At 44.3% G+C, this 1049937-nt stretch overlaps 5 protein-coding genes and 1 long non-coding RNA gene across 12 annotated transcripts; 2 read left to right on the top strand and 4 right to left on the bottom strand.

Moving 5' to 3' along the window:
* Window positions 1–3754: 3754 nt before the first annotated feature.
* On the bottom strand, window positions 3755–40377 carry HSD17B10 (hydroxysteroid 17-beta dehydrogenase 10). Of its 4 annotated transcripts, none has more exons than XM_033921999.1 (7): window positions 40224–40285; window positions 35040–35128; window positions 32825–32989; window positions 22194–22358; window positions 21989–22117; window positions 7225–7333; window positions 3755–7006 (listed from the first exon to the last, which is right to left on the bottom strand). In XM_033921999.1, the coding sequence occupies exons 3-7, from the start codon at window positions 32984–32986 to the stop codon at window positions 6816–6818; spliced, it is 756 nt and encodes a 251-aa protein (XP_033777890.1). In that variant the 5' UTR covers window positions 32987–32989; window positions 35040–35128; window positions 40224–40285; the 3' UTR covers window positions 3755–6815. The 4 variants fall into 4 exon arrangements, with proteins under 4 accessions (XP_033777890.1, XP_033777871.1, XP_033777879.1 ...); XM_033921980.1 differs by lacking the exon at window positions 40224–40285 and adding an exon at window positions 39976–40033; XM_033921988.1 differs by lacking the exon at window positions 35040–35128 and having other exon boundaries at window positions 40224–40377.
* Window positions 40378–70010: 29633 nt separating this feature from the next.
* Window positions 70011–140351, bottom strand: LOC117349057 (protein Wnt-7b-like). The gene is made up of 4 exons (XM_033921967.1): window positions 139880–140351; window positions 87669–87895; window positions 86605–86897; window positions 70011–71667 (listed from the first exon to the last, which is right to left on the bottom strand). Exons 1-4 carry the CDS (start codon window positions 139951–139953, stop codon window positions 71188–71190), a joined length of 1074 nt encoding a protein of 357 aa, XP_033777858.1. The 5' UTR covers window positions 139954–140351; the 3' UTR covers window positions 70011–71187.
* Window positions 140352–176829: 36478 nt separating this feature from the next.
* On the bottom strand, window positions 176830–297494 carry LOC117349045 (serine protease 55-like). Of its 3 annotated transcripts, none has more exons than XM_033921944.1 (7): window positions 297380–297494; window positions 280647–280777; window positions 259725–259968; window positions 259042–259207; window positions 236314–236573; window positions 189866–190011; window positions 176830–177585 (listed from the first exon to the last, which is right to left on the bottom strand). In XM_033921944.1, the coding sequence occupies exons 2-7, from the start codon at window positions 280680–280682 to the stop codon at window positions 177271–177273; spliced, it is 1167 nt and encodes a 388-aa protein (XP_033777835.1). In that variant the 5' UTR covers window positions 280683–280777; window positions 297380–297494; the 3' UTR covers window positions 176830–177270. The 3 variants fall into 3 exon arrangements, with proteins under 3 accessions (XP_033777835.1, XP_033777825.1, XP_033777843.1); XM_033921934.1 differs by lacking the exon at window positions 297380–297494 and adding an exon at window positions 285964–286098; XM_033921952.1 differs by lacking the exons at window positions 280647–280777; window positions 297380–297494 and adding an exon at window positions 262521–262591.
* Window positions 297495–363414: 65920 nt separating this feature from the next.
* On the bottom strand, window positions 363415–768410 carry LOC117349026 (protein clarinet-like). 2 transcript variants are annotated; one of them, XM_033921891.1, is made up of 11 exons: window positions 768223–768410; window positions 688667–692503; window positions 687819–688007; window positions 550465–550639; window positions 549867–550129; window positions 549020–549150; window positions 511107–511341; window positions 501849–502014; window positions 464215–464471; window positions 430591–430736; window positions 363415–364719 (listed from the first exon to the last, which is right to left on the bottom strand). In XM_033921891.1, the coding sequence occupies exons 1-11, from the start codon at window positions 768242–768244 to the stop codon at window positions 363739–363741; spliced, it is 6402 nt and encodes a 2133-aa protein (XP_033777782.1). In that variant the 5' UTR covers window positions 768245–768410; the 3' UTR covers window positions 363415–363738. The 2 variants fall into 2 exon arrangements, with proteins under 2 accessions (XP_033777782.1, XP_033777791.1); XM_033921900.1 differs by lacking the exon at window positions 430591–430736 and having other exon boundaries at window positions 364501–364719.
* On the top strand, window positions 602842–623030 carry LOC117349040. Its single transcript, XR_004537090.1, has 2 exons — window positions 602842–602935; window positions 622986–623030. It is a non-coding gene; the product is annotated as an uncharacterized LOC117349040 (long non-coding RNA).
* A 5-nt stretch (window positions 768411–768415) lies between the features above and the next one.
* Window positions 768416–1048823, top strand: PHF8 (PHD finger protein 8). The gene is made up of 22 exons (XM_033921914.1): window positions 768416–768568; window positions 829084–829289; window positions 835232–835317; window positions 835652–835769; window positions 865243–865403; window positions 868722–868863; window positions 869110–869296; window positions 869381–869543; window positions 922839–922926; window positions 923221–923327; window positions 923514–923605; window positions 924374–924463; window positions 941579–941839; window positions 942072–942166; window positions 950801–950994; window positions 951123–951208; window positions 1003700–1003830; window positions 1014845–1015167; window positions 1015285–1015380; window positions 1038403–1038512; window positions 1038883–1039150; window positions 1045852–1048823. The coding sequence occupies exons 2-22, from the start codon at window positions 829192–829194 to the stop codon at window positions 1045938–1045940; spliced, it is 2985 nt and encodes a 994-aa protein (XP_033777805.1). The 5' UTR covers window positions 768416–768568; window positions 829084–829191; the 3' UTR covers window positions 1045941–1048823.
* The last annotated feature ends 1114 nt before the right edge of the window (window positions 1048824–1049937 follow it).

The following is a 1049937-nucleotide window of genomic DNA, read 5'->3' as shown; positions in this document are numbered from 1 at the left end:
CGAGGAATCTGTCAGGACCTTCTGATGAGGGGGTGTCTGAAACAGTAAACCTCATGGAGAGATTGGAAGAGAGCATCCACCAGTGGAGAGACTGTCTCAACGAAGGAGTGACTGTAATGTGCCGAGATCCAGTATGGGCCGCAGGTCGCCCGTCTTCTTTGGAACTAGGGAGTAACTAGGGAGTAAAAAACCCTGCTCTGCTGTTCCAAGGGAACTTTCTCAATGGCACAGAGACAAAGCAGAGCTTGAGCTTCCTGAAGAAGAAAGGCGGTCTGGGATGGATTGGATGGATACTCTCTTGGAGGAAGCTCTAGAGGAATCTGAGTGAAATTAAGAGATTATCCTTCCCTGATTACTGACAGCACCCAGAGGTCTGATGTAATGGTCTCCCATCGATGGTAAAAATGATGGAGACCTCGGATGGGAAGAGGAGGACAGAGGCAGAACGATGGAGGTTTTGCTCTGTTTTAGACAGTCAAAAAGGCCTTTGGTGCAGCAGAAGGCTGAGGTTTTTGTTGCGGTTTCTTGGGAGGTGCTCGAGTGTAAGGAGCTGCCCTCGGAGGATAAGCCTCTGATAGGATGGAAGAGGTCGAGAAGGCTTGGTAGGAGCTGGCTTAGACTTTGGTCTGACTATGGAAGCAAAAATTTCTCATGCTCGGATAACTTCTTGGTTGCGGCCTCAACGGTGTTCCAAACCTCAATCTAACATAACCAGAGATTTTGGCTACACTCGCACAGAAAACACATAGCAATTTCTTCCATCCTCTTAGGAATTCTGCAAAGCTGGAATTCAGATTCACATTATTCCCCTAATCCCTATTCCTGTGTAGCTCTGTACTTCTGCTGCTGAATTCCCCCCCCACTCCAGCAAAGACCCACCCAGCTCTGTTACATCTGCCTCGCTCTCATACAGATACACAGCAACCTGCTCTCTTACTGCATCTTCCCCCTTTGCTGCTGAATGCCCCTAGTCCTGGCACACAGACACCCAGCAATCTGTTTTAGCCATTCTCTCCCAGCACATGTATACATGTATCTTTTGTTTTTGCTAGAAAAGCACAGCATAAAGCTTTTTTTTTCATTGAAGGTTTTTTGCCAATGAGGTGAACCACCTTTAGCAAACCTATTCGGTGGAGGTGGGAGGGCCTTTGTCTGAGGCTTTTTCCTTCAGCTTGAATCAGTTAATAGCCTATGCTGTTCTTATATCATACCATTGGACATTTCAACATCAGTTGAAAGTGTTTATCATATATATTGTTGTTTTTTCATAATATCCGAGTTATCTTTTGCTACATCCCATAGCACAACAGCTCAGTACAGAACACCAAAAACAGAAAAAAGAATGTGCATTGAGCTGTGCAATGGCACCAAATGCAAGATTTGAATTGCACAGAAAACTACATAGTTCCACCGTTGAACCTTTGCATTCAGTGGCAGGTAGCAGAGGAGAATGCAGCCGAATGTAATTCTTTGCACATGCTTGTGGAGACCAGTGCCAGGCTGACTGTGTTATGTCAAGAACACTAGCAGGCGAAGAGGAGGGGGGGGGGGCGGTTATAGGTGCATGTCAATGCAAAGGAGAGGGATTCTGGGATTCTGTGCAAATTCTGCAATGCTCAGTAGTGTAGCATTTCCCTAGGAATAATATTTTAATGTAGGGATGTGGTAGCAGAATGATATACTGTGTTTTATTTTACATTTCACTGAACTTGAAAAAGAGATTAGGTTCTTACCTTAATAGATAGGAATGGTATGCTGAACCTTAGGGTACTCTGTCCATTCTGGCCGGGCATCTGGGGGTCTGCAATGCGATGGTGCGGGCGCACGGAAGGCAGACATTGTGTGAACAGGGCAGGATGACTGACTCCCGAAATAGGCAGCTGCACACTGGCCACTTCAACGCTTCCTCCTTGGCTGCTCAACAAAACGCGACAAAATAATGAACAAGCAAACAGACCCACATGGAGGGAGGATAGACCTGTGAGGATGGTGGACCAGGTGTGAGTGTGTGGAGGGTCCATCAGGGTAAAGAGCTGGGGACGGGCAGGCTGCCCAAAGATTCAGTGCAGTGGCCAGGGAGGGGGTTGGGTTTGAATTGGTGCAGGCTCTGGTGTTGAGGTGTTTTTGGCAGAGCAGGGAAGAGGGACAGGGGGAGCAGGGCAGAGGTGCTGCTGGACAGGAAAGTGGAGTGGGGAGGGAAATGCTGCTGGTGAGAAAAGGGGGCTCGGGCTGAAAGGGAACAGATGGGAGAAGGGGGCTGGGGGGGGGGGGGTAAAAATGGGTTTGGAGCTGGGGCTGAAAATAGGGGACATGTGAGGGAAGGAGGCTTTATAGCACCCGTTAATGTAACAGGCTAAAACACTAGTTTGGTATAAGATGCATGAAGTTTTAAATTTTATTCAATATGGGAGGAGGAGGAGGCAAAATGCAACCAGCACTGTAAGAACCTTGAAGGAATGCTATTAAAGCCTAAACAGCCTGTACTCCAGCCCCTGACCAAGTCAAAGGCGTGAGCAAATATCAGGGGAATGGACCCTGGGCTCCACTAATCTTCAGTAGGCTGGCTGAAACAGGTCCCCCGAAGGATACATCTGCCAACTGCAGATTTAAAATCTGCTTTCCAAGCAGGCAAAGTAGACCTTTATCAAAAGGGATCTCTGATTTCATGAAAAAGACTGAGACTAGAGCAAACAACCACAAAACTACTGCAAAATAAAAAGAAATACATCGAACAGATCAGAAGACAGCTTTCATGTTCGCCTGCAGAAAGAAAAATTGAAGAGGGCAGCAGACTCAGGGAGGAGGAGGTTTCAAAAGTTGGACTGACATCTTTCTGCAGTATGCTTGCGAGAATGGACAGAATACCCTAAGGTTCAGCATACTATTCTTATTGCACTGGAAATGCCAACAGCCTAAGCACTTTGATCAAAATATTCAATTTTGGATTTAGCAGATTATAAAGCTTTCTCCCACATGTGTGCAGTGTCCACTAAATAATTCTTTGCAAATGCTATGTCTCACATCATATAGCCTTTCGGCAGCAGTAACTTCCTTCATGCCAGGCTCATAGCTGGTGGAGAAATCCTTAAATTAATAAAACAGTCAACATTTGCCTTAGTCCAAGAATGCTGTGGTTCTTCTAAAGGAGGAGTTCTCAGTCCAGTCTTTGAGACACACCTAGCCACTCAAGTTTCCAGGATACCTACAATGAATATGCATGGGATAAATTTTCATGCAGTATCACCACCGTACACAAATCTCTCATGCATATTCATTGTGGGTATCCTGAAAACTTGAGTGGCTAGGTGTGTCCCAAAGACTAGTTTGAGAATCCCTGTTCTAAAATAACCCTTGGCCAAAAGATGACCTTTGGTAGCAGTTTTCTTAACATGTGGCTGTATACTCAGAGAGATGACCCGATTGAGGCAGTCTTGGTGCTGCCAAATTGTTGCAACTATACAAAGATGGTCCCGATAGTGCTCCAAGGGAAATTCAACACACTGCAAGAAGGCTATAAGGTAAATCTGCATTTTTGAATAATTTTAGTCTAAAATTATTTCACCAACTCCATGTTTGACATGTTTAGACCTTTACTTCAAATTCACTTACAAGACTCAATTTTTCATCCAAGGTATTCAAAATCAACAATTTTGACACGGGTGAGCTCTTTAACTTATGGGCCTAAAATGCAGCCAATTTGTGTGTGTTCTGACAAAGGTATGAACACTTATTCAAAAAATAAGAAACCAAAGAATGTTGATCACATATTTCTTTAATTGCTCTTTTGCGCTGAAGTGTAGATCAATATGCACAAAAGAAAGAATTTATTTCATGAAATTTACAGTATTTTTAGACAAATAATTGTTAAAAAATGCACAAATCTGTGAAGAACTTTACAAGACACTATGTTGCCCTTGCCTCTACCACCCTTTAAGGGAAAGGGAATTCCCTCAGATTACTCCTAATTATGCTCCTTTTCACCTTCATCCTATGACTTTTCCATTGAAAGAAGCCTATCTGCATTTAAATGTGTCTACCATAGCTCTTTTTTCCTCAAGGGTTTGCCTCTGTCTCCATATGCTTTATGACCATCTTTACAGCTGCTCTTTGGCCAGAATCCATCCAGTTTTAAAGGACACTAGGAAGGTTTTCAGAGTGGAAGGTTATGTGAATGAAGTCCCTTGTCGAGACACTAACCTTAGCAGCTGGCAAAAGAGCATTTTAAATAGGGCCAAGAAGATTTTTGCCTTTGCTACACGACATAGCATGTCTGGGGCACAGCAGCATTGATGGGGCGCTGATAGAGTAACATAGTAAATGACAGCAGATAAAGACCTGAATGGTCCATCCAGTCTGCCCAACCATACATGCTCCATAAATTAATTTAATTGGTCCTTTTTCTTAGATATTTCTAGGCCAAAAACCCAGAGCCCTGCCCGGTAGTGTGCATGCAGCACTCCCAGGGGGAGATTTCCCCTGTCCCACAGCCATGGCTTCTACTATTGTTGCTGAAGCTAATTCTGCCTTCCCTGTCCTCAGTGGCTGAAAAGAAGAGAGGTAGCTAGACACTAAGTAGAGCAAGAGTGAATGCCAGCAGCATGAGCTGTAATCAGTTTGCAAAATCAGATGTAAACAAAAGAAAAAGCAGCTGAGCTGGGGCCTGAATTTCAACAACATGTAGTAGGCAAGGAGACAGAAATAACCACAATGGGAGACACATGTCAGCAACAGAGTGAGCACCATAGGAAAGGAATATGGGGAGACAATACCATTAATATAGCCAGTAGCCCCATCTGCCATATAGAGATTCAGCAGCCTCTTACAACCCTCCATTGCGAAGACTAGCCCACAGCTCTTTCGAGCCTGAGCTTTGTTTGGAAATGCTGCTTTATTTAAGGTTTCTCATGTACTATTATTTAAGGAGGCTTCTCTTTAAGATGGAGGAGACAGGATTCTGCACAGTAGCTGTTACTTCCCATTAGTTGCGACTCTGCAGAAGGGTGACTCTTTAAATCTCTGAGCTCCTCTCCTTCTGCAGTAGAGAACTGCTCCCTCTTCAGTTAGTACCAAAGCAATCGAACTCTACTGAAACAGAAGGAGAAGCACGGGGAGCTTCCTTGGCAACAAACCATATTCTGTTCTACTCTGTAACTTATGATAAAAGAACAATGATTAATAAACATTTAACAATTTATCAGTGAACAACAAATTACACACGAGAAGCTAAGAACCAAACTACTAAGTGCATCTAATAAGAGCCAACACCCCCCCCCCCAAAAAAAAAAAAAGGAGAAAGGGTATAGGAGCCCTCGTTTTCCTGTAGTATTGTCTCTGCTAAATCTTAGATACAGGAGAAAAGGTCCAGAGACGGACATTTGCAACATCGAGGCAGGAATCAGGTGAATCAAAGGCTTCGACAGGCAGAGTGTACAGAATCCTATGTTTTCTATTTGAAAGATTAGCACTAATCTTTCATTCAGTAGCAAAGACATAGGATTCTGTACAGTAGCTGACCAACCAAAGCAGTGAAGACGTCTAGGGAAGGACAGATGAGCCTGCCCGTAGTACTGAGGACCCAAAAACGGCATCCTCTCAAGCCACTACATCCACAAGCAGCTTCCAGAGATCTCAAATGAAGTCAACTGGTTTGATCTTCTACTTCTGACATGCATTTCAAAAAGTTCCTAAAAACGCTCCTCGTCCCAAACAGGATATTACACTCTAAATTGATTCCCTATTCCATATTGTTGCTTTAAGACCATAATCATTCTTACTTAATATCTATTCCTACCCCCTTTATACAACTCTGCTAAATCTCCCTCTATATGTTCTGTGTTTCATATAATTTTTAATATTCTCTCATTTGTTGTAGTTTGCTGCCTCCCTTCAGCTTTTCTTCTTGTAAACCACCTTGAACCGAAAGGCTTTCGCGGTATATAAAGAAAAATTTATGTTATAAACTGGAGGAAGGGATCTCTACAGGAAAGGGCCTGTAACTCCGAGATCTGCCATGCCAAAACAATGGTGACCAAAAACACAGTCTTAACCGAGAGATCCAAGAGGGATGAGGCAGAGGTTCATATGGAGTCCAAGATATGCCCTACAGAACCATACCAAGGTCTCAAGATGGGAACAGTCTGCGCAACAGGGGTCACAATCCGAGTGCCCCCCTCATAAACTGAGTGACATCTGGATGAGATGCCAATGGCTGCATGCTTCTCTGGGCCCTAAAATATGAAAGGCTGGCTACTTGCCCCTTGAGAGACAAAACCGCTAAGCCCTTTTCAAGGCCGGCCTGTAAGAATGCTACAATTACTAGGGTAGGAGCCTTCTCAGGTTCCACCTGTTTCTTGGTGTACCATAAGTCTTCCAGGTCTTTGCATAAGCCGCAAACATTGCAGGCTTTCGTCTGAAAAAGGAAAAACTGAAGAGGAAGCTGTTCTCCACTGCAAAAGGGGAGGAGTTCAGAGTTTTAAAGCGACACCCTTCTGCAGATTTGCAATTAATGGGGAGTTAACAACTACTGTACAGAATACTATGTCTTCGCTACTGAATTTAAAGAGTGTGCAATACAGGCAATACTGCTGCATGACAACACTCAGCTATGTATCATCACAATGTCTACATCATCTCCCAATCAATCAGCAGAATTAGGTGGGAGGGAGGGTATGTTCCTGTAAAGTAGGGAAATGTGAGGAGCACAATCTCTTGGCTGCCTGTGGAAAGAGCAGAGAAGATCCTTGAACAGCACCAGGAACTTGTCCAGTTGATGCTCGTTTGTAGTCCATGGCTTTACCAGGGACCATATGTTGGTCTCAGGGTTGCATACGTATCGCACCGTCCAGTCGTATCACTTCTCCATTAATCATGGGGTTCTCTATGACAGCCTGTATCATGTGTGCATACTCTTTTGGGTCTCCCAACCTGCTAGGATAGGGCACTTGCCTGGCCAAGAAGTTCCTCACCTTTTCAGGCAGACTTGTCAACAGAGGGGTCGCAAACAGGCCTGGTAGAAGAAAAGAAGAGATTACACTAAGCAGTACTAGTGACCTCTTTGGGTCCTATTCTGTGTCACACAAATAGAAGAGTCTGTACAAAATTTCACATCTTTGCAATGCACTTCTGCAAGTCTTGCAAGTCTCCAGTCTCTAAACTCATGAAGACATACTCCTGGTCTTCCACAGACCACCATTAGTACTATAAGAGGAGCCATAGGACACATACCTGGAGCAATGGTAACCACTCGTATTCCTATGGAAGCCAGATCCCGAGCTACAGGCAGGGTCATGCCAACAATTGCTCCTTTGGAGGCAGAATACGCTGCTTGTCCCACCTGCAGAAAGAGAAAAGTGTTTATAGCCCTAACCTTCTTAAGCACAGTTCAACTCATAAATCTCAGATTAGATTAGTTTAATGAAGAGCATTACTAAAGACCAGGACATCAGGTCTTTTCATGACTAACAAGATCAAGAGAATTGGAAGATGCTCTGGAGAGCAATCATTCAGTCTGCCTTTACAAGACCATAACTACATGTTAAAAGGAAGAGAATTCTCTATAGTGCCAATCCCAACATGAATGCTTGCTCATTCCAATGTGTGGATGAGTGATTAAACTGATGGCAGGCAAATAAATCAAGGGCAATAATTTAAATAATGTATTCCATGTGTTCCTTCCCACCTACAATCTCCTACAATTCCCTGGCTTCTATTGACCCCAAACCTACCCTACCTGTCTCTAATCCCATTCCAGCCAACAGAACCTGGACTGTCTTTGAGCTTGTCTCCGAATCACAAGTTTTCAAACTCTGCCTCAAACTAAAAACTTGCAAGTGTACCTTGGACCCTTTCCCCTCCTACCTATTTGAGAATATCTCTACACAGGCCATCGCTTCCCTCACCAATCTTATAAACTCTGCCCTATCATCGGGCCTTTTCTCCTCCGAAATGGGACACATTGCTCTGACTCCCCTAATGAAAAAGACCGACCTTGACCCCTCCATACCATCCAATTACCGTCCAATAGCAAATATCCCTCTCCTAACTAAGATGTTAGAATCTATCATATCCACTCAACTCTCATCCTATCTAGAAAGATTTTCTATTCTCCTACCCCATCAATTCGGCTTCAGACCCAACTTCAGCACCGAATCCCTATTGGCCTCACTAATCTCTAAAGTGCAACAACTCCATTCTCGCAACAAATTCGCTGTGCTTCTACAATTCGACCTCTCTGCAGCTTTCGACGTTATCCAACATGATATCCTAATCTTCCAACTCTCCGAAATAGGCATAAGCTCCTAGACTGGTTCTCAAAATTCCTACGTTCCCGTTCCTACACCGTTAACATAAACGGTACCTCATCCTCCCCCTGGAAGCCGATATGTGGAGTCCCGCAGGGCTCACCCCTCTCTCCTATCCTTTTCAACATCTACATGTCCTCTCTGAAACTCCTCCAGCTCTCCCCCCTTGAAACTCTCTACACCTATGCCAACGACATCCTCATCCTCCTCGAGACCAACTCGAACCTCACTAACCTCGCTGAAAACATATCCGCATGTATCCTGGGCCCAATCTGTACAAATGAAACTAAACGAGTCCAAAACAAAATTGCTTTGGCTTGGCCCAATATTAGATCATTTACCCACCTCCATCCCACTATCTTCCGGCCCCACTCTTCATCTTGAATTTTCAAGCAAAGTCCTGGGCATCATCATGGACTCTTATCTCTTCTTCAATGACCACCTCAACTCCTTGAAAAAAAATGCTTCTTTGACCTTCATATGCTGAGGAAAGTGAGATCCTACTTTCATCATTCTCACTTCGCCGTCCTTGTTCAATCCACCATCCTCTCTAGACTGGACTATTGCAACTCCATCTTTATAAGCCTAACTAAGAAAAACCTCTATACACTTCAGCTAATTCAGAATGCCGCGGCTAAGCTCATTTTCGCAAGAGGCAAGTTCGACCACGTCTCTCCACTTCTGTCCAAGCTTCACTGGCTTCCAGTACATTCCAGAATCCTCTTTAAATGTGCCTGCTTAGCGTTCAAGATCCTACACGGCATCCTTCCTCCCGTTATTCCACTCCTTTGGAATGCCTCAAACCCTAACTGCTCCAGATCCTCCCAAAAACTGAAACTATCATTCCCTTCTACAAAAGGCATATCCCGCACAGGAAAACTAGGAACATCTCTCCCCTTTAGAATCACAGAACTCTGGAACAACTTCACCTCCCCGCTCAGAAATTCAAACTCCCTCCAACTCTTCCGCAAACACCTGAAAACTTGGCTCTTTTCAAAAATCTAACACCTCCCGCTCTCTGGTACCTTGACCCCTCTCTACCCTCTTAGTTCCTTTCCTATTACCCTTCTTCTTCTGGAGTTCCTTTCTATCCTAATTCTGTAAACCGTGCCGAGCTCTACGCTTGCGGAGATCGCGCGGTATACAAACCTAAAGTTTAGTTTAATTTCAGCAACACCTCATACTTCAAGGAGAATGATAAATCAAGAGCGTCTACAACTGATGATGAAAAAAATACATATCCAAAACATGAATCGACATACATTTAACCTACTTTGTAATGTAGGTTATGCACAGATGGGGAAGGGACCTTTGGGTCATAAGTGTCTGTGAATCTGAAGAAACAGTGAGACAATGCAGTTGCTCTAGCCAGAAAGATGCTGGGCTGTATAAGGAGAGGCATAAGCCAACAGAAGAAAGGAGATGTTTATGCCTTGTACAGGTTGTTGGTGAGGCTCCAGGGAGTATCGTCTTCAATTTTGGAGACCGTATATAACGAAGCATATAAGACGACTTGAACTGGCCCAGAGAAAGGCAACAAAAATGGTAAGGGGTTTGAGCCAAAAGGCATACAAGAAGAGATTGGAAGATCTGAATATGTATATTCTAGAGGACAGGAGGAACAGGGGAGATATGATACAGACAATTAAATATTTAAAAGGTATTAATACAGAACCAAATCTTTTCCAGAGAAGTGAAAATAATAAAACTAGAAGGCATAAATTGAGATTGTGGGGTGGTAGGCTTAAGAGCAACGTTAGGAAATTCTTTTTCACAGAAAGGGTGGTGGATGCCTGGAATGCCTTTCCGAGAGAAGTAGTGGAGAGCAAAACGATGACAGAATTCAAATAAGCATGGGATAAACACAGAGAATCTCTAATCAGAAAGTGAAAGGTATAAATTGAACTAGGGCTGAACTGAGCAGATTTACTGGGTCTGTGTCCTATCTATGGCTATCTGGTTTGGTATGAGATGGAGTGGACTTTGGGAATTCCAGTAATTTGGGATGGTTTAGATAGGCTGGAATGAGCTTCAACAACAACTCCAATAATTGGAACCTAAGGACTGTCCCAGGTGGACTTTGACAGTCTATGGTCCAGAAATATAAGACAATTTAATTGTGAATTCATAATGTGTAACTATTGGGCAGACCAAATGGACCATTCTTTATCTGCCATACTGCTGGATGTTGATTGGGATATCCCTATTGCGGGGTCTTCTAGATGTAAGGAAATTCTGGATTCTCTACAAGGAGAATTGTTCCAGCAGTTGGTAATGGAACCCACACGGGATGGGATCATACAGGATTTAGTAGTGCTTACAAACGGGGAAAGTGCTTCTGATGTTACAGTGGGTGATCATCTGGCATCCAGTGATCACTACATGTTATATTGTAATATTAAGACGGGTATAGAGAGGGCCCATTCAAAAGCAAAGGTTCTTGACTTTTAAAAAAAACTAACTTTCTTCGGATGGGGGTTTACATCAAAAAATTATTGTCTGGATGGGACTGTCTGGAAGGAGCGCAAATGCGGTGGGCAAAACTGAAAGGAGCAATTATAAGGGCAACAAACCTTTTTGTGAGGCAAGTAAGTAAAAGTAAGAGGAAAAGAAGGCCGCTTTGGTTCTCAAAAGTAGTAGCTGAGAAGGTAAGGAATAAGAGGTTAGCTTTCAAAAACTACAAAAGATCACACAAAGAGGAAGACAGGCAAAAATATCTGGAAAAGTTAAGAGGCTGGTCATGTAGTCAGGAAAGCAAAGATGCAAATGGAAGAAGAAAATAGTTGACACGATAAATGGGGGAGACAAGACTTTTTTAGATATATTAGTAACAGGAAGAAGTGCAAAAGTGGCATTGTGAGACTCAAAGGTGAAGGGGAGGAATATGTAGAAGCTAATAAAGAAAAAGACAAATTGCTTAACAAATATTTCTTTTCTGTGTTCACAGCTGAAGTGCCGGGAGCGGGACCACAGAAGACAAACGTGAATAGGGATGGAGGAGTACTAGACCCTGATCGATTTTCAGAGGGTTGTGTTTGTGAGGAGCTAGCTAAAATAAGGGTAGACAAAGCGATGGGGCCAGATGGTGTACATCCGAGGGTGCTGAGGGAATTTAGGGAAGTTCTGGTAACTCCACTGACTGAACTTTTCAATGAGTCTCTAGAGTCGGGAGTGGTACCGGAGGCTGGAGAAGGGCAAATGTGGTCCCTCTTCACAAAAGTGGAAGTAAGGAAGAAGCAGGGAATTACAGGCCGGTAAGTCTGACTTCTGTGGTAAACAAATTAATGGAAACACATTTAAAAGAGAATGGTCAAGTTTCTGAAATCCTATGGATTACAGGACCGGAGGCAACATGGATTCACTAGAGGTAGGTCTTGTCAGACAAATCTGATCAATTTCTTTGACTGGATGACCAGAGAATTGGATAGAGGATGTGCACTAGATGTGGTGTATTTAGATTTTAAGCCTTTGACAGTGTTCCACAAAGACTTCTAATAAATAAACTGAATGCCCTTGGGATGGGTCCCAAAGTGACAGGCTGGGTCAAGAACTTGTTGAGTGGAAGGCGACAGAGGGTAGTGATCAATGGAGATCGCTGTGAGGAAAGGGATGTTACCAGTGGTATGCCTCAAGGTTCTGTTCTTGGGCCTGTTCTTTTTAACATTTTTATAAATGATATTGCTGAAGGGTTGTCGGGTAAGATTTGCCTCTTTACGGCGATACCAAAATGTGCAACAGAGTAGACACGTCAGATGGTGTGATAACATGAAGAAAGAAATGGCGAAGCTTGAAGAATGGTCTGAAATTTGGCAGCTAAAATTTAATGCTAAGAAATGCAAGCTCATGCATTTGGGCTGCAAAAACCCGAGGGAACAGTACAGTTTAGGGAATGAAAAATTTATATGCATGACAGAAGAGTGGGACTTGGGTGTGATTGTATGTGATGATCTTAAGGTGGCCAAACAGGCTGAAAAGGTTATGGTGGATGCTAAGTTGCATGTGGAGATGTATAGCCAGTAGGAAAAAGGAGGTATTGATTCCCCTGTATAAGACTTTGGCGAGACCTCATTTAAATATTGTGTACAATTTTGGAGGCTGCACCTTCAAAAAGATATAAAAAGGAAGGAGCTACCGGAGGGTACTTGGAGAGAGGAGACTTTTGCCTGAACTAAAACAGCCTCAGCAACTTTCTTTGTTTGCTTTAACTTTCTCCTGCCTGCGGGGTGCTGAATCGGACAGGCATAGGAAGAGACGGCCGGTGACATCATCAGGGTCCGTCTCCTCTGTATGAAAAAGCGCTGCCTCTGCTAGGCACAGCCGCAGGGAGTGGCTAAAGGGGCGTGCCCTAAGGGGCACGTCTTGCCCCTTGGAGCCATGAGGAGTCGGGAGGTGTTGAGGGTATATACCATCAATTGGGTAAGATATTTTTGTACTTATATTAATGGGTAAAAGAAAAGCTAAAACCAAAAGCTCCACCCCTTCTGCAGCTGGCCCTATGGCCATTTAATACCTGTTACCCTCTCGCAAGCAAGCCAGGAGTATGCTTCCATTTCTGGTGCATCCTTAAGTCCCCTCGATAGGACTCCACCCCTTCTACCATTATCTGATAGGGAGCTCATGTCAGCCGGTACTAATACTTCTGAGGAACCCTGAAAATCAATTACTATGTTCAAATTACAACATATATCATTACCTAAAGTATTAACACTATTGGATTCTAATGATGATAAATCGGGGACCTCAGAGGATCCAAAGGATATTACCTTGAAAGACTTGTGGTTGCTAAATAAGAGTGTGGAAGGGTTATTAAGATCAGTTGTTAAACAATCTTCTGACTTTTCTGTTGAAGTTGTAAAGAAGTTTGAGAGTGTGGGTTCCAACTTATACCTAGTAGATAAAAGATTAATGTTGGTTGAAGCACAGACATCCACGCTGCATCAAGTTTCGACTTCTGCGGTTAAGGATGCCTGTGCAATTCATTCAAAAATGGAAATTATGGAGAATTTGTCATGCTCTAAAAATCTCCGATTTGTTAATTTTCCTGTGACTCACCTGATATCTCCAGAGATTTTATTATGAAAATATCTGAAAGAGATATTAGGTTTAACAAATGCAGAAACTTTTCTTATACAAAACTGTTATTATATCCCACAGAAAAAAAAGAGTAACAACAGATCAAGGAGCAGATTTTCTGGTTTCTACAGATTTTGATTTGATTTAACTCATTTCCTAGAAGACTCCCAAGATATTATTAAAATCAGGGCTACTCTTTTGATGACTTGTTTAAGTGAGTTAGATAAAAATTTATTGATGAGGTTAAACTTTTAAAATAAAACAACTAAATTCTGTGGGGATAATGTTTTGATATTTTCCGATGTTGCTAGAGCAACTCAAATGCGAAGGAAAGAATTTCTTCAGTTAAAACCTAGGGTTATAGCTCTAGCAGCAACTTTCTTTTAAAAATTTCCTTTTAAGTGTATAATTAAATTAAAATACAAGAGAAGGAATTTATTTTTTGGGACCCTACTCAGCTTCAGTAATTTTTAAGTTTTCGTGAACAAGGGAAAGATAGTGTGAAATAGCTTGGGAACTGATCTTTGAAAGAAACCAAAGGAAAAGAGAAAAAGCACTAGAATGATTTAACTTGGGGAGGGGTTCTTATCTTCAAGTTTAATATTTCATTTTCTTTAATTGTATTTGAAATTAAGGTGGCCCCCCCAAATTAATGTGGGCTAGAAAGATTTGTATTAGATACTGGTTATATTTTTTCCTGATGTATATCTTTATCCTTTACTGTTCTTTAAAAATTGTAGAATAAAAATTTAATAAATTAATAAATAAAAAGATATAAAAAGGATGGAGTCTGTCCAGGGGGAAGGCTACTAAAATGGTATGTGGTTTTCATCATAAGGCATATGGGGACAGACTTAAAGATCTCAATCTGTATACTTTGGAGGAAAGGTGTGAGAGGGGAGATATGAAAGACGTTTAAATATCTATGTAATGTAAATGCGCATGAGTCAAGTTTCTTTCATTTGAAAGGAAACTCTGCAATGAGAGGGCATAGGATGAGAGGGCATAGGCTCCAAAGTAATCTATGGAAATACTTTTTCACAGAAAGGGTGGTAGATGCATGGAACAGTCTCCCGGAAGAGGTAGTAGAGACAGAGCCTGTGTCTGAATTCTTCTCTCTCTCTGAATTCAAAAGGGCCTGGGATAGGCATGTGGGATTTCTCGGAGAGAAAGAGATGATGGTTACTGCGTTTGGGCCATTTGGCCTTTATCTGCCATCATGTTTCTAAATAATAAAAAGGACACAAATTTATTGTGGTACATTTCAAAGGTTTAGACTGAATTTACATGCCATGGCTGTTTGGCTAGAGGACCACAGATTAAATCTAAAACCCAGGGGATGAGCGGATGTCAGTGTTGTGAGCTCCCGAGCCTCCTCTCTATTTTTGTTTAATTCCCCCCGTTAAACTGCATTTAAGTTACATCGGAGCTACTGGGCAGAACATCACCTGTCTGCCTGGAGCAAGAGTAAAGGATGTGACCAACAGGATCTCCAGGATCATAGATGGCGCACGGGGAGTGGACACCGCTGTGCTTATCCACGTAGGAACAAATGATGTGAGCGGGCGGAAGTATGACAGGGAAGAGCTGAAGGGCCAGCTCCGCTCACTCGGAAGACAACTGAAGATCAGGGAGGTGAAGGTGGCCTTCTCTGAAATCCTCCCTGTACCAAGAGCAGATGGAAAGAGACAAGGGGAATTGCAAGTGATCAACGCCTGGATGAGACGATGGTGCGAAGACGAAGGCTTCGACTTCGTGCGCAACTGGACGGCGTTCTGGGGAAAAAGTAAATACTACAGAAGGGATGGACTACACCTCAACAAGGAAGGAGCAAGAGTTTTGGCAGGCAACATGAAGAAAGCAATAGAGAAGGCTTTAAACTGAAGGACAGGGGAAAGCCGACAGTCGACCACCGGTCGATGGCACGGACAACAGGATGCCCCGACGTAGGAACAAAGGACTACTACTCATACACAAGAGAGGTCGACCTCACAGCCAACAAAGGAGAACAAGCAGGAAGGGACAACTCAGACACAGGAGGGGATGACCACACAGCAAACATGGGAGATAACACAGGAGCAGTAAAGGATACCGTAAATGAAACTGTAAGGACAGCCAAGAGCAGAAGGTCCAAAAAGGTAACACGAAGGGAACTTAGATGTATGTATACAAATGCTAGAAGTCTAGGAAACAAAATGGGAGAACTAGAGACGATAGCAAGACATGAGAACATGGATATCATTGGCATAACAGAAACATGGTGGAATGAAGAAAACAAATGGGACACAGTACTACAGGGATACAAACTATATAGAAGGGATCGAGAAGGGCAGAAAGGTGGAGGTATTGCCCTATATGTTAAGGAAGGAATAGATTCTGTTGGAATGATTACAACAGACAGGAAAGAGAAGCTGGAGTCCCTCTGGATCAAAATTCCTGGTCACAATGGCGCAGATACAAAAATTGGCCTTTACTATCGTCCCCCAGGACAGGCGGAGGTCACTGACTCAGAAATGATGGAGGAAATCAAACAAGTATGCAAGACAGGCAATGTAGTTATATTGGGAGACTTCAATTTCCCAGGAATAGACTGGAAACTAGGAGCCTCCAACTGCGGCAAGGAGGCCAAGTTCCTGGAGGTGCTAGGGGATTGCTTCCTGGAGCAAATGGTAAAAGAGCCGACAAGAGGCGACGCCACCTTGGACTTGGTCCTAAATGGTCTCACCGGACCGATAACAGAAGTAGAAGTCATGGTTCCACTGGGAACGAGTGATCACAATGTAATCAACTTTAAACTTGACATCGGGAAAGGGAAACATTCCAAAACCTTAACCACCACCTTAAACTTTAAAAAGGGTAAATACGATTGCATGAGAGCCATGGTAACAAAACGACTCGAGAAGATGGTGGACAAACTTGAAACAGTAGACCAGGCATGGTGCCTATTGAAAAATACTATTGCAGAAGCACAAGATCTCTACATTCCGAGGATTTCCAAAGATCGGAGAACTAAAGGCAAAGGAGAACCAGCATGGCTTACCATACAGGTGAAGGAAGCCATAAAAGAAAAGAAGGACTCTTTCAAAAAATGGAAATGCACGAAGACAACCGAAGCCTGGAACAAACATAAAGATGAACAGAAGAAATGTCACAAGGCGGTGAGGGATGCAAAACAGGACTATGAGGAAAAAATAGCCCGGGAGGCCAAAACTTCAAGCCCTTCTTTAGATACGTGAAAGGGAAAAAACCTGCAAAAGAGGCAGTGGGACCCTTGGACGACATGGGAAGAAAAGGGTACATCAAGGAAGATAAACAAATCGCAGACAAACTAAATTCCTTCTTTGCGTCTGTCTTTACGAAGGAGGACACCTCAACAATACCTGAAGTGGAGAAACTGTTTACAGGAGAAATAGAGGACAGCCTCACCACAGTTGAAGTGAACTTAGATCAGATATACTACCAGATCGACAAACTTAAAAGTGACAAATCCCCTGGACCGGATGAAATTCACCCGAGAGTCTTGAAGGAATTGAAGGTCGAAATCGGAGAGTTACTGCAAAAACTTGCAAACCTGTCAATCAGAACTGGTCAGATACCAGACGACTGGAGGAAAGTGAACGTCACGCCAATTTTCAAAAAAGGATCGAGAGGAGAACCGGGCAACTATAGACCTGTGAGTCTTACATCTGTCCCCGGCAAGATGATTGAATCACTGATCAAGGATAGCATAGTTCAGCACTTGGACACACATGACTTGATGAAACCCAGTCAACATGGATTCAGGAAAGGGAAATCGTGTTTGACGAATTTACTCCAATTCTTTGAGACCGTGAACGAGCAAATTGATAGTGGAAAGCCGGTGGACATAATATACTTGGACTTCCAGAAAGCATTTGACAAAGTTCCACACAAAAGACTTCTTAGGAAACTACAAAGCCATGGCATAGAGGGAGATATACAAAGATGGATAGGCAAATGGCTGGAAAACAGGAAGCAGAGAGTGGGCATAAATGGGAAGTTCTCCGACTGGGAGAAAGTGACTAGTGGTGTACCCCAAGGCTCGGTACTTGGGCCGATCCTTTTTAATATTTATATCAATGACCTGGAAAACGGAACATCCAGTGAGATCATCAAGTTTGCAGACGACACAAAACTCTGCCGGGCAATCAGATCGCAGGAGGACAGTGAGGAACTCCAGAGCGACTTGTGTCGGTTAGAAAAATGGGCGGAGAAATGGCAGATGAAGTTCAACGTGGAGAAATGCAAGGTAATGCATTTAGGCAGTAAAAATAAGGAATACGAGTACAGAATGTCAGGTGCAACTCTGGGAAAAAGTGAACAAGAAAGGGATCTGGGTGTACTGATAGATAGGACCCTGAAGCCGTCGGCACAATGCGCGGCAGCGGCAAATAAGGCAAATAGAATGTTGGGCATGATAAAGAAAGGAATCTCGAGTAGATCGGAGAAAGTTATAATGCCGCTTTATAGGGCAATGGTCAGACCCCACTTGGAATACTGCGTCCAACATTGGTCTCCCTACTTAAAGAAGGATATAAAACTGCTGGAGAGGGTGCAGAGACGAGCAACTAAACTAGTGAAGGGTATGGAGAAACTGGAATATGAGGATCGACTTAAAACACTGGGATTGTTCTCCCTTGAGAAAAGGAGACTGCGTGGGGATATGATCGAAACCTTCAAAATACTGAAAGGAATCGACAAATTAGAGCAGAAAAAACTATTTACATTGTCCAATTTGACACGGACAAGAGGACATGAAATGAAGCTAAGGGGGGGCAAGTTCAGGACTAATATCAGGAAGTTCTGCTTCACACAGAGAGTGGTTGACATCTGGAATACTCTCCCAGGGGAGATTATTGCGGAATCGACAGTCCTAGGCTTCAAAAGCAAACTAGATGCATATCTCCTTGAGAGAGGCATATAAAGATATGGTTGGCTATAAAATAAGCCAGGTGTATACCTAGCAGGGCCTCCGCGTGTGCGGATCGCCGGACTTGATGGACCGAAGGTCTGATCCGGAGATGGCGCTTCTTATGTTCTTATCAAGACCCAACGCATCATTTGGACCAGGAGTTTTTGCTTCCATGTCATCAATACTGCCCTGATGTGGAGGAGATCAGGGCCGCAATGGTAATTCTAAGATGGTGGAAGGTGAATTAACCCCACAGCCTTCTGAGGTGGCCCAAGAGGTGCAGCTGATCCTGCAGGTCTCCCTTACCACCAAATTACAACCCATAGTGGATAAATTAGATGCAGTGGACAATCGCCTTGAATCAATGCATGGTAATTTTACCTCTTATCAGCAGCGCCTTTCGGATTTGGAAGATCACGTGCAGCAGGCAGAAGACAATCACTGTCGCCTTCGGGCACAAATTGAAGCTCTAGAAACCAAAATTTATGACTTGGAAAATCGGTCCCAAAGGGAAAACCTTCGCTTGGTGGGCCTACCAGAATCTATAAAGGACGGTGAGCGCTGTCCTTTTTTAGAGAAATGGCTTATGCAGGCCTTGAAGCTGCAGTTGTCCCTTGGTCCTTTACAAATTGAACAGGAACACAGGATTGGCCGGGAGTAGGAGCCAGGCTCGAAGGCCCGAACAGTCATATTGAAAATATGAAGTACATGCCAGAGCCTGATTCTTCATCGGATACAGGCTCTATGGCCTGAATGTCCAACAGCTGGCTCGGACACTGGCTGCCTTTTCCAGCCGGCCGGCTGGCTGTGGAATCCACAAACAGATCCAATTGGGGGTGATAGAACTCGATCTTGTGACCCTCTCAAATCAGATCCAGGACTAAACAGTGAGGAAATTTTCTCCTGAAGTAAAGGCTGCTTTGTTTACCTCATTGGAATAACTATGAGACGGCATTGTATCTTCCAAAACAGACAATATTCGTTTATTGTTAGTATAAAAACTTACAGTATTACAGCAGCAGAGACATATCAGAAAAATGTATTATCAGTTTAGAATATGCAATGGAGAGAAGAACTTGCACCCATATGCTTAGCAAGGGGCTAGCAGATCCCCGTAGCATAAGTAAGTGAATCTCTCTCTGGCTTTACCTAAAATGCACGTGTTTTTTATACAGAGCAATTCTTCCTTTGTTCCAAAAAAGTCCATCCCCGAATTCTGGTTATGTAATCCCCTATTGGTACATAAAATAATGTATACCTAACTCCTCCTCTCAGTCCACGCCTCTCTCACTCCCTCCCACGAGAGGGGCCCGGGCAGTCCAGAAACAGAGGGCACTTCATGAACTTCTTCCTTATCACCTTGCTGAGGCTGATTTGTTTGTTCTACAACACTGTATGTCTTCAGGATGGTGTCCTTGTAGACAGTCTTATGCAGAAAACTGAAACAAAGATGCAAGGGTGACATTCCAGCATCCTGGCCATGCCTGGATCCATGGCTTGCTTCAGAGACAGGCACCAGGCCCCCAAATCCCTACTCCCCCTTCATCCTTCAGGGATTGTTACTTGTTATGGGTGTTTTATAGCTTCTCAGGGTGCCTTGCATATGTCATACGGCACTGATAACAGCTCAGTACAAATGAACAATGGCCACCGAACCTTGGAGAAGTATCCTCCTTAGGAAGACAAGAACTAGGCCAGTAGTAGTAGCATTTCAAAAGGATACATGCATTCATAGATTAGCAAAGTACAAGCTGTTCCATCTGGTTAGCTTGTAAAGAAAGGCTGCTTTAGACTGTGAGAAAATATGTGTTAAAATGGCTGTAGTGTCCAACATACACAAGGTAGTCCTCCACCAGGTAGTTCAGTATGTCCAGGTTATCCAACTCACTCCCATGCTCTCCAGAACGTCAACAGTCTTCTGCCAATGAGCAGGAGCGTGGCTGCCACTTTCGTATCATTGTGTCTTCTTGGAGGCTGGTTTGACGCAAGACACCAAAGGTTGCTGACATCTAGAGTTGCCAAGTCCTTGTTTGGATCCCTAGTAGGATCCTGCAAAATACTGGCAATAACATCTAGAGGACCAAAAATTGCTGCACTGAAGTGTTTTGAGATGTAAATTGGAGGGTGTAGAATCTTGGCTTGTGGTGTAATACATTATGTTATTATCTTTTAGAGTCTACCCTGGACCTGAAGAAGAATTTGAAATGCGTCGGGATACACAGGGGAGACGTGTTAACTAAAAGATATTCACTACAAAGCTAAGGGCTCCTTTTACGAAGGTGCGCTAGCGGTTTTAGCGCATTCTACAATGCTGCCCGCACTAGACGCTAACGCCTCCATACAGCTGGCGTTAGTATTTTCCGTGTAGCGTGGGGTTAGCGCACGGCATTATAGCGCGCGCAAAAAACGCTAGCGCACCTTCATAAAAGGAGCCTTAAATTTAACATTATTTAGCTATAAAATGAAAAATGAGCTTTAAAATACAGTGGTACCTCGGTTTACGAGTGCACCGGTCGCCGCAACCTGAGGTCCCCCCAACCCACTCGAACCCTCTTCTTACTTTGCTGTAGCCTCCGCAGTGGCACCGGCACCAGCATGTCCTGTGCGTGGTGCTGGTGCCTGAAGATCTGCTTCCTGTGCTGGGCCTTGAGCATGTGCGCATGCTCAAGGCCTGAGAGTTCACGTCGAACGTGAACTCTCACGTCGAACGTGAACTCTCACGTCGAACGTGAACTCTCACGTCGAACATGAACTCTCAAGGCCCAGCACAGGAAGCAGATTTTCAGGCACCGGCACTACATACAGGACATGCTGGTGCCGCTGCGGAGGCTACAGCAAAGTAAGAAGAGGGTTCGGGTGGGTTGGGGGGACCTCAGGTCACGGCGGGGGGGGGGTGCCCGATGGCGGCGAGGGGAGGGTGCCGGTTCACGGGGGGGGCCTTCGGGGGGAGCAATGCCGGTTCTCGTGGGGGGGGGGGGGGCGGGAACCTATCAAAGCGAGTTTCCATTATTTCCTATGGGGAAACTCGCTTTGATAAACGAGCATTTTGGATTACGAGCATGCTCCTGGAACGGATTATGCTCGTAATCCAAGGTACCACTGTAATTCATAAGAAGAAAAAATAGGTGCACGGAATTAGTGAGGATTGTAGCCGTGCGGTGTTGTTACACCATCGGAAATCTGAAGACCCTATGCACATTAAGTATTACATGTTAAAGCTCATGCTCGATTGGGAAGTTGATTGGGATCAGATATTTTAAGAAGTGCAATTTATAAGGTTTACCCTTTTAAGACAGAGTTTACAAGGTGACCATAAGAATATCACTTTAACAAGGTCTGTTACCAGGCTAAATGCTGTCCTGAGCAGTTCCACTAGGTGACATTCATTTCAAATTATTTCAGTCAGCTGTGAAGAAGCCATATACTAGCGGCTGTATAATTTTTGCACATGCAATGTCTGTTCAATACAGTTATATTGCCTGCCCCTGAAGAAACAAGAGTCACTGATGAAATCTGGATCCTTGTTGGGGATTGGAAGAAGTTATACTTGTGTATGAGATGAGAACTCTGTTGAAATTTGTGTACCTTTTCGGTTTTTCCCATGGAATAATTTTAAAGATAAGTGCACATATCTCTCTCTGACTGTTGTGACCTCTCTCTGTTTTGTCACCTGGTTTTCACTCACCTGCCCTTCGAAGGCAGCAACGCTAGCAGTATTGATGATAACACCTCTGCACCCATCCTCATCTGGTTCATTCTTACCCATTTCACCAGCTGTCAGGCGGATCACATTAAATGTTCCAATAGTGTTTACCTGTGAGAAAAGTCAGAGCAAACTAAGTCTAAACTCAAGGTGACAAATATTTTGCTCCCTAAGTGATGTTGCTTACCTCCAGCACCTTCCTGAAATCTTCTAGATTGTGGTAAAGGTCTTTTTTAATGTGGTAAGTTTTTTCAGCTACTGCAATCCCTGCACAATTCACAGCCACGTCCAAACGCCCAAATGTGTCCCTTGCCAAGGCCAGAGCGTTCTTCACATCAACCTCGGATGTCACCTGAACAGAAAAAGAACAGAATATCTAGGGGTTAGAGAATAGGGACTGAAAACAAAAAGGGCATGGATCACTGAGGTGCCAACAGCAGTAATTAATGGAAGATTAGATTTATACCTTTGATAATCTTCTGTTAGTCCCTGGAGGATTCCATACACTAGGTGTTCAATCCCAACCTGCAGTCTGGGTGTTGCAGAAATCCACAAATTTTCTAAGCACATGCTCTACCCCCTTAGCCCAAGAGCTAGGAAACATCTCCAGTTAAATCCCAAAGCCAAGCAACATACCTGAACAAATCCATGACAAGGGGATATGGGGGAGAATCCCCATCAAAAGATATAATTCATGAACTGGTTTGCTCTGCAAAGTATTAACAAGTGATAAACAGGCACAAAGACAACTCAGAAAAACATTGGGGAAAAAAGTAGAACTAACTGCAGTGTGCAGAGAGCACCCCAAGAAAGGCCTTCGGTAATGTGTATACTCACAGAAACTCCCCAAAGGATCTGCCAACTGGCTGGAATATCTTCAAGCCTGTAATGAGAGTAACTGACGCAGAAAGGAGCAGGCTACTCCAAACAACTGAGTGAATACAGAGAGGGCACATTGTATGAAATCCTCCAGGGACTAACAGAGAGTTCTTGAAGGTATAAACCCAATCTTCCATTCTGTTACATCCCTTCCGGATTCCATACACTAGGTGACATACCAAACCAGGGAGGGACAGAAGAGCTTGCCCTCAAACCCGAGGTCCCGTAAAAGGTATCAGAACGTGCCACCACAACCACTCAGTAAAACCGGGTAAAAGTATTGCAAGAATACCAAGAAGCTGCCCTACAAATTTCATCAGGATGAATCACGTGAGATTCCACTCACAACGCAGCCATACTTCTCGTTGAATGTGCTCAGTGGATGCTTGCCACAGGCGATGTAAGTCTTGGAAATAGCCATTCTAATCCATCGAGTGATCGAGGACATGGACGCTGGCCTACCACAGTGAAGCGTAGCAGTTGGAACAAAAAAGTGATCAGACAACCTGAACTCAATAGTCCTTTCCAAATAAAGACGCAAGATCCTCAGAATATCCAATTTGCATAAGATCTGATCTTTGCACTCCGAACCTGTTGGATGAAATGCAGGCAAACTAACCTCCTGGTTGACAGGGAAAGGCAAGACCACCTGCGACAAAGAAGGAAGGTACAGTACGGAGAAAAATACGTCCGTAATATGGAGAAAGGTTTCCCTGCTCAAAAGAGAATAAAGTTCCAAAATATACAGTGCTGAGAAAATGGTGACCAGAATTACTGTCTTGATTGTTAGGACAAGAATATAAGAATAGCCTTACTGAGTCAGACCAATGGTCTAGCAAGCCCAGTAGCCCGTTCTCACGGTGGCCAATCCAGGTCACTAGTACCTAGCCAAATCCCAAACAGTAGCAACATTCCATGCTACCGATCCAGGGCAAGCAGAGGCTTCCCCCATGTCTTAATAACAAACTATGGACTTTTCCTCCAGAATTGTCCACACTTTTAGTGGTTCAAAAGGGGTCTCTCAAAGGCCCTGCAAAAAGATGTTAAGGTTCCACAAAGGGAAAGGAAGACACAAGGGAAGATGCAGATGAAGCACCCTCCTCATATACCTGGTCACATCTGGATGAGCAGTAAGTGAACTAGCGCCTCTGGTGTGCTCAAAAACACGAAAGGCCTGTAACCTGAACTTTCAGGGAGGCCACCGCCAGACCTTTGTCTAAATCCTTCTGAAGGAAAATCAGGAGTACCGAATGGGAGCCAATCCGGAGCCACTAGAAACACAAGGCCAGGATGTGTCGCTATCTGGCGAATGACCCAACCTACCAGAGGCCACGGAAGGAACACCATACAAGAACTCGTGAGCCAGCCAGGGCCAAACCAAGGCATCCAGCCCTAGCTTCCTCACTATTCCTCACTTTGACTGGGTAACAAGAAAGTTGGACTTGGGAGAGTCTTTGGACGTCGTGTACCTGGACTTCAGGAAAGCTTTTGACAGTGTCCCACACCGCAGGCTGCTAAGCAAGATGGAATCGATGGGGTTAGGAGAGACACTAACTGCATGGGTCAATGATTGGCTGAGTGGCAGACTTCAGAGGGTGGTGGTTAATGGTACCCTCTCTAAAACATCGGAGGTGACCAGTGGAGTGCCGCAGGGCTCGGTCCTGGGTCCACTCCTTTTCAACATATTCATAGGGGATCTGACTCAAGGGCTTCAAGGTAAAATAACACTATTCGCCGATGACGCCAAACTATGTAATATAGTAAGTGAATGCAGTTTACAGAATTATATGGCGCAGGACCTGCTTACATTGGAAAGTTGGTCCTCAACCTGGCAGCTAGGCTTCAATACTAAGAAATGTAAGGTCATGCACCTCGGAAGCGGAAATCCATGCAGGACGTACTTCTTGAATGGAGAAACTTTAACTAGGACTTCAGCAGAACGAGATTTAGGAGTAATCATCAGTGCAGACATGAAAACTGCCAATCAAGTGGAGAAGGCTTCATCTAAGGCAAGGCAGATATTGGGTTGTATCAATAGAAGTTTCGTCAGCCGAAAGCCTGAAGTCATAATGCCGTTGTACAGGGCCATGGTGAGACCTCATCTGGAGTACTGTGTGCAATTCTGGAGGCCACATTACAGTAATTGAATCGGTTCAACGGACGGCCACCAGGATGATCTCGGGGCTCAAGGGTCTCTCGTACGAAGAGAGACTGAACAAATTGCAGCTCTACACTCTTGAGGAACGTAGGAAGAGGGGAGGCATGATCGAAACATTTAAGTACCTCACGGGACGTGTCAAAGTGGAAGATGATATTTTCTTTCTCAAGGGACCCTCGGCCACAAGAGGGCACCCACTCAAACTCATGGGCGGAAAATTTCATGTCGACACCAGAAAGTATTTCTTCACAGAGAGAGTGGTTGATCATTGGAACAAGCTTCCAGTGCAGGTGATCGAGGCAGACAGCGTGCCAGACTTTAAGAATAAATGGGATACCCATGTGGGATCCCTACGAGGGTCAAGATAAGAAAATTGGGTCATTAGAGCATAGACAGGGGGTGGGTAAGCAGAGTGGGCAGACTTGATGGGCTGTAGCCCTTTTCTGCCGTCTTCTTCTATGTTTCTATGTTTCTATTCGTCAACCAAAAAAGAATCCCATTTTCAAGATCTCTTCCGAAGCCAACAAGACCCTCTGGGGCTAACCCCAGCTCTTGTAAGATCAGACAGAATGCCTCCTGAGAGAAGGACCATGCTCCCGAGTCCAAGAACTTTCAGCTGAGGAAGACTGCCGGAACATTGTCGACTCCAGCCCCATGGGCTGCTGAGTAAGACAGAAGATGTGCTTCCACCCAGTGGAACACCAACTATCTTTCTGGCACAAGAGAGAGCACTAGAGCTCCCTCATGATGTACATACATCACCGCCATTGCTGGTCCTTTCTGAAGGGCCTGGAGAACAAGTAATGCCACCCAAATTTCACGAAGCTCCAGACAATTGGTTAACCAACATTGCAGACTAGGAGTTCACTGCCCCTGAATGGAGTGGGCCCCGCAGTGAGCCTGCAACCAACAGGCTGGCATCTGTCTTAAGAGTCATCCACTTGGAAATCCAAAGCCAGCCAGCCCTGGCCGATAGCATCCCCCTGAAGCCACCAGCTCAAGTTGCTGCTAGCTGGCTCCGTCCAGGGGAGCGGCATCTGAAGGGGAAAACTCTGCGGAGATCACCAAGATAGGAGGGACTCCCATCAAGGGCACATGGGTGACCTGAGACCCCAGAACCTGCAGATAAAATCAAGCTGAGAGGACAGTCCAGGAGAATTCTGATCTGTTGACAAAGGTTCTGTCTGCTTGCCCTGAGAAGAAACACACAGCCCTGTCTGGAGATGAAGAGAAGCCCTCCAAAACTCCAGGAACTGGGAGTACACCAAGCGTGTCTTCCTGAACTTGCCAAAGCCTGCAGCAGAGACACTACCATCTTCACCACACCTTCGAACACCCAACGAGAGACGAAGTCCAGATCACCAGCTGTCCCAGGAAGGGTGGACTTGGACCCCCTTCTACCGGAAACCCGTCACAACTACCATCACTAACAAAAGTGCAGGAGCCATCATGAGGCCAAGGAACAGAGCTCTGTTGCTGAACATGGAAACGCAGAAACCTTTGATGCTCCGGGCAGACTGAAATATGGAGGCAAGCCTATGTGAGATCCAAGGACACTAGAAACTCCCCTGGAGAGACAGCAGCTATCACCATGTACTCCATTGTCCATTCAGAAAAAAAGGGAATTAGCAAGAAGCGGGTGACCGACTGTAGATCCAGAATAAGGTCTCCAATCCTCCGAGCCTTTCTGGCTCCTCCCAGAAGCAACCAGGAAAGAGACAAACTACACATCATTCCAGAAAAATCTGAAGACTCACCTCTTTGACAACTAACTGATTCAGCTTCCTTACTTCCCCCTCCCCCCGCCACCTAGACCCACTCTTATATTTCCTCACCCCTCCCTTCTTCTTCTTCCTCTCCCGCTTCCCTCTGATCTGAGCTTGTATAGGTTTGTGCTACTCACAAATGGAAGATTAGATTAGATATTGTTGCTATCACAATAGAATCCCATGGATGGGATGCAAACACACCGGGATATAATCTTTTTAGAAAGAACAGAGATGGTCAAAAAGGTGGAGGAGTAGCTCTCTATGTAAAGATCGATATCCAAGTGACTGAAATGCAAGGGACCTGGAGAGAGGAAGAAGCGATATGGGTCGTACTGAAAAGAGAAGATGGAACTTCTATCTACGTGGGTGTAGTCTACAGACCTCCGACTAAATTGCTGCAAATTGATTGTGGATATCCAAAAGTTTGGAAAGAAAGAAGAGGTGCTACTGTTGGGAGATTTCAACCTGCTGGATGCGGAATGGAATGTTCTGTCTGCGGAATCAGAAAGAAATAGGGAGATTATGGATGCCTTTCAAAAGTGATATTGGATCTGGTCCTCACAAATGGGGAGAGTATATCTAATGTTCGAGTGGGTGCTCACCTGGGAAGTAGCAATCAAACGGTTTGGTTTGATATAACAGCTAAAGTGGAGAGTGGCCGCACAATACTTAAAGTCCTAGATTTCAAATGTACGGACTTTAATAAAATGGAAGAGTACCTGAAGAAAGAGCTGTTAGGATGGGAGGACATAAGAGAAATGGAAAGACAGTGGTCTAAGCTGAAAGGAGCGATAAAAATAGCTACGAACCTTTATGTGAAGAAAATAAATAAAAACAAGAGAAAAAGGAAACTGATATGGTTCTCCAAACTAGTGACGGAGAAAATAAAGGCAAAAGAGTTGGCGTTCCTGAAATATTTTAAAAAAAAAAAAAAACCAAGAAGAGGAGTACAGAAAGGACTACAGGGTGAAACTGATAAAAGCCAAGAGAGAGATACATCTTGCGAAAGCACAAGCGGAAGAGCAAATGGCTAAAAATATAAAAAAGAGACAAAATTTTTTTCAGATATATTAGTGAAAGGAGGAAGATGAAAAATGGAATTGCTAAACTAAAAGATGCTATGAACCGATATGTGGAGAGTGATGAGGAAAAAGCAAATATGCTAAACAAATACTTCTGCTCTGTGTTCACGGAAAAAATTCCTGGAGAAGGACCGAGTTTGTCTGGCAAAGTTACACAAGAAAATGGAGTAGATTCTGCGCTGTTCACAGACAGACAGGATCCATCCCAGGATACTGAGGGAGCTCAGAGAAATTCTGGTGGGTCCTATTAAAGACTTGTTCAACAAATCTCTGGTGACGGGAGTGGTTCCTGGGGATTGGAGAAGAGCAGATGTGGTTCCTATTCACAAAAGTGGTTGCAGAGATGAAGCGGGAAACTACAGGCTGGTAAGCCTCACTTTGGTTATTGGAAAAATAATGGAAGCATTGCTGAAAGAAAGGAAAGGATAGTGAAATTCCTAGAATCAAATGGGTTACATGATTCGACACAACATGGTTTTACTAAAGGCAAATCGTGCAAAACAAATCTAATTGAATTTTTTGATTGGGTGACCGAAGAATTGGATCAATGGCATATGCTAGAAGTAATTTACTTAGATTTCATCAAAGCCTTTGACATGGTTCCTTATAGAAAGCTCTTGAACAAACTTGACGGGCTGAAGTTAGGACCGAAAGTGGTGAACTGGATTAGAAACTGGTTGATGGACAGACGCCAGAGGGTGATGTTTAATGGAATTCGCTTGGAGGAGAGAAAAGTGAGTAGTGGAATCCCTCAAGGATTGGTGCTGGGGCCAATCCTGTTCAATATGTTTATGAGCAACATTGCCGGAGGGTTAGAAGGAAAAGTGTGCCTTTTTGCGGATGATATTTATAAGAGTAGACACCGAGGAAGGAGTAGAAAACATGAAAAAGGATCTGCAAAAGTTATAGGAATGATCTAATATCTGGCAACTAAAATTCAATGCAAAGAAATGCAGAGTAATGCTTTTAGGGGATTAGAAATCAGAAGGAGCCTTATGTGCTGGGAGGTGACAGGCTGATATGCACGGATAGGGAGAGGGACCTTGAGGTGATAGTGTCTGAAGATCTAAAGGCGAGTAACAAGGCAGTGGCTATTGCCAGAAGGATGTTAGGCTGTATAGAGAGGCATGATCAGTAGAAGAAAGAAGGTGTTGATGCCCCTGTACAGGTTGATGGTGAGACCCCATTTGGAGTATTGTGTTCAATTTTGGAGACCGTATCTGGCGAAGGACGTAAAAAGACTTGAAGTGGTCCAGAGGAAGGCAACGAAAATGGTAGGAGGTTTGTGCCAGAAGAAATATGAGAAAAGACTGGAAGCCCTGAATATGTATACCCTAGAGGAAAGGAGGGACAGGGGAGTTATAATTCAGACGTTCAAATACTTGAAAGGTATTAATGTAGAACAAAATCTATTCCAGAGAAAGGAAAATGGTAAAGCCAGAGGGCATAATTTGAGGTTGAGGGGTGGTAGATTCAAGAGTAATAGTAGAAAATTCTTCTTTAATGAGGGGTGGTAGGCTCAAGAGTAATGTTAGGAAATTCTTCTTTACGGAGAGGGTGGTTGATGCATGGAATATGCTCCTGAGGGAGGTGGTGGGAGAGAAAAACAGTGAACGAGTTCAAACAAGCGTGGGATGAACACAGAGGATCTCTAATCAGAAATAATGGGTATATATTGAAGGAACTAAGGCCAGTACTGGGCAGGCTTGCACGGCCTGTGTCCCGTATATGGACATTCAGTTGAGGATGGGCTGGGGAGGGCTTCGATGGCTGGGATAGTTAAGATGGGCTGGAGTGAACTTCGAAGGAGACTCCAGGAGATGGAACCTAAGCACACTACCGGGCAGGGTGCTGGGTTTCTGGCCCAGATATATCTAAGAAAATGGACCATTTAAACTAAATAATTAATTTATGGTGCAAGTATAGTTGGCCAAACTGGATGGACCATTCGGGTCTTTATCTGCCTTCATTTACTATGTTACTGTTTGTATTCTGAATGCAATGTTTCTTTTGCAAAATATGGATGAATAAACACAAAAAAAACCCAAAATATAAAATAACGATATGGGGTCTGGGAAGGTTGGGGATCTGAACCCTACTCACAGAAACTAAGGAAAACTACTTTTAAATTGTTCCACAAGTCACCCCCTGAAGTTCCCATAGGAAATAATGGAGGTACTTACAGTTCTGTAGTGTCTTTGCCTATCAGTGTTTTTAACAGCAGCTGAGTAGAAAAAAAGGACTTTCTGCCTCAGAAACAGCATCAAATGCACAGAATGGAAGATTTTCAGACTTCCAGCCAGCCAGATACTGACTATAACCTCCACCCCCATGGATCCTCTGCCACGCGGTTGGAGGTGTGAAAGGCAGTCTGTGCCTTGAAACCTGGGTGGGTTTCCATCCAGATGCACACAGCCAGTGCTAGAAACCTGTGAAAGGGCCACCGGTCAGCAGACTCCCAAGGGAAGGGACCCTGAATACTTCAAGAAGGTGGCACACAGCAGGCTGGCTCCACAGATCCACCAGAGGTTCTCTGTGAAGCTGCAGTCTGACACCGCTTGCGTCCTTTTCTCTGACAGGGGACCACCGGGGAGGGGTCTCAAGGCATTGAACCCACTGAGAAACGAACTTTAATTGTAAAATAAGAAGCAGAGCTACTGCAAAAGACTTCTGCATGGGCTGCTTCCAGAAATTGTATCTGGATATGTTTCCTTAGGCTAAGGGGGTGGAGCACGTGCTCAGAAAAGTTGTAGATTTCTGCAACATCCGGACTGTGGATTGGGATTGAACATCTAGCATATGGAATCTGAAAGGGATGTAACAGAACTGTCTTTTCAGTATGGTAATATTAAAACAGATTGCTGCACAAAATGTGATGAAGAAGGTTCTCAGTGAAAAAGTTAAAGGAAACAAAGTAACAGAATTAAAGACAATTTAGGAGGAAACAGTTTGTGCTTCTGTCTCATATAACACCCTTCGTCCCACTTGTAGATAATAAAGTTTGAATGAGGTTTAAAAAATGCACAATTTCTGGAACGGGTCATGCTGAGCCTTAAAAGCAAGACAATTCATAACACTGTAAAAATTAATGCTCTTCCCATTTAATAATTGCAATATGTTTTTCCTGCTACCTATAAATTAAACGCTACTTTTTTCAATTACTACAACAGAACCCAAAAAGCTTGACAGTGTTGTGGCAAAACACAGGGCTTTTTGTGTGCACCGAGCCTTTTGTTTCCCAAGCAGCACTTGTTTTGCTTTCCAATTTTTGCAGTGATAGAAACAGGTAGCCTGTAGGTATTCAGTGCCCTGCAACACTAACTAAGAGTAAGGCTGGGGCACCATGTTTTTCAGTATCCACCTCCATCAGTTGGACCCTCCCTATCTCCTTGTTGTCCAATGCTACTGCTGTCATGTTGCTGAAAAAACAGGTGCGCCTCTTTTGCTGCATGCATGACATGTTTGAGTCACACACTATGTAAACCCTCAAGTTGGGCTCATAACCTTAACCTTGCAAGACGAGACTATGAGAATTCAATGTAAGTTCAGCAGTGATAGCATCTATACTTATAGCTATGCAATTTAATTTAGGACAGCTTTTTTATGGTCTCATACATAGAGCTGGTTATTCAGCCCTGGCACTCTCTCTATAATGGTTAAAAAATTTCTTTTTTTTTTTTTTTATTTCTTTATTCTTTTTCAAACTTACATCAAGTGCACAAAAAGAACAACACGAAATACTATCATATAACACTTGAACATCATACATTATAATCTTAATATGTAAATTAATTAAAAACCCTCCCCTGGTTAAAAAATTTCTAGTGCACTATCCAGAGAGTGTCACTGAAAATCTGCAATAATAGCAAGCATATTGGGCCAGACCAATGGTCCATTTAGCCCACTATCCTGTTTCCACAGTGGCCAATTCAAATCCTAAGTACTAAGCAGAGCCCAAATAGAAGCAACATTTCATGCTACCGATCCCATGCCAAACAGTGGCTTCCCCCATATCTGTCTCAATAACAGATTACAAACTTTTCCTCCAGGAACTTGTTCAAACCTTATTTAAACCCATATATGCTAATTGCTGTTACCACATCCTCCAATGAGCATTGAGTAAAAAAAAATATTTCCTTCTATTTGTTTTAAAAGTATTTACAAGTAATTTTACTGAATGGGCCCTGGTCTTTGTACTTTTTGAAAGAGTGAAAAATCGATTTACTTGTACCCGTTGTACACCACTCAGGATTTTGTAGACATCAATAATATCCCCCCTCATCTGTTTCTTTTCCAAGTTGAGAAGCTCTAACCTCTCTAGTCTTTCTTTATATGAGAGGAGATTGAGCCCCTTTATCATCTTAGGTCTCTCTTCTTTGAACCTTTTCTAATTCTGCAATATGGCAACCAAATTTGAACAAAATACTGAAGGTGAAGTCACACCATGAAGTGATACAGAGACATTATATTTTTGGTCTTATTTACCATCCCTTTCATAATAGTTCCTAGAATAGCATAGCTTCTTTTTTAAATGCCGACTGCTACCACTGAAAACTGAATGGATTGTTTAAACCATAAATTTTAATGTAGTTGTTTCTTATTTAACAGATCCTTTCATTTGTAAGGAAGCTCTGGAATTATGGTAACAGGATGAAGTTGAATGAGGATAGACTTGAGAGGAATCTATGTTTCTATATAAAGCTTTTCCAGCTCTAACCTAATCTAATTCTATATTTATAGGCCGTTTTCTCCTTCAAAGGGTCCAGAGAGGTTTACAATAAAATACTGAACTAAAATTACATAAATACCAGTCTTTCTTCAGTCCCATGATTGGGAATGGAGTGTCCTTTATTTCTACATTTGAAAAAAAAAAAATAAAAAAAGTTGCTCAGACATGGAAAACGAAAGGGTACTAGATTCTTCTGCTTACATTAGTTGGAGCGAAAACACATCTCTCCCCCAGGGTTTTGGCTATATTGTCACCCTCAGAATTGGGAAGGTCTAGGATAACAGCACTGGCTCCCTTCTGGATCAGGCGCTCCACGGTGGCCCTGCCTAGGCCAGAGGCACCTCCAGTGACAATGCCAACCATACCCTGAACAAGAAAAGAGGGAAACAGATACCATGATTAAACTATAATCTCACTGGAACAGAACAAATTCAGGAATCAGAGACGGCACTACCTGCTCCCCTCTATGACGATGATGATTTACTCAGTCCTCAGCCCCTCCCCCAAATCCTTTCCAAGCACATTCAGGATAACCTTAATAAATGTGAATTAAATATATTTGTATACACCATACCATATATACTCAAATATAGGTTGCTATTTTTGGGCCAAAAAGAAATGGCCCAAAAATGGGGGTCTCATCCTGTATGCAGGTCATCACCCAACCCCCTCCCGGACTTGATGTAGGCCAGGACAGGAGGGATCCCTCTCGTCTCCCGTCCAGCTAACAAGTTTTTTTAAACCCCTGCATACCTTTTATGCCAGTTTTAATCCCTGGTGGCCCAGCGGTGTATGGGGCAGGAGCGATCTTTCCGCGTTCCACGGGAACTGGCGGCAGCCATTCAGAGAGCAGAACAGGGCCTAGCAGGGAGCACGAACAGCTCGGTCCTGTTGGGTGCACCGTGAGATCGGAGGCAGCGGCCCAGCACAGGGCAGGAACACAGAAAGATCGCTCCTGCCCTATACACTGCTGGACCACCAGGGATTAAAACCAGCATAAAAGATACGTGCGGCCGGGGTTTTAAAAAAATTGTTAGTTGGCTGGGACGGGAGGGATCCCTCCTGTCCCAGTCTACCACTAGAGGGGGTACAGGGTAGGAAGGTGGGACAGGGTGCAAAGCCTGGTAAGGTGTGTGGGGTTGGGTACAGAGCCTAGCAGGAGTGAGGAGGGACTGGGTACAGAGCCTGGCAGAGAGGGGGGCTGGTTGCATAGCCTGGCAGGGCAGGGAAGGAAGGGGGCTGGAAGCAGAGCCTGGTAGGGCAGGGAGGGAAGGAAAAGAGCTGGGTGCAGAACCTGAAAGGGAGGGGACACTGGGTGCAGTTCCTGGCAGGGCATGGAACTTGAATATTAAGCCCTCATCTTATATTCGAGTCAACTATTTTTCCTCCTTTTGGGGGGGGAATGGGGGTCTCGACATATTTGGATCAACTTATATTCGAGTATATACAATACATCAAATTTAAAGTCCAAGATAAACATACATACATTAGAGTAGTCCAAAAATATCAAGTTCAAAGGACATGACCTTCACAGGTCTATTTTTGTTCTATGTTTGGTCATCGTTAATTGTACCAAATTATAAGCCTTCTGGTGAACATTTAGAGGTTGCTCAACAATTTTTAATTTAATATATAAAATGCAACTACAGAATTTATATTAATTTTCCATCTAAACCTGCATTGTGAGCAAATGCACATGGAAAGAAGTTAAAATACATACTCTGTTATGAGAGTTAATTGAAAAGTTTCCGGCCTGACCAAGAAAGAGCAAGATTAGCATCACAATTCTATAGCTGTCCAGCAGATGGTGTTGAAAAACAATTAGGACTAGATTTTCAAGTCAGTGATGTCTAGTTTTATTTTGTCAGCCTTCGGAAGTTAACAACTGTTCCACTTTAAAATAAAAATGGACAAAACTGAGTATTGCGCAGTGATAAAATTCATTCATTTAAAGGGAAAAATCGCCTATCAAAATTAAATATGATACATCTCCTTCATTTTTAATTGTGAAAGCGTGAGCTGCTGAATTTAAATGTGGTCAGACAAGCATTGCTGATTAAGAACGCTTTGGACATCCAAAAACAGCAACAGCTGACAAAATGGTTGATGAAATTCACCAAACTGTGATGGAAGATCACCGACTGACCTGAAATGAGAGAGCAGAGGCTGCTGGCATTTCATCAGAACATGTACACACCATCCTACACGAATATTTAAGCGTGAGGGAAGTTGTGTGCATGATGGATGCCGGATTTGCTGTTGACCAAAAATGAGTTTGATTGAACATTTTGAAAAGGTGTTTTGAGCATTTTAAGTACAAGAATGACTTTTGCGGTGCTTTGCGACTGTGAGACTTGGGTTCATCACTATCGTGCAAGACAAAATAACAATCTAAAAATGGATTACAAGAGCATACTTTGAAGAAAGCAAAAAATGGCTCCTCCGTTGGCTGGGAAGGTGATGGCAACCATCTTTTGTGATTTACATGGGAATCCTTTTTATTATCTGGAAAAGGAAAAAACCATTAATGAACGATTGGGTTTTATCTATTAATTCAATTGTTTACACCATTTTCCCAGGGGAGCTCAGAATGGTTTACATGAATTTATTCAGGTACTCAAGCATTTTTCCCTGTCTGTCCTGGCAAGCTCACAATCTATCTAATGTGCCTGGGGCAATGGGGAGGGGGATCAAGTGACTTGCTCAGGATCACAAGGAGCAGCATTAGTTTGAACCCATAACCTCAGGATGCTGAGGCTGTAGCTTTAACCACTCCTGCCAGGGGCTGCAGGAAGAGCCTGAAGGTGAGCTTCTGCCTACTGAAAACGCATCTGAGCTTACAGTCACAAGGGGACCGACATACTCCACCGCCATGGCATTGTTGGAGAACACCCTTAAAAGCCTTTCCCTATAAGGTGTCTTCTAGAGCTCTCAGGGCTAGATGAATGGCTCTGAGCTCCAAACGACTGATGGACCACTTCTTGAGAGGCTAGCATTTGTCATGAGAGTTATCTAGTCTGAGATTCAGAGAGGCATGCCCTTGGAAAAAGGTGTATCTGGAAGCCACCAGTGGAGGCTGATCCTCGCAGCCCCGGTCCAAGGGAGCTGCATTTGAAGAGGATGTTTTTGCAGAGACCACCAGGACAAAAGAGTCCTGTAGAGATCGCATATGGGCTCTGGCCCAGGTGACAATCTCCAGTGTGGCTGCCTTGGAGCCCATCACCTGAAGGTATTGCCAAGCTGTTGGAGATTGCATTTCCAAGAGAGACAGGATCTGGCTCTGCAGCTTCTGGTTTGAGTTGACTCAGGAAGAAACACTTGACTGCAAGTTGTGTCAAAGAGAATGCCTGGGTACTCCAGGCTCTGGGTCGGTGCCAGATGGTTCTTCCTGAAGTTGACAATCCAGCCCAAATGCTGGAGCAGATCCACTACTTAATGCACTGCCAGCTCACACTCCCATCTGAATGGAGCTCTCATTAGCCAGTCATCCAGATAGGGATGGACCTGAATCTCCATGCACTGGATGCGAGCTGCCACCATCACCATAACCTTGGTGAACGTGCCGGGGAGCTGGGGGCTGTCGTCAGTCCAAATGGAAGAGCTGCAAACTGGAAATGCTGCTGATGTACGTGGAACTGCAGATATCTTCTGTGGTTTGGAAAGATGAGAGTATGCAGATATACTTACGTGAGGTCCAGGGAGGCTAGAAATTCTCCCAGAGCTACAGCCACAATGACCGAATGGGCTGTCTGCATGTGGAAACGGGGACACTCGGAAACACACTGCCTAGAGATCCAAAATGGGCCTTCAGTCCTGTGTCTTTCTTTGGCATGAAGTATCTGGAATATCTGCCTGAGATCGAGTTGGAGTCAGGGACAGGATCTATGACCCAAATGTCTAAAAGTTTCTGGGGAGTGGCTCAGACCCTGATCTCCTCCAGCTGTCCAGCAGGACAATTGAGGAACAAATCAATGGGAGGGTGATAAAACTCGATCTTGTGAACCTCTCGAATGATATGTAGCACACACTGGTATGAGGAAATCATCTTCCACTCTCTCAGAAATGTTGAAAACCATCCCCCAATATATGGGAGCAGGGCTGGCAGCCTGGCATCATTGGGTCTTTTTGAAGGGTGGGTTGAGGCAAGACCCAGAAGTCTGCTGGTGTCTGGGGTTTGCTAAAACCCTGCTGGTAACCTTAGACAGACCTCTGTGCCAAGGAACCCTGGTAGTACTGTCGAAAGCAGCGGGAAGGACAAAAAGTATACTCCTGTCAGGCGGTTGGCGAGGCCTGTTCTACAGGAATTTAAGGCAGCGATCCACCACACTGGAATAACATCATCAAGGCCCTTACCAAAAAGCATCTGTCCCTTAAAGAGCAGTCTGCTGAAGGTAGCCTTGGATGCAGTGTAGCCCGCCCACTGACAGATCCGTAGCATCCTGCAAGCTGAGACTGCATAAGCAGACACCTTGCTCATGACATTGATAAGGTCGTAGAGAGCATCTGCCACATAATTTACATCTTCCAATACAAGTTGAGGGCAGGTGCCCTCTTCCGCTGATGGAGTCCGGCGCAGCCTTGTGTTGCAGGCCCTTGTAACAAAAGAAGTGACCGCAGCAGCCCTGATCTCAGAGCCAGGGTCTCATATTTTTTTAACAACCATGTCCACACTGCAGTCCTGTGCATCCTTCAGCATGATACCACCTTCGCTCAGGGAGAGCAATACACGTGGTGACAAGCAGCTGGTCAAAGTGCTACTGTAACTCAGGTGCCATGGGATAAAGCTTAGCCATGACCTTAGCAACCCACAAGGGGTCTCCCACTGTTCTGTGACCAGGGCAGTAATATCCAGATGAGCCGGAAAGAAGGAGGTCTGGTTGCTAATGCCACTCAAGAACGTGCATCTGGAAGTGGAGGGCTGCGTTTCCAGCTTCAATTCTCACACCACATCAGAAATAAAGTGGTGGACAGAGACCAGCCTAAAAAGGTGTCATGAGTCAGGAAGGCCTCACAGCTGCCGGGCTCGAACAGGGTTATCCAGGAAAAAATCAAAATCCTGGGACAAAAGTGGCATGAAATTCAACACACCATCCAACCACTTGACATGTAATGACCCATACGCAAGTACAGTATGCCTCTGTCAGATCCAGAGATTCTAGATATTCCCCTGGAGCTACCAAGTCAATGACTGAATGCATGGTCTTCATCCGGAACCTGTGTACTCAGTCACAAGTACATATTGACGGACTTCAGATCTAGAATAGGTCTCCAGTCGTCTGAGTCTTTATTAGGCACGATAAAGTAAATGGAGTATCTGTCTGATCCCAATTCATCCTCTGGAACTGTAGACACTGTGCCATCGCTCTTACTCTGGCCACTTTTTTTGCTCTTCCGGCCAATGAACATGAAGAAATCCTGAGGATTAAGGAACTTGAGCTTGTAGCCCTCTCAAATAAATGTCCAGCACCCACTTGTTTGTACAAATGTGTTTCCAGGCTTCCCAAAACTCCACGAACTTCCCGCCAATCAGGGTCAGATCGGAGAAGGACCTGGCATTATTGAGAATTTTTAGAGAAGCCTAAGCATCAACTAGTTGCTCCAAACCTCAGATTCAACCCTTGAAATGACCTCAGAGTTGAGGAACTTGCTGACGACTGTCAAGATCAACTGTAATTTCAAAAGGAGCTATGATTTGATCCCCTCCGGGCACAAGGTTGACTATCTGGCATGCCTTAGCATTTGACTCTTAACGGGAAGTTTGCTCAACATGGCTTTAGAAGCCAAATCTCCTACCCATTATTCGGTCCAAAGCATCCTCTGGGCAGAGCTAGAGTACGCAGACACTTTACTCGTGACTCTAAAAAGCATCATACATTGCATCTGGAAAGTAGTCTACCCCCAAAAGCAGACTGCTGGGTCTTGCCTCAACCACCCACCCCCCCCCAAAAAAAAAAAAAAGAAGAAAATTCTCACACCTGCTCTCAGTGGTCATCACAAAGTGCACGAGAACAGACTTATAAGATTCTAATATGTACTGTATACTTTGGAAGAAAGAGAAGAGGGAAGATATGCTACAGAAGTGTTTTAGTATTTTTATTACAAATGCTAGTCTCAATTGAAAGGAGATTCTAAAACCAAGGAACATATAATAAATAGACACAAGAATATCTAAAGAGTTAGTTCATATAAACTGCTCCCCAGTGAAGGTGGTAGAAACCAAGACTGTATCTGAATTCAAGAAAGCATGAGACAAGCAACTGAAGATCTGGCTCTTAATATCAAAAAAACTAACGTTATGCTCTTTCCATGGAAGGATAGTTTTCCTCTTGTTACTCCTATTTCAATTCAAAACGTTCCCCTACAATCAGTCAAAAATACAAAAATTTTAGGGGTAATCTTCGATAATAAACTTAATTATCATGATCACATCAGTAACATTGTGAAAACTACCTTTTATAGGTTACGCAAAATTCGCTCCATCTCTAAGTTTCTTTGTCCCAAAGCACTTAATATACTGATTCACTCTTTGGTGATGTCTAAAATCGATTACTGCAATTCTTTATTTAAAGGAATTGCGTTACACGAAATAAAATGATTACAAATTATACAAAATGCATCAATTAAATTAATAACCAAGTCTAAAAAATTTGATCATGTAACACCACTTCTCAAAAATGCTCATTGGCTACCAGTCATTCACAGAATTACTTATAAATTATATATAATTACTTTTAAAACCCTATATAATAAGACCCCTGCATTTTTATTTAGGTTTCTAATGCCATATACTGCAAAGAGAATTTTACGATCTAGTGAACAAAATTTATTATCTATTCCCTCACTAAAAATTATTAATACGAGACAACAATTTATCTTTTCTTGTACTGCACCGCAGACTTGGAACGCCCTCCCTATTTTTTTTTACGGGAGGAGAAGGAGTTTGGGAAATTTAAAAATGAGTTAAAAACCTTCCTTTTCAAAGATGCCTTCGCAACTTAATTTTACTACTTTATTGTCTTATTTAACTTTGCTATACTTTTGTTAATTATTACCCCTTTGTATTTTCCCTTAATGTCTTCTCTTTACTTTAAGAATTGTATTTCTTCCCTCCTTACCCATTGTTTAGTAATGTTAATTTAATGTAAATTAGCCCTATTTAAGTATTTGTACGTATTGTATTGTCACCTAAACAAATGTGAATTTTAAAGTGTACATCGCTTAGAAATCCTGATTAAGCGATTAATTAAGTCACCTAATAAACTTGAAACTTGATCTCTAAAGGAGAGAGGAAGGGATTGTAGAGATTTAATTGGCATGCACTGGCAAACCAGATGTTCTTTATCAACCATTACCTTCTATATTTCTATAATGAAAAATAACTACGAGTTCCACCATGCCTTGAAGTATAGAAAACCCCTGTGCTTTTTATGCAAGCTCCAAAATCAACTGAAACGGTGGAGGTATCATAAATCAGCACCCATTCACTTAAATGTCAATACAATGGTCAGCTATACTCATATCGGCCAAATCTAAAACCGCAGTCCCATGCTCACAGCTTCCTTCCCCTCCACGGAAACGCGCCAGTCTCACGCTCGCTCACCTTCAAACACCTCGCAGCAGCCATCTTCCTCGTGCAGCCTCCTCTAGCCCTCCCTACTCTGGCGCAGCTAATCGTCATCGTCGATTCCACAACGCGCCTTCCTGCGCCCAAGCCAATCAAAACACTCCGTCTCGAAACTCCCACTACGATAGCCAATTACTATTGTCCATTGTATTAGCTGATCAGAATAAACGTACAGTATTGAAAAGAAGTGGGACGCGTGCGCAGTTCTATTAGGGGCTTCCTAGTACCCGCCCTCCTCGCGTGCATTCTACTACCTGTAGTGCTGGATTCTATGCGTACGTATCGTACGTAGGGTTACAGCAGCCTTTCAGCATGAGACGTTCATATATGTTTAGTTGCTTTTTCAGACGCAAGGTTTACAGTAGGTATTTCCCTGCTCATGAGATTTTTTTTTATAATCCCTATTTCTGTATCTAGACGAGGTTGAAATGGCTTGCCCAAGCTCAGAAAAAAAAAGTAGGAACTGAGCTCTGGCTTTGTTGGTCCTTAACCTGCTGCTCTGCTTAATGAGGCCCGGATGCACAAAACTCACCTTGTGTTTAATGATCATAACTAAGCGACAAAAGTATTTCAGTTATCAGTATACAAAGTGGCAAATCACCGTCTTTTCCGTGATTTGGAGCTGCCTCTGATTAAAACCAGCAACTATAAACTAATATCCAGTCAATTAATACCTTTATATTGTTCACCCAGCAAGTTTCAGCACCTCCATGCCTGCATCAGGGACAAATTTGATACTTCTCTTGGATGTAGGATCCTACCTTAGACAAGCTCAGTCTGTCTAGACCAGGGGTGTCAAAGTCCCTCCTCGAGGGCCGCAATCCAGTTGGGTTTTCAGGATTTCCCCCAATGAATATGCATGAGATCTATTTGCATGCACTGCTTTCATTGTATGCTAATAGATCTCATGCATATTCATTGGGGAAATCCTGAAAACCCGACTGGATTGCGGCCCTTGAGGAGGGACTTTAACACACATATCAAACACAAGGGCCGAATCCGGCCCACCTGGCCATTTTATGTGGCCCCCAGTGACTGTGCCACATCTAAATGCCTAACCAGTCCCAGAGGTGCTCCAAGCTCCTCACTGTACTGCCTCAGTACCCATTTGCAGGCAGAAGGACCCAGTCCCAGAAAGCTAGGTAGGCACTGGTGTGGAGTATCCTGCTCCACACAAGTGCCTGACTTCTCCACATGCAGAAGGACCCAGTCCCAAACAGTGAGCTAAGTTGCTTCTTCACATCCTTGCTTCTGCACACCCCTTCCCTGTTGAGACCCAGCACTAAGCATGACCATGCCAGAGTCCCGATCTTGCACCTGCTGCCGGTAGCAATGACAAGGATATGGAGTCTCAGTGGGATCCTAAGTAGCAATGTCTCCAGATTGATATGGTGTTTCAGGGTGAGGAAGGATCTATACTACTAAAACTAAATATCTTAATTAAAAAATGGCCCGCGACTTAGCCTGTGTTTTAGATTTCGACCTCCTATGTGATTGAGTTTGACACCCCTGGTCTAGACTCTAGTGTACGGTTCATCCAGCAGGACAATCTTGTTGGCCAGACTAGATGGACTATACAGTTCATCTGTCATTTACTATATTGTCTCATCTCAACAATTTTATATCTTGAAAGATAGTGGATGATTTTGACTAGAAAATTTTGGCAGAGCAGTAGGAGGGCCCCCATGGAACTAACCCCCTCGATGCCCCCTTCTCCCACTCCTGAACTTAAAAAAAAATCGACAGGAGGGATGCCCACTCCCTCCTGTCACAGGGGCCCCTCTCAAATCAACCCTCTCAGTGCTGCGATTCCACCATGCCCCAGCCCCCAAACTTTAAAAATAAATCAGCAGGAGGGATGCCCTCTCACTCCAGCCACTGGGGCCCCCCACAGACACTGACCTGGGACTCCCCCAACACCCCACCCACAACCTCATACCCTTTAGTTGAAAATCCAGCAGGAGGGATGCCCACTCCCTTCTGCCGGCAGGCCCGTCTCTTCAAAATGGCAGGCCTTCCCCTTCCCAGTGCACTCTGGGATGCACTGGGAAGGGGGCCTAAGGCCCTGATTGGCCTATGTGCCTACAGGCAACTCCTATGTACCTTTTTTTGTTTTGTGTTTAAATAAAGCTTGACAATCTGTGGCTGGTACCTTGTCTGGCTTTCGGGAGTGGCCCCTAGATGGTGGGGTTGCCAATTTTGCTGAATTAGCAGTGGCTCAGTCACCACTGACCAACGCAAGATAATTAAAGTACAACAACTTTGATGACTATTAAAATACGTCTGAGCAAAGATTTATTTATTTACTTATTTATTTTAAAAATGTTTATTTCGCTTAAAACCTAAGCAGATTACATGTAAAAGAGACATCCCAAAGGTTCACAAATGTAACAGACTGTTAGCTGCAATTATGTTACTCAGATAGAACATGCAATTCATCATAAACTTAAAGCATGGTAAGCACAAGCTTAGCTGCATTGTAAAATGTCACATTTCTAGCTCATTTGCGTGTTACACAATAGGGTGCCAAAGATGGCTCTGTATAACATAGTGTATCCACGCATGCAAATGAGGCAAGTCTTTGGGATCTTCTAGAACAGTATTTCTCAACCTTTTCAAGTACCCCTTAAGCCTAACAAATACCAACAGAGTACCCTCGGCCAAACTCCGCCCCAGACCCGCCCAAACTTTGCCCCTGACTCCATTTATAACTTTTGCTATCCTTTCACTATGTATGTAAAATTGTAACCCGTTCTGGGCTCTTCTAGGAGGATGGGCTAGAAAATCGACTAAATAAATAATAATACTAACTGTAATGCAATTTCTTCCATCCATTTTTCATATATACACAATATAAATTTATTAATACATAATGGTAACCACAAAATAAAAAAAACACAAAGCATACTGTATGCAGAGAAAATGTTAATTATTTATATTTGGGGGTTTTCAAAGATATCAAGGCAGATGACTTTAAAATATGCAATGTCACCTCAGTAACAACTATAGAAAACTAGACAAATATAGTGCAAAATATAGACAGCAGATATAAATTCTCAAAACTGACACATTTTGATCACTAAATTGAAACTAAAATAATTTTTCATACTTTTGTTGTCTGGTGATTTCATGAGTCTCTGGTTGCACTTCCTTCTGACTGTGCATCCAACATTTCTTTCACAATCCAGCCCCATCCTCTTTGGGTCCAGGTCTCTCTCTCTCTTTCCCTCTGCTTACACCCTCCACAGATCCAGTGTCAGTTCCTCTTTGTACCTACCACCACCTTTGTTCCAGATCTCCCTCTCTCTCCCTCCTCTGTTATGATCATACATCTCTCTGTTCTTCCTCAGGGTCTCTTCCCCCTCTGTCTGCACCTCCCATAGTCCAGCATCTGCCTCCTGCCTTTCCCCTTTGATCCAGGCCTCTCTCTCTCTCTGTCTTTCTTCTGCTTACAACCCACCCACCCCCAAGTCCAGCATTTGTTGTCCTTTATTCCAGGTCTTTCTCTGCCTCTCTCTCTCTCCTTCCTTTGTCCCCCTCGCTGCCTTCCAGCTTTTGTCCCACCCCTTTCCTCCCTCCCTCCCCCAAAGCCACGCTGAAGCCTGCCTTCCCCCAAGCAGATTCCTGCCTGCCGATGAAGCTGCGCCAAAGCCTGCCTGCTGCTGATTCCTCCTCCCCCCAATTCTCCCCTGCCGCTTGCCGCCCATCCACTCTATTTAATTACATACACACACACCAAGATGCTGCCGCAACTCCAGGAAGGGCCAGGCGCATGCAGTGATTGCATGCCGCCAGCCCACAAGCCTTCCCCCGACATCAATTCTGACATTGGAGAGAAGGCCCAGGCCTGCCAATCATGGTACCGCAGGTTGAGAAACCCTGTTCTAGAAGTAGGGAGATCCTGGATTCTCTACAAGGAGAACTGTACCAGCAGTTGGTAATGGAACCCACATGGGATGGGGTCATACTGGACTTAGTGCTTACAAATGCAGAAAGTGTTTCTGATGTTACAGTGGGTGATTATCTGGTATCCAGTGATCACTGCATGGTACGGTTTAATATTAAGACAGGTATAGAAAGGGCTCATTCAAAAGTAAAGGTTCTAGACTTTAAAAAAAATGAACTTTGTTCAGATGGGGGATTATGTCAAGGAATTGTTGTCTGGATGGGAACATCTGAAAGGAGTAAAAATCCAATGGGCAAAACTGAAAGAAGTTATTGTAAGGGTGACAAACCTTTTTGTGGGGCAAGTAAGTAAAGGTAATAGGAAAGAAGGCCGCTTTGGTTCTCATTTTTTAGATATATCAGTGATAGGAAGAAGTGGCAATATAGATTAATATTCAAAATCATTTATGCAGTTAACTTTGAAAGGGAGAGAGATACCAGACCACAGTGGAGGGGTTGGGAATCTTATTTTGCTCAGTATATAGGAAATACATTTTTATTTTTCCTTTATATTGGTTGCAGAGACTAATTTCTTTCATTATCACAATGGAGAAAAAAAACCGGAATTCAGAAACTTCTTGATTCAAACAGCGACCATATTACATATACAACAAATAAGGGCAAGAGTGAAGTATGGAATTTTTTTAAAGTGATAATGGTTGATGCCAAAAAAGTGCCTTTTGCACTTTGCTCGAGATCACGTGATGGGATCAATAGCTTATGGGCTCACAAGGACTATTGTGTAAACCGGATGCCAGCAACAAAGATTACAGCACTACTAGGTTTTTCTCTCTTCAGTAATATCAATATACTACCTAACATCAAATCTGAGTTAGCTGATGTTTTAGTCGCTATGGGGCTCTTAAGCGAAACTTAAATACAATCAAACCTCGGTTTGCGAGTAACCCTGTTTGCGAGTGATTTGCAAACTGTTGACTCGATTTGCGAGCACACCCCCCCCCCCCCGATAACCGGCATCGTTTTCCCCCCCGCTCGCAAAGGCTGCCTTGCTCCAACCGGCACCCCTCCCCCCCACCGCGCGAACCGGCCCCCCCCCCCGCCAGTACAACTTAAATTTACCCACCTCCCTGTCTAGCACCAGCACCGGCACGCAGGCACAGCTCGTGTGCCTAGAAGATCTTCCGGCTTCTGGCTTCGGTTCATAGACAAAGCGCAAGAGGGAGAATAGACGTCCTTGAGCATGCGCAGATGCATGATCAAGGCAGACAGAAGCCGGAGGTGTCAGGTCAAAAGCGCGCCGGGACAAAGGCGCGCTTTGTCTATGAACCAAAGCCGGAAGATCTTCTAGGCACACGAGCTGTGCCTGCGTGCCGGTGCCGGTGCTGGTGCTAAACGGGGAGGTGGGTAAATCTAAATTGTACTGGCGGGGGGGGGGCCGGTTTGCGCGGTGGGGGGGTGCCGGTTGGAACGAGGGGGCCTTTGCGAGCGGGGGGGAGGGATGACGGTTATCGGGGGTGGGGGGGGTGGGAACGTATCAAAGCAAGCTTCCATTATTTCCTATGGGGAAACTCGCTTTGATAAACGAGCATTTTGGATTACGAGCATGCTCCTGGAATGGATTATGCTCGTAATCCAAGGTACCACTGTATATCTAAAAACCCGTCCAAGTCGACACTTGGATGATCAGACGAGATGATCTGATTCATCTGACGAGACCTGGTAAACATGCACAGAACGTTTAGATCACATTGCTCACATTGATAACTTCCTGTCACAGTTCCACCAGCATTGAGTTCCAGAAGATTGAAGCATACTAATAAAAAGATTTTTGTCACATGGATGATGTCTAACCCCAGTTAAACTGGATACGAACAACAGTCTCTGTCCTGTGAGGCTTTCTCAAAGTGTAAACTGTGGATGGTGCCTGAAATCCAATGCAGTCTCATGAGAACAGCACAGGACTTTGGGCACTGCATTGGTAATGCTCCAAGACAGCCATACAGTGGAGAAAGAAGATTGCAACATCTCATCTTCCCCGCCTGAACAGCTGCTGTAGCCCTCCCTCCTGCTGGATTCTAAGAAACTCTGTGCCCCAGAAAATACTTGTTGCCACAGGCCCTGCCTGCATTTCGGGGAACTGCATGATTATGCTTTATCTCATTAACTAAGCACAAAATTCTGCAGATGCATAATTGCAAAACTTCCTTGGAGGGTAGCAGATGTGGTTTCTCTTCAGAAAGGTGAAAAGAGGAGACTGAGAACTACATGCTACAAGGGGGTGCTGAAAAGTTCTCAGCCCAACCAAGACTAGAATGACATGGATATGGTTCAATCAGTGATCTGAAACAATATCAAAACATAGAATTTCGTTTTTGCAAATTGGCACGTAACAAAATAAGATAACACTTTTCAGCTACAGTGGCAAAATAATGCTGAGAATTTAGGAAGCTAGTTGGTTGGGCTGAGAACTTTTCAGTTCAAATTTTTAGTTTGACCCGGATGTCAAGTAAATTAATGGGATCATTGCTAAAAGATAGGATACTACAGTTTCTGGAATCCAGTAATTCCGACCAATCGTCCTGAGCGACTGCCTCTACTTCAGGAAGCAGGTGTAAGCCTGGTTGTTCTACCAAGTGAGGTGAGGCTGGACTCATTTAGAGCACTGGTCTTTGACCTGGGGGGCCTGCTGGGCACGATGGACCACTGGTCTGACCCAGCAGCGGCAATTTTTATGTTCTTTTGTTAATAGCTGTGGTGACAAACTATCCACTCACTCCATGCCTGGACTAGCTTTCCACTCAACTTGTAATTAAGACCAGTTCCACATACCTTATTCAACTGTACATATAATTTGTCTTCAATTTAGCCCCCCCCCCCCCCATCAATTAATCACAACAATTTTTTTCTACTCATCTTTTCTGTCTATATGTCTCAATTGCATTCGCTGCCTCAGGTGCCTATTCAGATATGTCATTGTTTCACATTGACAATATAAGCATCATAACTGTGGTTTGAGTGCTCTAAAGCAGTGCTTTTCAACACACGGTATGCGTGCCCCTAGGAGTACGTGAGCTGCTTGTGGGGATAAGCAGCACGGGTCTCCACCCCCTTCCTCTAGCAGCATGCCTCCCTCCACCGAAGAGCCTTCACATCCAAGCGCTTGGGAAGGTCTTGTCGGCTCCACCCACTTTGACATGTTTGCGTCAGAGGGGCAGTACCAACAGGGCCTCACGGCGATGGACTCGAAGGCTCTGCGTCAGTTAAGCTAGCACCAATGATGGGCCTTGTTTAGACTCCAGACTCCCTGACAGGCAGTGGTAGGGTGGCAGAAGATGGAGGGCTCTTCATTGCTGGAGTTAGCTTGGTGTTGCCTGGACTTTGGAGCTACTCCAGCTGTGTTACATGAATGTTCCTCCATGCTGCCTTTATAGTGCATCATTTGAAACTTGCTGACATCTATCATTTTTAAGAACATAAACATTGCCTGCCATATTGAGACAGACTGAAGGTCCATCAAGTCAAGTATCCTTTTTCCCAACAGCGGCCAATCCAGGTCACAAGTACCTGGCAAGATTCCAAAAAAATAAAACAGACTGTATGCTGCATATCCTACAAATAAGCAGTGGAGTTTCCCAAGTCTATCTTAATAATGGCTTTGGACAGAGAAGCCAAATTATCCAGTTCCAATCTGGAGACTTTTGAATAAGTACCTGGATTTCTGACTCATCTTGGTGATTTATGAAACTTGCTGCACTGATTTCAGTGGGCAGGATCAGGCACTACAAATCCCACACTGCTCTGGGGTATAAGTTCAAAACCAAGACTGGCCCAAAATCTCTAGCCTGGAACTGGATAACTTGGCATCTGTGAAATTATCCTAGCCTTTATTAAACCCTGCTAAGCTAACTGTTTTTACCACATTCTCTGGCAACAAATTCCAGAGTTTAATTACATACTGAATGAAGAAATATTTTCTCCAATTTGTTTCAAATTTAGCACAGTTAGAACAGGTACTAAATAGTATATTTCTAACACCATATCATGTTCCTATTACGAGGATTCAGTTTTCCTGAATCCAGGTTTCTTATTGCATGTTAATTGTACAGCGCTGCATACGCCTCTCAGTGCTATAGAAATGATAAAGAGTAATAGTAGCTATTGATTGTATAAGCTTGGCCATTTTACTGTTAGGCTGTTAAAATTATAATTTTATGTCAAGATGTACCTGTTGTACACCACCTTGGATGAATCTCTTCATAAAGGTGGTTAATAAATCCTACTATATGTATATGTAAATATAAATATATATATATATGTATGTATAAATAAAAAGTATGTATAATCTTTTGATTTTATTTTTCTTTAGAGAGTGAATTCATGTACTAAAGCCACCAGATGGTGCTACATCCAAACCTCAAAAGTAAGAGAAATGGGAAATAAAAGCAATACAATTTCTCTAGTTTGTACTTGCATATGTCTTAAAGACCACCAAGCCTGATCTAGACGTGGAGCCTGGTACCTAAGGGTCAATAAATAACTTTTTGTATGTTTCCCTCCCTCCTCAAGTTGTGCAACTATGTTAATTATTTCTTTTTTTTTCATTTCTTTCCTTCCAGCATTCTTTCTCTCCTCTGTGCTGCGTTTATTTATTTTCTCTGGCTCCAAGGAAGATTGCATGTTGTACGGGCAAGAGCACACATCATTAGAATACAATCTCACATTTGCTGATAGTGAGCCAGTCCAGTGAATCTGAAGTGCTGTACACCAGTATGTGACGGGAACTGTGTCAGAGTTCTGGACTGGGACTCTGCTGTCAAGGGCTGAAGATGCTGTGGAGGGAGTATTCAGAGCCCCACAAGGGAGGGACTGGATTTCAGGTACATGTTAAGTTGTGGAGAAGTCCATGGTTTGAGAACTCTTGACTAAGAATGTGAAACAGAGGGAAAAAAAAGGTTAATTGTGAATGAATTCTCATCGTGCCATAGCTGAATAAAGTTTGTTTTAGTTGAGCTGGGCACTCGGACAGTATGGATTCCTGATGCATGATTTTTACCACATGCATTTTTATAACACTTAACCTCTCTCCTAGCTATAGGTTTTCTACCTGGGTGAAGACAGTATGTGAACGGCATAAAGAGGACTTAGGCAGTGCAAGAAGATCTTGTGAATCAGTCTTTGAGAAAGTTCCTTGGACCTGCAGATCACAGTTTGTTCTGAGAGCATACTGTAGATGCCGAGCACCTCCAGTATGGAACAAACTTCTTTATTTATGACCAGGGAGGGATAATTTGTATTTGTAGCTCTGGTCCTGCTAAGCTCTGGTCGGCTCTCCAGGTTTGGGACAATCCGCCACCAGGGCTCACAAAAAAGATATAACAGTTCACTCACAGTGGGGAAGATCACAAACTTCCAAGCACAGGCTGGGGCTGGATAAATCCAGTAGGTCAGAAGGTCACAATCCTGGAGTCTCAATCACAACACTTAGTCCAACCTCTATTCCTCTTGATGAAAAGAAACAAGTTGAGACAAAGGTGCAACTATAACTGGAACTTTTGAAACACAATTGTAGAATAAAGTCAAACTATTTAAAATTCTTCTTGTTGAAAATATTGAAGCTGTTTCATATACAATTCAAAAAATAATGTGGAGAAATGATGTTCTTGAGATGAACTTTATTAATGTTAAAATAATATTAAAACTTGGCAAACCACATAAAAACCTCTAGGACGCAATCCGCTGAAAAGCTTTGGACCCTGGACTCAACACGGTCCGTGCTTTGGCCCCTGACTTCTTCAGGGGTCCCTATGAAGTCCTATGGTAAAGAAATGTGGATAAAAATGCCAGTCGTAAATAAACTGATCCGTAAAAGCTGTGTGCAGGACATGGGCTCAAAAAGCCGAGGAACATCATTTCTCCACATTGTTTTTTGTTTCTTCTTGGATTTGTATGTGGAGATCATTGGGTCAGTTCTCTTGTTTTTGTTTTCATATACAATATAGTGTCTTATATATCGCAGTTCTCTGCAAGGAATCTATGTGGTTTACAATAAGAATTAGATCAAGTTTTGGAAACTACATTTTTAGAGTTGGAGGTGGTTGTTGGGAGAAAGGGGTGAAGATAAGAGAGTGGTTAGAGGGAGAAGAGGCATTGTATTTTTTGCTCCATAAGATGCACCTGACCATAAGACGCACCCTAGATTTAAAGGAGGAAAACAAGAAAAAAACATTCTGAACCAAATTGTGAACTAATATATACCAGGTTCTGCACTCAGCCCCCCTCACTCCCTGCCAGGCTCTGCACCCTGTCCCCCTCCCTGCCAGGCTCTGTACTCTGTTCCCCCCCCCTCCCCTCTCTGTCAAACACCAGCTCTGGCAGGATACATATTTCAAATCTGACATATTGTAATCACAAAACAGAAAATAAAATCATTTTTTCTACCTTTTGTTGTCTGGTCATTATTCAAATCATTGTGATCCCAGGCTCTGGTTGTCTTCTGATAAGTCGCTTGCCAGGGTCTCCTTCTTTCCTCTTCCCTTCTGTTTCCCTTCCCTCCCCCAGAGATCTGACATCTTTCCTTTTGGCCCGAGATTTGCCCCTCTTTTCCTTCCCTCCCTCCATCCTGGACCCCTCAATACAATTGCACTGGTTTCTTAGCAGACTGTGGGTAGTTTGCCATTGTCTTTCTTGGCCATCTTTATCCACCCACCCCCAGTTAAGGTCAGATAATCATTTACCAACTGAAAGTGGATGGATGGCTGAGTTGGCCAAAGACCAGCTATCTGACAGAAATCTCAGTGTAGTATTTAACCTATGCTAGGTGCAGTAGGCTAGTGATCTACCGATTGCACCATGAGGCTCAGACAATGTATTTAAGCACAACTGAAGTTGAGAGTGGCATTTATTATAAGAATGAGTGCAACTTTGATGCACATTCTGAAGAGTTAAAGCACTGGTCTCAAACTTGTGGCCCGGGGGCCCCATGCGGTCTGCCAGGTACTATTTTGAGGCCCTGGGTATGTTTATCATAATCACAAAAGTAAAATAAAGCAGTTTCTTGATCATATGTCTCTTTAGCTATAAATTACAATATTATTAAGACTTAGCTAAAAGGAAAGATTTGTAAACTATAAAGAGTTTTACCTCATGCAAAATTGTCATTTCTTTAATAAGACATTAACTATTTTTTTTCTGAGGTCCTCCAAGTACCTACAAATCCAAAATGTGGTCCTGCAAAGGGTTTGAGTTAAAGGGTGCTGCTGATTTTCAAGAAAATATTTTGGGAACCCTTTTCTCTTTCTGCATTGGATATTTCCCCTGATCTAGCCTCCTGTCAGCTCTCTGGTGTGACCATGCTGAAAAGAAATTTCAGGAGCCTGTCAATGTGATCTCTGTGTGACGAGTCAGGGTTTGCCAGGGAGGAAAACAAGGTTCGAGCTCAAGCCTTCTTCAAGAAACTGTCTTTAAGCTCAAGCTGGGCCGGTATGAGACTGTCGCGGCGCTGGGGGAGAGAGTGCCCTGCAAAGGCTCTAGAGTAGGCCTCTGCAGCACCTTCCCTCTGCTGTGGTCCCGCCCTTCCTCTGATGTATAGGACCGCTGCTGAGGGAACGTGTGGTGGCGGCAGGGCTCCGGTTTCTATGCGGCTCCTTTTCACATGCTGCGTTGCACCTGATGGAGGGAGGGAAGGAACAGCAGGTCTCGGCTATGGCAGGAATTGTTTGGCGGGCCAAGTTTTATTGGCCTGTGGGTCTGGCATGTCTGATTTAAAAGTATGGATAGGGAGGGGTTGGGGGGAGGGTTGTTATATTTGCTCCATAAGACGCACCCTTATTTCAGGAATAAACTAAAGACATACCATATTCACGTGTATCACAACGCTTTAAACTACCCTTCATATCACCTCAAAAAGTACGGCGGAAGATGTTTGAGGCTACCTTTGAATGCTAAGGTCCCCACATTTGGAACAAACTGCCAATACAACTAAGACAACCCACCACATACCTCTTCTTTAGGAAGAAACTAAAGATATACCATATTTTTTGTTCCATAAGACGTACTTTTTTCCACCCAAAATTCATCCACTCACCTGATTATACTCAGGTGATTCCACTTTTGAGTGGAAAAAAGTGCATCTTATAGAGCGAAAAATATGGTATGTCTTTAGTTTCTTCCTAAAGCAGATAAAGACCCGAATGCTCCATCCATCCAGTCTGCCCAACCTGATTCAATCTAATTTTTTTTTTAATTTTTTTTATCTTCTTAGCTATATCTGGGCAAGAATCCAAAGCTCTACCCGGTACTGTGCTTGGGTTCCAACTGCTGAAGTCTACGTCATAGCTCAGTCCAGCCCATCTACACCCTCTCAGCCATTGAAGCCCTCCTCAGCCCATCCTCAACCAAAGGCCATATACAGACACATACTGTGTAAGTCTGCCCAGTACTGGCCTTAGTTCGTCAATATTTACTATTATTTTCCGATTCTAGATCCTCTATGTTGTAGGTTAAGTTTGAATCTATTGTAATTCCCAGTACTTTGGAGAAATTTTCTCTCTCTAGACTCTCACCTGTGGTTCGTTCTAGTTCTGTGCTCAGTAGTGAATTATAATATCCAAACCATAATATTTTTGTTTTATATTTGTTTAGTTTGAGGAAGTTACTCATTGTTCATGTACTTAGGTTGTCAATAGTAGTTTTCAGATAATTTAGGGTGCAATTAAGGACTCTTTGGCTATACAGAGAATGAAGATATCATCTGCATAGGAGAAGATGTGATCCTGGGTTGAGAGCAATGTTCTTTCTAAGCTGTGCACTTGTGTGCGCGCGCACAACTTGCCGAACCCGCACACACAAATTAAAATAGCGCGCACAAAATAATAAATTTTTGCCTAAAATGATTTTCACTGCTAAAATGAAATGTTGCAGAAGACAAGCTGTTCCGATTTTCCATTTATCACATTTATTGAAACGCTATAATATAAATTTTAAGTCATTCATGTGATTCCGTTATCTTTGGCAGTTGAACTTGACACGTCACGTGCTCCATAGGGCCATAGCCTATGGCCCATAGGATATGAAACACTTCTGATTCTTTGACTTCCGCCATATTGTTTATTTTGTGGAATCGTAGTGTGCAGCGTTGTACTGCGGTTGTATAACTGTATTCGTTTATTAAATTGCAACCAGATATAACTCTTAAAATGTCTAAACCGCGAATGGTGAAAAGTGTAAAACGCAAGAGTGCTGTAACAGCTTTTAGGACTGAATGGCTTGGAGAAATTGTTGAAACGGAGACACCGGAATCTCGAAATACAATGCGTGTTCAACTGTGTGAAATATTTACCTTTGACGAAGAAGATGGAGTTGTGTGTTGTTATTGTCAAGATGCCAAAGCAACTGGAAAATTCTCTACTGGAAAAATATGGGATGATGTTTGGAAACTGGATTTTTTGAAATGCCATCTATCAAGTAAATCTCATATCGACAGTATTAGGAAACTCAGAAGTAAAAATCCGAATTTAAGAGAGGGACTGGTTAACATGTTGCTTGAAAGCCCAACCAAAAAAGAAAACAGGCAAATTAGTAATGAACGAAAGCGTTCCAGTCCTGATGAAATTAAGGTTTTTGTCGACAGTGTTGTGCTGGCCATTAAGATGACTATCTCAATGCTCTCTGTTCAAGATATCAATGAGCACATGGCGAAGTATGTTAGTATACCTGATAGCTGGAGAAGCAAAAACTATGCGTTTGAATTTCTTGGAATTATCAATGGCATCATGCAAGATGATCGTATGGCAGACATTAAATTAGCAACGTATCATACGTTAAGAACATAAGAACATAAAAACATAAGAAGTTGCCTCCGCTGGGGCAGACCAGAGGTCCATCCTGCCCAGCGGTCCGCTCCCGCGGCGGCCCATCAGGCCACTGCCTGAACAGTGGTCTCTGACTAATTTTGTAATTTACCTCTAATCCTGTCCCTATAACCTTACCTCTACTCCTATCTGTACCCCTCAATCCCTTTGTCCTCCAGGTACCTGGCCAGACCTTCTTTGAAGCCCTGTAGCGTACTTCTGCCTATCACATCCTCCGGCAGCGCGTTCCATGTATCCACCACCCTCTGGGTGAAAAAGAACTTCCGGGCGTTTGTTCTAAACCTTTCCCCTTTCAATTTCTCCGAGTGCCCCCTTGTACCTGTGGTTCCCCTTAGTTGATGAAAGCACAGACATTTCTGTCAACAAGTACTTAATACTCCATTTTAAGTATCGGCCAGTCAATTCAAATGAGTATAGGACATCATTTGGTAGGATGCTACAGTTGGAAGCATGTGATGCTACATCAATAGTAACAGCAATTAGGGAATTCTATAGGAAACATGAACTTGACCTGAATAAAATGGTTATGTTCACCTCTGATGGTGCCTCTGTTATGTTGGGCAAAATAGATGGTGTTACAGCACAGCTTAGAAAAGACATTCCACATTTAGTGCAGCAACATTGTGTTGCACATCGGGAAGATTTGGGATTTTCTGATTCATGGAAAGAAGTAAAATTGATGAAAGAAGTAGAAACTGATGAGAACTGTGTGCACGGTATTCTGTCGGTCTTCTACTAAACGATGCAAATTTCAAGAAATAGCAGATGCATCTGAATGTGAATCAATTGCTTTCAGACCTCTGAATGAAATGCGCTGGTTATCTAGACACTGCACTTAAAGCAATTATTCGAAATTATGATCCCCTGTTAAAATATTTTGAAGAATACAAAGATAATGATCCTATTGCAAAGTACTGCTATAAGAAGCTGAACAGTGGACAATTTCATATTACACTTGAAGTTTTGAATGATGTCTTATCAGAATTGGCTTCCTTAACCATGGCATTTCAAAAACCTGGTTTGACACCATTGGAAGCTTATCATCTTGCACAGGGTAAATTGAACAAACTTCAAATGCAATACTTAGGCGACAAGGTTAAGTGGAGTGATAAAGTCAACAGTCTTCTTGACAACAGGATGAGGTCTGGAGAAAAAGTTTCAGTGGATACTAATTCCATATTAACCTTCATCAACATCCTATATTTGCATCTGGGTGAAAGATTTCCTGAAAATGAAGTTGAGGAATGGTCTGCTTTTAACTGTACAGCAATATCACAATGCGACTTTGACTTCGGAAATGGACATATCAGATCTCTTTGTTTAAAGTATAAACAATTTCTTCCAGAGGAAAGTGTTATTATTCAGCAATACAATGACTTTAAATACCTTGTTGCAGAAAAAATCAAAAGCAATCTGATGAACAGCTTTCCAGATATGACGAAATTTGCATTTCAGAATGATCAATTTGCAGATTTAGAAAAATTGATGGACATTGGTGCCACATTCTTAGCATCTAGTTCAGATTGTGAGCGTGGTTTTAGTCTAATGAACAATTTGAAGACTAAACAAAGGAATTGTTTACATTTAGAGCATTTGGAAATGCTGATGCGTGTTAAGAGTCACCTTCAAGATGGAGGCTCAACAGATCTTGACAGAATTTATTCGGACTGGATAAATATGAAAGATCGCAGGGAAAAACTTTGAAAACTAAATTGCTGTTATTTTCTAAATTTTAAGTATAAAGTACAATGATACCTTATTTATAGGTAGCGCTCAATGAAACATTTCAATGAAACATAATTTATGTTTATTGAAATGAGACTTTATGTTACATAAAGTGTAACTAACATAAAGTGTAACTAAAATTACATTGTGTTTTCGTTAATTCAGACTAAACTCAAAGACCTGCCCATAAATGCCCATAACTGAACTCCGGGCCCTCTGGCAATCATTTTTATAGCACACACAAATTTAGTTTTTCTTTAAAATGCGGTACAGATGATATTTTTTGCACACACAGCCTATGAAAAATTAGAGGGAACATTGGTTGAGAGTAAATTATTTCACAGTGCTCTTAGATAGATAGATAGCTCTTAGATAAATAGCGCAAGTGATATTGGTGAGCCTTGCGGGAAACCACAATTAGCTTTCTATGGTTGGGGTCTCTTATCTTCCTTCCAAACTTCATATGTTCTATTTCTTAAGAACTGTGAAAACCATTGTAGTACCACGCCTTATACTCCAAGTTCGCTTAATTTGAGGAGTAAGAGAGAGTAGACTACTGCATCAAAAGTTGCAGAGATGTCAGATTGTAACGGCATTGATAGTTTGCCTCTGCTGAGTTGATATTTTGGACGTTAGTTCAAGTAACAGGGATTCAGTGCTGTGGTTTGGTCTGAAGCCATGTTTTGATTTGTGGAATCCAAGCTAGTTGAGTACTTACACATAATTCTTATAATTTTGCAGGCCAAGGAATAACCACTATCAGCTTGAAGTTTTCTACTTTGGTCAGGTCAAGGTTTGTGGCTTTGGGTATGGGTGTCAATGCTATGGTAGATATTGTTTTGAGATAGAGTCCATTTTCTAAGCATCTGTTTATTAGCTCTGTCAGCCATAGTAGAAATCTAGGGGGGGCATGAGTTAGCAGGTTAGCTGGACATATATCCAAGTAGCAATGCTTTCTGGATATTCTCTTCAACCAGATTGAGATCTTGTGTGTGCTAACTTTGTTGAATTTTGACCAGCATCTTGCAGCTGGGATTCCTTTATTCTCATTGTTTTTGGTTGGGTAATGATCTATGTCATCTACTGGGTCTTGGGTGAAAGATGTCCTCATGATTCAGATTTTTCTTGGAAGTAATGTGCTAGATTGTCTACGTCTGGTTGCTGTGATGCTAGACCTTCAGTTATATCTTTTGTGGAGATTAGTGAGTTGCAGATTCTATAGAGACATTTGGAGGAATTGTTAGATTCGCTGATCAGCTTATCATAGTATGATTTTTTTTTTTTTTGCTTCGGTTACTGTTAATTGGTATTGTTTTATTTTTTTCCTCCAGTCGATATAGGTTTCTAGTCTTTGCTCTTTTCTCTATGTTCTTTCTGCTCCTCTTACTTCTTTCCTCTTGGCCTTTAGCTTTTCTGTGAGCCATGGGTTATTTTGCCCTTTCAGTTTTCTTGTTTGTATTGGTGCAGACTTATCTAGAGCCTTATTTGCTAGGTTTTGCCGGCTGTAATGCCTTCTTCTATGTCTTCATTCATTGGCTGTAATTTTTTTTAGTAACTTCCATCCAGAATTCCTCTATGGGTATTTTACCAAGTTTTGTAATTTGTTTCTTTTGTATTGTTGTTTTGGGTATTTCAAGTCATTTCTATTATGTCTCCCAATTTCACAACACAACTCCTTCAGCCCTCGTGGTGATCCACTCCTGAGTCTCACGCTCACGCCTCAGTCCATGGCTACTGTATCTTCTCTGCCAAGCTGGGATCTTCCACACAGCAACTATGTCAATTGGTAGGATTAAATTGGTAGGAGGACAATTCATAGGATATGACAATTGGTAGGTTAACAATTAATAGGAAGATCCTACCAACTGTCACCCTACCAATTGTTGTCCTACCTCTTACATCTACCAATTGTTGGAAATAGGAAGCAGATCCTTGTCCCATTGACCCCCCCCCCAAGAAGCAGTAGCTTGGCAGCATGGAGGGGAGCCATGCCCCCCAACCCCCCAGAAGAAAGAGTAGCTTGGCAGCAACCTCTCTGGAAGAACTCCCCAACCCCTTGGAAGAAACAGCAGCTTGGCAGCAACCTCTTTGGATGAACTCCCCCAGAAGAAGAAGAAAAAGCTTACCTCCCCTCTTCCCCCCCCCTCCCCTGATGCAGTGCATATGCCTGCTCCTTCTCTTCCTCCTGCGCAGTTGCTCACATATCCGCAGGCAGCAGCTGACCCAGAAGCATTCCCTCTGACATCAGAGGGAACCTCCCTCTGACATCAGAGGGAACCTCCCTCTGATGTCAGAGGGAATGCTTCTGGGTCAGCCACTGCCATGGATTTCTTTTCGGACCTAATAGCCGGCAAGGAGGAGGAAGAGAAGGAGTAGACCTACGTGGAGATGTACAGGCCTATGTGGAGAGGTACAAAAACCTGTGAGAGGGGGACACAAAGAGGTACATATTGCGGGAGAGGCTCCCCCATGGGAGGGCCTCCCGTTCTGATGCAGTAAGCCTACACAGAGAGGTACAAAAAAAACCATGGGAGGGGAGCATGAAGAGGTAGAAAGGTACAAAAAAACCTGTGGGAGAGGGACATGAAGAGGTACATGTAATAGGTATGGCGACAATTGATAGGAAGACAATGGTAGGATTTTCCTATCAATTGTCATCCTACCAATTGTTTCCTACAAATTATCTTCCTACCAATTGCCTGGATCCCCACAGACTCTGCTTATTAGAATCTGATCACTTGCAGTTTTCCTTTTACAGATGAGTCTCCATACACTGTTTCTGCCCTCTCCTGGGGACCCCTTGGATGAGTAAAGTCCTTGCTTTTTCACTTTTGGTAAACCTCCTTAAGCTCCCTCTTTCTCCTCACTGTGTCTGCTCTCTGCAAACTCTCTCTCAGACTTTCTCCCCAAAAGCAGTCAGCTCTTCAGGAGTCTCTCTCAGTAATAGGGCTCTGACAGAAGAATCAGGATAGCCAAAAAGTCTACTCCTTACCTTCCTTTGATATTGTCCCCCCCCCCAACTAGGCAAAGGGGCTCCAACTCCTCCCACTAACCGTACCATCCACACACACACAGCATTCAGTGACTCCCTGGAAAATCCAATGTCTCCTGCTCTTTTTAGCAGTCATTTTTCCAGAGGAGTCACGTATTGTTTTGGCGCACCAATTATTTTGAAATATTGGCACCTATGGCAGGGGGGAGGTATGTGGAGCATGCTGCTGCTATCCAACTCTTTACTGTAGAGAGGAGGCCAGCATAGCAGGCAGGAATGCAGTAACTGAAAGTTATTCAATGTCAGAATGTAATCAGGTGATTGGGCAGGAGATAAGCTGAAAACAAAAGCCTGGAAAATCTACCAAAGCACAAGGCATGTGCTATCAGAAATGCAGAGCTCTGTTTGTTAGTGTTTCCTGCTACACAAATACCCCTCACAGACTTACCCTTTCCTCTACAGTTTGAGTGTGTATCTCCTATTTATGGATTGTAATTTTGAATAATGTATTATTTAAGATTTGCACTTTTTAGTGATTTATATTAATGCACACGATGTATACCTATGATGGTGCTAAGGAGGCGTGAGAAGTAGCCCCTTTACACTTAATTAAGCCTGAGCACTCGGGTTTCCAAGGCCTATAGCTTTGATTATTGCCCTGAGGTTACGTCAAAAAATTTAATTATTTTACATTTAAAAAGGGTTTTCCTTATTTTATTATACACTTGTACAACCCACCATTTCAGAAGAGGAAGAGAGGGAGTAGTATTGGTATTTACCACAAGTAAAAGCATGCCCTGTTCAATAAATACTTGTCTGACTCCCAGCACAGTAAGAAAAGAAATTATTTCAGGAATTCACAACACTGTCAGTAGCATTGGAGAAATTCCCAGGCTAACACAACTAATAAAGGGTGAACAGGATGTCTCTGGTTAGGCAGGGATACAGAATGTCTTACCTTCAGGGCTGGGTGGTTAGATGGTGGGCATAGGATTACAGAACTTTTAATTTCTAGAACTGGATAGGTCGGGTGATTGGCACAGGATTAAAAAGCCTGATGTTTTCAAGCTTCCTCAAATTGGTAATAAACTAATGTCTTCTGTTTGAAAGTTTCTCAGCAGTGGCCAAGATGCATGCCACACATCCTGCCTTTCACTGCCTCACTGCTCTTTTACTCTTCCTTCAGCTACAGAACTTTTAGACAAGCCATGCTGAGTCAGACTAAGGGGATGCCACTATGGAGGGACTACCTAAAATGCTGCCTCAAATGGTGTGGAATGATTCAGAGTTTGAGTCAGCGTTTTGGGTAGTCCCTCCACAGTGGCAGCCCCTCCTGATGAAGCAATATATGAGGGGGTAGCCTGAATTACAGATGGTTGGGATTCTAACACCACACACGAGCAGGGAGGAGCCGATGATACACTAACCATCAGTTATGTCAGGTAAGTTGGTGTTATTATCAGAACTGAAAGTATTTTAGTTTTTATTGGCGGTTTATGGGACCATGTGAGTGCTATGATGTCCCAACAGCACTCTCTGCTTGATTCATTAATTTGAAACACTAGAGGTGTGGGTTTGCGCACTACATATATCATTTTAAGTAGAATGTAATATATTTAGTTTAGTTTAGTTTTTGATATTTTCAAAAGTAGAATCCCTATGGTTAAGTGGTTTAATTTAAGAGACCATTTTGCAGGCCTCAAATAGTTAGCTGTATAGGTGGAGGGGCATAATAAAAAAAAGTCTATGTGCCCTTTTGGCCTAAAGCCCTAAACATTGAAAGTAGAAGCAGGAAAAATGTCTATTATCAAAAAAATGTCCAACTTTTTTACAGGTACGGTGGGGGTGGGGGTGTTGCGAGGTCAGCAGGGGGTCTCGCAGGTCGGCGGGTGGAGGGAGGTGTTCGGTGGGCCGATCGGGGGTTCAGGTGGGGCGGTCGTGGGGGGCTGCATCGGGGCAGGAGGGCCTGGGATTCCTCCTGCCCGGATCTTAGTAGGTATGGGGGGTAGGGGTGTCGCCTAGGCAGGAGGGGTTGGGCTCCCTCCTGCCCAATCTTGTAGGGGGGGGTCGCCGGGAAGGAGGGGTTGAGCTCCCTCCTGCCTGATCTTGTAGGTGGGGGTGTTGCCAGGCAGGAAGACTTGGGCTCCCTCCTGCCCGGATCGAGTCGCGGGGAGGGTTGATCGCTGCAGGAGAGATGCCCTGCTGCGATGCTTACCCCGAAGTGCCGCGGTACGGAGGGAGATGGGCGATCACCATCACCGCAGGAAAGATGAGCCATCTCTCATGCAGTGATAGTTGCAGTAGGCAGGTTGCTGGGGCGGCTGAGCTGCAGCGATCAGCTCAGCAGCCCCTTTTTCGGCACTTATACCTGTTTTGACTTGGTCTAAGTCAAAACGTATAAGTGCCGACTAGGCAACCTGCCTAAAGTTTTGGTACGCCTATGTCTATGTCGGCCCACCTCCCGCCCTTTCCCCTCCTCTAAAAATGTCTCTTTTCGCTCTATGCGTTTAGAGGCAGGGGAAAGGCCTAAGCTGGTTAAACCAGCTTTGGTTATGGGTACTTGGACGATCAGGCTTTTTGATCATCCAAGTACCCATTTAGGCCACTTTTTAGACATTTTTTTAAAAATTATTATTATGAGTCCCATAGTGGCTATTTATTGCAGGCTATCTGTATAGTGGTCTGTAATAATCTTCAGTGTCACTAGCTGGATAGTGCCTCTGAAAAATCATGGATATATTCATCCATATACCTCTTTTAACCCCTCCCCACCACACAAACACTTTTACAAAGCCGCATTAGACTTTTTTATTTCTGGCCGCGGCGGTATTAACTCCATTGCTCTTAGAATTCTTGTGAGTGTCGGAGCTAATACTGCTGCGACCGGCAATAAAAAAGCCTAACATGGCTTCATAAAAGGGGGAGTTCATTTTATAATGTTAGTATTTAAATAGAAGTATAATTTGCATGCTAAAATTATAAAATTACACAGGTGACTGTTACATTCATGTGCTTAAGTAGTAGTTGGGTGCCAAGTGTTATTCTACAAACTTAGCACACGAGTGCAAGAGGGGCAGATATGGACGAGGCATAGGCAGTCCCATACTTCGGTGCATAACTTATACAATACTACTAGTTGCTTGCTAAAATGCAAAAAAGCCCAAGAACAAATATCTCTGCATAGTCTATCCAATGATACAAAACAGCAGAGAGGACAGTCCACCAGTCGCCAAATAAGGAACAACTGAGGAACCAATTGTGAAGTAATTAGAAGTCTTAAATAAAATTGATGACTCATGATTGGTTCCTTAATTGTTCCTTTTTTTGCCACTGGTGGACTGTCCTTTCTGTGTGCTAAAATGCAACATTTACATGATCACATGGCATATGAGATACCACCTAAATGTTGGTGTGCAAATGAAGAGGTGAGTTCCACAACCTGTTAACTCATTTTTGGGGGAAAAAAATGTACATCATACTGGAAACAGAGTGTCTGTATAGATAGCCATGAAGCAGTGGTCTCAAACAAATTCAAACCCTTTGCAGGGCCACATTATGGATTTGTAGGTACTTGGAGGGCCTCAGAAAAAATAGTTAATGTCTTATTAAAGAAATGACAATTTTGCATGAGGTAAAATGCTTTATAGTTTATAAATCTTTCCTTTTGGCTAAGTTTTAATAATAATATTGTAATTTATAGCTAAAGAGACATATGATCAAGAAACTGTTTTATTTTACTTTTGTGATTATGATAAACACTAGTCTTATAGCCCGTTACATTAACGGGTGCTAGAATATATGTGTGTCGGTTTGTCTTTATTTCTTTCTCTCTCTCTCCTTAGCTGCTTTCTGTATTTCTGACTTTCTTTCTTTCTTTTTCCTTGGCTGTCCACCACCACCCCTTGCCTGCTCCCCCTATCCATTCTCCCTTCCTTTTACCTCCCCTGTGTCCAGCACCACCCCTTCACTGCTCCCCGTATCCAGCAGCAGCCCTTCTTCCTTTGTTTTACCTCCCCCTTGTCCATCATCACCTCTTTCCTGCTCCCCCTGTCCAGCAGTAGGCCTCCCTTCCTTTTTTACCCCCCTGTCCATCAGCACCTCTTCCCCTGTCCAGCAGCACCTTTCCTGCTCCCCCTGTCCAGCAGCAGGCCTCCCTTCCTTTTTCTTCCCTCCCCCTCCATCAGCACCTCTTCCCCTGTCCATCAGCATGTCTTTCCTGCTCCCCCTGTTCAGCAGTAGGCCTCCCTTCCTTTTTCTTCTCCCCTGTCCATCAGCACCTCTTCCCCTGTCCATCAACACCTCTGTCCTACTCCCCCTGTCCAGCAGTAGGCCTCTGTTCCTTTTTCTTCCCCCCCCCGTCCATCAGCACCTCTTCCCCTGTCCATCCCTGCTCCCCCTGTCCAGCATTACACCTCCCTTCCTTTTTCTGCCCACCCTGTCCATCAGCACCTCTTCCCCTGTCCATCAGCACCCCTTACCTCCTCTTGCCGACAGCTGCCTCATGCCTTCGCGGCCTGCAGACGCTGACAGCCTCTGCAGCCTGCAGGCGCCGCCAGCTGCTGTGTGCATCTGAAGCTGCCTTGCCTCGAAGCCCTCCCAGCAGCCGCCACCAGCGCCACTCCTATGAAGCCCTCCTCCTGGCAGCCGCCACTCCACACCGCCGCGTGCACCTGAAGCCAACAGCTGCCTCTCTAACGTTTCTGGAGTCCTGGTGTAGCGCCTGTGCACTCTTGCCGGTCACAGCCTGAGGGATCAGGGAAGCACGTGGTAAGAGTGCGCATGCGTGCTTAGCATTTTATTATATAGATACCGAGGGCCTCAAAATAGTACCTGGCCGGCTGCATGTGGTCCCCGGGCCGCAAGTTTGAGACCACTGACATGGAATGTGTGAAATTTACACTAAAAGGGATTTACTCGTATTTTGTAAGGTAAATGATATTCAGTTCATAATCTCCAACCACTATTCTCACACATTCTTATTATGGTTAATACTAGTCTCGGATCAGGATTTCTCCCTGCTTGCTGGAAACAAGCCATAGTTTGTCCTCTTTTGAAGAACAGCTCACTTGATCCTTCAACACCTGAAAATTATGGACCGGTTTTCAATTTTCTGTTTATTTCTTAAGTTGGTTGAAAACAACAGAATTGCACTTGTGCCAATCAGGTTTTTGAGAAGCCCATATTATTGAATCCACTTTGATTTCCATAATCAGTGAGATCTATGAACATCTAGGTAGGGGGTCAGGTGGCTTTCATTGTTTCCTTAGATTTGTTTGTACCATTCAGTCTCATTGATCATTGTCTTCTGCTTCATTATTTCAGAGATATTGGGCTTAGGAGCATGGTTCTTCCATGGTTTTGTACTTTAGTACTAGGCAGGCCTTTTTACATTTGGTACTCCTCTGATTCTTCTAATATCCATAAGTTTCTTTGTGGGGTTCCACAAGGCTCCCTGTTGTCTCCTATTCTCTTCAGTCTATTCTGATGCCCTCTAGCATTGCTTATTCAATAAATAAGTATTTCAGCTCACCTGATGATGACATTCAGTTGCTGACTACTGCTGAGCTCTTACTAATTAAAGGTCAGATTACATTTAAATTTTTTTAAATCTCTGAATGGAGAAGGGCCAGGCTATCTTGGAGAGAATTTATTTCCTTAAAGTGCTTTATGTTTACTTAAATCTTCACAGCAGTTGATGTTACAATTACAAGCAGGCAATTACAGTATGCTCATTAAGATGCATTTCTTTATATGGTACTCAGTTCCGTTACCTTCCAGCATCAGAGGAAATTTTCAAAGTTTTTGAAAAAGGCCAAAAGCTTGGGCAATGCACTGCTGTTAAGAGAAATTATTATTTTTTAATTCCTGGATGTTGGACCAGGTGAGAAGTTTCTAATGTATTATATTTTTGGTCTTGATTGTCCTATGCTTAGAGCTTATACTCGAAAGGCGTATAATCAAATGAAATAAATGAAGGATGATTTTGATTAATTTTGTATCCCCAGAAGTAGTCATCTGTAAATTTGATTACCTCATGTGCTGCTTCTTTTCCAGATCAGTCATGAAAATGTTAAATCTTGAAGCTCTCAGTTCATATCCTTTGAGCAACTCCACTATTAACCTTTATTCATTTTGAAAACTGACTGTTTAGTCCTACTGTCACTCTCCTGTCCTTTAACCAGTTATCAGCAGGGTCAGTTTAATGCTAGGGTTACCATATGGCTCTAGAAAAAAGAGGAAGGATTGAGACATCCGGGTTTTACTTCCATTGAAAGCAAAGGAAGTGAGGACATTGAAAGCAATAGAAGTAAAACCCGGATGTCTCAATCCGTCCTTTTTCTGGAGCCATATGGTAACCCTAATTTAAGCAAAGCAAGACTAGATGGTCACCTGGGGTAGTATCTTCTAGGGGTAGCAAAGAGCAGCAGCAATCAAAGAAAAATAATAGGTCCTGATAAACACACTAACTCAAAGAATCAACAGTAAGTAATTTATCTGAAAGAAGGTGGGCAATTTTCAAATAGTCCATTGTCCAGGTAAATGACTTTTGAAAATTGCCCTTATGTGTTTTCATATAAAAGTTTAATACCAGTATTTAAAATTGGATGTATAAGTATGTGTTTTTCCAGCATGGCTGTGGGATGATCATGATGAGTTTAATTTTTAAAACCTTAGCAGGGGCAGGGGAGATTAAGGGCCAAATTTGATAAACAGTATCCCAATTGTAGGCGGTGGTAGGTGTCCTACCGCTGTCTAACCAGCCAATTGGGACGCATGTTTTCTAAAAAAAAAAAAAACACAAAACAACAAACAACCAGAGGCAGGCCACTGACACTGTAGGCATCTGTCGCAGATGCAGGGAGGTGCTTTGGGACGCTGAAGCTCACCCAAGGCTGGGCACAGGTGTGGTTTCACCCAAAAGTGGCCTTAGGCAAGCTTAAGCAGCCCTAGGCGTCTCTCTAGGCCAGGGGTAGGGAACTCCGGTTCTCGAGGTCCGTAATCCAGTCAGGTTTTCAGGATTTTCCCAATGAATATGCATTGAAAGCAGTGCATGCAAATAGATCTCATGCATATTTATTGGGGAAATCCTGAAAACCCGACTGGATTATGGCCCTCGAGGACCGGAGTTCCCTAGCCCTGTTCTAGGCCCATATAGGCACCTGAAATGTAGGCCATTGAAATGCTGGCCTACATTTCAAATAGATGCAACCGCTAAACTGATCACATCAAGGAAATCTCCCTGCCGCAATCAGCTGAGCGACGCAGCAGAGAACCCTCGAACCCCACTGAAAGCTGGCTGGCAGGAGGGATGCCCACTCCCTCCTGCCAGAACCCCCAAAACAATCCCCAGCAGAGGGATGCCCACTCCCTCCAACCGGCACCCTCCGAACACATGACCCCCCCCCATCCCCTGAAATCCCTCCCCACAACCAAAGCCCACCCGGATTCCCCTGTTCCTAAGACACTCCCATGGACATGGCCTTAGGGATCTGGCCAATTGGTGCATTCCAGGGGAAGGCCCACCATTCTGAAGAGGCTGTCCTGCCAGCCGTAGGGAGTAGGCATCCCTCCGGCCAGCCTTGCTTATAAAGGTACATGGGAGGAGTCCAAGTGGGGTACGTGGGGAGTGCCGGTCAGGAGGGAGTGGTCATGCATCCTGCTGGAGATGTTGGGGGGTGCCAGCAGGAGAGAGTTTGCTTCCCTCCTGCTGGGGATGTTGAGGGGTGCCGGTAGAAAAGAGTGGGCATCCCTCTTGCTGGGGATTGTTTTGAGGTTTGCAGCAGGAGGAATTGGGCCTCCCTCCTGCCACAGACAGTGTCGGGAGGGAGGGTCGGGGGTAGCAGCAGAAGGGAGTGGACATCCTTTCTGCTGACCGACTTGCGGTGGAGTTTGGGGGGTTCCCTGCCGCTGCTGCTCAGCTGATCGTGGCAGGGAGATTCCCTTGCCACAATCAGTTTAGCAAGCAACGTGATTCTCTAAATGGCGCCTGTGACATGGATGCCGGTTAGAGAGTAGGGGTGGTTAGGTGGGGTTGTGCAGACAGATGCGATTCTCAAAAGCCGCTTAGGCGGCTGCTGAGACAGGGCGTCCTATACAGAATCAGGCCCTAAGGGCGTACAAATAAATTTAGGTTAAAGGAGGAGGAGGACATAAGGATAAAGGTTCACCTAGCACACCAATACCCTTGCACTGGCCTTACCAATCAGTCTTTGACTGTTTAATTTTCTGAGGAATGTCTGATGGAGAACTTGTCAAATGTCATCTGAAAATCCAAATGCAATATATCAGCTGGCTTACTATGAATTACTTTCGGGGTCTTTTACTAAAGATTAGTGCATGTTATCTGCAGCAGGGCTCATAGGAAAAAATGGATACTGTGGCAAATAATACGGGCTGCTTTTTAGTAATAGATCCTCTTATTTGTTTACACCTTCAAAATAAAAGGTAACAAATTAGTAAGGCAAGATTTTGCTTTATTAAACCCACACTGACTTATTCCTATTAAGCCATGTATGACTATCTGCCTGTTTTACAAAGCCACGCTAACAGCTGCCGCACGGCAAAAGCCCCAAAGCCCTTTAAATCTCTATGGGCTTCGGGGCCGTTACCGTGTGGCTTTATAAAACAGGCTCCATGTGGGCAATAATGTTGTTTTCATTATAGTGGCTCCCATTTTGCTTGGTTCCAGTTTCAGGTTCACACCCTTTAAACTGTAAAAGTAAATATCATATGGGCCATCCTCCAGTGCTCAGATATTGTGGTTGTTTTAAATGATAGGTTACAGATTACAGTTTAAGCTTAGCAATTTCATATTTGGGTTTAATACCATCTGGTTCTGGTAATAGCAGTACTAGAAAAGGTTCATAGAAGAATGACCAAGATTATAAAGGGGATGGAACTCCTCTCGTATGAGGAAAGACTAAAAAGATTAGGGCTCTTCAGCTTGGAAAAGAGAAGGCTGAGGGAGATATGATTGAAGTCTACAAAATCCTGAGTGTAGTAGAACGGGTACAAGTGGATCGATTTTTCACTCTGTCAAAAATTACAAAGACTGGGGGACATTTGATGAAGTGTCAGGGAAATATTTTTAAAACCAATAGAAAGAAATATTTTTTCACTCAAGAGAATAGTTAAGCTCTGGAATGCATTGCCAGAGGTTGTGGTAAGAGCGGATAGTGTAGCTGGTTTTAAGAAGGGTTTGGACAATTTCCTGGAGGAAAAGTCCATAGTCTGCTATTGAGACAGACATGGGGGAAGCCACTTCTTGCCCTGGATTGGTAGCATGGAATGTTGCTACTCCTTGGGTTTTGGCCAGGTACTAGGGACCTGGTTTGGCCACTGTGAGAACAGGCTACTGGTCTTGATGGACCACTGGTCTGACCCAGTAAGGCTATTCTTATGCTCCTTTTACTCTTTAACTTTGTCAATTTGCTCTGTTACATCTTCTAGATTTAGAGTGATTTTCTTTAGTTGTTTTAAATAAACACTGTCAAAGAATAATTTCAGTGCGCATATGACCCCAACATTCTCCTCACTAAAGGCTATTATTATCTTTTCCTCCCTGAATACTTGTTTTACCTTTGATTCTATGTGCATTCATTTGTAGGATTATGTGTGCACAATCAAGATTGCACATACTAAAATTTTAAAGGTGCTTAATTGATCTGAATGCATGCTAATGAATCCCTAGTTCTTGATTGTTTTAGTGCTTTGATAGCGCTGTAATGAAAGGAGGAGCTTAAGAGGAAACTGTCAATCTGGTATAGTCTGTGATGTTTCTATCAATCATAGTTTGGAGGGAGAGCACAAAACCCTGCTGTTTGGACTGATGTGCCTGAACTAACATAACAGGAATTTACCAAAGTGAGCCAAATTTCCCCATAATCAGTTTGCCTGTGTTTGCTCCCACAACCTAACCATAACAGTCTCTTCTCATCTCTCTAGCCCTCCAGTGAATCAAGTGATCATTCCCCAGATCCCCAGAACCCACGCCCTAGCAGCTACTATAAAAAATTCATCTCTATTTTCCACTCTCCACTCCCCTTTCATCTGGGGTAAAATGCTTAAAAGAGATGCTACATCCAGGAGCTCTTCAATGTCTCAACTCAGCAAGCATGGTGAAAAGGTAGTGTCTGTGCTCCCAAAGGTTAGCACCAACCCACCTAAGTACTGTATATGAAAACCTGCAGGCAGATTTTAAACTCAATATTTTCTGAAAATAACACTAACGCAAAAAACCCTCAACTACTATTCCAAGCCAAAAGTCCCTCACCATGAAAACAGAAACTGCATTTTTGTTGGCTTTAGAAACTCAATAAAGTCAGAAAAAAACCAGAAAACAGAAACTGAGATGATCCCTTCAAACTTCCATCTTGCATGGAGTGTAAATTTCAATGGTCCCTCAAAAAAACCCAAGATTGTTGCAGTTGTCCAAGTCTTACCGTGGCTGGGTAGGTAGAACCAATATTTCAGCCATTGTGCTGTGACTTTCTTCAGGATATTCTGTGAGGTCTGCAATTTGTCTTTTATATATAATGGGTCCTCTAACCTGATTGGCTGGGATTTGAGGTGATTAAGGCAGGAAAGTCTGTTGATCATGTATTTGAATTTTGTCAGGACAACTGCAACAATCATGACACCAGCTGCAGAAGCCTAAGAACTTCAAAAGACAAGTCAAAAATACACATCTGTATAGGGAAGATGCAGTGCTTGCATTTTAGATATAGCTCTTGTCAGAGTTGCAATTTGCATGGATACAGAGACTACTGGAAGCCAGTATATGGATATTTTGCTCTTTCTGCCATGACACTTTTTCCCTCTGTGTCAGAATCATTACGGGGCCCTTTTTTTTTTTTTTCAACAAAGCAGTGGTGAGCACTATGCTTAAAATGGTGTACCTTGGGGTGCTCACTCAGAGACATCCTTTGGTAATTTTCAAATGTGTTTGTGTAACCCATGCACTAAAATATTTGAACTTTTTTGTGGGGGAGGGGGGATGTGTGGGAGGTGGAGAATAGGCATGTTCTATGCGAATCGGTTAACACATCAGATTTGCTGCAAGCTAACCAATTAGTGCAAGTTTATGTGGCATTAGGGTCTCATGTGCTAATGGGGAAAATTAGCATGTGGCCATTAATGGGAAAACAGGAAATATTGGACATTTTACCCCTGCAGTAAAAATGGCCTTAATAGATGAGAAAGACCTGTGCAGGGTTACACTAATACCACTTTTCACTGCAGTCTGGTACAAAGGCCCCTAAATGACTTCGTACCCTCTTTCTTTTGGAAAAGTAAACATAGCCATCACTGCTCCTTTCTGAAAGTGATTAAAACACCTAAGAATACTATTATGACCCTATGTTAAAGAGGACAGAGACCTGCAGTGCTGCCTACCATAGTAGATAGCTCTGCTCATTTAAATCCTTGGTATGAGTATTTGTATTGTATTTTCACATTTTCCAGGGTGACCTGCCTTACAGAAATGATTTCTGTTATAAAAAAGTTCCCCTCAATCAAAACCTCACTGAAAGAGAAATAATTTGGCCTCAATATTATCAAACAAACCTGCTCATACTGTCCCACAGCCATTTTCAGTTTATACTGCGATTTCATTAAAAATAAGAGTTTAAACAAAAAATAGAAAACATTTACCAAATATAATAATAATGTCACAAAACATCAATATGTGCCAATAAATTACTTGTTTTGCTTTAGAATCATTTCAGGCAAGATTTAAGGTTTAGGCCAGCACTGGGTTGACACTGAGACTCTTCCACCAGCCCAAGGCTGCAGATGCTCTGCATGCAGAAAGGACTACCAATGGCTCCGGTCATGTTGAAAGAACACTTAAATATTACGGCTTGGCCTATGAGAGGAAGCACCTTTTAAAATGCAGGAAAGTATTCATTCCTCTTTGTGCAAAAATGCAGTTTATGTCCTTCTAAGGAAGATATGTTTTATTTATCTGTGTGTTCATGGGTATATAATGGAAGAGCAATGCAGGAAGATTCAATCCATAATTGGTAAGCAGGACAACAGGGTAATCCTTTTTAGCTCCTGTATCACCATAGGCACAGGATGATAGAAGCTCTGAATCAATATACCTCTCAGGGAGACCCTGTGTTTTTTGTATCTCCAAGGTGCAGAGTGCTAGGAGTTCATCTTCAAGTTGTGCTATTCAGAACAACCATTAGGAGGCAGTCAGGGCCATTGGCTTTAAATGTTCATGAACTTTAAAACAAAAACTTAAGATCTGCCTGTGGTATCTTCCAGTGAACTGACAAGTGCTCTCCTGTTTCTCAGATTTGGCAATTTCCATTTAGTACTGGGCTGTAAAGGAAAGCTTTACCCCCACCTTAACATTAAAGAGGGAAGGAAGAGCTACAAGTTTTCTGGGGGTGCTTCGCCAGTGCTGCTCAGTTATAGGATATCCTAGCAGCAGTGATTCTCAGTTGCATGTGTGGGCAAGTGTGCTTTCACTACAGGTGCTGCAGGTCACATGGCAGCACCAGTGGAACTTGCAGTGGCACTGCCATGAGCGAGTATACCGAAAGGTGCTGTAGCCCCTGCCACAGCACAGCATCTCACAGCTGTCTTCATGAGATGAGGTTCGGTTACAGAGTCGGCCTTGGGTTCCTGCGCTGCCTGTGGTGCTGTTTGCCTCGCAGAAGTTGGGCGAGGCCTCAAGGAACACCAGATCTGTTTCAGCAGGCTTCTGATAGCCTTGAGGCAGCTTGAGCCTGAGGAAGGTAGGTTGTAGCTGGCGGCGCCCACGCACAGCTTCCACCATTACTGCTGTATTGTATTTTTCCTTAAGGGCAAAGCCCAACTCCCGAAAGATAGGTAGTGTTACCCAGCAGGTTTTCATGGTGCAGGAACCTGATACCCCGTGGCACTTGCATTCCAAACGCAGGAACGTCTCTAACATCTAGATGCCATCCAGCACCCGATCAGGGGTCACCGCCAACCCAAAGAAAACAAAGAAACAAAAAGCACAATGAGAAGAGCCCAGAGACTGCAGCACTAATTATATTTACAATGTAGAGGCTGGAGCATTGATTGAATGGGACAAAGGAAGACACCGGCCCATTGATTGCAAAGGAAATAGGCACACCAGAGATACAAAGAATAGCCAGTTGGTTCATACAGTATGCTCTGCCCTAGCTTAGCTTCCTGTCCTGGCTAAATTATACAGATAGTTAAACCTTAGCATTCCCAAATGCACATGCAGGCAAGTCCTTATAATTTTTTGAAATATATTTTATTGAGCAAATAAAGTAGATTTCCTCACAACTGGTAAATCTCCTAGATGTTGCAGTTGGAGAAGAAGATGTAGGCTTGAAGAATGAAGGGAGGACAGAGATGAGATAAAAGTTAGGCACAAAGGTGCTCCAAGTTTCAGGATTGAAATGCTGAGTGATTCTTGTATGTGGCTGGGTAGCTTAAGGTGAGAACACTGGTGCTTTGCTGGGGATGCAACCATGTGCTTAAGATGGAGCCATATGTGTGACTGGGGTTGAGACAAAAGAATCTCAGGGAGTACCCACAAAGCAGGGGAGGGAGGAGAAGAGACCAATAGGAACAGAGCAAGGTCATAGCTTTACAAACCCATTGGAGTGAAGGTTGTAAAAGTGACCAGGATGTACTGCAGTGAGACAAAGACCCAAGTTTAGATGAAAACCCTAAAGGAGAGGGGTCTTAGGAGAAAGACCACTAGTAGCACAGCTTGTACAATAAGCAGGAGCGGCAGCAGTATATAAGAGCTACATTGCACATAATGCCTTGCTTACACACACTGCATCACAAAGTCGCATGGAGAGAGGGAATATATTAAACGTATCTTAAACTAGTGCAGGGCTGCCGGGGGCAGAACACTCCCTGCCTGTATTGGTAGATACCACTATTACTGTTATAAAAACTTAACATGTTGGCAGCATGCAAAGTTTATTCAAAGTCCATGTATAACTGGAGTTTGAAGGCTGGATGGCGTCTGGCTTTTCTTGACATCTTGTAGGGGCTGAAATGAGAAACAAACAACAACACTAGAAGACATAAAGAGAAAGAGAGTATTTGAGTCTTTTGATCTTCAAGGGTGAATGGTCATCCTTGGCAGTTACACATCTTTGTGTGGTATGCAGAGCATGAAGTCAGTGGTGAGTCAGAGGGTCCTCGCTGTTCCTTGCCAGCACTCATGAGGCTGGGTTCACAGACCAAGAAGAATCTTCTGAAGACATCTCCAAGACCATTGACAGCCTTGTCCCCAATTAAAGTTGCAGCATGCCATCTCATATCTGGCTCTCTTTCGATGTCTTGGCCATAAAGATGGCATCTTTCTTGCATAAGAACATAAGCAATGCCTCTGCTGGGTCAGACCAGAGGTCCATCGTGCCCAGCAGTCCGCTCGCGCAGCGGCCCAACAGGTCCAGGACCTGTGTAGTAGTCCTCTATCTATACCCCTCTATCCCCTTTTCCTCCAGAAAATTGTCCAATCCCTTCTTGAATCCTAATACCGTATTCTGTCCTATCACGCCCTCTGGAAGCGCATTCCAGGTGTCCACCATCCGTTGGGTGAAGAAAAACTTCCTAGCATTGGTTTTGAATCAGTCCCCTTTCAACTTTTCCGAATGCCCTCTTGTTCTTGTAGTTTTCGAAAGTTTGAAGAATCTGTCCCTCTCTACTTTCTCTATGCCCTTCATGATCTTGTAAGTCTGTATCATATCCCCTCTAATTCTCCTCTTCTCCAGGGAAAAAAGCCCCAGTTTCTCCAATCTCTCAGTGTATGAAAGGTTTTCCATACCTTTTATCAAACGCATCGCTCTCCTCTGAACCCTCTCGAGTATCACCATATCCTTCTTCAGGTACGGCGACCAATATTGGACGCAATACTCCAGATGCAGACGCACCATTGCCCGATACAACGGCAGGATAACTTCTTTCGTTCTGGTTGTAATACCCTTCTTGATTATACCTAGCATTCTATACCAGGGGTGCCCAATACGTCGATCGCGATCGACCGGTCGATCGGGAAGGCAACGCCAGTCGATCGCGGAGCCCATCCCGGGTTCCGTGATAGACTCGTGTTGCAGTTCCAATCGGCCGGCCTATCAGCCTTCCTCTCCCCAAGGTTCCCCACCGGAACCTCCCCAAGGTTCCCTACACACACTCATTCTCACTGCGCCTTTCCTGCCCGACTACCAGAACCCGTCTTCCGACTGGGGGATGATGTCACTTCCTTCGGAAGAAGGCGGGAGGGAGGTCTAGGGAAGTCATGACCCTGGAGAGCTGAGCACCGGCTGCCCCTGGCGGAGTCGACAAGCCAGACTGGAGAAAGGCGGTCGGGAGCAGGAGGTGCTCTGCCCAAAAATGCCGGAGCTGCTGCTGCTGCTCTGACGTCTTGAGCCTGAAAATGGGAAGTTGAGTGTCGTGCTAAAAAGAGACTGGAACGGCTCTCATGGAAGACTGGCTTTTTTTCTTTTCCTTGGCCCTGAGGGTCCGGAGATTTGGGCCTGCAGAAGCCTCACGCTGACCAGCATTCCTCTCCCCGACATCAATTCTGACATCGGAGAGGAATTTCTGGGCCAGCCAATCGCTGCCTGGCTGGCCCGGAACTTCCTCTCCGACATCAGAATTGAAGGGGAGCAGAATGCTGGTCAGTGCAAGGCTTCTGCATGCAGAGCTTGGGGGGCAGTGGCTTGGAGGCCTGTTCCCCGGTGGCGACGGCAAATCTAGTGGCTTGGGGGAGGGCAGGGAGAAAGAAACAAAGGGGGCAGGCAGGAGACAGAAAGAAAAAGGGAACAGGGAGACAGAAAGAAAGTGGGCATGGAGAGAGAGAGAGAAAGAAAGAACAGGAGGCAGGGAGAAAGAAAGAAAAAGTTGGGGGAGAGAATGAGGTCTGGAAGAGAGAAAGCAAATAGGAGGATGAAAGAAGGGAAGAAATATTGGCTGCAGGAGTGGGCTGAAATCAGAAGAAGTGCAGCCAGAGTGAAGTGAGAAGAAGTCAGAAGAAGAAAGTGCAACCAGAGACTCATGAAATCACCAAACAAAAGTAGGAAAAATGATTTTATTTTCAATTTAGTGATCAAAATGTGTCTGTTTTGAGAATCTATATCTGCTGTCTATATTTTGTACTATGGCTCCCTTTTACTAAACCGCAATAGCGGTTTTTAGCGCAGGGAGCCTATGAGCGTCGAGAGCAACGTGGGGCATTCAGCGCAACTCCCTGCGCTAAAAACTGCTATGTGGTTTAGTAAAAAGAGAGGGGCTATATTTGTCTATTTTTGTATGGTTGTTATTGAGATGACATTGCATAGAGTCATCTGCCTTGACCTCTTTGAAAAAAACCCGGAATATGAATGATAATTAACATTTTCTCTGCCTTTCAGTGTGCTTTGTGGGTTTTTAAAAATTTTTTTATTGTTGGTAGATCATTTTGACTTGGTCATTTTAAAAGTAGCTCGCAAGCCCAAAAAGTGTGGGTACCCCTGTTCTATACGCTCTCTTAGCTGCCGCTGGGCACTGTGCCAACGACTTCATTGTCTTATCCACTATTACCCCCAAGTCCCTTTTTTGGGTACTCTCACTCAATAACATCCCTCCCATCGTATAGCTGTACCTCGGGTTTTTGCTTCCTACATGCAATACTTTACATTTCTCTACATTGAACTTCATCTGCCATCTCGTTGCCCACTCCCCTAGCTCGTTCAGGTCCCTTTTGTCACCTCCTAGTCTCTGGCCGAGCGGATTTTGGTAGCTAGGCAGTGACGTATTCTGACACCCTGGCGTGAGCCCCTTTAAAGTAGGGCTACCTTGCAGGCTGGATACCCCTATGGTTTTCTTGGGCTAGATGTGGTGTGTTCTTGGCACAGAAAACTCCAGCAGTCAGAATGGCTTCAATAATAAATCATAGCTTTTATTGGGCCACTGGCCTTGGCAACCTCAGGCAAGACCGGTTTCACCAGTAACATAAATTTTGTACACAGGAAAAAGTTCATTCAAAATCAAAAATATAATTCCCACTACTCTGGACTTCCTAAATGCCTCATAGTGCAAGCATTTTCCTTCACCAGAGTGCATTCATTAAAGGGGCTAACTGCCCTCAAAGTTCCAGGTTCTCTTATTCTAAGCAGTCTTGTAGAACCTGTTTATTTGGCAACAATTTTCCTGCATTTGTACTGCAGGAGATAATGCAGGTCAAACAGAACAATCCTTTTAGTTGGAGCTTTATCCAGCTCAAAAAGCACACGGAGTTAAATTACCTCCCACAGTTTGTTAATGTAATTAGCCAACCGCTGTGCCTGAACGGAGGTCTGGTATCAGGAATCATAGACACCTTAGGCAAATTCCCTGCACAGAGTTTGCTTAAGTAAGCTAGGCTAAACATCTCCTATCTGTCAGCTCTTGTGCTTTACACAACTCCAGCATACAGGAACACAACTTAGCAGTTTACAACACTTTAACATCCTGTTAGGCATTCCCCAGGTTCCAGCATGACAGCAGAGAAACAGTAGGCAGAAAAACGTTTTCCCAGCCCTCACCTTATCCTCAGGAAATCTCCATTGGCTCACTCTGGGTTTCCCCTGAGGTATAGCTTTCTCCTATCAACATAGGTTCAGGCATACATGGATCCACAGGAGAGTGTCTAACCTGTACCTCTGGCATGTCCCAGTCGGTCAGAGACAGGGGCACTGGGTGTTTCCAGGCTAGTTCAGCCTCAGGCTGGGATTCTGGCTCCTGCTCTGCTCTTCTCCTGAGGAATCTGCTGGTTCCTTTCTGCCATGTTCCTCCTCTCTCCCTAGTTCATTAGAGAGTCTCAGTTTAAGCTGAGGGAAGAAACCACTCCCCTTTTCCTGCAGGGGAGAAAGTTTTCTTCCCTTGGCTTGAACTGTTCTCCAGGCACCCTGCTGTGCTGCCTTCTGCTTCACAGACTCTGTAAAACAATAAGGCCAATCTTTATTGTCTGATCTCAGTACATTATCAGGGAAGTCCCAGTTGTCTGGATCTTCTTCCCTTTCTCCTTCTGAGTCCACAGGATAGTCAGCTGACTTACTCCCCCGGGCTCTGACTTGGTTCGCCCTCCTGCATCTGGGCTTGAAATTCCTCCCAAATCTCTCTGTGACAAGCCTCGGGGTTGCAGGATTGTCACACTTTGTAATTCTTCGCAGTCCTCTTTAGTCCGAGCACCACTAAATAGTTTAGTGTCGCCTGCAAATTTTATTATTTCGCACTTCGTCCCTGTTTCTATATCATTTATAAATATACTAGTCTTTAAGCCCGTTAGATTAACGGGTGCTAGAACATATGTGTGTGTGTCTGTATTTTTTTCTCTCTCTCTCCTTAGCCGCTTTCTTTCTTTCTGCCTTTCTTTTTCCTTGGCTGTCCATCACCACCCCTTGCCTGCTCCCCCTGTCCATTTTCCCTTCCTTTTACCTCCACTGTGTCCACCACCACCCCTTCACTGCTCTCCTTATGCAGCAGCAGCCCTTCTCCCTTTGTTTTACCTCCCCCCCTGTCCAGCAGCACCTCTTTCCTTCTCCCCCTGTCCAACATTAGTCCTCCGTTCTTTTTTCTTCACCTCCCCTGTCCATCAGCATCTCTTTCCTTCTCCCCCTGTCCAGCAGTAGGCATCCCTTCCTTTTTTATCCTCCCTCCTCCTTCTTATCCCTATGATACTCTTACCTTGCTCTGCCCCTGATCAGAGGTTCCCGACAGCTGCCCAGTTGCACCCATTGGAAAAGTTCCCACTGCCGCATCCCGCACCCCTCCTGACGCGGCTCCCGCTGTCCTTTCTGTCTGTCTCTGTCCCTGGCCCCCTTTGCCTGTCTGTCTTTCTGTGTATCTCCCTGACCCTGTGTCTTTCTTCTTTCCTTTCTGTCTCCCTTCCTCCCTCTGTCTGTCTGTCCAAAGCAGCATTCCATCCCCCTCCCCCCACACCAGTTCCCTGTGCACCTGCCCCTGTGTCTTTCTTATTTTCTTTGTGTTTCCCTTCCTCTCTCTGTCTGTCCAAAGCAGCATTCCATCCCCCTCCATTTCCCTCCCCCCACACCAGTTCCCTGAGCACCTGCCCCTGTGTATTTCTTATTTTCTTTGTGTTTCCCTTCCTCTCTCTGTCTGTCTGTCCGTCCAAAGCAGCATTCCCTTCCCCTCCATTTCCCTCCCCCCCCCACCAGTTCCCTGTGCAGCAGCATTAGCGTTTCCTCTACCCGCCCCTGTCCCTTCCCCTTCCCCTTCCCCTTCCCACGGGCCGGACTACAAAGGTGGTGATTCAAGCAGCGTGTACATCAGTCTCCACACGCTGCTTCGGGCCCTTCTGCCCTGATTTACTCTGACACGTCCCTGATGACATCATCAGAGATGCGGCAGAGCAAATCAGGGCAGTAGAAGGGCCCGAAGCAGCGTGTGGAGACTGATGTACACGCTGCTTGAATCGCCATTTGGACCCGCGGGAAGAGAAGGGGGTGGGCGGCAAAGGAGAAACGGAGATCGGCGGCGGCGACAGGAGAAACGGAGAACGTCGTCTGGCTGCGGTCCGGCTTGTGGAGGCGATCGGGTGGTGACGTATTCGCGCGCATGCGCACTCCTTCGGCCACAGACCTACAGCGCACGGAACACGAAAATAGGACTGCGCATGCGCGAGTTAGCCTTTTATTATATAGGATTGAATAGCAGCGGTCCGAGCACCGATCCCCTGCGAAACACCACTCGTGACCCTCCTCCAGTCCGAGTAGTGGCCCTTCATTCCTACCCTCTGCTTCCTATCTGGCAACCAATTTCTGATCCATCTGAGTACATCTCCTTCCACCCCATAGTTCTTCAGTTTCCGAAGTAGGTGTTCATGGGGTACCTTGTCAAAGGCTTTTTGGAAATCTAAATATACGATATCTATGGGGTCCCCTTTGTCCATCCGTTTTTTAATTCTTTCGAAGAAGTGTAGAAAGTTCGTTAGGCACGATCTCCCCTTGCAGAAGCCATGTTGGCTTGTGATTAGAAGTTTATTTCTTTCAAAATGCTCATCGATGCTGTCTTTTATCAGCGCTTCCGCCATTTTCCCCGGAACCGAGGTCAGACTAACCGGTCTGTAATTCCCCAGGTCACCTCTTGATCCCTTTTTAAAGATGGGCGTAACATTGGCTATCTTCCAATCTTCTGGGATCACTCCTGTTTTCAGGGATAGATTGCAAACTTGCTGTTGTAGTTCCGCTATTTCCTCCTTTAGTCTCTGGAGTGGACAGTCCACAATGTCCATCTTCATGTAGAGGTACCACTTCTGTGACTGGTAGACTGAAGGTCTCCACTACCACAGTGCTGGACCTGATATTGCCTCCCATAGGAGCCTGGTGTCTAGGTTCCTAGGTGATGCCAAGTCAGTTTCAGGTATCTGAAGATCTGGGCTCCTGAGGCCCTTTCCTGGGTCTACTGAGGAGACCATGTGTGAGGTGATGAGTCAAGGGATTGCTCTCTTCAACTGTGGGTTTCTTTGGTAGTAATGCTGCTGGTGAATGGCTCAAACAAAGCAGTGCGCTCATTTTCCAGAGTACTGGTAGTGACTGTGCTGGCACTTGGCTTTCTGATTCTGTTTGGATAGACATTGCCCACTATCATCCAACCCAGATCAAGTTGTTGTACGTAAGGGATGTCATGCGGGCCTTTGCGTGACTTATGGATGTACAACAGTTCTAGTGCATTTCTGCCCAGCAAGAGTAGGATCTCAGCATTGGTATCTAGCGGTGTGAGTAGGCTGGTTATAGGCTTCAGTTGAGGGTGATACTGATCAGCGTCTGGTGTGTGAATTTTATTCCTATTGTCTGGTATCTGTTCACATTCAACCAGGTAGATGTGACTTGCTGCTACTATCCACTGCCTCTATCATGAAGCCATTTTCTACTCTTCCAGTCACTGGCGTGACTCCTGAACAAGTCTTGAAGCAGTATAAGGATTAGTTTCCATGGATTCCAAACAGATTAAAGAACTCTGGCCTCGCAAAAGACTTGTTGCTTTGTTCATCTATGACAACATATTGTACATTTTGGCAGACTTCTCAGGCTGCCCATCGGGGTACACCCAGGCAAGGCATATCTTAGTGCAGGATCTCTCTTGCTCTTCTCCACACACCATTGTGCTCTTAGGGGTAACTTGGAACATTGAAGCTGTCTCCTCAGTCTCCCCGCTGTGCTTCAGCTCAGGGGTAGGAGGGGTTTTGGATTTGTTCTATCTGGGTGTTGGACCCTGCCACACTCTGTGCACTTGGTTGGCGCTTTACAGTCTCTAGAACAGTGGCTTGTGGAGGCACAGCATTTCTAACAGACTCTGTACCTCCTGAATAACTCCTTGCACTCCCCCAGAGGTTTCTTTCTGAAACTTCAACATTTGTTGAGAGGATGAGGTTTTTTTTAATGTATGGGGCACTGTTGAATAGGGTCCTCAGTTCTTTCTATAATGGGAGAAGAGTTGTATGGTGAAGACACTGAGAGAGCCGTCTCTGTCTTACCGTGTTTCCCCGAAAATAAGACCCACCCCGAAAATAAGCCCTAGCAGGATTTTCGGGGTAAGTCTTACTATAAGCCCTCCTCCAAAAATAAGCCCTAGTCTTGGGATTTTCAGGGTAGGTCTTAATATAAGCCCTACACCCAAAATAAGCACTGCTCAGCCTTTGCTGCCTCTAACTCATAAAGGAACTCTTCCAGCTCTTGCAGCTTAAGGTTATCTCTGGGAACTTATCCAGCTTGGTGAAAAGTGAATCCTGTACAGCAGGCCTGCACAACTCAAAAATGATCTGGGGCTGCAATGAAGTCAGAAAATGTAGCTCAGAGTGCAGGTAGTGGCCACAGCTCGAGGCACCCAGAAGTGCACGGACGTTGCCGTGATGACATCATGCGCGTGCGTGACATCATCATGTCGACATCCACAGACCTCCCAAGCTCCACCCTAAACCCACTCAAGCTCTGCCCCAGATCCTGCACCCTTTAGTAATTGTAATGCAATTTTTAACTTTCATTTTTCATATACACACCATACACACAGCAGATATAAATTCTTAAAACTGACACATTTCAATCACTATATTAAAAATAAAATCATTTTCCCTACCTTTGTTGTCTGGTGACTTTATTTTTCTGTGCTTTTAACTATGTTTCCAGGGCCTTCTTATCCATTGATTATTTTTCTCTCCTTCTTCACTTTCTGCTCTGCATCCATCTTTGGCATTAACATTCAATTTTTCTGCTTCTCAAAATCTACTTTTCCATGTCTTCTCTTCCTATCTCTCTCTCCTTCCCTCCCCATTTCCATAGTCTGACATCTCTTTCCTTCCACCCCCCACCCTCACTCACTGCAGTAGTCCGACATCTCTCTCCTTCCCTTCCTCTTCTCAGTGGTCTGACATCTCTCTCCTTCTTCCCCCCCCCTCCCAGTCTGGCATCTCTCTCCTCTCCTTTCCATAATCTGGCATCTCTCTCTACTACCACTGCTATTATTATTTCTATAGCACTACCAGTCTCCCCTCCTTCCCTTCCATTCCCTGCTCTGGTATATCTCCCTTCCTTTATTCATCCCTCCCCCTCCCCTCCCCAGTGTAACATTTTTCTCTCCTTCCTTTCCGCCCTCTGCAGTCCATCTCCCTTCCCTTCCTGGCCCCTCTACCAGTCCAACATTTCTCCCTCCTTTAAACTAGTCCAAAATTTATTTCTCTCTTCCTCCTGCATGCTCCTCCCTCCCCTAACCAACATCTCTCTCTTTCCCTTCATGAGTCCAACTTTTTCACTTTTTGCTCTCTCCCCCTTCTTCCGAGTAAGACATTTCTCCTTCCCTCCTTTCTGTCCTCTCCATCCATCTAACCATCTCCATGAGTCCAACACTTTCTGCCTCCTGTACGCTTTCTCGCTCTGTCCTTGTCTCTTCCCTTGAGTGGCATCCCTCCTTCCCACCCCCCAACCCAACATGCTCTCTCCCCATGCACCATCTCACCCTCCCCTCCAGTGTGCAGCACCTTTCCTTTCCCTCCCGTTCTGCCAGGCCAGCAGCACCTCTTCTCCCTTCCCTTTCCCTCCCCCCTATCCAGCAATACCTCTTCTCTCTCTAGCCTAGCGGCAGCTCACTGTATGCTTTTAACTTCGCCACACAGATGCCGCTAGCATTAGTTTAAATGCGGTTTCATCAGGCAACTTCAGGGCCTTTGCTAGGCTGGCCCGCCTCGCCTCATCGAAGTGAGCCGGCCTAGCAATGTCCCAAGGCTGCCTGATAAAACTGCATCTAAACTAATGCTAGCAGCAGCTGTGTGGCAAAGTTAAAAGTACACTGAGCTGCCGCTGCTGGTCTGGGGGTGGGGAGACAAGACGAGGAAGGCAGGAGTCCTGGCATATGCGACAGTAGCAGGAAGTTTGCGACACTGTTGTAAATCTTCAGGCAGCCACTGCACAGCACAGGTCTGCCCCGGAAGTAGAATGAAGTGCTCTGGGGCAGGCTTGCTCATTGATGCGGCAGCTGCCTGAAGATTTACCAGGAAGCGGGTGGGTGGGTGGTTAGTAGGAGTTCACGCTGGTGCGGGCTGCAGTGAGAGCCGTATCAGGCCGCATGCTGTGCAGGGCTGCTCTACATCATCTGGGCTGCCATAGTACTGTTCAAGTTTTTCCCACATTTCCTGTAATTCTTTTGCAGGATCGTTCAGGTGTGTAAGCTATAGCTGCTCCACACATTTAGCTGACACCTTGCCCAGCCAGTGTAGTTGCTCCATATTTGAAAGAGTTTTTACAGCGCTAAGAGAGACTGAACCCCATTTTGTTCTTAAAAGAGATTGAGAGATTTCTAATTGGTCACCTGAAGAAGGATTGAAACGTGTCAAGCCGGGACCAAAAAAACAGATAAGTGTATTGCTTATCTTTTGCTCACATTGAAGAATAATACATTTAAGAATACGTTACTAACTGTGGAAGAAAATGCTATGATTGGGTGGTGAGGTTTTTTGGAGGTCACTCCTTCTTTTTTACCTCCAAATCTCTGAGCATAAATTACATTGTCTGCTATTTAGGGAAGAGATTGAACTGTTGTACTTATTTAGATTTGATTTTCCTCATTCAATTGAAGAAGCTTTTTTCATTTCCCCCTTTTTTTTTTTTTTTGTTTTGACTTTGCCTCCGTTTAAGGCTGGTTCAGAGGGTGGCTGCTCAGGTGGCTCCTGCTTAATCAGGGGATGCTGAGCCAATATCCTCTATGAGAGCAGCTGCTGAACTCTTACTTGTGCTTCATCTCCATGTAGTGCTGGCAAAGAGGCAAAGTGTCTTCCTCGGTATTCATACTTGGAGCATGAGACAAGGGTAGTGCCTCTGTATATGTCTGAGCGTATGGAGGCTTGTTGCCTCCAGGGTATATGGTACCATGGGTATACCTCTCACAGGCACTGGTGGAGATGGACGTGTGTTCTTTGAACTCAAGGACTCTTCTCATGTGGGCTGCGCCTGAGCACTGGTAAGTGCTGTGCTCTGTAGCTGAAGTGAAGCATCTTCCTTGGTGTGTGTGCCTGGAGTGTTAGCCGTCCAAGTGTGTGGAGCACTGTAGTAGCTGGTTGCCTCCAAGGCACGTTGTACTTCAGGTTTGCTTACTTCATGCACTGTTGAAGGATGTGCATCCTTTAGACTCAAGGACCCCTTTGGTCTATGCTGTGCTTGTGCGCTAGTAGGCACAGGGATGCAACCCAGCACGTAGTTTCTGATCCACTGACTGGAATCTTCAGAGGCAAGGTGGCTTAGCTGGCTCTCTTCACCATCCTGCCTCGCTGCTTCCTCAAGCACTTCGGCTTCTGCCTGAGCAGTAGTTGCTTCCTTTTTCTGCTGGAGTACTTCCAAGGCAATTTCTATCTCTTCTTTTTTGCATTCTTCTGCTGCCCTGTGTTCAGTACAGTGGCCTTGGCTTCTACAGCTGCCCTGCATGCAGTGGCCTCAGCTTCTTTTCTCTTTCTCCTGAACCTTTCCCTTTTTAGATCTGCTTCTTGTTGGCTGAAGTGAGCCTTAACCATTACATATATTGCTTTAGCTCTGGCTCAGACAGCCACTGAGCTGGTTTCTGACTGGCCTGATCAGTTGCTTCTGTGTGATTTAGAAGATCTGGATGACTTGGCTGTGTGCCTCAAGGAGCAAGCGTATTGAGATGTGCTGTCTTCAAAATCTATACGGTCATTCTCAGCACTCTTTATTGCTTTCATTACTGTGACTTTGCCCTTCTGATCTATGACTTCTTGGCATTCCTTCCTCGTGTTGGTTTTACTTAAGAAATAGATGTACTCTTCTGCCCTCTGCTGGTAGTGCTGGTGACTGACTTGCAGTTATGATATATGGGCTTCACTGTCTGAGCCTGGCTGTGATATACTGTTCATGTCCTTTTCCATCTTCTGCCACAACCTAGCCAGGTTGGCCAGATGCTTTTCTTGCTCTGTTTAGTCAATTTCTAAAACCTTTGGGTTTAGCTTGCAAGTCCGTTTGGTCTTAGCCTCAGGTTGAAGCTGGGAGAGTCTGTGAGCACTGTGTCTGCACTCTGCATTATCTTGTTGCTCAGCTTGTGTGTTTTCTACAGCAAGTGCATTGGTTAGTTCAAGCTGTGTAGGGTTGAATTCTGCCATTGTATGCTTATTTGTCTTCCTTTGTTTTGTAGGGAATTAGCTCTTGTGTTAGAGAGAACTTACTGGGGTCACAGGCAGGAAGACTGGAGCAATTGTTCCTTTCTCTTCACTGACTTAAAGCAGACTTAGCAGAGGTCTGATTGCATAGCCTGCCTGGAGAGTTCTGGCTCAAATTTCACTAGATCCTGAGGTCAGAGGAGGTTGGCTCCAAGTCAGAGACCTTACCAGTGAGTCCTTCTCCTGACAACTGAGTAGTTCCCCACTCTCCAAGGCAGAGAGGTTTCCCAGTAGTTTGTCACTAATCAACAGATCAATAGAACAAAGGGAGGGCGGTTGACTAATCACTCACTGGAATTGCGGTTGAGGAAATGCCTTTTGTCCTCAGTATCTAGGAATGCAGTCTTTAAAATTATAAATTTTTACAGAAACATGCTTTCTTGTTAAAGACACCAAACTCTTCTCATTTAAATCAGAAAACACTGTCTTTCCTGGCTCTTTTGAGACTTCACTGATCCATAGTTATCTTGCACACAGCTTGCTAAGTTACATAAATCCATTGATTTGATTCTGGCCTGACTCATAGAAAACATAGAAACATAGAAGATGACGGCAGAAAAGGGCTATAGCCCATCAAGTCTGCCCACTCTGCTTACCCACCCCCTGTCTATGCCCTAATGACTCAATTTCCTTATCTTAACCCTCGTAGGGATCCCACATGGGTATCCCATTTATTCTTAAAGTCTGGCACGCTGTCTGCCTCGATCACCTGCACTGGAAGCTTGTTCCAATGATCAACCACTCTCTCTGTGAAGAAATACTTTCTGGTGTCGCCATGAAATTTTCTGCCCCTGAGTTTGAGCGGGTGCCCTCTTGTGGCCGAGGGTCCCTTGAGAAAGAAAATATCATCTTCCACTTCAACACGTCCCGTGAGGTACTTAAATGTTTCGATCATGTCTCCCCTCTTCCTACGTTCCTCAAGAGTGTAGAGCTGCAATTTGTTCAGTCTCTCTTCGTACGAGAGACCCTTGAGCCCCGAGATCATCCTGGTGGCCGTCCGTTGAACCGATTCAACCGACTCAGACAGACTATGGAGGGCATTTTAAGCACACTATTTCTCAGATACTCCTTTTAAGCTTTTGCTGCTTTATTATCTTTTCACTGTTGAGACACACTGCTGCTGAATGCACGAAGCCGTTCTTTTAAATTTCAATGTTTTCACTGTTTTGCCCTAGTTTAGCTACCTGTCCTGGCAAAATTATGCAGATAGTTAAACCTTACCATTCCTAACACACACACAGGCAAGTCCTTATAATTTTTTTAAATATATTTTATTGAGCAAATAAAGTAGATTTAGTTACAGTTGGTGAATATTTTAGATATTGCAGCTGGAGAAGAAGATGTAGGTTTGAAGAATGAAGGAGATGAAGTAAAAGTTAGGCAGAAAGGTGTTCCAAGTTTCAGGATTGAAATGCTGAGTGATTCTTGCATGTGGCTGGGGATGCATCCAGGGAGTACCCAGAAAGCAGGGGAGGGAGGAGAAGAAACCAATAGAAACAAAGCTTGGCACCAGGTAACAGAGCAAGGTCATGCCTTTGTAAACCCATCAAAGTGAAGGTTGTAAAAGTGACCACGATGTACTGCAGTGAGACAAAGACCCAAGCTTAGATGAGAGAAAAGGGGTGGAGGTCTTAGGCGACAGACCACTAGTAACACAGCTTGTACAGTAAGCAGGGATGGCTGCAGTATGTAAGAACTACATTGCACATAATGCCTTGCTTACACACACTGACTGCATCACAAAGCCCATGGAGAGAGGGAATACATTAAACACATCTTAAACTAATGCAGGGCTGCGCATGTATGACATGAACACTGCCAAGGGAAAAAAAAGCTTTCCAAGAAATTCATAGAAAAATTTGTACTGGACTTCCATAGTCCAGATAGGCTGATTCTAGGGAAAACCCTCTGACTTCATCCCAGCTTTTTCAACAGAGATATTGAAGTTGGAAACAAAGCTTATTTTCTGTTGAAAACCAGACATTACTATATTCAGCAATGGGCAAAGAGGAGGATATTCCAGAGCAAGGGAAGAGGGGAAAGGTTGTATATGTCTGAAAACTGATGCCTCATGTTATCATCCAACTATCTCTAAAAAAAGAAAAAAACAATGTGTACATAAAAAATACTGTGAAGCAGAAAGATTTTTTTTTAGCCCTCTCTAGTTACACCTTTGTGGCATTAGAGCTCACCCCTAAAACCTACCTTCCTCCCCAGCTCATTATTGTGCAGGTTCATAAGCGCCAATGCACTACGCTTCACCTCTCGAGCATCCAGAAACTCACGGGAGAGGCGGATTCCATGCTCTGCATTTACAGAGCAGCCTCCCCATCTCCAACCCTGCTCCTCCTCCTCCTCCTCCTCCTCCTCATGGTAATGGCCACGTTTGCTGTAGTCACAGCCGCAGTCTGTCAGATTTCCATAACTACAGGCGTTGGTAACAGCGTAAGCGATCCCTGCTGACAGGATAGCATAAGAAAAGGCTGTCTCTCTGCTGCCTAGAACAAATGGAAATATTAAAAAAAAAGAAATGGTGTGAATTGTTGTTAACTGGGATAAGGTTTCATCCCAAGTATAAACTGGGTCAATGACTCAGTCAACACCAAAAAAGTGTAGCTGAAGAGAGATCAATGTATTCTTGTTAGGATGTTTCTAATCTTATTTTACCACTATCTTTATTTTTAATTCTCTACTATTTACTAATTGTTCTTCTCAGGTACTTTAGTTAGATTGTGAGCCTTCGGGACAGGAAGGGAATTTCTAAGTACCTATCTTACTTATTTTATTTTATTGTATTCCTTAATGTATATTCTCTGTAAACCGCTTCGAAACCTCATGGTTATTAGCGGTATATAAGAATTAAATTAAATTAAATTAAAATTAAATTAAATATCAGACAGAAATATGATTTGCTGGCTTCTCATTGAAATAGGCTATGACTAGTGCTGCTTCCTCTCACTTCTTGTAAGCATCAGCAGTAGACATTTTTCATTCTTCCAAATCAATAGCCATACTACCAAAACAAACTGAGAATTTCTTAATTTTTTATACTCATAACTCATGCTCCATAATAGCCTTGGAGATCTCAAATCAGCCTTGCCTATCAATATTACGGTACATACTTTTACAGGTACACATAGACATAAATACCCATTCATCTCACAAACATACATATAGTATATACTTTCCCATACCTCACAAGCACACACAGCATAGTCAAAGGAGCCCCCTCACTTTCTTATCCCACTCAGTTGAGGTGCTCTACTTACCTACTTTCAGCTCCTGACCAAAGAGGGTTCTTTCCCCCAGTGCGGTGCAGTTCCAGCGGCTATGCTGGAACTGGAAGTGGCATTCCTCTGTGCCCATGTGTGCCCCCATACCAATTGCTACCATGGCATCTGGCCGGGTCTGGCAGAAGGCCCGTTGCCGTGGTGCCAACCCAGGCATTCGACTGCAGATGATACTAGCACCCAATGCTAGCACTGAGGGGACACCCCTGTGAAACAGAAAAGAGTAGTGAAATAAAAGGTTGTACTTCAGAGATACATTTCATAGACAACCAAGATAGGTTCTCTGCATTTGCACAGAAATCTGATAACATCAAAAGAACCCATGCCCTCCATCCATTTGCCTTCAGACTGCAGATCTACTTCTCATCTCATACATGAGGCTTTTTTTCCCACTAACTTCTCCAGACAAGTGCTTTGTTTTTCCCTCCCACTTGCAATATCATCTTTTGAAAAAATATTTTGGGAGGAGGAGAGGAGAACCTGAGTGCTTAAAGTGCTGCCTGTTGCCCGTAAGAACTGTGCTCTGGGATTGTACACCAGTCCTCAACATCATTACCAGCTGACTCAAAAGCAAGTGCTGGTAACAAGAGAGCTGGAGGCGAGGATAACTTGAGTACTTAAAAATGCTGCCTGTTTCCCGTAAGAACTGCGCTCCTGGATTGAACGCCAGTCCTCAACGTCATTACCAGCTGACTCAAAAGCAAGCACTGGTAGCAAGAGAGTTGGAGGCGAGGAGAACTTGAGTGCTTAAAGTGCTGCCCGTTACCTGTAAGAACTGCGCTCCAGGATTGGACACCAGTTCTCAACGTCATTACCAGCTGACTCAAAAACAAGCACCAGTAACGGTGCGCTGCTGTTGGTGCATGCCCGAAGGGGCATGACCTAAGGGACACACCCCTTGGAGACCCGAGGAGGAATTGTCTGATCCACAATGGGAAAGAGTAAAGCGTAAACCTCTTTCCAAAAGATAACAGGCCCGATGGATAAACATCTAATTTCAATGGCTGAGAACACTCAATTATCTAATGTCTCCTCTCAAGATTCAGGCTCCTCTTTTACTATAGGAGGAAGACCAACTCCCCTCCATTCATTAGTTTCTTCTCCCATTACCGAAGTGGTTAAGAGGAATGGAGAAGCTAAATGTACTTTGGTGGAGGAACTTAGGGAATCAGTCCCTGAATTAGCTGTCCCTGAGAGATTACTTATACCCTGTGCCTGTTGTCTTATTAGATTCTCAATCTGGGGCTTCAGCTAAAACTATGGATTCTGATATGTCTTTAAAAGAAATTTGGTCTATTATTTCTAGAACTGAAACCATGCTAAAGGACAATGTATCCCAATTATGTTCTTTACCAAGGTAGCAGTTGAGATGTTTACTGAGTTAGACCTTAAAGAAATTAGATGAACATATTTGTGGTTTAGAAATACAGATTAGGAATTTGAAAGCCACCAATCAATTAGCTATAAAAGATAGTTCATTAGTTCATAGGAACCTTGAAATAATGGAAAATCATATTAGGGCGAAAAATTTACATTTTTTTAACTCTCCGATGACTCACTTATTATCCTCTGAATTGTTATTGAGACAATATTTTTGTGATATCCTTAAACTTCCAAACGCTGGAGAAATAATGATTTGGCAGGACACTGTTGTGTACCCTGTTGTTTAGAGTCTTTTGGAATTTTTTTCAATCATTTCATACATTTATAGTCTTTTTAAAGATTTTCTTACAATCTATATTCCCAGCACAGGAGTGACACCTAGTGGACTATTAGACATACCCCTGAGGCAGGTCTCCTGGGGGCCAAAACACGGACCATGTCGGCCATCAACTGAATCCTTTCAGTATAAGGACATCAAGTTTATAGGACTTTTTATACATGTGTTTGTATTCATGTGTTTCTTTATTTTAAGTTTATAGAAATAAAAGATTTGTTTGTCTCAAGGTTGACGTGCTCTATCCCACTCCCTACTAGTTTTTTTCTTTGTTGGATTGTACGTGAGGTTTCTGTTCCCTTTACTTTGTTTTGTATTGGAACACATAGACAAACATGATTTAATGATACAGAGTCAGCATGGGTTCAGCTGAGGGGATTTTGCCTCACCAATTTGCTTGACTTCTTTGAAGGTGTGAATAAATATGTGGATAAAAGTGAGCCGGTTGATGTAGTCATGTATCTAGATTTTCAGAAAGCTTTTGACAAAGTTCCTCATGAGAGGCTCCTGAAAAAATTAAAGAGTCATGGGATAGGTGGCAAAGTTTACTTGTGGATTCAGAATAGTTATCGGATAGAAAACAGAGGGTAGGCTTAAATGGTCATTTCTCTCAATGGAGGAGAGTAAACAGTGGAGTGCCACAGGGATCTGTACTGGGACTGGTGCTATTTAACTTATTTATAAATGATCTGGAAATTGGAACGAGAGAGATGATTAAATTTGCAGATGACACTGAACTGTTCAAAGTTGTTAAAATGCATGTGGATTGTGAAAAATTGCAGGCAGACCTTGGAAAATTGGAAGACTGGGCATCCAAGTGGCAGATGAAATTTAATGTCCTTCCTGCCCTCCCTACCCTTTTCTAACCCCTTCCTCTGTAATGTCGCCTAGAGCATGTATAGGTATGTGCGATTCACAAATGGAAGAAATAAAATAAATGTGGACAAATGCAAAGTGATTCGCATTGGGAAGAATAACCCAAATCACAGTTACCGGATGCTAGGGTCCACCTTGAGGATTAGCACAAGAAAAGGATCTGAGTATCATTGTAGACAATACAATGAAACCTTCCGCCCAATGTGTGATGGCGGCGGCCAGAAAGGCAAACAAGATGCTAGGAATTATTTAAAAAGGGATGGTTAACAAGACAAAGAATGTTATAATGTCTCTATATTCCTCCTTGGGGTGGCCTCACCTGGAGTATTGCGTTCAATTTCGGTCTCCTTATCTCAAGAAAGATAGTGGCACTAGAAAAGGTTCAAAGAAGAGTGACCAAGATGATAAAGGGGGTGGAATGCCTCTCGTATGAGGAAAGACTAAAAAGGTTAGTGCTCTTCAGGTTGGAAAAGAGACAGCTGAGGGGAGATATGATTGAAGTCTACAAAATCCTGAGTGGAGTAGAACGGGTACAAGCAGATTGATTTTTCACTCCATCAAAAATTATAAAGACTAGGGGACACTCGAAGTTACAAGGAAATATTTTTAAAACCAATCAGAGGAAATATTTTTTCACTCAGAGAATAGTTAAGCTCTGGAACACATTGCCAGAGGTTGTGGTTAGAGCAGATAGAGCTGGTTTTAAGAAGAGTTTGGAGGAAACATCCACAGTCTATTATTGAGAAAGACATGAGGCAAGCTACTGCTTGCCCTGGATCAGTAGCATGGAATGTTGCTAATCTTTGGATTTTCGCCAGGTACTAGTGACCTGGATTGGCCACCATGAGAACGGGTTACTGGGCTTGATGGACTGTTGGTCTGACACATCTTATGTTATGTTCTTATGACCTGAGGAAAGAGGTTTGGGTCTCTGAAAGTTAATTGAGAAATGTATTAGTCCACTTTTTGTTTTATTCTTATTTGTTAATTTGTAAAGTGATGATTGCTATTTATCTGAGTTGGGTTTTTTTTTCCAAATTTATATCTGCTATCTTTATATTGTGCACTATATTAGAGGACATGCTTCACTGTTTCTGTGGTGTTGCATTGTATGCAAAGTTTGGCTTCTTTGTGGTTCAGTTTAACTTTAATCTACATATTTCTATTTTTAGTTTGTGATTACCATATGTACTCGAATATAAACTGAGATTTTTTGGCCAAAAAAATGGCCCAAAAATGGGGTTCTCACCTTATATTCTAGGTCATCCTCCACCCCCACCCCCTCCTGGACTTGTTGCAGGCCTCTGCCAGGCCTGTCGTATGGCCTGGTGGGGTTAACCGAGACAGGAGGGATCCCTTCCTTCTCCTGTCCCGGCTGACTCTGCTGATTCCTCCACTAAATGGGGAAATTTTGTTCAGACAAAATTTACCCACATAGAACAGGGAGGTTTGGGGAGAGATTCCTAGCATGTGACTCCTTATCCAGTTGGGGCTGATTTTCAGCATTGGCAAGTTAAAGTTAGATGGACAAACTGGCATACACAACACTGCCCAGAAATGACAGAAGGAAGTATGGCCCATCATAATATGTATTTGATTTCTGCATAGCCCCTTCAGGATCCCCAATATTTCAGAGGCAAAAGGCAGTAAGTTCATTGCAAAGACGCTTAGATTACGCTTAGACCGTACTCCTTTGCCCTCCAACCCAGCCAGCTGATTAACCATTCCCCTTAACTGTATCCATAACATCTTGTTTGTCTGTCTTGCCTGTTTAGATTGTAAGCTCTTTCGAGCAGGGAATGTTTTCTTACTCTTTGTGACTCTGTACAGCGCTGCGTGCGTCTGGTAACGCTATAGAAATAATTAATAGTAGTAACAATAGTAGCAGTAAAGACACCAAACAAAACATGCATTTTTCCAAAGACCAGGCTTCCTTCTGCCATTGCAGGGCAGAATAGCTCTCTTTAAAGTTATGTGAATAATTTTATCTAGATACAGTATATTCAGTATCAGGATGAATCTTGAATATCCAGGCAAATTTACTGCTGCTTCTTGCCCCCTTAATGCCTTGTTATATATCTTCTATATACTGTATACCCATTCTTAAGAGCAGTCCAGATGTATAAGATCATCCAGGGGATTCCCTGTCCACTGAAGAAGAAAGATATTTGTAGGTGCTATTAAGGTGATGACATATGCAAATTACATCAATTGCTTTGTTCCAAACACCAAGTCTAAGAGAGTCTTTGGGTGACAACACATATGTCCTTAAAGAAACCTGATTCCTAGTTATAGGATGTCATTTTATAAAGTAATTATTGAACATATGGGGCTACATGCATGCTAACTTCCTTTAGAAGACCTGAAGGGTGTAAAAATATATGCTGGTGGACATGCACAGTGGTGGAGTTCACAAGTACATGTGTAGATTATGAAATGCCATAATTGACATGCTTAGGTGCGTAAAGTACATGACTTTGCTTACACCATCTCTGGAACAAGTGAAAGTAATATGTCTACATTCTAGGCAGGTGCCAACTTGTCTTTATAAAATAGTGCTTAGGTAGGCACATCTGTAGTCACTGGAAATCTCAGTGTTAGGGGTCTCCTTATGGAACTGGACCATAGAAACTGGGGAGCAAAGATTGTAAGAGAGGACCAATAGAAGTCCAGATGGAAAAATGTGAACTATTCACTTTGTGTTGAAGTTCACATTATTAAGATTTTTCTTTTACCCCTGTTGAATATTTAAAAAATTTTATTCCCATTACCCTGAAATTTAGTGGTTAGGCTGAATGGCCTAGTCTATAAAATTATCTGGGGGTACAAAATCCAAAGGTGTGGAGGAATGTTTGCCAAGAAAAGGGACAGAAGGGATAAGTATGGTAAGGCCTGTACTTTTTTGTGTCATCTGTTTATTTCATTTGAGTTGTGTTGGTGGCAGCACACAACTAGTGCTCTAGAAATAATTAATAGTAGAAGTAGTTCCAGCCTGGACAGATAATACAATAGTGGCCATGAACACAGAAGGCTGTTGAATGTTCGCATTCAGGCATATTATGGAAGATGATATCATTCTTTTTAGAAGAGATTTTGTAAAACTTTACTCTGGAGATCATTTTTATAATTAAATTTTGTCTTGCCTCAGTGTCATTCAAAGCATTAGGCAGAAATCCTCCAGAAGCTGGGAGACTGCAGGATCCTACCATCTGTGTCAGAATTCCTGTAGCCATCAGTATTAGGGTGCCACTGTCTTAGTGTCCATACAAACATAAGGTTGAGGATTAATTAGAGTAACCACTCTATCTATCTTGGGCTTTTTTTACGACTTACCTTTTCAGTAGTAGTATGGAGATCAGCCACAAACTGAATATGTATAACTTTATGTTCTGGCATGTGGGAAGAATATATGGGATTGAGTTCACATCAGTAGACTTGCACTCTATGACTGATTGCCACAGTCATAATACATAAGATATATAGCTGGCTAGGTGTGTCTTAGTTATAAAGAAAATTCACACCCTGATTAATGAGATAATATTTGCTAATAAGTACAATCTGGGAACCCAGGGATGCAGAGATAGAGAGAGAGCATTATGTCTCACAAGTTTGGAGATCATTCTGAAACAACTAGTTGTTAAGATTATTAGTTATGTGAAAAAATGGTTCCAGTTACCGTAGTCCTATCAAGAAATTGTAAACATTGGGCCCAATATTTAAATGGCTTATTTCATTTTAATTTCTTATATACTGCCTGCATTCAGGTACATTAGGTAGTATTTTTCTGTCCCTAGAAGACTCACAATCTGAGTTTATACCTAGCGTAATGGAGAGTTAAATGACTTGCCCAAGATCACAAGTGGGATTTGAACTGGCCTTTCTTGGTTCCAAGCTTGCTGTTCTAACCATTAGGCTACTCCTCCAGATGGCAGCATCTTCTGCCCAGATAAGTCCCACCTACTGGGGCTATGAGTGGTTTTTCAGGATGGAATTTTCACCACATACCACCCCAGCACTATGCAGGGAGTACTGGGGTGGTCTGGGGGTGAAGCAGAGAGTTATCTGGAGACAGGATATTCATCTCCAGGATCACGATAACTTAGGATAGCAAAAAGGCACAACCAAGACAGAGAAAACTTCTGAGTGAGGCAATCATCAAATAGGAAGAGCAGTGTGACTGGTGCCTTGTGTTCTCTGAGTCCCTCTCACCTCATGATGACAGGAGACAAAGATGGCCTTATGAGCTTCTGTTACTCTGCTTCCTATGGCTGATTAGTTATTGTGAACTGAATGAGCCAATCAGTTGCAGGAGGCAGGATGCTTCTGTTCTACATGCTTCGTCCCACTTCTGTGTACAGATCAATAGTAGGTAATAAAAGGGGTGGGAAGAAACAAAAAGGCAGAGGAAATTCATAGTGTTGAGTTGAGAGGAGTATGAAACAGGAACACAGGGGTTGCAACAGTGGCGTACCTAGGGTATGTGGCACCCGGGGCCCATCATTTTTTGACACCCCCCCCATGTAAAAAAATATTTTTTGTAATGACCATGAAACGGAATAAATGGTCAGAATAGAAACAGGCAGTGAAAATTTTCTTATATTCCAAACATAACATAACATAAATTATGTCTGAATTGTCATGACATCAGAAGTACATATGGAGTAGTTGCAGGTGATGCTTGGGACAGTTCTGATTGTGTTAGTTCGGTTTTATGTGTTTTTTGAATAGAAGGGTTTTTATTTCTTTTTGAAGGTTTTGCAGTCTGTGGTCGATGTCAATTGGTTGTAGAGTTGGGGGTCGAGTGTTGCAGCTCGAATGGCTAGGAGGTTGTCGAACGGTTTTTTTCTTTTGACGTTTTTGGTTGGAGGGTGTGTGAATGGTGCGTGAGTTCTCCTATGTCTGGTTGAGGTGGATTGAATTATTTAGCTGAAGAAATTAATTACCCCCCATTCCACACACATTAATTCTCTTCCATTTTTGTTCCCATTATAAAAAACACTGATAAGTTCCCAGAAAAAAAATACATTAAAATAAGAAGTGAAAACAAAGGCCCCTACAGATGAGAACATAACATAAGAATAGCCTAACTGGGTCAGACCAATGGTCCATCATGCCCAGTAGCCCATTCTCATGGTAGCCAATCCAGGATACTAATACCTGGTCAAAACCCAAAGAGTAGCAACATTCCATGCTACCGATCCAGGGCAAGCAGACACTTCCTCCATGTCTTAATAACAGATTATGGACTTTTCCTCCAGGAATTTGTCCAAATCTTTCTTAAAACCAGCTACACTATCTGCTTTTACCATAACTTCTGGCCACTTCATTTTTAAGTTTAGATCTTTCCTTTCAAACAGAGACCTTGCTAGATGTCAAATACAGCACAAGGTAACTTCACATGGACTTAGCTGTGCAGGAAATGTGAATCTCCTCATACACCCACCATATAGTGCAAAAATGTGCAAAGGTCTGTTTTTTTCTTTCGATCACTACATAGCCTAATGCCACACAAGCAGCGCTGTTACAAACATATTCTGTAGGTCAATGCTAAGGATAACAAAGTTTCCTTCCTTGGACCAGAAGGAGATACTGATAAACCACTGGAAGAGATCCCAACACAACACCCAAAGACCCACTCAGTGTGTGAACCAGTTGAGTGGAGTGGACTAACTGGGGGGTGGAAATGGGCCCGGAGTTTGCTCAGCAGAATTTCCCAGACCACCTCTTCCTCTCAACACATTGACACGCTGCCACCATCACCACTAGGAACACCTCACTGGGTAGGCCAGCTATGCTATAAACTTTATAAAACACATTATTATATTTTCTTATAAAGCACATATTTTAACTGAACTCTCTGACATCCTCAGCCTTTCCATTCACAAAAATAGAAGGAAGAAAAGTTCCCATTTCTTGCTGTTTCATGTCCCCGGCCTATACAATATTTTTTTTCTGCAGACCCTTCAAAAGTCTGACCAAATCCTCGTTTCACTTGCATTATAAAGTACTGAGGATGCCATCTCTCCCCAATCCCAGGTCCTAAAGTCTAAGACAGTAGCGCAAACTAATGCTGCCAGATTCAGGAAAAAAAATTTCGATTCGATTCAGCCTATTGAATTGGTTTTTCAATTCGATTTTCCTGCCCAGTTGGGTGATTTTTTCAAAACTCCTGGTGGGTTTTATAGCTTTTTCACCCCCTTTGGCTTCTCCTAACCACACTGGCGCTGTGGTGTAAATAAAATAAAGAAACAAAAAGGACTTTTCCTCTCTCTGTTAAATCCTAGCTCACGTTTGCAGTCCAACACCAGCTCTGGCAGGATACACATTTCAAATCTGACATATTATAATCACAAAACAGAAAATAAAATTAATTTTTCTACCTTTTGTTGTCTGGTTATATTTCAAATCTTGTTGGTCCAAGGCTCTGGTTTTCTTCTGATAACTTGCTTGCCAGGGTCTCCTTCTTTCTTCTTTCTGCGTGCTAACCATCCATCTGCCAACTCTGTCCTCCCTTTCCATTTCCCTTCCCTCCCCAGGAAGTCTGGTATCTTTCCTTTTTTTCATCTCCCTCCACAGATCCACCTTTTCTTAACTACTCTTTCATCCGGCATCTCTCCCTCCTTCCCCACCAACCCAGAGTCCACCATCTCTCCCTTTCTTTTCCCAATTACCCTCCTATCCAGTATCTCTATCCCTCCTCCACACCATCCCTTGTGTCCAATTTCTCTCCCTTTCAGTTCCTTCCCTCCCTAAATCCCATGGTCCATCATTTCTCTCCCTCTCCTCTATTTTCAGACCCATTATTTCTTCATCCCCCCCCCAAAGTTTGGCATACGCACGTCTCTTTGAACACCCCCTTCCCTCCGTGTACTTCTAAACCAGGGTCCCCCCCAAAGGCCTGTCCCCCTTTAAAGGTCTGCCTGTCCCCCCTTGAAGGCCTGCACCCCCCTTGAAGGCCTGTCCCACCCTCTTGTAGGCCTATCCCCCCCTTGAAGGCCTGTCCCTCCCCCTTGTAGGCCTGTCCCCCCACCTTGAAGACCTGCCTGCCTGTCCCCCCCTGAAGGCCTGTCCCCCCCTTGAAGGCCTGTCCCACCCCCTTGTAGGCCTGTCCCACCCCCTTGTAGGCCTGTCCCCCCCTTGAAGGCCTGTCTCCCCCTTGAAGGCCTGCACCCCCCCTGAAGGCCTGTCCCACCCCCTTGTAGGCCTGCCCACCCCCTTGTAGGCCTGTCCCACCCCCTTGTAGGCCTGCCCACCCCCTTGTTGACCTGTCCCCCCTTGTAGACCTGTCCCCCCTTGAAGGCCTGCCTTCCCCCCCTTTGAAGGCCTGTCCCTCCCCCTGGAAGGTCTGCACACCCCCCCCCCCCCCACGAAGGCCTGTCCCCCCCTTGAAGGCCTGCCTGCCTGTCACCCCCCCCTCCCCCTTGAATGCCTGCCTGCCTGCCCACCCGCCCCACCCCGAAGGACCGCTCGCCCCCCTGGCCTCCCCGCACCACCTATGAAGCAGCACTACCTATGCTCCCGGCCTTGCCGTTCAGTCCCCACCACCCCCGAAGGACCGCTCGCCCCACTGACCTTCCTGCACCACCTATGAAGCAGCCGCAGCAGGATCGCGACGTCAGCTATCCCTGCGCTGCTTAGGCGCTGCTTCCTGCACCACGTTCCCGCCCCTCCTCTGACGTCAGAGGAGGGGCGGGACCGCGGCGCAGGAAGTAGCGCCCAAGCAGCTCAGGGATAGCTGACCTCGCGATCCTGCTGCTTGCTGTTTCACAGGTGGTGCAGAAAGGTCAGTGGGGCGAGCGGTCCTTCGGGGGTGTGGGGGGACTGAACGGCAAGGCCGGGAGCACCCCTTCAGGGCTGGCACCCGGGGCGGACTGCCCCTCCTGCCCCCCCCTTGGTATGCCACTGGGTTGCAAAGAAAGGGGTGAAGTACTGGCTAAAAGTGGTAGGTGCGGAAAGAGATGAAATATGAGAGAACTGGGTGAAGTGTACAGGGTCCACAAGAGGAGAAAGGAACAGCCAAAACTAGGGTGGTAAAGAAAAGGGGTAATAGCACTGGGGAGAGGAGTGAAATTACTGAGACAGAAATAATAATAATAACTTTATTCTTCTATACCGCCACAATCAAACGATTTGTCGGCAGTTTACATTGAAGAGAGCTGGACAATCAGCGAAGTACAAACTACAAATAGCAAAAGTACAGTATATTTTTTAAGGATAATCACAGTAGAATTATTGCAATTACTATAGAATTATTGCAATTAGTGTAACTTCTATTTAGGAAATGAATCTATCAAATAGTACAGTCTTAATTTCTTTCCGAAAGCGCCGTAGGTCAACCTGGCTCCACTAATGTAATTACCTAACCAGGACTGCTGTTTACTTGCAGTGGATGAGGTGGGGCTGTTGAGAGGGATGTATGTGTTGAGAAGTCCTAAATGAAAGCTTCCCTAAAGGCCAATTTTTCATCATTGTACTGCTTAGGCACGCATAAACACACATACACATAATCTGCCAATCCACTTCTGTCTTTTCCTGCTGCACTACCCCTTGGTATTTCAGCACTGATAGCCCAGTTTCACAAAGTGAGGACATTACCTCTTTTTCTCCTTTCCAAGAACTTTGGGAAGAGAGAGAGGTTCCTTTTAATCATTCTTTGCCCAGGTGCAGCTGGGGTGTGCCAGTCTATGTGAGTGTTTTGCAATTGTGTGAGAAGTACAGACGTAGACAAATGTTGCTTTACTGTTTCCAGGTTTCACCCCCTGCAGTGATAGCTAAAATAAAAACTTCATGTGTTGCACATGGCAAATCATGAGAAACGTCTCTTCTCTGTGCCAGTATGGCCCAGACTTGCTGAATTATACATTTCAGGTCAGAAGGTGCAAAGGATGCTTTTAATCTGACTGAAAGCATAAGATAAGCCATAATGAGTCAGACTAAAGTTTCACTAAGCCTGGCATCCTGCCTTCTATAGTGGTCAATTCTGTCCTGTCGGGATCCAAATTAAATCCATTCCTTGTTGCTCACACCCATAGAGAAGTGGTGGCTTTCTCAAGTTGTAGATCAATACCAAAACCCCCAGGAAAAAGGGGGATTAAAAGTTTATTACGTGAATAACAACACTTAAGAACATAAGAACATAAGCAGTGCCTCTGCCGGGTCAGACCACAGGTCCATCCTGCCCAGCAGTCCGCTCCCGCGGTGGCCCAAAAACAGGTCAAGACTTGTCTGAATCATCAGAAGGGGCTCCCTTGCCACCTTGGTTTCTCATTTAAGTCCTGCCTTCCTATCGAAGTCCTAGCCCTCCGGTCTTGCACATGCACGACCAGGTTGGTTTATACTCATTACCTGGTTAACTTCCTATACTTGTGTTACATCCCAGCTCCTCCCTCAGTATCCCACGATCCCTTTATCCCTCAGGAATCCATCCAATCCCTGTTTAAATCCTTGTACCGTACTCTGCCTGATCACTTCCTCCGGTAGCGCATTCCAAGTGTCCACGACCCTTTGGGTGAAAAAAAACTTCCTTGCATTTGTTTTGAACCTGTCTCCCTTCAGTTTCTCAGAATGCCCCCTCGTATTTGCTGTCCCCTTCAGTCTGAAGAATCTGTCCCTATCCACCCTCTCTATGCCCCTCATGATCTTGAAGGTCTCTATCATATCTCCCCTGAGCCTCCTTTTCTCCAGAGAGAAGAGCCCCAGCCTATCCAGCCTCTCGGCGTTTGAGCAGTGTTCCAGCCCTCTTACCATTTTCGTTGCTCTCCTTTGAACTCTCTCAAGTACCACCATGTCCTTCTTGAGGTGCGGCGACCAATACTGAACGCAGTATTCCAGATGTGGACGCACCATCGCTCGATACAGTGGCATAATGACTTCCCGTGTTCTGGTTGCTATGCCCTTCTTTATGATGCCCAGCATCCTGTTGGCTTTTTTCGAGGCTGCTGCGCACTGTGCAGATGGCTTCAGTGATGCATCCACCAGCACACCCAAGTCTCTCTCGAGTCTGCTGTCTCCCAACAATACCCCCCCTAATTTGTAGCTGAACAACGGGTTCTTTTTCCCTATATGCATGACCTTGCATTTGTCCACGTTGAAGCGCATCTGCCATTTGTTTGCCCAGTCTTCCAGCTTGTCCAGGTCCCTTTGTAGGTCCTCACACTCCTCCCTGGTCCTAACTCTGCCGCACAGTTTGGTATCGTCTGCGAATTTTATAACCTCACACTTTGCCTCCTTTTCCAGGTCATTAATGAATATGTTAAAGAGTAAAGGCCCCAGCACCGATCCCTGTGGCACACCGCTCGTGACTCCCCGCCAGTCAGAATATTGACCCTTTACTCCAACCCTCTGCAGTCTACCCGACAGCCAGTGCTTGATCCATCTGTGCACATCCCCTCCCACCCCATGGTTCCACAGCTTCTTAAGTAGCCTTTCATGTGGCACCTTGTCGAAAGCCTTTTGAAAGTCGAGGTAAATGATGTCTATGGGCTCCCCATTGTCCACCCGACTGCTTATTCCCTCAAAGAAGTACAGAAGGTTCGTTAGGCACGACCTTCCCTTACAGAATCCGTGCTGGCTTGTTCTCAGTAGGCCATTCCTCTCGATGTGCTCGCAAATGCCGTCCTTGATCATAGCTTCCACCATCTTCCCTATAATTGAAGTCAGGCTCACCGGCCTGTAGTTCCCAGGGTCACCCCTCGATCCCTTCTTGAAGATGGGTGTGACATTTGCCAATTTCCAGTCCTCTGGCACCTCACCAGTTTTCAAGGATAGGTTGCAAACATGTTGGAAGTGAATTAGAAATCACAACCGAACGTGGCCATGTTTCACCCTTATAAGGGCTCCATCGGGTATACCAGATAGAGGTTAAGGGAGCTTTCACCAAAATCAGCTCATTCATACACAACGGGTATCAAGGATGATTTGGGTCTTTGCTCCTTCTCGGCTGCAGCAGAGATATAGCAGCTGTCATTGGTCTGAATGCTAGATCTCCACTGTGCATGAATGAGGTGGTTTTGGTGAAACTTCCCTTAACTTCAGCCTAGTTCCAGTACCCACATAACCTAACCAGGTAAAGATAAAACTGCATTTTATACGGGCACTTGTATTGAATATTGCTGGTACCTGAATAACTTCCAGGTTCACACCAACTCTTCCTCCAAAACCTCTCCAGATTATGCTGGGGAAGTCAGAACTGATAGTGGCATTACCTAGTTAAGGGCTGCTGAATATCAGTGGTCAGCCAGCCAGCATAGTTTAAGAAGGCAGGACCCTCTCCTGCCCACTTAAACTATAATGAATATTAACATCTCTATGTGTTGTGGATTTCCATGTGTAAATAGCAATTTTCTGAAATTGTTTTTTTACAAGTATATGCCAGCATTTTCACACGGAAATTCCGAATAGAGTTTCCAAAATACCATCAACTGCCTCTCTTTTATTCATACCTTGCAAAATATGTAGCAGATTAGCAAGGCAAGACTTCTGTAGTGAAATCTATGGTGATTCTGTCCAATTAACCAATGTCTATATATGTGTTCAGCAGTGTTGTTCTTTATACTAGTTTCTGCTGTTTTACCTGGCACAAACATCAGGCTCACTGCTTTGTAGTTTCCCAAATGTTTTGATGCAGGAGGTAATGGTGCTGGGGCCACTTGATAAGTGATTATAAACATGATCAGATTTAAATTAATTAAACAAGTTTATATTCTACTCTAACCAGAAGATCTAAGTGGATGAACGCCCTCCCTCAGCCGTTCAATTAGCAAATTATTTCAAAAGTAAGATAGTTGTCATTAGAGTACAGACCACAAGGACCACTGACCTCCAAAATGAAATACACATCCCATTATCACCTAATGGTTTCATTCTGACAGACAGAACATGGAACAACTTGATCAGAGATGAAGAAGGCCTATCAGAAGTATGCACGCTTCTTATGCGACCTTGATTGTTGCCCATTATATCTATAAAAAACAATGTCATTGCAATTTTGGGCACAATTCCTAGACTGGACACAATCTGTGTTGTCAGTCGGTCAGCTCTCTACAGACTTTAGTGAAATAACCATCACTCCTATAGTGAAAGACCAAAGAGCTTCCATTGCCATATCCTCCAACTACAGGCCAATCGCCTACATACCCCTATATTTAAAAATCATGGAAGAGTTTGTAGCATCACATCTATCAAAATACTTGGATGATCATTCCTTACTACACCTTTCCCAATCTGGATTTAGAACAAACCACAGTACCGAGACACTTCTGGGAACATTATTAGACACAGCATTGCTGTACAGAGTCACAAAGAAGACAGTTCCTGCTCAAAGGAGCTTATAATCTAAATTCTAAACAGACAAGACATACAAAATAGGATGTCATGGATACAGTTCAGGGGAGCAGTTAAATCTGCTGGCTGGGTTGGAGGAGAGTGGAGAGTAGGGTTATTGATTGAAGGTTATATCCAAAAGGTGGGTTTTCAGTTTGGTTTTAAACAAGGTAAGGGAAGAGGCTTGGCAGACAAACTCGGGTAATTTATTACAGAAATAGGGGGCAGCTAGATGAAAGAATGAAGTCTGGTTTTGACAGTGGAGGAGAAGGGTACAGCTAAGAGCAGCTTATCTGAGGAATGACGTTCTCTAGGAGGTGTATAAGGAGAGAAGAGAGATATTGAGGGGCAGCAGAATGAACACACACTTTGTAGGTCAGCAATAGGAGCTTGAACTGTATGTGAAGGTGAATAGGGAGCCAATGAAGTGATTTAAGGAGAGGGGTGACATGAGTATAGCAAGGTTGGTAGAAAATGAGTAGTGCAGCAGAGTTTTGCACCAATTGCAGTGGGGGGGGGGGGGGAGAGGTGGCACTGTGGGAGATCAGTTAGAAATAGATTACAGTAATCTAAATGTGAGGTTACAAGAGTGCGGACAAGTGTCCGGGAGTGTACTCAGAGAGGAAGGGGCAAATTTTTGTGATGTTGTAGAGATAGAAGCTAAAAAGTAATAACAGTAAATTATAAACACAAAAAGCGGAGAAAAACAGACCTCATACACAGACCGCCGGGACTAAATAAACTATAAGTCTCTCATACATTCATAGACTTTTTCTTTCAAAAAGATGTGCTTCCAGGCAGGATGATAATCTCATTTCACTGCAAAAAAAATTCAGCATTTTTGAAGATTAATAGCCTGTTTGGGAGTCCTGTGAACTTGTGATGATATTCATACCCCATTAAACACTGACTGGTGATGGATGTTTGGGTATTTGAAGTTCACGGTCCCCTTTACTAGTGATATCAGAAATTTATGTTCTTACCTGATCATTTTCTTTCCTTTAGTCACAGCAGATGAATCTAGAGACAAGTGGGTTATGATCATCCACCAACAAGAAAAGATAGAGAACACCAAGCTAAGCTCTGTCATATATAGCAATGTTTTGCAACACGTGGTACGTGTTTCATTGGGGGTATGTGGGCCTCCTGTTGGAGGTGTGCGACCTGGCCACCGCCAGGGATTCCTCTCTGCCTCCCACCAGGTATCTCTGCTTGTCCCCTGCTGAAGCCATTGGGGATGCCTTCCTGTCTGCCCACCCGCTGTACCACCATCCACCCTCGAAGCCAACACGCTCCATCCCCCACCCCACCCTAGCAACTCCGTGCTGCATGTGGCATGCGTCATGGCCCATCCCTGCGTGGAGTTGCTGCTATGGGGGGATGGAGCGTGTTGGCTCCGGCTTGGAGTCAGGGTCAGTTTCGAGGGTGATGGGTGGTGCAGCGGGTGGGCAGACAGGAAGTCATCCCTGGCAACTTCAGCTTTAGCGGGAGGGGGGGCAAGCAGAGATCCCCAGTGGCGCCTGCGGCTTCTGTAGATGGGTCAACTTCAGGAGGGCGAGAGGAGGGGCATGAACTCAACACATGGGGGCACTAACTTGGGACATAGGAGGAGGGAATAGAACAGGAGAATTGATGGGCATGAGAGTGTGAGTGAGAGATGGTGCACATGGGGAAAGGAAGAAAGGAAAATTGGGTATAGAGAGAGAGGAGTGAGGTAGAGATGCATGGGGAATCGAAGGATGAGAGGGAGAAACATTAGATATGGTGGTGGAGAGGGCAGATTGAAGGGGATGCAAGGGGGAGGACATAGTGATGGAGGGAGAAATGTGGCATTGTGCTGGAGAGGGGTGATAGAAGGAGAAATGGGCATGGGGCTGGTGGGCAGTAGTGAAAAATGCTGCACATGATCTGGGGGATGAGAGAGGGAGAAATGTTGGATGTGGCAGTAGAGGGCAAGGGAGAGATGCCTGGATCTCTCAAGACAGATGGACAGTGAGAGAGAGAGAGAGGGAGACATATTGCCAATAGGGGTGAAGGAGAGAGGAAGAAACGTTGGACTCATGGAGGGACAGAGATATGTTGGTTGGGGAAGGGAATAGGATCCGGAGGAGAAGCGTGCAGGAGACATAAAGAAAGAAATATTGGAAATGCAACCATGAAATCAACAGACAATAAAGGTAGGAAAAATAATTTTATTTTCAATTTAGTGATCAAAATGTGTCAGTTTTGTGAATTTATATCTGCTGTCTATATTTTGCTCTATATTTGTCTATTTTTCTATGGTTGTTACAAAGTGTATATTTTAAAGTCCTCTTTGAAAAAGGCCCAAATACAAATGATAATTAACATTTTCTGTGCATATAGTGTGCTTTGTGTTTTTTTAATTTTGTGGTTACCATTATGCTTGAGTACCTGAATAAATTCATGTAAACCGTTCTGAGCTCTCCTGGGAGAATGGTATAGAAAATTGAATAAATAAAATAAATAAATATATTGTGTGTATATGAAAAATGGATGGAAGAAATTGTGTTACAATTAGTACTATTATAGGGGTGGGGTCAGGGGCGGAGCAAGAAGTTGGAGAGGTGACAAAAAGAAGGCATGTGTGGGCTAACCTGTAGGTGAGTGACAGAATTCCAAGGAACTAGAACCTTTGATTAAAAAACAGAAAAAGAATTAGAAATAAAAATTAAAAAACAAGCGAAAGATGAGAAAGATAACCAAATATGTCATTAATATGGATATTAATGTAAAAACTAAAAACCAAAATGGGAAACAGACCCAAAAGATACAAACTTTCCAGATGATTGAAAATGAACAACCGTGAAAAATGCACTTGTATATCCCATGTACTCAGAAATTCTGACTAACAAATATGCTCAACCATAATGAAATGAGCACTATATTAATGGATAATGCAGTCAACTACAAGAAATCCCATTTCCAACCAACACAAATCTTGGAGTTTTTAGGAGCATTGCTGGATACAACTCAGTCTTGCGCCCACCTCCCTCAGCAGAGGCTCGACACTCTGATTCGCCTTTGCAACCAGGTGTCTACTAAGTCTTCGGCTTTGGTCCTTCAGTTGTTTCTTTTTCCTCGACGAGTTTTTTTTTCTTTCAAACATTGAGTTTAATCTAACTGAAGAAATTTTCCCCATGTCCAAGCCTGCGATGGGGTTTAAAAAGTGCTGCAGGTGTCAGCGGCCGATTTCAATCACCGATCCTCATAATTGGTGTATCCAATGTTTAGGTCAGATTACCAAATAGAATCTTGTATTTGGTGTTCCACACTGAAAAAGCACTCCATTAAGGCCTGTCAGATTCAGCAGGAGAATCAGTTTGGCTCGAGTATGGACACTAAGTTACCGAAGCCATTAACAATACCTCCCAGTGGCGTACCTAGGGGGGGGCGGGTGGGGCGGGCCGCCCCGGGTACCAGCCCTGAGGGGGTGTTCCCGGCCTTGCCGCTCAGTCCCCCCCCACGCCCGAAGGACCGCTCGCCCCACTGACCTTCCAGCACACCTATGAAGCAGCCCGCAGCAGGATCGCGACGTCAGCAATCCCTCAGCTGCTTGGGCGCTGTTTCCTGCGCCGCGGTCCCGTCCCTCCTCTGATGTCAGAGGAGGGGGCGGGACCGCGGCGCAGGAAGCAGCTCCTAAGCAGCGCAAAGATAACTGACGTCGCGATCCTGCTGCGGCTGCTTCATAGGTAGTGCGGGGAGGCCAGGGGGGCGAATGGTCCTTCGGGGTGGGTCGGGGCATCAGGCCTTCAGGGTGGGGCGGGCGGGCGGGCAGGCAGACTTTCAAGGGGGAGGGGGGTGACAGGCAAGCAGGCAGGCCTTCAAGGGGGGGTGCAGGTCTTCGGGGGGGGGGGTTGCAGACCTTCAAGGGGGTGCAGGCCTTCAAGGGGGGGACAGGCAGGCAGGCCTTCAAGGGGGGGACAGGCCTACAAGGGGGGGGGGGACAGGCCTACAAGGGGGTGCAGGCCTACAAGGGGGGGGGACAGGCCTTCAAGGGGGGACAGGCCTTCAGGGGGGGTGCATGCCTTCAGGGGGGGTGCCGACCTTCAAGGGGGTGCAGGCCTTCAAGGGGGGGACAGGCAGGCAGGCCTTCAAGTGGGGGGACAGGCCTTCGGGGGGGGTGCAGGCCTTCGGGGGGGGTGCAGACCTTCAAGGGGGTGCAGGCCTTCAAGGGAGGGGACAGGCCTTCAAGGGGGGGACAGGCAGGCAGGCCTTCAAGGGGGGGACAGGCCTACAAGGGGGTGGGACAGGCCTTCAAGGGGGTGCAGGCCTTTGGGGGGGTGCCAACCTTCAAGGGGGGGTGCAGGCCTTCAAGGGGGGGGGCAGGCCTTCAAGGGGGGACAAGCAGGCAGGCCTTCAAGGGGGGGACAGGCCTTCAAGGGGGGGACAGGCCTACAAGGGGGTGGGACAGGCAGACCTTTAAGGGGGGACAGGCCTACAAGGGGGTGGGACAGGCAGACCTTTAAGGGGGGATAGGCCTTCAAGGGGGGACAAGCAGGCAGGCCTTCAAGGGGGGGTCAGGCCTTCAAGGGGGGGGGACAGGCCTTCGGGGGTGCAGGCCTTCGGGGTGGGTGCAGGCATTCGGGGTGGGGGCAGGCCTTCGGGGTGGGTGCAGGCCTTCAGGGGGGGACAGACCTTCGGGTGGGGGGTACAATCCTTCGGGGAGGGTGCAGGCCTTCAGGGGTGGGGTTTAGGCCTTCAGAGGGGGACAGACCTTCGGGTGGGAGGTAAAGTCCTTCGGGGGGGTGCAGGTCTTCAGGGGTGGGGTGTAGCCCTTCGGAGGGGGGACAGACCTTCGGGGGAGGGGGGTCCTGGTGTAAAAGTACACAGAGGGAGAGAGGGAAGGGGGGGTTCAAAGATACGTGCATATGCCAGACTTTGGGGGTTAGAAATAATGGGTCTAAAAACAGAGGAGTGGGAGAGAGATGGTGCATAATGGGATTTAGGGAGGGAAGGAACAGAAAGGGAGAGAACTTGGAAACAAGGGATGGTGTGGAGGGGGGATAGAGATACTGGATAGGAGGATAGTTGGGAACAGAAAGGGAGAGATGGTGGATCCTGGGGTGGTGGGGAGTTGAGAAAAGGTGAATCTGTGGATGGAGACAAAAAAAAGGAAAGATGCCAGATCTCCGGGAGAGGGAAGGGAAACGGAAGGGGAGAACAGAGATGGCAGACGGATGGTTAGCACGGAGAAAGGAGACCCTGGCAAGCAAGACAACAAGAGCCTGGGACCAACAAGATTTGAATATTGATCAGAGAACAAAAGGTAGAAAAAATAATTTTATTTTCTGTTTTGTGATTACAATATGTTAGATTTGAAAAGTGTACATGAGACAGCTTGAAATGGGAACTTTTCTATTTTTGTGAATGGCAAGGCTGAGTTCAGTTAAAATATATGCTTTATAAGAAAATATAATAATGTGTTTTATAAAGTTTATAAGCATTGCTGGCATACTCGGTGAGGTGTTCCTAGTGTTGGTGGTGGTGGTAGCATGTCAGTGTGTTGAGAGGAAGAGGTAGTCTGGGAAATTCTGCTGAGCAAACTCTGGGCCCATTTCCACCCCCAGTTAGTCCACTCCACTCAACTGGTTCACACACTGAGTGGGTCTTTGGGTGTTATTTCTGGGTAGTTGTTTTAGAATCTCTTCCAGTGGTTTGTCAGTATCTCCTTCTGGTCCAAGGAAGGAAACTTTGTCAACCTTAGCATTGACCTTCAGAATATGTTTGTAACAGCGCTGCTTGTGTGGCATTAGGCTATGTAGTGATCGAAAGAAAAAAACAGACCTTTGCACATTTTTGCACTATATGGTGGGTGTATGAGGAGATTCATTTCCTGCACAGTTAAGTCCATGTGAAGTTACCTTGTGCTGTATTTGACATCTAGCAAGGTCTCTGTTTGGAAGGAAAGATCTAAGCTTAAAAATGAAGTGGCCAGAAGTTATGTTAAAAGTAGATAGCGTAGCTGGTTTTAAGAAAGGTTTGGACAAATTCCTGGAGGAAAAGTCCATTGTCTGTTATTAAGACATGGGGGAAGCGTCTGCTTGCCCTGGATTGGTGCACTCAGCAGCAACAAATACTAGTTTTGGCTGGCTCTTTCCCCGCATTTCTCCTCTCTTCCCCACGATTTAATATCCAGTTCAGGCAGTAAGTAAATGCATCGGCAGGGGGGGTCTGGTAAGTCTTGGGGGCTGGGGATGGAAGGTGAGAATCAGTTCTGTAGGCTATCAGAAATTTGCTTAATTATCTACTCACACAGAAAAGCAGTAAAGTCAATAGGTTCTCTGAGTGGTAACAACCTGTTTGATCTTGCACTCTTGTGATTGACCAATTGTTTATCACTGTTTAATTTATCACATTGATTAATTTGAGCACACCTGAGGTGTCCTATGATGGTGTGCACTGCAGGCAGAGGAGCCTTATTGTGTAAAGCACTGGAGAATTCTCTCCTCTCGCTTACCTCTCACGCTGAGGACACCCTGCTTCAGTATAATCATTTATATGATTTATCTTATAAACATTATTACGTGGTCTTTTCCTCAAGTGCTGAGACATCAGGTTGTTCCCACTTGGAGAACCTATTGACTTTTACTGCTTTTCTGTGTGGCTTTAACATTTTTGCTATTCAGTATACCTAAACTATTATTCAGTAGAAAAAATTTGGTTTGTTCAATCAAATCCTGTGTGGACATTGGACTTCTATGAGTGAATGTTCTGCTTGATTGAACAAACTAAATTTTTTCTACTGAATAATAGTCTAGGTACAATGAAAGTAAATAGCAAAAATGTTTGAGTAGATAATTAAGGAAATCTTTTTCATATTGCTTGCTTATGGACTGGGAAAAAAGACTGTTCAAGCAAATGTCTCCAGAACTGCTTTAATGGAAAAATGTGATTTTTTTTTTTTAAGTACTTTGTGAAATTTATTGTTGTTGTGAAATTTATTGTTATACTTTGTTTAAACTTAAAAAGCGGTGTCATTAACAGTGAATCTAATCGAAAAATCGATTCAACAGGGTGAATCGAATCGAATGAAATATTTTTCTCTGAATCGGGCAGCACTATTGGCTACCATGAGAATGGGCTACTGGGCATGATGGACCATTGGTGTGACCCAGTTAGGCTATTCTTATGTTATGTTCTCATCTGTAGGGGCCTTTGTTTTCACTTCTTATTTTAATGTATTTTTTTTCCTGGGAACTTATCAGTGTTTTTTTATAATGGGAACAAAAATGGAAGAGAATTAATGTGTGTGGAATGGGGGGGGTAACTAATTTCTTCAGCTAAATAATTCAATCCACTTCAAACAGACATAGGAGAACTCACGCACCATTCACACACCCTCCAACCAAAAACGTCAAAAGAAAAAAACTGTTCGACAACCTCCTAGCCATTCGAGCTGCAACACTTGACCCCCAACTCTACAACCTATTGACCTCGACCACAAACTACAAAACCTTAAAAAAAGAAATAAAAACCCTTCTATTCAAAAAACACATAAAACCAAACTAACATAATCAGAACTGTCCCAAGCATCACCTGCAACTACTCCATATGTACTTCTGATGTCATGACAATTCAGACATAATTTATGTTATGTTATGTTTGGAATAATGGTTACATATATGAGGTTCAATAAAAGAAAATTTTCACTGCCTGTTTCTATTCTGACCATTTATTCCATTTCATGGTTATTGCAAAAAAAAAAAAAAAAAAATTTTTACATGGGGGGGGGGGGTTGTCAAAAAATGATGGGCCCCGGGTGCCACATACCCTAGGTACGCCACTGATACCTCCTACATTGATATCGGCATTGGGGAGTCTCTCTTCATCAAAGAAGTCTAATTCTAAGGGCCTGTTTTACAAAGCCATGCTAGCGGCTGCTGCACGGTAACGGCCCCGAAGCCCATAGAGATTTAAACGGCTTCGGGGCTGTTGCCACGTGGCTTTGTAAAACAGGCTGTAAGGATTCTACTTCCCAAGTGCTGAAGGTCTCTACAGCATCGAGTCTCTCAATGCATACCACTCATCAACACTATCGCTCTACATCACAGGATGTCTCCCCCCTTTAGGTGTGCAGCCTTGTCAAGGCCACCCTCCCCAAGGCATCATGCTGCACCCAAAGTACCAGCTAGTGAGCCTTCAGTACTGGAGCATGCTACTCTGCAGTGTTCTCTGGCCTCGACAGCATCTAGATCCTTGATGCAGGCCATAAGACGACATCATCATTCTACTGATCTTCCAGTTGCCTGTCCTATATGGTGTGCATCTCCTGTGAAGTCACCTGTACTGAGACAATCCGTGACACCAACGGTACTGGTATAGTCCTTCTGGCTAAAGCTTGATGACTTCTTTCACAGAGAGATTGATACTGGTTTTAAATCGCATTGTATGCGTTTTTTGCAATGAACTCCCTCTGTACCGGGCCCTTCGGAACATGACACCTCGAGGCCCCACGGTACCACTACAATTGATCTATCGCAGCACCGAAATACTGCTGAAGGATCTCTTCTTTTTTCTTCCGGTGCCAATATCTCTCCAGGCATGATACATCTACCATTTCTACGTCGTCTCAATGTTCGCCTTCAAGGCATCGACTAGCTATTGCACATTGTTTGACCTCTTCTTCCCTGGATCATTCCAAATCAAAACAATCATTTGTTTTGAAGCGGAAGAAGGATCTTCAATGGGACACTTCGGACTCTTCATCAGACTGGTACCAGAAGTGTCGCAGCCCAACCAACTAACTTCCTAAATTCTGAGTGTTATTTTGCCATTATAGCTGAAAAGAGTGTTATCTTATTTTGTTCAGTGCCAATTAGCAGAAACAAAATTCTATGTTTTGACATTGTTTCAAATCATTGATTGAACCATATCCAAGTCATTCTCTTCTTGACTGGGCTGAGAACTTTTCAGCACTTCCTCGTTATGTGGCAACCAATTTCTACAATTTTCCCATCTCTTCTTGGATGGCTGTCATGCAGTCTTCAGCTCTGCCAACCTGCGTTTCAAGCTCTTGCAATCTCCCATTAAATTAGCAATGGACTGTTCAAGACTACTAAGTTGTTCCTGGATTGGGGTTAATTTAGTATCTAAGGCATCCACCACAATACTCTTTATCTGTGTGAGTAACAAAGCATTCACCTCTCCATACTCTAGTTTGCTAACTGCCATCTTTGCATCCCCAGCCGCTGCATGCCGCATTTTATTTTCTCCTTTTTTTCCAGTTCTAGCAGACTTCTCTTTCAGTATTCTGTTCAAAAATTTGTCCATACAACATAGAGAGCACAAATAGCCTGGGAATCAACTGGGCTCTGATTATAGTTGCTAAGGATATTTAGATATGGTTAAGCTGGAAGCTGAGCAAAAATACTGCTTCTCAGCTCACATAAGCACATAAGCAATGCCTCTGCCGGGTCAGACCTGAGGTCCATCGTGCCCAGCAGTCCGCTCACGCGGCGGCCCAACAGGTCCAGAACCTGCGTAATAATCCTCTATCTATACCCCTCTATCCCCTTTTCCAACAGGAAATTGTCCAATCCTTTCTTAAACCCCAGTACCGTACTCTGCCCTATTACATCCTCTGGAAGCGCATTCCAGGTGTCCACCACCCGCTGAGTAAAGAAAAACTTCCTAGCATTTGTTTTGAATCTATCCCCTTCTAATTTTTCCGAATGCCCTCTTGTTCTTTTATGTTTTGAAAGTTTGAAGAATCTGTCTCTCTCTACTTTCTCTATGCCCTTCATGATCTTGTAGGTCTCTATCATGTCTCCTCTGAGTCTCCGCTTTTCCAGGGAGAAGAGCCCCAATCTCCCCAATCTTTCAGTGTATGAAAGGTTTTCCATGCCCTTAATCATTCGTGTCGCTCTCCTCTGGACCCTCTCAAGTATTGCCATATCCTTCTTAAGATGCGGTGACCAATACTGAACACAGTACTCCAGGTGCGGGCGCACCATTGCCCGATACAACGGCAGGATGACTTCTTTCGTTCTGGTCGTAATACCATTTTTAATAATACCCAACATTCTGTTCGCCTTCTTCGCGGCTGCTGCGCATTGCGCCGTTGACTTCATTGTTGTATCCACCAGTACACCCAAATCTCTTTCAAGGTTACTTTCCTCTAATACTAATCCCCCCATTTGGTAGCTGAACATCGGGTTCTTTCTCCCTATATGCATGACTTTGCATTTCCCTACATTGAATTTCATCTGCCATTTATTTGCCCACTCCTCCAGTTTGCTTAGGTCTCTTTGTAGGGCCTCACACTCTTCCGTAGTTCTGACCCTTCTACAGAGTTTAGTGTCATCCGCAAATTTTATAACTTCACATTTCGTCCCCGTTTCCAGGTCATTAATAAATGATAAAATGAGGTAAAATTATTGGTTTTGGGTGTGAGAAAATGATTTAGCTAGGTCTGGAGTTCAGCAAATTTCATTTGGGGGGGGGTCATTTAGGGGGGTTCATGATTGCAGGTAAAGTGATAAAGTGCAGGTAGGACTGGACTTCAGCAAAACACATTCAACATGCTGAATAACTTTTAAGAAAATAAAACCGAAGAACCGTCTTTGTCATGTGTGAAAATGTGCCCCCACCAGCATCAAGGGGAGAGTGTGGCGCAGTGGTTAAAGCTACAACCTCAGCACCCTGGGGTTGTGGGTTCAAACCCACGCTACTTCTTGTGACTTTGGACAAGACACATAATCCTCCCGTTGCCCCAGGTATATTAGATAGATTGTGAGCCTGGGGAAAAAATGCTAGTACCTGAATAAATTCATGGAAACCATTCTGAGCTCTCCTGGGAGAACAGTATAGAAAAATGAGTAAATAAATAAATTCATGTGGCCATGCCCAGGGCATCTCAGTGGAGCTAGCAAAAATAGCAGGAAGGCAGTTGCACAGGGACTTCCAATCACTGCCACCCCAGGGAACTGCACATCCGTGCAAATAAGAACAGCTACCCAATATCCCATCTCCACAGTGGCTGAACTGGGGAGTCCCCAAAAGCCTATGGCGAGCCCAGATGAGAGCTGTCACTGGGGAGTCCCCCAAAAGCCTATGGTGAGCCCAGCTGAGAGTTGTCACTGGGGAGTTCCCAAAAGCCTATGGTGAGCCCAGCTGAGAGTTGTCACTGGGAAGTTCCCAAAAGCCTATGGTGAGCCCAGCTGAGAGTTGTCACTGGGGAGTTCCCAAAAGCCTATGGTGAGCCCAGCTGAGAGTTGTCACTGGGGAGTTCCCAAAAGCCTATGGTGAGCCCAGCTGAGAGTTGTCACTGGGGAGTTCCCAAAAGCCTATGGTGAGCCCAGCTGAGAGTTGTCACTGGGGAGTCCCCAAAAGCCTATGGTGAGCCCAGCTGAGAGTTGTCACTGGGGAGTTCCCAAAAGCCTATGGCGAGCCCAGCTGAGAGTTGTCACTGGGGAGTCTCCAAAAGCCTTCAGTGAGCCCAATTGAGAGTTCCCACACGCAACACTAAAAGATAGAGAAATCTAATGCTTGCTGGACCCGGTAACGAGTATCAAAAGACCCCCCACAGCATGGGTGGTGGGTCAGACTGCAAACCCTTCCCCCCCCCCATGCTCTGGCTCTTCTCCAGAGAAGCAAGGTTCTGGTTCTAACCAAAAGGTTCACAATCTATGAGGAAACAAAAGGTAGGATCAAACGTCCTATTTATGGCCCTGGATCTTTTTACAATATTCCATTATTATAGAAAAACACCCAAATTATAAGCCCATCCTAGTCCTGCCCAAAATGCACCCCCAATATACCTTCCTAAGATTTAGATGTATTGTGGAGAAGCACATCTTAAAAATGAGTTTTGAAAATAGTAATTTGGATGTTTATGTGGGGAAAAAAAATCCACCTTCCACTTTATACCATTTTTTGGAAGTAGTATAATGGGTACACCTCATGTCAAAATGATTGACAGCTGTCAAAGATAAGTATCGACCAATCAGCGTTCACTTCTGAGTTAAGCCCTGCCCACTCTCCACTTTTGAACATTCTTCTGTTCTATGAGCCCCTTAGTAACTCTGTAGATATAATCTCTGTAGAGATTTTACTCCTATGTGGAATCAGAATGCCAATTGCAAAAACCTCAGGAGTTCTCAGTTAGGTACTGCTATACCAATGGATCCCAAAATATTTAAGAAGATGTTTCTCAAATTTAGACAAGTCTAATATGTAAGATTTTATTTTTTCAAAGAGCATTTTACCACAATTTGATTACTTTAATGTCTTAAATGAGGGGGTGTTGAAATGTTCTCAGGCCAACCAAGAAGAGAATAACGTGGATATAGTTCAATCAATGATCTCAAACAATGTCAAAACATAGAACTGAGACAGTAACTTTGGGAGCAACGTTTCTTCTAGTTTATCCATGTAAATGTATGGTTAAATATTTGGGTTTGAAATAGGTTCGTTTTTTTTTTTGCCCCTGAACAGTTACGAGCCTTCCTTGATTTGAAGAAATTGGTAGCAGGAAAAGTTTAGTTAGTATGGAATAGTAATTGGGAAATAGGGAATTCAGCTGTAACGCCTATTCTTGATATGTAATTATTTATTTAGTTAGTTTCTCTTCGCTCTATCATGACCTTCCCTCCTTTAATTATTGTAATCTAAGGAAGATTTTTAGTGAATATTTACTGTTTAATTTTCTATCCCCCTCTTTTTGAACACATAATGCAGGTTTTAGCTCCGGCTGTGGCGGTAACTGCTCCGATGCGCACAGGAATTCTATGAGCATCGGAGCAGTTACTGCCACTGCCGGCGCTAAAACCTGCGTTATGTGTTCATAAAAGAAAGGGGTATATTTCTTCTATGATGTGTCTGTCTGTTTGTCTTGAGCAAGAATTCTATTGTGAAATATGTTAAATTGCAATAAAATATAAATTTAAAAAAAAACAACCCAATGTCATAAGAACATAAGAATTGCCATCTCTGGATCAGACCCTGGGTCCATCAAGTCCGGTGATCCGCACACGTGGAGGCCCCGCCAGGTGTACCCTGGCATGGTTTTAGTCCCCATATCACTGTATGCTTCTCAAGGGAGATGTGCATCTCATTTACCCTTAAATCCTAGAACGGTGGATTCTGCAATTACTTCCTCTGGGAGAGCATTCCAGGTGTCCGCCACTCGCTGCGTGAAACAGAACTTCCTGATATTCGTCCTGGACCTGTCCCTCCTCAGCTTCAGTCTATGTCCTCTTGTCCGTGTCACATTGGACATTGTAAATAACTGCTTTCCCCGCTCCATTTTGTCGAATCCTTTCAGTATTTTGAAAGTCTCAATCAGATCCCCTCGTAGTCTCCTCTTCTCAAGGGAGAACAACCCCAGTCTCCTAAGTCGTTCCTTGTTTATTCTGCTAACTGGCACTTAATAAAATAAGAAAACACTCTTTTCAGCTAGAGTGGCAAAATAACACTCAGAATCTAGGAAGATGTTTGGTTGGGCTGAGAACTTTTGAGCACCCCCTCATGCTATATTTAGAAAGTACTGAAAATATTACTGTAGAACTAATTTGTAGAGTTAGAAACTATGGGCTCCTTTTACTAAGCTGCGCTAGCGGTTTTAACGCGTGCGCTAGAGGCTAACGCCTCCATTGAGCTGGCATTAGTTTTTTCGCGTAGCGCGGGGGTTAGTGCGCGCTTATCTGCAGCGCATGCTAAAAACATTACCGCAGCTTGGTAAAAGGAGTCCTATGAGAAGGGTGCTCTTCTTCTTTTTTTTTTTTTTTATAACTTGCATTGGTTATGTAAGAGGCTTGGGTTTCTCTTAAAGTAGCATGCATTATTTTAAAACTTTGCAAGGCACTATGCCAGACTATTTTCTTAACCATTTATTAGCGTCAGAATCTGGACTGCCTTCTAGAACATCGAGCCATAATCAGCTTAATTTTCCTTCACTGAAACGTTGACCCATTCTTAGGGTACGTCAGGGAATGGCGGCAGAGAGCAGGAGAGTCCGGGAGCAGGCAAGAGAGATTTGGGCTGGGCTGAGCCCTGACAGCAGTGACAGGAGGCTGCTTCTCCTGTCACTACTGTCAGGGTGTGCGCATGAGCGGAGATCGCTCTGGCCGTGGGTAGGGGGGCGTGCTAACGATCGTCCCCATTTGCATGCAGGCCTTTACTGAAACGGCATGCCGGCATGCAAACGGAAACAGATCGCACACGGTTTGGAGGTTTAGTGAATTTAGGCCAACCTTCCTATATAGATAATTGATTTGATTTATTTGCTTGATATATTACTTAAGACAAAAGTATCAAAGCAGTTTACTATGAAACAAAGACTTACTGTACGTTTATGGTTTTTTTTTAAACTTTTCTTTTCATTCACCCCCTTTTATCAAGTTGTGGTAGAGCGTTTAGCACTGGCTGGTGAGGTAAATACTCCAATGTTCATTCAATTCCTATGACTCAAAGCATTTACCTTGCCAGCCAGTGCTATAACACTCTACCAAGGCTTGATAAAAGGGGGCCATTGAGTTTAGAAAACATTTTATTTTGCAAAATATTTTTCTAATCTGTAACTATGGATTATTAATTAGAGACTTGCTTTCTCTTTGTATACAATATCCTGGTAAATATTCCCATACCATACCATATAGTTTCTTTTTTTTTATTATTTATTGAATTTTTTAATATTACACAAGTATGTCAATTATCACTTGATACAGATCAGAGATGAAGAAATTTAACATTAACAAAAGGAAAACAATTTTGAGGATCTCTCCAGTGGATAGGACTAGATCTGTGTTGAAGAGAGTTATAGTCCCCAAACCAAAGTACGTTGGTCTTCTGTTTATTAAGCTTGAGGAAGTTCTTTTGTGTCCATGTGCTCAGGTCATCTATGGTCCACATTAGCGCCCTCTTTTACAAAGCTGCGCTAATGGCCCCGAAGCCCATAGAGATTTAAAGGGCTTTGGGGCCGTTGCTGCGCGGCTTTGTTAAAGAGGCCCTAGTTGTTGCAGCATGGCTTCAAAAGAGTCTCTGGCTACACAAAGTAGAAAGATGTCATCTGCATAAGCAAATGTGTGGATATAAAGGAGGAGAATCTTTTTGCCAAGGCTTTTTAAGTAGATATTGAACAAGGAAGAAGACAGCAGAGATCCTTGTGGCACTCTGTAAGAAGCAGTCCATTTTTGGGACCTCTTATTTCCCTTACTTCATAGGTCATATTTCCTAGAAATTCGGCAAACCATTTTAGTACAAGTCCATATATACCCAATTCATTCAATTTTAGAAGAAGTAGTGTATCTTAAAACTGTAAGTCCCATAAAAACTTTATTGGGAGTGTGTGATTAGTAATACTGAGAGTAGAATAGAACATGCAATGATCATGTTTAAATCAGGGTGGATAATCAATTATTTTAAAAAATTGATTTTTTTAAAATAAAATGTTTGGGTGGTTTTTTTAAAGGAAAAATCTATCTAAAAATAGTTTTCTATTTAAGATACATTATAGTCCAAAAGTTATTCATTAGGACTGATATCAATTACTTAAGGTTTCATAAAAATATGAAAACTTTTTTTATATGACTTGTTGTAATATTCATGTTATGACAATATTTTAATTATTGATTGCTTTTGTATTTTCCTGTAGATTTTATGGCCTCTTTGAATGTAAATTACCTTGAACCTTTTTGATAAAGTGCGATTAATAAGTTATGTATTAGATTACATTAGTTTTTAAAAGGGGCTGCTGAACCAATAAGAGAATGATGGAGAATTTTGTCTTGATACTTTTCATTTCATTTCATATCATTGAAATGAAAAGTGTCAAGAAAAGTGTGGAATAACTTGTAAGCTTCATGGCTCCACATCATTTTCTTCTTGGTTGGGCTGAGAACTTTTCAGTGGCCCTTCGTAATTATGCAGCATGAGGCTTTATATTCATGCAATGTTTAAATATTTTGTTAAAGGAATTCCATTAATCCATTCCTAATGTCACGGGCAATTTTTCTATCTAGAAGATGATATCACAGATGCTTAGTTTTGCATTTCTCAAACTGTGAATTTGTGTCTGCAGAGATAACATGCTTCCTTTGCAAATCGATGTACACAGAATCAATACCTTACCTCTTAAATGCTATATTGATATATCTACACAAGGAGCTAATTGTGAGGAGAGAGGGGCAAGCAGTAAAAATGAAAGTGAAACATATGGAGCAGAATCAGTAGCATAGTAAGGGGGATGGAGGGGGCAGATCATCTGGATGAGGGCCTGGTTAGTGCTGCCTGATTCAGGAAAAAAATTTCAATTCGATTCAGCCTCCTGAATCGATTTTTCGATTCGATTCGATTTTCCTGCCCAATTGGGTGTTTTTTTAAAACATCCTGGTGGGTTTATTTTATAGCCTCTTCACCCCCTTTGCCTTCTCCTAACCACACTGGCGCTGTGGTGTAAACAAAATAAACAAACAAAAAAGACTTTTCCTCTCTCTGTTAAATCCTAGCTCACGTTTGTGGTCTAACAAAAGCTCTGGCAGGATACACGTTTCAAATCTGACATATTGTAATCACAAAACAGAAAATAAAATTATTTTGTTGTCTGGTCTTTGTTCAAATCTTGTTGGTCCCAGGCTCTGGTTGTCTTCTGATAGGTTGCTTGCCAGGGTCTTCCTTTCTTCTTTCTCCATGCTAACCATCCATCTGCCATCTCTGTCCTCCCCTTCCGTTTCCCTTCCCTCCCCTGACATCAGAGAAGGGGCGGGACTGCGGCAGAGAGAAGACAACTCGGACGACGTATGGCAGCTTGCAAAGATCGCTAGAGCCAGCGATCTTCTGCAGGGTAGGCTGCTGAAATTAGGTAAAGTGATGCAGGGAAGCCGGACACTAGTGGGGAAGCCACTTCCCAACTGACCCTCCCCCTCGCCCTCTAAAGCAGGAGCGGCAGGCCAGCAAGAGGCAGCGCTGCCACTCCTGCTTTAGGGGGAGGGTCAATCAATCAATTGGGAGGCCGATTTTTTTGTTGTGTAAATCAATTCGAATCGTGAATTGGGCAGCTCGATTCTCAGTTTCCCCAGCCCGATTCTCAGTTTCCCCAGCCTCCCTACCAGATTCTTAGCTTTCCCAGCCCGATTCTCAGCTTCCCCAGCCCCTTGCCCAATTCTCAGCTTCCCCAGTCCCCCTGCCCGATTCTCAGCTTCCCCAGCCCAATTCTAATTTTTCCCAGCCCCCCTGCTCGATTCTCAGCTTCCCCAGCCCCCTGCACGATTCTCAGCTTCCCCTATACGATTCTCAGTTTCCCCAGCCTAATTCTCAACTTCCCCAGCCTGATTCTCAGCTTCCCCAGCCCCCCTGCCCGATTCTCAGCTTCCCCAGCCCGATTCTAATTTTCCCCAGCCCCCTGCCCGATTCTCAGCTTCCCCAGCCCGATTCTAATTTTCCCCAGCCCCCCTGCCCGATTCTCAGCTTCCCCAGCCCGATTCTAATTTTCCCCAGCCCCCCTGCTCTATTCTCAGCTTCCCCAGCCCCCCTGTCCGATTCTTAGCTTCCCTAGCCTCCCTACACGATTCTCAGCTTCCCCAGCCCCCTGCCTGATTCTCAAACTTATACTGGGAATCGCGTGGAGGAGAGGAGAAATGTTTTCGCGGAGCGAAGGAGAGAACCAGCACGACGTCCGCTCGGCACTCCCAAGTCCTTCTGATGTAACTTCCGGTTTCACAAAACCGGAAGTTACTTTAGATGGGGAGAACTCTGGCGGGTGGCAGCGGCAGCATGAACGCCGTGAATGGGTCTTGAATTGGTGAGTTCGATTTTTTGCCAAACCAAATCGATTCAAATTGATTTACCTGAAGTGAATAGGTGAATCGATTTGAATCGTGAATTGGGCAGCACTAGCGCTGGTACATCTCCTCCTCTCTGCCTCCCCTGGGTCCTTCCACATCACACGCATGCCTTGCCTCCCTGTGCCTCTAACTTTTCACCAGTATGATCACAGGCCTGGAAGTGACATCAGAGGGAGAGCTGAGGCTGGCATGGGCAGCAGGTTGGACATGCTTTTCTCACTTTCAAAGTAAAAGAGGGAAGGGGTGCGTGCGCATGGCTGGGGCGGGAAAGAGACGGGGGGCAGAGAAGAGGGCAGAGGAGGGCAGAATACTACAGAAGTCTTTGTGTTTATAGTCTGAGGTTTATCATATTATTCTCTCCTTGGAGGAGGAAATCTATAATGATGGCAGGCTGTAAAAGAGACCCAGTATGGGAATATTATAATTAAATTCTTCTACCTATGGCTAAGGTAGGCATGCATGCAAAATGCAAACAATGCAACAAAGAAATATGAGGGGGGTGCTGAAAAGTTCTTAGCCTAACCAAGAAGAGAATGGCATAGATATGGTTCAATCAATGATCTAAAACAATTTCAAAACACAGAATTTTGCTTCTGCAAATTGACACTTAATTAAATAAGACACTCTTTTTAGGAACAATGGCAAAATAATGCTCAAAATTTAGGAAGTTGGTCGGTTGGGCTGAGAACTTTTCAGCACCCCTTCGTAAAAAGCCTGGTGGCCTGAATGAAACAACATCATGAGAAATGCTTTGATGAAGATGATAAAAGGAACATGTTTGAACAGGCAGGATCTTCAGGTTGATAAATGTTTTGATTTCATCATATTTCTTAGACTGCCTGAGGAATTGTCGTATTTTTTTTTAATTGTTATTATTACTGCATTTACCATCATTTTAATACAGTTTTAATACAGTTATTATGAAGAAATAAAGAGTTGAAGCAAGCAAATATTCCTTTTTTGAGCAGTGCTAAATGGCAGCAAATGCAATGAGTAATACTAAATAAGCATAAATAGTATCAATAATAAAATAACAGTATTGACTTTTTTGTTTAGGGCAGTGGTCTTTGCTAATTTTTAAGCGAGGACTATTTTGGTTCCAAAAGAGGTGAAGAAGAGCCGACAAATACCTTTCTACTTTGAGCCATGACACCAATAATGCTTCTCGACATTCATTCCTACCAGAACACCTGGCCTTCGTCACACATACAGAACACAGATAAACCCTATGGGGCTCATAATCGAAAGAAAAAACGTCCAAAAACCGGCCTAAGTCAGCACTTGGATGAACATTTCTCAAAAACGTCCAAGCGCTGATAATAAAAACGGGTTTTGGACGTATTTAAAAACAACCTAGGCTTTAATAGTGCTGCTCAACGTCCAAAGCTAAACGGGACGTTTTGAGAGGCGTGTCGAGGGCGGGAGTTGGGCGGGATGTAGAACGGCTTAGTCTTAGTCACGTAGCATGTATAACCGAAAGTTTAACAACAGAGCCTAGACGGAACTTGGACGTTGCGACTTAGACCATGTAAAACATGGTCTAAATCACAAAAACCCACCTAAACTCACCAGATAAGCAATGCAAACACATAACACAGACCTCCACACACTACCCCCGTGATCACCAACCTCCCCCACCCATAAAAATTTTATTCACAACTTTAAATTTCAGCCTCCAGACCATCATCACCTGGCCGCCTTGCATAGGAAAGCCTAGTCGTCCAGCCCAGAGGCAGCTGAAGTCGTTTTGGGGGTGGGTTAGGGACCCAAAGAGAGAAGAACCCATGCCTATAAGCCCCTGTAATCACTGCATTGATACTGAAACATGTGCACTGCCCTATACACCCCAAACCCTTTTTTACTGGCATATAAGTGGCTCCTGCAGCCATACGGGCTATTGGGGTGGTAGATAAGTGGGTCTAGGGTTTCTGGAGGTGGCTTGGGGGGCTCACCGTCACCTATAAGGGAGCTGTAGTGAGGAGAAGCTATGGCACCCTTTTTGTGAAGTTCATAGCGGTGCCCTGTAAGATACCCCACTATTTAGGTGGCATGTCTGGGTGTGCAGCCCATCACTTTGCAGACCCCTCCCACGTCCAACAGGGCTTGTTCTAGGCGTTTTGGACTTGGACGGAATGTTGGACGGAAATGTGGTATAAAGATAGACGATTTAGTGTCTTGGACGATCAGATCGGCACAACGTATAATTAGACGATTTTCGAAAGTAAAAAAAAGTTGGACATATCTTTCGAAAATGTGTCTTAGGATCTTTTTAACTTTGGACGACTTGCAATATGGACGTAAACGGACTTAGACATCCCTTTTGATTATGCCCCTCTATGTAAATACAGGACCACAGTCTAAAAGTCCTAATATACACAAACAAAACCCTAAGATGCCAGACTCTGCATGTCGTACAACACCAAAGAAATAGAAACAAATGCATTTCTTCCTGAACCGTGCACAATATAGACAGTCGATGTAAATTCTCAGAACTGACATATTTCAATCACTAAATTGAAAATAAAATAATTTTCCTACCTTTGTTGTCTTTATTTTTCTAATCATCTTTTCCCAGTTTCTGGTTGCACTTCCTTATGTCTGTGCTCTTAAATCTATTCTAGGGCCTTCTTATGTATTTATTGTATTTCTCTCCATCTTTGGCATTATCTTTTAATATTCATCTTTCTTCAATTTTGCTGCTTCCTTCTAAAATCCATCTACTTTTCCATGTATTCCCTGCCCATTTATGCACGTGCAGCATCTCCTCCCTCTCTCTGACCTTCCCCTCCCCTCCCCTCCATCCATATGCACCATCTCCTCCCTCTTCTCTCCTATTTCTGTCTTTCTTAAGCAGCATTTCTTCCATCTCTCTTTCCTTCCCCATCCTATTTCAGCTATCAATGCCTTAAATGGCTAATCGTGGTCTTTCCTGTGGTTTGTAGCAGCCTCCGATAATCATATGTAAATAGATTACAACGAGCTCATCAATATTAAAATGAGCACTCCAATCAATGCCCAGATGATGCACAAAATGAAGCCCTGGTTTTTAACGCTCCAAAATCTCTGACAAGTCTGGAGGTACCGGTAATGTTAAAAAGATATGGAACAGCAGCTTTTCTTTTATATTGACATGCACACATGCACAATATTTTTAAATAGTTGTACTTAGGATCCCCCGACGGCTATCTCCCCCACCCCAAACTAAAAAAATAAATAAAATTTGACAGGAGGGATTCTGACTCCCTCCTGTCTCAGCCACCCGGACCCCCCCATAAGAGGGGCCTTAGGTACCTGGGCCAATCAGGGCCTTAGGCCACTTCCTGGTGCATCCTGAGAAGCACTGGGAGGAGTCGAAGACTTTGATTGGTCCTATGGGAGGGGTCTTAAGACTCTTAGGTACCTGGGCCAATCAGAGTCTTAGGACTCTCCCAATGCATACCAGGATGCATCAGGAAGGGGAAGGCCCGCCATTTTGAAGAGGAGGGCCTGCTGCCAGGAGTGTTGTGGGCATCCCTCCTGCTGGTTGTCTAAATAAGGTATTGGGGAGGGATTGGAGTGTGTGGAGAGGTCCTGGTGACCGAGGCAGGAGGGAATGGACATCCCTCCTGCCAATCCTCACGGAGATGTGTGGGGAACCCATGTAACTGAGGTAAGAGGGTATGGGCATTCATCCTGCCATTTTTTTTTAAATTTAGGAGTGGGGGGCCGTCAGGGGGATTCCAGCACAACTTTTTTTTTTAATGTAATGGGGTTGAGGATTTCCAGTTAGGTGGTGCCAGTGAAGCAGAATTTTTCTGTGGTCAGCTACAAGAGCTGGAAGCAACAACCTGCACCATCACCTGGTGCTTCTTATCAGGTTTGGACCCATTCCTTCTCTTCCACAATTGTCTTCCACCCCACACACACACACACACCCATCCAAGAGATTTTCATTATTCAAAATCTTGGGATACTACTAGACCCATTACTTATTTTGATCCTGAAAATTCAAACAACTTTTAAAAACTGCATTATCTGGGCATCGATCAGAGTGCTCATCACATTTGGCAACTACAAAATCTATCACCATATACTGTAAATTCATACCAAATTAATGTTACAACTAGGGTTACCCTATCGCTTCAGAAAATGAGACAGCCGGGTTTTATTTCCAGTGAAAGCAATGGAGGAAAGTAGGACACATCAAGACATCTGGGTTTTACTGTAACACCCTATAAGTTTGTTAAAAATAGAAATTCAGAATGCTACAACACTACTGTTAGAAAGCTGAAAGCGATGCAACCACATCTCACCTTTCCTGCAAAAACTACACTGGCTACCAGTACCTTACAAGGACAAATTTAAAACTCTATCTTTGATCTTCAGGGTCCTCAGACAAAATGGATCAGAGTACTCAAGCACTTTACACACTCTTGAGGCTCCTGAAATCCTCTCAAGGAGCAGCATCACTATCCGTAGTTGTCAACATAAATTACATGATATGATATACTTGCCAGCGAGCTTTCTTGGAGGAGTGTGTGGCACAGTGGTTGGAGCTACAGCCTCAGCACCCTGGGGTTGTGGGTTCAAACCCTGCGCTGCTCCTTGTGACCCTGGGCAAGTCACACAGTCCTCCATAGCCCCAGGTACGTTAGATAGATTGTGAGCCCATCAGGACAGATAGGGAAAATGCTTGAGTACCTGATTGTAAACCGCTTAGATAACCTTGATAGGCGGTATATAAACACCTAATAAATTTAAAAAAAAATAAATTCTCAGAAGTAGCCCCCACATTCTGCAATTCACTCCTAGAGGGCCTACATCTAACTCAAGACTACCTCTACTTCAGGAAACAGGTGAAAGCCTGGCTCTTCTCCCACTCACTCCACACCCACCTGGACTAGGTGGTTGCTCACCTTGTAACTTATTCAACTCTCCATATAATTTATCTTCAGTTTAGTCATTCTTCTATTTATCCCAGTGACTTTGTATTACCCATCTTGTTCTATCTATATCTCAACTGCATTTGCCCCCTCAGCTACCAATTAAGATGCTTCTTTGTATTGTCCAAACTGCGTTAGCATCCTATCTGTTATTTGAATGTTCTAATGCATGTCTATTAAGGTGTTTCATTTGCATTGTGTTGGCATTGTGAGTATCATATCTATGTTATATGAATATTCTCCCATGCTTCCTATTTAGGGCTCCTTTTACTAAGGTGCGCTAGCGGGTTTAGCGCACGCTACAATGCTGCACGCGCTAACGCCTCCATAGAGCTTGCGTTAGTATTTTTCATTTAGCGCGTGGTTTGTACGCGTTCATCTTGAGCGTGCGCTAAAAATGCTAGCGTACCTTAGTAAAAGGAGCCCTTGGTGTTTCATTTGTATTCTGCTGTCATTTATCGTATTACTGCTTGTTGCAAATCTCCGGGTCATATTTCTGTTTATATGATTGTGGTATTTCTGATACTATATCATGTTATTCCAGTGGTCTCAAACTTGTGGCCCGCCAGGTACTATTTTGAGGCCCTCGGTATGTTTATCATAATCACAAAGTTTCTTAATCATATGTCTCTTTAGCTATAAAATTACAATATTATTATTAAGACTTAACCAAAAGGAAAGATTTATAAACTATAAAGAGTTTTACCTCCTGCAAAATTGCTATTTCTTTAATAAGACATTAACTGTTTTTTTTCTGAGGCCCTTCAAGTACCTACAAATCCAAAATGTAGCCCTGCAAAGGGTTTGAGTTTGAGACCACTGTGTTATTCCTATTACCTGTACCAGGATTCACTTTCCCATTTCAAAGTTCCCCTCATTGATTATATTCACACTTATATTTTGTCATTTTACTATTGTTATGCTGTTAACAAAATTGTAAGTTTTTTGTCAATCTATACCTGCTGTAACGCTCCTTAGCTAAATCTCTTCATAAAGGTGTTTAATAAAGTCCAATTAAAAAAATCCTAATCAATCTGTCAAGCCTGCTTTCATGATTATCCCAATATCACCCATCCCAGGGCAATCCTGTAGATATGTAGATTGACAGACACTTTTTAAAACTTTTTTATGTACATATGGTATGTAGTAAGGACAATTTCCCAAAACCTGTTTACCTGGGTTTCCAGATAAATGTCCATTTGAAAACTACCCATCCTCCCTGCAGGTAAAAGTATGTGTAGATAGCTGTTGTTTTTTAAAATTTGTATCTATAATAAAATGCTAAGCGCGCTTGTGCATTCTTACCCCGTGTTCCCTGAGTCCTGATCTGTCGGGATGTGGCTGGCAGAGTGCGCATGTGCGCTAAGGCGGTGCGGAACGGAGGATGCCAGGAGGAGGGCTTCGAGGTGAGGCGGCTGTCGGCGCCTGCAGGCCGTGGCAGCTTGAGGTGCTGCGGCGGCTGTCGGCGCATGCAGGCCGCAGCGGCTTGAGGCGCCTGAAGGATGTGGCGGCTTGAGGCGCCTGCAGGACGCGGTGGCTGTTGGCGGAGGGCAGACGCTAAAGGAGGTAAGGGTGCTTCTCCGTGGTCCTCTTTGGCGACTTGGCAATGGAGGCAATCAAGATAGGCTGCCGGCGTCAGGCTCTTCCCTCTGCAAGACCCACCTATGCGGAAACAGGGATGTGGAATCCAAAAGTTGACCACCCGGCCCAGCTTCTGAAACAGCTATGCCTGGATATTCAAAGCTGGTGCGTGGACATGGCCTAGCATCTAAAATATGAGAATAAAGCCAGCAACAGTCAGTAAAACACTGACTGCTGCTGGCTGAATATCAGGCCCAATATATCTGCTAGTGAAGAAGGATTATATTGCTGATATTAAGTGAGAAGGGCTGCTGCTGGATAAGGGGAGCAGGCAAGGGGTGGTGGTGGACAACCAAGGAAAAAGAAAGAAAGAAAGGAGAGAGAGAGAGAAAGAAATAAAGACAGACACACAGACATATATTCTAGCATCCGTTAATGTAACAGGCTATAATACTAGTTTATAATAATACAATTAAAAAAGAGCATTTTTAGTTGAGTTGCTTTTTCTGCTGCCCCCACTGAACCTGCCATTAAGCAGGCCCTATTAAAACTGGAGACTGTCAAACATCATTACTGACAGCTCAAGAATTAGCTGACTATTTCTGCCAAAAAATATCAACAATAAGACAAACATTCTCAACCAATACATTAATCTCTCCGAGTTTCGAAAACCTATCTGCAATTAACTCTATTCCAACAGCCAAATGCATAAATTTCAAAATTCCAACTTTAAATGATATCGAAAGACACCTCAAATCAATCAACTTAAAAGGTTCTCCTACTGAAATTATTCCGCCATTCTACATTAAAAAATATTTCGATTTTTTTGGTCCTTTTATTCTATCTCTCATTCAAAAGTGTTTATCTTCTGCTACCGTTCCTTCTGCTTGGAAAACTTCTACTGTAATACCAATTTTAAAAAACTTTAAGTCCAGCCAAGATGACTCATCTAATTACCGCCCCATCTCAAATCTCCCATTCCTAATGAAACTGACGGAAAAACTAGTTTTCGAACAACTATCTGACTTCATTGAATCCTCTAATGCTTTACATCCAAACCAAACAGGTTTTCGTAAATATCACAGTACCGAATATTCCATGATAGGTCTTGTCACTAACATTCACTACTTCCTTGACCATCACAAATCTGTAGCTCTCTTTTCCTTAGATCTATCCGCAGCCTTCGATACCATAGATCATGAAATTCTTCTCAATCATCTACAATCACTAGGGGTAGAGGGCCAAGTCTTACAATGGCTAACCTCCTTCTTATCGGATCGTCTCTCTAGAGTTAAATTCAATGAATCCTATTCCGAATTCTTCCCCTCATCTTTTGGAGTTCCACAAGGATCAATACTTTCTCCTCTTCTATTCAACATTTTCCTATCCCCACTTATCACCATGTCACAATCACTAGGATTTACAACCTTTTCATATGCAGACGACATTCAACTAATGCACCCTCTCAATCCAGAAAATACTGCAGAAATAAAAATCATTAATGACAAACTAGAAAAAATTAAAAACTGGCTAAAAAATAACAAACTGGTTCTAAACACTCAAAAAACCAAATCCATGCTTTTCACTTGGAAAAGAGATATATCCCAAAAAATACCATTCACACTTGACAATATTCCTATAGAACCGGTACCTAAGCTAAAAATCCTAGGTGTAACACTTGATGTAGATCTATCTTATCATGATCATATCAGTGTAATAGTCAAATCATGCTTTTACAGACTACGGCTTTTACGTTCAATCTCTACATTCTTAGATACTAAATCCCTCAATATTTTAATTCACTCACTTATTATTTCCAAACTGGACTACTGCAATTCTCTTCTAATTAATATCACTCAAAAAGAAAATAGACGTCTCCAAATTATCCAAAATACAGCAATCAAACTAATCCATAACGCAAAAAAATTCGACCATGTCACCCCCTTATTAATTAAATCACACTGGCTTCCTATAACCCATAGAATTACGTTTAAAATTTTATTCCTGGTTTACAAAACTTTAACCTTCAATGAACCTCAATATATTGCAAAAATGATTGTCCCACACAAAACTTTACGTTCTCTTAGATCTTCTTCTTCACAATTGCTCTCAGTCCCCTCATTAAAAGTCATAGGCACTAGGCGAAATGATATATTTTCTGTAAAAGCCCCTTCATTGTGGAACTCCCTTCCAAATTTCATTAAAAACGAAACTGACCTCGTTGTTTTTAAGAAAATTTTAAAAACTTACCTATTTCAAGACGCGTTTGACATATGAAATACCACCTTTTAGGTCCAATATTCTTTCTAACCCTTTTTTACCCGATGTGTTTCCCCTTCGATGTCATTGCTAACAAAGAACAAGATTGTAACCTTTCCCTTTCCCTCCCACCCCCTCCTGTTCGTCTAATTTGTCTGTCTTATGAGTAACTACTGTAAACTATTTGTATTACCACATTCTGATGGTTTTTTAATACTGTACATCGCTTAGATATTATTATAAGCGATTCATCAAATAAAGGTCAAACTTGAAACTTGAAACTTGCGCATGTGCGCTAAGGCGGTGCGGAACGGAGGATGCCAGGAGGAGGGCTTCGAGGTGAGGCGGCTGTCGGCGCCTGCAGGCCGTGGCGGCTTGAGGTGCTGCGGCGGCTGTCGGCGCATGCAGGCCGCAGCGGCTTGAGGCGCCTGAAGGACGTGGCGGCTTGAGGCGCCTGCAGGACGCGGTGGCTGTTGGCGGAGGGCAGACGCTAAAGGAGGTAAGGGTGCTTCTCCGTGGTCCTCTTTGGCGACTTGGCAATGGAGGCAATCAAGATAGGCTGCCGGCGTCAGGCTCTTCCCTCTGCAAGACCCACCTATGCGGAAACAGGGATGTGGAATCCAAAAGTTGACCACCCGGCCCAGCTTCTGAAACAGCTATGCCTGGATATTCAAAGCTGGTGCGTGGACATGGCCTAGCATCTAAAATATGAGAATAAAGCCAGCAACAGTCAGTAAAACACTGACTGCTGCTGGCTGAATATCAGGCCCAATATATCTGCTAGTGAAGAAGGATTATATTGCTGATATTAAGTGAGAAGGGCTGCTGCTGGATAAGGGGAGCAGGCAAGGGGTGGTGGTGGACAACCAAGGAAAAAGAAAGAAAGAAAGGAGAGAGAGAGAGAAAGAAATAAAGACAGACACACAGACATATATTCTAGCATCCGTTAATGTAACAGGCTATAATACTAGTTTATAATAATACAATTAAAAAAGAGCATTTTTAGTTGAGTTGCTTTTTCTGCTGCCCCCACTGAACCTGCCATTAAGCAGGCCCTATTAAAACTGGAGACTCAACTCATTACTCGCATTACTGGGGCGTGGAAGAAAGGAAGAGAGGAAAGCAAACTTGGAAACTCCCCTCCTAATTTCTTTGGTGTAACGGGAGATCAGTCTTCTACTTCCCCCCTCCATCCTTACCTGGTTGACTTAGGGTGGGGGCAGGAGTGAGTAATATCAGAATAGGAGGATGACTGATACATTCTTTTGCAACAATTTGAACTACCCCTACCGTCAACAACGCACAGGAATGAAAAATATGTTGGGGCAGAAAAAGCCCCACAATTGAGACAGGAAGCTTTGTGATTGTAGTGTTGCTATAGAAACGTGTGTGTTTAAAGGTGCAGCTACTTGCATTGAAGGTGAAATGCCAGGTGTTCTTGATACTGTATGCTGAGCCAAGTCACCTGTGGTAAAGGTCAGGCCCTACTGCAGAGATAACAAGGCGGGGGATGGGTGGGTGGGGGGGGGTGGCTGTCTGCTTCAACTATCCTAGGAAGGTTACATGCCTGGTTTCCAGTGAGAAGATGGAGATCAGGTCATCAGCCCCCTTGGATCTATACTTAATACCGTAATTTGTTGTTGAGGATTTTAAGTGGAAGAAGATCCCTCTCACAATGTCAGAGCCAGAGGAAGGACGAGCCAGAGATGAGGAAGAAAGAGACAGACAGTCAGTAAGAGGAAGAACAAGCAGAGGTAGTGAGAAGAGGGAGGCATGAAACACTGGCTTAATGTTCCAGTTCTTCCTGCCTCTCCTTCACACAATGAACAGTAGCAAAAAAAAAAAAAATTTCTTGCAGAAGGCCAGGAATGAGCACCTTCCTAGCACCCACAAAGAATTGCTACTACCGTACTGCTTATCATTTCTATAGATAGTATGCCAGATTGAGCACCCTCCTCACACCTGCACCCATCACACTTGTACAGGCCCTATACTGATCACCTCACAACTGCACTGATGCTCAGGCTTCACAAACACAAAGATCCTGGGCACCCCTTTACAGCTGTATAGACCCCAGGCTGATCATCAAGAGAGAAATTGAGAAGTTTTGTAAACTAGGAAGAAGGGGAAAGCCGACAGTCAACCAAGAGTCGATGGTTCGGGAACCAGTATAACCAGAGGATACCATGCAGGAAGATAGCGGGGAAGACTCACCGGATCATAGGCAAGACAGAAATCCTGATGGATTGAAAGGGACACAAGAAGGAAGGAAATGCAAGAAAGTAACAGGTTGCAAACTCAAGTATATGTACACGAACGCAAGGAGCCTAAGGAATAAGATGGAGGAATTGGAAGCTATGGCACAAAAAGATAACCTTGACATCGGCATCACGGAAACATGGCGGAACGAGGAAAACGTCTGGGACACTGTGCTATTGGGATACAAACTATACCACAGAGACAGAGTACGTCAAAAAGGTGGGGATATTGCCCTATACGTCAAAGAGAGGATTGAGTCAAAATTCCAGGAACAAATGGAACGGACACGAAGATCGGCATCTACTACTGACCCCCAGGGCAGTCCGAAGAAATTGATGGAGAAATAACAGACGAGATTAAATGCAACTGCAAGGGAGGCAACGCAGTTATCATGGGTGACTTCAATTATCCGGAGATAGACTGGAACCTAGGCACATCTGGCTGCGGTAGGGAGACCAAGTTCCTGGATGCTGTAGGCCAGGGGTGTAAAAGTCCCTCCTCGAGGGCCGCAATCCAGTGGGATTTTCGGGATTTCCCCAATGAATATGCATGAGATCTATTTGCATGCACTGCTTTCATTGTATGCTAATAGATCTCATGCATATTCATTGGGGAAATCCTGAAAACCCAACTGGATTGCGGCCCTCGAGGAGGGACTTTGACACCTCTGCTGTAGGCAATTGCTTCCTGGAACAACTTGTCAAGGAACATACGAGAGGAAATGCAATTCTGGACTTAATGCTAAATGGATTATGAGGTGTAGAAGTAGAAGGGACACTGGGAAGCAGTAATCACAATATGATCCGCTTCAACCTGGACACATTGTCCCAGAACGACGGCCACGGCACTGAACTTCCAAAAAGGGAATTACGAAAGGATGAGACTTATGGTGGAGAAGAAGGTTAAGAAGAGGATAAGCACTGTAAAAACACTAGAGCAAGCATGGTCCCTTTTTAAGGACCCAGTCACTGAGGCGCAAAATCTATATATACCGTGTATCAACAAAGGATCCAAGAGGAAAAAGAACAAGGAACTGGTGTGGCTCACTATAGTGGTGAAGGAAGCGTTCAGAGACAAGAAAACTTTGTTTAATGAATGGAAAAGGTCAAAAACGGTCAAAAACTGGAAAAAGCACAAACAACATCAAAGCAGGTGCCTTAAGGTAGTAAGAGGGGCCAAAAGAGACTATGAGAAAAAAATAGCCAAGGAGGCAAAAACTTCAAGCCGTTCTTTCGATATATTAAGGGGAAACGACCCACGAGGGAAGCGGTGGGGCCGTTGGATGACCATGGAATAAAGGGAGTGCTAAAGGAGGACAAAGCCATCACCGACAAGCTGAACACATCTTTTGCATCTGTATTTACCGAAAAGGATATACACAACATACCGGAAGCCGACGGGCTACATGCAGGAAACGAAGACGGGAAACTGACAGGGTTGATGGTAGAGAGTTGCATAGGGACAAAAATCCCACCTATCCCCTCCCGTCCCCGCCAGGATCCTTTCCGTCCCCACCCGTCCCCATCAGGATCCTCTCCGTCCTCACCCATCCCCGCAAGGAATTACCTCCATCCCCGCCCATCCCCATAAAAAGCAGCAATTACTTCTGACAGGATCATCAATTCCACAGTTTCTTTTGTGTTTGCGCTGCTGTTTTCCTTGTGGAATCTTTTTGGTGGAACCCTTTCTTTGTTTTCTGTTCAGGTAATTAACTTATAAACCCCCTCTTTTACTAAGGCTGACTTGTCCATTATATTATATGGACGAACCCTGCTTCCAAAGCCTTCCATCCCCGTGGGAGTCCCGTTGGCTAGAGGGGGGACCCCGTGGGCTAGAGGGGGGTCCCTGTGGGAGTCCCGTGGGTTAGGGGGGATTCCCGCGATCCCCATTCCCGTGCAGACCTCTAGTTGACGGTCAGTCTAGAAGAGGTATACAGGCAGATTGATAGGCTTAAAAATGATAAATCCCCAGGATCAGATGGCATCCATCCGAGGGTAATCAAGGAACTAAAAGGGGCTATAACTGAACCGCTTCAACTAATAGCCAATCTGTCGATCAAATCAGGAAGGATTCCGGAAGATTGGAAAGTGTCGAATGTTACGCCGATCTTCAAGAAAGGTTCAAGGGGAGATCCAGGAAACTACAGACCGGTGAGTCTGACCTCAGTACTAGGAAAGATGGTAGAGACGCTGATAAAGGACTGCATCATTGATCACCTTGACGGACACAATCTGATGAGGACCAGCCAGCACGGCTTCAGTAAAGGAAGATCTTGCTTGACAAATTTGCTGCACTTCTTCGAGGGAGTAAACAGGCAGATAGACAAGGATGACCCGGTCGACATTGTATATCTGAATTTTCAGAAGGTGTTTGACAAGGTTCCGCATGAACGACTACTTTGAAAAATTGCGAGCCATGGACTTGAGGGTGAAATACAAGGATTAAAAACTGGCTGGTGGATGGGAAACAGAGAGTGGGGTAAATGGACAATACTCAGACTGGAAAAGCGTCATGAGAGGAGTGCCGCAGAGTTCGGTGCTTGGACCCGTGCTCTTCAACATATTTATAAATGACCTGGAAATTGGTACGACGAGTGAGGTGATTAAATTTGCAGACGATACGAAGTTATTCAGAGTAGTGAAGACGCAGGAGGATTGCGACGGGACATAAACACACTCGAGAAATGGGCCATGACATGGCAAATGAGGTTTAACGTGGATAAGTTTAAGGTGATGCATGTCAGTAACAAAAATCTTATACACGAATACAGGATGTCCGGTGTCGTACTCGGAGAGACCCCCCCCCAGGAAAGAGACTTAGGAGTACTGGTCGACAAGTCAATAAAGCCGTCCGCGCAATGCACAGAGGTGGCGAAAAAGGCGAACAGAATGCTAGGAATGATTAAGAAGGGGATCACAAACAGATTGTAGAAGGTTATCATGCCATTGTACCGGGCCATGGTACACCCTCACCTGGAATACTGCGTCCAGCACTGGTCGCCGTACATGAAGAAGGACACAGTACACCTCGAAAGGCTCCAGAGAAGAGCGACTAAAATGGTTTAGGAGCTGGAGGAGTTGCCGTACAGTGAGAGATTAGGGAAACTGGGCCTCTTCTCCCTTGAAAAGAGGAGACTGAGAGGGGACATGATCAAAACATTCAAGATAATGAAGGGAATAGACTTAGCAGAGAAAGAGAGATTGTTCACCCTCTCCAAGGTAGAGAGAACAAGAGGGCACTCTCTAAAGTTAAAAGGGGATAGATTCCTTATAAACGTAATGAAGTTCTTCTTCACCCAGAGAATGGTAGAAAACTGGAACGCTCTTCCGGAGGCTGTTATAGGGGAAAACACCCTCCAGGGATTCAAGTCAAAGTTAGACAAGTTCCTCCTGAACCAGAATGTACGCAGGTAAGGCTAGTCTCAGTTAGGGCACTGGTCTTTGATCTAAGGGCCGCCGCATGAAAAGACTGCTGGGCACGATCGAAGCAGCGGCAATTCTTATATTCTTATCATTGCATTCCTGTACCAAACTCACACTTCACATTGCTTTCACCAACCTCGGACTAAACAACCAAGAGTCCAGGTTGAAAATCTACAATTCTACATCACAAATGTACAAAGCCCAGGCTCAAAACCTATTTTATAGCCACAAAAAATCCAGATCATAAATTTTCTCACACCCATATAGATCCCAGGGTGAGCACCACTTTATACTCTCAGATCTCCAGGGTCAGATGCGCTTAAAATGGTCATTAAGACAGTGTGGGTCACTCTGGGCTAATATTTTGACCGATTCCAAAACAGTATTCGATGTTCAAACAGCTTCCCATACAAATTAGTTTTGCAGAGGTCTGCTGTAATCCTATCCCACCAGTCATTGGAAAAGCGACTTTGACACATGCAGAGAGCTGGCAGGGGAAGCCTGAACAGCTGAAAGGCAGAGGAAATGCCAAAACAGCCTCCTGCCATTCAGCTGTTCGGGCCAGAAAGACTTAAAAAAAAAAAATGGCACAGATGTTGTACATGTGTTGCACATGCACAATACCTGTCCCCATAAAAAAAGTTGTGCTGCCCCCACCCCCCCTGACAATGGCTGCCCCACCAATGATGGTCCCGAAAAAAATGTCAGGAGGGATGCCCACTCCCTTCTGCCTCAACCACCTGGACCCCCCACCTTCAAATTACAGAGTGGCAGGAGGGGTGCCTACTTATTGCTGCCACTAGGTAGTCCCACGTAGAACCGACCCTCACCCACCGCCAGGACCCCCATCCCCTTCCCCACCCCGTACTAAAAAAAATGTTGGCAGGAGGTATGCCCACTCCTTCTTGCCTTAGCAACATTACACATTTTAGTGCATCTGGCCCCCCCACCCCACCCCTCCTACCCCCCAATATGAAGGCCCCCCCTTCTCCCCGACATGAAGGCCCCCTCTCCTACCACCCCACCAAGGTTCCCATAAAAGGCCCTGGTGAGCTGATGGAGTCAGGACAGACCCTCCCAGCTCAAGGATACCCCTCAACACCCCCCCCCCCACCTTACCTTGTCGTTCATAGAAATTCAGCAAGAGGGATGCACACTCTCTCCTGTCGGCAGGACCCGCCTCTGCAAAATGGTGGGCCTTCCCCTTCCCGGTGCATCCTGGCCCTGATTGGCCTGGATACTTAAGGCCTCATTTTTGTTTGGGGACATCATCGGAGGGGGGGGAGGGAGGGACAGACCGTCATGGCACCACTTTGGTACAACTTTTTTTAATGGGAACAGATATTGTGTGTCATTTGTATGGCAGAGTCGGAGAATGAATGAACGCACAGAAAAGCACGTGGGGGGCCATTTTGTACATCAGGTCAAACTGGTTTAGCGATGATCGTTAGATGGAGAGTTTTGTGCATCTGGCCCTTTGTGTTTCACACTCTCTTCACAACCACAATCTGAGCTCCCTTTACATAGCAACATAGAAATACGATAGCAGATAAAGGCCAATTGGCCCATCCAGTCTCCTCTTCTCTCTAAGAGATCCCACATGCCTGTCCCATGCTTTCTTGAATTCACAATCATCCGTGTATAGGTCTGGTTAAACACCTGATTCATGGAGTATATGTGCTGCATCTGGGCAGTGCATCACTTGACATTATTGATTCTGGGCAGGGTACTCTCTTGCACCCTCATAGAGCCCAGGTTCAGCACTCCATTATACAGTATCTGCACAAAGCTTGGGATGAACCCTCTTCCCCACATTACAGAAAGCCTGAATTGAAAAGTCTTTCATAGCTGTGCAGAACCCAGCTGAGCACTCCCACAAAACGCTTGGGATGAGAATCCCCCTCTCATCCATACTGAATCTGGGATTAACATTACTTCACAAAACCCAGCTGAGCTGACTACTCCCTCACAGTTTTACAGAATCAAGGGTTGATCCCAACTTCACATCTGTACTGAGCCTGTGCTGAGCATCTTCTCACATCCTCTTCCTCACACGAGCACAATTCCTGGGCTGACAGTTCACTTTATACGTTCATATAGCCCAGGGTAAACGCTTTCATACATTAATTCATGCTTTTCTAATTTCTAAAATTGATTACTGTAATGTAGTATATGCTAGATTATCGAAGTTTAATATTAGATGACTTCAAACATTACACAACACAGCTATAAAATTGTTAGGTAATAAAAGCAAATTTGACCATGTTACACCGTTATTCCTTTCTTATCATTGGTTACCAATATCATATAGGATTCAATTTAAAATTTTAATGTTTACACATAAATTATTTCATTTGCAACAGCCAAATTATTTAAATTCTTTATTCCGTATTCTCCACTATGAACACTGAGATCACTACAGGTTAGTATTAGCACCAGTTAGAAGGACTATATAGGAATTTACCCGTTCAAAGGCTTTTTTTTTTTTTACATAGCACCAAGTTTGTGGAACTAGTTTTCAAATCAGATTTGTTTGGAATTAAATTTAAAGGCTTTTAAAACACTTTTAGAAATGTATTTATTTAATTTAGCATTTGGGCAGGATATTCCTCAGAACGATCATATTTATTGATCTTTTTCCGGGTATTATTTAGATAGGTCTGTTTTATATTTAATAGAGTTCTTTTCTATTTGCTTAATGTATTTTTTTTTTTTTAATTGTATACCGCTGTGAACAGTTGTATGCTACGGCAGAATATCAAATTTTAATAAATATAAACATACCTCCCCAGTCAGAGGGAGCATGAGAGGAGCACGTGCTTCACAGAGATTTAAAGATGCGTATGGATCTTAGGACAAAGAAAAATCGATTATCTTTTATCCATTACCGAGTTTTCTATTTTTTTATTTTTTTTTTTTATATTTTTTATTTTTTTAAAAACAGCCATTATAACCTACCTTTTTGTTTTTCCCTTTTATGTTTTTTCTTCTTTTCTATCAAAAATTGTAACTATTCCCCCTCTTAACCACACATGTCTTGTATGTTTTACCCACAAATTATTTTAAACTTATGTTTACACTCAGTTTGTTAAGTGTGTTAAATTTTAACTAACAACAAATTTGTTTTTATGTCACCATTAATATTGTACTTGTTTCATTTATTAATACATGTTATTATTATTGTACATCGCCTAGCAATTTAAATAGGCGATTCATCAAGAATAAATAAACTTGAAACTTGACTGAACATCCCCAGTTGACACCCACACAGAGGTAGAACTGAGAGCCCTTTTCACACCTGTTCAGACTATGGGCTGTGCACCCACTCCATATCCACAAACAGCACGGCCTGCATATCCCCGCACATCTGCACAAAGATCCGGCTATGCGCTCTCTCATACCATCAGACAGCCTGGACTGGGAATCTTCCTCACGTTCATACAGAGCCCAGTTTGAGCACCCACTTAACACTATTCAGAGCACAAGCTGTACACCCAACACCAGCACAGAACTTGGATTAAGCACCCGTTCACACCCATCCTGTCATACCTTTCACTGAACTCATCAAATACAAAAGCAACAGGAAAGATGAATATATGATACACAGAAATTATAATAATAGTATATGTGTATAGATGGTATAAATAGGTAAGATATACATAAGTTCATGTAATCCTTTTTCTTCTTCTCTACCTACTATTTTAAGTTCTTGTAAACTGTGTCGAGCTCCATACTCATGGAGATGATGCGGTATATAAACTTAAGGTTTAGATTAGATTAGATTAGATTTAACTCATATAATGTAACACCATTACTGAAGCTCGTGTACTGTAACACCTTTACCGAAGCTCATTCAAACCGCTCTGAATTGACTCCCCAGCCATTAGTAGCGGTATAGAAGCTTCCAGTAATAAACTCAAACTAAACATTCCTTCGTACCTGGTCAAGCACCGCTTCATACTTACAGAGACACCAGGCTGAGCATCTCACACCTGCACAAAGCCTGGGCTGAGTACTCCTCACAACTACACAGTGCCCTGGTTGAGTATCCCCTCACATCTGAGCTCCAGCTGAACACCCACCTCATATATGCCCTTTACAGTAAGAGATAATGCCACGAGAGTGGCATGAACTGGGAAGGATACGGGCAAGAACTGATGCAGCACAGCAGCAAAAACCCCACAGAGACATGCTCTAGGAGGCAGTTACAGTCTCTGCTCTGTATGTATGCATGTGAGTACACAAGGCAGTTTGCCTGTGGACTCATCTGTTCATGTATATTTACCTCTGTTTACTCCTGTATGTATGCATACATTCCAGTATGTTTCTGTATATGTGCGCATGTTCTTATGCATTTATGCACCTCTTTTTATAACTATGCGTGTGCTTGCTCTGTTACATCTGGTTGCTAGTCATGAACTCTGCCGCATCTCCCTTATAGATAATAAATCTCTCTAGGAATCACCTGGACAAGGAAGACGCACTGTGCTTTTCCCTGAATGCAACCTCAGAAAGCAGAGGGGGGCCCATACTGCTTCTTATCTTGTTAATGTGTTCACACAGTGAGCAAGCTGTCAGTGATTCATCCAAGTCTGCCCTTCTCCTAATGATAGCCAAGAGTATAAACCTAGCACTAGGAAACCTAACTACAAACAGTCCTAAGTAAAGTTTAACCAGGATAACAAAGGAGACTCAGTGGATCTAGGACAGGAAAAGCTAATACAACAATAGCCTTATACAGAAAAGCCTTATACAGCTTCAGTTGAGAGGCTGAGAATTAGGGTGAGCAGCGACAGAGAACACAGAGCATCAGGCACCTCCATTGTGCATATCCCTTCACCCATTTTTATTTCTTTTTTAGTCATATTGCTTTGGAACACTCCCTCTTCCACACCAGGATGGAAGATATCCCTTGGATCATGTCCCGGCGCATCCCACCTGCATATGCTTCCTCCCACCCTCTTGTAGATAGAGACCATCCGTCTGTCCTACACTGCCTTCTTAACTACATGTCCAGTTGCTGTTCACTTACCCGTCGCCAAGGAGCAGAAGCCCAATGCAGAAGCAGGCATGGCTGAGGTCCAGAGAGCTCAGCGTGAGCCTCATGCTGCTGGCTCCTCTCCCCTCCTCCTCCAAGTGTTATCCAGAGCTCTTCCTAAGGTGTCCTCCAGCAGTGGAGAAGAAAACTTTATTCATTTTCCTGGCTGTGCCCGGGGGAGAGAACCAGAGGCACTCAGAAGGCGGAATACCACACAGCATCAGCTTGCTTCTACCTGTGGGGGTGTGGAGGAATGCGAAGGTGGCTCCCAGCCCTAGTGATCCCCTCTACTCCCCTTTATCCTCTTCTGAAGGGTTCGGTCCAAGCACAACTACATCCTCAGCGCTGAAGGTTTATGGCACATGAGGTGGGAAACAGGACCAGGTGACCATTCGGTATTCCCTCAACTGAGGTGGAAGGGAGAAATCTCAGCAGGCAGAACTAATTATGAAGTCTTGGAGCTTGTCTGTCTGCACAAGCAGTTATGGAAAAAAAAGATTTTTTGACAAGTTAAAAAAAAAAAAATAACACCGCCTTCTTGCCTACAGCAGGCTTTCCGTATTGGGGGAGATAAGGGGGAATGAGCTTGGCAAGAAGCAGATGGTTTGCAAGGATCTGCAGTGTCCTCGAGCTTGGAGTGGGTGAGCAGCGTGTGAACCATGCACCAGCACACACATAATATTCCCTCCTGGTGATCCTGAGGAGAGGCTGAGGGGTAGGAAATTCTTCAGACATGGGCTGTACCCTCCCTCGGGGAGGCTGGGAACTCTTAGAGGAGCTGGCAAGTCAATCAACAGGGGGTGGAAAGGCTTGTGCTCAGTTTTTTAATTCTTTTTTTTTTTCTCACAAACTGCTACCTCAGTCTGAAATTTTCCCTTGAGCAATCAAACAGAACAAAACTTGCCACTGTCCTGGCAAAAGCCTTATATTTTTCTCCCTCCGGTCCAGGGACTTGGGAGGGTGGGTGCTGCAAGTTCTGGCACAGAAATACAGCACAATATTTGGTCCAAAATAACTTTTTGAGGCTCAGCTGTTTTTTTTCCATAAAAGCAGAATTCTCCAGTGACAATTTCTTTATTTATTATTTTGGGAAAGATAATCACCTTCCTTCTGAGATGTGGAATATTTTAGCTTCTGCAAAAGAGCTGCTATGCGTGGAGTTGTCAGTTTCATATGCTAGGAAAGAGCATGTTTTTCTTCTGCTGTTGGGTTTTCAGAGGGCAAAAGGGTTGACATCACAGAGATCCCCAAGTAGGGAACTACAGGCACGTAAGTCTGACTTCTGTGGTAAGTAAATTAATAGAAACTCTTTATTAATGGAGAATAGTGAAGTTTCTGGAATCCAGTGGATTGCTAAACCCAAGGCAACATGGATTCACTAGAGACAGGTCTTGTCAGACAAATCTGATCAATTTCTTTGACTGGGTGACCAAAGAATTGGATAGAGTGTGCTAGATGTGGTGTATTTGAATTTTAGCAAAGCCTTTCAGAGTGTTCCACACAGGCGTCTAATAAAATATACTGAGTGCCCTTGGAATGGGCCCCAAAGTGACAGACTGGGTCAGGAACTGGTTAAGTAGAAGGTGACAGAGGATAGTGGTCAATGGAGTTCATTCTGAGGAAAGGGATGTTACCAGTAGTATGCCTCGAGTTCTGGTGCTTGAGCCTGTTCTTTGTAACATTTTAGTAAGCGATATTACTGAAGGGCTATCTAGTAAGATTTGCCTTTTTGCAGATGATAGCAAAATGAAAGATTAGGTTCTTAACTGGATAATCTTTTTTCTGTTAATCATATGCAGGAATCTGTACCTAGGTGTTATCCATTTATAATTGTGAACTGTGCAGAAAGATGTCAATCACATCTTTCAGCTCCTCCCCTCATCCAGTGGAGTATAGTGCCCTCTTCAATTTGTACCAAAGTAATTGGACTCCACTGAAACAAAAGAAAAAGAAGGAGGGGCACGGGGAACTTTCCCGGAGATACCATACATTTCTGTTCTGTTCTGGAACTTTTGAAAAATAAAGAACAATAATTAACATGAACTTACAACTTAGCAATATGAAGGAATCAACCTGCTGTGTGTAATTAGCATAAACATTTAAAGAGCCCTGAGTCTCAACCCACTTATTACTTTTCTTATGAATTTCTTCTTACTTGGTTATCTAACTGACAGGAGAAGAATTCCAGTGTCGGCCATCAGCAATGTGCAAGGCAGAAAGCAGGTGAAGTGCAACGCTGACAGGATGGGCAGTACAGACTCCTGCGTATGATTAACAGAAAGAGGATTATCCAAGTAAGAACCTAATCTTTCATTCTGTTACATCAACGCAGGAGTGTGTACCTTACATGATATACCAAAGCAGTGCCAGATATCTAGAGAGGGACAGATGAGACTGCAAGAAAGAGTTTGCATTTCTGAGATCCTGCGTCACAGGGAAGGCTTCTGGGTCAGTGGGCAAAGATCAAGAGACCATGTGCAAGAGCCACGGCCTGCAACTTTGCCAATAGAAGTGTGGCTGGAAGGAGGGAGCCGGCCAAAGGAGGTAAACACCCATGGGAGGCACAAATTTGGGGCACGGAATGGAGGGGGATGACGAGGAGCATGTTGGGATATGTAAGGGAAGAAAGGATCACGTTTGGATAGGAAGAGAGGAAGAAGGGGTTCAGAGACAGTACCCCGGTTCATAAGTACAAGTTCAATATAAGTTGAACGTTCTTAAACCGGTCACTGCCTGTATCCTGATATTTACTGGGTAAATGTAACATCAGGGCATATTAGGGAGATAAAATTCCTTGATGAAATCAAAGAGTGCATTATGGAGCAGCAGGAACTGTTAAGAGGAAAAGAATTCTAGACCTAGTTCTTAGTGGAGCGCATGAATTAGTACAGGAGGTAATGGTGCTGGGGCTACTTGATAACAGTTATCATAACATAATCAGATTTTATATAATCCCTGGAATAAGTTCACACAGGAAATCTAATATAACAGCATTTAACTTTAAAAAAGGAGTCTATGATAACATGAAGAGAATGGTAAAAAAGAAATTTAGAGGAGCAGCTGCAAAGGTCAAAAATATACATCAGGCGTGAATGTTATTCAAACATACCATCCTGGAAGCTCAGACTAGATATATTCCATGTATTAAAAAAGGAGGAAGGAAGGCCAAACATCAGCCGGAGGGCTAACGAGTGAGGTGAAGGAAGCTATTAGAGTCAAAAGAAAATCTTTCAGAAAATAGAAGAAGGATCCAACTGAAAATAATTTTAAACAGCACAAGAAATAGCAAGTCAAATGCAAGGCGCTAATAAGGAAGGCAAAGAGAGACCTTGAAAAGATTGCGCTGGAAGCAAAACATACAGTAAAAACTTTTTTTTAGGTATGTTAAAAGCAAGAAGCTGGTTAGAGAATTGGTTGGACTGCTAAATGACCAAGGGATAAAAAGAGCTCTCAGAGAAGACAAGGCCATAGTGGAAAAATTAAATTAATTCTTTGACCAAGGAAGATGTGGGGGAATTACTGGTGCCAGAAATGGTATTTAATTTTGATGAATCAGAGAAACTCAAACAAATCTCTGTAACACTGGAAGATGTAATGGGTCAATTTGACAAACTGAACAGTAGCAAATTACCTGGACCAGATGGTATATATCTCAGTGTGCTGATAGAATTGAAAAATTAACTTGTAGAGCTATTATTAGTAATTTGTAATTTTTCTTTAAAATCCAGCATAATACTGGAAGACTGGAGGGTGGCCAATGTTATGCTGATTTTTAAAAAGGGTTCCAGAGGTGATTCAGGAAATTATAGTCTGACGTCTGTGCCTGGCAAAATGATAGAGACTATTATAAAGAACACAAAGACAGAACATATATATAAGCATGGATTAATAAGAGAAAGCTAACATGGATTTAGTCATGGGAAATCTTGCCTCACCAATCCACTGCATTTCTTTGAAGAAGTGAATGACTAGGTGGATAAAGGTGTGCTGGTTGATATTGTGTATTTGAATTTTCAAAAGGCATTTGACAAAGTACTCTATGAAAGACTTCTGAGGAAATTAGAGAGTCATGGGATAGGCGGTAATATCCTATTATGAATTAAGAACTGGTTGAAAGACAGAAAACAGAGAGTAGGTTTAAATGGTCAATATTCTCAATGGAGAAGAATAAATAGTGGAGTTCTCCAGGGGTCTTTGCTGGGGCCGCTGCTTTTTAACATAGTTATCAATGATATAGAGATGGGAATAACTAGTGAGATAATTAACCCCTTCTTATACAAAAGCGTGGAAGAAGTTTTTAGCACTGGCTGGCACGCTGAATGTTCTGTGCTGCTCTGATGTTCATAGGAACTCAATGCCCATTGGAGCAGCACAGAGCATGCCAGCCAGTGCTAAAAACCTCTTCTGTGCTTTTGTAAAGGGGGAGGGGGTAAATTTGCTGATGACACAAAGCTGTTCAAAGTTGTTATATCGTAAGAGAATTATGAAAAATTGAAAGAGGATCTTGTGAGACTGGGACACTGGACATCAAAATGGCAGATGACGTTTAATGTCAGCAAGTGCGAAGTGATGCATGTGGGAAAGAGGAACCCGAACTATAGCTACGCAATTCAGGGTTCCACATTAGAAGTCACTGCCTAGGAAAAGAATCTAGGTGTCATCATTGGGGATACATTGAAACCCTCAGCTCAATGTGCGGTGGCTGCTAAGAAAGCAATTAGAAAGTTAGGAATTATCAGAAAAGGAATGGAAAACAAAGGTGAAAATATTATAATGTTGATGTAAAATATTGATGTATGGTATGGCCACACCTTGAATACTTTGTGCAATTCTGTTCACTGTCTCTCAAAAAAAAGATATAGCAAAATTAGAAAAAGTACAGAGATGATAAAAATGACAAAATGATAAAAGGGATAGGCTAAAGTGGCTAGAGCTCTTCAGCTTGGAGAAGAGATTGCTCAGGTGTGATTTATATATTTAATTAATTAATTTATTTATTTAAATAATTTATAGTCTATATAGCCTACAATTCTATGCGGATTACAAATTATTCAGGTACTCAAGCATTTTTTCCTATCTGTCCCAGTGGGCTCCCATTCTATCTAATGTACCTGAGGCAATGGGGATTAAGTGACTTGCCCAGGGTCACAAGGAGCAGGGAAGGATTCAAACCCACAACCACAGAGTGTGATATAAGAGAGGTCTATAAAATACTGAGTGGAGTAGAAAGGGTAGATGTGAATCACTTGTTTATTCTTTCTAAAATTATTAGGACTAAGTGGCATGCAGTGAAGCTATTAAGTAAAACAAAACAGATAAAATATTTCTTCACACAATGAGTAATTAAATTCTGAAATTCATTGCCAAAGAATGTGGTGAAATCAGTTAGCTTAACAGGGTTTAAAAAAGGTTTGGCTAATTTCCTATAAGAGAAGTCCATAGGCCATTATTAAGATGGCTTGGGAAAATCTACTTCTTATTCCTAGGATAAGCAGCATAAAATCTGTTTTACTACTTGGGATCTAGCTACGTACTTAGAACTTACATCTTGGATTGGCTACTGTTGGAAACAAGATACTTGTTGGGCTTGATGGACCTTTGGTCTGTCCCAGTATGGCAATTCTTATGTTCTCATGGCTGTTGGGGTTCCAGTTTAAACTCACTGAGCACATCCAAAATAACATGTAGAACTGTAGTGGACTTAAACAGTTGCCACACCGAGGGGTCGTCTCCTTGGTCGAAAGCAATAATCACCTCCTTACTCCCGGTCCTGGCTAGGGTCCCTGAAACATTCAAGTGAGTAGTTGAGCCTTGGGACAGTAAAGGCATGAAGACTGACCTCCAGTCCTCCCAATTCTGCTCCAATTGGTCACTGGTGCTTGGGGCTGGCTTGCTCCCTAGTGGAGAGACCCGTGAGGGAGGGAACTCTCCCTGGTCTGATGCTACTGCGCTTAGAGGCAGCGCAGCACTTCCAGGGCCCATCAAATAAGCTTTCCACAAGAAATTTACAAACTCTGGGGTAAATCCCTGAACAGGTAGTCCTAAGAACCCCTGCAGGACCTCTGACTGGGGTTTCTTGGCCTCTGCAGCCTCCAAGTGCTTATATTTTGCACCTTTGCAGCTTCCAAGCAGAATGTTTTCCTGCTGTGCAGACCCTCTGGGGTTCCCCAGTCCTGGAGAACTCAAAGGAGGCTGAGCCCAAAGCTCTTTCACCTTCCTCACATGTCCAGCGTCACACAGAACATGTCCGCTCCTCTGCTGTTAAAAGAGCACATAACTGGCATGATACAGGGGCAGACCAGCCTGAAGAGTCCATCTCAGGTGCTCCTTAGCCAAAATGAGGGGTTTTAAGGCAGATGGAGGCTTTAGAAAAAAAAATATTGTTTAAAATCCAAGATGGCCGCCAACAGAAAAATCATGCCATAAATGGCCCATGGGGGCTTCACTGAACTTTAAAAAATTCAGGGAAAGGGATTTTTGACCTCTTCCCCCCCCCCTATTTTTCCCATAGGAAATAATGGACTATACCCACTGTGGCATATGCTGTGCCTGTCTGTGTCAGCTTTGCAACAGCCTGCCTGAAGGAAAGGATTTTTCTGCCTCAAATTCCTGCTGGACCTTGTCCTCAACGGAAGATCTTTGGGTTGTTAGTCGGAACGGATACCAGCTGAGTACTCAGGAAACCGTGCAACACAATGGGGGGAGATTAGCATGCAGCCGGCTCCCTGAAACCCAAGAGTTGTTATACAGGGGCCACATAGCCTGCAAAACCTCTGATAAATCAGCAGCTTTCAGGGGAACAGACCCTGATCCTCAATGGATCACAAAACAGGCTGGCTCCACAGATACACCTAGGGGTTGCCCTGTGAGCAGCAGCCTGCACTTTTGAGTCAATGTCCTCTCTCAGGCAGAGTAGACCCTAAGAATGGGAACCACTTGGCACCAAAACCCCATGAAAGAAGCAGAAAATGCCCGAAAATAAAAATTGAGTAGAGAAAAGCACATCTCTGTTCATTTTCAGAAGGAAAAACTGAAGAGGACACTATACTCCACAGGATAAGGGCAGGAGCTGAAAGATGTGATTGACATCCTTCTGCACATTTTGTGACTATAGATGGATAACACCTAAGGTACAGACTCCTGCACTGATGTAACAGAATTTGCAACATGAGGAAGGATTTAGTGAAGTTTGAGGAATGGTCTGAAATTTGGCAACTAAAATTTAATGCTAAGAAATGCAAGGTCATGCATTTGGGCTGCAAAAACCCAAGGAAATAGTACAGTTTAGGGGGGTGAAGAACTTTTGTGCACAAAAGAGGAGTGGAACTTGGGTATGTGATGATCTTAGGGTGGTCAAACAAGTTGAAAAGGCGACGACCAAAGCTAGAAGGAAGCTTGGATGCATAGAGAGAGGAAAGGCCAGTAAGAAAGGGGAGGTATTGATGCCCCTATATAAGACTCTGGTGAGACCTCATTTAGAGTACAATTCTGGAGACTGCACCTTTAAAAAGATATAAACAAGATGGAGTCGGTCCAGAGGAAAGCTACTAAAATGGTTGATGGTCTACATTATAAAATGCATGGAGACAGACTCAAAGAGGAAAGGCGGGATAGGGGAGATATGATAGAGATGTTTAAATCAACTTCAATCAAAAAAAATGTTATTAGCCGAGTGGTGGAAATGCTCACTGAAAAAACATTTCATTAAAGTGGAGAAAAAGCCTCAACTTGATTAATATGCAGATGGCAACTCAATGAGGTTTTCAGCCGTTCTTATTCTGTATCATGGGCAAACAACTCCACTATTTTTCAAAATGCAGTCTTTCAAAATGGGGACATATCCCACCACTGTGCACAGGGAACAGGAAAAAGAACCTAAGGGAAGGTTTCACTTATCTTCACAGCTGTTAGTAACGCCAGGATCGCGATCCAACACAGTGATCTTCCTGCTTGCTCGGCATTTAGAATGAAGGTAGAAAACCGGTGTCCAGGTCCAACAAGGCTCTTGTTTCACCACCAAGTGGTTTCTTCAGGGAGTTCCCTCCTATTCCGTCCACAATTCGGCTCCACTACTCAATCTGATTAATAGCTCCGTTGCTGATGATGTCATTTCCGCTGGAAACTATTCACAGTCTCGCATTTGTTATCAAAAGCATAAACCAGAAGACCGAAAAAACCAAAACCAAAAACTTAATAGAATGCATACCATTCTATTTTTTGATTAAGGCCATTCGGCCAGATAGTATTAAAAAAATAAATGGATCTTTGTTCACTTTGGTATTGTCCAATCTTCACAACCCCCATCCTTGCTGTCATTGGGATATGGTCTAATATGAAACATCGAAATTCTTCAAAGGAATGCCCTTCTTCAACACAATGCTGGGTGAGAACATCCACCTGTCTTTTATGCGTGATATTAGATCGATGTTCAAATAATCTAGTTTTTAGGCTCCTTGCAGTATATCCTATATAACAAAGATTACATGGGCATACAATTGCATATACTACCCCTATTGTTTCACATGTAGGGGTAATATATGCAATTGTATGCCCATGTGATCTTTGTTATATAGGACATACTGCAAGGAGCCTACCAGTCTCTCTATCCCTCCCACTCTCAAACTACCCCTTCCACTCTCACTCTCACACTTTCAAACTATCTAAAAAAAAAAAAAATGATAAATTTTTTTTTCCTTAGAAATGGCAGGAAGAACAAGGAATGTGAAGACTACAATCAAGATCGGCAGCCCAGTCACCGAAGGGATCCAGGGGATGGCCTTGGTCCACGTGCAGACAGAGGGAGAACCAGGACAGAGGGCAGAGGTCTCTGTACAGACCGAGGCCCTCCCCATCCCCAAGCAGACAACTACAGCCTCCACACAGACGGACGAGATAGACCAGCTAGACGGAGACATCTTGCGAGAGCTGACGAGCCTAAGAGAGGAGGTGAAGCGCTTGAGGAGCATCAGGGAGGACGAGGCCTTCATCGACGAGGTCATCCAGGAGCTGTCCCAGATCACCGAGCAGGAGCCAGGCAAGATCATCCTCGAGACGCCCAAACCGACCAAACCTACAACTTTGGCACCAACCACTGGGGTGCAGGAGGAGGATGGGGATGCTGACTCCTGGCAGCTGGTAACCTCCTCCACAAGAAAACACGGAAGACCTTCTTCTTTTTCTTCTCCTGTCTCCTTCTCTTGAACACAGGGCAGTCCTACATCGACCCCACTAATAACCTTGAGGAACAGATTCCAGATACTACAGGAAGGACCCGTGAGCGAGGCACAGGAGGTCAACCGTCAGACAGTCCCAGTTCCAGAGACAACTGATCAGCTCCCCTCAAAGAAGCGCAGAGTAGTAGTCATTGGGGACTCCCTGCTGAGGGGCACCGAGGGACCAATCTGCAGACCGGATATGCAGTCGAGAGAGGTTTGCTGCCTGCCAGGGGCCAAGATCCGCGATGTAACCGCCTGCCTGGATCAACTCATCAAGCCCGAGGACTACTTCCCCATGCTCCTTATTCACATTGGAATGAACGACACTGCCAGGAACACCCCAGAGAACATACCTAAGGACTTTGGAGCCCTGGGCGAGAAGCTGAGGCAGATGGGAGCGCAGGTGGTCTTCTCCTCGATCTTCCCTGTAAGAGACGGGGGAAGAGCCAGGGAGGAGCGTATCCAGAGGACGAACGAGTGGCTACATGAATGGTGCAGGGACATGAACTTTGGTTTTGGACCATGGAGAGGCACTAAAGGGACTGCAGGGACCAGATGGACTCCACCTGACCAGGAGAGGCAAGAACGTCTTCGGACATCGACAAGCCCACCTACTTCGAAGGGCTTTAAACTAGGTAAGTTGGGGGAGGGTACCCACTCAAGTACCAGCGCAGTAAATAATTTTCCAGGAGAGGTGAATCGACACTCCATTTCTGAGACCAAGGTAAGTTCACACAGTAAAAACAATCATATAAAAGCCACTCAAACTCAGGCGGGAAATTCTACACAGGGTCTTAGCAAACATAAAGTATGGAGGGCTATGTATGTTAATGCACGCAGCTTAGGCAATAAAATTCTAGAATTAGAGAAAGAGATAACGAACGCCGACCTCGATGTAATAGCGATATCTGAGACTTGGTTCACAGACTTACATGGGTGGGACATTGCTATACCAGGATACAATTTACTTCGTCAGGACAGAGAGGGCAGAATAGGGGGTGGGGTAGCACTATACACTAGAGATAACATCAAAGTCACCAGAATCACAGATGTCAACTACACCGGGGAATCACTCTGGGTGAACTTGGCCGGAGGAAATAAAAAATGCTTGTATCTGGGTGTGGTATACAGGCCCCCAAAACAACAGGAAGACAGGGATATGGAACTAATCAAAGACATTGAGAACATTACTTTACGCGGGGACACGGTACTGCTAGGGGACTTCAATATGCCCGATGCTGATTAGAAGACACTTTCCGCTACTACCAGCGGCAGCAGAAGGCTTTTAACCTCCATAAAAGGGGCGCGACTCAAACAAATGGTGCTGGAGCCCACTAGAGATCAGGCGACTCTGGACCTGATACTCACCAACGGAGAAAGCGTTTCAGAAGTTTCGGTAGGCGATACGCTAGCCTCCAGCGACCACAGCATGGTATGGTTCAACATCAAGATAGGCTTCACTAGATCAAACACAGCAACAAAGGTCCTCGACTTTCGGGGCACTGACTTTAAACGCATGGGAGACTTCGTCCATCAGGCGCTACAAAACCAAGCTGAAACCAATAATGTAGAGGCTATGTGGTCAATCCTGAAATGCACCTTGCATGAGGCAACAAACCGCTATACAAAACGACGGAGGAAGAACAAGCCCCAGTGGTTCTCTGCAGAGATCTCGGATCTTGTTAAGGAAAAGAAAAAAACTTTTATTTCCTACAAGCATACAGGAAACAGGGTGACAAAAGAAGACTATCTGACCAGGTCTAAAGCAGTCAAAGCGGCAGTCAGAGAGGCCAAGATTCAAACAGAAGAACATCTAGCGAAAAACATTAAAAAAGGGGATAAATCCTTCTTCAGATACATTAGCGACAGGAAACGAAACACAGATGGGATAGTACGCCTCAGGAAAACAGATGGGAATTATGTAGAAACGGATTCTGATAAAGCCAAACTACTAAAGGAATACTTTTGCTCAGTCTTTACCTGTGAGGCGCCGGGGACCGGTCCACAACTGCAGGCAAGGCAAACCTCGGAAGACCCGTTTCAAAATTTCAAGTTTACACCCAGTAGCGTCCATGGCGAACTATCAAAATTCAAGGTGAACAAAGCCATGGGACCGGACAATCTACACCCCAGGATTCTTAGGGAGTTGTGTGATGTCCTGGCGGAACCGCTATCCGTGCTGTTCAGTCTTTCCCTGAGTACCGGAAAAGTCCCCATGGACTGGAAAACAGCTAACATCATTCCATTGCACAAAAAAGGTTGCAGAATGGAGGTTGCGAATTACAGACCGGTGAGTCTCACCTCAATAGTGAGCAAACTCATGGAAAGACTTATTAAACATGAATTAGATACAATCCTGACCGAGGAGAATCTACAGGATCCCCACCAGCATGGATTCACAAAGGGAAGGTCCTGTCAATCCAATCTGATTAGCTTCTTTGACTGGGTTACAAGGAAACTGGATATGGGGAAGTCTCTGGACGTCGTGTACTTGGACTTCAGCAAAGCTTTTGATAGCATCCTGCACCACAGATTGTTGAGCAAGATGACTTCGATGGGATTGGGAGTGACATTGATGACATGGGTCAATGACTGGTTAAGCGGTAGACTCCAGAGGGTAGTGGTTAACGGTACCCCCTCCAATACATCAGAGGTGACCAGTGGAGTGCCACAGGGCTCGATCTTGGGACCGATCCTTTTCAACATATACATAAGAGACCTGACTCAAGGGCTTCAAGGTAAAATAACACTATTCGCCGACGACACCAAACTATGCAACATAGTAGATAACAGCACCTTGCCCGACAGTATGGAACAGGACCTGCTCTTATTGGAACATTGGTCCTCGACTTGGCAGCTAGGCTTCAATGCTAAAAAATGTAAGGTCATGCACCTTGGCAGCAGAAACCCGTGCAGAACTTACACTCTAAGGCCCAGATTCTCTAAAAGTGCGTCCCGATTTTAAGCAGCTGTAGGCGTCCTACAGCTGTCTAATCAGCCAATCGGGATGCACGTTTTTTTAAAAAAAATGCTCCCCAGGCAGGCCTGAAGGCGCCTCCGGGAGCCTAGGGAGACCCGCAAGATGCCTAAGCTCGTCTAAGGGCCTTAGGCGGACCTTAGGCTGAACCTAGGCGGCCCTACGCGTCTCCCTAGTAGATGAGAAGCTTAAAAATGTAGGCCAGCAAAATGCTGGTCTACATTGTAAGTAAACGCGGCCGCTATACTTATCGCGGCAAGGGATCTCTCTGCCGCTATAAGTATAGCGGGCCGTGGCCCCTGACCGATCACTGGCAGGAGGGTGCCCAAACCCTCCTGCCCGAAGACGCACCCCCCCCCGACACTACCGACCGCCCCCCCCCCGACACTACCGATCCCCCCCCCCGACAATATCGGTCGCTGGCAGGAGGGTGCCCAATCCCTCCTGCCCGAAGACGCACCCCCCCCCCGGCGCTAACAACCCCCACTCCACCAAACCTGTTTTTACAGATGGGTCTTGCACGTCGAGCAAGCAGGCACGCCTCGTCGAAATGAGGCGGGCCTGCCCCTTCCCGGCCCATCCCGCCGAAGCCTAAGGCCTGATTGGCCCAGGCTCTAGAAGCCTGGACCAATCAGGCCTTAGGAATAGCGGGTCCGCCCATCCCTACTAAGTCTAAGGTCTGATTGGCCAATCAGATCTTAGACTTAGTAGGGATGGGCGGACCCGCTAGTCCTAAGGCCTGATTGGTCCAGGCTTCTAGAGCCTGGGCCAATCAGGCCTTAGGCTTCGGCGGGATGGGCCGGGAAGGGGCGGGCCCGCCTCATTTCGACGAGGCATGCCTGCTTGCTCGACGTGCAAGACCCATCTGTAAGAACAGGTTTGGTGGAGTGGGGGTTGTTAGCGCTGGGGGGGGTGCGTCTTCGGGCAGGAGGGATTGGGCACCCTCCTGCCAGCGACCGATATTGTCGGGGGGGGGATCGGTAATGTCGGGGGGGGGGCGATCGGTAGTGTCGGGGGCAGGCGGTCGGTAGTGTCGGGGAGGGGGTGCGTCTTCGGGCAGGAGGGTTTGGGCACTCTCCTGCCAGTGATCGCTCAGGGGGCCACGGCCCGCTATACATATAGCGGCAGAGAGATCCCTTGCCGCGATAAGTGTAGTGGGCCGTGTCTAATCTAACCCGATTCTCTAACCCGCGTCTGTAACATGGACGCCGGTTACAGAATCGGGGTTTAGTTTAGGCCGATTCTGAATAGGACGCCTCTCCTGGGCGTCCTATACAGAATCAGGGCCTAGGTGTCTTGCGGGCCTCGCCTTCAATATAGGCGGCCTGCCTGGGGAGCATTTTTTTTTAAAAAAACGTGCATCCCGATTGGCTGATTAGACAGCTGTAGGACGCCTACAGCTGCCTAAAATCGGGACGCACTTTTAGAGAATCTGGGCCTAAATGGTGAGACCTTAGCTAGGACTAGGGCAGAACGTGATTTGGGAGTAATCATTAGTGAAGACATGAAAACTGCCAAGCAGGTGGAGAAAGCTGCATCCAAGGCTAGACAAATGGTGGGATGCATCCGTAGAGGTTTCGTCAGCCGGAGGCCCGAAGTCATAATGCCCCTGTACAGATCCATGGTGAGACCTCATCTTGAATATTGTGTTCAATTCTGGAGACCACATTATCAAAAAGATGTGCGGAGGATCGAGTCGGTTCAGCGAATGACCACCAGGATGGTCTCGGGACTCAAGAACCTCCCATATGAGGAAAGACTGAATAAACTGCAGCTATACTCGCTCGAGGAACGTAGAGAGAGGGGGGACATGATTGAGACTTTTAAATATATCACGGGCTTCATTGAGGTGGAAGACGATATCTTCTTTCTTAAAGGACCTTCGACCACAAGAGGTCATCCGCTGAAAATCAAAGGCGGGCAATTTTATGTCGACGCCAGGAAGTATTTCTTCACCGAAAGGGTGGTCGATCATTGGAATGAACTTCCATTGCAGGTGATTAACGCCAGCAGCGTGCTCGATTTTAAAAAGAAATGGGATATGTATGTGGGATCTCAAGCGGGGTGAAGTCTGGGGGTGGGTCATTAGCGTGGGCAGACTTGATGGGCTACAGCCCTTTTCTGCCATCATATTCTATGTTTCTATGTAAAAACTTGATTATTTGAACATCGATCTAATATCACGCATAATAGACAGGTGGATGTTCTCACCCAGCATTGTGCTGAAGAAGGGCATTCCTTTGAAGAATTTTGATGTTTCGTATTAGACCATATCCCAATGACAGCAAGGAGGTGGGATGTGAAGACTGGACTATACCAAAGTGAACAAAGATCCATTTATTTTTTGAATACTATCTGGCCGAATGGCCTTAATCAAAAAATAGAATGGTATGCATTCTATTAAGTTTTTGGTTTTGGTTTTTTCGGTCTTCTGGTTTATGCTTTTGATAACAAATGCGAGACCTTGTGAATAGTTTTCAGTGGAAATGACGTCATCAGCAACGGAGCTATTAATCAGATTGAATAGTGGAGCCGAATTGTGGACGGAATAGGAGGGAACTCCCTGAAGAAACCACTTGGTGGTGAAACAAGAGCCTTGTTGGACCTGGACACTGGTTTCCTACCTTCATTCTAAATGCCAAGCAAGCAGGAAGATCACTGTGTTGGATCGCGATCCTTGCGTTACTAACAGCTGTGAAGATAAGTGAAACCTTCCTTTAGGTTCTTTTTCTTGTTCCCTGTGCACAGTGGTGGGATATGTCCCCATTTTGAAAAATAGTGGAATTGTTTGCCCATTATACAGAATAAGAACGGCTGAAAACCTCATTGGGTTGCCATCTGCATATTAATCAAGTTGAGGCTTTTTCTCCACTTTAATGAAATGGTTTTTCAATGAGCATTTCCACCACTCGGCTAATAACATTTTTTTTGATTGAAAGTTGATTCGTTTCTTGTTATTTTTATTATTTTTCTAGAGAGATGTTTAAATACCTACTTAGCATAAATGCGCATGAGGAAAATCTCATGCGCATTTATGCTAAGTAGGTATTTAAATTGAAGTAGGTATTTAGAATGAATAATCTAAGGAAATAAGTTTTTACATAATGGGTGGTAGATGCGTGTAATAGTCTCTTGGTAGAGGTGGTGGAGACAGACTGTCTGAATTCAAGAACACTTGGGACAGGCAAGTAGGATCTCTTAGGGAGAGGAGGAGATAGTGGATGCTGCAGATAGATAGACAGATTGGATAGGCCATTTGGCCTTTCTATGTCCTCATTCTTTCTCACCTGCTGAGTTATTTTCAGCACTCAGTTTTGCATCCAGCTAGAAGGGGACTTTTAGAGTATCAAATGACCTTCAAGAGTACCAGTCATACTGTAGTATGTCCTGGGTACAGATGCCCTGGGCTCTTTGATCTGCTACTTCAACCATGAGGGGTCAGACAGGCTTATTGAGAAGGGTCCTTGATGTATTTTCCAACAAAGACTGTCTTGCATTTCTGTGATGGGACACTCCCAAATGGATGTACCTAATGGGGATCACCCTTTGAGAGCAACCACAAGATATGCTGTTGGTAGTTATTAGGTAAAGGTTATGTGATTAGATTCTGTACAGGTTTGTTGTTGCTTTAATTTAGTAATTATTTGATTAAATGGATCATGGCCTTTTCCACCCTGAGAAGAGGGTGGTTTTAGGGGGAGGAAGTTGCAGTTTTAGACTATTGAAGTATGTATTGTACTTTTGATGATGTGTTTATATTTACAGATGAATTCTGATGTTTTACTGTATTATATGTTTTGAATTATTGTGAATATGAGTTGTACTATCATAATAGATAACATACAGATAAAGGCCAAAACAGCCCACCCAGCAAGGTGATTATAGATATAACAGCCATTGTGTTCAAGTTAAAGTGATATGCATTGACATTTATAGCTCATTCAGTAGATGAGCTAAACCCTGGCCCTTGCCAAGTTAGATTTCCAGAATTTCCACAATGAATATGCATGAGATTTATTTCCATACAATGGAGGCAGTGCATGCAAATAATCTCCTGCATATTCATTGGAGAAATCCTGAAAATATAACTAGATTGAGGGTCTTGAGGGCCAAGGTTGGACACTCCTGTGCTAAACATTAGTGCAATACATACCCTTAATCAAAATTAATATGCTTACTGTTTGTGCTGAACGATGTCTCATCTTGGTCGCCTTCTAAGAGTCATCTATTTGTTATGTCTCCTTTTGACTTCTGTATTGACGTGAAGAAACGTAATTTCTGTATCACTACTACCTTTCCAAAATCTGTCCTTCAGAGTTATACACAGTCTGACATTATGTGGTTTAGGACTGCAGATTCCATCAAAAATAGTTTGAGCAATTCAGGCTTTGTGATATTTTGAAGCTGAAGCAGCAAGTTATTGTGGACCCACAAACAAGAGGCAAAAGCAGAGAGCAGCAGACACTTGACCTCCAGGGCAAATGCACTACGGTAAATGTCTGGGACTAATTCTGCCCACAGCTGTCAGTGTTTTCAAAAACGCTGACCACTGTAGGCTGAGTATTACCCTCCAATGTGCCCAATTCTGAAAATGGAAATGTTATTGCCTCTGCCTATTTTCACTGTGGGTAAACAATATATGCAGTGGTTATTGCCAGGCATTTTTTTAACCACAGAAAGGAAGGGGGTGGGAGGGGGAGGAAGAGAGTTTCAGGCGCTATTTAAAACAGGATTTGTATTGAGTTTTTTTGACATAGTTCTGCATAGGCAACTGATAAATAAACCGAATGCCCTTGGAATTGGCCCAAAGTGACTGACTGGGTTAGAAACTAGTTAAGTGAAAGGAGATAGAGGTAAGGTTACCATATGGCTCAAGAAAAAAAAAGAGGACAGATTGAGACATCTGGGTTTTACTTCCATTGCTTTCACTGGAAGTAACACTCAGATGTCTCTATCAGTCCTCTGTCCTTTCATTGATTTCAATGGAAGTAAAACCTGGATGTCTCAATCCGTCCTCTTTTTTCTGGAGCCATATGATAACCCTAGACAGAGGGTAGTGATAAATGAAATTCACTCTGAGGAAAAGGATGTTATCAGTGGTGTGCTGCAGAGATTGGCCATTGGGCCAGATCTTTTTCACATTTGTGAGTGATATGGTGGAAGGGCTGTTTTTTGTCTCTTTGTAGATGATATCAAACTCTGCAACAGGGTAGATTTTCCAGAGAATATGGACAGCATGAGGAGGAGTCTAGCAAAGCTTGAAAAATGGCCCAGAAATTGGCAGCTAAGATTCAGTTCTAAAAAATGCAGGGTGCGGTATAGTATAGTGGATGAAATACTTCTGTGTACAAAAGAACAGCAGGACTTGGAGGTGATCAAGCAGCCAAAGCCAGAAGGATGAAAGAGGAATGGGCTCTGGTGAGGCTATTTTGGAGACCGCACCATCAAACAGATTTTAAAAATCAGGATGGAGTTGGTCCAGAGGGCAGCTATAAACTTGGTCAGTGTTGTCAAAGCATAAAGGGACAGACTTATAGATCTCAATATGTATACTCTGGAAGAAAGGCAAGAAGAGTCTATATGATAGAGACATTTAAATATCTGCATTGCATTAAACGTACAGGAGGTGAGTCTTTTCCAGTTGAAAGAAAATTCTGAAATGAGAGGGCATAGGTTGAAGTTAAAAGGATAGGCTTAGGAGTACATTAGATAGATTGTGAGCCCACCAGGACAGACAGGGAAAAATGCTTGAGTGCCTGAATAAACTCATGTAAGCCATTCTGAGCTCTCCTGGGAGAACGGTATAGAAAATTGAATAAATAAAAAAATAAATAATCTAAGGAAATACTTTTTTACAGAAAGGATGAAGGCAATGACTGTATCTGAAATCAAGAAAATATGGGTCCAGCACTTGGGATCTCTTAGAAGAGGAGATGGTAGATGGTGTGAATGGGAAGGCTGGATGGGCCATTTGGCCTTTATCTGTCAACATGTTTCTATGGCAGTTTTACCTCGTAGCTGAAACTACGTGTGATGTGGTGGTGGGCATATGGTAGAAGGCATGCCCCTTGTTGCTACCCCAAATATTTCTGTCTAGAGAAAAACCCTAGCACCAGCCCTGTTATTTAGTTTACTTTTTTTTTTTCTTTCTTGTCTCATGTTTAGGAATAATTTCCTTCGTTCTTGGGTAGATTTAGTCACATCTGGATAGACCCAAATTCTTTGGCCAAGGAACAAAGCTTGAGAGAAACGAAAAAAAACATACGCATCACAGAATTTAGGTCTTGTTCAAAAACAAACAAGACAAGAAGGGTAGGGCGAGATTGAATTTCTAAAGATTTTTCCAATAAATCAGATAGGTTAGTAATATCAATAGGCTGCAATTTCTCAGCTTCAGGTTGATTCAAATTTCTTTTTTCAGGAATATAGTAGATATGGTTAATGGGCAGCATTGTTTCAAGTGGAAATGTTAATACTTCAGACAGGTATTTTTTAAACACCCGTTATTACTCCTGTGGCCTTAGGAAAATGTCATTATTAATTACACCCATCCATTTTCTTTGTATCAACAGGTCCATTATTGAGGTGCTTCCAGTTTTTGACAAAAGGTTTATGCAGAAATATTTTGTTCAATATAAAAATATGACATTACATTTATACAACTTAATTTGTATATTTATTGTCAACTTCGAGCTCTAGGCACGTGCCTCTTGGGCCTATCCATTAATCCGGCCCTGGTAACAAACGATTGCAGAACCTACCCCATAAGCACCTCATCCAGCATCAAACTAAAAATAAGTGCTCAACACTCATTTCATTTTACAAAATAAATATTCAAATTTCTCTGTTGTCTGATGTATAAGAACATAAGAACATAAGAAATGCCATCTCCGGATCAGACCTTCGGTCCATCAAGTCCGGCGATCCGCACACGCGGAGGCCCTGCCAGGTGTACACCTGTCGTAATTTATAGTCCACCATATCCTTACATGCCTCTCTTAAGGAGATATGCATCTAGTTTGCTCTTGAAGCCTAGGACGGTCGATTCCGCAATAATCTCATCTGGGAGGGCATTCCAGGTGTCAACCACTCTCTGAGTGAAGCAGAACTTCCTGACATTAGTCCTGAACCTATATATATATTATTCCAAGTATCAGGGGGTGAATGGTTGGGAGTGAGAATGTTGCTGTAAAGAGCTGGAACTGTCTGAAGGGAAGAAAGGCATGGCACTGCCGATCTTTCCAGGGGGTGGGGCCCGGCGCTGCCGATCTTTCCCAGGGGGAGGGCCCGGCGCTGCCAAAAGGAAACAAAAATCAGAGTCATGTTTGTTTCTTCAGCCCCCTGGGAAAGATCGGCAGCGCCGGGGCCCCACCCCCTGGAAAGATCGGCAGTGCCATGCCCCTCCCGGAAAGATCAGCAGCGGCGGCAAGTTCCGGCAACCATTCCTGCAAGCGGTGCTCAGCCAATAGCTTCCCCTCTGACACAGCTTCCAGTTTCCGCCTGGGCGGTTCGCGTCAAAGGGCAGCTTTGGCCGAGCAGCAGCAGCATCACTTGGAACAGAACAGTTGCCGCTGAATCAGCAATCCCAGCAATTCTGCTTGCATTCTCCCAGCTGCACGCGCACAGATCGCCGGCTCAGACCATCCAGCTGGAGGCAGCTTGTGCGTAGCAGTAGCAACTGTTGCTGCTGCCCCCTGACTTAGCAGTAGCGCGGGTGCAGCTCCCAGTCACCTCACTTGTTTTACACTTAGCCTCTTCCATCCTGGAGAGCCCTTAAACTGATGGCACCACCAGCAGGGTTGTAATGGCAAGAGAGGAATTGAGAGACCATATCACCTGGGTGGGAGAGGAAGAGACTAGATTGCCTGTGGGGTGGGGTTCTTATGCCCACCCACTTGGATTTCTGGCTACCCAAAATTGGGTGTTGGGGAGAGGGTGAAAGATAGATGGGGAAGATGCTAGGTGGGGTAAAAAGAGAGAGAGAGAGAAATGGAGAGAAGGGGGAAATTCTGCATATGGATAGGAGGACAGGGAGAGGGGAAATGCACATGGATGGAAGGGAGAAAGTCTGCATATAGAGGGGGAGGAAGAGAGGGAGCAAGGAAGAGGGGAGATGTATTGCACATGAAGGAAAGGAGATACCAGACCATGGAGGGACAGGCAGAGATAGAAGAGGTGAGGAGAGGAGAGAGATGCTAGGGCATGGGGGGAGGGAAGGAAAGGAGATAGAGATGCCAGACCAGAAAAAATGGAGAGGGGGATGAAGCAGAGATGAATCATGTACAAAGGAGAGAAGGGGCACAGGATAGACAGTTTATTGAAGGGAAATAGAAAGAGGGAAGATGCCATATGGAAGAAGGAGAGGAAGGACACTGGATGGAGAGGGCAGACAGTGGATGGAAGGAAAAAATTGATGAGAAGATGAGGAAAGCAGAAACCAGACAACAAAGGTAGAAAAATTTCTATTTGTTTTATTTATTTATTTATTTTTGCTTTAGGATAAAGTATTATTGTAGCTGTGTTGATAATCATTTATTAATAGAGAGCTTAGAAATGTAAATGGGATAAAATTGAGTTTGGATGGTAGAATGTCGACTATACATGCTAGGATCGGAGCATCAATGATATCTGTGGCTGGCATAGAACTATGGAATGCCTTGCCTGGTATCCTGCAGTTTTGTGTGGGGAGGATTAATTTTAAGAAAATGCTGAAAACTCAATTATTTGCCAATGCCTTCTTATGCTAAGGTATGTTTCAGTTAATAATCGCCTTCTAGAATTTTTTTTTTTTTTACACCAATGTATGATTTAAAGTTTGATTGTACTGTATTTCTGAATTGATTGAATTTGTGCTCTATCCCTGTTTATAACAGGGATGATTAATGATGTTGTTTAGACATGTCTATGTTATATGTGATATGTGATAATCGCAGGGAAACAATATTTTATGCATGTGATATGGAAACCGCATAGTTGCATGCGATATATACATTTTTAAATAAATAAATAAATAGAAAATGGAAATAAGGTGAACCTGTTTATTGGACTAATTTCAATATATTTTTAACTAATTCAGAGACCATAACTCCTTTCCTCAGGTCGGGACAGGGATACTGTAACAGCAGTATAGTTTACTGACCTGAAGAAAGAGGTTTTAACCTCTGAAAGCTAAGTAAGAAATGTATTAGTCCAATAAAATGATGGGCACTAAATTTTCTTCCCGCCATGCCCCATGCCTCCTACCCAAATGCAAAATATAAATTGGTGGGCTTCCCAAAGCCCTGCCAGCTGAAGATCTCTTCCTCTAGGAAGGACGGGGAGTTTTGTTCAGAGATGTTTGAAGGTTGCATAGAAGAAAAACTTTACACTGGCACTCGTATGGTCATCTTTGTTGTTTGTTTTGAATTTTAAAATAAAATAAGGTGGAAATAAAGAAGTAAATAAGAAAATGGGTAAATAAATGGGGGCGTGGCAGGGGGACCCAGTGAACTTTTGTGCCTAGGGGCCCTCGACAAATTAATCCTGTCCTGTTTGTTACCCTAGTGAGCTCACAATTCTTTTTAACCCTTCCTAGCTCCTTCAATTTCTCTCTCTCCAGCTCCACCACTAATGCCTATCCTGATCACCCAGCCCTTCTCCCCTTTACAACTCCTTTTTTTTGTTTCTTCTAGCCTTTCACAACCGCATGCTGCCTCCCAGTTTTATAGATGCCTTCCAATTCCTCTCCTTGCCAGTAACTCAATCCTTTTCATCCCTTCTTAGCCTCCTCTATTCCTCTCCCACAGCTGCACTCCAAGGACTCTGCCCTCATTACCTAGTCTCTCTTTTCCATTCAGCAACTTTCTGCCTCTTCCAGCTCTTCCCAGCAGAATTCTCTCTCCCTGTCAGAAACTTCTTTCAGTCCCTTTCACTCTTTGCTAGATCTCTCTGTTCTATCACCACAGCTCCACTTCCAGTGCATGTCACTATTATCCAGCCCTTCTCCCCCTTATATCAGTGTTTCTCAACACTGCGTGGGTCTCCTGTCCCCCTTATTCCTTAATGGCTACCACCACTGCCACATGCCCTCCTTCCTGCCTGCCCCCCCTCCACCGAAGCCAACCCAGAAAGCTTCCCTCTGATGTCAGAGCTGACATCGAAGGGAAGCCTTCTGGGGCAGCGGGGGATCCCAGTTACCTCCCAGGTGGGCTGTTCCTTCCTGCCTTCAGCGGCACGTGTTGCAGGATCCATTTTCATTGCTCTTCTCTGTACCTTTTCCAATTCCACTATGGAGCTCATTTTCAAAAATGAAAGACCTCCAAAAAGTGGCATAAAGAGGCAAATGGACATCTTTCTCACCAAACTGTTCCAATTTGCTATTTTTGAAACCCGTTTTCTAGACAGATTTCTATTCTGTTCATTTGCAGTTCATCCAGCACTGGTCACCGTACATGAAGGACACGGTACTACTCGAAAGGGTCCAGAGAAGAGCGACTAAGATGGTTAAGGAGTTGGAGGAACTGCTGTACAGCGAAAGATTAGAGAAACTGGGCCTCTTCTCCCTCGAACAGAGGAGATTGAGAGGGAATATTATGAATTTTTAGAAATCAATTTGGGATCAAATTAATAATTTATTAGAGAACCCAGTGGCATTATCCTATGATACTGTGATATTTGGTATGGATATGAGAGCAAAAAGTCAGGTTTCTGCGAATAATAATAAATTATTACTAATAATGACAGGGGTTGCCATTCAACAAATCACATATAATTGGAAAGACTGGAGGAGATTAAATTATAACTTTTGGTGGAATTCTTTATGCCATATCTATAAAATGGAAAGATTTACTGCGTTACAAAAGGGATATTTTAAGAAATTTCAGGATGTATGGAAACCATTAACAAAATATTGTCAGGATTAAGTAAAATTATTTCCCTTATGTTTATTAGTTTATGAGGTAGGGAGGGGAGTATTTTATTATTACATATATCATACAATAATGGAGTATATGGTTGGGGGGGATAGGCGAGGGATAGGGATAAGAATATATGTAATATATCAATGATTGTTTATAAGTGATGTATTTATTGTTACTGTGAATGAAAATATTAACACTTAATGTAATTTGTAAAAATGAATAAAGAATTATAAAAAAAAAAAAAAAAAAAGAGAGGGGACATGATCGAAACATTCAAGGTACTGAAGGGGATAGACTTAGTAGATAAGGAGAGGTTGTACACCCTCTCCAAGGTAGGGAGAACGAGAGGGCACTCTCTAAAGTTGAAAGGGGATAGATTCCGTACAAACGTAAGGAAGTTCTTCTTCACCCAGAGAGTGGTAGAAAGCTGGAACGCTCTTCCTAAGGCTGTTATAGGGGAAAACACCCTCCAGGAATTCAAGACAAAGCTAGACAAGTTCCTGCTGAACAAGAATGTGCGCTGGTAGGGCTAGTCTCGGTTAGGGTGCTGGTCTTTGACCAGAGGGCTGCCGCGTGAGCGGACTGCTGGCCAAGATGGACCACAGGTCTGACCCAGCAGTGGCAATTCTTATGTTCTTATGTCTAAATCTCAGTGGAGCGTGTTAGAGACATGATGTGGGTGGGACTAGGGTGGACTTGCGACTTGGACGTTTTTCAGCATAATTGAATATTTAGTAATATGTCCAGAGCCCAGTTTAAATGGCTGGGGCAAGGCTTGTTTTAATAAACAATAAGTGCCAAAAAGATGTCCTAACTGATCAGACCACTGAGAGAGGTAAACATGACCCCCCCACACACACACACACTCCCCTAATGGTCAATGACCCCCCTCCCACCCCCCACAGATGTGAATTAAACAGTACATACCTATCTTTATGACAGCTTCAGATGTTTTGGCCAATTCAGTAGAGCAGCAAGCAAGTCTCTGGAATAGCCTAGTGGTTGGTGTAATGAACCACACAGATGGGGCTCAGGCCCATATCCCACTCCATGAGGAGCTGCTGAAAAGGTCTCAGTCCAACCAAGAAGGGAATGATGTAGAGCCATATAATTTACAAGTTATTCCACATATACACCCCTATGTCCAACTCACTTTGCAAATCATATCTGAAGTTTCTATAACCTTTCCAAAAAATACTCTGATGACTGGTCAATGAAATACTGCTCCGCTGCTGCAATCACCTCCGAATCACTTGAAAATTGTCACCCTTTAAAACTCTTTGTGAGGTTTGGAAACAGAAAATAATCAGATGGAACAAGATCTGGTGAATAGGGAAGATTGTCTATGCACTGAAACCCCAACTGTGTCAAAATTTTCATCATTTTATCAGCCTTGTGAACAGGTGCCTTGTCTTGCAAAAAGAGAACTTCTTTTCGCAGCTTCCCTCTCCTTTTAACTTTCAGTGCCTCCTTTAATTGGCATAGCAAGTTACAGTAGTTTTCTGCATTAACTGTTTGGCCCTTTGGAAGATAGTCGGTCATTACAACACCTTCCTGATCCCAAAACACTGTGGCCATGACCTTTCCTGCTGATGTTTGGGTCTTGAATTTCCTTGGCCTTGGAGAACCTGAGTGCTGCCATTTCATGGACTGTTGTTTTATCTCAAGATCATAGTGGTGTAACCTTGTTTCATCAACAGTAACTAGTCATTTAAAAAGTTGGCACTAGCTCACTGAAAATGCTGCAAAATCAACTTGGAAGTGCCCACTCAACAATGTTTCTTGTCAGCATTCAAACATTTGGGCACCCAATTGGCTTACAGCTTCTGCATATCCAGTTTCTTGTGAATTATACACCCAGTACATTCCCTGGATATCTGTAGTGTCTCAGCAATTGTTTTAGTTGATATTCGCCTATCTGCCAAAATCAGGTCATGAACATGGTCTACAATTTCAGGAGTTGACACTGTTTGAGGCCTCCCAGCCCTTGCTGCATTTTCAGTCTCAAAATCTCTGTGCTGAAAGTTTGTACACTGTGGAGTATGATGGGCATTTGTCACTTAATGATTTTATCATACATTCATGGATTTCCTTTGGAGTGTACTTTTGCAAGAATAGGAACTTCGTGATGGCTCAAGTTCCACACTTGATAATTCCACATTGACATGATTCAATCAATGATCTGAAATAATGTTAAAGCATAGCATAACTTTTCTGCAATTTGGCACTTTGCAAAATAAAATAACACTCTTTTCAGCTTCAGTGGCAAAATAAACCTCAGAATTTAAGAAGTTGGTTGAGCTGAGACCTTTTCAGCACCAAACCAAAACCTATTAGACCATCACATAGGTGCTACCTGCAGGCATTAGGACTAATGTTGTGATGTACAGTTAGGTCCAGTAGGTTTTGGGTGGGTTTTGAAGGGCTCATCATACACTTTAAGGGGGTAATAGTAAGTAAGATTTGTACCTGGGCCTTTTTATATAAAGTTCACTATTGTGCCCCTTAAGGTGTCCCACTGCTCTCCTAAGATATCTATGAGGTCAGTCTACTAAAAATGTTGGCCCCTCCTACATCCCAATAGCTTGTTCTGTGCATTTTTCTTTTGGACATTTTTTTTTAATGGTTTAAAAAGAAAGACATCTGAAAAATGGCCATTTAAAAAAAAAAACAAAAAAAACCCCCCAAGATAGATGTTTTGTAGTTTTCAAAATGGGCATGTTTGGTACTGAATTTTTGTGCATGTACCGCAAAATGTCCAAACTCGGAATTGGATGTCATATCGAAAATGGTCCTCCATATCTTTTTTGAGATGCAGTGGCCAGACTTGCACACAAAATTCAAGGTACAACTGTACCATGGAGCGATACAAAAGCATTATAACATTCTATTTGATTTCTTAGCCGCTGCCACACACTGAGCAGAAGGTTTCTAAGTATCCATGACACCTAGATCCTTTTCTTGGGTGGTGACTCCTAACATGGAACCCTAGCTATAGTTTGGGTTCCTCTTTCCCACATGCATCACTTTGCACTTGCTTATATTAAACATCATCTGACATTTTGATGCCCAGTCTCCCAGTCTCACAAGGTCCTCTTGCATTTTTTCACAATCCTCTTTCGATTTAACACTTTTGAACACCTATGTGTCATCAACAAATTTATGTACTGTTTTATCAAGCTGTGTTAGGGTTTTTTTTTGCTGGTCATGGCAGTAAAAGGTTCAACGCTCATAGGAATTCTATGAGGATTGGAGCATTAAGTACTGTGGTAGGCGATAAAAAAAATGGAATGGAAGTAATGGAGGTAAAATCCAGATGTCTCAATTTATCCTCATTTTTCTGGAACCATATGGTAACCTTATGTTGGTGGCCAAAGATAACTGGGTTTTGGGATATTCTCTAGACTCATTTGGGATGCTTCTTGGGAGACCCCCTACCTAAAAGGAAAAAAAGAATTGCTCTGTTAGATTTGGATGATGATCTGGAACTGGAATCAATGGACCAGTGTTTATTTTATATGTACGACACACTTGATGGCTATAAGATGTATCACCAATTTGCTTGACTTCTTTGAAGGTGTGAATAAACATGTAGATAAAGGTGAGCCTGTTGATGTAGTGTATCTAGATTTCCAGAAAGCTTTTGACAAAGCTTTTGACAAAGTTCCTCATGAGAGGCTCCTGAGAAAATTAAAGAGTCATGGGATAGGAGGCATTGTTCACTTGTGGATTAAGAATTGTTTATCAGACAGAAAACAAAGGGTATGGTTACATGGCCATTTTTCTCAATGGAGGAGGGTAAATATTGATGTGCCACAAGGATCTGTTTTGGAACCAGTGCTATTTAACTTATTTATAAATGGTCTGGAAATTGGAACAATGAGTGAAGTGGTTAAATTTGCAGATGACACTAAACTGTTCAAAGCTGTTAAAACATATGTGGACTGTGAAAAACTGCAGGAAGACCTTAGGAAATTGGAAAACTGGGCATCCAAATGGCAGATGAAATTTAATGTGGACAAATGCAAAGTGATGCACATTGGGAACAACAATCCAAATCGTAGTTACCGGATGCTAGGGTCCACCTTGGGGGTCAGCATCAAGAAAAAGGTCTGGGTGTCATTGTGGACAATACACTGAAACCTTCCGCAATGGCGGTGGCCAAAAAAGCAAACAAAATGCTAGGAATTATTAGAAAAGGGATAGTAAATGAGACTAAGAATGTTATAATGCCTCTGTATCGCTCAGTGGTGCGACCTCACCTTGGGTACTGCATTCAGTTCTAGTTTCCTTATCTGAAAAAAGATATAGCAGCACTAGAAAAGATTCAAAGAAGAACGACCAAGATGATAAAGGAGATGGAACTCCTTTCGTATGAGGCAAGACTAAAGAGGTTAGGGATCTTCAGCTTGAGATGGCTGAGGGGAGAAATAATTGAAGTCTACAAAATCCTGAGTGGTGTAGAATGGGTACAAGTTGATTGATTTTTTATTGCATTAGAATTTACAAAGACTAGGGGATACTTGATGAATTTACAGAGTAATACTTTTAAAACCAGTAGGAGGAAATTTTTTTTTCACTCAGAGAATAGTTAAGCTCTGGAATGTGTTGCCAGAGGATGTGGTAAGAATGGTTAATGTAGCTGGTTTTAAAAAAAGGTTTGGACAAGTTCCCGTAGGAGAAAAGTCCATAGTCTGCTGTTGAGACAGACATGGGGGAAGCCACTTCTTGCCTTGGATCGGTAGCATGGGTTTTTGTCAGGTACTTTTGACTTGGATTGGCTTCCGTGAAGATGGGATACTGGGCTAGATGGACCGTTGGTCTGACCCAGTAAGGCTATTCTTATTCTTATTATCCACCCAGCTTGGTGATATGGAGAAATCAAATGTATCCCTCCTCCTTTGCATGGAACACATGTCGGTTTAGGGGAAAGTGAGAAAGCAAATTAATCTTTTTATCTCTTTATTGACTGCCTTTCTTATGATATGGTTGCATAGTTCTTTGCTGAACTCTTTGAACGTATAGACTTTAGTGTGGAGAGTGGATGCTCAATAATTTATCACGATCACCTACAATTTTTGTTGTGTTGCCAGATTTTGCTATGTGCACTTTGGGGCTGATTCTTGTTGAGCCGCCAAAAGTTAGACGGTGGTAGGCGTTCTATTGCCGCCTAACTTGGTAATTGTTTTAATTGGTGGAAAACAACAAGTTCAAGTTTATTCGTTCTTAATGAATCGCTTATTTAGATTGCTAAGCGATGTACAACATAATATAAATGTGCAGATAAAATATTGGTGCTGACGTACAAAATGACTTTTATATTGTGGGTTAAAACTTACAAGAATTGTGTGAGAAAATGGGAAGAAAGTTACAATCTTTAAATAGGAGAGAAAGAAAAACATAAAAGGAATGAACAAAAAGGGGGGTAATTTTGGCTACTTAAATAAAAATTGTTAATTAGAAAGCTAGGAATCATATGCATCTTTAAAAAGATATGTTTTTAAGGTTTTTTTTAAATGAGGGTAAGTCTTTTAATTCTCTAATGTATTGAGGTAGGAGGTTCCATGATTGGGGGGCCATTACAGAAAACATGTCGTGCCGTCTAATTCCTATAACTTTCATCGAGGGAACGGAAAGAAGATTGTGGGAAGTCGAGCGGAGAGATCGTGAAGTGCTGTATGGGATTAACCACCTATTAATAAATTGTAGTTCATAACTCAAAGCTTTAAAAACTAAAAACAGTAATTTAAAAGTAATGCAGTGGCTTACCGGAAGCCAATGGGATTTAATCAACAGAGGGGTAACATGATCATATTTTTTCGCATTGTGGATCAGTTTCACGGCAGTATTTTGGATTAATTGCAGCCTTCTTTTTTCTTTTTGAGTGATATTAAGAAGGAGGGAGTTACAGTAGTCTATTTTGGATATTACCAAGGAATGTATTAAAATATTAATAGATTTAGACTCTAGGAATTTGGCAAGTGAACGAATTAAACGTAATTTAAAAAAACATGATTTAACAATATTGCTAACATGATCATGATAGGTAAGTTTATCATCAATGAAGACGCCTAAAATTTTTTTAGGGGTGACCAATTCCAATTCGGTGTTGTTAATGGAAAACGGAGTGCTTAATGCTATATTCCTTTTCCAAGAAAAAAGCATCGATTTCATTTTTTTGAGGTTTAATGCCAATTTATTTGTGTTGAGCCAGTTTTTTATGATTACAAGTTTATTGTTGATAGATGTAATGTCTTCTTTGTTTTCAGGATCTAATGGATGGAGGAGTTGAATGTCGTCAGCATATGCAAATGTTGTGAAACCTAGTGATTGTGCTATATTTAAAAGTGGGGAAAGGAATATATTGAAAAGAAGGGGAGATAGTATTGAATCCTGCAGGATACCATATTTTGAAGAGTAAACTTTGGACTTGCTGTCATTGAAGCTGACGATAGATGAGCGATTCGATAAAAATGAAACGAACCATATTAAAACTTGGTCTTTGATCCCAATTGATTCCAGACGATCGATTAATAGTTCATGATCAATTGTGTTGAAGGCAGCAGTTAGATCCAGCGAGATTAAAATTACGGATTTGTGATGACCACATCATTTAAAACAATCAAAAAATGATTTAAAAATAAATAGCCGCCGCTATGCAGCCTCCCTGACTAGCGCCTATCTCCCTCGCAGTTAGTGGCGCATAGTGACGCTGAAGCCTGGAAAGCAGCGTGGTTAGGGGTGGTGCCAGACCGTGGCATCATTATCATCACTAGCCATGATTCTGATGTGACCCTAAGTGCAGAAAATTTAGGTCTGTGAAACCCTGGCCTATATTTCTAGTGCTTACCAAGAAATCTCTCTCATGCATATTCATCGTGGATATCCTGAAAATCTGACTGACCAGGTGGTCACTAGGTACTGGGTTGATAAGCACAGCTCTATAGTATGCAGATCTAGGGTCTCAATCTTATCTTATGCCTTTTAAGGAAGGATCCGAAGCATTTTGGTTGCTTTTTCCTGGATTGCCTTTCAATATTTTTTAAAATTATATTTGTTGAAACCCATTTTGTGTATGGATTTTCCCAAAGAAAGGCATGACTCAAATTGAGATTAGATGAGAAAAGCTGTGCAAGGCATGCTGGATCAGTCTCTCTACTGCTCCAGTTTTGGGCACATCCCTTTGATGTGAGAGATAACCAGGCCTGAGTCAGCAGCAATAAAGAGGTTTGGAATTACAGAGCTGCCAGAGAGCAAGGAAGAGTTATTCCAACTGGCATGTTGATTCCTGTTAATAAAAGATAAAATACACCAGGCAATAAACACAGGGGACAACTTTGTTCATAGATATCAAGTTTTATTTAAAATTTGATAAATCGCTTAATTAAAATTAACATAATTAAAAAAAATTACACCCACCCTTCCCACCGCATATTATTTGTATCATTGATGATTATTAAGTGATATATTTATTGTTAATTTGTTTGAACATATTGTCACACTTATTGTAAGTCTGAAAATAAATAAAGAATTAAAAAAAAAAAAAAAATTACAACATTCAAGGGGAACCAAATGACAGACTTACAAAGGACGTACAAGACATACTGGGCCCAAAGGGAAAGGAGGGTAGGAAATACAATAATGGATAGGAAAGACGAACAGTAAAGGGAAAGACATCAAGATGGGTGAGTAGAAATAGATAAAGGATAAAAGATTAAAAAAAATAGCAGGAAACACAAAAGGGGAAGCAGCTTTGCGGAGAAGCGAAAACTCAAATAAGCAGCTGAGATCCTGACTTAAAAGCTTAAAGGTCAAAGGCATCCCTAAAAAGAAAGCATTTTAGGTTACTTTTAAATCTATCCAGAAAGCGTGTTCTCTTAAATGACTAGGAAGAGAGTTCCAGGTTTGTGAAGCCATGACAGAAAAGATGTATTGCCGACGGGTATTGATAATTTTAAGGGAGAGAACTTTCAATAAATGTTGATCATTGGATCTGAGTGATCTTGTGGTGGCGTACGGGATAAGGAGTCTGTCAATGAATACTGGGGCCTTTGAAAGAAGTGTTTTGAAAGTTAATAAATATATTTTATAAGTTATTCGGTGAGCAACCGGAAGCCAGTAGGCTTTCCTTAAGAGAGGCGAGACGTGATCGAATTTCTTGACTTTCATTATAAGTTTAATGGTTGCATTTTGAATGATCTGCAAATGTCGTATTAATGTGGGATGTCAGAAGGGAGACGAGCTCTCCCCATAATCTGTAGTATGGTAAAGCAGGAGTTCTGTTTGGGCATAGTCTTTCTCCCAGACAATACTGACCTGCTGTGTGACCCTCCAATACTTTGCCTTCTCCACTCTCTCCAAAATGATGGTAAAGCCTGCTGCCTCTATCAATGGAAAAAGGCTTAGGCTTGTAAAAAGCTGCGAGGGGAGCAATCCTAAAGGTAGTTATACTTTTTAAACTCCCATGGCCCCTTCCCCTCTGTTCTCCAGTACCCTCAATCTTGGGCTAGTTCTCCATGTTCTTTCTGTTTCACAATCTCAAAAGAATTGCTTCCAACCTTAATCAACTTCTTGCCACACAACCGATGAGTTATGACTTTCCCATTATGAAAGTTTTCTCACTTGCCTCTGCTTCAGTGTCTGAGAATGTGCTGAGTCTGTGTGCTTATGTGTGTGATGGGGATGAGGTGTGGATATGTGTTGTGCATGGAGCAGACAAGATATGTCAGGATAAGAATCTCAGGCTAGCAAAAGCCAGAGGGATACTTCACAGCATAACTAAAAGAAAACAGGAGGCAATAACGCCTCTGTAAAAGTTATTGAGGCCTCACCTGGAATACTGTTTTGGAGGCTGTAAGGATATAAAGAGGTTAGAAGTGGTCTAGAGGAGAGTTAGTAAACAATATGGGGTCTATGCCAGAAGATACCTAAAATGAGACAAATACAAATTATATACCATGGAGGAGAAGAGGGACAAGGGAAATAAGATACAGATATTTAAATATTTAAAAACAAACATTTTCCATCAGGGGACATGACATGAAAATGCAAGGAAGTGAACTCAGGAGCAATCTAGTAATGGAAAGGATGGTGGATGTCTGGAATGCCCTCTCAGAAGAGGTGGTGGACACACACACAAAAAAGGGATGGAACTCAAAGGTGTAGGATGTATACAGAAGATCCCTAAATAGCATGAACAGTGAAATTACATCTAAAAAGACTTGGGGGGAGGGGGCAACCTGCACAAAGCAGCACTTGAAATACTTACTATCGTAGGCAGGTGAGTGGCCGGCTGTCATCTGTCGTGAATCCTGCCACCGCGCTGCTCAACATTTTTTTAAAAAACCTCTCACTGGCTTGGGGATTCCCTTGGCTGACTCAGCACAGCCTGAAGAGCTGCTGAAAGTTCAGTGTTTGACTCCCGCCTGACTTTTTTTTTTTTTTTTAAATGGCAGAAAGCGACTTGAACCCATGCTCTGGGGCTCTAACGGTACCATTGCGCATGCCGGCTTCCCTTCTCTTCTCTTCGAAACCAGAAGTTATGTCCCAAGTGGGGGTAGGGAAGAGAAGGGAAGCAGGCACAGACAGTGGCACCATTAGAGCCCCGGAGCATGCGGGAGGAAGGTCAGTGATGGAGGGAAGCTTACAACTCGTTGCTCTTGCTTGCTTCGGGCCTTTCTCACTGCCGGGTCCTGCATACTTTCTGTTTCCGCGAAGGTAGGACCCGGCAATGAGGAAGGCCTGAAGCAAGCAAGAGCAGCGAGTTGTAAGTTTCTCTCCATCACTGACCTATGGGAGATAGGTCAGCGATGGAGGGAAACTTACAACTTGCCTTAGTCTGTCTGTAGTGAATCTGCCCACGGGTGTGAGACAGGGGTGGGGGTGGGGGTGGGAAGAGAAATGCTGTTGCTGCACCCAATTGGGGGTGAGGGGGAATAGAAATGCTGCTGCACCCAATTTGGGGGAGGAGGAAGAGAAATACTGCTGCTGCACCCAGTTGGGGGGGGAGGAGGAAGAGAAATGCTGCGGCACCCAATGGGGGAGGGGGAAGAGAAATGCTACTGCACCCAATGGCGGGAGGGGGAAGAGAAATGCTGCTGCACCCAATTGGGGGGAGGGGGAAGAGAAATGCTGCTGCACCCAATTGGGGGGAGGGGAAGAGAAATGCTGCTGCACCCAATTGGGGGGAGGGAGAAGAGAAATGCTGTACCCAATTTGGGGGAGGGGGAAGAGAAATGCTGCTGCTGCACCCAGTTGGGGGGAAGAGAGGGAAGGAGGGAGAATGAAGACCAGGGAAGAGAGAGTAGAGGAAAGAGATGCCAAGACCTTGGGAAGGAGGAAAAAGAAAGGAGATACCAGACCATGGAGGGGGGAGAGAGATGTCAGGGCATATGGGGGGGAAGGAGACAGATGCCAGAACAAGTGAAAGGAAGGAAGGAGGGAGAGAAAGAAAGGAAAAGATATGCCAGATAATGGAGTGGGAGGGGGAGATAGAAGGAGAGGAGAGAGATGCTAGGGCATGGGAAAGGGAAGGGAAACTAAGGAGACATAAAATAGCCAGACCAGAGGGAAAGGAAGGAGAGGAGGTGCCAGAGCAAGGAGGGAGTGGGAGAGATAGGAGAAAGATGACAGGGCAGGGGGGAGGGAAGGAAAGGAGATGCCAAAAAATGGAGAAAGGGTGAAGCTGAAATGAATCATGTACAAAGGAGAGAAAGGGCACAGGATATACAGTTTATTGAAGAGACATAGAGAGAGGGAAGATGCCATATGGAAGAGAGAGAGAGGGCGGACACTGGATGGAAAGGGCAGAGAGGGTGGATAGTGGATGCAAGCGGCAGAGAAAGGGTATACAGTAGATGGAAGGGGTAGAGAGAGGGGGCAGAGGCTTGGTCAAAGGGGCAAAGAGAGAGGACAGACGTTGCAAGAAAGGGAGAGAGGACAAACGCTGAATAGAAAGAAGAGAGCAAAGAGAAGATGATTAAAGCAGAAACAACAAAAGGTAGAAAAAAATGTTTTGTTGTTGCTTTACATAGAATCATGTAGTATTGTAACTGTATTGATTAAAGTTTATCAATAGGAAATTGAAATAAGGCAATTTTTGTTGGACTAAACCCTTACCTCAGGTCAGGACAGGATACCATAACAGCAGTATATTGTACTGTCTTGAAGAAAGATTTGGCCTCTGAAAGCTAATTGAAAAATGGATTAGTCCAATAAAATGGTATTTTCTTATTTCTCATTACTGTATTTGTTTTATTTCTATTTGTTAATTTGTAAAGTGGTGATTGTTATGTAGCAATTTTTTTCAAATTTACATCTACTGTCTTTATATTTTGCACAGTATTAGGGGACATGTCACTGTTTTGTAGTGGTTTTTTTTAAATTCTTTATTCATTTTTAAACATATAATAAGTGTATTCCTATGTTAAAACAAATTAATCATAAATATATCACTTAATCATCAAGAGTACAAATAATATGCTATTATCGCCTTCCCCTCCCACCCTTCCCATTATATAATCAAATACATTGTACCATATATAATAAGATAATAAAATTATCCCCCCCTCTCCCCTCATAATTGAACCTGTAAATTTAAGGGAATCAGTACAATATTTTGTTAATGGCTCCCATATATTTAGAAATTTCCTAAAACACCCTCTCTGTATTGCAATAAATCTTTCCATTTTATATATATGACATAGAGAATTCCATCAAAAATTATAATTTAGTCTATTCCAGTTCTTCCATTTATAAATAATTTGTTGAATGGCAAAGAGAGCTCAGCCCTAAGGAAGTCCCTGATTGGCTCAGGCGCCCCAGGCCCTTCCCAAGGTGGGAGCCTGAGCCAATCACGGCCTTAGGCTCCTCCCTGTGCATCACATAATGCAACGGGGCGGGGCCTAAGGCCTCAGTCGTCGCTGGAGTCATTAGAGTAGGAGAGGTTGAGCATCCCTCCTGCTCTGTTAAAAGTACGGGGAGGGGGGTGGAAAGGGGGCTTGGAATGAGTAGGGTTGTCCGGGGGGTGGCAGGATGGAGTTGGCATCCCTCCTGAAGTTTGTTTATGGGTGGGCCCGACCCGGCCCGGCGGCCTGACTAGATTTTGAAACAGGGAGGAAGGTGGGCTGGGCCCAGCCAGACCAGACCAGACCAGGGGGGTAACATGGCAGGAGGGAGTTGGCAACCCTCTTGCCTTTTGTGGGGCATTGGCGCATGGGGGAGATACCATGACTTTTTTTTTTTTTAAACATTCTTTTTCTAACTTTTTGTTGGGCAGGGAGCCTGTGGTTTTAACCTCCTTTAATCAGCAGGTTAAAACCACGGGCTCCCAGTGCGGGAAGGGCAGGAGAGATTCGGGGTGAGAGCGGGAGTCAGGGCAGGTAAATTCAGGGCATAGCTTTGGGGCAGCAGAACGCAGGCTATGGTGCCCGATCTCTCTTCCCTGCTCCCGGACTCTCCTGCTCTCTGCCGCCGTTCCCAGTAGTGCAGGCCCGTTTTAAAACCATGGGCTTGCACTGCAGGGAATGGTGGCAGAGAGCAGGAGAGTATGGGAACAGGGAAGAGAGATTTGGGCTGGGCTGAGCCCTGACAGCAGTGACAGGAGGCTGCTTCTCCTGTCACTACTGTCAGGGTGTGCGCATGAGCGGGGATCGCTCTGGCCATGGGTAGGGGGGGGGGTTGTGTTAACGATCGGCCCCATTTTCATGCAGGCCTTTACTGAATTGGTCAGCCGGCATGCAAACAGAAACGGATCGCACACGGTTTGGAGGTTTAGTGAATCCTGGCCTTAGTGATCAAAACATTATTAGAGGTGCTGTATAGCTGTTTCTTGTATGACTGGATGAGCTATATTTATCTTTTTTTTTTTTTAGTTTAAATTCATACAGAAATAAATGGCTAGATTGAACCTAATGACTTCATTAATGCATTTCCCTTTTTTAAACTTCTATACCATTTGAAAGAGGGCAAACGGAAAAACTATATGATGGCCTCCTGGCCATTCAAGCAGCTAAACTAGACAACCAAATCGCCAATCTACTGACGGCATCCCTCGACTACAAGACTTTTAGAAAAGAAATAAAGACCATACTCTTCAAGAAAACTCTGAAAAAAGAAATAATACCGCAAGTCTCAAACTCCACTTCTCACTAAAGCCAACTACCCCAAACAAATAACCTTACCCATTTCTTACTCTTTTTGAAAATGACCAATTTTTTTTTTTTGGTAAGTTCTTGGATAATTCTTTTGTAATCCGCCTTGAACTGCAAGGTAATGGCGGAATAGAAATCCATAATGTAATGTAATGTAATGTAATTATTCCCTTCTAGAATTGAATACTTCTTAAATTTAGTAAAAATATTCTGGCACAAGTGTCAGACCTTAAAAAAGGAAGTCATATTGAACATTGGAAAATAATAATAATAAACTAATAAAAATAGTACACATTTAATTTTCCCCACCACCAAATTTCCCCATCCCGCCCCACCCCACCCGGCTACTTTTTCATGCCACCCGGCTGGAAAAAAATTTTGGGGAAGAACACTGCTAAATATCATGTGCTGGGTCACTCAGCAAAGTTTAACTGGGTTGCAGCCTCTCATGCCCAGTTAAACCCTTTTTAATATCAAGCATATTCATATTTTCTTTCTTGCCATTGTGACATGTTTTCACTACTAACCCACCCACTCCTTTATTCTTAAAGAAAAAGAAAATAAGGGGAATAAATCAATGATTAAGTTGGTTCTCTAAAACAAAAAGCAGTAACAAAAGATTTCTTTCTGATTGACTTTATAATGAATGTTTTCTGCATGCTTTAAGTTAAAATATAAAGGATGAACTACTAGTATGGCTTATTTATTTAATATTTATATTCTGCCTAAAAAGCTAGGCAGATTACAAGTTACATACATAGATTCAATCAATATAAAAACAAAACCAAACAAAAATGCATATTATACTTTAGATTGATTTATTTTTAATTGTGTTAATGTAGTTCACTATTTATGCATTTATTTGAGTTTGTTTTACAAAAACACTATTGTATCCTGATGCAAGCATTTGCTGAAACGTGGCTGTGTTGGGTTTCGTACTGTTAGCATTGATCATTTTGTTGACAGCCAGCTTTTTTCTCCTGTACCGTTATGGGACATCTGACATCACTACCAAGAGTGCAAGCCTGTACAGAAATGAGCAGTCAGTCTTGCTAAGATCCAGTTGCATCACCAGCACATGTAGCCAGCCAAGCCCATTATTGTACTGCTGTATGATCCAGAAGCACATATCAAGAAATCATTTTTAATATCCACAATTTTTCTGTATACTAGCAGCGAGGCATATGAAGAGTAGAGAGAGCTGTAGACTAAGACCGGAGGGGGCCTGGGAACGCTGCAACGCTGGAACGCTGGAACGCCGCGGGGGCTGGTCAGCAACAGGCAACTTCAATGGTCTCCCAGCTATTTCACTCACATTGTTCATCCAGTTGATGTAAGCAGCAAGCCTGGTGGTGAAGGCAGGCATTGGAGATTCATCCAGTACTTTGCTGAGGATACCAATCAGTGTCCAGTTCAAGTGCTTTTTGTCTGTGCAGAGAACGGCACTGCCTTGCTGGATCTGTGGGAGGTGAACAGGAAAATAGAAACAGTCATTGAGGCCATCACAAAAAATGTGTATGCCCCACAAAGATCCCCTGCTAGAGCAGTGTTATAGAAATGATAAGTAGTAGTAGAATGAACACAATATTTTTGTGCAGATGTAGATGGGCAGACGTGGCATGCTGCAGTGTAGCAAATACAGAACTCCTTTCTCTCAACACTGGAGCTATTTCTTGTTATTTAGGGCTCCTTTTACTAAGGCGCGCTAGTGTTTTTAGCACGTGCTGAAGATTAGCGTGTGCAAACCACACGCTAAACGAAAAATACTAACGCAAGCACTATGGAGGTGTTAGCGTCTAGTGCACGCGGCATTATAGCGTGCGCTAAAACCGCTAGCACACCTTAGTAAAAGGAGCCCTTAATGTTTAGAAAAGTGATAGTAGAAAAAATATTTCACCCCAGATAGATCTTTACTACTTGTCAAACTCTAGAGGGTGGAGGAATGTTTCCTAACACACTCAAATATGTTAATCATTATTGTGTAGTAACCTGAGGAATTTCCCCTTCCTGTTCCGTCTGATTTGGACATTTGCTGCAAAACATCCAAAATCGGGGATGGATAAATGCACATTTTCGAATGTGGCACCACTAGATGTGCAACTTTTTTTTTTGAAAATTGTCAATTTGGACATCTAGGTTGCCAGGACAACCAACTTTATACCCCATTTTCAATCACAGAAACATCCAACTTAGAAACATCCAAACGCAGACCATTTAGATGTGGGAGGAGCCATCATTCTGATGGACTGACCATATAGACATGTCAACAGAGCAATGGGGCACCTTAGAGGGCACTGTTGTGAACTTCACATAAAAGGTGCTACGTGTACATCTCATCATAAACCCCTTATAATTTATGGTGAGTCCTCCACAGCTCCCCCTAAAACCTACTATACCCACCTGTCTACTCCAATAGCCCTTAGTTTCATAGGTCATAGTTTATTAAAAATTTGATGGGTTTTAGTAGGTTTTGGTGGCCTCACACTTTCCACCATAAATGTAGTGGTTAGAGTGGCTTATGGGCCTGGCTCCTCCTCTGGCTCAGTAGTCCACTCACCAGGCTACTTAAAACAGCTGTGAGATGCCCTAGTAGGCTTTCCCATTCTAGATGCTGCTGTTCTAGAGACAGATATATACTGTTTCTGAGTTTTAGGGGGGTGGGAGTGGGTTAGTGACCACTGGGGGAGTGTAGGGGGCTCATGCTTATTTACCTCCAGTGGTAATCTGGTCACTTTGAAAACCTTTTGGGCACTTGGACATTTCCACAACAGGTCTAGCCTGAAACATCTAAGTTCTGTCCAGGACATCCTTTGATTGGTTCGATTATAGCCTGCCCAGAACCCGCCCATAGTCCTCTAACATGCCCCTCTACCACTTAGATGTTCTGGAGGGAGAATGTCCTGCAAAACATCTAATTTTTTTGTTTTGATTATCGGCACTTGGATGTTTTAGTGAGAAAAACATCCAAGTGCCGATTTATTCCATTTTATGGACATTTTGGAGTTTTGAACATTGTCTCCTTGATTTTTAAATACTGGCATGTTACAGAAATGTTTTGAAGAATACCCACTTAGTTCACTATTTATGAATTTATTTGAGTTTGTTTTACAAAAACACTATTGTACCCTGATGCAAGCATATTGGGAAAAATTTGTCCTACAAGCGAATTGATTATTGGGATATGAATACACCTCTGCAAGGTTATAAGCAGTATGGACATTGATCTTGGTGTGATATCACTACTGAAGGGTTGGATTATACCACCCAGCAACATATCAAAGAATGACAATGAGATTGAACACTGATTGGAATTACAATTTGTGATCTATCTGATACAGTGTTCGTGTGATAAAATCTAAATATGAAGAACGTTGTGTCCCATTAAGAAAAGACTAGTATGGCACAAATCTCATATCTTTGGGGACTGTCTGACTCATCCATAGTTGCGGGTAGTAGAGGGACGTACACTCTGTCTTTCACATACCCCCAAAGAAAAAAGTCATAAACAGTAATGTCCGGTGATCTTGGGGACCACTAGAGGAGCACCTGGTCATTTTGTCACGTTGAATTGTTTGAAGGTTGTAACTTTTACACCAATTGCAGTTTTTAAGGGTGAAAGTGCAAGTCATTGTGTAAGATCTTGCTAACCGTGCTTTTTGGAACTTGTATTTGCTGTCATGTTATTTATAAACATAATCCAATAAGTTTTGATTTTGTAACCATTTAAAATCAAGGAGTGTTTTTGTGGGCACCCTGTATATATGTGTATATATATATATATATATAAAAAAAACAAGTTATACCAAACTGATGAATGACCTATGTTCCTGGTGAGAAATAAAGTCACCAGCTGAGGTTGTAGAACAATATAGAACTATGTTGTTACTCCAAACTATGTTGATACGCCAAGAAATCCTAGTCAAGGTTTTAACTATGGGGCTCATAATTTAAAAAAAAAAAAGTCTAAAATCCCGCCTAAATTAGCACTTGGATGATCAAAAAGACAGGTTGTCCAAGTACCGATAATCGAACAAGATTATAGACATATCTAAAACCAGCTTAGGCCTTTTCATTGCCTCTGTGCGCCCAGAGTGAAAAGGGACATTTTTGGAGGTGTGGGTAGGGTGGGAGGTGGGAGGGATGTGGGTCGACCTACACTTAGTTGTCCGGCAGCCATAATCGAAAAGTTTGACAGGTTGCCTGGATGTAACTTATACGTTTTGACTTAAAGTCAAAACAGGTATAAGTTCTAGATCGGGCTGCCGCGATCAGCTCAGTGGCCCAGGCAACCTGTCCCCCCACCCCCGTAATGATTGTGGCAGGAGGGATGCCCAGTCCCTCCTGACCAAACCTGCAGCAACCGCACACCCCCCCCCCCTCCCGAATGATTGTGGCAGGAGAGATGTCTAATCTCTTCTGCCGATACCAGCAAACTCCCCCCCCCCCCCGGCAATCTTCACCAGCAGGAGAGATGCCTAAGGAGGTAGCCTACGGGATCTGGACAATTGGAATCTTAGGCCACTCCCAGTGCATACCACAGTTTATAAATCTTTCCTTTTGATTAAGTCTTAATAATAATATTGTAATTTATAGCTAAAGAGACATATGATCAAGAAACTGTTTTATTTTACTTTTGTGACCAAGGGCCTCAAAATAGTACCTGGCGGGCCGAATGTGGTCCCCGGGCCATGAGTTTGAGACCAATGGTCTAACAAGACCTACCTTTAGTGAATCCATGTTGCCTTCGGTCCTGTAATCCACCTGATTCCTGAAACTTCACCATTCTCTGATTTAAAAGTGTTTCCATTAATTTGCTTACCACAGAAGTCATACTTGCTGGCCTGTAATTCCCTACTTTTTCCTTACTTCCACTTTTGTATAGAGGGACCACATCCGCTCTTCTAGAGAAGCATTGAAAAGGTCAGTCAGCAGAGCCATCAGAACTTCAACACACTCAGATGTACATCATCTGGCCTCATCGCTTTGTGTTTGTCTACCTTTAATTTACCTAGCTCCTCACAAACACAATCCTTTGAAAATCGATCAGGGTCTACCACTACTCCATCCCTATTCATATTTGTCTTCTTCAGTCCTGCTCCCGGTGCTTCAGCCATGAACACAGAACAGAAATATTTGTTAAACAGTTCAGCCTTTTCTTTATCAGCTTGTACATATTTCTCCCCTTCACTTTTGAGTCTCACAATGCCACTTTTGCTCTTCTTCCTATCACTAACATATCTAAGAAATGTTTTGTCTCCCCATTTTACTGTATCAGCTATTTTTTTTTCTTCCATTTGTATCTTTGCTTTTCTGACTACTTGACCAGCCTCTCTTAACTTTTCAAGATAATTTTGCCTGTCTTCCTCTTTCTGCAATCTTTTATAGTTTATGAAAGCTAACCTCTTATTCCTTGCCTTCTCAGCTACTACTTTTGAGAACCAAAGTGGCCTTCTTTTCCTCTTACTTATACTTACTTGCCTCACAAAAAGGTCTGTTGCTCTTACAATAACTCCTTTCAGTTTTGCCCACTGCTTTTCTATTCCTTCCAGATGTTCCCAACAGACAACAATTCCTTGACATAATCCTCCAACTGAACAAAGTTCATTTTTTAAAGTCTAGAACCTTTACTTTTGAATGAGCCTTCTCTATACCTGTCTCAATATTAAACCGTACCATGCAGTGATCACTGGATGCCAGATGATCACCCACTGTAACATCAGGAACACTTTATCCATTTGTAAGCACTTAATCCAGTATGACCCCCATCCCACGTGGGTTCCATTACCAACTGCTGGAACTCCCTGTAGAGAATCGAGGATCTCCCTACCTCTAGAAGATCCTACAATAGGGATACCCCAATCAACATCCAGCATGTTAAAATCACCTATTAGTAAAACTTCCCCTTTTGTAGATATATTCTGAATGTCTACTATTAAATCTCTGTCCACTTCTGTCTGTGAAGGAGGTCTGTATATCATACCAATGTAAATATATTTACCATTCCCTCTTTCTAAATTGATCCACAGTGCTTCTTCCTTGCCCTGCAGATCCTGCAATTGTGTGGCTTTAATATGATCTTTAACATATAACGCTACACCCCCTCCTTTTCTTCCTATATAGCCCAGTATAACCACATCCCAGTCATGGTTCTCCATGAACTACATCTCCATGATCGCCACTATATCCAACTCATCTTCTTCCATCACAATTTCTAGATCCAGAATCTTGTTTCCAGTACTTCGAGCATTAGTATATACTGCTTTCCAGATGCATTTCATAGCACTTGACAATACCCCTTTTCAACTGCAACTCAGCCCACAAAAAGATCCGCTTCTATGAAGTGACACCCTCTCCTGGTATATTTTCCCCTCCCCTCATACCTTCATTTACTTTTATTTTTTACAATGTAATTATAAACCCTCCTCCCCCTCTCTCCCTCAAGCTCATGTACATCATCGTCCTCGTCTACTTCATGTTTTACCTTTTCTCCTTTACCCCATTTTATTTTCATGTTTTTAGCTTTGTAAATTGGCCAGATACACGATGATGGTTGGTATATTAAAATGTAAATAAACTTGAACTTGAAACTTGCCCCCCTTTCCCATGTAGAGGTATTCAGTGATTTACTTACCTGAGGGCTTATACTCACCTAGGGGCTTTGATCACTCTGACCCATCATTTCTAGTTTAAAGCCCTCTTCAGTAGATTAGCCAGCCTGCTGCTGAAGACACTTCTTCCCTTCTTTGATAGATGGATACCATCCCTGCTCAGCAGCCCTTGGAAAATCATTTCATGGTCCAGTAAGCCTAAACACTGTCGATGACACCAACCATGTAACCATGCATTAATCTCCAGGATGTGTGCTTCTCTGACCTGGCCCTCACCCTCAACAGTGAGGATGGACAAGAATACCACTTGTGCACCTTCTCTTCCAGAGTCATGAAGTCACTTTTGATACGTTCGCAGGGGTACCTGGAAGTATCATTAGTGCCAACATGGATGAGCAGCATCGGGTAGTAGTCATCAAGCTTGATAAGTCTTGGCAATCTTTCCGTAACATCATGGATTTTGGCACCAGGCAGACAGCATACCTCCCAGGACATATTTGGTCTGCTGATGGATGCTTCTGTACCCAGCAGAAGGGAATCACGAACTACCACTAACTTATGCTTCCAAGTGGCCATGGATCCAGCAATTTGGAGAATTTCAAGTTTTGGTCCTTCCTCTCCCTGGGATGCTCTCATCTCCTCCACTTCCAGGGCTGCATACTGGTTCTTCAGTTCAAGGATGAGTGGAGTCACAGTACCAATCTTGCAGGGTTCCATAATCTGAGCCCAGCTGTCTTCCCTCAGCACAGCCTCTTCTTCCCCACTGCTGGAAATCTTTGATACCTCATGAACCATTTCATCGATGCACCTCTCATTCTCAAGGATGCTTCTCAGTTTTGCCACCTCTTCTCTCAGTTCCTTTACTTCCTTCATGAGGGATTCAAGCTGAAGACAGCATGCACATAGAACCACTTCTTCTGCCTGGGTAACATTTTCTGTCTGCACAGAGACAGAAGCTGTAACTTAAGCAGCAGCTTTGGTGACACAATGTTTCCCAGCCATACTGTGATTGCAGAAATAGTTACACCTGGAAGAAAAAAAGAAAGAGCAGAAAAAGCTTACCATAGCAATGCTCTGTTACTGGTTGACTGAAAAAAAGCTCTGCCTTGGGTTGGGTGGAAGGGAATTAACCTCAAGGGTCACCCGTGGAGTGTGATCTCTAAGGAAGTCCTCAGAGTTCAGACTCAAACTAAGAGCCTGAAATCAACCAAACGTCCTTCTTCAAGGAACACTTTTTGGTTAAGGTGAGAGGATTCACACCATGACATATAATGCACTTGGCCTCATACCAAGTTTACAGTGACAACGATCATTCCTATTGCTGGGTCAACTCATGTGGAGTCCCATAAGTTTTCCCCCTCTCCCCTACACTATTTAACATCTACTTAGCCCCATTGGGGGAACCTACTGCAAAGCTTAAAAGTCAAATTTTACATTTATGCAGACGACATCACTTTAGTTTTTCCCCTAACAAACCTATCCCCTGAAACAAAGAGCCGCCTGGTATTCATATTAAAGCAAATCGATCAATGGATGGCCCAATTCAAACTGAAACTCAATTCAGAAAAAAACAAATTCTTCCTAGCTAGCCCGAATGACAAAATCAAAGACTCTTCAATTTCCTTGAATGGTCAAGTCTATCCTATTGTCAACTCCTTAAAAATTCTGGGAGTTATCCTGGACTGTCACCTTATTCTTGAAGCGCACACAGAGCTATTGATTAAAAAAGGCTTCTCGACTCTATGGAAACTAAGAACCATCAGAAAGTACTTCGATGCAACCTCATTCCGTTTAGTGGAACAAGCCTTCATACTAAACTTACTCGACTACTGCAACATCATTTATCTGGGATCTTTTAAGAAAACTATTCAAAGACTCCGAATCATCCAAAACTCAGCCGTCCGACTGATTTTTGGCATTAAAAAATGGGACCACGTAACCCCCTTTTACCAGAAACTTCATTGGCTGCCCCTGGAGGCAAGAGTCTTCAAATTTGCCTGTCTTTGTTTTAAAGCTATACTTGGCTCGGCCCCCACATACCTGGTTGCACATTTCAACTTGGACTGCCCCAGCAGACCTACACGCAGAGTCCATATGTTCACCCATCCATCAATAAAGGCCTGCCGATACAAAAGATACCTAGACAGAACACTTGCTTTCCAAGCAGGCCAAATGAACAATTGGCTGAGCATCTTAATAACGCACGCTTCCTCCTATCTAAGTTTTAGAAAACTAGTAAAAACAAACTTGTTCAACTGATTTGTATCCTAATTGCTTCCTTTGCCCTATCGCTTTACTCCATCTGATTTTTACCACGTTCTCTCATTTCCTCTCTGCTCTTGGCCTACTGGAATTGATGTCTGTCCAGTGCCCCACTCTCACTGATTGCAGCAGGCACCTGCTCTCTTTTTCCTGTATCTGCTTCATGTACTTTAATACCTTCTTGTACCTATCTTCGCTGATTGTCTAGCTCCTCTTATTGTGAACCACCTCAAACTACTTTGGCTTTGGCGATATATAAGAATACAATTATTATTAACAGTTTTCCAGTCCTCTTTCCCACTTACTATTCCCCAAAGTCTCAAAAAGGACCTAAACAGATCCAAAGAAGCCTATTATTCAACAGCTCTCTCCTCAAGCAAATATATGCAAATTATATATGCAGTTCAAAGGTTGCTGTGAAAACTATCTTTAATGCTGAGCCTCTACAACCTCTCTCTTAGGTTTGGAGAAGCCATGGAGCTGGCTTAAACTTTTGGGCTTTGTGGTGAATATATTTGTATTGTGTGAGTTGCTTCTTAAAGCTGCCATTGCAAACAGCAAGCCTGAGTAGAGACATTGGCATAAAGCTATGCATAAGGAAAGTGATTGCCTGTATCACCTTTGTGACCAAGAGTTTTGTTTTGGGATATTTTTAGTTTTCTTTCTGGACTTTGGGATTAATTAGGTTGACTGTGCCAGAAGAAACTGTTTTGCTGCCATTAAGATAAAAATTCTATAAAGCTGTGAGTATCACAAAAAGAATTGCTGCAATTTGGACTATGATTTTTTTTTTGGGGGGGTGGAGGTGTTTTTTGACTGGTTTTGCTCTGAAGGAAAATTTCCACCTGAGCCATTCTTTTGAATTGAAATATATAAATTACTTACCTGTTTTGGCTATGGACAATTGCTAGATACTTTTCAAGTCTGCTAAAGAAAACTCTTTTAGTTTTCCTTTATTTTGAGAGAAAACCTGTTGCTTGCTGCAAACTGGCCCACCTACAAACTTCCAAACTACAGTGGCCATCTTGGAACCCTGCAGTCACTGAGGACTCTCCAGTGAAGAGTACATCCTTTACCATCTGCCATCTGTTATTACTGTTGCACATTGTTGATTGTGGTTTCCTCAAACTGTCTTGTTTCCATTACTTTTGAGTGCAAAGATTTCTGCAATAAACCCTTTTTCATTTTGTAAAACAAACCTCTTTTATGGTTTATATTTTTGTGCCTGTAAAGTGTCTGGGTTGTTTGTTGAGTGGAGTGTGCATTGGTTCAGACCAGCACTCCCTGTAGGACTTCAGCCATATTGCCGAAGCATGTTGAGGTTTTTTGTATTGCCACCTGGTGGAGGGATGCTGTAAGTACAGAGCAAAACCTGGCCGGTGACATTAGTGATTAAGTTACAGAAGGAGTCAGAGTCAAACTTGATAGCCTGGACATTATTGAGAAAAACTGCTTAGGCTGATTGGAAGCTTTAGCAATGAGTCTAATGTAGTAAGTGCAGCGAAATGATTTCAGATGGGCATGATATCATGAGTGAGCAGATTGAAAAGCTTGCAAGTCAAGCAGGTCTTTCGTTCTACTCCATTTGTGTCCACAAGTGAGAAGACGTGTTTTAACCCTTTATTTGGCATCGTTGCTCAGAAGCAACATGTGTTTCTATGGCTTTTATGGGAGATCTGCATCTCCAAATGCCTGTGACATGGCACTGTTGCTCGCGTTCAATATCAAGTTACAAAAAGCAGCCGTTTTTGCCATCTGCCAATTATAGGGTTAAACTGATGACAGTCTTTTGAGTACCAGGGCTGCCTACAAGAACTAAGGACATTTTGTTTAGGTGGTATAACTTTGATGATGGCAGCAGCACGTAATAATAAATCCCAGGTTGAAGCCTAAACTGCAAGCAGAAGAGATGGAAAATCAGAAGGTAAACAAGTAAATAATGGCGATAGAGTTGTAGGATTGCAAGAACACATGTCTGAATAGGAGATGAAGGTAGTCAATGCCAGCTTAATCATAATCTTAGGTTATGTAATGGTAAATTGAAGAAAATGATCTGTTCAGGGTTGCAGGACAGAATAGGGGACAGAAACGGACAGAAATCTGAAAGCTGTGTAAAGATAAGGTCAATAGTATGGCCTAATGTATGATTTGCGATCAAGTCATATACTGGTTTGTCTGTAACAAGGCAATTGCAGCTCCCTCAAACCGTTTCCCTCGACCCTGAAGAAAGGTTTCTTTTTTGAAACATGCATGTTAGGAGAGGTGAAGACAGCACAGGCTCACTATAAGCTAAGTGATGGTCTGTTATTGAAAAAATGATAGGTTATATATATATATATATATATATATATATATATATACTAGTATTTTAGCCCGTTACATTAACGGGTGCTAGAATATATGTCTGTCTGTCTGTCTTTATTTCCGTGTCTCTCTCTCTGTCCTGCTGTCTTTCTTTCTGTCTGTCTCTGTCCCTGGCCCCCTTTGTCTGTCTGTCTTTCTGTGTCTCTCTTCTTTTATTTCTGTCTCCCTTCCTCCCGCTGGCGGTAGAATATATGTCTGTGTTTCTTTCTGTTTCTCTCCATACTCTAATTCATCTTGTCATCTCCCTCTTGATCTCACCACTTTCAGAAGGCTCACCACTTTCAGAATACCCCTCCCTCTCTCCACTGGTCAGTCTATATCTCCCTGTCCCTTTCTCTTCATCCCCTAGCATCTTCTTATCCCAGCACTCTGCCCTCCCATGGATTCTTTTTTCCTCCATTTTCTGTTGTTCTTCTTCCTTCCCCCCTTGATGCTGAACAATAAGATGGAGGGAAAAAAAGAGATGCTGCATCTCTCTCCCCTTTCCAACCCCAGACCTAACATTTCTCCCTCCCTTCCATCCCTAGGTCCAACTTCCCTCCCCCAGGTCCACCATCTCTCCCCAATAGTCCTCCCTTCAAGTATCTCTTTCCCCAGATCCAGCTTCTCTCCCTTCAGACCATTACCTACCATCTCTCTCTCTCCTCTGTTCCTGGCCCCATAAGCTGTCCCCCATGCCCAGTCTGGCACTTCTTTTAATACTCTCCCCCTTTGCACTTTATAAAAAAGTTAATCCAGGGAATTTCCTAGGCCCAACATGTTCTCCCTCTTCTCTCCATTCCATTCCGATATTGCCTTCACCTTCTGTGTCGCTGAAAAATCCGCTGGCCTCAGCTGTGATTCAGGAACGTTGTCCGTGGCTCCCCTTCCTGCTTTCAATCTGCCGCGGTTCTCCCCCCATCCACCACCCTCGGCTGCGATTCAGAAACATTCCGCAACGGAATGTTTCTGAATCGCAGCCGAGAGTGGTGGATTTTTCAGCAACACAGAAGGCGAGGGCGACATCAGACCGGTCCCTTTCTCCCTATCTCCTTCCCTACTTCCCTGTGCAGCAGCCGCAGCATTCCCTCTCCCTCCATTAACCACGAGAGGAGCCTGCACACGGACCTAACAGACCGAGCCTCCAGCAGTCTAACTTCCCGGCGGCTCCTCTGACGATCGCCGCCTTCTCCAACGCAGGAGCGGCTCGTGAGAGGAGCCGCTGCAGCGTCTGTGAAGTTGAAAAAAACTTCGGCCCGTTTCCGTGCTCGGCCGCGGCGGCCTACAGGTGCCACGGTCTGCAGCCGCCGACATCCGTTTTGACTTTTTTTTTTTTTTAAGTTGAAAGATGTGTTGGTGGCTCCTCTCATGATCCCCACCTGCGTCGGAAGTCCGGGATCGTGAAAGTAGCCACCGCCGCGTCTTTCAAAGAACCGTAAGCCGCGCATGCGCACTTCCTATGTGTCGCTACAGCTCACAGAAAAGCGGCGCACACTTAGGAACTGCGCATGTGCGGCTTACCATTTTATTATATTAGATATATACAAAAAAATACATTACTAAAAAAATGGCACTTAGATAAATAGGAGAGTGATTCATTAAATTAATAAAGGCTGGACCGATAAAGCATTAAGCAACTGGTGGTATATACCCGATTGCTGTCTGAAGGTCCATACATATAATAGATGCACCTCCAAGGGTAGATGCATTTAACACTAGCTTGGTTTTTAATTGTATTAGACAAACCAGTATATGACTTGTCAGACTGAACAACAGTGGCTTGTTGATCACATTGAATGATTGGGATCAAGACATGTTGTTTTAAACCTAAATCAGAGGCAATAGAGCAAAACCTCAGATCAAAGGAACACCTTGGTTCTTCATAATGTATATTGATAAAACCAGTAATAATAATAATAATAATAATAATTTTATTTCTTATATACCGCTGTACCGTGAAGTTCTAAGCGGTTTACAGTAGAAACAGAAGAAATGCAAATCTGACATGAAATTCAAATGGAGTCAGTTGGCAAAAATTATTATACACATTTTGCCAACACTGCTAAGTACCCAACTTTTGGCTGCATTTATGTGGCTGTTCAGCCACTGACCAACTAGTGGCATAGCCAGACAACCAATTTTGGGTGGGCCTGAGCCCAAAGTTGGCAGGAATCTCTCTTTCCTTCCCTTCCCACCCCCCAGCTTGTGCAGCCTCTCTCTTTCCCTTCCTTCCCACCCCCTCTCCCCAGCCCGTGCAGCATTTCTGTTTCTCTTCAGGATGCCGGCAGTGGATCCTACATGCTGCTAGCAGCTGACCCAGAAGCCTTCTCTCTGACACAAAACACAAATGCGTTGGAGGGAAGGCTTCTGGGTCAGCTGCCGGCACTGTGAAGGAACCGCTGCTGGTGGCCTGTGGCTCCTGGATGGGTGGATCTGAGCCCAAACTGGGTAGGTCAGGCCCACCTCATGGCTACACCCCTGTAACCAACACATGATACACACTGCTTGCTGCCCCATTGAACTCACCTTCAGCAGTTTATGGTCATTGTTAGCCTCCTCAATGCAGAAGACTATGTTTTTTAACAGGGCTTCATCTTCAGGACAGATCACAGAGTTTTTCACTGACAGTTGCGTGAAGGCCAAGTTTACATCTGAAGATGAGGGTTTCGTGTCTAGCAAAACAAACATGAACATGAAGAGTAAACACTATTCCATCATCAAGATCATCTGCATGTCCTTTATTGCATCCTCTCCAGCCTCATCTACTCAAGTTCACTAATTACATTCCCTACATCTCTTATACCTCCATGGATGGCATAAAGGTAAAAAGAATGGATCTGATACCGTAGCTTGACTTATCTAGGTAGAGGGGGATTTCCTACCTGGATACATCCTACTCACCAGGTGATCACAAGATTTTCAGCAGCACTTACCCAGAGAGGGTGCAATTCTATAACACAGGTGCTTACATTTACACATCCAATATAGCTGGAAAAAGAGAACTACTAATAGGTGATTTTAATATGCCAGATGTTGATTGGGGTATCCCTATTGCAGGGTCTCCTAGAAGTAGGGAGTTCCTGGATTCTCTACAAGGAGAGCTGTTCTGGCAGTTGATAACTGAACCCACATGGAAAGGGGCCATACTTATGAATGAAGAGATGTTTCTGATGATACAGTGGGTGATCATCTGGCATCCAGTGATCACTGGATGATGTGGTTTAATATTAAGACAGATGTAGAGAAGGTTCATTCAGAAGTGAAGGTTCTAGATTTAAAAAAACAACAACTTTGTTCAGATAGGGGATTACGTCAAGGAGTTGTCTAGATGGAAACATCTGGAAGAAGCAGGAAAGCAGTGGGGAAAAATGAAATGAGATATTCTAAGGAAAATTCCAAAGTTGTTAATGGAAATTGTCTAATATACAAGCAATAGACAAAAGGATAAATCAATGACGGATATGACAATATCTGTTAGTAATGCTTGCGATTCTATTTCTATCACTAAGCAAACTGGGGAAAGACCTCAAGCGCTCAAGTGTTTGAAAAAGCTAAAGCAAAAACACTTTAATGGGGTCTTGAACATCATCATTGGTCATAAAACCCCAGTATATTTTTTTCTTTTTTTTTGTTCATGTGAATTACACCTAAATTTGTGTACAAAAAATAGAAATATTTATATGATCGGTTACTGGCAGTTTCAAGGTAATACAGCTCTCCCTCCAGATTCGCAGTTTCCCTACTTGCAAATTCAATTATTCGCAAATTTTTTTTTTTTCTTTTTACAGGCTCCCCGGATCTTACCTGGTGGTCTAGCGGTGATGCGGGGCAGGAGCGATCTTCCTATGCTCCTGCCCCATGCAAAGCCGTCATCAAAATGGCTGCCGTGAGTTCCCGTTGTAGTCTCGTGACATTAAGAACATAAGCATTGCCTCTGCTGGGTCAGACCAGAGGTTCATCATGCCCAGCAGTCCGCTCATGCAGCGGCCCATCAGGTCCAGGACCTGTATAGTATTCTTCTATCTATACCCTTCCATCCCTTTTTCCTTCAGGAATTTATCTAATCCTTTCTTGAACTCCGATATCGTTCTCTGTCCTATCACACCCTCTGGAAGCTCATTACAGGTGTCCACCACCCTTTGGGTGAAGAGAAACTTCCTAGCGTTGGTTCTGAATCTGTCCCCTTTTAATTTGTCCGAGTGCCCTCTCGTTCTTGTAGTTTTCAAAAGTTTGAAGAATCTGTCCCTCTCCACTTTCTCTATGCCCTTCATGATCTTGTAAATCTCTATCATGTCCCCTCTAAGTCTTCGCTTTTCCAGTGAAAAAAGCCCCAGTTTCTCTAGTCTTTCAGCATATGAAAGGTTTTCCATACCTTTTAACAATCGCGTTGATCTTTTCTTAGGGTGTGCTAGGCAGGTAAAATTTCTAGACTTAATAAATGACTGCTTCTTGGAGCAACTGGTCCAGGAACTAACAAAAGGGGAAGCTATTTTAGATTTTGTCCTTAGTGAAATGCAGGGCATAACACAAGAGGTAACAGTGTTGGGTATACTGGGAATCTATGATCATAACATGATCAAATTTGAGCTGATATCTGGAGTGAAGTCACTAAAGAAATCTACTGTAGCAGCATTTAATTTTCAAAAGGGCAACTGTGAAAAAATGAGGAAAATGTTTAAAACAAGCTAAAAAGATCGGTGACAAAGGTTAGGATTTTAAATCAGGAAACCCAGATCAAATGTATTCCACATATTAAAAAAGATGGAAAGAAGAGCAAATGACAGCTGGCATGGTTAAAAAATAAAGTGAAAGAGGCTATTAGAGTCAAAAGAACATTATTTAAAGAATGGAAAAAGGATCCAAATGAAGAAAATAAGAAACGAGGCTAAAGGTAATGGTAAACCTTTAGTCTTGCTTTGGTCATCAGTGGATTCTCATTCATGCACCATGTTTTCTTCACCATTTATAATTGCATTTCATATCCCAGCATTTCATGAAAAGATCTTTAATTGGAGACTCTTGATAAAGGCATCATTGCTGAAACACTGTTAGTGTCTAGTCTACTTTGTGCTTCTGTCAATGAAGTGTATCCTGAATAATCCACTGCCGAGTGATCAACATCTTTTCCTCATGACTCTCTTATTTGGGGTGAGTGATTGGAATATCAGGATCTGCATTTCCTCTGGCTTAATGGATTTATCCAGCCCCGGCCTACACCCACTCTCTGGATAAACTGTGAATGACTATGACAGTGACTGAGAATGAGTATAATTTAATTTTTTATGGGCCCTGGTGTGGAGCGGTGAACCCCGACCCCAAAGAGCTTGCCGGAGCCTGCCACACAGGATGCTAGTGCAACATAAAAATGGTGCCCAACGTGGGGCATAAGAAGTGGAGTATCCTGGAGTGAGCAGAGACAAGAGACTGAAACAGAGAAAATATGAGATGGTGACTTGTCTCCATGGAGAAAATTGTATGGAGAGACCATGGAGAGAGTCCCCACCCAGAACCAGTGGGCCAGAATTTGGGTGGGAAGATGTGGAGAGAAAATTGCGCCTTTTCCCACTGGCAGGAAATCCCAGGGAAGGAGGAGGAGTTCCCCCCCCCCCCAGATTCCAGTGTTTGTGGGAAGCATGTCATGATGTCAGAGAGACACAAGGGGAGAGTGGAAGAAGCAAAGGCCAGAACCACACCCTGTGTGAAATTCTATATATGGAGAAAGCGAGCAGAGAGATTTGTGCCCAATCTACATAGTAACATAGTAAATGACGGCAGATAAAGACCTGAACGATCCATCCATTCTGCCCATTAGTTATTCTCATAAGAAATACATGATTAAATTAGCTTGTCTCTTTGATATTTCTGGGCCATAGACCAAAGTCCACCTGGTAATGTCCTAGGTTCTGACTGCTGAAGTTGCTGTCCAAGCCCACTCCAGCCTATCCAACCATCCCATTGTTTGCAGTATATCTACTGTAAAGTCTGATCAGTAACATCCTCATGTACAGCTTAGTATCCTTCTGGCTACAGCCACTGCCTTATCACACTGTTTAGATGCCTTTAGATCCTCAGACACAATCACCCCAAGGTCCCTCTCTCTTTCTGTACTTATCAGCCTCTCATCTCCCTTGGATTTCTACCCCCCAAGTGCATCACTCGGCACTTCTTTGCAATGAATTTTAGTTGACAGACGTTAGATCATTCTAATTTTTGCAGATCCTTTTTCATGTTTTCCACTCCCTCCAGGGTGTCCACTTTGTTAAAAATCTTGGTATCATCCACAAAAAGGCTAATCTTACCTTCTAACCCTTCACAATGTCGCTCACAAACATATTGAATAGAATCAGTCCCAGTACTGATCCCTGAGGCACTCCACTACTCACCTATCCCTCCAACTGAATTTCATTAACCACCATCCTCTTGCGTCTGTCCATCAACTAGTTTCTGATCCAGTTCACCACTTTGGGCCCTAACTTCAGCCTATGGAATTTATTCAAGAGCCTTCTGTGTCAAAGGTTTTGCTGAAATCTAAGTAAATTACATCTAGTGCATGTCCTTGATCCAATTCTCTGGTCACCTAATCAAAGAATTCAATCAGATTCATTTGGCACGATTTACCTTTGGTAAACCCATGTTGCCTCAGATCTTGTAATCCATTAGTTTCTAAGAATTTCTCTATCCCTTCCTTCAGCAACATTTCTATTACCAGCCTGTAGTTTCCCATTTCATCTTTGCGACCACTTTTGTGAAGAGGGACCATATCCACTCTTCTCCAGTCCTGTGGAACCTCTCCTATCTCTAAAGATTTATTGAACAAATCTTTAAGAGGATCCACCAGAACCTCTTGGAGCTCCTTCAATATCCTGGGATGGATCCCGTCCGATCTGCGACAACTGAACCAACGACAATGTCCCTTGCACTGAATGCAGCTAGTGATATATCTGTCGAGGATGGAGACTTCATGGGCCAAATTGTATGTGATCAGGGTTGAACCCAAGGACCTGAGCTGCCTATGCAGTTGCATTGCTTGAGATTTAAGAAGAGAGTCTTCCAGCAGAAAAATCCCCATGGGTTTACTAGCCTCTCTCTGCGAGGGGAGGAAAATGAGTCTTCCAGTGGAAAAAACTGATGGGTTTACCAGCCCTTCTTTGAAAGGAGAGGACGTTTTGGGACATGAAATTAGAGGGGAGACCTGCCCATGGAGTAGTGAACCCAAACCAGCTCTTACAATCTCTTCTGGGGGACTGGTTTGGGGTTTTGGGACCTTGGAGCTGGACTCCCTGGGACACAGAATTGATAATGAGTTAAAATAAAAGTTAGGTATTTCACTTAGAATATATAGAAGACATGTGTCATGTAATAGCATGGTGAAATTGTAGAAAGTTAAAAAATATATATGGTTGAATTAATGTGTGCTGGAAAGTTATATTAATGGGAAAATCTAGTGTTCTGAGAGTAATGAAAACCAAAATCAAAGTGATGTATTTCTCTAAACAAAAGAGAGAACAATTTTGATATGAGTAGAAAATGGGAATGGATATTCAACAATAGGCAGACTGTGGAAAATGGTGGCAACAATAGGTGGCTAATGCGGAAAAGGTGATGACATCCATAGTACAAAGTTAATTATGTTGAGTTAGAATCCACGAGTGTGGGCTGTGAGGTTACCTTGGCCGTACAAAAGGGGTAGGATGCCATGTCTTGCACAAGAAGGGAAGTAGATTAGGTTTCTGCTAAGATGAGGAAGGGTCAGTAAAATATGTGTTGTGATGAAATGGGAGTAAAATCCAAGTTTCCTTACTGGGAGAGGTGAAAGAAGAGAGGTGACAATACAATTTGATTAATGTCCGAGTATGTTGTTAATAAAGTTAATGAAGATATATAATGTTAAACAGCAATGTTGATGTGATATGTGTTATATCCTAGTGCAGAGGTGCCCAATAGGTCGATCGCGATCAACCGGTAGATTGCCAAGGCAAAGTGAGTCGATCACGGAGCCCATCCCGGGCTCCGTGATCGACTCACTTTGCCTTGGCGATCTACCGGGCCGATCAGCCTTCCTCTCCCCGATGTCAATTCTGCCGTCGGAGAGGAAGTTCAGGCCAGCCAATCGCTGCCTAGCTGGGCCAGAACTTCCTCTCTGACGGCAGAATTGATGTCAGGGAGAGGAATGCTGATCAGCTCGATGCAGGGAAGGGCGGCGGCGGCTTTGGGGCCTGTTACCTGATGGCGGCGACTTGGGGCATGTTCCCCGATGGTGGCAGCAGTGGCTTGGTGGAGGGCAGGGAGAAAGAAGGAAAGAAGGGAAACAAAAAAAAAAAAGGGGGCATGAAGAGAGAAAAAAAGAAAGGGAGGCAGGGAGAAAGAAAGGGCAGGGAGAGAGAAAGAAAAAGTTGGGGGAGGGAATGAGGTCTGGAGGAGAGGAAGCATACAGGCTGAAAGAAGGGAAGAAAGATTGGATGCACAGTCAGAAGAAGAAAGTGCAAACAGAGACTCATGAAATCACCAGACAACAAAGGTAGGAAAAATGATTTTATTTTCAATTTAGTGATCAAAATGTGTCTGAATTTATATGTGCTGTCTATATTTTGCACTATGGCCCCCCTTTTACTAAACCATAATAGTGTTTTTTAGCGCAGTGAGCCTATGAGCGTTGAGAGCAGCGCTGGGTATTCAGCGCAGCTCCCTGCGCTAAAAACTGCTATTGTGGTTTAGTAAAAAGGGAGGGGGGTATATTTGTCTATTTCTGTATGGTTGTTACTGAGTTGTTACTGCCTTGACCTCTTTGAAAAAACCCTGGAATAGGAATGATAATTAACATTTTCTCAGCGTAGTGTGCTTTATGTTTTTTTAAATTTTATTGTTGGTAGATCATTTTGACTTGGTCATTTTAAAAGTAGCTCGCAAGCCCAAAAAGTGTGGGCACCCCTGCCCTAGTGCAGTGTATCGCAAACTGTGTGCCACGGTGAGATTCTGGGTCTGCTGCGAGACACTAGCAAGGAGGAGAGGCACCATCACTGGCTGACTGCCTACAGGACATGCCTCTCGCGGCAAGATGTATGCTCCTGTAGGCAGTCAGCCAGTGCCTCTCCTCCTTGCCAGCACCTCTCCTCCTCTCGCACCCGCTCTCCCACACACTGGCATAGTAATAGCAAGCTCGGGTCCCTGTCTGGATGGCCTCCGCGCATGCATGGACATCGACATGATGACATCACACATGCATGCAATCACATTGACGTCCACACCCTCCAGACACGGCCTTGAGTTTAGTGTGCTGCAGCTTCAAAAAGTTTGCAAGCCACTGCCCTAGTGTATAGAGAAGAAAAGGATATATGATTGCGCCCTCTGAGGGCAGAGGTCCTTTAGAGGAGGGTGAGTGTGACCCCCCTACCCCCTTGAATAATGCCTCTGCTATAAAAGCAGTGGTGGTAGATTTTTCAGGTGGTCACTGAATCTTGACTATGGCTAGAAAAGACATGGATACACCTTTTTCTCAGGAGGGAGAGGAAGGTTATAAAAAAGACAGTGCAAGAGGAAGTTCTTGGCTTCTTGGTTGTTCCTTTCTCATGCCAGAGCCCTTAGACAGAGGGAGCACTCAAGTAAGTTTGGGAGGTATTGCAAACCAAACCTGGACTGGAATTACTGGATGTGGATTAATTTGAAAACTGATCTTGTAGTTTTATGGACTGACACCTGTGAATATGTATGTAAATAATTGATTGCTATCATCTTCAAGTGAGTGATTAGAACACAAGGATTTATTTATTAAAAAAATTTTTATACCGTTTTATATCAAAACGGTTTATAAAATGACTACAAACATAAAATGTTAAAACAAGTCTGGACAAGTAGAAATAGACAGCATTAATTATAACAACAATCAGTACTCAGAAAAATGCATCAACAAATAATTGTGTTTTTAACAGTTTTCTAAATGAGCCCCTATCACTGCATTTCTGAATTTGGCTAACAAGGGCATTCCATAGTTTTACCCCTGCATTTCCTCCGTCCTACCGGATTTATCTGGCCCTGGCCTATGCCCAAGCTCTGGAGGAACTGTGAGTGACTATAACAGTGACTGAGAATGAGTATAATTTAACTTTTTATGGGGCCTGGTAAAGGGAAGGTGAAATCCCCCTACCCCCAAGAGCTGGCCAGAGCCCTCTGTGAGATGTGGGTAGGTGGGATGTCAGGGCTAAAAGAATATAAAGAAAAACTTGCCAAAGTAACTCATAGTAACAATTTTGTAAAGTACATCAGAAGCAGAAAACCTGTGAGGGAATCTATGGGCTTGTTGGATCATCAAGGAGCATAAGGGGCACTCAGGGAGGATAAGGCCATAGTGGAGAGATTGAATGGATTCTTTTCTTCAGTTTTTATGGAAGAAGAAATAAGAGATCTACCTGAACCAGAAATTATTTTCAAGGGTAATGATGTTCTGAGCCAAATTGACAAGTTAAATCACCTAGACTAGATGGCATACATCCCAAAGTATTGAAAGAACTCAAACATGAAATTGCTGACATGTTTTAAGTGATCTTTTAACCTGTTGCTAAAATCATCCATAGTACTTGAAGATTGGAGGGTGGCCAATGCTACGATGATTTTAAAAAAGGATTCCAGGGGTGATCTGGGAAATTGCAGACCAGTAGTCCTGATTTCAGTGTCAGGCAAAATAGTGGAAACTATAATAAAAAATAAAATTACAGAATACCCTAAGTTCGGGGAGAGTCCCCATAGCCTGGAAAACAGCTAACGTCGTTCCACTGCACAAAAAGGGTTGCAGGGCAGAGGCTGCAAACTACAGACCGGTGAGTCGCACATCAATAGTATGCAAACTCATGGAAACACTAATCAAATGTAAATTAGACGCAATCTTGGATGAGGAGAATCTACGGGATCCCAGTCGACACGGATTCACCAAGGGTAGGTCCTGCCAATCCAACCTCATCAGCTTCTTTGACTGGGTAACAAAACAGTTAGACTTGGGAGAATCCGTGGACGTCGTATACCTAGACTTCAGCAAAGCTTTCGATAGTGTCCCGCATCGCAGGCTGTTGAGCAAGATGAAATCAATGGGGCTGGGAGAAACACTAACTACATGGGTCAATGACTAGCTGAGTGGCAGACTTCAGAGGGTGGTAGTTAACGGTACCCTCTCTAAAACATCGGAGGTGACCAGTGGAGTACCGCAGGGCTCAGTCTTGGGCCCGCTCTTTTTCAACATATTCATAGGTGACCTAACTCAGGGGCTTCAAGGTAAGGTAACGTTATTCGCTGACGACGCCAAACTATGCAATATAGTGAGAGATGGCAATTCACCCGATAATATGACACAGGACCTACATTTGTTGGAGCTTTGGTCCTCGACCTGGCAGCTGGGCTTCAACGCTAAGAAATGCAAGATCATGCACCTCGGCAGCAGAAATCCGTGCAGAACTTACACCTTGAATGGTGAGACCTTAGCTAGAACTTCAACAGAACGAGACTTGGGAGTGATCATCAGCGCAGTCATGAAAACTGCTGATCATGTGGAGAAGGCTTCATCTAAGGCAAGACAGTTGTTAGGTTGCATCCGCAGGAGTTTCGTCAGCCGGAAGCCTGAAGTCATAATGACATTATACAGAACCATGGTGAGGCCTCATTTGGAATACTGTGTGCAATTCTGGAGGCCACACTACCGAAAAGATGTGCTGAGAGTAGAGTCGGTGCAACGGATAAGCCACCAGGATGGTCTCGGGGCTCAAGGATCTATCGTACGAGGAAAGGCTGAAAAATTTGTGGCTGTACTCACTCGAGGAACATAGGGAGAGAGGAGACATGATCGAGACGTTTAAGTATATTACCAGCCGTATCGAGATGGAAAAAGAGATTCTCTTTCTCAAAGGACCCTTAGCCACAAGAGGGCATCCGCTCAAACTCAGGGGCGTGAAATTTCATGGCGACACCAGGAAATATTTCTTCACCGAGAGAGTGGTTGATCCTTGGAACGAGCTCCCGGTGCAGGTGATCGAGGCAAACAGCGTGCAAGAATTTAAGAGCAAATGGGATGCCCATGTGGGATCCCTTAGAGGGTTAAGCCAAGGGAACCTGTCACCAGGAGTGGGATCCCTAGGAGAGTAGACTTGGGGGTGGGTCAGTAGAGTGGGCAGACCTGATGGGCTATGGCCCTTATCTGCCGTCATCTTCTATACACAAACATGGTTTAATAGGACAGAGTCATCATGGGTTCAGCCAAGGGAGATCTTGCCTCACCAATTTGCTTGACTTCTTTGAAAGTGTGAAAAACACATGGATTAAGTTAAGCCAGTTGATGTAGTGTTTCTAGATTTTTCCTTATGAGAGACTTCTGAGAAAATTAAAGAGTTATGGGATAGGAGGCAATGTTCTGTTGTGGATTAGGAATTTATTATTGGACAGAAGTTTATTCCAAGTTTCCAAGTTTATTATAAAAATTTGATTAATCGCCTATCACATTTTCTAGGCGATGTACAATTTCATAAATAATTAAATAAGGGTGACAAATCTAACAAACAATATTCAAAATGAATTAAAACTAATAAATACAAACTTTGCTATACATAGTTTAACTTATACATATAATTTCAAGGCGAGGGAAAAATCATTAAAGGGTTACAATCAATATTAATGTAAAAACATTTAAGGAAAGAACAATAGGAAGGGCAACAGATAAAATTTATATTAATATACAAAGTGAAAAGTAAGCAAGTCTTTGAAATTTATTCATTAAAAGCATCGTTAAAAAGGAAACTCTTGAGTTTGGATTTAAATTTATCTAAGTTCTTTTCCTCTCTAAGAAATAGTGGGAGGTCATTCCAAGATTGGGGAGATGTTATTGAAAAAATGGTGTGACGCCTTGTATTGATAACTTTCAGAGAGGGCACTGCCAATAAGTGTTGATCCTGTGATCTTAACAGTCTTGAAGTACGATAAGGAATTAAAACTCTAAAAATAAATGCAGGGGTTTTAAATAGTAATGATTTGAATGTAAGCAGACATATTTTAAATAAGATTCGGTGTGCAATTGGAAGCCAATGTGCTTTTTTAAGAAGAGGAGAGACATGATCAAATTTTTTGGCTTTATAAATTATTTTAACAGAGGCGTTCTGAATAATTTGCAGACGTCTGATTTCTTTCTGCGATATACCTTTAAATAATGCACTACAATAATCAATTTTGGAAATTACTAATGAATGAATTAAAATATTCAGAGATTTTGCACATAAAAATTTTGCCACTGAGCGAATTTGTTGAAATCTGTAGAAGGTAGACTTGACCACATAACTTATGTGATCATGATACGTTAATTTATTATCGAATATTACTCCAAGAATCCTAATATTGTGTGCCATCTGCAGAGGAATGCCGTTAATAGAAATGGGAGAAAGTAATCTATTACAGTCCTTCCATGGAAAAAGCATAGTGTTAGTTTTATTGATATTCAGGGCTAATCTATTGGTATCTAGCCAGTGATGAATTTGATCCCGTTTTCCATTAATTGCTGTTATTTCTTGTAAATTATTGGGATCAATTGGATGTATCAACTGTATGTCATCTGCGTATGCAAATATTGAAAATCCGATAGACTGACAAAGAGTCATAAGGGGGGCAAGAAAAATGTTGAACAGTAATGGTGAAAGTATTGATCCTTGAGGTATGCCATAGGGAAATGAAAAATTATCTGAAGATGAATTATTGAAGAAGACATTTGACGAACGATTTTCAAAGTAAGACTTAAACCAGAGTAAAACCTGGTAAAACAGAGGGTATGCCATTTTTCTAAATAGTAGAGTGCCACAGGGATCTGTACTGTATATCATATGTTGAAATAATTTTTATTGCTTGAACCAACAACAAGGAACAATTGTTGAAAGATATAACATATAAAAAAAGAATCTTTACACAGGATGACACACTTTCAGAACAAGCTTTGTCTTTCCTTCCCTCCTTTACCATCTCAACATCCCCTGCCTCTCCCTGAACTCTACAAATAAAAATGTTGTACAAAAGAGAGATACAAGAAATGACTATAATAATTTAGAGGCTTCTTGCCTGTGGAGTGAAAGTCTGCCAGAAAGGCTCCCAAGTTAATTGAAAGTTATGTCCAATTGTGGAGTTGAAATCTGAGATTTTGTAGTGTTCCATAGCCAATATGACAATCATGTTGGATCTCCACAGTTGTTCTGTCAGGGCTAGAGGCAAGGTCCAAAGAAGAAGAATACTCTTCAGAACCATTAATGAGGTCCAGCAAAGAAATGATTTAAGACCCTTTCGGAATGGATAATTTGTCGGATGAACTCTAAAAATCTACAACACAAAGGGATAGAGCTTAATTTTCCAAATTTTTGTTACAAAGTTGTAAATACATTTCCAAAAGCTTGCTATATGACTGTAAGTCTAAAACATATGGTCCAAAGTTGAATTGGAGTGACCACATTTAGGACAGGCTGCTGATGGAAATATGTGCAATAAAAAGGTTTTCCTTGGGCAACATACAAGCACAAAATATTTTTATACTGTTGCTTCCACAGAGTCATATTGAATCTCAGAAATTTGAGATTTTTTATAGCTTGTATGATCAGATCTTCTGGAAGAGTAAAATTTAGATCCATTGGCCAACACTGCAGAATCCTCTCCTAATCTATGTCTGGAACGTGTTCATTAAGGTGCATATGATGGAATCTAAGTGGCACTCGTAATTGTTTCCCCATCGTAAAAAGATTCCTGATGTTCCATGTCCAGTTGGGAGTCATTTAAAGAGAAAATATAATGTTTGAGCTGTAGGTATGCAAAAATGTCCTTAGAAGGTCATTTGAATTCCTGTTGTAGGTCCTGAAACTATTGTATCTTTCCATATTCTGAGAAAACATGAAATATGTATACAATTCCTTTTTTCTCCCATTCCACAAATAGCACAGTTACTTACCTGTAACAGATGTTATTCAAGGACAGAAGGCAGATATTCTAACGTGTGGGTGATATCATCCACAGAACCCAGAATGGACAGTCCAAAGTGAACTGTTACTTTAAGAGACCAAAAGACTGCCCGTACCACCCATGTGAAGGTGTTTCCCACCCGCTTGTGGCTCATACGGCCATCAGTTCAGTAATAAAGTTAAGAAGCCAAGAAGGGGAGGTGGGTGGTTTGTGAGAATATCCGCCTGCTGTCCTTGGTTAACACGTTACAGGTAAGTAATTGTGCTTTATCCCAGGACAAGCAAGCAGCATATTCTCACATGTGGGGGACTCTCTAGCTTACGAAAAAGGGTTGGAGGGTAAAAGTGGCTTCTAAACCCAGAATAAATAAAACTGTATGGCCGAACTATAGCATCTACGGTAGAAAGATTTTCTAAACAGTAGTGAGTTGTGAATGTATGAACTGAGGACCACGTGGCTGCTTTACAGATGTCCTCAATAGGAGTGGAGCATAAATGGGCTACTGAAATCGCCATTATTTGTACATTGTGTGCGGTAACACAACCCTCTAGCATCAGACAAGTCTGAGTATAGTAGAAAGAGATACAGTCCGCAAGCCATGTGGAGATAGTTCTCTTAGAAACAGGGCTTCCTAGCTTATTTGGTTCAAAAGACAGGAACAGTTGAGAAGATCTATGGGGCTTAGTTCTATTCAGATAGCAAGCCAGAGCATATTTGTAGCTCAAGGTATGAACTCCTTCAGCAGGGTGAGAATGTGACTCTGGAAAAAATACTGGAAGATTATGGACTGATTTAGATGAAATTGAGAAGCAACTTTTGGGAGAAATTTTGGATGAATTTGGAAAACCACTTTATTATGACAGAAAGTAGTATAAGGTGGGTCTGCTACTAGTGCTTGGAGTTCACTAATTCAATGTGTAGACTTGAGAGCATTGAGGAATACTACTTTCCAAGTAAGATGCTTGAGGGATGAAGTTGGCAGTGGCTCAAATGGAGGCTTCATGAGAGAGGAAAGCACCACATTAAGATCCCAAGGCACTGGAGGAGGTATCAGAGTGGCTTTGGTTAAGGCCTTTCATGAATCTGGATACCAGAGGATTCACTGCTAACTGTTGTTTGTCCAGGAGTGCATGATAAGCACTAATTGCACTGAGATGAACTCTTGAATTAGTCTTTAGACCGGAATTGGAGAGGTGTAGGAGACGGATGGACAGAAGAGAACAGGTAACTGGGTCTAGAGAATTGTCATAACACCAAAGTGAGAAACAAGTCCACTTGAAACGATAACAGCGCTGCGTGGAAGGTTTCCTGGAAGCTTCAATAATAGCTGACACTGGTGTAGAGATCAAAAAGATATCTAGTTGTTCGGAGAGAGATACCATGCTCTGAGAGCTAGTGACCGTAGGTTGGGATGTAAAATAGATCCCTTGTTCTGTGTCAGCAAAGTTGGAAAGATTTGCAAAGTAATTGGCTGTCACTTGCTCAGTTGTAAGTGGAGGGCAAACCAAGGTTGAGGTAGCCACCAAGATGCTATGAGAATAATAGTGGCTGGCTTCTGACAAAGTTTGAGTACTGTTGTGTTGAGTAGAGGAATCAGAGGGAATGCTTAGAAGAACTTGTCTTGCCAGTCGAGTAGAGAAGGATCCAATTCCAGGCATTGGGAGAGTGGAGTCTGGAGCAGAAAAGAGGTAGTTAGTGATTGTAGGAGGAGCAAATAGGTCTATTTCTGAGGTTCCCCAAGTCGGAAAAGTCTGTCTTAAAGTAGTGAGGTTGAGAGACCACTTATGCGGTTGGAGAATCTTATTCAATTTGTCAGTCAAGACATTCTGTTTTCCTGCTAGGTATACCGCTTTCAGGAAAATGTCACAAGCAATCGCCCATCCACAGCTGGATCTGAAGAGCTTCTTGACAGAGATGGTGAGATCCCATATCACCCTGTTTTTCCACGTAGTACAAGGCTACTTGGTTGTCTGTACGCACTAAAACTACGTGATTGAAGATGTAGTCAAGTTTAAAGTTTATTAAAATTTGATAAAACGCTAATCATAAATACTCATGCGTTTGACAATAAAAATTAAAATGGGGAACAATCAATGGACTTAAGACACAACTTTACTTACATGAAAACAACAGGAAAGTGAGGAGAAATGCAATTTTAAAAGGAGAAAGTACAATTAAGGTTAAAAACAAAAGGGAAACAGGAGAAATCATATTGATGTTAAATATGAGTAAAAACAGAATGTGGCAAGAAAGGAGCCAGAGATCAATTAGCAATCATAAGCATCTTTCAATAAGAAACTTTTAAGGTTGCCCTTAAATTTATCTAGATTTTGCTCCGCCCTTAAATATTATGGTAACAAATTCCATATTGTAGGGGCTAAAGTTGCAAATGAAGAGGCCCTACGGGTACTAATGATTTTTAGGGATGGGACATGAAGAAGGTGCTGTGATGCGGATCTTAAAGTTCTCAAAGGTTCATGAGGAATAAGATACTTATGAATAAAAGCAGGTTCTTTGGTGTTCATAGTTTTAAAGGAGATTAAGGCAATTTTATAAGTTATTTGGTGGTGAATTGGTAACCAATGTGCATTTTTTAACAGAGGATAATAATAATAACAGTTTATATACCGCAGGACCGTGAAGTTCTATGCGGTTTATAATGATTAAAAATGCTACAAATTGAGTAGAACTAACAAAGTTAAAAACTAGTGACCAACAGCTCTAGAGATCAGTTATTGTGGGATAGATTGTACAAATCAGCTACCTAAGTACTTCAGGAACAGATATGTTTTTAGGTATCTCCTAAATTCCCCATAAGTATTAGCAAGCATAAGTAATTGTTCCAGATCTTTACCCTATAATGCTGCCTGATGTGAGAAAAGATGTTGATGATGTCTTTTAAATTTACATCCTCTAACCGGTGGAGAAGCAAAATTCAAGTGTGAGCTTCTCTTATGTCTATTGGTTGAGAAAGAGAAAAGGTCAGTTATATATTTAGTGGCCAAACCTTAAAGCAAAAACATCCAAACTTAAACTTCACACTTTTCTCCATCAGCAACCAATGCAGGAGTCGGTAGGAAGGAGTTACATGGTCAAACTTCTTCACCCTAAAAATCAGCCTGACCACCACATTTTGTACCAATTGTAATTGCTGCATATTCTTCTGGGAAATTACCAGATAGGCAATATTACAGTAATCAAGTTGGCTCAGTATAAGGGATTGTACCAAAATTCTAAATGATGAAGCATCAAAATATGCTCTAATGGACCGAAGCTTCCAGAGAGTAAAAAAAAACCTTTCTAACCAAAGAGTTCACCAGGTCTTTCATGGTTAGGCCCTGGTCTAGTATTACACCCAAAACCTTCATAGTAGATTGAATAGGGTGACGTGATCAAATTTTTTCTTTTTTGTTATAATTTTTATTGCAGTGTTTTGTATTAATTGTAAGCGTCAGATGTCTTTTTGGCAGATTCCTTTAAGTAAGGAATTGCAGTGATCGAGTTTGGAAATTATGAGGGAATGAATTGAAATATTAAGAGACTGAGGATCAAGGATGTTAGCTAAGGATTTAATCATTTTGAGTTTCCAAAAACAATTCTTGACAACAGTACTAATCTGAAAACAATAGGACAGTTTATTGTCAATTATTACTCCAAGGATTTTGATAGAGCTAACGAAGTTTACCGGTGTGCTATTGATAGTTATTGGGGATGTTAAGTGAAGATTCTTTTCAAGGAAAAAGAAGACAATTAGTTTTAGAGATATTTAGTGAGAGCATGTTATCACAAAGCCATTGGATGATCTTATTGAGTTTTAAGTGGACAAGATTGATGTCATCAGGATTGGATGCGTCAATGGGATGGATAATCTTTATATCGTCAGCATAAGCGCATGCGGTAAGGCAGATTGATTGACATAAAGTGAGCAATGGGGCCAGTTAGATTTTGAAAAGTAGAGGGGAGAGTCCTGAAATGTGAGCAGGACATTGTGTATTGCTTATACCTCTAGGAGTTTGATATGAAGATATGTCTCCCTAGGATTCCAGGAACCCTAGGTATGGAGGCCTTTGAAGTGAGCTCCCCACCTGAGTTTGGAAGCATCTGTTTTCAAAATATTTTAATGAGGTGGTACTTGAAATAGGAGACCACTGAATAGATTAATTCTTTGAGTTGGGAGGTTACTGTCAGATGCTGGAATAGAAGACTGGTTGCTTGAGACCACTGGGACGATAATGCCCATTGAGGCTGTCTGAGATGGAGACAGACAAATGGGACTACATAAACTGTGGAGGCCATGTGACCGAGAAGTTGTAACATTTAACTTGCAGTCAGATGGCGATGAGAAGATGCATCCTGGCAGAAGCATAGAAGCATTGTGAGTCTCCACTGGGAAAGGAAGTCATGAGTTTGATTGGTATCCAGAAGAGCTCCAATAAATTCTAAATATTAAGCGGGCTCCAGATGGGATTTTTGATAATTGATTGTAAATCCAAGGAGTTTGAGGAGTTGAATTGTTGCATTCAAAGCATGTTGAGCCTGTTGAGGTGTAAAAGCTTTGATTAACCAGTCATCTAAGTAAGAGAACACCTGGTAACTGTAAGAGCGAAGGATTGCTACTACCACCACCAAGCACTTGGTGAATACTCTGGGTGCCAATGCCAATCCAAAAAAGAGGACCTTGTATTGGAAGTGCTGTGTTCCCATAAGAAAGTGAAGAAATTTCCGGGCATGTGTGAAGAAAATTGAAAAATGGCTTCTCCACTCCACAGAAAATAAACTGAAGGTCCTGTGAGCCACCAGTGGGCGGGAAGGCATCCGCACCTGCATGGTATGGGCAGTCTTTTGGTTTCTTAAAGTGACAGTTCACTTTGGACTGTCCATGCCAGGTTCCGTGGATGACATCACCCACATGTGAGAATATGCTGCCTGCTTGTCCTGGGATAAGCAGAATTGTCACATCCAGGGAGAAAAGCTCCATTATTGCATATGGGAATAACAGGTATACATCATGGGTTGAAGTCATGAAATTTACAGACCCATTTCCAAAGTTTCCTCATAGGGTAGAAGATTGGATACATCTCAGTAGTAGAAGTGGCCTTAGCCAGAATTGAGTGTAAAAATGCACCAAAATATTCATGTTCCAATAAGGCAAGGTCAAGATGTATGACAGAAAAGTCCTGGGTGCTGGGTCATTAATATGCCTCATGCTACAATTGTTCAATAAATATCTAAGATTCAACAGACCAAGATCTCCCTTTGTCACAGGCAGGGAAATTACACCAAATGAGATGAACTCTCTTCCCCTTCCAAAGATATTGTTGTAGAATCTTAGAAACATTTGAAAAAGTACAACCTGCAGAGAACAATTAACATGTTAAATAGATGTATAGGTCCCATAGATTGAAAGAGCAAGTATACATTAATGGCATATAATTTATTCAGGTCTATAGGAATATGATATTTAAAACCTTCTATGGACCACTGAAGGGGAAATGTGTCCTTCCAGTTGCTGCACGTGTCTGGTAAAGTGGGTAATGCCATGGATTTATTCAAGTTTAGCTTAAAGCTCACCAACACACCAAAATTCTTCTACTGCTATCAGGATTAGTAAGGGTTAATAAAAGATCATTAGCGAATGCTAAAGTTTTAAGTTCAAGTTGTCCTGTGTGGAGACCTTCTACTAGGTCTCCCTTCTAAGGGTACACAATAATGGTTTCAAAGATAATACTTTATAAATAGAAGAGGGAAAAGGGGACATCCCTGATGGGTCCCTTTTTCAGGTCTAGGAAGATCTAAATTGAAAAAGCGTTTAATCAAAAACTAAATAAACAATAAACAATAAATCTTAAGGGGGCATGTTAGAGGTGTGTTTTGGGTGTGCTTAGGACTTGGAAATTCTACAAGGATAATCAAACTTAACAAAACGTCCAGGGCATCATTTAGATCAGGGGTCTCAAAGTCCCTCCTTGAGGGCTGCAAGCCAGTCGGGTTTTCAGGATTTCCCCAATGAATATGCATGAGATCTATGTGCATGCACTGCTTTCAATGCATATTCATTGGGGAAATCCTGAAAATCCGACTGGATTGCGGCCCTCAAGGAGGGACTTTGAGATCCCTGTTTTAGATGGTTGGAGCTAGACTTGTTTAAAAACAAATAAGGGTCAAAAAGGTGCCCAAAGTGACCACCGGAGAGATTAAGACATAATCCTCCTTACTCCCCCAGTGGTCACTGACCCCCCTCCCATCACCCAGAGATGTGCGTCCGTTTAATTGTGGCCAATACAGTACGGCTATTTCAGCATGGCCAGTTCAGCGCAGCTGTTTCACCATGGTTCTTTCAGCATGATGTGCAAGGCAGAGGAAAAAGAATTGCCTGCGCCTGAGTGGATAGTAGACTTTCTCAAAGTTGTTCATTCATTAAGGGTCGAGTGAATCCTTTTGTTTTTCCTTTCATAAGCTTAAAATTACCATGCCCTCTTTATTTTATCTGATCTGGCCTCCAGATCTTACTTAACCTGGCTGAGAGGAAGGACAGTTACCTGCTAATATCCTGCATAAACGGTATCCAGCTCCCTCTGCTCATCACTCCTCGGACTGAAAAGTGCAGTCTGTATTCAGATTTCAGGAACTCATAGTCATAAGAAATAAATCAGCAGCAGTGCCTGCATGCATGCCTAGCACAAACTCGTGACCTACAAAAGTAATATGGAGGAGTACGTTACAGCTTCTAGGCGAGAGCTACTAAGTCGCTTGTGCAAGAATTATAACTTTGTTGGGGGAGACATTGCCTTTGCAATGAATTGTAATTCCTTTGGGGGAGGCATTGCCCCTCCCCCTCCCCCCCCTTACAGCGCTTTGTGAGGTTTGCGATGAAATGGCCTGCTTGACACTCATGCAAGAATTGCAACTCCTTTGGGGGGCATTGCCCACCTACCCCCTCCCCCCCCCGGAGCACTTTGTGAGGTTTGCAATGAATTGTAACACTGCTGGGGGGGGCATTGCCTTCACAATAAATTGTAAATCCTTTGGGAAGCATTACCCACCACTGGTGCATTTGGTAAGGTTTGTGATGAAACGGCTGTGATTATTTATTTTAGTATTTATAGACCACTTATGACCTAAGTGGTTTACATTCAGGTACTCAAGTATTTCTCCCTATTTGTCCCGGTGGGCTCACAATCTGACTAATGTACCTGAGACAGTGGAGTGTTAAGTGACTTGCCCAGGGTCTAAAGGAGCACGTTGGGCTTGAAATGGCTGCACTGAACTGGCCACACTGAAACGGCCGCACTGAATCGTCCCATTCTGCCTTTTTTTTTACATCATGGGTAGCTAATTTATAATTGTCTACAATTTTTTTCCAGAGTCTTATTTTATCCTTGGTTTTGCACCATTTTCTTTCTGCTTTTCTCAGGTTTTTTGTTGTTGTTTTTTTTTTGTTCTGAGGCTTGATGAGGGTTAGATGTGGAGGTGCATTTTCAATAGGATGTTTAAGTCTGAGTTTGGATGTTTTGGGAAAGTCGACCAGAAATCAAGTAGAGAAAATACTAATTTTCAAAAATGCAAGATGTCTATCTTTTTGTTTTGAAAATTACCTATCTAGATGTTTTGGTCCTTAGTACATCTATCTTTTTTAGCTATTTTCGAATAGAAAAACATCCAAATTAAAATGCACATAAACAAACTATTAGGACGTCCAAGCAGCCAGCATTCTTAGCAAACTAGCCACAGACAGCTGAGCACAGCAAGCAGAGCAGAGGGGCATTCTTAAGAGGTACTGCAGTGAATGTCACATAAAAAGTCCCAAGTTCCCATGTCACTATAACCTGCTTATATTGTATGGTGAGCCCTCCAAAACCCACCCAAAAAATTTGCTGTACCCACCTGTACACCACAGTAATAGCCCTTATGCCTGCAGGTGTCATCTTTATGTAGGTACAGTAGGTTTTGGAGGGCTTACCATGCAATATAAGCAAGTTATAGTGACGTGTGCCTGGGGCTTTGTATGTGACGTTTACTGCAGGACCCCTTAGAGTGCCCCTCTGCTCTGCTTGCTGTGCTCAGCTGTCTGTGAAGCAGTAATACAGGCTGAAATGTACTGGGGGTGGGGGTTTCCCATCTCTGGGTGATGGGAGGGGGGTCAGTGACCACTGGGGGAGTAAGGAGGATCATGTCTTAATTCCTCCAGTGGTCATCTGGATTCTTTGGGCACCTTTTGACCCTTTTTCATTTTTAAAACAGGTCAAGCTCCAAACATCTAAATGATGCCCTGGACATTTTGTTAAAAGTTTGATTATCCTTGTAGAATGTCCAAGTCCTAAGCCTGCCCAAAACACACCTTTAACATGTCCCCTTAAGATTTAGATGCTCTGGAAACAAAACAACCAGAAAGACATCTGGAAAGTCAGTTTCAAAAATGCCCACTTGGAGGTTTTGAATAGTAAGACAGCCAAGTGCCAGTTTATGCTGTCTATATTTTTTGAAAATGAGCCCCTTAATAACTTTGGCATATACTAAGCTCTTACTCCTGTGTACCAGATTGTAGCCGCTACTTCAAAAGAGTTACCAGTAAGCTCGATCACATCTATTAGCTCAGAGAGGCCAGCTGAAAATGTCTTGAGGCTGACTGAGTCAGGGTTAAATATTTTTTTATTTGGGAATTTATCCTTCTTAATTACTGATACTAATTTGTCACTGATGGTAAGGTTAAATGAAATTAAGTGGTGGTCGGTCCAAGGAACTGGTGTGTTGACATAATTTACCAGTTTAAGGTTGGCTAGAGGTTCTCCCAAAATAAAAATCAGGTCTAATACATGGCCAGAGGAGTGTGTAGGGGAAGTACCCACCTGGTGAAAGCCAAGGTCAGATAGTGTTGTCCTAAAATCTGCTGGGGCCCCAGTAATGTTGGGATAATCTGTAAAATTAAAATCTCCTAGGACAAAAGTCTGATTATAGATTATTTTTAAGTTGCTTATAATGGCATGTAGGTCTTCCAAAACACTCATGGGAGAGTGAGGGGCTCTGTAACAGGATGAAGATGAATTGTTTATTGTGACATATAGAAAAGATAGTCTGACTTGCAGTGTTATACAGTCACTAGATCATGGCGTGAGATCAGATCTAATAATGGCAGCCGCTCCTCCACCCTTCTTGTCCACTCGAGAGCATGTAAGCACTTGGTAACCTGAGGGACAGAGCATTCCCCCAAAAAAGACCATCTTTGTCTTTCAGCCATGTCTCAACAATCAGAAACATATCCCAGTTCTTATCGGTAAGGATATCGGTTACTATGAGGTCTTTGTTATTAACAGACTTGGCATTTACCATGGCAACATTCAGGTTAGTTGTCAAGGGTGCAGTGGGAAAGATCTAGATTAGCTTTAGATTGTGGGACCTATCTTTAGTGATCCTTCTGTGATGCAGTTCCCTAGGTCACCATACCTGCCCTGACCTTTGATAACTGGGATAGGAAAGCACACAGTGACAATAGTATCTATTATAGCAATAAAAAGATTTAACATTGGGATCAACATTGGGTGAGAATGTGGGAAAGGCTTTAGCAGCTTACTTCATAGTTTGTGGGCTCTGGAAGGTCTACATGACAGGCCCACATGAGAGGTCACACACGAGAAGTCCACATGAAGGGCCACAGAATGGAAGATTAGATTTTTACTTTCAATAATCTTTCTGTTAGTCCCTTCTGTTCAATCCCTTCCCGCAATCCGGGAGTTGCAGAAATCCAAACACTTTTCTGAGCATGTGCTCCTCCTACCTTAGAGAGAGAGTTAGAGCCACCTGCAGTTCAGTCCCAAAGCCAATCAACCAAACCGGAACAAATCCAGGACAAAATAAGGGGGCACGGGGGAACTTCCCCGGCAACATAAACAATTTCTGTTATGGTCTGCTCTGTAAAATATAAAAACAAGTAATAAATAGGCAAAAGGCAACATAGAAAAATACTGAGGAACAATGTAGAACTAACCTGCTTTGTGCAACGAGCACCAACATGAAAACAGCCATCAGTAATATGCATGCTCACAGAACCCCTACAGGATCCGTTTGACTGGCTGGAAGATCCTTAAGCCTGTAAGGAGAATAACCGAGGCTGAAAGAAAGCAGGTGATTCCAAACAACTGAGCTTATACAGAGAGGGCAGGCTGTATGGAATCCTATAGGGATAATTATCGAAGGTGAAAACCTAATCTTCCATTCTGTTACATCCCTTCTGGATTCAGTACGCTAGTTGATGTACCAAAACAATGGCAGCATCTAGGGAGGGACAGAAGAGCCTGCCCTCAACACTGAGGTCTCAAAAGCGGCATCAGAGGAGCCACCACATCCACTCGGTAAAACCAGGTAAAGGTATGAAGAGAGGACCAAGTAGCCACCCTGCAAATTTCATCTGGATGAATCACTTGAGACTCCGCCCACAAGGAAGCAACACTTCTAGTAGAGAGGGCTTTAAGAGAAACCAGCGGTTGCTTGCTGCAGATGATGTAAGTCGCAGAAATGGCTATACGAGTGGGCTGGAGAGCGAGTAATGCCAGCTGAATAGCCCGAAGCCCCAGACGATCAATCGACCAACGCTTCTGATGTGGAGTCCACTGCCCCTGAATGAAGCAGTCCCCACAGTGAGCACCCTAGCCCAACAGCCTGGCGTCCATCATGAGAGGGATCCACTCTGTGATCCAAAGAGGTTTGCCCTGGCAGAGAGCCTCTCCTTGAAGCCACCAGTGCAGACTGCTGTGATCTGGTTCCATCCAGGGAAGTTGCATCTGAAGGTGATGACGCTGCAGAGACCACTAAGAGAGGAGGGACTCCTGTAGAGGGTGCATGTGCTCCTGGCCCAGGGTCTGACTCCAGGGAGGCTGCCACTGAAGATCTCTGATTTGTTTCTGAAGTTTCAGTCTGCGTGGCTCGGGAAGAAACACACATCCCTGCAGGGTGTTTAAGAGAAAGCACAGATACTTCAAGGTCTATGACAGCGTCAAACTGGCTCTTCTTGAAGTTGACAATTCAACCCAAGCATTGTGGCAGAGATACACCGTCTCCACTGCTTGCTCACACTCCTGTCAAGATGGAGCTCGGATCAACCAGTCGTCCCAGTAAGGATAAACCTGGACACCTTGCTTTTAAATATTATTAGAAGTAGGAGATCAACTGCTTTTACACCTAAGCAGCACCAAGACCAACCGCCACTATCGAGAGCTTTTGTCCCAATCCAGCCAGACGTGTATGCTCCTCACCATACAATTTGTTGGAGAGATCAATCTGCCTGCTTTTAAATATCAGCAGCATTGGGAAAACAGCTGCTTTTACACCTAAGCTGCAGCGGGTCCATCCGCAACCACCAAGAACCCACAGACCCGAACCTGCCAGGAATGTGAGATCCGCCCCCCCTACAATTCGATAAGAAGATCAACTGTTTTTACACCTAAGCAGCAATAGGACCAGCCGCCACTACCGGGAACCCTTTGCCACGATCCAGCCAGACATATAAGATCTTCCCCCAGCATTCCATTGGATAGATCAATCTACCTGCTTTTAAATATCAGCAGCAGTGGGAGAACAACTGCTTTTACACCTAAGCAGCATTGGGACCAACCGCAACTACCAAGAGCCCATAGACCAGATCATGACAGGAGTGTGAGCTCCACACCTCCTGCAGTCCGCTAGGAAGATCAACTGCTTTAACACCTAAGTAGCAGCAAGACCAGCTGCCTATAATAGGAGCCCTTGCCCCGATCCAACCAGGCATGTGAGCTCCTCCCCCTATATCCCGTTTAAGAGATCAATCTACCTGCTTTAAATATCAGCAGCAGTAGAAAAACAACTGCTTTTACATATAAGCAGCAACCACCAAGAGCCCACAGACCCGATCCTGCCAGGAGTGTGAACTCCTCCCCCTGCAGTCCATTGGAGAGATCAATCTGCCTGCTTTTAAATATCAGCAGCAGTGGAGATCAACTGCTTTTACACCTAAGCAGCAACGAGACCAGCCACAACCACCGAGAGCACACAGACCCGATCCTACCAAGAGTGTGAACTCTTCCCCCCATGCAATCCGCTAAGAAGATCGACTGTCGGCTCCAGGCGGCTTTCCCGCAGAGGAGAGAATCCTGCATTCACCGTGGGCCTCATCTGGGGCAGCCTCCTTGGAGCGGCTGGGGCACGGGCAGTGTGTCTGGGAGGGAATGCATGGATGGGAGAACATCGCAGGGGAGGAGACATAGGCATCCTGGGACTGTCTGCCAAGTCTCTTCCCTGAAGAAGCCCTTTCTGGAAACGTCAATCGCTCCTCCTAAACTTACTTGCTCCACTTCATCACTGACGCTGAAACCGTGGATTGAAGACAAAGTTTTATTTTATTTTTCTTTCCAGCTTATGATTTATCTTTAATCTTATCTATTGTTTTGCCTTTTGTCTTTGTTTTGTTCTATTTCTATCATTTAAATTTCTCCAGAATTCTACTGTTCAACGGCTCCCCCTTCTGCTTCTATTCCTTTCTCTCCTCTCTTCTACCTTCCAAAGTATTTAGATCAATGCTGTCTTGTTAAAATGTTTATTTTATTTTTATTTTTCCTCTAACTCTACTTTTCACTTCTCTATTACCCTCCAGGTACTTTAGTTAGATTGTGAGCCTTCGGGACAGTAAGGGAATTTTTCAAGTACCTTTCTTATTTCTAATCTTAATGTATATTTTCTGTAAACCGCTTAGAACCTAACGGATGTAGCGGTATATAAGAAATAAATTACATTACATTACATTACCCTGCCTGTGGAGAAAGGGAGATACAACTACCATCACCTTGGTGAAAAGTGTGGGGTGCTGTCACGAGCCCAAAGGGCAGAGCTGTGAACTGTAAATGCTGTTGCAAAACATGGAAATGGAGAAGCCTACGATGCTCCAGGTAGATTGGAATATGGATGTAAGCCTCAGTAAGTTCTGAGGACACTAGAAACTCCCCAGGAGAGACAGCAGCTACGACTGTGCACACAGTTTCCATGCAGAAATGAGGAATCCAGCAGAAATGATTGACTAACTTGAGATCCAGAATGGGTCTCCAATCCTCTGAGCCTTGAAGCATAAGGAGTATCTGCCTGAGACCAATGCGACATCTGGAATGGGCCCTACCACTCGGATGTCCAAGAGATACTGCAGGGTAGCGTGAGCTTGGGACTCCTTCTATGGCTGACCTGTTGGAGAGCCAAGAAACAGATCCAGAGGGATGTAAAAGAAGTCTATCTTGTGCCCCTCCCGTATGATGTCCAATACCCACTGATCCGAGGATATTCAAGCCCATTCCTGGTAAAACTGAGAGTTGGCCCCTGATATGAGGAAGCCCCACCTGACTTCTAGCATCATTGGGGCTTTTTGGGGGGCATGGGCAGCAATGGCATGGAAACTGAATAACTGAGAACATCTGGAATTGGAATTGTTGTAATGGGGTCAGTATCCCTGGGAATATATCTGGGTGGAAGAGCCCGAGGATCCCTGACGAAATCTACAGGAGGGATGAAAAGTACTATGGTCCACTCCTGAAGTCTAGTGAGATTTGTTCATAGGGAGAAAGTTAGGGCGGCAATCAGCAATGCTGGCCATGAAGTCATCCAGACCATTCCCAAAAAGAAGCTAACCTTTGAAAGGAAGTCTGCTTAAAGATCATAAAGGGCGTCAGCCACATAATCCACACCTTCCATCAGTAGCTGGGGACAGGCATCCTCTTCCGCAGAGGGCACTCGGTGCAATCTCGTATAACATACACGCACTGCAAAGGAGGCTGCCGCTGCAGCCTTGATACCTGAAGAAGCCACCTCAAAAAAGTTTTTCAAGATACTGCGATCCTGGGAATCTTTAAGTATTACACCCCTATCGACACAGAGGGCTGTGCGCCTGGTAACCTACGTGACACCGGAATCTACCTTGGACAGGATCCAATGAATAAAGCCTAGCCATAGATTTAGAGAGCCAGGAAGAGCTTTCTGAAGTATCCCACTGTTCTGTCACTAGACCGATGAGCTGTGGGTGGGATGGGAAAAGGAGGACAGCACATTAGAACGGACTAAGATGTATAAGGTCGAGAGTCCAATTTAAGCTCTATCAGGGCATCAGCACTGAAATGGTGAACAGAGACAGACTTAAAAAGTGTGTGGCTGGTGGGGTCCTGACCCTAATCCGGACTTTCCAAGATATCATGCTGACTAGTCCTGGCAAGGGTTTCAGCAGGATCCCAAAATAGAAACAGTGTTAGGAGAAAGGATAGGCATAATATCCGTATGACAACCAATGCAGTCCAGATCAGACATAGCTGGATGAGAGGGCTCCTGAAAAGGGGACCTCCGGCACCGAACCAACCGGCTTGAAGGAAGGCAATGCACTCGCCGGCTGCGTCAAATGAGCTGGATCAGAAGTATACACGCCTCAGAGGAGCTGAATAAAATTCACAGAAAATTCACTTTTCAAAAATAAAAATAGCAATCTGGGGTTTGGGGTGGGAGACCTGAACCCTACCCTCAGAAACTCTCAAAAATGAGTTTTACGTAGATTTAACCTTCTGATATAATTCTCCATTTTCTCCACTTTATTACTCAATCCCACTAACCCCTGACCATAAGCCAGTGCGTTAGATTTACTTTACTTCAGATCTTTTTGAGCTTCCTCCATTTTCCTTTCCAATTCAAAATTTTTAGCTTCCTGGGTGATAATTCTGGTCTTAACAACTTGCAATGAATTATCCATCAAAGTTTTAATACCAACCACAATCTTCTCCAAGCGTGCAACAGCATCCCAGATGGAATCCAAAGTGACATGTGAAGGATTTATCATAGGAATAATGCTGTGCTCACCAGTATTCTGTTGTTGACCAAATTCCAAAGACCTGGAACTTCCTCGGGGCCATGAACCTCCCACAGCTCCTTCAGACTCCAAGGGGAGCTTAAACTCAGCTCCTATACTGGTCTCCTGCATACCAGCATCTCCTTTCACGCTCTGGAGCCTCCCTCCTGGAGACGAGTTTTCTGCAGCGCTTCTCTCGCCCTGTGAGCTCATCAATGGCTCGGCGTTCATCTGCATGCCTGGATTCGTGGGTGGAAGTCTTTCTCCTGGGCTTAGTGTAGTATCCAGCACAGATATGGCCGCCTCCTTGCCAGCACCTGTTCCGGGGAACATCGCCGTGGGGATCAAAAAACATTCGATGGAGGAAAGGGGATTCGGAGAGGACTCAGAAGGGTAATTCCTAACTTTCCCCTTCCTCTTACCTATCGTAACCACAATTTCAATAGCGATATCGCTTAAAGAAAAAAGTTCTCAAACTCAGAGCCCCACAGCATCTGATCAATTAGAACTGCTTAAGAGATATCTGATGGAACTTCTGGGAGCCCCAAAAGAAGCTGTGCCTTCATTTTCTTGAGTTTACTTTGTGCTGGGGGAAAAACGACAAGCTCAAGTCCAGGGAGAATTATCCATGGACAGTTTGAATGTCACTCAGTTGTTGGAAACATCTACTGAAGAAGAGAGTATAAAATCTACACTCCTGGTGATATTCGTTTGAGTCTGATAAAGACTGGATGATGAGATTGTTTTTTCGAAATAAAAATAAATTAGTTTTTGGAAGGAAACGTTTGGGGTTTTCCTGATAACTGTGTGGAGACACAGGAAAAAAAGGAAGCAGTTTTTGATGTTGAGCCCTCAGGTGTTATTCCTAGGAGCCCATTTCTTTTTATGTTTTCCTTGTAAATGCTTAATTGTATTTGAATCAAATAGGTATCTTTTCTTTGATCCCAAACAATTGAGGGCATTTCTTGAAAATAAGTGTAAGATACAGGTCCAGGCTGAGGGTCCGAGGGAAGAAACTGGAGAATAGTTTAATGAGGAAGACTCTCAGGCTCACGCATCTTTGAGTTACATGTTTTGGGCCTGCCCCGCAATCCAACAGTTTTGGAGATATCTTGGCCTATATACCACTTCGCTTTGGGGAAGGCGATGGCTTCCGCAACCGAGGGCGTTATTTGGATTTTATAATATAGCCTCGCCCAAACCCAGGGGAATGTCAGCATTTATCTCCAGAGCTCTTTTGATGGGAAAAAAAGCCTTCCTCACCACCTGGCTCTCCCGTGATCCCCTGTCATATGCACAATGGAGATCCCCAATGATAGTGCACGCAACACTGGAGAGACGCATGGTGGGAGACTTGACTCTTGGCCCGGGTCGCAAATTTTGTCAGGTGTGGGAGCACTTCTGGCAGGACCTCACACCGCGTGCTCGCAGTAGACTTTTGAATCTTTAAGATTTTATTCCCACTCTCAGCTGTTGGACCGGCCATGGATTCTTGGGGGGGGATGGGAGGGGAACTGATTATATTGTTGAAAATGTTATTTCCTGAATGGTACTACTGTTTGTATTTGCTTCTTACTGCTGGAATAATAAAAATCAGTTAAACATAATGAGGAAGACTCTATAAGTTAAATTCAGTTGCGATGCCATCAATTTGTTTGTAAATTTTTCTTTGCTTATTCTTAAAATAAGAAGGCCTCCTTTTCCTAATTTTCTCCCCCTATTGATTAGTGGGCTTATAGGGGATCCAGTTATAAAAAAATGTTTTTTCCTAAAGTACATGATTGTATAATTGGAAGTAATATAAATGTTTGAAATAGCTGTATCCTGTTTCCTGAGGCATGTAATATATAAATGAGTTTAATAAAAATTGAATTAAAAAAAAAAAAAAAAAGTTTTACAGAGTTGCACAGACCACCCTTGAAGTTCCCACAGGAAATAATGGAGGTGTACTCACAGTCTCTGAAGTACCTGTCTTCTAGCTTTGTATTAGAGAATGACACGGTGATTGTTACCCACCAAAATGGGGAGAGAAAAAATAGTGGTCACTGTGGGGACAGGGACAAGGCCGTTCACCATCCCATGGAGCAGTGAATGGTCTTGTCTCCGCAATGAAGCAATCACGGATCGCAGTCCAGCATCCCCACCCAATTGTTGCATCCCGCGTCCTGCCATCTTCCTCCCTCCACCTCACCTTAGGTGCCGACTTTAATTCTTCTTCTCCCAGCCGCAAGCTTTCAATAAGCCGCGTGTGGCTACTTGAGTTGTTGAATCTTCTTCTCTGATGCAATTTCCTGTTTCCAGTTGCATCAGAGGAGAAGATTCAACAATTCAAGCAGCCATGTGTGTGCGGCTTATTGAAAGCATGCGACTGGGAGAAGAATTAAAGTCGGCACCTAATGTGAGGTGGAGGGAGGGAGATGGCGGAATGCTGCGATCAGGTGGGAGGGGGCTGCTGGACCACGCAATCCGTGATCGCGCATGTTCCCGGTTCACACTAGGAAGGAGGGAGTGAAAGAGAAAGAGATGCTGGGCCAAGGGGCAACCCTGCCCGACATTATGAGGCAGGACCTACTTTTACTGAAACAATGGTCTAATACTTGGCAACTGAGTTTTAACGCCAAAAAGTGTAAGGTTATGCACCTTGGTAGCGGTAACCCCAGCAGTACATACACCCTGAATGGTGTAACCTTGACAAGAACTGTCACAGAACGAGACCTGGGTTTAATCATTAGCGAAGATATGAAGGCTGCCACTCAAGTGGAGAAAGCCTCGGCCAAGGCTAGACAAATGCTGGGTTGCATCCAAAGAAGTTTTGTCAGCCGTAAGCCTGAAGTCATACTGCCATTGGTGAGACCTCATCTGGAGTATTGTGTTCAGTTTTGGAGGCCACATTATCAAAAGGATGTGAAGAGAATGGAATCAGTTCAGCGAATGGCCACTAAGATGGTCTCAGGACTCAAGGATCTCCCATATGAAGAACGTCTAAGCAGGCTACAGTTATATTCTCTCAAAGAACGCAGAGAGAGGGGAGACATGATAGAGATGTTCAAATATCTTACAGGCCGTACCGAGGTGGAGGAAGATATCCTTTTTCTTACGGGTCCCATGGCATCAAGAGGGCATCCGCTCAAACTCAAGGGTGGGAGATTTCATGGTGACATCAGGAAATACTTCTTCACCGAAAGGGTGGTTGATCATTGGAATGTCCTTCCACGTCAGGTAGTTGAAGCCAGCAACGTGCTCGACTTCAAGAAACGATGGGATAAACATGTGGGTTCACTTTCGGGAATTGCTTAGGGGGGTGTTATTTTAAGGGGAGGGTTCTTTTGAGTGGGCAGACGTGTTGGGCCGACGGCCCTTTTCTGCCGTCATACTCTAAGAGAGAGAAAAAGAAACCCACAGCAGGAAAGAAAGGGGAGGACAGGCAGGTGAGCCAGATGCTGGAAGCAGTGAGGTGGGGGGGGGGGAGAAAAAGGGAAAGAAGCTAGATGGGGTTGCAGAGAAGAGATACATTGGTGTGGAAGAGGAAGAGAGGGGAAATCTGGACACAGGAAGGTAACAGAAACAGACAGGAAATTATGTGCATGGGGACATAGGGACAGAGACATAAAGAGAATATACATGGGGATGGTTTATGGACACAGGGAAATTATGTGCATGGGGACATAGGGACAGAGACATAAAGGGGAGATACAGGGGGGGATTATGCGCATGGGGGCATAGGGACAGAGACATAAAGAGAATATACATGGGGATGGTATATGGACACAGGGAGGCAATGGTAGCCAGATACATAGGGGAGATATTAGAAATGGGTAAAATAGGAACACAGAAACGAGATAGTTTGTGGGGATGGGATGGGGAATGAGCTCGCAGTCTCCTGCGGCTTGCACAAATTACATTGTAACACGCCACGGAGGTAAGAGGGAGGGAGGGAGGGAGATGGTCAGGCTGCGCAAGGGGTGCTGAAGGGCAGTAGAAAGGAACAGATGCTGAAGGAGTGGCGAGAGGGAAGGGTGGTGGTGGAAAGGAATGGAACATACACTGAAGGGGGGTGGAGAGGAACAGACGCTGAATGGAAATGTGAAAGACAATGGGGAGAAGATGCTAAAAAGAAATGGGGAACAGAGTGGGGAGAAGGCGCTGGAAAGGAAGAAGACAGAGATGCCAGAATATGGGGAGAGCGGAGGGAAGAAGATGGGTGGCAGGCCAATTGGTGGGGGGTGAAGGGAGAAGCACAGTAACAGAGCAAATGGAAGACGCAGAGAGAAGACAGACAGTGGATGGAAGGAATTGAATGAGAAGATGAGGAAAGCAAAAACCAGACAACAAAGGTAGAAAAAAATTTTCTATTTATTTTATTTTTTTTTTGCTTTAGGATAAAGTAGTATATTAGTTGTGTTGATAAAAATTTATAAACAAAGCACTGCCAGCTGAACATCTCTTTCTCTAGTTCAGCAGCCAGAACTTTGATTTATAAGGAAGGAATAAGCTAAATATTGCAGTACTGAGGCTTGTATGGATGCTACGTGGACAGTGGTTGCGGGGATGGGGCGGGGACAGGGATGGTGGTCACAGGGATGGGGCGGTGACGGGGACAAATTTTTTCCCTGTGTCATTCTCTACTTTGTGTACTGCAGCTGAATGGAGAAAAAGGATTTTCTGCTTCAGAACTGCTCCAAAATTACCTGACTTGAAGATCTTTGGACTGCCAGTTGGATGGACTCCGACTGTAACTTCTGTCCATACGACTGGGAGCATGAAACACAGCCTGTGCCCTGAAACACAGAGGGACTTTACACAGGATGCATACAGCCTGCACTTAAACCCCTGACCAGCTCTCAGGAGAATAGACCCCAAGTCTGAGAAGGGTGGCACACAGCAGGCTGGCTCCAAAGGTCCACCAAAGTTTCTTTGTGAAGCAGTAGTCCTGCTCTGCGGGACTGCATCCTTTCCTCCGGGAGAGGACATCACAAGGGGTCTCATGGCACTGAAGCCACAAAAAACAAGCAAACTTTAAGTTACTAAAATAAGAAAAAGATGCAGAGCAGATCAGAAGTCTTATGCACGGATTGCTTGCAGAAATTGAAACTGCAGGGGGTCTAACTCTCTCTATAAGGTAGGAGGAGTACATGTTCAGAAAAGTGTTTGGATTTTTGCAACTCCCAGATTGTGGGAAGGGATTGAACACCTAGAGTAGGGAATCGGGAAGGGACATAACAGAAAAGGCTCTTTGGTGTGGCCCTTCGGCCCTTTAAACATGATGCAGTACTGCCCCGATATTGGTGGATAGGACCAGGAGATACCATCAGCAACTCCAGTAGGTTAAGGAGGGACTGCTGAACTTCCTTCTTACCCTTCAGGAACATGATGGGCCCAAAATGGGCTGAAGATGTACTTAAAGAATTCATTTGTGAACCCATCAGAACCTGGGGCCAAATGACATTTTAGATTCTTTATGGAATTCTTTTGCTTGGAGAGGCCTATTAAGATCTGCAACCATTTTGGGAGGCCCGACTGATGTAAATATTCTGTAAATTGATCTGCAGAAAACTCAGGGTCTGATATGTATGTGTCAGAAAAAAAAAGTCCAAAAATACCTGGTGCCAGTTTTAATCGATGAAGTGGTGAGGATGTTTGAGGAGTATGGTGAGTCTGGAATATCTGGATGTGAAGCAATGATATGAACACCCCTGAAGCAACGATTTGATGCAAAATGGAGGGTTCCCCGTTGGGTGTAAGGACTGCCTGGCCTGGATTTGGAGGCCATTAGCAGCTAAGTTATTTTTCTTACTTTTGCTGTGGATGTTATGAGCTGGACTATACTGCCTTTTGTTACATTCACCCACTGACTTTCATCTGTATTAGGCGTGCTGTTTGATACCACCTGGCAGGCTACTTTAGTTGCCTTGTTTTCTTGGACTATTTTTCAGCATTTACACATAAATAGCTTTTGTAGGAGTGGAATTTTTTTGGCCAGATGAAGCTGAACTGAGTCCTTTTCTCCACTTCTTTTCTTTTTTCCCTTTCTCTTTGGGGAGTGAATGTTGTTGGTTGTAAGTAAGGCCTTGTACTGTTGCTGGGTGTGTGTATCGTTTGTCCGTGTGGGGCTTGTTTTTGAGTGAATAGGGGATATATTCGGGCCCTAATCCTTGAGTATTTATTTCTGGGGGATAAATTCCCCAATTAAGCGCTCCAAAATTTTACAACATTTACAGCACCATAAGGTGGATGTGGCATTTCTCCAGGAAACCCATTTGATTGACCTTGAGCATAGAAAGTTGAAACAGTGGTGGGTGGGGGAGTGTGTAGCAGCTTCTACAAAGGGGAAACACAGGGGGGGTCGCGATTCTGTTCCGTAAGGGTCTCCTTGATACTTTACAAATTTTGGCCAGGGATGGGGATGGCCGATATGTGCTCTGTCAGGGGGTGATCCAGCAACGGGAAGTGGTATTTTGCTGTGTCTAAGCACCTAATGACAGTGATCCGGCATTTTATGCTAACTTGACTCACTTGTTATTGCCCTTTGCTCAGTTTTCCTTGTTTGTTGGGGGGGACTTTAATGCAGATCGTGATTACAGTTTGGATTGCACGGGCCCGAAAGGAGCTCCTCATCAGGTTGGGGAGAAGGAGCTCCATAAATTTGGTGATAACCTGGACTTGATTAATACCTGGAGGGTGCTACATGGTGTCAAGAGGGATTACACCCATATGCCCCGGGTGCAAGGTACTCAGTCCCGCATAGACTATATTTGGGTGACAGAACCGGTGTTTCGGGACTTGGAGTGAGCGGAAATAGGTCCCTATACAATTTCAGATCATGCCTGGGTGCAAGTGTGGTGGCAGGAGGGAGGGAGGCCTCCAGGGGTGTGACGCTGGGTGTTTCCGCTCACCTTGTATGGGGATCCGAAATATAGGGAGAGGTTGCTGGGTACATGGAAAGACTATAAACGGCATAATGCTCACGCAGAAGGGGACCCCATCTTGTTCTGGGTAGCCGCAAAGGCAGTGCTGAGGGGGGATACTCTTAGTTACAGCAGTCATGTTAAAAAAGCTTGCAATAAGGAAATTTTGCGTCTCGAAAGGGACATAGCTAAGGCCCGGAGGAGGTATGGCTTGTCTGGTGACCCGGTGCACAGGCAGGAGCTGATGGAATATCAAGTGGCCCTCAACTCCCTACTAAATCAGCGGGCACAAAAATCCCTCGCATACTATAAGTACAAGCTTTATAGATATGGGAATAAGGAGGGTAAACTGTTGGCACGCCTGGTTTCAACCCGGACTGGCCCACGTAGGTTTCGGGCCCTGAGGAACGAGCAGGGGGGGAGAGTCACTACAGATCCAGAGATAGGAGCAATATTTTTTCAATATTTTAAGAACTTCTATGCCCCCCCATTGGAGAAGGGTGTATCGGCTGGCCCCTATTTGGATGGGATCATGTTGCCCCGTATCTTTGAGAAAGACAAGGAGTGTCTGAATGTGCCTATTTCACCGGAGGAAGTGTATTGGGCAATAGAGAACAGTCCTCTGCTGAAGGCGCCGGGCACGGATGGCATGCGCATTGAATTTTATAAAATTGTAGGTAAGGAGATCATTTAGCCGCTCGCTTGGATGTTTAATATCATAGTTGGAGCGGAGGCTTTACCAGAGGGTATGAACATGGCCTGCATTTTGGTGTTGCCTAAATCGAATAAAGACCCCGAAAAAGCAGGCTTATATCGTCCTATTTCGCTATTGAATACAGAGGTCAAACTGTTAGCAAAAATTATGGCTAATCGGATGGCGGCTGTGCTGCCTTCCCTTATCCACGAAGCTCAGGTGGGATTTGTGAAAGGGAGAAAATAGCTAAAAATGTAAGAAAATTGCTTGTCTTTGGAACAGCGGGTGGCGTGCAATCTCCCATCAGTGCTGGTTAGCTTTGGGATAGGGTGAGGTGGGATTTGCTATATGATGCTTTAACGGCCTATAGTTTTGATGGTTTTATTGTATCAGAGGTGCGAACAATGTATGCCCTACCGCAGGCTAAATTGGTGTTGAAAGATTTTGAAACAGACTGGTTCCTGATTTCCAGAGGGATGCGACAAAGTTGTCCCTTATCGCCGTTATTATTTGTGCTTACCTTGGACCCCCTTATTCAGGATATATATGCCATGCCATCTATATGGGGGATTGGTATTGGAGCCACTACCTTTAAGTTATTGGCCTTTGTGGATGATATCTTAGTACACCTTATGGAGCCTATACCCTCTTTAACGACCATCTTGGAATTGATTAAAGAATATAGTGATTATGCAGATTTCCGCTTAAATTTGGACAAATCAGAGGTGTTAGCGTCCTCTGTGGCGGTTCAGGCCCTATGGGGGAATGGGTTTCCGCTGATTTGGGCACAGGGGCAGTTTGTGTACTTGGTGACTTTGATGACTATCGAGGTTCCCCAATTATATCGCCTTAACGTGGACCAACTTCAGCGCCAGTCGGTGCTCTTGCTGGATACTTGGCCCCTTTCTCTGATGGGGCGCATTTGCATGGTTAAGATGTTTATCTTTCCCAAATGGCTGTATGTGCTGCAGACACTACCGTTGTGTTTGACGAAAAAAGATTTGCGCATCTTTTACGAAGGGGTTACTCGTTTCTGTTGGGCGGTCAAAAAAACGAAATTACAGTTGTCTCAGCTACTGGGGAATTGGCAAAGGGGGACGTTAGGTTTACCGGATGTTCAGGTCTATAATTATGCGTGTTTGCTTCGCCATTTGGGGGACTGGGTGAATTTGTTTAGCGGCTACACCCCTCTTCAGATAGAATGAGAGTTTTTTTGCTCCCTATGATGTGTTTGCATTACTCCATAGTCCCCGGAAGGCACTGCCATCTTCTATCAGACCCAGTGTATTATTTTGTACCTTGCAAGCGGCCTGGCATTGGTTTGTGCAGGCCCTGGAAGGGGATCCGACGGTCACTGATCTATTGCCTTTGCGGGGTAATCCAGCCTTTCCTCCGGGTGGGGAGTCCCATGAGTACTTATTCTGGGAAGAGAGAGGAGTTTCTTGACTAGAACATCTTTTGGGGGCCGATGGGAGCTGTTGACCCATGCAGATTTGCTGGCTAAGGTGGGAGAGATCTGGGGAGTGCAGTTCACGTGTCACCAAGTGGAGCATTTTGTGGGATCCCTCGACAGAGCACAATTGCACATGCATTTGGGGGCCAGGCTGTGGGAGTTGTTTGCTCAGGAGGAGGGGTTGTCCCTTTCTGTGTCTAACATTCATGCTAGTTTGCAAGAATTACAACTAGCTAAGGACTACCATCTCATCCGGGGTAAATGGGAGGGGGAGTTGCAGATTAATTTGGGACAATGGGATGTAGCATGTACCTTGAGGGCTACCCCTGGGGTGACCTCGTGTGCTTGGTTGCGAGAAACATATTATAGAGTGACCTTACGCGCTTATTATACTCACTAGTGTTTAAGCCCGTTACATTAACGGGTGCTAGTAAAGCCTCCTTCCCTCACATGTCCCCTATTTTCAGCCCCAGCTCCAAACCCATTTTAACCCCCCCCAGTCCCCTTCTCCCATCTGTTCACTTTCAGTCCGAGCCCCCTTTTCTCACCAGCAGCATTTCCCTCCCCACTTCCCTGTCCAGCAGCACCTCTTCCCTGCTCCACCTGTCCCTCTTCCCTGCTCCCCCTGTCCCTCTTCATTGCTCCCCCGGCCCAGTAGCACCTCTTCCCTGCTCCCCATGTCCCTCTTCCTTGCTCCCCCGGCCCAGTAGCACCTCTTCCTTGCTCCCCCGGTTCAACAGCACCTCTTCCCTGCTCCCCCTGTCCCTCTTCCTTGCTCTCTCGGCCCAATCCCCTGCGAAGTCCAGGGAAAACTTAACCCAGCAAATGCATGCGTGCAAGCCCACACAATGAGCTCAGGGGCGATGCAAAATGCCAAGCCCCGTTGCTGTTTATGGAAGTTCTGCAGAGTGCATAAAACACAAAAGAGGTATTTGGGGTAGATTCCTCCCTTCCCCCCAGCACTTATTCACCGCGGACCCGTACAATGCAATCAACCGAAGAGAGCTGTGAGTAGGCGTGAGGGCGGCAGGGGGGTTTGGAGGTCGGGACGCGTGCGGCAAGCCACCGCTCACGTCTGAAGATTTAAAAAAGGCGGTAGACATTGGGGCGCGTGCGGCAAGCTGCCGCTCGTGTCTGAAGATTTTAAAAAAGCGGTAGGCATTGGGGCGCATGCGGCAAGCCGCCGCTCGCGCCTGAAGATTTTAAAAGCTCCCCTGGATCGGTCTGCCCAGCTCCTTACCTTAGTTGAAAGACGCTGCGGCAGCGCCTCTTCGCAGGAGCAGGGTAGACCGAAGAACAGCATGGCCGACAGCCGCCGCATCTGACATCCGCCTCGGGGGAGGAGAGAGTGTTTCGCATGCGCATTCCTATCCGAGGTGCCCTACAGCGCACGGAAAACGGAACACGCGATGGGAATGCGCATGCGCGGCTTAGCCTTTTATTATATTAGATACACAATTGTATTACAGTGAAGTTCTGCCTACACCGCTGTGTCATAAATGTGGGACAGGGGATCACACATTGGGGCATGCCTTTTGGTCCTGCCCCATTATTCAGCGCTTCTGGAAGCGCGTCATTTCTTATATGTCAGGGTTAATTGGTAGAGTCTTGCGCAGTACTCCGGCCCACTTTGTATTGGATTTGCCAGAGGCTTTTGGCCATTTGCCTAGGGGACATTGGGCTCTCTGTAGGAAGATGAGCTTACTGGCCAGGAAATGTATTCTTCAGTTCTGGACAGTCCCTGACCCTCTGACGTTTTGGCATTGGCGGAACCAGTTGCATCAGTTGGCCACCTGGGAGGCGCAAGATGCTGGAAGGGCTAGGAAGCGAAAGATGCTGTTCTTGAATATCTGGGAGCCATATCTGCAGTCCTTGCATCCAAAGGGACGCAGTGAGGTTCTAAGATGGGTGTCCTAATCTGGGCGCTCAGTTTGTAGGGCTGAAAGAGCAATGGTGAGCAATGGTGGGGCGGGGGTTGGAGAGTACCACTGGGGGGGGACTTGGGGAGAAGAGGTGGGAGGGTATTGAAAGGTTCTGGCACTTAGTCATGGGTATGTTCTGTGGGGGGATGTGGCATCTTTGGAGCTCATCAGAGTCCAGGGCCTCGGAGTGCCTTTCTGTCACCTCTGGCCTCGCTTGCCCTGAGTAGATTAGAGGGGGGGGAGTTTTGTTGTTGTTACTCTTCTTCTGTACATGCTTGTTATAGTGTTGTATATGATGCATCATTGTTTGTACTGTGCACCATTTGTGTGCCATTGCATTACTTTTGCTGTTGTTTGCATCAATAAAAAATTGTTTGAACGGCCCTCCAGAGATTTCACTAAAATCTTAACCCCGCACTGAAGATTTTTGTGTTTTAAATTGCCACCCCTCCATGTCTCCCAGATGGTGAAGCAAAATGGACCTGGCCCACCCATGTTCTTTGGAGTATATGGTGTTCTGAATCTGTGAGTCTAGTCTCCTGGAGACATGCTGTATATGGCTTATAATGGTTTAAAGCAGCCAGGAATTTGATTCTTTTAATTGGTAAAGTAATTCCACCCACGTTCCGGGAGATTAGTCTAGTGCAATGGTTCCCAACCCTGTCGTGGAGGACCACCAGCCAGTCAGGTTTTCAGGATAGCCCTAATGAATATGCATGGAGCAGATTGGCATGCCTGGCACCTCCATTATATGCAGATCTCTCTCATGCATATTCATTAGGGTTATCCCAAAAACCCGACTGTCTGGTGGACCTCCAGGACAGGATTGAGAACCACGGGTCTAGTGAATTGAGTTGACTTAGGGGGACCTGTTAACTATATTACTGCTTGACAGAATAGCTCTAATAACAGGCTTGGGAGCCCAGCTTCCCCCAAAACTCATTCCTTCAAAGCCAGTTGGCAGTAGAAATGTAGTAATCTGAGAAATTAAGTACTGGTAAGTCATGTGATGCATCTTTGAGCCAATTCACAAACTTTTATAGCTCTGCCGAAAAAACCCAACACACATACTCTCCTACTAAATCTCCCTTTCCCCATCCCTACTTCCCAACACCCTCTCCCTTCCTTACCCACACATCCTACACGGCGAGAGTAAGGATAACTTCCTACAATGTCGGGCCCTCTCTGCCTTCTGATCAATCAGTTTAACAAAGCATTATTCTTAAAGACACTAGCAATTGCTGTTCAACATAGTAATTCCAAATTTATATATATTTGGAATTACTATGTTGAACAGCAATTGCTAGTGTCTTTAAGAATTATTCTCTGTTAAACTGATTGATTGGAAGGCAGAAAGCTGAAGCTTAGTGCTTTCTGTTGTGTTTGATCCATATAGCCTAAAGCCTATATAACAGTGGTTCCCAACCCTGTCCTGGAGGAACACCAGGCCAATTGGGTTTTCAGGCTAGCCCTAATGAATATGCATGAAGCAAATTTGCATGCCTATCACTTCCATCATATGCAAATCTCTCTCATGCATATTCATTAGGGCTAGCCTGAAAACCCAATTGGCCTGGTGTTCCTCCAGGACAGGGTTGGGAATCACTGCTATATAGGACCTCTGTATTCTAGCATTCAGGTCTATAAACAGCCTTCAGCTTGTGAGGTAGAAGTGATCATGGTATTAATGAAATCCTGAGCTGCCTCTAGGGAGTCCATTGTTTTCCATCTACCTCCATGGAAAACTTTCTGTATTTAAGGGTACAGAAGCATGAAGTGAATTTGCTTCTCAATTAATTTTTTACATAATAGGGTAAAGCTCCTTGCTTTTTCTGAAGTGCCAGGGAGTAATCCCACACTGCTCCTTGTGACCCTCCATTACCCCAAGTATGTTAGATAGATTGTGAGCCCACTGGGACAGATAGGGAAAATGGTTAAGTACCTGATAGTAAACCACTTAGATAACCTTGATAGGCAGTATATAAATACCTAAAATAAAAATAAATAAAATAATCCTGGAAGATGCTGACTGGGGATCCATCATATTTCAGTGAGTCTCTTTTAACCTTGAATGCCCTAATTAACTCAACTTTGTGGGCATAATTATGCACCTTTGCTAGGACCACTTGCGACCTTACATCAGTTCTGTCTTCGACCAAGTCAATGTGCTCTCTCAAAATAAATGGGCCCCCTTCCCTAAGGCAAAGGGAGCTCCTCTTGTAGCCAACAGTTCCGTATTGCCATTAATTTGGTTTCTGGGAGTATTTCGGGCAGGCAGACAGACTAGAGATTATCCCTTCAAGAGTGGTTGTTTAAGTCTTCTATCTTGTTGGACTGCCCTTCCACATGCTCCTGCAAGGCCTTCAGCTCCACCTCACGTGCAGAGGCACTGTCCTCTATGCTCGACACATGCTGTTCCAGCATACACATTTTCACTGAAATATTGGCTACCAACGTCTCCAAGTGAGTGATTTGCCCCAAGAGTTCTGCCAGGCGAGGGTCAAGAGCTTTTTTGACTGCCATGTTAATTTCACTATATGCTCCTGTGACAATTGAAGTGTGAGTTTGGCAGTGCCGTCTGCCATTTTGTCTTCCAGCAGCTTCCCCTTGACTCGTCTATTCTGAAAGTTAGATTTGTTAAGAAATTCTGAGTGTTAGATTTGTTAGAAATTTTGTCCATGCAAGAGAAATCAAAGTCCTTGTGCATGCCAAGTGTGAAACAGGAGCCTTTCCAATGGCGATGCTGCTGGATAAGCAGAGAGAAACCGGAGCAGAGCTACCACACATCTAACTCACTCTGTTCATTGGCAGAAGTCCCCATTTAGCATATTTATAAATTATCTGGAAATTGGAATGACAAAGGAAGTTATTAAATTTGCAGATGGCACAAAACTACTCAAAGCTGTCAAAACACCTGAAGACTGAAAATTGCAGGACCTTGGGAAATTGAAGATTGGGCATCCAAATGGCAGATGAAATTTAATGTGGACAAATGCAAAGTGATGCATTGTGGGAAGAATAATCCAAATCATAATTACCTCATTCTAGGGTTTACTTTAGGAGTCAGCACCCAAGAAGAAGATCTGAATATTATTGTTGACACTATGCTGAAATCTTCTGCCCAGTGTGCAGAAGCGGCAAAAATCCAATCAGGATTCTAGGAATTATTAGGAAAGAGATGGTAAATAAGATCAAGAATAATGCCTTTGTACTGCTCCATGGGGCAACCTCAGCTTGAGTATTGTGCAGAATTCTGGTCACTGTATCTCAAAAAAGATATAGTGGAATTAGAAAAGATTCAAAGAAAAGTGACCAAAATGATAAAAGAGATGGAACTCCTCTCGAACGAGGAAAGACTAAAGAGGCCGGGTCTCTTCAGCTTGAAAAAGAGACAGCTGGGGAGGGGGATATGATCAAGGTCTAAAAAATCCTGAGTGGTGTAGAATGGGTAAGAGTGAATCAATTTTTCACGCTTTCAATCAGTACAAAAACCAGGGGCCACTCAATGAAATTACATGGCAATACTTTTAAAATAAATGGGAGGAAATATTTTTTCATTCAAAGCTCTGGAACTCATTGCCGGAGGATTTGGTAACAATAATTAGTGTATCTGGGATTAAGAAAGGCTTGGACAAGTTCCACTGAGGAGGGTGTAACATAGTGGTTAGAGCTACAGCCTCAGCACTCTGAGGTTGTGGGTTCAAACCCTGTGCTGCTCCCTGTGACCCTGGGCAAGTCACTTAATCTTTCACTGCCCCAGGTATATTAGATAGATTTTGAGCCCAACAGGACAGATAGGAAAAATTCTTGAAGTACCTGTATGTAAACCACTTTGAGTGTGGTTGTAAAACTACAAAAAGGTGGTATACAAGTCCCAATCCCCTATCCCTCCTATTGAGATAGACATGGGGGAAGCCATTGCTTGCCCTAGAGTGGTAGCATGGAATATTACTATTATTTGGGTTTCTGCTAGGTACCAGTTACCTGAATGGGCCACAGGAAACTGGGCTAGATGGACCATTATTCTGACCCATTACGGCTATTCTTATGTCTACACTTTAAACTGCAAGGAGTGCAACAATAAAACTTTCCTGTGATTTTACTATAACGTACTATTCCACTTCACACAGGCTTTATGTGTTTTTCTAAAAACTTACAACTAATATATAAGAAAACTCGCTATTGTAAATCAATATTATATATAAATAAAAATATACTGGTATGTATATGTTCAGATACCAGTATGTTCATATACCAGTATGTATATGTGCTCAGATCCACATGCCAAATTGCTTAATTAAACTCAAAAGCAGAGGCAGCTAGCTGGGACCATCATTGCCACAGTACAGTCCCAGATGTGCCAAAGTCTATGCCATAACCAGATATAAGGTTGCACTTATCTGGAGACATGGCTGTTCACTCAAAGCTGCTCTCCATTCTGCTGGAAAGATGCCCAAATCACCTGTAAACACCATAAAATTAAACGTGCACCCTTGAAGGTGCCAAAATCCGATCCCTCTACTCGAGTTTCGCTCCATGCGTCATCAGGAGGGAATATACTCTCGGGTTTGAGGCTCCTGCCTTGGGAGATGCCTCTGCTTTTGAGTTTAATTAAGCACTTTGGCATGCGGATCTGAGCACAACACTCAAACATATACATATATTTTTATTTATATACTAGTGTTTAAGCCCGTTACATTAACGGGTGCTAGAATATATGGCTGTCTGTCTTTCTTTCTTTATGTCTCTCTCCCTGCTCCTGTTTCTTTCTTCCTTTCTTTATGTCTTTCTCCCTCCTGCAATTTTTTTCTCTCTCTCCCTGGCACCCTTTGCCTGTCTGTCTTTATTTCTGTGTCTCTCTGGTTCCCTGTCTGTCTTTATTTCTGTCTGTCTCTCTCCCTAGCCTCCTTTGTCTGTCTGTATTTCTTTCTGTGTCTCCCCCCCCCCCCACTTTCCTTTGCAGAAGCAGCAGTGCTATTTCCCTTCCCCTCCAGATCCCTGTGAAATAGTAGCAGCATTTCCCCCCACCCACCCCCCATTCCCTTCTCTCCCCCCCCCACTTTCCTTTGCAGAAGCAGCAGTGCTATTTCCCTTCCCCTCCAGATCCCTGTGAAGTAGTAGCAGCATTTCCCCCCACCCACCCACCCATTCCCTTCTCTCCCCCCCCCCCACTTTCCTTTGCAGAAGCAGCAGCGGTATTTCTCTTTCCCTCCAGGTCCTTGCTGAAGCAGTAGCAGCATTTTCCCCCACCCCCCATTCCCTCCTCTCCCCCCCCACTTTATTTTGCAGAAGCAGCTGTGATATTTCCCTTCCCCTCCAGATCTCTGAGAAGTAGTAGCAGCATTTTCCCCCACCCACCCCCCATTCCCTTCTCTCCCCTACCACCACTTTCCTTTGCAGAAGCAGCAGCGGTTTTCCCTTCCCCTCCAAGTCCCTGCTGAGTAGTAGAAACATTTTCCCCCACCCCCCATTCCCTTCTTACCTTGAGCTGCCCTGCTCCGTTCGGCCCCTCCCCCTTCCCTTCCCGTGTGCTGGCCTGCTGCGGCTGAAGGTTTTTTTCGGCGACTCCTCCTGTTAAAACTCCCCCCCCCCCTCCCGCAACCGCTCCTGTTCAAAGCGGCCTGCTGAGGTTCGCGGCCGCTGTAACGAACCTCGCAGGCCGCTCTCCAACTCGGTAGCATGTTCCCTCTGACGCGATTGCGTCAGAGGGAACGTGCTACCATGTGGAGAGCGGCCTGCGAGGTTCGTTACAGCGGCCGCGAACCTCAGCAGGCCGCTTTGAACAGGAGCGGTAGCGGCTGTTGCAGGAGGATTGGGGGGGGGGAATTCGTGAGCGGCGGCAGGATCATGAGGCGGGATTGAGTTTTTCGGCTTCCCCTATCTGGGGAAACCGCCGTGCCGAACTGAGCTGCGCGTGGGGCCGTAGTAAGCGCGGGGCATGCTGCAGTCTTGGCGGCCACGGACATACGGATCACGGAAGCACGCCGATAAGACTGCGCTTGCGCCGCCTACGGTTTTATTATATAGATAATACTGATTTACAACAGCGACTTTTCTTATATATTAGTTGTAAGTTTTTAGAAAAAGCACCTAAAGCCTGTGTGAAGTGGAATAGTATTCTTATGTCTAGACAGAAGTATTACACAAGCTCTAAATAAGTGTTCATGTCTAAGGCACATATGTGTGTAGGTAACCAATTAGGCTGCTGTTCTATAAAGGAATATAAGTGCTTATGTTCGTTTATAGAATAGGGATCTACCAGATGCTCTCTTATAGAATTGCCCTTCATGTGCCATTGAAAATCTGGTCTGACCACCTTGGCACTATATGGGTAATGCTGGCATGGTCTGTGAGCACGGCAAAGGAAAAAGTCATCTGGGTAATGCTGATATTCCACTCCAGTACCTGAATAGATACCTCGGCAAGTTAGGTCAGCCCAATAGCTGTCCTAACTTTCCTGGTTAGCTATCTGTATACTAGCACTCAATATTGGTTGCACCTTGATAGCTTCCAATGGCTGCTGAATATTCACATTTTCAACACCAGTATCCAGATATAGAAAAAACCATGGCAGTAGGCATTTTAAAAAACATTGACTGATGAGGGTTTAATATTAACCAAACAGACAGAACGGCAAGGGAGGTGTCTTTTCAACCAATGATCGAGTCTTTATTGAAAGCAAATGGGACCATTTGCTTTCAATAAAGACTCGATCATTGGTTGAAAAGACACCTCCCTTGCCGTTCTGTTTGTTTGCATATATCCCAACATGAGATGTTCTTCTGTTTGCCTGTCTTGCTCTTTAATATTAACCCCAATATTATTTGCCAAGTTAGTTATAGAATTAAAAGTGAGAAATAAATTAAAACTGAGAAATAAAGTGGCTCAAAGTCACACACAAAGGCCTCAGTACAGTAGGCAGTGCATTAGAACGATGAACTAAGCTTCAGTGGACAGTGTGCTAATGTACACATTAAAAAACCCAGATTACGGTGGCATTATAGAGTATGAGTTGACAGAAAAAACAGTGCACACTGCTATGGTACTATGCAGTGGTTTACTACATTGGGACTAAATTGTCTCCCGTTCTGCAGGGCTAATGCACTGACAGGAAGGGAAACCTTTTAAACAAAATGGCTGGCTCTCCATCCCCCATCCCACATAATGAAAATCCCCTGGTGGCCCAGTTTTCCTGGACCTCCCCTTGACCTACGCCACAAAAATTCTCTTGGGGCCCAAAGGGCTGCCAACACTATCTCTAGAACCTTCTGACCTTCCACTGAATTGCCACCAACTGCTGGGGCTATCTGGTCCAGGGCACCCCTTGCCCACCACCCAGTATATTGAGGCTGTTGACCAGAGAACCTCTATAGTGGTGGACAGACTACTCCAGACCAATCATACTTACCTGGTCCAGGGAGGAATTCAATGACAGTGTCTGATCTCTAATGGTACATCAGGGCACACTGTAGGAGTCAGTCAGTGTTGGGCTCAACAGACACTTCCATTTTCCAAGATGGTATCAATAAGAGAAGGTAAGACTAGGTAAGTATGAGTGGTCCAGCAGAATAGAGGAGAGTCTTATTGGCATTGGATGCTCTCTAGTCCAGGGCCTCTCTGTGCCAGGTGTTTATGCCAGAGGTAGCCTGAACAGTTTGCTCTGGGTTGGGGTGTCACAGGAGTCTGGGGGAGTCAGGAGTTTGGGGGATGTTTGGACACTCTCTAGTTCATTTTTTTCTCCTGCACTACATCTTTATTCCAGCCCTGAGCTGGATTAAAAATTTAACACTATGAGAAGAACAAAAAAACTATGGTATATTTTAGCACTTTTTTTTTTTTACATTGGGAATCAAATTTGGCATTTTGCATACATTTTGCACACCTATTGTACTACCCTTTAGTGCAGTGGTTTTATTACCACAGATTTTCCCACGATAAAAATTTTTTTTAATTGCATTGAGAATAAGATTAGCATGTCTTGGGTGAGCCACTGTATTAAAAGGATAGTTTGACATACTATACCAGGGCCTGAGAGGGGACAGGCCAGGATTAGAATACACAAGTTCCTGAATTCCAATTCAGCACTCTAATCTTAGTGATAATATATCTACCTCAACGCCAAGCCATTATTTAACTTAGATTCCATTGCTGCTCCCTGCCTATTTTGTTTCCTTTGTCCTCCCCTCCTCAATATGAATTTCCAAACCTGATTCTAACCAGCGCAGCCCTGCTAGTCCACATCTGTCCACGTTTTTGATGTCCATATTCAGGCTTTGTGTCACGGAGAAGGGTCTGACATACTTCCAAAACAAGATGGGACCCTCGAGCAGGATCAGAGCGATATCATTTCCCACACTGACATTCTCATCATGACCAGCATGTGGAAAGATGCGGTCAGCTTTGATAACATCACCAAAGTGATCTGGTCCATTCAGGCCCACATAAATGGCAGTGTCATCTGGCTCCCTATGAGAAGGAAAAGAAGCAATGGAAAAAATTAGCACATGTCTTATACATATATAAATATATATAGGGCCCGACAGTGGCATAGTAAGGGTAAGCGGCGTCTGGGGCAGTGGCGCCCCTCCCCTGCCCTCTTCCCCAAACCCCCTGCCACACGTGCGCACCCTTCTCTTTCCCTTTTTAACTTATCTGGTGTGAGCAGCATGTCCATGTCAGTGTCAGCTCGCCCCTTGACGTCACTTCCTAGGCATCGGTCCCGGAAGTGACGTCAGAGAGAGCACTGATGCCGACATGGGCAGCAACCTTGTGCTGGGGAAGTAAAAAAGGTATGCAGAAGGTAAAGGGCGAATGTACACGGCAAGGAGTGGAGGAAGGATGCCCTACCCGGAGTGGATCATCTCCCCCCCCCCCCCCGCACCCTGTTTACTATACCACTAGGGCCCGATATTCAGCCCATGTCGGACATTGAATGCTCAGGGTAGACTCTGACCCAGATTTTCAATGTTGGGCCTAATTCAGGCACAGAAGTTGAATATCTGGGTCTTGGCTGGCTGATGAAAGTTAACAGGTATAAAGTTAAGATAGGTTTTTTGCTGGCCTAACTCTATCCAGGCAATTACCCAAGGGAATCTTTTACTAAAGATAAGCATAAGTTATCTACAGCAGGGCCATAGGGAAAAAATGGGTCCTCTGGCAGATAATGAAAGATTAGGTTTATACCTTCGATAATCTTTGTTAGTCCCTGTAGGATTCCATATGCTAGGTGTTCAATCCCAACTCGCAATCTGAGAGTTGCAGAAATCCAACATTTTTCTGCGTACATGCTCCACCCCCTTAGTCTGAGAGCTAGCAAACATATGCAGTTAATCCCAAAGTCAAGCCACATACCTGAACAAATCCATGACAAGGGGGTACGGGGAAAGATCTCCAGCAGCATAAACAATTCTTAAACTGAACTGCTCTGCAAAACATGAACAAATAATAAAGGCAACTCAGAAAAAAATCCCCTTTGAGGAATAATGTAAAACTAACCTGCACCCTAAGAAAGGCCTTCGATAATGTGCATACTCACAGAAAACTCCCCACAGGATCTGTCAACTGGCTGGAAAACATTAAAGCCTGTAAGGAGAATCATCAAGGCAGAAAGAAGCAGGCTATTCCAAACTGAGTATACACAGTAAGGGCAGGTCGTATGAAATCCTACAGGGACTAACGGAAAGAAGATTATCGAAGGTATAAACCTAATCTTCCAGTCTGTTACATCCCTTCCAGATTCCATACGCTAGGTGACATTCCAAAGCAATGGCTACATCTAGGGAGGGACAGTAAAGCCTGCTCTCAACACCAAGTTCATAAAAGCTGGCATCAGAAAAAGCCACCACATCCACTCAGTAAAACCAAGTACAGTAACAGTACAAAGAGAGGACCAAGTAGCCCGCCCTGCAAAGTTCATCAGGATGAATCGCACGAGACTCCGCCCACAACGCAGTCACACTTCCAGTTGAGTAGGAGTTAAATGAAATCGGTAGCTGTTTGCCACAGGTGATGTAAGTTGCAGAGATGGCCATTCAAATCCATTGAGTGATTGAAGCCTGGGCTGCTGGCCAACCACGGCAAGACGCAGTAGTCAGGATAAATAGGTGATTAGACCAAGTTTCCAAGTTTATTTAAATTTCTTAAACCACCTATACAAGGTTTCTAGCCCCTCAAATTTGTAATTCGCTCCCGATCAATATAAGAGAAGAAAAATTACTTAGTAAGTTTAAAAGTCTTCTAAAAAGCTGGCTTTTTAAGGACGCTTTTAACTGAATCATTTAAATTCTACTATATTAGGCTACTTTACAGTTGACTAGTGGTGCTGGTAAGCGAAAATTAAGTGGGTAACCTTCCCCAACCTCTTGTTTTATTACCTATCCCTTTTTATTTGTTTACAAATTTTTTTTTTCACTCCCTTTTCACATGTATTGTTTTGTTTTGTTAAAATAGTTCCAATTGTCTTGTTTTGTTTGTTTTTTTTAACCTAATTTTTAACTAAATGTAAATCGCATTGGATTTGGATTTTGCAATCAAATCAAATATTTTAATAAACTTGAAACTTGAAAATGGGTCTTTGCATAAAAATAATGTACACATGACCTAAGTTTGTCAGATAAACATACAGATACAGTAGGCGAAGAGCAAGAACTACATTATAAAAAAGGAAAGAAAGAAATAAAGTAAAAACATGACAGCCGGAAATCATTAGTCCTCTCCAAACAATGGAGTAAGATTCTCCTGACAGCCAACTTGCGCAAGAACCAATCCTTTTGCTCCGAGCCTGTGGAAGGAAAGGCAGACAACGAACTTCCTGGTTGACATGGAAGGCAGAAACCACCTTCAGTAGAAAGGAAGGAAGGTACAGTACGGAGAAAACTCCCACATCCTCTTAGGCTCCATGTGATTCTTAGCACACCACTTGAAAGCCTTCCAGGCTTTGGCATAAGACACCATAGTAGAGAGTTTCATTGAGTGCAAAAAATTAGAGAGAACTACATCCTAAAATCCACACTTCATCAAAGCTGAGCGCTCAAGAGCCATGCCATGAGACCAAAGCGCCTTGGGTTCTCCATGGGCACTGGTCCATGACTGAGAAGATATCGAGGAATAGGGAGCCAGAATTTCTTGCCCTACGGAAGATGGACGAGATCCACTTACCATGGGCAACAAGGCCAGTCTGAAGCTACTACAATCAACAGGCTGGGATGTGTTGCTATCTGGCGGAGGACCCAACCAACCAGAAATCACAGAGGGAAAATCATACAAACACTCGTGAGCCAGCCAGGTCCAAACCAAGGTATCCGGTCCTAGCTTCCTCATCATTTGTCGACTGAAAAAGCGCCTGGCCTTCGAGTTCTCTGCCAAAGCCATGAAGTCCATCTGGGGCTGACTCCAGCACTGTACGATCAGATGGAACGCCTCTTGCTAGAGGGACCATGCTCTTGGGTCCAGGATCTGTCGGCTGAAGAAGTCTGTCTGAACATTTTCGACTCCGGCCACATGGGCCACCAAGGAAGATAGAAGATGAGCTTCTGCTCAGCGGGACTACATGCAAGCCTCCTGGCCCAAGAAAGAACTTCTCATGCCCTCTTGATGATGTATGTATGCTACCGCTGTGGTGTCATCGGAGAAACTCACACCACTGTTCCTTTCAGAAGGGGCTGGAGAGCACCAGCCGAATTGCCTGAAGTCCCAGATAATTGATCAACCAAAGTTTCGGACAAGGAGTCCATTGCCCCTGAATAGAGCGGTCCCTGCAGTGAGCCCCTAACCCAATAGGCTGGTATCCGTCATAAGAGTTATCCACTCTGAAATCCAAAGAAGCCAGCCCTGGCAGAAAGCCTCCCCCTGAAGCCACCAACTCAAGCTGCTGCTAGCTGGCACTGTCCAGGGGAGCGGCACCTGAGGGGGAAAATGCTACAGAGACCACCCAGAGAAGAAGGACTCCTTTAAAGGGCACATGTGTGCTCTGGCCCAGGGGACTGCCTCCAAGAAGGCTGCCAGATACACCAGAACTTGCAGATAATGCCAGGCTGAAGGAGCCTTATGGTTCAGAAGAATTATGATAGAAACATAGAAAGATGACGGCAGATAAGGGCTACAGCCCATCAAGTCTGCCCATACCATTGACCCCCTTTTAAGTCTACTGGCCCCTTAACTCTACTGACCTGCTCTATTAAGTCTATATCCTAGCGACCCTATTCATTGGTATGACTCTCGCAGTGATCCCACATAGGTATCCCATTTATTCTTGAAGTCTGGGATACTGCAGGCCTCGATCACCTGTACTGGAAGCTTGTTCCAATGCTCTTATCACTCGTTCCGTGAAGAAGTACTTCCTGACGTCTCCACGAAACTTCCCTCCCCTGAGTTTGAGCGGATGTCCTCTTGTGTTAGAGGGTCCTTTGAGAAGAAAGATATCATCTTCCACCTCGACCCGTCCCGTGATGTACTTAAATGTCTCAATCATGTCTCCCCTCTCCCTACGCTCCTCGAGAGTATAGAGCTGCAATTTGTTCAGTCTCTCTTCGTACGAGAGACCTTTTAGCCCCGAGACCATCCTGGTGGCCATCCGCTGAACCGACTCAATTCTGAGCACATCTTTACGGTAATGTGGCCTCCAAAATATGATCTGTTGAAGTTTCTGTCTGCATGTCTCGGGAAGAAATACATGACCCTGTCTGGAGATGAAGAGAAGGCCCAGATACTCCAGGGACTAGGAGGACGTCAAGCAGCTCTTCATGAACTTGCCAACGCCTGCAGCAGAGACACTACCATCTCCACTGCACTTTTGCATTCCTGAAGAGACAAAGCCCATATCAACCAGTTGTCCAAGGAAGAATGGACTTGGATCCCTGCTGGCAGAAAGCCACCACAACTACCATTGCCTTGGCAAAAGTGCAGGCTCCATCTTGAGGCCAAAGGACAGAGCTGTAAACTGGAAATGCTGTTGCAGAACATGGAAATGCAGAAACTGGTGATGCTCCAGGTAGATCAAAATATGGAGGTAAGATCAGTGAGATCCATGGACACCAGAAACTCTCCTGAAGAGATAGCAACTATCACCTTGCACTCTGTTTCCACGTGGAAAAGAGGAATATGGTTGACTGACTTTAGATACAGAAAGGATCTCCAATCCTCCGAGCCTTTCTGTGGTATGATGAAGTATAAGGAGTATCTGCCTAAGCCTGATTCATGTTCTGGAACAGGTTCCAGCACTCCGATGTCTAAGAGGCATTGCAGAGTATCATGAACCCTGGACTCCATTCTGGTCAATTTGCCAGAAATCAGAAACAAATCCAGAGGTGGGCAAAGGAGGTCCAACTTGTGCCTCTCCCGAATGATGGCCAAACCCATTGATCCGAAGTCGAGTCCACTCCAGATAAAACTGAGAAGTCAGCCTCCAAAATGAGGAAGCCACGCCCGACCTCTGGCGTAATCGGGGCTTTTTCGGAGCAGCCACTGCACGGGAACCTGAGGTCTGAGGACGTCTGGAATTAGAACTGTTGTAACAGGGGATCAAGCTTAAATATAGCATTAGAAGGTCAAAAAGAGTTTTCTGGGGTATCACATTTCAGAGTGGCCAAGGTGACCAGTCCCAGCAAGGCTATCAGCCGGATCCAATATAGAAGCAGTGTCAGGAGACAGAAGAGTCATGATATCTGCATGGCAACTGTCGCACTCCCGGTACCGGATTCTGGGATGGCTACCGGGCCGTGCGCAAAATACAGACTCTGGTGTGCCTTCAAAGGTTGAAAGCCCTGCTGAGATAGTAATAATAAGGAGAAAATAGTAGTCAGAATAGCACAGTTCTCCCAATACAATAAGGCTCTCTTTCTTCCAATGGTACAAGCAAGAAAGCTTTATTCAGCAAAGCTCTTTCCGTGGAAGGACTGTAGCACACCGCTTATTCCAATTTCCATTAAAGGCACTCCATTGCAGATACACCAAAATATTAAGATCTTAGGAATAATATTTGACAATAAATTATCATACCACGATCACATAAGCAATGTGGTTAAATCTACTTTCTTCAGACTGCGCCAAATTCGTTCCGTCGCCAAGTTCTTATGTGCAAAATCCCTGAATATTCTAATACATTCTCTAGTTATCTCCAAACTTGATTATTGTAATGCCTTATTTAAGGGTTTGACACAAAAAGAAATCAGACGTCTTCAAATTATACAGAACGCCTCTATTAAAATAATTCACAAAGCAAATAAATTTGACCACGTCACACCCTTACTTAAGGAATCACACTGGCTCCCCGTTGCACACCGCATTTTATATAAAATATGTTTGCTTACTTTTAAATCATTAATATTTCAAACCCCCCCTTTCATTTTTAGAGTTTAATTCCTTACACTACTTCTAGAATACTGAGATCTCAGGATCAACATTTATTGGCCATTCCCCCATTGAGAGTCATTAATACGAGACGTCTTACTATTTTTTCAGTGACTGCCCCCCAGTCTTGGAATGATCTCCCACTTTATATAAGAGAAGAAAAGAACTTAGACAAATTCAAGACTAAGCTTAAAAGTTTCCTTTTTAATGATGCTTTTAGTGAATAAATGATTCTACAATCCCTCTTTATCTTATATTTCCTTCTTTTTATGTTCGTCTTCCCTCCTAATGTTGTTACCTTTATATATTGAACTTGATACAGATTGTAACCTTTAAAGAATTTTCCTATTGTTTCTATATTGTTTTTTGTTTTTTTTTCATAGTTGTTTGTTTTTGAAATATTGTTTGTCTATGTAATAATTTACCTATGTTTTTAAATATTCATACTATTTTGTATATCGCCTAGAATATAGATTAGGCGATTAATCAAACTGTATAATAAACTTGGAAACTTGGCAAAGTAGCCAATGTTCAAAAAAAACCCAGCAGAAAACAAAAGCAAACAGCACATTTGTCCTGGCAATAAGCCCTGCAGTGCTTCTGACTGCTAAGTCAGCCCACAGCTGTTCACACCCTTTCCTCAGGGTAAGTATTGATAGTCCCTCACCAGCTTCTTCTGAGCAAAAAGGAAAACAATAATTGGTGAGTTTTTCAGTCTTGTCAAAAGTCAATTTGTCCTAGCAAAGCACACTTTGCCTGCCTGGATTTAGTCAGGCTGCCCCTCTCAACTCTAGTAAGTTGGTGGGGTTGGGGAATTGTTGAATCCACTATAAAAAAAAAACAGCCAAACTGGCCCCGCAATCCCAACCCTGTGGATCTTACGTGGATTCACCCCACAATTCCCACTATAACACTCCTTGGCTGAGCTTTCAAAAACAGCAAAAAAAAAAACCACAGTCCAAAGTTCATACAAACAGGGTAGATTTTCCCTGCAATGAGCCTCTAAATTCTCCCACAGCCAGCACTAGTTCCTTCATTCAACAACACACTGCAGTTCAAAGAAAAAAGAAAACTTAACTTTCCTCCATTCGTTCTTCCAACGGTTCAGAGCAAAAGTCCATGGCTTCATCTGGCTGCAGGCAATTTGGCTGGTTCAACAATGAGGAATCTTCCAAATCCTGTATTTCAATTTCATTCCCTTGCCTGAACTCTGGAGCACCCAGCCATGTGTCTGCTTCCTCTGTGAGTTCAGCACTAACTCCCCTGGGCTTGCTCTGCTCTACCTGCCTTGCTCTGAGAGAGCCACGCCCATACCTGTGTGGGGGTTGGGCAGGCTTCAGCAGTCCTTGAGCTCTCTCCTGCTCTTCAATCAGCCTCAACAGGTGTGTACCTAAAGGGCTTAAATCTTGTTTCTTAGGTTGAGTCTTCCTGGAAGCTATGCTAGGTTTAAAGGAGTGATTGTCCTCAAACTGCTCCCACTCCTCCCCAGGCTCCTGCTCCTGTGAAATCTCTCTAGAAACAAAGTCCTGCTCCATGCCAGTTGGAGAGCTGCTGCACTGATCAGCTCTGTTAAGCTTCAGGGCTAAGTTTCTCTGTTTTCTGGCAGGAACAAGGCTAGCTGTAGTGCTGGGCTTGTGACACAATACTGTAATTGAGGTCTGCCACAGCCAGACGTAAGGGCTCCTGAACAGGAATCTCAGCCACTGATGCAACAGACTGAGAAAGTGCCAACATTCCTGATGGCTGCGTCAAACGAGCAGGGTCTGAAGAACACGCCTTTCAGAGAAGCCAAATAAAATCTGGTGAAAAGGCTCACCCCGCAACTATGACAGGGCTCTGTTGAGGTACATGCGCCATGCCAAAAGAGTTCTCAGACTCAGAACACAGGTGTTTTGCACCAGACACCAAGATGGCCTCTGGGCAAGATTTTCTGCCGAAGGAACAGTCCGAGGCCAGCTCCCCAGCCCAAGAATACTTGGAGGAGGCAATGTCCAAAGCTCCTGCGCCTTCCCCAGTGCGCTACAGCACATGGTTGCTGTCCAGCGCCAATCTGGCGCAATGTCTACATTCAACAGATTAGGAGCTGGGAAGTCCATCTCAAATGAATTTGAATCAAATCGAGGGGTTTTGAAGCAGAAATAATAAGAAAAAAAATTGTTTAAAATCCAAGATGGTCATCGTCAGCGAATTCATGACAAAAATGGCAAAAATTAACAAAATCCAAAAATAAAAAAATTTTGATTTGGGGATCTGGGGAGGTGGGTACCCGAACCCTACCCTCAGAAACTGTGAAAAATGAATTTAACAACTATCCAGAAGCCACTCCCGAAGTTCCCATAGGAAATAATGGTGGGTACTCACAGTTCTGCAGTGCTATGCCTGTCAGAAATTTTAAACAGCAGCTGAATGGAGGAAAATGATTTTTGTGCCTCAGAAACCTCTCCAAATGACTAGAATGGAAGATCTTCTGAATGCTAGCCAGCCAGACACCGACTACGACCTCCACCCCTACGGATCCTCGCCATGCGGCTGGGGGCAGGAAAGGCAGCCTGCGCCTTGAAACCTGGGTGGGTTTCACTCCAGACACATACAGCCTGTGCTTGAAATCCATGACAAGGTCAGCGGGCAAGCAAACTCCCAGGGGAAGGGACCCTGAGCTTAGGAATGGTGGCATACAGCAGGATGGCTCCACAGATCCACCAAAGTTTCTCTATGAAGCAACAGTCTGGCACCACGGGACTGCGTCCTTTCCTCTGACAGGGGACCACCAGGAAGGGGTCTTAAGGCACTGAAGCCACCGAGAAAATGAACTTTACACGAAAAAATAAGAAATAGAAGCAGAGTAACTGCAAAACACTTCTGCATGGATTGCTTGCAGAAATTGTAAGGGGGTGGAGTACGTGCTCAGAAAAGTGTTGCATTTCTGCAACTCCCGGATTGCGGGTTGGGATTGAACACCTGGGAGGGACAGAACAGAACTTGTACTGTACAAATCTTTAGTAAAAGACTCCCTAAAACAGAGATCCAAAGAGTGAGATTTTCCCTAACAAGGAGTGAGATTGAAGGCCAAAGAGTAAGATTTTTCAGATAGTACATTCAAGGTATAAATCTAGCATAACATAACAAAACATAACAAAAAAATGTATTTATATACCGTAGTACCTTAAGAGTTCTATGCAGTTTATAAAGAAAATTAAAACAATAACAATGGAAACGAATAACCTAAATTTCAGAATTTTTTAAAATAAATACATTTTCAATAGTTTCCTAAAGTACTAGTAAGAAACAGAGCTAACTTTGAAACCTACAAACACTTTATCCCAAGATCCCAAGAAGCTGCCTGAAATGATAAAAGTTTTTGAAAATAACTCTTATATAAACGAACCTTTAGTGATAGAAAAACAAAAAAATTACAGTTATGTCTTGGGCATTCTGAATTAATAAATGAGAAATGTTCCACAAGATAATCAGGTGCTAGACAATATAAAACCTTGTAATATATGCATCCAAACTTGAATATGACTCTAGCCTCAATTGTTAACCAATGTAATTGTTCGATAAGGTGTAACATGACTTTTTAAAATTGAAAATCAATTGGACTGCTGTGTTTTATATAATATGAAGTCTGTAAAGATTCTTCTTATAACCCGCTAAATAAACAATTTACAGGAGTCCAAAATATTTAAAATTAAAGGCTGCATCAACAGTCTAAAAGAAGAAATATCAAAATATGGTCTAATAATTCGTAATTTCCACAGCATATATTCTTTACTAACTCATCTATATTTGAATTCATTGACAGATTTTGATCTAGAATAAATTAAATGTAGTATTGTTTTGCAAATGAATCAAAGCAACATTAAATAATATTGGCCTTTCTTTGGAGTCCATGAAAACATACAGACATAGTAGGGAGCAATTTGGATAAATTTTTTGAGCTAAAAATTATCTTCCACCTGGTAGTTAAAAGTATGTACATCGGTTTTGGATCACATGTATTTGCAGTAAAGGGGAAGCAGTGCTCAGATTTCTTCTTACTGATTTGACCACTTGGGGCTAGATTCACTAAGGACATTGATCATGTCCTGACCACTTTGAGACCCAATTTTCCTCCGATCTGATTCACTAACCTCTGTCCCGATCATCCTCCGATCTGATCCGATCCGCGCATGCAAATGAGGGGGAACAGCATGCAAATATAGGCAGGCAGCAATTCACTAAAAAAAAATGAGGCACATCAACTGGGCTGGCCGATCCCAAAACAAGCGACTGCTGGGGACCAGTCGCTCACGTCCCTGACGACTCTCCTGAGCATTCTCTCCCTGAAAATAAGCAACTAACTGAGGCACATCTCCTGCTCTTGCCGCCCCGACTCCTGTCTCACTCGCTTCACATCATTGGAATGCTTTCTGTGATTCACTCCTGCTCTTACTGCCCCGACTCTTGCTGGCTCCTACCCTCAGCTCTCTCACACGCTTCTCAGGGCATGTCTTCCTCCTCAGCCTCCCAAGCTGAAACTTTTTTGCAAGTCCGTTTTACTCTCCCGTGTCCCAGGCTATTCTGTCTTTCCCCACAGTGCAGCCCCGCTTTAAACCCATGGGCTCGCACTGCGGGGGAAGGGCAGGCTAGCCTGGGACACACGGGCTTGCAAAAAAAATTTCAGCTCGGGAGGAGGACATGCCGTAAGAAGCGTGTAAGAGAGCTGAGGCTAGGAGCCAGCTGGTATGTTGAATTGCACCTGCCGTCTCCCCGGGTCCTTCACTGGCTTCACCAAGGTCATCTGTACTTCGCTGAGGTTTGAGAGTTTGTCTTTAAAAAAGTGATGCTGTGTCTTTAAAAAAAAAACCTGAGAATTTTATTTCTATGACAGTCTGCGTTTTAAAATTGATAGTTTGTTTAAAAAGAGAAGAGCACTGCTTGTATAAGATAAGAGACAGTGGCAAAAAACGAAAAGTATGGAGAGAAAGCGCATGCGTAAGAACATAAGAACATAAGAAATGCCACTGCTGGGTCAGACCAGTGGTCCATCATGCCCAGCAGTCCGCTCATGCAGCGGCCCTTTGGTCAATGACCAGCGCCCTAACTGAGACTAGCCCTAGCAGCGTACGTCCTTGTTCAGTAGGAACTTGTCTAACTTTGTCTTGAATCCCTGGAGGGTGTTTTCCCCTATGACAAACTCCGGGAGAGTGTACCAGTTTTCCACCACTCTCTAGGTGAAGAAGAACTTCCTTATGTTCGTAAGGAATCTATCCCCTTTCAACTTTAGAGAGTGCCCTCTCGTTCTCCCTACCTTGGAGAGGGTGAACAACCTGTCCTTACATACTAAGTCTATCCCGTTCAGTACCTTGAATGTTTCGATCATGGCCCCTCTCAATCTCCTCTGTTCGAGGGAGAAGAGGCCCAGTTTCTCTAATCTTTCGCTGTACGGCAGCTTCTCCAACCCCTTAACCATCTTAGTCGCTCTTCTCTGGACCCTTTTGACTAGTACGGTGTCCTTCTTCATGTACGGCGACCAGTGCTGTACGCAGTACTCCAGGTGAGGGTGCACCATGGCCCGGTACAGCGGCATGATAACCTTCGATCTGTTCGTGATCCCCTTCTTTATCATTCCTAACATTCTGTTCGCCCTTTTCGCCTCCGCCGCACATTGCGTAAACAGCTTCATCGACTTGTCAATCAGAACTCCCAAGTCCCTTTCCTGGGAGTTCTCTCCAAGTACCGCCCCAGACATCCTGTACTCGTGCTTGAGATTTTTGTTACCAACATGCATCACTTTTCACTTATCCATGTTGAACCTCATCTGCCATGTCGATGCCCATTCCTCAAGCCTGATTATGTCATGTTGCAAATCTTCGCAATCCCCCTGCATTTTCACTACTCTGAATACCTTTGTGTCAAATTTAATCACCTCGCTCGTCGTACCTATGTCTAGATCATTTATAAAGATGTTGAAGAGCACATGTCCAAGCACCGAGCCCTGCGGCACCCCACTGGTGACGCTCTTCCAGTCCGAGTATTGCCCATTTACCCCCACTCTCTGTTTCCTATGCTCCAGCCAGTTTTTAATCCACATGAGTATACTCCCTCGATTTCATGGCTCGCAATTTTCCGAAGTAGTCGTTCATGCGGAACCTTGTCGAATGCCTTCTGAAAGTTCGGATATACAATGTTGAACTGTATGTTTATTTTATACTTTATTGTAACTCGCTTAGTAAATTATTGATAAGCGATTTATCAAATCTAAATAAACTTGAAACTTGACCGGGTCGCCTTTGTGTATCTACCTGTTTACTCCCTTGAAGAAGTGCAGCACGTTTGTCAAACAAGATCTGCCTTTGCTGAAACCATGCTGGCTGGTCCTCATCAGACCGTGTCTGTCAAGGTGATCAATGATGTGGTCCTTTATCAGCGCCTCTACCATCTTTCCCGGTACTGAGGCCAGACTCATCGGTCTGTAGTTTCCTGGGTCTCCCCTCGAAACTTTTTTGAAGATCAGTGTAACATTCGCCACCGTCCAGTCTTCCGGAATCTTTCTTGTTTTGATTCACAGATTGGCTATTAGTTGAAGTAGTTCAGCTATAGTCCCTTTCAGTTCCTTGATGACCCTCGGATGGATGCCATCTGGTCCTGGGGATTTATCGCTCTTAAGCCTATCAATCTGCCTGTATACCTCTTCTAGACTGACCGTAACCCCTGTCAGTTTCCCGTTTTCACTTCCAGCATATTGCCTGATGGGTTCTAGTATGCTGTGTATATCCTCTTTGGTAAACACAGACAATGTGTTCAGTCTATCGGCGATTGCTTTGTCCTCCTTTAGCGCTCCCTTTATTCCTTGGTCATCCAACGGTCCCACCGCTTCCTTCGCGTGTCATTTCTCTTTAATATATCTAAAGAACGGCTTGAAGTTTTTTGCATCCTTGGCTATTTTTTCCTCATAGTCTCTTTTTGCCCCTTTTACCGCCTTATGGCACCTGCGTTGATGTTGTTTGTGCTTATTCCAGTTTTCATCCATTTTTGATCTTTTCCATTCCTTAAATGAAGTTTTTTTGTCTTTGATCGCTTCCTTAACCTCTACAGTGAGCCATGCCGGTTCTTTATTCTTTTTCCTCTTTGATCCCTTGTTGATACGTGGTATATATAGATTTTGCACCTCAGTGACCATATCCTTAAAAAGAGACCAAGCTTGCTCCAGCGTCTTTACAGAGTTTATCCTCTTCTTAATTTTCTTCCCCACCATGCGTCTCATCCCTTCATAATTTCCTTTTCAGAAGTTTAGAGCCGTGGCTGTCATTCTGGATTGACGTTTCGCCCCTATTTCCAGGTTGAGGTGGATCATATTGTGATCGCTGTTTCCTTGCTCTGTATTATTTGTATTTATATAATGACAATTGCACAGAATATTGTTTCTTTTTATACTTTAATAAAATACTTTTAATATAAAATCATAACTATTTGAGGCTTGTGCGGATGGGATCAGATGGTTTGCAGGACCGAGCTCACGGGGACGGGGCGGAGATGGGTTTTTAAGTTTCAGTCTTAGTAGTTTGCCTGTCCACGAAATAATTCTTTTATTTCCACTGATCCATAGGGGTAAAAAGGGTGAAGAAAACTGCCATGGTCTGCACATGTGTCGGGATCGCTCTTCAGTGATCTGGTCGGTCAGTTGGAGGCTTGAATCCAATCACCCTCATTTGCATGAGGGCGCTTTGTGAATCAGTCCCCCGGTCACGGATCAGATCAGATCCCTTACAGATCAGATTGGATCCGTGGCCTTAGTGAATCTAGCGCTTGGTTTGTTTCTCCAACATTTGCCTCTCATGAAAGCAGTGATCAAGATCAGTACACTGGTACTGAAGCTCTGATGAGTGAGAAATAGAGCTCAAAGAGTGTGAGAATGAGAAAGCTTTCAAATGAATGTGACACACTCCTAATGAGTGAAACAGCAATGATTTTTAGGCCTGGATGCACTAAACATAATCTCTAATACCAACTAGATCGCTGTTGACCTATTCTCTGGCCGATTGTGGAAGAGCGATCAATGTACCAAAAAGATTGCATGCAAATGATTTGTGTGGAGGTTCGTCCTAATCTCCATCTTTCTCGTCCGATTGATTGCTGTGAGAGCGACTTTCACACATGCACAAAGCTGGCAAAGGGAAGCCCAAGCAGCTGAGAGGCAGGGAAAGCCTTGAAAGCAGCCTCCTGCAGGAAACCTGCCAATGAAGCCCCCCCCGAAACATCTCCTACCCTCCCCCTTCCTCCAAACAAAAAGGCAGGAGGGATGCCCACTTTCTTCTGTCACCGGATGCATCACGACCCCCCCCTCCCCATACCTTTGGTAAATGTGAGCTGGAGGGAAGCATGGTCCCTCCAGCTCTGAGACCTGCCCATTGAAAATGACGGGCCTTCCCCTCCCCAGTGCACCATGTGATGCATGGGGAGGAGCCTAAGGCCCTGATTGGCTCAGACACCTAAGGCCCCTCCTAAAGATCTGACATCTGAGCCAATCAGGACCTTAGGCCCCCCTCCCTGTGTATCACATGAGACCTGTTGTTTTTTTTCCGATCGCTAAAACCTCTGTTTTTTGGGGGGGTTTTTTGCATAGCCAAGTGATGTTAGTGCATCAAATATTTGGCTACTTTGTATGGGGTTTTAGCTAATTTGCATGGCCAGATCGGGAAATGGGCGATTGAGGGGGAAAATACATGGTAAGCCGTTTTGTGAATCAGGTCAGTAAAAGCGATCATCACTATAGCTGTGAAAACAGGTTTAGCAACAATTGCTGACTTTAGTGCATCTAGCAGTTAGACTCATAGAGCTGGATGTACTAAAAACGATCGTTAAGACTGTGCAGGTCGCTGAGGGCTGATTTTTGGGCCAATTTCAAAACAGCGATCGATGTTCAAATGGTTTCTCATGTAAATTAGTTTGACGGAAGACAGCCATAATCCCATCTGATCACTCGTTTGAAAAGTGACTCCTTCCACTCAGCTGATTGGGGCTTTTAATCTTTTTTTTTTTTTAATGGCACAGATGTGTGTGTGTTACACACACTCAATACTGGCCCCATTAAAAAAAAACCAACAAAATATCAGCTCCCCTCACACTCCCGACCCTCACCCCTTGAAGATTGCGGCCCCCCCCACTCCCTCCTGCCTCAACACATTTGAGTATATCTGGGCCCCACCACTATACTTTCATATTCCCCCACTGCTCTCTGACATGAAGGCCCCCCTTCCAACTCTCCCACCACCCCACAAAAGTCCCCAAAGGAAAGCCCTGGTGGTCAGGTCAGATCCTCTCAGCTCAAGGACACCTCCCCCACACTCCCCCCCACCAACATGAAGGCCCCCCTTCTGACCCTCTCCCCCCAATGTCCTCAAAAGAAGACCCTGCTTGTCTGGAGGGGTCAGGTCAGACCTCTACCCTCAGTACCTTGTTGCAGGCATCATCGTCATTGAAATCCAACAGGAGGGTTGCGCATTCCCTCCTGCCGGCAGGCCCTGCCTCTGCAAAATGGCAGGCCTTCCTCTTCCCAGTGCATCTTGGGATGCACTGGGAGGGGCTTTATATATCCCCTGTGGGAGGGGCCTTAGGTATCCAGGCCAATCAGAGTCTTCAGTACAACCTTTTTTATGGGGACAGAAATTATGCTTTGGTAATACACAGACACAATATCTGTGGCCATCAAAAAAAGAAAAAATAAGGTAGACCTGTCGGTAATTTCAAGGCCTTAGCAGCCATCTCTAGATGCCTTTGCGATGTAAGGGCATTGATCGGAGGGCTCGTTTTAATATTAATGACCTCATTTTAACACTAATGAGGTCATTTGCTTGGCAGAGTCGGAGAATGAACGAATGCAAGTTAAAGCCATTTTGTACATCATGTCTGCAAATTAGGTCCATTGCTAAACCAGTCAAACTGGTTTCCCGACGATCGTTAGACGGGCGGAGAGTTTTGTGCATCTGGCCCTTACAGAGATGCCAATTGGGTATCTCTTAACTTTGCCCCCAGACTGCCCTGACACTGTGGGTAATTCTATAAATGGCGCTTAAACAGGTGCTGATAGGAGCCTAAGTTAATTCAGATATGCCATTTGAAACGGCAATTAACATTAAATTTAAATCACCTACTGGCACCTAAACATAAGGCACCGGAAACACGCCTCCAAAAGCACCTACCAGCACCTAACACCACTATAGATATGACTAACACCAGAAGTGGTGTTAGGTGCTATAAAGTGCCTACATAGGCGCGATTCATGGAAAGACAGGCACCGGAAATGTAGGCATTGAAAACCCTGGCCTACCTTTTCAGCGCCTGTCTTTCCTAGAGGCACAATTCTCTAAACGGCGCCATCGTGTGATTGACATGTGATCAAGCAGCCGCCGATATTGGTGCCGTGCAGAGAATCCAGGCCCAACTGGATAGTGCTGTGGCAGTCTCCTCAGATCACCCAGTCAGCCTCTCCTATCCAATTATCTCCCGTTGAATATTGGTTCCATATTGTTATTGCTATTATTATTTGAGCTGCTATACCACTGCCCTGATGCTAGGGTCCACCTAAGAAGTCAGCACCCAAGAAAAAGATCTAGGTGTCATTGTAGACACTTCGCTGAAATCTTCTGTTCAGTGTGTGGCTTACCAGCCAGCCCCTTCCCCTCCCCCCCCCCCAGATCAGACATACCTGCAGGCCTCCTAGAGCAGCAGAAGCAGCTGGCCAACAGAGGCAGCTCTGTGAAAGGGCTGCTTGCAGCCAGCCTCACCAAGGTCTTCCCTCTGTCACATCACTTTCTGTAGATAGATGACATGGCAGAGGGAAGGCCCTGGCAGGGCCAGCTGCAAGCAACCCGTTCATAGTGCTGCCTCTGACAGCCAGTTGCCACAGCTGCTACTGCTCTTGGAGGCTTGCAGATATATCTGATCTCAAGGGGAGAGTCGTTTGGTGAGAAGCCAGACCCACACAGGGGAGGAGGAGGGGACTGGGGGGGGGGAGAGGGAACATGGATTCTAACTCTATGGTGTGGGGGAGGAGAGGAGGAGTCATGGATACTGGACTGCAAATGGCGGGGAGAGGAGGGGACATGGATGCTAGACCTGCAGGTGAAGGAGGAGAAGGGAGAGCACATGGATGTTGGACCCGTAAATAGAGGGGAAAGGGGGTAAGAAGGAAACCCAGGCCAGTAAGGGGGGAGAGCGGGGTTGAGAAGGAGGAGATGCTTGACCATAGAGCGAGGAAGAGAATGACCAAGACCAGAAAAGGGATGGGAAGGGAGGAAGAGATTCATAGCCAGTGGAGAGAGGGAGAGAAAGATGCCAGACTATGGGAGCTCAGCAGGGGATTCAGGGTGCAAGTGAGAACGGGGTGTTATTTAGATGGAGACAGAACTGCAGCTGGAGTGAGAGGGAACTGAGGCTGGCACCTGAGAAAGGAAAAGGCGGAAGGAATTTCAGGCCTCAGGATAGAATTCTATGCAAAATACTACCAATAAACTTTGCAGAATTTTCAAAACTTTTTGTGCCGAATTCCGCTAGTAGGTGATGCAGAAAATTTGACTTGACCAGATACTGCATGTTTTGACCATCCTTCTGAAATGTTACATACCTAACAATTTCTAAAAATCCAGTTTATCTGGATATCTTTAAATTATTGAAGTACCAGTACATCATATTTAAATCACTCAAGTGCCATCTTGCTTTTGACTATGTATTAACTTCTTAAAGTATTAAGGATTCTTTTTACAACTGGGAGTGCTGTTTCATGCATCCATTACCCTTTTGGAAAATTGTCATACTCATATGCCTATCCCTTTCTCCTTCATGCTATGACCTCTTGTTCCTAAGTTTCCCCCCCCCCCCCCCTTTTTACAAAACTGTAGCGCATAGTTTTTAGTGCAGGCCATGGTGGAAACAGCTCCAATGCTCATAGGAATTCTTTGAGCGTTGGAGCTGTTATCGCCATGGCCGGCGCTAAAAGCCATGCTATGGTTTTGTAAAAGGGAGGTTTATCTAAACAGATATTGTTTAAACTGCTGTTATTGTAGTAAATGTTTTGTGGTTTTGCGCTAATAAATATATTTAAAGTTTAAAAATTATGTTAAAACTTATAGCAAGAATTTCCAGTTTTTGTATACTTTCTCACCAGGATCACCCAAATTTCTAATCTCGGTTTGTATTAGAGTCAAAATTTCTTCCTCCTTTTTTTGGGGGAAAGAAGGTCACCTTGGTTTAAATTCATATTGGTTTATATACAGTAATTCTTCACCAGATTCTCAACCAGCTCCATGTAGTTTTCGGCCTTGTGATTGCCCAGGAAGCCCCAAACCATTGTGACAAAGCTGTTCCAAACAGCTTTCTCCTTCCTAGTTAGCTTCTTGGGAAATTTCTTGCACTCCAGGATCTTCTTTATATGTGGTCCAACGAAGACACCAAATTTGACCTTTGCCTGAGTCAGATTAGGAAAGATACTTGAAGGCTACCGACCCCTTATCTAGAGCTCTGACAAATTGTTTCATTAGGCTTTGGAGATCCATCAGGAATGCTGCCGATTTGAAGTCTCCAGTAACTTCCTAGCTGTACTCATCATACTTCAAGGCACCTTGATTCTGTTGTAATCCTCTTTGAGGTGCACTTAGTGAGCCAATGGAAGAGACAGGTACTTGTTCGCGTTATGGAGCAACACGGCTTTGATGCTCCTGGATAAGCTGTCAATGAAGAAATGTTAATCTTTCGAGTTACAGGCAATTCCAGTTGCCTCAGATTGGTCACATTTAGGCAGAAGCAGAGCTCGTCTTGATGGGTGAAGAAGGTGGATACAGCTTGATGCTTCCTCTGATCTGTGACTTGCACACTTTCATTCAAGTTCCACTGCTTGAGCCTAGACATCAAAAGCTCGACATTGGACTCGGAGAGACCATGATCTCTGATCAAGTCACTGCGATCTAATATTGTAAACTGGATCTAACACATCTCCCTTACTCTCTGACTTGCTGCTCTCTTCTAAAGTCATCTCTCTCTCTCTTTCTGGGGGAGTGGGTATTAGGAGCTCAGGGCAATGGATGAAAGAATGCCAGATATGTGATTGCAAATACATGCTTGCCAGTTTGGCATTTGAAAGAGTTCACCATGCAGAAGTAGCAGTTGTTTGTGTGGTTATTGGGTTCCCACCAAATTCTTGGGATAGCAAGCTTCATAGCTCTCTTTTCCTTTTTGTACCATCCTGTAGAAGAATAAAATTAAATTGTGGTAATGAAAACAATGAATTTATTTCACCTATGACTAATGTGTATGAGATTCTTGCAATCTATTTCATATATGACATATTTTCAAATAACATTGAAAATTTTAAAATGTAAATATTTTTTTAAAATAAGCATCCTAAGAAATTTTATAGCAGAAAATTCCACCATCCTAGTGAGAAACAAAATTGTCTTACCTTACAGAGGTTTTTTTGGCAGTGCTCACATGTGAAATGAGGCGCCCAAGGTTTGTCTTGATCCCCGACAGGCATGCTGAAATATGCCTTGTAGGCATCACACATCTTAGCAGATGCTTTTGTGTTTACTTTTTCCCTCTTGTCTTGATAAATTGGCCGCATATATAGCAAAATGCATCTGCCAGATGTTTGCAGCCTCTGGATGCCATCTAAAATATTGCAGATACGTTACCACTTAGGCAGTTGGAACTGAACTGAGCTGGTGGGCTTAGGATCTCTATATTTATACTGTACTACTATTTATATTGATGGAAAGTTCTAGATAGGTCTTGAAGTTACTCTATGGCCAAATTAGCACAAAAAAGGTAAATTTCAAAATATCAATGTCCTGAAAAGCACTTTTGTGGCAAAGGCAATTTAGAAAGAACACTTATTACCCAGGAAAATAAATAAAATTTTGTTACTATAATGTAATCTAGAAGATGGCATAATGAGTGAGGTAATTAAATTATTCAAAGTTGTTAAAACCATGATGAGTCACAGGAGGATTTGGTGAGACTGGGGGATTGGTTGACAAAATTGTAGATGAAATGTTATATGGATAAGTGCCAAATGCCCATACAAAGAAAGAGGGAAGAGAAAAACTCAGCACTACAAAATGAGCAGAAATAACAGCAGAATTGACCAAAGATAAAGTAAAGAAACTGAGTGCATTGGTTGAAATGAAAGTTTATTGTCTTAGGGTTGATTCAAGTATGTTCTTCTAGCTTTTGTCTTCATTAAGTCCAGTTAGTTTATTTGTTCTTAATTTTTATTATATTTATTACGTTCTGATTATTGATTTATTTTGAATGGTTTTAAACCTTAATTTGTGTGTTGTACTATTGAAGAGTACCATGATTCATTGTGACAATCTTGGTTTTTAACCATTTTATGTGTATTGTATTATTAAAGTGTGTTATTGTCCATTGCACCCAGTTCCTTTAGTTTGTTTATCTTTGGTCAATTCAGCTGTTATTTTTGCTCTAAGGGCTCCTTTTACTAAGGTGCGCTAGTGTTTTTAGCGCACACAGGAAATTACCGTGCACTACGCAGAAAAACTAACGCCAACTCAATACTAGCGTTAAGGTCTAGCGCTATTCCGTGCGTTAAAGCCCTAACGCAGCTTAGTAAAAGGAGCCCTAAGCGTCAAATGACATTCAGTATATAGGGGAAAAGAATAATCCAAACTGTAAGAACATAAGGAAAAGGATCTTGAAGTTGTTGTGAACACTGAACAATGTCGCAATCCTAAGCTTAATGTGTAGGGATGGTGGAAAAAGCAAATAGAATGTTAGGAATTATTTGGAAGGTTATACAGAATAAAATAGAGGATATAATGCCTCTGTATTGATCCATGTGTGCAGTACATCATGCCTTCTCAAAAAATATACAGTAGAACCACAGGAAACCATTACTATGTCATTCTTTAAGGAGAGAGGGAAAAATCAGCCAATGGCCCTCAAGTTTTGCATTGAAGAATGCTGGTGTAGAAGGATTGAGGTTGAGATAGACACTAAAGAATGACACAGGTTTCCTGTGGTTATCCGCGGGGATTGGGACGGTGACAAATTCTGTCACACGTCATTCTCTACATATACACAATGCAGGGAAGGACAAAGAGTGGGCTAAGAACCAGAGAAACCAAGGCTCAAGTATTTCTGACACTCCTTGTGACCTTGAGCAAGGTACTTAACCCTCTGGGGCCAGGGAAATATCTACTGTGTGAATATAATTCACTTTCCAGCAACTGTTGAAAAGATGTGAACTAAATTCATATAAAAAAAGATGACAAAGGGGATGGTACAGACACTGGAATACTAAAGAGGGGTGGGCTGCCCTGAGTGCTGGCACTTCTCCTTTTCCCATTCTCCATGCACCCTTTCCCATGCCCCCCATCCCCCAATACCTCTTCAACTCTTTGCTGGCTGCAAGCTGCATCTCAAACCCACTGCTTACAGTGGCCTCATCCCTCTGTCTAATGGTACTTCCTGTTCACGGGGACCAGGAAGTGACATCAGAGGGAATGATGAGGCCATAATGAGCAGTGAGTAAGAGATGCTGCCTGTAACCAGCGAAGATTTGAAGAGGTATGAGGGTGCACATCACAGCTATGCCAGGGGGAATGTGGGAGAGCACACGACACAGCTATGCTGGGTACTCATTATGCCACTGGCTACAGAATCCCATGAAGAAAAACTTGGAAATAAAAAGTCTGTGAGGAGATATTACTGAGGTCTATAAAATCATGAGTGAGGTGGAATGGGAAGACAGAGAAAATCCATTTATCCTTTCACATAGTGCTGAGTTGAGGGGACATTATTTGAATCTAACAGGTGACAAAATTTGAAAAAGTATTTTTCTCACTCATCCATAGTTAAACCATGAAATTTGTTGTCAGAGGTTGTAGTCATTATACAGTAGCTAGGAGAATTGGAGTTTAAAAAAAATAATGTGTACTCTTTGGAATCCTGCTAGATGCTTGTGATCTGGACTGACCACTGTCAGAAACAAGATGCTGGGCTTCATGGATCTTTGCTTTGATCCTTTATGGCATGTCCTTTTGAATAGAAGCAACATTTTTCTGGAAACAGATTTCATTCTACTGGGAACAAGTGGAAAGGGAAAAAGAGGAAGAAAGGAGAAAATTAATGAAATGAAAGTTGCCGTATGCAAGGAAATAGTTCTATGGCCACAGTGGGAAATGTACTTGAGTGGGAGAGGATGACGTTGGGAAAAGATTTATAGCTACGTTAAAATGATTAATGTCCTCCGAGTCCAGTTTCTACAGCTCCACTAGTGCTGAGGAAGCAAAGCTCCAGAAACTTTGCTTCTAGGTGACCTGATTTTGCTTCCCAAAGCCCTGTAACTTCCAGAGATTGTGACACACCCAAGATAGTCACAAAGTCAATAAACTGACCTGACTAACAGGACATGGCCAATAGAGGAAGCACAAGGAAGGACCAGCAGCACATTGCCATAATGGAGGAGCCATGTGAAAGGGCCAACAGCATGAGGTGGAGCTGGCACCTGCATATCTTTCTCCTGTTATTAGATCAGGTTTCTTCTGCTTTGACAGAACACGCACCAAAAAACCTCCATAACATGACTTACATGTTCTCTGCACATCCAGCTGTAGTTACGATCCAGTATTTGTTCAGGATGGCACCATTACAGATTTTGTTATTGCAGCTCATGATGAGGGTTTGCCATGGTGCAAAGATATGGAAGTGTGTTGTATCCTTTTTGTTCTGCGTTGTGGTTTCTGGTAAATAGTTGCCTGCAAACAATTCCCATCCCCAGGTTAAAATGGAGAAGATTTATGACATTCTGCACCCTTACCTTCCCTGGGAGCATATCATTTAGGTAAGACTGTGTCCGATGCTTCCCCTGTGGCTGTTGACACTTGCTCTTGATGCCTGACCTAAGCCTGTGGCTACTACCAAGGCACCCCCAAAGCTTGGACCTTCTAACATGGTTCTGCCACTTACTCTCCTCCCCCCCCCAGCTCTGTACCTTCCCTACTTTGCGTGGATGCTGTCACTTCCCATAGGTTACTATTTCTGCAAATTCTTCATTTCCAATTGGTCAATTTTGTTACAAAATGGGAGACTACAGATTTGGTGCTGTACATTTACTCCTCAACCCACTTCAAACTAGAAGGGCATTGAAAACAGAAAATAATCTCTACCAGCTTTAGAATTACCCGTGGCCAACACTTCATAGGAAGCTCAAGACACTTGCATTGAATATGATGCAAATCCTATGACTGTAACTCTCTAACCCAGGCTACTCACTTTTCTCCAGCACCCAGTTCTTTTGGGGAGGTTCAGAAACTCCAGAGGTTGTAAGTTTGCTTTTGGGGAGTCTGTAGGGTTTGCCAGCTGCCTGAGTGCTCTTCTCCATCCAGGGCAGGTAGTGGGAGACCTTGGTGAATATGTAGGGCGTCTTGCAGGTCTGGTCAAAGTCACTGAGTAATCCAACTTGTATCCAAGATGAACTTAGAAAGTCTCTACACACTAGTGGGGACCCAATGTCTCCCTGCATAAGGAAGGTGACAAGAAAATGTGGAGAGAGTCATGGTAAACTTCATGAAATGCAATCAAGTATATGCAAATGTAGGATTCTTGTTATAAAATCTGTATACAAGTACAAATTTGTACATGAAACCCTGATTCCTAATCTTAGATCTAAAAATCCTAATTCCCTCTGGTTTGATAACCTATGACAGTGGTTCTTAAACCTGTCCTGGGGGCCCCCAGCCAGTCAGGTTTTCAAGATATCCCTAATGAATATGCATGAGGTAGATTTGCATATAAGAGAGGTGACTGGCATGCAGATCTGCCTCATACATATTCATTAACCTAAAGCCTATGGGGGTAATAATAAAAAAAAAAAACCACGTCTAAAAAGTGTCCTAAGTGGCTACGTGGACGATCAAAATGCCTGATCGTCCAAGTACCCATAACCAAAGCTGGTTTTTAGACGTATCTAAAAACAGCTTAGGCCTTTCCCCTGCCACTAAACGCACAGAGAGAAAAGAGGTGTGTTTAGAGGAGGGGAAAGGGCGGGCAGTGGGCGGGAGGTGGGCTGACCTACACCTAGGCGTACAACAGGTATAACCAAAACATTAACAGGTTGCCTAGTCGGCACCAAGACTTTTTTGACTTAGACGAAATAAAACCAGGTCTAAGTGCCGAAAAAGGGGCCACAGAGCTGATGGCCGCTGGCGCCATCAGTTCAGCGGCTCGACAACCTAACCATCGCGGCAGGAGAGATGCCTCATCTCCCCTACCGCGATGCCATCACTCTTCTACCCGAACTGCCGCGACCCACGGCAGTTCTAGTAGAGGAGTGATGGCATCGCAGTAGGGGAGATGAGGCATCTCTCCTGCCGCGATGCATCACTCCCCCCCACAAACACACACACACACACAACATCGGGGTAAGAGGGAGCTCAAGCCCTCTTGCCCCCCCCCCGACGCCCCGACTCCATCGGGGCAAGAGGGAGCCCAAGCCCTATTGCCCCACCGATCGTGCCACCTCCGACTCGTTCGGGCCAGGAGGGAGCCCAAGCCCTCCTGGTCCAGCCGATCCTCTACCCCCAACACCCACTACATTACGGGCAGGAGGGACCCCAGGCCCTCCTGCCCTCGATGAACCCCCCTCCCCCCAACGTCCGCCCCCCCAGAACCCCCGTTCGGCCCCCCTCCCAGCTGACCTGCGACCCCACCATGTGCCTAAGGCCCCGCCCACAGGAAGGACCTAAGGTTCTCGGGCCTATTCTGATTGGCCCAGGCGCCTTAGGCCCCACCAGTAGGCGGGGCTTTGGTTAGGCTGTGCCAATCCGGTCCCATTCGTCGGAGGACTGCCTGCCAGATGGACGGGTTTGGCACCCGTCTGTCCGGCCAACTTACCTAAAGGTACGGGGAAGGGGGGTGGGGGTGGGGGGGGTCTTGGGGTCAGCCGGGAGGGGGACCGAATGGGGGTTCTGGGGGGGGCGGACGTTGGGGGGAGGGGGGTTCGTCGAGGGCAGGAGGGCCTGGGATCCCTCCTGCCTGTAATGTAGTGGGGGGTGGGGGTAGAGGATCGGCTGGACCAGGAGGGCTTGGGCTCCCTCCTGGCTCAAACGAGTCAGGGGGGCACGATCGGCGGGGCAAGAGGGCTTTGGCTCCCTCTTGCCCCGATGGAGTCGGGGCGTCGGGGGGGCAAGAGGGCTTGGGCTCCCTCTTGCCCCGATGTTGTCGGGAGGGGGGATCGTGGTTTAACATGGCAGGAGGGCTTGGGCACCCTCAGCTTTTAGGCGAATGATTGGCTCCTCCTTCGCCTAAAAGCCCTTCTGTTGGACGTTTGTGGCCTAGGCATGTTTTTGTTTCATTATGGCTAAAAAGTGTAGATGTGCTGTGGGTGTACTTTTAGACGTAGTGGAGATTGGGCGTTTAGGCAGAGGAAGGCCATAATCAAAACATGGACGTTTGTTTTGGTTATGGACACTTTCCCTGCTTCTGGGTTGAACGTTTAGGGACTTAGGCCAAAAGGGGACAGACGCTTTTTTTGATTTTGCCCCTCCACGCTTGTTTTTTTTTTTATTTAATTAAATAGCTGCCAATTAGATTACTCAAACTTTAAAAACAGCTATTAAATACAAACAAATATTGTCTTAATCAATTTAGCAATTTAATACATCATCTCATATTTAAAAATTCATTATAAATAATACTGTCACAAATTATTGCTATATATTCAAATATTTCAGTTAGTGAACCTATATCCCATCAACCCACATACACCTTTTACCATTCACACACATGCATACTACAGTCACTATGATCACTTTTATCCAAAAATGGATCTTAGTTCATTAGTCAATAATCATCAAATCAGAGAGGCATCAAACCGGAGGTTGCATAACAGTCTAACAAATGTAAATCACAATTCCTTGGTTGCATCCGGCGATCCCCTCTGTCCTCGCGATGGTTCTTTTCTTCAATTAGCAAAGCATTCATCCCAACAAAATAATTCACATCCATTCCCTATCATTCATACCTAAAACAACACAACCCTCCATAATCGTTAAAAAACCTTTCACCTACTAGTAAATCTAGCGTGGCTCAAGCAGGGACCCAGGGTTCGGCACAAACCGGGATCAACTGACAAAAAGGAAACACACCATCTACCAGGAAATTCAAACTACATGACCTCACTTCCTCTCTATCAGCCTTATATTCCCAGTCAGACTACTGCAGATTTTCAATTATAGCATGTTCCATTCCACTTCTTTGTTGAGTCCAAAAGGCTCAACCATGTTCCATTCATAAATTAATCTTTGGGATCAAGTTAATAAATTATTGGAGAATCCAGTGGCACTATCATATGATACCATTTTATTTGGTACATTTATGAGAGCGAAGAGTCAACTATCTGTGAGAAGTAACAAACTTCTCTTTATAATGACAGGGGTTGCCATGCAGCTTATTTTAAAAAATTGGGATAGACTAAATTATTCATTTTGGTGGGAATCTCTCTGCTATATTTTTTTAAATGGAGCGGTTTATGGTCATTTAGCAGGGAAATTACAAGAAATTTATGGATGTTTGGGAACCGTTAACTAAATACTGTAAGGATTGATTTCTTTAGTTCTCCTTTTAACATACACATCCAGGGTGGGAGGGTGGGGGGGTACATTTTGGAATTGGTTTCAGGGGTATGTATTGATTGTTCTTGAAGGTATTTATTAATTGATTAATAGGTGGAAGGGTGGGGGGAATTAATTTTCCTTTTTATATATTTTTGTAAGTTAATGTGCTTTAATTTTAATATATGTAAATATATTAATTATTGTGCACTTCTGTAGTTTAAAAATTATATAAAGAATTTAAAAAAAAAATTGATTTAACTTTTTCAGAATTTAAACTTAAACTTATCTTTATGTCAATCCAGACTTCATTTAATTTCCCCCGGAAACTGTTCTTTCCTTGTCATGAATTCCATGATTCACGAATTCATGTCGAGAAAAGAACAGTCTCCAGGAGAAATGAAATGAAGTCTGGATCGACATAAAGATAAGTTTAAGTTTAAATTTTGAAAAAGTTAAATGAATTTTGTTTTTGTCCCGGCCACCGCTGGACCATCAAGTCTCATAGCAGGCCCAGTGGAAGCCTGCAAGTCATCAGGAGGGAGGAGGGATATGGCACAGAACCTGTCAGGGAGGGAGTGGGGCTGGGTGCAGAGACTGGCAGCGGAAGGAGTGAGTGAGGGGGCTGGATACAGAGCCTAGCAGACCAGTGAGGGAGGGGGAACATGGCGTAGAGTCTGGCAGGGCAAGGCAAGGCACTGCACTTGAATATTAACCCCCCCTGGTTTATATTTGAGTCAACCTTTTTTCCTCTTTTTTTTTTTTGGGGGGGGGAAAGGTTAGGTCAGTTTATATGCAAGTGTATATGGTAGGCTCAACATCACTCTCATAAAATTGCTCTCATTATTGTATAAGTGATTTTGCCATGCTTTACATTGCATTTTATTTTTGTTCTAGAATACAAGTGGTTAATTGAATAATTACATTTAAAAAATATGTTTTTGTAAATGTACTAGGTACAGGATGTGCATACAAATAAGATGTTTTTGGAAAGCCTGGCTACGTCATCGGCTAGGCCATTGTATGCTAATGCTATAGAATAATGTCCGGGAGAGTATAAATGTTTAGTATTTCATAACTTTTAATTGAGAGCACATTTGCAGGAGCATTTTAAATGGTCCTTTTTTCCTCCTCTTGGATACAAATGAATGCTGTTATATTATTTTTACTTTACATCTCTTAAATAAAAGCTCAAATATTCTGCTCATTATAGCACACAGCACTTTGTATCCAATGTATTCTAACAACTACCATGATGAAAAGTTTTCACTTCTACATGAGAGGAATTTTCATCCTGACCCTGTATCCAGGTAATTAGCAACCCCTGGATATTTGTGACCCTGACGTGATGAGGGGAGTTTGTCTCTCTCTGGAAGTTGAATTTACTAGCCATATTATGTGCAGTAATTCACTCTAGAGATTAGGAGAGTTGGGAGCTGAATAGGCAAGGCTTTGTACATCGCAGTTGCTCCCAGTTTTTGTGAAAGGGATCTTGTGGTGAGAGGTCTTAGTGGATTTGCTTGACTGCCTCAAATCCTGAAGTGCTGAAGACTTCTGATGTGGTGAGTAGAAGGTTATTTTCTTTTATATTTTTACTGGTAATTGTATTATGTTATAGTATGTCTAGCCCACTTGATCAAGTTATTGTTAAGTTTCCTTTGCTAGAACAGGGTATTCGAGATTATAATAAGAGATGGCATAAGTGTTCCACCAAAGACCCATTTCTGGGCTGGTCCAAAATTGGTTCTCTTGATGACAGTATACTTTTGAATTTATTAAATGCTATAGAACAGTGTAAAAGTTGCAAGCAGGCAAAGCTAAGATCGCATTTAGAGCATATTTTCATATGCCAGCATTTAGAATCCTGGTACAATCCCTCATACTGAGTCAACTTGATTACTGTAACATCACCTATTTAACAATTTCCCAGAAGAATATGCGACGATTACAATTAATGCAAAATGCAGCGGTCAAACTGATTTTCGGGCTGAAGAAGTTTGATCATGTGACACCTTACTACCGACAGCTGCATTGGCTACCGATGGAGGCACACATAAAGTTTAAGTTCGCCTGTTTCTGCTTTAAAGTACTATACGGTCTAGCCCCTAAATACATAACTGACCTTTTATCCTTCTCAGCCAACAGACATAAGAGAAGCTCACATTTGAACTTCGTTTCCCCTCCAGTCAGAGGATGTAAACTTAAGACACCATCAGCACCTTTTCTCACATCAGGCAGCATTATGGGGTAAAGATCTAGAACAATTACTTATGCCTACTACTTATGGGAAATTCAGGAAACGCCTAAAAACATATTTGTTTCTGAAATATCTAGGCAGCTGACCTGTACAACTCTTTCCCCTCAATAACTGATCCCTTGAGCTGTTAATCGCTAGCTTCCACCCTGTTAAGTTCAATCTATTTGTACCATCTTTTAATCTTTGTAAACCGCATAGAACTTCACGGTCCTGTGGTATATAAACTGTTATTATTATTATTATTAGAAATCCACCTGAGAAGCTCAGAAAGGTAAAGAAAAAAATAAATTTAGAGCCACCACCCTATGGGGGGGCAAAGTACAAATCCTGAAAAACAGGATGGAAAACTGTATTCTAGCTAAGAGCCATACAAACTACTACCAGTTACAGATCATGGATCACGTTTGTTTTGGTTATGGACACTTTCCCTGCTTCTGGGTTGAACATTTAGGGACTTAGGCCAAAAGAGGACTTAGACGCTTTTTTTGATTTTGCCCCTCCACGCTTGTTTTTTTTTAATTTAATTAAATAGCTGCCAATTAGATTACTCAAACTTTAAAAACAGCTATTAAATACAAACAAATATTGTCTTAATCAATTTAGCAATTTAATACATCATCTCATATTTAAAAATTCATTATAAATAATACTATCACAAATTATTGCTATATATTCAAATATTTCAGTTAGTGAACCTATATCCCATCAACCCACATACACCTTTTACCATTCACACACATGCATACTACAGTCACTATGATCACTTTTATCCAAAAATGGATCTTAGTTCATTAGTCAATAATCATCAAATCAGAGAGGCATCAAACCGGAGGTTGCATAACAGTCTAACAAATGTAAATCACAATTCCTTGGTTGCATCCGGCGATCCCCTCTGTCCTCGCGATGGTTCTTTTCTTCAATTAGCAAAGCATTCATCCCAACACAAGACTGTGTTTCGCCGCATGGCTTCTTCAGGAGTTGTACTTGCAAGGTTCACCATCTTTAAAACCTCACCTACAATGCAAAATAATTCACATCCATTCCCTATCAGTCATACCTAAAACAACACAACCCTCCATAATCGTTAAAAAACCTTTCACCTACCAGTAAATCTAGCGTGGCTCAAGCAGGGACCCAGGGTTCGGCACAAACCGGGATCAACTGACAAACAGGAAACACACCATCTACCAGGAAATTCAAACTACATGACCTCACTTCCTCTCTATCAGCCTTATATTCCCAGTCAGACTACTGCAGATTTTCAATTATAGCATGTTCCATTCCACTTCTTTGTTGAGTCCAAAAGGCTCAACCATGTTCCATTCATAAATTAATCTTTGGGATCAAGTTAATAAATTATTGGAGAATCCAGTAGTACTTTCATATGATACCATTTTATTTGGTACATTTATGAGAGCGAAGAGTCAACTATCTGTGAGAAGTAACAAACTTCTCTTTATAATGACAGGGGTTGTCATGCAGCTTATTTTAAAAAATTGGAAAAATTGGGATAGACTAAATTATTCATTTTGGTGGGAATCTCTCTGTTAACCTGTAATAGTGGCTACAGGTTATAAAGTTCCACCTGAGGATAACCATATACAGCCTCCATCACAGAACAGCCCATACCTATCTCTTACCTCATTTCGTGCTATACAGCCCTACTAGGATAACCAGAAATTGTAATTTATTTGCCTACCAAAAATCACTGGTTGTAAATACAGGTTCTTTCTGGATAGAACATTCATGTTTCGAGCAAGTAAACAGCAATCTTGGTTAGGCAATTACATCAATGGAGCCAGGTTGACCTATGGCGCATTTCCTAAACAGAAGTCATACTAAATTGAATAATTCTATATTGACTATCCTTTAGAAATATATTGTACTTTTACTATTTGTATTTTGTAAATCGCTGATTGTCCAGTTCTCTTCAGTGTAAACCGCCTAAAAGTCATATGATTGTGGCAGTATAGAAGAATAAAGTTATGTTATGGATTGATTGAGACAAGTTTTATAAGATTATGGTCCGTCCTACCTTTCTTCAGGGAATCCTAGTTCTTATTTGAAAACTGACTCCGTTGTTGAAGCAACAGGTCATTTGCAACTTTAAAAAGTTGCATATTTTAAGGAGAAATAGTGGCAACCTGTGTCTGCATTGCTCGATGACTCTGCTATAGAAGGAAAAAGAGACAGTGATGCTGAAATTGAAGATAGTTGGCCAATATCTAATGTTTCAGATTCACTAGCCATGCAAGAACAGGCTTAAGCATGTCAGATTAAAACAGCTAATGATTTCGTAGCAGCTAAAGAAGGATCTCACACTTATACAAAGGAACAGAGTCGATTGTTGGCAAAATTTAGCAGTAAACTTAAAGGCCAGGTAAATCCGTGGCCCCTGACAGCCTCTTTAGATACAGCACATTTGAATATTGCTAGATTGTTAATAAAACAGAAATATGCTAATCCACAATGGAACTGTGAGTACATGAATTATGGTCTGGATGTGTGGGAGAGATATGAGGGGCATGATATTCTAGTCCAATAGTAAAAGCTTTTCCATTAATGCGTAATACTTGGGGACATGCAAAGTATGTCCCCTGGAGTTTTATGGAAAGGGATACAGTGCTCGGACAGCTTCCACCCCTGTCCTGAGGAGCAGGAGGTTGATTTACTTTAAAAAAAAAATTATAGCAGGAATGATCCTTTGTTTAGGTGATATTAAAGCACTTTTGGCTAGAAGTATTGGAATGCAAGCTGGTAATCAAGTATTTAGCAGTGCAGGTATTGGTAGGGTAACTGCTACCTCCCCTGATTATGATGAGGTGTCCTTTAATAGATAAAGAGCCCGCATATGGGCTTCTTTGAAAACGTACCCAACTCAAAAAGATATGAACAGACTTATGGCAATCAGATTTAAAGTTGGCGAAGATATTTTCACTTTTCTTACTAAGTTTCAGGAGATGTGGGAACAGCCTGGGTGCAGTTTGATGAGCCAAGACTAAAGACTAAAAAGGCTAGGGCTCTTCAGCTTGGAAACGGCCGAGGGGCTGAGATGGAGACGGCTGAGAGGAGATATGATTGAAGTCTATAAAATCTGGAGTGGAGTAGAATGGGTACAAGTGGATCAATTTTTCACTCTGTCAAGAATTACTTTTAAAACTAATAGGAGAAAATATTTTTTCACTCAGAGACTAGTTAAACTCTGGACTGCTTTGCCAGAGGTTGTGGTAAGAGTGGATAGCATAGCTGGTTATAAGAAAGGTTTAGACAATTTTCTGGAGGGAAAGTCCATGGTCTGTTATTGAGAAAGGCATGGGGAAAGCCACTGCTTGCCCTGGATCAGTAGCGTGGAATGTTGCTACTCCTTGGGTTTTGGCCAGGAACTAGGGACCTGGATTGACCACCATGAGAATGGGCTACTGAGCTTGATGGACCATTGGTCTGACCCAGGCATTCTTATGTTTGTAAATTTCAGTGCTCTAAAACAGACGTTACCTAAGTTAGATGAAGTAGTGGGACTTGAAGAACGTACCTGGTCTGATATTCAAGCTCATTTGTTACATTATATGCGTCAATAGGAGGAAGATAAGAACAAAAGAGAAAGAGAGACAAAACATTTGCAGAATAAATTAATGGGACTACAAGTTAAAAATTTACTAGATGACAAAGACAAATTGCCAAATGAGAAAGAGAAAACTTCAGAGACAAACACTGTCTCTGGGAAAAAAGACATTTAATTTGGGAGGAGGAGCCAGTAAGCTAAAAACCACGAATAATCAAAACCGCAATAGCTGAAACCATGAATACGGAGGGAGAAGTGTAGATGTCTTCCTATTTCATCTGCTCTAACGTTCGACACGCTCATTTTTTGATCTTTGGTCTTTCCAGACATATTGACAATAGAACTGAAAAAATTGTTTGATATATTAATTGCTCTATCGCTACACATGATTCTGTCTAACTGGAAGTCGACTAATAATTCTCATCAGATATAAAATTGAGAAGATTTGGATGCCCCTAGCTAATGTTTTTTCTGGTATGGATGATTGCAACTGTACTTTATATATATATATATATGGTTTTCTCTTTGTCATAAGGTATTGTACTGATTTGTATATACTCCTTCTGTATAACTAAATGATTTATTCTTGCTGCAAAGTAGTTGTAGTTTTGCAAGACTGTATTTCAGGGTTGCCCTGTTACAAAGTTTTCGTGCATATTTGAGGCATGATTTTATTTGGTTCATGCCTTTTTTTATTTCTTTGGTCATAAATGCATATATTATTATCTCCATATATATCAGGCCTGTATTTTCCTTTTAGGTTTGTTTTATTGTATTAAAATTTCAAATTTTTAATAAACAGATTTAAAAATGAAACAAAAAAAACATAAACATGCTTCCACCAAAAAAGCATAATTGTGTCATTAAAAGGACAATGAAATATGAACAAATGTGTTATGTGTTAAAAGTTAAAAATTAAAACAAAAAAATCACCATAGTCTGAATACAAAAATAAGAAAATATATATATAAATATATATATTCTTATTTTTGTATTCAGATATTACATATTTGAGACATACATACAGTATTACATATTTCAGATATATCTGAAATATGTATAAAATAATTTACAATGAACAAACTGGCCTAGGTCATACACAAAACAAACACCAATATAAGCAGGTAACCGATCAAACTTGTAGATCTAAAAATATAAAGCTAAATACAGTATATAAATACATATATAATATAACAAAGACTTAATATGAAAAGACAATAGATAAAAATATATCAATATAACACAACAGTGGCTATATAATATGACATAATAAGATATTTATCTAAAAGAACTAATAATCTTGCCTCCAAAAGGCTAAAAAATAAAAAAAAAACAAAATAACCATCGAGAGCAAGACTACTAAACAACATGCAACATGAATATTACACAACTACTGCCAGTGGTAAATATGCATTTAAAAGTAAGTGCTATGGTCTTGTTTCTAAAAACTTGCACAAGAAAAAAAACTTAAACGTTAAACGTTAACCAGATAAAGTTACCGAAAAGGACCTGCACTGTGAAAACAAAGGAATGTGACAGAGTATGTAGGCTATTACATCATTTTTGCATCAAAAGCACTAAATCAGAAATATAGCTGACAAAATCAGAGAACTGTAACAATATGTACGAGGAGCCACTGGAAAGTTCTCGACACAACCAACAAAGCTGGGGCAGTCTACATCGATGGCTATATACTTAGTCCAGCGATTTTCCATTTTTTTTGTTACGTATTTTTCCAACAGAATGAAAAAAGCAGAAAATCATTGGACTAAGGTTATAGCCCACGATGGAGATTGCTCCCAACTCTGTTGGATGGGCTGAGAACTTTTCAGCGGCTTCTCATATGCAAACAAACTATTAATATTCAGTTAATCACACAGTGGTATAAATTGATATCTGGATATATGAATAAAAAACCAAAGACAGGTCTTAGAGACATTTGGAGCATTGAGATTAAGCATCAAATTATGTTCAAATCTGTTTTTATTAAGAAGAATACCAAACAACAAATACAGCAACATCAAAGAAAGAGCTGCCAACAATACAAAAGGCAGCGTGTTTGGTAAGGTAAAACCTGAAGAGCAACTCCCCAACCCCCAACCCCCACCCAAGCAGCAAGAACCTCCTATACAAAAATCCTCCCCCCACCATCCCCGAGAACAAAATAAAGCAAAAAAAAAAAAAAAAAATTTCAAGTGCCCGTGCTCTGGTAGCCCCTGGCAGGTATCAAAACAAAATAAAAAAGAAAGGGCCTGCGGTGACCGACCCCAGGAGGAAGCTTGAAGAACCCCAAAAAAGCCTAAGCAAGAGGATTCAAAAGGAGACTGCGACCTCTAGGAGATAAGGAGTCCAAATAGACGCCCCACACAAGAAAAAAACGACGGCGGCGACGAGGACGGCCAACGGCCTCTCGGGCCTCCCACGTAGCCAAATCATGCACTGGAGCTCTCCAGGTCCAAAAAGAGGGAGGCTCAGAAACAATCCAGGATTTCAAAATTCATTTACGAGCAAGGAGACACACCTTACGACACCAAAGGGGACCTCCTTTAGGAAGGCCGCAAAAAGCCCCAGGCAGATCAAGAACCAGCTGCTCAACAGAACCCACTATGGAGCTCATAAATAAGCCTCGGAAGTAATTAACGATAGACTTCCAAAAAGCTTGTATAGTCCAACAATCCCAAAAGGAATGAGCTAAAGTATTAGGATCTCGACCACATTTCAGGCATAGGGGGGAGTCAAGACCTCCCATTTTATGCAATTGAACTTGAGTGAGATAGGCCCGAAAGATCACTCTAACATAACACTCACGATACGCTGCCCCCGTGATCAAACGAGGGACCTCCCGCAGGGCACGCAAAATATCCCAAGCATTAAGATCCAGGTGAAGATCACGACCCCAGCTCTCTCGAAGACGCAATACCTCTTTAGGGTCCATAAGCTCCGACAGGGCCCTATAAAGCGCCGACACGGAAGTAAAAGAAACCGCCACTCCTTCAAAAAAAGTCCAAAGATGCACCCCCAACGGAAAAGCAAGCCGATCTCGCGGGAGAGAAATAATATAATGCTTCACTTGACAATAGGCAAAAGTATCACCCCAGCACCCTCCCAAACAATCCCCAAACGCAGCTAGAGGCTTTAAACAGCCCTCCTCCGTCAACAGATGTTCCACAAGTCGAAACCTCGAGTAGCCCAGCCAAGAAAAGCAGGGTTATCCCGGCCCGGAGGAAAGGCCAAGTTCCCTCGGAGGGGAAGTTGATTGGACACACGCGGGTCCCCTCCCAGTCTGCTGACCAAGCTCCCCCACACAGCACGCATAGATGTCAAAGTAACACACCCACGGAACACAGCAGGAAGGTCCTTAGTAGGCAAATGTAAGAGGCTATACAAGGAGTGAGGAGCATAGAAAGCCTGTTCGAAATCCAAGGGAATATGCTGATATTCATCCAGGATCCAGTCTTTCAAATATCTGAGTAAACAAGCTTCATTGTAAAGGCCAAAATCAGGAAGTCTGAGGCCCCCCTGTGTCCAGCCACCCATCAAATAATGAAAGCGAACTTTTGGTTTATGGGAATTCCAACAAAAACGGGATAGTAAACGATGTAAACTCGTAAGATCCTTTTTCAACAAACAAAGTGGCAAAGTTTGGAACACATACAACCAGCGCGGCAAAATCACCATGTGAATCAAAGATATACGGCCCAGTAGGGTCAGAGGGAGGCCACCCCAGGCCTCAAGCTGGACCCTAGTATCAGCCAAAAGCTTAGGAATATTAAGTGAATAAAGCTGAGTCGTGGAGACCAAAAGATAGACCCCCAAATACTGAAAGGAGCCCGAGGCCCATCGTAAAGGAAAGGAAGCGCCCCACCGATCCCACAGGGGAGGAAGGCAAGGCCTCAGACTTAAGCAGATTCAACCGGAAGCCAGCATAGTCTCCATACTTTCCAATTGTCTCCAAAAGAGCCTGCAAAGAAAGAGAAGGGTCAGTCAGAAAAGCCAAAAGATCGTCCGCATAAGCAGCTACTTTAAAACTCCGGTCCCCCAACTGAACCCCCTTAATAACCGGGTTCAAATAGATATCACGGAGGAGGGGGTCAAGCGCCAACACAAACAACAAAGGGGACAAAGGACACCCCTGACGGGTACCCATATGAATCTCAAATAAAGAAGAGCAACAGCCATTGAAACACAGAATAGCCTGGGGAGTAGCATAAAGGGCACGGATCGCCGAGATAAAACGGCCACGAAAGCCATATTTATCCAAAGTAGCAAACAAAAAATCCCAGCGAACGCGGTCAAACGCCTTCTCAGCATCAAAACTAATAAAAAGAGAAGGCGCCGCGACTCTTGAGGCGTAATCCAAAGACGTCAAAATTCTGCGCAAATTCTTTGCCATCAAGCAACCCTGAACAAAACCCACCTGGGAGTCTTGAAGAAGAAGCGGCAACACCTGGGCCAAACGATTAGCCAGGATCTTTGCCAAAAGTTTGACATCAAAATTGAGTAGCGATATAGGTCTATAAGATTCCGGAATAGTAGGATCTCGCCCGGGCTTCGGGAGAACTATGATCTGAGCTATATTAAGGTGTTCAGGCATCGCCTCAGCATTGATCATCACGTTAAACATATTAGCCAGCGGCGACACAATTTCAGACTTCAAAAGTTTATAGAATTCGGCTCTATAACCATCGACTCCTGGGGCTTTCAAAGTAGGACTTTGTGCGATAGCAAGTTCCACCTCTCCCACCTCAATAGGTACGTTCAACCGGGCATTCTGCTCCTCAGAAAGACAAGGGAGATCTAGTCCATCCAAATAGAGGTCCCCAGAAAGTCCCAAATCTGGAGGTGGAGCATAGAGAGCTGCGTAAAAACGGTGAAAGACATCACATATGTCAGTATCACTGGTGACCCGCCCGGACTCTGCAGTAACAAGATGCTAAATTTTCTGACGGCTCTCCCGTTGCGAGACCAAGCGAGCCAAAAGTTCCCCCCCCCCCCTTATTACCATGAATGTATAAGCGGTATTTATAGTAAGCCAAGGACTTTGTCGCCCGTTGATGTAATATCGCATTGACCGCCGTCTGCAAAGAGAGCAAACTCTGTTTGTTACTGGAAATAGGATGAAGAGCATAGGCGCGCCGTGCTCTCATCAGCTGTCCCGACAAACGAAACAACTCCCTATCACGAGAGTTCCGCACCCGGCTGACATAACTAATAATAACACCCCGAAGGACCGCCTTTGCCGCTTCCCAGTATAAAACCAGGTTCTCCCCATGCTGACTATTATGGTATTGATAATCCTTCCATGCCTCCAGAAGAAACGGCAAAAATTTAGGATTAACCTGGAGCCACAAAGGATAAGCCCAACACCCTGACAGGCGAGGCCCCATGCCCGAGTCCCAATCCATCCAAACCCATGCGTGTTCTGAAATCACATAAGGCCCAATCTCCACCCGACGTACCCTAGAAAAGAGAGAACGAGAAAGCAGCAGATAATCAATACGAGATTGAGAGGCATGAGCGCGAGAGAGATGGGTATAATCTCGCTCCCCAGGATGCAGGAGTCTCCAAACATCCAAGAGATCCAAAAGCTGACACAACTGAGGAAGACCCTTAGCCTCAGTAACCCCGCCGCCCCTAGGAGAGTCTGTCCAGGGAAGCGTCCCAGGCGACGTTGAAGTCACCCCCCAAAATCATCGGAAGAGGAGTATGTGACAAAAGAAAAGTCTTCAAACGGGCATAAAAAGATTTATCATAGGTATTGGAAGCATAGACCTACCCCACCAACACCAGAGCACCCCCAATCACCGCCGTGCAGAAAGCATATTGTCCATCTACATCAATAGCCACAGGGGTAATCTGGGTGGCCATCGCTTTCCGAAAAAGAATAGCTACTCCCCGTTTCTTCCCAACTGCAGCCTCTGTGACACCCAACCTCTTCTCAATTCAGCATGTTCTAAGTCAGTAAGGTGTGTCTCCTGCAACATAGCAATATCCACTTTAAGTCTCTGCAGATTTTGTAAAATTTTTGCCCGCTTGACAGGGGAGTTAATGCCTCCAACATTCCAAGTAACAATTTTCACCATTTAACTCACGAAAAAATAAAACAAATATAATGGAAAGGTGAACATAAGAAGTAGGCTGCCAAGATGCCGCCCCAGCCTACAGCATCCAGCAGAAAAGACAGCAGGTCTCCAAGACACCAGCTGGTTCCCAACTAAAAAAACAATATTCAAAGAATAATAATAGTTCCAAGGATCAGTCACCGCAGGCTTTGGGGGAGACAGGCAGGCTGGCTTAGGGGGAGGTAGGCAGGCAGGCTGGCTCTGGGGAAGGTAGGCAAGCAGGCTGGTTGGCTCTTGGGGAGGTAGGCAAGCTGGCTTTGGGGGAAGTAGGCAGGCAGGTTGGCTCTGGGGGAAGTAGGCAGGCAGACTGGCTGACTTTGGGGGAGGTAGGCAGGCTGGCTTTGGGGGAGGTAGGCAGGCTGGCTCTGGGAGAGGTAGGTAGGCAGGCAGGCTGGCTCTGGGGGAGGTAGGTAGGCAGGCAGGCTGGCTCTGGGGGAGGTAGGCAGGCAGGCAGGCTGGCTCTGGGGGAGGTAGGCAGGCAGGCAGGCTGGCTCTGGGGGAGGTAGGTAGGCTGACTTTGGGGGTGGTAGGCAGCCTGGCTTTGGGGGAGTTAGGCAGGCTGGCACTGGGGGAAGTAGCTAGGCAGGTAGGCAGGCTGGCTCTGGGGGAGGTAGGCCGGTAGGCTGGCTCTGGGGGAGATAGGTAGGCCGTCAGGCTGGCTCTGGGGGAGGTAGGCAGGCAGGTTGGCTCAGGGGGAGGTAGACAGGCAGACTGGCTGACTTTGGGGGAGGTAGGCAGGCTGGCTCTGGGGGAGGTAGGTAGGCAGGCAGGCTGGCTCTGGGGGAGGTAGGCAGGCTGACTTTGAGGGTGGTAGGCAGCCTGGCTTTGGGGGAGGTAGGCAGGCTGGCACTGGGGGAAGTAGCTAGGCAGGCAGGCAGGCTGGCTCTGGAGGAGGTAGGCCAGTAGGCTGGCTCTGGGGGAGGTAGGTAGGCCGGCTTTGGGGGAGGTAGGTAGGCCGTCAGGCTGGCACTGGGGGAAGTAGCTAGGCAGGCAGGCAGGCAGGCTGGCTCTGGGGGAGGTAGGCCGGTAGGCTGGCTCTGGGGGAGGTAGGTAGGCAGGTTTTGGGGGAGGCGGGGAGGCAGGCAGGCAGGCTGGCTATCGGGGAGGTATGTAGGCAGGCAGGCTGGCTCTGGGGGAGGTAGGCAGGCAGGTTGGCTCTGGGGGAGGCAGGCAGGCTGGCTTAGGGGGAGGCAGACTGGCTGACTTTGGGGGAGGTAGGCAGGCTGGCTCTGGGGGAGGTAGGTAGGCAGGCAGGCTGGCTCTGGGGGAGGTAGGCAGGCTGACTTCGGGGGAGGTAGCCAACCTGGCTTTGGGGGAGGTAGGCAGGCTGGCACTGGGGGAAGTAGCTAGGCAGGCTGGCTCTGGGGGAGCTAGGCCGGCAGGCTGGCTGGCTCTGGGGAAGGTAGGCAGGCAGGCTTTGGGGGAGGCGGGGAGGCAGGCAGGCAGGCTGGCTATCGGGGAGGTATGTAGGCAGGCAGGCTGGCTCTGGGGGAGGCAGGCAGGCTGGCTTAGGGGGAGGTAGACAGGCAGACTGGCTGACTTTGGGGGAGGTAGGCAGGCTGGCTCTGGGGGAGGTAGGTAGGCAGGCAGGCTGGCTCTGGGGGAGGTAGGCAGGCTGACTTCGGGGGAGGTAGCCAACCTGGCTTTGGGGGAGGTAGGCAGGCTGGCACTGGGGGAAGTAGCTAGGCAGGCTGGCTCTGGGGGAGCTAGGCCGGCAGGCTGGCTGGCTCTGGGGAAGGTAGGCAGGCAGGCTGGCTCTGGGGGAGGTAGGTAGGTAAGCAGGTTGGCTCTGGGGGAGGTAGGCTGGCAGGTTGGCTCTGGGGGAGGTAGGTAGGCAGGCAGGCTTTGGGGGAGGTAGGTAGGCAGGCTTTGGGGGAGGTAGGTAGGCAGGCTTTGGGGGAGGTTGGTAGGCAGGCTTTGGGGGAGGCAGGCAGGCTTGCTTTGAGGGAGGTAGGCAGGCAGGCAGGCTGGTTCTGTGGGAGGTAGGCAGGCAGGCAGGCTGGCTCTGGGGGAGGTAGGTAGGCTGACTTTGGGGGTGGTAGGCAGCCTGGCTTTGGGGGAGGTAGGCAGGCTGGCACTGGGGGAAGTAGCTAGGCAGGCAGGCAGGCTGGCTCTGGGGGAGCTAGGCCGGTAGGCTGGCTCTGGGGGAGGTAGGTAGGCCGTCAGGCTGGCTCTGGGGGAGGTAGGTAGGCAGGCTTTGGGGGAGGCGGGGAGGCAGGTAGGCAGGCTGGCTATCGGGGAGGTATGTAGGCAGGCAGGCTGGCTCTGGGGGAGGTAGGCAGGCAGGTTGGCTCTGGGGGAGGCAGGCAGGCTGGCTTAGGGGGAGGTAGACAGGCAGACTGGCTGACTTTGGGGGAGGTAGGCAGGCTGGCTCTGGGGGAGGTAGGTAGGCAGGCAGGCTGGCTCTGGGGGAGGTAGGCAGCCTGGCTTTGGGGGAAGTAGCTAGGCAGGCAGGCAGGCTGGCTCTGGGGGAGGTAGGCCAGTAGGCTGGCTCTGGGGGAGGTAGGTAGGCCGTCAGGCTGGCTCTGGGAGAGGTAGGTAGGCAGGCTTTGGGGGAGGCGGGGAGGCAGGCAGGCAGGCTGGCTATCGGGGAGGTATGTAGGCAGGCAGGCTGGCTCTGGGGGAGGTAGGCAGGCAGGTTGGCTCTGGGGGAGGCAGGCAGGCTGGCTTAGGGGGAGGTAGACAGGCAGACTGGCTGACTTTGGGGGAGGTAGGCAGGCTGGCTCTGGGGGAGGTAGGTAGGCAGGCAGGCTGGCTCTGGGGGAGGTAGGCAGGCAGGCTGGCTGGCTCTGGGGAAGGTAGGCAGGCTGACTTTGGGGGTGGTAGGCAGCCTGGCTTTGGGGGAAGTAGGCAGGCTGGCACTGGGGGAAGTAGCTAGGCAGGCAGGCAGGCTGGCTCTGGGGGAGGTAGGCCAGTAGGCTGGCTCTGGGGGAGGTAGGTAGGCCGTTAGGCTGGCTCTGAGGGAGGTAGGTAGGCAGGCTTTGGGGGAGGTAGGTAGGCCGTCAGGCTGGCACTGGGGGAAGTAGCTAGGCAGGCAGGCAGGCTGGCTCTGGGGGAGGTAGGCCGGTAGGCTGGCTCTGGGGGAGGTAGGTAGGCAGGCTTTGGGGGAGGTAGGTAGGCAGGCTTTGGGGGAGGCAGGCAGGCTTGCTTTGAGGGAGGTAGGCAGGCAGGCAGGCTGGTTCTGTGGGAGGTAGGCAGGAAGGCAGGCTGGCTCTGGGGGAGGTAGGTAGGCTGACTTTGGGGGTGGTAGGCAGCTTGGCTTTGGGGGAGGTAGGCAGGCTGGCACTGGGGGAAGTAGCTAGGCAGGCAGGCAGGCTGGCTCTGGGGGAGGTAGGCAGGCAGGCTGGCTCTGGGGGAGGTAGGCAGGCAGGCTGGCTCTGGGGGAGGTAGGCAGGCTGGCTTAGGGGGAGGTAGACAGGCAGACTGGCTGACTTTGGGGGAGGTAGGCAGGCTGGCTCTGGAGGAGGTAGGCAGGCTGACTTCGGGGGAGGTAGCCAACCTGGCTTTGGGGGAGGTAGGCAGGCTGGCACTGGGGGAAGTAGCTAGGCAAGCTGGATCTGGGGGAGCTAGGCAGGCAGGCTGGCTGGCTCTGGGGAAGGTAGGCAGGCAGGCTGGCTCTGGGGAAGGTAGGCAGGCAGGCTGGCTCTGGGGAAGGTAGGTAGGCAGGTTTGCTCTGGGGGAGGTAGGCTGGCAGGTTGGCTCTGGGGGAGGTAGGCTGGCAGGTTGGCTCTAGGGGAGGTAGGCAGGCAGGCTTGATGGCTCTGGGGGAGATAGGTAGGCTGGCTTTGGGGGACGCAGGCAGGCTGGCTTTGGGGGAGGTAGGCAGGCAGGCTAGCTGGCTCTGGTGGAGGTAGGCAGGCAGACTGGCTGACTTTGGGGGAGGTAGGCAGGCTCTGGGAGAGGAAGGCAGGCTGGGTCTGGGGGAGGCAGGCAGGCTGGCTTTGGGGGAGGCAGGCAGGCTGGCTTTTTGGGAGGGGTTGGACAAAGGCTGGAAGGCAGTGAGGGCGACATAGGAAGGAGGGATGAAGGAAGGAGAGAAAGAGGCAGAGAAGGGGGAGGGGGTTGTAAGTAGAAGAAAGACTAGAGAGATAAAGGCCTGGACCAAAGGGGAAAGACAGGAGGCAGAAGCAGGAGGTGCAGGCAGAGGGGGAGAACTCCTGAAGAAGAGCAAAGAGAGGCAAGATCATAACAGAGGAGGGAAAGAGAGGGAGACCTGAAACAAAGGTACAAAGGAGAACTGACACTGGATCTGGGGGCACTAAAGACATAGGAAGGAGGCACTGGGGGCACTAAGGACATAGGAAGGAGGCACTGGGGGCACTATGGACATAGGAAGGAAGGAAGGAGGGAGGGAATAGAAAGGGACAATTGTTGGGCCTGAGTGCAGAAAGAAATGAAAGAAAGGATGCACAGTCAAAAGGAAACGCAACAAGAGAATCATGAAATCACCAGACAGCAAAGGTAAGAAAAATGATTTTATTTTCAATTTAATGATCAAAATGTGTCAGTTTTGAGAATTTATATCTGCTGTCTATATTTTGCACTATATTTGTCTATTTTTCTATAGTTATTGAGGTGACATCTTTGAAAACCCCCAACTATAAATGATAATTAACATTTTCTCTGCGTATAGGGTGCTTTGTGTTTTTTTAAATTTTATGGTTACCATTATGAAATAATAAGATAATGTGTGTACATGAAAAATGAATGGAATAAATTAGGGGCGGGGCTAGGGTGGGATTGGGGCGGGACTGAATATTAATAGATGTCCCGTTTTGATGAAAAAAATAAATGGTCACGTTACCATAGCTCCATCTATTCTCAATCCTGAGAGCCATTCTCCTTGGGGAGAGCATTTGATACCCACAGGATTCCCGTCATGTATATGGTACCACTGCGCCAAGCTTCCCCATCTCTCCCAACACCTCCCCAAAATGCTCTTCACCCCTAGGTGTGTCCTGTCTATCTCTCCCAACCTAAAACTCACCTTCTTCATCCAATCAACAGTCTGTAGCAGAAAGAGTGCAATGTGTTTTCCTCAGGCCATTTCCTTCTTTGCAGGATTAGCACTGATCATGGCCACAGGGGAGAGAGCTAGCTGTAGTTTAGCAGCAGCAATGATTGTGATGGAAACACAAGTAGGTTCAGGATGCTAATGCAGGGAGGGTGGAAGCAGACCTGCAACGTCTCCCACTTAGGCTGATGATAACAGTAATCATTAAGGTGAGCAGAAGCACAATTAGGGAACCGTCATCAACTATCTGGCTCTCCACATCCTGCAGGCACACTTAAGAAATGTATTAGAGCTTCTGGTTTATGTTAAAGTTTTGGTGGCACACCTACCAGTATGCCCTGATACAGTAGTTGAGAATGGCTACTGTAGTCTGAAAGTGCCTGGGCATTCTTTTCCAGGATTCACAAACAGTATCTTATCACCTGTATAGATGGCGCACATTATATTGCAGGGAATGTCCAAGTGCAGTTCATTCTAGCTAGAGAATAATCCCACCTACCACCCTCCAAACCAGGACCCAGGAGGGATTTCATGAGCTTCACAGATTGACCAAACATTGTTTACTAAAGTGCTTCCATTCACTAGGCTGGTGAAAGAGCAACCCTCTCCATCCCGTGCTCTGTACTCACCGTGCAGATCTTCACATTAGTCTGGTTCAGTCTCATGCAAAAGATGAACTCGGAGAGGATGGGCCAGACCTCAGTGCAGGGTGTGTACTGGAGTGAGGTGACCTTGTGCTTTAGCAGGATGTTGGGGCCACCTGTGGAGACAGAGAGAAAAAAGCTGCGCCATCAAGCAGAAGTGCTAAAAACCGCACACTAGTCTATGTCCATCCTTCTTTTACAGAAGCTACTTCTGTAATGTGGCTTCTGCAAAATACCGAAGCAATAGAGAAAAGGTGTGAAAAAAAAGATGCTTTGTGAGATTTGAAAGGCCATGCTGGCCTTGTGGCATGCTGGGTGTGCTGCAGGGCAGAACTGAGGTGCACTGAGCAGTTGGTGGGAATTTATAAGTCAGTTCTGTATGGCAAGGGAACAGGAGCCAGGAGCCAATTTATTAGATAAATCTAAGAGCAAAAGTATACAAAGGACCTAACACAGCACCTATTTGCATGGTGAAGCCTCATTAGAAAAATTCAAAGGTATTTTAAAAAGTTTCTTGTATAAGGACGCATTTGAGACACAGACAAGTTAACCAGCTTATGGTTAACATCTTATATTCTATATGCTGTACTAATACCCAGTTTTATTTAAGTCCTCATTTATAGGACTTTAAAATTTTAAAAAAATTTGTTTCTCTTCTTTTTTTTTCTCTCCCTCTTTATACTCACTTTTTGCCCCCTCCTGATGTGTTACCCATAAATGTTTCTCGATTTTCTTTAACGATTGTAGTTCATCCCTCTCTCCTTTTGTATCGGTACTAAATTTGTATATTATTATCTTGTAGTAGAATAACTTATGGCTTTCCCCCAATTTTTTAAACTGGTAATACGCATTGAAATATTTGACAATGCATATATAACAAATTTTAATAAAACTTGAAACTTGAAACTTTTGGCAGAAAAAACCACCTGCCTCAGGGGTCTAAAAACAGTCCATAAAACAAATGCATATATTTAAATATAAAGCAGAACCAAATATATAATGGAACCCATATAATAAGTAACAAAATAAATAACTACTTAACACTATGGTTTGAGCAGCTACTTCAGCAGCCTGAGGTGAGAATTTCCACTGCAGCTCCTTGTAACTCTGGTAAGTCACTTAACACTTCGTTGCCCAAGGCACAAAATAAGTACCTGTCTAAAATATATAAACCACTTTGGGCTAGATTCACTAACCTTGACTTCCGTGGCCGATTCCAGCAGGCCCGACCAATTCACAACAGCCTAATATTATAATGAGGGCGATTGGAGGAACAACCCCCTCTGCTCGCACGGATCGCTAGTGTGCGATCCTGACCCATGCATAGACCATCTGCTTTCCCTGCAGCTGCAAATGCATTTTGTGTCCGTTTTGGGGGGTTTATTCCTCGGGCTCCGACTCTCCTGCTCTCAAGCCGGCCCTTGAAATCCTGCCTCCCTTCTCAAACACAGCACCGAAAGAGCTGACTTATTTTACTTTTGTAGCCCAGCGAGCCCATGGTTTTAACCTGCTGTAAACCCATGAGTTAAAACCACGGGCTCGCAGTGCGGCAGGCAGGAGAGATTTGGACGGTGATTCAGGGGACAGCAGGACGGCAGGCAGAGATTTAGGGCAGCAGAGAGTAGGGCAGCAATGGAGCAAGGGAGTCGGAAAGGACGTTTGTGACTAGTCCCCAGCAGTCACTTCTTGGATTGATCGGCCAGCCCAGTCAGATCACAAAATTTGTTTAATGAATTGGGTCCCTGCCTGCTTTGCATGCCATTCCCCTCATTTGCTTGTGCAGATCGGAAACGAATCGCAGGAGAGGTTAGTGAATTGGGCTTTAGGGAAATTGGGTCACAAAGGGGTTGCAAACTGATTGGTACACGATCGGTTTGCTTAGTGAATCTAGCCCTTTGATTGTAACCACTCAGATAAAACAGTATATCAAGTCCCATCCCCTAAATATAAATAAATAAATATATAAATATATAATATAAATATATATATATATATATACACATGTGTGTGTGTGTGTGTGTGTGTGTGTGTGTGTGTAGTATATAAGAAATGTATTAAAACATATTAAAAATCTAATGACATTGTGAGTTAAATATTGAGGATGAATCAGAGGAGAATAATGAATAAGACCTGCATGAAAATGTAGGCGGAAAATGACACAAGCATAAGACCTGCATATATTGTAGGCGAAGACCCCTGCGAAATCCCAAATAGTTAGATTTCTAAGAGAGACATTATGCATATGAATTCAAATTTCTAAGCAGTCATTTTCCTCTCTGTCAGCAAAAGAGAGAGATTTACTTTTGCTCCAGAAACCAGCAGTCAGATTTCCTGACTGTATTGTTTTGGGACATGATATGATGTTCTCCTAAGAAGTACTAGCGAAGGACAGTGTAACTCAGGAAGGTGGGGGTCTGTTCTCTGGAGTTATTAGCCTTAGTATTGGAAATGCACTTGTCAGGGAAATATAGAAAGGTCAGTTTTGGTACCAGGTGACGACACGTTTCAGTATGGCTCCATGATGAGTGTTTACACCATATAGCCAATAGAAAAGCAATTGTGTAATCTGTATCAGGGGCTACTGAGCAAAAGTGTATAAATATTATGTTGGCTGGCATAAGGAAGGAGGAAGGAGAGAAGAAGAGATTAATTCTAAGTACCGAAGCTAGCTACATTGTATGTATATTATCCTTATCTGCCCTGAGTGCTGCTTTTTAGTGTCTTTTGCTAACTTTCATTTATTGCTAATAAATATATTTCATACCAGTAACCAAGGAGTACGAGGTCTATTTCTGTGATGCGATGAGCAGCCTATCGCTGTCATTTGGTAACCCCAGCACTGGCAGGGTCCAACAGGTGAATTTATGCCACCCAGCCCCTCTAATGTGAAATGACTAGGACAGTTTACGCAGATCATTTCTGTGTCAGCACATACAGAGCCTATTAAGCATGTTCAAATTGGAGATCAGAAAGATATTCCCTTCATCGTTGACACAGGTGCCACTATGACTTCCATTAACTTTGTCCCGCCTCACTATTCAGTCTCCACACACACTATTACCACTGTAGGGATAGAAGGGGGAGCCCAGTTAAACCACATCATCCCAGATGTCCTTTTGATAATTGATGGACAAGTGGTCCTTATGGACATTTTATGTCACCACTTGCCCCGTAAACCTTTTGGGTCGAGATGTACTTTCCAAAATCAAGGCAGTAATTTCTTTTGCTAGCCTTAGTAGAGCCATGTCTAAACTTGATCCTAAACAGCAATATAGGTATGTCACGAGTGTGACCGGAGTTAAGTTGATTTTGAAGGATCCAGAATCAGGCCCGACGATTTCTTAGTATCCCCTGTAACCAGAAGCCTTAGAGGGTATCAAGGCATTGATAAATGATCTTTTAGAGCACGACATAATTGAACCCATTGGATCACCCTGGAATACACCCCTTTTCTCCATTTTGAAAGCTGATGGCGAAACATGGCATCTTGTTCACGACCTGAGAGGCCTGAATAGTCTCTTAGTGCAGGAGTTCCCGGTTGTACCTAACCCAGTCACTCTTCTCACATCATGTGACTTACACTCTTGGTTTTTTGTTGTTGATTTGAATAATGCTTTCTATTCCATTGTTCTCCGTCCAGACACTCGGCCACTTACAGAATTTACAGTAAGGACCGAGCGCTTCATGTGGAAACGGCTCCCTCAAGGCCTCTACGAGAGCCCAGGAATCTTTTCATGTGTTATTTCCCATGATTTACAGAGCTTTAGGGATACCATGCTATCCAGCTCGCAAGCATCACTATTTGTATATGTAGATGACATTTTGCTTTCAGTACACACAGAATCTTTGTGTCAGAAACTTACTGATAATCTTATCCACTTCCTTATCGGCAAAGGCTATGCTATAAATGTGTGCAAGGTCCAATATTGTAAACAGGAAGTTACTTTCTTAGGCCTCACTATTAGAGACAATGGTAAGTTTTTGTGTTCAACTTTGCTCAAAGAGGTAGAACAAATCACTGATCCACGGACAGTACACGAGCTTTATTGGGCCTTTTCAATTACTGCAGGGATTATATACCCTGCCTCAGCACCAATGTTCCCTCTAATTTTTCATAGGGTGTGCACAAAAAATTTAATCTGTGCGCATTTTAAAGAAAAACTAAATTTGTGTGCGCTATAAAAATGATTGCCAGAGGGCCCGGAGTTCAGTTATGGGCAGGTCTTTGAGTTTAGTCTGAATTAACGAAAACACAATGTAATTTTAGTTACAATTTATATTAGTTACACTTTATGTAACATAAAGTCTCATTTCAATAAACATAAATTATGTTTCATTGAAATGTTTCATTGAGCGCTACCTATAAATAAGGTATCATTGTACTTTATACTTAAAATTTAGAAAATAGCAATTTAGTTTTCAAAGTTTTTCCCTGCGATCTTTCATATTTATCCAGTCCGAATAAATTCTGTCAAGATCTGTTGAGCCTCCATCTTGAAGGTGACTCTTAACACGCAACAGCATTTCCAAATGCTCTAAATTGTAGCGTGGCCGGTCCTCAAGGCTCGCAGTAACCGGCCCACGCTTACAATATTCTCCCCAGCGTGCTTCCTCAAGATGGAGGAAGTCCCTGTTGTGCATAAACTTATCCTATGTGTATAAACAGGTTGGCCTCACACAGGTAAGTAATGAAACAAAAAACCAATTTTATTGTTCAACTGACAAGTCCAAAAAAAATGCATCAAAAGAAAATGTATTCCAAAAGGTCTTTGGCAAAAACATACAACATAATATGATAGTAACCAGCCTGGTCTGGATATCTGTCTCAAAGTTCTTTATCAATGTCCCAGGTGTAACAGAGTCTCTTGATAGTCCTTGACTCTCCCAGAGTCTTATTCAATAAATTGGCAAACTAGGTATAGTACACTGCACTGGGCAGCGATGCCCATTAAATGCAGTAGCAAAAGCCTGACAGATTTGTCAAAGGGCTCCTTGTTATCAATAGAAAAGTATCCTGCAAACTATTCAACATGGTACTGTGTAAATCCTGTACCAAGCTTCCAGGATATTCACACCTTCTGAAAGGAACTTGCTGAAGTTCTTTTCCAACAGCAGCCCTCTTGGTAAGCAAGGCAAAAAAAACTTCTCATACACGAAAACCCTTGGCTAGCATACATTTCATTAGGTAGCAGACTTCAGGAAAATCCTTATGCTCAATAGAAATGGAAGCATTCAAAAAAAAAAACCTAACACAAAAAGCAATTCCAAACTAATTGGTTTCCATTTCCTCACATAGTCCCACCTCTGGTAAAGTGTTACAATCCATAGCTTCACCTTCAGGATTTCCCAGGGTTGTATCATCTGGTTCTGTGTCCAACATTTCAATGTCCCTTGTCTCAGGGGGACTTGGAGGCTCCTTCCACCTGAGAGCTTCTCCTCTGTCCCCTTTCCTCTTGGTCAGCCAGCTCTCTAAATGCTGCCAAGCTGCTGTACCACGCCCAGCCCTACTCCGGGGCTGAACTTCCTTCAGCTGTGGTTGCCTTTTCCCCTGCTTAGCCAGCATTCCACAAAATGGAGGATTTAAAGGGGCCCTACCAGATTTCACCAGGCTGTGTTCTGCATTAGGTCTGAACACAGCCTGTGCTTCCTGTTCTTGTTCTTGCCTAACAGGGACAACATGGTTAGCCCTGACTATTTTCAGGGGAGGTTTTTTATCGTTCTTCCCTGGCACAAGGCCGGCCTTGGGCTCGGGTTTGTGACAAAATGTAAATGATTCCTTTGTTTAGTCTTCAAATTGTTCATTAGACTAAAACCACGCTCACAATCTGAACTAGATGCTAAGAATGTGGCACTAATGCTAAAGCTGCAAATTGATTTTCTGAAATGCAAATTTTGTCATATCTGGAAAGCTGTTTATCAGATTGCTTTTGATTGTTTCTGCAACAAGGAATTTAAAGTCATTGTATTGCTGAATAATAATACTTTCCTCCGGAAGAAATTGTTTATACTTTAAACAAAGAGATCTGATATGTCCATTTCCGAAGTCAAAGTCGCATTGTGATATTGCTGTATAGTCAAAAGCAGACCATTCCTCAACTTCATTTTCAGGAAATCTTTCACCCAGATGCAAACATAAGATGTTGATGAAGGTTAATATGGAATTAGTATCCACTGAAACTTTTTCTCCAGACCTCATCCTATTGTCAAGAAGACTGTTGACTTTATCACTCCACTTAACCTTGTCGCCTAAGTATTGCATTCGAAGTTTGTTCAATTTACCCTGTGCAAGATGATAAGCTTCCAATGGTGTCAAACCACGTTTTTGAAATGCCATGCTTAAGGAAGCCAGTTCTGATAAGACATCATTCAAAACTTCAAGTGTAATATGAAATTGTTCACTGTTCAGCTTCTTATAGCAGTAATTTGCAGTAGGATCATTATCTTTGTCTTCTTCAAAATATTTTAACAGGGGATCATAATTTTGAATAATTGCTTTAAGTGCAAAGTGTCTAGATAACCAGCGCACTTCATTCAGAGGTCTGAAAGCAATTGATTCACATTCAGATGTATCTGCTATTTCTTGAAATTTGCATCGTTTAGTAGAAGACCGACAGAACACCGTGTACACAGTTCTCATTACAGTTTCTACTTCTTTCATCAATTTTACTTCTTTCCGATGTGCAACACAATGTTGCTGCACTAAATGTGGAATGTCTTTTCTCAACTGTGTTACACCATCTATTTTGCCCAACATAACAGAGGCACCATCAGAGGTGAACATAACCATTTTATTCAGGTCAAGTTCATGTTTCCTATAGAATTCCCTAATTGGTATTACTATTGATGTAGCATCACATGCTTCCAACTGTAGCATCCCACCAAATGATGTCCTATACTCATTTGAATTGACTGGTCGATACTTAAAGTAGAGTATTAAGTACTTGTTGACAGAAATGTTTATACTTTCATCAACAGTTAATGTATGATACGTTGCTAATTTAATGTCTGCCATACGATCATCTTGCACGATGCCATTGATAATTCTAAGAAATTCAAACGCATAGTTTTTGCTTCTCCAGCTATAAGGTATACTAACATACTTCACCATGTGCTCATTGATATCTTGAACAGAGAGCATTGAGATATTCATCTTAATGACTAGCACAACACTGTCGACAAGAACCTTAATTTCATCAGGACTGGAACGCTTCCATTCATTACTAATTTGCCTGTTTTCTTTTTTGGTTGGGTTTTCAAGCAACATGTTAACCAGTTCCCCCCTCTTAAATTCGGATTTTTACTTTTGAGTTTCCTAATACTGTCGGTTTGAGATTTACTTGATAGATGCGTTTCAGAAAGTCCAGTTTCCAAACATCATCCCATATTTTTCCAGTAGAGAATTTTCCAGTTGTTTTGGCATCTTGACAATAACAACACACAACTCCATCGTCTTCGTCATAGGTAAATATTTCACACAATCGAACACGCATTGTATTTCGAGATTTCGGTGTCTCCGTTTCAACAAAAAAAGCTGTTGCAGCTCTCTTGCATTTTACACTTTTCATCATTCGCAGTTTAGACATTTTAAGAGTTATATCTGGTTGCAATTTAATAAACAAATACAGTTATACAACTGCAGTACCACGCTGCATACTACGATTCCATGAAATAAACAATATGGCGGAACTTCAGGAAGTCAAAGAATCGGAAGTGCTTCATATCCTATGGGCCATAGGCTATGGCCCTATGGGGCATGTGACGTGTCAAGTTCAACTGCCAAAGATAACAGAATCACGTGAATGACTTAAAATTTATATTATAGCGCTTCAATAAATGTGATAAATGGGAAATCGGAATAGCTGGTCTTCTGCAACATTTCATTTTAGCAGTGAAAATCATTTTAGGCAAAAATTTATTTTTTTGTGCGTGCCATTTTAATTTGTGTGTGCGGGTTTGGCAAGTTGTGTGCGCGCACAAGCGCACAGCTTAGAGGGAACAGTGCTCAGCACTAGAGTTTTTCCTTTGAGACTTTATTTGAAAGGCAACCCTGAGGGGAAGCACAAGATTCATCTTTCTGATACTGATTCCAAAATTATCACCACATTAAAAGCAGTCTTAGAGAAAGCCCCACAATTTATGCTGCCTCTACAATCTCTACCTGTAGATTTGTATGTCATTAACCACCCAGAGGGGTGGGCCGCGATAACCTGTCAGCAAGACTACACCGTTTGCTACCTATCCGGCTGTTTCACACCTGTAGAGCAGTGCTTTAACAGTTGTGAACAGGGAGTTGTAGCTGCTCTAATGGCAGTACTGAAAATTTATCAATTCTTGCCTTATTACTACATTATCTTGCATTCTACACACACTTTACGAAAGATTTTATACAGCCAGTTGTGGGCCTTTACCACAAGGAGATTGTCCACTTATATTGCTGTCCTTATGACAGGCAATATTGACATAAAACCAGTTCTACACGCAGATGTCATTTCTGCAAAGGTTAAGCCATTTCTTTCTTTCTTTGGCCCAGAGACGGTGGTTTTGCATGGTTGTCCACAGGAAACACCTACCAAACAGGATTTAAAACCTTACAAAGATGGTTTTCACGTCTTTGTGGATGGCTCCCAGACAAAAACAGGAACTGCATTTGCGTGGTTTGTTTAAAACACTAAAGAGCAAATTTGGGAGAGTGAATGGAGCACTATGCCAGCTTCCCTCACTGTGCAAGCAGCAGACCTAGCAGCTCTGTTACAGACACTTGAGACATATCCAGATGAGAAACTCACCATTTACTCTGATTCTGTATATGCCATCAAATTTATAGAAGAAAACCGTGATAAATGGCAGATTAAGGGATTCGTTGACAGTGCAGGGAGACCACTTCAGCATGTTGCATTACTGGAGCGTCTAATGACAGCCCTGCAGCAGAGACCAATGCCAGTAGCCATTGTTAAAATAAAAGCACATGATACTGACATTTCTTTTAACCAAGCACATCAGCAAGAGGGCACTACATATCAGCATATTGTATAACAGCACTAGAGCACGCCCTGATAATCTAGACGTTTCTTTTATCGAAGATGTCACACCAAAAGAATTGCGGCAATGGAAAGACTTAGGCTGTAAACTATTGAAAGGAATATGGAAAACAACAGATATGAGAACTTCCATATCCACCTCATCCCTATGGTTATATGCACAGGATTCCCACTCTAAGACACATGCCCCCTTTTCTCATCTCAGCACTAGACTTAAAATGATTTGATGGCACTCTAAGTTAGATGCCATTTTGAAAGTAGTGCGAAAGTGTCCGAAATGTATTCAAACAAACCCAAGAGGGACTCCTACCCCAATGGGAGTTATCCCCATTCCGGAAGGGCCATGTAGAAAGTGGTATATTGATTATACAGAAATGGTCTTCGAGAATTAGAGGAAAAGATATTTGTTGGTATGTGTATGCCCTTTTTCACAGTGGATAGAGGCATATCCTTGTACTTCAGAAACTGGTAAAGAGGCTGCTCAAAAAAATTTGCACTGAAATTGTAAGCAGATATGGCGTTCCTGAAGCCATAGTCTCTGACAATGGAAGCCACTTCAGAAATGAGTTTTTGCAGGAGTTATGCTAATCATTGGGCACTGAACAGAAATTTGTTACCATTTACCATCCCCAAGCAAATGGGTATGTTGAGAAATACCTTGATTTGCTTAAGATATCTTTGAGGAAACCTATGCCCTTGGAATCCAAAAATTGGCTCATATATTTGCCAGCAGCCCTGTATGCTGTTCGCAATCGAACGCTGCAGTCAGGGCCGGATTTTCTTATAGGCTAATTAGGCTTCAGCCTAGGGCCTCAAGATCAAGAGGGGCCTACATTCAAATTGTTAGCAAAATTAAAATTACACTATTCTAAAAACAGTGAACACTAAAACACTGAACCGAAAATAAGGAGAAATTCTACGCTTCGGGATCGGAACCAGCTCCAGCCGCAATGGGGCGCCAACTCGGCTTCTCCCTTTCTTTTTCTCGCCCTGGGAGGAGGATCGGGGAGGGAAAGACGTCAGTCCGGGAACAGCTGGGCAAAGCCCAGCCCTGCGGGGGGAGAGGCAAAACGTGGATCCGTCAGGAAAGGGCGGCCCAGACTGGCATCGGGGGGGGGGGGTTCAGTGGAAGGGGGATGGGAGGCAGGCAGGCTGGCATCGGAGGGGATGGGGGGGTTTAATGGAAGGCAGGCGGGCAGGATGGCATGAGGGGGGTGTTCAATGGAAGGGGGATGGGAGGCAGGCGGGCATCGGAGGGGGGGGTGAGGTGAGGAAGGATGCACTGGGGGCACTATGGACATAGGAAGGGGCAATGTTGTGTGTTATGTTTGATTAGTTATTGTTACAAGTACTATATATAGTGCTGAGAATAAATGTCCAAATAAGTGTTCTCGACTTTTTTTTATTTATTATCCATGTCACATTTTTTATAAAGGTTAGTACCAATAACAACATGTTTCATTTAACATATTGATATATATCACAGTAATGATGTATTTTATTATCTCTCATGTAATTTACAAACTTAAAAATGGGAGGTGAAAGGGCCTCATAAGTGGAATAGCCTAGGGCCTCTTTTCATCTAAATCCGGCCCTGGCTGCAGTTTAAAAATCTCATTACCAGTCCATTCCAGCTATGTACTGGAAGACTCCCTTATTTCCTCCGTTTCAACAACCAGGCCAAAGAGCTTTGCCTCAAGTTATATCAGAATGTGTTTTCTCCTTACAGCCAGCGCTGCAGCTGTTTGAGGAAAAGAGGAAATCATCTGCCAAGGCCCCAACGCCATGGCTGTACAAATATTGCACAGGACAGCAAGTGTATAAGCACACCTTCCGGAGGAATAACTGGAAACAATTGGCTTTCCAGGGACCATATACCATCGAAGAGTCTTACCCTTTTGCAGTGAAATTGAATGGACATTCAGTTGTTTTGCATCATAGAGACATCAAGCCAGCTCCTACAGAATTTCTTTACAAATGATTTATGAGCTGATGGACTGAATTTTAGTATTTTCATTGCATTCTGTTTTTCATGTTTGACATTTTTTCAATAGTAGGTTAGCTTTAGTTAAGAGTGTTAGTATTCCTTTTTTTTTTTTTTTTTTAGTTTAGACATCCATAATTAGGTTATGCGTTTCTGATAAGGTATATTTTCAGTCACACCACATTAACACGTTGCGTTAGTTACGAGGTTGTATTATTCCCTTTCTTGTTTGTTTAGGCATTATTAGGTCAGTGTTAAGGTTTATGGGATTTTATTACTTGCTTTGTTTGCCTTTCTCCTGCAACCTTACACAATCTTTAGATACTTCAGTTATATGGATTCCCCAAATTGTTCAGGGTGTGTTGTATGTTCTATGTCTTCCCTGCCCTTGCACCCTGTATTCTCTCCTTTGGCCCCCGCGCAGCGCCCTGATTGCCCTGTCATTTATCATGCCACCCTCTGTCACTCACCCTATGTTTTACACAGATCTAGTGTGCACGCACAGACTAGAATACCGCGGACTAGGCTTGGCAATTCCCTGGTCCCCTATTTAGGCCCCATTCTTCCTGCCATTAGGAAGCGTGGAACATACAAGATTACCTTGCACTGTGCTTTTTGTTATGGTGCTCAAGCGGCTCTGGAAACTAGTCCAGAGGAGATAGCCTGTAGAGAAGTTGAACTTGAGTTCTGTGAGATACAGGCTTCATTTGCACAACTTTTTCTGTGATTCCAGTTATTTTACTTGCTATTGCTATGACAGGGAGATTTTTTTCTGTTTGACTTGATTTGAACAAATGATGGGAATGTGATTGAATGATGGGACGTTCTAGTATGAGTTAGAGTTAGAATGACCACAGTCATTAGACTTTTTATTATATTTAAATATATACTGGTATATATATACACGAGGGGATATTAAAAAGTTCTCAGCCCAAAAAACCAACTTCCTAAATTCTGAGCATTATTTTACCACTGTAGCTGAAATGCCAATTTGCAGAAACGAAATCCTACATTTTTGACATTGTTTTAGATCATTGATTGAACCATGTCCACATCAATCTCTTCTTGGTTTTAGATAGATGAGACATTCTAGACTATAGGGTCATTTCCCCTTACCCGCATGGGCTGCAGAAGAGAACCACAAGTTTTTCACTCCGCCTCCAGTGTACATCACAGGGAGATCAGTCAATAAGAACATAAGAACTGCCATCTCCGGATCAGACCTTCGGCCCATCAAGTCCGGCGATCCGCACACGCGGAGGCCCAGCCAGGTGTATATCTGGCATAATTTTCACCCATATCCCTCTATGCCATCTAAGGAGATGTGCATCTAGTTTGCTTTTAAATCCTAGAACGGTGGATTCCGCAATAACCTCCTCTGGGAGAGCATTCCAAGTGTCCACCACTCGTTGCGTGAAGCAGAATATGAATGCTCGATACGCCTGAGGCCATTCTCCGGGAACCATAGTCTGACGGCTGAAGAAGTCTGCTTGAACGATGACCACTTTGTTCACCTGTGCCACCAGTAGCACCCGGAAATGATGCTCTGCCGAAAGGAAAATAAGGCGGGCCAAGGGAATATGCATGGTTCCTCCCAGCTGAGAGAAAGAGGCCACTGCTGTCGCACTGTCGGAAAGACCCAGACATCCTGTTCCTTTAGAGATCTCTACAATTTATTCAGGACCAGACCCAGAGCTCCAGCAGCTCTCAAAGGGACGACGATCACAGTGAGCCCCCCAGGCTCAAAGGCTGGTATCCATGGTAACAACAATCCAGGCGACAATGTGTAATGGAACATCCTGGCAGAGCGACTGAGGGTGAAGCCACAAGGTCATGCTTGTTCTGGCCTTCAAAGTTCATGGCAATTTCATCTCTAAGGCAGCTCGGAGAAGGCCCAGCATGGCCACCGTATAACCCAGAACCTGCAGGTAATTCCACGCTGAAGGTGCCAATTTGTTCATCAGATCCAAAAACTACACATACAGCTCCTGACTGCGAGGCTCGGGCAGGGCACTCCAGCGACTGCATGGGCATCAGATGGAACTTCTTGAAGCTGACAATCCAGCCCAGGTCTTTCCGTCCCCGGAGCAGCTTTTCCATCATGGAGTGCTCCCCTTCCAACAAGGGCACTCTGTCCAACTAGTTGCCCAGATACGGGTGGATTTGCAACCCCATCGCAGACAAGCTGCCACTACTTCCTTCACATTGGTGAACTTCCAGGGTGCTGTTGCCAACCAAATGGCAGAGCCGAAAACTGATAATGCCGATCCAGCACTTGAGAACCCAGGAACTTGTGTAGAACTGGGAAAAAAATATGCGAATGTGCAAACACGCCCCCGGAAGGGAGGCCAGAAAACTCCCCTGGAGTCACTGCTGCAATAACCGACCACACAGTCTCCATCCAGAACCATGAGAGCCGCAGGTCCATGTTGCAGATCCAGAACAGGTCTCCAAACTTCTGACGCTGTCTCTGGTACGATAAAAAAGAGTATCTGTTGGAGTCTGAAAGATCACTTGGCACCGTCTCCATTGCTCGAATATCCAGCAAATGCTGAACAGTAGCCCAGACTTTGTGCTTTGTCCAGCCTCTCGGCAGGAGAAGACACAAACCCATCTGACACAGACTGGGCAAAGTCCAGCTTGCAGCCTGATTGAAGAACTGCCAAGACCCACTGGTCTGCCACAATGCACATCCTGGTAGGCAGAAACTCCAAGAGCTGACCCCCTATCTGCAGAGGGACCCTCGGCTCCCTGGTGGCAACGAGTCGTGCGAGCAGGTCGGGCAAAACAGGCAGAGGAAGGCTGAGAACGCCTGCAGCCTGCACACCGACATCAGGAATCCAGAGAATATCTCCGCAACGAGGAGGGGGAAAAATGCCAGAAGTCCCAAAAGTCCATCCAGAGCCACGAAAAGGAGGACGCATAGACCCCTGGGCTCACACTCTACTATCCGGGAAGGAATACAGATTTCTGGCCCAAAAACTGAATTCTGTAGGGCATCCAGACCCCTGCCAAACAACTACTACCCCTGAAAAGGCAGCCGGATGAAAGTTGTCCTGGAGGTGGAAACACCAGCCCTCTGCCGAGCCCCAAAGCGTTCGGCGGGCCGAAATAGAATACTCACATTCAAAATGTATTTATTTTTTTAAATTTTCTAGACACCGTCCACCAAGAAGTCCAGCCCAACCCTCAGAAGCTGAGGAGGTGGCTCTACCTTCTCAGTCTCTAGCGTATGCAGTTGCGCAAGGCAGGTGCGCTCCATCAGTGACATCCTACAGCTGCCAGAACACCTACATTGGCTATTGCAGTGTTTCTCAACTTCTTCAAGCCAAGTATCCCCTAAGCCTAACAAATACCAACTGAATACCCCCGCCCAAGCTCTGCCCCTGACCCCACCTCCATAATAATAGTACTAATTGTAACCCAATTTCTTCCATCCATTTTCCATATACACACAATATAATCTTATTAATACACAATGGTAACCACAAAATTTAAAAAAACACAAAGCACACTGTATGCAGAGAAAATGTTAATTATCATTTATATTCGGGGCTTTTCAAAAGAGGTCAAGGCAGATGACTTTAATAATAATTTTATTTTTGTATACTGCCATACCACATAAAATAAAAATTATACAATCAGTGAGTAAAATATAATTAACTAAAAATCAGTAAGTAAAATACAATTGATTAAAAATGCGTTAAAATCAACTAAAATAAACACACTATAAGAACAATATACTATTTACCAATCAGGATTCTAAAACATCAGTTTACAAATTTATCAAACAAATCAGTTTTTAGCAGCTTCCTAAAGCACATATCTGAATGAACCTGAGAAATGATGGTACATAAGCATAAGTTCATTTTACTTGCCTGAAAACGGAGTAATTTATCAAAAAATCTCTTGTATCGGCAAGATTTAATAGTCGGATGAACAAATAGATATTGCCCTTGAGTAATCCTATTAGGTTTATATCGCTCAAAACATGAGGACAACTAAGTAGGCACCATACCAAACAAGACTTTAAAGCAGATACAACCGAATTTAAACAACACTCTAGCCTCAAAAGGCAGCCAATGCAACTGTTGATAAGACCAAAAATCAGACAGACTGCTGTGTTCTGGATGAGTCTTAATCTTTTTTGAAGCTTTTTATGAGATCCCAAATATATTATATTGCAATAATCCAGAACAGATAAAATGGAGGATCAGTAACAACTATAGAAAAATAGACAAATATAGAGCAAAATATAGACAGCAGGTATAAATTCACAAAATTGACACATTTTGATCACTAAACTGAAAATAAAATTATTTTCCCTACCTTTGTTGTCTGGTGATTTCATGAGTCTCTGGTTACATTTTCAAAATTTCTTTCTTTCTGCTTCCTGAACACTTCCTCTCCTCCGGAACCCAACCAACATTTATCTGTCTCTCTCTGTCCCTCCATGAGTTCAACGTTTCTCCCTCTCTCCTCCACCCCTAGGGGCAATATGTCTTCCTCTCTCTCTCTCTCTTTCTCTCACTGTCCATCTGTCTTGAGCAATCCAGGCATCTCTCCCACCTCCTCTACTGCCACATCCAACATTTCTCCCTCTCTCATCCCCCGGCTCATGTGCAGCATTTTTCACCACTGCCCACCAGCCCCATGGCCATTTCTCCTTCTATTACCCCTCTCCAGCATAATGCCATATTTCTCCCTCCATCACTATGTCCAACATTCCTCCCTCTCATCCTTCTATTCCCCATACATGTCTATCTCACTCATCTCTCTATGCCCAATTTTCCTTCTTCCTTTCCCCATGTGCACCATTTCTCACTCATACACTCATGCCCATCAATTCTCCCTTTCTATTCTCTCCCTTCTCTGTCCAATGTTCATGCCCCTTCCCTTCCTTCTGTGTTGAGTTTGTGCCCCCTCCCTGCCTTCCAGCTTTGTCCCAAAATTAAGTTGCACGCCGGGGATCCCTGCCTGCCTGCCCCGTCCATCCACACTCCCCCACCCTTCCCCCAAAGCCAACCCATCCATAGAAGCCACAGGCTGAACCAGAGGTCACCGCCTCTTCCCCCAACCATGCCGCATGGTAGGTGGTGCAAAAACGCTCTAAAAGCAGCAAAACCACACAAAGTTTGTATGAATCCACACTAGGAGACCCTAAGGACCCCATCCCAGCAGTTTGTTTGGCAGAAAATCAAATTTTGAAGAAGCAGGGAGAAGATAGCCGCTGGACCCAAATTCCACCCAAAATGCGCTAAAAATGGCACTTCCCGAACTTAAAAAATTACAATTTTAGGATTTTTTAGGTGGGGGAACATCAAGGATCACTAAAATTCCCAGAAAACCCCCTCGAATTTAAAGTTAGAAAATCGTTGTTGGAGCCTGTCAGCTCCTCTCATTCACAATACTACTGTAAATGTGAAAGAACCACGAAAGGGGACGAAACTACATTAAAATAAAAACAATAAATGTGAGAGAGCAGAACCGAAACAACTTGCAGCCACATGCAGAAGAGAAAGACTGATGGGAGGAGCCAGGATAGCCTATGATGTACACTGGAGGCGGAGTGAAAAATCTGTGGTTCTCTTCTGCAGCCCATGCGGGTAAAGGGAAATAACCCTATGGTCTAGAACACAGGTGTCAAACTCAAGGCCCGTGGGCCAAATCCAGCCCGCCTGGCTGTTTTATGCAACCTGCGGTTCGATTCCCCCTGTGTTATCTTCTGGCCAGCTCCCTCCTCTTCACTGCTGCAGTGTGCACAAAGCCGCGAGCGGCAGCTGCAGGGGCAGTTCCTCGCGCATCTCCCGCATCATCCAGAAGCATTCCCTCTGATGTGACGTCAGAAAGAAGGCTTCCGGTTCAAGCTCAGGGCACACGAGGAGCCGCTGATCAAGGCTTTGTGCACACTGTGGCAGTGAGGAGGAGGGAACCGGCCTGAAGATAACACCAGGGCATCGCACCGCGGCCCGCATAAAACAGCCAGGCGGGAGTCAGCCAGAAAGTAAGACACCCGCCGGAGAGAGGCACCTAGCTGAGGCACAGCGTGGAGGGAGGGAAGCAACAAAGGTGGGGGGGATGATTTTACTTTTAAATTTAGTGATTGAATTGTGAAAATTTTGAGAATTTACATCTGCTGTCTGTATTTTGCACTATTCAGGAAGAAATGCATTTGTTTCTTTTTCTCTGGGATTGTACAGCATGCAGAGTCTCGAATCTTAGGAATTGTTTGTATATGTTAGTACTTTTAGTTTTTGGTCCTGTATTTGCATAGGGGTTATCTGTGTTCTGGTAGGAATGAATGTTGAGAAGCATACAGTGTGCTTTATGTAGTTTAATTTTGTGGTTAACCATTATGTGTTGTTAACAAGATTGTAATGTGTGTATATATGAAAAATGAATGGAAAAAATGGTGTTACAATTAGTACTATTATGGGGGTGGGGTCTGGCCTCCGACTTAGTCTGTGTTTTGGATTTTGGCCCCTTAATGTGATTGAGTTTGACACCCCTGGTCTAGAATGTCTCACCTATTGCACTGGGAATATAGTGTCAGGCAGTGTTATTTATTTATTTATGTTTGATAGTTTGATTTGATTTGATTATCTTTTCATTGTATATTAGTTCCATTTTATATTTGTTTCTGCTTTATTTATAAACACAAGTATTTATTTTACAGACTGTTTTGACCACAAAGGCGAGTCCAGCACAAAAAAAGGATTGAAAGACTCTTTGTTTGCCTGCATAATTTCATGTAGATGTTACATATGAATCCGTTTTTTATATAGTTTTAATAAATTGACTGTCCCTGAAATTGGTTGACTTGTCCCTTCCCCACTCTGTTTTTTTGGTTTTTCCCACCTCAGGTCCTTTGTATACTTTTGCTCTTAGATTTATACACTAAGGGCTCCTTTTATGAAGGTGCGTTGTGGTTTAACGCGCGTAATAGCGCGCGCAAACCACCGGCCGTGCTAGCCACTACCGCCTCCTCTTGAGCAGGCGGTAATTTTTCGGCCAGCGCGGGGGTTAGCGCGTGATGAAAAGTTGCACGCGTTAAACCTGCTAACGTGCCTTTTACTAAGCGGCTCTAGTGGTTTTAGCGCGCGCTACATTGCCACGCGCACTACACGCTAACACCTCCATAGAGCTGGCGTTAGTATTTTCCGTGTAGCGCGGGGGTTAATGCGCACTAAAAACGCTAGCGTACCTTAGTAAAAGGAGCCCTAAACTTGCTATCTGGCCGCTCTCCTGGCTCCTGTTGTTCAGCCCTATTTTTCCTTTGCTAAGGGATGTTGCAGAACAGGATTGAGGTGATGTTGAGATGTGCAGAGCGAATATTTTTATTTGAACTGGCTTTATCTTGTTCACTTTTATTTCTTTGCAGCTTGTGCTAACACAAAACAGCATACACCATTTCATATTGGCACATGCTATTTAATATGTGCTAAATTAATTGGCCCCTTCCCGTGTCCAATTACTACCCAACTAATGAGGACAGTGGTCTACCAATCACTAAACCCCACGAGTTGTATAAACCCGCTGGAAAAAAACCAAAGCACACTTCTAAAGATTTAAAGACTGAGAACATTTTTATGTTTATGATTGAAGCATGGAAAGCATAAAAGCGCCATAAGACACTGAATGATATCTACCCCTGTTTCTGAGGATTTCCCTTCCCTATGTCATGTTTAATATTGGTTCCATGTATTTAATTAAGGAGATTTTTTTGTGAATGGAGGCTGATTAAATCTTTAGAAGTGTATTTTTTACAGTGGGTTTATAGAACTCATGGAGGGGCATAATCGAAAGGAACGTCTAAGTCTGCTTTTGTCTAAGTCGCAAATCATCCAAAGTAAAAAACAGCCTAGGACACATTTTCGAAAAATACATCCAAAATTTTTTTTTCTTTCGAAAATCGTCTATTTCTACGTCCTGCCGATCTGATCGTCCAAGCCGCTAAATCGTCCATCTTTATACCACATTTTCATCCAACTTTTCGTCCAAGTCAAAAACGCCTAGAACTAGCCCTGTTGGACGTGGGAGGGGTCTGCAAAGTGATGGACTGAATACCCAGACATGGCACCTAAATAGTGGGGTACCTTACAGGGCACTGCTGTGAACTTCACAAAAAGGGTGCCATGTCTTCTCCTCACTACAGCTCCCTTATAGGTCATGGTGAGCCCCCAAAACCACCTCCAGAATCCCCTAGACCCACTTATCTGCCACCCTAATAGCCCTTATGGCTGCAGGAGCCACTTATATGTCAGTAAAAAAAGGGTTTTGGGGGTGTATAGGGGAGTGCAAATGTTTAAGTATCAATGAAGTAATTACAGGGGCTTATGGGCATGAGTCCTCCTTTCCATGAGTCCCTAACCCATCCCCAAGAGGGCTTAAGCCACCTCTGTGCAGGACGACTAGGCTTTCCTATGCCAGGCTGCCAGGTGATGATGGTCTGGAGGCTGAATTTTAAAGGTGTGATCACGATTTTTATGGGGTTGGGGGGGGTCAGTGATCACTGGGGTAGTATGTGGGGGGTCTGTTTTATGTGTTTGAAGTGCTTATCTGGTGACTTTAGATGGGTTTTTGTGACTTAGACCATATTTAAAATGATCTAATCACAACGTCCAAGTTCCGTCGATCCCGGGCTGTATAACTTTCGGTTATACATGCTGTACAACTAAGTCTAAGCCGACCCACATCCCGCCCAATTCCCCCCTCAACACTCCTCCTGAAACGCCCCATATAGCTTTGGTTGTTCAGTGGCACTATGAAGGCCTAGGTCGTTTAGAAATATGTCCAAAACCCATTTTTATTATCAGTACTTGGACGTATTTGGACAATGTTCATCCAAGTGCCGACTTAGGCTGGTTTTTGGATGTTTTTCTCTTTCGATTATGAGCCCCATAGTATTTAGTGTCCTACTAAAATTTTTAAAAAACTGTATTTCCCTACTGAGGAATACTGACAGAGAGGTATGGGGATCTTAGTGCTGTAAGCAGGTCCAGATTTTCTTAATAGATACTGTAGAGTAGACTGTGGCTTCTAGTGCCAAATTTTCATAGGCACCCGCCATATTCATTATGCTGCCATCCAGGCCTTTTGGCACTCTCCTTTTTGAAGGTCCTACATCTAAACCTCAAGGTGAGGCCAGTAAACTTTGGCTCACATCTCTGCAAAGCTCTACCTCTCAAAAGAATTTGTGTGTGAAGAAGCCCCATGGGAGAGGAGTGAACAAGACCATTAGAACACTCTCAGGTTTTGCAAAGAGGTTGAGTTGAAAGAGTTTTGAAGAAGACAGTGGCACAGTGACTCAGGTGAGGGGAGCTGCCCCTAAAAGACTCTGAGGGGAGAGGAGGGGGTAATACTTAAATAATTTCTGTTTTTTTTTTTGGGGGGGGGGATCCCTGTTTGAAAACTGGCTTTGGATGCTTGGTTGGATCAAGGACTAGTTATAGTATTATATGTATAAGTGGGTGGATTGGCAAACATAAGACATAACTTGCAGTGATGTCCATCCAGAAAGCCAGCAGTCGTTCAGCGTCATCTGCTCATCCTGTTTCATGTTCGTGACAATGCAGATAGGTGAAATGAGGGGACCGATGAATAGGGGCTCACGCAGCAGAATGAGACCGAGGTTGTGCGATTCTTGGTCTTCAGTATATTCTTGATGGGACACCACCAGCTGTACATGAAAGGAAGGAGCATCCAGTTGGATATTCAATATGCCAGCCTGGACTTGGACTGAGGATGGGTCATTTTTTCTACAGAAAAGTCATAAGAAGAATAAGTAAAGGCTAGTTACCTTGTGAACTTGACCCTTTGCATTCTTCTGCTGACCTACACAGCAGTACAACGCCTGGCTCCTACTTCTATCCTCAAATATAACCCCAAAATGTACTTCATAAGGTCCTATTCACCTTAAAACCATCTCCCCCATGTAGAGTGGCATAGTATTTCCCCTCCCCTCATCTCTGAGACTGAACAGGCAAAGCCTTCATTACTCCTGGGGATAAACTAGAGCAATTCTTCTTATACTCTGGGTTGTAGTGCCTTTCCCATTCTGGATCTTCTCTGGGGTTTCAAGGGAGTGCAGTAAAGGGTGGCCTTAAGCTGCCCACTCTGGGCTAATGCACTGCTAACAGGAGGACTGAGCTGTGCACGAACTAGTTCTGTACTGCTCTCTCTGTGTTCACTTAGAAGTATGCATGGCTCCAAAGGACATGAGACTTGCACAGAGCCAACTAGGAGCTGGCGAGTGAATTTGAGAAGAGAAAGGAGGGTGGGAAAGAGGAAGAGCGTGATCTGACTGAGAGGGAGCAGTAGCTGGGAGGCAGTATTGAGTAAGCAAGGCGATAGGGAAGGTGTTATTCATTCTGAATATATTTGGCCTATTGAGTTTTTATTGATGAACAAGGCTAATCTGTTGGGGCAGATCTTGGATGGCATTATGTGTTTGTTTCTATATTGTTGTATGATTGAATCTACTTTTCTATCATAGATTTTAGAATGCCTTTTCTTTTTATGTTGACTTTAGATTGTAAACTGCTTTGATTTGTAATGTGGGAATTAAAGGCATTATAAAAAGTCCCAATAAATAAAGCGTAATGCTATTTGTATTTTATTTGTTAATCACTTGGATATGCTATATATCATAAATACTCGAATATAAACCCATCCGAATATATACCAAGATACCATTTATGCTCCCATTCCTCCCCTTACCTTTCCTGTGGTGTCAGGCATTCCCTAACACCCTTTCTCCCGGTACTGACCCCTCCTCCTCCTCCTTCACTGCCATTGCCTCCATCTCCCCCACCGATAAAGTTATTCAGCCATCAGCAATCCCCCATGAACTGGCAACAGACTTCCCTGTCGCCACCAACTCCCCCCACAAACCAGTAGTGTTCCCTTCCTTCCTTCACTCCCTCTCTCTCCTCCCAAACAGAATGACTAAAACCTTTCCTGGACCCAGCAAAAAGACCCTCAGGCCTACCGTAGTTCCCCAGTGGTCTAGCAGCACATTGGGGCAGGATCAATTCCTACTCGCACCTGCCCATGGTCTCTCTGTGGTGAAAATGGCAGCAGCCTTGCAAGGCTGCTGCTGGAAGTCTTGGCAGCCATTTTCACCCTGGAGAAAACATGGACAGGAGTAATTGGGAATTGCTTCTGCCCCAACGAGCCGTTAGTCCACCAGGGAAACATGGTAGGCCTGAGGGTCCTTTTGCTGGGTTTGGGAGCAGAGTTTGTCATCTTGTTTGGAGAAAGGGAAGGAAGGGGATGCTGATGGTTTGAGGGTGGGGCAGGACAGTGGCACATAAAGTCTGCCAGTTTGACAGGGGGTAGTTGGCAGTGGCGAAGAAGGAAAAGAACTGGAATACTTGAATATAAACTTGGGCCAATTTTTTGGCCCAAAAATCTCAGTTTATATTTGAGTATATATGGTAAATTATTTGCAATATATTAAATTAATGAATCATAAACCATTCAGAGTGTTATTCTTTGACTGAGTCCTGAGAAAAACAAGCAAACATTTTCTTCCATTAGATTTCAAGAAGAAAAAATTGAAAAGATTAATTACAAGTAGTAATGCTGAGGTAGAACCAGCCATAGATCTGGAAGGAGTAATTTACAAGAATAATGAATAGAATAAGAAAGGAAAAAAAGAGTTTAGAGTACACGGAACTGGCACTTACATGATGTTAGTGCAGGACGCAGTGGTGAGAATCCACCATCGATTGAGGATGGAGCCTGAGCAGAAGTGATAAATAGACAACTTCAAGGAGACCACCCAGGGGAACTCTCCTTGTTCAGCCTCCTCACTCTTAGCTATGGTAGGCACGAAGGCTTTGCGCTGGCCACATGCTGGAAGGAGGAGACAAAGGAGGACAGGAAGTTGAATTCTGGGACAAAACCGAGCTGCACAGAAAATCACAGGCAGCCCCTTCGCACTTAAAAAAGTGTAGAAAGAGATTCTTGTTCCATTCCCAGCTCAGCCTTTAGCTGAACCCAAGGGTCAGGAACCTGATTCTCTGTGCTTGTGCTGATCTCAGAGGGGAACAAGGACAATGGCAATGGCAGCATGAATGTCAGACATCCAATGAAAGATACAATATTATTATCTTTTTCATCTTTGTTAAAGAAATCAGAAAAATAACAATTTCACTCTTTTCCTCCTTGTCTACTCCTCTCACCTGGGTAAATATCCCTCTGTATGGAGATTTTGGAGAGATGAAATCCTTGAATGTTAATGTCCCACTTCAAGCTGGCTCCACAGTGAGAAAGGATAACAGCTCCACGGTACACCAGACGAAGTGTATCCTCGAAAGAAGAGATGACATTTTCGGGGGGCATTATTGTAAGAGGGGATGGAGATGGTTGCATATCACCTGGAGGATGTAAAACAAAGGGCTCTAGAGGTACGGGACCTTCGAGATGAGCAATGGATTGGTTTTTAGGTATGCTAAACCCACCAGACTGCACTGGAAATGGTAGCTGTCCAGAAGGTACATCTTGGAGGTGAGCAATGGATTGGTTTTTAGGTAGGCTAATCCTACCAGACTGCACTGGAAATGGTAGCTGTCCAGAAGGTACATCTTGGAGGTGAGCAATGGATTGGTTTTTAGGTAGGCTAATCTTACCAGACTGCACTGGAAATGGTAGCTGTCTAGAAGATACATCTTGGAGGTGAGCAATGGATTGGTTTTTAGGTAGGCTAAACCCACCAGACTGCACTGGAAATGGTAGCCGTCCAGGAGGTACAAGGCCAGAAGAAGTGAGAGGCAGAGAATGAAGATGAGTTTTTGAGGGCCGAGCCAAGGGTTGTAGATGGATAGGAGGGGGCTGCACTAAATGTGGAAGAGAGGTAGGTGTTAAAGCCTGGAAAGGAGCTAATAGGAACTGAGCTGAGGGATAGAGAGGGGATTCTGATGGCTTTATTGAGATTTTGAGAGGGATTATATGAGAACCAGGTAGAGGTTGGAAAGAGTTAGGTGGAGAATGGTAAGGGGTTACTAAGATTTTGAGAGGGATTATTTGAGAACCAGGTAGAGGTTGGAAAGAGTTAGGTGGAGAATGGTAAGGGGTTACTGAGATTTTGAGAGGGATTATATGAGAACCAGGTAGAGGTTGGAAAGAGTTAGGTGGAGAATGGCGAGGGGTTAGTGGGATTGAGACAGGGATTATTTGAGAACCAGGTAGAGGTTGGAAAGAGTTAGGTGGAGAATGGCGAGGGGTTATTGAGATTGTGAAAGGGATTATTTGAGAACCAGGTAGAGGTTGGAAAGAGTTAGGTGGAGAATGGTGAGGGATTACTGGGAGTTCAGCAAAATCTTGGAAGGAATCTGCCAGGGACTCTGCTGAAGGCTGAACATTGTGAAGCGAGTGATCAACTAGAAATTTAAAGTTGGGTAAGGCAATTTGAAGGCCACTGAATGGCTGAAAAGAAGCATGAGGCTGGCTAGAAGACTGAAGAGAAGCAAAAGGTTGGAAAGTTGTCTGGTGAGGAATGAGTATTTTGCCAAGACTGGATTGATAGTTTGGGGAGAATGTCCAGTCCTGTCTTAGTGGCTCCTGTGATGCAAGAGGCTGATGCATGTTGGAAGGTTGTAGTGAGGTCAGAGGTCCTCCTTGGTTGAATGGATGCACAGAAGCAAGATGCTCACCTTGACTCGAGGACTGCAGTGAGGATAGAAGTTTACCTTGCCTGAATGGATGCAGTGAGGTGAACTGCTGACCTTGGCTGAAAAGTTTCAATAATGGTGATAGGCCTCCTTGGATGAATAGAGGCTGACCTCGCTGAAGGAGCTGCAAGAGGGATTTTAGACCTTGTTGGTTAAGTGGAGGATGACCTTGGCTGGTGGGTTGTAATGAGGATAACAGTCCACCTTGGCTAGATAATGGCTGTAAAGCAAAAGGCTGATCCTGGATGAATGTCTGCAATGAGGATACTGGTTCACTGTGACTGGACAGTTGTAATGAGGCAAAAGGCTGGCCTTGGCTGGATGGCTGACTTAAGGCAAGAGCCTGATCTCTATTGGATTGTTTTAATGAGACAGAAGGCTGATCTCTGATGGATGATCGCAGTAAGATAGGAGGCTTAACTCCAATGGATGGTCCCAGTGAGGTGATAGGCTGATCTATACTGGATTGATGCAGTGAGGCAAGAGGCTGAATTCCACTAGATAGTTGGATTGAGAAAGGATGACCTCCACTGGATAGTTTAAGTGAGGCGAGAGGCTGATCTCCACTTACTGGTTGCAGTGAGCTGAGAGGATGAGCTCCGCTGGATGGTTGCCATAAGGCAAGAGGCTCTCCTCCGCTAGATGGTTGCTTCGAGGCATGAGACTGAGCTCTGATAAATGGTTGCTGTAAGGCAAGAGGCTGACCTCCGCTGGATGGTTGCTGTAAGGCAAGAGGCTGAGCTCCACTGGATGGTTGCTGTAAGGCAAGAGGCTGAGCTCCGCTAAATGGTTGCTGTAAAGCCAGAGGCTGACCTCCACTGGATGACTGCCATGAGGCAAGAGGCTGACCTCCACTAGATGATTGCAATGAGGCAAGAGGCTGAGCTCCACTGGATGGTTGCTGTAAGGCAAGAGGCTGAGCTCCGCTAAATGGTTGCCGTAAAGCAAGAGGCTGACCTTCACTGGATGACTGCCATGAGGCAAGAGGCTGACCTCCACTAGATGATTGCATTGAGGCAAGAGGCTGAGCTCCGCTGGTTGGTTGCTGTAAGGCAAGAGGCTGAGCTCCGCTGGATGGTTGCTGTAAGGCAAGAGGCTGAGCTCCGCTAAATGGTTGCCGTAAAGCCAGAGGCTGACCTCCACTGGATGACTGCCATGAGGCAAGAGGCTGACCTCCACTAGATGATTGCAATGAGGCAGGAGGCTGAGCTCCGCTGGATGGTTGCTGTAAGGCAAGAGGCTGAGCTCCGTTAAATGGCTGCCGTAAAGCAAGAGGCTGACTGCCACTGGATGATTGCCATGAGGCAAGAGGCTGACCTCCACTAGATGATTGCAATGAGGCAAGAGGCTGAGCTCCGCTGGATGGTTGCTGTAAGGCAAGAGGCTGAGCTCCGCTGGATGAAAGAGGGTGACCTCCACTGGATGATTGCCTTGAGGCAAGAGACTGAGCTCCGCTGGATGGTTGCTGTAAGGCAAGAGGCTGACCTCCGCTGGATGGCTGCTGTGAGGCAAGAGGCTGACCTCCGCTGGATGGCTGCTGTGAGGCAAGAGGCTGACCTCTGTTGGATGGTTGCTGTAAGGCAAGAGGCTGATCTCCACTGGATAGTTGCCATGAAGTGAGTGGCTGACCTCCATTAGATGGTTGTCGTGAGGCGAAAGATTGACCTCCAGTGGACGGTTGCCAGAAGGCAAGATGCTGACCTCCACTGGATGGTTGTAGTGAGGCAAGAGGCTGGCCTTCGCTGGATGGTTGCAGTGAGGCGAGAGGCTGGCCTCCGTTGGATGGCTGCAGTGAGGTGAGAGGCTGGCCTCCACTGGATGGCTGCAGTGAGGGGAGAGGCTGACCTCTGCTGGATGGCTGCAGTGAGGCGAGAGGCTGGTCTCCGCTGGATTGCTGCAGTGAGGCGAGAGGCTGCCCTCCGCTGGATGGTTGTAATGAAGCAAGAGGCTGGCCTCCGCTGGATGGCTGCAGTGAGGTGAGAGGCTGGCCTCCACTGGATGGCTGCAGTGAGGGGAGAGGCTGACCTCTGCTGGATGGCTGCAGTGAGGCGAGAGGCTGGTCTCCGCTGGATTGCTGCAGTGAGGCGAGAGGCTGCCCTCCGCTGGATGGTTGTAATGAAGCAAGAGGCTGGCCTCCGCTGGATGGCTGCAGTGAGGTGAGAGGCTGGCCTCCACTGGTTGGCTGCAGTGAGGGGAGAGGCTGACCTCTGCTGGATGGCTGCAGTGAGGCGAGAGGCTGGTCTCCGCTGGATTGCTGCAGTGAGGCAAGAGGCTGCCCTCCGCTGGATGGTTGTAATGAAGCAAGAGGCTGGCCTCCGCTGGATGGTAGCAATGAGATGAAAGGCTGGCCTCCGCTGGATTGTTGCAGTAAGGTGAGAGGCTGACCTCCACTAGATGTTTGTAATGAGGCAAGAGGCTGCCCTTTGCTGGATGGTTTCAGTGAAGCAAGAGGTTGCCCTCTATTATATGGTTTCACTGAGGTGAGAGGTTGACCTGTCCTGGATGGTTTCATTGAGGTGAGTTGATGACCTCCTCTGGATGGTTTCACTGAGGTGAGAAGCTGACCTCTACTGAATGGTTGCAGAAAGGACAACTCTAGTGGCTCTGATTGTGTGCCTGCTATAGCCAATGGCAGTATATGTAGAGGTTGACCTGGGCCCTTTGGTGGTAGCAAGAGGAGTGCTTGTCCTTTATTGGTTGGTGGCCATACAAACAAAGACTGGTTTGAATTACTTGGCATTGCTGAGTCCTGAGGATGACCATGTTTAGCTGGATGATGTAAAGAAAAATGATGTCTTCTAACAGGTGATCTGTCAAAAGTGTTCTGTAACTTTCCATGACCTTGTTGCTGTGCTGAAGAAAAATGTGATCTGGATGAGTAACGAGAAGTTTCTTTCTGATGCTGAGCATTATTGCTGTGTTTTGGCACTGCTATTAGGGCTCCGGGTAATGCTGAACGCTTTTCTCGAACAGCAGGATGGGAAGAGAGAAAGCTTAGACTCCAGCTAATAAATTTTAGAACCGGTGGAAAAGCATCCATCTCCATGTCCTCATTACAACATTTCTCCTGGTTTGGTATGCTGCTGTCTGCAAAGATCAGGCAAACTACAAGTTAAAGATAAAGGACCTCACTTTGCACACATTCATCTCATAGCCCTTGATATTACTTGTGTAACCTGGGAGAGGTTCCTGAACATAGCCTGCACAGAGAAGCTAGCTGATTCCTGTGAAAACCGTCAGTATTGGCATAGTGTGTTATGTAGCCTTCATCTATGAAGGCTTTGTTCTAGTTATACTGTCTTAAGCTTTACCAGATGTCTGGATTTCCCCAGACATGTCCTCTTTTTGAGGACTCTGTCAGAAGTCTGGGCGGCTTTTCAATTTAACCACTTGTGTCTGGGGAAACCGGACATCTAGTAACCCTACAGAAGCTCAACCTATCTGGAGTTCTCCTCCTCCCCCTCCCCTATCAGGAGTCCTGTTGCCTCTCCCCTCCCCTCCCCATGTACCTATCCAGAGTCCTGTTGTCTCTCCAGCCCTCTCCCCCCCCCATGCACAAATCTGGAGTCCTCCTCCTCGCCCCACCTCTACATCGCAGGATCCTGTGCTTGCTCACCCGGCGCTTTTGTAACTCTTCGGCCGTTATCAGCATCAATGAACTAAACACTGCCTTCGGCGACCTGGAAGCTTTCTCTCTGCAAAGAAAAAGCTTCTGGGTTGCCAAAGGCAGCTTGTTTACTGTGTTTCCCCCAAAATAAGATACTGTTTTATATTAATTTTGGGCCCAAAAAATGCACTGTCTTATTTTCGGGGTAGGTCTTATTTTTTCATGTACAATTATCATCTTTCCCTTCCTCTCCTCCACCCCAATTCTTCCTCTTTCCTTTCTCTCCCCCACATGTGCAGCATCTTCCCTCCTCTCGTACCCATCCCCTTGTGCCTTTACTCTGCAGCATCTTTCTATCCTTCCCTCCCTCCCATCTCTTGTGCAGCAGAGTCCTTGCACAGCTTCAATCCCTCCCTTCCTCCCATCCCCCATGTGCAGCATCTTTCTATCCCCCCTCTCACACAGCCGAACCCCCGCTGACCCTTCCATCTCTCCCGCCCAGCCGAACCGCGAGACCGATATACCGATATACCTTGCAAATGGTGGGGGAAATGCTGTTGCTGGCGACTAGGGCTTATTTTTGGGGTAGGGCTTATATTAAGACTACCCCGAAAATCATTCTAGGGCTTATTGTTGGGATAGGTCTTATTTGCGGGGAAACACGGTAGTTCACTGATGCTGACAATGGCTTAGGGTTATAGCAGTGACGGGTGAGCAAGCAAAGGATCAAGGGGTGGGGGGTAGGTAAGAAAGATGCTGGACTGCAGTGATAGGGAGGAAAGGGAAGGAAAGATCACCTAGACCTCCAGGGGAAGAAAGGGAAGGAGTAGATAGAGATACCAGACCACAGGAGGAGGGGAAGGGAAGGTGATAGATGTCAGGCCACTGGATGGGTAAATGGGTGGGGGGAAGAAGACAGAGCTATCAGACCAGGGAAAGAAAAGAATATGGAGGGGAAGAAGGTAAAGACAGAGAGATGCAAGACCACAAAGGGGGAGAGGGAAAAGGAAGGAGGGGAGAGAGATGCCAGACTATGGGAAGGAGAGGATAAAAATCCCAGACCATAAGAGGGGGAAAAGAGGAAGACAGATGTCAGACCATAGGAGAGGGAAAGAGAGGGAGGAGATGGTACACAGGAATGGAGTGGAAGGAGAGTAAGGGGTGCACAGGGATGTGAGGGGTGGGGAAGGAGAAGGGGAGAGCGAGGGAGGAGATGGTGTATAGGGATGGGAGGAGTGGGGAAGGGAGGAAAATGGAAGAAATGCTGTTTATAGATTAATGGGAATATAGGAGAAGAAAGAGGGAGAAGATGGTACATATGGATAGATGGGAAGGGGAGACATGGAACAGTAGATAGATTTGAGGAGGAAGCAGAAGACTGGAAGAAAGTTGAATGTTAAAAGTTAATGTCAAAGAAGGATATAGTTCTCTCTTCTGCATGAAACTCAATCTGGTTTTAGGCTTCTGTTTAGCACTGAGACAGTAATTGCGGCTATCCTGGACAATTTGCGTTACTTGTTTAGTAAGGGCCCCAACACCGTAATCATGCAATTTGACATGAGCTCTGCCTTTGACTTGGTGGACTATGGAAAACTGTTACAATGCCTAGACGCAATTGGAATCAGAGGAGAGGTACTAAACTGGTTTTGAGGTTTCCTAACATCACGCACCTACCAAGTCCACTTTAATCACGATCTCTCTGACACATGGAGCAATCCATCTGGCGTGCCACAGGGGTCACCATTATCTCCTTTGCTCTTCAATGTTTACATGTCCTCATTGGGTGCGCAATTGTCCCAGTTGGGGATAAAACTATTTAGCTATGCTGATGACTTCACGATAATTATCCCATTCACTAACTCTGTCTCAGAAGTCACCCCCAAAGCAACAGAAGTACTAAATCGAATTGAGCAATGGATGACTGAATTCAGACTAAAACTAAACTCAGAGAAAACAAAATTTTTCATAGCATCGCAACACCCACTTGACACTAAAGCATCAATGTGCATCAATAACCTCAGTTATCCCATGAAGGTATTTGGAGTAACACTGGACCAGAGCCTGACTATGAAAGACCAGGTAGACTCCTTGATTAGAAAAATCTTTCTCACCCTCTGGAAGCTTCGGTCTATCAGAGCTTACTTCAATGCCTCATCATTTATAATTCTGGTACAATCCCTTATACTGAGTCAATTCAATTGTTGTAACATCGCCTACTTGGCACTCCCCCAGAAGAATATGCGGCGATTGCAACTGATACAAAATGCAGCGGTTAGACTACTTAGTGGACTGAAGAAGTTTGATCACGTAACACCTTCCTATCGACTTCTGCACTGGCTGCCGATGGAGGCACATGTGAAATTCAAGTTTGGTTGTTTTTGCTTCAAGGTACTTTATGGCTTAGCCCCTAAATATATAACAGACCTTTTCTCTTTCACAACTAACAGACATAGGCGAAGCTCACACCCGAACTTTGTTTCTCCACCGGTTAGAGGTTGTAAATTTAAAAGTCATCACCAACATCTTCTCTCACATCAAGCAGCATTATGGGGTAAAAATCTAGAACAATTTACTCGTGCCTACTACTTATAGGGAATTCAGGAAATGCCTAAAACCACATCTGTTCCTGAAATACTTAGGAAACCAACCCATATAATCTTAGTCCTCAACAAATGATCTCTAGACCTGTTAATCACTAAATCTGAACTTTGTTTATTTCACTCAATCTGGAACATCTTTAATCATTGTAAACTGCATAGAACTTCATGGTCCTGCGGTATATAAATTGTTATCATTATTATTATATAGGGCCAAAAATGAGGGAGAGAAAAACAGCGATTGGATAAGAAGGCCATGGAAACACAGTTAAGAGCACAGACAGAAGGAAGTGCAGCCAAAGACTGGGACAAGATGAGCAGAAAAATAAAATCACCAGACAACAAAGGTAGGAAAGGTGATTTTATTTTCAATTTAGTGATTGAAATGTGTCAGTTTTCAGAATTTACATCTGTTGTCTATATTTCGCATTATTCGGGAAGAAATGTATTTCTATTTCTCTAGTATTGTACTGCATGCAGAGCCTGGCATCTTACGGTTTCATTTGTGAATATTAGGACTTTTAGTTTGTGGTCCTGTATTTGCATAGGGTTTATCTGTGTTCTGCATGTGTAACCAAGGCCAGGTGTTCTGGTAGGAATGAATGTCATGAAACATTATTGGTGTCATGGCCCCAAGTAGGAAGATATTTGTCGGCAGTTTATCCTGTTTTGGAAGGCCCTGAGCTGGAGGCCGCATCTGAAGGGACTCTGCACATGTGCGGATGTCAACGTGATGACATCATATGCATGCACATATGAGCATGATGTCATCGCATCGATGTCCACACATGCACAGAGGCCCTGTAGACACGGCCCAGAGCTCGGGGAAGGAAACGCAAGGTTTTTTGGGGGGCGGGGCTGGGGGAGGAACAGGCTGGGCCGGGAGTGGAATGGAGTGGAGCCAAGGCAGAACAGGGCAGGGCCAAGTGTCCTCTTTTTTAAAAGAGGAAATCTGGTAACCCTATCTGCAGTTAGAAGGGAGCCTAGTCATCACAATAAGTCTAGAACGGGCATAAGGAGACAAGTGTGTACTTATGTGTGTATCTGTTTCTACAAACCAATTGAAAATTAGGGTGGAAATGTTCAAACCCTGGAAATAATTATACCCTCCCCCCATAGAAAATAACTCTTGAACTCAGGTCTCCCTGTTGTAATGCCATCACAGTTTCTTTAATTCAGCTTGTCTCCTCTCCTACAATTACACATACAGTATTTGTAATGCACAAGACCCATGGTTGTTTTTTTTTTAGTGGAAAAGAAGTTCTAAAGATATCATGATATAGGGCCCAAAGGAGGAGAAACAGGAATAATATTTCCTTGCATTCCAAGGGAAGGTGAAGGCAAAAACAGTAACAGAATTCAAGAAAGCACGATCCTTAGCTGCAGGGAGGCAAAGGGTAAGACCAGAGGGGGATGTGCAGTATTGCAATGAGAAGGGAAAATGGGAAGATTAGAGTGGGATTCTTGGTTTTTATGTATCATCATAATGTATCTTACTTTCTGTACCTTGTTTTAAATATTTTTAACTATAAGGGTTTGTTGGTTTTTTTTTTGCATAATATGCCAAACAGCTTCTTCCCACCCACTCCCCCCAAAATCCTAGTACCCCGAACCTTCTAAGGACTCTCATACCTTTGCCCTCAACATTGACATATCTGCTTCCAAGGTGTTTATAGAAGAAAAATACAAAACCCATCCACTTACAACATAAACACTGAAACGTCATGTTGATTGCAATAAGAAAATGGTATTTCATTCTTCTGTTAGGTGGATGCCAGCTGAAGTCTCAGGTAAACAGTAATAAGATCTACCTGAAACCAGGAGAGAGAAAGCTAGGAGTCAGAAGTATCCCAGCCCGTGACATCACAGCATGGATTGTGCCATCACACAGTGAAAGATGACATCATGCATTCTGCAAGTGTCATAGACAACAGGCCCTGTACGTATATTGGAAGACATGAAATTTCTGTCCATGTCCAGTGCCAGAAGCCTGTCAAGCCAAGATAATTGAGGGGTATGAAAGGGGAGCGTTGAGTCGATGGCGTCGATAGATCAAAGTTCTGTTCCACTCCAAGCACTAAGCCTTCCTCTCTGCTCTGCTCCTTTCACATTATATGGATCTTACCTGTAATTTTCTTGATCTTCCATCATTTTTACCATAAGATTTTTGGGAAAAGGAATGCTAATACATTAATGCTTCAACTACTGGACAACAGAACAATGCCACGTGCATTGACTTTTCAGATATGGGAAACAAAAGAATTTGACTCTATTATTCGGGTTTCCAACTTTTCCTCAGCTGTAATTGGGCACTGTCAGCCTTGAAGATATAGGAGGCGAGAGAGGGATGCAAGGATGTTGAAGAAAGCACTGCACTTTGGCCCCAGGCATTTCTCTCCTACACATTTTTAAAGAGATTTTATTCCAATCATCCTCACACAGTTTTGCTCTGTATCATAATTAAAGTCTCTCTGCTGCATATACAGATATAATTATAATAATAGCTTTATTTATATTCCATCATACCTGTTCCGTTTAAGACGGTGTACAACTAGAGGAGCTGTAGGACAGCAAGGTGGCATTATATCAGTTAGATTTGGGAAGGAGTGGAAGACAGTTGAGTGACGGGGCGGTAATGGGAAGGAGGTAGGAACATGTAAGACGAGGTAGATGATGAGCAGAAATGAAGGATCAGATATACTTGTCGAATAAGTGGGATTTTAGTATTTTTCTGAAAGTGGTATGTTACTGTGTTCAGGATTAGGTCACTTAAGGTGCTGTTCCATATCCCTGCTTGAAAGGAGAGTGTCCTGTTGATGAATCTTTTAAATTTGCATCCTTTGGGAGAAGGAAATGTGAACAGTAGTGTTCTGCGAGAGAGATGGAGTTTGTCCTGTAGGGTGAGCTGATATAGGAGGTAGGTGGGAGTGAAGCTGAGGATACACACATAGACATACATACCTCTTCACTTATGCATACTGTATTTCCAAATACACACATACACGTCCACCAGGGCTGGGGGATGGCAGGTGGAACAATGGAGAGAAGTAAACGTTACAATGTGCACAACACCCTTCATCCCATATGACAGGTCATAGAGCTAAAAATAAAATATAGACCACTGCCATTGCCTGGGCTAGAATAGATAGACATCAAACAGAATTTAGCCCATGGCGATCAGTGGTTTTAAGCTGTTGACAGCCGTGGGCAGAATTAAGCCTGGTTATTCAATGTTAGGCCATGGCAGGGCACTGGCATTGAATACCCAGGACTGCTGCCAACTTGGATGTTAGATGGCCACTGGCACTGAATACGGCTGGTGGCCATAAAACTGGCGGCTCCTCTCTGACTCTGCCCACAGACTAGGCTTAACAGATTTTTTTTTTCTTTTAAAAAAGAGGACATGTGGCCTCGTCCTGTTCTGCCCCGGCCCCTTTCCATTCAGCTCATAGCCCTGCCCCATTCCTCCCCCAACCTATTTCTATTTTATCTAGTCTATTTTATCAAAGTAATCTGGCCAGAAATTAATATCTTTGGGTTATCATTAGCAATATCCCATTACCAAAGAGAGAGCATGCCATCAGTCGTGGTAAGCTTGGATGCTGAGTGTTTGATCAGAGTCATCTGGTCATTTTTGTTTCTGACAATTTCTTATATAGGCCTTACAGGTTGGCATTTGGAGGCAGTTGGGGTGGGTAAGGATGCTCTCTTTCCCCATTGTCATTCCTTTTCATTTTAGAACCCCTTCTGCATACTCTACAAAAATCACCAGAAGTAGCATAATTAAACCATTGTTTTTTGCTGACAAACTACTGTTGGTTTATAAAAAATTTGGAACTCTGCCCAATATGATAGCTTCTTTGCATACCTGTGATGTCTGGTTTCCAAATGAATTTACACAAATACATGGCCATGGTCATACAGGGGAAAATTTTCCTTTGCAAGGGGCTAACAATTATATGAAATACTTGGGAGTGAAATACAGTGCCTGCATTTTTGTCTTCTCTTTATGCGCTGAATGTTCAGATCCTGCTTATGGACACAAAGAATACAGTACTCTGCAGACTTGGTAGGCCTACCCTCTTTCTTTGAAAGGGAGAATTATGGTAGTCTCTACAACATTATTATTCCTCACTGGGTGTACACCTTTCCTTACATTTAGCAGGTAAAGAGGAAAAATTGTTGCACAGATTATTGGGAGTGTACCTATGGCAAGGGAAGAAAGCAAGGTTCCCCCTTGCAACAGTTATGACCCCCCAGGGACTAGGGTAGATTGAGAATCTTGACTTTGAGATTTTTGGCTATTGTCTGTGGCGCCACATCAATGTTTGTTATGGGGTACTTCAGATTTTTCTGTTCCCCCTATAAAAACTAAATTGTCTCCATTCAAGCATTTTAGTTAACTTCTATGTGCACCATCTGGGAAAGTCACGCAGTCACTTCTAGGATATATCCTTGTGGGTCCTCTGCACCTGGTATGGAAGTGGGTGTGTACCTTTCATATCTATTAACCTTAATTTAGCATTCTCACCAGGCTCAGAGAACAAAGGTATTCATTACCTATATCTTTCTTTGTTTCATGAGTCGACTAGTGCAATGTCAATGTGCTGTCGTCCCCCCCCCCCCCCCCTCCAATACTTCCTTAAAGAAATTTCAGTCATTTCAGAATACGGTCATCCAACCTCAATGTTATGACCATGTTACATAGTTATTGAAAACACCACTGGCTACCTGTAGAGCAGTGGTCTCAAACTCAAACCCTTTGCAGGGCCACATTTTGGATTTGTAGGTACTTGGAGGGCCTCAGAAAAAAATAGTTGATGTCTTGTTAAAGAAATGGCAATTTTGCATGAGGCAAAACTCTTTATAGTTTATAAATCTTTCCTTTTGGCTAAGTCTTAATAATAATAATATTGTAATTTATAGCTAAAGAGACATGATCAAGAAACTGTTTCATTTTACTTTTGTGATTATGATAAACATACCGAGGGCCTCAAAATAGTACCTGGCAGGGGCCGCAAGTTTCAGACCACTGAGTTAAGAGGAACGGTTAATCTGCTGGCTGGGTTGGAGGGCAGAGGGGAGAACAGGACAATCAAGCCATTGTGACATCACTGATGAGGTTGGTGAAATGAGGCATTATGACATCACAATCTTGGTTCTGCTTCCCAAAGACAAACAGGATGTCATGGATACAATTAACCATATACAGTTATAAGGATCTGGATGTAAATATGTTTGGGTATAAATCTACCCCACACTGTATCTTCAAGGACGCCTCAGCCCCACCACTCCACCGCTGTGTGATTTCTCAAAAAAGCTGCGGGAAGATTTACATGGTGCCTCATCATTGGCTGTCCAACTTGTTGTATATCAAGTGTTTTTCTCAAATAGCATTTTCCCTGTTTCTCTTATTTTTAAATACAGTGGTACCTTGGATTACGAGCATAAGCCGTTCCAGGAGCATGCTCGTAATCCAAAATGCTCGTTTATCAAAGCGAGTTTCCCCATAGGAAATAATGGAAACTCGCTTTGATGCATTCCCCCTCCCGAGAACCGGCATTGCTCCCCTCGAAGGCCCCCCCCTGCGATCCGGCACCCCCCCCCCCGCCACGATCCGACCCCCCCGCCACGATTGGGCACCCCCCCGCCACGATCCGACATCCCCCCCGACACAATTGGGCACCCCCCCCGCCGCTTCTTACCCTCATCTGGGCACTCTTGAAAATCGGCTTCCTCCTCTGCTGGGCCTTGAGCATGCTCAGATGCTCAAGGCACAGCAGAGGAGAAGGCCGATTTTCAAGAATGCCCAGATGAGGGTAAGAAGCGGCGGGGAGGGTGCCCAATTGTGTCGTGTGGGGGTCGGATCGTGGCGGGGGGGTGCCCAATCGTGGCGGGGGGGTCGGATCGTGGCGGGGGGGGTGCCCAATCGTGTCGGGGGGTCGGATCGTGGCGGGAGGGGGGTGCCGGTTCGAGGCAGGGGGGGTGCCAGATCGCAGGGGGGGGTGCCGGATTGCGGGGGGGGGGGGGTGCTCGTAAATCGAGCCATGCTCGGTTTCTGAGGCACCGATTTTGCAAATGTTTTGCTTGTCTTGCAAAACACTCGCAAACCGGTGCACTCGTAAACCGAGGTACCACTGTACTTTTGTTTTATAGTTATTTTAAATATGATAAATATAATAAATAGTATAAATATAAAGTGCAATTGTACTTAGCTTAATCACAGCCAAACCTGGGAGTCTGACCCGACATGTTTCGCACAAAGAAGTGCTGTATCAAGGGTCTCCCTATGGTAACAAAGAAAAGGAAGCTGTAACACAAACATTCTTATACAACTGCCTCCTCCGCTTAAGCTATCAACTAAATTTCACCCATTCATAAATCCCACACTCACCGAGGTTGCTGCCGTCATCCGACTCCAAGTAAGGTATGAGAGAAAGATGGCGGCGGCATCATACCCCGGAGTTTAAATACAACTTTCAAATCATGTGACTGCAGTCTTATGACAAACAGTCCCTCCCCCTATGGCTTATTGGCTCAATCCACTGCCAATCAATGTGGCCCATTCGATCTCATTATTCAGCCCCCGAGGCTCAACAGTATCTAACATGAAAATATATCTTTGCTCGCTCTCATTCAACTTTCTCTGATCTTTCCCACCATCCCTCCCAGTTACTCTATTAATGACACGCCATCTCATATCATCAACTGTATGGTTGTGTACCTGCCAGTGTGCCACTAGGGGGGCTTTATTGACTTTATTGGCAATGCGTGATTTGTGTTTAGTTAGTCTGACCTTTATCTTCCTGTTCGTCCGTCCAATGTACACTAGATCGCAAGGGCACACTATCTATCTGAGGAGTCCCCCATTGTGAGAAGATGTGGCACACCGTAGACTATTAAACAAGATGAAATCGATGGGGTTAGGTGAGAAACTAACTGCATGGGTCAATGATTGGCTGAGTGGAAGACTTCAGAGGGTGGTGGACAACGGCACCCTCTCTGAGACATCGGAGATGACTAGCGGAGTGCCGCAGGGCTCAGTCCTGGGACCATCCCTTTTCAACATATTCATAAGGGACTTGACCCAAGGGCTTCAGGGTAAAGTAGCACTGTTCGCGGACGACGCCAAACTGTGTAATATAGTAAGTGAAAGCAATCTCAAGGATAGTATGATGCAGGATCTGATCACGTTGGAAAACTGGTACTCGACATGGCAGCTGGGCTTCAACGCTAAGAAGTGTAAGGTCATGCATCTCGGCAGCAGAAATCCATGCAGAACATACACCTTGAATGGAGAAACACTAGCTAGGACTTCAGAAGAACGGGACTTGGGAGTAATCATCAGTGCAGACATGAAGGCTGCCAAACAAGTAGAGAAGGCCTCATCCAAGGCAAGGCAAATGATGGGATGTATCAATAGAAGCTTCGTCAGCCGCAAACCTGAAGTCATAATGCCACTTTACAGAACCATGGTGAGACCTCATCTGGAATACTGTGTGCAATTCTGGAGGCCACATTACCGTAAAGATGTGCTTTGAACTGAGTCGATCCAGCGGATGGCCACTAGGATGGTCTCCGGACTCAAGGGTCTCTCATACGAAGAAAGACTGGGCAAATTGCAGCTCTATACTCTAGAGGAGCGCAGAGAAAGGGGTGACATGATTGAGACATTTAAGTACGTCACAGGTCGTGTCGAGGTGGAAAACGACATATTCTTTCCCAAGGGTCCCTCGGTCACAAGGGGGCACCAGCTCAAACTCAGAGGAGGGAAATTTAGTGGTGACACCAGGAAGTATTTCTTCACAGAAAGGGTGGTAGATCACTGGAACAAACTTCCGGTGCAGGTGATTAAGGCCACCAGCGTGCTCGACTTTAAGAATAAATGGGACATCCACGTGGGATCCCTACGAGGGTCGAGTTAAGGAACTAGGTCATTAGCACTCAGACTTAACGAGGCCCTTTTCTGCTGTCATCTTTCTATGTTTCTAATACTTTGGAGTTGAGAGTCAACTCGTATGATCAAAGAAATCTGAACATATTTGGCTTTGATAAATATGTTTCAAGCAATTGCTCAGTTCCAAATGTGCTTGGCCTCTTGACACAGAGGGAGACAGCCTGTTTCTCCCTGTTTGTTGATGTAGTACATCGCTACTTGATTGTCTTTAAAGATTTTAAGAAAATTTAGAATTGCCCACAGCTCTAACAGGTTGACGTGAAATGTTTTTTCTTGAGCAGACCACCAACCTTCTGCCGGAGACCATCCAGGTGAGCCCTCCAAGCATACATGAATGCGTCCATGGTGAGCACTCTGATGTGGGGGAGGGAGATGTGAAACACCAGCCCTCTGGAAAGATTTCACAGATCCATCCACCATTGAAGGGATTGACGAAGATTTGAGGTTACTGTGATCCTCTGGGATAAGGCATCGAGAGCTTGAGACCATTGAGACGCTAGGGTCCACTGAGCTGATCTGAGATGAAGTCATGCGAAGGGGATAACATAAACTGTGGATGCCATGTGACCTATGAGTCGCATCATCTGTCTTTCTGAGATGGTTTGTAGAGTGGAGACCCGATAGCAAAAAAGGACTAAACTGTCTTGTCTTTGTTGAGGTAGAAATGCTGCGACTTTGGGAAGTTGACTTCGAACCCTAGAAGCTGAAGAAAAGTTATCATCAACTGTGTTGCCGAGTGTACTGCTTGAGGAGATGTATATTTTATCAGCCAATCGTCCAGATATAGAAACACTTGAAACCTGTGAGTATATAAGTTTGCTACCACGACCACTAGGCACTTAGGGGTAAATTCTCTATAATACGTCTAAACTTAGGCGTGCTTTAGACGTCCGTAGCACGGAAATGTCAATCAGCGATACTTAGACGTCCGTTAGACGTCTTTATAGACGCTGAGCGCAGAGTAGACGTGGCTTTCTGAAATGTCATCTAGACGTCTCTACATGGCCGTGCTTAGACGCCAGATAGACATCGGTACGATGTTTTTTAATATAAATATATATAAAGTACTCTTTACAGGTAGGGAATGGCAGTTAATTCTGCTAGGAGACAGAAAACACTGCTATGTTGTATCTGTTTCCTTTATGATTTCAGAATTGTAGAGTTTACCATTAATACAAACTAAAAAAAAATGTTATGTTTAAAAGGAGAACTAGAAAATGAGTGGGTGTTGAACTTACATTATCAATCAGTATGGATCAGTATGGAAGGTGGGAAACAGTAGATATATGCTACAGAGAAAGTTGTACAGTAATGTTATACTCACCTCCTATTAGAAGTGGAAAGGATAGGACTATGAACACCATATAGGCTTCTGATAAACCTAGTTTAAGTTCCACAAAGACTGTCAGGAAAGGCATCCTAAGTCATCCAATGAGCTTTCTCTGGATTTCCCAGACATTACCTGAGAGAGGATAGTTTAGAAGTGATATCTTGCTCTACATAACACTCTCCTGGTCTTAAAACATTGCTACAATCAGCTCATTCTTCAGACCAAAGGTAAATCCCATAACTTGCACTGGCCCAACTTAGAAACAGAATAAAAACACAGATCAGACCTGACTGAATGTGGCTTCTAGTTCATAGGAAGAGGAAGTAGCCAGCAGCACAATGCTGACCTCATTGTAACATCATCAAAGTGCACCTGGAAGGTAGATGTGCCACAAGTAAAAGACAAGCCGGGAGTTGAACTCACAACCTCCGGATGATCGGTACAGTGCTTTTCCTCACTGAGCTACAGCACCAACCCTAATCCTAATGATGAAAGCAGCAAAGTCCACTATATCTTAAATAATAAAATGCTAGCCCACGCATGCGCAGTAGCGAACCGTGTTCCCTGATCCCTTTTCTGTAGTGGTGTGGTCGCACGACTGCGCATGCGCGCTTAGTACGTCACTGCCGGAAGACGAACCGTCACAGAGCAAGTGAAAGCTGAGTCCTGTGGCACATCCGGATTGTGAGCAGTCCTGCCTTCGGTCCTGTCCCTGTTAAACCGGCTGGCAATAACAAAGTCAGATGCCATGGGTTCTTCCCTTTTGCCAAATTACTAAAGGCTCTGCCGGTCTCGATCCTGAGGGGCGGGATCGAGACCGGCAGAGCCTATAGCGATTTAGCAAGAGGGAAAGCCCCCGTGATGTCTGGCTTCGTTATTGCCAGCCGGTTTAGTGGGACCGAGACAGGACCGAAGGCAGGGCTGCTCACAATCCAGATGCACCGCTGGCTCATCACTCCCCCCTCCTTCCAGCGGCCGCCAAACAATGCCTTCCTCCCTGCCATGATCCTCAAGGCCTGAACTGGCACAGACTGGTTTGAGAATGAGGGAGAGAACAACGCAGCCAGACGGACCGCGGGAAGGGAAGGGGGGGGAGGAGGGTTTCGAGTGAGCCGGCTGGCCGCATAAATTATTTTCATTTCAAATCTGCCGCTGCCGCGGCTCCTCTCTCATCTTCCAACATAATATAAGTGCAGCTCATGAGAGGAGCCGCGGCGGCGGCTTTGAAAATGGCTCCCTTAGTTCTTCGCTGCATTTTTTTTTTAAGTTTAAAACTGCCGCCGTGGCTCCTCTCACGATCCCGGCCTGTGTCAGAGAAGGCTTCCAACGCAGGCCGGATCGTGAGAGGAGCCGCGTCGGCATCTTTAAACTTAAAAAAAAAATCCAGCTAAGAACTAAGGGAGCTGTTTTATCTCCATGCTGCTACGAAGGAACAGGTGAGGGGGAGGGAAATGCTGATGCACAGGGAGCAGGCAGGCAAGCAGGGGGAGAGGGAAAGGGGCTGCTTTGGGGGTAGGGATGTGCTGGGGGCACACAGCAGTCATGGGCAGGGGATCACAGAACAGGCAGGCATGGCTCAACAAGGGTAGAGGGAAAGGGGGCTGCTTTGGGGTGAAGGGTTTGCTGGGCCTGACAGCAATCATAGGGGGGAAACAGAAGGGGGCCACGGAGCAGGCAGGCATGGCACAAAAGGGGGCAGGGGCATTGGGAAACGGGGCTGCATTGGGGGGAAGGGTGTTCTGGGGGCACACACCAATCATGCCGGGGAAGAGAAGGGGGCCACAGAGAGATAGGCAGGCATGGCACAATGGAGAAATACAGGCAGGCAGGGCGCAAGACAGAGACACAGACAGAAAGAATGACAGACAGACAGACAGACAGCATCCAAGCACAGAGAGAGAAAGGAAAAAAAAAAACAGTCGTCTACTCTAGCACCCGTTGCACAGGGGGAGAACGAAAGAGATGCTGATGGACAGGGGGGTTGAAGAAAAGGAACGGAGGACTAATGTTGGACAGGGGGAGAAGGAAAGAGGTGCTGCTGGACAGGGGGAGGTAAAACAAAGGGAGAAGGGCTGCTGCTGCATAAGGAGAGCAGTGAAGGGGTGGTGGTGGACACAGGGGAGGTAAAAGGAAGGGAAAATGGACAGGGGGAGCAGGCAAGGGGTGGTGATGGACAGCCAAGGAAAAAGAAAGGCAGAAAGAAAAAAAAGCGGCTAAGGAGAGAGAGAGAAAGAAATAAAGACAGACACACACACACATATTTTCTAGCACCCGTTAATGTAACGGGCTTAAAGACTAGTATATATATATATATATATATATATATATATATATATATATATATATATATATATATACACACACACACTCCTTTGAGAGCTAATAGGTAGCAGTGAAAAAGAAAGATGGTGAAAGTGGGAGTTGAACCGGTGACCTTGAGAGTTTGGACCTGGCACATTAACCTGGTGAGCCAGAAATGCTTTCTTTGAGTTGAGTGTGACATGATAGCTAATGAGATGATACATAGGCAGGTCAGTCAAGTATGATATGAAAGGGCAGTGAGATACATCTCAATAGAAGCTGGTGTAGCTCTATGGGTTAAAAATCCTGTGCTAGTCATACAGAGGTTGTGAGTTCTACACCCAGCACATCATTTTAATTTTGGCATACTACCTTGAAGGTGCGGCTTGATGATCTCACAATGAGGTCTGGTAGGAGACAAAACACTGCTGTTTTATATATATTGTCTTCATGATTTCAGAATTGTATACCTTCACATTATAAAAACTAACAAAATATGCTATGTTTAAAAGGAGATATATAAGTTGAGTTGAACTCAAATTATCAGCATGGAAGTTTAGTTTTCATGTTACACAGAAAGTTGTACAGTAATGTTATAATCAACTCCTATAAGACATGGAAAGCATCATCAAGGTGCACCTGGAAGGTAGATATGCCACAAGTATAAGACAAGCCGGGGGTTGAACTCACAACCTCTGGATGATTGGTACAGCGCTTTTCCTCACTGAGCTACAGCACCTTTTACTCCAATGTCTCTGGCTCCCCTGTCATATCATACCTTAGTGATGTGCCAAGATTTAATCTGCTTAGCTATCATATCACAATTAGCTGACACAAAAGAGTGGTAGCTCAATGGTTTAAAGCACTGCTTTCACTGACCCCAACTCTATATTCTCAAGTATGGTTGAATACATGTGACAAGGAGTCCAAAAGTGCTGTTTTGATCACACACAAGTTCAACTTCTCTAATGTTTTGTATCTGGTATTGCTAATGTGCTGTTTCAGATGAAAATGAGATGTGATTGGTCTGTATCTTGTAATTTTATTCAAATGAGTATTGTGTCAGCTGAAGGAGTTGAGGGAGTCAAAACCGGACCATGCTCACACACTATTTACTGTGCTACTGAATGAATCTATTCCGTTTAGGCGTTGTATGCGGAAAAGAGGCATTCTTTGCGCTTAACGTTCGGCGTCCTTCATGCTGCAATAATGGCGTTACAGCGGATCTAGAAGCACGCCTAGGTTTTGTTTTTTCGGCTAAAATTCAGACCTGTTAATGACCCTGGGGAATGGAGAAATAGTTAATGGATAATCACCAAAAGAAGAAATCAGTTTTGCCTCCTAACAAAGACACCTAAATAGCTACACAAACATAAAAATCTGATTGGCCAAACACCTGACTTTTAATCAATTCCTTCCCTTCTCAAAGATATTACTAGAAACCAGTTGTCATTTGCTTAGTCTGTAGAAGCTCCGTTACCAACTTCTAAATTATGTTCCCTCTCTAGCTCTATGCCTTAAAGCACTGCATTTGTCTTCAGTATGTCAGGGGTTCAGGTCTTGAGTGTGGTTAGCACATATTTGATATTCATTTTTCTACCAGAAAACCCAGCACTTCTCAAACCCCCCCTCCCCCACTCCAACACACACTCCCGCAGCATAACACCACAAGCAGCCAAGCTGAAGTGAACTCTTCTATCTGTTGCCCTGTGCGAATTTTGCATAGCAGGAAATCCATTCCTACCACAATGGCTTGTAGCTGAGAGCAAATGAATGTATCTGATGCACAATGCTGATGAAAAACAACAAAGTCCACATACAGACAATACTCCTTTGATAACTAATAGGGAGCTGTGCAAAAGAGGGATGGTGAGGGTGGAAGTTGAACCGGTGACCTTGAGAGGTTGCACCAGGCACATTAACCTGGTGAGCCAGAAATGCTTTCTTTGAGCTGATTGTGACATGATAGGTTTATACTGGTTTATATGTTTCCTGTGTGGGTTTCTCAGATGTATAATCTAACAATGAGGGTAATGTTATGCAACTGTAGCTAGATGAGGTGAGATGATATGCAATGTAAGCAGAAGGCTATGTGTGGAACGGAAGAGTAGTGAAACCCAGGTGTGTAAGAAGGAAAATATTTCCCTACAAACCACAAGATGGAACAATACCACCTTGTCCGTCCTCCCTAGTAATGCCATCTTCTTAATTATGCTATTTGCAGGCTCTGAGGCAGGGATCTCAAAGTCCCTCCTTGAGGGCCTCAATCCAGTCAGGTTTTTAGGATTTTCCCAATGAATATGCATGAGATCTATGTGCATGCACTGCTTTCAATGCATATTCATTGGGGAAATCCTGAAAACCCGACTGGATTGCAGCCCTCAAGGAGGGACTTTGAGATCCCTGCTCTGAGGTCATGTCATTGGACTGGTGAGCAAATGGGAGACATGACAACCCCTAGTTCCCTCCCCCCCACTTCTTACCTTTCCAACCTGGCCCTCAGACAAAGATCAATGTGATAAGAGTGATCCATTTACAGCAGTACCTTAGGAAATAATAATGCCTGTGCATTACTCAATGTATCAGACTGGGCCCTGGCATTCCTTTGGTAAGTAATCACAACATCCTTAAATGGTTTAAGATTTTTATTGTAGAATATCATGTCATTTCATTGACACTCAAAAGTCCAGAAAAGCGGTGTGAAAGTGTAACATCATGCAACTGCAGTTCGCTGAGATGGATCACAGCTACACTGGTATACAGAGTAAGCCACTCCTAGGTCCAAATCAACTTCCAGCCTACAGGAGGAAAGGGTACAATGTCAGTGCCTGTGAAATATTAAGATTTCCTCATGGTAGGGTAAGGCAGGTTGTAGGAAAAGGAAGACAGATTCAGAGATGTACAATGTTCATCGGTGCACTGGAAGAAAGGAAAATAAGGAGGTCAGAGAATAAAGGCCAGAGGTTTCTGTCATTGAAGCAAGGGAAATAAAAGCCGTCCTCCTTGTTACAGAGTCCATATGTGTGCTAAGAACCTACACACACTGTTTGGAATGTTGAAGGTTAGTAGAAGTGAGCACAAATGTCTCGTACCTACCTATGCACAAGTATCAGGAATACGTCACAGGATCCGCCCATATCACAGGAACAGCTTCACGATGAGATGCTAGCCACAGGAGGAGGAGGAGGTTAGCTGGGCACCAACACCTGCAAAGAGGGGAAGCATGTTAATACATTGGAAAAGTCCCCCACCTCAAACTGTCACAATACCTACAGTTACCCTATAGCTTCAGTTGAACTTGAAGTACCAGCATGGAGAAGGGAGGGGGGTGCTATAGTCTTATGCTACACAGAAACTTGTAGACCAATACCATCATTAACTCCTACAAGATGTGGAAAGCTGAGCAGCATATAGGCTTCTGATAGCCATAGTTTAACATTTTAGCAGTATAGGTCATCCATTCGGCTTTCTCTGAGCTTCCACTATAGATGTCATTTATACCTAAAACTAAGGGGGTGTTCAATCAACACACATGATAACCTAACACCAGCATGTGTCGATATACGATTTGTTGTTGGTAAAACAACAGAAAACCAAGAGGTCCTAAACTGCTAGCTCTTACCAGGCCATCAAGAAACACATTACGATGCCCTTGTATGGTGACGATGAAAGTCTTGGACATCCAACCTGCAACAAGAGTATGAAAGCTGTTAACTATTTTACATGTGGGCAATTCATCATAAAGCCTGCTAATGGAATGATATACAGGAGCAACATAGTGAATGAGGCCAAAAACAAAGATAGCTATATTCGATTCTCACCTATTATTCTACCTTTAATATTTGAGCTGCTACCAATAACTTCTTGCTTTGGTGGTCAGGGACATCTGAGCTTTAACTGCTGCCTAGAGAAAGAGGCATTATCACATTCACTCACATGAGACAGAGACAGAGACAGACAGAGAGAGAGAAGCTGTTTGGGGTTCACATAAATATATTCACCATTATCCCAAGAAATGGGCTCTTATTAGGTTGTCCTGACCACCTGCCCTCTCCTACGCTCCTCTTGCTCAGGTAGAGGCCTCCATCTAGGTTGGATATCCTCGTCATCGTCACTGTCTTGGACCGGCTCAGGAGGGTCTGGCATCCTTCTTCTCAGCGCTAGGTTATGTAGCATGCAGCAGGCAACAAACATCTTGGACACCTTGGGGCTGTAGAGCAGTTGCCTTCCTGAGCGGTGTAGACATCTAAAACGGGACTTGAGCAAACCAAACGCACGTTCTACGATAGTCCTTGTGGTGTTCAGAGCCTGGTTATAATTCTCCTCCGGCTGTTGGGGATGCACAATTGGGGTCATCAACCACGTCCTCAGGGGATAGGCACGATCACCTGCAAGGAGAAACAATATTAGAAAAGGGGCACATATCTGTTGTCCATTGTTCTGCATCATCCTCCAAAATTAGCGATGACCCTGTAATAAAATGAGAGAAAGGCGGTTCATGTAGCAAAGCTTTATCTGCAGTAGTACGTTAACTCACCAACCAGCCATCCACCTTGGATTTCTCCCCTCTGGAACCTGCCGCCCAGGCCGGAGTGGGCCAGGATATAAGCATCGTGGCAGGACCATGGGAAGCTGGCACACACATCCGTCACTTCCATGGTAGCACTACAGACCACCTGCATGTTCATGGAATGATATGCCCTCCGGTTCCTAAATTGCCTTTCAGTCTCAGCAGGTGGTCTGAGTGCTACGTTTGTGCAGTCTATAGCTCCCAGGACAAGAGGGGAAACGTGCCAGTTGAGCAAAACCCCTCATTGTGCGTTGGCGCTCTGCCTCACTCATCGGAAAATGGATATACATAGCAATACGCCTTAAAAAGACCTCCAAAAACTTATTGATGATCCTGGATACAGACGGTTGACTGATGCCAGCCCCAGCTCCCAGGGGCCTTTGGAAGGTTCCTGTAGCCAAAAAGCCCAGGGCTGTAGTTACTTGTACATAAACTGGAAGGGAATGTCCCCTAAGAGTGGTGCGCTCCAAATCCTCCTGCAGTTGGGCACACAAATGAACTATAGTCTCCTGATTAAATCTAAAGAGACCAATACACCGCTCATCTGTCATATCAAGGAAGTTTGCCCTGGGCTTATATACCCTGGGGGCCTGGCGTCGGCGTCGGCCTAGGCCTCTGCCTCTAAGCTGGCCACGCCCCAGGGCTGGGGCCAGACCCCTTCCTCTGCGCAACAATCTATTGCGGGCAACCACATGTACGAAACCCTCAAAGTAGTCAGCCATCTCTCAAACCAACACCAGACCAAAGACACCAACTGACAAGTACACAACAAAAGGGAGAAGATGGGGGAAAGGAGAAAGAGTGAGATCACAGCACAAAGTCACAGTATCACAAATCAAGCACCAGAAGCACGAACGCATGGGAGTCTAAAGGAGACAAAATAATGCTGTTTTTTAGAGTTCCTTATATACCATGGCCGCCTAAGTAGCGTCTGACGTCATAGAAGCCGTTAGAATTTTCAAATCTGTTTGGACGTTCATTGAGTGTTCTCTGATGAAATACACCTGTAGACACTTGCAATTATTGCCCTCACTTGTCAAAGCTTTTACCTAAAGCCATTTCTGGAGACTCCCATTCCCAAATCCCCAGCATAGCTCAGTGCTTAAGAGCACTGCATATATCTTCCAAAGGTCAGGGGTTCAAGTCCTGACTACAGTTACCAAAGACATAATATTCTCTTTTTTGCACCCAAACAAACATGCATACTGTTTTGAGTTGAGCTTTCATTATCAGCAGCTATTCTCAGATTATTAAAGCAGCCTATTGTGTCACATTTTGAAACCCCTCACCCGTACCACGATTCTAGAGTCAAGCAGCATGTACCGATAGTAATGTTCATATGCTAGACCAGGGGGTAGGGAATTCCTGTCCTCCAGAGCCAGAGCTAGGTCATCCACAATAAAAATGCAAGGAGGCAGTGCATGCCACTCCATCTCATGCATATTTATTATTGTGCATATCCTGAAAACCTGACCTGGCTCTGGAATTCCCTACACTTATGAGAGCTGGCGCACGAAAGTGCCTTAGTTAGCTAAAATATGTGAACCTCCTGAGATTATGCCTATTACTTCCCAATCTTCATTTATTTCATTTATAACTTGTCATTGTGTTTGTTCAAATGTAGGTTGTGTGAACTTAAATACATGGGGGGAGGTGAAGTCCCATCAGGTTTACATAGTAAGCTTCTATGCGTTCTGCTATACTTTTTTGTATAACAGCGATATCGGCGTGGTATAGTATGTAATCTACAGTGTTGATGTAGCGTGGAGCGGAAGCTGCAAGCACGCCCAAGCGGCACAAAAACGTCATCGTGTTTTTTTGCGTTGTGACATCATAGAATCGCCCGTTCTTCATACGCAGTTATTTCTCCTAAAATGGCTGCCAGGAAACAGCCAAGCTTTTCCACTGCTGACACCAGACTCTTGGCCAGGCTGTTCCTACCACATGAGCACCACTATTTTGTAGTGCCTGGCCACCGCAGGTCATACCTGCAGTTCAGGGAATCCTGGACCCGCCTGACCCGGCGGTACAATAGAAGAGCCTCATGTCCCAGGGAAGTAAGTATTCCAAGTCAGGCCCTCACAAATAATCATGTAAAAAGTAATGATGATGGAAACCTGTCTCAATCAAATTGGTCATGTTTTTGTGGGTAAATCTTGATTCCTTTTTAAAACTACAATTGTGCATAGTAAATCTTTTACATTGAATACTAAAATTAAAGCACATCCCAAAGGAGCAGTAGTAGGATTACAAATAACAAATTCAGCTCCTAAAGCACATCTATCCCATTCACAACATGCACACAGGTAATTTTAGGGTCACCAGCATGGCATTTGTAATAGAAACATCTTGAAATCAACTTTGCCAAAGGAAAACAAATATATTAAAGTGCTCCTATGTCATTTCAAGTACCTACAACTTTCCTTTCCCGTATGTATCAATCTGCTGGTCTAGGGAGATAGTGGCATGACGTTTAAAGTGACAGCGTCAGTACCCTGACGTTGGGGGTTTAAATCCATGCTGCTACTTCTGACCAAACTATTTTATTGTCCCTGCTGCATGATTGTAAGCTCACCAGGATAGGAAATATTGCTTGACCAGATAAATAAAGTCATGCAAACGTTAATGTGGGACAATGCAGATAGGCTACAGCCTCAGCACCCTGGGGTTGTGAGTTCAATCCCACACTCCTCCTTGTGATGCTGGCCATGTCACTTCATCCCCCCCACACATTGTTCCAGGTACAGTAGATAGATAGCGAGGCCTCCAGCACAGAAAGGGGAAAATGCTGGAGTACGTGAATACATTCATGTAAAACGTGGCAGAAGGGGGTGGAAGCAGGCAGCAAAGCCGCTAGGGGCTCTTGGAGGCCAGCATACTCCATTTTTATGTGCTTATAGAGGTCAATACTTAAGTAAACATGTTATGCCACAGTGCTATATGGCACTCATCATATCCCTTCCTCTCCTTTCTTTGTCTCTCTCTATTATCCAGGTTGAGGATCTCAGGAAACGGGGTCGGCTGCTGAGGCGCCAGGAGAGGGCCTTCCGTGAGGGGGTGAGGGAAGAAATGCGCGCTGAAGCCGGTGAGTAATGAGTCCAGCATGTGGTTCTTCGTGATCAGCCTAGCAGAATAAGTAGATGAAAATGCTTGAGTAGCTGTAAACCATTCTTAATCATAAAATCTGCAGTAAAGCTGCTATTGTGATATCATAACAGCCACCCTCTGGTATGTCACAATGGCTTTATGGTGTTCTACTTGCCTCACTTACTTACGCTACATTTTGATGTTTACAGTGGAGTACGTGCTTTGCATCCTGTTATTAGCATTTGAAGAAAATAAAGTAGTAAAGAATGTCATGTTCAAAAGTGTTGTGGACATACCTGACTGTATCCTGTTTCCCTCTTGTCAAGCAGCAGCGCAGGCACCCCCTCAGGAGGTGGCACCGCAGATCATGGAGGGAGCCCCACCCTGGTCCTCTGTGGAGGAGGAGGAAGAGGAGGGGGAAGGAGAGGAGGAGGAGGAGGAGGAGGGGAATGATTCCCCTTGGCAGCCCTCAGGACCACCCACACCGCCTGCACCACCGCTACCCCCTGGACCACTGCCGCCTGCACCACCACTGCCCCCTGGACCGCCTGCCCCACCACTACCCCCTGGACCCCCACCGTCTGCCCCACCACTACCTCCAGGACCCCCACCACCATCCCCTGTTGGACCTTCCCCTTCCCCCAGCCATAGCCCTTCCCCTCACTCTCCTGCCCTTCCTGTTCCTGATACCATCCCACCCCCTTTCCTTGCTGTCCCCCCCCAGGAGCAGCCCGACCAGCCTCAGGAGGGGGCGGTCAGGCAGATGGACCCCTTCTCTGCCCTCTTGGAGGAGGTGCAGTTATTGAGAGGGTGCCTGGAGAGGCTGGAACATGCCCTCTTTCGGCTAGTAGCCCAAAGAGGGCATGGTTCCAGCAGCCATGAACCCTCTCCATGACTGTACCTCTTCCCCCCCTCTCCTGACGTAACTCAAGCTGTCCTTGGGGGGCACCCACCCTCTCTTGCCCTGCGTTATGTGTTTGTAAATAATTTTTTTTAAAAATTGTTTTACAAAAAATTAAAAAGTTTATATTTGTTTATAAGTTTCCTGTGTGGTTTTAGCTTTGTAGCATCTTCAGTTTAGTAGACAGAGGGATAGGGGTTCAGGAGGGACTGCTGACTGGGCCCTTTTCAATATAACAACAAGGTGACATATAGAATGTTTGACAATCTTTATTGGGGTCTGTCATTCTATTACCTGCTAGCCACTCTGATGTAGAATCATTGCAGAATCTAGGAAAGAAGCAAGCAAGTGTAACGGTATATGCAACTGTAGGTAGATGATGACATCTCAGCTATGATGTACAAAATAAGCCACTCCCTGTTCCAAAGTAAATGGCTACATAAGGAAGAGAATATAAGTCACTGTGGTAGATTTGTTGTTGAGGAATAGGGCTACTTCTAGGAAGAGTTGGCTCCACACCAGGAGAATCCAAATGAGACGTGGGTTTTTCTTCCTTTCATGGAAGGCGATGGAAGTAAAGGCCAGATTCCTCAATCTATCCTCCTGGTTCTTGAGCTGTATGGTAACTACACCCAAAACAAATAACAAAAAACTGCCTGCACTATTTTGGTTAAGCAGGTGTGGAAACCACAAAGATGCTCACTGTTGCACTAGTCTCAGTAAGACATAACTGGATCTGACAATACCGCAGGATGAACTACAGTTGGCTGTCCAGGACACCTGAAAACAGAAAAGAGGAGAAGCCGGTTTACACAGGGTTCACAAACAGGGGTTCAGCCCCCAAGGTCCATATCTGTCCTCCCTTCCCTGAAGCAATGTGTTAACCTCATTTATGTTGAGTGGCTTTGATGTCACCGTGGTATAGTTGTTAAAGCAATAGCCTTAACTCGCTGATGGTGTGGGTTAATATCACCTGTAATCCTCCACCGCTACAGGTCTATTACATAAAGTTGGGATAAATGTTTCAGCACCTGTTTAGAACTCATGTGAGGGAATAGACTAACTGAAAACAAAGTTTGTGTGCATATAACAGCAGGAATGCATGCCATGGTGTTCTATGAGGCCAACATTATCAATTTACTATTGTTCCTGAAAGCCATCAAGGATACCTGTGTGAAGAGAACAATAGAAGTGTGAAACATGTTAGCTTTGTGAACATTTATTTCACTCATCAGAAGAGTGACTCAAGTGTACCTCAAGTATAGTTCTAACAGTCAAGTGAAGAATAGTAGAGTAAGCAAATAAAGGTTACCATATATCATTCTCGGTTTGCGGAAGTTTCGCCCCCAACATTTCGCCCCCAGCAATTCGCCCCTCACATTTCGCCCCCCACATTTCGCCCCCAGGTATGTTTCGCCCCCGGAAGTTTCGCCCCCACACATTTCGCCCCCCGGATGTTTCGCCCCCACACATTTCGCCCCCACACATTTCGCCCCTGAGTGTCAGACTATTCCTCTCGCAGGCGATTTCTTTGCCGACACGACGGCAGGCTACAAATTCAAAGTGCACAGCTGGCTGTTCTCACTGCCTCTAATGTCGGCCCTGCAGCTCCGGACTTCCCCACACCTGCTCTCCCCCCTCCCCCCGATCGCTATTATTTTAAATGTTATGGCAGCCGCGGCGCTGTATCCATCGGAGGAGACTTCTAACCTCGGCCTGCCCCGGAACTCTTCCTGCAGCCACCACCCGCCTAGGCAGGAACATGAAGTTGCAGGAAGAGTTCCGGGGCAGGCCGAGGTTAGAAGTCTCCTCCGATGGATACAGCGCCGCGGCTGCCATAACATTTAAAATAATAGTGATCGGGGAGAGGGGGGGGGAGAGCAGGTGTGGGGAAGTCCGGAGCTGCAGGGCCGGCGTTAGAGGGAGTAAGAGCTGATGGTGCCACAGGGTCCCGCGTTGGGGGGGGGAGGGAGGAAGAAAGAAGATGGGGGTCATAATCCAACGCTACCTCGGCCTGAGGTGTGGGGAAGTCCGGAGCTGCAGGGCCGGCGTTAGAGGGAGTAAGAGCTGATGGTGCCACAGGGTCCCGCGTTGGGGGGGGGAGGGAGGAAGAAAGAAGATGGGGGTCATAATCCAACGCTACCTCGGCCTGCCCCGGAACTCTTCCTGCAGCCACCACCCGCCTAGGCAGGAACATGAAGTTGCTGTTGCAGGAAGAGTTCCGGGGCAGGCCGAGGTTAGAAGTCTCCTCCGATGGATACAGCGCCGCGGCTGCCATAACATTTAAAATAATAGTGATCGGGGGGGGGGGGGGGAGAGCAGGTGTGGGGAAGTCCGGAGCTGCAGGGCCGACATTAGAGGGAGTAAGAGCTGATGGTGCCACAGGGTCCCGCGTTGGGGGGGGGAGGGAGGAAGAAAGAAGATGGGGGTCATAATCCAACGCTCAGGGGCGAAATGTGCGGGGGCGAAATGTGTGGGGGCAAAACATACGGGGGGCGAAATGTGTGGGGGCGAAATGTGTGGGGGCGAAATGTACCTGGGGCGAAATGTGGGGGGCGAAATGTGAGGGGCGAATTGCTGGGGGCGAAATGTGGGGGGCGAACCTTCCGGATCCCATCATTCTCACCTACAACTGTTTGGCCAGGTGCAAGCTGGTGTGCTGAGCTGCTCGTCTGGTCTCTCTCTGGCAAACACACTGGGGTGATGAGCATAGTCAACCTGAAATGAAGAATAGAGAGAAACATGTTACAAAGACCTATGTCTCCAAAATTAAACACTGAAGTTGTGGCAGAATGTCACATCACAGTCTCCAACACACACCTAGAAGTAACAGAAGTGCTAACATACCTTTAGACTCCTTATTAAAAATGGCAGCTACAGCTGACCCCTTTTGATAATAAAGATGCCTAACCCATTAGGCACTCATTAGGAGTTTTCCACCTGAACCATGTACACTAATTGGATGTCCACTGAATGGCAGTGTTCCCCCCCCCCAACACACCCGACCTATTCTTATCAATGAGTTAGTACACAGAACCATTCCTCAACTGATTTTAACTTGCCTGTAATTTGATTCTACAAAGAATTAACTTTAGCTCTGCCACCAAAATTTCTACCAGCATGGGTGCTCTTACAGTCATTATCAGTCTTATCAGTCATTTTTGTCAGCCCTGTGGAATGACATGTAGCTTGTTAATGGCTCTGTGGAATAGAGAGAAATGGGAGGCAGAGATAGGAAAGAAAATTGCTGGTTGTTTATTTTGGCTCTATCATAAGGACACCTAAGTAGCTTACAAAATATCATTCTCACCTTGACTTACTATCTGAGCTGCTAGCAAGCTGCTTCTAGAAAAGATAAAACAACATATTAGAATGACATGTAGCTTGTTAATGGCTCTGTGGAATAGAAATAAATGGGAGGCAGAGATAGGAAAGAAAATGTAAAAGACTAAGACAGAGTAAAGTCTCAAACGTCTGCATAAGCAATAGGACAGAATAGAAAGGAAACACTGCTCACCTGGACCTTCTTATACCCATGCACGCCTATGTAGCGTCTGACGTCAGTAGGTTTTGGCGGAAAAACGTTCTCTATGCCTATAGGGCGCCGTTCGGGGGCGGACGCTTGTCCCGCTTCCTAACCATGCCCAACACACCTCATTGGGTGTCCTATGGGTGTGTGTTTGAACATGTTCTATAAGTAGCCTGAAAAGCTGGCTGCACCTTGCAACATGGCTCCAAAACGGAAATCGATTTTTTTGCCTGGAGAGTTGCAGATCCTTGTGACCCAAGTCGGGGCCAACTATGATTCCTTCTTTGGGAGGGAAGCTGATAGGATTGGGACAGAAGGCCAGCATGCTATCTGGAGAAGGATCTGCAGTGACATAGATTCAGTACACCATCAGGGCCGTGATATAGAGGCTCTGAAAAGACGGTGGCGTGCCCTGCGGAGAGAGGTCCGGCGGAAGCAAGAACAGATCGATGCGCAGGGTCCTTGCAGCAATCTCCAACTGACTGTCCTGGAGAGTGAGGTGATGGACATAGTGGGTCCTGGAATAGCACCTGTTGTGGGAGCCATTGATACTTCCCTGGGGCACCAAGGTAAAATCACTTTACATAGAAGCCATTGACTTGTTGGTGTTTTAACTCATATTTTATATCTTTCTAAACTATCTTTTCTAAACTACAACAGTACTATACAACCAATGCAATTCATAGTAATACAATAAAAGCCATTGCCTGTTTTGATACTCTTGGCAGCCTAACATGTGGAATAAGTTGCTAATGTTCCATATGTTAGCCTGCATAATACCTTGTAAATGACCAGATGTACAGTATTGTGACCTGTGATGCAATTCAAATTATGTTCTCAGATGTTACCGCTTTCAACTAATACCAATGTATATTTTCTTGTCTTTTTGCAGAGGCGTCCCATCCTCCTGCTGCTGATAGGGATGAAGGGGATGAGGAGGAGAAGGAGGAAGAAGTGGCTGGCCCATCGTGCGCCACCCCTCCTCAGAACAGTGATATGCAACCTGCACCGGCGCCCCCCCTTCATCCCCACGATGATAACAGGGCAGTAGAGGAGGGGGAAGAGTTGGAGGGGGAAGAAGAGGTGGGTGAGGTCGGAGCCCTGGGGGAGGGGAATTTCCATCAGGGTGATGAGCTGGAGGCCCCCCCTGATGAGGTCACCCGTCAATTGGTGGAGGTGGGTGACCACATCCACCAAAGACAAAGTTTGCTCATCAGGGAGGTGGCTGAGATAAAAGAATCCACACGTGTCATCGCCAGGGAGGTCCAAACCATGAACCAGCACTTGGCCTCCCTGGTAGCAGAGCAGGCTGCGACACGAGCCCAGCAGGCTGCCATGCTAGAGGAGCAGGCTGGGATGCGCTGTGCTCTGGAGGACATGTATGGCATTCTTACACACTTTCTCCCCCAGCTCATCACCCAGACTGCCTCCCCTGGGGATCCTGGAGCTCAATCCACCTCCCAGACCTCCTCTAGCCAGGCCCCCACCAGGCGGGGTTCCCCCCCGGCCACCCGTGCCCGGGGTCGAGGCCGTGGCCGGGGAAAGGGAAAAGGAAAGGGCCCCCATTAGGACCCACTATGTCCTCTGAACACTCCCAGGCCAGTCATGCCGCATGAACCCTAGGGCTTCGCTGGACCTCCTCTGCATGTATACGCCACAGCTTCTATATCATGGTTCAGTCACTGCAGATCTTTCATCCAGATAGCCTCCTGGCCTGAGTGCCAATCTTCATCAGCTTCAACTCCCATCGAGGGCATCATAGTTGGATAATAACTATTACACTCTTCCAAGGATCTGAGGCTCTCCAGGAGCCATGTTGCCACCTTCATTCACCACTCCAAGTGCAACCTGTGCCATCTATTTTCACCCTGGACATTTGCCTCACTTCACCGAGGTGCTACCTGTGCCATCTATTTGCATCCTGGACAGTTACCTCACTTTACCCAGCTGCAACCTGTGCCATCTATTTGCACTCTGGACATTTGCCTCACTTCACCGAGGTGCTACCTATGCCATCTATTTGCATCCTGGACAGTTGCCTCACTTCACCCAGCTGCAACCTGTGCCATCTATTTACACCCTGGACATTTGCCTCACTTCACCGAGGTGCTACCTGTGCCATCTATTTGCATCTTGTATTATGCATTTTACCTTCTATCATGTACAACGGCAAGCCAATGGATTGATGTTTTACAATAAAATCAATCAAATAAATGAAACATATATAGCTGACAGTGTGTTTGTGTTTCTGCATATATTGTATTCGTTAGGTGCTTCACGGAGCTACATTGCTGTATCATATGGTTTACAGAGGTATGTCCCAACAGTGTCATGAACGACCACTAGGCCAGTTAGGTTTTGAGGATACCCCTAATGGATATGCATGGTGGTAGATTTGATGGCTGACACCTCCATTAGATGCTGGTCTCTCATGCATGCTCATTAGGGCTATCCCTTACAACCCTCTTATCCCACCTTTCACAACCTAGCTCCCTATGCATCAACATCTGTCCCTCTCTTTTCAGTTATTTTCCTTGATGCATACCAATGGGGGGGGGGGCTGGAACCTACATGCCATCTCTCCTTTCCACCTCAAAACCTAGTGTTTCTCCCTAACCTCCTTCCATCCCCAGTGTCAACCTTTCACCCTTTCTGTTTGCAAATACCCTCGCAACCCTAATCTCTCCTTGCCTCCATGACATCCTCCACCTCTTGCTTTTATCTTTTCTCAGCATATCTCTCAGTCTCTCTCCCCCCTCCCCCAAGTCTGGCCATTTCTAGACACCTCTCCTGCATTCAACTTAAGAATCTCATTAATATCTATCCCATTTGGTGCAGTAGCTGCCTTGGTTGATGACATATTTCCCATGTTTAAACACAGGTTCCCAACCATTCCACTTGGAGTTAATTGAAAGTTGTAGGCCCCCTCTGATCTTTCTTTTTGGTGTACTCTGCTGATATGGAAAATGGAGGTGGGGCAGACCATGACATTATGAAAGCAGGGAGAGTGGTGAGCGCGGGCATCTGTGTGTAACCTGGCCTGGCCCCTTCTTTTCCCTAACAATTGATTCCCCTCCACACTTAACACAAAACCTAAGTCCTCAACAATCCATCACATCAACACCCAGAAAAATCCATAAACAAAAGAAATACAGATAATGGGGGTGGGGAGGAGTGGCAAATGCAGAAGGGAGTATAAAGGAGAACAGGCAAGTCCTAGCACAAAATTTCATCATTGAGGAAACGGAACACCACAAACACCAACTCACATGAGGGGTCTTACATAGGAAAAATGGCTGTGCCAAAGCTTTCTATATACTCAGCACGCCTCAGCACGTCTGATGTCATAGGAACCGTTAGAACTTCCCGCCGAAATAATTCAAATCTAATTGGACGTGCATTGGATTTCGTTTTGCCATATACAGTTGTAGTGACGTTGTAGTCATTTCCTTCACATCTCTAAGCTTTGATACGAAGCTCTATGTTCTAAACAAAGTTACCTCTATAGCTCTATGCCTTAAGGCACTGCTTTTTATCTTCCATACATCAGGGGTTCAAGTCTTGAGTAAGGTTAGCAAATAGTTTATATTAATTTCTCAGCCAGGACACCTGGTAACTCTTTAGCCATGCCTTTACATATAAATATTTTTCTTCAGCTTTTATTATCTGCAGCCATTGTCTAATTTTTAATGCAACATGTTCTCTCTCATACTGAACACCCTCCCCCACCCCAACATCCCCCCCTAACTGTCAAGCCAAACTGCATTGACCATTACTAATGTATCATTCTTCAACACCTGTCCAAGCCCTCTGAAGTTTGATTTAACTCATAGCTGTTGGCCAATGCCTATATTGCATCAAAAGAAACACATTCCTACTAGAATGGCTTGTAGTTGGGAGCAAATTAAAGTATCTCATGCACCAGTGGCTGCAGAATGCTGATGAGAAACAGCAAATTTCACCACTTCTGAGAACTGTTAGGATGCAACGAAGAAAAAGTGAAGGTGAGGATGGGATTTGAACCAGGGTGCTTCAGAAGATGGACAAGGCGTAATAGAGTAATAGGGAAAAATGGAATTGTCCAATAAGAAAAGGTGCAAACAATAAAAATGTCTTTCAACTCATCTGAACAATCAGGTAATCCTTTATTCTTCCAAAAATACTCGAGTATTTTTGGAAGAATAAAGGATTACCTGATTGTTCAGATGAGTTGAAAGACATTTTTATTGTTTGCACCTTTTCTTATTGGACAATTCCATTTTTCCCTATTATTCTATCTGTTGTGGATTTGTTTCCCCTGTGTGTTGCGCGCAAGGCGTAATAGAGCACATTAACCATGCAATCCACAAATGTCATCTTGCTGTCAGAGGAAAGGTTTCCTCTCATCACTGCTTAGGATGTCCGAGCCATGGTAAGTTGAAAATAGGTTTGGCTGGAAAGGGAAATGTGCACATTACAAATGGCAAAGTCCACCATATAGACCCTGTTATAAGAGCTAATAGGAAGCTGCTAGGACCTTATTAAAATGAGCAAAGGTGGGAGTTGAACCGGGGAGTTTGAGAGGTTGGACCAGGCACATTAACCTGGTGAGCCAGATATGCTTTCTTTGTGCTTATTGTGACATGATAGTTAATGAAATGAAACATAGTCACGTATGATATGAAAGGGCGATGAGATCCATCTAAGCAGAAGCTGCTGTAGCTCTATGGGTTAAACTCCTGTGCTAGTCGTACGGAGGTTGTGAGTTCTACACCCAGCACATCTTTTAATTGTGGCATAATACCTTGAAGGTGCTAGATAACAAACCGTACAATAGCAATTTTGATTTGCTTATACCGCTTCTTATAGGCAGTTAATTCTGCTAGGAGACAAAACACTGCTGTTTTATATATTTTTTCTTCATGATTTCAGAAATGTATACTTTACCATTATAAAAACTAACAAAGTATGCCATGTTTAAAAGGAGAAATATAAGATGAGTTGAACTCAAATTCTTAGCATGGAAGGGGGAAAAGTTTATTTTTCAGCTACACAGAAAGTTGTACAGTAATGTTATAATCAACTCCTATACGAAGTGGAAAGCATCATCAAGGTGCACCTGGAAGGTAGATATGCCACAAGTAAAATACAGGCCGGGAGTTGAACCCACAACCCCCGGAAGATCGGTACAGCGCCTTTACTTACTGAGCTACAGCACCTTTCACTGCAGTGTCTCTGGCTCCCCTGTCATAGCATACCTTAGTGATGTGGTAAGGTATGATCTACTTAGCTATCATCTCATAGTAGGCTGAGACAAAAGAGTGGTAGCTCAATGGTTAAAAGCGCTGCTTTCAATGAGCTCCAAAACCATATTCCCAAGTATGGTTGAATACATGTGATGTGGAGTCCAAAAGTGCTGTTTTGATCGAACGCAAGCTCCATTTTTCTAATGTGAAACCCAGACCATGCTCACACGCTAATCTTCATTCTAAGCACTGTACTAATGGATGTATGACTGTAAGTAATCTGTTCCGTTTAGGCGTCATATGCGGAAAAGCGGTGTTCTTTGCCCTTAACGATCGGCATCATTTGTGCTGCAATTCCTTAATACATATTTGATATTTGTTTTCTACCAGAAAACCTTCCAAATCTTTAGGCATTCCTTTGCTTAAACTTATTTGAGTTGATCCTTAAAATGATCTGCACCAATTCTCAGCAGCCTGTTCTCTGTCATCCTAGACCACCTCCCCCGCCCCAACACACACTCCTGCAGCATAACATCCTAATCCTAACCCTAACCCTGAAAAACAGCAAGGTCCACCATATATATATATATATATATATATACATACCACTTTGAGAGCTAATAGGAAGCTGTGAAAAAGAGGTATGCTGATGGTGGGATTTGAACCGGTGACTTTGAGAGGTTGGACCAGGCGCATTAACCTGGTGAGCCAGAAATGCTTTCTTTGAGTTGAGTGTGACATGATAGCTAATGAGATGATACATAGGCAGATCAGTCAAGTATGATATGAAAGGGTAGCTCTATGGGTAAATATGCTATGCTAGTCGTCCAGAGGTTGTGAGTTCTACACCCAGCGCATCTTTTAATTGTGGCATACTACCTTGAAGGTGCAGATTGATGATGTCACAATGAGGTCAGTTTTGTGCAGCTGAAGAGCTCCATTTTGCAATGAGGGAAGCTGAATTGTTAAGGTGTGTATCTGTTTATTCTCTTTTTAAGTGCTGAGAAATGAAGTAATGTGTGCAATAATGATATGTGTTTTCTGTTCTTTCTTTGCTTTCAAAAGAGAGCCGATTGCAGTGCTGTTTGTTGAGATAAAAAGGGGGTTGTTTTTAAACAGGATAGCCATGTGTAAATTATATTATTGTTTGGGCAGAAATGTACTTTTTATCCATGCAATATAATGTGTTCTATTGATATGGTGTCATTAAATTTATTAGGACAGAGAAAATATGAAAAATACCTATTCAAACTCGCTATTGAAATTATTGGTGCAAAAACACAGAGGACGTCTAACTCGCGTCTAACAGGGAGCCAGAATCACGGAATTGAAACTGCTTTGAAATTCATGTTAGACCAGCGTTTCTTACGCCTACATTATACACGATATTTAGACGCGGTCTGCCACCCAAGTAGCGCCTATGTAGTGCCTGCTGAGATAAAAAGGCTGCTTTGCTGACCTCATTGGAATAACTACAAGACGGCATTGTATCTTCTAAAACAGACAATATTTGCTGCTGTAATACTTATAGTTTTTATACTAACAATAAACAAAGACATATCTAAAAAATGTATTGTCAGTTCAGAATATGCAATGGAGAGAAGAATTTGCACCCATATGCTTAGCAGGGGGTTAGCAGTTCCCCGTAGCATAAGTAAGTGAATCTCTCTGGCTTTACCTAGAATACACGTGTTTTTTATACAGAGCAATTCTTCCTTTGTCCCAAGAAAGTCCATCCCCGAATTCCTTTTATGTAATTCCCTATTGGTACATAAAAATAATGTACAGCTAACTCTTCCCTTTCGTCCACGCCTCTCTCTCACCTCCACACCCCCCCTCCAGTAAAAGGGGGGCCTTACAGAAACAGAGAACTGCTTCTGAACTTTCTTCTTTCAGCACGGAGACATGCAGCTGTTAATTAGAGGTGATACACTTCATTGCATATTCAAATTGGTGTCCTTGTAAGATGAAAAGTTGGCAACGAGATGGCCTTTCCACAATCCAGCTGTCTGGTTCCCATAGCTTAGTTGGGAGACAGGAAACCCATGGTTTGGTACCAAGTTCTTTCATCTCGTTACACCCACATGAGCAGAGCTCCTTGCTCATTATTTCTAGGGTGTCTGGCATAGGAAGTCTATGAAGTCATATAACAGTGATAACACATAACCTTGAAGAGATATTCTCCCAGCAGGGAAACAAGAACATCATTGTTAGCATTGCAAACAGTCTGAAGCAAGGTACAGGCTGGGCCTGGCTATGGGAAAATATGTCTGTAGTTTCCAGCATACACAAGTGAAAATCTAGGTCTGTAGAGTCCAGTTGAATCATCCATATGTTCCAGGATATACATGTCACTGCCCATCGCCACGCCCAGGGCACGCCCACGTCTAGATATGAAGACGCAGCTATGCTTTCCGTAGACGTCTACGCTACGTCTATCTTTTCTGGACATCTAGCTACGTGTAACTCTCAATTAACGCTAATTAAGACGCTTAACTCCGTAATTATTCAATTACTCTGGACGTCTAAAGCACGCCTAAGTTTAGACGTATTATAGAGAATTTACCCCTTAGTGAATACTCTTGGAGAAGAAACTAGGCCAAATGGCAGAACTTTGTACTCGAAGAGTTGATGAGTATCCAAAAACGCAGAAATTTTTTGTGATCGGGATGTATGGATATATGTGTGTAAGCCTCTTTGAGGTCCAGAGAGCATAGCCAATTGTTTCATTCTAGAAGAGGGAATAGTGTCCCTAAAGATAGCATGCAAAATTTGTCTTTGTCTAGATATTTGTTTAAATCTCAGAGGTCAAGAATTGAACGAAGACCTCCTGTCTTCTTTGGAATTAGAAAATACCTGATGTTTCTGAGAAGGGGGAACTACTCCTATCGCATTTAGTTGAAGTAGAACTTCGATTTCCTGAAGAAGGGACATCTGTTGAGATGTGAAAAGGATTCTCTTGGTTTGGGGGGAAGGTTACAAAATGGAGAGAGTAACCCTCCATGATGACTTTAAGGACCCAGGAGTTAGTAGTGATTAGAGTCCAGCTTCGATGATACAACTGAAGTTGACCTGTGATGGGTTGGGAAAGAGGCTGAGAAGGAGGAATTTTGGCCATGCTCTCTAGAAGCATGTCAAAAAGACTGAACTGGCTTTTGAGGAGCCAAAGACAGGGACTTCTGAGGTCTCTGATACTTCTGTCTCTTCTGTGGAGGAGGCTTTGAAGAAGAAGATGTTGCAGGGTATTGTTTCCAATGGCGTACCTAGGGTATGTGGCACCCGGGGCCCATCATTTTTTGACACCCCCCCCATGTAAAAAAATATTTTTTTGTAATAACCATGAAATGGAATAAATGGTCAGAATAGAAACAGGCAGTGAAAATTTTCTTTTATTGAACCTCATATATGTAACCATTATTCCATACATAACATAACATAAATTATGTCTGAATTGTCATGACATTAGAAGTACATATGGTGTAGTTGCAAGTGATGCTTAGGACATTTCTGATTGTGTTAGTTCGGTTTTATATGTTTTTTGAATTGAAGGGTTTTTACTTCTTTTTTGAAGGTTTTGTAGTCTGTGGTCGAGGGGAATAGGTTGTAGAGTTGGGGGTCGAGTGTTGCAGCTCGAGTGGCTAGGAGGTTGTCGAACAGTTTTTTTCTTTTGACGTTTTTGGTTGGAGGGTGTGTGAATGGTGTGTGGGTTCTCCTATATCTAGTTGAGGTGGATTGAACTAGTCGATTGTTCCAATAGGCTGGGCTGTCTCTGTTTATTGCTTTAAATAGTAGGCAGGAAAATTTGAAGTGTATTCTCGCTTGTATTGGGAGCCAATGTGAGTCATGGTATGCCTCTGTGATGTGGTCGAATTTCTTCAGTGAGTAGACCAGTCTTAGGGCTGTGTTTTGTATTGTTTGTAGTTGTTTTATCATGGTTGTGGAATCTTGACTGTTTTTCCTCCATTTTCTTTTTATTAGGAGTAGTTCAGTGCTATGGGAGTTGGTAAGTATGAGAGAGAAAGATGAATGTAGGCAAACTTGTTGGAGACAAAAGACTTTTCACAAGGTACATAAGAAAGAGAGGAGGAATAAGAATAAAATTGGAAAGGTGGCAATTTGAACCAGTGGGGTAAGAGTTTAAAGAGTTAGGATTGGGACCGATAGCCCAAGCAGAGGAGAACAAACAAGAGAGAGAGAATGGAGAATAGAACAGAGATGGCTGAATGAAAAGACCAGTAAAAGCCATCACATTGTTTCAGATCAACTGTGAAAAATATGATCTACTCTTTGGCATTTGCCAGCTACTTGTGATGCAGACTGCCCAAGGAATTTGGCTTGACATAGCATGGCTTATCTTAAGAACATGTGAGGAAAGTAGATACTGGGAGGGGTGAAAGAAAGAGGAAGATAGGTAAAAAAAAGGAGACATTAAAAAGTTTGGGAACCTCTAATCTAGGGATCCTATACTGTTAGTATATCCATTTTTAATGGCCTAGTTTCTGAACACCAAAGTAAACTTATTTAGCTGAAGAAATTAGTCACCCCCCCATTCCACACACATTAATTCTCTTCCATTTTTGTTCCCATTATAAAAAACACTGATAAGTTCCCAGAAAAAATACATTAAAATAAGAAGTGAAAACAAAGGCCCCTACACCGCCCCGCACCGAAACCAGCGGGCTTCCAGACACAGCAGGAACCCTGATCCTGCAGTGCGTGGGAGCACAGCTCTGCTTCTCCCCCCGATCCTGCGGGGAACTTTTAAAACTGCTACAGCACCACCGGGAACTGCCTTGCCCTGCACCGAAACCAGCGGGCTTCCAGACACAGCAGGAACCCTGATCCTGCAGAGCGTGGGAGCACAGCTCTGCCCCTCCCCCCGATCCTACGGGGAGCTTTTAAAACTGCTACAGCACCACCGGGAACTGCCTTGCCCCGCACCGAAACCAGCGGGCTTCCAGACACAGCAGGAACTCTGATCCTGCAGAGCGTGGGAGCACAGCTCTGCCCCTCCCCCCAATCCTGCGGGGAGCTTTGCCGGCGCGCCTTTGTGAAGCCGCCATGGTGAAACGCCTTGAGAAAAACGACTCTAAAAATTCCCAGAATACGCATACAAGAGAGGTAACTTCCATTACTGGCCCTTACCTATTCGTTAACATACTTTACTTGGCCTCAGCACAATTGTATATCTCCCGACTCCACAGAATTGCTAACCTCCCCCCTTCCTCCTTCTGTATACTTTTAAACTGCTCTCGACTCCACAGCATTACTATAAGCTTCCTCCTCTACACTCTTGCACAATTGTTCTCTTACTGCACATACCAAAATGGCACTCCTGCACCACAGCCTTATCACTCTTCTGCTCGCTTTCTACTTAACCGGCTTAAAAAGTAAAACAACTGCTCAGCCTTTCCTCTTCCCAATCCCCATCCACTACTCCTCAGCTCGCAACTTCATGACCAAACCCCCAATAATGCAACACAGAGTCCTCCAGAACCACTCAGAACCCAAACCACCTGTTATCCCAGTCCTCACAATGTCCCGCAGAACCAACAGACCCTACTTCAAAAAAGACCAAGTGCTGAAAAACTGTGCCCTCTCTCACCCCATCACCAAAATTCCACCAGCTTATTCCAACCTCAGGGGTTGCTACCTGAATATAAGATCCAGATCTCGGCTCTGTAGGTGAATTGAATTTTCTTTTATCTTTTCGTTGGGTGATGCCAGGAAGAATTTGTTTTTTTCTGTGTTGAGTTTCAGTTTGAAGGCCATCATCCAGCGCTCTATTTGATTTAGGATGTTGGTTAAGGAGTTGGAGAATTGTGACGTTAGGGCGGTTAGCGGAATCACTACAGTAATGTAATCTGCTGTGACCAGCCAGGTAGTCTCCCTGTCAAGGTCCCAGCTAAGGTAAAAATAAAACCCCGGAAGAAAGGTTCCAGGATCTCCCAAGAGTGTATGTTAAGGGATAATGTCACTGTCCACCAGGAGGAGCCTTACTTAGCTGAAGAGGAAATGGGTGAATTGTGTGTAAGTCACCACCGGGGGAGCTCTAGAGGTCCCTGGGCTTCTGCTGACTCACCTAGAGCAGGGCACGCCCCTAAGGTAGTTAAGCCAGCAGTGGCATTCAGACCAGCAAGCCGGTTAGGGAGAAAGCTGAAGCTTTGTCTCCCCAGGGATCCTACTGAGCCAAACAGGGGCGACTGGCCCCAACCTATGGAGTTGTCTGAAGTTGAACAGACAGAGGATTCGTCTCACCTGTATGAGGAATCTATGGACTTTCAGGAGGCTTGTGCTGACTTTGAGGATAATTGGCCTGAACCAATGCAGGTGAACTTGTCTGTGAGACACAAACAGTGAATGTGTTTTGAGAACTGTTTGTGTGCTGTGTTTCTTTTTTTTGAATGCTGTTTTTGTGAGAAAGCTTTGAGAGAGTGGGGAGAGGCTTTGCTTCCATCCGGGAGGGAATTTGAATGCCTACTTGTAGGTCTGTATTTTTGCAAAGCTTGATACTCTCTCTTGTTCCTGGCTGCCATGTACTGAGGGCCAGAGGCTTTCTTACCTTTTCTTTTCCTCTACAATGAACTGAAAATTAAAGTGAACTGAATGCTGAACTGTTTAGTTTGGATTAAGTGAAACAGTGGCTTTGCAGCAGGCAGAGTAAGCACTGCAGTGAGTTAAGGTCTCAGAAATTGCTGAGACTTAAAGAAGCAGCAGAAAGAGAAAATTGAGAGCTAATTGGGACTGCTTTATTTTCTTTGCCCTTTTTGGCAGTGTTGTTTTGTTTTTTCTTGAATGCTGTTTGGAATCCTGACTGTTGTGCCTAAATTGTGGAAGGCATTACTTACCTGTTTTGAGGACTTAAGTAAAGCAAACTATTTATTTACCATATTCGATTGTTGAGACTTTATTTTCATGGGGTTTTGATATAAGTTTCAGGACTGCTGAAAACCCCAATCCTGCAGGGTGACTCCAGGCCGGGTCACACGTAAGGTACTGTTTGTTGTGGTCTTTCAGGATTTCTTCCAAGCCCTATCCGGGGCTGTACTTGAGGCCACATAATTGGTATCAGGAGTGGGATACAGCACCTCCTGCAGGACACTTGCTGAAACTGCAATTGAAAAAAAAAAATATATATATATATATAATTTTCTTTTGCTTCGCCATTTTGTTTTTCTTTTTGAATTGGCATATCCTGGATAGTGCTATTGTGATTATTGGATTATTGAGCAAGTGTGGGTTGGAGCAGCAGTATTTTTGTTTTCTCAAAATAATTTTTTTTGGAGTTTCCTGAAAGCTGTTCGGAGGAGGAGCTTCCAATCGGAAACCGGAAACCCGGATAACTGAACTGCAGCATATCCTGGGGGAAAGAACTGCGTGGCGTGGAGTTGGAGTTGGGAGTCCAAGAGAACCAGACCAGAGTTCCAGAGGCCAGTTCCAGTGGACCGGAGTTCCAGAGGCCAGTTCCAGTTCAGGACCCGAATCCAGGGAGACAAGCCGTGCGGAGAACGACTGGAGGCCAAGGAGGCCTAATACCCAAAGGCGCAGACTCACCAGTTCTATCGGTAAGAGTACCTAGGCTGGGGGGTCTGGTAAAGGGGAGGAACACGGTTACCAAGCGGCCACACTTGGGTTCCTTTTCTTTTTGTTTGCCTTGCAGGACTTTACCATGGAGCAAGCCCAGATTTTGGCAGCGCTGGCCGGGGAGCGGCAAAGACAAGCCGAGGAACTAAAAGGCATATTGAGGTCTAGTGAGGAGCGGTGGCAGGCCAGCCAGGACACCCTGTTGAGACAGCATGGTGAGCTGATGAATACCATGCAGGAACAGGCCAAGATATTCGCGCAGATACTACAACAGACGACTACTCAACCAGCAAGGCCCGAGATAGCAAGTACAGTATCTACAGCACTGGTAGGAGTAAACCCATTGACAAATCTTAACCTGTGTAAAATTGCACCGGGAGATGCTCCGGATGATTTTTTATGCTCGAGCGGATAGCAGTGGCTGCAGGTTGGTCCCAGGAGCAATGGGTATTTAGGCTGTTGCCCTGTTTGGCCGGTGAATCCCTGGCAGCATTCCAGACCTTAGGCCCTGAGCATGCGAACAACTATCCTGCTGTGAAAGCCCATATTTTGGATTACCTTGGGTATACTAATGAGCACTATAGGCAGAAGTTTAGGGCAACACAGATGTTACCCTTAGAAAGACCTAAAGCCCTATTACAGCGTATCACCAAGCTGGCAGAAAAGTGGCTACAACCTTTTTTGAACGATGCTAGGGCCCTTTTTGCTGAGTTAATAAAGGAACAGTTGTTGGAGGCTGTCCCTAAGAATATTAAATCATGGGTGAAAAGACAAAATTGTAAAACGCTGGGGCAGGTCTTGGAGGTTGCAGAAGCATTCCTTGACTCACAGGAACCCGCAGGAGAAGGTTCAGCCACAGTACAGGGGCAACCCCTTAGACAGAATCCGAGGGAGCAAAGTAAAGGATGGAACAAAAAAACTCCTGGTAAGGATTCATTCCCCCCTACACCTAGACCTAACGCTCAGGGAAGTGAAAGGACATGTTATAGATGTGGGAAGACTGGACATACCCAAAGGTTCTGTAGAGAGAGAAGGGACTTTGTGGTTCTGCGAGACTCTAAGAGCGCAGATACGTCGGGATGCCAGGTCCCGGTATGGGTAGCGGGGAAAAGAATAATGGCATTGCTGGACACAGGGGCTGAACAATCAGTGATTTCACGCCAACTGTATAGACAGCTTGAGGCCGTCTCCTTTAAGAAGGGAAAATGGAGTGAAGTGTTTGTGAGATGTGTGCATGAAGACTCTAGACGATACCCACGGGTTAAGATAGAGTTGGAATACAACAGGGAGAAATATAATCTTCAAGTTGCGGTTGTGCATTCATGCCCTTTCCCGTTGATTCTAGGCAGGGATTGGCCTGGATGGGAGGAGGGGGTGAAACCAACTGAACCCTTGGAAAATAAAACCCTGGTAAAATTCCAATCCTCACATAAACTGGTATTGGGAGCACAGACTAGGAGAGACCGGTATCCTGATAGGAGAAAATGGAAAAAAAGACAATCTTCTGATGCAACGGCTAGATCTGGATGGCGCCCCACACTTAGATGGGTCCCCCTCTCAGAGAATGCTAAGGCCCCCACTCAGGCATATTCTAGAGCGGCAGGCTTTGACGTTTATGCGGCGCATGGACAGATTATACCCGCCAAAGGCAGAGCTCTTGTAAAAACAGATTTACAGATTGCTCCACCGCCAGGCTCTTATGTAAGAATAAGTCCTAGGTCGGGTTTGGCCGCAGAGCATTCAGTAGATGTAGCGGCAGGGGTAATAGACCCCGATTATCGAGGGAACATCTTGGTATTATTAGTGAACCATACGGAGTCGGAGTTTCAGGTACATCCTGGAGACAAGATCGCGCAACTAATATGCGAGCGTATCTGGCATGCTAAATTAGAGCGCTGGGTACACCTTCGGGAAACTAATAGGGGAATGAAGGGATTTGGGTCCACAGACCCGGGGCACCTGATTAAGTGTCAGGATCCCGAGCTAGACACTTTCCAGGGAGGAAAAGAGAGCAACCTTAGGGAAGGTCCTGTTCAAAACCCTGTAAATATCAAGTCAGTTCGGTCCGAGCAGGATATGACACAGCTCCAGCAGGAAATAATATCACTTAAGGAAAGATTGAATAAAATGCCTGGGATACAAGAGACATTATGGAAGGAAGAAATACAAGCCCTCCGTCAGGAATGTTCAGATAGTAATCAAAAGCAAGTAGCTAGGGAAGAATCTCTGTTTAAGGGTTACTTGCTGGAATTGAAAGAGATATTAAGACAGGAGTTAGCCACCCAAAGACAGAATCAGGCTGAGGCTCTGGATGGACTATCCGGACAAATAAAGCAGCAAATGCAGGATGTAGAGACCAAAGTAGTAGGTAGTCAAGCTCAACAAAAAAAGTGGTTAGAGCAACTTAAGACGATGCAAGCTACACAAGAACTTTGGACCACAGAAGGGATAGAACCAGGCAGTTTGGCTAAGCAGAGTCATAGTAACAAGGCTCAATTAGAACGGCAGGCCGTCCAGCTGGGTTCGGTGGAAGACTCAGTGAAACGGGTGGGTGGCAGTGTGACGAATTTGCAGGATCAAATACAAGAACGGGTTGAGGAAATAGCCCAAGTCCTTACAGCCATCACAGAAAGGGTGGAAGGGCTAGAAGGAGCAGAACCCTGTAAGCATCCAAGCACTAAGAACCCTGAACCCGCTGTGCTTCACTGGCCAGAGGATTTTGAGAATCTATGCTCAGATCCTCGACCGGAAGAAAAGAGATTTCGGAACAGGAGACATAAATAATGCTGTCCTGGGTTTTCCTTGTCCTCTCCTCCCTTTCTGATTCTTATGGGGATAAGTGCCATTTAAGGGTGGGGGTATGTGACCAGCCAGGTAGTCTCCCTGTCAAGGTCCCAGCTAAGGTAAAAATAAAACCCTGGAAGAAAGGTTCCAGGATCTCCCAAGAGTGTATGTTAAGGGATAATGTCACTGTCCACCAGGAGGAGCCTTACTTAGCTGAAGAGGAAATGGGTGAATTGTGTGTAAGTCACCACCGGGGGAGCTCTAGAGGTCCCTGGGCTTCTGCTGACTCACCTAGAGCAGGGCACGCCCCTAAGGTAGTTAAGCCAGCAGTGGCATTCAGACCAGCAAGCCGGTTAGGGAGAAAGCTGAAGCTTTGTCTCCCCAGGGATCCTACTGAGCCAAACAGGGGCGACTGGCCCCAACCTATGGAGTTGTCTGAAGTTGAACAGACAGAGGATTCGTCTCACCTGTATGAGGAATCTATGGACTTTCAGGAGGCTTGTGCTGACTTTGAGGATAATTGGCCTGAACCAATGCAGGTGAACTTGTCTGTGAGACACAAACAGTGAATGTGTTTTGAGAACTGTTTGTGTGCTGTGTTTCTTTTTTTTGAATGCTGTTTTTGTGAGAAAGCTTTGAGAGAGTGGGGAGAGGCTTTGCTTCCATCCGGGAGGGAATTTGAATGCCTACTTGTAGGTCTGTATTTTTGCAAAGCCTGATACTCTCTCTTGTTCCTGGCTGCCATGTACTGAGGGCCAGAGGCTTTCTTACCTTTTCTTTTCCTCTACAATGAACTGAAAATTAAAGTGAACTGAATGCTGAACTGTTTAGTTTGGATTAAGTGAAACAGTGGCTTTGCAGCAGGCAGAGTAAGCACTGCAGTGAGTTAAGGTCTCAGAAATTGCTGAGACTTAAAGAAGCAGCAGAAAGAGAAAATTGAGAGCTAATTGGGACTGCTTTATTTTCTTTGCCCTTTTTGGCAGTGTTGTTTTGTTTTTTCTTGAATGCTGTTTGGAATCCTGACTGTTGTGCCTAAATTGTGGAAGGCATTACTTACCTGTTTTGAGGACTTAAGTAAAGCAAACTATTTATTTACCATATTCGATTGTTGAGACTTTATTTTCATGGGGTTTTGATATAAGTTTCAGGACTGCTGAAAACCCCAATCCTGCAGGGTGACTCCAGGCCGGGTCACACGTAAGGTACTGTTTGTTGTGGTCTTTCAGGATTTCTTCCAAGCCCTATCCGGGGCTGTACTTGAGGCCACACTGCGTAGATGTAGAAGGTGAGCCCTAGGCTTTGTAGCAGGTTTCCTAATGAGCTGAGGTAGATATTAAAGAGGGTTGGGGATAGGGGGGAACCCTGAGGTAATCCGCAGTTGTTATTCCAGCTATGGGAAAGTTTGTCATCTTTGAATACCTGGTAGGATCTGTTCCTGAGGAATCCCTGGAACCAATTGTGAGCGTAGCCTGTGATGCCTGTGGTTTCTAGGCAGTTCAAAAGAATGGTGTGATCTACTAGGTCAAAGGCGCTACTTAGGTCCAGTTGTAGGATCATGGCGCTGGTACCTTGGGCGAGGAGGGCGTAAAGGTGGTTAAGTAGTGAGGCCATGATTGTTTTGGTGCTGTGACCAGGTCTGAAGCCTGACTGGTTGTTGTGCAGTAAGTTGAATTTGTCTAAATATGAGTTTAGTTTAGCATTTACTATCCCTTCCATTATTTTGACCGCGAGAGGGATGTTTGCGATAGGTCTGAAATTGGTTAGGTTGTTGGGTGGTTCTTTGTTGTTCTTTTTAATGGGTGTTATTACAATTTGACCTAAGTTTTTTGGAAATATTCCTGCGGTTAGTTATAGGTTGACCCACTTGAGTAGTTTGGCTTTGAAGATGATTGGGGCTGCTTTCATTACATCTGGGGGGCAAGTGTCCAATCTGCAGTATGATTTGATGTATTTGTTGTAGAATTTGTTAAATGTTTGCCAATCGGTCTCACTAAAGTTGGACCAGTTCATGCCTGCTTTGGCGGCGACTAGGTCTTGTGGAATGGAGTAGTCCCAGTGGGAGTCTGGAGAATCCGTTATAGAGTGTCTTAAGTTATTTACTTTGGTGTTGAAGAAATCTGCCAGGTTGTCGGCTGTCACTGTGGATTCTTCTGTCAGGTTTGTGTGAGATTGAATGTCATATAAGTCATGGACCAATCTGAAAAGTTTGCTGCTGTTTATGGAGGTGTTACCAATTATGTTGGCAAAGAAGGTTCTTTTCTTTTCTTTGGCTGAGATTTTATAGCTTTTCAGTTTTTGGTGCCAGGCATTTCTAGTCTCTGGGGTTCCTAGTTTTGACCATTTTCTTTCTAGCTTTCTTAACTCTCTCTTTATCTCTAGGAGCTCTGGGTCGAACCAGCCTGTTAGGTATCTAGATCTCTTCCTTCTTTTTTTCAGTGGGGCTATTTCATTTAGTATGTGGGTGCTGGTTTTGATCCAGGAGCACATAAATTGATTGTTTTCTTCATCTTGGTTATGAGTGATGTCATAGTGGGACCAGAATTCAGTTGGGTTAATCTTGCCTCTACTGGTGTGAAGTGGAGTGGATCTGATCTTTTCTTTCGTTGTGGTTGAGGTTGTCTTCAATTGCCAATCTAATTCGAAGTTGCATATTTTGTGGTCTGACCATAGAGAGTCAGACCAAGTTTCTGATCTCCATCTTATGTAGGGATTTGTTGAGTGTTTTGTGGATAAAGTTACCAGGTCTAATTGGTGGCCTTTCTTGTGGGTTATTACTGGAGGTGGTTTGGGAAAGTCTAGTGTGGTTAGAACGGACCAGAATTCTGAGATCTCTGGTTGGTTAGATTGTTCTAAGTGTAAATTTAAGTCTCCACTAAGGAGGTTCAGAGGGCCTGTTAGTGAGTTGGTTAATAGGAATTCATAAAATTCCTCTTTTGCTGTGGACCATTTTTTAGGGGGGATGTAGGCTAGGGTGATCGTTAGGGCGTTGGCTAGTGGTTCCGAGGTTAACTTTAGGGATAAGATTTCTAGGTATGTGGAGGATTTAGAGCTTAGCATGGTGCAGATTAAATGGTCTTTGAAGATTATGACTAGTCCTCCGCCCCTGCCTCTTTCTCTTGCTAGGGATAGGATTTTGTAGTTGGAGGGTAGGCATTCTTGGATGATGATGTCATCGTCTGAGAGTAGCCAAGTCTTTGTCAGTAGTATGAAGTCGGGGCTGTAGTCGGTCAGCCAGTCATAGATTAGTAGGGATTTGTTCCTCATGGATCTTTCTGCAGGAATAGGGTAAAGGGAGGTGAAAGCCTTGGGGTCGGGCATGAGAAGGGAAGTTCCCAGGCCATGACTCCAAAGCCGGGAGCACCCACCTCATGGCTTGCACCTGGGGCGGACCCCCCCCCCTTGGTATGCCACTGATTGTCTCTTATAGGGATAAGTAGTTTTTGGAGCAGGCTTAGATGGTTGAGGCTTAGTCTTAGATCTGTTTAAAGAGTTCCAATTTTGCTCATGCTGAGTAAGTTTTTGAGTAGCAGCCTCTATCCTGTCGCTGAAGAGTTCTTCACCAAGACAAGGGATATTGGTTAACCGATCTTGAAGATTAATATCTATGTCAGAGACTCGCAACCAAGCAAGATGCCTCATAGCAACAAACATGGCAGATGATCTAGATGACATTTCAAATGCATCAAATGCCGTTCTTGCCATATATTTTCATGTTTGAAATAGAATGTGTGTAGTCTGTTGAAAATCTGTGAGGTGGTCTGAGGTAATATGCTCAAAATCAGCCAACTTCTTTACGAGATGTTTAAGGTAAAAAGACATATAGAAGTTATAATTATGAACTCTGTTGGCCAACATAGAATTCTGGTAAAGATGGCGACCAAATTTATCCATAGTACGACCTTCAAGCCTTGGTGATGCAGTAGCATAAACCCTGGAGCTGGAGGATTTTTTTTAAGGGTCAATTTCCACAAGCAACGATTGATATGGTAGTTACAGTTTGTCAAAGCCAGGACAAGATATTCTGTACAGTGAGTCAATCTTTCTTGGAGCCATAGTGGCAGAAAGAGGAGTCTCCCACTTTTTAAAGAATGCTTCTTTGAGGAGATTGTATAAAGGCAACTTAAAAAGCTCTTTAGGAGGCTCATTGTAATCTAAAGCATCAAAGAGCTCTGCTCTGGGATCAGTATCAGCCTTCAATTTGACAGGGAGAGCCTTACCCAACTGTCTAAGATACTTAATATATGAAAGTCCTTCAGGAGGAACCCTTCTTCTAGAAGGCAGAGGAGACGGATCTGAAGGAATACCATATGATTCAGGAGCAGATAATGTAGTAGACTCATACTCAGTGTCAGTATGGTGATGACAGAGGTCAGAATCAACTTCGTGAACCCCAGGTGTCTCTGTAAGATGAAGATTTTGGAGGAGACTGGTGAGAGCATCGAGAAGAGCCTCCTCGATGTCATTGGTACCGATCTGGTGAAGATGATAAGGATGAATGATGCAAAGATCTTTTGGATCTGGAAGCATAGGATGCACGTCGATGTGATTGAGAATGTCGATCCTTCAATGAAGAGGATCAATGCTTTGATGGAAAGCATCGAGGTCTACTGGAAGAGCGCCATTAGGAAATATTCTGGCGTCTCAATGTATGCCTCGGAGTGCTATGCTTAGGCTGGGCCAGTACTAAGGGAGTCTATGTAAGCACCTGTGTCAAATGCAATTTGAACATGTCACTGAGCTCCTTTCAGAAAAACTCTTTGAGTTGTTCCCTGAAGATTTGCACCAGTATCCTTGGCTCAACAGCCAGTACCATTGGTGCTACAGGGTGTTGGGTGGGATGCATGCCCTGGAGGAGACACAGCCTGCACTGAAGGAGAGTGATGGTGTCAATGTTTGGCCTGCATCGAAGGACTCAATGCAGTAGAGGCCTGTGACGCTTGCTGGGAAGGTGATGGCTTCTTAGCAGTCTTCCCTGATGCAGGAATCACGTTTGATGTCAATGCTGGTACCGCCAGTACCGAGGGCTCGTATTTAGCACTGGAGTCCATGGTTGAGCCGAATAGCTTCTCCTGCTGGATGCGAAGAACATTCAACAAGCATTTCTGCAAGGTGGAACAATGAGTACAGGTGTCTACTTAATGCTTGGGGCCCAAACACTGCAACCAACAACTGTGCAAATCAGTGAATGACATCACCCACCTGTGAAAATATGCTGCCTGCTTGTCCTAGGATAAAAATAGCTACATATTTGTTAGGGGTTTTTTCCAGGTTTTGTACAATTTACCTGCCATACAACAGTAGCACTAATCCTATGATTCAAACGACAAGAACCCTATCTAAAATACCAATATACCTATTCCAGGTGAAAATAACAAATGGCGGCATACTGCTGATCTCCACACAGAAACTGCATGCAAACAGAATACAACATCTGACTCACAAGCAAAACACGGACAGCAAATTCAGAACAAGGGATCACAGAAATTAAAAAATATATGGACAAAAATTGAACTGGGAGGCCCAAGAAGTCAAACAGAAATACATTTCAGAAACACAATACAAAGATATACAAGATGAATATTTCCCACAGCTGTATTCCAGTTAATAAATGAAAAAGAAACACTTTTTTACCTTTTGTTTTCTGGATATTTTATTTTTTCATCATGTTGGTCTGTTTCTCTTTTCTGCTTTCCTGTCTTCTTTGGTTGTCCATTTGTAATTTCTCCTTTCTCTTCCTGTCTTGTTCTGTTCTCTTACTACATCTGTCTCTGACATATTGATCTTTCCTTTATAGTTATTTTCTATCTCTACACTCAGATTTCACTCTCTTCCCTTCCAGTCCTTTTTTTTATTTTTACTTTTAATCTACCTATCAACTTTCCATCTCCTCTCACTCTCCAGCTGTCTTATATGCCACCTCTTATCCAGCCTCCTATTCTCTTCTAGCTTTCATGTGCTCCTCATTACTGTATTTATACTCTCTGTACTTACTATCTTCCTTTTACTCATTTCCTTGACAACCTGCCAAGGTCTCTTGTATATGGTTCCATCTTTCACAGCCTCTCCCCCTCCCTCCTTCCACCCTTGTAGCCCAGCATTTTACCTTTTCTCGCTCTCCTCTCCCTCACACCCTTTAAGTCTGACATCTCCCTGCCCCTTCCCCTTCATCCTCAGCATCTTCCTGTCCTCTCTCTCTCTTCCCTCTTGTCCCTGTGGTTCACTCCAGCACTTCTTTCACTCCTGCCATGAACCAGCATCTCTTCTCTCTCTTTCCTGCCACCTCCCCCTTTGTGGTCCAGTATCTCTTCCCTTCCTTCTACCATTCAACATCTCTCTCTTCTACCCCTAGGTCCAACATTTTTCCCTTTTTCCTTCCTTCCCTCTCATTGTCCAGCATCATCTCTCTCTCCTTCCCCTCTGCCCTTAGGTCCAGTATATCCCCCTTTCTCTCAGCTTCTCCCAGGCTACCTTAAAATGTATCTTCCTTTTAGGGACCACTGACCATGGCAGCAATTTACATATGGGGCCTGATTCTATAAACGGTGTCTAGTGATACCTAACTAAAATTTGTACTTAATTTAATTGATTTTTAATGGTAATTAAAATATTTTGCCAATTAGGGTTACACGTGGCTAACCAAGCATTGCCTAGCAACACCTAAGTTGAGGCGCCCTCTAACGCCTATCTGAAAAGTAGGCATGGTTAGGGGTGGAGAATAGGCATGGTTGATGTAGGTATTACTAGGTATTTGAGGTAGGTGCTGGTAAATTAGAAAAATATATATATATTCACATTTTACCTGGCCTATCTTTATAGTAAAATCTGTTTCAAATATTCTGGCCTCCTATTTATTCTAATAACAGTGCAGATAAAGTGAACCTTGTTAGCAGCTGAAGGTGTAATTCCCCTAGGCATGAGTTACAGATGTTTATCTAATTGTTTTATTACACCTAATTCCTACTACAGGCCCATGCTGCTTGTGGCTGAACCCAGAGTCTGGCTTGCATGAAATCAGGAATGCTACTCAAGAGGCTCTGGATTTCTACCTGAAAGCCTAAATTTGATATCCACAACCTCCTTCTTGTGTTGCTTTTGTTGGTGCACATGTATACTTAGACTAATAGAAAGCTTACCTGTCAATATTCAAAGCAATATAAATAGGCACTGCAGTACATAACCAGGCAATGCTGCTGGATATTTGCTCTTTCCTACCATTTTTTCAAGTATGGGCTGGAAAGGGGTGTTCAGAGGAGAAGCTGGGAGGAGCCATAGTTATGCAGGTGCTGGCAATATTTAGTGCCGGGACCTACATAGCTAAGTGACCAAAAAGGACCATATATAACAGACATAAGTTCACATAGTTATACAGGTGCCAGATCTGAATACTAGCAGGCACTTGCATAGTTACTGGGTTGTGGTCTGAAACTGCTCCACCCTTCTATGGCCCCCATGAACACAGCTTTGATTCTGACCCCTGAGCAGGACCAGCTCAACCTATGGACCAGGTGAGGCTCTGGGCCAGGGCGCCAGTGATAAAGTGCACCAAAATCCCAATCCAATCTACCTTCAAACTTCTAGAGGGATAGATGTCGGACTGGGATTTTGGTACGAGTACCCTTTATCATCAATGCTCTGAGCAAGCACCTCACCAGTTCCAGCAGGAGGGGGAAACTTGAGAGGGAGGAGATACTGGATCACAGGTGAGGGAAGGAGAGAGATATCAGATTGCAGGGGGTGAAGGGCACCAAAGTAAAAGGCTTAGGGTGCCATAGTCCCTTGAGCCCCTCCTTCCTGCCCCCCAAGCATAGTATAACTTTCTTCCCTCCTGCTACCCCTTGAGAAAAAGCCAACCCTCTCCCTCCCAACCCCTATAAAGACAAATTCCCCAGCACATTTATAACCTCTCACCAAGTGGGAGATAATTAAACATGGGTCCCTTGGTGCAAGAGACTGGACAACTTCCATCTCACTTCTGAGGGAATAGGGATGCTTAAACCACTGGTTCCCAACCCTGTCCTGGGGGACCACCAACCAGTCAAGTTTTCAAGATATCCCTAATGAATATGCATGAGAGAGATTTGCATACCTGTCACTGCCATTATATGCAAATCACTCTCATGCATATTCATTAGGGACATCTTAAAAACCCGAATGGCTGGTGGTCCCCCAGGACAGGGTTGGGAACCACTGGCTTAAACTATATTAGGCTTAATTAGGGATTTTTACAAACAAATTAATAACTCTGACCTTGGTATAAGTGATTAATTCCAGATCATTTGCTGTTCTATGAGAATTAAACATAAAATATACCACACAAACTTAAAGGACTTTATATTAAAGTTTTTGAGATCTGACAATTAAGTTCATGAACTCAACCTTGAAAAACTTCTACATATCTCATTGCTGAATATCATTATGGTCACCTTCGAAGTACTCCCCATGGGAAGCTATACACCGATGCCAGTGCCTAGTTCACCCTTTAAAGCAATTTTGGAACTCTTTTTTTTGGAATGGTCGTCAGAGCTATCGTCGTATTTCCCTTGATGTCCTGAATGTCATCAAAATGTCTTCCTTTAACTATTTCTTTCATATTCGGGTAAAGAAAAAAGTCATTGGGGGCCAGATCAGGTGAGTAGGGAGGGTGTACTGGCTAAAAATTCCCTCACAGACAGTGCTGTGTGAGCTGGTGCATTGTCGTGATGCAGGAGCCACAACGGGACCATTTTTACACACACCTTTTTCATGCCAAGATTTTCAGTTAAGATTTTCCTGTTTCTCTATCGATGTTTACTTGGTCTGCTATGCTTCTTATAGTCAGCTAACGATTTTGATGCACAGTTCAACACATTTTTGCAATGTTTTCATCAGTTCTGCTTGTAACTGGCCGCCTTGACCTCTCTTCATCAGTGACGCTTTCTCTCCCCTCAGAAAAATGTTTAATCCATTTGAACACTGCCATTTTATTCAAAGCATTATACCTATATACTTGGACTAACATGTCCCTGATTTCACTTCCACTTTTGCCAAGTTTAACTAGAAATTTAATGTTTGTTCGTTGCTCTAATTCAAGCTCCTTACTTAGCAGCGACTCCTGAGTTCGTGTGGCGTTTTTCAAGATTGCGTTTTCTTGGATTTTTGTGCCAGGCAGTAGGTTTTGACAGTGCACTTAACTCATTACTTTCAATATACACCTAATAATAAATTTTAAAAAACAGTATAATTTTGTAAGAACTTTTAATTCATTACAGATTAATCTTCTCCCTAAACTTTATTTAACTAAAGTCAACTTCTTAAATAAAGTCATATTTAAAAAACCATATAATATCGTTTCAAAAATGAGTATATGCAGCTACACAACCTAACAAATAAAAATTAAGTATATTAGAATTACTTTCTTAAAAATAAAAGCCCAAATTAGTCAAATGGTACATTACAAATGTGCTTCTAATTCTTGTTAAGTCGCTTGTTCACGTTCTGAAATATTTTCATCTGTAAAACGTCAACTTCAATATAAAGAGACTTCTTTATCATTTTCATTATAAAGTTCCAACTTTTACTTAAGCCTAATCACTCTGGATCCATTCTTAAATAAGAACATCTTTTCCTGTTTCCAATCTTTTGTAACATTTTATTTTTGATTATTTATTCTTTGAAGTCTTTGAAATTTTTGGAATTCTAACGGTTCCTGGCCAAGCTTTCTTCTGTAGATTCAAAGTATTTATATGAACATTTTTGTTTTCTATCTCCTCCAATACTTTCCTCCATGTACAAATTTATGTACTCACTTTTTCTAAATTAAGAAAGATCATGTACTTATCAGACCATATTCACTGCCAAATTTTGAAACTTCTTTCACAAATTTCTTCTGTTCTTCATTATCTGTTTTCTTTTATGTATTCCTTCATAAGCATGACTGAGTGTTTTTTCAGATGATCTTCACTTTTTCTAAAGCAACAGAGAGAAAAGCCTCTCTGAAAACTGTAGAACCATACTATCCATTTTATTTTTATCCAAATCTTTTGTTGATTGATTTCCCCAAAATCTACATGAGAATTACAAAGTCCAGGTTGTTCAAGTTAATTTGTTTTAAATAGACATTGGCTCAGAATTTAACAAGAAGTCTTTTAACTTCTCCGGATGTTCAAAAAATAAGGATTTATCTCCGCTTGTTACTCTCATTTTTTGCAGGGTAATACAATCCATCCTCGTATTCGCCATGTTCTTAGCGAAATCAGGCACAAACAACAGTTTGGATCCCTTATAATTTACATTTCTGTCAGCTTTGGCTAAGTTTAAAATATCTAAAGCCTGCTGAAATCTCAGTAATTTAAAGATCAAAGGTCTTGGTCTCGCTTGACTTGCTGACCGTTTTAATGGAATCCTGTGTGCTCATTCTATTTCTAGGGGATGTTTTAAGTTTAACTGCAATAGTTTAGGCAGAAGGTTTTCTAGAAATTGAACAGCATTACCCTCTTCCAAATTTTCAGCTAATCCAATAATTTTTATATTCTTTCTTCTACCTCTATTTTCATATTCTTCAAGTTGTTTCTTTAATTCCTGCATAGTTAAATTGTCATTTTTGCATCGTATCTCAGAGAGTTCCAATCTCTCCATCTTGTCTTCTAAGGTCGTCATTCACTTATTAGCTATTTCCAATTGCCTGTTTAAGTTTGACATTTCTTCTTTCACTTCAGTTATGCTGTTCGCATTATCTTGCAGCATCTGCTTTAAACGCCGGAATTCAACCATTATTTCCTTTTTACTTAAAACTTCCGTTTCGTCTCCTGGAAGAGGAACCTTTGACGACGTCAACAGTTCTTGTTTTTGGCGTTTCGCCGCTCCTCCTGCCGCAAAAGCCAACTCATTTTTAGTTTGCCATGTACTAGCCATGCTTCCGCACTAAATCTGACACAGCAGGTAAGAGAAAAAAAATCAGCAAAACCTTTCAATTCTGTTAAACTGTTGCCCGGGTTAGAGGAGCGTCGCGATCACTCCTCCATCTTATGCGCGTGCCAAGCCACGCCCTCGGCTTGATTTTTCTTGAAATCTGGCGCCCTCTTCTGGGCTACTCCTTACACCCCTCAGGAAGGCCTATTTGGCTGAAACACGGACCGTGTTGGGGTCCAGTGTATATTACAATCAGAAGGGCTGGGGTCCAGTAAATATATTTCATTATAAAGGACTGGTTTATGCCTGCCACATCCTGCAAGTGCACTTTTATATGTGCACTTGTAGTTTTAATTTTGAAATTTATTGATACTTTAATAAATTGATTGTCCTTGCAGCGGTTTGACTAGTGTCCCTTCCCCACTTTTTTTGGTTTACACAAAAACATGCAACAACAATAATGAATGCCACTCAGCAAAAAACCGCCACACGTTGACAGAAACACAGCTGTGAGACACTGATATACCATGATTATGAAACCTTACAGAACTGTTTGTGCAGTGCTGCCAATATAAGCACACAGTGGCAAGTTCATGAACCTAATTGTCAGACCTCGTATGTTATGCTGCTATATAAAATTTTGTTTACTTCTCAATGAACTGCAAAGGATCTGGAATTAATCTCTGATACCAAGGTACAGTTATTCACTTGTTCATGAAAATCCCTAATTAAGCCCTTTACTGTAAATCAAGGTAGTATAAAGAAATAAAACAAAGGAAATAAGGTGATACTTTTTATATTAGACTAACTCATTGCGTTTTATCATAAGTTTTCAAAAGTAACCCTTCTTCAGATCAGAAAAAAAGCAAATGTTGACAAATATCAGTATATATATATATATATATATATATATATATATATATATATATATATATATAAAACCCACATGAAAGCATTTTGGGGATAGGAATAGAGAGGGTTGGGTGGGCAAGAGACAGAAAGGTGGCACAGCAGTTTTAAAAACCACATTTTTGTTTCCTAACCAAGAGTCAAAGAGAGATTTTTTAGCCTATCCTGCTTTCTTACTTTTACATACCATCAAATTTATTAGTTACAGCAGTGGTCTCAAATGCAAACCCTTTGCAGGGCCACATTTTGGATTTGTAGGTACTTGGAGGACCTCAGAAAGAATAGTTAATGTCTTATGAAAGAAATGACAATTATGCATGAGGTAAAACTTTTATAGTTTATAAAGCTTTCCTTTTGGCTAAGTCTTAATAATAATATTGTAATTTATAACTAAAGAGACATAAGATCAAGAAACTGTTTTATTGTACTTTTGTGATTATGATAAACATACCAAGGGCCTCAAAATAGTACCTGGTGGGCCGCATGTGGCCCCCTGGCTGTGAGTTTGAGACCACTGAGTTACAGTAACTCAGAATCTTTTTCCACAAATTTTAAGACAAAATTTCCTGCAAGCTGTAAACTCCTGATCAGCAGTGGCAAATCCCTTCTCAGCATTCCTTCAGGACACCAGAGAGAGAAAGAGAGAAAAATAAAGACAACTATAATAAGAGAAAAACAGAGAAAGATGCTGATCCAGAAAATCAAGCCAGAGATAGCAAAGTTTATAAACAATTTTATTGCTTGAAAGAGAACATACATGAACTAATCAGCATTAAAAGTCCTGAAACCTAGTTCAAAGTATCATGACCTAGATATATCTCCCACATAGAGAGAATCTAGAAGTAGGAATCTGCTGGCTTGAATTGGCTGATTTGCTTTTATCTGTCATACAATTCTCCTCTCTGTAGGCCATATCCTCCAGTCCTGAGTGCTTTCATTGGTTCCTTATATTTTGTAGTAGCAAAATATGCTTGTAGGTATCAGGAGACTGTTTTTCAGGATAGATTGCTAAAATGTTTCCTTGGTCGCCCTATAAACTGCTTGTTCACTGCTACCCCATCAATAATTTATTGTATGTACATGTTTTAGTTGGGGGGGAGAAGTGGAATGATTATTTGCGTTTATGTGCTGACTTTTTGGGGGGACTAGAGTCCAGGATGGGTTCAGAGCCGGGGCTGGGCTCAGAGCCGGGGCTGGGCTCAGAGCCAGGGCTGGGCTCAGAGCCAGGGCTGGGCTCAGGGCTGGGGCTAGGCTCAGGACTGGAGCCTTGCTTATTGGGAGGGCTAGCCTTGGGGCTGGAACTGCGATCTTTCTTTTTGCCACGACCAGGCTTGGTGCTGGGGTCGGGCTTAGAGCTGGGGGCAGGCTTATGTTTAGTGCTGGGGTCAGGCTTATGTTTAGGGTCAGGCTTATGTTTAGGGTCAGGCTTTTGTTTAGGGTCAGGCTTTTGTTTAGGGTCAGGCTTTTGTTTAGAATCCGGCTTATGTTTAGCGTCCGGCTTATGTTTAGCGTCCGGCTTATGTTTAGCGTCCGGCTTATGTTTAGAGTCAGGCTTCTGTTTAGGGTCAGGCTTAAGTTTGGGACTGGAGCTAACACTGAGACTAGGGCTGGTACTGAGATCAGGCTTGGGGCTAGGGCTGGGGCTGGGGCTGGGGCTGTAGCTGCTGTCACTGTCAGGCTTAGGCATTGGCTTGGAGTCAGTATCAGTTTCATGGTCAATGGCAGACTTAAACCTTTTCTTCAGCTTTTCCTTTAGTAATTTAGATTCCTTAGACATAACTCTGTCCATTATAAAACAAGCAATGACAATGATGAATACACCCAAGCAAATTAACAAAGAGTGCATTAAACCAAGGCCAGAGCGGGCCTTGGACCTTGGCAATTGGTGTAGTCTTAGAGACACGCTAACATGTGGTAGTTTTAGTGGTCTCCCAGCCTCTTTGCTCACATTGTTCATCCAGTTGATGTGAGTAGCAAGCCTGGTGGCAAAAGCAGGTATGGGTGACTCATCCAGTACTTTGCTGAGGATGCCAACCAGTGTCCAGTTTGAGTTTTTTTTGCTCGTGCAGAGGATAGCGCTGCCTTCCTGAATCTGTGAGGGTGAAAGGGATAGAAGACAAACATTGCAACCAATGAAAAGTTACCATATTTTTCGCTCCATAAGACACACCTGACCATAAGATGCACCCTAGATTTAGAGGAGGAAAACAAGAAAAAAAACATTCTGAACCAAATTCTCCCTGCCAGGCTCTGCACCCAACCACACACTCCTTGCCAGCCTCTGCACCCTCCCTGCCAGGCTCTGTACCTTGTTCCCCCTCTGGTGGTCTAGTGGTAGGCAGGGACAGGGCACAGGGCAGGCAGGCCTAGTAGCCTAGTGACAGGCAGGCCATCAGGTCCCAAAGCCCCCCATATACCCCTTAGTACCTTAAATCATCCCCCCCATGCCCCTCATGTACCCCTAGTACCTTAAATCATCCTCCATGCCCCCACATAGCTCCCCAATACCTTAAATCATCCCCCATACCCTGTACCCTTTTAAACACCCCCTGTACCTTTTAAATCATACCCCATACCCTTTTAAACATCCCCCAGTACCTTTTGTCCCCCCCCCCCAATCCCACCCTCCATTGTGTGGCTGCCAAAGAATCCAAGAAATTAAGTCAGAATATACAAATAAGAGATACACAAAGAATGAAAAAGCTAGATAGTATGCATGATCTCCCAAAGAGCCCCAGCACAGAAAAAAAACAAAAACCAACCAACAACCATCAGGGGCATTAAAAAAAATACCCCGTACCTTTTAAAATCCCTCCTGTCCTCGCTAGACGGCTCTCATACTCAGGTCAGGAGTGCGGATGTGAGGAGCAAGCATTACACGCTCCCACTTGGGCCTGCCTTTGTATTCTGAATGGCTGGCGTCAGTTCTCACGAGTCCTGCGAGAAATAACCCCACCATTCAGAAAGCAATGGCAAGCCCAAGCGGGAGAGCTTGCTCCTCACATCCGCACTCCTGACCTGAGTAGGAGAGCCGTCTAGCGAGGGAGGGATACCGCTGGACCACCAGGCTGTTTAAAAAAGGTACCAACGATGACAATTGCGGCAGCGGTGATGGGGGGGTTTTGAACAGGTGCGGCGGCGGTACGGAGGGAGGGGTGTTTTGAAAAGGTGCGGCGGGAGGGTGTTTTACAATGCTAAGGGGGAATACAAATTTTGTATCTTTGCTACATAAGATGCACCGGGATTTCCACCCACTTTTGGGTGGAAAAAGAGTGCATCTTATGGAGCAAAAAATATGGTAATTTAAAAAATAAACTACAGTATATACTCAAATATAAACCTACCCGAAAATATACTGAGGTAACCTTTTTTTCTCCAAAAAAAGGGGGAAAAAGGTTACCTTGAATATAAACCAGGTGGGGAGATGTTATATTCCAGTGTCCTGTCTTGCAACCAGCCTTCCTTTCCTTCATCCTTCCTTCCCTTCTTACTCAACCCCCGATGCCCACTGCAGGCCTGCCTAAAGCACTAGAGCAATCCTTCCCATCAGAGACGTAGCCACAGGCAGGCCTAGACATGTCTTGCCTGCGCAGTTTGGGCTCAGGTCCATCCACTCATCAGCTACAGGCTACCAGCAGCAAGTCCAACACACTTTCGTTGGCTAACTCAAAGCCTTCCCTCATTCTCTCCCTCCCTTTCCACCCTTTCCAGCCTGCATACATTTTCTTCAGGTTGCCAGCAGCAGTTCTTACATGCTGCTGGCGGCTGACCCAGAAGCCTTCCCTCTGATGCAAAAAGCAAATGTGTCAGAGGGAAGGCTTCCAGATCATCCACTGGCAGCTTGTAGGAACCGCTGCTGGTGACCTGTGAAAAAGGTCTGCGGGCTAAGGGGGTGGGAAGGGAAGGAGAGAAAGTATCTGCTGCAAGGGCTGAGGGGTAGGAAGAGAGGGAGAGAGAGTCTGCTGCACAAGATGGGAGGAAGGGATGGAAAGAGTAATGTCCACCCGCTTTAGGCTCAGGCCCACCAAAAATTGGCTGTCTGGATATGCCACTGCTTCCCATGTCCTGTCCTGGCCAACTCTAAACCACCCCACCTCCCTGACCCCTCTAGACCATACCTCTAAAGCCCTGGTGGTCTAGTGGTGAAACGGGTTAGGAGCAATCTTTCTACACTCCTGCCCCGTGAGAGCCACAATCAAAAATGGCTGCCATGAATTCCCGCTGCAGCCGCATGAGATTGCCACAGGAACTTGTAGTAACCTTTTTTTAATCATGGCTCTCAGAGGGGCAGGAGCATAGGAAGATCGCTCCTGTCCTGCTTCACCCCTAAACCATCAGAGCTTTAAAGATAAGGGCTAGAGAGGTCAGGGAGACAGGCAGGGGTGGTTTAGAGTAGGCTGGGATAGGACATGGAAAGGATCGCTCCTGTGCTGTTCACTGTTGGACCACCAGGGCTTCAGACAGGCCTGCGGGAGGCGCACAGACCAGAAGACTCAAATATAAATGACACCCCCCCCCCTTTTAGGCCATTTTTTGGCCCAAAAATCTCAAGTTTATATTCAGTAAGCAATTAAAAAACCATTATTCATTTTTAAACCCTATCTTCTAACATCTAGAAAAAATGAACAAAATACAGGAAAAACACATATCTATTATTCTCTGAAAGTTATCAGACATTTGCATGGAAAACAGAGGAAAAAAGTAGCACCCACAGATAATACCTTAGGCATCAACTGTAGGAACTATCTTCTACAATATTGGGTCTGTGTAGACACATTGGGGTAAACATAAATTTGCTTAGCATTTAGAAAAATTTGCTTAGTATTTAGAAAAATACAACCTTCAATATTTTTTGACAGCCCTGTAGAAAATGTAATCAGCAATGTGGCACATTTAGTAATAACTTCCTGAGTAGTTTCCAGAAACTGAGAAATAATGAGGCTGTCAGGAGAGGAAATTTGATCCATACTAGAGAATGACAAGGGGACAAATTTCCCCTTCTCTACAGGAACTCAATTTCCCCGTCCCTATGAGTTTTGTTGGTGTCCCTGTTCCTGTACCATTCTTGTAAGCTCTGCCTTAACCACACAAGTTTTGAATACTTATGATTTTAAAGTGTTTGAGGCTTGTGCAGATGAGGATGGAACTTGCAGGAATGGTACAGGGACAAGAAAAGAACTTGTGGGGATGGGATGGGAAAATGAGTTATTAATAATAATAATAATAATAATAACTTTATTTTTGTATACCGCACTGCCACAAACAGTTCAGAGCGGTTTACAATGTAAGAGACTGTACATATACAGCGAAGATACAATGTAAGGGAATGTACTATGCAGTTGAGAGCAGTTTACAGTGCAGGGGACTGTACATATTCAGCATAGGTGTTTATACAGCGAAAAAACAATGCAGATTTACAGTTACCGCAAGGACAGGGAAAAATTTGTCCCCATGTCATTTTCTAATCTATACCACCTGCCTCTTGAACAAGTTTAGAGGCTTGAAGTACATAATAAATATTCTCAACTGATAAAACGTCCAGTTGAGGATAATAATAATAATAACAGTTTATATACCTTAGGACAGTGAAGTTCTATGCGGTTTACAAAGATTAAAAGGTGTTACAAATTGAGTTAACAAAGTTAAAAGCTAGTGATTAACAGCTCTAGAGATCAGTTATTGTGGAATAAGATTGTACAGATCAGTTACCTAAATACTTCAGGAACATATGTTTTTAGGTGTTTCCTAAATTCCCCTAAATTCTCTTAGATACATTTTCAAAAGCTCCAAAGGTACCAAGTAATGTGAGATTGAAAAATTAAGAAATCTAAAATTTCTAACACGGAAGAGGTTTTCTATCATTTCTAACTTTGTATGAATCAAGCTATCTTTAATATTTGAAGAAACAGCAGATTGTAAAGCCATTATAGTACTATCATTTTTTTGTGTCCATTGCTCATTATGAAGAAATTTATTTTCGTGTTCAGAAATTTTAACCACTGTGTCTTGAGAAAATTGATACAAATCTGGAATAATTTTTTGAATACTCTGATTGAGTAACAATCTGCCATATATCCTGTAAGGTCTTATCTTGTCAATTGGTTTCAGGTCCCTTCTTCTTCAGATCAGAAGTAAGCAAATGTTGACAAATATCAGTATATACAATGGAAACATGAAAGCATTTCAGTGATAGTATCACAGGAAAAGGGAGGGGTGGGTGGGTAATCAGGAAACAGAGAGGTGACAAAGTGGGAAAGAAGGCCCAGATCTTTGTTGAGTCCTGTCTGGTAGGTGTCAAAATATTTTATCATTTAAATTTCAAAGGTCTTACTTTTTTGGGTTGTCTTAAAATTTCCTTTTAGCATTCTCACCATAAATCATTGGTACAGTGGTCAGTTTTTCCAAAGTATTGTCCAACAGAGGTGACATCCTGGTTGGTATTGCAGTTTTTAATATGATATCTATGTATGTTGATCCTAGTCTTTAGCATCTGGCCTGTTTCACCAATGTAGCATCCCTCCGCATTTTTTGCATTGAATGATGTATACCACATTAGAAGATGAAGATGTGAAGGATCCACTTATGTTGAATGTTTTTCCTATATGAGTGACCCAGGGATCTTTTGAGATGTGCTCGCACAGTTTGCCACACCACAAGGATGTGTGCCATTCTCTTCTTCATGGGTTTATGTGGGGAGCTTGCTTTTTACTAGTTTTTGTTTCAGATTAGGTGGCTGACAGAAGACCAGCACAGGTAGAACTGGGAATATTTCTTTTAGTAATTCATCTTCCTAGAGTAGTGGTTGTAAATCTTATATAATTTTTCTAGCTATGGATTGTACATCACTACCAGGGAGGTCCTATCTGTGGTTTTCTTGTCCTTGTAGTGCAATAAGTTTTCTCAGGGTGTTTTAAGGGATGAGGCAATATTCTTGGAGACTATTTTAGGGTTCTATCCTTTTTTTTTAATGATTCAGTCAGAGTCTTTAGATGTTTATCTCTGTCTCTTGGGTCAGAGCACATATGATGGTTATTGTGTGGCTTGGCTGTGTATAATAGATTTTTTTTTTTATCCCAATAGAGATATTAGGGTCATCTGTACTAGTTTAAGTAACAGTTCCTATGATGCCAAATCCTCTACCACTAACATCATTGTTGGAGAGTTATTGTCCTGAGGGTCGTAAGGCATCACCCCCAGGTATAGCATATTTACTAGGTTGCAGAGGAGTGGTTCAATCAGAAGACAAGGAGACAGCCAATATAGAAAACCTACTTACATTAGATGAAGCAACATCTCCCTTTGACACTACATGTTGGTCCATAGGACCCTTAATAACCGAAGTTACTACCTTAGCTTTCCTCTTCCCCATAGCTATAGGGAACATAGATTTCTGCTCCTGATTCCTCTATGCTCCAAAGGAGCATGCCCCTTCAAACACATGCCCACATGTTCATGGGCTGCATTCCACAGCGGTGGCTGGTTTACATGGCATCTCTCATAGCCAACTGGTGACATCAGCCATCAACACAGAACTGTCCATGGGACTGCCTAACACAGATCTCTTCCAGCTCAATAAGACTCTATGTGGTTCCCAAGCACTTATACAATCACAGTTCTGTGATGCTAGCTGGTTTAAATGGTATCCTTCAGGCCAATTGGTACCCACCAATACAGAACTGTCCACGGGACCACCTAACACAGATCTCCCAGCTCAATAAGACTCTATGTGGTTCCCACGCACTTACACAATTACAGTTCCTTAGCGATAGCTGGTTTAAATGGCATCCTTCAGGGCCAATTGATAACATCACCTGCCAACACAGAACTGTCCGTGGGACTGCCTGACATAGATCTCCTGGCTCAAGCACTTGCATACTCCCAGCTGACAAAAGTTATACATAAAGATCATATTACCATTTGTATGTTCCAGTAGGTTATATTAATGCACAATCAGTAGTTAATAAAGCCATTCTGGCGAAAGATTGAATTGAAAACAACTGGGATTTATTTTATAGTCAGACTGTGGCTACATTCTAAAGATGACCCAGTTATTAATGATTTATGTCCCTATGGTTATAAGATTTTGAGTGTTTTAAGAACAAAGAAAAAAGATGGTGGTATAGCGATCATTTATAAATAATTTTTTTAGGTTGAGTAGGTTTCAGAACTTGTTACACCTTTTTTTTTTTTGAGATATTAGTGTGTAAGGTACAGGACAATATGCTCTCAGATTCATTCTTGTACAATCCCTCTGGAGGCTGAACACTAGGGTTCTTGCATCCTCTCCAGCCTTGGCTGCAGGGCTCACAAACAATTTTTGTCTCCCTGGATACTTCCCATGATTCTCAGTTTGTTCCTGCAGCCTTGTTGCTGGGTTTATTGTCTCTTCTTCTCATGATTTATTATTCAATTTCTAGTCTTTTAATTTGTTCTTTACCGTGGGTATTACCCAAGTGCTGCGGATTCACTCTGTTGGAGTGATCCTTCGGCAGGAGATTGCAGACTTTTACTTTAATATTGTCTGCTTCTGAGGAGTGCCCTGTTAGCCGAAACTGCAGTAAGCCCCCTAGACTGCCTACAGATTGGATCGGATCTCCAGATGGGGAGCCATCTCACCCTGGGTTCATCCGCTGAGGGGCAGAGTGCAGGCGGCTGCGGTTTCGTGGAGGTACGATGGGATTGGAACCGGACCATGTATCTTTCCTAATTTCCCTGAGGGGACCTTGTGTTCATTATCTGAGGTGACAGGGAAGGTGAAGCGGTTAGAAGACCTGAAAATCCAGTTTTGTCAGCTCCTGCGGTACTGATCTCCTTGCTTGCACTGTGTATTTCTGGCTGCCATTGAATTGCATTGCAGTACAAAGGTGTCGGTGTGTCCCTGAGTTTGGCGATTTTGGGGGGTGCTGAAATCGGGGGTTTGGGTGGTTTCCATGCATGCCCTGGTCCCCCCCCCCCCACCTGTAAAATCGCCATTTTTCCGGTTTCCCTGTGTTTTTTCCCGGGCCATTTTAGGGCAAAATCGGCACCCGCTGCAGCCATCTTGGATTTTCTTTAAAGTTTTTAAAAGTGTATTTTTTGGACTTAGAAGCTTTGTTTTTACTCCAAACTTCACATATGGCCTTCCTCAGGAAAGGGTGGCATGGATTCATGTCATAAATGCGGTGGATGGCTGACGGATTTACAGTCGTGCATCTCGTGAGCCGCAGCCCGCAAGGGATGTAAACCATGCGTGGATTCCGCACCACCCTCCTTCAGAGAGGCCCTACCTTCCTCCAATTCCACCGGAGACCCGATTGCTGCGTCTGGGATGCCAAAATTGGGTGCGGAGGGTGCTTCCACAAAACATAAGTGCAGTTCTGGGGAAAAGTCTCATAAATCTTCTAAGCATTCCAAATCTGAGTCATGCAGAGCGGCTCTTGCAGCCGGTTACTATTTTCCACCAGATCTTGTAGATAAGATATATCAGGTTTTTATGAGAAAAAGGGCTAGGCCTGTCTCTCCCACTCAGAGTCCAGTGCAGCAGTCTGTTCCACCTTTGGATTCCAGCATGTCAATTTGTTCCTTTGCTGGGGCACCAGAAAGCTGGCGGCCGGTGCCTGCCATTGCTTTTGTTCCTTCTTCAGTTTCTGTGCCTTTGCTGTCGCATGTTTCCTCAGTGGAGTCCGCGGATATGGCTAACGTAGCAGATCTTGGGGATAACCAGAACAGTGGGTTCCAAGACCTTGGGGATGAACAAGCAGTGCATAGGCTCTTCAAGTCTAACCACCTGCCCGACCTTATTTTGGAGTCTCTGCGGACACTAAAACTTGATTCAGACCAAGTGGTTCAGGCAGAATGTTTAGCCATAAGTTCCAAGCCCCCGCTCTCCGCTGCTTTTCTGATAATGCAGATTTGGCAGAAATGCTCTTAGAGGTTTGGGAGTCCACGGAGGGTCCCCTGAAATGTGTTAGAGTCATGGCAAAATTGTATCCCATGGCATCAGAGTTCACCAAGCGCCTGGTCCCACCGAAGGTGGATTTGGCTGTGGCTCAGGTCACTAAGCCTACCTCTTTACCCTCTGATGAAGGGGTTGTCCTGAAAGATGTTCAGGACAGAATAGTGGATTTTTTTCTCAAGCATCTTTTTGATTCCGCTGCGGCGGGAGTGCAAGCTGCGGCGGCCACTTCCTTTGTGACCTGGGCATGTCACATCAAACTCCATCAGGATCCCTGGGAGGTTGTCGTTCGTGACCTTGACTTCCTGGCATCCGGGGTGAATTATTTGGCAGATGAACTTTATGACATCTTGAAAGTTTTTGCTAAGCAGGGCACTTATTCAGTTTCCGCTCGGCGAATGCTATGGATTCACCAGTGGTCGGGTGATTCATCTAAGGCTATGCTGTTTAGGTTACCTTTTAAAGGTTCGCTCTTGTTTGGCCAGAGTTTAGATGACCTTATGGCCAGTGTTCAGGATGGTAAGCCAAAGGTGCTCCCTGGCACTAAACCTCGTCTGACCAGGGGTGCGGGACGGCTGAATTTTCATCCCTGCCGGCACACTTCTCAGTTCGCCAGGTCTCTGGTGACGAGACAGTGTTTTGGAGCTTCCTCCAGACCTTGCTTTGGAGGTGCAGTGTGCCAACAGTCTTCCAACTCCCGTCCTTCTGCCCCTCCCAAGAGAAAATGATGACGCCAGGTCTCTGGTAGGCCTCCCCCGGATTGGAGGACAGCTTTCAGCCTTCCTTCCAGAATGGCAGAAAATAACTTCGGACCAGTGGGTCCTCGAGGTGCTCAGGGAGGGCCTTCGACTGCAGTTTTTCTGACCTTCGCCGGACTTTTTCCTGTCTTCTCCTGTGGGAAATCTGGATAGAGCCAGCAAGGTGTGAGCCAAGGTGCATAGATTGCTGGATCTGGCAGCTATAGAGCTTGTTCCAAAAGGAGACTTGGGCTCCGAGAGATACTCAATATACTTCATTATGCCAAAGAAAGACTCAGAAGACTACAAACCTATTTTGGACCTGAATTCCATGAATGCCTTACTGCGGATTTCGTGTTTCCAGATGGAGGTGCATTCTGTTGTGGCAGCAGTGGCGCCCGGGGAGTTTTTGGATCTCATGGAAGCGTACCTTCACATCTCGATTTTTCTGGATCACTGAAGGTTCCTGAGATTTCACGTACTCGGGAGGCACTTCCAGTTCGCGGCGCTACCCTTTGGGCTGGCGTCGACATCCAGATCATTCACCAAGGTCATGGTGGTGGTGGCTGCCCATCTGTAATCACTGGGTGTGCTAGTACATCCGTACCTCGATGACTGGCTGATCTGAGCTCCCTCGGTGGAGGAAAGCCGCCTGGCAGTTCACCAGGTTGTGCATTTGCTGGAGAGTCTCGGCTGGGTGATCAATCTCAAGAAGAGCCATCTCGAACTGACGTAGGACTTGGAGTACCTGGAAGTCTGGTTCCACATGGGCTGGAACCAGGTGTTCCTGCCGGAATCCAGGAAGCTCAAGCTTCAGAGTACCATTCGGGACATGTTAGCGGTTCCAGTATCTGCAGGTCTTGGGTCTCATGGTAGCGACCATAGATATGATTCTGTGGGCGAGAGCATGTATAGTCTTCAAGTTTCTTTATGGAATTTTTGACCCTTTTGTGTCCTTACATTGGAATAATTCTAGATCTTGCCACTCAAGAATTATACAGAAATATAAATTATCGTTCCCTTCTTTTAAAGGAATTAAATCTATTGGGAAGCTTGGTCAATCTCTTGTGTTTAAACTGGTAGAAATTTGGAATAAACTCCCTGACTCTGCTAGATTAATAGATCATCTACAATTCCGTAAAGTTTTTAAAAACATTGTTTTCACAATATCTTAATGACTTACCTTCTGAATTGACGAACTAATAGTGTTTTAATACTTTCTTTGGTTCATATTTTATGTTATCTGATTTTAATTATTTGTGAACCGAGTCGAGCTCTATCATGAGATGACCCGGTTTATAAATCGAAGATTAGACTAGACTAGAGTACAGTTGTCCCTTCTGTCTCAGTGGAATCCTCAGCAGGATGCGCTGGGGGTGAAGTTGCCTTGGTTGGTGGCAGTATGCTGTGGTGATTGAACCCGGTTACTCTGAACAGAGGGCTCCCTCTGCGAGTCTTGGAGTAGGAGACACTGACAACGGACCTGAGTCTCTCCGGTTGGGGAGCAGTTTGAAGGTCTGTGCCAATCCAGGGCTGGTGGACTGCGCTGGAGAGCAGATGGTTGATCAATCGATTGGAGCTTTGAGCGATCCATCTGGCTCTGCTGAGATTTCAAGACTGTCTTGCAGAGATCCTTTTCTTTGTATCACGGAGTCTGCGGTGGTTTTGAGGACAGTGTCTTCCTTTCTCTCGAAAATGGTTTCCTCATTCCATGTCAACCAGGAAGTTCGGCTACCCGCCTTTGTTCCATCGGGCTCCAAGTCTAAGGACCATATTTTGCAGTCTCTAGATGTGCGGTGTCTCCTGTTGAGATACCTGGAGGCCACAAATGATTTCCGTCTGTCACACCACCTCTTTGTCTTGGTGGGCCCCGCTCGCCGGGGTCAGCCTGCTTCTAAGGCTACCATCTCGAGATGGAAACGTGCGGCCATTTCTGCTGCCTATGTGGCAGCGGGGAAGAAGCCCCTCCTTGGGGTGAAGGCCCACTCTACCAGGAGAATGGCTTCCTTGTGGGCTGAATCTCATGCGATCTTGCCTGAGATTTGTCATCATTTATTGCAATTCTAACGCAATATATAGTTGAACAGTTGGTAATGGGCTTGTTCCCAAAGGAGAAGGGAGGAATCTTATTTACACCTATAGCAAAAAACCCAAATGCCTCAAGAAATGACGCAACTAATTATAGACCTTTGGCCTCAATTCCTCTGCTAGCTGAGGTAATGGAGGGTATAATGGCATCTTAATTAATGAAATTCTTAACACAATATTCCATTTTGCACAATTCTCAATCAGGGTTTAAACCAAGATATAGTACAGAGAAAGTTCTTACATTTTTAATATCAGAATTAAGAAAGTATATTAGTGTTGGAAAAAAGGTTATAATTTTGCAATTTGACATGTCGAGTGCATTTGCCATAGTTGACCATCAAATAATGTTGAATCTTCTTGATGCTATTAGAATAAGTGGCATGGAGGGACATTTTCGATAGTGCTTCTAAGTTCGACTTTGGATATCTCCTACTCGACACCTCTAAACCTCCCCACAAGCATTGCCGGCTGGAGGGATACCCAATACCTCCTACCTACACCATCGAACCCCCGCAGAAGCCTAGCCGGCAGGAGGAATGCCCAGTCCCTCCTGACCAACACACTTGAACCCCCGCACAAGCCTCTCCAGCAGGAGGGATGCCCAATCCCTCCTGCTGGACACCCCCATGTCTAGCCCACCTGAACCCCCCCTAACTTTTGTAGTTGGCAAGCCTGCCTTCAGCAAAATGGAAGGGGCCTTAGATGCCTGGGCCAACTGGAATCTTAGGCTTGACTCCCAGTGCATTCTGGGATGTGCAGGGAGTGGCCTAAGATTCTGATTGGCCAGATCCCTTAGGCCACTACACTATGGGTGGGCCCTTAGGCACCTGGGCAAATCAGGGCCTTAGGCCCTTCCACCAATGCATCCCACAATGCACTTGGAAAGGGAAGGCCCACCATTTTGGTGAAGGTGAGCCTGCCAGCCGGAGGCTGGAAGGGTCCCTCCAGCTGGCCAACTAAAAAAGTATGGGGAGTCGTGTGGGCTAGGTATGCGGGGGTTCAGCTGGGCTGGGAGGGTTCTGGCTGGGCTGGAGGATAGGAGTCCGGCAGCCTACCTTGGCGGGGGGGGGGTGTCTAGCAGGAGGGACTGGGCATCCCTTTTGCCGGCAATGTTTGCAAGTGTTGGGAAGGAGGAACTGGGCATCCCTCCTGCCAGCGATGCTTGCGAGGGATGACGGCAGGTTCAGGCAGGAGGGATTGGGCATCCATCCTGCCGGGGAACATTACGGGGGATCACAGCAGGTTCAGGCAGGAGGGATTGGGCATCCCTCCTGCCAGTGAATGTTGCATGGGATCGCGGCAGGTTCAGGCAGGTTGGATTGGGCATCCCTCCTGCCTGATCGTTGCAGGGGGAACAGTTCCACGAGTCTCTGACGCTTATGACGCTCCTTCCCCTCTCCACGCGGCATCCACTATTCAGGCAAACTGGGAAAATCCCTTCTCTTCAAAATCACAGGTCTTTGGAACGACCTCACCACCCCGCTGCGGAACCTGAGCTCCCTTTAGTTATTCCGCAAACAACTGAAAACCTGGCTTTTCAGCAAATTGTAGCTCTATCCTTCCCCCCTTTCTCTCCCCCCTTCTACACATAAGTTCATGTAATCCTTTTTCTTCTTCTCTACCCACTATTTTAAGTTCTTGTAAACCGTGTCAAGCTCCATTCTCATGGAGATGATGCGGTATATAAACTTAAGGTTTAGATTAGATTAGATTAGATTAGGTGGACTGGTCCCTCCCACACCTAAAAGGTCTCATTTTGGGTGTTTGGGACTTGGGAAAATTCTTTTGGGGGGAATAGAGCTTAAATATAGACAGTCTGGGCAATTAAACACACGAACGTTCAGGTAGGCCATTCTTGAGAAAAAACAAATTTTGGATGTTTTTTTTCAAGAATGACTTAATGTTACTTTAGTTTCCACCTTAAATATATCCAGAGAATGCCCACACCATGTTCCTCAGAAAGCCACACCGAGTATATTTGATACTTAATTACTTAGTGTGGTAGCCATCCTCATAGGAACCAATGTATGGTGAAGGTTTACTCACGGAACTACTCTTCATGTGTATATATATTTTTTTTAATTTGTAATAAAGTGCCAGTGCTTAATAATAAATAAGTAAATCAATCTTTGTGGGGACTTTGACAGAACTGATCTAAGCTAAATGGCAATTTTATATGAATATTATGAAGCCATGAAGATTGATTTACTTATTTATTATTAAGCACTGGCACTTTATTACAAATTTAAAAAAATATATATACACATGAAGAGTAGTTCCGTGAGTAAACCTTCACCATACATTGGTTCCTATGAGGATGGCTACCACACTAAGTAATTAAGTATCAAATATACTCAGTGTGGCTTTCTGAGGAACATGGTGTGGGCATTCTCTGGATATATTTAAGGTGGAAACTAAAGTAACATTAAGTGATTTAATTTGATATTTTGTGCACCTTGATTGCTGTGAGTTTTTCAAGAATGGACATTTCCCTGCTGCCTACTTTGGGTGCCTATGGCCTTAGGCCAAAAAGGGACTTAGACTTTTTTTTATTATGCTCCTCCACAATCTATCTAACATACCTGGGGCAATTAAAGATTGAGTGGCTTGCCAAAGGTCATAAGGAGCATCATCGGGTTTGAACCCATAACCTCAGGGAGCTGAGACTGTAGCTCTAACCACTAGACCACACCTTATTTTCTTTCTATTTATCCAAATTCAGCACAAATGGGCCATGCTTTGCCCTGAGTTCCAAAGATATATTTCAGTAGAGTTCCAAGATAAACTTGGCCTACCTGAGTACAGATTCGGTAACTTAGCCTTCCATTATTAGATCCGTTCCCTAGGTTAAATTTGGGTATAATTATTTCAACTGTCTTGTTAATGTAAATCATTCAATCAACTTATGTTAGATCTGTCCATTAATGTTTGGGAATTGTCTCACCACTGCAAGATGTCTATCACTATTAGTAGACTCTCTCTCTCTCTCTATCTTCTCATTTATCTCTATTAGAAGTCTTTCTCTAACTTTCTTTAGCTAACCTATATTATGTATGTTAACTTGTAACTCATTCTGGGCTCTTTTGGGAGGAAGGGCTAAAAAAGTGAATATCATGACAGATAAAGATTTTCCTGTTTGAACAGAGAGGTCATAGAACTTCTCTTAAGTGTTCCTACCCGGTGACTTGCTCCTTCTTACTCGTGACCAATAGCTTTGCTTTGGACACCAGTTTTTTTCTCTACTTGCTCCAAACAGTAAGTTTTTAGCAATTATTTTCCATTGCTAGCTTTGACCACCCTGCCACATCACTTCTAGTTTAATCTACTGAAGAGGGTTTTAAACTAGAAGTGATGGGGCAGGATGATCAAAGCTCCCGGGTGAGTACAAGCCCTCAGGTAAGTAAATCACTGAATACCTCTACACGGATGAGAAAAGAGGGCAATGTCTGGAAAGCAGTATATACTAGTGCTCAAAGTAAGGGCAACAAGATTCTGGATCTAGAAGCTGTGATGGAAGAAGAGGAGTTGAAAGAGGAAGAGTGCCCTTGGGATGGGTCCCAAAATGATGGGCTGGGTCAAGAACTGGTTGAGTGGAAGGCAACAGAGGGTAGTGATCAATAGAGATTGCTCTGAGGAAAGGGATGTTACCAGTGGTGTGCCTCAAGGTTCTGTTCTTGGGCCTATTCTTTTTAACATTTTTATAAATGACTAGTGTTAAAGCCCGTTACATTAAAGGGTGCTAGAATAAATGTCTGTCTGTGTTTCTTTCTTTCTGTCTCTTTCCCTGCCCCTGTCTTTCTTCCTTTCTTTCTGTCTCTCTTTCACTGTCTATCTTTTTTTCTTTCTATCTCTCTCCCTGCCCGCTGTCTGTCTATCTTTCTGTCTGTCTCTCTCCCTGCCCGCTGTCTTTCTTTCTGTCTGTCTGTCTCTCTCCCTGGCCCGATGTCAGTCGATGTCTGTCTGTCTCTCTCCCTGGCCCCCTTTGTCTGTCTTTCTTTCTGTCTGTTTCTCTCCCTGGCCCCCCTGTCTGTCTTTCTTTCTGTCTGCCTCTCTCCCTGTACCCCTGTCTGTCTGTCTCTCTCCCTGACCCCCCTTTGTCTGTCTGTCTTTCTGTATGTCTCTCTCCATGGCCACCTGTCTGTCTGTCTTTCTTTCTGTCTCTCTCCCTGGCCCCCTTTATCTTTCTTTCTTTCTGTCTGTCTCTCTCCCTGGCCCCCTGTTTGTCTTTCTTTCTGTCTGCCTCTCTCCCTGGTCTCTGTCTGTCTGTCTGTCTGTCTTTCTTTCTGTCTTTCTCCCTGGCCCCCTGTCTGTCTTTCTTTCTTTCCGTCTCTCTCCCTGGCCCGATGTCTGTCGCTGTCTGTCTGTCTTTCTTTCTGTCTGTCTCTCTCCCTGGCCCCCTTTGTCTGTCTTTCTTTCTGTCTGTCTCTCTCCCTGGCCCCCTGTTTGTCTTTCTTTCTGTCTGTCTCTCTCCCTGGCCCCCTGTTTGTCTTTCTTTCTGTCTGCCTCTCTCCCTGGTCTCTGTCTGTCTGTCTTTCTTTCTGTCTTTCTCCCTGGCCCCCTGTCTGTCTTTCTTTCTTTCCGTCTCTCTCCCTGGCCCGATGTCTGTCGCTGTCTGTCTGTCTTTCTTTCTGTCTGTCTCTCTCCCTGGCCCCCTTTGTCTGTCTTTCTTTCTGTCTGCCTCTCTCCCTGTACCCGTCTGTCTGTCTCTCTCCCTGACCCCCCTTTGTCTGTCTGTCTTTCTGTATGTCTCTCTCCATGGCCCCCTGTCTGTCTGTCTTTCTTTCTGTCTCTCTCCCTGGCCCCCTTTATCTGTCTTTCTTTCTGTCTGTCTCTCTCCCTGGCCCCCTGTCTGTCTTTCTTTCTGTCTGCCTCTCTCCCTGGCCTCTGTCTGTCTGTTTTTCTTTCTGTCTTTCTCCCTGGCCCCCTGTCTGTCTGTCTTTCTTTCTTTCTGTCTGTCTCTCTCCCTGGCCCCCGGTCTGTCTGTCTTTCCTTCTGTCTGTCTTTCTCCTTGGCCCCCTGTCTGTCTTTCTTTCTTTCTGTCTGTCTCTCTCCCTGGCCCCCGGTCTGTCTGTCTTTCCTTCTGTCTGTCTTTCTCCTTGGCCCCCTGTCTGTCTTTCTTTCTTTCTGTTTGTCTCTCTCCCTGGCCCCCTGTCTGTCTTTCTTTCGGTCTGTCTCTCTCCCTGCCCACTGTCTTTCTATGTGTCTGTCTTTAGTTCTCGTGCACTGAGATGCTTCAGCTCAAGCCCTCTTCTCCCACCTACCCTTTAATCACTCCTGTTGCCTCCTACCCAGCCTGAACAACTGCCAACCACAGTCCAGATGCTGAGCGTCGATATGCCAGCTTCTGTTATTTTTATGCTCTCCTTGGTTCTGTTAGACGAAGTGGGGGCGGGAGGGGGAGTCACCGCCATGGTCGACACCTCCATGCATCCGTGCTGAAGGTGCCTCCACATGCACAGTAGAAGGAGCCAGCGTCACCAAGGGAGGGCGATGGGGAAACCGCCGCTGGCTCCTTCTAGTGCACATGTGTGACATGGAAGCACGGATCACTGAGCCAAGGATCACGGAGTTTGAAGTGAGCTTGCACACTAAGGGTTTTATTATGATAGATATTGCTGAAGGGTTGTCAGGTAAGATTTGCCTCTTTGTGGATGATACCAAAATCTGCAATAGAGTAGACACGCCAGATTGTGTGAATAACATGAAGAAAGACCTGGTGAAGCTTGAAGAATGGTCTGAAACGTGGCAGCTAAAATTTACTGCTAAGAAATGCAAGGTCATGCATTTGGGCTGCAAAAACCCGAGGGGTTTAGGGGGTGAAAAGCTTATGTGCATGACAGAAGAGCAGGACTTGGGTGTAATTGTATGTGATGATCTAAAGGTGGCTAAACAGGTTGAAAAGGTGATGCGAAAGCTAGAAGAATGCTAGGTTGCATAGGGAGAGGTATGGCCAGTAGGAAAAAGGAGGTATTGATGCCCCTGTATAAGACTTTGGTGAGACCTCATTTAGAATATTCTGTACAATTCTGGAGGCCGCACCTTCAAAAAGACAGAAAAAGGATGGAGTCGGTCCAGAGGAATGTTACTAAAATGGTTTGTGGTCTTCATCATAAGGCGTATGACAGACTTAAAGATCTCAATCTGTATACTTTGGAGGAAAGGCGGGAGAGGGAAGATATGATAGAGATGTTAAAATACCTACGTAATGTAAATGCGCATGAGTCAAGTCTCTTTAATTTGAAATGAAACTCTGCAATGAGAGGGCATAGGATGAAGATGGCTCCGGAGTAATCCAAGGAAATACTTTTTTACAGAAAGGGTGGTAGATGCATAGAACAGTCTCCCGGAAGAGGTGGTGGAGACAGAGACTGTGTCTGAATTCAAAAGGGCCTGGGATAGGCATGTGAGATCTCTCGGAGAAAGAAAGAGATAATGGTTACTGCGGATGGACAGACTAGATGGGCCATTTGGTCTTTATCTGCCATCATGTTTCTATGCGTTTCATTTGCTTCCTGCTTGTGTTTAATGTGTTCTTTTAGCAACCCTCCCAATTCGGCATTGCTAAACAAGCATGCATAGTGTTTTGTACTCATGCATGGACATGTACTCATTTCCAAATTTATGAAACATATGCTTTTCTGTGCTTTACTATCCCTTTTTTCTGCAAGAACTATTTTTTATGTATACTGTATATCCATGTGTCTGGTTTTATTCCCTTCTTCACACTTCATAGTGATGTTTTTAGTTTTTCCATTGCTATGTTTCTTTGTCATGTTTTGGCAATAAAGTCACACTTTGTCACATACAATCTCACTTATAAGGTTCATATCATCCTGTTTGCAGACATAAGTTTTATTCATCATATCACCGTCAGCGGCATGCTCATGCTCTAAATATCGCTCTGCTTCCGCAGTCCACAGATAGGTCTAGCTCTTTGAATTTTTAGTCCTCTCTACCTTGCGCAATATCATGTTTTGTGCTCTTGCATTATGTTCATTTTTATTTTGCTTGTGTGTTGTTAAGCTTCTGATTGAATACATTTTATCTTTTAATTCTTTAGTCCTTTCGACCTTGTGCTGGATCACGTCTTGTGGCCTTGCATTATGTTTTCATTTGTGCTTGTGTGCTGTTTAGCCTCCCATTTAATACGTTTTAACTTTTTCAGTTGACCTGCACTTAATGCTCTATTCATTTGGTAGAGAAATCAGCCTTTGAAGTGGGCATATTTATATATGTGTCTTATTACTTGCTAACACAGTTTGTAAGTTCAATTTGCTCCATTCACTCTTTAACTTATTTCTCAGTGGTGGTTTATTGATTATCCTTTTTTTTTGGCATTTTCACATTCATCTGGTCTTCTAGCTATATCTGTTTTTATCCAGTTTTAGTCTCAGACAGTATCTTTGAGTGTACTGCTTTTATTTAGTATCACTTGTGTACCTTTATTAGAATTTTATTTGATTGTAAATGTCTAACAACATGTGCTGTTACATTTTCTTTTACACCACAATTCGCATGTACTGTTCCATCCGTCTTTGCTATTTGATTTTATTTATTTTTTGCTTGATGTGATATTATCAGTTCATATTATGCGTTTCATATTAATATTAGTTTTATTGTTTTTAATTTGTTATGGCTCAATAGTGTTTCAGCATCTATGACTTTGTCAAGTCTATCAGTGTTGAGTCTTCGCAGTTCTTCTATTAATAAAGTGAACTTTGAACTTTACACTCATGGCCAAATTATTGACACCTTATCCTCACGACTTCTCCGTTGTGCAGTAATGACTGGTATATATTTTACAAAAATCTGCTCCCCCCCTCCCCCCACCCAACATCAAAACCTGGCTATACCTTTGGGTAAAAGGCAGGGTTTCCTCAAGGACACTCCCTCACTAAGGCTAGAATGAGTTCCCTTAAGGTAAAGAACAGCTTAGATAGCCTCCTAAGTCAGGAAGGCAGGGACTAGGCAGAGAGGAAGTTAAAAGAGTGGGAATAGAAAAGAGAAGCCAAGAGGAGAGAAATCCTCCATCCTATGTCTCTACCATATTTATTTATTTATTCATTCATTCATTCATTTATTTATTTAGCCCGTCCTCCTATAAGAGCCCAGAACAAGTTACAAATTAACTTACATAATATAGGTTAGCTACAGAAAGTTAGAGAAAGACTTCTAATAGAGATAAGTGAGAAAATAGAGAGTCTACTAATAGTGATAGACATCTTGCAGTGGTGGGACAATTCCCATAAATTAACAGACAGATCTAACATAGTTGATTGGATGATTTACATTAGCAAGACAGTTGAAACAATTACACCAAAATTTAACATAGGGAACAGATCTAATAATGGAAGGTTAAGTTACAGAAGCTCTACATAGGTAGGCCAAGTTTATCTTGGAACTCTACTGAAACTATATCTTTGGAATTCAGGGCAAAGCATGGCCCATTTGTGCTGAATTTGGATAAATAGGAAGGAAGGAAAGAGTGGTCTAGTGGTTAGAGCTACAGTCTCAGTGCCCTGAGGTTATGGGTTCAAACCCTATGCTGCTCCTTGTGACCTTCGTCAAGTCACTCAATCTTCCATTGCCCCATTGTGAGCCCATCAGGACAAATAGGGAAAATGCTTGAGTACAAAATTGTAAACCACTTAGATAACCTTGATAGGCGATATATAAATACCTAATAAAATAAATAAATAAAATAACTCTGGAACTCCAGGACAGAAACAAGTTGTTTGTGCTACATTTTGAAAGACAAGACTAGTGCATACTATGGCCCTGCAGGAGAGAACATTGTGAACACAAGAACTGATTTTGGTGGGTTTATTTTCTCCTGACCTGAGAAATGGTCACCCTGTTTCCGGTACATAAATCAATTGGTGCACTTTGCATTTACCTCCTCTATATATGACTGTGTTTTTAAGGCCCCCAGTCCTGTCTGTTACACTGCCACATATGGTTCTGGCCATGAGATAAGTGCTTCTTGGAAAAGATAATAAGTCCACTTACTTCCAAGAGCATGGGGCATCACATCAATGCAGTACAGGATGAGGACATGTAAAAATGTGAAAGGGTCTAGTCCTGCCCTAGAAAAAGAGCTCAAGAAATATAGTAAGAACTGAGCAGGCAGGAGTTTTATTTCTGTTTAGGAGTTACAGTGCTGGCAACGCTGGATCCTGGTAACTTGTATGTATTGGCTTCAGTTTAAGCCACACACAGCCAGAGGGACTGGCAAGTTTAAGATAAGTAGTTTGCAGTTCTAGAACATAGATTGTGGGGATATAAACTACTGCTGCTGGGATTCAATGGAAGCAGTTATGAAATCCAGTCCAGAATAGTGATTGGAGCTAGAGCCAGGTCTGCTGTTGATCTTATGGAAAGATCAGCCTATGTATACATAAGGTGACCATACGTCCTGTTTTGAACGGGACAGTCCCATTTTCAGACCTCCTGTCCCGTTGTCCCCAGAGACAGCTTCGGGACGCCGAAATGTCCCGTTTTCAGGGACAGCGTCCCGAAGCTGTGCTCGGGGACAACGGGACAGGCGATCACTTCCTGTCCCTCCCTGCCGCAAAAAAAAAAAAAAAAAGCCTCCCCATCTTTCCCCCTGTCTGCTGCTCTTACTGCCCTGCCGCTACAGCTGCTAAACCCGACAGGAAGTCTTCTTTCCGACATCAATTCTGATGTCGGAGAGGACGTTCTGGGCCAGTCAATCGCTGCCTGGCTGGCCCAGAACGTCCTCTCCGATGTCAGAATTGACGTCGGAAAGAAGACTTCCTGTCGGGTTTAGCAGCTGTAGCGACAGGGCAGTAAGAGCAGCAGACAGGGGGAAAGATGGGGAGGCTTTTTTTTTTGCGGCAGGGAGGGAAGGAGATAAGTAGGCAGGCAAGCAGGCTGGCTTTGGCCAGGGAGAGAGGGAGAGAGGTAGACAGGCAGGCAAGCTGGCTTGAGGGTGAGGGTGGGACTTGAGGGTGAGGGTGGAAGGCAGTGAGAGGGACATAGGAAGGAGGCACTGGGGGCACTAAAGACATGGGAAGGAGACACTGGGGGCACTAAAGACATGGGAAGGGACACTAAGGACTTGGGAAGGAGGCACTGGGGGCACTAAAGACATGAGAAGGAAGTACTGGGGGCACTAAGGACAGGAAGGGGCAATAAGGACATAGGAAGGAGGCACTAAAGACATGGGAAGGAGGCACTGGGGGCACTAAAGACATAGGAAGGGGCACTAAGGACACAGAACGGAGGCACTGGGGGCACTAATGACACAGGATGGAGGCACTGGGGACACTAAGGACACAGGATGGAGGCATTGGGGCACTAAGGACATGGGAAGGAGGCTCTGGGGGCACTAAGGACATGGGAAGGAAGGAGGGAGGGCAGGGCCGCCATCAGGGCAGTACTACCAGTCCTGCATTCAGGGGCCCGGAGCTGACAGGGGGCCCGGGCTCCCCCAGGGTAGCAAGCATAGTCTCCTCTCCTTCTCCTTACCTGCCCTGCCGCAGCACACAGCCGAACGGAAGTCTTCCCGATGTCAGCGCTGACGTCGGAGGGAGGGCTTAAGCAAAGCCCTCCCTTCCTCCAACGTCAGCGCTGACATCGGGAACACTTCCGGTCGGCTGCTTGCGGCAGGGCAGGTAGGGAAAAGGCAAACGTGTACCGAAGGGGGGGGCGGTCCGCCTCGGGTGCAGCCATGGGGGGGGAGTGTGCACAGCCGGTCAGGTCCCCTTAGCCTTGTGGCTCTTCCCCCGACCGACCGACAACAGGCCCGGCCGACAAACCTCCCTGCCCTGTAGCAGCGAATCTAAATTACCTTCTTACAGCAGCTTCAATACTCCAGCTGCTGTAAGAAGGTAATTTAGATTTGCGGCTACAGGGCAGGGAGGTTTGTCCGACCAGGCCTGTTCTGTTGTCGGTCGGGTGGGGAAGCGCTACAAAAGTAAGGGGCAGGGAGGGAGAAAGGGAGGAAAGGTGGAGTGGAGAAGAACAGACGCTTAAGGAAAATGGGTAAAACTGAGGGGGGAGAAGGCCGCTGAAAGCACTGGGGAAGACAAAGGGATGGAGAAGGATGCTGAAAGGACATGGGGAAGACGGGAGGGGGGAGAAGGACGCTGAAAGCACATGGGGAAGACAGAGGGGAGAGAAGGACCCTGAAAGGACATGGGGAAGACAGAGGGGGAGAAGGATGTTAAAAGGACATGGGGAAGACAAAGGGGTGGAGAAGGACGCTGAAAGCACATGGGGAAGACAGAGGGGGGAGAAGGACGCTGAAAGGACATGGGGAAGACAGAAGGGGAGAAGGACGCTGAAATGACATGGGGAAGAGAGAGTGGGGAAAAGACACTGGCAGGGAAGAAGACAGAGATGCCAGACTATGGGGGGAGCGGAGGGAAGAAGATGGGTGCCAGACCAATTTGGGAGGGGGGGAGAAAGGGAGAGGCACAGTAACAGAGCAAATGGAAGACGCAGAAAGGAGAGACAGAGCCCAGCAGAGGAGAGGCAGCGTGGGAGCCCTGCTCCGCCCCTCCCCCCGACCAGCGAGGGACCCGATTTCACCCCCTGCAGCAGCAAACTTTCGTTTTCAGAGCCCAGCAGAGGAGAGGCAGCGTGGGAGTCCTGCTCCGCCCCTCCCCCCGACCAGCAAGGGACCCGATTTCACCCCCTGCAGCGAGAACTCTTAATTTCAGAGCCCAGCAGAGGAGAGGAAGCGTGGGAGCCCTGCTCCGCCCCCCTCCCCGACCAGCAAAAGACCCGATATCATCCCCTGCAGCAGCGGACTTTCATTTCTTCCAGAGCCCAGCAGAGGAGAGGAAGCGTGTTTTTCAGAGCCCAGCAGAGGAGAGGCAGCGTGGGAGCCCTGCTCCGCCCCTCCCCCCGACCAGCGAGGGACCCGATTTCACCCCCTGCAGCAGCAAACTTTCGTTTTCAGAGCCCAGCAGAGGAGAGGCAGCGTGGGAGCCCTGCTCCGCACCTCTCCCCGACAAGTGAGGGACCCAATTCCACCCCCTGCAGCGCGGTCATTAGTTTTTAGAGTCCAGCCCACGCCGCCCCTCTCCCCAATCTGCGAGGGACCAGACTCACCAAACGCCACCACAAGTTGAGTCTAAACACATAGGCGATTACCTTCACCAGAGAGGAGAGCGATCAGAAACTCTCACCTTCTTCAAAAAATCCCTCTCATAAACTCTAACACCATTGCCTCAACTCTAACCAAAGAGTTACTAGATCCAAAGAATCATCCACCACACAAACAAAATGGAAAATCACGCATACAAAATCACACTTGCCCTCCTAATACTCTCTCTACTCACTTCAAACTGGCAAACCACAGGATATCACATATCACCCATCCCAATTCTGACATCAACCTTCAGACAACCACATCCACCCAGAAAAATCCACACCACCAGAACCCTAACATCCTGCCCACTGACCAGCCTAGACCACATTCCCACGGTCTGGGGAAAACGACCTCCACCAAAACATAATACTACCTCGCAAAAACAACAAGCACAAGCACCAGCAAATAACATCCTCTACCTCAATCGCAACCTTAACTCCAACACAAAATACACCTCGCTAACCTGTGCCTACATGAATATAAGGTCAATAAACCCAAAAGCAAATCTAATCAAAGACTGGATAATCAAAGAACAACTAAACTGTCTCTTCCTAGCCGAAACCTGGCTAACATCCAACACGGACCCATGCATAACCGAATTCTGCCCCACAGGTTACAAAGTAGAAATGGTATGTCGAGAAAACAAACGAGGGGGTGGCCTAGCGATTCTAGTAAAAAACAATCTCAACCTAAAAGTGCTACACAAACAATCAACCCCTCACTTAGACCTTCTTGCATGCCAACTATCCGACAACACACTCACAGGCACCTTGAACTGTCTACTATGCTACATCACTCCAGGAAAATGGAACACCTCAAAACATGATCTTGAAGAATTCTTATTCCAGAACTCTCTATCCTCCTCATACAACTTGCTCCTAGGAGACATTAATCTCCACCTCGAAGACCACACATCCAAACAAGCAAACGAAATACTCTCATACCTCGACGCCTTATCCTTCCAGGTCCTCAATCCGGAACCCACGCACAATAAAGGCCACCAACTTGACATAGCAGCATTCACACCTCACAACCTACACTCCCCAAATATTCACATCACCAATGGTACATGGCATCCCTCTCTATGGTCAGACCACCATAAATACACCTTCACTATCAACTGGCCTCAAAATAACACAAAATCTATGCCCCCAAAAACAACCTTCAAATCTAGACAGAAAATTGAACCAGCCACATTCTGGGACAAAGTGGACCCAGCACTTGACCCCATAGACCCTTCAGACTTCGCAAAACACTGGCGCTCCCTAAGCGAAACAACCTTGAATGAGCTAGCCCCAGAAAAAACCAAACACAGAACCTGCAGACCATCAGACAAGTGGTTCGACTCAGAACTCCACCTACTAAAAAGGCATTGCAGACAACTTGAAAGATCTTGGAGAAAAAAGAGAAATGACCAAACCAAATCCGCTTGGAGAACCCAAATCAAACTATATAACAACAAACTTAAGGAAAAGCGCAAAACATACTACACTAAACTAATTGGCACAAACAACCCCGACACAAAAACACTCTTCAACTTAGTAAAAAAACTTACAGACACAAACCCATACCTTGCCACTCAAGGCAACAAAACTCCAACAGCTTCCCAACTAGCTGACCATTTCAAACTCAAAATCATCAAAATTAGAACTACCTTCAACAACTCAACTACCATACTCAATGAGTTAATAACTACCCCCACAACAGAAGAAGCCATAACAGCAGACAGAACATGGACCACCTTCCCAACTCTACAATGGCCTGAACTGAACCGACTATATAAAAAATACAGCCACACCTCATGCGACTTGAACAACTGCCCATCGTATCTACTCACAAATGCCTCCCCTAAATTCAAAACCAGCCTTATGCAGTGGATACAAAGCACTCTCATAGAAGGCCAATTCCCACAAGATCTAGGAGAGATCATAATCACACCCATACTGAAAGACCAAAAAGGTCCTGTAGACACACCTACCAACTACAGACCGATCGCTTCGATCCCACTCTATGTCAAGCTGATTGAAGGACTTGTGGCTCAATACCTCTCTAACTACCTAGCTGACCACAATATACTTCACTCATCCCAATCAGGATTTAGATCTTACCACAGCACGGAAACTCTACTAGCAACACTACTGGACATAGCCCGACAACACCTCAGTAAAGGTCACAGGATCCTAATTATCCAACTAGATCTTTCCGCAGCCTTTGATCTAGTTGATCATACCATACTACTCCAGATACTTGATGCAATAGGGATCTCAGGGGTGGTGTACAACTGGTTCCAAGGATACCTTAAAACAAGAACTTACAGAGTTAAGATAAACGATACGAAATCCAACACATGGTCTAATCCATGTGGAGTCCCTCAGGGTTCTCCACTTTCACCCATTCTATTCAACCTCTACATCTCTTCCCTTGGTACCACTCTAGACAACCTAAATGTAACATCCTTCAGTTACACAGACGACATAACTATCCTCCTCTCCTTCGAAACCCAAGACAACTCCACTACTGGACACTTGGAAACAATACTGGACGAAGTAGAAAAATGGATGACAAACCACAAATTAAAACTAAACTCGGACAAAACCAAATTCTTAATGCTTGAAACGGACAAAATCCCATCCATAACAGACCTGGAAATCAAAACTACCAAATACCCAATCCAGACCTCCCTCAAAATCCTGGGAGTGCTGATAGATAGATGCTGCACTATGCAGACTCAAATCAACAAAACTACCCAAAAAGCATTCTTCACAATGCGCAACTTACGAAAAATAAGGAAATTCTTTGACAAAGAACACTACAGGATCATTGTTCAATCCCTGGTACTAGGACTTGTGGACTACTGCAATATCCTATATCTACCATGTCCTACAAAAATGATCAAAAAACTACAGACCATTCAGAACACGGCTCTCAGACTAATCTATTCCCTCGGAAAATATGACCACATAACTAACGCCTACCTAGACTCACATTGGCTACCGATTAGAGCCAGAATCCAATTCAAACTATACTGTCTAATCTTCAAAGCACTCAACGGTACAGCACCTGCCTATCTAATCGATCGCCTACACCGTAACCTTCCACCCAGAATAAGAAGAACACTGACACCATTCTCATACCCACCACTCAACGGCACTCATCGTAAAAAGCTTTACGATAACCTCATAGCAACGCATGCAGCAAAACTCGAACCCTCCATAACCAGATTGTTAACCTCAACATCTGACTTCAAAGCATTCCACAAAGAACTCAAAACGCTACTTTTCAAAAAGCATATTCAAAACACCTAATCTCCTCTTCCACATACACCGACCAGGTTACCCACTCCCTTACACCATATCCTCAACCGACCAAAAAAAAAAAAAAAAAAACAACAAAAAAAAAAACCTAATTCATCCTACCGATTCATATTACCTACCAACGCCTGGAAAAAGATTTGATATGTAATGTAATATAACTGCTTTCATCCAATGTTACCAAGTCTATACTCATTCTGTAACTATGTCTTACCCTAAATGTCACGTACCCTCCTGGAAATGTCCAGCTTCTTCTTATGTAATCCGCTTTGAACCGCAAGGTACAAGCGGAATAGAAATCACTAATGTAATGTAATGTAATGTAATGGATGGAAGGAATTAAATGAGAACATGAGGAAAGCAGAAACCAGGCAACAAAGGTAGGAAAAAAATTCTTTTTTTTTTTGCTTCAGGATAAAGTAGTATATTAGTTGTGTTGATAAAAATTTATAAACATTAGAGGCTCTGGTAGAAACCCGTTTATAAAGTATGTATTCTTTCCAATCAATATTTCCAAATTAATAAAGTTTTTTTGCTTATTTTTAAATGGGTTTCTACCAGAGCCTTTAATTCAGTACCATAATTAAATGAAATAACTATTTCTGTAGTTTATAGGGACGGGCGGGGACGGAGGGGATTCCTCGCGGGGACGGAGGGATTCTTCACGGGGATGGGTGGGGATGGGTGGGAGTCCTCATGGGGACGGGTGGGACTTTGGCAGGGACAGGTGGGATTTCTGTCCCCGCGCAATTTAAACATGCACCTTTCTCCCTCCATCTCATGCACCTTTCTTCCTCTATCCCATAACACATACAGCCTGATGGTGATGATTATCAGATTGATTCATGAATATATAATGATGTTATGAGTGTGCACCTCTTCCTTCCCATCCTCCTTAGCATGTCACATACAGCATGTTACATTACACAAAGTCTGTGTAATGTAACATGCTGTATGTGACATGCTGAGGAGGATGGGAAGGAAGAGGTGCACATTCATAACATCATTATATAATCATCCATAGCTGCATGTTAATGATGTGCTCATATGCACTTATTTATCATCATAACATATACATCATCATTAACATGCAGCTGTGGATGTGTAAGGACAGGCTGAGGAGGATGGATGGGAAGGAAGGAAGGTGCACATATCAACATATCGTACATTTTTAACATGCATGATGCAGCTATAGGCAAGCTGAGGAGGATGGGATCATACAGAAGTGTATGTTCAGATATGCGCTCAGATGTGTATGTTTAGATATGCGCTCACATATACATTCAGATGTGTATGTTCAGATATGAGCTCAGATGTGTATGTTTAGATATGCGCTCAGATGTGTAGTTTTTTCTGATATATTTATTAAGCTTACAGTATTTATAAAAACACATTTAATACTTGTTACAAAAAATATTGTGCAATTGTGATCTACTTCTGGCCTACAAAGGTCAAAAGAAATCCTAAACTAAGATTTTACATTCAAAAGTGAATTATAGCTACTAGCACTATTATTTTTTAGTTATTTATTATGCAGATGTTTGTTAGTTTGTTATTAGTTCAGTATTAGACATATGCTAGTTTAGAATAGATAGGTATAGATTAGTTTAGTTTAGATTAGGTTAGGGCCCTGCTGAAAGAGTCTACCTTGACGTGTTTGCAGGCTTACAAATCTTTTGGTCAAAGACTGCGGCGACAGAGAAAAGTATGTGTGTATTCGGCCCATGGAAGGGTCGGGGGGGGGAAGGGGTGAGTGGGGGGCCCAATAGGATTGCTCAATAAGGGGCCCAGAAATTTCTGATGACGGCCCTGAGGAAGGGAATAGAAAGGGACAATTGTTGGGCCTTAGTGCAGAAAGAAAGAAACAAAAGAAAGGATACACAGACAGAAGGAAACGCAACCAGAGACTCATGAAATCACAAGACAACAAAGGTAGGAAAAATGATTTTTTTTTTAAATTTAGTGATCAAAACATGTCAGTTTTGAGAATTTATATCTGCTGAATATATTTTGTACTATATTTGTCTATTTTTCTTTAGTTACTGAGGTGACATTGCATATTTGAAAGTCATTTGCCTTGACATCTTTGAAACCTCCCCCCCAAATATAAATGATAATTAACATTTTCTCTGCGTATAGTGTGCTTTGTAGTTTTTAAAAATTTTATGGTTACCATTATGAATTAATAATATATGTGTACATGAAAAATGAATGGAAGAAATTGGGGGCGGGATTGGGGGTGAGGCTAGGGCGGGGTTGGGGCAGGGCTAGGGTGGGATTTGGGGCGGGACTGATAATTAATAGATGTCCCCTTTTGATGAAAAAAATAAATGGTCACATTATGTATACAGTATATAGCAGGCTATTAGGAGTTAAGAACTTCAAGTCACTAATAAACAGGAGCTGCTGCAGTTTAAATTATAACTAGAACAGCTGGAAACTCTGGAGTGGAGAAACTGTTTCCCATCAGTGCTTCTGTATATACTAGTAGGAGACCAGAGTGAGAGTGTTTGTATTGAGAAGACAGAAAGAAGCCAGATTCCAAGAATGAAATCTGAAATCTGGAATGGCAAGAAGCCTGGCTGGTCCTGCAAAAATGGCCTGCGAATGAGTCTAACTCTATACCCTAGGAGTGGGATATAACTGACACAAAGAAAAGTAAGGCCACATAGACAAGCCCAAGGCATTTGAAAAGACTGATGAGCAAAGAATTTATTGGGGTAGCCCAGGAGGCTCCCAGGAGGTAAGCTGTCAAGTGACTTGACCTAGGTCAGGGGAAGATAAGGTTAAGTTAACTGACAAGGCCACAAAGCTAGAAGCAAGACAGTTGGCAGTAAGGCAGGAGAAAGTCAGACTATATAGAAAGAATCAGTCTGATGTGTGGGGTGATTTGAAATCTAAAGGCCAGATACCTAGAGATGGAAAGTGGACCCTCCAAGGGCAATGGATAGATGTTAAGTATCCCTTTCATGAGCAACACAAGAAATTGAAAGAAATCAACCACTAGGACACTGGAATGATTGAGGATCTCGAATAAGCAGTTACCATGGTGTATCAACCAGGGGAAGCAAAGGAATCCTTCCAAGACACCCTAGTAGAGGTTCAGAACCAACCTCAAGATCAGGACAGTGAATTAAGGCAAACATCAGACTGAAAATTTAGTAGTAAAACTGAAACGAGCATCCAGATTTGTGGGCAATTTCCAAGAAGAGAAGAAATTCCTCCAAAGACAGCTAGTAGAGGTTCAGAGCCAGCTTCATTCAGAGCAGCTTACTGTATGCTAAAAATGTGGAACAATCAAATGAAAAAGAAGGGATTACTGGGTATAGATAGAGGATTACTGCACAGGTCCTTGACCTGTTGGGCCGCCGCGTGAGCGAACTGCTGGGCGCGATGGACCTCAGGTCTGACCCAGCGGAGGCATTTCTTATGTTCTTATGTAACAACAGGCCAAGGAAATAAGAAATTACTGGCCAAGTCTTTGGCCGGTATCCCTGAACTAATTAGTTGGCAACGAGAACCAGAGAAATCCTGGTCCTTGAACGATTCTTTAAGTTACCAAGAAGAGGCTACCCATTTACAAGTGCAAGTAGTCTTTATAGAGTCCTCCCTTAAGTTCCTACAGAAGAAGGGGAGGGGGGATCAGCTTTAAGAATGTAAAAAGCAAAAGATTTGTCTAGGCAGTTGTGGAATAACATGATAAAACCTTGGGGGAAATAAGCCAACTACAGGTGGCACTCAGTCAGCAAACTCTCCTCATAGAAGAGAGTTGCATGGTGAAAAAGATCAACAATAATAATTATCAAGTACTTTCAGAGAGAAAATTAGTTGTGAACACAAGAAAGAGAAGATAAACTGTCAGCTACAAAATTTGCAAAAACAACTGGATTAGGACTAGGAATTGCGGACTGTGGCCTCCACCCAAGTCGCCTTCTTGGGCCGGCCCGCAGGAGAATCCAGGAAATTCTTGGTAAAAGGACAGAGAAACTCTAGCTTGTAGCTATCCCAAAAGACCTTCAAGACCCAACGGTAAGAGGTGATGGCCTGCCACTTGGCCAGAGAGGCCGACAACAGCCCCCCTATACGCGGGAGGGGGCACTGGCCTGGCATCAGAACTGTTTCTTCACAGGTGCTGAAAGATTATTCCCCGTGGTTGGCTGGCGCCAAGGACTGTCGAACCGCGGCCTGGCAAAGGAGGAGGGATTCTGGCCAGCTGGGGGTCCTGAGTACTGACGAGAATGCTGGAAGGATGAAAATTAGAGCACCCCAAAGCCCTGGAGGGGCAGGACTTGTTTACAGGCAAAGACTTAGGGCTGCGATCCTGCACACTAGCCATAAGGTCTCGGCCAAACAAAAGTTGACCCTTGAAGGGCAACTGGTTCAAGGTCGCCTTAGAGCAGTGTTTCTCAACTTCTTCAAGCCAAGTACCCCCTAAGTCTAACAAATATCAACCAAGTATCCCCGCCCAGGTTCCACCCCTGACCCCACCCCCATAATAATAGTACTAATTGTAATGCAATTTCTTCCATCCTTTTTTCATATACACACACAATATAATCTTATTAATACATAATGGTAATCACAAAATAAAAAAAAACTAAAGTACACTATATGCAGAGAAAATATAAATTATTTATATTTGGGGGGTTTTCATAGAAGTCATATCAGTAATAACTATAGAAAACCAGAAAAATATAGTGGAAAATATAGACAGCAGATATAAATTCTCTAAACAGACACATTTCAATCACTAAATTGAAAATAAAATCATTTTTCCTACCTTTGTTGGCTGGTGATTTCATGAGTCTCTGGTTGCACTTCCTTCTGACTGTGCATCCAATATTTTTTCTTTCTGTCTCCTATACATTTCCTCTCTTCCAGACCTTATTCCCTTCCCCAAGCAACATCTCTCTCTCTATCCCTCCATGAGTCCAACATTTCTCCCTCTCATCCCTCAGATCATGTGCAGCATTTTTTGCCACTACCCAACAGCCCCATGCCCATTTCTCCTTCTATCACCCCTCTCTAGCACCATGCCACATCTCTCCCTCTATTACCATGTCTAATATTCCTCCCCTTACATCGCCTTCAACCTGTCCTGTTCTCTCTCCACCACCATATCCAACATTTCTCCCTCTCTTAGTAACATAATAGATGACGGCAGATAAAGACCCAAATGGTCCAGCCAGTCTGCCCAACCTGATTCAATTTAAATTATTTTAATTTTTTCTTCTTAGCTATTTCTGGGCAAGAATCCAAAGCTTTACCCGGTACTGTGCTTGGGTTCCAACTGCCGAAATCTCTGTTCAGACTTACTCCAGCCCATCTACACCCTCCCAGCCATTGAAGCCCTCCCCAGCCCATCTTCCACCAAATAGCCATATACAGACACAGACCGTGCAAGTCTGCCCAGTACTGGCCTTAGTTCAATATTTAATATTATTTTCTGATTCTAAATCCTCTGTGTTCATCCCACGCTTCTTTGAACTCAGTAACAGTTTTACTCTCCACCACCTCTCTCAGGAGCGCATTCCAGGCATCCACTACCCTCTCCGTAAAGTAGAATTTCCTAACATTGCCCCTGAATCTACCACCCTTCAACCTCAAATTATGTCCTCTGGTTTTACCATTTTCCTTTCTCTGGAAAAGATTTTGTTCTACGTTAATACCCTTCAAGTATTTGAACATCTGAATCATATCTCCCCCGTGTCTCCTTTCCTCTTGGGTATACATATTCAGGGCTTCCAATCTCTCCTCATACGTCTTCTGGCGCAAGCCTCCTATCATTTTCGTCGCCCTCCTCTGGACCGCCTCAAGTCTTCTTACGTCCTTCGCCAGATATGGTCTCCAAAACTGAACACAATACTCCAAGTGGGGCCTTACCAATGGCCTATACAGGGGCATCAACACCTTCTTCCTTCTACTGACTATGCCTCTCTTTATACAGCCCAGCATCCTTCTGGCAGCAGCCACTGCCTTGTCACACTGTTTTTTTCACCTTTAGATCTTCAGACACTATCACCCCAAGGTCCCTTTCCCTGTCCGTGCATATTAGCTTCTCTCCTCCCAGCATATATGGTTCCTTCCTATTATTAATCCCCAAATGCATTACTCTGCATTTCTTTGCATTGAATTTTAGTTGCCAGGCATTAGACCATTCCTCTACCGTTTGCAGATCCTTTTTCATATTTTCCACTCCCTCTTCGGTGTCTACTCTGTTACAAATCTTGGTATCATCTGCAAAAAGGCACACTTTTCTTTCTAACCCTTCAGCAATGTCACTCACAAACATATTGAAAAGGATTGGCCCCAGCACTGAACCCTGAGGGACTCCACTACTCACCTTTCCTTCCTTCGAGGGACTTCCATTAACCACCACCCTCTGGCGTCTGTCCGACAGCCAGTTTTTGACCCAGTTCACCACTTTGGGTCCTAACTTCAGCCCTTCAAGTTTGTTCAACAGCCTCCTATGAGGAACTGTATCAAAGGCTTTGCTGAAATCCAAGTAAATTACATCTTGCATATGTCCTCGATCTAGCTCTCTGGTCACCCAATCAAAAAATTCAATCAGGTTCGTTTGGCACGATTTACCTTTTGTAAACCTTTTGTTGCCTTGGATCCTGTAACCTATTAGATTCAAGGAAGTACACTATCCTTTCTTTCAGCAACACTTCCATTATTTTTCCAACAACTGAAGTGAGGCTCACCGGCCTGTAGTTTCCTGCTTCATCCCTTTTGACCACTTTTATGAATAGGGACCACATCCACTCTCCTTCAATCCCCAGGAATCACTCCCGTCTCCAGAGATTTGTTGAACAAGTCTTTAATAGGACTCGCCAGAACCTCTCTGAGCTCCCTTAGTATCCTGGGATGGATCCCGTCTGGTCCCATCGCTTTGTCCACCTTCAGGTTTTCAAGTTGCTCATAAACATCCTCCTCCATGAACGGCGCAGAATCTACTCCATTATTTGCTTTCTCTTCATCACTCTCCACATATTGGTTCCCAGCATCTTTTAGCCTAGCAATTCCATTTTTCATCTTCCTCCTTTCACTAATATATCAGAAAAAAATTTTGTCTCCCTTTTTTACATTTTTAGCCATTTGTTCTGCCGCCTGTGCTTTCGCCAGACGTATCTCTCTCTTGGCTTCTTTCAGTTTCACCCTGTAGTCCTTTCTGCTCTCCTCTTCTTGGGGGTTTTTATATTTCACAAACGCCAACTCTTTCGCCTTTATTTTCTCAGCCACTAGGTTGAAGAACCATATCGGCTTCCTTTTTCTCTTGTTTTTATTGATTTTCTTCACATAAAGGTCTGTAGCCATTTTTATCGCTCCTTTCAGCTTAGACCACTGTCTTTCCACTTCTCTTATGTCCTCCCATCCTAACAGCTCTTTCTTCAGGTACTCTCCCATTGCATTAAAGTCCGTACATTTGAAATCTAGGACTTCAATGAAAAGATAACTACCATAAGGAGTTCTTTCCCCCCCAGCTGTCTCTTACAATTCTCTGCCTCCCAATGACTCCAACCCTATCCCTGCTGATAGATCCTGGACTGCCTTCGAAGTCGTATCCGAACCCCAGATCTCTAAACTTTTTCTTAAACTGAAATGCATCCTAGATCCTTTGCCATCCTACCTTTACGAAAACATTCCTGCGCAGGCCATCTCCTCCCTTACCAGTCTTATAAATACTGCTCTACCATCGGGCCTGTTCTCCACAGAAATGGGACACATTGTCTTATCCCCTCTTCTGAAAAAAGCCAATCTCGACCCTTCCTTACCATTGAACTACCGCCCCATAGCAAATATCCCTTTCCTAACTAAACTGCTAGAGGCCATAGTCGCTACCCAGCTCTCTTCTTACCTAGAAAGATTCTCCATTCTCCACTCCTACCAACAGGGCTTCAGACCCAGCTTCAGCAGCGAGTCCCTCCTAGTTTCCCTAATTTCAAAGGTTCAACAACTACATTCTCATGACAAATTCGCTATTCTTTTACAATTCGATCTCTCTGCAGCTTTCGATGTCATCCACCATGACATACTATTTTATCAACTTTCCGAGATAGGAATTGACTCCACCGTCCTAAAGTGGTTCTCAAACTTCCTTCGCTCTCACTCCTACACTGTCAACACAAATAACACCATGTCCGTACCTTGGACACCATCTTGCGGTGTCCCTCAGGGATCACCCCTATCCCCTATTCTCTTTAACATCTACATGTTCTCCCTGAAGCTCCTCCAACTTCCCCCCTTGAAACAATCTACACATACGCTGATGACATCCTTGTCCTCCTTGAAACAGACCAGAACCTCACCAACCTCCACGAGAACATTACATCTTGCATAATGAGACTCCACTCCTGGTCCCTCTCGGAATGGATGAAACTAAATGAATCAAAAACAAAATTACTCTGGCTCGGCCCAAAGTTAGAAAACCTGCCCACCATCTTCGCACTACCCACAGGCGCTGCTCTGCACTTTGAGTTCTCAAGCAAGGTCCTTGGCATCACTATTGATTCTTCTCTCTCCCTCAACGACCACCTCAACTCCTTGGCAAAATCATGCTTTTTCAGCCTCCACATGCTGAGGAAAGTAAAATCCTACTTTCGCCAAAAACATTTCGCCGTCCTCGTCCAATCCATCATCCTCTCCAAACTTGACTACTGCAATGCCATTTACTTATGCCTAACAAAAAAAGTCTTCAAAGACTCCAGTTTATCCAGAATACTGCAGCCAAGTTGATCTTTGCAAAATGCAAATCTGACCATGTCTTCCCACTCCTGTCCAATCTTCACTGGCTCCCAGTGATTTCCAGAATCCATTTCAAATGCTCCTGCCTGGATTTTAAGATCATTCACGGCATCCTTCCTCCCCTAATCCCACTATCCTTTAACTCCTCGAGTCCTGACTCCACCAGACCCGCCCAAAGATATAAACTATCCTTCCCCTCTCTACGCGGTATTCTCTATGCAGGTAAACTGGGAAAATCTCTTTTCTTCAAAATCACAGGTCTCTGGAACGACCTTACTATCCCGTTGCGGAACCTGGGCTCTCTCCAACTATTCCGCAAGCAACTGAAAACTTGGCTCTTCTCTAACATGTAATTCTATTTTCCCCCTTACTCTTCCATTCTATATATAAGCTCATGTAAATCTTTTCCTTTCTCTTCTTATATTCTAAGTTCTTGTAAACCGTGCCGAGCTCCACTTCCGTGGAGAAGATGTGGTATATAAACTTAAGGTTTAGTTTAGTTTAGTTTCCTGTGATTTGACATTGGTACAAGATGTATTTGTGTATTATTTAGAAACATAGAAACATGATGGCAGATAAAGGCCAAATGGCCCATCCGCAGTAACCATTATCTCTTTCTCTCTCCAAGAGATCCCACGTGCCTATCCCAGGCCCTTTTGAATTCAGTCACAGTCTCTGTCTCCACCACCTCTTCTGGAAGACTGTTCTATACACCCTTTCTGTAAAAAAGTATTTCCTTAGATTACTCTGGAGCCTATCACCTTTTAACTTCATCCTATGCCCTCTCATTGCAGAGTTTCCTGTTAAATAAATGAGACTCGATTCATGCGCATTTACATTACGTAGGTATTTAAACGTCTCTATCATATCTCCCCTTTCCCGCCTTTCCTCCAAAGTATACAGATTGAGATCTTAAGTCTGTCCCCATACGCCTTATGATGAAGACCACATATCATTTTAGTAGCCTTCCTCTGGACCGACTCCATCCTTTTTATATCTTTTTGAAGGTACGGCCTCCAGAATTGTTCACAATATTCTAAATGAGGTCTCACCAAAGTCTTATACAGGGTCATCAATACCTCCTTTTTCCTACTGCAATAACTCTCGCTATGCAACCTAGCATCCTTCTAGCTTTCGCATCAACTTTTCAACCTGTTTGGCCACCTTTAGATCATCACATACAGTTACACCCAAGTCCTGCTCTTCTGTCATGCACATAAGCTTTTCAACCCCTAAACTGTACTGTTCCCTTGGGTTTTTGCAGCCCAAATGCATGGCCTTGCATTTCTTAGCATTACATTTTAGCTGCCAAATTTCAGACCATTCGTGAACTTTCACCAAGTCTTTCTTCATGTTATTCACACCATTTGGTGTGTAAACTCTATTGCAGATTTTGGTATCATTCACAAAGAGGCAAACCTTACCCGACAACCCTTCAGCAATATCGTTTATAAAAAATGTTGAAAAGAACAGACCCAAGAACAGAACCTTGAAGCACACCACTGGTAACATCCCTTTCCTTAGAGCGATCTCCATTGATCACTACCCTCTGTCGCCTTACACTCAACCAGTTCTTGACCCAGCCCATGCCATCCCAAGGGCACTCAGTTTATTGATTAGACGTCTGTGTGGAACACTGTCAAAGGCCTTGCTAAAATCTAAATACACCACATCTAGTGCACATCCTCTATTCAATTCTCTGGTCACCCAGTCAAAGAAATTGATCAGATTTGTCTGACAAGACCTACCTCTAGTGAATCCTATGTTGCCTCTAGTCCTGTAATCCACAGGATTACAGAAACTTGACCATTCTCTGTTTTAAAAGTGTTTCCATTAATTTGCTTACCACAGAAGTCAGACTTAGTGGCCTATAAATTCCCTACTTCTTCCTTACTTCCACTTTTGTGGAGAGGGACCGCATTCGCCCTTCTCTAGTCCTCCGGTACCACTCCCGACTCTAGAGACTCATTGAAAAGGTTAGTCAGCAGAGCTACCAGAACTTCCCTAAGTTCCTAAGTTCCTTCAGCACCTTCGGATGTACACCATCCGGCCCCATTGGTTTTTCTACCTTTATTTTAGCTAGCTCCTCACGAACACAAAGAAGACAGATTGTCCATCCCAACCATAAAAGGTAAGATTTCTCCTTAGTCTCTGAATTCAAAGGAAATTAGAGTTCAAAGAAGAAAAGTGGCAAATGAGACTTTGTACATATATTTATGTCTTTAGCCTTTGACTGGCTCTTGTCCACACAATACCATTGTATCTGTTCTGACCCAAGAGACAAAACACCTCATAACGCACAGTTACTTACCGTAACAGGTGTTATCCAGGAACAGCAGGCAGATATTCTTACATATGGGTGACATCCACGGAGCCCTGATGTGGACAGCTTCACAAGCAGACTTCTTGAAGAACTTTTAGAAAGTTTGCGACTGTCGCACCGAGCATGCGCGAGTGCCTTCCCGCCCAACATAGGGTGTGCATCTCCTCAGCATCTCCTCAGTTCAGATAGCCAGCTAAGAAGCCAACCAGGAGAGGTGGGTGGATTGTGAGAATATCTGCCTGCTGTTCCTGGATAACACCTGTTATAATAAGTAACTGTGCTTTATCCCAGTACAAGCAGGCAGCATATTCTCCCATATGGGTGACCAAGCTAACCAGAATGGGATAGTGGGAATGTTGGCAATTTAGGAGAATAAATTTTGTAAAACTGCCTGGCCAAAATGGCCATCCTGTCTGGAAAAAGAACCCAGATAGTAAATGAGACCTGAATGTATGAACCAAGGACCAAGTGGCCACCTTGCAGATTTCCTCAATAGGAGTAGATTTGAGAAAAGCTACAGAAGCCACTATGGCTCTAACTTTGTGAGCTGTGACTCAACCCTGTAGATGTAGCCCAGCCTGAGCATACAAAAAGAGATGCAAGCAGCCAGCCAATTGGAAAGTGTTCTCTTGGAAACTGGATATTGTCACAAGCCCGACTTCAGTACCAGCCTTGTGCCAGTCAGGAACCTAGAAATCGCCCTGTGAAGCTGGTTAGGGCTGACCATTATGTCCCTGCAGTACAGGAGCAGGATTATGAAGTTCAGGCTGAGACCAGACAGAACTTTGAGCATAGCCTGGAGAAAACAGGTTTGGTCCCTTTAAGAACTCCCAGCTTGAAATTGCTGACCAAACAGGTTGAAAGCAGCCTGAGCTCCAGAAAGCCCTTCCCCTGTGCAGGGCTGGGTGTGGCACCACTGTTCTACAGCATTTGGAGAGCTGGTTGTCCCAGAGGAATAGACAGCCCATGGAAGCTCCTATGTTAGAGGAGCCTCCACTATCTCAAGCACCAGCAGACGTGGAAATGCAAAGCCCAGAGGCAGAGGAGGAATTCCAGATTAACCAGGAACCAGAGGCCATGGACTGGTGTGCTCTGCCTGAACTTGCTCGCTCTTCCAGAGGCGATGGAAATAATTTGAGGTGACTGGGTGCTTATTTTGAAAAGATTTTTTCTGATTTTTGGGTTTTGGCTGCCTTACTACTGGGCAAACAAATCGCCTTCAGGAATGTTTTGTGAAATTATCACTATTGTGAAAGGTGAATTGACTGTGTTTACTGGGAAGGAATACTGCTAGCAAATTGTTTTGTTGTTTGAAAGTTGGGGTTTTTTTTATCCAAAATGGCTGCCATTGCAAGCAGTGCCAGTGATGTCCTTCCTGGAGCTGTAAAAACCCTGAAGGTTGGGGGCAGGATTTACCCGACATCTATGTGGTGGTATTTGAGGGTCTATTTTTGCTTTTTGCTTTGACAAGGGGCTGATTTGGTGAATCCAAAGATCTTCAGCATTGCAAAATTATATTTTTTGTGTTTGGCCCAAAGACTGCTTGAGACTGAACTTGTGCTTTGTTCTGTTGATGCCACTATTTAGTAAACTAAACTAAACTAAGCCTTAAGTTTATATACCGCATCTTCTCCATGGAAGTGGAGCTCGACACGGTTTACAAAGCTTAAAAAATATAGGAAGAGAGAAGAGAAAGAGTTTACAAAGCATAAAAAGAGGGGATGTAATCAGGAGAAGAGATGTTATATGCTAGAGAAAAGCCAGGTTTTCAGTTGTTTTCGGAATAGTTGGAGGGAGCCCAGGTAGGACTTACCTGGGACATAAGCTGAACACTTGAGAGTTGACCAGACCAGGCTGGTGAGTGCAGTATTGTTTTTTTGTTACAATTATTATTGCTGATACATTTGGACTCTTTTTCCTCATTTTGTTTTTGCTAAGATCGAATGATAAATAAATTTGGCTTGATTATTCTGACTACTTACCGGTGTGATAGTATTCTGACTCTTGCACACTGGGGTAAGCTCTCCACTACAGGGACTTCTTCCCTCTTGGGGAAGCTAGAAAGTAGTTGTGTGCCGGTCCCTGCCTTGCTCTAAAGAACGGCCATGCTACAATATCCAAACTTGTTCAGATCAAAGGAAACAAAGAGTTGAGGTGAAGCTCTATGTGGCTTAGTCCTTTGCAAGTAAAAAGCCAAAGCATGCTTGCAGTCCAGAGTATGAAGAGCTGTTTCTCCAGGAAAAAAACACTGGAAGTACAATTAATTGATTGAGATGAAATTCTGTAACAAGTGTTGGTAAGAATTTTGGATGAGTTTGGAGTACCACCTTGTCGTGATGGAATACTGTGAAAGGTGTGTCCGCTACTAAAGCTTGTAGCTCACTGACTCTGCGAGCAGACATGAGAGCGATAAGGAAGACCACTTTCTAAGTGAGATATTTCAGATGAGCTGAAGACATTGATTCAAATGGAGGCTTCATCAACTTGGCAAGAATAACATTGAGATCCCAAACCACTGGAGGAGGTTTGAGAGGTGGTCTGACATTGAAAAGTCCTTTCATAAATTTGGAAACCACAGGATGAGCAGATAAAGATTTCCCCTCCAACGGCTGATGAAAAACAGCAATTGCACTGAGATTGACTCTAATAGAAGTTGATTTGAGGCCAGATTGAGATAAATGAAGAAGGTAGTCCAGAACCAAAGACAAGGAGATAGACTGAGATTCCTTGTGATGAAGATGGCACCAAGCAGAAAACCTAGTCCACTTTTGATTGTAACATTGCCTAGTGGTAGGTTTTTGGGAAGCATATAAAATGTCCTTGACAGATTGAGAAAACTGCAGGTTTGAAGTTAAGTCGATAGGTACCAAGCTGTCAAATGTAATGACTATAGGTTGGGATGAAGAAGAGAACCATGACTCTGTGTACGCAGAGATGGAAAAACTGGTAGAAGTGGCTCCCTGCTGCTGAATTGAAGTAGAAGGGAAAACCAAGGTTGCTGGGCCACTGAGGAGCTATCAGAATCATGGTGGCGTGTTCTTGTTTGAGTTTGACAAGTGTCCTGAGAATTAGAGGAAATGGAGGAAACACATATAGGAATTTGTTCGACCATTTCAGGAGAAAGGCATCTGCCTCCAGCTGGTGAGGAGAGTAGATCCTGGAGCAAAACTGGGGCAGTTTGTAGTTGTGGGGAGACGCAAACAGGTCCATCTAAGGAGTTCCCCATTGAGAAAAAATGTGACGGAGAGAGGGAGAATTGAGTGTTCATTCATGAGGTTGCAGGAGACGGCTCAATTTGTCTACTAGAACATTCTGCTCTCCTTGAATGTAGCCGGAGTTTTAGGCTTTGGGCGAATGACAGCAGCAAATGTTTTTTCATGCTCAGACAAGCATTTTGTAGCCGCTTCTATGGACTCATCAAAAAGTTCATTGCCAAGGCATGGAATATTTGCCAGCCTATCTTGCAGATTTGAGTCCATATCTACAATGTGCAGTCAAGCCAAGCGTCACATTGCCACTGAAAAAGCAGTGACCCTTGAAGACATTTCAAATGCATCATATGCTGCTTGAACCATATGAATGCGCAGTTGGGTGAGTGTTGAATGAATATGCTGAAAATCAGTCAGACGATGCGGAGGTAAGTACTTGAAGAAAGAGGGCATGGTCTTAACCCAATACATAAGATATTTGGTAAAGACAAAGTTGTAATTCAAAATTCAATTCATCACCATTGAATTCTGATACAGCCTACGACCAAATTTATCCATGGAGGGTCCCTCCTGACCTGGTGGAACCGCTACTTAGACTTCAGAAGGATGAGATCTCTTCAAGGTGATTCAACCACAAGAAATTGGTGGGAAAGTTGTGGTTTCTCAAACCCTTTACGAGGAGCTGTCTTGTAGCGAGATTCCAACTTGGTTGGCACCGCAGCAATGGAATATGGTGTATCCAAATTACGCTCAAAGTATGGTCCAGAATGGCATTCATGGGTAATCTGAGAGAGTCCCTAGGAGGATGAGGCATTTTGAGTTCCTCCAACATTTCTTTAGTGTATTTGAGTCAGACTCCAAATTAATGTCCAGATCCTTACTCATTTGGCAAAGGAACTTTGTGAAGGACACCATGTCAGCCAAGGAATGTTCTTCCTGAGGAGAAGAGGGACAAGATTTCTTAAGAGCAGAGAAAGAAGGTGAAGCCTCAAGTGAATACTGGTACTGAAGATCTGATTCAGGTGGTAGGGACGTAGAAGAATACCTGCTTCTGGAAGGAACCTTTTAGAGGAATAAGCTGGAGAAGATGGTTTTGACCCACAAGGACCATAGAAACATAGAAACATAGAAGATGACGGCAGAAAAGGGCTACAGCCTATCAAGTCTGCCCACTCTGCTTACCCACCCCCTGTCTATGCCCTAATGACCCAATTTCCTTATCTTGACCCTCGTAGGGATCCCACATGGGTATCCCATTTATTCTTAAAGTCTGGCACGCTGTCTGCCTCGATCACCTGCACTGGAAGTTTGTTCCAATGATCAACCACTCTCTCTGTGAAGAAATACTTTCTGGTGTCACCATGAAATTTTCCGCCCCTGAGTTTGAGCGGGTGCCCTCTTGTGGCTGAGGGTCCCTTGAGAAAGAAAATATCATCTTCCACTTCCTCACGTCCCGTGAGGTACTTAAATGTTTCGATCATGTCTCCCCTCTCCCTACGTTCCTCAAGAGTGTAGAGCTGCAATTTGTTCAGTCTCTCTTCGTACGAGAGACCCTTGAGCCCCGAGATCATCCTGGTGGCCGTCCGTTGAACCGATTCAATTCTGCGCACATCTTTACTGTAATGTGGCTCCAGAATTGCACACAGTACTCCAGATGAAGTCTCACCATGGCCCTGTACAACGGCATTATGACTTCAGGCTTTCGGCTGACGAAACTTCTATTGATACAACCCAATATCTGCCTTGCCTTAGATGAAGCCTTCTCCACTTGATTGGCAGTTTTCATGTCTGCACTGATGATTATTCCTAAATCTCGTTCTGCTGAAGTCCTAGTTAAAGTTTCTCCGTTCAAGAAGTACGTCCTGCATGGATTTCCGCTTCCGAGGTGCATGACCTTACATTTCTTAGCATTGAAGCCTAGCTGCCAGGTTGAGGACCAACTTTCCAATGTAAGCAGGTCCTGCGCCATATAATTCTGTAAACTGCATTCACTTACTATATTACATAGTTTGGCGTCATCGACGAATAGTGTTATTTTACCTTGAAGCCCTTGAGTCAGATCCCCTATGAATATGTTGAAAAGGAGTGGACCCAGGACCGAGCCCTGTGGCACTCCAATGGTCACCTCCGATGTTTTAGAGAGGGTACCATTAACCACCACCCTCTGAAGTCTGCCACTCAGCCAATCATTGACCCATGCAGTTAGTGTCTCTCCTAACCCCATCGATTCCATCTTGCTTAGCAGCCTGTGGTGTGGGACACTGTCAAAAGCTTTACTGAAGTCCAGGTACATGACGTCCAAAGACTCTCCCAAGTCCAACTTTCTTGTTACCCAGTCAAAGAAGCTGATGAGATTGGATTGGCAGGACCTACCCTTGGTGAATCCATGCTGACTGGGATCCCGAAGATTCCCTTCATTCAAGATCATGTCCAATTTGCTTTTAATTAGTGTTTTCATGAGTTTGCACACTATTGATGTGAGACTCACCGGTCTATAATTCGCAGCCTCTGCCCTGCAACCCTTTTTATGCAGAGGAACGACATTAGCTAATTTCCAGTCCAGGGGAACTTTCCCCTTACTTAGGGAGAGATTGAATAGCTCAGCCAACGGTTTCGCCAGGACATCGCTCAATTCTCTGAGCACTCTTTGGTGCAAATTGTCTGGTCCCATGGCTTTGTTCACCTTGAGTCTTGCCAGTTCACTGTAAACTTCACCTGGTGTGAACTCAAAATTCTGAAACGGGTCTTCTGTGCTTTGTGTTGCCTTCAACTGCGGACCGTGTCCCGGTGCCTCACAGGTGAAGACTGAGCAGAAGTATTCATTCAGTAGTTCGGCTTTATCGGAATCTGCTTCCACGTAACTTCCGTCCGGTCTTCTAAGGCATACTATCCCGCCTGTGTTCCTTTTTCTGTCACTAATATACCTGAAGAAGGATTTGTCCCCCTTTTTAATGTTTTTTGCCAGAATTTCTTCCACTCAAAGTTTTGCCTCCCTAACTGCCATTTTGACCGCTGTAGACCTGGTCCTATATTCTACTTTTGCCTCTCTTTTCTCCGTGCACTTGTAGGAGAGAAATGCTTTTTTCTTCTCCTTAATGAGGTGTGATATCTCCGTGGTGAACCATTGGGGTTTATTGTTTCTTTGTCGTTTATTTACTGATTTTATGAAGCGGCTAGTTGCTTCATGTATGGTTGATTTCAGTGTTAACCACTTAGCTTCTACATCATCGGTCTCCGCTTGGTCCTGCAGCGTCTAATGGACGAAATCTCCCATGTGCCAGCTGAGGACGAGACTCCTTTGGAGACTGCCTCGACAAAGAAGTGTGTGGCCTCGAAGAACCTCAATAACAAGGTGAACGAGGCATTGAGACTTGATGGCCTCGAGAGGATGAGCGTGGTCTCGAAGAATGTCTCGAGAAACAATGTTTTGGCGAGGAAGATCTGCGCCTCAAAGAGCTGGAACGTGAAAAATCCTATTGCTGCTGCCTTGAATGACAATGCTCAGAAGAGCCTTGAGCCTGATGAGGTGACATCGAGACTTGCCTCAATGAATACTTCGATGGCTGTCGGTGTAGTAGAGCTGGAGTTCTAGACCTCGGTGACCTGGATCAATGATGTGAAGAATGACTCAATGAAGATCGAGGTCGAGACACTCTCAAGGACTTGATTCCTTGTATGTTAGCCGAATGTTCACGTTGGTCTTGAGACACTCTCAAGGACTCCTCAGCTCCTTGTAAATTAGACGAGTGCTAAGGCTGGACTGCAGGCAACAGAGACGAGGTCAGAATTAATTTGGCAAGCATATTACCAAATTCCTTATGCAGGAGAGCTTCCAGCATGTCCTGGAAAACAGGCACCTATACCAATTGAGCTGGTATGTTTAGTGCTGTAGTACATTCCAGCGAGGAAAACCTCGATGAAGAGGGGTCTCTCGACCTGGAAGCACAGTGTGCAGAGGGTCTCTGAGTGGCCGGCAGGACTTGGCAGTCTGCCTGAATGGCCAGAGACTCTGCTTGAAGACTGGTGGCTTCCTAGGCAGCATACCTGAATGAGGAGACATCGATTTGGATGGAGCCCCGTCTGGCAATGTCTTCGATGACCTCCCCAAGATCGAAGACTTGGCCATCGAGGTTGGTTTAGTCGAGGCCAAGGTCAGAATCAAGGTCAAGGCCTTCATCATCAAGGAAGATTTATTCAAGGTCGAGGTCAAGGCGGAGGTGGACGGCTTGTTCGAGGTCAGATCCATGCCTATGAATATTTTCTCTTGCTGCACCCAATACTTCTTAACAGCCGCCTTCTGAAGTGTAGCACAGTGAACACACGACTCTGTACAGTGGTCTGGTCCCAGACGCTGAATATACCAATGATGGGGATCGGTGATGGAGATCGAATGTTGACACCACATATACTTTTTGAATCCGGTGAGCGGACGGGACATTGAAGTAAAGATGACCACAGCCAAATCAAAGTCCGCGAGTTTAGGCCGCGGAACGGGTCTCGTTGTTAAAGGCAAAAAAAATTAATTTTTTTAGACGCAATAACACGATGACTCTCAAGGAAAAAATAAACATAAGCCATGGCAGAGAAGGCAAATAAAAAAAGGAACTAGTTCGATGCTTGCGTAGAACCGAAAAGCGATGGCTTCTCAGCTCCACAGAAAAACTAGAACTGAGGAGACGCACGCCCTACATCGGGTAAGAAGGCACTCGTGCATGCTCGGTGCGACAGTCGCAAACTTTCTAAAAGTTCTTCAAGCAAGTCTGATTGTGAAGCTGTCCACATTGGGGCTCCATGGATGACGTTACCCATATGTGAGATTATGCTGCCTGTTTGTGATGGAATAAAGGATAGAAGTCCAAAATTATCACCAAGAATATTACCTCCTCCCTTGAAATACCCAGAGGAAACCTATTGAAGGACAAAAACAAAAACTCAATGTTTACTCAATGGAGAAATGAGTTGTTTTATATGTTTAAAATGGAGTATTTAGATGCTAGGAGGGGCTCTCCTAAAAAATGGAGATTATATCAAGATACTTGGTCATCTTTGTGGAATAGTATTTCACCTCAGGCATGCAGTCTTATTTTGAATTCCTAAACTGGAGCTCCTGATGGGTGGGGGGTGGGTGGGTGGTGTATTGTGTTTTGTTATTATTTGCTTTGTACCTTTGGACCACCCATAAAGAAACCACACGGGAGTCATTTTTGGCATTTAGTTGGATTGAACTATATTTTTCTATTTGGATTCTTGATTGTTCCTGTTCTGAAAGATAAAACAATAAAATATATTGAAGTAAAAAACAATTTTAAAACACAGAAAGAATACCCTGGTGGGGAAAATTTTTCTAGAGCTGTAAAATTTGAGAAAAATGATAAATAAAAGGACCTATAACCATTACTACAGGAGGATGAATTACTGAAAGAAATATTCCAGCTCCACCTATGCTGGCAGCCATCTAATCTAAAAATAAAAAACAAAAATGTGAAAATACACACTCCCAATACAAATTCACAAGGAAGAGAATGGCACACATCCCTGCAATATACTGAACTGCAAACTTTGCCAACACATTTCATAGGACCTCATAGTCTCTCACATGGAAAAAGCATTCAGCACAAGGCAGGGGCAGCAGAATTCCGCCTTTTGTTTGGAGTGTCCAAGCTCCACCCCAGACCCCACCCATAATAATAGTACTAATTGTAATGCCATTTCTTCCATTCATTCTTCTTATACACCTAATATAATCTTAATAACAATATAAAATTGTAACCACATAATTAAACTACACAAAGCACACTGAAACATCTGCATTCCTTAATGCCATGTTCCGGAAGGAGTTTTTCCTCTCTCTCTCTCTCTCTGTCTCTCTCTTATAGCAGTTAATATAACAAGGCAAATCAATCCCATTCTACCTCTATTCAAAATGTAATAAAAATTAAACATCCCGATCATCATATAGAAAAACCTCTCTTTTCTCAGCCTCCAATGACAGCTGCTTTAATAGGAATTACATCTACTAGTTTAACAATATTTAATTTCATATCATGTGGCACCTGAAAAATGAAAATTATCAAGCTACTATAATATTTCTTTTATTACCAATAATGGTCTATAAACAACATTTGGGACAGCCCCCTTGACTCAACAACCTCCTTCCAATGGCTTTCCTCTAGAATCCCGTCCTCCCCATGATTTCCACCCACTCTCCCCAATGCTCTCCTCTACAGCCCCTCCATGTTCTCCAGCACCTTCACTGATGCTCTCCCAAGAAGCCACAGTGCAACACTGGAGAAAGAGAAAAGATGATGCAGATTCTCCTGTACTATGCAAATATAAAGATAGTAGAAGTTTCAAAACCTGACATATTACAATCATTATAGGTTAACAAATACAAATAAAGCAAAACTTTGGGTAAATATGATAGCATTTTATGGACTAAAATACATTTTTCAATAGCTTTTTAGAGGCCAAAGCTTCTTTCCTCAGAACTGTTTCCCTCTAAGCATGTGCGCTTGTGCGCGTGCAAACAACTTGCCGAACCCACGCACGATCCAAAATAAAAATAGCGCGCACAAAAAAAATAAATTTTTGCCTAAAATGATTTTCACTGCTAAAATGAAATGTTGCAGAAGACCAGCTGTTCCGATTTCCCATTTATCACATTTATTGAAGGGCTATAATATAAATTTTAAGTCATTCACATGATTCCGTTATCTTTGGCAGTTGAACTTGACATGTCACGTGCCCCATAGGGCCATAGCCTATGGCCCATAGGATATGAAACACTTCCATTTCTTTGACTTCCTGAAGTTCCGCCATATAGCACAGTTACTTACCGTAACAGTTGTTATCCAGGGACAGCAGGCAGATATTCCCACACATGGGTGACGTCACCGACGGAGCCCCGCAGCGTGACAGCCTCCGAATAGCAAACTTGCTTGAAGATCTCGATCTTTCGAGTCACTGCACCGCGCAATGCGCGCGTGCCTTCCCGCCCGAACTAGGGGGCGCATCTCCTGAGAGGATCCTCAGTTCAGATACCTAAGCAAAGAAGCCAACCAGGGGAGGTGGGAGGGTTTGTGGGAATATCTGCCTGCTGTCCCTGGATAACAACTGTTACGGTAAGTAACTGTGCTTTATCCCAGGACAAGCAGGCAGCATATTCCCACACATGGGTGACCTCCAAGCTAATCAAAAGGGACGGAGGGAAGTTGGCAATTTACGAAAAGAGATTTTGCAAAACAGATTGGCCAAAGCGGCCATCCCTCCTGGATAAGGTAATCCAGACAATAATGAGGAGGTGAAAGTAATGAATCGAGGACCAAGTGGCAGCCTTGCAGATTTCCTCAATAGAGGAGTTGATCGAGGAAAGCTACAGATGCCGCCATAGCTCAAACTTTATGGCCCGTCACTCGACCTTGCAAAGGAAGACCAGCCTGAGCATAGCAGAAAGAAATACAAGCAGCATCCAGTTGGAGATTGTGCGGTTTACGATATAGGACGTCCCAACCTGTTCGGATCAAAAGAGATGAAAAAGCTGAGGAGATGTTCTATTGAAGTTGATGTGCGTTGGAGGTAGAAAAGCCAAAAGCACGTTTAACAGTCCAAAGTATTGAAGAGCCGCTTCTCCTGGGTGAGAATGAGGTTTTGGAAAAAATACAGGCAGAACAATAGACTGATTGATGTGAAATTCTGAAACCACTTTAGGCAAGAATTTAGGATGAGTACGTAGGACCCAACCTTGTCCATGGTGAAAAACTGTGAAAGGTGGATCTGCAACCGAAGCTTGTAACTCACTGACTCGTCGAGCAGATGTGAGGGCGATCAGGAAAACAGCTTTCCAAGTGAGATACTTGAGGTGAGCTTTGTCAAGCGGTTCAAAAGGAGGTTTCATAAGTTGAGCTAAAACCACATTGAGATTCCAAATCACTGGAGGTGGTTTAAGCGGTGGATGGAGGTTAAGAAGTCCTTTCATAAAGCGAGAAATCATCGGATGCGCAGAAAGGGGTTTTCCATCCAAAGGCTGATGAAAAGCAGCTATAGCACTAAGATGTACTCGAATAGATGTAGTCTGAAGTCCAGATTGTGACAAATGAAATAAATAGTCCAGAACGGATGTCAAAGAAGCAGATCTGGGTGGTAAATGACGTGTAGAACACCAAGCAGAGAATCTAGTCCACTTCTGACCATAACATTGTCTCGTAGATGGTTTCCTGGAGGCAACCAATATATCTTGAACAGACGGAGAGAATTGAGAAAAGTCTGTTATACAGAAAGGTACCAAGCTGTCAAATGTAGAGACTGCAGATTGGGATGAAGCAAAGATCCGTGACTCTGCGTGAGTAGAGAGGGAAATACTGGTAGAAGAAGAGGCTCCCTGGTGCTGAGTTGAAGTAGAAGGGAGAACCAAGGTTGCCTGGGCCTACCGAGGAGCTATCAGAATCATGGTGGCATGGTCTGACTTCAGCTTGACTAGAGTTTTGGGAATCAGAGGAAACGGAGGAAAAGCATAAAGGAACTGGTTCCTCCAGTCCAGTAGAAACGCATCCGCTTCGAGACGTTGAGGAGCATAGATGCGGGAGCAAAATTGAGGCAGTTTGTAGTTGAGAGGTGACGCAAACAGATCTATCTGCGGAGTTCCCCAACGAGCAAAAATTTGGCGAAGAGTAGGAGAATTGAGTGTCCATTCGTGAGGCAGTAGAAGACGACTCAGTTTGTCCGCCAAATAATTTTGTTGACCCTGAATATAAACAGCTCTGAGGAAGATGTTGTGAAGAATTGCCCAACGCCATAACTTCAGAGCTTTTTGACAGAGGGAGTGAGATCCCGTCCCTCCCTGTTTGTTGACATAATACATGGCTACCTGGTTGTCTGTATGTACAAGAATCACCATGTCGTGAAGGAGATGTTGAAAAGCTTTGAGAGCATAGAATATCGCTCTGAGTTCCAACAGATTGATATGACACCGACGGTCTGCTTGAGTCCATAGACCCTGAGTACGAAGACCGTCCACATGAGCTCCCCATGCATACGTTGACGAGTCGGTTGTGAGGACTTTCTGATGAGGAAGAGGGTGGAACAGCAAGCCTCTTGAAAGATTGAAAGAGAGCATCCACCAACGGAGAGACTTCCGAAAAGAAGGAATTATGGAAATCAGTCGAGTTGGTAGATCCACTGATTGCTGCCATTGGGATGCCAGTGTCCATTGAGGAATGCGAAGGTGAAGTCTGGCAAAAGGAATCACATGAACTGTAGAAGCCATGTGACCTAGCAGAACCATCATACGTTTCGTGCTGGAAGCAGTTGAAAGGTGGAAGAGTTATTGAGAAAGCTGAAGCAGAGCGGCCTGACGTGGTTGTGGAAGGTTATGCTCTCAGATTGATAGTGTCCAGAGTTGCTCCTATGAACTTGAGAGAGACTGAGAAGGAGTCAACTGAGATTTGGGAAAATTGATGTGAAATCCCAAACTTGTAGAAAAGAGAATAGTCTGTTGGTCCGCTGCAATAACCCCTGAAAAAGAGGGATCCTTGATGAGCCAGTCGTCGAGGTATGGAAATACTTGTAGACCCTGGTTGCGAAGAGCTGCAGCCACGACCACGAGACATTTGTGAAAACCCTGGGAGAAGAAGCCAATCCGAAGGGGAGAACTCTGTACTGTAGATGAAGGTTTCCTACTTGGAATCTGAGGTACTTGCGAAATGCTGGATGAATAGGGATATGAGTATAGGCCTCTTTGAGATCGAGGAACACATCCAATCTCCTTGATCCATTAACGAATATAAAGTTGGCAGAGTGAGCATTCGAAATTTCTCTTTGACTAGATATTTGTTGAGAGCTCTGAGATCCAGGATTGGTCGCAAATCCCCGTCTTTTTGGGAACTAGAAAATAACGGGAGTAGAATTCCCAAGTTCCTTTGGAGAAGAGGAACTTCCTCCACTGCTCGTAGGAGAAGAAGAGCTCGAGCTTCTTGAAGAAGAAGGGGGAGATGCGACTGATTGGAAGGACACTCTCTTGGGTGGCGATCTGGAGGTACCTGAAGGAGTCGAAGAGAGTATCCCTCTCTTATGATGGTAAGCACCCAGAGATCTGATGTAATGAGCTCCCATTGGTGATAAAATGTGGACAGGCGACCCCCTATGGGGAGGAGAGAATTGGGAACAGAGAAAATTTGAATGCTCAGGTCGAGATTGTCAAAAAGACTGAGCAGGCTTGGTGGCAGCAGGAGTCTGAGACTTTTTGTTGTCGCTGTTGTTGAGTGAGGACGACGAGGAGGAGGTCTGTAAAAAGCAGGAGTCGTTTTCTGAGGATAACGACGTGGAGTCTGCTTGAAAACCTCTAGTTGGTGCAGGTTTCGATTTTGGACGAATGAGATGAAGCAAAAGAGCGTTCATGTTCTGAAAGACGCTTGGTAGCCGCTTCAATAGAGTCATCAAATAACTCATTTCCTTGACAAGGAAGATTAGCCAATCTATCTTGAAGGTTAGGATCCATGTCCACAATACGCAACCATGCTAAAACGACGCATGGCTACAGCAAAGGCAGATAACTCGAGATGAGAGTTCGAATGCATCATATGAAGCTTGTAGCATGAATAGTCGCAACTGAGAAAGAGTCTTAAGGATGAGTTTAAAATTCTGAGAGACGAGTAGTAGAGATATCCGGGTAAAAAGATGGTAAAATCTTCAGAAAATGATTGAAGTAGGATGTAAAATATATAGCTATAATTAAGAACTCTATTTGCCATCATAGAGTTCTGATATAAACGACGTCCAAACTATATCCATGGTACGACCCTCTCTTCCCTGGAGGAACTGAAGCATAAATTTTTGAAGGATGTGCTTTTTTTAAAGATGATTCTACTACCAGGGATTGATGAGAAAGTTGAGACTTTTCATAACCTTTGCATGGAACAGTTCTATAACGGGACTCCAATTTAGATGGAATGGCAGTGATTGAATAAGGAGTCTCCATATTACGAGTAAATGTCTGTTTCAGAACAGGTGTCATAGGCAATCTGAGGGACTCTTTTGGTGGATGAGGCAGCTCCATATCTGCTAAGTATTCAGGAGTATACTTAGAGTCTGAATGAAGGTCCAATTTGAGAGCTTGACCCATATCAAAAATAAACTTTGCAAAAGAAATGGATTTAGGATCAGATGTTTCTTCAGGCGAGACACTGCGAGATTTAGGAACAGCTGAGTAGGATGGAGAAGCCTCTCTAGAGTATGGAGAAAGTGGTTCTGAGTCCAGACGTAAAGTCATAGAAGAAGCCGTACTGTGAGGCGGAGTAAGAGAATGTTTCCTCTTTAGGCTTCTGGAAGGAGAAGTACCAGGTGTACGTGGCACAGAATGTGTCGAGATGTGAGGTGAACTGTCTCGACGTGAGTGCTTCGACGGTGATATCTTCGGTCGAGAAGGGCTTCGAGTCGATGCTCGATGGTGTCGAGATCTATATTTCTGCTTCGAAGAATGAGGCAGAGAAGTCTCAGTATCCAAGGTCGAAGACTCCTTCCGAAGCTTGGAAGCAATAGGTCTCGAATGCTTCGACCGGTGCTTCGGAGGAGGTGAGTCTGGAGAAGAAGAATCCGATGAAGAAACTGTCTTCGGTGTCCTTGATCGGCCTCGGGACACTGGAAGCTTCGGTTGAGTGACAGGCTGATCAGTCCGAGGCAAGGTCGAGGACGGGACCAATTGAGCCACTAAGGAGGAAATCTGAGTGGTGAGTATAGATTTCAGCATGTCCATCCAGCATCGGCACCGAGACAGAAGAATCTGACCTCGTAGGTGCAGCAGTACGCTCCGAAGAGGGCGACCTCGAAGGTGAGAATTCCCTTATCTTGGAGGTATGCTTAGACGAAGGACGTGTCGAGGACTCTGGTGCTTCTTGGGTATGGTACCTGAAAGAGAACCCGGAGACTTACCCCCCGTAGAAGACTTCGTGGATGGTATTGTCTTCGAGGGAACCGAAGCAGGTAAGGTCGAGGCCTTCGAGGACCGAAGTTTCCAGCCGGAGTCTGGGTCGAGGCCTTCGAGACCACAGGTGTCGATGTACGTCGGAGTCGAAGCCTATCGAGACCGGGGCAGCCGCCGAGGTCGAGGTCAAATCCGAAGGTTGCTCCATGCCAAAAAGTTGAAAAAACTGAGCACACCGGCGCCGAAAAGCTCGTGGAGTAAGGGTGAAGCAACGATGACAGTCTTCTGGGGAATGAGTGGAACCCAGACACTGTAAACAACGGCAGTGGGGATCGGTGACCGAAATCACACGATTACACTGGCGACAACGTTTAAACCCGGTAAGAGGCCGGGACATGGAAAAAATAAAGTCCGTGTTGAACGAAAGAGCGAATGGGCCTAGGCCCAAAGCTCACCGGCCGGACAAAAATAAAAGAAAAAGTTTTTTTTTTTTTTATATATATAAGAAAAACCGAAAAAGAAGAGCACAGCGACCGAACTTAACTAAAGAAAAGAAAAGAAACAGCCGCGGTGAAGAGAAGACAATGCTGCAGAGATAGAAAACGTGTCTTCTTGTCTCCGCGGAATTAAACGAACTGAGGATCCTCTCAGGAGATGCGCCCCCTAGTTCGGGCGGGAAGGCACGCGCGCATGCGCGGTGCAGTGCTCGAAAGATTGAGATCTTCAAGCAAGTTTGCTTTCGAGGCTGTCCGCTGAGGGGGCTCCGTCGGTGACGTCACCCCATGTGTGGGAATATGCTGCCTGCTTGTCCTGGGATAATGTTTATTTCGTGGAATCGTAGTGTGTAGCATGGTACTACGGTTGTATAACTGTATTTGTTTATTATATTGCAACCAGATATAACTCTTAAAATGTCTAAACTGTGAATGGTGAAAAGTGTAAAATGCAAGAGAGCTGCAACAGCTTTTAGGTCTGAATGGCTTGAAGAAAATTGTTGAAACGGAGACACCGGAATCTCGAAATACAATGCGTGTTCGACTGTGAAATATTTACCTATGACAAAGACGATGGAGTTGTGTGTTGTTATTGTCAAGATACCAAAGCAATTGGAAAATTCTCTACTGGAAAAATATGGGATGATGTTTGGAAACTGGACTTTCTGAAACGCCATCTATCAAGTAAATCTCATACTGACAGTATTAGGAAACTCAGAAGTAAAAATCCGAATTGAAGAGGGGGACTGGTTAACATGTTGCTTGAATGCCCAACCAAAAAAGAAAACAAGGAAATTAGTAATGAACGGAAGCGTTCCAGTCCTGATGAAATTAAGGTTCTTGTCAACAGTGTTGTGCTGGCCATTAAGATGAATATCTCAATGCTCTCTGTTCAAGATATCAATGCAAAAACTATGGGTTTGAATTTCTTGGAATTATCAATGGCATCGTGCAAGATGATCGTATGGCAGATATTAAATTAGCAATTTATCATACGTTAACTGTTGATGAAAGCACAGACATTTCTGTCAACAAGTACTTAATACTCTACTTTAAGTATCGGCCAGTCAATTCAAATGAGTATAGGACATCATTTGGTGGGATGCTACAGTTGGAAGCATGTAATGCTACATCAATAGTAACAGCAATTAGGGAATTATATAGGAAACATGAACTTGACCTGAATAAAATGGTTATGTTCACCTCTGATGGTGCCTCTGTTATGTTGGGCAAAATAGATGGTGTTGCAGCAAAGCTGAGAAAAGACATTCCACATTTAGTGCAGCAACATTGTGTTGCACATCGGGAAGATTTGGGACTTTCTGATTCATGGAAAGAAGTAAAATTGATGAAAGAAGTAGAAACTGTAATGAGAACTGTGTACACGGTATTCTGTCGGTCTTCTACTAAATGATGCAAATTTCAAGAAATAGCAGATGCATCTGAATGTGAATCAATTGCTTTCAGACCTCTGAATGAAGTGCGCTGGTTATCTAGGCACTTTGCACTTAAAGCAATTATTCAAAATTATGAACTCCTGTTAAAATATTTTGAAGAAGATAAAGATAATGACCCTATTGCAAAGTACTGCTATAAGAAGCTGAACAGTGAACAATTTCATATTACACTTGAAGTTTTGAATGATGTCTTATCAGAACTAGCTTCCTTAACCATGGCATTTCAAAAACATGATTTGACACCATTGGAAGCTTATCATCTTGCACAGGGTAAATTGAACAAACTTCGAATGCAATACTTAGGAGACAAGGTTAAGTGGAGTGATAAAGTCAACAGTCTTCTTGACAACAGGATGAGGTCTGGAGAAAAAGTTTCAGTGGATACTAATTCCATATTAACCTTCATCAACATCCTATGTTTGCATCTGGGTGAAAGATTTCCTGAAAATGAAGTTGAGGAATGGTCTGCTTTTGACTATACAGCAATATCACAATGTGACTTTGACTTCGGAAATGGACATATCAGATCTCTTTGTTTAAAGTATAAACAATTTCTTCCGGAAGAAAGTGTTATTATTCAGCAATACAATGACTTTAAATTCCTTGTTGCAGAAAAAATCAAAAGCAATCTGATAAACAGCTTTCCAGATAAGATGAAATTTGCATTTCAGAATGATCAATTTGCAGATTTAGGAAAATTGATGGACATTGGTGCCACATTCTTAGCATCTAGTTCAGATTGTGAGCGTGGTTTTAGTCTAATGAATTTGAAGACTAAACAAAGGAATCGTTTACATTTAGAGCATTTGGAAATGCTGATGCGTGTTAAGAGTCACCTTCAAGATGGAGGCTCAACAGATCTTGACAGAATTTATTCGGACTGGATAAATATGAAGGATTGCAGGGAAAAACTTTGAAAACTAAATTGCTGTTATTTTCTAAATTTTAAGTATAAGGTACTTATTTATAGGTAGTGCTCAATGAAACATTTCAATGAAACAAAATTTATGTTTATTGAAATGAGACTTTATGTTACATAAAGTGTAACTAACATAAAATGTAACTAAAATTACATTGTGTTTTCGTTAATTCAGACTAAACTCAAAGACCTGTCCATAAATGCCCATAACTGAACTCTGGGCCCTCTGGCAATCATTTTTATAGCGCACACAAATTTAGTTTTTCTTTAAAATTCTCACAGATGAAATTTTTTGCGCACACAGCCTATGAAAAATTAGAGGGAACATTGGTCATGACAGTATATAGCAGTTATAGTACCCTGTTCTAACATGGGGAACGAGGGTTTAGTCTCCAAACATTAATAAAAAAGGTATTAAAATTAGTCCAATAGAAAGATTTCACCTTATTTCCATTATTTATTAACGTTTATTAACACAGCTACCAGGCAGGAGAGGGGAGATATGATAGAGATGTTTAAATACCTACATAATGTAAATTTGCATGAGCTGAGTCTCTTTAATTTGAAAGGAATCTCTGCAATGAGAGGGCATAGGATGAAGTTAAGAGGTGATAGGCTACGGAATAATCTAAGGAAATACTTTTTTACAGAAAGGGTGGTAGATGTATGGAAAAGTCTCCCAGAAGAGACTGTGTCTGAATTGAAAAGGGCCTGGGATAGGCACGTGGGATCTCTCAGAGAGAGAGATAATGGTTACTGCGGATGGGCAGACTAGATGGGCCATTTGGCCTTTATCTGCTATCATGTTTCTATTACTTTATCTTAAACTAAAAATAAAAATAATTTTTCTACCTTTGTTGTCTGGTCATTTACTTTTTCTAAATATGTTGGTCCAAGTCTCTGGTTTCTGCTTTCCTCTTAACTCTCTTGCCAAGATTTCCTATCAATTTCTCATTTTCCTCATCTTTTTTTTTTCCACTCATCTTTCTTCAATTTATTTTTCTGCCTCTGTCCAGATTTAATTCTTTCCTACTATACAATCTACAGTTTCCCTTATATTTGTTTACTGTGTCTTCCTACAGCTTGTCATTCCCTCACTCTGGCTCTGCTATTCACTTCCTCTTATTTCCCAGTCCCTAACTCTATCTCTTTTGTCTCCTCCATCCAGCATTTGATTTTGTCTCCCATTTCTATCTAGCATCTGCCCCCCTCTTTCTCCCCTTCCACCCAGCGCCTGCCTCCTCTCCTCCCTTCCATTCGGTGTCTGCCTTCTGCTTCCTCTCTCCCCTTCACATCCAGCATCTGCCCTATTTCCCCCTTACAATATCTGGTCTCTTTCTTCCCCCTCCCACCTCCTGCATCTGTAACCCCTCTCTCCCCCTACATCAGCATCTGATCCCTTTCTTCTCTCTTCACATCCAGCATCAGTCCTCCCTTTCCCTCTCATCCAGTGTCTGTCCCCCTCCCCCTACATCTAGTGTCTATGCCCCCTCTCCCCCTACATCCAGTAACTGCCCCTTTTCTTCCTCCTCCCACTTCCAGCATCTGTCTTCCTTCTGTCCCCTTTCTTTCCCCTCCTACATCCAGCATCTGTCCTCTTTCCCCCTTTCTTCCCCCCCATATCTCCACATCCCTCTCATCCAGCATCTATTCCCTATCCTCTTCCCCCATCCACCTTCTGGCATCTACCCCTATATCTGGAGTTTTCCCCCTTTCTCTACCCTCCAGCATTCAGTGTATACCCTCTCTCTCCCAATCGACACCCCCACCCTTACTGCTACTGCTGCTGTTTCAAACCAACCACAGCAGCAGTGGTAAAACAAAGAAAAGGAGACTGCGGACCTCAGTGTTCAATCGCACAGCTGTGGACCTCAGTGTTCAATCTCATGGCTGCCTACCCCCTCCCTATGACATCATTTCCTGTTCCTGGGCACAGGGCCAGCAGTCGAAGGTAGGAACTGTGTGGCACTGCAATCTTCTCTTCTTTGTCCAGCAGCAGCAGCATGTTGAATGGGATATCCTGGTGGCCTTCCCTTTTTGTATTTTTGGGAATGCCACAATACCTGTGGCTTCACCCATTCCGATGCCTTTGGCATAAGGGAATCCTTCACATGCTCATCTTCCAATGTGGTATATATTATTCATTGCAAAAAAATGTAAAAAATTGTGCTACATTGGAGAAATAAGCCAGATGCTATAAACTAGGATTGATTTACACAGATATCATATTAAAAACTGCAATGCCAACCAGGATATCACCTCTGTGGGACAACACTTCAATAAATCAGAACATTGCATTATGGAAGATTAGGTTCTTACCTCAGTAATCTTCTTTCTAAGAATTAGGATTCTGTACTGAAGCTGTTGTCCTCCTTTTGTCTCAGACTTTGCAGAAGAGTGTCACTCACATCTTTCAATTCCTCCCTTTCGCCAGTAGAGACTAGCTCCATCTTCAGTTAGTACCAAATCAGTCAAACTCCACTGAAACAGAAGAAAAGAGGAGAGGCACAGGGAACTTCCTCAGAAACAACATACATTTCTGTTCTGCTCTGTAACTCATGAAAAAGAATAATAATCAACATGAACTCGTAACTTAGGAGTATCCAGGACCCAACCTGCTGTGTGCAACTAGCACTTTCTCATAAGAAACCTCAAGGTTCTATTCTTGTTTGCTTTTGTTTTCACATGCTCCTTCAAATGAGAGAAAAAGAAGTTCCGTGGCAGACTCCAGCAATGTCCGAGGCAGCAAACAGGTGAATTGTAAGTCTGCACAGGGTGGGTCATACAGAATCCTATGTCTTATAACAGAAAGATGACTACCGAGGTAAGAACCTAATCTTCCATTCTGTTGCTAAGACATAGGATTCTCTAATGAAGCTGATATACTAAAGCAGTGACAGACGTCTAGGGAGGGACAGATGAGACTGCTTGCAGCACAGAGGACCCAAATGCAGCATCCTCTCGTGCTGCTACATCCACTCTGTAGAACCTTGTAAAGGTATGGAGAGTAGACCAATTAGCTGCCCTACAGATCTCATTGGGTGGAATAGCCTAGGACTCTATCTCATCAGAACCTACACTACACCAAGCTAATGACCTATCACTGAGACTCCATATGCTCCACCAACAATTAACCCTTGGAACCTACATTTTACCAATCTGTCTATTACCTACTTCAGCACCATTCAAAAACTGATCAATTCCTAACCTCCTTAGAACTGTATCTTCTCCTATTCAGTTTGTAATACACCAATTTATATACAAATAATTTTCATATTTTAAGTTGCCTTGAATCTGTTTTGGACATATTGCGACTCAGAAATTCCAGATTAGATTAGACTCTGCCCAAGAGGCAGCAACACTCTTAGTCGAATATGATGTGAGAGAGATAGGTGGCTGTTTGCCTTAAGCAATATAGGAAGAAGAAATTGCCATGCAAATCAATCTGGTAATCGAAGCCTTGGAAGCTAGTCTGCCTCATCTTGACTGCTCAGCACAAAAAGATGGTCAGAAAGACATGAATCATTGGTCCTTTCCAGGTAGTGATATTTTGTCCTGTTTAGCTGAACCCGTAGGATGAAAAGCGGGCAAACAAACCTCTTGGTTGATATGAAAAGCTGACACCACCTTCCGTAGAAAGGAAGGTACCAGCCACAGTGAAACACCAGCTTCTGTAAACCTGAAGAAAGGCTCTCATCAGGAGAGAGCCTATAAATCTGAAATTCACCTTGCACAGATTATGGCCACTAGAAATGTCATCTTGACAGTAAGGTCCAAAAGTGACGTGTCTTGCAGAGGATTATATGAGGGCTGAAAGAGGCCCTTCTAAACAATATTAAGATCCCAAGATGGAAACTTCTGGTGCAATGAAAGATGCAATCTGAACACCCCCTCTCAAATGTCTTCAGCTTGAATCCCTTATGAAGGAAGTAAAGGAACTGAGAGAGGAGGTGGCAATACTGAGAAGTTTCCTTGAGAATAAGAGGTGCATCAATGAAATGGTTCATAAGAGGAGGTGGTAAGGTTGAAAATCATTTGTGACAACAAGAAACACATCAATGAGATTTTTCATTATGCATCTCTAAGAGAGGGAAAGAAAAAACTGTGTTCAAAGGGGACAACTGGACCTAGATCACCAGATCCTGCAGAATTGAAATCACAACTTAAACAACTCTCATACAGAAGAACCGGTATGAAGCCTTGGAAGTGGATAAGCTGAAAACATTCCAGAAACAGGAAAAAATGAAGCTCAACATCTCCAAAATTGTCAGATCAGTGACTATTAGGAAGCAGAGGGTAATGGTGAATTGATGACTGCATTCTGAGGCATCTATCTGTTGACCCAATATAATATCCCAGGAGACATGCTGTCTGCCTGGTGCCCAGATTTGAATCATTACAGAGAGTTTGCCAAGATTCATCAAGCCAAATAACTACCATCTGATGCTGTTCATCGATATTGGCACAAATGATTCTGCTAGGTATCCCACCAAACATTTCAAAAGTGACCTTGTGGCTCTGGGAGATATGGTGAAGCAAATGAGTGTGTAGGTGTTTTCATCAATCCTCTTTACCATAGCAGAAAAGCTCACATCCTGGAGATGAATGTGTAGCTGTGCAGATGTTATCAATGTGAGTGCTTTGGCTTCCTACAGCATGAGATGATTTTCCAAGAGCTATTGACAGTTGTCTGAGTCTCGCCATGTCTATGTAGGTAGAACCAACATTTCAGCCATCATGCTATGGTTTTCTTCCAGCAAATTGTGATGGAGTAGAGTTGCTATCATCCCAATCACCGCTGAGAGAAAGCTGCATGGAGAAGCCCTACGGTAAAACCTGCTGGGTATAGGCTCTTCCCAGCAAGCCAAGAAAGCAAGCTCATTTGCATATTGAATCAAGTTGGAACAGATCTCAACTCAAGAAAAACAGGAGCTTGCAGACAAGACCTGGAGCACAGAAAGACAAGTGAGAAAGAGTTCCTAGCAATAGAAACTCTTGAACTCCTAAGAACAACCCTTGGGGGGATTCATGCTGATACCCACCTAAAAGCTAGTAAGCTCAAACCTGAATTGAGCGGTGACCAACAGATCCGCGAGGACCAAGATACCGGAAGAGATCCAAGTAACTGCAAGTGACCAGTGGTGACCCAAAGAAACACAAGTGACAGGTAGTGACTGGAAGAGACCAGAGACGCCTGAGTGACTAGGCAGCATTCTCTCCCAACAGCAACAAAGTGACCACTTGACACAAATGAACTTGACATCAGTGTCAGTCAAAATGATAGAAACTATTATAAAGAACAAACAGATCAATATTCAGCCTGCAGTGATAAGCATTTTTGCTACAGGTAGAATTAACCCCTGATATTCAATGCTGGGTAATGTCTGGCTACCAGCATTGAATATCCATAGCTAATTCATCAAATCCTAGCCTCTATAGCAAGCATGTCAAACTCAGCCCACAACAAACATCTGTGCGGCTCAGCCAATATAATCCAATAAATCATAACTAGAGTTGCGAAATTTCTCCCGCAATCCATCGGCACTGAGCAGTCGCCTATCTAAACCAGTCAAAAACAACAATACAACTTACGAGTATAACGAATTGCTTATTCTTATTAAGTACTATAATGTAGATGCCTTTGGTACCTGAGACAAGTTTGCATCTCTAGTCATAATGCACCATTTCCCTCCAGTAATATTAGCAGGGAATCAGATGATGATAATATCTACCATCTGATAAACACTTTCACAAAAAAGATTTGTGATGTCTGGTGGATACCCACAGCACCGTTGAGGCTTAATGTACAATTTAAAGAAACAGAGGAAAAAGCCTCAGATTGAGGCCCTCCTACCGCCACAAAGGGTAGTTAAAGGGGGTTAGGTGTTTAACCTCACTGGCGGTGGGAGGACCTCAGTTTGAGGCTTTTTCCTCTGCTTCTTTAAATTGTACATTAAGCCTCAACGGTGCTGTGGGTATCCACCAGACATCACACATCTTTTTTGTGAAAGTGTTTATCAGATTTATTGGGTTTTCACAATATCTGAGTTTTTTTGGCTTGATAATATCTACCATGCCATTAGTCTTGTATTGACTTGCTTGGTGCGCCTAACAGGAAATATTTCGCCTTTGGAGTACAATAAAAATACAAGTGTAGGTTTATTTAAGTTACACTTATTAATTTGTGCAATTATTCTGTGTCTGGTAAGTTAATATTTAAGAAAAGATATTGGTTTTTATTGAAATGTTTTCTTTGTGTTATTTCAGCTCTTTGAATTCAGTATGTCTTTATCGAAACCAAGTGGTAGTAAAATTAAAAATTACTAATGAACATCAAAATTTCCAAGAAAAGTAGGAATTAGAGTATTTTTGCTATAAAATAAAAGAAAAAATAATTTGCTTGATATGTAATAATGCTATTAGTATGCCAAAGTTATATAACATTAAACGGCACTATGAACAGTATAAATCAAAATATGACAATTACGAAGGATTAATGAAACAAGAAAAGTTTAAAGAGCTCAAGTTGGGACTGAAAAAAACAACAGTTCATGTTTACTAAAGTATCACAAGAAAGTGAAACGGCGGTGCATGCAAGCTACACCTTGTCGGAGTTGATAGCTAAACACTCAAAACCTTTTACCGAAGGTGATTTCATCAAGGAATGTCTAATTAAAGCTGCAGAAATTGTCCTGGAAGTGTGAAGGTTTTTCAAACAATCTCTTTGTCTCGAAATATAGTTGCAGAAAGAATTACTGATTTGGCCAGCAATTTAAGTGATTTAATTTAAGAACAAAGCAAAATCATCTAGTTTCTAAGTTTTTTTCCATTGGCTGTGACGAGAGTATGGACACTGGGGGTGGAGCTCAATTAGCTGTGTTTCTTCGTGCTTCCATGGCACTACAACAGGACACAAAATATTTCATTGTGTTTATGAACTTCTGCAAAAATACAATTTACCTCTGTCAAAACTAGCTTCTGTAGCTGTACTAATTTGTAATGCCATTGTTTCCATTCATTTTTCATATATACGCACAATATAATCTTATTAACAATACATAATGGTTAACCACAAAATTAAACTACACTGTATGCTTCTCAACATTCATTCCTACCAGAACACCTAGCCTTGGTCACACATGCAGAACACAGATAACCGCTATGCAAACACAGGACCACAAACTAACCCCACCTTTTACAAAACCGTGGTGCAATTTTTAGCACTGGTCATGGCAGTAACAGCTCCAATGCTCATAGGAATTCTATTAGTGTGGGAGCTGTTACCGCCACGACCGGTGCAAAAAACCTTGCTACGGTTTTATAAAAGTAGAGGTGAAAGAACTAATATACACAAATGAAACCTTAAGATGCCAGACTCTACATGCCTGTTTTAGGTATGTGCGATGCACAAATGTTAGATTAGATTACATTATAACACCAGAGAAATAGAAAAAAAAAACCCAATTATTTTCTTCCTGAACAGTGCAAGATATAGACAGCTGATATAAATTCTCAAAACTGACACATTTCAATTAAATTGAAAATAAAATCATATTCCCTAACTTTGTTGTCTGGTGATTTGATTTTTCTATCATCTTTTTCCAGTTTTTGGTTGTACTTCCTTCAGTCTGTGCTCTGTATTTCTAGGGCCTTCTTATCCATTTGCTGTTTTTCTCTCCATCTTCACTTTCTGCCCTACATCCATCTTTGGTATTAACTTTTAACATTCAATTTTCTTCCATTTTTTTGCTTGCTTCTCAAAATCTACTTTTCCATGTCTTCCCTTCCCATCTCTCAATGTGTACCATCTTCTCTCTCTTTCTTTACCCCTATTCCCATATATCCATAAGAAGCATTTCTTTTATTTCTCTTCCCTGCCATAACCATTACTGTGCACCATCTTCTCCCTCTCTCTATCCACTTCTCCTCCATCCCTGTGCACCATCTCCTCCCTCTCTCATTGTCTGACATATCTGTCTCCCCCTTTCCCCCCTCCTATGGTCTGGCATCTCTTTTCTCCACTCCTCTTCCCATGGTCTAACATCTCTCTCCTTCTCTTTCCTCCTTCCCTGGTCTGGCATCTCTCTCTCCCCTCCTCCTCTTCCCTGGTCTGGCATCTTTCTCTCCTTCCCCTTCCAGTGGTTTGACAACTCTCCCTCTCCTTCCTTCACCCTTCTCCAGAATCTGACATCGCTCCCTTCTTTGAGTTATCTCTCCTTCTTCCCAGTGTAACATTTCTCCTTCCCTCGTCTCCACCACTATCATGTCCAACAATTCTCCCTCTTTCTTCCTTTCCCCATGTATAACATCTCTCTTTCCCTCCCACTCCATGCACTTATGTGCAACAATTCTCTTTTTCTCTTCCTCCCCCACTGGCAGCATCTCTTTCCCACCATTCTCAGTACCCCATCCATGCAGCATCAGTTCTTTCTAACCTTTCAGCCCATGCAGAGTCTGTAATTCCCAACCCCTTCCCAGTCTGTGCAGCATCTGTCCTTCCCAACCCCCTCCCAGCCCATGCAACATCTGTCCTGCCTTCCCAACCCCCAGCCCATGGCGTATAGCGTATGTTCTTCTTCTCCCCCCCCCTCCCAGCGGGACCTTGCGGCATGACATCTCTCTTCAGCTCCCGACTCCCCCACACTCCTCCCTGGTCGCTGTTATTTTAAATTTTCAGGCAGCCGCAGCATCAACAAGTTCAGTCTTCTGCCTTCGGCCTGCCCCAGAAACTTTAATTCAGCAGCAGCCCATCTATGCGGGAACAGGAATTCAATGCTGAATGAAGACTTCCAAGGCAGGCAGAAGGCCGAACTCATTGAATCTGCAACACAGCTGCCCAAAGATTTAAAATAACAGCGACTGGGGAGGAAGTATGGGGGAATTGGAAGGTGAAGAGAGATGTCGTGCTGCAGGGTCCCGCTGGGAGGGGGGGTGGAGGATGGAAAGAATAACATGCCACATGCTGAAAATTTAAAATTAGAGCAGCTAAAAGAGGAGGTAGATGCAGGAGCAGAGCCACCAATTTTGGGGAGACCATGGCCCCTGTGCCCCCCCTCTCCGTTCCAATGCCTATGCACAGGGTTATCAGATGTCTGGAAATATCTTAACATGTCCTCTTTTTAGAGGACTGTCCAGATACCCAGACGGGTTCCTGGGACAGGGCTACGTGTTCTTTTTTAATGAAGAAATCTGCTAACCCTAGGTTTACAACAGTGGTATAGCCACAGGTGGGCTAGGGCCCACCCACTTTGGGCTTAGGCCCAACCAAAATCAGTGCTCCTATGGTGTGGCTGGCAGGAATCTGAAAGCCCCACCAGCCAAAGATCTCCCCACTAGAAGAAGGAACACTTGCATCCTATGCATCTCTCATACATGCTCAGTTTATATATATGTGTGGAGGCTAGCCTTGTCCATGTTTCCAAGTTTATTAATAATTTAATTTAATATATTGACCATCAACGTGTTTCTGAAAGTTAAAAATATATATTAAAAAAAGTAAATATATAATGGGGAACAAGGAAATTTAAACAAAATAAGGACAAAGACATTGACATAACTGGACATGGGAGGAACTGAGAGAGAGGAGGGTTGTTAATTATATCATAAAAAAAGATAAAAGTAAATAAAGGTACGAGGGGTGGGGAAAGACAGCATGGAATGGATGTTGCTTCATAAAAGCGGTTTTTTAAATAAAAAGTATGCTACAGTTGAAGAAGTGTTTTATCTTGTACTTTGGAATGCATCTTTGAATAAGAAGTTTTGAGTTTGGTTTTGAATTTATTGAGAGAATTTTCATGACGGAGATGAGATGGTATGGCATTCCAGAGTATAGGGGCTGTTGCAGAAAGATTGTATTTCTAGTATAATAGAGCTCTTTGGAGGAATGGTTAGTAAGTTCTGGTCTGCTGATCTGAGGGCCCTAGTTGAAGAGTAGAGGATGATGTATTTATCAAGAAATACTGGAGAGCACGTATGTTTTATTTTAAAGGCAAGCAGAAGAATTTTGTATGTGGTGTGATGTGACATAGGTAACCAGTGTGCTTGACGGAGGAGAGGAGTGACATGGTCATATTTTCTAGCTTTGTGTATTAGTTTGATGGCTGTATTTTGGATAAGCTGCAGATGACATGTTTTCTTTTGAGTGATCCTATGATATAAAGAATTGCAGTAGTTGAGATGAGAGATGATTAGTGAATGAATTAGGATTTCGATAGAAGTGGTTTCCAGAACAGAGGTTAAAGAATGGATGAGACGAAGTTTGTAGAAACATTTTCTTGTGACAGAGCTGATTTGATTGTGGTATGACAAATCTTTATCTAGGATGACTCCTAGGATGACTTACAAGTTATTCCACACTTTTTCTGACACTTTTCATTTCATTTCATATCATTGAAATAAAAAGTGTCAAGAAAAGTGGGATAACTAGTAAGTTTTATGGCTGCACGTCATTCTTTTCTTGGTTAGGCTGAGAACTTTGCAGCGGCCCCTCGAATTTAGCTTTCAGACAGATTGAGAATGGAATGGACAAACCAATAGACAGATGTACATTGGTTTTCAACATTCCATATAATGGAAATATAAAAATGAAGCTGTCTAAGGGAGGTATCACACAGATTTGACAATGTCAACATGCCCATGAATCCACCCCTTTCTGCAGTTTAACTAGTGTTATGCAATGCACAGAAATTGATACTCTTCTTGGTCTCACCATGAACAGCTGAGGGTCAGCGCTAACCTCCTCGAAGCAGAAGGCTATGTTGTTCAGTAGGGCTTCATCTTCAGGACAGACCACAGACTTTTTCACTCTCGTCTGCACATCCACCAAGTTTATACTGGAAGATGAGGGTCTCTTTTCTAACAAAACAAACATGTGTACATGAAAAGTAAACACTATTCCATCATCAGAATCATCTATGTGTTCCATATTGCAACATCTACTCAGTTTCAATAGGTACACTCACTGCATCTCTTATACCTGAGTAGTAACATAGGGCTGGATTTTTATTAGTGACATACTAAGGGCAGGGCGGTGGGTGTAGTCATCCCCGGGTGCTAGTAGTAAAGGGGTGCACGGAGAAGCTGCTGGACTGCAATCCTTATGTGCATGGCCATTGGATCCATTGACCGTCCGACCTGCCCTTTCTGATGTCAACTTCCTGTTCCAAGGCAGGGGACCAGCAAAGCCAACAGCTGCACGTGTACAGACTATAGCCTCTCAACTTCACACATTCTCCCCCTAACACACACACTGCCTGGAGGAGGAGAGGTATGTTTTTCTCAGAGGAGGGGGTGCCAGGTACCAGTGGCATAGTAAAGGGAGAGGGGGCAAGAAGGAAGGTCTGCCCCAGGCGCCATGTTGGTGGGGGGCGCCAGCACCCCTCCTCCTTTCTGCCCTCTCTGCCTCTTCCCACTCATCCCCTCACTAGGCGTGCGCACCTTCCCTTCCCCTGTACATAAGAACATAAGAAGCGCCATCTCCGGAACAGACCCTAGGTCCTTCAAGTCCGGCGATCTGCACACGCGGTGGCCCCGCCAGGTGTACCCTGGCATAGTTTTAGTCCCCATATCGCTCTAAGCTTCTCGTAAAGAGAAGTGCATCTAGCTTACCCTTACCCATGTCACTTCATGCCACTCATAAGGAGATGTACATCTAACTTACTCTTAAATCCTAGAATATTGGATTCCGCAATTACCTCTTCTGGGAGAGCATTCCAGGTGTCCACCACTCGTTGCATGAAGCAGAACTTCCTGATATTTGTCCTGAACTTTTCCCCCCTTAGCTTCAGCCCATGTCCTCTTGTCCGTGCCACATTGGACATTGTAAATAATGTTTTTTCCTGCTCTATTTTGTTGATACGTCTAGTTGTTCACCGCCACAAGCAACAACATCAATGTATTCCTCATGACCACGTCAGCTCTCCTGCTGATGTCACTTCCGGGTGCCATACATAGGAAATGACGTCAGAGGGAGAGCTGCTAGGGTCACAAAGAGCACATTGAAGTTGTTACTCGTGACGGTGAACAAGTAGAGGTACAGGGGAAGGGAAGAGGGTGCGCATGGCAGGTGGGATCGAGGAAGGAGCAGGGGAAGGTGGAGATGAGGGCAGGGGAGGGGCACCTCCCACCCTTACTACACCACTGATTTTTATCCAGCATGTTTACCAGATTGAGTTAAGTGATGCTGCTTAACTTCATCTGTATATAAAAACTAAGCTGCCAATTTTAGAAGCGTCGTTTACATTTTGAACATTCACCTACTGGCACTTGAAAGTCTATTATAGATAGATATCTAGGTTCCAATTTTATAAAGCTGGGTATGAATACCTGAAACTGAAGAATGTCCAAATCACAAGGGGGTATATTCTGGACCTGTTTTGGACAGAACTAGGTCAGGCCCAAAATGTAGACGCTTATTCCCTGATTCAGAAGGGGAATGGACATATGTATCCAAAAAGATGGACGTTAGAAGTTAGACCTGCTATCCAGTATGTCCAGGTTTCAGAAAAGTGCTTCCATTGAGCAGCGCTGCACTGGAAGTATTAGAGATCATCTCTTTCATACCCCTCAAAAGTGAAACTGACAAGGGATACTGGCCTCTGTGGCAGCTTTCAGAGAAATAGATGTCTATGTTTCTAAAATGTCTGACATACAGTAACTGTTTACGTTCCCCAGCACATAAATATTTATGTTGCTGCTTCATACCATAGACATTCATATGCTACCACAGAGACATTTAAGTTCCTTTGCTAGTCTGTTAATATTTTAGATATCTATTTTTCTACAATGATTTTCATGCTGCATATCACCACCACATTAATATCCATTTTACCATGTAATTTAGAACAGGGTCTATGTCAGTAGATCCTGCACTAAGATACTAAAAGAACCTTCAGACATCCTGATTTGGATGTCTGAATTCAGATTTGGATGTCCTTTCTAAAATGGCACTCTATATGGATTGGCCAGTGACCACGCCAGCACAGTATGATTAGTTTCTTACCTCAGTAATCTTCTTTCTTGTAGATGTGTCTAGTGATCCAGAAAAGATAGGGTCTTGTATCTGAACTAGCAAGCTGCTTGCAGAAAACTGTCAATCATGTTTTCAACTCCACCTCCTTCCCAGGGAGCTGATCCTGCCCCCTCAGTTTGTACAAAAGCAATCAAGTAGCACTGTATGGAGGGAAACAGAGAAAAATCCCTGACATTACAATTTTGATCTGCTCTGTAACAAACATAGTAATTTACATTATAACATCCAAACTTGTGCAACCAGCACTAACCAAGTATAGAGCTCGCAGCTACTCACATGTCCTGCTATCAAGCAGAGACTTAACCCAGACTGTAAGGTCTTGAGGATTTTTTTAATACATCTTCAAATCCAGATTGATCCTAAGGCAGAAGGCAGGGTGGGGCTTCAGGACCACTAGACACATCTACAAGAAAGATTACCGAGGTAAGAACCTAATCATTCTTTCTAGCGCAATGTGTCTAGGTGTCCTGAAATGATAGGGACGTACCAAAGCAATCTCCAGAGTCTAGGGAAGGCCCATTGCGCCTTCCTTTAAAATGGAGGCCCCTACAACGGCATCCTTCATGGTTGCTATGTACAACCTATAAAACCTGGTGAAGGTATGGAGGGTAGACAATGTAACCGTTCTATAAATCTCCTCAGGCAAGACAGTCCCAGTCTCCACCCACAAGGCAGTAACTCCTCTAGTGCAGTGCGCTTTCAATGAAGTCAGTGACTGTGGAAGAAATGGCCATTTTAATCCATCTGAAAATTGAGGCTTTAGATACCGGCCTTTCTTTACTGGTCAGAACAACAAAGGTGATCCAAAAGTCAAATCTCATTGGTCACATCATGGTACTGGATAAACACTCGCTTGACATCCAGCAAATGTAATGCCTTATCCTTTTTCTTAGACCCCGTAGGACAAAAAGCAGGCAAACAGACTTCCTGATTGATGTAAAAGGCCAAGGCTACTTTTGGTAAGATGGATGGAACTTTGTGTAAACCGTGATCCTAAAGCACGGCTCCCTGCAGGAAAGAGCTTGTAACTTGGAAACTTACCTCACCAACATTATCACCACCAGGAACACTGTCTTGACTGTAAGATCCAAAAGGGAAGCCTCCCGTAAGGGCTCATACAAAGCTGTACTGAGACCTTGCAATACAATGTTAAGGTTCCAGAAAGGGAAAGGGGAATGAAGTGGAGGGTATACCCGCAGAGCCCCTTTAATGAACCGAGCAACATCTTGGTGAGAGGCCAGAAAGTCCCTCTTGCAAGAAGTCCAGGACTGCCAAAATTGAAGCTCACAAAGGCTCTACATCCTTCACAGCACACCAACGCTGAAAGGATTTCCAAGCCTTAGCATAGGCTCCCACCATAGACGGTTTCTTAGCTCTGAGCAATGTGGTGATGACCACATTTGAATAACCCTTGCTCGACAGAGCCACCGCTCAAGAGCCATACTGTAAGCCCATAGTGTTCCAGATTCTTGATACGAACCATTCCCTGAGTGAGAAGATTCACTTGACCACCAGTCTAAGGCCTTCATCCCTCTGGAGACAGATCAGGTCTGCATACCATGGTCTGCAAGGCTAATCAGGCACCACTAGGACTTACTTGCTTTTTAAAACCTGGTGATCTAGCGGTGAAGCGGAGCAGGAGTGATCTTCCTATGCTCCTGCCCCGTGCAGAAATGGGAACAAAAATGACTGCTATGAGTTTCCATGGTCTCACAGGAACTCACGGCAGCCTTTTTTGTTCCCTGCTCTGCACGGGGCAGGAGCGTAGGAAGATCGCTCCTGCTTTGCTTCATTGCTAGACCACCAGGCTTTAAAAAGTAAGTACAGTGGACAGCTCCAGGAGGCAGAAGGGAGGCAGAGAGTCAGAGTCAGCCCTAAAGTTATTTGTGATTTTTCCATATTCATGGGCTGGCTCTGCCCCTAATCCCTGCAAATATGAAGGGAGAAGTGTACTACTTTATCCTAAAGCAAAAAAAAGAAAAGAAATACAATTTTTTTTCTACCTTTGTTATCTGGTTTCTGCTTTCCTCATCTTCTCGCCATTCTCATCCTTCCATCCACTGTCTGCCTTCTCTCTGCCTCTTCCATATGGCATCTGCTCTATTTCTATGTCTCTACCAGAAATTGTCTGCCTTTCCCTTTGTGACAAACCTGCCCTGTAAGGGATAAAAGCAGAACACGGTCCCTGGTCAGAAAGGCTGACCAGGTTAAAAGTAAAGTTTGGAATTGGTTGACTACCCCTCAGACAGTGAGGTAGGTCAGGAGAGGTATGAGCATAGAAGTACCCCGCAGAGAGCGCCAGTTCAGGGCAGGTACACCAGAAAGCCTGGGGGGACTTCTGTTGAGAAGTGGAGTCCCAGTGCTGGAAGGTATGCTCATTACCAGCCTAGGAGAAACCTGAATTATTTCCCTAGGGATTTCCTGCCCACCACAGCTGTTCCTAGGAGAGAGGGGTGGGGCTTTAACTCACATAAAAACAGAGCATGGGATCACAGTAAAGAGAGCAGGGACGGAGCTAGAGATAACGAGCTCAGGCAGCGGCAGGAGAAGCAGCAATGCTTTGATGCAGATGAGGGAAGAAGTTTCTCTCCTCCAACCCATCACAGTGAGAATGTAGAGATGACCGAGGACTGCCTCAGCTCAACTCCAGTTGCTGCTGAGTAGGGAGAGGCGATGGATGTCTCTGAACCATTGCTGGAAGCTGCCTACTTTCCTACTGACATGGAGGTTAGTTCCCAAGGAGAGTAAAGCAAGGCTGGGATTACATGCTGGCTCTCTGTAACCTGAGACCAGCTAGTCTTGATTAGAGAGTGCAGGGGAATCTCTCCGTTTTACTGTGGGACTGCCCGGAGGGCAGTGTTTGTCCCAGGAACTTTATCTATGCTTGTGTGAAAGCTCCGTGTGAAAGACTAAGTAAAGTTTACAGCTTATCTAATGCCCTGCTGTGTTCCATCGGCTAGGAAGCCCAGCTGATATTAATGAGCTTTGAAGCCTGCTCTGCAAAGCATACCCGTGTCTCAGCTAGGTGAGCTGAAACGTTTGTGGAATCCAATTGCCAAGTTGGTAACTACAATTGCGCTGCCTGTTTCCACAATATATTAGCAAAGTGTGAAAGTTAATTTTCATGGTATTTCATTTACTTTAAACCCTGGTGAAGAGGACTGTATTTGGACTAGCAAAGTCCAGGGAATTGAGACTGTATGTCACATTTGTAGCGCAAGCCATTCTGACAACTACAAGGCATTTTGTGTTTATGTTTTTTCACTCCATGCGGGTGGCTGATGGTATTCAGACCCCCGGGTTTAATAAAGTCCAAGAACATTCTTTTGAACAGACTTACCTGTGTTGTCTCCTCTTTTACAAACTACTCTCAGTGTGGCCTGGCATACTAGGCCAGAGCCTAGGTCTGTGGTAACCTGGAAAGCCTTCCTCCTACCTGAGGAGGCCACGCCAACAGGCCATATCTCAACACAACTAATCCCTCTGCTGGTTAGAGCAAGGGATAAGTGTGTCACAAGTGGTGTCAGAAGTGGGATTATTTTTTTTTTTTTTGGACATTTGATTTTGGCAAACCTTTTCAGGAGTACTGAGAGCCAAAAAGTTGGTTTGATGGAGAATTTATGTGACTACTATATGGAAACTCGGTATTGAGGACCGAAAGGATACTACAATCTGGTTCCAGTGGAGGTTTGTGGAGGAAATCCTTGAGGACTTCACAGCGGCAGATCCGGAGTTGAGCGGTTCAGGAAGGAGACCAACCCCACAGACGGACGGAGAGACCAGGACCAGAGGGATTGCAGTATCGTAGGGAAAGGGCCGTGCACCCTTAATGAGCACACCTGCGCAGACTCATCAGTACGGCGGTAAGCATGCTAGGCTGCGGTGACTGGTGAGGGCGGTTATTGGTTTTGGGGAAACCATTAAATACCACACTTGGAGGTTTTTCTTTCTGATTGCGTCCGCAGGTCTGCAGGATGGATCCACAGCTGCTTGCAGTCTTGGCAGGAGAACGCCAGCGCCAGAGCGAGGATCTTCGCAAAGTGCTGGAGGCCAACCAAGAGCTATGGCGAGCAGGACAGGACGCCAATCGGAGACATCATGATGAACTGGTCATATCCATGGGCGAACAGACTAAAATCATGGCTCAGCTATTGCAAAACCCGGCAAGAAATCCTGGTATTACTCCGGTGTTGGGAACAGGGACTTTTCAGCTGGTGGTAGGACAAAACTCTTTAAATATTTTCAATTTAAATAAGATTACCCCAGCAGATGCACCGGACGATTTCTTGAACTCCTTTGAAAGAATTGCTACTGCAGCCGGGTGGCCACAAGAGCAGTGGGCTGTATGCTTACTGCCATGCTTAGCAGGTGACACACTAGCAGCTTTTCAGACTATTCCTCCAGAGCAAGCTAATAATTACCCTGCTATAAAAATGCATATATTGGATTACCTAGGGTACACGAGGGAGTACTACAGGCAGACACTTAGGGCTGTGCAAATGCATCAAAAAGGCCGAAAGCTCTCCAGCGGATTAACAGGCTGGCAGAGAAATGGTTACACCCTTATATGTTAGACCCCAGGGCAATGTTCATGGAGATAGTCCGGGAACAATTTCTGAAATCTATGCCCAAAGATCTGAGGGGGTGGCTGAAGAAGCAGGAAACTAGAATTTGGCACACATATTAACATCTTCAGAGGCATATTTAGACGCCCAAACTCCTGGTGAGGAAGATAGCGTGCCTCATAGATCACAGTCCTGAGGTCCTAGACCCCAGCCTGACAACACCCAACGTCCCACCCACCCTGAGCATAGGAAACCCTTAACTCCTAAAGTGAGTCAGGGCTTTAGGGATGGGGAGAAGGGCAGAAACAAGATGAGGGTCAGAAGGGGTATTCTATGTGGACCTGTTCTGCAACTAATGAAGAGCATGGAGGAGAGTATTTCATTCCAGTATCGGTAGGGGGCCAAGCTACTATGGCTCTGCTCGATACGGGGGCAGACCAATCCATGATGGCTCACCGATTCTGGAAGAAAGTTTTTCCTAGAGAGAAGCAAGAGGGAAACCGTAGCTCAGTAATGATTAAATGTGTACATGGGGATACGGTCCTTTATGACCTAAGGCCCACTATGGTGTGCTTTAAGGATAAAGTGTACCGGACACTTGTAGCTCTAGTGCCAGTTGTCCCGTATGATCTTATATTAGAAAGAGACTGGTTAGGGTTCACAGAAGCGATTGGGGTGAAACAGAATTTGGTTAACACCCGTTCGCAAGGGGCCCCAGAGTCAGAGACCCCTCTAGGGAAAATATTTCCCTTCACGGGGGAAGCGTTCCATAGATACCAGCAAAGGCAGGAGCGCCGGACCCGGGCCCAGAGGAGAAAGCAACAGCAGCAAAGGGGCCGGGCCTTGAAACAATCTGTCAAGAATAGGGAAGTCCCTTGGTTATCCCAGGAGGTTATGGACACCTTTTCCACCTTCCAAGCAGAACAAAAGGCAGATCCTACCCTAAGGGAAGATTGGCAACGGGTGGGAGGCAGTGCTCCCTCTAAGCGGGCGGGTGTTGTGAGCAAACTTTTTTCGCTGTGAGCTAAAAGCCAGCAAGTTATGAGCCAACTCGCCCGATTCTCCTCTCGCCGCCCTGCCATCTGCCGTACGCCGTGCGCTGTGACGAGAAACTTGTGCGCTGCGATGTAATATTTTGTGCGCCAGCGCACGCCAGCGCAGCTTAGCGGGAACACTGGTGGGAGGTAACCAAGAAGGATACCGGTTGATAGTCAAAAGAGGCCTGTTATATCGAGAGAGTTTGGTGGGAGAACAGGGGGAAGAAAAACAGCAACTTATGGTACCACAGGGGTTTAGAGGGGTTGTGATGAGAGCAGCCCATGACCATCCTTTGTCGGGGCATAAGGGGGCTGAAGCCACCTCGCAGCAAGTGAAGAAACAGTTTTTTTGGCCAAGAGTGCGTCAAGAGGTGATAAACTTCTGCCAATCGTGCCCTGTGTGTCAGGACTATCATTGGCAAAACCTGCTAGAGCTCCTCTCATTCCTATTCCCATAGTAGAAGAACCCCTAGTACGGATTGCAATGGACATTGTGGGACCCCTAGAGAAAACCCCGAGAGGGAATAATTTCATCCTAGTAGTAATGGACGTTACTACCCGATTCCCATAGGCGTTTCCTTTAAGGAAGGCAACATCAGCGGCCATCATGAAGGAACTGTTGGGACTCTTTTGTATGGTAGGATTCCCTAGGGAGGTTCTTACTGATCAGGGAAGTAACTTCCTTTCCACCGAGATGAGGGCTTTCTGGGAAGGCTTTGGTATACGCCATATTAAGACTTCTGCTTACCATCCGCAGGCTAATGGCATGGTTGAACGCTTTAATCAAACATTGAAGCAGATGCTAAAGAAAGGCGTTGGAGACAAACCTACAGATTGGGATCTGTTCATACCATTGGCCTTATTTGCAGCTAGAGAAAAGGTGCAAGACTCTTTGGGAGTAAGTCCTCATGAAATGTTGTTCGGACGACCACCTAGGGGCTTGTTAAATATGCTCAGGGAAAAATGGGATTTTCCCGCAGAATCAGGGAGCAGTATAATTACATACTTAGCCCGATCGAGACAGGGGCTGAACTGGGCAATGAAGGTAGGTAGGGATCACCTGGAGTGGAGTCAATGTCATCAAAAAACCTACTATGATAGGGGGACGAAGACCCGCCAGTTGTGGGTGGAAGATCAGGTGTTGGTACTGGTCCCCTCGAACTCTCACAAATTTTTAGCTCAATGGAAGGGCCCAGCCACTATAATAGAAAGAGTGGGCGAGGTAGACTACCGGGTGAAAGACCATAAGAACAGGGTACAGACATACCATATTAATCTCCTAAAGCCCTGGAAAGATAGGGAAGTGTTGACTTTGGTGGCCCAGCAATGTAAGGATGAGGACTTGGGTCCCCAGATGGCTGATATGGTTGCCAAAGAGAAGGTGAACATAGAGACGGGACTAACCGAGACACAAGCACATCAGGTTCAAGATATGATTTATCACTTTAAGGTTGTGTTCTACGATGCCAGGGAAGACTAGGATAGTGGCTTGTGATATTGTCACTACCCCAGGAAAGGTTGTCCGGGCTCGTCCCTATAGACTGGCTGAAGGGAAAAGGACCTTAGCGAATGAATTGGTCCAGGAAATGTTGACCCTTGGGGTGATAGAACCATCCCAAAGCCCCTGGTGCAGCCCGATAGTTATTGTCCCAAAGGCTGACAGGACCTCACGATTTTGTATTGATTTTAGACAGTTGAACGAAATTTCGCAATTTGATGCGTTCCTGATGCCACGAGTGGCTGCTCAACCGGTTAGGGCAAGCCCAGTTCCTCACGACATTAGACCTGACAAAGGGTTATTGGCAAATATCTCTGACTAAGGAGGCTAAGCCTAAGACAGCCTTTAGTACACCCCAAGGTTTGTTCCAATTTAGGCTTATGCCCTTTGGTTTACATGGGGCGGCGGCTTATGGTCAACGGGCGGTCCAGGAAGTATTAAGGGACCACTATGATTACGCTGACGTATATATTGATGACATTGACATACATTCGGCATTGTGGGAGGAACATCTGGGACAGGTAGCAGCAGTTCTGAGGTCACTGAGGGAGGAAGGGCTCACGGTCAACCCAAAAAAATGTTTTGTAGGCCAAAGAGAGGTTAAATATTTGGGCTACATCGTAGGAAGGGGGCAGGTTAGGCCCTTGGTGGACAAGGTCCAGTGCATTCGAGACTACCCTCGGCCATGTACCAAAAAACAGCTTAGAGCCTTTCTAGGTCTAATAGGCTACTATAGGAGATTTATTCAGCATTTCTCCTCAAAAGCAGCCCCACTGACAGATATGTTAAAGAAAGGGAGTCCAGATACCCTGCAGTGGGAATCAAATAGCATACAGACTTTGGGAGGCTTGAAGGAAAGCCTGTGTGAACGGCCTATCCTGAAGGCTCTAGATTTCAAAAAGCCTCTCATCCTACAAACAGATGCCTCTGGCAAAGTGTTAGGGGCTATCCTGAGTCAGGAGAGTGAAGGGGTTGAACACCAGGTCCTGTTCCTTAGTCAGAAGCTCCACCCTAATGAAAGGAACTATGCCACAGTGAAACAGGAATGTCTGGCAGTCAAGTGGGCTGTACAGACATTAGAACATTACTTGCAGGAAAAGGAATTTACCCTAGTCACAGACCATGCTGCCTTAAAATGGCTAAATACTATGCGTAATAATAACACGTGTCTGACACGCTGGTATTTAGCTTTACAATCATTCAGGTATCATGTGGTACACCGCCCAGGAAAACTTAATACCAACGTAGACATTCTATCCAGAATTCCAGAGAACACAGGACACCCTCAAAGTTTTCAGGATAGTCATCCTTTAAGTGGGGGGGATTGTGACAAACCTGTGGCCAGCTTTGTCCCTATAAGGGATAAAAACAGAACACGGTCCCTGGTCAGAAGGGCTGACTAGGTTAAAGTAAAGGTTTGGAATTGGCTGACTACTCCTCAGACAGTGAGGTAGGTCAGGAGAGGTATGAGCATAGAAGTACCCTGCAGAGAGCGCCAGTTCAGGGCAGGTACACCAGAAAGCCTGGGGGGACTTCTGTTGAGAAGTGGAGTCCCAGTGCTGGAAGGTATGCTCATTACCAGCCTAGGAGAAACCTGAATTATTCCCTAGGGATTTCCTGCCCACCACAGCTGTTCCTAGGAGAGAGGGGTGGGGCTTTAACTCACATAAAAACAGAGCATGGGATCACAGTAAGGAGAGCAGGGACGGAGCTAGAGCTAACGAGCTCAGGCAGCAGCAGGAGAAGCAACAATGCTTTGATGCAGATGAGGGAAGAAGTCTCTCTCCTCCAACCCACCATAGTGAGGACTTAGAGATGACCGAGGACTGCCTCAGCTTAACCCCAGTTGCTGCTGAGCAGGGAGAGGCGATGGATGTCTCTGAACCATTGCTGGAAGCTGCCTACTTTCCTACTGACATGGAGGTTAGTTCCCAAGGAGAGTAAAGCAAGGCTGGGATTACATGCTGGCTCTCTGTAACCTGAGACCAGCTAGTCTTGATTAGAGAGTGCAGGGGAATCTCTCTGTTTCACTGTGGGACTGCCCGGAGGGCAGTGTTTGTTCCAGGAACTTTATCTATGCTTGTGTGAAAGCTCCGTGTGAAAGACTAAGTAAAGTTTACAGCTTATCTAATGCCCTGCTTTGTTCCTTCGGCTAGGAAGCCCAGCTGATATTAATGAGCTTTGAAGCCTGCTCTGCAAAGCATACCCGTGTCTCAGCTAGGTGAGCTGAAACGTTTGTGGAATCCAATTGCCAAGTTGGTAACTACAATTGTGCTGCCTGTTTCCACAATATATTAGCAAAGTGTGAAAGTTTATTTTCATGATATTTCATTTACTTTAAACCCTGGTGAAGAGGACTGTGTTTGGACTAGCAAAGTCCAGGGAATTGAGACTGTATGTCACATTTGTAGTTCAAGCCATTCTGACAACTACAAGACAATTTGTGTTTATGTTTTTTCACTCCATGCGGGTGGCTGATGGTATTCAGACCCCTGGGTTTAATAAAGTCCAAGAACATTCTTTTGAACAGACTTACCTGTGTTGTCTCCTCTTTTACAAACTACTCTCAGTGTGGCCTGGCAGGCTAGGCCGGAGCCTAGGTCTGTGGTAACCTGGAAAGCCTTCCTCCTACCTGAGGAAGTCACGCCGACAGGCCAGATCTCAACACAACTAATCCCTCTGCTGGTTAGAGCAAGGATAAGTGTGTCACACCTACCACATTTTCAGGGCAGCTCCATTACCAATGGGAGCTGCCCCAACGATTTTGCTCCTGCATTCTGCTGCAAGGGAAGGAGGTCAGGCCAGCGTGGAAGATGAGCTCCACCTTCTGACGTCCCTTGCGGCACTCCAACTTTGAAACTTCACATCTAAAGGGCAGCTCCATTACCAACGAGAGCTGCCCCAACGACTTTGTTCCTGCCTTCCGCCACAAGGGAAGGAGGTTGGGACAACGTGGGAGATGAGCTCCACCGCTCGACGTCCCTTGCAGCATAGAGCGCTACCATTTAGGGCAGCATGCCTAGCAGCGTGCCGTTGCTCGGTGCATCACCTAAGGCGCAAGCGACTGAGAACAGCAACTTCTACAAAAGCAACAAACTAACAATCAAACAAAAGCACCCCACCCCACTCAACAATTCATAAAACAGCCCAACTACCCACTACTCCTGTCAAAAACCCCAAAAAAACAAAAAGGCCACTCTTTTTCCATATTCCCTGCTCCGCATCAGACCTCTCTAACCCTCAAAATTAAATCCCTTCTCATCCAATTCCACCCCATACTCTGCCTCTCTACCCTGGCAGCAATACACGGCACACCCTACAGCTGCAACTTCCACCCTTCTGGACACCCTAAGCAACAGAGCACAAGACCCATAGACCCCCCCCCCTACGCCGCTTTGAAAAGCAATGAAACCAAACAAAACACCATTCCTATACTCTGGAACAAAAACATCAATAACAAGAGACAGCGAAAACAACCCCTCATCAAGCCATATATCAATCAGCAATCTCCATAATAATCGACAGCAACAAATAATGAGAAAAAAAAACGCCTTCATCCCTTGTATGTATGTCAACGCAAGATCGGTGGTAAACAAATTACTCCTCTTAAATGATCTAATCACAGCAAACAACCTAGACCTTTCATTCATTGCGGAAACATGGCTAAAAGACCTAGATAACCCAGAACTTCCTCACCTCTGCCCACAAGGGTACAAGATATTACAATGCCCTAGGAAGCACAAGCGAAGCGGTGGCCTAGCAATAATATACAAAAGCTCCAATATCATCACTGAACTGGACTCAGCAACACACCCAGATCTGGAATACTTGCTTGTAAACTTGAAGACAGGCCCAACTCAACACTCAACAATATTGGAATCCTACTGATCTACAGACCCCCCACCAACTCTCAACCAAGCTCCATCTTCAAAATGACAGAAATAATAACAAACCTAGCATACCAACACACCAAACTGATCAACCTCAGAGATATTAACCTACCCCTCAAATCTACTGATAAGAAAGATGTTTCCAAACTCAAAACACTGCTCGAAGACTGCACTATCATACCCTTGGGTCCCACCCTAGACATACTTGCATCTTCCCCCACTAATCTTACATCCAACAACAAATGGACACCAATACCATGGACAGATCATTACCTACTAAACTTCTGTCTACACTTCACAACTGAACCAGAACAACAAAACCAACAAAGAAATAAAACTAGTAAGAGGAAAGACAAGACCAGACCTCTGCTGGAATATAGTAGATAAATCCCTGATTCCCCCCTTTCAAACTGCACTACAACAATGCTAACAAGCTGGAATCGAATCATCAACAACACACTAGACATTCTCACCCCTATTCACCCCTGCAAAATAAAACAAAATCATAATTCCCCCTGGTTCACTGAATCATTGATCACTGATAAACAACTATGCAGCCGACTGGAAAGAAAATGGCAGAAAAGTAGAGCACCAGAATACAATGGCGAGAAGCAATAAACAAATACAAATAAAACATATCAGAGGCCAAGAAAAACTACTATGCCAACAAATTAGGTACCAAAACATTGGACAATAAAAAACTATTCCACTTTCTCCTTCTAACCTAACTTCCTCCCTCCCCCTTCCCCCTGAACTCTCCCTCTCTCTCTATTACTTCCCCCTGTAAGTCGCCTTGAGCCTGTATAGGTATGCATGACGTACAAACAGAAGATTAGATTAGATCTCTCGCTCTCCACCCCCATTGGTCTGGCACCCATCTTCTTCCCTCCACAACCACCCTACCCCCATGGTCTAGCATCTCTGTCTTCTTCCCTTCCATCTCTCACTCTCCACCCCAGGTGGTTTTTAGCATCTCTCTCTTCCTTTCCTCCCTTCAGGTCTGGTCCCCTCCCCTTCCCCCAGTGCTCTGGTATCTGTTTCCTCCCCTTCCCCCAGTGCTCTGGTATCTCTTTCTCCTCTCCCTTTTCTTTTCTGCTCTTCCTTCTCAATTTGTTTTCTACCTGTCTACTTTCTTACTTTCCAGTCCTCTTTCATTATGTTTACCTACAGCTTGCCACCTCTTTCCTTCATCCCTTCCAGTATCTCACTAACTCTATCCTCTTTCCCCAATCCAGCATGTGCCTTTTCTTTATCCCTTCCTTCTATCCAGTAAGTGTTCCCCTCTCTCTCTCTCTCTCTCCTCCCCACTTCCCTTCATTGTCTGTTCCCCTATCTCCCCTCCTCACTTCCATCCAGCGTAGATCCAACCACTGCGCCAGTGTATGGTGCAGTGGTTGGATCTAGAGCCTCAGCACCCTGGGGTTGTGGGTTCAAACCCTGCGCTGCTCCTTGTGACCCTGGGCAAGTCATTCAGTCCTCCATAGCCCCAGGTACATTATATAGATTGTGAGCCCACCGGGACAGATAGGGAAAATGCTTGAGTACCTGAGTGTAAAAAAAAACAAACCCCGCTTAGATAACCTTGATAGGCGGTATATAAAATCCTAATAATCCTAATAAACTCTTTCTCTCTCCTCTCCACTTCCATGCAGCATCTGCTCCCCCCTCTCCTCCCCATTTCCCTTCATTATCTGTTCCTCTCTCTCCTCTCCCTCTCTCTCGACTTCCCTTCAGCATCTGTTCCCCTCCCTCCCCTCCCCACTTCCATTCAGGGTCTGCTTCTCCCACTCTCTCCACATCCCTTTAGCATCTTCTCCCCTCTCTACTCTCCACTGACAGCTTCTGTTTCCCCCCCTCTCTCTCTCCTCACTTCCATGCAGCATCTTCTCCATTCTCCCTCCCCACTTCTATGCGGTGTCTGCTCCCTCCTCCCCATTTCCCTTTGGCATCTATTCCTATCTCCCCTCCCCTTCAGTGCCACTCAACTTCTTCCCCTCATCGGGCCATCTCCCTTCCTTCCTACCTTCACAGGCGCTTTTCAGAATCGAGGTTTTGTCTCCGAGCGGCCCAGACACCCAGCCTTCTCACAGATCATGCGCAGCATCCCCGAAGCTTCTCCTCTGATGCAACTTCCTGTTTCTGCCTGGGTGACTCACATCAGAGGAGAAGTTTTGAGTCAGTTGCACGAAACTTGTGAGAAGGCTGTGGCGTCTGGGCTGCTCAGAGAGAGAAAACTCTGAAAAGTGCAAGCGAAGGTGAGTGGAAGGGAAGGAGATAGCTCAATGAGGGGAAGAGATGCCCGGACCGCAGCGATCAGGAGGGAGGGGGCTGTTGGACCACACGATTGCAAGGAATGCTGCTGACCAGGAAGGGTAGGAAGGAAGGCAATGTGCGTCAGATACTTTACTGCGGGAACAAGGCCATTCACCTCTCCATGGGGCGGTGAATGTCCTTGTCCCCATACTCACAGATACCAATCTTTTTTTTTGCCCTGTTCCTGTGGGTAACAATCACTGTGTCATCACCTGGTTGGAGCACCTGCTGATGGGAGAACCCCTGCATTGCCGCCATTGGTGCGCTGCTGAAACTGAGGACCCTTGGCAGTTCAAATAGGCATTCCACATAAGGCTCACAAAATCCAGAGTGAAACCTTGTACTGGGGGCTTCACCAACCCTGGCACTCCTTTTGGGCTCCACACGACTGTACTTAGCTAATACAGTTTTGGAAAGTCCTAGGAAGGGTCTCTTCCCCTGGGAATGTGCATCCTGTGGATCCCTAACCCTGGAGAACTCAGAGGTGGCCCGAGGCTCCCTCCCCCCACGTGTTCCATCGTATGCAGGACATGGAAACTCCTTGGCTAGCCATCTAGCGCAAACCTCGCATGATAAAGGAATAAAAAGACCTGAGGAGTACATTCCAGTCGATTTTGAGCAAAATCAATGGGTTTTGAGGCAGATGGAGGCTAGAGAACAAAGACCATTTAAAATCCAAGATAGCTGCTGCAAGAAAACTCGTGCCAAAATGACATGTGGAGACCTCCCTGAAGGAAACAGATCACAAGGAAAGGGGTGGAGGACCTAGGCTCTGGGGTCAGAAACCTTTAAATTCAACTTTTGGGGAACCCCTGATTTTCCCCATTAGCTACAATAACTTTACTCACTATGTCATGTGATGCCTGCCTGCTTCAGCATAGGATTTCAACTAGAATCAATGGAGAAGAAATCTGTTAGCTGGACTGAGGTCATACTGAACCTCAGTGGACAACTGTGCTACTAAAGGGGGAAGGACCACATAGCTGGCCCACTGTTAGCTCCAGCTGAGCCAGGAAGTAGCCAAATAGCCTGCACTTAAGCTCCTGATTAAATCAGGGATGCAAGCATCTATATAAGGATCAGCTCCAGAGCTCAAAAACTATATAAGCAGGTTGTCTAGCTAGGAGTCCCCAAGGGCTGATACTGCTAGCAGCAGACTTCCGCCATGTGAGTCTGCTTCTTCTCCCAGGCAGAGATCCCACCAGTGCCAAACACTGAGAAAAATTACCTGAAAATAATAAAACTGCAGAGCAGATTAGAAACACTTCTGAACAACTTGCTTGCAGAAAACAAACTGAGCAGGTAAGAGCAGCTCCATGGGAAGGAGGTGGCGTTGAAAACATGATTAACAGTTTTCTGCAAGCAACTTGATAGTTCAGATACACGACCCTATTGTTTCAGGACCACTAAACACATTGACCTAGAACAGTGGTCGGCAAACTGCGGCTTTTTAGCCACTTGAGTGCGGCTCGTGGCTCATCTAGAGCAGGGGTGCCCAACCTTCTTCCTTTCCCTTCACACTGCCCTCCCCCAAGCCACTGCCATTGGGGAACAGGCCGCCACAGCCGCAGGGGAATAGGCTGCCACCGCCACCATAGGGGAATAGGCTGGAGCGCTCCCTGCTTCCCTTCCCCGTAAAGAGGACGCTGAAGCGCAAGGCCGACCAACTCTCGCCACCTGACGTCAATTCTGACATCAGAGAGGAAGTTCTGGGCCAGCCAATTGCTGCCTGGCTGGCCCGGGACTTCCTCTCCAACGTTAGAATTGATGTCAGGTGGCAAGAGTTGGTTGGCTCCGCACTTCAGCAGGGAGAGCTCAGAACTCGGCGGTGGCCTGTTCCCAGATGGCGGCAGTGGCAGCCTATTTCCCGGCGGCGGTGGCAGCATGTTCCCCAATGGCGGTGGCTTGGGGGAGGACAGGGAGAAAGAAAGAAAGAAGGGAGACGGGAGACAGACAGAAAGGGGGCATGGAGAGAGAAAGAAAGAAATGGAGCATGGAGTGAGAGAAAGACAGACAGACAGAAAGAAAGGGGGCATGGAGAGAGAAAGAAAGAAGGAGGCAGGGCGAAACAAAGAAAAAGTTGGGGGAGGGAATGAGGTCTGGAGGACAGGAAGCATACAGGAGGCTGAAAGAAGGGAAGAAATATTGGATGCACAGTCAGAAGAATAAAGTGCAACCAGAGATTCATGAAATCAGACAACAAAGGTAGGAAAAATGATTTTATTTTCAATTTAGTGATCAAAATGTGTCCGTTTTGAGAATTTATATCTGCTGTCTATATTTTGCACTATGGCCCCCTTTTACTAAACCGCAATAATGGTTTTTAGCGCAGGAAGTCTATGAGCATCAAGAGCAGCACAGGGCATTCAGCGCAGCTCCCTGCGCTAAAAACTGTTATTGCAGTTTAGTAAAAAGGGAGGGATATAGTTGTCTATTTTTGTATAGTTGTTACTGAGGTGACATTGCATAAAGTCATCTGCCTTGACCTCTTTGAAAACCCGTGGATTATAAATGATAATTAACATTTTCTCCGAGTACAGTGTGCTTTGTTTTTAAAAATTTTATTATTGGTAGATCATTTTGACTTGGCCACGAAGGTAAGGGGGAGGGAGGGAGGGGAGCTGCTGAAAGACATCTAGTAATCCTTGCAGGCTTGACTGTACAGGGAATTATTTTTGTAAAATCATGTTTTGTTATGTGACTGGCATTATTTAGACTTTAATTTCTATGAATGAATAGAATGAAAATGATATAAAATTGTTTGCTTGTTTTTATGTGCATGCGCTGATGGGAAGTGGAGAGAGAGTGGGCTGAGGACGCTGAAGGGAAATGGGGAAGAGAGAGTGGGGAGAAGACGCTGATTTATAAATTGACAATTGTACAGAATATTGTTTCTTTTTATACTTTAATATAAGTTCAGTATAAAACTATTCGAGGCTTGTGTGGATGGGATCAGATGGTTTGCGGGGATGGGAACCGAGCTCACAGGGATGAGGCGGGGACGGAGACAAATTTTTTCCCTGTGTCATTCTCTAGGCTCTGCCACAAATTGATTTCGACTACATATGGGCAAGCGGGGTTGATGTAGCCATCGTAGCGCAAGCGGGCACGGGGTATGGCTCTCAAAAAAAAAAATCTTAATCGTTATACTGCTGATTTTGGCTCTTTTGACTAATAAGTTTGCCTACCACTGATCTAGAAAATCTAGTTTTTGCCTGCTGAAACTAAACTGATACATTATCCATTTAGCAGATGAATACCACTGCTAAATTACTAATTTGTAGGGCTTTCTTTGCTTTTCCAGTAACCAGGTGATTTAAATGGACCTGTACTATTCATATTATTTTTGACATTTTATGGATAGAGGAGTTATTAAGAGGCACCTAGTGACAAATATATAACCCCATAACTCAAAAAGATATAAACAGGATGGATTTGGGCCAGGGGAAGGCTAGTAAATGGTCAGTGGTCTACATCATAAGGCATATGGGCATACTCAATGATTTCAATATGTATACTTTGGAGGAAAGACGGGAGAGGGGAGATATCATAAGAACATAAGAAGCGCCATCTCCGGATCAGACCTTCGGTCCATCAAGTCCGGTGATCCGCACACGGGGAGGCCCTGCCAGGTGTACACCTGGCATAATTTTTAGTCACTAAATAACCAAACCCTAGTGGTACTTAGCAAAAACTTATACTCATGTGTCCAATAATAACCACTTAATAATATACTCTGTATCACACTGAGGCCTCAGATTCGGAGCATACGCAAAGTCCTATCACGGACTAAACGATCAGCGTATTCCAAGCTCCACACTCCAGTCATAGGCCTCCTAACTGCCCTAATCTATCAACTTCTATTTTATCAAAAAGTCTTTTTTCTTATACTTTTTATCTTTTTTTTCTTATTTTCTTTACTTATTTTCAAAACAACACTACTCTTATAATCTAAAAGACCTTTGTTTGAGTAAATTGGCAGGTCTAAAAGCACGCTATGCCTTAATGCCTGTGGCTAGTGGCCCTGACGCAGTGGAGTGTAATTGATTTCCACGAAACGCTGGCCGCGTCGGCTCAGATAGACGAAGGCTAAGGCTTTAACATTCAAGTCTCTATTTAAGATAAGTGATCTGTCTGCCTGTTAAAAATTCGGATGCTTTGTATTTCACTTGAAGTTACATTTAGTATAAACATTTTAGGCTCAGATAGATGAAGGCTAAGGCTTTAACATTCAAGTCTCTATTTAAGATAAGTGATCTGTCTGCCTGTTAAAAATTCGGATGCTTTGTATTTCACTTGAAGATACATTTAGTATAAACATTTTAGGATGTACTTAGAGGAAAAAATTTTTTAGATTATAAGAGTAGTGCTGTTTTGAAAATAAGTAAAGAAAATAAAATAAAAAAAAAAAAAAAAAAGATAAAAAGTATAAGAAAAAAGACTTTTTGATAAAATAGAAGTTGATAGATTAGGGCAGTTAGGAGGCCTATGACTGGAGTGTGGAGCTTGGAATACGCTGATCGTTTAGTCCGTGATAGGACTTCGCGTATGCTCCGAATCTGAGGCCTCAGTGTGATACAGAGTATATTATTAAGTGGTTATTATTGGACACATGAGTATAATTTTTAGTCACCCATATCCTTCTATGCCTCTCGTAAGGAGATGTGCATCTAGTTTGCTTTTGAATCCTAGGACGGTCGATTCAGCAATAACCTCCTCTGGGAAAGCATTCCAGGTGTCAACCACTCTCTGCGTGAAGCAGAACTTCCTGATATTTGTCCTGAACTTATCCCCCCTTAGCTTCATTCCGTGTCCTCTTGGGCGTGTCAAATTGGACAAAGTAAATAATTTTTTCTGCTCTATTTTGTCGATTCCTTTCAGTATTTTGAAGGTCTCAATCATATCCCCTCGCAGTCTCATTTTCTCAAGGGAGAACAATCCCAGTCTCTTAAGTCGATCCTCGTATTCCAGTTTCTCCATACCATTTACTAGTTTCATTGCTCATCTCTGCACCCTCTCTAGCAGTTTTATATCTTTCTTTAGGTTGGGAGACCAATGTTGGACACAGTATTCCAAGTGGGGTCTGACCATTGCTCTATAAATCGGCATTATGACCCTCTCTGATCTACTCGTGATTCCATTTTTTATCATGCCCAACATCCTATTTACTTTCTTTGCCGCCGCCACACATTGTACTGACGGTTTCAGGGTCCTATCTATCAGTACACCCAGGTCCTTTTCTTGTTCGTTCTTACCCAGAGTTGCACCTGACATTCTGTACTCGTATTCCTTATTTTTTCTGCCTAAATGCATTACTTTGCATTTCTCCACATTAAACTTCATCTGCCATTTCTCCGCCCATTTCTCTAAATGACATAAGTCGCTCTGGAGTTCTTTGCTATCTTTCTGCGATCTGATCGCCTGGCATAGCTTCATGTCGTCTGCAAACTTGATAATCTCACTGGATGTTCCTTCTTCTAGGTCACTGATATAAATATTAAATAGGATCGGCCCAAGTACCGAGCCCTGGGGTACATTTAAATACCTACGTGGCATAAATACACATGAGGTGAGTCTTTCAATTGAAAGAAAACTCCAGAGTGAGAAATGTGATTAGGGGCCAGATGTACAAAACTCACCATGCATTTAACAATCATTGCTAAGCCAATTTTAACAGGTTTAGCGACAAAGTATTGCATCTATGATACACAAAATGGTAAATCGTGGTCTTTTCTGTGGTTTGTAGCGTCCTCCAATAATCATAAGTAAATACATTACATTTAGAGAATGACACGGGGAAAAAATCTGTCCCCTTCACCGCCCTGTCCCCGTCCCACCATCCTCTGCACCGCCCCGTCACCGCCATTCCCTTCACCGCCCCGTCACCGTCACCGCCATCCCTTTCACCGCCCCGTCACCGCCACTGCCATCCCATTCACCGCCCCGTCACCGTCACCGCAGCATGCATAAAAGCCTCAAACAGGTATGATTTTATATACTTATCTTTATTAACGTATTCCCATGGATTACATACTGAACATGTGCTGGATTCCTCCATTCTTGCAGCACATGTTCAGGAATAGGATTCAGTAACCCATGGGAATGGACACAGCACACTACTACACTAGTACTCAGATTAAAAAAAAAAAAGAACCAGCTCCCAGCTCAGCCAGACTCCCATCTCCAACCGGTCAAAGAATCCACTCAGATAAAAAAAAAAAAAGGACCAGTTCCCAGCTCAGCCAGACTCCCGTATCCAACCGGTCAAAGAATCCCACCCAGATAAAAAAAAAAGAACCAGCTCCCAGCTCAGCCAGACTCCCATCTCCAACCGGTCAAAGAATCCCACTCAGATAAAAAAAAAAAAAAGGACCAGCTCCCAGCTCAGCCAGACTCCCATCTCCAACCGGTCAAAGAATCCCACTCAGATAAAAAAAAAAAAAAGAACCAGCTCCCAGCTCAGCCAGACTCCCATCTCCAACCGGTCAAAGAAGCCCACTCAGATTAATAAAAAAAAAAGAACCAGCTCCCAGCTCAGCCAGACTCCCGTCTCCAACCGGTCAAAGAATCCCCCCCACCCCCACCCCTGCCGCCACCGCCACCAACCCTGGGCAGGCAAGTAGTAGGAAAGTGTGCACCTTACCTCTACTTGTAGCGCCGAAGTTTTCAATGAAATTTCAGCTCCTCCAAGTCTGCAGCAGTGACTCCTCTCCAATCCAGGCAGTGACTCCCAAAAAAATCCTGGGCTTGCCTCTCAGCTCCGAAATCCCCCGATTTCCAATCGCTAGTGCAACCCATTAAATATCATGTGTGGTAGTAGCGATTGGTCCCCTTCTTGAGCAGGAAAGAACTGACTAATGAGGAGCCAGAATATTGAAGGGGGTGGAGTCAGGCAACGTGCAAGTCGGGTGAAGAGAGACGAGTTGGAGGAGACCACATGGCCGACAAGCATGGCTGCCAGAAAAAAATCAGACACCCGTCCCGAAGTGAACCAAACACACGGTGAAGACCCGGTAAATCGCAGTATGTAGAAGGGGATACATTTGCCTGCGGGGACAAATCTTTTCACAGTTTTTGCGGGCGGTGAAAACTTTTGTCCCCGTGTCTGCAGTGATTTGGCTATGGAGTCTCCATAGCCCGCAGCCACACCGCGGTTCCCCGCGGGGTTCGCTCCCTGTGTCATTCTCTAATTACATTGAGCTCATGAATATTAAAATGAGCACTCTGATCAATGCCCATATGATGCACAAAATGAAGTGCTGGTTTTTAATGCTCTGAAATCTCCGACAGGTCTGGAGGTGCCGGTAGCATTAAAAAAAGCCAGCTTTTTCTTTTTTTAATGGCCACAGATAAGTGCATGTGTTGCACACGCACAATATCTGTCCCCATTTAAAAAAAAAAAAAAAGTCATGCCACCCCTGACGATGGCCCCCAACTGATCCCCAAAAATAAAAAATCGGCAGGCCACCTAGAAATTTAATGAAGAAAGTAAGGAGGAATGGAGGAAGAGGGCCTTGACAAAAAAACAGATAACAGGGGAGGAAGGTTTTCCCCGGACACCAGCAGAGATAATAAAAAAAGTTTCCATCATTCCCAAGGGAACAGCGACAGGATCCTGCCTTGAAGCAAGCATATGAGCAGGTTGAGAAAGGACTCTCCTCAGAGTTTCCACGCTTTATCTTGGACCAGGGAATCTTATACAGATAAATAGAGGATGGGAAAGGAGAGGGTACAAAAAGGCAATTAATGATACTCCATGCTTTTCGAACAGTGGTAATTACGTTAGCTCATGACAACCCCTTATCAGGGAAAAATAAGTTTTATAACACTCTTGAACAAATATTGGAAAGGTTTTATTGGCCAGTAGTACATAAAGAGGTGCAAAAGTACTGTGTGTCATGTCCATGGTGTCAAAAGGTATTGTAGAAGTGACTGGCCCCGGTACCTTTGTTACCGCTCCCAATAGTGTCAGAACCAATATCCAAGATCACCTTGGACATTATAGGACTCTTAATAAGAACCTCAAGAGGCTATAAGTATATTAGTTATCATGGACCAAGCTACCAATTTTCCCTGGGCTATACCTTTATAACAAACATATCTCAACTACAGTGATCACAGAGGAACTTATTAGACTTTTCTGTGATGTGGATTTCCCCAGGGAAGTCCTTACGGACCAAGGATCCAATTTTAAATTGGGGATGTTGAAACAATTCTGGGAAGCATGCGGGATTAAACATAGTGCACACATGTGCAGCCCTAGTGGCGCTCCAAACACCTGAACACACTGCTCCACTCCCAGCGGCACTCCAAGCTCCTCACCGTGCTGCCTCAGTACCTATTTGCAGGCAAAAGGACTCAGACCCAGTGTAAAAGCTAGGTTGGAGCAGGGCGCTCCACACAAGTACCTGACCACACCACAGGTGTCTCAGGGTGAGGAAGGATCTATACTTCTACTAAGACTAAGTATCTTAATAAAAAGATTTGTCCTGTAACTTAGCCTGTGTTTCAGATTTCGGCCCCTTATGTGATTGAGTTTGACACTTCTGGTTTAGTGGAAGGTTTTAACTAACTCATGAACATGCTAAGAAAAAGTTTGCAAGGGAAATATGAGGAATGGGAAAGCTTACTCCTCTTTGTTTTGTACGCTTGTGGAGAAAATGTACAATTGTCTCTGGGAGTATCCCCTTGTGAAATGATTGGAAAAATGCCCCTGAACATTGTTGAAGAACAATCGGTCGGGAGACAGGAAGAAGGTCAAATAATACCTTCCTATAAGACAAATTATGAAGACTGATATAGCTTGCCCAAGATAACCAAAAAAAGAATCAGAAGGTTCAGAAGTATTATTTCAACCAGGGAACAAAAGAAAGGAAACTTCAGTGTTAATATCCTCCTCTTCCAGTAAGTTCCTATCCTAGTGGAAGAGCCCAGTAACAGTTACCAGGTAGGTGGGACCCTGGACATATCTGATGAAGAATGCTAAAGGGAAGAGGCAGATTTACTATGTCAGTGTTTTAAACCCTGGCATGTAAGAGGGTGATGGGCTGCCCCAAAGAGGGTGGTGCCCCAAACAGGGTGGTGGGCTGCCCCAAAGCCTCCTATATTACAAGGAAGGAAGGCTTTGGTGATAAAAGAAATACATTCAGGAATAACTGAGATGTGAATGTTTCCTGAATTTATTGACTGAGTTCAGAAGTTAAAGAAATACAAATAGAATAACTTGCTTATCCTGTTTTATCTCTAGACCAGCTGGGAAAAAAAGCAGAAAACTAGAAATGGATCATTTTGCCACCCTGGAATGAACTAATTCCTCTTAGGGGTTTTTTTTTCCCCTTTTTCTGGGGAATGGCTGTGGGGACTACAAGTTGATTTACTCCACCTTTTTGTTGACCTTATAGGAAGGTCAAATAATACCTTCCTATAAGACAAATTATGAAGACTGATATAGCTTGCCCAAGATAACCGAAAAAAGAATCAGGAGGTTCAGAAGTATTATTTCAACCAGGGAACAAAAGAAAGGAAACTTCAGTGTTAATATCCTCCTCTTCCAGTAAGTTCCTATCAGGGCCGCCATCAGAAATTTCTGGACCCCTTACTGAGCAATCCTATTGGGCCCCCCACGCACCCCTTCCCCCCCCCCCTTCTTCCATGGGCCGAATACACACATACTTTTCTCTGTCACCGCACTCTTTGACCAAAATATTTGTAAGCCTGCAACCACGTCAAGGTAGACTCTTTCAGCAGGGCCCTAACCTAACCTAAACTAAACTAATCTATACCTATCTATTCTAAACTAACATATGTCTAATACTGAACTAAAAACAAACTAACAAACATCTGCATAATAAATAACTAATAAATAATAGTGCTAGTAGCTATAATTCACTTTTGAATGTAAAATCTCAGTTAAGGATTTCTTTTGACCTTTGTAGGCCAGAAGTAGATCACAATTGCACAATATTTTTTGTAACAAGTATTAAATGTGTTTTTATAAATACTGTAAGCTTAATAAATATATCAGAAAAAACTACACATCTGAGCGCATATCTGAACATACACATCTGTATGAACCCATCCTTCTCAGCTTGCCTATAGCTGCATCATGCATGTTAAAAATGTATGATATGTTGATATGTGCACCTTCTTCCTTCCCATCCATCCTCCTCAGCCTGTCCTTACACATCCACAGCTGCATGTTAATGATGATGTATATGTTATGATGATAAATAAGTGCATATGAGCACATCATTAACATGCAGCTATGGATGAATATAAAAAAGAAACAATATTCTGTACAATTGTCAATTTATAAATCAGCATCTTCTCCCCACTCTCTCTTCCCCATTTCTCTTCAGCGTCCTCAGCCCACTCTCTCTCCACTTTCCTTCAGCGCACGCACATAAAAACAAGCAAGTAATTTATATCATTTTCATTCTATTCATTCATAGAAATTAAAGTCTAAATAATGCCAGTCACGTAACAAAACATGATTTTACAAAAATAATTCCCTGCACAGTCAAGCCTGCAAGGATTACTAGATGTCTTTCAGCAGCTCCCCTCCCTCCCCCTTACCTTTGTGGCCAAGTCAAAATGATCTACCAACAATAAAATTTTAAAAACACAAAGCACGCTGTACGCAGAGAAAATGTTAATTATCATTTATATTCCGTGGGTTTTCAAAGAGGTCAAGGCAGATGACTTTATGTAATGTCACCTCAGTAACAACTATACAAAAATAGACAAATTTTCCCCCTCCCTTTTTACTAAAACGCGATAGCGGTTTTTAGCGCAGGGAGCTGCGCTGAATGCCCCACGCTGCTCTCAACGCTCATAGGCTCCCTGCGCTAAAAAACGCTATTGCAGTTTAGTAAAAGGGGGCCATAGTGCGAAATATATATACAGCATATATAAATTCTCAAAGCAGACACATTTTCATCACTAAATTGAAAATAAAATCATTTTTCCTACCTTTGGTAATTTCATCAGTCTCTGGTTGCACTTTATTCTTCTGACTGTGCATCCAATATTTCTTCCCTTCTTTCAGCCTCCTGTATGCTTCCTCTCCTCCAGACCTCATTCCCTCCCCAAACTTTTTCTTTGTTTCACCCTGCCCCTTCTTTCTTTTTCTCTCTCTCCATACCCCCTTTCTTTCTGTATGTCTGTTTTTCTCTCTCTCTCACCCTGCCCCCTTCTTTCTTTCTCTCTCCACATCCTCTTTCATTCTGTATGTCTGTCTTTCTCTCTCTCTCTCTCTCTCCGTGCCCCATTTTTCTTTGTTTCACCCTGCCCCCTTTTTTCTTTCTGGCTTTCTGTCCCCCCCCCTTTCTTTCTTTCTCCCTGCCCTCCCCTATGCCACCACCATTGGGAAAATGCTGCCACCGCCACTGGGAAATAGGCTGCCACTGCCACCATCGGGAACAGGCCGGCGCCGAGTTTGCCCTGCTTCTCTTCCCCGTGGAGCCGACCAACTCTCGCCACCCGACATCAATTCTAATGTCGGAGAGGACGTTCTAGGCCATCCAGGCAGCGATTGGCTGGCCCAGAACGTCCTCTCCGACGTCAGAATTGACGTGAGTGACGAGAGTTGGTCGGCCCCACAGGGAAAAGCAGGGAGAACTCGGCGCCGGCCTGTTCCCGATGGCGGCGGTGGCACTCAAGTGGCTAAAGAGCCGCAGTTTGCCGGCCAAGGGAGAACACTGGAGGGTGGCCAGCTGTGTACCCCCTTGGGACATAAACCTGGGGCGGGGCAGGGTGGACCGCCCCCCTACCCTCCCCCACCTTGGTATGCCACTATCTGTACCTCACTCCCTCCCTATGATCAAAAATTCTCCTTTCTTCTATTCCCTGTGTACACTACCATCTCTTTCCCTCCCTTCCTTTCTCCCAAGTCGATGCCTTCTGTGCCAAAAACCCATTCCCTCCCCCACCTCAGCATCTCTTTCCCTCCCTTCCTCTCTCCCAAGTCCATGCCTTCTGTGTCCAAAAACCCATTCCCTCCCCCACCTCAGCATCTCTTTCCCTCCCTTCCTCTCTCCCAAGTCCATGCCTTCTGTGTCCAAAAACCCATTCCCTCCCCCACCTCAGCATCTCTTTCCCTCCCTTCCTCTCTCCCAAGTCCATGCCTTCTGTGTCCAAAAACACATTCCCTCCCCCACCTCAGCATCTCTTTCCCTCCCTTCCTCTCTCCCAAGTCCATGCCTTCTGTGTCCAAAAACCCATTCCATCCCCCATCTCAGCATCTCTTTCCCTCCCTTCCTCTCTCCAAAGTCCATGCCTTCTGTGTCCAAAAACCTATTCCCTCCCCCACCTCAGTATCTCTTTCCCTCCCTTCCTCTCTCCCAAGTCCATGCCTTCTGTGTCCAAAAACCCATTCCCTCCCCCACCTCAGCATCTCTTTCCCTCCCTTCCTCTCTCCCAAGTCCATGCCTTCTGTGTCCAAAAACCCATTCCCTCCCCCACCTCAGCATCTCTTTCCCTCCCTTCCTCTCTCCCAAGTCCATGCCTTCTGTGTCCAAAAACCCATTCCCTCCCCCACCTCAGCATCTCTTTCTCTCCCTTCCTCTCTCCCAAGTCCATGCCTTCTGTGTCAAAAAACCCATTCCCTCCACCTCAGCATCTCTTTCCCTCCCTTCCTCTCTCCCAAGTCCATGCCATCTGTGTCCAAAAACCCATTCTCTCCCCCACCTCAGCATCTCTTTCCCTCCCTTCCTCTCTCCCAAGTCCATGCCTTGTGTCCAAAAACCCATTTCCTCCCCCACCTCAGCATCTCTTTCCCTCCCTTCCTCTCTCCCAAGTCCATGCCTTCTGTGTCCAAAAACACATTCCCTCCCCCACCTCAGCATCTCTTTCCCTCCCTTCCTCTCTCCCAAGTCCATGCCTTCTGTGTCCAAAAACCCATTCCATCCCCCATCTCAGCATCTTTTTCCCTCCCTTCCTCTCTCCAAAGTCCATGCCTTCTGTGTCCAAAAACCTATTCCCTCCCCCACCTCAGTATCTCTTTCCCTCCCTTCCTCTCTCCCAAGTCCATGCCTTCTGTGTCCAAAAACCCATTCCCTCCCCCACCTCAGCATCTCTTTCCCTCCCTTCCTCTCTCCCAAGTCCATGCCTTCTGTGTCCAAAAACCCATTCCCTCCCCCACCTCAGCATCTCTTTCTCTCCCTTCCTCTCTCCCAAGTCCATGCCTTCTGTGTCCAAAAACCCATTCCCTCCACCTCAGCATCTCTTTCCCTCCCTTCCTCTCTCCCAAGTCCATGCCATCTGTGTCCAAAAACCCATTCTCTCCCCCACCTCAGCATCTCTTTCCCTCCCTTCCTCTCTCCAAAGTTCATGCCTTGTGTTCAAAACGCACTCCCTCCCCCCTTTTGTGTTCCGCGTTTGCCTCCCAGCCCATCTTTGCAATTTTCTCAGCAAAACGGAGCTCGAGCCGCGAGGCTTGTCTTCTGTTTCCTGCCTGCCCTACCGCGCACAAATAGCCGACCGGAAGTATTCTCCGATGTCAGCGCTGACGTCGGAGGGCAGGCTTTGCTTAAGCCCTCCCTCCGACGTCAGCGCTGACATCGGGGAACACTTCCGATCGGCTATATGTGAGCGGCAGGGCAGGTAGGAACAGAAGACGAGCCTCGCGGCTCGAGATGTATTGAACTCCAGCTCTCTCCTGTGCACCTGGGGCGGCCCGCCCCCTCCCTAGACTGTGGCCTAGGACCCTGGGGGAGCCCGGGCCCCCTGTCAGCTCCGGGCCCCTGAATGCAGGACTGGTAGTACTGCCCTGATGGCGGCCCTGGTTCCTATCCTAGTGGAAGAGCCCAGTAACAGTTACCAGGTAGGTGGGACCCTGGACATATCTGGTGAAGAATGCTAAAGGGAAAAGGCAGATTTACTATGTCAGTGTTTTAAACCCTGGCATGTAAGAGGGTGATGGGCTGCCCCAAAGAGGGTGGTGCCCCAAACAGGGTGGTGGGCTGCCCCAAAGCCTCCTATATTACAAGGAAGGAAGGCTTTGGTGATAAAAGAAATATATTCAGGAATAACTGAGATGTGAATGTTTCCTGAATTTATTGACTGAGTTCAGAAGTTAAAGAAATACAAATAGAATAACTTGCTTATCCTGTTTTATCTCTAGACCAGCTGGGGAAAAAAGCAGAAAACTAGAAATGGATCATTTTGCCACCCTGGAATGAACTAATTCCTCTTAGGGTTTTTTTTTCCCTTTTTCTGGGGACTACAAGTTGATTTACTCCACCTTTTTGTTGTTGTTTACCCAGTGGAAAAGTGTTTGAAGAAATTTCTTACCCTGTGGAATACAAAGGTTTGCAGTGAAATTTCTTACCTTGTGGATGACAAAGGGCTACGGTGAACTCCCCTCTTTGTGGATTACAATATTGCTTCATTGACATTTGTTTGGCAAATTACAAGCTGCTAGGTTGAACGTAAGCAGCGCCAGAAGGGAAGGCCCACTATGGAGTGACTATGTTCACGCCAAACCCCATAGACCTCCTTTACAGAGGACATGGGATGAAGTTAAGAGGGATAGGCTCAGGAGTAATCCAAGGAAATACTTTTTTAAAGAAAGAGTGGTAGATGCATGGAATACTCTCCCACCAGAGGTGGTGGAGACAAAGACTGTGTCTGAATTCAAAAAAGCATGGGATAGGCATGTGGGATCTCTTAGGGAGAGAAAGAGATAGTGGATGCTGTGGATGGGCAGACTGGATGGGCCATTTGGCCTTTATCTGCCATCTTGTTCTTAGGTTTCCATTTGAAAAACAGCCTTATTAAGTCTGCATACTAATTCTGGTCTACAATGGTAAGGATATTGCTTCCTATCTATCATCCTGACCAGCCTTTCTGGATGTAACTGGTGATCATGAATCTTCTGGCATTTGCTTGGTGTTTGGGGAGTTATAGCTTGCTGGTTTCCTTTCAATCCTAGCTAAGCCCCAGAAGCCTTCTCTCTGCAGCATCCTGCCTACGTAGGAAGTTACTGAAGAGAGAAGGCAGACCAAAGGTAGCAGACTCACCTTGCTGAACTGCTAGCAGCCTGAAGAAAACTAAATTGCAGTACCGAGGAGGTAAGAGGGGGAAAGCCACTGTACTCCATGTAAGCTGGCCCTGCCAAACTAGGTAGGCTTGCGGAATGGTTCTAGGGAGGGGGGCTGGAGAGAGAGAGGTTGTGCGAATAAACCCGGCTTTGTGCTCCCATTATTTTATGTGTGTGTGGGGGGGGCTGGCAGGATGTGTTGTGTGGGCGTCGCCGGAGTATGGGTGGGGCATGGCTGGAGCAAGGTGGATGGGGCCATGAGCAGGGTCATGTTTCCACTTTTTTGTCTTCACAAATATGGTAACCGTATTAGGCTACTAAAATATAAGATATCAGAAATGCACATTTCCTAAAACTGACGTATTATAATTAAATAAATTCAGGGAAAAATGCTTTTATTCTACCTTTGTTGTCTAGTCATTGCTTTGGTCCCAGTGTCCATTTTCCACTTTTCTCTGTTTTTTCTTAAATCTCTTTTTAGGGTCTCCTGACATTTTCACATTTCTTCTCTATATATATCCACTATCCATTTTTCCCCATGTCTCTCTCTTTCTGATCTCTCTAGAGTCACCCCTGTCCCACCCCCCCATTTTTAGCATCTGGCCTCTCAGTGACCTTCTTCCCCTCATATTCATCATCTCTCCACTGTTTTCCTATCTTACTCTGTCTAGTATCCTCCATCTGTGTCACTATCCCTCCCCTTTTGTTCAGCATCTCCTCTATGTTCCTGTCCTTCCTCATGTCCAGTTTCTCTCCTCTCTTTTTTCCTCTTCCTGTACCCCCATCTCTAGTCCAGTCTCTCTCCCTCTCTCCCTCCCTCTTTCTTCCAGCCCATCTCCCCAGTCCAGTATTTCTTCTCCTCCCCTTTGCTCCAGGTCTCTTTTTCTCTATCTCTCTTCCAATTTCCCCACTCCTCAGGTCAGCATCTATCTCCTCTTTCCCCCCACTGGTGCATCTTTCCAACTCCCCTTCCTATGCATGTCCAGCATCTCTTCAAGTCCCCCTCACAATCCCTGCATCTTTCTAACCCTTCCCCACACACCCAATTCTCAAAACAGTATCAGATTGCCATTAGAAACTGACTGAAACAAGTTGCCTTTGTCTGATACCGCCAAGGCCTTTCCTATACCATGTTCTGCCCACAGTAAATCGCATCAGAGGGGTGGAACATGGCATTGAAAGGCCCTGGTGGGGCTAAGCATAGACAGCTTGTATCACTTGCTGTCTCCAGCACTGTTTTGAGGACCGCAGGGGGGAATGGGGGGGAGGACTGATTAAGGGAAGGATGACAAACTTGGGTGGGGGGGAAGAGTGAGTAAGGGCAGCCCTGGGCATTTGCTGGGCTTGCTCAATAATAGCTATGCTCCTGGTTGCTAAATCATGTTTTTTAATGAAGAACTTATTTTTTCTTATCACTTGTCCCCTTGCCTCCACTCTTGGAGTGAAGGATGGGTTGATTTTTAAAAAAATATTTACAAAACCTCTATGGATAGCAAAAAGGCTAAAATAACCTTATATACCTATTTACAGTTGGGATTAGAACTTAGGTAGGTGGAAAAGTGACATTCCTGAGGTCATGCTTAGACAGTGGTAGGGCTGGAATTGGAATGCAAGAGTTTCAGAATGCTGGTTCAGTGTTCTAATCTTGTTAAGCGACAGCCATTTTAGGGCAGATACGAGGGGCCGTTGAAAAGTTCTCAGCCCAACCAACAAAGCTGGATCAGTCTTCGTAGAGGGCTATACACTTAATCCAGTGATTTTCCACTTTAGTTGTTCCATTGGAAAAATACGTAAAGAAAAATGTAGAAAATTGCTGTACTAAGTGTATAGAACTCGATGGAGATTGCCCCAACTTTTTTGGTTGGACTGAGAAATTTTCAGTGGCTCCTCACAGTTTGATAGTTCATTGGGTACTTTTCATATCTATGGGCCTATGAGTTAATATTCAAAGGGAAACTACACACAAGTCTTTGCACCTGCTTTAATTGCAGGAAAGTACACACACAGATTTGAAAATGAAAAACTATACAGATAGGGCAATTATATAAACAATGTGCCTATATTAAGGTGTCTACAGGGCACCTATGTCGCACCTATTTTATAAAGGAAACTAGATACAAGTGGTGGCATATGTTAGGGGGTGCTGTCTGCCCCGGGTGCTGTCTTTGCAGGGGGGCGCTGGTACCAGCATCTCTCCGCCTCGCCATCCCCCATGTACCTCTTTAAATGTTCAATGGCATGCACAGCATCTACCAATTGCTATTGACAACACTTTCTGGTTGCGGGACCAGGACGTGATGTCAGAATGGAGCCGAGGCCGGCATGAGCAGCAGGTGTAAGATGCTGCTCACGCTGGCAAACATTTCAAGAGAGGGGGGTACCTAATTGGTGAGGAAGAGTGGGGGAGGTGCATGGCATGGTAATGCCAGGCACCACCTTCTCTTGTTATGCCACTGCTAGATACCTACTTTCCTTGATAGAATTCCAACGTAGGTTAAATATAGGCTTATAATTTATCTGTGATTGCTCACAGCAGCCATAGAGTTGGTGTAAATGCTTGCACATGCATTTAGAATATTCTGTATATTCTATAATTGGTATATATAACTGTGAACCCTGCCCATGGTCTGCCCAGATTCCACCCATGTGTGTGTCCTCCTTCAAGTGACATACCATCGCACATGGACACCTTGTTATAGAATAATACTCAGGTGGATTTTTAGCCTTCTTTATAGAATTACCCCAATTCCCCTCTGCCTCCAGGAATAGCCCTTTTGTCTATAATAGAGGCAGTATATGCAAATCAAGTTCAGGCATATTCATTATGGATATCCTGGAAACCTGACTGACAAGGGGGTGCTCCAAGACCAACTTGTGAAACACTGACTTAGATTATCTGGCTGCTTCTCTGTCTATATTGCTTCCACCATTCTCTCCTCCACAATATGAATTTCCAAACCTGATTCTAACCAGCGCAGCCCTGCTAGACCACATGTCTCCATGTTGATGTCCAGATGCTCATTGTGTTCCAAGGTCAGGGGCCCGACATGCTCCCAATACAAGATGGGACCCATTAACAGGATCAGAGCGATGTCATGTCCCACACTAACACTCTCATCGTGACCAGCATGTGGAAAGATGCGGTCAGCTTTGATAACATCACCAACAAGTTCTAGTTTGTTTAGGCCCACATAGACAGCAGCATCATCTGGTTCCCTTTGAAGGAGAAAGAAAACAGGAAGACATTAGAACCTATTACTTTTTTTCTATATGTGGTACCACTGTCTGGCTTTCAGTGAATGGGGAGAGGAGTAGAGGGAAACACCGGGATCCAGAATATTCCCATCTACATGACAATAATATCTGCTCCCCAGTGAAGAGCTCTTCCAATTTACATTCTATAGTTTTGTGTAATGTAGACCTGCTTGCAGCTGTTTTCACAGCTCCATTGGCACTGTGGTGGTCGGGAGGTGGTGAACCACATCCACAAAGGTTATCGGTGATCATGCTCACTGTTAAAGAACTGAGTTACATGGAAGTGAAATAAAGCAAAGTTGCTTACCTGTAACAAGTGTTCTCCGTAGACAGCAGAGGAATGCACTTCACTTGCTGGTGAAATCCTCTGACTGAGCCTGCATGCTGGTGTCCACCCCTAGATTCAGTAGTTTTTTTTTCTACTGAGCATGTGCGGACTACCTTGCCTCTGGGACTCCACCTCTCAACTGTTAGTTATGTCACTAGCTTATAGAACTATCTGGTAATAGGGGATGACGGGTGGGCAAGTGTGGCTGCATTCCCCTGCTGTCTACAGAGAACACCTGCTAAAGGTAAGCAACTTTGCTTTCTCTGCAGATAAGCAGGGGAATGAAGGCACACTTGCTGTTGAGTCCCTAGCTTAAAACTAAGATGGGTGGAGGAAAAAACTTATAGTGCAAACAAATTTTGGAGGACTGACTGTCCAAACTGTGTATGTTGCGCTGAACTGTGATCCAAACACTAATGCTTAGTGAAAGTATGAACAGAGGGCCAAGTTGCTGCCCTGCAGATATCCTGAATTGGGACTGATCTTAAATTTGCAATTGAGGAAGCTGTAGCATGCATTTGATTTGGTCCAATCTACCTGAAGGAGAGAAACGATCCCTAGAATTGTAAAAAGAGATGCCTTGAGCCATCCATTAAGATATAGTCCATTTAGAGACTGCATTTCCTTGAGTAGCTGAATTGAAAAGACAAAAAGTTGATTAGGAGTGCTGCTAGGAGCAGTTTGTCCATGTAAAACAAAAGTGCCCTCCTACAATCCAGACTGCTGAGGAAGGATGTGGAAGAGGAAAAAACGATGGCAATATTATAGACTAGTTGATATGGAAGTCTGTTGCCACTTGTAGAAGAAAGTCTGGATGAGTGCGCCGTAGCACTTTATTAGGAAAATCTTGAAGGTATTGTAAATACATGACTAATCCTTGCAATTTGCTAACTCTGCAGGCTGATGAATGTTACTAGAAATTATGTTTTCCCAGTAAGAAAAAGTAATGTAGCAGACCCCAAAGGTTCAAAGGGATCTTCATCAAATGGTCCAGTGCAACATTGAGGTCTCAGTACAAAGGTGGGGTGTGAAGTGGAGGCCAGAGATTATTAAGATTTTGTAGGGAACAAGAAACAAAAGGATTTAGAGAGATTGGTTTCACATCCAGGAAAGAATTGGATGCAGACATGACTGAAAGATGGAGTCTTACAGAACTAGTCTTTAGTCTCAATTCTGATAAATGTAGTAAGGAGGATAAAATGTAATCAATCAGGCAATGGAATGGATCTTGAGTGTGTGAGTGTGCTCAGATTTTCGTGTAGATGGTCTCCTTGCTGTCAGGAGACCCTCCTTTACTGATGAAGAGACTGGGATCTCAGCAAGGACTATCCGTTCAATTTCCATGCAGTGAGGTTGAGACTGCGAAGATTGGGATAGAATGGGTGACACTTTTGCTGAGATAGAAGAGACGTATGATCTCCTAACAGAAGAGGGGGAGCCTCGAGAAGATCCAGTAGTATCAGATACCCAATTTGAATGGGCCAGCAAGGTGCAATGAGAATCAGCTGGGCTGTGCCTCTGATGGTCTGTTAAAGAACCTTGGAGATTGATGGAATTGGTGGGAAATTGTAGAGTAGATTTGGAGTCCTTGGAATTGAAAAGGTTTTCTGGGGACTGCAGGAGAGGCAGGTCTTAGAAAGCAATACTGGGTACACTGGTCATTGATTGCAGAGCTATCATGGAAGTGCCCCATTGTTGAAAAATGTGTTGCACCAGCTCTGGGTTTAAAATCCACTTGTGAAGATCGAGTTTGCAACTTAGGGAATCTGGAATGATGTGCATTGTCCCTGGAATGTTTAACGTTTGCCTTTCTGGAGAGAGAGAGAGAGAGTGCAAAAGTCCATAGATGGGAGGCTGCTCTGCAACAGGTTAAGGACCCTTGTGTGATCAGACAGAACACTGGTACCTGGTTGTCGGTTTGAATCAAGTGTTGAGTTGGGAATCCAAGGACTGAATGCTCAAAGCATATAGGAAAGTGCTTGAAGTTTCAGAAGAGTAATGTTAAAGGTGATCTCTCTGTCTGACCACTGACCTTAAGTCTGGAGGAGATTGTGAGCAGAGGGGGTGGAGACAGAAATGGATACTTTTGTTTGAGGAACGGAGGGTGGATCAACCAAGAAAGAAAATCTTTAACCTTGTGTGGCAGCGGAATCAAGTTTGCCAATGGTTGAGTATTCTAAGTCCAGTAAAGTTTGAGATGCCATTGCAGGAGACACTTGTGGAGCCTGGCATGGGTAAGAAGCAACTACACCCTGGAGTGTGCTACAAGGAGCCAGTCATCCAGGTAAGGAAATACCATGTGATGATTTCTTCTGAGTGCGGCTGCTACCACCGCCAAATACCTTGTGAACACACGTGGTGCTGATGATAGGCCAAAAGGCAGAACTGGCTTTGCACTGGTAATGCTTGTCAAGGAATTGAAATGTCAGAAATCTCCAATGGGACGGATGAATAGGAAAGTGAAAAGAAAAAGAATTGGTAGAAGTAAAATCATGCAAAATGTTTCCCTCTTGAACAAAGGACGAGAATAGGGCAGAGATCGTGAGTTTTCTTGGAAACATGTTTTATAACATTGTCTTGAAGTAATAGAGAAATCTCCTTTGTCAATTGAAGTATATGATGTTTGGATGGAAATTGAGTGGGTATCAAATTGTTGAGAACTCAAGAGTCCTTTGTGATGCTCTTTGATACTGGAAAGAAACTGGTTAACTACCTTCCTACTGGTAAGGAGTCAAAAAGTAGTAGTTGTGAGCTGAGGAAGCTGGGTGGCTGACGGCTATTTACGCTCCCTTGGATATTGCTTTTGAGGAAATGAAGAAGCCTGGGTTTTCATAGGAACGGTCCTTATATAAAGAGTAAAGCGACTCCAAGGATAGTAGTGTTGAAAAAAATTTGTTGATGGAATGGTCTGTGATAAGTCGAAAGATTACCAGATCTGTGATAAGGCTGGGATTGATCTAAAGGATATGCGGAGAGCTCACACATGGCTTTTAGAATCCTCCATAAACTGCAATATTGCAGCCCTTACTCTGTTACCAAATAAACTATCTCCCATCCCTTCAGTCCAGTCGGCCGGGATCGGCCATCTGAACATTTCGGACCATACCCCGATTTGGGTAGATATTTCTCTGGACATCACGTATCTTCGGACCCCATCTTGGCGGTTTCCGTTCTATCTTGCTCAAGACAAGGAATTTCAAACCTTTTTGCAGGCCCAATGGGAGGATTACTCTACCAATAATGCTCCCCACATGGATGATCCTATTTTGTTTTGGGAGGCTGGTAAGACAGTGATTCAGGGACATATTATCTCTTTTCTGAGTGCTCGCAATATGCATATTAACAGAAGAATCATTAATTTAGAACGGGCCTTACGAGTGGCTAAGCGGTCATTTCATTCGAATCCATCGAGGGAGGCTCGAGAATGCTATTTGTCTACCCAAGAGGCTTTAAATTCGTTACTTCATTCTCGTTCCCAAAGACGGTTGGCTTTCCATAAACACCGTTTTCAACGTTTTGGTAATAAACCTGGGCGCCTCATGGCCCGCTTGGTTAAATCTGAGACTAGTAGGAAACTGATCTTGTCTTTTCGGACCCCGAGTGGTGGGGTGGTGACCAATACGTCTGATATCTCCGCGGTTCTTTTTGACTTTTTTAGCCGGTTATATGATGCTCCCGATGATGTCTCTCCGGAATTATTGACAGATTATCTTCAGTCTTCTGGACTTCCTCACCTGCCGGAGGAAGTGGTGTCTTCTCTTAATAGCCCATTTCGGGCAGCTGAATTAGAATCTGCAATCAAAGCTCTCCACGCTGATAGGGCCCTGGGTCGGGAGACTTTTACCGACTTCTTTCTTCCCATCTTTGTGGTCCTTTACTGGCTTACTTTAACACTGCTATTGCTCAGGGCTCTTTTCCGCATTATGTTAACGAGGCCCTTATCTCTTTATTGTTGAAGCCTGGTAAGGAGGCAGACTCACCAGGATCCTATCATCCCATCTCCTTGATCAACGTGGATCTAAAGCTTTTTGCCCGAATGTTGGCTGATCGTCTTGCTCCGCATCTCCCTACAATTATTCATGAGGATCAAGTCGGATTTGTCCGGGGACATCAATCAGTTTGTAATGTCCGTAAGGTTTTCTTTGCACTTGCCCATTGTCATTCTCATCAGATTCCAGCTTTGTTTGTCAGTCTAGATGCTTCTAAGGCATTTGATAGTGTCCATTGGTCTTTCTTGTTTCATACCCTGGAACATGTTAGGTTGGGTGGTTTTTATCTTGATGCCATACGCTCTCTCTACTCTAACCCAAGGGCTTCGCTTCTAGTCAACGGGACCCGCATGGACTCTTTCTCCACCCCCCCTTGCTGTTTCTCCTTTCTTTAGAATCTTTGCTTTGTACTCTTCGGGGGTTTGCAGAGGTGCGGGGCCTTCAAGTTGATGGGATTGAGTTAAAGATCTTGCCATTTGCGGATGATATGTTTTTGATTCTCACTAGGCCTGAAGATTTGTTACCGAGGGCATTGAACCTCATTTCTGAATTTGGCTTTTATTCTGGCCTGTCTCTTAATCTGGATAAGTCCTTGGCCTTGCCTTTTCCACCTGAGTTATGTGCCACGTGGAGGGGTGTCTTTCCTCTTCATTGGGCTCACTCTACTTTGAAATATTTGGGGGTCTTTATTCCTCAGGACTTGTCTAGTTTATATCGCTTGAACGTGGAACCGTTCTTCCAGGCCCTTCAGAATAAACTTCAGTTATGGGGAACTCTTCCCTTTTCGCTTTTTGGTCAGGTGCATCTTTATGCTCATTGTCCCCTGTTGGCTATATGTCTTTCAGGTCCTTCCTCTTTATTAGACTTCTCGAGATGAGAGACAACTGGAACGTTTGGTTCAGAGATTTATTTGGACTGGGAAGCGGCCTCGCCTGCCTTATAAATGGGCAGCAACTCCGTGGTACAGGGGTGGATTGGGTTTATTGAACCTTTGATATCTGACTATTGGATGTGGGATGTGCCACATTAATGATCTTTTCAGGGCTACTTCAGTGTTCACTAACACTTCTTTGGAACTCTTCTATTTTCAATCTACTCGCTTTAGTGCATATCTTCATTCTCTTCCTTCTCTTGTGCCTGAGTCTCTCTCTGTGAAGGTGCTCCACCGTCTATTGTGGAAGCTTTGGTGCTGGGTCTGTAAATATCACGCTCTTTCTGCTTCTGTAACTCCCTTTCTGCCTATCCGCTTTAATAGCTCCTTCCTACCTGGGATAGATGGGCCGAGTTTTGCTCGGTGGGAAACAAGGGGTATTCACTATGTATTTCACTTGGTTGATGATGATGGCAAAATTAAGCCTTTTGCACAGTTGCGAGACGAGTTTGGTCTCCCACTCCACTGATTATTTTGCTTATATGCAAATTCAACATTACATCTCTGCTTTACCCTCTAGTTCTTTGCAAGCCTCTTGCCACGAGCAGCTGTCAACGGCTTTCACCATTGGTTCCCAACTTCAGGTCCCCCTTAAATTCCATCATCGCCATTTGAAGGATGAGTCCCCCTTGTTTGACCATTCCAAATTATGGGATGCTTGGGCTCGTGACCTTGCAGTAGCATTGCCGGATGATGTGCTTTTGCAGGCTGTCCGTAGGTTGCCTGCCTTTCGAAAATATACCACCTTTTGGGAACAACACTATAAGTTGGTTTTTCGTTTGTACATCTTTCCAAAGAGGGCTTATTTTTCTCGCCTTTGTGAAACTGCTGCCTGTCTCCGATGCCAAGCTCCAGAAGCGGGCTTGGGACACATGTTTTGGACTTGCCCTAATGTTCAAACTTTTTGGAATGCTGTTTTTGTCTTTGAGGAGCGCATTTGGAAAATCACCATTCGCTGCTCCCCTTTGTTATTATTTGGAGTTGTTCCTCACTATTTCCCTCGTGCAAGGGGGGCTGCTGCTTTCCTTAAGTGGACTGTCCTCGTGGCCCTGAAATGTATTTTGCTGCAATGGCTTGAGGATGCTGCTCTGGATTACTCTCTTTGGCGATGTTGGATGATTACTCTCTTGATGTGGGAAAGGAGGGATGTGCCGGACCTTTCCTCTCTCCCAGGCCACACCTTTCAACGTACTTGGGAACCATTTTGGACAACTATGACTCCGATGGCTCGAAGCCGCTTGTTGAACTGTTGAATCCTTGTTTTCTGTCCCATTTTGTTGCACTTGGTAGGCCTGTTTCTTTTCTGTTTTTCCATGGTCATGCTGTATTTGGAAGGAGGACCCGGGGGGGGGGATATTTTGGGAAGGTTTGTGTTGGGGTGGGGGGGGGGGTTTGCTCGGGTGGAAGTGATCTGTGGGGGGTGGGTTCTGTTATCTAAAATGTTGAGCTTGTCTGTAATTCGTTTGTTCACTGTTTGATGTTTTTGCTGAGCTCAATAAAACATATTTGAACATAAACTATCTCCCAGACAGGGGCATTGGCTAACCTGTCATGCAGATCAACTCGGTCTGAGGCTTGAGCCCAGCTGTATGACGTGCCGCAATGACTACTGCAGAATTCAAGAAGTCATAGCATAAGTATCATAGTTAGTTTCTATGAAATGGAAAGTAGACTCTTGCAAATCTTTTCCAGGAGGTGAGTGGTATTAAGATTTAGAGGTTTATGATATATGAATGGTGTGGTAGTTGTTGCATCTCATGTCCTAGCGCTTTCTCAACTCCCTATTTTAGTTCTAGCCTCCTGGAAGCTGGAGAAACCAATTGTGGCTGTTGCCAGGTAGTCAGCTGCAGAGCTTGTAGAACTTGATGGACTGAAAGTGCAATAAGACCCTTAGAAAGAGTTTGACAACGGGGGGGGGTCATGTGATGCTGCCTGCCTAAACGGACGTGTGTAAGAAAAGCTCCGATCTGCGTTATTACCTGCTATTTCTGCATCTCCCCAGGACATTTCCTGCTCGATTGCTGGGGGAGAATGTCTGCTTTATTCAGGAGTTTTTGGTCTCGGGTAACAGCACTGGGCATACCGATAAAATCGGTGTGAGGATCAAAGGACAAGCACTCCCCTCAAGATGACGGCGGACTATGCCACTTTCACGATCTCAGCCAAAGACTGGATTACCGACATCACAAAATCAGTATTGGCGGACCAGTTTAACAAAATACAATCCGCGGTTGATGAGATGAACAAAAAGTTCGATTCTTACAGCTGGCGGTTGATGGAAGTTGAGCAGTGGGTGTCCGACCAGGAAGACACATGCACAGGCCTGGCAGCACAGGTGGCAGAGCTACGGAAACAGTCTTCGGATCTCGCCGACAAGCTGGAGGAGTGTGAAAATCATAATCGGAGCAACAACCTTCGCCTAGTAGGGCTGCCAGAAACAGTGTCTGAACAGGACTTGTACAACATCTTCAGTATGTGGCTGCTGGAAAAACTGGATCAGGCTGCTGGTACAGCGTGCTTTGAATGTGAGATTGCCCACCCCATTGGAGCACGACCATCAGGCGAGGGACAAGAGCACACGGCCATTGCCCGTTATGTTAACTGGCGAGAAAAAGAGCTTCTCCTCAAAGCATTTCAGAAGGCAGGGGCCCTGGAGTATGAGGGATACAAGGTACTCTACCTTGTATTCAACGATTACTCTGTGCGCGTGGCAGCACAGCGAAAACTTATACCTCCGTTTTGCACAGACCTGCACAACAAGGGGATCCAATTTGCCTTGGTGTTCCCGGCAAAGTTGAGGGTCTGGTCCACTGGTAAGGCAGTTACTCTGGCCATGGCAGAGGAAGCCCAGGCTTTCATGGAAAAGTTTCCCGCCTAAACTAAACTAAACTAAACCTTAGGTTTGTATACCGCGCCATCTCCACAAGCGCAGAGCTCGGCACGGTTTACAGAGTTAGGAGGAAAGGAACTACAATGAAAGAATATAGGAGAGGGACTAAGAAGAGAGGGACAGGATACTAGAGAATGGGAGGTGATTAGATTTTTGAAAAGAGCCAAGTTTTCAAGTGTTTGCGGAAGGATTGGAAGGAGCTTGAATTTCTGAGCGGGGATGAGAGGTTGTTCCAGAGTTCTGTGCTTCTAAAGGGGAGGGATGTTCCAAGTTTTCCTGTGCGGGATATACCTAACTTAGTTCGGCTGTTTTGCTGGTCCTGTGGAGTTTCTTGCCGCTGCCCGGTTCGGCTTTGTGAATGGTCTGGAGGCCTGCTTCTCGGCCCCAAGCCTCTGCGGGACTACCTTGACTGTTACTGCTGGTGAGGGTTTTTCCGGGCCTGCTACCTACCCTAGAGGACTGGCGCTGCAGTCTGCCAGGAGTCAGCGAGGGCTCCCCTGTATGGGGGATTTCTGGTGGCAGCATGCGAAGTGGACTCCAGAGACCTGAGAGATTTCTGCCAGTGCTTTGGGGATACTCTATCTGATAGGGTCCCTGGATCCTAGAACCTGTGCGATCTTGCCTTGTTAGTGAACAGGACTAGTTGATCTACTTTAATTTTGTGATTCTATTCTTGTGGGGATGCAGATTTGGGGGTCTTTAGGTGGGGGGGAGGTCTTCTCTGGGTATGCTGGGGGGTTGATGGGATTGTATGCTACTGGGGTGAGCATGCTTCTGGGGAAGGGGGGAAGGGGAGGGGGATTGGCGAGTTTGGGGATGTGTGCATGGTGGTATGAGTGTATGGGTATTAAGGGGGAGGGGGGGCAGGTTGAGGTACCATTGGCACAGTGGCTGGGCACACATACATTCGCAGCCGAGGAGCTCAGCTGAGAGGCTCCGCTTATGCTGCTTAGCTATAGTATTGCTTGTTTTGGGCTTAGGATGCCTGATGACTAAGGCTGAATTTCTGCTGATTCTGATGCTAGGGGTGGGTTTTCCCTCTCCTGCACTTTGCCATTAAGTCTCCTATTAAGAGATCTCAGATACTGACCAGTCTGAGGAAGATGGGTGCAGATGTTGCTTTTTTGCAGGCAACGCATCTCCCTCAGATAAAACATGCTAAGTTGAAAAGGAACTGGGTTGGGGAAGACTACTCTTCCACTTTCAGTGGGAGGCAGCAGGGTGTGGCTATTTTGCTACATAACAGGCTGCCTTTCACACTGCACAAACAAATTCAGGATAAGGAGGAGCGGTTTATTATAATCCTGGGGGAACTATGGGACTTGAAATTACTCTTTTGTAACTTATATGCCCCGAATGTATACTGTCAAATTCTTCTTCTCTGTTCTTTCCTTATTATCGGGCTATCCTGATTATCATCTGATCCTGGAGGGAGATCTCAATATTACAGCGGTTCCGGGAGTGGACTGCAAACCCCCCCAGGACCAGAATGAAGGATCATGATGACCATGGGGTGGGATTTCATGCGCAGCATCTGGACCTGGTAGATGTGTGGAGGGCGCTGCACCCTTATGATTCGGAATTTACTTTCTATTCTCATGTTCATAGGGTATATGACCGGTTAGATTATCTCCTTCTTGATAAGCGGCTATTCTCTAGGGCTACCAAGTCGGAGATCACTGAGGCTACAGTTTCTGATCATGCGACTGTGAAGCTAACCCTGACCATCACTCCTACCCACAAAATACCCTAACAGAAATTGTCCCCACACTTTTACACTGATCCTGAGTTCCGGACCTTCTTAAGGGTGCACTGGATATATTATCAGGTAACGAATGCTACCCCTGAGGTGGGGCCGGTGTCTTTCTGGTATGCGTCAAAGGCAGTACTGAGGGGCCATGTAATCGCATATACGGCCGCCAAATGGAGGGAATGGGATGGGGAGCTACTGCTGCTGATTCAGAAATTGCATGCTTTTAGGAGGGCGTATCACCACCTTGTCCGATTCGGATTGTCTAGAATATAAGGGGATTCGTGGGAAAATAGAGGAATTGCTTAATAAGCGCACAGAGCAGTCCATCCATTACTAACGTTATCACCTTTACTGCTGGGGGAGCAAGACAGGGAAGCTTTTAGTTAATTTGGTTCACCCCTTCAAAAAACGCCAAATTATTACAGCTATCCATGATACTAAGGGGGCTCGGTATGAGGGGGAGCAGCAGATAGCTGAACAGTTTGTCCATTACTATAAAACCCTCTACAGAAACAGACCTTTGGATAGGGACGCCCTCGATGTATTTTTTTCAGGGCCTTCGAGTGCTCCAGTTGGAAGATGCTCAGGTTGACTCTTGAATGCGCCAGTCATTGAGGAGGAGCTGCTGGTATCCATTAAGTCTCTCACTTTAGCAAAAGCACCTGGACCAGATGGTTTTGGTTCGGAATACTATCGGATCCTTCAGGATCTAGTGGCGAAGCCCCTCAGTGACATGTACAATGCTGTGGCTGTGGAGGGGGGTGCTTTCCCAGATAATTTGGCCCATGTGGTCTTGATCCCTAAGCCAGGCAAAGACCCGGACCTGGTAGGCTCCTTTAGGCCTATTTCCCAGGATGTTAAGCTCTTAGCTATGACCTTAGCACAGCGTTTGAACTGTTTCCTTCCTGGTCTCATATACCATGACCAGGTTGGCTTCGTACAGGGTGGTACACCTCTATGAACATGCTAAAGGTCTTGGGGGGCTAATCGTGCACATGTTGGCCAAGGTGGTCACTCCGCTGTTGCGGGATTGGATATGGAGAAAGCCTTCAACAGCATATTTTGGGAATCCCTTTTCTGGGTTTTACAGAAAGGTGGATTTGGGGGCTCCTTCATGGCTTGGGTGACTGCTCTGTATACCAACCCCAGGGCCCGGCTCTTGATTAATAGGGGTCTTATGGCAGATTTTGGGTTACACCATCCCGGACCTGTTGAAAAGGCATCCCACCTGGGGATTTCTTCCTCGCTATATGTTTTCCTATTTCTAAATTCAGCATTACTGGGATGTTGAACGTCGGAGACATAAGAGGGCCTGGGTTAAGGGACAGCTGGATACCATCTTTTCAGCCACTCCGGTGCCGTTTAACACTCTCTCCCACTGGTATAAACTGATGAAGTTCTCTATCTCTTTGTTGATACTTACGCCATTACGGTCCAAATGGGAACAGGATCTAGGTTAAAGCCTTCCTGAGCAGCAATTCCTGCCTTATTTTCGGACCTTGTACTCCTTTACTAAATCTGCTGATTTTCAAGAGCTTCAGTATAAGGTCCTCCACAGAGCTTATTTTACCAAACAGAGAGGGGTGCGCATAGGACTTTGGTATAGTGATCTTTGTGTTAAGTGCAAATGTCAGGCTGATACTTATATCCATTTCTTCCTTGAGTGGTCCAAATTGACCATATGGAGGGAAGTGTTTCCCCTTTTGGAGAGGGTTGTGAGACTATGGGACTCTTCTGTTGGGTATCCAGGCCCCCATCCAGGAACAGGGTTTTACTATTTCCAAATGCCGCTTCTTTTATAATGCTATTTTCCTAGTTAAGAAAATGATTTTGACTCACTGGATATCAGAGGATACGCCACCAGTGTCCCGGTGGAGGAGTAGACTTTGGGAGTTAGCCCAGTTTGAGATTCGGTCTTATACCAAGTCTCCACACCTGGCTAAGCAGCACTATGTCACCCTGTGGGAGCACTTGCGGGACCTGGTGTCTCCTTGAGTGGATGGGGAGGGTTGTTCTCTACCTCCTTCTTTGCCAGCTGCTAGTTCCCTGCTGGGACTTGTAGTTTCTTTGGTACCTTAGGGTTGGGGGGATTTGGGGTCCCTGTTGGTGTGTGAGTTGAGCTGATTGGAGTGTTTGAGAACGTGAGTCTGGTGATGTGTGAAGCGGCTATCTGTCTTCGGGGGTACTTACTCAAAAATGGTGGAAGGGCACTGTACTTGTTGCTCCTGATAATATTATCTTCCCATTCTTTTTGATATTCATAGTCGAAGAGGAGACATGCTTTTACTTTTGTTCTATTGTACTTTTGAGTCTCCGGCTCGGCTGGTTCTGATGGTGAGAGCTGGTGCTTTTGTTTCATATTTCCTGTATTTGGATACTTTTGTATTTCTCTGAATTTGTATTTCGACTAGTATGACCTTTTTCACTTTCAATAAACATATATATTAAAAAAAGAGTTTGACAAGACTGAAGAATTGCTTGAAAATCTGTCTTATTAGGTGGTATGACAGCCTGGTTTAGACTCAGTAGACTAGACACTTTCTGAAGAAATTTTGGATAGGAGGAGGGTCAGAATCTAGAGGAGCGGACTCTGAGGATCATACCCTGTATGAATTGGAGACAGCCGCTGTTGAGGTGAAGGGCAGAATGATGTGCGCTGAGACCAAGCTATATCTGCAACATCTTTGGGCAGAAAGGGTCTGGCAGTGGCTGCTGTATTATAGTTATGGCACATACATAGTAACATAGTAGATGACGGCAGATAAAGACCCGAATGGTCCATCCAGTCTGCCCAACCTGATTCAATTTAAATTTTTTCTTCTTAGCTATTTCAGGGCAAGAATCCAAAGCTCTACCCGGTACTATGCTTGGGTTCCAACAGTCGAAGTCTCTGTCAAATTTCACTCCAGCCCATCTACACCCTCCCAGCCTTTGAAGCCCTCCCTAGCCCATCCTCAACCAAAAAGCCATATACAGACACATACCATGCAAGCCTGCCTTAGTTCAATATTTACTATTATTGTGGAATATACTCAAAGACAGCCTGAGCAGGGGAAACCTGGTGGAGCAGAGCAGCACTATCTCTCATGAAGCTTTGTAAAAGTGAGAAAAAAGTAAATAAAACATCTAAAGAGCCCTACGCCTGTGGGGTCACTGTGTATAGGAAAATAGATATAGAAAGCTGTTTCTGAGGAACAGATATGTCAGAAAGAGAAGGCAGACACCTGTTAGTTACCAAATGAGACGATAAAGCATTACCTGCATCCAGATGAGTCAAGGTTAAGGACTGCGAGGCATTCACAGTGCCCACAGGAGGCCTCTCTGTCAGTTTCTATGAAGAAGCAGCAGACGCGGGCTGTTTTTGTCACATGCTGACTTCACATAAACCGGCGGGGCAGGTGTTTTGTTAGTCTCCAGAACCATTTGTTTCTTGTGAATGTTGGCCGCGATTTCCAACTTCTTTTCCTTAGTCAGCTGCGGCACTGAAAGAGCTACCCTTCCCCGGCAGTATCTGGCTTGGGCCCTGAGGGGGAGGGGCCGTTGAATAGGAGTACGCCATTGGGGATTTCCTTGTTAGTCTCCAGGGCCACTTGTTTTCATATAATGTTGGCCACAGTTGCTGACTTTTTTTCTCTCAGTCAGCTGAGGTGTCGGGCTTCCCTCCCCTAGGAGTACATGGCTTGGGCCCTGAGGGGGAAGGGCCATTGAAGAAGAGTGCGGCGTCTGGGATTTGTTAGCTTCCGGAGCTGCTTGTTTTCATAGAATGTTGGCCGCGGTTGCTGACTTCTTTTTCTTTCAGTCAGCTGCGGCATTGAAGGGCTTCCCTCCCCCAGTGGTACCTAGTATGGGCCCTGAGGGGAAGGGGCCATTGGAGAGGAGTGCAGCATCAGAGATTGTTGTTAGCCTCAATAGCCAGGTATCGCCATCGAACGTTGGCCGCAGTTACCTACTTCTTGGTTTTTGGGGTTTTTTTCAGGTAGCTGCGGTGGTAAAAGTCTTCCCTCCCCTGGCAGTACCTAGCATGGGCCCTGAGGGGGAGGGGCTGTTGGAGATCAGTGTGGTGTAGGAGAGTTCTTCATGCCTGAAGCGCGACTCGCCGCTCCGTCCATCCGTTGACTTTTTTGCGGTCCTAACGACCGCTGTGTATACGAGGCTTCTGGCTGTGTAAAAGTAAAAATACCGGTAGTAATCCTGCTGCACGAAGAAACTGGCTGTTTGTTTCCTTTTTTAAAAAACTATTCTCAATGAAAGAAGTCAATTTAAAACTAGTTATTACTATTATTAATCTTTCTGGTTTTACTTTTTTTTGTCTGAAGAGGCAAGAAAAGGGAGAGCTATGACCTAACTGGCACTGGTCAAAGAAAAAACTGGCAGTTGAAAGGCGGAGTCCCAGAAACAAGGTAGTCAGCACATGCTCAGTAGAAAAAAAAAATCTACTGCCATGCAGTTCAGTCAGAGGACTTCACCAGCAAGTGTGCCTGCATTTCCCTTGCTTGTCTCCGGAGAAAGATGTGGTGCCCAAAATTTCTGCTGCTCTCTGTTTCTTTGATGACTTATGGACCTTCTGAAATATAACAACTGCTACTAAATAACCAGAGGCCAGGATCAGAAGCATAGCTAGACTTTGATGTAAGGTAGAGCAGACCTTTTGTAAAATAGGCACGGGTGCAAAACTGAAGGGCTGATTTGCATAGGTGTCATTTCATTCAAAATCCATCTGGGGGAGTGGCCACTTCCCTTGACCCACCTATTTACACCTCTGACTCAAGGGAGCCAGCTCTGAGGTTGCTATGGGTGCGTGAGCACCTCCAAAATTGAACAAACTCCTTGATTGTGACCATGGGGAGGCCATTTAAAAAGAGATTATGTTCTTACTTTGATAACATCTTTTCCAGTAGATACAGGAAGTGAGACATTCTAGACAAGTAACTAGTATCCCAATAGTCGCGAACCATATACAGAAGGAATCCACTCCGGATTTTTTTCTGTGATGCTCTTATACTTCACTGGGAGTTTTAGCACCACCTACAATTAGTACCCAAGCTCCTAGAACTCTCACAGGCAATGTGATGTAGAGACATCAAAGGGAAATTCCTAAACACAATTGTTCTGCTCAATATATAAGCACAAATTGAAACAGCTAACAAAAGCATCAAAGGAGCTCAGGAAAGACCTCAGCATGCATATGAACATATATACAAAATTCTTGAAGGGCTGACTGGAATCAAAGAGCAACTTGGAATGGCATAAACAGAATGAGACAGTAGGCAGGCGCAGCAAGGACAGGATAGGAGTATAGAATGTCTCACCTATCTACTGGAAAAGATATTATCAAGGTAAGAACCTAATCTCTTTTTCTAGTGCAATAGGTGAGACATTCTAGACATGTGGGACGTACAAAAGCAGTCCCAAAGAGCTAGTGCATGCTGACTGCGCCGGCCCTCAAGATTGAGGACCCAAAGATGGAGACCAGTCTTACCGCCACATCCACTCAGTATAATTTATCGAATGTGTGTAAAGTAGACCACGTCGCTGCCCTGAAAATCTCCTCTGGAGAAATCGTTCTAGCTTTGGCCCATGAAGATGTCACACTTCTGGCAGAATGTGCCTTTACAAAAATGGGAGACTGTTTCCCTAGGTTGATGAAATGGCCTTCCAGATCCACCTGGAAATACTGGCCTTGGAAGCGGGAGCACCCTACTTGGAAGAATAAGTCAGTACAAACAGATGGTCAGAGAGATGAAACTCATTAATAGTGTAGAAGAACTCTGTGCATGTCCAATTTTCTCAAGATACGATCCTGCGTCTTTGAGCCAGAAGGCTGAAAAACAGGTAAACACACCTCCTGATTAACATGGAAAGCCGAAACTACCTTCGGCAGAAAAGAAAAAACCATGCGCAGGGAAATCCCAGTATATTACGGGGCGTATAGAGGTCAAAGATGATATCTTCTGTCTTACAGGGCCCTCGGTTACAAGAGGGCACTCGCTGAAAGTCAGGGGAGGGAAATTTCATGGTGATACCAGGAAGTACTTCTTCACCGAAAGGGTAGTTGATCATTGGAACGAGCTACCTCAGCAGGTGACTGAGGCCAACAACGTGTCAGATTTTAAGAGAAAATGGGATATTCACGTGGTATCTCTAGGGGAATAAAAGTCAGGGAGTGAGTCATTGGTGTGGGCAGACTTGATGGGCTGAGGCCCTTTTCTGCCGTCAATTTCTATGTTTCTATGTTTCTATCTGAGATCCTCAGGAAGGGCTCTCGACAAGAAAGAGCCTGGAGTTCCGAGTCATGTCTCGCACCAGAAAAACAGGCTTGAGCGTCAAGTCCAAGAGGGAAGCGTCTCTCAAAGGCTCAAATGGAGCTTTGGTAAGACCAAGTTTAGGTCCCAAGTTTGGTAAGACAGCACCAAGTTTAGGTCCCAGGAAGGGAACAGTGGTTTGATTGGTGGTCTAATGAGAAGAGCATTCTTCAGAAATTTGGTGATGTCAGGATGAGAATCAAGCAATTAAAATCCTGGGCTCTGAAACAAGACAGCCTAGCAATTTGGACCTGAAGGGATGCCATTGTAAGGCCTTTATCCATGCCCGCTTAGAGGAAGGTGAGATCCACTGAAATCAGAGCTGTATACACCAATGTTGGAAAGTCTTCCACGCCTTAGCGTATGCAGGTAAATAGTTGACTTCTTAGATTTGAGCAGAGTAGCAATGACTACATCAAAATATCCTTTGCGTAATAAAGCTGCATGCTCAATAGCCCTGCTGTAGAAGCAAAGCGATTTGGATCCTCCATGCAGACCGGACTTTGCATAAGAATATCCAGATGTGTGCAGAACCGCAGGCTGCGACCCCGACATAGAAGCATCAGATCTAAGTACCATGGTCTGTGAGAGCCACCAGAATGACTCACCCCAGATGGGCTGTGATCTGCTGAATAACTCTGCCTATCATGGGCCAAGGAGGAAAAACATACAGAAGGACTTCCTGCAGCCATGGCTGAACCAGAGCATCCAGACCCTCGCTTCCTGGCTCAATTTTTTGATTGAAGAAATGATCAGCCTTTTTGTTCTGTACCATGGCCATGAGGTTGAAGCAAGGCCGTCACCAGCACCACACATTGGCTTGGAACACCACTGAGGACAGCACGCACTCACCCAGATCCAAAGTCTGTCAGCTGAGAAAGTCTGCTTGAACATTTTTGACTCCCACCACGTGCGCTGCCGAGAGTGCTTAGAGTGATACTCCACCCAGTGAAAGAGCAGATGGGCCTCCAGAGTCAGAGATGCACTCTTCGTACCTCCTTGGCAATTGACATAGCCCACTGCACTCTTCGTACCTCCTTGGCAATTGATGTAGCCCACTGCTGTTGCATTGTCAGAGAAGACACTGACCGCTTGGCCATCCAGAGTCTTCTGCAATTTCACTAGAGCCAAACAAATGGCCCTCAGTTCTAATCTGTTGATTGACCACTTCCTTTGAGAAGAGGTCCTACACCACTGAATGGGACGAATGCAATGGGCATCCCAGCCCTGAAGGCTGGCGTCTGTCATCACAATGACTTGTGAAGCATAGTAACATAGTAACATAGTAGATGACGGCAGATAAAGACCTGAATGGTCCATCTAGTCTGCCCAACCTGATTCAATTTAAATTTTTTCTTCTTAGCTATTTCTGGGCAAGAATCCAAAGCTTTACCCGGTACTGTGCTTGGGTTCCAACTGCCGAAATCTCTGTTCAGACTTACTCCAGCCCATCTACACCCTCCCAGCCATTGAAGCCCTCCCCTGCCCATCCTCCACCAAACGGCCATACACAGACACAGACCGTGAAAGTCTGCCCAGTAACTGGCCTAGTTCAATATTTAATATTATTTTCTGATTCTAAATCTTCTGTGTTCATCCCACGCTTCTTTGAACTCAGTCACAGTTTTACTCTCCACCACCTCTCTCGGGAGCGCATTCCAGGCATCCACTACCCTCTCCGTACAGTAGAATTTTCTAACATTGCCCCTGAATCTACCACCCCTCAATTCACAGTGGCATGCCTATGGAAAGAGACTGTGGAAGGAGCCACCAGTTCATGCTGGCTGTGGCCTCCAGAGTCCAAGGAAGAGAGGTATGTAACGCATCATTGTGCAGAGCCCAGCGGGAGAGCAACACATGCCAGAGAGGATTCATGTGCACCCTCACCCATGGCACTACATCCAGAGTGGCTGCCATAGACCCCAGGACTTGAAGATAGTCCCTCGCTGATGGAATTGCCTTGTCCAGAAGAGATCTGAGCTCATAGCTTTTGTCTGCTTGCCTCTGGAAGATAGATGCAGCCAGCTACCATGTCAAACAGAACACCCAGGTACTCCAGAGATTGCATGGGCAACAAACTGCTCTTTCTGAAATTCACGATCCACCCGAGGTCCTCCAAAATCCAGATCACTTGATCCACAGTGCACTGACTCTCGGCAAACAAAGGGGCTCTGATCAGCCAGTCATCCAAGTATAGGTGCATCTGCCAACCTATTTTCCTCAAGTGAGTTGCCACAACCACCATCACCTTGATGAAGGTCTGAGGAGTCGTCGCTAGGCCAAACGGCAGAGCCAAGAATTGGTAATGACTTTCTAAGACATGAAAGCACAGAAATTTGTGGTGAGCTAGAAAAATCAGGATGTGCAAGTAAGCCTTTGTGAGATCCAGAAAGGCAAGGAACTCTCTCGGTGCCACTACTGCTATGATAAACCTCACTCTCTCCATAAGAAAACACAGGATCCTGAGAGCCTCATTCACATGTGTAAGATCCAGGATAAGCCTCCAATCATTGGCGTCTTTCTTTGGCACGATAAAGTATATGGAGTATCTGCCAAAGCCTGAGAGGTCAGGTGGCACTGGCTCTAAGGCCTGAATATCCAGCAATCTTTGAAGGGTGGCTTGCACCCTGACCGCTTTTTCCAGGCACCGCACAGGAGAGTCCACAAATCAATCCATTAGATGCCAGGCAAATTCCAGCCTGTAGCCTATCAAATAATGTCCAGAACCCACTGATTGGACGTAATGTGTTCCCAGGCCTGCAGGAACGCCAAAAGCCTGCTCCCTATCTGAAGAGGGGCATCCCTCGGCATCATTGCACCTTTTTGACAGAGGGAGCTAAATGGAGACTGAAGGCTGGATACGTCTGTAACCAGAGAACCTCTGCCTGGAGCCCTGTGAAAACCTTTGAGGCTTGGTACTGGAATATGGGCAGGAATGCCTGGAGGCATGAAAATGAATGCACCCGGAACCTCTAGAGGACCGGGGCCTCCTATCAGGCAGGGTCTTAGGGCAAAGGTCCACCACCGAATTCATGCAATCGTCCAGGCCCTTGCCAAACAACAACTGCCCTTTAAAGGGAAGTCTCGCTAGAGTAGCCTTGAAGGTAGAATCACCAGCCCATTGTTGAATCCAGAGCATTCTGTGAGCAGAAATTGAATTGCCGCTTTTGGGTCAGATCAGTGGTCCATCATGCCCAGCAGTCCGCTCCTGCGGTGGCCCTTAGGTAAAGGACCTGAGCCCTGACTGAGTCTGCTTCACCTGCGTACGTTCTGTTCTAGCAGGAACTTGTCTAACTTTGTCTTGAATCCCTGGAGGGTGTTTTCCCCTATGACAGCCTCCAGAAGAGCGTTCCAGTTTTCCACCACTCTGGGTGAAAAAGAATTTCCTTATGTTTGTACGGAATCTATCCCCTTTTAACTTTAGAGAGTGCCCTCTCGTTCTCCCTACCTTGGAGAGGGTGAACAACCTATCTAAGTCTATTCCCTTCATTATCTTGAACAATTCAATCATGCCCCCTCTCAGTCTCCTCTTTTCAAGGGAGAAGAGGCCCAGTTACTCTAATCTCTCACTGTACAACTCCTCCAGCCCCTTAACCATTTTAGTCGCTCTTCTCTGGACCCTTTCGAGTAGTACCGTGTCCTTCTTCATGTATGGCGACCAGTGCTGGACGCAGTTTTCCAGGTGGGGTCACACCATGCCCCAGTACAGCGGCATGATAACCTTTCCCGATCTGTTCGTGATCCCCTTCTTAATCATTCCAAGCATTCTGTTTGCCCATTTCGTCGCTGCCGCACATTGTTCGGATGGCTTCATCAACTTGTCGACCAGTACTCCCAAGTCTCTTTCCTGGGGGGTCTCTCCGAGGACTGCACCAGACATCCTGCACCAGACATTCGTGTACAAGATTTTTGTTACCGACATGCATCACCTTATACTTATTTATGTTAAACTTAATTTGTCATGTTGCGGCCCATTTCTTGAGCATGTTTATGTCCTGTTGCAGGTCATTGCAATCCTCGTGCATTTTCACTACTCTGAATAACTTTGTATCGTCTGCAAAATTTAATCACCTCGCTCATCGTTTCAATTTCCAAGTCGTTTATAAATATGTTGAAGAGCATGGGCCCAAGCACCAAACCCTGTGGCATTCTACTGGTGACGCTTTTCCAGTCATGAGTATTGTCCATTTACCCCCACTCTGTTTTCTATCCGCCAACCAGTTTTTGATCCACGTGAGTATTTCACCCTCAATTCCATGGCTTGCAATTTTTTGAAGTAGTCATTTATGCGGGACCTTGTCGAACGCCTTCTGAAAATCCGGGTCGCCCTTGTCTATCTGCCTCTTTACTCCCTTAAAGAAGTGCAACAAGTTCATCAAGCAAGATCTTCCTTTGCTGAAGCCGTGCTGGCTGGTCCTCATCAGATTATGTCCATCAAGGTGCTTTTTCCAGTTTTCATCTGTTTTTGACCTTTTCCATTCTTTAAACGAAGCCTTCTTGTCTCTGATCGTTACATTGAGCCACACCAATTCCATGTACACTGAAACTTTACCCAGGACTCGCATAAGGTCATATAAGGCATCAGCAACATAAGCCCCTCCAGCCATAAGCAGCTGAGGAGGGGGCTCCACAGCCTTATTCTCCAGCATGTGTAGATGAGACAGGCAAGCGCATATGACAAAGGACGCTGCTAAAGCAGCCTTTAAGCCTAAAGCCACTGCTTCAAAGAGTCTCCTATGGACCACATACACATGGTCCTGGTTGTCCTCAAGCACCACATCATCTCACTGGGAAGGGAGGTGTGCTTAGTCACCTGCGCTCCCTGAGAGTCCACCTTAGGCTAACCAACAAGCTGCTGGCACTCTTTTGCCACAGGATAGAGATGAGACATTGCCCTTGCAACCCTAAGAGCACCCTCTGGAGAGTCCCACTACTCTGAGATCAGAATGCTCAGAGATCAGAATGCTTATATCAGGATGCCAGGGAAAGGAGGAACATAAGAACATAAGCAGTGCCTCCGCCGGGTCAGACCACAGGTCCATCCCGCCCAGCAGTCCGCTCCCGCGGCGGCCCAAACAGGTCACGACCTGTCTGAATAACCAGAAGGGGCCCCCTTGCCACCTTGGTTTCCCATTTAAGTCCTATCTTCCCATCGAAGTCCTAACCCTCCGGTCTTGCACATTCACGACTTGGTTGGGTTTCCATACTTATTACCTGGTTAGCTTTCTATACTTGTATTACATCCCAGCACCTCTCTCAGTATCCCACAATCCCTTTATCCCTCAGGAATCCGTCCAATCCCTGTTTGAATCCCTGTACCGTACTCTGCCTGATCACTTCCTCCGGTAGCGCATTCCAAGTGTCCACGACCCTTTGGGTGAAAAAAAACTTCCTTGCATTTGTTTTGAACCTATCTCCCTTCAGTTTCTCCGAATGCCCCCTCGTACCTGTTGTCCCCTTCAATATGAAGAATCTGTCCCTATCCACCCTCTCTATGCCCCTCATGATCTTGAAGGTCTCTATCATATCTCCCCTGAGCCTCCTCTTTTCCAGAGAGAAAAGCCCCAGCCTATCCAACCTCTCGGCGTATGGGCAGTGTTCCAGCCCTTTTACCAGTTTCGTTGCTCTCCTTTGGACTCTCTCAAGTACCGCCATGTCCTTCTTGAGGTGTGGCGACCAATACTGAACGCAGTATTCCAGATGTGGACGCACCATCGCTCGATACAATGGCATGATGACTTCCCGCGTCCTGGTTGTTATGCCCCTCTTTATGATGCCCAGCATCCTGTTGGCTTTTTTCGAGGCTGCTGCGCACTGCGCAGATGGCTTCAGTGATGCATCCACAAGCACACCCAAGTCTCTCTCTAGACTGCTGTCTCCCAGCAATGCCCCCCCCAATTTGTAGTTGAACAACGGGTTCTTTTTCCCTATATGCATGACCTTGCATTTTTCCACATTAAAGCGCATTTGCCATTTGTTTGCCCAGTCTTCCAGCTTGTCCAGGTCCCTTTGCAGGTCCTCACACTCCTCCCTGGATCTAACTCTGCCGCACAGTTTGGTATCGTCTGCAAATTTTATAACCTCGCACTTTGCCTCCTTTTCCAGGTCATTGATAAATATGTTGAAGAGTAACGGCCCCAGCACCGATCCCTGTGGTACACCGCTCGTGACTCCCCGCCAGTCAGAATATTGTCCCTTTACTCCGACCCTCTGCAGTCTACCCGACAACCAGTGCTTAATCCATCTGTGCACATCCCCTCCCACCCCGTGGTTCCACAGCTTTTTAAGCAGCCTTTCATGTGGCACCTTGTCGAAAGCCTTTTGAAAATCAAGGTAAATGATGTCTATGGGTTCCCCATTGTCCACCCGACTGCTTATTCCCTCAAAGAAGTACAAAAGGTTCGTTAAGCATGACCTTCCCTTACAGAATCCGTGCTGGCTTGTTCTCAGTAGGCCATTTCTCTCGATGTGCTCGCAAATACCATCCTTGATCATAGTTTCCACCATCTTCCCTATAATTGAAGTCAGGCTCACATCACATAGCCACGAAGAGGAAGTGGATGGAGTCAACCAAATGACTAATTTCAACAACTCCTGCATAGACTCCGAAATAAGGTCTGGCAAAGTCGCATACTTAAATAAATGCAGAATCATGGGATCATCCCCCAGGGATCTAAAACCTCTGAGGGATATGAAGATCCGGCATACAGCCGCAGATCAAGCGCAGCACCTGAAAACATGGGGTCAGCAAGCTGGTCATCATCATAAGTATCCCCCAGGACCGGGGCAGCCTGCCCAGGAACAGCGGCTGACTATGATAAGGCCATACCCTCAGAAGCAGTGCTGGAAAAAAATAAGTCTGAGATGGAGCAGGAATGTGCAGGCAAAGAATGACTGCTCTGAAACGCATTCCACAGATATTTCATGATATCTGTAAAAGCCTATCCCTGGGGCATAGAGGCACCCTTAGGTGCTTCATTTTACGTTTCTTGGGCTGTGGAAGGTCATAAGAACATAAGAATAGCCTTACTGGGTCAGACAAATGGTCCATCTAGCTAAGTATCCCGTCTTCAAGGAGGCCAATCCAAGTCACAAGTGCCTGGCAAAACCCAAATAGTAGCAGTATTCCATGTTACCATTCCATGTCCGTCTCAACAACAGACTATGGACTTTTCTTCCAGGAATTTATCCAAACCTTTTTTAAAACCAGCTACATTAATTGCTTTTACCACATCCTCTGGCAACACGTTCAGGTCCAACGTCTGTCTGTGCAGATCCTTCAGCCATGCCAAGCCCTGAAAAAAGCAAAGGCCATCCCACCTCTTCCGGTTGTGCCACGCGTCAGAAGGATGCTCCTGAGGTGCTAAATTTGTACAATCCTTGCAAGAATTCACATTAGGAGAGCCCAAGGACTCCATCAGAACACGTTTTGAGGCAAAAATTGAAGTTTTGGAAGTGAAGGGAGCTTTAGAAAAAAAAGATTGCTAAAGATCCAAGATGGCCGCCATCAAGAAATCCGTGCCAAAATCATATTTTTCACAGAAAGAAAAACTCCAAAATGGTGATTTTAAGATCGTTCAGGTGGGGGAACATACAGAAACCTCAAAAACTGCTAAATTCAGACACCCCCACCCCCATCGAACTACCTCAGAGGCTCACTGTGACCTGTGTTGGATATGTGCTGCAGCCTGCTTAAGCTCTCTTACAGTAGCTGGAATCAGAAATTCACTGCCTCCTGCTGGGAATGCCTCTTTGATGCTGATCTTCTGGCTGCCAATCAGACATGGTGTCTGACAATAACTCCACCGTCGCAGACCCATAGAAACACTCAGCAAAGGGTTGAGGCAAAAAAAAAACACAGCCAGCACCCTGCAAGATACCACTGAGTCTCCTAGGTATGCCTAACAACCTATGCTCGAACCTCAGTTTTGCAGGAGGAAGAAAAAACATGGGAATAGCCCCAAGATCCTATGAAACCAATGCAGGCTGGCTAACAAGTACCCACTGGGATTGGCCTGTCAGCTGCAGACCAAAGTCTGTGTGATCTCAATGCAAGCAGAGCTTAAAAATCGCTCTGAGCTCAAACAAAGCCCAAATAAGGATGAAAATCTATCATAATAAAACCCTAAGCGCACATTCGCACTTACAACTTCGTGATCCCTGCCTCCATGATCTGTAGCTCCGTAGCAGTGTTCGATGCGTTCAGCTGGAGCCTGCGGCGGACCCTTTTCCTTTTGGTTTAGTTTCGGCGGGCGGCGGACCGGGGGGATGTTTGAAGCAGTGGTAGGCCAGACAGTAGGTTGCAGCAGTGGAGGCCGGTATGGGGGGGCATACTTCGGCTTTGGTGCTGGAGGGAGGCAGGCAGGCTGGCTTTAGTGCAGCAGATAGGGAGGGAGGTAGGCTGGCTAGCTTCGGGGAAGGGGGATGGGACAAAGGCTGGAAGGCAGTGAGGGGGAGACATAGGAAGGAGGCACTGGGGGGCCTAAGGACATAGGAATGAGACACTGGGGGGCCTAAGGACATAGGAAGGAAGGAGGGAATAGAAAGGGATAATTGTTGGGCCTGAGTGTAGAAAGTGGCCATGGAGAGAGAGAGACAGAAAGAAAGAAAGACAGACAGCGGAAAAAGAGAGAGAGAGAAAGACAGACAGACACATCTACTTTAGCACCCGTTAATGTAACGGGCTTAAACACTTGTAACAAATAAAATAAGAAAAAGGGAAGAGCCGAACAGAAACACTTCTTCAGACACGTGTGCAGAAGGGAAAAACTGTAGGTTGTGCTAAAACTCCCAGTGAAATACAAGAGAGTCACAGAAAAAATCCAGAGTAGATTTCTTCTGCAAATGGCACACAGCCTTTGGGATGGGATACAACCCACATGTCTAAAATGTCTCACTTATTGCACTGGAAATTGGGTTTAGCCCCACAATAATTTTTAAAAGTGGACTCCTGACCACAATACCTCCAGGAAACAGGACCATCCACACCATGAACTATTGAGGCAAAAATTGAAGTTTCGGAAGTGCAGGAAACTTTAGAAAAAAGATCATTAAAAATCCAAGATGGCCATTGTCAAGAAATTTGCACCCAAATCATATTTTTCACAGAAAGGAAACCCTCAAAACAATGATTTTAAGATCTTTCAGATGGGGAGAACACAGGGGAACATGCAAAACTGCCAAATTCAAATTTTGCCTCAAAACATGAAGTGTAGCACACCAGCAGCACATGCAAGGACCAGGAGCAATGAAAGGTTATGTTATTACCTGGATAATCTTCTTTCTGTTAATCTTCTCAGGTTAGGTGATCAATCCATTCCTGCGAACCGGGTTTTGCAAAAGTGTAATAATACTTTGTGCTTTCAGCACGTCCCACATTGCAAGTGGAGTATTCTGCCCCCTTTCAGTTACATCCCAAAGCAATCGAGCTCCACTGGAACAAAATACAAAGAAGGAAGGATATGGGGAACTTCCCCACACACATTATACAATTCTGTTCTGATCTGTAACTTAGAAAAAGAATTTGAACAATGATTAACAGGAATTTAAAACATTGAAGCAATAGAGAACCAAACTGCTGTTCTGCCACAAGCACTAACATTAAAGAAGCCAGAAGTTATGGAATACACTTATACAGATTTCCTTATGCTTGGTCATCTGGCTGACATAAGAAGAATGCCAGGCCTTGAATCTAGAAATGTTCGAGGCAGAAAAGCAGGCAAAACAACATATACTGAGGGAGGGCCATACGGACTCCTGAGAAGATTAATAGAAAGAAGATTATCCAGGTAAGAACCTAATCTTTCATTCTGTTATATCTCCTCAGGAGTCCGTATGTTAGGAGATGTACCAAATCAATGGCTGACATCTAGGGTGGGACAGAAGACCCTGCCCACAATACAGAGGATCCAAAGGCTGCGTCCTCTCGAGCTGCTACATCCACTTTGTAAAATCTTGTAAATGTATGCAAAGTAGACCAAGTAGCTGCTCTACAAAACTCTGAAGAAGGAACTGCCCGAGACTCCGCTCAGGAAAATGCGACACTCCTGGTCGAGTGTGCCTTGAGAGAAATCAGTGGCTGCTTACCACAGGTGATGTACGCCCACGAGATGGCCATATGAATCCATCTGGCTATAGAAGCCTTGGACTCCAGTCTGCCATGCCTGAACTGGCTAGTTAGCACAAACAGATGGTTGGAAAGATAAACGTCATTGGTCTTTTCCAAGTGGTGAAGTAAAACTCTTCACCCTGAGCTGTATCAAAATGAATGCCCAGATACTCTAAATTCTGAACCAGTTCCACATGACTCTTCTTGTAGTTGACTATCCAGCCCAACTGCTGGAGTAAATCCAACACCTGTCTCACTGCCAGCTCACACTCCCATCTGGACAAAGCTCTGATTAGCCAATCATCCAGGTAGGGGTGTACTTGGATTTCTATCTTTTGGAGATTAGCTGCAACAACCACCATAACTTTGGTGAAAGTGTGGGGTACTGTCACCAATCCAAATGGAAGAGCCGCAAACTGGAAATGCCCCTGAAGCACATGAAACCTCAGATATTTTATGTGGTCTGTAAAGATGAGAATATGAAGGTAGGCTTCCGTTGGATCAAGAGAGGCCAAGAGGCTGCCTGACCCCAAGTGGAATGAGCTTTGAGAAAATCTGGGACAGGTTTCTTTTGAAGAAGGTACACTGAAGCCTCCTTGATCCAGAGTGCAATCATAGCCTTGGAAGCACTGCCCCCTTTATGAGGACCTGCTAACAGGACAAAGAGACAATCTACCTGACGGAACTCCTGGGTCCGCTGAACATAAGAGCGAAGGACCCTATAGACATCCAATTTGTGCAACTGTCTCTGATCCAAAGAGCCCTCCCGACTACCCAAGACTGGAAAGACAATGGACTGGCTGACATGAAAAAACAAAACCACCTTCGAAAGAGGAGGGAACTAGCTGCAGCATGACCTGCACCCTGGAGAACTCCAAGAAAGGAGGTCTACATGAAAAGGCCTGCAATTCTGAAACGTGTCTTGCGGAAGTAATGGCCATCAGGAACACTGCCTTAAGAGTAAGGTCCTTCAAAGGGCAGGAGCCAAGAGGCTCAAAAGGAGGTCGAACAAGTATGGAAAAAACCAGATTGATATCCCAGGCTGGAACTGAAGGACGAAATGGTGGCAGGAGCAATTTCGCTGCACTCAAGAATTGAAACACATTTGGATAGGAGGTCAAACGCCGACCATGCAATAGACCGTGAAAGGAAGACAAAGCCACAATCTGTACCCTGAGAGAGGACCATGCAAGGCCCCGTTCCAGGTCATCCTGCAAAAACTCCAAAATGTGAGGCAAAGATGCATGAAGGGGAACCACGTCATGTGCAGAACACCACTCTTCAAAAATACGTCAAATGCGCACACAAGCCCAAGAGGTGGAAAGTATCCGAGAACCCAAGAAGGTGGAGATCACCTTATCCATATATCCTTTCTTACTTAGGTAGTCTCTTTCAAAAGCCAAGCCTTAAGACATAAGGGACACTGATCGAACATGGGAATGGGACCCTAAGTCAGAAGGTCAGGCGAGAGGGGCAACGGAAGAGAATCTGCCACGAGCAACCAAACCAGATCTGCGTACCACAGGTGCCTGGGCCAGTCTTGAGCCCCAGGATCACGCGGCCTGCATGATGAGCAATTCTAAGAAGCACTCTGCCCACCAGAGGCCACGGAGGAAAGACATACAGCAGACCGACCATCAGCCAAAGCTGCACCAGAGCATCCATCCCCTCAGCTTGGAAATCCCTGAACCGACTGAAGAACCTCGGCGCTTTGACATTGACACTCATGGCCATGAGGCCTATGACTAGCCGGCCCCAGGACTGAACAATCAACTTGAAGGCCTCCAGCCTGAGACACCACTCGCCGGGATCCAGCATATGATGGCTGAGGAAGTTTGCCTGGACTTTGTCTACTTTCACTATGTGGGAAGCTGAGGTGTTCAGAAGATGAGCCTCTGCCCATTCCATGAGAAGAGTCACCTCTTGTGCTACCAAATGGCTGTTTGTGCCCCTCTGACGATTGATATAAGTCATGACCATGGTATTGTCTGAGAGAACCCAAAACAACTTGCCCTCCAGCAACAGCTGGAAAGCCAGCAACGCCAACCGAATGGCTCTGGTCTCCAGAATATTGATAAACCAGGAAGCCTCCATCGACGACCAGCTGCCTTAAGCCAAGCAACCGAGACATTGAGCTCCCCAACTGAGGAGACTGGCATCCGTAAGAAGCACTGTCCACTGGGGCTGATCCAGACTCACCCCCTAGACCAGATTGTAAGACTGTAGCCGCCAGCGCAGGCTGCAATGAACTAAGAGTCCAGATCATAAATCTGTGGCGACCACTGCCAAAGAAGCATATACTGAAGAGGGCGCATGTGAGCCTGAGCCCACATGACTACTTCTAGGGAGGCCGCCATTGATCCCAGGACCTGAAGAAAATACTGTGCCCAAGAGTAGCAACAATCCAGCAGGGAGCGAATCTGAGACTGCAATTTCAATACCCAGGCCTCAGGAAGGAAGATTCTCCTGAAGCCGGTATTGAAGAGAACTCTGAGATACTCCAAGCGCTGAGACGGAGTCAACTGGCTTTTGGACAGGTTGACCATCCAACACAGTGACTGCAGAAACTCCACTACTCGAGTTGTGAGCCGGGAGCTCTCCTGAAATAACTTTGCTAAAATCAACCAGTCGTCCAGATAGGTTGAACCAGAATGCTCTCCTTGCACAAGGCCGTCGCCACCACCACCATAATCTTGGTGAAAGTCCGCGGAGCCGTGGCCAGACCAAAGGGAAGTGCACGAAACTGATAATGTTTTCCCAAAATCGCAAAGCAAAGGAATCGCTGATGGGAAGACTGAATTGGAACATGCAGATATGCCTCCATCAGGTCTAAAGAAGTAAAAAATTCCCCAGGTTGGACAGCAAGAATTACCGATTTCAGGGTTTCCATACAAAAAGACAGAATCCGGAGTGCCCTGTTGACACCTTTCAGATCCAAAATGGACCAAAAAGACCCCTCTTTCTTAGGCACCACAAAGTAAATAGAGTACCTGCTGGTGCGAATCTCCTGAGGAAGCACCGGGACCACCGCTTTGAGGCCTAGTAACCTGAACATCATCTGATGAAATGCCTGCTTCTTCCAAGCTGCCTGACAAGGAGAAGAGAGGAAATGATCTGGTAAAGATCAGGAAAACTCTAGAGCATAGCTGTCCCAAATCACTTCCAGGACCCACTGATTTGCTGTGATCTCGGCCCACCCCCGGTAAAACTCTCGAAATCTGGCTCCCACCGGAACCTGGGAAAAAATCTGCAGCAAGTCAAGTGGTGGAGGTGTCACCAGCAGAGTCCCGATCCCCCATAGGGCTCCTCGAAAGGACTGCATGCACTGAAAGAAACATCCTATGAAAGGTAAAGAAGCCGAGCCCCAGCCAGGGCAATAATGACAAAAATCACACAAACACCCATGGGTGACGCCACCACGTGATGCCTGGTGAGGTCAGTCCTCCAGAAACCGAGGCACTTTAGAGTCACTCAAGGCCAGAACAAGCTTATCCAACTCCTCCCCAAAGAGGAAGGAGCCCCAAAAAGGAAATTTACTGAGCTTAGCCTTAGAGGCCGAATCCGCTGACCAACCCCATAGCCACAGGTTGCAGTGAGTAGCTACTCTGAGGGCCATGGACTTGGCAACAGAATATACATGGCATCCGAGATAAGAAGCACTGAGCTCAATCTTAGCCACATCCTTGATCCACCAAGGACCAGTAAGCAGACTCCCAGTCAGGAACACGCTCAGCCCACCGGAAACAAGTCCAGGCCACCAGACCGCAATAAATCGCCACCTGGACGGCTAAGGCAGCCACGTCAAAACTTTGCTTAAGGAGAGCCTCCATCTTATGATCCTGAGGATGTTTCTGTGCTGAACCACCCTCAACTGGCACAGTATGCCTACATGCGATAGCAGATACCACCGCATCAACCACAGGAGACTTAAAGGTATCCTTATTCCCATCAGGAATGTGATAAAGCCTGGCCATGGACCGCGCCAAGCAAAAAGGCACGTCTGAAGTTTTCCATTGTGCGTGCATCACATCCCAAATATCCTGATGCATAGGGAAAGAGCAGGATGCTGACCACATCCCCCGAAGCAGAGGGTCCACAACACACAGAGGGTCCTTAGCTTCCTCTTCAAAACGCAAAACCGAAGACACCTGGAGAATGAGCTCTTGCAGCTGTTCCTGGTGATAAACACACACGACTGATGAATCCTCGCCAACCAGTGCCTCCATAAGAACATAAGAATTGCCACTGCTGAGTCAGATCAGTGGTCCATCATGCCCAGCAGTCCGCTCACGCGGCGGCCCTCTGGTCTAAGACTAGCACCCTAACTGAGACTAGCCCTAACAGCGCACGTTCTTGTTCAACAAAAACTTGTCTAACTTTGTCTTGAATCCTTGGAGGGTGTTTTCCCCTATAACAGCCTCTGGAAGGGCGTTCCAGTTTTCTACCACTCTCTGGGTGAAGAAGAACTTCCTTACGTTTGTACGGAATCTATCCCCTTTCAACTTTAGAGAGTGCCCTCTTGTTTTCCCTACCTTGGAGAGGGTGAAAAACCTGTCCTTATCTACTAAGTCTATCCCCTTCAGTACCTTGAATGTTTCGATCATGTCCCCTCTCAATCTCCTCTGTTCGAGAAAGAAGAGGCCCAGTTTCTCTAATCTTTCGCTGTACGGTAGCTCCTCCAGCCCCTTAACCATCTTAGTCGCTCTTCTCTGGACCCTTTCCAGTAGTACCGTGTCCTTCTTCAGGTACGGCGACCAGTGCTGGACGCAGTACTCCAGGTGAGGGCGTACCATGGCCCGGTACAGCGGCATGATAACCTTCTCTGATCTGTTCGTGATCCCCTTCTTTATCATTCCTAGCATTCTGTTTGCCATTTTTGCTGCCGCCGCACATTATGTGGATGGCTTCATCGACTTGTCGATCAGAACTCCCAAGTCCCTTTCCTGGGAGGTCTCTCCAAGTACCGCCCCGGACATCCTGTATTCGTGCATGAGATTTTTGTTACCGACATGCATCACTTTACACTTATCCACGTTGAACCTCATCTACCATGTCGATGCCCAGTCCTTGAGCTTGATTATGTCACGTTGCAGATCTTCACAACCCCCCTGCGTCTTAACTACTCTGAATAACTTCGTATCATCCTCAAATTTAATCACCTCGCTCGTCGTACCTATGTCCAGATCATTTATAAAGATGTTAAAGAGCACGGGTCCAAGCACCGAGCCCTGCGGCAGCCCACTGGTGATGCTCTTCCAGTCCGAGTATTGTCCATTTACCCCACTCTCTGTTTCCTATGCTCCAGCCAGTTTTTAATCCACGTGAGTATTTCACCCTCAATTCCATGGCTTGCAATTTTCCGAAGTAGTCGTTCATGCGGAACCTTGCCTTCTGAAAATCCAGATATACAATGTCGACTGGATCGCCCTTGTCTATCTGTCTGTTTACTCCCTCAAAGAAGTGCAGCAAGTTCGTCAAACACGATCTGCCTTTGCTAAAACCGTGCTGACTGGTCCTCATCAGCCCATTTCTGTCAAGGTGATCAATGATGCTGTCCTTTATCAGTGACTCTACCATCTTTCCCGGTACAGAGGTTAGACTCACCAGTCTGTAGTTCCCCGGATCTCCCCTTGAACCTTTCTTGAAGATCGGTGTAACATTCGCTACCTTCCAGTCTTCCGGAATCTTTCCCAATTTGATCGACAGATTGGCTATTAGTTGAAGCAGTTCAGCTATGGTCCCTTTCAGTTCCTTGATGATCCTCGGATGGATGCCATCCGGTCCTGGGGATTTATCGCTCTTAAGCCTATCAATCTGCCTACATACCTCCTCTAGACTGACCGTCAATCCTGTCAGCTTTCCGTCTTCGTTTCCAGCATATAGCCTGATGGGTTCCGGTATGCTGTGTACATCTTCTTTGGTAAATACAGATGCAAAAAAATGTGTTCAGTTTGTCAGCGATTGCTTTGTCCTCCTTTAGTGCTCCCTTTATTCCATGGTCATCCAAAGGTCCCACCACTTCCTTTGCGGGTCGTTTCCCCTTAATATATCAAAAGAAGGGCTTGAAGTTCTTCGCCTCCTTGGCTATTTTTTCCTTGTAGTCTCTTTTGGCCCCTTTTACCGCCTTATGGCACCTGCGTTGATGTTGTTTGTGCTTGTTCCAGTTTTATCCGTTTTTGACCTTTTCCATTCCTTAAATTAAGTTTTCTTGTCTCTGATCGCTTCCTTCACCTCTACAGTGAGCCACGCCGGTTCTTTGTTCTTTTTCCTCTTGGATCCCTTGTTGATACGCGGTATATATATATTTTGCGCCTCAGTGACTGTATCCTTAAAAAGGGACCAAGCTTGCTCTAGCGTTTTTACAGTGCTTATCCTCTTCTTAATCTTCTTCCCTACCATGAGTCTCATCCCTTCGTAATTCCCTTTTCAGAAGTTCAGTGCCGTGGCTGTCGTTTTGGACCGATGTTTCTCCCCTGCGTCCAGATCAAAGCGGATCATATTGTGATCACTGCTTCCCAGCGTCCCTTCTACTTCTACATCTTGTGCTGGTCCTCGCAGGCCATTTAGAATTAAGTCCAGAATTGCATTTCCTCTAGTATTTTCCTTGACAAGTTGTTCCAGGAAGCAATCGCCTACAGCATCCAAGAACTTGGTCTCTCTAATGCAGCCGGAGATGTCTAGGTTCCAGTCTATTCCCGGATAGTTGAAGTCACCCATGATAACTGTGTTGCCTCCCTTGCAGTTGCGTTTAATCTCGTCTGTCATTTCTCCATCAATTTCTTTGGACTGCCCTAGATGCCGATCTTGGTTTCCAGGCCATTTGTTCCTGGAATTTTGACCCATAGAGACTCTAACTTATCCGTCAGTTGTGGCGTGTTCTCTCCAGCAGATTCAATTTCCTCTTTGACGTATATGGCAACGCCCCCACCTTTTTGAGCCACTCTGTCTCTGCGGTATAGTTTGTATCCCGGTAGCACAGTGTCCCAGACGTTTTCCTCAGTCCACCATGTTTCTGTGATGCCTATGATGTCAACGTTATCTTTTTGTGCTATGGCTTCTAATTCACCCATCTTATTTGTAAGGCTCCTTGCGTTTGTGTACATATACTTGAGTTTGCAGCTTTTTCCTTTCTTGCATTTCCTTCCCTCTTGTGTCCTTTTCAATCTCTCTTGCCTCCAAATCCCCACCCTGTCCACATCATCCCCCCTAAAAGATCTTGGGAGTCCATCCCAAGATCCAAGTCCTCATCCGGAGAGATCAGGTCATCCATTAAAAAATTATTTGTCCCAAGACATCCCCTGCTGTATGGACGATGGCTGGGAAGACTGGAAGGAGGCAGGGGAAACTGAGCGGGGTGAGACGTGGAAGGTAAAGAACCCCCAGCAGACCCGTAGAACCCAAGGGAAGAAGCAGGACCCCCAGCAACTACAAATAAGTCTTGTACATGACTAAAACAAAATCTCTGATCAGCAAGTCTGTGTCATTTCATTTTCTGATCAAGCTCAAAAGGTAGCCTATATCATCAGGAAACATTGGCATATACTGAACTCTCATTCTATCTTTAAGGATCCCCCTCGGATTGTGTTCTTCCATTCCAAGAACTTGAGTAATTTGTTAACTCACATGGCTCTTAATACTTCCATTATTCAAGGGAGACACTGTAATATGTACCGCAATACTCTTTCCATCTCCAGTTGGCAGCATCCTCAAACCCATCGTGAATACAAATTAAGACACCAAACTACTTGCCTGTCGCAGTGGGTGATTTATGTGATCACTTGTCCAAGTAATCTTTTATACGTGGGATGGACAAGCAGAAAGATCAAGACAAGACTGTCAGAACATAAAAGTAGACTCAACACCGCTACTTTATCTGCTCCCATAGTTCCCCATTGTCTGGAGAAAGGCCATGATTTTTATGATCTTACATGGTTCGTTCTTGAACAGTTACTGTGGGACTTTAAAGGAGTTAAAATGGCCCGCATTCAATTGCAGGGACAATTCTGGATTTTTCAATTGAATACTGTGCTGTCATTTGGTCTCAATGACAGCATCGAGTGAAATACAATTGTGTAGTGCTCCTTTTGACTGGCCAGTGCCGACATGGCTTCTGGTTGGTTGCTTTGTTTTTGACATCTCTCCTGATTTGTTTTTAAGCGCCGCATGCGCGCCGCTCTGTTAGCTCCGCCCTCCTCTCAGCTGGTTTGGTCTTTCAACTGTTTGCCGGATGCAGCAACGTGTGATTCATCTCCATTTTTACTGGCCAACGGGTTCCTGATGAAGGGACTGTGAGTCTCCGATACCGGGCTTGGTTGAACCTAGTTATAAGGTGGTGTAGCAATGCTGCCCCCCTTATTTGACTGCAGACCAACGGACAAATCTTCAAGCCAAGTCTGAGTTTATATCTAGGAGCTGTCTGGGGGGTTCTCAGAGTGGTTTTTCCTGCCTTATCTTGCACTTGTATGATTGATAAATTGAGTATCACTGTTTAAGTTATTACACGATTAATTTGAGCATAAGTGAGGTGTCCTATGATGGTGTGCAGGCAGTGGTTGGTTAATCTGTGCCTTACTGTGTAAAGCACTGGATAATTTTCTCCCTTCGCTGACCTCTTACACTGAGGACACCCCGTTTCACAATAATTTTTATGATTTAAATTATATCATGTTCATGTGGTTTTTTTCACTCAAGTGCAGAGATTGCAGGTTGAACCCTTTAGAGAACCTATTGACTTCTACTGCTTTTTTGAGTGTCTTTTAAAACAAAATCAGGGCAAAACCGTCCAGGCGGCATAACCAAACTCACTGCAGGTGCAGAAATAACAGCTAGGACCTGTTCCTGTTGCTCTAAAACAGGAGGAAAGTCACCTGAGGCCATAGGCAAAATGGCAGAGCTTCCTGCCAAAACCGAAGAAAATCCCACTGAAAAACTGTCTCTCAAGGCCAGAAGCGGCAATGAGGCCTGCCTAGACCCAGCCGCTACAACAGAACTGCAGGCATCCACTGCTGCAGTGGTAAGAGAATCCCCAGTACTCTCGGCGACAAGGGCAATCTTATTTCCTTGACCATCGACAGTCAAGGAAACCCCTGAGTAGGCCGCGGAGGAAGCACGGGCTTCTACATCGTCCACTGCCAACGAGAAATTCACATGCAAAGGAGAACTCTATACGCCGGCATCCAAAGCCAATGTGGATTCCCCCTCGAAACGGCTGGAGCACTTTGTGCACATGCCGGCTGCATCCACCGCTCAGCGCACATGTGAAACACACTTCTTCTGCTTTTTTAAAAGTGCTCATATCATACACACAGGAAATCAATGCACAAAATCTATGGCTAGAAAAGAAGGAAAGCAATGAAAAACAAAGCTTCCTTTAAACCGGCTGCCTGAGGGGTGGCCAGGCTACAGCTGAGGCTCTTCTACAGAAATAAAATTGGGGAGGTGGAGGAAATGGGGGGAGGGACTTTCAACCCATTGAGTGTGTCATCCCCGAAGTCGGATAGACCCCCAAAAGGGTCCCCCAAGCTCTGTCCAGACAACAAAATGGGACAATAAAAAGCTCATTAACCAGATCCAACAGACCCTAACTATCAAAGGGACTGCACAGGTGCACCTCCACCTGCTGGAGACTGAGAACAGACTGATTGTAGATGGGACTGCACAACCCACTTGTACTAATGGCAAAAGTCAATGTGTCTCAGTCTCCACCTGCTGGCAGAAGAACGTAAACCCATCTGTTCTGTGCCGGTCTAGAGGGACAATAAAGAATTGAGATTTTTGGACACCCCTCCTCCAATTTTCCCATAGAAAATAATGGGGCTGTACTTACAGTTCTGTGAAAGTACCTGCCTGTCAGCTCTCTCTGCAGCTGGAAGTAATGGTAAGGATTTTCTGCCTCAGAAAGTTCCAAAATTGACTCCAAACCAGGAATTCTTCGGGCTGCCAGTCAGATCGACCATGTCCAAGACCTCCACCCCCCAAGGAACATCGAAGTGTGACCGGGGGGGGGGGGAATTATGCAGCAGGCTCCCTGATACCCTGTGGATTCTTACTCAGGGTGCCCACAGCCTGCACTAAAAAATTCAGAAGGCGAGTTGGCTCCCAGGAGAACGGACATTGAGACCCGAAGTAACACACAGCAGGCTGACCCTACAGGTTCACCCAAAGGTTTGCCTTGTAAGCTACAGTCCTGCTCAGTGGAACCTGCATCTTTTCCCAAGAAGAGTATTCTTAAATATGGGGTCTCAGGGCACTAAAACCTCAGAATAAACAAACTAAAAGCTGAAAATAAGAAAAACTAAACAGAGCAAATCAGAAACACCTCTGCACAGTTCGCTTGCAGGGAGCAGATACTCCACTGGCAATGTGGGAGGTGCTGAAAGCTGTATCACAATTCTGCAAAACCTAATGTATGGACTCCTGAGATGTAACAGAAGGGTCATTGCATGGGAGCCATGAGAAGAACTTGACAGCAGAGAGCTAGTTTGAAGGCCATATGGAAAGGCCAACAGCGTAATGTCACAATGCAGCAACTATGTGCAGTGGCATAGAGAGAGTATGAGGTGCCCCCACCCACCCTTTTCTCTGCCCCCTCTCCTTTCCCACCCCCTACCCCCGCCGTGCACCCACTTCCCTTCCCCCCCCCCTGTACCTCTATAACTCTTCGCCGGCACGAACAGCATCTCCAACCTAATGCCCACACCAGCCTTGGCTCGCCCTCTGACATCAATTCCTGGTTGGAGATGCTGCTCGTGCTGGTGAAGAGCCAAAGAGGTATATGGGGATGGAGAGGTGGAGAGGTGCCCCCACCAAGATAGCACCCAAGGTGGTCCATTTCCACACTGGCTATGTGGAAGAGCCAGCAGCACAAAATTTAAACTGCAATTTCCAAAGGCCACTGTGCATAGCCACATAGAAAGGCTAGCAACTACACATTTTCTCCTGTTATTAGATCAGAATTCTATTGTTTTTGAAAGCACTGATGACAGCACCATGACTGGACCAGTCCTACGAACACAAAAACACAAAAGAAGGACTTACACATCCTCCACGCATGCAGCTGTGGTTACAATCCAGTACTTGCTCAGGATGGCCCCATTGCAGATCTTGTTGTTGCAGGAAACAATGAGGGTTAGCCACGGTGTTGGAATTTTAAGGGGCTTTGCCATGGTCTGCGGTTGTTCTTTAGTGGTATATAAATCATTGCCTGTAAATAGTGTCCCATTCCCAGGGAAAAGAGGTCAGTATCATTCTGTACCCCTAACTGCTTTCACCAAGAGCATTCTATTATTATGTTATCTGTCTTAGGGAAACCCTGAAACCATTTGTCCTTGATATGAATGAAATCTTACAGAGGTCAAAAAGGAATTAGGTAGGAAATAAATTCCAAGACCGCCAAAGCCTTTCTGATTGTCATATTTTTTTATTCCATCATTGCAATTATTTTTTTCATCACAGTGCTTCATTTCTATTTGTTTTGTTTCTAGTGGAAAAAAACAAACTGCCTGACTTTTCCCCATATCTGCTGCCACTTGTCCTAGTGCCTGGACCATTTCATGTGGCAATTGTCTAGACCAGTGTTTCCCAAGTCGGTCCAGGAGTACTCCCTTGCCAGTCAGATTTTCAGGATGTCCACAATGAAAATATATGGAAGAGATTTGCATACAATGGAGGACTTTCTTAAGAGATCAGAGTCCGCAGGTGACCCTTGAGGGGAGGAATGGGTTACAGTAGGTTATATCTTTGTAGTTTTCTTTTTTAGCTCAGCAAAATCAATTGGGCAATAGTGTAGCCTTTAGAGTCTCTGTTACGGTTTAATACAAACCAGTGTTTTTGCCTAGATTAGTGTTTTAGATTGCATTTCAGGGCATAATATCAGATTAGGGCATATATAGCTGTTGAGGAAAGGCTCTGGTGTTAATTTAATTCCCTCCCGCCTACCCCAAGGCAGAGCTTTTTGATTTATAGGCTCTTCAGCCAACCTGGAACAGGGCATTACTTTGAAAGGATTTTTCTGCCCTTTCTTTATTCTTCCAGGTGTAAGTACTTCTGCACCACAGTATGGCTGGGAAACATTGTAGCACCAAAGCTGCTGCTCAGGTTACAGCTTCTGTCTCTGTGCAGACAGAAAATGTTGCCCAGGCAAAGAGAGTGGCTCCATGTGCAAGTTGTCTTCAGCTTGAATCTATCATGAAGGAGGTAAAGGAACTGAGAGAGGAGGTGGTAAGACTGAGAAGCATCCGTGTGAATGAGAGGTACATCGATGAAATGGTTCATGAGGCGTCAAAGATTTCCAGCAGTGGGGAAGAAGCAGCTATGCTGAGGGAAGACAGCTGGGCTCAGATTACGGAACACTGCAAGATTGATACTGTTACTCCCCCGACCTTGAACTGAAGAACCAGTATGCTGTCCTGGAAGTGGAGGAGATGCGAGCAACCCAGGGAGAGGACGTTACCAAAGCTTGAAATCCCCCAAATTGCTGGATCCATGACCACTAAGAGGCATAAGGTAGTGGTGGTTGGTGATTCCTTTCTACGGGGTACAGAAGTATCCATCTGCAGACCAAACATGTTGTCCCGGGAGATATGCTGACTGCCTGGTACCAAAATCCAAAATGTTATACAAAGATTGCCAAGACATATCAACTTTGATCAAAGCTCCAGGTGAGTATAAGCCCTCTAGTAAGTAAATCACTAAATACCTCTACAAAGATGGGAAAAGGGGCAATATCTGGAAAGTAGTGTACAGTATTCTAATGCTCGAAGTATGGGAAACAAGATTCTGGATCTAGAAGCTGTGATGGAAGAAGATGAGTTGGATATAGTGGTGATCACAGAGACATGGTTCATGGAGAACCATGACTGGGATGTAGGGATCAGGAAAGACAGGGTAGGAAGAAAAAGAGGGGGGAGTAGCATTATATGTTAAAGATCATAGTAAAGCCACACAATTGCAGGATCTGCAGGGCAAGGAAGAGGCACTGTGGATCAATTTGGAAAGAGGGAATGGTGAATGTATTTACATTGGTGTGATATACAGACCTCCTTCACAGATGGAAGAAGTGGACAGTGATTTAATAGTAAACATTCAGAATATATCTAAAAAAGTGGAAGTTTTACTAATAGGTGATTTTAACATGCCGGATGTTGATTGGGGTATCCCTATTGCAGGGACTTCTAGAAGTAGGGAGATCCTGAATTCTCTACAACAGGGGTGTCCAACGTTTTGGCCTCAAAAAATGTTTCTGGGGCCACACAAACGTACAAACGCTGCAGTAAGACAGAGGAAGGAGCTGGCAAGACGGTAAACACCCAGGGGCAGCAGAGGAAAACACTGCATCGCCCTCGACTGGGGCCATACAAAATACTTCACGGGGCCGCATGCAGCCCTCGGGCCGCAGGTTGGACACCCCTGCTCTACAAGGAGAACTGTTCCAGCAACCGGTAATGGAACCCAATCGGGACTTACTGGACTTACTGCTTACAAACAGAGAAAGTGTTTCTGATGTTATAGTGGGTGATCATCTGGCATCCAGTGATCACTACATGGTATGGTTTAATATTAAGACGGGTATAGAAAGGGCTCATTCAGATGCAAATGTTCTAGACTTTTAAAAAACTAACTCATTGGATGAGGGATTACATCAAGGAATTGTCTGGATGCGAACATCTGGAAGGAGTAAAAATGCAGAGGGAAAAACTGAAAGGAGTAATTGTAAGAGCAACAAACTTTTTGTGAGGCAAGTAAGTAAAAGTAAGAGGAAAAGAAGACCGTTTTGGTTCTCAAAAGTAGTAGCTGAGAAGGTAAGGAATAAGAGGTTAGCTTTCATAAACTACAAAAGATCACAGAAAGAGGAAGACAGGCAAAAATATCTAGAAAAGTTAAGAGAGGCTGGTCGTGTAGTCAGGAAAGCAAAGATGCAGAAAAAAGCTGACATGATAAAACGGGGAGACAACAGATAATGTACAAGATGCAGGCGTTGTTTATTAATAAATGCAGTAACATATACAACTTTATAGCCAACCAAGGGACCCGACACGGTCCGTGTTTCGGATAACACGCCTTCCTCAGGGGTCCATGGTGGTTAAGGTATAAAGCAAACTGCATAAAAGATAACAAACACACGCCAATCACGATCAAATGGAGTCAAGCAAGTCTTGCACAATGCTTGCTGTTGTTTACTGCAGACTACGTTGGATTTTCTTTCTCCCTTTTGTGCAAAACGGGGAGACAAGACATTTTTTTGATATATTAGTGATAGGAAGAAGTGCAAAAGTGATATTATAAGACTCAAAGGTGAATGGGAGAAATATGTAGAAGCTGATAAAGAAAAAGCTGAATTGCTTAACAAATATTTCTGCTCTGTGCTCACGGCTGTGTTGTGTAGTGCTGGGAGTGGGACCACAGAAGACAAACATGAATAGGGATGGAGAAGTAATAGACCCTAATTGATTTTCAGAGGGTTGTTTTCATGAGGAGCTAGCTAAAATTAAAGTAGACATAGCAATGGGGCCGGATGGTGTACATCCGAGGGTGCTGAAGGAACTTAGGAAAGTTCTGATAGCTCCACTGACTGACCGTTTCAATGAGTCTCTAGAGTTAGGAGTGGTACTGGAGGACTAGAGAAGGGCGGATGAGATCTCTTTCCACAAAAGTGGAAGTAAGGAAGAAGTAGGGAATTACAGGCCAGTAAGTCTGACTTCTGTGGTAAGCAAATTAATGGTGAAGTTTCTTGAATCTTGTGGACTACAGGACTAGAGGCAACATGGATTCACTAGAGGTAGGTCTTGTCAGACAAATCGATCAATTTCGTTGACTGGGTGACCAGAGAATTGGATAGAGGGAGTGCATTAAATGTGGTGTATTTAGATTTTAGCAAAGCCTTTGACAGTGTTCCACAGATGTCTAATAAATAAACTGAGTGCCCTCGGGATGGGTCCCAAAGTGACGGGCTGGGTCAAGAACTGATTGAGTGGAAGGCAACATGAGGGTAATGATCAATGTTACCAGTGGTGTGCCTCAAGGTTCTTTTCTTGGGCCTGTTGTTTTTAACATTTTTATAAATGATATTGGGCTGCAGGGCTGACGGGTAAGATTTGCCTCTTTGTGGATCAGTGCCGGCGTGGTTAAAAGGTGAAGTGAAAGAGGCTATTAGAGCCAAAAAAACATCCTTTAAAGAATGGAAAAAGGATCCGAATGAAGAAAATAAGAAGAAACACAAGCACTGGCAAGTTAGATGCAAAGCATTGATAAAGACAGCTAAGGAAGAATATGAAGAGAAACTTGTAAAAGAGGCAAAAACTATAACAATTTTTTTAGGTACATCAGAAGCAGAAAACCTGTGAGGGAATCTGTGGGACCGTTGGATGATCAAGGAGCAAAAGGGGCGCTCAGGGAGGATAAGGCCATAGTGGAAAGACTGAATGAATTCTTTGCTTCAGTCTTTACAGAAGAAGATGTACGAGATCTACCTGAACCGGAAATGGTTTTCAAGGGTGATGATGCGGAGGAACTGAAAGAAATCTTGCTTCGAACTTAGGGTATAGCGGTATATAAGAAATAAAATTATTATTATTATTATTATGTATTAAGCCAAATCGACAAGTTAAAAAGTGATAAATCGCCAGGACTAGATGGTATACATCCCAGGGTACTAAAAGAACTCAAACATGAAATTGCTGACCTGCTGTTAGTGATCTGTAGCCTGTCGCAAAAATCGTCAGTAGTATCTGAAGATTGGAGGGTGGCTAATGTTACACCGATTTTTAAAAAGGGCTCCGGGGAAATCCAGGAAATTACAGACCGGTAAGCATCACTTCAGTGCCAGGCAAAATGTTAGAAACAATTATAAAAAATAAAATTGTGGAACACGATGACAAACATGATTTAATGAGACGGAGTTCAGCATAGGTTCAGCCGAGGGAGATCTTGCCTCACAAATTTGCTTGATGTCTTTTTTTCAGTTCAAAATTTTATTGAAAAATTTTGGGATAATAACAGGTCAATAACTTCAAATACAGTGAGAATACATAGCACTAAAAGTGACTAATAATAGAAATTACAATCCACTGTACAATTAGCCCTTATAAACCAACCAATTTGTAAACAAAGTCATGAAAGAAAAGGCTAAAAAGAAGATATTTAAGGGAACGAAGGAAAGGGAAAGAAAAAAAAGGGAAGGAGAGAAGAAAGAAAGAGGGTCCGAAAAAGATGTGTCATCAGATGGCAGGAGAGGTCAACTACCGGTTTGCTTAAAAGAGTCCAAGAATTTCCATGGAGAAGGAGGATGGAAAGTTTGCATAGACATTCTAGAGATACAGCGTTTTTCATAAGCATAGGTTTCATATTTATTATAAAGGCAAAGCGAATTCCACCAGAAAGTGTAGTCTAACAAGGAGGCTGATTTCCAATTCTTCAGGATCTGCATAAGAGTCGTTACAATCATGGCATTGATCAGTCTTGAAGGGTAGTCCGATTGGGCAAAACATGGATGTTGGGATCGAATAATGATAACATCAAAAGTAAGTTCAGAGGTGCATGATGTGACAGATTTAATGGTAGTCCAAATGTAGGACCAAAAGGAATGGACAACTTTGCAGTGGAACAACATATGATCCAGCTTCAAGGCAACGCCAACATTGGGGATCCGGTTTGAGTTTGGCTTTCCACATACAGAACGGGATCCAGACTGCATGCCACATAACATAGAACATTGCTTGACGTCTTTGAAGGTGTGAATAAACATAGAAACATGATGGTAGATAAAGGCCAAATGGTCCATCTACTCTGCCCATCCACAGTAACCATTATGTCTTTCTCTCTCTGAGAGATCCCACATGCCTATCCCAGGTCCTCTTGAATTCATACATAGTCTGGATAAAGGTGAGCTAGTTGATATAGTGTATCTAGATTTTCAAAAAGCTTTTGATAAAGTTCCTCACAAGAGACTCCTGAAAAAATGAAAGTGTTATTGGATAGGTGGCAAACTTCAGTTGTGGATTAGGAATTGGTTCTCGGATAGAAAATAGAGGGTAGGGTTAAATGGTCATTTTTCTCAATGGAGGAGAGTAAACAGTGAAGTGCCGCAGGGGTCTGTACTAGGATCAGTGCTGTTTAACTTATTTATAAATGATCTGGAAATTGGAACGAGTGAGGTGATTAACTTTGCAGATGACACTAAACTGTTCAAAGTTGTTAAAACACATGCTGATTGTGAAAAATTGCAGGCGAACCTTAAGAAATTGGAAGACTGGGCATCCAAATGGCAGATGAAATTTAATGTGGACAAATGGGAAGAATAACCTGAATCACAGTTACCGGATGCTAGGGTCCAACTTGGGGATTAGCACCCATGAAAAGGATCAGGGTATCATTGTAGACAATACGATTAAATCTTCTGCCCAAAGTGTGGTGGCGGCCAAAAAAGCAAACAGGATGCTAGGAATTATTTTAAAAGGGATGGTTAACAAGACTAAGAATATTATAATGCCAATGGTGCGACCTCAACTGGAGCATTGTGTTCAAATCTGGTCTACTTATCTCAAGATATAGTGGCGCTAGAAAAGGTTCAAAGAAGAGCAACCAAGATGGTAAAGGGGATTTAATTCCTCTCATATGAGGAAAGACTGAAACGGATAGGGCTCTTCAGCTTGGAAAAGAGATGGCTGAGGGGAGATATGATTGAAGTCTACAAAATCCTGAGTGGAGTAGAATGAGTACAAGTGGATCAATTTTTCACTCCGTCAAAAATTACAAAGATTAGGGGACACTCGATTATGTTACAGGGAAATGCTTTTAAAACCAATAGGAGGAAATTTTTTTTCACTCAGAGAATAGTTAAGCTCTGGATGTGGTAAGAGCGGATAGCATAGCTGATTTTAAAAAAGGTTTGGACAAGTTTTTGGAGGAAAAGTCCATAGTCTGATATTGAGAAAGACATGGGGGAAGCCACTGCTTGCCCTGTATCGGTAACATGGAATATTTCTACTCCTTGGGTTTTGGTCAGGTACTAGTGACCTGGATTGGCCACCGTGAGAACGGGCTACTGGGCTTGATGGACCATTGGTCTGACCCAGGAAGGCTATTCTTATGTTCTTATACCAAAATCTGCAATAGAGTAGACACCCAGGATGATGTGAATAACATGAAGAAAGGCCTGGCGAAGCTTGAAGAATGGTCTGGAATCTGGCAGCTAAAATTTAATGCTAAGACATGTAAGGTCATACATTTGGTCTGCAAAAACCTGAGGGAACGGTACAGTTTAGGGGGTGAAGAACTTTTGTGCACGACAGAAGAGCGGAACTTGAGTGTGATTGCATTTGATGATCTTAAGGTGGCCAAACAGGTTGAAAAGATGATAGTGAAAGCTTGAAAGATGCTAAGGTGCATAGGGAGGGGTATGGCCAGTAGGAAAAATGAGATATTGATACCCCTATATAAGACTCTTATGAGACCTCATTTAGAATACTGCATACAATTCTGGAGGCCACACCATCAAAAAGATATAAAAAGGATAGAGTCGATCCAGAGGAAAGCTATTAAAATGGTGCGTGGTCTTCATCATAAGGCATATGGCGACAGACATAACGATCTCAATCTGTATACTTTGGAGGAAAGGCATGAGAGGGGAGATATGATAGAGACGTTTAAATACCTACATGATGTAAATGTGCATGAGTCGAGCCTCTTTAATTTGAAAGGAAGCTCTTGAATGAGAGGGTATAGGATGAAGTTAAGAGATGATAGACTCAGGAGTAATCTAAGGAAATACAGTTCTTTTTTACATAAAGGGTGGTAGTTGTTTGGAACAGTTTCCTGGTAGAGGTGGTAGAGACAGACATTGTGTTTGATTTCAAGAAAGCCTGGGATAGTCACGTGGGATCTCTTAGAGAGAAGAAGAGATAATGGTTACTGCAGATGGGCCATTTGGCCTTTATCTGCCATCATGTTTCTATGTTATTGTGGATATCCTGAAAACCTAATACCAAACAGAACAATAACCCTACAAAGGTCCACAGGAAAAAAGTGATAGTAGGATCTAAAAGATGACTCTGCTTGGGTGAGTTACTTTGAAATCCATTACTAGTATCATCACAAATATCCATGTATTTACAGAACCCAATATGGAACCATGTTTCAGTACCAACATACCTTGTTCAGGGATTATGACAATGAAAAGTCAACACAATTGCATGAACTATTTGTGACAATGCAAATAAAAGATTTCAAAGTAACTCACCTGTTCTGTTATTCTGAAAATCTGACTGGCAAGGGGGTGCTCCAGGACTGACTTGGAAACTGGCCTAGACCTTCCAAAATGGTTTTGCCACCTCATCCTCCTCTCCCCCCCCCCCGCCCCCTCCAAGGCCTGTGCTTTCCTGTTCCAGAGAAACTATCACTTCCCCCAGTCTGCCATTTTATTGTTGGCCCACATGAGCCTTACAGACTCAGCACTATACACATAATTCCACTCCAGAACAAACTAAAAGGGAATTGAAAAGTTTTAAATCCTCTCTTCCATCTGTAGATTCATCTGTGGGCAACAATTAATATTAATTCAAAACATTTTAATTGAATCTAATACAAATTCTAGGGATGTAGCTTGAAAGACAATGCCTCAATCCCACTTCCAAAATAAGAACAGGTTGAATGAAGCATCTGTTTTGGGCTTAACACCAAAAACGTATACCTCTTTGAAAGAGAGGGAGAAAGAGGAAGGATGATGGGCAGGAGTTGAGTAAGTAGAGAGAAAAGATGTTACTGTGCAAGGTGAGAGGGGGCTAGGGGAGAAGGGTGATGTAGTGGAGTGATGGAGGAAGAGTAAAAATAAAAGGGGATTCAGTGTCAGAAGCTCAGAGCCAATGATTCCAAAGAAAGAACCACTTCAATGGAGCCAGCACTGCCAAAAGAGGAAATGCTGTGGCACTTGTCACTGGTAGGAGGGAGGGAAGGTTTGGATGAAATAGTCTTAAGAACAGAGAAATACCTACCGTACCTGAATGTAACTTATCTTGAGCTACCTATGAAAAGGTGTGAGCTAAATCCTAAATAAATAAAGATTATTTCTTTTTAGCTATCTTTAAAACAAGAGCAGGGACCAAGTTGAGGGTCACTGGAGTAGAAAACCTGCAATCTGCTGGGAAGTTGAGGGAAAGGAGAAGAGGACAAAGAGTGGAGGCACTTATTAAAAAAAAAAAAAGTATAACCTTAAAGTTCATTGAGTAAGTTGAGGGGGAGGAGTGTTTGCTTTTTTTCTCTAAAATGCTGGTTCCAGTTTAGCCCCAGTCCTAGGCTACTCACTCTTTTCCAGCACCCATTTCTTCTTATGAGGTTCTGAGCTGGTCTGATGAGTGTCAATGAGTTTGAATGGTTTGCCAGCTACCTGCGTGCTCTTCTCAATCCAGGGCAGGTAATGGGCGATCTTGGTGAAGATATAGGGTCTCATACAGGTTTTATCAAAGTCGCTAAGTAATCCAACCTGCATCCAGGATAAACTGTCGGGATTTTTGCACACCAGAGGGGCTCCAATATCTCCCTGCATAGAGAAGAAGACATGACAGCAGAGTTGCCAACTTTGAAAAAGGAAAGAAAAATGGCTAGGCTTCCTTCTCCTCCCTTCCCATAGTCTTTCTCTCCAGGGATGTGGGAGGAGCAGGGAAAGTGGGTGCCAGTGCACTATACTTTTGCTGTCATCATAGCAGCACACATACCAAAAGTAACTTGTGCAGACAGTTCCTCAAAGCAGCATCTTCAAAGGAAGAATTTACCCCCTTCATAGTGACCCATTAGGAGACACTATCATCTCACCCCCAAAGGGCCACCCAAGATGCTGTTTAGCCCAGCAACAGTCTTATTTCTCTTCTCTGCATTCTTTCTTCTCTCATCAATCTTCTCTTCTCTATCCCCAATTCTTTTCTCTCTCCCTCACCCATTAATCTTCTCTGTGACACCCTCTTCTGAACCAGGGGCAAGACCTAAGCCAACTATGCAAGTAACAACATATCAATAGTCTACCTCTCATGTAAAGGGCTTTACTGCAAATACAAGAGAGTTCTAAGAGCCACCAAAAGATTTCAAGCCTGCACATGCTACTAATTTTGTAAACCACTTTGACCTGTTTGGTCAAACTAGGTACTAAACATGAAAAATTAGAACTAATTTTGATTCTACACCACTTCAAGGATATATTTTTAAAAGCTCGTTTTATTTTGGATTGTCAACCATAGCAAATTATATAAATGAGACACCTGAATAAAGGGGATGGGACTTGATATACCACTTTTTCTGTGTGGTTACAATGAAAACGATTTACATATTTTAGAAAGGTACTTATTTTGTATCTGGGCAAAGGAAGTGTTAAGTGGCTTGCCCAGAGTCACAAAGAGCTGCAGTAGGAATCAAACTCACAACCTCAGGGTGCTGAGGCCGCTACTCTAGCCACTAGGCTACTCCTCCACTATCAGTTGGGTAAGATTAAAATTAATGGATTTATAGGATTTGAAGAGCATTTCAGCCAGCTGTGTAAGGACTGCAATGGAGGTCTTCAAAGGCGTGCATTGGAGACCACTGCTCTTGGTGAACTAGGTATCTGCATAGGGAAGCACTATTTCAGGAATTGTGCCAGCAAACAGAACAGCAACACATTCCTTACTTTCATATAAAGGAAAATTAGTGTGGTGTGAGACTTTTGAACGTATGCATGATCAAGGCAAGCTGTGCCTGCCCCCTCTGACAGGTTTGCATCAAAGGAGATGGAACACAGGAGCCCTTGAGCATGCCCTTATGCTGAAAGACCCTGTACCAGGCTGATTCTCGTTTAGCTACAGCCTCAGGCCTAATTAGAAGTAAGATGATGCTGGTGATGGTAGCAACAGCAGCAGCGATGAGGGGAGGAGGTAGTCCAGGCAGAGGGAAGAGAGGGAAGATGTTGCATACCTGGAATGAAAAAGAAGGAAAGGGGAAGAGGTGGATACCAGAGGTGTAGAGAAAATGGAAGATGCTGAACTATGTGAAAAATTAGGGAAAGGAAGAGAAGGGGAAGTGCTGGACATGAAGCAGAAATAAAGGAAGAGAAAGGGAAATTCTGGACACCGGGCATCAGGGAAAGGAAGTGGGGAAAATGTTGGGCATAGGGTGTAGGTGAGGGAAAGTATGGAGAAGATGGAAATAGAGGGGGAATGGAAGGGCAAAGTTAAAGAAATGCAAAGCTGTAGGTAAATGCAGTAAAGGAAGGAGTGAGAAATGAATGGCGAGGAGAAGGGGTGAAACCTGAGTAGGGACAGAAGCAAACAATTAATTCAGTAAAATTGAAATTGAAAGAACCATGTCAGAGATGAATATAGGGAAATAAGTGAAGACAACAGGAAAGAAAATATCTTGCAAATATCATTAAGAGAAGATAGAGGAAAGCAGAAGTAGAAAAAAGAATGCTATTTTCAATTTAATGATTGGAATATAATAATAATTTTATGTCATTTTCAGAACTTACAGAATACCTCTTATCTTTCTATTTTGCCTTGTATAGGAGGAAATGTACCACTGTTTCTCTGGTGTTATGCCACATATTTCTGAATATTTCTAATTTTAGTTTGTGGTAATTTTTTTGGTCTTAATGATTTTCATTGTGCATGACTGAGGTCAGGTATTCTGTTGGCATGGAATATGTTTGTAAGAATTTGTAGAAATTCAGTTTGTTTAGTTTTCCCAGTAGGTATATGAATGTCCTAGAGCAGTGTTTCCCAAGTTGGTCCTGGAGTATCCCCTTGCTAGTCAGATTTTCAGGATATCCACAATGAATAAAAGTTTCTGACTAGACAAGATTACAAACAGTGATTTTTTAAGTACTATTTCCCAATTCATAGAAGACTCAACATCAAGAAGAATCCTTAACAGAATTCAACTAAACCTGCCATCCACAAAATACCTCCACTAAAAAGCAAATTTTCCACTCTATGCTAACTTATCTGGGTGTAAAAACCTGGAATGACCTACCAGAAGTAATCAGGAAAGAGACAAACTACACCACAAATAGAAAAAACCTGAAGACCCACCTCTTTGACAATTAACTGTTTCAGCTTCTGTATAGCACCCCTACTTCTAGGCCCATCACCCTTGCCTCTCCATGCCCCCCTTACTACTTTCCTACTTCATCTTTGATCTGTTGCCTAGAGCTTGTATAGGTTTGTGCGACTCACAAATGGAAGATTAGATTAGATTAGGTAACAAGTGGTGTTGAATATCCCAGGTTGAAGCATCTTGGTGATTCCTACTCTTTTTGCTATTACAATATTTCTAGTTCTATCCTTGTCTGGGTCGGCTTCTTATATGAATTCTTAATCTGGATTACTTTTGTAAGGCTTTTCATTACTTCATAATATGCCCAGTACTGAATAAGGATGATGTTTCTGTTACTAAGATTAAACCAGAACCAGGCATTTTTTGTATGGTGAGTTCTGTGGGAAAAGTCCTGGTTCTGCTTCATACCCATTGTTGGGTAAGGGGGACTTCTGTGGATACAGAATATATATTTACAATTAACAACATGACAGTCCAGTGTGCATGATCAAAGGCCAGTTTTTTTTTTTTTTGTTTGTTTTATATTAGAGTTTTATGCTACAGAATTTAACTGCTATAATTTGTGTTGCAAAACTGCAAAGTTTTAATTTCTTTATTATGTAGCCTAGGAAAAAAGGTGCATTCTGGGACAACTCTCTAGTTGATATTCTAAATGAGGGGACTCTCCTTTTTTACTCTATAACCAAATCTCTGAAAGGGCTCTCCGTTTGAGAGCCTGGGGGGGGGGTACCATCTTACCCTTAGCTCAGGCAGCAGATTGTCTTGAGCCACTTGGGGAGGGAGAGTGCAGAGTTTTAATGTGTGTCAGATACATTGGACCATACCTGGTTGTAGGGAGAGATGAGGAGCCTGCTGGGTGGGGTGTGGGAGGAAGGCAAGAACAATAAAGGTGATGCTGGGTGGAAAGCAGGTAGGAAGGAGAAAAGAATATTGGGTATAAGGAGAAGAGGGGTTGCTGCTGGACATGAGGTATAGAGGTTGAGGAGAGATACTGGATGGCTGCTGCTAAGCATGAGGTGGGGGAAAGAGACAAGGAATAATGCTGCTGGGCAGAAGGTACATTAGAAAGACAGAGAAAGGCTTCTGCTAGACAATGGAGGTAGTGAGAGAAGAGAAGATGTGGTTTGATGGAAGAGAGCAATGGGATGTTACTGGGCAAGGGATGGGGGTAGAAAAGGGAGAGAATCTATGCTAGAGCTATTCCTGGTAAATCAATTGAGGGTTGGGGGATGTAATTTTGAATAACTGTCCTGAGTCCAGAAAAAGTTGGTCCCAGCACTGCATTAGTGAAAGTAAGAAAGAGGGGATCAGAATTGAAAATGATTTACCCAGAGACTTAAAAAAAAGTATGACCATTAAACTTCAAGAATGGAAAAGGTGATATCAAGCTAGCTTCTGAGCTGGCTAACTTACAGCTCCAAGAAAAAAGTTTATGGAGAACCCTTAAGTGGAATCTCCTCTACGAACATTTTCTTTCCTTTCTTTCTTTTTTATTAGTTTTCAAATACAAACAAGAAAACTTTTACTTGCATACAGATTCAGAAATAAAATATCCACATAAAGTTGTGGTATCAAAACAATCTTAGGTAAATTATAATAATTTAGTCCACAATATTTATAAGATCCAAGAAAAGGAAAAAAGTAACAATAAACAATTTTACTAAAAGGGCAGCATTAGGAAACAACCCGACAGCCAGTTTAAACTGTAGGAGTCACTATTGTACCTAATTTTACTACCCCCTCCCCCTTTTCTAGCCACAATAAATTCTAACAACTGTTTTGGGTTTTTAAAAAAGAAAATTTTTCCCTTCTAATGTAACACAACACATACCCCCTCTTTTACGAAACTGCGATAGCAGCTTCTAGCGCAGGGAGCCGCGCTGTTCCCGATGCTCATAGGAACTCAATGAGCGTCAAGAGTAGTGCGGGCCATTCAGCATGGCTCCCTGCGCTAGAAACTGCTAACGCAGTTTCGTAAAAGTAGGCCTTAGATGGAAATTTTAATATAAAAAAGCACCTAGAGCTTGGACTTTTGACCTATAAGTCAAAAAGTCCTTTCTTCGCTTCTGAGTTAGTTACTTGAGAAATTTCAGGAAAAAGACATACAGTTGAACCAAAAAATTTATCATTCATATATCTGAAATAAGTCCGAAGAATTAAATTTCTATCAAATTCTAGTGCAAACGTCACTATGAGAGTCATCCTTTCTGATATTACTTCCAAGGAATTTTCCAAAAAGTTGGTCAAATTCAGTTTACCATCTTCTGCTCCCACTACTTCAGTAGGGGTAGAATTAACTTGTTTATTTCCAAAAGAAATATATTAAGCATTTGTTATAGGTGGTAAAGTCTTCATCGGTATTAGTAAGATCTCTTTCAAATACATATGAACCATTTCCACTGCTGATACAATTGGTGACTTAGGCAAATTCAAGAGTCTTAAATTATTTTTCCTTTGCTTATTTTCTATAAATTCCAACTTTATCTGGATAATAGCTCTTTCTTTGACAATCTCAACTTCTAAGGTCTTAATCAGCTTAATCTGTTCTTCATGCCTTTTTATACTCTCAGCTTGTTCATGAAGGATTTCTCCATGAGAGTTTACCTGTGAACTGATAGTAGCACAATCATTTCTGACCATAGCTACTGCTTTCCTGAGGTTAGAGTCCATTACCTCAATAGCTCTCCACAACTGCATTATGAGGATCAATTGAAAAGTTTCTGGCCTAATCAAGAAAACAACATTTTTTTGGGGGAAATTAAATGTTAATTATTGCAGACTTTACTAACTCACCAAATTGTTCGTTCACTTTCACAGAAGGTAATGCTTCCCCTGCCTCTGCGATGATTGCCAATGTTTGTAGCCCAGTGGGATCCTCTTCCTCTACCAATTCTCCTCCCATTGCTTCTCCAAGGCTAGGCAGTAATCTTCCCTCTTCTGGGAGCCACGTCGCCTCTCTCTCTGTGAAGATTCCTCTTCCGGGTTGGAGAGGAGCCTGCCCCTGGATCGGGCTCAAGGAAACCTGATCATAACTGAGGTTCGCCGCAGAACTCTGCGTTCCTCCTGAGATCGTGTGTGTCTCCTTCACATGGGATACGATTTTTCTGTCCAAGGTGGTTTGAATCAGACCTCACAGATTCCCAGTCACTTTCTGCTTATCCATGTACAAAAATTAGTGAAGAAATTGGCACAGCACAGGCACTAAGACAGTGTTCTTCAACCGCCGATCCGCAGACTGGTGTTGATCTGCAAAAATTTCCTGCCAGTCTGTGAAGGATCAGTTGGGAAAAAAGGCGGCTTACTTACTTCGCAGGCTATTTACGCTAACATTTCCAGGCAGTGCCGGGGTTGCTAAAGAGGAGTTATCGTGAACCTGTCGTGATGGCTGATGGGTAGTTTTGTGTCAAAAAAGGCTATTGGAGAGCAAGAGGCACACACCTCGAAAGGGAGGCGTGCGAAGCGGGCGCCACGTGGTGAGTCCAACGACTGCACTGTTTGAAGGCAGCTGCTAAACGCTGCACGGAAAGTTACCGCCACTCTTTTCTCAGTTTTCCTCAGGCTGCCTAAGAGCAAAGAGATCTTCTGCTCCTTCCATAGACCTGGCTAAAAAGAATGAAGGTCCTGCTGCTGCTGGAACAGTAAGATAGAGAGCGCGAGATGTGACTTCCCGAGTTTTCAGGTAGGCGGAGGAAGAGGAGAAGCAGACCTTTGTTACTTAATTGCACTTCTCAGGAAAATGGGGTCCTAATTGTGTGGGCTGGAGACTAGAGAGTCCTTGGACTGGTGAACAGACCGGTCTGGCGGCAGCACTGATAGGCAGTTACGCGAACAGTATGGGACTATGTTCTCCTGAAATTATATATTGTATTTAGTACTCGGGTAGGAAGGATAGGGTTTTTTTTCTCTCTTCATTTATTTCTTTAAAAAACATCCTTGACGATTCTTTTTAAGGTTTGTCAAGCCTTCAGTGAGTCTTTAAAAGGACTACTAGTTTAGTAATGAAAGACTAATGCAAAAAAGCTCCCAAAAAAAGTGGAAAATTTGTACTTTTTTTCTAATCAAATCCCAAAATGATCAACATTTGATTAAAACAACATTTAATTTTCTTGTGACCAATCAGTACTTAGATTTTACTCAAAATCTGCTGAATTTTACACCATTTGTGGCATATTTGGAAAATTGCTTTTTTCAAAATTCTTTATTCATTTTTAAAATTTACAATTAAGTGCAATATAAGATAAAATCATTTTACAATTTAACATAATAATAATAATAATAACAGCTTATATACCGCAATACCGTGAAGTTCTATGCGGTTTACAAAGATTAAGCAAAGGTACAAATTGATTGACTTTAAGAGGGGAGGAAGAAAGAGGGTTAACAGGACATCACTTAATAGTCTATCAAAGTCTAATTCAGATCAAATATCCCTCATTCCCATATACCCAACAACTATCCTTAAACATAAGAAAACATAAAGTATCCCCCCCCCTTGACTTGGACGTGTATGTTCAAAAAGAAAACCCAATATTCATTCTTTACAATATTTTGTTAATGGCTCCCAAACATCCTGAAATTTCTTAAAATTACCCTGCTGTTTGGCTATTACCCTCTCCATTTTAAAGATGTGACATAAAGAATTTCACCAAAAACTATAATTCAGCCGGTCCAAATTTTTCCAGTTTTTCATAATATGCTGTATGGCAACCCCTGTCATAATGAGTAAACGTTTATTATTATTAGAAGATATTTGGCTCTTAGCTCTCATTAATGTACCAAATAACACAGTATCATACGATAATGCCACCGGATTTTCCAATAAATTATTTATTTGACCCCAAATTGATTTCCAAAAGGCAAGTATCAATCGACAATAGAATAGCAAATGATCTAATGTCCCAGCATCTATTAGACTTAGAGCTGTCTAATTTCTGTAAATGAACTGGGGTCCAAAATGCTCTATGTAACAAAACAAAATAAGTTTGTCTCATAGATGTCGACACTATACATCTCATCCTCCAAGCCCAAATTTATGGCCATTGAGACGCAGTAATTTGATGCTTTATCTCAAGGCTCCAAATGTCATGCAGACCAGTCTTTGGTTTCTTAATCAAAAATCTAGATATTAATTTATACCACTGAGCAGCCTTGAAGTCCGCCTGAAAACATAAGACCGACGAGCTATATTGATTTTTAAGATTTTCCATTTGTAGCCTCCTAACAGGAAAAGTTATACATTCTCTTTTTCTATGATAGTATAGTAGTGGCATTTGAGTCTACACCAGTGTTCTTCAACCGCCGGGTCCATGGACCGGTGCCGGTCCACAAAATAATTATTTTATTTCCACCGGTCCATAGGTGTAAAAAAGTTGAAGAACACTGCACTAAGAAATGAAGGTAAGCAAAATGAGATCTGATTAGGCAGGAGATCCGCGCCCAGCGTCTGTCCTCGAAGCCATCTTGGGATCCTCTAAGAACATTTTCCAGGATCAGCACATAAATGTGTGGGTAACTGAATCATTTGCCATCAGTGACAAAGAGGGTAGCAATAATTTGACCTATATAATGTCCCGGAGTCACTGTGCTTATGGATCCCACAGTTGTGTGTTCATATTTATATTTGAAAGGCAGTTCTATAACTGAACAACTGCATTACGAGGATCAATTGAAAAGTTTCTGGCCCAATCATGAAAACAACATTGGGGGAGGGGGAAATGAAATTTATTTTTCAATATAGTCTCCTTTTAACTCAATACATTTGCGCCAACGTTTTTCCAGACCTTTCATGCCTTCAGTAAAATACAAAACCTCTAAACTGGAAAAATAGCTATTTACAGAATCCAAATAAAATTTCTTCCCAGACAGCTATTTTATCAGGTTGGGAAACAGAAAGAAGTTGCACGGAGCCAAATCTGGAGAGTACAGTGGATGGGGAATTCATTTAAACTACAGTTCACACAATTTTGCCTTTGCGATTATTGATATGTGAGCTGGCGCATTGTCCTGGTGGAAGAGAACTTTCTTCTTGACCAAATGAGGACATTTCATCTTGATTCTGACTCTTAAGACATTGTAATAAGCCAGCATAGTATTTGCCATTAATGGTTTTTCCCTTTTCCAGATAGTCAATAAAAATTATCCCATAGAAATCCCCAAAAACATCACCTTCCCAGACAATGGAGCCATTTTCGCTTCCTTCAGAGCTGGTTCACCTCTTGTAGTCCATTGTTTGGATTACTTTGTCTCAAAAGTACAGTGATGAACCCAAGTCTCATCCAGTCACAAAATGCCACAAAAAGTCATTCTCATTGCACTTAAAATGCTCAAAACATGTTTTTGAAATGTGTAATCGAATTTGTTTTTGATCAACAATTAGTAAATACAGCACTCAACTTCTTCATGCCTAAATATTCATGTAGGATAGTGTGTACACATTTTGATGAAATGTCAGCAGCCTCTGCTATCTCAATTGGTGATTTTCCATCACAATTTGGTGAACTTCATCAATCATTTAATTGGTTATTGGTGATTATGGACGTCTGAAACATTCTTCATCAATAATGCTTGTCTGGCCACTTTTAAACTCAGCAACCCACGCTTTCACAATTGAAAATGAAGAAGATGCATCACCATACACTGCGTCTAATGGAAAATTAGGTTTTTACCTTTGATAATCTTATTTCTGTTAGTCCTTGTAGGATTCCATATTCTAGGTGTTCTGTCCCTTCCCGCAATCCAGGAGTTGCAGAAATCTAAACCCTTTTCTGAGCATGTGCTCCTCCTACCTTAGAGAGAGAGAGTTAGAGCCCCCTACAGTTTAATCTCAAAGCCAAGCAACTATACCAGAACCAATCCATGACAAAATAAGGGGGCATGGGGAAACCTCCCTGGTAACATAAACAATTTCTGTTATGGTCTGCTCTGCAAAATATAAAAAGAAGTAATAAACAGAATAAAAGCAACACGGGGGTCACGTGATGGCTGGTTCCTGAGCGGACGTCTGCACACTGAGCTCCGCTCTGCTTCCCCCGACTTCCTCCCCTCCCGGCGCACTCCGGACCGGCACAGGCTTTCAACTATGCGGCGCAGCCGTTGCTAAGCACCGGGAACTGGCGGAGGGCTGCACTCGCGGCTTGCACGACCCAGCGGCGAAGTAAGCCGCCAGCGATTTCGCGACCGACATGGTCCTTGGGGAGCCCGGCGCACAAAATGGCGGGGGACCACGTGCTGGCTGGTGAGCTTGCACACTGAGAACCACTGAGAACCGCTCTGCCTCCCTTGCTTTTCACTGACTTCCTCTTTTCCCGGTGTGCCTCTGATCAGCTCTTGTTAGACCCCTGATAGATCCTTACCGGCACAGCTGTTGCTAGGCACCGGGACCGACCGGGGGGCTGAGCACCACCGCGACTTGCACTCTTCAGCGGCGGAGTATGCCGCCAAAGGTTTCGCGGCCGACAAAGACCTCTGGGAGCCCAGCGAGTAAGATGGCGGAGACCCAAACGGACGCCGTGACGGCCCACTCCCCGGACGAGGTGATGCAGGTCTCCATGAGGCACCTTTCGCAGCTGCTTGATGAAAAACTGGCAAAGCTGCATGCCTCTATGGATGACCTTAAAGATACCCTGGTGGGGCAGGCTGCACAACTGCAACAAGTAGAGGAGCGACTATCGGCTCAAGAAGACAGGGCTGGAATAGCTGATGGCAGGCTTGCTTCTCTGGAGGCCCGGGTTTCCCAGCTGGAGGAGAAAGTGGAAGATCAGGAAAACCGGGCTCGCAGAAAGAATCTTAGATTTATTGGAATACCAGAGACTGTACCAGATTCTGAGCTTAAGCACTTGATTGAACATTGGCTGCCCAAGGAGCTTGGCTTTCCGGACGCTGAGGGACCTGTGGTAGTGGAGCGTGTTCATCGTGTGGGGCACAGGCGTGATCCGGATGGTAATAACAGACCTCGAGCTGTGCTGGCCCGCTTCCACAATTATGCTGTTAAAGCCCGCTTACTTGATTTGTTTAAGCGGGCGCGACATCTGCTGTATGAGGGTGCTAAGCTACTGATCTTTCAGGATTTCTCTACTAAAGTGGCGGAGTTGAGAAGAACCTTCACGCCTTATTGCTCTCAACTGGTTTCCAGGGGAATCCGATTTGCCTTTCTCTACCCGGCTAAGGTGCGCTTGACCCATGAGAACCGCACCTTTACGGTATCTAAAGCGGAGGAGCTGAAGCGCTTCATCGAGAGTCTCCCTGCTCAGGGATGAGCTTGTTCTTCAGGGGGCATCCCTGTCGGAGGATTTGGAGACTTTTGCTTTGGAAGTGAGCCTTCGGGCCTCCTATGCTTTCTCATGGACTCCTCTAGGACGAAGACTATTCTTGCTTGTTTGGATTACCTTGCTGCCCTGTGGATGGAGCTTCTTGGCTTGGATTTGGTTGCGTTGCTGCCGGATGCGTGCTGAGGGGCCTTTGGTGGTTTGCTGGCAAGATACTTGGGGAGAAGATGCTCCTACCCCTTTCAGCCGGCTTTTGAGCAGGATTGGACTTCTGATGACATTATTCTGAATCCCTTTTAGACCTGCCCAGGAGAGCTAGCTGTCTTGTTTTGTGTTAATCTGCGGGGCTGGCTGTCTTGGATCTCTTTTACTATTTTGTGACCCTTTGTGTTTGGTCTTTTTGTCCGGGGGCTGGGATGTTTTCCTGTCCTCTGTTCTCCACTGTTTTATCTTAGGCTGATTTGGGCATGGCTGCGACCGGTGCTTGTGGCGGGAGCTGCGTGGGGGGGGGGGGGGGTTGGGGGAGGGTGTGGGGGGAGTGTGAGCATCGGTGTTTGAGTGCGGTGGGTGTTGGTGGCATGGGGGTGTGGTCGCCAGTGTGGATGGGGAATAAGGTGGGGGGTTTGTTGGAGGGGAGGGGGTGGGTTCTTTTGTCTGCAGGGGGGGGGTTTGTTTGAAGAAGTTGACTGTTGAGTTGGTGGGTAGTTTGGGGTATGGGGTGCATCCTAGGAATCTGGCTCAGTCTGAACTTTTGTATGAGTGGACGGAGCGCCGGCTCGGCTGGGAGGCTGGTGCTGCCGTCCCGTATGATCTTTGGTCTTTTTTGTGTATTTTGGATATAGCTGGTTATTATGCCGGGGGTTAAGATTGCTAGCTTTAATGTAGATGGGTTACACTCTCCTGTTAAGCGTAGTAAGGTACTTCAGTACTGTAGGAAACTACAGGTGGATGTCTTGCTTCTTCAAGAGACACATCTCAACGCGTCTGAGCATGCTAAGCTCCGCAGGGATTGGGTGGGTGAATTTGTTTTTGCTTCCTTTAATAACAGACAGCGGGGTGTAGCTGTGCTTTTCCATAAGAAACATACCTGTACTATGCACAAAATGATTTCGGATTCTGAGGGTCGGTATGTAATTTGGGCAGGGGTGTTTCAGGGAACGAAATATGTTTTTTGCTCTATCTATGCCCCTAATGTGTATTCTCACCGTTTCTTCTCTGTATTAGTTGCTGCCCTTGCTCCCTTTTCTGAGTACCAACTGGTGCTCGGTGGGGATTTCAACATTACTGCTGACCCCCTAATTGACTGTAAACCTCCCAGGCCTCGCTTACATCAAGGGGAACACAAGGGGATCAACTTTGTTGCTTCGCAGTTGGGCCTTGTGGACCTTTGGCGCACGCTCCATCCAGACGAATCTGATTTTACTTTCTATTCACCAGTGCATAAAGCACACAGTAGACTGGATTATTTGCTAGTTGCCCCACCCCTTGTGTCCGGAGTCCGTAGAGTGATGATTGAGGATGGAGTACTCTCCGATCATCACATGGTCTGGATGGAGCTTCTTGACCGCCAGGCGCCCCAGAGGACCTTGTCGGGCTGGAGAATGAATCCCACTTTGTATGAGGATAAAGATTTCCGCACTTTTTTGGCGAACCAATGGGATTCTTATCTAACCGATAACTCCTCTTCTGATGTTTCCGAGGTGACATACTGGGAGGCTAGTAAAGCTGTTCTAAGGGGTAAAATTATGGCTTACACCTCCCATAAGCGGAAAGTACAGGATAAGGCACTGCTGGATCTGTCCCGTCAGTTGGGTCAGGTGCGGGGGGAGTTGCATAGAAAGAGTTCCTCAGCCCTCAAGAGTCAATACGTGGAGCTGCGACGTCAAATTAATGATTTACTGGCACAGAGAGCCCTGCGGGATATTCAGATGTATAAATACCGTTTGCATAGGTGGGGCAACAAGGCAGGGAAATTGTTGGCCTCCTTGGTTAATCGCAGGGCCCGCAGGCGACATATTCCCAAAATCTGGGCTCCTGATGGCTCTGAGGCAACTTCGCCCGAGGCTATTCAACAGAGTTTTGTACAGTTTTATCGGGCTCTCTATGATCGGGGGGGCTGTGACACTGAGCAGAGAGCAGAGTTTTTTCGTGGCCTTCCCCTCCCTGAGTTGTCCCAGGACCAGAGGGACGCACTTAACGCTCCAGTGCAGGGCATTGAGATCCAGAGAGCTATACGGGCTTTAAAGCTTGCGAAAGCTCCTGGCCCGGATGGACTTGGCCCCGAATACTACAAATTGCTGGGGGAGAGGATTATTGGTCCCTTTCAGGCTTTATGTCAGGCCATGTGTGAGGGGGGTTTGCCTCCGCATCGGCTTACTCACGCTCACATTGTTGTATTACCGAAACCTGGACGGGCGGAAGACCAGCTGGGGTCCTATCGGCCTATATCTCTGTTGAATCAAGATATTAAGCTCTTTGCGGCCATTATGGCTGCACGACTTGGCAAGGTCCTGCCCGGTCTGGTTCACCCGGACCAGGCCGGGTTTGTCCCAGGGCGGTATTCTTCAGCTAATGTTTTGCGAGCCCTATCTGTACTTCAGAACCCGGCGCTGCTCCGGAGACACCAGGGTCAGGAGAATGCCCTTATTGTCAGCCTGGATGCGGAAAAGGCATTTGATAAAGTTCTCTGGGATTATCTATTCTGGATTTTACCACAGATGGGTATCATGGGGAGCTTTCTGGCCGGGGTACGTTCACTATATGAGCAGCCGACTGCACAGATCTTGGTGAATGGGGCGCTCACCTCCTCCTTTTCCCTAGCTCGAGGCACGCGTCAGGGATGCCCGCTCTCTCCTATGCTGTTCGTATTGGCCCTTGAACCTCTAGCGATTAAGATCAGGCACACTACAAAATTGCGGGGTATACATCTGGGGACGCAAGAATTTAGAATCAATTTGTTTGCTGATGATATGCTTATATTTTTGGGGGATGTTATTACGGGAGTGCCTGCACTAATTCAGATTATCCAACAATTTGGCATGTTTTCCGGTTTGAGTATTAATTTTGAAAAGTCGGAAGCTTTGGCGGTTCACTCTCACTGTGTGGCTCACCATGACCCTTCTTTCCCATTAAAATGGTCTGGGGGCACGCTTAAATACCTGGGAGTGTTTTTGCATGCGGATCCTCGGGTGGTATATAGAAAAAATGTGCTTGACAAACTAGATGCGGTTGGATCGCTTTGCAAGCGGTGGATGGACTTTCCGATTTCTTTTCTTGGTCGCGTTGCTCTTTTTAAGATGGTCCTCTTGCCAAAGCTGCTCTATCCTTTGCAGATGGTGCCTCTGTGGGTCACATGTAGAGATTTTAGGAAATATAAAGGCATTGTTTCCTCTTTCATATGGCGCTCTAAAAGGGCGCGAATTGGTTACCCAAAGCTTATTAGAGAACGGTCTCAGGGAGGGGTAAATCTCCCGGATCTCCGACTCTATAACGTGGCGGCTTTGCTTCGTTGGGTGCACGAAATCTACACAGGTGAGACTAAGTTTGCCCCGAGGGGTTTTTGGTCCATGTTGGCGGACCCGGTATCCGTGTTCAATCTCTTGAGACCCGGGGCTGGCACTTGTGCTTCCTTGTTGCGACCTTTGCGGACTGCTTGGGGGTGGTGGCGCAGAGAAGTGGGGGGCTCGTCGGGCCCCTCCCCTTTCGTGGAGTTCGTGGCTAATCCTGCTTTCCCTGCGGGTGCACATGTCTTCTTTGTGCGGGCTAGCCGATCCGGGTGCCGATTTGTTGGCCAGCTTGTGGAGCTGGGCTCGGGGCGACTGCCGGATTTTTTTGCATGTCAGGAGCACTGGGCGTGGACTGCAGGGTCCGTACTGTTCTATCTACAACTACGTAGTTATTGTTCTTCGCTTCGGCTGCCGTCCGGGGAGTTACCCTCTTTTTCCTCGCTGGATAAGGCTTTCCTTTCCCTCTCCCTTGAATTTAACTCGCTCTCGGCTTGGTACAAACTGGGGAGAGATTGGAGGCCTGCTGAGGTTTTTCTGTCCCGAATGGCGGATGGCTGGAGCTCTGAGTTGGGTGAAGAGGTTACGGTTGCTGAGTTGTCACATTGCTTTGCGGATGGTGCGGGGGCGACTCCCAACGTTGCCTTACATGAAATTCATCTTAAGATCGTGCATAGGGCTTATATAACCCGCAGCGTTGGATACACTATGGGTCTGTGGCCTGATGCCTTTTGTACCAGGTGTCCTGCTCTCAAGGGGACGCTGGTGCATCATTTTTTGGAATGCTCTTTGGTGGGATCGCTGTGGGTACGTGCACTTCAAGAGGTGGAGGATGTTTTGGGGTGCTCCCTGGAATGGTCGTACAAGACTCTGCTGCTTGGTGTCACGGCTTCCCTAACTGAGGCTGGTATTTCTGCGCCTCTGCAACGCTTTGTGCTGGTGGCCCTAGGGCTCGTTAAGAAGCTAATTCTGCAACACTGGGTGGGTAGTGTGTGCCCTACGTTCCAACAATGGAGAGCTAGTATGTCCCAAATGGCGGTCTGGGAGAGGCAACGCAAGAAGGATGCCACTAGCTGGCAATCAGTGGCTTATGTGGAGTGCTGGGACTCGTTCTAAGCTGGGTTAGTTCCTTAGGATGCAAGGGGGGAGGGACGGGGGGGTTTGGGGCGGGGGACGGGAGGGAGGTTTGTTTTTCTGTTGTTCTGTTTTAAACATGAAAATTGCGACCTTTCATGAGACGGCTATGTTTGACTGTCTGATCTCTGGCCTAGCTGTATTGTATACCTGATTATTGTATCTATGCTGTTATTATCTTTTGGCTTGGCTGCTGATTGTACTTCTCGTGACTGGTTCATTCAATAAAAATATTTTCAAAAAAAAAAAAAGAATAAAAGCAACACAGAAATACATTGAGGAGCAATGTTGAACTAACCTGCTGTGTGCAACGAGCACCCACATGAAACAGCAAGATGCATACTCACAGAAGAGCACACTGCCCCCAGGATCTGTCAACTTGTTGGAAGACCTCAAAGCCTGTAAGGAGAATAACTGAGGCAGAAAGAAATATGGGCGATTCCGAAACAACAGAGCTTGCACAAAGAGGGTGGGTCGTATGGAATCCTACAGGGACTAACAGAAAGAAGATTATCAAAAGTAAAAACCTAATCTTCCATTCTGTTATGTCCCTTCTGGATTCCATAAAGCAATGGCAGTGCCTAGGGAGGTACAGAAGATCCTGCCCTCAACACTGAGGTTCCAAAAGCATTAGAGCGAGTCACCACATCCACTCAGTAAAACCAGGTAAAGGTATGAAGAGAGGACCAAATAGCTGCCCTGCAAATTTCATCTGGATGAAATTCTCAAGACTCCGCCCATGATGCAGCTACACTTCTAGTTGAGTGGACAATGTAAGTCGCGGAAATGGCTATACAAATTCAACGGGCAATGGAGGTCTTAGAAACCAGCCTACCTCACCGAGACAAAGTAGTCAGGACAAAGAGATGTTCAGACAGCTGAAAGTCATTACAGGCAGTCCCCGGGTTAAGAACGAGTTACATTTTTTAAGATGTTCATAAGTCAGATTTGTATGTAATTCAGAACTTGTAGATTTTAGGATTCTTGCTGCTTACCTCTGCTCCCAGCTGATCAAAGGGCCAACTGTCCCACCAGTGTTCCCTCTAAGGTACTTCAAAATATTGTTTAAATTTATATCATGCCTTATGAAGCAGCTTATAATACTTTTAAAAGACACAAGGGGAATCTCAGAATGCTGTTGATTCCTGCAGTACAGTGTGGCAGCACTCGTCACTGGCTCACTCAAATGTGTCCTCTATTTTATTCTAATCTCTTTTTCCTCTTTTTTTGTATTCTTCACATTGTTTGTACTTCTAATTTTTCATACTGTTTCTGTGCTCTTTAATAAATAAATAAATATGCTAATAACATCTTCAAAGTCATTTCCAGGATCTCAATTAATTGGATTTTTTTTATCTCTTCCATATGTTTTCTTAGTCATTTCATTCATTTCAATACATTATCATTCTTTCTAATTCATTTTCAAGTAGCATACTGAAAATTTCTTATCCCCTAGATAACTTAGCTTGTTAGTGCAATGTTGCTGTTACACTACACCCCACCAACGCATTTCTCCTCAGGATGGGGGAAGTGCTTTAACAACTACATTTCATTCATTTGCTTTCTCGTGCTGCTTACAATAGGTCATCTAAATACCTCTAAGGTACAGCATGCACAACCATACACTCTTTTTAATGTGGCCATGCATGATTCCTGAACCTGCTGCAGGTGATGTGTAGGAGTCTATGCCGCTGGAAATACTGCTCAGTGAAATCAAATGAAGACGCAACCACGTTCTTAAGTATGAGTCATACTTAGGTTGGGTGTCTGTAACTCTTCTGATGTTCAACTTGCATAAGATCTGATTTTTTTCGCTCCAATCCCATTGAGCGAAACATAGGCAAACAAACCTTCTGGTTCACATGGAAATCGGAAACCATCTTCGGCAGAAAAGAAGATATTGTATGGAGAACACACCTGCTTCTGTGATCCATAGAAAAGGTTCCCTGCAAGAAAGAGCATGTAGCTCCAAAATATGCCAACCAGAGGCCACGGAGGGAACACATAAAGGAGTTTGTTGAAAAGGCCAGGGCTGATCCAAGGCACCCAGACCTACACTTCTGCATTCTGTTCATCAAGTTTCTGGCTGAAACCATCAAGTCTATCTGTGGTTGGTCTCAGGGCTGCCTGATAAGATGGAACGCTTTTTGCAAAAAGAACTATTCTCCTGAGTCCAGGACTTGCCTGCTTGTACTTTATCAACTCCAGCCATGAGCACTGCAGAAAGAGACAGAAGATTTAATTCTACCGAGCGAGACTGCATGCAAACTTCCTGGCCCAAGGGATCACTTCTTGTGCCCCCTTTATGATTTACATATGCCATAGTGTAGTCTGAGAGACACTCAAACTGTTCTCCCTTCCAGAGTGGGCTGAAGAGCAAGTAACACCAGCCAAATAGCCCAAAGCTCCAGACGATTGATTGACCAACGCTTCTGATGCGGAGTCCACTGACCCTGAATGGAGTGGTCCCCTCAGTGCGCATCCTGGCCCAACAGGCTTGCATCCATCATGAGAGTGATCCACTCTGTGATCTGAAGAGGTCTGCCCTGGTGGATAGCCTCCCCCTGAAGCCACCAGTGTAGATTGCTGTGAGCTAGTTCCATTCAGGGGAGTGGCAAATAAAGAGGTGATGTTGCGAAGACAACCGAGAGAGGAGGGACTCCTGTAGAGGGTGCATGTGTGCTCTGGCTCAGGGAACTGCCTCCAAGGAGGCTGCCAGGGATCCCAGCACCTTCAAATAATGCTGTGGGAACTAGAAGATCCAGGAGATCTCTGATTTGCTTCTAGTTTTTTTGCGTACCTCAGGAAGAAACACCCTGCAGGGTGTGAAAGAAAAGGCCCAGATACTCCAAGGTCTGCGACAGTGTCAACTGGCTCTTCTTGAATTTGACAATCCAACCCAAGCATTGTAGCAGAGACACCACTGTCTCCATCACTCGCTCACACTCTTGCCGAGATGGAGCCCAGATCAACTAATTGTCCAAGTAAGGATGGACCTAGACATCCTGTCTGGAAAAAAGCCACTAGAAATAACATCCTTGGTGAAAGTACAGGATGCTGTCATGAGCCCAAAGGGCAGAGCTGTGAACTGACTTTCTTACGTCTGCACGGCACAGAGAAACTCACTGCATTGTTTATGTTACTGCTTTGGCCACACCCAGTGGTGTACCTAGCCTATGTGACACCCGGGGCCCATCATTTTTTGACACATACCCCCATCTGTATGAAAAATATGATTTTTAGTAACAATCCACACGTCACACAAGAGTGTACCTAGGAAAAGGTAGCATCTTACATACTGCAGTGAGCAGTACAACATCAATACACCCATTGTAAAACTAAACAAGCCAGACTAATACAGATCAAACCTGCACAGTCAATCCTAACAAAAAACCATGCCTTTCGAACACACAGAACACAGAAAACACTTTCGCCTAGTATGGAATATCTAATCACAAACTAACCCTTCCCCCTTTTATAAAACTGTAGTGTGTGTTTTAGCCACGGTGGTAACAGCTCAGACATTCATAGAATTCTGAGCATCAGAGCTGTTACCACCACGGCTGGCGCTAAAAAAAATGCTCTACAGTTTTTTAAAAGGGGGGATAAAATTGAAATACATAGACAAAGGTTAAATTGAACCACCAAGAAGCTGGACGCTGCATACAATGCAACACCACAGAAACAGCGATGCATCTCCCCTAAAGCAAAAAAATAATTAAATAGAATTTTTTTTCTACCTTGTCTTCTCTGGTTTCTGCTTTCCTCATCTTCTTGTCACTCTCTTCCTTTCATCCACTGTTTAAGCTCTCTCTGCCTCTTTTATATGGCATCTTCTCTCCTTCTATTCCTCTTCCAGAAACTTTATGCCTCCCCCTTCTATTTCTCCCTTTACCCCCATTTGTCTGGCATCCATCTTCTTCCCTTCTGTCCTCCAATGGTCTGGCATTTCACTCTCTCCTCTCCCTTCCCCCACTTCCATCAGCATCTGCCCCTTTCTTTCCCTCCAACCCAATTCCATCCAGTATCCTTCTCCCTTATGTCTCTCTCTCCTTTCCCTGCACACCAATTTCATCAGCTTCTGCACCTTTTTCTCTCCCTCCACCACCCTTCTATGCTCCTCTCTCCCTCCAAAACAGCAAGATCCTGCGATGACTGCTTCTGCTGCCTCTACTCTGGAAGAGGTAAGTGACGTCAGAGGGGGTGGGCCGGCAGACACAGGGAGTTGCAGCAAGGTCCTGTGATGACTGTGGCTGCTGGTCTACCCCCTCTGACATCGCTTACATCTTCCGGAGCAGAGGAAGCAGACGGCAGTCATCGTGGGACCTTCCTGCACTTCAGCGCAGCTGCTGACTCTGCTTTGGAATAAGTACGGCAGCCGCGTTGAGGTGCAGGTGCCGTTTGGAGCAGCGCGGGAGGTTCCGGACCCGGCCGGCTGGCTGTGCACCCCCCTAGGGCTAGCACGCAGGGTGGTTCCCACCCCCCGCCCTTAGAATGTCACTGGCCATGCCTACCAGAAACTGAGCCAGTAGTCCCTTTAAATCTTTACTCTCTTGCGGCGCATGCCATTACTGACATTTTCCTCATCTGCACCACACAGAGAAACTCACTGCATTATTTTTGTTACTGCTTTGTCTGTATATTTTCTCCATTTAATTGGTTTTAAGTACTTTTTCTTTGTATTTACTTTGATTGCGTTTTTAAATTTTAATCTTGTTTAAATTCTGCTTATGTTGTTTTATAATTTTGTTAAATTCTGTTTGTTATAATTTTGTTAAATTCTGCTTATGTTGTTTTATAATTTTGTTTGACATTCTTCTTAAGATCGTTCCGCTACCGCTTTACCGAAACTGAGCCGGTAGTCCCTTTAAATCTTTACTCTCTTGCGGTGCATGCACTTAAGGAGCAGGACTTGTTCCTTAGTGCGCTTCTTCGTGCACTTCCTGCAAGCATATATTCAAAGTTTATACTTTTGGATAAAATACAACTACTTTGGGCATCTCTTCTTCTTTTTCCCATTGACTTTCTGTTATTTCTCTTTCCACTTTCGCTAAGGCAGGAGAACCCATTCCAGTACTTTGGGGACAGTGTCTTAGTCCTACCATAAGACAACACAGACCCCTACAAAGAAACCGGATCCTAATGCCTATTCCCCCCTTGGACTCTCAGTGTTCCCGCTAAGCTGCGCTGGCGTGCGCTGGCGCACAAAATATACATCGCAGCGCACAAGTTTCTCGTCACAGCGCACGGCGTACGGCAGATGGCAGGGCGGCGAGAGGAGAATCGGGCGAGTTGGCTCATAACTTGCTGGCGCTAGCTCACAGCGAAAAAAGGTTTGCTCACAACACCCGCCCGCTTAGAGGGAGCACTGCTCACGACCCATCTATACTTGTGCCATCCAATACCGCCACTTGCTCTCTTGGCCTTAGTAAAGTTCGCTCCTTAAAAAAATAAATTTCAGGATCCAAGATGGCCGCGACAGACTGCTATTGAGAAGATGCTGCTAATCTTCTTTTGTCTTTGAATTTCCTGCAGTTATGCCAAAACGGAGGGGTAGGAGCGTCGGTAGTGCCTCCCTACGCCCAGCAGCACCTCCAATCGGCCCCATAGATAAACTTTGCGGCACCAGCAGGAGCCAGGGTTGTCGGGAAATCGCCCGCTGGAGACACTGGCGGGGAGTGACGCCATTGTTGGTCTCCCTGGGCTTAACGCCACCTTGAGTCCCGATACCAGAACACCGCCCCTGTAGCCTCAGAGAGCAAGCTCTCCACATGAGCTTAACATGTCCAAGGAGGCAGTGTTTGAGCCATAGGAGGCCAGGGCTTGTTGGAGGATCCTGAGGGGATTTTGGTTTCCCCAGAGAGACCGCCTGAGGAAGGAATTACAATTATAGCGGAGACGGACCGAGGTAGACAAGAGGTATACCTGGGAACTGAGAAACTCTCTTTACCACTTGTATCTTTTACAACAGTAACTAAACCACCCAAAGTTACTCTGGATGCTTTGTGGGACCTTGTAGTAAATTTGGGAAACTCAATTGCACCACAAGTAAATGAATTAGGGGAGAAACTGAATAAACAGGTAAAAGAACTTTCTACTTTAAAACAAGACACTTTAACAATTAAGACTGATTTATTAAAAGTTTCCACGGAGGTAAATTCAGTAAAAAAAAATTCAGGAAGCATTGGTAACAGATAATAATTTTCTAAGGAAAAAATTGGAAGTTCTGGAAAATCAAAGTAGAGTAAATAATTTGCGTATATTAAATTCCCCAAAGTTACCTACTGCTACTCCAATAGAAATGCTGAAGAGGTACTTTAAAGAAGTGCTGAATGTACCGGAGCAAACTATACCTCCCTTTGTTCAAATTTATTATTTGCCACAGAAAATAGATCAGCAACATCCTGGAAATGAAATCAACAAGAGACCCCACTGGATGTTTCCAATTTATTGGAGACATCTGATACTTCTCTCGCTTCTCCAGCTACACTTTTGTTGATGGTAGCGCTTTTACCAGATAAAGAATGGATTTTAAGGATGTTCTTTAAGAATAGATCAAAGGAATTCTTGGGACATAAAATCCAGATATTTCCTGATGTCTCAAGGGAGATACAAAAAAGGAGACAACAGTTTTTGATTTTGAGACCAGCAGTAACAGAGATAGGAGGTGTTTTCCATTTAAGGTTTCCCTGCAAGTATGTGATTAGATATCAGTCCCTATAGTATATTTTCTTAGAACCTTCACAGTTATCCAGTTTTATATCACTTTAAACGCCTTGGGAGAGAAGTGAAATAACACAACATCACATTATATCTGAATGAGTAAGATTCCCACTCAACAGTTAGACTGTAATGCTTGATAGGTCTATTAACTTTTGTTTTCCTTTATTATCACTCTGAATTAATCTTGGATCTTCAAATTGAGGACTTGAGATAGATTAAGTATATTTGTTTCCTTTGTTAAATCATTGTTCAATATTACTAAATAATATCGGCTTATTCTACCTTTATGTACAAGTGAATAATGCTTGATATGTATATGTATTTCACCTGATCAAAGATCTGATCATTTCACATCAGCTTAAAATTCTATGTATTAAGGAAACTTGGCTAAGTGATGGAGAAGAAGCTTATCTTACCAGGCTTGTCCCCCCGGTTTTTCCTTTCTTCATCATAACAGGCAAGGCAGGAAAGGAGGAGGCATAGCTGTTATTTTTTTACCTTTCCTTAAAAATCAAACTTGAATGCACTGACTCCAATCAGAGGTTAGATGTTATGCACTTTTCATTATCTGATACATTTCAAATTGATTTCCTTCTCATCTACTTTCCGCCACCCATCACTAGGGATTCTTTATTACTCCTACAATCTTTCGTACTAGACATTTGTACTGCTGTCACCAATCCCATTCTTTTAGGTGACTTCAATCTTCACTTTGATGAGGTCAATATCCCTCTGACCTCTAACTTTCTAACCCTCATCACAGACCTATCTCTTTCTTCCCTTCTTTCAGGACTAACATACTCTGCCGGACACACTCTCGACATGGTCTTCTTTGCAAATGCCCTGAAACAAGATACAGTGGTGCCTCGCATAACGAACGCCTCGCACAGCGAACGCTGCGCACAACGAACTTCATGTCTTGCTTCCTACAACGAACTTCGTTTCACACAACGAAGTCGCCCGAGCTGCATCCTTCCGCGCAGGCACTGCGCTTAACTGCCCTCTCTCCGCCTGGCTCCCTGTGCAGTGGCGCTACATATTTTAAACCCCCCTGCCGCCGCTGCTGCATATTTTTAAGCCTCTGCCGCCACCGCATATTTTTAAACCTCCCCCCGCCGCCACATATTTTTTTAAAAAAGCCACCACTGCTGCAACTTTAATCTCACCCGCTCACTCGTAACTGGTGGTCTAGCAAATTTCCCAGCCAGAAGCGCAGAGATCAAGAGCAAGCCTTCTGTGCTACTGCCTGGGCCTGCGCTGATCTCTGAATGGCTGCAGTCAGCTCTCGCGGGACTCACAAGAACTAACAGCAGCCATTCGGAGATCGGCATGGGCCCACACAGGCGTGCAGAGGAATTGCTCCTGATCTCTGCGCTTCTGGCCTGTACGCCACTGGCTGGGAAAGATGGGAGGAATTAAAAAAGGTACTGGGGAGTATGTGGGGGGTGATTATAATACACAAAACCCCTGTCTCCCCTCCCCTTCACATATATCCCCTCTACTATCAAGAAAATTGAATAAGCCAAATTATTATAGAATGCTACACAGAAATATCATGCTAACAGAATACCACAGTCACACATAGCAGGAATAGGGTTAGGGTAGTGCAACTAGGGCAACTGTCCCCCCTGGTCAAAGAGAGCCGTAAGCCTCTGCCTGGACTTTGCAGTCCCCAGTTGTGTCTAACACCAGCTCTAACAAGATAAATTTATCTTTTTTTATGTCATCTTAGCATATTTTATGCTACAGAACGAATTATTTTTTTTAACATGTATTGTTATGGGAAAACGCGTTTCACATAACGAACTTTTCGCATAACAAACTTGCTCCTGGAACCAATTAAGTTCGTTGTGTGAGGCACCACTATATACTGTTATCTGAGATCTCCCAGCCTCCTTGAGCAGACCATCCTCTCATCTTATTTAGCTTAACCAGTCCTATTCCTGTTTGCAATTCCCCAACTATCCAGACTAGTTTCAGGGACTTTAGTAAACTAAATCATGGTTCCATAGTAGAATCCCTTGATCTCAACATTACGAATTTTCAAACCCTACCAATGGACACACAGATAGATTTGTGGCCAAAGGTAACTCAAAAACTCTTAGATGACTTAGCCCCCGTTCAATATCAAAATTCTTTCTCTAACAAAAAGAAGAAAGAGCCCTGGTTCACACCGGAACTAGTCCTGCTGAGACGCCAGGTTCGTGCTCTTGAAAGACGTTGGCTTCATCACCGTATACCTACTTTACTCAACCTTTATAAAGACAAAGCCACACACTTTAAAAAGCAAATTCAGGAAAATAAAAAAATGTACTATAACAAAAAAATGGTTGCATCCAAAAACTCCTCAGCCTATGCCATCATAAAATCGCTTACTGCAAAAGGAAACAATAATTCATCCCTATCTTCTACAAGTCCCTCAGCACAGGATTTGGCAAACTACTTCTCAAACAAAATCATCGCCATTTGCAACACTTTAATTTCTACAAACACCTTGCCTCTTGATCTGACAAACCTCATTCTATCTCTTTCAGCACATTCTCAGACTTGAGTATACCTTCTTTACTTGAAATAGAAAAAACAATGCATTCCACTAATAATTCAGGAAACCAAGGTCAATCCTTGCCACCTTTCCTGATCAAAAAATATTTCTCCATTTTTGACCCCTTCATTCAAAACATGATTGGAAATAGCCTTTCCTATGGCATCCTACCAATCCATTGGAAATTAGCTAGAATTAGGCCTATCCTGAAACTCTTCCAGAAATCCCGACAAATGTGCCAACAACCGCCCTATAGCTAATATTCCCTATCTCACCAAGTTAAAGGAAAAGATTGTTTTTAATCAATTGACACCATTACTTGATCAAATAAATGCCAAACAGGCTCCACAGAACTTTCCCTCTTAGGCTTAGTTACGATGATAAGGAATTATCTGGATCAGAGAAAATCAGTTCTCTTGATTTCACTAGATTTAAAGACAGCCTTTGACACAATCCTCCTAAACAGTCTTGAGGCGTTAGGAATTTCTGGAGTTGCTCTTAAATGGTTCAACTCATACTTTTCTGATAGACAATATTAAGTTCATGTTCAAAACTCTTCTTCAAAAGCATATCTGCAAGATTCAGGGGGTTCTTCAAGGATCCATCCTTTCACCCTTACTAACCATTGCATAATCTGTTGGATTCACAGTGTGTGCATAAGCGGACAATATCCAACTTGTTCATCCAGTCCAGGTCCATAATCAAACTGAAATCATGGAAATTAATCAAAAATTACATCTAGTGTATGAGTGGCTCTGCCAAAATCTCCTTTCCCTTAATATTACAAAAACAAAGCATATGTTCTTCTCACAGAAAGGAAATTAAACCCTTGCATCCCCATTACGTATCTCTTCAATCCCTATTCAGTTTGTACCAAACAACAAAATCCTAGGAATGATCCTTGATAACACATTATCCTTTAATTCTCAAATTAGTTCAGAGGTGCAAAAATACTTCTTTAAACTAAAGATGATAAGATCTCTCTCGTCACTACTCAACTCTAATTCAATTAACATTCTCATTCATTCATTAGTAATATTAACCCTTGATTACTGTAACTCTCTTTACCAGGCATTACTCAAAGAGATTAGGAGACTGCAAGTTATTCAAAATACTGCTATAAAAATAATCTTTAACGCTAAGAAATTTGATCATGTCACCCCCCTCCTTAAAAAAAGCTCACTGTTTACCTATTTCCCATAGAATTATGTTCAAAACTCTTCTTGATTTCAAAGTTCAATCTAGTCATATTCCCTCATTCATAGACAGATTGCTGATCCCCTATGAATCGCAAAGGTCACTATGTTCTTCCCAACAATAGCTCCTTGCAGTTCCTTCTTTCCGTCAGTTGTTTTACGATACAGCAGGGCTGCCCAAGTCCGGTCCTCGAGATCTACTGGCAGGCCAGGTTTTCTGGATATCCACAATGAATATGCATGAGAGAGATTTGCCTGCACTGCCTTCTTGGTATGTAAATCTCTCTCATGCATGTTCACTGTGGATATCCTGAAAACCTGGTCTGCCAGTAGATCTCGAGGACCGGACTTGGGCAGCCCTGCGATACAGCATATAAAACCATTTTTTCAGTAGCCGCACCCACATTGTAGAACACCCTACCTCTGACCCTGAGACAAGAAAATAACCTCAAAAACTTTAAATCTAGTCTTAAAATATTTCTTTTCAAAGATGCTTTTGAGATCTATTCCTAGGTCTCCCTATTCATAAGACTCAAACATTGGGCCTAACATTAAAGATTCCTTCTATCCCTTAAGTTTTTCACTTGCCCCTTTCTTTTTATTTTTATGCAATGTATCTTTCCCATTTACCCTTATATATCATGTTATGTCTGCACTGTTCATGTGAATCTGTCTATCATTTTATATTTTTAACATTTTTATTTCTGTATAATTGTAAACTGCTTTGCATTTAAAAGCGGTATATCAAGACCAAACAAAAGTTGAAACTTTTTACAGAACATGGAAATGCAGAAACCTGCGGTGCTCTGGGTAGATTGGAATATGGAGGTAAGCCTCCGTGAGATCCAAGGATGCCAGAAACTCTCCGGGAGAGACTGCAGCTATGACTGTGTGCATGGTTGCCATTCGGAAATGAGGAATCCACAAGAATCGATTGACCGACTTGAGATCCAGAATGGGTCTCCAGTCCTCTGAGCCTTTCTTTGGCATGATAAAGTATATGAAGTATCTGCCTAAGCCCAATTCGTGTTCCGGAATGGGCTCTACCACTCAGATGTCCAAGAGATGCTGCAGGAGACAACTTGGAGAAGCATAAACAGACTGAGACAGTTGGCAGGCACAGGAAGGACAGGGTGGGAGTCTTAAATGTCTCACCAATCTACAGGAAAAGAGCTTACCAGGGTAAGTACATAATCTCTTTTTCCAGTGCAACAGCTGAGACATTCTAAACAGATGGGACATACAAAAACAGTCTCCTAAAAGATAGGGTGGGCTTGCTGTGCCAACCTGTAAGACCGAGGACCCTGCCTCGCTACCATATCCACTCTGTAAAGCTTGGCAAACGTGTATAGAGAGGATCACGTTGCCGCCCTGCAGATCGCCTCAGCTCTAGCTTCAGCCCATGAAGAAACCACACAGAAATGGGAGACTGTTTCCCAGAAAGAATATAGGCAGACAAAATGACCCTATGGATACATCTGGAAATCATGGCCTTGGAAGCAGGAGTGCCCCGCTGAACAGAATGAGTCAGCACAAACAGATAGTCAGAGAGACGAAATTCGTTAGTGACCTCCAGGTAGTGAAAAAGCACTCTGCGCACATCCAATTTCTTCAAAAGGTGATCTTGTGTCCTGAAACCAGTAGGCTAAAAAGCAGGCAAATGCACTTCCTGATTAAAATGGAAAGCCAAAACTATCTTTGGCAGGAAGGAAAGAACCATACTCAGAGAAATCCTAGTCTCCGAGATGCGGAGGAACGGTTTTCAATAAGAAAGAGCCTGGAGTTCTGAGACCCACCGTGCTAAGGTAATAGTGACCAGAAACACGGCCTTGCGCATTAAGTCCAAGAGGGAAGCATCATGAAGGGGCCTTAGTGAGGATAGACAGTACCATGTTGAGGTTCCAAGATTGGAGAACAAGCTGCTTAACCGGTGGTCTGATGCGAAGAGCCCCCTTCAGAAATCTGAGCAACACATCAGATGAGATGCTAAAGAGGAACGATGATCCCGGACTCGAAAACAAGAGAGTCCAGCTACCTGAACCCAAAGAGATGCTAAAGTGAGTCCTTTATCAATCCCAGCTTGCAGAAAGGCAAGATCCATCAAGATTGAAGCCGTAAAAGGGTGCACCTGATCCTGAGCGCACCAATGTTGGAAAGCCTTCCATGTCTTAGCATAAGCAGAAACAGTAGACAACTTCTTAGACTTGAGAAGAGTGTCAATAACCATATCAGAATAATCTTTATGTTCTAAGGCTGCGCGCTCAAGAGCCATGCCGTAAGAGCAAAGTGTCTCGGGTCCTCCTTACAGACTTGACCTTGCATAAGCAGGTCTGGATGGACAATCAGCCAAAGGCAGCCTTGACCCATGCAAAGACACATCAGATCTGCATTTCACAATCTGCGAGGCCAGTCTGAAGCCACTAGAATGACTTTGCTCGGATGGACTATGATCCACCGAACAACTCGGACTATAATGGGCTAGTAAGGAAAGACATACAGGAGAATCTTCTGATGTGTTGAGACCCTCACTTCTAGGCTCGGATCTTCAACTGAAGAAATGATCCACTTTCTTGTTCTCGCCATGGCCATGAGGTCAAAGTGAGGCCTGCCCCAGCACCGCACTATGGATTGAAACACCTCTGCGGACAGGGCCCACTCACCTGGATCCAGAGTCTGTCTGCTGAGAAAGTCAGCTTGAACATTGTGGACTCCCGCTACATGTGCTGCTGATAGCATCTGGAGGTGATGTTCTGCCCATAGAAAAAGAAGGCAGGCTTCCTGAGCAGAGGGGTGCTCTTGGTCCCTCCCTGGTGATTGACATAGGCTACTGCCGTCACATTGTCAGAGATGACCCTGACTGATTGGCCCTCCAGAGTCTTCTACAATCACTTCATAGCCAGCTGAATGACTCTCCGCTCCAACCAGTTGATTGATCATTTCCTCTGAGAAGTTGTCCAACTCCCCTGGATGAGACGATTGCAGTGGGCTTCCAGGCTCAAAGACTGGTATCTGTCATCACCATGATCCAAGAGGCAATCCACAGTGGAGTACCCCTGCAGAGCGACTGCAGAAGAAGCCACCCAGCCATGCTGGCCCGAGTCTTCAGAGTCCAGGCAAGACAGGTCTGTAAAGCATCACTGAGCGGAGCTCAGCAATAGAGTAAGGCATGCTGGAGAGGACGCATGTGTGCTCTCACCTATGGCACTACATCTATTGTGGTGACCATGGACCCCAGGATCTGAAGATAGTCTGGATGCATGTGTGCTTTCGCCCATGGCACTAGATCTATTGTAGCCACCATGGACCTCAGCAGCTGAAGACAGTCCCACACCAAAGGAGGCGGCAGCTCCAGAAGGGCCGAAATCTGGGCACACAGTTTCAGTCTGCATGCCTCTGGAAAATAGACATGGCCTTCAGCCTTGTTGAAGATAACACCCAGATATTCCAGCTACTGCATGGGCATCAGATTGCTTTTCTGTAGTTCACGATCCAGCCCATGTCCTCTAGTACCTGGATCCCCCGTTCCACCATGCATCAACCCTCAGCTAACAAGGGAGCCCTGATCAGCCAATCGTCCAAGTAAGACTGTACCTGCAAACCTAATTTTTGTAGGTAAGTTGCTACGACCACCATCACCTTGGTGAATGTATGGGGAGTTATTGCCAGCCCAAAGTGTAGAACCGAGAACTGGTAATGCTGTTCCAGGACTTGAAATCACAAGAATTGGTGGTGGGCTGGAAATATCGGAATATGCGAGTAGGCTTCCATGAGATTCTGAGAGGCAAGGAACTCTCCAGAGGCCACTGCTGCAATGACCAATCGCACTGTCTCTATGCAAAAGCGTGAAACCTTGAGAGCCACATTCACTTAATGAAGATCCAGAATAGGCCTCCAATCTTCAGAGCCTTTTTTTGACACGATAAAGTATATAGAGTATCTGCATGAGCCCAACTCTAAAGTTTGAACAGTGGCTTGAATGTTGAGCGCATTGTCTGGCCAACCCGTGGAAGAGTCCACAAACCAGTCCACCAGAGACCGGGCAAATTCCAGCTTGTAGTCTGACTAAATAATGTCCAAGACCCACTGGTCAGATGAAATGCAAACCCAGGCAGATAGGAATGCTGAGAGTCTGCCTCCTATCTATAGAGAAGTATCCCTTGGCCTGGTGTCATTGCATCTTTTTTTGGCAGAGATTAAAGGAAGGGAAGCAGAAGGCTGGGACCACCTGTAGCTGGTATACCTAGGCTGGGAACTCTGGGAAAATCTCTGCAACGTGGCACTCGCATGCGGGCGGGATCACCGGGAGCTATGAAAATTAGAGCAACCAGAATCTCTAGAGGGCCTGGGTCTGCTGTCAGGCAGGATCTTAGGGTGATGGTCAAACACAGAATTCATGAGATCATCCAGGCTCTTGCCAAACAATAACTGCCCCTTGAATGGAAGTCTAGCCAAAGTAGTCTTGGAAGTGGAATCACCAACCCATCGCCTGATCCAGAGCATCCTGCAGGCAGAAATGGAGTATGCCAACACCTTAGCCAAAACCCGCATAACAACATACAATGCGTCAGCAACATAATCTGTCCCTGTCAAAAGAAGCTGAAGAGGAGGATAAACAGCCTCAATCTCCAGCGCGCACAGTCGAGATAGACTTGTGCATGAGACAAAGGACGCTGCCAAAGCAGCTTTTATTCCTAAAATAGCTGCATCAAAAAGTCTCAGGAGGACCACATCTACAGGGCGGTTCTGCATATATTTAAGCACCACACCACCTTCACTGGGTAGAGAGGTGTGCTTAGTCACCTGTGCAACCAAAGAATCCACCCTAGGCTGACCTAGAAGCTGTTTGCACTCCTGTGCCAGAGGATACAAGCGAGACATGGCACTTGCTATCTTAAGAGCACCTTCTGGAGAATCAAATTGCTCTGAAATAAGAATGCTTATATCAGGGTGCCAGGGAAAGGTGGAAGACTGCAAGTGCACTTCACAAAGCTAGGAAGAAGAAATGGACAGAGCTGGCTGAGTGACTAAATTCAACTCCTGCAATGACTCTGCAATAAGCTGCAGACTTAAATAAATGCAGAACCGTGGAATCATCCCCAGGTTCCAAAACTCCAGAGGGATCCGCATATCCAGTACACAGTCTGATCGCTCATCCTGGGAAGCGCTGCGCCTGAAAATAAGGGGTCAGCAAGCTGGTCATCATCATCAGGATCAGGCAGTGCAAGAACAATCCATCAGACGCTTCAGGTTCAAGAAGTAACGGATAATGTGGAGGTTATGTGGTCAACCTTGAAATCGACCCTTCATGAGGCAACTATCCACGACATAAAATCAGTAACTAAACAACAAAGAAAAAAGAAACCCCAATGGTTCACTGATGAGGTCTCGTACCTCGTCAAGGATAAGAAAAGAGCGTTTCTCTTGTACAAACACACGGGGGAAAAAGAAGCAAACATTGAATACAGGACAAAGTCTGCAGCGGTCAAAACAGCAGTCAGGGAGGCCAAACTTCGAATGGAAGAAACTCTAGCAAAGAACATTCAGAAAGGGGACAAATCCTTCTTCAGGTACATTAGCGACAGGAAAAAGAATGCAGACGGGATAGTACGCCTTAGAACGCCAGACGGGAATTATGTGGAAATAGATTCTGAAAAAGCCAAACTTCTGAACGATTACTTCTGTTCAGTCTTTACCTGCGAGGCACCAGGGCATGGGCCACGGCTGGAAGCAAAGGAAAGCAAGGAAGACCCATTTCTGAATTTTGAGTTCACACCAGTTGATGTTTACAGAGAACTTTCAAGACTCAAGGTGAACAAAGCCATGGGACCGGACAATTTGCACCCAAGAGTGCTTAGAGAGCTGTGCGATGTTCTGGCGGAACCGTTAGCCATGCTCTTCAATCTCTCCCTAAGTACGGGGAGAGGTCCCCCTGGACTGGAAAACAGCTAACCGTCGTTCCTCTGCCACAAAAAGGGTTGCAGAGAAGAGGCTGCAAACTACCGACCAGTGAGTCTCACATCAATAGTGTGTAAACTCATGGAAACTCTACTTAAAGGTAAATTAGACACGATAATGGATGAAGGGAATCTAAGGGATCCCTGTCAATATGGATTCACCAGAGGCAGGTCATGCCAATCCAATCTTATAAGCTTCTTCGATTGGGTGACAGGAAAGCTAGACTCGGGAGAGTCTCTAGACATAGTGTTACCTGGATTTCAGTAAGCTTTCGACAGTGTCCCACACCGTAGACTATTAAACAAGATGAAATCGATGGGTTTGGGTGAGAAACTAACTGCATGGGTCAGTGATTGGCTGAGTGGAAGACTTCAGAGGGTGGTGGTCAACGGCACCCTCTCTGAGACATCGTAGGTGACTAGCGGAGTGCCGCAGGCTCAGTCCTGGGACCATCCCTTTTCAACATATTCATAGGGGACTTGACCCGGGGGCTTCAGGGTAAAGTAGCACTGTTCGCCGAAGATGCCAAACTGTGTAACATAGTAAGTGAAAGCAACTCCAGGATAGTATGACACAAGATCTGATCACGTTGGAAAACTGGTCCTCGACATGGCAGCTAGGCTTCAACGCTAAAAAATGTAAGGTCATGCATCTCGGCAGCGGAAATCCATGCAGAACATACTCCTTGAATGGAGAAACGCTAGCTAGGACTTCAGAGGAACGGGACTTGGGGTAATCATCAGTGCAGACATGAAGGCTGCCAAACAAGTAGAGAAGGCCTCATCAAAGGCAAGGCAAATGATGGGATGTATCAATAGAAGCTTCGTCAGTCGTAAACCTGAAGTCATAATGCCACTCTACAGAACCATGGTGAGACCCCATCTGGAATACTGTGTGCAATTCTGGAGGCCACATTACCGGAAAGATGTGCTTCGAGCTGAGTCAGTCCAACGGATGGCCACTAGGATGGTCGCGGGGCTCAAGGGTCTCTCATACGAAGAAAGACTGGGCAAACTGCAGCTCTATACCCTAGAGGAGCGCAGGGAAAGGGGTGACATGATTGAGACATTTAAGTACATCACGGGTCGTGTCGAGGTGGAAACGATATATTATTTCCCAAGGGACCCTCGGTCACAAGGGGGCACCTGCTCAAACTCAGAGGAGGGAAATTTAGTGGTGACACCAGGAAGTATTTCTTCACAGAAAGGGAGGTAGATAACTGGAACAGACTTCCGGTGCAGGTGATCAAGGCCACCAGCCTGCTGGACTTTAAGAATAAATGGGACATCCACGTGGGATCCCTACGAGGGTCGAGTTAAGGAACTAGGTCATTAGCATTCAGACTTAATGGGGTGGGTCAATAGAGTGGGCAGACTTGATGGGCTGGAGCCCTTTTCTGCTGTCATCTTTCTATGTTTCTATGACTGAGATAAGGATGTGTCCATAGAAGATATGCCACTAATAGACACATCTGAGATACAGCGGGACTGTGCAGGGGAAGAACACCAGCTTTAAAACTCATTCCACAAATGTCTCATAAATTCAGAGAAAGCTTCTGGCTACTGGGGTGTAAATTCACCCTTTGATGACTTAACTTTGTGTTTCTTAGGTTGCGGAAGATCTGCAGCCAGGCACACGAAACTAGCAGCCATGCCAAGTCCCAAAAATAAAGAAGGCCACCCCACTGGGCAAGCCGAGCATTTGGTCACCTACTTCAACATGGAAGAGGCTAAGCTGAATGTTGCTGCCTCTCCTAGGTGCGCCACACAGTATGTGGTGCAAGAATGTTCTTAAAGGAAGCAATATGGTGGCAGGGATATCAAACACTAATTGAGCTCTCCGGTTTCTGAGGATGGGCAATAAAAGGAAGGGACAGGTGAAAGCACCTACTCAACTGCCCGGGATTAGCGCTCTTCTAGCCCTGGCCCAGACTTTTATCTTAGGCTTTTTGTCATCTGTGGCTGGATTGGAGTCTTCGGATGACTCGAGAGCAGTGTTTGGAGAAGCCTCTCCAGTTTTGTTGGAAACTTCACTGAGTCCTAAACAACGCGAGATCCCTCTAAGACCAGGGTTCCTGGTTGCGCCAATGGGATCATCATAGAGTTCTGATACAGCTATTGATGGTGACAGGTTCCCATCACCGTTTGGTGTTCCGACCACACAAAATCCCCCCTTGGCATCCACTGAGAAGATAACGAGTGTCGACGATTGAATGGGCCCTAGGGGACTCTAGGAACTATCATTGTAGAGCAAGTGGGGTCGGATGGAATAATTGACACGTTTAAGAGGTTTGAGCAGGATTCTACCTCTTTAGGAGAATTTTATAGAGCTATTGAAAAGTTGGAGCATTCAGTGAGTCAACGTTTGGATACAATTAGTGAAGGGTTGCTTCTCCTTCAAATCCAGGTGGGGAAACATCAAGAGAAACTGGATAAACATTCTGGGAGTCTACAGAAATTAGAAAAAAAAAATCAGGAAAAATTTCTAGATTGTCAGCAAGAACTAAAGATAAATTATTGATACATCAAAAATTGGAGACAATTGAGAATTTCAATAGAAGACTAAACTTGAGATTTGTAAATTTTCCTTAAACACCTCTCTTGTCCCTGACAAATATAGTAAAAAAAATACTTTGAGGAAATTTTACAGATTCCTAAGGATTCTATGCCACCTTTAACCAGGGCCTTTTATCTAACTTCTGGTGTGTTGGAGAAGGAAAAAGATGAAAAGAAGAATGAATGAGACACCTAGCCTAGATTTGACATGTTTTTTTTGGGTTTTTTTTTAGAAAACTCTCAATCTGTGATCATAGCTGCTAGGCTAACATTGATAGTGACTTTCACCTTAGAACCCGATAGAAATTGAGACTGTATTTTCGATTTAAGGATGTTCCATTCTGTGGTTCAAATGTGTTGGTTTTTCCTGATTTGTCTAAGGTAACAGAGCAGACACAAGACCTTTCTGGGTCTGCATAAGCTGGTTGTTTCTTTGGGTGCTACTTATTTCCTTCAATTTCCTTGTAAGTGCATCGTGAAATATCAAAGTCATATTTATGTTTTCTTAGAACCATCACATCTAAACAGTTTGGGAAAGTAGAATAGCTACAACGCAGCAATCTTCATTCAACAGGATTAAGTATAGGATCGCAAATGGGCTCATAAAGTCGTTTACATCAATAAAGAAATCCAATGCAGATGTTTTAACTTTTTACTTATCATTTTTAATGCAGTGTCTCTAACATGCCCCTTATTTTTCTTTTTTTTCCCCTTTTTTATGAAATTATCTCCATCTTCTTTTCTTTTCCAACATCTTGTTCCCATTATAGTGGACTTAGACAAGCATTGATATGTAATTATACTATGATAAAGGTTTTCCTTTTAAATTTTTTCATTGATGTAATTGTCTTACAAATTCAGGTGTTAACCTTTGTATTTTCTTTTGAAAATTTGCAAAATTTAAAAATTTAAAAAAAGCTCTTAAAGCACAAAATTTATGTAATCCTGGCATGAATTCACATCAGGAGAGCCCAAGGACTTCATCTTAACAAGTTTTGAGGCAGAAATTGCAGTTTTGGAGAAGCAGGGAGCTTTTGAAAAAACATCGCTAAAAATCCAAGATAGCCGACATTAAGAAAATTGCATCAAAAACAATGATTTTTTTTTACATTAAACAAATAAGAAAAACAGTGATTTTAGGATTTTTTTCAGTTGAGGGAACACAGAGAAACATGCAGAAACCCTCAAAATTTTGAATTTCAAACCTTTCCTGATTCACCTGAAAATGTGCTGCAGCCTGCCTCAGCTCTCTTTCAGTAGATCACTGAATCAGAAAATCACTGCCTCATGCTGGGAATGCCTCTGCAACGCTGATTTTCGGGCTGCCAGTCAGACCCGATGTCTGACTGTTCTTACACCGCTGCAGACCGACGGATGTGCTCAGGGATGGGCGGAGGTGAGAAGATGCAGCTGGCACCCTGCAAGACACCGTCAAGTCTCCAACAGATGCCAAACAGTCTGTGCTCGAAACTTCATTCGGCAGAAGTAAATGCAGGCTAGCTGACAGATACCACCAGGGACTGACCTGTCAGCTATAGACTGAAGTCTGTGTGATCTTAATGAAAGGCAGAGCTGAATAATTGCAGAAACCCCTCAAAAGGGATGAAAAAATACTCCAAATAAAATAAGAAATTGTGGAGAGCAGAACACACACACTTCTGCAGGCATGTGTGCAGAAAGGAAAAACTCTAGGTGGAGCTAGGGCGCCCAGTGAAATACACAAGAAGCACAGAGAAAAAAATCTGGAGTGGTTTCCTTCTGCAAATGGCACAGGGCCATGGGGATACTGCCCATCTGTCTAGAATGTTTCACCTGTTGCACTGGAAATTGTTATAAAGCATAATTGTTTCTCTTATGTTGTTATTAGAAATTTCTATATGTACATATTATGGATGTATTTATTAGTAGTTTTTTATGTGTTTATTCAGTTTTTATTTAGTTTGACTCCTGATGCAGGCCCGTTGGCCGAAACTTGACTCATATCAAGTCATTTATAGTTTTATCACAGCTCTGTTCAATAAGGCCTGACTGATGATTATTTCCAAGCTTCCATTTGTTCGCTGTCCACTCCGTAGTTTCTGTTGCTGGAGCATGGGGGAGACATAGGCAAAATTGTCATTTTTGTACCTTACAGAATCCTGTCAGTTACATGAGCCCCTGCCGTATTTGGCCAGTTATGCCAGGTCTATGGTTGGCCAAACTTCAGGCAAGCAAATGTAGGCACACCAATGTCAGATTACATTACATTACATTACAATAGTGTTCTATAACATAATCCAAGTGCCCACATGCCATTATAGAATAGGATGTTACCACATGGCATATGGGCAATGAAAATAAGGAACCCAATTATAGAATCCATCTCTCCAGTCACTCAACATCCACCCCTTCAGTTTGACAGTCCGTCATCCAATTGATCAGTATCCAGTTTCAGCAGAACTCTTGTCTAAATAAAATAAGTTATCTGCTTTACTTATTTCCAATAAACAGTTGAAAATAAAGAAAGCAAGTTATCCTTTGAATACTGACTTGGTTTAAGCTGGCTGTTTAAACAATTCAAGGGCATGCATTGTGAGAGCAGCATATGGCAAAGAGGATTTTTGGCTACTAAAATTGAGGGGGGATTAGCTCATGGAGTTATGGGTCTGCCCAACAATGAAATATGCCTAATATTTCTATAGCAGCAATAGAAGACTGAAGTAGTCTATACCAGGGAGTGTTAGATTTGCTTCCCTGAATCAGGCAATGTAGTCACTGACTTTTTCCTGTAGAACAGAGCCTAGGAAAGTTCATGCAGAGCTCCCCCCTAAGTGAAATTTCTCTCCAATAGCATTTTTCTTTCTCCTAGATGTATATATATACATTTCCTTGTAAATAAAGTCAGATCAGTTGAGAACCATAGCAGCTGAATGATCAGCAATTATTTTACATTTTAATAAAGAATTTTCTAAACCTCCACAGAGAAGACTGCTTATCTTCTATAGAGAATATGTTCAACCAGCTGTTCACTACACCGCCTGATTGACCCCTCTATTAAAGAACCTTAAAGCTATTCAAAATATTTCCTCTGCTACAATTATACAGCCTATGATCAATCTAATCTCCATAAATCTGTCCTATGCCCTTATCAACCCTGTTATACCCCTTGCAATTTTAATGTTGTATGGCAATGCATTCCATCAATGTTGGCTGCTGTTTGCTGAAGTGCTTCCATTCACTAGGTCTATGAAAGAACAGCCTCCTCCTTCCCCATGCCCTGTACTTACCGTGCAGGTCTTCATATCAGTCTCGTTCAGTCTCATGCAAAAAATGAACTCAGAGAAATTGGGCCAGAACTCAGTGCAGGGTGTGTACTGGAGTGAGGTGACCCTGCGCCTTAGCATGATGCTGGGGCCACCTGTGGAGACAGAAAGAAATGTGCCATCAACCATAATTGCTAAAAACCACATGCACATGCTAGTCTATGTCCACCCACCCTTATGTTTTTTTCTGTAGTGTGGTTTCTGTAAAATACTGGCCTGGTATGGCAAGAACAGGAGAAAAGTATGATAGACTTGTGAAAAAAATGCTACCTTTTGGAGATTTTAGAAACCATTATCAGCATGTTAGAGGTGCTGCTGGGCAGAAAAGAGGAACAATGAGCCATTGGGGGAGGGAATTTCCAATACTGGAATAGAAGGGGGTATTGTAGACCAGATTTAGAAAAACTGGCACGGTTGTGTATTTGTAGGAATCTTAATACTAGATAAATAACAATGTAATGGGCTGCACTGAGGAAGAGCCAAAGATCAGAGACAGATTTATTTGAGGACCCGACAATTTTTCATGCTGTATGTTGCCAACATAAGACTTCCAATGACTTTGCTTGAAAGTTTAACACTTGACTGCAGAATTAACACAAAAAGTTTTGTACTGCTGTGACTACTGTTTGACCCATGTCAGATCCTCATATAAAATCTGCTTCCTCTGATCCTCGACTAGCAGTCCACTACACTGCTAATGATCTATGTTTACTATTTTCCTGTGGTCTGCTTGGTCTTAATACTAGAACATGAAGGAGGTTCAAAGGACAGGATCAAGGTACATAGGCAGTATGTATAGGGAAGGACATAACTTGCAAAGATGTCCATCCAGCAAGCCAACAATTTTGGAGCTTTATCTGCTGTCCATGGTTTATATCCTTGAAGACGCAGATGGGTGAAATCATAGGACCAAGGTACAGGGGCTCATGCAACAGAATGAGACCGAGATTGTGCGATTCCTGGTCTTCACTGTATTCCTGATGGGTCACTACCAATTCTACATGAAAAGAAGGAGCATCCAGCTGGGTATTCAGCAAGCCAGCCTGGACCAGAACCGAGGACTCCTCATTTTTTCTGTAGGAAAATAAGAAGATTAGATGAAAGCTAGTTACTTTGTGGACATGACCATCTGCATTCTTCTGCTGACATCAACAGGACCTCCAAGTGTGTCTTCTGCTTCTAGCTCCAAATGTAATTCCAAACATGCACTCTCTAAGAACCCTACTTGAATGGCACAGAATTCTTTCCCCACCCTCCTCTCTGAGACTAAACCAGCCAAAATCTCCACTGTTCTATAGGCAAGTAGTAAGTGAAGACAGCAATTTGAAGAAGCCATTTTTAGAGAAAATACTGTAAACAGAGATTGAAAAAAGAAAGAAATACTGAGTGGACATGGAATTAGCACTTACATAATGTTAGTGCAAGATGCAGTGGTGAGGATCCACCATCGGTTGAGAATGGAGCCTGAGCAGAAGTGATAAATGGACAACTTCAGGGACACCACCCAGGGGAACTCTCCTCTCTCAGCCTCTGCATTTTCGGCTTTGACGGGATTGGAACGGAAGGCTTTCCGCTGGCCACATGCTAGAAAAAAAGAGGCAGAATATGACAGAAAGTTAGGATTTGAACTGGTCACATAATAGATCTCCAAAAGGGCTATGTCTTGAAGGGGCTCATATAAGAGATCTAGAAAAATGTTTTCAACTAACTTTGTTAAGGTCAGCTTGCACTTTGACAAACTTTAAAAGGCCCTATAACATTATAAGCAAGAATAAATGTGTCGTGAAAGTAAACAAAGCAATGGTATCAAAACCTGAAAGCCTTTTGTGAGAAACCAAAATTACAAGAAAGGCAGCCTAATCGGTTTCAGGGTATAAGCTGCATAACAATGCCATATCCTTGACAAAGAGGGGTATTGTCCAAGATTTTAAAGGTAGCTAATGGCTGGAGGGTTTAAAGTTACTGGTTGGAAAACTGTTACTCTAACAGGCATGTATTAGAAGACAGGCATGTATTAGAAACTGCAGTTTTCTGGCAGGCCTAGGGGGAAGGGAGGAAGAGGAACAATGGGCTGCGTACAAAACAGATTTGCTGGAACTACGGTAGTTGAAACTGCAGAATAACCATAAAAGAACTAACACTATAGATTTCCCATACAGTTGTGCATTTATTTGGAAATGAATGATAAATATGACAAAGGAGGTCATATCATTTTAAACAGGGTAAATACAGGGATCCAAATAAGCCAAAATCACTCGGGCTGATATTCAATGCAATTTAAGTGTGCAGGAGGGCTCCTGCCCATTTAAATCGCTTAGAGCCACCCAATTGCCGATATTAAGTGGCACTTAACCAGGCAGTTCTGCTGAATATCAGCTCTGACTGGCCCACACTTAAAGTGGTAAGGTCAAGGGTGGTAAAGGGAGCAGAGTTGGGAAAGAGCCATCAGTTATATGGGTGCTGGAAATACGCAATTCTGGCACCCACATAGCTAAGCAGGTGAATTTAAGACAGCTTCAAGCGCTGTTCTGTGGGAGATTGGAAGGGAAGATGTTTCAGGAGGGAGTGGGAGGGGAACTAGAAGGGGTAAACATTGTGATATTTGGCTATTTGATCAGGGCTCGCATAACTGTCTTATGTGGGCCCCAACTGAATGTCAGCTGGGACACACATAAGCTACAGTGGCCAAGACATCTACTGTATATTCCTGAATATTCATTGCTGCTGCCCAGACATGTCCAGAACTAATTTAGCTGGCAACTGAGTTTTTAAAAACACTGACTGACGCAGGCTAAATATCGTCTGGAATCATTTATAACACTAATTTAATCTATGAGGCTAGGAACACAGCACTATCTAAGGTATCCCAGATGTTACATGGACAGCAATTCTATTACAGTGTGCTGAGAATTATACGTACAGAGGGCTATTTTTATTCATAGAATACTAGTGGACCCAGATTATATATATACACATTAGGGCCTGATATTCAGATTACGGGAGTTAGCTGGGCTGATTCCTATGATTGGTACTGAGCCCAGATATATTCAATGCCGGGACACTTCTGGTGACTGGTTCTGCATAACCGGTTTATATTTGGCCGCTACAAGATTAGCCAGCCATGTCGATAGTCAGCGCTGGTTCGCTAAGTTTATAGCAGCCAAAGATAGACCAATTATTTAAGTGGCCTGCTTTGGCTACTCGACTTAACCAGCCAGTAGTCTGAATTTCATGGATAGCCGGCTAAGTTGCAAGATATAGCAGGCCATCTATTAGCCGCTAACTGCTAATATTCAGCAGCCATCTCGTGCTTAATATTAGCGCTTAGGCAGCTATGTGCTATTTAGCCAGCCAGGAGCAATAGTTCTGAAAATCAAGCAGATAATGTATAGAGGTAATCCGTAGATCTGGTGTAAATGCTTGCACCAAAGTGCAGAGATATGCACATAACCACAGTATTCTATAATTTACACACACAAGTTTGAGCTCAGCCCTTTCTTCACACAGATCCTGCCTATATATTTGCCCACCTGCCAATACACACTTTGTTAGTTATATGCATATTTACAGAAAAGTGCTTGGGCAGATTTTAGATACTTCTACATTTGCTGATAACACAAAATGATTCAAACTTGTTAAAAATCATGAGAGGATTGTAAAAAATTGCAAGAGGACCTTATGAGATTGGTATTTGGTTTATTGCACCTTGAAATACCGCTCTTAATACAGAATGTCAGAGCAGTTTACAAATCAGAGGAAAAGAACACTATTTTTAAAAAAAGACCTAAAATCTCACAGACACAATCAGCTTCATTCAAACATACATATAGAAATTAATTGAAAGCAAACCATCCCACTGACTTTTGTAGCATTACACATTCCCCTGAACAAATTAAAGATCATATGCTAATTTAATCAGATAAGTCTTCAATGAGGCTCTAAACTTCTTTTGGTCCATCTCTGCCCAAAGGGGTTTGGGTACTGTATTCCACAGAGAAAGAGCTACCAAAGGGAAAGCACTGGCTCTTGTGTCAGTGTATCTAGCCATTGCTGGGGTTATAAGTTGAACGCAAGGCAATCTAATATAATAAAACCCTTACCCATGCATGCGCAGTTGAAACGGTGTGATCCCTGCCGCCATGATTTATGCTTCCGTGCTGTGTTCCATTTGCAGCGAGTGCACGGCGGTGGAGCCTGTGGCGGTTTGATTTGTGGCAGTAAGAGAAGCATTGCCATTGCCAATGTCACTTCCAGCCTAGGGCAGGGAGGGAGGCTTCAACTCGCTGCTCTTGCTTGCTTCTGGACTTCCTCGCAGCTCCTGCCTTCGTGGAAAAAGAAAGTAGGTGGGAACCGGCAGCGACGAAGGACCGAAGCAAGCAGGAGCAGCGAGTAGTGAATGCTGTGCTGCCAACGGCTGTGTGAGACCCGGGAGGAGAGGGGAGGGGGGGATGAGAAACGCTACTGATGACTGGCCTACTACAGGACAGGGGGAGCAGGGAAGGGGTGCTGCTGGACAGGGGGGAGGGAAAAGGAAGGGAAAAGAGCTACTGCAGGACAGGGTGAACGGAATGGGTGCTGCTGGACAGGGGGAGGTAAAAGGAAGGGAGAAGGGCTACTGAAGGACAGGGGGAGCAGGCAAGGGGTGCTGCTGCACAGGGAAAGATGGGAGGGAAATGCTGATACTGCACAAGGAAGTGGGGGGAGGAGAGGGAAGGGGGCCAGGGAGCAAACTTGTTAGGCTTTGGGGGAAGGGGTGTGTTGGGGGGCAGGCAGCAATATTGGTTTGCTTTGGGGGGAGGTAACAGAAGGGGGCCATGGAGAGAGACAGAAAGAAAGGCAGACAGCGCATGAGAACGAAGACATACGCACACAGAAAGACAGAGGGCAGGGAGATAGACAGAAAGCAAAAAAGACAGACAGACAGGGGGCCAGGGAGAGAGACAAACAGCCAGCAGCCAAGGAGAGAGAAACAAAGAAAAAAAGACAGACAGCAGCCAAGGAGAGAGAGAAAGAGAAAGAAAAAAGACAGACAGCTAGCGGCCAAGGAGAGAGAGACAAAGAAAAAAAGACAGACAGACTGCGGCCAAGGAGAGAGAGACAAAGAAAAAAAGACAGACAATTCACACGGTAACTTTTCATTAAATTTTGTTATCTGTTAAGTCTACACATCTATTCTAGCACCGTTAATTGAACGGGCTTAAACACTAGTAGTCATATAATGGGAAACTGGGCATCCAAATGTCAGATGAATTTTTTTTTTTTTTTTTTAGAAATTGTAATTATACAGTCACCAAAGATAAAAAAGAGGATAAAACATGTTCACAAATCCAAACTAATATACAAACCAAATTATCAGTACACTCCTTTCTAGCCCACATCTAGAGGGAAGAAAGGAAACAAAATAAGCAACACACAAGAAAAAGGAAATCCAAGGAATATATATCAGTTTATAGGTAGCAATTATTCTATTTCAAACTCCTTTAATTAGGCCCCCTTTTATCAAGTCAAATTAGGGGTTTTTTTAATTGCCAACTGCTGCGGTAAAAGCTCCAAAACTCATAGCAATTCTATGGGCATTGGAGCTTTTACTTCAGCGGCCGGCAATAAAAAAAACCCTAACGTGGTTTGATAAAAGGAGGCCTTAATCATTTCTCATTACTCTTAAAGAAATTCACTAATTGTAAAGAATTCCAGAAAATAAGATTATTTCCCTGAAAAGTTATAAGACATTTACAAGGTGATTAAATTTGCAGATGACTCTAAACTGTTCAAACTTAAAACACATGCAGACTGTGAAAAAGTGCAGGCACTCCTTAGGAAATTGGACGACTGGGCATATATGTGATAGATTAAATTTAATGTGGACAAATGCAAAGTGATGCACATTAGTAAGAATAACCCAAATCATAGTTACCAGATGCAAGGGTCCACCTTGGGGGTTAGTGCCCAAGAAAAAGATCTGGATGTCATTGTAGATAATATGATGAAACCTTCCACTCAACTTGTGGTGGCAGCCAAAAAAGCAAACAAGATGCTAGGAATGATTAAAAAAAGGGATGATTAACAAGACTAAGAATGTTATAATCCCTCTTTATCACTCCAAGGAGCAAACTCACCTTGAGTATTGCATTCAATTCTGGATGCCTTATCTCAAAAAAGATATAGCAGAACTAGAAAAGGTTCAAAGAAAAGCAACCAAGATGATAAAGAGGATGGAACTCCTCTCATATGAGGAAAGACTAAAGAGGTTAGGGCTCTTCAGCTTGGAAAAGGGATGGATGAGGGGAAATACGATTGAAGTCTACAAAATCCTGAGAGGTGTAGAACGGGTACAAGTAGATTGATTTTTTACTCCATCAAAAATTACAAAGACTAGGGGACACTTGATGAAGTTACAGAGAAATACTTTTAAAAACCAATAGGAGGAAATATTTTTTCACTCAGAGAATAGTTAAGCTCTGGAATGCATTTCCAGAGGATGTGGTTAAAAGAGATTATGTATTTATCCTGGTAAGTACTTTTCCAGTAGATAGGTGAGACATTCTAGACCAAGGGTAGGCAATTCTGGTCCTCCACAGGCAGGTCAGGTTTTCAGGATATCCACAATAAATATGCATGAGATAGATTTGCATCTCAAGCAGGCAGTGCATGCAAATCCATCTCATACATATTCATTGTGACTATCCTTAAAACCTGACCTGCCTGTGGCTCTCAAGGGCCAGAATTGCCTACTCCTGTTCTAGACAGATGGGTAGTGTCCCCATGGCCAAGTGCTATCTACAGAAGGAATCCACTCTGTATTTCTTCTCTATGCCTCTGCTGTTCTTCACTGTACTCTCTATCTCCATCTACAGTTAGTACCCAAGTACTAAGAGCCACCAAATCAATGTGAAGTAGAGATATCCATGGCAATCAGGTTCAGCAACAACCGTTCTGCTCAAGAATTAACATTAGAACATCAATTGCAAACAGCCAACAAAGGCCTCAAAGGAGCTCAGAAACTACTCCTGCAGAAAAAGTAACACATATACAATATTCTTCCCAGCTCCCAAGGGCTGACAGGCATCCAAGAAACAACTTGGAGAAGCATAAACAAATTGATACAGTAAACAGGCACAGGAAAGACAGGGTGGGTATCTAGAATGTCTCACCTATCTACTGGAAAACAGCTTACCAGGGTAAATACATAATCTCTTTTCCAGTGCTATAGGTGAGACATTCTAGACAGATGGGACATTTAAAAGCAATTCCCAAAAAGCTAGGGCGGGCTTACTGCACTGGTCCATAAGACTCACTGCCACATCCACTCTGTAAAACTTAGCAAAAGTGTGTAGAAAGGACCACATTGCCACCCTGCAGATCTTCTCAGGGGAGATAGCTCTAGCTTCGGCCCACAAAGAAGCCACACTCCTGGTAGAATGTGGCTTGACGGAAACAGGAGACTGTTTCCTGGAAATAATATAGGCTGGTTAAATGGCCCTATGGATTTATCTGGAACTTGTAGCCTTGGCAGCGGGAGCATCCCGCTTAATAGAATGAATCAGCACAAACAGATGGTCAGAGACAAATTTCATTAGTGACCTCTGGGTCAGAGAGATGAAACTTGTTAGTGATCGCCAGATAACGCAACAGTACTCTGCCAACATCCAGTTTCTTCAAAAGGCAATCTTGCTTCTTGGAACCAGTGGGCTGAAAAGCAGGCAAACATACTTCCTGATTAACATGGAAAGCTGAAACCACATTTTTCAGGAAGGAGGGAACCGTATGCAGTGAAATTCCAGTCTCCAAGATGCGGAGGAATGGTTCCCTACAAGAGAGAGCCTGGAGTTCCGAGACATGCTGCACTGAGGTAACAGCGACCAGAAACATGGTCTTGATCGTCAAATCTAAAAGGGAAGCATCCCGAAAGGCCCAAAGAGAGCCTTGGTAAGGCTAGACAGCACCAGGTTGAGGTCCCAGGAAGACAACAGCTGCTTGATCGGTGGTCTGATGCGAAGATCTCCTTTCAAAAATCTAGTGACATCAGAATGAGACGCCAAAGAGGAAAGACAATCCTGGGCTCTAAAACAAGAGAGCCTGGCTACCTGGATTCGAAGAAATTCTACAGTGAGGCCTTTATGATGTCCAGCTTGCAGAAAGGTAAGAATCACCAAGATCGGAGTCAAATATGGGTCTACCTGGTCCTAAGTGCACCAATGTTGGAAAGCCTTCCACTCTTTAGCTTAAGCAGAAACTGTGGAAGACTTCTTAGATTTGAGAAGAGTATCAATAACCACTTCAGAATAACCTTTGTGTTCTAAGGCTGCGCACTCAAGAGCCATGCCATAAGCGCAAAGCGACTCTGGTCCTCCATACGTATTATATTCAGTGGCGTACCAAGGGGGGGTGGGGGGGGGCGGTCCGCCCCGGGTACCAAGCCCTGAGGGGGTGCTCCCGGTCCGGTCCAGTTACCCCCCCTGCGCCGGGTGTCGCGTCTGGAAACAGCCTGCAGCAAGATCGCGATGCCAGAGATCTTTGCCTGCTTCGACTGTTTCCTCCGCCACGGTCCTGCCCCTCCTCTGATGTCAGAGGAGGGGCGGGACCGCGGCGGAGGAAACAGCCGAAGCAGGCAAAGATCTCTGGCATCGCGCGATCTTGTTGCAGGCTGTTTCCCCAGGGCAGTAGCGTACCAAGGGGGGCGAGGGGAGGTCCATCCCGGGTGCCGCCTTAGGGGGGGGTGCACAGCTGGCCCGGTCCCTATCGCGCTCCTACCCTCCCAGCGAAAGCAGCATCGGCGCCATTATCGAAAAAGGTAATGGCGCCAGGCCTTGGAGCACCAAGGCAGACCGCTTCTCCCCCCTCCCAGCCGAAACCCCGCTGACCATCCTATCTCTCCTCCCCCAAGTGAACCTTTCCGACCCTCCCAGCGAAAGCAGCAAACCTCCCTCCAGTAGCGTCGGCTTTATCCTCCCTCTGCCGCATCATTGATGACGTCATCAGTAACGCGGCAGAGGGAGGAGAAAGCCGCGAAGGAGGTTTGCTGCTCTCGCTGGGAAGGTCGGAAAGGTTCACGGGGGGGGGAGATAGGAGGGTCAGCGGGGGTTCGGCTGGGAGGGGGGAGAAGCGGACTGCCTCGGTGCTCCATTACCTTCTTCGGGCAGCAGCAGCGTTTACAATTCGCTGCTGTTGCCGGCTTCAGGCCTTGTTCTCTGCCTGGTCCTGCCTACTTCCAGTTTTCATGAAGACAGGACCCGACAGAGAGGAAGGCCTGAAGCGGGCAACAGCAGTGAATTGTGAATGCTGCTGCTGCCCGATGAAGTTCAGGACATCGGGGAAGGAGCAGGGAGAAATCGGCTGCTGGCTTGGGGGTGAGGGTAGGGAAAGAATCATGGAAGTGGAGAAATCGGCACGATGGCTTTGTGCGGGCTAGGGGGAGAGAGAAAGAAAGGAAAAAATAAAGAGGGGGGGCCAGGGGGAGAGAGAAAGAAAGGCAGAAATAAAGAGGGGTCAGGGGGAGAGAGAAAGAAAGGCAGAAAGAAAGAGGGGGACCAAGGGGAGAGAAAGAAAGGCAGAAATAAAGAGGGGGTCAAGGGGGAGAGAAAGAAAGGCAGAAAGAAAGAGGAGGGCCAGGGGGAGAGAGAAAGAAAGGCAGAAAGAAAGAGGGGGACCAAGGGGAGAGAAAGAAAGGCAGAAATAAAGAGGGGAGCCAGGGGGAGAGAGAAAGAAGAAGGACCAGAAGAAGGACCAGAGACTCATGAAATCACCAGACAAAAAAGTAGGAAAAATGATTTTATTTTCAACTTAGTGATCAAAATGGGTCCGTTTTGAAAATTTATATCTGCTGTCTATATTTTGCACTATGGCCCCCTTTTACTAAACCGCAATAGAGTTTTTTAGCGCAGGGAGCCTATGAGCGTCGAGAGCAGCGTGGGGCATTCAGCGCAGCTCCCTACGCTAAAAACCGCTATCGCAGTTTAGTAAAAAGGGAGGGGGAATATTTGTCTATTTTTGTATAGTTGTTACTGAGGTGACATTGCATAAAGTCATCTGCCTTGACCTCTTTGAAAACCCGCGGAATATAAATGATAATTAACATTTTCTCTGCGTTCAGCGTGCTTTGTGTTTTTAAAATTTTATTGTTGGTAGATCATTTTGACTTGGCCACAAAGGTAAGGGGGAGGGAGGGAGGGGAACTGCTGAAAGACATCTAGTAATCCTTGCAGGCTTGACTGCAGGGAATTATTTTTGTAAAATCATGTTTTGTTATGTGACTGGCATTATCTAGACTTTAATTTCTATGAATGAATAGAATGAAAATGATATAAAATTACTTGCTTGTTTTTATGTGCGTGCGCTGAAGGAAAGTGGAGAGAGGGCTGAGGATGCTGAAGGGAAATGGGGAAGAGAGTGGGGAGAAGACGCTGATTTATAAATTGACAATTGTACAGAATATTGTTTCTTTTTATACTTTAATATAAACAATTCAAGGCTTGTGTGGATGGAATCAGGTGGTTTGCGGGGATGGGGACCGAGCTTACGGGGATTAGTCCAATAAAATGGTATTTTTTTATTTCTCATTATTTGTTTAATTTTTATTTGTTAATTTATAAAGTGGTGATTGTTATGTATCAGTTTTTTCAAATTTACATCTACTGTCTTTATATTTTGCACTGTATTAGAGGACATGTGTTACTGTTTTTTGTGGTGTTGCATTGTATCCAGGGTCTGGTTTCTTGGCGGATCAGTTTAACTTTTGTCTACATATTTCTATTTTTAGTTTGTGATTATTCCATTTTGGGCGAGGGTGTATCTCTGTTCTGTGTGTTCTGAAAAAGACATAGTTTTCAGTTGGCATTGACTACAGGACCATTGACTGTGCGGGATCTGGCTTGTTTAGTTTTACAATGTATGTGTTGGTGTTCTAGTGCTCACTGCAATGTTTAAGATGCAGCCTTTTCCTAGGTACACTCTTGTGGTGCGATATGTAGATTGGTACTAAAAATCATATTTTTCATATAGATGGGGGGGTGTCAAAAAATGATGGGCCCCGGGTGCCACATACCCTAGGTACGCCACTGATTATATTACATTATATTAGTGTTTTCTATCCCGCCAATACCTTTCAGTTCAAGGCAATTTACAAAAAGAATTGGTCTGGGCATTCCCAGGGAGCTTACAGAGTTGATAGATAGAGTGAGCTTGAAGACTAGCATGAGCGATGGGTTTATAAGGTTTTTGATTAGCTCATTTAACAAATTTTTTGAAAAGTATAGTTTTCAGTTCTTTCCTTAATGTTTTAAAGTTGGTTGTCTTGGTCAGTAGCTTGGAGAGGTGGCAGTCTATTTTCGCTGCTCTGGTGGCTAGTAGTTCGTCATATAATTTTTTGCTTTGTATGCCTTTTGCTGGGGGATGGGTGAAGAGAGCTTGTGTTTTCCTTGGTCTTGAAGTGTTATTTCTGATAAGGTGTTTGTTTAGGTAGCAGGGACCAGATCCATTTAGGGCTCTGAATAGGTGCAAAATAATTTATAATGTATGTGTGCTTGTATTGGGAGCCAGTGTGAGTCTTGGTAAGCAGTGGTAATGTGATTGTATTTTTTCAATGAATATATCAATCTAAGAGCTGTGTTTTGCATTGTTTGTAATTGTTTTAAGGTATAGGTGGGGCATGACAGGTATAGGCTGTTACAGTAGTCCAGGAGGCCCAGGATTAGGTAGTGCTTGGACCATGAGAGACTGTATTGTTCTTTGTTGAAATATTTTCTGATTTTTCTTAGGTTGTACATGGTTGCGAATGCCTTCTGGACTGTTTTGCTGATTTGAAGTTGCATGGAGCAGCCCTTGTCTATTATTATTCCCAGCAGTTTTAAGTTGGGTTGTAGGGGGTATAGGATGGAGTTTAATTCTAGGTTTGTTAAGGAGAGTGTTTTGGTTTTTTTCTAGAAGTAGGAATTTGGTTTTCTCTTGGTTCAACTTTAGTTTGTGGTCTTTCCTCCATTGTGATATTGTTTCTAGTGTTGTATGTATTTTGATGTTGTGTCATTGGTGGATTGGTCGAAAGGCAAGATGATGGTGAGGTTATGAGGTTATGTCTAATTTGTATGAGGTGAGCTGTATGAGGTTATGTCTAATTTGTCTAGGTAAGTGCCGAGTGTGGCTATGTAGAAGTTGAAGAGTGTTGGGGATAGTGGTGAGCCTTGGGGGACTCCGCAGGGGTTGTTCCAGGATTCAGATTGTTTTTTATTTGTTTTGACTCTGTATTTCCTTGAGCGGAGGAATCCTTCAAACCAGTTATAGACTCTGGCTGTGATTCCTATTGCCTCCAGTGTAGTAAGATGCCGTGATCTACCAGGTCAAATGCTGCGGTGAGGTCTAGTTGAAAGAGCAGCATTTTTTTGCCTTTGCTTAGGTGTTGTTTAGTAGGAGAGAGTAACAATGTTTTTGTACTGTGTTGGCCTCTGATGCCTGATTGTGAAGGGGTGGACAAAATTGTGGTTTTCTAGGTATTCTGAGAGGAGTTTTGCTATGAAGCCTTCCATTATCTTGGCATATAATGGTATTGAGGCTATGGGTTTGTAATTGGATGGTTGATCTGTGGCTCCCTTAGGGTCTTTCAGGATGAGGGTTATGATGATCACGGAGAGATCTTGCGGGAATTAGCCTTCTGTGAGCATGTAATTAGTCCATTGCAAGAGGTGGGTGCGGAATTTGGTGCTGGCAGCTTTTCACAGGTATGGAGGGACAGTGATTGAGGTCGCATGCTGCATGATTGTATTTTTTGTAGGGTCTGCCTAGGTCAAGCCATTGTATCTCTTGGAAGTCTGACCAGTATCTGTCTGCTGCGCAGGATTCTTTTTCTGTGGGTGGTTTAGAATTACGGAAAAGGTATTTCTAGCAGCTGAGATTTTGTTTCTGAAGAATTCTGCCAGTTGGTTGGCTGTGGGGGGGAGGAGTAATTTTGGTAGCTAGGTAGGATTTGGTGTCTGTGAGTTCCTTTAGTAGTTTGAAAAGTTTTTTAGTGTCTTGGATTTCTGTGCCTATTTGATTTGTGTAGTATGACTTTCTTTTATCTTTTAAGTGCTTGTTTGTATTGTTTGTTCAGTGTTCTCCAGGTTGTTTTTATGTGTTCCTGGTTGTTTTTTCTCCATTCTCTTTCGAGATGTCTGCATTGTCATTTGAGTTGCAGTAGTTCGTTGTCGAACCATTTGTCTGAGCGTCTGCAGATTCTGTTTTTAGTTAGTGGTTGTGTCATGTCTTCAAGGATGTTTGTACTTAGGGTGTACCAGTGGTTAACTAAGTCTTTTGGGTTTTCTTCTTGTATCATGGTGTCTGCTTTGTTCCAGAATTTGGGTGGATCGATTTTTTTTTGTGTGTTTCGTATGTTAAGTTTTGGGGGTTTTGTTTGGCTTTGCCTTGTGCCCATTTGATTTTGAAGTTGTATATGTAGTGGTCTGACATTCTACATAAGCAGGTCTAGATAGGTGCTCAGCCAAAGGCCGCAACCCTTGCAAAGACTCATCAGATCTGCGTACTAGGTTCTGCAAGGCTAATCTGGAGCCACCAGAATGACTTGGCCTGGAGGGACTATGATCCGCCAAATGACTCAGCCTATTACGGGCCAAACAGGAAAGACATAGAGGAGAATCTCCTGAGGCTATGGTTGCACCAGAGCATCGAGACTCTCACTTGGATTTTCAGCTGAAGAAATGATCTGCTTTCTTGTTCTTTGCCTTGGCCATGAGGTCGAAGCAGGGCCAGCCCAAATACCGCACTATGGCTCGGAATGCCGCTGCCAACAGGGCCCACTCGCCCGGATCCAGAGTCTGTCTGCTGAGAAGTCATCTTGAACACTGTTGCCTCCCATCATATGCACTGCTGATAGTGCTTGCAGGTGATGATCCACCCATAGAAACAGAAGGTGGGCTTACTGAGCCAGAGGGGTGCTCTTGGTCCCTCTCTGGCAATTGACATAGGCTAATGCCATTGCATTGTCAGAGAAGATCCTGACTGCTTGGCCCGCCAGAGTCTTCTGCAATCGCTTCATAGCCAGCTGGATGGCTCTCACCACCAACCGGTTGATTGATCATTTCCTCTGAGAGGGTGTCCAACACCCCTGGATGGGACAACAATTGCAGCGGGCTCCTCAGCCCCAGAAGCTGGCATCTGTCATCACCGCGATCCAGGAGGCAATCCACAGAGAACACCCCTGCAGAGCAGGAGAAGCCACCAATTCATGCTGGCTTGAGCCTCTAGAGTCCAGGGAAGACAGGACTGTAAAGCATCTCTGTTTGGAGCCCAGCAAGAGAGCAGGGCATGTTGGAGAGGATGCATGTGCACCCTATCTATAGAAGCTACCATGGACCCCAGAACCTGCAGATAGGCCCAAGCCGAAGGAGCCAGCAGATCCAGAAGGGAAGAAATCTGGGCACACAGTTTCAGTATGCACACCTCTGGAAGTTAGACATGGCCCACAGCCGTATCGAAAAGAGCTCCCAGATATTTCAGAGACTGCTTGGGTGTCAGATTGCATTTTCTGTAGTTCACGATTTAGCCCAACTCCTCCAGCACCTGGATCACCTGATCCACTATGCGCCAACCTTTGGCCAATGAGGGAGTCCTAATCATCCAGTCATCCAAGAAAGGGTGAACCTGCAGACCCATTTTTCACAGATAAACTGCTACGATCACCATCACCTTGGTGAAGGTACAGGAGCTATTGCCAGCCCAAAAAGCACAGCCGAGAACTGGTAATGTTCCAGTACATGAGACCACAAGAATTTGTGGTGGGCTGGAAAAATCAGAATGTGCAAGTAGTCCTCCGTGAGATCCAGAGAGGCAAGGAACTCCCCCCTGGGCCACCCCTGCAATGACCGATCACACCATCTCCATGCGAAAGTGTGGAATCTTGAGAGCCACATTCACTGCTGAAGATCCAGAACATGCCTCCAATCTTTGGAGCATTTTCTTTGGCATGATAAAGTATACAGAGTATCAGCCTGAGCCTGAGAGTTCGGGTGGCACTGGCGGTATAGACTGAATATCTAGAAAGTATTGAACAGTGATTTAAACCTTGAGCACCTTGTCCAGCAACCCTGCGGGAGAGTCCACAAACCAGTCCATCAGAGGCCAGGCAAATTCTAGCTTGTAGCCTGACCAATTAATATCCAAGACCCACTGGATGGATGAAATTCGAACCCAGGCAGACAGGAAAGCTGAGAGTCTGCCCCCTATCTGAAAAGGGGCATCCCTCGGCCTGGCATCATTGTGCCTTTTGGCATAGGGTACAGAATGAGAGGTACAAGGCTGGGACCACCTGTAGCCGGCATACCTGGGCAGGGACCCCTGTGAAAATCTCTGTGACGTGGCACTTGCATGTGGTTGGGATTGCCAGGAGCCATGAAAATTAGAGTGACCAGAACCTCTAGAAGTCCAGGGTCTGCTGTCAGGCAGGGTCTTAGGGCGACGGTCCACCACAGAATTAATGAGCTCTAAAGAAAACTAAGCAGGCTGGCTAACAGGTACCCACTGGGATTGGCCTTTCAGCTACAGACTAAAGTCTGAGGTCTCAATGCAGGTAAAGTTGAAGAAACGCTCCAAGCACAAGAACCCCCCCCAAAAAAAGGATTAGAAACACCAAATAAAATAATAAAGAAGAGAGAGCAGAACAACAAACTCCTGCTGGCATGTGTGCAGAAGGGAAAAAATGTAGGTGGAGCTAGACAGCACAGTGAAGAATAGAAGAGGCACAGAGAAAAAAAATCTAGAGTGAACATAACATAAGAATAGCCTTACTGGGTCAGACCAATGGTCCATCAAGCCCAGTAGCCCAATCTCACAGTGGCCAATCCAGGTCCTTAGTACCTGGCCAAAACTCAAGGAGTAGCAACATTCCATGCTACTGATCCAGGGCAAGCAGTGGCTTCCCCCATGTCTTTCTCAATAACAGACTATGGAAATTGTTCAAACCTTTCATAAAACCAGCTACGCTATCCGTTCTTACCACAACCACTTGCAATGCATTCCAGAGCTTAACTATTCTCAGAGTGAAAAAATATTTCCTCCTATTGGTTTTAAAAGTATTTCCCTGTAACTTCATCAAGTATCCCCTAGTCTTTGTAATTTTTGACGGAGTGAAAAATTGATCCACTTGTACCTGTTCTACGCCACTCAGGATTTTGTGGACTTCAATCATATCTCCCCTCAGCCATCTCTTTTCCAAGCAGAAAAACCCTAACTTCTTTAGTTTCTCCTCATACAAGAGGATTTCCATCCCCTTTATCATCTTGGTCGCTCTTCTTTGAACCTTTTCTAGCACCGCTATATCTTACTTGAGATAAGGAGACCAGAATTGAATGCAATACTCCATATGAGGTTGCACCATGGAGCGATACAGAGGCATATTAACATTCTTAGTCTTGTTAACCATCCCTATCTTAATAATTCCTAGCATCCTGTTTGCTTTTTTGACCCTCGCCACACATTGGGTGGAAGTTTTCATCATATTGTCTACAATGAGACCCAGATCCTTTTCTTGGACGCTAACTCCCAAGATGGACCCTAGCATCCAGTAACTGTGATTTGGGTTATTCTTTCTAAATGTGCATCACTTTGCATTTGTCCACATTAAATTTCATCTACCACTTGGATACCCAGTCTTCCAATTTCCTAAGGTCAGCCTGCAGATGGCACGCTGCCATGGGGACACTATCTGTCCTAGAATGTCTCACTTATTGCACTGGAAGAGCGGTTAACGTAGTTAGTTTTAAAAAAGATTTGGACAAGTTCTTGGATGAAAAGTCCATAGTCTGCTATTGAGACAGACATGGAGGAGGCCACTGGTTGCCCAGGATTGGTAGCATAGAATGCTGCTACTATCTGGGTTTTGGCCAGGTACTTGTGACCTGGATTGGCCATCGTGAAGATGGTATACCTGGCTAGATGGACTATTGGTCTGACCAAGTAAAAGCTACTCTTATGTTCTAAGGATATTTTATTAAAAAGGTAGCTCTCAGAGCTACTACTCGTGACTTTAAAGCCAAAATAGTTTTCCATCTGAGCTGAGTAGGTCTGGAAACATTATTTTAGCAGCACAGAAACTCACGTCTTTCTTGTAAAAGAAAGTCTTCAAAATAATTTTTATTTATTTATTTAAAAATGTATATACCGCGTATAACTATGCGGTTTCCATATCACATATATAAAATCTTGTTTCCCTGTGATTACCACATATAACATAGACATGTCTAAACAACATCATTAATCGTCCCTGTTATAAACAGGAATAGAGCACAGATTCAATCAGTAAAAGTAACTAGAAGGGTAGATCTAGATGTTATTGTATCATGAGAATCTTCAAGAAAAACTGTTAACTCAGTTTCTGAGTCACCAATTTATCCAGCCCGTCTTGATTCAAAAAGCATAAGTTATAAATCCTAAGTGCATTTTCTAACACTTACAATCTAGCACGAAGAACACAAGAATCTTTAATAACTGTTATAGAAGTAGCCTGCAGATGAAATTTAATGTGAGCAAGTGCAAAGTGATTCATGTAGAAAAGAGCAACTCAGACTACAACTATATGTTGCAAGGATTCATATTAGGAGTCACCACCAAGGAAAAGGTTCTAGATATCCTTGATGATACGTTGAAATCCTCTGCTCAGTGTACAGCAGCAGCTAAGAAAGTAAATAGAACATTAGAAATTATTAGTAAAGGAATCAAGAACTAAACAGAGAACATCACTGTATAATGCATTTGTATCACTTCCCGGTGCAACTGCACCTCAAATATTGTGTGCACATCTGGTCACCACATTTCCAAAAATGATATAGCACAATTAGAAAATGTACCAAAAAGGGAGACAAAAATGATAAAGGGGCAACTTCCCTCTGAGGAAAGGTTAATGTGGTCAGGGCTCTTCATCTTGAAGGAAGATATGACAGAGATCTATAAAATCATGAGTGGAATGGAACAGGTAGACGAAAATCATTTGTTTACTCTTTCCAAAATTACAAGGACTTAGGAACACACAATGAAGTTACTAATTAGTACACTTAAATCAGAGAAAATATTCTTCACTTAGGCTAGGTTTTACTAAACAGCAGCAGAGGTTTCTACCATGGGCCAACAAGGTAAATACTCTGCTGCTCATAGAATTCTTTATGAGCTTCAGAGCATTTACTTCACTGGCCCATAGTAGAAACTTCTACCACTGTTTAGTAGAAAGAGCCCTTAATTTGTAATCGAGCTACGGAATTCATTGCCAGAGAATGTGATAAAAGCAATAAGCATAGCAGGATTTATAAAAAATTTAGACAAGTTCTCAAATGAAAAGTCCATAAACCATTATTAATGTGGACTTGGGAAAATCCACTGATTTTTCTTGAGAGTAGCAGCATAAAATCTATTTTACTCTTTTGGGATCCTGCTTGGGTGCCAGCTCTCGCAAACTTTTTTTAGCTCCAACACACTAAACAGAGTGCTTGAACACCCCAATATTAAGCAAACTCCCAGGGAGAGGTAATTCTTATTGGGCTTAGAACCCCCAATCATTCTGAAAAGTTGGCTCTTATGTCACCAAGTACTTGTGGCTTTGATTGATCAGTATTGGAACCTGGATACTGGGCTTCATGGTCCTTTGGTCTGTCCCAATATGGTGAAAAAACAAAGTAGGTAGTAAAAGGTACATTGCTCCAGATCTTGAATGATTCTCTCTGTTAGGTCATTAGTTTGAGGATGGTATCCAGAGGAGGGCAATACCCAAATACTTGCAAAAGGCCCTCCAGAATTTGGTAATATATTACATTACCTTACCTTATTATAATTCTTATAGTCTGCTATTTCCTTATTTAGATTCTGTGCAGATCACAATTAAGAAGACTTGGACAAAGCCAAGGAAATACAAAAATACCATCAACGATACACAAACACCCATAATCCTTACTTGATCCACCAAAGTGAATTATCATAAAAATCCCAGATGTAATGCTAGATATCATTCCCAAATTCCTTATTCTTTAATTAACATATACTTCTGAAATAGGATTGTCTTTACAGCTTTCTTAAAAACATTATAAATATGTAGCATTCTTACAGAGGGTGGCAATGAATTCCAAACCAAACCTGCTTGGAACAGAATAGATTTTCTTGATCTAATTGTAGTAACTATTGGAAAATGCATTCATCTGATTTCAAAGTTGATGACGACCACCTCCAGTTGACCACTGGACTAGATTCAATATATAGGGTGGAGATTGACCATACAAGATCTTAAATATTATCATGCATATTTTAAATTTCATCCTTGCTTCAATTGGCAACCAATGCAACTTAATTAAACTAGGAGTATCCACTCATCCTTGTGGACAGAAAACGTTAGTCTAGCCACTACATTCTGAATACTCTGCAATTTCTTAAAAATGGACTTAGAACATCTCAGGTAGACTATATTACAGTAATCCAGTTGTAAAAGTAGCAGGCTAGCAGCAATTGACTAATCTGTCTGAAAAGTCTGATATTCAAAATATTTCCTAACTACTCTTAATTTCCTTAATAACATAAACAAAGTTTTCACTATTTTGTTCACCTGGAATTCCATAGAGAACTGGTTATCTACTACTACTACAACGTATCATTTATATAGTGCTACTAAACATACGCAGCTATGTACGTTCAAAGACTGAAGAGACAGTCTGCTCGAAAGAGCTTACAATCTAGTCAAAAAAGACAAGCTGGACAAGAAGGTGCCTCTAAACACAGTGCTCAGGTGGGAGAATTGCAGCTTCGAACAAGTGGGCTTTGAGTCTGAATTTGAATACTGCCAGAGACAGAACTTGACGTACAGGGTCAGGCAGTTAGTTCCATGCATACAGTGCAACAAAGTAGAAGGGACAGAGTTTGAACTGTATGTGAACATAAGAACATAAAAACATAAGAATTGCCGCTACTGGGTCAGACCAGTGGTCCATCATGCACAGCAGTCCGCTCACGCGGCGGCCCTCTGGTCAAAGACCAGCACCCTAACTGAGACTAGCCCTACCAGCACACGTTCTTGCTCAGCAGGAACTTGTCTAACTTTGTCTTGAATCCTTGGAGAGTATTTTCCCTATAACAGCCTCTGGAAGAGCGTTCCAGCTTTCTACCACTCTCTGGGTGAAGAAGAACTTCCTTACGTTTGTACAGAATCTATGTGAAAACGAATAGGGAGCCAATTAAGTGACATGAGGACGGGTAATGTGGGAATAGCGACATTGGTAGAATATAAGAGGCATGCAGCAGAGTTCTGAACAGATTGAAGGAGAGAGAGATGGTTTAGCGGAAGGCCAATAAGAAGAAGGTTGCAGTAATCTAGGTGAGAGGTAATAGGGTATGGATGAGGGTCTTAGCAGTGCACTCAGAAAGGACAGTCTGGGGGGCGCTATTGAGCTGGAGAACAAGGTGGCAGCATAATCTCTTCTCTCCTCCTTCAAAACTAAATCATCGAAACGGAGCAAGTGATAACTTTCACAGATTAAGCATATCAATATACCATCTTAAAGCTGAGATCGCAGTGAATAAATCTGGTAAAACAGATTTACAATCAGCACAAACGTCGGGATCGAACATGATCCTCCATCGCCAGAGAAACCGCCGGTGAGTAAACACCACACAGATTCTTCTGACATCATGTTAGACGAGATCCGCGCTTTAAAAGATCTCATAACAAAACAATATGATATAACCTGTGAGATGCGTGGAGAGATAAATTCACTCTCAGTCTCCTTTGAATCTTGTAAAACGCGTGTCGAGGCGTTAGAGACTAGAGCAGACATGGCGGCGCTTTCCTCGGCACAGTTTGAGGAACGTGTGCAGCAGCGCTTTAAAAAGTTAGATCAAGAGCTGGAGGATCTTTCCAATCGCAATCGGCGAAATAATATAAGAATCATCGGTCTACAGGAATGTGCAGAAGGATCAGATCTCATCAAATTTCTGGTTGATCAACTCCCGAAAATCCTACATTTGCCACTCGACTCACCTCTACAATTTGAACGAGCCCACAGGGCGCCATCTTCTTTAAAACAAGGATTCACACAACCAAGACCCATCGTGGCAAAACTATTGCGCTATCCTCAGGCTCTACAAATTTTAACAGCGGCAAGATCCATCTCTGATCTAAAGTTTGAGGATAAAAAAATTTTAATCGTTCCAGATTTGGCGAAAACAACGGCGCGAAAACGGAAGTCATTTCTGGACATGAGAGCACACCTTAAATCAATGGGAGCACGATATGGGCTGCAATATCCTGCTCGGATGATTGTGACAATTAATAACTCTACCCAGCATTTTGATTCCCCAGAGCAGCTCCAATCTTTCCTAGATAACCTGCAATCACAAGGCATGTCATCCACCTGATGATTCCATACTACACTTCATTTAAAAAAAATGTAATTTCTACTCTTTTGGATGAATGTGACAATCAACAACTCTACCCAGTATTTTGATTCCCCAAGCAGCTTTAATCTTTCCTAGACAGTATGCAGCTATAAGGCATGTCGTCCACCTAATGATTGTACAATATGCTTCATCTACATACCCAGTTTCTACTTCTTTAGATGACTGTGACAATCAACAATTATACCCAGTATTTGGTTCCCCAGAGTATCTTCATCCTTTCCTGGACAGCCTGTAATCACAAGGCATATCTTCCACCTCATGACTCTTTACTATATTTTACCTACATGCCTATTTCCACTCCTCCGGATGAATATGACAACCAATAAATCTACCCGGCAATCTGTTTCCCCAGACTGTCTCCAATCTTTCCTGGATAGCCTGCAGTCACAAGACATGTCATTTACCTGATATATTATACTCTATCTACGTGCCTAATTTCTACTCCTGAGAACTGAAGATATCTGCAGAAGATCATACCTGTTTTTCACTTTCTTTGCCTTCATATTTTAATGATTTTGCTTCTGTCTACTGTCCCTTCTCTTAACTTCTATTAATGATCTCTATTTTAGAGATATATAATTTATTCATTATTTCATAATGAACTGTGTGATCTGTACATGAATGAAAAGGGAGAGGGAGGGATAAGGGGGAAATGGTTAAGGGGGAGGGCAAAGGGCAAGAAAAGGGAAAGGGGGAAAACACACACAAAAAAATAAATAATAATAAAAAAAATAAAAAAAAACAAATTACAAAAAAAAACAAAACATTTTTACCTTGAATATGGTTACTTACTTTGGTTAAAGAAAAAATTAAAAGGATATGAGTTTCTACAAGGGGTTTTATATGCACAAGATATTGTGAAAACATAAGAAGAAAATAAAGAGGGAAAATAATTAAAAATAATAAAAAAATAATAATAATAATAATAATAAAATCATACAATCACACACAAAAGAAAAAGAAAGAGAAGAAAAAAAAAAGGTAACGGGAAAAATTAGGGGGAAAAGGATATAATTATATAAAATTATTAAAAAAAAAAAAAAAATTTTACAAATATAATACAGTTATGTGTATTCCATACGTTATAAAGGATCTAATTTACTCGCCTGTTAATTTCTGATTTGATCCTTCTATAAGGATTACTAGTTTATTTTACAGGGAAAAAAAAAAAATGGGGAAAATATGTTGGGGAATTGGGTGTAAAAACGAAAGTAAAAAAAAAAAAAAAAAGAGGGGGAAAAAAAAATATAAAACATAAAAAACAAAAAAAAGAGGAATATTACATAAGAGGATATCTACAATTATATAAAGGAGATGATGTGGTTAATAAGTGATATATGCTCATGATTTATCTTATTGATATATTACAATTATGTATATTCCATACGTCATAAAGAATCTAATTTACTTACCTGTTAATTTCTGATTTGATTTTCCAATAAGGGCTACTAGTTTATTTTTCATTAATGATGGTTTATTGAAGTAATCTCATTTCTTTTTTCTTTGCATAAATATCTACTATTTGTGAAGTTGCACAATACTTAGTGATCTTTTATTCTGATACTTTTATGATTCTCTTGCTTCGTTGATATCCTACTATAGTATCACATTGAAAGGAGAGATATGTTTAACCTTGTTACTCTGAGTTTAATGGCACCATTCTTCTTTTTTCATATGATTGGCTGGACCACGTTGGTCCTCTTTGCCTTTTTTGCTATATTGCATGTTCTAATTCAGTTTTTGTTTTACATATATGTACTTTCTTTTGGCAAGTGGCAGTATGTCTCTGATACTAAAATGGTATTCTATGTTTCCCAGCTTCATACTCTAGATCTATACTTATGAATAAGCTTTTATGACCTCAGATAAGCAACTACCAGTTTCTGTTGTCTCATGGAATGTTAATGGGCTAAATAACCCTATAAAAATAAAAAAGGTTCTCATTCACCTAAAACAGAAATCACCAGATATAATAATGTTACAAGAAACACATCTCCCTTCCACAACCTCTTTGATTAAAGCGTGTAACTGGATTGGTTCTGGGATTGATTCCCCTTCGTTGGGAAGAAGGGGTGGAGTATCCATACTGTTTTCTAAGTCTATACAACCCAGGATATTAAGTCAAGACATTGACACCAATGGTAGATGGATAATATTACAGATCACCATACACACTGTTCCATTTCTTTTGATAAATGTATATGCACCTAACAGTGACTCTCCAGGATTCTTCCTTGATTTATTAACTACTATACAAACATTTGAACCACTTCCAATTATTATGGCGGGAGATTTCAATCTCCCTCTAGACCTTCACTTAGACAAACAATCGAGATCTAAAATGTCTCCACAAAAATCTCATATCTCCTTTAAATCACTTATCGCACAACTTCAATTAATAGATATCTGGAGATTACAACACCCATCTGATAGAGACTATACATTTCACTCTATTCCACATAATAATTTCTCCCGACTGGATTACATCTTTGTTTCCCCTCCTTTCCTTAATTCCATACTCAATACATATATCTCCCCAATTCTCATCTCTGATCATTCGCTAGTGTCTGGTACTTTCTTATGGAATATAACACCTTCACCTAGATCTCCTTCATGGAGGCTACAACTTTCTCTATTGGAAGATGAGATAATTATAGATCGTATTAAGAAATTTATTCAAGATTTCTTTACTACTAATGTCACATCTGATACAGATCCTTTAATTACGTGGGAAGCCTTTAAAGCCGCGTTGAGAGGAGAATTTATCTCTATTGCTTCTCATAAATCAAAAGCAGATAAAATTACTATAACAGACTTAGAAGCACAAATCTCGAATATGGAGCATTCATATAGCACTACAAAAGATCCCAAGCAGTATAATGACCTATGTCAATTCAAATATCAATATAATCGTCTCATTTCCAAACAAGCAGGGATGCAAATATTCCTCAGTGAAGCCAAATACTACGCAGAAAGAAACAAAAGTGGTAAAATGTTGGCCTCATACTTGAAACGAAAAAAATGTAAAATCCAGATCCCTGCGATACACAATGAGAATGATCTTCCCATCACTTCATATTCTGGTATTCTAGAAGTCTTTCAGGAATATTATCAAAATCTATACCGTTCTGAGACCACAACCGACTCATCTTCCCTAAATTCCTTTCTCTCAAAATTACACAGACCAGTCTGGTCGGATTTAGATAATATACTTTTAAATCATTCCATAACTACAGAGGAAATTCTTCTTGCACTGAAACAACTCAATTCCAACAAATCACCAGGTGCTGATGGGCTCCCTGTAGAATTTTATAAAATCTTCCAAAAAGATCTTTTACATCATCTTCTTGAGATGTTTCGATATCTCTCTCCAGACTTAGTTCAACGCAGTCGCTTTAGTGAGGCAATCATTACGGTCATTCCAAAACCCAACAAAGATCAATTGAAAGTACAGAATTATAGGCCTATTTCGTTACTGAATGTAGACTATAAAATATATGCTAAAATATTGGCAAACAGAATAAAAAAGGTTATTCACAAAGTAATTCACCCTAACCAAATTGGCTTTATGCCCAATCGACTTATTGCGGACAACTCCAGACTTTTCTTTCACCTCTCTCACATAGCCAGCAAATCACCAAATCCTGTTATAGCCTTATCTCTTGATGCTGAGAAGGCTTTCGATAGAATTGAATGGAACTATTTATTTCATATATTAGACTGGTTTGGGGCACAACCTCCTTTCATTCAAATGATCAGAGTTCTCTATTCTTCTCCGTCAGCTCGAATAATAGCGAACAATTCTCTTTCCTCCTTTTTTCACCTGTATAGAGGAACTAGGCAAGGATGTCCTCTTTCTCCATATTTGTTTAATCTAGCTCTAGAACCATTACTTATTCAAATTAGGCAAAACCCGAATATATCTGGTGTAAGGTGCAATTCTACTGAAGTTAAACTCTCTGCATATGCAGATGATGTTCTTCTATACATTTCTAACCCAGAAACTTCGATTCCAGAACTTCTACGTACTATAGCTGACTTCTCCTCCTTCTCAGGATACAAACTTAATCAAGATAAAACAGAGTCACTTCCTTTAAATCATTTTGCAACCTCAGCCATGGTTCAACCTCATAATTTGATTTGGACTTCTAACAAACTGAAATACCTAGGCATTGAACTTACGCCAACCCTTTCAGAAACTATTGAAGTCAATACACAGAAAATATTTCAACTAGTCAGAACCTTAATTCAATCGTGGCACCCTCTATTCCTCTCCTGGTGGGGTAGATTGGAAACAATAAAAATGATGTTTATGCCCAAAATAAATTATATTCTACTTATGATACCTTGTCTCTTTTCTCCACCTTTTTACAAAAAGATTGATTCCCTATTATCAGCCTTTCTTTGGAAAAATAAGCAGCCCAGAATAGCACTTAAAAAACTTAAATTGAAAAAAGAAGCAGGTGGAGTTCAATTCCCCGACTTCTACACTTACCATAAAGCCTTTATCACTCATCAAGGTTTACATTGGTTCTCTGATCTAGAAAATAACTCACCTATCTGGCTTGAAGTGGAAAAACAAATATTATCTCCTCTACCTCCAGCTGCCTGTCTAACAGCAACACGCAATCCATCTATATATCCTATATTGAATTCGACAACACAATGTCTCTTAGACTTTGATTCCATCCTGGAAAATTCATATGCCACATCGCCGCATATATCTCTATGGTATAATCCAAATATCCTTATAGACAAAAAACCCTTTCTCTGGAAGGAATGGATAGACAAAGGAATCTTCTTCTTGAAAGACATCGTAGATGTAAATTTTAAATTACTTCCTTTCTTAACCCTTCAAACTAAATTTGATCTATTGCCCTCTGCGTTTTACCAATGGATGCAGCTTCATCATTGTATCTCACACAATGTTTCCCTTCAAAATATCACCGCTGCTCAGCCGTCTATTTCTACTCTTGCCTCAGCCCTTTTGACAACAGGACACTCTGCGTCTAAACTATATAAGTTAGTCCTCTTCCGGGATAATTTACCTAATAACACGCTAATGGATATCTGGGAAAATGATTGTGAACAACACTTAGGTAATAAAGCATGGGAATTGCTCTGGTCAAAATCTCTGAGGTCATTATCATCAGCTAGTACTATACAATCTATGTTTTTCTTATATCATAAAGCTCTATGGACCCCTCATAAGTTATGTCTTGCTCCTATCTTCTAATGTCTGTTGGAACTGTCACATAGATCAAGGTTCATTAATTCATATGATATATGAATGTTCTTATGTGAATTCATTTTGGCAAGAAGTATGGTCCACAATGAAATCTATGTTTCATCTAGATTGTCAATTATCTTTATCTATTGTAATGTTCAAATCTCACTCCATACACATTGATTTATTACATTCTCAAAGAAAATTGTTTGATATATTACTCATTCTTGCTCAGAAATTGATTTTAACTCACTGGAAATCTGCAAACTTACTTCACATCCAACATTGGTGGAACTTAGTTTTACAATACCATAAATATGAAATAGCATTTTATAAATGTAAAGGACAAATACGTTCTGCTAATTCTTGTTGGTCCCCTTTACTACAATATCTGCAAACATCTAATGTATGAATGTATTTATTTTATATTTCTCTGTAACATTATTACTATTTGTACTGTCTTTTGCCTCTGTTATTTTGGTTTTATATAAAATCAATAAAAATTTTCATGGAAAAAAAAAAAAAAGAAAGGACAGTCTGATTTTAGTGATATTGTAGAGAAACAATAGGTTTTGGCAGTCTGTTGGATATGTGAAGAGAAGGAGAGAAATGATTCAAAGATTACCCCGAAGTTGCGAGCTGACAAGGCAGGAAGGATGAGGGCACTGATCACAAAAATAGAGAATGGGGGAAGAAGAGAGACGGGTTTAGGTGGAAAGATAAGGAGTTCAGTCTTTGCCATGATTAATTTTAGATGGCTGTGAGACATCCAGGTAGCAATGTCAGACAAACAGGGGCAGCGGCGTGAGTAGCTCCGCCCACCCCATTACATCAGCAGACAGCGACCGGGCTCCTCCATAAAAGGAGGCAAGCCAACGGGCGCTGCTACTGCTTCCACTACCACCACCGCTGCTACACGCGGCTGGGAGAGGGAGAGGGAGAGCAGAGGGAGAGCTGTGCTAGGCGCTGGGAGAGCGGGAAGCGCCAGCACAGGATCAGAGGCATCGGCGACTTCAGGGCAGCGGCGTGAGTAGCTCCACCCACCCCATTACATCAGCAGCCAGCAACTGGGCTCCTCCATAAAAGGAGGCGAGCCAACGGCGCACAGCCGTTCGGCGCGCAGCGAAGGCGAGCGGCAAAGGTGCTCGCCTTAGCGAGAGCACCTTTGCGAAGAGCCTTAAGAAGAGCCTAAGCGTAGACGGGACAATCTTCTCTGTTAAGACTAAATTTAACTAATCTCAATTTTTTCTAATCTACTTACAGGCAGCACAACTCGAATAATGGCAGGGAGAACGAGAAATGCCAAGACTACTATCAAACCCAGCAGTTCAGCCGCCGAGAGGACCAAGGAGGTAGCTACAGCCTGCACGCTGCAGGAGGAGAACTCAGGACAGTGGACAGAGGTCTCTGTGCAGACTGAGGCCATTCCCCAGCACTGCACTATAGTCTCCACGCAGACAGAAGGAGAGGACCAGCTGGACGGAGACATTTTGCAAGAACTAAGAAACCTAAGGGAGGAGGTGAAGCGCTTGAGGAGCATCCACGAGGACGAGGCCTTCATAGACGGAGTCATCCAGGAACTATCCCATATCACAGAACCAGCGCAGGACATATCCACCCTCGAGATGCCTGAACCTTTAGATTCACAACCAACACTTGGAGTACAGGAAATGGCTGAGGACTCCGATTCCTGGCAGCTGGTTACCTCCTCCACAGGTAAGCACAGAAGACCCCCCCTTTTTTTTCAATTCCCTCACCTTCTTCTCTTTCTCACCAACAGAACAGCTTTATGTCAACCCCTCATCTCACCCTGAAGAACAGGTTCCAGATCCTACAGGAAGAGACTGCCAACGAGGAGGAGGACGAGGTCCAACCCACGGCTCTGGAGACGGCTGATCAACTCCCTCCAAAAAGGCGAAGGGTAGTGGTCATTGGGGATTCCATGCTGAGGGACACCGAGGGACCAATCTGCAGACTGGATATGCAGTCAAGGGAGGTTTGCTGCCTGCCTGGAGCCAGAATCCGGGATGTTACCACCTGTCTAGATAGACTCCTCACGCCCCAGGACCACTTCCCTATGCTTCTCATCCACATCGGAGCAAACGACACTGCCAAGAACACCCCAGAGAATATACCTAGAGACTTCAGAGCCCTGGGTGAGAGGCTGAGACATGCGGTTGCTCAGGTGGTCTTCTCCTCGATCCTCCCAGTTAGAGGCAAAGGAAGAACCAGGGACGAGCATATCCAGAGGACCAACGAGTGGCTACGTGGCTGGTGCAGGGAGATGAACTTTGGATTCCTAGACCACGGAGAGGCACTTCAGGGACTTCAGGGATCAGACGGACTCCATCTAACCAGCAGAGGTAAGAACGTCTTCGGACACCGATTGACCCGACTGCTTCACAGGGCTTTAAACTAGGTAAGTTGGGGGAGGGTACCGGTACAGTAAGCAATTATCCAGAGGAGGAGAGTCGCTACTCCACTTCTGTGTCCGAGGTATGTACTCACCTTGCAAACAATTCTTTAGGTGCCACGTCAGTTCAGATGGAAAACTCCCCTCGGGAGCCTAGCAGTCGCAGGGTATGGAGGGCTATGTATGTTAATGCACGCAGTCTGGGCAATAAAATTCTGGAATTAGAGATCGAAATAACGACTGTTACCTAGACGTAGTAGCAATTACTGAGACTTGGTTCACGGACTCTCATGGGTGGGATATGGCTATACCAGGTTACAACTTGCTTCGCCAAAACAGAGAGGGCAAGGTAGGGGGAGGGGTGGCACTATACACCAAAGAGGGCATCAAAACTACGAGAATAACAGATGTCAAGTACACCGGGGAATCCCTCTGGGTTAACCTGGCCAGAGGCAATGAAAAATGCCTGTACTTTGGTGTAATATACAGACCTCCAAGATAGCAGGAAGACAAGGACACTGAATTAATCAAAGACATTGAGAATATCACCTTACGGGGGGATACAGTACTGCTAGGGGATTTCAATATGCCAGATGCAGATTGGAACGCACTTTCAGCATCTACCAGTGGCAGCAGAAGGCTGCTCTCCTCCATAAGGGGAGCACGACTCAAGCAATTGGTGCTGGAGCCTACTAGGGCCCAAGTGATACTGGATCTGGTGCTCACCAACGGAGAAAGCGTCTCGGAGATCTCAGTAGGCGATAAGCTAGCCACCAGCGACCACAATATGATATGGTTCAACCTCAAAAAGGTTTTCTCTAGATAAAGCACGACAACAAAAATACTCAACTTTCGAGGCACGGACTTTAAACGCATGGGAGATTTTGTCCATCAAGCACTGCAACACCAAGCGATGACCGATGATGTGGAGGCTATGTGGTCAACCTTGAAATCTACCCTACACACAGCAACAAACCACTACATAAGATCAGTAAGTAAACGGAGAAGAAACAACAGACCTCAATGGTTCACCACAGAGATATCAGATCTAGTCAAAGACAAGAAGTGTGCATTCATATCCTACAAACGCTCGGGGGAAAAAGAGGCTAGAACAAAATATAAGGCCAAGTCAGCAGCTGTCAAACTGGCAGTCAAAGAGGCCAAGCTTTGAATAGAAGAAAACTTAGCAAAGAACATCAAAAAGGGGGACAAATCTTTCTTCAGGTATATTAGTGACAGAAAAAGAAACATGGATGGGATAGTACGCCTCAGAAAACCTGATGGGAGTTATACAGAATCAGACACAGATAAAGCCGAACTACTAAATGAGTACTTCTGCTCAGTCTTCACCTGCGAGGGGCCAGGGTCCGGCCCACAGTTGCAGGAGAAGCACAACTCGGGAGACCCGTTCCTGAACCACAAGTTTACACCCAGTGATGTCTACAGCGAGCTATCAAAACTCAAGGTGAACAAGGCTATGGGACCGGACAATCTGCACCCCTGGGTGCTCAGAGAGCTGTGTGATGTCCTAGCGGAACCATTAGCCGTACTCTTCAACCTCTCCCTGAATACGGGAAAAGTCCCTTTGGACTGGAAAACAGCTAACGTCGTTCCTCTGCACAAAAAAGGTTGCAGGGCAGAGGCTGCGAATTACAGACCGGTGAGTCTCACTTCAATTGTGAGTAAGCTCATGGAAACGCTAATCAAACGTGAATTAGACACTATCCTGAATGAGGAGAATCTATGCAACCCCCACCAACACGGTTTCACCAAGGGTAGGTCATGCCAATCCAATCTTATCAGCTTCTTTGACTGGGTAACTAGAAAGCTGGACCAGGGAGAGTCCCTGGACGTCATGTATTTGGACTTCAGTAAAGCTTTCGACAGCGTCCCCCACCGTAGGTTATTGAACAAAATGAAATCGATGGGATTAGGTGCAACACTAACTCAATGGGTCAATGACTGGCTAAGTGGTAGATTTCAGAGAGTGTTGGTTAACGGTGCCCTCTCCAAAACATAGAGGGTGACCAGTGGAGTGCCGCAGGGTTTGGTCCTGGGACCGATCCTTTTCAATATATTCATAGGAGACCTGACCCAGGGGCTTCAAGGTAAGATAGCATTGTTTGCCGACGACGCCAAACTATGTAACACTGTAAGTAAAAATGATTTGTCAGACAGCATGAAGCAAGAACTGCTTTTACTGGAACATTGGTCCACGACCTGGCAGCTGGGCTTCAACACGAAAAAATGCAAGATCATGCACCTTGGCAACAATAATCCGTGCAGAACATACACACTGAACGGCGAGACCTTGGCTAGGATGGCAGCAGAGCGGGACTTAGGGGTGATCATTAGTAAAGACATGAAAACAGCCATCCAAGTGGAAAAGGCTACATCCAAGGCTAGACAAATGCTGGGTTGTATCCGTAGAAGCTTTGTTAGCCGGAAGCCGGAGGTCATAATGCCATTGTACAGAACCATGATGAGACCTCATCTGGAGTACTGTGTGCAATTCTGGAGGCCACACTTCCATAAGGACGTACTGAGAGTTGAGTCGGTTCAGCGCATGGCCACTAGGATGATCTTGGGGTTTAAGGATTTCTCATACGAGGACAGGCTGCACAGATTGTGGCTATACTCTCTCGAAGAGCGTAGGGAGAGGGGAGACATGATTGAGACATTTAAGTACATCACTGGCCGCATAGAGGTGGAAGACAACATTTTCTCTTTCAAGGGTCCGTCAGCCATAAGAGGACATCCGCTGAGAATCAGGGGCGGGAAATTTCATGGGGATACCAGGAAGTACTTGTTCACAGAAAGAGTGGTAGACCCATTCCCAACACCCATTGGAACAAACTCCCAGAGCAGGTGATCGCGGCCAGCAGCATACAAGATTTTAAGAATAAATGGGATGCCCACATCGGATCTTTATGAGGGCAGTGTAGAGGTGATGCCACCTGTGAGCGACCCCTTAGGAGGTTTTTAGGGGAGGGTTAATGGAGTGGGCAGACGTGATGGGCTATGGCCCTTTTCTGCCATCATCTTCTATGTTTCTATGTTTCTATACCTGGGATTAAATATCTGTCAAGATTTCAGGTGTAGAGAGACCTATCTGTGACTCATCAGCATAGAGGCAATACTGAAAGCCATGGGAGGAGATTAGACCGCCAAGGGAAGAAGTGTAGATGGAAAAAATAAGTGGTCCCAGGACAGAGCCCTGAGGTATACCAACTGAAAGCGGGATGGCGGTGGAAGAGGATCCACCACAGCATACACTAAAGATGCGATGAGAAAGATAGGAAGAAAGCCATGAAATAACAGAGCCCTGATATCCAAACGAGGACTGCGTATCAATAAATAGTTGGTGATTTATTGTGTCAAAAGCTGAGGATAGATCAAGAAGGATGAGGATGGAATAGAGGCTTTTGGATTTGGCCAGGAACAGGTCGCTGGAGACTTTCATAAGGGCAGTTTCTGTAGAATGAAGGGAGTGAAAGCCCAATTGAAGCAGGTCAGATGAAAGAAAGTCAAGACAATAGCAGTGAAAAGCACATTCAAGTAGCTTGGCTAAGAAGGGGAGGAAGAAGATATGACGATAGTTGGAAGGACAAGTGGGTCTAGCAAGGGGTTTTTGAGGATTGGTGTAACAACTGCATGTTTGAAGGTGCTGGGCACAGTTGTGGTGGGCAATGATAGGCTGAGGATATGGCAGACAGAGGGGATGACAATAGGAGAGATAGTGGTAAGCAGATGGAGTGGAAATGGGATCAGAGAAACAGGTGGCAAGTTTGGAGGAGGAAAGAAAATGTGCAGTTTCTTCCTCAGTAATTTCGGGAAAGGAAGATAAGGTGGTAAGGGCTAAGGGGGGTTGGTAGAGCGGGCTGGGAGAGGTGGCTCAGTTGAGAACTCAAAGTTAATTTTGTGTACCTTGTCATATCTACCTTATCTACCTGGATACCCAAAATCTGGGCAGATAGATCCAATATATAGTTGTCAGAATTGATTACAAAAAAAGATTTGGTGGACCAAATATGCTCAGGATTTCAAAGTGATAAAAATTTAGTCTTCCTCTTTAATTTTAATTTGTAAGATGATATCCAGTTGCCTATCAAAATCGACACTTTCCCTTATCTTACCCAATATACAATCATGATCTTGAGATCATGAGCATGATATCATGAACATATATATAAGAATCCACATCCAGTTGGTCCAATGTTTGCCCAAAGAATGCAACAACACATTAAACACAATAGGAGAAAGCAGGAACTCTGCATTTAAAAAGCCATAGTTCAGAAAAGACTCCCCACATCTTCACCCTATACCAGTGCTCTTCAATGTAAAGCCTAGGGGCCAATAATGGCCCCTGGAGACCACTGGCATGGCCCTCATCATCATCCTGGCTTTTTTTTTTCTTCTATTCTTTGCATCTCTACCCAAGATCATGACTGAAAGGGGAAGTGGTTGGGAGGAATAGCTGTATGTTTTAAGAAAAGGCATTTCTCAACAGACAAAGAGAATGCATTTGGAAATGCCTACCTCAATAAAAAGTTTGAAGGCGGCAGATGGGGTACATATCATTGCCTCATTCTGGTCAGCAGTGTCATGGCCTCACATGAGGAGATATTTGGTGACTCTCCTTTAGCTCATTTGGATCTAAAGTGGCCCCACTTAAAAACTAGTGAAGACTGCTGCCCTATACTGTCTGCTCACCAAAAATACCTGAAACCAATTTAAAACTTTTCCTGTAATTCCAAGATCATTTAACACAGATAAAATATCATGATCAAGTAAGTCTAAAAGCACTCGACCAATCAAACTGTATTATTAATACTTCTTGACCAGTACTTAGTAAAGACCTGCCTTAATTTTTGATGGATCTCAAAACTGTTTCAGTGTTTAAATACTTTTCTAAACCTCAGTTGGGTATGATATAATAATAATAATAATAGTTTATTTTTATATACTGCCAAACCATCAGTTCTTGGCAGTTTACACAATAGTAATTACAACAAGTAATTAAAATACAGATCCAAATAACAATGTCTTATAAGAGAAAGTAACACAATTCAATAAAATATACTAATGCGACCCTAACTTATTCAAAGTAAAATATGCACAATACAAATTATTTATACTAAAATAGATAAGAAACTAAACATTATTCCATAAAAATAATAAAAAATCCACTTATCGTGATAATTTTGAAATCGATTAAATATTGTATTGTTTAAATAGATAAGTTTTGAGATCTTTCTGAAATTGATAATAAGTGAGGGCTGGAAAAATAAGAGCATTCTAAACATGAATTCATTACTCTTGCTTGAAACGGCAAAGTCCTATCTAAGAATTTCTTAAAGCAGCACGTTTTTGCTGAAGGAAAATAAAACCAACCGGATCTACATATATTTTTTTTACATGTAAAAAATCTAAAATGAGCAACAAGACTTTATAACAAATAAAACTTTATAACAAATACATCCAAATTTAAACAACACTCTAGCCTCGAATAGCAACCAGTGTAGTTTTTGATAATATGAACTAATGTGATCATGTTTTTTTAAATTAAAAATCAGATGAATTGCTGTGTTTTGAATTAATCTTAATCGACTGATTGTTTTTTTTTTATGATCACCCAGATAAACAACATTGCAATAGTCTAATATTGAAAGAATTGACGATTGAACCAGTATTTAAATGATATAAAATCAAAATATTTTCTAATGGTACACAACTTTCAAAGAGAAATAAAACATCTTTTGACCAATAAATCTGTATGAGCCTTAAATGATAAAGTACGATCTGATGTAACTCCTAATATTTTCAAAGTAGGGACTATTGGATAGGTTTGACCATTTACAGTAAGCATTGTTTCAGTAAGCTTATCAATAGGGCTAGCCAGAAAAAACTTTGATTTATCTGGATTTAGTTTCAATTTGAAACTAGAAGTCCAGGATTCCACTTGTGTAAGAATGAAAGAAATCTGATTTAAAAATTTCTGGTGTAAACGCAGTTAAAGGAATCAATATTGAAATATCTTCTGCGTAGATGAAAAATTTTACTTGTAAACTACGTATATAGAAAATGATCCAAAGGTGCTAAATAAATATTGAGTAGAGTTGGAGAAAGTGGTGAACTCTGAGGAACATGTCAAAAGTGTCCAGATAAATCTCAAGCTGTTTTGCCACCCAGCCCTCTATGATCTTAAAAAAAAGAGGAATGGAGGCTACAGGTCTATAATTAGTAACATCTTTTAAATCTCCTCCAGGATTTTTAGGTATGGGTGCTAAAACTATATTGCCCTAGGAACTAGGAAAGCATCTCATTTGTAATTGGTGGTTTAATCAGTCCTTCAAGGTACAAATATAAAGTGAAGTTGTAGCTTTCCTTAAATACCCTAAGCAAGAGTCACATATGAGACTGAAATCCCATGTAGGTGTATAATCTCCTTAATAAATATGATTGCCGAGGGAAACCAAGATGGCTGCTGTAGAGTGAGGGTGTGCGGATGATCTCTCCATTTCTCTGATTCTGCTTTGCTTACTTATTAATGCTGAAGTGAAGGGGAAAAGTTTGACAGCTGCTCCTCCTCACCTTAAGCAGTCAGAGATCACCAACTTTGTCTGTGCTCAATCAAGCATTCTAGCTGCTTGCGGTGAGAAAAGCCCAAGCTTTGAGAGTGAAATATCACTCAGCCTAGCTAGCCTTGCATCTCCCTTCATCCAAGGAGATGCTGATAGCAGAGCTATCTGCTATAGCAGAGCAAATGCAGCTGCTGACAGCTCAGGGTGGCAGGCCAATAGAGCTCCTGGTAGCTAATTTTCCAGTGATTAGGGGATCATGATCAGGTGATTCTATCCCTGAGGATATTTTAGAAGGCCGAACTGGAAAGTTGACTTCTGCATTACCTACCAAAGTTACACTGGATTCCATTTCGCAAGTTCTAGAATACTTATACAAAGTATATTCTGATGTCCTGCCTGCAGGGCTTCAGGATTCTAATGGCTTCAGAAGCTGGGAAAAGACTTTGTTCTTTGACATCCAAAATGAAGACCTCGAGTAGCCAATTATAGCAGGTGATTTTTCAGTCTACTTTTAGTTAAGATAAGATAAAATTGTATTGTAGAATTTGTAATACATAGAAATGAAACAAAACATAAAGGAAATTAGGTGATACCTTTTTTTTAATACACGACTAAAGCTAATCAAATATGCATTAAGTATCACCTTTTTTCCTTTGGTACTCTTTTACTAAGCCGCAGTAGAGGCTTCTGCCATGGCCTAGAATACTAGATGCTCTGACATTGCTCTGACGTTCACAGAATTTCTATCAACATCCGAGCATTTAGAGCTCTGGGCCATAGTAGAATCCTCTACTGCAGCTTAGTAAAAGGGGGAGGATTATGTTTAGTTTTATTTCTATATATTACCTTTAAAAGTAAACTAACATGGTTACCATACCATTTTATTGTAAGACTGAAAACTTTCCTTATATAATTGCATAAAAAAGAATGATTCTATTGATTTCTTAAGGAGATATTTAAATATGAAGACTCTGGTTTGCCTCCATTTAATAAGGTATACATGTACTATATTCCTTTACCTACTAAGAAGTGAAATAGCTCCTTAATAAGACTTGATCAAGCAGAGATATTTTCTGATAGTTTGAATCTGACAAATATCCTAGAGATTTCTGCAGGAGAGACTATATAGCACAGTTACTTACTGTAACAGGTGTTATCCAGGGACAGCAGGCAGATATTCTTAACTGATGGGTGACGGCACCAACGGAGCCCCGGTACGGACAATTTTAGAATGATTGCACTCTAAGAACTTAGAAAGTTCTAGTTAGGCCGCACCGCGCATGTGCGAGTGCCTTCCCGCCCAAGGGAGGTGCGCGGTCCCCAGTTAGGATAAGCCAGCTAAGATGCAAACCCTGGGAGGAGGGTGGGACATAAGAATATCTGCCTGCTGTCCCTGGATAACACCTGTTACGGTAAGTAACTGTGCTTTATCCCAGGACAAGCAGGCAGCATATTCTTAACTGATGGGTGACCTCCAAGCTAACAAAAAGAGGGATGGAGGGAAGGTTGGCCATTAGGAAAATAAATTTTGTAAAATAGATTGGCTGAAGTGTCCATCCCGTCTGGAGAATGCATCCAGACAATAATGAGATGTGAAAGTATGAACTGAGGACCAAGTAGCAGCCTTGCAGATTTCCTCAATAGGAGTTGATCTGAGGAAAGCTACAGACGCTGCCTTAGCTCTAACCTTATGGGCTGTGACAGAACCTTCCAGTGGCAGTCCGGTCTGAGCATAACAGAACGAGATGCAAGCAGCAAGCCAATTGGTTAACGTACGTTTAGATACAGGATGTCCCAACTTATTTGGTTCAAAGGACAGAAAAAGTTGGGGAGACGATCTGTGAGGCTTAGTGCGCTCTAAATAGTAAGCCAAAGCACGCTTACTGTCCAAAGTATGCAAAGTCTGTTCTCCAGGATGAGAATGAGGTTTCGGGAAGAATACAGGCAGGACAATGGACTGGTTAAGATGAAAGTCAGATTCAACCTTAGGGAGGAACTTTGGATGTGTACGCAGAACCCCCTTGACATGGTGAAAGACTGTGAAAGGTGGATCGGCAACCAGTGCATGCAATTCACTGACCCTCCTGGCAGAGGTGAGAGCAATAAGGAAGACCACTTTCCAAGTGAGAAATTTGAAATGAGCTGTGCCCAATGGTTCAAAAGGAGGCTTCATTAAGGCGGAAAGAACCACATTAAGATCCCAGACCACAGGAGGGGGCTTGAGAGGTGGTTTCACATTGAAAAGTCCCCGCATGAATCTGGAAACCAACGGATGAGCAGTAAGAGGTTTTCCGTGAACTGGCTCGTGAAAAGCAGTAATGGCACTGAGGTGGACTCTGATAGAAGTAGATTTGAGACCAGAGTTAGACAAAGAAAGGAGATAATCCAACACTAGTTCTACTGCTAGCGAAGTTGGATCATGATGATGCAGAAGGCACCAGGAAGAAAACCGGGTCCACTTCTGTTCTGTTGATAGCATTGAAGAGTGGCCAGCTTCCTGGAAGCATCAAGAATAGAACGGATAGGCTGAGAAAGAAGTGAATGGGCCGAGGTCAGCCCGAGAGATACCAAGCTGTCAGGTGCAGAGACTGTAGGTTGGGATGTAGGAGGGACTGCTGATGCTGAGTAAGCAGAGAAGGAAACAGTGAAAGAAGTATGGGCTCCCTGGAACTGAGTTGAAGTAGAAGGGAGAACCAATGTTGCCTGGGCCACCGTGGAGCGATGAGAATCATGGTGGCTTGTTCCCTCTTGAGCTTGAACAAGGTCCGCAACATGAGAGGCAGAGGAGGAAATGCATAAAGGAATAGGTTGGTCCAATCCAGGAGAAACGCATCTGCTGCCAGACGGTGAGGGGAGTAGAGTCTGGAGCAAAATTGGGGCAGTTGATGATTGTGAGAAGCTGCAAAAAGGTCCACCTGAGGAGTGCCCCATTGAGCGAAAATGGACTGGAGAGTTATGGGATCGAGAGTCCATTCGTGGGGTTGGAGAATTCTGCTGAGATTGTCTGCTAAGGAATTCTGCTCTCCCTGGATGTAGACAGCTTTTAGGAATAAATGGCGAGCTGTCGCCCAAGACCAAATCTTTTGGGCCTCCTGACACAACAGGCAAGAGCCCGTCCCACCCTGTTTGTTGATGTAGTACATTGCTACTTTATTGTCTGTGCAAAGTAGTAGAACTTGAGGAAAGAGGAGATGCTGAAAAGCCTTGAGGGCATAAAACATCGCTCTGAGTTCCAGGAAATTGATGTGATGCTTCTTTTCCTGGGCAGTCCAAAGACCTTGGGTTTGGAAATCGTTCAAGTGAGCTCCCCAGGCATATGGGGATGCGTCTGTGATGATGACGAGATGATGAGGAGGCAGATGGAACAGAAGGCCTCTGGAGAGATTGTAAGATTTCAATCACCATTGCAGAGACTGTCAAAGAGACGATGTCACAGATATGTGTCGCGAACAAGGATCCGTCGCCTGGGACCACTGGGTAGCTAGGGTCAATTGAGGAGTGTGCAGGTGAAGACATGCGAAGGGGGTGACATGAACTGTCGAGGCCATGTGACCCAAGAGTATCATCATTTGTTTTGCAGAGATGGACAGCTGTGGGAGCACCTGCTGACAGAGATGAAGAAGAGTCTGAAGGCGATTGGATGGAAGAAATGCTCTCATGAGAACAGTGTCCAAGATCGCTCCGATGAACTGAAGCCACTGAGTGGGGTTGAGATGTGACTTGGGCAGATTGATCTCGAAACCCAGAAGTTGGAGAAATAGGATGGTCTGGTTGGTGGCATGAAGCACTTCCTGAGATGAAGGAGCCTTGATTAACCAGTCGTCCAGGTAAGGGAAGATTTGAAGATGGTGATAGCGTAGAAAAGCGGCCACCACAATGAGACACTTTATGAATACCCTGGGAGAGGAGGCAAGACCGAAGGGTAACACTTTGTACTGGTAATGACAGCGATTGATCATGAAGCGGAGATACTGTCTGGAGGCCAGATTGACCGGGATGTGAGTGTAGGCCTCCTTGAGATCGAGGGAGCATAGCCAGTCGCCCTGAGTAAGAAGAGGATAAAGTGTGGCCAGAGAAAGCATTTTGAACTTTTCCTTGATCAAACATTTGTTGAGATCCCGGAGATCTAGTATGGGTCTGAGGTCCCCGATTTTTTTGGGAACCAGAAAATAGCGGGAGTAGAATCCCTGCCCCCTCTGATCTAGAGGAACTTCCTCTATGGCGTTCAGAAGAAGAAGGGATTGGACCTCCTGAAGGAGGAGGAAGGACTGAGGTGTTTTGAAAGCAGACTCTTGGAGGACTTTGGGCAGGGAGAGTCTGAAAGTTGAGAGAATAGCCATGGCGAATGATGTTTAGAACCCACTGGTCTGAAGTAATGGTCTCCCAATGGCTGATGAAAAGAGAAAGACGGCCTCCTATGGGTTGAGGTAGAAGGGTCGATGGTAGAAGACTGGCTAGGCCCTGGAGAATGAAGTCAAAAGGGTTGAGTGGACTTCGGTTGTGCAGGAGGCTTCACTTGCTGCTGCTGTTGTGCACGAGGCTGTTAGCGTTGCTGCTGACGCTGGCGTCTAGGTTTTTGAGGAGCAGATGGTAAGGATCTAGCAGAATAGCGGCGCTGATAGGCAGATTGTTGGCGGAAGGGCCGGACAGGTGGAGGCTTCTTCTTGTTCTTGAGAAGAGTGTCCCAGCGAGTCTCATGTGCCGACAATTTCTGTGTGGTGGAATCGAGAGAATCACCAAATAACTCATCCCTGAGGCATGGAGCATTAGCAAGGCGATCTTGGTGGTTGATATTAAGCTCCGAAACTCGAAGCCAAGCCAGACGGCGCATAGCCACAGCCATCGCCGTAGCCCTCGAGGTGAGTTCAAAGGTGTCGTAAAATGAACGAACCATGAATTTTCTAAGCTGCAAGAGACTGGACGAGCATTGGCGGAAAGCAGAGAGTTTTCTGTCAGGTAAGTATTTTTCAAAAGAAGCCAGTTGCTGAATGAAGTGCTTCAAATAAAAGGAAAAATGAAAGGCATAATTACCGGATCTATTGGCAAGCATAGCATTTTGGTATAAAAGCTTGCCAAATTTATCCATTGCCTTCCCCTCTCTGCCAGGAGGGACCGAAGCATAGACACTAGCACCTGCAGACTTTTTAAGAGTGGACTCAACCAATAAAGACTCATGCGGGAGCTGAGGTTTGTCAAATCCTGGGATCGGGATGACTTTATATAAGGAATCCAATTTGCGAGGGGCCCCAGGGATGGTCAAGGGAGTCTCAAGATTTTTATAGAAAGTCTCCCTCAAAATATCATGGAGGGGCTATTTAAGAAATGCCTTTGGAGGCTGATCAAAGTCCAAAGCGTCAAGGAATGCCTTAGATTTCTTGGATTCAGCCTCCAAAGGAATTGAAAGAGACTCGCACGTCTCCTTTAAAAAGATGTAAAGGAGGAATGTTCCGGCTTAGAAGAAGGTTCTCGCAGAGAGGGGTCCTCCTCACCCGAAGAAACCTCATCCTCAGAGAGCAAGGGCTCTTCAGAGTCATCCCAGAGATCAGGATCTCGTACCTGAGAAACACGACCCCGGGAGTCTGGTGTCGAAGGCTCAGTGTGTCGGGTCTTGCGTACCGACTTCCCGGAACACAAGGAGGTGGCACCTGGAGAAGTTAAAGATTGCCGATGTCGGGACTGATCAGACATAAGTAAGGGCTCAGTTGTTTGAACAGCCCGATGAAGACCTCTCGGCTCCGCAGATAGTACTGGCATGGAAGTCGAAGAGACAGAATGGACCGGTACTGAAAGAGTGGAAGCCGACAATAGCAGCTGCTCCATGGTAGGTATCGGCGGCTCTGACCGGACCGGGACTGGAAGGTTCGGTGCCAACAGAGCAGGAAGGAGTTGCTGCAATTGCTCCTTAAGTTGGACTTGAAGGACAGCCGCAATACGGTCATCCAAAGAAGGCACCGGTATCGCTTTCTTTTTCTGCGGTACCTGTGGTGCTGCTCGACGCCCAGAGGACGACGAGGCCGAGGAGGATGCACTCACCTCTATAGGGGCGGAGCGTTTACGGGGGCGCCTCAAGGTCGGCAGGACTGGACTCTGCCACAGCGACCAGAGGACGCTCCAGGGAGGAAGGCTTCTTAGCCGGCTTACCTGGAGGGTGCGACACCGGAGTGGTGTCACGCGGCGTCGATGAAGTGGGAGCCGGTTGAGAAGCTGTCGATGCCGGTGTCAATGCCGAGGGATCAGTCATCACGGCACCGAAAAGGAGTTTCTACTGAAGCTGCCTGTTTTTTAAAGTGCGCTTCTTCAGAGTAGCACAACGGGTGCATGTGGAAGCCCTGTGATCCGGACCCAAGCACTGCAGACATCGAGATGGGGCGCGCACACCGTTGGTACTTTTTGAATCCTGGCTGAGGGGGCATGAAGGTGAACACGGCCTCCGCCAAATCGAAAGTGGAGGCTTCAATGATGACAACAGGCCCCACTGGGGCGAACCTGAGAAAAAATAAAATAAGAACTTTTTTGAAGAAAAAATACGCGAGCGGGAAGGCAAGCGAAAAAATTTTAACGGCCGTTGAAAAACACGCATCTTCTTAGCTCTGCGGAAACTAAGAAACTGGGGACCGCGCGCCTCCGTCGGGCGGGAAGGCACTCGCGCATGCGCGGTGCGGCCTAGCTAGAACTTTCTAAGTTCTTAGAGTGCAATCACTCTAAAATTGTCCGTACCGGGGCTCCGTCGGTGATGTCACCCATCAGTTAAGAATATGCTGCCTGCTTGTCCTAGGATAACTCATTCTACGTGTCTTTTGTCTTTGTGCAGGAAAAAGATGCTCTTCTGAGACTAATTTTTAGATTCTCTGATTGAGGAAGAAAAATTCCCATTTTTCCTGATGTCTCAAAATGGACACAGAATAGGATGTAAAAATTTGATACTTATCATCAAATTCTTGCATTAGGGGCAACTTTTCGGTTGTTACCCATGTAAATGCCTAGTTTCCTTGAATAATGTTAAATGTACTCTTGAGCCTTTCTTAGCTACAGTATTTTCTAGAAGTAAAAGAACCATTATCAAATGACTTCCAGATTTTACTAATTTGATTCTTTAGGGCATTTTGTTTGAAAGTACACCCCTTACACTTTTCTTAATATTGAAATGCTTTTATTTATATCTATCTTCTTCAAGATTTTTCTTTTAATTGGTCTCCCTAAATAAATGTGAGTTAAGTTAGTATATTGTTGATTACTAATTTTGTTGTAAAAATGTTCCTATGAGCTTATATGGAATTTGGTATTCTCTTCCTTCACAGATGAAGATGCTTTATTATTGTATATGAAAAAAATAAAATAAACATGACCACCAGCTATGGAGCAGACAGCAACTTAGTATTAGGAGCAAAATACATGCAGGAAAACAGATAGATTACCAGGGATAACTGTACAAAGACCGAAGACCAGCTATGGAGAGACAGGACCAAGGATAATTAAGAGGAATTTTGGTTTCAGCACACACAGACACAGACACACACAGCCAGATCATAGAATTAATACAAAAATGAGTTTGTGCCATTAAAGAGTGTCCAGTGAAACCATATCAGATGCATGCACTCTATTTAGAAATATAACAGCTAGAAGAATGGTTCGGAATTTGGAAGCTAAGATTTAATACTAAGAAATGCAAGGTCATACATTTGGGCTGTAAAAACCTGAGGAACAGTACAATTTATGGGATGAAGAGCTTTTGTGCACGAAAGAGGAACAGGACTTGGGTGTGATTGTATGTCATGATCTTAAGGTGGGCAAACATGTAGAAAAGGTGATGGCAAAACCTAGAAGGATGTTTGGGTGTAAGGGAGAGGAATGGCCAGTAGGAAAAAGGAAGTATGATGCCCCTATATAAGACTCTGGTGAGATCTCATTTAGAATATTGTGTATAATTCTGGAGATCGCATCTTCAAAAAGATATAAACAGGATGAAGTCAGTCCAGAGGAAGGCTACTAAAATGGTTGGCAGTCTTCGTCATAAGGCGTATGTGGACAGACTTAAAGATCTTAATATGTATACTTGGGAATAATAAACATACATCAAAAAATCTCTCTCTTAAATTGAATAAATGTATTCAATGTTACTTCCTGTTCCCATACGTTCAGAGATATGAAGCTCTGTAAGGAATTAACCCCATCTTGTAGCTTAAACAATGAAATCGAGTGGCAAGCTTTTCTGTAATCATTACATATTATATGCCCTTTAAGTACCCAGTAGTAGAGATCGCAAGGTTGACAGTTTTAGTATCTATCAGTGGAGATTGTAAGATTGACAGCTTATCGTGCTTAATTCTTTTTCAAGTTGTCCTATAGCAACTTAGGATTTCCCGGACATTTAAATTTCAACATCATGAAGGCAAGGCTTCCGGAAATATCACTAACCTCGATGGCGGGTTGAGGAGGGAGCGCTGACCTCGGCAACTCTAAACCCCCCTCTATGTGAAGCTTAAGTGAAACGGAAAACAAAAGAAAAGAGGAAAAGCAGTATTTGAAGATTCTTTGAAGAACTGGGAGGAAAAAAAAAACCTGAGGAGAGTCACCCTTGGGAAGGAGGGCAGGAGAGAGATGGCCTCTGGCGTGGACCGAGAGCCGCCCATGAGACGCCATGTGAGTCAGGAGAGAGTGCATCAGAGGAGAAGATAGAACAAGCGGTTCTGCCCTGGAGGAGACATGGTGATCCAGCGGTTTAGGCTATAAAGGAAGAACTTCAGCAATGGGCTGTGGAAATAAAGAACAAAGTGGCTGCGGTGAAGGGGAAAATTAGAGATGCTGTAAAAGAAATAAGGCAAGATTTGGCAGACCTGCTGGGGAAAGTGGAGGAAACTGAGCGGTGAGTTGATGAGCAAGATATAGGGCTCCTTTTACTAAGCCGCGTTATTATGGCTTTAATGTGCAGAATAGCGTGCGCTAAATTGCCCCGTGCACTAGACCTTAACGCCAGCATTGAGCTGGCATTAGTTCTAGCCATGTAGTACGGGTTTAGTGCGCGCTAAAATGCTGTGTGCACTAAAAACACTAACGCAGTTTAGTAAAGGGAGCCCTTAATGTTGAAAACAATAGGCCAGGTGGGGGACACCCAAAAACAACTGAAAGACTGTGTGGATCGTATAGAAGATTTGGATCTCAGCGGCAGAATTTGAGGATACGAGGGGTCCCTGACACTGAGATATAGAAAGACGCTGCGAAAGTGGCGCAAGAAATATTTGCCTTTAAGTTTCAAGTTTCTTTATTTTTGATATACCGTCTATCAAAACAAGTGTCTAAATGGTGTACAATATAATAAGATTGGAGAAAGCAATAAAATAGGTGAATAAAAGCAATATTTTATCAAATATTAAAAATACTAGACGGGTTCACATTGACGTACAAGGGACAAAAGGGAAGTTGGGGAGGGGAAGTTTTTTAAAAATACATCAAAGTAAAAAAGGAAGGTAAATGGGGAGTGGTGAGACATTAGGGTGGGGATCGCTTCAAGAGAAGCGTTTGGTGTTTCAAGGCTTCATAAGAGATAGGGATTTGAGAAGCAAGGACTGGTACTAAAGAGTATAGGCGTCTTTAAAGAGAAAAGTTTTAAGTTTAGCTTTAAATTTTTCAAGAGAGTTCTCCAATCGAAGATCTAATAGAAGGGCATTCCACAGAGAGGGGGCCGTGACTGAAAAAATGGATTTGCGAGTGGTATCGTAAAATAGTTTGTGTATTGATGGTATGGAAAGTAGGTTTTGATTGTTAGATTGGAGGGCCCTGGATAATGAATATGGGATCAAAAAGTTTAGAGCTGGTTAGAGCTTTTTGTTTTAAAGGTGAGGAGGAGTATTTTATAGGTGAGGTGATGAGTAATGGGTAGCCAATGTGCTTTACGGAGAAGAGGAGTGACATCTGAGAGCGCAGAAGAAACTTCCCTAGCCACAGTGAAAATAGACAGGGCTCACAGGCATAAGGTGCTTAAGAAAGGAAGGCACTTATCTTTTGTGCCTTCCTTTCTTAAGCAGATTATGCACTCAATGCACTTTATAATTATTGAATACAATTAAATTAAATTTATAATAGACATTTAAAGCACATGTCACTTTACCAAGACCAATGATGAATCTACTACCCCAATAAGGGCACAAAAATTAGTCTAGTAGTGCCTTGGGTATTTGAGGTTTGGTAATTCAATCTGACTTGATATCAACTTGTTCTCTGGCTTGTATAATTGTTATTTGTTTGAACAAATTTCTATTTTCTTCAATTTGACTGGAAATTAAATAACCTATTAAAAGACCTTAAGGTAGTTCAGAAGATAGAACAGACTATTAGAAATTTTCTGGATAATAATAGTATCGATCAATATTCACCCATTACAATTTGGGAATCCTTAAAAACAGTTTTAAGGGGAGAGTTCATTTCTATAGCCTCCCATACGAAAAAGACTTAAGAAAGGGAGGAAAAAATAGAGAGAAATTGATGGGATTAGTAATACAACATAAGAAGGGTGTGTGTGGGTGGGAATAGCTTAGGACTCAAATAAAAGAGATTCGTATGGCCTTGGGAAAAATGGAAGATGAAGCTATTCAATTCAATTTAAACTACCTTAGACTTAAACATTATGAATCCGGGAATTGGGCAGGGAAATTACTAGCACACCATATTATGGTACCAACATATGCAAGGTAATATTATGAGTACATGATCTAAACACGGAGATGTCCTGATAAAAGAAAAGGATATTAATGATAGTTTTTTTGAATTTTATAAGGAATTATATACATCAGAATATCAGGGAAAAGAGGTTTCTCTGTCACAGTATTTGTCTCATTAGAATTAAAGAAGCTGCAAGAATCAGAGACCCAAGGATTGGATGAGGATATAACAGAGGATGAGATACGAGGAGTAATACATGTATTAAGATAGATAAATCTCCAGGAATGGATGGATTTACAGGATTGTTTTATAAAAAGTTTATATCTTGGCAAGACTGTTTAATAATTTAAAAGATAGAGAACAATTACCATATTTCATGAGATTAGCAGAAATTACAATTCTACCCAAATCAGGGAAAGACAATACATATTGTGCCATTTATATACCTATTTCCTTATTGGGAATAGATACAAAAATCATGGCTAGAATTCTTGCTGATAGATTGTCACCATACATGCCAACACTTATTCATCCAGATCAAGTGGGTTTTATTAGTGGGAGGCAGGCAGCTTATGGGATTAGAAAGGTGTTAGATTTGGTTTGTAGTGCTAAAAAGAAGGGAACAGAATGGGTAGCAGTCTCGGTCGAAGCTGAAAAAGCATTCGACCGAGTTGAATGAAAATTTATGGAAGTAGTGTTGGGATGTATGGGCTTTGGGAAAAGGTTTATGGATTGGATATTTACACTATATAATAGTCCATTAACTTGTGTTAAAATAAATGGGCTTTATTCCCCTACATTTGAACTTGTCCCCTCTGATTTTTGCATGAATTATTGAACCTTTGGCACAGAGAATTAGCCAATGCCAACAGATAAAAGGTCTGAGGGTAGCGGGTGAAAGACAACAGTTGTCCCTGTTTGCTGATGATATATTGGCTATTGTTGAAGCTTCGGAGTTGTCCTTGACTGCTCTTAAAGATATTATGGGTGAATATGGTCAGTTGTCAGGATCTAAAGCTAATCTATCTAAGATGGAAGTGATTAATATTTCAGCATCTATGGAGAAAATTAAGGAATTACAGAGATCAGTGCCTTTGAGATGGGTAAAGGGAACTATTCGCTATTTAGGAATAATTTTGGGAGCAGATTGGACACTCTTGTTTCAGCAGAATTATATACCATTAGTAGCTGACAATCAGAAAGATTTAGAAAGGTGGAATAAGATGTTTATCTCATGGCTAGGACGTATGGAAATGGTAGAAATGATTATTCTTCCTAGGTTTTTGTATCTATTTCAAGTACTACTGATAGAAATTCCAAAATTGTATTTCCAAAAATGGAATAGTATGATAATGAGATTTATATGGGGAGAAAAGTGTCCAAGGGTTGGAAGATATGCAATGTTTATGTCTAAGGCGGAAGGAGGCCTAGGTTTACCTTCTTTGGAGAATTATTGTAGAGCTGCTTAGTTGAGAGCAATAGCTGAATGGCATTGACACCCACTTAAATTATGGGTAAGGGTAGAACAAGAAATGTTAGAAGGGATAGAGGGTATAAGTGATTTGAAATATCTACCATGGGTGGGAGAAAAAGAATTAATGAATATAAGTAATCCTTTCAGTAGATGTTCTATGGGAATATGGAAAAGTGTGGGGGAAAAACTTTTGGGAAAAGAAAAAAGTATTTATTTTTCTCCTATGTTATATGTGCAAGATTTTATACAAGGTAGGGAAGGAGGAATTTTTAAGAAGTGGGAGGCAAAAGGTTTGAGGTGTTTTGGTCAACTTATTGAGGAAGGGGAGGTTAAAGCCTTTGTAGACCTTCAGGATCAATATCAATTGGAAGCGAAAGATCTTTTTCTCTATTTACAGGTGAAAAATTATATTATGACATGTAAGGCGATGGGAAAATAAGTTTTAAAGAAATTTGAAAAGGGGATAGGGAATCCAGTTGCAAAAGGGTGTATTTCTTGGTTATATAAAATTATATATGATGATAAGAAAATGAAAACATTATATATGAAAGCGTGAGAAAAAGATCTGGGGAGGGTATGGTCAACTGATGAGTGGGGAGTGATTGTATCACATCTTTTCCATATAGCTAATGCTATTAAACTTTTAGTACGATGGTATATTACTCCGGTTCTAATTAGTAAATGTACTAAGGAGAAAAATGATGCTTGTTGAAAAGGATGTGGTGAAAGAGGTACATTTTATCATATATGGTGGGAATGTCAAAAGGTCCAGAAATATTGGGAGCAAGTATTTCATTATGTGAGTAAGTTAATCCAGATCCCTCTTGACATGAGTTCTGAAAGGATACTGCTGGGAATTGGAGTAGAGGGTTTATCATCCTCTCAATCTAAACTTATGGATTTGACATTTATAGCTGCTCGATTAATATTGGCTCAGCAATGACGTACTCCAAATATACCCACAATAAGAGATATGAGAGATCATTTAGGAATAGTGTGTGAAAAATATAGACTATTGGCCCTTTTAACAAATCAATGGGCAAAGTTTAAAGACATTTGGGAGAAATATATTGAATTGGAAAAAGAGGATTCCTGAAAGATTTTAATTGTATATTATCCTATCCTTATGAAAAGAGAGTCAAGGCCTCCTGAGGGAGGGGAGGAGGGAAGGGTAGAGAGTGGGACTATTTTATCAAGGTTGTGAATCATGCCAAAATGTAATTTATGTCTTGAATTTAGATTATTATATTATATTTTGGGGTTTTTTTGTTAAAATTATTAAAATAAAGAATTTAAAAAAAAAATTTCAACTTCATTACGTAGGCATGTTCCCACACAATTTATAGGGGGAGCTTTGGCAGCGTCTTTTGTCAGTAACAACCAGGCAACGCCATTGAAAAGACTGATCATGTTTAAATCTTTGATATGTATGGCTTACACCCTCCCTTTAGTACCGTAATCTGCATAGTATATCTATAGTTATTTATAGTATATTACATTTTTGAAAGTAAAAAGGTTCATTTTATGTTTGTCATTTTCAGGAAGTAACACTATCACAGCTATGCCACAGAGTAAGTTCACTGCTAGTCCCTTTGTAGGGCGATCTAAAGTTTAAGCCCATAGCATTTGAACCATTACCTATTTTGGGTCTCCTGAGGAAGTCACCGAAACGGGGCCATGTCGAGACCCCCGAAATCACAGTGAAGATAAGTGGCTTATCCATTCTCAATTTTGTGGCTTGCTATTTTGCTGCATTCAAATCATAAGTGAAGCAAATATCATGAATTTATAAGTTCTAATAAGTTACAATAATATAAAAGTATAAAAATCAACAATCAGATGTTATATGCAATGATTGGATGGTAAGCTCCGAGATGGGGTTAATTCCTTATAGAGCTTCATATCTCTGAGCGCATGGGAACAGGAAATAACATTGAATACATTTATTCAATTTAAGAGAGAAATTTTTTGGTGTTTGTTTATACAAAATACTTTTCTTTCTCTCACTTTTCAATTGTTTAGTACCCTTTTTTGAGTTGACTACTTGGGAAGAATGGCAGAATAGGGGCAATATGATAGAGATGTTTAAATACCTACGTGGTATAAATGCACATGAGGCGAGTCTCTTTCAATTGAAAGGAAGCTCTGGAATGAGGGGGCATAGAATGAAGGTAAAAGGGGATAGACTCAGAAGTAAACTCGGAAAACACTTTTTCACAGAAAGGGTGGTAAATGCGTGGAGACAAAAAGTGTTTTTGAATTCAAGAAAGCTTGAGACAAGTACACTGGCTAAAGCATAGCAGATTAAATACGATATTCAGCATTTAACTGATAATGAAGCACCGCATAAAGATAGGACTGACTTTCTGTGGTTCTATTTCCATGGTTACCTTAGCAGGTTAAGTGCTGAATATCAGTGCCAATGAAAACAAGTGCCAATTCTGCCTCCAGAACACCCCTAAAATAGATGGTTTTGAGATAGGCCCTAACTAGGTAAATGCAGCTGAAAATGACCTGACATTTGCTACAGAACAGGCAAGAGTATACAACAAGGCCTTTCTAGCAGGCATTTCCCAAGAAACAGCAAGCAAGCCTCGATATGCTTTGACTTATATTTGGAGAATAGGTTTTTAAACTGCCTCATGCTTACTGGTACTTTACTGAGAAGGTTCATAGCCTAAAGCTTTCACTGTACCCTTCTTCATTCTTTTCACCTTTCTGGTGGGCCAATACTCAAAACCAAAAGAGGGTAGTAGAGGCAATTAGCATCAGACTAGCACCCACATAAATGATTGCAGAATGCTCAGAAGGCTCTAGCGTGGGAAACAATAAGCGCGCCAAAAATGAGCACAAATAGCATGCAAATGTAGGCAAATGGATGTTAATGAGGTAATTTCTTAATACTAAGAAAACAGCACACAAAACAAGACTGCCTTACCACTGAAAAAATAACAGCTCAGAGCAGGAATTAGGGTATTTGAAGAAAAGATTTCCCATGATCCTTTCTTTGAAAATCTGTAGGTTTTTATTTTGTCTAGAAGCAGAAGAAAGCCCGGGCAAGCTCCTAAGCTCTGGTAGAGAGAGACAAATGTGTGTGAATCAGAGTAGGGTTGCCAGACACCAGATTTCACCGGACATGTCCTCCTTTTGAGGTCATGTCCAGGGGTGCAGACAGCTTTTCAAAACCTGGCACTTTGTCCAGAATTTTGAAAAGCTTGGAACAAATCACCATCAGGCAAGGAGGACATCCGTGCATGCGCAGATGTGATGCGATGATGTCATGCACATGCACGTGTGTGATGTCATCGCATGGCATCCGCGCATGCATGGATGTCCTCCTGCCCGAAGAGAGCAGGCAGCGGGAGCAGGGTGGGACTAGGGCGGGGGCGGGTGGAACTGGCAGCGGATCTAGGGGTCCGGATTTTCCAAACAGAAAATCTGGTAACCCTAAATCAGAGTAAACCCAAAAGTGTAAGCACACATTGGTGCTTGAGTTCTGCTCTTAAATATGAGCCTTTCAAGCAAAAAAAATATTTTGAAAAGCTTATCTTTAAAGGTGCAGAAGAGCGGAGTGTTGTATGCTTCATTTCCTGGTTTGCCTGGGCATGTGCATAACAGCTGTGCATAAGAACATAAGAATTGGCCACCAATGCCGCCAACAGCACTAACACTTCCATTGGGGCAGGCAGTGCTCACGAGAGGGATCCTTTTAGGCCTCTGTAAAATCTAAAGGGATCCGTGGTACGCGGCCCATGGTCACTAGCCTGGGGCTGTGATCCGAAGGGGCATAGCACCCCTTTTGAGCCCCTTCAGAGTCCATGAGGAGTTGGAAGCGGGCCAGTATCAATTCCTACCACCATGGGTAAAAGAAAGACAAAAACTCATCTACTGGCTTCAAGTATGGGTCCAATGGATCGGCATCTTACGGTCCCTTCTTTACCACAGATGGAAGAGCAGGTAACTTTAAGTATACAGTCTGCTTCCCTCTCCTCAGGGGTACTGTCACCACCTCCCCAGTCATCAAGTTTTGTTGCAAGAGTAGAGACACCCTCTTCCTTACAATTTTTTGATATAACTGGACTTAATGTTTCAGATCAAATTGGTGTGATGGGAACAAAAGATTTGACTCCTATACAAATGATTGTAGAGCCAAGCCTTAATGTTCTCCCTAAAGATAAAGTTATCACTTTAAATGATGTATGGCTAACTGTTAATAGAATTGAGCCTTCATTACAAAATACAGTTCTGAAATTATGTCAGTTCTCCTCTGATACTACAGTTAAAATGAATGAGCATGAAAATCGAATAACAGAGTTAGGAAATAAATTAGATAAATTGGATAAATCTGTGGATAATTTACAGAGTACTGCTACTTCTAATATTAAAGATAGTACAGTCAAACCTCAGTTTGCGAGTAACGCGGTTTGCGAGTGTTTTGAAAGACGAGCAAAACATTCGCGCAAATCGAGCATTGACTTGATTTGCGAGCCCCCCCCAGCAATCCGGCATCCCCCCCACTCTCTTGCCCCCCCCCCCCGCCACAATCCGGCATCCCCCACTCACCCACCCACCCACCCAGAGATTTCGGAGAGAGTGAGAACTAGAAGGCCTTGAGCATGTGCAGATGCTCAAGGCCCAGCACAAGCAAAAGGGAGGATCTTCGGGCACCGGCACCAGCTTGTCCTGTGCATTGGTGCGGGTGCCGGTGCCAGATAGGGGTAAGAGATTGTGGGTGAGTATGTGTGCTGGATCGCGGTGGGGGGGGAATGATGCGAGCGGAGGGGGGATGCCGGATCGCGGTGGGGATGCCGGATCGCAGGGGTGTGTGGAGCAGCACCCGTGGCCTGGGGGGGGGAACGAATCAAGCAAGTTTCCCTTACTTCCTATGGGGAAACTCGCTTTGATATATGAGTAAATTGGTTTAAGATCATGCTTCTGGAATGAATTATGCTCGTAAACCAAGGTTCCACTGTATATTGTTTCATGCTAAGATGGAAATGGAGAACTATATGAGAGCCAAGAACCTTCATTTTTTAAATTTCCCTATCACACACTACCTATCTCCATTGGAGCTAATAAGAATGTATATGAGGGAGGTTTTGCAATATGCCAATGTGGATACCTTTGAACCTGATAACCTCTATTACGTTCCAAGGGCTTCTAAGGAGGTGGTAGATGAGGGGGAAATTGATAAATTAGTTTCACCAGACAGTTTGGATTTATCTCAGTTCCTTGAGTCATCTAAAGACACAATTACAATATGTGCTATACTCTTGGTAGCTTTTAAAACAGAGCTAGAGAAACAAGCTATTTTGAAGTTATATTTTACTAAAAAAACAAGCTCTATTTTGTGGCCAACAAGTGTTAATTTTTCCTGATGTGTCTAAGCAGACTCAATCAAAGAGGAAGCAGTTTCTATCGCTCAAGCCTAAGGCTTTAGGGGTGGGTGTGACCTTCTTCTTAAAATTTCCTTGCAAGTGCCTTATTTCATATGCAAGTGATAAATATTTGTTTCTAGACCCAGTCCAGTTAGAAGATTTTCTTAAAGATAAACCTTTGCAGATAGTTTTTTAAATTTTTATTTGTTTTATTATGCTAGGGAGGATAATTGGTGACAATCAAAGAATGTGCCACATATCTTTGCCTGCTAAAATGTTAATATTTGATTTTTATTAAAATTGATTTGCTAAGATGCAGTACTTCCGGTCAGATAATGTGGGCTAGATCACTGATAAATGATTTCTTTGAGTTTGTTGAGCATTTTATGCTGTTGTTTGAAACTGATATACCTGTATGTTTGTTATATAATTGTCACTTTCTATGGTCTTCAGTTCCAGCCAACCACCATCCAAATTATTTGAAGGCTTGTTTCTCTTTCTGGCTTTTATTCATCATCAGACTTTAGTTTTTTTCTTAAGTGCTTGTGCTCTATATTCTATGTTTTGTGCAAATCAATAAACTTTTCTTATACAACTTTAAAACTTTTGTACTTAGCTTTAGCTATTTCTTCATTCTTTTTTTAAACCTCAGGACCAACCAGTTTCACCCAAAGGCTTTTTCAAGAACGGGTTCCGCCTTTTGTTTTGCTCCACAGCATCCCAACGTGTGTGGATTGATGGTATGTATTACATAGACAACGTCATAAACAACACTGGGCTATTTTAATACATCTGTTATATAATTGTAATAAAGAAAGAAAGAATTTTTTAAAAAAGAACATAAGAAATGCCATACTGGGACAGACCGAAGGTCCATCAAGCCCAGTATCCTGTTTCCAATAGTGGCCAACTGAGCAGTAATGGCGCTCGTTGGTTGTGGGGGGCGATATAATGCGTTAATAGAATGGATAGTGTGCAGGACATGTTGGTGCAGTATTTTGCAGATTTTTTTCTACATGTAATGCCTGCTTTTCATATGGCTCTGGGTAACTCTAGTTAGATACAAGCATTTGTGTTAGTTAAGGCCACGCCCAATGAAAGCATACGGAAAGTTGGTACAAAAATAAAATTCTGAATATGGATTGCAGCTAAGGCCAGAGAAAAACACTACAGATCAATATTAAGGAAAAGTATAATAAGATTCTCTTTATGTATTTTGCTGGATTATGCCAGATCATGGAGGAAACCAGGTAGAGGTATAGCGGTATTAAGAACTCCATCTTGTGTTAATGACTCCATCTTGTTTTCTGTCTTTCTGTGTGTTTCTTCCTGGTGTAAAACATACTGCAGTTTTCCCGCTTAAAAAAGGCACAGGATTCTAGTTTCTTTCTGTGGACTGCCATGCCCAGGGGGAATAAGAGAAACCTCATGGCTTAAGTATTAACAGATGGTGTCTATCAATCTGCCTGCATACCTCTTCTAGACAGACCATCAACCCTGTCAGTTTCCCATCTTTGTTTCCTGCGTATAGCCTGTCGACTTCTGATATATTGTGTATATCCTCTTCTGTAAATATAGACAAAAAAATGTGTTCAGTTTGTCGGCAATGGCTTTGTCCTCTTTTAGCACTCTCTTTATTCCATGGTCATCCAACGGCCCCACCGCTTCCTTCGCAGGTCGTTTCCCTTTAATATATCGAAAGAACGGCTTGAAGTTTATCGCCTCCTTGGCTATTTTTTCCTCAGTCTCTTTTTGCCCTCTTACTGCCTTGTGGCACCTGCTTTGATGTTGTTTGTGCTTTTTCCATTTTCCGTCTGTTTTTGACCTTTTCCATTCCTTAAACTAAGTCTTCTTGTCTCTGATCACTTCCTTCACCACTATAGTGAGACACACCGGTTCCTTGTTTTTTTTCCTCTTGGATCCCTTATTGATACGCCATATATATAGATTTTATGCCTCAGTGACTGTGTCCTTAAAAAGGGACCATGCTTGCTCTAGTGTTTTTACAGTGCTTATCCTCTTCTTAATCTTTTTCCCCACCATGACTCTCATTCCTTTGTAATTTCCTTTTCGGAAGTTCAGTGCCATGGCTGACATTTTGGATCGATGTTTTGCCCCTGTATCCATAACATAACATAACTTTATTTTTCTATACTGCCTTAATCAAAAGAATTCTAGGTGGTTTCCACAAAAGAGAAACTGAACAATCAGTGAAATACAAAATAATAAGATAAGGAATATAGCCTGTTATATTTTAAAAAACATTAAAAATTTAAAATTAATGGAGTAAAATTAATTATGTTAAAGATAAAAGCACAGATTAAGAGATAAATTTATCAAATAATACTGTCTTAATTTCTTTTCTAAAAGCGCCCTAGGACAGCATGGCTCCGCTGATATAATTACCCAACCAGGACTGTTGTTTGCTTGCTTGAAAAGCAAGCTTCCTGTCTAAATAAGACCTAAGTTTGCAGCCTAAAATCTTCAGGTAAGCAAATAGGTTACAATTCCTGGTTATCCTCATGGGGTTATATAGCACGAAATGAGATAGCAGGTATGTAGGTGCCAATCCCCAAACTGACTTAAAACAGAGGCATTAGAATTTAAACATTACTCGTGCCTCCACTGGTAACCAGTAAGGATTGATATGATCGCTTTTCTTCAGTCCGAATATCAGGCGAACAGCCGTATTCTGCACTATTCTTAATTTTCTCACAACTTTCTTTGGTTGAAGCGCATTATATTGTGATCACTGCTTCCCAGCATCCCTTCTACTTCTACACCTTGTGCCAGTCCTTGTAGTCCATTTAGAATTAAGTCCAGAATTGCATTTCCTCTCGTATTTTCCTTGACAAGTTGTTCCAGGAAGCAATCACTTACAGTATCCAGGAACTTGGTCTCCCTTTCACAGCCGGAGGTGCCTAGGTTCCAGTCTATTCCCAGATAATTGACTGCGGTGCCTCCCTTTCAGTTGCATTTAATCTCGTCCGTCATCTCTCCATCAATTTCTTCAGACTGCCCTGGGGGTTGGTAGTAGATGCCGATCTTCGTTTCTGTTCCTTTTGTTCCCGGAATTTTGGCCCATAGAGACTCTACCTTATTTTTCATTTCTGGTGTGTTCTGTCTGGTAGACTCAATTTCCTCTTTGATGTATAGAGCAATACCCCCACTTTTTTGACCTACTCTGTCTCTGCAGTATAGCTTGTATCCCGTTAGCACAGTGTCCCAGGCGTTTTCCTTGTTGAACCATGTTTCCGTGATGCCGATGATGTCAAGGTTATCTTTCTGTGCCATAACTTCCAATTCCCCCATCTTATTTCTTAGGCTTCTTGCGTTCGTGTATATACACTTAAGTTTGCGGTCTGTTACTTTCTTGCATTTCCTTCCTTCTTGTGTCCCTTTCGATCCATCAGGATTTCTGTCTTCTCAATTTCTCAATTGATGTTGCTTGCAAGTAGCCTTGTTCCGTCTCCGCTGAGGTGGAGTCCATCCTTCCTGAATAGCTTGCTCTTCCCCCAGAATGTTGTCCAGTTGCACACGAAGTGGAATCCTTCTTCCTCACACCAGCGCCTCATCCACGCATTGACTGCTTGCAGCTCCGTCTGCCTCTTCTCGTTGTCCCTGGGTACTGGCAGGATCTCCAAGAATGCTACCCTCTGCATTCTGGTCTTCAGCTTCCTTCCTAGCATCCGAAATTGGTCCTTCAGTACTTCCCTGCTGTAGTGCCTGCTGCTCACATTGTTTGTCCCCACATGGATCACCACCGCCATAGCTTCCTCTTCTACGCTGTCGATGATCCTGTCGAAGCGGCTCACTATGTCTTCTACCTTGGCTCCCAGTAGGCAGGTCACCAGCCGATCCTGCCTTCCTTCCGCTATGTGGCTGTCGACTTACATAAGAACATAAACAATGCCTCTGCTGGGTCAGATCAGAGGTCCATTATGCCCAACAGTCCACTCACGCGGCGGCCCATCAGGTCCAGGACCTGTATAGTAATCCTCTATCTATACCCTTCTATCCCCTTTTCCTTCAGGAAATTTTCTAATCCCTTCTTGAACCCCAAAACCATACTCTGTCTTATCACACCCTCTGGAAGCGCATTCCAGGTGTCCACCACCCTTTGGGTGAAGAAGAACTTCCTAGCATTGGTTCTGAATTTGTCCCCTCTTAATTTTTCCGAATGCCCTCTCATTCTTGCAGTTTTCGAACGTTTGAAGAATCTGTCCCTCTCCACTTTCTCCATGCCCTTCATGATCTTGTAAGTCTCTATCATGTCCCTTCTAAGTCTCCGCTTCTCCAAGGAAAAGAGCCCCAGTTTCTTTAATCTTTCAGCATATGAAAGATTTTCCATACCTTTTATCAATCATATTGCTCTTTTCTGAACCCTCTCGAGTATCGCCATATCCTTCTTAAGGTACGGTGACCAATATTGGACGCAGTACTCCAGATGCTGGTGCACCATCGCCCGATACAACAGCAGGATAACTTTCTTTCATTCTGGTTGTAATACCTTCTTGATAGTACCCGGCATTCTATTCGCCTTCTTAGAGGCCGCTGCACACTGTGCTGATGGCTTCATTGTGTTGTCCACTATTACCCCAAGTCCTTTTCTTGGGTACTTTCACCCATTACCAGCCCTCCCATCATACAGCTGTACTTTGGGTTTCTTTTTCCTACATGCAAGACTTTACATTTCTCTACATTAAACTTCATCTGCCATCTCGTTGCCCACTCTTCTAGTTTGTTCAAGTCCCTTTGTAAATCTTCACAGTCCTCTTTAGTCCCAACTCCACTAAATAGTTTGGTGTTGTTTGCGAATTTTATTACTTCGCACTTCGTCCCTGTTTCTAAATCCATCTATATATGTCTCCTTCCACCCTATGGTTCAATTTCCGTATTAGGCGTTCATGGGGTACCTTGTCAAAGGCTTTTTGGAAATCTAAGTATACGATGTCTATGGGGTCCCCTTTGTCCATCCGTTTGTTAATTCCTTCAAAGAAGTGCAATAAGTTTGTTAGGGACGATCTTCCCTTGCAGAAGCCATGTTGGCTTGTTTTCATCAGTTTATTCCTTTCTAGATGCTCATCGATGCTGTCTTTTATCAGCGCTTCCACCATCTTCCCCGGAACCGAAGGCAAACTTACCGATCTGTAGTTCCTTGGGTCACCTCTCGATCCTTTTTTAAAGATGGGCGTAACATTAGCTATCTTCCAATCCTCCGGGATCACGCCTGTTTTTAGGGATAGATTACAAACCTGCTGTAGTAGTTCTGCTATTTCCTCCTTTAGTTCTTTCAATACCCTAGGGAGAATTCCGTCCAGGCCCAGAGATTTGTCAGTTTTTAATCTATCTGCTTGTGTACGTCTTCAAGGCTTACCTCCATGAATGTTAATTTTTCTGCTTGATCTCCTTTGAAGATTTTTTCAGGTTCCGGCATTCAGGTTGGAATGTGTCCTCTTTTGTAAATACTGATGAAAAGAACATATTTAGTCTATCCACCACTTCTTTTTTCTCCTTCACCACTCCTTTCCTATCTCCGGCATCCAGCGATCCCACCTCCTCCCTAGCCAGCTGCTTCCCTTTAACATATCTGAAGAATGGTTTGAAATTTCTTGCTTCCCTAGCTAGCCTTTCTTCATATTCTCTTTTTGCTCTTCTAACCACGAGGTGACATTCTTTTTGATGCTTCCTTTGCTTTTTCCAGTTTTCCTCGGTTTTGTCCTTTTTCCATTTCCGGAATGAATTCATCTTAACTCCTATCGCTTTCTTTACTTCTTTAGTTATTCATGCCGGGTCTTTGGTTCAGCTCTTTTTGCATCCTTTTCTAAATCTGGGGATATACAGATTTTGCGTCTCGCTCACCGTGTCCTTGAATAAAGACCAGGCTTGCTCTACAGTCTGCAATTTCTTTGAGTTGTTCCTAAGTTTCTTCCTTACCATTACTCTCATCGCTTCGTAGTTTCCTTTCTTGAAGTTAAAAGTTGTCCCCTTCGATATTCCTACTTCAACTTTGAACTTGATCATATTGTGATCGCTGTTTCCCAACGGCCCCACTACTTCCACTTCTTTTGCAGATCCTCTTAGCCCATTGAGGATTAGATCCAAAGTGGCATTCCCTCTCGTCGGTTCTCTGACAAGCTGCTCCATGAAGCAATCCTGTACAGCCTCCAGGAATCTGGACTCCCTAGCGCATTTTGAGTTTCCAAGACTCCAGTCTATCCCAGGATAGTTGAAGTCTCCCATAACAATCGTGTTACCGCTTTTGCATTTTCGCTCCATCTCGGCTTTCATTTCTTCATCGCTTCGGTTTGCCCAGGTGGACGATAGTATAGGCCCATCTTTATCTCGGGCCCATTCCTTCCTGGTATTTTAACCCATAGTGATTCCAATTTGTTGGTCGTCGCTGCTGTGTCCATTCTGGTCGAGTGTATGTTATCCTTTATGTATAGGGCTATTCCTCCTCCTTTCTGACCTGACCTGTCTTCGCGATAGAGTTTGTACCCCGGCAGTGCTATGTCCCATTCAGAGACCCCAATGATGTCTAGGTTCTCTTTTTTGGCCATGACTTCTAGTTCTCCCATTTTGTTCCTTGGGCTCCTTGCATTAGTATACATGCAATTTAAGTCCTGGTATTTTTTTGCCTTCATTTTCTTTTCCTGTACTACAATCTTCCTATCATCCTCTTCTTGATCTGTCAACTCTTGTTTTTTGCCCGTTGTGTCTTCCCAGCATTTTTCCCACTCAGTATCCTCTCGGGATACCATCTTCCGAATCGTCGACACTTGGTCGACTGTTGGCTTTCCCCTTCTCCTTAGTTTAAAGCCTGCTCTATTCCTCTCCTGACGTTGTTTGCTAGAAGTCTAGTTCCCGCCACATTCAGGTGCAGTCCATCTCTCCTGAAGAGCTTGCTCTTGCCCCAAAACGTTGTCCAGTTCCTCACGAAGTGGAACCCTTCTTCCTCACACCATCTCCTCATCCATGCATTTATTGACTTTAGCTCCATCTGCCTCTTCACATCTGCCCTCGGTACTGGTAGGATCTCTGAAAATGCTATCTTCTGAGTCCTCATCTTCAGCTTCCTTCGCAGAATCTTGAACTGTTCGATCAGTGCATTTCTAATGTAGTCTCTCCTGCTGACATTATTTGTCCCAATATGGATCATCACTGTAGTCTCTTCCGTCTCTGCTCCTTCTAGGATCTTTTCAATTTTGTTGATGATGTCTTTTGCTCTTGCTCCTGGGAGGCAGATCACTAGTCGATCCTCTCTCCCTCCTGCTATGTGGCTATCTACTTGCCTTAGGATTGAGTCTCCCACTAGGATCGCAGACTTTCCCTTCTTCAGTTTTTGCTCTGGTCGCAGGTCTATATCCTCGGTGTGCCTCGCTGCTTCTTTTTCTAGGCATCGGCAAGACCTTGCCTCCCCTTCCTGTGGGATTCCTCTGTGGGTTTCTTCTTCCTTGGAGTCAGCTTCCTCTTGTTCTCCATTCCATGTGGGTGTATCTTCGTCTTTCCTCTGATGATCATATTCTTCCACCCTCCTCTTGTAGGCCTCCTCAATGAACTCCTCGAGCTCCCTGACTTATTCATCAATGTGTCTCTCTCTCATGAAGTCTTCAGCTGTCCTGATTGAGTCTTCTGCGATGTAAAGTCCTTCCAGTTCCTGTATCCTGTCCTTCAGTTGCCTAACTTCTTTCTTTAAGCTTTTCAGCTCCTGACACCGACCGCACACATTTGACTGCCTCCCCTAGGGGAAGTAATCATACATATGACAGACTGTGCAGAACACTGGAAAGCTCATCTTCTGGATTCCCTCTGCTTCCCTCTCTCTCTCTCTCTGCTGCTGGTGTCCTCTCTCTCTCTGTCTGCTCTTAGTGTCCTCTCTCTCTCTCTGCTGATTGGGTCTTCTGCGATGCAAAGTCCTTCCAGTTCCTGTATCCTGTCCTTCAGTTGTCTAACTTCCTTCTTCAAGCTTTTTAGCTCCTGACACTGACCGCATACATATGACTGCCTCCCCAAGGGGAGGTAATCATACATATGACAGACTGTGCAGAACTCTGGAAAGCTCATCTTCTGGATTCCCTCTGCTTCCCTCTCTCTCTCTGCTGCTGGTGTCCTCTCTCTCTCTCTGCTGCTGGTGCCCTCTCTCTGCTGCTGGTGTCCTCTCTCTTATCTCTCTTGTCTGATGATGGAGTCCCCCACGACGATCGCTGTCTTCTCTATCTTCTCTTGCCTCTCTAGTCACAGGTCCATGTCCCTGGTGAATGACCATCTCTGCAGCCGTAGGTCCATGTCTTCTGTGCACTTCCATCTTCTCTCAACCTGGCGTTGGCTTGCACTGGACTTATCTTCTTGTGGGTTCCTTCCGCTGACTCTAGATCCTGCTGCTGTGTCACCCATTTCTTCCTTGTGGTTGTCCTCCAGGTTGTCCTCACTCCCTGTAGGTCAGGGGTGTCAAACTCAATCACATAAGGGGCCGAAATCCAAAATATAGGCTAAGACGCGGGCCAAATTTTTTATTAAGATGCTTAAGGGGTCCTTTTATTAAGGTACGCTAACTGATTTAGCATGCGCTAAAAGTGCACCTTAGTAAAAGGACCCCTTAGTTTTAGTAGAAGTATAGTGTTAATAACCTCTCCAACCCCACACCAGCTCTGTGATATAAACAAAATAAATAAAAAAGACTTTTCCTCTCTCTTTTAGGTCCTAGTTCACGCATGGTGTCTAACACCAGCTCTGGCAGGATACACATTTCAAATCAGACATATTGTAATCACAAAACAGAAAATAAAATTATTTTTTTACCTTTTGTTGTCTGGTCATTATTCAAATCATGTTGTGATCCCAGGCTCTGGTTGTCTTCTGTATTTTTGTATGCTTTGTTGGCAAATACATTAAAACCAATCTCAGTCAGGAGCAAATACTGGCATTTAGAAAAGAAACACCAGAGAACAGAAAGAAAAATAGTTTATGCTGTATCTGAACCCTACTGCCAGCGCTCAGGCAGAGTTCTATCCCCATGAGATGAATCACTCATTCCCTAAAAATAACCTTAACCTTACCAGCCTTTAGGATTGCCACTTTCCCTTTCCCGCTTAAATTTTCTTACCATTATTGGCATAGGGGGGACTCCGATGTGCCATCCTGAAGGCTCTCCAGGATCTGTACTTTCCCAACATCGCTGTATCCAACTAGCAAGAACTTGAGCGTGTCAGGTTGAACCACACAGGCCCCAGCCCGACCAACTTTTCCATCACTTTCCGTTGCATTCTTCCGAACAGTATAAAACAAAGACCCACCATGCGCAGATACCTGCACTGATGCTTTTCTCGCGAGACTGTAATTTCGAGATCAACCCCAGAATACAAAGCATTGTCACATTACGCTCTTTTCCTAAATGATATGAGCAAGATGTTGGCGCTTGTACCTGTCGGTGGGTCAGCTTAAGTAGAAATGTGGAATTATTTTGCGGGCCAAATTTTATTACACCGCAGGCCACAGTTTGACATGTCTGCTGTTAAGTGTATCTTGGCAATTCCACTGTTGCTGGTGATTTTCCATGGCCTCCCTATATGCCTTCTCGATGAACTTCTCTAATTCTCAGACTTCTTCCTCAATGGTTTCCCCTGTCTTGATGCTCTCTGCCTCTCTGTCCTCCTCCTCCACTGCTTGAATTGCTTCCAATTCCAGTATTCTGCCCTCCAGAAGTGTGACTTGTTTCTTCAGGCTCTCCAGATCATCGCATCGACTGCATACATAAGATCCCTTCCCAGAGGGGAGGTAGTCATACATATGAATACAATCCTATTCAACATATTCATAAGTGATATGACCCAAGGGATCAGAGGAAAAATATCATTGTTCGCCGACGACGCCAAACTGTGCAACATAGTAGGTAAAAGCACTATGCCTGACAATATGACACAGGACCTACTACTATTAGAACAATGGTCATCGACTTGGCAGCTTAACTTCAATGCTAAAAAATGCAAAGTGATGCACCTGGGTAAAAGAAATCTGTGCAGGACTTACACGTTAAATGGTGAGACCTTAGTTAGGACCACGGAAGAACGGGATTTAGGAGTAATCATTAGTGAAGACATGAAAACTGCCAATCAGGTGGAAAAGGCTTCCTCTAAGGCAAGGCAAATGATGGGTTGTATCCGTAGAGGTTTTATCAGCAGGATGCCAGAGGTCATAATGCCACTGTACAGATCCATGGTGAGACCACATTTGGAATATTGTGTTCAATTCTGGAGACCACATTACCGGAAAGATGTGCTGAGAATGGAGTCAGTTCAGCGGATGGCCACCAGGATGGTCTCGGGGCTCAAAGATCTTCCGTATGAAGTAAGGCTGAATAAATTGCAGCTGTACTCACTTGAAGAACAAAGAGAGAGAGGGGACATGATCGAGACATTTAAATATATCACGGGTCGTATCGAGGTGGAAGAGGATATCTTCCGTCTTATAGGACCTTCTTCCACCAGAGGGCATCCGCTGAAAATCAGGGGAGGGAAATTTCATGGAGACTCCAGAAAGTATTTCTTCACTGAGAGGGTGGTCGATCATTGGAATGAACTCCCACGGCAGGTGATTGAGGCCAACAGCGTGGCAGATTTCAAAAATAAATGGGACATTCATGTGGGATCTCTAATGAGGTGAGGGCAGGGGGTGGTGAGCAAAATCAAACAGAAGGGTCAATGGAGTGGGCAGACTTGATGGGCTTTGGCCCTTTTCTGCCGTCATTTTTCTATGTTTCTATGTTTCTATGGCAGACGGTGCAGAAAACTGGGTAGCTCATCTTCCTGCTTTTGTCTGCTGCTTCCATTGCTGTCTGCTTGCAGGCCTGCTGTGGTTTGTCCGCTGTGCCTACTGTGGCTTGTCCTCTGTGCCTACTGTGGCTTGTTCTCTGTGTCTGCTGTGGCTTGTCCTCTGTGCCTGCTGTGGCTTGTCCTGCTCTTCGTGCGATAACTCTTCCCTTCTTAAGGCCCTTCACAAAGGCACGCTTGCCTTCAACATGCGCCAAACGGCTGAGCACCATTGGCTCCTGTGACAAACCCAAGCCCGTTTCAGGGTTGTCCTATGACAAACCCAAGTCCAGTCCGGGTTTTGCCACAAGGATTAGGAAGAGATACAGTATACCCCGTTGTAAAAGGGCTGACCAGGTAGAAGCCTCATCTGTGGATTTGGCTGACTACTGCTCAGACCTGAAAGTGGAGTCAGATGAGGCAGAGCAGGAAAGGCTTAAACAGAAAAGCTGCACACAGGTTAGGCAGGTGCCCAAGTCTGTTAGAGGATTACTTCCTTTCCAGCAGCCTGTCCAGGCAAGGGTTAAGGCTGGATAGGTTCCTGCACTTAGGCAGATAGAACCAGCCTGTTTGGAAGGCCCCTCCCCCACCGAGGCTGAGTGGGAGTGTCCCTTCCCAGCTTAAAACGGGACAGTTGAAAACTCAGAGGGGGAAGCAGCCTGGAGGCAAACAGGAGAGTTTCAACCCCAAGGAGGCTGGAGACTGGAGACTGGCAAATGTTGGACACGGAGGAGCTAACTGCTGAACCAGGGAGTGAGGAAGGAACCCCAGGGGAACCCATGGAAATCCAGGAGACTCTGGTAGGACCGGAGGAGGTGCCCATGGACATTGATAAGCAGTAAGGAGATGTGTATTGCCTGTGTCCACAGTAATGAAGCTACCAGTTATGCCAGTGATAGTTTGAAGGGGAGTTGTATGTCTCTACCTTCTGATAATTAACTGTTAATTGCAGCTTGAAAGCTTTAATTGTGAAGCTAGCAAACGTTTTGGCATTTTTTCTCTCTGCTAGCAGCCAAGCTGAGCCAGAGCATTCTTCCTCACAGCTGTGCATAATTGATAATTTGAACGGCACAGCAGGGAGCTGTGCTGAGAGCCTGCACATTTCCAGAGCTGAGTGTACCTTTTGAATTCTGTGCTAAAGAAGAAAATACGTTTTACAGAACCACAGTATGTGATAAGCCACGTTAGGCTGTGAAAACCAGGTGACATGCTGGCCAGGTTTCTTGTTGCACAGTTTTGTTAAAGCTTTTTTCTGTTCTGGATTTTTTATACCTTGGAAATGCCACAGCTGCTGGAGCTGAAACAGCTCAGTGAAAGTTACTAAATCCCAAACTGCCCTGGTGAACAGGACTGTTTATAGATTTGCTAACAAAGTCCAGAGGCAGTGGAACTGTATGTTAAGGTGGGACACACCCAAAAACCTGGACACTGGAGTTTTTGAAAGTTTTACTCTGTTTGAACAGCTTGGGTTCTGCCTCATAGTTTTGAGGGCTTGTTTTTGAAGTCTGCTGAGCTGAAGCATATTTCTTTTGTTCAATGCAACCAGTGAACATAATAAAACCCTTTGTTTGATTACATTCTGCCTCAGTCTTTTGCATTGCATGCCCTTGCATTGCATGTTCTTAAGCTAAGCAAAGTCCTGAAGGGTCCTTCGGTAGTGAGGGACACGTCGGGCCAGAGTCTTGTGTCACGATCCCAGGGCTCGCAATGTAGCGCCAGAGCGCGAATGTGACACTCCTCCCCTTTTAAGGGGGAGCTCCGGTGGATGATGTCGGGGTGTGGGCACAGCTAACTCTCGCCGCTGCCCCTTACACTCACTCTGTCCTCTGCTTCCTTCTGTTCTTACTCCCCCTCTTCTCTCTTTCATTTTCCTGCCTTCTTCCCCTGTAATCTCATTCTCCTGCCTCCTGCTCGTCTGCCTGAGCCTTTAGTTCACCGTTGGCTCCTCCCCTTTTAAGGGGGAGCTCCGGTGGATGACGTCAGGATGTGGGCGGAGCTAACTCTCGCCACTGCCCCTTGCTCTCACTCTGTCCTCTGCTTCCTTCTGTTCTTACTTCCCCTCTTCTCTCTCTCTGTTTGCCTGCCTTCTTCCCCTGTAATCTCCTTATCCAGAAAGAAAAACTGTGTATCCTGCCAGAGCTGGTGTTAGACAGCAAGCATGAACTAGGACCTAAAAGAGAGGAAAAGTCTTTTTTATTTATTTTGAAGCCGGCGTGTGGGGTTGGAGAGGTTGTATCCCTATACTTCTACTAAGACTAATCTCCTCCTTTGCTGGCACGCAGTGTGGGTTTTGGTGCCGGCGGCAGCGATTGATCCAACACTCACAGTCCTGTAAGTGTCGGAGCTGCCACCGATGCTGAGGCCCACGTTGTGCGTCAGCAAAGGAGAGGGTATCTTAATAAAAAAAATCCAGCCCACGACTTAGCCTGTGTTTTAGATTTCGGCCCCTTATGTGATTTGAGTTTGATACCTCTGGCCTAAGGGCTTACAATGTGTCAGCAATATAATCTGTCCCAGCCAAAAGAAAGTGGGAAGGAGGATCCACAGCCTTGCTCTCTAGTGTGCGCAGTCTAGAGAGACAGGTACATGCGACAAAGGATGTCGCCGAAGCAGCAGCACCAAAGAGTTTCCGGAGGACCACAGCCACATGGTGGTCCTGCATAGCCATTAGCACCATACCACCTTCACTATGGAGAGAAATGCATTTAAACACCTGCACAACCAAAGAATCCACCCTAGGCTGACCCAAAAGCTGCTGACATTCCTGTGCCAGATAATAGAGGGAGAGGTTTGACCCAGGTCACATGGCAGGGAGAGAGAGATGGTAGACAGTGGGAAAGAAATGTTGGATATGGCAGTGGAAGGAAAGGTACAGAGATGGAAGATGGATGTGAGCATGGAGAAAGAAGAAAACGTCAAATGGGCAGGAGACCCTGGTGAGTGAGTTAAAACAGAAGACAAACAGAAACCAGAATCTGGAACCAAAATGATTTGAATAATAAAATGATCAGACAACAAAAGATAGAAAAAAATAATTTTATTTTCTATTTTGTGATTACAATATGTCAGATTTGAAATGCGTATCCTGCCAGAGCTGGTGTTAGACAGCGAGAATGAGCTAGGACCGAACAGAGAGAGGAAAAGTCTCTTTTGTTTATTTTGTTTACACCTCCACAGCTGGTGTAGGGTTGAAGAGGGCAAAGGGTGGGTGGAGAGGCAATAAAATAAACCCACCAGGATAAACACCCAATTGGGCAGGAAAATCAAATTGAAATCTGGAACGCTCTTCCGGAGGCTGTTACAGGGGAAAACACCCTCCAGGGATTCAAGACAAAGTTAGACAAGTTCCTGTTGAACCAGTACGTACACAGGTAAGACTAGACTCAATTAGGACCCTGGTCTTTGACCTAAGGGCTGCCACGGGAGTGGACTGCTGGGCACGATGGACCACAGGTCTGACCCAGCAGCGGCAATTGATCCAAGACCAGAACGTTCTTATCAGGGTGCCAGGGAAAGCTAGAAGACTACGATTGCATACCACAAAGCCAAGAGGGAAAAGTGGACGGAGCCGACTTAGTGACCAAACGCCACTCCTGCAAAGATTCAGAAATAAGGTTGGCAAAGCTGCAGACTTAAATAAGGGCAGGACCATGGGATCATCCCCCAGATCCAAAACCCCCCAAAAGATCCACAGATCCAGTATACAGTCCCTGATCTCTCACCCCTAGAAGTGCTGCACCTGCATATATGGGATCAGCAAGCTGGTCACTTGCATCAGGATCCCCCAGATCAGGGTCAGGGAATGCAAAAACAGCAGCAGGCTGAGTCAAGGGGTGGATCCATAAAATCAATGCCACTGAGAAACGCCATGGAAGTGGAGTGGAACTGCGCTGGGGAAGACCACAAAAATTTCATAAAGTCTGAACAATGTCTGGCTCCTGGAGTTAAAAGCCATCCTGAGATGACTTAATTTCATGTCTCTTAGGCTGCAGAGGGTCCACAGCCAGGTGGATGGAACTAACAGCTGTGCCAAACCTCAAAAGCAAAGAAGGCCGCTCCACTGGGCTAGCTGAGCATTTAGTCACCTGCTTCAGCAGAGGAGAGGCTAAGCTAAATGCTGCCTCTTCCTCGACTGTTGAGGAGTAGTGGCTCGTGGCCAGTAAGGGGAGATGTTTATGGGACGGTAATGGAATGGACGTCAGGATATGATAGTGCAGTATTTTGTAGAGTTTTTCTCCAAAAGGGTCTGGTTTTTCGTATGATTCTGGGTAACTCTAGTTAGATACAAGCATATGTGTTAGTTAAGGCCACGCCCAAATAGAAGCGTACGAAAAAAGGGTGAATAAAAATCTGAATATGGATGCAGTCAAAGCCAGAAAAACACACTACAGATTAATATTGAAGGACGGTATAATAATATTCTTTTTATGTACTTTGCTATTGGGCTAAATAATAGAGGAAATCGGGATGTGCATGGACTCCATTTTGTGTTCAGTTTTTTCCAAGTCTTTGTTTAGGCTTCCTAGCATCGTGGTGTTAATTGATACCAGATGTGCCTTAGGCTGGCTAGGATTAAGTATCCCAAACTAAGATATAACATGCATTAAATATGAATTAAATATGAGTGAACCAAGTTATGAATGTATGGAATGCTTGGGCCCAAGCAAGTATGAAAGTTGTGGATATGAAAGAATTGGTATTAAAAATGAAATGGAAGACACAACATCCAGAAATGGTTAACTTAAAGTCAGAGACTGCTGCTCCAGTCTCTAACACAGGAAGGCTTCTGTGTGCAGATCAATGAAATCTGAAGCTGTCAACTCAGGGGGAGGCAGTCCCTCTTTTCCTCTAAGGCTGACAAATTTTCAGCACTGTTTGTAGGGTTTAGAACATTTCAGCATCTTGCCTGACACATAGACAAATTGTCTGAAATAAGTTTTAAGAATGATAAAGGAATATTGGAAATGTTATAAAATGTTAATGTATATTCAGAAATGAATGTAAACAGAACAAAAGTAATTTTCTGAAACTTTTTTCTTTGTTTAACTTTTAAACACCTCCTTTGTTAATTTTGATTGGCTGTCAAACTGATGATGTCACACTGAGCCAAAAGTATATAATAGAGTGTTGTAAAATATTGAACTGAGCTCGTTATCAGAAGGCCAGCATTTTGGCAACTATAACGACCTCCCGCTAATGAAACACCTAACGCAATTATGCTTTATTCTTTTGGTGTCATGATTGAAAAAATAAAAACAATAATTATATTTTGGTAACAAAACCTTTGCATTTAGCGTCATTTAGCATGTTTTTTATTATTTTTCACACCTTGAGTGAAAGCTAGCAGCTTAATTGACAGCTGCAGCTTTGTGAGTGTGCGGGCATCCAATTCCCATGCTCAATTGGTGCCGTGACTCGGAGATTGCGCACTCATCGCATTCTATGCTCATTGGTGCTTCATAGAAAACTTTGGTGGACAGAGCTTTCAATGGGCTTATTAAACCAAAAGCGAGGAGTCTTGTTATAATAGAATAACATTGACTGTTTATGCGCATGAGGAAAAATAAAAATGGCGGCAATCGGAGAACAAAACCGAAAAAAAGAAAAAAAACTGAAAGTATAATAGCCGTGAATATGTAAATTAATGTATAAATATGTGAGTAGAGGGGTGTGAAGTTGTTGTAAATTCTGTATGTTAATGACAAAAAATTAGGAAAAAAAAGTAAAAGAGAAAAAAATTGTAAAAGCCCAGTGGAAAGGCAAACGTGGCTTGTAGCTTTTTAAGCTGTTGTCCACATTGTTTTTCCTCTGTGAAAATGAGAATGAAAAACCCCATGCTGAACGGCATCTTTTAAATCTGTTTTTTTTCCTTATTGAACTGAGCAGAGTCATTGTAGTTGTGGTATTTTTCTCTGCTGAGTTGTATGACGGAAGTTCCGGAGTGAGTCTGAAGAAAAAAATTATTCTTCTCTGCTGTGTGTCTATGCTAGTTTTGTCTCCGAACTAATCTTATTATTTCTTTCTGTGAAAAATGAAACAGTTAATGGCGTCTCGTTTTAATCTGGACTTGTTTGAGAAAAAAAAGTTTCAGTTCCTTTGTGTGAAAGAGCGGGCTACAAAGTGAGGAATTTCAACCCCCCCCTTCTTCCTTGCTTCTCCCTCAATGCCTTCCACAGAGCCTGTCACGTGAGCTGGAAGGTGGGCTTTTTGAAGGCTTCTCCTTTGTTCTCTATGAGGCAGAGGGGAGGAAGAGGGGGAGGGAAGAGGGAAATTCCACAGCATGGAGATTCCTTTGTCTGGAGTCTCGGGATTTTTTTTAACACAGGTATCGATCTTGAAATTCTGTTTAAATATTAGCTAGCGAATTGTGGATTTTAAAATGTAGTAGCTTGCAATTAAATTAAGAATGTGAGCATATAAGGATCCAGAGGGGCTTAGTATTCAACGTAGCTGCTCTGATTAAAATTTACCAGCCGTATGTAGGAGAGATGCATGCTGTGTTCAAACAAGGAATTTCTTTAAATAGGTCTGTTTGCATATGAAGTTTTTACTGTGATTTCTAGCTTAGCAAGAGAATGTAATTCAATTTGTTTCTGTAGGGAAAACAATAACAAAAAAAGGTTTACGTAGTTTAAATGCCGCTAATTACACTGAATTCAGTAGCTGAAGTCCAACTGGAGAGCTGTTTAAGTGATCCCTCCTGAGTTAGAACAATGGAGGTACTTTGGTAGAGTTTCAGAAGCTGTTTGTAGCCTAAGGGCTCTGTATAAGACGCATCCTAGAAAAAAAAAAAGGACGTTATGTAGCTCGAATTTTTCCCTTGTTCTTTTATTTTTTAAAGTTATCAGAGGATGTTTATAGGGAATGAAAACGAGTGGGAATTAAGGAAGTGGTTATAGAAAGATGAGAAGGAATTAGCATGTGATATTTAATGAGGTGGATTTTTGCCATAAGTGATGAATATGGACAAAAGAAAGTTTGAATAGCTAGATAGTTTAAATGTCTGGCTGTTTCAAAGCAGGAAGTTAGTATTTAGAAAGAATGTACGGAATGTGGAAAGAAAGAAAGTTTGTGAAACGTGTTAATGCCCTGATTGTAAGGGTTATTTTAAATGGGACTCAGGTAGAAGATGGGGAGAAAGGATAATTTTGGGAAAAGAAAAAGATTTATTCCAAAAAACAGATACCATGCTTAAAAGAAAGATTGTTTTTGTGAGCAAGCGAGACAGTGCATGAGAAAAAAAAATTCCCTGCTTTTGTATTTCTATCCCAGTGTTTCAAATTAGTTCTGAATATGAATTTTTGTTCCCCTGTATGGCTTATAAAGAAATTTAAAATTGTGTATTGCCCTGAATGTATGATTACATTACATTACATTAGTGATTTCTATTCCGCTTGTGCCTTGCGGTTCTAAGCTGATTACATTGGAAGATGGCTGGTCATTTCCAAGCGATGACAATACAATTCTTTACATTACTTTACCAACTTTGCATACCTAACTTTACATAACTTTTCGCACATAACTTTACGTGGAATTATTTTGCATTACTTTACATTATCTTTACAGTACTTGCATAACTTGCATTAACTGTACATAACTTATCATACATAACTTTACAAAACTTTACGTGGAATTACTTTGCATTACTTTACATTATCTTTCCAGTACTTGCATAACTTACATTACATTATTTTACATAGCATAACTTTATATTACAGAAAAGCTAGAATCTGTTTTTAAGTTGTTATATCTGACGTTTTGAGATATTTGGAGGAAACAGAGTTTCCAGATATGAATTGATTTATCATCCATTGCGACTAGATTAGATGTTGCCTGTGGAGAGGAATTGCAGGAGGTTGCGAAGGGTGAGAGGATGATGGTAGATTATATTGTTGGGATGTGTTTTTTGAATAGAATGGTTTTGATATCTTTTCGAAACGCTTTATAGTCAGTAGTTGTGATCAGCAATTTGGATATGGTGGGGTCAATTTTCGCGGCCTGTGTAGCAAATAAGTTGTCATATAGTTTTTTGCGTCTTGTGCCTTTGAGTGGGGGATAGGTGAATGGGATCTGGGTTCTCCTTACTCTGGATGAGAGGTTTCAGTTTAGGCGGCTGTTTAGGTAGAGAGGTGCTGTTCCGTTTAGTGCTTTGAATAATAGACAGTATAGTTTGAATTGGGTTCTTGCTCGTATCGGTAGCCAGTGCGAGTTGAGATAGGCATTAGTGATGTGATCATATTTTCCTAGCGAATAGATGAGTCTGAGAGCTGTATTCTGTACTGTCTGTAATTGTTTGATCATGTAAGTGGGGCATGGTAGATAGAGGCTGTTGCAATAGTCTACAAGTCCTAGCACAAGTGATTGGACTATGATCCTGTAATGTACTTTGTCAAAGAATTTTCTTATTTTCCGCAGGTTGCGCATGGTGTAGAAAGCTTTTTGGATAGTTTTGTTGGTATGAATCTGCATTGTGCAGCTCCTGTCTATCGTTACTCCCAGAATTTTGAGCGCGGGCTGTATTGGGTATTTGATTGCATTTGCCACCAATTCAGTTAAGGTTGGTTCTCTGTCTTTTTCTAGCAGAAGGAATTTGGTTTTATCCGTGTTCAATTTCAGTTTATGGTTCGTCATCCATGTTTCTACAGTTTCCAATGTTGTTTTCAGTCGTCCTGATGAATTGGGGTCTTGGATATTGAAGGGGAGAAGGATTGTTATGTCGTCTGCGTAGCTGAATGATACTATATTTAGGGTGTCTAGGGTGGTGCCCAGTGAGGATACGAAGAGGTTGAAAAGTATGGGTGATAATGGAGATCCTTGCGGTACTCCGCAGGGGTTTGACCAAGGGTCCGATATGAGATCTTTTGTCTTTACTTTATATGTTCTAGTTTTAAGGAAGCCTTGAAACCAGTTGAGTACCATGCCTGAGATCCCTATGGCGTCTAGTATCTGGAGTAGTATGGAGTAATCAACTAGGTCGAAAGCTGCTGAGAGATCTAGTTGGATGATTAGTATCCTATTTCCTTTTACTGAGGTGTTGTCGGGCTATATCCATTAGAGATACAAGCAGTGTCTCTGTGCTGTGGTTTTTTCTGAATCCTGATTGTGATGTATGTAGTATGTTGTGGTCTTCTAGGTAGTTGGAGAGGTATTGTGCTACAAGACCTTCTAGTAGTTTGACATATAATGGGATTGAAGCGATGGGTCTGTAGTTGGCTGGGTTATTGTTTGGAGCTTTGAGGTCTTTCGGTATGGGGGTGATAATAATCTCGCCTAGTTCTGATGGGAACTGACCATCTGTGAGCGTGGATTGTAACCAGTTCATGAGGTTGGCTTTGAACTTGATGGATGCGGTTGTTAGCAAGTACGATGGGCAGTTGTTCAGGTCACATGATGTTTTACTGTATTTGTTGTAGAGTCGGATCATGTCGTTCCATTGTACTTTAGGGAAGTTAGTCCACGTTCTGTCTGCTACTATGGCTTCATCTGTTGTTGGCGTTATTATAATCTCATCGAGGATGGTTAATGAATTGTTGAAGGTGGTTCTGATATTGGTGATTTTGTGCTTGAAATAGTCTGCTAATTGGTGGGCTGAAGGAAATTGGGAGTAATCAATTTTAAATACATTTTAAAATTAAACTGGGAAGACTAATACAGATAGAGGTTAATTACTGATATTTTTCTGAAAATTGAAATATATGATAAACAAAGGGCTTGCTAACATTGATAACAGTAATGAAGAATTATATTAAACTTTTATGTAAGTGGATGAATTCAGAACTGAGTTTTTGTTTAATTTTTACCAATAAGCTCTTCAGGATAGGAACCTGATAAAAAATATGGATTGAGAATAATTCTCTGATACTAGAAGAAAGTCTAATTTTGCCCTGTAGATAATGGGTCTGCATGTTTAAATTTTCCTGTGGCCATATTTGGTATCACAGGACCCTGAAAAAAGTTATTGAAACTGTGCTTTGTCTTCTAGCAAATACAGATTACAGTCTGAGCAGAATTCCAGTCAGCCATCTGCAGAAAAGTGGGGGATGGACGTTTTTCTTTGTGCTCTTGTTAATGAACACGTGCTTCCCTTGCAGACCAACAGTGCCACATTTCACCACTAGAGCTGTGGAGAACATAGAAAATTCCGAAGCTGAGTTTTCGGCGGGAATTTCAGCTTTTCTTTGTTCCAAACTAATTAGATGTGCTTATTTTCAGCTGTAACAGTGCATTGGTGTGCTTTTCCCTCGGACAAAGGAAAGAAAGAAAAAAAAAAGCAGTTCCGTAGTTGCAGAACAGACGAGCTTGAATTTTCCCTGCAAAAGCTGCAGCATGAACTTTTAAAGCCATTATTTCAGTTTCACTGAAATTAATTTAGAGACTCTGATCTTACAAGTTTCTAAAAGATTTGCAAAGACATTTTTGGACTCATAAAAAATTTGAAAAAAGACTTTATCTTAAACCACTTTACTTTAAATCACTTCATGTGAATTAGGCTTCTGAACTTTAATTATGCTTTTGCATAATTCAATAGGTTTATTATGACATTGTGTTAGCAATTGTATTTTCTTTATCATTGTCCTTATGCATCGTTTTCAGAAAATATTTTGCATATCTTGTATTTTAAATTTTATTTCATATTACTGTATTCCATATACAGTGGCAGATTCTAAACTGTCATACATTGCCACAGTATTGTTTAATTGGGTTTAACTGCTGATATCACCAGTCCTTTTAATGATTTTAATTTCAATTTGAGAAATGAGTTTTGCAACACACACAGAAAAAGAAAAATTATATCTCATATGTACTTATTGTGTGGCTCATCTGCACATGGGTGAAATTTACATATTAAGCATATATTTGGGTTTCTTAACACACTGCAGTATTTTACACCTTATTGATTTAATTCTAAGTTACTATATTAAAAAAAAACACATTTGAGTATAGGGACCAATTCTAAGTTAGGTAATACTAAGGTTTTCTTATTTTAGGGAAATCTAGGGATTTAGATATGTTTAATATATATCTAAGGTTCTATCTTTCTTCTAGCTATACTTTCTTTACATTTTCTGACCTTTTTACTTTAAAAGTACTGGAATTTCATTGATACCTCTATGAATAAAAGAACAGAAGCTGGTTTAGTCTCTGCTCTAGGGCTATTATTGCACCTAGAACAGCCTATATACCTACCACTGGAATGGTAAGTTTCCTGTATGGTATAGCTTAGGCAGCAACTTACATAAATTACTTGAATGGGTTTTATCTAGGATAGTGAATGGGATTTGCTTGCATTCTCACTAGAGAATTCAAGTATGCTTTGGGTAAGATCGTCTAGGCACCTGCCTTTGCAGGCCTAGGTAGTATATTTTTCTGGCTTTTGTACAATTAGTCCTATCTAATTGGCATTAAAAGAATATACTTGCACAGACACACACTGATCCATAAGAAGGGCCATACCCAGAGTAACCCCCCCTCAGCGCCACAGATAAGACCACGAGAGAATCTCAGATATGACTATCATTTTACGTAAACTTCACATGATATTCAAGAGGGGATTGAGGAGTAGTGGCTCGTGGCCAGTAGGGGGTGATGTTTATGGGACGGTAATGGAATGGACGTCAGGATATGATAGTGCAGTATTTTGTAGAGTTTTTCTCCAAAAGGGCCTGGTTTTTCGTATGATTCTGGGTAACTCTAGTTAGATATAAGCATATGTGTTAGTTAAATCCACGCCCAAATAGAAGCGTATGAAAAAAGGGTGAATAAAAATCTGAATATGGATGCAGTCAAAGCCAGAAAAACACACTACAGATTAATATTGAGTGACGGTATAATAATATTCTTTTTATGTACTTTGCTATTGGGCTAGATCATGGAGGAAATCGGGATGTGCATGGACTCCATTTTGTGTTCAGTTTTTTCCAAGTCTTTGTTTAGGCTTCATAGCATCGTGGTGTTAATTGATACCAGATGTGCATTAGGCTGGCTAGGATTAAGTATTCCAAACTAAGATATAACATGCATTAAATATGAATTAAATATGAGTGAACCAAGTTATGAATGTATGGAATGCTTGGGCCCAAGCAAGTATGAATGTGTGGATATGAAAGAATTGGTATTAAAAATGAAATGGAAGACACAACATCCAGAAATGGTTAACTTAAAGTCAGAGACTGCTGTTCCAGTCTCTAACACAGGAAGGCTTCTGTGTGCAGATCAATGAAATCTGAAGCTGTCAGCTCAGGGGGAGGCAGTCCCTCTTTTCCTCTAAGGCTGACAAATTTTCAGCACTGTTTGTAGGGTTTAGAACATTTCAGCATCTTGCCTGACACATAGACAAATTGTCTGAAATAAGTTTTAAGAATGATAAAGGAATATTGGAGATATTATAAAATGTTAATGTATATTCAGAAATGAATGTAAACAGAACAAAAGTAATTTTCTGAAACTTTTTTCTTTGTTTAACTTTTAAACACCTCCTTTGTTAATTTTGATTGGTTGTCAAACTGATGATGTCACACTGAGCCAAAAGTATATAATAGAGTGTTGTAAAATATTGAACTGAGCTCGTTATCAGAAGGCCAGCATTTTGGCAACTATAACGACCTCCCGCTAATGCAATGCCTAACGCAATTATGCTTTATTCTTTTGGTGTCATGATTGAAAAAATAAAAACAATAATTATATTTTGATAACAAAACCTTTGCATTTAGCGTCATTTAGCATGTTTTTTTATTATTTTTCACACCTTGAGTGAAAGCTAGCAGCTTAATTGACAGCTGCAGCTTTGTGAGTGCGCGGGCGTCCAATTCCCCTGCTCACTGTGTCACATGACATGTGGCGCAAGTATACTCTAAAACTCTACCTTTGCGCAATCCTGGCAAGAATCCACATGAGGAGAGCACAAGGATTCCATCCCAGCAAGTTTCTAAGAAAAATTTGCAGTTTTGAAGAACCAGGGAGCTTTAGGAAAAAAGTTTGCTAAAAATCCAAGATGGACAGCATCATGAAATTCACACAAAAATCACAATTATTTTTCACATTTCCCAAAGGCTAAAAATGGCGATTTTAGGATTTTTTTCAGAAGGAGACACCCAGGGGATCATGCAGAAACACTTAAGATCTGTGCTGTAGCCTGCCTCAGCTCTCTCACAGTAGCTAGATGAGAAATTCACTGCCTCAATGCTGGGAATGCTTCTGCAAAGCTGATCTTTGGGTTGTCAGTCAGACCCCATGTCTGACTGTACTTCCACCCCTGCGCACCGGGACAGGCGGAGGAGAGAAGATGTAGTTAGCACCCTGTGAGACACTGCTGAGCCTCCTAAGGGTGCCTAACAGCCTGTGCTCGACCCGTGCTTAAAAGTAGGTGATCCCACTTTAAGGACAGCCCTGAGATTTGGAGAAAACTATGCAGGCCAACTAACAGGTACCCAGTGAGATCGGCCTGTCAGCTACAGATGGAAGTCTGTGTATTCTCAAAGCAGGCAGAGCTGAGAAAATGCTCCAAGCACCAGAATCCCCAAAAAAGAGAAGAAAAATACACCAAACAAAATAATAAAATGGAGAAAGCAGAACAAACACCCCTTGCAGGCACAAGTGCAGAAGGAAAGAGCTGTAGGTGGAGCTAAGGAGCCCAGTGAAGACAGCAGAGGTAGAGTGAAAAATCCAGAGTGGATTCCTTCTGCAGATGCACACGGCTACAGTAATATAACCCATCTGTTTAGAATGTCTCACCTATTGCACTGGAAACTACTTTATCCTAAAAAAAAAAAAAATTTGAATTTTTTTTAGCTTTGTCATCTGGTTTCTGCTTTTCTCATCTTCTTGTTATTCTCTTTCTTCCATCCATCCACTGTCTTCCCTCTATCTGCCTCTTCCATATGGCATCTGCTCTCTTTTTATGACACTTTCAGAAACTGTCTGCCTCCCCTTCCATTTCTCCCTCCCCCTCAATTAGTCTGGCTTCTTCCCTGTGTCCCCCCCCCCACCATGGTCTGGCATCCCTCCTTCCATCTCGCTTTCCCTCCTCCCTGTGGTTTTTAGCAACTCTCTCTTCTCATTTCCTCCGCTCAGATCTGATATTTCTGTCTCCTTCCCTCTCCCCCTCCCCCTATGTTATGGCATCTCTTTCTCCTTTCTCTTCCCTTTTCCTTTTCTTCCCTGGTCTTCCTTCTCTATTTTCTGCCTCCGTCTAAATTAAATTATTTCTTTCTATCCAGTCCTCAGTTTCCCACTTTTCAATGTGTCTACCCACAGCTTGCCACTCCTTTCCTTCACCCCCTCCAGTATCTCATTAAATCTAACCTCTTCCCCCATGTAGCATATGCCCTTTTCATTTATCCCCTCCTTCCATCCAGTATGCAGTATATTCTCTTTCTCCACTTCCATTCAGAATCTGCTTCCCCCTCCCCTCTCAACTGGCAATCTAACATCTGCCCTCTTCTCTCTCTTCCTTCACCCCACTTCCATCGAGTATCTGGCCCCCTTCTCTTTCTCCCCCTCCATCCCAATTCCATTGAGTTATCTTGCCTCCTCACCTCCCCACTGCTGCTGCTTTGCCACACACTCCTGACAGCACAAGATAAACCTGACTGACATGGAATCCAGACACCACCTTCACCAAAAATAAAGGAACTGTGTGGAGAGAGATCTCTGTCTCTGAAATTCTAAAAAGGCTCTCTACAAGACAGAGCCTGGAGTTCTGAGACATGTCTCACTGAGGTAATGGCAACCAGAAAAACTGTCTTGAGTGTTAGGTCCAAGAGAGAAGTGTCCTTTAGAAGCTCAAATGGAGCTTTGCTGAGGCCAGACAAAACCAAGTTAAGGCCCCACAAAGGGAATGGCAGTTTGATTGGAGGTCTAATGCAAAGAGCACCTTTCAGAAATCTGGCCACAACAGGGTGAGACCAAGCAAAGGGCTACAATCCTGGGCTCTGAAGCAAGAGAGCCCAGTGACTTGGAACTGAAGAGAAGCTATGGGCTTGTCTCCAAGACCCTATACAATACAATAATACCATACAATACTAGTGGTTAACAAAGGTAATAATTAATACAATAAAAACATTTTTAAAAATTACAACTTTTTCAAAACATATTCCTTAAATAAATGAATTTTTCTAAAGCTCTTATAATCACTCATTGAACTAATCTGATCTGGCAAGGTTTTCCAGAATTTGGCAGCTTGATAGGCTAAAGTGGAAGTGAAAATTTTGGTATATTTGAACCCTCTTACTTCCAGAAGTTGAAAGGGTGAGTATAATGTAGTATCTGAATAACACAACAATGGGGACATATAAGATGGTACCTCCCCTTTACATATTTTAGCACCATACAGAAAAACTTGAAGTGAATCCTAACTTCAACAGGGAGCCAGTGCAGCTTTAACATACGTGGTGTCATTTTCAAGCCAAATATCAGCCTAATAGTTGTATTTTATAACTTTTGCCATTTGCACAGTATTATTTTAGGACAATCCAAAAAAGTGATATTGCAATAATCTATTAGTGATAAAACCAAAAACTGAGCTAATAAATAAAATTGATAATGATCAAAATAATTCCTTATTCTCCTCAATTTTCAAAGGATTTTTTTACAACTTAGTGACATGGGAGCCAATGACAAATTAATGTCACAATGCATCCTCAAGATCCTAATAACTGAATCCACTGTATAATCTACATGATTGATCTTCAAGGAACTTGCTTTCATAGGATCCTAAATTAGGACGGGTTATCATTAATAATTTTATTTTCTCTCTCTTTACCCCACTCCTTTCCTGGAGATGGTTTTATACTAAGAGAGTCTTTTCTTTCACTATTACCCTTTTCCTTGTCACATATGGTATCAGTGCTGGAGCGCAAATGTGGACTTACACTCTGTTCTGTAATGAAATCTAGATGCACAAATGTCACTATAGAATTCTCAATCAGCACACTGCATTTTGGCACCCAGATATGGGATGACCTATATAGAATTGCCCCCAAAGCGACTGCACAGCAGATGGAAAAACAACTACAGAGGGTGTAAGAGATGGAAGAGGTCTAGAATTCTATAAGTGCACCAGTTAGCACCACTTGTGCACCCAAATTCACTATATGTTATTCTGTAAGATAGTATGTATGTGCTATGGCATGTAAGTACACAAGGGACATAAACATGGGCACATCGTGGGCATAATGCCAACTTACATGCATCTTATAGAATAACACAGTTTACCAAAAACTGCAAGGGTACACTTGGGTGTGCCAACTTTTGCCAGTCATAGACTTGGTATCAAGTTTATTTTAAAATCTGATCAAACGCTTATAAAAATTTATAAGCGGTGTACATAATAAAAATATGGGGAAACAAAAAAGTTAAAAAATACAAACAGTGACAAATTTAAAACATAGACATACAGAAACAAAGGTAAGGGGGGTAGAACTACAATGGTATAAGAAAAGTAAGACAAAAAAAGATAGGGGGAGGATAAAAGCTACAGGACCTATGTACAGTACATAAGAATTAATGATTAAATGTTTTGGTGGTTGGACAAGCTGGACCTAATGATTCTAAGTTTCAAATGCATACTTATAAAGAAAAGTTTTTAAGGAACTCTTGAATCTATCTAATGCAGATTCTTCTGTAATATAAGCTGGAAGCAAGTTCCATAACTGGGGAGTAGTGATCAAAAATATTTTGTTACATCTTGTGCCGATAATTTTTAAAGAGGGTATTGAAAGGAGGTTTTGATTGGTCGATCATAAAGCTCTATTAGAGGTGTAAGGAGTTAAGAGTCTGTCCAGAAAAAAAGGAAGATTTGTCTGGCAAACCTTGAATGATAAACGGGCAATTTTATAGGAGATATGGGGAGGAATTGGTAGCAAATGTGCATTTTGCAGGAACGGTGTTACATGATCTTATTTCTTAGAGTTTGTTAATTAAAATCTTTATATACCGCATATACAGTCAAAAAGGATCAAAGCAGTTTACAATATAATTCAATCAAAATTATAAAAAGAACTCCATCTAAATAGAAAAGAAAAAGAAAAGAAGAAATAACATTTCTAATGCATAATATTCTATAACATCCAAATTAATAAAATTAAATTTAAAATTAGTTAATTAATTAATACAAATTACAAATGTATAAATGCAGACTGCAGTCCTGAATTCATATCCCATAAATTTGAAAAGGCCAGTTGACAAAAATATGTCTTTAAATGTCTTTTGAAATTTTGAAAAGATTCTTTTCTTTCTCAATTCTACAGGCAAGCTGTTCCATAATATTGGGACTAAACAAAAGAAATGCACAATTTATAGGCGAGGCAAAATGAGCCTTTGAAATATGGGGAACTACTCTGTTATCGTTCAAAGATCTTAATAAATGCCTAGATGCATAAAATAACATCATGTCACATGATCACAAATATGTGCATGGCCTAACAACCGAATTGCAGCATTTTGTACTGTATGTAAGCACTTTAATTGCCCTGCTGTTATTCCTGCATATACTAAATTGCCATAATCCAACTTAGATAGTACAAAAGCATGAATTAAAGTATGTAACTATTTCTCCTCAGGCTCCTTGCATTTTATTCTCAAAAAATATTTATTAGAAATTTTCAAATACAAAACATCAAATTGCATAAACAGCTGTAATTAAAACTCTAATACAAAGAAAGTCCCAGAACCCCACAACTAGTAACTCACGCTATCAGCAATAATCTTTTAGCCAAAGAAGGGACCAAGAAACAATGTAAACCTCCCACACAGGTTACAAATCCCTAACCCCGACACTCACCCAAACAAACAACCCTCCTCCCTAGAACCCCCAAAACTCACTCCAGACCCTCATCCATTCTATTAACCCTCCCTCATCCTATTAACCCTCCCTCCCCCAACCCAGAAATCCTATCCACTTTCCAACCTCTTAAACCCCCCTACCTCTCTCCCCTTATTATTCTTCAGACCCAGAGTGAAGTGAAGTCACCTGCCAAGCTACATAGCTATTCCATATTTTCTGATAAGGTCCCATACGCATCCAATGCATCGCTGTCAGTTTACACATAAAATGAACATAATCTAACCGTTTGAGCAAGTACTCCCGCTCCGGGAGTTTAGTGGTATGCCAAAAACTAGCTAAAGCTACTCTAGCTAACATGACCACAAAGAGGGCCAACTGATGCTCTTGAGGTGTATACCCAGGTATAGGTGCATTAAGCAGACAACACACCATGTGAACAGGATAATTCTTCCCTGAAATTTGAACAATTAATTGTCCCACCATATTCCAATAAGCCTTCAACCTAGGACAGACCCACCAAATATGCTAAAACAACCCCAATTGGCCACACCCTCTCCAAAACCTATCATTTTCAATAAGAGAGGGAGAAAGAGGCAGAGAGAATAAACACCTATAACACCTGCCCCATTCTGAATCTTCCAGTGTCCTCCCCATCTCATTCCCATTTAGTCTTATAACTATCCTCAGGTGCTTCCCTGAACAATAAAGCCCGATATAAACAAGAGATACCGCCCCCTGCCAACCCCTTTCCGCAAAGCTACTCATAATCTAATACTAAATCTCAATACTAAATCCCAATATGCCATTTTATGTAAAAAATAAAAAAAAGCCTCACTTGCATGTAGGGTAACACATCAGAGTGCAAAAGTCCATACTCTTCCTGTAAATAATCAAAAGAAACTATTTCCCTATCCTTCCATACTTGCCCAACAGTTCTCAACTCCACTCTGACCCACTAAAACCGAATCAGGTCAGCCCTCCCAGGGGAAAACCCACCCAAAAGACTGAGAGGGGTCAATGCAAAATATCTATGCTCCGGAAACATCTTCTTAGGCAAATTGTACCAGATAGTAATAATCACTCTCAAGAAGGGATTTCTCACAGACAGAAAAGACCACATGATAGATATCGGGGCCCATGGTAATCTCAACAGTGAGATTTCCTTCAGGAAAGCCTGTTTCAAATGCATCCAGGGACAATCCTCATACCCAATCTAAGCAGCCACTTTTTGTAACAACGCCACTTGATGATAAAGAAGAAAATTGGGGACTTCCATCCCTTCCTTCTGTTTAGTCTGAAATAAGAGAGCCCTCCATACCCTGGGAGGTTTACGCATCCAGATATAAGTAAAAACCTTTCTATTTAAAGTGCAAAAAAATGCCGCTGGGATTGCTATGGGCAAGGCCATAACGAAAAATAAGAACTTTGGCAGTAACACCATTTTGATAGCAGCTATACGGCCCAACCACCCGATTGTCAGACTCTCCCATCTGTCCAATTCCAAAAAGAGACGCTGCTGCAAAGAAGGGAAGTTAGCCGAATATAACGTTTCAGATTTCGAGGTTAACAGAATGCCCAAATACTTCAGGAATTTGCGCGCCCAACGAAAAGGGAACTGGGACTGAAGTTGCTGAACCTGCAGGGACAGAAGGTTGAGATTGAGAATTTCTGACTTATCCATATTCACGCGAAAACCGGACACTCGCCCATAGGCCTCCGATGCCTGGATCAAATTCGGTAAAGAGATCTCCGGGTCCCGAAGAAACAAAAGGACATCGTCAGCAAACAGTAAAATCTTATGACCACGCACCTCCAGTTCCCGTATAGTCTCCTGCTGCCTAATCAGACAAGCTAATGGTTCCATTGCTATAGCAAACAGTAACGGTGACAATGGACAATCTAATCTAATCTCCTATTTGTGTGTCGCTCATATCTAACGTGACCATTTATTTTTTTCATCAAAATGGGACATCTACTGATTTTTAGTCCTGCCCCATCCCACCCTAGTCCCTGGCCCCCCTGCTTGCCAATGCAGCCCCCTTTCCCTCTCCCCCTGTTGTGCAATGCTTGCCTGCTTCGTGGCCCCCCTTCTGTTCCTCCCCCCGATTGCTGTCTACCCCAGCACACCCCTCCCCCCAAGCAGCCCCCTTTCCTTCTCCCCCTGGCCCCTGGTTGTGCCATGCCTGCTTGCTCCGTGGCCCCCTTCGTTCCCCCACATGATTGCTGTCTGCCCCCAGCACAACTCTCCCCCAAAGCAGCCCCCTTTTCCCTTGTTGAGCAATGCCTGCCTGCTCTGTGGCCCCCTTCTATTCCTCCCTCCCATGATTGCTGTCTGCCCCCAGCACACCCATCCCCCCAAAGCAGCCCCCTTTTCCTCTCTCCCTGTTGTGCAATGCCTGCCAGCTTCATGGCCCCCTTCTGTTCCTCCCCCCGATTGCTGTCTGCCTCCAGCACTCCCCTCCGCCCAAAGCATCCCACTTTCCCTCTCCCTCTGGCCTCCTGTTGTGCCATGCCTGCCTGCTCCGTGGCCCCTTCTGTTTCCCCCACCCCCCATGATTGCTGTCTGCACTCAGCACAACCCTCCCACCAAAACAGCCCCCTATCCTGCCTGCTCCATAGCCCTTCTTTTGCTTCCCCTCCTGTACTTCCCCTCCCTCCATCCATCCATGGTTGATGCCGCCGCTGTCGCTCCCGTTCCTGTTCAAAGCGGCCTGCTTAGGTTCGCGGTCGGCTGTAGCGAACCTCGCAGGCCGCTCTCCATATGGTAGCATGTTCTCTCTGACACGATCGCGTCAGAGGGAACGTGCTCCATGTGGAGAGCGGCCTGCGAGGTTCGCTACAGCAGGCCGCGAACCTCAGCAGGCCGCTTCAAACAGGAACGGCAGCGGTTGGTGCGGAAGGGGGGAGTCGTCGATGTGTTCCCTACCGGACACGGCCCCCGCCAGCGCTGCTCTGCACCGCCTTCATCCTGCCCTCTGGTATGCCAAGCCGGCGCATGCGCTTAAGCCGCCAGCCACGGATGGACATAGCACTTGTCAGGTACCCACAGCCTCTTAAGTGCGCATGCACGCTTAAGAGGATTATTATTATAGATGAGATTTCTTCCCAATTGGCCAGGAAGGAGTTGATATCTCATAAAGCTTTGTATTATGGAAACTCAAATAAAGTGGGAAGATTACTGGCTAATTATCTTAAAGCAAAAAAAAGAAAAGTAAACATAGTGGCTATTACAGATGAAAATGGAGTAACTCAATCTCAAATTGGAAATATTTTAAAACAATTTTTGAAATTTTATAAAAGCTTGTATTCTTCCAAACATTATTCAAATAAGGAGAAAGAGAGTTTAGAGGTTTTACAGTTGATTAAGGGACCTAAAATTCCCGAGCATATGAAAGGAAGTCTTGAGGCACCTATTTCAAAAATGGAAATACAGACAGCATTGAAGTCTCTTAGAGTTGGATCCACTCCAGGTGGTGATGGCTATACGGTAGAGTTTTATAAATCTTTTCAAAATATTTTGTTACCCCATCTATTAAATTTATATCAGGATCAACTGAATAAAGGTTGTATTACAGGTACTATTACAGGTACTTTAACTATTGTTTTGCCAAAGCCAAATAAAGATCCCTTGTTAGTTTCAAATTACAGGCCCATTTCTTTGATTAATGTGGATGGTAAATTGTTAGCTAAGTTATTGGCTTTATGTCTGGCCAAGGCTCTCCCTTATATTATTGGTATGCTCAAATAATACCAGATTGGCTTTTCATAAGTTAAACTTGACAAAAGAAATGGATGATCTGCATCCTTGGATGTAGAAAAGGCCTTTGATCGAGTAGAATGGACCTTTATGTATCAGGCAATGGATTGGTTTGGTATTGGTTCTGGATTTATACAAATGATTCAAACCTTGTATAGTTCCCCTTCTGCCAGATTATATATAAATAATACTTTTTCAGAGTGGTTTTGTCTGGAGAAGGGAGTTAGACAAGGGTGTCCGTTATCTCCTTTGCTATTTGATATTGTTCTGGAACCTTTGCTTTTGGCTATTCAACAAGCGGAGTAGATACGAGGTATTCCTTATGCAGGTCGGGAATATAAAGTATCTGCATATGCAGATGATATTTTGATTCATTTGAGGAATCCTGAGTCGACCATTCCACATTTACTGGAATTGATATATTTGGAAAATTCTCTGATTACAAAATAAATTTGAGTAAATCAGAGGTTCTTCCATTAAATGTACATTGTGCAAAAGGATTATTTGATGCGTTTCCTTTTATTTGGAAGGAAGATGGTATAAAATATTTAGATATTTGGATAAAAAGTACATTGGAAGAAACGATGAAAGTAAATGAAAAATCCTTAATGTTAAAGGTCATGGATATGTGTAAGCAATGGAACCCTCTACATTTGTCTTGGTGGGGGAGAGTTCAAACGGTCAAGATGATGATTTTGCCTGTGGTTTGCTACCAAAGGGGTATGTTGCCAGTTTATTTTCAAGGGTCCTTTAACAAAAAGTTACATAGTATTCTGACAAAATTTATTTAGCTGGGGAAAATGCGAGAATTGCTCTAGCATCTTTACAAAAACCAATTGTGGAGGATAGGGTAAATTTTCCAATTTTTATAGGTATCTTCAAGCCTATATAATGCGTCAAGGTATGTATTGGATCCTCCCTGAGCTCATGGAACATCTTCCAGATTGGCTATATCTTGAATGGAAAATTATGTCCCCTATGCGACTATCCCATGTACTAAGTATCAGATTACCTAGATATGCTAGGGACAACATAATTTTATTGGATACATGGAAAACAATTAAATTTATTGATAAACTAACAGATGTTCCTATAATGAAATCTACTTTACAGTCCTTATGGTTAAACTCCAAGATTCAAATAGGCGGTGCTGGGATCGCCTGGAAGCATTGGATGCAGGCAGAAATTCGGACATTGGATGATGTTATATCTAATGAGAAACTGCTTGATTTTTCACGGCTGCAACAATCATTTGGTATTTTAAAGACTCAATATTATAGGTGGTTGCAGTTGAAGCAGGCTATTCAGAGTGGGTTCCCTGAATGGAAGAACTTAAAAACTTAATATAGCTTGCAGATCCTTTGCTACTAGACAGATTTAGTAGGGCATCAGGCCGCCCAGTGGTACATATTGATTTCTGTTACCTTCCTGTGTTCAGATTTCTCCTTTCCAACCCCATCTAGCCAATTGCTGCCTGGCTGGCCCCGAACTTCCTCTCCAATGTCAGAATTGACGTCGTGGAGGAGGCTTCTGGGCCAGCCGTTGTGCAGTCACTGCACTCGCCTCGCCTGGCCCTATTGCTACGGCAGCGGCGGGAAAGCAGGGAGAAAGCCCAGGCTCCGTGATCGCCTGTCCCGTTGTCCCCACGCACAGCTTCGGAATGATCTCTCTGAAAACGGGACATTTCGGAGCCCCGAAGCTGTGTGTGGGGACAACGGGACAGGGGATTTAAAAACAGGATGGTCCCGTTCAAAATGAGACGTATGGTCACATTACTCATACTTTAAAGAGAGGAGAGGATGGAGAGGGAGGGAGAAGAGGGAGAGAGGGGAGGAGGATAGGTAGTAGGGGGAGAGAGGGAGGGGTGAGGAGAGATAAGAGGGGGGAGTGGAGATGGGAGGGGAAGGGGAGGAGAAGAGGAGAGGAGAGGAGAGGAGAGGAGAGGAGAGGATGAAGGATCAGTTAAGAATCCGTTAATCTTAAAATGGGACAGAGGAGCAGTATACAATAGACGGAGCCAAGAAAGAAATTTCTCATCAAATCCTAATTTGAGCAAGACCCCAAACAGGGAATCCCAATTCACCTGTCAAAAGCCTTCTCTGCATCTAAGGAAAGAACCACCACAGAAACCTTTTCCTTCTGCGCATGCCAAATTAGATGCAAGGCAGTTTTGATTTTATCAAACGCTTGACACTTGCAAATAAAGCCCGCCTGAGCTACATGTATCAGCGTGGGCAATACCCACTGTAACCTTTGGGCTAAGATTTTTGTGAAAATTTTATAATCAGAATTCAACAAGGAAATGGGTCTATAAGATCCTTATTGAAGGCTATTTTTATCAGGATTAAACAACAAAGTCACTACCGCCAACTGCCAGGACTCTGGCAATAGCGTCTTATCACCTAGCCATTATACCTTGAAACTGTTTATAAAAATTATTAGCATAATATAGTGAGGACCCCGCTGGCAAAGCCTCAATCGCCTCCTGAACTTCTTCCAAAGTAATTGGTAGGGACATCAAAGCTGCCTCACCTGCAGCGAGAGATGGCAGCGAAACCCGGGCCAAAAATCCCTCAATCTCCCCCACCTCCAGAGCCTCACCTTTACCATAAAGAGCTTTATAATAGTCCCTAAACTCCTGGCCAATATCCAGAGACCGGGTCACTAGTTTCCCTTCTCCAGTGATAATAGAGGGTATAAAATTTCGATAAACTTGCTTTTTAAGTTTATGAGCTAGCAGTCAGCTCAGCTTGTTGTCAAATTCAAAATAGTCCTGCTTCACTTTCTGTAACACCTGCTGCACTTTCTCCAATTCCAGAGATTTAAGCCACACCTGAAGCGCTTGTAATTGTTCCCACTCCTTCAGTAACAGTTCAAAGCTTTTCTCTTTTGTTTCAAGTCTAGTAATTTCTACTCATAGTGAGGCGCTTCTACTCTTGAGGCGCTTCCCTTGTAATGTAATGTAATGTAATTTATTTCTTATATACCGCTACATCCGTTAGGTTCTAAGCGGTTTACAGAAAATATACATTAAGATTAGAAATAGGAAAGGTACTTGAAAAATTCCCTTACTGTCCCGAAGGCTCACAATCTAACTAAAGTACCTGGAGGGTAATAGAGAAGTGAAAAGTAGAGTTAGAGGAAAAATAAAAATAAAATAAACATTCATAAATTGCCATCACAATCACTCGTCCCCATATTACCGCCTTAAAGGCTTCACACAGGAGCCCAGGCTTAATCCCCTTGATGTCATTAAACTCCAAATATTCCACCATGGCTTTACTCAAGTGTTCCACATTCTCGGCCTCCAAAAGGAGCAAGTCATTAAATTTCCAAGGAGGTCTTGGTCAAACCCCACCCTGCCCCTTCAAGACCAAAAGCACCAGCGAGTGGTCAGAAAGTATACTATTCACAATGCTACATCTCTGCAGTCAGGGTAGTAATACCCCCTCTCCCAGCCACAAATCTAAGCAGGAGGACGAGCCATGCACTGAGGATAAGTGGGCATAGTCTCTTCCCATAGGATGTGCCTTTCTCCAGAGATCACAGAGATCCCAATACGATAACAAGGACCGCAATTCATTTTGCTCAGATTTTCCATACTGAATCATGGGTGAGGACTTATCAACTAAGGGATCTAAAGTAATATTGAAGTCCCAATACCAAGGTACCCTCTATACAGCTCTCAATAAGAGCTTCTAGCTGCGTAAAGAAAGAACCTTAATGTTCATTTGGAGAGTAGACATTTACTAATGTAAACCATTCCCCTTCAAGTCTTATGACCAGAATTAATGAGCGTCTCTCCACATCCAGAATTACCTGCTTGCACTCTGTGTGTACCCCAAGCACAATCAAGATACCTACTCCTTTAGTTTTATTATTCTCCTCCGGGGTACAGATTGTACACAATTTCCCCTCAAGATAAAAAAGTAGTGCAAAGGGATGTCTCCAGCGATACTTGATATTGCGTTCTCTCAGATAATGGAGCACCGGTTTCAGTTCAACATGTCTCCGCAATGTCACCGAGGCCAGGTCCTGATAAAGCTCTATCTCAAATGTGTCCCATTTGAGGTTAGGCTGAGCTCTGGCTGCCCGCATAACTGCCTCCTTAGTCTTAAATGCAGCAAAGCAGGCAACAATATCCCAGGGTTTATTGCCTCTTGGAGCCATCAGTGCCTTGTGAGCTTGTTCAATTTTATCAGCCGGGGAGACAGACTCTGTGTCTGTGGAAAGAAGCATGCTTGCTACCTGCTGCACCACGTGTTCACAGTTGGCATACTCAGCCAGATTTGGAACACTGCAGATCCTCAAATTGGAGCAGCGCCTGCGATTTTCTAAGTCCTCTAGCTCAATGATTCCCAACCCTGTCCTGGAGGAACACCAGGCAAATCGGATTTTCAGGCTAGCCCTAATGAATATGCATGAGAGAGATTTGCATATGATGGAAGTGATAGGCATGCAAATTTGCTTCATGCATATTCATTAGGGCTAGCCTGAAAACCCAATTGGCCTGTTGTTCCTCCAGGACAGGGTTGGGAACCACTGCTCTAGCTTATCCAAAGCATAGGGTGGGCTAACAAATCTAATGTTTTGGTCTCCATTATGTGCAACTGCTCCTGATGCTGTTCAAGGCATTCTTCTGTGTCTGCCACACGATGCCCCAGCTCTGCTATTTCCCCTCGTAAATCAGTCACTAAAGTGGCTAGTTCTGCTCAGACTGATTTCACATCCGATTGGATCTCCTACAATAAATGCTTCCAATCTGCTAAGGAATCAGCTAAAGCAAAGGGAATCCAATCTCTCACATGCACGCTGTCTGCTGCCACCGGCACCTTTGTTCCCGTGCCTCCAGTGCTGCCATTTTTTCAGCTCCTGCGCTGCCCAGCTAAAAAGCAAAATCCTTAAGCACTTTCCGTGGCACTGGCGCCATCAAAATTCGCCTTCTTCGCAGCAAACACTTACTGCACCAAATGTCACTGATTGGGAGGCAAGATCGCCATGACAAACTGCTGTAAGTGCTGCTATTCTCACTGGGGTATGCAGAGCTCCGAAGTCAACCAGCCATCTTGAACCGGTGACGTCACTTCCTCTTTCTTAGAGTTTGTAATGATTTTTATTGCAATATATTGAATTAATTGTAATCGCCTTAGTTGTTTCTACATAACACCTTTAAATAATGAATTGCAATAATCCAGGTTTGAGATAATGAGTGAATGAATAAGAATATTGAGAGCGGATGGTTCAAGAACCTTAGCAAGAGATATAATCATGCGTAATTTATAGAAACAGTTCTTTACTAAATGGCTAATCTGGTCTTCATAGGACAGTATAAGTGCTTGTGCCTAAATGTAGGTTCATCAAAGCTGACTTGCACCAGTATTCTATAACAAAATCTTGGATCCAAGCTGCACATCTCTGAGGTGCCTAACCTGAGGTGCCCAATAGAGCATAGATTGTACAAAGATAATTTGCAATTTGACTCTGGTGAAAGTGGAATTAATTGGCTTCCTAGGGCAGCAGCTGCATGATCTGTTGCCCATTGATATGAAGCTCAGTAACACCAGAGCAAAGATAGCATACCACTTGGGACCTAAGAGGGATGATGAAACCTGATCACAAAATTCTGAGCCACATGCGTAAAGTGGCCCTATTTCAGGTGTTTCATAAGAACATATAAGAACATAAGCAATGCCTCCACTGGGTCAGACCTGAGGTCCATCGTGCCCAGTAGTCCGCTCACGCGGCGGCCCAACAGGTTCAGGACTTGTGCAGTAATCCTCTATCTATACCCCTCTAACCCCTTTTCCAACAGGAAATTGTCCAATCCTTTCTTGAACCCCAGTACCATACTCTGCCCTATTATGCCCTCTGGAAGCGCATTCCAGGTGTCCACCAAACGTTAAGTGGACTCCGGCATTAAGATGAATGGATTTTAGTCTTTTGAGACTATTTGGTTCAGCACAAGACTTCCATGGAAATCTGTCAGAAAAGAAAATTAGGTCAATGCTCTAGCACAGTGGTTCCCAACCCTGTCCTGGAGGATCCCCAGGCCAGTCGGGTTTTCAGGATAGCCCAAATGAATATGCATGAGAGAGATCTGTATATAATGTAGGTGCCAGGCATGCAAATCTGCTCCCTGCATATTCATTAGGGCTATCCTGAAAACCCGACTGGCTTGGGGGTCTTCCAGGATGGGTCGGGAACCACTGATCTAGTACTCGGTGAGAGTGACAATATGTTACAATGAACTGCCATGCAACATAGACTTTCGACAGCTGATTGGTTCAGATGGCAGCAGGTGAAGGAAGCAGTGCTGGTAATGTCTGAGTGGCAGACCAGGACTGATGATGATGGTGGTGAAGACGCATTGCTACATGAGTGGGCACTTTAGATTTGGGAATAAGTGTGAAATGCTATTGGTACTTTAGTGAGACCTTGGGTGGGAATAAAGTACAGGTATATGGAGATAAAGGGAGAGATGGAAAGATTCAAGATAATGAATGGGCACTCTGATATTGGGAAATTTGTTGATTATTTTAAAGATCAGTGTTCAGTGCAGTGGGAAAAGCAAAAGGGATGTAAGAGACTTTCTGGAGACAGTGAAATTGCCCAGGCTAACCCTGAATCAGAGATACTGAGTGTACCAATCACTATGATTGAGCTTCAGAAAGCTACTCAGATACTTAAGCCATTTAAGTCCCCAGCTATTAAATCTCCACTGTTGAGTACTTCCAGCAAAATAATATGTGGGATGGATGTGATCAAATTCACTCCGCATTCTCTTCATCAAATTACCCCCCAGAGAAATGCTACCCAAGCCACAATTGTTACAAAACTAACATCAGATCAAACCGTGAGTAGCAGAGGATAAGAAAGTGCTTCTATTGCTCCAGATTATGAAATCCAAACTGATTCCCTTCAACAAGGAAATATAAGCAGCAAAAGCCACTAAGCAAGTGCACCATAACTAGCAATGGGCACAATAAATACTGTAGTAAGCCAAAAGATAGTACGGTAGATAGAACTCTCATAAAATTGCTGGGACTGACAGAACTGAGGGCTGCCAAAGTGGAAATAGCAGAAACAGTTGTGAGTAACTTAGAGGAGAAATTAGAACTGTTCCATGAACAAGTGGCAAAGGTGGAAGGTTGCCTCCATTAGACAGAAGTGGTTCAGGAAGAGGAGCAGGACCTGAGATCCAAGCTGCAAAAGAGAATGGGGATTTATTAATGGAGAAAATAGATCAGGAGAATTGCAGTCAATTGTCCACATTTTTGGCTTCCCTGAAGATTGTGTTTACCTCTTCAGATCTTTCGTAAAACTTTAAAAACCACTATGTTTTATCACTTTCTAGGCTATAGCTCCAACAAATGTTAATGGATCTTTCTTTGTGATCTAATTATGTAAACCGAATCGAGCTCCTATTTTTAGGAAATAATTCGGTATATAAGAATTAGATTACTGTATCTGCAAATATTTCTGGATTGGTATTTTCCATGCACATCAGTCTCAACTACCATATGAGATTGAGAAGGCACACAGAGAGCTACCGCTATGTCCAAGCTAGAGCCTGAAATACAGCCTAGGGTGATCAGTGTTACTTACATTGCTGTGATTCCAGGAAACAGAACATGTGTTAAAAATGGCAATGCAACAGAATAGTTGTAAATATGAGTCTTTCTGGACCGTAGCTCAGATAGTATGCAAAAATAATGAGGATTAAGGAAATATAAACAGGGCCTTTAAACGAGACTCTCGTATCCAGCGACGTTTTTACACAGTGGATGGGAAGCACTAATTCCTGTAAAATGTGAAAGAAGGGGAGGCATTCATAAAATCGAAGAACTATACTGGAAAGCAGAAGAAAGAGCCCATTTGGGCTTGAAGCAGAAGAGCACATGAAAACATGGCTCCTGCACTGCTGAAGAAGATCTGAACAGAGAGGCCACAACAATGGCAGAGAGCCCTAATGAAAGGCAATGAGGAAAGCAGTGTGGACCAAAGGCCAGAGCGGAAGATGATCAATGGATTGGAGGGCAAATAAGGAGCAGAATCTCTAGATTTGTCCACTGAATTGGAGGAAGATGCAGAGGCAGATTGACTAGACAGAAATGCCCAGAGGTGGTGACCAGGAAAGACCTGGATGATGACCTCCTAAGTCCAGTGGCAAAGATACCAGAACAGCTAGAGCCTAAATTGGCTGCACAGGGAATAAATTCATGGTTTGGGCTGAAGTATGAATGGAGAGGTTTCAGTGCCGGGGGAGGAGTGTAGATCTTGGAGAGGGGAATGAGAGAAAACTGAGTATAGATGTAGAGAGCACGGCAGAGAAAGGGGTTATGGAGGTAATAAAGAATGGGGGGGTTGCTGTGGAAGATATGATGTTATGTTGGAAAAGAAAATGGGGGAAGGAAAGGATGCAGAGGTATGGAGGGAATGGTAAAGGAAGAGAGAACAGATGATGGTTTCTAAAAAGGAAGAGGAGACAAAGGGTAGGGGTGGTATTATGTACAGAGATATATTTAGACACTAGTCGTTAAGCCCGTTACATTAACGGGTGCTAGAATAAATGTGTGTCTGTCTGTCTGTGTTTCTTTATATAGGCCGTTACATTAACGGGTGCTAGAATATATGTGTGTGTGTCTGTCTTTATTTCTTTCTCTCTCTCTCTCTCCTTAGCTGCTTTCTTTCTTTATGTCTTTCTTTTTCCTTGGCTGCCCATCATCACCCCTTGCCTGCTCCCCCTGTCCATTCTCCCTTCCTTTTACCTCCCCTGTGTGCACCACTACCCCTTCACAGCTCTCCTTATGCAGCAGCAGCCCTTCTCCCTTTGTTTTACCTCCCCCCTGTCCAGCAGCACCTCTTTCCTTCTCCCCCTGTCCAACATTAGGCCTCTGTTCCTTTTTCATCACCCCCCCTGTCCATCAGCACCTCTTTCCTTCTCCCCCTATCCAACAGTAGGCATCCCTTCCTTTTTCTCCCCCCTTCTCCTTCTTATCCCTATGATACACTTACCTTGCTCTGCCCCTGATCATAGGTTCCCGACAGCCGCCCAGTTGCACCCATTGGAAAAGTTCCCTCTGCCACATCCCGCACCTCCCCCCCTGACTCCCGCTGTCTTTATTTCTGTCTCTGTCCCTGGCCCCCTTTGTCTGTCTGTCTTTCTATGTATCTCCCTGGCCCTGTGTCTTTCTTCTTTTCTTTCTGTCTCCCTTCCTCCCTCTGTCTGTCTGTCTGTCCAAAGCAGCATTCCCTCCCCCTACACCATTTCCCTGTGCAGCAGCATTAGCGTTTCCTCTACCCCACTTTCTCTTCCCGCGGGCCCAACTACAAACCTGGTGATTCCAGCAGCGTGTGTGCAGCAGTCTCCACACGCTGCTTCGGGTCCTTCTACTGCCCTTATTTGCTCTGCCGCGTCTCTGATGACATCATCAGAGACGCGGCTGAGCAAATCAGGGCAGGAGAAGGGCCCGAATCAGCGTGTGAAGACTGTTGCACCTGGATGGGAGACCACCTGGGAATACCAGGTGCTATAGGCTGAGAGACCTCAAATTGGGAAGCAGTGATATAGTGGAGCCACACACTGTACAGGAGAAGGCAATGGCAAACCACTCCTGTACCTTGCCACAAAACATCACAGGGTGGATTCCTTACAGTTTGTGGTGTCATGACTCAGTGGCATAATCCATCCATTCTCTATAAAGGTTACTATATGGCTCCAGAAAAAAAGAGAATAGATTGAGACATCCAGGTTTTTACTTCCAATAAAAGTAAAACCCAGATGTTTCAATCCATCCTCCTTTTCTTGGAGCCCTATGAATATGAATCTCAGGTCTATGTATAAAAGCAAAACAGTACAGTGACTGGTGAAATGACCCCCCCACCCCATGGTATGTTCCGCATAGATTGGCCCTAAGTATAGAGGTGATATAGTGACTGGTGAGGCAACCCCATATGGTTACTCTCTTCCCATCCTACCTCTTACTTTGTAGGCCCTCTGGATGTGTTTTAGAGCTTCCTGAGCCCCTCTGGGATTTGTGTCCATAGCAACCACCACACTGACTGGCAGGCCAAAGCCACGGAGGGAAGTGGCCAGTTCTTGACCCGTCTCCACCCACAGATCTTGCACTGATGTTACTATGGCAACATGGGCCCATTGGAAGAACTTGAGCACAGTGAAAAGAATGCTTGAGGAGAGTGGAAGAGGCCTAATAAAAGTGGTAGCACTTCCTGTATCATTGTCAAGATTGAGGCAGGCCCAGGAGTTTTAAGTTGAAAGCCGGCGCTGCAGCTCCTCTCTCGATCCTGGTGCAGTTCGAGAGAGGAGCCGGTACCATGCAGTGGGAGCCGGCTGAGAGCGGCAATCTGCAGTTGGGGTTTTTATTTGTTTGTTTTAAGTTTAAAGCCGGCGCTGCAGCTCCTCTCTCGATCCTGGTGCAGTTTGAGAGAGGAGCCGGTACCATTGCTTCCCTTCCCATCCGACCGTACCATTCGCTCCCCCCACCCTCCTTCCACACGGTCACACTGCGGTCCTCTCGGAGTCAACGGAAGAGAGATGAGCGGAGAGCAAATAAAAGGCGCTGGAGACAAACCTAGAAGATGGGGGTCATAGGCTTTTTCGTCCCTCCACTGCGGCGGGAGCCTGAGCCGGCATAGGCGGTTGAGGGGGGAAGGTTGTGGTCGGAGTTGCTAGGCTGCAGCGGATGTGTGAGTTGCGAGTGTGGGGCCTGCAGCGGCGCGAGGTGGAGAGCAGGCTGTGGTGACGTTGTAGGCACGCATGCGCACTCGTGTTTCCGGGATGGGATCAGGGAACACGATTTTTTAGTGCGCATGCGCGGCCTATCATTTTATTATATTAGATTAGGAGTGAGGCCACACATTTAAAATTGCAACTCAAAATGTAGGGTGCCTCAATCACTCCAAGAAAAAGAAAAGTGTGTGTAAACATTTGAAAGTTGACACGGTAGATGTTGCACTTCTTCAGGGAGTAGTCACCGAATACTCCCCTATTGAATTTTTACAATTTACCTTAAATTTTAGACCAAAAATAGAAGTTCTTCTTCTTTATTTGCCTCCTCCAATTAATCGAGATAACCTTACTCAGTTAGAAACATAGAAACATAGAAATAGATGGCAGATAAGGGCCACGGCCCATCAAGTCTGCCCACCCTAATGTCCCTCCCCTACCTTTGCCCTGTGAATAGATCCCATGTGCCGATCCAATTTGGCCTTAAAATCAGGCACGCTGCTGGCCTCAATCACCTGTAGTAGAAGACTATTCCAGCGATCAACCACCCTTTCAGTGAAAAAGAATTTCCTGGTGTCACCTCGTAGTTTCCCGCCCCTGATTTTCCACGGATGCCCTCTTGTTGTAGTGGGACCCTTGAAAAAGAAGATATCTTCCTCTGCCTCGATGCGGCCCGTAAGATACTTGAACATCTCGATCATGTCCCCCCTCTCTCTGCGCTCCTCGAGCGAGTATAGCTGTAATTTGTCAAGCCGTTCTTCATATGGAAGATCCTTGAGTCCCGAGACCATCCGGGTGGCCATTCTCTGCACCGACTCCAGTCTCAGCACATCCTTGCGATAATGCGGCCTCCAGAATTGCACACAGTATTCCAGGTGGGGCCTCACCATGGATCTATACAATGGCATAATGACTTCCGCCTTACGGCTGACGAAACCCCTTCGTATGCAACCCATGATTTGTCTTGCCTTGGACGAAGCCTGCTCCACTTGATTGGCAGACTTCATGTCCTCACTGACGATTATCCCCAAGTCTCGTTCTGCTACCGTTTTTGCTAGAATCTCACCATTAAGGGTATAAGACTTGCATGGATTTTGGTTGCCCAGGTGCATAACTTTGCATTTTTTGGCATTGAAGTTGAGTTGCCAGGTCCTAGACCAGCGCTCCAGTAGGAGTAGGTCGTGCATCATGTTGTCGGGCATTGAATCTTCGTCCGTTGTGCATTTGCCCACTAAATTACTTAGTTTGGCGTCATCGGCGCTTGGCTTTGTAGCACCTGGTGAACAAAGGAACCCATGTCTTGGAAGTTTGTGTCCTTGAGTTACAATCTTTGCTTTTCGACTTTGGTTCCTCCACCATAAATCCTTTGATCCTCGGAGATTTTAATATCTATTTTGATGATACGAACAACCACAACACAACAGAAATACTCTCTCACATCAACCATTTGGACTTATGTCCTTTTCTTACATTCCCTACCCACCAAGCAGGTCACACATTAGATATGGTTTTAATTCCTAGATCTTCAACTATTAATTATTCGCTTGGTCCCAGTTTCCCCGTTCCATGGTCTGATCATTATTTTGTTTCATTAGCCTATACAAGTCCTCATTTCGTAGTTCATTCAGTACATAAGACTATTACAACAAGAGATCTGAGCAAACTTTCTTCTGAACTGATCTCCTCTGCTTTCAATCTAGATCTCTCTGATATTAAGACAGGTTCCTTAGAAGGTACCCATACACAATGGAATACAGCTACAACAACTTTACTAGATGAAATAGCGCCTTTTCAGCTAAGATCTATTTCTGCTCAAAAAAGTCAAAATCCCTGGTTTTCAGCAGAACTTAACATCCTAAAATAACAACTTCGCTCTCTGGAGCGTAGGTGGAGACACAAAAAATCTACTGCTAACCTAGAAAAATTCAAAGAGCATTCAAAATTATATAAAGCAAAAATTAATCAGGCAAAAATTGAATACTTTTCAAAATTAATTGATAAAGCTCGAAACCCTTCTGCTCTTTATTCCATCTTAAAATCAATAAATCCTAATACCAAAAAGCAAGATCAGACAAATAGTAACCTGCCAACCGCTCAAGAACTTGCAAATCAACTCCATCAGGAAAATTCTTACTTTACAACTGAATCCAAATCCTGCTTCTGAGCAAATCAATACATTTTCATTGTCCTCAAAATGTTCTCAATTCAACCTACCTATTCTTAGGGAGATTGAATCCCTTATTAAGACCATTAACATCAAGGGCTCCCAAACAGAAACTATTCCACCTTTCATTCTTAAACAATACTTCACCATTTTTGGTCCATTCATTCTTGCATTAATTAATAAAAGCCTTCAACATAGTATTATGCCCTTAGCCTGGAAGAAATCCATTATTCATCCCATTATTAAAGATCATAACATCAGCTCCGAGGTTAATTCAAACTATAGACCAATTGCAAATATCCCCTTCCTAGCAAAGCTGACTGAGAAGGTGGTTTTTAATCAAATATCGGAGTTTATTGAAAAAACTAACATTTTGCACCCAAAATCAAACTGGCTTTAGGCAGCATCATTCCACTGAACATTCTCTAATAGGCATGTCCACCTCAATACTCTACTTTCTAGATCATCATAAATCTGTTCTTCTCATTTCCATTGACCTTTCATCAGCTTTCGATATAATTGACCACAACCTTCTTTTAGAAAGACTACAGTCCATTGGTATCACTAATCAGGTTCTCGCTTGGTTTAGATCCTATTTTACCAACCATTCATCAACTGTAGCCTTTAACAATAGTATATCAGAGCAATTTTCAGTTACCTATGGCATCCCCCAAGGGTCTATCCTTTCTCCATATGCTATTTAATATTTTCCTAGCTCCACTGTTGACCCTTTGCCAATCCATTGGCTTTAACGTTTTTGCATATGCGGATGATATAGCAATGTTATTTACCGTAACAGTTGTTCTCCAGGGACAGCAGGCAGCTATTCTTACTAGTGGGTGATGTCATCCGACAAAGCCCCGATGCGGACATCTCACAAGCATACTTGCTTGAAGAAACTTCAGAAGTTTCGAGATGCCCGTGCTGCGCATGCGCGAGTGCCTTCCCGCCCGATGCACCGGGCGTGTCTCCTCAGTTCAGATAACTAGCAGAGAAGCCAACCCAGGGGAGGTGGGTGGGACGTGAGAATAGCTGCCTGCTGTCCCTGGATAACAACTGTTACGGTAAGTAACATTGCTTTATCCCAGAACAAGCAGGCAGGTATTCTCACTAGTGGGTGACCTCCAAGCTAACCTCAATGGGATGGTGGGAGAGTTGGCAACTTAGGAGAATAAATTTTGTAACACAATTTGGCCAAACTGCCCATCCCGTCTGGAGAAAGTATCCAGACAATAATGAGAGGTGAACGTATGAACCGAGGACCAAGTGGCAGCCCTACAAATCTCCTCAATCGGTGTCGATCTGAGGAAGGCTACAGAGGCTGCCATTGCTCTGACCCTATGTGCTGTGACCTTACAGGGAAGGGGTAATCCAGCCTGGGCATAGCAGAAAGAGATACAAGCCGCCATCCAGTTGGAGATGGTGCGCTTCGATACAGGTCGTCCCAACTTCTTTGGATCAAAGGAGACGAAAAGTTGAGGAGCAGTTCTGTGAGGCTTGGTGCGATCCAGGTAGAAAGCCAAAGCACGTTCACAGTCCAGAGTGTGAAGAGCTGATTCTCCAGAATGAGAATGAGGCTTTGGAAAAAACACAGGAAGAACTATGGATTGGTTGAGATGAAATTCAGAGACCACCTTAGGCAGGAATTTCGGATGAGTGCGAAGGACCACTTTGTCATGATGGAATACTGTGAAAGGTGGATCCGCCACTAAGGCCTGAAGCTCACTGACTCGGCGAGCAGAAGTGAGGGCGACAAGAAAAACCACTTTCCAAGTGAGAAACTTCAGTGGAGCCTTGTTGAGAGGCTCAAAAGGAGGCTTCATAAGTTGAGAAAGGACAACATTGAGGTCCTAAACCACTGGAGGAGGTTTGAGAGGAGGATTGACATGGAAAAGTCCTTTCATAAATCTGGAACCCACAGGATGAGCAGAGAGAGGTTTCCCTTGCAGAGGCTGATGGAAAGCCGCAATTGCACTCAGATGGACTCGGATCGATGTAGATTTGAGGCCCGAATGAGATAGGTGCAGAAGATAGTCCAACACAGAAGATAGGGAGGCTCGTTGAGGCTCCTTACGATGAGAAACACGCCAGGTAGAAAATCTAGTCCATTTTTGGGAGTAGCATTGTCTAGTAGCAGGCTTCCGGGAGACCTCCAAGACATCCCTCACCGCTTTGGAAAACTGGAGAGGAGTTACGTTGAGAGGAACCAAGCTGTCAGGTGGAGAGACTGCAGGTTGGGATGGAGCAGAGATCCTTGATGCTGAGTAAGCAGTGAAGGAAACACTGGAAGAAGGAATGGGTCCCTGCTGCTGAGTTGAAGTAGAAGGGAGTACCAAGGTTGTCTGGGCCACCGAGGAGCTATCAGAATCATGGTGGCATGGTCGGACTTCAGCTTGACCAGAGTCTTTTGAATGAGAGGAAACGGAGGAAACGCATATAGAAAGAGATTCCTCCAATCCAGAAGAAAGGCATCTGCCTCGAGGCGATGAGGAGTGTAGATCCTGGAGCAGAATTGAGGCAGTTTGAAGTTGTGGGGAGCCGCAAAGAGATCTATCTGAGGTGTCCCCCACTGAGAGAAGATCTGATGAAGGGGCTTGGAATGGAGGGTCCATTCGTGAGGCTGGAGGAGACGGCTTAAGTTGTCCGCCAAGGCATTGTCCACCTCCTGAATGTAGACAGCTTTGAGGAAGGTGTTGTGGCGAATCGCCCAATCCCAGACTCTGAGAGCTTCTTGGAAGAGAGAGGCCGATCCCGTGCCCCCCTACTTGTTGACATAATACATGGCGACCTGATTGTCCGTGCGAATGAGGACCACCAGGTCGTGAAACAGATGTTGAAAAGCCTGAGGAGCATTGAAAATCGCCCTGAGTTCCAGAAGATTGATATGGCACAGCCGGTCCGCACTGGTCCAGAAGCCTTGAGTGCGAAGACCGTCCAGATGAGCCCCCCATGCATAGGTCGAGGAATCGGTCGTGAGAACCTTCTGGTGGGGAGGCCTGAAGACCATGAAGGTATGAAGAGTGCAGCGGCCACCACCACCAGACACTTGGTGAAAACTCTGGGAGACGAGGACAAGCCGAAAGGAAGCACTCGATACTGCAGATGCAGATGTCCCACCCGAAATCTGAGGAATTTGCAAGAGGCCGGATGAATGGGAATGTGAGTGTAAGCCTCTTTTAGATCCAGAGAGCATAATCAGTCGTTCTGCTCGAGGAGGGGGGTAGAGAGAAGCTAGGGTCAGCATACGAAATCTCTCCTTGACCAGGAACTTGTTGAGCACCCTGAGGTCCAGAATAGGACGCAGGCCACCCATCTTCTTCGGAACAAGGAAGTACTGGGAGTAAAACCCCTGGTTGTGTTGGTCCACAGGGACCAGCTCGACGGCCCAGAGCCGGAGCAAAGCCTGAGCTTCCTGAAGAAGAAGGGCGGTCTGGGTCAAGTTGGAAGGATACTCTCTTGGAGGATGGTCCGGGGGGACCCGATGGAACTGAAGAGAATATCCTTCCTTGATGATGGTAAGGACCCAAAGGTCGGTGGTTATAGCCATCCATCGATGGTAAAAATGATGGAAGTGACCCCCAATTGGAAAGACAGGGGATAGCAGAACGGTGTTGTTTATGCTCCTGACAAGACTGGAATGACTTTTCATGGTCCGATAGCTTCTTCGTCACGGTCTCAATAGACTCATCAAACAAATCCGCACCTGCACATGGGACGTTGGCAAGCCTGTCCTGGAGGTTCGGGTCCATGTCAATGGTTCGAAGCCATGCCAAGCGACGCATGGCCACTGAACAGGCAGCAGCCCGTGCTGAGAGTTCAAATGCATCATATGAGGATTGCATCAATTGAAGACGCAGCTGGGACAGCGAGGCGACGACATCCTCGTATTCAAAACGAGCTTGAGATTCGATGTAAGGCATAACTTCCGAAGCACTGGAAGGAAGAACTCCAAATAGGTGGCAAAATGGAAGGTGTAATTGAGAACTCGGGAAACCATCATCGAGTTCTGGTAGATGCGCCTCCCAAACTTATCCATGGTCCTCCCTTCTCGGCCCGGTGGCACCGAGGCATACACCTGGGACGGATGAGATCGATTGAGGGAGGACTCGACCAACAGAATGCCTAGACGAATGCCTCGAAGAATGCCTGGAATGGTGCCCCTCCCTTCGTCTCGAAGGAGATCTGGAACGCCGATGCCCAGATGGCTCCACAGAGGCCTCCAACGAATAGATGGGGCTGGAGGCCGTAGAGCGAAGAGGAGGATGGGCCAACGCCTCTCGAGCAGCATTCCATGGGTCGAGAGATGGTTTGGCAGGGAAGGGGCTCCGGAAGAATTCCTCCTGATGACGCCCAGGGCTTCGGCTACCCGAAGGCAAATCCCAATTGTCTTCGACCGGGACGGGGATGGGTTCCAGAGGCGGCATCTCACTAAACGAAGCACGCCTCGATGAACTGGCAGCCAAGCGCCGATCCTCCTCACCTAGCAGTGAGAGCGAGTGGCAAGGCGGAGGAGGAGGGGGCGGCTCGCCCCCACGAGGAGGTTCCGCATGCCCATGCTGGATTGTGGCAATTAACCTGGGCCCCATGGTATTCATGAGCTCGATGAATTGGGCTTCCAGGAGCGACTGCAGCGAAGCCGACAAGGGGGGAGCCGCAGCCGAAGTGGGACCCCCTGTACGGTCTTCGCGGTCCCGGGTGGTCGAGTGCTTAGCCTTGGAAGCCTTAGGCACCTTAAGAACCTCCGGGGGAACAGTCTGAGGAGGTACCTGATCTGAGGAGACCGAAGTGCAACCACCCAGGTGCAGCACCCCCCAGGGGGGCGAAAAAAGAGAGAATGGCATCCACTCCAAGAAGAGTCAAAGCATGGGTTCTGCAGCTGCTATCTCCGAGCCGGGGCATAAAGTTAAGGCCCGCTTCCATAGAGCTTGATAACACCGGTGGGCAAGGCTCCCAGACTGAGGAGGACGCTGGAGCTCATAATACCCAACCTCAGCGAAACGAGCAATCCACTGCGGGAAAGAGGCCACTGAGTCAGCTACCCAATGGTGCAACAAGAGCTTTTTTGCTACCAAGACAGCCATGTAAAGAACCCTGCACTGGGGTAGCGTAAGCCCTCCCTCAATCAAATCGTGTTGATCCCCCAAGAGCAGGAAACATAGCTCCAGGGCACAATGCGCCGAACAAGGCGCTCCAAAAATGGAAGAACTTGCAGCCATAAGGCGGAAGAAGGGCATTCCAAGAAATGGTGAATAAGGGTACCTAAAGAGCGATTACATTTAGTGCAAACCGTTCCCTCCCAAAGGCCCATGCATTTCCCAAAAATCCGTGGAGCCCCCCAAGGCTTGCACACTGGCAAAAAGATCAAGAAATGCCCTGCAGTCAAGTGTAATGTCAAGGTCTGATTGCCAACGCGAAGCCAGTCGATCAATGGATCCCAGATCCGAAACATTCTTCAGAATCTGATACCAGGTGGATAATTTGTTGAAAGCAGGAGGCACCTGAAAGAACTGAACATCCAAGGGACCACAGAGCCAAGCATCTCTCCATTTGCAACCAAGGGACAAGTAATAATGCCGAGCTTGAAGGTAAGCCCAGAAATGAGTCTGGGGCAGGTGCCAGTGAGATTGCAGTTGGGCAAAAGTAGGAAACTGACCACCACCCATGGTGAGGAAATCCCGAAGAGATCTACACCCCCTCTGCTCCCACTGGCAATACCAAGAATGACCCACTCCCAGTGGAAAGTCGACATTCCCATACAATTGCAACAAGAGGGAAGCTGCCGGAGTTTTCCCTTGCCAACGCCACCACCACCGCCATGCACGTCACAAGGGTAGAAGAAACGCAAACTTGGGCTCCCCTCCTGGGATAACCAACAGTAGAGTGTGAAGAAGGGACAGGACCGAATGGGGGCGCACCATGATTCCACCCAATCCCGGGGAAAAAATTTATAACAACTCGACCAACCTTCATGGATAAACCGAACCAGAGCTGCTACATTGTAATGACGAAGATCAGGAAGGTTCAAACCGCCCCTAGTTTTATCCAAAGCCAAAGTGGCATAGCTAATCTGGGCTCGTTTATGATGCCAAATAAAGGAGGAGATGATAGAACGAAACAGGCGCACATTCGTATCAGTATCCCAAAGGGGTACGGTCTGCAAAGGATACAGGATCTTGGGAAGAAGTATCATCTTAGACAAAGCCACTCGACCCCAGACTCCCAACGAATGATCTCTCCATTTATCACACAAATGCTGGATCTCATCCAGATGGCGTCGCACATTATATTGGTACAGAAACTTGAGATTGGGGCTTAAATACACACCAAGGTAACGCATCGGCCCCCGTTCCGGTGGTATCTCTAGGCCCAGATGTCCAGTCTCCAACGCAGTGGACCACAAAGGGAGAAGTTCAGATTTATTGCAATTGACTCGCAGGCCAGAAATGTCCCCAAATGAACAAACAAGAGCTAGGGCACGCCCCAGATCTTGGCGGGGCTGATCCAGATAAAGGAGAATATCATCGTCAAATAGATTAATGCAGCTCTCCTGCTCCCCAAGGCGGATACCCCGTAGATCCGGAGCTCCACGAATCTTAGTGGCCAAGGGTTCGATAACTAACAAGAAGAGCAACGGAGAAAATGGGCAGCCCTGTCACGTCCCTCTACCCAAGGCAAACGGAGCAGTGAACTGACCATTTATTAAAAGTCGTGCTTGCGGTCGGATATATAAGCTACAGATCCAGTGATGAATAGGGCCCTCAATTCCAAACTGTCACAAAATCCAGAAGAGATACTGCCAGAAGATGCTATCAAATGCCTTCTCCATGTCCAGGCCTACAAAAGCTGATGCTCCCTCCAGTCCGCGTCTGGAATGAAGGGCCATCAAATCGCGAGCTAGATTCATTGATGCATATCGGCACGGCACAAACCCGGCCTGGTCCTCATGGATCAAAAGTGGCAAGAAAGCATTCAATTGGTTCACCAAGATCGCGGCACAGAGCTTGCCATCTTGATTAAGAAGAGAAATGGGCCGATAGGACCCCACCTGGGCCGGGTCCTTGCCTGGTTTAGGCAATAGCATAACATGGCCCATATTAGGGGTCCCCAAACCCTTTCTCCTCGAACAGCACATTAAATGCCTCCGCCAAAACAGGAGAGACCTGATCTGACAAGATCTTGTAGTATTCAGAGCCAAACCCATCAGGTCCAGGAGCCTTAGTTAACTTGTGCTTCTTAATACCGAGCTGCACCTCCCCAGGACTAATAGGTACATTCAATTGCTCCAACTGAGCAACTGTCAACTTAGGAAGCGTAAGCCCCTGAAAGAAAGCATCTCTATCAGATTCCGAGAAAGGGCGGTTCGCATAAAGAGATTCATAAAAGTGAACAAATTGTTCTTGGATCTGCTGCTCCTGGGTGAAACGATTACCTTTCACATCCTGAATAGACAAAATAACCTGGCGCTTTCAGGGAGGTCGGACTAGTTTAGCCAACAGTCTCCCCATCTTGCCCCCCCCCCAGGAATACAATTTATACCGTTGAAAATAAATATCTCGAGAGGCCCTCTGCATTAAAATAGTGTCAATCTGTCGCCGTACGGTGAGCAGGCGAAGTTTATCATCCTCGGAAAGGGAAGTACAATGTCGCCCCCGCAATTGGCGAAGCTCCCCCAATAGAGCCAATAAGTCAGCATCCAGTTTCTTCCGCTTACGAGAAAGATAAGCAATAATGAACCCCCGCAGAACCGTCTTGGAGGCCTCCCAGAATAGCACCGGGTGGACATCTTCAGTATTGTTATGAAAACTATACTCCAACCACTGCTCCCAAAGATATTTATGAAATTCTAGATCTCTATAAAGGTAACACGGAAATTTCCAATGGTGTTCCCACGACTCAGGTGTAAATTGAAGTTCCATAACAACCGGCGAATGATCCGATAAGGGAACCTCCTCAATGTCTATCCCAGACACCCTGGGGATCAGAGAGGGTGAGACCAACAGATAGTCCAACCTAGCATATACATTGTGTGGGTGGGAGTAAAAAGTGTAGGTGCGTTCCGTTGGGTGCAAAAGCCTCCAGGTGTCCAATAACCGCAACTGGCTAAGTAAAAAATTAACCCCCTTGGCTCCATGGTCCTGTGCTCCCGCCTTTGCCGGACTACAGTCCAGGGCAGGATCGACAGTGATGTTAAAATCCCCTCTCACCAGTGGCTGGTAATCTGGATACATGGCTATCTTGGCAAGCAGAGCTGAAAAAAAATTATGATTATACACATTAGGAGCATACAGATTGCATAATTACCAGTTGTGCCCCCATAATTCCCCCAACACTATAACAGAACGTCCCTCTCTGTCTGGGATGACTTTATGTATATGGAAGGGCAATTGTTTATGAATAAGTATCGCAACACCCTGCTTCCGGGTACCAAAGGAGGAAGAACAGACCTCACCCACCCAGTCTCTTCAGAGCTTGAGGTGTTCGGTAGGGGAGAGATGGGTTTCCTGTACAAAAGCAATGTCAGTCCCCCTCCTCCTAAACCGGTTCAGAACCTTCTTCCTCTTAACAGGGGAGTGGATTCTATCCACATTTAAAGTGGCGATAGTCAACTTAGTCATGGAGGAAAAATGCTCGCAAAAGCAATAGTAGATAACAAGACAGTAAAAAGGATGAAAGGCCCCCCAGCTAGGCCCCCCCATCCAGAACACCTGGAGCAGTATCACCCCGGGATGTCCCTGGACACTCTGGAGTAGGATATTTCCCCCCCAGGAAAGCTGTACCACAACACGGCCAACTATCCCCCCAAACCACAGGCTCAACCACCACACATACCAACACTCAAACACACCAGGCACCTTCCTACAACCCCATTCACACACCCCTCCCCCTTCCCTTCCCACCAAACCCACCCCCTCCCCCAGAGAAAACCATCCCCAGAAGTACTCCCAGAACTCCAAAACCCAACAGAAAAGAAAAAACTAAGAACAAAAAACTGCGCTCCCAAAGACAGGAGCAACCTAAAGTCCAGGTCTGAACTCTCGACCCAGAGTCTCCCACAGAGATGGGCACTGCTAGGACCGTAAGGAAGTTCAGCCAGCTTCGGGGCCCAACAGTCTCTCACCAGCAGCCCAAACTAAAAGGTACCAACAGTAGGAAAGCTGCTGAAGGTGGGAACAAAAGACACAGGGCTGGCAGCATACAGTCCACCCTCAGGACCAGGAGCAGACCTGTGTCACCGTGCGATACATCCACCCTGGAACATTCCGAACAAAGCACCTCACTCCCGCTCGGGTGAGAAGAAGAAGCCAAGCAAAGCTGCCCTCTGCGGTCCAAGCTATCCCAGAAGTGGCGCAAACAGGTGTAGGCCACAGATGGAGAGCACGAAGGGCAGCCTGCAGAATCAAACCACTGGATCAGCTGCCGGTGCTCCACCGTCAGCAAGTGCCGGCAAGGAGTCCAGAAAGTGCTGCGCTGCCGCTCTGTCAGGGAAGGTTTGGGGCTTCCCATCTCTCCAAATGCACAGAGACGCTGGATACACAAGCGCAAACCTCACTCCCCGACGATGAAGCATGGTACAGAGAGGCACCATTCCTTGCAAAGGGATGCCACGTGCAGGGAGTAATCATTGAATAACAACAACTTTTTCCCTTCATAGTCCACCTGACCAGCTTTCCGATAGGCTTGCAGGATAAGCTCTTTTTCTTTCCAGTTGATGTAGCGAGCAATCGCAGCTCGGGGACGATTGTTATCTCCCGAGCGGTGACTCATGCAATGCGCTCATTCGCAGGTGAAACCAGCTGCCGGAATCTCCAGACCGAGCTGAGTTGGGAGCCAGACTTGAAAAAAGTGGTAGATATGTGGTCCGCCGAAGCTCCGGAAGCACCCACCACTCTTAAGTTATTCCTGTGCTGGCGATTTTCTTGCTTGTCCAGCCGGCCCGTCAGTGCAGCCACCTGAGCCTGCAAGGTGACCACATGCGTTCTATCCTGGATTGCTGCATCCTCTCCATCGGAGACACGCTGCTCCACTGCCGTGATACAGCTGGCTTGCGAGTCAAAATGCTCGTTAATGCAGTCTACAGCCGACTGTAGCTTAAGCAGACGATCTTCTAGGGCTGCGGTTACCAGGCGCGAAATTTCCTGGGCCCAATCTCCCCACTGCGCCGAGGCAGAAGTTGCAGGTGGCGAGGACACCATTTTGGGTTCTGTGATGGCTTGCTTGTACTTCGGCGGTTTCACCGAGCATACCAGCATACTGGACTTAATCAGGCGGTCAGGAAGCCCCACTTTCGACCAACATTGGGCGGAAAACTCCGGGAGACAACAGGAGCAGTCTAGCAGTACTGCGAATGAAGTTATGCAGGTGTTTGGAGACCGCGGATCGGAAAGCTCGAGAGCATATGACCGCTCAAGTCAGACGCATCACATGACCCCCCAAAAATCCTATTCTATAGAAAATGCCACTCATTGTTTCATATCTCTCTTATTTGAATTTCAGTGCTGTTATAAATATATTTTTGAAACTGTTTCATGGTAGTCCTATTAAGTTTCAATTTGCTAATTTTGACTATAATACAACATGTGGTTTATGGCGTGGCACCGAATACTTGAGTCAAATATTTACGATCAAAATTGACAATGAAGCTGATTGAGGAAAGAAACCAAGATGTACATTACAAAAAAAACCCAGCATGGCTGCTGTTTTTTTAGTAGGTCCAAGACTTTGGAACTCAATGAAAAGCACACTAAGACTATGTGCAGATTTTAAAGCAATTAAAAAATCGTTAAAGACATGCCTATTTGTGAGAGTCTTCTTTTCCTGACTGTTTTAAATTGATAGATGACAGAGTATTCCCCATATGTATTGATAACAGGTGATGAATTTTATGACATGATATTATTGTTACATTACATTAGTGATTTCTATTCCGCCATTACCTTGCGGTTCAAGGCGGATTACAGAAGAGGATTTCTGGACATATATAGAGGTGTTACAGAGTACAGCGGGTTAGTTAGTCTTCATGGTTTTTATTTCTTTTCTGTAGTCAGGGGTCGTGATTAGAGAGTTGGTGGTCTAATTTTGCTGCCTGTGTGGCTAGAAGGCCATTGTACAGTTTTTTCCGTTTGATGTCTCTGATTGGAGGGTATCTGAATGGTGTCTGGATTCTCCTGTGTCTGGTTGGATTAGGCGATTGTTCAAGTAGGCTGGGCTGTCACCATTTATGGATTTAAATAGTAGACAGTAGAATTTAAATAGTACTCTTGCTTGAATTGGGAGCCAGTGTGAGTCAAGATATGCTTCAGTGATGTGGTCGTGTTTTCTTAATGAATAGATTGTTGATGTTTTGATAAATTTGTACAGTTTGTTATTTTTATGTATTTATCTTTTGTTACCCACTTAGGATATAAGCGGGATAGAAAATTTTAAAATAAATAAACACATTTTAAGTTTACCTCACTGCAATTGTTTATAGTTGTTCTTTTTACCACTCTTATGCTGTTAACAAAACTGTAAGTTTTATGTTGAATTGAACTTGCTGTATACTGTCTTGGTTTAATCTCTTCATAAAGACAGTTAATAAATCCAAATAAATAATTACTGTAAATGCATCTATAAAATGCTGGTATCAATATATAAAAACTTAACACATCTTAGACAATTGGCAACTGAATTCAATAATTTAAAAAATTTGCTGCAGAAGCTGCTTTTGGATTTAAATGAACTACTGTTAAATGACATCATATTGTGTCTTGTCTGCCTTTGATGTGGTAACAAGAGTCTTGTCTGTTGATCAGATACCATTACCTACCACCTGCAACGTCCTTCCATCACGTGCCCAGTTGCTCAGGCATCTTACTGTTACTGCAACAGATTCAACCATTATTGCTGGCATCTTCTAAAAAACTGGAACACTCTTCAAATCAGTTACCAACAGCACAAGAACTTGCAACCCATTTTGTTGAAAAAATTTAAAATATTAGAGAAAAATTTGGTATTAATGAGGAATCTCTCATTGAACAAACTGATACAATTACTTCCTCTGTGTTATCTGCAAAATGCACACAATTTCATCTTCCCTCTCTTGAAGAATTAAAATCAATAATCAAAACAATTAACAGTAAAGGTACGCAAAACGAATCTATCCCGCCACTTATCCTTAAACAACATTTCGATTTTTTCGGACCATTAATACTTTTTTTGATCAAAGAAAGTCTACAGCATAGCATTATGCCATCGGTCTGGAAATCCTCTATTATACATCCCATTGTCAAAGATCACAAAATAAGTATCGAAGAGAAATCAAATTATAGACCAATCGCCAATATCCCATTTCTCGCAAAGTTAATAGAGAAAATTGTTTTTAATCAAATATCAAACTATATAGAGCAAACAAACATTTTACACCCCAATCAAACCGGCTTCCGGCAAAACCATTCCACTGAACATTCCCTAATAGGTATGACATCCTCAATACTCTACCATCTGGATCACCATTCTTCCGTCCTTCTGATTTCATTAGACCTCTCAGCAGCATTCGATACAATTGATCATAACCTTTTATTAAATAGATTAGAATCTATCGGCATTTCCGAGCAGGTCCTTCTTTGGTTTAGGTCCTATTTTGATAATCAAATTTCTATAGTTTCTTTTAACGATTCTACATCTTCAAGTTTCTCTACCTCCTATGGTATTCCTCAAGGCTCTATTTTATCACCTCTTCTCTTCAATATTTTCCTTTCTCCCCTTATGACTCTTTGTCAATCTATCGGTTTCTCAGTATTCGCTTATGCTGATGATGTACAACTTTTACATCCCCTTGACCCCAATAATCCGTCTGAAATCGCTGCTATTAATGACAAACTTAAACAGATTCATCTATGGTTGGACAATAATAGACTGTCCTTAAACATTAATAAAACCAACACGTTACTCTTCCCCTGGAAAGAAAATCATAAAATGGCAGTTCCTATTAACATACAGGGAATTACGCTCAAACAAATAAACAAAATCCGGATTTTAGGTGTCATCCTAGATGAAAATCTAACTTATCACGACCACATTAGCTATGTGGTCAAAACTACTTTTTACATGTTACGTCAAATCCGCTCTATCTCAAAATTCCTCTGTCCCAAATCTTTAAATACACTAATTCATTCATTGATCATTTCAAAAATTGACTACTGTAATGCTTTATTCAAAGGAATGGCCCAAAAAGAAATTAGAAGATTACAGATTATCCAAAACACATCTATCAAATTAATTATGGGGGCCAAAAAGTTTGATCATGTCACCCCTTTACTTCAAAATGCACACTGGCTCCCAGTTGCACACCGAATATTATATAAATTATCTTTACTCACTTTTAAATCGTTGCTATACAAAACTCCATCATTTATTTATAAAGTCTTAATTCCATATTCCTCTCAAAAAACTTTACGTTCCAATGAACAACTTTTATTGGTCATTCCCACACTCAAATTCATAAATACCCGAAGACAATATATCTTCACTGTTACAGCACCACAAACATGGAACTCTCTCCCACTTTATTTAAGGGAGGAGAAAAATCTTGATAAATTCAAAAGCCAACTTAAGAGCTTTCTTTTTAAAGACGCTTTCAATATTTAATTGAAATGCCAATTGCTCTTTATAACTCCCTTTCATTCTAGTCAGCTATGTATATGATTTCCAAAAATTATTTTGTTTTCCCTTTCCATTTGTATTTTACCCTTAGCGGTTCCTCCTTTCCTATTATAAATTGTATTTCTTTCCCCTCTATCCCAGTGTTTCTTGTTGTAATTTGTCTAGTTTTTAAATTATTTTTATTATTTTTAGATTATTGTTATTATTTTATCATGTATTTCTTGTATATGTAAATCGCTTAGTAATTGTGATAGGCGATCAATCAAATAACGAATAAACTTGAAACTTGAAACTTGCATCAAGGAGCACTCTCAACATTTAATATACATTACATCCATTACATAGTGTTGGTTCTCTTCTAAGCCCATGTCTGAAAAACAATTTAATTATCTTCCCAGATAATGTAAAAACACAGGACCAAATTTTTGGGAAGGTTGTACCAAAATCAGATTGAAATGGAAGGCTTTATTTGTGATTTACAAACAATAGTTGTACAGATTAATGTCCCTTTTTATACTTTAATAAAAAGATTTAAATATAAATCAAAAGTGTTTGAGACTTGTTCAGATAAGGACTGATTCCACAGGGACAAGGTGTGGACAGAGCTCACAAAGATGGGGTGGGGTGGGGACAGAGCCAACTGGGATGGCATGAGGACAAGGACAAACTATGTCCCCTTGTCATTCTCTAGCATAAAGTAAAGGAGGCTTGGAACTGCCTGATCTGTTTTTTACCTAATATACCCCCTCCATTACAAAGCTGCACTAGCATTTTTAGTGTCAGCTGCGGTGGTAACAACTTGGACGCTCATAGGAACACTGGAGCTGTTACTGTGGCGGCCAGTGCTAAAAGGATTCTAGAACAGCTTTGTAAAGGAGGGGGATAGTGCAGAGACCCTTAAAGTCTTGCTCCATGCAGGAGTGCTTAGATTTCCTAGTAGTTCTGCTTCAAAAATGGATTTTGACTCTTGCATAGCTTCACAGCATCTAGAACAAGGGCCTCTCTCTCCTGATCAACAATGGTAAGAGAAGACACCTCTTGGAGGGAAACTATGCTGGTATAAATACCCTGCCCAGTTTTAATTCTTTGTTTTTGGCTGCTGCTTCCTTGGTAATTATAGACCTGCACTTTGGAGGGTCACCTGCCAAAGTATAAAATTGTCCCACTCAACCATTGCATTGTCACTGCTGCTTCTCCCAACAAGAAGCAGCATTGGCAAACCAAGAAAAAGGAGGTATGGGACTGGGCCAAAGTGTTCAGGCACATATTATCAACATTGCTGGTCTTTTGCCTCCTTTGACATCAATTCCTGTTACAAGGCAGGGGATCAGCATAGCCAACAGCATACACCTGAACACTGTGGCCCCTGCACCTGATCTGCCACTGCTGCTGCTTGTCAGGGGAAGCAGCAGTGGAGAAAAGACGCTGGATGGAAAGAGAAGGGGAGAGAGGTGGAGATGCTAAATAGAAGGAAGAGGAGAAGTGATGGATAGAACTGGAGATGGTGGATGCAAGAGGAGAGAGAGAGAAGATGAGGAGAGAAAGAGAGGATATGTTAAATGGAAAGGAGGTAGATTGAGAAAAGATGCTGGGTAAGACAGGGAGAGAGGGGGGTGATATTGACTGGAAGGATGGAAAGAGAGAAAGAGGGGAGACTCTATGGAAGGCTCAAGAGAGAAAGAGAGGAGAAGCTGGACAGAAAGAGGAATAGAAAGAGAGGAAGCTGGATGGAAGGGAGAGAAAGGAGAGATTCTAGAAGGATGGAGATAGAAAGAGGAGACATTGATGGAAGGGTAGGGAGCAAAAGAGGGGAGATACTACAAGAATAGGAACAGAAGAGGGAGACATGCTGAATGGAAGGGTAGGGAGAGAAAGAGGGAGATGCTAAATAGAAGGATGGGGAGAGAATGAGGGAAGATAGCTGGAAGGATGAAAAGAGAAAAAGGGAGACAACGGAAGGAGTGACAGAAAGTAGAGAAGCTGGAAGGATGGGGAGAGAAAAATGGAATGGATGGAAGGATGGATAGAGAGAAGATGCTGAAAGGAAGGTTTGGAAGATATGATAGATGCTAAATGGAATGATGGGGAAAGAAAGAGGGGAGAAGCTAGAAGGAAAGTGAGGAGAGGAAAAAGTTAATGAAAGACTGTATAATAAGAGAAAGGGACATAGAGAAGAACCAAGGTAAGGCAAGGTAAAAATGAGATGCTGTACATAGATGAAGTAAAACGAGGGAAATTAAAGACTAGATAGTAAGAATTAATTAAATCTGGACAGAGAAACAGAAAAATAAATTGAAGAAAACTAAATGAAAAAGGAGGAGAGATAAAAATGACAAATGGATAGGAACCCTAGCAAGAAAGAAGAGAAAATGAAGGAAAGCAGAAACTAGAGACTGGGACCAACAGAATTGAAAAAGAAATTGCCTGACAAGAAAGTTAGAAAAAAGAATTGTATTTTAATTTAGGATAAAGTGGTAGCTATGTTAATAAAGGTAAATAAATACAAATAAAATACAAAATGGAAAATAAGATGATACTTTTATATTGTTCTAATTTTAATACATTTTAACTAGCTTACAGAAACCAACTCTTCCTTCTTCAGGTCAGGAGAGGATGGGCCATTTGGCCTTTATCTGCCATCATGTTTCTATGTTTCTATTAGAGAAAGGAAGAGATAATGGTTACTGCGTGATGGGCAGACTGGATGGGCAATTTGGCCTTTATCTACTATCCTATTTCTTTGTTAATATACTGCCCTGACCTGAGGCAGGAGGTTTTGGCCTCTGAAAGCTAATCAAAAACTGTACTAGGCTAATCTAATAAAAAGGTATTGTCTTTTTTCCATTGGAAAGTGTCTGAACTGAACATGCATCGGCAGCTGAATTACACTTCTGACTTCTTCAATTACATTATCACTGCAAAAGGAAGAGGGTCTATGGCTAATACTAGTGCTGCCTGATTCGCAATTCGAATCGGTTTGTTATTGAAAAAAATCAGACTTACCGATTTGTTGGCCCCCTTGCTACCGCCGCTTTTGCCTGGCCAGGGAGGAGATGACAGAGCCTTGCTGCTGGGAAGGAGAGAGCCTTGCTGACCCGATCTGCACCAGAGACCCGTTCGGGCTTTCTCTCTGCCACCGGAGTCCTTGCTTCTGATGTAACTTCTGGTTTTGCAATTCACTGCCCTGCCGCTACTCCAGGCGTCTTCTCTGCATTTGGCCAACCAAGCGGAAACAGAAAGTTTTCACTGAGGGCAGGCCGCAGTGGAGAGAAGACGCGAATGCTGGCAGGATTGGATCGCTACCGCCACAGGCAGACCTCTTCCCAGATGCATCCTCCCTGCCGGACTCTCTTTGGGAAAGGTGCGGGGGTGTGGTGGTGGTAGGGGCTTAGGAGTGCCATAAAAAAAGGTAGATGGAGGGAGAGGGGAGATTCAGCCTTAGAATCTGTTCAGCAATGCCTCTTTACAGGCTTCTGCTTGAGAATACAAATCACAGAACAGTCAAAAGAGCACTTTCTTAGCATGGAACGATCTTTCCAAATTCATTTGGCCCTTCAGTTTCCATCAGGGCAGGGCAGATACATCTCAACTTGTTATCTGTAAACAGTCTTGCACAGTCCAAAATAGACAACAGGATTCCATAGTATACTGACAGTCAAACAAGATGTCCTCCTGAAAGCACAGCAGTTCATAGTAAATTTGTATTACATTGGTACAAGAGTACAGAGTTGCCCCATTGAAGACTGCGCTGCAAGAAATTTGAAAATTCAGTCTCTTCTTTTTACCAGTATTTGGTTGTCAAACTGACATGTTGCTTTGGCTGCTCTACATGAACTGCATCTGAGCTCCAGAAACAGGTGCAAAAGGATTTGTTGGCCTCAGACCTGTTTGTGTATAAATCATTGGCTGGGGTGCCATCAAAGGCATTGCACCAATCTGAGCAGGTACCATTCCATACACAGGCACTTGTGTGGTCACTGGATAGGTCATTGGAGGAGGTACCATCTGCGGAATGGCAGCTACTGGGGCAGGAGTCCATGTGGTTGATGTGCTTGTTCTTGCCAGTTTGTTTGGTGGACTGGAGGAGAGATGGAGAGAAGATAGATGGGAGAAATGAACTTGGTGGAGGGGGTAGATGGACTTGGGGGAGATCATGGAGAGGGGATATGGGGGGAAGGATAGAAGAAATAAGGATCTAAAAAAAGGAGAGGGAGAGAGATGGTGGACAATGGGATTTAGGGAGGGAAGGAACGGAAAGGAAGAGAAGTTGGACACAAGGGATGGTGTGGAGGAGGGGATAGAGATACTGGATAGGAGGGTAGTTGGGAAGAGAAAGGGAGACATGGTGGACCCTGGGGTGGGAAGGAGAGAGAGAGATGAAAGATGAAAGGGTAATTCAGAAAAGGTGGATCTGTGGATGGAAACGAAAAAAGGAAAGATACCAGACCTCCGGGGGAGAGAAGGGAAACAGAAGGGGAGGACAGAGATAGAAGATGGATGGTTAGCACGGAGAAAGAAGAAGACCCTGGCAAGCAAGTTATCAGAAGACAACCGGAGCCGGGGACCGTTAAGATCTGAATAATGATCAGACAACAAAAGGTAGAAAAAATAATTTAATTTTCTATTTTGTGGTGTTAGACCACGAATGTGAGCTAGGATTTAAGAGAGAGAGGAAAAGTCTTTTTTGTTTGTTTATTTTGTTTACATCACAGTGCCAGTGTGGGTAGGAGAGGGCAAAGTGGGTGAAAAGGCTATAAAATAAACCCACCAGGATATTTGAAAAAACATCCACTTTGGCAGGAAAATCGAATCGAATCGAAAAATCGATTCAATAGGCTGAATCGAATCAAATTAAAAATGTTTTTCCTGAATCGGGCAGCACTAGCTAATACAAGCCACTGTACCTGAAGAGTGAAGAAATAGGGAGCAGTACTAGAACTGCTTAACTTCCCCTAGTGGAAACTGCAACACACACCATTGTCCTTCTAAGGAGTAAGGTAGAGGTGCTGAAAGATCAAACCTTGAGATACTGGGGGGGGGGGGGGGAGGGAGAACAGACACTTTAGATTTACAAGGATAAATAAAACCAGCAACAGAGTTCCATCTTGAGATGTACACACCAAATAAGGATATTATGACTAAAGATTCAGTGATCTCTGAGGAAACTTATAAGGAACTGATAGAAAAGTTTCTTGCTGAAGGAGTCTTCAGAGAGTGAAAAGCACCAAGAAGCTCTAGCTGCTAGCAAGACGAAGGCTCCTACAGAAAACAATTAGAGACTGTAAGTTTTAGAAATGACTTTTTTCTACCTCTGCCTATAAACATTGTTATTGTTGAGAAGTAGTCTCTTTGTTTGCCTAAAGAATCTGAATTTCCATTCGGAATTAACTTCTGATCTGGAATGACTTATTAAAAGAATGAGGAGTGCAGATTATCTGTGCACTGGCTTCTCAGTACTACCTACCACACTATAAATAATATTAAAAGTAACTCTCCCCCAGCTATCTAGATTGCAGTATGTTATTTATTTATTTGGATTTAACTCACACCTTTTTCAGTAGTAAATTGATTTATATTCAGGCCCTGGATATTTCCCTATCCCCAGAGTAGAGCATAATATAACATGGGGACAGGTACCCGAGGTTAATCATGGGACAGGGACGGGGACAAAGCCCACATAGTGATGGAGACAGAGCCCGTGGGAACAGGGAAGGGGACAGGGACAGAGCCTGTGGGGATGGGGACAAACTTTGAACCCTGTCATTCTCTAAAAGCTTAAGACTAACCTTAAACAGGCTGTTCCAAATACATGGAACAGCATCTATAAAATGCTAGTATTGTATGTTTATTATTTATTGAAAGCTTCTATAGCACTACTAATATCTGGGGAGTAATAGAAACATGATGGTAGATAAAGGCCAAATTGCCCATCTAGTCTGCTCATCCGCAGTAACCATTATCTCTTTCTGAGAGATCCCTTATGCCTATCCCACTCCTTCTTGAATTCAGACACATTCTCTATCTCCACCACTTCTTCCGGGAGACTGTTCCACGAATCTACCACCCTTTCTATAAAAAAAGTATTTCCTTTAATTACTCCGGAGCCTATCACCTCTTAACTTCTTCCCATGTTCTCTCATTCCAGAGCTTCCTTTCAATTAAAAGAGACTCGACTCATATTATATCTCCCCTCTCCCGCCTTTAAGTCTGTCCTTATACGCCTTATGATAAAGACCATGCACCATTTTAGTAACCTTCCTCTGGATTAACTCCATTCTTTTTATATCTTTTTGAAGGTGCGGCCTCCAGAATTGTACACAATATTCGAAATGAGGTCTCACCAGAGTCTTATATAGGGGCATCAATACCTCCTTTTTCCTACTAGCCATACCTCTTCCTGTGCACTACCCTCTGTCATCTTCCACTTAACCAGTTCCTGACCCAGCCTGTCACTTTGGGGCCCATCCCAAGAGCACTTAGTTTATTTATTAGCCGTCTTTGTGGTACACTGTCAAGGCTTTGCTAAAATTTAAATACACCACATCTAGCACACTCCCTCTATCCAATTCTTTGGTCACCCAGTCAAAGAAATTGATCACATTTGTCTGACAAGACCTATCTCTAGTGAATCCATGTTGCCTCTGGGCCTGTAATCCACCAGATTCCAGAAACTTCAGCATTTTCTGTTTTAAAAGCGTTTCCATTAATTTGCTTACCACAGAAGTAAGTTCCTACTTCTTCCTTACTTCAACATTTGTGTAGAGGGACCACATCCGCCCTTCTCCAGTCCTCCAGTACCACTCCCGACTCTAGAGACTGATTGAAAAGGTCAGTCAGTGGAGCCATCAGAACTTCCCTAAGTTCCTTCAGCACCATCGGATGTGCACCATCTGGCCCCATCGCTTTGTCTACTTTAATTTAGCTAGCTCCTCACGAACACAACCCTCTGAAAATTGATTGGCATCAATTCAAAGTGGTTTACATGAGCTTCTTTAATGGTATTACAATACAGATTTAGCATTTGCTGAGATGGTTTTCATTATAGACACATTTATACCATAATCAATCATCCCACGTATATACACATATATTATTAGTATTGTGTACTAGTGTTCATACTAAATCCTACTTATTTACATACATAATGCCTGTATCATGTTCTATCAATATGTAAAATCTTAACACATCTTAGACAACTGGTAACTGAATTCAATGACGGAAGTTGCTTTTGGATTTAAATGAACTGCTGTTAAATTACATCATTTTTGTCTTGTCTGCCTTTGATGTGGCAACAAGAGTCTTTGCCTGCTGATCAGATTCCTACTATCTGCAATGACTGAAGTGCAAGCTGGCTATGTCAGGGGTGTTTCGAAGGCAGAGTCTGGTTAACTCCTGATATCCAGAGCTAACTGGCCTGTCTTAGAACATAAATAAGACAGCATAAATAGCTGTCCTATCTTTGGGCTCCTTTTACTAAGCCTGTACCGCAACCTGGAGCGCTAAATACTCTTTCGCTGCTCCGAACACTCATAGGAATTCTATGAGCGTCTGAGCAGCGTTAGAGCATTTAGTGCTCTGGGCTGTGGTAGAAACATTTATTGCGGCTTAGTAAAACCCAACTTTTATGCGCTAACACATGGCCAGTAAGCTCTGAATATCAAGTTAACTGGGCATGCACTAGCTGGCTTTAAAAAAAACCCAGATATTCAATGCCAGTGACCGGATATGGTCCGACATTGAATATCCTGATTGAACACCAGCTACAGACATTAACATTGCTGCCCACCACTAGCTGAATATCAGGGGCCAGTTTCTGTTATAGAATACTGATGTTAAACTGCACTGATACATCTATAATTAGATGTGCCCACTTATGCTAAGTCAATGGTAGGTGTAAATGAGTGCATTTAAATGCACAAGCAATGCATGGAGGAATTCTGTAAGTTATAGGCTTAAGTGGGAGACACGTCCATATCCTACTCATGCTTTGCTCACACGTATGCCCATTGGCATAGCCAGCGGGGTGCGGGGGGGATGCAGTTGCTTACCTCTTAACTGACTGAAAACAAATGCAATGCTAAATGCTTGTGGCCAGCCCTACCAGGGCCTTTCCTCTGCCACATCACTTCTGATGCGGCAGAGGAGAGGTCCTGACGGGGCTGGCTGCAAGCAGCTTGTTTACAGCACTTAATCTGTTGGCTGGCCATTACTGCTACTTTGGGGGGGGGGGCGCGAGTAAGAAATACTGGCTTCACACGGGGAGGGGGAGTTGATTGGAGGCCAGACCCACACGCGGGAGGGAGAAGGTTGTCGGGTCAGGAGCAGGATGGCAGGAAGATGCCACCAGGGGTGGGGGGGGAGGGTTGGAGAGTGAAAGAGGGCAGACCTGCAAGAGGAGGGGTGGTGGTGAACTGCAATTGGAGGGGAGAGGAGAGGAAATGGATGTTCGACCCACAGGGTGAAGGGGAAGGGATAGAGATGGATGCTGGACCCATAAATGGGTGAAGAAGAAAGTGAAGACTCAAAAACTGAAGGAAAAGGATCTCAGAAATCCACACCAAAGATCATTGCAACCTCAAAGGCTTATTTGTGGATGGGGGTTTCGTGTCCCCAAATCAAATACTAATGATTTTTTCTTTGTTCTTTTCTATCTGACTCACGATTCCTCAATCGTGCAGCATATTAACTCTCAGACCCACAAATTGAGGAATTGTGTTAGCAAAAAACAAAGAAAAAAAACAACACATGCTTTATATAAGCTAAGTACTCTTTCAATTTATATATTTTTTGCACATTATAATTTTGAAAAAAACATTAGTATTTGATTTGGGGACACACTAGCATTGAAAAATTTGAGTAACAAATAAATCTTTATTCATTTTTCATCTTACAAGTGTATCAAGAAATAACATTTGAATTTAAAAACATCACTTGATATTCTATTACAATCAATTTAAATTAATGAAATTATAACCCCCTCCCTCCTATCCTTCCCATATCATATGCATTCACATATATTATACAATATAATCTTTCCTATTAATCCAAACAATTAATAAAGAATCAGAACCCCCCCATCCCTATCCCATCATTTCAATTATATTATTAAGGGAAAATGTTAACTACTCATTACAATAATCTGTTAATTGTCCCCAAACATTTCAAAATTTGTAAAATATCCTTTCTGTGTGGCTAATATTCTTTCCATTTTATATAGATGACATAAAGAATTCCACCAAAAACTGTAATTTAATCTGCTCAAATTTTTCCAATTAAATGTAATCTGTTGAATGGCAACTCCTGTCATAATAAGTAAAAGCTTATTGTTTTTTGAAGAAATTTGACTTTTCTATCTCATTGACATGCCAAATAAAATAGTATCATATGTCAAGACTACTGGGTTTTCTAACAACCTATTTATTTGGCCCCAAATTGATTTCCAAAAAGCCAAAATAAAAGGACAATAGAACAGTAAATGATCTAAAGTCCCAGCCTCAAGATGACAGTGCCAACATCTATTTGACTTAGAGCTATCTAATTTTTGTAAACAAACAGGGGTCCAGAAAGCTCTATGTAAAAGAAAAAACCAAGTTTGTCTCATAGATGCAGACATTGTACATCTCATTCTCCAAGACCAAATATGTGCCATTGAGACGCAGTAATCTGATGCTTGATCTCAATGCTCCAAATGTCTCAAAGACCAGTTTTTGGTTTTTTATTCACAAATCCAGATATTAATTTATACCACTGTGCGGCCTGATGTCCCAGGAAACCTACCTGAAAGCATAAGAATTCCAAGCTGTATTGATTACTGAGATTTTTCCATTCAGGGAACCCCGCCTGAATGGCCTGCTTCAATTGCAACCATCTAAAACTTTGTGATTTACTAAGACCAAATTTATGTTGCAACTGTGAAAATTCAAGCAGCTTACCATTAGATAATACATCTTCTAATGTACGTATACCTGCCATCATCCAATCCTTCCAAATGATTTTAAAACCGCCTATTTGAATCTTGGACTTTAGCCAAATAGTTTGATTTGTTGATTTATGTATTGGAATAGGTGTTAGATTATTTACATATCTTAAGGTTTTCCATGTATTAACTAATATTCTGTTTTCTTTATATATCCTAGGCATCTTGATACTAAGAACATGGCAAAGTCGCAGAGGAAACATAAATCACCATTCCAACCATATCCAATCCAGGATATTTTCAATGGGCTCTGGGAGGACCCAGTACATACCTTGGTGCATAATATAGGCTTGAATACCTATAAAAATTGGAAAAATTTACTCCTCCCTCCGTAATTGGCTTTTGTAAAGACACTAAGGCTATTCTAGCAATTTTACCCAGGCAAATAAATTTTGTTAAAATATTATTTAACTTTTTGTAGAAAGACCCCTGGAAAAAAACTGGTATCATACCCATTTGGTAGCAAACCACAGGCAATATCATCATTTTAACAGTTTGTACTCTCCCCTACCAGGACAAATGTAGAGGATTCTATTGCTCACACATTTCTGTTACCTTCTGTAATAAAGATTTTTCTTTTATTTTCATTGTGTTTTCCTGTATATTTTTTATCCAAATTCCTAAATATTTTAGTCCATCTTCCTTCCATACAAAAGGAAATGAATTAAACAACCCTTTTGTACAATGTACATTTAGCGCAAGAACTTCTGATTTACTCCAATTTATCTTATATCCTGAAAATTTACCAAATTTCTTAATCAAATCAAGTAAGCATGGAATGATTGTTTCTGGATTTCTCAAATGAAGAAGAATATCATCTGCATATATTCTCGATCTGAATAAGGAATACCCTGTATCTCCCATACCTGCTAAATAGCTAATAACAAGGTTTCCAAAACAATATCAAAAAGTAAAGGATATAGTGGACAGCCTTGTCTAACCCCCCTTTGCAAACTAAAGCGTTCTGAAAAATTATTATTAATGTACAACCTAGCAACAGGGGAGCTATATAACGTTTGAATCATTTGTATAAATCCTATACCAAACCATTCCATTACTTGATACATGAAGGTCCATTCTACTCGATCGAAGGCTTTCTCTGCATCCAAGGACACAGAAAAGGCCGGATCTTTCATGGCTTTTGTTAAATACAACATATGAAAAGCCAGTCTAGTGTTATTAGAAGAATGTCTCTGAGCAACAAACCCTGTTTGGTGCACAGTGGCGTACCTAGCATGTGTGACACCCGGGGCCCATCATTTTTTGGAACCCCCCCCCATCTGTATGAAAAACATTATTTTTAGTAACAAGCCACACGTAACACATGAGTATCTAGGAAAAGGCAGCATCTTACATACTGCAGTGAGAAGTACAACAGCAATACACCCATTGTAAAACTAAATAAGCCAGACTAGTATAGATCAATCCTGCAGTCAATCCTAACAGAAAACCATGCCTTTCGAATACACAGAACACAGAAAACACCTTCGCCTAGTATGGAATGTCATCACAGACTAACCCCTCCCCCTTTTACAAAACTGTAGTGTGTATTTTAGCCAAGGTGGTAACAGCTCTGACGCTCATAGAATTCTGAGCATCAGAGCTGCTACCACCACGGCTGGCGCTAAAAAACGCTCCACAGTTTGTAAAAGGGGGGATAAAATAGAAATACATAGACAAAAGTTAAATTGAACCAGCAAGAAGCTGGACTCTGCATACAATGCAATACCACAGAAACAGTGACACATCTCCTAAAGCAATAAATAAATAGAAAATTTTTGTTCTACCTTTGTCTTCTGCTTTCCTCATCTTCTTGTTACTCTCTTCCTTCCATCCACTGTCTGCCATCTCTCTGCCCTTATATGGCATCTTCTCTCCTTCTATGCCCCTACCAGAAACTGTATGCCTCCCCCTTCCATCTCTCCTTTCACCCCCATTGGTCTGGTATTTGTCTCCTCTCCTTCCCCCCTGCTCTGGCATCTCTCTCTCTGCTCCCTTCCTCCTGTTCTTCCCTGTTCTTCCTTCTTAATTTATTTTCTGCCTCTGTCTAAATTCTTTTTTACTATTCAGTCCTCAATTTCCCACTTTCACTGTATCTACCTATAGCTTTCCACCTCTTTCCCTCACCCCTTCCAGTAACTAACTCTATCCTCTTCCCTCAATCCTGCATGTGCCCTTTTTTACTTTCTCCTCCCCACTTCCTTCCAGCATCTGCTCCCCCTTTCCCTCACACTTCCATTCAGCAGCTGTCCTTCCTTTCCCCCACACTTCCATTCAGTGTCTGTTTCCCTCTTTATTCCCCTTCCATCTACTGTTCACCCTCTATCTCGCCTCTTCCATTCACTGCCCTCTGTGCTCTTTCTATCCAGTGTGCACCCTCTCTCTCTCTCTTCCATATGGCATCTTCCCTCTTTCTATGCTCCTTCCATAAACTATCTATCCCGTGTCCCTTCTCTCCTTTGTACATGATTGATTTCAACTCTGTCACCTCTCCGTTTTTCTCTCTCTGTCACCACCCCCTCCCCTATGCTCTGGCATCTCTCTCTTCTCCTTTATTTCCTTCCCACCTCATGGTCTGGCATCATCCCTTCTCTGATTCCCGGCATCTCTCTCCTTTCCTTTTCTTCAATCTCTCCCTCCCCCTCCATGCTCTGACATCTCCTTCCTTTCCCCCTTCCTTTTCCCTTGATCTGGCATACCTTCCTCCTTCCCCCCTTGCCCTGGCGTCTCTTCTTCCCTCCAAACCCTGGCATCTCCTTTCATTCTCTCCAGTTAGGTACAGCAACACTCTCCCCAATTCTCTCCCCTTCTGCTCCCTTTCCTCCTTCTGTCATCCAAGGCCTGGTGTCCTGAACTTTATCGGGCAGCAGCAGCATTCACAATTCACTGCTGTTGCCGGCTTCAGGCCTTCCTCTCTGTCGGGTCCTGTCTTCATGAAAACAGGAAGTAGGCAGGACCCGGCAGAAAGGAAGGCCTGAAGCTGGCAACAGCAGCGAATTGTAAAAGCTGCTGCTGCCCGAAGAAGGTAATGAAACCAGGCCTTGGAGCACCGAGGCAGACTGCTTCTCCCCCTTCCCAATCAACCCCCTGCTGACCCTACTATCTCTCCCCCCCAAGTGAACCTTTCCGACCCTTCCAGCGAGAGCAGCAAACCTCCCTCCAGTAGCGTCGGCTGCTTCGCGGCTTTCTCCTGCCGATGAAGCGTCACTGATGACATCATCAGTGACGAGGCAGAGGGAGGAGAAAGCCGCGAAGCAGCCGACGCTACTGGAGGGAGGTTTGCTGCTCTCGCTGGGAGGGTGGGAGCGCAATAGGGACCGGGCCAGCTGTGCACCCCCCCTAAGGCTGCACCGGGGGCGGATCGCCCCTCCCGCCCCCCCTTGGTATGCCACTGTTGGTGCATACCGATAATAAAAGGGAGAGCCTTAGCCAATCGTAAAGCCAATGTCTTAACTAAAAGTTTATTATAAATTTACTAATAGGGAGAAAGTCACTAGAATTCTGTGATGAAAATAATAATGTTCCTCTTCCGGTGTCGTTCCCCGATTTAGCTTGCCTGAGAAGACCCCTCCTGACGAAGAATACGAAACCTGGGTCGGGGGGCCAGGCATTGAAATAAAAAGCACATGGCACTTTAATCAGCACTTTAACAGCACTTCAGCACATTACAAAAAAATTTTAGCACAATTTGCACTAGTTGCACAATCCATTAACGCTGCTATTTGACTTTTATACCCGTTCCGCCATGTTTGTTGTAAATGGTCGGAATTTCAAAATATTGTGATATACCATCTAAGCACATGACTCGTTTCAGTGTTACTGGAAACTGAATCAATTTTTTGCTGTGAATGATAAGCGTTTGTTTTTAATATGTTAGCTTGATAGCTATAAATAAAATAAAGAGCTGTGATTCAATAAAGAACATTAACTAAAAGTTTACCATCTACATTGATTAAAGAAATAGGCCTGTAATTTGAAACCAAAGTGGGATCTTTATTTGGCTTTGGTAAAACTATAGTTAAAGATTCTGCCATAGTGCCTGTAATACAACCCTTATTTAGTTGAGCCTGATATAAATTTAACAAATAAGGCAATAGGGTATTTTGAAACATCTTATAAAACTCTACTGTAAAACCATCACCACCTGGGTTGGATCCAACTCTAAGGGATTTCAAAGCTGTTTGCAATTCTTTTAGTGATATAGGCTCTTCTAACCTTCCTTTTATATGTTCAGGAATTTTAGATCCCTCTAATAATTTCAAAAATTCTAAATCATCTTTTCCTTTATCTAAATAAGGCTCAGAAGATTAAAGAGCTTTATAAAAATTTAAAAATTGTTTTAAAATAGATTCAACTTGATAATTAGTATCACCTTTCTCATCTTTAATGGAAATTATTTTTGTTCTTCTTTTTTTTGCTTTAAGATAATTTGCCAATAGTCTTCCCGCCTTATTTGAATTTCCATAATACAAAGATTGTTGAGAAAATAAATCACTTCTTACCAACTTAGAAGAGATCTCATTATATTTACATTTAGCTTTTAAAAGATTCTGCAATGTAGAATATTCCCATTTATCAATCAATTTTGTTTCTAAAAGCTTAATTTCTTGCTCCAGATTGGAAAATTGTTTATTGACCTGTTTCCTAAGATATGCTGAATAAGAAATATTTTGTCCTCTTGTGGTTGCCTTAAAAGCATCCCTTAAGGTTTCCATAGAGATTTCTTCTGAGGCATTAATTTGAAAATATTCATTCATTTTTAAAAGAAAATCTTCACAAAATTTTGGATCCGCAAGCAATGTATTATTAAATCTCCATACAGGTCTACCATTATCCTGATCAGTAATTTTAAATTCAACCCACGCCCCTCCAGGATCAGATAAAATAATTGGATCTATGGAGGCTTGTATCTGTTGTAATAATTGGTTTGAAACAAAAATATAATCTATTCTTGAAAAGGATTTATGAACATGAGAACAAAAAGAAAATTCCTGTCCATCAAAATGAAGTATTCGCCATATATCTTTTAAATCACAAGACTGTGCAAACTTATCCAATCCCAATGAATTCATGATTTTACTACTACTACTAATAATAACTTTATTCTTCTATACCGCCATAATCGTGTGATTTCTAGGCGGTTCATAATGAAGAGAGCTGGACAATCAACGAGTTACAATATGCAGATAGTCAGTGAAATTACAGTATGCAGAATCTTAAAATGCAGCGAATTACAATATAACATACAGTTTGTTAAGAATTTCAGAGGGGACATATTAGAAATAATAGAATTGGATTTAGTGTTTGGTATAGTAACTGTTTAGGTGATATATCTGTTGAATAAGGCAGTTTTTATGACTTTTCTAAAAGCGTCGTAGGTCAGTCTAGCTCCATTAATGTAGTTGTCTAGCCAGTGTTGTTGTTTTTTTTGCTTGGTACATAAAAGTTCTATCCAGAAAGGTTTTGTATTTACAGCCGGTAATGCTTGGGTATGCAAATAGATTGCAGTTTCTGGTTTGTCTTATAGGGCTGTATAATACGAAATGAGATAGCAAGTATGTAGGAGCTAGTCCCCAAACCAGCTTGAAGCATATGCAAGAGAACTTGAATATTATTCATGCCTCGACTGGCAACAGTGCAGCAGTCTGTAGTAGGGCTAACATGGTCGCTTTTTTTCAATCCAAATATCAAGCGGACCGCTGTGTTCTGAATAATTCTAAGTTTCCTCACTGTTTTTTTGGGTATACCCATATAAACAATATTGCAATAGTCCAGTGTAGAAAGCACTAGTGATTGCACTAGTAATCTAAATGAAAATGGGTCGAAATATTTTTTATGGTCTTTAATTTCCATAAAGTCAGGAAACACTTTTTTACCCACTATATTCGTGTGTTCAACCATTGTCAAATGTGTGTCTAATGTGACTCCCAATATTTTTATTGTTTTAGTAATTGGGTAGTCGTGATCTTTTATATGTAGTATTATTTTGATAATTTTGTCTGTTGGGCTTGCAAGGAAGATTTTTGTTTTTTCTGTGTTTAGTTTCAGTTTGAAGTTGATTGTCCAATGTTCTATTTCGGTCATAATATGAGAAACTAGTCTTATAGCCCGTTACATTAACGGGTGCTAGAATATATGTGTGTGTGTCTCTCTTTATTTCTTTCTCTCTCTCTCTCTCTCTCTCTCCTTAGCCGCTTTCTTTCTTTCTGTCTTTCTTTTTCCTTGGCTGTCCATCACCACCCCTTGCCTGCTCCCAATGTCCATTCTCCCTTCCTTTTACCTCCCCTGTGTCCACCACCACCCCTTCACAGTTCTCCTTATGCAGCAGCAGCCCTTCTCCCTTTGGTTTACCTCCCCCCTGTCCAGCAGCACCTTCCTTCTCCCCCTGTCCAACATTAGGCCTCCGTTCCTTTTTCTTAACCCCCCCTGTCCATCAGCACCTCTTTCTTTCTCCCCCTGTCCAGCAGTAGGTGTCCCTTCCTTTTTCTCCCCCCCTCCTCCTTCTTATCCCTATGATACACTTACCTTGCTCTGCCCCTGATCAGAGGTTCCCGACAGCCGCCCAGTTGCACCCATTGGAAAAGTTCCCTCTGCGGCATCCCGCACCCCTCCTGACGCGACTCCCGCTGTCTTTCTTTCTGTCTGTCTCTGTCCCTGGCCCCCTTTGTCTGTTTGTCTTTCTGTATATCTCCCTGCCCCTGTGTCTTTATTCTTTTCTTTCTGTCTCCCTTCCTCCCTCTGTCTGTCTGTCCGAAGCAGCATTCCCTCCCCCTCCATTTCCCTCCCCCCACACCAGTTCCCTGTGCACCTGCCCCTGTGTCTTTCTTCTTGTTTTTCTGTCTCCCTTCCTTTCTCTCTGTGTGTGCAAAGCAGCATTCCCTCCCCCTTCCATTTCCCTCCCCCCACACCAGTTCCCTGTGCAGCAGCATTAGCGTTTCCTCTACCCCCTTTCCCTTCCCACAGTCACGACTACAAACGCGGGCCGAGTCCTTTGCCGCCCCCCCTTCCCTTCCCGCGGGCCCAACTACACATGGCAATTCAAACAGCGTGTGCATCAGTCTTCACACGCTGCTTCGGGTCCTTCTACTGCCCTGATTTACTCTGGCACGTCCGGAGCAAATCAGGGCAGTAGAAGGGCCCGAAACAGCGTGTGAATACTGCTGCACACGCTGCTTAAATCGCCAGTTGGGCCCACGGTAAGGGAAGAGGGGGGCGGCAAATGACTCGGGTCCTGGGCAGCGGAAAGTCGCTGGGTGCACTGAGTGGCCGCGATCCCTCTCCTCCCCAGACCCCCCCCCCCCCCGGAGGAACGGAGATCGAGTTGCCGTCATTTTGAAGATCATTCTGCCCTTCTCCTTGCCTTAGTATATTTTTAATTTGAAAGACACGGTGGCGGCGGCTCCTCTTAAGATCCCCGACTGCATTGACTTCCGACGCAGATGGGGATCCTGAGAGGAGCCGCTGCCTTGTCTTTCAACTTAAAAATATAGTAAGGCAAGGAGCAGGGCAGACCGAAGAACAGCAGAGTCTGGTGCAGTTTGAGAGAGGAGCCGGTAGCATGCAGAGTGAGAGGCGGGGGTGAGGAAGGCCGCCGTAGCTGTGTAAGTTTTTTTTTTTAATTTGAAAGCCGCTGCCGCAGCCGGGGCCGCACATGCGCACTCGTGTTTTCGCAACGGATCAGGGAACACGACTTTTGAGTGCGCATGCGCGGCCTAGCATTTTATTATATTAGATGTATTCTGAGGTTTCGTTTGTTATGCTGTTCACTTGGATTAAAATGGAAATGTCATCTGCATATATGTAGTAGATTAAGTTTAGCTTTTGCAGTAAGTGTCCTAAGGATGATATGTGGATGTTGAATAGTGTAGGTGATAGTGGTGAACCCTGTGATACTCCTGGTACTTCCAGGAGTTTGAGTATGTCCCATCACTAACCACACGGTATTATCTCTTTGTTAGGAAACCCTATATCCAGTTCCTTACTCTTCCCTTAAGTCCCCTTACTCTTCCCGTAGGCAGTGTAGCATTATTTCGTGATCAACAAGATCAAAAGCACTGCTGAAGTCCAGTTGTAAAATCAGAGCACTTCTTCCTATGCTGAATAAGTTGTGTAGGTGATTAAAGATTGAGGCTAGGATTGGTCTCCGTGCTATAACCTTTTCTGAATCCTGATTGGTGTTCATTGAGTATGCTAAATTTGTCTAGATAGTTCACTAGCTCCAAGTTGACCAATCCTTCAAGTAGCTTGGTAAATAAGGAGATTCTTGCTATGGGTCTGTAGTCTGTTTTCAGGGCTAGTGAGTTTTTTGATCTTTAGGGATGGGTGTGATCAATATATGTCCCATTTCCTCATGAAATGTTCCTTCCGTGAGAGTGGTTGTTATCCAATTAAAAAGATCCTTTTTAAAATCTAGTATGGCTGTTTTCAAGGTCTTGGAAGGACATACGTCCAGCAGGCAGTTTGATATGGTATATTTATTGAACAGAGTTAGAAAATGGTGCCAGTTTGGAGGTTCAAAATGGTTTCAGAGCATGTCTACTCTGGGTTCTTTTTCGTGGGGTCCGAGTTGAAATTCGAAATTGGGTGAGGGTGAAGGTATGGTCGCTCTTATGTCTAAGATTTTATTGTTGAAAAAAGTGGCAAGGGTTTCTGCTGAGGGCATACATTCATTTTCCTGTAGCAGGATTTGGGTAGTGTCTGTTAGTCTGTTTACCAACTTAAACAGTTCTGTGCTATTTGTTTTGTGTGTCCCTATTTTTTGTGCATAGTGTTTTGTTCATTTTTCTCTAATCAGATCTTTGTAGTTTTTCATTTTTTGTTTCCAGTGTATTTTGTCTTCCATTTTGTTTGTTTTTTGCCAGATTCTTTCTAGCTTTCTCAGTTCCTGTTTTAGAGTGAGTAATTCAGAGTCGAACCATTCATTTAGTTCCCTTTCTTTCTTTTTGTATGTTTGGAATGGTGCTATTTGATCTAACACTTCTTTGCTAAACTTTGCCCATCTAGTTGGGAAGTTCTGTATTTCCTCGTAGTGGGCCCAGAATTCTATTGGATTTATAGTTCCTCTTCTGGTGATTGTGGTTGATTTTGGGTTTTTATCCATCAAAGGATCCATAACAGCATTAAAATGCTGAGGAGCGACCCCCACGACCACCACCGCCACCACGAGGGGGAGGCCATGGCTGGCGCCGCAAACGGTCAGAGAGACGCGAGCGGTGCCTGTCCTGAAAGGAGACAGATTCAGCGGATTTGACATGCAGGCGGAGAGAGTGAATATCTTAGACGAGTTGATGACCGGGGCCACTGGATTTGGGGCTTCCGGTTTGCTGACAAGGATCGGATGACATCTGGAGAAGTTTCGCAGCCAAAGCAGTGAAGTCATTTCAAGCTGGACTTCAGTCTTGACTTTTTGTTTTTATTTTTTCACTTTCTTTTTTAGTTTATGATATTTTATTTTTAAATCTCATTCATTGTTTTGCCACTTGGTTTTTGTTTCCTACTTTATTATTTACATTTCATTTAAATTTCCCAAGAATTCTATAATTTCAACGGTTCTCCCTTCTGCTTCTATTTCCTATCTCCCCTCTTTTTCAACCTTTCAAAGTCCTTTAGACCATTGTAGTCTTATTAGAATGTTTATTTTCTTATTTTTTTCTCATCTATCTCTATTTTATTTTTTCCATTACTCTACTAATTGTCATTTTTCTAGGTACTTTAGTTAGATTGTGAGCCTTCGGGACAGTAAGGGAATATCTAAGTACCTATTTTACTTATAATTTTAATGCACCCTATTGTCTATTTTTTCTGTAAACTGCTTAGAATCCTAACGGAGTTTAGCGGTATATAAGAAATAAATTACATTACATTAAAATCACTAGCCACTACTAACTTAAAAGTAGCCAGTGGTAGTACCATTTGTTGTAGAGTCCTAAAAAATTCATTTTGGTTCGAATTAGGGGCATATACATTGAAAAGTGTCATTGTAGTACTTCCCATGCTCATTTCCACATGTAACCATCTTCCTAAGGGATCTGAAGCCTTTAATTTAAACGAAAAGCTTATTTGAAATTTGGCAAGTGTTAGTAAGTAGATTTTTGTCCAGTCCGATTTAGTACAAATGAAGTGAATAGAGTTGTCTGGAGTGTTATAGGGTTTTAGTGAGTCATTATAAATTCCAAAAAGACGCCTCAGCCCCACCACTCAACCGCATGTAATATTTTATACCGCGGGAAGCATGTTGTGGTGCTTCATCATTGGCTGTCAATTTGTGAATGCTATTTGTTCCTTTTTTTCTTTTTTTATATATGTATATATTTCTCTTTTCCAATACTTTTAAGAAATAAATATTTCAAATACACTTTGTCTCTTCAATGTCATAGTGTATACTTTAAAAATGAATAGTACTTATCTCAGCCAAAACCTAGGGAGTCAGACCCCCCAGGTTTTGGCTGAGATAAGTACTATTCACTTTTAAAGTATACACTATGACAAATATATACATATATAAAAAAAGAAAAAAAGGAACAAATAGCATTCACAAATTGATAGCCAATGATGAAGCACCACAACATGCTTCCCGCGGTATAAAATATTACATGCGGTGGAGTGGTGGGGCTGAGGCGTCTTTTTGGAATTTATAATGACTCATTTAAACCCTATAACAGTCCAGACAACTCTATTCACTTCATTTAATTTAAACGAAGCAGTACATTTTCTATTAACTAAAATAGCGACACCAGCCTTTTTACCAACAGCAGGGGGGAAAAAACACTGCTTAACCCAGCCTCCTTCCAGTTTTTTTAGATTCTACATCCGACAAATGAGTCTCTTGGATATAACAAATATCCGCATTTTGTTGTTTTAAAAACAAAAAAATTTTTTTTTTCTCTTTATCGGATGGTTGAGACCATTAACATTTAATGAAAAAATCTTAAAATCCATTATAACATTTATATTTGAAACTTAAAATTATTATCCAAAAAGGCAATTTATAATTAGTGTTTAATAAATAATCATTTTCCTCAAAATTAAAATCCAAAATATAATCCCACTTCCCCAACAAACCCACTTCCCCCCATACCATCTTCCCTCCCCTTCCCTTCCCTCCCAATTTAATAGTGAAAGCTTGGAAACGTAAATTTGAGATCCAGCACAAGAAACTCTTTACAAGCTATCTTAACATATTTATTTAGCTAAATTTAATAAGCTAACCATTTTTAACCATTTTAACTTTGATTCCTAAGAAATCTAAACGAATTTAATATTCAATCCCCTCATTAAAAATAAACAATTAATATTAATCAACTCATCAATGAAGTTAATATATAAATAAATATCATTTTCAGAAAAATAAAATATCTTATATAATTTATTAAACCCCAGGAGAAGGATCCAAGATGGCTGCTTCAAGTCAGACGCGCTGAGCTGCTCGCATCGGACTTGCTTATAAATCAATAATTTCTTCATAATTGAACTCTGGAAAGGGTTTGTGTCTACTTACAATTATGCCCAAGAGAAGAGGACGGAGCGCTGCTGCTGTCTCGCGGCGTCCGGAGGTTCCCTCTCTGGGCAATAACGAGCGGCTTTTGAGGCGAGTGCAGGAGGTTTCTCGAGCGTCAGAAGGCAGCCCGCTGAGGACACAGGGAGGCGAACCCGTAGCTGTTCCTCCAGGGTTTGGAAGCCCCGATGTAAGGGAGCCGCCCCCACGCCCTCAGGTTACCAGTTCTCCCAGGGGTGGGGAAACCCCGGAGTTGGAGGTGTTCTCTCCCTCAGAGGCAAGTGTCAATCCGGGAGAAGGTTTGGAGGTTGGGGCTCATGCTCAAGGAGCCCTAACAAATATACCCGAGGAGAATCCAGCTTTACAAGGGGGTGAAATCCAAGAGACAGGCCATGAAGACTTTCTACAGAATGGTGAGCACTCTACTATTTTACAAGCTTCAATTTCTTTGGTAAAACCTGAAGTTGTAACCTTAGATTCATTATGGGACCTAATCGCTGGCTTTGTAAAGCTCACTACACCTAAATTTCAATACTTGAAAGGAAAAATTACAGAACATACAAAAAAACTTAAAGACTTAAGAAAAGAACTGTCTGACTCAGATAAAACCATTCAGAAAATTGAAAAGGAAATAATTACATCAAAACAACTTCAAGAGACTTTAATTAAAGACAACACCAACTTGAGAAGGAAAGTTGAAATGCTTGAGAATAATTCTCGTAGTAATAACTTAAGGCTAATTAACTTTCCTAAATTAGAAATGGTAAACCCGAGAGAAATGCTTAAGAGATATTTGATGGAAACTTGGAGAGAGCTCAAGTTCCGAAGAAGGGAGGTAAGGTTGTTCCAGAGCTCAGTGATTTTGAAGTGGAGGGAGGTCCCCAGCTTTCCTGTGTGGGAAATGCCTTTTAGCAAGGGGAAGGATAGTTTTAATTTGTGGGAGGATCTGGTGGTATTAGGGTTTAAAAAATTCCAAGAAAGAGGGATAAAGGGAGGGAGGATACCATATAGGATTTTGAAAGCTAAACAGGCGCATTTATAGTGGACCCTGGCGATTATCGGAAGCCAGTAGAGCTTGGCCAGGAGCGGGGAGACATGGTCAAATTTACTTTTTGCAAAGATGAGCTTGGCCGCGGCATTCTGAATCCGTTGGAGTCTGTGGAGGTTTTTCTTAGTTAGGCTTAAGTAGATAGAGTTGCAATAGTCCAATCTGGAGAGGATGATAGATTGGACAAGGAGGGTAAAATGTTTTTGATGGGAGCAGGATCTAACTTTCCTCAGCATGTGAAGGATGAAAAAGTATTTTTTTACCAAGAGTTGGAGGTGGTTTAGGTCCTTACACTTCCAAATTGTAATACACTATGGGGCTCATAACTGAAACATAAACATATCTAAAAATCTGCCCAAGTCGGCACTTGGACGACTTAAAAGACAGGTCATCCAAGTGCTGATAATCAAACCTATTTTTTTAACGTATCCAGGGACTTTTTAGGCCTCTGAATACCGCTGTGCGCCCAGAGCTAAAAGGGGCATATGTGGAGGATGGTTAAGGCAGGATTTGGGTGGGATGTGACCAACCTAGACTTAGTCATCCTGAAGGGATAATCAAAGGTTTTATAAGACTTCCTGGATGGAACTTATACGCTGTGACTTAGACAATGTAAAAACAGGTATAAGTGCCCAAAAGTTATCCAAATTGACCAGATAACCACTGCAGAGACCAGGTATAGATCCACACACACTCCCCCAGTGTTCACTGACCCCCTCACACCCTTGCAAAGATCGGAATAAAAACATACATACCTATCTCCAGAACATCAGCACCTAGTATAGGAAAGCCTAGTAGAGCTGCAGAGAAGTGTCTTAAATAGCCTGGGGTGTGAGCTAGTGAACCATAGAAAGGAGGACCCAAACCCACAAGTCACTCTGACCACTACATTTATGGTAGAACATCTGCACCCACCAAACCCCCCCCAAACCTACTGTACTGTCATATAGGTGCCACCTGCAGCTATTTGGGTTGTAGATGTTAAGGAAAGTGAGATCCTGCTTCCATCAACAACACTTTGCTGTCCTCGTACAATTCATCATGCTTTCCAGACTGGATTACTGTAATTCCATCTACTTAAGCCTAACAAAGAAAAGCCTTCATAGAATTCAATGGATTCAGAACACTGCGGCTAAACTAATCTTCGCAAAAAGCAAATTTGACCACGTCTCCCCGCTTATGTCTAAGCTTCACTGGCTCCTAGTAATCCTGCCTAACCTTCAAATCTCTACACAGCATCCTTCCTCCCCTTTTTCCACTATCCTGGAACTCCTCAAATCCCATCACCACCAGATCCACTCAAAAATTCAAACTATCCTTCCCCTCTTTAAAAAGCATATCCCATTCAGGAAAATTAGGGACATCCATCGTCTTCAGGATCACCGAACTGTGGAACAGCTTTACTGTCCCACTTCGGAGTCTAGCCTCCCTCCAACTCTTCCGAAAACATTTGAAAACTTGGCTTTACTCTAAAATATAATTGACCTCTCCCTATTCGATATACTAAGTCTCTCTAAACTTTCTCTTTACTAAGTCCTTCTACTTTCATTGGAGTTCCTTCTATATCAATTCCTGTAAACCATGTCGAGCTCTACTTCTGTGGAGATAAGAACATAAGAACATAAGCAATGCCTCCGCTGGGTCAGACCTGAGGTCCATCATGCCCAGCAGTCCGCTCACGCGGCAGCCCATGATGCGGTATACAAACTTAAGGTTTAGTTTAGTTTAGTATAGTGGGTTTTGACCAGGACCTATATGGGAGTTCTGGTGAGGGCACCCACTCAAACTCAGGGGCGGAAAATTTCATGGCGACACCAGAAAGTATTTCTTCACAGAGAGAGTGGTTGATCATTGGAACAAGCTTCCAGTGCAGGTGATCGAGGCAGACAGCGTGCCAGACTTTAAGAATAAATGGGATACCCATGTGGGATCCCTACGAGGGTCAAGATAAGGAAATTGGGTCATTAGGGCATAGACATAGGGTGGGTAAGCAAAGTGGGCAGACTTGATGGGCTGTAGCCCTTTTCTGCCGTCATCTTCTATGTTTCTGTGTTTCTATGTTTGTATGACACCCTTTTTGTGAAGTTCACAGTAGTGCCCTGTAAGGTGCCTCACTGCTCTGTTGCCATGTCTGGGTGGCCAGTCCATCACAATGCTGGCCCCTCCCATGTCCAAAAGGTCTTGTTTTGAATGTTTGGGACTTGGACGAATTTGTGATCGAAAATGTGGTATATAGATAGACGTAGTGGATGTCTGGACAATCAAACACCTGGACCTCTAGATAGACAATTTCCCCCCCACAACAAAACTTTAGACATACTTTTGGAGAATGGACATTTTCCCGCTGCCGACTTTGGGTGACTAGCGCCCTACATCCAAATCAGACTTAGACGTATGTTTTGCTTATACCCCTCCACATCTGTTTCTCATTCCTTATGTTGCCCCTACCCTCTTTATCTCTTCATCCCTTAGAACAGTGGTTCCCAAACCCTGTCCTGGGGGACCCCCAGCCAGTCGGGTTTTCAAAATATCCCTAATGAATATGCATGAGAGAGATTTGCATATAACGGAAGCGACAGGTAAGCAAATCTTTCTCATGCATATTCATTAGGGATATCTTGAAAACCCGACTGGCTGGGGGTCCCCCAGGACAGGGTTTGGGAACCACTGTCTTAGAATATCCCCCTTTATGAAAAACATACATTGATCTACCCTGTGTACTGTGTGTCTGTCATAATTAGATCATAAGCTCTTTTGAGAAGGGACTGTTATCTTGTGAGTTTATTTATTTAAAACTTTTTATACTGTTTACAAAAATATTAAACGATTTACATCAAATGTACAGCGCTGCATGAATCTGGCTACAGAAATAATAAATAGTAGTAATAGTAGCATGAGAACGAGGGAGAGGAGGAAGTTAAAGGTAATTTGTCATCATAACAAGTGGCGTAGTGAGAGGAGGGGCGCACTGCCCCAGGTGCCATCTCGATGGGGGCGCTGGCACCTCTCCACCCCACCATACCACGCCATGCTTGCACCATCCCTTCCTCTCAACCTTTACCTCTGTAGATTTTCACCAGCCTGTAGATTTTCTCCTGCCTGTTGCTCGTGCCAGCCTGGTTCCTCTCTGAATCACTTCCGGATCGCGGGGTCAGAAGGAAACCCAGCGCTAGCATGAGAAGCATACTGGATAAGCCACTCATGCTGATGAAGATTTAGAAAGGTACATAGGGGGCAGGGAGATTGTGAGTGGGGAGGGCGGGAAGGAGCGGGAGAAAGAGGAGGACGTGGGGGGACTCCAGGCACATCCTACCCTTGCTACGCCACTGATCATAATTCTTCTAAAGACCATGTATGTTTCCACACAGTATCAGAGGAGGCAAGTGAGAGGGTGGGGAAAAGGAAGGGAAGGTTTTGGGTGGGGGGGTTAAAATAATAAAGACGTGTTTTGTTGTGTTGTATAAAGTGTATAAAGCTAATGGGGCTTGAAATTATTTGAAAGATTAGTGTCAGTGTGTGTATAATTCAGCATTTGGGGGGTCAACCCCCCCCCAAAAAAAAATTTTTTCTATGCCTCCCCCAAGCTCAGCCCCTTTTTATCATCCCTGTTTGTAAATTAGAGGCTCAGGTTTCCTGGGATCAGGGTGAGTACAGAATTACACTGGGCTGAAAAACAAATTCCTGTTCTCTTCTCCCGCCCCTTCTATGTATTTTTTGGCAGGGATTGATTCACATAGTTGCCATCTAGAGGATCTTCAGTGCAGGCCTTATATAACGATGGAGAATTGGGAAGGCAGAGATCACACATTCCGTGGGACGAGAACAGTATGAGTAGGGCTCGGAGGTCTGAGGTTGAGTACTGCAGAATGGAATGATTCATCGCGGCCATTTCAGCGTGGCTGCAATGAAACATCCCATGATGAACTGGCCGCTATGAATCATCCCATTCCAGTAGGATACCCTAGATCCATTTCCAGCTCAATCTGTTCTTTGGTGTTCTATTACTTAACACTCTACATTACTAAACCGGGTCTCCGGGTTCCATTTTCTATGCCTGTGCCAGTTTTTAAAATGTATGGAGCACAATGGCAGGATCAGATGTTTAAAGCAAAAAGTATTTTTTAAAATCCTATCATTAGTGATGTCATAATGATCAGAAAAGGAAATCAAACAGTGCGTTTTGCTTATTCTTGTATATCCTCTCACCTGGGTAATTCTCCAAGGGGATCTTGGAGAGATGGTAAGCTTGCATAGCAACATTCCACTCTATGTCGATTCCACAGTGAGAAAGGATGACAGCTCCACGACGCACCAGACGAGAAGGAACCTCAAATGAAGATATAAGGTTGTCTGGGAGTTCTGGTTTGACAAGGGATGGATAAGGTTGCAGCAGATCTGTAGGATAAAACCAGAAGATTTTGGAAGTGGGAACCACTGATAGGAAGTAATGGATGGCAGGAACGAAGGCAGGCAGAAACCATGAGAATAAACTGTGATTGATAACTGTCCAAAAGATATAAGAGAAACAGGGAGAGACTTAGGCATGGGCTAACAAGGGGCATTTGAAAGCTTGATGGGGAAGGTGGGTGAAAGTTGAACTGAGAGCTGAAGAGAGGCTTTTAGAGGCTGACTGAGGGTATGGGTAGGTTCCATTGCAGGTCTAAATGGGGGCTGGATGGGGTCTAAATGGGGAGGGGGATGGGGTCAAATTAAGATTTATGAAGCCTATGGAAATTGGTGAACGCCTGCAAGTAAGGCAATTTGAAGTCCACTTGATTGCTGAAATTAAAAAAAAAAGCTGCCAGGAGAATGAAGAACAAAAGGATGGAAATAAGTACGTGTCTGGCTTGGGAGATGACAGGGGAGTAGTAAGTGTTTGTCCAGGGCTGGACTGTTTGTGTGAGGAGAATGACCAGTTCTGCTTAGACAATTCCTGAGATGCTGACATGGACCAGGACATTTCATTAGAGAAAAAAGCTGACCTATGTCAAAGAATCACAGTGAGATCAAAGGTTCATCTTAGTTAAACAGTTATAATGATGCAAAAATCTTACCTTGGCTAGAGGACTCTGATGAGACCTGTTGATCTTGCTTGGATGACATCAGCGTGGAAAGTGGTCCACTTTGCTTGTCCAGTTGTTGCCTAGATAGCTGTGGTGAGGACAACACTTCACCTTGACTGGCTAGTTGCAATAGGTCGAGAAGTTGATCTTGACTTGGTTGTTGCATTTGGGAAAATGGTTCATTTGGTCTAGTCAATTGCTGTGAGGTGAGAGGCTGAATTTGAGAAGACATTGAGGAAATAAGAGGCTGACGTGCCTTAGGTAACTGAAGTGAGGCAAGAGGCTGACGTTGTTCAGCTGGCTGCAGTGAAGTGTGAAGTTGATGTTTGCTAGACAGTGTCAGCAAGAGAAGTGGACGACGTTCACTATATGGCTGCAGTGTGGTGGTAAGCTGATGTTGGCTAGACAGTGTCAGCAAGTCAAGAGGCTGATGTTGGTTAGATGGCTGCAGTGAGGCAGGAAGCTGACTTTGTCTAGGTGGTGACAGGGCAATGAGAGGCTGATTTTGGCTAAGTGGTGTCAAGGAGACAAGAGGCTGATGTTGGATAGCTGGTGTCAGGGAGACAGGAGGCTGACGTTGGCTAGATGGCTGCAGGGAGGTGATAGACTGACGTTGGATAGAAAGCTTCAGGGAGGGGATAGGCTGAGGCTCAACAGATGGCATCACGGAAGCAGGAAGTTGACCTTTGCTGGATGGCTGCAGAGAGGTGAGAGGTTGAAGTTGGCTAGATTGCTTGAGAGCGGTAAGAGACTGACCTTTGCTGGATGGTTGCTGTAAAGTGAAAGATTGATCTTTAGTAGGTGTTTCCTTTGAGGCAGGAGATTGATTTATGCTTGACAGCTGTGTTGAAGCAACAGGCTTATATTGGTAAGATGGTTGTACTGAAGAAGGAAGCAGGTCTTTGCTGAACAGGTGTGTTGAAGCAAGCGGCTCATGTTGTTTGGATGGTTCCACTGAGGCAAGGGGCTGATCTTTGCTGGACACTTGTGTTGAGGCAAAAGGTACATGTTGGTTAGATGGTTCCACTGAGGTAAGAGGCTGATCTTTGCTGGACAATTGTGTTGAGGCAAGAGGCCCATGTTGGTTAGATGGTTCCACCGAGGCAACAGGTTGATCTTTGCTAGACAGTACCACCGAGGCAAGAGGCTGATCTTTGATAGACGGTTCCACTGAGGCAAGAGGCTGATTTTTGCTAGACAGATCCACTGAGGCAAAAGGCTGATTTTTGCTAGACGGTTCCACCGAGGTAAGAGGCTGATTTTTGCTAGATGGTTCCACTGAGGCAAGAGGCTGATTTTTGCTAGACGGTTCCACTGAGGCAAGAGGCTGATTTTTGCTAGACGGTTCCACTGAGGCAAGAGGCTGATCTTTGCTAGATGGTTCCACTGAGGCAAGAGGCTGATTTTTGCTAGATGGTTCCACTGAGGCAAGAGGCTGATTTTTGCTAGACGGTTCCACTGAGGCAAGAGGCTGATCTTTGCTAGACGGTTCCAATGAGGCAAGAGGCTGATCTTTGCTAGACGGTTCCACTGAGGCAAGAGGCTGATCTTTGCTAGATGGTTCCACTGAGGCAAGAGGCTGATCTTTGCTAGGTAGTTCCATTGAGGCAAGAGGCTGATCTTTGCTAGATGGTTCCGCTGAGGCAAGAGGCTGATCTTTGCTAGACGGTTCCGCTGAGGCAAGAGGCAGATCTTTGCTAGACAGTTCCACTGAGGCAAGAGGCAGATCTTTGCTAGACAGTTCCACTGAGGCAAGAGGCTGATCTTTGCTAGACGGTTCCACTGAGGCAAGAGGCTGATCTTTGCTAGACGGTTCCACTGAGGCAAGAGGCTGATCTTTGCTAGACGGTTCCACTGAGGCAAGAGGCTGGTCGTTGCTAGACGGTTCCACTGAGGCAAGAGGCAGATCTTTGCTAGACGGTTCCACTGAGGCAAGAGGCTGATCTTTGCTAGACGGTTCCACTGAGGCAAGAGGCAGATCTTTGCTAGACAGTTCCACTGAGGCAAGAGGCTGGTCGTTGCTAGACAGTTCCACTGAGGCAAGAGGCTGATCTTTGCTGGACAGTTGTGTCGAGGCAAGAGGCACATGTTGGTTAGATGGCACCACTGAGGCAAGCGGTTGATCTTTGCTAAGTGGTTCCACTGAGGCAAGAGGCTTATCTTTGCTAGACAGTTCCACTGAGGCAAGAGGCTGATCTTTCCTAGATGGTTCCGTTGAAGCAAGAGGCTGATCTTTGCTAGACAGTTCCACTGAGGCAAGAGGCTGATCTTTGCTAGACGGTTCCACTGAGGCAAGAGGCTGATCTTTGCTAGACGGTTCCACTGAGGCAAGAGGCTGATCTTTGCTAGACGGTTCCACTGAGGCAAGAGGCTGATCTTTGCTAGACGGTTCCACTGAGGCAAGAGACAGATTTTTCCTAGACAGTTCTACTGAGGCAAGAGGCTGATCTTTCCTTGACAGTTCCACTGAAGCAAGAGGCTGATCTTTCCTAGACGGTTCCACCGAGGCAATAGGCTGATCTTTCCTAGATAGTTCCACTGAGGTAAGAGGCTGATCTTTGCTAGACGGTTCCACTGAGGCAAGAGGCTGATCTTTGCTAGACAGTTCCACTGAGGCAAGAGGCTGATATTTCCTAGGTAGTTCCACTGAGGCAAGAGGCTGATATTTCCTAGGTAGTTCCACTGAGGCAAGAGGCTGATCTTTGCTAGACAGTTCCACTGAAGCAAGAGGCTGATATTTCCTAGATGGTTCCACTGAGGCAAAAGGTTGATCTTTGCTACGTGGTTCCACTGAGGAAAGAGGTTGATCTTTGCTAGACAGTTCCATTGAGGCAAGAGGCTGATCTTTTCTAGACAGTTCCACTGAAGCAAGAAGTTGATCTGTGCTGGACAGTTCCAATGAAGCAATGGATGGTTCCACTGAATCAAGAGGCTCATGTTTGCTGGAGGGTTCCACAGAGGCACGAGGCTGATGTTGATTAGATGGCTCTACTGAACCAAGAGGCTGACCTTTGATGGACAGTTGCATTGAGGCCTTAGGCTCATCTTGGTTAGATGATTCCACTGAGGCAAGATACTGATCTTTGCTGGGCAGTTGCATTGAGGTAAGAGGCTGATTTTGGTTAGATGGTTCCACTGAGGCAAGAGGCTCACGTTGATCAGATGGTTCTAAGGTAAAAAGCTGATGTTTTCTGGACAGTTCTGTTGAGGGAAGAAACTGATGTCGGTTAAATTTTTCCTCTGAGGCAAAAGGCTGATTGTTGCTTAATGGCTGCACTGAAGCAAGAGGCTTATGTTGATCAGACAAATGCCGTGAAAGGGGAGGCATATCTTGGCTTGAATTTTTGTGTAATATTGTTGGTGGATCTTTCACAGCCAGTGGAAAACCATGTAAAGGCGGACCTTGGCCTGCTGGTGGAAATAAAAGAAGGGTCTGACCTGGACCAGTTGTTGGCAATACAACCAAAGATTTTTCTGTTTTTGGTGACTTTGCTGAGGCACGAGGGTGGCCATGGTTAGCTGGATGATTTAAGAAAAAATGATGCCTTCTGCCAAATGAATGGTGTGACCTTTCATGACCATGTGGCCACATTGAGGAGGACATACGATGTGGCCTTGGTGAGTGATGAGAGACTTCATGGCGAAGTTGATTATTATAGTGTTTTCTTGGAGCTATCATTGCACCTTGTAATGCTGAGCGCCTTTCTCGAGCAGCAGAATGGGAAGATAGAAAGCTTAGACCCCAGCTAACAAACTTTAGAACTGGTGGAATAGCATCTGGATCCATGTTGTCTTTACAACATCTCTCCTGGCCTGGTGTGCTGCTATCTACAAAGGTCAGAAAAACATTGTTAAAGATGACAGATTTCACTTTCTAAAACTGGCCTGCAAAGTCAGGGAGAGAGACAGTTATTCCTCCAGGATTGCCATAATCAGCTGCATAGCCTTTAGCTATAAAACTGTTTCTTCTTTAGCCATCCCATTCCATGGTTTAACTCTCAGTGTCAGAGTCCTGCCTTCCCTATAAACCCAATTATTTCACTCTCTCTTCAATAGATAAAATGTTCTAGAACAAAAAGATATGATATCAGGTTCCAAAGAGTGAGACTCAGAGGTAGCATTAGAAATATTTCTTCATGGGGCCAGCATCAGTGACAAATGCTGTTCACATGCATGTGGAATATCCCCAATTTCATATCCTTGGCTTGGCGAGGCTGGGAATGTTGGGAAAGCAGCAATTATAGTCTGTGGGGAAGGAATCATGATCTTTGCTTAAAGATGACAACTAGTGACTGGTTTTAGGACATATGACTGCAGAGTTCTGGAAGGAGTTCTAGTGTATGGCTCTCTGGCCAAGGACTGCCACTGAAAAGATCAAACTAGGTACATTGTGGAAGCAGAGGAGATATAAAATATGAGACAATCCCCAGATTAGTGTCAAATGAAAACCCATAGTGCCAGGTTCCAGCCTGGATCCAACTGAGCTGTGGCCCTTAAATGAGCAGGAAACTATTGGCTCACAAAAAGAGAAAATATTTATTCATGGAATAGTTTCCAAGTCAAAATGAAAGAAACAAGGACAATCACAGAATTCAGGAAAGCATGAGATAACCAAAGAGAATCTTTCATTGGGTGAAGCAAGAAGTAATGCCAGTATAGAGTTTGTAGTACTATAATAATAAGGAAAAATGGGAAGACTTATGTGCTGTGATATTCTATGGTACCTTTTATAGCTTGTTCTAAATATTTCTAATCATAATTCTTTTTGCACAATATGACTAACTGCTTGCTTCCCTAAAAAGTCACTAGCACCGCCCACCTCCCCTCATGTTCTCTCCCACAACACTGACATATCCATTTTCATGGGTCCTTAAAGATATAAAATAGACATCAACTTACAGCTTAAACACTGAAACATCAAGTTGATAGCAATAAGAAAATGGTATTTCATTCTTCTGTTAGGTGGATGCCAGCTGAAGTCTCAGGTGGACCAGTAATAAGGTCTGCCTGAAACCAGGAGAGATAAAGCTAGGAGTCAGAAGTATCCCAGCCCGTGACGTCACAGCATGGATTGTGCCATCACACAGTGAGAGATGACATCATGCATTCTGCAAGTGTCATAGAAAGCAGGCCCTATACATGTATTGGGAGACACGGGATTTCCTTTCACTGCCAGTGCTAGAAGCCTGTCAAGCCAAGAGTTCTCATTTTGAGGGGTTTGGGGTGGGGTGGAGTTGACACCTAGTGAGCCACCAGTGAGTATGACCTCAAAGATCTGAGCTTCTTTCCACCACAATAGTTTTTCAAGATTTTATTCATTCAACACAATGCTAGATAAACAAGTGAAAATACCTTTGCTGGAGATCCTTTCCTTTAAATGTTTAATACCGTCCTAGAACATTCAAAAGGCAACAGTAAAGCCTAATAATATCCCCTTAATCAAAACCTTGAGTGGATGACATTTCTGAAAAGGCAAGGAATAAGTGAAAGAAGTCCTTCATTCTGATCTGCAAAAGCAATAGCCACTATTCTTATCTTTTTATACTTTTGAAATTTTCAGGCTGTCTGAGCTTTAAGAAAAATGTCAACCTTCAATTTAAATACAACCAAAGTTAAATAAATACCGCCGACACACCGTGGGTTTGCAAGGAGATTGTCCTAGGTGAGGAGAAAGGGCTGTTGCATGAGCAGAGAAGGCCTGATCAGATAAACTCTCAGGTCTTGCTGTTAACAGTGACTGAAATGTGAAAGCCAGGAAGTCCCTAACCAAAGAAGTAGGAACGCAGAGAGTGCCAAATAGGAACTTTGGAAAAAGAATATATGTTTTTGTTACATTCCTGATATACCACCTTTCTGTGGTACAACCAAAGAGACTTATAAATTACATACAGATACTTTGTCTCTAGTGGGTTCACAATCTAACTCTTTGTACCTGGGGCAATGGAAGATTAGATAACTTGCTCACAATCACAAGAATCTGGTTCCCCTGATTCCCAGCCTAATACACCTCAAAGAAAGTATTTTTGGACACCAAGCTCCCCATCTAAAGAATGGCACTGATTTTTTCTTAACAGTTAAAAAGAACATAATTTGAGGAGATCATTTTAAACAAATACCTTAATTAAAATACTATTACTATTAAGCTAACAGTAACAGTGTTGGGCAGATAAACAAAAGCAAGCTGCAAAACTTCTGTTCCAGAAGGCAGGTCAATCAAAAATTATCCTCCAGCAATTAATGATGGGGTTTGTAATCCAAGCAATTTACTTATTTTTAAAGTCTTTTACAAAGCTGCGATAGCGGTTTTAGCGCATGCAGAATTTTAGTGCGCGTTAAACCCGTGCTACGCGGCTAAAACTAACACCAGCTCAATGTAAAAGGAGCCCTAGGTGTCACCAGCAGGGGAAATTTCAGCAATGGGAAGTTCCAAAGTCCCTGAAGGAGTAAGTAACATGTGGAAAGACCTAGCAAAGCTTGAAGATTGGTCTGAAATTTGGCAGCTAAGATTTAATGCTAAGAAATGCAAGGACATGCATTTGGGCTGCAAAAATCCAAGGGAATGGTATAGTTTAGTGGGTGATGAACTTTTGTGCACGAAAGAGTAGGACTTGGTTGTGATAATATGTGATGATGTTAAGGTGACCAAACAGGTTGAAAAGGCAACATTGAAAGCTAGAAGGATGGTAGGGTGAATAGGGAGAGGAAAAAGGAGGTATTGATGCCCTATATAAGACTCTGGTGAGACCTCATTAAGAATATTTGGTACAATTCTTTTTTTTTTTTCTTTAAATATTTGTTTGAGAATGGCAAATGGCCCAGATGAGCATGTACAATCAGCAATGAAACAAGATCAATACAGGAGGAGCAAGAAAAACAATAAAAACAGCAAGCACATACAAGACACCACAATCGTGGGGCAGAGCAATGTCCAGCAAAAGAAAATAACAGACCCACCCATACCCACAAAGCCCTCAAGGAGTACAAAGCCAGACTAGACCATCGGCCAGAACATTTTATAATAGAAAGTCCCACCAACGCACAAGCAGTCAAACAACATACCAAACATCCCAAACCTCACAACAAGCACCCAGCATACATATAGCATCCAGAACAGCAGTCAGTCCATTCATACCGCCCCTACCAAGCTTGACTCCCCCTCCTCCCTCCCACCCCCCGGGATTCAGGTAGGGAGACTCAAAAAGGGCAACCTCAGGAAGAAACAGACATAGAGAGGTGCACAAAGAAAGGTTAAGAGGTGAGAAGATCCAACAGACCTTTCCACAGAGCAACATAGTGCCTCATGTCCTGCCGGGTAGAAGTTTCATAGGAGCAGATCTCAAAGTGTGCCATCTCTCTCAGCTTGGCCCACCATTGAGCGGCTGGGGGAGAGTCCTCAGAAGTCCAGGAGGTCAGAATCATTTTTTTCGCCACCAGAGTGGCATTATAAAGGAATCTACACTGAGGAGGAGAGAAACCCTGTTCCCGTAAGGAACCCTGAAAGCCCAAGAGGAGGGTGCCATAGTCCCACTCTATAGGTCTATGAAGAACAGCATCGAGAAGGCCCAGAAGCACTATCCAAATGGTGAGCTCAGTGCACTCAAGAAAAGAATGTAAATTCTGACCGAAATTCTGACCGAAATTCTGGGTCAGGGGTGAGTGCACACACTTTTGAGTCGGGAGTAGGGTCACATCATATTTATGGGTCACATTGTAATTCCGGGTCTAGGGGGAGTACACACTGTAGTTCTGGGTATATGGGGAGTATGCATTGTGGTTCTGAGCCTCAGGAAAGCACAAATAACACAAACAATGCTAAAGGTGTTCAAATAGCTCAAACAGGAATATCCCCACTGAGACATAACAAAAATATAACATGGAGGGCTATGTACGTCAACGCACACAGTTTAGGAAACAAGATCCTGGAATTGGAAACAGAAATAAGGAATGCCGACCTGGATGTGGTGGCGATATCCGAAACCTGGCTCACAGACTCCCACGGGTGGGACATGGTCATACCGGGTTACAACTTGCTTCGCCGGGACAGAGAGGGTAGGAAGGGAGGGGGTGTAGCATTATATACTAAAGATGACATTAAGGTCACGAGAATCTCAGATGTCCAGTATACTGGGGAATCCCTTTGGGTTAATTTGGCCAGAGGGAAGGACAAATGCTTGTATCTTGGCATAATTTACAGACTCCCAAGACAACAGGATGACCTGGATATGGAAATAATCGAAGATATAGAAAATATCACCTTGCATGGGGACACAGTATTGCTAGGTGACTTCAACATGCCTGATGTGGATTGGGTTACACTTACCTCTGCTTCCGGCAGCAGCAGGAGGCTATTAAACTCTATGAAAGGAGCAAGCCTCAGGCAACTGGTGTTGGAACCGACAAGGGATCAGGCAATACTGGACCTGATACTTACCAATGGAGAAAGTGTCACAGAGGTCTCGGTGGGCGACACATTGGCCTCCAGTGACCACAACATGGTATGGTTCAATATCAGGAAAGGTTTCACTAAATCTACTACACTAACCAAAGTCCTCAAATTCAAGGACACAAATTTCAAAGAAATGGGAGAATTCGTTCACCAGGCGCTACAAAGCCAAGAAGAAACCGATAACGTGGAAGACATGTGGTCGACTTTGAAAGCAACCATACAAGAAGCAACAAACCGCTATGTAAAATCAGTAAGTAAACGGCGAAGGAACAATAAGCTACAGTGGTTTACTGCGGAGATCTCAGACCTGATCAAGGAGAAGAAAAAAGCATTCATCTCTTACAAACAATCAGGGAAGCAGGACTCTAGAGCAGACTACCTGGCCAAATCAAAAGCCGTCAATACAGCAGTCAGGGAGGCTAAATTCCTCATGGAGGAGTCTCTAGCAAAGAACATCCAGAAGGGAGATAAATCCTTCTTCAGGTATATCAGTGATAGAAGAAAAAACTCAGGCGGGATTGTACGTCTTAGGAAACCAGACGGAGACTATGTGGAAAAGGATTCGGAAAAAGCCCAACTATTAAATGAATACTTCTGCTCAGTCTTCACCCGAGAAGCGCCAGGGCTCGGCCCTCAGCTACAGACAAGGGTTGGCTCAGTTGACCCGTTTAGTAACTTTGAGTTTACGCCCAGCAGTGTCTACGGTGAGCTGTCAAAGCTCAAGGTTAACAAAGCAATGGGGCCGGACAACCTGCACCCCAGGGTGCTTAGGGAGCTGAGTGATGTCTTGGCGGAGCCACTGTCCGCGCTCTTCAACCTCTCCCTTAGTACAGGCAGCGTCCCGTTGGACTGGAGGACGGCTAACGTCATTCCACTCCACAAGAAAGGCTCAAAGATGGAGACAGCAAACTACAGACCAGTGAGTCTAACATCGATAGTGAGCAAACTAATGGAAACTCTAATCAAACACCAATTAGATAAGATCCTGGATGAGGAGAATCTATGGGATCCCCGACAACATGGATTTACTAAGGGGAGATCCTGCCAATCCAACCTGATCAGCTTCTTTGACTGGGTAACGGGGAAGCTGGATATTGGGGAGTCCCTGGACATCGTGTACCTGGACTTTAGCAAAGCATTCGATAGCATACCACACCGCAGGTTACTGAGCAAGATGAGTTCTATAGGATTAGGTAACACATTGACGAAATGGGTTGGGAGCTGGCTTGGAGGTAGGCTCCAAAGGGTGGTGGTGAACGGCACCCCCTCCGAAATGACGGAGGTGATTAGTGGAGTACCACAGTGCTCAGTCTTGGGCCCAATCCTATTCAACATCTTTATAAGAGACTTGGCAGAAGGGCTTCGAGGTAAAATAACATTATTCGCCGATGACGCCAAACTGAGTAATGTAGTGGGCAAATGCACAACAGACGAAGATTCAGTGCCCGACAACATGATGCACGACCTACTCCTACTGGAGCGATGGTCTAGGACATGGCAACTCAACTTCAATGCCAAAAAATGCAAAGTTATGCACCTGGGCAGCCAGAATCCATGCAAGTCTTATACCCTTAATGGCGAGATCCTAGCAAAAACGGTAGCAGAACGAGACTTGGGGGTAATCGTCAGTGAGGACATGAAGTCTGCCAATCAAGTGGAGCAGGCTTCGTCCAAGGCAAGACAAATCATGGGCTGCATACGAAGGGGTTTCGTCAGTCGTAAGGCGGAAGTCATTATGCCATTGTATAGATCCATGGTGAGGCCCCACCTGGAATACTGTGTGCAATTCTGGAGGCCGCATTATCGCAAGGATGTGCTGAGACTGGAGTCGGTGCAAAGAATGGCCACCCGGATGGTCTCGGGACTCAAGGATCTACCATACGAAAAACGGCTTGACAAATTACAGCTATACTCGCTCGAGGAGCGCAGAGAGAGGGGGGACATGATCGAGACGTTCAAGTATCTTACGGGCCGCATCGAGGCGGAGGAAGATATCTTCTTTTTCATGGGTCCCACGACAACAAGAGGGCATCTGTTGAAAATCAGGGGCGGGAAACTACGAGGTGACACCAGGAAATTCTTTTTCACTGAAAGAGTGGTTGATCGCTGGAATAGTCTTCCACTACAGGTGATTGAGGCCAGCAGCGTTCCTGATTTTAAGGCCAAATGGGATCGGCACATGGGATCTATTCACAGGGCAAAGGTAGGGGAGGGACATTAAGGTGGGCAGACTAGATGGGCCGTGGGCCCTTATCTGCCGTCTATTTCTATGTTTCTATGTAAATAGGTACCAGGCTTACATTTACACTTAATACAAAGATCACTAGTCCACAACCCAATCTGTACCCCCCTATGTATGGTGAGATAGGCTTGATGCAAGATTTTATACAGCATTTCCTGTTAATCAGCTAATTTTGAAAAAAGATAAAGGGTCCGAAAGCAGTCCAGAAACTGGGGATCAGGAATGCTCTGGCCCAAATACCCCTCCCAACTCTCCCGCAATTTACACATCCCTGAGACTTGGGTAGAGAGTCGCAAAGCACAATACTAGTGGGACAGCCGATTGAGCACAATTGGGATAGCCACAAAGATCTGGTCTAGGGGCCCAACATCCCAACCCCTCGCACAAGTCCGCTGGACCAACGCCCAGTAATGTCTAATCTGGAGGAAGGAGAACAGGTACATGTGAGGAAGGACCAATTTCGTCTGGACCTGCAGAAAGGAAGGAAAGGGGCTCCCCGATAAGGCCAATAATTGTGCCATACAGCGGCAGCCCCCACTGTGCCCACTCCCTAAACATCAACCGCCCCCATCCAGGTAGGAATCCCAAGTTACCCTCAAAGGTCATAAAGGGAGAAATCACTATCGGGAGGCCGTGCCAACGATGCCACCACTGCCAAGCCTTCCGAAAGGGCAGCAGAAAACCGGATTGTCCCCCGAGCAGGCCACAGAGTCCGGTTGGGAGTGGAGTAAATTGAAGAACTGAAACGGCTGACTCCAGCTCTCAGCCCATCCCTGAGGGAAGTATCACGCAGATCCTGTGCCCTCGTGAATCCAACGCATGAGGGCAGCAACATTATACAAGTGTATATCTGGGACATTCAACCCGCCAGCGCCCCTGACCAGCGGCAACTTAGCCATAGCTATGCAAGGGGCCTTAGACCGCCATATAAACTGGGAGATTAAGGAGGTAAAGTGGAGTACATCCTGGGGATGAAGCCAAAGCGGTATAGTTTGAAGGGGATAAAATAACTTAGGAAGCAAAACCATTTTTACTAAAGCCGCCTGTCCCAGTAAACCTAGAGGGAGGTCACAACCTCCCAATGGCATCAAGATGACAGAGGACATTCATGGAATAAAACGTGGCAGGGTTGGTACTCAAATAGATACCGGATTGGAGTGATTAAAGGCAGGATAGGAAGCATGGCATGCCACGGCTCCGCAGGGCCTCCAGCCAAAAGCAAGAGTTCAAACTTACTACAATTAACCTGCAGACCCGAGAGTGCCCCAAAATCCCGGACAATCACTAGCACTGCCTCCAAATGTATGGGAGCCTGATCCAAATAAAGTAAAATATCATCCGCAAACAAACTGATTTTGTATTCCAACCCCCCACCCAAATACTCCGAACACTAGGATCCTGTTGTATCTTAAGGGCCAAAGGCTCGATAGCCAAAAGAAACAGTAGTGGGGATAATGGGCATCCCTGTCTAGTGCCCCACTGCAGTTTGAATGCCATTGATGAGCAACCGAGCCCATGGACTAGTGTACAATGCTCTAATCCAGTCCAGAAAGTTGCCCGTAAAGCCAAAGCCCTCCAAAATCTGGAACAGGTAGTCCCAAGAAACACTGTCAAACGCTTTCTCCATATCTAAGCCCGCCACTGCGGAGTGTGTCCCCCTGCCCTTATGCTCGTGGATAGCCCCCAGCACCTTCCGCAAATTCATGGACGCATACGTCCAGGTACAAAGCCCATCTGATCCGGATGGATCAAGTCTGGCAAAAAACAATTAAGACGCCGCACCAACGTCATAGCCAACACTTTGACATCTTGATCCAGGAGGGAGATAGGTTAGAAAGAACCCACCAAATCGGGGTTCTTCCCCAGCTTGGGCAGCAGCACAACATGGGCCAGATTGTTGGGAAAGGGCCCTTCGCCGCTCCCTACCACATTACACATTCAGCTCAATGAGTTGGCCACTAAATCCCGTAGAATCCGGTAATATTCTGGACCTAAGCTGTCCAGTCCTGGTGCCTTGGCCAAAGTAAGGGAGCCAATCGTAGTGGAGATCTCGTTAGCTGTGATTGATGCATTTAGAGGTGAGGCCTGAGCCGCAGTCAACTGAGGTAACTCCAAATCAGCAAAGAAGCTAGTCATGGCACCAGCATCCAGAGGTCGGTGGCCATACAAAGCCTGGTAGTATTAGACAAATTGTGAAGCTATGTTGTGTTCCCCCACATGACGGACACCCCTGGAGTCCTTGATAGAAGTAATAATCTGTCATTTTTTATGCGGATGGATCAGGTTAGCCAGCAGCTTCCCTGTTTTGCTGCCCCAGCGATACAGCTGATACCTCTGGTAGTAGAGGGAGCGTTCTGTACGTTTGTTAAGGAGCTCCTCAAGCTGACTCCGAACCTCTCGCAGCTCCACCCAGTCTGCATCTGACAGGTATTAATATGGGATCTCCTAAGGTCGTGAAGCCGCCCAGACCACCGCAAAATCTCCCCCTCTCTTTGTTTCCTTTGTCCTGCGATGTAAGCAATAATGTGCCCACGGAGTACCAAAAAGTAACTGGGCATACCAAAAAGTGACTGGGTATACCAAAAAGATGTTAGTCCACCCAGCGCACTCTCAGGAAGGTGCGGAACTCCGGGTCCTGATACAAATAAGGGGGCAATTTCCAAGAGGATGTCCGACCCTTGAGAGCTATGCTCAATCGAAGTCCCACCGGTGCATGGTCAGAAATTGTGCTTTCATAAATCTTGGATCGAGTGGCCATGGAAAATAGGCGTTTATCCAAGAGTATATAATCCAGCCGAGCATACACCTTATGGGCATGAAAGTAAAAAGTAAAGTCAACATTATAAGGGTGCAAGGTACGCCATACATCCACCAAGTCCAAATGCTGAGCAAGAAAGCCTACTCCCCTATTGTCATGATCCCTAGTGCTCACCCGAGGCGGCTTACAATCCACCCCAGGATTCGCGGTGATATTGAGGTCCCCACCCAAAACCAATTGATAGTCATAATGCTGAGAGATATGGGCCAGAACAGAAGAAAAGAATTTATGACAGTAAACATTGGGAGCATACAAGTTACACAGCAATAACTTAAGGCCCCAGAGCTCACCCAGGACCATTACAAATCGGCCCTCCGTGTCTAGAATTTGTTTGTGGAGATGAAAAGGCAGACTCTTATGTAGGAGAATGGCCACCACCCCCTCTGTCGACCCACGAAGACTGAGGAGAACACCTCCCCTACCCAGCCACATTTGAGTTTGGCATGTTCCAGCTGAGAGAGATGTGTTTCTTGTAGGAAGACGATATCAGTGCCAAGTTTGCAAAGACTGGTCAGCACTCGAGTACACTTAACTGGTGACTTAATACCATCTACATTAAACGTAGTCACTTTGAGTTCAGCCATAGTCACCTATGTAGTCAGCCATACTCTCCCCAGAAAAGAGAGAAATCAAATAATGACATACCAATGCCATCTGTGTCAGGGCCTCCCTACTGGACCTTGTGGCTACACAAGAAAAGCAAACCAGCATCGTAAGGTCTCAGAATCCCCTCCACTTGCAGCTCCACCTCCCTGTAAAACTCCAAGCAGCCCCCAAACAACACTCTCACCGACAGACATACTAGCATCCACACAACCAGACAAGCTCACCTCCTGCCTCCCCCACCAACCCCCCTCCCCTCCCCATCCCGTGTTTCCTGCATACAATCCCAAATCCAATCCCGCTGCCTACCCAGAGGAGACCCCCGCCCCATCCCCCACCCCTGCTCCTTAGAAACCAACCCCAAGGTACAACCATACAAGCATAAGGAAGATCAGGCCAGATCAACTCAAAAACATGCCCCAGGCCGAAAGACAGCATCAGGAACCTGACAATATCAAGTGTCTCGGGCGCAGGAAAAGTCAGTAGAATAAGTGGCAGAGCAAGCCCAAGGCCCGCCAGTGATGCTGCCAAAAGACCGGGCACAGGAACCACCTGAGGTTGATGATTCAGGAACTGGCAACAAACCCAGTCACAGCCAGAAGGCATCCGAAAAAAACCCCAAGCAGGTTGCACAAATGTGGGACCCCAGGCCAAGATCCAAAAACCGGAACACTCCAAGGCTCGGGCGAGCCTCAAAGAGAACAGCAACCAAGGCACAAGTTGAAAATCAAGCTGGAAGGTTGCCCACATACATGCGTGCTTCCTCCACCGTGGCCAGTATCACCGAGGTGCCATTCCTCCAGATCCGCAGCTTAGCAGGGAAAACCAAGGCAAACTGGACACCCATCTTATGGAGCTCTGTGCAGAAGGGCGACATCAGTTTGCGTTGCGCCGCAACTCGCACCGAATAATCATTAAACAAGAGTACCTTCGCCCCATCGTACTCCAAGGCTCCCGATTTACGAAAGGCCTTAAGAAGCGCTTCCTTACCTCTCCAACTGCAATAACGCGCTATGGCCATGCGCACCCATTTACCATGTGCCACCTTAAGGCCGATGCGGTGGGCTCTCTCGCAGTCGAATTGCAGGCCAGAATCCAGCAGGCCCAGTTTATCCGGCAGCCAGGAGCTGAAGTTCCGATACAGATCTGCATCGGAAATGGTCTCAGGCAAGCCGACAAGCCGGAGGTTATTACTCCGGCTGCAATTTTTGTGTTCTTTAAGCTGGTCTTGCATTTTGGCACTTTGTTTTTGTAGAGCAGACACCTATGCCTCTAATGCAGAGCACATGTCTTCCTGGCCCGAGATGCGCTGCTCCACCTCGGCAGTCCTTCAGCTCTGCCCATCAAATTTCTCGTGGACCTCCTCCACTGCAGACTGGAGTTTGTTGAGGCGGTCCGCTAAGGCTGCAGTCACTGAGCGGGTAATTTCTTGAATCCAGTTGCCTGCAGAGATAGTGAATGAGGCAGACTCCGCCGCCATTTTGACTGCAGGTGAATGAGGCTTATCGCAGAGTGGTTTTGCGGCTTGTATTGGCATGCCAGAATGCGGTCCACTGCCCTCTTCAGCAACAACAAACCGGAACACTAGGCACAGCTCTCCCAGGAAGATTTGGGACTGGGTGCAGTAAATAGCAGAGATTAGAGTGGATTTTGGCAGAGTCAGTGCGGAGCTCTCCTCTCCTGCGTCTGTTCAGGCAGGCTGCATCATGTGACTATTGTGTAGAATTCTGGAGATCACATCTTAAAAAATGAGTCATAAGGAGAATGGGGATAGACTTAAAGATCTCAATATGTATACTTTAGAGGAAGGGCAGGAGAGGGGAGATATGATAGAGACGTTTACATACCTACATGGCATTATCCCAAGACAAGCAGGCAGCATATTCTCATGTATGGGTGACGTCACCGACGAAGCCCCGGTACGGACCACTTTAAAAGTGCATCGCCACTTTAAGATCTAAGAAAGTTCGCGATAGCCTGAACCGCGCATGCGTGAGTGCCTTCCTACCCAGCGCAGGGCGCGCGGTCCTTCAGTTATTTTGTTTCCGTGGAGCTAAGAAGTCACGTTTTCAACGGCTGTTGAAAAAATTTTCATTTCGTTGCCTTCCCGTTCTCACAGCTTCTGAATTTTCAGTCAGGTTTCTATTTTTATTTATTTATTTATTTTAAAACCCCAAGATATTCTTTGTTTTTTTATTTTCTTGATGTGGTCTTCGGTTTGGCAGGCCTTTATGGATCGTCCTAGCTTTTGTTTCTCCTATGGCTGTCTTACCGTTCCTGGCCTTTCCGATGATAATTCTCACAGGCAGTTGCTGTGCTCGGGCACTTGCGGTCACCGCCATCCACCGCTGCTTCTTGCAGCGTCAGGCCCTTGACCTCGCCGATTTTTGCTGCCTCTGCTTTTTTCTTCAGCAGCGCATTTCCACTTCGCTCCAATAGCACCTCCTGTTCCGCGCCATCAGGAATCTAGTGCCCACCGCTATATTAATCAAGCCCGCACCAACATCGACACCAAGAGTGGATCTCCTTATGCTCTCTGTGGTGTCGCATCTCCAGTGGGTAAGTTGGCTGCCTAGTTTTTTCCCTCTCTCTCTGGGCTTCAGGTCATAGTAGCAGTGAGTCAAATCCTGCCGACTTCTAACAACCCTACCTCTTGCTCCACTTCGATATCGATGAGTGCCTTGATACCGACCTTCTCATCTCTGGAGCATTGAGCGGCACCGAAGGTATCAGCTGAAAAAGGCCAATGGTATCGGTGCTTTTCTCTAATACAGCACATAATGCAATTGCTACAAGAGGACTTATGGGAGGATTTTTGGCTGCTTTTGCCGACTCCCATGTCGACATCGACTCTCTCGATGCTGGTTCGACGTTGAAAGTTCCTCAGGGAGTAATTCTACTCGCCTTTCTTCTCAAGAAGCTCCTTTACCACATTTCTCCTGGAGATGTTAGGGCTTTATCCATTCCTTTAGAGGCAGATTCTAAAGCATCTAAACAATTCTTAGATACTTTAGTTTTAATCAGCCACCCAGAGTTCTTCCAACTTTGCAACTCTGCTTACAGTACCAGTGGCTTCCTGCTCTTTGGACTACCTATTCAGGATGATTCCCTTTTCAGATTTGATGCACCTCCACTCCCTTATACATCTCTTCTCGAAAGTAAGTACCTTTGTACCTCCTAGCAGAGAGGACAAGACTCTACATCGGTTTGGCTCACGTCGCTATCAGAATGCTATCTTGGCCAATCAGTGTGGTATTCCCTTTTCCTTTTACCTGAACCATTTGGTGCAACAACTAGCCACATTCCAAAATATCTTCTGGAACATAAACTCCTAGTTTTTTCAACATTTTATTTCAACCTTGCTTCATCTTTGCAAGTGCATGGTTGGATCAGCACAGGCCGCCTTTGCCTTGGTTTCTCGTACAGCAGCATTGTCAGTTGCTTTGAGGCAACTTGCCTGACTTAGGGGGGGTCTCAGTTGGCTATTGCACACCACGACAGCCTCCTAAATACACCTTGTTTAGGGGACAAATTATTGCCCTTTCATGGAAAAGGCTACTCAGATGTTCTCTGCCGCGAGCCCAGATAGGACACTCTGGCCTTTTACTGATTTGATTCTGTTCCTGTCTCAGTCACAACAGCAACCACATCAGCAACACAACCCATAGGCTGTTCCATACACATTCATACAGCTTTTTTTTTTACGTGTTTCTTCAGAATAATCAAGTTAATGCCTCAACCCATTGAAGGCCATCTTCAGTTCTTCATAGATCGTTGAGAGCTCATCACCTCAGATCTCTGGGTTTTCACTATTATGTGGCAGGGTTACATATTCAATTTTCACATCCTGCCTTCAGACAAGCCTGTTTTGGACTTTTCACAATCCTTCCTTCTTCTTCAGGAGGTTAAATCTCTTTTCCTGCTTAATCCCATCGAGGAAGTTCCCTTCGATCAGCAGGATCAGGCATTTTCCTCCTGTTCCTTCTAGGTACCCAAGTAGACCGACGGTCTGAGACCCATTCTGACTCTCAGACCTCTCAACCTATTTCTAGTCAAGGAGAAATTCAGGATGCTTTTCCTTGCCATGCTTTCTCCTTTCCTCTATTGGAACGACTGGTTCTGCTATCTAGATTCCACAGAAGCCTACATGCATATTCCAATCCATCTGGCTTCCAAGGAGTACTTTTCAACTCAACTGGTGTCTTTACCAATACAAGGTAATTCCTTTCGACCTGGCATTTTTTCCCAGTCTTCATGAAGTGCCTAAGTTTAGTGGCTGCATATTTCCGACTTCATGCCTTCAAGTCTTTCCTTATCTGGACGACTGGTTCATGTAGGCTGTTTCTTTTCTGGACGTGGTCTAAGTAACGTCTTAGACCATTTTCTTTTCTTCAGTCACTAGTATTCTAAGTCAACTTCCCCAAATCACATCTCTCTCCAACTCAACATCTGCAGTTCATTGGGGACAATCCTAAACTCCACTCTCATGAGAGCATTTCTTCCTCCAGATCGCCTTCAGGCTCTCATCCGTGTCAGCAATTGCTTTCTCTTCAATCCATCTCTGCCAGACACCTGATGGTTCTTCTAGGCCACATGGCCTCAACTGTCCATGTAACACCTTTGGCAAGGCTGCATCTTAGCCCTCCTCGGTGAACCCTTACTTCTCACTGGTCTCAAGTGTCGGCTCATCTCTCACATGATTTATGTGTGACATGCTCTCTTTGGCAGTCGCTTTCATACTGGATGACCTCTTCCAATCTATCTAGAAGTCTCCTTTTTTCACTTGCTCTCTCATCACAACGGACGCATCTCCTTGTGTCTGGGGGGTTCACATAGACGATCTTCAGACTCAGAGTCTTTGGACTACCGGGAGCAGAAATTTCACATCAATTTCCTGGAACTCAGCAATGTTTTTATGTCCTCAAAGCCTTCTATCATCTACTCTCCCCTCAAGTCCTCCTCCTTTGCACGGATAATCAAGTAGCTATGTACTACATAATTGAGCAAGGAGGCATGGGCTCTCTCCTGTTATGTCAGGAGGACAAAGAAAAAAAATCTGGACTTGGGGTGACAGCTCGCAATCTACATTGAAGGGGAGACGAATTCTCTATTAATCAACGTCAGCAGAATTCGTCAGCTTTATAAATGGACTCTCAACTCTGCAATTCTTCAGTCCATCTTTGTTCAATGGGGCACTCCTCAAGTGTACTTGTTTGAAACTCCTCACTATCACTGGTTGCCCCAGTTTTGCTCCAGCCTTTCCTCTCCTCTCTGTCTGGAAGCAGAGGCCTTTCTCTTGGCTGAGATGGGTCTGGTTTTCTGTAAGCATTCCCTCCATTTCCTCTCATGTTGACAATTCTGTTCAAACTCAAGAGAAAACCAGCCACCATGATTCTCTTTGCTTCACGGTGGCCCTGGCAACATTAGTTCTCCTTTCTACTTCATTTCAGTTCCAGGGAGCCCATTTCTCTTCCAGTTTTTCCTGCTCTGCTTACTAAGAATCAGGAATCACTTCTACATCCAACCTGCAATCACTACACCTGACTGCTTGGTTTCTCTCAGGCTGAATCTACAATTGTATCTTTCTCAGCCAATTCGTAAAATTCTTGATGCATCCAGAAAACCAGCCACTCAGCTATGTTATCAACAAAAGTGGACTAGGTTCTCTTCATGGTGACTTCTTCTTCATCATCATGATCCAACTTCATTATCAGTAGATCTGATGTTGGATTATCTGCTTCTTCTGTATATTTCTGGCCTCTAATCTACATCTGTCAGAGTCCATCTCAGTGCCCTTACAGCTTTTCACTCGCCAGTCGAGGGTAAACCTCTTACTGCTCATCCTTTCATGACAGGACTTTTCAATGTGAAACCACCTCTCAAGTCTTCACCTGTCGTCTGGGACCTTAATATAATCCTTTCCAGTTTGATTATGTCCTCATTTGAACCAATAGCCACAGGTCTTCCTTATTGCTCTCACCTCTACTAGGAGGGTCAGTGAGTTATAAGCATTAGTAGCAGATCCACCCTTTACAGTTTTTTATCATGGCAAGGTGGTTCTGCAGTGGCTTACCCTGTGTCTTTCTCAATAACAGACTATGGACTTTTCCTCCAGGAAATTGTCCAAACCCTTCTTAAAACCAGCTACACTATCTGCTCTTACCACAACCTCTGGCAATGCGTTCCAGAGCTTAACTATTCTCTGAGTGAAAAAATATTTCCTCCTATTGATTTTAAAAGTATTTCCCTGTAACTTCATTGAGTATTCCCTAGTCTCTGTAATTTTTGATGGACTGAAAAATCAATCCACTTGTACCCATTCTACTCCACTCAGGATTTTGTAGACTTGAATCGTATCTCCCCTCAATCATCTCTTTTCCAACTTGAAGCGCCTTAACCTTTTCAGTCTTTCCTTATACGGTAGGAGTTCCATCCCCTTTATCAACTTGGTCGCTCTTCTTTGAACCTTCTCTAGTGCCGCTATATTTTTCTTGAAATAAGGAGACTAGAATTGAACGCAATACTCCAGGTGAGGTCACACCATGGAGTGATGCAGAGACATTATAACATTCTTAGTTTTGTTAACTATCCCTTTTTTAATAATTCCTAGCATCTTCTTTGCTTTTTTGGCCGCACGCCACACATTGGGTGGAAGGTTTCATCGTATTATCTACAATGACACCAGAACCTTGTTCAAATTGTATGATTTCCCAAGAGAAGGAGACCTAGTGGGAAACAAAAGAATCAGTCTTCCCTGCAGTTTTATATATTAGAAGTTGTAGTATGTGAAGCATTTCAGAAGTGATACAGGAAATTATACACTGGCGAGTCTGATATTGGTGCCAGGCAAAATGGTAGAGACTATTATAAAGAACAAAATAACAGAACATATACATAAGCATGGATTAATGAGAGAAAGCCAACATGGATTTAGTCAAGGGAAATTTTGCCTCACCAATCTACTTCATTTCTTTGAAGGGGTGAATGAATATGTGGATAAAGATGAACCAGTTGATATTGTATATTTGGATTTTCAAAAGGCATTTGACAAAGTACTTCATAAGAACATAAGAATTGTCGTTGCTGGGTCAGACCAGTGGTCCATCATGCCCAGCAGTCAGCTCCCGCGGCAGCCCTTAGGTCAAAGGCTGAGGCCCTAACTGAGTCCAGCCTTTCCTGCAAACGTTCTGATTCAGCAGGAACTTGTCTAACTTTGTCTTGAATCCCTGGAGGGTGCTTTCCCCTATAAGAGCCTCCGGAAGAGCGTTCCAGTTTTCTACCATTCTCTGGGTGAAGAAGAACTTCCTTACATTTGTACGCGGTATATATAGATTTTGCGCCTCTGTGACTGTGTCCTTAAAAAGGGACCATGCTTGCTCTAGCATTTTTTGAGTGCTTATCCTCTTCTTAATCTTCTTCCCCACCATGAGTCTCATCCCTTCGTAATTCCCTTTTCGGAAGTTCAGTACTGTGGCCATCGTTCTGGATCGATGTTTTCTCCTTGTGTCTAGGCTGAAGTGGATCATATTGTGATCACTGCTTTCCAGCGTCCCTTCTACTTCTACAACTTGCGCCGGTCCTCATAGTCCATTTAGAATTAAGTCCAGAATTGCATTTCCTCTCGTATTTTTCTTGACAAGTTGTTCCAGGAAGCAAGTGCCTACAGCATCCAGGAACTTGGTCTCCCTACTGCAGCCGGAGGTGCCTAAGTTCCAGTCTATCCCCGAATAATTGAAATCGCCCATGATAACTACGTTTTATCTCGTCCGTCATTTCTCCATCAGTTTCTTCGGACAGCCCTGGGGATCAGTAGTAGATGCCGATCTTCATTTCCGTTCCCAGAATTTTGGCCCATAGAGACTCTACCTTATTTTTCGTTTCCGGCGTGTTCTCGCCAGTAGACTCAATTCCCTCTTTGATGTATAGGGCAATACCCCCACCTTTTTGATCTACTCTGTGTCTGTGGTATAGCTTGTATCCCGGTTTTCCTCTTTCCATGTTTCCGTGATGATAATGATGTCAAGGTTATCTTTTTGTGCAATAGCTTCCAAGTCCCCCATCTTATTCCTTAGGCTCCTTGCATTTGTATACATACTCTTGAGTTTGCAGCCTGTTACTTTCTTGCATTTCCTTCCTTCTTGTGTCCCTTTCGATCCATCAGGATTTCTGTCTTGCCTATTATCCGGTAGTCTTCCCCGTAATCTTTCTGCATGGTATCCTCTGGGTCTACCGTTTCCCGAACCATCGACTCTTGGTTGACTGTCGGCTTTCCCCTTCTTCCTAGTTTAAAAACTTCTCAATTTCTCACTTGATGTTGCTTGCAAGTGGCCTCATTCTTTCTCCGCTGAGGTGGAGTTCATCCTTCCTGTTTAGCTTGCTCTTCCCCGAGAACGTCGTCCAGTTGTGCACAAAATGGAATCCTTCTTCCTCACACCAGCACCTCATCCATGCGTTGACTGCTTGCAGCTCTGTATGCCTCTTCTCATCAGCCCTGGGTACCAGCAGGATCTCTGAGAACACTACCCTCAGTGTTTTGGTCTTCAGCTTCCCTCTTAGCATCCGGAACTGGTCTTTCAGCGCTTCCTTGCTGTAGTTCCTGTTGCTCACGTTGTTTGTCCCCACGTGGATCACCATTGCCGTATCTTCCTCTTCCACACTGTCAATGATCCTGTCAATGTGGCTCACTATGTCTTCTATCTTGGCTCCTGGTAGGCAGGTCACCAGCCAATCCTGTCTTTCTCCCGCTATGTGGCTATTGACTTGTCTGATGAAGGAGTCCCCCATGATGATTGCTGTCCTATCTTCTCTTGTCTCTCTAGCCACAGGTCTGTGTCCCTGGTGTATGTCCATTTCTCCAGCCGTAAGTCCGTGTTCTCTGCGCACTTCCATCTTCCCTCATCCTGGCATTGGCTTGCACTGGACTAGTCTTCCTGTGGGTTCCCTCCGATGTTTCCAGGTCTCGCTGCTGTGTCACCTATTTCTTCCTTGTGGTTGTCCTCCAGGTGATCCTCACTCACTGTAGGTGTATCCTGGCTGTTACACTGTTGTTTGTGATTTTCCACAGCCTCCCTGTATGCTGCCTCGATGAACTTCTCTAACAGGGGAACAGGCTGAGGACAAAACAGACACACCACAGGAGGAGGATGACTGAGACGAGGCTTGGGGTCTGGCAACTCACGAGGGGGCCAGGAGCGCCAAACCACGAGGAAAAACAGCAAAAAAGGCGAACAAACGGGACTTACTTTGCCTATACACTAATGCTAGGAGCCTAAGGGCTAAAATGGGAGAGCTGGAAATCCTAGCCAGCAAAAAGGGCCTAGACATAATTGGAGTCACAGAAACGTGGTGGACTGATGACAATGAATGGGATGTGGCTTTACCAGGATTCAAACTCTACAGGAGAGATAGGTCACACAAAAAGGGTGGAGGAATAGCGCTATATATAAAAGATTCCATACCTTCAACCAGGATGGAAACAACAGTAAGGGTGGACGACTTGGAATCACTATGGGTTAAGCTACCAGGAGGAACTGGAGCAGACATAAAATTGGGTCTGTACTATCACCCACCTGGACAAACGGAAGAAATCGACCAGGATCTGGAGGCTGAACTGAGGCAGGTATGCAAAAGCGGAAGTGTGGTGGTGATGGGAGACTTCAACTATCCAGGAATAAACTGGAGTATTGGGCACTCAAACTGCATGAGGGAGACCAAATTCCTGGAGGTCACGAGGGATTGTTTCATGGAACAGCTGGTCACGGAACCAACACGGGGTGATGCCACTCTTGACCTAATCCTCAACGGACTAGGAGGACCCGCTAAGGAGGTGGCGGTACTAGCCCCACTAGGAAACAGTGATCACAACACGATCCAGTACAGGCTAGAAATTGGATCATCAAAGGTGAAAAGAACTACAACGACTGCACTTAACTTCAAAAAAGGGAATTATGATGCCATGAGGAAAATGGTGGGAAAGAAACTCAACGACAGCGCAAGGAAGATGGAGTCCGTAGAAAATGCCTGGACCATACTCAAGGGCACAGTGCATGAAGCACAGAACCTGTGCATCCCCAAGTACAGGAATGGGTGCAAAAAAAATAGAACAAAAAACCCATGCAGTGAAAAAGGCGATAAGTGACAAGAAAGCATCATTCAAAAAATGGAAAAAGGACAAAACAGAGGAGAACCAAAAGGAACACAGAAAACACCAAAAGGAGTGTCATCGAGTGGTTAGGAAAGCCAAAAAAAGAATTTGAAGAGAGACTGGCAGGGGAAGCAACAAACTTCAAATCATTCTTCAGGTACGTTAAGGGGAAGCAACCAGCAAGGGAGGAAGTGGGACCCTTGGATGATGGGGACAGAAAGGGAGTGGTAAAAGAGGAAAAGGAGATAGCTGACAGGCTAAATAAGTTCTTCATGTCAGTTTTCACGAGGGAGGACACAACCAACATTCCGGAGCCCGAGGAGATCGTAAAAGGAGAGCAGGATGAAAATCTGGTCCAGCTAGAGGTGAGCAAGGTGGATGTCCTCAGGCAGATAGACAGGCTAATGAGTGACAAATCGCCAGGTCCGGATGGCATTCACTCAAGGGTACTCAAGGAACTAAGGAACGAAATAACTGAGCCACTTCGACAAATATGCAACTTATCCCTAAAAACTGGAGAGATTCCGGAAGACTGGAAAATAGCAAATGTCACGCCCATCTTCAAGAAAGGCTCAAGGGGAGACCCAGGAAACTACAGGCCGGTGAGCTTGACCTCGGTCCCGGGAAAGATGATGGAAGCACTGATTAAAGACAGCATCTGGGAACACATTGACAACTATGGGCAGCTAAAGTCGAGCCAGCATGGCTTCTGCAAGGGCAGGTCATGCCTCACAAACTTATTATACTTCTTTGAGGGGGTAACCAGCCAGGTGGATAAAGGGGAATCCATAGATATCATTTACCTTGACTTCCAAAAAGCCTTCGACAAGGTGCCACACAAAAGACTACTAAGGAAGCTATGGAACCATGGGGTGCAAGGGGAGGTCCACCGATGGATCAAAAACTGGCTGGCAGACAGGAAACAGAGGGTTGGAGTAAAGGGACATTACAATGCACAACATTGTAATGTCCCTTCAGACTGGCAATGGGTCACGAGCGGAGTTCCACAGGGGTCGGTGCTGGGACCGCTCCTATTCAATATATTCATTAACGACCTGGAGGCAGGAACAAAATGTGAGGTTATTAAATTTGCGGATGACACCAAACTATATTGCAAGGTCAATAACATGGAGGACTGCGAAGATCTCCAAAAAGATCTGACAACACTGGAAAAATGGGCCAAAAAGTGGCAAATCAGTTTCAACATAGGGAAATGCAAGGTCATGCAATTAGGGAAAAAAACCCCGATGTTCACTTACAAAATGGGGGGATCAGCGCTAGGGGTGAGCGACCTTGAAAGAGACCTGGGAGTGATGGTAGACACAACATTGAAGGTGTCGGCGCAGTGTGCCACGGCCTCAAGGAAAGCAAACAGAATGTTGGGTATCATGAAGAAGGGTATCACGACCAGGACAAAGGAAGTCATCCTGCCACTGTATCGTGCTATGGTGCACCCGCACCTGGAGTACTGTGTTCAGTTCTGGTCGCCGTACCTCAAGAAAGACATGGAGGTACTTGAGAGGGTCCAGAGAAGAGCAACTAAGCTAATAAAGGGCATGGAGGACCTTTCATATATTGACAGACTGAAAAAGCTAGGGCTTTTCTCCCTGGAAAAGCGGAGACTTAGAGGAGACATGATAGAAACCTTCAAGATCATGAAGGGCATAGAAAAAATAGACAGGGACAGATTTTTCAAATTAAGGGGATCAAGAAGTACAAGGGGGCACTCAGAGAAATTGAAAGGGGAGAGGTTTAGAACAAATGCCAGGAAGTTTTTTTTCACACAGAGGGTGGTGGATACATGGAACGCGCTACCAGAGGATGTGATAAACAAGAGCACGCTACAGGGGTTCAAAGAAGCTTTGGATAGGTACTTGGAAGACAAAGGGATTGAGGGGTACAGATAAGAGTAAAGGGATGGGATTAGAGGTAAGTTACAAAATTAATCAGGGACCGCTGAGCAAGATGGACCTCTGGTCTGACTCAGCGGGGGCAACTTCTTATGTTCTTAACTCCCGGACTTCTTCCTCAATGATTTCCTCTATCTTGAAGTTTTATGCCTCTCTGGCCTCCTCCTCCACTGCTCAAAGTGCTTCTAGTTCCAGTATTCTGCCTTCCAGGAAATTAGGAAGTCATGGGATAGGAGGTAATGTCCTATTATGAATTAAGAACAGGTTGAAAGACAGAAAACAGAGAGTAGGTTTAAATGGTCAATATTTTCAATGGAGAAGAGTAAACAGTGAGGTTCCTAATTCACAAATTCAAAGGTTAGAAATAATCAAATATCTACCACCCTTGAAAAAAAATAAATGTATATGTCACCCTTCTTATATAAGAAGTTGTTTATATCATTGTTGGCTCATAACTCATAAACAAAATAGTTCTTTAAACAGAAATAATTTGTGAGGATTTTCTAAAGAAGGAGGCAAAGCCTCAGACTCTTGCTGCTGCAATTTAGCATACAACCAGGCTAACCACCTCATCTGCATAAAAAACTACCTCCTCCATCCATTCCTCCAAATTCAGTTAAACTACTTAATTATTTAATTTTATTGTTGTGAATCTTACTTTAAAGATCAAGCCTCTCTAACATTGAGAGCCAGACATCTGATATAAACTTTAAATGTGCGGACTGTATCAGGGTACGACTATGAAATCGCCTGCTAATGTGTTCGTACTGCGATCGGATTTTTGCCAGTGTGAAAGGTTAAACCATCAATGTTACAAAAATAAAAATAAAAAAATTAAATAATTAAGTAGTTTAAAATAATTTGGAGGAATGGATGGAGGAGGTGGTTTTTTATGCCAATGTGGTAGCTCTGTTGGTAAGCCTGGTTTTATGCTAAATAGTAGCAGCAGGAGTCTGAGGCTTTTCCTACTTCTTTAGAAAATCCTCACAAATTATTTCTGTTTAAATAACTATTTTGTTTATGAGTTGTGAGTCAACAATGATATAAACAACTTCTTGTATAAGAAGGGTGACATATACATTGATTTTTTCAAAGGTGGTATATATTTGTTTAAATAGTGAGATTCCCCAGGGGTCCGTGCTGCTTATTAATCAATGATCTAGAGATGGGAATAACTAGTGAGATAATTAAATTTGCTAATGATACAGAATTGTTCAAAGTAGTTAAATTGCAGAAGAACTGTGAAAAATTGCAAGAGGACCTTGGCAGACTGGGCAAATAAAATGGCAGATGACATTTAATGTGAGCAAGTACAAAGTGAGGCATATGGGAAAGAGGAATCCGAACTATGGGTACATAATGCTGGGTTCTAGGTGTCATTGTTGAGGAGACGTTGAAATCCTCAGCTCAATGTGCAGCAGCTGCTAAGAAAGCAAATAGAATGTTAGGAATTATCAGGAAAGGAATGAAAAACAAAGATGAAAATGTTATAATGCTCTTGTATCGCTCTATGTTAAGGCCGCACCTCAAATACTGAGTGCAGTTCTTAAAAAAAAAAAAAATGTTTATTGAAGAAGCATTGTAGAGAAAAAACAAGCTGCCATACAGTATATAAGCACAAAAGAAGAACATCAGCAGCAACAACAGCATACAACAATAAGCACAAAATCAGAACAGCAGAAGTTACAACAGCAAAATACGGCCATGGATACCCACTAACAATAACATACTAAACGATTCAGTATAGTGCTGCCACCTCAGAGCAGGGAGATCTCTATCCAGTAACTGGTGAGAGCCCATCAGGAATCCCTCCCAGCTAAAATCCAACTGGCCATTTACCAGCACCAAGCACTCCGCAACAACCAGATCAACAAAACGCAAGGACCAGCTTCACTCCTCAGAGTATTAAATACAGATTCCAAAACTCAGCTGGTGCAAATCTCGACTCCCCTAAATAGATTTCATGCACCCATCGCAAAAGGGCAGCCGCATTATAAAGGCACAAATCCAGATTTGTTCCACCGCAATCCCGGACTCAAGTCAGTTTATAATAGCCTATTCTCGCCTGCTTAGAAAACCATATAAAAGAGGAAACTAGGAGGTTCATAATCGAAACAGAAATACATCTAAAAACCCGCCTAAATCGGCACTTGGACGATCAAAAAGACAGGTTGTCCAAGTGCCGATAATCGAAATGGATTTTAGACATATCTAAAAGCAGCTTAGGCCTTTTCCCTGTTGCTGTACACCCAGAGTGAAAAGTGGCATTTTTGAAGGAGTGGTCAGGGCGGGAGGTAGGCCAACCTAGACTTAGTCATCCTGCGGTGATAATCGAAAGTTTAACGAGACTTCCTGGAACTTATTCGTTGTGACTTAGACAATTTAAAAACAGGTATAAGTGCCCAGAAGGTATCAAAAGTGGCCAGATAATCACTGCAGGGACAAAGTAAAGACCCACACACATACTCCCCCAGTGATCACTGACTCCCTACCATCACCACCATAAAAATTGGAAGAAAAAAGTACATACCTGCCTCAACATCAGCATCCGGCATAGGAAAGCCTAGTAGAGCTGCACAGAGGTGTCTTATGTAGTCTGGGGGGGGGGGGGGTATTGAACCATAGAGAGGAGGACCCAGGCCCATAAGCCACTCTAACCACTGCATTCATGGTAAAACATGTGCGCCCACCAAAACCTTACTGTACTGCCATATAGGTGCCACCTGCAGCCATAAGGGCTATTTGGGTGGTAGACAGGTGGGTCTAGTAGGTTTTGGGGTGATCTATAAGGGAGTTGTGGTGAGATGTTTATGTGGCACCCTTGTTGTGAAGTTCACAGCAGTGCCCTGTAAGGTGCCCCACTACTATGTTGCCATGTCTTGGTATCCAGTCCATCACTTTGCTGGTCCCTCCCACGTACAAAAGATCTTGTTCTAGGCATTTTTCACTTGAATGATTTTTTGGCGAGAATGGGGTATAAAGATAGACTACTTAGTGGTCTGGATGATCAAACGGCTGGACATAGAAGTAGACGATTCTCAAAAAAATATATATTTTGGACATATTTTTCGAGAATGGACTTTGGACGTTTCCAACTTTGGGCAACTAGTGACTTAGGCCCAAAACGGACTTAGAAGTTTTTTTTTATTATGCTGCTCCAAGCCTTTATACACCTGCACATTAGACTGTTTAATCCAAAGGGGGATTATTTGGAGAAGGTACAAAAGCTTAGGCAGGAGAACAATTCTGATGAGGGCAATTCTACCCAAGAAAGAAATAGGGAAGTCCTTCCATTTCCGACACAATGCCTTAATGGAATCTAGTTTGTCTACGTTATTTCTTTGGTATACCACCTTGGAGTCAGAGTGCAGATATATGTCTAAGTACTTTAACGCCCCCTTGGACCACTGCAGCGGGAAGGATGGGTCGTCCCGGGCTGTGCACAGGGGATTCCACCAGTGCCTCTGATTTCTCAAAGTTGATCTGTAAGCCAGAGAATGCCCCAGAATTTTGAATAGTAGTGATCAACTGAGGAACCCTCTGCTCCGCATCCCCCCCCCCAATATAAGCATTTCATCTGAAAAAAGGTTGATTTGAATTTCTGAGGCCCCACCTTGATATCCTGTAAAGCAGTGGTCTCAAATTCGCGGCCCGAGGGCCACATGCAGCCCGCCAGGTACTATTTTGAGGCCCTCAGTATTTTATCATAATCACAAAAGTAATATAAAACAGTTTCTTGATCATATGTCTCTTTCGCTATCAATTACAATATTATTATTATTATTAAGACAGCCAAAAGGAAAGATTTATAAACTATAAAGAGTTTTACCTCATGCAAAATTGTCATTTCTTTAATAAGACATTAACTATTTTTTCTGAGGCCCTCCAAGTACCTACAAATCCAAAATGTGGCCATGCAAAGGGTTTGAGTTTGAGACCACTGCTGTAAAGAGTGTTGCTGATTAATTTTAGCCACCAGAGGCTCCAAGGAGAGAAGAAAGAGCATAGGTGAAAGGGGGCATCTCTGCCATTTGCCCCTAGCGAGAGTGAAAGAGGAGTTAAGCTCTCTATTCACCAATATTTGTGCAGTGGGTCTATCGTACAAAGAGTGAACCCCAGCCAGAAAACTCCCCATAATACTCAATTGCAGCAGCACCCAAAACAGGTAGTCCCACAAGATCTTGTCAAATGCTTTTTCAGCATCTAGACTTACATCTAGACTTACATCTAGACAATGAGGGCATTTTCCTAACTGTGGCTCCTGCAACACCGAAAGTGCATGCAGAACATTAGCAGAGGAATAGCGCCCAGGCACAAAACCAGCTTGATCTTTCCCAGTCTTGCAGCCATTATAGCAGCAAATAGTTTGATATCTTGGTTCAACAGGGAAATGGGGTGATAAGAACCCTGTTGATCAAATGCCCTACCAGGTTTTGGGAGAACCACGATATAGCATGAGTGAGCCTATGCAGGGGTAACCCCGGAGAGCACAGGGCATTGCAAAGAGCCTGAAAGGATTGCACCAACTTGGCACATAAAAACTTATAATATTCCGGGCCTAACCCATCTGGCCCAGGTGCCTTAGCAAGTTTCAACACTTTTATGGCCCGTTGGATTTCCATTCCTTGAACAGGAACATTCAACATATCCCTCTGTTCTTGACCCAAAGTGGAAAACTGGAGCCCCTGAAAAAAAGAAGTATCGCTGTTCTATATTGCAGCTCCCATGGTCATATAACGCTTGGTAAAAATCCACAAAACTCTGTTGGATATCTGGTAATGCTCTGTTGAATATCTGACCCATTAGGTGTCCATATACTGGTGATAGAGTGTTTTCATTCTATATGCTTTACTATGGACGCTAACAGCTTTCCAGCTTTATTACCTCATCTGTGCAATTGGTATTTATGCATCTGAATGTCTCTGAGGGCTCTCTAGGCAAGCAAATAATTGATCTAGCATCTGAGATCTAAATATGGATGTTGGGAATCCCTGGACCCCTGCTTTGACATTTCTCCCTGGACAGCCCGCAAGCGTCTTGCCAACTCCAATAGCGCCTTATCCTGTTCCTTCCGCTTGCAGGCTGTGTACTTTATAATTTTGCCCCTCATTACCGCTTTGCTTGCCTCTCAATGACATCTGAAGGAGGATTCTCCATCAAAAAATAATCCCATTGCTGACCTAGGTAAGTACAAAATTCATCGTCCAAGTATAAAGTTGAGTTCATGTGCCAACCAGTGTGAGACCAGTGTGACACCTGTAAGTTAGGCACCTCCATCCAAATCATATGATGGTCAGACATCACTTCATCTTCAATAGTTGTTCACCTGACGAGAGGGAAGGAGCTATTAACAAAGAGTCTAAATGACTGTAGTAAGTGAAATCGATCTCATCAGGATGGAGGGTGTGCCATACATCCACAAGGCCCAATTGGTTCGCAACAAAGTTCACCCCTTTATGCTCATTTCCCTTCACCTTGGGCTTAAGAGGCTTGAAATCAATCAAGGGGTCAGCTGTAACATTAAAGTCCCCACTTAATACCAACTGGTATTCCGAGAATGGGGTGAGATCTGCCACCAGTAAAGAAAAAATTTATGAGAGTATATGGGAGCATACACAGAACAAAAGACAAATTTTTTCCCCAGAAACTCCCCCGCCCAGATCACGTAGTGACCCTCGGGATCTTGTATAAGTTGGTGCAGCACACACACAGATGTCTCTTATGGATAAGAATAGCAACTTCCCTTTATCTGTTATTGTAGGAAGCAAAGGCTAACTCTCCCACCCAATCTCTCCTTAGCTTGTTATGTTCAGAAACACTGAGGTGAGTTTCCTGCAGGGACATCAATATTCAGTTTTTTACAGTAATTAAGTACTTTATTGCATTTCACAGGAGAGTGCAAGCCATCTATGTTTAAAGTGTCAATTTTAGTCACCCAGGGTCAAAATTCCTAAGAATAAGAGTCAAAGAGCAAAGCTCTATGTATGGAGCACTGTCAACGGCCTTCCAGCTAAGCCTGTACAGCGCCCACTTACAATAATGTACAGTGCATATCAGAGTCCCAGAAAAATCCTCCCCCCACAACCCTCAGAGACTAATCAGAACCATCACCCCCCAGGCCCTCTCCCACCCCCCACCCATCATACCCCCACAAATCTCCCTACACACTCCAAGCAACCCCGACTACCCGCACAAAACTCCCACAAAACTCCAAGTACTGCAGTCACACAGATGCTCTCATCTCTATCCCCAGCCCCCTCCCTCGAACAAACCCTTGACCATGGAAAATAAAAGCATAAACAGTAACATAGCCTGTGAATCAAAAAAGACAGGTAAATAGAGCCGCCAGCATTGAAAGAGAGCAAGTCCACCGGTGGCCTTGTCTATGTCTTCAGCGCCCATCCATATGGGGGTCACTAGCCCTGGCTTTGCAAGAATACTAAGCAATGTACAAAATAGGCCATGGCCCCTCAGCTAATTAACTCCTCACCCCTCTCCAAGTGCAGTTTGTTGCCCCTCAAATGGTTTCCATCCCAGTCTTCCATGAGATTACCTGTGAGAAAGGGCAAATCCGGGCACTAAAAGCCACCAGGCACACATAGAACAGGCTCTCAAACTTCATTCAAGATGAAGGACAAACAACCCCATGACTAGTGCAGTCCCCCTATGGGGTCGGCAAGTTCTCAGCAAACCATTTCAAGTCTTCCGCCTTGGCCACAGTATAGGTCTTGTATACCGGTAGTACTTAGAAATACAACTACTAGATCCTTAGAGGTGAACTTACCAATAACATTACAAAACAATAATAATAAAAACTAAATATTACCATAACTTATATATAACTAATAATCTTAGGGGACCATATTGTACATATTTCCACTCCCTTTGCAATTTAAGAAAGAAATCACCAATATTAAGATGCAGGCAGCAGTCTAGTAGTGAGATGGAGGCTATTCAGTCTTTTGCACTGAGTGCCACATGTTTGATTATCTCCCAGCTAGTGAGAGGTCAGTACTCAGGCCCAGATTCTCAAAACTTTAACGTCATTGCTAAACTGTTTTCTGAAGGTTTAGCCTGCACGCATTTTAGTGGCGGATTATCAAACCAGATTATCTCTGTCTTTAGCAAGGTTTCTAGCAGTCTCCAATAATGATATGCAAATGGGCTCTTCAACATTGAAATGAGCCCTCCGATGGATTCTTAAAAATTGCCAAGCCAGTACAGTGACTCCACTGTTTCAAACCCCAGCATGGCAGTGTCAGAGACTGCTAAAAAATCATATTGTGATGTAGCAGGAGAGATGCTCATCCCGTATATGCTGGGAGGTGAGAAGCTGATATGCACGGACAGGGAGAGGGACCTTGGGGTGATAGTGTCCGAAGATCTAAAGGTGAAAAAACAGTGTGACAACGGAACCAAGATGGCTGCTTCAAGTCAGACGCGCTGAGCTGCTCGCGTCAGGCTTGTTCACAAATCAAGAATTTCTTTACAATTGAACCCTGAAAAGGGTTTGTGATTACTTACAATTATACCCAAGAGAAGAGGACGGAGCGCTGCTGCTGTCTCGCGGCCTCCCGAGGTTCCCTCTCTGGGCAATATCGAACAGCTTTTGAGGTGAGTGCAGGAGGTTTCTCGAGCGTCGGAAGGCGGCCCGCTGAGGACACAGGGAGGCGAACCCATAGCTGTTCCTCCAGAGCATGAAAGCCCCGATGCAAGGGCGCCGCCCCAACAACCTCAGATTACCAGTTCTCCCAGGGGTGGGGAAACCCCGGAGTTGGAGGTGTTCTCTCCCTCGGAGGCAAGTTTAAATCTGGGAGAAGGTTTGGAGGTTGGGGCTCATGCTCAAGGAGCTCTAACAAATATACCTGAGGAGAATCCAGCTTTACAAGGGGGCGAAATCCAGGAGACAGGCCTTGAAGAATCTCTACAGAATGGTGAGCACTCTACTATTTTACAAGCTTCAATTTCTTTGGTAAAACCTGAAGTTGTAACCTTAGATTCATTATGGGACCTAATTGCTGGTTTTGTAAAGCTCACCACGCCTAAATTTCAATATTTGTAAGGAAAAATTACAGAACATACAAAAGAACTTAAAGACTTAAGAAAAGAACTGTCTGATTCAGATAAAACTATTCAGAAAATTGAAAAGGAAATAATTACATCAAAACAACTTCAAGAGACTTTAATTAAAGACAATACCAACTTGAGAAGGAAAGTTGAAATGCTTGAGAATAATTCTCGTAGTAATAACTTAAGGCTAATTAACTTTCCTAAATTAGAAATGGTAAATCCGAGAGAAATGCTTAAGAGATATTTGATGGAAACTTTAGAAGTATCAGAAGAAATGTTACCACCGTTCTCACGTGTCTATTATTTGCCTATGAAAGTTTCTGTAAATCAACAAAAAGAATTGGGCCAACAAACTTTAAAAGTTTCAGAATTATTAGAGACATCTGATAAAGACTTGGCATCACCAGCAACTTTGATTCTAACTGTGGCGCTTCCGTTAGATAAAACATGGTTATTAAGACTTTACTTTAAAAATAGACAAAAAAATTTTCTTGGTTGTAAAGTATAGATGTTTCCTGACCTTACAAGGGAGACACAGAAGCGTCGCCATGAATTTCTTCTTTTGAAACCTGGGGTTACTTCTCTGGGGGCAACTTTTTATTTGAGACATCCATGTAAATGTATAGTGTGTTACTGTTCTGTTAAATATGTATTCTTTGAACTATCTCAATTGACAACTTTCGTAGCTATGTCTCGTCTGGATGAACCCTAATATAATTAAGAAACTTCATTTTTCAGTGCTTCTGCTTTGAGCATCTTGCAAAAATAATTTCTGTAATTTTAATTTTTTGCTAATTTAAAATCTTGGATCCTCTAGGAGGACTTGAGCTTAAATAGTTAAATAATGTTTTCTTATTGGATGTTAAATTACCTTATGATTATTTGTTATTATGACTATTGCTTTCTGTACAAGTGTTTAGCTTGATTTAAATTGAAAATTAATAAAGAAATAAAAGAAAAAACTGTGTGACAAGGCAGTGGCTGCTGCCAGAAGGATGCTGGGCTGTATAAAGAGAGGCGTAACCAGTAGAAGGAAATAGGTATTGATGCCACTGTACAGGTCATTGGTAAGGCCCCACTTAGAGTATTGTGTTCAGTTTTGGAGACCGTATCTGGCGAAGGACGTAAGAAGACTTGAAGCGGTCCAGAGGAGGGCGACGAAAATGATAGGAGGCTTGTGCCAGAAGACATATGAGGAGAGACTGGAAGCCCTGCATAAGTATACCCTAGAGGAAAGGAGGGTCAGGGGAGATATGATTCAAATGTTCAAATACTTGAAGGGTATTAACGTAGAACAAAATCTTTTCCAGAGAAAGGAAAATGTTAAAACCAGAGGACATAATTTGAGGTTGAGGGATGGTAGATTCAAGAGCAATGTTAGGAAATTCTACTTTACGGAGAGGGTGGTGGATGCCTGGAATGCTCTCCCGAGAGAGGTGGTGGAGAGGAAAACGGTGACTGAGTTCAAAGAAGCGTGGGATGAACACAGAGGATTTAGAATCAGAATAATATTAAATATTGAACTAAGGCCAGTACTGGGCAGACTTGCACGGTCTGTGTTTGTATATGGCTGTTTGGGGTTGGATGGGCTGGAGAGGGCTTCAATGGCTGGGAGGGTTTAGATGGAATGGAGTAGGCTTCAATGGAGATTTTGGCAGTTGGAACCCAAGCACAGTACCGGGTAGAGCTTTGGATTCTTGCCCATAAATAGCTAAGAAGAAAAAATTTAAATTGAATCAGGTTGGGCAGACTGGATGGAACATTCGGGTCTTTATTTGCCGTCATCTACTATGTTACTATGTTACTCTCCCCTTGCATCAAAACACCCCTCACCAGCAGTGGCAGCGACCCCCCTCCCCCTGCAGAGGGAGAGATGCCGATTCTCTCCTGCTGCCAACCAACAACCCTCCCCATACACACACAGGGGGAGAGATGCCCACTCTCCCCTGCTGCCATACAACTCCCCTGCCTCTGACACCACCCCTTACCTCCATGTAGATGCATGACCTGAGGGACGCAGATTCCCTCCACCCAGCTGGCCCGTGTCTTCCAAAATGGGCCTCCCCCTCCCTGGTGCATCTTTGGATGCACAGGAGAGGGGCCTGAGGCTCTGATTAGCCTAAGTTGTGTAAGGCCCCTCCAATGGGAGGGGCCTTATACAAACTGGGCCAATGAGAGCCTCAGGCCCCTCCCTGGATGCACTGGGAAGGTACCTAAGGTTATGATTAGCCCGGATGCCGCCATTTCCGAGGGTGAACAACCTGTCTTTATCTACTAAGTCTATTCCCTTTAGTATCTTGAATGTGTCGATCATGTCCCCTCTCAGTCTCCTCTTTTCAAGGGAGAAGTGGCCCAGTTTCTCTAATCTCTCACTGTACGGCAACTCCTCCATCCCCTTAACCATTTTAGTCGCTCTTCTCTGAACCCTTTCGAGTAGTACCGTGTCCTTCTTCATGTACGGAGACCAGTGCTGGACGCAGTACTCCATGGCCCGGTACAGTGGCACAATAACCTTCTCCGATCTGTTTGTGACCCCTTCTTTATCATTCCTAGCATTCTGTTCACCCTTTTTGCTGCCGTCGCACATTACGTGGACGGCTTCTTCGACTTGTCGATCAGAACTCCCAAGTCTCTTTCCTAGGAGGTCTCTCCAAGTACCGCCCTGGACATTCTGTATTTGTGCATAAAGATTTTTGTTATTGACATGCATCACTTTACACTTATCCACGTTGAACCTCATTTGCCATGTTGATGCCCATTTCTTGAGCTTGATTATGTTACGTTGCAGATCTTCGCAATCCCCCTGTGTCTTCACTACTGTGAATAACTTTGTATCATTTGCAAATTTAATCACCTCACTCGTCGTACCAATGTCCAGATCGTTTATATAGATGTTGAAGAGCACGGGTCTAAGGACCGAGCCCTATGACACCCCACTGGTGACGCTCTTCCAGTCCGAGTATTGTCCATTTATCCCCACTCTCTGTTTCCTATGCTCCAGCCAGTTGTTAATCCACATGAATATTTCACCCTTGATTCCATGGCTGATCAGAATTTACTGACTATAGCTTCCATCAAAGAATTCTACTACACTAGGAAAACTACCTTTTCCGTTGTAGCTCCAACCTTATGGAACGCCATGCCACCTCAACTCTGACTCGAAAATTCACTCGATAAATTTAAGACTAAACTAAAAGCATTCTTATTCCAAGACGCATACCATAGCGTCTAAATATTTCCTTTCCAACAGCCCGCAAAATAAACACGAACCGCTTTTAAGAAGCGATCCCCATTCTTGGTGTTTTATCCTCCCCCTTCCCTTTAATTAATTTGTTTTTAATGATGTAATTATTAATTTTCCCCTCTCCCTTTCCCCTCCAGCTCATGTTCATATTTGTAATTTGTCTATTTAATGTTCACATTTTCCCCCCCTACAAAAATTTATTTTAACCTTTCATTTTTAGCATTGTAAACTGGCCAGGTGCACGTCGATAGTCGGTATATTAAAATTAATTAAACTTGAAACTTGCAATTTTCCAAAGTAGTCATTCATGTGAAACCTTGTCGAACAACTTCTATAAAATCCTGATATACAAGGTCAACCGGGTCGCCCTTGTCTATCTGCCTGTTTACTTCCTCGAAGAAGTGCAGCAAGTTCGTCAAACAAAATCTGCCTTTGCTGAAACCATGCTGGCTGGTCCTCATCTGACTGTGTCCATCAAGGTGATCAATGATGCGGTCCTTTATCAGCGCCTCTACCATCTTTCCCGGTCCCGAGGTCAGACTCACCGGTCTGTAGTTTCCCGGATTTCCACTCGAACCTTTTCTGAAGATTGGCGTAACATTCACCACTTTCCAATCTTCCATAATCTTTCCCGATTTGATTGACAGATTGGCTATTAGTTGAAGCTGCTGACCCTTGGATGGATGCCATCCGGTCCTGGGGATTTATCGCTCTTAAGCCTATCAATCTGCCTGCATACCTCTTCTAGACTGACCGTCAACTCTGTCAGTTTCCCGTCTTCATTTCCAGCATATAGCCTGATGGGTTCCGGTATGCTGTTTATATCCTCTTTGGTAAATACAGGCGCAAAAAAATGTGTTCAGTTTGTCGGCGATAGCTTTGCCCTCCTTTAGCACTCCCTTTATTCCATGGTCTCCTGAAGGGACAGCATCACCATAGAGAGGCAAGAAGTGATCTTGTAGTCAGAAGGTGCCCTCCAGGGGGATACAATATCCTCTCATACCGAGGATGTGACTCCAGGGGCTTCTACCCGGGAAGGAAGAGTTAGGATGGCTGTTGTGGTATGAGGTTAAATCATTAGGCATGCAGATATCTGGGTGGCTGGTGGAAACACTACTGGTATTTTTACTAGATATAGCCCGACAGCACCTCAGCAAAGGAAACAAGTTACTAATCATCCAACTCGATCTTTCAGCAGCATTTGACTTAGTAGACCATACCATACTACTCCAGATACTAGATGCCATAGGAATATCAGGTAAAGTTCACAACTGGTTCCAAGGATTCCTTAAAACAAGATCATACAGAGTTAAGTCAAAAGATCTTTTATCCGACCTTGGACAAACCCCTGCGGAGTACCACAAGAATCCCCTCTATCGCCCATACTATTCAACCTCTTCATAGCTTCCTTAGGCACAGCCCTAGACGCCCTAAATATAACATGTTTCAGCTACGTGGATGACATAACCATCCTCCTCCCCTTCGACATCCAAGACCCCATCTCCAATGGACGCCTGAAAACAACACTGGAAACTGTAGAAAAATGGATGATGAACCATAAGCTGAAACTGAATGCGGAGAAAACCAAATTCCTACTACTAGAGAAGGAACAAAAACCATCCCTAACAGAACTGGAAGTAAACACAATCAAATATCCAATACAGAGCACTCTCAAAATTCTGGGAATACAATTAGACAGATGCTGCACAATGCAAACACAAATACACAAAATCATACAAAAAGCATTCTTCACCATGCGAAACATAAGAAAAATAAGAAAATTCTTTACCAAAGAACACTACAAGATCATTGTACAATCCCTCACACTTAGTTCCTTAGAATACTGCAACAGCCTCTACCTACCATGCCCAAACAACATGATAAAACAACTACAGACCGTTCAGAACACAGTCATCAGACTCATCTACTCTCTTAGCAAATTTGACCACATCACCCCCGCCTATGTAGACTCTCACTGGCTTCCGATAAAAGCAAGAAGTCAATTCAAACTCTATTGTCTACTATTTAAAGTAACCCATGGTACTGCCCCCAGTTACCTAAACAACCGCCTTTACCACTACCAATCACCCAGATCAAGGAGAACTCTGAACCTATTCACCTTCACCCCTCATAATGGTACCTGTCGTAAGAAACTTTACGATAGCCTTCTAGCGACACAGGCAGCGAAAATTGACCCCACCATCACCAAACTGATGATCAAAACAACAGACATCAAAGTGTTTCGAAAAGAAATCAAAACATTCTATTAAAAAACAATCGTCCTTACTTACTAATCTCCTCCCCAATCGCACATGCTCTCTCCCCCGTGAATAACACATTAGTCAACTCCTCGAACCACACCTACCAAAAAATATTCAGATTCCTAAATAAGCATCTACCATCTGTATCCAATAAACCTATTCCTTCAATGTTAGGTAACTTTCTTCAGTTACCCGAATATATTGTTATTCTCCACTGTATCCTGTAATTACTTGAATTTTGCTATGTAATTCTATCGGAAAAATCCAGATATCTTCTAATTTGTAATTCTCTACCGTAACATGTAATTTACTTGAATCTTTGTTATGTAATTCTCTCGGTAATGTCCAGATCTCTTCTAATTGTAATCCGCTTAGAACCGCAAGGCACAGGCGGAATAGAAATCACTACTGTAATGTAATGTAATGTAATGTAAGGATAGCTTGTTCACCTGCCTGCTTGAAATGAAGGTGGTGGACCTCATGCATCACCTAGATAAGATTATAGACAGTGCTGAGGAGGAGCCTGCTGTCTTAGTACATGTGAATACCAATGACAAAGAGAAATGTGGTAAGGAGTTTCTGGAAGCCAAATTTAAGCTTTTAGGAGGAAGATAAAATCCAGAACTTCCAGGGTAGCATTCTCAGAAGTGTTCAATGTTCCATGCACAGGACCCAAGAGACAGGCAGAGCTCTGGATTCTCAATGCATGGATGAGGCAATGGTGCAGGAAGGAGGGTTTTAGATTTGTTAGGAACTGGGCAACATTCTGGAGATGGGTGAGCCTATTTTGCAACCCTAAATCCAGTGCGGTGAACAAGGCTGCCCTGTGAACTTCTAAAAGCTAAGTTACTCAGCATTTCATATTCTGCTCTTTTCACTGTTTTCCAGCATTATATCTGCTTAATTTCTCTTCTCCTCCCTGTTTCTTACATTAAAAAAACAAAAAAAGCACAAAAAAAATAAACCCTTCTCTTTCCTCTGTTAAATCTTATTTCCTCTTCATAGGAATAAGGGTAAGACTTTATTAACTCTAATTAAATCCTGGTGCCTGTGGCTCAGGTGACTAAAGTAGGGAAAATCCTGTGTTTTAGGGTAGTCACTGATTTGTTATAGAGCCTGCATTTTTGTTTAAAATACTGTGTTTTAGGGTGGTATAGATAAGGGATGGTCCCATTTTCAGACCTCCTGTCCCGTTGTCCCCACAAACAGCTTCGGGACGCCGAAATGTCCCATTTTCAGGGACAGTGTCCCGAAGCTGTGCTCGGGGACAACGGGACAGGCGATTACTTCCTGTCCCTCCCTGCCGCAAAAAAAAAAAGCCTCCCTCGGTCTGCTGCTCTTACCGCCCAGCCGCTATAGCAGCTAAACTCGACAGGAAGTCTTCTTTCCGAAGTCAATTCTGACATCGGAGAGGACGTTTTGGGCCAGCCAATTGCTGCCTGGCTGGCCCAGAATGTCCTCTCCAACGTCAGAATTGACGTCGGAAGAAGACTTCTTGTCGGGTTTAGCAGCTGCAGGGCGGTAAGAGCAGCAGACCGAGGGAGGGGTTTTTTTGCGGCAGGGAGGGAAGGAGATAGGTAGGCAGGCAAGCAGGCTGGCTTTGGCCAGGGAGGGAGAGAGGTAGACAGGCAGGTAGGTTGGCTTGGGGGTGGGGGTGAGACAAAGTGTGGAAGGCAGTGAGAGGGACATAGGAAGGAGGCACTGGGGGCACTAAAGACATGAGAAGGAAGCACTGGGGGCACTAAAAACAGGTAGGGGCACTAAGTGCAAGGCCAGCTGAAGGGAGACTGTAGGAGTTGTGCCTAGTCCTGAGCACATGGTAGAAGAGTCCTGAGCACATGGCAGAACAGTGAGCGGAGAGTGTGCTAGCAGGAAGAAGCAGAGAGAGGAGCAGAGAAGGCGGTGCTAGCAGGGGAAGAGGTGAGAGCTAACTCCGCCCACCCCTGACGTCACCAGCCAAACTCCCCCCATAAAAGGGGACGAGCCAACGGCGCGCAGCCGTTCGGCATGCGGCGAAGGCAAGCAGCAAAGGCGCTCACCTTAGTGAGAGCGCCTTTGCGAAGAGACTTAAGAAGAGCCAAACTACACAAAACAACGATACCCTTAGGCAGTGATGGCTAACCTTTTTGAGCCCGAGTGCCCAAACTGCCGCACAAAAATCAAAGAATTTCCTCAAAGTGCCAGCACATCAATTAAACCTTAATAACAAGATTTTAGTATCTAAAAAACTCTTTATAAAGTTGCATGATAACTATGTAACAATCATTTTTAAAGGTTGGAATCTTTGTATTGTCCGAGAATCAATTTGATTCACAATCCTTTGGTTTTCATTTCAATTTATATGGCAATTTATAATGTTTTAATGATTTCATTCAATTTAATGAATTTAGGAAGAATTTGATTCAGTTACACAATATATTTTAAATGTATTATTCACATAACATGTCAAATGTATCCTGAGTAAAAAAAAAGATACACTTCTTAAAACTGTTAACTGTGTCAAGACTCGGTGTGTATTCCCAAAGAGTCTATACATGTTTTTTTTGTAAAATTTACAATCAAATTAGAAAATAGTTAAATCATTACATTTCTAATAATATGATGTAAAGAAAACAAAAGAGCTTTCAATTAAACCAACCGTTTTTATTGGAAATTCCAGATTGGAATACAACAGGGCCATGTAAAGTCCCTTTTTTAAATAACATCTTTAAATAATATTTAAATAACTTAGAAAGTGTCTTAACTGCAAACTGAAAACACTGCTTCATGTAAACATATGCATTTGGCATGCTCTGAAAAAAATTAATGTGATTTTTGTTGTTGCATGCATGCTGATAACTTGTCAATCCTTGGCTCATAGTGCGTTAATTTCAGAGCAACACATGCAGCACTCATGTCATCCTTTAATCTGTTTCTAGCATCAGATTTTATATGATTCAAAGCCAAAAACAGCTGCTCACAAGCATAGGATGACCCAAACAAAGTAAGAAGAGCAATCCCAAGTGCTTTCATGGACTTAAAATTGTCTGGCAGAGAATTCCACGCTTTTAGGATTTCATTTTCAGAACTGCTAGCAGTGATTTCATTTGTCACCCTTTCACACTCAATACGTTCAAGAGCCGCACGCAGGTCATTGAATTTACTTTTCCAGATAGAGCTTTCTTGAAATTCCAGTAGCTCCATTTCCAAATTTTGAATATCCAAACCACTGTAAGCAGGAAAGATCAAGATCTTCAATGTGGACTTTTCTGGGAAGTTATAAATGAAAGGGTTGTCTCCATCTTACGGAACTGAAAAAATCTTTTACTAAAATTCTCCTTAGCTTCGGCTACAATGGTGGAATATGCTTTGTGGATTTCCTGGTGTTTTTTTATGACTGTCCACAAATGTTGTAGAATTATCCAAATGTATTTTTAGATTGGGAAAATATTTTAGCTGTCCACTCTCAAGGTCTTTTTCAAAAACATGCAATTTTCTCTCAAAAGCTTTGATGTCACTAAACATGCTTTCTGCTGTTTTTCCATGCCTTGTAATTTTTTATTTAGTACATTAAAGTGGTTAGTAAAATCTGTAAAGAACATGAGGTTGGTAAGCCAGGCCATGTTGGTGAGTTGAGGATAGTCTTCCCCCTTTTTGTTCATAAATAGCCTAACTTCTTCCAAGCAGGCCACAAATCTCTCTTAACACTCGTCCTCTGCTCAGCCACTGGACATTATTGTACATCAGTAAAGTGTTATATTGTGCCTGAACCTCATCAAGAAGGGCTTGAAATTGTCGAAAATTAAGAGCACGTGCCATGATGAAGTTCACCATTTTTGTTACATCTTTGAGGACATCGTCAAGTTTTTTGCTGCTTTCTTTGGCGCAGAGAGCCTCTTGATGTATTATGCAGTGAAATTGAATCAGTGGATGTTTTGCTTCCTTAGCAAAGAAATGAATGAATCCTGATGTTATCCCTACCATGCTAGGTGCTCCATCGCTAGTAACTGAAACCACTTTTTCTGGACTTATGTCTAGTGATGAAAAAGCCTCCATCACAGCATTGTGGATATCTATCCCTTGTGTTCTTCCAGGCAAAGACAGCAGTTTTACCAGCTCTTCTCTCATGATGTCACCAGTAGCATAACGCAAAATGAGCGCTAGTCTTGCATGGTTAGTAATATCTGTACTTTCATCCAAGCACATGGAGTAGAAGGGTGCTTTTTGTAAGTCGCAAGTAAGCTGTTGACTAACATCAGCAGCCATTCGCAGAACCCTATCTTTTTGCAATATTTCTGCTTAGCGCATCTCAGAGATGCGCTGCACAATTTTATCCTTGTTTTGGAAATCATGGAAGAAGTGAATTACTCCCAGCCAAAATTGCCTTTTGATAAAATCTCCATCAGAGAGGGGCTTACCATGTTTTGCCATGCACAGTGAAATTTGAAAGCTGGCAACTGTAAGATGATTAGTTTTTTGAAAGATAGTTGCTAAAACTAAGCGACTGGGAGTGATATTTCTTTAATTTTCCTACAAGGAACTCTTTTCTTTGAGCTAAACCAAGTTCAGCAACACTGTTATGGTTGGTCTCAAAGTGACGTTTGACACTTGATGTGCGAGACACAACACTTTCATTACACATAATACACAATGCTTTCCCACTGCGTTCAATCACTCCATACGTCTCTGTCCAGGCCTCTTGGAATGGTCTTCCACTATCTGTTTTTGCTTTTTTTGCTGTACTCATTTTCTTTGTTCAAGACTTCAAGTCTACAAAAAGATAAAATTTGTATAATAAAAAAAATCTAATGAAGTGCTGTATACAAATCCGTCCCCATAAAAAAATATGTGATTGGGGAATTTTACTAATTGTAGACATCCGTTTTGGTCAAAAAAATATACTGTCCGGGTGAAAACCGGACTTGTGCAACCTGAGTGTATGGGAAAAGGACTTTTATTTTTCATTATTGGAGCCTTTGTTATTTTATTATGATGTTTACAAAAGTACTGTGAAGGGCCACATATACATTTTACTGTTTTTTGCTATATTGAGTTTTCCATAAGGTACAGCGCAGAGGATTAGTGTGTTGGTTGTTCACAGAGAGCCCAGCCCTCCTCTCAGCTTACTGAACTTCTCTATGCAATCATCATAAGCAGCTTTTTTTATTTCCTCGAATTTAGCATGTCCCCCATGGAAGATACAGAGGTTTTTACAGAGGAGCACATTATTAGACACATTAACATCCCCCCATATCCTCACCTCTCTAGCATGGGAGCACTAGGATTACAGATTACACATGTCACATGTGGATTACAGATGTCACATGTGGAGTCACACTACAGCCTCACTGAGTTCCTGTGACAGACTCAGTGTGAAGCTTCTCTTCCTCCCCCCACTTCCCCCTCACACACTGCCTGGCTCATAGGATACTAAGGGGAAGACAGGCAGGCTAAACATCCACTCACAGGACTGCAGCCAGCACAGGAGGATGGGCCGCGGCCCACCAGGACAATGCCCGGTCCTCCCAATGGCCAGTCCGGCCCTGTTGCCAGGTGAGCTGCAAAGCAGACACCGGCACACTCGCCTCCCGCCGTGCCGCATATCTTAATTGCGGACTAGAGAGTTGTGCGGGGACAGAAATCCCACCCATCCCCGCCAAAGTCTCACCCGTCCCCACCCGTCCCCGTGAGGAATCCCACCTGTCCCCGTGAGGAATCCCTCCGTCCCCACCCGTCCCCGCGAGGAATGTCCTCCGTCCCCGCCCGTCCCCGTGAGGAATCCCCTCCGTCCCCGCCCGTCCCTATAAACTTCAGAAATAGTTATTTCATTTAATTATGCTACTGAATTAAAGGCTCTGGTAGAAACCCATTTACAAATAAGCAAAAAGACTTTATTAATTTGGAAATATTAATTGGGAAGAATACACACTTTGTAAACGGGTTTCTACCAGAGCCTCTTTTGTTTATAAATTTTTATCAACACAACTAATATACTACTTTATCCTGAAGCAAAAAAAAAGAAAAAAAGAAATAGAATTCTTTTCCTACCTTTGTTGCCTGGTTTCTGCTTTCCTCATGTTCTCATTCAATTCCTTCCATCCACTGTCTCTCTTCCTTCTGCGTCTTCCATTTTCTCTGTTACTGTGCCTCTCCTTTTCTCCCCCCTTCCAAATTGGTCTGGCACCCATCTTCTTCCCTCCGCTCCCCCCCATAGTCTGGCATCTCTGTCTTCTTCCCTGCCAGCGTCTTCTCCCCACTCTCTCTTCCCCATTTCCTTTCAGCGTCCATCTCCCCCCCCATCTTCCCCATGTCCTGTCAGCGTCCTTCTCCCCCCTCTGCCTTCCCCATGTCCTTTCAGCGTCCTTCTCCACCCCTTTGTCTTCCCCATGTGCTTTCAGCGTCCTTCTCCCCCCCGTCTTCCCCATGTCCTGTCAGCGTCCTTCTCCCCCTTCTGTCTTCCACAAATGCTTTCAGTGTCCTTCCCCCCCACCCCGTCTTCCCCATGACTTTTCAGCGTCCTTCTCCATCCCTTTGTCTTCCCCAGTGCTTTCAGCGTCCTTCTCCCCCCTCCTTCTCTCCCGCCCCGGGTGCAGCACAGCCGGCCAGGTCCCCTTACTTTTGTGGCACTTCCCCGACCGACAGACCGACAACAGCCCCGGTCTGACAAATCTCCCTGCCCTTAACCGCAAATCTAAATTTCCTTCTTACAGCTGCTGTAAGAAGGTAATTTAGATTCGCGGTTAAGGGCAGGGAGGTTTGTCGGACCAGGGCTGTTGTCCGTCGGTCACGTTAGCGCCACAAAAGTAAGGGGACCTGGCCGGCTGTGCTGCACATGGGGCGGGGAGAGAAGGAGGGGGGAGAAGGACGCTGAAAGCACTGGGGAAGACAAAGGGATGGAGAAGGACGCTGAAAGGCCATGGGGAAGACGGGGTGGGGGGAAAGGACACTGAAAGCATTTGTGGAAGACAGAAGGGGGAGAAGGACGCTGACAGGACATGGGGAAGACGGGGGGGAGAAGGACGCTGAAAGCACATGGGGAAGACAAAGGGGTGGAGAAGGACGCTGAAAGGACATGGGGAAGGCAGAGGAGGCTGCGCAGCTGGATGGAGGCAGAGAAAAATGCCTGTATCTAGGTGTGGTATACAGACCCCCAAGACAACTGGAAGACATGGACGCAGAATTAATTGAAGACATAGAGAATATCATTCTACGAGGAGAAGCTGTACTGCTAGGGGACTTCAATATGCCTGATGCAGACTGGAACTCATTTTCAGCGACAACCAGCGGTAGCAGGAGGCTCTTAACCTCCATAAAGGGAGCACGTCTCAAACAAATGTTAACGGAGCCCACTAGGGCCCAGGCGATCCTCGACCTGGTACTCACCAATGGGGAAAGCATCTCAGAGGTCTCAGTAGGAGATACGCTAGCCTCCAGCGACCACAACATAGTATGGTTCAACCTTAGGAAAGGCTTCCCTAGATCAAACACGAAAACAAAGATACTCAATTTCCGGGGCACAGACTTCGCATGCATGGGAGATTTCGTCCATCGGACACTGCAGGACCAAGCGGAGACCGATGATGTAGAAGCTAAGTGGTTAACACTGAAATCAACCATACATGAAGCAACTAGCCGCTTCATAAAATCAGTAAATAAACGACAAAGAAACAATAAACCCCAATGGTTCACCGCGGAGATCTCGCACCTCATTAAGGAGAAGAAAAAAGCGTTTCTCTCCTACAAGCGCATGAAGAAAAGAGAGGCAAAGGTAGAATATAGGACCAGGTCTACAGCGGTCAAAATGGCAGTTAGGGAGGCAAAACTTCGAGTGGAAGAAATTCTGGCAAAAAAACATTAAAAAGGGGGACAAATCCTTCTTCAGGTATATTAGTGACAGAAAAAGGAACACAGGCGAGATAGTACGCCTTAGAAGACCGGACGGAAGTTATGTGGAAGCAGATTCCGATAAAGCCGAACTACTGAATGAATACTTCTGCTCAGTCTTCACCTGTGAGGCACCTGGACACGGTCCGCAGTTGAAGGCAACACAAAGCACAGAAGACCCGTTTCAGAATTTTGAGTTCACACCAGGTGAAGTTTACAGTGAACTGGCAAGACTCAAGGTGAACAAAGCCATGGGACCAGACAATTTGAACCCAAGAGTGCTCAGAGAATTGAGCGATGTCCTGGCGAAACCGTTGGCTAAGCTATTCAATCTCTCCCTAAGTAAAGGGAAAGTTCCCCTGGACTGGAAATTAGCTAATGTCGTTCCTCTGCATAAAAAGGGTTGCAGGGCAGAGGCTGCGAATTATAGACCGGTGAGTCTCACATCAATAGTGTGCAAACTCATGGAAACACTAATTAAAAGCAAATTGGACACGATCTTGAATGAAGGGAATCTTCGGGATCCCAGTCAGCATGGATTCACCAAGGGTAGGTCCTGCCAATCCAATCTCATCAGCTTCTTTGACTGGATAACAAGAAAGTTGGACTTGGGAGAGTCTTTGGACGTCGTGTACCTGGACTTCAGTAAAGCTTTTGACAGTGTCCCACACCGCAGGCTGCTAAGCAAGATGGAATCGATGGAGTTAGGAGAGACACTAACTGCATGGGTCAATGATTGGCTGAGTAGCAGACTTCAGAGGGTGGTGGTTAATGGTACCCTCTCTAAAACATTGGAGGTGACCAGTGGAGTGCCGCAGGGCTCGGTCCTGGGTCCACTCCTTTTCAACATATTCATAGGGGATCTGACTCAAGGGCTTCAAGGTAAAATAACACTATTCGCCGATGATGCCAAACTATGTAAGTGAATGCAGTTTACAGAATTATATGGCGCAGGACCTGCTTACATTGGAAAGTTGGTCCTCAACCTGGCAGCTAGGCTTCAATGCTAAGAAATGTAAGGTCATGCACCTCGGAAACGGAAATCCATGCAGGACGTACTTCTTGAACGGAGAAACTTTAACTAGGACTTCAGCAGAACGAGATTTAGGAGTAATCATTAGTGCAGACATGAAAACTGCCAATCAAGTGGAGAAGGCTTTATCTAAGGCAAGGCAGATATTGGGTTATATCAATAGAAGTTTCGTCAGCCGAAAGCCTGAAGTCATAATGCCATTGTACAGGGCCATGGTGAGACCTCATCTGGAGTACTGTGTGCAATTCTGGAGGCCACATTACAGTAAAGATGTGCGCAGAATTGAATCGGTTCAGCGGACGGCCACCAGGATGATCTCGGGGCTCAAGGGTCTCTCGTACGAAGAGAGACTGAACAAATTGCAGCTCTACACTCTCGAGGAACGTAGGGAGAGGGGAGACATGATCGAAATATTTAAGTACCTCACGGGACGTGTCGAAGTGGAAGATTATATTTTCTTTCTCAAGGGACCCTCGGCCACAAGAGGGCACCCGCTCAAACTCAGGGGCGGAAAATTTCATGGCGACACCATAAAGTATTTCTTCACAGAGAGAGTGGTTGATCATTGGAACAAGCTTCCAGTGCAGGTGATCAAGGCAGACAGCGTGCCAGACTTTAAGAATAAATGGGATACCCATGTGGGATCCCTACGAGGGTCAAGATAAGGAAATTGGGTCATTAGGGCATAGACAGGGGGTGGGTAAGCAGAGTGGGCAGACTTGATGGGCTGTAGCCCTTTTCTGCCGTCATCTTCTATGTTTCTAAGGACACAGGATGGAGGCACTGGGGGCACTAAGGAAACAGGATGGAGGCACTGGGGGCACTAAGGACACAGGATGGAGGCACTGGGGGCACTAAGGACACAGGACAGAGGCACTGGGGACACTAATGACAAAGGACAGAGGCACTGGGGGCACTAAGGACACAGGATGGAGGCACTGGGGGGCACTAAGGACACAGGACAGAGATACTGGGGGCACTAAGGATACAGGACAGAGGCACTGGGGGCACTAAGGACATGGGAAGGAGGCACTGGGGGCACTAAGGACATGGGAAGGAAGGAGGAGGGAATAGAAAATGACAATTGTTGGGCCTGAGTGCAGAAAGAAAGAAACGAAAGAAAGGATAGACAGACAGAAGGAAACGCAACCAGAGACTCATGAAATCACAAGACAACAAAGGTAGGAAAAATAATTTTATTTTCAGTTTAGTGATCAAAACGTGTCAGTTTTGAGAATTTATATCTGCTGTCTATATTTTGCACTATATTTGTCTATTTTTCTTTAGTTACTGAGGTGACATTGCATATTTGAAAGTCATTTGCCTTGACATCTTTGAAACCCCCCCCAAATATAAATGATAATTAACATTTTCTCTGCGTGTGGTGTGCTTTGTAGTTTTAAAAAATTTTATGGTTACCATTATGAATTAATAAGATATATGTACATGAAAAATGAATGGAAGAAATTGGGGGTGGGATTGGGGGTGGGGCTAGGGCGGGGTTGGGGTGGGGCTAGAGTGGGATTGGGGCGGGGCTAGGGAAGGATTGGGGCGGCACTGAAAATTAATAGATGTCCCCTTTTGATGAAAAAAATAAATGGTCACGTTAGGTATAGAGTCTGTATTTCTGACTTACTAGCTTTTAGCCATTGTGTCTGCTGATTAGGTGGAGAAGGGAGGGGCTCTGATTTACTTTTAAGGTTAACTGCATTATCTTTGGGACAGTGCTGTGAACAAGGCTGCCCTGTGAACTTCTAAAAGCTAAGTTACTCAGCATTTCATATTCTGCTCTTTTCACTGTTTTCAGCATTATATCTGCTTAATTTCTCTTCTCCTCCCTGTTTCGTACTTAAAAAAAAAATCAAAAAAAGCACAAAAAAAATAAACCCTTCTCTTTCCTTTGTTAAATCGTATTTCCTCTTTCCCTTTCCCTACATAGGAATAAGGGTAAGACTTATAGTCCCACCAACCCCAGGGACCACTTTTCATATATAGAGACCTAAATAATCAGAACTACTCAAATCAAGTCACTTCACAACCAAGCAAGATGACCTTTATTCTATGCAATCACTGTGGTGCTTTAATTCCAAGACATACTATTTGGAGGCTTAAGGCTTGCCCCATCTGTCTTCAACTTGCTAGTATTAAGGAGGAGCTCTGCAAACTTAAACAGGAATTGAATACAATTAAAGCAGTTTCCATCACTCCACAAAATCATACCAACTTACCACCTCTACCTCAAAGAATAAAACAGCCCAGGAATAAATGGGTCACAGTAGGCTCAGGAAGACTGAGGCATGTAACACAGAAACATCCACCTTCACAAATATTACCTCTACAGAATTCCTTCGCTCCACTAGTGCACTGCGATACTCAAGAAAACAGAAGGGAGGTGGGACTGGAACCAATGAAGGTAACTCAAGAGAACAAGCGCACCCTAAGCACAAATAAAAAGCTAAAAACAGAAAACTATTACTGTTGGGGGATTCCATCATCAGAGGCATTAACCTTGGAACACAAGGCGAGGAGACCAAAATAGTGAAATGTCTTCCAGGATCCTCAGCTTCCAGGAGTTCCAGGCAAATACAGACTATAATTAAGGAAGAAACTAAGAAGTTTAACACTGATGTTGTTATCCATCTGGGAACAAATGACCTGGCCAACAACTCCACACTTGCAGCACAGAAAGCTTTTCGGGAGCTTGGTGAGGGCGTGAAACCTTCTGTAAAGACTTTAGTTTTTTCTGAAATACTGCCTGCATATGGTAAGGGAGAACAAAGAGTGAAAAACACAGAGGACTTTAAAAGATGGCTCAAAGCCTGGTGTCATCAAGAAGGCTTCAGGTACATAGGAGGATGGGGAAATACATGGAAGGACAAGAAGCTATATTGCACTGATGGGCTACATATTACTACAGCAGGAAAAAGAAACCTTTCAGAGAAATTTAGACAATATTTTTCTAGGCATTTAAACTAGAAGGTGGAGGTGGTGTATGTACAAAGGACAATTATAGAGACCACCCCCGGCAAAAGAAAAGATGTGATAGTAGTAAAGACTGCAACATAAACAATATCAGCAACTCATTTCTTAGTATTGCAATGGAAAGTGAAATGAAACAAAAATCCATACAAAAAAGGAGATTATTGCTGAAAAATAGCTGGAAAGCGAAGACCACAAATGCTCACAGTCTAAGCAACAAAGTTTATGATCTGCAAGCCCTGATGTTAGAGAAATGAAAAGAGGGGAGTCCAACCTTGTCTGCAGTGAAAAAAACAACCAGGAAAAAACAAGCCAAAACTGCAGATGTGTACAACGATGTAGGCAAAATTTATTGTGACAACCAAACTATATATTAAAACCTTTTTCCCAAACAGGGGACCCAACACGGTCCGTGTTTCGGACAACCTTCATCAGGGGTCCATGGTAGAAAAAGGAAAAAACATATGTCACAACAAATGTTGAAAAGTATATAATAAAGCCAAACTGATGTTATGTAACGCCGAGAGTCACTTTGAATAGTAAAAATCGCTAGAGTAATGTTAGAGGCAGATCTAGATATTGTCGCTATCACAGAGACATGGTTCAGTGAATCACATGGATGGGATGCAAACATACCGGGATATAATCTTTTTAGGAAGGACAGAGATAGTCAAAAAGGTGGAGGAGTAGCTCTCTATGTAAAGATCAATATCCAAGTGATGGAAATGCAAGGGACCTGGGGAGAGGAAGAAGCGATATGGATCGCTCTGAAAAGAGAAGATGGAACTTCTATCTACATGGGTGTAGTCTACAGACCTCCGACTCAATCGCAGCAAATTGATAAGGATCTGATTGTGGATATCCAAAAGTTTGGAAGGAAAGAGGAGGTTCTGCTGTTGGGAGATTTCAACCTGCCGGATGCGGACTGGAATGTTCCGTCTGCGGAATCGGAAAGAAGTAGGGAGATTGTGGATGCCTTTCAAGAGGCTCTGCTCAGACAAATGGTGACGGAACCCACAAGGGAAAAAACGATATTGGATCTGGTCCTCACAAATGGAAAGAGTATCTCTAATGTTCGAGTGGGTGCTCACCTGGGAAGTAGCGATCATCAAACGGTTTGGTTTGATATAATGGCTAAAGTGGAGAGCGGCCACACGATACTTAAAGTCCTAGATTTCCAACGTACGGACTTTAATGCAATGGGAGAGTACCTGAAGAAAGAGCTGTTAGGATGGGAGGACATAAGAGAAGTGGAAAGACAGTGCTCTAAGCTGAAAGGAGCGATAAAAATGGCTACGGACCTTTATGTGAAGAAAATCAATAAAAACAAGAGAAAAAGGAAGCCCATATGGTTCTCCAACCTAGTGGCTAAGAAAATAAAGGCGAAAGAGTTGGCGTTCGTGAAATATAAATAAACCCAAGAAGAGGAGAGCAGAAAGGACTACAGGGTGAAACTGAAAGAAGCCAAGAGAGAGATACGTCTGGCTAAAGCACAGGCGTAAGAACAAATGGCTAAAAATGTAAAAAAGGGAGACAAAAATTTTTTCAGATATATTAGTGAAAGGAGGAAGATGAAAAATGGAATTGCTAGGCTAAAAGACGCTGGGAACCAATATGTGCAGAGTGATGAGGAGAAAGCAAATGTGCTAAACAAATACTTCTGTTCTGTGTTCACAGAAGAAAATCCTGGAGAAGGACCGAGATTGTCTGGCAAAGTTACACGAGAAAATGGAGTAGATTCTGCGCCGTTCACGGAGGAGGGTGTTTATGAGCAACTTGAAAAAGTGAAGGTAGACAAAGCGATGGGACCAGACGGGATCCATCCCAGGATACTAAGGGAGCTCAGAGAGGTTCTGGCAAGTCTTATTAAAGACTTGTTCAACAAATCTCTGGAGACGGGAGTGATTCCTGGGGATTGGAGGAGAGCGGATGTGGTCCCTATTCATAAAAGTGGTCACAGGGATGAAGCAGGAAACTACAGGCCGGTGAGCCTCACTTCAGTTGTTGGAAAAATAATGGAAGTGTTGCTGAAAGAAAGGATAGTGTATTTCCTTGAATCTAATGGGTTACAGGATCCGAGGCAACATGGCTTTACAAAAGGTAAATCGTGCCAAACGAACCTGATTGAATTTTTTGATTGGGTGACCAGAGAGCTGGATCGAGGACATATGCTAGATGTAATTTACTTGGATTTCAGCAAAGCCTTTGATACAGTTCCTCATAGGAGGCTGTTGAACAAACTTGAAGGGCTGAAGTTAGGACCCAAAGTGGTGAACTGGGTCAGAAACTGGCTGTCGGACAGACGCCAGAGGGTGGTGGTTAATGGAAGTCGCTCGAAGGAAGGAAAGGTGAGTAGTGGAGTCCCTCAGGGTTCGGTGCTGGGGCCAATCCTGTTCAATATGTTTGTGAGTGATGTTGCTGAAGTCAGTAGAAGGAAGAAGGTGTTGATGCCCCTGTACAGGACATTGGTAAGGCCCCACTTGGAGTATTGTGTTCAGTTTTGGAGACCGTATCTGGCGAAGGACGTAAGAAGACTTGAGGAGGTCCAGAGGAGGGCGACGAAAATGATAGGAGGCTTGCACCAGAAGACGTATGAGGAGAGACTGGAAGCCCTGAATATGTATATCCTAGAGGAAAGGAGAGACAGGGGAGATATGATTCAGATGTTCAAATACTTGAAGGGTATTAACGTAGAACAAAATCTTTTCCAGAGAAAGGAAAATGGTAAAACCAGAGGACATAATTTGAGGTTGAGGGGTGGTAGATTCAGGGGCAATGTTAGGAAATTCTACTTTACGGAGAGGGTAGTGGATGCCTGGAATGCGCTCCCGAGAGAGATGGTGGAGAGTAAAACTGTGACTGAGTTCAAAGAAGCGTGGGATGAACACAGAGGATTTAGAATCAGAAAATAATATTAAATATTGAACTAAAGCCAGTACTGGGCAGACTTGCACGGTCTGTATCTGTATATGGCCGTTTGGTGGAGGATGGGCTGGGGAGGGCTTCAATGGCTGGGAGGTTTAGATGGGCTGGAGTAAGTCTTAACAGAGATTTCGGCAGTTGGAACCCAAGCACAGTACTGGGTAAAGCTTTGGATTCTTGCCCAGAAATAGCTAAGAAGAAAAAATAAAAAAATTTAAATTGAATCAGGTTGGGCAGACTGGATGGACCATTCGGGTCTTTATTTGCCGTCATCTACTATGTTACTATGTAACTCAGCTTCTTCCATAATAGCCTCTATATCCAGAACCTTGTTTCTCATTCTTTGAGCAATAATACGAAGCTCATTTCATAAATAATGCACACTAATTTTTTTTTTTTTTTCTTCAAGTATTTCTTTACAATCCTTCAGTATAGTCTCCCTGTTTGCAATGACCAAGTCCCAACATCTGGGAAGCTTCATTATTCCTTCTGAGACACCATTTTTGTTCAGTTGCCGAATGGCTCGGGTAACGGCGGAAGAAAGCTCTTCCAGAGATCCAAAACGATGTCCACGCATAGGTTGTTTCAACTTTGGAAAAAGGTCAAAGTCTGGTGGACTCATGTCTGGACTGTAGGGAGCATGAGGTAACACCTCCCAGCTGTATTCGTGTATTTTTCAATGACGACATTCCCTATGTACGGGCGAGCGTTGTCGTGAAGAATGAATGGCACAGCCAAGAGCAACTGAGGTCGGATTTTTTGTAAAAAAATCACAATAATACACTGCTGTGACACTTCTTCCACATGGAACTTTGTCTGTGATGATGATGCCTTCATGATCATAAGCAAAAATCATCATTTGTTTGAGTTTTGATTGAGCTTGTCGAAATTTTTTGGTTATGGGGAAGATGGAGCTCTCCACTCGTTGGACAGTGATTTCAGCTCCGCGAGTATGGCTGGGAGGTATTACCTCATGCTCCCTACAGTCCAGACATGAGTCCAGACTTTGACCTTTTTCCAAAGTTGAAACAACCTATGCATGGACATCGTTTTGCATCTCTGGAAGAGCTTTCTTCCGCCATTACCCGAGCCATTTGGCAACTGAAAAAAAATGGTGTCTTGGATGGAATAATGAAGCTTTCTGGATGTTGGGACTCGGTCATTGCAAAGCAGGGAGACTATATTGAAGGATTGTAAAAAAATACTTGGGAAAAACCCCCAAAATAAAATATGTAAATTTAAAAAAAGTGTACATTATTTATGAAATGACCCTCGTATATACTGCTTTCCAGACATTGCCCCCTTTTCCCATTTGTGTAGAAGTATTTAGTGATTCACTTACCTGAGAGCTTTTACTTATCTGGGGGCTTTGATCACCCTGCCCTAATGATTCCAGTTTAAAGCCCTCTTCAGTAGATTAGCCTGTCTGCTGCTGAAGACACTTCTTCCCTTGGATAGATGCACACCATCTCTGCTCAGCAAACCTTGGAAAATCATACCCTTCTATCTTTTCTATTCAACTCTCTTACCCTTCTAGCTAGTAAACAAGCAGACAATCCTCTCATACCAGACATCAGGCAGACCCTACCAGTCTCTCTATCCCTCCCACTCTCAAACTACCCCTTCCACTCTCACTCTCACACTTTCAAACTATCTAAAAAAAAAAAAAAAAAAAAAAAAAATTTTCTTAGAAATGGCAGGAAGAACGAGGAATGCGAAGACTACAATCAAGACCGGCAGCCCAGTCACAGAAGGGATCCAGGGGATGGCCTCGGTCCACATGCAGACAGAGGGAGAACCAGGACAGAGGGCAGAGGTCTCTGCACAGACCGAGGCCCACCCCATCCCCATCCCCAAGCAGACAACTACAGCCTCCACACAGACGGACGAGACAGACCAGCTAGACGGAGACATCCTGCGTGAGCTGACGAGCCTAAGAGAGGAGGTGAAGCGCTTGAGGAGCATCAGGGAGGACGAGGCCTTCATTGACGAGGTCATCCAAGAGCTGTCCCAGATCACCGAGCAGGAGCCAGGCAAGATCATCCTCGAGACGCCCAAACTGACCAAACCTACAACTTTGGCACCAACGACTGGAGTGCAGGAGGAGGATGGGGACGCTGACTCCTGGCAGCTGGTAACCTCCTCCACGAGAAAACATGGAAGACCTTCTTTTTCTTCCTTTTCTTCTCCTGTCTCCTTCTCTTGCACACAGGGCAGCCCTACATCGACCCCACTAATAACCTTGAGGAACAGATTCCAGATACTACAGGAAGGACCCGCAAGCGAGGCACAGGAGGTCAACATTCAGACAGTCCCAGCTCCAGAGACAACTGATCAGCTCCCCTCAAAGAAGCGTAGAGTAGTGGTCATTGGGGACTCCCTGCTGAGGGGCACTGAGGGACCAATCTGCAGACCGGATATGCAGTCGAGAGAGGTTTGCTGCCTGCCAGGGGCCAGGATCTGGGACGTGACCGCCTGCCTAGACCGACTCATCAGGCCCGAGGACTACTTCCCCATGCTCCTTATTCACGTGGGTACGAACGACACTGCCAGGAACACCCCAGAGAACATACCTAAGGACTTTGGAGCCCTGGGTGAGAGGCTGAGGCAGATGGGAGCGCAGGTGGTCTTCTCCTCGATCCTCCCTGTAAGAGACAAGGGAAGAGCCAGGGAGGAGCGTATCCAGAGGACGAACGAGTGGCTACATGAATGGTGCAGGGACATGAACTTCGGCTTCCTGGACCATGGAGAGGCACTAAAGGGACTGCAGGGACCAGATGGACTCCACCTGACAAGGAGAGGCAAGAACGTCTTCGGACATCGACTAGCCCACCTCCTCCGAAGGGCTTTAAACTAGGTAAGTTGGGGGAGGGTACCCACTCATGTACTAGCGCAGTAAGTAATTTTCCAGGAGAGGTGAATCGACTCTCCATTTCTGAGACCGAGGTAAGTTCACACAGTAAAAACAATCATACAAAAGCCACTCAAACTAAGGCGGGAAATTCTACACAGGGTCTTAGCAAACATAAAGTATGGAGGGCTATGTATGTTAATGCACACAGCTTAGGCAATAAAATTCTAGAATTAGAGACAGAGATAACGAACGCCGACCTCGATGTAATAGCGATATCTGAGACTTGGTTCACAGACTCACATGGGTGGGACATGGCTATACCAGGATACAACTTACTTCGTCGGGACAGAGAGGGAAGGATAGGGGGTGGGGTAGCACTATACACTAGAGATAACATCAAAGTCACCAGAATCACAGATGTCAACTACACCGGGGAATCACTCTGGGTGAACCTGGCCAGAGGAAACGAAGAATGCTTGTATCTGGGTGTAGTATACAGGCCCCCAAAACAGCAGGAAGACAGGGATATGGAACTAATCAAAGACATTGAGAACATCACTTTACGCGGGGACACAGTTCTGCTAGGGGACTTCAATATGCCCGATGCTGATTGGAAGACACTTTCCGCTACTACCAGCGGCAGCAGAAGGCTTTTAACCTCCATAAAAGGGGCGCGACTCAAACAAATGGTGCTGGAGCCCACCAGAGATTGGGCGACACTGGACCTGATACTCACCAATGGAGAAAGCGTTTCAGAAGTTTCGGTAGGCGATACACTAGCCTCCAGCGACCACAACATGGTATGGTTCAACATCAAGATAGGCTTCACTAGATCAAACACAGCAACAAAGGTCCTCGACTTTCGGGGCACTGACTTTAAACGCATGGGAGACTTCGTCCATCAGACGCTACAAAACCAAGCTGAAACCAATAATGTAGAGGCTATGTGGTCAATCCTGAAATGCACCTTGCATGAGGCAACAAACTGCTATATAAAAACAGTAAGCAAACGACGGAGAAAGAACAAGCCCCAGTGGTTCTCTGCAGAGATCTCGGATCTTGTCAAGGAAAAAAAAAAAGCTTTTATTTCCTACAAGCATACAGGAAACAGGGTGACAAAAGAAGACTATCTGACCAGGTCTAAAGCAGTCAAAGCGGCAGTCAGAGAGGCCAAGATTCAAACAGAAGAACAACTAGCGAAAAACATTAAAAAAGGGGATAAATCCTTCTTCAGATACATTAGCGACAGGAAACGAAACACAGATGGGATAGTACGTCTCAGGAAAACAGACGGGACCTATGCAGAAACGGATTCTGATAAAGCCAAACTACTAAATGAATACTTTTGCTCAGTCTTTACTTGTGAGGCGCCGGGGACCGGTCCACAACTGCAGGCAAGGCAAACCTCGGAAGACCCATTTCAAAACTTCAAGTTTACACCCAGCAGCGTCCATGGTGAACTATCAAAACTCAAGGTGAACAAAGCCATGGGACCGGACAATCTACACCCCAGGATTCTTAGGGAGTTGTGTGATGTCCTGGCGGAACCGCTATCCGTGCTGTTCAATTTTTCCCTAAGTACCGGAAAAGTCCCCATGGACTGGAAAACAGCTAACGTCATTCCATTGCACAAAAAAGGTTGCAGAACGGAGGCTGTGAATTACAGACCGGTCAGTTTCACCTCAATAGTGAGCAAACTCATGGAAAGACTTATTAAACAAGAATTAGATACGATCCTGACCGAGGAGAATCTACAGGATCCCCAGCAGCATGGATTCACAAAGGGAAGGTCCTGTCAATCCAATCTGATCAGCTTCTTTGACTGGGTTACAAGGAAACTGGATATGGGGAAGTCTCTAGACGTCGTGTACTTGGACTTCAGCAAAGCTTTTGATAGCGTCCCACACCGCAGATTGTTGAGCAAGATGACTTCGATGGGATTGGGAGTGATATTGACAACATGGGTCAATGACTGGTTAAGCGGTAGAATCCAGAGGGTGGTGGTTAACAATACATCGGAGGTGACCTGTGGAGTGCCACAGGGATGGGTCTTGGGACCGATCCTTTTCAACATATACATAAGAGACCTGACTCAAGGGCTTCAAGGTAAAATAACACTATTCGCTGACGACGCCAAACTATGCAACATAGTAGATAACAGCACCTTACCCGACAGTATGGAGCAGGACCTGCCCTTATTGGAACATTGGTCCTCGACTTGGCAGCTGGGCTTTAATGCCAAAAAATGTAAGGTCATGCACCTTGGCAGCAAAAACCCATGCAGAACTTACACTCTGAATGGTGAGACCTTAGCTAGGACTAGGGCAGACCCAAAAGAAAAGGTAACAAACCGGGACTTAAATTGCCTATATACAAACGCTAGGAGCCTAAGGACTAAAATGGGGGAGCTAGAAGTTATAGCCAGAAATAAGGACCTAGACATAATAGGAATCACAGAGACATGGTGGTCAGAGGACAACAAATGGGATGTGGCCCTGCCAGGGTACAAACTCTACAGGAGGGACAGGGCGCACAAGAAGGGGGGAGGAATAGCACTGTATATAAAGGACTACATTCCTTCATCCAGATCAGAAACAACAATAAGGGCAGACAGTCTGGAGTCACTATGGGTTAAGCTAACAGGAGGGGAAGGAGCTGACATCAAATTGGGACTTTACTATCGCCCACCAGGACAGCCAGAAGCAAACGACCTGGACCTGGAGGCCGAACTGAGGCAGGTGTGCAAAAGTGGAAGGGTGGTGGTTATGGGGGATTTCAACTATCCGGGAATAGATTGGGACATTGGGCACTCAAATTGCACGAGAGAAACTAAATTCATAGAGGTGATAAGAGACTGTTACATGGAGCAGCTGGTCACAGAACCAACGCGAGGGGATGCCACTCTAGACCTAATCCTCAACGGGCTAGAAGGACCCGCAAAGGAAGTGGTGGTACTAGCACCATTAGGGAACAGCGATCACAACATGATCCAGTACAAATTAAACATGGGAACATCAAAGGTGAAAAGAACCACAACGACAGCACTCAACTTCAGAAAAGGAAACTACAAAGACATGAGGAAAATGGTAGGAAAAAAGCTCAGCAACAGCTCAGGGAAGATGAAGACCGTAAAGGAAGCCTGGACACTGCTTAAAGGCACAGTGCTCGAGGCACAAGACCTGTGCGTCCCAAGGTTCAGGAAAGGGTGCAAAAAAAATCGAACTAGAAACCCAGCATGGATAACTACTGCGGTTAATAAGGCGATAAGCGATAAGAAATCATCCTTCAAGAAATGGAAAAAGGAACCAACAAAGGAGAACCAGGAAGAGCACAAAAGGCACCAGAAAGAATGCCATCGAGAGGTCAGGAAAGCAAAGAGAGAATATGAGGAAAGACTGGCAGGAGAAGCAAGAAACTTCAAACCCTTCTTCAGGTATGTGAAAGGGAAACAACCAGCCAGAGAGGAAGTGGGACAACTGGACGACGGAGACAGGAAAGGAGCGATAAAGGAGGAAAAAGAGATAGCTGACAGGTTAAACAAATTCTTCTCGTCAGTCTTCACCAGAAAGGACACATCCAATATCCCAGAACCCGAGGTGATTATAAACGGGGAACACGACGAAAAGCTGGTACAACTAGAGGTAAGCAAAGAGGATGTCCTCAGACAGATAGATAGACTGAAGAGCGACAAATCACCAGGCCCGGACGGCATCCACCCAAGGGTACTAAAAGAACTGAGAAACGAAATAGCAGAGACACTTCGCCAAATATGTAACCTCTCCCTAAAAACTGGGGAGATCCCAGAGGACTGGAAAATAGCAAATGTCACGCCCATCTTTAAGAAGGGATCAAGGGGTGACCCGGGAAACTACAGGCCTGTGAGCTTGACCTCGGTTCCGGGAAAGATGATGGAAGCAATGGTAAAGGACACAATCTGCGAACACATAGAAAAAAATGGACAACTGAAGGCGAGCCAACATGGCTTCTGCAAGGGAAGGTCGTGCCTCACAAACTTGCTGTACTTCTTCGAGGGAATAAACTAGCCAGATGGATAAGGGGGAATCCATAGACCATCATTTACCTTGACTTCCAAAAAGCCTTCGACCAGGTACCTCACGAACGGCTACTAAAAAAGCTGTGGAACCACGGGTGCAAGGGATACTATCGATGGATCAAACACTGGTGGCAGGCAGGAAACAGGGGGTTGGAGTAAAGGGCAAATAATCAGACTGCACTGGGTCACGAGCGGAGTTCCACCAGGGGTCGGTGCTAGGACCTCTATTGTTCAATATATTATGATGATCTGGAGACGGGACAAAATGTGAGGTTATCAAATTTGACTGATGACACCAAACTCTGCAGCAGGGTTAGGAACACGGAAGACTGTGAAAACCTGCAAGGACCTAACGAGACTGGAAGACTGGGCAAATAAGTGGCAAATGAGTTTTAACGTAGAGAAATGCAAAGTCATGCATGTAGGGAAAAAGAACCCGATGTTTCAGCTACAAAATGGGGGGAACACGGCTAGGGGTGAGTAGCCTTGAAAGGGATCTGGGGGGTGATGGTTGACACATCACTGAAACCATCGGCGCAATGTGCGACAGCCTCAAAGAAAGCAAACAGAATGCTGGGCATCATCAAAAAGGGTATCACAACCAGGACGAAGGAAGTCATCATGCCGCTGTATCGCGCAATGGTGCGCCCGCACCTGGAGTACTGTGTTCAATACTGGTCGCCGTACCTCAAAAAGGACATGGCGGTGCTCGAGGGAGTGCAGAGGATGGCGACTAAATTGATAAAAGGTATGGAAAATTTCTCTTACGCTGACAGGTTAAAAACGCTGGGGCATATTCTCTGGAGAAGAGGAGACTTAGAGGGGACATGATAGAAACCTTCAAAATCCTAAAGGGCATAGAGAAGGTTGACAGGGACAGATTCTTCAGACTGTGGGGAGCCACAAGCACTAGGGGTCACTCAGAGAAATTGAAAGGGGACAGGTTTAAAACAAATGCTAGGAAGTTCTTTTTTACCCAGAGGGTGGTGGACACATGGAACAAGCTTCCGGCGGAGGTGATAAGCCAGAACTCTGTACAGGGGTTCAAGGAAGGTTTGGATAGGTTTCCTGAGGATAAGGGGATAGAGGGGTACAGATAGAACTTGAGGTAGGTTATAGAAGTGGTCAGTAACCTCTTCACAGGTTGCGGACTGATGGGCCGCCGCGGGAGCGGACCGCTGGGCAGGATGGACCTCTGGTCTGACCCAGTGGAGGCAACTTCTTATGTTCTTATGTGATTTGGGAGTAATCATTAGTGCAGACATGAAAACTGCCAAGCAGGTGGAGAAAGCTGCATCCAAGGCTAGACAAATGGTGGGATGCATCCGTAGAGGTTTCGTCAGCTGGAGGCCCGAAGTCATAATGCCCCTGTACAGATCCATGGTGAGATCTCATCTTGAGTATTGTGTTCAATTCTGGAGACCACATTATCAAAAAGATGTGCGGAGAATCGAGTCGGTTCAGCGAATTACCACCAGGATGGTCTCGGGACTCAAGAACCTCCCATATGAGGAAAGACTGAATAAATTGCAACTATACTCGCTTGAGGAATGTAGAGAGAGGGGGGACATGATTGATACTTTTAAATATATCACGTGCCGCATCGAGGTGGAAGATGATATCTTCTTTCTTAAAGGACCTTCAACCACAAGAGGTCATCCGCTGAAAATCAAAGGTGGGCAATTTCATGGCGACACCAGGAAGTATTTCTTCACCGAAAGGGTAGTCGATCATTGGAATGAACTTCCATTGCAGGTGATTAACGCCAGCAGCGTGCTCGATTTCAAAAAGAAATGGGATATGTATGTGGATCTCTAGCCGGGTGAAGTCTGGGGGTGGGTCATTAGCGTGGGCAGACTTGATGGGCTACAGCCCTTTTCTGCCGTCATATTCTATGTTTCTATGTTTCATGGTCCAGAAAGCCAAAACGCTCTTAGTCACACCATGCATACAACCACATATTCATCTCCAGGATGAGAGTTTCTCTGCCTTAGCCTTTACCCTTTACCCTTAACAGGGAGGATCAACGAGAACACTATCTTTGCACCTAACTGCTTCACTTTTTATGCTAGAGCCAGGAAGTCACTTTTGATATGTTTGGAGGGGTAGCTAGCAATATTATTAGTGCTAACATGGATGAGCAGCATTGGATAACGAAAGATTAGGTTCTTACCTCTGTTAATCTTCTTTCTTGTAAATCCACCCTTTATGCTGGGAACACATGGGAAGTAGTATACCCCTGTTGCCAGGGGCTGTAGGAACTTCAATAAACTGAAATTCAGCCCCTCCTACTGGGCTCATCTGGACATGCTCCTTGGACACCAGTTAGTTTTCAAGTAGCCAGGTATTTCTACAAGAGAAACAAGAAACAAAAGAGAGGGGGAATAGGGAACTTCCCACCAATCAGTTCTTTTCATTAACATATTCAAAACAGCAACAATGCAAATTGGAAAACAGATTATGAAACATTAAAACCTGAACTATAAAACAGGGTTATAGGGAGACACAGCCAGAAAGGGCGAAAACCCAGCAACCCCGCTAACCTGACTCCATAGTTAAATAGATGGCATTCTCAGAAAGGCTGGTCTAAGACAGCTTACCAGTAATCGGCCAGGCAACCTGAGAATCGGTCAGAAATAGGGCGGGCTCCCAGCATAAAGGGTGGATTTACAAGAAAGAAGATTAGTAGAGGTAAGAACCTAATCTTTCGTTCTTGTACAATCCCCCTTTATGTTGGGAATAAGTGGGATGTAACAGAGCAATCCCTAAACATCAGGGGGGGGGGTGATGAGCCAGCTGCCAACACCGATGCCCCAAAAGCAGCATACTGCTTGGCCGCCACATCTATCCAATAAAACTTGGTAAAGGCGTGCAGGGAAGACCAAGTGGCCGCCCCGCAAATCTCTTCCGGCAAAACTGCTGTAGATTCTACCCAAGAAGAAGAAACACCTCTAATAGAATGAGCGTGGACCCCAAGAGGGGGATTTTCCCCTAATGCCACATAGGCAGCAGAAATGGCTGCACAAATCCATATGGAGATGGTAGCCTTAGAGGCAGGCCTACCATTACGGGCAGGACCTGAGAGAACAAACAGATGGTCCAAGAGGCGAAACTCGTTGGTGACCTAAAATAACGGAGAAGCAGGCAGCGAATGTCCAGTGACCGCAAGATCCGGTCCCAGGATACGAATGTCAGAAGACGAACTTCCTGATTCACACGGAAAACAGAAACCGCCTTCGGAAGGAAGGAAGGCATCGTCCGCAATAGCACTGCGGAATCTGATATCCTCAGGAAAGGATCCTGGCACGAGAGGGCCTAAAGCTCCAAGACCCTACAGGAAGACGTGACCGCCACCAGGAAAAGAGTCTTGATGGTAAGATCCTTCAATGAGGCCTGTTCAAAGGGCTTTAAGGGCGGACAAGCAAGGGAGTGCAGAACCAGATTCCACGTCGGGCAAGGTAAACACAAGGGAGGCTTCAGCCGAACTGCTCCCCTAAAGAAACTGACAATGTCCGGATGAGATGCTAGGGAGCCTCTGAGAGATATAGGACCCAAACAAGAAAGACCTGCGATCTGCACCGAGGGAAACAAAAGCAATGCCCTTTTTCAGGCCATCCTGCAGAAAATCCAGAACCTGTGTCACCAAGAGATCCACGTGAGAACATGAACACCAAGCCTGGCAACACTTCCAGGTTTTGGCATAGGCCGTGACCGTGGACTTCCTCTTGTTATGCAGCAACATAGCAATGACTGTGGTCGAGTAGTCTTTGGCTGTCAAGGCCGCGTGCTTAAGAGCCATGCTGTAAGACCAAAGCGGTCCGGATCCTACACTGCAATTGGACTCTGATTAAGAAGACGAGGGTGGCAGGAAAGCTGAAGACACTGACTGTGCTGGAGTCAAACCACATCGGCGTACCATGGTCTCCTTGGCAGTCTGGGGCCACCAAGATCACTGGATCCCCGTTTTCTGCAATGTGATGTACAACGCATCCTATCATGTAGAGGAGACTGCCCCGAGGACAGGACTGCACCAGAGTGTCCAGGCCTTCGCTGCCGACCTCTCACCGATGCCTGTAAAACTTGTCCGCTTTCTTGTTCTAGGCGGTCACCATGAGATCGAATGTTGGGCGACCCCACTGGCGCACTATGCTCTCAAATGTTCTCCGGGAGAGACACCACTCTCCGGGATCTGTCGACTGAGAAAATCCCCTTGAAAATTTTCTAAGCCCGCCACGTGTGCCACAGACAGAGCTACTAGGTGCTTTTCTGCCCAGGAAAAGAGTAGCTGAGCTTCCATGCTCAGAGGAGGACTCCTAATCTAATCTTCCATTTGTGAGTCGCACAAACCTATGCAAGCTCAAGGCGACAGATCAGAGAGGAAGATGGAAAAGGAGTAGGGGTGGGGGACACAGAGAAGCAAGGAGAGTAGCCTAGAAGGAGGGGGTGCTATACAGAAGCTGAAACAGTTAATTGTTAAAGAGGTGGGTCTTCAGGTTTTTCCTGAATACGGTGTAGTTGTCTCCTTCCTGATTGCTTCTGGGAGGTCATTCCAGGATTTTTACACCCACATAAGTTAGCATAGAGTGGAAAATTTGCTTGTAGTGGAGGTATTTGTGTATGGCAAGCTTAGTTGAATTCTGTTAAGGATTCTTTTTGATGTCGACCAAGCAGTAGAGAATAGTTGGATGAGAGGGGCAGCTGAGTTTACGTGCAAAATCTGGTGTAGGATACATGAAGTTTTGAAGATTACTTGGGATGATATTGGGGTGCCTCCCTGCAGGTTGATATACGCCATCGTCATGGAATTGTCTGAGAAAACTCGGACAGCTTGATGATGGAGACACTTCTGGAAATGTAGTATGGCGAGGTGAAACACCCTCAGCTCCAGGCGATTGATCACCCATCCCAGGCATTGCAGTAATTTCACCACTTGTTGCACCGCCTGGGTCCCCTCCGCCAAGGAGGGAGCTCTGATCAGCCAGTCGTCTAGATAGGGATGGACCAGGATACCACCACCATTATTTTGGTAACGGCAAAAAGAGCAGAGGGCAACCGCAGCAGACACAGAGGACACACAAGCAAACAGAGCAGAGGGCAACCGCAGCAAACACAAAGGATACTCAAGAAACAACCAGTCAGGGAGAAACCACTTCAGAGAGCAGACCGACAAGCGGACAGCAATGGAAGCACCGTTGCCATATGTATGACTACTTCCCCTCTGGGAGTCGGTCTTATGTATGCACTCGATGTGAGGAACTGGAGGGCCTGAAGAAACAAGTTAAACTCCTGGAAGGCAGAATACTGGAACTAGAAGCATTTCGAGCAGTGGAGGAGGAGGACATAGAGGCAGAAAACTTAAAACAGAGGAAACCATTGAGGAAGAAGTCTGGGAGTTAGAGAAGTTCATCGAGGAGGCATACAGGGAGGCTGTGGAAAATCACAAGCAACAGTGGAACTTCCAAGATACTCCCACAATGAGTGAAGACCACCTGGAGGACAACCACATGGAAGAAATGGTTGACAAAACAGCGACTCCTGGAAACAGCGGAGGGAACCCAGAGGAAGACGAGTCCAGTGCAAGCCAACACCAGGTAGAGGGAAGACGGAAGTGCACAGAGGACACGGACCTGTGGCTGGAGAGATGGACATACACCAGGGACATGGACCTGCGACTGGAGAGACAAGAGAAGACAGTGATCGTCGTGGGGGACTCCATCATCAGACAAGTTGGCAGCCACATAGGGGGAGGAAGAAAGGATCGGTTGGTGACCTGCCTACCGGGAGCCATGATAGAAGACATAATGAGCTGCATTAACAGGTTCGTCGACAGCGTTTAAGAGGAAGATACGGCGGTGGTGATCCATGTGGGGACAAACAACGTAAGCAATAAAAACTATAGCAGAGAAGGACTCAAGGACCAGTTCCGGATGCTAGGAAGGAAGCTGAAGACCAGAACGCAGAGGGTAGCGTTCTCAGAGATCCTGATAGTACCCAGGGCCAATGAGAAGAGGCAAACGGAGCTGCAAGCAGTCAACGCGTAGATGAGGCACTGGTGTGAGGAGGAAGGATACTACTTTGTGCGCAACTGGACAACATTCTGGGGAAAGAGCAAGCTATTCAGGAAGGATGGACTACACTCCAGCGGAGACGGAATGAGGCTACTTGCAAGCAACATCACGAGAGAAATTGAGAAGTTTTTAAACTAGGAAGAAGGGGAAAGCCGACAGTCGACACAGAGTCGATGGTTCGGGAACCGGTATACCCAGAGGATACCGTGCAGGAAGATAGCGGGGATGACTCACCGGACCGGATCATAGGCAAGACAGAAATCCTGACAAATCGAAAGGGACACAAGAGGGAAGGAAATGCAAGAAAGTAACAGGCTGCAAACTCAAGTGTATATACACAAATTCAAGGAGCCTAAGGAATAAGATAGGTGAACTAGAAGCTATGGCGCAAAAAGATAACTTTGACATCATCGGCATCACAGAAACATGGTGTAATGAGGAAAATGTCTGGGACACTGTTCTGCCAAAATACAAGCTATACCGGAGACAGAATGGGTCAAAAAGATGGGGGAATTGAGTCTACTGGAGAGAACACACCGGAAATGAAGAATAAGTTAGAGTCTCTATGGGTAAAAATTCCGGGAACAAATGGAACGGAAACGAAGATTGGCATCTACTACTGATCCCCAGGGCAGTCCGAAGAAATTGATGGAGAGATGACGGACGAGATTAAACGCAACTGCAAGGGAGACAACGCAGTTATCATGGGTGACTTCAATTATCCGGGGATAGAATGGAACTTAGGCACCTCCGGATGTGGAAGGGTGACCAAGTTCATGGATGCTGTGGGCGATTGCTTTCTGGAACAACTTGTCAAGGAAAATACAAGAGGAAATGCAATTCTGGGCTTAATTCTAAATGAATTACAAGGACCGGCGCAAGATGTAGAAGTAGAGGGGACACTGGGAAACCAGTGATCACAATATGATCCGCTTTGACCTGGACACAGAGGCAAAATATCGATCCAGAATGACGGCCACTGCACTGTTCTTCCGAAAAGGGGATTACGAAGGGATGAGACTCATGGTGGGGAATAAGATTAAAAAGAGGATAAGCAATGTAAAAACACTAGAGCAAGCATGGCCCCTTTTTAAGGACACGGTCCCCGAGGTACAAAATCTATAAATACCAAGTATCAACAAGGGATCCAAGAGGAAAAAGAACAAAGAACCGGCATGGCTCACTGTAGCGGTGAAGGAAGCGATCAGAGACAAGAACTTTGTTTAAGGAATGGAAAAGGTCAAAAACGGATGAAAACTGGAAAAAGCACAAACAGCATCAAAGAAGGTGCCATAAGGTGGTAAGAGGGGCTAAAAGGAACTATGAGGAAAAATTAGGAAGAGGTAAAAAACTTCAAGCCGTTCTTTCGATATATTAAGGGGAAACGACCCGCGAAGGAAGCGGTGGGGCCCTTGGATGACCATGGAATAAAGGGAGTGCTAAAGGAGGACAAAGCCATCGCTGACAAACTGAACACATTTTTTGCATCTGTATTTACCGAAGAGGATATACACAATATATTGGAAGCTGACAGACTATACGCAGGAAACAAAGACTGGAAACTGATAGGGTTGATGGTCAGTCTAGAAGAGGTATGCAGGCAGATTGATAGTCTTAAAAATGATAAATCCCCGGGACCGGATGGCATCCATCCGAGGGTAATCAAGGAACTGAAAAGGACTATAGCTGAACTGCTTCAACTGATAGCCAATCTGTCGATCAAATCGGGAAGGATTCTGGAAGACTGGAAAGTGGCGAATGTTACGCCGATCTTCAAGAAAGGTTCGAGAGGAGATCCGGGAAACTACAGAATGGTGAATCTGACCTCGGTACCGGGAAAGATGGTAGAGGTGCTGATAAAGGACTGCATCATTGATCACCTTGACGGACACAATCTGATGAGGACCAGCTAGCATGGCTTCAGCAAGGGGAGATCTTGCTTGACGAACTTGTTGCACTTCTTTGAGGAAATAAACAGGCAGATAGACAAGGGCAATCCGGTCGACATTGTATATCTGGATTTTCAGAAGGCGTTCAACAAGGTCCCGTATGAATGAGTACTACAAAAAACTGCGATCCATGGAATTGTGGATAAAAAACTGGTTGATGGATAGGAAACAGGGGGGGGGGGGTAAATGGACAATACAGTCAAACCTCAGTTTACGAGTGTACCGGTTTGCGAGTGTTTTGCAAGACGAGCAAAACATTCACCAAATCGGCGCCTCGGAAAGCGAGTTTAACTCGATTTACGAGTGCCACCTCCGCGATCCGGCATCCCCCCTGCTCGAGTCGTCCCCCCCCCCGCGATCTTACATGCTCCCCTGAGCACCAAAACGATATCCCTTACCTCAATTGGGCATCGGCACCAGCACCAACGCACAGGACATGCCGGTGCCGAAAGACCCTCCCTCTTCTGTGCTGGGTTGGGCAGTGCATCGGCGATCCTTCCACTTGCTTGTGCTGGGCTGGACTGGGCCTTGAGCATTTGTGCATGCTCAAGGCCTTCTGGTCTCGCTCTCTCTGAGATTCTCAGATTCAGAATCTCAGAGAGAGCGAGACCAGAAGGCCTTGAGCATGCGCAAATGCTCAAGGCTCAGTCCAGCCCAGCACAAGCAAAAGGAAGGATCGCCGATGCACCACCCAGCCCAGCACAGAAGAGGGAGGATCTTCGGGCACCGGCACCGGCATGTCCTGTGCCGTTGGTGCTGGTGCCCAATCGGGGTAAGGGATATCGTTTTGGTGCTCGGGGGAGCATGTAAGATCGCGGGGGGGGGGGGGGGGAGACGACTCGAGCGGGTGTGGGGGGGATGCCGGATTGCTGGGGAGGATGCAGGCTCGCAGGGGGGGTATGGAGCAGCACCGGTGGCCTCGGGTCGGGGGGTTTGGTGGAATTACTCGGTTCACGGAAGTTTCGCCCCCCACATTTCGCCCCCAGCAATTCGCCCCTCACATTTCGCCCCCCACATTTCGCCCCCAGGTATGTTTCGCCCCCGGAAGTTTCGCCCCCACACATTTCGCCCCCCGGATGTTTCGCCCCCACACATTTCGCCCCCGCACATTTCGCCCCTGAGCGTTTTTCCCCTAGTACTCCATTTGTCAGGAGATCAGTTGTCTAAGCCGGGGGAAAACAGAGAAGCGCTGACATCACTCCTGGGTCCCGCTGGAGCGCCGGGGGAAAGCAGAGAAGCGCTGACATCACTCCTGGGTCCCGCTGGAGCGTCGGGGGAAAGCAGAGAAGCGCTGAAATCACTCCTGGGTCCCGCTGGAGCGCGCTGATAAGTGTCAGACTATTCCTCTCGCAGGCGATTTCTTTGCCGACACGACGGCAGGCTACAAATTCAAAGTAAATGGTGTTTTATAACCTGGCTGGGAAATGCGACAAAGTCGGCTTTATTTGCAGTAGTATTTAAAATAATTTTGGGTCACACTACATACATACATACATACTAGGGGAAAAACGCTCAGGGGCGAAATGTGCGGGGGCGAAATGTATGTATAGTCGCCAGTGCTAAATTCGGCCAATCTGGCGCCAATGACTTTGCAAAATTCTACAGAGCTTAACCGCCAGCGCTTCTATAAATATAACGTGTTCTTGCCTCTTGGTCATTTAGTCCTTTCGATTTCCGAATTGGCGCTTGATTAACTGATCTGTGTAGTGATTTGTTTATTTATGGATTCAGTTCTTTCAAAGCGTGGCAAGAAGCTAGTTTACGAAAATCATATTTATGTATTCTCTAAACGAACAGCAGATGACAGCCATGCTATTTGGGTATGCGAAAAGCGGTCAACGTGTAAAGGACGCGTTTGGACTGAAGGAATTGATGGCGAAGTTGTGAAAATCATAAATATACATAATCATGCAGCACAGGCAGCAAGGCCTGAAGTAGTTCGATTAATCAATGAAGTTACTGCCAGGGCAAGGTCGACACAGGAGACGCCACAGCAGATTCTCAGTGAGGTCATTTCAGGCAGCCATGCAAACGTTGGAGCGCTTCTGCCTAGAAAAGATTCGCTAAAGAGATCAATTCGATCGTCAAGACAAGTCGAGGGTATGCCGCGGCTGCCTCAAACCATTGATCAACTCGTCATCCCACCAGAATTTCAGGAGATCATTATCAATGGCGTCCAACAGCAATTTCTTTTGTGGGACTCGGGTAAACTTTTCTCTTCAAGCTATTAGCATTATGTACTCGTACATGTAGGCGTTATTTGCTCGCATTTTATATCACTTTGTGGCACATAAAATGGCCAAAAATTTCTTAATTTATTAGAATTGGTCAAACAAGTATGTCTGAGTCTTCTAAGCCGTTTTAAGCGTTTTCTTGAATTATTGTTACTATATAATCTTCCACATTTAATTTTACTAAATTACTTCGTACAATTTTTGGTAGAATTTTAGTAGAATTTGTCAAACATTCCATTAACGTAATAGCTCAAAAAAATGAAGAAAAAATATTTTTTTTGTCTTTCGGAATTTTTTGATGCCAGCGAATAGAGCTCGTCGAAAAATGGTGTTTTTTCTGCACCCCTGACTATTTCTGACCCTTTTTTGGACTTTGAAAAGCCCATGTATGGACAGGACAATATGTCCCGTCCCAACTGAGGGGTTTCCTCCATCCACCGCCTAAATTTATGCCTAAATTATTTTTATTTTTATTCAGGGACTGGAACCAGCCGAATATTGATATTTGGAACGAGGGATAATCTCCACTCGTTGGCACAGAGCAGTGAATGGTTCGCTGATGGCACGTTTTCTACTGCACCAGCTTTGTTCGAGCAGCTTTATACGATTCATGCAGTTCACGGTGGTGTCATCATTCCAGCATTGTACGCGCTGTTGCCGAACAAGACCCGAACAACCTATCGACAGATGCTGCAGCAGCTTAAGAATATGCAGCCAGGTCTCCAACCGCAGCAGTTGATGACCGATTTTGAACAAGCTGCAATTCAAGCGTTTGAAATCAAGTTTCCTAACATCGAGAAAACAGGCTGCTTCTTCCACTTGTCGCAGTCAATATGGCGAAGAGTTCAGAATGAAGGATTGAAAGTGCGCTACCAAAATGACCACGAATTTGCCCAGTGGATCCGCATGATACCAGCTCTTGCTTTTCTGCCTCCGGCCATTGTTGTGCAATCATTTGAAGAGCTGCTGGACGATCCCAAATTTCCAGAAGAAGCAGTACCCATTGCCAACTATTTCGAGGACACCTACATTGGTCGAATGAACCGAAGAGGACGCCAGAATCCATTGTTTCCAGTTCTGTTTTGGAATGTTCATCAACGAACGTTGAAAGGCCAACATCGGACGAACAATGACGTCGAGGGCTGGCATCGCAGCTTTCAAGAAACCTGCGGCTCACTTTTCCCCAATATATACCGCTTCATCAACTGCTTGAAAAGACAGCAAGGCCTTCACAATTTTGAAATCACGCAGATTATAGCCGGCAATCCTGTCAATGCGCGAAACAAGAAATACGCGGCGATTTCTGCAAGGATTCGGCGTATTGTGGAGGACTTGGGCAATCGAAATTTGATCGACTATCTCAGAGGAATAGCATACAATTTTGAATTTTGATTGACGTTCGTGCTTCTGACTTTTAGGTTCACTTTATCACTGTATTTCATTTTACTTGTTATTTGACTGTGTTGTGTTTGGACTGTTATTTCATTTGACAGGTTAGTTTTTGTTCACTTTATCAATTCATTTTACTTGTTATTTGACTGTGTTGTGTTTGGACTGTTATTTCATTTGACAGGTTAGTTTTTGTTCACTTTATCACTGTATTTCATTTTACTTGTTATTTGACTGTGTTGTGTTTGGTTTTTGTTTTGCACAGTAAAAAATAAAAAATTAAATGATAAACATCACAGAAATCAATGACTTCGCTCTGGGGATAAAGGAGACATCTCCACCAAATTTTCGATTTTTGAAACAAATCACCATTTTAACATGATAAAATAAAGCAAAAAAAGTAAATTATGTATTTTGGTCCTCTCAAATCTCAGACAAAAATCAGGTAAAAAATACCTACTTAATCATTTTAACTTTTTTATTTTATTTTTTCATCATTTTAATCCGGGGGCAAAATGTGTGGGTGCCAATGCTAATAGCATGAAGAGAAAAGTTTACCCACAAAAGAGTCCCACAAAAGAAATTGCTGTTGCGCTCCAACGTTTGCATGGCTGCCTGAAATGACCCCACTGAGAATCTATGGCAACATGGACCCACTGGAAGAACTTGAGCACAGTGAAAATAATGCTTGAGGAGAGTGGAAGAGGCCTAATAAAAGTGGTAGCACTTCCTGTATCATTGTCAAGATTGAGGCAGGATTTTTAAGTTGAAAGCCGGCGCAGTTCGAGAGAGGAGCCGGTACCATGCAGTGGGAGTCGGGTGAGAGCAGCGATCTGCAGTTGGATTTTTTATGTTTTTGTTTTAAGTTGAAAACCGGCGTACCATTCGCTCCCCCCACCCTCCTTCCACACGGGGCAGGATTTTTAAGTTGAAAGCCGGCGCAGTTCGAGAGAGGAGCCGGTACCATGCAGTGGGAGTCGGGTGAGAGCAGCGATCTGCAGTTGGATTTTTTATGTTTTTGTTTTAAGTTGAAAGCTGGCTTACCATTCGCTCCCCCCACCCTCCTTCCACACGGTCGCACTGCGGCCCTCTCGGAGTCAACGGAAGAGAGGTAAATAAGAGGCGCTTGAGACAAACCTTGAAGATGGGGGTCATAATCCAACGCTCAGGGGCGAAATGTGCGGGGGCGAAATGTGTGGGGGCGAAACATCCGGGGGGCGAAACTTCCGGGGGCGAAACATACCTGGGGGCGAAATGTGGGGGGCGAAATGTGAGGGGCGAATTGCTGGGGGCGAAATGTGGGGGGCGAACCTTCCGGATCCCATCTAATAATACACTTGCTGGGGTAACGTAAAAAGAAAACACCCCCTAATTGGGTTAACCCTGGTTTCAAAATTAGAAACTCTCATCTTCTCTTCTGCGTTTCTCTCGAAACGTCAGGGAGAATCTGTATTTTGAACCCCAAGAAGTCCTTTAATCTATTTTTGAAGAACAATTTGAGGATCCAATCTTTGTCTGGAGATACAGCAACAGTCATCAATAAAGTAGCTGAAACAGCTGTTTCAGTGTCAGATTCCTCCAAGATTGCGGTAACATCTAAGGGACCTTCCTGATGGTCACGATGTTAGGAGAGGTAATGGATTTTCTGGTATTCCTAATACCTCCATAAAATAACGTCTGATCATGTCACGAGGAGTAATCGAGGGGACTTTAGGAAATTTATCAGCTGCAAATTATTAACATGATTACTCCTTCTCAAGTGCCTCAAGCTTCCTCCTCAGGATAATATTATCTTTCACCATTAAGTCTTGATTTTGTTTAATTGTTATTATCTCTTTTTCCCTTTTTTGACCATCTAATGTCACCAAAGATAAGTCTTGTTTTAAAAGCTTAATTTCCTCTTTCTGAATTTTTAATTCTTTGTCCAAATATTCTATATGTGGACTAAAAGAGTTACCTAAGCTCCAGCGGGCGATTCCCCGATGATAATTGCCCTTGTTGGAGGCGTCTGAGAAAGTCGTCTATTGTAATCGATGGCAGTTCGAGCGTTGGGAGGCTCCACCAACGCTCTTCCCCCTCCTCTTCGGCATAAGTGGGAAATACTTCTCACCGCTTGCAAGAAAATAGAACCACGATCGAAGACGTCCTCCCTGCTAGCAGGTAGTGGCGTCCATCTTGGATCACTCAAACAGTTATAATTTTACATTTAAATCATTAAAGTATATAAAGAAACAATATTCTGAACAACTGTTATTTTATAAATCACAAACAATCCAGAACAAGGATCAACAAAACCCCTTTCTCCCTTCCCCCTCACAAATATTCTTTCCGCTATCAGGAAAACTGAACAAGCCAAATTACTACAGAATACCATATAGAAAGTTCATGCTAACAGCATACCTCGGCACACACAAAACACAAATGCCAGATATGTAATAGCTGATCAAAACGATAAACATAAATAAAATCTCAAGAAGCCACCTTGTATATAGTACAACACCAAAGAAATAGAAGGATCCTTTTCCTCCTATATTGTGCAAAATATAAAGATCACAAATGTCAGGAATGGTATTTAGGGAATGTAACTAGGGCATCCTCCCACTGACCAGAGAGAGCCCTAAGCCAGCTGGAAGCTGAAGGTAGCATGACCTGGTGATGGCCTTGGGGGTCCCCTCCTAAATTTTCTACCCTAGCCCCCAGCCATGTCCAACACCAGCTTTGGAAGGATACATATTTCAAATCTTTCATATTGTGATCACAAAATAGCAAATACAATTATTTTTTCTACCTTTTCTTGTCTGGTCATTTTATTGTTCATATCATGTTGGTCCCAGGCTTTGTTTTCTGTTTCCCTGTCTTCTCTTAACTCATTTACCAGGATCTCCTGCCCAATTGGCATGTTTTCTTTCTCCATGCTCGCCATCCATCTTCCATCTCTGAGTAACTATCATTTCCCATGCTCAGCATCTTCCTTCACTGTGTCCCCTATACTTCCTTTTTCAGTATTTTCCCACTTCCATCATCACCACTCTATGTCTGTATCCCCTCCCCTTGTGTCCAGCATCACTCCTCTGTGTCCCTATGTCCCCCAGTCCAGCATCTTCCTTCTGTGTTCCTATTCTCCCCCATGTCTAGCATCTTGATACACCTTCAGTCTGTCCGAGTATGGCCATTCTTATGTTAGCCATGGGGGGGTGCTGCTGCTGTTCTGCCAGACCTGCAGAATGGGGGAGCTGAAAGCTAGAGAGCTGCAGAGCTGAGGGAGATAGGTGGTGAATCCACAGCTGGGGGTGGAGGGAAGGGAGAGAGGTGCTGAACTGCAGGGGAGCCACAGCAGGAAGGAGACTCCATATACTTCATTGTTCCAAAGAAAGGCTCCAACGATTGGAGACCGATTCTGGACCTCAAGACCGTCAATGCGGCACTGAAGGTACTGCGTTTCAAAGTGGAAATTGTACGGTAAGTCATTGCGGCAGTGGCACCGGGGGAAGTTCCTGGCCTCCTTGGATCTCAGAGGTGTATCTTCATGTTCCCATATTTCTGGGTCACAGGAGATTTCTACAGTTCCATGTTCTGGGTCAACACTTTCAGTTTAGAACATAAGAATTGCCGCTGCTCGCTCAGACCAGTGATCCATCGCACCCAGCAGTCCGCTCCTGTGGCAGCCCCCAGGTCAAAGACCAGAGCCCTAACTGAGATCAACCCTACCTGCGTACGTTCCAGTTCAGCAGGAACTTGTCCAACCTTGTCTTGAATCCCTGGAGAGTGTTTTCCCCTATAACAACCTCCAGAACAGCGTTCCAGTTTTCCACCACTCTCTGGGTGAAGAAGAACTTCCTTACATTTGTACGGAATCTACCCCCTTTTAACTTTAGAGAGTGCCTTCTTGTTCTTCCTACCTTGAGATGGTGAACAACTTGTCTTTATCTACTAAGTCTATTCCCTTCAGTATCTTGAATGTTTCGATCATGTCCCCACTCAGTCTCCTCTTTTCGAGAGAGAAGAGGCCCAGTTTCTCTAATCTCATGCTGTACGGCAACTCCTCCAGCCCTTTAACCATTTTACTTGCTCTTCTCTGGACCCTTTCGAGTGTCCTTCTTCATATATGGCGACCAGTGCTGGACGCAGTATTCCAGGTGAAGGCGTACCATGGCCCGGTACAGACCCATGATAGCCTTCTCCGATCTGTTCATGATCCCTTTCTTAATCATTCCTAGCATTTTGTTCGCCCTCTTCGCTGCCACCACACATTGCACAGATGGCTTCATCGACTTGTCAACCAGTACTCCCAAATCTCTTTCCTGGGGGGGGGGGGGGGGTCTCTCCAAATACCGCCCTGGACATCCTGTATTCGTGTATAAGATTTTTGTTACCAACATGCATCACCTTACACTTATGCATGTTAAACCTCATTTGCCATATCGTGGCCCATTTCTCGAGCGTGTTTATGTCCTGTTGCAGGTCTTTGCAATCCTTCTGCGTCTTTACTATTCTGAATAGCTTCGTATCGTCTCCAAATTTAATCACCTCGCTCGTCGTACCAATTTCCAGGTCATTTATAAATATGTTGAAGAGAACATGCGAGCCTTCCTTCCTTACCACTCTACTGCATATATGTGTGTATGAGTTCGAGCACAATCGCAAGAGATTAGCGGTTAGATGCACAGAGCTGGGTTGGGAGAAAGTTATATTTTCTGGTGATGCTCAGCACAAATAACATGCAAATTATATGCATGCTATTTGTGTTGAGTACCATGGTGAAAAGGGAACTGTGCCTGGCACCTGTACACAAGAGTTGAGCGATAGGTACAGTTCTTGTTCATAGACCCAGTAAAGTGAAGGGATGTGATTGACGGAGTTTCCTTTTTTTTTTGGACTCAGCTGTTGTGTATGAAAGGTGGGAGTCCCTGCTATGCATTACATAGAGTGCTCATTTTAATACTAATCATCTCCTTGTAATGCGTTTGCATAGGATTCTCAATGGAGGCTACCATAATCAGCAGAAGCCCCCAGAACTCTTTTGTGCGTAGGAGGCTGAGCTACCTTGCATGTAAGACTGTCTACAACCAGTCTTGCTTGCACAGCAAGCTTATGAACATGGGGATTCTAGAAGACACTTCGTAGGCTTATGATTGTCTTTACTGGGCCCACACAAAGCCAATCTCAACTGGACTACAGAGGGCGGGGGCTCCCTCCTTAGGAATTTCCAAGGATGGGTCCTGCACCCTTCCTCCAGGAAGTTCTCGGACAGCCCCTACATAGGGATGTCAACAAGGTGGAAGCTGCTCTAAACGTCTCTAAGTGCAGTCAGAGCAAAACGGAAAAATCAGATACTACTACTACTATTAATCATTTCTATAGTACTAGCAGATGCACGCAGTGCCGCAGAGTCACAAAGAGTAAGAAAACAGTCCCTGATCGAAAGAGCTTATACAATCTAAACAGGATGTCATGGATACAATTAAGGAGAATGGTTAATCAGCTGGCTGGGTTGGAGGGCAGAGGAGTAGGGTTAAGGATTGAAAGCTATATCAAAAAGATGGGTTTTCAGTCTGCTTTTAAACAAGGGAAGGGGCTTGAAGGACAAACTCGAGTAATTTATTCCAGGCATAGAGGGCAGCTACATTACATTACATTAGTGACTTATATTCCGCCTGTACCTTGCAGTTCTAAGCGGATTACAGTATAAGATAGCTGGACATTTCCAGGAAATTACAATTTAGGGGATGCTTACAGTTCTAAGCGGGTTACAGTACAAGACAGCTGGGTTTTTCCAGGATGTTACAATTTAGGGGACGCTTACATAGTAGATGCAGGGGGATTACAGTTTAGGGAAGGTTTAATAAGAGGAGGCAGAGGGGAGAGGTTGGGGAAGGGAGGAGAAATGAGGTATACTAGTAGGGAAGAAGAGTTTAGGGTTGGTTACTTGTTAGGGTCGGTGGGGAGGTTGTATAGTTTTTTTGAATAGTAGGGTTTTGATTTCTTTTCGGAATGATTTAAAGTCACTTGTAGTTGATAACAAGTTGGAGATATAGGGGTCCAATTTCGCTGCCTGCGTCGCTAGGAGGCCGTCGTACATCTTCTTTTGCTGAGTTCCCTTGAGCGGTGGATAGGAGAATAGGTTCTGGATGAAAGGAACGAAGTCTGTTATTGGGGGAAAGCCACTGATTGTCCTGGATCGGTAGTATGGAATATTGCTACTCCTTGGATTTTGGCCAGGTACTAGTGACCTAGATTGGCCACCGTGAGAACGGACTGCTGGGCTTGATGGACCATTGGTCTGACCCAGTAAGGCTATTCTTATGGAATTGGCAGTGGAGAAGGGTAACGCTAAGAATGACTTATCCGAAGATACTCAGTTAACAACACGCGCCCCTTCTAGCTAACATGATATCTCACAGCAGTTCTGTAACTCTGGTTATTACCCCTGCTTTTTCCTTCCTGCCTCTCTTTTGATCTCTCACCCAAACTTTCAGCCTGACCCATCTCTCCTCCTCAGTTTGAAACTCCCAGCCCCAAGTCAGCTCTCAGACAGCCAACAACGACTACTGCCACAACTTCCCTTCTCTGCCGTTCCACCCCCTCTGCCAAAACAAAACCAAAAAACCTAACAAAAACAGTCTTTCCTGCGGTCTCGTCCCGCCTTCTCTGACACAACTTCCTGTTTCCGGCAGACCAGATGTGACTTCCTGTTTCCGGCTGACGGGACGGGGCAGGACGGAGGGACAGACGTCGCGTTAGATGTGGCGGAACGCCGGAGAAGGAAACCTGCGGGGCCATTCACAGGCGATCTCAAACACGAGTTGGAAGGTGGGATGGGGTCGTAGAGTTTGGGAATAAGGGACGGGTGCTAGACCTGAAATGGAGATGGGCGGGGGAGGGGAAAGAAGAGGTCCTAGGTCGAATGTGCAGAAGTGATTGGTGTGTGACTGTGTGGGGGCTGCCAATGCATGTGACTTGGTGTCTCCGGATTCACCATAAGACAAGATTTCTATACCAATTTTATATTTGTTTCGCTCTTCAATAGAAACCTAGCGTGCATATTCAACAGGCATACCACTGGCAAGGTTACGCTTTCAAGACGCCGCCCAAATAGCTAAACGCTGTCAAAGAGCCTGCATTTCAGACATTCCCCTATGAAATTAATGTATGTCCATTCTTCCTTTGCACGCTCAGGGCACGCATCAGAGTTAGCAACCCCAGTTTTATGTCCTCATTTTGTGTATATATATATATATATATATATATATATATATATATATATATATATAAATTACGTGTATGACTTTAAAATGTTTCTTTCCTTAGATCAGTTTCCACAACTTTTGGTCAAACACATATGTAACCTATCCACATGTATAAATGGACATGGAAGTGCATTATAGAAAGCAAAGCAAGTATGACTCCTTCCACTAGAATATTCACAAGAATACTGAGGGAACATGTATTCCAGAATACACAGCAGCAAGCAACAAACAATAGATCTTGATGTCTGGCAACCTCATACCAGTTTCTAGGGCTGTCACTGCATTACATTAGATTATAGTACAAGTACAAGATCCTTTATCCGAAAAGTGAACTTTGATGCAAATTGAACATAGTCAGTTTCCCCAACGTGCCACAGGCTGAAATCATGCAGGTGCATGTGTGTCTCCTGTACTCTCTGCAATTCAAGTTGGAGAGCTGGAAAAATAGCAAAAAGAGCTACAGATTCCACTCAGGATGGCAGTGAGAAGCAGACAAGGAAGCATTTATCTCTGTCAAAAGAACAGAAAGTTGAGGTTTTGAAGAATTTTGATCATGGTATATCTGTCTGTACAATGGCTGACTGAAGAATATGGTCTGTCTTTTTTTTCTGACTTAACATTACCATTCCAAAATAAATAAATAAAATCCAAAAACCAAAATATACATATTCAAAGGATTTCAGATAAAGAATCTTGTACCTGTACTCGCATTCCATGTCTACTCTAAGAGGTTCTATGCAGATTACAAGCAAAGAGACTAAGCATACCTAGAAGATAATACCATATAATTCAATCAGAACTTAGTCAAAAATACTTTTGGAACAGTGCTTTTTTAACAGCTTTCTTATAGAAAAGGTAGTTAATTGACTTCTAAGAGTAAAGAATGCCATATTTTTGCAGCTTAGTATGAAAAGGATAAAGTAAATAATTTAGATTGAATACGCCTTGAATTCAGAAGGTTTTTAGATAAATTTCTTCAGGATCACTTGAGTGGTTGAATTTTGAGGTAGAAGCAATAAGGGCCCCTTTTATCAAGCTATGGTAGAACGTTTTAGCGCAGGCTAGCGAGGTAAATGCTCCGATACTCATTCAATTCCTGTGATCATTGGAGCATTTACCTTGCTTGCCCACCCTAAAACTACCGCAGCTTGATTAAAAGGAGCTTAAATTAGATATAATGGAGCGCTGCATTGAAAGGTTTTAAAAACCATCATAAATTATTTAAATATAATCCAGGCTTCAACCAGTGGCCAGTGCAACTGTATCAAGAGAGGAGGAACTCTTCAATTGATGGGTCACTATTTTTTGTATGATCTGTAACTTCTGAAGTAGATTCTTTTATGTTCCCCTAAGTATAATAAAGCTAACAGCAAAGATTGCTCTACCAATCTGAATAATTCTTGTTGCAATTAATTTCTTATTCTTTTTAGTTTCCACGAAGTTAAAAATGTAAGCTTAACAGAGAAACATTTATTAAAATATTTATTTGTGGTTTCATGATTAATTCACAATCTTAAGAGAACTCTCTAAACACTTACATGTGGTTCTAATGTGTAGCTTGGAGTTCTTTGGAAGAAACAGTTTGTGGCATGGTTCTTTCAACCCTGTACATTCACGGATTTGGATTTCATTGTTGGTTTGTAATTTACATTATTGAGACTCCTGATGGAGGCATCATAGCCGAAACAGTCCGTTTGAAGTCCACGATTTGCTACATGTTGTTTTTTGTTGATTGCTAATAAAGAGGGTGTTGAAGGCCAGGCACACTGCTTTTTTCCTTTAGACTTGTCTAATGTGTAGCTATCATAATTAATTACTACTGTAGTTTTTGATAGATTTCTGAATATGACTGTGTCCCAAATATTTATAAAAATTTTGTTTTCTATTTAATTATTGAAAATGAGAGGTGGTCCAATGTTCAGCTAATACAAAGTATTTTTAAATTAACAGAATTGTTTCTTCTAAAAGTGTGTGAACTGGAATCAAACAAGATATCTGCATAACTACTACTACTAATCATTTCTATAGAGCTTCTAGATGTATGCAGCGCTATACACATTATATGCAAGCACTTTCTCTGTGCTTAGTGGGCTCACAATCTGTTTTATTTTTAATTCTTAATTTAAAAAAATTTAGACATTAAATTCACAAGAATAACATTGCTTAAGAAACTCAGATGACAACACAAATTTTTTTAAAAAAGGAGAAAATTTAATTTAATCAATAAGTGTAAATACCATCCTCTTTAGACTACAATAGCAGTTGAGTTCAGCCTGAATAATGAGTGCCAGAAAAGGAATACCATATAGAAACATACATAGAAACATAGAAATAGACGGCAGATAAGGGCCCACGGCCCATCTAGTCTGCCCACCTTAATGTCCCTCCCCTACCTTTGCCCTGTGAATAGATCCCATGTGCCGATCCCATTTGGCCTTAAAATCAGGCACGCTGCTGGCCTCAATCACCTGTAGTGGAAGACTATTCCAGCGATCAACCACTCTTTCAGTGAAAAAGAATTTCCTGGTGTCAACTCATAGTTTCCCGCCCCTGATTTTCAACGGATGCCCTCTTGTTGTCGTGGGACCCTTGAAAAAAGAAGATATCTTCCTCCGCCTTGATGCGGCCCGTAAGATACTTGAACGTCTCGATCATGTCCCCCCTCTCTCTGCGCTCCTCGAGCGAGTATAGCTGCAATTTGTCAAGCCGTTTTTCGTATGGTAGATCCTTGAGTCCCGAGACCATCCGGGTGGCCATTCTTTGCACCGACTCCAGTCTCAGCACATCCTTGCGATAATGCGGCCTCCAGAATTGCACACAGTACTCCAGGTGGGGCCTCACCATGGATCTATACAATGGCATAATGACTTCCGCCTTACGACTGACGAAACCCCTTCGTATGCAGCCCATGATTTGTCTTGCCTTGGACGAAGCCTGCTCCACTTGATTGGCAGACTTCATGTCCTCACTGACGATTACCCCAAGTCTCGTTCTGCTACCGTTTTTGCTAGGATCTCGCCATTAAGGGTATAAGACTTGCATGGATTCTGGCTGCCCAGGTGCATAGCTTTGCATTTTTTGGCATTGAAGTTTAGTTGCCATGTCCTAGACCATCGCTCCAGTAGGAGTAGGTCGTGCATCATGTTGTCGGGCACTGAATCTTCGTCTGTTGTGCATTTGCCCACTACATTACTCAGTTTGGCGTCATCGGCGAATAATGTTATTTTACCTCGAAGCCCTTCTGCCAAGTCTCTTATAAAGATGTTGAATAGGATTGGGCCCAAGACTGAGCCCTGTGGTACTCCACTAATCACCTCCGTCATTTCGGAGGGGGTGCCATTCACCACCACCCTTTGGAGCCTACCTCCAAGCCAGCTCCCAACCCATTTCGTCAATGTGTTACCTAATCCTATAGAACTCATCTTGCTCAGTAACCTGCGGTGTGGTTCGCTATCGAATGCTTTGCTAAAGTCCAGGTACACGATGTCCAGGGACTCCCCAATATCCAGCTTCCCCGTTACCCAGTCAAAGAAGCTGATCAGGTTGGATTGGCAGGATCTCCCCTTAGTAAATCCATGTTGTCGGGGATCCCATAGATTCTCCTCATCCAGGATCTTATCTAATTGGTGTTTGATTAGAGTTTCCATTAGTTTGCTCACTATCGATGTTAGACTCACTGGTCTGTAGTTTGCTGTCTCCATCTTTGAGCCTTTCTTGTGGAGTGGAATGACGTTAGCCGTCCTCCAGTCCAACGGGACGCTGCCTGTACTAAGGGAGAGGTTGAAGAGCGCGGACAGTGGCTCCGCCAAGACATCACTCAGCTCCCTAAGCACCCTGGGGTGCAGGTTGTCCGGCCCCATTGCTTTGTTAACCTTGAGCTTTGACAGCTCACCGTAGACACTGCTGGGCGTAAACTCAAAGTTACTAAACGGGTCAACTGAGCCAACCCTTGTCTGTAGCTGAGGGCCGAGCCCTGGCGCTTCTCGGGTGAAGACTGAGCAGAAGTATTCATTTAATAGTTGGGCTTTTTCCAAATCCTTTTCCACATAGTCTCCGTCTGGTTTCCTAAAACGTACAATCCCGCCTGAGTTTTTTCTTCTATCACTGATATACCTGAAGAAGGATTTATCTCCCTTCTGGATGTTCTTTGCTAGAGACTCCTCCATGAGGAATTTAGCCTCCCTGACTGCTGTTTTGACGGCTTTTGATTTGGCCAGGTAGTCTGCTCTAGAGTCCTGCTTCCCTGATTGTTTGTAAGAGATGAATGCTTTTTTCTTCTCCTTGATCAGGTCTGAGATCTCCGCAGTAAACCACTGTGGCTTATTGTTCCTTCGCCGTTTACTTACTGATTTTACATAGCGGATTGTTGCTTCTTGTATGGTTGCTTTCAAAGTCGACCACATGTCTTCCACGTTATCGGTTTCTTCTTGGCTTTGTAGCGCCTGGTGAACGAAGTCTCCCATTTCTTTGAAATTTGTGTCCTTGAATTTGAGGACTTTGGTTAGTGTAGTAGATTTAGTGAAACCTTTCCTGATATTGAACCATACCATGTTGTGGTCACTGGAGGCCAATGTGTCGCCCACCGAGACCTCTGTGACACTTTCTCCATTGGTAAGAATCAGGTCCAGTATTGCCTGATCCCTTGTCGGTTCCAACACCAGTTGCCTGAGGCTTGCTCCTTTCATAGAGTTTAATAGCCTCCTGCTGCTGCCGGAAGCAGAGGTAAGTGTAACCCAATCCACATCAGGCATGTTGAAGTCACCTAGCAATACTGTGTCCCCATGCAAGGTGATATTTTCTATATCTTCGATTATTTCCATATCCAGGTCATCCTGTTGTCTTGGGGGTCTGTAAATTACGCCAAGATATAAGCATTTGTCCTTCCCTCTGGCCAAATTAACCCAAAGGGATTCCCCAGTATACTGGACATCTGAGATTCTCGTGACCTTAATGTCATCTTTAGTATATAATGCTACACCCCCTCCCTTCCTACCCTCTCTGTCCCGGCGAAGCAAGTTGTAACCCGGTATGACCATGTCCCACCCGTGGGAGTCTGTGAGCCAGGTTTCGGATATCGCCACCACATCCAGGTCGGCATTCCTTATTTCTGTTTCCAATTCCAGGATCTTGTTTCCTAAACTGTGTGCGTTGACGTACATAGCCCTCCATGTTATATTTTTGTTATGTCTCAGTGGGGATATTCCTGTTTGAGCTATTTGAACACCTTTAGCATTGTTTGTGTTATTTGTGCTTTCCTGAGGCTCAGAACCACAATGTGTACTCCCCATATACCCAGAACTACAGTGTGTACTCCCCCTAGACCTGGAATTACAATGTGACCCATAAATATGATGTGACCCTACTCCCGACTCAAAAGTGTGTGCACTCACCCCTGACCCAGAATTTCGGTGTCTACTTTCCTCAACCTCATAAATGTATTGGCATTTTAGTTCGCCTGGTATGTTGTTTGTGCCTGTACCCTCCCCCGACTTACCTAGTTTAAAGCCCTGTGGAGTAGGCGGGCTAGGCGGTGTCCAAGGACATTTTTCCCTCTTCTGGTTAGGTGTAGCCCGTCGTGTCCCTGTAGTCCTTGCAATGCTTCTCCATGGTGCAGAAACCCGAAGTTCATCTCCTTGCACCATCCTCGCAGCCAGTCGTTCGCCCTTTGTATTCGATCCTCTCTGGCTCTGCCCTTGCCCCTCACTGGGAGAATCGAGGAGAAGACTACCTGTGCATCCATCCTCCTCAGCTTCTCCCCCAGGGCCCTGAAGTCTTCAGGTATGCTGTCTGGGCTGCTCCTTGCGGTGTCGTTGGTTCCGACATGGATTAGAACTTGAATATATACTTGAATATAAGTCAATCCGTCTATAAGTCGAGACCCCCTTTCCCCCCAAAAAGGAGGAAAAATGGTTGACTTGAATATGTTGGGCAGCTTAATATTCAAGTATCCTGCCCTGTTAGGCTTTGCACCCAGCCCCCTTCCCTCCATCCCTCCCCTGTCAGGCACTGAACCCAGCACCCTTCCTTCCTCCCCTCCCTTGTCAGGCTTTCCACCCAGCACCCTTCCTTCCTCCCCTTCGTTATTAAGCTCTGCGCCCATCACCCTTCCATCCTCCCCTGTCAGGCTCTGCACCCAGCACCCTTCCTTCCTCCCCTCTCCTGTCAGGCTCTGCACCCAGCACCTTTACATCCTCCCCTCCCCTGTTAGGCTCTGCACCCAGCACCCTTCCTTCCCTCCCCTGTCAGGCTCTGCACCCAGCACCCTTCCTTCCCTCCCCTGTCAGGCTCTGCACCCAGCACCCTTTCTTCCCTCCCCTGTCAGGCTCTGCACCCAGCACCCTTCCTTACTTCCCCTGTCAGACTCTGCACTCTCCCTCCCAGATTCTGCCCTCTGTCCTCCCTCCCCCTCCGCCCTATCTTCATACCTTTGCCGATCCCTGGTGGAGGTGCAGCGGGTTCTCTGCCAATCGCTGGTGGAGGTTCAGCGGGCAGGAGCAAGCTTTCCAAACTCCTGCCCTGCTGTTAACTGGCTGCGCGATCCAATTTCTTCACCTGAGTGGCATGAGCAGCAGCGCGATTTGGTGCTGCTTCTTGGCGCTGAGCGGCTTCCTTACTGGCTTGTGCCACTCAGGTGAAGAAATTGGATCGCGCAGCTGGTTAGCAGCGGAGCAGGATTTTGGAAAGCTTGCTCTTGCCCGCTGCACCTCCACCAGCGATCGTCAGAGGACCCCGCTGCACCTCCCCCAGGGATATGCAGAGGTATGATAGGGCAGGAGGGAGGGGGGCAGAACCTGGTGGCGACGGCCTTAAAAAATTCTGGGAGGGTGCATTGACCGAAATATAAACCGGGATCCCCATTTTTGGGCCAAGCGTACTCAAAGCGGTTTACATACAGGTACTTCAAGCATTTTCCCTGTCTGTCTCAATGGGCTCACAATCTTAACTAATGTACCTGGGGCAATGGAGGTTTACGTGACTTGCCCAGGGTCACAGGGTGCTGAGGCTGTAGCTCTAACCACTTTGCCACACTCATGGAGATCCCTATGCATGCCACAATGCAGTTTGCAAACCTCTGATAATTTAGTAGACACCTTCACTCTATAAATCTGGTGAGACAGAAAACCACTGAACCAATCCCATATATTTCCAGTGATTCAGATCTTGCTTAACAAAATAGAATGGTCTATAGCAGTGTTCTTCAACCTTTTGGCTTTGTGGACCGGCATCAGTCCACGGACTGGTAATTGAAGAACAATGGGCTAAGTCGTGGTCCAGACCCTGCCAATCTCCACCCAATCTCCGCCCCAGACCCCCCCCCCCCCCATAATAGTTCTAATTGTAACACCATTTTTTTCATTCATTTTTTATTTATGCACACACAATATAATCGTATTAACAACATATAATGGTTAACCACAGAATTAAACTACACAAAGCACACTATATGCTTCTCAATATTCATTCCTACCAGAACACAGATAACCCCATGCAAATACGGGACCAAAAACTAAAAGTACTAATATATACAAACAAACCCTAAGATGCAAGACTCTGCATGCAGTACAACCCCAGAGGGAAAGAAACAAATGCTTTTCTTCCTGAACAGACAAATCAATTACTAAATAAAACAAAAATAAAAGCATTCCTCCCTACCGTTGTTGTCTCTCCCTCCATTCTGTGCCTTGCCTTCTGGCCTGCGACATCAGAGAGAAGGCTTCCGGTTCAGGCGCAGCCTTTTCCCACAGCTTTGTGCACTGCAGCATTCAGGGAGCCGGCCTGAAGATGCTGTGTTGATTGCACCGTGCAAGAACACTGTCTTCTGCTCGATGGACGTGCTGGCCCTGTGGACCAGCAGAAAATTTCTGTGGACCAGCACTGGTCCATGGACTGGCGGTTGAAGAACACTGGTCTATAGGATTGAAGGCACTGCATAAATCAAACTGCAACAGTTGACCAATTCCCCAAAGACATTAACAATCTACTGTAACTTCAGATATCAGTGAAGCAACTGCTTTTTTTTGTAAAATTTGGATTGAGAGTGGCATTCCAATATTCCCCTGTTTTGTTATTAAGCACTCCATTAGTTTAACAAAGGAATGGAGGCTACTGGTCTGTAATTTGTGATCTCATTAAAACGTAGGTTTTTCATTTTTTTAATATAAGAGTAAGAATTATTATCCCAGGACAAGCAGGCAGCATATTCTTAACGCATGGGTGACGTCACCGACGGAGCCCCGGTACGGACATTTTTCACTAGAAAGTTCTAGTTGGCCGCACTGCGCATGCGCGAGTGCCTTCCCGTCCGACGGAGGAGTGCATGGTCCCCAGTTTCTTCGTTTCTGCGGAGCGAAGAAGACGCATGTGATTTCAACGGCCGTTGAAAACATCCTTTTTGCCTTCCTGCTCGCGCTTTTTTCTCGTTTTTTCTCTTTTTCCCACTTCGGGTTCTCTTTTTTATTCGATTCAAAAAAAAAAAAAAAATCTCTCTATTTTCTCTATTTTTTGAAACCGGCCTGTTGCCACCATATAGGCCTCCGGTTTTGGTTTTGCGGAGGCCGTGTTTCCCTTTATGCCCCCTCAACCGGGCTTTAAGAAGTGCCAGCGGTGTGCTCGCCCGATCTCCCTCACTGACCCACACAATTGGTGCCTACAGTGTTTGGGTCCAGAGCATCGGGCTGACTCCTGCACTCGCTGTGCCACTCTTAAGAAACGCACCTTAAAAAATCAGTAGATCCAGCAGAACATCCTTTTCGGTACCGGATCTGCTATGGAACCTGCCGCGACGTCGACGGTTCCGCAAAAGACGGCACCGACCACTTCGACGACGCCCGATCCTTCCTCGGGGTCGCTGGCACCAGGTAAGCCGGCTAAGAAGCCTTCCATCTCCCTTGAGCGTCTGCCTGCCACAGTGGCGACGCCGGACCTCCCGGCCTCACGCCGACCCCGCAAACGCTCCGCCCCGATCTCGGTGAGTGCCTCGTCATCGACCTCGTCATCGCCGGGGCGTGGAGCAGCACCTATGGAACCGAAAAAGAAAAAAGCGGTCCCGGTGCCACCCCTGGATGACCGCATCGCGGCCATACTCCATGACAAATTGCAGGAACAGCTGCAGCAACAACTCCAGCACCTGTTACCGACCCTCTTGGCTCCACTTCTTTCGGTACCAGACCGGCCCGAGCCTCGCACCATCTCACAGGTGTCCACCCCCTCGGTGCCACTCAACACTTCCATGCCAGTCCTCTCGGCTCAACCACCCCGTTCTCATCCTGTGGTACAGACCCGCTCTGAGGTCGATCCCCCTCGGGACCAGGAAGGGCACCGGTCTCCCCGGGACCCTGAACTGCACCGCTCTTCCCGGGACCGGGATCAGCACCGCTCTTCCTCTCCCGGTACCGTCTCCATGCGCTCTGGCAAGTCTCTTTCTAAGACCCGCCACACCGAGCCTTCCACCCCGACATCTCGGCATGCGCACACTGATATCAGGGACCCAGACCTATGGGAAGAATCCCCACCCGGTACCGAGGAGGACGCATCATCCACAGACGAGGAACCCTCAGTAATCGATACCGCTTCCAAGCCTGAGCAATCCTCTTTCACCAAATTCCTCAGGGAGATGTCGGCGGCTCTTTCTATTCCTTTAGAGTCCGACTCCAAAAAGTCCCAGGCCTTTCTGGATGCCTTAGACTTTGAACAACCTCCCAAAGAGTTCCTCAAGTTACCCGTCCATGACATACTGCGGGAAACTTTTTATAAAAATTGGGAAAATCCACTCACTGTCCCCGGAGCTCCTCGTAAACTTGACAGCCTATACAGGGTCATCCCAATTCCGGGCTTTGACAAACCTCAATTGCCCCATGAGTCTCTCCTAGTTGAGTCTACATTAAAGAAAACTCAGGGCTCCAGTGTTTATGCCTCCACCCTTCCTGGCAGAGAAGGCAAAACGATGGATAAGTTTGGCAAACGCCTCTATCAAAATGCCATGCTAGCCAACAGGGCGAATAATTACACATTTCACTTCTCATTTTATATGAAGCATCTCGTACAACAACTATCCGCCCTACAAAAATACATACCTGACCGCAAAGTTCCAGCCTTTCAACAACAAATTTCCAGCCTCCTTCAACTGCGGAAATTCATGGTGCGCTCTATTTATGATTCATTTGAGCTGACCTCCCGAGCGTCCGCCATAGCTGTTGCCATGCGGCGTCTGGCCTGGTTGAGGGTATCTGATCTTGACATCAACCACCAAGACCGCCTAGCTAACGCACCCTGTCTTGGGGACGAACTTTTTGGGGAGTCCCTGGATTCAACCACCCAGAAGCTCTCAGCACATGAGACCAGATGGGACACTCTGATAAAACCTAAAAAGAAGGCTCCACCTGCTCGTCCTTATAGACAACAATCCTCTTACCAGCGCAGGTTCTCGGCCAGGCCTCTCAACCCGCCTCAACAGCAGCCTCGCAGACCTCGTCAACCACAACACACTCAGGCTCACTCTCAATCTCACCAACCTGCCAAGTCTCTTCCTCCGTCAAAACCATCTCAGCCCTTTTGACTCCTTTCTCCAAGGCATAGCCAGTCTTCCACCATCATTACCTCTTCCTCAGCCAATCGGAGGACGTCTCCAACTCTTCCTCAACCGTTGGGAGGTCATCACATCAGACCTGTGGGTCCTCAACATCATCCACCACGGCTACTCTCTCAACTTCCAGACTCTCCCACCAGACAACCCTCCTATAGAGTCTGCGGCCCACTCCTCCCAGTCCCTTCTCCTCCTAAGGGAGGTCCAATCCCTCCTTCTCCTCAATGCCATCGAAGAGGTTCCCACAGACCAAAGGGGCCAGGGATTCTACTCCCGCTACTTCCTGGTTCCCAAGAAGACAGGAGACCTTCGTCCCATCCTCGATCTCCGGGATCTCAACAAGTGTCTGGTCAAGGAAAAGTTCAGAATGCTCTCCCTGGCTACGCTTTATCCTCTTCTCTCTCCACAAGACTGGCTATGTTCCCTGGACCTCAAAGAGGCCTACACTCACATTCCAATCCATCTGAATTCACGTCGCTACCTCCGATTTCAGATACAGCACCGCCACTATCAGTACAAGGTGCTACCCTTTGGCCTCGCATCATCGCCCAGGGTGTTCACCAAGTGCCTTATTGTGGTGGCGGCCTTTCTCAGGTCTCACAACCTCCAGGTGTTCCCCTACTTGGACGATTGGTTGGTAAAAGCACCTACGTCTCCACTTGTGCTACAAGCCACTCAGTCCACCATCTCCTTCCTCCATCTCCTGGGGTTCGAGATCAACTACCCCAAGTCGCATCTACTTCCCACACAGCGACTTCAGTTCATTGGAGCCGTTCTCGACACCACTCTGATGAGGGCGTTTCTCCCCTCCGACCGCCAACGAACTCTGCTCCACCTCTGCCGTCAGGTGCTCCTCCGTCACTCCATTCCAGCTTGGCAGATGATGGTCCTCCTGGGCCACATGGCATCGACGGTCCATGTGCTTCCTCTGGCGCGACTCCACCTCAGGACACCTCAGTGGACTCTAGCCAACCAATGGCCACAGACCACGGATCCTCTTTCTCATCCCATCTCTGTGACATCGTCTCTTCAGCAATCTCTTCAATGGTGGTTGAACTCCTCCAATCTTTCCAGGGGTCTACTCTTTCATCTACCCCCTCACTCCATGATCAAAACCACAGATGCCTCCTCCTATGCATGGGGAGCTCACCTGGGAGACCTTCGCACTCAGGGACTCTGGACCCCTCAGGAACGTCAACATCACATTTCCTGGAACTCAGGGCCATGTTCTATGCCCTCAAGGCCTTCCAGCACCTTCTCTACCCTCAGGTTCTTCTCCTGTGCACAGACAACCAAGTCGCCATGTACTACATAAACAAGCAAGGCGGCACCGGATCTCCCCTCCTCTGTCAGGAGGCCGTCCGCATCTGGACCTGGGCCACGGCCCGCAGTCTCTTCCTCAAGGCTGTCTATATCCAGGGCGAACAGAACTCCCTGGCCGACAATCTCAGCCGCATCCTTCAACCTCACGAGTGGACTCTGGATCCTCCCACACTCTGCTCCATCTTTGCTCAGTGGGGCACTCCTCAGGTGGACCTCTTTGCAGCTCCTCACAACCATCAGCTGCCCCTTTTCTGTTCCAGACTCTTCTCTCCTCTTCGTCTGGCCCCGGATGCATTCCTGCTCAACTGGACGGATCGGTTCCTCTATGCCTTTCCTCCTCTACCTCTGATGTTGCGGACGTTATTCAAACTCCGCAGGGACAAAGCCACCATGATTCTCATCGCCCCTCGATGGCCTCGCCAACACTGGTTCTCCCTCCTGCTCCAGCTCAGCTCCAGGGAGCCCATTCCTCTTCCTGTGTTTCCTACTCTACTTACTCAACAGCATCAGTCTCTACTACATCCCAATCTGTCCTCGCTCCACCTGACAGCTTGGTTTCTCTCGGGCTGACCTCTCCAGAGAATCTATCTCAGCCTGTCCGTCGCATTCTGGATGCCTCCAGGAAACCGACCACCCTCCAATGTTACCATCAGAAGTGGACCCGGTTCTCCTCTTGGTGTCTGCTTCATCATCACGATCCCACCTCATTGGCGGTGGAAACCGTACTGGACTATTTGCTCTCTCTCTCCGACGCTGGCCTCAAGTCGACCTCCATCAGAGTCCACCTCAGTGCCATCACTGCGTTCCATGAGCCTATCCTCGGAAAACCTCTTACGGCTCATCCCCTGGTTTCCCGGTTCATGAGAGGCCTCTTCAATGTCAAACCACCTTTGAAGCCTCCTCCAGTCGTCTGGGACCTGAATGTGGTTTTATCAGCACTCATGAAACCTCCATTTGAGCCTCTTGCCACAACTTCACTCAAATTTCTTACATGGAAGGTGCTTTTCCTCATTGCCATCACCTCTGCCAGGAGGGTTAGTGAGCTGCATGCACTGGTCGCCGACCCACCTTTCACTGTTTTTCACCATGACAAGGTGGTTCTGCATACCCATCCTAAATTCCTTCCCAAGGTGGTCTCGGAATTTCACCTCAACCAGTCCATTGTGTTGCCTGTCTTTTTCCCTAAGCCCCATTCTCATCCTGGGGAACAGGCATTGCACACGCTGGACTGTAAGCGTGCCCTTGCTTACTACCTTGACCGTACCAGGGCTCACCGCTCATCTCCTCAGCTCCTTTTGTCCTTCGACCCTAACCGTCTAGGTCGTCCTGTCTCCAAACGGACGCTTTCCAACTGGCTTGCTGCCTGCATTGCGTTCTGTTATGCTCGGGCCGGTCTCTCACTGGAAAGTGCTGTCACGGCCCACAGGGTCAGAGCTATGGCTGCTTCTGTGGCTTTCCTCCGTTCCACGCCCATCGAGGAAATCTGCAAGGCGGCCACTTGGTCCTCAGTTCACACATTCACTACTCACTACTGTCTGGATACCTTCTCCAGACGGGATGGGCACTTCGGCCAATCTGTGTTACACAATTTATTTTCCTAATGGCCAACCATCCCTCCTCCCTCTCTGTTAGCTTAGAGGTCACCCATGCGTTAAGAATATGCTGCCTGCTTGTCCTGGGATAAAGCACAGTTACTTACCGTAACAGGTGTTATCCAGGGACAGCAGGCAGATATTCTTACGACCCACCCACCTCCCCGGGTTGGCTTCTTAGCTGGCTTATCTTAACTGGGGACCACGCACTCCTCTGTTGGGCGGGAAGGCACTCGCGCATGCGCGGTGCGGCCAACTAGAACTTTCTAGTGAAAAATGTCCGTACCGGGGCTCTGTCGGTGACATCACCCATGCGTTAAGAATATCTGCCTGCTGTCCCTGGATAACACCTGTTACGGTAAGTAACTGTGCTTTATTCCACTTGATGTTCTGGAGAATATGTAAATTCATTCAAAAAGAACCATTCATTTGATAAATAAAGCAAACAGCACATCATGAGTCAAAAAACTCTCATAGACTATAGCACATTTCTACAACATATTTGTCAGTATGTGTGTGCATTTACTATAGACTATACAGACTGCACATACTGACAAATATGTTATAGAAATGTGCTATATAGTCTGTGGGAGTTTTTGGACCCATGATGTGTTTGCCCTTTCTGATTTGAATATCAGCAGCTGGTAGCCAGTGGTGGTTGGCTATTATTGCCTTTCACTTATTCTGTGCAACACTGAGTTTCTTTTCTCCCTTAGCGACCTGAAGACTTGTTTGCTTTTTTTATCGAATGAATGGTTTTTTGAGTTACATTTTGTTCCATTCAGCCACTTGTGCTAGTGTTCTGGAGAATATGCCTTGTGATAAGTTGTAAACTGTCTGCTAAATCTCTTTTAAAATATGAGATAGCTTTACTCATTAAAAATGGAGGGTAAATATCAGACAATAAATTTTAGCAAACTTTTAAAACAATTTATCCATCTTTAATGTAGAAAAGGAAAAACATCACATTAGTGATTTCTATTTCGCCATTACCTTGCAGTTCAAGGCGGATTACATAAGAGTTGTCATGAAGTTACAAAATACATAGGCGGATTACATAAGAATTGTCATGAAATTAGGTAATACATGATGGGTAATTTGAATATTTTAGATCTGATAAGGAGTAGATAGTATAGTAGGTGGAGCTTGGGATGGATCTGGTCGTGTTAAATAGGTTTTATGTATTTTTTGAAGAGTAGGGATTTTGTATCTTTTTTTGAAGGTTTTGTAGTCTGTGGTCGAAGACAGCACATTGGTGAGTTATCTGTCTAGTTTTGCTGCTCTGGTGGCCATTAGGTTTGTCATATAGTTTTCTTTGTTTGACATTTTTGGTTGGCGGGTGTATGAATAGTGAATGGGTTCTCCTGTGTCTGGTTGAGGTGGATTGAGTTAGTCGGTTGTTCCAGTAGGTTGGGCTGTCTCAGTTTATAGCTTTGAATAGTAGGCAATAGAATTTGAAGTGTACTCTTGCTTGTATTGGGAGCCAGTGTGAGTCATGGTATGCCTCTGTGATGTAGTCATTTTTTTTCAGTGAATAGATGAGTCTTAGGGCTGTATTTTGTATTGTTTGTAGTTGTTTTATCATGGTCGCTGGGCAGGGGAGGTATAGTATGTTGTAGTAGTCTATTAGTCCAAGGATGAGATTGTACCAAAAGTTGGAATTGTTTCCTATCGAAGAATTTTCGATTTGTCTTAGGTTTTTCATAGTTGCGAATGAAGTTTTTATTATTTTGTTGATTTGTGGTTGCATGGTTCAGCCTCTGTCAATCAGTACTCCAAGAAGTTTTAGTGTGGATTGAATGGGGTATGAGATCGAGTTTATTACTAGGTTTGTTAAGGTTGGGGTTTTGCTGTTTTCTAGGAGGATGAAGTTTGTTTTGTCAGAGTTAAGTTTTAGTTTGTGTTCTGTCATCCATGTTGCTACTGTTTCAAGTGTTCTGTGTATTGTGCCTATCATGGTGGGCGCTGGATGGTTGAAGGGGAGGAGAATGGTGATGTCATCTGCATAGCTGTAGGAGGTTAGGCCATGTTTGTCTAGGCAGGAGCTGAGGGAAGCTATGTATAGGTTGAAGAATGTGGGAGACAGGGATGATCTTTGGGGTACTCTGCAGGGGTTTGGACCATGGTTCTGATTTTTCTTTGTTTGTTTTAACCCTGTAGGTTCTGGATTGTAGGAAGCCTTTAAACCATGATAGTACCTTGCCTGAGATTCCTCTGGAGTCTAGTGTTTGTAGGAGGATGTCATGGTCTACCAGGTTGAAGGCTGCAGAGAGGTCTAGTTGTATGATCGGTATTTTCTTGCCTGTACTAAGGTGTTGTCTAGCTTTGTCCATAAGTGTTTCTAGTAGTAGTTGGTTCTGGAGCCAGTAAGTTGTGGTTTCTAAGTATAAGGTTAGGGCTTTAGCTACGAGGCTTTCCATTAGCTTGATGTACAGTGGAATTGAGGCTATGGGTCTGTAGTTGGAAGGTTGGTCCGTTGTTCCTTTGGGGGTCTTTTAGCATCGGAGTTATGAGGTCTTGTGGGAAAAGTCCACCTAAGAGTAAAATTTGTATCCATTGTAAGAGCAGGGAGTGTAATAGTGTACTGGAGGTTGTCAATAGGTATGGGGTACAGTGTTTAAGGTTACAGGCTGCATGGCTGTATTTATTATATAGTTTGTTGAAGTCTGACCATTGTATGGGTGAAAAGTGGGACCAGGTTCTGTCTGCTGCAACTGACTCTTTCTCTGTGGGGGGATTTGAGATCTCTTCTAGGTGCATAAGAATTCCATTGAACGTGGCTCTGATAGTTGCAATCTTGCTTTTGAAGAATGTGGCTAAGGGATGGCTGAGGGAGGGGGGAGTTGCTGTTGGTTAAGTAGGGTGTGGTGTCTGTGAGATCTTTTAGTAGCTGGAATAGCTTTTTTGTGTCTTGGGGTCCTTCTCCTATTTGCTTTGTGTAGTTTGTCTTTCTTTTTTCTTTCATAAGAACATAAGCAATGCCTCCGCTGGGTCAGACCTGAGGTCCATCGTGCCCAGCAGTCCGCTCACGTGGCAGCCCAACAGGTCCAGGACCTGTGCAGTAATCCTCTATCTATACCCCTCTATCCCCTTTTCCAGCAAGAAATTGTCCAATCCTTTCTTAAACCCCACTACCGTACTGTGCCCTATTACGTCCTCTGGAAGCACATTCCAGGTGTCCACCACACGTTGGGTAAAGAAAAACTTCCTAGCATTCGTTTTGAATTTGTCCCCTTTCAACTTTTCCGAATGCCCTCTTGTTCTTTTATTTTTTGAAAGTTTGAAGAATCTGTCCCTCTCCACTCTCTCTATGCCCTTCATGATCTTGTAAGTTTCTATCATATCCCCTCTAAGTCTCCTCTTCTCCAGGGAAAAGAGACCCAGTTTCTCCAATCTCTCAGCGTATGAAAGGTTTTCCATACCTTTTATCAGACGTGTTGCTCTCCTCTGAACCCTCTTGAGTAACGCCATATCCTTAAGGTACGGCGACCAATATTGGAAGCAGTACTCCAGATGCAGGCGCACCATCGCCCGATACAACAGCAGGATAACTTCTTTCGTTTTGGTTGTAATATCCTTCTGATTATACCTAGCATTCTATTCGCTCTCTTAGCGGCCACTGCGCATTGTGCCGTCGTCTTCATTGTCATGTCTACCATTACCCCCAAGTCCCTTTCTTGGGTACTCTCATTCAATAATATCCCTCCCATCGTATAGTTGTACCTTGGGTTTCTGCTTCCCACATGTAATACTTTACATTTCTCAATGTTGAACTTCATCTACCATCTCGTTGCCCGTTCCCCTAGTTTGTTCAAGTCCCTTTGCAATTCTTTGCAGTCTTCTTTAGTCCGAGCTCCACTAAATAGTTTGGTGTCGTCCGCAAATTTTATTATCTCACACTTCGTCCCTGTTTCTGGATCATTTATGAATATATTAAATAGCAGTGGCCCAAGCACCAAGCCCTGCGGGACACCACTCATGACCCTCCTCCAGTCTGAGTAGTGGCCCTTTATTCCTACCCTCTGTTTCCTGCCCGCCAACCAGTTTCTGAATCATCTATGTACGTCTCCTTCCACCCCATGGTTCTATTGTTATGTCTTATCCCAGGACAAGCAGGCAGCATATTCTCTACATGTGGGTGACGTCATCCACGGACCCGATCGGATACTCTCGCAAGCAAACTTGCTTGAAGCTCTTCAAGCTTGCGAGTGTACTGCACATGCGCGTGTGCCTTCCTGCCCGAGTTAGGGCGCGCATCTCCTCAGCGTGGCCTCAGTTCTTGTTTTTCCGTGGTGCCAAGAAGCCCTGTTCTACAGCTCTGCCGTTTCCTACTTGCCTTCTCGCATCGCGGCTTTCTTTCTTTTCTTTTTCTTTAAGTCGCTGTGCGGCGCTTCTTTTATTTAAAAAAAAAAAAAAAAAAATATATATATATATATATATTTTGTTGTGTTCCTGCTGGTTTTCCTCCGGCGGGCCCTTCTTGGACTTCGTCCTGCCGCTAGTCCTCGTTTGGCTGCGGCTGTGTTTTTCTTTCTCCCCTGGCCTCTCACTGGGTTCACCTCGTGTGAGTAGAATGGCCGGGCCCTTTTCCTTCCTTGGAATCGAGCTGATGTAGCATCGATCCCCAGTGGCGGCCTCGTCTAATCCCTCTCGTCCCGTCTGCTGTGCCTCGTGGGTTCCATCCTTGGGTAAGTCTTTTCTTTCCTTTCTAGGTGCGTTACCTCAGTAACGCCGCCAGCTGAGTCTCAGGCATTCCAGGCATTGAGTGCAGTCGTGCCAGCCTCTACGAGACCTTCGAAGCGTGCCTCCTTTCATGGGAATACTCATCCTCGAGGTTGCCCTCTATGGAGCGCACTGCTGCACCTTCATTACCAGTTTCATTGGTATGGTGCCACCTTCCGAAGCCTCGACTGAATTCGGCTGAGCGACGTCAGCTGGGGCTTTGGGCCTCGACGTCGACTGGGGCTTTGGGCCTCGGCGTCGACTGGGGCTTTGCGCCTCGGCGTCGACTGGGACTTTGCGCCTCGGCGTCGACTGGGGCTTTGTGCCTCGGCGTCGACTGGGGCTCGGCGCCTCGGCGTCGACTGCGGCCGGGTGCCTCAACTGAGGCTTTGTGCCTCAACGTCGACTGGGTCTTTGTGCCTCGGCGTCGACTGGGGCTTTGTGCCTCGACGTCTCCGGATCCTGTTCAGGGATTTGAGGGTTCTCAACTTTATCTTCGCATCCTATCTCCGGTTCTGTGTGGAAGCCCTCCATTCAATCCGGGCAGACGTGCCAGATTCTCGTAGTATGGAGTTTCGTCTCCTAGAGGAGACTCTCTCCCAACTCCGGCCCTATTTGTTCCAGGCGGCCTATGACGCCTTCGAGTTGTCCTCGAGAGTCCCAGATTTTGCGATCGCCATGCGTCGTCTCACTTGGCTCAGAGTGTAGCTATGGATCTGAATCTCCAGGATCGTCTAGCCAATCTCCCTTGCGTTGGTACTGCTCTATTTGATGACTCCATCGAGGTGGCCACTAAGCTCCTCTCAGAATACGAATGGTCCTTCGCCTCTCTGGTGTGCCTTAAGCCGAAGACCCTCTGGCCCGGCTGTATAGAATCCCTCTCCGGAAGTACCCACAGGATACCACCCCTGCGTTCTCTCGGCCTCCTTCGCAGCGGCTGCAATAGCTGCAGCAGCGCCGAGTTACAGTCCAGCCCCCAGCTTTGGCGAAACCTGGACCATCTTTTTTTTTTTTTTTTTTTTTTTTTTTTTACAGGTAACGAGATCTTAATGTCTTGTGTCTGGAGAGTTTATTGCTGTTGTGTTACATTCTTTCTTAACACATTTTTTTTACTCTAGTTTTAACATTTTATGTTCAAATCTATTTTATTAAGCAAAAATAAACACAACAGTAAAAACAACCATGGTATGCATTTTCATCAACAACCGCGGAGGACTGGACTCTTATGCCCTCCCCGGACCCACCTCACCCCCACCCCACAGCAAAGAACCCCCCACCCTCCCTACCCCATCCCCCCACAGATACAGAAACTCGTAGGCAGGGATCAGCAGAGACACTTAGAAGCACAGCGTCAGAGGTGAAGTCTATTCAAAACACAGCTACGACTCTCAGGAGTCAAAATGTTCAAATACGGATAACCAGGTGTGAACAAAGTCTCTGCTCCGGTGTCGAGAAGAACAGGCCAAATGGGCCTCCCAACCCAGCAGTTCATGCAGGCGATTCCTCCAATACCAAAAAGTAGGTGGTTCAGAAGAAAGCCAGCAACACAAGATACATTTCTTCCCCAAAATAAAACATTTACTGAGAAATAATTTTTCATAAGAAGTGTACATATTCAAGAAAGAGAAATGGGCAAACAGCATAGACTGCACTGAGACTGGCACAGGGGTCTGCAACAAGCCCTGTAAAAAGGAGGCCAGCTCCGTCCAGAAAACCTGAATCCCCTCACAACTTCAAATACCATGAAAGTAAGAGTTTACCTCCACCGAACAGCGGATGCATAATTGAGTATCAATACAACCCATATGGTACACCTGACTCTGGGACGCATAGGCCCTCAGAACAGTGCGAAAATGACATTCACGTAAGTCAGCACTATGGACCAAGCCCGCAGTTCGTCTCAGGGTAGTTAACAAAAAGTTTCCCCCCCCCAAATCCCTACCCAGGTCCCGCCGCCAGGCCTCCAAAATACCCGGGAAGACCCTCGGCGGGCAAAGATCCAGGACCCGGCCATGCAAAACAGAGATAGAGACCCTGGAATCAGGATCTGCAGTCAAAAAAGCACAGAGCCGGGTCCCAAAATCCCCCCGCAAAGAAGTCCCCAGGAGGGAAGCTACGTAGTGACTGAGTTGACAATAAGCAAAAGGAAGTCCAATCTCAGGGACCCCCCCTCCCCGCCAAGTCAGCACAAGATAAGAGAGACCCATCATCCCGCAGAACATGCCGCAACTGTTCCACCCCCCGAGCCCTTCACCGACCAAACACAGAAGGTCCAACCCCCGGAGGGAAAGCTAAGTTCCCCACCAATGGGAGGAGTACACTAGTATGAGAGTCCTGATTCCACAACCGAAGGATTTGATGCCACACTGTCCACAAGGACCTAAACAAAATACTTCGCTTACAGGGTCGCGGCAGTTTAGATAATGGGGCATGTAGGAGATACAATAGTTGAAGAGGATAGAAATGATCCCACTCCAGAGAGATATCCGTATAAAAAGAGGTACCCAACACCCAATCATTAATATGATGAAGCAAACAGGCCTGGTTATAAATCCTGATGTCAGGCACCCCCAAACCACCCCCGTAGGCAGGCCCCACCAACAAGGACCATTTCAGTTTAGGTCTACGTCCACCCCAACAAAACCGGATCAATAGGGAGGTGAGGGAACGAATATCCCTCTGCAACAAAAAAAGGGGAAGAGTCTGAAGAACGTAAAGCCACCTCGGGAAGACCACCATACGAAATAAATGAATTCGTCCCGACAAGAGATAGCGGCAGTGCCTGCCATTTGGCGAGCAACAGTTTAGTATCCGCAAGGAGTTTATCAGTGTTAAGACGATACAGTTGGGACACATCCATAGTCAGCCTGATCCCCAGATATCTAAAAGAGGAGTTAGCCCAGCGCAACGGGAAACTGTCCCCCCAAAACCGCCGAAGATGAACCGAGGAAGCCAGCGCCTCTGATTTTGCAAAATTCATGGTGAAGACAGAGAAATCTCCATATTCCCGAAGGCTTTCCAACAGTACGGGCAAGGAACGCTGCGGGTCCGTTAAGAAAACCAATAGGTCATCCGCAAACGCCGCCAGTTTAAAATGGGAGTCTCCCAAGGCCAATCCCTGAATATCCGCATTTGCCTGAAGCTCCCGAAGTAGAGGATCTAAAGAAAGCACAAACAGGAGCGGCGACAAGGGGCAGCCCTGGCGAGTCCCTCGGCAAATAGGAAAAAAACCAGAGCAAGTCCCGTTAACCAAAATCCTCGCCTCTGGATCACTATACAGCGCCTGGATCGTACCGAAAAAGAAGGGGCCCAAGCCGTACGTCCGCAGCACCGCAAAAAGGTAATCCCACCTCACCTTATCGAACGCCTTTTCGGCATCAAAACTGATGAGCATGGCAGGGCTACCGTCCTGTCCCACCCGTTCCAATGCTAACAAGATGCGCCGGATATTCTTAGCCACCGGCCTATCCCGCACAAACCCCACCTGAGAGTCCGAGACCACCGATGGCAAAACACGTGCCAGGCGGGTAGCCAAAAGTTTAGCCAAAAGCTTCGCCTCATAGTTCAACAATGATATAGGACGGTACGATGCAGGCGAAAGAGGGTCCTTACCAGGCTTCGGGAGAACTATAATAGATGCTAGGTTTACGTAGCGAGGAAGAAAACCCTTAGCAACACTCAGATTATAAACCTCAGCCAGCACTGGCGCTACTTCCGTCACCAACAACTTATAGAACTCACTCCGAAGCCCATCCGGGCCCGGCGCCTTGCCCAATGGACTGACCCCAATCGCCCCCTCCACCTCCTCTGCGGTAATGGGAAGATCCAAAGCGGCAGCATCCCGCTGAGATAAACAAGGCAAATCGAAGCTGTCAAGATAAAATTGCCCATCCAAAAGCTCGGGGCCTGGATCTGTATACACCTCAGCAAAGAACTCCCGCAATAATTCACATATCTCCTCCGGCCGATGATGCAGCACCCCAGAAGAGCCCTGAAGAGCCGATATACTCTCAGGTCCACCCCTCTGATGCGCCAGGCGGGCCAACAATCGACTACTCTTATTCGCAAACCGAAATAAGTGAAACTTAAAGTACTCCCTCGTCCGCAAAGCCCGGAGAAGCAACAATTCATTCAGTTCCTGCTGGACCTCTAAAAGCTGTGCCCGAAGCATGAACGAGGGCGCCCTGCCGTACTGGCGTCTCAACACGGTCGCCTTTCGCTCTAAAGCCAGAATCTGCCTATGCTTCAGCTTCGACTCCCTGGCCACATAAGAAATGACATCCCCCCGTAAAACCGCCTTAGCCATCTCCCAGTAGAGAATAGGATCATCACGATGCAGCTGATTATTAAGTTGAAAATCACGCCAGCACTGTATCAAAAACTCGTGAAAACGGGTATCCCTATACAGGTAACAAGGAAACCGCCAGGACCCTCTATTGGTCGGAGAGTCTCCCCAAGTCCACCGAAATCCCACCCAAGCGTGGTCAGATATTTCAATGGGGCCCATATCAACCCCCAGCACCCGGGGAAGCAGTGCTCGAGAAATAAGGATAAAATCAATTCGGGAAAGCGTCCCGTGCGCCCTGGACAAGTGGGAGTAATCCCTCTCCAACGGGTGTAGCACCCGCCACACATCAAGCAACCCCAGGGTGGATTCCAAAAGTTGACCGCCCGTATAAAGTTTGGAGGACTCTCTACCCAACGAAGCAGAGCGATCCAATTTAGAATCCGGTACCTCGTTAAAGTCCCCGCCCACCAGCATCGGAACATCCCCAAACCGCAAGAGGTGATTGCGAAGCCCCCTAAAAAACCTGGCCGAAGGATTGTTAGGAGCGTAAACATTGCAGAGCAAAAGTGGCCTATTATCAAGTAACACTAAGGCAACTATGTAACACCCACTAGGGTCGCGGAGCACTTTCTGAGTGTGCAGGCGAAGACCCTTATGGATCAAAATAATAACACCACCCTTTCCCCCCATGGCGGGCGCCTCCAAATAGGAACCCACCCACCAGGTATAGAGCTTGGCATGTTCCACTGAGGATAAACGGGTCTCCTGTAAAAAGGCAATAGAGGTTTTAGAACGATTCAAACGCTGCAATATTTTGGAGTGCTTAATGGGGGAGTGGATCCCCCCCACATTCCAAGAAGTTAAAGTGTATTCAAGAGCAATCCACTCAATAGCCAGATCACACAAGAAGAAAGAACCAGTACAGTACCAGAGAAGCGTCCCAGCCACCGCTCCCCCAGCTTCTCGCCACCTCTGGCCCCGAGAATCAAGCCATACCCCTGCCACCGAGTCAATCCCCTAGCCCAGAACCCCCAGACCCCCCCTCCCCGAAATTCCCCCCAAAGCCCCACCACAGAAACCCTGAAACCCTTCAAACCCCTCCCCCTCCCAACCACCCCCCTCCCCACCCCATGATCCCCCTCCCACAACCAACCCTCACCCAATCCATACTAAGACACCCCAAAAAGGGCATCACTTCCAGGAAACCAGAGACACCTCCCACGGGAATAATGACCAATACCCCCCGATCCGCAAACCCCAAAACTCAGAGAATAGTAAGAGCATCCTCCATCAGCCAAAACCCCCCCAAGACACTCAACCCACCCCTCCCCTCCAGGAACACCACAGCCACACCGCCTACCCGCAGACACACTCCCCCAGCCAAGTCCCCAATGCTGAAATAACTAGATAGGCCAGGAACAGGCCCTAACTAACAAAGAACAGGCAGGTCAACCCCCCTCCATCCTCACACACACCACCCAGGCAGACCTTCAAGAAACACAGAGACCCAATTCTAAGGGAGAGGAGAGAAACCCCCAGTCCAAACTCAAACCGCAGATCTGGCCCCAGATATGGGTCTCCTCAGTCCACAGCCGCTCCCTGCGGTGGGTCCTCAGGCAACATCTCCGCCACAAAACGCTGCGCAGCCTCCAAGGTATCGAAATGATGAGCTCTACCCAGATGTGTCAACCTCAGGCGAGCCGGGTACTGCAGGGAAAAAGCAATGTGACGCTGGATGAGACGGGTGCATAGGGGTGAAAACCTGCGTCGTGCCTGAGACACCTCCGCTGAGTAGTCCTGGAAGCAAAGTATGGGCTTGTTGTCATATAAGAGCTTCTTGCCCTGCCGCAGCGCACGCAGGACCTCCATCTTATGATGATAATTCAGGATACGACAAATGACCACTCGAGGTCTGTCAGCATTCTCTCTCCGCTGCCCCAAGCGATGCGCCCTCTCCACCCGCAAGGGGCCCGAGGAAGATGATATAGACAAAGACTCGGGCAACCAGCGTTCCAACAGCGCCCCCAGCTCCACGTCCCGCACCGATTCAGGCAGGCCAACAAACTGAAGGTTATTCCGGCGGGACCTGTTCTCCAAGTCATCCACCTTGGCACGCAACGCAGCCAATGCTGAAGTGTGGACGGACTGCTCCTGGGCCAGCTGCTGGACGTGATCCTCCGCAGCACTCACCCTCTGCTGAGTCTCCTTGATCTCCGATGTGAGGGAGGCAAATCGCTGGTCCAGCGTGTCCAGTTTATCAAGGATGCGCTGTAGTTTGTCCCCCAAAGAGCTCTCGAGGGCAGCTTGAACCTCTGCCGTAACTGCGGACACCCAGGATGAGTGCGGAGCCTCCGGCGACGGGGGTGCCACGGGATCTGCCAACTTGGCGTCTGGCAACTTACTCCGCTCCCGATCCTTCCGGACCGCCTTAGTTGCCATGGCGATCCCACTCTAGGCTCCCCACTCTGACCGTGCCACCAGGAAGCTCCCCAGCACAGGGAGAAGACCGATCCCAGAATTCGGCTCACAGGGGAAGAGCCTCACCGCGCCCCAGAGTCAGAGTCCCAGCCTGCTGCCTTCTGCTGCACCACGTGGCTCCCGGGAGACCCGAAATCGAAGCTGCAGGGCTGCCAGCAGGACGGCTTCAGAATCGTGCCGCGTCCCCAGTAAACTTCCCAGCACGGGAAGATAACCGCACCCGAAGGCAGACCTGCAGGGGGAGAGCTGCGCCGCGTCCCAGCAGGGCAGACTCGCGGCCGCACGCTACCCGCGGCGCCACGTGGCCGCCGGCCGTCCCGAACGAGTGAGGCAGAGCCGCGAAGGAAATTTCTTCTCGGTTGCTCCGCTGTTCCAGCAACCTCTCCAGTGCCGCGGACCACCCGAACCAGGGGGAAAAGTGCAGATTAAAAGCCTCGCCGCGGGCAGGTGAAGCGGAGCTGTGGCAGCACGCTGTCTACAGCTCCATGTTTCCGCCGGAAGTCCTGGACCATCTTTTTGACTATTCCAGTATGAACCTCCGGGCTCCTCTCCTTCTGGAGACTTCTCCCCTCCCTTCGGGGGGCGTCTCCATCATTTCTACGCACGGTGGGACAGCCTTACCTCTGACAATTGGGCGTTTCCATCATCTGGGTAGGGTGCTCCCTTCACTTTAGTCTCGTATCCCCAGACCTTCCTCCTGGAGAGTGTCCTTCAGGCCGGTCTCAACTGCCCCTTCTGTTGCTGGAAGCTTGAGCCCTACTTTGCCTCCGAGCGGTCGATGAGGTTCCTCCGGATCAGTGGCATATGGGATTCTGCCCAAGAGGACGGGGGATCTGCGTCCGATCCTGGACCTCCATGCCCTCAACAAGTTTCTAGTCCGGGAACGGTTCAGTATGCACACCCTTCCAGGGTTGTGCCCCCCTCTTGGACGAAGGGGACTGGCTGTGCTCACTGGTCCTCGAAGAGGCGTACACGCTAATTCCTATTCACCCGGCCTCAGGTGAATCTCTAGTATTGTGTTCTTCCCTTCGGCCTGGCGGCCTCTCCAAGGGTTTTCACGATCTGCCTGGTTGTGGTAGCTGCTGCCCTGCGTCTCTGCGGCATGCGGGTGTTTCCCTACCTCTATGACTGGTTGATCAAAGCATCCTCTCGCCAGGAGTTTCTGCGAGCGACGAATCAGACCATTTTGCTTCTTCAGAGTCTCGGCTTCGGGGTGAACTTCCCCATGTCTCGCCTCTGTCCCTCCCAGTCTCTGGGTTTCATCGGAGCGGTCCTGGACACAGTTTATCTGCGCTCCTTCTTGTCTTGGCCTCGGTAGGAGGCCCTTGTTCGTTTATGCCGGAGGGTGGCCCCTCTGTCCTCGGCCCCGGCTCGACTTCTGATGGTCCTACTTGGTTACATGGCCTCTACGGTTCACGTGACTCCTTTTGCCAGACTTCGCCTCCGCATTCCCCAGTGGACTGTTGCGTCCCCGTGGAATCAGTATCTAGCCTCTCTCTCTCTCGATATGTTGTCGTGCCTCCTTTGTTGTAGAACTCTCTCTGTTGGTGGCTGCTCTCTTCCAATCCTTCCGGAGGTTTTCTGTTCATGCTCCTCCTCCGTGACAAGTTTTCACAACGGACTCGTCGGCCTCTGCTTGGGGGGGGGCTCGTCTGGCCGGTCTTCGCGCTCAGGGTCTTTGGTCCAGTGCTGACCGCCTTTGTCACGTCACTCTGCCGGAGCTTTGTGCGGTTGCCATGTATTATATCAACTAGCGGCTCTGGGTTTGGGCTATTCACCGCAATATGTTCCTTCGCGCAGTCTATATTCTGGGCCAGCACAATTGTCTGGCGGACAGGTTGAGTCGTCTTCTGCAGCCTCACGAGTGGTCCCTCCATTCCTGGCTCTACATCGGGTGTTTGCTCATTGGGGGACTCTGGATGTCGATCTGTTCGCGTCCCCCTCAATCGCAATTTGCCCCGCTTCTACTCCAGGGTTTACACCCCTCTCGGGCTCGAAGCGGCTGCTTTCTGCTGGTTTGGATGTACCTTTTTCTGTATGCGTCCCCTCCATTCCCTCTGATTCTGATGTCTCTTGTCAGGTTCCAGTCCTCGCGGGCCACCATGAATCTGATAGCTCCTTGGTGGCCCCAGCAGCCGTGGTTCTCCCTTCTGTACAACTCAGTTCTAGGGAGCCTCTTCTTCTGCCTGTTTTCCTTCTCTGCTTTCGCTACATCGGGGTTCACTGCGTCCCAACCTGCAGTCTCTGCCCTTGCCAGCCTGGTTCCTCGAGACTTAATACCCTCGTTCCAGCTCTCCCAGCCTGTGCTTTACGTCCTGGGGGCATCTTGGCAGGAGTCCACTCGACCTTGTTACCATCAGACGTGGACCCGATTTTCTTCCTGGTGTGCTACTTGGCAGCTTGAGCCATCCTCTGCCTCCCTGTCTGCTGTCTTAAACTATCTGTTGCACTTGTCGGGCACTGGACTCAAGTCCTCTTCGATACGTGTCCACCTTAGTGCCATTACTGCTTTTCATCTGCCGCTTGACAGGAAGCCTATCTCTGTTCATCCTGTGGTTTCCTGCTTCATGTAAGGCCTTTTCCGCATTCATCTGCCCCTTAAATCTCCTCCGGTGGTTTGGGATCTTAACGTGGTTCTTGCTCCTTTCATGTAACCCCCGTTCGAGCCGCTAGCGCGGGCTCACTTGCAGTTTCTTCCTTGGAAGATTGTGTTTCCTTTTGCTTTCCCGTCGGTCAGTGAACTTCAAGCCCTGGTAGCGGACCCACCTTTCACTGTCTTCCATTATGATGAGGTGGTCCTCTGTACCCGTCCTACGTTCTTGTCTAAGGTTGTTTCCGGGTTTCCCATCGACCAATCCATGGTTCCTCCTGTGGGGGTTTTGTTTGTTTTTTCCGAAGCCCCCTTCTCACCCTGGAGAAGCGGCTCTGCATTCTCTTGATTGTAAGCGTGTGCTGGCCTTCTACTTGAAGCGCTCCGTTCCCCATCGCTCTGTTCCACAGCTGTTCCTCTCTTTTGATCCTACTCACTTGGGTTGCTCTGTTTCTAAGCGGACCATTTCTAACGGGTTGGCCGCTTCTATCTCTCTCTGTTCCGCTCAGGCTGGCCTCTCCCTGCCGAGTCGAGTCACAGGCTACGAAGTGCGTGCGATGGCGGCATCTGTTTTCCTCCGCTCGACTCCCTTTGAGGAAATCTGTAAGGCTGCCACTTGGTCCTCGGTTCATACATCCACCTCTCACTGCTGTCTGGATGCTTTCTCCAGGCGTGACAACCACTTTGGCCGGTCGGTTTTGCAAATCCTGTTCTCCTTAACTGCCAACTCTCCCTCCATCCCCTTTTAGTTAGCTTGGAGGTCACCCACATGTAGAGAATATGCTGCCTACTTGTCCTGGGATAAAGCACAGTTACTTATCGTAACAGGTGTTATCCAGGGACAGCAGGCAGATATTCTCGCAACCCACCCACCTCTGCGGGTTGGCTTCTTTGCTAACTATCTGAACTGAGGCCACGCTGAGGAGACGTGCGCCCTAACTCGGGCGGGAAGGCACACATGCATGCGTGGTACACTCGCAAGCTTGAAGATCTTCAAGCAAGTTTGCTTGCAAGAGTATCCGATCGGGGCCTCCATGGATGACGTCACCCACATGTAGAGAATATCTGCCTGCTGTCCCTGGATAACACCTGTTATGGTAAGTAACTGTGCTTTACGAACCCATCTAATTCTATTCCCAAATTATTGAATGTTGTAAACAAATTGGGAGGGGGGGGTTTCTCAGGATAAATTGGTCTAAATCAGAGCTTATGCCGGTCAATATATTAAGTGTTGAAGAACTTTTTGCAGAATTTCTATTTAAATGGGTACCAGGGGGTTTTAAATATCTTGGTATACATATCTGTTCCTCATTATACAAGACTATTAAAACAAATGAAAAGAAGCTGTTGACTAATGTTAAAGAGTTAATTAGGAAATTAACACCAAAATGGCTTTCCTGGAGGGGGAGAGTGGAAACTGTAAAAATGACTATAGCCCCTACTATTATGTACTATTTGAACATGATTCCAATATACTTTTCATTAGCGGTTTATAAATAATTAGATAAGGAGATCAGTAAATTCATCTGACATAACAAGCAGCCGAGAATAACGTTTAAGACCTTGCAGCTAGCAAAGAGATTACGAAGGAGTGAATTTTCCGCACTTTTACAGGTATCATTGTGCTTTTATACTGAGGCAGGCCATGTATTGGCTAGTACCGGAAAAATTTAACATACCAGGCTGGTGCTCCATTGAACAAGATCTGTTTTTCCCACTTTGTTTAAAGGATTCAATAGGAATTGAATTACCTAAGCAACTGAAATCAAATCCAATTATTAGCTCTACGCATAAAGCTCTTGTTGATCTGGATAAATAAATGGTCACCCCTCTTTGGAAGCACGTTTAGATGTCCATTATGGAGTAACAAAAAGATTTGTATTGATGGTGAATCACTATTGTGGAAAGAATGGATGAGGTTGAATATTTATACAGTGGAAGATGTCATGATATCATATAAACTCAAATCCTTTGCGGAATTAAAAGATAGTCATCAAATCAAATTCACTCATAGTTTTTAAGTGGCTTCAACTTCGGCATGCAATTAGTCTTTTTAAAAGCTCATTGAAATCATCTACGCCAAGTATTTTATTACAATGTGAAAAAATTATGTCTAGGTCACAAAGCATCAAATTGGTACAAGATTCTAGTCCACAAGGAACAACAAAAGAGAAGAACAAACGGATTGAAAGATATCTGGGCTAATGAATTGAAAATAGAATTATCAAACGAGCAGTGGAATTTGATGATGCTTGACCGTATTAGATGCTGTCAATCAGCTTCAATGAAGCAATCATTTTATTTTGTGGTAAGATGGGTCATTTGGACCCCTGTCAAGATCAGCAAAATCAGCAATGATAATTCTTCACTGTGCCTGTCATGCAAATGTGAAAACGGAACCTTAGATCATATGCTCTTTCATTGTACAATAGTACAGAAATTTGGAAGGAAATTTGGGAACATGTTCAAATATTGCTATCTATTAATATACCCTTGTCATATTCTGGAGCTATTTTTAATATATTTGATAATTCCTTGGTTATAAAGAAAAGTTATGAGACTGTTGGCTATTTTAACAGCAGTGGCTATTCAATCAATTTTTAAGAGTATGGAAAGACTCCGCATTATTATCGTTCTAGTTCTGGTGGAATTCTGTTTGTCTGGTGGGGAAATATGAATCAGTTGTTATGGAAAAGAGAGGGAAAAAAGCAAAATTTGATAAAATATGGCTACCTGTAAAAAAATGTGTGAAAAATAATAAGGTTAGAGGTGAATAGTATGTATATATATGTTTGAGTATGATGTTGCACTCTATATGAGGGGGGGGGGGTAGGGTGGGTGTAGGAATTATTTGTTTTAGACTTATATGTATCCCTTTCTTACGTTATGTTAATTGTTAAAACATTTTGAACATTTTAAATTTATCAAAAGATATGGATGAGCCGGCTGCTTTCTATTCTGTATTCGGGGCCTCTGGGCTGGACCCCTAGAACGCTGGTACCATCTGGGCACGATATCTGGCTCTTGGTTGTTTTGCCTGGGCTCGTGGGGTTCCCAGCGCCTTTGGGACCATCGTCGTCCCAGATGGGAGGGCTGGCATCCCATCCCATTCTGTGCACCTGCTGGGCCTGCAGTCTTGGGGCTTTAGGATCTACACTGGCTTTGGGCTGACTGCTGGATTAACATTTGCATTGGCAGGCCTGCTGGAGCCCTGCTTTTCTTGGGCATGCTTAAGTTAGCGGATGCTTGTTTTCCTGGGGTTGCTACTCTTACTTTAACTCTGTTTCATTATGTTGGGGTTTTCTGCCTGTTTACAATGTTCTTACACTGTGTGAGGTTTTAAGCTTGTGGTATTACTTGGTTTTCTTTCTTGTTCAGTTAGCTGGGGAGGTGGGGTCGGGGATGCGGGGAAGTTCTCTGGGTTTGCTGCAGGGGAAGAGCTTGGGATGTGTGCGGGGTACACGTGGACGGCTGGGGGTGAGGGGTGGGGTATGGGGGCGGTGAGGTGGGTTTCTCAGGGAATATGCATGGGGGAGTGCTTGGGGGTACGCTTGTGATAGGGAGGTTCCTCGGGGTGCAGGTGGGAGAGAATTCAGGTGTGCACATAGTTGGTCGGCTTCCTATGAACAGCCATGGGGTCCAACTGGGAGGCCCTGGAGTAGCTGGAGTTGGTACTTTTCAGTCTGACTTCTCTTTTTTCAGGGGTGAATATGGCTGAGCTCAAAGTGACCACATTTAACGTGGATGGTATTAAGTCACCCATCAAGAGAACTAGAGTTCTGTCTAGTCTTCGCAAAGTAGGCACTGACATTGCTTACCTACAAGAAGCACATCTTTCTTGGCTGGAACATGCCAAACTTAAACGTAGCTGGATGGGGGAGGTGTTTTTTTCAGCTTTTGAAGGCCGACAAAGGGGTGTTGCCATTCTCCTACATAAGAATCTCCATTTCCATCTTCATAAACAAATTCAAGATAAAGAGGGCTGTTTTGTAATGGTTCTGGGAGAGCTGTGTGATCTTAAGCTGCTGCTGTGTAACTTGTATGCTCCCAATGTTTATTGTCATAAATTTTTCTCTTCTGTTCTGGCCCACATCTCTCAGTACATAGACTATCATTTGGTTTTGAGTGGGGACCTAAATAATAATAATAATAATTCTATTTTTGTATACCGCCATACCCAGGGAGTTCTAGGCGGTTCACAACAGTTAGATGAAATACAGACAAAGCGGTTGAAATTGAGGAACATGACCAAAACAGAGGGAGGAGCTTATTGAAGATGGCGGACTGAAGTTGTTGGGCTGAATGCTCCTGAGCTTATTGTTCTAAAATGGTGAAACGTAAGTCCAAGACTCGGGTTTTTCCTGTCAAACCCGAGTCACAGCAATTACCTGGCCCCATGGACGCGTTCGTCGAACGTCGGGCCCTAGGAGAACCGGTGAGAGAGTCCTCGGTGCAAGGTGGGGGCATTTTGGAGAGCCCTTCCACCTCCTTTGAGGCGGCCAGCTTCTCTCCGGAGGAACGTGACATGCCGGCACAGCCACTCCCTCGACTGGGTTTGCAGGGTGAAGAGAGTGTGGCGGTAACTTCCGGGAGCTGCGAGGAGTAGGAAAATGAAGAACTGGCAGCCCGGAGGTTGTCTACTGCATTTCCAACGCAGGAAGTCTTGGGGAAAATGGAGGAACGGCAAGAATCACCATTACCTTTAAATTTTCAAACAGGTACTGAGCAGCTTAAAGATTTGAATATTAAATGTTTCCTAGCTCCTCTAGAAAATCTTCAGTGGTGGATTTAAACTCAATTTGGGAGGCAATCTCTACATTACAGATTTTCCTGGGAAATCAATTGCAAACTCTGTCTACTCACTGTGCAGAGGGATACTTTCTGAGACTTTAAAATTGCAAAAAAAAAAGTGGGCAAGTTGGAGGAAAAATCATTAGAATATGAAAGAAAATTGGAAGTTATGGTGAATATTGAGAAAAAAATCACTTGAGCAGGAAAAAAAATTGGAAATATTGGGAGCACAAAATCAGCTCCTTATGAGGGATAATGATAATATCAATTTCAAGATGGAGGTTCTTGAAAATGTAGTATGGAGACAAAATTTGAGATTGATTAATTTTCCAAAGTTAATATCCACTACAGCTCTTGATATGTTTAAACGGTATCTTTCGGAGATTCTAAAAGTCCCACAAAGTTCTTTTCCACCAATTTCAAAGATATACTATATTCCCTTGGGAAAAGAAGAAGGCTCCGGAGGACAAGCAAGAACCAGTAATTGATGTGATGGACTTAACAAACTTATTAGAGAAGTCAGAATCAGAGGAATTAATGGTTGCCACACTTTTTGTACAACTAGCATTAGATTCAGATAGAGAATGGCTTTTGAAGTTGTTTTTTAAATATAAAGATGCTTTGTTTTTGAATCAAAAAATAAGAATGTATCCAGATGTTTCTAGGATAACTCAAAAAAAAAGGAAACAGTTTTTGCTCTTGAGACCACAGGTGTTAAAAATTGGAGCTACATTTATCTTGAGATACCCCTGTAAATGCTTAGTTCATTTTAAGGGAGCTAAATATATCTTCTTTGAATCTGCACAGTTATCGAGATTTATATTAGATAAGGAGGTGATGTTTGCAAGTACCCCTATTTGTAACCAAGAAAATGTTCCAAGTTAGTTAATTGGGTCCACTTCAGTCAGCCTAAATTTCTTATAAATTGTTGGATTAATTAGTCTCCGATTTACGATACGTCTCCCTCATTATTTGTGGACTAATTAACAGTAGAAAGAATGTTTATTTTCCTTATATTGTTTTATGTTATGTACTGTAAGGTGGATACTGTTTTATTCATTATGATTGTGTTATCATATAACTTAAACTCAATAAAGATAAAGTACAAAAAAAAAAAAGAAATTGAGGAACATAACAAAGCAATCATGAAGTCAAACTAGTTATACGTTTACAATTTAAGTGAGGGGAAAGATTATATACAGTACATATAATAAGTATATACAATGCATTTAAGAGAAGGAGACAGATGCATACAAGCTTTAAGGAGGTGGGGAGCAACAATCTTAAAAAAAGGGAAGGGAAGGGGTGGAGGAAGTTAAGGGAGGGGTGCGTTAAGGTGCGTTAAGGATTTGGTTTGTTGAAGAGTTGAGTTTTGATCTGCTTTCTAAAGTTGAGATATGAAGAGGCATCTAGTACAATTTGGGCGAGCCATGAATTTAGTTTGCCGCTTGAAAAGCGAAGGTTCTTTCGAAGAATCTTTTAAGATGACACGATTTCAATGAGGGAAAAGCGAATAGGTTTATTCTGCGGGAGCTCTTATTATTGCAATTCAGGTTGACGTGTAGGTAAAGATAATCTGGTGACATACCAAATACTGTTTTGTAGCAGATGCATGAGAACTTAAATAGAACTCTGGATTCGAAGGGCAGCCAGTGCAACATGTGGTAGAAAGGGATTATGTGTTCCCATTTCTTCAAGCCAAAGATGAGATGGACGGCGGTATTTTGGACCAACCTCAACTTCCTGGTGATTTTCTTGAAGGCGTCTAAGTATATGATGTTACAGTAATCCAGAACGCTTAGGATAGAAGACTGTACCAGCAGACGAAAGGAGGCGTCATCAAAGAATTTTTTGATTGTGCGGAGTTTCCAAAGCATCGATATACATTTCTTAAATACTAGGTCAGAGTGTTTCTCTAGTGTAGATGCTTGTCTAAAGTGATTCCTAGTGTTTTTAGGGATTGTTCAGTACAGTAATCCAGTCCATTTACATGTAGTGTAGTTACCTTGATTTTGTCGTTTGGGGCTGCCAAGAAAAATTTAGTTTTGTCCGAGTTTAGCTTTAATCTAAACGCTGACATCCAAAGTTCAACCTGATTTAGTATGAATGATAGAGAATTTATCATCTCTGATGAAAAACATGAGAGTGGAATGACTATGGTGATGTCGTCCACATAGATGAAGAATTTGAGCTTTAGGGTCTGCAAGAGGTTTCCTAGGGAGGCAAGGTAGATGTTAAACAGAGTGGGGGACAAGGGGGAGCCCTGTGGGACCCCACAGGTGTTGTCTCAACTGTAGGAGATAGTATCTTCCTTAAACACCTTATAGTAACATAGTAGATGACGGCAGATAAAGACCCGAATGGTCCATCCAGTCTGCCCAACCTGATTCAATTTAAATTTTTTTTTTTTTTTCTTCTTAGCTATTTCTGGGCGAGAATCCAAAGCTTTACCCGGTACTGTGCTTGGGTTCCAACTGCCGAAATCACTGTTAAGACTTACTCCAGCCCATCTACACCCTCCCAGCCATTGAAGCCCTCCCCTGCCCATCCTCCTCCAAACGGCCATACACAGACGCAGACCGTACAAGTCTGCCCAGTAACTGGCCTAGTTCAATCTTTAATATTATTTTCTGATTCTAAAATCTTCTGTGTTCATCCCACGCTTCTTTGAACTCAGTCACAGTTTTACTCTCCACCACCTCTCTCGGGAGCGCATTCCAGGCATCCACCACCCTCTCCGTAAAGTAGAATTTCCTAACATTGCCCCTGAATCTACCACCCCTCAACCTCAAATTATGTCCTCTGGTTTTACCATTTTCCTTTCTCTGGAAAAGATTTTGTTCTACGTTAATACCCTTTAAGTATTTGAACGTCTGAATCATATGTCCCCTGTCCCTCCTTTCCTCTAGGGTATACATATTCAGGGCTTCCAGTCTCTCCTCATACGTCTTCTGGCGCAAGCCTCCTATCATTTTCGTCGCCCTCCTCTGGACCGCCTCAAGTCTTCTTACGTCTTTCGCCAGATACGGTCTCCAAAACTGAACACAATACTCCAAGTGGGGCCTCACCAATGACCTGTACAGGGGCATCAACACCTTCTTCCTTCTACTGACTACGCCTCTCTTTATACAGCCCAGAATCCTTCTGGCAGCAGCCACTGCCTTGTCACACTGTTTTTTCGCCTTTAGATCTTCGGACACTATCACCCCAAGGTCCCTCTCCCCGTCCGTGCATATCAGCTTCTCTCCTCCCAGCATATACGGTTCCTTCCTATTATTAATCCCCAAATGCATTACTCTGCATTTCTTTGCATTGAATTTTAGTTGCCAGGCATTAGACCATTCCTCTAACTTTTGCAGATCCTTTTTCATATTTTCCACTCCCTCTTCGGTGTCTACTCTGTTACAAATCTTGGTATCATCTGCAAAAAGGCACACTTTTCCTTCTAACCCTTCAGCAATGTCACTTACATACATATTGAACAGGATTGGCCCCAGCACCGAACCCTGAGGGACTCCACTAGTCACCTTTCCTTCCTTCGAGCGACTTCCATTAATCACCACCCTCTGGCGTCTGTCCGACAGCCAGTTTCTGACCCAGTTCACCACTTTGGGTCCTAACTTCAGCCCTTCAAGTTTGTTCAACAGCCTCCTATGAGGAACTGTATCAAAGGCTTTGCTGAAATCCAAGTAAATTACATCTAGCATATGTCCTCGATCCAGCTCTCTGGTCACCCAATCAAAAAATTCAATCAGGTTAGTTTGGCACGATTTACCTTTTGTAAAGCCATGTTGCCTCGGATCCTGTAACCCATTAGATTCAAGGAAATACACTATCCTTTCTTTCAGCAACACTTCCATTATTTTTCCAACAACTGAAGTGAGGCTCACCGGCCTGTAGTTTCCTGCTTCATCCCTGTGACCACTTTTATGAATAGGGACCACATCCGCTCTCCTCCAATCCCCAGGAATCACTCCCGTCTCCAGAGATTTATTGAACAAGTCTTTAATAGGACTCGCGAGAACCTCTTTGAGCTCCCTTAGTATCCTGGGATGGATCCCGTCTGGTCCCATCGCTTTGTCCACCTTCAGTTTTTCAAGTTGCTCATAAACACCCTCCTCCGTGAACGGCGCAGAATCTACTCCATTTTCTCGTGTAACTTTGCCAGACAATCTCGGTCCTTCTCCAGGATTTTCTTCTGTGAACACAGAACAGAAGTATTTGTTTAGCACATTTGCTTTCTCCTCATCACTCTCCACATATTTGTTCCCAGCATCTTTTAGCCTAGCAATTCCATTTTTTATCTTCCTCCTTTCACTAATATATCTGAAAAAATTTTTATCTCCCTTTTTTACATTTTTAGCCATTTGTTCTTCCGCCTGTGCCTTCGCCAAACGTATCTCTCTCTTGGCTTCTTTCAGTTTCACCCTGTAGTCCTTTCTGCTCTCCTCTTCTTGGTTTTTTTTATATTTCATGAACGCCAACTCTTTCACCTTTATTTTCTCAGCCACTAGGTTGGAGAACCATATCGGCTTCCTTTTTTTTTTATTGATTTTCTTCACATAAAGGTCCGTAGCCATTTTTATCGCTCCTTTCAGCTTAGACCACTGTCTTTCCACTTCTCTTATGTCCTCCCATCCTAACAGCTCTTTCTTCAGGTACTTTCCCATTGCATTAAAGTCCGTACGTTTGAAATCTAGGACTTTAAGTATCGTGCGGCTGCTCTCCTTATAGGTTCTATTTTTCAGAAACCCATGGAACCAATTGAGAACATGACCTGAGATCCCAATAGATGTCAAACAGTCCAGTAGAATAGCATGGTCAACCAAGTCAAATGCGCTACTCAGGTCAAGTTGCAGTATCAGAGCACATGAGCCTTGGCTGAATGGAAGATGAAGGTAATCAAATAGAGAAGCTATGATTGTTTCGGTACTGTGACCTGACCGGAAGCCGGATTGGTTGTCATGTAAGATATTGTGTTTCTCCAAGTATGTGTTGAGTTCGGTGTTTACCACGCCTTCTGCTATTTTGGTTACCAGAGGGATATTGGCGATAGGTCTAAAGTTGGATGGAATGTTAGATGGTTCTTTTACATTTTTTTAAATTGGCATAATCATAATGTGACCTTGTTCCACTGGGAACTTCCCTGAGGATAGTAGAAAGTTTACCCAAGTCAACATCTTGACCTTAAAATTGACTGGGGCAGATTTCATGACATTTGGGAGACAGGTATCCAATCTGCAGTAGGAATTGGCATATTTATTGTAGTATTTACTAAAAGTTTGCCAGTCAGTGGTTGAGAATTTGTTCCAGTTCAGGTCGGCTCTGGAATCGTCTAACAGGATGGGGTAACACCAGTGGGACTTGGCCGGGGCGGTTAGCGAGGATCTTAATTTTTGTATTTTGAAATTGAAAAAGTTGGCCATGGTGTTTGCAGTTAGAGTAGATTCTTCCGGAGTGTCAGTAAAGGTTTCTATCCTATATAATAAAAAGCTAGCCACGCATGCACAATTACCTGCGTGCTTCCGTGATCCCTGATCTGTGATCAGTAGGTCCGTGGCCAGCAGGAGTGCGGATGGCGGCTAGACAATCGGGAAAGCGGAGAAACAACACAGTCGGCGGCTCCCCTCTCCCCCCTCACTCAGCACCAAAACCACCACCGCCAAAGCCTCCTCCTTCTCGCTGGCTCACCCGCGTTTAAATTGAGAAAAGCACTGCACTGCGCTATCGCTGGTCTCGCCGTCTTCTCTCCACTGCGGCCCACCCTCTCTAACTACTTCCTGTTTCCGCTAGAGTTGGCCGCAGTAGATAGAAGACGCCGAAGCCAGCTGTAGCGTGATGCAGCGCTTTTCTCAGAATTTAAACGCGGCGGCTGGGAAGGGGGCGGCGGGAAATGTTGCTGCTGTACAGGCAAGTAGTGTATGTGGGGGAGGGGGAAATGCTGCTTGGGGGGAGGGGAGTATCAGACTTTAAACATGTGTGCTACTTTCACAGAGAGCTAAAGGCACTTCCAGAGCAGGTACAGGGGCACTGAATAGCCAACGTGTAGGAGACGTGAAAAGACGCGATTTGGAACTGGGGAATGGAGGGTTTTTGGGGTTTTCACTTTTTCTTTCCTGCAAACTAACGGAGATTCCCCATAACTTAAAATGTTAACTATAGCTGTAAGAATTGTAAACAGCAGGGGGCGCCAAAACCTGGCTGGGGAAGTGGGGTAGTGCCTCCTGCTCTTCAAATAGAGGCCAGTGGTACTAGACGCGCTTTTACCGTACCTAGGGGGCGCCCTGGAGTGCTAGGATTATATGCATTTCTTTTCTGGTTCTTACATTACAGCCCCACCACCAAAGTACAGATTGAAAATTGTAACAAAATGACACTGCAGACATCAGCACCTGAAATTTGCAGACCTGCCAAGTTATCCATTCCAAGAGGGAGATTTTTAGGTTGGTCCTGTTTTTTTGTTTCTTTGTTTTTAAGTTAATATCCCAAAGCAGTATATAGTCTATGATTCTGTCCATTGGAATCAGGGCTGCAGATCCCAGAATGCACCAGGGAAAAATGCTTCAGCACCTGAATAATTTCATGTAAACCATTCTGAGCTCCTCTGGGAGAACAGTATAGAAAATTGAATGAATGAATAACATGTATTCTAGCACCCGTTAATGTAACGGGCTTAAACACTAGTATTGTATAAATCATTTACCAGCTTAAAAAGGCTGCTACTATTGTTTGTAATGTCCCCGATTTTGTGGGCATAGAAGTTTTTGCGTTTTTCTTTGGATAGATTTTTGTAGTTTTTTAATTTTATTCTCCAGGCAACTCTATGTTCTTGTGCTCCTGATTTTAGCCACAGTTTTTCTGATTTTCTTAAGTCTCTCTTTATTGTCAGCAGCTCTGTATCGAACCAGCCATCTAGGTTTCTAAGTCTCATTCTACAGGAGCCATTAATGGGAGCCATTTCATTTAGAATGTTAGAGCTGTCATTAGTCCAGGAGTTCATAAATTGATCAGTTTCTTCATTTTGTTCTGAAACGATCTCGTAGTGAGACCAGAATTCTACAGGATTTATCTTACCTCTGCTAGTATGGAATTTTTTATTTCTTGTTTTGGGGATATTGTTTGTAGGTTTAGTAGTTTTTAATTGGCAATTAAGTTCAAAATTGCAGAGTCTGTGATCTGACCATAGTGAGTCGGTCCAGTAATCTTGTTTCCAGTAAATTTTGGGATTAGGCAGTTCTCTCTTAGAGAAAATAACTAAATCTAACTGATGGCCTCTTTGGTGGGTTTTAACTGGAGGAGGTTTGAAGTAACCTAATGAAGAGATGAGTGACCAGAATTCTGTGGTTTCTGATTGGTTGGTTTTCTCAAGGTGAATATTAATGTCTCCACATAATAAGTTGTAAGAGCTTAGTAAAGAATTAGTTAGCAAAAATTCAGAGAAGTCCTCCTTTGCTAAGTTCCATTTTTTGGTGGAACGTAAAACAGTATTGTTGTTAAAGCAGCCGCTAGGGATTTGGATGATAATGAGAGAGAAATAATTTCTAGGTTGGGAGTGGATTTTGAACTTAGAATAGAGCAGTTTAGGTGGTCTCTGAAAATAATAGCTAGACCTCCCCCCCTTCCCTAAGTTCTAGCTAACGATAGAATCTTGAAGCCTGGGGGAAGGCAGTCTTGGATAATAATATCGTTATCGGATAGTAGCCATGTTTCAGTAAATAGGACAAAGTCAGGGTTAATTTCTTTCAACCAGTCCTTAATCAGTATGGACTTGTTCCTCATGGATCTTATATTTAAGTAAAAGCCATGTAGGTTCTTGTAGTTTGCAGGATCAATTTGAAAAAATGGGTATAGATTAGTTTTTTTAATGATCGTTGCTTCTTTATGTATGGCTTAGCTGGTCTGCGTAGTGGTGGTAGAATTGGTATTGGGAAAGGGCCTGCCTCCGTATAATCATATAATACACGGTGAGAGATTGTAGAGGTTTTAGTCTTTACTGCACGAAATGTGGAGTAAAGGACTGGGATTGGGGTGGGGTTAAGTGAGTTGATTAAGCAGATACTGAAGCTAATCAAGTAGAATAGGAATAGTAGTAAGTACGGTCGAGAATTAGGGCAGGCCATTATGTAGATCTTTCACTAAGAAGATTGGTGACTGCAAATCCGGGGGTGGACTGTAAGCCGCCCAGGGCGTGCACGATGGGATAATGACACTCTGGGGGAGGTGGGGAGTAGGCTTTCTTACCCAGCATCTGGACCTAGTAGACATCTGGCGCACTCTGCACCCCTATGACATCGACTTCACTTTCTACTTACATGCCCGTAAGGTGTATGCTAGGCTGGACTATATCCTGCTGGATAAGCGTTTATTCTCTATGGCCACTCACTCTGAAATCTATGAGAGCACCATTTCTGACCACGCACTGGTGGGACTTCAGTTGAGCATAGCCCCAACGGGTCGGACCTTCTCCTGGAAATTGCCTCCTCATCTATACCATGATCCCGACTTCCGCACTTTATTGCGAGCACGTTGAGTGGATTACCAACTTACGAACGACATGCCCGATGTGGGCCCTGTCACTTTCTGGTATGCCTTTAAGGTGATACTCTGTGGGCACATTATCGCCTACCTTGCTGGACAAAGGAAGAAGAAGGAGGGGGAGCTTTTGCGGCTGTCAGGAAGGCTTCATGATCTTCGGCAGTCCCATATTAACGGCACCCTCTCTGAGACATCGGAGATGACTAGCGGAGTGCCGCAGGGCTCAGTCCTGGGACCATCCCTTTTCAACATATTCATAGGGGACTTGACCCGGGGGCTTCAGGGTAAAGTAGCACTGTTCGCCGACGATGCCAAACTGTGTAACATAGTAAGTGAAAGCAACCTCCAGGATAGTATGACACAAGATCTGATCACGTTGGAAAACTGGTCCTCGACATGGCAGCTAGGCTTTCAACGCTAAAAAATGTAAGGTCATGCATCTCGGCAGCAGAAATCCATGCAGAACATACTCCTTGAATGGAGAAACGCTAGCTAGGACTTCAGAGGAACAGGACTTGGGGGTAATCATCAGTGCAGACATGAAGGCTGCCAAACAAGTAGAGAAGGCCTCATCAAAGGCAAGGCAAATGATGGGATGTATCAATAGAAGCTTCGTCAGCCGTAAACCTGAAGTCATAATGCCACTCTACAGAACCATGGTGAGACCCCATCTGGAATACTGTGTGCAATTCTGGAGGCCACACTACCGGAAAGATGTGCTTCGAGCTGAGTTGGTCCAGTGGATGGCCACTAGGATGGTCGCGGGGCTCAAAGGTCTCTCATACGAAGAAAGACTGGGCAAACTGCAGCTCTATACCCTAGAGGAGCGCAGGGAAAGGGGTGACATGATTGAGACATTTAAGTACGTCACGGGTCGTGTCGAGGTGGAAAACGATATATTCTTTCCCAGGGGACCCTCGGTCACAAGAGGGCACCCGCTCAAACTCAGAGGAAGGAAATTTAGTGGTGACACCAGGAAGTATTTCTTCACAGAAAGGGTGGTAGATCACTGGAACAGACTTCCGGTGCAGGTGATAAAGGCCACCAGCGTGCTCGACTTTAAGACTAAATGGGACATCCACGTGGGATCCCTACGAGGGTCGAGTTAAGGAACTAGGTCATTAGCATTCAGACTTAATGGGGTGGGTCAATAGAGTGGGCAGACTTGATGGGCTGTAGCCCTTTTCTGCCGTCATCTTTCTATGTTCTATGTTTCTATGTCGCTGGCGGATCGTGGGGAGGTCCGGAGTCAACTCGAGGAGCTTCTAAACAAATGCACGGAACATTCCCTATACTATCAGTGGTATCATCTTTACCGATGGGGCAGTAAAACAGGGAAACTGTTGGCCAACCTGATCCGCTCATACAAAAAACAACAGATCATTACCACTATTAAAGATTCCAAGGGTGTCCGTCACGTGGGGGAGCGTCACATAGCCTCACAATTTGTCCAATACTATCAGTCTCTGGGCGTCGGCCTTTGGATAGGGAAGCATTGGCCACTTTTTTCGCTGATCTTGGGCTGCCATGGTTGGCCGACGAACAAGCAGTGGCTTTGGACGCGCCCATAATGGCAGATGAGATGTCTACCGCGATAGGTTCCCTTACTCTGGCCAAGGCCCCGGGCTCGGACGGTTTGGGTCCGGAATATTATCGGATGCTACGGGACTTAGTGGCTAGCCTGCTTAGTCTGATGTGTAACGAGGTAGCGGGAACTGCAGGTCAATTTCCTGAGAATCTGGCACATATTATGCTGCTGCCAAAACCAGGATAGGACCCCGAGCTAGTGGGCTCCTTCCGACCCATATTCCTCCTAGACCAGGATGTCAAATTGTTGGCTGTGACATTGGCGTGACGCCTTAATTGCTTTTTACCAGGCTTGATCCACCCGAACCAGGTGGGTTTTGTGCCTGGCCGATATTCGTCGATGAATTTGCTGAAAGTACTGGGGGCCATACACGAGCATAAGGGGGGGGGGCAATCTGCAGTGGCAGGATTAGATATGGAGAAAGCATTTGATAGTGTTTTCTTGGGAGTACTTATTTTGGGGTTTTTTGGAGAGTTTCGGGTTTATTGGGGGGGGGGGGTTTGGATTGGATCAGGGCACTGTACACTCATCCTCTGGGTAGGCTGCTTATTAATGGGGTCTGATGGATGCGTTTGAGCTACAGCGGAGAGACAAGGGCACTACTATCAAGAACAAACTGAGTAAGTCAGAGGGGTAAAGAAGCGACAAGCACAAAAGGAAAGCACAGAAGGTAAGAAAGAGACAGGACACAAAGGGGCCAAGCCATTCACACAAGTATACCAAGGAGGCAGCAAGCAGGCAGAGGGAGAGAGGACACCAGCGGCTGGTAGAGAACGAAAGGACACCAGCAGCAGGTAAAGAGAGATACCAGCACAGAACACCAACACAGAGAGAGAGGACACCAGCACAGATGGGAAAGTCAGGGAAGACACCCAGCAGCAGATAGGGAGAGAGAAAGGACACAGGGCAGACACAAGTCACAAGTAATCACAAGTCACAAGTAATCTCAACTGGTATCTTAAATTAGGAACAACAATGGAAGCAGAGAGAAGCCAGAAGATGAGTTTTCCAGTGTTCTGCACAGACTGTCATATGTATGACTATCTCCCCTCGGGGAGACAGTCATATGTATGCAGTCGGTGTCAGGAGCTGAAAAGCTTGAAGAAGGAGGTCAAGCGACTAGAGGACAGGATACAGGAGCTAGAAGGTTTTCACAACACGGAGAGACACATTGAGGAGGAAGTCAGGGAACTCGAGATATTCATTGAAGAGGCATACAGGACGAAGGTGGAAGAGGACGAACTTCAGATGAAAGAAGAAGCTACACGGATACCAACATGCAAGGGAGAGCAAGAAGAAGATTACCTCAAAGATGACACCCACAGAGGACTACTGCAAGAGGGGGAGATTTTGGCTAGTCGAGGCCCAGAAGTGGAAAGAGCGAAGCACATTGAGGACATTGACCTGAGACCGAAGCGAAACCTGAAGAAGGGAAAGTCAGCGATCCTAGTGGGAGACTCAGTCCTTAGGCATGTGGACAGCCACATAGCAGTAGGGAGAGAGGACCGACTGGTGACCTGCCTTCCAGGAGCAAGAACTAAGGACATCGCGGACAAAATTGAAATGATACTGGAAGGGGCGGAGACAGAAGAGACCGCTGTAGTGATCCACATCGGGATGAATGATGTCAGCAGGAGAGACTACAAAAGAAGCACGCTACTAGAACAGTTCAAGATTCTGGGAAGGAAGCTGAGGATGAGGGCCCAGAAGATAATGTTCTCAGAGATCCTACCAGTAACGAGGGCAGATGTGAAAAGGCAGGAGGAACTACAATCAATAAATGCGTGGATGAGAAGATGGTGCGAGGAAGAAGGATTCCACTTCGTGAGGAACTGGACGGCGTTTTGGGGCAAGAGCAAGCTCTACAGGAAAGATGGACTCCACCTGAGCGCAGCGGGAACTAAACTCCTAGCAAACAACGTCAAGAGAGGAATAGACCTGGCTTTAAAACTAAGAAGAAGGGGAAAGCCGACAGTTGACCTAGGGTCGACGATTCGGAAGACGGTATCCTGTGAAGATACTGAGGGGAAAAATGGCTGGGAAGAAACAATGGATAAATTGCAGGAATCGACTAACCCAGAAGAGGTTACAATGTTTACAGCAAAAGAAAAGAAATTAAGGACCCGAAGCACAGGGAAAGGAAAGGAGGACAACAAAATATCAAGATCTAAATTGCATATATGCTAATGCAAGGAGCCTAAGAAACAAAATGGGGGAACTAGAAGCCGTGGTCGATTGCAGAAGACATCGACATCATTGGAATCTCTGAAAACATGGTGGAATGAGGAAAGCAAATGGGATACAGCACTGCCGGGATACAAGCTCTATCGCCAGGACAGGGCAGGACAAAAAGGAGGTGGAATAGCCCTGTACATAAAAGAAAGCATACAATCCACCAAGAATGGACACAGCAGAGACGACCAACAAGCTGGAATCTCTATGGGTTAAATACCGGGAAGGAAAGGGCCTGAAATAAAGATGGGCCTATATTATCGCCCACCCGGCAAAACCGGAGATATCGATGAGGAAATGGGAAGCCGAGATGAAGCGAGGAATGCAAAAGTGGCAACACGGTTATTATGGGAGACTTCAACTACCCCGGGATAGACTGGAAGCTTGGAAGCTCGAAATGTGCTAGGGAGACAAAATTCCTGGAAGCCACACAAGATTGCTTCATGGAGCAGCTTGTTAGAGAACCGACGAGAGGAAATGCCACTCTGGATCTAATCCTAAATGGGTTAAGAGGACCTGCAAAGGACGTTGAAGTAGTGGGGACGTTGGGAAACAGCGATCATAATATGATCAAGTTCAAGGTTGAGGTAGGAGTATCAAAAGGCAAGAGATCCATAACGACAACCTTTAACTTCAAGAAAGGAAACTACGAAGCAATGAGGGAATTGGTAAGGAAGAAACTTAGGAACACTTCCAAAACATGGCTAACGGTAAATCATGCCTGGTCCTTCTTCAGGGACATGGTGAATGAGGTGCAAAATCTGTATATCCCCAGATTCAGGAAGGGGTGCAAAAAGAATCGAACAAAAGACCCGGCGTGGATAACCAAAACAGTGAAGGAAGCGATAGGCAATAAGAAAAAATTCATTCAAGAAATGGAAAAAGGACAAATCTGAGGGGAACTGGAAAGAGCACAAGAAGTATCAAAAAGAATGTCACCGTGAGGTTTGGAAAGCTAAAAGAGAGTATGAAGAAAGGCTAGCCAGGGAAGCAAAAAATTTCAAACCGTTCTTCAGATATGTTAAAGGGAAGCAGCCAGCTAGAGAGGAAGTGGGACCGCTAGACGACGGAGACAGGAAGGGGAGTGGTGAAGGAGGAGAAGGTAGTGGCAGAAAGGCTTAACATGTTCTTCTCGTCTGTATTTACTAACGAAAACACGTCCAACATGCCGGAACCTGAGCAATTCTTCAACGGAAGTCAAGCAGAAAAATTAACATTCATAGAAGTGAGCATTGAGGACGTTCGCAGGCAGATAGAAAAACTAAAAACTGTCAAATCCCCAGGTCCGGATGGTATACATCCAAGGGTTCTGAAGGAATTAAAGGAGGAGATAGCGGAACTACTGCAGCAAATTTGCAACTTATCCCTGAAAACAGGCGAGATCCCGGAGGATTGGAAGATAGCCAACGTTACGCCCAGCACTGATAAAGAAAGCATTGATCAACATTTTGAAAAGCACGAACTTCTGATAGCCAGCCAGCATGGTTTCTGCAAGGGACGATCGTGCCAAACAAACTTATTGCACTTCTTTGAAGGGATTAACAAACAGATGGACAAAGGAGACCCCATTGACATCATATATCTAGATTTCCAAAAAGCCTTTGACAAGGTGCCCATGAACGCCTACTCCGGAAACTAAAGAACCATGGGGTGGAAGGAGACGTACATAGATGGATCAGAAACTGGTTGGAGGGTAGAAAACAAAGGGTAGGAGTGAAGGGCCACTACTCCGACTGGAGGAGGGTCACGAGTGGTGTCCCGCAGGGCTCGGTGCTCGGGCCACTACTATTTAATATCTTCATAAATGATCTAGAAACAGGGACGAAGTGCGAGATAATAAAATTTGCGGACGACACTAAACTATTTAATGGAGCTCGGACTACAGAGGAATGTGAAGAATTTGCAAAGGGACTTGAACAAACTGGAAGATTGGGCGACGAAATGGCAGATGAAGTTCAACGTTGAGAAATGTAAGGTATTACATATGGGGAGCAGAAACTCGAGGTACAAGTATACAATGGGAGGGATATTATTGAATAAGAGTACCCAGGAAAGGGACTTGGGGGTATTGGTGGACATGACAATGATGCCGATGGCACAGTGTGCAGCGGCCGCTAAGAGAGCGAATAGAATGCTTGGTATAATCAAAAAGGGTATTACAGCCAGAACGAAAGAGGTTATCCTGCCGTTGTATCGGGCAATGGTGCGCCCGCATTTGGAGTACTGCGTCCAATATTGGTCGCCGTACCTTAAGAAGATATGGCGTTAGTCGAGAGGGTCCAGAGGAGAGCGACGCGTCTGATAAAAGGGATGGAAAACCTGTCATATGCTGAGAGATTGGAGAAGCTGGGTCTCTTTTCCCTGGAGAAGAGGAGACTTAGAGGGGATATGATAGAGACTTATAAGATCATGAAGGGCATAGAGAGAGTAGAGAGGGACAGATTCTTCAAACTTTCGAATAATAAAAGAACAAGAGGGCACTCGGAAAAGTTGATAGGAGACAGATTCAAAACAAATACTAGGAAGTTCTTTTTTACCCAACGTGTGGTGGACACCTGGAATGCGCTTCCAGAGGACGTGATTGGGCAGAGTACGGTACTGGGGTTCAAGAAAGGATTAGACAAATTCCTACTGGAAAAGAGGATAGAGGGGTATAGATAGATTACTGCACAGGTACTGGATCTGCTAGGCCACCGCGTGAGCGGACTGCTGGGCACGATGGACCTAGGGTCTGACCCAGCAGAGGCATTTCTTATGTTCTTATGACTCGGCAGGGATGCCCGCTAGCCCCACTCTTGTTTCTTTTGGCTATTGAGCCTCTGGCCCTCAAGATACAACAGGCTCCTAATGTTCGGGGAATGCAAAATAAGTTTGTTTGCAGATGATATTTTACTTTATTTGGCTGACGATATTTTACTTTATTTGGCTGAAGCGCTGGCGATCGTGCAGGACTTTTGGGCACTATCGGGTCTGCAGGCTAACTGCAGTAAGTCCGAGCTTCTGCTGTTGGCTGGGGGAACCGTGGCACGCCCTGCTCCTCATTCCGCCTTCGGCTGTTCCGATACATTATCAGGGTATATATTTGAGTACTAGCTCTGCTACCTTTGGACCTGCTGGAGTATGTGCCTTGGACAAAATGGTCCTGCTTCCTAAATTACTCTATCCCCTCTAAATGGTGCCATTTTGGCTTTGCCGCCAGGATGAACTTCGTTTTCAATCCCTAATCTCTCGGTTTATATGGAAGTGTAAGGCCCCTCACGTAGCCTTGGCTAAGCTGACTTTGGCTAAAGGGGAGGGAGGACTGAATGTCCCAGACATAAGATTGTACAATGTTGCCGCCCTCCTGCGGTGGATCCACGAGGGTTACACAGGGCATGACCGTTACTTTCCCCCAGGATGGGCTGAGGGCTGGAGCCAACCCTTTAAGTTTTTCAATTTACTACACTCTCAGCCAGAACATGTGGCTTGCTTGGGAGGCCGCTCTATGTTTCTGTTGCCCTTTTGGCAGGCTTGGCAGTGTTGGAGTCGCCGACAGGGCTTACCATCAGTGGTTTCTCTTTTTTTGGTGTTTGAGGGCAATTCAGGGCTCATGCCTGGTTGGGGGCGGTCAGTATTTTGGGAGTGGGCGCAAAGAGGCTGCCGTCACATGGCACAGTTGCTGGCCTTATTGGAGGCTTCTTTTCCCTCTTTTCAGCAGGTCCAGGCAGCTTGGGCCATTCCTTATAATTATCTGTTTTCCTTTTTTCAGCTTCGACATTATTGGGCCTCTACCCAACAGGCCTGTGGGAGGGGATGGGACTCTGGGTCTTTGGACCAGATCTTTGCAGCTACTCCACCTGTGCTCAATTGACTGTCCCACTAGTATGGTGCCTTGCGGCTTTCCTCTCGAGTCCCGGGGATGTGTAAATTGCAGGAGAGCTGGGAGGGGGATTTGGGCCAAAGTATTCCTGATCCCCAGTTCTTGGACTGTTTCCGGACCCTTTACCTCTATTCTAAGTCGGCAGATTATCAGGAAATGCAGTAAAAAATCCTACACAGAGCCTACATCACCAGGCATAGGAGGGCACAGATTGGGTTGTGGTCCAGTGATCTCTGTGTCAAGTGTAAACTCGTTTCTTGAGTACACCAGCTCACTCTTTGGCAGGGGCTTCTGGGCCTCCTTGACTCTGTTCTTCATAGACCTATCAAGTGGGATTATGGCACCCTCCTCTTGGGCTTCCAGGATTTGTTATGGGAACAGGGCCTATCCTCCTCTCAATGTAGATTCCCGTATAATGCCATCTTAGTGGCAAAAAAATTGATTCTGACATTCTGGACTTCTGAGGATCCTCCCCCCCAGCTGCTCAGTGGCGCGCCAAGCTGAGAGAGATAGCACAATTTGAGATCCGCTCCTATGATAAATCTCCATGACCGGACATGAGGCATTAAGTTGCCCTCTGGGGGGGCTTGCTGGATCTCCTTCCTCCTTAGTTCACCTTAGCATACCACACTACGGTTGATGCTTTTTCTGGACTCTCTGACTGTGACCACTTTGTTTCACTACCTGTACTCCGAGGGGGGGGGCCTAGTAGGGGTGGTATGCATGGATTGTCTGTTGAGAAAGTGGTAGTATGCTTGCTGAGTGTTTGTTGTGGAGGGTGTAGATTCATGATTGTTTGTTTGTGAGTTGATAGGTTTTCTTCTAAATGAAAATGTTATGGCCGATGGTCTAGTCTGGCTCCGTGGTTGTTACGGGTACTTTTGCTAGACCTTGCCATGTTCCCAGCCGGACTCTTTCTCAGTGGGGGGGCTAGTATCTGCTTGTTATTTCCAGTGCCCTTATTGTTCTTCCTGCATTGTTTTTTGCTGATTGTATTTAACAGTCTAGGCCATTTGCCATTCTTAATAAAAATATATTGAAAAAAAAAAAGCAGCGGATCAGGAGTTTGGAAAGCTTGCTCCTGCCCGCTACACCTCCACCAGCGATCGGCAGAGGACCCACTGCACCTCCACCAGGGATCGGCAGAGGTATGAAGATAGGACAGGGAGGGGGGGGGACAGAGGGCAGAGCTTGGGAGGGAGAGTGCAGAGTCTGACAGGGGAAGGAAGGAAGGAAGGGTGCTGGGTGCAGAGCCTGATGGGAAGGAAGGAAGGATGCTTGGTGCAGAGCCTGATGGGAGGGAAGGAAGGAAGGGTGCTTGGTGCAGAGCCTGACAGGGGAAGGGGAGGATGGAAGGGTGCTGGGCGCAGAGCCTGACAGGGGAGGGGAGGAAGGAAGGGTGCTGGGTGCAGTGCCTGACAGGGGAGAGATGGAGGGAAGGGGGCTGGGTGCAGAGCTTGACAGGGCAGGACACTTGAATATTAAGCCGCCCAACTTATATTCAAGTTAACCATTTTTCCTCCTTTTTGGGGGCAAAAAGGGGGATCTCAACTTATATTCGGATTGACTTATATTCGAATATATGCGGTATGTTGGTGTGAGATCCCCTTTAAGGGTTCATGGAACTCAGGACAGTAGTTCCAGTTCCTGTTCCTCCAGAACAAAGGAGCAAGGGAGTTATTCCATTTTCTTCATAGTGCTCAAGAAGGGGGGAATCGGTTGGACAGGTGCTGAATCTCATATGGGTCAATTTGTGGGGAATCGGTTGGACAGGTGCTGAATCTCATATGGGTCAATTTGTTTCTCAAAGTTAACATTTCCTGAAGGGAAACTGTGAGATTGGTTATTATAGTGGGTCAACAGTGGGGATTCCTTATAGTACTCGGTCTCACAGAAGTATACTTCCATATTTCCATATGACCATCGCATCAGTGGTATCTTCGCTGTGACATCATTGGCCAGCACTATCAGTTTCGGCAGATGCCATTTGATCTAGCCGCCGCTCCACAAACTATTTCAAAGGTGATGGTAGTAGTGGCAGCGTTTTGTCGCAAAGAAGTGATTCAAGTGCAACCTTTATTACTTGACTGGTTGATTTGGGCACCTTACAGACAGGACAGTTTGACCATGAAACAAACCTGTGTTTTTTTCTTCAATCTTGGGGTGGATCTTCAGATTTACAAAGGATTCTTTTATCCCGTTCTAATCATTGGAACTTCTTGGGTGTGTTGTTAAACACAAAGGTGGGGAATGTGTTTCTTTCCAGAGTCCGGGACAACTAGTTACAGTCTCAGATTTGCCTTCTTCAACCACCTAGATGGAGAGTATGGGATTATGTACAGGTTCTAGGATCCATGGTGGCAACTCTGAAAGTGGAGCTTTGAGCTCACTTTATCATGAGAACGCTGTAGCAGTCGCTTCTATTCCGGTAGGTTTCCGGTTATCTGAACGCTGCAATTGTACTATCAAGTAGACTCAGTCACCATCCTGTATCAAGCATAGTCACCCTCATCAAGCATAGCTCAGTATAAGTTGGTGGCTCACTGAAATCAACCTGTTCAAAGTCATGCCACGATTTTCGGCAGACTGGCTCATAATCAACATGGATGCCAGTCTGTTGGGTTGGGGAACTCAATGCCTTCAATATTCAGAGCAAGTGGTCTGATCTCAGTAGGAGCACCCATGCTCATGCAATTTTCTGGAGTTGTAGACGATAACGCTAGTGCTTTTGGTGTTTCAAGTCATGCTTTAGAGCATGCCAATGAGGGTCTTTTAGGACTGTGTCATGGCGGTGGCATTTCTCAACACTCAAGAACTTGCGTGAAGTTTTCCGTATGCACCAATGGTCCTGTTTGGGGGGTGGTAGCTCATCTTGTATCGGTGGCTCACTTTTTGGGATAGGCAAAATTTTTTTTTTACAGACTTCCTCAGCTAAAAAAAAAAAATCTTCTATATCCTGGAAATTGGGAGCTGTCTGTTCAGGCATTCCAGCTCATTTTGTAGAGGTGAGATCTCCTAGAGCTAGACCACATAGCCTCGTCTTCGTTCTTCAACAGATACAGGGAGCGAGAGAGTCGGAGGGGGCAAAAGCGTTGGCTCTTTAATGGCCTATGGGATGTTTTCTTTAAGTGTTTCCCCTTGGCCGAAGATTTGATGTGTGTTTCGTTTCATGGCTTGCTTTCACGGCATGGTGATCCTATTACCTCCAGATTTACTGCACTGTTGGTATGTGGATCTGAGGGCTTTGTCGGTGGTTGAGCTGTTGTGCTCCTTGGTACCTCTGAATTTTATCACCCAGTGGATAAACAAGGAAATTCTTCCTACATTAGTATTAAGATCTATCTTTTGGAAGTCACGACTGAGGCATAAGGCTTATTCGGAGTAGCTTATTTCTCCTCTTCTCCAGGCAAATCAGATGTCTTCATCTATGGCTTATGTTACCGTCTGGATGGTTTTTCATTCTTCGGTACTTCGCCCTTCCAGTCTTCTCTGTATTGTATTCTTTCTTTTTCGCACAAGGTTTAGCCAAGGGCTTAGCATATAATTCTTCACTTGCTTCTCAGTCTGCTGTAGTTCGTTACCTGAAAGGAGTACAGCATATTCATCCATCTGTCCTGTCCGGACTAGAGTCTTAAGATAGTTCTTGGGAGTTTACAGAAGGCCCGTTTGAACTTTTGTCTAATGAGACTCTAAAGGATGTGACATTGAAGACTATGTTTCTTGTGGCCATTACTTCAGCCCGGTGAGTCTATGAGTTGTCGATCCTGTTTTGTGAATTACAGATTCTGGGGTGTCAGGACAGTACCATTGTTTCTTCCTAAGGTAGTATCTTCATTTCATTTCAGCTGCTCTCCCTCTTCCTTCCTGCTTTGTGGGAGGAGGACTGGGGGGGGGGGGGGAACGTGCTTCTCTTCACTGCGTTTCCTGGATGTGCGTAGAATTTTTCTACACTATCTACAGGTTAATAACGACGTTCAACGTTCAGATAAACTCTTTGTCTTATTTGCGGGACACAACAAAGGTATGATGGGTCAAAGAGATCAGAACTTCATGCTCATTCAACCAGAGTTTTAGCTACTTCCTGGGCTAGATCCAGAGGTTTTTCTTTAGAGGAGATTTGTAGTAAGGTTGTTTACTCTTCTAAGAATACCTTTTCTAAGCATTACTGGTTGCATTTGGCACTGCGTGGTGAGATTGCCTTTTGTTGATTTGGTCATTGCGGAGGCGGCATTCGCTTCCTACCCAGATTGAGGATTGCTGGATTCTTCTGCTGCTGTAGCTAAGGAAGAAAAAATTATGTTCTTACCTGTTACCATCTAAAGTTTAGATGCAGCAGATGAATCCAGAGCCCCACCCTTACTGGCTGTTGTCTGTCGGATTTCAGAAGTTTGGTTATAGTTGGTAGTTGTATTCTGTATTATTACCTTTGATCTTGGTTATGGGAAAGAAGTTTTTTTACATCCTAAGCATATTACTGGTTCCGGATGTTTGGGCAAGGAGCAATACTGAAGAAACAGGAGGCGTGCCAGCCAATAGGATCACCTGTTAATCAGTCTCTCTATCTCCACCTGCTATCCCACTGGATTCATCTGCTCGGTCTAAAGGAAAGAAAATTAACAGGTAAGAATTTTTCCATTCTGGATGGGCTAACGTGCAAGTTACAACCAATAGATGTATCAGTGAACCACGTTTTCAAGTGTCTGATACCCAGAGAATGGAAAAAATGGATGAGTGATGGAGTTAACTCATTCACTCCTTGATGCCTGCGACAAGCAACATATGCAGAAATCTGTAATTGGGTTATCGTAGCCTGGAAAGCTGTCAAAAAACCAGCACCATCATTAACTGCTTCATAAACGCAGGTGTGTTGAAGAATGATGGTTACTCATCCAAAAAAGAGTCCAGCGACGATGCGGATTTAGAATCAGAGGATGACAACAGTCATGAAATTGATGATGCAGAGGCCAAAGCATTTGCAGAAGCGGAGTCGGATTATGACTCTGACTTTGCTAGATTTTCTTCTAATAATGAATTAGAAAACTGAAGTCTGTGAGTGATATTAACATTTCTCTTAACATGTTGTATGTATGTTCTTGCTATTTTACTGTTTTCTCTATAGGCATAATTACTGCTATACATTCAAACAACAACGTTCAGCAGTGTTGTGTGTGTGTATTCTTGCTATTTTACTGTTTTCTCTATAGGCATAATTACCGTTCTTATACAGTCCCATTTTATTCTGGGACCAGTGGGTTATTTCCCTCCACCTTCCAGGATCTGTAGGAAGCCTTAAAACATCAGAGGTTTTCACCCCCTCATACCTCATCACTGAGCATGCTCCTGTATTCACCAGTCTTTCTTCCTACAAGCCAGGCCTTAGGAGCTTATTTTTTCTGCTCGTATTTACTTTCGTGATATTTCAGTATTTTTTGTTTGTGGTTTTCGCCCTAGTGCTGTGGAGGTTCCCTGTGGTAGATTTCAGACTGTTGAGAACGTCTGCCTCTGAGGAGTTCCCTGCCTGGCAGTAAGTCCCCTGGGCAGCCTGCACATCAGATTGGGAGTCAGGGACCTTTCCTTTGGGAGCTTGCTCACCCTAGGTTCGTCCGCTAGATGGGTGGAGCGCAAACTGAGTGGTTCTGTGGAGACGCGACCAGGATCGGAGCCAGACTGCTTTCCTCCGCCAGTCGTTTGCGCAACGTGTCCATGGGGCGGCTGGTGGGGCAATCGAAAGACTTGAAATCCAGTTTTCCAAGTTCCCTGAGGGACAGGATCTCCTTATGAGCTGTTTCAGCTCTGCCTACAGTTTCTCTCATTCAGCACATTTTACAGTGAGTACAAGATGCGGTGTTTCCTGTCAGCACATGTTTCTGTGAAAACAAGCTAACAGCTTGAATCAGAGATTTTTTGGGGGGAGGGGTTTAAAAGGGGGGCTTAGGTGGTTTCCCTGCTTGCCCTATGCCCCCACCCCTAAAATCTGTTTTTGAGGGTTCTCTGTCGTTTTCCCGAGGTATTTTTAGTCAAAACAGGCCCTCAGGCCCTGATTCTACAAAGTGCGTCCCGATTTTAGGCAGCTGTAGGCGTCCTACAGCTGTCTAATCAGCCAATCGGGATGCACGTTTTTTAAAAAAAATGCTCCCCAGGCAGGCCGTCTATATTGAAGGCGCCTCCGGGAGCCTAGGGAGGCCCGCAAGACGCCTAAGCTCGCCTAAGGGCCTTAGGCGGGCCTTAGGCGAACCTAGGCAGCCCTACGCATCTCCCTAGTAGAGGAAGAGATGCTTACAATGTAGGCCAACAAAATGCTGGTCTACATTGTAAGTAGACGCGGCCGCTATACTTATTGCGGCAAAGGATCTCTCTGCCGCTATAAGTATAGCGGGCCGCTGCCACCTGTCTGATCGCTGGCAGGAGGGTGCCCAAACCCTCCTGCCAGAAGATGCCCCCCCCCGACACTACCGATCGCTGGCAGGAGGGTGCCCAAACCCTTCTGCCAGAAGATCCCCCCCCCCGACAATATCAATCGCTGGCAGGAGGGTGCCCAATCCTCCTGCCCGAAGACGCACCCTCCCCCCCGGTGCTAAAAGCCCCCAAACCTCTACCCTACCAAACTAACCTTTTCTTTTGACCAGACGGGTCTTGCCCGTCCAGCCGGCAGGCCCGCCTCGTTGAAATGAGGCAGGCCCGCCCCTTCCCGGCCCATCCCGCCGAAGCCTAAGGCCTGATTGGCCCATGCTCTAGAAGCCTGGACCAATCAGGCCTTAGGCATAGCGGGTCCGCCCATCCCCACTAAGTCTAAGGCCTGATTGGCCCAGGCGCCTAGAGCCTGGGCCAATCAGGCCTTAGATTAAGTGGGGATGGGCGGACCCCCTATGCCTAAGGCCTGATTGGTCCAGGCTTCTAGAGCCTGGGCCAATTCAGGCCTTAGGCTTCGGCGGGATGGGCCAGGAAGGGGCAGGCCCGCCTCATTTCGACGATGGCGGGCCTGACGGCTGGACGGGCAAGACCCGTCTGGCCAAAAGAAAAGGTTAGTTTGGTGGGGTGGAGGTTTGGGGCTGTTTAGCGCCGGGGGGGGTGCGTCTTCGGGCAGGAGGGATTGGGCACCCTCCTGCCAGAGATCGATATTGTCGGGGGGGGGGCATCTTCTGGAAGGAGGGTTTGGGCACCCTCCTGCCAGATCGATAGTGTCGGGGTGGGAGGGAGATCGGTAATGTCGGGGGGGGGGGGGGGGCGGCGCGGTCGGTAGTGTCGGGGGAGATCGGTAATGTCGGGGGGGGGGGCGGTCGGTAGTGTCTGGGGGGAGCATCTTTCATCATGAGGTTTTGGGCACCCTCCTGCCTGCAATCGGACAGGGGGCCGTGGCCCGCTATACTTATAGCGGCACAGAGATCCCTTGCCGTGATATGTGTAGCGGGCCGTGTCTAATCTAACCCAATTCTCTAACCAGCGTCTGTAACATGGACGCCGGTTACAGAATCAGGGTTTAGTGTAGGCCCGATTCTGAATAGGACACCTCTCCCGGGCGTCCTATACAGAATCAAGACCTCAGTGGCCATCTTGGATTTTTCCAGATTTGATTTTAAAGTTATTTTTCATACTCGCCAGCTTCTGTTTTGAAAGAAAACCACATAGATGATCATCCCAGGGCAAGATGGGATGAATTCATGCCTCATTTGCGGTGTATGGCTATTTCTTTCAATGGAAGTAAAACCCACATATCTCGATTCGTCCTCCTTTTTCTGGACCCATATGGTAACCCTACGTGTTCCACATGTGCGATGTTTGCTTGGATGTGGTGCCTTTTACCTTCAAGGAGGATGAAGTGCCTCTTGCCTTAATTCCCTCGAAATTGGCATCAGGGGGCCCTGGGGAATGTGCTGGTGGCATTTTGGCAAAATGCAAGTGCGGCTTGGTGATAAACCTCATAAATTTTCCAAGCATTCCAAATATGAGGCGCAGAAGTCGGCTTCCGCCACGAAGAATGGTTTCCCCCAGAATTTGTGAATATGCTTTATCAGGCAAACTTAATTAAAAATTCTATGCCTGTTTCCCTTCTAGGGACCTCTGTACCAGTCACAGGGACCCCTGCTCCGAGGGACCAGGATCTCTCTTCTTGCCTTTCTGCGGGGGTACCGGGGAGTAAGTCGGCTCTGCCTGCAGTTGTGCCAGACATTCTTTCCATTCTTCTGCTTTTGCATGGTGGCACTGTAGCAGCCATGGATGTGACGAATCTGGCGGATCTCCAGGATCTGGACCCGCGTGGAGCCCATGATTTGGGGAAAGACTCCTCTGTGCGCAGATTCTTCAAATCCATGCACCTTGTGGATTTAATCTCTGAATCTCTGCAAGAATTGAAGCTGCAGACAGAACAGCCAGTCACTGCTGAATGTTCCCTCATGAGAGACAATCTGCCTCTTTTCCTGATCATCCTAACGTTGTTCGGATTCTTACAGATATCTGGGAGACTCCAGAGGGTCCCCTTGAAATGTGCTCAAGCCATGGCACGGCTTTATCCCATGGTGGATGACTTTAAAGTGCTTTATTTCCCCAAAGGTGGGTTCTTCAGTGGCGCAGGTCACCAAGTGCACATCACTCCCCAGCGATGGGGAGGTGATCCTGAAGGACGTCCAGGACCAGTACGTGGATTTCATCCCTTAAGCATCCTGTTTGATTCAGCCCCAGCTGGTGTTAGAGGTGTCAGCTTCCTTTGTGGCTCGGGCGTGCCATTCCAAGCTGTGCCATTGATCCTGACACTTTGGTGCTTCGTGATTTGGATTTTCTCATCTCCGGAGTGGATTACATGGCTAATGCATGGTAATGACATCTTGAAAGTTTTTGCCAAGCTTAGGCACCTATTCTGTTTCAGCTCACAGAATGCTCTGGATCAGGCAATGTTCTAGTGATTTTATCTTCCTAAAACTAACATTGAGCTGGCTGCCCTTTAGGGTCAGCTTCTGTTTGGCCAGGGTCTGGATGACCCTTATTAGCCAGTGTTCAGGATCGTAAACCCCATTGCCTGGGAGCAGGTTTCTGCCCTTCTAGTCACTGAAACAGATAGAGAATACGCTCTGTTTCGGCAGTGAGTTGTATAGGTGGAGCAAATATCACCCGTGCAACGTTATGAAAGTTTTTTGTCCAGAAAAAATAATATAACATAACATTGTGCTTGTTAACCGCGTAACCATGAGTTCAACGTGGTTTACAAAAAGATTAACAGTAAACATAATACATGGAATAAAATAAGTTAATCAAATGCTTAGAAAAAAGATAGATCTTCAATTGTATTCTAAAATGTTTGTAAAAATGAGCTGTGAGCAGTAAAGTTCGGAAATTCTTTATCGTGAAGAGCTGCTTGAGACGCTAAAGTATGATTAAGTGGCTTGCGGGCTCGGGGTGTTGAGCTCTTGAAGGCATGTTTCTGAAGAATGATGGGGCCCTTCTTTCCAGTGTTGACCTGGTGCTGCAGGGAAGTCCCTGGAGTTGAGCTTCCCTTTGCCTATTGTCAGCTGCGGCATTATGTGGGCTCTCTCCACGGGGATTCCTTGGATGGGGATTTTGGGATCCACTTCTGTGCTTTTTTGGAGGCGGATCCCGAAACTCGAGTCTCGATCTCTTATTTTCATAAACAGCTCATGACTCTTCAGCCATCCAGGGCAGTTCAGAAGGCCTGGCAACATGATTTGGGGAGGGACCTACAAGGGAATTTTTTGCTACGGGTGTTGAAACGCACTGTAGGCCTGGTGTATAATGCTTATTTGTGTGAATGTCACTATCGCACTGTCCTGAGAGCTTACCGTATATACTCGAATATAAGTCGATCCAAATATAAGTCGAGACCCCCATTTTTCCCTCCAAAAAGGAGGAAAAATGGTTGACTCAAATATAAGTCGGGCGGCTTAATAGTCAAGTGTCCTGCTCTGCCAGGGTCTGCACCCAGCCCCCTTCCCTCCCTCCCCTGCACTCAGTCCCATTCCCTACCAGGCTGTGAACCAAGCCCCCCTCCCTGTCAGGCTCTGAACACTGTCCCACTTTCCTTCCCTGTACCCTCTTCCCCCTAAAAAGAGCCAGCCTCATCAGTGATGTCACAATGGCTTGATTGTCCCTTCCCCTTAACTTAAACCACCTAGTAGTAGGCTGGGACAGGAGGGATTACCTGCTACAGATGAGTAACTTTGCTTTTTAGGTCAGGAGTTGAGCCTTATGTTAGAACTAGTGTTTAAGCTCATTACATTTGTTACAGTAATGGGTGCTAGAATAGCCCCACCTATACCCTGAAGCCACCCATGCCCCGCCTGTACCATGGCTGGATCGTGCCTCCCACTGATTCCAGTCTCACCACCTCATCTTTCACCATTTCCTCAGTCCTCTATCCTTTTGACCCTCATCATGCCTTTTCCTTCTCTCACACCCTCTACCATCTCTGACCCTGTTTCACCGTATCCACTGAAACCTGCTCCCTCCTTCCCTCCATCATGTCCACACTTGCCGGCCCGTTTCCTACCACCCAGACACAAATTATTGTCGGCGTGAAACCCAGTCTGCGGCTGACAGTAACACCTCCGCTGAAGAGTGTCGCTATCTTCCCCCTCTCGGACTGCTGCTTCACCTGTTTCTCTACTTTTGAGTCCAAAGAGGAGGAAGATGGGTCTGTGGCTCTCTTTTCTTCTTTTCCTCCTCCTCCATATCCTGCTCCCGCAGCCCACGGAACCGCAGCCCTCCAGCCGTTCCTCTCAGCTATGTGGAATGAGTTCTCGGAGCACGAGAGGGAGAGCGATAGTGGGGCCAGGTTGGATGCCAAGGAGGTGCGACGGGGCTTATTTTCAGCGTCGTTGAGGAAGGAGAGATTGGAGAGGGATTTTTGCGTCCACAGGTTCGAGCTCCCGCCGGCCGCCGCCCAGAACACGGATACAGCGCCGGGTCCACTGCCAGGACTATGGGGAGAGTCTTCAGCGGCTCGAAGCTGTAAATAAAGAGGGGATGGCATCTCTGTTGTTGACCTTTTTGCCTCTCCCCTCCCTCCAGCTCCGATGTATCTTTTTTAACCATAAATATGTGGAGGAAATATCTAGAGGTCCACGAGTGTGGGACAGTTGTAAGTGTGCATGTGCACTCCTGCCGGCCACGGACATACGGATCATGGAACACGCAGGCAGGAGTGCGCATGCGCGCTTAGCATTTTATTATAGTAGATAGGGAAATGAAAAAAAACTTATAGATTTATTGATAAAATCATATGTTGGATGATTTTAATGCAATGTAAATGGCTTTGAATGTTTTAGTAAAGGTTACTAGCTTTTACTTACTTACGTGGACTTCTAGCATGGAGCCAAGCAGTCCTTTCTTGAAATCTGTCTGTTAGCTGTGCATGCAATAACAATTTGGGATTTCTTGTTTCCAGTTCATCTGGTATGGGAGCCTGTTTTATTGGGATGTTGAAGACCCCTTTTTAGGGACCCTGTTTTAGATGTACATTGGTATCATGTTTTTATCTTTCTTCTATCTAGAGCTGGCTGTGACAGTTTCCGTGATTAGCATCTGCCATAGAAGGATCCCTCCTATCTAGGCCAGGGACTGGGGCACCCCCTGCTTGTGGCCTGGAGGAAAGCAAGAGGATGGCCTCTGTGCCTGTGTACTGTCTGTGTCGGCTGCCCTACGATGTAACTCGCTTTATGATTGAGTGCGACATGTGCCAAGACTGGTTTCATGGCAGGTGAGAAACAGTTGCTGATGTTAAAAATAATTTATAAGATCATTGCAATTTTCTGTTGGTTAATGGGGTTGATCTTCCAGCCAGACAGCATGATCTGGACTAGATACCCAAATTTCTCATTAATTACATGGCAAAAAAAAGAGTATACCTTGTAATGCAAATACTGGCTCTGATTGCTAGTAATAACAAGCCAAAAAATCTGTTACCCTTGTGGAGGAAAGCAGATTAAAGTGCTGATATACCAGAGAGAGCCTGCCTTTTCTCTCTTTTCTGGAACAGGGGGAACACTGTATTTTTTTCTTTAAAAAAAGTAATTTGAAACACGGTAAATTATAAAATGAAAAAGTATAGTAATATGTTTTTTACATTTGAGCCAATGGATTACTGGTAAGGAGCGTGTAGAAATTTCAAGTGTGATACTTGCAGCTGCTGCCATTTTCCAGCTGCCACTTTCTTTATAAATGGGATAACAAAGAGGAAAAATGGTCCCCATTTACTAGTACCAGACCATCTGTCACACCTACTCTTTCTCATCTCCATCAGTATTGTCAACTTACCCTGGTCTGGTATTTGTCTTCTCATATCTATTCTATGCCTGTTAATAGTGCCAGTTTTCTCTCTCCTCCTTATTCTACACTTTCACCTTCACATCCTATCTCAAACACCTCATGGACTATTGAGAGCCTTTGAGACTGACCTACCCGGCCTCCCGGCAAAGGAACGTTCGGCCTGCTTTTGGAGTCCCTCTCCAACCTGCGCCTTCATCTATTCCATGCGGCCTACGATGGCTTCGAACCTCTCCTCCAGAGAGGCAGCCTTTGCTATCGCCATACGCCGACTAGCTTGGCTGCGCCATGGTCGTACATGGACCCCAACTTTACAGGACCGGTTGGCAACCTCCCCTGCGTGGGAAAAGAAACTGTTCGATGACACTATCGAGGCGGCTACAAAACGCCTCTCCGAACATGAACGCTCGTTTGCCTCCCTTGTCCGGCAAAAGCCCAAACCGCCCACGTCCAGGCCGTATAGGGGCCCCTCCGCGCCGCTACCCACAAAAGTCCACCCCTGTCTTCTCACGGCCCCCACCCAGGCGCCCGCAAACCCACCACCGGGCCATGCCCAAATCCCAACCGCCTGTGACCACCAAACCACCCCCGTCCTTTTGACGGGACACGCGGAAGGGGGCGGGCCCCCTCCGCCACAGCCACAGGCCTCCTTCCCATCGGGGGTCGGCTCAAAGCCTTTTACCCTCGCTGGGAACAAACCACGTCGGACGCATGGGTCCTTGGCGTGATCTCATCAGAGTACTCTCTCAACTTTCGGGCCATTCCTCCGGACAACCCCCCAAGGAATTGCCCTCCCAACCGGACTCAGCTACCCCTACTCCTCTCCGAAGCTCGAGACCTGCTTCGCCTGAGAGCAGTGGAGGAGGTTCCCCCCAACCAACGGGGGAAGGGCTTCTACTCCCGTTACTTCCTGGTACCGAAAAAAACGTGAGACCTACGCCCAATACTAGACTTGAGACGCCTCAACAAATTTCTGGTACGGGAAAAATTTTGGATGCTCTCCCTACCGACACTGTACCCCCTGATCGACGAGGGCGACTGGCTCTGCTCCCTCGATCTCAAGGAGGCGTACACACATGTCCCAGTACACCCCGCTCACCGCAAGTTCTTGCGTTTTCAGGTAGGGGACTGGCACCTACAATACCGAGTCCTCCCCTTCGGCCTCGCATCATCACCTCGGGTCTTCACCAAGTGCCTCGTGGTGGTCGCAGCAACCTTACGCTCCCAGGGCCTCCAGGTATTCCCCTACCTGGACGACTGGCTAATAAAAGCCCCTTCCAGGGAAGGGGTTATCTCAGCGACCCAACAGACTATTACCTACCTACAAAGTCTGGGGTTCGAAATAAACTTCCCAAAATCCCAACTACGCCCCTCACAGTCCCTACAGTTCATCGGGGCCATGCTGGACACGGTTCGCCTCCGTTCCTTCCTCCCCCCTCCGCGCCTAGAGGCGTTAGTAAGTCTGAGTCGAAGGATCTCCCTGCTGACCTCGGTACCAGCTCAACAGATGATGACTCTCCTGGGCCACATGGCCTCCACCGTCCATGTCACACCCTTCGCCTGCCTCCATCTGAGAATCCCTCAATGGACCCTGGCATCTCAATGGCGTCAAGACCGGGACCCGATCGACCGTCCCGTGACAGTGACTCCTTCATTGCAACGATCGCTCCGCTGGTGGGCCGACTCTTCAAATCTTTCCAAAGGTTTGCTCTTCCTCACCCCAACCCCACAGCAAGGTACTCACCACGGACCTCGTCGGAGTACGCTTGGGGAGCCATCTGGACGGCCTACGCACCCAAGGGTATGTGGTCAGCACAAGACCGTCGCTGCCACATCACGTGCTAGAGCTTCGGGCCATCTATCTCGCAGCATGTAGCCTTCCAACATCTGCTCCACGACCGAGTGGTTCTCATCCGAACCGACAACCAGGTAGCGATGTACTACGTAAACAAACAGGGGGGGGGACAGGGTCTTGGTCCCTTTGTCAGGAAGCCCTGCGCCTCTGGAAATGGGCAATCTCCAACAACACCTTCCTTCGAGCGGTGTACATACAAGGAGAACAAAACTGTCTGGCGGACAAACTCAGCCGCCTCCTCCAGCCACACGAGTGGTCACTACACTCTCAGACCCTACGATGGGTGTTCGAAAGGTGGGGGACGCCTCAAATAGACCTGTTCGCATCCCCTCACAACCACAAGCTGCCTCTCTTCTGCTCCCGGATACACACCCCGGACCGGCTCGAGGCCGACGCCTTCCTCCTCGACTGGGAAGGAAGGTTCCTGTACGCGTTCCCCGCCCGTTCCCTCTGATACTGCGGACGCTTGTCCACCTGAAAACAGTACAAGCCACCCTGATCCTGATTGCCCCTCGCTGGCCACGCCAGCCGTGGTTTTCCCTTCTACTTCAACTCAGTGTCAGAGATCCACTGCCTCTGTTTCCCTCTCTACTATCACAGGGTCAGGGTTCACTGTTACATCCCAATCTTCAATCTCTTCATCTGAATGCTTGGTTTCTCTCCCCCTGACTGCTCTCTCCCCGTGTCTCAATCAGTCAAGGAGATATTGGAGGCCTCTAGAAAGACCTCGACGAGAACCTGCTACTCCCAAAAGTGGACCAGATTCTCAACCTGGTGCTCCTCCCACAGCCAGGACCCGGTGTCGGTCCCCGTCCCTCTGGTCCTTGACCTATTTACTTCAACTATCTCATTCCGGCCTAAAGACCAACTCCATTCGAGTACACCTCAGTGCGATCGCGGCCTTTCATCAGCCCCTGGAAGGGAAAGCCCTCTCGCTCCATCCCTTAGTCTCTCGCTTCATGAAGGGTCTTCTGAACGTCCACCCTCCTCTCAAACCCCTCCGGTGGTTTGGGACCTTAACGTGGTTCTCTGGCTCAACTAATGAAACCTCCATTTTGAGCCCCTAGACAAATGCCATCCAAAATTCCTCACTTGGAAGGTAATTTTCCTACTCGCGCTCACGTCCGCCCGGCGGGTTAGTGAGCTACAAGCCCTGGTAGCGGACCCACCCTTCACGGTATTCCACCACGACAAGGTGGTACTCCGCACCCATCCAAAGTTCTTACCTAAAGTAGTGTCTGATTTCCATCTCAATCAGTCCATTGTCTTACCTGTGTTTTTCCCCAAGCCCCACTCTCACCCTGGAGAAGTGGCGCTCCACACTCTTGACTGCAAGAGAGCGTTGGCCTTTTACCTCCAACGCACTCAGTCACACCGGAAAGTCCCACAACTGTTTTTGTCCTTCGACCCAAACCGGTTAGGGCACCCAGTTTCCAAACGAACCTTGTCCAACTGGTTGGCCGATTGCATCTCCTTTTGCTACGCTCAGGCTGGTATCGCGCTGCATGGTCGAGTAACGGGACACAAAGTCCGAGCGATGGCAACCTCCGTAGCGTTCCTCAGGTCCACACCTATTGAGGAAATCTGCAAGGCTGCCACGTGGTCTTCGGTTCATACCTTCACCTCCCACTACTGTCTGGACTCACTGTCCAGAAGCGATGGCCGGTTCGGCCAATCGGTACTGCGAAATCTATTCGCTTAAATTGCCAACTTCCCTCCATCCCTTTTCAGTTAGCTTGGAGGTCACCCACATGTGAGAATATCATGCCTGCTTGTCCTGGGATAAAGCACAGTTACTTACCGTAACAGGTGTTATCCAGGGACAGCAGGCATATATTCTCACAACCCGCCCACCTCCCCGAGGTTGGCTTCTTGGCTAGTTAAGTGAACTGGAGACCACGAGGGGATGCACCCCCTAGTGGAGCAGGAAGGCACGCATGCGTGGAGCAGCAGAGCAAACTTAAAACTTCAAGTTTGCTTGAAAATGCTTCCGCATCGGGGCTCCGTAGATGACGTCACCCACATGTGAGAATATATGCCTGCTGTCCCTGGATAACACCTGTTACGGTAAGTAACTGTGCTTTTCCTCAGCGTATGTCAGGTGTAGTAATCGGCCGCCATTTTCTTTGTGAGCACACTCCTCTAGGGGGTGGCTTCTTTGTGGACTGAGTCTCGAGCAGTGCCGCCTGACAAGATTTGTAGGGCGACCACATGGTCTACTCTCAATACCTTTACTAAATTTTATAGTGGATATGGTGGGTCGTGTGGATGCCACATTGCTTTGATCCACCCAACAATATCTTCTTATAATATGCTTCATGCACCAAATAGTATACGATACCACTCGAAAAACTATCAGTTGTAGCACCTACACTGTGGAATTACCTCCCCATCAATTTCAGACAAGAACATTGTGTCTCAAATTTTAAATCAGGTCTTAAAACCTTCCTATTCAAAGATGCTTTTGAAACTTAAATATGACACTAACCTAGAATTAATTTCCCCAGGTTTTTTTTCTTTTCTTTTTCTCTCAATTTATCCCATTCTCTTGGCTTGTTCCTTTCTCACGTCCTTTTATTTTACTATGATTTATCCTTTTACCGTCTTCCCTTTTGTGCCCAGTGTTGTTTTTTAATTGTTTTTAATAGTCTGTTTAAGTTTCCCTTATATTTATACTCTTGTAAACTATATATTTTTTAAATGTGTACCGCTTAGAATTTAATAGGCGGTATATAAAAATGTAATAAATTTGAAACTTAAGCTTGTCTTCTGTTTTGTCAATAGGCTCTTTTATCCTGCCCTAGTCTTGGACTGCTTTGGTACGTCCCACTGGGCAAGACTCATGCCTTTTGCACTAGAAGGGAAGATTAAGTACATATCTCAATAATCTTCTTTCTAGTAGACAGGCATATGAGTCTAGACATCCCTCCCTGTCAGATTTTCATGTTGCTTGTTTACTGTCTCAGATATAGATGTATTGGGCTTATACTTGATCCACTGCTGCGCCGGGGTCCACAAAGTGTTGAATACCTTGGCCAGCTCATCTGTTCTTAGATGAACGCCTCTGCATTGTGGTTGTGGTGGTGGTGGGGCTAATGCTACAATGGTAAAATTCTTCCTGTTTTGTAAAAAAAATAAATAAATAAATTGGAATACATGAAGTAAGAGTTCATATCTGCCTGACCTGGGGTATGGTTGTTATGTCAATGTTAGTGGTATATATTTGTTAAATGTTCATTTCTAATTGATTTTCTTTACGATTAGAACAGACTTGGGCTAGACAGGAAATTCCATGTACCCCTCCTCTTTCTTTCTTTCTGAAACTGCTATGGTACGAACTGAGGATCACAGAGCAATGTTAGGAGGCAGAGCCGAAAAATGTAGATGCCTTCTACACAAGCTTGTGAGTCGGGATACATAACCCACTGGTCAATGAGGCAGAGAGGGTATTGTAAGTCCTTGGGTGTTCATTAATATGTGTTGGTATTAGGTAGCATTTGATTTCCATTCTTTTGTTGTAGCTGTGTTGGGGTTGAAGAGGAGAAAGCAGCTGAAATAGACCTCTACCACTGTCCCAACTGTGAAGCACTGCATGGGCCTTCTGTTTGTAAGTAATGCATACCCCTTGTTAATGCAGTTGTTGGAAGATTTTAGCCTGGCTTCCTGGATTCAGGAGGTCAGTGGGCTGCTGAGTCAAGAGCTGCATGAGAACTGTTCAGCAAGTTTACAAAAGTCCAGGCCTATTCAGGCAGTTGTCTCTGTCCCATTGAGTGTTCTGTGATGCAGTTCAGGCTGATAGAGGTAATGGGATGCTCCTCTAACACTGCACAGGAATCTATTTATGTGCTAGAGTGGTAAATAAAGATGGGAAGACCTTGTACTGGGAAGACCCAGTTTTTTAGAAGCTAAACTGTACTTTTTAAAAAATTTTTTCTTGTCAGTGAAGAAACGCCGTGGTCCCCAAAGGCAGGACCTGCTTGTCAGCAAGGAGGTGGGTAAACCTGTCCACACTGGGAGTGCAGTCTTCATTAAAGAGCTAAAGAGCAGGACCTTCCCCAGGTAAGAACTATAAAGTGACCCATTCACTTCCATTTCCTTTCCTATGTCTTAGGTGGAGAAGGTGTCAATCAGGGTTTAGCTTTTACCACCACCAGTCAGCCTCTTTGGAAGAATTCAGTGTCTCCGTTGTTTCCTGAGCTCTCTAAGAGGTGATATGGAAGGAGATAGGAGAACATAAGTATTTTCTTGCACCTAGAAGGCTTACAATCTATTTGTACTTGAGGCAAGTACAGATAGATTGTAACTTGACCAAGATCATTGACATGATAGTAGGCTTTTTTTTTCTTTGAAGCTTTTATTAGAAATTAGTGCACTACAAAATTAAATAACACCAAGAATATTAACAGAAATACAACTTAAATAGCCATTTTTTGTACAAAACCTGTTAACCTAAATCCCCCATCCCTCCCAACCTTCCTGCCCATCTCCAACGTTCCAACATTATAGGTCTTTTCAAAAAGAAATGAGTAGTATAGTGCCTAAAACGTCTTCTCTCTTTGCCAATATAAACAAATTAAGTCCTGAAATTTATGTTCCATCTATTTGCTATACACATCCCAAACTTTATGGTAAGATTTCAGTTCATTGCGTTGAAGTGCTGTTAATTTAGACATTAAATAAACATGTTCCAGCTTTAAGATTAATATAAGTGCTGGAGCATGCTGCTGCAGTGACAATATGGGCTGATTACATAAAGATGTAATCAGCCAAAGCCGGGGATTGGAACATTCAATAAACAGAATTTTATTAGCATGGGGCAATGTATATTCATTATCTGATTGAAAGAGTTGTATTTCCATCCAAAAAGGTTTTATTATTGGGCATGACCACCAAATATGCTGAAAATTCTCCTTTTATTCACATTGACTCCAACAAAGATAATGTCCTACTCCATAAATGTTAAAGAGCGACCAAGATGATAAAGGGGATGGAACTCCTCTCGTATGAGGAAAGACTAAAAAGGTTAGGGCTATTCTACTTGGAAAAGAGACGGCTCAGGGGAGATATGATTGAAGTCTACAAAATCCTGAGTGGAGCAGAATGGGTACAATTAGATCGATTTTTCACGCCATCAAAAATTACAAAGACTAGGGAACACTCAATGAAGTTACAGGGAAACACTTTTAGTTTGAAACAATTTTTATTGATGACTAAACATAGCCAACAAACGAAACAGAGAAACAAATCAATTCAGATCAAGAAACACCACAGAAGAAAATGATCAACACAAAAGTCATCAAGATTTCACCCAGCCCACCCCCAGACCTCCCAAACCAACAGGAATACATCCCCAGAGAAACCAAGAGAAGCCATAAGGCACTTACGTTCTTAGCACCTCATGCAGAGCCCAAGCCCATAAACCACACCCTCCACAGAATCTCCCCTGCCCCCCCAACCCCAACTTAGCCAACCCCAGGTGGGTGTGCACTCAGTTGCAGTTTGTTCAGAATACGTCTCCGGGCTCTTGGAGGTAAAACCTATAAATAGGGAGACCAAATCTGCACAAAATTAAAGCTTTTCCGACGCGAGTGGATGCCAGATGAGCCTCCCATCCCATGTAATTAGTTCCGCCAATACCAAACCGTGGGCGCCTCCCCTGAGGTCCAATGGGTTAAAATACATTCTTTCCCCAATATAATTATAAAAACATATCCCAGGACAAGCAGGCAGCATATTCTCAACATATGGGTGATGTCATCCATGGAGCTCTGATGCAGACAGCTTGACAAGCAGACTTGCTTGAAGAATTTTTAGAAAGTTTGCGACTGCCACACCACGCATACACAAGTGCCTTCCCGCCCGAGGTAGGGCACGCGTCTCCTCAGTTCTAAGTTTTCCACGGAGCTGAGAAGCCCTTGTTTCAAGGCTCTACATGAGAGTTAGTTCTAACTCGTGCCTTCTCTTCACTGCAGCCCATGTAATTATTTTATTTTTTGGAGTTGTGTAGTGTTAAAAAAAAAAAAAAACCACAAAAAATTATTTTTCTTTTTTCATCATGTCATGGCAGGGCCTACTCCGCAGCTTCAGCCTGTGGCCATCTTTCATTCCATGTCCCGGCCGGTCACGGGGTTTAAATAATGTAGCCGGGGTCAAAGCGCGATCTCTGTCACTGACCCACATAACTGGTGTATTCAGTGTTTAGGGCCTGCTCACCACCAGGAGTCGTGCGCCCGCTGTGCTACACTTCAAAATCGAGCCCTTAAACGATGTCGTGTTTAACTTGAAAAGATTTTTGGGGGTATGGATTTTACTTCATCTACAGCCTCGACCCCGATTGCGACCTTGACCCTATTGAACCCTTCTGTGGGGCCCAAAGCTTGGACCTCGACCTCATTAAAGTCTCCCTCGATGGGGAAGTCCTCATCCTCAGGGAAATCTGCAACATTGTCTCCGGAGAAACTGTTATCCTCAGTGTCTCCATCAGGTCAGCTATACAGATCCAAGAAGTGTGTCTCAAAGTCAAGGCAACACTCTTTTTCGAGGTCATCTTCCTCGGATTATAGCCACACCAATTGTACCAACTCCAGTGGTCTCTGTGCTGGTTTTGCAGAATTAGGAGTTTGGTAACATGCTTGCCAAATTAACTCCTGTCTCGTCACTGCTTCCTGCAGTCCAGCCTGAGCACTCAGCAGTAATACAAGGAGTCGAGTCCTTGAGAGTGTCTCGATGTCAATCTGACCACTATACAAGGAGTCGAGTCCTTGAGAGTGCCTCGAGGTCAATCTGTACACTCTATACAAGGAACTGAGTCCTTGCAAGTGTCTTGACCTCGATCCTCAACTTCCAGCCTAAGCATTGTCTTCTTCGAGGTATAGGGCGAGGACACCTTAACATTCCTCCTCGAGGCTGGATTCAACATCACTTCCCTGTTCTTCGAGGCATAGTATCTCTCCACACCATCTGTCGAGGCATTTGTCTCGACCCAGATCTTCTTCTCAAGGTAGACCTTCTTCAAGGCATCAACACCACTCAAGGCCAATGACTTTCTTATCGAGGAAATCTACTAGGGAGCCTCATCCAGAAGTGGACTTTCATCTTTGTCTATGGATTCAGATCTTCGGTTTCAGGTTCACCTTCACCTCAATAGGGTCCTCCTTCTTTTGATCCGGTGTCCTTTACTAAGTTCCTATGCCAAATGAGTAAAGATCTCAACATTGTCTTGCAGTCTGACTCAACATACTTTAAGGAATATTTGGAAGAGTTGGTTATGCTTAATCTTCCTAGGGATTCTCTCAAATTACCCATGCATGGCATTCTTTCTCAGACTTTTAAGAGGAACCTAGATACACCATTCTCCATTTCTGCTGTGCTAGCAAAGCTGGAATCTTGATATCAGGTGGTCCATTGTAAGGGATTTGAGAAGTCTCAACTATTCCATCAATTTCTTCTCGTGGAGTCTTCTTTAAAAACAACCAATCCTGCCAAAGTTTATGGCACCATCCCTCCTGGCCGAGAGGACAAGTTTGGCCGTTGGCTGTATCAACATTCTATGATGACAAATAGAATTTTAAACTACAATTTTGTCTTTACATAATATCTCAAGCATTGGGTCAAAGCTATGCCTACTTTCTTCAAGTATCTACCAAAATCAGGCTGCATATGATGCTTTTGAAATGTCCTCTACAATGATGGCGTTCTCAGTGGCCTTGCACCGTCTAGTCTGGTTTCGCGCCATTGATATGGATCCAAATCTGTAAGATCAGCTGGCCAATATCTCGTGTCAGGGGACTAAGCTGTTTGATGACTCTGTTGAAGCAGCTACAGAGTGCTTGTCTGAGCATGAGAAATCATTTGCCTCTGTAGTTAAGCTGAAGCCTTCCACTGCTAAGAGTTATAGGCCTCCTCTATCTTATCAGAGGCGTTATTCTCAAAAGTCAGCACCTTCTTCAAGGCCGCCTCCTAAAAATCAACAGAAACAACAATGGTAGCGTAAACCTCACGCTCCTGCTATGTTCAAGGCCATTCAGTTTTTTTGACCATCTAACACAGAGCATAACCTCAATCGTTCTGCCTCTGTCCTCTCCTCTTCCCATCGGAGATTGTTTTCATCAATTTTAACAATGATGAAAACAATTACATCTGACCTCTGGCTACTCACAATAATGCAAGAAGGTTGCTCTCTTCCCTTCCTTCAGACCACCCTGCTTCTTCAGGAAGTTCAACCTCTGCTTCATCTCCGTGCCATCGAGGGAGTTCCTCTGGAGCAGCAGAACATGGGATTTTACTTCCGTTCCTTCCTTATTCCGAAGAAGACGGGAGATCTCCGGACTATATTGGACCTCAGAGCTCTCAACAAATTTCTTGTCAAAGTGAAATTTCAGATGTTGTCTCTAGCATCATTGTATCCCCCTTCTGGATCACAACGATTAGTTATGCTCTCCGGATCTCAAAGAGGCTTACACTCATATTTCTGTTCATCCAGCTTTTCGCAAGTTTCTCAGATTTCGGGTGGGAAATCATTATTTTCAGTACAGAGTGCTGCCTTTCGGCCAAACATCACCTCCCAGAGTTTCACCAAGTGCCTAGTAGTGGTGGCAGCAGCTCTGCGCAGCCATGGTCTCCAGGTTTTCCCATATTTGGATGGAAGGGTAACCAGGACGGCGGGCAGAGGTCTCTGTACAGACCGAGGCCATCCCCTCAAAGATGTCTACAGTCTCAACGCAGACGGAAGTAATGGATCAGCCGGACGAAAGCCTTTTGCTAGAGCTGAGGAGCCTGAGAGAGGAGGTTCAGTGCTTAAGGAGCATCCTAGACGACGAGACCTTCATCGATGGAATCATCCAGGAGCTGTCTCAGATCGCTGAAAAGGAACCTGACAAGATCACCCTGGGAACACCCAAAGCATCCAAACCTGCAAACTTGGGACTCACCGCCGGAATGCAGGAAGTGGCTGGAGACGCTGACTCCTGGCAGCTGGTGACTTCCTCCACAGGAAAACACAGAGGACCTAATGCTGTCTCTTTCTCTCACATGCAGGGCAGCTCTATATCGACACCACAAATCGCCCTGAGGAACAGATATCAGCTGCTACAGGAGGGTCCTGAGAACGAGGTACAAGAAGTTGTTCAGCAGACGGTTCCAGTTCCGGAATCAACAGAACGGCCCACCCCTAAGAAGCGCAGAGTGGTGGTCATCGGGGATTCGCTGCTAAGGGGCACTGAGGGACCAATTTGCAGATCAGACCTGCAATCAAGAGAGGTCTGCTGTTTGCCAGGGGCCAGGATCTGGGATGTAACCGCTTGCCTTGACAGACTCATCAAGCCCCGAGACCACTTCCCCATGATTCTCATCCACGTCGGAACCAATGACACCGCCAGGAGCACCCCGAACAGCATACCTGAGGACTTCAGGGCCCTGGGGGAGAAGCTGAGGAGGATGGATGTACAGGTGGTCTTCTCGATCCTCCCAGTGAGGGGCAAGGGCAGTGCCAGAGACGATCGCATCCAGAGGGCAAATGACTGGCTGCAGGAATGGTGCAAGGAGATGAACTTCGGGTTCCTGCACCATGGAGAGGCACTGCAAGGACTACAGGGACAAGACGGGTTACACCTGACCAGAAGAGGGAAGAACGTCCTTGGACACCATCTAGCCCGCCTACTACACAGGGCTTTAAACTAGGTAAGTTGGGGGAGGGTACGGGCACAAATAACCTACCTGGCGAGCTAAACTTCCAATACTTTTTTGAGGCTGAGATAAGCAGTCACCGAAATTCTGGGTCCAGGTCAGGGGCGAGTATATACACTTTCGAGTCTGGGGCAGGTTCACATTATAATTCTGGGTCACATTGTAATTCTGGGTCTAGGGGGAGTACACATTGCAATTCTGGATCTGGGGAGAGTACACATTGTAATTCCGGGTCTAAGGGCAGTACACATGGCAATCCTGGGTCCAGCGGGGGTACACACATTGCAAATTGTACTAAAGGAGTTCAAGTAGCCCATGCGGTAACACCCCCACAGGGTACACACATTTCCGAGTTTGGGATAGGTACACACTGTAGTTCTGGGTCTGGGGAGTCCGGGATAGCTGCACGATGTAGTTTTGGGTATAGGGAGAGTCCAAAACATGCGAATAATGCTAATAATGCTAAAAGTGTCCAGGTAGCTCAAGCGGGAATATCCCCACTGAGACGTAACAAAAATACAACGTGGAGGGCTATGTACATCAACGCACACAGTTTGGGAAACAAGACCCTGGAATTGGAAACAGAAATAAGGAATGCCGACCTGGATGTTGTGGCAATATCTGAGACCTGGCTTACAGACTCCCACGGGTGGTCACACCGGGTTACAACTTGCTTCGCCGGGACTGGGAGGGCAAAATGGGAGGAGGTGTAGCATTATATACTAAAGATGACATTAAGGTTACAAGAATCGCAGATGTCCAGTACATTGGAGAATCCCTTTGGGTTAATTTGGCCAGAGGGAAGGATAAATGCCTGTATCTTGGCGTAATTTACAGACCCCCAAAACAACAGGATGACCGGGATATGGAATTAATTGGTGATATAGAGAATATCACCTTGCGTGGGGACACAGTATTGTTAGGTGACTTCAACATGCCAGATGTGGATTGGGACACATTTACCTCTGCTTCCGGCAGCAGCAGGAGGCTATTAAACTCTATGAAGGGAGCACGTCTCAAGCAACTGGTGTTGGACCCAACAAGGGATCAGGCAATACTGGACCTGTTACTTACCAATGGAGAAAGTGTCACAGAGGTCTCGGTGAGTGACACATTGGCCTCCAGTGACCACAACATGATATGGTTCAATCTTAGGAAAGGTTTCACTAAATCTACCACACTCACCAAGGTCCTCAAATTCAAGGACACAAACTTCCAACACATGGGTGACTTTGTTCACCAGGCACTACAAAGACAAGCAGAAACCGATAGCGTGGAAGAAATGTGGTCGACTTTGAAAGCCATCATACAGGAAGCGACAAACCGCTATGTTAAATTAGTACGTAAACGGTAAAGGAACAATAAGCCGCAGTGGTTCACTGTGGAGATCTCAGACCTCATCAAAGAGAAGAAAAAAGCATTCATCTCTTACAAACAATCGGGGAAACAGGACTCTAGAGCAGACTACCTGACCAAGTCAAAAGCTGTCAAAACAGCAGTCAGGGAGGCTAAATTCCACATGGAGGAGTCTCTAGCAAAGAACATCCAGAAGGGAGATAAGTCCTTCTTCAGGTATATCAGCGACAGAAGTAAAAACTCAGGCGGGATAGTACGTCTTAGGAAACCGGATGGAGACTATGTGGAAAAGGTCTCGGAAAAGGCCCAACTGTTAAATGAATACTTCTGCTCAGTCGTCACCCGAGAAGCGCCGGGGCTCGGCCCTCAGTTACAGACAAAGGTTGACTCAGTTGACCCGTTTAGTAATTTCGAGTTTACGCCCAGCAGTGTCTACGATGAGCTGTCAAAGCTCAAGGTTAACAAGGCAATAGGGCCTGACAACCTACACCCCAGGGTGCTCAGGGAGTTGAGTGATATCTTGGCGGAGCCGCTGTCCGTGCTCTTCAACCTCTCCCTTAGTACAGGCTGTGTCCCGTTGAACTGGAAGACGGCTAACGTCATTCCACTCCACAAGAAAGGCTCAAAGATGGAGGCAGCAAATTACAGACCAGTGAGTCTCACATCAATAGTGAGCAAACTGATGGAAACTCTAATCAAATGCCAATTGGATACGATCCTGAATGATGAGAATCTACGGGATCCCCATCAAGATGGATTTACTAAGGGGAGATCCTGCCAATCCAACCTGATCAGCTTTTTTGACTGGATGTTGGGGAGTCCCTGGACATCGTATACCTGGATTTTAGCAAAGCATTCGATAGCGTACCACACCGCAGGTTGCTGAGAAAGATGAGTTCTATAGGATTGGGTGACACATTTACGAAATGGGTGGGGAACTGGCTTGGAGGTAGGCTTTAAAGGATAGTGGTGAACAGCACCCCCTCCGAAATGACGGAGGTGATCAGTGGAGTGCCCCAGGGCTCGGTCTTGGGCCCGATCCTATTCAACATCTTTATAAGAGATTTGACAGAAGGGCTCCGAGGTAAAATAACATTATTCGCCGATGACGCCAAACTAAGCAATGTAGTGAGCAAAAGCACAACGGCCAAAAATTCAATGCCCGACAACATGATGCACAACCTACTCCTACTGGAGCGCTGATCTAGGACCTGGCAACTCAGCTTCAATGCCAAAAAAATGCAAAGTTATGCACCTGGGCAGCCAAAATCCATGCAAGACTTATACCCTTAATGGCGAGATCCTAACAAGAACAGTAGCAGAACGAGACTTATGGGTGATCCTCAGTGAGGTCATGAAGGTTGCCAATCAAGTGGAGCAAGCTTCATCCAAGGCAAGACAAATCATAGGTTGCATACGCAGGGGTTTCATCAGCCGTAAGCCTGAAGTCATTATGCCATTGTATAGATCCATGGTGAGGCCCCACCTGGAATACTGTGTGTAATTCTGGAGGCCGTATTATCGCTAGGATGTGCTGAGACTGGAGTCGGTCCAGAGAATGGCCACTAGGGTGGTCTCGGGACTCAAGGATCTCCTGTACGAAGAACGGCTAGATAAATTACAGCTATACTCACTCGAGGAGTGAAGAGAGAGGGGAGACATGATCGAGACGTTCAAGTATCTCACGGGCCGCATCGAAGCGGAGGAAGATATCTTCTTTTTCAAGGGTCCCACGGCAACAAGAGGGCATCCGTGGAAAATCAGGGGTGGGAAACTGCGTGGCAACACCAGGAAATTCTTTTTCACTGAAAGGGTGGTTGATCGCTGGAATAGTCTTCCACTTCAGGTGATTGAGGCCAGCAGCGTACCTGATTTTAAGGCCAAATGGGATCGACACGTGGGATCTATTCACAGGGTAAAGGTAGGGGAGGGTAATTAGGGTGGTCAGACTGGATGGGCCGTGCTGTCTATTTCTATGTTTCTATGACTGGCTCATCAAAGATTCAACATCTCAGGGGGTTATTGTAGCAACCCAATGGACTATTTGGTTCCTCCAACATTTGAGGTTCAAAATAAACTTTACAAAATCCCAGCTACAGCCCTCTCAAAACCTACAGTTCATTGGAGTTATACTGGACACTGTACAACTCAGAGCATTCCTTCCTCAACAGCGTCAGGATGCTCTCATTCAGCTTTGTTTCAAGGTGTCATCCCTCACTTCACTCTCAGCGAGACACATGATAGTTCCTCTAGGTCACATAGCCTCTACAGTTCATTTGACTCCTTTTGCCAGACTTCACCTCAGAATTCCTCAGTGGACCCTGGCATCTCAGTGGGCACAGGTTTCCGATCCACTTTCTCAGCACATTGCAGTGACTCCTTTGTTAAGACAGTCTCTCCACTGGTGGAGTCTCTCTTCCAAATTTATCCAGAGGTTTACTGTTTCAACCACCCCCTCATCAGAAGGTCCTTCATCCTACGTTTGGTGGGCTCATCTTGATGGTCTCTGTACTCAAGGGCTTTGCTCCAGCACAGATTGTCGGAGTCACATAAATCTGTTGGAACTCAGAGCAATTTTCAATGCTCTCATAGTTTTTCAACATCTTCATTATCAAGTAGTCCTTATTCGTACAGGCAATCAAGTTGCCATGTACTATGTCAACAAGCAGGGACGAACAGGATCTCTTCCTCTATGTGAAGAAGCTCAGGAGTTTGGAATTGGTGATTTTTCACAACACCTTTCTGAAAGCTGTCTACATTCAAGGGGAGAAAAATTTCCTGGCGGACAAATTGAGTCATCTTCTACAGCCTCACGAATGGACACTCAATTCGTTGCCTCTCCATCACATTTTTCTCAGTGGGGGACTCTTCAAGTAGATCTGTTTGCGTCTCCTCACAACAGCAGACTGCCTCAGTTTTGTTCCAGGATCTATTCTCCTCACCGCCTGGAGGCAGATGCTTTTCTCCTGGAATGGATGAACAAGTTTCTGTATGCGTTTCCTCCATACCCTCTAATTTTCAAGACACTTGTCAACCTCAAACACGAACATGCCACCATGATAGCTTCTCGGTGGCCCCGACAACCTTGGTTCTTCCTTCTACTTCAACTCAGCAGCAGGGAGCCATTACTTCTACCAGTTTTTCTGTCTCTGCATACACAGTCAGGGGTCTCTGCTTCATCCCAACCTGCAGTCTCTGCACCTGACAACTTGGTATCTTTCAACGTAACTGCCAATTTTCAGATCTCTTAATCTGTAATAGACATATTAGAAGCTTCCAGAAAACCTACCACTAGGTAATGTTACCACTACCACTAGGCAACGTTACCACCAGAAATGTAGGTTTTCTGCTTGGTGCGCCCTTCATTGCAAGGAGCCTCAATCCACCTCTTTGTCTTCAGTTTTGGATTACCTGCTGCATTTATCTCAATCAGGCCTCAAACCAACATCCATTAGAGTCCATCTCAATGCAATTGTTGTTTTCCATCAGCCCTTAGAGGGGAAATCTTTATCTGCTCATCCTGTGGTTTCCAGATTCATGAAAGGACTTTTTAATGTCAAACCACCTCTCAATCCACCTCCAGTGGTTTGGGATCTCAATGTGGTTCTTGCTAGATTGATGAAGCCTCCATTTGAACCAATCTCTTTGGCTCATCTGACATATCTCACTTGGAAAGTGGTTTTTTTCTCACTGCTCTCACGTCTGCTTTCAAAGTCAGTGAGCTACAAGCTTTAGTAGCAGACCTACCTTTCACAGTATTTCATCATGACAAGGTGGTCCTCCGTACTCAATCTAAATTCTTTTTTTTTTTTTTTAGATTTATTTATTTATGTCATCCTAAATTCTTACTAAATGTTGTTTCAGAATTTCATCTCAATCAATCCATTGTTCTTCCAGTGCTTTTTCCATGCCTCTTTCTCACTCAGGAGAAACAGCTCTTCATACTCTGGACTGCAAGCATGCTTTGGCTTTCTACTTATAAAGGACTAAGCCACAAAGATCTTCTCCTCAACTTTTTGTCTCCTTTGATCCAAACAAGTTGGGAAATCCAGTTTCCAAGAAAACCATCTCCAACTGGTTGGCTGCTTGCATCTCTTTCTGCTATGCTCAGGCTGGGCTGCATCTATAGAGTCAAGTCACAGCCCATAAAGTTCGAGCCATGGTGGCATCTGTAGCTTTCCTTAGATCTGTTCCTATTGAGGTAATCTGCAAAGCTGCCATTTGGTCCTCGGTTCATACATTCACCTCTCATTATTGTCTGGATTCTTTTTCCAGACGGGATGGCCACTTTGGCCAAACAGTATTACCAAATTTATTCTCCTGATTTGCCAACAATCCCACCATCCCATTCTGGTTAGCTTGGAGGTCACCCATATGTTGAGAATAAGCTGCCTGCTTGTTCTGGGATAAAGCACTGTTACTTACCATAACAGGTGTTATCCAGGGACAGCAGGCAGATATTCTCACAACCCACCCACCTCCCCTGGTTGGCTTCTTAGCTAGATATCTGAACTGAGGAGAAGTGCGCCCTACCTGGGGCGGGAAGGCACTTGCGCATGCGCGGTGGGGCAAACTTTCTAAAAGTTCTTCAAGCAAGTCTACTTGTCAAGCTGTCCGCATCGGGGCTCCGTGGATGATGTCACCCATATGTTGAGAATATCTGCCTGCTGTCCCTGGATAATACCTGTTACGGTAAGTAACTGTGCTTTACCCAGGAACTACTGCTCTGAAGATCCAAACATAGACCACGCAGAAAATTGAGAAAATAACATAGGAATGGCTGCCACCAAAACCGGCATCTGAAATAGCCTCCCCAAGAAGGAGGCCAGAGCGCACCAAAAGTCCTGAATACATGTACAGGCCCAGAGCCCATGGAAATAAGAATTCCCAACAGCTGAGCATTTTTGGCATAACTGGGTCTCTACACAGCCCATGTAATAAGCCCAGTAGGGGCAAGAGAACATTAACTTTAGGGTCCTGGTGCCACAACGGCATCACCATCCGCCATACCCTCCAGAGAGGGCGAAGCAGTATACTTTGTTGAAAGGACCTAGGCAAATCCACCACCCTAGCATGTAAAAGGGAGATTAAGCTGGTAGGAAAACAATAATCCCGCTCCAAGGCAACATCGGTGAAATCAGCAGAGTCCAGCACCCAATCCCGAACGTGGTGCAAGAGACAAGCCTGATTGTACAAAAGTTCATCCGGCACCCCATGCCCCCACTCCCCCAAGACCCTAAAAGATACCCTCAGCGCAATTTTGGCCTGTGCCCACCCCTGCAAAATTGCAATATGTGCGAGTAAAGGAGCCGTACATCCTTTTTAAATAGAGAGGGAGCATTTGGAGGGCATACATCCAGTGGAGGAACAAAACCATACGAAAGAGACGGATCCACTCCAGAAAGGATAACGGCAGACCCTGCCACCGGTCCATTAGAGAGTGGGTATCCAAAAGCAGACTGTCCACATTCAAGCGATAAAGCTGGCGAATATCCATGGACAGGCAGATACCCAGGTAGCAAAAAGAAGTATCAGCCCACTTAAGGGGGAATCCCGCCCCCCAAGCAGCCCTTAGGGAAGCCGAGGAGTCCAGAGCCTCCGAGTTACCTAAATTCAGCCAAAACCCCAAGAAGTCCCCGTATTCTCTAATACTTTCCAATAAAAATGGCAAAGAGCGGAGTGGGTCAGTGAGATAGACCAAAAGGTCATCCGCAAATGCATCTATCTTAAATGTGCAGTGCCCATAACCATCCCATAAATATCTACATTAGTTTATATCTCCCAAATCAAGGGGGTCCAGCGAAAGCACAAACAAGAGCGGCAAGAGGAGACAGGCCTGTCTGGTACCCCTCCGAATTTCAAATGGCTCTGAGAGATCCCCATTCATTAAAATCCGCGCCCCTGGATCACAATATAAGGTATGAATAGCGCTCAAGAAAAAGGTCCCCATGCCATAGGCCCGCAACACCGCAAATAGGTACCCCCATTGCACACAATCAAAAGCTTTTTCAGCATCAAAATTGATCAGCATGGAGGGGGTACCGTCCACCTGCCCTTTTTCCAAGGCAATCAAAATACGACAAATATTCTTGGAAACCGGACGTGCTCGAACAAAGCCCACTTGCTGCTCTGAGGGAAATCTTTTAAAACTAATAGGAGGAAATATTTTTTCACTCAGAGAATAGTTAAGCTCTGGAACGCTTTGCCAGAGGTTGTGGAAAGAGTGGATAGCGTAGCTGGTTTTAAGAAAGGTTTGGATAATTTCCTGGAGGAAAAGTCCATAGTCTATTATTGAGATAGACATGGGGGAAGCCATTGCTAGCCCTGGATCGGTAGCATCGAATGGTGCTACTCTTTGGGTTTTGGCCAGGTACTAGTGACCCGGATTGTCCACCGTGAGGATGGGCTACTGGGCTAGATGGACCATTGGTCTGACCCAGTAAGTCTATTCTTATGAAGCCTTGTAGGAGTATAATACCATCTATAGTACATTTTGTAGCCATTTTCTTTAAAATTGCTTGATACAGACAATTTGAAAAGAGGTTTATAAATCTTCTCCCATTTTTATCAAATCGAAAGTTTTTCTTGGTTTTTCTCACTGTAAGGGTTTGACTGGAAATCTTGGAGCAATAAATGTGATATCCCTCCTGTTTGCTCTATATAACTACATGAACAGGGTTCATACCCCCTCAGCTCTTATTCTATCTCTAGAGAAGGTAAAGGAAAAAACTACCAGACACAAAATTGTAGTTTAAATATTCAAGGCCTTTGGAGGATCATGTGATGTCGAGCCGCTGAGCAGACGTCGGTGAGGTGATCTCCCAAACCCTATACCGAATTTACCCCCAAACTTTATCTTTTTGCACTAATCAGCTCCAAAGCTTAAGTGCCCCAGCTGGATGATACACCCACCTTTGATTTTGACAAACTTGACAGCTCCACAATGTCCAAACTGCCTTGGATAGAGTGAGATCGCCCTAAGGGTGGAGATTCAAAGATTGCAAAGGATGAACAGACCGAGTCACAAACTGTAAGCTCGGTATGGTATCTGAGGTACAGTCAGCTTTGGGCACAACTCTTGAAGTAAAATTACAGAATATTGCCAATAAACTGGATGCCATGGACGGCCGACTGGAAACGCTTCACGCAGATTATCCAAAGTGGAGGACCGTGTGCAAAACCACGAGGAGATGAACCAGCAGCTGTGAGTGAGTTGTCCACAGGGAGAACGCATAGACCACAGGGAAGAGTGATTGTTTCACATGTGGTTGATAGATTATGGTATGGGATTGATTGATGTTGTGAGTAGAGTATGAAGTGTGTGCGTGGAGAGCTTTGCAACAGTGATCTGTAGGGGTTGGGAAATGCTGTCACTCTCTTGTTCCTCATTGGGGTAAACAGCTTTTGTGTTGGCCTTTATGCGGTGTTGATACAAGTTGGATATGTATTTTGTATTGCATTTATGACTGAGTGAACACTTACATAGAAACATAGAAATAGACGGCAGATAAGGGCCAAGGCCCATCTAGTCTGCCCACCCCAATGACACAGCATTCATACATTGACCCAATCACTCACACAGCAATCAGAAAAAACAAAAAATTGTGGAGAAAAAGCCTCAGTTCGATTTCATCTGGCAAAAAACTCCACTTTTAAGACCCTAAGCACGTGAGGTCCAAAATATGTTATTGAAAACACCTGTGAGAAGCAAATTAGTAGCCCTCATAGGAACCACCACAAAAAAATTTCTAAGCACGCCAAAAATTCAAAGCATTCAAAGATGTGAGCACAGTGTACAACTCATATCAAAGTCTCGAATACAGTCAGTGGTAAGCAGGATAAACACTTAGCTGCAAAAGGTGTCTAAGCTGTCTTCCGAGCACCCAAACGATGCCAGCCCTCTCGGTCCCGCAGCCACTCTTGCCTTTAAGTGGAGTTGTTTTGCCAGAACTGATGCTTTTTCTCCACAATTTTTTGTTTTTTTTTTATTGCTGTGTGAGTGATTGGGTCTGAATGCTGTATGAATGCTGTGAGTATACCTTGTAGTGTCTCGGTGGGTTCCCTGGGTGTTTCCAATAGGACATACATTTGAGTAAATACCATCTTAAATAAACCTGATTTGAATCTCCTTATTGTCTGCCGATCTTCTTTTCTTCCATGTTGGATTCTTTGGTGGACCGCTTGCCTTGTTGTTTTGTTGCAAATTAACATACATGGAGTGGAACACATGAGAGGAGATACAGATTTGGTTGATTATACATACATATGGGTTAAAGTTGGACGACACAGAGTGAGGCAGTTGAGAGGAGTTGCAAACTTGGTTATTAATATAGACTTATGTTTCGGATAGTATTACTGCTGTACAATGCATTTGAACACTTTTATATATGCATGGAAAGGGTTCAGAGTTAGTCCTGCGCAAGTAGGTGGGAAGGAAGGGGGGGATTTGTTCAGAGATGTTTGGGGCTTGCATTAAACTAAAATTACACTGGCACTGGTATAGTAATCTTTGTTGTTTGTTGTTTGTTTTGAATTTTAAAATAAAAGAAAAAAAGAAATACAAGTGGAAATAAAGAAGTGAATAAGAAAACAAGTAAATGAATGGGGGTGGGGGGTGTGCGGGGCAGGGGGGTGGGATGTGGGTGGGGCAGGGCCAGGGGGGCCTAGTGTACTTGTGTGCCTAGGGGCCCTCGAAGAATTAATCCTGCCCTGGATTTCAATAGTGTATTCAACCCTAACTTAGATAGATCTCAGCCCAGAGCAGGAGATCAGATGAAAAAAGGGAAAGGCGTTCTAATGTTATGTTCTACTTTAGATTTGTTGGACGTCTGGAGGGTGTTGCATTCTGGGGAATGAGACTACACACATAGAGAATGACACGGGGAAAAAATCTGTCCCCGTCACCGCCCCACCATCCTCTGCACCGCCCCGTCACCGCCGTTCCCTTCACCGCCCCGTCACCGTTACCGCCATCCCTTTCACCGCCCCGTCACCGCCACTGCCATCCCATTCACCGCCCCGTCACCGTCCCTGCTGCATCCATATAAGCCTTAGTACTGTAATATTTAGCTTATTCCTTTCTTATAAATCAAAGTTCCTGCTGCTGAACTAGAGAAAGAGATGTTCAGCTGGCAGGGCTTTGTTTATAAATTTTTATCAACACAACTAATATACTATTTTATCCTAAAGCAAAAAATAAATAAATAAATATAATTTTTTTTTCTACCTTTGTTGTCTGGTTTCTGCTTTCCACATCTTCTCATTGAATTCCTTCCATCCACTGTGTGTCTTCTCTCTGCGTCTTCCATTTGCTGTTACTGTGCCTCTCCCTTAACCCCCCCCCCCAATTGGTCTAGCACCCATCTTCTTCCCTCCGCTCCCGCATAGTCTGGCATCTGTCTTCTTCCCACTCTGTCTTCCACATTTCCCTTCGGGGTCTGTTCCTCTCCACCCTCCTTCAATGTCTGTCCTATTCCTTTCCACCACCACCCTTCCCTCCCTCCTTTACCATCTGTTCCTTTCTACTACCCTTCAGCTCCTCTCGCGTGGCCTATCTACCTTCCTTCCTCTTATTTTCATGGCACGTTACAATGTAATTTGTGCAAGCCACTGGAGCCTGCAAGCTCGGTCCCTGTCCCATCCCCACAAACCATCTCGCTTCTGTGCTCCTATTTTCTCCATTTCTAATATCTCCCCTATGTATCTGTCATTGCCCCCCCTGTGTCCATATACCATCCCCATGGCATGTCCCCTTTATGTCTCTGTCCCTATGCCCCATGCACATAATTTCCCCTCTTTCTGTTACCTTCCTGTGTCCAGATTTCCCCTATCTTCCTCTTCCATACCAGTGTGTCTCTTCTTTTCAACCCCATCTAGCTTTTTTCCCTCTTTCTTCCCCCCCCCTGCTTCTAGCATCTGGCTCACCTGCCAGTCCTTCCCTTTCTTTCCTGCTGTGGGTTTTTCTTTCCCCTTGGCCCAGAATCCTTTTCCCTTTCACTCCCTCCTTCCAATTTGAGCCGGGAACACTAGCGATCGCACGGTCCCCGCAGCCACTACCTGCCTGCCCAATCGATCCTAGTGTTTAGCCAGCTCTCTCCCTTCTCCTCACCTTAGTTTGTAGATTTTCTTTTTCGGCGACCCGCACGCTATCAGAGAGCCGCGCACGCGCGGCTGCTCAGTGTTCAATCTTCTGCTCTGCTGCAACTTCCTGTTTCCGGTTGCGTCAGAGCAGAAGATTGAACACTGAGCAGCCGCGCGTGCGTGGCTCTCTGATAGCGTGCGGGTCGCCGAAAAAGAAAATCTACAAACTAAGGTGAGGAGAAGGGAGAGAGCTGGCTAAACACTAGAATCGATTGGGCAGGCGGGTGTGAGCTGCGGGGACCGCGCGATCCTTCATGCCTCACTGCGGGGACAAGACCATTCACCGCCCCGCGGGCGGTGAATGGCCTTGTCCCCGTCGCCGCAGCGACTGCTAGTTTTCTTCCCCGTTTTCGGCGGGTGACCCGCGGCTAAAATGCGGTGGCCGCGGGTAAACCGCCACCGTGTCATTCTCTATACACACACCTCGCAGTCTCAGATTGATTATTGGCTGGTTTCAAGTACACTGTTTTCTCACGTCTCTAAGGCGGACATTAGTTCTTTCGGGGTTTCTGATTATTCTTCAGTTTGAGGCCCCTCATGGCATTTTCCGCTATTCCTATATAGGGACTCCAAGATCTCTTGAGAGCGAAATGGGTGGACTGTAAGCTTCAGAATGCTTTCCATCTGGATATCCCAGTGTTGTACAGGGAAGCTGCCAAGGCAGTACTTAAAGGTGAAATTATTGCCTACATGGCTGCTAGTTGTAGGGCCAGGGACAGACATCCTTCATTTGGAACAGCAGACTCGCGCCTTTTGGCTACAGTATAGCCAGCATCCTACGGCCTCCCTTAGAGCTAAACTTTGGCTTCTCAGTGTGAGCTTCACAAGTTACTTCATGACAGGACAAGGAAATCACTTGTATACTATCAATATCAGTTACACCTTCATGGCAATAAGAGAGGGAAACTACTGGCGCAGGTGATGAAGAAAGCCAGAGGATCAACTAAAATCTTGCATATGCAGTCTGTGGTTGGTGGCAGAGTAAGGGGCGATAGAGATTAGTGTACTTTTCAAGATTTCTACAAAACTTTTTACACAAGGCAACAGGGCCTGATGTCTGGGAATGTCTTTTTGGATAATATCTCCTTACCTCACTTTCCAACTGACTCTAGAACAAAGCTTAATGCCCCCATCTCCAATGCTGAGGTGATAATAGCAATTCAGAATGGAGCCTTTTTTAAGATGCTCGGTATGGACGGGTTTCAGCTGGAGTTCTATAAGTTGCTAAAGGAGAACCTGTCGCCCCTGTTAGCTACTGTATTCAATCAGATTATCCAGACAGATCATATGCTGGATTCGCTCAAACTGGCACACATAATAGTGCTTTTAAAGCCTGAGAAAGATCCAGTGCATCCATCCTCTATAGGCCCATCTCACTGATTAATGTGGAAGCAAAGCTCTTAGCCAAAATCATGGCAAACCGCCGGGCACATCTCCTGCCTTCCTTGTTGGTGGAATCGCAGGTGGGATTTGTACGTGGTCGTAAGGTGACCAAGAACATGAGAGCTATTTTAGCATCCTTGGAATGGGTGGCATGCAACCAGATTTTATCTATATTGATTAGCTTTGATGCTGAAAAGGCTTTTGATTGTGTATCGTGGGACTTCAAGTTTGACATACTTACGAGATAGGATTGTGGGGTTTTTTAAGGATGCTGTGCGAGCTTTGTATACAGGCCCTCAAGCAGTCCTACGGGTCAATAATATCTGCTCTGCACCCTTTTCAAAAGAGAGGTGGATTAGACAGGGATGCCCACTGATCCCATTACTTTTTATCTTGACACTAGATCCTTTGTTGCAGGAGGTACTAATGAATCCGAAGATCCAGGGTGTTTGGATGAGACATAATGAGTTTAAACTTTCATTGTTTGCTGCTGATCTCTCAGTCCATGTAACAGACCCCTGAGTTTCAGTGACTGCCCTTATGGACAGCTTTAGGGAGTATAGAGATTTCTCCGGATTCAAACTTAACCTAGAGAAATCTTTGGCACTGCTAACTTCCCCAGAGATTCTTGAACAGTGGGTGCGACCTTTTCTTTTACAATGGGAGTATAAGTCCTTTCGCTAGTTAAGTATCATTCTTACCCCTAAAATCATAGATCTATATGAATATAATTTTAACCTCTAATGGAACACACTAAGGGATGTTTCGAGAGATGGTCTATGTTGCCTGTCTCTCTGCATGGCAGGATTCATTTATTTGGTATGATACTTTTTCCTAAGTGGCTGTATGCTTTGCAGTGACAACCTCTGCTTTTGTTAAAACGGGATCTAGCTTGGCTATATTCCATGCTAACCTGATTCTGTTGGAACAACAAAAAAAACGCAGATAGCATTCCGCTTACTGCAGGGAAGTTGGAAAACGGGTGGTATGAGGTTTCTGGATCTACATCTTTACAACCGGGCGTGTCTTCTGCGCCATTTGGGGGAATGGTTCTTGGGATCAAACTCCAAAATCAATAGAGCGAGCTTTGTTTGCATCCTAGCATACCTCCTCACTCTTGCATGCTCCCTTGGCATTGCTTCCACTCAAACTTTGGCATAGTTTTTTTTTACGCACCTTGAGGGTGTCCTGGAGAGAATTGGTGACTAGGTGGCTGGGTAACTCTACCTGTTCGGTGCTGCTGCCAATTAAGGGAAATGTGCAGTTCTATTCGGGTACGGACAATGCTAATTTTTGTCGCCTAGCAATTGCTGGGGTATCTCAGCTTTCCCATGTGTGGCTGCCAGAGGGAACCATAGAGATGTGGACAGTTCTCAGACAGCTGTACAATTTGCATGTGGGTGATTTTTTTGGCCTATCGGCAGTTGTGCTACTGCATCACTTCGTTGGATGTAGGGGGCCTAAGTTTCCCTTTGGAGAGATACCTTCAAACCCTTGTAGAGAAGTATGGTGAGGATGGTTTCATGGTTTCTCGGTTGCACTTAGTCCTCCAGCTGTTATATCCTGGGAGAACTGGGAGGCCTTTCAAGAGCATTAGAGAATGGACTTAGGAATGCCCCACATTACAGTAGATTTTGTACAATTGATTTGTAGGAGTCCTGAGATTTTGATGAATGCTGATATTGACACTTATGCATATCAGATTTTGCATAGGGCGTACTTTACCCAGGATCGAGTTTTTAAATCAGGCTACTGCCTCCTCCACTTGCAACTAATGTTCCACTGCTCCCAGTACCTTTTTTCATATATTCTGGACATGCCCAGCGATTCATTCTTTTTGTGCCACCATGGTCCGGTATCTGACTAGGTTACTCCAGTGTATGATTGTGTTGTCAGCAGCAGGCCTGCTGCTGGATCAGTATGAGGTCTTTAAGTTAGCTAACAAAGGACACCGCCTTTTGTTGCATAGATGTGCCTTAGTGGGCAAAAAAGTTATTTTGTCAGTGTGGATGAGCACAAATGCCCCCTTGTTTTTGGGATGGAAAAATCGCCTTCATGTTTTGATGTTATTGGAACTTAAATATGTTAAACTTACCTGAAGTGCAAGACTCTTTTTCTTCAGGTATGGGAAGTATACATTTTTTCCCTTTCTCCTTTTTTCCCTTCTCCCTTTGACAAAAGGGGGGGGGAGGAAAGCTCCAGCATTTCACCTCATTTTCAGGGAGGGGGTTTTATGGGTGGGTAGTGGAGGGTGAGGGGGGACCAGGGGTTTGGGTCTCGAGAGGTGTGAGATACTAGCTAGGTTGGCCATATGAGTCAGGCCACCAGTGTTCCTATAGGTTTTCAGCTATAAGTTCTAGCTCTCTAGTAACTGGAATTGTCACTAGTATCTGATCCATGCTCTACTTCTATGATTCTGATTCCATCTTGACTTGATCGAGTGATGGTCTTTATCAGTATCTGGGGGAAGTGTTTTTTTTTGGAGGGGAGTGGGGGTTGCAGTTTCTGTAAATGGTGAACAAGATGTCATTCTATTGGTTGTATAGGTTGTGATATGTTCTTATGCATTTGCTATGTATGTCTTTCAATAAAACAGATTTAAAACTAAATATTCAAGGCCTTGGGAGTTCTTGGCATCTTACTAAATGGTAGGAAACCAGCCAAGAGTCTTACCAAATTACAAGCGACTGGCCATTTTATTGGGATTATGACATCATCAATTAATTCATTATTAAACATATGTAGTTGGTACATCTTCCAAAATTAGATTACAATTACTTCATTAAGATCCAATGATAGCATACATACTCCAGTGATGTTCTATTGGTTCTATTCAAGTCACATGGTTTCTAGTTAATCATACTTCATTAGTAATTTTCCCTAGCAACAACAATGGCTCAGACATCACATGCTATTTGTTTCACTCCTGTCAGCAAAAGAGGGGGTAACAACATTGTTCACTTAGGACATAATGACCTAGGACTCGTCTATTTCCCAATCTTACAGGAAATAGCAGCTGTGACATACATCTATTTTAAAACTTTAACATTTGCTAACCAGCTTCATCTTTTTATTTACCATATTTTTTGCTCCATAAGACACACCTGACCATAAGACGCACCCTAGATTTAGAGGAGGAAAACAAGAATAAATATTCTGAACCAAATTCTCCCTGCCAGGCTCTGCACCCAACCCCACACTCCTTGCCAGGCTTGAACCCTGTCCCCCTTCCCTGCCAGGCTCTGTATCCTGTCCCCTCTCTGGTGGTCTAGTCGTAGGCCAGGACGGACAGGGCATACATGTCAAGGCAGATGACTTTTTAAAATATGCAATGTCACCTCAGTAACAACTATAGAAAAATAGACAAATATAGTGCAAAATATAGACAGCAGATATAAATTCTTAAAACTGACACATTTTGATCATTAAATTGAAAATAAAATCATTTTTCTTACCTTTATTGTCTAGTGATTTCTTTCTTTCCTTCCTCAGGCCCAACAATTGTCCCTTCCTCCCTCCAGTGTTCCCCTCACTGCCTTCCTCTTCCCCCCTACCCCAAGCCTGCCTGCTCTCTTCCCCCCTCCTCCAAGCCTGCCTGCCCGCTGGATTTACTTACCTCCCGCTGCTGCTGCTGTGAGGACACATCGCTGAAGCAGCAGCAGGGAGGGGGGTGTACTCCTGGCTCAGCAGTGTGGCACCCGGAAGGGCCAGGCGGGTGCAACAATTGCACACCACCGGCCCAGAAGTCATATCCACGATGTGTTAGCAGCACGGCACCCGGAAGGGCCAGGCGGGTGCAGCGATGGCACGCCGACGGCCCAGAAGCCTTACCCCGACGTCAATTCTGGCTGGCCTGGACCTTTTCCCCAACGTCAGAATTATGTATGTCAGAATTATATATGTCTTTCAGGTTCCCAGGCAAGGGGGCACCCCTTATATCTAACATTTCTAATCATTGTAAACCGCATAGAACTTCACGGTCCTGCGATATATAAACTGTTATTTATTTATTTAATTTAATTTATTTATTTATATCCTGCTTAATACAATTAGCGCCATCGCCTCCACTCCAGATCTTTAAGCACATTCTCATTGTCTCAGGTTAATGCAGGCACACTTGGTAGTGTTTCTCTGTTTGCTGCTTACTCAGGCATATTCTCCCCAGTGTGATTATTAAAGTTCTTGTCCAATCAACAAACTGGGTCCCCTTCATGCTTGATGTGCACCAGGAATTTCCTCAGTTTAATTTTTCCCCCATTGCTGTAAGGACACTACTGTCCTTTTCCTCAGGAGAGTGGGAGAAAAAAAAGCGAAAACCTATAAATGAAACTACTATCGGCTATTGTCACTAACTATGGAGCTGGCTAGTGCTACCTCAAAGTGCCTTTTTAAGGTACCTGTGGGCTTCTCAGCTATAAGAGTTCATCCTTCCTCCTACGCTGTGGGCTCTCATGTAGTACCTATGGTTTTTGGCACCAACAAGCCTGCCCTTCAGGGGCCAACTTCTACTGAACTTGCTAAAACCGTACATGGAGATAAGTGCAAAAAATTTTTAAAAGCCTGCATTTTGAGTCTTTCCATCTGAACCTGGGTCCTTAGTGACATTACCTGGTCCAATGGATGCATTTATGGAGAAAGAATCTAGAGTGTATCCGGAGGAAAAGTCCTCAGCTGGAGAAAGGGAGGCAGGTGGAGGATTCCCGAACCTCTCTTTTATTTTATTTTTTTATTTAGTCATTTATTTAGCCTGTCCTCCCAAAGGAGCCCAGAATGGGTTACATGAGAACATTCATAGTATGGATAAGACAAATTTTAGTGAGACATACAGACTTTACAGCATGGACAAAAGGGTTTAGATTACAGCAATTACAGTATAGACATATAGGGTGGTTTAAATTGCAGCATTATCAGTGTGGATATACTTGGAGGTAAAATATCTTATTTGCAGGTGGGTGCATCTTTGTTGTCAGAGAATGTGGTAGTAATTCAGTTTGTCCCTGGAAGTGCAAAGTCAGCTGGTACAACCACAGCTCTATACTGCATTGTCAGGTGCGACTGGAAGAGCATGTGAGTAAGTTCTGCTTTCCTTCTGCGAGGCAGGAGAAGAACCCGCAGCATGAGTGAGGCAGAAAGAAACACCGCTAGTCTTGGCAACTGTTGACTTACTGTAGTCAGAAGATGAAACCCTGGGTTTGACTGCTGCTCAAGGAACTTTAGGGAACTATAAGTAGTGAAAAGTTGGGTCTCAGCCAATGCTGACCCTTTTGTTAAGACCTTCTGTTTTCAACCTGGAGACCATTTGGGAAGCAATTTCATCTTTGCAAGTCTCTTTGGGGACTCAAATACAAACATTATTGTCCATTGTAGTGTAATGCAAGGGCTGGTGTGGCAGGGATTTTTAGGGCAGCAGAAGAGTGTCGCTTCTGTTCTGTGGGGGGGTGGCGGGGTGTTGTATTTTCTGCAGGGCTGTTGTGATACAGCAGAGAGAATGCCATCTCTAGCAGTCTCTGACACTGACCAGCACCCCTGAAGCAGTCGCTTATTTTTGTCACCAAAAACCAAAGCCGCTTTTTAAAAATGGCTCAGCATTTTTTAAGAATCCACCAGAGGGCTCATTTCAATGCTGAAAAGCCCATTCATACTGAAATTTTGTGAAACCATTTTGAATTTGATTTTTTGGGAACAAATGCTATTTTTTCATGAACCAAGCACTATTTTTTTTTTTTTGTTGTTGTTAAATTATTTATTGAAAATTTTAAACATACAAATTATGAAGCATACAAATATAAACCAAGACAAACCAACTGTTTTTACATGACTCTTTGAAACAAGGCCAACAAAGTGCAAGAGAAAAAGAGTACTAGAAGCTCCCCCACACCACCACCCCAACCCAGGTCCTGGATGCGAAGCAAAAGAAAAAAAAAAAAATTGGTGCAAAGAAATACAAACAACAACCCCTCCGGGCAGTTCAGTCAATATACGGCTTCCACCGCAGCACAAATGGGCCTAATCTATGATGCTTGAAGGCGGTCAATTTGGACATATGAAAAACATAGTCCATTTTATTGACCACTTGGGCTTGCGATGGAATCGTATCCTGACGCCATGCAGTCGCCAATACCAGACATACCACCGTGACCGCTGTCGCAATAATCAGAGAGAACTTGGAAGGGACTTCAATTGGGGTCAGATTCAAGAGGGCACATCCTAACTCTTTAGCCATGATCACCTCACAGACATCTGATAAGAGAGAGAACACCATATCCCAAAAGGGACCCACCTTTGGGCAAGACCATCAGATATGTTCAAATGTGCCCCGAGCCCCACACTGTCTCCAACACTCATCAGGAATATTAGGATTAATCCTATGTAATCTGTCAGGCATATAATACCAGTGGTACAAGATCTTGTACCCATTTTCCACCAGATTTGAACCAAGCACTATTGAACTGTGAAAGCCTTGTGAAAGTGACTTGTGATTGGATTAGTTTCCTAAAGAAAGAAAGTTTGTTTTTTCTCATTTTTCATTCAGTGGAAATTTTTGCAATGCTTATTTGGACTGTTGTGTCAGAATTATTTGAAGCAATGAAAGACTGTTTTGTTCTTTAACTGAAAACCAATTCTTGGGGTTTATATTATCGTGTTGCCCTGAAAATAAGCTTTAGCAGGATTTTCGGGGTAGGTCTTAATATAAGCCCTACCCCCAGGATTCACCGGCATTTCCCCTTCCCTCCCTCCCATCCCTTATGCAGCAGAATCCTTGAACAAGCACCGCTCCACCCCCCCGAGCATCTGCCCCCACCACACAGCCGAATCCCCATCCGAACCCCGCTGACCACGAGCGAGCCCTAATACATACCTCCCTAAGCAGCGGCGGGCTGGCAAGCTTGCTTCAGTCTTGTCCGCCCGTGAATTCACTCTTCCGCATTACTGATGATGTCATCAGTAATGGGGTTGTAATCTAGCCATGTTAATATAAATGGGAATAATTCATAATTTTTGATGAGCCCACTAGGGACAGAGAAAATAGTTACATATAATATATATGAAAACCGCTTTGTATCTCAATATATAAAATCCATGGCCCTTTTTAAGCTTACCTGGTAAATCCAAAAGAAAACCTCTGAACACCAAAAATTTTGTCATCTTTAATTTTATGTTTTAATAATACTGAAGTCTACAGGACATACAACTTCATTTTTATATTTGAAAATTCTTTTGTTTTTTATGGAAAATCATAATTACTCTTATCCCATGACAAGCAGGCAGCATATTTTTACATATGGGTGACATCATCCACGGAGCCCCGGTACAGACAGCTGCACTAGAAAATTTGTGACTGACACATGTACGAGTGCCTTCCTGCCTGACATAGGCACATGCTTCTCAGTTCTTAGTTTTCCATGGAGCTATGAAGTCATGTGTGAAACGGTCTCTGTTTTATTTTGCCTTCCTGCTCGCGCGTTCACTGATTTTTTTCTTCTTCTTGTATAACATAAATTTTTTAAAAAGTTTACTTTTTTCTTTATCCTCTCTGGAGCGAGCCGCGACACCGCAGATACCGGCATCCAAGCCATAGGTGTCTGTGCAGGCTTTTAAAGAGAAGCTCAATGTTCTCTTAATTGGAGTTTGGGGATATATTCCAACATGTCAGCTCCTCTGGTACAGGCCCAGCCTGAGCATCACCCCATGCGAGATGCAGGTATCACCAGTGCCTCATCGGTACCGTGTCAATCTTGGCACCGATCATTATCATCATCATCATCATCATCATCACCGAGTCATGCTTCCAGACACCGTTCTTCAAGGTACCAGTCTCCTTCTACAAAGCATTGATCTTCAAGGTATCGATCCCCCTCTCCAAGTCGTCAATACACAAGAAACCTCATTCTTCTGAAAATCGCTCCAGTCACTCCAGGCATTCATCTCCACATCTTCCTTCCACTAATTCTGGCAAACATTCTTCAGAATCCAGGCATATTTCTCCCACGCACTCAGACAAGAGTAAGAAGTCTGTCTCGCCTACTCCATCAGACCGATACGGAACCAAACGCCGGTACCGTTCTCCTTCAATTTCTGTAGATTCAGACCTTTGTCTCGATTCTACCCATGGCGCTTCTCAATATTCTACAGAAGCTTATGATTCTCAGGCAGATTATTCTCCTCACACCACTTCTCATAGAGAACCTTCTCCTTCTGAGCCGATTTCATTTACTCAATTTATCAGGCAGATGAATAAAGACATGGCTGTAAAATTGGCAGCAGACTCCAAGTATTCAGAGGAGTTGATAGAAACTATGGACTACAAACATCCTCCTAAGGAGCTTCTTAAGCTTCCATTACATGATATTTTAAAGGAAACTTTCCGAAAAAAATTAAGAATCTCCTTTCTCTGTTCCGGCTGCTCCTCGAAAGCTTGATTCTCAGTACAAAATTATTCCCCTTCCTGGTTAAACCACAACTCTTGCATAAATCTCTAGTTGTGGAATCTACTCTCAAAAAATCTACTCCTTCTAAACTCTATGCTACTGTTCTTCCAGGACAAGAAGGTCGGACGATGGACAGATTTGAGAAACATCTCTACCAGAATTCCATGCTGGTTAATAGTCATCAGTTACAATTTTTATTTTACTTGTTACCTTAAATATTGGGTAAAATAAATGTCAGACTATTACAAGTATCTTCCATCTCAGAGGAAGTCAGAGATCCAGCACATGTTGAATATTCTCACTCAACTCAGACAGCATATGGTACAATACTCATCCAATGCCATTGAGCTGTCTTCTCAAGTTTCTGCAATGTCTGTGGCCATGAGGAGGCTTGCATGGCTTAGGATAGCGGATATGGATGCAAATATTCCCTGCCTTGGTGATGAACGTTTTGGGGACACTATTGAAAATGCAACTTTAAAACTTTCAGAGCATGAAAAGTTTTTCAATTCACTAATCAGACCTAAACCTAAATTCTCTGCCTCTAAATCTTTCAGTTCACTTACATCTGAGCCATGTCATCAAGTACATATTTTAATTCTTCATGCACAACACAAAAATTCTCAATAACTCACTCCCAGTATTTGAGTGTGAGTGCAATTAAATCACTAATGTCTTTAGGGATCCTCAGACTACTACTCGAGCAGCCTAGCTCGCAACGGTCCAAATCCTCATAAGTCCTAGTGACAATAATTTTAGTGATTATTTTTCATTTAAGTTATATTTTACTCTTTAATTTATTTTAATTAAGTTATATTAACTGTATAAATATTACTTAGCTTTTCTCAATTCGTTCCCCTTGCTGACGCGTTTTGAAATTCTTTATCAAGGTCGGAGATACTACAAGAAAGAAAAACTGAATTAAAATCTCTAAAAGGACTACAAAATAAATTCACAGTAAAAAGTTAGAAAAACAGTATGCTTACCATGAACATAATCAGTCTGCAAGACTATTGATTAACAGCCACCATAGCGCCAAAATGGCTGCGGCGTCTTACCTCACATAGAAATAGGAAACCCCTCCTGCATCATTAGCCCTGACAGCTTGGTATCGGGCTGACTTCACCTGACCTTCAGTTTTCTCAACCTGTCAGGGACATCTTGAATGCTTCCAGAAAATCAGCCACAAGACAATGTTATACTAAAAAATGGACTTGGTTTTCTGCTTGGTGCAATCTTCATCATCAGAAGCCGCAATCCACCTCCTTGTCTTCGATTCTGGATTATCTTTTCCATTTATCCCAGTCTGGCCTCAAATCCACCTCTATTACAGTCCCATCTCAGTGCAATTGCTGATTTTCCTCAACCATTAGATGGAAAGCCTATCTCTCTGCCCATCCTGTGGTTTCCAAATTTATGAAAGGACTGTTTAATGTCAAACCACCTTTCAAACCACCTCCAGTAGTTTGGGATCTTAATGTTGTACTTGCTAAACTGATGAAGTCTCCATTTGAACCAATGTCTATGGCTCATCTTAAATACCTCACTTGGCAGAGTCAGCGAACTTCAAGCCTTGGTAGCAGATCCACCATTTACAGTATTCCATCATAATAAGGTTGTACTCCACACCCATTCGAAGTTCTTACCCATAGTTGTTACTGAGTTTCATCTCAATCAATCGATTGTTCTTCCAGTATTTTTTCCCAAGCCTCATTCTCATACTGGAGAAACAGCTCTTCACACTCTGGATTTGCAGATAAGCAATGGCCTACTATTTACAAAGGACTAAATCGCATAGAGCCTCTCCACAACTTTTTGTTTCCTTTTGTCCAAACAAGTTGGGGTATCTTGTTTTCAAGAGGACAATGTCCAACTGGTTGGCTGCTTGCATCTCGTTTTGTTATGCTCAGGCTGGGCTGCAACTGGAGGGTCATGTCACGGCCTACAAAGTTCGATCCATGGCAGCTTCAGTAGCTTTCCTACGTTCTACTCCTATAGATGAAATATGCTAAGCTGCTACTTGGTCCTCGGTTCACACTTTCACTTCTCATTACTGTCTGGAGTCCAGACGTGATGGACATTTCGGCCAATCAGTATAACAAAATTTATTTTCCTAATAGCCCGTTCTCCCACCATCTCATTTCTGGTTAGCATGAAGGTCACCCATATGTGAGAATATGCTGCCTGCTTATCCTGGGATTAAACACAGTTACTTACCGTAAAAGGTGTTATCCAGGGACAGCAGGCATATATTCTTACAACCCACCCACCTCCCCTGGTTGGATTCTTAGATGGCTATCTGAACTGAGGAGCAAGCACCTACGTCGGGAGGTAAAGCACTCGTGCATGAGCAGTGTGATCAGTCACAAACTTTCTAAAAGTAAGAGCGCATTAGCAGCTGTCTGCACCGGGATTATGTGAATGAAGTCACCCATAAGTGAGAATGTTTGCAACAAATTTCTAGAAGGCTCGGGATTTTGCATAGCTCCTGGAGAACTCTGTCTCGGCTCTGGGTGGTTATCTGGTATCTCTTTTTCTAGTGCAGATGAAGTGATCCTGAAGCCAGCAGGAATACAGCTAACTGTGGAGTATCTAGAGGAAAACAGTTTCAGTGTTCCCATCCTTGTTCTCAAGAAAGATGGGCTTGGCATGACCCTGCCTTCTTCCACCTTCTCTATCAGTGATGTTGAGCACTATGTGGGTAAGAGTGGCTTCAGTGTCTTCACTTCTGTGATTTCCTAGTTAATAGTGACTCCAGTGACTTTGTTACTCTTTATTTACTCTCTTTCCCCCATGCTTATAAAAGCTACTTCTCTCCCACAAAGGAGGACTTCTTAATACAGACAGGCAAAGAGCTGAGCAGGTATAAAAGCCCTGTTGTTGCCTTTTGACAACTCTGTTCTGGTTTTTCCCAAGTGCTGAAAGTGTTGGAGCTCTGTCCCAAAATATCTTATCACCTTGGGTTTATGGGTGGAGGAGGAGGGAACATGAAGTGCATAAAGTCTTTTCTGTTATGTCCCTTCCAGATTCCATACTCTAAGTGTTCAATCCCGTCCTGCAAATCCGTGAATTGCAGAAATCCAAACACTTTTTTGAGCATGTGCTCCTCTTACCTTAGACAGTTGGTTAGAGCCCCCTACAGTTTCAGTTTCTGCAAGCAATCTGTGCAAAAGTCTTGATCAGCTCTGCATCTTTTTCCTTTTTTTTTTTCACTTAGAGTTTGTTGTTTTCAGTGGCTTCAGTGCCGTGAGACTCTTATGTAGTGTCCTCTACTGGTGCAAAGGACAAAGTCAAAGACCTTGGAGTATTTGGGTTGTGTGTTTCTTCCCGAGCTATGCAGATAGAAACTTCAGGAGCTAATTAGAAATCTGGCTCTTCCAGTTCCTTCATCCTAGCATTATTTACAGTTGCTGGGGTCCGTGTCGGCCTTCCTGGTAGTGGCCCCTGGGCCAAAACGCACATGTGCCCTCTACAGGAGTCTCTCCTCTTTTGGTGGTCTTCACAGCGTCATCCCCTGGACGGAACCAGTTTGCAGCAGTCTCCGCTGGTGACTTCATGGGCAGGCTCTCAGCCCATGGCAAACCTCTTTGGCCATGGAATGGTTCACTCATAACGGATGCCAGCCTGTTGGGCTGGAATGCTCTCTGCAGGGACTGCTTCATTCAGGGGCAGCAAACTACCATGTCAGAATCATTGGTCAATTGATCGTCTGGAGCTTCAGGCTATTCGTCTGTCGTTTTCCCGCTATCCTGTCCCCTTTGGCAGGGAAACAGGTGCACGTGTTCTCCAACAATGCCTTGGTGGTGGCGTATGCGAATCGTTAAGGGGGCACTAGAAGCGCTCCTTTAGGCTAGAAAGCTCGCATACTGTTTCGCTGGCTGATGTTATATCTCCTGTCTCTCTCTGCAGTGCATGTGGCCAGAGTCAAAACCATACAGTCAGACTTCCTCAGTTGACAAGTCCTGGACCTGGAAGAATGGTCCCTCTTGCGAAGAGCGTTCCATATTATCGTGCAGCGCTGCGGCCCACCATAGCTGGACTCGATGGCTTCAGCCAGGACTTCGTAGCTCAGGCACTTCTTCAGTCAAAGAGCAGAGTGTGGAAGTTTAGGTCTGGATGCCTTGGTTCTGCCCTGGCTGACTCATGACCTCCTTTATTTGTTTCCTTTGTGGGCTCTGTTTGGTTGATTCATCGTCTGGATAACGTTGCATCCCAGCCTAGTGCTCCTAGTGGCTCCGGATTAGCCTCATCTTCCATGGTATGCAGATCTTGTCCGTCTTCAGTGGAACCAGAAGCGAAAGATCCCTCCTCTTCACGACCTTCTCAGTCGAGGTCCGATGCCTATGGAGACTCCATGTCGTGGTTATTCTGATGTGGTTGTCTACTTTGGCTTCTTATGCCAAAGCCTGGAAGGTGTTCCAACAGTGGTGTGCCAAGGACCCAGTAGAGCCTGAGCGAGCTCCCTTTCCTATGGTTCTGTCTTTTCTTCCAGCGGGCTTTGATATGGATTTAGCTGTGGTCTCCCTTAAGATTCAGGTAGAAGGCTTTTTGTGCTTCCAAGCATATAGGGCTCCCTGTTTGTTTACTACTCATTCCGATGTGACCAGGTTTCTGAGAGAGGCACTTCGCTTGCAACCTCTCTTGCATCTTTCTTTCCCTATATGGCATTTTAACCTCATCCTTCAGGGCCTTGTGAAGCCCCATTTGAGCCATTGAAGGATGCTTCTCTTCTGGATCTGACAATCAAGTCTGTCTTTCTGGTCACCATTGTCTCGGCATGGTGTGTTTCGGGGCTTCCGACTCTTTCATGCAGTGAACCCTTTCTACAGCTCATGGAAGTGGGGGTGGTTCTCTGTACAGTACCTTCTTTTCTATCAAAGGTAGTTTCTGATTTCCATGTCACTCAGGAGGTTTGTTTGCCTGCGTTTCACTTCACAGGATCGGTGCAAAAGGATCAGATCTTTTGTAAATTAGGCTCTACTGTCTGATCATCTCTTTGTCCTGACTTTTCCATCTTGGGCCAGGTAGGCTGGCTTCCAAGTCCTTGATCGCCCATTGAATTCATACGGCCATTTCTGCAACTTACATCACCCGTGGTAGGAAACCGTCAGTTTCTCTTAAGGCCCCACTCGACTAGACGTGTTGCTTCCTAGTGGGCAGAGTCTCGTGCAATTCATCCAGATGAAATTTGCAGGGCGACTACTTGGTCCTCTCGTCATACCTTTACCCAGATTTACCGAGTGGATGTAGCGGCTTACTCTGATGCTGTTTTTGGGACCTCGGTGTTGTGGGCAGGCTCTTCTGTCCCGCCCTAGACACTGCCATTGCTTTGGTACATCATCTAGAGTGTGGAATTCGGAAGGGATGTAACAGAATGGAAGATTAGGTTTTTAATTCGATAATCTTTCTGTTAGTCCCTGTAGGATTCTATATGACCCACCCTCTCTGTGCAAGCTCCGTTGTTTTGGAATCGCCTACATTTCTTTTTGCCTCAGTTATTCTCCTTGCAGGCTTTGGGTCTTCCAACAAATTGACAGATCCTGGGGACAGTGCGCTCTTCTGTGAGTATGCATCGTGCCGATTACTGTTTCACATGGGCGCTCGTTGCACACAGCAGGTTAGTTCTACATTGTTCCTCAATGTCTTTTCTGTGTTGTATTTTGCCTGTTTATTACTTGTTTTTATATATTTTGCAGAGCTGATCTTAAGAGAAATTGTTTATTGCTGGGGAGGTTCCCCTGTGCCCCCTTATTTGACATGCATTGTTTCTGGTATGGTTGCTTGGCTTTGGGACTGAACTGTAGGGGGCTTTAACTCACTCTCTAAGGTAGGAGGAGCACATGCTCAAAAAAGTATTTGGATTTCTGCAACTCCTGGATTACGGGAAGGGAATGAACACCTAGAGTATGGAATCTTACAGGGTCTAACAGAAAGATGATTATCGAAGGTAAAAAACCTAATCCTCCATTAAAAGACACTTTGCTTCTTCTACTGATACATTTCCTTTTTATCTTTCCAGGAGCAGAGAAGGAGATTGATGTTATTGATGTCACGCGGCAAGCAGACTGTAAGATGCGCCTGGGAAACTTTGTCAAGTACTACAACAGCCCGAAAAGGGAAAAAATTCTGAATGTCATCAGCCTAGAATTCTCAGAAACCAGGTGCTTTGGATGTTTTGGAAGGAAAAGCTATAGTACAGAGGGCATGCCTAGAAAACTTGGGGAAGGATATGACTGAAGGGCAAGCTTAGAGCCAGCACTGATCAGAGTAAAGACTAGGTAATGCCTGTGATCCTGTGGAGAATAACAGAGCTAGCTGGAGGTGATTGCTTTTTAATGTAGCCTTGTGGGGGAGAGATGGAAGTCTAACCGTTCTTTGCCTCACTTCTCTTCCCCCGTCCACCTTAGACTCTCTAACCTGGTGGAGACCCCTAAGCTTGTGCGGAAGCTGTCATGGGTTGAGAACTTGTGGCCTGAGGAGTCTGTCTTTGAGCGTCCCAACGTTCAGAAGTATTGTCTCATGGGGGTGAAAGACAGCTACACTGACTTCCACATTGATTTTGGGGGTACTTCTGTCTGGTACCATGTGCTCTGGGTAGGTGGTCTTTGCATGTGTGTGATGGAAAACCCCCTGTAAAGAAAATCCCACTGGTACTCATCACTTCTCTGCTCATTCTAGGGTGAGAAAATCTTCTACCTGATCCGTCCCTCTGCTGCCAACCTTGCCTTATTTGAACGCTGGAGCAGCTCCTCCAATCAGAATGAGATGTTTTTTGGGGACCAGGTGGACAAGTGCTACAGGTGTCCAGTGAAGCAGGGTCAGACACTCTTCATCCCCACTGGTATGGAAGCAGATTCAAATCTAATCTCTCGATGTTTCCCTTTGGTGTCCCCTGTCTAATTTCTAGGTGAATCACTGACATGATCTGATCTACCAGCAGGGTCAGTGCAACCTGGTAAACATGGCAGGGGGGCACCAACCTTTAGAGGACACCAGAAACTGCCATAAGCCAAACACTGCCTTTACCTGTTGTACTGGCTCTCACATTTCATGGCCTGTGCTGATCTGCCTTCCTGTTACTGCTACCACTGGTACTTAACTCAACCTCTGGGCCCTCCGACAGCAACAACAGGAAATATGCATTAGAGAGGGTAGGACTAAGGAAGGTTTTCAGGAGCTGAAAACACATGGGCTTGAAGTGTTTTGATTAATGCTACTGCTGTTGGTGGACACACAGTTGAGTGGAGATGCCAGTAGTGGCAGACAGTAGCAGCAACCGGAATTCAGGTAGCATGCAGAAGGATACTGGGCTGGGGGGAGTTAGGTGTGAGAGAAATATCAGACTGTAGGTGGGGAACAGATGGGAGGGAGAGACAGATACTGGCCCAGGGAGGGAGATAACTGGATTGAACAGGAAGTGAGACGAGAGACACTGGACATGAAGAGAAATAAATGGACAGGAACACAGAAGGGCAAAGCTGAATGGAGGAGAAGAGGAAAGGTGAAATGTACATTAATGGAGGGGAGGGGAAGGAAAGACAGGGAGGAGATGTGTATAGTTGGGAGGGGATGGGAAGAGAGGGAGGAAATGCTACACACACATGGAGGGGGAAGGGAAGATAAAGGAGGGGGAGGGAAATGCTTTTCGTTGATGGAGGTGAGGGAAAGAGAGGATAGGGAGATGCTTCACATGAATGGAAGGAGGAAAAACTAAATAGATTTATGAAGGAGACAGAGAAATAAAAGAAAGCTGAACATGAAAGATCTGTGCCAAAGATGAATGTAGAGTACAGTGTGAAGAAGAAAGGAGGAGAGAAAATAAAGAGCAAATAGACAGGAATCCTTGAAAACAAAGTTAAGAACACAGGCAGGAATACGAACTATAGACTGGGAACAAGAGGATTAGAAAACGCAAATCAGTAGACAACAAAGGTAGGAAAATGATTTTATTTTCAGTTTAGTAATTGAAATACATCAGTTTTGAGAATTTACATCTGCTGTGTTTATATTTTGTCCTGTACAGAAATGCATTTCTTTCTATTGTATCTGGAGTATGGTGTCGTGGGCTTCAGAATAATTTTGTCTACATTAGTACTTTCCATTTATGGTCACTTATCCCGTATTTGAAGAGGAGCTATCTGAGTACTGCATGTGTGACCAAAGCCAGGTGTTCTGGTGGTGATTAATATCGACATACATTGGTCAGTGTTTTTGGGACCTCATTAAGAAGATACTTAATCGGCTCTCCCTCAGCCTTTCTGAGTCCAAAGCAGCCTTAATTTAAAATGTAACAAAGACCTTTGTAGTGAGATATAGAATTAGCCAGCATGAGTTGCAGGAATGTGTAAGGAATGGGGGTGTATAAGAATCAGGATGTGTGGGAATTAGAGTAGGATTAGTGAGAAGAATTTGGTATATGTGTATGGGTTTATTAAATGTGTAAGGTTTGGGGGGGTATTTGCAGGATGTGTGGAGAGGGAGAAAGTGCAGTGTGGTTAGGGAAGCATATATAGTAGATAGAGATGTTTTTATTTAAGGTTCATGATGTGATGAATATTGTTCTATTGCTAACAAAACGTGTTTGTACAGCGCTGCATGCATCTGGTAGTGCTATAGAAATTAGTAGTAGTAGTAGTAGTAATTGAGAATGATGTATGTACCCAATTAGATCACTAATTTTGTTAACAAGAAGGCACAAAAAACTAAGTTGTACCCTTTTGTTAAACCTTTTAATTAAATAGTTGCATCAAATGAACAGAGTTGGTAAAGGAGTTTGGTGAAAAAGGGTGTGTTTAACATGAACATAAGAATAGCCTTACTGGGTCAGACCAATGGTCCATCTAGCCCAGTATCCCGTCTTCGCAGAGGCCAATCCAAGTACCTGGCAAAAACCCAAATAGTAGCAGCATTCCATAATACCATCACATAGCTGTCTCAACAGCAGACTATGAACCTTTCCTCCAGGAACTTGTCCAAACCTTTTTTAAAACAACTACATTAACACTTCTTACCACATCCTCTGGCAATTCATTCCAGAGCTTAACTCTGTAACTTTGAGTGTCCCCTGGTCTTTGTAAATCTTGATGCAGTAAAAAATTGATCCATTTGTACCCATTCTACACCACTCAGGATTTTGTAAACTTCAGTCATATCTCCCCTTAGCCGTCTCTTTTCCAAGCTGAAGAGCCCTAACCTCTTTAGTCTTTCCTCATACGAGAGGAGTTCTATCCCCTTTATCATCTTGGTTGCTCTTCTTTGAACTTTTTCTAATGCCCATGATATCTCTTTTGAGATAAGGAGACCAGAACTGAATGCAATACTCAAGATGAGGTCGCACCATTGAGCAATATAGAGGCATTATAACATTCTTAGTCTCGTTAACTATCCCTTTTCTAATAATTCCTAGAATCCTGTTTGCCTTCATGGCTGCCACCACACACTGAGTGGAAGGCTTCAGCGTATTGTCTACGATGACACCCAGATTCTTTTCTTGAACACTGACCCCCAAGGTGGTCCCTAGCATCTGATAACTATGATTTGGATTATTCTTCCCAATGTGCATCACTTTGCATTTGTACACATTAAATTTCATCTGCCATTTGGACGCCCAGTCTTCCAATTTCCTAAGATCTTCCTGCAGTTTTTCACAGTCTGCATGTGTTTTAACAACTTTGAACAGTTTAGTGTCATCTGCAAATTTAATCATCTCACTCATCATTCCAATTTTCAGATAATTTATAAATAAGTTAAATAGTACCAGTCTCAGCACAGATCCCTGCGGCATGCCACTATTTACCCTTCTCCACTGAGAAAAATGTTCATTCAATCCTACCCTCTGTTTTCTGTCTGATAATCAGTTCTTAATCCACAATTGAACATTGCCTCCTCTCCCATGACTCTTTAATTTCCTCAGGAGCCTCTCTTGAGGAACTTTGTCAAAAGCCTTCTGGAAATCTAGATACACTACATCAACTGGCTCGCCTTTATCCACATGTTTATTCACACCTTCAAAGAAGTCAAGCAGATTGGTGAGGCAAGAGCTCCCTCAGCTGAACTCATGCTGACACTGTAATTAAATCATGTTTGGCTACATGTTCCACAATTTTATTTTTTATAATTGTTTGCAGTATTTTGCCCGGCACCAAGGTCAGGCTTACCGGTCTGTAATTTCCTGAATCTCCCCTGGAACCCTTTTTAAAAATCGGCGTAACATTGGCCACCCTCCAATCTTCAGGTACTACAGATGATTTTAACGACAGGTTACAGATCACTAACAGCAGATCAGCAATTTCATTTTTGAGTTCTTTCAGTACCCTGGGATGTATACCATCCGGTCCAGGTGATTTATCACTCTTTAACTTGTCAATTTGGTTTAGTACGTGTTCCAGGTTCACTGAGATTTCTTCCAATTCCTCCGCCTCATCACCCTTGAAAACCATTTTCGGTTCAGGTACATTTCTTAATCTTCTTCCATAAAGACTGAAGCAAATAATTTATTCAGTCTCTCTGCTATAGCTTTATCCTCCCTGAGCGCATCTTTTGCTCCTTGATCATCTAAAGGTCCCACGGATTTCCTCACAGGTTTTTTTTGCTTTAGATGTACATTTAAAAAAAAAAAAAATTGTTACTATGAGTTTTTACCTCTCATTTTCTCTTCTTTCCACCATTGTTAATACAGTGGTACCTTGATTTTTGAGCATAAGTGCCAGAAGCATGCTCGTAATCTAAAGCACTCATATATCAAAGCGAATTTCCCCATAGGAAATAATGGAAACTTGGACAATTCGTTCCACATCCCAAAAACTTTAATAGAAAATACAGTACTGTACGTACTTGTAGTGCAAGATCTCACTCATTTCAAACATACACTACACTGCGGGTGAATTGGGCATGATGCTTTTATTACATTCAGCCGCGCTCAGCGTTAGATGTACGTATGTTGTGCGCACTTGAACTGCAGGTGTATGTATTACATTCAGATGCGATCAGTGATGCGACATGCATATATTGTGCGTATCTGACATGACGCACATATATGTGCTTGTACTGCAAAACAATGCTCGTTTATAGAGCTAAAATTTAAAAAATGTTTCGCTCGTCTTGCAAAACACTCGTAAACCACGTTACTCGCTCTCCAAGGTTTGACTACGTGGAATACATCTGGCCTTCACTTCCACGATGGCATTTTTTAACAACCTCCATACCTGGTTTACACTTCTGACCTTTGTCACAAAACCTTTTAACTTCTTTTTAACCATTTTCCTCATTTTATCCTAATCACCTTTATGAAAATTAAATGCCGCTACAGTAGATTTCTTTAGCGAGTTCACTCCATTTATTAGTTCAAATTTGATCATGTTAATCATTGTTTCCCAACGGGCCCAACACAGTTACCTCCCATACTATGTCCTGCATTCCACTAAGGACCAAATCTAAAATAGCTCCCCCTCTTGTCGGTTCCCAGACCAGTTGATCCAAGGAGCAGTCATTTATGATGTCTAGGAATTTTACCTCCCTAGCACTATTACTATTGAAGGAAGAGGGCACTGATTTATAGTTTGCAGGGGGCACCAGAAATCCTTGTACCAGGTACATGTCTGTCACACCATATTATATCCCTAGCTTATCCTTGATTTTGTGGTTTTTCATGGCAACTCGGTGATAAATGGATGAGTGTTTTTTAGCCTTTATATGAAGGTATAAAATCTTCACTACTCATGCATGATTATTTCAATACTGCCATGGCTTCCCCAGATCCTTTTTGTCCAACAGAACCCCTTGCTGACTTTGTCTATATTGTTACATCTGTCTAGAGTGGATGCAAAAGATGTTTCAGCTCTCAGCCACAAAACCTCAGTTAAGAGTTTTTATTGGAGAATTTCTTAGCATTTTCTAATTTCTATGTTGATTTTGCTCATGTTTTTCCCCCCTGATTGAGTCATTATCAGTGAGCCACATGACCAAATTTCTCCGAAAGATTTTACAGGAAAATGTCTTCATTCTTATTCATCCTGCTAAAGCAGTCCAGACTGATGCATTATGCCATCCTACCACAGATGGAGGCAGAGACCTGATCTTTTGGTGACATCAGTATAAGGAATGGTACAGCCTGGAACTATCCAGTACTTCTCTGTCTCTAGCAGATGGTGCAGGTGGTCTTTAGCAGCAGAATTTCTTTTTTGCATCTGAGTCCCTAGGGCCTTTCTACAACCTGTGGTCCTATGGTTGGTCCCTGGTCAAGGAGATTTAAACTTATAGACCTTGACCTTGATTGAGCAGGAAGTGGTCTCTTCTTGAGTCCCAAGCTCTGATCTGCAGGTCCTATCTTGGTAAGACTGCATCTGACTGCAATTATAAGGGATCACTTTCAGCAATTAATGTAGTAGGGCTTCTTCCAACTTGGAATCTTTTGTCTGCTAATATTTTAAAAACCAAAGTAAAGAGATTGAGAAGCTGAGTTGGGGAATCCTGATGTTGCAGAGACCTAGCGGCTTGATGAGTTAAAGATCCAAACTGAAGTCTGTTTTGTGCTTGTCCGACAAGCTCCTCATGGTTGTCATCAGCGTTTCTAGCTATCTGGTTGCAGTTCGTCCTCTTCACCTGGTTCCTTTAATCCTTCCAAACATGATACCCTTCTCCTTCTGACGGTGCGATCAAAATAAGACAGCTATAACTCCATCATGTGGTCTTCAAGTGACATAGCTGGTTTGATCGTCTTCATAATCAATTTATTAGTTCTTCTAGTGGTCCTTGACACTTATACAATCCTTCTCCAACAACAAAGTTCAAAAGAGTTAATCTTTTTTCTGCCTTAGTTCTGTAGAGTCCAAATTTCACATAAATAATTGACCCAGGTAGTGTATCTTAACAGCATTTCCTAAGGGGAACCATTGGGTTTTGGTTAATGATCTCATTTCTTGGACTATTAAGTGATTGCTTGTATATTTGGAAGCAACCAGTAAGTTTCATAGTCAGACTTTTTTGAAATTACATATTTGAGTATTTGCTGATTACTGTTAATGCAAGAATATTGTTTTTTTTTTTTTAATTTTACTCTGTGTAAAGGAAAGGCATCATCTAAAGCAGTGGTCTTCACTAATTTTTAAGCTGGGGCTGTTTTGGGTCTAAGAGGACTGAAGGAAAGTCAACAAATATCTTCTGTCTAGGGCCATGACACCAACCAATGCTTTTTCTAATACATACTTTAGTTGTTGACTCCCACTAACTACGAATCTGCAGAAGGGTGTCACTTTAAGATCTTGAACTCCTCTCCTTCTGCAGTGGGGAATAGCTTCCTCTTCATTTTTTTCCCTTCTGCATGCGAACTCGGAAGATGTAGTCTGATCTCTTCTTTATTTTATTTTCAGGCCTTTTTTGAAAAAAAAAAAAAAATTATTTATGGCTTCGGTGCTTGGAGGTCCCTTTCATAGGCTTACTCCGCTGGGGAAAGGATGCAATCCCACATGGGTGGACTGCTACTCTCAGGCCAATCTCTTCAGAGTACCTGTGGAGCCAGCCAGCTTGGTGTTCCTTAGAAGCTTGGGGTCCATTCCTCTGATTTTATCAGAGGCTTGAGAACAGGCTCCTGAGTAAGAACCCTCTGGGTATCAGGGAGCCAGTTGCATAGTTTCTCTCCCCTGTCATTTCGTGAGGAATTTTGGGAGTGGGTGTCCATGGTCGATGTCCGTTCAACCAGCAGCCAGAAGATTTCCATCTATGGTCGAGTTTCTGACAATCTCTGAGGCAGAAATTCTTTCCTTTCAGGCAGGATGCTACATGCTGACAGGGACCAGAAGTCACAGTAAGTACTCCCATCATTCCTTAGGGGCAACTTCAGGGGGTCTGAAAATTTCTGAGGTTAGGATTAGGTTCCTCCTTCTCCAAAACCCAAAAATCTCTATTTTTTATTTTTTGGGGAGAGTGTGGTGCGGTGGTTAAAACTCCAGCCTCACACCTGAGGTTGTGAGTTCAAACCTACGCTGCTCCTTGTGACCCTGGGCAAGTCACTTAATTCCCCCATTGCCCCATGCCGGCTCTGTGATGTAAAAAAAATAAATAAAAAAGACTTTTCCTCTCTCTTTTCCTAGTTCACGCCTGCTCTCTAACACCAGCTCTGGCAGGATACACTTTTCAAATCTGACATATTGTAATCACAAAACAGAAAATTAAATTATTTTTTTCTACCTTTTGTTGTCTAGTCATTATTCAAATCATGTTGTCCTAGGCTCTGGTTGTCTTCTGATAACTCGCTTGCCAGGGTCTCCTTCTTTCTTCTTCTCTTCCCTCCCCCGGAGGTCTGGCATCTTTACTTTTTTTTGTCTCCATCCCCACAGCTGCAGCAATGGACCCCACCATCCCCAGATCCAAAATCTCTTCTTTTCTCAACTACCCCCCTATCCAGTATCTATCCCCCCACACCATCCCCCCCTTCTCTCACTCCATGTACTTCTAACCCAGGGCCCCCCCCCCCCACAGGCCTTCATGTTCCCCCTTCTTTGCAGCGTCCTCCAGCTTACCCCCTGGCCTCCCGGTCTTAGTTTAAGCTAATTATGGCAGCCTGCAGAGAGGATCTCCGTTGCTGTAGCAATCCTAGCAGGCTGCCATCGGCCTCTGCAGCACATTCCTACTGCCGCAGTCCCGCCCCTCCTCTGACATCAGGGGCAGGATCGCAGCAAAGGGAACATGCTGCGGAGGACGACGGCAGCCTGCAAGGATCGCTACAGCACCAGCGATCCTCTCTACAGGCTGCCAAAATTAGCTGAAGGTAAGACTGGGAGGCCAGGGGGGAAGCTGGAGATGCTACAAAGAGCACCTAAGCTCTGCAGCACATCCCGACTGCCCCGAGGGGCCCCCTAAAGCAGGGGCAGTGGATGGCCAGCAAGAGACCTGATCGAATCGGACAGCATTCTGTTTCCAGCGGGCCAGCTTAAAGTTACATTTTTTAATTGTCTGGCAGGCCAAATTTTATTACACTGCGGGCCAGATTTGTCCCGTGGGCCAGAGTTTTACATCTCTACATTGAAGCTTGATGTCCATCAGTCCTCCACCTCACAGTGCTCTGTTATGTGTGGCACTAATGCACAGATGACTTTTTTTTCCTGCTCATCCAGAAATCACCTTGATCACTGACCAATGGGTGTCACCTGAAAGCTCTTTAAAGGTGGCCTTAGCTATGTCTAGGCTCTATCAAATGACTCTGGATTTCCAGCAGCTATGTGCACAACCTAAGGTGGACGCTGCAGTAGCACGTGACCAAACACATCTCCCTTCCCAGTGAAGGTGGAGTGATAGAGAAGGGTCTCAGAACTGTAAGGTGGACATGATCCTTAAAAGATAGTTTGAAGCTCTGGCTTTTGGTATCAGAGCTGCAGCAGCTGCCTCCTTTGTGGCAAGGGCCTGTCATATAAGATTGCGGACCAGTCCCTTGGAGCTTGGAGACGCCTGTCCCTACATGTTTAAGGAGGGAGTAGATTATGTGGCCGATGCTCCACCCTGTTAAGTTCAATCTATTTGTACCATCTTTTAATCCACTCTGTTAAGTTCAATCTATTTGTACCATCTTTTAATCTTTGTAAACCGCATAGAACTTCATGGTCCTGCGGTATATAAACTGTTGTTATTATTATTATTATTTATGACATCATTAGTGTCCTGAGTAAGGTTGTGGCTTACTCTGTTTCTGCCCACTGATGCTCTGGATTAAACAATGAGTGGGCAGCTCTGCCTCCAAAGCCACTCTCAGCAGATTATCCTTAAAGGGAACAGATGCTTTTTGGCAAAGGGCTGGACGACTTCAAGGCCAGTGTAGCCTCTAGGAGATCCTGTTAATTTTCCTCTGGTTATTCATCGCAGAGTTCCTTTCAGGGGTCCAGACAGAGATTTGGCAGTTACAGGTACCAGCAGCCTGTGGGTTCCTGTGGTGGCTCGGCCTCTAAAAAGCAACAATGGTTCTCCGCGGAGATGTCGGAACTCGTGAAACAGAAGAAAAGAGCATTTGTATCCTACAAACAATCAGAAAGACTAGAAGCTAAAGAAGACTATCTGGCGAAATCTAGAACTGTCAAAACAGCAGTCAGAGATGCCAAACTTCAGATGGAAGAGAATCTAGCAAAGAATATCAAAAAAGGGGATAAATCCTTTTTCAGGTATGTTAGTGACAGAAAAAGGAACACAGATGAGATAGTGTGCCTTAGGAAACCTGACGGTAGAATCAGACTCCGATAAAGCCGAACTACTCAATGAATACTTCTGCTCAGTCTTTACCTGCGAGGCGCCGGGATCCAGTCCACAGCTGCAGGCAAGGGAGAGCTCAAACGACCTGTTCCGGAATTTTGAATTTACCACGGCAGCGTCTACCAAGAACTATCAAGGCTCAAAGTGAACAAAGCCATGGGACTGGATAAACTACATCCCAGAGTATTTAGGGAGATGAGAGATGTCCTTGCGGAACCGTTAGCTGCACTCTTCAATCTTTCCCTGAGTACAGGAAGAGTCCCATTGGACTGGAAAACAGCTAACGTCATTCCGCTGCACAAAAAGGGATGCAGGACAGAGGCTGAAAATTGCAGACCGGTAAGTCTCACATCGATAGTGTGTAAACTTAAGGAAACGTTGATTAAACACAAATTAGATACGTTCCTAAACGATGAGAGACTAAGGGATCCCCACCAACATGGATTTACAAAGGGAAGGTCTTGCCAATCCAATCTGATCAGTTTCTTTGACTGGATAACAAAAAAGCTAGATATGGGAGAGTCCCTGAATATCGTGTACTTGGACTTTAGTAAGGCTTTTGACAGTGTCCCACACCGTAGGTTATTGAACAAGATGAGTTAGTTGGGATTAGGGGAAACATTGACAGCATGGGTTAAAGACTGGCTCAGCGGCAGACTTCAGAGGGTAGTGGTAAATGGTACTCTCTCCGAAACGTCGGAAGTGATCAGTGGAGTGCCACAGGGCTCGGTCTTGGGTCCCATCCTATTTAATATCTTTGTACAAGACCTGCCTCACGGACTTCGAGGTAAAATTGCATTATTTGTCGATGATGCTAAACTGTGCAACATAGTGGGCAAAAGTACAATGCCCGACAATATGATGCAGGACCTACTCTTACTGGAACAATGGTCTGCAACTTGGTAACTGAGTTTTAATGCCAAGAAATGTAAAGTTATGCACCTTGGCAGCAGAAATCCATGCAGTATTTACACTTTGAATGGTGAGACCTTAACAAGAACTGCTGCAGAATGGGACCTAGTGAAGATATGAAGACTGCCAATCAAGTAGAGAAAGCTTCATCCAAGGCTAGGCAAATGCTGGGATGCATCCGAAGAAGTTTTGTCAGCTGGAAGCCCGAAGTTGTAATGCCATTGTACAGGTCCAAGGTGAGACCTCATCTGAAATATTGTGTTCAATTTTGGAGGCCACATTATCTGTGCCGAGAGTGGAGTCGGTTCAGCGAATGGCCACCAGGATGGTCTCAGGACTCAAGGATCTCCCATATGAGGAATTTATCCCAGGACAAGCAGGCAGCATATTCTTGACTGATGGGTGACGGCACCGACGGAGCCCCGGTACGGACAATTTTAGAGTGATTGCACTCTAAGAACTTGGAAAGTTCTAGCAGGCCGCACCGCGCACGCGCGAGTGCCTTCCCGCCCAACGGAGGCGCGCGGTCCCCAGTTTCTTAGTTTCCGCGGAGCTAAGAAGACGCACTTTCAACGGCTGTTGAAAACTTTTTTCTCATTCGCCTTCCCGCTCGCATAAACCTTTTCGGAATTTGTATTTCCCTTTTTTCTTTTCTTTTTAAAAAAAAAAAAAATTCTCTTTTTTTTTCCCTCTCTTTTTCGGGTTCACCCCGGCGGGGCCTGCTGCCACCATCGAGGCCTCGGCCTTCGATTTGGCAGAAGCCGTTTTCACGTTCATGCCCCCCCAACCCGGTTTTAAGAAGTGCCAGCGGTGCGCAAGGCCCATTTCCCTCACTGACCCGCACAACTGGTGCTTACAGTGCCTGGGTCCTGACCATCGGGCGTCCACCTGCACCCGCTGTGCCACTCTAAAAAAGAGAACATTAAAAAACCGCCAGATCCAACAGCAACTTTTATTTGGTACCGAGATGTCGGATTCGGCGGCACCGGTCCCGACTTCGGCCCCGACGCAGTCGGCACCTACCTCATCGACGCCACGCGACACCGTGCCGGTGTCGCATCCCTCAGGTAAGCCGGCTAAGAAGCCTTCCCCGCTGGAGCGTCCTCCAGTCTCAGTGGCAGCGAGCCCAATCCTGCCGACCTCGAGGCGCCCGCAGAAGCGCTCCGCTCCGATTGAGGTTAGCCCTTCGACCTCAGGTTCCTCTTCGGAGTGTAGAGCGGCACCAAAGGTACCGCAGAAGAAAAAAGCGGTACCGGTGCCTTCGCTGGACGAGCGAATTGCCGCCGTCCTGCAAGTACAGCTCAAAGAGCAATTGCAGCAGCTCCTGCCTGCTCTTCTGACACCGAGCCTTCCAGTCCCAGTCCGGTCTGAGCTACCGGTACCGGCAGTGGAACAGCCTCTTTTATCGGCATCCACTTTGTCGGTACCGGTACAAACAGCTTCCTCGGTATCCATGCCAGTTTTAGCTCCGGAACCGAGGTCTTTACACCAGGCGGTGCAAACTTTGGCACCGGCACGCCCGATGACATCTCCCGGTACCGTTTCTCAGAGGTCTGGTAAGTCGACTCACAAAACTCGACACTTAGAACCCTCCACACCGGAGTCACGGGACTGTAGCTTTCAAGTGAGGGACCCTGATCTTTGGGGTGATTCAGAGGAGCCTTTCCTCTCTGAGGGAGAGTGTTCGTCAGGGGACGAGGATCCTTCTGGTTTAGATCCATCCTCCAAACCTGATGCAACTTCTTTCACCTCTTTTCTCAAAGAGATGTGCGACTCTCTCTCTATTCCCTTGGAGGCTGAATCCAAAAAGTCCAAGGCATTTCTCGATGCACTGGACTTTGACCAGCCTCCAAGGGAATTTCTCAAACTGCCTCTCCATGATATTTTGCGAGAGACTTTTTACAAAAATCTGGAGACACCCTTGACCATCCCAGGAGCTCCCCGCAAACTGGACTCCTTATATAAGGTCATACCTATTCCGGGCTTTGACAAACCACAACTCCCTCATGAATCATTGTTGGTGGAATCCACTCTAAAGAAATCCACGGGGGCTAGTGTGTACGCTTCTGTCCCTCCTGGCAGAGAAGGTAAGGCCATGGATAAGTTTGGCAAGAGGTTGTATCAAAATGCGATGCTGATCAACCGTCATCATTACCAATACAAGGTGCTACCCTTCGGTCTTGCCTCCTCTCCAAGAGTGTTCACCAAATGTCTGATTGTGGTAGCTGCTTTTCTACGCTCTCACCACCTTCAGGTGTTTCCTTACCTGGACGATTGGTTGATAAAGGCCAATTCTTCTCAGACAGTACTCCAGGCCACCCACCAAACCATCCTGTTTCTTCGACTTCTGGGGTTCGAGATCAATCTACCCAAATCTCATCTCATCCCCACTCAGAGACTTCAATTCATTGGAGCGGTGCTGGACACAGTCCTGATGAGAGCGTTCCTGCCGTCCAACCGTCTTCAAACTCTTCAATCTCTATGTCAGCAGGTACTTCCACAACGTTCCATCTCTGCCAAGCAAATGATGATACTCTTGGGTCACATGGCCTCTACAGTCCATGTCACACCCTTCGCACGTCTTCACCTGCGCACTCCTCAATGGACCCTAGCTACCCAGTGGTCCCAAGCGATGGATCCTTGCTCACGACACATATCTGTGACATCATCTCTGCGTCAGTCTCTACAATGGTGGTTGATATCCTCAAATCTCTCCAGAGGTCTTCTGTTCCATCTACCTCCTCATCAACTTGTCATCACCACCGATGCCTCCCCTTATGCCTGGGGAGCTCATTTGAACGAGTTCCAAACTCAAGGACTTTGGACAGCCCAGGAAATGAAACATCACATCAATTTCCTGGAACTCAGAGCGATGTTTTATGCTCTCAAGGCCTTCCAGCATCTTCTCTTTCCTCAAGTCCTCCTGCTATGCACAGACAATCAAGTTGCAATGTACTACATCAACAAACAGGGTGGGACAGGCTCTCGCCTCTTGTGCCAGGAAGCCCAGAAGATTTGGGCTTGGGCCACAGATCACCAATTGTTCCTGAAGGCTGTCTACATTCAGGGAGAGCAGAATTCTTTAGCGGACAAACTCAGCAGAATTCTTCAACCTCACGAGTGGACACTCGATCCTTTGACTCTTCAATCAATCTTCACTCAGTGGGGCACTCCTCAGATAGACCTTTTTGCAGCTCCTCACAATCACCAGCTGCCCCTCTTCTGCTCCAGACTCTACACTCCCCAACGTCTGGCAGCAGATGCATTTCTTCTGGATTGGTCCAATCTGTTCCTCTATGCTTTCCCTCCTCTGCCTCTCATGTTACGAACCTTGTTCAAGATCAAGAGGGAACGAGCCACCATGATTCTGATTGCTCCACGGTGGCCCAGGCAACATTGGTTCTCCCTTCTACTTCAGCTCAGTTCCAGGGAACCTATTCTTCTTCCACTGTTTCCTTCTCTGCTTACGCAGCATCAGGAGACCCTTCTGCATCCCTACTTCCAGTCTCTGCACCTGACAGCTTGATATCTCTCGGGCTGACTTCACATGATTCTCTTCTGTCTCAGCCAGTTCGTTCCATTCTGGATGCTTCTAGAAAACCGGCCACTTTGCAGTGCTACCATCAGAAGTGGACTCGATTTTCTTCCTGGTGTCTTATCCATCATCATAATCCCACTTCCCTGGCAGTGGAGACTTTGTTGGATTATCTTCTTTCTTTGTCTGACTCTGGTCTCAAGTCTACCTCCATCAGAGTCCACCTCAGTGCTATTGCTGCTTTTCATGAACCAGTCCATGGAAAACTCCTTTCAGCTCATCCCTTGGTCTCCAGATTCATGCGAGGTCTTTTTAATGTGAAACCACCTCTTAAACCTCCCACTGTAATCTGGGATCTTAATGTGGTTCTCTCCGCCTTAATGAAGCCTCCGTTTGAACCTTTGGCCACGGCTTCTTTCAAGTTTCTCACTTGGAAGGTTCTCTTCCTTATTGCTCTCACCTCTGCCAGGAGGGTCAGTGAGCTCCACACACTAGTTTCTGATCCACCTTTTACAGTCTTTCATCATGACAAGGTGGTTCTGCGTACACATCCAAAGTTTCTCCCTAAGGTTGTCTCTGAATTCCATCTCAACCAATCCATTGTTCTGCCTGTCTTCTTTCCAAAACCTCACTCTCATTCTGGAGAACAGGCTCTGCATACTTTGAACTGTAAGCGGGCTCTAGCTTACTATTTAGAGCGTACTAAGCCCCACAGATCATCTCCCCAACTCTTTCTATCCTTTGATCCGAATAAATTGGGGCGTCCTGTTTCTAAACGTACGTTGTCTAATTGGCTGGCAGCGTGCATTTCATTCTGTTATGCTCAGACCGGACTATCACTGGAAGGTTCTGTCACAGCCCATAAAGTTCGAGCTATGGCAGCATCTGTAGCTTTCCTCCGTTCCACTCCTATTGAGGAAATCTGCAAGGCTGCTACTTGGTCCTCAGTTCATACTTTTACATCTCATTATTGTCTGGATGCTTTCTCCAGACGGGATGGACACTTCGGCCAATCTGTTTTGCAAAATTTGTTTTCTTAATGGCCAACCTTCCCTCCATCCCTCTTTTTGTTAGCTTGGAGGTCACCCATCAGTCAAGAATATGCTGCCTGCTTGTCCTGGGATAAAGCACAGTTACTTACCGTAACAGGTGTTATCCAGGGACAGCAGGCAGATATTCTTGCGTCCCACCCACCTCCCCGGGTTGGCTTCTTAGCTGGCTTATCCTAACTGGGGACCGCGCGCCTCCGTCGGGCGGGAAGGCACTCGCGCGTGCGCGGTGCGGCCTGCTAGAACTTTCCAAGTTCTTAGAATGCAATCACTCTAAAATTGTCCGTACTGGGGCTCCGTCGGTGCCGTCACCCATCAGTCAAGAATATCTGCCTGCTGTCCCTGGATAACACCTGTTACGGTAAGTAACTGTGCTGTCTAGGTAAGTTGCAGCTATACTCTCTCGAGGAACGCAAAGAGAGGAGAGATATGATAGAGACGTTCAAATATGTAACTGGCCGTATTGAGGTAGAAGAAGATATCTTTTTCCTTACAGGACCTATGGCAACAAGAGGGCATCCGTTGAAACTCAGGGGTGGGAGATTTTATAGCAACACTATGAAGTATTTCTTCACTGAAAGGGTGGTTGATTGTTGGAATAATCTTCCACTTCAGGTAATTGAGGCAAGCAACGTGCTCGATTTTAAGAAAAAATGGGATAAGCATGTGGGTTCACTTCGTGGAAGTGCTTGGGGAGAGGGTCCTTAGAGTGGGCAGATTTGTTTGGCCAGTGGCCCTTTTCTGCCATCATATTCTATGTTCTTTGCTAGGCCAATGTCTGCCCCTCCGCAGGCGGTTAACAGCTTTCTGGAGGGAAATGGGAACAGATTTTGTTCAATTGTTGGGTTCTGGACATTTTTGGGGAGGAGCACAAGATTGAGGTTTCTCAGCTCCCTCCAGATCTGTTCCTCGACTTCTCAGCTGGACAGCCAGAGAAGGAGGCCAGAGTCCAAGCGACAAGGGTTCTCAGGACGCTACAAAATACAAACATTTATTCACCCATTTGAAAGCATATTTAAAATTTCTATATAACCCCTAATCTGTGTTTTAACTTCTCTCCTTACCTAACATTTCAAAACCAACCTCATATAACATTTCAAACAATAAATACATATCGTAGTTTAGAATGCTACATTTAGCGATATACTGGCCCTAAGTAAGCAGGGATGCATAACTAAGTAAGTGTTGTATGTGAGCTGTGCTTTTTGAAATTTTTAGTATTTAGGATTATTTAAGAGTAGACACTTGATCTTCTGAAATGATATGTGTTTCTTGTTTGAAATGTTTGTATTTTGTAGATTGGCAGAGTGTCCTGAGAACCCTTGAAAAGCCATGTAACTGGCGAAACGGGTTCCTCTCGGGCATGTTAGCAACTCTGCTATTTTAAGATAAGTAATTTTTGACTGATAACACAAAAACAAAATAGCATTGATTGAAAAAACTTATAAAAATAGGAGGAGGAGGCTAGAGGGTCAGTGATGGAAATTTTGAACCATTGAAACCCAGTATTAGATTTAATTCCTTAGCTAGGTTGGTTTCTGAGACCCATTATCCTCCATTCTCTGGATAATTCCCTGTAGTGGGATTCTTATGTATATTTGAGATTGCCTCTGAACAATCCCACAAACTATCTTCTTATACCTTTTCAGTGGTTGTAGCAACCCACCTACATAGGATGGGTGTATAGGTGCATCCTTACCTAGATGACTGGCTAATCAGGGTTCCTCTCTAAATGATGGCGAGCACAAGGTTCAGCAGGTAGTGATCCTTCAGAGTCTGGGTTGGATAGTCAACTACTGAAAGAGTCACCTTCAACCGACTCAGTGCTTGGGATATCTGGGAGTGTGCTTTGACATGGCACAGGGCCATGTTTTTCTTCCCAAGCCATGTAAAGAGAAACACAGGAAACAAATCATGGAGATCTTGACTCTTCCAAGCCCCATGGCCTGGCATTACCTTCAGGTGCTAGGTTCGATAGCAGCCTCCCTGGAAGTGGTTCCCTGGGCAAGAGCTCATATGTGCCCACTCCAGTACTCTCTCCTGTCCAGGTGGTCTCTGCAACACCACTCTCTGCATATGCAGCTCCCCTGGCCTCCAGAGGCAAAGCACAGCTTGTGCTGGTGGCTCCAGAGAGAGGCCTTGTTGAGGGGTATGCTTCTCAGAATCTACATGTGGGTGACTCAACTAACGCCAGCCTAAGCGGATGGGGGCTATCTGCTGCATTTGCTCCCTCCTGGGCAGTTGGACCCCGTTGGAGAGCAAGTGGTCCATAAATCACTGAGAGCTATTTGATTGGCCTTGCTATAGTTGAAGTCTTTCCTGATAGGGAGGGGTTAGGGTTTTTTCAGGCAATGCCACCGCAGTGACTTATATAAACAGACAAGGAGGCACAGAAGCTCTTCAGAGCAGCTTCTCTATACTTTCCCACCTTAGGCCATGGTAGATCGGATCATCCACAGAATAGTGAACCATCAAGGGCTGGTGATTCTCGACAGGCCCTTCAGGCCTTGGTATGTGGATCTGGTGCATCAGCAAAGGGGCAGGGGTCTGAAACTGCCAGATCATCTGGGGCTCCTCAGTCAAGGCCTGGTCCCCATGGAGAATCCAGAATGCTTTGTTCTTATGGCATGGCACTTGAGCGCATGGCCCTGATTTAGAAGGGTTATTCGGAGGTTGTGGTCATGACTCTCCTTAGAGTGAAGAAGCCTGTGATGGTTGTTGTAAGGGTCGTTAGGGCAACCAAAATGCTGATTGCTAGCAATGCTAGGCTGACAGTTGTGCCTTATACTAAGACCCGGAAGACCTTCCAGTTATGGTGCGTCAAGGAGCAGGTAGAGCCTAAGAGGGCTCCCATCCCAGTGATCCTTACATTCCTGCAAGCTGGTCTTGAAAAGGGCCTGGCAGTTTTGTCTCTCAAAGTGCAGTTGGCCAATATCCCGTGCTTTTAGGCTCAGAGAGGCTTGTAGTTTCTGGCATCTCTTACAGATGTCGCTCAGTTTTTAAGGGGGCTCTCAGATTGTGATTCCCGTTGCGCAGACCATTCCTATCTTGAAATCTCAATGTAGTCCTGAAGGGCCTGTTCCGTGCTCTGTATGAACCTCTGGCAGAAGCTTCCCTGTTGGATCTTACTGTTGAGACAGTGTTTTTGGTTGCCATAGTCTCGGCGAGTAGGATCTCAGTTAAAGGACCTCTCAGTTACAGGACCTTTCTCTGTTTTACGTGGTCAAGTGTTTCTCTGCGCACTCAAGGATTACAACTATCTATAAATTATCATTTCCATCCTCTAGAGCAGTGGTTCCCAACCCTGTCCTGGAGGACTACCAGGCCAGTCGGGTTTTCAGGATAGCCCTAATGAATATGCATGGAGCTGATTTGCATGCCTGGCACCTCCATTATATGTAGATCTCTCTCATGCATATTCATTAGGGCTATCCTGAAAACCCAACTGGCCTGGTGGTCCTCCAGGACAGGGTTGTGAACCATTGCTCTAGAGCAGTGTTCTTCAACCTTTTTACACCTATGGACCGGCGGAAATAAAATAATTATTTTGTGGACCGGCAAACTAATAAGACTGAAATTTTTAAAAACCCCATTGCCGCCCTTTCCCCGCGAGCTCGGTCCCGTTAACCATCTGATCCCATCCGCACAAGCCTCAAATAGTTATGATTTTATATTGAACATATTTTATTAAAGTATAAAAAGAAACAATATTCTGTACAATTGTCATTTTATAAATATAAATAATACAGAGCAAGGATCAACAAAACCCCCGTCTCCCCTCCCCTTCACATATATCCCCTCTACTAACAAGAAAACTGAATAAGCCAAATTATTACAGAATGCTACACAAATATCATGCTAACAGAATACCGCAGTCACACATGGCAGGAATAGTGTTAAGGGGAGTGCAACTAGGGCAACTGCCTCCTGATCAGAGAGAGCCCTAAGCCAGCTGGAAGCTAAAGACGCACTACCTGGGCTTTGCACTCCCCTGTTATGTCTAACATCATCTCTAGCAGGATACATATTTTAAATCTGATATATTCTAATCACAACATAGAAATAAAATTATTTTTTTCTACCTTTTGTCGTCTCTGGTTTCTGCTTTCATAGTCTTTTCACTCTCTTCCATCCAGCGTCTGCCCTCTGTCTCTTCAATCCAGCATCTGCCTCTTCCATCCACTGTCTGCCCTCTACCCCTCCCCCTCCCATATGGTATCTGCGTTCTTTCTATGCCCCTCTCTCCTACACCAGATCTAGCATCTTTGTCCCTCTTTCCTTATTTTTCATCTGACCCCCCTTCCCAGCATCAATATCTCGCTACCTTGTCATTCCTCTGTCTCTCCCCTTTCCCTCATCTGATCTCTCTATTCCATCCTGACTCCTTCCCCTCCTCTAATCTCCCTGCCAGCTGTTTTCTTCCAATGTTCCTCCTCCCCTGTCCAGCAGTACCTTCTCTCTTTCTTCCTCCCCTTATCCAGCAGTAACTATCTTCCCTTCCCCTTCTCCCCTGTCAGCAGTAGTCCCTTCCCCTCCCTTGTCCAGGAGTACCCCTTCTCCTTTTCCTCCTCCCCTTATCCAACAGTAATTCTCATCCCTTCCCTTTCCCTTCTCCCCTGTCAGCAGTAGCCCCTTTCTCTCCCTTGTCCAGGAGTACCCCTTCTCCCTTTCCTCCTCCCCTTATCCAACAGTAATTCTCGTCCCTTCCCTTTCCCTTCTCCCCTGTCAGCAGTAGCCCCTTCCACTCCCTTATCCAGGAGCACCCTACTCCCTTCCCTCCTTCCCTCTCCAGCAAATGTTTCCTCTATGTAGGCTAGCGGCAGGTCTGTGTGCTTTTAACTTCGGCACACAGCTGCCCCTAAGCAGTATTTTAGCGCGGTTTCATGAGGCAGCCTCGGGGCCTTTGGTAGGCCGGCCTGCTTCGATGATGCGATGTGGGCCGGCCTACCAAAGGCCCCGAGGCTGCCTCTTGAAACCGCGCTAAAATACTGCCTATGGGCAGCTGTGTGCCGAAGTTAAAAGCACACAGACCTGCCGCTGCTTTTCTGGGGGTGCGGAGACATACGCGGCAGGAGTCGGTGGTGGCAGGCAGGAGTGCCGGTAAAGCGACGGCAAAAGGAAGTTGCACGTCAGCTGACGCTGGCACCTTTTGCTGCGGTGGGATCCTGAATCCTTTGCGGACCGGCAAGATTTTTTTGCGGACCGACACCGGTCCGTGGACCGGCGGTTGAAGAACTGTGCTCTAGAGGACTTAAATGCGCTGGGAAGCTTAGTAAATCTATGGCATTTAAATTGGTGGAGATTTGGAACAAACTCCCAGACTCTTTAAGACTGCTAGGTCAGCTACAGCAATTTTGGAAAGATTTAAAAACTTGGCTGTTTACAATAGTGGTTCCCAACCCTGTCCTGGAGGACCACGAGGCCAGTCGGGTTTTCAGGATAGCCCTAATGAATATGCATGGAACAGATTTGCATGCCTGGCACCTCCATTATATCCAGATCTCTGTCATGCATATTCATTAAGGCTATCCTGAAAACCCGACTGGCCTGGTGGTCTTCCAGGAGAGGGTTGGGAACCACTGGTTTACACAATAGTTTTCAAGATTATCAACTGACAAACTGTACTAAAGTATATTTTATCTTTTTAAATTTCTATCTTATACTTAATTAATAGCACCAATACAGGAATTGTTATCCCAATAGCACCTTTCTTCATATGATCAGAAAGAATGTCACCGAGTGGTCAGAAATGCCAAGAAAGAATACGAGGAGAGACTAATCAAGGAAGCAAGGAATTTTAAACCATTTTTCAGATATGTAAAAGGGAAACAGCCAGCGAGGGAGGAGGGACCTCTGGATGAGGAAGACAAGAAAGGAGTGGTGAAGGAGGAAAAAGAGGTGGCTGATAGACTAAACAAGTTCTTCGCGTCGGTCTTTACAAAAAAAGACACATCCAGCGTGCCGGAACCGGAAAAAATCTTCAAGGGGGATCAGGAGGGTATATTATCATGCATGGAGGTAAGCCTCGAAGACATTCTAACGCAGATAGATAGATTAAAAATTGACAAATCTCCTGGCCCAGACGGGATCCACCCGAGAATATTGAAAGAGCTCAGAGACGAAATAGCGGAGTTACTCAGGCATATTTGCAACCTATCCTTAAGAACAGGGATAATCCCGGAAGATTGGAGGATAGCAAATGTTACACCAATCTTCAAAAAAGGATCGAGAGGCGACCCGGGGAACTATAGACCGGTGAGCTTGACCTCAGTTCCGGGGAAGATGGTCGAATCACTGATCAGGGAAGGTATCAATGAGCATATAGAAAAAAATAAACTGATGAGAACAAGCCAGCACGGTTTCTATAAAGGACGATCGTACCAAACGAATCTACTACATTTCTTTGAGGGGATAAGCAAACATTTGGACCAAGGTAACCCCATTGACATAGTTTATCTGGATTTCCAAAAAGCCTTTGACAAGGTACCCCACGAGCGCCTGATGAAGAAACTGTGGAACCACGGGGTGGAAGGGGAAGTCCACAGATGGATCCAAAATTGGCTGGCGGATAGGAAGCAGAGGGTAGTAGTAAAAGGACACTACTCTGACTGGAAAGAGGTCACGAGTGGTGTCCCGCAGGGGTCAGTGCTGGGACCGCTGCTGTTCAATATATTCATTAACGATCTGGAAACGGGCACGAAGTGCGAAGTTATCAAGTTCGCGGACGATACAAAACTCTCCAACAGGGTCAAAACTGTTGAGGAATGCAAAGAACTGCAGAGCGACCTGAACAAACTGTGCGAGTGGGCAAAAAGATGGCAGATGAGCTTCAATGTGGAGAAATGTAAGGTCTTGCACATCGGGAAAGGGAACCCCATGTACAGCTATACGATGGGAGGAAGGGAGATGGGGAAAGGCACCCTAGAAAAAGACCTGGGGGTATTGGTGGATACAACAATGAAGCCAGCGGCGCAATGTGCAGCGGCCTCAAAGAAAGCGAACAGAATGCTGGGCATTATCAAAAAAGGTATCACTACCAGAACGAAGGAGGTCATCCTGCCATTGTATCGTGCAATGGTGCGACCACATCTGGAATACTGTGTCCAATACTGGTCACCGTACCTTAGGAAAGACATGGCGATACTTGAGAGGGTCCAGAGGAGAGCAACTCGGATGATAAAGGGAATGGAGAACCTTTCATATGCCGAAAGGTTGGACAAACTGGGGCTCTTTACCCTGGAAAAGCGGAGACTGAGAGGAGACATGATACAAACATATAAAATCATGAAAGGCATAGAGAGGGTGGAGAGGGACAGATTCTTCAGACTAGCGGGGACAACAAAAACAAGAGGTCACTCAGAAAAACTGAGAAGGGACAGATTCAAAACGAATGCAAGGAAGTTTTTCTTCACTCAGAGGGTGGTGGACACCTGGAACACGCTTCCAAAGGAGGTAATAGGACAGAGTACAATACTGAGTTTCAAAAAGGGACTGGATGACTTCCTGGAAGTGAAGGGGATTGCAGGGTATAGATAGAAGGTTACTCTACAGGACAAAAGCGAAAAGCGTATGTGAGATTTAGGGTAGGAGCACTATCAGGTCCTGGACCTGAGGGGCCGCCGCGTGAGCGGACTGCCGGGCACGATGGACCTCCGGTCTGACCCGACAGAGGCAAGTCTTATGTTCTTATGATCTATTAATATGTCATTTCTATCTTTAATGAATTGTAAACAGAGTCGAGTTCCTTCGGGAAATGATCCAGTATATAAACTGAAGATTAGATTAGATTAGTACCTTCCTTTCTTCCAAAGATGGTTTCTGCCTTCCATGTCAATCAGGAGCTTCGTTTACCTGCCTTTCATCCTAAGGGCTCGATGAAGCAGGGCATACTTTTTCAGAGGCTTGATGTGCGAAGAGCCCTTCTTATCCCTCTGGAGAGGACTAATGCTTCCAGACTTTCTGATCATCATTTTGTGCTGACCAGCCACTCAAGACATGGCAAGCCAGTTTCCAAGGCTTTCATTGTCAGATGGATTTACATGGCAATCTCATCTGTGGGAAACAGCCCCCTATCTCTCTCACATTGCACTTGACAAGAGGTGCATAATGACTTCCTGGGCAGAGTCCTGAGCTGTCTCACCTGATGAAATTTGTAGAGCAGCTACTTGGGCTTCTCTCACACTTTTATGAAGTTCTAAAGAGTGGATGTGGCGGCTCGAGAGGATAACTCTTTTTGATCCTTGGTTTTGCGGGAAGGCTCATCTTTCCCTCCCTAGACTTCTGGTACTGTTTTGGTATGTCATCTAAAGTACAGACTCCTGTGTATATACACAAGAACAAAAGATTAGGTTCTTACCTTGATAATCTTGTTTATGTTAATATACATAGGAATCCATACAGTCCACCCTGTGTGGACTTTTGATTCACCCAATTTCTGCCTTGGACTTTGCCAGTGTCAGTCTCGGAACCTCTTCTACTGTATCTAAGATTCAGCAGAGACATCGCTACAGGAACAGGGGGCTTCCTATTCCCTTTCTCTTTGGAAGGTTCTCTAGCCCCCTTCTAATTGCACTTAGCAGGTTAGTTCCTAACTACTCATGCGTAGTATATTGTTCACTGTTTGTTAAATGTTTATTGATCATGTTTCTATTTTCTAAGTTTCAGAGCTGAACAGAATATATTTGTTGCCGGGAAAGCTCCTCATACCCCTCCTTCTCTTTTCTCTTTTTGTCAGTTGGATTGCTGTGGTACCACCTGAAGAGGGATTTGTTTTCTACTATAGAAGGGGAAAAGTTCAAGATCTTAAAGTGACACCCATTTGTAGCTTCGCGGTTAGTGGGATTCAACAGCTAATGTATGGACTCATTTGTATATTAACAGAAACAAGATTATGAAGGTAAGAACATAATCTTTCGTTGACTTACATCACCACCAGCTAACCTAGCCTCAGTCACACATGCAGAAAACAGATAAACCCTCTTTAAATAGCGGACCACAAATAAAATCCTAAGATGCCAGACTCTGCATGCAGTACAACACTAGAGAAGTATGAGGGTGTTTCAAAAAGTAACAGCAAATTGACAGTATTTCATGACATGAATACCCCTGGCATTTCAAACTCCCACACAAGGAAGATACATTCGTAGAGGAAGTGTTGACACTGCCCAATAGATAGCATGGCGTGCTTAATTGGTAGGGCACCATATACAAAATGGCAGTGCCCTTAGCTGTTTGCACGGTAGAGGAGTAGTGAGCAGTCATCAGATTTTTGTGGTTAGAGGGTGTGAAACCTCGTGAAATTCATATAAGAATGCTTCAGCAGTATGGAGATGCCTGCACTAGCGAGAGAAGACTGTATGAGTGGGTAGATGTATTTAAAAATGGGTGAACATCAATCCCTGATGAATGCTCCAGTTGTTCCAGCACGGCAGTCACTAATGAGAAGGTAGGTTGTGCTAGTGCCATTATTTGTGAAAATGGGCGTATATCTTTAGAAGTTCTGGCCAGGGAATTGGATGTCAGTATCTGATCTGCACATACCATTGTCATGGAGATTTTCAAGTATCGCAAATTGTTTGCAAAGTGGATGCCTAGGATGCTGACTGATAAGTAAAAGATGATTCATGTGCAGACTTCCACTGCCTTTATGACACAGTATAACGATGAAGGAAAAGGCTTCCTGGCATGTATCGTTACAGGGGATGAAATCTGGTTGCCTGAAAGCAAGAGGCAGTGTTCAAAATGGCGTCACACATCCATCTCTGTCAAGAAGTTCAAATCTCAACTCTCCATTGGAAAGGTCCTGTTCATTCTCTTCTGTGATATGAATGGACCAATTTTGGAGCACACTCAGTAAAAGGGTGAAGTAAAGTGCCCAATACAGTGCAATGTTGGAGGAGTTGTTAAAGCCAAAAATACAAAGCCGTTGCAGAGCCTCTTGTCTAAAGGCACTCTCCTCCTTCATGATAACGCACGCCCTCACATGGCCACTGCAACTCTTGACATCATTCAGAGTTTTAAATTTCAGATCTTACAGCATTCTTCATACAGCCCTGATCTTGCTCCCTCTGATTATCATGTGTTTGGTCCCTTGAAGGATGCTTTGAGAGGACAAAGATTTGGAAGCGATGATGAGGTCAAAGAAGTGGTGCATTCCTAGCTGAAGGCACAACTAAAAACATTTTTTCCAATAGAATAAGGAAGTTGGTGCAAGTGTGAGAAGTGTGTTGAAAAGGAGGGTGATTATGTAGAAACATGACATATACGAGGCAGTGTTCTCCCTAGCGCCTTTTAGCCGGGTGTCATGCCCGGCTAGATTAGGTGACGCCCGGCTGTCATCTTGGCTGCAAATTCGCCTCCGCCTGACTTTTTTTTTAAATTTTTTAAGCGCCAGAAAAAGGGTTTTCAGCTTTACTTTTTTAAACAATTTTCCTACTGCTGGTCGATTTTTACAGTCGCAGTTGGAGGCAGGGGCTGCAGGCTCATTATGACCCAGTGCACAAACAGGAAGAACCCCGACGTCGTGTTTACTTTTGATCTGCAGCTTATCACACAAGACGGACATTGGTTCTCCTCATTTCCTGCACAAAGCGAAACCAATCAGAAAGAGGAGAGGCGGAAGCTCGCAGCTGCGTGCTTCAGTAACTGCTGCTGGCTAATGGAGAGAGAAGGTACCTAAGAGAAATGAAGTAGGTCCGAGAAATAGATTCGCTATAGGCTAAGGCAGGAGATAGGGCAGGGAGGAAAGCTTACAACTTGGTGTTCTTGCTTGCTTTGGGCCTTCCTCGCTGCCGGGTCCTGCCTACTTTCTGTTTCCGTGAAGGCAGGACCCGGCAGCGAGGAAGGCCCGAAGCAAGGAAAAGCTCCAAGTTGTAAGCTTACCTCCGTCGCTGACCTATCTCCTGCCTTAGCCTGTAGCGAATCTGCCGACCGAGGGGGGGGGAGAAGTGATGGGGGGGAGAGAAATGCTGTTACTGCTGCACCCAATTAGAGGGGAGAGAAATGCTGCTGCTGCACCCAATGGGGGGAGAGGAGGAAGACCAGGGAAAGGAGAGGAGAGGAAAGAGATGCCAAGACCATAGGAGGGAGGGAAAGGAAAGGAGATACCAGACTATGGGGGGGGGGAGAAGTAGACAGATGTCAGACCAGGGGAAAGGAAGGAGGGAGAGAAAGGAAGGAGTGGAGATGCAAGATAATGGAGGGGGTGGGGGAGAGGAGAGAGATGCCAGGGCATGGGGGAGGGGAGGGAAGGGAAACTAAGGAAACAAATGCCAGACCAGAGGGAAAGGAAAGAAAGGTGCCAGAGCAAGGAAGCAGAGGGAGACATAGGAGAGGAGAGAGATTCCAGGGCATGAGGGGAGGGATGGGAATAGAAATGCTGCTGCAACACCCAATTGGAGAGGGGGGGAGAGGAAGAGAAGTGATGCTGCTGCATCCAATTGGGGAGAGAGAGGGGAGAAGGAAGACCAGGGAAGGGAGAGGAGAGGAAAGAGATGCCAATACCATAGGAGGGAGGGAAAGGAAAGGAGCTACCAGACCATGGAGGGGGGGAGAGATGTCAGGGCATATGGGGGGAGGGGGAGGAGACAGATGCCAGACCAGGTGAAAGGAAGGAAGGAGAGAAAGGAAGGAGAAGAGATGCCAGATAATGGAGTGGAAGGGGGAGATGGAAGGAGAGGAGAGAGATGCCAGGTCATGGGGGGAGAGAAGGGGATAGAGGTGCCAGAGCATAGGGGAAGTGGTGGAGACAAAAAAAATGGAGAGGGGGTGAAGCTGAAATGGAGAGAAAGGGCACAGGAGTACAAAGGCACAGAGTACAAAGGGCACAGAGTACAGTTTATTGAAGGGACATAGAAAGAGGGAAGATGCCATATGGAACAGAGAGAGGGCGGACACTGGATGGAAAGGGCAGAGAGGGTGGACAGTGGATGCAAGGGGGAGAGAGAGAGGGCAGATGCTGGGTGGAAGGGGCAAAGAGAGAGGACAGATGTTGCATGGAAGGGAGCGAGGACAAACGCTGAATAGAAAGAAGAGAGTGAAGAGAGATGATTAAAGCAGAAATGACAAAAGGTGGAAAAAAAATTTTGTTGTTGCTTTACATAGAATCAAGTAGTATTGTAACTGTATTGATTAAAGTTTATCAATAGAAAATGGAAATAAGGCAGTTTTTTGGGGACTAAACCCCTTTCCTCAGGTCAGGACAGGATACCATAAAAGCAGTATACTGTACTGTCTTGAAGAAAGATTTGGCCTCTGAAAGCTAATTACTACTAATTGAAAAATGGATTAGTCCAATAAAATGGTATTTTCTTATTTCTCTCTTCCCTGTTTTATTTATATTTGTTAATTTGTAAAGTGGTGATTGTTATTTAGCAGTTTTTTCAAATTTACATCTACTGTCTTTATATTTTGCACAGTATTAGGGTACGTGTCACTGTTTCTGTGGTGTTGCATTGTATGCAGAGTCTGGTTTCTTGGCGTTTCAGTTTAACTTTTGTCTACATATTTCTATTTTTAGTTTGTGATTATTCCATATTGGGCGAGGGTGTATCTCTGTTCTGTGTGTATGAAAAGGACATGGCTTTCTGTTAGCAATGACTGTACAGGATCAATTGACTGTGCAGGATCTGGCTTGTTTAGTTTTACAATGCATGTGTTGGTGTTCTAGTGCTCACTGCAGTGATGCTGCCTTTTCCTAGGTGCACCCTTGTTGTGTAACTCATGGATTATTACTAAAAATAACTTTTTTATATAGAGGAGGGGGTTATTAAAAATGATCAGCACTAGCTGTCATATATACTAGGTACGCCACTGGATTTAATGACCCTATGCTAACTTTACTGTTGATGTAGGTGTTGTCCCCCCCCCACACACACTATAATGAATTAAATTAAAGCTGTATTAACATCAAACAGCTTTCAAATGACATTATAAGCAAATAAAAATAAAATATTTTTAATACATTGCTAATTATTACATGCATTTTTACCTAAATTGTTTTGCCTAGCTCTCACTTTGATTTTTATCTGCTACTTTTTTATTTTGCTGTAGTACGATCACACAGGTCTCCTTCAAGGCTCAGTAACACCTCTCCGTAAATTATGTGGAAGAGGTTTGGAAGTGGGGATCGCATCTATTTCATATCCTCAGTGAGACCTCAGGAAGGAACCTAGTTATCAAAATATTATTAGAGGTGCTGTAGAGACGTTTCTTGTATGACTAGATGAGCTATATTTATCTTTTTTTTTTTTTAGTTGTTCATGCAGAAATAAATGGCTAGATTGAACCTAATGATTTCATTAACGCATTTCTCTTTTTTAAACCTCTACCATTTGAAAGAGGGCAAATATCTAATTATTCACTTCTAGAGTTGGATACTTCTTAAATTTAGTAAAAATATTCTGGCACAAGTGTCAAACCTTAAAAAAAGGAAGTCGTAGTGAGCATTGGAAAATAATAATTAATAAAAATAGTACACATTTAGGGCTCCTTTTACAAAGGTGCGCTAGTGTTTTTAGTGGACACACCGGATTAGCGTATGCTATCTGAAAAACTACCACCTGCTTAAGAGGAGGCAGTAGCGGCTACATGCTCAGCAATTTAGTGCACGCTATTCCGCGCATTAAGACGCTAACGCATCTTTGTAAAAGGAGCCCTTAATTTTCCCCACCACCAAATTTCACCGTCTCGCCCACCCCACCAGCCACCCGGCTGGAAAAAATTTCTGGGGAGAACACTGCGAGGGTTAATAAAAAATTAGCCAATTGTTAAATTGTGCGATAACCGGAACAGAGCTAGCGAAATGCAACATATGTACTTGTACATTGCCTGTTGGATAGTTCAGATAACAAAAAACAACAGATCTGCAGTGAAAGTCAATCAAGTGAAGCAAAAAGGAGAACAGCAGAGTTGATGCACAAAGTACAGGAACTTTATTGAAACAAATAAATTGTGATAATCCAACTGGTGATTCTCATAAATGAGAAGACGGGACCCAACCTGGTTCATGTTTCGAAGAACACTCCTTCCTCAGGTGTCCAGTAGTATGAATGTCACTCAAAAGAGAACCGTATGATGTAGAACGAATTGGCATAAAATTTCTCCATCGAGACATAAGTCCATTCATTATTTTTGCTGTTACAGCAGAGAAAGATATTTGGAGCTTATTGAAATCAGGCAATGGAACTCACAGCTGACAGAAAAGTTGCGCATCGAGACACCAGCATTGGTGGTCAGTACCCCCCACCATAGTCACCGCCTCCCAAGATAGCTCAGCAACTGTCAATATAACCACGCTCCCATCAAACACCCTAACAAATTCATATAGAATCGTCTAAAAACAGCTTTGTTTACAATAAAATTTCATTAAATACATATTGCCCCTAAGGAATACATAAATACATTGAAAAAGTATAGCAGACCAAAAGGGAACCCTGCAGAACTCCATAGGGGTTATACCATTGATCTGATAACCTGACATATTAACCCTAAGAAATCCATGAAACCAATTGTACATCCGACCTGATAGTATTACTACTATTTATCATTTCTATAGCCCTATTTCCTCAATAATATGCAACATAATATCATAATACACAAGATCAAATGCATTCAAAAGATCAATGTGAAGAATAGCAGTTTTACCCTCATTAAGAAATCATCATGCTTTGTCTAAGAGGGAACCTATAGCCATTTCAGTACTGTGTAAAGAACTAAAACTTTATTGCGATGTATGCAATATATGATTTATTTATTCAATTTTCTATACCATTCTCTCTGGGGAGTTCAGAACAGTTTACATGAATTTATTCAGGAATTCAAGCATTTTTCCCTGTATCCTATCAGGCTCACTATCTATCTAATGTACCTAGGGCAATGGGGGGGTTAAATGACTTGCCCAGGGTCACAAGGAGTAGTTTGATTTTGAATCCACAACCTCAGGTTGCTGAGGCTGTAGCTTTAACCACTGTGCCACACGTTATGCTGATCAAGATATTCTGTAAGTTGTAATATAACTAATCCCTCTAACAATTTTGCAAAAAATGGTATAGATGCTATAGTTCAGTGGTCTCAAACTCAAACCCTTTGCAGGGCCATATTTTGGATATATAGGTACTTGGAGGGCCTCAGAAAAAATAGTTAATGTCTTATTAAAGAAATGACAATTTTGCATGAGGTAAAACTCTTTATAGGTTATTAATCTTTCCGTTTGGCTAAGTCTTAAAATAGCGAGGGCCTCAAAATAGTACCTGGTGGGCTGCGAGTTTGAGACCACAGCTATAGTTAGAGGGTAAGTCATAAGCTTCCCTATTATTCTTCACAATAGGAATTGCAGTATTCTTGTATAATCCCTCTGGAGGCTGAACTCGTGGGATCTCTTTAGCCTCGGCTGAACTCGTGTATCCTCTTTAGCCTCGGCTGCAGGGCTAATAAAACTTGTTTCCTCCTCTATAGGCTATCTGCCTGGTAGCTTCCTGTCATGCTCAGTTTGTTCCTGCAGCCTCGCTGCATGAGTGAAATCAGTCTCTTCTGCTCGTGATTTGTTTTCAGTTCCTAGTCTTTATTGATTTCAATTCCTAGTCTTGATTTGTTTCGCGGGTTTGCCCAAGTGCTGTGGATCAACTCTGTGGGAATGATCCTTTGGCGGGAGATCGCAGACATTTTAAATTTTGTCTGCTTCTGGAGGGTGCTCTGTAAGCTTAAACTGTAGTAAGCCCTCTAGACAGCCTGCAGATTGGATTGGGTCTCTGGGATCGGGAGCCATCTCTCCCCTGGTTCGTCTGCAAAGGGGTAGAGCGCAGGCTGCTGCGGTTCCATGGAGGTACGCCGGGATCGGAACCGGACCGCATGTCTTCCCGGAATTCCCTGAAGGGTCCCGGTGGTTGTGATCTGTGGTGACAGGGAAGGTGAGGCGGTCAGAATTCCTGAAAAATCCAGTTTAATCAGCTTCTGAAGTACTGATCTCCTTGCCTGTACTGTGTATTGCAGGCTACCATAAATTTTCATTGCAATATTCACACAATATCAAATACCCAAAGGGGAATATCAGACCAATAAAAATGACAAAAGTCCCCAGATATAAACCGAGAAAGGTAGGTAGTGCTGCAAACAAAAAAGCCACAACCCTTAAACAAGGAAAATAATAAGATGTAAATATATAAATGTGAGGCCTCAGTGCAATAGTGAAAGCTATGGTGCGCTGATTACCAGTGCTTCTGGCTTACCATTTTGAAGCAGGACTCTTTCTCAAGCCACGCTGTGCACCATCATAGGCCCCACATGTGAACAACTAATAGTGAATATAAATACACGTCTCCCTCTGTATTCGCGGTTTCGGTTATTGACGGTTTTTAGTTTGCTGGCTCCTCCCCACAAATTACTTCAGCTTGCATAGAGAAATCGCTGATTCCAAGCGTTTACAGAGAAAATTGCCGATTCCTGGCACTTACTTCATCGTGTTTTGCCTCTCCTTCAGGAACAGGCCAGGTCTCCCACCATGTTATTCACGTTTTCACCATATTCACGATGGTTTTTAATAGAAAACAGTGAATAACATATATGTTATTTGTGTTTTTTCTGTATTTGCAGTTCTGTTAATCCCCTGTCACAGCGAATATGGAGGGAGAAGTGTAGTAAAGTGCAAGTGCAGTAAATAAATATATTTAATCAGCAAAATTGAAATGCAGTGCTATCAACATTTCTAGGTTAAGACTCAAAACCAGCGAAAAATGTAAAACTTATCTGCGGTGGTTGATAGCACTGCATTCTAATTTTGCTGATTAAATATATTTATTTATTGCACTTTACTATTTATATTCAGTATTAGTTGTGCACATGTGGGGCCTATGATGGTGCACAGCGTGGCTTGAGAAAGAGCCCCGCTTCAAAATGGTAAGCCAGGAGCACTGGTAATCAGCGCACCATAGCTTTCACTATTGCACTGAGGCCTCAAATTTATATACAGTCAAACCTCAGTATACGAGTGCACCGGTTTGTGAGTGTTTTGTAAGACGAGCAAAACATTCTCGCAAATTGTGACTCGCAAACCGAGCATTGACTCGATTTGCGAGTCCCCCCGCCCGCAAACGCTGCCCCTCGTGAACCGGCATCGCCCCCCTCGTGAACGCCCGCCCCCCCCTGAGAACTGGCATTCCCCACCCGCCCAAACAGAAAGCTACCTCCCAATGTTTGCACTAGATATCACTGGCTTTTCGACAAACTGAGCATGACAGGAAGCTACCAGGCAGATAGCCTAGAGGGGAGGGAACAAGTTTTATTAGCCCTGCAGCTAAGGCTAAAGAGGATACAAGATCCTATGAATTCAGCTTCCAGAAGAGATTTACATGAAGGAAGATTAGCAGAGGTAAGAAACCTAATCTTTCAATTTCCCCAAGTTCTGATGGAAGTATACCATTGAATAATTGAAAATGTAGCAAAATTGACAATGAGATTCAGTGTATTTTGAAAACAATTGGTTACCTGTGGTCCAATTTAAAGAGAATATCCTATAAATTAAAAAAGTCCCTCTCAATAGAAATAATAATATTGTTTTTGTGAACCTTAAGAATGTGAGTTACCATAAATTTAAAAGATCTGAATTACAAACATTGTTCTAGCTAGTGCAATGTGTCTAGTAGTCCTGAACTCTAGGGTTATGCACCTGAACCCACAAGTTGCTTGCAGAATGCCGTCAATCATCTTTCAACTCTGCCTCCTTCCCAGGAAGCTGTTTCTGACCCCTTCAGTTTTTTTTCTGCAAGCAATTTACTCAGAAGTGTTTCTGCTCTGTGGTTTTATTATTTTGAGGCCTTTTTTCTTAGTGTTCAGTTGGAGGCTCGGTGCCCAGAGGTTCCCACTTGTTGGGACCTCTGCCTGGGGGAAGCTGTGGACTAGTAAGATCAGCCCTCGGGGACACCTAGCTAGCCAGCCTGGTTTTGTATTTTTTGGAGCTCAGAGGCCATCCCTGTCATAGCTGCTCCCATCCCTGATATATCAGGAGCTTGAGTGCAGGCTATTTGGCTTTGTCCCTGCTTAATAGTGGACCAACTGCATAGATCTCTCCCCCTTCGTGGCATGAGATTCTGCGTGGGTTGAGGCTCAGTCTGACATCGGTCCAACTGGTAGCCCGAAAACCAAGTTTATACTGGGAATCTGTGAGGCAGAGTTCTTCTCCATTTGTCCCAGCTATACTCCTAAGCTGAAGCAGGCAGGCACATGGCACAGTGAGTAAGGCTATTATAGCCTATGGGAAAATTTGGGGGATCCCCAAAAGTTAAATTTGAAAGTTTCTGCAGCCAGAGCCAAGGTCCCCCACCTCTAAAACACCTTTACCTGTATTTTTTGTACTTCGGGGTGGGGGAGGATTCCCACCATTTTTAGCACAATTTTATTGGTAGCGGCCATCTTGGATTTTAAACAATCTTTTTTTTCTAAAGTCTTCATCTGACTCAAAATCCCTTGATATTGCTTAAAATCAGTAGTGATGGATCCCCCAGACCTTCCTATCCCTGTATCATGCCAGGTTTGCACTGGATGGCCATCCAAGTGTCCCACATGCTGTGATGCCTTGGGCTCAGCCTCCTCTGAGTCCTCCGGGGCTAGGATCTTCAGGAGGCGCAATCCCAAAGGAAGAGACCCTTTCCAGAGCCTTCCGAACATGCATAGGCTAAGCTCAGATGTGTAGTTGCCATGGAGCCCAGAAGGACTTGCAGGGATTCCCTGTCAAGGTCCTTGAGACTCCCAGTAAAATGGCTTCACTTTGGATTTTGTGAATCTCACATGGCTTGCCTATTTGAACTGCTGAGGATCCTCAGCATCTGGGTTAAGTGTGGCGGAGGTGGGAGCGCAGGAGATCTCTCCTCAGCATGTGCCCTGACCAGACAAGGACATAGAACTGGACTAGGATAATCAGACTAAAATAGACTGGGAGGATGGAAAGTCCAATTCAATGCCATTATTGTCCCAGGATGCAGTTTCTCTGACAGAGTCCAGTTCTCTGCACGAGAACAGCGATCAAGAAGTGGTAGTGGCCCTGGACCAGTGGGAAGATCCCATGGTGTTCTGGCTGTTGAAAGCTTCTGTGCTCTTGGGCATTATTTTTACTTTGCTATGAGAATTGGGGTTGGAAATTCCTCCAGCCCCCTTGTTGCAGTGCTCAATTATGAGTGGCTCCAGTATTATGACCTCGTTCTTTCCCTCACATCTGGATATCACAAGGCAGGTCATGGGTCACTACTGGTCACCAGAAAGGTCCCTGCAAGTGGCTAAGACTAGAGAATGACAAGGGGACAAATTTTTCCCCATCCCTGAGGGAACTCATTTTCCCATCCCGTTCCCACGAGTTTTTTTCCTGTCCCTGCCCCATTCCTGCAAGTTCCATCCTTATCTGCACAAGCCTCAAACACTTTAAAATCATAAGTGTTCGAGGCTTGTGTGGTTAAGGCAGAGCTTACAGGAATAGGGAAAGCTACAAAACTCACAGGGACAGGAAAATTGAGTTCATGTGGGGATGGGGACAAATTTGTCCCCGTGTCATTCTCTAGCTAAGACTATGTCCAAGCTTTACCCTATGGCTCCAGATTTCCAGCAGCTGTTTGTTCAGCCGAAGGTGGATTCGCTGGTAGAAAACATAGAAACATAGAAAACATAGAAAAATGACGGCAGAAAAGGGCCAAAGCCCATCAAGTCTGCCCACTCTAGTGACCCTTCTCCCTGAGTTTGCTCACCAACCTCCTGCCCTTACCTCATTAGAGATCCCACATGAATATCCCATTTATTTTTGAAATCTGCCACGCTGTTGGCCTCAATCACTTGCCGTGGGAGTTCATTCCAATGATCGACCACTCTCTCAGTGAAGAAATACTTTCTGGAGTGACCATGAAATTTCCCTCCCCTGATTTTCAGCGGATGCCCTCTGGTGGACGAAGGTCCCATAAGACGAAAGATATCCTCTTCCACCTCGATACAACCTGTGATATATTTAAATGTCTCAATCATGTCCCCTCTCTCTCTTCGTTCTTCAAGTGAGTACAGCTGCAATTTATTCAGCCTTACTTCATACGGAAGATCCTTGTCTATTGAAGGAGGTGTGATATTAAAGGATGCTCAGGATCGTAAAGTGGAATGTGGTCCTCAAGAAACAATTTGAAGCTTTGACTCTAGGGATTAAGGTGGCAGTCACTACTTCCTTTGTGGCACGTGCTTGCTACACCCGACTGTCTCACGTTCTGGCCTCAGAGGAAAATGAAGGACCCACAAATGCTCTTTTTTTTTGAGGGGGGGTTCTCTTTATGTGAAATCTTTTTTATTGAAACAAGAATAAAATAAACATTCAAAGTTGTACAATAACTCGAGATTTTGGGTTCTGTCTACAGATAAAACAAGCCTATATAGTTCAGAACAAATGGCAGAACACAAGGAAAGTATACAAAAATGCTTGACAATATTTATAATACAGATAACTACAACTATCCCCAATCTAATCCAATCACATACCACCCTCTCCTCCCCTCCCCCCTAAGATAACAGCACAGTCCCCTACTGATGTTAGACAAATGAACAAAATAAATCCATAGAGACAAGGAGATCAATATTCCATCAAGAGAATAGTCAGAGGAGAAATCCAAGATATGCACAAAAGCAGCCAAATATCCTCAGTGAGAGGGCACAATTCTGATGCTACTGATTGCAATTAAGCCTTTGTTAAGAGGACCAACAAAAGAAATATAACTGTCAGAACACTGCCCTCCTCCCCCCAATGTTCTGTGAAGGGGAAAAAACAGAAAGAAAGGCTCTGTTAGAAAGATAAAACAGAGCAATCTAATCCATCCTCAGAAAGCAGAATCCCCCAATTGGTTTAAGAGGTGGCTGGGAATTTGGGCGGCCCCACAAATGCTCTTATCTGGGGTGACTTAGGGCTAGATTCACTAAGGACACCGATTGTGTCCCAACCACTTTGCGATCCGATTTTCCTCCGACCTGATTCACTAACCTCGTGGCCGATCATCCTCCAATCCGATCCGCACATACAAATGAGGGGAAACGGCATGTATAGTAGGCAGACAGTGATTCACTAATAAAAAACTGGAACACCGACTGGGCTGGCTGATCAAGAAACAAGCGACTGCTGGGGACCAGTTGCTCACATCCTTTCCGACTGCATCTCCTGCTCTCTGCCCCGACTCGCCGCCCTGTTTCTGCCCCGACTCACCGCCCTGCTTCTGCCCCATCTCGCCGCCCTGCTTCTGCTCTGATTGCTGCCCTGCTTCTGCCCTGACTCTCCTTGCCTTCCCCGCAGTGCGAGCCTATGGTCTTAACCCGCAGGTTTAAAGCGGGTTAAAACCATAGGCTCGCAAAGGATAAGTTAAAAAAAAAAAGGTTGTTGCTCTGTAAGCATGTGCAGACCATCTACAGATGGTCTGCGCATATGTCGGGATTGCTATTCAATGGTCCATGCAGTCGGTTGGGGGGCATGATTCCGATCATCCCCATTTGCATGAGGACACGTCGTGAATCATCCCCCCGGGATCAGACCCGGATCGGTAAGGGAGTTTAGTGAATCTGGCCCTTATATAGCGGACACTGTGTATGACAAGCAGAGTCTTCAGCAAGGTGTCAGCCTATATTGCCTCTGCCTGGCAGATGCTCTGGATCAGGCAATGGGCAGGAGATTCAGCCTCTAAAGCCACACTGAGTCAAATAAATTGATATGGGTAACCACAAATTTGGTACTCTATATTTTGTGAGTAATTAAAGAGAATATGGTTAATCTGATACAAGATCACTCTTCTGTGTTCAGATGTTACTTTTTCAAAATCATATCATATCAACTTATAATGGAACCCCAAGAATGTTGCCTCACCACCCAGTCATCGTATGTTCAATGTATTTCTGTTGATATCAAAAAGTATTCAATATGCTGCGTACCCACAGTCTATCATGTTCTCATAAAGTTAGAAGTTCCAAAATAACAAACTTATCTTAAATTGCAGGTTCCGACGTGGATTGTTTCAATCTTGCGTCAGGGAAACAAATGCTTGATTCAAAAAGTTATATCTGAGGTGGTGGTGTTTCAAAAAGAATTCAAAATCATTTAAAGATGTAGCCAACAGGTTTCCTTCCTCCACCAGTTTTAACGGTGTTTTTGCCTCTATGTCTCTGAGCATATGTTGATATGATTTTGAAAAAGTAACATTTGAACACAGAAGAGTGATTTTGTCTAAAGCCACACTGAGCAGGCTTCCCTCACAGGGGCAGATACTATTTGGTAAGGTTCTGGATGATGTGATGGCCAGTGTTATGATCTTTCGCCCTAAGGTCTTGCCAGATAGACCCTGGACAATTTGGGGTCCAGGATGTGGGAATTTTCAAGACTCTCGAAGATTCTGTCCTTATTCGGGAGGCTGAGCAATGCAGAGGTCCTTTCAGGGGTCACGGCAAATGTTCAGCAGGGGCAGGAGACAGCAAGCCTCTGGTTTTCACCCTGCTCCAGCCTCCAAAAAAAAGCAATGATGCCAGAGAAGGGGCCAAGCCACCCCAGATAGGGGGCAAGCTGTCAGCCTTTTGGTCAGTCTGGCTCAGATTGGTGCAGGCCGTTGGGTCCTAGAAATTGTTCAAGATGGTTACAAAATTGAGTTCTGTGCCTACCTTTCAAACCTGTTTGTAGATTGGCCAGCCAGAGAGGGTCCTCAGAGTCCAGGTAAAAATGCAAAGGCTACTGAATCTTCGTGCCATAGAGACAGTCCCGGATGAAGAATCTGGCTTGGGCAGATACTTCATATACTTCATTGTGCCATAGAAAGGCTCAGATGCCTGGAGGTCAATTCTGGACCTCAGCACTCAAAGTGCTGCACTTCCACATGGAGACTGTTCAGTTAATCATAGCGATAGTGGCACTGGGAGAATATTTTGCCTTCCTCGATTTGACGGAAGCCTATATTCACATCCCTATTTTTCCAGCCAACAGGAGGTGCTTGAAGTTTCATGTGCTGGAGCAGCATTTCCAGTTTTCTGCACTCCTCTTCAGCCTAGCAATGGCACCTCACATCTTTCCAAGATCATGGTGGTGATAAGACTTAAACTTTTCCTGGCCTCTCCACATAATTATGGTGAAAATAGTGTGATCTTAAATGGGATCACATTCCATTCTATCCACCATCAAAATATTAGGTGTCTATTTGAACAGGAATTTAACTATGATTACTCAAGTTGATTCATTGGTTAAATAAATTTCTTTTTTTTTATGCTTTGGAAACTTAGACTGATTTAGATTATATTTTGATGACAAGTCTTTGAGACTATTGATTGTCTTTTGTCCCGAGTACTCTGGACTGTTGCAATATTGTGCATCTAGCAGTCAACCCAAAAAACCTGGCCCGACTTCTATTAATACAGAATTTGTCTGATTTTTAAATTAAAAAAATCGGACCATATAACACCTTATTACAGGGAGCTGCATTGGCTCCGCATCGAAGCTGGAGTGCAATTTAAGTTCAGTTGCATGTGTTACAAAGTACTATCTGATATGTCTCCAGCCTATTTAGTTGATTTATTTTTTCTCATCAGAGATGTTCTACTCGGATAGCTTCCCTTTTTGATTTTTCTTCGTGCAAAGGTTGCTGCTATAAAAGATATCATAATCGACTACTGCCATTTCAAGTAGCTACTTGGGATACTGATTTTCATCAATTATTCTTTGCATTTACATCATATCAAAGTTTTAGGAAACTATTAAAGACTTATTTATTTAGGAAATTCTTGAAAGATTGAAAATGTATTTCATTTTGTGTTGAAGCAGTATTTTACATTTGTTAAACCGCATAGATCTGAAGGATAATGCGGTATACAAATGTCATTCTGTGTTGTTTTATGTTGTGTCTTCACCAGGCAGGGATCCAAGTGCACTCGGAGCCCTTTCCAGGGAAGAAGGAGAACAGCCTGCCAGAGTAGTCCCATTCCTCCAGGACCTGGGATGGATAGTCTTGGGCCAGGTTTTTCTTTCAGAGCCACGCAGACTGAAGCTTCAGAAGCAGATTTTGTACCTGCTTCAGAGTCCGACTCCCACTGCATGGCATTATCTGCAGGTCCTGGAGTTGATGGTGGCAGCCATAGAGGTGGTCCCTTGGGCGAGAGCGCACATGAGACCTCTCCAAGACTCTCTCCTCTCTGACTGGTCTCCTCAGACAGACTCACTATAGCAACTGCTTCTGTAGTTATCTGAAGCAAGGAACAGCTTGTGGCAGTGTTTGCAAACAGCTTCCCTCTTGAGGAGCATGCCTTTCTGCATCTCTTCCTGTGAGATACTAGATACCGATGCCAGCCTTTATGGTTGGGGAGGTCATTGCAATGGACTCATGGACACCCAGTTCAGGTTCGTTTGTTACTGTCTCAGCAAATGTGGTCCATAAAGCACCTAGAACTCGAAGCCATTCAACTAGTGCTTCAAGCACTGGAGAAGTCTCTGGAAGGGCAGAGCAGTTAGTGACTTCTCGGACAATGCAACAGTGGGTGGCCTATGTCAACAGGCAAGGAGCACCAAAAGCGCCCTGTTATGCCTAGAAGCTCAATTCCTCTTTCAGTGGGCAAAAGCTTATTTGCAAGCTCTCTCGGCCGCACGCATAGCAGGAGTGAAAAATATGCAGGCCGGCTTTGTCAGCAGATTCTCGACCCTGGGGACTGTCCCCCCAGGCATTTAACTCTATTGTTCAGTGGTCTGGGCATCCACAGATGGATCTGATGGCCTTAGCAATAAAAACAAAGGCGGCTCGCTTTTACAGCCTGGAAGTACAGGGCTGGACATGTTAGTCCAACCATGGCCAAAGAAGAGGCTCTTGTACATGTTTCCCCCATGGCCCATGCTAGCCGAGTTATTCGCAGCATTGTGAGTCATCCGGTATTGATAGTCCTAGTGACCCCTGATTGGCCCTGCAGACCATATATGTGGACCTAGTTTGTCTCCAGAGGGACAAAGGCTTCAGACTGCCAGTCTAAGTGGATCTTCTCACTCAGACAGTGGTCACTATAGAGAATCCGGAACACTTTGGGCTTATGGCATAGCTCTTGAAAAGGCTTCCCTGATAAGCAAGGATTACTCAGATGTGGTCGTTGCCATACTGCTTAGGGCTAAGAGGCTGTCAAAGGTGGCAGCCTATGCTAAGGCCTGAAGTCCTTTCAGTACTGGTGTGCTGTGGATGATATTATTTATTTTATTTATTTATTTAGATTTTTATCCCGTCCTCCCAATAGCTCAGAACGGTTTACAATTGAACATACACACTGCGGAGTAATTAGACATATAAGTAGTACAACAGGTTTAGTGGGTGGATTTATAGTTTTTGGAGAGAGTTAAATACAGGGGGATTGAGCAGAGAGAGAGAGGGGGGAAATACAGTAGTTTAAGGAAAGTTATAAGCGTATGGGTGCAATTTTTTTTTTTTAGTGGAGAGAGTAAGAGAGGTAATACTGGAATTTCGGGAAGGAGATAGGAGAGTGGAGGGTGGGGCTTATGGGGGGGAGAGACAGAGGGGAGCTTTAATTGAAGAGGAGGGTCTTTACCGATTTACGGAATGCTAATAATGAGTTCTGTTGTCTAAGTTGGGGGGGAAGTTGGTTCCAGAGGTGTGGAATGAAGTGGCTGTAGGATCGTTTGTGGGCAGTTTCTGTGAGCAGGGATCTTCCGGGGGGGACGCATAGGCGTGTCTCTGACTTTGAGCGGAGGGTGCGAGTGGGGTTGTAGATGGGAAGCTTGGATTTTATATAGGAGGGAGTGGTGGAGTAGATTCTCTTGTGGGCAATTGTTAGGGCTTTGAAAGTACAGCGTTGGCTAATTGGGAGCCAGTGTTCAGCATGGAGTGCCGGGGAGATGGAATCGCGGTAGTTGAGGTTGTGTAGGAGGCGGATGGCTGCATTTTGGACCCGTTGGAGGCGTTTGATATTATTTTTGGTTAGTCCGTTAAATAGCGAGTTACAATAATCCATTCTGGAGAGGACATATGCGTATAGGAGTTGGGCGAGGTCTGGTTTGGAGATGTAGGGTTTGATCCTTTTCAGTTGGCGAAGGTAGTAGAAGGAGGTGGAGACTACTTGGGATATGTGGTTGGATAAGGATAGGTGTCCGTCTAGGGTTACTCCTAGGCTGCGAACTTGATCTGCTGCCGTTAGTCGAGTGGAATCCCATGTTAGTGTAGGTCGTAGGTATTTGGTGTTTTTGTTTCTGATCCATAGGAGTTCGGTTTTGGAGGCGTTTAGTTGAAGCTTGTTGTTTGACATCCAAGTTTTCATGTCAGTGAGGCAGAGTTCGAGGTTAGCAATTTGGGATGGCCGGTTTTCGCCTAAGGGGAGGAGCAGCTGGATGTCATCTGCATAAGAGTGGATTTTGATTTTATGTTTTTGTGCTATATCGATGACGGGTTTGATGTAGAGATTGAATAGGAGGGGGGATAGAAGGGCGCCTTGAGGAACGCCATATTTGATAGGCTTAGGGTTAGATTTATTTGTACCTAGTAGGACTGTTTGGGTCCTTTGGTGAAGGAAGGAGGTGATCCATTGGAGGGCTGTGTCTTTGATTCCGAGGTCGTGGAGCCTAGATGTGAGTAGGTGATGGTCAACTGTGTCGAAGGCAGCGCTAAGGTCAAGTAGGACTAGTAGGGCGTCGTTGCCTTTGTCCAGTATTGACCAGCTGTCGTCAATGATATCAATGAGAGCTGATTCTGTGCTGTGGCCCTTACGGAAGCCGGATTGGACTGGGGATAGGGCAGCTTGTTCTTCGATGAAAGGGTGTAGGCGGTGGAGTACAATTCGTTCAAGGAGTTTGGAGACAATTGGGAGGTTGGAGACTGGGCGATAGTTGCCAGGTTCATTAGGATCAAGGGAGGGTTTTTTGAGAGTGGGCTTGATAATAGCTGATTTCCAGCTGAGGGGGACAGTTCCAGTAGTTAGAGAGGTGTTAATGATGGGGAGGATGGATTCTGCCATGGCGTCTCCGGCAGCCAGCAGGAGGCTGGACGGGCAGGGGTCGAGGATGGTGTTGGAGGGTTTAAGTTCTCTCAAGGTTTCGAGGACCTCCGCATGAGTGGCTAGGTGAAATTGGGAGAGAGAGGCGGAAGGGGGGGTATATGGAGTTGGTTGGAGCTGAGTAGGAGTGGGTTTGGTGTTGAGGTCGAGGTTAGCTCGGATGTTTTGTATTTTGGACTGGAAGAAGTCCGAGAGAGTTTCGCTATTGAGTTCTGTTTGGTTGATTTGATTATTCCTTTGGGCGTTGGTGAAGAGATGGTTGGTGAGGGTGAATAGTTGTTTTGATCTGGAAGGGGCTTGTTGTAGGAGACGAGAGTAGTAGGTCTTTTTTGCTTCTAGAATGGCAGCTTTGTATGTGGTGGATATGTTTTTCCAGTGGGATTTGGTTTCAATGTTCGGATGTTTGGCCCAGATCCTTTCTGCTTTCCTCAGGGATCGTTTTATGGATCGGAGGTCATTAGTGTACCAGGGAGCAGGTGCTTTGTTGGTGATTGTTTGGGTTGTTTTTGTCTGGACCAGGTTATTATAGAGGGATTGGATGTTAGAGTGCCATGTGGCGGCTGCCAGGTCAATTGATAGGGGATGTTGGGTATAAGATTCGTTTAGGGTGCGAATACCTGCGGCCATATCTTGAGGGTTGACCGAATTAGGAAGTTGACGTAGGGTGGGGGGGGGGTGGGATCTTTACGTGGGATTAGGGCAGTATCGAGTGGGAGTTCGAATTCAATGAGGTGGTGGTCTGACCATGGGACAGGTGTGGAGGTGTAGGTTTGCTGGGGTTTTGTCGTTGGGTTTTTGAGGGTGAAAAGCAAGTCTAAGATGTTGCCTGCTGAGTGAGTGGGGGTGGTTATAGTTTGGTGGAATCCTAGGTCGGAGAGGGAGGAGAGGAAGTTGTCTATTTGTCCTGAGGTGTTGGGGTAGTCTGGGAAATTGAAATCTCCTAGGATTGTCATGTGTTTGTGTGAGATGGTTAGTTCAGTGATGAATTCAAGGAGGGTTTCTAGGGTATCTGCTGGGGAGTTGGGGGTTCTGTAGAGGAGTATGAGGGCGGTTTTTTGTTTGTGGCCTAATGTGAACGCAATAGCTTCTAGGGAGGGAATGTTGATGGAGTTTATTAGTTTTGGTGTGGCGGAGGTTTTGATAATGGAAGTCACTCCACCTCCTTTTCCAGAGGTACGTGAGCAGGTTAGAGCCTGGTAGCCTGGGGGACATAGTTCGCCTAGCGTTATCCCCTCGTTGTCTTGGAGCCAGGTTTCGGTGATCATGAGGGCGTCCCAAGTCTTGTCGCAAATGAGGTCATGTAGGAGGAAGGATTTGTTGTTGACTGATCTTGCATTGATGAGTGCCAATTTGAGTGTGTTGTGAGAGGGGGTTTGTGGCGAGGGAAGAATGGGGATGAGGTTGGCAGGGTTTCTGGAACGGCTTTTTTTAGGTTGGGGGGAGATATCACCGTATCTGCCTTGGCCTGTAATAATGGGGATGGTAAAGTATAGTGTTGTAAGAAGTGTAGTGGGAATGGTGGGGGTGGGGATGGGCGGGAGGGTGGTTTGTAAAGTGGTGGGAGGAGGGGCGGGGAAGGTGGTGGCCTGGATAGTTGGTGGCATGGCAAGAGGGGGGTTTGGGGCGTTAGGAAGGAGGGATTCAGGGGAAACTTACAAGCTCTGATTTCAGTAGTCCTGGATTTTTTGCAATAGGGACTTCAGAAGGGTCTGTCAGAACCCTGAAAGTGCAGATAGTAGGTCTTTCCTGTTTCTAAGCTGGCATGTCACCCAGATGTTGCCCGGTTCATTAAAGGCACTCTTCGGTTGCACCCTCTGGTGCATCTCCCATTCTGGAATCTTAACACCGTATTTCAAGGTCTTGGTAGAGCTCTGTATTAGCCCTTATGAGAGGCTTCCCTTCTGGATCTTACAGTCAAGTGTTGCTAGTGGCGATTACTTTGGCGAGATGAGTCTCTGAATTACAAGTTCTGTCCTTTAGGCACCATTCCTTAAGATTATGAAAGTGGGGCTTTTCTTGCGCACAGTTCTCTCTTTCATACCATAAGTAGTCTCTGCCTCCCATGTCAATCAGGACGTTCATTTTCCCACTTTTCACCCTATGGCGTCTAAAAAAGAATAAAGCGTTGCATTTGCTGGATGTCCAGTACTTCACCAGTACTTTGAACTTACCAATGTATTTCGCATATCTGAATACGTTTTTGTTCTGATCAGTCATGCTAAGAAAGAGAGCCCGGCATCCAAGGCCTCGATTTCCAGATGGATTAAAACGGCCATTACCTCCACGTATGTGGGCCGCGATAAGCAGCTGCTGATCACATTGAAGCGCACTCCACCAGAGGACTTACTACTTCATGGGTGTTGACTCGGGTGGTTTTATCAGAGGAAATCTGTAGAGCAGCTACATGGTCTATCTTTCATACCTTTACCAAGTTCTATAGAGTAGTAGATGTAGCAGCAGGGCTGTGGAGTTGGAGTTGGAAGCAATTTTTGGGTTATTGGAGTCAGAGTCAGTGAAAATGTGCTGACTCCATCTCTGACTCCTAATAGAGTTAAATTGCAAGTCATGCAAATATTATAATTCTTAAATTTCTTATTTCACAGATAATTTGATTAACCCATTTGTTTCAGGATATGTTTTACTTTTAGAATACATTTTGATATAAACTTCTTTGATTACAAAATTTAATATATTTTATGATATATTAGTGAAAGTGGCACCTAGAGAATGACACAGGGACAAAGTTTATTCCCATCCCCACAAACTCTCTGATTCCATCCGTACAAGCCTTGAGTAGTTATGATTTTATATTGAAATAATTTTATTAAAGTATAAAAAGAAACAATGTTCTGTACAATTGTCATTTTATACATAACAAATGCAAAATAAGGATCAACAAAACCCCTGTTTCCCCTCCCCCTTCCAAATATCCCCTCTACTATTGAGACAATTGAACAAGCCAAAATACTATAAAATGCTGCATAGAAAAATCATGCTAACAGAATACCTCGGTTACACACACACAACATAAATACCAAATCCATAATAACTGATCAAAAATGATAAACATAAATTAAACCAAAATCCCCAAAAGCCACACCTTGCATTTAGTGTTGTGAAGTTATTGCCTGAACACTTTTAACTACCATTGTGGGGTGGGAGGGTTCATTTCTGGTGCTTTTTCCTCCTCTGTGTTTTTGTTTTAGCCTGTGTTGTTGCTTCTCATTTTACCTTGCACCGTCTGTGTGAAAGAGTCATTAAGTATTGATGTTGTACTACATCCAACACCTATATATCTATATAGGTGTTATACTACATGCATGCTATATAAAGGAGTCAGAGTGGAGATTCCATAAATAAAGGAATCAAAGGTTTTAGCACTTATTCCACAACTCTGCTTAGCAGCCGGGAAGGATGCCACTTTCAGGACCTCCGTTTTGAAAGCAGGCTCAGTGGGCTCGCTGTAGACTCAGGGGACTGTTTTGGTACATCCCTATCATTCAGGACTACTAGACACATTGCACTAGAAAGAAAGATTAGGTTCTTACCTCAATAACCTTCTTTCTTTTAGATGTGTCTAGTAGTCCTGAAGCAAGTGGACTTTGCCTGCCTTCTGTCTTGGGATTAGTCTAGATTTGGAGACTTTGCTGTCTCTCAGATAAGCTAAAATAACCCAAAAAAACCACGCAAGAAAGTAAAGTCTGGTCTAAGTCTCTGCTTGATAGTAGGACATGCGAGTGCTATGAGCTCTATAAATATTAATGCTGGTTGCACATAGTTTTGGTGTTTGTTTTGATCAGTTACTTAAATGTTATCATGTTAATTGATACGTATGTTAAAGAGCAGAATAAAATTGTGGTGTTGAGAATTGTTCTCTGTTTCCCTCCTTCCAATTATGTCTGTCATTGCAGTGCTGCTTGATCTCTTTTGTACAAGCTGAGGGGCATGAGCAGCTTCCTGGGAAGGAGGTGGAGTTCAAAGATGATTGCCTGCATTCTGCAAGCAACTTGCAGATACAGATGCATAAACCTAGCATTCAAGACTACACTTCTCCCTCTGAATCTGCAGTTTCAGTATCCACGGATTCGATTCGCAATTTTTTTTTTTTTTTTTAAAGAATTTCCTTTTAGGCTATTTTTAGCCGTCTGAGCCTCCCCGGAATATTACCTGGTAGTCTAGTGGTGAAACGGGGCAGGAGCGATCTTTCTATGCTCCTGCCCCGTGCAAAGCCGTCACCAAAATGGCTGCCATGAGTTCCTGTTGTAGTCTTGATACGCAGGAGGGAGGCAGGGGTGGGTCAGAGCCGGCAGAAAAGTTATTTGCAGTTTTTCACACTTCGTGGTCCGGCTCTGCATCTAACCCCCGCGGATACGGAGGGAGAAGTGTACTAGACACCATATACAAGAAAGATTATTGAAGTAAGAACTTAATCTTTCTTTACATGCACTATTTACTTCATGTCTAAATTATGGGAATATTGTGTATTTGGGATTAACACAGGCCCTTTTAAAGAGGTAACCGACTCTATAAAATGCAGGTATACAGTTGCTAGGTTTCTTTAAAATCTTTGAACACGTTACTCCATTATATAAAGAATTTCATTACTTCAAATTTGCTTTAGATGCAAATTTAAGCTGTTATGCTTAGTTCATAAGGTGTTATGGGAGCAGGAGCCAGAATTCTTACATGGGCAATTCTTTATACACCTGCCAGATGTTTAAGTTCACTACAAGATTATAGACTGGTGGTGTCTCAGTTTAAACTAGCCATTGGGCTATTGCCAGAGAAAGAAGGAAAGGGAATGGGGACTTGAATACTGCCTTTTTGTTGCTTTGGCATTTCAAAACTGACATTCAAAGCGGTGGGCACTGGAGGATAAGTGACTTGCCCAGGGTCACAAGGAGCAGCACTAGGATTTGATCTCACAACCCATGGGAGCAGAGGCAGTAGCTCAACCAGTGAGCCACAGCCCTTCTTTTGATTAGCCCCCAATTTCTGGAACAATCTACCAAAGGATATTTTGAAGTTTAAATTTTTTTTTAAATATGATAAAAATCCATTATTTTAGAATGGTGTTTGAGGGTTAAACCATTGGTGAAAATCAGATAAATAGCAGTCTTCAAGAAAAAGTATGGATGTTGATTTAGTTATAAACTTAATAATGTATACTTAGAATAGGCTATGTCTGTTTGTAAGGATGGTTGGTTTCAATCTCCATGTGATTGTAGTAGGTCTTTCCTATTTAGTTCCTAAGTTCCTTGTATTTTATTGTATTTTATTTTTGTAAACCACTTTGATCCTTTAAGGCTGGTTGGTATATCAAGTTTAGTTTTGAATAAACCACAAGAACTCACTCAGCTCCTCATAAGTCCTTTTTAAAGTACAGTCCAAAATATTATCTTCACAATCATTTACTTTTCCAAAAATCTCATAGGCTCACTTAAAATCTCATTCTTCTCCCAATCAGGCTATTATGTCTCAAAACATCCCATCCTTCATCATAGCACCTGACATAGTACTGTATTTTACGATAACGCTGCATTGGGGGATTAACATTCTGCAGATGAAAGAAATCTTTGAGTACATTCTTTTTTTTCAGTTCTATAGCAACAAAACACTTTCACCCTTGGCTCTGGGGTCCAACGTTCAGCTCTCTCATTCTCAAAATGGCCACGACATTTCTTTAATATTTGAGGAATGTACCGAAAGTAATGCTAAAATAGGAATAATTTTTTTTATTAACTGGCACAGGTCATTCAAATTCCACATGTTGGTAGAGTAATTCTTCCTCTATATAAGTGTTTCAGAATCTTTTTCTTCATTGCAGGTGAATAATGGATTCCAAGTAGAAGCAATGTTCTGTCATTGAGTTCTTGACAAAGGAGAGGTGCAGGCTACCTGATATCCACAGAAGGCTATATATGTTTATGGAGATGGCACCATTGACAAGAGCAATGTGTACAGATGAATGAAGAAGTTTAAAGGTGAAATCGGCACTGAGGACAAACCACACAGTGGAAGACCATCAACTGCAACCACTGACACAAATCGTCAGGAAGTGGATAAATTGATTTGCACGGACAGACGAGTCACAGTCTGTGAGCTTGCTGCACAACTTGACTGTGGTCACAATGCCATATAGAAGATGGTGGAAGACTTAAGATATCGTAAAGTTTGTGCAAAGTGGTTATCTCGACAGTTGACACCCTATTTGAAGGAGAGAAGGGTGGAAGTCTGCTCTGATCTGCTGGAAACATTTGAAGCCAATGAAGACACATTTTTTTCCAATCTGATGCCTGGGGATGAAATGTGGATGTATTTTTGTGACCTAGAAATGAAGAATCGGTCCATGGAATGGTGTCACACTTCTTCAAGGCCTAAGAAGTTCAAGAGCTAGCGATCAGCACAGAAAGTCATGGTGACTGTTTTTTGGGGGATGACAAGGGCATCATTTTGTTCGATTTTCTGGAACTTAGCCATACTGTAACCAGCGAGTGGGTCATTGAGACACTCGAGAAGCCATTAGGAGGAAGAGACCGAACAATAATCTGGAAACTATCCATATTCATCATGACAATGCACAACCACACACATCTTTGGCAACAAATCAGGTGATTGGCAAATTGGGCTGGTCATTGGTCCACCATCCACTTTATAGCCTGGATCTGGCACCCTCCAATTTTCACCTATTCGGTCCAGTGAAGGACAGTCTTTGGGGAAAACAATTTGATGACACATATGAGGTGAAAGTGGCTGTGAAGAAGTGGGTACAATAGTGCACACCTGAATGTTTTCAAAGAGGATTCGAGAGTTGAGTTCAATGATGATGCAAATGCATTGCTTGTGATGGAGACTATTGAGTAGTACCTTTGTACAGAGGAAGGGTTACTCTATCAACATGTACAATTTGAATGACCTATGTCAGTTAAAAAAAGTTATGCCCACTTTTGCATTGCTTTTAGTACAGCCCTTCTATATATGTGTACATCACATGATAACAATCAGACAATAGTCTCATACTAAAGGCATCCAATCCAGCACCTCATTCAGCCCATTAGGGGACATAGTTTTTAATTCAGAAATCCATTTCTGTTCTTTATAGTTTAAAATTCTTTCCTAGTTTCTTCCCTCCCGCCCCACATTCCACTTTATCAATAATTCTCCATCGGACATCTGAAAGCTGATAGTCACATTGTACCCAATGGGACACAAGAGGAGCTGATAAATATTGGTTTATCTTCATTTTATACTCATTTAACTTAAACCTAACCGGTCTTGTAGTTCTCCCCACATATACCTTTTCATGAGGACAGCTAATGATATATACAATAAATGCTGAATTACAAGTAGCTTGATATTTTACTTGTTTAGTCATACCAGTTGCAGAGTCTCATCATATTTCGCCTTCCATTTATTGCTACATTGTATTTTTATCAATAAATAGACTTTGTTTTTGTCATTTGACTATCCACTGCAGATCTGTTGGATTGTTCTTTTGTTTTGTATTCACCCCACTGACATGCTCCACATTTCTGATGGGAATTTCCCACCTCCAAGTTCATTTTCAAGGACACAGACAATTCTCAGAAAACATATACTATAAGAAACTGACTGGAGACCCCACAAAAGATTATACCAAACAGTTAAAAAATCTTATCAAAATACTTCCAAAGCAAGTACAGCCTCATTTAAAGAAACTCATACCTAACCATCCTTCTATGGGTACATTCTGTATGCTGCCAAAAATTTATAAACCCGGCAACCCTAGCAGACCAATCATATCTGGTATTTGCACACTCACAGAAGAAATATCTGGATTTATAGAGGGGATTCTTAAATCCTTTGTGCAAAGAACAAAGAGCTTCACACAAGATACCATAAACTTCCTGAACAAATTAAAAACAAATTAAATAATGAGTACTCGGCACATTCCCCATACAGATAGCATTGCTGCAAATGAAAAATTCCTAAAAGTATCTACCCTGGACCACCAACACTCTTCGGAAGCTACTACAGCACTGATGAAATTCATTCTAACAACTATTTCCGCTTTAACAATGACATCTATCTGCAAATCATAGGTACTTCTGTGGGCACTAGGATGACACCACAATATGCAAACTTCTTCATGGCAGAACTAGAGGAGACATTTCTAAAAAATGTCGGCCAAAACCCCTGAAATACCACCAGTATATTGATGACGTGTTTATGATTTGGACTGAAGGAGAAGAGACTCAAACAATTTTACAACTTTTTCAATACACACCACCTTACAATCAAATTCAAAATTGACTATTCCCCAGAAAAAGTCAATTTTCTAGACACCACAGTCTCTTATCAATAATGGTTACATCCAAACATCTATATACAATGTGGAAATTTATTTTCCCGTTTCGGTGAGTTCTTTTTCTGTCCCTGCCCCATTCCTGCAAGTTCTGTCCTCATCTGCACAAGCCTCAAATACTTTAAAATCATAAGTGATTCAGGTTTGTGCAGTTAAGGCAGATCTTACAGGAATGGGACAGGGACAGTGACAAACCTCACAGGGTTTGGGAAATCGAGTTTCTGCGGGGGGAAAATTTGTCCCCTTGTCATGCTCTACAAGAAACCTAAAAACAGATGTTGCTACCTCCACAATTCCAACTTCCACCCCTCACAAATAAAAAGATCCATTATACACTGCCAAGCCACACAATACTACCTTATCTGCTTTGACCCAAGAAACAAACACCTAGAAACCCTGACTGAATCCTTCAGACAAAAAGGATACAATCCTAAAATAATCTCCAAGAATATTGCCTCATCCATTAAGGCATCCAAAGAAAACCCATTATACTGCAAGGACAAGAAAATGACAGAAAGGACCTCCTTGATAGTGACATACAATCCAGAGCTGGAAAATCTAAGAAAACATAAGAATGGCCATACTGAGACAGACCGAAGGTACATCAAGCCTAGTATCCTGTGTCCAACAATGGCCAACCCAGGTCCCAAGTACCTAGCTTGATCCCAAGTAGTAAGAGATCCACAACCACTACTCCAAGAAGATGAATTACTAAAATAAATATTCCCAGCTCCACCTGTGCTGGCCTTCCGCTCGCCACCTAATCTGAAATAGAAACTGGTAAGAAACTCTATGACAACCTCCTGAGGACACAGGCAGCTAAAATAGACTCTGACATCTCAAAATTACTGACCAAAACAACAGACATAAAAGAGTTCCGCAAAGAAATAAAAACACTACTGTTCAAAAAATATCTCCCATCACTCTAACCACCACCCAATGAGTTCCCAACCAACGACTTCGGAAACACCCATCTATACTATCTCTTTGTCTGTGACTTAAAATGTACTGTAACTCTTCAACATTACACCCGATTTAAACGATCGAGTTGCCATGTATTACCTCTGCAAAATGCATTATCTTCTGTTATATGTAATAACTTCTGTGATAAGTATTATCTTCTGTGAACTTGAAGTATCATAACTCTTTACTGTTACTGTAATATACTCCTATCCTGAAATGTAATTCTACCGGAACTGCCCAGATATCTTCTATAATGTAATCCGCCTAGAAACGCAAGGCACAGGCGGAATAGAAATCCCTAATGTAATGTAATGTAATGTAAGCAAATGCTCTACACAAACCCATAAAGAAGAGAATAGCACAATGGTGTGACAAGCTGCAAACTGCAAGTACATCTCAAAAGATCCCATGGTCACTCATATGGGAGAAACATTCAACATAAGGGAATCTTTCGCATATTCATCTTACAATATGATATATATAATTCAATGCAGAAAGTGCAAAGAAGGGTGCTATATTGGTGAAACGGGCCAGATGCTAAAGACTAGGATCAGCTTAACACAGATATCATATTAAATATTATAATGCTAATCAGGATGTCACCTCTGTTTGACAGCACTTTGGAAAAACTGACCACTGCACCAATGATTTTATAATGAGAATACTAAAAGGAAATTTTAAGACAAATCCAAGAATGTAAGACTTTTGAAATCAAAATGATAAAATATTTTGATACCCATTGGACAGGACTCACCAAGGACCTTAACTTTCTTTCCTACTACAAATTAATTTAAACTGCTTTGTTATCTCTGTCTCCTGCTTAACAAAGACCTTGGCTTTCTTTCTCGCTGCAAATAAATTCAAACTGCTTTGTCACCTCTTTGTCTCCAACTACCACTGAAATTCTTTTATGTTTTCCTTATATATATTGATTTGCCAACATTTGCTTATTTCTGATTTGAAAGCTAATCATAAACTACATTAAGTTAGTCCAATAAAAAAGGTATATTTTTTTCCTTTATGTTTTTGTTTTATTTCTATACACTTCTCCCTCCCAATTCGCGGTTTTAGAACTCGCGATTTCAATTATTTGCAATTTCCTAAAAACAGAATCACCCCACCTCCCAGACCTCCCCAGACCTTACCTGGTAGTCTAGCGGTCTTTCGGGGGCAGGAGCGATCTTCCTATGCTCCTGCCTCGTGCAGATCACTCATCCAAAATGGCTGCCGTGAGTTCTCGAGAGGCTACGGGAACTCACGGCAGCCATTTTGGATGAGAAATCTGCACGAGGCAGGAGCGTAGGAAGATCGCTTCTGCCCTGAGACCGCTAGACCACCAGGTAAGGTCTGGGATGCTGGGGGAAAGGCGGGAGGAAGGCGGGGGTGAGTCAGAGTCGGCCCAAAAGTTATTTGTGAATTTTCAATATTCGCGGGCCGGCTTTGCCCCTAACCCCCACGAATATTGAGGGAGGACTGTATATTACCTCTTCCTCTTAAGAAATTCACCCATGTTTTTACTCCAGCAAACTACTATAATAGGGTAATCTAAATGGGCGTCCAATTAATCCATAAGGTGCCAGTGTCTTTATGGTTACTCACGTTTTGATAGCCCACAAAACAATAATATAATTTGTATTGAGAGGGATGTTGGGGTTATTTTTTTATTTATAGGATATCATTTTCCCCCCAAGACTAAAGTGATATCTAGGCAGATTTAAGGTTCCAGTTTAAAGAGGTACATTTTGACCAACTTTATCTGCAAGAATAATCTTTTGATTTTGAATGATATTACTTATCTCATTTAAGGTAATAGTTGTTTTCTGAAGAAAGTGGTTGTCCAATCTCACAGATCTTGCTATTTTTAATTAATGAGAGCCAAAGGGTTGTAGTAGCATGTGAATTACTATATTTGAGCAGTGGAAGCTGCATATGGATTTTTAGAAAGCAATTGTTCTTCTTGTCTTATCTTCTGACTATACACTGTCTGTCAATGGTATATCATAGGAAGAAGTTGAGATCTAGCAGAACTCATTACAGAGAAGGGTCTTTCTTCAGCATATTGTACCAACAACGCTCTTCTGTTCTCCTCAGGCTGGATTCATGCTGTGCTAACACCAGTGGACTGCCTTGCTTTTGGAGGGAACTTCCTACACAGCCTCAATATTGAAATGCAATTGAAGTGAGTGCAAAAGGTTGGGTGGGATAGGGGAAGAGGAAGCAGGGCAGACTTCAGGGTCAATTGGAGATGTTAGGATGGTTGCCTTCCAAGTTAACCACTTGCTCCTGGGTGGAAAGAGTAACAAGTGCAATTTTTAGACACCCAGGGAAGTACTGGAAGTTGTTTCCTATTCTCAGCTACAATGATCGCCCAAGGAGCTTTTGCTTGTGACATGTCATCCCGTGACTTCTGTTTGCATGGGGGTGGGAAGGCTACTGTGCACCTCTCTCCTATCTCTTCTTGTTTCCCAACTAGGGCATATGAGATCGAAAAGAGGCTGAGTACAGCTGACCTTTTTAAGTTCCCCAACTTTGAGACCATCTGTTGGTATGTGGGAAAACACCTGCTGGACACCTTTCGAGGTGGGGAGCACTCTTCTAACATACTCTAGTTTGCCATGTTTTGTGTGTGTGTGCATATGTATTTTGACTGTGTCTTCTGTCATATCACTTATTTCTTGTTGTGTGTTATGCCCCTTTCCCCTCCTTTGTTTTGCAGTATGCATGTGTGTATATTCTAGTAAAGAACTGTTTTTTCCCTTCCCTTAGGACTTAGGGAAAACAGGAGACACCCACCTGCTTACTTGTTGCATGGAGCGAAAGCCCTGAACATGGCCTTCAGATCCTGGACTCGGAAAGAGGTCAGCTGGGTGCTCTCTACTCCACTTGCACACTTGTCACATGTATTCTGTAGCCTGACGACGTGGTTTTTGATGTGATATTTGAGCCTTTTTGCTATTTCAGCTTTCCTCATTCAACTAATGGGGCAGAAACAAGAGCTGAAATATGCCATTGTATGGCTGCTGTTGTTAGTACTGCTTTTTATTTCTATAGCAGTGATAAGACACATGCAGCATTCTACAGATGCATGCGAGACAGTCCATGTTCTGTGGAGCTTATTGTCTAGTCCAGGGGTGTCAAACTCAATCACATAAGGGGCCGAAATCTGAAACCCAGGCTAAGTTGTGAGCCAAATTTTTTATTAAGATACTTAGTCTTATTAGAAGTATAGCTCCTTACCCACCCTGAGACACCTGTGGTGCGGTAAGGCACTTGTGTGGAGCGCCCTGCTCCAACCTAGCTTTTACACTGGGACAGGCCCTTCTGCCTGCAAATGGCTACTGAGGCAGCACGGTGAGGAGCTTGGAGCGCTGCTGGGAGTGGGGCAACGCGTTCAGGTGCTTGGAGCACCACTGGGACCGGAGCTGCACAGTCATGCACTTAGATGCAGCACAGTCACTGAGGGCCACAAAAGAACGGCCAGGTGGGCCTAATTTGGCCCCCGGGCCTTGTGTTTGACATGTGTGGTCTAGTCAATATATAAAAGATAAGTGGCTTCAGGAAGTTTATTACATTTGATTTCTGTAGGTACTAACCTCTAAAATCTATGATATTTTGATTCTTTGCAGGCACTCCTAGATCATGAAGAAGAGATCCCGGAGACCATTAGAACTGCACAGCTCATCAAAGATCTTGCAAAGGAAATTCGCCTTGTGGAGGTTAGAGATTCTTCTGGACATGCACATCTCCAACGATGCATGCTAAGTGAAAAGTATATAATGGCAGTTACAGATAACTGTACTTTATAATGGCTTTTCCAGTGCAATAGGTGAGACATTCTAGGCAATAGGATTATTTCCCCATACTCGCATGCTCTGCAGAAGGAATCCACTTCAGATTTTTCACTCTGTCTCTGTAGTACTTCACTGATCCGTTTAGCGCCCTCTACAGTTTTCCCTTCTGCAAGCATGGCTGCAGCTGTGTGTGTTCTGCTCTCCCCATTTTATTGTTTTAGATTCAATGTAATGCTGTCCTCTTTTCGGATAATTTCACGTTTGAAGCAATTTTGGAGCCCTGGCTGCTTGAGAATTCATAGACTTCGGTCTGTAGCAGACAGGCCGATCCCTTTTTGGGTACCTGTTATCTAATCTGCATAGTTTCCTTGGAGCCCAGGGCTGTCCATGAAGTAGTCTCACCTTCTGTTAAGCAGGGGTCGAGCGCAGACTGTTTGGAATGCTTAGGGGGCTCAGCGGTGTTCCACAGTATTCTGGCTGCGTTTTCGTGCCTCTGCCCGTCCTGGTGCGCATCTGGTGATCCACTGGGGTGGAGCCATAATCGGACAGTGGAGTCTGATCGGCAGCCTGAAGATCAGCTTTCTGAGAGCATTCTTCCAGCATTGTGGCAGTGAATACTTCTACAGCTACTGAGAAAGACCTGTGTGCAGGTGGAATCCTGTGTATCAGGTCACAGTGAGAACAAGGAGCTGACAGCTTGTGAGAGACGTTGTGGAAAGTTTAAAAAGTAAGCAGTGGCGTACCTAGCATATGTGACACCCAGGGTCCATCATTTTTTGACACCCCCCCTACAATCTATATGAAAAATATGATTTTTAGTAACAATCCACATATCGCACAACAAGAGTGTACCTAGGAAAAGGCAGCATCTTAAACACTGCAGTGAGCACTAGAACACCAACACATACATTGTAAAACTAAACAAACCAGATCCTGCACAGTCAATTGATCCTGTACAGTCGATGCTATCAGAAAGCCATGTCCCTTTCATACACACAGACAGATATACCCTTGCCCAATATGGAATAATCACAAACTAAAAATAGAAATATGTAGACAAAAGTTAAACTGAACCGCCAAGAAACCAGACTCTGCATACAGTGCAACACTACAACACCACAGAAACAGTAATACATGTCCTCTAATACTGTGCAAATTATAAAGACAGCAGATGTAAATTTGAAAAAACTGATACATAACAATCACCACTTTACAAATTAACAAATAAAAATAAAACAAATAATGAGAAATAAGAAAATACCATTTTATTGGACTATTTCCCGTAAGCTCGGTCCCCATCCCCGCAAACCACCTGATTCCAATCACACAAGCCTTGAATTGTTTTATATTGAACTTATTATATTAAAGTATAAAAAGAAACAATATTCTGTACAATTGTCAATTTATAAATCAGCGTCTTCTCCCCACTCTCTCTTCCCCATTTCCCTTCAGCGTCCTCAGCCCACTCTCTCTCCCCTTTCTTCAGCGCACGCACATAAAAACAAGCAAGTAATTTTATATAATTTTCATTCTATTCATTCATAGAAATTAAAGTCTAAATAATGCCAGTCACATAACAAAACATGATTTTACAAAAATAATTCCCTGCACAGTCAAGCCTGCAAGGATTACTTGATGTCTTTCAGCAGCTCCCCTCCCTCCCTCCCCCTTACCTTCGTGGCCAAGTCAAAATGATCTACCAACAATAAAATTTTTAAAACACAAAGCACACTGTACGCAGAGAAAATGTTAATTATCATTTATATTCCACGGGTTTTCAAAGAGGTCAAGGCAGATGACTTTATGCAATGTCACCTCAGTAACAACTATACAATAATAGTCAAATATACCCCCTCCCTTTTTACTAAACCACGATAGCGGTTTTTAGCGCAGGGAGCTGCGCTGAATGCCCCACGCTGCTCTCAACGCTCATAGGCTCCCTGCGCTAAAAACCGCTATTGCGGTTTAGTAAAAGGGGGCCATAGTGCAAAATATAGACAGCATATATAAATTCACAAAACGGACACATTTTGATCACTAAATTGAAAATAAAATCATTTTTCCTACCTTTGTCTAGTAATTTCATCAGTCTCTGGTTGCACTTTATTCTTCTGATGTGCATCCAATATTTCTTCCCTTCTTTCAGCCTCCTGTATGCTTCCTCTCCTCCAGACCTCATTCCCTCCCCAAACTTTTTCTTTATTTCACCCTGCCCCCTTCTTTCTCTCTCTCCGTGCCCCATTTTTTCTTTTTCTTTGTTTCACCCTGCCCCCTTTCTTTCTGGCTCCCTGTCCCCCCCCTGTTTCTTTGTTTCTCCCTCCCCTCCCCCATGCCATTGGGAAAATGCTGCCACCGCCATTGGGGAATAGGTTGCCACTGCCGCCATCGGGAACAGGCCGGCTCCGAGTTCGCCCTGCTTCTCTTCCCCGCGGGTCTGACCAACTCTCACTGCCCGACGTCAATTCTAACATCAGAGAGGACGTTCCGGGCCAGCCAGGCAACGATTGGCTGGCCCAGAACGTCCTCTCCGACGTCAGAATTGACGTCGGGCGGTGAGAGTTGGTCGGCCCTGCAGGGAAGAAAAGAAGAGAGAACTCGGCCGGCTTGTTCCTGATGACGGCAGTGGAAGCCTTTCCCCGGCAGCAGCCTATTCCCCGGTGGGTGGCCAGCTGTGCACCCCCTTGGGGCGTGCACCTGGGGCGGACCTCCCCCCCCTCCCTTGGTACAGTACTGAAAGTAAGTTTTTCTGAGTTTCTGTATGTTCCCCCTCCTGAAAAATCTTAAAATTATCATTTTTTGACTTTGGGAAGTGTGAAAAATATTGCGTTTTTGGTGCAAATTTGGTGCCAGTGGCCATCTTGGATTTTTAGCAATTTGGGTTTTTTTTTTTGTTTTTTTCTTTGTTTCTTCAAAACTTTGATTTTTGCCTGGAAAACTGCTGGGATGGAGTCTTTGAAGTCTCCTCTTGTGAATTCATGCCAGGATTGTGCAAATTTAGCGCTGTTAGAGTGTCCTTGCGCCATGTGCCACAGCTGGAGGGTGCTGTAGCTACCGGCTTAGCTTTCCCTCCACTGAAGGAGGTGATCAGATGCTCAGCCAGCCTGGTGAAGCGGCCTTCATTACTTTTGGGGCTCGGCAGGGCGGGCCCTCCACAGCCTAAGACAGTGTTCTTCAATCTTTTTACACCCTTGGACCGGCAGAAATAAAAGAATTATTTTGTGGACTGGCAAACTACTAAGACCGAAATAAAAAAACACATTTTTGCCCTGTCTCCGCAAGCTCAGTCCCCACAAACCATCTGATCCCATCTGCACAAGCCTCAGTTATGATTTTATATTGAACGTATTTTATTAAAGTATAAAAAGAAACAATATTTTGTACAATTGTCATTTTATAAATATAAATATTCAGAGCAAGGACCAACAAAACCCCTGTCTCCCCTCCTTTTCACATATATCCCCTCTACTATCAAGAAAACTGAACAAGCCAAATTATTACAGAATACTACACAGAAATATTATGCTAACAGAATACTGCAGTCACACATGATAGGAATAGTGTTAGGCTTTGTAGTCCCCGGTTATGTCTCTAGCAGGATATATATTTCAAATTTGATATATTGTAATGACAAAATAGAAATAAAATGATTTTTTCTACCTTTTGTGGTCTCTGCTTTCATCTTCTTTCCACTCTTCCTTCCAGCGTCTGCCCGTTCCATCCACTATCTGGCCTCTCCCCCTTCCATATGTATCTGACTTCTTTCTATGCCCCTCTCCCCTTTCCATCCAGCCTGTGCCTCCTCTCTCCTTTTTACATCATTCATTCCAGCTTCACTGCTTTCTTCATTTTTATCTCTCTTACACCAGATCTAGCATCTTTATCCCTCTCTCATTTCTCTGCTGACCCCCTTTCCAGCATCAATCTCTCTCTACTTTCTCATTCCTCTGTCTCTCCCCTTTCCCTCATCTGATCTCTCCATTCCACCCTGACCCCTTCCCCTCCTGTAATCTCCCTGCCAGCTGTTTCTTTCCTTTTTCCCTTCTCCCTTCCCTCCTTCCCCCTATCCAACATTAACTCTCTTCCTATCCCTTTCTCTCCTCCCCTCCCAGTAGCATCTCTCCTTCTACCTCCCTCCAGGTCCAGTAGCAGCTCTCCCTTTATCCAGCAGCTTCCCAGCCTCCAACAGTGGCTTCCTCTCCTTCCAGCAGCTCTCAGTACTTGCCTGCAGCAGTGATTTACTTAGGCAACCTTGGGTCCGTTGCTGCCTCTGAGGAAAGGGGAAATTGCCAAAGTGAATCACTGCCCTGGTAAATACAGAGCTGCTAGGAGAGGAGACAGCCACTGTTGAAGAGAAGCCACTGTTGAAGAGAGGAGACAGCCACTGTTGAAGGCTCCCCATGATCTTACTCCTGCTGTGCCCTGCACATTCGCGACCCCCCCCAAGCCGGCAAAAACAGCTTTGCACCGCAGGCCCTGCCGCCCAAGACGAGCCGGAGGCCCCTACCCGCCGCATCCTGCACGTGGGCAGACTCTCAGCACAAACGCTGCTGATGGCCCCAATCGACACGCTGACCTCCCCGCGCACGCTGACCATCTTCTCTCTGCCTGCACTTTCCCCACGGCCCTCTTCGGCGACTCGGCAGGGGCAGCGATCAAGACAGGCTGCCGACGTCGGGATCTTTCCTCTCTGAGTCCCGCCTATTTTGTTTCAACTTCCTGTTTCTGCATAAGCGAAACTCACAGAGGGAATGGCCGACGTCGGCAGCCTGTCTTGATCACTCGAGGCTGGGGGGAACAGAAGATTTCTGCGAACACCACCGGGGCAGGAAATTTAACAGCGTCCATCTCGCTGGTCCTGTGCGGACTGGCAGGAATTTTCTGCGGACCGGCACCGGTCCGCGGACCGACAATTGAAGAACTGTGGCCTAAGACATGTGAATATAAGTCATCTAAGGGTAACTCTGTGCCCCAGGAGCCGGATACCATCTCTAAAAGGCGTGTTCTTCTCCTGTGCAATCTCCTTTTCCCCCTTTTCGTTTTTGGGTGGCGTGGTGCCTTCGGGCATGTCGTCGCCTCTTCCTGATCTGGCTGCTGTTCTGCCTACACATGATTTTGGGGATCCGGATGCTGATCCTGACCTCTCTGATCCATTTGACAATGCAGCTTTCCCCAGATTGAGGGATCCAGGCTTATGTGCTGGATCCGCAGATCCTTTGAGGGATGATGATCCTACTGTTCTGCGCTTAAGTTTGCATCTCTGCCTTTGTCTTTCTGCTGAATCTTTGCAGGAATTAAATTTAGTGACTCAGCCTGATCCATCTACTTCTTTTTCTCCCTGGCTTTGTAGTGGGCACTCACACTCTACGACCTTTCCCTGGCATCTGGATATGAGTTTTATGGTCTCTGAGCAGTTTGACTCTCCAGAAGGTACTTTGAAGAGTGCTAGGATTATGTCCCGCTTGCATCCATTGGCGCAGGAGTGTCAGCAGCTTTTGGGGCAGCCCAAGGTAGATTCCTTGGTGACACAAGTGACTAAGTGCCCCTCTCTTCCGTGTGACGGGGGAGTGGTGTTGAAAGATATGCAGGACCACCGTATGGATGTGGTCCTCAGGAAACTTTTTGAAACATAAGAATAGCCTTACTGGGTCAGACCAATGGTCCATCAAGCCCAGTAGCCCGTTCTCACGGTGGCCAATCCAGGTTACTAATACCTGACCAAAACCCAAGGAGTAGCAATATTCCATACTGCCGATCCAGGTCAAGCAGTGACTTCCCCCATGTCTTTCTCAGTAACAGACTATGGACTTTTCCTCCAGGAAATTGTCCAAACCTTTCTTTAAAACCAGCTACGCTATCTGCTCTTACCGCAACCTTTCGATCTGCCACTGGGCTGGAGATTTGCCCTCCAAGGTGACTCTCAGCAGGCTTCCCTTTAAGGGTCAGATGCTTTTTGGCAAGGGATTAGATGACCTGATGGCTGTTTGGCGGATCGCTGTCCTAAGTCCCTTCCAAATAAAAAGCCTTGGCATATTTCCAAGGAGGTTGTAGTAATTTTTGTCCCTCCTGCAGGTTTCGCCAAGGCCCGTTGGGCTCGTCTGGCCAGAGATATTCCCAGAACTATGGATGCTATTCCAACCCTCAACGCCAGCAGGCTTTGGGTTCTGGTGCCAGCACCTCCTCTAAGAAGTCACAAAAATGCCAGGGCCTCAGCACATTTCTTCGCATTGGAGGGCAGTTGATGGCATTCCTGCAGGAGTAGGAGCAAATCTTTTTGGATCAATGGGAGGGACACAAGATAGACTTCTTCCACCTCCTTCAAGATATGTTTTTGGACTCTCTGGCGGGAAGACCGGAGAAAGTGCTGAAGGCCGGGATGACTCTACAGCGTCTTCTGGACATTCAGGCTGTAGAACCAGTTTCCAAAAGCAAATCAGGCTCCATCAGATACTTCTTATACTTCATCATTCCAAAGAAAGGCTGAAAAGACTGGAGACCCATTTTGGATCTCAAGTCAGTCAATACATTTCTACAAATTTCGCATTTCCGCATGAAAACAGTGCTTTCTGTCATTGCAATGGTGGCTCCAGGAGAGTTTCTGGCTTCGCTGGATATAACAGAAACCTATCTGCATCTTCCCAGGACACCCGAAGTATCTGAGATTTCACGTTCTTCAACAGCATTTCCAGTTTGTAATAACAATGGCCCCCTGCACCTTCACCAAAGTGATGGCAGTGATAGCAGCACACCTCCGTAGAATGGGGGTCCTGGTTCATCGATATCTGGACAATTGTTTTATCAGGGCATCATCAAGACTGGAGTACGAGCAGACAGTGGAGACTGTGGTGTCTCTCCTGCAGCATTTGGACTGGATTGTCAATTTCAGGAAAAGCCAGCTAATTCAATCTCAGACATTGAACTACCTAGCAGTTTGGTTCAACAAGGCTGTGTTTTTCTTCCCAAACCATGCAAACAGTTCCTCCAGAAACAGATCAAGGATCTTTTGGCAATCCCAAGTCCCACAGCTTGGCAGTATCTGCAGATCCTGGGATCCATGGCAGCTTCCCTGGAGGTCATGCCCTGGGCTGAGGCACACATGCGGCCACTACAGCAGTCCCTCATGTCCTGGTGGTCTCCGCAACATCATTCCCTTCGGATGCCTCTTCCTTGGATGGAACTGGTGCGTAGCAGTCTGTGCTGGTGGCTTCGGGGAGCTGCTCTCGAAAAGGGCATACCCCTCAGAATCAAGGAGTGGATCACTTTGATGACAGACACAAGTCTTTTGGACTGGGGGGCCCATTGCGGGGATCATTCCATCCAGGGCTGGTGGTTTCTCCCTCAGAGGCACTGGTTGATCAACCATCTTGAGCTCAGAGATCTGCAAAACAACCTGGAGAGAAAAGCAGTAAGGGTGTTTTCCGACAATGCCATGACAGTGGCGTTAGTAAATTGTCAACGGGGCACCAGAAACGCTCCCATAAGTCAGGAGGCTTAGATGCTGTTCTGGTAGGTGAAAGTTTACCTTCTAGCTCTTTCAGTCAACTAATACAAACAGGACTTTAAATCACTTAAAATGGCTTCAGCTAACTCAACAATAAATACCTACAAACTGCAGAAAGCCTTCTATTGCACTTATCATTTTTTATTCTTTACCACATAATAAATATATTTATATCACACTGATTTAAATAACATGTTAACAAGCCACACACTCTAAACAAATCACACTACAGAATTCTTTATTTATTTATTTTTTTTTTAAATAAAATGATAAAATGGCTCAATGGGAATGCCCCATTGGGCCAGAAAACCTGGACTAGAACAAAACTTTTTCTTTTTCAGTTCATTTCAAAAACACATTGTCACGATTTTAAATTTATCCCACTTTCTCTTGCTATATTGCAAATTGTTACCACAATCTCATGTTGCTCAACCACAATGATTATAGTTTATATTTTCTGGTATCACCATTGGACTATACAACCATATTGCTCAGTCGGCCCAGTACAGGGCTGTGTTTCGCTGGATCAGCATCTTCAGAAGCCACGACTGCTTCAGGTCTTCACTGAGTTGTTTCACCTCTTATCATAGTTCATTTTATTATATAACAACAGCAGCAGCATGAGGTTCAAAACCTCCATAGCAACTCTCTCCTCCTGCATGCTAAAGACAGGCAATTTGCAATACAGCAAGAGAATGTGGGATAAATTTAAAATCAGGGCAATGTGGTTTTGAAAGGAACTGAAAAAGAAAAGGCTTTGTTCCAGTCCAGGTTTTCTAGCTCTTTCCATGGTGCATGTGGCTGGTGTAGACAGTGTTCAGGTGGACTTCTCAGTCGCCAGATCCTGGAATCGGGAGAGTGTTTTTTCTCGCAGAGAGCATTCCACCTCATGAGTTGCTGGAGCAGACCCTCGCTTGACTTCATGGCTTTGGCAAGAACTTCAAAGTCTAATTCTTTTTCAGTTGAAGAAAAGAACCAGGAAGCTTAGGTCTTAGTGCATTAATTCAGCCCTGGCAGACTCAGGAGCTACTCTACATCTTTCCACCCTGGCCAATGGTGGATTTGGTCATTCCCAGGATTGCGACTCATCCAGACCTAGTGGCCCTGGACTTGTCTTGCCGCCCATGGTATATGGACCTGATTCGTCTTCAATGAGACAAGAAGCTTAGGCTCCCTTTTCATCGCTGCCTTCTCAGTCAGGGATCAGTTCCTATAGAGAACCCCCAGTGCTTTGGTCTTATGGCATAGCTTTTGAGTGCAAGGCCTTGACTCAAAGAGGCTACTCTCTTACATGGTCATTGCCACTCTTTTAAAGTCCAAGAAGCCATCTACTATGGTGGTTTATGCCAAGGCTTGGAAAGCTTTCTAGTAGTATTGTGCCAGAAGCCAGGTGGAGCCGTTGCAGGTTCCCATTCCGGTGATCTTAGCCTTCTTGTAAGCCAGTCTAGACAAGGGCCTAGCGGTAGCTTCCTTCACAGTACAGGTGACAGGCCTTTTCTGCTTCAGAGCGCACAATGACTCTTCTTCACTTATAGCTCATCCTGATGTGACTAGATTCTTCAGGGGGGCACTTCGTTTACACCCTCCTCTACGTCAGCCCTTTCCTATGTGGAATCTCAATATTGTGTTGAAAGGTCTGACTGAACCTCCTTTTGAACCACTCAAAGAGGTATCTATTTTGGATCTTATAGTCAAGATGTTCTTCCTCGTGGCAATTGTCTCAGCTCGGCATTTTTCAGAGCTACAAGCCCTTGTAAGGAACCCTTTCTTCAGATCAGAGGTAGGAGTATCCCTCTGTATGGCTCCTTCCTTTCTTCTATAAGTGATTTCCAAGTTTCATGTGAGCCAGGAAGTTTGTCTGCCTGCTTTTCGTTCGTTCCAGAAAAGGAGGATAGGCTTTTGTGTAAACTAGATGTGCACAGAATTTTGCTTCACTCTTTGGAGAGGACCAATGACTTCCATTTCTTGGATGAACTGTAGGCCTCTGCAGGGTCTGGGAGGCAGGAGTGATGTGGGGTGGGGTGGAGCTGGCCGAGACTGGCGATGGGAGAGAACGCTCCTGTCCCAGGCTCACTGCTGAACCATGAGGGCTCAAGGAAGCCCCGGAGAGGCCTGGGAAGGGGGGCAAGAGGGTACACAGCTGGATGACTCGAATATAAACTGAGACCCCAATTTTTGGGCTATTTTTTTGGCCCCCAAATCTCAGTTTATATTCAAGTATATATGCATTAAGTTATAACTTAAAGTTATATGCATTTGAGTCCTGCCTATGCTCCACCTAGACTCTGCCTATTTGTATGCTTACCTGTGAAGTACCTACTGTGAGATACGTATTTACATTATTCTAATGAATTACATGCCTGATTGACATGTAACAGTATGTATGTTATAGAATCACCCTCTTTAGATATTTAGCTGTCTCTTTTTGTAATGGAACTTCAATATTTATGATCTTATTGTAATCTGTTTTGGTCTTGTGTATGGCTAAGCAGACAAGGAAAGACCAAACTGAGCTGATGCACAGGCCGTCTGACCAGATTTTCCTACAAGATTCATGAAACAAAGTTGGAACAATCTTCAGCCTGTTCAAGCCAGGCTGAGAGATTTGAACAGAGAGGTCAAAAGAATGACCAGAATGGGCTCCCTCTCCCAATATGACTGGGCAAGGGATTCCATTCTGTAAATTCAAATAAACAGACATGGAAAAAGCTGTGTAATAATCAAATTCATGTTTATTAATGCCTTTCATGTCTGGGGAGAGGCATCCATGTTACCCATGTTACCCATTTGTTCCTCTCCAAAGGAGGGTTACAAAACAGAGAGTTTTTATACCTAATCTGACATCATTGTAATAATTACCATATGTTAGAATACAATGGCACAGTTGATCATATGACTTCCTTCCCAGAATACATTTAAATCCTAAATTTGCCAATGTTAAGCCCAATTTTTAAACCCAGTAGGTGGCAGCATTTCACTTTTCCTATCCTTATAACTTCTGTATGAACTTTCCTAATTAACTTGTATGTTAATCTGTGAGGATCAGAGTTCCTTTTTAGGTTCTCTCTGTAAAGGCCTGTATCCTGTTTTTCTGGAAAACCTATATTTAGCCTTTTCCATTTCCATGCAGCTGCCTACCTTACAATGGGGTCTTATTATTTCAATCTCTCCATATACCAAACACAAATTAATCCTTGACAGTTCTTAACATAAGCTTTTTCTTTGTTTTAACTTTGTGCATGTCAGCATGTTTTTCCCTCTCTAACTCTGGGCTATTTTTTTTCTGAGAACTTCAGCTTACAACAACTTCATTATTTTTATTCAGTTTTATTCTATCCTAGCCAATTTAAAATAACCTTTTACAGACAGTTCCACAAGTCACCTGTTTCATTTACCCCAAATAATTTCAAAGTTAATCTCCTTGTATCACCTTGCATGCTTTTATTTTCCAATTTTAATTATTAATAACAGAAGGGCATGTTCATGGTGTCCACATATCTTCAGTAAGCCACAATATATCTCACTTGTGTGATTGATGTAAATCCTTCATTCCTTTAATTGAAGTTCTTCATATATAGCAGAATAAAACACACATATACCCACCCATCACCTTAAGGCATTAACACCTAAGTTTTGCAGTAGACTGAAGGGATTTATAGGGTAGCAGCTCCATTGAAATGTTATAAAAAGTTATTATAATTTCCTTTTTGCAACGCTATTGCTCTTTTCATCTTAAAAGTATGACATAACGAATTCCACCAGAATGAGTAATTAAAATTATTGTAATTTTTCAAATTATTGGTAATATGTTGAATGGCAACCCCTGTCATAATTAATAAAAGTTTGTTGTTATGTGATGATATTTGACTCTTTTTCCTCATAGCCATTCCAAATAAAACAGTATCATAGGAAAGGGCAACATGGTTTTCCAATAAAGAATTTACTTGAGTCCAGATTGAATTCCAAAATAACTTAATATAGGGATAATAATAAAGTAGATGGTCCAATGTCCCTGGTTCCAGATTACAGTGCCAGCATTTATTGGACTTAGAGCTATCTAATTTTTGTAAACGAACAGGGGTCCAAAACGCTCTATGCAACAAAAAGAACCAAGTTTGCCTCATAGATGCTGACACTGTACATCTCATTCTCCAAGACCAAATTCGTGGTCATTGAGATGCAGAAATCTGATGCTTAATCTCAATGCTCCAAATGTCTCTAAGACCACATTTTGGTTTTTTATTAAAGTATCCAGATAATAATTTATACCACAATGCAGCTTGATGTCCCAGGAAGTCTGCTTGGAAGCATAGGAACTGCAGACTATATTGATTGTTAAGATTCTTCCATTCAGGGAACCCCACCTGAAAAGCCTGCTTCAACTGCAACCACTTAAAACTTTGTGATTTATTAAGACCAAATCTAAGTTGCAATTGTGAAAATTCAAGCAGTTTACCATCTGAAATAACATCATTCAAAGTTCGAATACCTGCAATAATCCAGTTCTTCCAAATGACTTGATATCCGCCAAGTTTAATCTTGGAGTTTATCCATAAGAATTGATTAGTTGATTTATTAATTGGAATAGGTGTTAAATTGCTAATACATCTCAATGTTTTCCATGTATCCATTAAAATTTTGTTCTCCCTATATTTCCTAGGCATATTAATACCTGGCACATGAACTAAATTCAAAGTAAACAAGAGGTGCCCTTCTAAATACAACCAATCCGGGGCATTATCTATGATTTCTGGGAGGATCCAATACATACCCAGACGTAAAATATAGGCTTGATGATACCTATAAAAATTTGGAAAATTTACCCCACCCTCCTCAATTGGCTTTTGTAAGGATACTAAAGCAATTCTAGGCATTTTACCAAGCCAAAGAAATTTCGTAAGCTTTTTATAAAAGGACCCTTGAAAAAAAATTGGTATCATACTCATTTTCTTGTAAACCGTGCCGAGCTCCACATCTGTGGAGATGATGCGGTATATAAACTTAAAGTTTAGTTTAGTTTAGTTTAGTTGATAACAAACCACAGGCAAAATCATCATTTTAATAGTTTGAACTCTCCCCCACCAAGAAAGATGTAAAGGACTCCATTGCTCACACAACTCTTTTCAATAAAAATTTTTCATTTTCTTTCAGTGTCTTCAATAGTATTTTTAATTTGAATACCTAAATATTTTAATCCATCTTCTTTCCATATGAATGGAAAATAATCAAATAATCCTTTAGAACAATACACATTTAAAGGTAAAATTTCTGACTTACTCCAATTAATTTTGTAACCTGAAAATTTACCAAATTTATCAATCAATTCCAACAAACTTGGAATGGTAGTCTCTGGATTTCTCAAATAAAGCAGAATATCATCTGCATATGCTGAAATCTTATATTCCATATCAGAATAAGGAATTCCTAACATCCCCTTTGCTTGTTGAATAGCTAACAATAAGGGTTCTAATACAATATCAAATAGCAACGGAGATAAAGGACAGCCTTGTCTAACTCCCCTCTGCAACTGAAAACGCTCAGATAACGTATTATTAATGTTTAATCTTGCAACAAGGAAGCTATACAATGTTTTAATCATTTGTATAAATCCAGAACCTATACCAAACCAATCCACAGCTTGATACATAAAACTCCATTCAACCCTATCGAAAGCTTTCTCTGCATCTAAAGAAACAGCAAAAGCCGGATCAGCCAAATATTTGGATAAATTTAACATATGCAACGCTAATCTAGAGTTATTAGAGGAATATCTTTTAGCAACAAAACCAGTTTGGTGCATATCAATAATGTAAGGGAGAGCCTTTGATAATCATAAAGCCAAAATCTTAGCCAAAAGTTTACCATCCACATTTATTAGAGAGATAGGCCTGTAGTTTGAAACCAAAGTGGGATCTCTATTTGGCTTGGGCAAAACAATTGTTAATGATTCAGCCATAGTACCCTTAATACAACCATTAATAAGTTGTGATTGATATAAATTTAATAAATGAAGTAACAGGACATTTTGGAATGATTTATAAAATTCTACCGTAAAACCGTCACCACCTGGAGCAGATCCAACTCTAAGAGATTTCAACGCTGTTTCTAATTCTTTTAGAGATATAGGCTCATCTAAACCCCGTTTTATATGCTCAGGAACCTTCGGTCCAATAATTAAATAAAAAAAAAATCTAATCCATCCTTTTCCCTCTCTACATAAGGCTCAGAAGAATATAGGCCTTTATAAAAATTTAGAAACTGTTTTAATATTTGTCCAATTTGATTATTTATACTTTCTTTATCATCCATTATTACATTAATATTATTTCTTCTTTGCTTTAAGGTAATTTGCCAATAATCTCCCCGCCTTATTAGAATTTCCATAATACATTGTTTGTTTGGAAAACAAATCTTTCCTTATCATTTTTGAAGCTAATTCATTATATTTACCTTTTGCTTTTAAAAGAGCTTACAATATATCTTGTTCCCATTTATTTATTAATTTAGTTTCTAATAATTTAATTTCTTTTTCCAAATCCAAAAATTGAGTTTTAAGTTGGTTTTCTAATATAAGCAGAATATGAGATAATAAAACCTCTCATAGTAGCCTTAAAGGCATCCCATACATTTTCCATGGATATATTCTCTGATAAATTGAATTTAAAAAATTCACTAATTTGTATTTTAAAATCCATCAGGAATTTGTCATCCATAAGCAATGCATTATCAAATCTCCATAGAGGTCTACTATATTCTGATTGATCTAATTGTAGTTCAATCCATATTCCTGCATGATCAGATATAATAATTGGATCAATGGAAGCTTTAATCACATGTTAAATTTTATGAGTTGGAACAAAAATATAATCAATTCTTGAAAAAGACTTATGAACCTGTGAACAAAATGAAAATTCCTGATCATTAAAATGAAGAATACGCCAGATATCTTTTAAATCACATGACTGAACCATATTATCTAACCCTAATGATTTTATATTTTTACTTGTTTTTTTAACAATTAAAGGATTCACAATTGAAATCACCAGCCACTACTAAATTAGAAGCAGCCAGTGGGAGTAATAACCTCTGTAAGGTTTTAAATAAATCTTGTTGATTTGAATTAGGGGCATACACATTAAACAATGTCAGAGTATTATTTCTCATGCTCATATCAACCCATCTACCCTACGGATCTGAGTTTACTAACTTAAATTTGGCATTACATTTTTTATTAATGAGAATTGCTACCCCTGCTTTTTTACCCATAGCCAGAACAAAAAAAACATTTCTTCACCCACCCTCCTTCCAATTTCTGTGATTCAATCAAATTTAGGTAAGTCTCCTGAATGTAATAAACGTCCGCATTCTGTTTTTTTTAAAAAGGACAATACTTTTTTCCTTTTGATCATATGATTAAAGCCATTGACATTAATAGAAAAAAACCTTAAAAGACATCATGATGAATAAACATATAATGAGTAATCAAAATCAAACAAGTAAAAGAAATTTTGAAATATGAACATAGACATCATTATCCTTATTTGCAATTCTAAAACCTGAAAAAATTCCCTTTTTAGCACACTCAATAATCCCTCTACCCCCTCTCCCTCTGTAAACCAAAAAATTTAATAGTCTTTTTCAAAACCACTCCTAAGCAAAACAAAAATTCCACCCTACTCCCTCCCAAACCCCCCATATATAATGACTGCCTAAGAACACACATTGGAATAGTAACCTCAAAGCCCCCCCACCCTAGGCAAACTATATTCTTCTTTACATCTATCTGTTCATTAAATAATTGATCAAAAATTTCTCTTCTTAATCAATAAAATAATTAACATAAATAAATTTTCATTTCATAAACTCAATTTTTAAATTCTTAATAAAATTCATAATTAACTGATATGCCAATAAAACAAAAAAGATTAAGAATTTAATCTAATGTAAAAGACAAGAAATTAATATCATATCAATAAAAAACTTTTACCATTTCAGAATAATACTATCTATTCCCACAATTCATAAATTCTTATCTATATATATCAATTAAAATTAATTCCAATATTCCCAATAAATTAATTAATCTAATTATCTATTACAATAATATATTTCCAATTCTAAAAAATACTATCTATCTTGATTTTATATAATAAAAATAATATAAATCCACATGATCTTAATATAGTATAGGTAAAATATTGATATAAATACAACTTTAAATTACCTAATATCAAGATAAGAATTAATGAGAAACTCGAATAAAACTACTTTCACCATGAAAATAAAGCATCCATACCTTAAAGTTTGTATAACCAACATCCATCCACCATACTTCCAGACATTTTATCCAAATATGTAAAATCAGATAAAATATGTAATCATTATAAAAATAAACTAATAATTCCTGATGTTAATGAATATGCTATATATTAATAATAATAATAGGTTTTTTTATATACAGCAGGACCGTGAAGTTCTATGCAGTTTACAATGATTAAAGATGTTACAGATAGAGTGGAATCAACAAAGTACAGACTTGGTGATCTGACAGTTCTAGAGATCATTTGTTGAGGGCTAGGATTGTATAGGTTGGTTTCCTACTGTAATTCATAACAAATAATTAAATATTTAATAATTAAAGGTATAATAACTAATACTCTTCAATTATATATCATATTTATCATATATCTGTCTATCACAACGAATCTGTGCTAACATTGTTTCTGACAAACCAAAACAGAAAGAATTCAAAATCAATCCTTAAGGACCGATCCTCCATCCAACCTATCCTATCTTCCAATTGTGTAGCACCATTAAAATATTCTTTTATGTTTTTAGTTCAAGTTCAAATGTTCTTATACCTCAATTCTCAACCAAAGAATTCTGGTAACTGTCAAAACATATTAAATGTCAATCCAAAAAAAAAAACATATGGTGTCCTTTTTTTCTTTTTTTCCCTTTCGCAAAGATTTGTGGGCCATTGAAAAAGTTTTGTAATGAATAGGCATCATTTTTCCTTTTTTTTAATTTATTTTATGCACACTCAGGAGGGAGGGAGGGTTTGGGGAGAAAATTTATAAAACTATGTTTATAATAATAGTATAATATATTTTATAGAAAAATTGATGATGGGTAGGTGGGTAATGGTCTATGATTTTATATGTGTTAGATTTTACAGTGCTATATTGGAATTAATGCATGATATATTTTTGTGCACTTGTTATTTGATTTAAAAATGAATAAAGAATTAAAAAAAAAAAAAAGAAATGTTAAAAAAACCCAGTTTTTTCTGGACTTGGAGATTGTCGTGATGGCATTGAATGATTATTCCTGTTTGTTGGACTTCTCCTGCTGTCTAAGGAAGACCTATTATAAATAAGCAGTATTGCTTTCCCCTCACCTCATGGAGGAATGATGTTCTCGGGATGTGCACATGCAATTTGAACATGTTAATAGTGTTAGTGCATAGCCATGGATTAGGAATATGTTTTTGGGGGTGATTATCTTACAGCTTGTGTTTTTCTTTCTCTCAACCTTTTCAGGACATCTTCCATCAAAATGTGGGAAGGAGTGGAAGCCTGTTCAGCCTCCAGCGGAACATTGCCCCTATGACCATCTCTTCGACCACAAATTTGTTACCTGTTGTAAAAGCTGGCAAAAAGAGAGGCCCAAAGCCCACAGAAGCAAATAGAAAGCGTGGACGGAAGAGCAAGGAGAGACAAGACCTTGCCGAGGAGCTGGAGAATCCAGACACATGCTACCGCCAGACTTTAAAACAATTACAGACCCCTACCAAGGGAGAGGTATATACAGCTCACTTTCTCTTCCTTCATTAAATCAAAAGTGCATGGAATGTTTGTAGGTGCACCTCTCCTTCTAAATCTCTTAGACTGGAAAGACACACTTTCTGCTGTTTTTCCCTAAAAATCATAAAGCTTGTCGAAAACAGCCTGGTGAACTTTGGCTAGAAGCTGGGAGATTTCTCCTGTTGTGAAAGGAAGGCCTCAAATTTTTTATTTTTCTCTTCTCTTATAGTTGGACATATCAAGTTCCTGTGTTGTGGATGTGGAAGATGATGACCTTACAGAGACAAAACTGAAGTTAGTTCTGTCTAATGGCAACGTACTTGGGTGAGAGAGAAGACCATGATGGCAGAAAAGATATAGAAATTAGGTTAATTCTGTATCACTTGGTAGACTGGTATAGTTCTTACGAATGGGTAATATGCCTCACTGCTACTACAGGTGGAGACTGAGATCAAACTTGTATAACATGCCCCTCTTGCTACTCTAGTTTTCCTCAGTCTCTGGTAGCAGGTGGTAAGGCTTTTCAGCTCCCCTCTTAGCACTGTTAGAACTTTGTTTGTGGACTCCTGGTTCCCCTTTTTGTGTAAGATCCCCAAACAGAACCTGCAAAAGTTCTGTTTGGAGATCCGTCCAACCTCGGGGGTGTTAAACCCAGTGGGTCTCGTGCTGGGTCCCTCCCCCCACCTTCATCTACCTCCCCATACTTTTGTAGTGGGCCTCAGCAGGTGGCTTGGCCCCTTGGTTGGTCAGCCCTCCAGCTTTGAGAGCCGTGGAGTCTGTTCTGACTAAGTAAAAAGAAATAACAAAAAATCCTGAGGTGTGCCGATTTAAAGGGCTCATTTCCCTTTATAACTGCCTTTTTTTCTGTGTTTTTCTCAACTAACCGGCACTTTCTTTACAGCTAGGGTGGTTTTCAGCACAAAGAGCTCTTTTAAAGTGAAAAAGTGCTCCAGGCGTGAGGTACTAGTGGCCGGCCTGTGCAAGCGTTGTGCAGGCCAGAACAGTGGGGAAGCTTCATTGGCAGCGGATGCCAGCGGCCAGGGCACCCTGCCGCATGTGCCTCGCGGTTCAGCTTTGGATCGTTGGGAAGCCTGGGCTTCCACCGATGCCCACGCGAGGGTTACCCCAGCCGTTGACGGTCAGGGAGCACAGGATTCTCTTACTGCCGGTTCGGCTGGGGATTCCCTTTTCGCATCCGTCGGTTCCTCGGCCTCAGCGTCAGGAAAGTCCCAGGTTTTTCAGACATGATAGGCCGCAGGAGCTCCGATTTGGTTTCAGGTCCAATTTCGGTGGGAACCTCCTCATTCATTTCAGTTACCTCAGGTGACCTTCCCCCTTTTCTGGGGGCAAGGTATATCAGGGTCCCCTGCTGGGGCAGGGAGTCCCTTGGGGCTGCTGGGGGGTCTTTCCCACTGAATTTATGTTAGCACCTTGTAAAGCATATGTGCTGGCGGCAGGAGGTTCTGTGTCCACTCCGGGGATCTCGGGGAGGGAGGGGGTGATTTACCCTCGACGTCTTCCCTGGTGCAGCCCCACACAGTGGCGGTTTTGCCCCCCTGTACTCTCTCATCCAAACGCCCAAGGGTCTCTTGGGATGAGGATTTTTTCCCAGAGAAGCAAGAGGTGATTGAGGACCTGGATCCTTGGGGAGAATTCCAGGATCCTCTTGGGGGGCCGGATTCCACCGGCAAAGGGTTCAAGCACCCCCCAGCCGGTGAAGATGCATCTGTGGTGCGCATTTTTCAGCGGGAAGAGTTCCATGAGTTAATCCTTCAGGTCTCCTCGGTTTTGCACTTTGAGGACCCCGTGTCGGAGCCCCCGCGTACAGTGGACCCCTTGCTCTGCTTCCTGCTCTTTTCCTATGCATCAGGATATTTGGGACATCATGCTCGCACAGTGGTAGGTGCCAGAAGCCCCTTTTCGCTTTGCTTGCTCCATGGCCCACATATATCCCATTCCACATGTATCCCAGGGATACACTGAAGTCGCCTGTAGTGGATGCGGTGGTCTCGGCCCTCTCTAAGTGGCATACCGTGCCTGTTGAGGGCGGTGCGGCCTTGAAGGACCCAGAGGAGCGTAATTTGGTGTCCCTCTTTAAACAGAGTTTTGATGTGACAGCTCTGTTGGTCTAGACGGCTCTGTGTGGCGGGCTGGTGGCTCGGGCGTGTTTTCATTGGGCCTAGCATGTACTTGATGATAAATCTGAGAATTGGGACTTGATATTGCCAAAATTGAATTGGGTGCTTCTTATCTCTCGGATGCCATGTATGATCTCTTGCGAGCTTCTGCCAAGTCTCTGGCCTTAGGAGTGGCACCACGCCATACCTTGTGGCTTCACGCTTGGTTGGCGGATTCTGCGTCCAAAGCTAAGTTGATGAAGTTTCCTTTTATTTAAAGGATCTTTCTTGTTTGGTGAGGACCTGGACAAGTTGGTTCAGACTCTTACTGATTCTAAAGTGCCTTGATTGCCTGAGGATAGACCTAGGCTGCTGGCTCGAGGCGGCGCTGCTCATGGGTGTGATTTCCTCCGTTTCCGCTCCGGTTGAGGAGCTGCTTCTTTTCAGTCTCCTGGGCTCTCAAGAGGCAGGTTCTTCCAGCACATGCAGTCCTTTTGTGGGGCCCGCCGGGGTGTAGGTAGCATCCCCTGCTGCCCGTCCTGCACAATGACTCCTTGTCAGCGCCCATCTTGGTTCCGGTGGGCACCCGGTTGAGAGTCTTTTATCCACAGTGGGCAGACATCACGTCCGATCAGTGGGTTCTGGAAGTGATCCAGGACGGCTATGCTCTGGAGTTCACCCGGTCCTTGCCAGACCATTTTCTCGCTTCTCCCTCGCAGGTGGCAGCAGGACTTTTGCCAGACCCTTCAGAGATTGTTGGATCTTCACACAGTAGTTACAGTTCCCCCGCTGGAGTGGGGCACAGGTTGGTACTCGATTTACTTTGTGGTGCCAAAGAAAGAAGGGATCTTTCGACCCATCCTGGGTTTGAAGGGGTCAACAGGGCTCTTCACGTGCCTTCCTTCCGCAGGGAAACTCTGCGGTCTGTGATTCTGGCGGTTCAGCAGGAGGAGTTTCTGACCTCTCTCGATCTGACCGAGGCCTACTTACATATTCCTATTCGGGCCTCTCATCATCGCGTCCTGCGCTTGCGATCTTGGAGCAAGACTATCAGTTCTGTGCACTTCCCTTTGGACTGGCCAAGGCTCCGTGGACGTTCACTAATGTGATGGTGGTTGTTGCGGCGGTGTTGCGAAAAGTGAGCATTCTTGTTCATCACTACCTGGACGACTGGTTGATTCGAGCCAAGTTGTCCCAGGAGAGCACTCGGGTCACGGCTGGGGTGGTAGAGTTTCTGCAGTCGCTGGGATGGGTAGTCAACCTTGAAAAGAGCCGGTTGTCTCTATCTCAGTGCCTGGAATATCTTGGGGTCCTGTTCGACAACTCCTTGAGGAAGATCTTCCTTCCGGAGGCCTGGGTGAGCAAATTACAATCTCAAATTTGCCTGCTTATGGCATCCTGGTGTCCTCGGGCGCAGGATTCCCTCCAAGTCTTGGGGTCGACGGTGGCCTCCTTCGATGTAGTTAGGTGGTCGCGGGCCCACATGCATCCTCTTCAGTATGCTTTTCTTCGGAGGTGGTTGCCTCAGAGGCATAGGCTGGATCACCTTATTCCGCTTTCGGGCTTAGCTCAGGGCAGTCTTCGCTGGTAGCTTCAGGTGCTAATGGTGTGGGCGGATCTCAGCATCTCATATAGCCGGAGTGGAGAATGTTCAGGCGGACTTCCTAAGTTGCCACGTGCTAAATCCCGGAGAGTGGTGTCTAAGCCCCGTGGCTTTTCAGTTGATAGTGCAGTCTTGAGGTCAGCCCCTCATATACCTGATGGCCACAAGTGTCAACACCAAAATGCCCCACTTCTTCAGTCATCGCAGAGACGGTCAGGCCGAGGGTCTGGATGCTCTGGTTCAACCATGGCCAACGGAGGGACTGTTGTATGTGTTCCCGCCGTAGCCATTAGTGGGCAGAGTTCTTCTCCGCATAGTTTGCTATCCGGGCCTCATGGTTCTGGTGGCTCTGGATTGGCCTCGATCACCATGGTATGTGGATCTGGTGAGGCATCTGGTGTCGGATCCTCTTCCTCTGCCTCTCTTGGACGACCTTCTAACTCAGGGTCCCATTCCAATGTTCGATCCGGACCCCTTTTGTCTTATGGCTTTGCTCTTGAAAGGGGTCACCAAGGAAGGGGTATTCAGATACAGTGATCTCAACGCTCTTGGGGTCCCGGAGGCTTTCCACCTCTTGGGCTTATGTGAGGGTTTGCATCTATTTGAGGAGTGGTGTGATGCACGTGGAGTGGTCTCTTTTCACGCTTCTCTGCCTAACATCTTAGAGTTCTTGCAGGATAGCCAGGATAGGGGACTGGCTTGGTCTTCTGTCTGGGTTCAGCTTGCGGCCTTGTCAGCCTTTTGGGAGTTCTTGACAGGTCAGTGTTTGACTACCATTCCTGATGCCTCCCGTATGACCCTCTGTTCCATCTTGGGATCTGAATCCGGTTCTGTCCATTCTGGTGCACCCTCCTTTTGAACCGCTGGGCGACTGCTCTTTGAAGAACCTTACTCTTAAGGTGGTCTTCTTGGTGGTCATTACTTCAGCTAGACATGTTTCTGAGCTGCAGGCTTTCTCTTGTAGGGCTCCCTTCTTGGAGTTTTCTAGGGAGCGGGTTGTCTTGAGGCCTGTTCCTTCCTTTCTGCCAAAAGTAGTTTCTCCTTTTCATGTAAATCAATCTGTAGTCCTCCCAGTGTTGGGTTGTCAAGAGGGGTCTTCTGAGCAGAGACAGCTGCGCAATTGGATGTCTGTCAGGTCCTTCGCTCTTATGTGCAGAGGACCCAGGAGATCAGGAAATCAGATCATCTCTTTGTCCTTCTAGCGAGTCCTCATAAGAGGGATGATGCTTCTAAAGCTACTATTGTGCGCTGGATCATGGAGACTATTGCTTCCGCATATCTTCTGAAGAAGAAGCCTGTTTCCAATTTTCTCAAGGCAGCTTCTTGGGCTGAGTCTTCTCTAGTGTCTCCAGTGGATATTTGCAAGGCTGCAGTTTGGTCTTCTCTGCATTCCTTTATCAGACACTACCGTGTGGATGTTCATGTGTGTCGGGACGCGGTATTCGGTGAACATGTTCTGGTGTCGGCCTTTCGAGGGTCCGACTTTTGATGGGTACTGTTTTGTTACATTCCATTCGTAATGACTATACCTGTCTACCAAGTGATACAGGAGAAATTAGGTTCTTACCTGCTAATTTTCTTTCTGATAGCTTGTAGACTGGTATAGGCCCCCACCCTGTCCGTCTTTCTGCAGTGTTTGCAGATTTTTGCTTGCATGCAGATTTTGAATTTTTCTGCAGGTTCTAGTATTTTCTAGGTCTGTGGAGAATTAAGAACAGCGGCAATGGCTCAGCTAGCTTAGCTGGTGATCTGTGGGGATGTTTTACTTCCAGGATCAAGTTCTATACATGTTCCAGTAGTTGTTTAAAGATGTTTGTTGTTTTCTTTCACTCCTGTTTGGAGTGTCATTTACTGTTTATAAGTTCAGAAATTTCCTAGGTTCTGCTTGGCTATTCGGCAAACTGGAGTAGCAAGAGGGGCATGCTATACTGATATACAAGTTTGATCTCAATCTCCACCTGCTGGTAGCAGTGAGGCGTATTACCCATTCATAAGGACTATACCAGTCTACAAGCTAACAGAAAGAAAATTAGCAGGTAAGAACCTAATTTCTCCTTACTCTACATTACAAATCTGACCTCCAAGACTAATGTAACCACTGATTCACCTGGATGCTGGCAAAAGGGTTACACAAAGTATTTACATGGGGATTGATGGATGCCAGATAACTGTAGTTTCTGGTTGCTTGAGAGTTACTGTAAAAATAGTTTGTCTCCCTTCCCAACTCACACTCTCATCCCCCCACCCCCAGTTGTAGGTCCATCATCCGTTCTTCCCTTCTTTCTTAGTCCCTTTCTCTCCCACTTTCTCTTTCCCCTTCTTCCCCTATTCCCTCTCTCCCATACCAGAAGCAGCACTGCTGGTCCTGACAACCCTTCCTCCCTTTCTCTGTTCCCTGAAGTAGCACAGTTGTCTGACAACCCTGCCTCTCTCTCTCTCTGCTCCCTGAAGCAGCAGAGCTGGTCTGACAACCCTCTCTCCCTCTGTTCCCCAAAGCAGCTGAGCCGGTCTGACAACCCCCACTCTCTCCTTCCCTCACTCACCTATAAATATATGCCTTTTGAACGGAGACCTTCCTATTGGTGTTTTATTTAGAGGCCAACACTCCCTCCAGCCCATTTGTAAGCTAGGGAGTCCCACATGTGAGAATATGCTTCCTGCTTATCCTAGGATAAAGCAGTTACTTACCGTAACAGGTGTTATCCGGAGAAAGCAGGCAGATATTCTCACATCCCACTGACCACCTCGTGAGCTGGCGTCGGGTGGGAAGGCACTCGCGCATGCGCAGTGCGGGCAGTCTTAAAGCTTCTAAAGCTTAAAGTGACAGTACACTTTTATACTGTCTGTACCGAGCTCTGTGGATGATGTCATCCACATGTGAGAATATCTGCCTGCTGTCCCCGGATAACACCTGTTAAAGTAAGAAACTGTGCTTTAAGAGCACAGACAGGAGGAAGTGCAACCAGAGACTGGGAAAAGATGAGTAGAAAAATAAAATCACCAGACAAAAAGGTAGTTAAAGAGATTTTATTTTCAGTTTAGTGATAGAAATGTGTCAGTTTTCAGAATTTACATCTGCTGATTATATTTTGCAATGTTTCGGAAAAAAAGCATTTCTTTCTATTTCTCTGATGTTGTACTACATGCAGAGTCCTGGTATCTTAGGATTTCATTTGTGTGTATTGGAACTTTTTGTTTGTGGTCCTGTATTTGCATAGGGTTTATCTGTGCTCTGCACTTGTGACCAAGGCCAGGTGTTCTGGTAGGAATGAATGTCTTGAAGCATTATTGCTGTCATGGTCCCAAGTAGAAAGATATCTGCTGTCTTTCCATCAGCTCTTTTGGACCCAAAACGGCCATCACTTAAAAATGAGCAAAGACCACTGCACTAACCTGTTCCCTTGACATATTCAGGTACAGATAGTTTCCATAACCACCATGTCAAAAGTTCAACTTTCTGCAAAAATGCTATATCAAAACCCTTACTTACTAACTGATGAGCAGACTTGAGAAATAAATGCACAATTAATGTAAAGCATTTATTTCCGTCCCGCTACACTAATTTTACAATTCAGGTACTATAGTTATATTCCTGCCAAAGAAGGCTATCCAAGATGTACCTGAGGCAGTGGAAGGTGGAGTGGCTTGTTTAAGGTAATAAGGAATGTTAGTGGAGCAGGATTTAAAGCCTGACTTTCTTGATTCTCAGCTCATTCTCTAATCACTAAACTGCTATGTCACAGCTCGGAGGCAATCTTGGTGTTTGTACAGCTTTAGAATCACTTGTGGATCCTTAGGAGACATGAGTTGCTGCACAGATTTCACCAGTAATAATAATAATTTTATTCTTATATACCGCCAAAGCCATAGTAGTTCGAGGCGGTTTACAATAAGAGGAGCTGGACAATCAGCGAAGATAGGTACAAAGTAAGGTTTTAAAGTTCATGAAGCGGATACAGGGATAAGAGGGCTGGAACAGGCTGCAAACAATCAGCGAGAATAGGCGCACTGGACAGTCATCAATACATGTAGGCAGAGAACAGCGCGGGAATGAGAGATCGTGATAAAAATCAGATGGAGTAAAGCAGTAGGGCAATGGGAGCATTTAGATTACAAATCGGTTGAACAAGTTTGTTTTTACTAGTTTTCTAAAACTTATATAGGATGAAGAGTGCATTGTTAAATTGCTCAGCCAGTTGTTCATTTGGCCTGCTTGGAAAGCAAGTGTTCTGTCTAGGTATCTTTTGTATCGGCAGGCCTTTATTGATGGATGGGTGAACATGTGGACTCTGTGTGTAGGCCTGCTGGGGCAGTCTAAGTTGAAACGTGTGACCAGGTATGTGGGGGCTGAGCCAAGTATAGATTTGAAACAAAGACAGGCAAATTTGAACAGGACTCTTGCCTTCAGGGGCAGCCAATGAAGTTTTTGGTAATAGGGGGTTATGTGGTCCCATTTTTTATGCCAAAAATCAGTCGGATGGCCTTGAAAGACCCCCAGATAAATGATGTTGCAGTAGTCGAGTATGCTTAGTATGGAGGCTTGCACCAATAAACGGAATGAAGTTGCATCAAAGTACTTTCTTTTTTTTTATAATTATTTTTTCATTTTCAAATTTGACATCAAGTGCACAAAATAATATAATTCAACAAGTTATTACACAATAGCACTTTGATATCTACTACATAAAAATCTAATGATACATTTAACCCCCCCACCTCCCAACCTTCATCTATATTTTCAATCAGAATATACACATATTATAGAACATATTGTAACATATTATGCAAGATTGTTCCCAACTTTGGTGTGCCAAAAAAAGAAAAAGAAAAGAAGAAGAGAAGAAGTACTTTCTGATGGTTCTTAGTTTCCATAGAGTCGAGAAGCCTTTTCTAATCAATAGCTCAGTGTGCGCTTCAAGAGTAAGGTAACAGTCCAGAGTTACTCCCAGAATTTTTATGGAGTTGACAATAGGATAGACTTGACCATCAAGGAAATTGAAGAGTCTTTGAGTTTGTCATTCGGGCTAGCTAGGAAGAATTTGGTTTTTTCTGAGTTGAGTTTCAGTTTGAATTGGGCCATCCATTGATCGATTTGCTTTAATATGGATGCCAGGTGGATCTTTGTCTCAGGAGATAGGTTTGTTAGGGGAAAAACTAAAGTGATGTAGTCTGCATAAATATACTTTTGCTATATCCTCAGTGCTTGCTTTCATTCCTGCTGAATGTTTTCTTTCCCAGGAATAAGAAGTCAAAGGTCCCCCTAGTCACACAGTGTGTCCCATCTGCAATACCCAGCTGCTTCAAGAAGACTAAGCTCCAGCAACCCCAGCCTCTTGCAGATGACTTTGACTTGGATTCAGAAGAGGACCTGCAAATTGATGAGACTCCCCGGAAGGAGAAGAAAAACATCCTGCCTAAGAAAAAGTTAACAAGTATGTGGAAGTGGCAGCTTTGTGGTGGTGCCCAGGGGCTATAACTGAACAAGGATAAAGATTGTTGGTGTTTACTTTGCAAAAATTCTCATTTCCCTTTTAAAGTATTTTCTTTCCCATCTTTGCAGAATTCCCTCGTAAGCTGCCCCGTGCCAAACCATGTTCGGATCCAAATCGTGTCCGTGAACCTGGTGAGGTGGAGTTTGATATTGAGGTAAGAGGATCTGAGAAGTCATCAAGGGGTTTAGGCTCTTTGTCTAAAGCACTATATTAGTCAAGGTTAGTTGCTATTTTAAATAAGAGTTGTTGAGGTGAGTGGGAACGCTCCCCTCCCCCCCACCACAATAGCCTAAACCATAGAGTAATCCTTTCTTTCTCCTCAGATTTGAAACCAAGAAGAAAGTATTCAAAAGGTTGAGCTTTCAATGAACTGCTACTATCTATTTGACCTTTATCGTTCTTTCCCACTTAGCTTTTGGCATTTGGATTGAGAGCCAGGTTTGCTTTCTTAGCTTTCTATGTTTCTCTTTACCTTTTTTAAATTTATTTCTTTTCCTTTTTGGGATGTTGCTACACTATTTATTTCTTTGATTATTTCATTTCTCCATGGGTAAGCAAGATATCAGCCACACACATGGGTGACATCATACTGATGGAGCCAGATTGGATTGCTCTTCAGAGCCCAGAAGAACCCAGAAAAACACTGGGTATGTGTGCATGCTCCCTTCTGTACAGTCGTAGCTCCTCCTTTCACTCTACTTCATCTACCAGCAAAGCAGTATGGATCTGCTCTTCACTTTGTGTGAAACAAAATAATTTTGACAGTATTCTTGAACATTATTTGACTCTCAAAATTATTTTTCTGTTTTTTTTTTTGTTTTGTTTTGTTTTTTAAAAAATAGAACAACCACACATCATAGGGCTCCATATGAGTACCTACATATCTTTTTACTGTGTCTTAATGGAAAAATTGAACTCTGGGCTGTTTCAGGAGCTGAAGGAAGTTTACCTTAGCTAACTGCATGATGATATCTTACAAAGGGATCATAGTATGCTATTATGCCCTAATATATTCTGTGGCAGAATCTTTACACAGAAGGATTTTCCAACAGGCAAGATAGCACAGAAACCTAGCCTTTGTTGTTTTTATTTACGACATCTTACTACAGGAGCTGTGGCCATTCATAAGCACTGGTAAGTTGCTGAAGGTAAAAGGTTCCCAAAATAGTGAGTAGCCTGATGTTACATGAGCTAAGCCCTTCTCTTTGATTATAGACATCTAACTCTGGTGTGCCTTGAAGCAGAATAGGGGAAACAACACTTAGACTGAAGTTTGGCTGTCTTTAGGTGACAATGCGAGTCACTGTATTCAGGGGAGTCTTTTTTTTTTTTTTTATTATTGCAGTCATGCTCTTCCCCAGTTATTGTGTGCTCACAACATTAAGGGGAAACCACATTTACTGTGAGCCTAGGTAGAGCAAAGCTCTAACAATGTATAGCAATTGCAGCCACAAGTTCAATCAAAAATTCTTTTTAGTATAGCATTTGCAAGGGGCCTAAGTTTGACTGTTCCCTGTTCTTGTTAGGTACTGCACCACTTCTTGGTCAACACAGCCTTAGTCTATTACTTCAAACATACAACTTGCCTCTGTTTTTGTGGGGGAGGGTTTCTGGAAATGAAAATTCTCATATTGGAAGCTCATATTCCCTCCTCCAAATTCTGTAATGACAGAATTAGAATTTAATAGTTTTGTTCATGATCACATTGTCTACAAGGGTGAAAAGAAATACTATTCTGTGCTATCTATTCCTTGGAGGAAAAATTAAAGATGTTTGAATGTGTATATTTGAATGAACTTGTGTATATAGATAGAGAAATAGATAATTTGAATATACACATACACCCCCTTAATACTTAAGACTTCCTAGCATTCTGATTCCAGAAGGTACCTCAAAAGGGAAAACATACAACATGCTGAATTTTTAAAGGTGAAATGTCAAGAGGCATAAAGCTACTTGAATCCACTTTTTCTAAGGTGCTCATACACTCTTCCTCTCTTCCAGCTTTGTACTTTAAATAATACATACAATAATACATACATACAATATTTTGCCACAAGACCATTGTCAACTGGTATTGAAAAGAGGCATAAAGTTGGCATTGAGATTTTCAGCTGCATTAATGGGGTCATCCACTACCATAATCAGATTGAGAACCTTCCACTTCTTCCAGCTTTGCATTCTGGTGCTTAGTCAATCCCTTCTCATTAGAATTCTTGTAAAGAGCTTCATTAGCATTCTTTTCCTCTGCCTCCCATCCTGGGCTGTCCTCCAATTCTTCAGTTGTCTTTCAACAAGAGAGATGGTAGAAGCTGGTCTCTTCTGCTCGTGTTTCTTTTCAAGTAAATACTTTTTTGCTAACTGTTTGCAAGGGTTTTCGGTGCTGTAGAGCAGGGATCTCCAAACTTTTCACCACGAGGGCCACATTGGGTACTTTAGCACTTTTCAATGGGCTTTATTTAAAATAAAAATAAATAAATAATAAAATAAGATAACTCTAGTTTTTGTACAAGCTCTCGGGATGCTGAAAGGATGGAATCTTGTATCTCTATTAGCTTCAGCTGCAGGGCAACTAAAAGATCCCTCTCCTTTGGGCTACCTGCCCGGGAGCTTCCTGTCTTGCTTCTGTTTGTTCCTGCAGCTTCACTGCTTGGTTTCACAGTTAATTCTGCTCGTGATTTGTTTTCACTTTCTAGTCTTATTTTGATTTTTTGAACACGTGCTGCGGATCAACTCCGTGTGAGTGATTCTTTGGCGGGAGATCGCAGACAAGTTAACGTTTGTCTGCTTCTGGAGGGTGCTCTTGCCTGAAACTGCAGTAAGCCCTCTGGACAGCTTGCAGATTGAATCGGGTCTCCAGGTTCGGGAGCCAACTCTCCCCTGGCTCGTCCGCAAAGGGGTAGAGCGCAGGCTGCTGCGGTTCTGAGGAGGTATGCTGGGATTGGAACCGCGCCGCGCATCTTCCCTGAGGGGACCTGATGGTCGTGATCTGAGGTTGCAGGGAAGTTGAGGCGGCCAGAAGATCTGAAATGCTAGTTTAATAAGCTCCTGAGGTATAATCTCCCTATGCTTGCACTGTGTAATGCTGGCTGCCATTGAAATGCATTGAAGCACATGTATCTGAGGGGTCTGTGATTCATAGAGTTTGCTGATTTTGGGGGGTCCTCAATTCAGGGTTTTAGGGGGTTTCCCTGCGTGCCACCTGTAAAATCCTAAAATCGCCGTTTTTAGTGTTTTCCTGCGTTTTTAACGGCCGTTTTTATGTCAAAATCGGCACCTGTGGCAGCCATCTTGGATTTTCTTTAAAGTTTTTAAAACTATATTTTTTGGACTTAGAAGCTTCGTTTTTGCTCCAAACTTCACAGAGGGCCACCTCAGGACAGAATGGCATGGCTTGCAGTTGCGCAGCCGCATATTCTGTGTGCCACGGCCCATCTGGTGTGTGGATTCTGCACTTTCCTCCTCTGGAGAGGACCTGCTTTCCTCCGTTGCCGCCAGAGTTGCGATTCCAGCGTCCAGGACGCCGCAATTGCGCGAGGAGGGCGTTTTCGCATAAATGCAGGCGCAGTTCCAGGGAAAGTCTCATCGATCTTCAGACAATTTCAAATCTGAGTCCCGCTGATTGGCTCAGGCCGCCGAGGACTATTTTCCGCCGGAAATTGTGGATATGTTGTCTCAGGCCTTCATGAGAAAGTGGGCTATGCCTGTTTCTCCCTTTCAGACTGCGGTGCGGCAGTCTGTACAGCTTTTGTATTTCAGTATGTCAATCTGATCCTTGCTGGTATGCCTGAACGTCAGCAGCAATTTCCCGCTATTGTCGTGGTACCTGTATCAATTTCTAAGCCGTTGCTGTGTCACGGCAATTTAGTGGGTCCCGCTGCGTGACTAGCCTAGCGGATCTCAGGGATTTCCAGATCACTGATTCTCATGATGTGGGAGAGTATCAGATGGTGCGCAGGCTAAGTCCAGTTGCCTTCCTGATTTTATCTCTGAATCCCTGCGGACATTGGGACTTGATTCTGACTGCAGTTCAGGAAGAGTGTTAAATCATGTGTTCCACGTGCCCGTTTTCCGCTGCATTTCCGGATCATGAGGACTCGGCAGAAATGCTGTTGGAGGTTGGGGGGCCCTTGAGGTTCCCCTGAAGTACGCTAGGGCCATGGCTAAATTGTATCCCATGGCTTTGGCATTTTCCATGCGCCTAGTCCCGCAGTGGGTGGATTCGGCAGTGGCTCAGGTCCCCAAACATACCTCCTTGCCCTCGGATGGAGGGGTGGTCCTGCCGGATGTCTAGGACCATAATTTGGATTTTGTCTTGAAGTGCCTTTGAAGTGATTCTGCTGCGATAGGGGTGCGAGCTGGTTTGTGGCCCGGGCTTGTCATACTAAACCTCTATCATATTTTGACGGTTTTCGCTACGCTGGGAGCTTATTCAGTTTCTGCTAGGAGATTGTTATGACTTCACAAGTGGTTGGGGGATTTTTCATTCAAAGGTTCGCTCTTATTTAGCCAGGGTTTGGATGACCTTATGGCAAGTGTGCAGGATCATTAGCCTCAGGTGCTTCCTGGCCCTGGTTCTTGTCCGCCCAAGGGGCCGAGACAGCTGAATTTTCATCATTTCAGGAGTACCTCGCAATACGCTGGACCCTCTGTGGCAGGATGGCATTTCGGAGCCTCCTACAGACCTCGCTTGGAGGTACAGCGCATCCGCAGTCTCCCAACTTTCGACCTTCGGTGCCTTCCAAAAGAGAACTATGGATTGGGGGGCGGCTGTCGGCCTTCTGGAATGGCTGAAGATAACCTTGGGCCAGTGGGTTCTGGAGGTACTCAGGGAAGGTTTTCGACTGCCTTTCTTCCAGCCGGCGGCGGTCTTCTTCATGTCCTATCCCGAGGGCAGTCCGGACTGGTTGCTGGATCTGGCGGCTATAGAGCTGGTTCCACAGGGCGACTTGGGCTCTGGAGACACTTGATTTAGTTCATAGTGCCAAAGAAGGACTCTGTCGATTGCAGACCAATTCTGGATCTCATAGAAGGTGCATGTATTCTTGCGAGTTTCACATTTCCGGATGGTATCGGTGCATACTGTGTTTACAGTGGTGGCACCCGAGGAGTTTTTGGCTTCCTTGGGTCTCACGGAAGAATATCTACACATCCCGATTTTCCCAGAACATCGGAGGTTCCTGCGGTTTTGTGTTCTAGGGAGGCATTTCCAGTTGGCTGTGCTCCCTTTCGGTTTGGCATCGGCGCCCTGAACCTTTACCTAGTTCATGGTGGTGGTGGCTGTCCTTCTGCGATCTCTGGGTGTGTTAGTGCATCCATTCATTGCCGACTGGCTGATCAGAGCTCCCTCGTGGGAGCAGGGCCACTTGGCGGTTTGCCTAGTGGTGCCTTGGCTGGAACGTCTCGGATGGGTGATCTATCTGAAGAAGTTTGCCTTGTGCCGACCAAGGTATTGGAGTACCTGGGTATCCGGTTCAACACGGGGCTGAACCGGGCGTTTCTTTCAGAATCCCAAATTCTGAACCTCTGGAGTGCGATTCGGGACATTTTGGCCGTACCAGCTCCGCCAGCCTGGTGGTACCTGCAGGTGTTGGGTCTTATGGTGGCAACCATGGACGTCGTCCGTGGGTGAGAGCTCGCCTGCGTCCTCTTAAGTTTTCTCTTCTGTAAAGGTGGAATCCCCTGAGAGCTGCGCTGGGGATGCTGCTGCCTGGGTTGGCAGCAGCGCGCAGCAGTATGCTATGGTGGTGAACCCAGTCACTGTCCACAGGGCTTCCTCTGCAGGTCTTAGATTGGGTGACCCTGACTAAGGTCAAAAGTCTCTCCGGTTGGGGAGCAGTTTGCATGTCCGTCCCGGTACAGGTCTGAGTCGGAGAGAGCCGATGGTCGATCGATCAGCCGGAGCTACGAGCAATCGGTTAGCTCTGCTACAGTTCCAAGTGTATCTCCACAAGATAGCTGTCTGTGTGTTCTCAGCCAATGCGACGGCTGTTGCCTATGTCTGCAGTCAGGGGGCGCAAAGAGTCCCTGACTGGGATTGGAGGCTCGGATGCTCTTTCCATAGGTGGCACATCATCTCTTGGCTTTATCCATGGCTCATGTGGCCGGCATCGACAGCGTTCGGGAAGACTTCCTCAGTTGTCAGTTTCTGGACCAGGGAGCATGGTCCCTGTCTGGGCTGGCTTTCGCTCTTTCGATCCGATGGCGTCCTAGTGAACAGGAAGGCGGACAGATTCTTCAGCCGTCGAAGAGAGGTCGGCGACGTTGGACTCGACGCTCTGGTTCAACCTTGGCAATCTTCTGTTCATCCTGCTTATGTGGTCCATGATAGGGCGCGTTTTGCGCCAGGTGTCCTCGCAGAGGGGCCCGGTGATCCTTGTGGCTTCGGACTGGCCCAAACAACATTGGTACGCAGACCTTGTGAGGTTGAGCTCCGGGAGTGGTCTGCATCTTCCTTGCCATCGGCGGTTCCTCACACAGGGTCAGTTTGCACTTCAAGATCCGGACCGCTTTGGTTTTTGTGTTTTTAAAATAAGAGTAACTGAGGTTCAAATTTGTAATCTTAGAGCAAATTTATTGCCATTAAACAAGGATGACCCTAATCTGCTGTTTGAACGTCAGATTTGACGGTTCAAGAGCTGACATGATTTGGAACCAATCTGAGGCTCTCGACTGGAAATTTTTTGTAAATCATTTACTAAATATGCTAAAACAAACTGCCACTTAGATAACTGTCCTCTAAATGTACTTAAAACTGCTCCTTTTGCTTTTAAAGCAGATCTTTTTAAATGGACCAAGTTCTTATTGAACAATGGTCAATTTCCCAAGGAATTAGGTCAAATTTTGATTACACCTGTATTGAAGAACACTAAGGAATCTATTGTGCTTAATTCAAACTATCGGCCTTTAGCCAGTATCCCGTTGTTTACCAAAATAATGGAAGGGGTGATTAATGCTGACTTGGTGACTTCATGAGAGCCAATTGGGCTTTTGTTCAGGATTTAGTAAAGAGACAATATTAGCTTCCATGATTGATTATCTTCATGGATTATTTAGTGTAGGTTCTAGCGCTTTGATTCTTCAGTTGGATCTAAGCAGTGCCTTCGATTTGGTTGATCTATGAGATCTTGGACTGCTTGGATTCAGTTGGATCTAAGCAGTGCCTTTGATTTGGTTGATCTATGAGATCTTGGACTGCTTGGATTCAATTGGAATCACAGGTGATGTTTGGAACTGGTTTGAGGGCTTTTTGAGAACTAGATCTTTTCAAGTGTTTAGTGAGGATAACTATTCATCTTCATGGAGCAATCCATGTGGGGTACCACAAGGTTCTCTCCACTATCCCCTCCACTGTTTAATATCTATTTAGCCCCGTTAGGAAGATTACTGCATAGTCTGAAAGTTAAGTTTTTCATCTATGCAGATGATATTACTATATTGCTTCCACTCACTTCTTTGACAGCAGAAATTAGAGATTCATTCATTTTGGTTCAAATCAAACAATGGACCAAACTTAAACTTAACCCTGAAAAAATTAAAAAAATTTTGGCTAGTACTTCTGATAATGTCAATGAGAACGTACTCCATCTGAATGGTCAAATTTTCTCAATAGCTACTTCCATTAAAATCTTGGGAGTTACATTAGATCGCCAGCTGACCTTAGGTGATCATACAGATCTACTGATTAAAAAAAAGTTTCTCAATTCTTTGTAAGCTTTGAACAATAAAAAAATATTTTGATATAATATCCTTCAGGTTACTAGTACAATCTTCCGTCTTGTCTGTTCTTGATTACTGTAACATAATTTATTTGGGATCTCAGAAAAAGCTTCTTAAAAGAATAAAAATCATCCAGAACACAGCGGTTCATTTGATTTTTGGCCTGAAAAAATAGGACCACGTTAGTTCATTTTATCAACAGTTACACTGGTTGCCATTTGAGGTAAGAATATTGTTTGTTTGGTTGTATTTGTTTTAAGTCGTGCTGCCTGTTTCAGGAAAAAAAATTTAGATTCGATTCAGCCTATTGAATTTTTCGATTCGATTCGATTTTCCTGCCCAATTGGGTGTTTTTTTCAAACATCCTGGTGGGTTTATTTTATAGCCTCTTCACCCCCTTTGCCCTCTTGTACCCACACTGGCACTGTGGTGTAAACAAAATAAACAAAAAAGACTTTTCCTCTCTCTGTTAAATCCTAGCTCACGTTCGAGGTCTAACACCACCTCTGGCAAGATACACATTTCAAATCTGACATATTGTAATCACAAAATGAAAAATAAAATTATTTTTTCTACCTTTTGTTGTCTGATCATTATTCAGATCTTGTTGGTCCCAGGCTCTGGTTGTTTTCTGATAACTTGCTTGCCAGGGTCTTCTTCTTTCTTCTTTCTCCGTGCTAACCATCCCTTCTATCTCCCCTTCCCTTGATTTCCCTTCCCTCCCCCAGAGGTCTAGCATCTTTCCTTTTTTTGTCTCCATCCCCAGATCCACCTTTTCTCAACTACCCTTTCATCCAGCATCTCTTCCTCCTTCCCCACCACCCCAGGATCCACCATCTCTCCCTTTCTCTTCCCAACTACCCTCCAATCCCCCCCCTCTACACCATCCCTTGTGTCCAACTTCTCTCCCTTTCTTTTCCTTCCATCTCTAAATTCCATTGTCCACCATCTCTCTTCCTCTTCTCTGTTTTTAGACCCATTATTTCTTCCCTCCAAAGTCCAACATATGCACGTTTCTTTGAACCCTCCCTCCCTCCGTGTATTCTGTACCAGGACCCTCCTCCCTTGAAGGCTTGCACCCCACCCCTGAAAGCCTGCCTGTCCCCCCTGAAGGCCTGTCCCTCCCGAAGGACTGCACCCCTCGAAGGCCTGTCCCCCCTGGAAGGCCTGTGTGTCCCCTCCATCCATTTACCTCATTCCAGCAGCGGAACAGCCTGCAGAGAGGATCGCCGGTACTTTAGCGATCCTTGCAGTTTGCCATAGGCCTTGGGAGCTGTCTTCCCTCTGCCATGGTCCCGCCCCTCCTCTGATGTCAGAGGCAGGATCACGGCAGAGGAAACAGCTCCGGAGGCCGATGGCAACCTGCAAGGATCGCCAAAGTATCGGCGATCCTCTCTGCAGGCTGCTCCACTGCTGGAATTAGGTAAATGGACACCAGCGGGAGGCTAGGGGGGAAGCCGGACACCAGCACTTCCCGACTGACCCTCGCCCTCTAAAGCAGGAGCGTCAGCGGCCGGCCAGCAAGAGGCAGCGCTGCTGCTCCTGCTTTAGGAGGCGAGGGGGGAGGGTCAGTTACTGAATCGGGAGGCCGATATTTTTTTGTTTTTAAATCAATTCAAATCGATTCACCCGAAGTGAATCGATGAATCGGGCAGCACTAGTTTTAAGGTTTTATTTGATCTGGCTCCAATTTACCTGTCCTCACATTTTGAACAATATAAACCGAACAAGATCACTCGAAGAAATAATTTATTTTCATATCCAACTATAAAATCTTGTCGGTATAAGAGATTTCTTGAAAAATCATTTGCATTTCAGGCAGGTAAAATGAACTCTTGGTTGTGTGCCATTATTTCTCAGGCTTATTCTTATTTGTCTTTTAGGAAGTTGTTGAAAACTGATTTGTTTGGCAAAGTTGTAAACTGAAATCTTAAAGTATGGCATAATTTTGACCTTTCCTGAATGTATTCTTATGTTAATTTTATTTTTTTCACTGATTGTACAGTCCTCTTTGATATAAACTGCCTAGAACTATGTTGTGTGGTGGCATATAAGAATAAAGCTATTAGTATTATTATTATGATTACAAGTAGTGACTTCAAATGTTCATCAAATAAATTTGCCCTGTATTTTGATTTGATATATTTCATTCAGGAAAAAGTTTGTTCGCAAAGATATGTTATCCCAAAAATGGAGATAAATTTACAAGCAAATTTTGTCAAATTTGGAAACTGCTCAGAGCTCAAAAATGTATAAAAATCGATCAAGTTTCCTTCCTTGTATTTATCTTTAATATGTTCATTTACTTGAAGTTCAATAATTTCCATTTGAATTTGACTTGGGACATCAGCAACATCACAGTCAAATGGATTTTGAAACAATCTAATTTCCCTAGCATTGGCATCCAAATCAGCAAATCACTTCTGAAATTGTTGTTTAAGATCTGAAATAACTAAATTTGCGAACAAGAGAGGAAATTCTGCTTCACCCTTTTTATGCATTTCTGCACATTATCCCAGGACTAGCAGACAGCCTTTTCTCAATATATAGGTGACGTCATCTATGGAGCCCGGATGCGGACAGCTTCGCAAGCAGACTTCCTTGAAGAACTTTTAGAAAGTTTGCGATTGCCGCACCGCGCATGCGCGAATGCCTTCCCGCCTGACGCAGTGCGCGCGTCTACTCAGTTCTCCACGGAGCCAAGAAGTCCTATTTCGACACTCTGCGCTAGACACAGTTCTACTTCATGCCTTCACTCACCGTGGCTTGTGTTTTATTTCTTTACAGGGTCGCTGTGTTTTTCTTGCGTGTTTTATTTAAAAAACAAACCTTTATTTGATTTTCCTTTTCTGTCATGGCGGGGCCTGCGTCGCGGCCTCAGCCTGCGGGCTTCGATCTCGCTGAGGCTATTTTTCCGTTTATGTCCCGGCCGGTCACAGGCTTCTAGAAGTGTAGCCGTTGACAGTGAGCAATCTCCCTCACTGACCCATATAGGTGGTGTGTTCAGTGTTTGGGACCTGACCATCATCCAGAGTTGTGTGCCTGCTGTGCTACCCTTCAACCTCGAGCCCTCAAACGTCATCGAGTTCAGGTGGAAAATCTCTTTGGTGGTATGGATCCACTTTCCCCAGTCTCAACCTCGAATCCGGTCAAGCTACTCACCGGGGTTCCACGTTCTGCCTCGACCTCAATAAAACCCTCCTCATTCGGCGGGTCCTCGTCTTTGAGCAAATCTGCTAAGTCTTCTCCTGACAAGACGCTTGCTTCACTGCCTCGCTCAGGTCAGGTACCAGCAGTGGTTATCAAACTGCCCAAGAAGCATATCTCCAAGTCGAAGAGTCATTCTTCCTCCTCTTCCTCGGAGACTATAGCCACACCAAATGTACCAGTTTCGATGTCACATTTGGAGGCTATGATCCAGACCATTTTGGATCGTCAGTTTGGTAATATGCTTGCCAAACATACTCCTGTCTTGACTCTGCTTCCTGCAGTCCAGTCTGAGCACTTAGCACTATCACAAGGAGTCGAGTCCTTGGCAGTGCCTCAAGCTGAATCTACTCACTCTGTACAATGAGTCGAGTCCTTGGCAGTGCCTCGACAAGATTCTACACACTGTGTGCAAGGAGTCGAGTCTTTGCGAGTGTCTGTCTGGAGCCTCAGCACGTTACTCAAGGAGTCCAGTCCTTGTCAGTGCCTCAAGATACCTTGACACAAGGAGTTCAGTGCCTTTTGGTGTCTCGATCTCCAGGCTCCAGCCCTCCTTCCTCGCAAAAGGCGTCACCTTTCCGAGGCATAGGGCGAAGATTCCTCAACGTACCTCTCAGCAAGACCTGCCTGGTTTGAGGCACAGTTCTCCACATCAGTCGAGGCATCCATCGAGGCACAGATCCTCTTCTCGAGACAGGTCTCGTTTCTCCAGTCCTCGAGACTCTTCGAGGCCTCCAACTCCGAAGTCGAGGATACCACCTCCAGAGCCTTACACCTGTACTTCTTTTCTGTGAGGGATTCTATCCATTGTCTGAGTGAGTCATCTATACCTGTATATTCAGACCTCAGGTATCAGTACTCCAGAGAAGCTTCACCTTGGTTCTCTGCCTTGCGAGGAGCCTCAAGGTCACGTTCTTCCCCTTGAGGTCAACCTTCCTTGGAGCAGATATCTTTTTCTTCTTTCCTATGTCAAATGAGTAAGGACCTCAATATTACTTTGGTCTCTGATTCCAAATACTCTACGGAGTATTTAGAGGAAATGGGTATGTCTTGTCCTCCTGTGGAGTCTCTTAAATTGCCCATTAATAGACTTCTTTCTCAAACTTTCAAGTGGAATCTTGAAACACCTTATTCCATTCCTGCTGTACTAGGAAAGCTGGAATCTCGTTACAGGATGGTCTACTGCAAGGGCTTTGAGAAATCTCAGTTATCACATCAGTCCCTTCTCGTGGAGTCGTCTCTGAAAAGGACCAATCCTGCCAAGGTTTATGCTACTGTTCTTCCTGGAAGAGAGGGCAGGACCATGGACAAGTTTGGTCGACGTCTGTATCAAAATTCTCTTATGGCAACTAGAATTTTGAATTACAATTTTGTTTTCATTTCTTATTTCAAGCATTTGCTTGACACACTGCCTGAATATTTCAAATATATTCCTCAACACCCTCTTCCAGGATTTCAGCATGTGATTACCACTCTGACTCTACTCTGCATGCATCTCCTGCAATCTTCCTATGATGCATTTGAACTTTCCTCGAAGGTCACTGCTTTCTCAGTGACCATGCACCAGCTTGCCTGGCTCCGCACTGTAGACATGGACCCCAATCTTCAAGATCATCTGGCCAACATTCCTTGCCAGGGCAATGAATTGTTTGATGACTCCATCGAGGGAGCTACTAAACAATTGTCTGAACATGAGAAATTGTTTGCTTCCATCATTCGTCCTAAACCTAAGCCTTCTATCTCTAAAGGCTTCCGACCTCTTCCATCTTACCAGAGGCGTTTTCCACAGAAAGCAGCCTCCTAAGAAACAACCACAAAAACAGCAGCAAAGGCAGCGATAATCTCAAACTCCTGCTGCGCCTAATGCCTCTCAATCTTTTTGACCATCTAATCCAGAGCATAACCTCCATCGTTCTGCCTCTGTCCTCTCCCCTTCCCATTGGAGGTCGTCTCCATCATTTTTATCACCGCTGGGAGATGATTACATCAGACCTCTGGGTGCTGTCTATCCTCAAGGAAGGATACTCCCTTCGGTTCCTCCAGATTCCACCAGATCTTCCTCCAAGAAAGTATCCTTCAAATCCATTGCAAACCGCCCTTCTTCAGGAAGCTCAAGCTCTGCTTCATCTCCGTACCATGAAGGAAGTTCCTTTGGAACAGCAGAGCAGGGAGTTTTACTCCCGTTACTTTCTAGTTCCAAAGAAGACAGGCGATCAGCGCCCTATCTTGGATCTCAGAGCACTCAATACATTTTTAGTCTAAGAAAAATTCTGCATGTTGTATCTGGCATCCTTGTATCCATTTCTAGATCAGAACGATTGGTTATGTTCACTAGATCTCAAAGAGGCTTACACTCACATTCCCATTCATCCAGCCTCTCAACAGTTCTTCAGATTTCGGGTGGGAAATACAGAGTGCTACCCTTCGACCTGGCATCATCTCCAAGTGTCTTCACCAAGTGTCTACTTGTAGTAGCAGCAGCTCTGCGGAACCATGGTCTAAAGGTGTTCCCGTACCTGGACGACTGGTTCATCAAAGATTCAACATCTCAAGGGGTTATTCTAGCGACCCAATGGATTATATGGTTCATTTTAAGTTTGGGGTTTGAAATCAACTTTCCCAAGTCCCAAGTACAGCCTTCTCAAGCTTTACAGTTCATTGGAGCTGTCTTGGACACTGTACAACTTAGAGCATTCCTTCCTCAGCAGCGTCATGATGCTATCATTCACCTTTGTCACAACGTGCCATCTCTCACTACACTGTCAGCGAGACACATAATGGTTCTTCTAGGTCACATGGCCTCTACAGTTCACATGACTCCTTTTGCCAGACTTCACCTCAGAATCCCTCAGTGGACCCTGGCATCTTAGTGGGCTTAGGCTTTCGACCCACTCTCTCAACACATCAGAGTGACTCCTTCGTTGAGACAGTCTATCCACGGGTGGATGCTCTCTTTCAATCTCTCCAGAGGTTTACTGTTCAAACACCCCCTCATCAGAAGGTCCTCACAACAGATTCTTCAACCTATGCTTGGGGGGGGCTCATCTTGATGGTCTCCATACTCAAGGCCATTGGTCCAGCACAGATCGTCAGTGTCACATCAATCTGTTGAAACTCGGAGCGATTTTCAATGCTCTCAAAGCTTTTCAGCATCTTCTTCATGATCAGGTAGACCTCATTCGGACAGACAACCAAGTTGCAATGTACTATGTCAACAAGCAGGAAGGAATAGGATTTCTCCCTCTTTGCCAGGAAGCTCTGAAGGTTTGGAATTGGGCAATCCTTCACAACACCTTCCTGAAAGCTGTCTACATTCAAGGAGAGAAAAACTGTCTGGCAGATAAATTGAATTGTCTTCTACAACCTCACGAATGGACACTCGATTCCTCGCCTCTTCATCACATTTTTTTCTCAGTGGGGAACTCCTCAGAAAGATCTCTTTGCGTCTCCCCACTACAACAAACTGCCTCAGTTCTGCTCCAGGATATACTCCCCTCACCGACTGGAGGCAGATGCTTTTCTACTGGAATGGACGAATCAGTTTCTCTATGCGTTCCCTCCATTCCCTCTCATACTCAAGACACTTGTCAAACTCAAACAGGACCATGCCACCATGATTCTGAAAGCTCCTTGGTGGCCGAGTTAACCTTAGTACTCCCTTCTACTTCAACTCAGCAGCAGGGAGCCACTACTTCTACCGTAACAGGTATTATCCAGGGACAGCAGGCAGCTATTCTCACAACCCACCCACCATCCTCCCCTGGTTGGCTTTGCTGCTAGCTATCTGAACTGAGGAGAGACACACCCTGCGTTGGGCGGGAAGGCACTCGTGCATGCGCGGTGCAGCAGTCGCAAACTTTCTAAAAGTTCTTCAAGAAAATCTGCTTGCGAAGCTGTCCGCATCCGGACTCCGTGGATGACATCACCCATATTTTGAGAATAGCTGCCTGCTGTCCCTGGATAATACCTGTTACGGTAAGTAACTGTGCTGTATGGCATATGAGCAAAGTTACAGTCTTTCACCTGACCTTCTCATTGGAAATTTAGGCAAATTGGCAAATTTCCACACAATTCTTCCACGGGCCGGATAAAATCATATCGTGGGCTGGATGTGGCCCGCGAGCCATACTTTGGAGACCCCTGCTGTAGAGGAACCCTCTCTTGGGACAGCTCTGGCTATGGAAGAGATCAGACTCTGAGGTCAAGGGTCTGCTTCTAGGGGGCAGACTCCTTTGCAGTACATCCTCTTGGACAGCCTGAACTAACAGTTTGGGGGCTCAGGGACTGTTCCCTTGGAAGCAAGGCTCACCCGCAGGGGACTTGAGCGCAGGCTAAGTGGCTCCATGGAGGTTTTTCCAGGATCAGGGCCAACTGCTTTCCTCCCCACATTTGCATATACATGTTCGGGTGGGGGTAGAGGTCTCCGGCCAGTTCATTGGGCCCGAGAGGCAGTCAGAAGACACAAGCAGTCTAGATTCCAGGCTTGTTGAGGCAGAGGTTCTCCTTGTAAGCTGTTTTCAGCTTCCACACTTGCAGCTTCCAGCACACAGTATGGCACAGTGAGTAATTGGCTGACAGACTGGCAAACAAAATCGGGAGATTCTTTAAAATCAATTTTTGGGGAGTTCTGGGGTTAGAACTAGGTTCTTCCATCTCAAAAATTAATGATATTTAGCTCCCAGGGTAGCTCCCCCAGGCCGTTTTAGATGCTAAAATTGCTGCCACAGCAGCCATCTTGGATTTCCCAATTTGAAAATAAAAGCCTCTGTGTGCCTCAAAATACCTTTACCTTGAGTTTGTTTAAAAATAGATATAGAAACATAGAATATGATGGCAGAAAAGGGCTGACGACCCAACAAGTCTGCCCACTCAAGAACCCTCACTCCAAACTAGTCTGCCTACTCAAGAACCCTTCATCCCTGGAGTATCTCTCGTTTGAGCATAACTGTAGTACTCCCACCTGTTTGTCCCATCAATTCTTGAAGTCGAGCACGCTACTGGCCTCGACCACCTGGCGGGGAAGATCATTCCATCGATCAATCACCCGTTAGGTGAAGAAGTATTTCCTGGTGTCACCATGAAATCTTCTTCCCTTAAGTTTTAGTGGATGCCCTCTTGTCACCGTGGGACCTTTCATAAAAAAGATTTCCTCCTTCACTTTGATGTGACCCATGATGCATTTAAATGTTTCTATCATGTCCCCCCTTTCTCTGCGCTCTTCCAGAGAATATAAGCGCAGTCTGATCAGGTGTTCTTCATATGGGATGTCCTTAAGTCCTGAGACCATCCTGGTTGCCATTCTCTGTATCGACTCCATCCTCTTCACATCCTTTTGATAATATGACCTCCAAAATTGGACACAGTACTCCAGGTGAGGTCTCACCATGGATCTGTATAATGGTAGTATGACTTCCGGCTTTCGGCTGATGAAGCTCCTTCTGATGCAACCCAGCATTTGTCTGGCCTTTGCTGTAGCTTTCTCCACCTGATAGCAGCTTTCATAACTTCCCGGATGAGAATTCCCCAAGTCTGCAGTAGTTCTTGTTAAGTTTTCACCGTTCAAGGTGTATGTTTTGCATGGATTTCTGCTCCCAAGGTGCATTACTTTACATTTCTTGGCATTGAAGTTTAGTTGCCAAGTACTGGACCATTTTTCCAATACAAGCAGGTCTTGCTCCATAGTGTTGGGCCTGGTTGCGCTGTGAGGTTCTGAGGCTCTGTCCACAATGCTGCATAGTTTAGCGTCATCGGCAAATAGTGTAATTTTGCCTCTAAGTCCCTGAGTCAAATCCCCTACAAAGATATTAAATAGCATCGGGTCCAAGACCGAGCCCTGTGGCACTCCACTGGTCACTCGCGACGCTTTTGAGGGGATACCGTTTACCACCACTCTCTGAAGCCTGTCGCTAAGCCAGTCTTGTACCCATGCTGTCAGTGTTACTCCTAGTCCTAGCGAGTGCATCTTATTTAATAACCTCCGGTGTGGAACACTGTCAAAAGCCTTACTAAAGTCCAAATACACCACGTCCAGGGACTCACCCTCATCCAGTTTTTTTGTTATCCAATCAAAGAAGCTTATCAGATTGGATTGACAAGACCTTCCTTTTGTAAAGCCATGCTGGTGGGGATCTCTTAATCTTTCATCATCCAGGAACGTGTCTAGTCTGTTCTTAATCAATTTTTCCATGAGTTTACTCACTATTGATGTGAGACTCACCGGTCTATAATTTTCAGCCTCTGACCTACCTCTCTTTTTGTGGAGCGGGATAATGTTGGCAGTTTTTCAGTCTGGGGGTACTTTTCCCTTGCTCAGGGAAAGATTGAAGAGCACGGCCAACGGCTCTGCCAGGACATCGCTCAATTCTCGAAGTACTCTAGGGTGTAGATTGTCCGGGCCCATAGCTTTGTTCACTTTTATTTTTGATAGCTCACAGTATACTTCGCTTGTAGTAAATTTCATGTCCCAGAATGGGTCTTCTGTACCCCCCCCTTATCGGTAACTGAGGGCCGGATCCTGACACTTCGCAGGTGAAGACTGAGCAGAAGTAGTTATTGAGTATTTCAGCTTTGTCTGCATCCGAGTCTGTAAAGTTGCCGTCAGATTTCTTTAGGTGCCCAATACCGCTTGTGATCTTCTTCTTGTCACTAATGTATTTAAAAGGATTTCTCCCCCTTCTTTACCTGTCTAGCTATGTTTTCTTCCATCCTGAGTTTAGCCTCTCTGACTGTCGTTTTAACTTTTCTGGATTTTGCCATATAGGTTTCTTTAGCTTCAGATTGCTGTGATTGTTTGTAGGTAACGAACGCTTTTTTTGTTTTGTTTTACTAGTTCTGAGATCTCCTTGGTGAACCACTGTGGTTTATTGTTTCTGCGTTGTTTGCTCACGGTTTTTATGCATATGTTGGTTGCTTCTAGCAGTGTAGATTTCAGAGTTGACCATAGTTCCTCTACATTGTCTGTCGTGCTTTGATTCTGCAGACGTAATCCCCCATGCCCTGAAAGTTAGTTCCTTTAAAATTTAGTACCTTAGTCGACGTATTTGACCTAGTGGTTCCTTTCTTGAGGTGGAACCACACCATGTTGTGATCGCTGGAAGCCAAGGTGTCTCCCACCGATACCTCTGTGACACTGTCGCCATTGATGAGCAATAGGTCCAGGATTGCCTGACCCCTAGTGGGTTCCAATACCATCTGCTTGAGGCATGCTCCTCACATGGAGGCTAGTATCCTCTTGCTACCGCTGGTTGTAGCGGAAGGTTTGTTCCAGTCCACATTGGGCATATTGAAGTCTCCCACTAGCACTGTATCTCCATGCAGTGTGATGGTCTCAATGTCTTCCGATAGCTCATCGTCTGCTTGCTCCTTTTGTCTAGGTGGTCTGTATACAACACCAAGATACAGGCATTTGTTATTGCTCCTGGCAAGGTTCACCCAGAGGGACTCTCCCGTATACTTGATGTCTGTGATTTTAGTAGCTTTGATGTTTTTTCTAATGTATAGAGCTACCCCTCCTCCTGATTTGCCCTCTCTGTCTCGACGGAGTAAGTTATAACCTGGCATGACCATATCCCATCCGTGGGCCTCCGAGAACCAAGTTTCTGATATCGCCACTACATCAAGGTCAGCGTTTCTCATTTCCATTTCCAGTTCTAGTATTTTATTGCCTAAGCTACGGGCATTTGCATACAAGGCTGTCCATTCTTTCATTTTGTTTGGAGTGTTTTCTGGTTGAGATAGTTTGTCCCCTTCGATCGTGCCTTTGTCTTCCCTTCTGATGCCTCGGTCTCCTTCAGTGTCCAAGCGATTTCTCCTCCTGTCGCTCTGTCCATGCAAGTTTTCCCCACTGACCTCAAGATGGAGTCTCTATCTTTTCCTTTGTCCCCCACTCTACCGACTTGATTGCTTACCTCAGATACCAAGTCCCTGTTCTTTGTTTTACCTTCTTCCCTCCCTCTGTCCCCTTTAGTATTTGCGCAATTTCTTACCTCCGAGTTACTTACCCAACTTGTGTGAGTGTGGGTGTGGGTCCCCTCCCCCGGCTCACCTAGTTTAAAGCTTTTTGAAGCAAGTGAGCCAGGCGTCGTCCCAGGACGTTCTTCCCTCTTCTGGTTAGATGTAGGCCATCAGGCCCCTGCAGTCCTTGAAGTGCCCCTCTGTGGTACAGGAAGCCGAAGTTCATCTCCTTGCACCAACCCCTTAGCCACTTGTTAATCTTCTTGATCCATTCTTCTCTGGCTCTCCCTTTGTCTCTTACCGGTAGGATGGAGGAGAAGAACACTTGTGCTTCCATTTGCTTCAGTTTTTCTCCTAGGGCTCTGAAGTCTTCCTGTATCTGCTCCGGGGAGCTCCTGGCTGTGTCATTTGTCCCAACGTGGATGAGGAGCATTGGGTAGTGGTCTTGGGGCTTGATTATTTTGCCTATGCAGGTATTCACATCCTGGATCTTGGCTCCTGGTAGACAGCAGACCTCTCTTGCTTGTAGATCAGGTCTGCATACTGGTCCCTCAGTTCCCCGCAGCATAGAGTCCCCAATGACAACTAATCTGCGCTTCTTGGGGGGGTGCTGATTTGTTACTTCATGATTTGGGCTCATCTGATGAGTTTCGAGATTGCAATCCTGGATGTCTTCCTGAATGTCCTCCTGAGTTCTGCTGGCGGGACATTCTTGTAGGAGCTGAAATCTGTTGCTCAGGGTGATTTGCGGAGTTGATGTAAGGTTGTTGTGCTTGCTTGAAGATAATCTAGAGGAGTAGGACCGCCTTCTGTGTTTCCTTGCAGAGGTGACTAGTTGTCAGGTATCCTTGTCTCGAGTCTCTTCTTGTTTACTTGCTGAAGTGACTAGTTGCCAGGTGTCCTCTTCTTGTCTCTTCTTGTACCTCAGCCGATATTTCCAATGCTGTGGGCCTGACTTCTTGCCCTTGCTCAGAGACCTGAGATAGTTCTAGGAGGACTCCATCGATGAAAGCCTCGCTCTCTTGGATACTTCTTAGCCGCTGCACTTCTTCCCTCAAACTTGTCAGTTCCTGTAGGATGTCTCCGTTGAGCTGTTACTGGGCGTCCTCTTCCGTCTGCACAGAGACTGAAGTCTTCAGGTGGGGTTTAGCTTCGGTCTGTATAGAGATCTCTGCTGTCCATCGGTGGGGGGGGGGGGGGGGGGTGGCCTTCATCTGGATCTCTTCAGCAGCCGGGGGGTTGATCTTGATTGTGGTCTTGGTGCTTCTTGTCTTCCCTGCCATTCTTGGTTTGTTTGTGTTTTTTTTTTTTTTTTATTACCTGGATTTGTGTTTCGGTTGTTGGTGTGAGTTGATTGGTTTGCCTGCTAGTGTTGGTTGTTGTCTTGCCTGCTGGGTATTGTTTAGTCTGTTCGCTGTTTGCTCGCTATGCGATAGCTAGCTAAGTGTTATCTGTTGCTGAATCACCGGAGTACTGCACTACCGGCAAGTGATTGATTTGTCTCAAAGTAATTTATACTATTATTTGTGGCGCAGTAGGTTATACTATTATTTGTCGCGCAGTAGGCTATACTTTCTGATTTAAAAGCTATACAACAGATAAACAACAGATATGATGGACTCCTCAGGTAAAAATACCTTAAATTCAAGCCAAGTTTGTGGTGGATGGCCGTCTGAGGAATGTGTATGTTCCACGTGCCACGCTGCACATGAGGGGAGGGCTAGAGCCACTGGCTTAGCCTCCTCTGGACCCTCAGGAGGTGTTAGTATCCATATGGTGTTAGAGACAGGAAAAAAAGTCAAGATTTGAACCTGGGAGTAGTGGAAGTGCAACCCAAGCGAAGTGCAGCCGTGACAAGGATGCAAAACCCCAGAAAATAGCTGGTGAGTGTCTGCAGGGGCCATTTAGACGTCCTGGTCAGGGGTTTTCCCCTGAATTCATCAATATGATGTTTGAAGCTTACATGATATGCAATGGCCGCATGGGATTCCTTGGGGATAGCGGCTCTGCTGGCACTGGAGCTTCATCCAACCCCCACCCCCCAAGAGCAGAATTTCCCAGCAACAGTGCCATGCGCAAGACGGGAAAGTCCAGTCTGACAAAGAATGGGATGAAATGGGCTCTATTTCAATGCCTTTACTGTCTCATTTAGAGTCCACTGTAGCAGGAAATGCTGCTTCATCTGTAGTTGGGCCAGATCCAGATCTGGTGGAAGCCCCTGATCTCAGAAAGGATCCAAGTGTGTGCAGGCTATTAAAGACTTCAGCGCCTTTGGAGGTGATCTTTGAATCCCTCCACAAATTAAAGATAGAGATTCCACAGTATTCTGCTACACAGTGCTCGCTTATGAGCAACACAAAGGCACAGACCTCCTGTTTTCCCTCTGATCAGAAAGGTACATAGAGACCTACAGGGACATTGTAGAAAAGTCCTTCCTCCAGTCTGACAGCCTCAGTGCTGCCTTAGAGTAGAAAGGTCTTTTTAAAGGAGAGAATCATCCTAGTGTGAAGTAGTCAATCCTGTAGCCAGGACCTGCCCACCAGAGGATGCAGTATCTTTTCACATCAAGGATGTGTCTCCAGGGGCTTCTGCCCAGGAGGGAAGGGCTAGGATGGCCGTTATAGTGGTAGATTACTAAGTTCTATAGGGTGGATGTAAGAGTCAGGAAAGATGCCGCTTTTGGTTTTTCTTGTAGATGTGTCTAGTGGTCCTGAAGCCCCACCCTTTGTGTGGGTTTTATCTGCCTCAAACTTAGTCTGGTGCTGGAGAAATCTCTGCCTTTTAGGAGAGCTGAAGAAGGAAAAAAAATGACAGAGAGAGAACACTCCAAACTGTGTATAGTCTGCTTCAGGTCTCTGCTAGATAGCGGGACTATTGAATAGCTATTATCTCAGTTTTAACTTAGCGCTGGTTGCATACATTTTTGTATCTGTTTTTATAGCAGCTGTTTGTTATAATGTTTGTTGCAGATCAGAACAGAATTGTACTGTCAGGGATTCCTTCCCATTTTTCTCTTTCCTGTTTTGTCTTTCATTACTGTGCTACTTGATTGCTGTTGTACGAAGGGCCTGGAGCAGCTCCCTGGGAAGGAGGTAGAGTTGAACACATGATTGACAGTTTTCTGCAAGCAACTTGTGGGTTCAGATGCAAAACCCTACGGTTCAGGACCACTAGACACACCTACAAGAAAGATAATTATTGAGATAAGAACCTAATCTTTCAACCTACCATAGCATCGTCACTCAAGTTGCAAATACTATATATCAATAGTCAGTGTACCTACCACAGCTTGTGAGTCACCAATGTGCAGTTGATTATCTCCTGCTTGTCCATGAAGAAAGAAAAGTTTGTAACAGAGATTCTCCCTGTAGAGCTGGACAAATCAGCCAGATGATCCTTCCCACTACCTTATGGGTGAAGCTGTTTACAGCTACAGTAAAACCTTGGTTTGTGAGCATAATTCGTTCCAGAAGCATGCTTGTAATCCAAAGCACTCGTATATCAAAGCGAATTTCCCCATAGGAAATAATGGAAACTCAGACAGTTCATTCCACAACCCAAAAGCTTTAATTCAAAATATTGTATGCTGTTAGCGCTTGAGCTATGGGTAAATCGGGCGTGACGCTTCTATTATGTTCAGCTGCACTCGGCGTAAGATGTACTTGCTTGAACTGTGGTTTCCAATGACGTGATGCACGTATACGTGCTCGAACTGCAAGACAACGCTTATTTATTGATTTAAAGTTTAATAAAATGTTTTACTCATCTTGCAAAACACTTGCAAACCACGTTACTCACTATCCAAGGTTTGACTGTATAGGATAAACTGGGGGGCACATGACAAGAAAGCAGCCTAGGATATTCTAAGCTGTGTGAGCATATCTGAACTGATGCTGTCACAATGTGTGGCAGATTTGTCCTGCTGTCCATTAAGAACCTCTGTTATAGGTAAGTAACTTCATTTTATTCAGATTCTTTTTAGTACGCCCACTGATGAAAAGTACATTCAGATCATTATATTATATTCCAGCCAGTCAGGAACTTAGGCATTTCTAGATTTACAGTAAACTATTTTATATTAATTAAGAAGGGCATGAGAGATTGATCATGAGGTGATATCAGTTGAAAATATCTTTTGTTAGATTTCATGTTACTTTGTGCTGGGGGGATGAGTCTTGACTAGTGAGGGAAATTCATAGTACATGAGTTGAGAGAGGTAAACAAGAATTTGTATTCCAGTTCAATAGGTGTGTCATTCTAGACAAGTGGGCAATTTCCCCCTCGCTGCAAGCTTTGCAGGAAGAATCCACTCCGGATTTTTTTTTTTTTTTGGTGATCTTCTTATTTCACTGGGAGCTCTATTGCCACCTACAGTTATTTTCCTTCTGCACACAAGCCTGAAGGAGTGTTTCTGTTCTGCTTTCCCTTTTTATTTATTTTACTCAGTGTTATTCAGTTGATTTTTGGAGGTTTTGGTGCTCGGAGCTTCCCATTTTCATAGTTAGCTCTGCCTACTTGAAGAAGAAGCAGACTGACAAGCCAATCCCTGTGGTATTTTTGGAGCTCGGGGCCGTCCCCTCTTACTTTCCCTCACCTACTGCTTAACAGAGGTTTGAGCACAGGCTGTAAGGCATCCGTAGGAGGCTTTGCTGTGTCTTGCAGGGTGCCGGCTGCATTTGTTGCCTCTCCCTTCTGGTAGCACATCCGTTAATCCGTGGAGAGTGGGGGTTCAGTTGGATGTTGTGTATGATTGGCAGCCCGAAGATAGCATTGCAGAGGATTTTCAACATGAGGCAGTGATTTCTTCTCTTTTCCTACTACTGTAAAGAGCTGAGGTAGGCTTCAGCACATTGCCAACACAGATCACAGTGAGTAAGGATGTTAACAGCCTGTGAGGTGAATCGGGGGGAGGGGGTTGAATCTGCATGTTCCTCTGTGTTCTCTCCTCAAAAATCCTAAATTTGACTGTGTTTTACTTTTATTTGATAGTTTTTTTAGCGATTTATTTGCCAAAATTTTGACGGTGGCAATCTTAGATTTTTTTCAAAAGTTTCCTGCAGCTCCAAATCTTCTTGTGCCTCAAAATTGGTCAATTGAGTCAAGCTTGGTTTCTGAGGTGCCGATTTTGCAAATGTTTTGCTCATCTTGCAAAACACTCGCAAACCGGTGCACTCGTAAACCGAGGTTTGACTGTATTGGGAGTTCTCATAGACTCTCTTCTCTTACCTTTAAGGATCAAATAAAGTCTCTTATCAAGAAGTGCTTTTTTAACCTTCAAATGTTAAGGAAGGTCAGAAACCTTTTCCACCAACAACACTTCTCTGTTCTGGTCCAATCTATAATAATAATAACTTTATTCTTCTATACCGCCACAATCTTGCAACTTCTAGGCAGTTTACAATCAAGAGTGCTGGACATTCAGCGAAATACAATAAGTAGATATTCAGAGGAAATACAGAGATCAGAGACTTCAGGAGGCAATAGTATAGAAATACAATTTGCTGAGCGAAAATGTAATATGTACATTTTAGTAGGTAATGTCCGACAGGACCTGTTGGGAATAAATAGCAACGTAAAGTTACGATAAGATGAAGATAACAGATTATATTTATAACAGTGCTGTAAGTTCAGGTGGAATAGGGAGGGGGGAGGGAGAGGGAGAGTGGGTCAGTTGTTTAGGTATTTAGGTATTTCTGGAACAGGTATGTTTTTAGGCGTTTCCTGAATTCCCCGTATGTAGTGGGCGAAAGCAGTTGGTCTAGGTCTTTGCCCCATAGGACTGCTTGGTGAGAGAGAAGGTGTTCATGGTGTTTTTTCATTTTGCAGCCTCTAACTGGAGTTTTGGGTGTGTGTTTCTCTTGAGTTTGTTATTAGAAAATGCGAAAAGGTCCGTTATGTACTTGGGGGTCAGGCCGTATAGTACTTTGAAGCAGAGGCAGGCAAATTTAAACCTTACTCGGGCTTCCGTTGGTAGCCAGTGCAGCTGCCGATAGTAGGGTGTCACGTGGTCGAATTTCTTCAGCCCGAAGATAAGTCTGACCTCAGCATTTTGCATTATTTGGAGATGTCTCATATTCTTTTGTGAGATTGCTAGATAGGCGATGTTGCAGTAGTCAAGCTGACTCAGTATGAGGGATTGCACTAGGATTCTGAATGTTGACGTATCGAAGTATGATTTAATGGTTCTGAGTTTCCAGAGAGTAAGGAAACCTTTTCTGAATAGGGAATCCACTTGTTCCTTCATTGTTAGGCATTGGTCTAGAATAACACCTAGTATTTTCATGGTGGGCTGAATAGGGTAGTTGAGTTTATTGATGCATAGTGGGGTTTTATTGTCAAGCGGGTGAGGGGAGACAACGAAGAATTTTGTTTTTTCTGGGTTGAGCTTGAGCTTGAAATCTGTCATCCATTGTTCCATCTCATTTATGGCATCAGATGCCTTGGGAATGGTTTCCGAGATGGAGTTGGCGAATGGGATGATGATCGTAAAGTCATCTGCATAGCTGAATAGTTTTATTCCTAGTTGGGTTAGTTTCACACCTAATGAGGACATGTAGATATTGAAAAGCAGTGGGGAAAGCGGTGACCCTTGTGGCACTCCGGATGAGTTGCTCCAGGTGTCGGAGTGTTCGTTGTTAAAGCGTACCTGGTAAGAACGGGATGTGAGGAAGCCACGAAACCAGTTTAGTACCTCAGCTCTGATACCAATGGCGTCTAAGCATTGCATCATTTTCTCATGGTCTACCAAGTCGAATGCAGAGCTCATGTCGAATTGCATGATCAGGGCGTTGAGGCCCTTACTAAATAATAGGCGCAGATAGTCTAGGATGGCAGCGATTACTGTCTCCGTACTGAATAGGGTTCTAAAGCCGGATTGAGTTTCATGCAGGAGAGAGAATTGATTAAGGTAGTCCATTAGTTGGGTGTGTACTAGTCTTTCCATGATTTTTACAATGAATGGGATAGATGCTGTAGTTTGTTATTAGCGCTGAGGATTCTTTTCTATTTTTTGGGATGGGGGTTATTGTTATGTGGCCGTTGTTAGTGAAGAAAGTCCCATTTTTTAGGTTGTGGGTTAGGTAGTGTAATAGTGATATTTTGAATTCTGGTGGTGCCGCTTTCATAATCTCCGGAGGGCACGTATCTAGGATGCAGTGAGATTTAGAGTATTTGTTGTAGAGTTTGGTGTAGGTATTCCATTCTGGATCTAGAAAGGAACTCCAGATCATGTCTGTAGGTATTTCATTGTCATGTGAGTTAGCTATTTGGTAGTTGCTGGGGATGATTGTTACATCGTTATTGCTTATACAGTTATTTTTTAGGTTTTTAATTTTGGAATCAAAATATAGAGCTAGGTCCTTCGCGGTGGTTAACTTCGTGTTGTGCTCAGGTGTGGTGTAGCGGGTGGTGTCAAATAGGTTTGTGACTATGTTGAATAACTCTTTTGTATTGATTCCTTGTGAACCTTTGCATGATAAGTTAATTTTGGTGGAGTAGAACGCTTTGCGTTTGTCTTTTATCAGTTGTTTGTAGGTTTTTATGTAGGCTCTCCATTTGTTATATCTATCATATTATCCCGGCTAGATTACTGTAACACTATCTATCTCAGAATAATAAAGACCTGCCTTCAAAGACTCCAACTGATACAAAATACCGCTGCAAAATTAATTTTTGGAAAAAGTAAATTTGACCATGTGTCTCCTTTGCTTTTAAACCTTCATTGGCTTCCGGTCTATCTCAGGATTCACTTTAAATGTGCATGTATTACTTTTAAAATTTTATATTGTATCTTCATTCCTCTTGTCCCTTTATTATGGAATGCTTATAGATTTTCCTATTCAAGAGGCACCCAACAATTCAAACTCTCCCTTCCTTCAGTGAAAGGAATCAAAGGAGTCAAGAATTTCAGTCAATCCTTGGTTTTCAAATTTTCTCAACTATGGAACGAACTTCCTCTTATTTTAAGGGGTCCTGGTTCTTTTCATCTTTTTTGTAAATCTTAAAAAACTCTTATTTGTCAAACACTTTGGAAACTAGTCATATTAATATTTTCTGATTGTTACTTTTTAAAGTATTTTTTTAGTTACTGTTAACCGAGTCACGCTGTTTTCTGGCTGAAGACCTGGTATACAAAGCTAAGTTTTAGTTTATTCAATCTCTGTTCGTAGAACGCTCTGGATTAGACAATGGGCTGGGATTTCTACCTTTAAAGCTACTCTCAGCAGCATCCCTTTTAAGGGACAGTTGCTATTTGGTAAGGGTCTGGATGATTTCATGAGCTGTGTGATGGACCATCGTACTAAGAACTAGAGCGTCTCGAGGCTCAGTATGCTCTAATTTTCGTGGCTCTAGGCACTCTCAACGATATTCCAGTTCGACGTCCCATAGATTCTCCCAGAGCTCCAGGCAGAGGTTTTCAGAAACCAAGTGTAGCCAGAACTCAGCACCTCATGCTGCACCCTCCAACAAAAAAATCACAATGACGCCAGGTCGAGGGAGGTCCCTCTCCAATTTGGGGGCCGCCTCTTGGTGCTTCTACAGGTCTGGGTTCAGATTTCATTCAACTATTTGGTTCTGGACACCATTCAGCCTGGCTACAAGCTGGAGTTGCCCAACCTCTAACAGATTGGTTTGTGGACTCTCCCACGGGGCACCTGAAAAAAGCAGTCAAAGTTCAAGCCATTGTGAGGAAGTTGCCAGATATTCAGGCTTTAGAGCCTGTACTGCCCGAAGACTCGGTTTCAGGCAGCTACTCCATATACTTCGACTCCGATGATTGGAGACCAATTCTAGACCTTACTCATGTGAATGCAGTACTCAGAGTTCCGCTCTTTTGCATGGAGACGATTCAATCTGTCATAGCAGTGATGACTGGGAGAGGTCCTAGCCTTGCTGGATCTGACAGAAGCCTACTTACATATTCCCATTTTCCCAGACCATAGAAAGTTTCTCAGGTTTTTTGTCCTGGAGAATAATTATCAATTCTCAGCTCTGCCTTTCAGTTTGGTGAAAGCTTCTCGCACCTTCACCAAAGTGATGGTTGTGATGGTGACTCACCTGCACAAGATGGGGCTGCAAGTGCATCCCTACCTTGACAACTGGCTGATCAGGCCCCCTGGTTGTCCTGGAGGACCTGGGTTGGATTATAAATTATCGCAAGAGCCATCTAACGCCAACTCAATCCCTAGAGTACCTGGGAGTCTTGTTTGATATGACAGCAGCCATGTCTTTCTTCCAGAGGCACGCAAACAAAAGCTGTGCTTTCAGATTTTGAGTCTCCTGGACAAGTCAGTGTGGAACTATCTTTAAGTCCTGGGTTCCATGGTGGCCACAATAGATGTGGTTCCTTGGGTGAGGGCCCGCATGCGTCCTCTCGAGCATGCATTACTTTTGTGCTGGTCTCCACCTGTTATAGAAGTCTCTACCTTGGGTGCTGGAGGCTTGGGCCAGCATAGATTGATGGCTCTAGAGGCTCTCAGTCTCTTTCCTTGGGCATGCCTCTTTGTACCATTAAAAACTGGAATAACACATACTAAAGGTCATACTCTAGATATGATTTTTGCCCCTTGTGAATTACTTTCTAACTTCTCAGAACCTGAAATACTCAAAGGTCCTTGGTCCGACCATAGTCTTATTCAAACAAATTTAGAACTACACCCTCATCATGATTCCCCAAGGTTACCCAAAGTTATCAAGGTAAGAGATTCCAAAACATTGATGACTCGCTTATTACATTACCATTACTCGATCTAGACATATTTAACTCTGTAACAATAAATGAACAATTAATTATTTGGAACAAAACTTGTCAATCACTTCTAGATAAAATAGCTCCAATAACATCCCAAACTATTTCCCCTAAAAAGCAAAAAAACCCTTGGTATAATTCCTCTCTTGCTTTATTAAAACGACAGTTGCGTTCAGCAGAACGCAAATGGCGCTCCAAACCTACACAAAATAATTTGGACAATTATAAACAACATTCTCAACATTACCGTCAAATGATTAATAACACAAAGAAACAATACTACATTAAAAAAATTTCTATAACCAAGAATTCCTCATCTCTTTTCAAAATTTTAAAGCAATTAACAATCTTTAAACACAAACCAGCAATTTCAACAGAAGATACCGTATTTTCGCGGATATAACGCGCGCGTTATACGTGATTTTACGTACCGCGCATACCCCTCGTGCGTTATATGCCTGAGCGCGGTATACAAAAGTTTTTAAACATAGTTCCCACCCCGCCCGACGCCCGATTCACCCCCCCAGCAGGACCGCTCGCACCCCCACCCCGAACGACCGCTCGCACGCGCTCCCACCCGCACCCGCATCCACGATCGGAGCAAGAAGGAGCCCAAGCCCTCTTGCCCGGCCGACTCCCCGACGTCCGATACATCCCCCCCCCCGGCAGGACCACTCGCACCCTCACCCCGAAGGACCGCCGACTCCCCAACAATATCGGGCCAGGAGGGAGCCCAAACCCTCCTGGCCACGGCGACCCCCTAACCCCACCCCGCACTACATTACGGGCAGGAGGGATCCCAGGCCCTCCTGCCCTCGACGCAAACCCCCTCCCCCCAACGACCGCCCCCCCCCAAGAACCTCCGCCCGTCCCCCAGCCGACCCGCGACCCCCCTGGCCGACACCCACGACACCCCCACCCGCCTTCCCCGTACTTTGTGTAGTTGGGCCAGAAGGGAGCCCAAACCCTCCTGGCCACGGCGACCCCCTAACCCCACCCCGCACTACATTACGGGCAGGAGGGATCCCAGGCCCTCCTGCCCTCGACGCAAACCCCCCTCCCTCCAACGACCGCCCCCCCCCAAGAACCTCCGACCGACCCGCGACCCCCCCTGGCCGACTCCCCCACCCCCCTTCCCCGTACCTTTGGAAGTTGGCCGGACAGACGGGAGCCAAACCCGCCTGTCCGGCAGGCAGCCAACGAAGGAATGAGGCCGGATTGGCCCATCCGTCCTAAAGCTCCGCCTACTGGTGGGGCCTAAGGCGCGTGGGCCAATCAGAATAGGCCCTGGAGCCTTAGGTCCCACCTGGGGGCGCGGCCTGAGGCACATGGGCCAAACCCGACCATGTGTCTCAGGCCGCGCCCCCAGGTGGGACCTAAGGCTCCAGGGCCTATTCTGATTGGCCCACGCGCCTTAGGCCCCACCAGTAGGCGGAGCTTTAGGACGGATGGGCCAATCCGGCCTCATTCCTTCGTTGGCTGCCTGCCGGACAGGCGGGTTTGGCTCCCGTCTGTCCGGCCAACTTCCAAAGGTAAGGGGAAGGGGGTGGGGGGGTCGGCCAGGGGGGTCGCGGGTCGGTCGGAGGTTCTTGGGGGGGGGGCGGTCGTTGGAGGGAGGGGGGTTTGCGTCGAGGGCAGGAGGGCCTGGGATCCCTCCTGCCCGTAATGTAGTGCGGGGTGGGGTTAGGGGGTCGCCGTGGCCAGGAGGGTTTGGGCTCCCTTCTGGCCCAACTACACAAAGTACGGGGAAGGCGGGTGGGGGTGTCGTGGGGGGTCGGCCAGGGGGGTCGCGGGTCGGCTGGGGGACGGGCGGAGGTTCTTGGGGGGGGGCGGTCGTTGGGGGGAGGGGGTTTGCGTCGAGGGCAGGAGGGCCTGGGATCCCTCCTGCCCGTAATGTAGTGCGGGGTGGGGTTAGGGGGTCGCCGTGGCCAGGAGGATTTGGGCTCCCTCCTGGCCCGATATTGTCGGGGAGTCGGCGGTCCTTCGGGGTGGGGGTGCGAGTGGTCCTGCCGAGGGGGGAGAAGACTCGGACGTCGAGGGGGGGCATCAGGCTTTCAGGATGGGGACAGGACTTCAAGGGGGGACAGGCAGACCTTCAAGGGGGGACAGGCAGACCTTCAAGGGGGGACAGGACTTCAAGGGGGACAGGCACGGAGAGTCGGGGCAGTGCACCGAAAGTCAGGGTGAGTCGGGGCAACCAGATGAGAGTCGGGGAGGGCGAAAGGAGAGTCGGGGTGGCCAGAGGAGAGTCGGGCAGCATGCGCGTTATATGCCTGAGCGCGGTATAGAAAAGTTTTTGTACATATCATCGTGATTTCTGCGCGCTATACCCCTGTGCGCGTTTTACAATGGTGCGCGTTATATCCGCGAAAATACGGTACTCCTTCTGCCAACTGTTTAGCAAGTTTCTTTCAAACTAAAATTACATCAATTAGAGCAAGTATAATTAATAAAGTTTCTACTAGTCCAGACAAGTATAGTTTTAATATATCCTCATCCAGTGCCATCTCCGATACCTCAGATGAAGAACAAAAAAAAGTTATATGTCCTTAAAAGCTTCATGTTCTAAATTTATTCTTCCATCTTTAAAAGAAATAGAACATTTATTTCAAACTATAAAACTCAAAGGTTCCAAAATTGAATCTTTTCCACCTTTCCTTCTTAAACGCTATTTTTCATTATTTGGACCAGTTATTCTCCAAATTATTCACAAAAGTTTGTCTACTTCATCTCTCCCGACTGAATGGAAACACTCTGTTCTCCTTCCGATTATTAAGGAACCTAAAAGCAGTCTCTATGACTGTTCAAATTATCGTCCAATAGCTAGTCTTCCATTTTTTATCAAAACTTACTGAAAAAGTAGTATTTCAGCAACTGTCAGACTTCATTGATAAAACTCAGGTTTTGCATCCTAACCAATCAGGATTTCGTAAAAATCACTCAACCGAGCATTCCCTAGTAGGTCTTGTCACATCTATTCACTACTACCTGGACCAACATAAATCTGTCATTCTCATTTCCCTAGATTTAGCAGCAGCATTTGACACAATTGACCACCATTTACTACTCCAACGACTCTCTTCCATCGGACTAAATGACCAAGTACTTGAATGGTTCAGATCGTATTTTACAGATAGATCCTCTACAGTGTATTTCAAAAATTCTTTCTCAGAACCCTATCAAACAAATTATGGACTACTGCAAGGTTCTATATTGTCCCCATTACTGTTTAACATCTACCTGGCCCCTTTCTTAACCCTTTGTCAATCCATCGGATTCACAGTATATGCTTATGCAGATGATTTCCAACTTCTGCATACAATCGACCCCACAAGTGCACAGGACATATCTAACATTAACCAAAAGCTAGCCAAAATCCATGACTGGCTAAATGTCAATCAGCTATCCCTAAGCATCAACAAAACTACTACTGTGCTCTTTTCAGGGAAAGAAGGGGCACAACTTATTAACCCAGTCTTAATCGACAACAAGCCACTTAATCAAACTAATAGTACAAAAATTTTCTAATAGAGTTCTAATAGATAATAAACTCACGTTTCGTTCACACATCAGTGCATTGGTCAAAAATTGTTTCTATAGGTTGAGGATGATTCGATCACTTGTCCCCCTCCTCGATAAATTATCCCTTAATACACTAGTTCACTCCCTAGTAATATCAAAACTAGATTATTGTAATTCCTTATTAAAAGGGGCATATCTTAAGGACATAAGGCGTCTTCAACTTATACAAAACACAGCAATAAAAATAATTTCAGGTTCAAAAAAATTTGACCACGTTACACCTTTGCTGCAAAAAGCTCACTGGTTGCCAATAACATATAGGATTACATATAAAATAGCCCTTTTAGTCTTCAAGACAATAAAGACCAACACACCAGCATTTATAGACAGGCTTCTGATTCCATATAGTTCATCAAGAGTTCTTAGATCATCCTCCCAGTTTACCCTTAATGTTCCCTCCTTAAAAATTATCAGAACACACCGTGCCACTATTTTTTCTGTAACAGCTCCAATGACTTGGAATTCTCTTCCATTATACTTAAGACTCGAACAAGACTTGCAGAAATTTAAAAGAAGCTTAAAGTGCCTTCTTTTTAAAGAAGCCTTTAACTGGAAAAAAAAAAAATAACAATAAAGTTCATTGCAGCTGTAATATCTTAAGATTACTATCTTCCCCTAAAACTAGATTACTAACAGTCTTTTCCTTTGATCCTTCTTCTGCCATTAATACTCTTCCCCCTACTCTCCTATTGTACTTCCCTTTTATGTACTTTTTCTTCAAAAATTGTATTTCTACCCCTCTTTCTTATTGTTTCCCGTGGTTTTAAAAGTCCAATACCCTGTAGGTCTGATTAAAATATATTGTATATTGTGATTTCTTTAAAAATCATATTTTTACCTTTTGTACAACGCTTTGTAATTTGGAAAAGCGTTCAATCAAATATCATGAATAAACTTGAAAACTTGAAACTTTGGATAGCTTCCTGGTTGGTTGTAAATAACATGCCAGTCTCCTCAGCTGGGGAGCTCATTGCAGTCGTTCAATTCAGGGACATTGGTCGCCCTCTCAGAGGAAGTAGTCGATCAACAGGCTGGAGCTGTGTGTCATTCAGCTTACTCTGGTGATATTGCAGAAGATTCTGGAGGTCCAAGCGGTTAGCATCTTCTCCAACGTTACTAAAGTGATGACATATGTCATTCGCCAGGAAGTACCCAAGAGTTCACCTCTGTGTTTGGAGTCCCACATGCTCTAAACTGGGCAGAACATCATCTGCAAGCACTATCAGCAATGCATTTTGCGGGAATGGACAGTGTTCAAGCTGACTTCCTCAGCAGACAGACCTTGGATCCGGGCGAGTGGACATTGTTGGCAACAGCTTTTCATGCTATTGTTCATCACTGGGGGATCAACCACATTTCAATTTCATGGCAACGGCGAAGGACAAGAAGGTGGTAAGGTTCTTCAGTCAAAGATATGAGCCCGGAAGCAAGGGCCTAGATGCTGTAGTCCAGCCGTGGCCTCCGGAACTTTCTCCCTTTCCCATCATAGGCCGAATCCTTCAACAGATTGAAAGTCATCAGGGAAAGGTCATTCTGGTGGCTCCCAATTGGCCTTGCAGACCCATGATACACAAATCTTATGCGTCTTTGCACCGGTTACAGCCTCCAGTTGCCGGTGCATCCAGAACTTCTTTGCTCTTGAGCACGAAGTGTTAGAGTGCAAAGGGTATTCAGTGGTGGTCTTTGCCACCCTTCTCAAGTCTAAAAGGTCGACTACAGTCTCCACCTACTCTAAGGCCTAGGAGACTTTCCAACATTGGTGCTCTGAGGAGCATATGGAGCTGTTTTTGGCTCCAATCTCTGTCGTGTTAACTTTCCTTCAAGCTGGCCTTGGCAAAGGTCTTACTGTGGGTTCAAGTTGCAGGGCTCTCCTGTTTCAGGGCCCGAGACCGCATCTTCATCCAGACATACTCTTACATCTCATCCAGACATAGACTGATTTCTGTAGGGTACTCTCTGCATCATACCACCAATCAAGCCTCCGTTCCCTTCCTGGGATCTTAAATGTGGTTCTGCGGAATCTTACCAAACCTCCGTTCCAGTTCCTAGCACAAGGGTCTCTGCTGGATTTAACAATACAGGCTGTTTTTCTACTAGCTGTGCTATCGGCAAGACGAGTCTCGGACCTTCTGGTAGAAAGTTGCGTGGGGACAGAAATCCCACCCATCCCTACCAGGATCCTCTCCTTCCCTGCCAGGATCCTCTCTGTCCCCGCTAGGATCCTCTCCATCCCCACCCGTCCCCGTCAGGATCCTCTCCGTCACCACCCATCCCCGCAAGGAATTACCTCCATCCCCACCCGTCCCCATAAAAAGCAGCAATTACTTCTGACAGGATCATCAATTCCACAGTTTCTTTTGTGTTTGAGCTGCTGTTTTCCTTGTGGAATCTCTTTGGTGGAACCCTTTTTTTGTTTTCTGTTCAGGTAATTAACTTATAAACCCCCTCTTTTACTAAGGCTGACGTGTCCATTATATTATATGGATGAACCCTGCTTTCAAAGCCTTCCATCGCTGTGGGAGTCCCGTTGGCTATAGGGGGGTCCCCGTGGGAGTCCCGTGGGCCAGAGGGGGGGTCCCGTGGGAGTCCCATGGGTTAGGGGGGGATTCCCGCAATCTCCATTCCCGTGCAGACCTCTACCTTCTGGCTCTCTTGTGTAGAGAGCCTTTCCTGAACTTACCGAACACTGGAGTTTCTCTATGCACCGTCCCTTCTTTTCTGCTGGAGGTAGTTTTGGCGTTTCATGTCAATCAAGAGGTCTGCTTACCTGCATTCCAGTCCATTAGTTCTAGGAAACAGGACCAAATTTTGAAGACGTTACATGTGAGAAGAGTACCTTTTTGGTATCTTGAGATCACCAATGAGTTTAGGCTCTCTAACCATCTGTTATTACTGACTCATTTGACTAAGCGAGGTGCGCAAGCCTCCAAGGCCATGATTTCCAGAGGAATCCATATGGCCATTTTGTCAGCCTATCTTATTAGTCTCCTATTTTCATCAAGGCACATTCGACCAGGAGTGTAGCTTCATTGTGGGCCTGAAGAGATTTATAGGGCAGCAACTTGGTCCACTCTACTTACATTTGCCAGGCTTTATATAGTGAATATTGTGGCAAAAGAGGGCTCTGCCTTTGGGTCCTCAGTGTTATGAGCTGGTGCAGTCAGCCTGCTCTAGATTTCTGGGACTGCTATGGTATGTCCCACTTGTCCAGAATGACACATTTATTACGCTGGAAAAAAACATTATGTCCTTACCTTGATAATATATTTTCCAGTACATAAGAACATAAGAATAGCCTTACTGGGTCAGAGCAATGGTCTAGCAAGCCCAGTAGCCCATTCTCACGGTGGCCAATCCAGGTCACCAGTACCTGGCCAAAACCCAAGGAGTAGCAATATTCCATGCTAACGATACAGGGCAAGCAGTGGCTTCCCCCATGTCCCTGTAACTTCAAGTGTCCCCTAGTCTTTGTAATTTTTGACGGAGTGAAAAATCGATCCACTTGTAAAACCCGTTCTACTCCACTCAGAATTTTGTAGACTTAAATCATATCTCCCCTCAGCCATCTCTTTTCCAGGCTGAAGAGCCCTAACCATTTTAGTCTTTCCCCTTTAACATCTTGGATTTTCTTCTTTGAGCCTTTTCTAGTGCCACTATATCTTTCTTGAGATAAGGAGACCAGAATTGAACACAATACTCCAGATGAGGTCACACCATGGAGCGATACAGGGGCATTATAACATTCTTAGTCTTGTTAACCATCCCTTTTTTAATAATTCCTAGCATCCTGTTTGCTTTTTTGGCCACCACCACACATTGGGTGGAAGGTTTCATCGTATTTTGTACGATGATATCCAGATCCTTTTCTTGGGTGCTAATCCCCAAGGTGGACCCGAGCATCCAGTAATTGTGATTCAGGTTATTCTTCCCAATGTGCATCACTTTGCATTTGTCCACATTATATTTCATCTGCCATTTGAACGCCCAGTCTTCCAATTTCCTAAGGTCCACCTGCAATTTTTCACAATCCGCATGCGTTTTTAACAACTTTGAACAGTTTAGTGTCATCTGCAAATTTAATCACCTCACTCGACGTTCCAATTTCCAGATTATTTATAAATAAGTTAAATAGCACCTGTCCTAGTACAGACCCCTGCGGCACTCCAATGTTTACTCTCCTTCATTGAGAAAAATGACCTCTGTTTTCTATCCGATAACCAATTCCTAATCTACAACTGAACTTTGCCACCTTCCCATGACACTTAATTTTCTCAGGAGCCTCTCGTGAGGAACTTTATCAAAAGCTTTCTGAAAATCTAGATACACTATATCAACCGGTTCACCTTATCCACATGCTTATTCACACCTTCAAAGAAGTCAAGCAAATTTGTGAGGCAAGATCTTTCTCGGCTGACTCAGTCTCATTAAATCATGTTTGTCTACGTGTTCCACAATTTTATTTTTTATAATTGTTTCTGCCATTTTGCCTGGCACTGAAGTGAGGCTTACCAGTCTGTAATTTCCCAGATCTCCCCTAGAGCCCTTTTTAAAAATCGGCGTAACATTGACCACCGTCCAATCTTCAGGTACTGCAGACAATTTTAACGACAGGTTACAGATCACTAACAGCAGGTCAGCAATTTCATGTTTGAGTTCTTTTAGTACCCTGGGATGTATATCATCCATCCGGTCCTGGCGATTTATCACTTTTCAACTTGTCAATTTGGCTTAGTACATCTTCCAGGTTCACCGAGATTTATTTCAGTAGATAGGTAAATAAGTAGATAGGTGTGTCATTCTGGATCCCCACCCAGTCCTTCATGCGCTTGCCTAATATTTCATTCTATTTGTTCTCATCCAAGTATGTATTGTGGATACCAGTCAGCCCTTTGGGTCCTGATCCTGAAGAATACTGTATAAATATATTTCTAGAGTCTACAAGGGTACTATTTGATCGTAAACTATCTTTCGATTTCCATATTACTTCTCTGGTTAAAAAAAATGTCACTTTCTATTATGGAAATTAAGAACAATTAAGCTATATTTTGATTTTCTCTCAGTCAGATTTCTGGTACAGGCCCTCATTCTCAGTACATTGGATTACTGTAATATTCTCTATCTGTCAATTTCTAAGAAAAATGTAAAAAGGCTGCAGATTATTCAAAATACTGCAGCACGACTGATTTTCAGATTGAAAAGATCAGATCACGTGTCACAGTATTATTATAAACAAATGCTGAGAACCATTCACAAAAAATCAAAAAAGGGAACACCGATTCTAAATCTACTTATTGAATAATAACACTTAATGTATAGATTTTAAATAAACTTTATATCTTATAAATGTTCAAATAATCTAAATAATTTAAATAATTAATTAATACGGGGACAAGTCTCAGATTTAGGAGTAGATCTTCCCAGCTGGGACTTATTCAAGAGAAAAATGAATTAATCTCTTGCCTCCTTGTAGCATCACTACCTCCCTACCAAAATATTTATTTTATTACATTAATTAAATAACTTATTAACTTTTTAATCTAATTTAATTACCACTATTTAAATAATTTAATTCAATAAAAACTTATTCTTAAATTAGAAAACTAAATTAATGAATGCTAACTTTTTTTTTTTTTTTAGGTATGAGGTTCACATATATTTAAGAGAATCAGCATGCCATTTTTTGAAACTCAAAGCCAACTTATGCTAGATAGTATCAATTCATCTATCGTTTTGCATTTCATTTTGTTTCATTTCATTACATTTCATATATAATAATTCCTTTTTTTGGTTTATCAATCCTCTACTTCCTTCAATTTCATCAGAGTTGAAAGTGCTGTAGTGTTTAAAGGACTAAAAATACATAGAAAAAGAGCATAGAAAGTGCATGGTAAAAAGTGCTGATGTGCTATAAGTACTAAAGTTGCTTCACTATGTTATTTCTTCAGCTAAAGTAAGCCCAAATTTCATATTCAGTTCATATCAAAACATTCAATTCATTCCATCTTGTAGTGATTCGGTTCAAAACAGTTCAATTCAATTCAACTAGTTCTTCATATACTATACAAAGTACTTAGCTCAAATGTTCTTTGCCAAACTGGCGCCGTTGCTTATAATTGATATCCAACAAGACCTTTGTTTCGCGGGACAGAACTATAACGCCTGCTGCATCAGGGAAGTGACTTGAGCAACGCTGAAACAAGAGCTAGAAGTTAAAGACTTAAAATGGAATAAAAACATACAGCACTAATACTAGCACAAACTTATCATTTTTTACCTTGTTCAAATCTCCATAGCCGCATTGGCCCCGAGCAAACAGGCAAACACGGCAACACGCCCTCTATTTAAACTGACGATTTCCACAGAGCGTCAGTACATACACAAAGCTCATGTGCTTTTAATGAGGCAGGGCTGAATTATCTATTCATGCCGGATATTCAACAGCTAACTCCATATAATCTAGATAGCGCCACCACTTGTTCAAAGATGTATTTCTGTGTTGAATTAATAAAAGTGTTGCCACTCCAGATTTTTATTAAGCTCATTGGGATGAACTGAATTTAATTTAAAAATCCATCGTCGTTCTATCTGGGCCAAAATTTTTTTTAATCTTTCTTTTAAATCTCCTTCCCTCCTCCTTTTCTGTATTACATCGATAACCAGCGCTTTAAAAGAGATAGTACCGTATTTTCACGCAGATAACGCGCACCCGTGTAAAACGCGCACACGGGTATAGCGCGCAGAAACCACGATTTTATGTACAAAAACTTTTGTATACCGCGCTCACGGGTATACCGCGCATGCAGCCCGACTGTCCTTTCGCCCGCCCCGACTCTCCTCTGGCCACCCCGACTCTCCTTTCGCCCTCCACGACTCTCCGTGCGCTGTCCCGACTATCCGTTCACCCTCCCTGACTTTCCGTGCACTGCCCCGCCTCTCCGTGCGCTGTCCCGACTCTCCGTTCACCCTCCCTGACTTTCCGTGCACTGCCCCGACTCTCCGTGCACTGTCCCGACGCTCCGTTCACCCTCCCTGACTTTCCGTGCACTGCCCTGCCTCTCCGTGCGCTGTCCCGACTCTCCGTTCACCCGCCCTGACTTTCCGTGCACTGCCCCGACTCTCCGTGCGCTGTCCCGACTCTCCGTTCACCCGCTCTGACTTTCCGTGCACTGCCCCGCCTCTCCGTGCGCTGTCCCGACTCTCCTTTCGCCCGCCCTGCCCTGCTCTAAGCTCTGTAAGCATGCGCAATGGTCTGAGCATGCTTGCCGCTTAGTTTTCACCAAGGCTGTTTTTTTGGTGGTGTGCTTTTCACCACGTGGCTGTGGCCCCCCTCTATCTGGCCTTGTAATTTGCCCAGTGAATACTATTTTGACTATACAACAGCATCTCAGCCTTTGGGTAAGCCTATAAAAGATTAATGCTGCATGTAGAGCCCACATTTTAATTTGATCTCTTCAGATTGGTATTCTGCATTTATCTACCCTGTAGTAGAGTTTATCAATTAAATTTAAATGTACCGCCATAATGGCAGGAATAAGACGAAAGTCATATACAGTGGACTTTAAGCTTCAAGTCGTTGCGAAAGCTGAGGAAATAGGCAACCGGGCCGCAGCGAGAGAGTTCGATGTTGGAGAAACATCGGTGCGTGAATGGAGAAAAGATAAGAAGGAACTGGAGAAATGCAATCCGCGCAAACGGGCACGTCGTGGGGCCAAACCAAAATGGCCTCAGCTGGAGGATGACTTGAAGCAGTGGATTCTGGCGAGAAGGGAGCAAAATCAATCAGTCTCTACTGTTGCGATTCAGATGAAGGCAAAACTACTTGCCAATGGAAGAGGAATACCCGACTTCAAAGCTGGCTTCACATGGATCTCAAAATTTATGAAAAGGAACGGACTATCAGTTAGATTGAGAACAACTGTTGGCCAGCGACTTCCAGATGACTGGCAGCAAAAATTGATTGATTTCCGTGACTTTGTCGCCAAAGAAATATCTGAACTTGGCATCACTGCAAAGGACGTCATCAACATGGATGAAATTCCAATGGCATTCGACATTCCAGCAACAAGAACCATAGCCCCCACAGGTACTAAATCTGTTGCCATCACCACAACTGGGCATGAAAGAACGTGTTTTACAGTCGTTCTTGGTTGCTCAGCTAGCGGGGTTAAGTTAAAGCCCATGCTCATTTTCAAAAGGGTCACTATGCCCCGTGAAAAGCTGCCCACCAGTGTGGTTGTGCACTGCAACAAGAAGGGATGGATGGACTGCGACGTAATGAGATTGTGGGTAGATAAATGCTTTAGGGCAAGACCGGGTGGATTCTTTGCAAAAAAATCCTTGTTAATTTTGGATGCCATGGCTGCCCACAAAGAAAAAAATGTTCAGGCCTACATTAATTCTACTCGTGCCCACATCGCTGTGATACCTGGAGGTCTGACGTGTAAGCTGCAACCACTTGACATCGCAGTGAATCATCCATTCAAGACTTTTATTAGAAAGGAGTGGGAGGAGTGGATGCAGAGCGGCACGCACGAGTTCACACCCGCGGGGCGGCAGAAGCGGGCAACTTTCACAGAAGTCTGCAAGTGGGTGGCTTCAGCATGGGACAAAATAACACCAGATACCATTCGAAACGGATTTAGAAAAGCGGGCATTGTTTATGAAACCAATGACACTAAGGGTACTACCAGTGCAGCGGAAGGAGGCAACAACATGGATATCAGCGATGACGATGATGACGATATCACTTCGGAAATAAACGAGGATCGTCTGCAGGCCGTGCTCAGTTTATTTAATGACGATGATGACAATTCGGATTTTGATGGATTCAAGGATTCAGATGACTGTGATGATGATGACTGAATAAACCTGTAAACTTTGTTTATTTACAACTTTACCGTAATTACGGTAACTGTATTTAGATTATTTTGTCCTCCATACTTCGTTTGATCTACCGGTTAATGTTATAGTTTATAAGAATTAACATGTTTCTGTTCTTGTTGTTGAATTCATACTCACTAACTCTAGATTAAAAGTTATAAGGTTGTTTATAAGAATGAACAGTTTTTTTCTTTTCACGTGTTTGGTTGGAGGGTGTGTCAATGGTGCGTGAGTTCTCCTATGTCTGGTTGAGGTGGATTGAATTACCGGTATTTAGCTGAAGAAATTATGGTAGTTAAACAACCCCCCCCCCATTCCACACACATTACGGTAATTCTCTTCCATTTTTGTTCCCATTATAAAAAACACTGATAAGTTTCCAGAAAAAATACATTAAAATAAGAAGTGAAAACAAAGGCCCCTACAGATGAGAACATAAGAATAGCCTAACTGGGTCAGTCCAATGGTCCATCATGCCCTGTAGCCCATTCTCATGGTAGCCAATCCAGGTCACTAAATACCTGGTCAAAACCCAAAGAATAACAACATTCCATGCTACCGATCCAGGGCAAGCAGACGCTTCCCCCATGTCTTAATAACAGACTATGGACTTTTCCTCCAGGAATTTGTCCAAACCTTTTTAAAACCAGCAACGCTATCTGCTTTTACCATAACTTAAATCATTCCTTCCAAACAGAGACCTTGCTAGATGTCAAATACAGAAAGAACAAGGTACCGTAACTTCACAAGGACTTAGCTGTGCAGGAATACCTATACCTATATACCTATACCATATACCTAGTGCAAAAATGTGCAAAGGTCTGTTTTTTTCTTTCCATCACTACATAGCCTACGGTAATGCCACACAAGGAGCGCTGTTACAAATATATTCTGAAGGTCAATGCTAAGGTTAACAAAGTTTCCTTCCTTGGACCACAAGGAGATACTGACAAACCACTGAAAGAGATCCCAGGAACAACACCCAAAGACCCACTCAGTATGTGAACCAGTTGAGTGGAGTGGACTAGGGTAACTGGGGGGTGGAAATGGACCCGGAGTTTTCTCAGCAGAATTTCCCAGACCACCTCTTCCTCTCAACACATTGACACGCTAGTGGGTTTATTTTATAGCTTTTTCACTCCCTTCGGTCTGCCTGTCCCCCTTGAAGTCCTGTCCCCCCTTGAAGGTCTGTCTGTCCCCCTTGAAGGTCTGTCCCCATCCTGAAAGCCTGATGCCCCCCCCTGATGTCCGATACATCCCCCCCCGGCAGGACCACTCGCACCCCCACCCCGAAGGACCGCCGACTCCCCGACAATATCGGGCCAGAAGGGAGCCCAAACCCTCCTGGCCACGGCGACCCCCTACCCCCACCCCGCACTACATTACGGGCAGGAGGGATCCCAGGCCCTCCTGCCCTCGACGCAAACCCCCCTCCCTCCAACGACCGCCCCCCCCCCCAAGAACCTCCGACCGCCCCCCCCAGCCGACCCGCGACCCCCCTGGCCGACCCCCACGACACCCCCACCCCCCTTCCCCGTACCTTTGGTAGTTGGCCGGACAGACGGGAGCCAAACCCGCCTGTCCGGCAGGCAGCCAACGACGGAATGAGGCCGGATTGGCCCATCTGTCCCAAAGCTCCGCCTACTGGTGGGGCCTAAGGCGCGTGGGCCAATCAGAATAGGCCCTGGAGCCTTAGGTCCCACCTGGGGGCGCGGCCTGAGGCACATGGTCGGGTTGGGCCCATGTGCCTCAGGCCGCGCCCCCAGGTGGGACCTAAGGCTCCAGGGCCTATTCTGATTGGCCCACGCGCCTTAGGCCCCACCAGTAGGCGGAGCTTTGGGACGGATGGGCCAATCCGGCCTCATTCCGTCGTTGGCTGCCTGCCGGACAGGCGGGTTTGGCTCCCGTCTGTCCGGCCAACTACCAAAGGTACGGGGAAGGGGGGTGGGGGTGTCGTGGGGGTCGGCCAGGGGGGTCGCGGGTCGGCTGGGGGGGGCGGTCGGAGGTTCTTGGGGGGGGCGGTCGTTGGAGTGAGGGGGGTTTGCGTCGAGGGCAGGAGGGCCTGGGATCCCTCCTGCCCGCAATGTAGTGCGGGGTGGGGGTAGGGGCTCGCCGTGGCCAGGAGGGTTTGGGCTCCCTCCTGGCCCGATATTGTCGGGGAGTTGGGGAGTCGGCCGGGCAAGAGGGCTTGGGCTCCCTCTTGCTCCGATCGTGGATGCGGGTGCGGGTGGGAGCGCATGCGAGCGGTCGTTCGGGGTGGGGGTGCGAGCGGTCCTGCTGGGGGGGGTGAATCGGGCGTCGGGCGGGGTGGGAACTATGTAAAAAAATTTTTGTATACCGCGCTCACGCGTATAACGCGCGAGGGGTATGCGCGGTAGGTAAAAACGCGTATAACGCGCGCGTTATATGCGTGAAAATACGGTAATGTTTATATTCTTGACAGTGTTTAACCAGGGGTGCTGTAACATTCCCCCTTGTGATGTTACTCTTATGTTCATTTAATCTAATGTTAAATGCTCTCGATGTCTGCCCTACATAAATGAGGTTATATGGGCATCTAAGAATGACCCCAGAAGTTTTACAGTTGGAAGAACAGTTCAACCTGTATACTTTTTTGTCCTTTGGGTTGATAAACACACGTGTGCAATCCATGATCTTGCACATCTGACAGGAACCACAACATGTATGTCCTAGTTCAGTGCCTACATTATTTACAGCTACATATGAAGATGTAACTGGGCACAGAATTTCTAAGATTTTTTTGACCTGCGATACGCAATGTGCAAGTCCAGATCTTTAAATCTTCCTACAATATTTAGCAATTGCCAGTGCTTCCTTTAAATTCTTACTACAGTCGGGCTGTTCTTAGCATATGTGAGAACACAGGTAACATTGTCTTGCTTTTTATCTTCACATCTTATACTGTCTTGTTTTGACATTAATAGAAGATCTCTATTGTTATATAGAGCTCTCTTGAAGGCTGTATTGACCACTCTATTAGGGTATCCTCTTTTTATGAATCTCTTTCATAACCCTCAATTGATTTTTAAATTCTGTAACAGAAGAGAATATTCTTCTCAAACGGAGAAACTGGGAGTAGGGCAAACTTCTTTTTAAACTTATAGGATGGAAACTGGAGAAGTGGAGTGCAGAATTCTTATCTGTTCCTTTCCGAAAAACTTTGGTTTGAAAACTCTCTTCATGCCAGGTCACTGTTACATCAAGAAATGATATCATTATCCTATTGTAGGTATGGATAAATTTAACATTCTGATGGTATGTATTTATATACCTGAAGAAGCTAATCAATTCCTCTTCTGTATCTTCCCATACAAAGAAAATATCGTCAATATATCTGTACCATGTTGACATTTTAGAAAAGTACCTAGATGTGTAGACCCAATGGTTTTCAAAAGCAATCATGAATAAATTTGCCACTGAAGGTGGCATGGTAATACCCATGGCTACCCCAGACTTTTGACAAACATATGGTCTTCAAACATTATTCTAAACTGCATTGGTTGACAATAGAGGCTAGAATAATTTTCAAATTTGGTTGTGTATGTTTTAAGGCCTTGAATGGACTTTTACCCAGCTATCTTTTAGATTGCTTCAATTTTGCTACTAGAAAACACTTGCGCATGATACAACTTTTTTTTTTTTTTTTCCATTATTTTTTATTTTCAAATTTTTCATAAAGTGTACAAAATATTAAATACAATTGATAAATACATAGTATCACTTTTATATCTAATACATTATATATCTAAATTTAATTTTCCCCCTCCCCCTCCCCCCACCCTTTTATTACTTTAATATAATATTTTTAATTTTCAAATTTTACAGAAAGTATACAACATGTTAGAATATAATTGATGAATATTCAATAACATTTTTATATCTAATACATTATGTTCTAAATAAATTTTATCCCCTCTCCCTCCCCCACCCTTCTATTACTTTTCAATCATACATTACATATTGTATAATATATTATAACATATTATTTAGAAATTATTTTCCTTACCCCCCCTCTATGTGCGTCATAAAAAAGATCCTTAAAAGAAGAAAAGAAGAAGAAAAATCCTACTATTTATTCATTACAATATTTTGTCAATGGCCCCCATATTTTTATAAATTTAGTATATGTCCCCCTTTGTATTGCTATTGTTCTTTCCATTTTAAATATATGACATATTGTATTCCACCAAAATGTATAATTTAGGTTGTTATAATTCTTCCAGTTGTTAGTTATATGCTGAATGGCAACCCCTGTCATAATTAATAAGAGCTTGTTATTTTCTGGTGAAATTTGACTTTTTTTTCTCATCATCATTCCAAATAATATTGTATCATATGATATTGCAATATGATTTTCCATCAATTTATTAATTTGTGGCCAAATTGAATTCCAAAAAATTTTAATATAGGGACAATGGTACAATAAATGATCTAATGTCCCTGGTTCTAGATTACAGTGCCAGCATTTATTGGACTTAGAACTGTCTAATTTTTGCAAACGTGTAGGTGTCCAAAAAGCTCTATGTAATAAAAAGAACCAAGTTTGTCTCATAGATGCTGACACTGTACATCCCATTCTCCAAGACCAAATTAGTGGCCATTGAGATACATTAATCTGATGTCCAATCTCAATGCTCCAAATGTCTCTTAGACCATTTTTTGGTTTTTTATTCAAATATCCAGATATTAATTTATACCACAATGCGGCTTGATGTCCTAGGAAGTCTGCTTGAAAACATAAGAACTTTAAACTATATTGATTATTTAATGTTTTCCACTCAGGGAACCCAACCTGAATGGCCTGCTTCAACTGCAACCATTTAAAACTTTGTGTTTTATTAAGACCAAATCTATGTTGCAATTGTGAAAAATCCAGCAGTTTACCTTCTGAAATAACATCGTCTAGAGATCTAATGCCTGCAATAATCCAGTTCTTCCAAAGGATTTGAGCTCCGCCAATTTTGATCTTGAAGTTTATCCATATAGATTGATTAGTTGATTTGTTTATTGGGATAGGTGTTAATTTATCAATAAATCTCAACGTTTTCCAAGTATCCATTAATATTTTATTTTCTCTGTATCTTCTAGGTATGTTAATACTTGGTAGATGAACTAAATTTAGGGGAAACATAAGGCGCCATTCTAAATATAACCAATCCGGTACATTATCCATAAGTTCTGGGAGGATCCAATACATACCCTGACGTAGAATATAGGCTTGATGGTACCTATAGAAATTTGGAAAATTTACCCCTCCCTCCTTAATTGATTTTTGCAAAGTTACTAAAGCTATTCTAGGTGTTTTACCAAGCCAAAGAAATTTTGTTAAAATGCTATTGAGCTTTTTATAAAAGGACCCCTGAAAATAAATAGGTATCATACTCATTTGGTAGCAAACTACAGGTAATATCATCATTTTAATAGTTTGAACTCTTCCCCACCAAGAAATATGTAATGGGTTCCATTGTTCACATAATTCCGTAACTTTTTTTAATAGATATTTTTCGTTCTCTTTTACAGTATCTTCAATTGTATTTTTAACTTGAATGCCAAGATATTTAAATCCTTCTTCTTTCCATATGAATGGAAAAGTGTCAAGTAATCCTTTTACACAATGAACATTCAAGGGTATAATTTCAGATTTATTCCAATTAATTTTATAACCTGAAAATTTACCAAACTTATCAATTAATTCCAATAAAGAAGATAAGGTTGACTCTGGATTTCTCAAATAAAGCAAAATATCGTCAGCATAAGCCGAAATTTTATATTCCATATCTGAATATGGAATACCTTGTATCTCCCTCTTTTGCTGTATTGCTAACAATAAGGGTTCTAATACAACATCAAATAACAAAGGAGATAAAGGACAACCTTGTCTAACTCCCCTCTGCAATTGAAAACCATCAGATATCTTATTATTAATATTTAGTCTTGCAATCGGGAAGCTATACAATGTTTTTACCATTTGTATAAATCCAGAACCTATACCAAACCATTCTAAAGCCTGATACATAAAATTCCATTCTACTCTATCAAATGCTTTTTCAGCATCTAATGAAACTGTAAAAGCCGGTTCATCCATTTTTTTTTGATAAGTTTAACATGTGAAACAATAGTCTAGAGTTATTAGAGGAATGTCTTTTAGCAACGAAACCTGTTTGATGCATATCTATAATATGTGGGAGAGCTTTGGCTAATCTCAAAGCCAAAATTTTCGCCAAAAGTTTATTATCAACATTTATCAAAGATATAGGCCTGTAGTTTGAAACCAAAGTAGGATCTTTATTTGGCTTAGGCAAAACAATTATTATTGATTCAGCCATAGTACCTTTAATATTACCTTTTATAAGTTGTGTCTGATATAAATTTAGTAAATGTGGGGAAAGGATATTTAGAAATGTTTTATAAAATTCTACTGTATAACCATCACCACCTGGAGCGGATCCAACTCTAAGAGATCTCAATGCTGTTTCTAATTCTTTTAATGATATAGGTTCATCTAAACTCCGTTTTATATGATCAGGAACCTTAGGTCCATTAATTAAATCTAAAAAATTTTTTCCATCTTTTTGTCTCTCAAAATAAGGCTCGGAAGAATACAGGTCCTTATAAAATTTTAAAAATTGTTTTAATATTATATTTGTTTGATTTGTTATTATACCATTTTCGTCTTTTATTCCATTAATATTAGTTCTTCTTTTTTTTGCTTTAAGATAATTTGCCAATAATCTTCCCGCCTTATTAGAATTTCCATAATACACTGTTTGCTTGGAAAACAAATCTCTTCTTATCATTTTTGAAGTTAATTCATTATATTTACCTTTTGCTTTCAAAAGAGCTTGCAAAATTTCATTTTCCCATTTACTTACCAATTTAGCTTCTAATAATTTTATTTCTTTTTCTAATTCTATATATTGTATTTTAATCTGTTTCCTAATAAAAGCTGAATATGATATAATATTACCCCTCATAGTTGCTTTAAATGCATCCCATACATTTTCTATAGATGTATCTTCCACTAAATTTATTTGAAAGAAATCGTTAATTTGTGTTTTAAAATTTTCCAAAAATTTGTCATCCACAAGCAATGCATTATCAAATCTCCAAAGAGGTCTACCATTCTCTAATTGATCTAATTGTAATTCTATCCATACTCCCGCATGATCCGAAATAATAATAGGATCTATGGAAGCTTTAATCACCTGTTGCACTTTATTTGTTGAAACAAAAATATAATCTATTCTTGAAAATGATTTATGAACCTGTGAACAAAATGAAAATTCCTGATCATTAAATTGAAGAATACGCCATATATCTTTCAAATCACATGACTGAACCAAATTATCTAAACCTAAAGATTTAATACTTTTACCTGGTTTTTTATCCAATAATGGATCCATTACAGCATTAAAATCTCCAGCCACCACTAAATTAGAAGCAGCCAGTGGTAATAACATATTCTGTAATTTTTTAAAAAATTCTGATTGATTCGAATTAGGGGCATATATATTAAACAACGTCAGGGCATCATTTCCCATACCTATATCAATATGCATCCATCTTCCATGTGGATCTGAATTTTTTACCTTAATCTTGGCCATACATTTTTTATTTATAAGAATTGCTACCCCTGCTTTTTTACCCTCTGCTGGAGCAAAAAAACATTCTTTTACCCACCCACCCGATAGTTTCTGTGATTCCTTTATACTAAGATGGGTCTCCTGCAGACAGTAAATATCCGCATTTTGCTTTTTTAAAAATGTCAATACTTTTTTCCTTTTGATTACGTGATTCAGGCCATTGACATTAATAGAATATATCTTAAAAGACATTATACATTTTAATACTTCTCATTATAATCTTCTTCTCCTCTTCTTTCATATTTAGAATCCAAAATATGTTTTTCACGACACACATTTTTACCCCTAAAGTATCTAATCCCTTGTTTATTTTTCCCTTAATCATTCTAGTAGATACTCTCATTTTCCCTCCCTTTCCCACCCAATATAATGGCTGCTTAAGGCTACACATTGGAACTGTAACCCGAACATTCTCCTCCCCCCTAGGCAATTAATATTCAATCAAATTCCCCTTCTATCTATCTATATTAATCTTTAATTTCTTTATTCATTTTTCCATATCTTTTCATTAATGTATCTTTATCCATTTAACAGTTTTAATTTATATTTCCTTAGTATTATTTTTACATCATAAAATTTTATCTTTAAACATATATTTAGTATTTTATCAATGTTTTTCTTATATCTTGCTCTTTCTTTCTTGTAAATTTTTATTGTCTTTTCTTTGTTTCATTTTTCTTTTCTTCAGATATTTCAATATTTCATACTTTTATAATTTTTCATAAAGTCATCAAAACCCATCTTAATGTTTTATGTTAAAATATCATAGGTTCTGGTTTAGCAAGAAAAGCTTTTAATTTTTCTGGATCCTCGAAATACAGGGATTTATCTCCAGATGATACTCTCATTTTTGCCGGATAATATAGACCGTATTTAAAACCTTTTTCTTTTAGCTGAGGTCTCATGTCTAATAGTCTCTTTCTTTTATTTGCTGTGTTTTTAGCAAAGTCCGGCAAAAACCATATTCTGGATCCTTTATAATTTAGATTTTTGTCTTTCTTTGCAGCATTTAATATTTCTAATGCTTGTTGGTATCTAAGCATTTTGAAAATTAGCGGTCTTGGCCTGCCTTTGTTTTCTACATTTTTAACTGGGATTCTATGCGCCCTTTCTATTTCAAGTGGTTGTTTCAAGTCCAGTTGTAATATTTTTGGAATTAAATTTTCAAGAAAAAGGATAGCATTTTTTCCTTCTAAATTTTCCTGTATTCCAAAAAGTTTAATGTTTTTCCTTCTTCCTCTATTCTCATAGTCTTCCAGATGATCTTTCAATTTATTCAATTCCAGGCTGTCATTTTTGCATCTATTTGATTCACTTTCCAAAACCTCCATTTTTGATTCTAATTCAGTTGTTCTTTTGTTATTAACTTCCATTTGTCTGTGGATGTTTAATATTTCTTCCTTCATTTCAGACATATTGGTTACAGTTTCCTTAAGCATTTGTTTAATTTGTCTTAGTTCTTCCATAACTTCTGCTTTACTCAATATGTCAGGTTCTTCAACAGGAAGTGGGATCTTGCTTGGTGTTATTTGATCTTGTTTCTGTCTTTTTGCAGACGTACCAGCCTCATTTTTGTTTTGTCTGGTACTTGCCATATTTTTGAGTCTATTTTTATATTTTTATAGATTTTATCTTCTCCAAATTCTTTATGTTCAGTAATTTTTCTGTTCACCACAGTATACAATATCCCACCTTCAATGCTATATTGTTGAGGGAATAGCAAACTTTTTTTTTTTTTTGGATCCCTTCCTTCAGGGTTCCTGTCTAATTTCGTTGGAGGGTAGTTTCTATTAGTTGAATTTTCAGTAGTTTTTCCCTTCTTTCTCCTTCTCTTCCAATGTCACACAGTACAAAGTCAGGTTTTTTTACCCTTAATGTTTCTCTCCAAAACCATCAGGGGAGGGCTATTTCAAATTGCCTCAATTTCAGCCCTTCATCAAAACCAGTTCAAATTGAGGAAGTCTATATTTTTTTTTTTTTTTTATCGGTTAATTCAATGTCACCATGGTCTTCAAGCCTCTTTTTAATTTTTATTCATTCAGCTCGTCAGTGAATCTCAGCCCTCATCACCGTATCTCTTCAGTACTGAGATAAACAAGCGCTCTTCCTCTCTCAGTACCTTACTTTAGTTTTAGCAAGGCTTAGTTTCAGGCTGGTTATAATCACGCTGTGAGTTTTTTGATTATTTATGACTCATTACTCCAGCGTAAGAAAATGTGTCAAAAAACCGGTAAAAGAGAAACAGACCTTTTGTATTGGCTCTCCTCCTTCAGGTCATTTAATTTCAAATCTTAATACCGCTTCCTTTCAGCTTTTTTTTCTTTACAGTTGTTTTTAATATGTTTCAGTATAACCGGCTTTTTTTTTCCTTTCCCTTTCCTTAAGCCTCAAGGTTTTGTTTTAACACCGGAGGGGGAGGGCTACATATGTCCACTGACACTCGATAGCCGTTTCAAACTGTCATTTTTCATCATTAGCCCTCAACCGAAGTCTCTCACCATCTATTTCAATGTTCAATAGTCTTTCTCCACAACTTTTTCCACTTTCAGCGTCACTCTTTACAATAGAAGATGAAAACCGACGAAAGAGTTTTTTAATTCACAGGGCTCCGTCTTAGCACCGTCAGGAGAGGGCTACTTCTAACCGCCACAACTCCAGAATTGATCGGCACCAGTCTCCCCACTAAACCAGTCCTCTCCTCTCTTTTCTTTCACCATTGACCGGTTCAACCGCCAAGCAGCCACACTAGCACAGATACAAGCCGGCAACAAGAAAAAAAAAATCGCGGTCTTACTTGTTATCAGATCTTACTCAGTGCCGGTTGGAGAAAATATTATCAAATTTTCTCTGTTGTTAAATATCTATAAGTTTTATCGATCAGTATTAAAATTTCTTTCAAATTTCAATTTGAAGGGGAGAATTATTAATCTTTGTTGCCTAGCTTGGAGGAGCGTCGTGATCACACGTCCATTTGTGCGCGATAAGCCACGCCCCCTTCCCATGATACAACTTTTTGATTTTCAACCTGTAAAGAGATGTGTTCACAAACAATTTCTTAGTAAAACTTTGGCATATTTGGCAGCCATGCGAAACAAACAAGTTAGTATTTATATATCAATCTCAACCTCCTACCTAGTCTTTAGAAAATCGCTGAAAACCAACTTATTTGGTAAATATTTTGAATAATTTATTATGATCATACTACATATGGTTAGTATTTCTTAGCTGTTAACTGCACTGAACCGCAAGGTAGCGGTATATGAGAATTTATGTAATGTATTTGAGCTCCTTTGATGGCATCTATTGGCATTTGGTGGTTATTTCATTTTGTTTAGAGCAGAACTGTTTATTTGTTGGGAACTTTCTCACCTAGTCTTGAAGGAGTTCTTTTACGCTTGGAAACTAACTGTAGGTGGCAGTAGAGCTCCCAGTGAAGTAAGAAGATCACAGAAAAAAATCCAGAATGGATTCCTTCTGCAAAGCTTGCAGCAAGGAGGAAATTACCCGCTTGTCCAGAATAACACACCTATCTACTAGTAAAGATATTATCAAGATAAGGACATAATCTCTTTTTCCTCGTGAACAGAAATCTCTAGTAGATAGGGAATATTTGTAATGAGCTAAGTGATACAGGAAGAAGGTAAGTGGGTGTTGGGGGTTATTTGGCAACTGTAGGTAATGTGTTTTGTATAAATGATGAGAGGTGAGGAAGCTTGTATATAAGTGTTAGTCTCAAATGAGACATGTATAAGTAGGGCTTTTTCCTGGTGAACAGGGTCACTGGTAGATGGAATGTATTCCATGAGAAAAGGTCAAGGCATAGATGGAATGTGTTTTAGTGAATGAGAGTGAGGTGTAGAGTATGCTAGAAAATATGTTCTTTGTTCTATAGGAGGACTATACAACTGATGAAGACATTGCAGAGAATGAAATGGCTGGTGGTGGCAGCAGTACTGCTGGAGGGATTCTTGACTTGTTGAAAGCCAGTCGGCAGGTTGGAGGACCAGACTATTCCGAACTCAAGTAAGATCAACTAATCATGCACAGATTTTATGCTAGCCTTCAATTATCCCTTTTAAATTTAGTTAGTTGTCATACATAGCCTTATATTTTTTTAATACATTTTACATCTGATTCGTCATTGAGTTTCTGTGCCTGGCCCCTCTGTTCTCTTATTTACGTCTAACTGTGATCAGGGAGTCAATGTTACTTACATTTTTGTAATGGAATCCAAAAACCTTGCAAGTGCTGTATTCAGTTTCTAGTCGGTGCCTAGCATTGTAATATAGCAAGAAGATAATGTTTTCTTCTTTAACGCCCCACAGATCAGTCCAGAACTAGTAGGTTATATGCATTAACCAGAAAATGAAAACTGAGAAAAAAAATAAGTTCTTTATGATGCATCCCTTTAGGATACCATGCACTCATTTCTGCCTCCAGCAGATGAATCACAGTCTAACCAAGCAGCTCCTGACCTGGTTTCTAACTAGTTTTAAGTTGAGCTATATTTACTCTTTTAGAGGTTTACTCTTCTGAGTGAGTATTATTCTGAACTCTAGTTGATTTGAGGTGGCTTTTTGGCTTGTTCTCCTGAACCAATATTTCTATTGTGTTTCATTTGAGAGTGCCTTCTTGGGGTTTTTTTCTGCTGACTCAGTATCACATCTGGGTTTCAGTTGTATTCAGGAGAGCCTTACAGGTAAAAAAAAAAAAAAAAAAGAAGCAGAGTTGTAGTACATCTCAGAAGTCTCTGAGATCCTTACCTCCACACTCCCCCCCCCCCCAAGAAAAGAGAGTACTGACATCAGAGAAAATTCAAGTGCCAGAAAAGAACAAACTCACCAAATTATTTTCTAAAGGTAGTGAGTTTGTTTTGTATTGTTTTCTGGCACTTGAGAGAATTTTCTTCAGTGTTATCACTCTTACAGTGTCTGTGTGTGTCTGCCTCTGCCTTCTTTCCTGCATGAGCACAGTTAGCTTTCTCATTTCTTTTGGCACACTGTATTATTAACAGAGAACATAAGAATTGCCATACTGGGATAAACAGAAGGTCCATCAAGCCCAGTATCCTGTTTCCAACAGTGGCCAACCCAGGTCCCAAGCCTAGCTAGATCCCAAGTAGCAAAACAGATTCTATGCTGCTTATCCTAAGAATAAGCAGTGGATTTTCCCAAGCCATCTCAATAATGGCATATGGATTTCTCTTTTAAGAAGTTATCCAAACCTTTTTTGAATCCTGCTAAGCTAACTGATTTCATCACATTCTCTGGCAACAAATCCTAGAATTTAATTACACGGTTTATGAAGAAATATTTTCTCCAGTTTACTTAGTAGCTTCATTGCATGCCCCTAGTCCTAGTATTTTTGGAAAGAATAAACAAGCATTCTCTTTCTCTTCTGTTTTTTTCCAGAACTTTCCATCCAGTCTGCCTTTTAACTGCTGGTCAGGAAACAGACAGTATTTAATTTCCTGTCTTTGATAGCAGCTGTTTACATGTCAAGTGATTCCACATAATTTTTCTTCTTTGTCCCAACTTCTTAAGTATGTACATCTTGGGACTTTTACCAATACGGCCACTCAACAATGTTATCAACAAAAATGGACTCAGTTTTCTTCCTGGTGTCTCCTTCATCATCACGATCTAACTTCTGTGTCAGTGGAATTGCTGTTGGATTATCTACTCCATCTGTCTGACTCTGGTCTCAAATCTACATCTATTAGAGTCCATCTTGGTGCTATTACAGCTTATCACCTGCCAGTAGAGGGAAAGCCTCTTACTGCTCATCCTTTGGTCTCCAGATTCATGAAAGGACTTTTCAATGTGAAACCACCTCTCAAACCTCCTCCAGTGGTCTGGGACCTTAATGTGGTTCTTTCCAGGTTAATAAAGCCTCCATAGCTCATCTCATGTTTCTCACCTGGAAAGTTCTTCTTCTTATCTCGCTCACTTCTGCCAAGAGGGTCAGTGAGTTACAAACGTTGGTGGCAGATCCACCCTTCACAGTTTTTCACCATGATAAAGTGGTTCTATTCATGCATCCAAAGTTTCTACCGAAAGTGGTCACGGAGTTTCATCTGAGTCGATTGTGCTTCCAGTTATTTTCCCTACGCCTCATTCTCATGCTGGAGAAACGGTGCTGCACACTATGGACTGTAAATGTGCTTTGGCCTATTACATCGACAGGACAAAGCCAAATAGAGCATCTCCCCAATTTTTCATATCGTTTAATCCTAACGGATTGGGGCATCCTGTTACCAAGAGAATGCTTTCCAATTTTGTAGCTGCCTGTATATCGTTCTGCTATGCTCAGACTTGACTGCACCTGGAGAGTCATGTCACAGCTCACAAAGTCCGAGCTATGGTAGCTTCTGTAGCTTTCCTTAGATCTACTCCTATTGAGGAAATATGTAAAGCTGCCACCTGGTCCTCAGTGCATACATTCACCTTGCATTATTGTCTGGAGTCTTTCTCCAGACGTGATGGGCACTTTGGCCAGTCAGTATTACAAAATTTATTTTCTTGAAGGCCAACACTCCCACCATCCCATTCTAGTTAGCTTGGAGGTCACCCATGTGTCCCATGTGTGAGAATATGCTGCCTTCTTGCCTTGGGGATAAAGCACAGTTACTTACCGTAACGGGTGTTAACCAGGGACAGCAGGCAGATATTCTCACAACCCACCCACCTTCTCTGGTTGGCTTCTTAGTTGGCTTATCTTAACTGAGGGACCGCGCACCTACATCAGGCGGGAAGGCACTCACACATGCGTGGTGCGAGCTGATTGCAAACTTTCTAAACTTTAAAGTTGCAATTCACTTTTCAAGTGTCCCTACTGGGGTTCTGTCAGTGGTGTCACCCATGTGTGAGAATATCTGCCTGCTGTCCCTGGATAACACTGGTTACGGTAAGTAACTGTACTGTATGAGCACTTCAAAGAAGCAGCAAAAATGCATTTTATGTGGGCGCAAGTGGTGGATGCGGCTGGCGGTTGCTCAAAATGTTCCATCCACTTCAAGGGGGACCCAGCTTTTTGAGGACTGGTGTTCCGCTTGCGGTGGTGGTCTTTTTTAAGCTGCTTTGCCTCACATTTTGGAATTCCTGCAGGATGGCCTGGAGAGTGGCCTTGCCTGTTCTTCCCTTCAGGTACAGATTGCCGCTTTGTCTTCCTTTTGTGGTCTCTTGCATGGTAAGCCTTTGGCCTCTTTTTTGGATGTGGTTCAGTTCTTGAGAGCTGCAAAATTGCTGCGGTCTCCAGTTTGGCCATTGGCTCCTGCCTGGGATCTCAATTTAGTTCTCTCCATGCTTGTTCGTCCTCCGTTTGAGCCTCTTAGTGCCTGTGCATTAAAGGACCCTACTCTTAAGGCAATTTTCTTAGTGGCCATTACTTCCGTGAGATGCGTTTTGGAACTGCAGGCCTTTTCGTGTAGGCCTCCCTTTTTGGAATTCTCCAGGGAGTGGGTCTTGCTGCGGCCACTTCCCTCCTTTCTTCCGAAGGTGGTTTTCGCCATTTCATATCAACCAATCCATAATCCTCCCGGTCTTGGGTAGTCTGGAAGGCTCATTGGAGCAGAGGCAGTTGCGCAAGTTGGATGTCCGTAGGGTCCTTCGCTCTTATGTTCAGCGGACCCAGGAGTTCCATAAGTTGGATCGTCTTTTTTGTTCTAATCAGTATACAACAGTGTTTTCCTTCCATGTAAGTGTGGAGTTGGGATGTTATTGTTTTTCAGCCTACTTATTGTTTGCTTGGCTATTCATTAAGACTGAGTGTAATAGGGACTGCAGAGCCCACTTGTACTGTAGCCAAAAGTAAATGTCTGTTTCCATCTGCTGGCAAAGGAGTGTAAACCCATCCAATTCTGTGCCGATTTGGAGGGACTAAAAGAAAGAAAATTAGCACGTAAGGACCTAATTTCTCCTTGTCTTCCTGTTGAGGTTGAGCTTTAGGAAAATGTGAACAACAATCTGCATCATCAGCCAGAGTGGAAAAAGTTGCAATAAGAACTTGAAATGTTAATTTTGAATCATTTTATTTTGACTATATTAATTTGTAAACCAAAGCACATTGATATTTATTAAATCTTTATTAATTTTACATTCGAAAACAGTGCATTACAATATATATATACAATTGACATCAAGACAGCATGTACAGTCGATCAAAGAAGTACTACAAATCATTTTTCCCCCACCCTAATTTAAGAACAAAGACAAAGTGCATTACTACATACATCCAATTAAAATCATAAACAGCACTTTCCTTTAGTCAGTGAATACAACAAAATATAATATCCCCCCCTCCCTCTCACAAACCCTCCCTGGATGTGCAAATCAAATAGGAAATAAGAGGATAATCCAGCTAATCAGTGTTAACAAAATTTGTCAATGGACCCATGTTAATTTAAATATCCTATTATTACTTATTATTATTTAACTAGTGTTTAAGCCAGTTACCTTATCGGGTGCTAGTAAAGTCTCCTTCCCTAACATGCCCCCTATTTTCAGCCCCAGCTCCAAACCCATTTTTACCCCCCCCGCCCCATTCTCCCATCTTTTCCCTTTCAGTTCCAGCCCCCTTTTCTCATCAGCAGCATTTCCCTCCCCACTCCACTTCCCTGTGCAGTAGCAACAGAAGCATACCTTCCCCCTCCATTTTCCTGTGCAGCAGCAGCATTTCCCTCCCCCAACCCACTTCCCTGTGCAGCAGCACCTCTTCCCTGCTCCCCCGGTCCAGCAGCACCTCTTCCCTGCTCCCCCGGTCCCTCTTCCCTGCTCCCCCTGAACAGCAGCACCTCTTCCCTGCTCCCCCTGTCCATCTTCCTTGCTCCTCCGGTCCAGCAGCACCTCTTCCTTGCTCCCCTGGCCCAGCAGCACCTCTTCCCTGCTCCCCTGGCCCAGCAGCAACTGTTCTCTACTCCCTCTGTCCAGCAGCACCTCTTCCCTGCTCCCCTTCACTGCCTTCCATACTTTGTCCCTCCCGCACCCTCCGAAGCCAACCTGCCTGCCAGCCATCCTCCTGTGCAGTAGAACCCTCTCTCCCCCACCACTATCGCTGCCGTGCAGCTGACCCCACTGACCCTCCCACCGCGAGACGACCGTCAAACCTACTGGCTCCAGCAGTGGCTGCATCACACTAAAGACGCTGCTTCGTGGCCTTCCCATGCCCTGATTTCCTCTGCCGGCGTCTCTGATGATGTCATCAGAGACGCAGCAGAGGAAATCAGAGCATGGGAAGGACGCGAAGCAGCATCTTTAGTGTGATGCGGCCACTGCTGGAGCCGGGAGGTTTGTGCGTCTTGCGGTGAGAGGGTCAATGGGGTTTCGTGTGCGCTGGGAAAGGGTGCACGGGGGGAGGGGGACGGGGTGACGATGACGGCAGAGAACTTACAGTGAGGGAGGGAGTCGAAGCGCGCATGCACACTGTTGCCTGCCGGGGACCTACAGCTCACGGAAAACGGAACCACGCAGGTAAGAGTGCGCATGCGCGCTTAGGGTTTTATTATATTAGATAAGCTGACCAGTTAGGTTTTGGGCCATGGCTACTATGTCACTAAATTTTATTAAAATTGGAGATGTGCAGCTGAGAACCTTCATTGAACTTGTAATGAATCACCAACAACTCAAGTTACCAATTGCGTATCAATCACATGACAGTACAGTTACAGAGCTGAGTCTTAGTCCAAGATAGACAGCTGAAATATAGGCCCGGAAAACCCAGGCCTACATTTCAGTTGCCTATCTTTGTTGCGGGATCTTAAAACCAGACTGCAACTGCCATAAGCTGATTGCTGCAGGGGAATTTCTCCACAATCAGCTGAGCCAGCAGGACTCCCTGAAGCTGTGGCTCCAGGGAGGTCAAGTGGGGATGATTTTCAATATTGGACCCCTTGATATGGAATGACCCAAGATGAGCAGTTTGTAAATAGCTTTATTTTAATGTGGATAAAATGATTTTTACCATGCTTTGAAAATTGCCCTTTTACTGAATATATGAGGGTGGTTTGAAAAGTTTGGTAAAAAAGCAAGTTAAACAACATAGTCTCCATCAACGGCTATACACTTAGTCCAGTGAGTTTCCAGTTTTTTCATATCGTAGGAAAAATAGCTTCCAAAAAAACCTGGAAATTTACTGGACTAAGTGTATTAACTTGCTTTTTTTTACCAAACTTTTCAAACCACCATTATCTGATGCATTTTTAATTGCTGCAAATTATATCTGATATAATGATTACTACTTGTATTTTTGATTGATGCAAACTGCTTTGGGTTGTTCTGAAGTCCCTTCTCTTGTAGTCTGAACTAATTGGGTAGAGTGATCCCTATCTTCATTTTCTAGTGCAATAAAGGAGGCATTCTAGACAAGTGGGTAGTATCCCAATGGCCGCGTGCCATCTGCAGAAGTAATCCAGTCCTGATTTTCTCTCTGTAACTCTGCTCTACTTCAGTGTGCACTTACTCTATGGTTTTTCCTTTCTGCACACATGCCAGCAGAAGTTTATTTGTTCTGCTCCCTCTTTATTATTTGATTTGGTGTTTTTCGTCCCTGTTATTGGAATTTCTTGTGTTCAGAGTGATTATTCAGCTCTGCCTGCATGGAAAACTCACAGACTTCGGTCTGCAGCTGACAGGCCAATCCCAGTAGGTACCTGTCTGCCAATTTGCAGCTGCTTCTGAGGCGTTCGGGCTGTCCCTGTTTCTCCTACTGCCAGACACAATTTGGCACAGGCTGTTGGGCATACCTAGGAGACTCAGCAATGTCTCGCAAGATTCCAGCTGCGTTCACACCTCCACCCGTTCCTGATCACATCCGTCAATCCGCAGGGGTGGAGGGGCAGTAGAGCATGGCGTCTGACTGGCAGCCCAAAGATCAGTATCATGGAGGCATTCAAAGCATGAGGCAGTGGTTTTCTGATTTCAGCCTCTGTGAGAGAGCTGTAGCAGGCTGCAGCAAATTTTCAGCATTTCAACACAGGTCACAAAGAGTAAAGGCTGTCACAGCCTGTGAAGGGGGTGGGGGGGGGAGGGTTTGAATTTCACAGTTTTAAAGGTTTCTGCATGTCCTCCTCTATTCCTCCACCTGAAAAATCCTAAAATCGCAATTTTTAATGTTTGCTGTGTATGAAAAATATCACAATTTTGGTGTGAATTTCTTAGCAGCAGCCATCTGGAATTTTTAACAATATATATATATATATTTTTTTTTTCCCCAAAAGTTCCCTGCTTCTTCAAAACTGCAATTTTTGCCTCCAAACTTTTTGGGATGGAGTCCTTGGGCTCTCCTAATGTGGATTCTTGCCAGGATTGCACAAAATGGGTACTTTTGGAGTGGTTTTGCGCCATTTGTTGCATGGCACAGCTGGGACTGGCAGCAGTGCAAAGCTTAGCCTCTTCCCTGATTCAGCAGGTGACTAAATGCTAGGCTAGTCTGGTGGGGCGGCTTATTTTGTTTTCAGGGCTCGACACGGCTGCTTGTTTCATGTGCAAGGCTGCAGACCCTCCACAGCATCAGAACCACTTTCTTCCATCATCTCTGCACCCCAGGAGCCGGATGCCTTAGCAGACTTTTTGGCATATTTGTGAAATGCATCTTGCAGCAGGCGTTCCTCCCCTACGTAGTCCCACTCTGCCTTTGACCAGCTCGCTGCTCCTTTATTCTTCAGCACAGTGCTTCCAGGCACAGGAGCTCGGGTACTTTATTCTGGATCTTCAGGAGTGGCTTTGCTGGATCTTATGTCTAAGTCTCTGCAGGAGTTGATTTGGTCACTCAGCTGGCTCGGTCCACTTTTTCCTCCTGGCTTTGTGGAGTGCACTCCCAGTCTTCCGCCTTTCCCTGACACCTTGATATGAGCATTTTACTCTCAGAGCAGTATGTCTCTCTGGAAGGAGCTCTTAAAATAGCTTGGACCATGTCTCGCTTTTATCCTCTGACAGGAGTGTCAGCAGCTTCTGGGGTCAGCCTAGGGTGGATTTTTGACTTGTGTATGTGTCTTCCAGCACCTCTTTTCCCAGGACAGGTGGTGTGGTGCTTACAGATATGCAGGACTGTCGGGTGGATGGTGTCCTCCAGAGACTTTTGCTGTAGCTGCTTTAGACAAGGCTGCTTTGGCAGCATCCTTTGTAGCTTGGACCTGTTTGCCTCGACTGAGATGCTCTGGAGACTGGGGCTGTGGAGTTTCCTCCTCACCTTCTTTTGGCTACTTATGTGAGTACTGGCTAAGGTGCCGGCGTACTCCATTCTTGCTTGCTGAATGCTCTGGATCTACCAATGAATTACTCATTCCACTTACAAGGCTTCTTTAGCTCACCTTTCCTTTATGGAGTGGTTTTGGTTTGGCAAAGGACCTCATGATTTCTGTAGTGAACTGTCGCCTTGTGTCCCTGCCTAATAGCAGACCCAGATTTTTTTTAAGGTTCGTGGCTCCGGGCAATTCTGCCCATATACGACTGCCATGTCTCTGGGATTTTCCAAGAGCTCCCGGCAGTGGTACTCCGACTGCAGGCAGTTCAAGCCTTCTGCCTCCCATTTCGCGCACAAAGGCGCACTGACACCAGGCCAAAGTATGCTCCTCTATAGATAGGGGACAGAGCCGGCCCGGGCTCACCTTTCATCCGACCTGTGGGTCTTGGATGCTCTTCGGTCAGACTTCACATTGGACTTGCCTGGCTTCTGATGGATTGGTTTGTGGACTCTCCCACAAGTGAACCTGCCACAGTGCTCAAGGGCCAAGCCATTATATATTTGCTGGATATTCAAGCTATAGAGCCAGGGCCGCCTGATTTCTCGGGCTCTGGTGGCTACTCCATATTCTTCTTCGTGCCTTAAAAAAAAAACGGCTCTAATGCTTGAGGGCCTGTCTATGATCTCCAGCACGTAAACACAGCTCTCATGGTTCCATGCTTTTGCGTAGAGATAATGCGATCTGTCATTGCAGCAGTGTCATTGCAGAAAAATTCCTCGCCTTTCTGGATTTCACAGAAACTTACATGCACATGCTGATGTTTTCATCCAAATCGCACATGCTTGTGTTTTTATGTTTTAAGAGAAACCCCCCCCCCATAAAGAGAAACATTCATTGCCAGTTCTCGGCTCTCCGTACCTTCTCCAAAGTGATACTGGTAATGGCAGCTTACCATATATACGTGAATATAAGTCGATCCGAATAAAAGTTGAGTCCCCCTTTCCCCCCCAAAAGGAGGAAAAATGGTTGATTTGAGTATAAGTCGGGCAGCTTAATATTCAAGTGCCCTGCCCTGTCCTGCCCTGTCAGGCTCTGCACCCAGCCCCCTCCCTGCCAAGCTCTGCACCCAGCCCCCCCTTTCTTCCTTCCCCTGTCAGGCACTGCACCCAGCTCCCTTCTTGCCAGGCACTGCATCAAGCTCCTTTCCCTCCCTCCTTTCAGGCACTGCTCCCAGCCCCCTTCCTTCCTTCCTTCCCTCCCTCCCTCCCCTGTCAGGCTCTGCATCCAGCACCCTTCCTTCCCTCCCTCCCCTGTCAGGCTCTGTACCCAGCACCCTTCCTCCCTCCCTCCCAGGCTCTGCACCCTGCCCTATCCTCATACCTCATCTGCCAATCTTCAGTGGAGGTGCAGTGGGCAGGAGCGAACTTTCAGAGTTTCTGCCCCGCTGTTAACCGGCTGCTGCGAATGGAGTTTCTTCAGCCACTGAGTGACACGAGCAGCAGCAGCACAATTGGCACTGCTGCTTGGTTTCCTTATTGGCTCCTGCAAATTCTTATGAGAATTCACAGGAGCCAGTAAGGAAGCCACTCAGCACCGAGCAGCATTGCCAAATTGCGCTGCTCAGCAGCCGAAGAAACTCCATTCACGCCTTTTGAAGAAACTTGATGTGTGCAGGGTGCTTCTTTGTTACCTGGAAGTCACTAACAATTTTCGCCTCTCTAACCTTCTGTTTGTGCTGACTTATGCTATTGAACCGGGACGCTCCCACTTACAATACAACCATTTCAAGATGGATCTGTTGGGCCAGTTCATCAGCCTCTATTCTGGCCGGGACTTAGTCTCCCGTCTCCATTAAGAACTATGGCTTTTTAGTGGGCCAAAGTTAGTGCAGTCTCCCTTGAGGAAATCTGCATGGCGGCAGCATGTTCCTCATTGCACACATTTGCCAAGTATTAGAGTGGATGTGGCGGCAAGATGGGATATTGCCTTCGGGTCCTCGGTTTTCTGGGTCGACGCAGTTAGCCCACCCTGGCATTTAGGGACTGCTTTGGTACGTCCCACTTGTCTAGAATGTCTCCCCTATAACACTGGAAAAAGAGATTATGTACTTACCCTGGTAAGCTCTTTTCCAGTAGAGAGGAGAGACATTCTAAACTCCCTTCCTGCGCCTACCTACTGTCCGTTTATTCTTCTCCAAGTTGCTTCTTGGATGTTAATCAGCTCTTGGGCTGGGAAGACTGGCAATTTGTCACTGTTTTATGCAGGGGTCGTTTCTGAGCTCCTTTGATGCATGTTGTTTTCATGTTTATTCTTGAGCAGAACACTTGTTTATGGTCTTCATTGCCACAGGTGTCTCTAATTCATGTTTGTAAGATGGCTCTTGGGCACTAACTGTAGGTGAAGCTAGAGAGCACACTGAAGTAGAGCAGAGTTACAGAGAGAAAATCCGGATTGGATTCCTTCTGCAGATGACATGTGGCCATTGGGATACTACCCACTTGTCTCCCCTATCTACTGGAAAAAAGCTTACCAGGGTAAGAACATAATCTCTTTTTAAATTTCCCCCTCTTTTCTTGCTTTGAGACCCTCGAGAGGCTTCATACTTTGTCTTGGAAATAAAGAGATTTACTTCAGTTATCCCATTTGTTATGTCTGTGCTTTCTGTCTGTATGAAATTATATAATGCAAGAAGCAGGGACTATCCACTAATTGTCTGTAAAGTGCTCCATACATCTGGTGGAACTAAAAAAATAAGAAAGTCAGTGTACTAGTGAGAAACAAGGATGATATTCTCTTTTCCTCTGTAGAGTGGTGTAACACAACCAAACATTAGATGACATTTATTTTTTTGTCCTGCAGTGAAGCTCCTGCCTCCCCCAGCACACAGGAAGCTATCCAGGGTATGCTTTGCATGGCAAATCTGCAATCATCATCCTCATCACCAGGAGCCTCTAGCCTACAGGCTTGGTGGGCAGCTGGGCAGGAGCGAAGCAGCACTGGAGGTTGCATCACTGGAGTTTTGAGCAACCAGGGCACCAGTAGCAGCAGTAGGATTATTCAGAGGCCTGGAAAGAGACCAGTGAAACGGCCAGCCCATCACAGTATGGGAAGTGAGGATGAAGGGAGTATGGATGAGGATGAGCAGGAGAGCCTTGGCACATGCTTCAAGGATTCTGACTACAGTAAGGGCATTCTCCCCTCACCTTTTCTTCTCTGGGTGTTGTATCCATAAGTGGTGATGTTGTAATAGTCTTACTGCCATCCTTCTTTATCTATCTATTGCTTGCTTTGCCTTACAGTTTATCCCTCCTTGGAGTCAGATGATGATGATCCTGCTTTAAAAACTCGTCTAAAGAAAAAGAAAAGTTCTGATGATGCACCATGGAATCCCAAAGGTTACACATCATTTGTTATCATGAAAGAATAAGCTAAATTCTCTAAAGGTGCCCAAGCAGTCTTTTATACCCCAAGAGTTAGAATCATTGGGTACTGGATATCAGGAAGTATAGTATCACATTCTGTTTAAGACCTTCCATTGACCTACTAACAGTATTTCTGGTACATCCCTTCCAGATTCTATACTCGAGGTGTTCAATCTGTAGCTGCGATCCAGTGTTTACAGAAATCCAACACTTTTCTCACCATGTGCTCATACTACTACTGAGAGAGAGACAGAGCCACCTACCATTTCAATTTCTGCTAGCAATCTTTCTGATCTGATCTGCTTCTTTTTCTTTTTTGTGATTTCAAGTTCCTTTTCAGTGGCTCCGGCACCATGTGACCCCTTGCGGTGGTCTTTTGCTGGAGGAAAGAAAGCAGTTCCTCGGGGCCGGACTGTTGCTTTACAGACTTGAGCCAACCAACCTGCTGTGTGCCACCCTGTTTGGGCTTGGGGTCTGTCTCCCTGGGAACTAGCTTGCCTTCTGACCATGTCAGAGGTTAAGTGCAGGCTGGGTGCGTCCTGAGTAACAGCCCTTGGGATATCAGGGTGCAGGCTGCATTTTCCTGGTTTCAGTCAGGGTCCTTTTGATTGACAGTGCGAAGATCTTGAAGTTGGGTCTCTTTGGAGATTTTCTGAGACAGAAAATCCTTTTCCTCCATTCAGCTGCAGTGAAAAGAGTTGCAGCAAAGGCACTTCAGTGACTGTGAGTACACCTCCATTATTTTCTATGGAAGAATTAGAGGTAGTCTGTAAAATCAAATTTTAAGGATTTCTGAGGGTAGGGTTCAGGTCTCCCACCTCCCCAGACCCCAAATCACTATTTAAGAAATTATTGAAGAAGTTCTTATTTTGTAAGATGAATTTTTCGTTTCAAGAATTTTACTACCTCCTTAATGTTTTACCCTTAAACGTGTTTCTTATTATAAGATATGTAACTTTAACCTCCCTTTCCTCCCAATTGTTGTTGGTCTTGTCTAATATCTAATGTTTATATATTTATTGTATGTTTTTATCTTAACTAATTGTATTTTAATGTACATCGCTTTGTATAAAGATATAGCGATTCATCAAATATTTAATAAACCATGAAGTATGGGAATTGAGTTCTTTATGGTAAATTTGAGCGCTGGTCGCTGATATGTCTTTTTACTGTCTGTGTTTAGTTTGTAATGTATGTATTGATATTTTTATTATTGAGTATGTATTTGTTGTGACCCGCTTTGTATAAGATACAAATAAACTGTAAACTATATTTTTTATTTTGGGATTTTCTTTTTTTTTTTTTTGCCATTTTTGCCATGAATTCGTTGGCGGCAGCCATTGTGGATTTTTATCTATCTTTTTTTCAAAGCTTAAATTCTGCCTCAAAACCCCTCAATTTTGTTTAAAAACGGAAGGCGATCTCCTACGCTCTCTACTGCTGCTGCCTGCACCTGGTCTTCCCAGCTGGCGTTGACATTTGCGACCACCTGATCCTGCTGCCTTGTCCTGCCTGCACACTCTTGGCTGCTATCATTCTCCCGACAGCCTGCCCTCTCCCGGCGGCAGTGGTTGGTCAACAGAGGCAGCACTCTGCACAGACTGCTCACAGCCTGATCCACCGGGGCCTTTCCTCTCCCGACTGCTTGCACTCTCCTGGCCTTGGCCTCCCGGCTGCCTGCACCTTCCCGGTAAGTCTCCCGGTAAATATTTTTTGGGTTTTCTTCCAGTCTATCCAGATTGGAGTTTTGACAGCTTGTCTTCAATAATAACAGTTAAATTACATATCAACTCTAATCTGTGTTCCAGTTGGAGTCCGGTTGTGGGAGTTTTACCAGGGATGGGCTGAGATCACAATGGATCAGTGGGTCCTAGAAGTGATTCAGGATGGCTATGCTATTTTCTAGATCGTTTCCTCTCCTCTCCTTGTCAGGTAGCTTGGAAGCAGAGGGCTTTTCGGCAGATATTGCCCACTGGGTCCAGAGAAGAGTGACTAAGATGGTTAAGGGGTTGGAGGAGCTGCCGTACAGCGAAAGATTAGAGAAACTGGGCCTCTTCTCCCTTGAACAGAGGAGATTGAGAGGGGACATGATCGAAACATTCAAGGTACTGAAGGGAGATAGACTTAGTAGATAAGGACAGGTTGTTCACCCTCTCCAAGGTAGAGAGAACGAGAGGGCACTCTCTAAAGTTGAAAGGGGATAGATTCTGTACAAACGTAAGGAAGTTCTTCTTCTCCCAGAGAGTGGTAGAAAGCTGGAACGCTCTTCCGGAGGCTGTTATAGGGGAAAACACCCTCCAGGGATTCAAGACAAAGTTAGACAAGTTCCTGCTGAACAAGAATGTGCGCTGATAGGGCTAATCTTGGTTAGGGTGCTGGTCTTTGACCAGAGGGCCTGAGCATGATGGACCACTGGTCTGACCCAGCAGCGGCAATTGTTATGTTCTTATGTTCATACCTCAAAGCGGTAGTCCCAGTGCTTCCTCAGGAGATTTGCACTGCAGGTACTCCATTTAGTTCGTGGTGCTCAAGAAAGAGGGGTCTTTTCAGCCCATTTTGAATTTGAAAGGTGTCAACAGACCTCTCCAGATTCAGTCTTTTCATAAGGGAACCCTGAAATCCGTAATTCTCCCTGTCCAACCCGGAGAATTTCTGACTTATCTCAACCTGATGGAGGCCTATCTGCATGTTTCGATTTGGGCCTCCCATCAGTGAGTGTTTTGCTTTCTGATTTTGGGAAAGCGTTATCAATTTTTTGCGCTTACTTTTGATCTAGCCATGGCGCCGTGGACCTTCAACAAGATTATGGTGGTGGTGGCGGCAGCTTTGCGCAAGGAGGGCATTTTGGCACATCCCTATCTGGATGACTGGTTGATGCGAGCAAAGTCATTTCAGGAGAGCTCCCGGGTTACGACTCGGGTTATGGAGTTTCTGCAGTCACTGGGTTGTGTGGTCAACCTATCCAAAAGCCAGTTGATTCTTTTGGACACCAACTTGGACAGAATATTCCTTCCAGAGGCCCGGGTGTGCAAATTGCCATCACAGATTGTCACTGTTCTCGGGCACAGGATTTTCTACATGTCCTGGGGTCAGTGGCCCTGGAAGTAGTCAGGTGGGCTCGAGCTCACATGCGTCCTCTTCAGTATGTGTTTCTTCGGCAGTGGTTGCCACAGATTCACAATCTGGACTCTCCTGTCCCTCTTTGGAGTTTAGTTTGTCACAGCCTGCGCTGGGTGGCTACAGTCTTCCATTTTGGCTCAGGGGGTGAGTTTCGATCAGCCCCAGTGAACAATACTTCTCATGGACGCCACTCTCCTCAGTTGGGGGGCACAATGTCTCAATAGTTTGGTTCAGGACAGCTGGTTGCCAGTAGAAGCATCATCGTCGATCAGTGTTCTGGAGACCAGAGCTGTTCGGCTAACGTTGGTGGAATTCCAATCATTGCTAGAGGGCAAGTCAGTTCGAGTTTTATCTGATAATACCATGACAGAGGCTTACGTTGGTCACCAAGAGTCATCTGGTGGTGCAGGATGCCTCTTTTCTCATGGACTGGGCAGAGGCTTATCTTCTAGATATCTCGGCTTCTCATGTAGCCTGAGTGGACAATGTCTAGGCGGACTTTCTCAGTTGTCATGCGCTCAATCCCAGTGAGTGGTGTCTCGGACTGGAAGCCTTCGAGTTGATTGTTCAGTCATGGGGTCAGCTGATCATGGACCTCATGGCAATGAGTGTCAATGCCAAAGTGCTGAGGTTTTTCAGTCAGCGCAGGGATTTCCATGCCAAGGGGCTGGATGCTCTGGTGCAGGCTTGGCCAACGAACAGCTTGCTGTACGTATTTCTGCCTTGGCCTTTGGTGGGCAGTTCTTCGGGTTGTCCAGCACTCCGGCCGCGTGATTCATGAGGCTCAAGACTGGCCCAGGCACCATGGTATGCAGATCTTCTCGTGGCACATCCTCTTCCTTTGCCTCTCTCACCCAATCTTCTGACTCAGGGTCCCATTCCAATGTTCATTCTGTGTTCCTTTTGTCTTACGGCTTGGCTCTTGAGAGGGAACACTTAAGAAAGAAAAGTTATTCGGATAAGGTAATCTCCACTCTCTTGGGTTCTCAGAGACTTTCCACCTCTCAGGCTTATGTGCGTATTTGGTAAGGAGTGGTGTTCCACACATGGCATGGTTCCCCTTCGCACTTCTTTGCCTCACATCTTGGAGTTTCAGCAGGATGGCCTGGAGTGTGGCCTTGCCTTGTCCTTTTTTAGGGTGCAGATTGTGGCTTTGCCTTCCTTTCAAGGTCTGTTGCATGGTTGGTGTATGACCGCTTCTCTGGGTGTGATTTGTTACTTGTGAGCGGCAAAATTTTTCTGCCCTCCAGTTTGTCCGTCTGTACTGGCCTGGGATCTTAATCTGGTTCTTTTCGTGCTTGTCCATCTGCTTTTTGAGCCTCTCAGTGCCTACATGTTGAAGGCCTTACTCTTAAGGCAGTCTTCCTGGGGGCTATTACTTCCGCGAGATGCGTTTCCAAACTGCAGGCCTTCTCTTGTAGACTGTCATTCCTGGAGTTTTGTAAGAAGCAGGTCATGCTACATCCATTTCCGAAGGTGGTTTCACCGTTTCATGTCAACTGGTCTATAATCCTCCTGGTTTTGGGTATTCAGAAGGGCTCTTTGGAGCAGAGACAGTTGCCCAAATTGGATGTCCATAGGGTCCTTCGCACTTATGTTCAGCGGACCCAGGAGTTCTGTCAGTCTGATCATCTTTTTGTCCTTTTAGCGGGTCCTCATAAGGGGACAGCACTTCCAAGGCTACAATTGCACATTGGATCAAGGAGGCTATCGCTTTGGCTTACCTTCTTCAAAAGAAATCTGTTCTGGATTTTCTCAAAGCTCATTCCACCCAGGGCCAGGCAGCTTCTTGGGCTGAAAGTTCTCTTGTGCCTCCGGTGGATATCTATAAAGCTGCGGTTGATCTTCTCTCCTTCCTTTGTTTGCCACTATCGTGTGGTCGTTCAGGCGCGTCAGGACCTGGTGTTCGGTGAGCGTGTTCTTGTGGCAGACTTTTGGGGGTCCCACCCATGATGGGTACTGCTTTGGTATGCTCCATCTGTTATGTGTCAGTCTGGAGGGACAATAAAGAAGGAGAAATTAGGTTCTTACCTGCTAATTTTCTTTCTTTTAGTCCTTCCAGACCGGCAAAGACCCTGCCCTGTCGTTTTGTTTGGTGTTTTTTGCGAAGAGAATGTTTTTTTCTGCGGGATTTTGTTGTCTTGGTTGTTGGGGAGCATATTAAGAGCAGTGGCACTTGGTTCAGCTGGTTTAGCTGATGAACTGTGGGGTGTTGCTGAAAGGTTCTTGTTCTAATCAGTATCCAACAAGGGTGTTCAAGTCCGATTCGGACATTTTTCTTCATCTTCTACATGTGAGTGTGGAGTTTGATATGTTATTATTCAGCCTAGTTAGTTTCTGCTTGGCTATTCGACAGATTGATTGTAGAAGGGACTGCACAGTCCACTTATACTGTAGCCAAAAGTCAATGTCTCAGTCTCCACCTGCTGGCAGAGGAACGTAAACCCATCTGTTTTGTACCGGTCTGGAGGGACTAAAAGAAATAAAATTAGCAGGTAAGAACCTAATTTCTCCTTTTGGATGATGGCACCACAAGCGCCTGTGCACTGAGTCAGGGTGCCAGCAACTCAGCGAGACCCAGCCACTGACCTAGGGTGTGCCTTTTCTCCAGAACTGATTCAGCTCTTGTGGAGAGCATATTCCACAGACCCAACTCTTTTGATGAGAAAGATGAGCACGTCTCCTGTGGAAAAACAGGTTGCTACATTGCCAGTTGTCCCTCTGCATGACTTCTCTATGCCGGTCACCACGGATCCGGATCTGGATTGCTTTAGTTTGCACTCAGATACTATGTCCTTTCTTTTGGCATTTCTTTCATCCTGAATGATGCGGATACCCTCGGAGGGTCAGTTCAGCATGATATTTATTTAATTAAAAATTTATAGCCCGCATATCCTTCAATTCTAGGCGGGTAACAATACAATATACATAATAAAATAACTTACAAAAAGACAGCTTAAAATCACTAACAGCATGTACCATTTAACATAAAAATGGTAACATCATAGGCATCAAAGCAATAATCGTTCACTATAAAACCTAAAACAGCCAGACTCATAATAGAATTACAGCAGCAAAAACTAACATTAACCAGATTATGAAGAATATACTCAATCAAATAACCTAGTTTTAACCATTTTCCTAAACTGCAAGATACTTGATACCTGCCTTATCTCAAGAGGCAATGCATTCCAACTCATTGGCCCTTGTACCATCAGCATAGTTTTACTGTGGCCAGAAAGTTTCACCACACTCAAAGATTGCACATCCAAATACATTCTATCCATAGACTTTAACACTCGTGTTGGCCAATAAAAATGTAACAAAGAAAAAAACGACAGACCACATCATTCACAGTGCAAATCTCGTAAAATTGGAGTGACGTGATACAATTTTGTAGCTCGCAGAATAATACGTGCAGCAGCATTCTGAGCAACCTGTAAAGCCTTAGATATTGGAAAACCAAGAGAGTCCAGATCTGAGTAAGGATCCTTCTATCCACTGGCTCTTCAAATCTGTTCTACATCTCGTCGCAGATATCCTGAAAGAGCTCCATTTGGAATCTCAGCTCTCTACATCGCAGTGTTCAACCATGAGCCGATTTAATGCTCTAATCTCCTTTTTTCCGGTTCATCTGGAATTCATGGGCCTGATTGCAGAGCAGCGGGCTAAGCTCAGAGAGTTTTTTTCCGGCTGTCTAAAGCTATGTCTAGGTTTTACCCTGTGGCTTCTGAATTTCAGCAGCTTTTTGAGCAGCCACAGGTGGATTCCGCACTAGCGCAGATTGCCAAGCGCACATTCTTTCCTAAGGTTGGAGGTGTGATGCTCAAAGTCTCCCAGGATCACAGAATGACCCTTATGTTGTTAAAAAAATAAAACTGAATAAATAAAAGCCTTTTGATGTGGCTTCTTCAGATATCATGGCTGCTGTGACAGCTTCCTTTGCAGCGAATGTATGACACTCAAGATTGCGCCGGGTGCCCTCTGCAAATATTAATGCCTGTCCCCACTTAGTGATGGAAGGTGTGGATTGTCTGGCGGATGCTCTCTATGTTCTTATGTGAGTTCTCAGTAATGTCTCGACTGAGGTAGTGTCAGTGCGCCAGACTCCTTGGATTCTTCATTGGGTAGGTGATTCTTTCTCTAAGGCAACTCTTAGAGGCGCAGAGTCCCCTTCAAGGGTCAGCTACCTTTTGATATAGGTCTGGAGGCCATTGTGGTGGATCGCAGTACTTTGCAATTCCTTTAGTTCGTCCCTGCAGTTTTCACCTGGATCCCTTGGGCTCTTCATCTCAAAGATATTCCCTGGGTACCACCATTTATTTCTGGACGTCCATGAGCATCAGGATCCCGTCCCGGAGTGGCGCCTACAAAGTCACAATGACGCTGGAAGATCCAGTGGCATTCCCTCAGATCGATGGATGCTAGACATAATTCGGGAGGGGCACAAGATAGAATTCTTTCGCCGCCCTCTGGAACTGTTTTTGGACTTCCCAGCAGGTTGACTGGAGAAGGAGTCAAAGGTTTGCGCTACCCTGCAGCGTCCCTTAGCCATCCGAGCAGTGGAGCCCATCCCAGAAGAATCAGGCAAGGCAGATACTCCTACTTCATCATGCCATAGAATGTATCAGAGAACTGGAGACCAATTCAGGATTTTAAGTGGTCAACTGCTTCTTTTGCATTCCGCACTTTCGGATGGAAATGGTGCGTACGATCATTGCTGCCGTTGCTTCAGGAGAATTCCTGGCATCCTTAGATATTCTGTTCTACCTGGATCAGTCTGCGTTTTCATGTTCTTCAGCAGCATTTCTAGTTTGCAGCTCTGCCTTTTGGGCTGGCAACTGCCTCACGCACCTTCACAAAAGTTATGGTAGTGGTAATGGCCTTCCTTCACAGAATGGGTATGCAAGTCCATCCTTCTCTGGACGACTGGCCAATTAGGCTGTGTCTCGACAGGACTGCGAGTGAGTGATGAAGACGGTAGTATCTCAGCTGCAGCACTTAGGCTAGATTATCATCTTCAAAAAGAGTTAGCTGATGCCGTTGCAGACTTTAGAATGTTTGGGGGTTCACGCTACTGGGACACATTTTTCTTTCCAGGTCCTGCAGACAGAAGCTTCAGAAACAGATCTTGGATCTCCTGGCGCTCCCAATTCCCATGGCCTGGCATTATCCCAGGACAAGCAGGCATGATATTCTCACATGTGGGTGACGTCATCTACGGAGCCCCAGCGCGGACAGCTTTTCAAGCAAACTTGCTAGAAGTTTCAAGTTTGCACACTGCACCACGCATGTGCTAGCCTTCTTGCCCACTAGAGGGCGCATCCCCACCTCGTGGTCCTCAGTTCATTTTCATCCGCGGAGCCAGAAGCCCTGTGGAGAATTTGTGCTAATTGTGCCTTCTGTCGCCGCGGCTGTGTAGGGATTTTCGCACGGTCGCTGCGTTTTTTTGTCTTCTTCTTTCTTTATTTTCTTTCTTTTCCAAAAAAAAAAAAAAAAAAAACCTTTTCGTTCCGTTGCTACCGGGGGCTCCCGGTAGCCGTGGCCGAGGAACCTCGCTTGTTCCCGGCTCTCTTTTGGGCCCATGTCCCGGCCCGTAACGGGCTTTAAAAAGTGCGGGCGCTGTGAACGGCTTCTTTCAATTACTGACCCGCACGGGTGCTGTTTGCGGTGTTTGGGGCCCCCAACACCCGACGGCGTCCTGCGAGAAGTGTGCCACTTTCCAGAAGCGGGCACTTAAACGCCGCAAAGCCCGCATGGCAGAACTTTTTTCTGTCGAGTCCCCTCCGGGGAAGGCCTCGAGTTCGGCCTCGGCTTCGGCCCCGGCCTTGACCTCGGCCTCGACATCGGCATCGACCTCAGCTTCGGCACCGTCGGCTTCGCCTCGGGCCTCGATGCCTTCGAAGCAGCTGGCCTCTTCCAAGGCCTCGGGTAAGTCTCCGCTTCCCTCCTCAGCTCCAGGATCGTCCAAAAAGCCATCCTCGGGCTCGTCGGCGGGTGGGTCCGCCTCTGTTAAGCCCAAGTTGCCCGCGTCCGCTGCCCCGAGGGAATACTCGAGACCGAGGTCGCCCTCTGAGGAGCAGCGGCAGGTCTTGCCACAGGGAATGTCAATCCCCGTGTTCCAAGAATTGCTCCGGGCGTTGATCGCCTCGGAGCTCACCGGGGCCATTGACCAGCTGCAGCAGGCTTCGGCCTCGGCGGCTTCGGCCCCGGCGGCTTCGGCCCCGGCGGCTTCGGCCTCGGTGGCCCCGCAGTTGGCGACCTCGGCCTCGGGTACCGGGGCTTCGGCTCCCGAGGCGCCCACGGCCTCGACCTCGGCGGTACCCTCGGACCCGGCTTCGCGGGATCCGCCGGAGCGTAGCGTGCGCCCAAAGGACAAGGTGCGCCGAGTGCGAAGAATCTCGTCTTCGTCCTCGGGGTCCTCGCGAGGTTCATCGCCCTCGGGCAGGTCTCGAGCGAGGCGCAAGCCGAGGAAGGCCAAGCGGTCTCGGACCTCGCCTCGGCGGCGTGGTCGCTCGTCGCCGGCCGGGGCCGATGCCTTGCAGGTGCGGGACCTGCGTGTCGATAACCCCATTTTGTTCCGGTCTCCGGCCAGGGAGAGCTCTCGGGCTTCCTCGCCGGGGCCGAAGGGTCGGGCTTCGGTGCCTCGGACCCCGGGGGGATCCCCGAGGGGTTCCTTCCGACGCACCCGGTCTCCGACTCCGTCGAGGTCGCAGGACTGTGCCTCGTTGGGGTCGGGGTCGGGTAGGGAGCCCAGATACTCCCACGAGGCTTCCCCCTTCGGCTCCGCCGGGAAGTCGCGGTCTCCCTCTCCCCCTGCTAAACCCTCATCCTTTACGAGGTTTGTGCAGGATATGGCGGCGGCTTTGGGTGTTGACTTGTCTGAAGGGTCTACTTACACCAAGGAGTTCTTGGAGGAGCAGGATCTTCCTGCCCCCCCTAGGGAGTCCCCGCGCCTTCCGATTAACAAGGTCCTCTGTCAGACCTTCCTGAGGAATCTTGAGGCTCCATTGACGGTCGCGGTGGTCCCCTCCAAAATGGAGTCTAAGTATCGCACCCTCCCCATCAAAGGGTTTGAGAAGGGCCAACTTTCCCATACTTCGCTCCTAGTGGAATCGGCGGTCAAGAAATCGCAGCCCTCCAGGGTCTCGGCGACGGTCCCGCCGAGTAGGGAGGGCCGGACCCTTGACAAATTTGGACGTCGTCTCTATGCGAACTCTCTGATGGCTACGAGGGTCCTGAACTATGCATTTTCGTACTCTTCCTTCCTCCGTACGATGGTGAAGGACCTCCCCTCTTTTCGGGAGGTGATGCCTGAGTCGCATAAGGAGCGGTTCGCCACCTTTAGTTCCAATCTCACCCAGCTGCGCCTATATTTATTCCACGCAGTTTATGATGCGTTTGAACTCGCCTCGAGGGTGTCCGCCTGTGCAGTGGCCATGCGCCGGCTGGCGTGGCTTCGTACCCTCGAGATGGAGTCAAATTTGCAGGAACGCCTGGCAAACTTGCCTTGCGTTGGGGTGGAATTATTTGATGACTCTTTGGATGCGGCGACGGAGCGACTGTCCAAACAGGAACGCTCCCTGGCCTCTCTGGTGCGGCCGAAGCCTAAGGCTCCTGCCCAGCGTCCCTTCCGGCAGCCCCCGAGGAGGTACCCTCAGAAGTCCACACCGGCCTTCTCCAGACCGCCCCCTCGAAGACAGCCCCAGCAGAGTAGGGGTGGCCCCTCTAAACCTGCCGCGCAGGGGGCCGCCAAGGCCGCGCCGTCCTTTTGACGGGATAGGCGGTTGGGGGCGGGCCCTCACCGCAATATCGCGCCACCCCCTCCCCATCGGGGGTCGGCTGACGGCCTTTGCCGGGGCCTGGTCGGCGATCACGTCGGACGCATGGGTGCTCCGGATAATCTCAGATGGCTATTCGCTAAACTTCTCCTGTCCGCCTCCGGACTTGCCCCCCGGGGCTTGCCCTCCCAATCGGAACCAGCTGGCCCTTCTCCTGGAGGAAGCCAGGGCCTTGTTGAGTCTCAGGGCGGTCGAGGTGGTGCCTCGCGATCAGATGGGCCAGGGGTTTTACTCCCGTTACTTTTTGGTCCCAAAAAAGACCGGGGACTTGCGCCCCATTTTGGACCTCCGGAAGCTCAACAAGTTCCTGGTCCGGGAGAAGTTCCGTATGTTTTCGCTCCCGGTTCTCTATCCACTCCTGGAGGAGGGAGATTGGATGTGCTCCCTGGACTTGAAGGAAGCTTACACCCATGTTCCGGTGCATCCCGCTTGCCGCAGGTTCTTGCGTTTTCAGGTCGGGGATTTGCACCTGCAGTATCGGGTTCTTCCCTTCGGGCTGTCATCTTCCCCTCGGGTATTCACCAAATGTATGGTGGTGGTGGCGGCGGCCCTGCGCTCGCGGGGTCTGCAGGTCTTTCCCTATCTGGACGATTGGCTGATCAAGGCCCCGTCCAGGGAGGGGGTTATCTTAGCGACCCGACAGACTATCAGTCTTTTGCAGGACCTGGGGTTCGAAGTGAACTTCCCCAAGTCTCAGTTGCGTCCGGCGCAGTCTCTCCAGTTCATTGGAGCCGTGCTGGACACGGTTCGCCTCCGCGCTTTTCTCCCCCCGCCTTGATGGGAGACTCTGCTTCGGTGGAGTCGCCATTGTCAAGGGCAATCGCAGGTGTCGGCCCAGCGCATGATGGTTTTGCTGGGTCACATGGCGTCGACGGTTCACGTCACGCCGTTCGCTCGCTTGCACTTGAGAATCGCGCAATGGACTCTGGCGTCGCAGTGGCGACAGGATCGCGATCCGGTGTCTTCCCGGATAGCAGTGACTCCTTGTTTGCGTCGATCGCTCCGTTGGTGGACCGTCTCTTCCAATTTGTCAGGGGGTTTGCTGTTTCTCGTTCCTCCTCACACCAAGGTCTTGACGACGGACTCCTCCGAGTACGCGTGGGGAGCGCACCTGGACGGTCTGAGGACACAGGGTCTGTGGTCTGCCGAGGACCGTTGGTGCCACATCAATGTGCTGGAGCTTCGCGCCATTTTTCTAGCTGCGCGAGCTTTTGTCCACCTACTGCACGACCAGGTGGTACTCGTGCGGACGGACAACCAGGTAGCGATGTACTATGTAAACAAACAGGGGGGTACGGGCTCTTGGCCTCTGTGTCAAGAGGCTCTCCGCCTTTGGGACTGGGCGATCTCCCAGAACATATTTCTGCGGGCGGTGTACATTCAGGGAGAGCAAAACCAGCTGGCAGACAAACTCAGTCGTCTCCTCCAGCCGCACGAATGGTCTCTGAACTCCCGAGTACTTCGCGAGGTTTTCGACCGCTGGGGTACGCCTCAGGTGGATCTGTTTGCCTCTCCGGAGACTCGCAAGCTGCCCCTCTATTGCTCTCGGATTTACTCTCCGGATCGTCTCGAGGCGGATGCCTTCCTCCTCGAATGGGAGGGGAGGTTCCTCTATGCGTTTCCGCCGTTTCCTCTGATTTTGAGAACGCTGGTTCATCTCAGATCGACCGGAGCCTCCATGATCCTCATTGCGCCTCGTTGGGCCAGGCAGCCCTGGTTCTCCCTACTTCTTCAACTCAGTACCAGGGAACCTCTGCTTCTGCCGGTGTTTCCCTCTCTGCTGTCTCAGAGTCGGGGTTCGCTGTTGCATCCCAATCTTCAGTCTTTACATCTGACTGCTTGGTTTCTCTCCCCCTGACTTCGATTCCGGTGTCTCGGGCCGTGAGGGACGTTTTGGAGGCCTCGCGTAAGGTCTCGACTCGGCTTTGCTATACTCAGAAATGGACCAGGTTTACATCCTGGTGTTCTTTGAATAGTCTGGAACCAGATTCGGTGCCTGTGGCTTCGGTTCTGGAATATCTTTTGCATTTGTCTGAGTCTGGCCTGAAAACGACTTCCATTCGGGTACATCTCAGTGCCATTGCTGCATTCCATCGGCATCTTGAGGGTCGTTCTCTCTCTCTTCATCCTCTGGTGACGCGTTTCATGAAGGGGCTAGTGAATATCCATCCTCCTCTGAGACCTCCTCCGGTGGTGTGGGATCTTAATGTGGTCTTGGCTCAGCTTATGAAGCCTCCCTTTGAGCCCATCGACAAGTCGCATCTTAAGTTTCTTACTTGGAAAGTAGTCTTTTTGATTGCACTCACGTCTGCTCGTCGAATCAGTGAACTACAGTCTTTGGTGGCGGATCCTCCTTTCACGGTGTTTCATCATGATAAGGTGGTTCTTCGCACCCATCCTAAATTTTTACCTAAGGTTGTGTCTGATTTCCACCTCAATCAGTCTATTGTCCTTCCGGTGTTTTTTCCGAAGCCCCTTTCTCATCCTGGTGAGGCGGCGCTTCATACCCTTGACTGTAAGAGGGCGTTGGCTTTTTATCTCCAACGCTCCAAGTCTTATAGGAAGGTTCCTCAATTATTTTTGTCCTTTGATCCTAATCGTTTGGGACATCCGGTTTCAAAGCGCACCTTGTCCAACTGGTTAGCTGCTTGTATTTCTTTTTGCTACGCTCAGGCTGGTCTCCCGCTGGCGGGTCGTGTTACGGGTCATAAAGTCCGGGCGATGGCAGCTTCTGTGGCTTTCCTCCGATCTACGCCTATGGAGGACATTTGTAAAGCTGCCACTTGGTCTTCGGTTCATACGTTCACCTCCCACTACTGTCTGGACACTTTGTCCAGAAGCGACGGCCGATTTGGCCAGTCGGTGTTACGTAATCTGTTTTCATAATTTGCCATCCTCCCACCTGCCCTTTTTTGGTTGGCTTGGAGGTCACCCACATGTGAGAATATCATGCCTGCTTGTCCTGGGATAAAGCACAGTTACTTACCGTAACAGGTGTTATCCAGGGACAGCAGGCATATATTCTCACAACCCACCCACCTCCCCGGGGATGGCTTCTTTGCTATGATATGGAACTGAGGACCACGAGGTGGGGATGCGCCCTCTAGTGGGCAAGAAGGCTAGCACATGCGTGGTGCAGTGTGCAAACTTGAAACTTCTAGCAAGTTTGCTTGAAAAGCTGTCCGCGCTGGGGCTCCGTAGATGACGTCACCCACATGTGAGAATATATGCCTGCTGTCCCTGGATAACACCTGTTACGGTAAGTAACTGTGCTTTTTCTGCAGGTGTTATGGGCCATGGCAGCCTCCCTGGAGACAGTATCCAGAGCCAGAGCGCAAATATGTCCTCTACAGGAGTTGCTTCTCTCTCGGTGGTCCTTCCCTTCAGATGCCACTCCCCTGGATGGAGCCAGCAGGTGGATCAAGGTTGAGGCTCTCCAGCAAAGCAAGTCTCTTCATGATAGATGCCAGCCTAATGGGCTGGGGAGCTCACTGCAAAGATCGCTCCATTCAGGGACAGTAGATTCCATCTCAGAAGCGTTGGTCTATCAATCATCTGGAACTTTGAGCCATATCTCTTGGATTAGACTCAAGAGAGCACTCTGGAAGGAAATGCTGTCCGTGTGTTTTCAGACAATGCCATGGCAGTGATGTATGTGAATCGCCTGGAGGGGCACAAGAAGTGCTCCTTTGGACCAGGAAGTTTGAATGCTGTTCCATTGGGCAGAAGTGCATTTTCTGTCTCTCACTGCAGCACAAGTGACCAGGATCAAAAATGTGCATGCTGACTTACTCAATTGACAGGTCCTGGATACAAGGGAATGATCTCTATCCCAAAGAGCGCTCCATCTCATAGTGCAATGTTGGGGCGAGCTACAGATGGACTTGATAGCTTCAGCCAAGACCTCGAAAGCCAGGCGCTTCTTCAGCTGAAGAGCAGAACCTGGAAGCTTGGACCTAGACACATTAGTTCAGTCCTGGTCAGCTCAAAGCTCCTTTATATCCTTCCTCTGTGGCCTTTGGTTGGTCGAGTCATCCACAGGATAACGTTGTCTCTGGGATTGGTGATCCTAGTAACTCTGGACTGGCCTCTCCATCCATGGAAACTCGAGCTCCTCCTTCATTGCGACCTACCCAGTCAGGGTCCGGTTCCTATGGAGAACCCACAGCGTTCTGGTCTTTCGATATGGTTTTTGAGTGCTCAGTCTTTCTGAAGCGGGGCTATTCTGATGTTGTTATCTCGACACTTTTGAAGTCAAAGAACCCTCTACTATGGCTTCTTATGCTAAAGCCTGAAAAGCTTTTCAGCAGTAGTGTGCCAGAGAACAGGTAGAGCCAATGAGGGCTCCTATTCCGGTAGTTCTGGCCTTCTTAAAGGCAGGTTTGGATAAAGGTTTGGTGGTGATATTCCTTGAAATTCAAGGGGCTGGCCTTTTCGGGGTTTTTTTAGCTCACAGTGGTTCCAGATGTGACCAGATTTCTCATAGGGGCATTTCGTTTGTGTTCTCCTTTGTGTCAGCCTGTTCCTATGTGGAATCTTAATAATATTCTGCAGGGTCTTGTGGAAGCCCCATGCAAGCTGCTGAAGGATGCTACACTTTTGAATCTGACGATCAAGCCTGTCTTTCTAATGGCTATTGTCTCCACACGGCATATTTCGGAATTTCAGGCTCTTTCATGAAGGGAACCTTTTTCTGTGCATAACAAAGCCATACGAAACCTTCCTTTCTGCCAAAAGTGGTTTCTGATTTCATGTCAACCCAGAGGTTCATTTACCTGCCTTCTGCACCATGGGGTTGGTGTGAAAGGATCAGACCTTATGCAAATTGGATGTGCGGAGAGTTCTCCTTCACTATTTAGAGAAAACTAATGATTATAGCTTTCAGATCATATTTTTGTCCTGATGGCCCAGCCTCGTCAAGGTAGGCCAGCGTTTATGGCTTCTATTGCCCATTGGATCCGTATGGCCATTTTGTCAACTTACATCGCCTGCGGCAAGCAGCCGCTGATTTCTCTCAAGGCCCACTTGACTAGGAGTGATGCGGCATCATGGGCGGAGACTCGAACTGTTCCACCAGATGATATTTGCAGGGTGGCTATTTGGTCTTCTCTTCATACCTTTACTAGGTTTTACTGAGTTGATGTGATGGTAGGAATTGCAGCGTTCTGACACCACTTGTGGGACCTCAGTGTTAAGGGCAGGCTCCTCTTTTCCTCCCTAGACGATGCCATTGCTTTGGCACATCACCTCGATTATAGAATCTAGAAGGGACGTGCTAGAGTTAAAGACTAGATTCTTACCTTTGGTAATCATCTTTCTGGTAGTCCCTGGAGTATTCTATGCAAATCCGCCCTCTCAGTATAGACTCAGTTTTTGTGATTCACCTGCCTTTTTCTGCCTCGGTGTTTTCTCCTTATGGGTTGAAGTTTCTTCTAGCCAGCAGATGGACCATTGGGGAGGGGGTGGGGTGCTTTTTACGCTTATGTGGCTACAATTGTTACCGATGACAGGTTTCCAGTGGATGCTCGTTGCACGCAGCAGGTTAGTTCTACATTTTTTATGACTGTTCTCTGTGTTGGCTGTTTATTATTTATGTTCTTATGTCTTGCAAAGCAAAACTGAACAGACCTTACTTATGTTTCTGGGGAGATTTCCCCGTGCCTCCTCCTTTGATTGCTGCCTTGTTCCAGTGTGGCTTCGTGGCTTTTTGAAGTAACTAGCTGGTTCTGTCTCTCTCAAGTTTATTTAAAATTTCTTATACCGCCTAATCAGACTTCTAGGCGGTGTACAATATTAATAATAACATATATTGACTAAAATACAAATTTAAAATTGGTAGACATCTTTAGGGGTTGTTAATACATCCAAGGACAAATAGGAAAAATAGGTTAGAACTACAATATTATGGAGAAAGAGAGAACAATTAAGGAAAGTACACTGGGAAGGGTTGCTGCGGTAGAAGACAGCATGTTTTAGTCCTTACAAGGACAGCTAGGTTTCAAAGGCATCAACAAATAAAATTGTTTTAAAAATTGTTTTAAATTGATTTAGAGATGATGTAAATAGTTCTGAATGGAATTCCAAAGGGAGGGAGCAGTCACTGTAAAGATACTCAATCTCATTGTGTTTATAAGCTTGAGGGATGGAACCGAGAGCAGATTCTGAGTCATGGAGCGAAGAGTTCTAGAGGAGTTATGGGGGAATAAGGAGTTTGTCTATAAATTTGGGTTGATTATTTTGATGAGTTTTAAATGTCAATAGCAGGATTTTGTAACTAATTCTATGTTCTACTGGGAGCCAATGTGCTTTGTTCAGTAAGGGAGAAACATGGTTGAATTTTCTTGTATTAAATATTATTTTTACAGCGGTATTCTGAACGATCTGAAGGCGTCTTATTTCTTTTTTTGTTATGCCCTTGTGAAGGGCATTGCAATAATCTATGCAGGAGATCACTAATGAGTGAATCAGGGTGTTCAAAAAGGACGGTTCAAATAATTTGGAGAGAAATCTGATCATTCTTAGAAACATAGAAATAGACGGCAGATAAGGGCCACGGCCCATCAAGTCTGCCCACTCCAGTGACCCTCCCTATCTATCTTTGCGGATAGATCCCACATGTCTATCCCATCTGGCCTTAAAATCTGGCACACTGCTGGCCTTAATAACCTGAAGTGGAAGACTATTCCAGCGATCAACCACCCTTTCAGTGAAGAAGAACTTCCTAGTGTCACTGTGCAGTTTCCCGCCCCTGATTTTCCACGAATGCCCCCTTGTTGCTGCGGGACCCTTGAAGAAGAAGATGTCTTCTTCCACCTCGATGCGGCCCGTGAGATACTTGAATGTCTCGATCATATCTCCCCTCTCTCTACATTCCTCGAGTGAGTAGAGCTGCAATTTCCCTAACTGCTTCTCGTACAGGAGCTCCTTGAGTCCCGAGACCATCCTGGTGGCCATTCTCTGGACCGATTCCAGTCTCAGCACATCCTTGCGGTAATGCGGCCTCCAGAATTGCACACAGTACTCCAGGTGTGGTCTCACCATGGATCTATACAGTGGCATAACGACTTCAGGTTTACGGCTGACGAAACTCCTGCGTTTGACCACTTTGCTGATGTGAAGGTGATAGGTGAATTTGCTGTCCAAGGTTACTCCAAGCAGTAACCTTTAATGAAGGCACGATTTTGATGGGTAGAGGTTTGAATTTGAGTGGAGCCTGAATAGATAGTCCCTTTTTGAAGGGAAATATCATTAATTTGGACTTTTCAATATTGAGGGACAACATGTTGGAATCTAACCAGAGATTAATGTTTTCCAATTTTTTATTTATAATGGTTGTTTCATCTGGATTATTTAAGTATATGGGATGTATTAGTTGAACATCGTCCGCAAAAGCTTTAAGCTGATATCGGGATTGTCTCCAATTTACCTTTTTCCTCATTTTGTGTTGCATAGACCATCAAGAGAAACTAGAAACTTCTACTTATTTGCTTATCCAAAAATTAATGGGTGTAGATATAAGACCTCCTTAGATAGGACCTTAGCATTTCAAGCTGGTAGGCAACAATCTTGGTTAAGTAAATGTATTCAGCAAGCTATGTTATCCTATTGCAGTTTTCGGAAATTAATTAAGACCACTTTGTTCGATAAGTTTATTACTTAGTGAGTTTTATTATTGAAATTCTATTTTACAAATATTTGTATTTTTTACTGTATTATTGTATTTCGCTGATTGTCCAGCTCTTTTTAGTGTAAACCGCCTAGAACTTTTGGTAATGGCGGTATAAAAGAATAAAATTATTATTATTATTATTATTGTGAAGCCGATCGATTGACCTAGAGTCAGAAGAGGAGCCATGAAGATATTGAAAAGTAAGGGTGATAAAACTGAACCGTGGGATGCCAGTTTCATTTTTAAAGGAATCTGAGGAATGTTGCATTGAAAATTACCTTAGAGGACCGCTCTGTGAAGAAGGATGTGAGCCAGTCCAAAACCTGATCTGTGATGATAGTAGGAGGAGGAGCACATGGTGAGAAAAGTGTATTTCTGCAAACACTGGATCGCAGCTACAGATTGAACACCTCGAGTATAGAATCCTCCAGGGACTACCAGAAAGAAGATTACCAAAGGTAAGAACCTAATCTTTTCATTGTATATTAAAATGTATAACGTCATCCTCTGTTTGTTTCAATATATCTTTATTCAGTTTTTCAAAAGTAAAGCATAAATGGCTCGTCAAATAATTTGAAAGCCTTGGGTCAAAACATAATCAGTTTTTAAAAACAAAACTAATTCCTTTCCCATTTTAACCAAGTTGTTGACTTCTTGGTTCTTCAGACTACTAGCTGCCTCCATTAATAACCCCCGTTTCCTTCTAAAGTTCCAAAACCTACCAAGCTGGTTTCATTTTTCTTCCTCATCAGTGTATTTGGAGCATCATTTCTTTCAAATTCTCTGTGACCCATAAAATTATTAGTCTTGTTTTTCAAGCTGATATGGGAGGCACAGTCTCACATTTCCAGAAAGCTGCAATTTCACACCGATCTGCTGCAAGACACATATGTAATGCACTCTTTTTCCCATTTCCCCACTATTCATCCCAATAAACACACCTTCAGATATTTATCCACCCTGACTTCACCCCATGTTTATTTATTTTAAAAATTTCTATACTGTTTAAAACTAAGCGGTTTATATGAATTACATACATCAATTATAATAAAACATAATAAAACAAACAAGCAATCATAAAAACTTATCTGCAGAATAGCAGCAAAAACTTGAATAAAAAGATCATGAATAATTTTTCAGCTAAACCAGAGAAAATTACTGACTAGAAAAAAGCATCTACAAACAATTGTGTCTTTAGCAATTTTCTAAACAGGCCCCTTTCATGACAATTTCATATTTGGCCCACAAGGGAATTCCATATTTTAACTCCTGCACAACAGAAAGTCATTTTACCAGTCTTCACCAACCTCAAAATATTGATGACTTGTGGCCATAATTCCTGGATCCTAGTGGGACAAGCCCACCAAATGTTTCAATATGTTCCAACTTCCCCACAGAGCCACTAACATAGATCCAAAGTGCCCAGATAAATCCCTTTAATCTTATCTGGTGTCGAATACCATCCGATACCTTATAAAAATTCTCCCTTATCAGAACACAGGGTGAAATCTTGGCCATTGCCCTCAGTATACTCATATATTTTCACCCACTGTGACTCGTTGAGCTGTACTCCTAGGTCTTGCTTCCACTTTTGCCTATAACAATATTTTATAAACACCCATCCTGTAAAATTATATAATATTGTAACTGGCCCTTTTAAAAAAATGTCCCAGATACCCTTCCAAGTATTGCCACTTTCTTTTCCATCCCCCAATACTCCCTTTGTCCTTAAATAATGCTGCACTTGCAAAGCCCACAAGCTAAATCGTATTGAATCTGCCACTGAGTGAAATCAATAGTTTCCATCCTCCAGAAACAGGTCAAAACAAATTAAGCCTTTCACTGCCCATCTTTGATAAATAATACCCCCCCACCACCAAATCTTTCATAAAATCAGGTTCATATCTGAGTGCCCCTCTAATAAAAAAAACAGGACCTCTTTCACTTTCCCTCTTCTTCCTTTGATCCTTCCATAGATCAAATGTTTAGTAAATGAGTTCTGTAATTTACTCGCATCAGATCTCCTTAGCAACCAGTTCCCGGATATCCTTCATGTTCTTAGACCACCTTCCTGGTTGCTTTTAGTGAGCCTTGTAGCTAGGGATTCTCATCTGTGAGAAGATAATGTTCTGCTTGTCCAAGGAGAAAATGAAGTTTCTTACTTGTAGCTGATGTTCTCTAAAGACAGGAGGAGGCTCCACCAGGGCTGCACCAGCTGTCCTTGGAGAACACCTGCTAACACCTCAGTAACTTTGCTCTTCCTTGCTTTCCACCCTTATGGCTGTGGAACTTGTTTCACCAAGTGCACATTATTGTATTGAATAGACAGCTACAGTGGTACCTTGGTTTGCGAGCATAATTCGTTCCAGAAGCATGCTCATAAACCAAAATACTCGTATATCAAAGCGAGTTTCCCCATAGGAACTAAGGGAAACTCTCTTGATACGTTCCCACCCACCCCCTGAGGCAAGCGGCGCTGCTCTACCCCCCCCTCGAGAACTGGCATTGCTCCCCCCGAAAGCCCCCCCACGTGATCTGGCACCCTGCCCCCCTGCGATCCGGCACCTCCCCGCCGTGATCTGAAATCCCCCAGACCCACCCAAGCAGGCTTCTTACTTGCATCTGGCCACCGGCACCGGCATGTCCTGTGCATTGGTGCCGGTGCCCGAAGATCTGCCTCCTCTTCTTTGCTGGGCCTTGAGCATCTGTGCATGCTCAAGGCCTTCGAGTTCAAGTAAGAAGCCTGTTCGGGTGGCTCTGGGGGATTTCAGATCGCAGCAGGGGGATACCGGATCACGGGTGGTAGGGTGCCAGATCATGGGGGGCACCGCTCACAAATCGAGGCACGCTCAGTTTCCAAGGCGCCGATTTTGCGAATGTTTGCTCGTCTTGCAAAACACTCGCAAACCGGTGCACTCGTAAACCGAGATACCACTGTATATTGTTTTCTGCTACCATCAAACAGATATGCCCTCCTCCTATTGCCATCTTGGTCAATATTTTTGATGTATGTAGGACTTCCATGTGGTCCTTCATCTTTACATTTACTAATCACCATTGCCTCTGCTCTGTGTCTTGATCAAGATGTAACCTAATAGCAAACTGTTCTTCAAAATCTATTTTCATGATCTCAATCCTTCCAGTTGCTTGACTACTGGGTTGTCATATTTAGCAATCCAGTATACTTATTCCAAGTTTTCTTGAATTCAGCTACAGTTTTCATCTCACCACCTCCACCGGGAGTCTTTTCCATGTGTTCACCTCTCTTTCTATGAAAAAGTATTTTCTAAGGTTACTTCTGAGTCTATCCCCTTTCACCTTGATCCTGTGCCCCTCATTCCAGAGTTTCCTTTTAACTGAAAAGACTCTGTTCATGTGTATTTATGCCACTTAGGTATTTAGTCATTTTTATCATATCTCCCCACACTTGCTTTTCCTTCAAGGTATACATATTGAGATTTTTAAGTCGTTCCTCAAATGCTTTATGACGAAGACCACTGACCATTTTAGTAACCTTCCTCTGGATCAACTTCATCCTGTTTATATCTTTTTGAAGGTTCGATCTCCAGAATTGTACATAATATTCTAAAAAGTCTCACTAGGGGCATCATTACCTCCTTTTCCCTGCTGGCCATTCCTTTCCTTATGCTTCTTTCTAGCTTTCACCGTCACCTTTCCTACCTGTTTGGCCACCTTAAGATCATCACATACAATTACAAAGATGTTCTTTACAGGCAGCAGGATAATGCGGACACCATTCCGTCTATCTTCTAGTGGAGAGAATTAAATTAACAAAATTTGGTATTGACCGAGGCAATATGCAAGAGTGGGCACCAGAAAACAGGAATAGCCTATGCATACCCAGTGAAAAACTTAAGGTTCTGTAGGAGGGCAGATCTGTCTTTGGAGCCATTGGATAATGTCTACTGCTGTGTGTGCATTATCTTGTTGTTCACAGAGAGTCTCTATTATAGGTGAGCAATTGTGTTTTGTGAACCAGAGTATTTGGGACCATTGGCACAGGCTCTGTGTGTTACCAATACAAACTTTACTGTATATGCAATAGCATGTGAAGGGGCACAAGTTGTATCTATTTATTTACTCACCCGTATCATGTGATACATCAAGATAATATCAGTACATATTGGCATAGGAGCCAAATTTTTAGAATAATTGGGACTGCTAAACCCATCATAAATTACCCCTCCTTGGACAAAGTGAAGACACCTGCTCAATATTGGGGTGCTCCAGCACCCACAGAGCTAGCACGTATGCTTGCTGGCATGTATTATGTTGGCAGTAGAAATACGAGTCCTGGAAATTTGGAGGCAGGACACTTCTAACTGCCACCGTTGTCCTTTGCAGCTCGGGTGACACCTTCGCTTCCAAAACAAGACCGTCCTGTAAGGGAAGGGACTCGTGTAGCATCCATTGAGACAGGCCTTGCAGCAGCTGCAGCAAAACTGGCTCAGCAGGTTAGTACTTGAAGCAGGAATATACTCCCTCTCCAACACCTTCAGAAACCGATGAAGATCATTCCACTGCCTGATCCAGCTGTACATTTTCTTGTCTGTGGGACCCTTCCTCATTCCTGACTCAATTTTGTACTTCTCTTTCCTAACCTAGCTATATTCTTTGATAATCAACTGTTATCAGGAAGACACTTCTTTTCATTGTTTGCATTTTAGCTCACTACTGACTAAATGTTCCTCTAGCTCAGGAATGCAGGAGTTCAGGTCTTGAGTGCATATTCATTAGGAATACCCCAAAAACATGGCCTGAACTCCTGTGTCCTTGTTCTAGCTTTTTATTGGAGCTCTGTTGACATATCATCATTACTTGCAGGAGCAGCACAAATCCCAAAAGAGGAAGTATACCAAGAAGAAGCCAGCCTCACCAGATCTTGAGAAGTCTCCTGAGGATATTGCTATTAGTACTATGGAACCTCGGCAGGAGGCATTTGCTGGAAGTCTGGCAGACCATGAATATACTGCAGGGCCCAGCATTTTTGGCATGGCACAAGTCAATCGTAGTACAACACCTATGGCCCCTGGAGTCTTTTTATCACACCGGCGGCCAACATCCAACTCTACGGGCAGCCAGGCAGCACAGGGTAAGCCTAATTCAAATGCACAAGATAGAGCGTGAGATATGAGACTCTGTTCTAGTTTCAAATGTTGGATATGAGAATAAGTGCAAATGCTAGCTTGGAAGCTGCAAGCAGTGCATGTATCATTTTGCTTAGAGTCATTTATTTATTAGGTTTTATTTACTGCCTTTTTTGAAGGAATTCACATAAGGCGATGTATAGCAAGAATAGTCAATCACAAATAATAGGCAATTGCAGTAGTAAAAATATTCTAATATTTGTTAACTACACAATCTAAAACAGAACATCGCACAACATAACAATACAAAACTTAAAGGCACACAACATAACATAACAAAGTATGGTACAGTATGCTACATCACAGTGTCAGGGGACGGAAACGGTGATGAATTTTGTCACCGTGTCATTCTCTAAGTGTCAACACAATATGCAGCACAGTTTGTAAGCAAAAATGGGACATATAGATAAGATAGAGTAACAGGAGTTAGAAAATAAAGGACTAATTTAAAGAAAGTTGTACATGATGTCAGAAAAGTGCTTGAATATTATCTTAGCTGGGGTAGGAGTGGATAAACATGTCCTGCTATATATAATATGCAGCCAGTGTCGCTCCTTGTGAGTGTGCATGACTAGCAATTTAGTTTCTACTTCCATTAAAGACCTGGTTGAAGAGCCAAACTTTCACCTTCTTTCTGAAGTAGAGATAATCTTGTGTTAAAGCAAAGCCTTTCAGGAAATGCATTTCAGAATAAGGGAGCGACTCCGGAGAAGGCTCGTTGGCGGTTATCACATCGTGTGATATCTTTTGGAAAAGGTTATGGTAGGATACTCTTTGAGGAAGACCTTGGAGGTGTATAGAGGGGTACCCTAGTCTTCCTACATCATCCGCATAGATGTAGAACTGAGTGTCCATCAACTGAATCAGCTCAGCTAGTGGTTCAAGGTAGCAGAATAGGTGACAGTATCGATCCTTGAGATAAGCCATAGGTTGGTGCTGAAACTGCCCATGGTGGCAGTGAGGTGCTGCTGAACAGTATGGACTGTTGCCCATCTGTTAGATCTGAACCAAGCAAGTACTGTTCCATTGGTACCTGTTTCTGCCCTTTGTGCTAGCATGATATTGTGAACAGTGTCAAAAGCTGCCAAGAAATCTAGCAGTACTAATACCAAGGCAAATCCCCTGTTTCAGTTTCTGTGAAGATCATCTAGTAGGGATACAAGGACCAGGTCTGAATCCTAGCAAGTTTCTCTCGTGTAACCAAACACTGATTTGAACACAGACTGACTGTTCTATAAGTTTTTCTAGAAATTAGTTGTTAGATGCTGGCTGGTAATGTTCAATTTTGTTCTGGTCAAGGTTGTTCTTCTTTAGCAAAGTACACACCACTGCCCTTTTTAATGCTGTTGGTAGTTGCCCTTTAGAAAGAAAGGGGTTCATGATTTTTGTGATACCTTGTATGAGGCTCCTGATTGCCTACTGCACAATCTTTGATGGGCAGGATTGAAGGTGCAGGTAGTAGGTTGAAGGTCTCTAAGGATTTTGTCAAGGTCCTCCTCTGGGTTAAGGGTCCAATATGTCTGTGTCAGGAGAAAGCGAGTTTGTGTGCTCCTGGTTAGCTGATTGGAGACTGGGTGGGACTGCCTGTAAATACTGGTTGAGACTTTTAATTGTATTGGCAAACCATGCAGTAAAATCATTACAGTTCAGCTTTGACTGGGCAAGCTGGTTGTTTTGTGAGTGTGGCAGTAGGCTGTTTACTATACTGAAAAGATGCTTGGTTTAATTGGTAGCCTGTTCAATGGAATAAGGCTTGGTGGTACTTCGTCATGTGTTTCCTGCAGTTTAGCTTGTCCTCATCCAGGCGAGAATTACTCCATCTCCTTTCCAGTTTCTGTTTCTGGCTTTTGCATTTAAGAGTTTGAAGTTCTGGAGAAAATCAAGGTGAGCATTTGTGAGTAGGGCATAAGACCTTTTATAGTGGTGCCAGTTTTTCTAAGGTCTAAGAGGTAAGTGTGTATTCCAGATATCAACTTATGACATTGTAGTTGTCTTTTCATCCTTATATGGATAGTCCAAGGCCTCTAGGAAATTCTCAGCAGTCAGCTTTTTCTTGTCTCTGATCTCCTTCCAAACTCTGGGAGGTGACATTTGTTTTAGGTGGTCACTTAAGGACAACTTAATTAGAAAATGGGCTGCCCACGATAGGGGTGTTATTTCAATACTGCTTTCTCAGTATTGAACTAACACCCCTATCATGTCAACCCTTTTATAGAATACCAAGTCTAGTATATGACCCTTCTCATGGGTTGGAGACTTGAACAGGTGGGTGAATTCTAGTAATGTCATCATGTCCAGGAAGACAGCTCTGGTTGGTTTGATTATGTAGATTGAAATCTCCCATGAGCACCATCTTAGGGTGATTCAGGGTCACTTGTATAATCAGATCAAGGAGTTCTTGCACAGATGTGTTGTTACAAGGTGCTTTAGTATACCATGATCAGCCAGATTGGTTTCTCCTCTTCCTGATGGATTAAAAGAGATTTTGATTCATTTAGCTGAGAAATGGTGATTCTACAGTTTGGTTGTATCCCAAATCAGGACTGCTATCCCTCCTCCACCCCATCTACTACTACTATTCATCATTTCTATAGTGTTGAAAAGTGTACACAACGCTGTACAGTCAACATGCAACAGACAGTCCATGCTCAAAAGAGCTTACAATCTAATTTGGACAGACATACAAGTCATATGGAGGGGGTTGGGGAGTTTCCTGCAGAAAATGATAGGATGGGCATAGATAATTTTATGGTGGGTGGGAGTTAGACGTTGAAAGCAGCATCAAAAAGGTAGGTTTTTAGCTTGGATTTGAATACTGCTGGAGACGGCATCTGACAGAAAGCTCGGGCAGTTTATTCGGGCATATGGCGCAGCAAGATAGAAGGGACAAAGTCTGGAGTAGGCAGTGGAGAAGGGTACGGATTGGAGGGACTTGCTCGATGAACAGAGTTCACGGGTGGGAGCATAGGAAAAGTGTGGAGAGATAGAGGGGCTGTAGAATGAGTGCACGTGTAGGTCAGTAAGAGGAGTTTAAACTGTATTTCAAAATGGATTGGGTACCAGTGAAATGACTTGAAGAGAGGAATAATACGAGTGTGGCGGCTTTCACGGAATATAAGTCGTGCAGCAGAATTTGCACGGATTGAAGGGAAGACGTGTAGAGAAGAAGAGGAGAGATCCTAGGACAGAGCTCTGAGGTACTCCAACTGATAGCAGAATGGTAGTGGAGGAGGATCCTCCAGAGCTTATGCTAAAAATGCAGTGGGAAAGATGGAAAGAAAACCATGTGATAACAGAAGCCTGAAACCCAAGCGAGGACAGTGAATCGATGAGGTGGTAATCTACAGTGTCAAATGCCACAGATAGATCCAGGAGGATGAGGATAGAATAGAGGCCTTTGGATATCATTAGCAGATCATTGGAGACTCTAGCAAGGGCAGTTTCCATAGAATGAAGAGGGCGGAAGCCCGATTGAAGCGGGTCAAAGATAGCTCGAGATGAAAGTCAAGACAACAACAGCAGAAAGCACGTTCAAATTGTTTAGATAAGAAGGGGGAGGAGGGAGGTGGGGCTATAGTTGGGGAGGGGCAGGTAGGGTCAAGTGATGGTCTTTTGAGGAGCAGCATAACTGCAGCATGTTTGAAGGCTTTGGGTATAGTCACAGTGGAAAGCAATAGACTGAGGATGTGGCAGATAGAGGGGATGATAGTAGGAGAGATGGTGATGAGTAGGCGAGATGGAATGGAATCAGAGGAACAGGTAGTGAGTTTGGAAGAGGAGAGAAAATGTGCAGTTTCCTCCTCTGTGATTTCAGTGAAGAAAGAAAAGGCAGCAGGGGTCGGCAGGGTGGGAGAGGAAGGGGCGATTCGGTCGAGAACTCAAGGTTGATTTTGTGAACCTTGTTGTGGAAGTATTCTCCCATAGGCTGGGAAGAAATTGGAATTGTAAAACAATTGAACAATGTGTTGTTGGATCAGGTGTATTTTTCTTTGTTATATTAAATAAAAATTGCTTTAAAATAATAATTAAAAAAAAAGGTTTGGATAACTTCCTAAAAGAAAAGTCAATAACTATTATTAAGATAAACTTGGGGAAATTCACTGCTTATTCATAGGATAAGCAGCAAAAAATCTGTTCTACTCTTTTGGATCTTGTCAGGTACTTGTGACCTGGGTTGGCCACTGCTGGATGCAGGATACTGGGCTTGATGGACCTTTGGTCTTTCCCAGTATGGCAGCAAAGATATTTAAATTTTAAATTATTTTATTGATTTTTGCACAAAAAAAACATACAGGAAATGCAATATCCAAGTAAAGTACACATCTTTGCTTAACAACATTAATTATGATGTTTTTTAAAATATTCAAAATAAGGCTTCTTCCCCTTGATGATAACGTTTGAAGATATGTATTCCACACCCTTAAGAAATGTTTGCTTTTGCAAAACCCTCTAACATCATTTGCTTCCCAACTAGCCAACAAATGAATTGCATTCCTCCATAGCCAATACCCTGGAGAAGACTCTTGTGTCCTTGATTGTAAAGTACATTTTTGGGGCCAGAAGGCTCAGTTTTCTTTTCCCCTTTAGCAAGGATACTTAATGTCAGGCAATGGTAATCTTTAGTGATGTGAAAGAGGACCACAAAGGAGACTTATGTTGGAACATGAAGCCTCTGTGAGTTTAATTTTTCAGAGACACTATTCCCCTTGAGTGATCTAGTTCTTCAGCATTCTTTCAAAATAAGAGATTGAGGTGAACATAGTCACAGAAGGCAGAGACTGCTATGGGATTCAAGCACAGAAACTCCCTTGCTGATGGAAGGGAGATGGAGTAATCTCCTCCAGGTAGTTGAGCATTCAAGAATCTGGGTTTAGTCTTGAGGACTCCCTCCCTCTCAAGCCTCACAGATTAGCTTCTCTTAGAAGTGGGGAATTATAAAAGAAACAATATCTTTGTGTCCAGTACTTTCCCCCTTTTGAGGGTGGTGGTGTGTCTTGGCAGTATTGGACTTAATGTTTCTGATGGTTGAAAAAACATTGGTTGGTTACCTCAGAGTTATTTGTAATTGCCCAGATGCTTGTAAATTTTGAGATAGGTCATCAGTCTATTGATGTGACCTAATAAGGCACAATAGTCTTTACATCATCAATTCCAGGAAGAGTTAAGAAGATGACAACTTTTGCTGGTGTGGTTCAAGGTGATCAAGTCTCAGTGGGCCGGTACCCCACTCAGAGCACAGGAGCTCTTGTAGGCAGAGCTAGACTGTCTTTGAAATGATAAGATAGGTCATTGCCTTTGCTTCAATTGTATCCCTTCTCTAAGTGCCTCAGTATTGGTATGCATGTCTTGAAGGTTCGTCACCTTAGGTGTAGGAGTCCTGAAAGTTATCAAAGCTTCCACCCATCTGATGTGGGTAGAGCTTGGGTGTATCTCACCCAAATGGATAGGTTTGGCCTGGCATGAATGATAATGAAGGGAAAATTGGAACTTAGATGTTAATTTCCTTTCATTGAGTCCTGCCAGATCAGCCTAGAATCCAGCCAGTGGTGGTCAAGGGTTCTCAGTCTGACATATTCAAAAAGCTAACAGTGAATATTTGATAGTTATATTGTGATGTATGAAATTCTCATTCCTGGGTAGTGACCATGAAATTATTTTGACTGTGTCAGATTTGGCTTTAAAGGCAAATTGGAAATCTAAAACATAATGCTTGAAGTAGTCTTAGCTTTGATATGGTATATTGAGCAGCTAAAGCAGCACCAGCCCTCTGTAAGGGGAGTGAAGTGAGTACTGAGTTGTATTTCTCTGGCTCCATCTGCTGGCAGGGAGACATAACCCACTCATCTGAACTGATTAGGACTCACGTAAGTTCAAATTTTCCCTTCAGAGCTGTGACACTTTAATCCTTATTTACCCACAAGTATAACTGACTCACTTTGCTGTCCATAGAAGACACCAGTTGCAGAGAACACCTTATTATTTAACTAGGCAGAATATAATATTTTAACAATTCATGTATGCAAGAATAAGTCTCTGCTAAAACCCAGAAGACTAGATGTTAAGATGAGTATTTCTGAAGGTTTGTGCTACGTGAAGATTCCCCACCATGATTGCTGAAACATAGTGCAGTGTGAATAAGGTACTGCTTTGTAAGTCCAAAGAGCCCACACTAGTGGGGAGGATGCTACAGAATGGTAATTTTGAATTGTCAATTACCAGTCTAGTACATTCCTCCTCCTCCCTATATCATTATCTTTATACAGTATATATGTATATCTTGCTTCCCTGTTAATTGGTCATCTTTGGAAATCTTATTGTGTGATATGGATGAATCTCATCTGAGGGGAACATATGGGAGAGAATCCAATTGTGTGGACAACTGCTGGAAATCTCATGCCTATATTTCATTGGTCCCTAAGTGGGATGAAAAATATCAGTGTCCTGAATTAATGGAGAACAAAAATTAATCATGGTGAGCCCAAATTCCCATTCTTGTCACTAAAGGGAGTCTTAACTCACTTTGTGGGGGAACCATGGGAAGGTTATGTGTTAAAAACCTTTTGACTATATAGTGCTGTCTTGAGAAGTTGTCTGCACCTCCTGCCCTGCACTCACCTCTTCTTTATGCCTTTTCTATATCTCACAGGAAAACGCCCAAGGAAGGGTCTGGCTACAGCAAAGCAGCGCCTGGGAAGGATCCTGAAGATCCATAGGAATGGCAAGTTGATGCTTTGAAACTTCCACTTAACGGCTACAAAATCTGACTCTTGCCACTGCAAAACCATTGGATTTTGCTGCAAAGACCTCTGCCCGCCTTCAGACTAAATAGTGTTTTGTTTACAGAAATGATGAGATTATCACTTCTCTTCTGACTATGAACGAGACAGCCATGTCATGGTGGATATGTGCACTAGTATACTGTAGGTTCAGATACACATGCGCACACTTGTCTTTTTGAAGGGGAAGGGAATGACTTCTTTCCCTACTCCTGTGAATAAATCAAACTGCAAGTGGCTACGTGCAGTTACATTGAAACCCTGTACGGCAGTGGAAACAACTTATGAGATTATCCTCGGACCCAACAGCACACTGTTACAGTTGACTCTGACCTGTGGGGATAAATTAGATGCAAGGCACAGATCGTTCCTGCACTACCTAGAAGGGTTTGTGAGTACTTCTTGGAAAAGTGGAAAGAAGCATCCTTGCACTCAGGGAGGAGGAATAATGAATGACAGACAACACAGCAGCCAAATTTTATTTGTGAAAAGGGTTTAGTGTGTCCCTATATGTGGGATACAATCCTGCCCTTCCTCTTTTCCACATGCATGGGTGCAAAGGATAGAATCCTTGCTAGGATCTGTTTAAGAACATTGACATGAAAGAAAGGAGTAATCCCATGCAACATATAGTTTCAGGGAAGTAGTTAAATGCTTGTTTAAATGCTTGTCTCGTATGTAGGACATGGGGTGCTCTGTAAGCTTATGGCCTTTTGGCCACCTCCACCTCAAAACCTAGTCTGGATTATACATACTAACCCTTCCCCCATACCATCAGATTGTGTTTTGTATTGCTTATGGGCTATCATTTTGCCCTTGCACCAGCACTTTGGCAAGACCTGAGGGAAGAAGTGTGTATGTAGGAGGTGTGACTACAAAAGGACATTGTGTGAATATGTAGATAGAGACTATACAAAAATGTACAGATGGAGAATAGCTTTAGCATTTTCCTTTCTCACATAGTATTGGTATTAGCTGTGCCAGAGCCTTGTGTGCTCTTTCCTGGTAGAGGTGTGGGGGGCCACCTTTCATTTCCAATGACTGTGTAGGGCTTGAACCCAGCAGTACATATCCCAGGGGAGAGGAAATAATTGGAAATCTTAACCCTTTCCTGGAGGTAAGGATTTATTCTTTGCTTTATTCTGACTTCTATGATGTCTATAGCATTGGGGGTGAAATTAATGGAGAAAAATTCTTTAGAAGAAAGTGAGAAAATTTGGGTGGGAGGGTGAGACTTTATTTATTTTTTAGTAATTTTTTTACAAAAGTGAAGAACCTTAAAACAAAAAAATCTTCCTGTAAATGTTCAAATCTATTTTTAGACATCTCCCCACATGTACTCAGCATGGGAGGATAATTTTATAATGTAGATCAGATTTGGATCCTGCATTTTGGTGATTTCCTGTTTTGCCTGGACTGGTGTAATTTATATATTTTTTAACCTCCATAGAGAGATGAAGTGTTGCTACTGCTCTAGTTTTTCTGATTTATTTATATTTTTAAAGTTCTCTTTCCTCTGCTGCCAATAGCCAAGGTTTCAAGCAGCCAGGATCTTGTCAGTTTTTGTTAGGGTGGGGGATGTTACAGAGTTGGATGTAGAGATGAAAGTTAAAGCAGCCCTGCCCTGGGTGTATTTCTGCTCTCCTAAAAACCCAATGCAGCACAATAACCATTTATGTTGTGATTTTTATAAATCCTAATCTGTGCTGAGGCTAGGGCTGCTTCAGCTTGGCAATGTCTCCTTCAGATAGGAATATATTTGGAGATGTGAAAGTTGCAGTTGATCATCTCTATACAAAAGTATACCCTCATCTACTGGCAGGGAGCAAAGCTGTAGGAAGTGGTGGAGGAAGTACTGGGCTGTAGGAGAAAAATGAAGGAAAGGGCAATCAGTATAACTAAAAATACGGGAATTCTACAGAATGAATGCCTAAATATTTAGCAGCTTCACAATTTCCATACCCCCAGGAGCTAGTGATTTTCTAGTTTCTCCCCCCACTCTCCTACATAGCCAGCACTTCTCCCATCATTCCATAGAACTGCCTACCCCCTTCTCTCCAGGACCCAGCACTTATTCTCCATTCTCTAAATTTCTTCTGTGCTACAGATGATATTCCTCTTGCATTTCTTACTCTGCTGTAACAGTTTTGCTCCTTTTACCGTTCCCTGAGCCATCCTACTATAGTTGGTGATTTTCACTATCCATCTACAGTTAGTGCTCACTTGCTCCCCACAACTAGCACTCTGCAGTTTCTGATGGCTCCCCTCCCCAGTCAGCACTTTTCTGCCATTATCTACAGTTCTTCCACAGCCAGTGCCCCATTTGTAGGAGTCCCTCACACCCATCTGCTTAAGAACCATCACTTAGTGCCTCTGTGGCATGTTCTAAAGTCCCAGCACCCCTGCTCCATGTCCTGTAGCTTCATCATAACTAGTGCTCCTCCCTCATTCCTACAGTTCCTCCAAAGTTAATGCTAGCCTATCTACCACAATCTTTTCGCACCCATCCCTCTCCAGAAACCAGCACTTGTTTGTGTTTGTTTTAGTTTATGGTCCCTCTGCCATGCAATATAGCTCCTCCATAGCCAGAACCCCTTCATTTTTTCTCTTGTGTACAATCTCTGTACTTAAGCACTTAGAATTAATCATTCTAGGTGCTTAAGTACAGAGATTGTACTATTCTCTGAAGAGGAATAATAAAATATTATACACTCTATGAAATCAAAGGTAAATCTGTAAAATATTGTAGGGAAGGGGATTATTTGTGAAAGCTTAGGCAGAGAGGGCACATGGGTTAAGAACCTTAGTGATTTTTCTAGAAGAGATGTTCACAACAGATCATCACAACCAAGCAATATTTTTACAGTAATCTTGTAAAGGACTTGAGAACAATTACCTGTACATTTGTTTTTTCACCGCAGTGCTTGCAAATAAAACATTCAACCAAGAAAAGTGGTTCTCTCATTCTTTTGAGCTATTCTTTATTTTTAAATGTAAAATTAAACGCTTGTCCAAAAGATTGAGTTAATAAGAACAACTGTACCCTAGTACAACTGAAGTTGAAGAGTTTCTGTGAAAAAAAATGAAAGAAAGTAGTTTTGTCATTTTGAACTGCAATGAATTAGTAGTGAACAACATTACCCATGTATTGGAAATAGTGTAAGAAGCAGTAAGTACAGTATTTCCCTAACACTGGAGAGGTAAAGTGAGCAGTGAAGGCAGCAATGGTTTTGCCCTTTAATATGATTTTATGTCATTATTTATTCTCCAGTATGCTAAAGATGTACAAATATCATTCTGCCTTTTCTTCTCTCTTTCAATACGATGTTTAGAAAGTTGCAAAGGAAAAATAGGTGCACAAAAAAAAGGGAATAAAAGAAACATGTATGAAAATAAAAAGTAAAACAATCACTGTGTAAAAACTTTATTTATAGTAGACATTCACAAAGTACCCAACATGTTTTGTCATCAGACTGCACCAGGAATAGATAGTGAATTTGATAACTTCATTTTGTTTCTATAAATGATAAAGACAAGACCATCAGTATATTCCAAGATGGAATATTCCACCAGTGAGAAATGAATAAGGCAACACTGATTGATTTCCAATAAAACATGGTGTCAAGCAAGGATGCATCTCGTCACCTTACCTGCTCAACCTGTACTGTGAAACCATCTTCAAAAAAGTAAATTTGGAAGAAGAGTGTCAATTTCAAAGTTGTTGGCCAAAATATAAACAAGCTGTGCTATGCAGATGATATAACGCTCATCACCAGCAGCAAAGATGATATTCTGTATCTACTGAGAAAAGTTGAAGCCAAAAGTCATAACTGAACATAAACAAGACGAAGATCATGAACATGGAAAATGATGAAGATTTTGAGCTTGAAAGGGACTGAAATCCTTTCCAACTTCTATCTCCTGGGCTCTTTTGTAAAAAGTAACTAGCACGGAAG

Source organism: Geotrypetes seraphini, chromosome 1, assembly GCF_902459505.1.
Source record: "Geotrypetes seraphini chromosome 1, aGeoSer1.1, whole genome shotgun sequence".
NCBI classification, from domain to species: domain Eukaryota; kingdom Metazoa; phylum Chordata; class Amphibia; order Gymnophiona; family Dermophiidae; genus Geotrypetes; species Geotrypetes seraphini.
The sequence above is the reverse complement of the archived record's forward strand: the minus strand, read 5'-3'. Positions and strand labels throughout refer to the sequence as shown.

Coding starts and splice junctions, on each gene's coding strand:
- HSD17B10 (XM_033921980.1), bottom strand. CDS start 40,018: ATGGTGGAACTCGTAGTTATTTTTCATTATAGAAATATAGAAG. Junction 35,129..39,975: donor TCATTATAGAAATATAGAAG/GTAATGGTTGAT, acceptor TTCCTTTTCCAG/ATAATAAAAAGGATTCCCAT. Junction 7,334..21,988: donor TTGCTGCCTTCGAAGGGCAG/GTGAGTGAAAAC, acceptor CTCTTTCTGCAG/GTGGGACAAGCAGCGTATTC.
- LOC117349057 (XM_033921967.1), bottom strand. CDS start 139,953: ATGAGGCTCACGCTGAGCTCTCTGGACCTCAGCCATGCCTGCTTCTGC. Junction 86,898..87,668: donor TGGTCAGGAGCTGAAAGTAG/GTAAGTAGAGCA, acceptor CATTTGTTCTAG/GCAGCAGAGAGACAGCCTTT. Junction 71,668..86,604: donor ATAATGAGCTGGGGAGGAAG/GTAGGTTTTAGG, acceptor GATGGCATCTAG/ATGTTAGAGACGTTCCTGCG.
- LOC117349045 (XM_033921944.1), bottom strand. CDS start 280,682: ATGAGACTGAACCAGACTAATGTGAAGATCTGCACG. Junction 259,969..280,646: donor CTAATGTGAAGATCTGCACG/GTGAGTACAGAG, acceptor TTCCTTATGCAG/GGAGACATTGGGTCCCCACT. Junction 190,012..236,313: donor GCTGCGCTGGTTAGAATCAG/GTTTGGAAATTC, acceptor TTGTTTTGCTAG/ACACGAAACCCTCATCTTCA.
- LOC117349026 (XM_033921891.1), bottom strand. CDS start 768,244: ATGGGTCAGGCTGAAAGTTTGG. Junction 688,008..688,666: donor ATCAGAGTCCTCTAGCCAAG/GTAAGATTTTTG, acceptor TTTATCCTACAG/ATCTGCTGCAACCTTATCCA. Junction 364,720..430,590: donor CTGACCCTCAGCTGTTCATG/GTGAGACCAAGA, acceptor TCACCCTCACAG/ATTCAGGAAGGCAGCGCTAT.
- PHF8 (XM_033921914.1), top strand. CDS start 829,192: ATGGCCTCTGTGCCTGTGTACTGTCTGTGTCGGCTGCCCTACGATGTA. Junction 951,209..1,003,699: donor AGGTGGAGTTTGATATTGAG/GTAAGAGGATCT, acceptor TTTGTTCTATAG/GAGGACTATACAACTGATGA. Junction 1,015,168..1,015,284: donor CTTCAAGGATTCTGACTACA/GTAAGGGCATTC, acceptor TTTGCCTTACAG/TTTATCCCTCCTTGGAGTCA.